This window comes from Anabrus simplex, chromosome 1 (assembly GCF_040414725.1).
Source record: "Anabrus simplex isolate iqAnaSimp1 chromosome 1, ASM4041472v1, whole genome shotgun sequence".
Lineage (NCBI taxonomy): Eukaryota > Metazoa > Arthropoda > Insecta > Orthoptera > Tettigoniidae > Anabrus > Anabrus simplex.
Genome location: NC_090265.1, coordinates 1,549,709,411 through 1,550,862,843, shown reverse-complemented (window position 1 = coordinate 1,550,862,843; position 1,153,433 = coordinate 1,549,709,411). Strand labels below are relative to the sequence as shown.

The window sequence follows — 1,153,433 nt, the reverse complement described above, 5'->3', positions numbered from 1 at the left end:
AAAAATCGCTAGGGCAATGTTTCGGAGCGAAAGTTCGTGGGTTGCTTTGACTCTTAATCCTTCGCCGCTTGGTAGCGTTGATAGGACGCGGGCTGATGTAATGGTTAATTTTTTACCACTTGTTAGCGTCCATGTCTCTTACGGTGGTTTTCTCCATGTCGTGGCAGACAGACCGTATTTTAAGTTGAGAACCCTGCTTCTTTATTTATTCTGGCAGGTGAAATTGCAGGTTTCTACGGGTTTCACGTCACAAAAATTGTGATAATCCGTAATTTAAATATACCTCTGGAATGTACAGTATATTTACTGACGGAATGGCGTACTTAGTGGGACGTAAAAACAAGATTATTATTATTATTATTATTATTATTATTATTATTATTATTATTATTATTTTCTCCTCGTCCTCGCCTTCCTGTTTAATATACGACATTTATATCTTTTAATATCACAGCGGTTATTAATAATTGATATCATGTTGGTATTTCTGGCCTGTTGCAGCCCTTGCAAGGCAGACCCTCCGACGAGGGTAGGCGACATCTGGCCTGCATAGGAAACTGCGTGTTATTGTGGTGGAGTATAGTATTGTGTGACCGGGCGAGTTGGCCGTGCTGTTAGAGGCGCGCGTCTGTGAGCTTATCCGGGAGATAGTGGGTTCGAATCGCACTGTCGGCAGCCCTGAAGATGGTTTTCGTAGTTTCCCATTTTCACTCCAAGCAAATTCTGGGGCTGTACCTTAATCAAGGCCACGGCCACTTCCTTCCAACTCCTAGGCCTTTCCTATCCCATCGTCGCCATAAGACCTATCTGTGTCGGTGCGACGTAAAGCCACTAGCAAAAAAAATAGTGTTGTGTGAGAGTTGCAGGGATGTTTGGGGTAGTCCCCAAGCCAAGGTAATTAACCATTTAAGGTTAAAATCTCCGACCCAGCCGGGATTCCAACCCAGTGGCCTCTTTTCAGGCACACCCTGAATGGAGGTGAGCTTCAAGTGTCATTTTAACCACATGCCAGCCGTCCTGCTATTCTTCCTGGTCAATGATGAAGAATATGGCTGCTTGCAGTTGGTAGTGGAATAGTGTTTGTGACTTACGTAGATCGCGTAGTTAGAAGGGTTGAAAAGAAGCTGCGGAAAACTAAAATTATAATTTTTCCTACTGAGTACAATAATACTTTTGGTAGGTACTGGTATCCCTGCACGTGGGAAACCTAACATAACAAATCAAAACTGGATTTTAATATCTCAGAGTTGAAATATATTCAGATAATTGCAAGCCAAATGTTTTTCAAGTCCACATTTTCAGGGCTTTCCGGATGATTTCACAAATTTTTTAAATGGGGTAAAAGAATGGTTACAGTAACTAGGGTTTATCGTCCCCTTAGTTAACCTAGAATTTATACTTTCACGTATCCTTACCTAATTTAACCTTGGTTATTCAATCACTTATGTAAATTTTGTGCGGTTAGCGCCATAAAACGCATCTGACTGCAAGACACACATGGAACACAAGTAAGTCGATTTTTTCAAGTTCAGCCTCAGAATATTGCCTTTGAAGTACATATTGCATATAACTGACGCATGTGCTGCAATCCCCTTCAAATACCGAGGTTCAAACAACTTTGAGCACTGAAGACTACCACCTAACAAATTCACTGCCAGTACCCAGTGAGCCACAATCTGGGCAGTTTTTCATTATGTTAAATTAATATAATAATCTTAATATTATTATTGCGGACTTGAATATAAATGTATAAATGTGTTATCATATTTACTCCATAATATTATGTGAGATATCTGGGTAGTCACTGCAGGACTTCGAGGGTTAAAGAATTCCGCATTTATTTTATGTTTGCCAATTTTCTGTGGAATAGTAGCGGTAAAAGAAGGGTGTATTTCTCAATATCTTGGAGGCGTAATGCGTGAGGCTGCTACTTTATGTGACTGTGTTAATCAGCGACGATTACTTATTTTGTCTGTTATTACTCTACCGAACTCAGTTTGACCACACAATGGCAAACAAAACATCATACCAATTGACAGTATCAAATGCTTCAGGGCAGTGAATCACTTTTCAGCGTACATCTTGATCAAAATTGCTTCCCAAGATAAGACAATACAATCTGTTTAAAGAAATATAATCTGACTGGACAAGAACTGTAAGACGATATACTGAAATGGCTATGTCAACAGTGGTCTTATAAGTAAGCTCTAAATATGTCGTTTAGTTACTTTGGACAATCAACACATAGCCGAAATGTATGCGATACGCTGAACTCGTGTTCCAACACCGCATGGTCCAGAATCGTGGAACTTCCTCCATGTCCCCTTATGGAAGCATAATGCATCCTCCAATACACCAGTGTAGAAGCCGTGGCCTCCTCCGGGCGTCTTTGTGGAGGCCTTGTCCAATATTATCTCTCTGAACAGCTATTGTGTAATATATTATTCCATTTATCTCCATTCAAGGCATCTACCTCCTCGTAGCAGAGGTTTACTCTAAGACCCAGTGACCTGTCCTGAACAACGATTACCGACCGAGTTGGTCGTGTGGTTATGGGGAAGCAGCTGTAAGCTTGCATTCGGGAGATAGTGGGTTCGAACCCCCACTGTCGGCAGCCCTAAATACGATTTTTCATTTTCCATTATTTCCCTTTCTTTTTTTTTTTTTTTTGCTATTGGCTTTACGTCGCACCGACACAGATAGGTCTTATGGCGACGATGGGATAGGAAAGGGCTAGGACTGGGAAAGAAACGGCCGTGGCCTTAATTAAGGTACAGCCCCAGCATTTGCCTGGTGTGAAAATTGGAAACCACGGAAAACCATCTTCAGGGCTGCTGGCAGTGGAATTCGAACCCTCTATCTCCCGAATACTGGATACTGGCCGCACTTAAGTGACTGCAGCTATCGAGCTCGGTATTTCCCATTTTCACACCAGCTAAATACTGGGGCAATACCTTAATTAATGCCACGACCGCATCCTACCCACTCCTAGCTCTTTCCTCTCCAATCGTCGCCATAAGACCTTTCTGCGTCGGTGCGACATAAAGGAACTTGTTTAAAAAATTAATAATGATTGTCAAGTCATATATTTTCTGTGCATATTTTCATCCATTAAATGAATATACTGTAGTCCACCTATGTGGTGTAGGGGTTAGTGTGATTAGCTGCCACCCCCGGAGGCCCGGGTTCGATTCGCGGCTCTGCCACGAAATTTGAAAAGTGGTACGAGGGCTGGAACAGGATTCACTCAGCCTCGGGATATTAAATGAGTAGAAGTGGGTTCGTATCCCACCTCAGCCATCCTGGAAGTGGTTGTCCGTGATTTCCCACTTCTCCTCCAGGCAAATGTCAGGATGGTACCTAACTTAAGGCCACGGCAGCTTCCTTCCCTCTTCCTTGTCTATCCCTTCCAAACTTCCCCTCCCCCCACACGGTCCCTGTTCAGCATAGCAGGTGAGGCCGCCTGGGAGAGGTACTGGTCCTCTTCCCCACCCGGTTGTATCCCCCGAACCGATGACTGACGCTCCAGGACACTGCCCTTGAGGCGGTAGAGGTGGGATCCCTCGCTGAGTCCGAGGGGAAAAAGCAACCCTGGAGGGTAAACAGATTAAGAAAGAGAAAGAAATGAATATAAAGTATCTGGTTATAACTATTCGTTAATGCTTGTGATTTAACGTCACACTAAAACACAGGTTTCCTGGTCTTGAAAGCTAAGAATTACGGCCGAGAGGACTCGTCGTGCCAACCACACGGCACCCCGTAACCTGCAGGCCTTCAGGGTGAGCAGTGGTCGCTTGGTAGGCCATGGCCCTTCGGGGCTGTTGTGCCATGGGGTTTGGACACACAAGTTTTTAGCAACTCAGGGATGAGAAAGGGCTAAGGCTGGTAAGGTAGTGACCGTACAACCCCAGTATTTACCAGTTATTAAAACGGGAAATCACAAAGAAACCTTTTTTTATTTATTTTTTTACTTTTTTTTTTTTTTTGCTAGTTGCTTTACGTCGCACGACACAGATAGGTCTTATGGCGACGATGGGACAGGAAAGGTCTAGGAGTGGGAAGGAAGCGGCCGTGGCTTTAATAAAGGTACAGCCCCAGCATTTGACTGGTGTGAAAATGGGAAACCACGGAAAAGAAACCTTTTCAGAGCTGCCAGCATTCGGACTCGAACTCACCATCGCCGAAGGCAAGGACTTGGTACCGCGTAGCGAACTCGTTCAGCGGGAAAAAGTTGTTCATTCCGCGCAACCACGAATGTTCGCCTGATGAAGTTGCGCGCTAGTTGTACATCCAAGGCAATGAAGTTTTAGAGATCACCATTGGCAAGAGTACAACAACACAGGCAGCTGTTCATACCTTCTTTCTTATACGAATCATTTTACCAATGGGAAGTTTGTGGAGAGGAAAGGATTGTGTTGCTTGTGTATCAACAAAGAATCGCAGACAGGCATACGCTGAAACCAAATTCTGTTCACTCAGTTCATGTGAAACCCAAATGCCCCCCTCTTCAGATTGTTCCTCATGATACGATATGATATTATATTCAATTCTTGTTTCAATTCCTCCCTTGTTATCCTGGGGTTGTTTTCAAACAACTCCTTCATATCTTCTACGTCAACACTCATAGATCTGCCGGTACGAGATTTGTCTTTTAAAGAAACATTTCCCGACCAAAATCTTGAAAACCAATTCCGACAAGTGCGATTAATACAGCTTCACCATAAAGAGCAGAAATTGAATACCTGCCGGCAAAAACGTTGTAACCCCTAATTTTTTAGAATGCTGGGTTTCCGTGCATAAACGATGTATGTGGTCAGAGTAAGGCATGTGGGAAGTTATGTCGGCAAACATGTGCGTTAAGCGCCTTCATTCTTTTGTTTAAATTTCGCCACGGGTCGTGCGAGTACAGAAACGTTGTATCAATGGAGGTGGAACGTCGTGTGTCGCCAAGTCCTAGTGTGTGCAACGATATAAATAGGGGACAAAAACGCAAAATTAAATATACACTGACTGACAGAGCAAATGCAACACCAAGAAGGAGTGGTTCGAAAGGGATGAAAGTTGGGGAAAAAACAGAGACGGCACGGACGAATAATTGATGTTTATTTCAAACCGATATGCAGGTTACACAATGCGCACGGCATCGACTCAGTAGGATGTAGGACCACCGCGAGCGGCGATGCACGCAGAAACACGTCGAGGTACAGAGTCAATAAGAGTGCGGATGGTGTCCTGAGGGATGGTTCTCCATTCTCTGTCAACCATTTGCCACAGTTGGTCGTCCGTACGAGGCTGGGGCAGAGTTTGCAAACGGCGTCCAATGAGATCCCACACGTGTTCGATTGGTGAGAGATCCGGAGAGTACGCTGGCCACGGAAGCATCTGTACACCTCGTAGAGCCTGTTGGGAGATGCGAGCAGTGTGTGGGCGGGCATTATCCTGCTGAAACAGAGCATTGGGCAGCCCCTGAAGGTACGGGAGTGCCACCGGCCGCAGCACATGCTGCACGTAGCGGTGGGCATTTAACGTGCCTTGAATACGCACTAGAGGTGACGTGGAATCATACGCAATAGCGCCCCAAACCATGATGCCGCGTTGTCTAGCGGTAGGGCGCTCCACAGTTACTGCCGGATTTGACCTTTCTCCACGCCGACGCCACACTCGTCTGCGGTGACTATCACTGACAGAACAGAAGCGTGACTCATCGGAGAACACGACGTTCCAAGTCGCTCTAGCCCGGCACCATGCCAGGCGTGCACGTCTATGCTGTGGAGTCAATGGTAGTCTTCTGAGCGGACGCCGGGAGTGCAGGCCTCCTTCAACCAATCGACGGGAAATTGTTCTGGTCGATATTGGAACAGCCAGGGTGTCTTGACATGCTGAAGAATGGCGGTTGACGTGGCGTGCGGGGCTGCCACCGCTTGGCGGCGGATGCGCCGATCCTCGCGTGCTGACGTCACTCGGGCTGCGCCTGGACCCCTCGCACGTGCCACATGTCTCTGCGCCAACCATCTTCGCCACAGGCGCTGCACCGTGGACACATCCCTATGGGTATCGGCTGCGATTTGACGAAGCGACCAACCTGCCCTTCTCAGCCCGATCACCATACCCCTCGTAAAGTCGTCTGTCTGCTGGAAATGCCTCCGTTGACGGCGGCCTGGCATTCTTAGCTATACACGTGTCCTGTGGCACACGACAACACGTTCTACAATGACTGTCGGCTGAGAAATCACGGTACGAAGTGGGCCATTCGCCAACGCCGTGTCCCATTTATCGTTCGCTACGTGCGCAGCACAGCGGCGCATTTCACATCATGAGCATACCTCAGTGACGTCAGTCTACCCTGCAATTGGCATAAAGTTCTGACCACTCCTTCTTGGTGTTGCATTTGCTCGGTCTGTCAGTCAGTGTAGTAAATGGAAGAGGAATGAAAAGAAATACAAGTGGAATTCGGGGCAACCATATTTGGCCCACAATAACAAATCACTGTCTGGGAAAATCCTGTTGAACAGGCGGGTACAAATACGTTGTAAGCCAATTGGACGTATGCATAAAGTCTAGCAAATGCTTTTGCTACCTCCTTTGTAAGCATATGCTGGTATAATCTAGCACTTGCCTTACTTACTGGTATTTACTCGCTAGCAAGCATTTGCTTAATTTTCCAGCAAATGCTGAATTCTACATGAATAAACCCTAGCATGTGCTAGTACTATGCAACCATTTGCTTAAGATTTACCAAGCTAGTCTCAGTTAGCTTGAAGTTTGTTCTGTGATGACTTAGTGTTGCCTTCTGGTTGATTTAATGGCGCAAATTGTGAATATCCGACGCAGGAAACTCTATAATCCCAGGCGGCGTAGTGATGAACGTGCATATAAACATTTGTATAGATTTAACGAAGAAAATGTTGAATTAATTTTGAGATCTTTCTTGGGGGAAAAAGACGAGATGCTTGGTGGTGCTTTAACATCGAAGGAACGAATGCAGATATTTCTTCGTTTCGTTGGCGATCCGGGTTTCTAAGCTGGGATTGGACAAGATACGGGAGTGCGGTACTGTTAGTAGAACCATTGATTTCGTCAGCGAGAAAACTTTTCAAAAAGCACATCACTCGATAAAATTTCTGTCACGGCCACAAGAAATCAATATAGCTAAAGACAAATGGCAGCAACGCTTTAACTTTCCTTGTGTGATCGGTGCTCTTGAATGTACACCTGTCCCAATTTTAAAACCATCACTACACGGTGATGAATACATCAATCGCAAAAATTTCGCTTCTATCAATGTACAAGCAATATGCAATTCAAGCAAACTTTTTACAAGTGTTGATGCTAGCTGGTCTGGTTCTGTTCACGACAGTCGCATATTTAAGAATTCACGTGTGCATGAAGGATTGCAAGACCACGCAGGAGCTGCAATACTGTTGGGCGATTCAGGTTGCAGGCTTGTACCTTGGCTGCTAACTCCTTACCGAAACCCTCAAAATCCACAAGAAGAAAATTACAATCGCGTGCATGCTCAAAACAGAGTAATTATTGAAAGATGTTTTGGTCAGCTGAAGAGACGTTTCCCTCTACTGACAAACAAAGTCAAAATCCCTCTACAGAAAATTTCACGCATTCTTATCTATTGCTTTGTGCTGCATAACTTCTCTAAGCACTTAAGAGATGAAGAAAATTTTGATACTGTTTATACTGAAGAAAACGATGATGATGGTGCTGGTGAACAAGAATATGGTTATCATGACATGAGCAGACGTGGTGCTCAGAGAAGAAATGAAATTGCTAATATTTTATTTCAACAAGTTGCTATGAAAGTAGTGAAGCACTGTGATCTGTAAATGACAACAAAATTTAACAGTTGTGTGGCTCGTATTTTTCATTTAACTTATACTCCTACATCGTTATAAATTTATTTTTGATGCACTTATCTTGTATGCTACTGTATAATTTCGCCTCAGTTGAATACAAATACAAACACTTATCTCCCTGATTTTATGTTCCACACAGCATTCAAACTGTATGTAGGTTTGTTGACTTAAGTTTAAGTTTGAAGCTAATTTCCATTTCCTACTTCCTGCTGTTTCATGTGAGCTCACTTAAGCTGTTCCAACAACACCAGTCTCTGAAGCTCCATGATCGAAAGTCTTTCCGTCTCCTCAGTAGTGATGGGACATTCGATTCATTTTACTGAATCGATTCATTTGATTCCGTTCACGTTACTGAATCGATACAGTGATCCGATTCATGGCTCATTGGTCACCGCTCCTACTGCATCTGTATAGTATGTGCTGGTAAGACAGCAGCAACAGCATTCAGTGCTCGTAGCTGCCATCTGGTCTTCATACTATGAACTCCTTTCTTAGAAAAAATGCTAGTTACTCTAATACATCGAAGGTTTCAGGCGACGCAGGGTGGGAAAGGTTAGGATTAGGAAGGTAGCAGCCATGGCCTGAATTAAGGTACAGTCCCAGCATTTCCCGGTGTGAAAATGTGAAACTACGGAAAACCGTCTTAACGGCTGCCGACGGTGGGATTCTAACCCACCATCCCCCGAATGCAAGCGCATAGCCACGCGATATTAACCTCACGACAACTCGCTCAGTCATTTTTGAAAATATGTATTTTTCTATCAGCTGAGGATTTTTTTAATCGTCATATTTTGTATAGGCTACCCGAGATGTACAGTAGCCCGCTGGTTTTCTGATGCAACATATTGTTATTGCGTCTGTCCACATATGATTGAAGTCTTGTGCAACGATGCGACATATGAACTGAGAGAATACTGAGCCGTTCTTCCCAATATAAAACAGGTACTTTTGAGTGGTCATGAGCATGACTCATAGTCATAGGGCAGGCTAGAGTCGAGTTTAATTGTCAAATGTCCACTAAGTTGTAATACTAAGATTCATTAAACTAATAAATAGTATAACCTAATAGCCTACCTACTTACTAGCTACTTCAGAATTATGTTGTGAATACCTCTTTAACACTGCAAATAAATCCATCTATTATTTAAACCTCCCTGTAAGAAGAGGACAGTGAATGCAAATGAGTATTATTTTCAAATTAGCTGAGCTCGAGAGTCCATTATAGCATACGATTCTTTCAGTGTAGCATGGCTCACTGTATGTCTCGCTGCAGTGAGCCGATAAGAAGCCGTGTGTATCTTGTGTCTCACTGAGCAGTGCTCGTTCACGATTCTTTCGGTGTGCCATGGCTCACTCTATGTCTCGCTGCAGCGGAAGCTCTGCTCTCCGCGTGTCCAGTGAGCCGATAAGGTGCCGTGTGTATCATGTGTCTCACTGAGCCGCGCTCGTTCACGATTCTTCCGGTGTGCCATGGCTCACTGTATGTCTCGCTGCAGTGAGCCGATAAGGAGCCGTGTGTATCTTGTGTCTCACTGAGCAGTGCTCGTTCACGATTCTTTCGGTGTGCCATGGCTCACTGTATGTCTCGCTGCAGCGGAAGCTTGGCCCTCCGCGTGTCCAGTGAGCCGATAAGGAGCCGTGTGTATCATGTGTCTCACTGAGCCGCGCTCGTTCACGATTCTTTCGATGTGCCATGATTCACTGTCTCGCTGCAGTGGAAGCTCGGCTCCCCGTCAACGTCCAGTGAGTGCGCCACTCAGCACTGTCCATTGGGAGTAAGCCGAATCGTGTGCCGTGAGCTCGCCGTTCCTGTGAATCGATTCTCTCGGACACTTGAATGAATCGATACACTGCTTCGAATCATGCATTCAGTAGCCAACACTACTCCTCAGTCTCTGCCGCTAACTTTATTTTCTTGGTGGTGATGTACTCTGTAGCGGTATGCTATCATCATTGATATCAGCTGCGTGTTCCTTACTTCCTCCTACACCACATCCTCCTGAAATGTTGATGAAATAGAATTACTGACCTTGATCTACATATTAATAGAATGAACTCAACATGAATGATTCATTAAAGAAAGAAATACGTTAGGTCTAATGATTCTTTTTCTAATTACTACACAGCTTGCAGAGTGATAAGGTATTTCACCAATGAGTCTAGTAAAGTTTAATACCAGACGAGTTGGCCGTGCGGTTAGGGCAGCGCAGCTATGAGGTTGAATCCGGGAGATAGTGCGTTCGAACCCCACTGTCGGCAGCCCTGAGATGGTTTTCCGTGGTTTCCCATTTCACACCAGGCAAATGCCGGGGTTGTACCTTAATTAAGGCTACGGCCGCTTCCTTCCCACTCCTAGGCCTGTCCTATCCCATCGTCGTCACAAGACCCACCTGTGTCAGTGCAACGTAAAGCAAATGGTTTAAAAAATTAATTAATAAACATACCTTGTACACGAGTGAATGTTGGATTTTGTTGTCCTTCCATTAAATTTAGAAGTTTCTCCTCCCATTTCTTCAACGTATCTTCCTGTTTACTGTAGTGTTACGGTCACTCTTCCTTTTCACTTCGGTCTTCATGTTATGGATCCTTTTTTTTTCACCTGATCTGCTGTAAATTGCCGCCAAAGGGTATTCTGACAACTCTCACGTAACTGTTCAAAAGATTGTAATTTGGCTGTTTTCGTCGAAGGAGTTTGCGATTTACTTAATAACACTGGTAACTGTTTGATCATTGAAATTAAGTGATAATTTACGTCAATTTCTACATCTGTTTCTGATATCTCCGACATCGTAGAACACTGAACATGCACTGCAAGAAATATAAACTAACAGTTACGTCCGTCAACACGTGTTTTTATACTAACTTAACCTCTTATTTGCAACCGGCATGCTTTGCGCGACTAGAAAATGCTAGGTAGAATATTCTAAGTGGTTAGCATATGCTGGAAAAACTAGCAGCACTTTCTAGTCAGCACTAGCAAAAGGTTATTTATATCGATTTAAGCAAATGCTTTTACTTGCCAATATTTGCTGAAAGCATTTGCTTTTACTTATTGTTTGTGCTTGTAGAATGTTCTATATTTTTATGCATATGTCCCAATATAAGAAAGCCAACGTGTTTAATGGGAGATTCATATGTCTTATATTTTAATGCGTAATCAGAGTTTTTATTCTCGACTGTATTATATACGTATATAATGTATTATATACTGTATATGCATATAACTATATCTTGCTCTCTTTACACATTGCCCATTGCATTCATTAAACGAGGTATTGCCTGAATCTGCGGAGAAGAAAGTTAATCTGCTAGACACGTGTCCATACATTCCTAGAAAAATATCGAGATTTTTATGTCACAAAGTGAAGTGACAACGCAATGTTTATTCATCACTGCAAAACATTTTCGCAACAATATTGCTGGTGTTCAGTGAACTCTGTTAAACAATGGGAAGCTGTAACAATGGGTAATGAAAATTAAAAGTATGGTTTTTGTTTCATTATTTGTACGCAGAATAAAAACAATAAATTATATTAAAAGCTATAAATATTTTCAGTAGTATAAACGTTGTAACTCTCTCAAATATGCTACTTCCGTAAAAGTTACAACCTTTTTTGGCACGGACGTCCAACGATCATCTCTTATATCTTGATTTTAAAGTCGCGCATTGTCAAAATTGTTACGCATTAATAACTAGTGAACTCATTTAAACTACTTGTCAGTGGCAGAATAAGCATTCACAAACAATTCGCTTGTATATTTGTTTTCCTTCTCTCCTGAAAAATTTGCATTTTGAGGGTTACAACGCTTTTTGCCGGCAGGTACTCAATTTACATCTGGGTTCATACAGCGGTTTTCCCCTTGCAATAATAAAAGAGTGTAAGGTACCTAAAATTTCCCATTAAATTTTCATGTTGACAAATACTAAACAATCCCAGTCATGAACTGAATGAGCGCCCATTATTGTGCTGACCGCGGCAACTTCTCTTCGTCATCTGCAGCACGAGTTTGCGGCTTCATCAGGCCAATATTCGTGATTGCGTAAATTGAAGTTCCCCACCCGATCCTTTAAACTGACAGCTCCTATTAATATTAAAATAAGTATTTACATTTAAACAAGTTGATGTAGAAGTTTCACATTACATACAGTAGATAGCTAATAATTCAAATTCTAATAATAGTGATATTTTTAGGAGTTTCTTTCTAAAGAAGTCTTAGTAACTACCATAATGGAATTAACTAACTTACCTTGGAAAATATACTGTTGTAATTATATCGCGTGCCACGCAACATTAGTACCACAGATCACCACTTGTATCGCAAACATCTACGCGCGGAGTGACTGTCGTTTGTTTCCTTCGTCCGGCCTTCTCGTGGGTGACATGATCGGGCGGTGCACAAGGCTACCAACCTGCCTACTAAAGAATGGCTTTTTTTATGCCGTATGGACAGCGTTTGCATAGCAAAAAGGGCCTCTCGAAGGAAGTGCGGCCTGGATGTGCAAAAATAGGTTACAGCTACTAAATAACATTTATTTCTGATCGTGTGGATAGTATCCTCCTTTACGAGTTCTATTCATTTGTGCTTTTATTCTTCGGGGATTGGTAACAGAATTCACTTCTCATCACTCCTGGGAATAACGTCACAACTCGTTTCACGTTAGCCAATGGCAATGCTACTAGCCACTTCAGCAATGGAGAATGTCATGTGCTACTCTTTTACAAGGTTTTACAAGTAAATGTACTTTCGAGGGTGGGCTGGTGAATTTCTGGACATTGCAATAACTCATCTCTCTTCTGAAATACACGTTAATATTTGCGTTATTTTTTACTTCCTTACATTGTTATAAACCTTGCGTGGCACGCCATACATTTTAGCCGAGGTACTGGAAATGGCGATAAAAACAATGCTTCTGAAATTCTTAGAATATAATATTTATTTTGATCATAAACAATGTAGGTTTATGGACAAGTCCAGTACAACTGTAGCAGTAGTTGTTATGGTACAATCATTACAAGAGACTGAACTTTGCTGGAGGTCTTTTTATTGCCTTGTGTAAAGACTTGGATGAAATTAGTCATAACTTGTTCATTGTAAAATTGAAGATGGTTGGAGTGAGATGAATTGCATTGAAGTGATTTTAAAGTTATTAAAGTAATAGAAAACAGTTTGTTGATATCAGTGTTACTATAAGTCACCTTTTTCAGTCAGGTACAGATACCTCAGGGTTCTGTCCTGGGGCCCAATGTTATTTATTACTTTTGTAAATGATATCTTGTTCTTTATCTTGAAAGTAATCTGCTCCTGGTCACAAATGATAGTGATCAATTTTATTCAGGGGGATATCAAGATATTTTAACACATAAAATGAGGTTTGACCTATCTATATTAACTGAATAGTTTAACTGTGATTATCTTACAATCAATTCAAAAACCTGTTTTTATACTTCTTCGGTTGAGCTGGAGATTTATTTATTCGGCGTAGTAATACTGTGACTCCTAATGATGAATTTTCTAAGCGAGTTGATTGTATTAAATATTTAGGTTATTTTATAAACTGCAAACTAGATTGGGACCAGCATCGGCAATTTATTAAAAGTAAAATAGTACCTCCTATAGGTATACCTAACAGACTACGTAGAATAATTCCTGAATATAACTTAAAATAGGATTACTATGCATTAATTCATAACCATCTAGAGTACACTCATGCATGTCGTTTCGGCACCAAATGTCAGATAGCGGAGCTTCAAATTCTGTGTGAAGTTGTGTAAAGTATTCCATTCTTAATGTCCATACAAGTAGTTTTCTCATCAACATGCATACCTCCAGTTAGTTTATCTATTGCAAACTCCTTGACAACACCTTCAAAATTTAAAATAAATGAGCTCTGGCTAATATAAAACTGAAATTCGTCAGTAATTCATCAATTCATGATCATGCATCACGGCAATGTGGAGAATGAACACGGTGAAATATGAAATTAATCATGTATTGCGTAGGGCTACAAGATAATTCCATTCCTGAATCACTAAAAGCTAGCCATAATTTCATTAAATTCATAAGAAACAGTAAGGCTGCCCTTCCCACAACAGGCAAATACATTTTCTGATCTGGAGAGCCATCCTGTGTAGCTGACTGCCAGTCTTGCCTTTTACTTATACACTTTCTTACACAAGTAGTAAAATTTTCATAATCCTTCCCTGGATATGACTTTCATATCACATAGCTAGTTATGTGTACCATCAAGAACAACCCGTCTGCACTTTAATCTTTAAAATAATTTCATTTGTTCTCCTTGGGGTATTTTTAAATCACTCATTTTGTGTTAAAGTGCAGAATTTCTTTCCTTTTTATTGATTGTTGTTTCCTTCACTAGATAACTAGTTGAATCCAGGAGTAGTGGTGTTGCGCAGATCGTTGTTACCTTTGTGGAGGATGGAAGCTGTACAACGTCCAGACAAGAAATGTGGTATCGGGCTTTAATCTACTCTCAGCTTGAGAATCCCTCATCCAATCACAGCTGAAATGAAGCATGGGAGAGCAGCACAAAGGAATCTCTTAGTCAGGAAACTTATTGGACAAGTGAATAGAGAAACAGCCCTCGGTGCTGCAGAATAGAGGGAGAACTAGACTAAGTTGGCAGAGAAACTATGTACATTGATGTATTCCTGCAAATAGAATGCCATATTGTACTTGGTCCCCGCAATTCGATATGACATCGAGAAAAGTCTCTAAATAATTTATAATGTCTAGATGTTCTTTCACGTTCACTAAAGTAGGTTACCTTAATTGATATTGCTCTCCGAGTAGGTATCTTAATATGAAATATAAAATAGACAATAGGACAAGCAAATTAATTTATATAACAATAACGTTATTTATTTTAAGTCTCAAAAACTACGTTTATGGTTTTATCAGACGCCGAAGTGCTGGAAATTTTGTCATTCAAGAGTTATTTTACGTGCTTATACATCTCTTGCTCTTGGTAAACTGTCAGAGTGTAGTAAATAAACAATTAAAATTCGGTACATTGATGGAATCTTATGAGACTGATGTGGTGATAGGAGTGGAATCGTGATTGAGAGAAGGGGTGGGTAATAGAGAAGTATTTCCAGAAGGATACACAGTCTATCGTAGAGACCGAGGAGATAAAAAGGGAGGGGGTTGTTTATTCTGGTGAAGGAAACTTATTGTTCACATGAATGGTTTACCGATGAAAGGCATGAAATATTAAGGATAAAATTAGTTTGTCATAATATGAAGGAGGTGGGAATTATAGGAACATACAGGCCTGGAAGAGAGGAAAGAGACATGAAAATATTTGAGAAAATAATAGATTATACTCATAAAAACAATAATAATGATATGGTAATAATTGGGGGGAGATCTAAACTTGCCTGAAGTTGAATGTAATGGAGCTGCAAGTGAAGCCCATGAACAGAAACTGGCAAATAAGTTAATATGGGAGGGAAGATTTACACAAATAGTACAAGAACCGACTCGTTTCAATAACTTACTAGATGTATTCTTGGTTAAACCATGGGAAATTGTTCATAAAACTGAGGTAATTGAAGGAATAGGTGACCATAAGGCTGTAATAATGGATGTAGGACTGGTACCAAAAAGGCTTAATAAGAGGGTCACACAAGACAAGAAACTGTGCAGAAATACTAAAGCTGATGAATTTGGGACTTACCTTAAATCACACTTCAGTTGTTGGATAAGTGAAGGAAGTACTGTGGATACACTTTGGGCTAAATTTAAAGGAATCATTTGGGAAGGAGAGAAGAGATTTGTACCTGTTAAGAAGGGTAAAATGACCTCAGACCCTGTTTATTATAAAAGGGAAATAAGAAAATTAAAAAGAAAATGTAGAATAATAAACAGGAAAATCAAAGAGGGTATGGAGAGTAGAGAAACTAGAAAACAGCTAACGAGGGAAGTGAATAGAGTGAAAAAGGAAGCAAAAGAGAATTATATGAATGGCATACTTCAAGAGGGCAATGACCACAAAGGGAAATGGAAAAAGCTGTATTCATATATCAGGAATCAAAAAGGAAAAGGAATCCAAATTCCTACAATGGGGGTAGAAGGGGGTGAACACTATTTAACAGATACTGAGAAAGCAAACCTATTTAGTAGGGAATTCAGAGATTCAGTAGATGATTGTCAGGAGTTGGAAACCGAAACAGAAGATAGAGAGGGAGAGACACAGAGGGAAACAAGAAGCTTCTCATTCACAAATGAAGATATTTTCGGAGAAATTCAACTGCTTCAGCAAGGACAGCAGGAAGTGATCAAATTACTGGGGAGGTGTTAAAGACAAGGGGGTGGTACATAGTGCCTTATTTAAAATTTCTCTTTGACTATGTCATAAATAATAGTGTAATACCAAAGGAATGGAAGGAATCTATAATAATACCAATTTATAAAGGAAAGGGTGATAAAAGGAAACCAGAGAACTACAGACCAATCAGCCTGACCAGTATAGTTTGTAAAATACTGGAGAGTTTAATATCAAATTACATCAGAGGAATATGTGATGATAAAAATTGGTTCATGAGGAGCCAGTATGAATTTAGAAAGAAATTTTCTTGTGAGGCACAAATGGTGGGATTTCAGCAGGACATATCAGATCAGTTGGATTCAGGAGGCCAGTTAGATTGCATAGCCATAGATCTTTCCAAAGCTTTTGATAGAGAAGAACATGGAATATTATTAATGAAATTGGAGGGAATAGGATTGGACGTAAGGGTTATACGTTGGATAAGAACATTTCTAAATTCAAGGGTTCAGAAAGTCAAAGTAGGAAATAATATATCACAGGAAGAGAAAGTTTGGAAAGGAATTGCACAGGTTAGTATAATCGGTCCGTTACTTTTCTTAATATACGTAAATGATTTGGGGAATAATATAACATTAAAAATAAGGTTGTATACAGATGACATCATTGTTTATAGGGAAATAAATAACATTGAGGATTGTTCAGAATTACAAAGGGACCTTGAGAGTATCCAACAATGGGTTGAAGAGAATAATATGAAGGTTAATGGAGGCAATTCAACTCTTACAACATTTACAAACAGGAGTTTTAAAACATAATTTGAATATACTTTGGATGAGGTAGTTATCACAAAAGATGGCAAGTGCAAATACTTAGGTGTGAGATTTGAAAGTAATTTGCACTGGAAGGGTCATGTGGGAAAGCATACAGATCGTTACATGTCATAATGAGGCTACTTAAAGGATGTAACAAAGAATTAAAAGAGAATTACTTAAATATGGTTCGTCCATTATTGGAATATGCAAACAGTGTTTGGGATCCTCACCAAGAATACCTAATGAAAGAAATAGATAGTGTGCAGAGGAAAGCAGCAAGATTTGTAACAGGGGATTTCAGGAGAAAGAATAGTGTATCAGAAATATGAACTTGGGTGGGAAACTTTAAGTAAGAGAAGGAAGAAAACGAGACTTATAGGATTATATAGAGCTTATACAGGAGAAGAAGCATAGGGATATATCTGTGAGAGGCTTCATATGGATAATTATATCGGCAGGACTGACCACAAATATAAAATTAGAAGGAATTTTAGCAGAAGCGATTGGGGTAAATTTTCATTCATTGGGAAGGGTGTGAAGGAGTGGAACAGTTTACCAGGGGTAGTGTTTGATCCTTTTCCAAAATCTGTACAGATATTCAAGAAGAGGATAAACAGGAACAGAGAAAATAAATGAAATGTTAGAGGGCATTCGACCAGTGCAGGCTATTGTAAATAAAAAATATGTGTGAATAAATTAATTCCATCCCCTAGTCTAAGGAGTTCGGACAGCCAAAGTAGGAGACTGCCTGTAGGGGTGAAGTACAGTGGGGACTTCGAGGGCCCTGGGACCACTACGGTACCTGTGAAGGCCCATCAGGAACTCCGAAAAGTGGTGGCAAAAGAGGCTCTGGTTAAGACGCAGCAGGTCGTTATGCTACTTTGGTTCCAGAATGGGTAGAAAAGTAAATAAATGCAATGTAAATTTTAATCTTATACCAGTTGTATAGTATCATTAGAAGTAATTCCACATACTGTATATCAGTTGACTATATTTGTAAGTAGTACAGGAGATATTATAAGTAGAATTTTGTAAACAATATAAATTTATTAAGGATGAGCTGTGTGTTTAATAGAATATATTGTTAGCGTAAATTGTATAATATTGCATTATAGGAAAATTTTCTTCTCTTGTTAATTTAATATTTAGTGCTTGACAATAATGTATTTTAGTGTACCATTTGCCACCGAGGTAGATACCTCATTTGCAAATAAAGAGATTTTGATTTGATTTGATCTACTGACACGAGGCTGGCGTATTTGAGCAGCTTCAAATACCACTGTGCTGGATATACTGACTGGGCTCGTAGATAAAGCTCTCTACCATCTCGACCAATCATCCCGGCCTTCTTAGAAGTATTTTCCGTGATTTTCGTAGTCCGCTCCATAGCAATTGTACCTAATAGTACAGACCATGCATGCCCTTCACATTCATGGCTCCAATTAATTAAAAATTAAACATCAGTACAGACATCATAGCCACACAGGTTATTTGGCACTCTTCATGTCCAATATGTATATGCATCTGCTGATCGTGATTTCCCAAAACCAAACACTAAGGACAACTTCAAATTTACTCAGTAATTACTTCAGGCTTTTCTGCTAGTGAGAAATACGCAGCTTAACTTAGAGGAGCACTCGCAATGAAAGGTGTCTCTGTAGAGCGTCTCATTTCAACGGATCGATCACACGCAAGGTAGCAAAATTTAGAAGGGTGAGTAAAAATATAGCTACACCATGCCATTATTGCTGACACATGGAAGCACTCTGAATCGATCCAGGGAGAGTGAAATTATAGGTAGGTACACCATGCCATTATTGTTAACATATGGGGGCACTCTGAGTCCACCCAGGGCGGGTAAAAATATAGGAAAACTATGCCATTATTGTTGACATATGGAAACACTGTGAGTAAACCCAAGTCGGGTAAAAATATAGGAAAACCATTCCGTTATCTTTGACATTTGAAAGCACTCTGACTCCAGCCGGGTGAAGTAAAAATATAGTTAGGCCGTGCGATCCATTGTTGACATGTGAAAGCACTCTCAGTCCACCTGGGGCGAACAAAAGTATAGGTACCCGAAAACTAACCCAGCTTTACGAGTCGTGCAGTAGAGTTTCACTTCGCTCCTAGGTGGAAGCACAATCAAAACGTCGAAATTGGTAGGCAGGCTACTTGAAACGTAGCGTTTCAGAAGGTCGGCAACTCGGTAGTTGACATAGTAGTAGTACACAGGGAAACCACAAAGCGCACTCCGCAAAAGTGTTAACCTGCAGTGCACCACGCAACCAAGAAAAGTAAACCTTGAAGTGCACTATCGATAGTTAAGTATCGTTGAATGTCAGGAGGTTAGGTTAGGTCCATGGCAGACTGTTAACATAATAAACACAGAACACCAAATAGACTGAATGAAACATTCTACGATGTGTCTGTCTATTGACTTTTGTGTTTCAAAACTGCACCTTCAAGACTAGAGGATGGAGCAAAGTGTGTGTTGTCGCTCAGGGTCTCACTAGCCACGTAGGCTAGGTAATTAATTGATAGGGAACCTGCCGCCTGGACGACAACAACTAGAACTGCACGGTTTGTGAATTTGTCATTTATATATTTCAAATGCTGTTAATGGGACAAACTCCTGTCTAAGGTTATTCCCAGGTATTTCAATGTCTGGTGTTTACGGAGTGGGTGCGCACCAAATACACACTCAAGCTCTTGTTTGCAAGCCGATTTTTCAGATGAAAGCAAGTCGTACCTGTTTCGTAGAAGTTAGGTTTCAGTCTCCACTTGCAGAAATTATTGCCAAGAAAGGAGAGGTCTTCTGTTAGGTGCTCTTCAGCGTATTCCACTGACTTGTGCCTGTTAGTCAAAGCAAGATCATCAACATTCATAAACTTCCTTATATTTGGTTTCTGGCAAGTCTGATGTGCACTATTTGAACAAAATGGGACCAAGAACCGACCTTTTTGTATGGCCATTATTCAGTTTTCTAGGTCTGTTGTTGTCATTCCTTAAAACAATTTGGCACATTCTGTCACTTAGCATTTTTATAATAATTTATATTACTTTGCACTGAAGAGCCTCCGTGGCTCAGACGGCAGCGCGTCGGCCTCTCACCGCTGGATACCGTGGTTCAAAACCCGGTCACTCCATGTGAGATTTGTGCTGGACAAAGCGGAGGCGGGACAGGTTTTTCTCCGGGTTCTCCGGTTTTCCCTGTCACCTTTCATTCCAGCAACACTCTCCATTCTCATTTCATTGCACCTATCATTCATTAATAAATCACTTTTGGAGTGGCGACCCCCTCGTACTAACAGCCTATATCTGCTTCATTCATTACATCCCTGACCCGGTCAAATGACTGGAAAACAGGCTGTAGGTTTTCATTTTCACTTTGCACTGAACTTTACGAATAAGTTCGTAAATTAGTCCTTTTCTCCATACTGTGTCATATGTGGTCGTAAGGTCCATAAATAGTTTGGAGATTTTCAAGCCTTCTTTTAAACATGCTTCACTGTAAGTGGTTAGGACAAGAACTTGATGAATGCAGCTCCTCTGTGATCTGAATCCATCTTGTTCCACGTCTTCAAGAATGTTATGTCTTATTCTGTTATACTGGAACCTTTCCGGGAGTTTGTAGCAGACACTTAACAATACAATTGGGTGGTAGCTTCCTGCTCTGTTACTAAGTTTTCCTGGTTTCAGATGGCAATAAATTTTGCTCTTTTAAATTCAGATTACAGATTTCCCGTGCTGAGGATATCAGTAAAGAACTGCACCAGCCTATTTCTTGTGTTCATTATTATTATTATTATTATTATTATTATTATTATTATTATTATTATTATTATTATTATTATTATTATTATTATTATTATATGATACTTGTAGATTTTTAAGGGACTCAAAGGTGTTCGAGTTTAGACCCACAGAAGTCTTTTAAGGCTAACGAAACCTAGTTGTTGCTTTTAAATAACCTCGAAAACCACCAACTCCAACCGGAATCAAACCCACTATCATGGAAACAGAAGTACAATGACTAAGTGACTGTTCCACTAACCTCGAACATCACTACGTATTAATATGAGGTTCAAGCTCGCCATGTGCGGTTTCATCTACAGACTCTTTCCTTCGCACTTTCCTATTTGTGGAATTTTCATAAGACATGCCTTAACGTCGTGCTTATCTATCAAACGTAGAGCATGTGTTACATGAGACCGAAAGGACTGAGGTGATAAAAGACGGCCATAATCCGAGAAATGTCATTTGTCACTTGAGAATGCCCCTGAGAGAAATCAGTTCTTCTGGCCGGGCGAAAAGCACACACTGCTGTACCATTATGGAGACGATCACTCATCCACTGGCAGAGAGCAGGGCGAAAGTGACATAAAGAGAAGATTAAACCTTCAGTCCTGTGATGAATCACTGCTCATATGCCTTTCTTGATCTGCTGAGAAGAAATATAAGGCTCCTTCTAATCACAAATATAAAAACCTTCTTCTTCATGAAAAGAAATGAAAATGTTTATTAGAGATTCATTGTCGCCACCATTCAGATAATTGATTTTTAATCATGTTATACAAATATTCTTAGCACGTTATTGACTTTGTTGCTACTGCTTGACTAAAGAAAAATAGAATTGCTAATAGTCTTTTGTACTTACCACTTATGAAATCTAACTACTAAATGGTGTTGTGTGATTTCTGTACCGTGTTTAGGAAATGAGAGCAACAAAATACCATCCATTTTCCCTTGAGTAAGTTGAGAAATCTTCTTACAATAAACAATGTAACATAATCGTACTTCACATCACCATATCATCCAGCTCGTCATTTCACTGACCAAGACGGAAGGCACCGTCTCGTACAGGCCTTACAAGATCCAGGCCTGGTGAGGCTACGCCTGAAGAAAATGACGAATAATACGTGGTCAGGTTAACGACCCTCTCAGCTCCATTGCTTAGTATTTACGACCGAGTGTTCTCATTAATAGCCATTATAATATGTCGTGAGTCTATAAAATCTTCAGATTTGCTTACCTTTTATTAACGAAACCAAATAATTTTCGACTTTAATCTACAATATTACCTCACGCTGGTGACCTGCGTTGCCCACGGTGAGATAACCAATGGAGTGATTATCATTGGACTTGGGAGAAGAATGAACTCGAAGATTACTTTCTGATATCCTTTAAATAGCGTTCTTTATTTTCCAATTCACACTACTGGCAAATGCTGAAATAATAATAATAATAATAATAATAATAATAATAATAATAATAATAATAATAATAATAATAATCCTCATCATCATCATCATCATCATCATCATCATCATATAATTTCGTGTGGCTATTGTTAAGCTAGTGCAGGCCTTGTAAGGCATCCACGGTGTATGCGAAACATGTTATTGTAGTGAACGATAGTGGTGTGTGCGTGTGTGTGATGTGCCAGTTCGTTGCCTAGGAGATACACAAGGCCGGTAAGTGGACCGTTAGAAATGCGGGTCGCAAGTAGTTTTACGAACGTCCGCTAGAGGTCTCGACATTGCGCTATGTTGTTCGCTCGAGATACATTCAATTAATAGTACATGTTGGTTTTTAAAGACGTAGAAAACTACAAATAATGAAGTTAGGGCCACCTAAATGTGATTTAGAGTGATTGGATATAAATTAAAGCACATTTAAGTGATATTAGGAATTATTTATGGCGAAGCCAAGTGCAATTAATAATAAAAGCAATACATTAAAATGACTTACCATGATCATTGCCCGTATCACTCACACTTTTAAGATCTTCCAAGTTAAATGCTTTGTTCTGAAGTTCTTTTCCAAGTCAAGAGCATCTGTAATTGTATGAGCTTCATTATCGAGTATAGGTTTTAAAAGTTTTGTAATGAGAGTTACAGTCAGTGCTCTCAGATCACACTCGTCACATTTGAATGCCTCAGTGAATCTTGAAACAACAAAAACGTTAAGGTTTTTAAACTAAATTCGTATTTCCCAGATGACGTAAGGAGTAACGCGTAAAATTCAACATATTTTCCAGAAAGTAAACAAATTTGCTTGAGGGTTAGCGTAATGCTCCATGATTTTTCATCCTAATGAAGCACATCAGAGGACTGTCAGTAGTGGCCGAGGATATCTGTCCCAAGCATAATTCACAACTGGAATTTTCTTCTGCAACTCGAACAAGATAAGCACCTATCATGGCCAAGGAAGACAACTTCAGAGTTACAGGTTTCTCTAAAAAGGCATTCTAAATATCAATAGCGTCTAAGACTATATAAAACTTGCAGATACCTTAGGACCATTAAATATAGAACATCTGAAAGAAAATACAACAATCGCGAACTGATCGCGTCTCATTAGTTAATTCTGAAACTGTTGTTGGTCAAGATTACGATTATAGTGTACTCTGGGCTTGATAGCCATTTCACCTATGATAAGGGATCCTAACGTTTCCTCCACGCATGTTAAATTCATGGCTTCGTAATGGAGCCTTTCTTTAATGAGTAATGTTATTCAGCTTCTCCATTCGAAAAGCCGACATCATTGTTAAGTGTCTTTTGATGCTTAAGTCGGAGGTAGTGAGGTGATATAATGAATCTGTAGCCCATAAACTGAAGTCTCAATATTTAAAATGTGAATTACAGACTCTGGATGACATCCCAGGCGACCAAAGGGAACCTAATTTTCCCCCCTGTCTGGATATAGCTATTCTCCACTTCTCCTTTAAAACTGGATCGGCAGGAAACGATTCAACACTCCAATGCTCTCCTTTCTTTGACGAACTGGACAATATGTTATAGTGTGTAATAAAGCTACTTGGAGTTCATCTGAACACTAACAATAAGTGAAATGTATACGTAAACGTATTAGAAACACTTTTCTCCATATGTTAATACACTACAGCACGTGCAAACTATAGCACGATGTCGAGACATCTGGCGGCGGTACTGCGAACCTGGTTGGGGACGGTTTTTATGCTCGGAACTAGCGCACACTTCCCGGCCTTGTATATCTCGTAGGCAACGGCCAGTTTCAGGGATGCTGGGAACAGTACAAATACCCCGTCCCCGAGCCAGAGGAATTAAGGTTAAAGGGGTTAAAAATCTCCAAGCCAGCCGGGAATCGAACACGAGACCCTCTCAACCGAAGGCGACTACAGTGACTATTCAGCCAAGGAGCCAAGCAATATTGAGATGATACGCTCGGAATGGCTATGGTCACAAAGAAATTGCAAATAGACCTCAGTAAAGTGGGTAAGTAGATAACATTATCCTAAGTGTTACTAAGTGGACCAAGTTATTTGAGATCCTGAAAGTGATCCAGATCAGATATCAAGAAAGAAGGATTATCATTGAGCAAGTTGGTTTGGGTCACCTGGGTTCGAACCCCACTGTCAGCAGCCCTGAAGATGGTTTCCCGTGATTTCCCATTTTCACACCAGGAAAATGCTGGGACTGTATCTCGCTTAAAGCTGTGATTGCTTCCTTTTCCACTCCTTGCCCTTTCCTATCCCATCGTCGCCATAAGACCTATCTGTATCTGTGCGACGTAAAGCAAATTCTACTTTTTTTAAAGAAGGATTATCTACAATTTGTACAAAAATCAGGCTGCAGTGATAAGAATCGAAGGCTATCAAAAAGAAGCAGCAATTCGTAAAGGAGTGAGCAAGATTGCAGTTTGTCCCTTCTCCTTTTCAATGTTTATACAGAAGAGGAGGTAAAGGAAATCAAACAAGGATTTGGAAAGCGAATCACAATCCAAGGAGACGAAATCAAAACTCCGAGATTCGCCCATGATATCGTTATTTTGTCTAAGTCTGCAGGTGATTTGTAGAAATAATCGTTGAATTGTACGGACACAGTCTTGGAGAAGGAGTTCAAGACTAAAATAAATAAATAAATAAATAAATAAATAAATAAATAAATAAATAAATAAATAAATAAATAAATAAATAAATAAAGAAGTAATGGAGTGCAATCGAACGAAGTCAGTTGATGTAGGAAGTATTAGATTAGGAAATGAAGTCTTAAAGGAAGTAGATTAATATTGTTGCTTGGGTAGTAAAATCACTGATGACGGCAGAAGTAAGGACATAAAATGCAGACTACCACAAGCAAAGGTCTTTCTTAAGAAAATAAATTTGCTCACTTCGAACACTGACATAGGATTTAAGAAGATGTTTTAGAAGACTTTAGTCTGGAGTATTTCTTTGTATGAAAGTGAAACGTAGGTAATAACATGCACATGAAGAAAAATAATTTAAGTTTTTGAAATGTTGTGTTACAGAAGAATCTTGAAGGTGAGATGGGTAGATCTAATCACGAATAATGATAACAATACACAATAGATTTTTCACGTATAGTTAAAAAATGAAACATTGACGCGTGACAAATTTTAAAGGTTCTGTATCGGGTATCATGGTCTTCGGGTGAGGTGTTACAGATGCAACAAAATGTGGTACAACTTGCTCATTGTTAAACGACACGTTCCTGATGAAATATCAATGTCCGTACACAATGCAACCCACCGCGTATCAGTATAAAATGAAAGAATACAATGAAATGGACGAAAAATGCCATATTGATTAAATAAATATGTGAAGTGAGGGACACGCCTGGTAAATGAAGCTTGATGTGATGTTCTTCGTGACGTGTCAGTGTTAGTGTACGGGAAAGGTTCTTGGTTATCAACCAGAAGATCTGAGATTCGAATCAGGGTTTTATTAACTGGACTCAGTTACTCTATTGCGTAACTGCACTATTCCAACAGTCATTGCATTTCCACTCCAAATGCTTGCAATGAGCGCGTAATTTATTTATTATCACTGACCCCTCGAAGGACTGCTATAGAAGAGTAAATATGCCTTATAATACGAATGGTAACCATACAAGTGCCAGTTAGCTCCAAGGAAGTATACACACGTAGTATGGACCATGACAGAGACAGAGTTAATAATGTTTCTTTCGAAACCACTCTCGTAATTTTTCGCTTTCGATCTTTTCTATTGATACATTTGCTTTTACAAATACCTCAAACTTATTTAGTAAGAATACAAATTTTACTTCATCGTAGAGGCAATCAAGACTCATATTAAGTGTACTCCTTAAAAATATTGAAATATTTGATCAGTCGAACAGGAATGTGCTACATACACAGTTTTGACTGCGTTGCTCTCATAATATTCGAATAATCTTATCTATCTATACTTCTATACCATATATATAAAAATGGACGTATGTATGTATGTGTGTAAATGACACATCTCCACCTAAACCACTGGAGCAATTTCAATCATTGAACACTTATTATTTGCTATCTGGAGACGAGCACTGTGGGAGTAAGCAACCGCTAGCCACCTTAGGGGTGGGGGTTAGGGGGGTCAGGTAACAATTAATCGAAAATAGTGTCGAATTCATAGTTTTCGGGGTCGCTGAGGTGAATAGTGACACTCCCGATTTTTTAAAAGACAAATTTCTGCTCCCATTTAGGTGGAGGGCGAGGGGGACTGATATATAAAATTAAACGAAAATAGTGTCGAATACATAGTTTTCGGGGTCGTCGAGGTGAATTGTACACTCCGGATTTTTAATATCAGGAGACAAACCACGTGGGGGTAAGACAGCCCAGGAAACCTTAGGGGCGGGGCGGCAAGGGGGGTCAGATATACAAATTAACGAAAATAGTGTCGAATCCATACTTCTCGGGGTCGCTGAGATGAATAGTGACACTCCGGATTTTTTAAAAGTAAAAGTCCAATCCCCTTTGGGGTGGGGGCGAGGGGAGAGTGATATATAAAATTAAAAGAAAATAGTATCGAATACATAGTTTTCGGGGTCGCCGAGGTGAATTGTACACTCCGGATTTTTAGTATCATGAGACAAACCCTGTGGGGGTAAGACAGCGGGGCGGGGGGCCGAGGGGGGTCAGATATAGAAATTAACGAAAATAGTGTCGAATCCATACTTTTCGGGGTCGCTGAGATGAATAGTGACATTCTGGACTTTTAAAGTCCAAGTTAAGCCCCCTTTGGGGTGGGGGGCGAAGGGGGTAATATATTAAATTAAAAGAAAATAGTGCCGAATACATAGTTTTCGGGGTCGCCGAGGTGAATTGTACACTCCGGACTTTTAGTATCAGGAAACAAACCACGTGGGGGGTAAGACAGCCTAGGAACACTTAGGACGGGGGGCGAGGGGGTGAGATATTAAAATCATCGAACGTAGCGTCAAATCTATACTTTTCGGGCTCGCTGAAATGAATAGTGAAACACCGGAATTTTTTAATGTCCAAGTTCAGCCCCTCTGGGGTGGGGGTCGATGGGGGAGTAATATATAAAAATAATAGAAAATAGTGTCGAATCCATAGTTTTCGGGGTCGTTGAGATGAATAGTGACAGTCCGGATTTTTTGTATCAGTAGACAAACCACGTGGGAGTAATACGCCCCAGGAACCCTTAGGGGCAGCGGGGCGAGGGGACTGAGGTATAAAAATCATCGAAAGTAGTGTTGAATCCATACTTTTCGTGGTCGCTGAGATGAATAGTGACACTCTGGAATTTTTTAAAGTCCCAGTTTAGCCCCCTTCGTGGTGGGGAGCAATGGGAGAGTGATATATAAAAATAATCGAAAATAGTGTCGAATCCATAGTTGTCAGGGTCGCTGAGATGAACGGTGAGACTCCGGATATTTTATAAGTCCAAGTTCACCCTACTTTGGGGTGGGGGGCGAGGGGGGAGTGATATATAAAATTAATCGAAGTGTCGAATACATAGTTTTCGGGGTCGCCGAGATGAATTGTACACTTCGGATTTTTAGTATCAGGAGATAAACCACGTGGGGGAAGGACACCCCAGGAACCCTTAGGGGCGGGGGGCGGGGGGGCGGGGGCTGAGGTATAAAAATAATCGAAAGTAGTGTCGAATCCATTCTTTTCGGGGTCGCTGAGATGAATAGTGAGACTCCGGATATTTTATAAGTCCAAGTTCACCCTACTTTGGGGTGGGGGGCGAGGGGGAGTGATATATAAAATTAATAGAAAATAGTGTCGAATACATAGCTTTCCGGGTCGCCGAGGTGAATTGTACACTTCGAATTTTTAGTATCAGGAGACAAACCATGTGACGGTAGGACACCCCAGGAACCCTTAGGGGCGGGGGGGCGGGGGCTGAGGTATAAAAATCATCGAAAGTAGTGTCGAATCCATTCTTTTCGGGGTCACTGAGATGAATAGTAACACTCCGGATTTTTTTTTTTTTTTTTTTTTTTGCTAGTTGCTTAACGTCGCACCGACTCAGATAGGTCTTATGGCGACGATGGGACAGGAAATGGCTAGGAGTGGGAAGGAATCGGCCGTGGCCTTAATTAAGGTACAGCCCCAGCATTTGCCTGGTGTGAAAATGGGAAACCACGGAAAACCATTTTCAGGGCTACCGATAGTGGGGTTCGAACCTACTATCTCCCGAATACTGGACACTGGCCGCAATTAAGCGACTGCAGCTATCGAGCTCGGTGCGGATTTTTTTTAAGTGGTGGGGGGCAATGGGAAAGTGATATATAAAAATAATCGAAAATAGTGTCGAATCCATAGTTTTCGGGGTCGCTGAGATGAATAGTAACACTCCCGATTTTTAAAACTCAAAGTTTAGCCCCCTTTAGGGAGGGAGAGGGGGGCTAGAGGGATAATAATAATCGAATATACTATTGAATCCATATTTTCCGGGTCGCTGAGATGAATAGTAACATTCCGGATTTTTAAAGTTCAACTTCAGCCCCCTTTGGCATAGGGGTTGAGAAAGGGTGAAAAAATAATTTGTCAAAAATGATCGAGATAATGGGCGTGTGTATGTTCCAGTATGACTTTCAAGTATGACTTACTACCTGGAAAGCATACTGTGGGTGTAAGACTCCCCTAGAACCACTTCGGAAGCGGGTGAAATATAACCCATATTAATAAATTGTAGTCAGTTTGGCGCGATCTATATATACTACACTATATATATAAATTGAGGCTTAAACTGAAAACAGACGTGAGTTAATGAGACCATTCTAAGCATCTTAGAATCTTAAAACTTGGTACCAGACAAGCAGATGACTTCAGGATCCCTAGAAAAATCTAAAATTCTCAAAATTCACTAAGGGGGACACGCTGGGAGTTTCAAATCTGCATTAGAACACAGTCGGTGATATTTATCCAAAACGATAACCTATAGGTTTCATGGGCTTATAAGTTTCCTGAAAGTCCTAATTTTTAACCCCCTCCCCAATATCAAGATGGCAGCACAATCTCCCAGACGAGTTAGAAAATAGAAATTTGGCAAAATTATAGCTTTTTGCCTGTAACCGATGGAAAATTTACGAGATGTTTAAAAATTTTATTTTTTAACCCCCAAAAATATCGAAGCAATTTTAATGACGGTGCAGTCCTTTGTTTCGAGGTATTTGATGGCTAAACGGTAAGTCGTATCACAAAATGGATGGCACAATCTCCATTCAATTTGGCGTTATCTACAACTTTGGTCCTATGACATTTTGTCGTATCTCTATCCCTTATACGTTAAATTTGGCTCTACTGTATTTCTGGATTTAAGTCAATTTTGCACTTTGTACACGTATAATAGATGGTTTGATTCATTTATAGGAAAGGATCATCAAATTCTACACGAATATTGGCCCACGCAGTAACCATATGTGAGCCAAATTCTATATTTGAACCTGTCGCATAAGTATCTGAAAAGTAATTCACTGGGTGAAAACCTTACACAAATTTCACCCTATTCAACGTTTGTAAAACAAGTTTACCTTTAAATAGATGAGATACGAGGAAATATCATAGATCCAGCCAGTTAGAACGCTAAATGAAGCCAGAGGCGTCTTTTCTTACAATCCGTTTTTCGATATGATGCACCGTTTACAGCAGTTATTCTGTAAATGAAGGTGAACATGCATATACTTCCGTATGTCGACCTACATTTATTAATTTAAGTCGATTTGTAGCGATCTAGAAGGGGTGTGTGTGACATTGTAATTAATACTTTACAAATCAATAGTGACTGTCAGCATTAGGGTGTCTGCTGTTGTAATCAGTACTCCCCACACCGACTTTAACTGGCAGTAGGAATGGGGTCCTCATCCAACGCCTGTGTACCATTGTAATGAATAATTCCCTTCTCGATTTGACTAGCAGAAGGCAAGGGAGCGTGCATTTTTCTCAAAATTCGTTTACCTGATTCTCTATATCATTAAATATAGGTGCCTCCTTGCAAGGGTGCCCCCGATTATAAACAAATTTACCCATCAAAATGTGACTGACGTTACGCATAGTGAATTGCGGTAGACAAGTGGATCTGTCGTTATCATCACAACTCCGCAACTTGCACTTTACATTGGAAACAACGTCTGCGGAACTCCCTATGCTTTTACTCGGATTTTCGCCAAGAGACTTGCAATTTAAAAATTCTTATCCTCTTCATGTATAGTAATTTATTTCGATATCCGTATACAATGTAGAATACCGTAGCGAAGCACGGGTACATTTGCTAGTGCATAAGATAAAAGTTTCATAAATCTCGAACTATAGTTATTTTTAACTTAAAGTCGAAACTTGCTTTGATATCAGAATTGTGGGGAAAATAAGGGAACTGTTATCAATGTGATAGTAATTTCAGGTATCTGACAACACTGGTTTTACACACCTGCAATAGTGTGTGAAAGAGGTAGGTACTGTGACCGTATCATCACAATTAATAATTATTTTCAGTTATATGCTTGGGAAGGAAGCAGGCAGCAAGCTTTCTTTGTGTGGATGTTGGGAGCAGCATCAGATTGCGCAATAGAACGCCCGTCAGAGCGGCGCCTTACACACCCAGTGGGTGGCTTAGGAAACCCCGAACTAGGCACACGTCATAGAAGAAGCAGCAGAAGAACACTATTTTAGTGACTCCATATTGAAAACAAATGCCAGCGTACAGCGATGCCAAAGCGATCGGGCAGATTTTAATGTATTTTCGGCCTAAATAAGGGTTGGTTAACCAAAAATCATCTGTCAGAGCAGTCGAAAGAATATTGGCTAAATTTTGAAATCAGGAGTTATGGTAGAAGAGATTCTCCAAGGTAAATGCGCTTAAAAACAGCTTACGTAACAGGCTCGGTGTACTGACGCTACTGGTGAAGCCAGATGCCTTCGGGAATTCCCCATTCCCCTCCGATCTTATTAATTAATTACTGCAAACTTGCCGATATTTTCAATTCCGTACGGCATAGCGCACTTGTGAATAACCGAGTCACAAAATCTGGCGTATTGCTGAATTCCACAGACTGGTTGATCTAGGAGATGTGAAAATAAGGGAGGGGGCGAGGTCCGCCGGCCAACCCTATCCCTGGCTCGACTATAAGTTTTTGCACTTCCCAGGGGAGAGCAGCAGTCGTGAAGGAGCTTTCGACGGGAAAAGACGGCCGGTTTGCTATCGAATTTGCCGCTCCTTCGTATATGAAGTGAACAAAGCGGGAGTGAATTTTCAGTGTTTTTCTCTTCTATTTTGGTGATAGACAACGGAAGATTATGATAATGAGACGTACCTGATATATCGGCCGCAAGGTAGACTGTAAGTTCATGAAATATGAAGTAGGTTTTGTATAGAAAGTGACTACACGATAGTATGCAGAATTTTTGTCGAAGAACGCTCTTGTAAACTAATAATCAGTAGCTGCAAAAGAGAACAATCCATAGGGATAGAATCATGGTATTCGAAGACCTATTCGAAAAAGGAAAGGTAGACGTCTGACGAAGAATTGTGTAAATCTACGCTAATTTATGAACGAAGCTTAGGGTGAGATTATTGCACTGATTATCAGGCGGAGAGAAGTGTTCCCGAACTAATAAACTAGATAGAAGATAGGGATAAATACAGTTGACTAGCGTCACGACTTTATGTGGCGAAAAATCTGAACCATGCGAATGCTGAGAATGTCCGTCTTAGCTGTGTCATAATTGAAGTAGACTAGCTGAAATTAGCCATTATCAACACGGAACCGTCGGTGGTTAAGGAACGAGGTAGCGGAAGTGAATGGTGGCGTGTGAATAAGAAGTCTGTAAATTTGTGTCAACTACAATATATTTTCAGTGATCCCTGTGCTATTCAAATGGATTACGCAAGAAACCATATGGAACTTCTAGATCCCAGGACTCCAAGAGCCAGCGCCGTGGAATAAGTCAACATGGGTAGGCCCCCGGAACGCCGGATGGGCCCGAAGACATCAAGCTGTTGATTACCAAGTTATGTTTCTACTCCAATGCTAGTATTTCCCTTTGTAAATAACAGTAATGTAAGGATAGGGTTATTAATAATATGATTTGATGGGCTAGTTCCGCTTAGAATGGTCGGGAGACCCTTTATTCATTTTGTTTCAGTTAATTAGATTTGGGAAGGGAGTGATCCAATGTCAGTGTATAGAATTTGGGACCCCTTTTAGTGGCTATATTTGCATGTTATCATAGTTTGTTTATTTAGTGCTGAGAAGGAATTGAGGGGGGAAAAGGAATAGAAAATCGTGTAGATTAATGTTGTAGATATCACCTGAGCGATTGCTTAAGTCAAGCAGGGATTAGCAGGTGACAGAGTCATTAACAAGTGCCCGTATAAAAGAAAGATTGGAAACAGAGTCAGCACTATAGTCGTAAAAGTAGAATCAGTAGTTTATTGCATGTTAGTGTAAGCTTTGGCTGCAACTGAAGATGTTTGAGAATTGCTGTGCTGAGGTTTGAACGCTTGCCCCCCACTACACTAGTGAGGTTACGTGTAGAAGCTCTGTTTAGTGTTTGGCAGGATTTTAATAATTTAAATTTTTTATGATTATTATTATTATTATTACTATTATTATTATTATTATTATTATTATTATTATTATTATTATTATTATTATTATTATTATTATTTTCGTATATGTTTGATCGATGATTCCATACCGATCTATTTAAATGGCAGGTTAGTTTGATGCCGGGTACAGAATCTCGGCCCAAACGGGAGAGATTAGGAGGCATTGTCCTTCGGTGAAAGGCGAACGAAAATGTGAACTAGGTTACGAGAAGAAATGAGTGGTTGAATTCCAACTTCTGGCAAAATGAGGGAGTTTTTGGTATAATATGGCTGTTTAATGTGAGAAATACTTATTGGTCATAATGATTGTATGAGTTGGTTCAAGCAGGTGGACCCTGCATTAGCTCAATTGAATGATTTTATTGACCCAGTGACTGCTGCTATTGAGCGTGTTAAATAGTCTCTCGCCGTGGTGTGAGGGGAGTATACTTGAGTCGTGATTTATTGCTCCCAGTAGGGAGGTCCGTGAGGGACACAGCCAAAAGAACTCGCCTTGCCAAGGAAGTGTTTTCTGTTAAAATGTTGCATTCTACTGTGAGAAATAAGGCAGAAATTATATGTAACCACCACACACAGTCCATTAGCCTTGATCCGAAGAACAATGTAGAAATTGACGACTGTCCGTGACACGATTAGCTAAGTTAGGGTTTTTATTTCAGCGCCCTGGATGGAGACGGCCAGAGTCTCAGGTTCAGACCTCACGTGAGCACAGAAGGGATCGACCGCTCGCTCATACAGCGTGTTACAACGGAATGACTACAGCCCTTGTATTTATTTGTACATGTGTTTGATATGTTTCTTTTTCAGGGTGTGTTCTTGTTTATTGTTAATCAATGTCAATTTGAATTTAGACTTCGTGAGAGTCCATTGATAGTAATCGTAAGTGATAAGTTTGTTTCAAGTCGGTGCTTGATTTCATATGGGAGACTTGAGACCATCTATTTCTGTTCCGCGTTTAAGTGATGGATTTTTGATATGGTCGGAGCATTTGGATTAATTATTTCCTATTTTGTTTTTTAATATTTTCTAGATATTTTCTGCGGTAGAGTTAAGTTAGCCGACCATTCTAACGCGGAAATTTTTCAGTGTAAATAAATTTTTATTGTGTAATACGGGATTTAGTCGCAAGGAATACTCGCATTGGGAGGGACATGGCTTGCTTTGTAAATATTGAAGGGTCAAACTCGAGAGTTTATGTTTAACCGGTGGATAGCACACATCTAAACCAATGTGGCATTTATGTAAACAATGTAGGACACAGGTAAACCAATGGCATAAAATGTGAAAGTATGGAGAATTAGTGTCATCCTCTCGGACATTCTTCGTTTCATAGAGAGGAAGGTAACCATTAATGTACGTGTCATAAAGGAAAATTTGGTGTATAAGAGACATTACCAGCGATCGTTGTCATCCACATAGATTTTTTGTGGAATGTGGAGGCAACTGCTAATGTTAATGGTAGCACGGACTTTTCCGCTGCTAAAATATATGTTTGTAATGTCACGTGTATTATAGTTATCCAGGATGTCAGTAATGGTTGTAAATATTTCCCCAAATAATTAGTAAATTGTTTGAAACTATTTTGTGCCTATCCATACCGAAAAACAAGCATCCAAAAACCTCTTCCGTTCATCGTAAGCCTGTAAGATAGTTTAAGTTTTATAGCCTTTACTCGCCGCGGACGGTCTTCGACCCTGAGTAGCCGGTGTTCAGACCTCAGGAACGGGAGAGTAGCATTGATCTTGCTGTGCTGCATGGCCGGTGACTCCTCATGTGAGTGGATTTATGATACAATCCCAATGAGGGGAAATCGGCACAGGCCGAAAAGGTCCCTTGACTATCGACTTCCGTGGAGCATGGTCCCATGTGTTCGTGACCCGAAAGGGTTGGTTTGTTGTCACATGGTCCCATGAGTCATGGGGGACGGTGGGAAAGGTCCCAGTACCAATCACGTGGTCAACCCTGATTTAAAAAAGACCTGGAAGAAGCTTAAATAGACCCACCTACGACGCTAAACCGTAAGGACTGGTGACTGAGGACTAGGAGAGCTGACCCTGAATGAATGAACAAGAAAGAAGTAGAAAAGAAAATTGTTATTTAGGGGTTAAAAAGTAGCCATATTTCTATTTAAAACATTTATTCAATGGACTTGTAAACAATGTGCATTTATAGTAATTATTACAACAATAATCACTACTGATCTGCATTTAGGGCAGTTGCCGAGCTGACAGATTCCGTCTCTGTCGTTTCCCCAGCCATTTCTTAAATGATTGTAAGGAAATTAGAAATGCATTGAACATCTCCCTTGGTAAGCTATTCCAATCCCTAACTCCCCTTCCTATAAACGAATATTTGCCCCAATTTGTCCTCTCGAATTCCAACTTTGTCTTCATATTGTGATCATTCCTACTTATAAGGACACCACTCAAACTTATTCGTCTATTGATGTCATTCGCCATCCCTCCACTGACAGGTCGGAACACACCACTTAGTCGAGCAGCTCGTTTTCTTTCTCCCAGTTCTTCCCAGCACAAACTTTACAACATTTTTGTAGCACTACTCTTTTGTCGGAAATCAGCCAGAGCAAATCGAACCGCATTCCGTTGGATTTTTCCAGTTCTTGAACCAAGTAATCCTGGTGAGGTTCCCATACACTGGAACCATACTGTAGTTGGAGTCTTACCAAAGACTTGCATTGTCTCTCCGTTACATCCATACTACAACCCCTAAATACCCTCGAAACCATGTGCAGAGATCTGAACACTTTATTGACAACCATATTTATGTGATTTCCCCAAAGAAGATCTTACCTTTCTCCACAACAACGCTGTAATTACAACTGAGAGGATTTTCCTATTTATGAAATTCACAACCTGACTTTTAACCCGGTTTATCATCATACCATTGCGTACTGTCCATCTCACAACACAATCGTGGTCATTTTGCAGTTGCTCAGAATTTTGTAACGTATTTATTACTCTGTACAGAATAAGATCATCTGCAAACAGCCTTATCTCCGATTCAACTTCTTTACTCATATCATTAATATACATAAGAAAATATAAAGGTCCAATAACACTGCCTTTAGGAATTCCCCTCTTAATTATTACAGGGTCAGATAAAGATTCGCCTACTCTAATTATCTGATTTCTATTTTCTAGAAAGAGAGCCACCCATTCAGTCACTCTTTTGCCTAGTCCAATTGCACTCATTTTTGCCAGTAGTCTTCCAAGATCTGCCCTATCAAATACCTTACGTAGGTCAATCGCGATACAGTCAATTTGACGTCCTGAATCCAAGATATCTACTATATCTTGATGGAATCCTAAAAGTTAAGCGTCAGTGTAATAAAATTTCCTAAACCCGAACTGCCTTCTATCGAAACATTAATTTCGCAAACATGTCTAATAGAATCAGAAAGAATGTTTTCCTAAAGCTTACATGCAACGCATGTCAAACTGACTGGCCTGTAATTTTCAGCTTTATGTCTATCACCCTTTCCTTTATACACAGGCGCTACAATAGCAACTCTCCATTCGTTTGGTATAGCTCCTTCATGCAAACAATAATCAAATAAGTACTTCGTATATGGTACTATTTCCCAACACATTGTTTTTAGTATATCCCCTGAAACCTTATCAATTCCAACTGCTTTTCTAGGTTTCATCTCTTATATCTTACTGTAAATGCCATTGTTATTATAGGTAAATTTTAATACTTCTTTAATATCAGTCATCTCCTCTAACTGGACATTATCCTTGTAACCAACAATCTTTATATACCGTTGAATGAATACTTCTGCCTTTTGAAGATCCTCACATGGACACTCCCCTTGTTCATTAATGATTCCTGGAATGTCCTTCTCGGAATTTGTTTCTGCCTTGAAGTACCTATACAATACCCTTTCATTTTTTACTAAAATGTGTATGACTTCCAATTATTCTTGCCATCATGTTATCCTTAGCTGACTCATTTGCTAGATTCAATTTCCCAGTAAGTTCCTTCAATTTCTCCGTACTTCCACAGCCATTTCTATCTCTATTTCTTTCCAATCTGCACCTCCTTTTAGTATCTTTACTTCTGTGTTAATATAGTGGGTCTTTACCGCTCCTTACCACCTTGAAAGGTACAAACCTGTTTTCACATTCCGCAAAAAAATTAAAACCCATCCCAGAGTCTGTTTACATTTGTATTTACCGTTTTCCACCGATCATAGTTACTTTTTAAAACCTCCCTCATGCCTGCTTTATCACCATACGGTACTGCCTAATAGCGCTAATTTTGCACTCTTTTTTGCCAATAGTCTCCCATGATCTGCCCTATCAAATGCCTTAGATAGGTCAATCGCGATACAGTCCAGATTTTATTTTTAAATAGGACAAAAACAGCTTCGTGATCACTAATACCATCTATTTCTTCGGTTTCTCCATAGAGTTCATCTGGTTTTACCTGCACCACGTCCAAAATATTTGTATCTCTAGTTGGTTCCATCACTTTCTGAATCAGCTGCGCTTCCCATATTAACTTATTTGGCATTTGTTGGTCATGCTTCCTGTCGTTCGCATTACCTTCCCAATTGACATCTGGTAAATTGAGATCACCCGCTACAATCACGTCATTTTCCATATCGTTTCCCACATAGCTGATTATCTTACCAAATAATTTACTATGCAAGAGACAGAAATTTTTATTAAATTTTAAATTAGTCTTCAATGATGAAATTTTGAACATAAAGCTTATTCAGGAACTATATGCTTTTTGCGCGGAGTGCTACGTTTGAGTGCACGGCGCAGCTTTGTATTGTTGCGTGCAGCAGGTGCAATACACAAAGCATCAGATATTAGGAATTTTGCGGATGATGTTATTCTGTATAGAGTAATAAATAAGTTACAAGAGTGTGAGCAACTTCAAAACGACCTCGATGAATTTGTGAGTTTAAAATATTGCGTTGATGGGGTGAAAGTTCCTTTTGAGGTTCATTGTAATTACCTAGGTGTTAATATAAGGAAAGATCTTCATTGGAGTAATGACAAAAATGGGATTGTAAAAAGGGTATAGATCTCTGCACATGGGTATGATGGTATTTAGGGGTTGTACTGTAGTAAGGATGTAAAGGAGAGGGCATATAAGTGCCTCTGGTAAGATCCGAACTATGGATGGATGTATGGGACCCTCACCAGGATTACTTGATTCAAGAACTGGAAAAAAATCCAAAGAAAAGCATCTTGATTTGTTCTGAGTGATTTCCGACAAAAGATTAGCGTTTCAAAAATGTTGCAAAGTTTGGACTGGGGAGACTTAGAAGAAAGGAGACGAGCTGCTCGACTAAGTGGTATGTTCCGAGCTGTCAGTGGGCAGATACGTGGAATGACATTAGTAGACGAATACTTTTGAGTGGTGTCTTTAAAATTAGGAAAAGTCACAATATGAAGACAAAGTTGGAATTCAAGAGGACAAATTGGGACAAATATTCGTTTACATTAAGGGGAGTTACGGATTGGAATAACTTATCAAGGGAGATGTTCTATAAATTTCTAATTTCCTTGCAATCATTTAAGAAAAGGCTAGAAAAACAACTGATAGGGAATCCGCCACCTGAGCGATTGCACTAAATTCATATCAGTAGTGGTGATTTATTGGTTGTTTAGGCTTATGAGACCAAGTAAACTCTTCAATTACAAGCCTCATGGTCGTTCCAGAAATGCAAGCTTACAGCTACACGATACGTACCCCGTAGCCATCTCTCTAGTAGTGATTGTGATTATTGTTTATGTACGGGGAAAAAGCGTGAAAGCTTGTAGTTTTACGTTACTGTTAATATCGGGTCCATAGCCATGATAACTCCACTTCTACGTGTTTTCCAAGCCACAGAGACGTGAATTTTCATTTCGAAAATCCTATATACATTGACCAGCATTCGAACTGCGGCCACTTTGGTTAGAAGTCGGTGATAATGTCACTCGGCAATCACACCCTTTTATATAAGGAGCATAGAATATTAGGGTCAAGAGTCTCATGTACTTTGTGAGAAGTCTGTATGTACGGTCGTAATGTCTGTACTGTTGTGTGTAATATTGTAATTCACAGGAATAAAGCAATATATTACAAATATATCGGAAGAATTTTTCAGCTAAGCGGCTAAGTGATTTACGTCACTAGCTGTGAGCTTGCACTTTAGCTGGTGGATTGGGAACCCACTATCGGCAGTCCTGAATATTGTTTTCTATGCCTTCCTATTTTCACACCAAGAAAATGCTGAGGCTATAAATTAAGTCCACGGCTGCTTACTTCTCAGTCCCAGCCCTTTCCTGTCCCATCGTCGCTTTAAGAGCTGTCTGTGTCCGTGCAATATAAAAACTAATAACATAAATGTTTTGAAAAGGTGTCTAGTAAGACAGGAATGAAATAAAAGGTTCAAATTGAAAATCGATGCTACTACAGTTTCAAACAACCGAGAAATTGAGGAGTCAGCCCAAAGAGTTCAAGCGGAAATTCAAAAAGAAAATACGATACAACACGCCGTTCTATATACCTGCCAGAACTGAAATGTTCAGAATGAAGACTTAAATAGGCACCCGAACTTCGACTGAAAATCCCCGTAAAATCTTCAGTCGCACTCAAGATCCTAACACGAGAAAATACATTACATTATAACAATGAGCTGGGACAATTTTTTGTAGAAGCTTCCATTGTCTGTGAAACTGAATACGCATTCTCCATCGAGATTGTACTAATCGTAATTTTATACACATTATAGGCAAATCAGGTATGTATTACCAAAGTGATTGAAATATATCTATTCAACGAAAGGTAGTCACTCTCCCTAAGAAACTAAATATCGCCAAACTGTACAAAACAAAAAAGGGGAGCTGTATTGCAAACCAGATCGTTGTCCTGATATTATTCGTGCTTTGTGACTGTGAAATGAACCCCGGAGTGCTTTAGTACAAGGAGCGATCAAAAAGTTTCCGTTCGACGGCCGTACAGTCCTGAATCGGGATGCCAATCAGACAAAATCACCGCGAGCATTGAGGCGCTCAAACAACATGTCCTGCTGCATGAAGAAGTCCGTAACCCTCTGCTGCACATTCTCGTCCGAAAGGAAGCGTCGGCCCCTCAAGGCCCTTTTTTGAGGGGACCGAAGCCGTGATAATCGCATGGGGAGAGATCAGGACTATAGGTTATGCGCCGGTCCACCCTAATCGCCTCATCCACCGCCCGCTTGTTGTTATCCGTAATGGTTGAGGTTGGCCTCCCAGGTCGACCAGCGTCTAGTGTCGAAACGCGACCCGCACGGAACTTGGTGCACCATTCCACAATGGTGGTTTTCGACAGACATGCTGCCGCATACACAGTCTTAATTCTCCAATGGATGTCCACCGGTGTGTGTCCTTCGGCAGCCAAGAACAGAATAACAGTACGTTGGTCCTGTTTGGACGCATTTGGTAATAATGTCGTCATAGTTCACGTAGCCGCATTTCACGCACGCATCTCGGAACGACACGACTACCACACTAATCACTTTGCCTACATGTCCGTGCTTATATACCCGCATCTGAGTCGCGCTAAGTCGCATGTCCGCTGCAGCAACGCTCTCAAACGGAAACTTTTTGATCACGCCTTATAGTAGGGAGCTGTGACGTCACATCGCTCACGTCACGTGTCAGTCTTCCAGTTTATGCTCTCTCCCAGAAGTACGATTGCTTTCAGAGTACTTGAGACCTATCCGAGCACCATTGATACACGCTCTCGAATCTCAGTGTCCCCTTGTCCAGACCATCGAACATGGGCCTAGATCAGCCAGCCAGCTCTCACTAGTCCTTCCATGTAAAGCATAAACAAAGCCCTCGATCTAGATTCACACTATCAAATTGGAGCTCATTTTCCCATGTTTGTGAATTACAAGTATTATTACGTCATTTTAGAAATAACTACCTGACTTTCTTCACATGTCTAATCCAATATTTTTTTTTAATTCGATAATTTAGTATGTTGTAAACTGTCTAAGGAAAACAATGGTAAAATACTTCACTCCTCATTTCTCTAATATGCCTCTTCAGTGACACTAGGCCATTTAAAACAGTTGTTGGGTCTAACCAGCCTTCAAGCCGAGTACTCAACAAACAACAAAACTTTGTTTGCTAGTTGCTTTACGTCGCACCGACACAGATAGGTCTTATGGCGACGATGGGACAGGGAAGGGCTAGGAGTGGGAAGGAAGCGGCCGTGGCCTTAATTAAGGTACAGCCCCAGCATTTGCCTGGTGTGAAAATGGGAAACCACGGAAAACCATCTTCAGGGCTGCCGACAGTGGGGTTCGAACCCACTATCTCCCGAATACTGGATACTGGCCGCACTTAAGCGACTGCAGCTATCGAGCTCGGTGCAAAACTATTAAACTAAACATATGTGTGAATATGTACTGAACATAAATGTTCTGGAAAACCATAAAAAAGGAAAAAAAGTATGAATCTCTCTCATGTTAATCCTGTTCGTGGAACCCTAAACCGCACCCGTGCGTCCGGAGAGAGCAGTTTCTGCTTCGATCCCCCAAAGCAGTCACATTTTGATCTCAAAATAACATTTGTTAGTCTAAAGGAGTTACTGAATTAATCCTTCATCAGGCATTCAATATTTAGATGAATATTTTAATTCATAGAATAATGTTCACGTTGACGATGGATATACGGTCATCAATCATCAGTGATCACTGATTTGCATTAATGGATCAGCAATGACCCAAAGCCTAACTTTCCCATTCCAATGGGAGATTCCCTTTCAGTTGTTTAACTAACTTAAATGATTGCAAAGGAGTTGGGAATTTATCGAACATTTTCCTTAATAAATTATTCCCATCCGTAATTCCTCTTCCTATAAAAGAATATTCGCCCCTTTTTTTTTTCTTGAACTACAATTTTTTTTTCCTTCGTATTATGTTCTCTCCTACCTTTAAAAGCTCCACTCAAGCTTATTCGTCTACTAGAGAAAGTGGTGTCTGATCCACCTTGTGGTGCTGTGCACTGACATCGTTCATGGCGTGAAAGCTATCATTTCTGGCACATAAATTGGATCCAAAACACCCAATAGACAACAGACAATGCACCCATGAACCACCGACTATGAAATCATTGCAGAAATTGAATTTTTCTAAAATCGGAAAGACTTCAGAATTAACATGATGTGATTGGCACATTGTAGCAACAGGATGTTTTTACTATTACATTGCATTACTTAAATTACGGAACTTTATTGTAACTAAAGGAAACTAACAATTTTTCAATGAATATTCTATATTATAAGTAAAAACGTGTGTAAAATGAGAGCGTTTTAATGTTTAGTGTGCTCAGATCTTGTTCAGTGTTGTAAGCGAACAGCGCCTAATTCGTAAAATTTGTATTAAAATGCTACCAACTTCCTTTGTTCCCAGCCTAACAAAACACGTCCGTGGACAGAGCACGGTTTGCTCCAGTCATCTCGGAGGACAAAATACGATTTGAAATGAGTCACTTTTCAAGCCTTATTTACACTAGGAAAACACACGGTTTGATACAATTTGATTTTAAATTATGAAAGAGCATTTCAAAAAACCGCATCAAACTCAATTTTGTCCATAGGTCGACATGATATGGTTTGCAACGAATCTCCTCATGCTAAAAATTATTACAAATACTGAATCAGAGCTGATTTCTGTTCATTTTAATATCTGGCTCTGCCGCAAAACTCTATCAACCCCTGCCTGTCCTTGCTATAACTACACGGCTGAAGTTCGCAGTTGCCACTAGCCACGAACTGTGCAGAGGAAATCTCATAAATTACATGGCATTATGGTTTATAACTATTAGATGACGACAATTCTGCTCCCAGCACCAATCGATTGGAGCATGACGTCAGTAATCTGTCGCTTCGATATTGGCTGACGCGTTTGCTGACGTCACCATGTGCTTATGTTGTCATTTCAGGAACAGGTGGACCTAAATATCGCTCACTCCGCCACGGAGCGCGACTGGTCGAGGTGTCTTCTTGACTGCAAGCTCCTGAGTATTTTACGAACTGAATTAATATTTAAAACTGACAGAGAAATTTGGTATCAAAGGATGGTTATATACGAAAAGTTCGTATCAGTAGAATCACTGACGGTTATGTAATCTCGTATAAGGAAGTATCTCGACACCTGGGTCTCTTGCAACCATTCTAGTAACGTTGAGTACATATTATTATTATTATTATTATTATTATTATTATTATTATTATTATTATTATTATTATTAGCAGAACGTACCTGCAGTAGACTTGGCACTCAGACGTCTTGATGTAGGTTTTCCAGTCACTTGAACAAGATTTTTCAGATTATTAATGAAAGCTTTCCATGAATTCTTCTTGGATTCAACAGTTACTTGTTTCGCGGTGTTTCTTTAATCTACGTACAACTCCCTATCTTCATCAGGCCATGTTTGGAGTCATTTCTGATACGTCTTCTTTTTATTTTTACAAGCTGACTTCACTCCATCATTCCACCTAAATGTTCGCTTTTTCTCATCTCTACACGCATTACTTCCTAGGCATTCCCTTGTTGTAGCTATGTATCTCTGTCTAATTGCCTTGTCCGTAGACAAATTTCACTTTCTCTGTCTTAAACCTAGAGATACTCAGTTTACCACAGATCAGATATTGCCTGTATTATCGAAAAATCCCCGGAATATCTGCACATTCCTAACAGATTTCCTGAATTCAAAAGCCGGTTATGATATAGTCTATCATAGATCTGCTGACCCTACCCTTCCATGTGTAGCAGTGAAAGCTTTATGCTAGAAGAACTGTTAATCCCATACGAGCACAGAAGTCTAGTAAATGCTTCCCATTCCTATTAGCTTCCACATCGTCCCCACATTTACCCATCAGTTCTGTTTCCAACTCTCGCACTGAAATCAACCGTTAGCACTATGTTATCCTTGCTGTTGACTCCGACTACGATGTCACTCAGTGCTTCATAAAACTTGTAAACTTCATTCCCATCTGCACCCTCCCATCGTGAACAGATGGAGACAATTCTCATCTAATTCCTCCGACTGCCAAATATACCAACACCATTCGCTCGTTTACTTGCCTAACAGAAACTCTGTTGCGTGCAATAGTGTTCCTAATGAATAGTCCTACCCCACAATCTGCCCTTTCCTTAACGCCTGTTAAGAACACCTTTTAATATCCTCTCTCTTCATTATCTCTCCTTACCCGTATATCATCGAGCCAGCAAATTGTACTTTTTCTTCCATAAATCCCCATATATATTGATAGCTCCCCCATCGAATTCCATTTCGTTCGCCAAGTTGTTTAGAAGGAGTCCCTCGTCTGTCCGAGGCTTCCTTTAAATATTCTGAGCCAGGTAAAATATGTGAAGCAGGATGCTATCCTATTACAGTACACATAGTGCCAGAGAGAATCGCTCCTCTAACGGGTTATGTACTATCGGTGGATTGTATAGTTCTAGCCGCCTGAGCACGAGGACACATCCGAGATGCCTACTTCTATTCCATAGTAACTGGTATCCCGACTCTCAGGACCACTTACTAGGTCACTCAGCCGTTGCCCACGATTCACGAACTGGGATGTGGCTACAGTAACCCATACCACGAACCATAATTTTTTACTCTTTTTTACAATATTCACCAACACGTATAGGTCTTATGGCGACGATGGGATAGGAATAGTCTAGGAGCGGGAAGGAAGCGACTGTTTGTGGCCTTAATAAAGTACCGCCCCAGCATTTTCCTGGTGTGAAAACGGGAAACCACGAAGAACCAGTTACAAGGCTGCCAACAGTTGGGCTCGAACCCGCTATCTCCCGAATGCAAGCTGATAGTTACGTGTCCCAAACCGGGCAGACATTTTTCTCGGTATTATTACCATTACTATTATTATTATTATTATTATTATTATTATTATTATTATTATTATTATTATTATTAATTCCAAGGTGGAACGAGATAAGTAATCATGTACTCTCATAACTACGTAGCCGAATAAATATAATGTCTCTAAAGCTCCTCCCAAGCACATCAAGCGACAAGCTTCGTTACCTGCCGCCATCACCTCCGTTTAATTACTTCCCGTCTAATGACGATCCTCCACTTGAGTTCCACTGTCCTGGAAATGTTATTAACGGATTTATTTCGATCCCACTACGTCGTAACTAGTTTACTCTTATAGTTAGCAGTAACTATATAACCTAGCGTCAGAGCTTTGGGTACAGTTTCAAAGCTAACGAGGTAGAATAGGTGCTGAGATTAATCCTACAAGCAGAATAACCGTCGTAATGAATATAATCACCTAGGCATTGAGTGTTTACCATCTCCACATGAAACAAACTTTGATGGTTTCATTTCTTTATTTTTTTACAATTTGTTTTACGTCGAACCGACACTGATACGTCTTATTGAGACAATAGGATAGGAAAGATCTAGGAGTGGGAAGGAAGTGGCCGTGGTCTTAAATGAGGTACAGCCCCAGCATTTGGCTGGTGTAAAAATGGGAAACCACGGAAAACCATCTTCATGCACTGATCACGAAAGTTCACTCCAATTTAAAAGCGAACACCTTCGGAGTAGTAAGTAGTCTGCGGTTACAGAGTAGGCATCGGCCTATAAGTGGCCAAGGCTGGTCCGTGGTCCGACAGCTCTGCACTCTGAACGGCCAACAGAGCAGAGGATATCTAGACCTGTATATTCGGCTGTGATGAAAATGGTTTTCTGTAGTTTTCCTTTCTCCTGCACTAAAGCAAATTCCAGGACAGTTCCTAGCATAGGCCACGACCACCACCCCCATCACCTTCTCGGCTCATCTCCATCACCACCACAAATCTCCTGGCCTGAGAGACGGCGTCTCCATCGAAGAGGCCCGCCTCCCCCTTCGGGGGAAGAATGAAAATATTTTTTGTAGTAGTAGGAGTAGTAGTAGTAGTAGTAGTAGTAGTAGTAGTAGTAGTAGTAGTAGTAAATCATTCAAGACGATGAGATATGTCACTACTCCCGAATGTTTAATCACTATGCTATTCTAACATCATAGTATCGGAGGAGTTCGTTTCCGATTCAGAGGGTTTTGATCGCTACCATAAGTCCTTCATTCGCTCCTGAAGGAAAATATTAAAACTCTGCCGTGATGATTGTTTTAACTCCGACGATAACTTCTCTTATTTCCTGTAGACTATCTTCCTATTAAATAAGAAACTGAAAGTCAGATACGCTAACTTCTGGCACCAACCTAAATGTAAGTTTTCCATTGCTATCATGTGGGCACGACTTTCCGTTAGCACTAATGTTGCTCAAGTGAAGTACTCATAATGTTATCAGTAACATTGAGTTCTCCCGACTTCGAAGTGATTTACCGAGCCAACTGGTCGCACGATTAGGGTCACGTAGCTGTAGGATAGCTTCCTCCTCAGACGGTCTAGCTATCGCTTCATGCGGCCTCCACGGGGGCAGCTTCCTTCCAGTTAAAGACGCAAGGCGAGTTTCTTGCACGGACACCACTCCCATGCCTCCTCGCACAAGTGCATCTGGAATGAAATTCCTCAATTAAATATCTGGAGTGCGTGAGATGGCTTACTGTAATATCCATCGATGTCCAACAACTCAACTAGGTCTCGGCGTACAAGTATTAGAGCTCATGCGTGACATCAGACAGGGGCACGTTAAGAGAAGTTCGAATGCGAACAAGTTCAGCCTGAGCGAAACAGTGACAAGTGTCCGGAGTTTTATACGACCCTCAAATTCTTATGTAGCTGACATCCAAAATCCACTGCACTGTGGTCAGACCAGTAATATAATGGAGATTAATGTTGGCAACAAATACTCCACCCCAGGGATATGAGGATAATGTCCAAGGCTCGACCTTGTCACCAAAATCCTTGATGTCGCATCAAAATCTGAAACAAGATCGTAGGAATGTGGTCTTTTGCGAAATGCTGAAATGCAAGCAACCACTGGGGGCTACTCTGGAAACAATGGCTTCACCTCCTCGAGGCAGACATGTGAAGCACCATTGCCAACAAGCAGAACACCGGAAACCTTACCAAATGGAGACAAATGTGATAATATTTGGGCTAGACAACATTCTTCTTCTTGGCTTTTTCTCAGTTACTGAGGATTTACATGACGTGTAAATTGGTTCCATTTTGCAGCCAGATGGCTTTACTGATGCCAACCCTATGTGAAGGTATGTATTCAGTATTACGTCTTTTCTGTGCTAGTATTATGGCGAGTATATGAAGAGGTGTATATAGAGACGAATCGCCTCCAGGTGGGACTATATTCTCCAGTCTGACCGGTAGAAGCAGGGATCCTTCCACGTTGGTCATTCACACAATGAGCCAGACATATGAAAAGAATCGACCTTAAGTAATTGTTTAGAAGATGTTAAACGGAGACAGAGCTTTCCATTAACGGTTGGCAGCTCGGACACTAGGTACTATGCAAACCGTGCAAGTGAATAAACAGTACAACAATGTAACTGAAATTAGATTATCTATTAGAAGCTGATGGATATATACAGAGAGAGAGAGAATCGGACATTCGCACTCGTATTGCCTAAAAGTGACTCCAGTGGTTACGTGAACAAATCGTATCCATCAAATGTTATTGTAATTTTTGTCCTAAATGGAAGATAATAATTTCCTTCGCGTAAATCAGCAGAAAAAAATTAGCGGTAAATTAATAAATACCATTATTACTGGAGAAATATGCATACGTACCTACGGCGACTGTTTCGCTGTAGACACGACTCTCTTCTGTGGCATTCCGCTTCATCGTGTCGTCTTTTGTTTCCTTCCTGAGGTCCAGGCCTAGCACCGACGAATGACAGTGCTATGCCTGAATTCTCAACGTCTTTGTCTATCATGACTAACGCGGGCAGTTCAAACGGGAAAATTGAGGTGAAAAATATATCGTAACACAAAAATTATTTTTGTTGAAAGAATATACCATGATCCCTGTACCAATAATTATTTTAATTAATGAGTTAGTATCAAAGAATGGGAGTGCTATGTCTGTGAATACCCAATATCATCGCCCATTTTAACTAGCGCGGGCAGATCAAACGAGAAAATGAAGGTGAAAAATATATCGTAATACAAAATATTATTGTTGAAAGAAAAATAATTATATTAATTAATGAGTTATGGGCACAATTTAACAACTCAACCCACCAAGTAAAATCAGGTAAAACAAAGCAAAGAAGTTCAAAGAAGTTAAGTGAGCAAAGACTTCAAGCACAAAAGTGTTACATGAACAAAAGACATACTTAAGCGCTGTGACGTAGTAGAATTCATAGTAGTAATGTAGCAAACTATGTATGTGTATATTTCTCTAGTAATAAAGGTATTTATTAATTTAGCGCTAATTTTACTCTTGATTTGCTTAAAAACAATGATTATCTTCCATTTAGTACAATAATTCTAATAATATTTCATGGATACGATTTTTTGACGTCACCGTCTCCAGTTTTCCAAAGTTCGGAAGATAGTTTAATACGCACATAGGGGAACAATTAAGAAACTAAGATACATTAAATGTATGCGGTTCTATATTATTTTATATGTACGTTGGTCCTTTTGGTTTCGATACATTTCACTGAGATAAAGAACGAGAAGAAATTTTCGAGCTGTAACAGTTAAAGAAAGCCGCATACCATCTCCTGTCTCACACTGAATTTCGAGAGTGCCAAGCTGCCTACAATTCTCATAATTAGAAGGCCACAGGGGATGCCACAATGAAGTTTTGGACCTCAGGAACGTGATCTCATTTGTTTCACTCAGTCCCGCTCACCATGTGTGTCACTCAGCTAGACTCAACTCTTAAGAGTAATAATTTGTTCCTCAGCCCTGGCTCTCTCGTCCATTAAAAGAGACACCCTCACCCTCGTTCCAGAAGAGCTAAATTCGTGGCTTGTGAAACAACATCGGGACATCCTCGAGATTTCCCAGCATTTTACAGAAGACTCTGAGGATATTTCCTGTCAATCCTCAGCAAATCAAAGCAAAACGTTATCGTACTGCACATGAAGACTGACGGGGGGGCGGATAGTGAATAAAACAGGTTTCTAAATATTCCTAATGTCAGCATAGTGCAACGGATTAACTTGGGAGAGATTAACCGGTTGCAGTCGGGTGCAAATAAAGCCTTTCCCGCGAATGCTATTAGACTTTTTTTTTCATTTTCCATAGTTTAGCCCTTTAAGTTACCATCTGGTTCTCATAAATCGCTCATAGGATATATTCTTTTTTTTTTGCTAGGGGCTTTCCGTCGCACCGACACAGATAGGTCTTATGGCGACGATGGGATAGGAATGGCCTAGGAGTTGGAAGGAAGCGGCCGTGGCCTTAATTAAGGTACAGCCCCAGCATTTGCCTGGTGTGAAAATGGGAAACCACGGAAAACCATCTTCAGGGCTGCCGACAGTGGGATTCGAACCCCCTATCTCCCGGATGCAAGCTCACAGCCGTGCGCCTCTACGCGCACGGCCAACTCGCCCGGTAGGATATATTCTGGATGGATGAACTGGAGAAGGGTGTCGCGAGTGCTTTGCGATAGAAAGGGGGTGCTCACGCTGGGCTTTTCGTCCCACGGGCATACAGCATGAAAGTCGGCGGGCGAGCGATCACTGTGTGCGTTTCAGCGACAGCAACGTTGTCGTTACCTCACAGGCCGTGAAGTTCAATGAACGGTGAACATTCATTCGAGTAATAAGGTGATAGTGTTTCTTATTTCCAACAAGCAGAAATCCAGGTTATTTCTGTTCTCTTTATGTATAGTGACCGGATACAACAAAGAGTTGCTCGGCACCTCAAAATATTTTTGGACTCTACGCAATGAATTACAATTTTGACTGTTATATTTAAAAGCGGTAAGGTTCGAAACATTCCTAACATAATAAGGAGTAAAGCAGAGAAGTTGTGGCTTGTAATTGCCTGAGTATAAATTATCTGATAAACTTACCAACAATCCAATCATGATTACCGGGAATAACATTACCTAGATTATTATTTATTTGAAGACATACAGTACTGTATATCTACTTGTTATTGCATTTACAGTGTTGTAGTTTGATTGTAAATATCTCTGTCCTCACTAGTGAGAAAACTCATTCCCTATTTACTTATTATTATTATTATTATTATTATTATTATTATTATTATTATTATTATTATTATTATTATTATTATTATTATTATTATTATTATTATTATTATTATTATTATTGAAAATGAAAACCTACAACCTGTTTTCCAGTCATTGACCGGGTCAGGGATGTAATGAATGAAACATATGTAGGCTGTTATTACAATGGGGTCGCCACTCCCAAGGTGATTTATTAGTGATAAATGCTATGAAATGATAATGGAGAGTGTTGCTGGAATGAAAGATGACAGGGAAAACCGGAGTACCCGGAGAAAAACCTGTCCCGCCTCCGCTTTGTCCAGCACAAATCTCACATGGAGTCACCGGGATTTGAACCACAGTATCCAGCGGTGAGAGGCCGACGCGCTGCCGTCTGAGCCACGGAGGCTCCTTATTATTATTATTATTATTATTATTATTATTATTATTGTTATTATTATTATTATTATTATTATTATTATTATTATTATTATTATTATTATTATTATTATTATTATTATTATTATTATTATTATTGTCACAATTGGGAAATATCCCGGTGGCAATGATCACTTATAGAATTGTAATAAAAAGAAAAGTCAAAACATAATCACACAACAACAAGAACATCAACAACAAGATTACAACAAGCAATACCATGGAAAGTAAATATTACCAGAAATACAACTTGTTTAACATTCTAAATCCAGCTTCATCATATACAAATTCACACACAACTTAAGTATTTCCAGTGCTTAACACTACGGCTTACAATACTACAGGTTGAGCTTACTGCTAGCTTAACATTACAACACCGTCATGTAAAAATTCACACACGACTTAAGTATTTCAAAATTTTACACAATGACTTACAGTAGATTGAGAGGTCCAATTACTAACTATTTTCTTATAATTGTAAATAAAACACGTTCACATACAAATTCTCACACACCTTAAATAATTCAGATGCCTTAGTACTATAATTTACAGTGCATTAAAGTATGACACCATCACACAGAAATTTACACATAATTTGAAAAATGCTGGAGTCTATTCTTGAAGCATCTTACATTTTGGGGGGAAAGGCTCTAAGACAGCTTCAAGTAATGTATTCCAGTCATCAATTCCCCGATTATATTTACCATAGTTAGTTTCCTGCGGTCTACCTTTTACTTTATGTGGATGATCTGCCCTGCGTACGTAACAAGGATTCTCTAGTCCACTGTTCTACTCTCCCCAAGCATTATACATGGCACATAACCGTGTTCGTTTCCTCCTAGCCCCCACTGTCTCCCACCCAAGTTTCTCTATCATTCTTCTCACACTACTTCTAGGGTTGAAGTCGTTAAGCACGAAACTTGCAGCCTTTCGCTGTTCCATCTCAAGTTTCTTAATGAGTCCTGTTTGGTATGGATCCCATACGGCTGCTGCATATTCCAGGACTGGCCTAATAAGTGATATACAACCCTATTTAGAAGTTAACTGTTATCAATGGACGTTTGATAATAAATTTTAAGAAATTTTATTTTCATTGTGGAAATTCTGTCATTACCATCCAAGAAATTGCAAATCGTAGCTTGCACGTTTCAACCCCATCTATGTAACCTGCCGCATTTCTTTGAATGTGCAATTACAGGAAAATAAAACCATATCTATTAATAATCTCTTAATCTATTAATAACTCAAATATTTTAAAAGGTCAGTTTTCTTGCGATTATAGTGTATCTTTGTAATACTGTATTCCATTCAACATTTCATTAAATGGTGCGAGGTGAGCTTCGTAGTCACAATAGAAAGCCACTCCTGTCCCGTGCCGAGTGTGTTCGCTCTCTGGCTTGACGTTTAGTACATAAGCTGCCCGCATTTCAGAAAAGCGAGCCCGGCCACACTGCGCTAGCCTCAACGGATGTCCAGTTGAGCTACTCTGCTATAGAAGGATACAAACAAAATGACAAACTTGGACATCCGTAGCTTACCATCAAAATCTTTCTCACATTCGGAGTTTAACCCCTTCAGACCTGAATTATTTTTACAGGCACTAAAAATCATTTGGTTGTAATTTCCACCTTAAAATAGTACAAATAAATGAAAAAAGATGTTTCTTCGAATATTTTAAAAATTTATTCGGAAATATGGCATGTCCATTGTAGTGGACATATGGTCTCAATAGTAACAGTTGAACTGATTATAACTATACAAGTAGATTTGCATTATAAGTTATTTTAATTCAAATTATCTGACCAAAGTTCACAATATCGCATTATTTAATACATAACATAGGTTTATTATGTATTAAAAGTCTTTTTTCCTCATGATTCCTCAATCTAAAGACTTTTTCTGCGGAAAGACATGAAGCAGTTGCGCTTCTTCACGAAGCAAAGATGGACATTACATTTGTCACAATACACATGTGTTTTCCCTTTGCATCTGGTGTTCGTACATCGCACTCATCATAATTGGGCATATGATCTGTCAAATCTCTCTGTATCTCAACAGTTGGTCGAACTTCAACCTTCTGCTTTTCCCCAGATGGCGCAGTTTTGATGTCACTGGAGCTGGGTCGACCTCGTCTTTGGAGATTTGTTCGTTTATTCATTTTGACTAGGACTTCTCCAATCCTCATTCTAAAATGCAGCAAGTGCAGGATCTTCTTGGATTGGATCGCATTCTTTTCACAATCACGTTTGTATTCAAGCCAGCTATTGACACAAGCCATATCAATTGCATGAAAGAACATGCGCAATGTCCATTTCCTTGATTTTATAAAAATTCTGTAAAGTTCAAGAATATGATCCATCCTGTCGACTCCACCCATGGTATGGTTATACAACTTTATAATTCCTTGTCTCCTCACCATAATGTATTTCCTAGTTTAGTTGTCCCATCTCTGTACCTCATCTTCTTCACCAACTCCACCGAAGTCTGAGGCCAGTACCACAGATCTGTTATCAACCCATTTGCACAGCACAGTGTTTCCATCCCGGCTTGTCATCTAGTCATTATAGCCTCTCTCTTTCGTGCTTGCTTCTCTGATCACTTTCTAATACCGGTACATCAAAATCTGATAGGATACCATTTTCCAACATGTCAAGAATTTTTTCTGCTCCTGATGGAGGTGAAGGATTGTAATATTCTGAAACAATGCAACCATACTGTTATTTTTATTATTAAAGGTAGCTAAGTCATCTTTTGAAGTCGAACAGCATAAAAATTTAGTGATAAAATATATGCACAACAAACTTATCAAAACTCTTGCTAGTCACAAAAAAGTTAACAAAACATGTAATTATGCATTGTTCAAACAAGAATGTATCATTTACTCAATGACCGTAAAGTATAAGATAACACAATGATACTCTGACGATAGTAATTTACATAAAATAACACCTGAACAGTCACTGTAAGGTTATGTGCCTGCCACAGAGACAGCAACAATTGAGACGTAATGTCCATTATAGTGGACATCATATTTTGACAACTCACCATATATTCTCAAGTGGTGAAGCAAGTGGGGAATTACAACCAAATGTCTTCTTATATATTACGAACTTAAATACTGATAAAACAAAATAATATCTAGATCATTTATGTACTCAGAATAGAAAGATAAACATAGCGTACCTTCATTGCCTCTAGAAGGGGCAGCCATCTTGTACAGAATATTTCTTCCTGCAGTTCCAGCTGCCAACACTGGCTGCAGCACTACATATATGTTGAGTATACATGTGAAGTGTGATGGACAAATAGTCAAAAACACTGCAGAAGCCTTTTCATTTCAATTATAAGAGGGAATATGTTGTGTCCACTGTAATGGACACTGGGTCTGAAGGGGTTAAACAGAATGCAGTGCTGGGAAATTATATTGCAACATTAACATTTATCCTTGCTAATTATGGCTTTATCATAAGCCAAACTGTCTTTAGTTTCATGATCAGAAGAAACCGAATCATGCCAAAACACGCAGTCTTACGAGCATTCTTCCATCTCCCTGACTTCGAGAATGACAATCTGGAGTAACTCGGCCATCCTCGGAAGTTAATGAAGAACGTGACTCACAACGGAGAAATCAAACAGAATGGCGTTCAAACTGTGACGCCTGCATATGACATAATCACGATCCGCAGTCTTTAGCTATTAATAATAAAGAATTTATTGCGGCCGAATGGCCATAATGATACACATATGTCATACTATTTTTAGAATTTGACCTACATAGTAATACAGCATATTTCCTAGTTCTGAGCAGTCATGTCACTCCTTGCTATATTCCACTATTGACCTGGTTCGGTTTGGGCACGTGGTTATATGGGAAGTCCCGCATGTATTGTTACATAGTTCACACACGCAATTTTCATCTGGATCATGAAACACTTTTCGGGACCAAATCTTATGGTGGAAAACATGAACTGCAAGCCTGGTCACGACTTGCCTCATTTCACACAGAGGTTGCGTCCATCTTCTGTCTAGCATTGCCTTTGTTGTGTAGGTGTATCCCGCTTTTTATTTTGTAGAACTTGGAGCAGCTTGTTGTAACTTTCCGTAGTCGGTAGTAGTAGAGTTATCCGTAGATCCTCTGTTAGGAACGTTTCTCTTGCAAGCTCGTACACCAGTCTGGATCTGGTTGTCTTTGATACACCAAGGGCTCTTTTGAGAAATCTGGATTTTGTCTTTTCTATCTCTTCCACTTGCCTGTAGTTAAGGAATTACCATATTAGCTCGAGTCCATATGTCAGAACGGGCAGCACCTTAGTTTGAAAAAGTGCCATCGCTGTTTCCAGTGAAATTAGCTATTAATGATAATGGGTTCAATACATACATACATACATACATACATCTTCATTGTAGACTGTTATGCCTTTCAGCGTTCAGTCTGCGAGCTTCTGTCAATTAACTACAGGCCTCCACAATCCTAGATTTGTAACTAGCACTGTGGCCTCGTTTAGTTCCATACCTCTCACCTTTAAATATCATTAGAAACTGAGTCCAAACTTCGTTGTTCTGACCTCTCTGTAATTCTCTTACCTTACATGACTGACTCAATTATTCTCTTAGGTAACCTAACTTCCTCCATTCACCTCACATGACCTCATAACCGAAGACGGTTTATGTATAGCAGCTCATCAGTCAAGTAGCTTTTATCTCCGCATTCCAAGTACCTTCCTGCCATTGTTTCCACCTTATCCACCAGCGATTAATCTCACTGCTTTCATGTCTGTTACTTCTAGCATATGAATAAGATATCCTAAGTCCACACAGTTTCGCTCACATAAAGCAAACTTGGTCTGAAAACAGACCGATGTAAAGAGAGTTTCGTCCAGGAACTGACTTCTTTCTTACAAATACTGTTTACCGCAACTGCGAACTCACGACATTAGCTTTTCTGCACCTTGATTATATCTCACTTACTATACTGCCATCCTGGGAGAATATACATCCTAAATACTTGGAATGATCCACTTGTTCCAGTTGTGTATTCCCGATATGACATTCAATTCCCTTAGCTTTCTTTCCTACTAGAAAGGCTATTTTTTTTTTCATACTCACTGCACCTTCAAGTTCCAAGATGTTAGATTGCAGGTTTTCAGCACAGTCTGCAATTAAGACCAAGTCGTTGGCATAGTCCAAAATGCTTACTACATTTCCACCTAACTGAATACCTCCCTTCCACCTTATCTCTTATTACACAACCTATGTAAACTATGAACAACAAAGGTGATTGATTTGCGGTAGAACGACACATGTGATCTATAAACTGGTTACGAAACCTACAGTGTTGTATGTTGCAGATACATGGTTGATTAAGATAATAAGGGGAGGAGTCTGCAGTTGTCAGAAATGAAAATGCTGAGTTAGATGTGTAGTGCCACCAGGAAGGATAAGATCGTAAACGAGGGAATAGGGGCGAGTACTAAGATAGCAGAAATTTCCAACAAGATTCAAGACAGTAGACTGCAGTGGTTTGATCGTTTGATGAGAATGAGCGAAGACTATGTGAGTTAAAATGTTGGAACTATGAATGTCGAGGCCACAAGAGATCGAGAAAACAAGAAGGAAATGGGTGTACTGCACAGTAAGGATCTGAAAAGAACTAAAGGAAGAAGATGTGTGTAACCAATTTAAGTGGAAGCGACTCTCCAGAAATGTCAAGCCGTCTAAGCGGAAACACAAAGAACAAGAAGAAACTGACATTTGGTTCTAACCATTCCCCAAACATAGTGTGTCCAGTGCTCCACGTGGATTGTTAAGATAGCTTTTTTATCCTTCCTCTGATAGAAATTTGCAGCAATTAAGTGATTAAATCCTACAGCATTATTATTATTATTATTATTATTATTATTATTATTATTATTATTATTATTATTATTATTATTATTATCTGCTATGATAGGTCTTATGGCGACGATCGGATAGGAAAGGCCTAGGAATGGGAAGGAAGCGGCCGTGGCCTTAATTAAGGTACAACTCCAGCATTTGCCTGGTGTGGAAATGGGAAACCACGGGGCTGTCGACAGTGGGGTTCGAACCTACTATCTCCCGAATACTGGATACTGGCCGCACTTAAGCGACTGCAGCTATCGAACTCGGTCCATTCATTTGGTATAGCTCCTTTATTTATATTCATTTCGAACCCACTATATTCCGGATGCAAGCTCACAGCTGCGCGCTCCTAACCGCTCGGCCAACTCGCCCGGTATTATTATTATTATTATTATTATTATTATTATTATTATTATTATTATTATTATTATTATTATTATTATTATTATTATTATTATTATTATTATTATTATATGGTGACTAAGTTATACGAACGAGTCTAACAGATTTTCTTATGTGTGTTTTGAATTTGGAAGAAACGTGGAATGAAATCAAGTACTCATAAAGTCCAGTTGTGGCAAGAGACTATAAAAATAAAAGTACTATACGCGCACTTTATCTTGAGCCCGATTTTTACGGGGTGAGGAGTAAGGAGGAAGCGATGACAGTTCCGGTTTTACTGCCAACTGAATGGAAATGAAATCTGAATTGAATCGATAGTATGATCGATCGATAAACATTTTCTAAATCTTTATTGCCGGTATCTTAGCATGATTTCTCTGACATTACACTTCAACAACTACATGCACAATAGTCACTGTTATCTGCAGCACTATGAATTATCAGACATATCACTTTCAGAATCATTTTCACTATTGTCACTGCTATCTGCAGTACTATTAATGACAATCGCGTCCATTGCTATTTCCATTACACCGTCGTGCCTCCAGTATTCCTCTTCCTGTTCTTTGACCTTTTTGCAATACCCCTCCCAGTCTGCGGCAGATACTAAATTGAATGCCTTGATGGTGAGTCGTCGTAAATTAACTGCTGATATGTCTCCCGTAATATTACGTCGTTTGAATTCCCGTTTTATTTTTGCCCATGCCAATTCAATGGCGTTCAGATCACAGTTGTTTGGGAGAAGACGAAGGACAACGTGACCTGTCTCACCAGCCATAACGTCAACAGCATAAATTTTATTAGGAGGCCTGTTTTCCTCAACTAATCTATACAGCGCCCCTTTCCGTTGATTTGCGTCGCAGATAATGTTTCTCTTGTGTAGCCACTCGACCATCGTCACTCCTGTGTCATACCTCGATGGTATTTTATCCACCTGTCGATAATGATATGGTGCATTATCCAATATTATCACAGATGCAGGAGGCAAATTGGGGAGCACAGATGTTTTAAACCATTTCTCAAAATTATGGGAATTCACTTGTCCATGGTAATCGCCTTGGGTACTTCTGGCTTCAAATATTAATTGTGCTTCTCCAATGAATCCTTTCTCAGATCCAACACTTGCAATGATAAGCCTTTTCGAAGAGCTTCCCCATGCTGTAACACCCACAACATCGTTCTGTCTCTGCCAGCATTTTCCAGTCGTCATATTATTATCGATCCAGGACTCGTCCAAGTAAAATACTGCCTTGCCTTCTCCCCTAGCATGTTTAATTGTGACGAGGAATCGTGCTCGCCAATCAACTATATCTGCCCGCTCCAGCAATAAAACTCGTTTGTTTTGGACCTTCTTCCACACAAAGCCCATATTTTTCAAAACTTTTCGGAGGGCAGTTGGGCTCCACTTCCACTGGATGTCTTCTTTTAGCACAGGGATCAGGCTGTTCACGGTAGGTACGACTTTTTGGACGGCATAGAATTTTTCAATGGTGTTCCTTATCGCTCGTTTGTCGAACTCGTCCAGTTGTATCTTCCCTTGAGTTCTCTCCCTACGGTAAAGAGGAGAACATCATATAAAACTTGCACATGACACCCTACTACTATCCATAATGATATAGGTTAGAGTAGATTAGTTAGATTGGTCAGACAAGCCTACCTATTTTTACCAGGGGTGGCGGGAGATTCATCAGGGTGAGAGGCAGAAAATGACTTAATCCTCTTAATAGTTGCCGCAGATATGCCCGTGTACGCGGCAACTCGTTTAAGAGACTTGCTGAGGGGGAAGAGCAGCTGTTTATTTTTTTTTCTCTATAGCACAGCATTCGGCAACTTTAGCTATAATTTCTCTTCCCTCACTGTGTATAACCTTTGAGGAGCGTTTCTGTGGAGGTGTTCTAGGTGGTTCCTGTGATGTAATGAGATTTTCTTCACTCATGTTCATTCCCAACCTATATTTTGAATTTGCCACGTAAACAACAACAGTACTAGTATGAAAGGTGTACGCCAGATGTCTCTCGGCGATGCATAATCGATTCATAGTTCGCGTTTCAAAGGTTGCCAATACGGATGGCGAACGTCTACCGATTCAGCACTAGGGAGCTCCGGGCTCAAGAAAAAGTGCGCGTATAATAGTTATTGATGCTTAATATAAACGATTTGGGTACTGTGGTTAACAGACTTTTGTTGCCAATTTAAGTGGAAGTGTCTAATAGCCGGACTGTGTAGCTCAGGCAATAAGAGTGCTGACCTTCTGACCTCAAGTTGGCGGGTTCTATGCAGGCTCAATCCGGTGGTATTGAAGTTGCCCACCCTCTTTTCGGTACGGTATATTTAACGGCATGTAAAAGAACTCCTGTGGGATAAACTTCCGGCACTATGTAGTAAAAGTAGTGAGTGGGACGTTAAGACCACTAACATTTTATTACCTGCCTAATAATCTGCATCAATATTGTATATGGACTATAATGAGAATGACGTATGATCTCGGGAGATTCACTTGGGCGACCTGGGCGTCATTGAGGTGGAGCCCTACCAAGGATGAAGACAGCACGCATATTCAGTCCTCGAACCAGAGAAAGTAATCAATGAAGATTAAAATTCCCGATCTAGCAGGGACTCGAACCAGGGACCCCTTTACCAAAAGCCAAAATTCTGACCAGTTAGCCACGGAGGTCGAAGTATGTGTAATGATGTTTATACATGTAAATAATTTCGATGAAGATTGAAACATCAGCAACTGTGGTCCGTATTTTAGGTTCCATCTCAGCATTCAGCTGCTTTCAAAGACTGAGTTGTGCGTACTACGATCAGTGCGGTCTTCCAAGGAGAATGCTGTTAATGAATGTTATTGCAACTTTCGGGGCACATATTCTCAGTCTTGCACTCAATAACTGATGTTAAAAAACTAGGCCACACACTAAAATAATAAGAATTATGTATACATGCAGTAGATAAAAATAACATATGGCCGGAATTTCGTTGCTGCTTGAAATGGATCAACGACAGCTATGATGGCACTCTGTACCGGCTGTACTGCGGGTTGGGATATTCTCTGGGGTCTACCATAACCCTTACAGGACCAACTGACATACAGCAATGTTCATAAAAACCAAAACACCTTGAAGGACTAGAGATAGGACGTCCACATTCACAGGACATATGCATTAGTATGTTCTGAGGAAATGATTAGTATTTGAACCATGTCGGCCGTCAGGTTCAAGGTCCACATCGATATCTCGGCGCACCACCACCGACTGGTAAAATGTGTCTGAGGCTCTCGCTGTCGCTATAACCGACGGCAATGGATCAATGTGACCTGCGCCGACGTGCAGGATACCTCGCAGACGTGTGCGAGAACCGTACCGTCAAATGAGTGAGTTTGAAAGAGGGTGCATTTTTGGCATGAGAGATCGCGATGTATCAATTCTAGAAATTACTGCTCGTGTGGGAAGAAGTGTGTCGGCAGTGCAGCAGTTGTGTACAGAATGGTTCACAGAAGGCCGTAGAACACAACGAAATGGGTCTGGTCACACCACCCAGAACTCCCCCCCCCCCCCCCCCGCCCTCCTCCAAGAAGATCGACACCTCATCCGAATGGCATTGTAGGACAGATCATGCGTCCGCCTCGGCTCTGGCGCAACAGTGGAACAGTGTAACACATAGTACACTATCAGGAGTGACAGTCCGTCGCCGTTTATTACGGTCTCAGTTACGGGCCCGTCGTCCACTTCTCCGCCCATCTTTGACTAATGTGCATAAACATGATACACTGCAATGGTGTATGGAACGACGTCATTGGGGACAGTAATGGCAACAGATAGTGTTTCCCGACGAATCCACGTTCGGTTTGTTTGAAAATGTTGGCCGCATTTTGATTCGCCGCAGACAGGCTGAGATGCATCGCATTGACTGTACTCATACACGACATACAGCGCCAACTCAACGCCTTATGGTGTGGGGTGCTATTGGGCACAACCACAAATCACAGTTGGTGCGTGTCCAGGGCACTGTGACCAGTTTGACGTTCGTGAATGACATCCTGCGACCCGTAACCATACCCTTTCTGGACGACACCCCAGACGCCATATTTCAGCAGGACAATGCGTGACCATATGTTGCTGCACGAACACGTGCCTTATTGTTGTCACAGGATGTCAGACTGTTGTCCCGGCCCGCCCGATCACCGGACTTGTCGCCAATTGGAAATGCGTGGGATATGGTGAAACGGCGGGTGCGGTGCTATTATCCAATCTCAAGCACCAAAGATGAACTGTGGACGCAGGTGAATGCAGCATGGATGGCTATACCCCAGGACTCCATTCGCGTTTTATACCGTCGATGCCATCACGCATGAAAAAAGTTATCCGTGCCCATGGAGGACCCAGTGCTTACTAGGCAACAGGACACATGCTGATCCTAGGTGACTGAAATGCTAATCGTTTCTGCAGAACGTACTAATGAACATGTCCTATGAATAGGAACTTCCTATCTCTAGCCTTTTAAGGTGTTCTGTTTTTTATGAACATGAGTGTATATTCGCCCTTGCGAAAATGACCGATTGGCGATATCGCCAACTTATACATTAGCTCAAAATATTAGCTGTCAATATTTTGTCTACGAAATAAATCGAAAATAATGTCTTTATTTAAAACATCCGCTTTCTTTATTTTCCATAAATAAAATACGTTTTCTCAACATTCTGGTGAAGAAATATGTATCTCAATTACAAAATGTGAGAGATTCAAGGAATTAAAACTGCAAGATATGCCTTGGGTTTTCGCCACACTATCTGGTAAACAGCCGGTCAGTTCAGGCGCACTCCCCTTAACTCTTACAGTGTCAAGACACTTAGATTCTGTACGAAAAATGCCAGGATGCCGATTCGATCGGCACCCTATTTTAAGTGATATAGTTATAGACTGAGGAGCTATATTGTTATACGAATCAGGTAGTAAGAAGGTAAAATATTTTAATTCCTTCGTATATCATTAGATGGCACTGACGTATCTTAATTCTTGCTAGTTTACTCGTCCACTGTGAGTGTATAGTCTGTGAACGCTGACGTCTACGATTCAATATGACAGCCGCCTTGTTTCTTTATGTCCGCGTGTTGTGAATTGCTTTACAGTCATTGTACTTTCTAACTGACGCATTTGAGTTATTTATCGTAATATATTAACTTCCCTATTTTTCTACTGCAGTTATAGTTACATAGCATTTTTTTCGGTGGTAGTAATGTTGCAAATAATACATTTATCATCAGAAGGAATGTCGTCTCGTAGGCCTATTTCAGGAGAAGAAATTGAGTAACTTCTAGATCGCTTTGAAGATGTAAGCGGCTCTCGTTTTAGTGAAAGTGATTAATATGATGTTTCTGGGTCTTCAGATAGTGAACCAGGAAATGATGGATCCGTGCCATTGGCTAATGGGCCTACAACAGTTCCAACGACATCATCCCCACCATTTTTTATGAAATCCCAGGCCCAAAATATGCACATCAACCTGATGCTTCTTCCATCGAATACTTCAATATTTTCCTTATACTTTCATTACAGACACTATTATATTAAGCTATTTTATACATTCTTTATTTTATTATCAATATGATTTGATTTTGGATGTTCTTCTCATTTTCTGAACTGTTCTGTGGTAAAAAATACTGCTAAGAGGCACAGTTCCCTAAAATGATAACAATTACTCCCCTAAATTGATAAAATATCAATTCGTAGGCAGGTAACTCTGTTCTTGTGTTCCACTCCACACGTTCCATATTTTTGGAGACTAATTTATGAATTGGAAAGTAGGCCTACTTTCATAGTATAAATTGGTATATATGCTTAAGTTAGAGGTAACATTAATTATCTCCACTTAGACACTCTGGATTTAGTGAACAATGTGCTAATTCATTTCAAATTATATCTTTCTTACACAAATAGTTTCTTGTACCCAGTATTCCATTAAAATTCTTTTCGTCAAACGCAAATCACATGTTTATAGTCCTTCGAGTGTATCAAACAAACATGCCAAATTTTATTTTCGTAACTTTTAAACTAGACTTTTATTAACGTTTTTATAGAGTGATGCACAATACTTTGGAACATGCCAGGCATTCTATGTATATGATGAGCTATTGTGTCCGACTCGTTGGCTGAATGGTCAGCGTACTGCCCTTCGGATCAGAGGGTCCCGGGTTCGATTCCCGGCCGGGTCGGGGATTTTAACCTTAAGTGGTTAATTCCAATGGCCCGGGGGCTGGGTGTTTGTGCTGTCCCTAACATCCCTGCAACTCACACACCACACAAAACACTATCCTCCACCACAATAACACGCAGTTACCTACAAATGGCAGATGCCGCCCACCCTCATCGGAGGGTCTGCCTTACAAGGGCTGCACTCGGCTAGAAATAGCCACACGAAATTATTATTATGAGCTATTGTGAGTCGGCATCCAAAAAGAATTCAATTGTAACCCAACAGCAAACGTGCGGAAATAAAGGTAAAACAAGAATCCTATTAATTCTCCTCTGAGTATCACTCCAATCAACGGAGTGATTACATCTTTGTTTTCTTCCAAAACAACGAGCACAAGTTCTTAGTCTAGAAATGTGAGACTGCTCCATGTTTTATGAAGTTCATATGAGATAAATTGTATTGCAATGTACGTATCTGCAGCTGTAATCCTTGCCGGTAAATTTCGTTCTCTTAGAGTGGATCATAACTCGGTTATAACTTGACAGTAACTGGTGTTGCATCTTCGGAGAATGGTCTTGCTAAGATTAGAGCTGAGGAAGGGAACTGTTAACGATATACTTATCGGTTTACGGTCTCGTAGCAAGAAAAATATAACACAGGAAGTTAAAACGAAAGCTAAGGGTAAAATTGTCTCTGAAAAATGAGGAACGGTAAGGTACGTCTCCTCCCAGTTTAGACCAGTACTGCAGATGAGGGAAATATAACTGTACCCTGACCGGTTTCTACACTCATAGGGAGTTCTTAGATGGATTAAATCTTATCAGGGCTCATTTGGAAAGCTGTGCGAGCCAACCAGAAGCAATCTAAGGAGAGGTTTTAATTACAACCCAGATATGAACCCTTGTATTGATAATTCGAAAAGTTACATCACATCCATTGTGGTGATGATGATGATGATGACGATGACGATGACGACGACGACGATTACTACTATGATAACGATGACGATAACGATAAACACTGGTGTGGATTTCACAGATCCCAGTGCTGTATACGATACCGTAAATGACAGCAAACTACTGAAGAGGTGTATCAGCTGGCAAGAGATTACCAGCAGAAGATTCTGCGTCTGGCTCCAGGTGAAGAATACAGATGGAGAATCCAGAAAAATGACCTACCACAGGGAAGCGTCCGCGCTCCTTCCTTATACAATATTTTACATAAAAGATCAACCCATTTCAGTACCACTAAACATTTCATATACGCTGATGCCGCCGCGGTGAATACCTAAATTTCTAGATTTGTGGAAGTAGAAGACAAATTGTTCTTTCCCTGTACTACGGCTCCAAATACTTGAGGGGAAACCTACGTGAAACGAAAGTTTGTAACTTTCATTTCTATAACAGAGACGGAAGGAGAGTAAGGCGAAGTAAAGGAGAGTGCATATAAGTCTCTGGTAAGACCCCAACTAGAGTATGGTTCCAGTGTATGGGACCCTCACCAGGATTACTTGATTCAAGAACTGGAAAAAATCCAAAGAAAAGCAGCTCGATTTGTTCTGGGTGATTTCCGACAAAAGAGTAGCGTTACAAAAATGTTGCAATGTTTGGGTTGGGAAGAAATGAGAGAAAGAAGAAGAGCTGCTCGACTAAGTGGTATGTTCAGGGCTGTCAGCAGAGAGATGGCGTGGAATGACATTAGTAGACGAATAGGTTTGAATGGCGTCTATAAAAGTAGGAAAGATCACAATATGAAGATAAAGTTGGAATTCAAGAGGACAAACTGGGGCAAATATTCATTTATAGGAAGGGGAGTTAGGGATTGGAATAACTTACCAAGGGAGATGTTCAATAAATTTCCAATTTCTTTGAAATCATTTCGGAAAAGGCTAGGAAAGCAACAGATAGGGAATCTGCCACTTGGGCGACTGCCCTAAATGCAGATCAGTATTGATTGATTGATTGAGCAGGGTATTAAGTGTCATCTATACTCCCACACCACCCAACGCTAAAATACCCGGGTTTAGCGTTAAATCGCATTGTGTCCTTCAAGCAACATTATTCCAGCTATAGGGTAACATCCCATAATCGTATTAACGTAATCAGGAAGTTGAAAACAAAGCGAAATATTTCAGTACGACACCTTGGATGATGGATCCGATGCAAGCACGCGAACTTAGCGATTCATTTCGTCAAGTTGGATATCAGTCCACTTCAAAGGAGTGGGTGAACACTGGCATGACATAGATGCTGATCGCCTTTACTATTATTATTATTATTATTATTATTATTATTATTATTATTATTATTATTATTATTATTATTATTATTATTATTATTATTATTATCTTGTCAAACGCATGGATTAGGGATTACGTCTCCAGTTCGATTCCTAATCCATCCAAGGATTTCAATTATGTTCTGATGGGTGAAACGTACTTGACTGTCATGAGGCCTACGGAAGATGTATCTGATATTACAGGCAGCGAACACGCTTATGAGAGCCAAGTTATCCAGCTGAAGAGCCGTCTTGTTGACCACATATCGCGTCAATTTCTGCCCGACATCCGAATGGGCATGAGTCTCCTTGTCAGGTTCGAAGAACTTCAGTGGGTATACGAGCCACAGACAGGGTTCATTTTTAAGAAACGAGAAACAAAGTGTATATAATGTCCTTTTAATGCCTTTGCTGGCGGGACCTAGTGTTTACAGTGTACTATGTCTTCTGGTATAGGCTCGAGCAATTTTGTTACTTTCATTAATCTGTCTCTGTCGTATCCTTAGCTTTGACAATACGAAAGTGACTGAGGTATGAGCGATGCTAGTAATGCCATTCCTTGCGCAGCCAGTCCCTGTTATGAATTGTGTGAAAATGTTGCTCATAGGAGTAGTATAATAAGCGGGTTCTGCGGCCTCCTCCCGCGGGAAATTTGAATTTTGGCGGGAAATTTGAATTTTGGCGGGAAATTTGAATTCTGGCGGGAAATTTGAATTTTTGGCGGGAGATTTGAATTTTGGCGCGAGATTTGAATTTGTAAACAAAGCCACGTGCTTTTGACAGCTGTCATCGACAACAACGCATCGCTAACCTCACTGCTGCCATCTTGACGGGCCTAAACCTCAGTAGTGCCAACTTAACCTTACTAGCGTGAGGTAAACAAAGCCACGTGTTTTTGACAGCCACGTGCTTTTTGACAGACAACAACGCATCGCTAACCTCAGTACTGCCATCTTGACGGGCCTAAACCTCAATAGTGCCAACTTAACCTAACTAGAGCGAGATAAACAAAGCCACGTGTTTTTTGACAGCCACGTGCTTTTTGACAGACAACAACGTATCGCTATCCTCAGTACTGCCATCTTGACGGGCCTAAACCTCAGTAGTACCAACTTAACCTAACTAGCGCGAGATAAACAAAGCCACGTGCTTTTTGACAGCCACGTGCTTTTTCGACAGCTGTCATCCGCCATCTTTAAACTACAGAGCACCGTGCTGCCTTCTTTATCGCAGTAGCTGCAAATTCGTCACCTGTCATCGGCAGTGCTGCCACCTTGGCGGGCCTAAACCTTACTGCTACCAACTTAACCTCACTAGCGCGAGATAAACAAATCCACGTGCTTTTTTGACAGCTGTCATCCGCCATCTTTAAACTACAAAGCACCGAGCTGCCCTCTTTATCGCAGTAGCTGTAAATTCGCCACCTGTCATCCGCAGTGCTGCCATCTTGGCGGATCTAAACCTTAGTGCTACCAACTTAACCTCAATAGCGCGAGATAAACAAATCCACGTGCTTTTTTTGACAGCTGTCATCCGCCATCTTTAATCTATAGAACACAGTGCTGCCCTCTTTAGCTAATTACCTTTGAAATGTGGTGGCAGATAATTTGAAAAATGCTTTTGACAGCAGCCATCTTTAATCTAGAGAGCACCGTGCTGCCCTCTTTAGCTAGATACCTTTGAAATGTGGTGGCAGGCAATTCCACATGACAGCAGCCATCTTTAATCAAGAGAGCACCGTGCTGCCCTCTATGTGGTGGCGGCAAATTCTACATGCTCTTGTTTGGAAACAAACTCACGCGCTTTTTTGACAGCCGTCATCCGCCAACTTTAATCAACAGAGCACAGTGCTGCACTCTTTAGCTAGATACCTTTGAAATGTGGTGGCGGCAATTTGAAAAATTCTATGTGCTCTTGTTTGGAAACAAAGCCACGTGCTTTTTGGACAGCTGTCATCCACCATCTTTAATCAATAGAGCACTGTGCTGCTATCATGTGGGCAATTTCGTCAGCTGTCATCCGCCATCTTTAATCCACAGAACACCGTGCTGCCCTCTTTATGACATGTAGTAGCGGGCAATTTGAAAAGTTCTGTTAGCTGTCATCCGCCATCTTTAATCAAGAGCGCACCTTGCTGCCATCTTTAGCTAGATACTTTTGAAATGTGGTGGCGGCAAATTGAAAAATTACACGTGCTCCTGTTTAGTAAACAAACTCACGCGCTTTTTTGTCAGCTGTCATCCGCCATCTTACATCGCAAACCTCAGTGCTACACTCTTTAGGTACATACCTTTGAAATATGGTGGTGGATAATTTAAAAAGAAAAATTCTACAGCAGCCATCTCTCGACGCTAATTGCACAAGATGGTGGCTATACATGACTCCTTAAAGGTGCTTGTGCAAGATGGCCGCTATACATAGGTTCTTATGAGACTCCCTTGGGATGCTTGCGCAAGATGGCGGTTATACACGGCTCCTTATGAGATGCCCTAGGGATGCTTGCGCAATATGGCGGTTGCTCTTATGAGGCGGCTTAAGGGTCCTTGCACAAGATGGCTAGAGACGCCCTAAGGATGCTTGCGCAAGATGGCGGTCACAAGATGGCGGCTATAGACGTCTCCTTATGAGACTCCTTAAGGTTGCTTGCGCAAGATGGCTGCTGCTCTTATGAAAAAAGCTAGCTTAGAGGCTAACGCGTCGTGCTAGTTCGATTCATTAAATTTGGGGCTTAAATGCAAAATGTTAAATATCTCGAAAGCGGTGCATCGTAGAGCAAAACGGACAAAAAGTTTTCTGCCCAGTACCTCGGTTCGCAGTACGAGGAACAAGTAAAACATAGTCTAATGATGAGATCAACGGTTCGGTTCCTACTTAGGCCCTTTGTCATTCGCTCTGTTTTAGCTTGTATTGAAGCAAGTCTTCGTAACATGATCAGGTTTAGCTATGGTAGAGAGTATAACGTGCCGTGCAGGTTCGATTCATTAAATTTGGGGCTTAAATGCAAAATGTTAAATATCTCGGAAACGGTGCATCGTAGAGCAAAACCTGATACCTAGGTTTGCAGTATCAGGAACATGATAGCATAAGAAAAACATAGTCTAATGATGAGATCGACGGTTCGATTCCTACTTAGGCCCTTTGGCATTGGCAGCTATCTAATTCTACAAGATGGGGGCTATACATAGCTTCTTATGAGGCAGCTTAAGAGCGCTTGCACAAGATGGCTGCTGCTCTTATGAGACGCCCTAGGGGTGCTTGCGCAAGGTAGCAGCGACAAGACGGTGACTAAACACAGCTCCTTATGATACGGTCTAGAGGTGCTCACACAAGATGGTGGCTGCTCTGATGAAGAAAGCTAGCTTTGCATCGTGCAGGTATCTTTACAGCACTAAACCTCATACCTTTGAAATGTGGTGGCGGGTAATTTGAAAAATTCTACGTTCTTTTTCTTAACAGCAGCTATCTTTAAACAATAGCGGCTATACATAAGCTGTTAAGGCCTCCTCTTATGTCAAGGCATAGCTCTATCGAACAAGTTTAAACCTGCATCGGGATAGCTAGAGTAAGCACGTGCTGCAGTGATGACGTCATTATGCATGTTTAGACTTGAAAATCACTAAAGAAACATAACAAGACTAGAATCGAACACTGCACTCTATGCTGTTAACTTTATCATGTGATCGGAACATTGATTGAAGTGTTTAGAACACTAAATAAGTGATCAAGACTAAAATAGAACACTGTACTCGATACAACATGTCAGGGGATACCTTTGTTCTAAGAAGATTAGATTACCGCACATTCCTTGTAGGGCTAATAGGCTAAAGGGCTAAGGGGCAAAAGGGCAAAAGGGCTAATGGGCTAATGGGCTAATGGGCTAATGGGCTAAAGGGCTAGCGTGCCTGTCCTCTCTTTATCCGGGCTTGATACCGGCTCTACAACTAGAGGCGGAGTTAACACCCTAAGGAAGGGAGAATGATGGGAAATAATCTATACGAATATAGCTACTCGATCGACTATATACTACAGATGGATGACTTAGGTGAGGGTAAGCGCTTACTTAATAATACCAACACGACGTAATTCATGCTCTATTTCAAAAATATCTTCTTTGTACTGTGTGTAACCAGCATCATGATAGGCTCTTAGCAGTTGTAAACGTTTTACCAGTACGTTGGGGTCTTTACAGTAGCTTATATCTACATAGGGTAACAGAGGCTGGTTGTGAACTTTGAGTCTATATGCAGACAGTTGATGTGTAGGGACTTGTTTTGATGTAATACGTGCTTCAGCAGTAGCGTTTCTAGGTACAAACTTAACTTGTTTCGATAGCGATGAAGCGTTGAAATTTCCTTCTTCTTTACCTTGCATCTCTTCTTGAGATGTTTGCACTGCAACAGAACGTGTAGTAGGCTTAGGAAATGAAGTAAAATCATCAAGCTGTAATGGCAATGAAACATTCAGATTTGTTTCTTCTACTTTCCCTTTACTACTGTTTGGATGAACATCATTATCCTTATTATCATAATCATGATCTTGCCTCTCTTTATCTTGAAGTTTGTGCTTAGTAACAGAACTCGCAGCAGGTCTAGACAACAAGGGAGAATTAAAAATCTCTCGCAGAGGTGTACTTTTTAAACATAAATCAGTGTTCGCTGGAATATGGTTGAGCTCTTTGTATTTTGTTCCCGATGAAGCTGCATTACACGCGGCTTCATGACGTTGAGCGTTGTATGCGTTCTTGAACTCTCTTCCACAATGTTTGCATTGAAAAATTGTCCTGCATGATATCTCATGACGTCTCCTGTGATAGCTTCGGGAAAATGCTTTTCCACACTCTTCGCAAATATACCTAGAAATAGGTTTTTCCATGACGGACTTTTATCTTCTGCTAACAGATTCTTCTTTAAATCTACTCGACATTTGTTACTCTCTACTTCGATGATGCGAACAGCTTAGCGATTAACAGTAAACTAACACAAAAGCGTATAACCAAGGTAGCAACAGGAAGGTTTAAGCCCATCAAGATGGCAAGAGTGAGGTTAGCGACGTTCTGCTGTTGGATTTTAAATTTCGCGCTATAACATGCATAAGGTGGCAGCCTTGAGGTTTACTGCCGTAAAGATGGCAGCAGTGAGGTTAGCGACGCTCTATTGTCCTTCAAAGTGAGGTTAGGGTTCGTCAAGAAGACAGCTGTCAAAAAAGCACGTGGCTATGTTTACCAAACAAGAGCACGTGGTCGTGACGTCACGGTCACGTAGTATGCTGCTTCAGCATGCAAAGTTCAATGTCTACACCTACGTAGTAAACACTCTGCTATGTTCACAAAATTTTTACTCATAACTATTTTTATGCTTTAAGTTCGTGCACGTAGGTTAAGATTGCAGCACACGTACAAGCGATGGTCACGTGCTCTAGTAGAAGATGCATGCATTACCAAAAGGTGATATGTACACGCTTTTAAACCTTACTATTCTTACCGCTGCCAAGTTCGCAAGATTTTCAAAGATCGCTATTCTTTGTGCTTTAAGTTCGTTCGCATAGGTCATGCTAAAGTAGCAGAGCAAACACATGCGAACGTTGTACATTCTAGCGGGATGTGTTTAGTACGATAGTTGATGCATGCAAAATCGATAGATGTTGTGTACACACTTTGAAACATAACTATTCTTCGTGCTTTAAATCCGTGCACATAGGTTATGCTAAGATAGCAGCACACTCTTGCGGGAGAGGTTTTGTACTCTAGTTGATGCATGTATAATCGATAGGCAATGCGTACACGCTTTTAAAACATTGCTATTCTTACTGCTGCTGCTGCTATGTTCACAAGATTTTTATACATCAGTATTCTTTATGCTTTAAGTTCATGCGTATAAGTTATACTAAGTTAGCAGCATACTTATAAGGTTGTTGCACGCTCTAGTGGAAAAAGTTTAGTAAGAAAGACGATGCATGCAAAATCGATAGGTGATGTGTACACGCTTTGACCTTGGGTATTCCTTGTGCTTTAACTTCGTGCACATAGGTTATGTTAAGATTGCAGCACACACAAGCGATGATCGCACGCTGTTGTGGAAGAAGTTTAGTACAAGAGTTAATGCGTGCAAAATTGACAGGTGTTGTGTACACGCTATTCTTTGTGCTTTAAGTTCACGCACATAGGTAGCAGCACACAATTGCGAACGTTCTACACTCTAGCGGTAGAAGTTTAGTACGATAGTCGATGCATGCAAAATCGATAGGTGATGTGTACACGCTTTGGAGTATAGCTATTCTTTGTGCTTTAACTTTATACACATACGTTAGCAATACATATATGCGATCGTTGTACACTCTGGCGGTAAAAAATAGTCGATGCATGCAAAATCAATAGGTGATGTGTACACGCTGTTAAACATCGTTATTTTTTGTGCTTTAAGTTCGTGCGTATAGGCTATGCTAAGATAGGAGTACAATATAGCGGAAGAAGTTCAGGGTGATGTGTACACGCTTTGAAACATGGTTATTCTTTGTACTTTAAGTTCATGCACATAGGTTATGCTAAGATAGCAGCACAATCTAGAGGAAGAAGTTTAGTACGAGAATCGATGCTTGCAAAATCGATAAGTAATATGTACACGCTTTGAAACATGGCTATTCTTTGTACTTTAAGTTCATGGGTATAGGTTATGCTAAGATAGCAGCACAATCTAGCGCAAGAAGTATAGTACGATATTTGATGCATGCAAAATCGATAGGTGACGTGTACACGCTTTAAAACGTGGTTATTCTTCGTACTTTAAGTTCATGCGTATAGGTTAGGCTAAGATAGCAGCACAGTCTAGCGTAAGAAGTTTAGTACGAGAGTCGATGAATGCAAAATCGATAGGTGATGTGTACACGCTTTGAAACATGGCTATTCTTTGTACTTTACGTTCATGTGTATAAGTTATGCTAAGATACCAGCACAATCTACCTGAAGAAGTACAGTACGAGATTCGATACATGCAAAATCGATAGTTGATGCGTACACGCTTTGAAACAAGACTATTCATTGTACTTTAAGTTCATGGGTATAGGTTATGCTAAGATAGCAGCACAATCTAACGGAAGAAGTTTAGTATGATAGTCGATTCATGTAAAATCAATAGGTAATGTGTGCACGCTTTGAAACATGGCTATTCTTTGTACTTTAATTTCATGCGTATAGGTCGTGCTAAGATAGCGGAAGAAGTTTAGTGTGATATTTGATGCATGCAAAATCGATAGATAATGTGTACACGCTTTGAAACATGGCTATTCTCTGTACCTTAAGTTCATGTGTATAAATTATGCTAAGATAGCAGCACAATCTAGCGGAAACATAGCCACGTGCTTTTTTGACAGCTGTCTTCTTGACGAACCCTAACCTCACTTTGAAGGACAATAGAGCGTCGCTAACCTCACTGCTGCCATCTTTACGGCAGTAAACCTCAAGGCTGCCACCTTATGCATGTTATAGCGCGAAATTTAAAATCCAACAGCAGAACGTCGCTAACCTCACTCTTGCCATCTTGATGGGCTTAAACCTTCCTGTTGCTACCTTGGTTATACGCTTTTGTGTTAGTTTACTGTTAATCGCTAAGCTGTTCGCATCATCGAAGTAGAGAGTAACAAATGTCGAGTAGATTTAAAGAAGAATCTGTTAGCAGAAGATAAAAGTCCGTCATGGAAAAACCTATTTCTAGGTATATTTGCGAAGAGTGTGGAAAAGCATTTTCCCGAAGCTATCACAGGAGACGTCATGAGATATCATGCAGGACAATTTTTCAATGCAAACATTGTAGAAGAGAGTTCAAGAACGCATACAACGCTCAACGTCATGAAGCCGCGTGTAATGCAGCTTCATCGGGAACAAAATACAAAGAGCTCAACCATATTCCAGCGAACACTGATTTATGTTTAAAAAGTACACCTCTGCGAGAGATTTTTAATTCTCCCTTGTTGTCTAGACCTGCTGCGAGTTCTGTTACTAAGCACAAACTTCAAGATAAAGAGAGGCAAGATCATGATTATGATAATAAGGATAATGATGTTCATCAAAACAGTAGTAAATTTGAATTTGAATTTGAATTTATTGATCATGATTTACATGCCACTGAGACTGAAAAGCCCCTTTATGCAGCGTCTTCTTATAATACAATGCAGATTTATGAAAACGGTAACTACATTTTTATAATATTAAAGTATTAAACTAAACAAGAAACTTAAAAAAAATGAAAATACAGATACCACATCCAGTAAGGTAAAGACATACATTATATAATAAGTAAGAAAGTAAATCATTAAGCCCTTCTGTTATTCTGGACTTCATGGGTTTAAAGAATATAAAGCTAAAGCAGAGAAACAATTTTCTTCGAAATATACATATTCCTGATTGTTCGACACAAGAATGCCTGATCTCAGCCTCTTGCGTACTCCTCCAGAATGGCAGATGTTAAGAACTGCTTTAGTTGGGTACAGTTAGTGTTACTTGCGAAACGGTGAAGATTAAAGACGTTGAAGATACGTGATGCAGTGCAAACAAAGGATTTGTTAAATTTAGTGGTACGATGAAGGGGAATTTGAAGGGTGGTTTTTGTAAATCTATTATCTCTGTTATGTACCGACTCCATAGGTTTAAATGCATTATAAAGGTAGGATGGTGTCTTCAGTTTGAGAATTTTCTGCGTAGCAACAGCTACTGAGATTTCCCGACGTTCATGGAGTTTCAACCATTGTAGCTGTATGTAATAGGGTGTTATGTGTTCATCACGCCTGGCATTTGTAACGTAACGAACACATGCGTTTTGTACCCTCTGTAGTTTTATGTTCAAAGTTTCAGATAAGTCGTTGTATACGACTGAACCATAGCCAATTATTGGAAATATAAGACTTTGAACAAGTAGTTTTCGCATGAAAGGTGGTGTACATGACACGTTACCTTTCAAAATATGCATGGATGACACAACTTTTCGGATTACATTTGACGTATGATCAGACCAGGATAAGGTTCTGTCGAAAATTAGACCTAGATTGTTAACGGTGTCACTATAATGAATATCTGTCTCTAGAATTTTTATTGCTGGGAGGGATTTGAGGTCAACAGTTTTCAGGAGTTTTGTGTAACCTATGCAAATAAGCTTGGTCTTAGCCACATTTAATTGGAGGTTATGATTTGCGCTCCATTCAATCAATCGAGAGATGGCATGGTTAAAATGCGTTATAGAAGAAGATGCGTTAGTGGGACAAAAGTGGAAGTAAGCTTGTAAGTCATCCGCATACATGTGAAAGTTACTGCTTTCCCTAGCCCTTTAGCCCATTAGCCCATTAGCCCATTAGCCCTTTTGCCCTTTTGCCCCTTAGCCCTTTAGCCTATTAGCCCTACAAGGAATGTGCGGTAATCTAATCTTCTTAGAACAAAGGTATCCCCTGACATGTTGTATCGAGTACAGTGTTCTATTTTAGTCTTGATCACTTATTTAGTGTTCTAAACACTTCAATCAATGTTCCGATCACATGATAAAGTTAACAGCATAGAGTACAGTGTTCGATTCTAGTCTTGTTATGTTTCTTTAGTGATTTTCAAGTCTAAACATGCATAATGACGTCATCACTGCAGCACGTGCTTACTCTAGCTATCCCGATGCAGGTTTAAACTTGTTCGATAGAGCTATGCCTTGACATAAGAGGAGGCCTTAACAGCTTATGTATAGCCGCTATTGTTTAAAGATAGCTGCTGTTAAGAAAAAGCACGTAGAATTTTTCAAATTACCCGCCACCACATTTCAAAGGTATGAGGTTTAGTGCTGTAAAGATACCTGCACGATGCAAAGCTAGCATTCTTCATCAGAGCAGCCACCATCTTGTGTGAGCACCTCTAGACCGTATCATAAGGAGCTGTGTTTAGTCACCGTCTTGTCGCTGCTACCTTGCGCAAGCACCCCTAGGGCGTCTCATAAGAGCAGCAGCCATCTTGTGCAAGCGCTCTTAAGCTGCCTCATAAGAAGCTATGTATAGCCCCCATCTTGTAGAATTAGATAGCTGCCAATGCCAAAGGGCCTAAGTAGGAATCGAACCGTCGATCTCATCATTAGACTATGTTTTTCTTATGCTATCATGTTCCTGATACTGCAAACCTAGGTATCAGGTTTTGCTCTACGATGCACCGTTTCCGAGATATTTAACATTTTGCATTTAAGCCCCAAATTTAATGAATCGAACCTGCACGGCACGTTATACTCTCTACCATAGCTAAACCTGATCATGTTACGAAGACTTGCTTCAATACAAGCTAAAACAGAGCGAATGACAAAGGGCCTAAGTAGGAACCGAACCGTTGATCTCATCATTAGACTATGTTTTACTTGTTCCTCGTACTGCGAACCGAGGTACTGGGCAGAAAACTTTTTGTCCGTTTTGCTCTACGATGCACCGCTTTCGAGATATTTAACATTTTGCATTTAAGCCCCAAATTTAATGAATCGAACTAGCACGACGCGTTAGCCTCTAAGCTAGCTTTTTTCATAAGAGCAGCAGCCATCTTGCGCAAGCAACCTTAAGGCGTCTCATAAGGAGACGTCTATAGCCGCCATCTTGTGACCGCCATCTTGCGCAAGCATCCTTAGGGCGTCTCTAGCCATCTTGTGCAAGGACCCTTAAGCCGCCTCATAAGAGCAACCGCCATATTGCGCAAGCATCCCTAGGGCATCTCATAAGGAGCCGTGTATAACCGCCATCTTGCGCAAGCATCCCAAGGGAGTCTCATAAGAACCTATGTATAGCGGCCATCTTGCACAAGCACCTTTAAGGAGTCATGTATAGCCACCATCTTGTGCAATTAGCGTCGAGAGATGGCTGCTGTAGAATTTTTCTTTTTAAATTATCCACCACCATATTTCAAAGGTATGTACCTAAAGAGTGTAGCACTGAGGTTTGCGATGTAAGATGGCGGATGACAGCTGACAAAAAAGCGCGTGAGTTTGTTTACTAAACAGGAGCACGTGTAATTTTTCAATTTGCCGCCACCACATTTCAAAAGTATCTAGCTAAAGATGGCAGCAAGGTGCGCTCTTGATTAAAGATGGCGGATGACAGCTAACAGAACTTTTCAAATTGCCCGCTACTACATGTCATAAAGAGGGCAGCACGGTGTTCTGTGGATTAAAGATGGCGGATGACAGCTGACGAAATTGCCCACATGATAGCAGCACAGTGCTCTATTGATTAAAGATGGTGGATGACAGCTGTCCAAAAAGCACGTGGCTTTGTTTCCAAACAAGAGCACATAGAATTTTTCAAATTGCCGCCACCACATTTCAAAGGTATCTAGCTAAAGAGTGCAGCACTGTGCTCTGTTGATTAAAGTTGGCGGATGACGGCTGTCAAAAAAGCGCGTGAGTTTGTTTCCAAACAAGAGCATGTAGAATTTGCCGCCACCACATAGAGGGCAGCACGGTGCTCTCTTGATTAAAGATGGCTGCTGTCATGTGGAATTGCCTGCCACCACATTTCAAAGGTATCTAGCTAAAGAAGGCAGCACGGTGCTCTCTAGATTAAAGATGGCTGCTGTCAAAAGCATTTTTCAAATTATCTGCCACCACATTTCAAAGGTAATTAGCTAAAGAGGGCAGCACTGTGTTCTATAGATTAAAGATGGCGGATGACAGCTGTCAAAAAAGCACGTGGATTTGTTTATCTCGCGCTATTGAGGTTAAGTTGGTAGCACTAAGGTTTAGATCCGCCAAGATGGCAGCACTGCGGATGACAGGTGGCGAATTTACAGCTACTGCGATAAAGAGGGCAGCTCGGTGCTCTGTAGTTTAAAGATGGCGGATGACAGCTGTCAAAAAAGCACGTGGATTTGTTTATCTCGCGCTAGTGAGGTTAAGTTGGTAGCAGTAAGGTTTAGGCCCGCCAAGGTGGCAGCACTGCCGATGACAGGTGACGAATTTGCAGCTACTGCGATAAAGAGGGCAGCACAGTGCTCTGTGGTTTAATGATGGCGGATGACAGCTGTCAAAAAAGCACGTGGCTGTCAAAAACACGTGGCTTTGTTTACCTCACGCTAGTTAGGTTAAGTTGGTACTACTGAGGTTTAGGCCCGTCAAGATGGCAGTACTGAGGTTAGCGATGCGTTGTTGTCTGTCAAAAAGCACGAGGCTGTCAAAAAACACGTGGCTTTGTTTATCTCGCGCTAGTTAGGTTAAGTTGGCACTACTGAGGTTTAGGCCCGTCAAGATGGCAGTACTGAGGTTAGCGGTGCGTTGTTGTCTGTCAAAAAGCACGTGGCTGTCAAAAACACGTGGCTTTGTTTACCTCACGCTAGTTAGGTTAAGTTGGCACTACTGAGGTTTAGGCCCGTCAAGATGGCAGTAGTGAGGTTAGCGATGCGTTGTTGTCTGTCAAAAAGCACGTGGCTGTCAAAAACACGTGGCTTTGTTTACCTCACGCTAGTTAGGTTAAGTTGGCACTACTGAGGTTTAGGCCCGTCAAGATGGCAGTAGTGAGGTTAGCGATGCGTTGTTGTCGATGACAGCTGTCAAAAAGCACGTGGCTTTGTTTACAAATTCAAATCTCGCGTCAAAATTCAAATCTCCCGCCAGAATTGTAATTTCCCGCGGGAGGAGGCGGCAGAACCATCCAATTTTACTACTCATAGGGTCGGTTGGTGCATGCATTTCATTGGACTTGGCAGACTAATATGTAATAGCAAAGTCTGGCTCGGTGAGGAAAGCAACGGGAAACTACCTCACTCCTCATTTCCCTAGTACTCCTCCTCGATGACGCCTAGGCCATTTATGACAGGTGACGGAGGATCTGCTGAGAATCCAACTAGCCTGACTGACTGACCACACACACATACAATATCCTTTTTAATCAACGGTTCTAACGTATCCCACAGTATCGGGTCTATGCTTGAATAAAAGAGAAGAGAGCACTGGATGTCGACAAACCTCATAACCGCCAATATCATTGGAATTGCTGTGCGGCTCCATGGCTAAATGGTCACAGCGTTCCCAAGTTCGATTCCCGGCAGGGTCGGGAATTTTAACCATCATTGGTTAATTTCGCTGGCACGGAGGCTGGGTGTATGTGTCGTCTTCATCATCATTTCATCCTCATCACGACGCGCAGGTCGTCTACGGACGCCAAATCAAGAGACATGCACCTGGTGAGCCGCACTTGTCCTCGGACACTCCCGGCACTAAAATACATACGCCATTTCATTTTTCACCGGAATTGCTCTCAAGAACAGTGACCAAGATAAAGGTGAAAACCATTGAAAACGATTAGATATCTGGAGATTGAGGGACTCCGGATTTTTATCCTGAAGGAGAGCGCTTTAATATGCACTGTAAATCGATCTGGAGGTCAATTTATCGTGCCGAAGTTCAATCCTGCAACAGTAAGTGTAGAGTGTGTAATCAGTTGCACTGCCCAACTAAACAGAAGTTCAGATTATCTGAATAACTGTCAGAACTCTAGCCAATGTCTCGAATATTTAAAACTAAACAGCTAAACCGAACCTTACAAAGCGTGTGTATCTTGTGGTTTATTATCCAATAGCCACCTTCCTTGGAGAAGAATGGAGTCAGCTTACATGATCACGGTGGCGAACTTTCTAAAGCACACTTTTCGTCAAGTTGCCTTCCCAAGGTTTACTGAACGACGTGCCAGTCCTAAATTCGAAACTCGAATCCCGCACTAACTCAAACCACGGAGGAAGGCTTTAAAATCCCATGTTATTTTGCTGTTCTGATTTCAGTAATTATTATTATTATTATTATTATTATTATTATTATTATTATTATTATTATTATTATTATTATTATTATTATTATTATTATTATTATTATTATTATTATTAGCAAATGTACCCGTGCTTCGCTACGGTATTCTACATTGTATACGGATATCGACGTAAATACTGTGCGTGCAGTAAATGAGATTGTTTTAAAATTGCATTTCTCTTAGCCTTATCCGAGAAATAGCATGGGGAGGTCCCCATACGTTGTTTCCAATGTAAAGTGAGGGTTGCGGAGTTGTGATGATAACGGCAGACTCACTTGCCTACTGCCATTCACAATCGAGTTGGCAAGTTTACATTATAATTGCAGGCCCCATTGCCTACTGCGCGATCACAATTGATTTGGGAAGTTTTAGTTACAATGGCAGACTCATTTCCTACTTTCAGACAAATTACAGTTGAGGAGTTTTTATTATAATAGCAGGCAACTTCCCTACCACCAGTCAAAATTGAGTTGTGCAGTTATCATTATAATGACAGGCCCTTTTTACTGCTGCCAGCCAGCTTACTGCCAGTCACACAGAATTAGTGAGTTTCCATGAAAATAGCAGGCCACTATGCCTAATGTTAGTCAAATTTTAGATTGGAACATTTGTTTATAATGGCGGGCACCCTGGCCTAGAGCCAAACACAATAGGGTAGGGGACTTTCGAACAAATGATCCCTTGCCTTCTGCAAGACAAAACGAGAAGTGAATTTTTCATTAAAATGGTAGGCCCTCCTTACTAATGCCAGTTACACAGGAGTTGGAGAAGGACCCCATTCCTACTGCTAGCAGTCAAAGTCGGTGTAGGGAGTACTGATTACAATAGCAGTCACACCCTTTCACGATCGCTACAATCGACATCAATGAATATACCGGGTGGTACAGCTGCCCCTATTTTTCCCCAATATATGCAACCAGCTAGGACGTAAATGCCTCTAGTCCCATCTTGCGCAACACCTAACAGCAATGTTATGTGCAGTTAACCCGATGTAGACTTCTCCGCACAATGGAAAAATGGTACAAGAGGCAGTAAGTGAGGTCCATCTCAAAAACACTGTACCATTTTATGTAGAGCGGTGTCCAATACTCTACTAATTTTTACGAAATGTTACTATACTGTACAAACCATAAACACGCCTATAGCTGTCGGTAGAGAATTGCGCACCTGATTGGTCCAAGAGGCCATTTTCTTTTCATAGAAAGGGCGGTCGTGGTATCATAGAAAACGTGATAGGGTAAGACCAATTACAGACATGTCAATGCACCACCATTTTGTACAGTCTCATCACATCGAAATTGATAGAAACGTGTTTTGCACTGTAATTTATTATCTGTGGCACGCAAATGCTGTACAGCAGATGTGATAGCTTACGCCATGTAATTACTACCGTTAGAGCGATCAAAAAGGCATAAAACGGGACCATAAGGCTGTAACTCATCAGTAACTTGTCGAAGCGGGAACTTCCGCTCTCCTCGTGAATACAGAGTTACAAGGATGACACTTGTACGTTGCAAATAGCTGCGCGGAATTACGGATGGAAGACGTACCTCGATAGGTTACGTGAAGCAAGAAGGGTTCAAACCATTAATGAGTCATGCATTTTTTAATGTCATTTCGTATTCGCCTAGGCATCGTTTACGAAGACCTTTCCGAAGTCTCCGACATTCTTCTTCGGAAGTTATAATAAACAGGTATCATAAATATCGCCACATACGCACCGATTGTGAATACCACCTGAAACATAACGCTGGACTTATTCAACCAAGTAACGCGTAGAAAATTGTTGCAACTATCTGGGCGTAAGAGAGACGCGATTCTTTAGTTCACTGTGGTGTTTGCACATTCGAGTTCAGAACTTTTAACATCAACGATCAGTATCGAAGCGATAGCCTAGGTAATTCCATTAGTACAGAGCTACGAGACCAATTCCTTGTCGCCTGCAGTGGCTACATGGCACCAATCGCAGCGAGCATACGATATGTTATCAGGCATGTAGAGTTCGAATCTAGTTACGAGCTTTTCAATTTTATTTTTATATTATACTTGTAAGGCCATTCGTAATAAATATTTAACGTTCTTAAGTCTCAAAAGTAATTTGCCACCTTTACAAAGAAAGCATACATACGAAAGGAATAATAACTTGCGACTTCCATATGGCAAACGACTACAGGGAATGAAGCGCAGTGCACGTGTTGTCAACATTCTGACCCACCCATTCAACCAAGCAACTGCGCACGTTCGACTCGAAGACCAACTAACAGCGGTCTACACTTCATACGTAGGGCACATGAAACAGCATATCGTAATCCTAGCAGCAACGTGTGAGCACGTACTGTACGGTTAGCGCGAAAGCAAACATTATGTATTCACGGGATGATTATGTGAATATGGTACTACTTTATGGAGAAGCAAGACAAAATGCACGGGAAGCCAGACGCTTGTATCAAGAACGATTTCCTGGACGAAAGCTGCCAACTGCAGATACATTTCGACGTGTTGAAAGACGTTTGCGTGCAACGGGGTCATTTCATACATTACCCCCGTTCGGGATGCTCCAGTGACGTCTGGAAATAACGACGAAGCTGTTCAAAATGCAATTGCATACAACCCGCACACAAGCTCACGGGCCATAGGAAATGAACTGAACATCAGTCATGTATCTGTACTGCGAATATTGCACCGCCATAAATTCCACCCTTTCCATCAACAGCTGCACCAGGAACTTCACGGAGATGACTTTCCAAAACGGATAGAATTTTCGCAATGGATATTACAAAGAGTTGAAGCTGATGCGAATTTCTTAATGGACATTCTCTTTAGTGATGAATCCAGATTTCACAACAACGGAACTGTAAATCGTCACAACTTCCATTACTGGAGCGTTGAAAATCCTCACTGGATCAGGGGAGCTCGATTTCAGGTACAATGGGGCGTCAACGTGTGGTGCGGGATACTAGGTGACAAGATAATTGGACCATATTTCTTCGAAGGAAACCTCACGGGACGACGCTATCTAGAGTTTCTTCCTGAGTACCTCCCACTCTTATTGGAGGATGTGCCCCTTATGACACGGTTACGGATGTAGTTCCAGCAGGATGGAGCTCCCCCACACTGGTCGTTGGCAGTACGGAACCACTTGCGTAGGACATATCCTGGACGATGGATTGGACGAGGGGGTCCGGTCACATGGCCGGCTAGATCACCTGACATTACTCCACTCGACTTTTTCCTCTGGGGTTATTTAAAGGAAAGAGTCTATGAGCAGGAGCCTGAGAGCCCGAATCATTTACGGCGGCTCATCACGGAAGCCTGCAGGCAGATTCCACCACATATGTTGCAGTAAGCAAGAATGTCTCTCCTCCACCGTGCTCAGATGTGCATTAACGAAGCAGGTGGTCATTTTGAACATTTGCTTCATTAATCGAATGGCCATGAATAAGCCCATCGCACCGCTGTCGGTACAATCTCACTTTATTGCAAATAGCTCTTTTAAGAGCTCCTTAAAAAACAAACATAGCTGAGTACCTGCAATATGAGAACTGATTATGATTTAGATTTGTCGTCAACAACACGACTCTCACGAACATCAACAACGCAATAAAAATATTCGTCGTACACAGGACTCGAACCGCCTACTAACGAACACCGGTACTCTCATCTAACTGTTAGCAAGCTCGGCTATCACGGGTTGCTGTTTAGCGCTGTTGTGTTGCTGCTACTTCTAGTCATTCACCAATAATATTCTCTGTACAGGACGTTTCTGCGACACATAATTTTCACGATTCTTTACCATCAATCGGTATTTTATCATTAATGCTGATTTGCTTGACACGAATAAACGAATTATGGAAAGCGTTGTAAGAGCAGACATTGTAGTGAGTAGTCAAGGTCAATATTTTTAGGTTCGACTATAATCTGCGGCTTGCATAAAACTGCGTGAATAGGGGCAGCTGTACCACCCGGTATATAGATGGACATACGAAAGTATATGCATGTTTACAATATTGCAGACCTTCATTTACAGATTAACTGCTGCTAAACGGTACGTCATATTGACAAAGGATGGTTCCGTAAGGCGCAGTAATTAGCGATCTAAATGGCTGGTCCTATGATATTTCCTCGCATCTCATCTATTCATGGGTCAGATTGAGTCAGAAACGTTGAAACGTTTAATAGGTTAAAATTTGTGTAAGATTATCTTACATTACATTACTTTTCGGATAATTATGTGACATAGCATTTGGCTCACATATGGGTACTGGGTGGGCCAATGTTCGTGTAGTTTGATCATACTATCTTTACTGTAAGTGATTGAAGTATGAATTGTGTAGGTAAAGAGTCCAAATTTACTTAAAATCGAGAAGCGATACAGATACGACAAAAAGTCATAAGACCAAGGTTGAAGATCACTCCTAATTCAACGAAGATTGTGCCATCTGCTATGTGATAGGACTTCCCGTTTACCCCACGAAATACCTCGAAACGAAGGTCTGCACCATCATTAAAATTGCTTCCATATTTCGATATTCTTCGGGGATAAAAAATGAAAAAATTAAAGATCTGTGAAGTTTTTCGATCGTTACAGGCTGAAACGTATAATTTTGCCAAATTTCAATTTTCTTGCTTGTCTGGCAGATTATGCTGCAATCTGGATTTTGGGTGAGGGGGTAAAAATTATGACTTTCAGGAAATTAAACAAAAAAATATGCAGACGATCATTATTACCCCTCTAACGGGTAGCTGTACGAAAATTTCACCAAAATAGTCAATGTACAGGCACACACAGTCGTTACGATTTTATTTATAGAGATAGATAAGGAATCTGCTCCACGTACAACACATTTTGGCTACGTCCGCTGGACTTAACCTGCAAAACCAACCGTTCATGATATCTCACTTATTAATCCTCCTGTCAAAAAATTCACATGAGAACAAAAGTTTTAGAAATGGGTTTCAATTAAGGATTGTAGATTTCGATTAATTACGGATGTGCATATTTTGAGGAAGTACAAAATCATGGTTCCGGTTTCGGATAAACCCCCAGTAAATTTAGGTATTCGGAAATAATATTGGCCCTAAAACCTACACAAGGACAGGTGGATTCTAAATATCAAGTTTGGTAGAAATATATTCAGTAGTTTTCAAGTTATAAAAACTCATACAATCAAACCGACAAACAGACACCAAAGTTAAGAAATATGCAGATGGTCATTATTACAACTGAAACGGATAACTGTACGGAAATTCCGCCAAAATAGCCAATGTATAGACAGACGGTCGTTTCAATTATATTTATATAGGTGACAGATAAGCATGGGCACGTTTGAAAGTGCAAACCTTCACTTCGAGATTTACTGCTCCTAAACCCACAAACGATTTGCACCCTCAGACGTCCCTTTTATCGCTCTACATGTCTGGTGTTAAAACATTTTCTCGTATCTCACATATTTATGGGTTCGATTGAGTTACGATATTTGAATGGGGTGAAATTTGGGTACATTTTCATCACTTTACATTATTTTTCACATACTTATGTGAAAGCTAGAATCATGACATTGGATTCGCATATATCCATTGGTCGTGTCAATGTGCGTGCCAAATTCGATGACTCTACCTTTCCTATAAGTGTGTCAAACTAAGTAATACACGTGTAAAAAGCACAAAATTTACGAACCATCGAAATATATAGCCAAATCTACCCTATAAGGGAGAGAGAGAGAGAGACGACAAAATATCACAGGACCAAAGTTGTAGATCACTCGAAACTGAACGGAGATCGTGCCATCCGTTTTGTGATAGGACTTACCGTTTAGCCGCCAAATACCTCGAAACGAAGGTCCGCACCGTCATTAAATTGCCTATATTTCGATATTATTCGGCATAAAAAGTGAAATATTTAAAGATCTTGGAAGTTATCCGTAGGTTACCGGCTAAAACGTATAAATTCGCTTAATTTCAATTTTTCAGCTCTTTCGATATTATTCGGCATAAAAAGTAAAATATTTAAAGATCTTGGAAGTTTTCCGTAGGTTACCGGCTAAAACGTATAAATTCGCTTAATTTCAATGTTTCAGCTCGTGTGGCAGATTGTGAGGCAATCTTGATATTGGGCGAGGGGGGGGGGGGTAAAATTTTGGACTTCCAGGAAACTATAGCTAAAAAATATGGAGGTGGTCATTATTACCCCGTAAACGGAAAGCTGTACGAAAATTTCGCCAAAATAGTCAATGCACAGACACACGGTCGTTACGATATGATTTATCTAGATAGATAAGGAATCTGCTCCACGTATAACACCTTTTGGGCTATGTCCGCTAGACTTAGCCTGAAAACCGAACTTTCATGTTATCTCCCTTATTAATTCTCCAGTTGAAAAATGCATATGAGAAAAAGAAATTAGAATTGAATTTCCAAGCAGTTTGATCGATTTCCAGTCAGGTTGGTCTTTTACTTTATATATTGTGGGAGAGTAAAAATCACCATTTCGGTCCCCTATAAAACCCCAGTCCATTCCGGGAATTTGAAATGGTATAAACCTTAAAACCTACCCTTGGAGGGGTGGATGCTAAATATAAAGTTTGGTTCAAATATCTCAGTAGTTTTCAAGTTGTAAGAAATACGCTTTACGCGCACCCGCTCTTGCGTTAAGTCCGGTGGGACTTGTACCGAAAAACGGTCCGTTAATGATATCTCCGTTATTAATCCTGGTATCGAAATGAAGCACATGAGAAAAAAAGGTTTAGAAATTGATTTCCATTAAGGCAGGTAGATTTCCATTAAGTTTGGTTGTGTATATTTTGAGGGAATGCAAAATCATGGTTTCGGTTTCGTATAAACCCCAATTAGTTCAGGGATTTAGAAACACTATTTGCCCTCAAACCTACCCAAGGACAGGTGGATTCTAAATATGAAGTTTGGTGGAAATATATCCAGTAGTTTTCAAGTTATAGAAAGACAAACAGACCAACAGACAAACAAACAAAGAAACAAAGAAACAAACAAACAAACCAACTAACTAACTAACTAACTAACAGACACCAAGGAAACCTACCCTTGGATAGATGGATGCTATATATAAAGTTTGGTTCAAATATCTTCAGTAGTTTTCAAGTTGTAAGAAATACGCTTTACGCGCACCCGCTCTTGCGTTAAGTCCGCTGGGATTTGTACCGAAAAAACGGTCCGTTAATGATATCTCCCTTATTAAATCCTGTTATCGAAATGATGCACATGAGAAAAACGGGTTTAGAAATTAATTTTCATTAAGGCACGTAGATTTCCATTAAGTTCGGTTGTGTATACTTTGAGGGAGTGCAAAATCACGGTTTCGGTTTCGTAAAAATCTCCACTCAGTTCCGGGATTTAGAAACGATATTTGTGCTAAAACCTACCCAAGGACAGGTGGATTCTAAATATGAAGTTTGGTGGAAATATATCCAGTAGTTTTCAAGTTATAGAAGGACAGACAAACAGACAAACAGAAAAACAGACAGACACTAAAGCCAAAAATGATGCAGTTGGTCATTATTACACCTGAAACGGATAACTGTACGGAAATTTCGCCAAAATAATCAATGTACAGACACACGGTCGTTACGATTTGGCAAATCCGTCCTTTCTGCTAAATCGATTTGCTTCGCTTTTGTTTTATTCTCTCCAGAATTACCTGGCGGTGAATCTCGAGACATTGATAGGTCTCTAAGTTCGTCCAACTTGGAGTAAACAGAAGGCGAAGGCTTGCGGTAATACCGGCAATATATTCTGTACTCAGCAGGTTTCTAAGCGACCAACACTTTGATTAATATTCTGATATATGACATTTCATCCTTAGTAATGTGATTGCATGCAGCCATGTTTGATTACTACCTGTCAATCCAGGCAGTACACACTTCCTCTGACCACGTCTGGCTCCAGGTGAAGAACACAGATGGAGAATCCAGAATATGGGAGATGGTAAAGGTTAGAGAATCAAAGAGTATGTACCAGCGAATAGCATTCTTCCGTTCTATATAGAAGAACTGCGATTCAAAATACCATTTCCTTCTACGACACAATACCAAGCTTAACATCAACAACTTCAGGATAAAAAAGCGAATATATGGATAACATTTTACGAAACAGACGGCATGATGAACGAACTGCGGCGTACCATAATGCGCTTCTTATTAAAAGATCGTAAAACCATTGAAAAGGTCAGGCAGGGTGGACCAAACCATCACCCGTAGGATATTTATATGTACTGGGTACTTAGTCAATACGGACCAAACAAGAACCGAAAATTGTCCATGTTTTCGAATATATCGAGACGAGTTAATCTCACCTACTTATAACGAATTCTGCGGAACAGTACGGGTCCTCTTATTATTGTTAGTAGTAGTAGTAGTAGTAGTAGTAGTAGTAGTAGTAGTAGTAGTAGTAGTAGTAGTAGTAGTAGTAGTAGTAGTAGTTTCGACAAATTGTTGTGGAAATTATGGATGGAATATTCATCTTCTTCTTAATCTGCCTATTTCTCTCTTGCTAGAGGCGTGGTACAGATATAGGCCTACTGTACCATATCTGTTTGGATGCGTACCTACGCTCTACATAATATTTCCATTTCTGTCCCTAGCTATTTGCTCCAATATACTGTAGGTCCCTCAATTTCTTTTTCGATGGATATCCTCCATCCATCAGTGAGTGTCAGTTAAATATCATATATATTTCATTTCAGATGCTTGAACTTGACTCTTCCCATTACTTTTTTAAAACTGGGTTTCATAGTCATGCAGGAGGATCAGATTTATCACGAATTTGTGAAAGTTAATTTGCGTTTTCTTCTTGTTTGTTTGTTTGTCTGTTTGTTTGACTCATTGTTTGTTTGTTTGTTTGTTTGTTTGTTTGTTTGTTTGTTTGTTTGTTTGTTTGTTTGTTTGTTTGTTTGTTTGTTTGTTTGTTTGTTTGTTTGTTTGTTTGTTTCGTATATGAAGCGAGATGAATCTTCGTAGCGATATCTTACGACCAGATGCGCTTCCTTACGTCATCCTCTTCAGAGGAGTTAATGAAATGAAATGCCGTGTGGCCTCCGGAGAGGCTTGGTGCAGATCTTTTGACATGACGCCCGTAGGCGACCTTCGCGTCATGATGAGGATGAAATTATGATGAAGACGGCACGTATACCCAGCCCCCGTGCCAGGGGAATTAACAAATTATGGTTAAAATTCCCGACCCTGTCGAGTGTAGAACCCGTAAACCTTGTTACCAAAGGCCGGCACGCTAGCCATAGAGCCGGACAGAGAAATAATGAGATGATACGAATGACGTAGAAAGGGAAAGGGTGAAACCCGGTACCGACACATAACACCAAGGGTAGACAGTCACTACTCACTACTCAATACTTACACACGTCTCCATGTTATTCTACCTTTGTTTTGTTTTGTGAGCACATTTAACTTCTTTCCCGCACAAGGCAATTGCGTATAGTTGTTAGCTGACTGGCTGAGACGTATGTTTAATAGAGTGACATGTCAACATAAGTTCTGACACGTTCTCATACAAAATGTCATGTACGATTATGATAAAAACCGGTTGAGTTGACTGCGTGGTGCAGGCCGGGTAACCGCAAGCATGGATTCAGGAGATAGCAGATTCGAATACGCCCATCGGCAGCTTTCAATATGGTATTCTGTTTCTTCCCATTGTCATAGCAGGAAAATTCTGGGGCTACTTTCTTCCCAGGCCTAGATCTTTCCTAACCCAGAGCCGTAGGAAACCTATCTAGTTAGTGCGAGGTTGCACCCTTCTACTCGTCGGTGCCACGAGCACTCTATGAGACGGCATCGGGTAAATTAAATGCCTCAGCTAGCTAGGGTGCCCGAATGGTGATTAAACACGTTTATTTACATTCCCGTATTGATTAACGACGAAAATGATTATAACAACGGATCACGTTGAGAATCCTATTGGGCGATCGAAATGTCAGATTCATCAAACCAGTTAAATTGGTTTTGTACATTGTCCAATTTCAAATTCACTGTTGTTCCATTAATATCCTCCATAATCACATATAATTTGGTATTCGTTTTAAGATTGTTTAGGTCCATAACGTTGGCGTTGCCTTATAAATAATAATTAACGCAATGTCAAAATAAACTATCAGAGATGGCTGAGAATGTTTAAATTTCATTAATAACAACTGAGATATTCTGGATAGGAATACATTTATTCAAATAAAAATCATTAAGTTTAGACGAAACCAAAGATCTACAGAAATCTAAATATATAAGAATTAAAACGTTAAAACTGCAATCGGTTGTTAATTCGAACCTATCTCAAGGTAATGCAGTGAACAACGTTATACATCGTCTACTTAATTTCAATTATCATATTCATTTATACGAGCTCTAGTTCACAATAACCATTAATATTATTCTTTTCAATTGCCATGGATGTGATGTATAATTTCGTCAGATATGAATATACCTAAAGATGATAATCTGTTCCTCAATGATGATTACTCAAATTCAATATCATTCCGTTGCATAAATCGAGATTGTTCATTTATATGTGTAAAATTTCTGGTAGTTGGCATTTGCTTTCGGTACATGATCCTATCAGTAACGTTCTTTCGCAATTGAAACTCAAAATAATCTGAATCAACCTATTCTAAAATAAACTGTCCTGAAGGTGCTCGCACAGACACAATAATCTCCACACATACCTTCAAGGATCTACCCTATCGATAAAATAATGAATGACATGAAGGATGGGATGGTATGATACAATAATAATATAACACAATCATATTTAAGAAATAAAGTCAATAAATCACATAATATATAATCTACAAATAAAACTATTACTCAATCCATAAACTATTACTAAATTATACTTAAATACAATGGTGACTGTCCTCATAGCTATGTGTGCGATAATTAATCATTAATGACGACACCGCACGTATCCCGTCTTAATATTAATCACTATACGCAAAATAAAACCATGCGGATCATTCATATGAAAATCAAAACCTCGCTAGTAAATATCTCTACATTATAATTAACGATAGTTCATCAGTAATAATCACGACCTTTAAGAGATCGATGTTCTTATAAACATGCATTAAATATGTAGCGAACACGCTTATCGCCTTGAGCAGGCACAATATGAAAGAAATGTATGCGTTTTATGACAGACTATACCATTAAATCTCATCAAATGTGATACGAATTCGAATGACTTCACTTGCACAGCGTATGTCATAATTAACATATATTAGAGACATTTAAACACGCCATATCCCTCTAATGCATTTCATGAAATAATTCAATATCAACTCCACATTCACTATCACTTGTACTGATAATCAATTACCACTTACATATTACCTCGACGTAAATCAATTAATATAAATGCACATGTCTAATATTAACCACAAATCAACATCAAATACACGACATACCTGTGTAATATATAATTGACACCATATAGTGAGTGACACTTAACATAATTATATTATTACAAACCATGCCTCGAACAATATTAAGTCATTAATTCGATAATTCAGTTCTTAACACTCGTATATAACGACTCATATCATAAGACACATCATAATTTCCTCCTATATTGCTAGCACTTCTTAAAGAATATCAATATAAATGATCGTCAAACCACTGCACATTACACGTATTTATGTTGCACTGTTCACCAAGGGATAATAATACTAGCCGATATTAAGACCATCGAGGTCGGAACATCTCAATAAATAATCCCGCATCTCCTGTTAAAATATAAATTTAAAAATTCCACACTCGAATATATTTACATGTCGCAATGTGTAAAATTATAATAATATTCGCCATTACGTATTATGTGTTTACTCCGTATCGGACCGAACTACTTCAGGACATCTAAATCTACTTGAAATTACATACTACGTCTGTGAAAGAGAAAGAAAACTACAAGAAAGAACATTATTTCACATTAATATACAAAGATTAACTGACTTGTGGACCAGGGTTAAGGCTGTGCATGGTCCCGTACTTTCTCTTCGTATCCGCAGATTCACTGCAGTCAGGGCTTACTCTTACATATTAGTCCTTCATCTCTTTACTCTTGCTTGTTTTCCAAACAAACATCCGTTCTTTTTGAGTAGAATGAACCTGTAACAATCTTCAATCTTCAATAACACAATATATTTTACTAGACAATTCCAACTCTTTTGTTTGTCATAAATATTTACATTGCCAACTCGAAACCCTTTTCTCTATCTTAATGACCCCTCAATAATCAACTACATTAAAAAATTTCATCCTAACAGTGACTTGCGACGGAATCTTTTAACTCCACAACATCCATTACTATTTCAAGGAATACAACTTCGCTAGTTACGACATATATATCGCCAACAATGTGTTTTCATGACATCGATACCTTACCATGTGTAGCGTCTATTTACATACATTTCCTTTGGTTTCGTCTTATGAAATAAACGAATTACAGTACATTATAACAACTAAGATTACAACTACATAACTAATATTATACAATATTAAATTTTAAAATGTTAATGGAGTCAATTTCTCGCGGTTAATGCTTTCTAATCTTGTCATATATACATATTGTGATATCAAGGCTACTCCGGCGCCATGTTGTAAGTCCATCAGATCTTGGTTCCATGCAACAGCACTTTTGCTGTTTTACAATGGTTGTTTCATATTAATGTCAAGTGAAAACGGCACAAGGTTAAACCGATAGCAAACGAAATCTTGAAATGAGACCTCATTGTCACATACGTCGTCATATCAAATATTCCTTCAACCCTCCGTGGGTACCGTATCACAACTCTGTAGAACAGCTACCAAACTTTTCCACGGCCATCCCCTCTCTTTCCGAGGTCCTACTGAATGTACAGTTATTTTTATGAAAAGATAATAGTGTATGATAAGGAAAAGTGTAATCATGAAGGATTTTCGACATCAATATTTTGTTTTTTAATTTTCAGTAATTTTGTTTCCTTTATTCTAGATTCATTATAAAAGGCAGCCATAGCATGCAAATGATGTTAAGAAATATTTTCTAGATTTTTTATAAAATAGGGAGATACGTCTTTTTGGAGCTCCCTTTTATTTTTCTTGCATTTTTTCTAGGTTGGTATTTTTCTTTAAAATTTTGCTGTGATGTGATTTATAATTTAGTGAAATTCGATAAATTAAGAGAATATTATTAAATTAACAGTACATATTATCGCATGCCTTGGTATAGATTTCGTATTACTGTGATAACTTCTTTATGGAGCCATTCTGCCGTACTTGCCTGTCGTTCACAATCCTTTAGCGGACATCGTTAGCAGTTGATTTTTCCATAAAACGCCCAGTTAGTCCCTCCATTGGGGAGCTATATTCGGTTGACTTGGACATTTAACCCGTTAGTATATAGCTTTATCCCTCGTCTGATAAGAGCTGTATGTTCTTTTTCTGGCTAACGTGAGATTGTGGGGCAAATAACATCTACGTGCAATGGCATCATAAATACGACAATGCATGGCCTTCTTCGAGTACTTTACTCGTGAACTTTGAAGCTGTCTTTTAGTTTTATATTATACGTCATTTTCTTCTCGTTTTCCTTTTTTTCCTTTGTTACCTATCGCACTAACACATCGAAGGTTTTCGGTGACGTAATGATCGGAAAGGGCCAGGATTGGGAAGGTAGCGGCCGTGAACGTAATTAAGATACAATCCCAGTGGTCATTTACTGTACTATCACAGACAACTGGTACAACTATTACAGGAAATAAATTGCATTATTAGCCGTATTGACAACTAACTATATTTTGAATATGTCCTCCTGTTCAATACTACGTTTCGTTTACATGCTAGTAATACATGTTTTGGTTCTGTGTTTGCTGTCTGTATCTTCAATAACAAACAAATCTACCCGTGCTTCGCTATGGTATTCTACGTTGTATACGGATATCGAAGTAAATTATTACTGAACATGCAGTGAATAAGATTATTTTAAATTGCAAGTCTCTTAGTTTTATACAAGAGACAGCATTGGGAGGTCCCCATACGTCGTTTCCAATGTAACGTGCTAGTTGCGGAGTTGTGATGATAACGGCAGGTTCACTTGGCTGCAGACATTCAGAATCGAGATGGGAAGTTTTCATTATAATATAAAACCCACTTGTCTACTGTACGGTCATAGTCGATTTGGGGAGATTTCAATACAATGGCATGCCCCCTTTCCTACTTCCAGACACAATCGGGTAGGAGAGTTTTGAAGAAAATTGCATACTCCCTTGACTTCTACCAGTCAAATCGCGAAGGGGATTATTCATTACAATGGTACACCCTCCATACTAATGTCAGCTACACAGGAGTTGGAGAAAGACCCCATTCCTACTGCCAGTCAAAGTCGATGTGGGGAGTATTGGTTACAATAGCAGACGCCCTCCTGCTGACAGTCACTATCGATTTGTAAAGTATTAATTTTAATGGCAGACACACCCCTTTTATATCGCTACGAATTCAATGAATATATATACATCGGCATACGAAAGTTTACGCATATGTGCAATATTGCAGACCTTCATTTACAGATTAACTGCTGCTAAACAGTACGTTATATCGACAAACAGATCGCACCATATGAAACCTCTTTTAACGGTCTAAATGGTTGATCCTATGACATTTTCTCGTACTTCCCATAATTATGGGTTAGATTGAGTTAGAAAGTTTGAATAGGGATAAATTTGGGTAAGGTTCTCACACACTGCATTAATTTTCAGATACTTGTGTGACAGATACAAACATAATTTGGCTGATATATGGCTACTGGAAGGGCCAATGGTCGTGCCGAATCTTATGATTCCGTCTTTCCTATAAGTGTGTCAAACTATGAATTATACGTGTAAAAATTTCAAATTTTACGTACAATCACGAAATGCTGCTATTTCTAAGATGTAAGGGATGGAGATACGACAAAATGATACAGGAACAATGTTGTAGACTTCTTCATGCTGAGTTTGATTATGCCATCCGTTTTGTGATACAACTTACCGTTTAGCCAGCAAATATCTCGAAAGGAAGGTGTGCACCGTCATTAAAATTGCCTCCATATTTCGATATTTTTCAGGGGTAAAAAATGAAACGTTTAAACATCTCGTAAATTTTCCTTCGGTTACAGGCTAAGAACTATAATTTTGCCAAATTTCAATTTTCTAGCTCGTATGGCAGATTGTGTCGCCATCTTGATTTGAGGGAGAGGGTTAAAAATTAGGACGTTCAGGAAACTTTTAATCCCATGAAACCTATAGCTTATCGTTTAGGTATAATATACCCAACTGCGTTCTTATACTGAGCCCCAAATTTGAGATTCCCAACGTGCTCCCTTCAGGCAATTTTGAGAATTTTCGATTTTCTAGGGATCCTGAGGTCATCAGCTTCTCTGGTACCAATTCGTAACTCTCTGAGATGACTGGAAGCGTCTCATTCATTCAAGTCTACTTTTATTTTTATACCTTTATATACAGAACGCCAACGGCCGTAGCCGTGTTGAAACACCGGATCCCGTGAGATCTCCGAAGCTAAGCAACATTGGGCGTGGTCAGGAGTTGGATGGGTTGCCATGCGCTGTTGGTGGGGGGTAAGGGAATGGAGGAGCGGAAAGGAACTGGCCACCCTACCGCACGTAAACTCCGGCTCAGGAACCCTCTGCGGAGGTTCGGACCTGCCTTCGGGCAGAATAACCCTTACCCTTACCTTATATACAGAACGCTCCAGACCGACTTGCCTTTTATATATATACAATAACTTTAAATTAAAACATTAAAAACCGCACAAGTTGACCGTGTGGTTAGGGCCACTCAGCTGTGTGTTTGCATTCGGGAGATAGTGGGTTCAAACGTCACTGTCAGCAGCCCTGAAGATGGACATCCATGGTTTCCCATTTTCACACCAGGGAAATTCTGGGGGTTTACCTTATGAAGGACATGGCCGCTTTCTTCCTACTCCTATCCCTTTCCTATCACATCGTCACCATAAGAAGTATCTATATCAGAGCGACGTAAAGAAAATTGTAAGAAACAAAGAAACATTTCGAACATATCACGAACGTTATGGCGACTGTGATACAACCCCATCAGACCAATAATTAATTTAAAAATAGCCACACATGTAAAATTTCTCAATTTAAAAAAGTCTAGGTAATACTTCCACTAAAAACACAATAGAATAACATAAATATTCCACCACAATACATTATTCACTCCGTTGGCATTGTCAACATATACCCTAATATTCCCATCACTGACACCATTAATTTAAGAAAAAATAACCCCAAAAGTACAGTAAATTAAGCAAGTGAGAAATAGAAGAATTCCTAGGCATGGTATAATTTGTATTATAATAACCATTTCAGTTTTAACATAATTTATCCACACACAAAAGTCTACCAATGGGTCGCCAGTCTCGGGGATCTTAGCAGAAATATATTTAGACCATCTTGAATAAACTAAAATTATCGGTATCACGATATGTTGATCACGTGTTCGCCATTATTGATCAACAATCCATTAATAGTAATGACCATTTGAACAAAGTAGACCCTTATATAAAATTAACGATGAGTACTAAAATAACAATTCAATAAACTACCTAGACCTCACAATCACACGTAATAATAGGCTGTCTTACAAAATTTACAGAAAACCCACGCAGACAATCAATAATATCATATAAACCTCGCTACATCCATATGACCACAAAAAACAGCTTTCAGAGCTTTCAATGTCCCTCTTTCCGGCAAAGATTTCAACAACAAAATAAAAACCATTTACGCCATAGTTAAAAATAATCAACACAATACACACATTATAGACAAAATAATCAATAAATTGAAGAGTAAACCGAGTAACACCTTAACCAAAAACTCTACTCCCTGAGAAATACTACTCTTCATTTACATTCAATAGTATCTTCCAAATTACTAACATTTTTAAGAAACACGACATGAAAACATATTTTAAAACAACTAATACAACTCAAATTTATTTTGTAACCCGCACGCTGCCAATAACAACAACACAATTCACAACTCAGGTGGTTAGAGGCTCACTTGCCAGGGCTGTAAGGCATCTTACATTGAAAAAACTGGTAGAAAATTCACAATAGGATACACCACCTCAACTACCCTGCCAGCCAATCCTTTGCGAAATTATTTTCTTCCAACGGGGCTCGAAGCGGCTTATCGTAGTGTCAATAGTCAATAAATCACTATTGAACTGTACTTAGGGCAGTCGCCCACGTGGCAAATACCCTGTCTGTTGGTTTCCTAGCCTTTTCTTAAATTATTGCAAAGAAAGTGGAAATTTATTGAACATCTCCCTTGATAAGTTATTCTAATCCCTAATTTCCCTTCCTATAAACGAATATTTGCCCCAATTTGTCCTCTTGAATTCCAACGTTATCTTCATATTGTGATATTTCCTACCTTTAAAGATACCACTCACACTCATTCATCTACTGATGTCATTCCACGCCATCTCTCCACTGACAGCTCTGAACATACCGCTTAGTTGAGCAGTTCGTCTCCTTTCTCCCAAGTCTTCCCAGCACAAACTTTTCAACATTTTTTAACGCTACTCTTTTGTCGGAAATCACCCAGAACAAATCGAGTTGTTTTTCTTTGGATTTTTCCACTTCTTGAATCAAGTAATCCTGGTGAGGGTCCCATACACTGGAACCATACTTTAGTCGGGGTCTTACCAGAGACTTATATGTCCTCTCCTTTACATGCTTACTACAACCCCTAAACACCCTCATAAACATGTGCAGAGATCTGTACCCTTTATTTACAATAATATTTATGTGATTACCCCAATGAAGATCTTTCCTTATATTAGCACCTAGGTACTTACAATGATCCCCAAAAGGTGTCAGACCACAGACTATTAGCGCCTTAACGCCACCAGGTGGACTACAAAGAGAGGCAATTACGGTACTGAAGAATTAAGTTATCGCTCTGGAAATAGCAAACATACAGTAGTGGCATTTGTCGTGACAGTGATTTACAGCGAGGCTCTAACAGAATTATGTGCTTTATGCCGGCCATTATTCCCGCACCTGTAACGTAAGCTTGTCCGTGATCACAACTGTTCAATATTTGTCTGGCACATTCACTGCACAGTGCATACAGAATTAATGAGGGTGGATTCAATAACGCTTTAAAGCTCTATTTTTAATTTGTTTCAGGATGTGCAGATTTATGACAGAGCAGATTAATTCAGGTAGTGATTGTTGAATTGATTGGACAGACTTCAATATTGACAAAGGCTATACTAAGCCAAATACATTGTTACCGTATCGATCAATATAACATTGGCTGTTTTCATTTGCATCGCACGATGCATCATGCGTTGAATTCAAAACGAATATAAGACGGATTATTTACTCTTTACACAGACTAGCCAACATGGAGACTGATGATGATGATCATCATCATGATGACGACGACGACGACGAAAGTTATAGGCCGGTGTTAGTGGTGAAGATCAGTCGACTGAGTAACCCAGTTAGTTAGACCGTTCCTCTCTTCAAGATCACGTGTTCAGTCCCTGTCAAAGACCGTGATACCTAAGTTACTGCCGCTAGCCTCTCACCAACGTAGCTGTGGTTACGTCCTAAACCAATACAAGCAATATTATTGACATGATCAGACTGAATAACTCGGATGATAGAACGTTGGCCTCCTGAGTTCAGGGTGGCGGGTTCCATCTCGACTCAGTCTTGTAGTATTTGAAGATGGTCAAGTACGTCAGCCTCATGTCAATAGACTCAAGGAACTTCTGCGGGACAAAATTCCAGCACTTCAGCGTTTCAAAAAGTCGTAAGCGTAGTTAGTTGGACGTAAAACCAGCATCATTATCAGTATACACATGGAATGTCACGATCAAGTCATTCGGATTCCATGTTAAACTGTAGTCTATACATGCAATTCCTAAGAACATACATTTATTAGAAGGTTGCATCATACATACCATGCAATAAGGCCTTCTTGAACACTTAAATACAGTATAAAGGAAAAAAATGTCAACTTCCTAATCCGCCTATTGAGAGCTCTAAGTTTAGCCGTCAGGTGTTCTAATACCAAAATTTCGAATACTGGCGTGTACTGTTCTCAAAGTATGGGCAAGGGAATTACGGTAAAAAGCGCCCTGATGTCGTCTTCTATTATTATTATTATTATTATTATTATTATTATTATTATTATTATTATTATTGCCGGGATGAGTGGCTCACACGGTTGAGACGCTGTCCTTCTGACCCCAACGTGGCGGGTTCCATCCTGGCTCAGTTCGGTAATATTCGGAGGTTATCAAATACGTCAGTCTCGTGTCGGTAGATTTACTGGCATGTAAAAGAACTCCTGCGGGACAAAATTCCGGCACCTCGGCTTCTCCGAAAACCGTGAAAGTACAGTAGTTACTGGGACGTAAAGCGAATGACATTATTATTATTATTATTATTATTATTATTATTATTATTATTATTATTATTATTATTATTATTATTATTATTATTATTATTATTATTCAACTTCGCTAATCGGCCAACTAAGGATCACGATAACCTCACTTTACATTCTGGCATTTATTTATTTTTCGCTTGATCCACATCGTCTTCATTAGCTCACTGTGTTTAGCATGACGTTCTTCTGTCCATTTCGCACCAGTTGCCCGTATTTCGTCCCGGAAAGTCCCAAAAGTCTTGATGGCTGCACTGAAAAGATTTCGGCCTTGTGCATATTCTGCTTATATGGCCCAGTTCTTTCAGATCTTTCTTGACATTAACGTACCATGGCATTGCCGTTTTTAGTTTTGAGTCAAATATACAGAAAATACGTTTCGTCCATCGAGAGTCGATCATCCGTCGTATATGACCGTAGAAGCGAACACTGCCTTTACGCATTGGGTCCGTGATATTCTCTATCTTAGCGTATACTTCTTGCCTGGATTTTCTAATGTAGAACCACTTTTGTAGTTTGGGCCAAGTATGGTGTGTAGGATAATTTTTTCTGTCCTCTCTAAATCCGCAAGCAAACATTTCTCGGACATGATAAGGCATTCAGATGCATACAGTGATACTGGTTTGATGACAGTGTTGTAGTGACGAATTTTTGTGTTCAAAGAAAAGCACTTTTTGTTGTATATGTTGCTGGTGGTTTGGAAAGAGAATTCCTTGATTCTTGTTGCTATGGCCTCTTTGTCAAGTCGATTTTACTGGATCCATTCCACAAGGTATTTAAATGTATTAACACGGCTAATCGTTCCATATTACTTGTTTAGATGTGCCGTATCATCTTTGATGTTCGACATCATGTCTGTCTTTTGAAAGGAAATTTGCAAACCTGTTTGTTCTGCTACTTCCTTCAATACATTGTTCTGTTCTGCCGCACTTTCGAAATTTTCTGTCATCAGGGTTATATCATCAGCGAACGCTAAGTAATATATTTCCACTCCGTTTTTCTTTGTCCCAATCCTTACGGGTTTGTAAAGGTTTCTTTCTTTTAACGTCTTTCGCCACTCCTGTATTACCTTCTCAGGTACGCAGTGGAACAAAAGAGGTGACAGCTCATCTCCCTGACGAACGCCTGTCTTAATCTCAACGTAATCAGAGAGACATCCTTGGAATTATACTTTGGATTTTGTGTTAGTTAGCGTTGCCCTTATTATCGCCGACAGTTTCGCATCAACTCCCATTTCTGCAAATATGTTAAGCAACATATCACGGTTGATGGAGTCGTATGATTTCCTGAAGTCTACGAATGTCGATACATAGATTCTACCTCTCAGCATATGGTATCTTATTGTGGCTTTTAGGTTAAGTATTTGTTCTGCACTTGATCGACCTTTCCGAAAACCTGCTTGGTATTCCCCGAGTTTGTGTTCAACTTGCTGTTCTAGTCTTTCAAGGATGGATAGTGACAGGATCTTGTAGGTTACTGACAGAAGAGAAATACCACGGTAATTGTTCACATCTGTTATATTTCCTTTCTTGTGTAAAGGATGGATCAAAGCTAGCTTCCAGTACTCTGGTAGTCGTTCTTTATCCCATATATCTACAACGGTTTGGTGTAGGATGTCAATTGCTTCTTCCGGAACATGTTTCCACAGTTCCGCAATCATGGAGTCTTCACCAGGAGCCTTGTTATTTTTCAGTCTCTTTATGTGGCGTTTGATTTAATCGCGATTTGGTGGAGAAAATGGCAGCTTTTGGCTCGTTGGCTTGTTTGTTTTAATGGGGTTGGCTGCTTTTTCAAGTTTAGAAGGTCGTTCAAATACTTAGCTAAGATTTCGCAGTTTTCTTCTTTAGATGTTGCAAGAGTTCCATCTTTCCTTAGAAAGCAAAGGGAAGGTGCCTTGTATCCTTGTAGCTTCTTTTCAAAATTCCTGAAGTATTCACGGGTATCAACTCTATGAAAGTCTTGTTCAATCTTGTCCATTAGTTCCTTTTCATACTTGCGTTTCTCACTGAGTATTATTTTTCTGTTTGTGCCTATTGTGTTTCGTACATCTTCCAATCTTCTTCTTTCTTCGAGGTGTAATACTTTCTCAAGGCATTCAGACGATCCCCCCAGGTCTTTTCGCAGTTATCGTTCCACCACGTGTGTTTCTTCCTCTTCTTGATTTCGGCCACTCTTTTTGCAGCTTTCTCGTGCTGTTGACTTATTATTATTATTATTATTATTATTATTATTATTATTATTATTATTATTATTATTATTATTATTATTATTATTATTATTATTATTATTGTATAGCTCTATACCAGGAGACGAGCTGCTCAACTAAGAGGTACGTTCCGAGCTGTCAGCGGAGAAAAGGCGTGGAATGACATTGGTAGACGAATAAGTTTGAGTGGGGTCTTTAAAAGTAGGAAAAATCACAATATGAAGATAAAGTTGGAATACAAGAGAACTAATTGGGGAAAATATTCATTTATAAGAAGGGGAGTTAGGGATTGGAATAACTTACCAAGGGAGATATTCAATAAATTTCCAATGTCATTGAAATCATTTAAGAAAAGGCTAGGAAAACAAGAGATAGGGAATCTGCCACCTGGGCGACTGCCCTAAATGCAGATCAGGATTGATTGATTGATTGATTGATTGATTGATTGATTGATTGATTGATTGATTGATTGATTGATTGATTGATTGATTGATTGATTGATTGATTGATTGATTGATTGATTGATTGATTGATTGATTGATTGATTGATTGATTGATTGATTGATTGATTGATTGATTGATTGATTGATTGATTGATTGATTGATTGATTGATTGATTGATTGATTGATTGATTGATTGATTGATTGATTGATTGATTGATTGATTGATTGATTGATTGATTGATTGATTGATTGATTGATTGATTGATTGATTGATTGATTGATTGATTGATTGATTGATTGATTGATTGATTGATTGATTGATTGATTGATTGATTGATTGATTGATTGATTGATTGATTGATTGATTGATTGATTGATTGATTGATTGGTTGATTGATTGATTGATTGATTGATTGTAGGGTTAACGTGTCTACTTCTTGTCCAGAGGCCTCGGTTTCTATTTCAGACGCATTCAGTCACTAAAATCCTCGACCGAGAGCTGTAACGACTCCGGAGATCATATAAGGAACTGTCTGATATGAGAGACAGAGGACTTGGTCATAAGCACTAATTAATAAGGTTAAGTAAGCCGTCGCGCTAACAGGATCATTTGGCTGGACATCAGACAGCCAACATACTTAATAGGGCATTAAGTACCAGGGAATTATTTATTTTTAATAATTATAAAGTAATTTTAAGATTTTACGAGAACACTAAATTATAAGGAAGTTCCATCGAAAATATCTTTAAAACACGGTTGAAATATTTAATGATATTTGTCTTACTGCTAAAAGTTTCAAAGTTGAAAAATAAAATAACAAGAGCTTGCAAATATGCTTGAACAAACACTTGGTAAGACAGTTTTTTTCTTCTGTTTTTGTGAGTGGAAGTACGTCGTGTAGTGGTTTAGAAAGATTTTTTTTTTTTTATAAATTCACATTTTGCTCAACATTCAGTCATAAGTGGTTAAAGCAGCGGCACGTTTCTGTGCAACTTATACTTCGACCTCAGTGGATGAGATAGATAGTCCTTGGCCTCTTCTCGGGGTAGTGTGAGTCAGTTTGAGTGTTTTTAAATGCGATTTCTCTTTGGCATTTACTTTCCGCACGTGCTGCAAAATTCCTACATCCCGAGATCTCCTAAAATCGATATAACAATTGGAAAAGTATCAAACAAAGAGCATTAAATATCATTAAACATAGAAGTGTTACACACACCTATAGCAATATGTTCCTTGAAGAATTGTTTGTTTTTTGTTTTCTTTCATAAGGTGAGTTTCATGAAAAGTACGATTTGCTACATGTAGTATAAAGCCAGGTACGAACAGATTAAAATAAATTATCTAGAAATGGTATATACCCGAGCGAATAATATTGAAACCCCTTTGTGCAATGTTTGACTCCATTCTGCCATGTATACACTAAATAATAAGAAAGGGGATCAAATTGAGGCAGTTGAAATGGACTGTTTGCATCGTAGTGTATGGGCCAAGTGCAGATTACTTGAGTTACAGCAGAGAACATATTAAACATTTGGAGGAACAGTAATGGCCAGCGTGTACACAATATGAGAGCAAATACAGAGGAAAATGTGGAGAAATTTGTGAAAATCCATCTTCAACGTCATAGAAAGATGAGGGCTAACTAATACCCAAACATGTCTGACTAACAGAAGATATAAGTATATTCCGACTTGTAAACAAATAATTTGGAAAGAATAAAATGTTTGAATGACTCCCAATCTAGCATTTAGAGATACTTGAAAGAGAAATACATGGGAAACAATTTAGGAGAAGAGTAGCACGGGGATTGAGATCCATCCTGCAGCTGAATCCTCATCCGTGTTCAGCATGCTGGTGATAAAACTTACATAAACTGGTTAAACTGCTATTTCACATGACGTCAGTGCGGTTACATTCCATTAGAGCGAGCGTGCTCAAACGAAGCCTTTTAGCAACATTTCGACGTTGCGGTAACTTCAGAGGGATATTAGCTATCTGAGTGATACTACATCCGACCGGGATTTAAAGATGCCCCACACGACAGGGGCCTACACAAGTACTGACTGCTTACTACCTCGTGTTTATTAGCGGGGGAGAAGTTCCTACTACATTTGTGAAATTGGTTTAATTGAGCCCTTATTTCTATAGTCTCCTGGATTCGAAATATTATGACAACCATTTCTACCCAGCCACTGCAAAATCTCAGGAGGTTATAAAGTACTGTGTATAGTGACACTTTTAGCTAAGTACAATTGAATGGATGAAAACCATAACGGTATAAGTAGCATTTTGGTCATTCAGAGAAAAAAGCATTTAAATATCTTCAACACTCATATAAAGCATGCTGTTTGTAGTTATACAACCCACCACTAGAGCGCAGAATATTACCGCTATCACTTGTATCTCTTTGCTGGTGAAAGGATACATCCTCCCGGAGTTACATCCTGCACTTAACTCATTTAAAAACAATGTCAGTTATACCGTTATGGTTTTTATCCATTCAATTACTGTACGAACAAACGAGTATGTATAGAGTGGAACAGCCAGCTTAGAAAGTACTGGTGTATTATTAGCAGATGTAATTCACATTAAACAACCTTTGGTAACATCACATTTGAATGGTGTCTCTGCACCGGTTATCAGCGATAATTCACATCCATACCATCGAAATATATACATTTAACGAGGACAAGTCGATAGCTTGATGGTTCAACAGCTCACTTTCAAATCCTGACGGCCAGCAGCTAACTTAAAATTGATTCCATGTCCTCCTGGATAAACCAATGACGCGGTAACCCTCTCGGATTGACAAGGGAACAGTACGGTTATATATGTCAGAGGTTTCAACATCAGCTGGCATAGAAATCCTAGGCAACAAAAGAGAGACATACGAAATTTGCATACAAATATTTGAAACATAACTTACCGGTATAATCAGATGATAATAATAACGCAGTCACTTAGAAATGCACTCAAACCTCACGAAATATCCCATTTACAAGTAGTGTAGCATATTTTACAACGCAATCACATACGAATTCACACATAACTGACATATTTTCAATACCTTAACACTACTATGTATAGTAGATGGAGCATTACAATCAATTGCTATTAGTCTAACATTGTAAATACAACACTATAACATAGATATTTACTCAAAATGTGCCGGATATTGGAGTCTTTTCTTGAGCCGTAAAGGGGAAGGGCTCTTTGTTTGTGATTTCTAAATGCATGGAATAGAACCTCGACCTCTATGCTGAATATTGAACAGCTAACTTCCTGAGTTATCACTGGCCGCCCCATCCCCCCCCCCCCCTCCTCTATGTATGCTCAGTTTATTGATACATTCCATAATTACACACGAATCGGCCTATTACTGTGTTTCTCATTGTTCATTCATGTCCAGACTAATAAAGAGGAATCAGTCCAATTGGAGGACCATTTATTAGTTTAATGAACTATTCTGAAGTGCACCTCCATTACGAAGCAGCTAATAGGAAACTCGTTTGGGAAAGACGGTCACGTACCGTGAAAGCAATTACTCTGAATGAGAAGGTACAGAAAGGATAATTCCCTTAAATCAGTTCTTCAAGTTTCATCACGTGCCAGTCGCTGCAAACTGCGACTCACAGCAAAACAATTATTGGGTGCTCCACTTTCTCCCAAGGAAAGTCATTAGAAATCATTTCATATCGTGTGATTCCTTGATCTGATTTCAGAATACGACAACGTATGGTAGGTAATTCTACTCGAACACGAAGGTCCCTGGGTTGCATGTAAATTCAGAGTAAATACGCTCCAGCTGTTTTTCAAATCATTGTATTGTCCCCTTCTCCGGGGTCGCTCAGTCGGCGGAGCGAGAGTCCCAAAAGGGTGGACCGTTCGCAGGGCCGATTATGCTATTAAGGGACAACTTCATAGAATTTATATTTTCAGGACCCTTGGTGACTGGATAGGTGACACAATATAAATGAAAATCAGGGCAAAATAACAACAACGTTTATTAAAAACATAATGGAAACTCAGTCTGGACAAATGCATGAAAGAAAAAAAAAATTTTTTATTAAATACAATGTGATTTTTGCAATAAAAGGAATATCTCAATCTTTAATGGCTTGTGAATAAATGAATACGACTGTAAGTCCTCGCATGCTTCTGGAGTTAGATTCCATTGCTTCTCCAATGAAACTCCACCTAAGATTTTACTCTGTAACATCGAATGAATCACTAAATTAGCAAAGCTGTCATTTCCCGTTATAACTCATGTTTAGTCATTTACAGGTAAAATAATTTCATACATTTTGAAGAACAATTACTATTAACTCAGCATTTACTTGTTCAAGAAAATTTCTTGAACATTCATTTCACTCTACCTGTGAAAAATCCTCTAACTCATTTTGTCATCATAAAATTCCTTTACAATTTCATTTTAGTGTTGGGAAATATTTTTACAAATTCTTCACTTTAGCGTTTGGAAATATTTTTACAATTTCTTTGGCATAACTCCCTCTCTCTCGTAGACTACGCTTGACTGTATTCTTTTCTTACTCTATTTAACCTTTCTAAATTACCTAGCATTTCATGGATGGATAGAGCATCATGTGATCCTACACGGAATCAACAACAACAACAACAATGCATCACAGTCACAAAAAAAATATACAAGATAAGTTTCCTTGGAATGATAAAAGTAAATGACACCAAATAACCCAATTCTACCAACTGGTTATAAGTGCATTTTTATCACACAATGAATCTGTAATATTTATTATTATTATTATTATCCAGTCATTTATCTCGTCTTCCTCTTGGGTTTTATTGAAGATCCTTATAATCATCTGACCAGAATAAAACTCGCTCATGACTGTAGTTATGATGATACAGAAAGCCAAATTTCTCTCTCGAAGAATAACCATCACCATCGTCAGTGATAAGAGCTCAAGAGCCTCGAAAACATCTAATAACGATTAAGTCGTGTATTATTCATATCAGTGGTTGAGCCAGAAATAGACCTATTATAGTCCCTAAATCCGTACATCCTCATAAATCATTATCGCCATAATCATTCATTACAATCATTGTGACTCATAATACCGTTTAGGCCCGACATGCACCCTAGTAGTCCCATGTCGTCCATTAATGGCGAACTCCATTATCACAATGACCATACAAGTTGAATCTCAACAACTTTTACATTATCCGACCTTTACTATTTTGATCATTATTATTATTACTATTATCCTATAATGGCTCCTAGATCGTTCTCTCGAAGAATATTTCTAACATTCGTCGTTCACTTTCCCTTCTACCATCAATCACTACACATGACTAACAGGGTTTTAAAACTACGATTTAATTATAGTTTACTCCTACATTTAATCATACCTTCATTTACTATTTTTATGAGTTTAATTTACTCTTATTATTATTATTATTATTATTATTATTATGATTGTTAGTAGACCTTACTCCCTTAAATCACTTTCGAAGATCATAATCATTCACTCTTGTCAACTCGAGAACAACTGGGATTATTCATCATCACGTCCAAAAATAAAATTATCATTATTCCAAGAAAATGCAAAGATAGAACAATATTGAAATTACAAATCAACGAAGTAAGGAATGCTCTCCCATCACCATTACATACAAAATTACTAAGGAAACTACTTTACTCTACGCAAGAATACAATCTAGTCATCTACTAAAAGAGAAGAAATTTTACAAGGGTACTCATATTTCCGGTGAAAATCCTTGGCGTCGGGATGCTGCTTCAGGCGACAACGTCTCTTGCCTCATCTATGGTGGTTTACGGATGTACAAAGTCATCGCGTTGGCGTGCACTCTGGAATTTAGTTCCTCATGACTATAGCTATATTCAGCGTCTTCTTTTTACTCCAGCAAAGTCCCAGAAAATCTCTCGATTTCCCTCTTGATCGCCGCATGTCGACAACTTGGTTTCCTCGGAGATAGCTGAAACTAAAATATTCTATTAGCACAGGGATCCACACTAGCTATAACTCACTAAGTTATGTACAACACTTAACTTGGCGCAACGATGTACTTTAGGTCCATTATTACTATAAGCTTCGTCTTCTGAACACATTCATTAAGTTACGATACGCCTTAGGCTAACAAATAATAGGGCTGACTATTATGATGATTAAATAAAGGTTAGATTTCCCCTCGCCTATCCACTTGAGATCGTGATTTCCTTTCATAATGTCCAATGGAACATTCCTAAAGCTTCTATGGCAAGAATCGGCTTTAATGAGCACGCTGACTGTCTGCGGTTTAACATTTTCCACCCGGGAGAATGCACGACTGTAATAAGCTCGCTGGATACTGCGTTGAGCTAACAATGAATTACACTGGCATTCAAGTAATGTAATGATCGTGCCCTACAAGGATTACACTAGTATTCACGTCGTCTGAACATATTCTTCTTTCCCGTAGAGAATACACGGTTCGACTTCTCGTAAGAAACAACTGTCCGACGTGCTCTTGAAAAACTGTTCTGGCCGTCGTCTCGTAAAATTTCTCTTGAACTGTTCTGACGTTCTTACCCAAGAACTTCCTTCGACTTAGTTCCAGAACAATCCTAATATTTCCAGCACTTTCCTCAATTTCTATTGGCTGGTAATCGACCTGCGCCATAGCTCGTCCTTGACCGCTACGAGTGGATTTTATGAGAACATTTCTCCTCCCCTTTGTCGTCTGCCGGTGTCATGACGTAACTGCGCTCTGGTCGCCCTCGATCAGCTGTTGACCTAGTTTCGGCCGGCTCGCTCTCGCACAACTGTGTCACAGCTGGTACACGCGCACTCGTAAGCAATGCTCCGTAATAAATATTCCCAGCTTTCTCAAATTAACTGAGGTACCATTTAGACGGGTACATAATCCCCCTTGGTTGATTTAGGATTTAATTAGCAGATTAAATCATAACAGCTCAGTTTACTTTCTAAATGTACACGGAAAATGTGCACCATTACAGCTCCTTTTCAAGATTAATTTCTAGGATTTCTCTGGAACTGGTGATAGACGCGTAAATTCCCAGCATTATAAATGGCTCTAAAGTGTCCATCAAAGCTCTCTACCTGGTATGCATTGTTCCCCAAATCTTTAATTACTCTGTAAGGTCCAACATATAAAGGTGCGAACTTCGCGTAGAATTTTTCAACAGGACTTGAAATAGCGGGTTTACGGAGTAATACATACTCTCCAACATTTAAGGGACGATGAAATCGTTTCTTACGTACTCTCCTCCGTCTTCTTTCCGTCTTTTTTTCTCTTCCTGAAATGCGAGGGATTCTGCGCCTGTTACGTCGGGATCTGTATTTTGATTCAAAATAGCTCTTCTCCATATTTCACCTCCGTCTGTTTTCTCCTTGAGTTCCCGGACATGTTCTTTGTTTTCATCAACTGTCCCCCTTGGTTGATAAAACCGATGATAATTTCTTCTTTTCTCGGCGGCATATTTTACTCCTCGAGAAGTTCGGCCAAAATAACGATCTCTTCCTCTTGATCCCATCGAATACGGTCGAAATCCATGGAAGCCCCTCTGTAATCTCTGCTCATCCCTTGTTTCACTCCGTTCGGACCTCTCTTTAGTTTGTACCTCTTTATTTTTCTGTGGAACCACCGTCCTTTCTTTCTCAACATAAGTCGAATTGATTTCCTGACTCAAGGCTCGAGTATTACGGGTATGATCCCTAGACGTCATATCTAGCTGTCTTAATACTCTTTCCAGCTCCATAGCTGTTCGGATGTTCGATGCTATTAATATTCTTTGTACGTCCGGCGGTAACTGTCGAATGATGACTCGGCATAATTCTTCCTCTGGAAGTGGGTCGTCCAATTCTCGAATTTTCCGGATCTGATTTGCGGCGAACTCGGAAAATTTCGTAGGCAGCGTCGAAGCATATCGACGAGCATACCATTCCGTCCTTAAATTGTGTTGAATATCTGTGTTCCAAAATTTGTCGAAAAATGCGACTTTAAATCCTTCGAAATCATCGAAACTGTACCGGAATGCCATAAACCACGTGTGAGCTGACGAATCTAGGTATTTTTCCGTCACTCGTAATTGTCGTTCAGGAGGAATGTCATTATCTTTAAAATATTCTTGTAGGTCCTTAATAAAGGTTTTAGGTGTAGGTCCGTTTTGATTGTTGAACTTTCGGGGTTGATTGTCCTGTAAACGTATAATATTCACAATCTGCGGCCTGTTCCCTTTATCGTCCATTTGATTTAAAGATGCGGTATTATTCTTAGCTCGACCGGAAGTTTTTATCTCCTGTGCTGCATTAGGAGTCGAACAAATGAATCCTGCTTTAAACTGTTGCTCCATTTGTGATTGCCTTTCAATTACGGACGCAGTCACAACTCGTGTGCTGTCACTATGCAATCGCAACGTTTGGAGTTCCGTTGTCATATTTGATATTTCGTCTGACATCCCCTTTATTTTATCCTCCATTTGTCCTACTAACCCACGGGACGCAAGAAGTTCGTGTTCCACCTTGGATACAACTTCTCCGATAGCTTTCTTATTGTCATTTACAGCTGTTTTCAGACCTTCTACTTCATCAGTAATGAGTTCTTTGCTCATCTGAATTTCCTGTCTGACCCCCTTGTCGACCTGGATTATACTATCACATACTTCCTTAAATCGTTTAGTCCACCTCAATTGCGCATCGGTCGTATTTTCTTTATGCGATTGTATTTGGTTGCTAAGTTCAGAAATTTTCCTTTCCACCTCAGTCTTATGTGTGATCATATTATCCATAATTGATTTCTTGAGCGTGCCTAGCCTCTCAGTAAACTCCTGCGCTACGCTAGCTATCGAGTTTGTAACTGTTCGTTCAATCTCTTGTTTCAACTTCGCCTGACTATCTTTAAAATCACGCGACATCACTTTAATTTCTTGGGTTAACCTAGTCTGGTTGTCTTTGAACTCACGTGACATCTGTGCTTGACTCTCCTTAAACTCAGTCCTAATAGAATCAACACTAGCCTTAGTTTCCGCTCTCATTTCTGATTGATTACGTTCAAGTCTTTCAATACTAGCTTTAGTTTCGGCTTTCATAGAATCAGCACTAGCCCTACACTCGGCCGACATTTGAGATTGCGCAAGTTCAAGTCTTTCAATACTAGCCTTATTCTCAGCTCCCAATTTCTCAGCGCTGGCTCTCGACTCCGCTATCATCCGAGCTAAAGTATCCAAATCCATTACAATTCATAAGCATTGTGCTCGCCAACAACGATGAACCTGTACATCTTTGCCCCATTTGCCTAAATTTCACCGGAAATTGCCAAAGAATTTGTAAAATACAAAGTATGAACTCCACAAGCATGCTCTCCGTACTGTAACAAATAGACCTATACCGAAGCAATGTCCAGCTGTATTATGTCATTACCAACCTTGGTATCTCTATCCATTTAATTGTCACCATTTAACTGAATAAAAATTACCATCTCCTTGCTTTTGCGCCACAATAGTGTTCGCCGAAACAACAAGATCGTAAATATAACAACAACAAAATATGCCCTGGAAATAACTCACCAAAACGATCAATGCCTAAGCAATGAGGGTTTGGGTTGGCCCTGAAAGTTGGGCGCCACAGAAATATGTCCCCTTCTCCGGGGTCGCTCAGTCGGCGGAGCGAGAGTCCCAAAAGGGTGGACCGTTCGCAGGGCCGATTATGCTATTAAGGGACAACTTCATAGAATTTATATTTTCAGGACCCTTGGTGACTGGATAGGTGACACAATATAAATGAAAATCAGGGCAAAATAACAACAACGTTTATTAAAAACATAATGGAAACTCAGTCTGGACAAATGCATGAAAGAAAAAAAAAATTTTATTAAATACAATGTGATTTTTGCAATAAAAGGAATATCTCAATCTTTAATGGCTTGTGAATAAATGAATACGACTGTAAGTCCTCGCATGCTTCTGGAGTTAGATTCCATTGCTTCTCCAATGAAACTCCACCTAAGATTTTACTCTGTAACATCGAATGAATCACTAAATTAGCAAAGCTGTCATTTCCCGTTATAACTCATGTTTAGTCATTTACAGGTAAAATAATTTCATACATTTTGAAGAACAATTACTATTAACTCAGCATTTACTTGTTCAAGAAAATTTCTTGAACATTCATTTCACTCTACCTGTGAAAAATCCTCTAACTCATTTTGTCATCATAAAATTCCTTTACAATTTCATTTTAGTGTTGGGAAATATTTTTACAAATTCTTCACTTTAGCGTTTGGAAATATTTTTACAATTTCTTTGGCATAACTCCCTCTCTCTCGTAGACTACGCTTGACTGTATTCTTTTCTTACTCTATTTAACCTTTCTAAATTACCTAGCATTTCATGGATGGATAGAGCATCATGTGATCCTACACGGAATCAACAACAACAACAACAATGCATCACAGTCACAAAAAAAATATACAAGATAAGTTTCCTTGGAATGATAAAAGTAAATGACACCAAATAACCCAATTCTACCAACTGGTTATAAGTGCATTTTTATCACACAATGAATCTGTAATATTTATTATTATTATTATTATCCAGTCATTTATCTCGTCTTCCTCTTGGGTTTTATTGAAGATCCTTATAATCATCTGACCAGAATAAAACTCGCTCATGACTGTAGTTATGATGATACAGAAAGCCAAATTTCTCTCTCGAAGAATAACCATCACCATCGTCAGTGATAAGAGCTCAAGAGCCTCGAAAACATCTAATAACGATTAAGTCGTGTATTATTCATATCAGTGGTTGAGCCAGAAATAGACCTATTATAGTCCCTAAATCCGTACATCCTCATAAATCATTATCGCCATAATCATTCATTACAATCATTGTGACTCATAATACCGTTTAGGCCCGACATGCACCCTAGTAGTCCCATGTCGTCCATTAATGGCGAACTCCATTATCACAATGACCATACAAGTTGAATCTCAACAACTTTTACATTATCCGACCTTTACTATTTTGATCATTATTATTATTACTATTATCCTATAATGGCTCCTAGATCGTTCTCTCGAAGAATATTTCTAACATTCGTCGTTCACTTTCCCTTCTACCATCAATCACTACACATGACTAACAGGGTTTTAAAACTACGATTTAATTATAGTTTACTCCTACATTTAATCATACCTTCATTTACTATTTTTATGAGTTTAATTTACTCTTATTATTATTATTATTATTATTATGATTGTTAGTAGACCTTACTCCCTTAAATCACTTTCGAAGATCATAATCATTCACTCTTGTCAACTCGAGAACAACTGGGATTATTCATCATCACGTCCAAAAATAAAATTATCATTATTCCAAGAAAATGCAAAGATAGAACAATATTGAAATTACAAATCAACGAAGTAAGGAATGCTCTCCCATCACCATTACATACAAAATTACTAAGGAAACTACTTTACTCTACGCAAGAATACAATCTAGTCATCTACTAAAAGAGAAGAAATTTTACAAGGGTACTCATATTTCCGGTGAAAATCCTTGGCGTCGGGATGCTGCTTCAGGCGACAACGTCTCTTGCCTCATCTATGGTGGTTTACGGATGTACAAAGTCATCGCGTTGGCGTGCACTCTGGAATTTAGTTCCTCATGACTATAGCTATATTCAGCGTCTTCTTTTTACTCCAGCAAAGTCCCAGAAAATCTCTCGATTTCCCTCTTGATCGCCGCATGTCGACAACTTGGTTTCCTCGGAGATAGCTGAAACTAAAATATTCTATTAGCACAGGGATCCACACTAGCTATAACTCACTAAGTTATGTACAACACTTAACTTGGCGCAACGATGTACTTTAGGTCCATTATTACTATAAGCTTCGTCTTCTGAACACATTCATTAAGTTACGATACGCCTTAGGCTGACAAATAATAGGGCTGACTATTATGATGATTAAATAAAGGTTAGATTTCCCCTCGCCTATCCACTTGAGATCGTGATTTCCTTTCATAATGTCCAATGGAACATTCCTAAAGCTTCTATGGCAAGAATCGGCTTTAATGAGCACGCTGACTGTCTGCGGTTTAACATTTTCCACCCGGGAGAATGCACGACTGTAATAAGCTCGCTGGATACTGCGTTGAGCTAACAATGAATTACACTGGCATTCAAGTAATGTAATGATCGTGCCCTACAAGGATTACACTAGTATTCACGTCGTCTGAACATATTCTTCTTTCCCGTAGAGAATACACGGTTCGACTTCTCGTAAGAAACAACTGTCCGACGTGCTCTTGAAAAACTGTTCTGGCCGTCGTCTCGTAAAATTTCTCTTGAACTGTTCTGACGTTCTTACCCAAGAACTTCCTTCGACTTAGTTCCAGAACAATCCTAATATTTCCAGCACTTTCCTCAATTTCTATTGGCTGGTAATCGACCTGCGCCATAGCTCGTCCTTGACCGCTACGAGTGGATTTTATGAGAACATTTCTCCTCCCCTTTGTCGTCTGCCGGTGTCATGACGTAACTGCGCTCTGGTCGCCCTCGATCAGCTGTTGACCTAGTTTCGGCCGGCTCGCTCTCGCACAACTGTGTCACAGCTGGTACACGCGCACTCGTAAGCAATGCTCCGTAATAAATATTCCCAGCTTTCTCAAATTAACTGAGGTACCATTTAGACGGGTACAGTATTAAATTTCTTCGCAAGATATAGTAAGTAACGGAGCCTGTACATGCCATATTTTAACTGGTGCATCATAATAAAGGCAGGAAGAAGTTTGGTTAGGTTCGAACGAGCCGAAAGACTTGAAGACAGTTGCTAAAAGTTACATGGTTGTTCTTGCATTCATCGAACCCACCACCCAAAAATGCATGTTATTGAAACCACTTTTTCGCAGCTCTCATTTTTTTTCAATTTGCTTTACGTCGCAGCGACACAGTAGGTCTTACGGCGACGATGAACAGGAAGTGGCTAGGAGTGGGAATGAAACGACCGTGAACTTAATTAAGGTACAGCCCTAGCATTTGCTTGGTGTGAAAATGGGAAACCACGGAAAACGATCTTCAGGGCTACCGACAGTGGAGTTCGAACACACTACCTCCGGAATACTGGATTCTGGCCGCACTTAAGCGACTGCAGCTATCGAGCTCGGTTTCGCCGCTCTCGTAACGGACGCTGTTTGACAAAGTATCGCTTATACGTGTGCGAGAGTAGGGGAGGTACGTGTTTACAAAGATAACAGTGCAGCTTTGAGCCGGCGGGCTTTGCTTCCCTCAGCACTGAGTCCCTTATCACCTGTCCATGTGCTCTTTACCTAGTTAACAGCTGTTTAGCTATGAATATCGCTCTGAGGTCGCATGGCCATGCGAACTATTATTACTGGGTAATGGGGTAACTGTACGTGGTAACAGTGTTAATTTCAGTGTACTCACGAGAACCTTGACATGCTGCTTGCGTATAGTGAGGCACGAAAAAATACACCTATTCTACGCGAATTTATCGGCAAAAAAGCCCTAACAGATGGGTGCCGAATCTAGAAACGGTACTTTCTATAGTGTAGCGTGAGCGACACTGCGCGATGGACATCCAGAAGACATGGAGGAAGATATCCTGGCAGTGGAGGAAGAATTCAGTACTCGTAGTACAGCACGAGTTGTCGGTGTGTCCGCCTAGACAGTTTGTAGAACACTATGAGAAGAGCTAACGCGCCCGTACCATATTCATATGCAGATACGGAACATCCGCCATCGTCATCGCCGCCGTCAGACCACTCTACTACCTACACCTGCGTCGTTCGCGGTGTGGACCCTAACATATCACCTGCAGCCATCATCCATGAACTTCGCCAAGCAGGATTACCCGTGCGCCGAGCGTCCCGGATTTTCAACGACGATGGACCCACTTATTTCATAAGACTGCAACCTCCTACACTCGAAGATCTTCAACAACTTATCAACCACGGCTCTACGGCCGCCACCGCCGGGTTGAACAGTCACGTTCTGCTCCTCAACCTTTGACCAACCTTGCCACACCTCGTCTCCGTCCCCGGCCTGCCCCACCTCCCCACCCACCTAGTCCACATCTCCGACCTTATCCACCCCCACCTCAACCCAGTTAATTTTCACCACCACCATCTACCTTTGACATCCCTCGCCCTCTCCTCACTTCACTTGTCAACTTCTCCTCCTTTGCCCTTCATACTATCCCTTACAACCCAGCTTAAACCTTCCCTTCTTTTCATGTCAGTTATAAAGTATTTGTATTTATAATTCTGTCAATAAAGCACCATATGTAACTACACCCCGCTTACATATCTCCTCTCCTTAATTAAATCGCCTTTTACCCATATCCCTCATTTTTCACTTCTTCCTAACCCCGTCTAATCTCCTGGGCAGAGAGAGGGTGTTACCCTTTAGGTGGCCAGCCCCACCCTTTCAGGGCGGGGAATGAAAACATTAAAAGAACGCAACGATACACACAACGACCGACAGCAGAGACCGGTGGGGGTGCTTTGACTTAGTGCGTGGAGTGCCAAGTTCCGAACGTCTGTAACTTCGAACACAGTATCAGCGAGGCACTGCCCAGGTGAGAACTTTGACTGTGACAGCAGTGAAACTTTATACTCTAAAATGTTTCGTCCACTTCAAAAGTACTTATTTAAAAGCATTCAAACACTTTAACATTTTGCGTTGCTTCCTTGAAAACAACACAAGTGTTATACTTTGTTCAATAGGATATTATTTTGTGCCGTGTGTTACAAAACTGTTAGTAAATGACATAACTTACAATTTAATAAAAGAGATTTAAGTATATGAACTTCTGCAAGTGATCAGCTATTTAGGACTCTGTTTCTTAAAATTACGTGCCCATTATTTTAAGTAAGGGAACATAGACTATGGAACTGAGCATTACAGGGCGAGTTGGTATTGCGGTTTGGAGCGCGCGGCTGTGAGCTTGCATCCGGGAGATAGTGGGTTCGAATCCCACTGTCGGCAGCCCTGAGGATGGTTGTCCATGGTTTCCCATTTTCACACCAGGCAAATGCTGGGGATGTACCTTAATTGAGACCACGGCTGCTTCCTTCCAACTCCTAGGCCTTTTCTATCCCATCGTCGCCATAAGACATATCTGTGTCGGTGGGACGTAAAGCCATTAGAAAAAAATAAGAACTGAGCATTAATACTTTACTGTGTGCTAGATAGGCAGTAGACCGTTTCTTGAATATTACGTGCCCATTATTTCTTGTGAGCGAACGTAGACTGTGTAATTGAACATTACGACAATATCGGGTGCGAGATAGAATGTACAGACTCTGTTTAGACTTCACGGACTGTATTCAAACATACAGTCGGGAACACTGCATTCAGCGTATCGAACTTCTGCAGTTGGACAGTGACGGTTCGATCGCATTATTAAGTGGAACTTCGGTTCAAATTATCATAAGTGAAATTTCCCTACGAACGTAACACTTGTTAATCATAAATCGACAGTGCTATAACACGCCAAGTGGCATGAACAATTTGACGCCACTTGCATACACTTAGTCACCCGTGTCATCGTGTGAACTTCCATCGTGGGACGTGGTATCTTCGGGGGGACACGTGGTGATGGTGTTCGTCGGTGTATTCGAGGTACTCTGGAGCCGCGAGGACGAAGTCAGACGTAGCCAGCATCTTCAAGATCCAGAACAACAATTTAAAGATGTGTTGTTTAAAGAACAGTCGGTTCGAATTTCCAATTTAACTTTCAAGTCCACAAGTCACTTCCAGTTTTCCAATAAGTTACTTTCAATTTCTCAAGTGACTTTCGATTTTACAAATAATTCTCAATTTTACACGTAAAACCAGTGTAGTATTAGGTTTTACCAGAGCTACTCCAAACCTCAAATGAACTTGCTAACAAGTGAAAAGAACTTTGAAGGACATTTATAGAATGCAGTCGAGACTTTCATTAGATATTTTTCCATTGAATTAGTACTTGAGTAATAATAATAAATTACTAATTATTTCAAGACTGAACTCCAATTAATTTACGATAATTTAGATATGACAAGGTGTCTTCTCTTTAGATAACAAAGTTAGGATAACAGAGGCTTAGCTGATTCTTTCTCGTGTCATTTAGTTTGTTTTATGGTCAACGTGGGAGTATTTAACCACACTGTACTGTAAAATAATATGAGGTCAGTAACCTTAGAGAAGGAAGGCAGCTTGGTTACTTCTTTTAAAACAAAAGTTCACTTACAGTATCCAAGCAAACTTCAACTGAATAATTAAATCACTGAACAGACCTCTGTAAAGTGTAAATAAATAAGACTGCAAATCTAAAACAAACTTTAAGGCGTTTCCTTAGTAACTAGGGTAAAATACCTGCGAATCGTGCAGACCCGTTCGGGTTAAAAATTTGAGTGTGAAAAATGCTAATATGTAACTGGTAGGCAGGTCTGCTCAGCTGATCTAAAGGAAAAATTAATAGTATTTGACTCACAGAATCCATGTATATAACATAGTGATCATAAGTGCTCATAAGTGTTTACAACTTGCTCATATACAAATCTTACAGGCTATAGTTATCTCGTATTCAGTTTATATCCAACTCAGGTCGATTATGTAATGTAATAAGTTGATGTATTTGTGACTGAGTATCCATCCGATACTAGGTCATGAAAGGCCAGTTGAGCCATATGTATTTTTATGCTAATTCATATAAGGATAATATAACAGGGAGCAGTAAACTCCCAAATTGAAATGCGTTCTCAGAAAACTCCTATCATTTGTTGGAGCAGTTTTAATTCATATATTATCGTCGCCATAAGACATATCTGTGTCGGTGCGACGTAAAGCCAATAGCAAAAAATTATATATGTCAGTGTAATATTTTTTTAAATTTTAATTTTGATAACTTTCAATTTAATTAAAGGTAACTTCAACACTTCTCAGAGTTACCTCATGTAACGATTACTGTATTTTAAAATGAAGTATGACTAAGAGTACATTAATCTATATTGCACACCTATAGTGTCAACAATCAATTTTAAATTAGTTGATCATTTTAATTGATGGTGATCTGGTAAGAGTATTTAGTTAAGAGATTTATAGGGAATTGTTGCTTATGGCGTAATCTAACTATTGGTTGTTGTTCTACAATTTGAGTAACTTTAATGATTTTTGTTGTACACTTCAATTTTTTGGGAATTTAATTAATTTCGCGATTATAATAAATTAATCAGTTAAAAATTAGGTTTGGCCCACTCTCATTTAGTAGCGATAGTACCCGTAGTATTTAATTTTCCGACTCATTGGCTGAATGATCAGCGTTGAGGCCTTCGGTGCAGTGGGTCCCGGGTTCGATTCCCGGTTGGGTCGGGGATATTAATCGCCTCTGATTAATTCTCCTGGCCCTGGGACTGGGTGTTTGTTTTTTTACCAACACTTTCTTCTTCATATTCAGACAACACACTACTCTACCAACCACCACAGAAACACGCAATAGTGATTACATCCTTTCATATAGGGTTCGCGTCAGAAAGGGCGTCCGGCCGTAAAACAGGGACAAATCCACATGTGCGAAACAGTTCGCATCCGCGACCCCACAGATGTGGAAAAAGAAGTAGAAAAAGAAGAATAAGAAGTACCCGTAGTATTTAAAATCCTTATGTACGAACTTATAAAAAAGGATCCCGAACTGCTTGCGTCCCAAGCAGATGAGGGTCTCAGAGCGGTAAGTATATTTTATTACAGAGCGTCGTGGTAGAACCCTACAATGTCTTAAAGGCTCGGAACGTCAAAGCACAATTATGCCTAGGAATGGCTCAAGCTCAAACTTTATTTTCCTGCAAACTTGGCACCTGTGAAGATTAATCAAGTTCTCGTGCTCTCTCCTCGTCAATGAAGAGTAACTCCATTAGCTAAGGGTCTCCCTCGCTACAACGCTACTAAACTGATATTTGATAATTGACTGGAGGAAGAATTTGAGCTGAACTAAGTTCTGCGTTAAAGAATACTTTGTAAACTAACATTTTAATTTCTCATACCCCGCCTCATTTCCCTGCATACAGCAGTCCGTTTGCACTGCGTAGGGTGCTGACATGAAGTAGTTTCTGGTATTTATTATCAGCTGTTCACATTGTCTGGCACACTTGGAAATCTTAGTGATTGTTCACAGCTCGTAATCGAGACGAATTATCTTAAAGTTTCCTTAAGAAACACAAAAACTATATATACATAATTGTACCAGAAATACATCTAAGTAAAATTGTACTTATTAGTTGAGAGACTGGCCGAGCTAGCTACACGGGAAACAGTGGTTTTGAATACCAATTTTGGTAGCCCGAAAATTCTTTCCACGAATTCCTATTCTCACATCATGGAAAAGGTAGAGATGTAACTTATTTGCGGTTAATGGGAGGTAAAGTAAAAATTATCAATAAAGGCATGCGCAAAGAAAAAGGCACTCTGTAGAAAAGCAGCTTTATTTACAAACTAAACATTCAAAGACACAGGGAATTGTACTTAAAATAAGAAGCATTAATCTACAATAGCTCCCTGTTACTCAGAATTTGTTGAAATCTCTCGTAACCAGCAGGGATAGGTTGAATCATGGGAGACTACTGGCAGACTGCCAGACGAGCAGACAGCCAGATGGCGTCAAATTGAAATTTCTGCACACGGTAGCTGAGGCCATACTATTATTATTATTATTATTATTATTATTATTATTATTATTATTATTATTATTATTATTATTATTATTATTATTATTATTATTATTATTATTATTATTATTTTGTCTAGTCCAATTGCTCTCATTTTTGCTCTATCAACAAGTCGTGTTTGTTCTGGTATAATTATTAATTATTTATTTTAACTCAATGTCTCCTTTCACATAGAAACTTAGAACATTTTATCAGCGTAATGTGTCACGTCTTCCAATAAATCGGTATTTACACTGACTGACAGAGCAAATGCAACACCAAGAAGGAGTAGTTCGAAAGGGATGAAAGTTGGGGAAAAAACAGAGACGGCGCGGACGAATAATTGATGTTTATTTCAAACCGATATGCAGGTTACACAGTGCGCACGGCATCGACTCAGTAGGATGTAGGACCACCGCGAGCGGCGATGCACGCAGAAACACGTCGAGGTACAGAGTCAATAAGAGTGCGGATGGTGTCCTGAGGGATGGTTCTCCATTCTCTGTCAACCATTTGCCACAGTTGGTCGTCCGTACGAGGCTGGGGCAGAGTTTGCAAACGGCGTCCAATGAGATCCCACACGCGTTCGATTGGTGAGAGATCCGGAGAGTACGCTGGCCACGGAAGCATCTGTACACCTCGTAGAGCCTGTTGGGAGATGCGAGCAGTGTGTGGGCGGGCATTATCCTGCTGAAACAGAGCATTGGGCAGCCCCTGAAGGTACGGGAGTGCCATTGGCCGCAGCACATGCTGCACGTAGCGGTGGGCATTTAACATGCCTTGAATACGCACTAGAGGTGACGTGGAATCATACGCAATAGCGCCCCAAACGATGATGCCGCGTTGTCTAGCGGTAGTGCGCTCCACAGTTACTGCCGGATTTGACCTTCCTCCACGCCGACGCCACACTCGTCTGCGGTGACTATCACTGACAGAACAGAAGCGTGACTCATCGGAGAACACGACGTTCCGCCATTCCCTCATCCAAGACGCTCTAGCCCGGCACCATGCCAGGCGTGCACGTCTATGCTGTGGAGTCAATGGTAGTCTTCTGAGCGGACGCCGGGAGTGCAGACCTCCTTCAACCAATCGACGGGCAATTGTTCTGGTCGATATTGGAACAGCCAGGGTGTCTTGCACATGCTGAAGAAAGGCTGTTGACCTGGCGTGCGGAGCTGCCACCGCTTGGCGGCGGATGCGCCGATCCTCGCGTGCTGACGTCACTCGGGCTGCGCCTGGACCCCTCGCACGTGCCACATGTCCCTGCGCCAACCATCTTCGCCACAGGCGCTGCACCGTGGACACATCCCTATGGGTATCGGCTGCGATTTGACGAAGCGACCAACCTGCCCTTCTCAGCCCGATCACCATACCCCTCGTAAAGTCGTCTGTCTGCTGGAAATGCCTCCGTTGACGGCGGCCTGGCATTCTTAGCTATACACGTGTCCTGTGGCACACGACAACACGTTCTACAATGACTGTCGGCTGAGAAATCACGGTACGAAGTGGGCCATTCGCCAACGCCGTGTCCCATTTATCGTTCGCTACGTGCGCAGCACAGCGGCGCATTTCACATCATGAGCATACCTCAGTGACGTCAGTCTACCCTGCAATTGGCATAAAGTTCTGACCACTCCTTCTTGGTGTTGCATTTGCTCTGTCAGTCAGTGTATTTCGCTGGCCAATAAATTTTCCCATGCGAGATACATCGTCATTAATTTAACCGCTGAAATCAAATACCCTGGGTGGTTAATAATAATGAAGAATAAGAAGAATGAAGAACCTCGTGGGCTGTTACGAGTTGAGCTCGATGTCTCTGTTCCGTGTCGCCTATTCATAGAACTTCATTGTCACAGGTTGTATATGAAGTATAGGGAGGATAACGTGATGGATGTGCAGAAGATTATGGTGATGGTTATGGTATATGTTTGACGTGCCCAAATATGTCTAGAACTCTAGAACGTCGGAATTTTTCCCCACAGGAGATCTTTAAGGTACCGGAGGACAAGGATACGAGTTGTCGATTTTAAATACCCGTAAACGCCACTGACCTCAAACGAAACTGAACTCGCTATTTTGCGAAGAGAAGAATAACAGCTAACTGACCGCGTGCGGAAAATGGAGAAACTGACAAAAAATGAATAGCACTCTGTAGGCTATATGGTGAGCTCGCTGTTGATACCAGAAAGCGTTGTAGAAACGGAAGAAACAGGCGAGGAAGGAGAATAAGCCTCTGAAGATTTGGAGTTCAATCTCAGAATATTAAATATGAAACACTGAACACATGATAAACAGAATTAATTAAAGACGTATGTATGTATGTATGTATGTATGTATGTATGTATGTATGTATGTATGTATGTATGTATGTATGTATGTATGTATGTATGTATGTATGTATGTATGTATGTATGTATGTATGTATGTATGTATTATACCCGTCTAAATGGTACCTCAGTTAATTTGAGAAAGCTGGGAATATTTATTACGGAGCATTGCTTACGAGTGCGCGTGTACCAGCTGTGACACAGTTGTGCGAGAGCGAGCCGGCCGAAACTAGGTCAACAGCTGATCGAGGGCGACCAGAGCGCAGTTACGTCATGACACCGGCAGATGACAAAGGGGAGGAGAAATGTTCTCATAAAATCCACTCGTAGCGGTCAAGGACGAGCTATGGCGCAGGTCGATTACCAGCCAATAGAAATTGAGGAAAGTGCTGGAAATATTAGGATTGTTCTGGAACTAAGTCGAAGGAAGTTCTTGTGTAAGAACGTCAGAACAGTTCAAGAGAAATTTTACGAGACAACGGCCAGAACAGTTTTTCAAGAGCACGTCGGACAGTTGTTTCTTACGAGAAGTCGAACCGTGTATTCTCTACGGGAAAGAAGAATATGTTCAGACGACGTGAATACTAGTGTAATCCTTGTAGGGCACGATCATTACATTACTTGAATGCCAGTGTAATTCATTGTTAGCTCAACGCAGTATCCAGCGAGCTTATTACAGTCGTGCATTCTCCCGGGTGGAAAATGTTAAACCGCAGACAGTCAGCGTGCTCATTAAAGCCGATTCTTGCCATAGAAGCTTTAGGAATGTTCCATTGGACATTATGAAAGGAAATCACGATCTCAAGTGGATAGGCGAGAGGAAATCTAACCTTTATTTAATCATCATAATAGTCAGCCCTATTATTTGTCAGCCTAAGGCGTATCGTAACTTAATGAATGTGTTCAGAAGACGAAGCTTATAGTAATAATGGACCTAAAGTACATCGTTGCGCCAAGTTAAGTGTTGTACATAACTTAGTGAGTTATAGCTAGTGTGGATCCCTGTGCTAATAGAATATTTTAGTTTCAGCTATCTCCGAGGAAACCAAGTTGTCGACATGCGGCGATCAAGAGGGAAATCGAGAGATTTTCTGGGACTTTGCTGGAGTAAAAAGAAGACGCTGAATATAGCTACAGTCATGAGGAACTAAATTCCAGAGTGCACGCCAACGCGATGACTTTGTACATCCGTAAACCACCATAGATGAGGCAAGAGACGTTGTCGCCTGAAGCAGCATCCCGACGCCAAGGATTTTCACCGGAAATATGAGTACCCTTGTAAAATTTCTTCTCTTTTAGTAGATGACTAGATTGTATTCTTGCGTAGAGTAAAGTAGTTTCCTTAGTAATTTTGTATGTAATGGTGATGGGAGAGCATTCCTTACTTCGTTGATTTGTAATTTCAATATTGTTCTATCTTTGTATTTTCTTGGAATAATGATAATTTTATTTTTGGACGTGATGATGAATAATCCCAGTTGTTCTCGAGTTGACAAGAGTGAATGATTATGATCTTCGAAAGTGATTTAAGGGAGTAAGGTCTACTAACAATCATAATAATAATAATAATAATAATAATAAGAGTAAATTAAACTCATAAAAATAGTAAATGAAGGTATGATTAAATGTAGGAGTAAACTATAATTAAATCGTAGTTTTAAAACCCTGTTAGTCATGTGTAGTGATTGATGGTAGAAGGGAAAGTGAACGACGAATGTTAGAAATATTCTTCGAGAGAACGATCTAGGAGCCATTATAGGATAATAGTAATAATAATAATGATCAAAATAGTAAAGGTCGGATAATGTAAAAGTTGTTGAGATTCAACTTGTATGGTCATTGTGATAATGGAGTTCGCCATTAATGGACGACATGGGACTACTAGGGTGCATGTCGGGCCTAAACGGTATTATGAGTCACAATGATTGTAATGAATGATTATGGCGATAATGATTTATGAGGATGTACGGATTTAGGGACTATAATAGGTCTATTTCTGGCTCAACCACTGATATGAATAATACACGACTTAATCGTTATTAGATGTTTTCGAGGCTCTTGAGCTCTTATCACTGACGATGGTGATGGTTATTCTTCGAGAGAGAAATTTGGCTTTCTGTATCATCATAACTACAGTCATGAGCGAGTTTTATTCTGGTCAGATGATTATAAGGATCTTCAATAAAACCCAAGAGGAAGACGAGATAAATGACTGGATAATAATAATAATAATAAATATTACAGATTCATTGTGTGATAAAAATGCACTTATAACCAGTTGGTAGAATTGGGTTATTTGGTGTCATTTACTTTTATCATTCCAAGGAAACTTATCTTGTATATTTTTTTTGTGACTGTGATGCATTGTTGTTGTTGTTGTTGATTCCGTGTAGGATCACATGATGCTCTATCCATCCATGAAATGCTAGGTAATTTAGAAAGGTTAAATAGAGTAAGAAAAGAATACAGTCAAGCGTAGTCTACGAGAGAGAGGGAGTTATGCCAAAGAAATTGTAAAAATATTTCCAAACGCTAAAGTGAAGAATTTGTAAAAATATTTCCCAACACTAAAATGAAATTGTAAAGGAATTTTATGATGACAAAATGAGTTAGAGGATTTTTCACAGGTAGAGTGAAATGAATGTTCAAGAAATTTTCTTGAACAAGTAAATGCTGAGTTAATAGTAATTGTTCTTCAAAATGTATGAAATTATTTTACCTGTAAATGACTAAACATGAGTTATAACGGGAAATGACAGCTTTGCTAATTTAGTGATTCATTCGATGTTACAGAGTAAAATCTTAGGTGGAGTTTCATTGGAGAAGCAATGGAATCTAACTCCAGAAGCATGCGAGGACTTACAGTCGTATTCATTTATTCACAAGCCATTAAAGATTGAGATATTCCTTTTATTGCAAAAATCACATTGTATTTAACCCCTCAGCGCCGACCTCTATACGTGGTATAGACCCCCTTTTCTTCCGTAGCCGCCGACCTCTATACGTGGTATAGACCCATACATGGTTTCGCATTTGCGGCTATAGCGCGAAGAGTTTTGGTGTTATGGATATGCAAATTGTTTTGTTTCCAAGAAGACATTTTCGGGTTTATCAGTGTTCTAAATAGTATTGAAAATCGTTAAAGTGTGGCTGCTTTTGCAAGGATAAGTATATGTCAATTATGTCTGAGCACCAATCCCTGGTTTTTTAATAGTCCGTTTTCTTCATTCTTTCCCACAGAATAAAATAAAGAAATGATGATCTGAGAAGTTTGTCTTTTCGTGTGATGCTCTTGGCTCTAATTTTGTATTAAGAGTGCGGTTTATTTATTATATTTGTCTTTATTTCTCAGCTTGTAGTCTTTTCGTAACTCTCTACGAGTACTCTGTATAGGCATCAGTTAGTGCTGCTTTCTGTCATACGACACGAGAAGCAGTTGTGCATGGTATATATCTCGTTTGAAAGACGATGTATCGACCTTTCAATCTGAAATATGTATCGAGTTGTTTTGATTCGTCATAAATATTATTCCCCTCATTCAGTTTCGTCCTGCCGCTTTCGGTCCCGCTGCAGCTTCATCAGCTTGTGTGACGCACCGCGCTCAATGGCTAGCTCCTGCTGAGTGTAGCGTGCTTGAAATATTGTATAATTCAAATGAAAGTTTAGTCGGAAGTAGTAGTGGCAGTATTAGCAGTAGTGTTAATGAAATAGATGATGTAGCAGTGGTAAATGATGAGAGTGACGATGAGGAGGAACCAGTACTTGGAAATTTCGTGTAGGAGGCTATAGATACGCATACAGGTCAAAAGGAAGCTTTCAACAGTGAATTATGATTCCTAGATTCTCCAATAATATTTAGAAAAGTCACAGGGACAAACATTGAGCAGTTATCCTATCAGTTTCAGCTGATGGAAGGTTTGTTCACGTAGTACAAAATACGCTTCTCGGGCGGGAAAAGAAATATTCAAGGCCGGCGCGCATCAGATAATACAGTTCCAAGGTTGCAGGAAATACGTTTTATCAGGAAATTAGCACCAAGGAGTGAGAAATCCTAACCTCAGAGACGTTGTATCGCGTGTTCAAAACACGCTGAAAAGAAGACATCGGTGTACTGCTGCCAGGAGTGTGCCTTGGGTCTCTGTCTCGAAGAGTGCTTCGAACTCTATCACACGGAACTAAATTACTAAGGAAATGTGAAACAATTATGTAATTATCTTCATGTACATAGTCCTACCATAAGGAATTCCAAATTTCGTGAATATCGGGCCACTCTTATACTAGTAGTAACGCTTTAAGTGAATCAATGTATTTCAGTCGCGCGTAGTTGAAATCTCATCCGGCCGCGGGATAGTAAGCTCTTTAAACGGCTGCGACGCTGAGGGGTTAATAAAAATTTTTTTTTCTTTCATGCATTTGTCCAGACTGAGTTTCCATTATGTTTTTAATAAACGTTGTTGTTATTTTGCCCTGATTTTCATTTATATTGTGTCACCTATCCAGTCACCAAGGGTCCTGAAAATATAAATTCTATGAAATTGTCCCTTAATAGCATAATCGGCCCTGCGAACGGTCCACCCTTTTGGGACTCTCGCTCCGCCGACTGAGCGACCCCGGAGAAGGGGACAGTATGTATGTATGTATGTATGTATGTATGTATGTATGTATGTATGTATGTATGTATGTATGTATGTATGTATGTATGTATGTATGTATGTATGTATGTATGTATGTATGTATGTATGTATGTATGTATGTATGTATGTAACTTTTAACTACATCAGAAGTTAAAAATAGACTCTCGATTCTCTCCCACGTGGGATCAACGCTGAGGGTAATCATGATGAGGTTTCATCAAATAATTTAAAAATTTGCCAAGAATAGTTTGGTATTATCTCAGCCGATATCGTTCGCCGTAGCGTACATTTTCTAGGCAGACCTTTAGTCACTCTAGCTTAGCGGGTTGCTCACCCTTCGCCTGCTCGTTCTACCCAAATCCGCCGAAATACATAAAATACGTTTCTTCCAGCTCTCCTAAGCATTAAATCAGCTTTCTACGATTCACAAATAACGAAATATATATATATAATAGTTACCAAATGTACGTAAATAATCTCTAATAAATGATCTAGACATTAACCGAGCAGATTGGCAGCGCGTGTAAATGCTCTACGGCCATGTAGTCAAGCACTGCATTCGGGAGAAGCGTGGATTGTAACCCCACGTAGGTTGTCCTGAGAATGGTTTTCTGTGGTTTCCCATTTTTATTTCCAGGCAAGTGCCGGGACAGTGCCTAATTATAGGCCACAGCTGATTCCTTCCAGTCCCTTCATCAACTTTATACATGATCATTAATTTCATCTTCATCTCCTCAAGTACGTTTAGTGTCAGAAAGGACATCAGGCTGTAAAGGCATGGCATATCAATTAATTCATCTCATCTCCGACCCCATATCAGGAAACGGGAATAAGGAATAGATCTTGACATTATATCTAATGCCTTCCTCAGATAATTGTATTTATCCATGAGTAGAACAATTTATCTCAAATTAGTTTACCTATAACAAATAATACATCATTACTTCATTTTATAAATTTCCCTTGTTTTTCGTACGAGGAATCAGAAATTTAGATACAGAAAAATGTAGCGCACTGAAAACTGAATATTTGTTTTAAAAATTTACTGTTGGGCAGGGCAACAGCCATTAATATTCCTGTGGAGAAGGAAATAATGAACCTGATCCTCCCATTAAATAAAAGAAAAAGTAGTACAGGTCATTGACGACTGCACCAAATAAAATAACTGAGTGAGAAACAGACGTGTATTATTCTAATGCTTTAAAGATGTCTTGCTGCGTTTTATCTACTGTATGTGAGCAGTTCCAAGTTCACCGCTGCTGGCATGAAGACCATGTTGAGATAAGTCCTACCTCTATTCCACCTTTCCCCACACCCTGTTGAGGTCACAGGTCCACTCTGTGACGCACATGTGAACTTGGACCAGCTGTACGGCCGGATGCCCTTCGTAACACCAATCTCTATCGATAATGTTACATGTTGCTCTAGTGCAGCGAGTTACAGACGTAAGACAAACGCATAAATCCAGTCCGCGAGCCACAAGGCTCATTAAGATGCAGCTGAAAATCCGAACCCGAGACTTTCTGAACTGAACTGAAAACCGCTGCGCTGACCGTTTCAGCCAAGAGGATAAACAGAAATATTTCATCATGTATTAAATTCATACTCCAAAAATGGATATAAATACAATAGAATACCGACTCGGCTGGCCATCCTGCTATGGTCCAAGAAATGATGTAAGTACGCCCGTAAGTTCGGTGTCTCATCAGCAAGATTACACAGGAAAATGATGATATATTAAATCAATCCCCTGGCGATATCGCGCCCGTGGAACCATTGGGTTTGGCTTAGCAAGCGACTGCTATTCATCCAGAGGGCATGCAGATTACAAGGTGTCGTGTGGTCAGCACAACGAATCCTCTCGGCCGTTATTCTCGGTATTCAATACCGGGACCACTTTCTAACCCTCAGATAGCTTCTTAATTGTAATCACTTAGGCTGAGTGTACCTCTAACTAGCCCTCAGAATTACGCAAAAAACGGCCTGGAATCAAACCCGCAGGCACGCTACCATGACATCACGGGGCCGGCCAATAATATTATTTCAGTTAAATAGTATCAATCTACAGCTCAACGGCTCGCGTTGAAAGCAAATCTGGCCAGGCAAAGGTAGTTATTTAGAACAAAGATTTCAAGAAGAATATAACATTAGTCACTGTTACAATATTCCGTCAGATTAACAGTTAATGTATTTTTACTAATTCAAGACTGAAGTAACCTAAATATCCGATTGCATCATAATTTCAAAATTTTCCAAACTTACTCCGACATTCTTGCCGTAATATAGATTGCCTGACAGGCTCCGCAATTCACTTACGAAGGTTTACTCTAACATAAAACCTGTGACAATAAAGTTCGGTGAATAGTCCTGTACTATCAACATAGATGAACAATCCACGACAATGACCTTACTGTCCTTCGAAATAGTCCCCTCCCATAGCTATGCACATGTCCTGGAAACTTTGCAAGAAGGCTTCCTTTGGGATTGTGTTCAAAAGCCTCGTCACGTTTCGTTGGATGTCAGGAATATCGTCAAATCTCTTTCCTTTCAAAGCGAGTTTGATGCATGACTTTTCGGCTCTGACCTTTTTCCGACGAGGGGATCCCTGAGAACGCCATTCCATGCTTTGCCGTTTCGTTTTAGAGTCGTACCTGAGACACCAGGTTTCACCCTCAGTAACAATACAGTTCAAGAAATTTGGTGTCGCATCCACCGTTTCGACAAAATCCTGTGAAGCCTCTAAACGTACCTGCTTCTGACCGGCAGTCAAGTGATGTGGCACTAGACGAGAACACATTTTCCTCTTCCCTAAATTCTGAGTAACAATTTGTCGCACGGATTCACGGTTAATCTGCGGTTCATCCCCTATCATGCGCACAGTTAATTGCCGATCGTTCGTGATTAATGTGCTCACCTTCTCAATGTTTTCGTCACTGATGGCGGTCGCCCATTTTCCGCTACGGGAGTTGTCAGAAACCCTTTCCCGGCCTCCTCAAAAAAGTAAGGGGGACCACTCGTACACACACTTCAAGGATAGTGCTTGATCTTCATAAACACATACCAGCATCGCTTGGGTTTCTTTCGGTGTCTTGCCAAGCTTAAAACAAAACTGTACATTGATCTTTTGGTCGCTCATGGTCGTTCATGTTCCAGTTCGCAGTTCAGAACGAATGCACTAAACACGCACTGCGTCAAGCAGGTCTTACAGGGCACACACACACACACACACACTATGCTCAACTGAACAGCATTGGGAGCAGGTGGTCAAAACCTGCTGCTACGCAGGTGCAGCATTGTGTGTCGCCAGTGTTGCCGGATCGACCGTTCTGACGTCATTCACCGAATACAGGTTGTATTTCAGTTCAATCAACATAAATTCATGTTATTACTTATCCCGAAAATAAACGTGTTGGTGGCCACAAAGCTCTTATTTGACAGTTTGATAATGCAAAATATAAGCAATTCCGTATCCATGTTGACATTATCGAATTTTCTTCCCTACATATGAGGAATCTATCCCTGAAATAATGTCTCCTATCTCAGTTACACCCTATTTGTTGAAAGTTTCAAGATTATACTTAGAATTAATCTCAACCGTCAGCTGAGCTTTCCGAATAGCACATAGTCGTACATAATTAATTACGATTCTATCGTCGTAATTAATTATGCTGGATCGAATGTAAAATGCATTTAAATATAGAGATAATCACATACCTCACCATCACTTAAGCATTTGAGACTACATTAATTAATACTTTTCATCCAAGTTTCTCTAAGATCATAATTTTTGCCTTACATTTCTCGTCCCAACTCCATCCCATCAACTGTACAGAAATGTGTGTAAGATCCAACACCAACCTCAGGGGGCTGTACCTTAACTAAGGGCACAGTCCTAGCCCTTTCCTCTCCCTTCGTCGCCATAAGAACTCTCTGTGTCAGTGCGACGTAAAATAAATTAACAGAAAAAAGGTGTTATGGAGAAACGTACTTGAAAAATAGCAGGTTCCATTGTTTAAACGATTTCTTTAAAATATAAATACTTAAATGAATGTAGACATTACAAATCCCTTCAGATTTCTTACGGCCTCAGTGTTTGGAACGACTTGTAAACTTCTGGTGAAGCGATTTTGGTTCACAGGACCTAGCTGTAATTTAAATCTTATACTATTTTCTGGAAATTCTTGACTTATTGCCTCTCACAGCTATATCTTTAAAATATGATCCCTGTTCAGTAGTGAGGGACCAAATTTCTATGGTGTTAACGGCATACACCGTGTCAACAGCACTCGTAAATCATTTAAAGAAAATATTTTATAATAATGTGGCGTTATACCTCTCATCGCAGTAAGTGTACGGATATCAGTGTGAAAAATGTAATTCAAGTTATAGCAACACCTTATACCCTCCATGGAATAGTGGTGCAGTGGATAAATATCAACAGATTGCATCAAGAAATTGATAGGGCTTATGAAAGGAGATAAAATTCATATAACGTCAAGGTAGTTACCGTATTTTAATACTTTAGCAATACTATTAAGACTACATTTATAGATAAATGCAAAGTTTATAGAATTAAATTTTACCTATATTTTTATAACAGTAAATGGGGAATTCTTGAAAACTGTGTTAAAAACGGGATATTTTATAAACTGTACGGTAGCATCAACTAAATAGACATAGACACTTGACTTACACGGACATGTTCAATGCAGAACTTGATGAAAATGAACTCGTAGTTTCATAACTTATTTCTCCTTCTAAGGCTAAAACAAAGCAAAGTAATCTCCGATCTTCCCTTGAGTGAGTTGGAGGTAAAGGCTTCCGCTATTCGTAAACGCCAGGCAAATGCTGGGGCTGTACCTTAATTAAGGCCACGGCCGTTTCCTTCCCACTACAGACCTTTCCTATTCCATCGTCGCCATAAGACCTATCTGTGTCGGTGCGACGTAAAGCAGCTAGCAAAAAGAATTCGTAAACACGGCACTAAAAAGGTAAGCTCGTGCCCTCATTGGGAGGTGGTGCAGCTCTTTTCACCCCCAATGAAGGAGAGAACCATGTACCACATGCCAGCCCTCCGGTCGTTCTTAAATTTCTGGCAGTATCGGGAATCAAACCTGGGCCCCCGAGGACGGCAGTTAATAACACTAACATTTACGCTACGGGAATTGGGCTAGAGAGGTCAGCGCTATACCCGACCAACTTTATTCCCAAAAATTAACCCGGTATTTATTTTTTGGTGTGAGTTGAGTGAACCTCACGATAAAATGTCTCTCGAGAAGTGGAAAGCTCGTTTCTAAATCCTTCGACTTCGTGGCAGGGAATCAAGCCCACGGCCTTCCAGGTGAACCCAGAATGCCTTTACCACCACTGCTAGGCAGCTCCTTTCTGTATAGAAAAGCGCATCTTCTCAACCTACCTCACCCCAGTGAGCTCATCTATAACAATGGTTCACCTTCCCAAGACGCCGGCTAGTGCACCATTAAGTTACCACTGCAATCTTTTTTTTTTTTCAAGTACAGAACAGTAATAGTGACTAGGGAATACACAGTAGTATCTCCACTTTTTAATATACCAGCCCAGGCATTTGAAACCAAAAATCAAGTTTCCATGAGGAAACGAACATTTTTTTCTTTAACCGAGAACATTCACATTTTCTTTTAAGTTTCTCAATCTTACTGTGCTTGGCATGCCAATTGACAAACACGCTAATACACTGAGACAAAATGATGGTACTTTAGTGCTTTTGTTCAGCTATTGACAGCCCCAGCATTTACCTGGTGTGAAAATGGGAAACCACGGAAGCTATCTGCAGGGATGGTGACAGTAGGATTCGAATCCACTATCCTACGAAAGAAACAAGCGTAACCAACTCGCTCGGTATTCCTCGTTTCTGATACAGTGGAAGATCTTCATGTGTAGTTACTTATTGATATATGCTACCTTTAACTGATATAATTCTCAAAAAGCTAGTGTTGCTATCAGAATCTCCAAATTTTAAGGATTATATTGTTTTCAACAAGATACGATCCAGTCGATTTCACTGGAAGGGACATTCTTTTGGTGCCTCATATAGGTTTGTTTAACATTTCAAAACACGTTTTCTGGAAAGGTTAGCTTCCCTTTCCTAAAAATATTACAATTATTGCTCTGATTATTGCATAAACTGGATAGAAAATTGTATCTAATCTTCTTCTTTGAAAATGTATATATTTCACATTGCAGTATATACATGCAACTACAACCAATAATGCCCGCTTTTAACTGTTCTTTTTCATAATAAAAATCAAATACTGTTAAGAATAGGGTCAGTGACATCTCCAGCCAATATAATATGATAACGTGAAGGTGGATAGTTAAATAAATACACAACTGGTAGCATTTAACGTAAGATTTATAAATTAGCAATTGCTTGTACAAATACACAGGCATACAACTACACAAGTTTGCACTCTCTCTTTATTTTCAGTGCTCAGTCACACTCTGGCACTTACAAAATAGAGCAATAACACCACAACTCTTCTACAAATGTCACTTGGACCCTAGGGCAGTTCACAATTACGCTCGCTGTATACTAATGACGATCATACAGTTGACCCGCGCACGCGTAACACAGTCTTGCAGTGCTGTTGGTTACACTCAGTCCGTACACTCACGGCGGTCTTCGTTCACTGTCCCCCGTCGCTCAGCTGCACTCGCCGTCAGCACCACAGCAGTAACAGCACTCAGTCTTCACTGTCCACCGACTGACCCAATGTTCCATAGCTGCAATTACAGAGCTGGACCTCTAACAGTACTAAACAGTCTCGATCACTGGTGAAACTGAGCCAATGAAGCCTGACTTAAATAGGGAGACCAACCCTTCCAGATACTTCACAAAAGGTGAAACCTCCAGGCTTCTCTGGAATCTGAAAGTTCTGGTGTTGATAGTGGTGGTGGCGGCGGTGATTATTGTTTTAAGAGGAAGTACAACTAGGCAACCATACTCTATTAACATTAATCAGAGGGGAGGGAAATGGAAGTGAATAGATCAGCCAAATAAAGTCAAGGGCCACGAAGGTCTTGTAAATTTTATACCGTCGGGGTAGGAAAAGAACAAACGTTGACCAAGGAGGGTTGGATAGGATAGATGGAAGCGACGAGCCTGGCACAAGTAAGTGGAAGCAATGCCAGAACTCGGCTAAAGGCTCCGTGGTCGTCTTCCCACGCTCCAATATTAAGAGCCCTTAGGGTCCCTTTTAGTCTCCTCTACCGACAGGGAGGAGTTCCCGTGGCGGTTATTCTACCACTCCCCCCACAAGGGCGAAATTTCCGAGTTCACCTTGTGGTCTTTCCTCGCGCAGTCAGGAAGGCCTACAGTGACAGAGGGGACTGGCTTTGCCCGTTTGGCTTGATCCTGACTAGAGCACTGCTGAGTACTGTGTGTTTTTCACTCCCTCGTGTTCATTCGAAGGTCCTGAACTCCAGCAGAGAACGCTTGGAACTACTGTATGTTGACGAGTGAACTACGCTTGCAAGAAGGACAATCAGAGGAAACAACAGGCAATCATTTGAAATTTTATTAGAAAGCGATAAAAGAATGCCATAACATTTACGTTTGTCCTTATTTGTCTTTTTATTCTTATAATTTGTTCTCAGTGCCAACTTCGTATTACGGACACTGAATCAATGAAAATTAAATAGATCATTTTTATCTTGTAAAAACATCAGACATAATTATCATTTTAAACAATATATTCAGATAAAATATATATGACTTAGAACACTGAACAACTAAGTAAAACAGTAAATTGTGTTCCTTCCGTTTATTTAATTCAATTTCTTATTTTTTGCTGGCCGTTGCAAATGTTGAAATATAATATACTATGTATTTTTATTCCTGTATACTAGACAGAACGTATATTAAATTATATCTTTGTGTAAAAAGGTAACAATGATATAGAATAAATGCACTTTCAAAAATAATTTGATCGAACAAGTTGGCCGTGCGGTTAGTGTCGCGCAGCTGTGAGCTTGTATTCAGGAGATAGTGGGTTCGAACCCCACTGTCATCAGTCCTGAAGATGGCTTTCCGTGATTTCCTTCTTTGTCACAAGGCAAATGCTGGGTTTTTAACTTAATTAAGGCCATGGCCGCTTCCTTCCCACTTCTAGCCTTTTTCTCTCCCATCGTTGCCGTAAGACCTATCTGTGTCGGTGCGACGTAAAACAAATCCAAAAAAATTGCTTACACGAGGTAAGGGCCTTTTATCGGACGTGAAACTTATGTCGTGTAAGTTCAATCTCTATTCCCAGTACGATGAGTATGTCTTTGATTTCCTCTCCGATATTGTCTCTAGTTTCTTCTCTTTTCTGGGAAAACGGATGTCGCTAAGAGAAGGCTTTTCATTGTCCATTTAAAATCAACCTAATGAGCATCTTCGCACTTATTTCAGCGGCCGTTGTTTGTGTTATGCGACATGGTTTTAGAAGGGGGTAAAATATCATCCCCTTTTACTCTCCCATACTATGCACCAATATTTACTAATTCTTGGAGCATCTCACGAAAGGCATCACCCGACACGACACCAAAAGGACGTAGAGCGGAAGTGCACACTTTAATACATTTTTGCGTAAACGATTTTAACAGCTTGTGGTACAGTACTCCTCTGTGTTCTGTCGACACGTACTTTACAGACGTATGGCCTCAATGGTAATGCTACTGAATTTACGTCCCTCTAACGTGTGACCTCAGATGTGGTGTTATGTCCTTATATGTTCACAATGAAGAACACTGTTTACAGGATGCATGGCATACCTGCTTAGCATCATGATTAATTGCAATAGAAAACGTTTCCCATACATCACGTTTGAAACTTACTGGCTCCTTAAACTGTATTCGTGACTTACAAGTTTATACTTCACCACCTCTTTAGTTTCCCGTTCCATGATGACTAAGCAACTATCACCACGAGTGTTACTCGCTTGTCACGAGCATCACTCGCTCCTAGTTCACTGGCGGGCGATAACGCCTCGCACACTCACTCCATCTAGCGGTGTACTAGCCAACAAACTGATCCTTCGCTCACGCGACAATGCAGCGCTTTAATCCAAACTGCTTGCAATGGCCAGTGGGTGACGTTACTCTGGCTGGAGCCAGGCTAACTTGTTCCTCCCAAGGCCTAACAATAAAAATGGTGGACACCACCAGAACTTATACTAATCTATTTTTCATAAGACTACAAGACCAACAACTACAAAGAGGAGCTACGTTTTTCTTAGCAACTAACGGTGTATAGAAAGAACAGAAAATAACCCTCAGGCAACTTAGTAACAATCATACCATTATTCAAACTTGCTTAGTATGTAAATTATACTTACGAAATATTGCCTCTAAATTATGAGTACTTGGAGACTCCATTCGATATGTTATGACCATGGGTTCACCGTATAGGTGTCAAGTCGTTTCCCTTCACGGAGAACAACAGGACAGTAAGTACTGATCACTAATCTTTTCTTGAACAAACATTAAATCATTTAACCATCGTATTTGTATTAACAGTCGAGTAGAATCTCATGTGTTGGTCGAAAATAATTCAAGCATTTTTAAGAGATATAAGAACAACTCTACTCCCAGAACTAGATTATAATCCATTTACTTGCAATTCTCCCTATCTGTCAGTTTTACACTTTCCCACCACGTATCCTTCTGTTCCCTCCTCGTTCATTGCAGCTGACGCCTACAAGAGGTTACAAAAAATCTGTTCCACCAGCAGTGCCGTTACCTTGTGCTGAATGGCAACATTGAGAACATAATCAAGACCCAATCTCGCTGAAGTTCGTCATAAATCTCTCCCTTGATAGCACTTCAAGTGTCAACAACTGTTGTACACAAAAGCAGAGCTATGAAAGGCGAGATACTGTGCTGCAGGAATTCGAAAGTAAATTTGCCACTCAGATATTAGGCTAAATTCTTTGAAAAAAATCACTGCTTTGATATTTTTGCCAACCAACGCATGTGAATCACCTTTAAATAAACCTGTTTGCAATAAGATATTAATCACCTGATGATGATGATAAATAATTTGAGATACAGTCATACTCAATTCCGCTAGACGTTAATTAGGATTTCCTATCCATAGAAATGTAATGTTTTGAAGGAACTTCTCTATCAAGAGGAAATCGTATTGATGGATTCCAGTACGACGACTGTTGATCACTACGATGCTTTTCTTGTGATTTTCAATAGATTTTTTTACGGTATTTTGTTCTACCCTGTGAGTCGAGTGATTCTTTTCACGACGTTTTTCTATAACCACGTGGATTATACATTTCATTCTGGACACTTTAAGTCAGATGACCTTTGTGTTATAGATATTATGTCATCTAATTAATAATTTTAAGGATTTGAGAAATTTTATGGTTATCTCGCCATTATTTTTGTTATAGATTTGATTGAACCTGATTATAATGACGATGACAATAATAATTTTAGGCCTATTATAGTGCCACATTTTAAACATTAACGTGGACATATTTGTGTTCTACATTATAACTTTATCTTTAGAGATTGCATTGATATTTGTAGATATTTGGATTGTAGGTACTTTTGCGATCATTACATCATGTTTGAACAAGTCATGTCCGACGATTTTTGCAATTCGATGTTGTGTTTTTTAATCATAGTTGATAGCTTGTGGGTCAATCCGTCGTCGCTATTTTCGTCAGTGTAGTGTGGTGTTTTGTTATATTTTCAACTGTAATTTTCCAGTCAAGACGAATTTTATTTTCAAGATTATTCTAAGTAACGAATTAATAAATAATTCATCTAGGTCTACTCATGGAGTGTTTTTAATCATGTCTCGTCAACTTCAAAAGCATAAATTGAATTAATATCCCTTTTATTAAATGTCTTAATCGTTAATTACCAGTCATTAATCTTTCTTATTTTTCAAGATTTTACTCCGCCAACAAGTTCCATCAGATCAATTCTTGTTTGAAATAACGAACCAGTGTTAAATGAATGATATTCTTACATATTGTTAAGGAATATAACATATTAGTTATGATAGTCAGGGATTATTTTCTCTAAATCACTCCACTTTTGAAAGCTTATTTAGTATAACAAATTTTCTTCGCTCTGTTTTTAATTACGAGTAACATAACGACAATTCTTCAACATCATTTATACACCGGAGCTGTTATCTTATCGTCAGATAGCACCTCAATTGTAATCACGTAGGCTGAGTGGACCTCGAACCAGCCCTCAGATCCAGAGAATCGAACGCGAGAACTCCGGGTAAGAGGCAGGCACGCTACACCTACACCGCGGGGCCGGCTCTTTCTATAATAGTTTGGGTAAAATTTCCCGTTTATGTGCATCGCTTTTTTTTAGCCGGTCAATCGACTTTCTCCTTTTTTCATTTTATTTCACTAGTTTCGGAGCATTTGGATCATCCATTCGATAGAGGTAGGTTCTCTCTCTACATGTGATGTTAAAGACTGTCGCAGTGGTTTGATAATGCGCTACTCTTCGTTCGTGGTATACCATGTACCATTTTGTGCATCCCTTGATAAACGTCAAAATTATCCTTTCGGCCGTTTATAACTTACTTCATTCCTTCTTACCAAGAGTCTGTGTTTCATCTTCGTATGTTATTGTTGACAACGTCATTGTTCTATAGATATTTTTAATTTTTGCATGTTTTTGACGTAAGTGTCCTTGTACGGTGTCACGTTTTGACCTGCCGTTTTTATATTATCCTCATCATCATTACAATACTATTTCGCTATATCAAAGACCTAAATATTAAAACGCTGTACTTTTCCAAGTGTGTTATGAATTTTTGTTTGGTTTTAATTTAGATTAATTTAGTCTTTTACGACAAAATCATCGCGTTAGTCTTCTTGGTTGATATTTAAAACCATAATCAGAGCATAAGGAGTGTTACTTCCCGTCTGTCACGAGCGATTGGATCCTTGGCTCCCGGCTGACGACTGCTAGATATAATGTTGCTGTTTATTTAGTCCTCAAATGGTACCACTAGAGTATTTGCAGATATAGGGGAGCCGCAAACATTAGAACAGCGCCACATTGGGGCGTATTATACGAGATGCGGGGTGACGTAGCTTGCCATTCCTTTCCTCAAGGCACCACCGACCCTATGAATAACATCCAGACGTACCAGTCGTGCTGTGCTCTAACAACTCACAACCACTTCTACCTCCATATTGTCACCGTCGTAAGACGTCGGTAAAATCTATTTTTTAATAATGTTATTGGCTTTTACGTCTCACTAACTACTTTTACGGTTTTAGGGGACGCCGAGGTGCCGAAATTTAGCCCCTCAGGAGTTATTTTACGTACCAGTAAATCTATTGACACGAGGCTGACGTATTTGAGCACCTCCAAATACCACTGGACTAAGCCAGGATCGAACCTGCCAAGTTGAAGTCAGAAGGCCAGCGCCTCAACCGTCTGATTCCCTCAGCCCGGCAAATCTACTTTCTACTCTGGCCTGTTCTAAGATAGAAAGATTGTATTTATGAAGAAATAGCAACAAACACAGACAGATATCTAATGAACTAAAAAGTGGATGGCTTAACTATTGTGAAGATATTTTAGTTCATTCTAATATAATTTACAACAGTTGACGTAAACCAAGTAAATCACCTAAAACTACCACCAGGAACGTTTCCCCAACTAGATGCCGGTTCGCAATTAATGCACTGTTAGTTTATTTCTTTAACGTCGCACTAACATATCGCAATGATGGGAGAGGGCTAGGATTGGGAAGGTAGCAGCCGTGGCCTTCATTAAGGTACAGCCCCAGCATCTTCCTGGTATGGAAACCATCTTCAAACCTGCCGATGTTAGTATTCGAACCCACTGTCTCTCAAATGCAGGATTACAACTACACAACCCCAACCGCATGATGCACTGTTTTCAGAGAATATGAACTCAAACAGGGGCTCACAAATGCAACTCATAAGGAGCTTCCAGCAGTGATCTACACTGAGTAAACACAGACACGATTAGAATTACGGTAGCACTTTATGCATGATCCAAGTTCAAATATTTTATGAAATATCGTCATTTGAATGTTGAAAATAGCAAGTAATTTACTCATAATTCCAGTTCGAAAACAATAATAAATTATTGTAATAATTTTTCACTGACATATACTTTATTCAATCGTCGCCGGAAGACCTATTTCTGTCGGTGCGACGTAAAACAACTTGGTAAAAAATATATACCAGGCGACCAACGAGCGCCGTACTTTCTACTTACAAATGTCCCGCACGCACTGGTGATGCACGGGATGCCTAACCACTTTTTCGAAGGAGTGCTACAACGTGCTGTATTTCGGATGTTGTGAAACAAATAGCAGTAATTTTACTGTGCACGTTCCATAACAGGGTGTATTTGTAAATACGCCAAAGATTCTGCGATGAAAATTTAATAAATTATTATTGTATACACTTGCACTCTATAAAAGAGTTGTTTGTATGAAACTAATACTATTCAGCAAAAATAAGTTTCAAGTCACTGATCTCTTGCATCATCGCACACACACACACGACAGTGGACTGCTCACTACTCCAAATAACCTTTTCTTCTTTTGATCGACCGGGTGACTCCACACCTTTATATTAGCACCCCGCCGCACTAAATAAGCAAATAGGCTGACACCAAGTAGGAAGTCGGCCTACTCATCATGTATAGCTGTATCACTGTTAATCCTGCCTACTCTGACCACGATATCCTCAGCGAACTCCATGCAGAGGGTGTCCCAGCTAATAGCGTGTCTAGGATAATGAACGGCTCTGATCCAACACCTCTGGTCAGACTACAGCTCCCCACCGAAGAAGACGTCCAGAAACTTATCAGCAACGGCGTGTATATATACCGACAGCAACACACAGTGGAATCTAGTCCGTGGTACACACCATCATCGCCACCCGAGGACGCATCTACCACGCCCGCTGCAGCCGCACCATCCCCGTGGACACTACAGCAACAGTCTTCGTCCTATTTCTGCACTACCCCCACCACCACCACTACCACCACGACATCTGCCCATAACCTTTTCTACATGCCTATCACAACTGTGGCAACGTCCCATTCTTCACCAATTATGACTTCCACTTTCCCTCTACTTCCAGCACCAGCACAACATAGTCCTCGGTACATATCACCCCCGAAACCTAATGCAGCATCTACCACGCTTGCAGCGGCTGACCCTCCGCCGCCACCAGCATCGCCCCGAGCCGAAGCCGAAGCCGAAGCATCTGCCACTCCTACCACACCCTCTGCAGCAGCCGCATCATCGCAGCCACCACCGTCTTCTAACGCCCTGTACAGCTGTGTTATCTGCGGCGTTGAACCTTCAATCACCGACCAAGAAGTACTCCGGGAACTCCATAAAGACTTCGCACCAGCCCGTCGATCCTTCAGAATCCAGAACAGCAACGCTCCAACGTACCTCGTCCGCCTGCATCTCCCCACCGCAGATGATATGCAGCGCCTCATCCAACGCGGAGCCTCTATATACCGCCACCTCCACAAAGTCGAGCCCCCCACACTTCAACTAGACATCCCCCGAACAACACACGTCCTCACCCCGACTGGCCACAGCCCCTACTCTATTTCCACCTGATCAACCCGTCAGTCCACCCCATCCCCCAACTAGCTTCTTCCACCAAACACTTCCGCCTCTTGATCTCATCCGACTCCTCATCACCTCACTGCACAATATATCCTCAACCTTACACCTCCTAACCCTTCATTTCCACTCCAGTAGTCTCCTCTGAATGTTCACTCCTTACACACATCCCCGGTATATAAATAACATCCGCGCACACCTCCTCATCCATTACTTCAAATTACCCTCCTCCTTACCCTATTGCTCCTTCCCCAACCAGCCAAAACTCGTGGCCAGTGTGAAGGTGTTATCTCCCCTATGAAAACATTTAAAAAGTTCAAGTTAAAGCCTGAAGGGCGAAACGGTTGACAAGCTCCCAATGTGCAATGCTTCAAATAAACATAACACTTGGCTCACCCAGCGTCACAGGCGCCACACAATGCACAATTCCATTCGGTCGGAAGTAAAAGGAGCGTGCTCAAGATACGCACGTCTGCCGAAGGCCCTCCACTATCAAAGCCGGACTGACTTGAGAGGGAAACAATTGCCATATTTATAAGAGGGCAGATGGAATGTCCTCGAACAGTGGAAGCATGGAGCAGCTTAAAGAAACTTCGATGGCGTCACTAGTCATATGTCAGAGAAGCCGATGGAAGCTCAACATGCTTAGTAGGTAGCTGGAAGGCAAAGATGGCGGTTGTACGAGAGTGTTGAGCAGGTTACACCACTAAAGTGAAACCAAGCTTCGTTAGACATGATCAAAAGCGAAGGATCTAAATCATCATGCACAGATTGTAGCGCCCACTTGCAGGAGTTAACACGAGCGACTGAGTACTACGGAAACCTTATAGGGGAAAACGTTTCGGAGGTATTCGAGGTGACACACTCCTTTACTAAATGGCTGGACGGTTTACGAGGGCTAACCTGAAGTCTGTCTAGCTTATCTTCAAGTTTATCGTCGCCATTTTATGTTCAAGGTGGATTCAGTTACGCGCCACTTTTCAAATAAATTCTGATGATACAGAACGTTTGGAAAATCGTTTATACAGTAATTCATTCACACACATACATATCATATTATTTATTTTATCGAATAGCACGTTAAATCTTGTTACATTCGTTCTTCCTCTCCACCCACATTCCTTTCCTCCGTTCTGATCTCTGTTTCCGGAGCTGTTCGATGTTAAAGGGCTGGTTTCTTTCTTGTTCATACCTGAAGATCACGTTTTGAATTTTGTCCCTAAATAACTTCCTATTATGTGTATCCTTAATGTCAATGATTGCTTCTTTCAAATGATTCAATGTCCGAGTAAACCATGCTGGTTGTACTTTAAGCTATAAAATTTTATTTATAACGTGTTTTGTCAGTCTGCCATTATTCATTTTGTTCAAATGTCAGAAAAACGACAATCTTCTTTTACGCATGTACGTAGATTTCTTTGTTAGATAGTTGCCTGTTGTATTCTGCTTCTTTTGTCCTTGGGCCAAGTATGCTTCTATTTTCCTTTCAATATTCATGATTTTGTTTATCTCACCTTTACGCATTAGTTGTAGTGTATCGCCTCCATAAAGAGCCTCAGATCTCACCACTGTATTGTAATGTTTAACCTTGGTGTCCCATGAAAATGTCTTTTCTTACATACATTTCTGGTGATCTGGAAGGCTACGTTCATTTTTTTGCTCTTACCCCTAATTCGTTTGTTTTTCATTGCTGTCTATGTTTATCCATTGACCTAAATATTTAAAGGAGTTGACCTTTTAATTTTGTTTTTATTTGTGATTATTTCATAAGGACAGTCTTTAACGTTTGCTATAAATTCCATCCTTGGGAAGGAGATTTCTTACCCTTCATTCCCTGCTTTCTCTATTAAGTTTCCGAATTACATTTTGGCGTTCTCCAGTGTGTCCGTAATTAAGGCAATGTCATCCATGAAAACTATTATTTATTTATTTATTTATTTATTTATTTATTTATTTATTTATTTATTTATTTATTTATTTATTTATTTATTTATTTATTTATTTATTTATTTATTTAAAAATATATGTTTCAACAATGAACATTCGTTGATCAGTGGTGTACTTAATCATGATGGACAGTTATTACTGTACACTACACTGAGCGCGTCATCTAGATCACATGTCTCACTAGCACAAGTACAGAGCTCTACTAATGACCGAGCCTTGCAGGACAGATGACGGGACAAAGATGTTGTCTCCCGCCAGGCAGCTCATTGCACGTTCCTTGAGTCAGCTCGTTATGTGCGCCTCGCTTGAGGTTGCCTAAACTCTTGTTTTTTGGTCATTGTAAGCTAATTAGCACAAAAGTAAAAGCTGCCCTATTCCTGTCTAGAGTCATTCATTTTTCCATGCTGTGGATAGCTTATTTAACAACAGCAGGCGTACAGTGACGTTATGATGTTTAAAGTATTCATCCTACCACGTTTCAATGTAATGGATGCCTTTGATACACCACTTTCCATTTAAAACTCCGGGAACAAATTAAGTACGTACAGTCAGTAGCCTGCTATTTAACGGCAGAATGACCAATATCATTAAGTTAATGATGTCTTAGTTCGATAATGCTGACTGAACCAAGCCATTTGAGATTCTTAAGGTTATCGGGATCGGATACCGAGAAAGAAGAATTATCAACAATATGTATAAAAAGAAGTTTGCAGTGATAAAAATCAAGGAGCAGCAATCCAGAAAGGAATGAAGCAAGACTGCAGAGGAGTTTGGAAACCAAATCACAAATCCAAGGAGAGAAAATCAAAAACCTGAGATTTGCAGATGATACAGCTATTTCATCAAAGTCTGCAGAAGATCTAGAGAAATTGATGAGTAGTATGAACGCAGTCTTGGGGAAGGAGTACAAGATAAAAATAAATAAGTCCAAACAAAAGTAATGGAGTGCAGTCGAACGAAGTATGCGATGGAGGAAATATTAGATAAGGAAATGAAGTCTTGAAGTAAGTAGATGAGTATTGTTCCTTGGGTAGTAAAATAACTAATGATGGCAGAAATAAGGACATAAAATTAAGACTAGTAGAAGTAAGGAAGTTCATTCATAAGAAAAGAAATTTGCTCACTTCGATCATTGATATAGGAAATAGAAAGATATTTTTGTAGACTTTCGCCTGGAGCGTGACATTGTATGGAAGTGAAACATGGACGATAACTAGCTCAGAAAGAAAGAGAATAGAGGCTTTTGAACTGTGGTGTTACATAAAAATGCTGAAGGTGAGATGGGTAGATAGAATCACGAATGACGAGATACGGAATCGAATTTGTGAGAGGATCTCGATTTGGCTAAATTTGACGAGAAGAAGAGATAGAATGATAAGACACATCTTAAGACACTCAGGGCTTGTTATGTCGGTAAGAACGGTTATGGATGGACCAAGGTATGAATATGACAAGCAGACTAGAGCAGATGTAGGATGTAGTAGTTACATAGAAATAAAACTGTTAGCAGGGGATAGGGTGGCATGGAGGGTTGCATCAAGCCAGTCTATGGACATGTCAGTCAAATAACAACAGTTAATCATCCTTCCAAATTTAATTCTAATCGGTCTGGTCCAACCCGAACAGTTCCCTTACGAGTTCGAATCGAATAAGCGAAGTTGGACTCAGAAGGCCAGCACCTACCGGCTGAGCTACTCATCCCAGAAAAATGATATTAGTCTTTATATAATCTGCCATCGATCTTACAACTATTGAATATAGAAAAAATCATTTCCGGGCTTTTAGGCTCTGGTCGAAGTAGGTTAGTAGCTCCCGACGTTTCACTGGAAACTGCTCCCGGTATTCTCAAAGAATCCGCTCTCTCTGAAGTTCAGTAGTAAACTTTCACTTTCAGCATTAGTGACTTTCACTTCAGTTGTTTCTCCCTTTGAAAGAAATTAATTTCATTTCAGTGACTCGTACTCCAACCGCTACCACATACCTTTAGGAAACTGGTCTGTAACAGGACTATTGTTTGACCAAAATATGGCTTCCGATTGAGATAGCTAAAATTAAAATTCAGGAAACTCAATCGTCAAAAACTACCAGTGTTTCTCCCAGAGTGCGGCATGGGCTCATCAGTTGGATACCGCACCTTCTCCAAGACACTGGCCAGCTAGCACGCCGGTAGCGACACCACTGCAAGCCATACATATGATAAGCACAATGCAGTGCCGACGTACTAGGGGAGAATTGCATCTCCACTTACTATATTGCCCTCCCGGGCTAGCATGACCAAAATATGGCTTCGCGAGGCACACGTGGCTGATGACCAGCTTGATATCGCCAATAGAAGAAACAAACTTCTCCAGGGGAGGAACTTGAACAAGGACCTTCCTGCTGATAGGTTCGGCCCACAGCATGCACGCTAAGGTGTCATTGGTTGAAACCCACGGTGCGTTAGTATTTTATGCTCATTTCTCGGCATGACTCTCAAACCCGACCAAGCCACGTGCAGATTTAGCAACACCACCTCGTAAAGCCCATTTGAAGTCGCCCGCGAAACGATCTGATTGACTAACTTCAGCAGATGATAAAATGACAACGGGGCGAGATATCGGCATTTCTTTCAAATTACTCGTCAGTTTGACCAACACTCTAACGATCATATAATACTCGATTCACGTTGTTTCCGACCACCCTGTATATTCTTTGTATATGACTGTGATGGTTTGTCTGTACGCATTTTTAAAAATCCAAGATATCTGCAAATACAAATATACTTTAGATTTAACTGCATATTAGATAGAGCTGACTGACTGCCACAGTGAGATAATCTGATGAGAAAGATAGAAGCTGCTAAGGTAACAGTAAGCAGATTATAAAGATAAGATGTAAGAGGAAAAAGAAGAGCTTATCTGAAAGGAAGTTATCGGAGCGTAAGAGCAGAGCCCGCTCGATTTCTGCTTACTCCAAGAAAGTTTTAATGATATGGCTCACAAACTCCCGAACGTGCTTCATGGTTCCTGGATGTGTTCTTGAAGCGTACTGAAGTAGGCTTATAAACATATAGCAATAAAAGCTCGGCATCTTAAACCTCATTCAAATGTATTTCTTGTGTAAATCAGATCGTATACAGAGTATTCGACTGGAAGATCGAAACCAGTACAATCGGGCGGTATTAAATAGAGACCATGACATTATATTTATTTCCATCGTAAAGAACTTCTATTTGGGGCAGAATTTCGGCAGTCGGTTCTTCCTTGATAGTAGCCTACTGTATTTGAAGTTAGACGTGTATTAAACGAATCTCAGTATTAACACAAATATTATTAAGTCGTGAGTGGTAAAAGAGAATAACTTTCTGGAATTACTTGGGATATACTAATAATAACAATAATAATAATAATAATAATAATAATAATAATAATAATAATAATAATAATAATAATAATAATAATAATAGGCTAACGAAGAAAATCTTTGAATTCTTCAGTAAGAGGAACACAGACCTGAAATGGTTCTGAGAAGTAAGGTTAGACTTCACGAAGATGGCGCTTTCGGAAGATTGCATCATGAACAAAGTCAATTCATACAACTCGCCAAACAGTTGCGTGGTTTCCGGGATACTGGGGATTCGCTAGTGAGAAAACGGAGGTCCTATGCAGAAGAGCAGAAGAAGGAAGTGGGAGAAAGGATGAAAAGATACTAGCCGAGTGTGAAGGCAGATAAGGCTAAAAATACTGCAAGGATTGTCAAACATGGTCCATAGATGGCCGACACGAAAATTTAAATAATAATAATAATAATAATAATAATAATAATAATAATAATAATAATAATAATAATAATAATAATAATAATAATAATTCCTCATTAATCTATCTTAAGATACTGATAAGAAAATAAACGCGTGGCGTGATTATTGGTTTGCTCGCGGTTGACCTAGGTCCATATCTCGGTGAATATATTGGAATATTCCCCTGAAAAGTCACATCAGGAAAGGCAACCGGATTTAAAGCCTCAGTAAAAACAAAAGAATGCGCTAGGTGGATCGAGAGATCCCAATAAATACTTGAGATAAGCTGAAGAAATGTGTGGGTGAGTATATCGGTGGTCTACAAACATATTTTAGAACACATTCGTTCTTGTTTCACATACGCAGTAGACTTATTTTATCAACAACAAACTTAATTATCGCCCTGGCATGCACACTGATTAGCATAAATCTTCTTCTCCTTCTTTTGTAATCACTTGTACTGTGTATCCGGGAAGGAAGTGAGTTACGACAAAAGCACGATTCCAACATGTTTTGGAAACTGAAGGAATATACCACGGCATAACGTTTCAAGGATGGCCCCCAAACCGTCATTGCCTCCCACCGTTGTTAAAAAAGGCCACTGGTGGCTTGCACTCGCGTTTTGCCGGGAGCCTGTGCCCATAGCACTTCCTGCCCCGAGCTTCGAGGTCAATCCTCTCGCTACGCCAGTTGTCAGCCAGTGAGTAGGGTGGAGGTTTTGACTGCGCGAATAATGACATAAACGCACTAAAGAGAATGTGATTTGCTTATTATTATTATTATTATTATTATTATTATTATTATTTCGTGAGAGATTTTCTGTAAACTGGAAGCGAATCCCATGCAACAGAGCAGTTCAATTTATTTCTATTGTCTCGCATATGCTCTTGAAAATATGATACCCAAGATTTCGCACTTGTTTGTCGTGGGAATACCGATCTCTTCTGCGGGAATAATGCGTCGCTCAGATCCTAGTAGGGGCATGAATGACTTTTCGAAGTTTACCTTTGCCCCTGATGGATTCTAAAATCCACTAACACACCGAATGTCTGATAGGAAAGGAGTAACGTCAAATCATCTGCATAAGTACGCAGGGTAAAATGTTCAGTGTTTAAACAAAGTCTGTTCAGAGTACTGTCCAATCTCCCAATGAGTGGTTCCATGGTTAAGATAGAGAGCAACATTGACAGGGGATATCCTTCACGTACATGCCTGTTAACGGGAATTCGCGTGATAAATGGTCAGTCGTGATGTAGCCGAGAGGTATATGCGATTCAAGGCCGTTAAAAGTTGTTCAGGAAATCGAAGATGACTTAGGATTACTGTATATACAGATATTTACGCGAAATCAAAAACTCCGATGAAATCTGCGTTTGCAGTTGCAGCAGACTCTTCACGGACTGCCAACAAATTGTGCATAACAGTCCTACCTAGACCCACACAAATTTTCTCAGTACCAACCAGTGTAAGAATAATCTGCCTTATTCTATTAGCTATCACTTTGACAAATAATTTATAATCAGTATTTAGTATCGTTATTGGTCTATAATCCGACACACATCAGCAGCTTGCTTTCTTAGAAATCATTCTTCGTTAAATGCGTAGTTAAGGACTTGGGTAGGGTCACCTCCAATTATAGTCCAGAAGTCTTTGTACCATTCTTAAGGGAAGCCATTCACCCCGGGCGTCTTATTAAGAACAGCTTTTCTTGAAAATCTCTTCTCTTTCGACTTTAGTGAGGAAGGAACTATCTTCAGGTTTTATGTATGTTCCTGTAAAGGAAATCATGTTTTAACCACACCTATATTAGACGTCATCTTTGTAGTTAAGAATGTTTCCTTGGTGTATAAATTGTCAGTTAGTAGATTTGTACATCTTCGCTATGTAGTGTAAACCAAACCCCACGGCACTTAACGTCATTGAAAGGGCTCTGGCCTGCCCAGCGACCGCTGCTCAGCCCGAAGGCCTACAGATTACGAGGGGCCGTGTCGTCAGCACGACGTATCCTCTCGGCCGTTATCTCACCGTCAGATAGCTCCTCAGTTCTAATCACGTAGGCTGGGTAGACCTCGAACCAGCCCTCAGGTCGAGAGAAAAATTCCTGACCTGCCCGGGAATCGAACCCGGGGCCTCCGAGCGAGAGGCAGGCACGCTACCCCTACACCACGGGGCCGGCTATGTAGTGTAAAGACCTCATTTTTTTACCGTGTAGGTGAAGACGTTGTAAATCTTGCTGCTTCAGTAGTACTGGTAATAATAATAATGTTATTGGTTTTACGTCCCACTAACTAATTTGGCGGTTTTCGGAGACACGGAGATGCCGGAATGTTGTCCCGCAAGAGTTCTTTAACGTGTTAGTAAATCTACCGATACGAGGACGACGTACCACCGAACTAAGCCGAGATCGAAAGCGCCAACTTGAACTCAGAAGGCCAGCGCTCTACTACCTGAGCCAACCAGCCCGGCTCCTTTAATCGTAATATGGTCTTTTTCATCTTCATTTCAGTTTACACAGTTTCTCCACGTTTTTGTTTAGAATGTAAATGTAAATCATACATTACCTGCTTATAAAGTTCTAAATTACAATTAAATTCAAACCGATGTTCATATCCTATGTTCCTTGCAACTGATTTCATGCCCGGGTACAATGTCTCGACCCACCAACATATACACTGTAATCATTAAATTAATGTAGTAATGGTCCACCTTTCAATACTATAATATGTAATATTCTAAATTACATTAATTAGGGACTAGTGTAATTTAGGGACTAGTCCCTAATGTAATTTAGAATATTACATATTATAGTATTGAAAGGTGGACCATTACTACATTAATTTAATAATTACATTGTACTTGCAATTCAATACGGATCAGAACCATGAAGTTTATAACCTATGACCACCAACATATTTCCATATAACGAAAAACTGCTTTCGCATTGATGATACGTAACACTAAATCGCTGAACGTCTTCCTCTTTCCTAAAAACGCGTTCATTTATTTTCCAAATTCCCTTCCCAGGATGAGAAATTGGTAATCTATCAAAATTCTCTACACTATGTTGATCGCTGAAAGCAACTGTTACTACTCTGCAGTATTCTAGAATATTCGTCTTTGTTGTAGAGATATACGATCTATCTCTCCTAGATTTTGAATCACCACGGAAAAAATATATATTCAACACAAAAAGCTTACATTAACCAACTGCATTATTTTCACTAAGGTCTGCAGGCCCGGGCAGAAGTTAAAAACACCCGCTGAGTCACGTAGGTGTAAAATGCAGTTGAAATCGCCCATCAGACGAGCTGTATTCGATATCGCTATATGAGGTAGAATTTCCTGGGTGAAAAATGAGTTCCTTTCCTGTTTAAACAGAGAACCGTATGGGTTGTACATGTTAATAATCTTGACGTTATTGAAGGAGAGTGATAGTATTCTTCCCGCTGAGTCCATTATAATGTGCGTTAGGTGAATCCCTTTCCTATACACAATAGCGGTTCCTCGAGCACTATCACCCCTGTTCTCTACATAATCATAATTAAATAAATACCCTAAATGACTGCTGTTCACCTCTTATAATAAAAGAATTTCAATATCATACTCCTTTAAGAAATATCCAGATAAATCTAACGATGTATCACTTCCCATTCCGTTTATGTTAAGAGTGGTGAAGATCGTTAGAAATGAAGGCATAGCGAGAAGACAGCTAAACAATAGAAATATGAACTTTATATAAATTGTGTTCCTTCTCAAAAATTAACTTTTCCCGAACTGTTATTTATGTAACTTAGAGCGGTCTTCCCTCCGCTCGACACGTTTTAGAGTCGTTCGCAACTGAGGATCTCTATTACTTTTCACTGTCATCTCTGGTCGGTTCTCGTGAGAGACAACCTCGCGTTGCACCTGCTGTGAGCTCAACATTAGGCTTGCTTTGGTGGGACAGTGCTAGATTACCGTCTTGCTGTTATACTATTGTATCAATTTCCATCAAGTCCGGAACGGTATTAATCCCTTCGGTTGGGAGTGTATCAGGGCTGGTTGTCGGATATTTGTGGTCAAGGAGATTTGCGGTCACCGGACATTTGCAGTCACTGAGATATACTTGTGCCCACTCACAGAAATTTCCCAGCAGTCACAGGAGATTTGGGGCACTACACCACCGGGTGGGCCTCATTAGCTTAATTTCGGGGTATCCCGCTAACCTGCCTAGGCTCCTACTCGCTAGCTTCGAGCATAATACTTTCAGCCACTATATTATCGAAAGTTCCTGGTGTAAGTACTGCATTTACTGTTGTGTTGTGTAATGGAGTTGGCAATTAGTAATAAGGCAAATCGTTTTGCACATTACCGTGGTTATGTGTACAGAAAGTATAGGGAAAGTCAACATGGCATCATCACCTGGGTGTGTCTAAAGTCTGAAGGATAGCTGAGGGCAAGAGGCAAAGAAATACTTCACATCAGATCGAATTCAACATTTAACACAATGTACATTGGGATGGATTTTCCTTTATTTTTAAATTTCAGTATATTTTGCTTTCAAAACCAAGACTTTTTTTAGAAACAGTGTCAAGTTGACGCATGGTTGAAATGTGTTTAAACACGGGGCATTTCTCGCGTTCCACCTGCGATAAAACAAGATTAAAATATGAATTACATATTCCAAACCTACATGATCTAACTTGAAATGAAACGAGAGCAATGATTGTGCTATTGCATTTTCTGTCAGCCTATTGGTTACTGGTTATTTCCAATCTGAAGTACACATAATATATTGGTGAACTAGTGACCGCACTTCTCCGGAGGTAGATGCCTCTCGCACCTCGGCCGATTCAACCCGGGCACAAACACATATTAGTGACCGCAAATGTCCGTGATTTTGTGGTGACTGCAAATGCCCATGACCGCAAATGTAGCAGCCCTGGTTTCTAAGCTTTTTAATAAGAATTTGAAAAATCTTCTCTCTTTTTTTCAAGAAAGGACTATATGTGAGTAAATATGACTCTTATTTCGTCAGCGGACTCCTACCTTATGGCTCACGTGGGGAGTGCCTCCTTGTGTCACTGCTTGTTTATATGCCCGACGAGCTCTCCATCACGCCTTTGTATGTGTAAGTGGCAAGTATCCTAGTGAGAAAGAAGTGATGTGTTCAAAATTTTAAAGTAGAATGGTCATAAGGTCCAGAGCTGACGGATTGGTTGCGGGAGGACTCTAAATTAGAGGTAGTTGATACTACATGTGTTGAAACAATGTCTTAAAAATGCATATGGGTGCATACTCTTGGTGTATAAAAATATAAACACAAAACTATTTGGAAAAGACAAAGTCTAGTGTGAAATGATTGTGAACTGATACAGTTTCTGTGGAAAATGGAATGGCCCTTGGTCTATATATGTAATACTACATATTACATTAGATAATATTGTTCGATTTGGCAGTGGAAAATTGTTCTACAATGATGGATGCAAAAAGTGGATTTCAGAAATTATTGAGGACTGATATTCCAACAGTCTTTGTTATGGGATGTTTTCTGCCACTCGTTTTCTCTCTGTACTGGTTATGCAGTTAAAATTCTATCTTCCTATTTGCAGTCCGTTTTGAAATATATAATTTAACAGGTTAATTTTCTCGTAATAGTAAAGGAGAAAATGATTTCAGATTATTTCAATACATAATATTCCAAAACACTCGCAAACAAGATGGTTCTCTCGAAAAACTTTATCAATGATAGTTTAGAACAGTAGGACGCGTTAACAATGTTCTTTCAATCATAAGTAAGGACTAACAAGAAAACTATATGATTCTTTGACGAATCGAGGTACAAAAGACATGCTATTATGTCTGCAATATATACTACATAAGGTGAATACTTTAAATATTGAATTTCATTCTGAACATTTTAGACTTCATGCTATATACTCGAGAGTTTCAACAGAGTATAGTGACATTTTAAGTCGTTTGTATAAAGAAGAATATCTACTGTCATTTGATTTAAGTAGAATCGATCTGAGTAAGCCTATTGAAGATATATATCTAGGAGGAAGAGCTATGGCGCATTTGATCCAAGAGCCTTTAAACGAAAATACCAAGCGATTCAAGACAATGTGAATTTCCTTGTGGAACTATGAAAACAAATTAAGACAAGGTTTTCTCTCGCCGAAGATGGAGGTATTGTTAATCTGAAAATAGTGTATCTATAAGTAGCTCGTTCCAACCCCACTGTCGGCAGCTGTGAAGATGGTTTTCCGTGGTTTCGGGTTTTCACGCTAGGCAAATGCAGGGGATGTACCTTAATTCAGGGCACGGTCTCCTTCTTCCCACTCCTAGCCCCTTCCTGTCCAATCGTCGCCATAATACCTATCTGGATCGGTACGACGTAAAGTAAGTTATAAAAAAAGTTAGCTCACAATCTTAGCATCTCACCTGGAACCGTTTCAAAATTAGCTCTAAGTATTCCTAATCTTGTGACGGAAAATAACTGAACGAACTGGATGTTTAATGGTGATCACTTTGTCTTTAGAAAGAATTGAACCATTCTGAAAAAAGCTTTCCAGAATATTAGTACACATTACGTAATATGAATCATGGATTTAATCAATCTAAATACGGTTTATATCTGAGTTCATGACAAATATAACAGTAATATCCCATTATTCAGCCTGAATTAAGAGACTTTATTCACAACTAAATCTGTTAAAAATAAAAGTACGAAGTGCTGGTATACAGAATTTGTGAAAAATCAACTTATCAAGTTATTACTAGAAGTAGTACGAAATGCAACCTATGGAAACCTGACGGTGAGTTAATGGTTCATGCCATAGACGTTATCAGAAGAGACTCGAAGCACAGAAATTCAATGTAAGTGTCTCTATAGAAGTAGAACTGAGAAAAGCTCAGTTGGATGAAGATGAGTGGGATCCTGATTTATGAAAAGGTCAGTGCCTGAATATGAATACGGAATGTAAATATATATTTATATTACTTTGCAGCACAGGTTCATTATGCTGATGTAATCAAATACTTTTAAGTCACAATACTTTGGTAATATCGAGACTTGTTCTGAAAATTGTTAAATATATTATTTAATTAGCATTTTGGTGGATAAGTTATGATCTGTTCTTCCACAATGGACCAGGATATAATTCAGTAAGCAGTCTAGGGTATCTTCAAATATTTTGGATGGTATTTTTGGAGTGTATACAGGAAAATATTGCTGTCATTGCTATCATCACCGGAGTGAACAGGATCAGGAGTTGATTTCGTATCTACAAGTAACAGAGACATTCCCATAATTATGTATCTTGCAGGTTGTATCTTGTAGCTAAAGTAGAGGTGTTCTCGAGGTCGACAATTGTTGTGGTTGCATCTTGTAGTTACAGTAGCGGTCTTTTTGAGATCGACAGTTGTAGTTGTATCTTGTAGTTGAGGTGGCGGTCTTCACGAGATCGACGGTTGTAGTTACTGTAGCGTTCTTCCTGAGATCGACAGTTGTATTTGTATCTTGTACTTACAGTAGCGGTCTTTTCGAGATCGGCAGTTGTAGTTGTATCTTGTAGTTACAGTAGGGTTCTTCCTGAGATCGACAGTTGTATTTGTATCTTGTACTTACAGTAGCGGTCTTTTCGAGATCGGCAGTTGTAGTTGTATCTTGTAGTTACAGTAGGGTTCTTCCTGAGATCGACAGTTGTATTTGTATCTTGTACTTACAGTAGCGGTCTTTTCGAGATCGACAGTTGTATTTGTATCTTGTAGTTACAGTAGCGGTCTTCTCGGGATCGACTGTTGTAGTTGCGTCTTGTAGTTACAGTACCGTTCTTCTTAAGATCGACATTTGTAGTTGTATCTTGTAGTAACAGTAGCGGTCTTCTCGAGATCGACTGTTGTAGTTGTATCTTTTAGTTACAGTAGCGTTCTTCTCGAGATCGACAGTTGTAGTTGTATCTTGTAGTTACAGTAGCGGTCTTCTCGGGATCGACTGTTGTAGATGTGTCTTGTACTTACAGTACCGTTCTTCTTAAAATCGACAGTTGTAGTTGTACCTTGTAGTTACAGTAATGTTCTTCTCGAGATCGACAGTTGTAGTTGTATCTTGTAGTTACAGTAGCTTTTTCCACGAGATCGACAGTTGTAGTTGTATCTTGTACTTACAGTGGCGTTCTTCTCGAGATCGACAGTTGTAGTTGTATCTTGTACTTACAGTAGCGTTCTTCTCGAGATCGACAGTTGTAGTTGTATCTTGTACTTACAGTAGCTTTTTCCTCGAGATCGACAGTTGTAGTTGTGTCTTGTAGTTACAGTACCGTTCTTCTTAAAATCCACAGTTGTAGTTGTACCTTGTATTTACAGTAGCGTTCTTCTCGAGATCGACTGTTGTAGTTGTATCTTGTAGTTTCAGTAGTGTTCTTCCTGAGATCGACAGTTAGTTGTATCTTGTAATTACAGTAGTGGTCTTCTCGAAATCGACAGTTGCAGTTGTATCTTGTAGTTACAGTAGTGGTCTTCTCGAGATCGACAGTTGTAGTAGTATCTTGTAATTACAGTAACATTCTTCTAGAGATCGATATTTTTAGTTGTATCTTGTAGTTAAAATAGCGGTCTTCTCGAGATCGACAGTTGTAGTTGTATCTTGTAGTTACAGTAGCGGTCTTCTCAAGATCGACAGTTCTGGTTGTATCTTGTAGTTACAGTAGCGGTCTTCTCGAGATAGACTGTTGTAATTGTATCTTGTAGTTAAAATAGCGCAGGACAACCTATCTTTAGACCGGAACGAAATTGCGAATACCAAGTACTTGCTCTGACGATATCTGCTGAAGCTGGATTTGAAGAAAAGCCAAAGACCGGTGTGGTGATCATAGATCTCACAGCTGCTTTTGGTAAGGAGTGGAGAGATTGATTTCTGTACAAACTCCTGAGAACTTTACAGTGTAAGAACACTACAAAATTAATCAAGCGCATGTTTTCAGATAGAATAGTTCAAGTGGTCATGAACAATATCCTGAGCAAACCATGAAGACTAAATAATGGATTCCGCAAGATTCCATATTAGCCCCTTTGTTATTCAGTGTTTATCTCGCAGAGATCCCAGAAAGGATATCAAGACAATTTGCTTATGCCGTCGATATTTGCATAGCCACACAACACACAACATTCCACAGCCTTGAGGACACGCTAACGAAAGATCTCTTCTTACTGGCAAATTTATTTCAAAAGTGGGGCCTGACATCTAGCACAACCAAAACAGAAACATCTTGCTTTCATCTGAGTAACATACTGGCTCATACCACCTTGAAAGTGACTCCCCGTGACAGCATTTTACCGTACAACCCAAACACAAAATATTTTGGTGTAACAGTGAACCGGGCACTGTCATACAGTAAACGTATCTCCAACCTAGCAGCCAAACTAAGCACAAAAAACAACATCCTATCTAAGCTAACCGGAACGGCATGGGGATCCACAAAGGCAACGTACGTACTTCTGCCCTAAGTCTGGTGTATACAACATCTGAATACTGCTCATCTGTCTGGCTGAATAGCGCCCACACCAGGAAAATTGACACCGTCCTGAATCAGACAACACGGATTATCAGGGGTGTCATCAAAACAACCCCACTGCACTGGCTTCCAGGCCTTAGCCACATCCTTCCTCCAGTTCCACGCCTCACGAACTATCTCGTCCGAGAAGCAAGTAAAATACAGACCAATAAATCACATCCAATTTATCAAGACATGCAAAGAATCGCTTCAGCCCGACTGAAATCCGGACACCCTGCCCTGCTGCTGGCTAAAAGCTGTTGAAAGAGAACTACTGTGGACTGCGAACTTGCAGTGAAGAATGGACTGCTAAGGCCCCCGATGAATGGAGATCGATCTTTGACGCTACGCAGCCCTCGCCCGGATTCCATCTCCCGCGGAGTGTGTGGGTACCACAAAACAGAGTGCGCACTGGGCATAGAAGAAATGGCTCTGCAATGCATTCTTCGGGCCTTCCACATTCACAGAGCTGTAACTGTGGTGAAGAACTTCACCTATTTTATTTTTCATTTGTTAATTTATGTATGTACTTATATTTTACATCATTCCTGTATTTTTGCACTTTTGTATTTTTCTTCCTATGCTTCTGTATTGTACATATCTTTCTCGATTTTCATTTTATGTTTTACCTTGACTTTTTGTATTTATTCTGTTTTGCAAATTATTTGTTGCTTACACAATGCTACTCAATTCTTGCGCGGCTTAACTTGCACCCTAAGCTAAATAAAATAACCGTCTTCTCGAGATCGACAGTTGTAGTTGTATCTTGTAGTTAGGGAAGGGGTATTCTCGAGGTGAACACTTGGGTTGTATATTGCAGTTACAGTAGTGGTCTTCTCGAAATCGACACTTGTGGTTTTAGTAGCAGTATTCTCGAGGTAGACAGTTGTGATTGTATCTTGAAGCTACAGTAGTGGTCTTATCGAGGTCGACAGTTGTAGTTGTATCCTGTAGTTAAAATACCGGTCTTCTCAAGATCGACATTCGTAGTTGTATCTGGGAGTTATAGTAGCGGTCTTCTCGAGATCGACAGTTGTAGTTGTATCTTGTAGTTACAGTAGGGTTCTTCCTGAGATCGACAGTTGTAATTGTATCTTGTAGTTACGGTAGCGGTCTTTCCGAGATCGACAGTTGTAGTTGTATCTTGTAGTTACAGTAGGGTTCTTCCTGAGATCGACAGTTGTAATTGTATCTTGTAGTTACGGTAGCGGTCTTTTCGAGATCGACAGTTGTAGTTGTATCTTGTAGTTACAGTAGGGTTCTTCCTGAGATCGACAGTTGTAATTGTATCTTGTAGTTACGGTAGCGGTCTTTTCGAGATCGACAGTTGTAGTTGTATCTTGTAGTTACGGTAGCGGTCTTTTCGAGATCGACAGTTGTAGTTGTATCTTGTAGTTACGGTAGCGGTCTTTTCGAGATCGACAGTTGTAGTTGTATCTTGTAGTTACGGTAGCGGTCTTTTCGAGATCGACAGTTGTAGTTGTATCATGTAGTCACAGTAGGGTTCTTCCTGAGATCGACAGTTATAATTGTATCTTGTAGTTACGGTAGCGGTCTTCTCGAGATTGACAATTGTAGTTGTATCTTGTAATTAAAATTGCGCTCTTCTCAAGATCGACAGTTGTAGTTGTATCTTGTAGTTACGGTAGGGGTCTTCTCGAGGTGGACAGATGTGGTTGTATATTTTAGTTACAGTAACGGTATTCTCGAGATCGACAGTTGTAGTTGTATGTTGTAGTTATAGTAGCGGTCTACTCGATGTCGACAGTCGTAGTTGTATCTTGTAATTACAGTAGCTGTCTTCTCGAGATCGACGGCTGTATTTGTATCTTGTAGTTACAGTAGCGGTGTTCTCGAGGTCGACGATTTTAGTTGTATCTTGTAGTTAGAATAGCGGCGTATACACCATGTCACAAAAATTCCTCTCCGTCGAACTACAGGGCCCCTTATTCTCGGCGTCCTGCTTATTCTACATCAATCATAAAATACAGGCTTACTCTGCTTTTAACATCTTCCTAATTTTTCTCATAATATTTCATTTAAATTAAAATCCATTTTCTTCTTGCTTGAAACTTTTTAAATACAAGTGATCTAATGACCAAACAACCTTATAATCATCCCAAAATTTTCATGAAATTTATTTCGGAGCTCCGGAGCGAAATAAATCTCAATTTTATCCTGACGTGAATATTACTCTTACTATTATTATTATTATTATTATTATTATTATTATTATTATTATTATTATTATTATTATTATTATTATTATTGGCTACGTCGTTGTTTGACTTTATCACACTCATAACGGTTATTTTATCGTTATCATTACTGTAACTATTACCGGCCCGAACATTATTTTAGTATTGATTTTCATTGCAATATTTATTCTTCACTTTCATTTTTTAAAGAAATTTAAACACAGTTTAACGTCTCGCGCGGTAACATAAATAACAGACAATTCGCCTCCACAATGAAATAACGACAAGACACATCATCATCATCATCATCATAACATACGGTACTTCATTTTAACACGCCAAATATGCAAGGCGATGTTATGATTTATTAATTAATTAATTTAACATACATACATATATTATCGTTACAGACTGTTATGCCTTTCAGCGTTCAGTCTGCAAGCCTCTGTGAAATTACTAAACTTCGCCACAATCCTCGATTTGCAACTAGTGTTGTGGCCTCATTTAGTTCTATACCTCTTATCTTTAAATCGTTAGAAACTGAGTCTAACCATCGTCGTCTTGGTCTACCTCTACTTCTCTTACCCTCCATATTCCATTATTCTCCTAGGTAACCAATCCCCCTCCATTCGCCTCACATGACCCCACCTCCGAAGCCGGTTTATGCGTACAGCTTCATCCATCGAGTTCATTCCTAAATTAACCTTTATCTCCTCATTCCGAGTGCCATCCTGTCATTGTTCCCACCTTTTTGTACCAGCAATCATTATTGATACTTTCAAGTCTGTTACTTCTAACTTATGAATAAGATATCCTGAGTCCACCCAGCTTTCGCTCCCGTAAAGCAAAGTTGGTCTGAAAACAGACCGATGTAAAGATAGTTTCGTCTGGGAGCTGACTTCCTTCTTACAGAAAATTGTTGATCGCAACTGCGAGCTCACTGCATTAGCTTTACGACACCTTGATTCAATCTAACAAAATTACCATCCTGGTAGAACACACAACCTAAATACCTGATATTATCGACCTGTTCTAGCTTTGTATCACCAATCTGACATTCAATTCTGTTGAATTTCTTACCTACTGACATCAATTTAGTCTTCGAGAGGCTAATTTTCATACCATACTCATTGCACCTATTTTCAAGTTCTAAGATATTATACTGCAGGCTTTCGGCACAATATGCCATTAAGACCAAGTCGTCAGCATAGGCCAGACTGCTTACTACATTTCCACCTAACTGAATCCCTCCCTGCCATTTTATACCTTTCAGCAGATGATCCATGTAAACTACGAACAGCAAAGGTGAAAGATTGGAACCTTGTCTAACCCCTGTAAGTACTCTGAACCAAGAACTCATTCTACCATCAATTCTCACCGAAGCCCAATTGTCAACATAAATGCCTTTGATTGATTTTAATAATATACCTTTAATTCCATAGTCTCCCAGTACAGCGAACATATTTTCCCCCGGTACCCTATCATATGCTTTCTCTAGATCTACGAAACATAAACACAACTGCCTATTCCTCTCGTAGCATTTTGCAATTACCTGGCGCATACTGAAAATCTGATTCTGAGAGCCTTTCTGTGGTCTAGAACCACACTGGTTTTCATCCAACTTCCTCTCAACGACTGATCGCACCCTACCTTCCAAGATACCAGTGAATACTTTGCCTGGTACACTAATCAATGAGATACCTCGAAGGTTGTTGTAATCCTTTCTATTCCCTTGCTTATAGATAGGTGCAATTACTGATTTTGTCCAATCTGAAGGTATCTTACCAACACTCCATGCTAATCTTACTACTCTATGAAGCCATTTCATCCCTGCCTTCCCACTATACTTCACCATTTCAGGTCTAATTTCACCTATTCCTGCTGCTTTATGACAATGAAGTTTATTTACCATCCTTTCCACTTCCTCAAGCGTAATTTCACCAACATCATTTTTCTCCTCCCTATGAGCTTGGCTGTTCGCAACACCACCAGGATGATTTCCTTTCACGTTGAGAAGATGTTCAAAATATTCCCTCCACCTCTCCAGTGATTCCCTGGGATATATTATGAGTTCACCTGAATTACTCAAAACGCTGTTCATTTCCTTTTTCCCTCCCTTCCTAAGATTCTTTATTACAGTCCAGAAAGTTTTCGCTGCTGCTTGACCTAGCCTTTCCAGGTTATTACCAAAATCTTCCCACGACTTCTTTTTTGATTCAACAACTATTTGTTTCGTCTGTTTCTTTCATCTACGTACAAATCCCTGTCTGCCTCGGCCCTTGTTTGGAGCCATTTCTGATAAACCTTCTTTTTACGTTTACAAGCTGCTCTCACTTCATCATTCCACCAAGATGTTCGCCTTTTCCATCTTCACACACAGTTGTTCCTAGGCATTCTCTTGCTGTTTTTACTACAGCATCCCTGTATGCCACCCATTCGCTTTCTCTATCCGGAACCTGCTTACTTTCTACTGTTCGAAACTTCTCACTAATCATATCCATGTACTTCTGTCTAATTTCCTCGTCCTGGAGATTTTCTACCCTTATTCGTTTGCAGACAGATTTCATTTTCTCTACCCTAGGCCTAGAGATACTTCGTATCTGTATCATCGAAAACTCCTCGGAATACTCGTATATTCCTAACAGATTTCCTGAATTCGAAGTCGGTTAAGATATAGTCTATTATGGATCTGGTACCCCTAGCCTCCCATGTATACCGGTGAATAGCCTTATGCTTGAAGAATGTATTCGTAACTGCTAAACCCATATTAGCAAAGAAGTCCAGCAAGCGCTTCCCATTCCCATCAGCTTCCATATCTTCCCCAAATTTACCAATCACCCTGTAAGGTAGAGAAAGTGAAATCTGTCAGCAAACGAATAAGGGTAGAAAATCTCCAGGACGAGGAAATTAGACGGAAGTACATGGATACGATCAGTGAGAAGTTTCGAACAGTAGACATTAAGCAGGTTCAGGATATAGAAAGTGAATGGGTAGCATACAGGGATGCTGTAGTAGAAACAGCCAGGGAATGCCTTGGAATAACTGTGTGTAAAGATGGGAAAAGGCGAACATCTTGGTGGAATGATGAAGTGAGAGCAGCTTGTAAACGTAAAAAGAAGGCTTCTAAGAAATGGCTACAAACAAGGGCCGAGGCAGATAGGGAGTTGTATGTAGATGAAAGAAACAGAGCGAAACAAATAATTGTTGAATTCAAAAAGAAGTCATGGGAAGATTTTGGTAACAACCTGGGAAGGCTAGGTCAAGCAGCAGGGAAACCTTTCTGGACAGTAATAAAGAATCTTAGTTAGGGAGGGAAAAAGGAAATGAACACTGTTTTGAGTAATTCAGGTGAACTCATAATAGATCCCAGGGAATCACTGGAGAGGTGGAGGGAATATTTTGAACATCTTCTCAATGTAAAATGAAATCATCCTGGTGGTGTTGTGAACAGCCAAGCTCAAGGGGAGGAGGAAAATGATGTTGGTGATATTACGCTTGAGGAAGTGGAAAGGATGGTAAATAAACTTCATTGTCATAAAGCAGCAGGAATAGGTGAAATTAGACCTGAAATGGTGAAGTATAGTGGGAAGGCAGGGATGAAATGGCTTCATAGAGTAGTAAGATTAGCATGGAGTGTTGGTAAGATACCTTCAGATTGGACAAAATCAGTAATTGCACCTATCTATAAGCAAGGGAACAGGAAGGATTACAACAACCTTCGAGGTATCTCATTGATTAGTGTACCAGGCAAAGTATTCACTGGTATCTTGGAAGGTAGGGTGCGATCAGTCGTTGAGAGGAAGTTGGATGAAAACCAGTGTGGTTCTAGACCACAGAAAGGCTCTCAGAATCAGATTTTCAGTATGCGCCAGGTAATTGCGAAATGCTACGAGAGGAATAGGCAGTTGTGTTTATGTTCCGTAGATATAGAGAAAGCATATGACAGGGTACCGAGGGAAAAGATGTTCGCCATACTGGGAGACTATGGCATTAAAGGTAGATTATTAAAAGCAATCAAAGGCATTTATGTTGACAATTGGGCTTCAGTGAGAATTGATGGCAGAATGAGTTCTCGGTTCAGGGTACTTACAGGGGTTAGACAAGGCTGTAATCTTTCACCTTTGCTGTTTGTAGTTTACATGGATCATCTGCTGAAAGGTATAAAATGGCAGGGAGGGATTCAGTTAGGTGGAAATGTAGTAAGCAGTCTGGCCTATACTGACGACTTGGTCTTAATGGCAGATTGTGCCGAAAGCTTACAGTCTAATATCGTGGAACTTGAAAATAGGTGCAATGAGTATGGTATGAATATTAGCCTCTCGAAGACTAAATTGATGTCAGTAGGTAAGAAATTCAACAGAATTGAATGTCAGATTGGTGATACAAAGCTAGAACAGGTCGATAATTTCAAGTATTTAGGTTGTGTGTTCTCCCAGGATGGTAATATAGTAAGTGAGATTGAATCAAGATGCCGTAAAGCTAATGCAGTGAGCTCGCAGTTGCGATCGACTGTATTCTGTAAGAAGGAAGTCAGCTCCCATACGAAACTATCTTTACATAGGTCTGTTTTCAGACCAACTTTGCTTTACGGGAGCGAAATCTGGGTGGACTCAGGATATCTTATTCATAAGTTAGAAGTAACAGACATGAAAGTAGCAAGAATGATTGCTGGTACAAACAGTTGGGAACAATGGCAGGAGGGTACTCGGAATGAGGAGATAAAGGCTAATTTAGGAATGAGCTCGATGGATGAAGCTGTACGCATAAACCGGCTTCGGTGGTGGGGTCATGTGAGGCGAATGGAGGAGGATAGGTTACCTAGGAGAATAATGGACTCTGCTATGGAGGGTAAGAGAAGTAGAGGTAGACCAAGACGACGATGGTTAGACTCAGTTTCTAACGATTTAAAGATAAGAGGTATAGAACTAAATGAGGCCACAACACTAGTTGCAAATCGAGGATTGTGGCGAAGTTTAGTAATTTCACAGAGGCTTGCAGACTGAACGCTGAAAGGCATAACAGTCTATAATGATAATGTATGTATGTATGTATGTATGTATGTATGTATGTATGTATGTATGTATGTATGTATGTATGTATGTATGTATGTATGTATGTATGTATGTATGTATGTATGTATGTATGTATGTATGTATGTATTTACATCTCTACTATTAAACATAATATTTAAATAAGACAGACCTGTAATTGTGCTGCTTGGCGTGGTATTATCTCGGCTTCATCTTGCGCCAGCCACCTCTGACTTAGCCCCTGATAATTGCAGGACACATTCTTCGCTTTAATACTACCTTATGAGTACAATGATTCTGCACTCGTCTTGAAGCAACACGCATTGACTTCCTTTATGAAACTTAACAATAAATTTTATTCTGCACACAGATACAACAATTAAACCGCCCAGCCTCGTGTCGAGAATTCAACTTATGCAGTTTGGGGCAAGTTTCCACCTCCTGTTCTTCCAGGTGTCCCACAGATGTGAACGACCGTGAGACAAAAGCTTATCTCTGCCAGACTACAACTGTCATCTCTCACCGATAATCAAAGTAACCTTGTCCGCAATAATTCACAACTATCTATGAATCTCCTGTCTCCCTGCGCAGAAGTTGAAGAATCCTACAATTATTTAACTTATGATTTTTCCCACGACCAGGATGGATGTCGTAAATACAAGTCCTCTCCTCAATGTCACGCGACGTAGGTTCAACCTCTCGGACAACTGAATGATGACTGACTCTCTTGGTTGAGGAGAGTGTATTTATGCCTTCTCTAGGGACGCTCTGCGTGGTGTTATCTACTGTTGTGCAATCATTCCATTCAATGATCACTAGACCGATTTCCTTGAGACTCAGCCCAGAGATTCCACCTATTTTTCCAGCCAAGACGGTGTTGTTCGCTGATTTTTCCTGCTTCTTCAACGGGCGTAATTAATTAATTTCGTGCATGATGGTTCCCGCGCATTTTAACCGTATTCCCTTGACACGTGTGTTCCACTCGGCCAGGTTAGATGCTACCTTCTCTCCGAACCTATTCAAATACATTTCCACCCTGTGGACTTGGCTTCATCAAATATTTCCCAAAATTCTTAATTAATTCTTTATTAATGACAGTGCCGAAATATCTCAGAATGTGGGGTTATTAGCCCGAATTTAATTATTAATTACCCGAGGTCTTCCGAAATGTTCCAGCCTCGTTCCATGTTTTGGTGGGTCCCCTCTCGCTGTAAGTTGTCACGCCACGAAACAGGAGGTGAGATGGCAATAAAAATATGGATGCACTCCATCTTGTAGTTTAAATTTCAAATTATGGGCTCAGTATCTCATAGTTGCAGTAGCGGTCTGCTAGAGGTCGATAGTTGTGTTGTATCTTAAAGAAGCGGTCTTCTCGAATTCGACAGTTCTGGTTGTATCTTGCAGTAACGATAGCGTTCTTCTCGAGATCGACAGTTGTAGTTGTATCTTGTAGTCACAGTAGCGTTCTTCTCGAGATTGACAGTTGTAGTTGTATATTGTAGTTACAGTAGCGTTCTTCTCGAGATCGACAGTTGTAGTTGTATCTTGTAGTTACAGTAGCGTTCTTCTCGAGATCGACAGTTGTAGTTGTATCTTGTAGTTACAGTAGCGTTCTTCTCGAGATTGACAGTTGTAGTTGTATCTTGTAGTTACAGTAGCGTTCTTCTCGAGATCGACAGTTGTAGTTGTATCTTGTAGTTACGGTAGCAGCCTTCTTGAGATCGACAGTTGTAGTTGTATCTTGTAGTTACAGTAGCGTTCTTCTCGAGATCGACAGTTGTAGTTGTATCTTGTAGTTACAGTAGCGTTCTTCTCGAGATCGACAGTTGTAGTTGTATCTTGTAGTTACGGTAGCAGCCTTCTCGAGATCGACTGTTGTAGTTGTATCTTGTAGTTACAGTAGCGTTCTTCTTGAGATCGACAGTTGTAGTTGTATCTTGTAGTTACGGTAGCAGCCTTCTCGAGATCGACTGTTGTAGTTGTATCTTGTAGTTACAGTAGCGTTCTTCTCGAGATCGACAGTTGTAGTTGTATCTTGTAGTTAGAGTAGCGGTCTTCTCGTGGTCGACAGTTGTGGTTTTATCTTGTAGTTACAGTACCGGTGTTCTCGTGGTCGATATTTGTGGTTGTATCTTGTAGTTCAAGTAGCGATCTTCTCGAGTTCGACAGTTGTGCTTGTATCTTGTAGTTATCGAGGTCGATAGTTTTGGTTGTATCTTGTAGTTAAAGTAGCGGTCTGCTTGATATCGATAGTTGTGGTTGTATCTGGTAGTTAAAGTAGCGGTCTGCTTGACATCGATAGTTGTGGTTGTATCTGGTAGTTAAAGTAGCGGTCTTCTAGCCTTCGACAGTTGTGGTTGTATGTTGTAGTTGCAGTAGCTGTCTGCTCGATGTCGATAGTTGTGTATCTTGTAATTAAACTAAGGATATTCTTGTAGTCGACATCTGCGGTTGTAGCATCTTGTAATTAAAGTAGCAGTCTTCTCGAAGTTGACAGTCTTGGATTTATATTGCAGTTAAAGTGACTGTATTTTCGAGGTCAATAATTGTGCATCTTGTAGTTAAACTAGCGATCTTCTCGAGGTCGGCAATTGTGGTTGTAGTATCTTGTAGTTAAAGTAGCAAAGTTTTCGAAGTCGACAATTGAGGTTGTGTCTTGTAGTTAAAGCACCTTCTCGAGGTCAACAGCTGTGCTTGTATCTTGTATTTACAGTAGCGGTATTCTCGTTGTCGAAAATTGAACTTGAATCTTGAGTTAAAAGAAAGGTCCTTCAGGACCAATAGTTGGTTCAGATAAAATAATGTTCTGAGGGCACCAGTTGTTGTCGTTGTTTTCGATGATGATGATGATGATTATATGTGTTATAGCAGTCATGTAATGATCCTCGCCACGTCGAGAATTATGGTGACCCGTGTATCGTGAAGCTCCACTGAATGGCCGTTCTCAGATCCCAGACTGTCCGCCTGTCACTCACGGGAAGCTGGCACAGGCCACCCTATTCCCACGAGTGGACCAAGCATCAAGTTACTAAAAGGTTCTATTCGAACATTTCGATCCTGGCGGCTTTAAACCATGAAGAAGCATCACTGTCTGAACTCACAAAATAAACTGCCTGATGGACAGTTTAAAGCTTCACTTTAAGCTTTATTTTCCATTCTAGAAACATTTTCCAGTACATCTCAATATGCTTAATGTTCTTGAAATAAATGTAGTTCTTTAAAACGTAAAATCGTATTTTTAAATAATATATTGATATAGGATGCTTGGAAAAATATTCCTGAGCACGGAGCTCTTGAAACTCCTCATGGCAAATCGTATGCGATATATTTATTAACAACAACCACCCCTCCTTCCCTAACGCTATAGCAGAAAAGAATTCAAAACAACAACGCAGTGTCATTACTTTTCGATCGATAAGTTATATATTATCGTCCTCATATAAGTACAGATCGTTCAAGAGATTCTTGTAATCGCCGAGAAGATCGAAGATCGAAGGGCTTGTTCTTTTCATAATACCCTTCGCCATTGTCCAATAAATTTCGTCATAAACTAGTTAGATATGAATTAATTGTTATTATTTAATTCATTTTTTATTTTTCTAATTAATTATCGAATGAATCGCAATTAGGACCGAAGGTCCCTTTAGATGAAACTAACTGTCACTACAACTTCAATTAATCAGTTAGTGTAAGATTATCTGAATAATAATTAAGAAATATGCACATAGGCCGCCTCTGTGGTGTAGTGGTTAGCGTGATTAGCTGCCACCCCCGGAGGTCCGGGTTCGATTCCCGGCTCTGCCACGAAACTTGAAAAGTGGTACGAGGGCTGGAACGGGGTCCACTCAGCCTCGGGAGGTCAACTGAGTAGAGGTGGGTTCGATTCCCACCTCAGCCATCCTGGAAGTGGTTTTCCGTGGTTTCCCACTTTTCCTCCAGGCAAATGCCGGGATGGTACCTAACTTAAGGCCACGGCCGCTTCATTCCCTCTTCCTTGTCTATCCCTTCCAATCTTTCCCATCCCCCGCAAGGCCCCTGTTCAGCATAGCAGGTGAGGCCGCCTGGGCGAGGCACTGGTCATTCTCCCCAGTTGTATCCCCCGACCAAGAGTCTGAAGCTCCAGGACACTGCCCTTGAGGCGGTAGAGGTGGTATTCCTCGCTGAGTCCGAGGGAAAAACTGAACCTGGAGGGTAAACAGATTATGATGAAATATGCACATAAATGCCGCAAACTGTGCATTTCCAGTGTGAAAATAAATTTAAATTAAGATTTAATATCGAACTTAGATACCCAGGAGTTTGTAATTTATTAAGCGTTTCCGAATATTTAATTAGTAAAATTGACCAGCATGAATGTTAGAAATGTAGCAGTATTGGTTATATATATTTTTGAGCCTTACCGAAATGATAGGGGCTGCCTCGCCGAGGCGGTAAAGGCGTACTCGGTTTGCCCGGAAGGACGTGGGTTCGAATCCCCGTCAGGAAGTCGTAAAATTTAATAAACGAGATTTCCACTTCCGGAGGTGCATATGGCCCTGAGGTTCACTCAGCCTACACCAAAAATGAGTATCAGGTTAATTCCTTGGGGCAAAGGCGGCCGGGCGTAGAGCTAACCACTCTACCCCATCACATGCCGAAGTTAATAATGGTGGAAGCCTTTACCTTCCACTCCTTCAAGGGCCTTCATGGCCTGTAAGGAGGCGACTTTGCTTTTTTTTACCAAAATGATAAATACAGCCTGATACAATTGATCATAGAAGGCAATCTGCTAGGAAAAAGTGGACATGGGCGGGGAAGATTGTTCTGAACGAAGAACCTCCGACAGGGGTTACGGCAACTCTGATACAGGAAACATCAAATAGAAAAACTTACTCTTTGCTGATCACCAACCTTCTGTGAGGAGATGGTTCCGGAAAGAGGAGAATTAGATTTTAAAATTCTCAACAGTAAGCAAGCAGCTGATTGTGAGATAGATTTAACCCTAGTAAACTATAGAATACTTGTCTCTTCCTCACACTTGGCCAATGGTAAGTGCTGGTAATGATTATTGAATCAATTACCAGCCTCTAGTACCATTACTCGCTAGAAGAATAAGGTTTTCGAAACCTACCAAACGTTCACTTTTGTACCACTATATTGCCTTCAAATCAGTCCAACACATTTCCTTCTTACAGAATTCCACTGATGACAAATGTGAAGACGAAGTGTATGCTTTCTTACGTCCTACGTGAATAATTCCCACTATTCGGAATATACATCCTCAGAAAAGGAAATGGCTCACCAGCTGCAATTTCCCCATACCTGCCACTCGTCTTCGTAGATCTCTTACGTATCGACATCCCTTTATTCTTGGAAATGAATTTATTTATGAGACATGTCTGTAAAAGAATTATACTCCAATTATAACATACATTACATAGTATATAATTATAACAATGAACATTAGAATGAATATGACGAAAATTAACATTTTTAACTATGTTATATACACATCAGGATTAGCTTCTACTTAAGTTTACAATTACTGGCTACTGATACAGATACTATACGCGAGAAATAGCTAAATATTTATGTGCAAACATGGGCATATACTGACAGATATGGTGCATGATTAATAGTGTAAGAATGGCTCCAAAATTACTTTAAAAGCTTTTCCTCCTTTACCGACCAAAGAAATGCCTCAGTAGTTAAGTTCCTCTTTCTTTACTTAAACACTGGTGCGTGATTACTACTTTTTCCCAAGTCAGTATTCTTTATTTCTGTCCCATAGGATCGAGCGAGTTGAATCCGTGGTTCGGGACGTGTAGCTATTAACAAGGCATTCTGGGGATGGTGTGTTCGAACCCTACTATCAGGAGCCCTAGTTTGCCCTGGTTTCCCATTGCCAGACAAGGCAAGTTCAGGGGTTTCTCCTTAATCAACACCATAGTTGCTTCCTTTCCAGTCGAAACCCTTCCCTATCTTATCCTTCTTTCTTAATCGTAGATCTCTTGCGTATCCTTCCCACTTCCTTGTCTATTCCTTCCAATCTTCCCATCACCACCAAGGCCCCTGTTCAGCATAGCAGGTGAAGTCGCCTGGGCGAGGCACTGTTCATACTCCCCAGTTGTATCCCCCGACCCAATGTCTCACGCTCCAGGACACTGCCCTTGAGGCGGTAGAAGTGGGATCCCTCGCTGAGTCCGCAGGAAAAACCAACCCTGGAGGGTAAACGGTCTAAGAATAAATAAAAACAGATTAACTGATTTTATTTTTTACGGCTGTTCTTTTATTGAAGACATTTATTGCGAACTAACGTATCTGGCTGATCACCTAGTGACACGGGTGGCAAATATAACAATAATAATAATAATATAATAATATGTATAAAATAATAATAGTCGTGTATCTGTACATCGATTTATTTTAGCACAGTTCCTTGGTAATTACTCGTTCCATACGTAATACTCTTAGTGTCTGTCTGTCTGTCTGTCTGTCTGTCTGTCTGTCTGTCTGTCTGTCTGTCTGTCTGTCTGTCTGTCTGTCTGTCTGTCTGTCTGTCTGTCTGTCTGTCTGTCTGTCTGTCTGTCTGTCTGTCTGTCTGTCTGTCTGTCTGTCTGTCTGTCTGTCTGTCTTCATAATGCTGGATAATGAGTCGATATATGTTAACTAAACTCCGTATTTGGAATTTGCCCATGCAGGGTTCTGTTATAACGTTCATGAGGTGAGTTCAAGGTCGTCACATGTTCAGCGCATGAGAAATAATAATGGAAATAATTTTAAAATGTTTATTTTTAGAGGCCATTTTGCAGAAGTCTGGAGAAGAAACTAAATATTTGGAAATCGACCTCATTCTGTCTCGATCTCATTCAGCATTATTTTTTTTTTTTTATTAAGATAATTTAGAGTCACTTTAACCCTAAGGTCTTATCGTGACTTCTAACTGTAGAATTTACATTAAATTACAGTAGGGTGAAGAATGGAAAAAAAAATATAAAAGTGATATTTTAAACTGAACAGTTAAATTTTTGAATACAGGCCAGTGTCTTTGAAAAACTTGATAATTTGTTTGCACAGTGAAGGAGATGAGTGTGTCCCCTTAATATCCTTAGGTATACCGTGGTACTGGCGCCATTTGTCATACAGTGAACAGTCTGTTATGATGTGCTTCACAGTCAGCACACTATTGCATGTTGTACAGATGGGAGGCAGTTTCTTCTCAAGGAGGTAGCTGTGACTTATCTTGGAGTGGCCAATCCGTATTCTAGTTATTAGGACTTGATCTTGCCTGTGAAGGTTGTGAAGATAGTGTTGTACTGTAGATTCCGTTGTTACTTCGTGGAGTTTGCTGTTCGAAGTTTGAAGCCATTTTATCTTCCACTGTTGGTATAATTTTGTTTTAGCATAGGCAATAATGTCAGTGTGAGGGGTAGCTATTGTCAGATCGCCTAACGGGAGGTAAGTAGCGTCTTTAGCTGCTTGATCAGCAGATTCATTGCCTTGAATACCTCTATGAGAGGGTATCCACACAAAGATGACTTGTTTGCCTTCTTTCATGATGTTGTTAAACAACAGTTGTATTTCTTGTACAAGGATGTGTTTCGATGATGGACTTTCTATTGCGTTTAATGCACTTTTTGAATCAGAAAAAATGATGGTGTTATTACAGGTGCTGGTTTTCAAAATATATAGCATAGCCTGCTTTATTGCGTACATCTCATTAGAGAATACTGTATAGTAGTCAGGCAATCGGTATAGCATGGTACGTTCAGGATATATAATCCCACATCCATTTCTTTCCTCACATTTTGATCCATCAGTATAGATTGCAGTGTGCCTTGGGTATTTATTAGAAATTTCAAGAAATAATTGATGGTAGTGAGATCTGTCAGTTTCATCTTTGACACTGTAATTTATTTCAAAGTTAATTTTTGGAAGGGTAATAGTCCATGGTGGGACATTAAGAGAGTTGTCTGTGAGGAGTATTGGAGGGATATTTAAATTTAGTTCTTCAAGAAACTTGGCTATTCTGACATTGAAAGGCTGTGGTTGTGATCTTGATTTAATGAGTGTACCTTGATGCTTGTTAGGAAAAGCATACAACTTAATTCTTGATTCACTCATAGTTGCTACCTTGAGCGCGTAAGTCAAACTTAGTTGTCTACGTCTAATTGTGAGTGGTGGTTCATTTGCTTCTATTTGAATGCTGGCTACTGGACTGGTACGGAAGGCTCCTAGAGCAATTCGAAGAGCTGAGGACTGGATGGAATCAAGGATTTTGAGTGAAGACATTCTTGCGGAATTGTATACAATGCTGCCATAGTCTAATTTAGCCCTAATAATGGCTTTGTACGTGTTCATTAGCACTTGGTAGTCTGCCCCCCAGTTCTTTGCTGCCAGGATCTTCATTATGTTCAGCCTTCGCAAGCAGTCATCTTTAAGGTTTTTCAGGTGAGGTATCCAACTTAACGTAGTGTCAAATAAAACTCCTAAGATTTTCATAGTTGTTACTGTTTCAATTTTGTGATTGTCCATGTACAGCTCAGGGTCTTGTACAGTATGTTTACATTTGGAGAAGAGTATGCATTTGGTTTTAGTTTTGGAAAACTTGAACCCTGTAACTTTAGCCCATTTTTGGATATTATCAATTGATTCTTGAAGTAACTGTTGAGTAGTTAATTTATTTCTTCCTGCACTTAGTATAGTCAAATCATCGGCAAAAAGGCAAGCCTTTACTGGTAGGTGAATGTTGGAGACAATGCCATTTATTGCAACGAGGAATAATGTGACACTGATGACTGATCCTTGGGGAACTCCATTGTCAATGGTTACTTCATGTGAAAGAGTTCCATTTGTCCTGACTTGAATTCGGCGATCTTTAAGGAAATTATAAATGAAGTGAAGCATGTTTCCTGAAATATTATGTTTCATCAGTGTTTCAATTAGATAGTCTTTCCACACCATGTCATATGCCTTCTCAATGTCTAAACTAACAGCTATGAGGTGCTGATTATTTAGGAAAGCTTCTCGGATTTCTGATTCTAAACATATCAGAGTATCTGTTGTTGAACGTGCTTGACGAAAACCATTTTGTGCATCACTAAAAAAGTGTATATGTTCCAAATACCAGCGTAATCTCTTGTTAACAATTTTCTCCAGTAGCTTACACATTGTATTTGTCAAGGCGATGGGACGATAATTATCTGGGATCAAAATGTCCTTTCCTGGTTTGAGTATAGGCACTACAATAGCACAACGCCATTGGTCTGGAAATAGTTTGGAACTCCATATGTAGTTGAAAATAGCAAGTAGATAATTGAGTGCACTATGTGGAAGCTGTTTTAAAAATTCATATGGAATGGTGTCTGGGCCAGGACTAGATCTGCCGCATTTGTTGAGTTCTGTAACCATTTCTTGTAACTGTAAAGTATCATTATAAGCATAGTTCGGTGTAGGTACAGTTTCACTTAAGTCTATTGGATCTCGAGTTGTTTTCATGCGAAGAAATTCAGGTTCATAATTGTTATCGCTAGAGATTTCTGAAAATGATTTAGCCAGTTGATCAGCTATTTGTTGAGGTTCATTTACAATTGACCCAGCGACTGGATCTCTTAGAGAGGTAATACAGAATTTATTGTATTTGCCACTTATTCTTTGGATTTTATTCCACATAACTTTTTGTGAAGTTTGGCAGGTTAAGGAGGAGATGAATGTTAACCAGGAGGTTTTCTTACTTAATTTTATTTTATTTCGTGCTATTGCTCGGTGTTTTTGAAAATTGATTTTATTTTCAGGCGTAGGATTTCTTTTGTATAGGTAGTAAGCACGGTTTTTATTTTTGATAGCCTCTTTACAGGAGTCATTCCACCAGGGAACCGTTTTCTTGAAGGGTATAGGAGCTGTTTTTGGGATGCTCTGGTCAGCAGATTTAATTATTACTTCTGTGAAGTCTTGAACAATATCATTGATATGCTTAGAAGGAAATTTATTTGTTGGAGTTAGATCGTTTAAATAGTTATTTACAATCTTTCTAAATGATTGCCAATTTGCCTTATTTAAATTCCATTTACAGGATTGGAGTTTTGATGTGTTGTCTGAAGAACTTTGATCATCATTAATTATGATGGGGAAGTGGTCACTTCCTTGTAGAGTTGAATAAATGGACCAGTTAAATAGTGCAGCTATGTCTGGCGTACATATAGTTAAATCTATGCTACTGTATGTTCCGTGTGCTATATCAAAACGAGTTGGAGCAGTTGAGTTCAATAATACTAGAGTAAATTCATCTAGTATCTTCTCTATTTCTTTCCCCCTTGCATCAGTATTGCGACTACCCCATAAACTGTTGTGGCTATTAAAATCACCCATCAAGATGAAGGGTTTGGGGAGTTGGTGTATTAGGTTTCTTAAATCATCAGCGTGAGATGTACTATTCGTAGGAAAATAAACATTACATACACATATAGCTTGTGGAAGGTATAATAAAACTGCGACTGCTTCTAAATCAGTAGTTAAAGGAACCTCTTGATGGTGTAAGTTATTTTTAACATAGGTGGCTACGCCTCCACTTGCATGATTTGGATTAATTCGGTTTTTATAATGTACGTTGAACTGTCTTAAATGGGAAACAAAGTTGTCTCTAAAGTTAGTTTCTTGTAGACAGACAACTGAAGGCTGATGTTTATTTAGTAGAAGTTGTAAATACTCTCGCTGTGATCGAAAACTGTTGAGGTTCCATTGAAGTAATGATATAGTCATAAGAATGACAAACAAGTGTAGAGGGAATTTTATCATTATTATGAGAGGGAAGTAGAGTCATCACTGGAGTAATCTGGAACTAAACTGTTAATTGCTTCACCTCGGTTTTCACTGCTAGCCTTAAGCAGTTTCTTGACTATTCGAGTACTCCTGTTCTTAATAGATTTTTCAGTGTAGTATGGATATAGTTTTTGAAGGGCTTGGGCTAAACCCTCTAGATCTTGGGTGTAATTGGAAGCTATTGCTGCAATATCATTAACTCCAATACTGTTTTCAAAAAAGGATTGGAGTTGTAAGTAATTGAGGGGAAAGGACTGAGGGTTGGCTTCTAGAACTTGCTTAATTGGCTTAAGCATATCACTAATAGTTGTGCTTTCTTTTTCTGTCTTTGGTTTCTTGTAAGTTTGTTTTGTCTTGTGTTTCCCTGTCTGTTCACTTGTCTTAGGTTCAGTTGTTAGGGGAGGTTCCTTAAAATCAAGGTCTTTTCTGCCTGTAGTTTCACTGCTAGATAGTGATATTGGTCTCTTTGATCCAGCAAGATGAACATATGAGGGGTTTTGAGGGCATTCCAAATGAGAGGTTAGAGTCGTTTCGCCTGAGGGTAAAGGCCCACAGTTTTGATTTTGAGAACACTGAAGAGATGTAGATGTAGCAGTTGTCTGAACAGTAGTTTGTGAGGGAGTACAGGTAATATTTTCTTGACAGTTTGTTTCAGTTTTTTGTGTATCCTCTACTAGTTGGGGAAATTCCGTTAGATTGATCTTGCCACGAGAATGACTGTTTTGATTTAATGAGGAGCCTTCATTTATTATTTCATCATTATCAGGACAGTTTCTAGCTAAGTGCCCCTCAGTTTTACAAAGAAAGCAGGTGGGTGTGTCAGAGGATAAATAAATCCAGTAATTGGTACCCTCATATTCAATTTGGAGTGAGTCTGGAAGTTTGTTAAAGTCTTCATTTTGAATATAAACCTGTCTCCGAAAACTGAGAATGTGAGAAAATCCGGGGATTGTTAAACCTGCTCTAATAGGTGATATCTTTGACATTGGTTTAATGCCGAGTTTGAGAAATTCTTCTTCAATAACAATATTAGGAATCACAGGGCAAACATTGGATAGAATAACTCGTTTGTTTTTAGTTAGGAGAGGTCTTATTTCCAAGGAGACATTATTTATGAGAATCTTAGGATGTTTTGAAATTAATTCTTCAACACACTTTTGACTTGCAAGGAAGATACATATTCTTCCATTAGATATCCGTGAGACAAATCGGATGTTACTAGGGCTAGTGACTTTTCCAATTGCTAGTATATAATCTCGGATACTAATACCATCGCAAGATTCAATAACAATAGCTTGATCTTTGGTAGGGTAGGATTGCATTGCTGCAGAGTAACTTAACCTTGGGTTGTTAGGAGATTGATTAAGTGTGTTAGGAACAGTAATAGAGGTTGTCATGAGGTTACCTGGTTCACCGGTACGGGTGGGAATTGTGCTTTCTTTATTCTGTCCATTCGTGAGGTTACTTGAGACTTGCTGATTTTCATTATTTAGATTCATTGAGTTAGAAAAAACTTGCCGACCTCCATCAACAGAGGCGGCCATTATCGGTTAGCTAACAAGATGAGGTTATAGGTATGAGAGTGATCCTTTAATGAACACTAATCTCCACAACGCAGATTTAAAACCACACTCACTACAAAAGTACTTAGTAGCTTCACTCTGGTGCTTCAGACGGTAAATTTTAGCTTAGAATGACCGATTATTCAATAGTTTCAAGCGACAATATTACACGCGAACATCATGTAAGTCACTGCCATCTTGACTCCTCAGCATTATTGTACTTAACGTTTCTGCCACATCATTCCGGAGAAAAACATCAGTTTAACATGCCGTGTTAAATGCGGATGAAGCCAAGCAATATACCGGGTGGTCCAGCTGCCCCTATTTTTCCCGAGTATATGCAACCAACTATAAAAAAAGTTCTTAGTTCGATCGTGTGCAACATCCTACAGAATTTGTATGTGCAGTTAGCCCGATATAGACTTCCCCGCACAATGCAAAAACGGTAGAGGAGGGAGTAAGTGAGGCCCATCTCAAAAACACTGTACCATTTTTCGTAAAGCGCAGTGCAATATTCCAGTCATTTTTACGAAATGTTACTGTACTGTATAAACCGTAGCGACTCCCATAGCTGTCGGTAGCGAATTGCGCACATGATTGGTCCAAGAGGCCATTTTCTTTTGACAGGAAAGGGCGGTCGCACTATTATAGAAAACGTGATAGGTTAGACCAAGTACGGACATGTCAATTCATCGCCATTTTGTATAGCCTCATCGTATCGAAATTGATAGAATCATGTATTACACAGTATTTTATAATCTGTGGCACTCAAATGCTGTACAGCAGATACGATAGCTTACTCCATGTTATTACTACAGTTGGAGCGTTCAAACACGGCCTAAAATCGGGCCATAATGCAGTAACACATCAGTTACATTTCGAAGCCAGAACTTCCGCTCTCCTCGTGAATACATGGTTATAAGGGGTGAACATTCACGCTGGGAGTAACTGCGCGGAATTATGAATGACAGATATACAAAGGTAAACTACTTGAAGCAGCAAGAGTTCAAACTCTTCGTGAGTCGTACCTTTTTTAAATTTTAATTTCGTACTCGCCTAGGCATCCTTTACGAAAAGTTGACTTTTTGAAGTCTCAGATATTCTTCTAAGGTAGACAGCCTCTGTGGTGTAGTGGTTAGTGTAATCAGTTGCCAACCCCGGTGGCCCATGTTCGATTCCCGGCTCTGCCACGAATTTTTAAAAGTGGTACGAGGGCTGGAACGTGGTCCACTCAGCCTTGGGAGGTCAACTAAGTAGAAGTGGGTTCGATCCCCACCTCAGCCATCCTGGAAGTGGTTTCCCACTTCTCCTCCAGGCAAATGCCGGGATGGTACGTAACTTAAGGCCACGGCCGCCTCCTTCCCTCTCCCTTGCCTATCCCTTCCAATCTTCCCATCCCTCCACAAGGCCCCTGTTCAGTATAGCAGGTGAGGCCACCTGGGCGAGGTACTGGTCATCCTCTCCAGTTGTATCCCCCGACCCATAGTCTGAAGCTCCAGGACACTGCCCTTGAAGCGGTAGAGGTGGGATCCTTCGCTGAGTCCGAGGGAAAAACCGACCCTGAAGGGTAAACATATAAAGAAGAAGAAGTTATAATAAATATCGCCACGTGAGCACTAACTAGTCCGCCTCTGTGGTGTAGTGGTTAGTGTGATTAGCTGCCACCCCCGGAGGACCGGGTTCGATTCCCGGCTCTGCCACGAAAATTTGAAAAGTGGTACGAGGGCTGGAACGGGGTCCACTCAGCCTCGGGAGGTCAATTGAGTAGAGGTGGGTTCGATTCCCACCTCAGACATCCTGGAAGTGGTTTTCCGTGGTTTCTCACTTCTCCTCCAGGCAAATGCCGGGATGGTACCTAACTTAAGGCCACGGCCGCTTCCTTCCCTCTTCCTTGTCCATCCCTTCCAATCTTCCCATCCCCCGCAAGGCCCCTGTTCAGCATAGCAGGTGAGGCCGCCTGGGTGAGGTACTGGTCATCCTCCACAGTTGTATCCCTAGACCCAGAGTCTGAAGCTCCAGGACACTGCCCTTAAGGTGGTAGAGGTGGAATCCCTCGCTTAGTCCGAGGGAAATAACGACCCTGGAGGGTAAACAGATGATGATGATGATGATGATGATGATGAGCACTAACTACGGACAAATACATCGAGAATATCACCCGAAACATTTCAATCTTAATAATAATATTAATAATGTTATTGGCTTTACGTCCCACTAAATACTTTTACGGTTTTCGGACACGCGGAGGTGCCGGAATTCTGTCCCGCGGGAGTTCTTTTACGTGCCAGTAAATCTGCCGACACGAGACTGGCGTATTGGAGCACCTTCATACACCACCGGACTGAGCCAGGATCTAACTTGCCAAGTTGGGGTTAGAAGGCCAGCGCCACAACCGTCTGAGCCACTCAGCCCGGCCCGAAACATTTTGCGGGATTCATTCAACCTAGTAAGCGGTACACACTCTAAGCGTAGGGAATGGTTGCAACTATCTGAGCTTAAGAGAGACATGATTCTTTACCACACTGTGGCGTTTACAGCAAGATAAACCTATCTGCACATTCGAGTTCAGAACTTACAACAAGATTAGTTTCGAAGCGACAGACTCGATTATTCCATTAGTACAGAGTTGCGAGCCGTGCCCTTCGCCGCCTGGACTGGCTACGTGTACTAATCGCAGCTAACCTGTGGTCTTTGTCAAGGATTCAGAGTTCGAATCTAGTTGCGATGTTTTCGATTTTATTATATTATACTCTTAAAGGCATTCGTAAGTACGGCTTAACTTCCGTAAGTCTCAAAAGTGTCCGCCTCTGTGGTGTAGTGGTTTGAGTGAGTGATTAGTGGATTATTTCTTTCTTTCTTTCTTTCTTTCTTTCTTAATCTGTTTATTGTCCAGGGTTGGCTTTTCCCTCGGACTTAGCGGGGGATCCCACCTCTACCGCCTCAAGGGCAGTGTCTTGGAGCTTCAGACATCGGATCGGGGGATACAACTCGGGAGAATGATCAGTACTTCGCCCAGGCGGCCTCACCTGCTATACTGAACAGGGGCCTTGGTGGGGGATGGGAAGATTGGAAGGGATAGACAAGGAAGAGGAAAGGAAGCGTCCGTGGCCTTAAGTTAGGTACCATCCCGGCATTTGCCTGGAGGAGAAGTGGGAAACCACGGAAAACCACTTCCAGGATGGCTGAGGTGGGAATCGAACCCACCTCTACTCAGTTGACCTCCCGAGGCTGAGTGGACCCCGTTCCAGCCCTCGTACCACTTTTCAAATTTCGTGGCAGAGCCGGGAATCGAACCCGGGCCTCCGGGTGTGGCAGCTAATCACACTAACCACTGCACCACAGAGGCGGACTTAGTGGATTATTACTGCACGAATTCACATTTAGGAAAGAACGAACAGAATGAATGATAGCCTCGCATCTGTGTATGAATGGTATGAGTAAAGAAGTGGAATCAGAGATAAGGCTTTTTCCAGATGATGTTATTCTGTTAAAAAAAAAGTCACCTCCGTACCGGCCATGAAGGCCCTTGGAGGAATGTAAGGTAGAGGCTTCCACCATTATTAACCTCCGCACGTGATGGGGTAGAGTGGTTAGCTCTACGCCCGGCCGCCTTTGCCCCAAGGAATTAACCTGATACTCATTTTTGGTGTAGGCTGAGTGAACCTCAGGGCCATATGCACCTCCGGAAGTTGAAATCTCTTTTCTTAAATTCTACGACTTCCTGACGGGGATTCGAATCCACGTCCTTTCGGGCGAACCGAGTACGCCTTTACCGCCTCGGCTAGGCAGCCCCTGATGCTATTCCGTACAGAGTAATAAATAAGTTACAAGATTGTGAGAAACTGCAACATGACCTCGAAAATGTTGTGAGATGGACAATAGAAAATGGTAAGATGGTAAACGGGGTGAAAAGTCAGGTCGTGCGTTTTACCAAGAGGAAAGTTTTCAGTTTTAATAACTGTGTTGATGGGATGAAAGTACCTCCTTAGGATCACTGTAAATAAAGTACCTAGCTGTTAATATAAGGAAAGATCTTCACTGGGTTAATCATATATACGGGATTGTTAATAAAGGTTAAAGATCTCTTCATGTGTTTATGAGGGTATTTAAGGTTTGTAATAAAGGGTGTAAATAGAGGGCATATCTCTGGCAAGCCCACATTTAGAGTATGGCTCCAGAGTATGAGACCCTCACCAAGATTACTTGATTCGAGAACTGAAAAAAGGTCCAAAGAAAAGCAGTTCGATTTGTTCTAGGTGACTTCCGACAAAAGAGTAGCGTTACCAAAATGTTGCGAAGTTCAGGCTGGGAAAACTTGGGAGAAAGGAGACGAGCTACTCGACTATGTGGTATGTTCTGAGCTGTCAGTGGATAGATGGCGTGGAATGATAGCAGAAGAGTAAGTATGGGTGGTGATTTTAAAAGTATGAAAGATCACAATATGAAGATAAAGTTGGAATTCAAGAGGATAACATGGGGCAAATATTTGTTTATAGGAAGAGGAGTCAGGGGTTGAACAGTTTTGCAGACAGAAGTGTGACTGAATGAGTGGCAATGTTTCTAAAAAATAGAACTCAGAGATTTTCCGAGAAATTATTTACGAAAAGACAACCGATAGGGAATCTGCTACCTGGGCGAATGCCCTAAAATCAGATCGGTGGTAACTAACTGACGATTGGCTATGACGAATGGAGCGAACCATGTTACATTAACAAAGAGATGAACAAGCTCCATCACTCGTAAAATTTAAGGGCCGATATATATTCAGTTAGATATGTAAATTATATTTAACGTAGAACATATTTGTAGTTTCAGAACCTTACCTAGGCCAGTGAGCGCTCCGACAACATGAAAGTTTTAAAATTATAGACAACATGTTCTATAACAGTATTCAGTATAGCATTGTAAAGAAGATGGAACGATGTACGCCATCGGAAGATTAAATAGCACTATAACCTTGAAGTATGTACTAAAGTCGCCATACCGAGCTCGATAGCTGCAGTCGCTTAAGTGCGGCCAGTATCCAGTATTCGGGAGATCGTGGGTTCGAGCCCCACTGTCGACAGCCCTGAAGATGGTTTTCCGTGGTTTCCCATTTTCACACCAGGCAAATGCTTGGGCTGTACCTTAATTAAGGCCACGGCCGCTTCCTTCCCACTCCTAGCCCCTTCCTGCCTAATCGTCGCCATAAGACCTATCTGTGTCGACGCGACGCAAAGCAAGTAACAAAAAAAAAGTCGCCATGCCGCGCGGCTAACAACTGGTGTAGCTCTTGACTCTGTTGTGGTAGTAAGTCGCGTCATATTTTGTTTGATTCTTCTTACTAAGTTCTACACAATGCCAAATAAACTTAAAATTTGAGAAACTTGCAGTGCGTTAGATGTTTTTATTTCACAAAATGTCGCAATATACCGACAATGAATGGTTTAAAAATATTAAAAATGCATTAGAAAGGATAGAGCGGCTTACTTCTCGGAGCGACTCAAAGTCAAGGCGGCCGAGCGAGTTTCGCATCACATTTACTACCCCAGGGGTGAAAAATGGGTGGATACTGATTACCGCAATAATGACGAGGAGGAGGCTCTGTTGCAGTTGTCACGAGCATAGAATTAAGAAGTTAAATAGCAACGATGTCCACCTCTGTGGTGTAGTGGTTAGTGTGATTAGCTGCCACCCCACGGTGGCCCGGGTTCGATTCCCGGCTATGCTACGAAATTTGAAAAGTGGTACGAGGGCTGGAACGGGGTCCACTCAACCTCGGGAGGTCAAATGAGTAGCGGTGGGTTCGATTCCCACCTCAGCCATCCTCGAAGTGGTTTTTTGTGGTTTCCCACTTCTCCAGGCAAATGCCGGGATGGTACCTAACTTAAGGCCACGGCCACTTCCTTCCCTCTTCCTTGTCAATCCCTTCCAACCTTCCCATCCCCCACCAAGGCCCCTGTTCAGCATAGCAGGTGAGACCGCCTGGGCGAGGTACTGGTCATTCTCCCCAGCTGTATCCCCCGACCCAGAGTCTGAAGCTCTAGGTGGTAGAGGTGGGATCCCTCGCTGAGTCCGAGGGAAACCCCAACCCTGGAGAGTAAACAGATTAAAAAGAAGAAGAAGAAGATAAGAAATAGCAAGAATACAATTGATGTGTGTCTGTTTTAAAAGATGCTATTTCCAAAACAATAAATCAGTACTTCGTCCACATGCATTACGGTAGTTGAATATTATCGACTGCCAGACTAGAAAGATGTAATTCCTTAAAAGTTGCACCAAACCCGATCATGTGTACTTTCCATGTGTCTTTTATTTTACGTTTCTTGCGCTTTCCCCACAACGTTCCTGAGGTGGAAATAGCACCTGTTGAACCCATACTGACTAGATACCTTGTTTCAGTAATAACTACCACGCGGTGACCCCGACATAGCCTCGTTACGAATTATTTTTCCTATAGCTCTATATATATATATATATAATTCGCTGGGGCCATCAAGGACCACGTTAAGGCTTGTTGCATTTGACACTGAACTTGGCCTTCTTTAGAGCCCAAATATCCCTCATTCTTTGTGAGTGGGCCTGCTTGCGCTCCTCTGTCCAAGGGGCACCGTGTCTTCTCTTCGGTTGCTCGTCTCGGTTTAGCCCGTTTGTCAATATTTTCTTGCGGAAGAGATCTCGGTTAAGGGCGTCTTCAGCTGGATATGTAGCATTTGCAGGTCTTCTTTGGTATTTCTAAACCAGGGAATTGTGGTTTTGGAGTTTGAATCAAAAAGGTGAAAGATTTCTTTAGTTAACTTTCTTCCGTCCATTCTTTTCAGATGACCGTAAAATCGTGCCCGTCTTTTTCTCATTGTGTCGGTAATTTTCTCTATTTTGTTGTAGACTTCCTCGTTGGATCTCTTTTGATGGATTCCATTTCTGTACTTTGATCCCAAGATTCCTCTCACAATTTTGCGTTCTCTTTTCTCCAGTTGTTCAAGGAGTCTGGGTACCTGAGTAAGGGTTCCTTGGTCTCAATGGCGCTTTGAGGTTTAGAGCAATTAAGTAAATTCTTGAAGTAATCTGCCAGAATGCTGCAATTTTCTTCATTTGACGTCGCCAGTGTGCCGTCCTTTCGCTCAAAGCATAGAGATGGTGGTTTATAGCCAGTGAGTTTGCATTTGAAGGCTCTGTAGTACTCTCTACCCTCATTCTTCCTAAAGTTTTGTTCTATCTTTTCAATGAGAGATTTTTCGTATTTACGTTTCTCAGTTCTGAACACCCTAGCTGCTTGGGCACGTTGGGTTTTGTAGGTTTCCCAATCATTTTCTGATTTCATAGAGTAGTACTGTTTCCACGCATTGAGTCTTTCTTGGAGGACTAATTCGCAGGTACTATTCCACCAGACATGCTTTTTGCTTCTCTTGATTTCTGCAACGTCTTTGGCGGCCTCAACAAGGAGACTTTTGGCGTTGTTAAAGTCACAGTCATTTGGTCTAGCCTTCTCCTGGAACGCCTCGACCCTTTGCCGAAGTTTATCACTGTCGAAGCGTGTGATCTGTTTGGTTGTCTTCCTTGTGTTTGTGGGAATTTGTTTGAATTTGATAAGAGACATATAATGATCTGAGGCCACATTGATGCCTTTCTTTACCTTGACATTCATAATCTCAGGGCTGTTTCTCCTGGAGATTGCAACATGATCAATTTGGAACTCTCCGAGAGCTTGGACGGGAGAACGCCAAGTCATTTGCTTTCTGGGTAGATGGCGAAAGTGGGTCGACTTGACCTGCAGGTTGTGATTTCCGCAAATGGACACCAGTCTTTTGCCGTTGGGATTGGTTCTTTTGTGAGCAGTGTAATTTCCTATAATTTTCTTGTACTTCTGTTCACGACCTAGTTGGGCATTGAAGTCACCCAAAAGAAGCTTGACATGGTGTTTGGGGATTTTGTTTAATTTTTCATCCAGTAGGTCCCAGAAATTATCAACTTCGTCTGGATCAGACTTGTTCTTATCGTTTGTAGGAGCATGTGCGTTAACTAGGGCGTAGGTTTTGTTAGCGCATTTAATTGTGAGTATAGACAATCTGTCATTCACAGGTTCGAAATTTGCAACCGATTTAAGGATCTTAGTTCTAACAGCAAACGCGGTTTCAAGCATCACAGCTCCATTGAGGATTCCTCTTTGCGCTTTGCTCTTGAAAAATTGGTAGCCTTCAGATTCAAAAATCTCTTCATCTGGGTACCTTGTTTCCTGTAGGGCCATTATGGATATCTGATTTTCGTGAAGAGCTTTGGTGAGGGTTTTCAGCTTGCCAGTTTGTGTAAGTGAATTTATGTTGAAAGTTGCTAGAAAGGTTTTAGATTTTGGCCTGAGTTTTTGACTCTTCGGGGTACACCGAGACGCTCCGACTCGTCTCTTGTATGATGTCGAGTCTCCCCCAGAATCCGAACGATACTCGTGCGCCGTGGCGTTCACGACGAGGGATTTATCCGAAGATTTACCCCCTGGGGTATGTTTCTTGAAATGTTGTGCCATCATGCTTTTTGATTTGACTTTGTTTTGGATGGGTAGCCATCCTTTTACAAGTAGGGTTGTTAACCCTAGAGGTTGCATCATGATGTTTTCTGGCTTCTGGTCATTTACCAGTCTTCGCCGTAACCCTGGCAAGGGACCAGTTTTTTTTTTTTTTCACGGTGGTATTTTATTTCCCTACTACCCTCTGACTCTGCTGGCGGCAGAGCCAGCGAGCTTCCCCAATTCCAATGGGACGCGCCCGATGGAGGTAACCGGTTAATCCCCACAGGGGCCTATAGCTTTATTATTATTATTATTATTATTATTATTATTATTATTATTATTATTATTATTATTATTATTATTATTATTATTATTATTATTATTATTATTATTATTATTATTGCCGGCCCCGTAGTGTAGGGGCAGCGTGCTTGTGTCTTACCCGGAGGCCCCGGATTCGATTCCCGGCTAGGTCAGGGATTTTTACCTGGACCTGAGGACTACGTGATTAAAATTGAGGAGCTATCTGACGATGAGATAGCAGCCCCGATCTAGAAAGCCAAGAATAACGGCCGAGAGGATCCGTCGTGCTGACCACACGACACCTCGTAATCTTCAGGCCTTCGGGCTGAGCAGCCGTCGCTTGGTAGGCCAAGGCCCTTCAAGGGCTGTAGTGCCATGGGATTTGGTTTATTATTATTAGTAGTAGTAGTAGTAGTAGTAGTAGTAGTAGTAGTAGTAGTAGTAGTAGTAGTAGTAGTATTAAAAAATGCATGCCAATTGTGAAATATCCCGGTGACAATGTTCACTTACAGCAGTGTGATAATAAAGTAAAATTAAAACACAATTACCCAACAACAACAACAATAGTACATAAAGCAATTCCATGGAAAGAAAATGTTACAAGAAATATTACTAATTTAACACTCTAAATCCAGCTTCATCGTACATAAATTCACACACAGCTTAAGTACTTACATTGCTTAATACTGCGGGTTACAATACTACAGGTTGAGCTTATTACTAGCTTAAACATTACAACACCGCCATGTACAAATTCACACGTTCCTTAAGTATTTCAAAATTTTACACTATTACTTACAGTAGATTCACAGGTCCAATTACTAACTATTATCTTAGCATTGTAAATACAGCACATTCGTATACAAATTGCACATAATTCAGATGCCTGAATACTACAGTTTACAGTGAAATATGACACCACAGAATTCTGGAGTCTATTCTTGAAGCACCTTACATTTTTTGGGAAAAGGTTTTAAAACAGCTGCATGTCATCAATTCCCCGATTTGCAAATGAATATTTACCATAGTTTCGTCGACTCCCGGATTTACAAACGAATATTTACTATAGTTTTATTTAACTTTTGTATTACTTCCTTTGCCGGCCCCCGTGGTGTAGGGGTAGCATGCCTGTCTCTTACCCGGAGGCCCCGGGTTCGATTCCCGGCCAGGTCAGGGATTTTTACCTGGACCTGACGGCTGGTTCGAGGTCCGCTCAGCCTACGTGATTAGAATTGAGGAGCTATCTGACGGTGAGATAGCGGCCCCGGTCTGAAAAGCCAAGAATAACGGCCGAGAGGATTCTGCAGGCCTTCGGGCTGAGCAGCGGTCGCTTGGTGTGCCAAGGCCCTTCAAGGGTTGTAGTGCCATGGGATTTGGTTTGGTTTGGTTTGGTTTGATTACTTTCTTTGTCGTCCGACTCGTTGGCTGAATGATCAACGTACTAGCCTTCGATTCCCGGCCGGGTCGAGGATTTTAACCTTCATTGGTTAATTCCAGTGGTTCGGGAGCTGGGTGTTTTTGCTATCCGCAACATCCCTGCAACTCGCACACCACACATAACACTATCCTCTACCACAATGACACGCAGTTCCCTACAAATGGCAGATGCCGCCTACCCTCATCGGAGGGTCTGCCTTACAAGGGCTGCACTGGGATAGAAATAGCCATACGAATTTATTATTATTATTATTATTATTATTATTATTATTATTATTATTATTATTATTATTATTATTATTATTATTATTATTATTATTATTTTAAGAGTCAATACACTTGTTTTGTTCGTAATCTCATGTACTTTATACCTTTGAATGAAGAGTTTCCAACTGGATGAGGGAATGCTTACCCTTTCGTACTTATGCTGCTTTGCTTCTGAGTCTCAATTTGCGAAGTCTATCCCCCAGCTCGGCGCCTCGAGGATTTCTGGGAATTTTCTATTTTTCTCTGGGCCTTAGGAGTATCACGTTCACTGGTATTAAGTTTTATTTTCAAGCGTGCCTGGGAGTGCCTCATTAATTCGTGTGTATTTTGAATTTTATATCTAACTTTATACATCGCTGTAGTTCGATTACTATTTATTGGTAGAGATGTATTTGAAATAAGTCTTTAAGCTGCAGGACACATTCCTAGGACAATAATAATAATAATAATAATAATAATAATAATAATAATAATAATATAATAATAATAATAATAATAATAATAATAATAATAATAACCTTGTCTATCTCCAGCGTAGCTCTGAACAATGTCGCAGCACAATTCGTGTTAATGTAAAGAAGAGGCAATTTGTATCTGCCATCTCATTTTCTTTATTACGATCGTTTCTCCAGTGAGCTTTGGAAGAAAATGACAAGATTTTCTAAAGGACACTCCTTGGTATCTCCGGCTAATGAAAAGACGTGGTCTATCGAGCTCTCCAGTCAGAAGAATAGAATGGCTGAGGCCATTGAGATGGAGGTCACAACGAGGATACTTTATGGAGAGATCTGGAACTACAAACACTGCACGATGATAACAATATATTCACGAATAGCATAACCCACACAAACATTAAGGAGAATGTTTCTTGAGAGGAAGGCCAGTTCTTTGCTCATTATGTAGAGAATGCTCTCATGCTACTTGACAAAAGGAATGTTCTTGTGTCATGAACTAGAAAGCATAAAACCCCTTCTCACGGTGGACGACTGGACGTTGGGGCCTGACAGTGACAAGACAGGCGTGCTGAGCAGGAGTTAACGTGCGATAGGATGTCCACTCCTCCATCAGACAGGCCGCCCTCACGATATTCAATGGTAGAGTATTCTGGTCTGTCCCAGCCAGAGGCTGGTTGGATCCTCAAATAGCACCACCAAAGGTTATGCAGTTATCATGAAACCGCAAAAACCCATGGCAGCACCAAAATGAGGCGTACTAGGCAAGACGAGGAGTGAGGTAGTTTGCCATTGCTTTCCTCACTGGGTCAGAAAGTGTTATTGCAACACGACTGACCCTATGAGCAACACCTTTCATAATACTCAGATGCACTAGTCGTGCTCTGAATGTCATTACTCAGCACCACCCATACCCCAGCAGCTTCCATATTGTCACAGCCATGGATGAGACTGGGACTTCGGTGAAAGCTACACTTTACTCTGGCCTGTGCCAAGAGATGGATACAAAAGTACTGTATCCATCAAGAAATGGCAGCAGGCAAAGTATTCTGGTACTGTATTATATTTAAGGATCATTACAATGTCTTGGGGCAGCTAGGAACTCTACTCCAGTTTAATCAAAACAATGAATTATGCCTTGTTCGGCTCCTTAGCTGAATATTCAGTATGGAGACCTTCAGTTTAGAGGGCCTTGGTTGCAATTCCTGGCCGGGTTGAGGATTTTAACTGTGTATGATTAATTCTTCTAGATGTCCGTCTCCATTGCTAAATGGTTAGCGTGCTGGCCTTTGGTCACAGGGGTCTCGGGTTCGATTACCGGCAGGGTCGGAAATTTTAACCATCATTGGTTAATTTCTCTAGCATGGGGGCTGGATGTATGTGTCGTCTTCATCATCATTTCATCCCCATCACGACGCGCAGGTCGCCAACGGGAGTCAAGTCGAAAGACCTGCACCAGGCGAGTCGAACATGTCCTCGGACACTCCCGGCACTAAAAGCCATACGCCATTTCATTTCAATTCTTCTAGATGGGGGGATGGGTGTTCGTGTTCGTCTTAATACAAATTCTTCGTCTACACTCAACTCACCACACTACACATCACTTCATAAATACTTTACGCAATAGCTAATACGGCAAGCCCGGTAGTACACGAATAGCGTGCCTGTCTCGTGCCTGAAAGCCGGGGCCATCCAAGCATTTAAAATTTGAACCGAGGACTAGAAGAAGGTTCCTTCACCCTCGTGATGTAACTCAGGAGTTGTCTGATATCAGAGGAAGGAAGCCAGCCAGTATGGCTGAGAAGTCTACACAACGACCTACTACCTAGACTAATCGGTCGAGCCCAAACAGGGCTCCTGCCTGAGGAGAGTTACAATATCGTCCACCATGTTTCCTAAAGGATAGTGTTCCCCGGCTCATCAGCTGTTACCTGTCAACAAGCAAATGACTACACGATGCCTTCTGATGTTCTGCGTATAATCGCACGAATAGAGTGGGTAAAACAAGAAATATATTATTTTATAAGCGTTGCTTCTGATTCAAAAAAGTATTGAAACCAACTTAATGCACCATGCAAATTAATAAACGACGAAAGGATCTTGGGTGATGCGGTGCTGGAAACTGTGCCATAAGTGGCCTGTCAGCTGATGTTAAGTGTAATATTTTTCCACAGTACGGCACCATAAAAAGTTAGAAACTACTGGAATTCAAATATTCACAGTTGTTTGTGATGGAACAGCCACTAATAGGGCAGTTATGAAAAAATTTCATAGAAAATCCTCAACGCTGATTTCTTTATCCTTGCAGCAATAATAGGAAAGTATTTTGCATATTTGATGCAGCCCATGTGCTGAAATTTCTTCGCAAATGGTTAAGAGAAAAGAAAGTTATAGATGGCATGGCTTGTTTTAGTGAAATGGGAATATCTTGGTAAGTTAAATTGCAAGAGAAGGAAGGACTCCATGTTGCAAACAAACTTAGAAAACAGTATATTGCATTTGAATTCGATAAATACGAAAGTAGTAGCTTTAGCTCCACAGACTCGTAGTCATTCTGTAGCAAATATTATTATTTGCTGTAGAGACCTATAGGTTTGTAAGAATTTTCTGGTTGTGAATATGCTAGTATGTTGCTTAAATTAATGAATATTGCATTTGATCTTCTCAATTTTGTCATAGTATGAGTAAGGGAATTAAATCAGCGATATCGAAGGATTATATGACTAATAAAGAATATGATAATTATTTGAAGATCTTAGCTCAGAAAGCTTAAGTGATGGGAGCCCTATTTATAAATCAACTAGAAGAATGGATGTAACTGGCTTAATTTTAAATCTAATAAATGTTTAGGAGCTTTCTAATTTTTATGTATGGCAGGAAAGTCCAATATTTAAATTTATATTGACCCGTAGAATCACTCAAGATAACTCAGGATTGTTTTTAAAGGAGTAGGGAGCACACACAAACAACCCTGATGAACTGCAGATTACAGTAGCATACAGGAAATGCCTAAGTAGCCCGCCAGGTGGCCATGATCGTTAAGGCGTTGAAATCTAAACGGTCTGATACCGAGATTAGCCGGTTCGAGTCTCGTTGGTCGAAAATAATCTTCACCATCAGAATGTTGGCCGGTGGGGAAGGGAGGTGGTGGTATACAATTTTTAATTACTAGATTGCGTGCCAAAAGCCTGGATTAAATTCCAAACCTCTCCACAGTGTTCATATGGAGTGAGAGCAAATGACGCTGTTGATAGTTATTCGTCCGTCGGATGCAGACGTTAAGCCTTGAGCAGACCCCTTGGTGCTATTCGACAGGAGTAGGCTACGTGCCGGCACCGGGTTTCACCCTCTCGCTTCCTAGTATCATCTATCACGTCATTCATTTCATCTCATTATCTCCTTTGATGAGGATGACGTCAGGAAGGGCATCCAGTCGTAAAAACCCGCCACGACAGGTTCATCTCACCTCACTTTATACCTGACCCCGTACAGGTTGGACAAACAAACAGGAAATGCTTAACTGACCGGATAGAACCTTCTTCACAAAGCACTAATTCAAACAGTGGTGACAATGGCATTTTTACACATCATTCATAGCACAAGTTCAGAAGATCACAGGATAATTTTAAAGGATCCTGATTATGTTCTTCAGTACCTGTCATTGACTCTACTGTATTTACTGAGAGTGCAGTATATGGCAGGCAGTGTTGTGCACCAGTGTCATGAAAACTTAAATGTAACAGTTGTCTTGAAAATAATAATAATAATAATAATAATAATAATAATAATAATAATAATAATAATAATAGGGTCTAATAATAATAATAATAATAATAATAATAATAATAATAATAATGTTATTTGTTTTACGTCCCACTAACTACTCTTTTACGGTTTTCGGAGACGATGAGGTGCCGGAATTTAGTCCAGCAGGAGTTCTTTTACGTGCCAGTAAATCTACCAACACGAGGCTGACGTATTTGAGCACCTTCAAATACCACCGGACTGAGCCAGGATCGAACCTGCCAAGTTGGGGTCAGAAGGCCAGCGCCTTACCCGTCTGAGCCACTCAGCCCGGCGATGTCTTGAAAGACGGATTGCCATAGACTCGGGACAAGATTCAGAGAAAACAGGTCTTATTAAAGTGAAAGATGTGAAGGACAGTCTCCTCAATCCATTAGATGCTTTGTTGGCTCTCCGTATATATAATACAGTTAGATTAAAGCGTGCTGGCACTGAGTTGACTTCGTTCGCCTTTCAAAAATCCGGATACCTCTGTCGGGTTTGAACTCATGGTCTTGGGCTCCAATGGCCGAAGTTCTGCTACTGACCCACAGAGGGATCTAGCTGAAGTATGAATAGTCCGCGGAACTTTTATTGATACTTGGTTTTACGGGGGGTGAGGAGTAAGAAGGGAGCTATCCCGATTCCGGTAATACTGCCAACTGAATGGAAATGAAATCTAAATTGAAGTGATAGTAAGATCGACCGATAGGAATTTTCTAAACCTTTATTATCTTAAGCCAACAACTGTGTCACGCACACATTATAATTATAACATAACATTATAACATTTCTCGATGCGAATCTTGTTCCTAACATGAATTCTATATTTTGGCTCTACGGTGTAAACGACAAAAGCCTCCGTGACTCAGGCGGCAGCGCGCTGGCCTCTCACCGCTGGGTTCCGTGGTACAAATCCCGGTCACTCCATGTGAGATTTGTTGGTTTTTCTCCGGGTACTCCGGTTTTCCCTGTCATCTTTCATTCCAGAAACACTCTCCATTAACATTTCATCTGTCAATAATTTATCGTTGCCCCAGAGGAGTGCGATAGGCTTAGACAGCCGACACACTTCCTATCCTCGCCGCTAGATGTGGGCTTGATTCATTACACTCCTAACCCGATCGAATGACTGGAAACAGGCTGTGGATTTTCTTTCTTTCTTGTGTAAACAACATCAGTACTAGTACTTGAAATAAAATTATATTTGTTCGTGGCGCCGACCTCTGTAGATCTGTTGCTGCTACTTGCACCATATGATATGAACCAGCGTATAATTGTAGTTTCGGAATGGTAGAGTGTACCCAGTCCCCAGGTCAGGGATATTAATAATTTACAATTGAAAACCCCTGACCCGGTCGGGAATCGAACCCGGGGCCGCCGGGTGACAGATGGACGCGTCGCCCCTTACACCACGGGGTCAGACAGTACTAATACTTAAAGTGTACCCCAGATGTCTCACGGTGGTTCATAGTTCGTGTGTCACGGGTTACCAATACGAATCTCAAAGATAACCGATGTCTACCGATTCAACAATAGGGAGCCGAAGTGTCACTAAATGTTTTGCTTACTATAAAGGGAGCTGCTGTCTACAGTATTCACAGGTCCTAAAGTGAAACGACAGCAACAACCTGTAATTGTAAGATGGAGCACAATTTCATTATTTTATTAAATTATTGCTTGTTCAGCGCTGAATGTCTTAGACACGAAACACTTACTGTTAGTAAGGCGCCTATTTATATGAACATAGCGTTCTGTTATCGTTAGATGCTGGTATCGGCTTGCCTTATTAATTCAGCCCTAAGCTATGACACGCACTAATAAATTGTACTTCAGTTCTCGAAAGATTATTTAGTTACATAAGACAAGACATCATTTATTAGACTCGGTGTCTATGCTTTAGAAACTTTTCATTGTGTATAGTCTCCTTTAGCTTCGTTTTCCGTTCTGTGCCTACCTTTAACGTCCCTATCAACTAGCCAAGAAGAACTTGTAATTTCATAACAATTAAGTTTCGGTACGTCCAGTTAAATGGCGTATGAGATGGTGGTGGTGGTGGTGGTGGTGGTGGTGGTGGTGGTTATTGTTTTAAGAGGATGACAACTGGGCAAGCATCCTCGAAAGTAAGGGATGGGTAGTGCTAAGTAATGACACGACTAGTACCTTTCGATTTAGTGGCATGCCGTGCATGGACCAGTAGAACTAGGCTAGTTCCCTAATCCTGACGGTAAAAGTATTTAATTTCTTCATCAAACATTTGAAATTATTTAGCACGTTACTTGCCACGGACGACTACCATAATGATGTCGACTCTTGCTGAGTATCTCCCCACATAGCGGACTTACTCTTACGAGCTGGTCTCACGTCCGTTCTCCCAGCGTTAGGACAAGCTCGGAATGACCTGTTCCTTTCACATCAGCGCGCTGTTCCCACATACAGTAGAGGCGTTCAGTCCTACAGTAGTTAAATAATATCTTGTATACTACAGGCGACATTACTGAATATTATTTTATATATTTAATTCCTATCCTTGCAGTTTTTCATATCATAAACTCTACAGCAACGCCAAGTTTTGTTATGGGTCGGCGGATGGAGAGTCGGCCGTAACGGTGGTCAAGGCTGGACTGTGCCTTTTTTCATGCTTCTCGAAGTAATCATAGCCCATCGTAAATGTGCTATCTGTGTGGTGTAAAAACCATCTGCGGTCGGGTATTTGAGGACGTAGAGAACGTTTTCTTAAGAGTGCTTCCACAATACGAACTTAATCATGGGTGACTTTAGCACAAACACTGGAAACTACAATGCCAAATGTCGGCAACTTGTAAACATGGAACGTCAATCGATATGAGTATTCTGCAAATATTCCCTACACACCACACCCCCACGTCACACACGACAATCGACTTAATGATTGTAAAGAATACCGACAAAGTACTACAACACGGATATACATCTGCACCAAACTATCACATTCAGAGATTCCTCTAAAATTGACTACAGTACGATAACTGAAGAGGCTCTAGCTGTTCCATGGTACCATATACTGACAGTTGAAGACATTCCTACACAGCAAGTGCAATTCCCTTCCACCCAACAGAGAAAAATTCTGCTTTTCTCATGAGACTCCGTCGCAAGTAAAACAAGAATAAAATCGAAGTCCAAAGGGACTTGTCCCATAAATAAATGTCCAGTCTCAGGTAAAATAGAAACCTAACTTAATAAAAACAATAAAAGGACAGTCTTGATGAATTCTTTCAAGAAAGGGAGTATTTGACATTTGCTAATAACTAACACGTATACTTCCTCGTGGAAGGGTGCCGTTGTTGTCCCGCTCCTTAAAAAATGACCACCTGAAGACGTAACTGAGTACCGACCAATGAGTATACTATCGGCTCTTTCAAAAGCCCTAGAATACATTCAAGTTTCCAACTACTTACAAACACACGAAATTCTTGATGAGCACCAGTCTGATTTTGACTCACTAGTACTGCACTTCTTAAAGCTACAGACAACATACTCAATGTGATGGACAGAAGACAACTCACAATCTTGACTTCTCTAAGGCTCTTGATCCAGTAGACAGAGACATACTTCGGTACTTTGCGCTGCAATCGATTTTTGCGAATTTCTTATATCTGCACAATAATTTTGTGCTACTCTCTGAGGATTTGACAGCCTCCGGGCTGACGACGTAACAGCCTCACAGAAATTGAAAGATATAACATTCGTCACAGCGCTTTTGCTTTGGCATATTAATCATCTAGGTCATTTGTCCCATACTACTAGTCTTCCACCTCTTGGCCACCATCCACTATTATAGATAATCCAAAACTAGCCATCACTACTCGATTTTCCTAATATTTCATAAATTTTACTAAGTTGGCAGCCTGAAATTAAAACTTTTACATCCAAAGAATTTACATATAATACATTAAGAAGTAAATAACTTGTATATTTTACAAAATTCTCCACAAATCTAAGTTCAAATTTTAACAATTAGTAAAAATGTAATATGACAAGATTCTAAAAAACGTCTCCACCATCATTAATCGATTAATAGATGCATATGCGAAGACGATCTACAATAACTGTTACAGCATATGGTTGGTTTAAAGAAACGGCAGGACCTCCGGGCAGGAAGAGGTAGTTACGAGAATAACCAAACTCCTCCATTTTACCATGTATTTAACAACGTTCCCTTTTTTTAACAATTAACAAAATCTGAACGCATAGCAAATAATTAAATATCTAAACATGTTAACAAATAATAAATAAATAAATAAATAAATAAATAAATAAATAAATAAACTGAGCTCAACAATTAACAATAATAGAGGATATCTATTAATGTCCGACTCATTGGCTGAATGGTCAGCATTGAGGCCTTCGGTTCAGAGGGTCCTGGGTTCAATTCCCGACCGGGTGTTTGATGAATTCTTCTGGTTCGGGGACTGGGTGTTTTTGTTTGTTCCAATACCTTCCCCTTCATATTCAGACAACACACGATACTACCAACCACCACAAAAACACACAATAGTGATTACCTCCTTTCACACAAGGTTGGCGTCAGGAAGAGCACTCGGCCGTAAAACAGGGCCAAATCCCATGTGCCACACAGTTCGCATCCGCGACCCACAGGTGTGGGAATAGCAGTATAAAAAGAAGAATAGGAATAGGAAGAGGATATTTATTAAAAAATGTTACAAGAGAGATTTGACAAAAATTGGCACTTGGATTTACTTATGCCTTCTATATTTAGTATATACTGTAAATTCTGACTGTAGGTCCTATACACTTCCTGTTAGCTTGTTGTTGGTTCTGGAAAGAACCTTTTGCATCATGTTCTTTTTTCGTGTTCATGTTTGATAGCCAGGAGATCGCAAGGATAGTCTGACTGCTTGATCGATATTGCTCGTTTAGCACCACCCGGGGATCACATGGTAGGCAATTTAATGTTATACCTACGGACGTGAGCAATGTTTAACTTAAAGGCAGATTCCCCTCTCCCGAATCTCGTTAGAATAATGGCCTCTACGACATTGCAAAGTAAAACCTTAACACTTAGCCTGGTACCGTTGCACAGTCGAATAAGTTCAGGTTCCGCAGGAGTATAATAATTACACCAACTTTGAGGGAAATTTCATGAACTCCCACACAATGGCTCCCTATTCTCAGCCACATCCCTCCACCTCACTTGCGGCGATACAACATTCTGATAAGAGAATATCGGAAGATCCAGACCAACAAACAACTACCTATTCATGGTGACGTTGCCGATCTACACGTGAAACGATTACGTTCAAGACATCCACCTACAGTATTTACACAGCGGAGAACCTTGTAGCTAACAAATTCAATCTGCCTGAGAGATGGTCTCATGATTGGAAATTGTTTTCCCCTCCAGAGAGTTCATAAATGCCCTGCATAACTGAGCAGGTGCCAGGGTTCATCCAACCTAGAAAGATCTGGTCAAAATTATATAGAATTTGGACCAATCACGGTGTATATGGTGATCCCCTGTACAAGTGGAGGTGAAGACCTTCACCATGTTCCGAGTGTGGCGCTGTAAGACAGACTGTTAAGCACTTAGCTCAAGAATGCCCACAAATATCTTACAGTGGTGAATTAAGAGACTTCTTCCTAGGAACACCAGAGGCACTTCAATACATTTGTAATCTTGATGAAGAATTATCAATAATTTTCACGTATGTCATACGATAAATAAATAAATAAATAAATAAATAAATAAATAATAAATGTCCAGTCTCGGGTAAAATAGAAACCTTACTTAATAAAAACAATAAAAGGACAGTCTTTATGAATTCTTTCAAGAAAGGGAGTATACACAAAATGGGCTTTTAAGCCCCATTTTACACATTAAATATTGCGGTCTGGTATACTCACGTACCGCGAATTTAAGTTCGAGTATTTAGAACTCATTTACTCCAAGCAGGTATTCTCGAAACACTTCCAGAAATAATATCCTAATTGGGATGTCTTCCCTCAAATTCAGGAGCTAAAATCAATCTATATAACCGGCCAAAGGGAAAATCAACTCTTAACCAGAAAAAAAAATTAGAAAAGGCCGAAAATAGCAAAAGTGATGTGATCCCCAAAAGAATAAAATCAGAGAAATAACCTAAAGAGGCACGAGTGCCCAATTTAATCAGGGGATAAGCCCAAACTACGCTGAGACAGAGAAAATAAAACTAAAATATAAATGGTTAACGAGAGCTGCAATTTTGAAAATATCTAGTCGCAGTAAGAGACAAAGGAGGAAGGTACCGAAGATAAATCACTCGAACGTCCTATTGAAGCCTAGCTGCTGTACCTGTCGCTGATGGGTTAGTCTTTGTACAATTGTAGAAAGCAAATCATCATAATTCATTCCGCACGGTTCTTCATTGAAGACATTGGTAGGTCTTTCTCTATTTAGTATTCTTCTTTATTACTTCAACTACTTAACCGCCTAGGAGCAACGAGATTTGGCGCCTTGCCATGGGATGAATAGTGAGCTAAATGATCTTACTTTGGAGCCTATCACAGAGATTTATCCATGGGAGAACCAACCGAAATCGCTAAGCTCTATTCCAGCAGTGGCCAGTGTTTGGGACTTATACATTGTCACTGCGAAGCAAGACAGTCATCGGGAACTGGACTGTCTTAAACTAAAAGGTATATTTCGTAGGATTGAGTGGTATGCGTGGCACAAACGCAGATTCCCCTCTCCCGAATCTTGTTATAATAATGGGCCTCTATGACGTTGCAGTGTAAAGCCTTGCACAGTCGAATGAGTTTAGATTCCACACGAGAATAATAATTACACCAGCTCTGAGGGAAATTTCATGAGAAGGCAGTCCAGAAGAAGTAACTGAATTTAAAAATTCCACGGATTAATATACCGCGTAGTCCTGGTTCACCACTGTGGATCCGTGGTAGAGTGTCGGCCTCCGGATCCCAAGATAGCGGGTTCGAACCCGGCAGAGGTAGTCGGATTTTTGAAGGGCGGAAAAAAGTCCATTCGACACTCCATGTCGTACGATGTCGGCATGTAAAAGATCTCTGGTGATACATTTGGTATTTACCCGACAAAATTAATTCAATCTCAGCCATAGACGCCCAAGAGAGATCCGGTTTACTCTAGGTCCACTAGATGGCAGACAGAGTAAACCGGAACGTCGAAATTGACGAGCAGACAGCCAGATGGCGTCAAATCGAAATGTCTACAAAACGGTAGCTGAGGCCATACGATTATTATTATTACCACTGTGTTCATTCTTAGGTAAGTTCTTCGTTCTCCGGGAATGAGTAACAGAATGTTTCTGTTTATTTCAGCAGCATACTCATTTTTGGGCGTCAAAATACCTCACTCACACAGCCAGGAGTTCTCGACGGTGAAAAGATTTCGCATATTTGGGAAAACACTTTCTCAAGCAGAGATTCGCGACTATGTGGTAAGAAAGACCTAGGAATGGGAAGGAAGTGGCCTGAAGACAAAGTTAAGAGGAATGGGGCAAATATTCATTTACACGAAGGGGAGTTAGGGATTGGAATAACTTATCAAAGGGAGATGTTCAATAAATTTCCAATGCCATTGAAATCATTTAAGAAAAGGCTAAGAAAAGAACAGATAGGGAATCTGCCACCTGGGCGACTGCCCTAAATGCAGATCAGTACTGATTGATTGATTGATTGATTGATTGATTGATTGATTGATTGATTGATTGATTGATTGATTGATTGATTGATTGATTGATTGATTGATTGATTGATTGATTGATTGATTGATTGATTGATTGATTGATTGATTGATTGATTGATTGATTGATTGATTGATTGATTGAGTGATTGATTGATTGATTGATTGATTGATTGATTGATTGATTGATTGATTGATTGATTGATTGATTGATTGATTGATTGATTGATTGATTGATTGATTGATTGATTGATTGATTGATGTATAGCCAACTAAGTTTACTGTAGCAGGTGTAACATGGTCATAGATACGCAGGACATATACACAGCGAGCACAGGCGGTTTGCGCTTGGTATAGTTTGTAATTAAAAGTAGCAGTCAGGTCATTGTACACGGTATCACAGTAGTCGAAATGAGGTAATACTAAAGTGCTAATGAGATGTCCCTTTAATACTCGAGAAAATATGTTGCGGACTCTTCTAAGTCAGTTCACTGACCTGAATACTTGTCTGGAAACGCCGATAATCTGCTGCTTCCATGAAATATGTTCGTCTGTGATAACACCGAGATTTTTGACTGATTCACTGAAAACAATTGCTGAATTTTGTATATGGTTTTGGTAAAGTGTCGTTCTTTATGAGTTTTAATGAAGTCGTGGATGAGAAATTATTATAGTTTGAGATATTATGTTATTTCGTCTAAGTTCATGTTTACAAATTTCGTGTAAATCTCTATTGAAAATTTTTATTCCATCAGTTAGTCTTTCCGGTTCACAGTTCAACTATTATTGTATACCATCAGTGTACATGTGGTATCTGTAGCTGTTAATCGATGACGTAATGTCGCTGATGTAGACGGAAAATATGAGCAGTTCTACGACAGCCCCTTGTGGCACTGGATCGCCAGGATGAATACACATTATTGTTATTTCTTGTACACTGCTGACGACCGCGGAGGTATGAGTTCATCCACTGGGGCTGTTTGCCGCAAAATGGAGCTTAGATAGTTTGGAAAGTAGTATTTCTGTGTCAACTGAGTAAAAAAACCTAGAAAAGTCAAGAAAATACGAAGTCTAAAAGCGGAGCATTTCACGCCTTGCCTTCGCATAACGAAATTGTCCGAATTCCAAGACAAAGGAGGGGCCCGGGATTTGAAGCTGGAAAGGTTTTTGAAAATTCTCTGTTTGACTGTCTAAATATAAATTCCGACCTCTGTTGCCCTACAAGCCTCAAGTACAAAGTTATGTTAGGGTTGAAAATGTGAGAAGTTCTTTTTCATATCGACTACTGAACATAATTTCCCACCCATGATGTGCATATCATTGAAAATAGAATCTTACGGCCGACATAACGGTACCATTGCAGTAAACTTAAGACAGGTAGCGTAGAAGTTAATTGACGAACGAGATTTCGAAAATTACCAAATGTTATCAAACATTATCAAGCTTCTTCTTCTTGTTCTTGTTCTTCTGAAAGTGCCATATCCTCAACGGACGTAGGCAGTCGATCTGCTCCAGGCTTCCCCACAAACAGCTGCTCTAAATATCACTGGAAAGTGAAATTCGAATAGAAGTGAACTATCATCATAACTATTCTCGTGCTTCAACTTCACATATAATCAAACGGAATCATACGACTTTGACTGGTACGGAATTATACGGAGTAGTATGCTTCATGCATGTTGGGGCTATATAATTAGCCATCGTGTCTCTACGCGACCAGCCAGATAAGTTAGTTCTCAATAAATAATATCAATAATGTAACTTCCGTAAAGATAACTGGGAATCAGCATATTTACTTCATTTTTATTTTATTTTACAGGAAGCGATTCATATTCTTTGGTTCCCAGTCGACCTTTAATTCGATAACAAGTTGCCATTATGCCAACAGTAAAATTGACTGCCTAACGTCTTTCATTTCACCAGTAAATCAGACTTTCATGGCGCGACGTTCTCACGAAACCCAGCGAGAGAGTCCCTCACCTTTCCTCATCCGTATTCTCTTTTTATACAGTGTAATGCTCTTTGAAAAGTTGGCCCTAATTTTGTCTTCTTCACTTGCTTTGAGCACATTGGGAGTATTCTTGCCAATCCTGAATTCATACGCATACTACACTGACCACGTCAGTCACGTCATTCACATAATAACACGTTGCGATATCAGACCATCTTGCATGTCCCATTGTTATGTCGCACTGGGCGAGTTGGCCGTGCGGTTAGGGGCAGACAGTTATGAGCTTGCATCAGGGAGATAGTGGGTTCGAACCCCACTATCGGCAGCTCTGAAGATCGTTTTCCGTGGTTTCCCATTTTCACACCAGGCTGTACCTTCCCACTCCTAGCTCTTTCCTATCCCATTGTCGCCATAAGATCAATCTGTGTCCGTGCGCCATAAAGCAAATTTATTGAAGAAATGGTTGTGCCGCAGGTTATAAAGGGCTCTTAACCATTTCTGTGAAGCATGAAACATAAGTACAAAGGCTTGTCACTTCATTTCTACATTTCTGGGTCTCAGTTATTTTACACTTTACAGATAAATTGAAATTGAATCAAGGTGTAGCAAAGTAAATCCCTTGAGCTCGCAGTTACGATCAATGGTATTTTGAAACAGAGTTCTCAGACGAAGCTATTTTTACATTGGTCTGTTTTCAGATTAGCTTCGCTAGGTGGGAGTAGGAGCAAGGTGAAGTCAGGATATCTTATTCAGAAGATGAAAGTATCGAGAATGATTGCTGACACGATCAGGTGAGAACAATGACAGAAGGGTACTCGGAATGAGGAGTTAAAGGCTAAGTTAGGAATTAACTCTGTGGATGGAGCGGTGCGTATAAACCGGCTTCGATCTTGCGGCCATGTGATGCAAATGGAGGAAAATAGGCTACCAAACAGTATGATGGACTCAGACATGGGGGGTAAGAGAAGTAGAGGGAGACATGGTGACGACGATTAGACTCAGAATCTAATAATTTAAAGCTAAGAACTAAATGAAGCCACGGGCTTAGTTGTAAATGTAGAATTGTGGAGGAGCGTTGTTAGTTCACACAAACTCTCAGATTGAACGCTGAAGGGAATAACAGTCCATAATGAAGCTGTATTAAATAAAGATAATCTGACATCTTCGGTCCGCTTTATTTCTGTAATTTACAACTGCGAAATTCAAAATACATTACTCCCGATTTAAAGAATAGTGGTCACCGCGAGGAGTTAAACTGTCATTTTAGGAAGTAAAGGTAAGGTTATATAATCCGGATATTATATTCTATGACTGCTTATGGTGTGCTTTGAGATTTTCATACATATCTTTATCTTATCTACAACCTTCTCCCACACGCATAAAAAACTCGTGGATGCATTAATCTCTAAGGTTTGTGCTGCAATAAATTAATTTCCTCTGACCACACATTTACTCTCGTGATGTCACGTTGGTTACAAGAACAATGAGGCGGTCGTGAGATGACAGCTTGTAGGAGGAAGTTACATGTACTGGAAATATATCATACAAGAACAAGCATTTATCACAGTCCACCAGTACAGTACAGCAGCAAGTTCGGACGGATTTTCCATGTTTAGGCTCATTAGATAAACACAAGTTTGCTGTTATTGGTGTTGTTGTTGTTGTTTTCGTTGTTGTTTCATTTAAAGGTTTGGAGTAAACTGATCATCAGCACAGTCTGTTATTAAGACCAAGCGGTCGGCATAGGCCAGGCTACTTAGGTACTATATTGCAGTTGAATTGAAATGCAGGAAGAGGTTTCGCCTATGCCGACGATTTGGTCTTAATGGCAGACTGTGCTGAAAGCCTGCAGTCTAATATTTTGGAGCCTGAGAAGTATGCTATGAAATTTAGCATTTCCAGAAATGAAATGATGTCAGTTGAGAAGAAAATTAAGAGGTCGGAAATACAAAATTGGAACAGATGGATCATTTCAAGTACTTACTATGTTGTCCTATAGAATAATGTACTAAATTAAGTTGTATCAAGGTTCAGAAAAGGTAATCCAGTGAGCTCGCAGTTGTAGGAAGTGCGAAAGAAGTGAGTTCTTGGGCGTAACTGTCTTTACCCTCAGACTGGTGTATGGAAGTGAATCGTGGAAAGAGTAAGTTGGAAGTAACAGACATGAAGATAGCAAGAATGATTGCACGAACTGGTACAAGCAGGTTGTAACAATTGGGTATTCGGAATGAGGATATAAACGCTAAGTTAAGAAAGAACTTCATAGATGAAGCTGTGCTTATAAACTGGCTTCGATGGTGGGCGTCATGTCAGGATCATAGGTTACCTAGGACCATAATGGACTCGGACATAGACGATAAGAAAAGCAGGGCAGAGTCTAACACGACCTTGATTCAACAATGTTTCTTCCCCCCCCCCCTCATGGCACTACAGCCCTTGAAGGAGCTTGGCCTACCAAGCGACCGCTGCTCAGCCCGAAGGTCTGCAGATTACGAGGTGTCGTGCAGTCAGCACGAAGAATTCCCTCGGTCGTTATTCTTGGCTTTCTAGACCGGGGCCGCTATCTCACCGTCAGATAGCTCCTCAATTCTAATCACGAAGGCTGATTGGACCTCGAACCAGCCCTCAGGTCCAGGCAAAAATCCCTAACCTGGCCGGTAATCGAACCCGGGGCCTCCGGGTAAGAGGCAGGCACGCTACCCCTACACCACGGAGCCGGCTCAACAATGTTTAATTATTTAAAATAAGGTGTATGGAACTAAACGAGGCCACAGAGCTAGTTACAAACAGAAGATTGTGGCGGCGATTAGTAGGCATACATTAACAGAGGCTTGCATATTAAACGATGAATGGCATAACAGTCCATGTATGTATGTATGTATGTATGTATGTATGTATGTATGTATGTATGTATGTATGTATGTATGTATGTATGTATGTATGTGTGTATGTATAATATACTTTTACTCAGTGTTTGTACTTTAAGTTGTAACAAAAGTTACTAGGATACCTGCACTTCCCAAAAGTGCCACTGCTAGTTGTTTTTCGCTAAACTCAGTGTAGTTACAATTGACATATCAACTTTACATTAGCACTTACGAGGAAAACGTGGTGGTGGAGGCGGTTATTGTTTTAGAGATGACTACGACAAGATAACCCCACATTCTTAACTCTAATCAGAAAAGCTTATTAAACTTCGAAAATTGTAGGTATCAGCAACATAAAGAAAAGGGTCATAAAAGATGTGGAGAAAGAAGACTGCATATGCATCGCAAACTTAACACCGTTGGGTTGGAAGAGAACAGTAATTGATCGAGTGGGGTCGGATAAGAAAGATGAATGAGAGGAGCTACACACAAGAAAAGTAACCAGTAACAAGCTAGTGACCCTCTGGTCATCCATCATCTATTTGTCTTTCTTCTTTTTACAATTGGCCCTACGTTGCACCTACACAGACAGGTTTTATGACGATGATGGGATAGGAAAGGGCTAGGAGTGGAAACGAAGCGGCCGTGGGCTTATTTAAGGTACAACCCCGGCATTTGCCTGGTGTGAAAATGGGAAACCATGGTAAACCATTTCAAGACCCCCGACAGTAGGGTTCAAACCCACTACCTCCCGAATGCAAAGTCACAGCTACGCGCCCCTAACCGCACAGCCAACTGGCTCGGTAATCCATCATCTACTGTATGTTCCAGGACATTGAACCACATAATGTTTTAATAGTGTCCTGTGATACAGCCAGCAAGGTTCAATCAATCAATTAATCAATACTGATCTGCATTTAGGGCAGTCGCCCAGGTGGCAGATTCCCTATCTGTTGCTTTCCTAGCCTTTACCTAAATGATTTCAAAGAAATTGGAAATTTATTGAACGTCTCCCTTGGTAAGTTATTCCAATCCCTAACTCTCCTTCCTATAAATGAATATTTGCCCCAGTTTGTCCTCTTGAATTCCAACTTTATCTTCATATTGTGATCTTTCCTACTTTTATAAACGCCATTCAAACTTATTCGTCTACTAATGTCATTCCACGCCAACTCTCCGCTGACAGCTCGGAACATACCACTTAGTCGAGCAGCTCTTCTTCTTTCTCTCGATTCTTCCCAACCCAGACATTGCAACATTTTTGTAACGCTACTCTTTTGTCGGAAATCACCCAGAACAAATCGAGCTGCTTTTCTTTGGATTTTTTCCAGTTCTTGAATCAAGTAATCCTGGTGAGGGTCCCATATACTGGAACCATACTCTAGTTGGGGTATTACCAGAGACTTATATGCCCTCTCCTTTACATCCTTACCACAACCCCTAAACACCCTCATAACCATGTGCAGAGATCTGTACCCTTTATTTACAATCCCATTTATGTGATTACCCCAATGAAGATCTTTCCTTATATTAACACCTAGATACTTACAATGATCCCCAAAAGGAACTTTCACCCCATCAACGCAGTAATTAAAACTGAGAGGACTTTTCCTATTTGTGAAACTCACAACCTGACTTTTAACCCCGTTTATCATCATACCATTGCCTGCTGTCCATCTCACAACATTTTCGAGGTCACGCTGCAGTTGCTCACAATCTTGTAACTTATTTATCACTCTATAGAGAATAACATCATCCGCAAAAAGCCTTACCTCCGATTCCACTCCTTTACTCATATCATTTATATATATAAGAAAACATAAAGGTCTGATAATACTGCCTTGAGGAATTCCCTTCTTAATTTTTACAGGGTCAGATAAAGCTTCACCTACCCTAATTCTCTGAGATCTATTTTCTAGAAATATAGCAACCCATTCAGTCACTCTTTTGTCTAGTCTAGTCTAGTATTCATCTGCATTCAAACATCATTAAGATTTGCTGATTGACAATCGTACCATTACACTCATCATTTGAGCAGGTCTGTGCAACAAATCGAATGATTTTGCAGGCCAGGTCCATTGTCGTGTGTAGTATTAATAGTATTAAAAGTATGACCTGTCTACGGCATCTGATAGGGTAGATCATGGGAGATACTGGAGATACTGGCGAAAATGAGTGCAATTGGACTAGACAAAAATAGTGACTAAATTGTGGATATATTTCTAGAAAATAGAACGCATAGGATTAGAGTAAGTGAAACACCATCTGATACCGTAATCATTAAGAGGGGAATTCCTCAAGGCAGTCTTATTGGACCTTTACATTTTCATATATACCAGGTGGCAGTACTTTCTAATAAATATCTCGCATGCACAAGTGATGAATGGGATGTCTACCAACTGATTTTCACAGGGGTACTACCAAATACAGTAGAGACAATACGCGACACTTCCGGATTTAGACTTGTTAAAATGGGAGACAAGTCGTAAGTGGCGCTCCTAGAGGCGTGACCTGAAAATTCGTTCTAAATTCAAATCAATGGAAATGTATATACGGAAATGGATAAATATATTACGTCTAGAAAGAAAGTGTTACTAAGATATTAACTTCAAAGTTGATAAAGCAATTCTGGATAAATGAATGAAGAATGATTTAACAGGTTATTATTTAAAGACTGAAATTAGACATATAATCAACATGTGAAATGGACTGCTGTGAAAGGACTTAATCTTTAATTTATGCATTACTTTTTTAGCTTTAGCATTCCTGCCTGAACGTTCACGGCTAGATTTGTCTTTTTCTTCATTTAAAAGCATTGTATCACCACATTAAAACACTTGTCAACAAAAATATCGGCACATTCCTTACACACATTTACATTTAAGAGCTGGACAATTTTCCTTTTAACCTGAAGCCTACTAACAGAAAGAAAATCTATAAATGTAGCCTCAAAAACATTTGAACTTTCCCTATAAGCAATACTTGCCATAATGCCATTACATTAGGGTAAAGCAAATTTGCATCATCATATTGTTTTTAGCAAAATATGTACATATCTTAAATCACCCACATTTTCTTCAGTGCTTGACAACGCATTACGGCATTCCAAATGGGGTAACTTGGAACACAACCAGCCACACACATATGCATATGTATTTTCCTGAATTAAATCAAACCCACAGATCATACCTACAACAACACATCGGTATTGAAGGTTAACTGCTGCACTATACAATAAAATAAGCTTATTATATTTTAAGCCAGTTAAAATGTGGGTCACGCAGGTCAGAAGTTTAGGAAGTACTATAAAAATATCTTAGTAACTGGAAGAATATACATGCAAACACAATATTTACTTACATTTTCTTGTCACGAGGGAAACGGAAGAAAGACCGCGAATCCTTCTGCACTTCATAGTTATTGCAACCAAACACAGCACATATCTTTTCACTCATATTGGGAGGAGATATAAAGGAATGACACACGCTACTATTTACTTACGTCAACTTAATGCAAACGCATAAATAACGCCAAAAACTTCATAAACAAGTGCACGTGCTCTTATGACAGAATCAGTAACTCTCAGGTCACTCCACTAGATAGAGCTCTAATCGCTGTCCCTCGATATCTCGCAGAGTGTCGCGTATTGTCTCTACTGTATTTGGTACTACTGCCAGCGGGCAGGTTACGTCAGAATAAGAAGAGATAAGAACCACACTGTCACTCGCAGCATGTTACTTAGCGCTACAGGTCTAATGCACCCGTTGCATTAGTAAACCTCATTTTTCACCGCATAGTTCTAGGCTAGTGTATGGGACAGCAGCACTATATTTGCTCTCTGCATATCGGCAATGGCTAGTGTGTTCAGCAGCGACGAAAACACTGACATTATTTTAATCTGGACAGCCTGGTCGGAATATAGCCGAAGCTCCAAACAGACGTATGCCTTCTACACACGTATTTCGCCGAACAGTATTAGCTTTTGTTTCATACAAGCAACTCTTTTATCGAGTGTCAAGTCTACACGTATATAAGTTAATAAGTTATTAAATTGAATTTTCTGCTTCTTTAGCATGTATACAAACAAGGCTTGTACAAATAGCTTTTTTAAATAATTCCTAGCTCCAACTGGCTAAAGTGGAATAAAAATATAATGTCTACTCCACAAAGTGGGGGGGGGCGACTGCCCATCCTCGCCCCACCCACCAATCGCCGCTGCTGTTTATAAACATGCCAAAGATGCAGAACAGGAAATTTAATAACATTGATCTATACACGTGTAGACATTCCACTCGATAAAAGAGTTGGATTTATGAGACAAAAACTAATAATGTTTGGCTAAATACGTGTGTAGAAGGCATACGTCTGTTTGGAGCTTTGGCTACATTCCGACCAGGTTGTCCAGATTAAAATAATGTCTGTGTGTTCGTCGCTGCTGAACACACTAGCCATTGCCGATATGCAGGCAGCAAATACAGTGCGGCTGTCCTATACACTAGCCTAGAACTATGCGGTGGAAAAAAGGGTTTACTAATGCAAGGGGTGCATTAGACCGGTAGAGCTGAGTAACATGCTGCGAGCGACAGTGCGGTTCTTATCTCTTCATATTTTGACGTAACCTGCCGCTGGCAGTAGTACCCATGTGAAAATCAGTTGGTAGATATCCCGTTCATCATGTGTACATACGGGAATGTATAAGTAGAAAGTACGCCGTTCGGGAGCCACCTGGTATATACTGTATTGGTATAAATGATATGAGTAAAGCACTGGGATCAGAGATAAGACTATGCGAATGATGTTATTCTGCATAGAGTACTAAATAAGTTTGTGATCAACTGCAAAAAGAGCTCGACAATGTTGTGAGATGGACAGCAGGCAACAGACAGGTTGTGAGTTTCACTAATAGGAAAAGTCTTCTCGGTCTTAATTACTGCGTTCATAGGGTGAAAGTTCCTTATGGAGATTACTCTAAGTACCTAAGGTGTTAATATAAGGAAGATCTTCATTGGGGTAATCACATAAACGGGATTGTAAACAATGGGTACAGATCTCTGCACATGGTCATGAGGGTATTTAGGGGTTGTAGAAAGGATATAAAGGATAGCGTATATAAGTCTCTGGTAAGACCCCAACTAGAGTATGATTCCAGTGTATGTGACCCTCACCAGGATTACTTGTTTCGAGAACTGAAAAAATCCTGAGGAAAGCAGGGTGATTTCAGACAAAACAGTAGCATTACTAAAATGTAGCAAAGTTTGGACAAAAGACTTGGGAGAAAGGAGACGAGCCGCTCGATTAAGTCGTATGTTCCGAGCTTTCAGTGGAGAGATGGCTTGGAATGACAGTAGTAGACGAATAATTTTGAGTGGTATTTTTAAAAGTAGAAAAGATCACAATAAGAAGATGAAGTTGTAACTCAAGAGGACAAATTGCGGCATATAGTCGTTGATAGGAATAGGATTTAAGGATTAGAATAGTATATCAAGGAAGATGTTCAATAAATTTCCAAATTATTTGCAATTATTGAAGGAAATAATAGATAAACAATAGGGAATATGCCACCTGGGTGACTGTCCTAAATGCAGACCAGTAGTGATTGATTGCAGCATATGGTCTTACATCTTGCTAAAATTCCCCCGAGGAATTCTTGAAGATGTAGGTAGAAGGACGATGTCACCAGAATGGTGTTAACATAGTGCACTCGCTTTTATGGTGTTAACTCGCACGACAGAAGATCTAAGTAGTATAATTGGACAGTTCTGCGGCACCTCCGCCGCCGCACGCCTCCGCCCGCCTCCTCCTCCGCCGCCTCCGCCGCCGCCCGCGGGAAATTTGAATTTTGGCGGGAAATTTGAATTTTGGCGCGAGATTTGAATTTGTAAACAAAGCCACGTGCTTTTTGACAGCTGTCATCGACAACAACGCATCGCTAACCTCACTGCTGCCATCTTGACGGGCCTAAACCTCACTAGTGCCAACTTAACCTAACTAGCATGAGGTAAAAAACGCCACGTGTTTTTTGACAGCCACGTGCTTTTTGACAGACAACAACGCATCGCTAACCTCAGAACTGCCATCTTGACGGGCCTAAACCTCAGTAGTGCCAACTTAACCTAACTAGCGCGAGGTAAACAAAGCCACGTGCTTTTTGACAGCCACGTGCTTTTTGACAGATTTGTAAACAAAGCCACGTGCTTTTTGACAGCTGTCATCGACAACAACGCATCGCAAACCTCAGTACTACCATCTTGACGGGCCTAAACCTCAGTAGTGCCAACTTAACCTAACTAGCATGAGGTAAACAAAGCCACGTGCTTTTTGACAGACAACGCATCGCTAACCTCAGTACTACCATCTTGACGGGCCTAAACCTCAGTAGTGCCAACTTAACCTAACTAGCGCGAGGTAAACAAAGCCACGTGGTTTTTTTGACAGCCACGTGCTGGTTTGACAGCTGTCATCCGCCATCTTTAATCCAGAGAGCACCGTGCTGCCCTCTTTATCGTAGTAGATGTAAATTCATCACCTGTCATCGGCAGTGCTGCCATCTTGACGGGTCTAAACCTTAGTGCTACCAACTTAACCTAACTAGCATGAGGTAAACAAAGCCACGTGCAGCTGTCATCCGCCATCTTTGAGCACCGTGCTGCCCTCTTTAGCTACTTACCTTTGACAGCTGTCATCCGCCATCTTGCATCGCAAACCTCAGTGCTGCCCTCTATGTGGTGGCGGCAAATTCTAATTGCTTTACAAACCTATGCCCCTTTTGACAGCTGTCATCCGCCATCTTTGAGCACGGTGCTGCCCTCTTTCGTCACCTGTCATCGGCAGTGCTGTCATCTTGGCGGGCCTAAACCTCAGTGCTACCAACTTAACCTCACTAGCTCGAGATAAACAAAGCCACGTGCTTCTGTCATCCGCCATCTTTGAGCATCGTGTTGCCCTCTTTAGCTACTTACCTTTGACAGCTGTCATCCACCATCTTACATCGCAAACCTCAGTGCTGCCCTCTATGTAGACAAATCCACGTGCTTTTTGACAGCCACGTGCAGCTGTCATCCGCCATCTTTGAGCATAGTGCTACCCTCTTTAGCCACTTACCTTTGAAATGTGGTACGTCATCCGCCATCTTGCAACCGTGCTGCCTGGTGACGGCAAATTCCACGTGCTCTTGTTTGGAAACAAAGCCACGTGCAGCTGTCATCCGCCATCTTGCATCACAAACCTCAGTGCTACACTCTATGTGGTGGCGGCAAATTCTAAATGCTTTACAAACCTATGTGCTTTTTTGACAGCTGTCATCCGCCATCTTTAATCCAGAGAGAACAGTGCTGCCCTCTATGCAGCGGTGGCAAATTCCACGTGCTTTACAAACCTATATGCTTTTCTGACAGCTGTCATCCGCCATCTTTAATCCAGAGAGAACAGTGCTGCCCTCTATGTAGCGGTGGCAAATTCCACGTGCTTTACAAACCTATATGCTTTTCTGACAGCTGTCATCCGCCATCTTTAATCCAGAGAGAACAGTGCTGCCCTCTATGTAGCGGTGGCAAATTCCACGTGCTCTTGTTTGGAAACAAAGCTATGTGCTTTTTTGACAGCTGTCATCCGCCATCTTTAATCACCGTGCTGCCCTCTATGTGGTGGTGGTAAATTCTACGTGCTTTACAAACCTATATGCTTTTCTGACAGAGCTGTCATCCACCATCTTTAATCACCGTGCTGCCCCGGTGACGGCAAATTCCACATGCTCTTGTTTGGAAACAAAGCTTTTAATCCAGAGAGAACAGTGCTGCCCCGGTAGCGGCAAATTCTACGTGCTTTACAAACCTATATGCTTTTCTGACAGCTGTCATCCGCCATCTTTAATCCAGAGAGAACAGTGCTGCCCTCTATGTGGTGACGGCAAATTCCACGTGCTCTTGTTTGGAAACAAAGCTATGTGCTTTTTTGACAGCTGTCATCCGCCATCTTTAATCACCGTGCTGCCCTCTATGTGGTGACGGCAAATTCCACGTGCTCTTGTTTGGAAAGGAAGCCATGTGCAGCTGTCATCCACCATCTTTAATCACCGTGCTGCCCTCTATGTGGTAGCGGTAAATTCTATGTGCTTTACAAACCTATATGCTTTTCAGACAGCTGTCATCTGCCATCTTTAAGCTGTAAATCCCCGATTCTCGTGTTAGAAGTTGTAAAACAGATTCTTAATCCGAGTTGTCATGAAGGGCAACCGGTCGAAAACAATAGTGTATGACGTGAGAGGCTAGATACTGCTAGTTTTGCGTCAGGAAGGGTAACCCAACAAATTCATGCGATTTAAAAATCTTAGTCAGGAAGGGCATCCGGCGAGCATCTAGCTGTAAATCCCTCGATTCTCGACAGATTCTTAATCCGATTTCTTTGACGTCAGGAAGGGCAACCGGTCGAAAACCATAGTGTATGATGTGAGAGGCTAGATACTGCCAGTTTTGCATCAGGAAGGGCGACTAGTCTTAAAACAAATTCTTGTGATTTAAAATCTTAGTTTTGCGTTAGGAAGGGCATCCGGCCGTAAAACAATAGTTCATGATTTAAACTCTAAGAAGTGCATCTAGCTGTAAATCCCCGATTCCCGTGTTAGACGTTGTAAAACAGATTCTTAATCCGAGTTGTCAGGAAGGGCAACCGGTTGAAAACTATAGTGTATGAGGTTAGATACTGCTAGTTTTGCATCAGGAAGGACAACTCAACACATTCATGTGATTTAAACACATTTTTATTCCCAAGAGAATCGAACCCGAGACTACTGGGTGAGAGGCATGCATGCTAAACTAAACTGTAGGCTATAGATTTGTTCTACAGTCCTTGAAAGTATCGGCACAGTCATTCTGAGCGAGTTGTGTGGAATGCATGTGTTAGCTGAAATTGTACACGTATCTTCCGGCTCGACCTTGAACGAGGACACTGCGTGCTGATAAGCGGCTTGTAACTCGCGAACGTCTTCTTAGCTGAGTAGCATGTAAGCTCTTAAAACACAGTACTAATTAAGGTTGTAAAATATTCTGAAATAGTCCTCCTCTGTAGTGCAGTAGTTAGTGTGATTAGCTGCTACCCTCGGAGGTCCGAGTTCGATTCCCGGCTCTGCTACGGAATGTGTAGCATTTAGCCTATGTAAGTTCCTAACGTAAACTATCATGATTGTACGGAGAGGTTAAAACACACACAGTGCCTACTCCTATCGAAAGAACCTGCACGGTACCGGCATGTAGGCTTCTCCTGGTGAAGGAGCATGCACAAGGTTTAACGCTCCCCCCTATCAACAGCCCTTACTTAATGCTGGCTTTTTTGCACACCCCGCCTCACACCATAGTTTTACGACCGGCTGCCCTTCCTGACTAGGATTTTAAATCGCAGTATACGCGATAAATTTGTTGTAGCGGGTTTTATAACTAGATATCCCGGTACCGACACATAGCCTACTCCCACTGAAGAAGCCTGCACAAGGCTTATTGCCTCCATCCGACAAATGAATCACCGTCAAGTCTTGTACTCAAAAAATCATTTTCGAAGGAGTCTGCACAAGGTTTAACGTCCCCATCAACAGCCCTTACTTATTGCTAGCTTTTTTTACACACCCCGCCTCACACCATAGTTTTATACGACCGGTTGCCCCTCCTGACTAGGATTTTAAATCGATATCCCGACATAGCCTACTCCTACCGAAGAAGCCAGCTTAACACCTCCATCCAACAAATGAATCACCCTCAAACACTCTTCAATCATTCTCGCTACTTCGGAAGATAGCGGGTTCGAACTGGAAGCCGTAAATGTTTGGCGAGGGACCTGCGCGATCGTCATTGCATGATCTAGCCGGATACCCTTCCCGACGGTATAAGTTGCCAGGATTTGAATCGCGTACCCCGACTAGAAGAAGCCTGCACATAGCTTAACGCCTCCATCCGACGAATGAATCACCCTCAACACTCTCCAATCATTCTCGCTACTTCGGTAGATAGCGGGTTCGAACTAGAAGCCGTAAATGCTAGGCGATGGGCCTGCGCGATCGTCATTACATGATCTAGCTTTAGCTCAATACCTACAGGTAAGGAATACCGCGTATGTACCCTCGAGAAGTCGAGGATCACACGCTAACTTTCCAAGGCTCGAACTCTTAAATTCTGACACCTCGGCATCAACAGGAGGTTCGAATACGTCAGCCTGCAGGTGGGAGCTCTTGTTGCATAAACACTTCATTCCGACTGTACCGCAGTTGTCAGCGATTTTTTCACATCCGCTCGGTAACAAGCAGAATATTTAGCCGCTGCAGTCTGCGCGAAGTGCTCACAGTTCTCTGTATGCGTTTATTACGTACACACACATCTCCCGTCTGCAGTGAATATTATTCTTCAGCCTTTATCTTAAGGTAAGGTAGAACTGTTAGTTACTTTTTTTATTTGCAAAGCAACTTCTACGCTAGACATCTACATTCATATATGTTCTTTTCTTTTTTAGGTACCGTTCGAAAGTACGCAATTTTATTTATCCGAGTAACAGTCTGCAGCACATGCATTTTTTTAAAGGTATGTTTTCGAACTTTGAGTTGTAAAGATAACTAGGTTAGATGATGCATCCTACACTACATTCATATATGTTTCTTCTTTTTTTTTAGGTACGACCAGAATATTATCATTCGAGTTTCAGGCTTGAACGCACGCATTTTATACATCCGAGTAACAGTTTACAGCGCGAATATTTTGAGGTATGTCTGACCTCTATTCGTTGAAACTTGGTTTCTTCTAAAACATCGTAACTTTAAGCTATTGATAAATAACTGTTCTCTTTAATCCTCACGCTATAGACGAGGTGCACACATAGCTATGTCTGTCCTCAACAGGCCGAAAATTGGTTTCTTCTAAAACATCATAACTTTAAGCTATTGATAAATAGTCGTTCTCTTTAATCCTCATACTATAGACGTGGTGCGCACATAGCTATGTCTGCCCTCAACTGGCTGAAAATTGGTTTCTTCTAAAACATCGTAACTTTAGTCTATTGATAAATAGTTGTTCTCTTCAACCCTCACGCTATAGACGAGGTATAATTTCAAACACGTACACATAGCTATGTCTGTCCTCAACAGGCTGAAAGTTGGTTTCTTCTAAAACATTGTAACTTTAAGCAATTGATAAATAGTTGTTCTCTTCAATCCTCATGCTATAGACGAGGCATAATTTCAAACACGCGCACATAGCTATGTCTATCCTCAACAGGCTGAAACTTGGTTTCTTCTAAAACATCGTAACTTTAAGCTATTGATAAATAGTTGTTTTCTTCAATCCTCACGCTATAGACGTGGTATAATTCCAAACACGCGCACATAGCTATGTCTGTCCTCAACGGGTTGAAACTTGGTTTCTTCCGAACATCATAACTTTAAGCTATTGATAAATAGTTGTTCTCTTCAATCCTCATACTATAGACGTGGTGCGCACATAGCTATGTCTGCCCTCAACAGGCTGAAACTCGGTTTCTTCTAAAACATCGTAACTTTAAGCTATTGATAAATAGTTGTTCTCTTCAATCCTCACGCCATAGACGAGGTATAATTTCAAACACGTGCACATAGCTATGTCTGTCCTCAACGGGTTGAAACTTGGTTTCTTCTAAAACATCGTAACTTTAAGCAATTGATAAATAACTGTTCTCTTTAATCCTCACGCTATAGACGTGGTATAATTTCAAACACGCACACATAGCTATGTCTATCCTCAACGGGCTGAAACTTGGTTTCTTCTAAAACATCGTAACTTTAGTCTATTGATAAATAGTTGTTTTCTTCAATCCTCACGCTATAGATGAGGTATAATTTCAAACACGTACACATAGCTATGTCTGTCCTCAACGGGCTGAAACTTGGTTTCTTCTAAAACATCGTAACTTTAGAGTATCTAAAACATCGTAACTTTAAAACTTGGTTTCTTCCGAACATCGTAACTTTAGTCTATTGATAAATAGTTATTTTCTTTAATCTGCATGCCATAGAAGAGGATAATCTTATAATTTCAAACTCACAGCAATGTCTGACCTGTACAGGTTCAAACTTGGTTTCTTCTGAACATCGTAAGTTTAGTCTATTGGTAAATAGTTATTCTCTTCAATCCTCATGCCATAGAAGAGGTTAATCTTATAATTTCAAACTTACAGCAATGTCTAACCTCTATAGGTTGGAACTTGGTTTCTTCCGAACACCGTAACTTTAGTCTATTGATAGAATAGTTATTTTCTTTAATCTGCATGCCATAGAAGAGGATAATCTTATAATTTTAAACTCACAGCAATGTCTAACCTGTACAGGTTCAAACTTGGTTTCTTCTGAACATCGTAACTTAAGTCTATTGGTAAATAGTTATTCTCTTCAATCCTCACGCCATAGAAGAGGTTAATCTTATAATTTCAAACTTACAGCAATGTCTGACCTGTACAGGTTGAAACTTGGTTTCTTCCGAACATCGTAACTTTAGTCTATTAGTAAATAGTTATTCTCTTCAATCCTCATGCCATAGAATAGGTTAATCTTATAATTTCAAACTTACAGCAATGTCTAATCTCTGTAGGTTGAAACTTGGTTTCTTCCGAACGTCGTAACATTAGTCTAATGATAAATAGTTGTTCTCTTCAATCTTTCATGCTGTAGAAGAGGTTAATCTTATAGTTTCAAACTCACAGCAATGTCTAACCTGTACAGGTTCAAACTTGGTTTCTTCCGAACATAGCAACTTTAGTCTATTGATAAATAGTTGTTCTCTTTCAATCTTTCATGCTGTAGATGAGGTTAATCTTATAATTTCAAACTCACAGCAATGTCTGACCTGTACAGGTTCAAACTTGGTTTCTTCTGAACATCGTAACTGTAGTCTATTGGTAAATAGTTATTCTCTTCAATCCTCACGCCATAGAAGAGGTTAAGCTTATAATTTCAAACTTACAGCAATGTCTAACATCTATAGGTTGGAACTTGGTTTCTTCCGAACACCGTAACTTTAGTCTATTGATAAATAGTTATTTTCTTCAATCTGCATGCCATAGAAGAGGTTAGTCTTATAATTTCAATCTTACAGCAATGTCTAATCTCTATAGGTTGAAACTTGGTTTCTCCTGAACGTCGTAACATTAGTCTAATGATAAATAGTTGTTCTCTTCAATCTTTCATGCTGTAGAAGAGGTTAATCTTATAGTTTCAAACTCACAGCAATGTCTAACCTGTACAGGTTCAAACATGGTTTCTTCCGAACATAGCAACTTTAGTCTATTGATAAATAGTTGTTCTCTTTCAATCTTTCATGCTGTAGATGAGGTTAATCTTATAATTTCAAACTCACAGCAATGTCTGACCTGTACAGGTTCAAACTTGGTTTCTTCCGAACATAGCAACTTTAGTCTATAGATAAATAGTTATTCTCTTCAATCTTTCATGCTGTAGAAGAGGTTAATCTTATAATTTCAAACTCACAGCCATGTCTGACCTCTATAGGTTGAAACTTGCTTTCTTCCGAACATAGCAACTTTAGTCTATAGATAAATAGTTATTCTCTTCAATCTTTCATGCTGTAGAAGAGGTTAATCTTATAATGTCAAACTCACAGCCATGTCTGACCTCTATAGGTTGAAACTTGCTTTCTTCCGAACATCGTAACTCTAGGCTAGCACACTTACCCTTTTATATCCTACTATTACTATGTGTGATGCAAGTGCTAACGCTACATTTATATATTTATTCTTTTTAGAAAAACCATGGAGAAGATTAACCAGCTAGGTCATATTTCAACTCCAACTACCAAGCCGTTAACAAGTCTACCGCTAAATGAGCAATTTAAAGTAATTTCACTACGAAGATTAAAAACGAAATTTGGAGAAAGGATTTTATGTGTCTGCGAAGACTTTCAAGTTTTTTTACCTAATAGATTTAGCGTGCTAACTGATTTAGAAATAGAAGAACTAAATCAACGTACTATTTTCATTATATATCACGGCATAGAGAACAAATCTTGTGTTATTAGTTTTACTGATGCGTAAAAGCATGTACATACAAGAATTACATCGAGAAAGCAAAAGTATGCAAACATCACTACAAGTAAAATCATTCATGATAAAACTAGTACATACAAGATGTGAATAAATACTGTAGAATTGGCATATTCTTTTATTTTAGATTAGGTATTACCTTCTCCTCCTACTCCTTCCTCTCGAAGAAGAATAAGAGCAAGAAAGAAGATGTTGATTAAATTCGTAAGTATGTTATCGTCTAGCACAGTAAGTATGTTGAGAAGAGATTTTTTTTCCTAAACTATGCTTGATTCTAGTCTTGTAATATAGTGTACTACAACATCACACTATAGTATGTGTATATATGTTTTTTGAACAGTGGTATGTATTCAAGTCTAAACTTGCACACTCTCGCTTTGCGATGCATGTTCGATAAAGATGTACCTTGACAGAGTAAGTAAAGGTAAAGGAAGTTATACACATCAATTAATGTTCTGATCACATGTTAAGGTTAACGACATCGAGTGCAGTGTTCCATTCTAGTCTTGATCACTTATCTAGTGTTTTGAGCACATCAATTAATGTTCTGATTACATGTTAAGGTTAACAACATCGAGTGCAATGTTCGATTCTAGTCTTGCTATGTTTTAATCTCATTTCATATTCTAATTACATGTTGAAGTTAACAACATCGAGTGCAGTGTTTGATTCTAGTCTTGTTATGTTTTACAATCTTGTTTTTTGCAATGCATGTTCGATAGAGGTGTACCTTGAAAGAGTAGGAAGAGTTCGATTCTAGTCCTGCTATGTTTGAACCTGATTTAATGTTCTAATCACATGTTGAAGTTAACATCAAGTGCAGTGTTCGATTCTAGTCTTGTTATGTTTTACAATCTTGCTTTTGCAATGCACGTTCGATAGAGATGTACCTTCACTGAGCAGGAAGAGCAGCTCAGTAAGTATGTTGAGAAGAGATTTTTTTGTTTTTCTAAATAGTGCTTGATTCTAGTCTCGCAATGCTGTGTTCTGCAACATCGAACACTAGTATGCAGTTCAAGTTGTAATAAGTTTTGAACAGTAGTATGTGTGTGTTCAAGTCTAAACATGTGTCACTGCAGGTATGCGAGCGGATAACAGCCGACGAAATTGCCCCGCATAGGGCAGCACGGTGCTCTGTTCATTAAAAGATGGCAGATGACAGCTAACGAAATTGCCTGCATGATAGCAGCATAGTGCTCTGTTGGTTAAAGATGGCAGATGACACCTGTCAAAAAGCACATGGCTTTGCTTCCAAACAAGAGCACGTGGAATTTACCGCCACAACAAAGAGGGCAGCGCTGTACTCTGTTGCTTAAAGATGGCGGATGATGGCTGTCAAAAAAGCACGTGAGTTTGTTTCCAAACAAGAGCGCGTAAAATTTTTCACCACCACATTTCAAAGGTATCTAGCTAAAGAGGGTAGCACGGTGCTCAAAGATGGCGGATGATAGCTAACAGAACTTTTCAAATTGCCCGCTACTACGTGCTTAAGGTAGTAGCCATAAAGAGGGCAGCACGGTGTTCTGCGGATTAAAGATGACGAAATTACCCGCATGATAGCAGCATGGTGCTCTGTTGATTAAAGATGGCGGATGACAGCTGTCAAAATAGCACATGGCTTTGTTTCCAAACAAGAGCACGTGGAATTTGCTGTCACCACATTTCAAACTAAAGATTGCAGCACTGTTCTCGCCACCGGGGCAGCACTGTTCTCTCTGGATTAAAAGCTTTGTTTCCAAACAAGAGCACGTGGAATTTGCCGTCACCGGGGCAGCACGGTGATTAAAGATGGTGGATGACAGCTCTGTCAGAAAAGCATATAGGTTTGTAAAGCACGTAGAATTTACCACCACCACATAGAGGGCAGCACGGTGATTAAAGATGGCGGATGACAGCTGTCAAAAAAGCACATAGCTTTGTTTCCAAACAAGAGCACGTGGAATTTGCCACCGCTACATAGAGGGCAGCACTGTTCTCTCTGGATTAAAGATGGCGGATGACAGCTGTCAGAAAAGCATATAGGTTTGTAAAGCACGTGGAATTTGCCACCGCTACATAGAGGGCAGCACTGTTCTCTCTGGATTAAAGATGGCGGATGACAGCTGTCAGAAAAGCATATAGGTTTGTAAAGCACGTGGAATTTGCCACCGCTGCATAGAGGGCAGCACTGTTCTCTCTGGATTAAAGATGGCGGATGACAGCTGTCAAAAAAGCACATAGGTTTGTAAAGCATTTAGAATTTGCCGCCACCACATAGAGTGTAGCACTGAGGTTTGTGATGCAAGATGGCGGATGACAGCTGCACGTGGCTTTGTTTCCAAACAAGAGCACGTGGAATTTGCCGTCACCAGGCAGCACGGTTGCAAGATGGCGGATGACGTACCACATTTCAAAGGTAAGTGGCTAAAGAGGGTAGCACTATGCTCAAAGATGGCGGATGACAGCTGCACGTGGCTGTCAAAAAGCACGTGGATTTGTCTACATAGAGGGCAGCACTGAGGTTTGCGATGTAAGATGGTGGATGACAGCTGTCAAAGGTAAGTAGCTAAAGAGGGCAACACGATGCTCAAAGATGGCGGATGACAGAAGCACGTGGCTTTGTTTATCTCGAGCTAGTGAGGTTAAGTTGGTAGCACTGAGGTTTAGGCCCGCCAAGATGACAGCACTGCCGATGACAGGTGACGAAAGAGGGCAGCACCGTGCTCAAAGATGGCGGATGACAGCTGTCAAAAGGGGCATAGGTTTGTAAAGCAATTAGAATTTGCCGCCACCACATAGAGGGCAGCACTGAGGTTTGCGATGCAAGATGGCGGATGACAGCTGTCAAAGGTAAGTAGCTAAAGAGGGCAGCACGGTGCTCAAAGATGGCGGATGACAGCTGCACGTGGCTTTGTTTACCTCATGCTAGTTAGGTTAAGTTGGTAGCACTAAGGTTTAGACCCGTCAAGATGGCAGCACTGCCGATGACAGGTGATGAATTTACATCTACTACGATAAAGAGGGCAGCACGGTGCTCTCTGGATTAAAGATGGCGGATGACAGCTGTCAAACCAGCACGTGGCTGTCAAAAAAACCACGTGGCTTTGTTTACCTCGCGCTAGTTAGGTTAAGTTGGCACTACTGAGGTTTAGGCCCGTCAAGATGGTAGTACTGAGGTTAGCGATGCGTTGTCTGTCAAAAAGCACGTGGCTTTGTTTACCTCATGCTAGTTAGGTTAAGTTGGCACTACTGAGGTTTAGGCCCGTCAAGATGGTAGTACTGAGGTTTGCGATGCGTTGTTGTCGATGACAGCTGTCAAAAAGCACGTGGCTTTGTTTACAAATCTGTCAAAAAGCACGTGGCTGTCAAAAAGCACGTGGCTTTGTTTACCTCGCGCTAGTTAGGTTAAGTTGGCACTACTGAGGTTTAGGCCCGTCAAGATGGCAGTTCTGAGGTTAGCGATGCGTTGTTGTCTGTCAAAAAGCACGTGGCTGTCAGAAAACACGTGGCGTTTTTTACCTCATGCTAGTTAGGTTAAGTTGGCACTAGTGAGGTTTAGGCCCGTCAAGATGGCAGCAGTGAGGTTAGCGATGCGTTGTTGTCGATGACAGCTGTCAAAAAGCACGTGGCTTTGTTTACAAATTCAAATCTCGCGCCAAAATTCAAATTTCCCGCCAAAATTCAAATTTCCCGCGGGCGGCGGCGGCGGAGGCGGCGGCGGAGGAGGAGGCGGGCGGAGGCGTGGGGCGGCGGAGGTGCCGCAGAACTGTCCAATTATACTACTGATCTACTGTTGCAATAAATGGTACTCTAGAACAGCGTGCAGGATCATTCGATTTCTTACCTGTTAAAATATCAGGGATCTACTCAAACAACGAGCGTACTGGTACGATCGTCCACCTGCAAGTCATGAAGTTGCGTGTTGGTGCAGGTATAAATGATGTGTATGGATTCTGCCAGATGTCTCTCCATTGGCCTCTACAGAGACAAACTCTGCAATATTTTTTTCCTGAATAAAAACATATTTCATCAAAAATACAATACTATTCATCACACTACTCACAACTGCAGCCAAGTTCTGGGGTCACGTCAGAGTTCACGTCCTTGCATCTCTGAACGAGTATTTGCAACGCGAAAAGGGCCTCGTGGGTGTCCAGAGTTGCGGTAACCAGATTGCGTTTAACTTCTGGATTCGTCACAATTTGTGTAGATTCTACATGTATGATCTTCAGAAAGAATTTCAACACGTGGCTCATCAGGCTGTTGGTTCGGAAATCCTCACATCTCTCCGCGGATAGTTTCTTCGGTGACGTCACGAAGATCGATATTAAGCAGTTCTCTGGAATGGTCCCTGAATCGTAGATGGCGTTGAAGGGCTTTGTCAGGTGTCTGATGCTCACTTCACCCACTACCTTCAGTATTTCTACGGGAATCTCATCACGTCCCGGTGCCCTTCTGCTTTTACATCTTATAAGTGCCTTTTTCATTTCACTAACGAGTATAGGAGATCCTGATGTTCCACTCATGTCTGGTTTGTCTCCTCGTTCATCGCAATGTATACCTTCCAGATAATCAGTTTTCCTATAGTCTCTACCGCCAGGTTTCCATCATTGTCAAGCAGGACAACTATGCCAAATTTAGGATTTTACATATGCGACGCTCAGTTTAGCTCAATCTAATTGCGGAGGGCATTATAGAGAACGACACAGGAATGTCTAAACTTATTTCTCATATTATGGTCACATGTTCCGCAGTATGATATCTTAGTCTACCGTTCTCTAGGAAGAAGTTCGGCTCCATGGCTAAATGGTTAGCGTGCTGGCCTTTGGTCACAAGGGCCCCGGGTTCCATTCCCGGCAGGGTCGGGAATTTTAACCATAATTGGTTAATTTCGCTGGCACGGGGGCTGGGTGTATGTGTCGTCTTCATCATCATCATTGTCCGACTCGTTGGCTGAATGGTCAGCGTACTGGCCTTCGGTTCTGAGGGTTCCGGGTTCGATTCCCGGCTGGGTCGGGAATTTTAACTTTCATTGGTTAATTCCAGTGGCCCGGAGGCCGGCTGTCTGTGCTGTCCCCAACATCCCTGCAACTCACACACCACACAAAACACTATCCTCCACCACAATAACACGCAGTTACCTACACATGGCAGATGCCGCCCACGCTCATCGGAGGGTCTGCCTTACAAGGGCTGCACTCGGCTAGAAATAGCCACACGAAATTATTATTATTGTCATCATCATTTCATCCTCATCACGACACGCAGGTCACCTACGAGAGTCAAATCAAAAGACCTGCATCTGGCGAGCCGAACTTGCCCTCGAACACTCCCGGCACTAAAAGCCATACGCCATTTCCATTTCATTTCTAGGAAGAAATGGTACATTGATTTTGACGCACACTATGTCGATGAACTTAAAAGAGAATTTATTATGACGCAAGGGCGATAAACCATTATAACTTGGAAACAATATTCTCTCACCCATGAGTAACTAATGCAGATATCGAGCTGGAATAATTATTGTTTAACGATTATTATTATTATTATTATTATTATTATTATTATTATTATTATTATTATTATTATTATTATTATTATATTACAATTATTATTGGTGTATGTATAGTTGTGAAGTGTTACATTTGGTATTATTATTATTACGTCATGTGTACATGCGAAATGATCGCGTTGAAGTTATGTCATCAAATAGGCACTGTATATAAACATTTATATCAGTTCAGTTAATGCAAATACCTGTAAATTAATATTATAATTTATTCTTACCTGTATATATGAATTGTAACCCATAATTTGAAACACTGTAACTTCCAGAATGGTATAGGTAGACGAGAGTGGTTGAGAATATTCTGTACACTATTTCTATGTATTGGCACTCTGGAATATTTAAGAAGGTAGGTTTTTGTAACGTATCTTTCTGGAAACCTGGCCAGGATATATATAAAGAGACGATCTTGACGGTAAACTTAGTTATTGGAGGTTGGAAGTTATTAGAAGTTAGTTGTTGAACGAGTTAGTTTTTGTTTAGTAGAGTTATGGTGTAGCAAGTATATATCCCGAGCTGACATGCAATATTGCAGTCTCCATATTGAAATATGCAAGTCATCTGTTTTCAACAGTGTTTCAAAGTTTTAACCTCTATGTGCTGTGTTATTCAGTTGTTTTAATAATGGCGGCTTTGCTGATATTCTCGAAGTTAAGTGTTTTATTGTTATACTGTGATTAAGATTACGTTCGTGTGTTAATTTGTAAATACGTATAAATAAAATAATTGTACCAACTGACAGCATCTCGTGTGCGTCTTTGTGGATACGTTAATTACAAAGTTCCACTTAATCAATACTTAATCATAATAATCATATTCAAAACTCAACTTTAAAATCCAGTACATGTTTCGGCTTTTCTGTGGTCATCTTTAGCTAGAAATGCAATCACTTTGAAAAGTGATACGTTATAGATAAATATACATTTAAAAATGTAATACAAGTATGGCCTATGACCACCAGATGACGTTTATACTGGTTCATGTCGGTGTGCGAGTGAATTCCTGGACACTACTCAAATAACATAGAAGCAGATAATCATAGGCACAGGCCCCGATTTACAAATGGGCGGACTGGGCATATGCCCAGGGCGCCAGTTTTTGAGGGGCGGCGGCCGGCGGATCGAGTAATTATGGCCTGCGTCAATTACGTCTTAAACTCATTACACTCAAATTACTTTTACATTCCACAAATTATTCCAATTATTTTATTAGATTATATAAAACACTTTAAACTATTCTAACTTTAAAATCTGAATTTTATCTATATATTTAAATTTTATTAAGAAAACGTGTCTTATTTCTAAAATTATTTACTTACATACAAACTATCCAACTGAACCAACGGCTTTTTAAATAAAAATAAAAACAGCCTCATTCTCATTTGGCTCTTATGTTTATTTGGCTTGATAACTTTAATTATGAAAATTAACTGTATTTGCAAAATGTGCTGTTTTAAAACTCATAATCTTGAAAACTGTTAACATTTAATTTGTAAACAATTATTTTTTAGAACGAGCAGATGGGCGGGCGGCTAAATATTGTTTGCCCAGGGCGGTAACTACTTGAAATCGGGGCCTGCATGGGCAACGGTGGACTGTGTAGTTTCTCTGGATGGAAGGAGTGGCTGTTTCACACATTCACACGAGATTATCAGCCGTATCTGGGGGAACAGCACTAAGTCGCAGGCCACATGACAGTCGGCAGACTATTGCCACCATGTACACCGTGCTGCCTCGTCCGCCATACGTATCTCGTCTCGCCCTCTAGCGACTACCTAATGAAAGAGGTCATGCGAGGTAGAAAGTTCATTTCCAACAACGAGCTTCAGGCGGTGGTCCAGCAGTGGCACTGGGATACCCATAAACAATGATTTTCTGCGCCAGTACGAAAACTGCTGGAACGATGGCAAAGGTGCATAGACACTGGCGAGGAATACCTCTAATAAAATCTATATATACTTTGTTTCAATAAAACTGTAGTAATAGCTATACGACCCGAACCACGCAGCCAACTCGCTCGGTGCTGAACGGAGACCCACGAGATACTTCATACTGTCCACTTTTCTCATTAAGATCTTGCAGCAAAATATCGAGCTCGGACCAGGGAACAGTGAGACTGTTCACAGACGAGTCAAGATTCATATTCGTAGTGATTCCTACAGTTACATGCACTCCACCAAACATCGCTATACAAGTGACAGCGCCTCCGTTTCGGGTGGCGTCATATTGGGTACACTCGTCCATGTTGTTGATCGTGGTCCGATCACTGTGGCAACGTTAGTTAGTCGTTGTCGTTCTATTTCCAAGGTAGCAGGTTCAGTCCTGTCTGATATTAAAGGCATTTGAGGGTGTTTAAATGCGACAACTCCATGTCGTTGGTTTTCGTTCCGTTCGTTCTGACCGGATTTTTCCACCAATCACCGTACGGAAAATGTTTCAGGCGTACTGGGAGACGTATTGAGGATTCAGGGGTGTCAGGGTACTCCCATGCACCACCTAGAAGCTTCATAAAACTTTGGTCCTCGGATGGGACATCCAACCTCGAGAACTATTGGATAATCTTGTTCTACCGAACGAACAAGCCGCATAGCTGTGAGCTTGCATTCGGGGGATGATGGATTCGAACCACACCATTGACAGTCCTGAGAAGATTTTCCCATGGTTTCCCATTTTCACATCGGACTGTACCTTATTAAGGGCATGGCCGCTTCCTTCCCAGTCCTAGCCCTTTCCTATCCCATCATCGCCGGAAACAAAGCTGAATTAGTGTGACTTGACATCTCTAGCATCCTAATATTGTTCTAAGCTTGGTAGCCTATTGTACCGTATTTGTCCTTTCTAGGGTGAAGACTCTTTGTGCTTACTCAGCATGATTTTTTCTCACAACTTTGTCATGAGACGTGTATTGATGATGTGTCTTGACTTCTTAACACGCTAGCTGAAATAGGTACCAGATTCGAGTAATAATAATAATAATAATAATAATAATAATAATAATAATAATAATAATAATAATAATAATAATAATAATAATAATAATGTATGTTCAGTCTTCAGCCCTAAGGCTGGTTGGATCCTCAACAGCTCTGCCATCAGCTGTCATAGATGGCCTAAGCATCATTGAAGAGGCATACTAGAGAAATGAGGAGTGAGGTAGTTTCCCGTTGCTTTCCTCACCGAGCCAAAATTTGCTATTACATATCAGTCTGCCAAGCCCACTGAAATGCACGCACCAATCGACCCTATGAGCAACATTTTCACACCATTCATAGCAGGGACTGGCTGCAAAAGGAATGGCATTACTAGCATCGCTCATACCTCAGTCACTTTCATATTGTCAAAACCAAGGATAAGACAGAGACAGATCAATGAAAATAACAAAATTGCTTTAGCCCATACCAGAAGACATAGTGCACTGTAAACACTAGGTCCTGCCAGCAAAGGCATCATAATAATAATAATAATAATAATAATAATAATAATAATAATAATAATAATAATAATAATAATAATAATAATGATGATTAATACTGCATGTAAACTGTATATTCTCTTGAATCTTCCTCTTGACAGCTAGGTTGGTATCCGTTTGATGGTTCCCACAAATGTCCATGCCATATCATATTATACCGTATTCATTCAAGAAGAACATTAAACTGAGAAAATGCTCATCAATTTCCTTGACTAGTAATTCAATGTCTTCCTGGTTACATCGACAGTATGTAGACCAGCCGGCTGGATAGCGTAATTACAGTAATTAGGCACCCATCGCTTGTACCAAACTGATCGAAATAGTTCGGCACAGTAGGTAGGTATTTTAAGCGTGCTAAAATTCAAGAGACCTTTGAGAGCAAAATTCTGGCACTCTGCTGTTTATTAAGGCACGTTAAACAAATGTAGTTAACCTTAATACATGTCTTCATTTATATGCGCCATATCACACTACCAAGTACCACAGAAACACACAATAATGAATAGGATTTACATACCTCCACGTAGGGTTGGCGTCAGGAAGGGCATCCGGCGAGATAACTGGGCCAGATGCCAATCAGTTCCTGACCCCAATCAATGGGGAAAATGAGCAAAATATTATTATTATTATTATTATTATTATTATTATTATTATTATTATTATTATTATTATTATTATTATTATTATTATTATTATTATTATTATTATTATGGTCATGATCTTTTGGGAGTCAAATCTATATAGTCTGACACTATGGTTGGTCGAAAAAAATGTCACCTTCAGAAGTTTGGCCGGCAGGATAGGAGAGGTGGTGGTACACAAATTCTAATCACTAGATTGCGTGTCAAAAGCCTGGATTCAATTCCAAACTTTTCGGCAGTGTTCATATGGAGTGAGGGAATATGATGCTGTTGATGGTGATTCCTCCGTGCTGTGGGAGCGTTAAGCTTTGAACAGATACCTTGGTGCTATTCGAAAGGCGTAGGGTCTGTGCCAGCACCAGTTTTCAACCTCTTCCTTTCTAATATCATATCACGTCATTCATTTCATCCCATTAAGTTCTCTGAGGATTTTGAAGTCAGGAAGGGCATTCGGTCGTTAAAAGTCGCAACGAAGATTCATCTCACTTCATAGCTGACCATGTAGAGAAACGGGACAGGGATTGGACATACATTGTTACTATTAGGGCTCGGATGTTTAAGACCTAAAAATAGCGCAAATAAGTAAGCAAATATGACCTAAAAAGTGACAAAATACGACCTCAAAAGAGACGAAATATGACGTAAAAATTACAAAATATGACTCGAAAATAGTTGGCAAGAGTGTTTTGAAGATTCCGTTTTACACTCTGGCCAACTATTCCATATGATTGATTGTTGTACTGGATTTCAATACTTGCATGAATTTCTAAGCTAGCAATTTCTAAACGAGTAATTGCGCTCGATATAATTCCAAAGTTCGACTGTATACCGTATATATGCCAGACTTTCTGACAAACTGCTGGAAAACAATTCCTGTCCAATCTTGATAGAAGAGGCAGTGTATCCCACTTGTATTAACTGCAGATGTGATACCGAGAAGCAGTTTTGTGAACACTATTTCGCATTCGGTAAGTTTAAGATGATTTTGCACAGCCACAGCTGTCGTCAAGCCGCCAAAATATGACCGAAATATGACGCTTCTATGAAAATAGCTCAAAATATGACCTTATGATAAAAAAACAGCCAAAATATGCATTTATATGACAAATAAAAATCACTTAATTGTGACGATAACCATCTGATTTGCACCAACATCCAATCAAGCAAGAAATAGAGGCAAAGAAAAAAATATGACTTTTCCTAAACATCCGAGCCCTAGTTATTATCATCATTATCATTATCATATGTACTGATCTCAGCGGCGCAGTCGGTTACATATTGTCCTTCAGTTCCCAAGATAGCGACTTCGATCCGGCATGAAGTCGGTGACATTTTGAAGGTGTTAAATGCGATATTTTCGTACCGTCGGCTTACAGCACTGACACGCATCCCGGCCCATACAACAACTGAAGGGCCGCTTAACAGATACTATTATTTTAACATTGCACTAACACAAACAGGTTTCCGGCGTCACACGGATGGGAAAGGACTAGTACTATGAAAATAGTAGCCATGGCCAAACACTACCGAGCAGGCAATAGGGAGATGTTAATTCCAACGCGCACCGTCAGCAGTCCTAAAGAACTTTGCCGTGGTTTATGTTTTCACATCATAATTAGAGCCACGGGTTGTCACCTCCTATTCCTAGCTCTTTCCTACCCCATCATCTCCGACAACCTGAGGTGTTAGTTCAACGTTATACCCCTAGCAAAAAAAAATCAACCATGGAGAACTATTTCTGGATTGCTCACGTTGGGGTTTGAACCTACCAACTTCCGAATGCAAATTCATAGTCAAGACTCGTACTGAACAGCCAACTCGCTCGGTCTTGTTAGCAGTAGTAGCAGTAGTAGTATTTTCAAAAGACATCGGTTTACAAACTGTAAATGACCACAAGGATCTTGAAGTTTTACCATTTAGGCGATGATAACCGAAAATATGAAAAAACTAAATGATTTATCATTTAAGAGTAGCACAAGTGATGATTTAAAATAGTCACTGAATCTTTCAAAATGTTCACTATATTTTTTTCAGAGTCGTCCGCTGGATTCCAAGCTTTTTCAGGATTGTCCACATATGCTTGGGTACACTGCCTCTGCTTCCAAATAGCAGACCCATCACGGACGAGTTTTTTGAGCGAATGTTATTTCTCTCACTCAGATATGAGATGCAAGGTTCATAAATTCTCTTATTTCCCTAATCAGCTACCTTGGCCCGGGATGTCTCTTTCGAACCTAATGGTTGGATCAAGAATGGCAGTCATAATTAATAGTGTCAATAACAAGGAGAATAAATAACATTTTTGAATGTTCCAGAGCTAGCCATACAGTTATTTCGAATCTCGCCACTGTATAGCATAGATCGCATTGATGTCACTCTTGTAATTCATGATACAAGAGGCCTAAAACCGCTTCACGGCTCTAACCTGGGGGCTTACGCCCCCTTCGGCCTTTCCTTGATAACAGTCAAATGGGTTTGCCACTAGCCTATCCAGTCGAATGATTTTGTCACTAGCCGCGCGAAAGTGCTGCACTAACTGTTGCAGGATAAATTATAATAATAACATTTTTAATGGTCCAGGGCTAGCCATAATGTTTCGTCCAGGTAACAGGAAGAGTGATGATTTTTGTCAAATTTGACCACTGTAAAGTATAGATTGTGCTGATGTCAGTCTTATATTTGATACGAAGGAAAATATGAAGAAAAAAATCTTTTTTACAGGAGGAATGAAAACATCTGTAATTTTTCCATTGCTAGCCATATTTTTTCTGAAAAATAACTCCAATGGTCCAGGGCAGGCGAATGCTGAAAAATTATTTCATACACACATAAACACGTACATAGGAGGAAGAAAGGAAGGAAGGAAGGAAGGAAGGAAGGAAGGAAGGAAGGAAGGAAGACTTACACCAACATATAGCATACGGTACCTTATTGGAGAGCACCTAAAGAATAACTCGTTTCCTGGCCGAACACTGAGTTTAGTGCTAAGCCTACATTTCTCACAATTCCTTTCCCTAGTTATCAGGCCATGGTTAACATAAAACAACAAATCTTCAAACTTACTCTTATCATTAAAATTAGTAATTTTGACATTGCAACCTCCACACGGAACAACATACATGTTTAACAATGGCTCGTAAATTACTATAGCAACAAAGAATTTATTTATGACCGTAGCAACTAACAACGAATAAATTAAACAGAGCGACCAAAGTTGGTACTAGGAACTAAGTTGGTACCAGGAACTAATTACGTCACATCAGTTGGTACCAGTCGCCAAGAGCCTACTTATACTCGCGAAACTTTTAATGATACTTGAGGACGAGCTTGGCATTCACAGAGAGAGGACGTGCGTGCTTCCCGCTGACTCATCTCTCCTCGCCAGGCGATCTGAACTTTCCCAGTACTAGTCAGGCAGCTGTACTTGTTGGTACGCTTTCGAAAAAGCTTTTGTATAAGCTGAAGCACTTCTCAGTGCTCGCTTTCTCTTTCAGGAGTTTTATTTCAGGAAGACCAGGATGACTACCGCGGACAAGTGGGTGGCGACATCGGCAGACAGGAAGACTACAGCGGACGACGAGACGAAGTCGACGCCTTCAGGGACGGGTGTGACCACACCCCCCGCCCCACTGACGGTTTCGTGTTCCGAGAGAGCTGTGCAACCCCGGTGAACCACGCTCTCCTCGTTTATTATAGGCCGGGGAAGGACGGAGCCGCTGAGCAGTACATGGTACTGCATATGATGCGCCACCTCCCGACCAAGGGGACCAGGATCTCCCCTACGCAGCACGTCGAGAGCTTCCTCCCCGGAGGCTTAATCATCAGGGACCACAGGCAGGAACGCCTGGACAAAATCGCGAGGTATATCTCTCAGATATACCAGGTCGTTCGGCTACCAGGGAGACGACGTCCCAGGGATGTTCGACTCCTCCCTGATGGAGGGCCTTTACCAGCACGGCCGACACCCAGACGGCCAGGAAGGACCGATGGACGAGGAATAAGGCGGTTAATACCGACTTAGTTCTCCCGTCCACACCGATGACTAGCGACGCCACCACGGAGGTGAAGCATGCTGCCCCTGGCGCCGCGAATGCGCGACCCAGGCTGAGCAGCTCGGCACTGCGAAGTGGACGCAGACCGCTCCTCCAAGGACCACCTCTGCGAGGTGGACGCAGACCAAGGCCTACCAGGAAGAGCATAACCCTGAGGGCAATCCAGGAAGGCGCTCCAGATGGCGGACGGCAGCACGGCAGTAGAGGAGGATGCCCCCTGGCATTCGGAGGCTGCTACACAGGCCCAGCCTGCCAGCGAGTCTGTCATGTTGCAGAAAACGATGTGTGCCCCACAAGACAGGGAACGCAATCAGGTGTCGGCAACGACCGACACCGCCACCACCAACCAGGAGGAGGGAGACGCCGGAGCAGCAGCGGGGCCACCCGCTACCCCAAGGTCACCAGGCCGGGAGGACGGCCACCAGGACGAGGCTTCTTCCCTAGCCGAGAAGAGTCCGCTCCAGCCAGGAAGCAGGCGCCATCCCCCGCACCAGGAAGAGGAAGACGCCGCCGGCCTACCAGGACAGGGCCACCCAGCCGCAACCCAGGACTGCTCCCAGGACAGCAGTCGACCAGACAATCAGGAGAGGACCTCAGCGTGTAGCGAAAAAAAGGTGAGATCGAAACGTCCCCCTCAGCAGCTCTTGCAGTGTTTCCGCTGTTTGAGGTGGGCCACCGTCAGGAGAGGTGTGGGCTCTTAGTGAAGTGCAACCGTTGTGGGGGTGAGCACCACTACACGTCCTGCGCAGCACCTAAAGAGGCGCCGGTGTGTGCCAACTGCGCGGGGGGCCACCCGGCCTCTCAACGCAGCTGCCCTGTTTACCGGGCCATGGCGCGGACAGAGAGGAATGAGGCCCGGCTTCATGACCCACCTCCATCCAGGAGGCCTCGGCCCAGACGGGCTTGGCCTCATTCTTCGGGATCGGGGACTGGGTACGAGGGACCTTTTCACAAGAGATTAATCCTGATGTAAACAAATAGGTGGAGCACCTTGTCTTTGCACGTAGACATAGACGTAATTCATTGGAGAAGCAACCGTCGCACTCACTCGACTGTATGCGAGCTCGACAGTCTAGCTCGAGCGGTCGAGGAGAGAGGTTGCGTAGTGAAGTTCGTGCTGTAAACATGGTCGGCATTGAACAGTACCGGGCCGCTATTGGGAAATGGCAGGCAAGGCAGAAGGAGAAGACCAGGAATGGATTGGTGATAAGTACGGACGGATTAAAAATGAGTGAAGCGGTGCTGGTAGTGACAGTGATAGCGGTGCTACTGGTTATTGGGGGGAGTGGAAGTAAACCCAGGCCCAAATACCAGTGGAAAATATAGTACGGAGGATTTGGCCGCACTCAGGGTGGTTGTAAGTGAAGTTATGCAGGAAAAGTGTCAATGGGATAAGGTGCAGGAAATAAAGGACATGATGGAGGAGCAGAGAAAGGAGATAGGGAACATGAAGAAATGGCTTGAAACGAAGACGGAGGAATCGAGCAGGAGAGTGGACAATAATGAGAAAGAAATCGAGTTATTGAGAGGGGAAGTGAAACATCTGAAAGAGCCGGTGATGAAGATGAAGAAAGAAGCGGAGGGGTACAGGCAGGAGAGATTGAAGAAAGCCATATTTATATATGGAGTTGAGGAAGGGGCGAGGGAGAGCAAGATTGAACTGATATCTAAGGTGGTGGAAGTTATACGTGATACAATGAAGATAAACTTTAGTCAGATAGACATAGACGATGTAGAGAGAGTTGGTAAAACCAAAGGTCGGAGGCCAATTAGGGTTAAATTTTTCTCAACCTTAATGGCAGAAATTGTGTTAGGTAACAGTAAGAATTTACAGGGACTGAAAATGGGGGTGAAAGGAGACATGGGAAGAGAAGGAAGTGAAAATATGAGGATCTTGAATAGGCACTTATGGAGAGCGAGGAACCAGGGGCTAAAGGCCCGAATAAGAGGACTGAGGTTGGAGGTGACAAACGGGCGATGGGTTAGAGTGCATTCAGTGGCGAAGCTAAAGGAGATGGACGCAAACGAGAGCGCTGAGGGTGGCGAGATGACAAGGCAAAATGAGAAGAAGAAGAAGAAGAAGAAGAAGGAAGAAAAGGGGAGGAGGAGAGACGTGGAAAGGGAGGAGATCATCTCAGAAGAGAACGGGCAGTGCAGTCTGGATACAGAAGATGAAGATAGTGAAGTGGTCAGCGAGAGAGAACAGCAAGAAACCGTGAGAGCAGAGTGTAGTGTTTTAGTGAGCGAGAAAGGACAAGGGAAGACGAATCAACAGGAAGGTAAAGCAATTTGGAGTAAGAAAAGATGTATCAGTCTGAAGGATCTACGGGGAAAAGGTCGGAATGGCAAGGAGGATAGGGAGGAGGGGGAAGGGAATAGATCGGTTAAAAGAGATGGGAGGGAGACAAGAGATGAGAGGGCGATAACGACTGATAGGTCGATAATGACTAGGAGCAAGAACAGAGGGGGAGATACAGAAGGGAGTGAGGGAAAGTTATAACTATATTGGAAAATAGGATGTGTAAATATAGAGGGATTAATGAACAAATTAGGAAATAAGAAAGTGCGGGAAGAAATTGAAAGTTTCGATGTGGTGGCACTACTGGAGACGTGGCTGGAAACAGGGAAGGAGATTACATGGAAGGGGTTTGTGATAAAATATAAATATAGAAGAAAGAGAGGACTAGAGGCCGCGCACCAGGAGGGATGATAGTTCTAATTAGGGAAGAAATTAGTGAAATGGTGGAGGATATAGAGACCGATATGAAAGAAACCATATGGATGAGATTGAATATGGGAGGGGTTGAGGGAAGGAGGAGAAAAATAAATCTAGCCTTTGTTTACTGCCATCCTAGTAATTCAGCATATGCAAATAAATATTTTTTTGAAGAGTTACTGGTAGATATTGGTAGGATAAGAGGAATGTTTCCAGGGGAAGAGGACATGTTGTTATTCGGGGATTGGAACGCGAGAATAGGGGAACAGAGCCCAGTATATAGTAGGGAGGATGGAATGTGTATACGGAAAAGTAGAAGGAGTGAGGACAAAATTATAAATAGTTATGGAGAGAAGCTCCTGGAGATGTGTGCGGTGGGAAATTTGTATATTCTGAATGGGTGGATAGAGGGGGACAGGATGGGGAAATTGACATATGTTACTGAGAAGGGTGGTAGTGTGATAGATATGGTTTTGAGCTCGGAGGGGATGATTGAGGATATTGTAAGAATGGAAATAGGAGACTGGATTGAATCACACCATTTCCCGGTGGGGGTTATGTTGAAAAGGGGGGAAGAGAAGTGCACAAGGAAGTTGGATGGGACGAGTGATAAACGGGGGAGTGGATATAATAAGTATAAATGGTCAGAGAAAGTGGGCCGAGATTGGAATAGAGTAGTAAAAGAGGAGTTACAATTCCTGAAATATGGGTGGGAAGGGGCCTTAGAAGAGAATAATACTGATAAAGCCTTAGAGTTGCTGCTACATCCAATAAAGATAATAGCGCAGAAGACGAGATCTAGTAAGAGAAATAAGAAGGAGGGAGAAGAATGGTTTAATAGAGAGTGTGAAGGAATGCGCAGGAAGGTGATGATTGCGTTAGAAGATTTTAGAAGGAAAGGTGGGGACCAAGAAAGGGAGATTTTCTGTAAATTGAGGAAGGAGTATAAAAAGAAAATTTGTGAGACAAGAAAGGCGTGGCTAGAGGAACAAATTGAAGCCATAAATAAGGATTGCAAGACATATACTTTTGAGAGAGTTTGGGACAAGATTAATAAAATTATTAAGGGTGGAAGGAATAAAGAGAAAACGAGTATTGAGGAAGAGCAATGGATGAGGCACTTTGATGAATTACTAGGGGAAAAGGGGGAAGAAGGATGGAGAGGGATAGGGAAAGAGGTAATTTGGAGGAATAGGAGAGTGGCAATATATGATCTGGATAAAGAAATCTCAAGGGAGGAAATCCTGGGAGTGATAAGCAGAGTTAGAGCCAAGTCGGCCGGGGGATGTAATGGTATAAATAACAAGTTTTGGAAAGAAATTGGCAAAAATGAGATAATGATAGAGGGCATAGTTAAACTATTCAATAAGATATTTGAGGGAGGGAAGTTCCCGAAGGAATGGGAAACAGGAATTATATGCCCAATATACAAAGGGAAGGGTAGTAGGAGTAGTGTGAACAATTACAGGGGCATATCTCTGCTGGATTCCTTAAGTAAAGTATACACTGGAGTGCTAGCGAACAGGATGAGTAGGTGGGCGGAAGAAAATGAAATATTGACAGATTATCAAGGAGGATTTAGGAAAAAGAAAAGAACGGTGGACAATATTATGATAGTAAAGACTATTCTAGAAAAGTATAAAAATATGGCTAGAAGTACGGTTTACGTAGCAGCAATAGATTTTGAGAAAGCTTTTGACAAGGTGAATAGAGAGGCCCTATTAGAGAAATTAGGCAGGTTAGGGATTTCGGAAAAGATGTTGAGGGCAGTGGAAGGAATATATAGGGTGGTTAGGTTTTGTGGAAAATTGGGAGAAGAGAGACTGAGTAGACCCTTAGAGTCCAGGGTGGGTTTAAAGCAAGGGTGTAAATTATCGCCAATACTGTTTATTTTATTTATCAACGATATTTTAGAGGGGTTTGGGGCAGAAAATTGGGCTGTGCCGGTAATTAATGGTTTAGAGGTACCAGGACTGATATTTGCGGATGATGTATTATTGATGACGCTAACTTCAGGGGGGATGAATAGAGCGTTAAATGCAGTGACGCTATTTGCGAGTAAATGGGGATTGAGAATTAATGTAAATAAGTCTAAAGTATTAGTAGTCCAGGTAGACAAAAGAAGAAAGAAGGTAATTGGGTAATGCAGGGAGAAAGTTTGGAACAGGTAAGGAAGTTGGAATATCTAGGAGTTATTTTTAATGACAAAGGAACGTGGAATGACCAGATCAGAAGGGCGAAAAACAGGGGATTGGCAGCCCTAGCCTCAGTCAGAAACATGCTAACCAAATATCCGGGTATCAGTTATAAAACCCTGAGGCTAGTGTTAAGGTCGGTAATTTTTGGGAGGGTATTGTACGGCGCAGAAGTTTGGAAGCTGGATGAGAAAAGAGAGGAACTAAGAAGGATTGTTAGTAGTTTTGCTAAGTTAGTAATGGGCTTACCGAGGTGCACAGCAAATGCGGGGGCGGAACTAATGTGTGGGGAGGATTTGGAATCAGAGGGGGTAAAAAGAATAGTGAGATACTGGATGAATTTAAAAAGACAGGAATGTGGGAAGATATTGCAGGCAGCGTATGAACAGCAATGTAAGAGCATGTATAAGGGGGGCTGGCTAGAAAAAATAAAGGGATATGTGGAGAAGATAGGATTAGGACACCTGTGGGGGGAGGTATGGTCGAAGACAGGGATGAAGATATTGGAAAGGAGGATTAGAGATATCCATAGCCAGAAATTATTAGGGGAAAGCAGATTGAGAAATTCGTTAATGGTTTTGACGAAAATAGAGGAGATAGCAGGGTTGAATATTAGATACGTTGATAGGTCAAAACGATATGGAATGATGTGGTGGTTGTTAGGTTTGCCAAGGAATACAGGTTGGATGCAGGGGAGGGATAAGACAAGATGTATACTTTGTGGAGCAGTGAATGATGAATTTCATTTGCTAAGAGATTGCGAGGAAACGAGAGAGATAAGATATGAATTATTGAGTGAAGAGCATCGGAAAATATTGGGAAGGGGGGATGAGAAAGCAATCTTGAGATGGATTATTAAGCAGTGGGAAAAAGGGGGTAAATTGAACAGGTATTTATGCGCGGCAAAAAAGCCTGCGAGAGTAAAATGAAGGAGGCTGAGTTAGAGGTTGGACAAGGGAGTAGGGGGGTGGAATAGTTTTGTATGTATATGGGAAGAGTGTGTATATACGGGAAGGGGATAGTATGATAAGATTCAAATGAGCTAGGGAAGATAGGAGTTGTGTACTTAATTGAGTATGGGGAGTTGGGTAATGATATGGGATTACATGAAGGCAAGGTCTTTCTGTTTGTGTTAGAGTTGGTGGGAATGCAAGTGTTGAAATGCTGAGTGGTGTTGTTTGCAGTATTGATTAGGTGTAGGTCAGTAACAATAAAGTGACGAAAGCGCAGAACGAAATAAGGACACTTGATGAGCATGCTTGAATATTGAGTAAGAGACTGCTACAGCAAATGACTGTTACGAATAATACTCTTATACATAGATTATTACTATTATTATTACTTTCAATATTATTATTACTATGATTCTCTCTTTTAGTTTTACTCTCTTGATTCTGGGGTGTTAATTCTACGGAATGAGGGGCATGGCACGAGGCTCTGAGGATGACTGCTGTGGTGGCTCTACTTTAGGGGTTTCACGTTTCCGGAGTGTCTAACGAGCCTTATGACATGCCCAGGGGATACGATAATTTTCTCTTCTTTTTCTTTTTTTGGTGATCTGAGTGGTTTATTATTATTATTATTATTATTATTATTATTATTATTATTATTATTATTATTATTGTTATTATTATTATTATGAAATTAGGGCAGGTGCCTTTTCTCGCCATTCATGCATATTAGGGGGATAAGGGAGGATGGGCAAGGGAAAATGACGGGGTGGGTAAGGCCCACTCCAAATAAGCAAAGGAAGGGAAGAATGCGATAGGTGGGATAGGAGAGGAGAGTGGATCCAGTTAGATGTGGTTTGTTGCAATGGAATGGTGAGAATAAACGCACTGTCATCTGGTTAGGATTGTTGGGGTTTCGCCTTAGGGCCCCACAGTTAGTGCCGGCTGTGTCATCATGAGGAGGGCGGCCTTTTTCTCACCAGGGTGATGACACGGCCGGACGGTAGCAGTAGTTAGTAATTTGTATTCTCTATTGTTTATTTTTCCTTTTCTCTGTATGTGAACATGTATAGGGGCGAAATCGCCTGTTATGTTCAATAAATGTACTACAAGTATGCGAGCTCGAAGAAAAGTAATACGTCGCATTTATTTTATTTTATTTAGAGAATTTGGAAGAGAACGTAATCAAATTAAAATATGGTTATCATATATACTGGTGTATATATATATATATATATAGAGAGAGAGAGAGAGCGAGTGAGAGAGAGAGATGGGTTGCATAGTTTAATAACACTGTAATGTATTGTGACTTCTCCTACCACTACTCTTACACCTTAATCTCCTTCACACAATATATTATTAATTGGTTAAGCGCCAGTTGCTGTAATAAGCAAGAAAAATCCGAAGAGCATGCCTCTTTTCTCCATTTGACTACATTTGACAATATACAGGAATTTGGATCAGGACAATTGTAGATTACGGTTGCATTTCCACAATTGAGGATTGTACTTGGATATAGAATCACTTATTATTATTAAAAGAAAACTGAATTTATGACTATACGTCACAATGAACTAGCATGGGCGTACTTTATTTTAACACTAAAAATATACCCTGTGAGATTTCTTGTTACATATACAGCAAATTTGATCTAAAGAAAGAAAGCTATTGGCATGAACTTGAATTGAACAATGATATCGCCGATGATTACATTCTTCTTCATGTTATTTATGCGTAACATGTCTGATGCTGTAATTACCTGATGTATGCACACACAACTGTCAAACTTGAAATTCCTGGAAAAACCATTGGGTTGAAGTCGGAAGCTGTCTGCTGTCATCTTCTTATGTAACCTGGAGTTGACCTGCATTCCCTGTGCGAGTGTAGTAAGCTCCAATGCGGTTACGTCCACTCAATATTAATGTTAGGAATTGGAAAACTTTACTGAAAGAACCTGTAATATCCAGGCATACTATCTAGTTTCACACGTCCTGATAGTTAATATAGAGACTGCTGAAATTAATACAACAGTTCTATTCAATAAAGAATTCGAAGTGCCATGACGACTGTTAACTGCACATATCGGTTAAATTCGATATACAGTATATGTATTTCCTATACCTCTGCAGACCACGGCACTAAACCTCTGGTAAACCTACTGAAATAAACTTACATTGCAAAGTTCTACCCCGCTATTAGATGTTGCTACTTCACTACCAGCTCAGTACAAATCTCTACTCAGATCAGACCACCACACGAGCACCTCTTCGACGATTCTTAGACCTCTTCGAACACCTCTTAGCTCTGACCACCACTCTTACATCAACTTATATGAACTCGTGATAACCACTCATTTCCCTACTATCTGGCCATCCTTTCCACATCGACACACGGTAGCTGGCGAATACGCACACAGTACCGAAACCACGTGGCCACGCACTATACCAAAGTAGCCATGTGTCTTAATAGTTTTCCCACGTGTCCAGACGATGACTACAAAGATACAAAGATGTGTCAGTGGAAAATTTACTTGCCTAATACAGCCTCGGTTGCAAAATATCATGCAAGCTCACCTACCCACAGTTACAAGTCACAGCATTGCCATTTCAAATCAACAAAGCTCACGTATTTATGTACAGAATAATTGCAAAAATATTCCATTATCCTATGATTAAATGAAATAATATGCGTGATACATAATTATATTACAGTCTAAATAATAAAAACCTGAATATATAATCTAATGAATCGGGTCAATTAATGATAATAATAACAAATGGTGAATGAAATCTCTAACCGTGTTGTACTGTTACAGTATAACCTATGCATTAAAGCAATGCAAGTAAGCTTATATATCGCACCATAAAAAATATGTTTATCAAAATACACATCAGGTCTTATAATATATCTTAGCATAATGTCACCTATAGATTTATCCCCTTCAGACCGAGTACGCACAATTGTGCGGGTTCGTATTTTAGTTATCCCTGACCGTATTTGATGTTTTTTCGGCGCTACACCGGACTGCAGTGATTGTGCAGGACACGTGGCGTGTATTTCAATTGATTTTAGTATGCACTTGACCGCCAGGGCGAAGGAAGAAGAGTTTAAAAAGCACAGTTGATCGGCGAGATGGCAGGAAGCAGTAGTGCCGAAAGTAAGTATTTATTTACTGCGTTTATATTAATCTAGAAGCTTTACTGAATACCGGAATATATTCAATGAAGTGTGTACATTGGTTAGTGAACGTAAATTTTGAAGCTACACCATCGTACGTGATACAACGAGGTTTTGAATTTTGATACGCACAATTGTGTGGGTCCTGTTTTTCGGATGTTAGTTTTTATTTTGTAAAATAAACTATTAATATGTGTATTGAGGAGCATTTTAGTCAGTTCTTGACGTACAAACAAAAATTCACACCTCCAGTTTTCTTTCAGGTCTGAAAGGGTTATGAAAGAATGTATACGATTAATAAAGATGAAAAACAATAATGTTAGCATAGCCTACTTCAAGCGTTGAATGGATGTAATAAACACATGACATATATAAAAAGTTGGTGACATTAACTTACTGTGTGATATTTCTCTTTGGAGCCAAATATAAACGAGGCAAGATGGTTGCCCTCTTCGGTGAAGACAACATCTTATTATGGCACACAAAACACAATACCGGGCGAGTTGGCCGTGCGGTTACGGGCGCGCAGCTGTGAGATTGCATTCGGGAGATAGTAGGTTCGAACCATACTGTCGACAGCCCTGAAGATGATTTTCAGTGGTTTCCCATTTTCGCACCAGAAAAGTGCTGGGGCTGTACCTTAAAAAAGGCCACGACCGCTTCCTTCCTACTCCTAGCCCTTCTCTATCCCATCGTCGCCATAAGACCTATCTGTGTCGGTGCGACGTAAAGCAACTAGCAAAAGCACAATAACAAATCATAGAGTAATAAGAATAAATCTTATAACAAGCACAATGCATTAGATATCAACAATATTCTCTCATAGCAAATCCTCAGAACTCAACAAATCCACAACCTCCTATTTATTATTATTATTATTATTATTATTATTATTATTATTATTATTATTATTGTTAATGTTGTTGTTGTTGTTGTTGTTGTTATTATTATCATTATCATTTATGTATGAGGTCCACCTCTATATTGTACCGGTTACGACCTGTACATAAGTATTTTTTGAGCATAAGTTACGTTTATTTACCACGCGTAATGTTCCGAGCGCGCCTGGTTTGTTTACCAGCAGCGAGGACCAGGTAGCGAGTGTGTGACGACTGTGAGCTGTGACGTAGCCACAGGGGCTAGCTAGACCGCCCGCTCGTCTCAACACGTGTTACCAGCCTTGACTGGTATTTTCTGGATTCCACGTCACTTATTCTAGAGAGTTCGATTGAGAAAATTTTGAAATTTCTATAATAATTGTGCTAGCGAGTCGATCGATATGTCATCTTGTTTGGGATCACCTAAACGTCCCAATGCTCGAGTTTCAAGCAAATCCATCGAGAGATTCGGGAGATATTCAATCAAACCGTATTATGACGTAGACATCCCGGATTGAATAAAAAGGGGACCTACTGTAGCCTATTCACACAGTCTCAGCTGAGTAGTCAGCGGGGACACTCTTGCTGCTACTATCATCGTGGAACTCTGTCATTATATTATTTATTATTATTATTATTATTATTATTATTATTATTATTATTATTATTATTATTATTATTATTATTATTATTAATGTTGTTGTTGTTGTTATTATTATCATTATCATTTATGTATGAGGTCCACCTCTATATTGTACCGGTTACGACCTGTACATAAGTATTTTTTGAGCATAAATTGCGTTTATTTACCACGCGTAATGTTCCGAGCGCGCCTGGTTTGTTTACCAGCAGCGAGGACCAGCTAGCGAGTGTGTGACGACTGTGAGCTGTGACGTAGCCACAGGGGCTAGCTAGACCGCCCGCTCGTCTCAAAACGTGTTACCAGCCTTGACTGGTATTTTCTGGATTCCACGTCACTTATTCTAGAGTGTTCGATTGAGAAAATTTTGAAATTTCTATGATAATTGTGCTAGCGAGTCGATCGATATGTCATCTTGTTTGGGATCACCTAAACGTCTCAATGCTCGAGTTTCAAGCAAATCCATCGAGAGATTCGGGAGATATTCAATCAAACCGTATTATGACGTAGACATCCCGGATTGAATAAAAAGGGGACCTACTGTAGCCTATTCACACAGTCTCAGCTGAGTAGTCAGCGGGGACACTCTTGCTGCTACTATCATCGTGGAACTCTGTCATTATACAAGTGTGGGAAGACGATTCTTCCAAGTTTTATGAAGTGGACTCATAAGACTTCGAGTGTGGTAGAAATTTTTCTAAGTCTTCGTAATTGAACTTAGAATATTTTACAAGTATTCAGGAAATGGACTTGTATTATTTACATGGGTGCGAGACCCGAATTCTTCTAAGTGTTCACTGAATGGACTTGTATTATTTACGTGTCTTCGAAGTTGAAACTTTTCTAAGTGTTCACTGAATGGACTTGTATTATTTACTTGGGTTCGAGACCCGAATTCTTCTAAGTGTTCACTGAATGGACTTGTATTATTTACGTGTCTTCGAAGCTGGAATTTTTCTAAGTGTTCACTAAATGGACTTGTATTATTTACGTGTCTTCAAAGTTGGAATTTTTCTAAGTGTTCACTGAATGGACTTGTATTATTTACGTGTCTTCGAAGCTGGAATTTTTCTAAGTGTTCACTAAATGGACTTGTATTATTTACGCGTCTTCGAAGCTGGAATTTTTCTAAGTGTTCACTGAGTGGATTTGTATTATTTACGAGTATTCGAGATTGAAAATTTTCTAAGTGTTCGTAAAATGGACTTGTGTTATTTACGTGGAATATTTGCAACTGTTGAGGAACTCATTCTTCTAATATACAGTGATTGATTAACATTGCTAGTGATGAACTTTAACTTTCCAACGACTTTGAACAAAGTTAGGATTTCACTTGCATTTACTCAAAGACTTGTACTTTTGCCAGTATTGGTTTTAAAGACTTATAAATTTCGTCCGTGAATTTATTTATGTGAATGAACTTGTGTTTTCGTCAGTGGTCACTCAAAGACTTTATGAATTTCACCAGTGATTAACTTTAAATATATTCAAACTTCCAAGTGAATGGACTTGTGTTTTCATTCGAGTTTAGGCAAAGACTTGCACCTTCGCCAGTAACGAACTTTGAGTTTAACTATAATTTCACAAGAAGGGACTTGTGTTTTTTCGTTGCCAAAAATTATACAGGGAAGGGGATCTTCCTAGTGATGAACTCTAAAATTATTAATACCACTCATATCGTTTTAGGAGTGTTGGAAGTCTTGATGTACAATTATCAAGAATTCTGCTTATAAGTTAATCATCCAAGGTTTTCATGGACTCAGTGCTACTAGTGACCTTGGGAACATCAATCCTCTCAGTCTCATTGGGCTGAGGTAGTACATGACTATCTACAACATCGCCTGGATCATCGGGGTTCAACCCGGGCCTCAGAGTTCGAGACATCTCTACTTGCCGTCAATCCAGACAGTCGAGCTGCCTCTGTCTGGAGTATCTGGAGTCCCTGGAATCCCTGGAGTCTTCTGGAACGTGCTTCAACCAGCTTGGCTTGGTGAGCTGGAGAACCCGAGCCATACTATTGGAATACGAGGAAGACAGTCCATTCCTACTTAGAGGTGATGTGCAAATTCATGACTTATTTGAATAAACTCTTATACAATCAGAGTCAAAGTTTTTCTGTAGATAGGACCCTACCTCCTGTACCGAGCCCTAGCTACAATTAATCCAGTTTTTCGCCCTGAGAACTCTATTTCATGCTACTTTAAAATTTAATCTGAGAGTCGGGCTCTTTTACTGGTACAATATTTATATTTAAAATCAGTGCTTTGTTTCTAAGAAACTTGGTGGTAGTACGCACCTTAACTTCTCCATAAACTGAATCTTTCACTTTGCTCATATCTCGAGGTGTGGTACCGTCTTTCTCTCTTCAAAAGGTATTGGTTTTACTACTGGCCCACTCAGAAGAAATGTTCACTTCTATCTGTTTTTCTGTTCCTAAACTTGTAAAATCTAGGCACTCCTTACAACCTAGTATTTCATTTTTCTCATAAAGCCACCCGTTTCTCTAGAAAAAGTAATTTTTCGGAGTTAATGTCAACAATCGGGCCCACCATGGTTAGAATTAGTTCCTTCTTAAACTGCAGTGTATCAACCGGTACTTGCGATGTTTTCAATCAATACTGTCAATCAATCAATCAATCAATACTGATCTGCATTTAGGGCAGTCGCCCAGGTGGCAGATTTCGTCACATTCACTTGATTCACTGTTTGCAGGTTCATAAGATACTTCAAAAGAATCATCATGCTTTCTTTTGTTGTGCAAGGGTACAAAATGATTAGTTATCTTCTTCATTTCACTTATTTAGTTTGTGAACCACGCGCACCCCCTGCTCCTACTAAATGACTAGGAACTCGTCTCGGCAGCACAAAACAAGTGTTTTATGCTTTTCAAATTATTTAAAAACAACGAAACCAGTTAAATGTAAACATACATTAACCACAGATTAACTATGACGGTTAGCTATTTACTAGTTACCATTGATGTTTTCACGGTCCGTAATTGTAGACATATGTAGGTTTTATGGGCTTATGCCATGTCATTAAAATAAGATAAAATTCTTTCGTAAATAAATTTCCTCCGCGTTTTCAGAAAAAAATCTCGACTGTTCACGAGGAAGGCTTCTCCAATAATTTTCTTCTGAAGACGTGGTGCAAAATTCTCTGCGAAACGTAAAGAATTTCACCTTATTTTCTTGACGCGGAATAAGCTCAAAAACCCTATATATGTCTACTATATTTAATAGTTGTTTGCTGGTACGTTGATATTAACGGCAATACGGATACCATTAGATTGTTCTTGGTAAAAACAGTTTGTTTGCTGAAGGGTTTAAAATCTAACCCCTTACTCTGTCGAATTCCAGTGGCCAAAAATGTGAAAGGACAAGAAACAGCAAGACGAAGACTATCTCTTTCAATTTCTCTAACTCCGAATTCATGACACGAAATAGTAAATAGAACAAGAATGATAATTTTAGATCGGCAATTTATAGAAACGTAATCATGTGTTCGTACGCAATTCATGTATAGAAACGTAACAAAAGCAGACAAACGAGCTTGATTTTAAGCCATCGGAATATTCCGAATAATATCCAATTCATTGTTTTTGTTTCTTTCGAGAAAAAGGTGCCGGCAGTGCGTACCGTTGCGCACCGCAAAAAAATCACTGTTTAAAATGTACTAAAATATAACATATCATAGTGGATTAGAAAAATGGTTAAAAGGGGTACATTCTTATATAATGGGAAACCAAGGTCCAGTTCTTTTTGACCTATTATAATAGCCGTTGTCGGCCCATGTAGTTTTACACATATAATGTAGTTCAGTTTCAGAACTGATCATCTGCATTTTTTTAATGAGTTAGCTGTAGAATCTGACATATTGGATTTATATCTTCATTCTGCGAAAAATTTGGAAACATAACTTTTCATTGGCCGCCCTTAGTGGCGTGTTGAAATATCCATTCGGTTACAAAACTGCTTATCAACACCACTCGTTCGGTTTCAAAACTTATCATTTACATTACCTACTGGAGTTTGCTTTCAAAATTGGTCATCTACAATGTCGTAGCATTAAGAGGTCGATATACGGAATCAAAACCATTATCGAAATATGTCTATAGAAAATTTATTGAAATGAGACACAATTTAAAAGATCGAATTTATTTTTCCTGATTGAGGATATTCTTACATGCCACCAGACTACTTTTGACACCTAGAAAAGAAAAATATTATTGCTGACCCCATGGAATATATCCGCATACTTTATTTGAATATTACGGGACAAGTTGCCGAAGCAAACGATGTTGTAATATAAGACTGGAAAACCGCTGTAAGAGACGTAATGAAGCCGCCGAATCTACTTTGGCACTTTAAATTTGTAGAAGCAAAGCGTTTCTGCTTAACAAAATCCAAGGGCAAAGTCCAAGTCCTAATTAGAGGACAAAAGGCAGACAATATGAACTTTAATGAAGCAAGGAGCGCCTGTAAACCATCTAAAAGCATTTTTGACATCAGACCTATCCCTTTTCTTTAAAATGTCAACTGAATGTCAGCTAAATGAAGAATGTGGAAAAAGCTGCTGGTAAAATCGTTGTTGTTCGGGCAAAAATTTATATCTCACAATGCTCTTCCTATCTATTATTTTCCTTAAGATTGGCCACGCCTTTCAGCCACATATGCATATTTAGTCCATCAGAACAATATTCGTTGTGTTCATTTTCCTGTGTTTACGTGTAAAGTAAATTGAACCTTAAGCACATTATACTGTAGGAGTGCGTAAATAAGTCATGCAAACATACATTTCTATAGTGCGTTACGGTAAGGTTCATTTTCCGTTACACATCAGTATAGGAAAATGAAGGCAACGAATATTAAATCTGCAGAAGCAAAGCGTTTCTGTTTAACGAAATCCAAGGGCAAAGTCCAAGTCCTAATGGACTAAACATCCATATGTGGCTGGGAGGCATAACCGGCATTGCCCGAACAGCGTCGAAATATTATGACAACTGGAGGGACATGAATCTCTCATTCTACAAGGACACTTTGGGGAGGAACAGTGTAAAATAATCATTTAGCAGACAATGACAACGACAAGGAGGAAGACCATGTTTGATGTTAGTTTTAATATTTGACTTGTTCAGTGGTACCGTATGGTGATTGTTCTTTCATATTCCTTAAGGAAAATGTGCTACTTATTTCCTAATAACACTTAACAGTGTTAACAATTATCAAGATAGTACTTCATTACAATATAAAATCAGTGTATAATGAATATTATTTCAGTATGCATAGGTCATGATGTTCATTCTGCTGTTTCAAAACTGATCGACTAATACATTCCATTGCAAAACAAACAATCTAGCCTACATATTTAATTTACAAATTTTAACCATTTTCTAAATATTTAATTAAGGTGACAGCGATTTAGTAGTTATTTGGGACGACTAGGAAACAAACCACACTGAATGGTTTGCTGTAAAATCAATGAAATGTTAGATGATTCGTTTTGAAACTGGGCTGCTCATTGTTTTCTTCAGTGCATAATAAACCAGTATTTTCACATTGAAACTTGCTAATTTAAAATGTTATGGTTATGTTATCATGGGCAACGTGCAAATTACCAGTAAAAATGAAATAGATTCTATATACATAACGTTAACACATTCAGAGTTGATGCTGTATCCGGAGACTGAGACGACTCAACCACCATAGAGACGAGAAGAATGATGATACTGCAGTAGAACACAGATCGGAGTGCGCTATGTTAATTCAATATGTATTGTAGAAATACGTCTGGCAAACATGCTTTTGATACGTCCCTCGTGATCTTATACGAGCACATGAGAACACAAAACAGTTCTTTGTATATTTGTATCTTAATTAATATACAGGTTCAGTTAAGCACCACTTCAGATTAAGATTGTATCCAGCAATAAGCTATTGTCGATCAGCCATTCACTGCTAGCGAGCACCAGATAAATTATAGTAGTAACTCTGCTACAAAGATTAAGAGGGCTGTTCCTAGACCAAACCCCAGTGCGAAAAATGCTGACTGAAGGTGAGACAAAGCAATGGGATGGGCAGGTTGTCGGAGTGGATCCATGGGCTTCACTAGCCGTCCCTGTACTGTGGCGTTGTATTTTACCTCCCGGAGCCAATAGGCGGGCAGCCCTGCCTCCACCAATCTCTGAATCGCACTCTGCAATCTGAAAGAGAAGGAAACTTTACACCATTATGTGAAATTCTTGCGACTTTTACACACACACAGTTGGTTATGTTTCGCGCTACATGATCAAACTTCATTTACTCCAACTTGGTTGTTGTAAATCTTGCTCATTTCGAGTCCAAAATAAGATGAAATGTAAACTATTACACACATCAGAAAAGTGTCACTTCGCCTCGGAACAAACAGTTGCTGGCTCTTTACAAAAGAAATGGAAGAGAGACATACAGAGGTACAATATCAGCAGCAAGACAACAAATGAGAGCTTCTACAAGAACACAGTTTTGCTATCTCAATTTAAATTACTGAATGCAGCACACATCATAGTGGCGTATACTGAGGTTATCGGTGAAGCCCAAACCTCAAATGATAACGATGGAAATCTAAAACCCGTTATAACGTAAGCATCTGGCAGATTGTTCCATTTACAAAACTTGAACGCGATGAGATAAAACGTCGCTCGTATTTCTGAGTGCAAGGCATCGGAGAACGATGTTGCAGTCCAAGCGCTGCTGAATGCACGATAGGTGCGGGGACTGGGGAGACAAGGGGGAGACAGGTGTGCTAGGCTTCGTTCCATCAGATCGCCACTGCTAACGAAGGAAAGATAGCTCAAAGACTCGAAGTTCTCCGAAAGTTTCCGACTTGACACATACGTTCCTCATCGTATAAGTTATACTTCCTCATCTCATACTGCTGACTTAATTATTCACATAACATGGTGCTCCCTTTTGCTTCTACATCCTTGTAGGGCCGCTGTTATAGGAGTAATATAGTTTTCTTTTTATAGGTAGATGTGCTAAAAAGAAAACTATATTACTCCTATAACCGCCACGGATCTACCAAGGAAGCTAATAAACCAATGAACAATGGGTACGACCGCTGCTAATTCTATAAAATTCAAATTTGTAATATAATAATAATAATAATAATAATAATAATAATAATAATAATAATAATAATAATAATAATAGTTCATGGCATCTGTATGGGCATGTCGGTGACCTAATGAAGATTAAATGAATGGCGAAGACGTGGTAAACACCCAGTCCCTAAGCCAGGGTAATTAAGAGTACAAAGAGGTTGAATCTGAGAATTGAACCGGGCCCATCGGACCTAAGGCAAGCATTCTATCCATTTCGCCACAAAGCCAGACTTTAATTATGGATTACAAAATTAAAAAATTCTCCCTGCTATAATTTTTAAAGTTCTAAGCAAGGGTTATTAAAAGGTGATGGACATGCGCTTAGAGAGTAGGTCCACCGGGCGAGCTGGCCGTCTGGTTAGGGGCGCGCAGCTTGCATTGGGTTCGAACTCCACTGTCCGCAGCCCTGAAGATGGTTTTCCGTGGTTTCGTATTTTCACACCGGACAAACCAGGTTAAGTCCTGGGAGCAAAGGTGACCGGACGTAGAGCTAACGAATCTACCTAACCAAGTGCCGAGGTTACGTATAGTGAAAGCCTTCACCTTACACCCCTTACAGGGCCTTCATGGCCTGTGCGGAGATGACTTTCCTTTGTTAATCTTTTAATGCACTGTATATTTGTCCAATACTCACGTCCAGTACACTTACGTAGTTCTATTATGTTAAGAATGTGACGGGCAGCGTATAGAACAATTTATTACGAATGTTATGCCATTTGAACTCGTGAGTGTACCTTTTCATTGTCAAACTGTAGATAAACCTTCCTGTATTAACTAGCGAAGAACTATTTAGCTCATGGCTCCAATGGTGTCGTGCCAGATGCGACCGTGCAGCATGTGACCCGTGCCCCCAGCGACCGCATGATCTGTAACCGTGCCGGATACGACCGGTGTTGACAAATCAGTTTTCATTTTAATAAGCTATGTCATCATCCAAGATAAGGTAAATCAGAACAAGAAAGGGTTAGAAAACAGGCCAAACATTTATAGCACTGCTTACCGGGATGGAAATGAAATTGCTCTTTGTTCTGTTCAAAAGCGAACTACTATAACCACAAACCGTGCACATCTTTTAATTATGCACACTGAATTAGTAGTCTGTAAGAAAACATGAAATGAAGTAGGGTTTTTAGTGCCGGGAGTGTCCAAGGACATGTTTGGATCACCAGGTGCAGGTATTTTGATTTGACGCCCGTAGGTGACCTAACGACACATACATCCAGGTGAAAATTCCCGACCCTAACGGAAATCGAACCGGGACCCCTGTGACTAAAGGTCAGCACGATAACCATTTAGCCATGGAGCCAAAGTCATCAGTAAATACAGCCGATATAAATATTTACGGAGAACAATCCCAACGAAAGGTTTATAAATAATTAACGAGTACATTTCTATGACCAAAGTGCAAATAAAACATGCATTTGTTACATCACACACAAAGGTATATCTAAAACCAGCTCAAGAACTCGTCGTTGAAAACTAAATCAGTGTAATGTATAGTTTGGACCGCCATAAACAGAGATATTCCTCCCCAAGAGAAAACATAGATGGGTCATAAATAATGCAAGAGATATTTTGAGGTCAAAACCCTAAAAATGCGGGGGTAAATGTATAATCAAGTAATTCTATACTGAATACTACAATAACACAAGTTCAGTTATATTTGAACGAAGATCATGTTTATAAATGATAACAATAATAATAATGTTACTGGTTTTTCGTCCCACTAACTAATTTTACTGTTTTCGGAGATGCCGAGATGCTGGAATTTAGTCCCGCATGAGTTCTTTTACGTGCCAGTAAATCTACCGACACGACGCTGACGTATCTGAGTGCCTTCAAATACCACCAGTCTGAGCCAGGATCGAACCTGCCAAGTTGGGATCAGAAGTACAGCGTTTCAACCGCCTGAGCCACTCAGCCCAGTGATTATATTTGTTTTACAGTTACCTTATCTATAAACACAGTTGTTGCTTTTGAAGAACTTACTGCGGGGAAACTGGTATTTTTTACAATACGAAATATAGTAATCTGTTTGTGTTTTATCCTACAACATGCCCCATACATGGAGCTGCGTTTCAATGACTGGGAGAAGTTACCAGACAGGTTATCTCAGTGCGTTACGGCACTACCTCCCGTCGACCATCCTCGAAAACGGTTTTTCGTGGTTTCTCATTTTCATCTCCAGCCAAATGCCGGGATGGTATCTTTCTAATGACCATGACCACTTCCTTCCCATCCCTAACCCGTACAATTATACCGTCACCCGCACAGTAGTACATGTAGTCCAATCCCATGGGCTGTACCGAGAAAAGGAACTATAGATCTGGCGAGCCAAACTTGTCCTCGAATACTCTCGGCACTAAAAGTCGTGCGCTAAAAAATAAAATTTGAAAACTTTCAAGATAATCATAGGAAATTGTAGCAATTATTCTGATACTTTGAAGTTTCGTGAGTTCATGTTATATAATCAAACCACATTCTAGTATATACAGCAGTGGTATACACAGTAGATCTTGGAGAGGGGATCACAGTGCCATAATTTTCAGATCTGTAGCTTGCACCGTTAAGCTAAGACTTGAGAGAAAGGAGACAAACTGCTCGACTAAGCGGTATGTTCCGAGTTGTCAATGGAGGGATGGCGTGTAATAACATTATGCACCGTACGGGGTACATTATTCGTATTGTGCCTTTTCCATCGCTGCCTCAAATACTCCGGCTAATAATCTAATATAAAATGTTGGATGGACAAATAAATATAATCATCTCCTAAAAATTCAGGACGACACGCAGGTAAGAATAAAATAATTACATCAACTTACGTCTGCGACCAAATCATATTACCATCATCTGTATCTGCAAAAAAAAAATCATTTGTATATTCCATCCCATCCAACATGTGCATTCATTTATCTACACCGATATTGGCTTATCTCGGTGAATAACACATGAGAACCATATTTTATCAAATCATATATTCGTTCGCTGCACAATACCTTTCAGGGATACACATTTCAATTAACCTTTTTTTTATCGTGGACTCAACTGAGAAATGCACAGCATTTTCCCCAAATCCGTCCGCAAAACCAATTCCAATTAATTGTAACCAAGAATGAAATAGATCTTTGACTTTATCTATTGATTATTTATAAGTACTCCATCTAATATCTCTTCCAATGACAAATTGAATAAATAACAAGAATTCCAGTTGAAATCCTTATCTCCTATTTTATTGAAAGTTCGTTGTACTTGGAGTGAAGTATAATTACAATTACATATTTTGTTACATTCTTAGGAATTCCAATTCCAAATTGAAATACAATTCAATATTTTCATATCATATTAAAAGAAATCGTTGACATTAACATATTGCCTAAAAATTATTGAAAAGTCACTGAAGTGACTGAAGCACCTTGAAGTATCGGCGAAATCATGTTTAAATATTGCTTAAAAATTATTGAAAAGTCACTGAAGTGACTGAAGCACCATGAAATATCGGCGAAATAATGTTTAAATATTGCCTACAAATTATTGAAAAGTCACTGAAGTGACTGAAGCACCATGAAATATCGGCGAAATAATGTTTAAATATTGCCTACAAATTATTGAAAAGTCACTGAAGTGACTGAAGCACCATGAAATATCGGCGAAATAATGTTTAAATATTGCCTACAAATTATTGAAAAGTCACTGAAGTGACTGAAGCACCATGAAATATCGGCGAAATAATGTTTAAATATTGCTTAAAAATTATTGAAAAGTCACGGAAGTGACTGAAGCACCATGAAATATCGGCGAAATAATGTTTAAATATTGCCAAAAAATTATTGAAAAGTCACTGAAGTGACTGAAGCACCATGAAATATCGGCGAAATAATGTTTAAATATTGCCAAAAAATTATTGAAAAGTCACTGAAGTGACTGAAGCACCATGAAATATCGGCGAAATAATGTTTAAATATTGCTTAAAAATTATTGAAAAGTCACTGAAGTGACTGAAGCACCATAAAATATCGGCGAAATAATGTTTAAATATTGCTTAAAAATTATTGAAAAGTCACTGAAGTGACTGAAGCACCATGAAATATCGGCGAAATAATGTCTAAATATTGCCAAAAAATTATTGAAAAGTCACTGAAGTGACTGAAGCACCATGAAATATCGGCGAAATAATGTTTAAATATTGCTTAAAAATTATTGCAAAGTCACTGAAGTGACTGAAGCACCATGAAATATCGGCGAAATAATGTCGAAATATCAAGAATATTAACTAAGTACCACTCAAATATCAACTAGACATCATTAAAATATCATTTGAATTTCATTGAATATCCCTTCAAAATTCATCTATATAATCTTTGCTTTCTTTGTTTTCTCAAGTCTTCATTGTGTAATAACGAAAACAACATAAGTAAGTTCCATACATATGGTTCAAAAATTAGCATACAGCTATATATCGATTCAAATAAAACCGAAAATAAAATATTCTTTATACTAGGTAAACTAATTTGGTCAAAAAGACCATCTGAAAAAAAAATAGGAGTAGCCTATCATAACATACATGTGCAAACAAGCTAATCAAACATCTAGGAATGCAATACTTCCATTCCTAAATAAACATCTTTCTGCGAAATTAAAACAGAAAATGGTATCGGAAATTTACCTGTCCAAAAGCAGTAGTCATTTTAGTCATGAAGACGTTTCCTCCCTCCAAACATGCGTTTGACAGAACTTCAACTTAGGCTTAGCTTATTATGTGAGATTCAACCGAAAAAAAATATATTGACTTTCAATCGCGAATGCCTTGTTTTAGGATATAATTTTTGATGACCGTATACCATAAGTAGCCTGTAAGTTCATTAACCTCTTACAATCGTATGCATGTGCAACATAACCCGACTTCGTAAACTGCTTCGTAATTCACATGACGAAAACATCAACTATAACGTAACATTAGCATTATGTTGCTTAAATATTACCAACTGCTCAAATCTAGTCGTATTTCACCGAATACGCATTTTGTCAATAACAATTCCTCATTACTTATACACTTCCCTATCTCCATTATATTAGCCTATAATCTCTTAAGATTATCGATCATAACAACGATTCCACCTAACGAAATCACTCGTTGCTTTAACTGTAGTGCAGTATACGTATAATCCATTCACATAATATCATCACCTATCATGGTTTTACGGTATTCCGTAACACAAGCAATCACATATTCTCAGCAAAACAATGCGAGTGTTAATATTTCAGGTTCTACTTACTTACTTTTGGTGTCAAGTTATCGTCAAATTAAATTCTATTAATCTAGAAGACGGTCTAATACCATTCTGCATTGCACTGGAGTTGAATTACTCAATGAGAGGCATAAATCTTCAGAATTACATCGATAACGTCGGTTTTCAAAGCTTCACACACAATAAACAAGCACTCCTACTCGTTGATTATAGATTTGAAACGTCAAAGACTACCTAACTCCATATCTTAAATAAGCTATAAGGATTCCTTTTTAATGACCCTACTCATAGAATTTTATCATGAAAAATTAAAAAATTAACCATATTGCAATCATTTATTAAATTAAATATTTACTATCGTTCATCCAAATATACGTAATTTTAACTACGAAAATTTTAAATATAAGGAACTTGACTTATCTTGCTTTCGTTATTCGACTGGGATGGTCTTCATTCTGGATCTCCCTTGGCTCCCGACTCGACTTGCGGTTCACGTCATCGTTGGTTACTGGTGACTGGCCTCGGGTGTGGGTGATGACGGCTGGCAAGGACTCCCACCGGATTGTGATCCCATTTTTCTGGTTTAGTTAGCCATCGTATCTCCGTCGATTACGTGCGGTAAAAACATAATGAAAGATAGCATTAGGGAATAAATAATTATGAATATACACTGACTGACAGAGCAAATGCAACACCAAGAAGGAGTGGTTCGAAAGGGATTAAAGTTGGAGGAAAAAACAGAGACGGCACGGACGAATAATTGATGTTTATTTCAAACCGATATGCAGGTTACACAATGCGCACGGCATCGACTCAGTAGGATGTAGGACCACAACGAGCGGCGATGCACGCAGAAACACGTCGAGGTACAGAGTCAATAAGAGTGCGGATGGTGTCGTGAGGGATGGTTCTCCATTCTCTGTCAACCATTTGCCACAGTTGGTCGTCCGTACGAGGCTGGGGCAGAGTTTGCAAACGGCGTCCAATGAGATCCCACACGTGTTCGATTGGTGAGAGATCCGGAGAGTACGCTGGCCACGGAAGCATCTGTACACCTCGTAGAGCCTGTTGGGAGATGCGAGCAGTGTGTGGGCGGGCATGATCCTGCTGAAACAGAGCATTGGGCAGCCCCTGAAGGTACGGGAGTGTCACCGGCCGCAGCACATGCTGCACGTAGCGGTGGGCATTTAACGTACCTTCAATACGCACTAGAGGTGACGTGGAATCATACGCAATAGCGCCCCAAACCATGATGCCGCGTTGTCTAGCGGTAGGGCGCTCCACAATTACTGCCGGATTTGACCTTTCTCCACGCCGACGCCACACTCGTCTGCGGTGACTATCACTGACAGAACAGAAGCGTGACTCATCGGAGAACACGACGTTCCGCCACTCCCTCATCCAAGTCGCTCTAGCCCGGCACCATGCCAGGCGTGCACGTCTATGCTGTGGAGTCAATGGTAGTCTTCTGAGCGGACGCCGGGAGTGCAGGCCTCCTTCAACCAATCGACGGGAAATTGTTCTGGTCGATATTGGAACAGCCAGGGTGTCTTGCACATGCTGAAGAATGGCGGTTGACGTGGCGTGCGGGGCTGCCACCGCTTGGCGGCGAATGCGCCGATCCTCGCGTGCTGACGTCACTCGGGCTGCGCCTGGACCCCTCGCACGTGCCACATGTCCCTGCGCCAACCATCTTCGCCACAGGCGCTGCACCGTGGACACATCCCTATGGGTATCGGCTGCGATTTGACGAAGCGACCAACCTGCCCTTCTCAGGCCGATCACCATACCCCTCGTAAAGTCGTCTGTCTGCTGGAAATGCCTCCGTTGACGGCGGCCTGGCATTCTTAGCTATACACGTGTCCTGTGGCACACGACAACACGTTCTACAATGACTGTCGGCTGAGAAATCACGGTGCGAAGTGGGCCATTCGCCAACGCCGTGTCCCATTTATCGTTCGCTACGTGCGCAGCACAGCGGCGCATTTCACATCATGAGCATACCTCAGTGACGTCAGTCTACCCTGCAATTGGCATAATAAAGTTCTGACCACTCCTTCTTGGTGTTGCATTTGCTCTGTCAGTCAGTGTATATTTTAGCTATCTAGTAAGTTATTCGTGAAGATGCACTATTTAGCCCAATACTTTAGGTATTTCTTGTTTGTCGCTAGCTTAAAGAATAAGCTGCCGATCTCTAAATCTTCTTTAAGATTTCGGCTATGAGTTCGTGTTGGCAAATCTTATGGGCGATTCACTTCTTTCACGCCTGATGCTTTTACTTCGTACTTTATGGCTTATATACCGCCGTAATTATACTATTAGCAGATTTCTTCTGTAAATTCAACCTCTTCTTTTCTTGAATATCAATTCTTGCTCACAATCTCGTTCCGATGATCAATACGATTTTTTTTAAAGGTGTCGTCTTTTTTTTTACTCGGGACAACAATCTGATTCTTTTATCACGGCCATTTGGATTGCTAATGTCCGATCGTCGCAATATCAACTCATGGCCTACTTGATTGGTTATATCTGCATTTTCTCTTTCATTATGTAACCTCCGTCATTTTTATCGCGATGCATGGCAAGTATTAGGGATGCAACTCCCGATCATGACGCAAATCGGGCAATGAAATGGTACATTTTACTTCCCCGTCAAAAGGTAAATAAATGTACTGCTCGCAGTATATTTATTTCGTTTCTACTTCTGTATAAAAATGGAGCTTTCATTGACCCTTTTGTTTCAGATCGTCCCACATAAACTTAATAACGTGTTTTCTTTAATATATAGATTCTATTCCTGGTCTTCTTCATAATACAATTTTAGACTAGATGCGTTATATACATTTCTGTAGGTTCCAGTTAAGTTCTCGACTACATATGCGTTGTTGCCTAACGCTTTCCTTATTACGTATGGACCATCATACAAATGAACAAATTTAGCGAATATTCGTTCTGACACATTGGAATTAGGTGCTTTTCGAATCAATATTTATCATTAGTCTTAAAGGGTAGATGGAACTTTTTATTCTGGACCCTTTTTAACCGTTTATTTGCTTGCTCTACGAGTTTGGCTGTCACCATCTGGTTGATTTCGACGCTACTGGGGTTGGGTTCATCATTTTCCCCTATAACTTTACCCCAAGGTCTTTGTGGTTGTTCATTCAAGTGTATCATACGGGGTATCTGATTAGTTGATTCATGGATAGTATTATTCATGCATTCCTCGATTATATTTATAACGTTGATCCATTTCCAATGGCTTTCTGAACAATATAATCTACAATATTTTGCTATCTCCCGCATACATCGCTCTACGGGGTTCGCTGACGGGTGTCTAACCGAACATAGTACATGTTTAATTTCCAGGTTCTGCATCATCTCTTCAAACTCTACTGACGTAAATTGGGTTCCCCTGTCAGTTAATATTTTTTTCGGCTTTCCCATTCGAGGTATTATGTTTCTACTTATTGCTTTAAGCACCTGCTTAGATGTTGCTCTTTGGATTGGTTGTAATACTGTGAATTTCGAAAATACGTCCATGGTAACGATTATATATTTATGTCCTCTAACAGCTGTTGGCAACGTTCCAAATATGTCCATTGCAAAAATTTCTCTCGGTGCTGTGGGTATTATAGCAATCGGTTCATGCTTGGTTAGGAATGAATTGTATTTTGTTCTTTGACAAATATCACATGTTTTAATCACGTCCTTGATGGTTTTCGTGATTCCTATCCATCATCCTCAGTGATAGGAAACCTTATTTCTTGCTTTCTTAGGTCTATAGTCATTTCTGTAGTTGTCATAAAGTCAATCCCAAGGATCACATTGTATCTTATTTTACTCATCACTATGAATGGTTGTTCGAATATTAGTTCGCCGATCCTGATTTTCAAGTATGTTTGTATTTTGCATTCAATTGATTTATCGGGTATTATTCCCCGTATCTTTGTCTGGGCAATTGGTATTAAGGGTACCTTCTCCTTTCGACTGATTTCGTCGAATAATACTTTAGATATGACGCTAATACTTGCCCCAGAGTCGATTAAACAATGTGTCTTCAATCCATTTACTCGTATCACAATAATAGGCAAACGTGCTTTATTTTCTTTACTCCTTTCCAACGGTTCATCCAATAACTCGTCTGGGTCTACGTCCCACGATTCGATTTGTAATATGTACGAACTTCCAATTTTGTTATTTGTTTCATTCCAAGTACAACTTATTTCATTTGCTAATTCAACATCGGCGGTTTTTTTTTACTCCCGACGTCCAATTCGTATGTTTGGGCATCTGGGTTTAGTTTATGTTCGTCTCTCTTTTTCCTTTTAAATTCTTGGAGCTCCAAACTTTCGGCTCCTTCTAAATCCCCATTAATGTTCTGGTTATTAATTGCTTCTTCCCATTTCTTCTTTTCCTGGGTTTCTCTCCTTGAATTTTGATTATATTGCCTGTTTCTGTTTTCTCTATTATAGTGATTATTTATTTGTGTTCCTCGATATGTTGTATTTCGTCTAAAACTGCCTCGATTTCTGCCGTCTCTGTACTGAATGGATGGTCGATGATAAGGCACAAATTTTTCATGTATTTGCCTTTCATTCCCATTACCATTCTGTTTGCACTTACATCGGCTTTGCTCTCTTAATCCCCCTTCGTCATCACTATATTCCCTTTTCTTGGGATTCTTATCGGTATCTCTTCGCTCAGGAAACGATCTTTTCTGATTGTTTTCCCAGTTCAGCACATTTATCTCCTTCTGGTTACTTGTATTTCTATTTATTTTTGGCGCTGTATGACTAGATGTCATATCGAGTTGCCTCAATATATTCTCCATATCCACTGCTGATTTTACATTTGCCGCCGCCAGCAATCTTTGAGTTTCCGGAGGGAATTGTTTTTGAATAGTTCTTATCGCTTCCAACTCACTGGGCGCTGAATCTAGGTCTTGGAACCTATGGAATTGGTACGAAAGATAATCGCTGTACCTAGTCTGCCCTATTGATGAATATTTTCTAGAATACAGTTCCAGCCTAAGGTTTTGTTGGATTTCTGGGTTCCAAAATCTTTTTAAGAAAGCAATCTTAAATTCCTCATAATCGTGAAATGTATATTTAAATGCTTGATACCATACATTCGGATTGGCATCCAGATGTTTCTCAATTACTCTGAGCTTCTTCTCGTCGGGAATTCTATTCTCCCGGAAGTACTCTTCCATTTCTCTTAAAAATCTCTTCGGAGACATTGCTGCAGAGTTATTGAAATGCTTAGGTCTGTCATCGTAAGTTTTGATGATATTGATTATTGCTGGGCTTCCATTCCCATTATTTCCAATCATCATGTCCTTGCTACTTCGTTCTGTTTCTCCACTTATCGTGGGTGTCCCTTCTCTTTCGTTGATCTGTATTGTGCCGGGAACACCGCTACGACAGAAGTCCGAAGTATGTTTGTTGAACTTCGCGCGAGATGGAAGGTAGGCAGCCCGCCGAACGCAGTGACGTACCCAGCGAGTGACGTAGCCGCCGTAAGCCAGCTCTCCGCTACCATATATGGTAATGATCCAGCTCGTCCTCAAAAGTGCATTTTGAGCTAATTCATCGCTATTTTGACACTGCCAACTTGAAAGCCTTTACAATGGACATCATATCTTCAGATTTCAAGAAAATCCGCCGAGTATTATAGAAGTTATAAGGGTAGATAGTACCCGAGTTCTAGACACTTCCATGCGAACGTGTATAAAAGGAAGACCACCCGACCTACGAATTCAGTGTCTGTCACTCCGCCGTCTCTGTGACACGGGTGACAAGAGAAGTCTTGTGTGTGTCGAACTTCTAGTCGACAGTCTGCGATATCCAAGTTCGGTATTTCTCTAAGTGTTGTATCAGGACTTTGCCATATTCTTGAAGTGCCTGAATGGGACTTTACTTTTGAGAGCATCGTATTGGAACTTTGTCATATTGCCACATTGGGACTTTGTTTTCTTCGTGTGTCGTGATTGGACTTTGATGTTTTGTTAAAGTGCCATATAAGAACTTTGTTTTTTTTTTCTCTGAAGCGTCTCATTGGAACTTAGTTATTTTCGCCAAGTGTCGCGATAAGACTTTTTATTTTCTTAAGGTGACGTACTGGAACATTGTCATCGGAACTTTATTTTCTTCGAGTGTCGTGTTGGGACTTTAACATTTCGACACGTTGGAACTTTATTTTCTTCGAGTGTCGTGTTGGGACTTTAACATTTCGGCACATTGGAACTTTGTTATTTCTACACATTGGAACTTTGTTTTTTTCTTAAGTGCCACATAAGGACTTACTTATTCGACGACGATTGAATTTTCACGTGTGTTGTGTATCGCATTGAACTTACGCGAACTTATATTTTTGAATCAATTTCTGGAACATTGAACTTAGGGGACATTAAACATTACGTTTAATTGTGAAATATGCAATGCTTTCCAAGTGCTGCACAGGGACTTATGTTTTGATTCTTAAAGACTGTGACAATTCGGAATACGCATAGTCTATCGCATTTCCCGAAAGCCTAGAACTTTCCAGTATTTTGAGTGATCCATAATTTATGAAGTCAGACTTTTTCTTTCAAATATTATTTTCTTTAATGGCTATTCACTTCGCTTATTAATGCAACAGGACAGTTTCCGATTGCTACTTATTCAGTTCATTGCCAATATGTTTTAAACCTTCAGAACTATGCATTTAGGACTGCAGTAACAGTAATCCTCTAGAACATCCTGACTTACAGTGAGCTTGCCTTATGAACTTGCATTTCTACCAGTACTTGTTCTTCGAGTGATTATTCTAGAACGTTTTTGCAGTAATCATAATTAAAAGGTCATATCTGTTCAGACAGTGCCCTGAATGTGTGGAGTGCCGTACAGGAAATTCAGGTGTGAATTACGTCTCGAATCGAACCCAGGAACACGTACCAATCTTCGAGACATTCCAGAACGTCGGGACATTCCAGAACGTCGAGACTTCCAGAACGTCGAGACACTTCCAGAACCTCCAGACGTTCCAGAACTCCTCATCCGAGCAGGTGTGGTCCCTGCCCAGTCGATGTCCAGCACCATCCCAGGACTTGGAGGTACCAACCAGCCACGACATTTCCACGCTGCTGTATGAAGGTGATATGAACTTGCTTTTGATGATCAATAAACTCAATTTATCAAAATAATCTCTCAATTTGATAACTATACCTCTCTCTGTACCAGCTCCAATGATAAAGCCACAACCGAGATTAAGAATCATGCTCGTTCATTTAATATCAAGCGCCTTAAAGATATGAACACATTTTACGGGTACAGAGAGGAGGTAGTATACGTGGCGCCCACCTTTAGGGGCCACATTTCATTGGAGCTTAACATGAAAGACTTACATACAGCTCAAACTATGGTGACTAAATTCAATCAGAATAGGAGTGTTTTCAAATTTCAGTGGACACTAACTTAACTGAAGTATAAGTGAATAATTTAAGTGATTTGGTAAGAGGTGATTTGCAAAGACTTGGTTTAATTAATGTGTGTTGAAACATTGGCACTAGGACTTAAAACTTTGAACTTTTGACTGAATGCAAGTTTCGAAAATCTTTCAATTTTTTTTGAAGTGTGTCAATCATTATTTCTGTACTTGGTACTAGCGTTATATATTTTAATAAAATGGAGGAGATTATGGCAGCGATTGAAGCCCTTAGGCTTAGTATGAAAGTAGCAAATGAAAACTTAGAACACCGACTTACTGAGTCCAGTTCTAATCTTGAACAGTCATTGAGAGAACAATTAAATGAGTCTAATTCTAATCTTGAACGTCAACTTAATGAGTCTAGTTCTAACCTTGAACGTCAACTTAGGGAATCCGTAGTTCAAATTAATGCTGAAGTAGATAAGAAGTTTGTAGAAGCGAATGCCAACCTAGAACAAAGGCTTACTCAGGCTGGTGCTCGCATTGAACAAAAATTTAAAGAGTCCAACGCTAGGGTAGATGAAAAATTTTCCGAAATCAATGACCAATTGAAAAGTAACATGGAGGTCATGAAAGAAGAAATTAAAACCCAAGTTGTAGCTCTTCTTAAAGATGACTTCAAAGCCATTCTCCCCACTTCTCAGGCAATTGCTAAAGAGATGGAAGGCTTAAAAACTCAGTTACAGGAATCACATTCACAATTATCTTTAGCCCAGGTTAAAATAGCCTCTATTCAGGATAATCTTAGAGATACGCTTAAAAGTGACATTCAAAGAGTAAACAATGAAGTCAGTCTTATAAAGAGTAAACAGGGAGAGTTTGATAAAAAATTTACATCTCAATTAGATACTACACACACTCAGGTTACGCGTATATGTCGAGACGTATCCGAGTTAAAAAAGGATCTCCAAGATGAAGTTAAGCTAGTAGAAGATACTATTAAACAACAGGTGAAGGATGTTAAAACAGAACTACAAGGACAGATAGAAACCCTTGGTAGTAAAGTCTCTAATTTAGAACTGAAGGATACTCCCTTACTTTCTTCTAGTCTATTAAAAACTAATGAAAACGCAAACATTACTACTATCATCCGAATGACCGATGAAAAACCTGCTAAATTCTCTGGGAAGGAGGAATACACCGCTAGGGAATTTTTACTCAACACTGAAGAATATTTTCAAGAAAATAAAATCAGTCCTGATCGACAGCTTCGTGTCGTTTCCAAGTTACTAGAGGGACGCGCTCTATCATGGTATTCCGCTTTTAAATCTTGCTTTAACACTTATTCTGAATTCAAGGAAGCTCTACTGAAGCGTTTTTGGAATTCAGAGACGCAACATTTAATTAAGTTGCAGTTGTATGCTAAGAAGTACAATACTTCTATAAACACATCCCGTTACTCAGATTATTTTATCGGGCAACTTAAGAAGATGCAATTTTTGGATCCAACATTGCCTGAGCAAGAGCTGATCCAGGCGATCACGTTGCAATTCCCAGCCCAAGTTCAGGAGATTTTGGTAGCTGCTAACATACAATCTTTAGAACAAATGGATGGGATACTTCGTAGATTGGACACAGCCCACGCTCAATGTTTACCGAAAGGGAGTAAGACTAAAGAAATGACTACCAGTCCTGTCGCCATTGTGACACAAGGACGCCCAGATCCCGAAGTACCAGAGGAACGGCCTACATCACGAAACACACCTACCCGATATCGAGGGTATAAAGGACGGCCAGACCGAGGGAAAGCGCCATACCAAAACAGATTAACATGGAAAAAGCCAACAGAGGCCCAACAAGTAGAGGATAGGGTTTCTTATCGAGATGAATTGAATAGACGATGGCGAGATACTCAAGAGTACTTGGAAGAACAGCGAAAGGGCGAGGATCAAGAAGGAGCCGCCTCGCTAGATTATCAGCAAGCCGCTGGTAAGAAAGACGAATCGCCTGCCCCGAACCCTAACACAACGGGTGCAAAAAAAACTCCAATGTTTTCTTAAGAAGATTGCCTGAAAATGGAAGGAGGGAAGAGCCGCTCTGCGTAACTCAGGTACATTATTGGCACGTAGAGGACTCGGAACTACTCCATGAAAACATGACACCGTCTAGGCCAAGGATCCAACGTAGCCTGCCAGTAATCACCATTAGGGTTGGCAATATTAAAGTTATGTCATTGGTAGATTCAGGAGCTCAAGCCTCGCTTATTTCAGCCAGACTATTAGAAGCCATAAAGGAGAGACGTGATGTACTTGTGATGCCTGTTTCCCAACTTAGGATCAAAGGGATTGTTCCAGATAAGTGCATTAAATGTAAACTACAGACTTTTATGGAATTCGTCGTAGGACATGTTCAATTTGAGCATGTTTTTCTAGTAATCTCTCAGATGAAATTCAATGTTATCCTCCATCAAATATGGAGGAGTGATTGATTACACAGCAAATGTCATTACATTTTATAACGTTGACCCTGTAGAATTACAGCTGATCGAAGGAGACGACGGTCGGATACAAGGGATAGATACCCCGCAAGAAGAATTCGATGGTGGAAATAGCGATGCTGCACCAGTCGAAGATGAAGAGGGTGATCCCGAAGAAGTGGGACCCGTCGAAGATGTATCCCTGATAGACGAGACGTACGACGACGGTCCAGACTATGTCAGCTCCGTAATCAGTGTGATTGAAGACCCAGTGGCCGACAAAGACGTTGCGGATTCAGCCAAGGAAATCTTCGAAAATTATCCAGACGTGTTCAATGATAAACCTGGAGAGATCCGAGATTTTAAATATCATTTAGATGTCAAGGATACTTCCACTTATAAAAAACGTCCCTATCCTATACCGGAAAAGTATAGAGCCGAAGCAAGAACACACATCATGGAACCGCGAGGGAATATATAACGCTTCTAGCCTAAAAACATACTTCGAGAGAGAAGCCTAAAGAAAATCCTTGTCGAATTTTCTTTGCCCTAAGAGGGGGGGACATGTGCCGGGAACACCGCTACGACAGAAGTCCGAAGTATGTTTGTTGAACTTCGCGCGAGATGGAAGGTAGGCAGCCCGCCGAACGCAGTGACGTACCCAGCGAGTGACGTGGCCGCCGTAAGCCAGCTCTCCGCTACCATATATGGTAATGATCCAGCTCGTCCTCAAAAGTGCATTTTGAGCTAATGCATCGCTATTTTGACACTGCCAACTTGAAAGCCTTTACAATGGACATCATATCTTCAGATTTCAAGAAAATCCGCCGAGTATTATAGAAGTTATAAGGGTAGATAGTACCCGAGTTCTAGACACTTCCATGCGAACGTGTATAAAAGGAAGACCACCCGACCTACGAATTCAGTGTCTGTCACTCCGCCGTCTCTGTGACACGGGTGACAAGAGAAGTCTTGTGTGTGTCGAACTTCTAGTCGACAGTCTGCGATATCCAAGTTCGGTATTTCTCTAAGTGTTGTATCAGGACTTTGCCATATTCTTGAAGTGCCTGAATGGGACTTTACTTTTGAGAGCATCGTATTGGAACTTTGTCATATTGCCACATTGGGACTTTGTTTTCTTCGTGTGTCGTGATTGGACTTTGATGTTTTGTTAAAGTGCCATATAAGAACTTTGTTTTTTTTTCTCTGAAGCGTCTCATTGGAACTTAGTTATTTTCGCCAAGTGTCGCGATAAGACTTTATTATTTTCTTAAGGTGACGTACTGGAACATTGTCATCGGAACTTTATTTTCTTCGAGTGTCGTGTTGGGACTTTAACATTTCGACACGTTGGAACTTTATTTTCTTCGAGTGTCGTGTTGGGACTTTAACATTTCGGCACATTGGAACTTTGTTATTTCTACACATTGGAACTTTGTTTTTTTCTTAAGTGCCACATAAGGACTTACTTATTCGACGACGATTGAATTTTCACGTGTGTTGTGTATCGCATTGAACTTACGCGAACTTATATTTTTGAATCAATTTCTGGAACATTGAACTTAGGGGACATTAAACATTACGTTTAATTGTGAAATATGCAATGCTTTCCAAGTGTTGCACAGGGACTTATGTTTTGATTCTTAAAGACTGTGACAATTCGGAATACGCATAGTCTATCGCATTTCCCGAAAGCCTAGAACTTTCCAGTATTTTGAGTGATCCATAATTTATGAAGTCAGACTTTTTCTTTCAAATATTATTTTCTTTAATGGCTATTCACTTCGCTTATTAATGCAACAGGACAGTTTCCGAGTGCTACTTATTCAGTTCATTGCCAATATGTTTTAAACCTTCAGAACTATGCATTTAGGACTGCAGTAACAGTAATCCTCTAGAACATCCTGACTTACAGTGAGCTTGCCTTATGAACTTGCATTTCTACCAGTACTTGTTCTTCGAGTGATTATTCTAGAACGTTTTTGCAGTAATCATAATTAAAAGGTCATATCTGTTCAGACAGTGCCCTGAATGTGTGGAGTGCCGTACAGGAAATTCAGGTGTGAATTACGTCTCGAATCGAACCCAGGAACACGTACCAATCTTCGAGACATTCCAGAACGTCGGGACATTCCAGAACGTCGAGACTTCCAGAACGTCGAGACACTTCCAGAACCTCCAGACGTTCCAGAACTCCTCATCCGAGCAGGTGTGGTCCCTGCCCAGTCGATGTCCAGCACCATCCCAGGACTTGGAGGTACCAACCAGCCACGACATTTCCACGCTGCTGTATGAAGGTGATATGAACTTGCTTTTGATGATCAATAAACTCAATTTATCAAAATAATCTCTCAATTTGATAACTATACCTCTCTCTGTACCAGCTCCAATGATAAAGCCACAACCGAGATTAAGAATCATGCTCGTTCATTTAATATCAAGCGCCTTAAAGATATGAACACATTTTTACGGGTACAGTATATCCACCATCCTTTGCTCGTTTAATTGTTTTGATACCTCTGCTTTCGTTATCTGTATTTCCCCTCTGATGTTCTGAATCTCTTTCTTCATTTCGTCTATTCCTTGCTCTGTTCTAAGCATTCTCTCTTCTGCTTCGTTTTTATTCTTTCTCATTTCATCATTTATCATCTCCATTTTGCTTCCAATCTGGTCACGTGCTAGAGTGAATTTATCCTCCACAGTTTTGTTTGTCGACATTACATTTTCATTTATCTTCTTTAACTCCTCATTATATTGACTCCATTTTTCCTGTGAATCTATACTTATCGATTCCATATTCTCGGTCAATTTCTTGATCTCGTCTTCTTTCAATCCTTGGATACAATTCTTACTTTCCGTTAGCTCGCTTCTAATTTTATTTATTTCACCGTAGATCTCTCTGTTCTTGTCTTCCATTTTCTCCATCATTTCTGTTTGCAGATCATCTAATCTGGCTTTCATCTTGGAAACTTCTTTTTTCAATTTTTCCAATTCCTGTCTTTATCATTTCCTCTTGTCTCTTCTCCATTTTTCTCATCTCTTCCATCTGGTTTCGACGCCTTTCTTCTTGTTTCTGCTGATATTCTTCTTGCTTCTGCTGATATTCTTCTTGCTTCTGCTGATGTCTTCCTAATATCTCTTCTAACTGCTTCTTCTGTCTTTCTTCTTGTCTCTCCTCTTGTTTCATCATCATTTCTCGTAACATTTCTATCATTCCTTTTTGTTCTTCTTTCGTCTTCTCTAGATCCTCGGTTATCTTATTTATCTTCTCCTCCTTTTCTTTCAATCTCTCCTTCTGTTCTTCTTTAGCCTTTTCAAACTCCTCGATTATTCTGTTTATCTCCTCATCCTTTTCCTTTTGGTATTCCTCAACTTGTGACCTCAATTGATTACTAGTCGCCATTTTATGTCTATTATTGCTCAACCTCGCTAAAAACTCTATTTTGCTAATTGTTTATAGTTTGCAACCAATAAAATATATCAGTATTTCAATTCAGTATGAGATCAACAATCCGGTCCTCCCCACATAACCAACCATTCCATCGCCCCAGTTATTTATGAAACTTGAGAAAACAAAGAAATAATTCTTGATATTTCGGAACTTATTAACTTATTTGCTATCTCTACCTTAATAGAAAACAAAAATCATACAGCGATCTAACTTAACATTATTAACTATCTTAACTAACTATTTATCTGAAATATTCCTGCTACATATTCATTATCATTATCATCCACTTCTTCTTCAACTCCCATTATCGATCATATGACTCTTTGCCTAGTTCTCCATTCCTTCTTCTCTAGGTTTCCTTCATAATTATCGACTCTCAATCATTTGCTTCCTATCAGTTCTGCTTCATATCTGGGTAAACCTTTCTCACATCCAACATTTTCTATCTAACTCTTCATGTTACATCTCCTCAGTTTTACTTCGTTTCTGGGTGTCAATTATTGCAATTATTATTTTCTAACGACGAGCGTTAATTAAAGTCGCAGCTATTTTCCAGAGACTGCTCCGCATTGTCAAATCATGTGCTAACAGATATCTAATAATTTGGTTTAGCATCCACAGCCTTGCTTTAACAATGAAAGCAAATTAATGCTCATTATTCATCTTATCATCAGACTGGGTGTCCTCACTTTACTTCCATGTTAATGTTAATGCTGTGCCCCTGGGTATCCTCAGTTTCTGCCCCACGTTGGGCGCCAATTTATGCACCGTACGGGGTACATTATTCGTATTGTGCCTTTTCCCTCACTGCCTCAAATACTCCGGCTAAATCTAATATAAAATGTTGGATGGACAAATAAATATAACCATCTCCTAAAAATTCAGGACGACACGCAGGTAAGAATAAAATAATTACATCAACTTACGTCTGCGACCAAATCATATTACCATCATCTGTATCTGCAAAAAAAATCATTTGTATATTCCATCCCATCCAACATGTGCATTCATTTATCTACACCGATATTGGCTTATCTCGGTGAATAACACATGAGAACCATATTTTATCAAATCATATATTCGTTCGCTGCACAATACCTTTCAGGGATACACATTTCAATTAACCTTTTTTTTATCGTGGACTCAACTGAGAAATGCACAGCATTTTCCCCAAATCCGTCCGCAAAACCAATTCCAATTAATTGTAACCAAGAATGAAATAGATCTTTGACTTTATCTATTGATTATTTATAAGTACTCCATCTAATATCTCTTCCAATGACAAATTGAATAAATAACAAGAATTCCAGTTGAAATCCTTATCTCCTATTTTATTGAAAGTTCGTTGTACTTGGAGTGAAGTATAATTACAATTACATATTTTGTTACATTCTTAGGAATTCCAATTCCAAATTGAAATACAATTCAATATTTTCATATCATATTAAAAGAAATCGTTGACATTAACATATTGCCTAAAAATTATTGAAAAGTCACTGAAGTGACTGAAGCACCTTGAAGTATCGGCGAAATCATGTTTAAATATTGCTTAAAAATTATTGAGAAGTCACTGAAGTGACTGAAGCACCATGAAATATCGGCGAAATAATGTTTAAATATTGCCAACAAATTATTGAAAAGTCACTGAAGTGACTGAAGCACCATGAAATATCGGCGAAATAATGTTTAAATATTGCTTAAAAATTATTGAAAAGTCACTGAAGTGACTGAAGCACCATGAAATATCGGCGAAATAATGTTCAAATATTGCTTAAAAATTATTGAAAAGTCACTGAAGTGACTGAAGCACCATGAAATATCGGCGAAATAATGTTTAAATATTACTTAAAAATTATTGAAAAGTCACTGAAGTGACTGAAGCACCATGAAATAATGGCGAAATAATGTTTAAATATTGCCTAAAAATTATTGAAAAGTCACTGAAGTAACTAAAGCACCATGAAATATCGGCGAAATAATGTTTAAATATTGCCAAAAAATTATTGAAAAGTCACTGAAGTGACTGAAGCACCATGAAATATCGGCGAAATAATGTTTAAATATTGCTTAAAAATTATTGAAAAGTCACTGAAGTGACTGAAGCACCATAAAATATCGGCGAAATAATGTTTAAATATTGCTTAAAAATTATTGAAAAGTCACTGAAGTGACTGAAGCACCATGAAATATCGGCGAAATAATGTCTAAATATTGCCAAAAAATTATTGAAAAGTCACTGAAGTGACTGAAGCACCATGAAATATCGGCGAAATAATGTTTAAATATTGCTTAAAAATTATTGAAAAGTCACTGAAGTGACTGAAGCACCATGAAATATCGTCGAAATAATGTTTAAATATTGCTTAAAAATTATTGAAAAGTCACTGAAGTGACTGAAGCACCATGAAATATCGGCGAAATAATGTCTAAATATTGCTTTAAAATTATTGAAAAGTCACTGAAGTGACTGAAGCACCATGAAATATCGGCGAAATAATGTTTAAGTATTGCTTAAAAATTATTGAAAAGTCACTGAAGTGACTGAAGCACCATGAAATATCGGCGAAATAATGTTTAAATATTGCCAAAAAATTATTGAAAAGTCACTGAAGTGACTGAAGCACCATGAAATATCGGCGAAATAATGTTTAAATATTGCTTAAAAATTATTGAAAAGTCACTGAAGTGACTGAAGCACCATAAAATATCGGCGAAATAATGTTTAAATATTGCTTAAAAATTATTGAAAAGTCACTGAAGTGACTGAAGCACCATGAAATATCGGCGAAATAATGTCTAAATATTGCCAAAAAATTATTGAAAAGTCACTGAAGTGACTGAAGCACCATGAAATATCGGCGAAATAATGTTTAAATATTGCTTTAAAATTATTGAAAAGTCACTGAAGTGACTGAAGCACCATGAAATATCGTCGAAATAATGTTTAAATATTGCTTAAAAATTATTGAAAAGTCACTGAAGTGACTGAAGCACCATGAAATATCGGCGAAATAATGTCTAAATATTGCTTTAAAATTATTGAAAAGTCACTGAAGTGACTGAAGCACCATGAAATATCGGCGAAATAATGTTTAAGTATTGCTTAAAAATTATTGAAAAGTCACTGAAGTGACTGAAGCACCATGAAATATCGGCGAAATAATGTTTAAATATTGCCTACAAATTATTGAAAAGTCACTGAAGTGACTGAAGCACCATGAAATATCGGCGAAATAATGTCGAAATATCAAGAATATTAACTAAGTACCACTCAAATATCAACTAGACATCATTAAAATATCATTTGAATTTCATTGAATATCCCTTCAAAATTCATCTATATAATCTTTGCTTTCTTTGTTTTCTCAAGTCTTCATTGTGTAATAACGAAAACAACATAAGTAAGTTCCATACATATGGTTCAAAAATTAGCATACAGCTATATATCGACTCAAATAAAACCGAAAATAAAATATTCTTTATACCAGGTAAACTAATTTGGTCAAAAAAATCTGAAAAAAAAATAGGAGTAGCCTATCATAACATACATGTGCAAACAAGCTAACCAAACATCTAGGAATGCAATACTTCCATTCCTAAATAAACATCGTTCTGCGAAATTAAAACAGAAAATAGTATCGGAAATTTACCTGTCCAAAAGCAGTAGTCATTTTAGTCATGAAGACGTTTCTTCCCTCCAAACATGCGTTTGACAGAACTTCAACTTAGGCTTAGCTTATTATGTGAGATTCAACCGAAAAAAAATATATTGACTTTCAATCGCGAATGCCTTGTTTTAGGATATAATTTTGATGACCGTATACCATAAGTAGCCTGTAAGTTCATTAACCTCTTACAATCGTATGCATGTGCAACATAAAACGACTTCGTATACTGCTTCGTAATTCACATGACGAAAACATCAACTATAACGTAACATTAGCATTATGTTGCTTAAATATTACCAACTGCTCAAATCTAGTCGTATTTCACCGAATACGCATTTTGTCAATAACAATTCCTCATTACTTATACACTTCCCTATCTCCATTATATTAGCCTATAATCTCTTAAGATTATCGATCATAACAACGATTCCACCTAACGAAATCACTCGTTGCTTTAACTGTAGTGCAGTATACGTATAATCCATTCACATAATATCATCACCTATCATGGTTTTACGGTATTCCGTAACACAAGCAATCACATATTCTCAGCAAAACAATGCGAGTGTTAATATTTCAGGTTCTACTTACTTACTTTTGGTGTCAAGTTATCGTCAAATTAAATTCTATTAATCTAGAAGACGGTCTAATACCATTCTGCATTGCACTGGAGTTGAATTACTCAATGAAAGGCATAAATCTTCAGAATTACATCGATAACGTCGGTTTTCAAAGCTTCACACACAATAAACAAGCACTCCTACTCGTTGATTATAGATTTGAAACGTCAAAGACTACCTAACTCCATATCTTAAATAAGCTATAAGGATTCCTTTTTAATGACCCTACTCATAGAATTTTATCTTGAAGAATTAAACATTAACCATATTGCAATCATATATTAAATTAAATATTTACTATCGTTCATCCAAATATACGTAATTTTAACTACGAAAATTTTAAATATAAGGAACTTGACTTATCTTGCTTTCGTTATTCGACTGGGATGGTCTTCATTCTGGATCTCCCTTGGCTCCCGACTCGACTTGCGGTTCACGTCATCGTTGGTTACTGGTGACTGGCCTCGGGTGTGGGTGATGACGGCTGGCAAGGGCTCCCACCGGATTGTGATCCCATTCTTCTGGTTTAGTTAGCCATCGTATCTCCGTCGATTACGTGCGGTAAAAACATAATGAAAGATAGCATTAGGGAATAAATAATTTTGAATATATATTTTAGCTATCTAGTAAGTTATTCGTGAAGATGCACTATTTAGCCCAATACTTTAGGTATTTCTTGTTTGTCGCTAGCTTAAAGAATAAGCTGCCGATCTCTAGATCTTCTTTAAGATTTCGGCTATGAGTTCGTGTTGGCAAATCTTATGGGCGATTCACTTCTTTCACGCCCGATGCTTTTACTTCGTACTTTATGGCTTATATACCGCCGTAATTATACTATTAGCAGATTTCTTCTGTAAATTCAACCTCTTCTTTTCTTGAATATCAATTCTTGCTCACAATCTCGTTCCGATGATCAATACGATTTTTTTAAAGGTGTCATCTTTTTTTTTTTACTCGGGACAACAATCTGATTCTTTTATCACGGCCATTTGGATTGCTAATGTCCGATCGTCGCAATATCAACTCATGGCCTACTTGATTGGTTATATCTGCATTTTCTCTTTCATTATGTAACCTCCGTCATTTTTATCGCGATGCATGGCAACTCCCGATCATGACGCAAATCGGGCAATGAAATGGTACAATTAGTAGACGAATAAGTTTGAGTGGTGCTTTTAAAAGTAGGAAAGATCACAATATGAAGGAATACAAGAGGACAAATTCAGGCAAATATTCGTTTATAGGAAAGGGAGTTAGAGATTGAAATAATTTACCTAGGGAAATGTTCGATACATTTTCAAATTCTCTGAAATTATTTAAGGAAATACAAGGTAAACAACCGATAGGCTATCTGACACTTCGGCGATTCCCTAAATGGAGATCAGTGGTGTCTGACTGACTGATTGACAGATCGATCGCATGCGGCACGATATCGGCGTGGTCGCATCCGGCACGGTCGCTTTCGGCACGTAACCGCTCCATTTAACCAATCCAAAGTAAGATTATCAGGAACTTCAACCAATCAACAGCTGTTTATCATCACAATGATATCACTTTCATTTTATCGCACCTACGTATATATAAAATCATCAGAATATAGCACTGAAAACTTCAATAATACGTTTGACTACAGACGCAGTCAACAAGATGCAACTGTATTATTCTGATGAAGGCGACAGCCGATAATTACTCCGGGCCAAAGAGTTTAAATCCTTACTCAGTATGCAGTAAAACAACACTGAAATGAGTGCGCATCTGCTGTGCACGTTTCCCTATCAACGAAATATTTATTTATTGTGAAGTCAGTGTTGTTTATTGTGGAATATTATTTCCGATCATATGGAGTGGGGCGTCAGAATTGGTCGGGTTTGCTTGGCGTTAAAGAACACTACAAGGAAGCACCAAATAACAGAACAAGTCTTGTGTCAACGAAAGAGGACAACAGAACACCCGAGGACAATCTCCACAAAAAAAATCATGAACTACTTCTCCAACAGATGTCACACCGTAGTTAAAGAGCTGGGTGGATTTGCATTACGCGTGCAATTTGCTCAGCGTCTAGCAGAAAGGGATGAGCGAGCCCGACTACAGTGCTTTTTTCGTTATTTTGTTTGTTTTTATTTTTTACAATTGACTTTACGTCGCAGGAGCCCCCGTGGCTCAGACGGCAGTGCGTCGGCCCCTCATCGCTGGGTTCCATGGTTCATATCTCGGCCACTCCATGTGAGATTTGTGCTGGACAAAGCGGAGGCAAGACAGGTTTTTCCCCGGGTACTCCGGTTTTCCCTGTCATCTTTCATTCCAGCAACACTCTCCACTATCATCCCATTTCATCTGTCAGTCATTTATCATTGCCCTAGAGGAGTGCGACAGGCTTCGGCAGCCGGCACAATTCGTATCCTCGCCCCAAAAAGGGGGCTTCATTCATTGGGAAGGAAGCGGCGATGGCCTTAATTAATGTACATCCCCAATATTTGCCTGATGTGGAAATGGGAAACCACTGAAAAACAATCTTCAGGACAGACGACAATGGGGCATCTCCCAGATGCTAGCTCACAGCTGCGCGCTCCTAACCGCACGGCCAACACGCCCGGTGACTACAGTGTTGTCCATTACGTATGATGATCCAGATTTCTTCTTTAACATATGGTTTTCAAATGAAAGCCATATTCTCCTTGAAGGCTATATCAACCGGCAAACAACTCTTCTTTAAAAGTTTGAACGGCCTGGTGTTATACAAAACAGTGCGCGGGTTACGATTTGGTGCGCCATACCAACGCATGAAATGTTGGTCCCTTATATCGTTGAGGATGCTACACAGAATCCAAAAACAGTGGACCAGGTACTCTACATAGACCTCATTTTTACCCCATTCGTACAGGATTTGTGCCGTTTTTGACCACCAATACAACGCTGCTCCGACAATCCAATGGGTGCAGCAAGATGCAGCTAGAGCCTACACCGCGGGGGTGTGACTTACCCTTCTGCAACGACACTTTGAAGATAGCCTAATTTCTTTTGGAACTCCATTCCCGCACCCTTTCCTCCTCCCCGGATCTCACGGTCCCAGATACCTACAACTGGGGCACGTTAAGAGAATGATAGATGACACATCTACAAATAGGCAATTCCCGAGTTACGCGAGAAGATTCTGTCACAACCTTTGTCTGTCAACATGATGTTCAATAATCTTCTGAAACGCCATGGGATTAGTATAACATTTTGACCTCATAATGTACAAACACAATTAAATAACATTTCAGTGTTCCAAATAACACACCCAGTCCGGATTTTGTCATCCTTGTGCCTGCATTCACCGCTAATCAACTGTAGAGTAGATAGCGTGACCTCAAAGCTTTCGTATGAAGTGTCATCTTTTTTTCTGACCATTTTCCAACTTTATCGGGATCGGCACTTGATATGGATTTGATCCAGTTTTATGACAGAATGCCTTTCCTTACGCCAACTATTGCGTGTTTCTCTGGTGGTAAGTGGTGTAGTGTGTTGTATGTAGATGAATATAAGATGAACACAAACTGCCAGTGCTGGGGCTGTACCTTAATTAAGGCCACGGCCGCTTCCTTCCCACTCCTAGCCCTTCCATGTCCCATCGTTGCCGTAAGACCTATCTGTGTCGGTGCGACGTAAAACAACTAGCAAAAAAAAAAAAGCTAACTGCCAGTCTCCGAGCCAGAGAAATTAACCGTTCGTAGTTAAGGTCCCGGCCCGGAGCACTCTGAAAGAAAAATCAGTACGCTCACCATTCGGTCAAGGAACCGGGCCGTATAAAATCATCTAAAAGTTAGTTGAATAACAAACCTGAGATACAATGGCGAGTTTCGAGGCACTAGGTAGCTCACGTATGCCGGACTGAAAGGGCACTCCGGTATCATATGCAGCAGCGGGTATCCTTCATCCATATACTCCTTTCTGTTAACCGAAAATAAGGCGGTTTCTTCCGTCAACATTGCAGACATATTTACATTCTCTATTACCAATTCAAAAATCCTGCTAAAATCCACCTTAATTTCAACTTTGGGGAAGAGAACTCCAAGAATATCATCAGAAGAAGTACTCAAAAACAATTTTTCAGTGCCGGGTAGAACATAAATTCCCTTTCCAGACAAGTGCAACTCCTGCAACGAATTGATATCTGGAAGATATTTGGGCACGGCAAGGTAACTGGTCAACGAGCCTTGGAAAGTATTTGTGATGATTAAACTAAATAATGACCAGAACCCGAAGAAAATTTTTTCTTGAAGAACATTCTGAAGCAGAATTGAAGCCCCCGATATAAATACCCGAAATATTTCCAATAAAGATGACGTCACTGAAACATCTGCCATTGTAAACTTTGAAATAATGAACCAGAAGATTGATGCTATCGGTATACTGATGCATACTGCAAACTACAATTTCGTGCTGAAAGGTAAAATGAGATTCTTGTACAACGGAACACGCTTAGCTTTGTTTGTAACAATACATAAGTTGTTCTTGCCGTGAGGATATGTGAAAAGAATGGAATGCCGCCAGTCGATGTGGAAATAACGCGAATTACCAACGATGTCTGCTCGGTTATAAGCAACATCAGCTGCACAGCCTGTGAAAGTCTTGTTGGGGTAAATTGTTCCAAGTGATCGATTGTCTTGAGGATACGATATATCAGGGATAGCGTGTAAATATTCCGATAAAGTCTGCACCATCCTTCCGTCAAACCCAAGCAATTGTCTTTGGATCCACATGATCTTTGGAGGATTGTCGAACATGGATATCCTTAACGGAAAACCATGAAAATTCTTATATCTGTCCATTAAACATTTGTCTGTATTGTTCATCAGCCAATCATTTGTAATATTCATGAGAATTTGGTGATCTTCGACAGTTGTAAATGGATTGTACGTATATATATTCACTGAATTTTCAACGAAGATTATAATTACGTTAATGATCTTATCTTCCCAAAATATATCTAACATTTCTTGGAAACAACTCAGATGACAACCTTCTACAGACAATATTAGAACAAACACATAGGCTCGAGTATTCCAAAATAAATGTTTCCGTGCACTTTTAAGAAATACTTTTTCTTCTACTGCTTTCTTCAGATTGTCGATTATCAGCACGATGTTATTCAAGTGGTGAAGTTCTTCATAAACAGAGAATGATTCCTGTGATAACGATGTGTACACATTGTATGACTCATGAAAGTACTTTAACATTGGCACTGAAACATTATTATTACCCAGTACATAAACACACGCACCTTGAGGAATACTTCTTTTAACTGCCAACTTCAACTGAACAATATTCTGCTCAATAAATACGTCGTTAATAAATGAGAAGATCAAGGTTGTCAAAACTGCATTCATCTTTATATGAAATCAAATATCAAACATGACTTCTAAGGACAATGAATAATACGGTTTTGAGGGTAGAAGTGAGAAAATTTTCTTTTAAATAGTCGTAAAAATAAGCCAAATACATACTAACCTGGAATAATGTCTCCTCATTATGAGACTGGCATGTTTCATTCCTGTGTTTTGTAATGTCCACGTAAACAGTTATTACCGAGAATGAGTATAAATGATAATTACTCTCCATGAACGAAAGTGAGTTATAACTATCACTTAATATGCCGGAGTACTGCTAACATTATGCTACAAAGATTGATTTATGCTGTACAAGAACGTTAAATTATAGTATTAATAGCCAACTCAGTCAACCAACCGCAAGAATAATAATGTTCAGTGCTTGTTGTTGTTTTCATTTAGTGATTGAAAATACGACGAGTATCAATTATGTTTGCTTAAAACGTGTGATGTGTAGCTAATATATAAACCAGACAATGTCACCAGTATCCGAGGAAATATAAGCAACGGGCGGGAGTAGCAACTCTCGAATGTTGGTCGTGAGTGAGTCACTCGCCCGTAGGTCAGTAAAGCTATGCATTTTATTGAAAATCTTACTGTTTAATACCAAGCAGAGTGGGCTACGGCCGCTCTGCGTTCGGCTGCTCCCTACCGTCGCACGACGGCTGTCTTGAGAATGGTTTTCCGTGGTTTTCCATTCTCCGGTACTAAGGCGAATGCCGCAACAGATACCTGTATATGCCACGGTCACCGCCCACTCACTCAACTTCTCCGTATGGCAAATATTCGCTTAAAATCTCCTTGGCTTGAGAGAGGGCATAACCCTGTATGAATTAAAACGTTTTAGTATACTGTAGAATTGTCAGAGGAATAGCCTATATGAAAAGAAATCTAATGAAGACGAAAACATAAAAATATGTACCGGTAGTTAATATGTTGTAAGCATATACATGAGGAGGTATTGTTGAACTACATACTGTAGCTTAGTTAAAGTCCAGAAAATACCTCAAAAGTCTAAGATTAATCAAATGTGTCAGTGCATTTAATTTTGTTATTTTTATTTTCACGTGGTACTTGGATATTGAGGTAATACCCCATTCTCTTGCATATGCTGCATAGTGTGCTCTGCTGTCTTGCTTTTGAAGGGATTTCTTATTTGTTATAATATCACCTTTGTGTTAATGTGTCATTCATTCAAGTTAAAGCTGCTTTGAGGTATGAGGTTATGTTCTCAATAACATAATATGTCATACGAACTAGAAGTATCAGATCATTATTTACAACATAGTAAATACTTAAAAATAAGAATATGTATAATTACAATGTATTGGGCATGGAAATAGTAAAACTGCATTATAAACGATGGAAGCGAGGGGGCTGTGGGCTGAGGAGCGGAGGGGGAGGGGAGCTTTAAGCAAAACTGGATGTGCGTCACTGCGCCGGTTGTTATTTCTTTGCCCTATCAAGACCGACTCCAATCCTCAGACCGTAATATAAGAAAAACATGGCGGCCGAAGTAGCCGAATTGCTGGTATTGGCTAACACGAAAATATCACGTGCATTTTATATAAACGGCCGTAATTTAATATGATAAATGTAACATCGTAAGGAAAATCACTTTTACACGTATGAAATCGCTTCGCCAACAAGTACGCATCACATATAATCAACTAGAATCACATATATTCTACTACAAAAGAGACCAACAAGCTGATTATTTAGACATTTCAATTCGTCAAATAACGTTTTCTCTTAGATTTCACTTCGCTGGATAGATGAAAATACGTGATAAAACTGTTAAAATGATATTTCTAACATCATTTTGAATGTTTCAAAATAAATTAAGGTGAAAAATTCCTCGATTTATTCGCTCTCATGAGAACTGTGAAACACAAACGTAACTTGTTGCCTGAGTTTTGAAGTGGTAGATAATTTCTTAAATTCACCCCCCAATGAATGGGAATTACACCCGAAATCATAATGTTATTCGTTTTACGTCCTACTAACTACATTTTTTACGGGTTTCGGAAACGTCGAAATGCCGAAATTTAGTCCTGCAATAGTTCCTTTACGTGCCAGTAAAACTACCGACACGAGGCTGACGTATTTGAGCACCATCAAATACCACCGGACTGAGTCAGGATCGAATCCAGCAGCGTGGGATCAGAAGGCCAGCTCCTTAACCGTCTGAGTCACTCAGATCATTGCTAGTTTTTTGCTAATTGCTTTACGTCGCACCGACACAGATACGTCTTATGGCGACGATGGGACAGGAAAGGTCTAGGAGTGGGAAGGAAGCGGCCGTGGCCTTAATTAAGGTACAGCCCCAGCATTTGCTTGGTGTGAAAATGGGAAACCACGGAAAACCATTTTCAGGGCTGCCGACAGTGGGGTTCGAACCTACTATCTCCCGAATACTGGACACTGGCGCACTTAAGCGACTGCAGCTTTCGAGCTCGGTGTCACTCAGATCAAGTACACCCGAAATGCTTATGTTAACATGATGTTAATATAATGTTGACATATGGCATAACAGCACTTCACGCAATGATAGTAACCTTAGTCATGAAACGTTCAGACACTAAAGATATAGCCTAATAGGTTTTTACCCATTAAATAACATGAGTGGAAAAACTCTATTGACTAAACATTGATATTTAACCACATGCACGAGCTTCAGTTCGGCACAGTCTGCTTGATAACTGATAGCCACAGCATGAATCGGAAGGTGTTGGTAGTGTAAAACCCTACGTTACAAACCCAACTAATCCCTCTAAGTCACTATTTCTTTTGTGTAACAGTATACAGATTGCTCTATCTGTCACACTTATAAGTTTTGTTATACTCCAAGATCCAGCCAAACATTTCCGCAGGCAAAGCACAGATTATTGTAAAATACACTTGCATCTAAATCACTAGACACTTTGAAGCACATAGACACTGACGGAATAACACAATATCAATTATATTCTATCTAAGTTAATATTTTTCGAGGAACACGAATAGTTTGGAAGTAGAGAACTAGATTTCCTAACCTCAGACCTATTCTCAAAATGATGTATGCACGCTACGGTTCTGCCATGGACTTCAAAATAATCACGATGTATATTCCTAATCGATTTCTCTTCTAATGTTCTATTTCGTAGGAAACTTAAGAATAGTTGTATGAGAGGCATTGCCATAGTTATACTAAAAACTGGTCCTCCTAGTGCACTCATGTTTTTTAATGAGTACAAATACGATCAAAACAAGCACATTCTCACATTACTGCGTATAATTACAGATCCTATGTACCCACCGACTCATATAAATACACTCGCACACTTATATTCTACAAAGTAACTAACATTTATCGTTAAATTTAATAAAACTACACCGACTACATACGATAACAACAAACCAAAACAAACCCACATTTCCAACAATTTCGGCTACTCGATTCGCCATCTTTGAACGATCGAGAGTAGCATTAAGGTCTGAGGATTGGAGTCGGTCTTGGCCCTATGGGAGGCCTAAGATTCACCGCCATCTATAAAAAAAAATGTCATAACAAATACAGTACTATATTTGGTCATAATGTAAGAAAATACTGAAATATACACTTTCACTGTAGTATGCACTTTACAAATGATGACATGAGATCATACCCAGTAGTAATAATTATTGAAAATTGTTGAAAATAACTGGAAGTATATTTTTAAATTCGAAGTTTTTCAGAAATATAAACACTAAGTACGCCTACACAATAAATTTGATATTAAATATCACTTTGTCAGAAAGATGATGCTGAACTTCAGCGGGATAGGAATATACTATAATATAATTTTATTCAGAACTGTTCTGTTAGTTTTGTGTCTTCAGACAGAATCCTTGGAAAATTCTCTGTAAGTAAAGAATATTTATTCACTGTTACAGAAAGAATATTTTCATGACAGCAAACGATATGTTTAAAATTCAGTGTGAGCTTGCATCCGGGAGATAGTGGGTTCGAATTCCACTGTCGGCAGCCCTGAAGATGGTTTTTCGTGGTTTCCCATTTTCACACCTGGCTGTACCTTAATGAAGGCCACGGCCGCTTTCTTCCAACTCCTAGGCCTTTCCTATCCCATCGTCGCCATAAGATCTATCTGTGTCGGTTCGGCGTAAAGACACTAGCAAAAAAATAATCATTGTAACTTTATTATTAAAGTAAAACGAAGATTCGGTTAGTTACCAGTTCTCAATAAATAATAAAATTGTACAAAGAAAATATACACAGTTTTTATTCGTGAATAGCTAGTTATCTTCCTAGAAATGTCTTTAGTTACATCTCCGTTTCAACCCAAACATCGCAATTATCTGTATTTCTCTTTATATCTCCATGACAGTGAGAAGGTGGTGGTGATTCTTTAAGAGAAAATACAACTGGGCAACCATCAACGCTCAACAAAATGATCACAGGAAGAGGTCCGACACTTCGACAAATTAAGGTATCGGCTAAAGAAAGACAAGGGTGACAAAGGGTGTGAAAATGAAAGACTCCGTAGTGTGGAGTCTGCCACTACTAAGTGGAAGCAATGCCAGGACTCAGCTAAGGGCCTCGTGGTCGCCAACCCACGCTCCCAAGCCGAAAGCCGCTGGACTCCTTTCAGCCGGCAAGCAGGGGATACCGTGGATATTAGGCTATATTCTACAGACCCCACAACCTCAGAGGGCTCCATGAAAGCCGTCATACGTATATATTACAAACAATAGGCCTACACAGTACTTCAGTGAAACTTTAATATTAGAGATTTCTAAATTGGTGCTAATTCTGAATTTCACCGATGACCTAGCTGTTAGGTCCCTTTAAACATCAAACAAACAAACAAACAATTCTGATTTTTTTAAAAAATAATGTGCATAGTTATAACTGATGCAATAGGAAAGCAGTAGTGCCATGGAATTTTCCTATTCTTCTTCCGTTTTTCCCACATCCTTATGAAGTCGGGTGCCAACTGTCCAGCACATGTGGACTGGAGCCTGCTTTACGACCGGATGCCCTTCTTAACGCCAAATGTATGTGGAGGGATGTATTCTATCTGACGAGTACCGAGTTAGATGGCCATGCGGATAGGGTCACGCAGCTCTTAGCTTGCAAGCGGCAGATGGTGGGTTTGAATTCCACCGTCGACAGCCCTGAACATGCGTTAATGCAACGTTAAACCATTAGCAAAAAACCTACCTAGTCCCCGAGTTAAATTAACTAGACGCAGTTAAAAAGCGACCCGGTCGGGAATCGAACCTATGACGCTCTGAAATGGAGGTCTTGACGCTGGCCATAAGCTATGGAGCTAATAGCAGCGTAGAATAATATGTGTTAAATAAACATTTGTATGTGTTATAGCTATGCACATTATTATTAAAAATTCAGAATTATTATCCAAATTAGAAATCTTTAATATTAAAGTTTCACTGAAGTACTGTGTAGGCTTATTGTTCGTAATATATAACGGTTTTCATGGAGCCCTCTGAGGTTTTTTTTACAACTTGCTTTACGTCACACCGACATAGATAGGTCTTATGGCGACGAGGGGAAGGAAGCGGCCGTGGCCTTAATTAAGGTACAGCTCTAGCATTTGCCTGGTGTGAAAATGGGAAACCATGGAAAGCCATCTTCAGGGCTGCCGACAGTGGGGTTCGAACCTACTATCTCCCGGATGCAAGCTCACAGCCGCGCACCCCTAACCGCACGGCCAACTTGCCCGGTACCCTCTGAGGTTGCGGGGTCTGTAGAATATATCCACGGTATCCCCTGCTTGTCGTAAGAGGCGGCTAAAAGGGGTCCCTGGGGCTTTCAATTTGGGAGCGTGGTTTGGTCCTTAGCTGAGTCCTGGCATCGCTTCCAATTAGTTGTGACAGGCTCCACACTTTCATCCCCCTGTGGGTGGGGACGGTAGAATAACACCCACGGTATCCCCTGCCTGGCGTAAGAGGCGACTAAAAGGGGCCCATGGGATCTGAACTTTGGATCGTGGGTTGGCGACCACGGGGCCCTTAGCTGAGTCCTTGCATTGCTTCCACTTACTTGTGCCAGGCTCCTCCCTTTCATCTATCCTATCCGACCTCTCTTGGTCAACTATTGTTCTTTTCCGACCCCGACGGTATTACGTATGGAGGCCTAGGGAGTCTTTCATTTTCACGCCCTTCGTGGCCCTTGTTTTCCTTTGGCCGATACCTTCATTTTTCGAAGTGTCGGACCCCTTCCATTTTTTTTTCTCTCTGATTAGTGTTATATAGAGGACTAGCTGATGTACCCGTGCTTCGCTACGGGATTCTTAAAAAGACTGACTTTGTGGTTTTCCTAACTGAAGTCAACATCAGAGAGAGAGAGAGAGAGAGAGAGAGAGAGAGTCATCTCCGTAAAGGCAATGAAGGCCCTGGGAGGGGTGGAAGGTAAAGGCTTCCACCATCCGTAACCTCGGCACTTGGTGGGGTAGAGTGGTTAGCTCTACGCCCGGCTGCCTTTGCCCACAGGAATTAGCCTGGCACTCATTTATGATGTAGGCTGAGTGAACCTTAGGACCATGTGCACCTCCGGAAGTGGAAACGTAGTTTCTTAGATTTTACGGCTTCTTGACGGGAATTCGAACCCACGTCCTTCCGGGCGAACCGAGTATGCCTTTACCGCTCGGCCAGGAAATATAGGTCATTACAAAAACGTCAGTAGGAATGTAGCAACTAAAAGCAATGTTGTCATATAAAATACTCGATTAAATAAAAAACGGAACATTTTCTCACTTTTAACGAACAGTACTACGGTGCCGATCTAACAGTCCAGAGTTCCACAGCTGGAATGACCAGGCCGCAGACAGCAGTGAATACTCCTCTGCCATTATTCCGTGAAATATGCACACTGATTATTCCAATAAGTGCCTCAGAGTAGGGATTGAATAGCTCGAATGCTATGATGAACCAGTGTGTTACGTACCGGTAGTATCAGAAAATTTATGAACCAGAGGAGTGGCATCCTAAAGAAGAAAGTTATCTAACTCCCCAGGTACTTCCCGCAAATATTCAGGCAGGCAGTTACACTCGGTACGACCGGGCGATTTGGCCATGTGGTTAGGGGTGCGCAGCTGTGAGCTTGCATCCGGGAGATAGTGGATTCGAACCCCAATGTCGGCAGCCCTGAAGATGGTATTCAGTAGTTTCCCATTTTCACACCAGACAAATGTTTGGGCTGTACCTTAATTGAGACCAAGGCCGCTACCTATCCCATCGTCGCCATAAGACCAATCTGTTTCGGTGCGACGTAAAGCAAATTAAAAAGAACTCGGCCCGCAGCAGTAATCCTATATATCGGAGATGAGTGCCAACAGAAGACACAAAGCACATCACAACAAACAATGGTCAATGAAATGTTATTGTTGATCAATTTTATAAGCTTTCTCTATTATAGCCCTTCACATTTAGTTTTCTTTCGAGTCTGCGATATTAGGGCGCCTTATAAAATGATTTATAGCGTAGACTGTAGTTTCTCATTCTCCGACTTTACATACCGATTTTTATTAAGTTTCGTTTACCTATTTTCTCGTGACTCGGTCCTGATATGGACTTAGTAACAAAAATCAAAATTCATGAATCTCTGTGATCATAGCCGGGACGGTAATAATGTATAAGACATAAATGATCGGAAATTTAATGCTATATAACTTTAGTTATGTAGTATTTATCGATACGATCACTAATAACATAAATATTTGAGAATACAATTTTAGGCCTACCCCTAAATTACCATTTCAGTCAGCGTGAATAAAATTATTTATGGCCTAGATTATAGCGAACTATTCCCCGACTTTGTATACCGATTTTCATTAAGATGGGACCGCTAATAACATAAATATTTTAGACTTAAATTTTAGGCCTTCCCCTAAGCTACCGTTTTTCTCAGCATCAATACAATTATTTATAGCCTAGATTGTAGGGACTTGTTCCCTGACTTTGCCTACTGATTTTAATTACGATACGGCCACTAATAACATAAATATTTGAAAATTACATTTTAGGCCTTCCCCTAAACTACCATTTCACTCAGTATGAATAAAATTATTTATGGCCTAGATTGTAGCGACTAATTACTCGACTTTGTATACAGTTTTTTATGAAATTCTCTTCAGCCGTTTTCTCGTGATGCGTGTACATACATACATACATACATACATACATACATACATACAGACAGACAGACAGACAGACAGAAATTACGGAAAAGTAAAAGGTGCATTTCCTTGTTACTGTGGACATGACCGATACAGAAATACAATTTTTTTCAAATTCTGAGCTATGTACAGACAAAACTCTTATTTTATATATATAGATGGTTGCCTAGTTGTACTTCCTCTTAAAACAATAATCACCACCACCACCACCACCTCCACACTTTCATCAGTCCTATCTAACCTCTCATTGTCAACTCTTGTTCATTTCCGACCCCGGCGGTATTAGATCTGCGAATGGAGTCTTTCATTTTCACGCCCTGTGTGACCCTTGTCTTTCTTTGGCCAATTCATTCATTTGTCGAAGTGTCAATCAATCAATCTATTAATCAATACTGATCTGCATTTAGGGCAGTCGCCCAGGTGGCAGATTCCCTATCTGTTGCTTTCCTAGCCTTTTCCTAAATGATTTCAAAGAAAATGGAAATTTATTGAACGTCTCCCTTGGTAAGTTATTCCAATCCCTAACTCCCCTTCCTATAAATGAATATTTGCCCCAGTTTGTCCTCTTGAATTCCAACTTTATCTTCATATTGTGATCTTTCCTACTTTTATAAACGCCATTCAAACTTATTCGTCTACTAATGTCATTCCACGCCAACTCTCCGCTGACAGCTCGGAACATACCACTTAGTCGAGCAGCTCTTCTTCTTTCTCTCAATTCCTCCCAACCCAAACATTGCAACATTTTTGTGACGCTACTCTTTTGTCGGAAATCACCCAGAACAAATCGAGCTGCTTTTCTTTGGATTTTTTCCAGTTCTTGAATCAGGTAATCCTGGTGAGGGTCCCATACACTGGAACCATACTCTAGTTGGGGTCTTACCAGAGAATTATATGCCCTCTCCTTTACATCCTTACTACAACCCCTAATCACCCTCATAACCATGTGCAGAGATCTGTACCCTTTATTTACAATCCCATTTATATGATTACCCCAATGAAGATCTTTCCTTATATTAACACCTAGATACTTACAATGATCCCCAAAAGGAACTTTCACCCCATCAACGCAGTAATTAAAACTGAGAGGACTTTTCCTATTTGTGAAACTCACAACCTGACTTTTAACCCCGTTTATCATCATACCATTGCCTGCTGTCCATCTCACAACATTTTCGAGGTCACGCTGCAGTTGCTCACAATCTTGTAACTTATTTATCACTCTATAGAGAATAACATCATCCGCAAAAAGCCTTACATCCGATTTCACTCCTTTACTCATACCATTTATATATATAAGAAAACATAAAGGTCCGATAATACTGCCTCGAGGAATTCCCCTCTTAATTATTACAGGGTCAGATAAAGCTTCACCTACCCTAATTCTCTGAGATCTATTTTCTAGAAATATAGCAACCCATTCAGTCACTCTTTTGTCTAGTCCAATTGCACTCATTTTTGCCAGTAGTCTCCCATGATCCACCCTATCAAATGCTTTAGACAGGTCAATCGCGATACAGTCCATTTGACCTCCAGAATCCAAGATATCTGCTATATCTTGCTGGAATCCTACAAGTTGAGCTTCAGTGGAATAACCTTTCCTAAAACCGAATTGCCTTCTATCGAACCAGTTATTAATTTCGCAAACATCTCTAATATAATCAGAAAGAATGCCTTCCCAAAGCTTACATACAATGCATGTCAAACTTACTGGCTTGTAATTTTCAGCTTTATGTCTATCACCCTTTCCTTTATACACAGGGGCTACTATAGCAACTCTCCATTCATCTGGTATAGCTCCGCCGACCAAACAATAATCAAATAAGTACTTCAGATATGGTACTATATCCCAACCCATTGTCTTTAGTATATCCCCAGAAATCTGATCAATTCCAGCCGCTTTTCTAGTTTTCAACTTTTGTATCTTATTGTAAATGTCATTGTTATCATATATAAATTTTATTACTTCTTCGGCTTTAGTCTCCTCCTCTATCTCGACATTTTCCTTGTAACCAACAATCTTTACATACTGCTGACTGAATACTTCTGCCTTTTGAAGATCCTCACATACACACTCCCCTTGTTCATTAATTATTCCTGGAATGTCCTTCTTGGAACCTGTTTCTGCCTTAAAATACCTATACATACCCTTCCATTTTTCACTAAAATTAGTATGACTGCCAATTATGCTTGCCATCATGTTATCCTTAGGTGTCTTCTTTGCTAGATTCAACTTTCTAGTAAGTTCCTTCAATTTCTCCTTACTTCCACAGCCATTTCTAACTCTATTTCTTTCCAGTCTGCACCTCCTTCTTAGTCTCTTTATTTCTCTATTATAATAAGGTGGGTCTTTACCATTCCTTGCCACCCTTAATGGTACAAACCTGTTTTCGCATTCCTCAACAATTTCTTTAAACCCATCCCAGAGTCTGTTTTTTCATTTTTATTTACCGTTTTCCACCGATCATAATTACTTTTTAGAAACTGCCTCATGCTTGCTTTATCAGCCATATGGTACTGCCTAACAGTCCTACTTTTAAGACCTTCCTTTCTATCAAATTTATTTTTAACAACGACAAAAACAGCTTCGTGATCACTAATACCATCTATTACTTCAGTTTCCCTATACAGCTCATCTGGTTTTATCAGCACGACATCCAGGATATTTTTCCCTCAGGTTGGTTCCATCACTTTCTGAATCAGCTGTCCTTCCCATATTAACTTATTTGCCATTTGTTGGTCATGCTTCCTGTCGTTCGCATTTCCTTCCCAATTGACATCTGGCAAATTCAGATCTCCCGCTACAATCACATTTCTTTCCATGTCGTTTCCCACATAGCTGACTATCCTATCAAATAATTCCGAATCCGCGTCAGTGCTCCCCTTTCCCGATCTGTACACTCCAAATATATCAAGTTGCCTATTATCTTTAGAAATGAGCCTTACACCTAGAATTTCATGTGTCTCATCTTTAACTCATCTTTAACGGACCTCTTCCTGTGATCAGTTTGTTAAGCGTTGATAGTTCCCCAGATGTATTTTCTTTTAAAACAATAATCACCACCACCTCACTTTCATGGAGATATAAACAGAAAAGAGATAATTACGAGGTTTGGGTTGAAACGGAGATTAACTAAAGACAATAACGATACCTTAATGCACAATTGTGCCAAGTCCAATTTTTTGTGATTTTGACATATTGGTACTGTAGGAAACCTTATGGGAAGCTGCTTCAAGTGCACTCAAATTCCTTGTGCTAATCTATGGCAAAAACTATATAAATTCGCAAAATTAAAAAATGCCATCTCCACGCGTGCCTTGTTTGTAAGAACACAAAGATTCCAAGTCCAAGCGACTTCAGTTCTTTTGAGTTTTCAAGTGCGCATTTGATTATGTTATTTTGTTCTTCTTGTTGTTTAAGTCACTGTCAGAATGTCTGTTTAGATCTATTTTCAAACAATTTGAACCACCGTTAGCAATTTTTATTCCCAAAAACGACCAATGCTCTAAGTGTAAAGAGGCAGAATGCACTAAAACCACTACAACCAATCAGGATTATATAGACCACATCACTCGTACACTTGAAATTCGGGAAATGAAAGATGAAGAAACTAAAAGTGCAGTTGAAACCCAAAATTAGTATGTGGAAGTTTTGATCTTCAGGCCATACTTCAAATCCCTTTTGCAGGTGACTGCCAAATTTATTATAAAAGGAAGCTCTCTCTTTATAATTTCACAGTTTATGACTTATTGCAAAATGGAACTTGCTTTTTGTGGGATGAGACCAACTGAAAAAAGGCAGTGCTGAAATCGGGAGCTGTCTACTTACTTACATCGGATATCTAATTCCAGAAGTTGAGCATCTAATCCTGTGTGCAGACGCGTGTGGTGGGCAGAACAGGAACCAAAACATGGTATCTGCTCTACTATACGCCATGAATTCAAGGTTACACCCCAATCTGAAAATGCTGGATCTAAAATTTATGGAAAGTGGCCACAGTTACCTAGAGGCCGATTCCATTCATGCCACAATTGGAAGGGTGAGAAAACATAAAAGCATTTATACTCCTTATGAGTACAAAATTGTCATAAAAATGGCCAGAAAAAACCACACCCTTACATTGTACACCAACGGGACTACAGGAGCGTTTACGACTTAGATTCATTGACAAAATGCGTAATACACAACAGAAAAAAATTCCAAGCACGAAAATATCAATTGGTTACACATAAAGTGGTTTCGCTTTACACAAGGTAGTAACTCGGTTAAGTTTAAGTATTCTGTGAAGGACGAATTCCGTGAATGCAGGTTAATCCTAAGAGCATTCAATGGGATGGAATCACTCTTCAACCGAAATACAGACAGCTGCTACCTATATCACTTCAAAAAAGGAGAGATTTGTTGACTATGTTAAAAACTGGATTCATCCCAGCTGAATGTAAGGAGTATTACAACAAAGGGAGTCATTACGGCAAAGGGAGTCATGACGAAGATGTTTGGGCAGCCGTAAGAATGGATGAGGTAAATGAAGAGGACTAGAGGATAGCAAATACCCTTTGGATTGAAAATCAGTGCAAAATTCAATTTCTCTTGCTGCGATGCATGAAAATATCACCTGTATTCACCTTATGCAAAAATGGTTCCATAACGCAGTTGTTTCTAATGTAGGAGAAGTTTGATATTGATTTGATTTTACTGAAAAAATTCAATTGAGTAATAATCCTACGTTCCATAATGTATGTATTCTTAAATTTAGATGAATAAATGTATCTTCTACTGAATTTTTGACCTGGTTTATAATTTTACAAGAAAAGACAGTAATTTATCCTATGTCCAATAAAACTGCGTTAACAAGTGCTCAATTGTGCTATGTCCTGACATCAGCACAAATAATCGCATTTAGAAAGAATGTATTCAAATTTCTAACATAAACTGATTAGAAAAACACTTCTGAGAGATTATTATACCTAAAACGTCAGTACCACTAAAGAATAATATATCATTTGATATCGAAACACGAGTTTGAAACTTTGTTTTTGCATTTTCCACAATTTAAGAAATCTGGACTTGGCACTTCTGTGCTTTAAGGTATCGATAATTTCTAGGGAGTTAACTACCTATTCATGAATAAAATTGTGTATATTATCTTTGTACAGTTGTGTTATTTATTGAGAAATAGTATCTAAACGAAGCTCCATTTTACTTCAATAATAAAGTCACAATGAATTTTAAACATATCGTTTTCTGCTTTGAAAATATTATTTTTGTAAGAATGACTATTCTTTATTTACAGAGAGTTTTCCAAGGATTCTGATTGAAGGCACAAAACTAACAGTAGAGTTCTGAATAAAATTATTTTATAGTATGTTCCTATCCCGCTGAAGTTCAGCATTATCTTTCTGACAAAGTGATATTTGATATCAAATTTAATGTGTATTTTGTATTTATGTTTCTGAAACGAAAAAAAAATTAAATATATACTTCAAGTTACTTTTAATAATGACTACTGGGGATGATCTCATGTCATCATGAGTACTACAGTGAAAGTGTATATTTCAATATTTTCTGAAATTATTACATTAATGCAAGTCCCAGTTCGCGCGCAGCCGCTGGCCCCTGTCGGGTGCTACCACGGCCAACTCGAAGTTCCGGCCTGCTACACATGACAGTTCCATAGTGATGACGTCAGTCTTTTAGTGCAGCGATACGGAGGCATGAGTCTTGTTTACATGGTGGTTTCGTAGCAAGTTGTTGTTATTTCCACGTTATTAGGGGTGTTTGTTGTATTTAAACGTGATAACTGTATGAAAGCGCATCAGTAAAGGATGTATTTTCAGCAATAGTACTTTATATGTTAATACTATAGCATTCTAATTTGGGCAGCCTGATGTTAGGAAGTATTGCTAGGTTATGTGTGAGGTTAGGCGAACCCACTGAGCTATTATGAATTGTCTGAAGTACTCTAAAGTTTATCATGATCATTATAATAATGTGTGAGTGTAGTGTGCCTGGATGTACATCCAATTGCCGTTCAAATAAGGAGGTGGCTATCACAAAATTTGTGTTTCCTAGCGATAAGGAAAAGCGAGCTAAATGGATTCATGCTATACACCGAGTTAATTTTGAACCCAGTAAATATGCCTGTGTCTGCATTAAACATTTTTCCGAAAATCACATAATTCGAGTTGATACTGCAAAACGACCAGATGGTTCCGTTTTAAGTTTGCCTCGGGTAATGCTAAAATTAACTGACGATGCAGTGCCAACTATATTTCCTGGGCAGCCGTCATATACTGTATGTCTCAACCAATACCTGCCAAACGAAAATCGCCAGAAGAAAGGAGAGAGAACCTAAACAAAACATGGTGTGAAGGAGACAAGATATCAAATTATGAGGACTTGTTGGGTAAGTTAACAATCCTCAACGTACTTGAATTCTATCAAAATTGATGTTGATAAAGTTTTGTTTTGCAAGCTTCAAACCGGAGACATTCCGACTGTCGAGATATCTGTTACAATTTTCAAGTGCAAGTTTGCTTAAACCGGGCGAGTTGGCCGTGCGCGTAGAGGCGCGCGGCTGTGAGCTTGCATCCGGGAGATAGTAGGTTCGAATCCCACTATCGGCAGCCCTGAAGATAGTTTTCCGTGGTTTCCCATTTTCACACCAGGCAAATTCTGGGGCTGTACCTTAATTAAGGCACGGCCGCATCCTTCCAACTCCTAGGCCTTTCCTATCCCATCGTCGCCATAAGACCTATCTGTATCGGTGCGACGTAAAGCCCCTAGCAAAAAAAAAGTTTGCTAAAATGGTTGCACGGTACCTTCTAAAATATATAGCTGGATTTTAGGAGATAGTCTGCTGTGTACCACATGTACAGCACTTAAGTGTTTACTGAGTCACTTGAAAGCTTTTAGTAACTCTTCTAGATCAGGAGATACAGTTAACAAGTTAAAAAATATGTGCTTAACTGTAGATGACTGTATTAATGAGTTAATGAATTGCATTTGGCTATCACTAAATCAAGGGACTTAGAAATTGATTTCATTATTGCATCAGTATTGTTCTACATAGCAGGGTACATTTCACACTGTTTATTAAGAAATGTGAAAGGATGTGCTGATTCTAAAACATGTATTACTTTGGACAAAGAATTGCCAACAGTACGACCAGTGATTTAGTTGGAAAATAATATTTACAGGAACTCACCTTATTAATTCAGCAATTTTCAGATGGACTCGTACTGGGTGTCAAAATCAGCGGCCTCATGTTTCCGACAAGTTGTTTCATCAGATGAACGTCTCCCCTTTCGTAGCCATGACTTGACATATGGTTGTGGGTTAAATATATGCACAGGAGGTCAAACGCTGCTTATGAAAATAAGTCCGCTTGATCTTGCAACCAGCAGCCTATTTCTCTTTTCGGTGTGGATCTCATTCATGGTACTGAAAGCTCTTTCAGTTTCTGCTGAAAAGATGGGAATAGTCTGTACATTCTTGATTAAAGGCATCAGCTCCACTGGAATTTCCTTGATCTCGTCATACTTTCTAAAAGCATTAATGTACCTCCTCTTGTCTGACATGTGGAAAAAGTCACAAACGTTGCCAACACTCTCATCACCATATCAGATATCCAAAGTAGAAGTGGAAGGCCAATTATTTTTGTATAGTACCTTTGAATCACTGATAATTATTATGAATATAAACCCGTAAGGTTCAATATTAGTCTATTAGACTAATATTAGACGTTTCAGCCCTATGTATGCATTATGAGATTTTCTTACTGAATGTAAAAATGTTACGTCATTCTAAAGCGGGAAAAATGTTTTCCGGAACGGCGTTCCGGCCCGTTCCGGTCCAACTAAACCACTGAGTACGACTGAATGATGAAACAAATTCATAATTGCTAAAGCTGTGCAGAGGAGGGTTGAAACAGCCTAAAGATTTTGTTTTCAAATTGCTGTGGAGGGCTACACTTTATTTCAGAGCTTGATATCTGATTTTGAAGATTCCTTTTTGTACACTGGAAGTCACAGAGAAGTTTTTACAAACCTTTTGAAAATGAAAGTTGAAGAAACTGGTAAATACTGTGATAAGTGTGTGTGTGTGTGTGTGTGTGTGTGTGTGTGTGTGTGTGTGTGTGTGTGTGTGTGTGTGTGTGTGTGTGTGTGTGTGTGTGTGTGTGTGTGTGTGTGTGTGTGTGTGTGTGTGTGTGTGTGTGTGTGTGTGTGTGTGTTTGGTATAGTGTTCATTAGTATTGTGTCCAAGATCTGCCACGTTTTGGGAAACATTTTTAGTAACAATTACTAAAAAAAATAACTAACAACACTGTGCGCACAAACAATCATAAAATAATGACATTTTAGAGACAACAGTTCTCCTAGTGAGCATTAAATGATTTGTTATGGAGGGTTACATGTTAATTCAGGCCTTGATATCTTTCAAAGATGTATTTTTAAACAGTGGAAATCGTAGGGATGTTTCTTTCAATGTTTTCATAATGGAAGTTGAAAAACCTATTAATTTCCGTGACAAGTTTGGGTGTGAGCTGCAGAGTTAATGAGTGTTGTGTCCAAGATCTATCATATCATGGCAAATATTTTCCCTGTCATTCAAAAATGATTAATAACACTATGTGTTCAAATAAGTGTAATATAAGGGCATTTAAAGACAAGAACAGTTTGCCGAGTGACCATCATAATACCTTTCAAATTGTGGAAAGCTACACATTAACTCAGACCTTGATATCTCATTCAGTAATAATTATAGGGATGTTTTTTCCAATGTTTTGATAATGAAAGTCGAAAAACCTGGTAATTTCTGTGACAAGTGTGGGTGTGTGCTGCAGAGTTAATGAGTGTTATGTCTACGATCTATCATATCATGGCAAATATTTTTCCTAATTACCATTCATAAACAAATAATTAATTAATAACACTATGTGCTCAAATAAGTGTAATATAATGGCATTTTAGAGACAGCAACAGTTTGCCTAGTGACCATCATACTACTTTTCACATTGTGGAAAGCTACACATTAACTGAGACCTTGATATCTGATTCAGAGATATACTTTTATACAGTGGAAATCGTAGGGATGTTTCTTTCTATGTTTTCATAATGAAACTTGAAAAACCTGTGACAAGTGTGGGTGTGTGCTGCTGAGTTAATGAGTGTTGTGACCAACATCTGTCATATTTTGGAAAATACGTTTTTTTAACTTATTGATGTGCTCAGAAAAGGATAAAATAATAACATTGTTTCGAGAGAAAACCATTCGCTTAGTCACCATCATCGTACAGTCCAAGTGAGTAGCCTTCAGTCGAACATTTTACAATATGTAATATACTACCTTGAGTGCACATATTTGTGTATTCGTATGTATTCTTTTGATAGTGTTTCTTCGATGTTATGTGTTTATGGGCTTATTATTGCATTTTCTTTGTCACATTATGATAAAAGGTATCGTATCAGCAATATAGGAATTACACGCGACGACGGAGAGTGAGCACTATACGCGTGACGTCACAACTGTTCGTAGCAGGCCTCTATATATCAAGATGGCCGTGGTGCTACAGACTGTTCCGGGTCGGAGCGGAGTCGGTTATGTTCGGCTTTGCGTGACGTCACGCGTGGTGCTAGATGGCGGTGAATCTTAGGCCTCCCTTTGCCCTATCTGTTGATAGTAATACCGTTGCCTACGAGATACACAAGGCCGGGAAATACAGCACACTAGACTCGTCCTCGAGATACTTCCGACAAGTGCCGCTAGAGTTATCTTTACTGTTCTGTCTCGCTCGCTCATTGAAACACGTTCGAATATGAAAAACTATAAAAATTAATTAAAACTAGTAATTTCAGAAGGCAACAAACAGATATGAGATCAAAGATAGACCAAGAGCAATTGTTTGACTTATTTTCTACAACGTATTTCTTACAATGTGCTTAAACGAAATAAGTAATTCACGAAAGAAGCAGAGAAATCTGATAGCGAGTTTGTCACTTCTTACTGATTCCTTTAATTATGCCTCAGAGTATCCGATAAGCGGATCGAGATTGCGGTCATAAATAACTTAGGGTTTAATCGCCCTTTCACCGATTATCAGCGATCCAATCTATTCCTCTGCACATCTGATGTCTTGACATTCGTATTGAAGCCGCTGTTTGGTGAGCGATGTTATGCCCGATTCGCCATTAGAAAATCTTATGTAATTTTTTAGCGTCTTCTGATACGGTAGGGTTAGGCAGTGCAAGGATCACAGAAATCTGTAACTGGTAAGTGCTTTCCTATGCCAGAGGACGCAAATATTATGCGTCGTTTCACCGTATTTCTCTTTTTTCTTCCCGTAAAATTAAATTTGTGTTCGCCTCTGTGGTGTAGTGGTCAGTATGATTAGCTGTCACCCCCGGAGGTCCGGGTTCGATTCCCGGCCCTGCCACGAAATTTGAAAAGTGGCACGAGGGCTGGAACGGGGTCCACTCAGCCTCAGGAGGTCAACTGAGTAGAGGTGGGTTCGATTCCCACCACAGCCATCCTCGAAGTGGTTTTCCGTGGTTCCCACTTCTCCTCCAGGCAAATCCCGGGATAGTACCTAACTTAAGGCCACGGCCGCTTCCTTCCCTCTTCCCTGCCTGTCCTTTCCAATCTTCCCATCCCTCACAAGGCCCCTGTTCAGCATAGCAGGTGAGGCTGCCCGGGCGAGGTACTGGTTATCCCCCCCAGCTGTATCCCCCGACCCAAAGTCTGGCGCTCGAGGACACTAGGTACCCTTGAGGCGGTAGAGGTGGGATCCCTCGCTGAGTCCGAGGGAAAACCAGACCCTGGAGGGTAAACGGACGAAGAAAGAAGAAGAAAATTAAATTCGTTCTAACAGGAATAAAGCTCCTAAATTACCAATTTTAGCATGCTTTTCAGTTTGGTTTGCTTTTTGGTCAAGTTCAGACACCGTAAAACTTTTTTTCTGATTTCATTACCCGTATCCCACTTCTCAATTTACAGATTGTTTTCTGTAATCTGGTATTCAATTTTCTCACCCGTATATTTTTTTAGATTTAACAGAGATACTCGTAGACTTTCCTTGACATAGAACGAGACCTATACTCCTCATTCGTCTGTAGCTGACGTATGTTCATCGTTATCTGTATCGGAACTTTTACTAAATTTTGATGTCAATACGTCATTTTTGGGAGCTGGACGCTTCCTGCGTTTGACATTTTCCTGTTTGTAAACAGGATACACAATGAAAACAGAAGGAAGTTTAATTGATATGCTTACAATGAAATCTGTTTTATGAGAATATTTGCTAGTTACCTAAAGAGATCCTACTATATCACCTTGCCTAGAAATAGTTTGCTTCCATTTCTCCCTTAAACCGCACTCGGAAGGGAAACTATGGAACGTCAATTTTCAAGCTTTTTTAGTGTCATCCGAAATACAGAGAGGTACACAACAGTGCACCTTCTCCTCAACCTCACACTCACCGACAGAAACCATATTCACAATAAATTGCACAAAATCAACACCGCATCGAAATTACTCCGCATATCGCAATGTTAAAGTCCGACAAGAACAGAACGGAAACCTGACATCTAGCGGCCAAATCGTGAACATGGTCGGGCCGCTTTTTCAGCGACAAATTAGTAGCTAATGAAACTTTCCTAACTGTCTTTTACTGAATTTTCAAACATATAAATCTGCATTTTAAATGGAAAATCTGAAATTCTGCATTTAACTTGAAAATTATGAAAATGAATATTCATTAAATAAAATACACACTCGTCGGACCTTGTACTCACACTTACTTGTTACCTGCTTACTTACACACACGTTATTTGAAGGGCGCCAGCTGCCACTCAGTGCAGCAATAATAGAATGAGACTCTTGACTATCTCTAGGGTGTGAGGTAATAAGCTTACTTTTGACAACATACCATATAAGTTCTGGGAAAAGGAGATTGGCGTTCGGTTTCCCCATTAATTTTGAGGTTAAGATATTTTACTGTCATTGAAATAAAACTATAAATTCGTTTGATAGAACAAAATATATTCTATAAATAATATATAAAAATTAGTGAGTCTTGTTGCGATAAAACAGATGAGAATATGAAATTATGGCATTGCAACTGAAAGAAACTAGGCATGAATTTGAATTCTTTTTGACCGGACATTTAACCATTTATACGAAATATTTCCCTCACTGATTCACTTGTCTGTACCTTCAACACTTTGAGTGTAATTACGACGTATTCCTTTGATCTGGTGTTTACTGTAGATGTGTCACGCCTAACTTGGTGATACATCCTTGTGACTGCTTCTTCTCCATATCATCTGGCTTCCTTGTAAGTCAATATGGTATTACCTTTTGGCAGGTCCAGGGTTGCCCTCTCTGACTCCATGGTAAGCCCTTGCGTCCGTGTCTTCCACTAAGTGACGGACCAACTTTGGCCTCACTCTCTCAATGACCAATGATTAATGGCTCACTGAGTCTTCTCCATCTCTCGTTCACACTCGTTGACTGACCGACTGAGGCCTCTTCATCTAGTAGACTTCTTCACTGTACTGCTTCCGTTTAAGTAATGACTGACGCTACAATATGCTCCCAACTTTTATAGACGTTGGTTGACAAAGCTACGTAATCTCCAGAAATAACAATGACATACTCCCACAACGCCTCAAACTGTTGCATGTAATGGTGAAATCCCCTGGGGCGGCTGAGTCTCAAAGAAAGTGAGCTCAGTGCTAACTAAATACGATGACGTAGCCATGACGTGGCAATGACTTGGCAGAATCGCCAGTAGTATAGCAATATAACGACGTCACATCCACATCTGATACATCGAAACTCTCACTGTACAGGTATTTAATGTTAATCTACATATACGTATATATGCATACACTCAATTACAAATACGCATGCGACAAGCTTTGCGTAATGGAAATGAATAATAATTATAACAAAATAATAGTAATCTCATAGATAAAATAATAATAATACGGACATAATAATAATAATAATAATAATAATAATAATAATAATATACATATTATCTTGGTAACGGGATTTGAACCGTTACACTATGTCCCGGCCTTATATATCTCGTATTACACACAATCGAATGAATATTAAGTTTAAGTTTGTTGTGCCAATTTACATTTTGCTGTATTCTGTTAGTCTTTATTCTGCTTTTGCACTTTAGCAGATGGTAGCGGTCGCACTTTTCCTTACACAGTGTACAAACACAGTCATCTGTTGGGTTGTGGAATTTTGTCTTTGCGCATATTTTATGGTGGAAGCCATGTATTGCATATCTTGTTATGACATGTCTTTGCTCTTGAAGTTGTTTGGTCCAGTTTCGATCGATCATGGCGTCATTTCCGTAGAATTCGAGGTCTATTTCCGCGCGTTTCTTAAGAAGTTTTTCCTGAAGCTCTTAGAATGGGCCGGTAGATGGCAGTGGTGGATTGAGCCGTAGATCCTCAATGAAGTAGGTTTCCCGTGCCAGTACATAAACAAGTCTGGAGGGTGTCAGTTTACCTACTCCTAGGGCCTTCTTCAGGAATCTTGCTTTGACCCTTTCTATCCTCTCCAAGTCACCGATTGTCAGGTTGTCCCATATTATTTCGATTCCGTATAACACAATTGGGGTTATTGCGGTCTTGAATAAAGTCATCGCTGTGTTAAGGGATAGCATAGATATATTCTTGATATTGTGGATGGCTCTGATTGCTGCTGTTGTTCTGTCTATGACGTGGTTATTGAAGGATGTCATGCTCGTTTGGGACGTGATGCCCACGTATTTGAATTTCTTGACTATTTCTAGTGGTTTATTATTTAATGATATAGCGTCGTCCTTGGCGGCCTTGCCACATTTTCTCAACACCATCTGAACTGTCTTTTCCTGGTTAATTTCAAATTTGTTATCTGAAGCCCAAGCTTCTAACTTCATCAATGTCGACTGTAGTTCTGCCTTTGAGCTCGATCCCAGAGCCATGTCATCAGCGTACGTTATTAGAGTAGTCTCAGGGAAGTCCGTCATTACTTGTGTGATATCTGCCGTTGCTACGTTGAATAGTAGAGGACTTAGGGGTCTCCTTGGGGTACCCCATTGTTTGAATTACTTTCCCGGATGAGGATGCTCCATCTTCAATTTGGATTAGGTTGTAGTCTTGGTCTCAACGATTCTCACGAGCGTGTTGTCACCAATCATTTGTTTTAATTTTCCTATCAGGATATCTCTGTCGATAAGATCAAAAGCCTTCTTATAGTCAACAAAGACGACGTAGTACTTCCCTTTTGGGTGCCTCAGTGCCTCTTCAATTTTTTCTTTCAGGCATGCTGCGGCTTGTAACGTGCTTTTTCCTTTGCGGAAGCCTAGTTGATATTCTGGTATGAATGGGTCTATTTCGTTGTTCAGGCGATTCGCTAGAATAGTTGCAAATGCTTTGTATAGATTGCTTTCTAGAGTTATACCTCTATATGAGTCGGGGTTGTCAGTTTCTCCTTTCCCTTTGTACAGATCAGCGTTGCCGTTCTCCAAACTTCCAGTATTTTGCCTAAATTTAGACATTTGTTGAATAGTTCTGTCCAAAGCTGTAGTAAGTGGTCTTGAGTACTTTTTAAGTGTTCTGTATATATGTTGTCCGGTCCTGCTGTCTTCCCCTTTTTTCCTTTGCTGATTACCATTTGTACTTCCCCCGTGGTTAGTCTCATTTTGTGTTCTGGATCGATAGAGTGGTTTGCGGTGTCATCTTTTGCTCTGCTATCCCTGTTTAGAAGCCCTGAGAAGTGTTTTTTCCATGTTTCCATTGGCATTTCCCTCGCTCTACACTCTTGCTTTTTCTTGAGGGCCCGAAATGGATCCGTTTCTGCTTCGACTACAAGCTTCTTGGCTTCTGCTTCCAGGTATTCAGCTCGCTTTTCTTTTAGAAGTTTTCTGTAATTTCTTCTTTTGATGGCATATGCTTCCAAGTAATCAGTGGTCTCCATTTTTCTGGCTGAGTATAACGCGCGTAAGGTGTCTTTTCGTGCTATGTAGCACTGTCTGTCAAAACATTTTTGTGCTCTCCTTTCTTTCGCAGGCAAAGCGGGTTCATGTATCAGATTTGTAGCGATCTCTACTGCTTCATTTAGGTTTCCTCGAGCTACAAGTGCTCTTGCTTTTTGTAGATTCGGGTGGTCTTGCAGTTTCGTTCCATCAATATTTCTTGAAAGTGTGATGCCCTTATCATCGGGGATTAGTGTTTTCCGTGAGTCTTTGTGTTCAATTTCTGTGCAGATGGGTATATGTTTTCTGATTAGCGTTGACCCTGAGGACCATAGACCTTCCTGTTTCTTTATTACACACAGTCTTTGCCTACGAGATATACGAGGCCGGGGAGTGTGCGCTAGTTCCGAGCATAAAAACCGTCCCCAACCAAGTTCGCAGTACCGCCGCCAGATGTCTCGACATCGTGCTTTAGTTTGCATGTGCTGTTGTGTATTAACATAAATGGTGAAAAGTGTTCTTAATACATTTACGTATAAATTTCACTTATTGTTAGTGTTCAAATTAACTCCAAGTAGATTTAATATACACTATAAAATATTGTATATCGTACTGTAAGTCCAGTTCGTCAAAGAAAGGAGAACATTGGAGTTTTCAATCGTTTCCTGCCGATCCAGTTTTAAAGCAGAAGTGGAGAATTGCTATATCCAGACAGGGGGGCAAATTAGGTTCCCTTTGGTCGCCTGGGATGTCGTCGATGGTCTGCAATTTACATTTTAAATATTGAGACTTCAGTTTGTGGGCTACAGGTTCATTAGATCACTTCACTGCCTCCGACTTAAGCATCAAAAGACACTTAACAATGATGTCGGCTTTTCGAATGGAGAAATTGGAATAACATGCCTCATTAAAGAAAGGCTCCATTACGAAACCATGAATTTAACATGCGTGGAGGAAACGTTAGGATCCCTTATCATAGGTGAAATGGCTATCAAACCCAGAGTACCGGTACACTATAATCGTAATCTTGACCAACAACAGTTTTGGAATTATTTGATGGGACCCTCGAAGGTAACCTAACTGATCAATTTGCGATTATTGTATTTTCTTTCAGATGTACTATTTTAATAGTCCTAAGATATCTGCAAGTTTTATATTATCTTAGACGCTATTGATATTTATAATGACACCATGCCTCTTTAGAGAAATCTGTCATTCTGGAGTTTTCTTCCTTGTTCGAGTTGTGGAAGAAAATTCCAATTGTGAATCATGTTTGGGACACATATCCTCAGCCACTACTGACAGTCCGCTGATGTGCCTCATTAGGATGAAAAATCATGGTGTATTACGCTACTCCTCAAGAAAATTTGTTTACTTTCTGCAAAATATGTTGAATTTTATGCGTCACTCCTTACGTTATCTGGGCAATACGAATTTAGTTCAAAACCTTAACTTTTTTGTCGTTCCAAAGTTCAATGTTAATTCAATCAATCAATCAATCAATACTGATCTGCATTTAGGGCAGTCGCCTAGGTGGCAGATTCCCTTTCTGTTGTTTTCCTAGCCTTTTCCTAAATGATTTCAAAGAAATTGGAAATTTATTGAACGTCTCCCTTGGTAAGTTATTCCAATCCCTAACTCCCCTTCCTATAAATGAATATTTGCCCCAGTTTGTCCTCTTGAATTCCAACTTTATCTTCATATTGTGATCTTTCCTACTTTTATAAACGCCACTCAAACTTATTCGTCTACTAATGTCAATCCACGCCAACTCTCCGCTGACAGCTCGGAACATACCACTTAGTCGAGCAGCTCTTCTTCTTTCTCTCAATTCTTCCCAAAACAAACATTGCAACATTTTTGTAACGCTACTCTTTTGTCGGAAATCATCCAGAACAAATCGAGCTGCTTTTCTTAGGATTTTTTCCAATTCTTGAATCAGGTAATCCTGGTGAGGGTCCCATACACTGGAACCATACTCTAGTTGGGGTCTTACCAGAGACTTACTGACTTTTAACATTGCTGCAGCATTTTCATTTATCATTAGTTCCTTCTGTAAATGAGCCACCAATGAATGTAAATAATTATTGCTTAATTCTTGTTTTTAGTTTCAGTAGGTTTTGAGAACAAATTGTGCTGTGTGCATTGAAGAGACATCTCTTTGCCTTTTTGGGGGAATTCATGTCACTTTCTTCAAAATCACCAATGTAATGCTTTCTTTTTTTAGACTTGCCAGGAATGTTAGAACTAGTATTGGGAATGTTTTCAGTGGATGGAGCATGCTGCTCAGTTATCATTACTTTCAATTACTGGAAGTGAAGATGAAGTGCAAGGGGTGTTTCGACTTTTAGGTGGCTTATGATGCCTTGAATGTTTGTTCAGGTGTTCTGGAAATTCAAAAACAGTTGGAACTGATCCTTTCAGAGGAAATGGATGGCCAAACCTCTCTTTGTCGAAGCAGCTAGGTTCAAAATGCTTTGAACAAAATTTACTAAATTTTGATGGCTGAAAACCCTCTATCTTCATATTCATGATCCATTTCTTCAGCAATTTGGGGTCTGAAGGGAAACTGAAATAAGTTAATAACATAATCAGTTATGCTTAGTGGGTGATATCCAGCAATGTATCCCACAATAACCCACTGTTATTCCCCCTCCCCAAAACATTTATATCTTGCATTAAATAAATTATGATGTTACTTCATTTGAGTGGCTTGGGACATATTGGCCATCATTCCCTTATCCTCAGGTGTTTGTTGAATTTGTCTGATAACCTAGTGTGTGTAACTAGTTTTTAAGGTCTAGGATTCAGGTAGGTTGGGAGGGGGGCTTTAAACAAGGTACCATCCTGGTATTTTCCTGGAAGGAGTATTGGAAAACCACTACTCTAAGGATGGCCAGTCAGCACCGGGATTCGAACTTTCTATCTCCGGACATCCGGCTCAGCCGCGTAGTCATGATGCGCGACTTATGGCTGTGCTGTGAGGTCCAGAAATAAATTTAGGCTACCAGGTAAAACGATTATGCCAAAAAAGTTCAAAGTAAGATATGTCCACGATGTAGTTATAAGTCATAACTAAACTATATGTACCAAGGCCTAATATTTCATTTGGTCCCAACGGTACAAGTAAACGTGTTAATATCTATGTATGGGAGAAGAGTACAAGTCATTTTCTAACTTATACTCGTTTTCCCTGGCAGCCTAGATACTGTACGAAATCAAGACAGTGTCTTTTCAGTTACAGATTTTAATCCTTACCCGTGCAAAGATATCTTACGCCCCTTTTCAAATCTCTGACTGCAATTGTAAGCAGAGCAAGAAGTGACTATTTTTGCTATATTCTTTCAGACTGGTGTAATTCACTTATCACATAAACGAAAATACGTATTTTTTATGTTTGTAACACATCAAGATTGCATAGAAAAGGTCTGGTTTGTGGACAATCCTTGAAATCTCCCCGCTTACACCGATGGCCCGCGCAATTTACGATAGGTGCCCAACATCAGCTGATTTGTATCTTGGCGCCACGTTCTGCTGGCAGCGCCCAGCGCCCCCTCTATCTATTTGTATGCTCGAAGGTTGACCCTGAGGACCATAGACCTTCATGTTTCTTTATTACACACAATCTTTGCCTACAAGATATACAAGGCCCTGTGGCGCTATCTCTGATCGCGGACTAAAACTACTAGTGGCTTGGTACCGAAATATTCATCATCTGTCTTATTCAATTCTCTTTGGTATTATTCGCCGCTATGTTTTGTAAAGTATAATGTGATGTAAGCTATATAAAGAAGTGTTTTAACATTAAATTCAGTGAAGACCCATTGTAAGACTTCCTTAACCCTAGAACTGCGGACCGTCTTTCTGGAAGACGGTGCACTGTTTCGTCAAGTGCGATCGACTTTCTGAGAGACGGTGTCGTTCTTCCATCGTAGGTTTATAATTGTTCACCAGATGGTAATAATACAGATACCAGCTGAATACTTATACTTTTATCTTCAATATTGAAAACCTTTCAAACACAAACATCGGTCTGGACAAGTTTATTTAGCTGTAGAAGTGAAAGTACTTTCACATGTTCTTAGAATCAAGATGGCAGCCCGCTTGTTGACGATTCTGAAATCAAGCGCTCGATTTACGGAGATCTTAGTGACAGTATTGATTATGACAGTGGTTACTGTTTTAATTCCAACGAGAAAATTATTCCTGAAAGTAGTGAAAGTAACAACGAAGTAAAAGGTGCCTCGGAAGTAATGGAAAATTCCAATGACCGGAATGATGTTCAAGGCGGAGCAGGTTATGTTGTTATTGGCAGTACGTCAATATTTAAAGAAACCAGCGAAGGGATAAGTGTAAACTGTTGATATTTGTGTAGATTGTTATAAGGAATTTGATCACAACACAACAAAGAAGAAATTGACCTTAGAAAAGTAGGTTAACCTGTAGGTTAAAAATTCGTGAAAAGAACTCAAAATTCGTTTTGATGAAAATTTGAGTTTATATTTTGCATTCGAAATAAGAAGTGGAGAACTGTGGAGGTAAACGTAAGAAAATACTTGTTCGTTTCAGAATATCATGCTTCAGAAATAAATTATCTATCAGAAATTCCTGTTTGAGCAAAATATTTCAACAGTTTCCTTTGTCCGAAACATTTTTTAAATTTCATTTTACGATAATTAGAAATCGTGGCAAAAATTTTCATTACTTGTATAATCTTCATTTAGATCAGTCTTTTAGCTTTCTGTTGGTATATAATATGGATTTATTAGGATTAATATGTGATTACAGGCTTGATTTTATTTTCATGGTGTATATTGAGAAAAATAACCGCAGCATTTGACAGAAAAACCTTCAGCAGTTCTAGGGTTAAAATATGTTCCTGCGTGCAAATTGAGAGACACCTTCACATGATTCACAGTAGGGACCGATGGTAGGCCTATTATTAACACTGCTCACAGGATTCCCTTGTCGCCAAAGCTACGTCTCTCTTCGCACATCGCAGTCCACAATTTTTTCGGCTGGGTGGCGCTCATCTCATCGCATCCCCAGTCGGCCCAAGAACAAGCACAACGGGCAGACGCCTAGTTGGCTGTCGCCTCCCCTCAACATGGCGTCTTACTCCTGCCTCATCAAGAATGTGGACACCACTCACTCTCCCTCCGACATTCGCACTTGGTTATGTGACTACGGGGTCGCTACGAAAGTGATTCTTCGCCTCCAAGATGCTGCTTCTGGTCAACCCTCACCGGACGTTGTGGCCTTCTTCCGTCATTACCAAGCAGCGGAATCCTTCACCCGTGACCGGGAAATCTATCTCTTTGAGAAATTGCATACAGCTCTCCCTACTCCTGCCCATATTCTGCAACAACTGGCCTCCGATCCTAACTTCCCTATCAAAGTCACATCCCCCGGTAACGCTCCGTCCACTCCTTCCAACAGTTATTCCTTGTCTCCTATTGCTGCTACTACCGCTACTACTACTACTACTACCGTCACTACTGTCACCACTTCTGTCCGTCTTTCTCCGTCTTCTACTACCGCTCTTCTCACGTATAGTCATCCCTCTCCTATTCTGTCTGCCCCCTCCACCTCCCTATCTCCCACCATCACCCGATCTGAGATGTGCCCTGCCCCCTTCACGGATTCCCCCGCCGCAGCTCCGCCACTCTCCCAGGGCAATGAAGACGCCTCCACTTCCACTAGCCGACTGCATCACCTTCCGAGCTGCGTCGTCCGTGGGATTGACCCTGCCGTCACCGCACAGGATTTTCTTCAAGAGTTGCAACAGGCAGGCGTTCCAGCTCGTCGGGCGTTTCGCATCTTTAATGATGATGGCCCGACTTACATGCTTCGCCTCCAACTTTCATCCGTTGCTGCTATCGACCATCTCATCGCTACTGGCCTCCGTTTCCGTCGACGAACGTACCGCGTGGAGCCTTCTCGCTCCCCGCCTCGCACCGACAAAACCCCCTCTCGCACACCTTCTCCTCGCTCTCCATCCGCCTCGCCACCCCCCCCCCCTCCGCCGCCTTTTGTCCACCCACCCGCTCCACAACTAAATTTCCTCTTACCCCCTCTCCAGATCATCGACCTCCTTCGCCTATTTGCCACCTCCGTCACCAATATGACCACCACCCTCTACTACCTTCTCTTGCAACATTACCCTACTCCATATTCAAACTTCCTCCCGCACCCACCCACTCTACCGTCTCCATCTATGTAATATGTTTATGTACTTCTCATGTAATATGCTTATGTACTCCTCACTCTATGTAGACCTTTTCGACATGCGCGCCCGAGATATGTGAAACTAAATAAACGTCCTGTTTTTCCTCTCCTTCGGGTGTTTGTAGGGGTTGGTTTTTTGCGGGGTGCTTTGCGGGTCTTCCCTGGGTCCCGGCTTGCTGTGATGGCACCCCTACGCCACCTTCACTCATAGCTTTCCCCTTCGGTATGTACAACAAATACCTTCCCTCAATGCTTTGCGCTGTAATTTTTCCTTTTCTATGGCCGAAGAGCTCCATCGATAAGCTGGTGGCCCGCTTTCCCCTTCAGGGGAAAAATTGAAATAACCTTTATCGGATCGGACTGCTCACACCTCAATCAATGTCACATTCTCAAAACCAAGGATGAGAAAGGTCTATGAAAGAAACAATCTAGCCCATACCAGAAAACACAGTGCACTATAAACACTATATCTAACCAGAAACTGAACAGATGTGAGGAGTGTGATCAGAGAACAGTGACTGTAACTCTCATTACAAAACTTTTAAAACCAATACTCGACAATGAAGCTCATAAAATTGCAGATGCTCTTGACTTGGAAAAGAACTTCAGGACAAAGCATTTAAGTTGGAAGATGTTAAAAATGTGAGTGATACGAGCAGTGATCACGGTAAGCCATTTTAATGTATTGCTTTTATTATTAATTGCACTTGACTTCGCTTAAAATAATTCGATATAACACTTAAATGTGCTTTACTTTACATCCAATCACTCTAAATCACATTTAGGTGGTCCTAACTTCATTATTAATTGTAGTTTTTACTTTAAAAACCAACATGTAGGTACTAATGTAGGTCGCGCGAACGGCATAGCACAATGTCGAGATCTCTAGCGGACGTTCGTAAAACTATTTGCGACCCGCATTTCTACCGGTCCACTTCCCGGCCTTGTATATCTCATAGGCAACGGCACAATGCAGCCTGTGGCGCTATCTCTGATCGCGGATTAAAACTAATAGTGGCTTGGTACCGAAATATTCATCATCTGTCTTATTCAATTCTCTTTGGTAGTAATCGCCGCTATGTTTTGTAAAGTATAATGTGATGTAAGCTATATAAAGAAGTGTTTTAACATTAAATTCAGTGAAGACCCATTGTAAGACTTCCTTAAAATATGTTCCCGCCTGTAATGGTATTACACAACACCTCGCTATTCCTCGCAATTTTCCCAATTTGTGAAAGATCTCACCTGCGGAATGTTGATTTCGACTAAAAATGGTGGATTGAATAGAGTTAATACAAGGTATCTAATGTACATAGTAACTAAATGAGTAACGAACTAGCAATAATGTTCTGTTGGGCAGTGCCTACGGTTATATTGTAGTAAGTAAATATTTATTTTAGTAGTTTGATCATTTGTGCACTGTTAAATATTATGTTTAGAACAAAGTACTTCTTCCCCTTTTCTATTGCAAGTTCCTACAATTTATGGCGTTTGTTTCTTTGGCCGAATTCTGTATTTTACAAAAGTATTTTATAGGTTAGTTGGTCCACTGGCGACAGTTTGTTATTACTAAAGCAAAGTATATTCGATGTCTGCTAGAATCTGTTAACAGCCTGGTGTGATGATCACTACGATACAACCCATGCACTCTTCTAATGCATGACAGATGTAACCAGGTTTGTAGGTTAATGGGCTTATAGGCTAATCCCATTGTTTTGCAATGTAAGAAACAAAATAACCCATTATATAGGTGAATTCTGTGGTTTTCTGCTGGTAGATGGGTAGACCTATACTGAATGTTATTTGGTGAGACGTTAGAAAGGCCTGTTCCTTTCATAGATTCCCTCCCAGTTTCCCAATGGTGGAACAGTAGCCCAGTATGGGTTGCTCTATTTATGTGGACTTTTTCTATGTCAGGCCCCTGTTTAGTTTCTGGTTAGATATAGTGTTTATAGTGCACTGTGTTTTCTGGTATGGGCTAGATTGTTTCTTTCACAGACCTTTCTCATCCTTGGTTTTGAGAATGTGACATTGATTGAGGTGTGAGCAGTGTTAATAATAGGCCTACCATCGGTCCCTACTGTGAATCATGTGAAGGTGTCTCTCAGAGGGTCGATTGGTGTGTTCCTGTCTGTAGGCTTGGTAGACTGATAAGCCTTGTGATACTGATACCACCTTCTGGTTCAGCAATGAAAGGTACAGGAAACTACTTAATTTGCCTAATTCGCCTCTGAAAAGACCCTCCAGGTCAGGGCATCTCAAACGACCAAAATCTCATGCATGCAAACTGAGGCGCAGAGTTCCTGTGCACAGTGCATTGGTCCCACTCGGCTCGGACCAACGCTTCGTCCGTGGGCTACTTGGCTAAGCTCAGCTCAACTCGGCTCGGATTTGGAGCGCTACGGAGCAAGTGAGGGAGACAGGCGTGGGAAAGAGAGACACAGCGCTATTGCTCCAAATCGCGGAGTGGGGGTCTCCACTCTGGTCAACCAAGCGAAGTCGTCTTTTGCACCGTGCACAGCGCAATGCACCCTGAGGTGCCCTGATCTAGGTTATCTGTGACAGCTTATATTTAAGCTGAAGACTAGACATCCCTATGTCAACGTTATGATAAACACAGCTACAATTCACCGTTCTATACCTGTAATATTAAAAGAAGCATTTTGACTGTTGGGGCTGGAAGGAGGAACATTGCATGGTATTGCCACATTCCTGCATTTCTTTCTCCTTCCCTTCGCTGCCTGCTCACTTATTTGTTTGTTCAGAGCACTGTGTTTCTTGTACATAACTCAGAAAAGGGAGGTTTGGCAGTTACGAACACATTCGTCAAGCATAAAGCTATTCACCGCTACACATGGGGTACCAGATCCATAATAGACTATATCTTAACCGACTTAGAATTCAGGAAATCTGTTAGGAATGTACGAGTTTTCTGGAGATTTTTTTATGAAACAGACCAGTGTCTGATCTGTAGTGAACTAAGTATCTCTAGGCCTAGGATAGAGAAAGTGAAATCTGTCTGCAAACGGATAAGGGTAGAAAATCTCCAGGACGAGGAAATTAGACAGAAATATATGTATATGATTAGTGAGAAGTTTTGAACAGTAGACAGTAAGCAGGTTCAAGATATAGAAAGAGAATGGATGGCTTAGGCCTACAGGGATGCTGTAATAGAAACAGCAAGGGAATGCCTAGGAACAACTGTATGTAAAGATGGGAAAAGGCGAACATCTTGGTGGAATGATGAAGTGAGAGCAGCTTGTAAACGTAAAAATAAGGCTTACCAGAAATGGCTCCAAACAAGAGCCGAGGCAGACAGGGAATTGTACATAGGTGAAAGAAACAGAGCGAAACAAATAGTTGTTGAATCCAAAAAGTAGTCTTGGGAAGATTTTGGTAATAACCTGGAAAGGCTAGGTCAAGCAGCAGGGAAACCTTTCTGGACAGTAATAAAGAATTTTAGGAAAGGACGGAAAAAGGAAATGAACAGTGTTTTGAGTAATTCAGGTGAACTCATAGTAGATCCCAGGGAGTCACTGGAGAAGTAGAGGGAATATTTTGAACATTTCCTCAACGTGAAAGGAAATCTTCCTGGTGGTGTTGCGAACAGCCAAGCTCATGGGGAGGAGGAAAATGATGTTGGTGAAATTACGTTTGAGGAAGTGGAAAGAATGGTAAATAAACTCCATTGTCATAAGGCAGCAGGAATAGATGAAATTAGATCTGAAATGGTGAAGTACAGTGGGAAGGCAGGGATGAAATGGCTTCATAGAATAATAAGATTAGCATGGAGTGTTGGTAAGGTACCTTTAGATTGGACAAAAGTGGTAATTGCACCTATCTACAAGCAAGGGAACAGGAAGGATTGCAACAACTATCGAGGTATCTCATTGGTTAGTATACCAGGCAGAGTATTCACTGGCATCTTGGAAAGAAGAGTGCGATCAGTCGTTGAGAGGAAGTTGGATGAAAACCAGTGTGGTTTCAGACCACAGAGAGGCTGTCAGGATCAGATTTTCAGTATGCGCCGGGTAATTGAAAAATGCTACAAGAGGAATAGGCAGTTTTGTTTGTTTCGTAGATCTAGAAAAAGCATATGACAGGGTACTGAGGGAAAAAATCTTTGCTATAGTGGGGGACTGTGGAATTAAGGGTAGATTATTAAAATCAATGAAAGACATTTATGTTGAGAATTGGGCTGCAGTGAGAATTGATGGTAGAATGAGTTCTTGGTTCAGTATAATTACAGGGGTTAGACAAGGCCGTAATCTTTCACCTTTGCTGTTCGTAGTTTACATGGATCATCTGCTGAAAGGTATAAAATGGCAGGGAGGGATTCAGTTAGGTGTAAATGTAGTAAGCAGTTTGGCCTATGCTGACGACTTGGTCTTAATGGCAGACTGTGCCGAAAGCCTGCAGTCTAATATCGTTGAACTTGAAAATAGGTGCAATGAGTATGGTATGAAAATTACCCTCTCGAAGACTAAATTGATGTCAGTAGGTAAGAAATTCAACAGAATTGAATGTCAGATTGGTGATACAAAGCTAGAACAGGTCGATAATTTCAAGTATTTAGGTTGTGTGTTTTCCCAGGATGGTAATATAGTAAGTGAGATTAAATCAAGGTGTAGTAAGGCTAATGCAGTGAGCTCGCAGTTGCGATCAACAGTATTCTGTAAGAAGGAAGTCAGCTCCCAGACGAAACTATCTTTACATCGGTCTGTTTTCAGACCAACTTTGCTTTACGGGAGCGAAAGCTGGGTGGACTCAGGATATCTTATTCATAAGTTAGAAGTAAGACATGAAGGTAGCAAGAATGATTGCTGGTACAAACAGGTGGGCACAATTTCAGGAGGGTACTCGGAATGAGGAGATAAAGGCTAATTTATGAATGAACTCGATGGATGAAGCTGTACGCATAAACCGGCTTCGGTGGTGGGGTAATGTGAGGCGAATGGAGGAGGATAGGTTACCTAGGAGAATAATGGACTCTGCTATGGAGGGTAAGAGAAGTAGAGGGAGACCAAGATGACGATGGTTAGACTCTGTTTCTAACGATTTAAAGATAGGAGGTATAGAACTAAACGGGGCCACAACACTAGTTGCAAATCGAGGATTGTGGCGACGTTTAGTAAATTCTCAGAGGCTTGCAGACTGAACGCTGAAAGGCATAACAGTCTATAATGATTATGTATGTATGTATGTTCAATGAATTTCCAAGTTCTTTGAAAATGTTTCAGAAAAAGCTAGAAAAACAATTTATAGGGAATCTGCCAGCTGGGCGACAGCAGTAAATGCAGATCATTGCTGATTGATTGACTGATTGATTAATAGATAAGATAGGACAAAGCTTCATGAGCATAATTGCCATATTACAGTACCTTCCCAATTGACATTTGGTGAATTGAGATCACCTGCTGCAATCACGTTCCTTGCAATTTTTCTTCCCACACAGATGATTAATTCTGCATCCGTGTCAGTGCAACCCTTTCTAGGTCTGTACACTCCAAAAACATCAAGTTGCCCATTTAGAGATGAGCCTTACACCTAGATATTCATGTTTCTCATCCTTAACTTTTTTGTAGGTTACAAACTCTTCTTTCACCAGAATAAATACTCCCCCTCCTACCATTCCTATCCAGTCTCTGTGATAAACACTCGAGTTCCGTGAGAAAATTTCCGCATCCAAAATATCCCTTCTCACGCATGATTCAACTCCTATTACAGTAGCCTATCTGGTTCGGTGAGGAAAGCACCGGTAAACTACCTCACTCTACATTTCCCTAGTACGCCTCTTCAGTGATGCCTAGGCCATCTATGATAGCTGATGGCAGAGCTGTTGAGGATCCAACCAGCCTTCAGGCTGAGGACTGAACATACATATACATCTAGTAAATATATATCTATTAAATTACTGTACTTAATTCTATTTCTTTCCTTACATTATTTCTCCAGTTCAATATTAACATTTTTATGTCATCCTTACTTGACTCCCAAATCCCCATATTCACTGCTCCAGGGTCCACTCTGTTTCCATGAATGTACCTCCATATAACTGTTCTAAACAAACCTCCTAACTTATAATGTACCACTGCGTTTCAAGTAAAGGTAACGTGAGCGCAGATCCCTATTTCCTACCCATCCATCAGGATCTACAAATCTCATTCCCAGTTTCCCCATAGAGCCTACCCACTCCATAGTCTCATTTAAATCCCCTATCACCTTCCAGTCAGCATCCCTCCTACACAGTATTCCACTGTTAACAATCTCTGCTTCCTTAAACTTCAACCCTGTTACATTGACCAGATCCCACACATCCCAGATTATATTGGTACTTATAACCAAATACAGTAGAGACAATATGCAACACTCAGCGAGATATCGAGGGACAGCTATTAGAGCTCTCTCTAGCGGATTGACCTGAGAACTACTGATTCTGTCATAAGATCATGTGTATTTGTGTGTGAAGTTTTTGGTGTTATTTATGCGTTTTCAGTGAGTTAACATAATTAAATAGTAGTGTGTGTCATTCCTTGTTATTTCCTGTCAACATGAGGGGAAAGGTATGTGCTGTGTTTGGCTGCAGTAACTATGAAATAGAGAAGAATGCACGGTCTTTCTTTCGTTTCCCTCGTGGCAAGAAAATGTAAGTAATATTGTGTTTGCATATATATTCGTCCAGTGACAAAGAGATTTTTTTAGTACTTCTTAATCTTCTGACCTGCTCGACACATATTTGAACTGGCTTAAAATATAATACGCATATTTTATTGTATAGTACAGCAGTTAACCTTCAATACCGATGTGTTGTTGTAGGTGTGATCCGTGGGTTTGATTTAATTCAGGAAAATACATATGCATATGAGTGTGGCTGGTTGTGTTCCAAGTTACCCCGTTTGGAATACCGTAATACGTTGTCAAGCACGGAAGAAAATATGAGTGATTTAAGAAATGTACATATTTTGTTGAAACAATATGATGATGCAAATTTGTTTTACCCTAATGTAATGGCACTATGGCAAGTATTGCTTATAGGGAAAGTTTGAATGTTTTTAAGGCTAAATTTATAGATTCTTCAAGTTAAAAGGAAAATTGTCCAGCTCTTAAATGTAAATTCATTGAATCGTGTGTAAGGAATGTGCGGATATTTTTGTTGACAAGTGTTTTAATATGATGATACATTGCTTTTAAACGAGAAGAAAGAAAAATCTAGCCTTGAAAGTTCAGGCCTGAAGATGGTTTTCCGTGGTTTCCCATTTTCACACCAGGCAAATGCCGGGGCTGTACCTTAATTAAGGCCACGGCCGCATCCTTCCACTTCCTAGGCATTTCCCATCCCATCATCGCCATAAGACCTATCAGTGTCGGTGCGATGTAAAGCAAATAGCAAAAAAAAGAAAGTTCAGGCAGGAATATAACGCATAAATGAAAGATCAAGCCCTATCACAGCAGTCCATTTCACATCTTGATTATATGTCTAATTGGGCCGATGACCTTCGCTGTTAGGCCCCTTTAAACAACAAGCATCATCATCATATGTCTAATTTCAGTCTTTAAATAATAACCTGTTAAATAATTCTTCTTTCATTTATCCAGAATTGCTTTAGCAACTTTGAAGTCAATATCTTAGTAACACTTTCTTTCTATACGTAATTTATTTATCCATTTCCATTGATATTTGAATTTAGCACGAATTTTCAGGTCAAGCCACTAGGAGCGCCACTTGCGACTGGTCTCCCAATTTAACAAGGCTAAATCTGGAAGTGTCGTGTAATGTCTCTACAGTATTTGTTATAACCTCCTTGTCTTATGTTGTTGGTACCAATATGAAAAACTAAAAGCTTGTCCTGGCCCTCCTCCTCTTCTACTTTCCTCAACATCTGCCTTAACCTAATTCCTGGATAACACTCTACCCTGGTTCACTTTCCTCCACATGTCTAACAATGGAATCCCCCATGACCAGAACCTCAACCCTACCCACCTCATTCGATCCTCTCCCCTCCTGGTCTGCTCTATCTTTCCTGACAGCTGCAAAAGCTACTCCCTCCTTCCTTTTCCTATCCTCTACTCTACATTTCCCATTTCTGCCTTTTTCTTACCTCCTACTTCTCCCTCTCCCTTGTAACAGTTCCCTGTTCCTCACCTTCGCTCTGCTGATCTACCTGCAGTGACTTATACTGATTTCTCACCTTCCCCTTAAAACATTAGCTCACCTGTCTTCTACAACTTAATCCTTTCCTTCCCACCCTTCTTTTACACCTACTGTATCTTGGACATTGTTTTAGAGAGACCTACTTTCATTCCTGCCCTCTGAGAGAATCCTAATTATCTCCCTCACACTTTCCAACTCCTCTCTCATACTCTTTAATGCCTGGTCATGCTCACAGTTCTTATACTTGGGTAATGCCAAACATTAGCTTACTTCATTCTATATTAATCTTCTTTATCTTTATTCCATAAAAAATTCATTATTTACTTCCTGAATATATAAGAATTTTGTAACAACGGTCCTCCCTTCTCTAAAAATTCCCAGTGATGTCAAACCTTCTATGGCAAAAATTCAGAACAACTTGAACATTTCCCTTGATAATGTATTCCATTTCCTTACTCCTCTGAATGAATATTTGACTCAATTTGTCCTCTTGAATTCCAACTTTATCTTCGTATCACGTTATATATTTACTTTATTTTGTAATAACATTGTGAAACATTGCCATCATTGTAATTACAATGTATTGCACCAAGAACCACCTTGGCCTGTGAGCCTATATTGAAATGAAAAAAATAAATTTAAAAAAATAAAAAGGGGTAATGCAAACGACAGGAATGGCAGATAAGTTAATCTGGGAAATATAGCCAAATCAGAAAGTGATGAAACCAACTAGAGGGAAGAATATTTCGAATGTGGTGCTGGTAAAATCAGATGAGCTCTATAAAGAAACTGAAGTAATGGATGGTTTAATTGCTCACAAAGCTGTTCTTTTTGCAGTTAAAAATAAATGCTGTAGAAAGGAAGGTTTTAAAAGTAGGACTATTAGGCAGTACCATATGGTTGATAAGAGTGGCATGAGAGTGTTTTTGAAAAGTAATTATAATTAGTGGAAAATGGTAAATGACTATGTAAACAGTCTTTGGGATGAGTTTAAAGCAGTTGCTGAGGAATGTGAAAACAGGTTTGTATCTTTAACCCTGGAAAGGTTGTGCTCGTTGATGCAACGTGAGAGGTGGCGTAGGGAACTTTTTGACCTCTATGATTGAACTTGCTCTAATAACAAAAGTTTTACATATCATATATTAATGTATTAGGTTTATTAACTTAGTTGAATGATATATAAAAAATAAATGTGTATATCCAGTACTTATTAGCTTCACTGCATATCAGTGTTTTAAAACTAAATGCTTGTCATGCATAGGAGTAATCTTAATTGAACACCTTACCTTACTGAATTCAACTGACAGGCGTAGAATCAGCTAACTACGTAATGCTATTCCTGCAGTATATCTCTGGGTGGGCATGTGGGGTTCCTTCCAAAAAAAATGATGCTACTGGAAATAATTATCCTCTTCATGACAATCTGTATCGTGATAAGTAATTTGTTTGCAAGTCTAATAACAGACCAGCACACAGATCTACAGTTACCACACTTAGCACAGGTTACCAAACAATATATGTACCGTATAATCCTGATTACCACCCGCACTTTTTTCCCCAAAATATTGGTTCTAAATCTTGAGTGCGGGTCGTATTCAAGCCATTCATTCTCGTAAATATTTACTACGTTTACATGGAGTATTGAAGTAGATTTGAATACGATTACCTTACTCAATATACCACATGTAAATGGGCATTCAGGTCTTATTGTGTTTTAGTTGTGTTCTGGAAAACAAGATCGATTTTTCTCAATACAATTACAGTGGCTTGTAAAAGCGAAATGTAAGGTAATGAAATACAGTAAATCAAAGAACATGGTAAATATGAAAGCGGATGCTCGATCGTCATTTGTTTCACAGGTGTTGCTGGCATGCTGGGTGCGTGAATAGTTGATCTCGCGGGATATCATATTTTGCGAGGGTTGAGACTGTTGGTTACGGAAGTCTACCTCACTCACATTCAAGTTCCGTATCTGTCCCGTGAATGTGCTGTCTCAATAGCAAGCGATGGATTCAAAACGGCGTCTGCGGTCATTTACTGTGCGTGAGAAACTTAAAGTGGTAAGCGAAGCTGAAATATACGAAAATCGTGCCGTTGGCAGAAAGTACGATATTGATGAATCGTGTATTCATGATTGGGGGAAGAAGAAGGAAAAACTTCCAAAAAGTAACGGCATTCCGCAGGCAGAGTGCAGTGTTTCCGGAAATTGACTCCACAAATTTGCGATAGAAAAACGTGAGTTAGGATATGGTATTTCTAGTGAAATGTGTCAATTGAAAGCACTAGAGATCTCAAAAGAACTCTAAACACAGGGTTTACTGCAAGCCACGGATGGATACAAAACTTATATCAGAGAAAGGGATTGTGCATTCGGAGATGTACGTCTATTTCACAACGTCTCCCTGGGGCGTATGAAGAAAAATTAACGGCCTTTCAGCGTCACATTATTCATTTGAGGAAGCAAAGTTCTTAATTGCTGTCGCAAATTGGGAATGCTGACCAGCCACCTGTCTATTTTGAAATGCTGTTGGAAAATACAGTGGATACGAAGGGTTCTAAAAGTGTAATCATCAGAACAGGTGGTAACGAAAAGCAATGATGCATGGTAATATAGTACGTATTAGCAGACGGGACCAAACTCCCTCCATATGTGGTTCTGTAAAGGAAAACACTTCCGAAAGGAAACTTGCCGTCCGGTGTTATTGTTAGAACACGAGTCCGACTGGATGGACAGTGCGTTAGTTGAGGACTGGGTGAAGTGCATTTGTCAACGTCGCCCGGGAGCTTTGTTACAAAAATGAAACATGCTTGCGTTGGACAGTCACCGAGGACATACAACTGACGCCATAAAAGGTATGATGAGGAAAGGAAAAACCAATCTTGCGATAATTCCCGGAGGACTCACTTCTATTCTACCGCTGTTGGCTATGTGCGTGAACCGGCCTTTCAAAACTGCACTGGAACAGTTGTACACAGAATGGATGTCTAATGGTGTTCACGCATTAACACAAACTGGACGAGTGAAGAGGCCTGAAGTGGGACTAATATGCAGCTGGATCAAGACTGCATAGGCGCGCATTCTCAACGATCTAATGTCCAAAAGCTTTAAGAAATGTGGAATTTAAAATTCAGTGGACAGTAATAAGGACGACTATTTGTGGAAAGATGCCAGCAACGAAAGTTCCTATGGTGAAACTTCAGATGACGACGGTGAATTATGAATGATCCGAGTATTGGACCGATTTTATTTACACAACCAGTATTTAAAAATTTGGAAAAAAGGCTTTCAATAAATCCACTAAGAGGTTCCCTCACACGTACCACAATAGAAATTTATGAATGTTCAGTTTTTTTTGCTATCTGCTTTAGGTCACACCGACACAGATAGGTCTTATGGCAACAATGGAACAGGAAAGGCCTAGGAATGGGAAGGAAGCAACCGTGGCCTTAAATAAGGTACAGCCTGAGCATTTGCCTAGTGTGAAAATGGAAAACCACGGAAAACCATCTTCAGGACTGCCGACAGTGGGATTCGAACCCACTATCTCCCAGATGCGAGCTCACAGCTGCGCACGGCCAACTCGCCTGGTGGTAATACTTATAATCACAAAGGAAGTTCTATTACTATTGATATAAAAGATATAAACAATCTTGCATAACTTGTCTCCGTTTCACATTGAATAGCAGTTGCATGCAATAGCACTATGATCCTTGCACCCTTGTCTCTTGCAGTTGGCACAGGATAGCTTCATTTTTCTGTCTCTGTTTATGGGACATATGTCACACCTCTGCCTCTTTTTTTTGCTGTGGTTCCTCTTTGCAAATTTCCCGTTCCAGCTCAGGAGTGCTGAGGAAGTATGTGATTTTAGCAGTCAGGGTCTTTGATAAAGAAGTTATTGAAGCTCTGTGCTGCCCATGTTCATGCAAAAGGCTCATAGAAAGGCTTCTCAAGTATTGCCACCTTGGCTGCCTAGATCCAGTATTAAACTGTACTGTGATTTATGGATTAATTCCACTGATGTTTAGCAGGAAGTAGAATAATGTGTGTGGCCATTTGTTACTTTTTCTGAACATGGTGTAAGATTCTTTCATCTCATCTCCTGTGTCTACACCACCTTTTATGCCATTGTAGAATGTAACCATGTATGTCTTTTCTGCAGCTCCAGAATCACGACGAATCAAATTGCCATAGTGCATTGATGGTAACACAAGAACCAGCTTCCCATTCTTGGTGATCTATGATACAAGCGTCCCTTCCTTTCTGAATTGCCTGCAAAACTTCTGCCAGGGGTCGATGACCTTAGATGTTAGGCCCCTTTAAACAACAAGCATCATCGTCAAACTTCTGCCAAAGGTATACTACTATACCAATTATCAAATATACATTCAAGATTTGTACAATCAATCTCTCCACAACATATGAAGGTGAATAGCTGACTTGATAAGGACTATGCGGCTGCTTACCAGCATATATTTCCATATGCAAAGTGCAGTGCATTTGGGACTCAACTAGGCAAAATACTTTAATCCCATACTTTGCAGGTTAATTGCGTTATTATTGTCGAAAGAGATCCCGTCCTCAGAAGGCTACCAGACTTTAATCAGTCATACAGTATTCGCTGACAGTGTAATTATTTTTCCAATTGTTCACAAACTTCTCGAAAAGTTCTAGGATCGGAGCAAGGCAATCACTTTTCTTCATCTCCTTTCTAGTATTGTCATCGAACTGGAGATATTGTAGAAGAAACTTGAACCTTTGTTTAGCCATCATGCATTGATATATCTCAACCCCTGTTCCTTTCTTTTAGCCCACAAATCTTCAGTGTTCAGATGAAGTGGACAAAGTTAATACAGATATGGTTAAAATTTGTAAACATTTTCGTAATACACAGGTAATTGATAGCAGCAGTTTCAAGAGAGCATGGCCTTCATCTAAACATTTCAGGTAAACGAAAGATAGCAAATATTGTTCTAGATTTTATTAATCATAAGATATGTACTGTAAAAAAGGCAACTCCCTTGAGTTATAATACTGACCAGGAAAACTAGTAGAAAGAGCCAGCTGTACTTCAAGCTGGCTCAGCCAACTAGAAAATGAAACTCAGGAAATTAAGGAATTTCAAGTTACCCAATTGCAACAGTCAATTTCTAGGGAGGAAGGGGGTCTGAGATTGCTCTTGGTAAACTGTCAGAGTGTAGTAAATAAACAATTAAAATTTAGTACATTGATGGAATCTTATGAGACTGATGTGGTGATAGGAGTGGAATCATGGTTGAGAGAAGGGGTGGCTAATAGAGAAGTATTTCCAGAAGGGTACACAGTCTATTGTAGAGACCGAGGAGATAAAAAGGGAGGGGGGGTGTTTATTCTGGTGAAGGAAACATATTGTTCACATGAATGGTTTACCGATGAAAGGGATGAAATATTAGGGATAAAATTAATTTGTGATAATATGAAGGAGGTGGGAATTATAGGAACATACAGGCCTGGAAGAGAGGAAAGAGACATGGAAATATTTGAGAAAATAATAGATTATACTCATAAAAACAATAATAATGATGTGGTAATAATTGGGGGAGATCTAAACTTGCCTGAGGTGGAATGGAATGGAGCTGCAAGTGAAGCCCATGAACAGAAACTGGCAAATAAGTTAATTTGGGAGGGAGGATTTACACAAGTAGTGCAAGAACCGACTCGTCTCAATAACTTACTAGATGTATTCTTGGTTAAACCATGGGAAATTGTTGATAAAACTGAGGTAATTGAAGGAATAGGTGACCATAAGGCTGTAATAATGGATGTAGGACTGATACCAAAAAGGCTTAATAAGAGGGTCACACAAGGCAAGAAATTGTACAGAAAAACTAAAGTTGATGAATTTGGGACTTACCTTAAATCACAATTCAGTTGTTGGATAAGTGAAGGGAGTAATGTGGATACACTTTGGGCTAAATTCAAAGGAATCGTTTGGGAAGGAGAGAAGAGATTTGTACCTGTTAAGAAGGGTAAAATGACCTCAGACCCTGTTTATTATACAAGGGAAATAAGAAAATTAAAAAGAAAATGTAGAATAGTAAACAGGAAAATCAAAAAAGGTAGGGAGAGTAGAGAAAGTAGAAAACAGCTAATGAGGGAACTGAATAGAGTGAAAAAGGAAGCAAAAGAGAATTATATGAATGGCATTCTTCAAGAGCATAATGACCACAAAGGGAAATGGAAAAAGCTGTATTCATATATCAGGAATCAAAAAGGAAAAGGAATCCAAATTCCTACAATGGTGGGAGAAGGGGGTGAACACTATTTAACAGATACTGAGAAAGCAAACCTCTTTAGTAGGGAATTTAGAGATTCAGTAGATGATTATCAGGAGTTGGAAACCGAAACAGAAGTTACAGAGGGACAGACACAGAGGGAAACAAGAAGCTTCTCATTCACAAATGAAGATATTTTCAGAGAAATCCAACTGCTTCAGCAAGGAAAAGCAGCAGGAAGTGATCAAATTACTGGGGAGGTGATAAAGACAATGGGGTGGTACATAGTGCCTTATTTAAGATTTCTCTTTGACTATCTCATAAATAATAGTGTAATACCAAAGGAATGGAAGGAATCTATAATAATACCAATTTATAAAGGAAAGGGTGATAAAAGGAAACCAGAGAACTACAGACCAATCAGCCTGACCAGTATAGTTTGTAAAATACTGGAGAGTTCAATATCAAAGTACATCAGAGGAATATGTGATGATAAAAATTGGTTCATGAGGAGCCAGTATGGATTTAGAAAGAAATTTTCTTTTGAGGCACAACTGGTGGGATTTCAGCAGGACATATCAGATCAGTTAGATTCAGGAGGCCAGTTAGATTGCATAGCCATAGATCTTTCCAAAGCCTTTGATAGAGTGGAACATGGAATATTATTAAAGAAATTGGAGGGAATAGGATTGGACGTAAGGGTTACACGTTGGGTAAAAACATTTCTAAATTCAAGGGTTCAGAAAGTCAAAGTAGGAAATAATATATCACAGGAAGAGAAAGTTTGGAAGGGAATTGCACAGGGTAGTATAATCGGTCCGTTACTTTTCTTAATATACGTAAATGATTTAGGGAACAATATAACATCAAAAATAAGATTGTATGCAGATGACATAATTGTTTATAGGGAAATAAACAACATTGAGGATTGTTCAGAATTACAAAGGGACCTTGAGAGTATCCAACAATGGGTTGAAGAGAATAATATGAAGGTTAATGGAGGCAAATCAACTGTTACAACATTTACAAACAGGAGTTTTAAAACTGAATTTGAATATACTTTGGATGGGGTAGTTATCCCAAAAGATGGCAAGTGCAAATACTTAGGCTGCTTAAAGGATGCAACAAAGAATTAAAAGAGAAAAGTTACTTAAGTATGGTTCGTCCATTATTGGAATATGCAAACAGTGTTTGGGATCCTCACCAAGAATACCTAATAAAAGAAATAGATAGTGTGCAGAGGAAAGCAGCAAGTTTTGTAACAGGGGATTTCAGGAGAAAGAGTAGTGTGTCAGAAATGTTAAAGAAACTAGGGTGGGAAACTTTAAGTAAGAGAAGGGAGAAAACTAGACTTACAGGTTTATATAGAGCCTATACAGGAGAAGCAGCATGGGGAGATATCCGTGAGAGGCTTCAGTTGGAAAATAATTATATCGGCAGGACTGACCACAAATATAAAATTAGAAGGAATTTTAGCAGAAGCGATTGGGGTAAATTTTCATTCATTGGGAAGGGTGTGAAGGAGTGGAACAGTTTACCAGGGGTAGTGTTTCATCCTTTTCCAAAATCTGTACAGATATTCAAGAAGAGAATAAACAGCAACAGAGAAAATAAATGAAATGTTAGAGGGCATTCGACCAGTGCAGGTTAATGTAAATAAAAAATGTGTGTGAATAAATGAATTCCATCCCCTGGTCTAAGGAGTTTGGACAGCCAAAGTAGGGGACTGCCTGTAGGGGTGAAGTACAGTGGGGACTTCGAGGGCCCTGGGACCGCTACGGTAGCTGTGAAGGCCCTTCAGGAACTCTGAAAAGTGGTGGTAAAAGGGGCTCTGGTTAAGACGCAGCAGGTCGTTATGCTACTTAGGTTCCAGAATGGGTAAAGAAAAGAAAAAGTAAATAAATGCAATGTAAATTTTAATCTTATACCAGTTGTACAGTATCATTTGAAGTAATTCCACATACTGTATATCAGATGACTATATTTGTAAGTAGTACAGGAGATATAAGTAGAATTTTGTAAACAATGTAAATTTATTAAGGATGAGCTGTGTGTTTAATAGAAAAAATTGTTAGCATAAATTATATAATATTGTATTATAGGAAAATTTTCTTCTCTTGTTAATTTAATATTTAGTGCTTGACAATAATGTATTTTAGTGTACCGTTTGCCACCGAGGTAAACACCTCATTTGCAAATAAAGAGATTTTGATTTTGAGATGACTCCAGTACACCAGCAAGGTAAAGTAATCCTATGACGGCTCTTATTTCATGTATGTTGGTCAAGTTCGCATTCCTCTCCGTACTATAATTCCCTCTCACTCTTTCAATTTCCAGGTTCATACAGTTGTAAGCGAGTTGCAACATATTATTCGTGAAGGAAAATATCCTAAGCTTCCTCAGTAAGTGCTTTTTGCAGATGATGTTATACTGTATAGAGTATGAAGATGAATTTCGAATTCAAGAAGACAAACTGGGGCAAATATTTGTTTATAGGAAGGGGAGTTAGTGATTGGAATACCGTAATTTACCAAGGGAAGCATTCAATAAATCTCCAAATTCTTTGAAATTATTTATGAAAAGACTAGGTAAACAAGTATGGAATCCGCCACCTGGGCGACTGCCCTAAATGCAGATCGGTGATGATTGATTGATTGATTGATTGATTGATTGATTGATTGATTGATTGATTGATTGATTGATTGATTGATTGATTGATTGATTGATTGATTGAAATCATCAGGAGCTGATGTTTCTTCAAATCTCTTCAATAAATCTTGCTCTTTATTAGTTTACTAGCATGTGCCCACGGCTTTGCCCACGTTTGTTAATTCAACTGTGTTAGATGTTTCTAAATCATCTATTCAAAAGTAAAAGATGCACATAGCAAAACTCAAACTAGTGGGGAACTGCAAACGAATAAATTGAAACTGTATATCTGAAGATATGATTTGAAACCAAGGAATGAATATTACTTCGCCCACAGGATGTCCAGTCAGCAATATTTAGCATCAGTTTTTTGACTGAGAGCCATATTCCATTGTGGAGGGAAGGAGGATTCATATACCTGAGAAGGATAATCGGTGCCACAATCGTCCGCTCAGAGATGTTCGAGGGTACTCCAGGTGACTGGAGAGTAGTTGACAGCCTCATCTGTATTACATGTTGTGTTGATAGACTTGTACATTTTTAGAACACGAGGTACTTCTTGTGAAAGTTGTTTGTTGATGACATTGACAGCTTCATTTCTTGGAGCAAGAATTGCACTTTTACACAGCCATGCATGATCAGTGAAATGCTGTACCCACATGTGTTAAAAAAATTCAGATCTTGCCTGCCGTACATTAGGCTGGGCATCACAGTACATACAAACAGACAGTTCCGGATATCCTGGACTGAATGTAAATGGCTTCCTATGCCATGGACTTAAAATGGTACCTTGACTGATATATGTATTACTATTACTTTTTTACAGTTGGGATTACGTCGCACCGAAACCAATAGGTCTTACGGTGATAATGATAGCAAAGAGCTGGAGTAGGAAGGAAGCGGCTGTGGCCTTAATAGAAGTACAGCCCCAGCATTTGCCTGGTGTGAAAATGGGAAGCCACAGAAAACCACCTTCAGGACTGCCAACAGTGGTGTTCGAACACACTATCTCCTGAATGCAACCTCACAACTGTGTGCCCCTAGACGCACGACCAACTTGATCGGTTCGCTATTCCTTGTTTATCTCTCTATGTATTATGTGTTACCTGTAAATAAAATATAAGATCGAGTTAGTTGAAATGAAAATATGGTTCATGTTTTATCACTGTATAATGAAATCCTCGTATTTCCTAACATTTTTAGTGAATGAAATGAATATCCGGTAAATAAGGAATAAGTAAATAAATTAATAAATTGATCAAAACTAAGGTAAAAAAGAAATAAGTAAACAGACAAATAAGTAAATTACTAAAACAAATAAAAGTAATATAAATTATTAATGAAAAGATAAAGATTCATTTAACAATACGCCTATGGTAAAAATTTCAGATCTCTGCATGCCGTAGATTTGTCTGGGCATCACGCACAGACAGGCACTTCTCTTTATTATTATAGATATATAATAATGATATTATAATAATTATAGATTCCAATGAAAGAGCTCTGTAGCCATATAGGTTTGTTTCAACAAGCATATCCAGACAAATATGAAGTTCATGAATTATGCACTGCAAATAGATGAATTCTGAACATATTTGTGTTAAAATGGCATGGTTGTGCATATGTAGAACTAGAAACAGGTGATGAGAACCTGGTGAAGACAGATCAAGGCATCAGAGAAGAGATGAAGAACTACTTCAATGCTTTATTAAATGGAGGTAAGTTTGGGAAATATCATCACTGAAGATTGCAGTTTAAGTGACCACAACACCAGTTAACATTGATTGAAGTGGACCCTGAGCTGAAGAACATAAGAAATGGCAAGTCACAGGGTTTGATGACCTCAGCTGTGAGCTTGCATCCGGAAGATAATGGGTTCGAACCCCACTGTCGGCAACCCTGAATATGGTTTTCTGTGGTTTCCCATTTTCACACCAGAAAAATTGCTGGGGCTCTTCCTTCATTAAGGCCACAGCTGCTTCCTTCCCACTCCTAGGCCTTTCCTATCCCATTGTCCCCATAAGGTCTATCTGTGTCAGTGCAACGTAAAGCAAATTGTATCTTCTTCTTGATGTCCTCACTGCTGACATGATAAAGGCAGCTGGAGTACAAGGCATATGATGGTTGTATAGAGTACCCTCTGTCATCTGGAATTAGAACAGAATTCCAGAGGACTGGATGAAAGGTATCATTATGCCCCTGTATAAAAAGGGAAACGGGAAGAAATATGGAAAGTATAGGAGCATCACTACTTTCTCACTCACACCACCGACAGGACGTCCCACGAACCATGCCAGTTAGACACCGACGAGCGATGAACCGACAGCGTGGGACACAAATCCAACTACGAGCTTTTTAACCGCAACAACTTTAATATACGCTATTGGAGCTGGAATTACCGCGGCTGCTGGCACCAGACTTGCCCTCCAATGGATACTCGTTAAAGGATTTAAAGTGTACTCATTCCGATTACGGGGCCTCGGATGAGTCCCGTATCGTTATTTTTCGTCACTACCTCCCCGTGCCGGGAGTGGGTAATTTGCGTGCCACTTAAATGTTTGGACCAAGCCAGTTGTTCATACAGTTAGGGGAGTGCAGGAATGAGCTTGCATTTGGGAGATAGTGGGTTCAAACCGCACTGTTGGCAGCCCTGAAGATGGTTTTCCGTGGTTTCCATTTTCATACCAGGCAAATGCTGGCTGGAGCTGTAACTTACTTAAGGCCATGGCTGCTTCCTTCCCACTCCCAGCCCTATCCTATCTCATCATCGCCCTGAGATCTATCTGTGTCAGTGCGACGTAAAGCAACTTGCAAAAATAAAAAAACTTCTGGAGAAGATAATTCAAAGAAGAATCAGGAATATACGAGTAGTTGAACCATTATTGAATGTGGAGCAGCATGGCTTCAGGGAGAGCCGAAGCAATCCAGACCTCGCATTTGCTGTCAGAATGCTAACAGAGAAGCACTGGGAATATGGAAAGAACTTAGCGATGGTTTTTATGGACATTGAGAAGGCCTACGACATTATGCCTAGGGATATAATCTGGCAATGCCTAGAAGGTATAGGTGTGCCAAACTTCCTGATTGATAAAGTAAAGATGCTCTATCAAAAAATAAAGCTTTAGTTGTGGTCAAGTAGGGGATGGAAGATCAGAGGGGTCCAGCAGGGAAGTGTCTTGCCACCACTCCTGTTCATCATCATCATAAATCGGATTATAAAATCCATCAAAGAACATTGCAAGAACCTAACACTCTAATATATGCAGATGATGTTCCGATCTTAGTAGAAAATGAAGCAGAAGTACAGGAGAAACTAAATCTTTTTAAAGAATGTGGACTAAACATCAGTAAAACAAAAACTATTGAAATGAATATCAACAAGAAAGGCACAGGTTCAAACATTTTTCTGGAGGAAAATCTGTTTCAATCTATTTCTAACTTCAAATACTTCAAATGGAATTATAATTTACACAATAGCTTCTCAATTTTATTTTCAAGTGAGAAATCTACTATGGGAGAACACCCCAGAAAGGAAAATTGACCATTCCAGTTTTCACCTATGGCCTTGAAACACATACCCTATATAACAGTGCTAATTATAAAATCCAGTCAACAGAAATGAAATTTATCAGAACAATGAACCAAAAGACCAGGAAAGACAAAATTAGAAATGAAGGAAGAAGGCTGGCATCAAAACACCTGTTGCCAAGCTTTTAGGAAGACACAGGCTACTATGGCTTGGACACGTTTTGAGGATGGACAGAACAAAAACAGGAAAAAATTACTTTGACAGAGAAGTGAAAGGGGAGGAGCAGTGGGGAGGCCAAGGAATTGATGGATAAACACAGTAAAATCAGCAGAAACTATACTTTGACAGGAAGAAGTGGCGAGTGCTGTACACCACACCTCGGAAACTGGAGCTGGAAAATTATTATGTTTATGCATACATACATACATACATACATTATCATTACAGCCCATTATGCCTTTCAGCATTCAGTCTGCAAGCCACTGTGAATTTACTTAACGTCGCCACAGTCCTCCATTTGCAACTAGTGCTGTGGTCTCATTTAGTTCTATACCTCTTATCTGACTCTAACCATCGTCATCTTGGTCTCCCTCTACTCCTCTTATCCTCCATAACAGAGTTCATTATTCTCCTAGGTAACCTATCCTCCTCCATTTGTCTCACATGACCCCACCACTGAAGCTGGTTTATGCGTACAGCTTCATCCATGGAGTTCATTCCTGAATTAGCTTGTATATCCTTGTTCCGAGTACCCTCCTGTCATTGTTCCCACCTGTTTGTACCAGCAATCATTCTTGCTACTTTCATGTCTGTTACTTCTAACTTATGAATAAGATATCGTGAGTCAACCCAGCTTTCGCTCCCGTAAAGCAAAGTTTGTCTGAAAACAAACCTATGTAAAGATAGTTTCGTCTGGGAGCTGACTTCCTTCTTACAGAACACTGTTAATTGCAATTGCGAGCTCACTGCATTAGTTTTACTACACCTAGATTCAATCTCACTATATTACCATCCTGGGAGAACACACAACCTAAATACTTAAAATGTTCTACCTGTTTCAGCTTTGTATCACCAATCTGACATTCGTTTTGTTGAATTTCTTACCTACTGACATCAGTTTAGTCTTCGAGAGGCTAATTTTCATACCATACTCATTGCACCTATTTTCAAATTTCAAGATATTAGACTGCAGGCTTTCGGCACAATCTGCCATTAAGACCAAGTCGTCAGCATAGGCCAGACTGCTTACTACATTTACACCTAACTGAATCCCTCCTTGCGACTTATACCTTTCAGCAGATGATCCATGTAAACTACGAACAGCAAAGGTGAAAGATTATCGCCTCGTCTAACCCCTGCAATTATACTGAACCAAGAACTCATTCTACCATCAATTCTCACTGCAGCCCAATTCTCAACATAAATGCCTTTGATTGATTTCAATAATCTACCCTTAATTCCATATTCCCCCAGTATGGCAAACATCTTTTCCCTCGGTACCCTGTCATATGCTTTCTCTAGATCTACAAAACATAAACACAACTGTCTATTCCTCTCGTAACATTTTTCAATTACCTGGTGCATACTGAAAATCTGATCCTGACAGCCTCTCTGTGGTCTGAAACCACACTGGTTTTCATCCAACTTCCTCTCAACGACTGATCGCACCCTTCCTTCCAAGATGCCAGTGAATACTTTGCTTGGTATACTAATCAGTGAGATACCTCGATAATTTTTGCAATCCTTCCTGTTCCCTTGCTTATAGATAGGTGCAATTACAGCTTTTGTCCAATCTGAAGGTACCTTACCAACACTCCATGCTAATCTTATTATTCTATGAAGCCATTTCATCCCTGCCTTCCCACTATACTTCACCATTTCAGGTCTAATTTCATCTATTCCTGCTGTTTTATGACAATGGAGTTTATTTACCATTCTTTCCACTTCCTCAAGCGTAATTTCACCAACATCATTTTCTTCCTCCCCATGAGCTTGGTTGTTCGTTACACCACCATGAAGATATCCTTTTACGTTGAGAAGATGTTCAAAATATTCTCTCCACTTGTCCAGTGATTCCCTGGGATCTGTTATGAGCTCACCTGAATTACTCAAAACACAGTTCATTTCCTTTTTCTCTCCCTTCCTGAGATTCTTTATTACTGTCCAGAAAGGTTTCCCTGCTGCTTGACCTAGCATTTCCAGGTTGTTTGCAAAATCTTCCCATGACTTCTTTTTCGATTCAGTAACTATTTGTTTCGCTCCGTTTCTTTCATCTACATACAATTCCCTGTCTGCATCGGCCATTGTTTGGAGCCATTTCTGATAAGCCTTCTTTTTACATTTACAAGCTGTTCTCACTTCATCATTCCACCAAGATGTTCGCTTTTTCCCGTCTTTACACACAGTCGTTCCTAGGCATTCCCCTGCTGTTTCTACTGCAGCATCCCTGTATGCCACCCATTCTCTTTCTATATCCTGAACCTGCTTACTGTCCACTGTTCGAAACTTCTCACTAATCATATCTATGTACAGTGGAACCTTGGATTGCAAGCATAATTCGTTCCGGCAACATGCTTGTAATCCAAAGCGCTTGTATATCAAAGCAAGTTTTCCCGTAAGAAACAATTGAAACGCAGATGATTCGTCCACAACACAAACATTTATTCGCATACCATTTCTAAAACAAAATATAACATAAAACAAATTAAAGTGCACTTTTCCTTACAATACAATCATTGCTGGTGTGAGGGAGACGAGATGACATGAGAAGAGTTACTGTGTAGCACGAATTTCACTAACGGAATCACTGCTATCTGTTGGGTCACTGTAATTGTTTTCTTTTCGTGCAACTTTAACGAGGAACCTCTCCAATAACTGTTACTTTTGCCTCTTTTTGAGGATTTCACGAAAATGTGACGTTGCATTGTCATTGAACTGATTCATCGCTCGCACTGCTACAGCCTTATTTGGGTGGTGTTTTTCTACAAAATTTAGCACCATTTCCCACATTTTGCACTTCTTCCGAATCTCAGTTGAAGTGAGAGTTTCCACTGACTTTTCGTCCTCCTCTTCCCTGGACGAGATCTCCTCCATAACCTCCTTCTGTTGTTCGCGATGCAGGTCCATCAGTTCGTTGGTGGTCAGTTCCTGGCTATGTTCTTCCACCAGCTCTTGAATGTCCACGTCATTCACCTCCAGCCCCATAGTCTTCCCTAAGGACACAATTTCATCGACAATCTGCGGCTCATTGTCACCAACAATCCCCTCAAAGTCACGTCCAAGAACAAAGTCAGGCCACAGCTTTACCAAGCGGAAGTGAAAGTTCTCTTGGTGACTCCATCCCAGGCTTTATGGATGATCTTCAGGCAGTTCATGATGGGGAAATGATTTCTCACAAACTCCCGGAGGGTAAGATTTGTTCCTTCGGTCAATTCGAACCATCACTGAAATAGTGCTTTGGTGTATATCTTCTTGTAGTTCGAAATGACTTGCTGATCCATAGGCTGGAGTAGTGGAGTAGTTTTGGGAGGAAGGAACTTAACCTGGAACTTGAATTCCTCCAGTAAGTCGTCCTCAAGGCGTGGAGGATGAGCAGAACCATTGTCCATAACCAGCAAGACTTTGAGCAGCAGATTATTTTCTGAAAGATATTTTTTTCACTACAGGACCAAAGACCTCGTTCATCCATTCAACAAAGGAACAGGGGAGCGAAAAACGTAGGCACACGTGACGCTCGTTTGCGGAACCTGACTCGCTTATCAAGTTACAATTTATTTAAAATGTTTGCTCATTTTGCAAAACACTCGTAGACCAAGTTACTCACATTCCGAGGTTTCACTGTACTTCTGTCTAATTTCCTCGTCCTGGAGATTTTCTACCCTTATTCGTTTGCAGAGAGATTTCACTTTCTCTACCCTAGGCCTAGAGATACTTAGTTCACTACAGATCAGATATTGGTCTGTATCATCGAAAAATCCCCGAAAAACTTGTACATTCCTAACAGACTTCCTGAATTCAAAGTATGTTAAGATATAGTCTATTATGGATCTGGTACCCGTAGCCTCCCATGTGTAGCGGTGAATAACCTTATGCTTGAACAATGTATTCGTAACAGCTAAACTCATACTAGCACAGAATTCCAGCAAACTCTTCCCATTCCCATTAGCTTCCATATCTTCCCCACATTTACCAATCACCCTTTCCTATCGTTCAGTTCTATTTCCAACTTTCGCATTGAAATCGCCCATTAGCACTATCCTATCCTTGCTGTTGACCCTGACTATGATGTCACTCAATGCTTAATAAAACTTGTCAACTTCATCCTCATCTGCATCCTCACATGTGAATACACTGAGGCAATTCTCGTCCTAATTCCTCCAACTGACAAATCTACCCACATCATACGCTCATTTATGTGCATAACAGAAACTATGTTGCGTGCATTAGTATTCCTGATAAACTGTCCTACCCCATACTCTGCCCTCCCCTTTTTAACACCTGTCAAGTACACTTTATAATCTTCTATCTCTTCCTCATTTTCTTCCCTTACCCGAATATCACTTACTCCTAGTACATCCAGATGCATCCTCTTTGCTGACTCAGCCAGTTCTACTTTCTTTCTTCCAAAACCCCACTGAATTCCATTTCGTTCATGTAGAACAATTTTGAGTGGTGTTTAATTACTTGCTACAATGAAGTTATGAAATAGTTATTATGAATTCATTTAAATATTTTAAGTTATTGTATTTAATTCATAGTCGACTATGAATCAAAGTACTCGAAAGGACAAAATCAGAAATGATGTAATTAAGAAGGTAACTGGTCCGTATTATCGGTTTAGTAAAGAACCATAGACTTCAGTGGGGTGGGTGCATTATAAGAATTTAGGGAAAGACCTACAAAAAAAATACTTTTACCTTACTGTCCAAGGAAAAGGACCAAGGGGAAGGCCAAGGAAATGCTGGTTAGAGACAGTAAAATCAAATGTGAAGGAGAGAAGTGTCAGATGGGAAGATGTTCTGAAAAAGATGATGTATGGAGACAGGAGGAGATGGTGAGCCCTTGTACACCACACCTGATAAACTGGAATTGGAAAGTTATAATGATGATATTGATAAAGTACTGTGAGGAGTGAAATGGAAAATATAATGAGATATTTCTTATTTACCATAAGAGGCTACAAAAATTGTTCACCGTATGAGCACTAAGTTCTTGATCATTACCTTCAATAGGCCTATTGTATGTCTAAATGTTAGTATGTCATTAGTGTTCTTCTAATTTTAGGCTACATTTTAAAAAGGAGAATAATGTCAATCTGACTTTCTTGTTCAGCAAATTTTAGGCTAAGTTAATAAGGAGAATAATGTCACTTAATCTGACTTTCTTGTTCAGCATAACGTGCTGTCAAAATAGTACCTGATATCTAAAGATGTTTGGTAGGAATTCTTCTTCCATCTGCTGCCAAATTGGCAGGTTCAATCCTGGCTCAGTCTGGTGGTATTTCTAGGTGCTCAGATACGACAGCTTCTTGTCGGTAGATTTAGTGGCACATAAAAGAACACCTGCAGGACAAAATTTTCCCCCCTATTATCTCCAAAAACTGTAAAAGTAGTTAGTGGGACATAAAACCAATAACGTTAAAAATTACTACCGAATGAAGAGTTACAGAAAATATTCAGTCATCTATTAATACCTGCCACTGACCTCTCGGTTATTCATTGATATCATAAGCTTGATCAACACAACTAATTTTGAAACATTTTATTTGAACGAGGTTAGGTTTGCCCTTTCAGCACTACCGGTGGTAGATGGTGAAAGAATGGCTGAAGCTCTCTAACTACCAGTACCTCATAAGGGATCTAAATTTAGGAGCATGTAATGATAACGACTGGCCCTGAACTGAGCCTGTATTGCATCTACTTACTTGTACGAAGTTCCTGTCTATCATCTTAACAATCTATTTGAAAGGTGTCTTGTGTGGGCCATGGAAAAGGAAGGTCTCTTGTCTAACTACTAGTGTGGTTTTCGCTCTCATCAGTCTGCCACTGATCATCTGGTCAGACTGAAGAGCGCCATTCAGGGGGCCTTCCTCCAGAAGGAACATCTAGTCGCCGTGTTTTGTGACCTGGAGAAAGCTTACGATACTACCTGGCGATATGGTATTCTCTCCACCCTACACCAGTGGATATTTCAGGGAAATTTGCCAACCTTTATTGAGAACTTCATGTCCCTCTGGCTCTTTCAAGTCTGAGTAGGGAATGCATTTTCTCAATGTTACGTTCAGGAAAACGGAGTACCACAGGGATCAGTACTGAGAGTCACGCTTTTCGCAGTCGCCATCAATGGCATAGTTGCCGCTGCTCGGCCCACAGTCATTCCATCGCTGTATGTAGACAATTTAGCTCTACATTACAGCTCCGGAAGGGTGGAATTTGCTGAGAGACAGCTACATCAGGCTATTAACCGAGTTGACAGATGGGCCCTGCAACATGGTTTTCGATTCTCAGCGGTGAAAACCTCAGTTGTAAACTTCTGTCGACGTTGGCTTATGCATCATGAACCAGAACTCTGCTTGTGAAACAGTGTCTTACCAGTGGTGGACATCTGCAGATTCCTGGGTCTTCATTTTGATAAGAGACTAACGTAGAAGACTCACATCCGTCAGTTGAAGGTTGCCTGCATGAAGAGACTTAACATGCTTAAGTTTCTCAGGGGTACTTCGTGGGGGCTGACCGTGCGGTGCTGCTACGTTTTTACATAGCAACGGTCCTGTTCCAAATGCACTATGGTAGTGCGGCTTATGGCTCAGCATCAAAATCTACGCTGAGCCTTTTAGACAATATTCACCATAGTAGAGTTAGGCTGGCAACAGGAGCTTTACATACTAGCCCCATTCCCAGCCTACTCGCTGAAGCGGGAGTTACATCTGTACGGATAAGGAGGCAGCAGTTACTCCTCATATACGCTGCCAAAATCCGTGAAATGCCGCTACATCCAAGCTATCAATGCATCTTTAGTATCCAATACCACCAGAGGTACCAAGACCGGCCAAATGCCACACGGCCGGTCAGGTTTCGAATTGATAGCTTGTATACAATATTAAATAGAAGGAAGGATCCGAAATGTCGTCATCAGCCAATTAGCAAAGCAGTAACTTCTATTTGGTTCAACTTAACAACAGAGTATTGAAAGGTGGATCCTTCCTTCTATTTAATATTGTATATTTCTCTATTCAATATGGAGCAATCATGAAATTTTTAACTTTAAACTGATCAAATCAAAATCTCTTTATTTGCAAATGAGGTGTCTACCTCAGTAGCAAATGGTACACTAAAAGTACATTATTGTCAAGCACTAAATTTCAAGTTAACAAGAGAAGAAGAAAATTTTCCTAGAATAGAATATTATATAATTTACACTAACAATTTTTTCTATTAAACACACAGCTCATCCTTAATAAATTTATATTGTTTAAAAAATTCTACTTATAATATCTCCTGTACTTACAAACATAGTCAACTCTTATACAGTATGTGGAATTACTTCAAATAATACTATACAACTGGTATAAGATTAAAATTTACATTGCATTTATTTACTTATTTATTTTTTACCCCTTTTGGAACCTAAGTAGCATAACGACCTGCTGCGTCTTAACCAGAGCCCCTTTTTCCACCACTTTTCAGAGTTGCTTGCTAGCTTGTGTTATGAATTAAATATAGATATCGGTGGTTGTCTTGAACAGACTTTTAGTGAGGTACCTCCGTGGTTAGATCCGCGAATGGATGTACGGCTAGATCTACACCGTGGACTCAAGGTGAACACGAATTCCTCAGTTTATCGGAGGTATCGTAATCTATGAGCTTCATGTCCGGATTGATGATTCACACAAATGCAAAGAGGAGAAGAAGTCCACCTAATCAATACTTGTGTATTGTTATTATTAAAAATAGGAACTGAATAGGAAACTAGAAGCACTCAAACCAAAACTGCAAACCAAGAACCCGAACATGAATCCCCCTACCTATCATAGGTTATAAACTTCATGGTTCTGATCCATATGGAATTGTAAGTCCAATATAATTATTAAATTAATGTAGTAATTGTCCACCTTTCAATACTATATTATGTAATATTCTAAATTTCATTACATAGGGACTAGTTTCGGCTGGGGCTGGCCACTAGCTGACGGAGAACTGCTAGATGTTGTTTCATCATCAATCAAAATAATAAAATGAGATGTTCTCGTGGTGCTTATTTACAGCAGTGTCCAATTGATTGCATATGGCTAACACCACTCATATAGATTTGGTGATGAACTACGGGATCAACATTTACCAGTTCCCATTTACTATTGAATTATTAATGATCAGCAGTATTAGAACTAATAGTTCTGTGTATATAAATTAATACTTGAAATAGTCTCAATGATGAGCATACTCAAGATGTTAGAACCAAGTTTATTTTCAAATTTAATCATAATTTCAACCCAGTTTTTAATGTCAATTTGTATATATTTGTTTCATTTGTTTTATGCCAATTTTGTGCATGTACATTTATTTAGTTATTAGATGTTTTACATTAAGGCTGAAGATGGCCAGCCCCGGCCGAAACTAGTCCCTAAGTAATGTAATTTAGAATATTACATATTATAGTATTGAAAGGTGGACCATTACTACATTAATTTAATATTATCCCCCTACCTATCCTAACGGCGTTATTGAACACAGATTTCACCCACCTATGAAAAATTTAACAGAAACTTAATTCGATGAAACAGAATCGGTCATATTGAGCAAGGGATCCAAACATAACTGAGGAAATACATCAACTTTCCAGAACATCACAACTGAAAATGCTATACAAAAAATCCCATTCGATTTACGCGATGAAGCCAGATATGAAATCAAAAAAATACTTCCACAATATATTAATAGAACACACAACAGTAGTCAAAACAAAAACACTATCAACAGTTCACATATAAAAACTCAAGGTCAAGATTAAACAGAAAAACCTACTCATAACCAAAGCCGACAAAGGTAATACTACTGTTATCATCGACAAGGATGAATATATAACAAAAACTAAAGAATGTTTTCAAGATAATACCGTTCATATCAAACGTAAGGATCCAACCACTAATATACAAAGAATTTCAAAACATTACAAAAAAATACACATTTTCTTTTAACTGAAGAAGTATCCACGAAACTTATCGCATTGAACCCACAGTTACCAACCGCCAGAGCCAACACCAAAATACATAAAGAACACATACCAATGAGACCCATCATAAATTACAGATCAAGCCCGACCTATAAACCTTCACAATTTATTCAGAAATTCCTTAAAAAACACTACGTATTCTTAGCCAAAAAATAGTACGGAATTCAATAGATTTTTGCAATATTATGAAAGAATTAAAGATACCATATCCTCGCATCATTTGACATAACAAACATGTATCCTAATATACCCACACAAAAAAACATAAAAATAATTGTCCAGTTAAACAAACTACAGTAATGTAAGCACCTTAGAAATAGAAGAATTTATAAAACTACTTGAATTTGCCATCAGCAACAACTATTTCAAATTCCATGATACTATTTATCAACAGCAAGGCTTACTGATGGGATCTCCTGCCTCAGGCATACTAGCAGAAATCTACGTAGACCATTTGGAGCATCAATCAATCAGTAAAAAAGACATATTTTTCTGGTGCAGATTTGTTGCCGACATGTTTGTTATTATTGACAATAGATTTACCAATGAAACCTGCATATTGAATCAATTGAATACAATAGACCCCACACATAAAATTCACTAAAGAAATAGAAAACAACCGTACCCTAAACTATTCAGACATATCCATAACCAGACATGAAAGTCACCGAGCTTACAAAATATATAGAAAACCCACACACACCTGTAATACAATCCAAATGGATTCCATTCATCCCAATATACACAAAAGAGCAGCATACTATAGCATGATACATAGAGCATTCCATTAACAACTGAAGAATTAAACAAAGAATTACAGCTCATGAAGTAGCCAAACACAATGGATATAAAAAAGAAATGATTAACAAAATTATTCGTAAAATAAAATTTCAACCCAAATCAAAACTAACTAAAACAGAAAAATCCAAGAAAGATTACATACTATTTACTTTCAATAATACGCATCTATATCCCGTAACCAACATTTTAAAAAAACGCAACTTAAAAATAGCATATAAAACTACACACAATAGTGCCAATATCATACATAACACTAGAACAATCAACAGTAATAATAAATACAACCATTCAGGGGAATATCGTATAAATTGCAACAACTGTGACACCAGCTACATCGGACGTACTGGCAGGAACTTTCAAATCCATTACAATGAACACCTAAATGCCATAAAACACAATCCTTTTTCCTCCATAGGTCAACACATTGAAGATTATAAACACAAGTTCCCAAATATCGAAAATGACATGCAAATTCTGAATATAAACTCCAAGGGCCCCTTTCTCAATATAATAGAAGTATTTTATATCTCTTTAGATCAATACGCCAACCCTAATTTTAATATAAACGTAATTAGAGAAAAAACAAATATCACCTTTAATACAGTCATTCCTTCGCTAAAAAATGCTTATCTCAAGAGAATCAATAAACAAAACCTGACACGCGCCGGAGAACCACCAGAAGACACGCCCAGCTCCACCCCTACCCCCTCAACAGCCATTTCTCCTGCCCCTCCGCCCTTTCCCCTTACAGCAACCGGCGTTAACCCAAGACGAACACGGAGCAGCACACAACGTGCTCCCAAACCATATACAACCTCAGGACTACAATAGCAGTAAGTACACATATAGATTCTCTCATATGACTCAAAGACATTCCTTCAACATATTAGTATCACTCACATCTTATTCTTATCTTTCACAGATAATCATTATACTCTCACACAACTACAAAAAGGGAAGGAGCCACCACTCTGGTTTAATGCCATACAACTTTACTTAATACGGCACAGGACATCATGACTCGTCTTTGAATGTAAACAAACAGGATTTTAATATATTGCAAGCTGTATTCTCTACACTTCCGTCCAAGCCTCAACTGAATCTACACTACTTCAATGTTTTGCCTTTTAGAGATGTAAAGTGTTTCTTGTCCTTCTTGTACATATGGTGACAAAAAACTTCTAAACGAGAAATTGGTATTTTAAAGTGTAACTCATATCACAATTCAAGCCATTGAGTTTTTAGTATAATGTACAGTTATGGACAACAAGACTTAATTATAGTAGTCAAACTGAAGAATAATCAAGAAACAGTGCAAGCCATAAACTCAAACATTCACAAGCATGAATGTGTTTTACGTATATGTTGTTTTTATTTTATGTATACTTATAAGTTAGTTTTAAGTTCAGGAATATTCACTTGTCATAGATGTACTCACGCATGTCACATAGATAAATGATAACATATACTTAATCTCCAATTTGACGAATGCCCTACTCATGAGTACAACCTGACATGTTATTGTCACATGATATTCCTTTTTAGATATGGTAATGTTTCAATTGCACAATGCGTCATATGTATATGTGTGTTCAGCTGAGGATGACCCGCTAGGGTCGAAACCGGTCCTCTGTTTTTAATAATAACAATAAACAAGTATTGATTAGGTGGAATTCTTCTCCTCTTTGCATTTATCGGAGGTATTTCCAGGACTTCGTTCATCAGTATCCAGCCGTGAGACATATCTTCACGGATGGTTCCAAAATCGGAGAAAATGTTGGTTGCTCTTTCGTCACTGATGATAAGAGCATGAAGATCTCGTTCCCTAGTGTATGTAGCGTGTATACTATGGAGCTTTATGCCATCTTAAAAGCCCTGCAGTTTGCACAGGGTGATGAAAGAAACCATTTTCGTATGTGTACTGACTTGTCTATTGAAACCTGTTCCTCGTAACACTCACTGGTGAAGCAGATTCATGACCTTCTAGCCAGGTTAAGTGATGCTGGTACCAGAATCACTTTCGCGTGGCTTCCAAGCCACGTTGGGATTGCGGGAAATGAACTTGTGGATGAAGCTACAAAGGAAGTGGTTACTTTTACCTCTTAAGACCTATCAATGTACCTGCTAAAGATATTTGTTCTCAGCTACGTCGAACCAACTTGGTGTCCTGGGAATCGGAGTGGCTAGCTGTCCGAACTCCCAACAAGCTGAGAGCAATTAAGAAGATGACTACCGTGTGGCGGTCCTCTTTCCGGCCTTCGCAGAGAGAGGCCATGGTATTGTGTAGGCTGTAGATAGGTCATGAATGATCTACGTACTCATGAGGAAGACACACACACACACCCCAGTGTGTTCTTGTAGTGCCGACTTCACCGTGACCCACATCGTCACAAAGTGCGCCAATCTCTCTGGCCTAAGACAGAGCCTCGGCCTGCAGGAAACACTCGAACACATACTAGCCGATGACGCGACTGCTGTTCATCCCGTCATCCGCTTTATGTGCGAGAGTGTATTAATCAAGTGTATGTAAATTACAAGTGTACTGTTACGCAGGGAACACACGTTCCCTTTTGATTCATTAGTAATTTTTTGGCCTAATTCAATAAATTTTTGTTTTATTTTATACTGCATTTCCAAATTCCTTCGTTGAATAAATAATTTTGTTTTATTTTAAATTTGTTCAGAGGTGATGATTACCTAGTTGTACTTCCTCGTAAAACAAAAATCACTACCACCACTCCACTCTGCCGTGGTCAACTCCTCCTCTCTTCTGATCCCAATTGTATTGGGTTCACTAAGCTCCTCGGCTTATTTTTCTTCTACCAATATCTCCACTCTTCAGAGGATCTGTTCTAGTCACTTTGCTCCTGTCTGCCTCTATTAGCTGCCGTCCATGGAGGTGCGGGTTCGAATCCCAGTAGTGTCAGAGATTTAACAACTGCAGGAGGACTAGTATGTGGTTAAAATGGTACATGCTGCTCACCTCCATTGGGGGTGTGCCTGAAAAGAGCTGCACTACAACACAAGTTTACTTACCCTGCTCCTGTGATTAGAGATGATAATTGTCTTTTTATATTTCCCCTAAAGGAGTAACAGCCTTTACCACCACCACCACCACCACCACCACCACAAGTTCATTAAAGACATTATTTCAAAAGAAAGGCTGTATTATTAAAACATTAGCAACATTGTCTCTTGCTGATTTGCATCACTTTTATAAACATTTTTCTTTAGTGCCACCTTCCTTCTCTTTTCAGGGACATTGGAGCACCCAGACTTGGTTTACAATTTAGCCAGGGATGTGAGGCTAGATGCTTTTCCTGTCACCGCATGCTTTACCTATTGATAATTCCATCTGAAGATGCCGGAATTCAAAACCAGGACATTAATATTAGAACCAAATGACTAGACTGCTATGTCACCATGACTCCCGTTTTTAAATCTTCACTAGATACTATTCTTCTTTCCAGAGAAGTTGACATGTTATAAGGTACACTAAAATTGATATCTCCTTTCAACTATGCCTTAACATTTTGCATGCATGCACAGCAATTTTTTTTGACCAAATACATTTCCTGACATCAGCCTCATCAGAGGAGTTAATGAAATGAAATGAATGACTTTATATATGATGGTAAGAAGGAAGAGGTTGACACCCAGTGTTAGCACATAGCCTACTACTGTTGAGTAGCACCAAGGGATCTCCTCAAGGCTTAACGTCCCCATCCGATGGACAAATCACCATCAACAGCATCATATTCCCTCACTCCATGTGAGCACTGCGGAGAGGTTTGGAAGTGAATCGAGGCTTTTGGCATGTAATCTAGTGGTTAAAAATTATATGCCATCACCTCTCCTACCCTGCCGGCCAATATTCTGATGGTGAAATTTGTTTTGACCAACGGGACTCAAACCGGCTATCCACGCTGTCAGACCATATAGACTTAACGCCTCAATGATCATGGCCACCTGGCGGCTTATTTCTGGTATTGCATATGTTTATAACCATCCCTGTAAGATCCAAGAACTAATTCAAACTTTCACAAATCTGTCATGTACTCATCTCCAGAGTGTTGGAATTAACTGTTACAGTACAAGTTAGTATTTAGAGGTTTTATTGGAATACTAATTGCTACTGTGTAGACAACTCAAACTGATCTGGCAGCTTGTTGGAATAAACCTCATCTTATTGTGTCATTACAAACAAGGGTTTACTGTACCATTCCATCCTACGCAGAAGTTACTCTACTAGGCAGTTTAATTAAAATAATATTTACGTTTTCTTCTTTCAATGAATCTCAAAGTTTCATCTGTATAACTATTATACTAAATAAGTCTATTAGTAGTAGTATTGGACGTTTATGTTTTCATACATACACTGCCCTCCCGAAAAAAAAAAAAAAAAAAAAAGCATGACAATTGATATTTTTGTAAAAGGTTCAATTAAAGACTGCATTGAATACAGTTACCATACTTTTTCTAATAGCTTAATATCAAAGGCGAACATCTGACCCCAAAGTCAAAATTCAGATTAAAGTTTATTTTTATAGTATCTTTCATGCTCTTCTCAATGGTGGTACAGACGGAAATATGGATATTGCAACATTTTAGTTCATTGTTTATTTCATGGCAGGTTAGTTTCAAATGCGGACATCTGACTAACGAAGCAATGGTAGTGTGGCATTCCGATCACGTGACCAAGAAAACTGTTATAGCTGCTCCTTATTACTGGATGGTGAACAATATCCTTGTATATCCTAAAATATTTGTGTTTTTAAATCAAAAAAACATATTATATTTTAATGCAAGTGTAAAAAATGGAGCGTAATATCTCGCCAGTGGATCCACAAAATGCAAGGAAAAACAAATCTCAAGCTGGGAAGTGGAAAAGGAACATTGGAAAGAAGAGAAGGTAAGGCTAGTTTGTAAGCTACTATACACTTGTTTTTTTTGTTTCGTGAGATAGTAGTTAGTGGGAGAAAAATGTGATATAAATATATTAGGAGTCGAATGAAACATTGAATAACGTTTCAAACAGGTTGAAAATTTTTTCGAATACATGTGAATGAACGTCGTTATTGAAATCAAGGCAGACAGGCACCCCAGCTGTTTTTATCCAGTTCGTTTGTAATATTTATCTTGTTATAAATGTGAAATAAGTCATAAAATGACATGAACTAAAGGAAAGGATGGTTTTTCACTTTTAAGGCCGAGTTACAGTTTTGTTTTCTTTGTTTAGATATTCTACCGAAGGTCTTCCACAGTACCCAGCATGTGACCACAGGGTTGGCTATCAGTGTAAATTACTTACAATGCATGACATTAAGGACTTCCACGAAGCCTTTTACTCCATATCTGACATATCTAAACAAGGCACTTTCATTCTAAAATACTGCCGCACAAAGGCACCCAATCCTAAAAGAAAAAAGAAGGAAAGGCTTGAAGGGAAATATACGATCTTTGAGTACACTATTATGAACCAGGCTGGAAATCATATTACAGTTTGTCGACACACATTTTTGAATGTATTGAGAATTACTAAGCACAGAGTCATAGGGGTCTTTAAGAGGTTCAACAATGGTAAATCTCATGTTCCAGTCGAAAGTAAAGAAGGAAATCATAAAGAAGCAAAGTTTGGTCCTAAGAGAGAAGCAGAGAAGCAATTTCATCTGCAGTCTGAAAGCATGCAAATCACATTATTTCAGAGAAAGAGGTTCTTGTTTTTATCTACTGCCCGAACTTAACATTTGTAAACTATAAAGAATGTCGTCGTCGGCTGTAACTCGATCCGAGTATGTATAATTTCTTCGTGCATAAAGTGAGCAGTTCAACTCAGTTTATAGATGTGTTTACGAAGACTAAACAACCAATATTGGCATAAAACATATATCCACACAAATCACACTGAAGGGCAGGGTTGTAACCTGTACTATGAAGAATGTACAATGGAAACAAACCTAGGGATGAGAAGGTTACACATGACTTTTTTTTCTTTTGAACTGGAAAACAAAATTTTCATGGAGAAAGATGAGGCTGAAAAAGCTGGTTTGAAATTTAAATTGCGGCTACACAAGAAACAAGCACAGGCATGTTTTATCCAGGATGTTTTCTTATGTCTTTCGATTGTCAGAAGAACCTTGTTCTTCCGAAGGTTACTGACCAAACTGCCTACTATTCTAGGCAGCTGCACTGTTACAATCTATCATTGGTTAAGGGTGTGTCAGCAGACTCCTTGCATCATGATAATGTATCCATTTATTCCTGGATAGAAAATTAGGCCAAAAAATCTTCCAATGAGGTCGCTTCAATTGTATTCAACGAGATTAACACAGCCAATTTTTCAGGTTGTGACTCCATTCGTCTAGTAGCAGATGATTGCTCTGGACAAAATGAAAACATAAACATTTTAACAATGTGTACAAAGTGGCTGGCAACACACACTTTCCAGAACATCTCAAAAATGGAACTAGTCTACCCTGCTACTGGCCACTCTTTTCTGCCTTCAGGTAGAGTATTTGGATTGATTGAAAGACATCTGAAGAAAATGAATACTAGTATCATGCAGTTTTTAAACAGTATGGAACACTCAAGTTGATTGAAAGAGATTGGACACCACCTGACTGGAAATCAAAATCCAAACCGTGTGTGAAGTCTGCAAGCCAGCTCCACTTCAAGATTTCCTCTTGCAGACATATAATCTTACGGAAAACCAAGAACAGAAAAGTGGCTGTCAGAGGAGAGATAGATGGCTTGCAGCAATGACACAGGAAGGGACAGACTAACTTGTAAAGGAGACTGCACCCCAGAGGACATAAATCCTCTTCATATTCCTATCGGAGTACCAGTGAAAGACGAAAAGCTTAACGTTGACAAGTTGTTTTCAAAACATTTTGGAAAAAACTGGAAAAACTTTACAAATCTCAAGTGGTACAAAGGTCTACTTGACCAGAGTTCTCATACCTCAGGTTCACAGAATGAAGAATGTGAATGTTTTCAGATACAAGAAGAGTTGGGTGATGACAACATCGTTGTAATGACTGTTTAAAGGAGGATTAGTTTTACAGTTTAAATGTTTTGAGTAGTATATGTTGTAACATGCCTTTTTTTTTTTTTTTTTCACAAGAAGTGCAATATTATCTTGTAGTGTCATGATTTCCATAATTTTAAATTGCTGTTTACTTTTTAATTCATAACTGTGGCTATGAATGACCATTTTTTATAATTTTTTTATAAATTTGAAAAACTAATTCGTTTTTTAATTCATTATTATTGTATAAAACATCTCATTCCACCATATTGAACCATACAGTTCATGGACTATTAGTATTACCTAAAACCACCAAGGAAGTCATTGTCTTATAGTTTATTTCATAAAAGATTCCAGAAGAAGCGTTCTCGTGGGGAGAGAGCTAGAGCATCATTATGAAAATTTCCAGAGCCTCATTCAAGGGATTTATGTCCCAAGCCAAGCCTCTTAATGAAGATTGGGGACGCTCCCCGGATCCCGGTAAACTAACTTTCGGAGGGAAGAAGGAATTAAATTAATATCTTTGGTTACGAAAGAGATGCATTGGATCTGATACAAGAATTGCAACCTGCATAATTTGTGCTTAATTTTGATATGCAATATGGCTGTAATTATAAATGCATTCGTTAAGTAGGGTACTTGACGTGCTTTGTGCGGGGAAACTTCGAGTCGCGGGCGCGCGTATCCTACACGCGATCAAGCGGCGTGGCTACGCCAACCTGATTATAAATGCAAGGCCGCCTGGCACGTCAGCCTCATTCTCTGACCGTAAGGCTGCTTGAACAAAGTCGTCATGCTGCGAGTCGGCACCTAGAACAACGTTTTATCTTCGAGCTGCACATACAACTAGCACGGCTGAATCTGCCAGAAATTACCCCTGCATCAAGCCAGAACGAGCTTCTACATCATCATTGCAAGGAAGCCACAACGGGAGCTGAAGCCGGCACGACATCGGGAATCGACCCAGGAACGTTGGGTGTACCTGATCAGCGCGACGTCGAAGGGGACATCTTCCAACCATCTAAGGAGCAGCAAGAAGGATTCACGCAAGATAGAATGGTTCCAATCGTTCACCGGTATCTGCTGTAAGCGTCGCAGTTTGTCATGATGTGGTAAATTCAGTGGTCCACAGGAAGAGCCGCTCCGTCATGTCATCAATTATATAAGGTCAGAGCTTTCCAATTCTGTTTCAAGCATGTCATTTAAATTTAGATAGGAACAGGGGGGCCGTCAGCCAACAGGTTAGTTTATGGTAGGAAAATTCTTGGTAATAAAGAGCTAGGCCTCAAGCTCGAACCCCGTACATTAGGGTAGGTAGTAGGTTGTATATTCCTTGTTGGTGTGATTATATTTCATTCCGATAGTATTATATTAGCGTACGTGTAATCTTCATGGGTCAGGTCGAACTCCCTTGGTCATGTTAGGTAAGTCTGACAGGCAGGCACTGTTTATTGTGTAGCGTTTAGGCATGTGTCTCGGCAGATGTAGGTTGTGTATTTGAGATCAGGATTTACCCCGTAACTCACCTAGCTTTACTGACAGGGTGAGCGAGTCCGTATGTTTGAGAGATGTGGGCATTATGCATGTAGCTGACTGTATGAATTGATATGAGAGAGCCCCAGCACAGATTAAGAGTGTATTAGATGCATTTGAGATGCCTTATTATGGCTATGTGATTATAGCTTACTGAATTGTGCCTTTGTATTATCAAGGATGAGCCCATTGGAGGCGGAAATGAGATTTGTTGTATTGCTGGTGATATTGAGATGAGGGCGTGTAACCCATGTGTATTTAAAAGAGCACTTTAGCAGACAGATTATGTGAGGTACTTTGAAAAGCGAAGTTTCTTAGCACTCAGCTACAAGTCAGTCAGCTGAGCTCATAAATTGTGTGGACCGCTGCCTGTCGAGTGCACTGCTGGTGAGGGTTGTTGTGCCTGACGTCACAGTCTTGAAACTCGGTTATATTGCTGTCTGCAGCTTGTCGAGTGTGTAGAGGGGAGAGGACGACCTTGATGTTTTGACGCAAGGAGAGATTTTGGTTCTGTTTCTTGTGCTTTATTTTAACACTTGACCGTTTGATATTGACCCCTTGGACAAGGTGGTTGTGTTCCTTTGATATTGTTTTTTTTTTTTTTTTTTTTTTTTTTTTTTTTTTTTTTTTTTTTTTTTTTTTTTTAAATATGATTATTCAACGCCTTGCTCTTCATTGGACCAGGGATCGATACCGGGTCAGGGCACTGTACATTATGTGTTTATATTTGTTTGCACCGGGGTTCGATGGTACGAGGCATAGTAAAATTTTATGGGGAGATTACTGTTAGATGTGTATTTCAGCAGATCCATTGTCTCTTTATTTCATTACTTACACAATTTTACCATGCTTGTTACAGCAAAGCTGTTTCGTGAAGGCAGTGAACTGGTAGTCATCGGCTCAACATTATCTTTACCCTAGTCACATTTGAAAGCTCTTATATTTGTAAATAGTATTTTTATGTAATAAATCCCTGATTGTAAAACTTTGAATGCAGCGATGTTTTCTGTTAGATATTTTTTTTTGTAGGATTTTTCTCTTACCCTGCATCATATTGTATCCACCTAAGTTATCTTTTATGCCCTCATTTTTCACCCTGATGCCCTGATTCATGTTCTACTGAGCTGCGGATTGTGGATACGCCTGTAAGGTAAGACATGTGCCGTACATACATCTTTTCTTGGATGTATGGGTCACTATGATGTTCTTGGTTCGAATTCGGCATTAGCCAGACTGGAATCAAAAACATTATAGGGCACAATATTATATTATAAATATATAATTTTTCCAGTTCTGAATAAGAATTTTTTTATTGAAAACCCATTTCTGAACCTAAGAGACGTAGATTGCTTCAAAAACAACACCTGCACGGTAGTTTACATCAAAAGCGGACACCTACAAGTTTGCGTTTTAAAGCTCAATTTCACTAAATAAGTTTACATAATTGATGTTGATAAAATGCAAAAAGTGTTGTTGATTCTTTAAGGTAACTTAAATAAATGTTAATGCAAGTTTGCGAAGAGCACACATTAAAACAAAATAGTGTTGCTGGACAAAAATTATAAAAACAACAGATGTCCACTTTTGATATTAACCTACTCATTTAGTGATTGGCTAGTGTTTTATGAACATTACTGAAGGAGAAGCAACAGTGAATGACAACAGAAGGCTTTTTAATGCAATATTGTTACCCATTCAGACTATGGTTAGTGCACCCACACATTTCTTACTCATTTTGTGCCAATTATGAAAAAATATTATTTCAACATTGTAATCGCTCTTGTACCTGTGACACTGATTTGCCAGTATCTGAAGATTATAACTGAGGGTTTCTGCACCATAAACAACTCTTCAACCTGCCTGTAACTCCCATGGACTTAACAAAAGCAGTACCATTGGTGAGTGATGGCCATAGCTACCACTGTAGCAGAGGTTTTGAATGAAGTCTCTTAAATCATTCATCAGGCTGCGAAGTGTTTTCAGAATCATTGTACCTAGCACAGAAAACCTGGTTCAGGCTGTCCTGGGTGCACTTCTACCTTGCAGAATCACTTTTTGAGGCTACAGGTGTTGAGAAACCGGTATCTTACAATGGTTATGGCTTGTAGTAGTCTGATGCAGGTCCACAGTGTAGCTATGAGTGAGAATACAAGTCAGAAGGAGGCTCTTTGAGTCAAATTTAGCCTCTAGAAAACCAGCCAGAAGACCAGCACTTCTGTTACAACACTGGAAAAGCCATCTTTATTTCACACAGGAACATGAACATTAACATTAAACTGAGGATCAGTGGGGACACATACTCTTGTGACAAATCCAGATTCAATCTGAGGTCACCTGACAAGAGATAGGGTGTGAAGAAGGACAGGAGAAAGCTTTGCTTCCTGTACCTTCCCCGAGATTGAAGGAATTTCCTTGATGGTGTGGGATTGCCTAACTTGAGATAACCGTACCTCTCTTCCCTAGTATGCCTCCTCAGAGATGCCCAGGCTTTCTAGGACAAGTAATGATGAAACTGTTGGGACTACAACCAGCCTTCAGGGTGAAAAAATCAACAACACAATATCGGAAATGTTTCACATCTTCTGTGTGCATCTCTTATTTTCTGTGCTTCATATACACATACAAAAATTCAACTTGCTCGTAAATTCATGATTGTTATCCATTCCCATCGAAAGATCATCATTCCTGCCTTGAGTGCATTGATTCAGGTCATGCTGATAAACAAAAATATTGGAAAGATGCTGATATGTCAACTTAAGCCCTTAGAGAAGAAATGGATGTAGAAGACTGGAACTGATGAGAGCCAAATCTATTTGAAAATGGGAGCCCCTTCATTGTATTTATCTTATTGTATGTTCCTACCTTTCTGTATATCACTTAACTTTGACTTGCAGTTGTTTGTTTCTTTCCATTACATTTTATTTTTTATTGTTTTTAAGAAAGAAGCCATATTTTCTGGTGTTGACTTACTTCATGTAACTTTAAAGATTTTTTAATCTGTCGAAAACACTAATTATAACACACATAACACTACAAGCACAACAATAAAAATTACACACTATTCAACATATATGCGCTGATTTGCAGTGATTTGATAGAATCTAAGGATGTTCTTGTAGAACAAAACATGTTATTCTTTGTTTAATAGCGTATATTTTTTGACCAGGTATGTTAAGTGTTATAATTAGTGTTTTCAACAGACTTAAAGCTTTAAAGTTACATTACTTATATTCATCATCATCATCATCATCATCAAATAATTGTATTGACTTGCCTATGCCTGTGAACTATTTAGGCACATAAAGCTCTTCCTTGAATACATTTGCACAGTATTGTACCATACTGGGTCAGCAAACAAATAGATCAATAAAAACAAAATAACCGAGCTCGATAGCTGCAGTCGCTTAAGTGCGGCCAATATCCAATAATCGGGAGATAGTGGGTTCGAGCCCCACTGTCGGCAGCCCTGAAGATGGTTTTTCATGGTTTCCCATTTTCACACCAGGCAAATGCCGGGCCTGTACCTTAATTAAGGCCACGGTCGCTTCCTTCCACTTCCTAGGCCTTTCCTATCCCATCGTCGCCAAAGATCTATCTGTGTCGGTGCGACGTAAAACAAATAACAAAAAAAAATATGACACCCTGTAATAAGCCAAAATATACCATTTTCCTGTCCTTTGCCCTGGCTAGTTCAGCAGCATTGCCCACAGAGCGTCCAGAATTTAGTCTCGAAGAACCGCTAACTAAGATTTCTTAAAGATGTAAGTAGGGGAGGAATTGCACTTGTATGAGAGAATGAAAATTCAAGTGAAATAAATTGATTTGAAATATATATATATAAAATACGAGTTTTGTCTGTACATTGCTCAGAATTTGAATAGAATGGTATTTCTGTGTCTGTCACGTCCACAGTAACAAGGAAATGCACTTTTAACATTTCCGTAATTTCTGTCTTTCTGTATGTATGTGCACGCATCACGAGAAAACCTGCATGTGCAGTCGGGGGATGAGCCACTACAATCTAGGCTATAAACCATTTTATTCACGCTGGGTGAAATGGTAGTTTAGGGGAAGGCCTAAACTTTAATTCTCAAATATTTATATTATTAGTGGTCATATCGATAAATACTACATAACTAAATTTATATAGAATTAAATTTCTGATCATTTATGTCATACATTTTTACCATACCGGCTATAATAACAGATATTCATGAATTTGTATTTTTGTTCCTAAGTCCATATCAACGCCGAGACACGAGAAAATGGGTTAACAGAATTTAATGATAATCTATATATAGAGTCGGGAAATAACTACAGTCTAAGCTATAAACAATTTTTATCGCCCTGAATGAAATTGTAGTTTAGGGGAAGGCACCTAAAATTTAATTTTTAAATACCTATGTTATTGGTCCTATCGAAAAGTACTAAAGTTGTAGACAATACCATTTCCAATCATTTATGTTTTATTCATTTTTACCATACCGACTATGAAAAGAGTGGTATTTCAGAGTCGGAAGAAAAGTAAATGTGAAAGCCTACAATATCGTAAGCGCATAACAATCAAGAATAATATTACATTGACCATTGTTAAAGTAGAACAATAAAAGTTGTTGTAATGTTCTTTGTTTCTTACGCTACCACTCAACTTCGATAGATGGGATTACTGCCGCATACCGAGTGTAATAGCCTGACTGAATATTGGCGGGAAATAGATGGGGAGTTAGAAAACATTCTTCATTAGCATGCCATTCCTCTGGTTCATTCATTTTCTGATATTGCTGGTACGTAACACACTGGTTCCTCATAGTATTCCAGCTATTCAATCCCTACTCTGACGTGCTGTTTTGAATGAGCAGTATGCACACGTAAGGCAGAGGCTCACTTAGTAGTAGTAGTAGTAGTAGTACTATGACCTGGTCTAGCAAAGCAAAGCAAAGCAAAAGCAAAGTCACCTCCGTACAGGCCATGAAGGCCCCGCGGAGGAGTGGAAGGTAAAGGCTTCCACCATTGTTAACCTCGGCACTTGATGGGGTAGAGTGGTTAGCTCTACGCCCGGCCGCCTTTGCCCCCAGGAATTAACCTGGTACTCATTTTTGGTGTAGGCTGAGTGAACCTCAGGGCCATATGCACCTCCGGAAGTGGAAATCTCGTTTCTTAAATTTTACAACTTCCTGACGGGGATTCGAACCCACGTCCCTCCGGGCGAACCGAGCACGCCTTTACCGCCTCGATGATCTGGTCTAGAATTACAATTTAGGACTATACCAAATTATAGCACCACAATTCACTAAAAAACTCAAAATTAAACCCTGAAAAGAACCGTTTCTTAGGAAAAGCTTCTTCCTCTTCACTTTTATAAAATTCTACATTCATTTTATTCCAAATCAGCAGTGAAGAGGGGGGGTTTCTCCTCTGGCTTGGAGGAAAAATTGCCTCCAAGTCAGGTAGATTTTTCCACCGCCAGTGTAGTGAATTGAGATTTTCCGACTCTTCGGGTACTCCTAGGAAACAGATTAGTAAAAAGGACTCTCCACTATTCGACCCCTCCCCCCCAGGCCGATGAAAAAAAAAAGACAGAGTGCTCTCGGATCACGGCTGTCTGCGGCTTGGTCATTCCAGCTCTGGAACTTTGAATTGTTAGATCGGCAGCGTAGTACTGTTCGTTAAAAGTGAGAAAATTTGTGGGTTTTCATTTGATCGAGTATTTCACATGAAAGCCTTGCTTTTTATTGCGCCATTCCTACTGACATCATTGTAATGACCTATGTTCATTTCAGTTGGGAAAACCACTAAGGCAGTCTTTCTGAGGATGTAAAAAGGCAGGTGGAGAGTGAGCGTCTGCCATTATAATGGAAACTACCCAACTTGATAGTGACTGATGGTAGGCAAGCGGGCCTGAAAATTCTCTAACCCAGTCTTCATATGAGAAAAGATGTTTGGTGAATTCCCCGTCGCGTTTCTAGGGTAACGTTAAGAACTATGCAATTTAAAACAATCTTGCTCACAACGTGTACACTACCTAACCTAGAATTCTGTATACAATATAGAATTTCGTAGTGAAGCTCGTGTACATCAGCTAGTAGTTAATACGCTAAAACATAAAACTTGAATAAGGGAAACAGATCCACTTAAATAAAACAACAAAATTTATAATACAATTTATAGTAGTTTGCCATCAAGTAGCAGCGGGACCTTGCTCGTCGAAACAAGTCTTAAATCATCAGTCTTGGCATCCGTGTGCCAATTACATAAATGTTACACTGAATATTTAGATAAGTCTGAATAGGTTAAGTATTCACATTTAAATGAAACATCCATGTGCATGAGATTAAAATATAGCAACTTCACATTAAATAAAAGTAACGTTAAAATTATTCCCCAAATCATTAGGAACACAAATATACACTATACGCTTGTTTAGGACTTTCCTGTTACCCCCAAAAAATCACTGTCTCTACTATGGGAACAGTCCCATAAACACAGATGAAGAATAAAACCTCTCTTCCCCTGCAAGGTTGCGGACTTCATCCCACATGCAGTCGACAACAATGACAAGCAAAAACATAAACTAAAAACAACATCAATAACATATTTACACAATATTTAACAGGACCTGAAAACAAATACATAATAAACACTGGTCTTGAGTAATTAGAGATGGTTTCGAGCCCTCGACCAGCTGGCTCCACCAATGTCAATGACCTCCATATGCTGGCAGAAAGGCTAGGATGCCTGCAAACTGCTTATACAAAATAAAACATTCAGTCCTTCGCTACTTCATGGCTAAGCTTCACAAGTCTGGCATATTTCTCTTCTCATGTAAAAACCCCGTCTGCTTGACATAACTCATGGCAACGCTCAACTGGGTACACAAGAAATCAAACTCTCCCCCTTTTACTCGAGGAGATAACCTTTCATATGGGCTCACTTTGGCAGCTAGAAACATCACAATTAATATGACTGTTTGTGAAGTCGCGCCTGGTCCAATAACCCCCAGACTCGTACTTTCAATAATAATAATAATAATAATAATAATCCTCAATATTTATTCACAAATCGGGTATCATAATTCGTGCTTCTCATCTTAATATGCCATAGATCCGGGTTCGTGCCTCATGCTCAGGCCTGTGTTAGCTTGCCGGAATTACTTGGAAAACCCTTATAAGTGCAATGTTGGGTAGAATCATCATTGCCCCCTCTGCAAAGCTGAAATTTACATGGCTTATCCTAACATTCCATGCAGACCTATTCCTTATGATGCCACTATCTCATAGTAAAAGCTCCCCGTTTAACGTCCTGGAAGGTATTGCCATCCTTCATCTTCAAATGACCTTAATAATAATAATAATAATAATGTTATTTGTTTTACGTCCCACTAACTACTTTTTAAGGTCTTCGGAGACGCCGAGGTGCCGGAATTTAGTCCCGCAGGAGTTCTTTTATGTGCCAGTAAATCTACCGACACGGGGCTGTCGTATTTGAGCACCTTCAAATACCACCGGACTGAGCCAGGATCGAACCTGCCAAGTTGGGGTTAGAAGGCCAGCGCCTTAACCGTCTGAGCCACTCAGCCCGGCTCAAATGACCTTAGCTTCTGAAAATTACCCTACATCGCTCTCAGACAAGCTTATCACTGGATAACAAAACATTAAACAACTGTAATTGAATATTTTACCCTCGTATCCACATAAATTCACACAAAACTAATAGCGCTGTATAACACATGCATTGGTCCTAACGTATTACCCTACCGCCCTTTAGGCATTTTATATCTATATATATATAGATATAGATAAAATAAGAGTTTTGTCTGTACATTGCTCAGAATTTGAAAAGAATGGTATTTCTGTATCAGTCATGTCCCCAATAACAAGGAAATGCAGTTTTTACTTTTCCATAATTTCTGTCTGTCTGTCTGTCTGTCTGTCTGTCTGTCTGTCTGTCTGTCTGTCTGTCTGTCTGTCTGTCTGTATGTATGTATGTATGTATGTATGTATGTACACGCATCACTATAAAACGGCTAAAAGGAATTTAATGAAAATCGGTATACAAAGTCGGAGAATGAGCCACTACAATCTAGGCTGTAAATAATTTTATTCACGCTGAATGAAATGGTAGTTTAGGGGAAGGCCTAAAATTTAATTCTCCAATATTTATATTATTAGTGGTCGTATCGATAAAGGTTACATAACCAGAGTTATATAAAATTAAATTTCTGACCATGTATGTCTTATGCATTTTACTGTAGCGACTATGATAACACAGATATTCATGAATTTGTGTTTTTGTTGCTAAGTCCATATCAACGCCGAGCCACGAGGAAATGGGTTAACAGAATTTAATGAAAATCGGTGTATAGAGTCGGGGAATAAGAAACTACAGTCTAAGCTATAAACAAATTTATTCACCCGGGATGAAATTGTAGTTTAGGGGAAGGCACCTAAAATGTCATTTTTAAATATCTGTGTTATTGGTCCTATCAAAAAGTATTGCATAACAAACATTATAGAGAATACAATTTCTGATCATTTATGTTTTATTCAGTTTTACCGTACCGACTATGTTAAGAGTGATATTTCAGAGTCGGAAGAAAACTAAACGTGAAGGCCTACAATATCGAAAGCGCATTACATTGATCAACAATAACATTACATTGACCATTATTGTAATGTTCTTGTGTCTTTTATGCTGCCTCTCAACTCTGATAGATGGGACTACTGCTGCGTACCGAGTCTAACAGCCTGACCGAATATTGGCGGGAAATAGCTGGGGAGTTAGAAAACTTTCTTCTTCAGCACGCCATTCCTCTTGTTCATTCCTGTTCTGATACAGCTGGTACCTAACACACTGGTTCATTATAGTATTCCAGCTATTCGATCCCTACTCTGATGGGCTGTTTTGAATGAGCAATGTGCGCACTTAAGGCAGAGACTCAGTAGTAGTAGTAGTAGTAGTAGTAGTATGGCCCAGTCTAGAATAATAATTTAGGCCTATTCCAAATTATAGCACCACAATTCACTAAGTAACTCAAAATTCAACCCTGAAAAGAGCCGTTTCTTAATAAAAGCTTCTTCCTCTTCACTTTTATTAAATTCTACATTCATTTTATTGCAAATTACCAGTGAAGAGGGGGTTTCTCCTCTGGCTTGGAGGAAAAGTTTGCCTCCAAGTCAGATAGATTTTTTCCGCCGACAGTGTAGTGAATTAAGATTTTCCGACTCATCGGGTACTCCTAAGAAACAGATTAGTAAAAGGGCATAGTTTTTGCCGTGGGAGTCTCCACTTTCGACCCCCTCCCCGCCGAAAAAGGACGAAGAGTGTTCACGGATCACGGCTGTCATTCCAGGTCTGGAACTTTGGACTGTTAGATCAGTAGCGTAGACCTGTTCGTTAAAAGTGAGTAAATGTGTGGTTTTCATTTGATCGAGTATTTCATATGAAAGCATTATATTTAATAACGCCATTCCTACTAACATCATTGTAATGACATATGTTTATTTCAGTTGGGAAAACCACTAAGACAGTCGTTCTGAGGATGTAAAAATGCAGGTAGATAGTGATTGTCTACCATTATAATGAAAACTCCCCAACCTGATTGTGACTGATGGTACGCCTGCTTGCCTACCATTACAATGAAAATTCCCTAACTCAGTCTTCATATAAGAAAAGACGTTTGGTGACTTTCCCGTCGCGTTTCTAGAGTAACGTTAAGAGCTATGCAATTTAATACAATCTTCCTCGCAACGCATACACTGCTTAACCTAGAATTCTGTATACAATGTAAAATTCCGTAGCGAAGCACGTGTACATCAGCTAGTATTTATATATAAAGAAACAAAACGAAGTTGCCTATTCCTCTCTCATGCTAATAAAAACATCTATTCAGACTTACCTGTGACACTGCGACCTCATGGCTTCTCCAATTGGCATGGTTACATGGATTTAGCACAGGCCTTTCCAACTCAAGCACTTAGTGCTGGGGCGCACCAGCGCTGCACTCAGCAGCACCGTTCCCCTCCTTCCCCACCTACAGCACACAGTGGTCGCTGCATGTGTACGTAAGAGACAGTATATTCATTCTCATTCTCTCTCTGTGTGTGTCAAATTGCTAAGTTCAAATCGGAATTGCGAAGTTCTTCAGAGATAGGTAATAACTCGCTCATTAGGAATTGTTTTACATGCAATTTAGGAGATTTGTATTTGTTTTTGGTTTTGTATTATTAAGAACTGTTTAGAATTAGACTTAGATGTGCTGCTAAGAAAACACATCGGACGACTTGGCGGCGTGTTTAGCGGCGCTCAGCTGTGAGCTTGCATCCGGGAGATAGTGGTGTCGAACCCCACTGTTGGCAGCGCTGAAGATGGTTTTCCGTGTTTTCCCATTTTCAAACCAAGAAAATGCTGGGGCTGTTCCTTAATTAAGGCCACGGCCGCTTCCTTCACATTCCTAGCTTTTTACTATCTCATCGTCGCCATAAGACCTATTGCAAAAAAAAAACCACAAAGATAATTATTTTAATTGTTTTATCTCCCTGACCCACAGATACTTGAACCCAACACTTTAGTAGGCGCAATTTGAGCACGTTATGGGCTATTGTTGCTCTGAAAATTGCAAAAAGTGGGCGACCCTTTACTACTGGTGATTTGTAAAAGAATGTTTAATAGAGTGCTCGGAAGTACTGTGTCCATGCGCTGTGGCTCACTTTGAGGCGATAAGCTTGTCAAAACAAACCATCCTTCGTCATGTACAGGAACTTACGTTTGTCTACTTACGAAAATCTTGGAGACTATCACACGTTGTTATAGACTTTGCACTCTGAACTCAATGCCCGATTCAAAGAAATGAATGATATGGCACCTCAACTTGAAATATTTATGACCCCATTTTCAGCACGTCTTGAAAAATCACCATCATATTTCCAAACAGAGCTGATAAGACTAGAGTGCGACGCAATTCTAAAGTACTACCAGTACAGCGGTGGTTTAATGTCCTTTTACAAAGGTGTTCAACCACAAGAATTTCCAAAACTTCAAGCAGTTGCCTTAAAGTTTATGTCAATGTTCGGTACAACGTATGCATGCGAACAGATGTTTTCAATTTTGAATCTGTGTATGATGAGGACTTAGAGGCTGTATTTAGAATTTCTACTGCCAAATCGATTGTACCCAGTATTGGTAAATTAGTTGCCGCAAAACGATGTCAACAATCTACTTAAGTACTAAATGTACATCAAGGCAAACGCAAAGTATGTACAGAATAAATTGTGTGTTTATGTGTTCACAGAACTGTCATAAATAACATTGTTTTCATAAGCTGCACGCTGACTGACGACCTGTGGTTCTTCCTCTGCCACTTCCCCTCCTTCCCCCACCACCTCAACGGTGCTATAGCACAGCACCAGGGCTGCTGCCAGGGCCATGAGAGTACCTCAGTCAGAATCGCTTGATTTAGCACATCCTTGCGCTAACAGTGTCTTGGTCAGCAGGTCTGCGGTTCAGCTCCATGGTATGGTCCATTGTGTTGCCGTTTTCTTGATCGCCTGGTTTGTAGGATGGTCTGGTTTGTAAAGCTGATTGCCTGCCCGTACTGGTAATTGTGGGAAGGTCTCATTTGTAAAGCTTGATTGCCTGCCCGTACTGGTAAGTGTGGGAAGATCTTGTTTGTAAAGCTGATCATCTGCCCATACTGGTGGTTGTAGGAAGGTCACGTGCCTAATCAGCTTTTGTCATTAGATTCATGTACTGCCAGTAAAGGCAATTTAAACACACAATTAATATGACTGTTTGTGCACCCCGTCACTCCTAGTTTAATATCTTGCATGTTAGGACTCCGAAATCTATTGAGTATTTCCTCTATCTGGGCTTTTAGTCCGTCCCGTATAGTTCCTAATAACTGGTACGTTACCCTCACATGAAGAAGTTATTTATTACGAACTGCTACTCAAATCTAGACACTAATTCCTCAATCAGAGTTTATTCAAATACTCTTCCTAGTGCTGTGTAACTACTATTGTCCACAAGCTACTCAAAATGTAGCTGACCAACACAGTCTGTTATACCACTCACTTTGTTTAACTGCTGCAACCTTGCGATGCACTCTATCTCGCCACCAGTCTTTCAATGCCCTCCGTGTCTTCTCACAATGCTCTTTTATATGTTCTCGAAAGAGACGCCATGGTCGGGAAAACACAACGATACAAACACTTCTCCCTTATGCAAACTAAAGCTTGGTTCCCACGTTTATACCGCGCATATCATACTAACAAGGGGGCATTCCCTACTCGTCACCACCGATTTCGCTCAAATTTAGAGACCCTGTAGGGCTTGGCTAGAAATGAAAGTACCCGAAGTGGGAACTCCAGATGGCCAAGTGTATAGAAAATAAACATAAAAATAATAATGCTGACGCGGCTCTCGCACCGTATAAGCCACTTACGTTAGTGCGCACTCAGCAGTTTTTGGGGTAGCGGTAAGAGCTCGGACTGATAATTTGATGGTCGTGGGTTCAGCTACCAGTGTTGAGACTGATTTTTTCTGTCAACTTTTATATTATTAATTTTCCAATTAAGCAAAGAGGTGAATAATTCGTGTTATTTATTTATTTATTTATACACAAAAGGCATAGAAAAGGTAAAAAATTGGGATTTAATTGTCAGACTTTTTTACCTGCGCCAAGAATCTGTTGTTTGTGTACAGCCGCCAGGAGCAACCTTCACTTGTCAGGTGAAAACAAATCTTACAGCGAAACAACTATTCACGTTTATGGCACATTCTCCAAGGAGGGGAGATAGCTAATAAATGAGAAAAAAGAAGAATTTCTGTTTGAACATGTCAGGAAAGTTCGCAACTCCAGATTTTCTACAATTGTGCGCTCATTAAAAAAATGACGTCCTATATGCCTATTGCATATAAATAAATTGAATAAATTAAAATAAATTAAGAATATAAAAATTGAAAAAAATATTCTCCACACGGGGGTCGAACCCACAACCATCGAATTACTAGTCCAAGTACTTACCGCTATGCCAACTACTGCTCGGCGTGCGCACTAACGTAAGTGGCTTATACAGTGCGAGAGCCGCGTCAACATTATTATTTTTATGTTTATTTTCTATAAGCTTGGCCATCTGGAGTTCTCATTTTGGGTACTTTCATTTCTAGCCAAGCCCTGCATGTTCTATACATTTGAGTGAAATCGGTGGTGATGAGTAAAGATGCCCTCTTGTAAGAAAGGCAATTACACTTAGTACAGCTCGAGACACTCAATAAATTACTTCAAAATTTCCTGCAGAAATTTGTTCACATGTGTAATTATCATGTTTTCGAATCCTGCCAAGCCTGTTTCATCCCGCGTTTCTTCTTATAAGTGTGGTATCTGTGAATCCCAGACAACATTCGAGTCGTTCTTATCTTCTCCCTGGCGTCTTCACTCTCTCATACATCTTGCTACACTCAAACTAGCTCGCTTTTCCCCCCTTCGAGCTCCGAGCTTCCTTTCGCGCCTTCCCAGCTTCGACTCCTGGTACATCATTCATGATACTTTAGATAATAGCTCTATCACCATAAAACGATATGGTTCAGTATGTTAGCTAAATCATGTCATTTTCCATAGAGTGCTTGTTGTTTTGTTTTAATCATAGTAAGTTCATTCCCCTATAAATTGATTCTTTCCTTTTGGCAGCATTTCAGATAATTACATTAACTTCTTGTTAATCATCAACATAGCTCCTTATTGCAACCAAGTTAACCAATTTCAATATTTATAATATGATTAACCACTGTATATTAGTAGCTTATGTGTATGATGTTTAAGTGTATGTACTTCAGTTTCCAAACTTCAGATTTTAGTTGGTTTTTTCCTCTCTCTCTCTCTCTCTCTCTCTCTCTCTCTCTCTCTCTCTCTCTCCTTTTAATTGTTCTCTGTATTGTTTTCAGTGTAGATGAAAGGGACTCATTAGCCCCAGTGGCAAATTCTAACCAATAGATTCAATTCAATTCAATGAATGAATGTCAGCACTCTCCTGTTATGATCACCATACTTCCATATGGTACAGATGGAGTGTACTGTGTTGAGGACCCACTTTTTGGCACCAAATGGAACATGACAAAGAAAGAAGACGAGCTGCTTGACTAAGTGGTATGTTACATGTGATATTACTTGTGATAATTGTATGTTCTGAGCTGTCAGTGGAGAGATGGCGTGGAATGATATTAGTAGATGAATAAGTTTGAGTGATGTCTTTAAAAGTAGGAAAGATCACAATATGAAGATAAAGTTGGAATTCAAGAGGACAAGTTGGGGCAAATATTCATTCATAGGAAGGGGAGTTAGGAAATGGAATAACTTACCGAGGGAGATGTTCAATAAATTTCCAATTTCTTTGAAATCATTTAAGAAAAGGCTAGGAAAACAACAGATAGGGAATCTGCCACCTGGGCGACTGCCCTAAATGCTGATCAGTATTGATTGATTAATATTGATTGAATATAATTTGCAGCATTTACTCTTTTGTCCAACTTAAGTTTTAAAGCAAAAATCAAAGATATAATAATAATAATAATAATAATAATATAATTATAATAATAACACTGAGTTACAAATTTTTTTTATTTTTCAACGCTTTTAGTTTTGATGGGTGATTGTAATGTAATTTTGCCTCCTGTTTATGAATCTAAAATCAAATTTTATGAATCACATGAGAATTTTACAGAACTTCAAATTAAGTATTTACTTAATCTATAATATCACTTACAGCAAAGTTTGGGAATTAAACACCAGCAAAGTAACTATAACTAACTTAAAATAAAAAGAATCCAGAAAACAATTTATTATTTACCTTGTTTGTGAACATATAAAATTGAATTCTACAAATGCCAAGTCCAGGATACAATTTTCATGACTTAAACTCTCTTCCTTTTGCTGCGGAAGTGTGATCTTCATGTTCGTCTGACATGTTGCAACTCTGGATTGTCCCTCTTCATAGACCAGCAATAGTCAGCTAACATCACAGCATTCCACCTGCCCTGATAACGTGTTTCTATCTCTTTCATGTCCTGGTGGAACCGCTCCCCATGTTCTTCACTAAAATCTCCTAAGTTTTCAGGGAAAAAGTCGAGGTGACTGTGAAGGAAATGTAGCTTGATACTCATATTACAACCTAAATTTTTCATAGCGATCAACATATCTTCTACAATTTTCTTGTAATCCAGGTGCTTCCTGTTCCCCAAAAAACCGTTTATCTCATTCTTGAAACCTATCCAAGCCAATCTTTCCTCAAAGGTCATCAACGCCTCAAATTGTTCATCTGTCGTAAGGCTCCATATCTGTGGTCCCACAAACATTCCTTCTTTTAGTTTTGCATCAGACAGGAAGGAGAATTTCTGACAGATGTACTTTATACAGTCACCATCTTTATTCAATCCCTTTACGAACTGTTTCATGATCCCTAGTTTAATATGGAGAGGTGGCAGAATGATTTTTTCTCGTTTCACCAAACATGATCTTATTATATTCTTGTCTCCTGGATCCATTGCTGTTCTAGATGGCCATTCCTTTCTAACCCAGTGTGCATCATGTCTACGGCTGTCCCACAGGCAGAGGAAACATGGATACTTTGTCTAACTTGACTGTTGTCAGAGAATCATTCCTATAACTTTTAGATCACCGCATACAATCCATTCGTGCTCTGAATACTTAATTGTTAATAACATTGAAAGGGTTTCATAGTTTTCCTTCAAGGCGTAAGAATACGCTACAGGTATCGAACCATACTTATTGGTGATGTGTAAGAGTACAGCTTTGATATTGTTTATGGTTCCATCGATAAATAACCTCCATTCATTCTTGTTGTATGTAATTTCGTATTTTGATACTACTCCCTCAATGTTCTTACAGTAAACAAGAGGACCCTCTTCAGTGAAGTACTCACGAAATTCTTCTTCTCTTGTTCGGTACCAGGAAATGTTGTACCTAGAGCTAGCAGTCTTTTCTCCTTTAAACGAGAACCCAGCATTTGTCACAACTCCTTTGAATGACCCAGATCTCTTACCAAGTCGTTTAGTTCACATTGAGTAAACAACTCTGGTTGTAGCTCTTCTGTGCTTATCAAGAGTTCATCGCTGTCACTAGAACCAGATGATGATGATGATGATTGCAGGGTTGCTGGTGGGTTACACACAGGAATGTCAGGTCCATGTGGTACAGGTCTGATTGCTGATTTCAGGTTTGGATATGCAATGCTTTTAATACTTTTCTTGTTATGGCCTTCATCTTTTACCATACAAAAATAACAGTCATCGGTGTGATTTGTTTGCGCTATTGATTTTACCGCAATTTATCAATCAGTGCACATTGTTATGCGCAAATTTAAAAAAAAGGATAATTACATAATAACTGTGGGTGTTACAGGAAATCTGATATCATATTTGTAAACAGCTCTAAAAAATTATCTAAATACACCCATTTTCATGTAAAGCCCGAAAATGATGTTACCCAGTGTAATAATAATAATAATAATAGTAATAACATCACAACTTATATTAGAAATCACTTTGCATACTTACTACAATGCTTTTCACTCAGGCCTGACATAGAAGAAAAGATAAACAGTTACAAATCTGCACACATTAGTGAATCAGGAGAATGGTTGCTCAATTGTACTTCCTCCTAAAGCAATGATCACCACTAATATATTTTGGAGCGTATGTCCTAAAACATCTGCAAATATTACAGGCTCATCAATATAAAGTGTGAATGTAAACTGCTATTCACTTCCACACGCATAACGTTTTCTGATCATAATCCACTAGTTGCTAATGTACAACTGAAATTGAAAGTTTTACAGAAAACGAAACATTCCACCTGAATTGACCAAAGAAAAAATTGGTAAACAGTGAAATAAAACAAGAATTTGCAAAAGTAATTAATGAAGAGCTAAGACAAATATCATTGAATAGTCAACAGGTGGAAAATTAGTGGAAGGTAGTAAAAGAAGCTACACAGAAAATAAACAAGAAATACCTACAGCCTGATAAAAGAACAAAAAAGAAGAACTGGATGACGGATGATATCTTGGATTTATTGGAAGAACGCAGAAAAGCTAAGGATACTTAAGGCTCAATACCATCAGTTACATGGTCAAATTAGAAGAGAAATTAGAAAAGCAAAACAAAATTGGATGATTGAAAAATGCAGAAACATTGAGAATTTGGAAGAAAAACACAATATCTTAACACATTCACGCCCATCATCTGAGCGGGCTATTTAAAGGGCTGACCCAGCTATTCCAGCTGTCAGTGGCAGAGCAAACAACAACAAATTCTTTTCACAATAAGTTCTGAACTAAACAAGATATGGAAACAAAATTTTCCACATACCTTAATGAAGTCCTCTAGTATCTCTGTAGGGTGTGCTAGGTAATGTCACACTTTCCTGGGTGAATGGAACACCACACTTTTCACAAAAATAGTGTGTTTCACTAATAATTTTATTTTTGAAGCACACTTTGCACCTTCTTGAGGGGAACTTGGCTTTATTTGATGGTGGAATCTTCAAGAGAATATGCTCTTTTCTCTTCCCATCTAACCTAAATGGTGATCCTTGGCCGGTGCTCTTTTTGGCGGCAAAATCACGAGACGATGACTTGGAGCTGATGAAGTAGATGGAGGTGAAATGTCGGAGGGAGGTGACTGTACTTGTATGTCGGATTCACTTTTCCCCCCATTTGAGAATTCCCTGATGTTCCTTTAGATCTTTTGGTACACCCCTATTTGACCGTATTTTTCCACGTGCGGCAGGGTTCTGTTCCCGTAATTGTTTCGCGAGTCCAGAGCTATTGTAATAATTGTCCATATAGACTGTATATGCCTGGCCAAGATAATTTTCAAGCAGCTGAAAAACTGTGCTTTGTAAATTCGCACCACTTGCATCATTTATATTGTCCCTACACGCCATGGTTACACTTCAGAACGCGATTATAAACACACTTCTGCAATCACAAAACAACTACGCAGCTAGTTGGACCAGCGCAAGGCTACCTTCAGAAACAAAACAAAAGAAGTGCATTGTGAGGGAAAATCGCCGTGGCTATGTGGTTTCTGGTGAGTAGAAGCATTCATAAGGGTATTGCCTTCATCTCTCTCACACATATTTGTGACCAGAATAGATCCCAGCTGCGTAGGAACGGCTCCAGTTCAAGGTTGCGCTTATCCGGGCTAACTTGGATACGGTCCACAGCATGGTCACGCGCTATAGGCAATAACTCGGATACGGGCGTGAATGTGTTAAATACGTACAAAATTATAAAAGAAGCAACTGGAACTTCCACAAGAAAGATGCCTCTTGTTCTAGAAGATAATTCAAGGAAACCTATTATAAACCATCTTGACAAAATTAAGATATGGGAAGAATATATAGAAGAACACTTCTATGATAATCGACCAACATTAAATGAATGCTCAAATGAACCAAGCATTTTGAAATCTGAAGTAATTCATGTGATAAGCCAATTAAAAGATAGGAAGGCTTTATGCCCAGATGAAATTCCTGCTGAAGTTATGAAACTTATCAATGAAGGGCAAATTAATAAGTTAGTGGACCTTTCTAATATCATTTATAACTTCGGAGAATTACCTCAAGATTGGCTAACCCCTACTTTCGTTCCTCTTCCAAAAAAAGAACCTCAAAAATGTTAATATTGTCTCATTAGCCTAATGAGCTTGAATTTCAGAATGGTTATGGAACTCATGAAGCTATTTTCAGTTTAACGACTCTTCTTCAAGAATGTTGGGATTATTAAAAGGATGTCTTCGCCCGTTTCATAGATTATGAAAAGGCGTTTGATAGAGTAAACCATACCAAACTCATCAGACTACTGCAGCAAACTGGAATTGATGATAAAGTTATAAGAATTATTGAAAACCTGAATCGGCATCAGAGGACTGTGGTGAAGATTGATGATGATACAACGGACTACATAGAAATCCGACGAGGAGTTCATCAAGGCTGTGTTTTGTCTTCGTGATTGTTTAACATCTATTCAGATGCCATATTTAAGGCAGCATCAGCCGATTTGGAAGTGGGAATTAAAGTAAATGGAGAACTAATAAGTAATTTGCAATATGCAGTTGACACAGTAATTCTTGCTAATAGTGTTGAAAGCTTGCAACTACTCTTGGATAAAATTATATAGTTAGAAGAGATGGGTCTTAACATCAACATTTTCACACCAGGCAAATGCTGGGACTGCACTTAATTAAGGCCATGGCCACTTCCTTCCAACTCCTAGGCTTTCCTATCCCATCGCCGCTGTAAGGCCTATCTGTGTCGGTGCGACGTACAGCCACTAGAAAAAAATAAAAAAATAAAGAAGGTGCTGATGAACCACCCAGTATAAGAAAACATAAAGGTCCAATAATACTGCCTTGAGGAATTCCCCTCTTAATTATTACAGGGTCAGATAAAGCTTCGCCTACTCTAATTCTCTGAGATTTATTTTCTAGAAATATAGCCACCCATTCAGTCACTCTTTTGGCTAGTTCAATTGCACTCATTTTTGCCAGTAGTCTCCCATGATCTACCCTATCAAATGCCTTAGATAGGTCAATCGCGTTACAGTCCATTTTGTCTCCGGAATCCAAAATATCTGCTATATCTTGCTGGAATCGTACAAGTTGAGCTTTGGAATAACCTTTCCTAAACCCGAACTGCCTTCTATTGAACCAGTTATTAATTTTGCAAACATGTCTAACATAATCAGAAAGAATGCTTTCCCAGAGCTTACATGCAATGCATGTCAAACTGACTGGCATGTAACTTTCAACTTTATGTCTATTACCCTTTTCCTTATACACAGTGGTTACTATAGCAACTCTCCATTTCATTTGTTATATCTCCTTCGTGCAAACATTAATCAAATAAGTACTTCAGATATGGTACTATATCCCAACTCATTGTCTTTAGTATATCCCCTGAAATCTTATCTAACAATTCCACCTGCTTTTCTAGTTTTCAACTCTTGTACCTTTTTGTAAATGTCATTATCGTAGGTAAATTTTAATACTTCTTTAGCATTAGTTACCTTCCCTATGTCCGGCTCCATGGCTGAATGGTGAGCGTGCTGGCCTTTGGTTACAGGGGTCCAGGGTTCGATTCCCGGCAGGCTCAGGAATTTTAACCATCATTGGTTAATTCCACTGGCACAGGGGTTAGGTGTATGTGTCGTCTTCATCATCATTTCATCCTCATTACGACGCGCAGGTCTGCACCTGGCGAGCCGAAGTTCTCAGACACATCCCGGCACTAAAAGCCATACGCTATTTCATTACCTCCCCTATCTGAACATTATCCTTGTAACCAACAATCTTTACAAACTGCTGACTGAATACTTCTGCCTTTTGAAGATCCTTGCATACACACTCCCCTTGGTCATCAATGATTCCTGGAATGTCCTTCATGGAACCTGTTTCTGCCTTAAAATCCATGCCATTGCTGATTTAAGACATTAAAATGTCACTAATCCACTTAACATCATGGAGTTAAGGATAGTCCTGCCATTCTAATATACAAAGTCAGTAATATGGTCTCACAGTTCAAAAAATCTTTGAAAAGTTTCCTGCTTAACCACCGTACTAACAGTACTATGGGATATACATACATCTCTAGAAGGTTAGTAAACTGCCGATGGGAAAGTCCATGACTCCTGATGGAGTTCACAACCTTTATTACTATGTTCATCATATGATTTATTTTCAGCGATTTTGCCCAGAGAACGGAGTGATTGCATTCTGATTGCAATTTGGAGTTAAGTTTGCCAATGAAACCAGACCGTGATCCTGTCATGGCAGGAGCATTGATATACGTTTATCCCATGATAAGCCAAGCTCCTCAGCAGACTGCACAAGAGCATTGAATCTGTCTTTACCAGTTGAGATGTTTGTTAGAGGAATCAAGTCTATTAACTCTTCCATTAATTCCAAAGAGCTGTCTACACCATGAATTAATACAGCCAAATGCACAATATCTGCAACATCTATACACTCATCAACTGCTAATGAGAATGCTACAGATTTCCTGCTAACATTTCTAAGCTGGAAACACTGTATCGTCACCAAGCTCTTGAATTCTCGTAGAAATGCAGAGGTACCAACTATTACGGATTGTCCGTAATTATTATGGATTTCACCTCACGATTACGGCATTACGGTCAAAGGGGAAATTATTACGGAAAAGCTGACATTCACATGAAAATCATTTTCTACGGAAAAAAGAAAAGAAGGAAAAATGTTAAATCCTTCAGCATTTCTGCTCAATTCTCCTCGTTTCAGTGCTTGTGAGACAACGATACTTATTCTGTCGTCACTTCCTTTTGCTACCCATACGCTCTCTGCTATAAATCCTTAAGTAATGTATTTCTATATTAAGTGTACCGGACAGTTGATAGAAAGAATTGAGACCTACATTAAGGACATCTACACTGGAATCGCTTATGGTTCAAGAGACGAAAATGTGATCAGAAGGTGAAGGATGCTTGAAGAAAACCTACCTTGAAAGCAGCTGCTGGGTGCGAAACGAGTTACAAGGGATGTTTTATCCCTGAATTAAGAGGTAGTATGCAAATGTTGTGTAATATGATATACTTTAAAACAGATTACTGTCGGGAAGGGCAAAGGAGGTGTCATTATTGAAAAGGGAAGAGCATGCTTTGGACTGTCTCGAAAATTCTCTGGGGTGCGGAGGGTGATTACTGATAATCCACTTCAACAGTTGACACCTCTGGAAATGGTATTTCTTGATAAACTGATTGATTTATACCTTTTCTACATTGCTGGATGATAATGTTTATACTGGAGCTTCAATACGCTCTTTAATAAACTCACTGTCTTTAAAGGCATGGCCACTCACAGCAGTTTTCTGGGACAGTTCATATGTAATCCATAGCGCTGCCTCATTAGAAACCTTGCAGGTCAAGTTCTCCTCAACCTATGAAACATAGAAATACTAAATATAAATAGTAATGCTGTTAGGTAAATAGCAATAGCGGAAACTCCTTTGTTCTGTTGTTGTACCTATCTTTTCAGCATAAATGAAAACGAAGTGTGTTTAGTGAGCTAACCGACATCTGAACATACAAAAGCCGATATTTGGAACTTTAACTACCGTTGTTCGGACATTACTGTTTCGTGTTCTCCCACAAACTACTTTTTTAAAACACATCACTCAAGTATACTTACAGCTTTTAAAGTACTTCGTAGTTCTGTTATTAATTTCAGCCTCTCATCACCATTAATACTACTGTACTGGTGTGCATGATAAAGCTCATAATGATGCCATACATTGAACATTTTGCTGATGTTTTTACACACTTAGCACTGAGTTTCTGCTTCATGTTCGCAACTTAGGATACAGTGCGACCATTCCGGGTCAAATCTACCATAAGCTTTCCTCTTACCACTCTCATTCGTTTGTTTCACATGGCACAAAGTGATCTCGTTTATTCATCCCTCCTTCCCGCTTAGAGAGAAGTTCTGCCCGCACGCGTGTGGGGTAATTTCTAGGCCGTGCTATGTCTTACCGTGGGCACTGCTTGACATGCATTGATCAGACCATACATGAAAAATGTGCATGTCAAATGTCATATACTGTCTTATATCATTCCACATAACACTAGATGATGGTAACCATTCGCATAATCTCCCAGGAAAAAGAGAGTGTTGTCGTCCAGCACGTTCTTGTACTTTCAGAAGCCCCTTTCAGTGTCTATAGATACGATGGGAGCATACTTGAAATGCACTAAGTCCCTCTCCAATACCATTGATGCTATAATCTTCACTTGACAACACCCAAGAGATGGAGCACAAAACATTAAAGACCAAATTCTTGCCAAGAACACATTTCAGTTTGTTTGACACTGACATAACAGAGTTCTGAGTAAATTGATCATTATTTCAAGAGCCATGCCTCTCTCATGAAGACGGGTAATAGTTGACGACAATGAACCGAAATTCGCCTCAATGTACAGTAGCTTTCCTTCCATTTGCATTTCAGAAAACAGTTCTTGGGCAATCTGTATGGCCTTGGCATCTTGCTCGTCTAGAGAATCTATTACATGTTTCACTGGCTGAACATTGTCACAGAAGTAAACACAGGCATCGATCCACGTTCCCTGCGTGATGGAGCCTTAAGAAATACCTTCTTGGTTTGCAACACAAGCTTGTCAACTTCAGGAAAATTTGATCCGACTTCTGCGGCTGCTCTGTGATATGCATGAGCTAGCCAGGTTACTTGCACCATTTCTGAGTAAAATGCTTTGATAGCGTTAGCACCTTTAACTATGTAAGGTGATGTATCAGTCACGAAGACCAAATATCGTCATGTCTTATACCCTCAGGCCATAGTAGTGCCACCGATTTATCTAAGAGGCGACATATTGGTGAATGGTTCACAGAGTTCAAAATCCCAGTCATGAGCAAAAATATTTTTCCAGGTCGACTTCCAACCCATACCCACGATAACATTGCCAATGTAACAGCCCTCAATGTTATCAAACCACGTGTATATAAACTACAATGTAATAGTTGCAAAATCACATATATTGGACAGACAGGCACTAATTTCGCTGTCAGATATAAATATGACTGACTTTCGGCTATGCCCAACACATGTTGGAAACTGGACATAAATTCACACTTATTGAACAAGACTTGAGAATCATGAAGGTGATAAACAAAAGGACTCTTTTGAATATTATGGAGAATGTTTTCATACATTTGGCACAATATTTCAACCCCAATTTCAATATAAATGAAATTTCAGGAAAACCTAATACATTATTTTAAATTATCATTCCAGTATATAACAAATACAAAATGAATAAAAATAACAAACCTCAGCAGTCATTTGAGTTTTAACATTGCTTCCCAAGCCCCATTAAGTTTTTTCTTTGCTTTTCCTTTCATATGCTATCTTCAACAACCAGTATTGGCACAATTCACAAATTTATATATAGCTCCGAGGTTCTACAAATATAAACTAACTACACCTTGTTTTCAAACTTCTGGAAAACTATAGAAGCTCACAAATTAAACACAGGCTATCAACTCTATTGAAGTTCTCTCGAGGAAAAACTGCCAATTTCTCCTCAGCATCATCTTAACACAATTTATGGGTTTCAACTAACAGTACTCGTGTGACATTCATGATTATGTGAATGCTAAAATTCTCATAGATGCACTTTCCACAGAGTCAACTAATTAAATGGGATGAATTTGACATTCATCAAAATTCTATTTTATCTACTGTAATGTGAATGTCATTAGAAGTAACTTTAATTTAAAAAATTTATACCTGTAGTAATGTCACCGATGCAATTTTTCTTTTGGCTTTACGTCGCACCAACACAGATATGTCTCATGGCAACGATAATTTTTTTTTTTTTTTTTTAAGACACATCAAATATCACAACACAACTCATGAGCACATCATCAAATTTTTAATGTATAAGTTTTGTCATTGTTTTATGTATACATACAGAATCTAATGTTTTGTCAGTTTTTAGCTATAAGGGCTGAGGATGATCATTATATGATTGAAACTAGTCCCACAATGTGATGTATATAAATAGTCACATACAAATAAATATGTAATGATTATGTGGAATCCTTATGTCCATCTATTGTACGAAGGTGGATCAAATATAAACGGAAATTTGTTAGTAATAATTCTGAGTTGGGGCTGTGCCAGGTGTCGGTGGGGGTGTTTGGAGAAGGGGTTTGCGCACGCGAATGACGGTGGAGAGCTGGGCTGCTTCAGTATGCCGTGAGTGAACGAGAGGTGCACAACACATCATTATCAAATTTCTCGCAAAAGAGGGCACCAAACCTTCCACGCACAGTTTGGGAAAGAAACACTTCTCGCAGATTCAAGTGTATGATTGGGCTAAAAGATTTGTGGCAGGAAGAGAAGCTGTGAAAAATGAACCTCTTTAAAGGAGACCGTGGACAAGCATCACTGCAGACAATATCGTTGTCATTCGTGATATTGGTGAAGATCGGTGAATAACAATTTCACAAATTGTTTTAGAAGTAGGAATAAGTTACAGAAGTGTTCAAACCATCATCTAAGATGAACTCCATTTCAGAAAATTGTCTGCCAGATGGGTTCCTCGTCTCCTCAACCAGGAACAAAAGGCTTTACGCCAGGAAGTTTGTCAGAGACTTCTGCATCGCTACGAGGAGGAAGGAGAGGATTTCTTGCATCGTATTGTGACTTGGGTGCATTATTCCACCCCAGAGTCAAAGCAAGCAAGCATGGAGTAGCGGCGAAGAGACGAAGCAGGTCTGGTCAAGGCCAAAATATGCCCATCTGCTGGAAAGGTGCTTGCAACCATTTTCTGGGACTCCGCAGGCGTTTTGCTGGTGGATTTTCCTTATGAACAAAGGACAATTAATGCAGCCTATTACCGTCGCCTTTTGGATGAAGCAAAAGTTGTGTATCGCAACAAACAATGCTGGCAACCAATCTGAAATGTCATTCTTCTCCATGTCAATGCAAGGCCACATACTGCTGCTTTAACGCGGAAAAAACTGGAGGAAATTCACTGGATATCTCTGGAACACGCTCCATACAATCCAGATTTATTGCCCTGCGACTATCATTTGTTTGTTATTATTTATAAATTTCATTTTCCGTATTGATAGAATGTATAGACAAGAAATGTGTTTTTCCACCAATCAATACACAATTTATTATACATACCAAACTTGCTCCAGAGAGTGGTATTCGGAGAGTCATAATTCTTTTGTTGACGGCGGTTGGAGTTAGCTGATAATTCACCAATATGGTCTTCACAGTGAATCCAACACCATGAACACGGTGTTCTCTCTCATCTTTTCCCTTCCAGAAGATTGTGTAACCTGAGCTGAACTCTGTAAGTTTACCTTTGCTGGACAGTCTGGTTTCACTTAAGGCAGCAATATCAGTGTTCATTCGTCCAAGCTCATGGGTGACAAACGCTATTCTTCTCTCAGGTCTGTTATTGTCTTTCAATCAAGTAGGGTTCGAACATTCCAGGTTCCTATAATCAAAAGTTTTGGTAATATTCGTTTTTCGACCGCATAAGGGGTGACCCGCTAGGTGCGGCCTCCCATCCGGCTGAGAGTGTGACTACCGATGTTTAGCCCACATTGTCTAGGCCTTCCCCATTCAGGGTGGGCAGCAGTGGTCCTAAATAGGCCTGCCCAAACACAGATGCAGGACCAAATTCCTGAGTACTGGGCGAGTTGGCCGTGCGCGTAGAGGCGCGCGGCTGTGAGCTTGCATCCAGGAGATAGTAGGTTCGAATCCCACTATCGGCAGCCCTGAAGATGGTTTTCCGTGGTTTCCCATTTTCACACCAGGCAAATGCTGGGGCTGTACCTTAATTAAGGCCACGGCCGCTTCCTTCCAACTCCTAGGCCTTTCCTATCCCATCGTCACTATAAGACCTATCTGTGTCAGTGCGACGTAAAGCCCCTAGCAAAAAAAAAAAAATCCTGAGTAGTCACGGGGTCTCAGAAAGACGACCATCACACATCTGCTGCCAACGTGCAGGTCCGAACTAGAGGCTTCCAATTTTAACCTGAAAACCTGCCTCTACCATCCTTATCACATCGCCGTTGGACTTGAGTTGAAGGGCGTGACAGCAGGAAAAAGTGCCACAGGCAGTATTTTGTTTAAGGTGGATCGCAGCTTGCAAGGAAGTGACCCACACACTATGATCTTGGAACTATACCCTGCGGCACAAATGAAATGCAACGTGCAGGTTCTAGTACCATGACTGCAACAGACTGACGCAGACTCGAAATACCATTGAGTTGCGCATTCACAGCCAGTCCATCTAGCATGACCTCATCCGCCTCCACGGCCGTTGAGAACCACAAAAAGGAGGTTCCTCCGTCCGTTTTGCCGTTTTATCAACATGTTTGTGCTCTCTATAAATGTCTAAGAATGCCAAAAAATCTCCATTTCAGTTTTTTTCACCCATGATTTGTCTAACTGCACATTTTCTTGATGGAAGCTCTTCAGAGCTTCGTAGTCCCCTAATGTCTCTGCGCTCCTTATACTCTTATAAACACTTTTTGCACATTCATAAAGGTAGCCATTTCCATAAAATAATTCCACTCTGCACGCTGGAGTCATCTAGTGAGGTGACTTCAGTTTTTCGAAGAGAGAACTCCAGATTGAGAGCAAGGAATAATCTATTAAATATGAATATACTCCTGCGTGCCAACACCTTGCTTCAGAAAATGAGTGAGCTCTCTATGAGCCAGCTCAGGTTGCTCCATTTTACTCATTATATAAAGAGGAAGCTTTTCAAAGTAGGAGGAAAATCAGATTACTTTATTCATACCCCCAATTATCTCGTGATCTGTAAGACAAACACATTATTTTTGTCTGTGTTCTAAAAACTGGCATTACTTTTGTCATAACCTAATGTGTTGCATTCTGTAGGTTGTACGAACTAATATGCTAGACTGAGTAACGCTGATTAAATTGAATCTCTCATGAAAACATAGCATTAATATTAAATCTTGTCATCAATTTTAGGATGAAAAATGAAGCTGCCGTAGAAATTTCATACTGGCCCTTCTACTGCATGAAGTTATCACACCAACATATTTTGGTAAGTATGTCAATTTATTATCGTTCTACGTTGCGATTTTATTTTACGTAAATATCACACGAGAACATGTTCACTTCCTTGTCTAGACTACTTTATTTACACTGTACGTCACAACACACAATTATACACAGTAGTAAATTACACTATATACAACACTCAATAGCGGAGTACCCTGATGTCGATTCTGACAAGTACAGATATCAACAACGCTGACACGCGCACTATAACATATTCAGACTTGAATTCACCGCCTCACTCACTTGAGTTCAATACTCGGACTGTCTCACTGACTTGACAGCTCGATATTTATACCATTCGATCAACCATCTAGAATGATCGACTTCTGGAAGAGTTCTTACAACACTCTAATGAAACACACTCGAAACATCGATCAACCAGGTAGTCGAATGGGTACTCGAAACTTCCTTCAATATTTAAAAATGTACATGGAAATATCTACAACAGTCGTAATGTCTCTGTGTGTATCTGGATAATAAAACCTTACAGTAAGTTTCCAGAACTCTTCATACATACCAAATATAGTACAATAAGTTTAACATACGAACATTATGGAATTTTCTACCGCTTTCGACTCTATAGATTTTGAGGTTAAACAATACCTATTTGAGGTTATACTATTTTATACTACATATTTACAGGGAAATCACATATTAATCATATTTAACATTTAATAAAAGATAATTTAGCCTTATATAAACTATAATTAAAATATATTAAACATAATAATTGAAGGTTACAGCGTCATGCGTACGACAATTATCCCCCCTAAAACCTTCAACATCTATCCTGTACATTCCTTACTCTAGGTCTGAAATTATATCTAGGTGTCCTTATATGTCTTCGTCTCACTTATCCTCCAAGGTAGCTATCGGTGTGTGCTGATCCTCCATGAAGTCTGCCTTATTCTGGAGCCCCGTAGAGAGCGTCGACTCCTCGGTCTCTACGATTTCATGTAAGGGTTGAGGTAACGCCTTCAATTATGATGCATGCACCTTCGTCGGCGGTATAGTCTTTAGGAGATACACACCACTTCCCAACTTTGTATCCACTTCGAAAGGTCCGAGCCACTTGGGAGCCATCCCAACATGGAACTTCTGAAGTTTGTTGCTAAGGGGATGGTTTCGACGAAGAACTAGTGTTCCAGGTCTGAACTCCCTTTCCTCTGGCACATTATTGTTCTCAGCTTCTGTCCTTGAATGCTTTTCGGCCTCACAGTGCACCTGTTGAATCTGCCGCTGGTTCCGTGTGTGCCAGGTATCAGGATCCTCTGGTCCCTCTCTTTGTCCATGGACAAAATTCCAGTCACCAGTTCTCTTTATTGGACGCCCAAGGAAAAGTTCTGCAGGTGAGAAACCCGTGATGCGGTTAACCGTTGTCTGATGGCCAGAAGGGACTCGTGGAGGTGTTGGTCCCATTTGGTATGTTCTCTGTCGACCAAGTGAATATGAAGTATCTTCTTTAGTTCCTGGTTTCTCCGTTCGGTGGGTATTTGCTTGTGGATGATAGATTCATGTAGTCCAGTGTTCAATTCCCCACTCCAACAGAGCTTGCAGCCACTGTCTTGAGGTGAACTGGCTGCCATTGTCTGTGAGTAGACACCGAGGATACCCATACCGACTGAAGACCTCCGTCCTTAAGAGTTGAATGATATGTCCCGATGTAGCTTCAGGGATGGCGAATGCTTCCACCCATCTGGTGAATAGGTTAGTCACTACGAGGATCCCCGTCTTTCCCCGAGATGTCCTAAGGCAGGGTCCCATAAGGTCCAGGGCGAGAACCTCCCAAGGCTGATGCAGTCGGCGTCCTCTCATGCTGGTACTCGCCTTCTGGTTGTTCACCTTAGTGTGAGCACAGATTGCACAGGCTTGGACGTAGTTCTTGATGTCCTGACGCATGTGTACCCAGAAGAAACGTCGCCGAATTGAAAAGTAGGTTTCCTCTTGACCAGGATGACCGGCTTCTGGATTATCATGATATTTTCCCAAAATCCTCGCAGTCTGCGACCTCGGAATTACAATGACCGGGGAAGATCCAAGCAGGTGGGAAGTATACTTAAGTATACCATCTTCAAGTTGGAAGTTCTTGTAGCACATCTTAAACTGAGCTGAAACAGATTGACAATCAGTGCTGCGTTTGCTGATCCAGGATGCCATTCTGTTACAGGACACGTCCTCAATCTGCCACTTCCTTATTAAATCTACATCGATCTCATTGTTTCCTCGATGGATAGCGAGAAGCACGGGGTTGGTTTGGGATTTCTTAGTTGGCCCAGGAATCTCTCTCTCTGGTAAGTTCGTAGTTGGTTTCTGACCGTCCTCAGGATTTCTTGATAGACTGTCAGCAGCTTGATTGGCTACGCCTGGAACATGACAAATTTCAAAGTCAAAATCGGCAAAGATCAAGGCCCATTGCATCAGTTTGGACTTAGTTCCAGAAACTCGATTCAACCACTAAAGTGAGGAGTTGTCTGTAAAGAGTCTGAACTTCCTTCCTTCTAGATATCCTCTGAACTTCCCGACCGCCCATACAACTGCTAATGCCTCCTTGGCTGTACAATAATTTATCTCGCAGTCACAGAGTTTCCTACTGGCATACTCAATTATATCCTTGCCTCCACCTTCCCTCTCATGGAACAGCACAGCCCCAAGACCAATGTCACTCGCATCTGTCTGCAAGCAGACCTCCCGGCCTGCATCCAAATAAGCTAGACTTGGAGCGTCACAAATACGAGGACGGTTTCAAAAGTTCTCGGAATCACCGCTAGATGTCAGTTAGAGCAACAAGGTTCCCGCGCAATAATCACACATCCTTTGTGAGTGAACATGTCGCGCGTCAGTGCTCTAGCTGTAGGAGTGTGGTAGTGACGACTCTTTGTTGTTGTTCCCGCGTAGTGATTTGTGACAATGGAAAAAACTGAGATTCGAGCAGTGATTAAATACTTTGTAAAAAAAGGTATGAAAGCAAAGGAAATTCATGCCGACTTTCTGAACACACTGGGGGACTCTGCTCCTTCATTTTCAACTGTTGCCAAGTAGACCAGCGAGTTTAAATTTGGTCGGGAGAGCTTGGATGATGATCCGCGTAGTGGACGACCAAAAAGTGTTACGAGCCCAGAATTTATCACAAAGGTGCATAAAATGGTCATGGAGGATCGTCGACTAAAAGTGCGGGAGATTGCTGAAGCTGTAGAGATGTCTTCTGAACGGGTATATTATATTTTAACCGAAGAATTGGGTATGAAAAAATTATCCGCAAGATGGGTGCCGCGGCTCTTGACATTGGACAATAAACGCACCAGATTGGAAATGTCCAAACAAAGTCTGGCCCGTTTTCAGTGCATCCAACAAGATTTTTTGCGCCAGTTTGTGACTACAGATGAAACTTGGGTTCACTACTATACCCCAGAGACAAAACAGTATTCCCCCTAAAACCTTCAATATCTATCCTGTACATTCCTTATTCTAGGTCTTAAATTATATCGAGGTGTCCTTATATCTATTTCTACGTCTCTCTTAGTCCTCGCTATTCAGTTACACTTAGGCTACCTCAATCACACGGTCTTCTCGTTGGCGTTGTTGAAGTCCACATATCGCAGCTAGATAGTTCAATCGATAGCCACCACCTTTCCATGGGGGATCCGCTGGATCTGGCTGACGATGTCCCTGTTCTCCGTAGCAATGATCCGCAGGTCCTCGCGTGGCAGTCGACACTCCACTGACTTTCCCCTTGGTCGTGCCTTTGTGTTCTGCCGGGACGTACGCGTCTTTGTAGCCCACCGGTGTGATGCACGGGAGAGGCTCGCACGTCGTGGTGTTGGTCCCGTTGAGTCTCCTCTTTTTCCGGGGTGCTGAATTCATCGTTCCTACCGACATATGATTTTGTGCCAGGACTAGTCTCCTGGTTACGTGGCACCCTCGTTTGTCAGTTGCCGTCGCTACAATGATCCTGTCGTCCCGTGGAGTTGCCATCTGTATGACGCCGGAGCCGCCATCACTGCTTGCAGGCTTCACCCTTGGCTCCAGAGTTGTGCTTTCACACAGCGCACTCGCTGTTTCCGCTGGGCCTTGAACTATGGACTCCACCATCGCTGCAATGATCCTGTCGTCCTGTGGAGTTGCCATCTTCACGATGCCGGTGCCGCCATCACTGCTTGCAGGCTTCACCCGTGTCTCTGGAGCTGTCGTACTTTCACACAGCGCACTCACTGTTTCCGCTGGGCCTTGAACTACAGACTTCACCGAGGCTCGTACTTCGTTGCCCAACGACTTGATTTGGTCCCTTATTCCTTGAGACTGGGCCTCGATTTTCCACCTGAGTTTTTCAGACTGGGCCTCGATGTTCTGCCCGAGTTTTTCGTATTAGGCATCGATCTTTTTAGACTGGGCCTCAATTTTTCCAGACTGGACCTCAATTTTTTTAGACTGGGCCTCGATTTTACCCTCGAGTTTTTCGGACTGGGCCTGAATCAACGCAGTTATTTGAGCGAACATACTGCATACCCGGTCGTTGGTTTCTTCCTCCAAGGTGACTTCGAAGTCAAAACTGTCTGGGTCCTCCTCGCTGTCTATCAAATCCTGGCGTAGCCTCTCCTGTAGGTCCGCTTTGCTTCCAGCCGTCGGTAAAACTCGGGATGCCAGCACTTTCCGTAACATTGCCACGGTCATTTGTTTGATCTTCATTGCTGAGTCTTGAAGTGTCCTGTCACGGTCGCCAATTTATCGTTTTGCGTTGCGATTTTATTTGACTTAAATAAATATCACACGAGAACACATTCACTTCCTTATATAAATTACTTGATTTACACTGTACGTCACAACACACAATTTTACACAGTAGCAAATGACGCTATATACAACATCCAATAGCGGAGTACCCTGAAGTCGATTCTGACAAGTACAGATATCGTTAAAAATTAAATAATTGAAAAATAGGTTCAACCTATTCAATACATAAAGGAATGTAGTGATTACATTCTTATTTAATAGTGATTAGAAATGGGACCGGTTTCGACCCTAGTCCAGGTCATCGTCAGCCGTTCAAAACATTGTTTTTCTTGTTTTTTATGTTTTGAACGGCTGACGATGACCTGGACTAGGGTCGAAACCGGTCCCATTTCTAATCACTATTAAATAAGAATGTAATCACTACATTCCTTTCTTTTATGTATTGAATAGGTTGAACCTCTTTTTCAATTATTTAATTTTTAACGTTAATACTTTCAATGCGGAACAATGAAATTTTTATCTTTAAAAGTACAGATATCAACAACACTGACGCGCGCACTATAACATACTCTCTCTTGAATCTGCCGCCGGCCGGGCTGAGTGGCTCAGACGGTTAAGGCGCTGGCCTTCTAACCCCAACTTGGCAGGTTCGATCCTGGCTCAGTCCGGTGGTATTTGAAGGTGCTCAAATACGACAGCCTTGTGTCGGTAGATTTACTGGCACGTAAAAGAACTCCTGTGGGACTAAATTCCGGCACCTCGGCGTCGCCGAAGACCGTAAAAGTAGTTAGTGGGACGTAAAGCAAATGACATTATTATTATTATTAATCTGTCGCCTGACTCACTTGAGTCCAGTACTCAGACTCCACCTCGGAGCCCAACAGTCACTCCCAGTCCATCACTTGCCTGAGTCCCAAAAACCAAGATCTGCGAACTTAGAACTGAGAACTGCCTTCACTGACTGACTGCTCGATATTTGTACTACTCGACCAACCATCTAGAATGATCAACTTCTGGAAGAGTTCTTACAACACTCTAATGAAACACACTCGAAACGTCCATCGACCAGCTAGTCGAATGGGTACTCGAACAACTATTTCCTATTTAATAACACACATGAAAATATCTACAACATTCGTAATGTCTCTACACATATCTGGATAATAAAACCTTACTGTAAGTTTCCAGAACCCTTCAGATATACCAAATATAGTACAATAAGTCTAATATATGAACATTATGGAATTTTCTACAGCTTTCGACTCTATAGATTTTTAGGTTATACAATACGTATTTGAGGTTATACAATTTTATACTACATATTTACAGAGAAACATATACTAGTCATGTTTAACACTTAATAAAAGATAATTTAGCATTAAATAAACTATAATTAAAATATATTAAACATAATAATTGAAGGTTTTACGTCAGTTACGGTGTCGTACCTACGACAACAGCAGCAAAGCAGTGGAAACATGCTGATTCACCACCACCAAAGAAAGCAAAGGCAATGTGTTCGGCCAGAAAGGTCATGGCCGCAGTTTTCTGGGATGCAAAAGGCATTCTGCTGATAGATTATCTTCCTACTGGCCAAACAATTACGGGGCAATACTATGCAAACCTCCTAGACCAACTACAGGAAAAGATACGCGAAACAAGGCCTGGTTTGGCAAGGAAAAAGGTCATCTTTCATCAGGACAACGCTCCGCCGCACACAAGTGTTATTGCCATGGCAAAACTTCATGAACTGGGGTACGAATTGTTGCCACATCCACCTTATTCACCTGATTTGGCACCATCAGACTTTCATCTATTCCCCAAGCTGAAAATTTTCCTCGGTGGACGGAGATTTTCTACAAGGGAAGAACTGACAGCCGAATTGGGGAGGTATTTTTCAGGCCTGGAGGAATCTCATTTTCGAGATGGGATCAAGGCATTGGAACATCGCTGGACCAAATGCATTAGTCTACAGGGAGACTTTGTTGAAAAATAAAAGCAGTTCCACCAAGGTAAGATACTTAATTCTAGTACATTCCGAGAACTTTTCAAACCACCTACGTAGATCTTTTTATTTCCTGGAAGGCTGTTTCTTCCCTTTGAGTCCATTTAAATGGTATGTTTCTATTGAGGAGGTCGATTAGCAGAGCAGCTTTTGTTTCAAAGTGTGGTACAAAGCTACTGTACCATCCACAAAGGCCTAAAAATTGATGTACCTGACGTTTCGTGCGAGGCCTTTCCTGTTCCTCAATGGCCCTATTCTTCTCAGTCTGTCTCTCCAAGCCCTTGTCCGTCAATATATGTCCTAGGTACTCAACTGAGTCTAATGCGAACTGACATTTCTTGACTTGGCAGGTAAGTCCATGAATCCTCAACCTCTCTAGGACTCTAGCTAGGTGTTCCAAATGGTCCGAAAATGTCTTGCTGTACACGAGGATGTCGTTGGTCCGAAAATGTCTTGCTGTACACGAGGATGTCGTCCAGATAGACCTGGCAAAATTCGCCTGTGTATCCAGACAAGACTGAAGGTGACTGGAGCATTCTTAAGACCAAAGGGCATGACTCTGAATTGATAAAGTCCTCTAGGGGTGGAAAAAGCGGTCATCGGTCGAGACTCTTCTTCGACCTCTACTTGCCAGTAGCCAGAGTTCAAATCGAGGGTACTGAAGACTTTTGCCCCACTCACTTGTTTTATCAGATGTCGGAGATCCGGCATGGGGTAGGCATTTACCTGACATGAGTCTACGCAAAGTCGATAATCGCCATTTTTCTTCTTAGGTAGTACTGTTGGAGAAGCCCATCCTGATGCTGAAGGTTCAATCAATCCTTGGTTTTCCATTTCCTTAACTTTCTCTATTATAAATTTTCGTTTATCTGGGTTAAGTGGGTAAGGCCTTTGTTTAACCAGGGCATTATCCTTACAAATAATTTTATGTTTTACTGTTGTGGTAAATCCAATCCTATCCGTAATGACCTCAGGGAACTTCTTTAGCAACTTCTCAAGGTCTTCCTTCTCCTCCACCCTCAACGGCCCTGTTTTCAGTTCGGCCAATACATTGGTTTCCAATGTTTCCGACTCATAGGCTTTATTTTCTACCCATGCCAACCTAATTCTGTTTTTATTACCAAAGAATATTTCGTTGGCTGTATAATCTATTACTACCCCATATTTAGTTAAGAAGTCGTGTCCTAATATTATGTCAGGTATCAAATCCTTCACAACCTTTACCGGTATATCTATAACTTTGGTGGAACACTTGGCTTGAAGAAGGGTACAACCCTCAATCTTGTAATGTATGTCATGGGTTGCTCCCTTGACTGTTGCCACTGTAGCAGGATGAAGAGGATTTAATAACTTTGCTACATTCATATTCACAAATGAGTGTGAAGCTTGAGTATCCAGGACAGCGATGGAAAGCCTGTCATTAATCGTCAAGTTAATAGCCGGGTGGGGTGGATTAGGTTCATCGTCACTATAGATTTGACCAATATGTTCACCTTCTAGCCAGGTGTAATGTCTCCGGGGCTTCTTCATTCTTCCGGAACCATCCTTGCCCCGACTCAAATGGTCCCAATCTACTTTTCCAGGCAGCGGTCTTATAGATGTCCGGTCTGCCCACATCGGTAGAATTTCCGGGGTTCTTCTGCGGTTGAGGTTTTCGTTTTTGAGGCATGGTAACTTGTTTATTCATCTAATTTTGCTACGATGTGACGGAGCTCTTCAAATGTTTTTGGTTGCGCCACCTTAACAAGTGATTGAACCTTATCATGTAGCAGTTCAACTATATAGGGGACGCTCGTGTCAATATTTTTCCCTTCGTGGACTCTCTTAAAGAGCTGGAGTTTTTGAATTACGAATGCTCCTGCCCTCATTACGCTGGGTTGAGCTTCAGTTAGGAACTTCTTTTGTACTGAAGTTTGGACAGCCTCCGAGTCAAATCTTTGGATGAATTCTTTCTTGAATTCCTCCCAGTCGAGGCAGAGCCCTTTAATGTTCTGCCACCAAGTCCCTGCTGACGCTTTTAGTTGCTGGCTGACAATCTGCAAATATATTTCTGTAGGTATATTTGTCCTACCCAGTAAAGACTCCAATGTCTTCAGAAATGTTTTAGGACACTCCTCAAGCCTCGCATGAAATTCCGGTAGGCTGTCTTTGATAACTCTGGGGTCAACCAGTATTCCAAAGGGAATGTCCATACCTCTGCCAGGTTGACTACTGCCTGTAGCCATGTTTTTCTCCAGGGATAAAATTTTTCTATAAACTTCAGATTCAAACTTCGTAATTTTCTGGCCTACTTCGGTTTTGAGTTCGTTAAATTCCCGCTCAGTTTCTCCAATCTTCTCATCGACTTTGTTTTCCAAGGTGTGCGTATTGTTTACTACTTTATCTATGTCTAATTCTAAGCTGCTGATTTTATCATTAATTTTTGAATTATCTTCTTTCAGATCTTGGACGAAAGAATTGATTTGGCCCTTTATTTCTTGAGACTGGGCCTCAATTTTACCCTCAAGTTTTTCGAATTGGGCCTCGATTTTACCCTCGAGTTTTTCGAACTGGGCCTGAATCAACGCAGTTAGTTCCTCCGAGGTGACTGCAAAGTTGAAACTGCCTAGGTCCCCCTCGCTGTCTATCAAATCCTGGCGCAGCCTCGCCTGTAGGTCCGCTTTGCTTCCAGCCGTCGGTAAACCTCGGGATGCCAGCGTTTTCTGTACATCGCCACGGTCATTTGTTCGATCTTCATTGCTGAGTCTTGAAGTGTCCTGTCCACGGTCGCCAATTTATCGTTCTACGTTGCGATTTTATTTTACGTAAATAAATATCACACGAGAACACGTTCACTTCCTTGTCTAAACTACTTTATTTACACTGTATGTCACAACACACAATTATACACAGTAGTAAATTACACTATATACAACACTCAATAGCGGAGTACCCTGATGTCGATTCTGACAAGTACAGATATCAACAACGCTGACACGCGCACTATAACATATTCAGACTTGAATTCACCGCCTCACTCACTTGAGTCCAGTACTCAGAGTGCCTCACTGACTTGACAGCTCGATATTTATACCATTCGATCAACCATCTAGAATGATAGACTTCTGGAAGAGTTCTTACAACACTCTAATGAAACACACTCTAAACATCGATCAACCAGGTAGTCGAATAGGTACTCGAACCTTCCTTCAATATTTAAAAATGTACATGGAAATATCTACAACAGTCATAATGTCTCTATGTGTATCTGGGTAATAAAACCTTACAGTAAGTTTCCAGAACTCTTCATACATACCAAATATAGTACAATAAGTCTAACATACGAACATTATGGAATTTTCTACCGCTTTTACTCTATAGATTTTGAGGTTAAACAATACCTATTTGAGGTTATACTATTTTATACTACATATTTACAGGGAAATCATATATTAATCATATTTAACATTTAATTAAAGATAATTTAGCCTTATATAAACTATAATTAAAATATATTAAACATAATAATTGAAGGTTACAGCGTCGTACATACAACATGATATTATTGTCAGGCAATCAGGATCTTTAAAACTAAAATCAGTGCACTGAAAAATAACACATTTTAATATCTTCTAAATGTATTAAACTAGTATTTACAGTTATTTACAAGTTCACTTGCATTTGACTTTTCCACTAGATCCAATTTATTTTACTAAGAAACACCTGTTTTTTAAACCTTCAACGTCTCTTTGGTATTTCACAACATCAAAAAACTGAACACAAACTTGATAATAAGATGACCTATATTCCAAAGCAAACCTAAAACTAACCTAAAGTAAGGTTTCCCCTTGTCACGTACACTGAAGGGAGCACTCTCCCGACCACTCACTGATACCACTGGCATACAAGCTGTCTAGATATTCTGACTGTACATGAATTTCTGCAATTTGCTTTGAATCTTCTACAGTAGGCCATCATGCATTGCAGTCTTGTGAGTCGAGAGAACTTGTGAATAACACCATCTCGAGGTATAGTGACGATGTGACATTCTGTCTTATATCACTTCTCCGATGTGTATTGAATGGCCCTGACATGATGTGTGGGCCATGAATCTAGTTCAAGAAGAAGCCAAGATTGTCTTTGCAACCACAATCTATTATCAGTGAAACTATCTGGGCAACATCCCCTCGAAATCAAATCAGCAGAATTACTTTGCAAGGCCACATGTCTCCTCTGAATATCCACATTGACGAGCTCTAAACGAGGAAGTGATTTGAGTGTCCAGAGGAACAACTGATGACTTGAGCATACTAATCTCATGGAAATGATGCCCTGATTGTTCACAGATCTCAGACAAATGCAGCTGTCATAGGCCCCTTCTGAGGCATTGCAGAAGCCATGTATTTGAATATCGGAATAGGGCCGTGAACCAGAACTTGCCTATCGATGCAAATGTTCATTATAGAGAGTAGTTAACAATAAAGAATCTGCCATGTACAACTCAAGTCCGCATTCAACAGCCTGTCCCAGGTCAAATGTCTTCGCCATAGTTGTTGAAGGACCATCATACATATGATTTCTATGGGGCTGATAAGATCCAAAGATCAAAGATTCAAAGATGGACGAGATTATAGCTAAAAAACATTGCACATCGAGGGATGGTTCATGTGATGGTCAGGAGTCATCTTATTTGTACCCTGAAACTTATCCAATGTCGGATGCCACAGCAAACCCATGGTCGTCACATGCTCATCATCATCATCAAGTTATAAGGGACGCTGGGTTTCTTTAACAGCTCGGTCAATTTTCACTGAATGTCAAGCACTTCAGATAGTTGTTGGCAATCAGACTTGCAATTGTCAACATAAAACTCATCGTGCTACAGGATGAATGTCAGCTTCATCAATGGCAAGCTGATGCAAGCAACATGTTATGAGGAATGTAGCACTTACCGTACCGTAAGTGGCAGTTTTCAGATGATATTTCTTAACATGATATGATGTTCTCTTTCTCCATAAAATGCACTGGTATGTATAATCTTGTGGATCTATTTGTACCTGTCTGTACATTTTCTCAATGTCAGCCATGAAGATAATTTTGTGGATTTGGAATCAAGTTATTATAGAACAAAGGACCTGCTGGACTGGTGATCCGATGAGGAGGATACTGTTTAATGAGACACCGGTACTGGATTGCGCTGAGCAATCAAATACGGCATGCAACTTTGTTGTAGTACTCAATTCCTTGAAGACAGGATGATGGGACACATGATTTGCAAACTTCCTGGGAGAACTGGCCAACTCCATGTGCCCTAATTCTTGATACTCCTCCATGAAACTTACATAGTTAATTTTTACCTCATGGTGTTTCCCAGTCTTTCTCAGTGGAAGAATCAACTTGATACCGAATAAGTTGGCCGTGCAGATAGGGTCGTGTAGCTGTGAGCCTGCACACGGGAGATGATGGTTTCGGATCCCACCGTACACAGCCCCGAAGATGTTTTTCCGTGATTTTCCATTTTCACACCTTGCAAATGCTGGGGCTATATCTTAATTAAGGGCACGTCTGCTACTTTCCCATTCCTAGCCCTTTTCCGTCCTTGCATCGCCAAAACCTTTGATGTGTTAGTGCGTCATTAAAACCTAGGGAAAAGAAATTGCCTCAATGCCACTTGAAGTGAGTTGCCAAGTTTGCTAGGGTCCAAGAATGGCAAACAAACAATGAATCTTCCAGCCAAGTCTCAGAAGAACTACGTAAGTTACTGATGTTGGTTCATGCGTTCATGAACGTACAATTCTTCTTCTCTATTATGAGGAGCTCAATCTATTCTTCAATCTGCCAGAATTTCTGGAACTGTTTGTAGACATCACTCGGTCTTGATGAAGCATGACACGACCGGTCAATGTGAAGTGTGGAGAGACCGGGCAATAGTTTTATACCTTCAGATCATGATTCATCCTACCTCAGTTTTCAGAAAGACCAGATGGTTTTCATCTTTGGTGAAATTGCCTGTCCGTTGAATGTATGCAAACATTTCTGCTCCTGATAGGATATCAGTTTTACTGAGCTCGTAAAATTCTGGGTCAGCTAATTCAAAATGTTTGGGAATGTTCCAAATTGTGCAATGAATTACTTTTCCTGGAAAGTCATCAGTGACCTTAGGAAGAACTACGTGAGTTAGTGATGTTGGTTCATGCGTTCATGAACGTACAATTTGTTGGTAATTTTCACTATTTTTGGTACCTCTCCTATTTGTCTGAATTTATGTTATATGTTGTTCTTACCTTAATTATTTCTGTTTGGTTACTTTTCGTTGATTTATTATAAGTTCCCTTCGATGTGGAATCATGTCAGGTCATACGAACACTGCTTGCGTATTTTCTTTTTCTTCTTTGCTGCCTTGCATCATTTTTTCTTGCTTACTGATTGGATGCATCACCTTGACATGACTGTTTGTGTCACCGGGAACTTCCTTTCTAATTGGTACCGAGAATGTATTCTTTCGCGCTTTTCTATATTTTCATTGGTCATTTCTGTTATTTGCCTTTAGCCTTTGTTATATTAATTAATTGATTGGAAATTTTTAATATTCTTTCTGGACTCCCTTTCCCTCACCATTTTGTATTTTTTGTTAAGTTTTTCATGTACTGGTTTGTAATTATTTCCATTAGTCTTACAGCACTGTATTGCCTCCTATCTGGAACCTTCTACAGCGCTATTTAAGGATCAAGTCTACAGGAATGCTGTCCTCACTCTCCGGGTCTTACCGGAATTGCCGCCAGTACTCAACGGCAGCTCCTATGTTGCACTTTCATCCTGACAAAATACTTGTCCGTACACATTGGCAATAGCGGCTTCTCACCAACATGTACTTCGCTACTTTCTGCTTGAGGTCAATCACCTCGCCTTTCGCTCATGTGTTGAGCGCTACAGCATGACTCGTCATTCAGCGTAGCTGCACTCGTTGTTGGCTTGGCTGACCTTTGTATTTTTACTTCAGACATGAAATGAATGCCAGCCTAGGCTTTGGTTTTCTTCATAGCGAGATATGTGCTTATCTACCGAGATTTTATTGACTATTTTAACTAGTCGTGTCTAATACTTGGAAAGGACACATTTATTTTATATGTCGGCTGGTTCGTCTATGAAGGTTATTAATTGCAGCTCACTACCGGATAATGAAGCTGCTGAACTAAGGTCTTTTACAATTTTCTTTGAACTTTTTACTTCCTGGCGGAGAATTGAGTGCTGCAATACCCAACTTAAGATTTTCTGATCCAAATTGTAACTTTACTGTGTAAACTTTTGTTATCGAAATGTCGTACATTTAACTTTGTTATTCTCTTGATAACTTTAATATTTATCTAATGATTCATGTTATTTAACTTCAATTATCGGTCTGGTTTTAACCAGGCTTCAGATTAATGTGATCACTGAGATATTCTGAATTTCTCAGGTGTCGTAAGACTTATATTAAGACTTATATTAACATGTTTATACGCACAGCCGGTGGCTACTCTTTGCTCAAGGCCATGCGCTCAATATAATAACTGTGTATTCAATATTTAATTATTGTCAAAGTCCCTCTAGTCTTTATTCTCATCTTTACATTATTAATATAATAAATGTTGTAACTGCTGATCCCTTATTTCTTATTTCCCGAGAAACTTGGAAACCCTCTCCGGCCATTCCTTGTTTTCTGAACCTACTATTCCGAGAACTAATTTCAACTGAAACGCTATGATTAGTCTTGGAAGTAGTGTCAACAATTTCTTGAACTGGCATTCTGTTGTGTTGCCGACGTACCTTCTAGCACTGGACACAAGATTGCTTAATATTTAAAACACAATAACTAGTGGTTTGTGACTCGGTCTGCAAATTGTGTCTATTACTGCATAACAGGCCTTGCTGTTTGACATACTGAGTTTGAAATGTGTTAGAGTTAACAAGTGTATAATGCCATTTACCACAAATGCGACAATTACCAGACTTACAGTCGTTTACTTTGTGGTCTGCCTTTAAACAATTGACACGTGGGGAAAGTGTGTGAAGGAAAGGGAACCAGGGTAGAATGTTATCCAGGAATTAGGTTGAGGCAGATGTTGAGGAAAGTAGAAGAGAGGGAGGAGGGGGAGGAGAAGGTGGTAGTGTTCCATGTTGGTACCAACAACGTAAGGCAAGCTGATATAAGTACCAACATAGTTGGAGATGTGTGGGATCTGGTAAATGCAGCACGGGTGAAGTTTAAGAAAGCGGAGATTGTTATTAGTGGAATACTGTGTAGGAGGGATACTGACTGGAGGGTGATTGGGGATTTAAATGAGACTATGGAGTGGGTATGTGGGAAACTGAAAGTGAAATTTCTAGATCCTAATGGGTGGGTTATAGATAGGGATCTGCGCTCAGATGGCCTTCACTTAAACCGCAGTGCTATGTATAAGTAAGGAAATTTGTTTGGAAGGGTAATAGGGAGGTACATTCAGGGAAACGAGGTGGCATAGGGAGTGGTGATAAGGGAACAGGGAACTGGAAATCAAGTAGGGATAACATAAAATTGTTAGTGTTGAACTGTAGAAGTATTGTAAAGAAAGGAATAGAATTGAGTAATTTAATAAATATATATTTACCAGATATTGTAATAGGAGTTGAATCAAGGCTGAGAAATGATATAATGGATGCAGAAATTTTCTCACGGAACTGGAGTCTGTATCATAGAGATAGGATAGGAATGGTGGGAGGGGGAGTATTCATTCTGGTGAAAGAAGAATTTGTAAGCTGCAAGAAAAGTTAAAGATGAGACACATGAAATTCTAGGTGTAAGGCTCATTTCTAAAGATAATAGGCAACTTGATATATTTGGAGTGTACAGACCGGGAAAGGGTAGCACTGACACGGATTCAGAATTATTTGACAAGATAATCAGCTATGTAGGAAACGACAAGGAAAGAAATGTGATTATAGCGGGAGATCTGAATTTACCAGATGTCAATTGGGAAGGACAGCTGATTCAGAAAGTGATGGAACCAACCAGAGGGAAAAATATCCTGATAAAACCAGATGAGCTCTATAGAGAAACTGAAGTAATAGATGGTATTAGTGATCATGAAGCTGTTTTTGTCGTAGTTAAAAATAAATGTGATAGAAAGGAAGGTCTTAAAAGTAGGACTGTTAGGCAGTACCATATGGCTGATAAAGCAGGCATGAGGCAGTTTCTAAAAAGTAGCTATGATCGGTGGAAAATGGTAAATAAAAATGTAAACAGACTCTGGGATGGGTTTAAAGAAATTGTTGAGGAATGCGAAAACAGGTTTGTACCTTTAAGGGAGGTAAGGAGTGGTAAAGACCCACATTATTATAATAGAGAAATGAAGAGACTAAGAAGGAGGTGCAGACTGGAAAGAAATAGAGTTAGAAATGGCTGTGGAAGTAAGGAGAAATTGAAGGAACTTACTAGAGAATCTAGCAAAGAAGCCAGCTAAGGATAACATGATGGCAAGCATAATTGACAGTCATACAAATTTTAGTGAAAAATGGAAGGGTATGTATAGGTATTTTAAGGCAGAAACAGGCTCCAAGAAGGACATTCCAGGAATAATTAATGAACAAAGGGAGTGTGTATGTGAGGATCTTCAAAAGGTAGAAGTATTCAGTCAGCAGTATGTAAAGATTGTTGGTTACAAGGATAATGTTGAGATAGAGGAGGAGACTAAGGCTAAAGAAGTATTAAAATTTACATATGATAACAATGACTTTTACAATAAGATACAAAAGTTGAAAACTAGAAAAGTGGCTGGAATTGATAAGATTTCTGGGGATATACTAAAGACAATGGGTTGGGATATAGTACCATATCTGAAGTACTTATTTGATTATTGTTTGGTCGGAGGAGCTATACCAGATGAATGGAGAGTTGCTATAGTAGCCCCTGTGTATAAAGGAAAGGGTGATACACATAAAGCTGAAAATTACAGGCCAATGAGTTTGACATGCATTGTGTGTAAGCTTTGGGAAGGAATTCTTTCTGATTATATTAGACATGTTTGTGAAATTAATAACTGGTTCGATAGAAGGCAGTTCGGTTTTAGGAAAGGTTATTCCACTGAAGCTCAACTTGTAGGATTCCAGCAAGACATAGCAGATATCTTGGATTCAGGAGGTCAAATGGACTGTATTGCGATTGACCTGTCTAAAGCATTTGATAGGGTGGATCATCGGAGACTACAGGCAAAAATGAGTGCAATTGGACTAGACAAAAGAGTGACTGAATGGGTTGCTATATTTCTAGAAAATAGATCTCACAGAATTAGAGTAGGTGAAGCTTTATCAGACCCTGTAATAATTAAGAGGGGAATTCCTCACGGCAGTATTATCGGACCTTTGTGTTTTCTTATATATATAAATGATATGAGTAAAGGAGTGGAATCAGAGGTAAGGCTTTTTGCAGATGATGTTATTCTCTATAGAGTAATAAATAAGTTACAAGATTGTGAGCAACTGCAACGTTACCTTGAAAATGTTGTGAGATGGACAGCAGGAATGGTATGTTGATAAACAGGGTTAAAAGTCAGATTGTGAGTTTCACAAATAGGGAAAGTCTTCTCAGTTTTAATTACTGCATTGATGGGGTGAAAGTTCCTTTTGGGGATCATTGTAAGTATCTAGGTGTTAATATAGGGAAAGATCTTCATTGGGGTAATCACATAAACGGGATTGTAAATAAAGGGTACAGATCTCTGCACATGGTTATGAGGGTGTTTAGGGGTTGTAGTAAGGATGTAAAGGAGAGGGCATATAAGTCTCTGGTAAGACCCCAACTAGAGTATGGTTTCAGTGTATGGGACCCTCACCAGGATTACCTGATTCAAGAACTGGAAAAAATCCAAAGAAAAGCAGCTCAATTTGTTCTGGGTGATTTCCGACAAAAGAGTAGCATTACAAAAATGTTGCAAAGTTTGGGCTGGGTAGAATTGAGAGAAAGAAGGAGAGCTGCTTGACTAAGTGGTATGTTTACATAAAATCAGCTTCATGGCCCGTATCACACTTCAATAGATTCACAATTAAGTATTTATTATTTTCCACCAAGTCGATACAATGATTGCTTAAGGCAATTTAATGGTTAAAAGTGGTACATGTTTCATATATTATGAACATCTTCAGCCACATAACACTGTTTAGATGAAAAATAAATAAATTGACAAAGTAATGCTTAAGAGGAAGGACAATTTATATATTTTTCATCTAAACAGTGTTATGTTTCTGAAGATGTTGATAATATACGAAACATGTACCACTTTTAACCATTAAATTGCCTTAAGCAATCATTGTATCGACTAGGTGGAAAATAATAAATATTTAATTGTGAATCTAAGTGGTATGTTCCGAGCTGTCAGCGGAGAGATGGCGTGGAATGACATTAGTAGACGAATAAGTTTGAGTGGCGTTTATAAAAGTAGGAAAGATCACGATATGAAGATAAAGTTGGAATTCAAGAGGACAAACTGGGGCAAATATTCATTTATAGGAAGGGGGGTTAGGGATTGGAATAACTTACCAAGGGAGATGTTCAATAAATTTCCAGTTTCTTTGAAATCATTTTGGAAAAGGCTAGGAAAACAACAGATAGGGAATCTGCCACCTGGGCAACTGCCCTAAATGCAGATCAGTATTGATTGATTGATTGATTGATTGTTTGATTGATTGATTGATTGATTGATTGATTGATTGATTGATTGATTGATTGATTGATTGATTGATTGATTGATTGATTGATTGAAACAAACAACATCAACAACATTCCTGCACTCACTGACAGAAATTCAGGTGAAGCTGTAGCACTTATTCAATACACACTATGAACTGGTCGCTACATAAACCTTCTGGGCTTGGCTTCCAGTAGTATGAATCGCACACTTTTCCGTATCTTGCGAGCAGACTAGAGTTGACAATTTTTATGGACTTACTCTGAGCAAGGGAATGTTTTGGGACTCCGTGTAGCTTCATATTCCTTCCAAATTGAGGTTTCTATTTTCTCAAGAAGCAGCTGAGAGATAATTATTTCAACCAGAGGTACATTCAATTCTAATGCCTTTAAAGCATTCAAACTACTTAAGGCTTGATTCAGCATAGCGCAAAGCTCATGTGCAGAAATCTTAGTCATGGTAGGCAAGTTTAACAAGTTTTTGAGATGCGCCGATGCAATCAGCCTGGAGTTATTGTAGCAACTGTATACAGCATCAAAGACTACTTGGAAATTAGTGTGTGTAACTGGAAGGTTGGTGATAACTGTATGAGCCTCCCCGTTAAAGAGCTGAGCAGAGAGTGGAATCATTGAATGTTTACTAGTGATTAGTTGTTGTAAGTTGTCCACTTCATGACCGTATCGATGAGTATAATCAACAAGTATAATTAAAGAACCACATGCACAAAGACAGATCCCGAAGGCAGCGCGGAATAAACATCTTTCCAAGATATGATAACGTGAGACAAGCTGCCCTAACCAGATGACCGCCATTTTATAACAGAGAAGATACCAAAGAACTTTTACCAATCAAACAATTGACACAGCAAATATTTTTTCCATAACCTAAAGATTAACGCTTGTGCTTATTGTCCAATATTTTTCATCTAAGTTTTCCTTATACAGCTGATGATGACCACTAAGTGGTCGAAACATGTTCTGTGAGTGATAATGTATATTTAATTTTGCCCAACGCAAAAAATAAAGTATCGATTAGTTGGTTCTTTAATTATACTTGTTGATTCATTGTTGATAAGGCTAAAAAATGCATTGTGAAGATGCCTAAATTTTGTGCCAGATTGTCAGTTTGAATACTGCAACTCCCATTACCTTCCATACTGACGGCGAGCAATCAATTCAGTTTTCTGCTGTGTTGAAGTGCAATGTTTCAAAGCTATCCCGATCTTCAGAATGTCGTTCATATTCCTCGAATATTTCTAACTCTGACTGAATGCCTCAAATTTATTCCTGATGTTAGGTAACTCCAGTTATCAAACTGCAATTTTCTGTTCATTGGGTGCAACGTGATGTTCTTGTATGAATTTAACAACACTCGTAAGTGCGGCTTTGGCTACTGCTCAAGAGTGATTAATCTCTTTCTGGCTATTTCATCCATGCTGCCTTGTAGTAAGAAATGACAACCCAGAACAACAGAGAAATAACAAAGACAAGGAGCAATCAAGGACAAGGTGATGACAATAACAGTTAATAAATAATCAATCGATGATTCAGTGGAAATTTTTAACACAGCACATCTGGTTGGAGTTGAATGGGAGTCCGCAAGATGATCGAGTACTTGGAGCTTCATCAGCAGATAACCACAGTGTGTGGAATTAAACCTGAGTCCATTCTGTAATCCACAAGACATAATACACAGTTTGGTTGAGCACGACATGGCACTAGCTTCTATACATAAAGTAGTGTAACATACAAACTGAAAGACCCGTGCTTGAAAGTTCATAATAGTTCCGGCACTAAGGAGCAAATGTTATATTATCAGGCTCTGAGGACTATAAAATGTTGTGCGAGGGTACATCATCTCTCTGGTAGTTCATAACATTAAAAAAAAAAACTGAACACAAACTTTATAATAAAATAGACTGTATTCCAAAGCATATCTAAAACTAACTTAAACTAAGGTCTCCCATTGTCACAAACACAGAAGACTGAGCTCGATAGCTGCAGTCGCTTAAGTGCGGCCAGTATCCAGTATTCGGGAGATAGTGGGTTTGAACCCCGCTGTCAGCAGCCCTGAAGATGGTTTTCCGTGGTTTTCCATTTTCACACCAGGCAAATGCTGGGGCTGTTCCTTAATTAAGGCCACGGCCGCTTCCTTCCCACTCCTAGCCCATCCCTGTCCCATCGTCGCCATAAGACCTATCTGTGTTGGCGCGACGTAAAGCAACTTGCAAAAAAATAAAAAAAAACACAGAAGGGAGCGTACAAGTCCAAGTGCTACCCTCTCGCCAAAGGGAGACTACTAGCAAAAATGAGTGCAATTGGACAAGACAAAAGAGTGACTGAATGGGTTGCTATATTTCTAGAAAATAGATCTCAGAGAATTAGATTAGGTGAAGCTTTATCTGACCCTGTAATAATTAAGAGGGGAATTCCTCAAGGCAGTATTATCGGACCTTTATGTTTTCTTATATATAAATGATATGAGTAAAGGAGTGGAATCGGAGGTAAGGCTTTTTGCGGATGATGTTATTCTCTATAGAGTGATAAATAAGTTACAAGATTGTGAGCAACTGCAATGTGACCTCGAAAATGTTGTGAGATGGACAGCAGGCAATGGTATGTTGATAAACGGGGTTAAAAGTCAGGTTGTGAGTTTCACAAATAGGAAAAGTCCTCTCAGTTTTAATTACTGCATTGATGGGGTGAAAGTTCCTTTTGGGGATCATTGTAAGTATCTAGGTGTTAATATAAGGAAAGATCTTCATTGGGGTAATCACATAAATGGGATTGTAAATAAAGGATACAGATCTCTGCACATGGTTATGAGAGTGTTTAGGGGTTGTAGTAAGGATGTAAAGGAGAGTGCATATAAGTCTCTGGTAAGACCCCAACTAGAGTATGGTTCCAGTGTATGGGACCCTCACCAGGATTACCTGATTCAAGAAGTGGAAAAAATCCAAAGAAAAGCAGCTCGATTTGTTCTGGGTGATTTCCGATAAAAGAGTAGTGTTACAAAAATGTTGCAATGTTTGGGTTGGGAAGAATTGAGAGAAAGAAGAGGAGCTGCTCGACTAAGTGGTATGTTCCGAGCTGTCAGCGGAGAGATGGCATGGAATGACATTAGTAGACGAATAAGTTTGAATGGCGTTTATAAAAGTAGGAAAGATCACAATATGAAGATAAAGTTGGAATTCAAGAGGACAAACTGGGGCAAATATTCATTTATAGGAAGGGGAGTTAGGGATTGAAATAACTTACCAAGGGAGATGTTCAATAAATTTCCACTTTCTTTGAAATCATTTAGGAAAAGGCTAGGAAAGCAACAGATAGGGAATCTGCTACCTGGGCGACTGCCCTAAATGCAGATCAGTATTGATTGATTGATTGATTGATTGATTGATTGATTGATTGATTGATTGATTGATTGATTGATTGATTGATTGATTGATTGATTGATTGATTGATTGATTTAAAGTTGGAGGTGCGGCCATGGGAAAATTCCAAACTGCCAGCACTTTTGCCATAGCACCTTGAGGAACTGTAACTTCAGAAGCAGTCTGAACAAATTCTGCTGTCCACACGGCCTCTCCTAGGGCATGGTCATTCTTAGAGCAATTCACTTCATAACTAACAAGCCGCACTCAACTACATATACTCACTCCTCACTGAAATGATTTGTAACAGACTTGTATCTGTCTCATAACTGCATGTGTTCACTCAAGACTGACGAATTTCCACTTCTGAATCATTCCGGGTACCTGCTCCATTGTTAATCAGCTTCCAGCTTCTTCTAGGAACGTCCTTATCATGAGCCAGCGGTAATGTACTCACTGTTTGCCTCCACATATTTTTGCTATTGCGCTATCATTGTCACCTCTCACCAGCATTATGGACTTCCCTCTGCACTCTCAGCCTTCATTGTCACAGTATGCCTTTTCTTGTATCATATATCCCAAGTTTCCTATTGTTCTTGATTGTCTTCACTGTTCATGTTGTTTGCTATACGAGGAATTTGGGATAAGTTGACATTATAGCAAATAGGATCTTTGAGGTGTCTTGCAGAACAATACAAAATTTTCCTACATACATACACACACACTGTCCCCATTACAAGGGCAGCAGAGAGCACAAGACCAACTCATGGGTGCTCAGAAAGGATTTGGCTTCCAAAATAATTCCACATAGTTAGTCTCAGGGAAATATGTGACGTAGGATTTGGCAAATAAAAGGGGTATACATTTTTTTTAAATATCACCTGATTTATTCAATAGGGTCAAATGAACAAAGCCATCCTATCTAACTGTAATTGTGAGGATAATTGTTACATTAATTTAATCTTAACTGGGCTCTTCAGGTAACAAAAACTAAGCGAGCAAATGGGATGGTTCAAATAATTTTCGCTGTCCATTCTAATCGAATTGATTCATACATTCATAATTTGATCTTGCGTGACTTAACTTCATTGACATAATTTTAAATTATCCTGTGGAAAAAGAAACTTCTCTAAAAATCTGGAAAAAAATCAAATGACCAATGATAGAAATTATTAACATCAAGTTGAATTAAAACATAACAAATAACATACTTAACTAAATTTTATGCCATAAAATTGGCTTAAGATTGCGTTCTGACTGTTTTTATATTGTAATTAATATTTATTAATTTATAAACATGGGTTATACCTAATCGTAAACTGATCCAATTTAATTTGACACATGAGCTACGTATCTGTTCAGGAGCGAATATTCCATTCATTATTTCATATCGGTAGTCACCTAAACTAATAGAAAATATCCCTAGTTCTCACATCAAGAAATAACCAATAAAGTACAAAGCGGATAAACAACGCTGAAAACAAACAGCAACATCAATAACTTCAACATACACAAAAAATAAACACATGAATTGCCCAATATGACATCCACATGGTTGTAATATGGTAACACTGTACTATGTATAACTCTAAATATCTATGAAATTGCCACAGCTACTATTCTACAGACTAACTATTAGAAAATATCTACAAAAGAAATATACAAGTATTTACAGAATATGGTAACACTCGTTAATCTCACACTTATCACAATAAATTACCTCATGCTTAGCATATCATGTTTAAGATCATGTAGTCATAAGTGTTAGCAAAACTGATGAGATTAGAAGTTGCTTTAAGAGAAGTGTACTTCATCCAAGTTAATTTGAAGATCTGCAGAATAATCCAGACAGTCCTCGGTAAATAAATTGAAAAGTACTCGGGTATAATCAGTATATTTCAGATTCCCCAATGGGAATCAACATCTATATCATATAATCAGTTATCTACAAAATTTCAGCAGGTGATTTACCACATGCAATAATTCAAAAATCACACACAAGGGTTTAACAATCTTCGAAGACTTTGTAATATATCACGCAAACTAAATATTTGAAGACACAGTTGTCCTCCACCACACAATAATTCAAGGACTCTCTCATTACCTAATCATAATAAATCTCCACATGCATCAGAAACGTGTCAAATATGCACTAGCTCCTACACATAACTCACATAATCACTTTCCACTAATTAATTTAGTAATGACTCTACACATTTAACGACAATCAGTATAATATCTCTCAAATAAGTAGTCACAGATTCAAAGTCAGATCATCACAAGAACATACCCTATTTTATTGAATTAAATAAAATACTTCCAAAAGGTGTATGACTCACTAGACCGGGAAGGTCTCCTTTCTGTACTTAAAGAATTAGGTCTAGACAGCAAAACAACAAACCTCATTAGGGAAACTCTCACTAATACATTTTCCAAAGTCAAATTCATGTGAGAATTGTCGGCTCCTTTTGAGATTAAAACTGGTGTCCGACAGGGTGACGGACTGTCCCCTATACTGTTCAATTGTGCCTTGGAGAAGGTAGTCAGAGAATGGAATAAGACAACCAGTGGTGGAATTCGATTGGGATCAGTAAACAAGGGTATCAAGATCAACTGTTTAGCTTTCGCAGACGACATGGCCTTACTAGCTGAGACATGGGAGGAAGCCAAGGAGCACTCCTTCGAACTGCTGAAGCAAGCAGAGAAGATAGATCTCAAAATCGCCTTTTGAATGACCAAAATAATAACCAACATTAAGAATCCTCCAAAATATTTGTAAGTGTGGGAACAAAAAATAGAGATCATCATGGATTTCAAATACCGTGATGAATAGATCAGTTGGAATGGTCTTGAGAAGGAAGCAATGGAATCTCGACAAACCAAATTAGAAACAGCCTTCCAGCTTACGAAAGACACCTATAACAAAAATTCCCTCTCCTGGAATTCCAAGATCGGACGTTATAATACAGTAGTCAAGCCTGAAGCCCTTTATGCTGCAGAAACACTGTCTATAACTACATATGGTCCAATGGAAAAGTTGGAGATAAATGAAAGGAGAACACTACGAAAAATTCTAGGCCCCAAATTCCATAACAACGAACTTTCACACATCAACAATGAAACCCTGTATAATAAAACAGAAAGGATTTCTGGCACAATAAGGAGAAGGAGGATTGACTTATAAGGCCACATCCTAAGAATGAACCTGAAAAGGATAACTAAAAGAATCTTCAACTATTTTCGCAATAAGAAAACCAAGCCAAACTGGTTTAAGGAAACTGAGAAGGACATACGAGAGTTGAAATTACAAAAGAGATGCTTGTAGATGGATCCGCAAAGAAAATAACCAGAGATAAAATAAAGAGGTTTCAGGACAGGGTGAAACCCAAATGATTATACAGAATTTCTGAAGAAGAGAGGAAGGCAAGGTCTGAAAGGATGAAAAAATACTGGGAGGACAGGAAAACACGACTCACTAACCATTGATAGATCTATCGTACCCCAAAGTGGGTGAAACGGACAAGAAGAAGAATTAAATAATATGAATCTAATTTGATGCTTAATAATCACCATCATGAAATTATAGTTTACAGAAAAGTACAACCTCTCTGACATCTGATCAAGTATCGAGATGACATTAATATCAATCACCACGAGGCAAAGAACCCCTCCAAAATTTACCGAAATATTATTTGCAGATCAAAAAATATATATTCCATAGAAAATTCATAGAAATGCTATGGGTCCACAGATGACTAATTATTCCTTAATAATTTATCGATAACTAAACTATCATACGGATTAAAAACTAGATGATTCCCCACTGTCTCGATGCTTAACACTCGGTTACAAACTGTCACTCACAGTCAAATAGATTTGGTACTCAAAGGTCACCTTTCAACACAAAACCATACCAGAAAATCCATATTTCAACGAATACTACTCATGAAATGGGGAAGAAATAAATATCTACAAGACCACACCAAAGAAAGAAAGAAAGAAAGATTAATTACAAATCTACAGGACAAATATTTAGCATAATGAGATGTCAACTTATATTAGGTTATTGGTTGCATGTCAGACGAAAAAGTTCTTCCCTCAGCTGATACATTCAAGGTGGATGCCCTCCCATCTCTGCGCGTTGCCTTCGGTCTCGATGTTTTAACAGCACATGATGACAGGGAAGTTATACGTGATAATAAGTTGCCTCTTCATGATATTGGACAGGTAGAAGTCCTCTTCTGACGGCGATAAGCCCATGTTGGTAGATGCTGAAAGTTACACAAAACAATTACAAAAATATCCTCATTGTAGATTCTCTTCAGTAGTTCAGAAAAATACGTACTTTAATTCAAGTGAAAGTCGAGATCTGGCGTCTGTTGGTTTGACATGTAACATGCCTGGTAAACGGGTTGACTAAGTGAACACAGCTTTCCACTATCTGCTGTCTATGCCTAAACACGTATAGTTCCAGTCTGTTATCGAAGTGTTTTCACCTCCACGGCGAACGTCAGAATGCAAGAGAGAGTCCAGGATCACACTGCAAATGGTTTAGTCTATCACTGCCTACCCACAAGCAGAAATGTAGTCAGTGGAAATACTGAATTATTAAATCATCGCTACACATTTATCACTATTACAGCATTCGACTTTTAAACCATTTATAGGCAAGGATAAGTTATTTTTTCAATATTGTGTTTTACCTATATTACTTGTGTTTTGTGTACATTTTAACTGTCATTCAGGATCACGGCTGAAGATGTTTTCCATGGAAAACGAAACATGTACCAACAAAAAAAATTAAATTAATGTTACTGTAATCTAAGAAAATCGTAAGATTTACAGTGGTGAAAACGTGGAACTTCCCAAACGTACAAATTGGAATTTGTTATATAATTATAACAACTCCACCATGGATCGAGATGAAATTTATTACTTGTAAGATCATTGATAAATGTCATAAAGAGAAGTGGCCCTATAACACTACCCTGTACTACTCCCGACGTTATAGAAACTTTGTTGGAATATTTACTTCCCACCTTTACCCTCTGCATGAATTCTCTCAAAAATTCCTGGATTCACAGAACCACCCTTTTAACAGTGTTGATTTCCACCAATTTTAGGATCAGAATGTCATGTGGTACTACATCAAATGCTTTAGCAAAATCAATTACAATAGCATCAACTTGCACAACTTTGTCTAATGGCTTGCTAATATCTTGAAAGAGCGACAACATCTGGCTCTCGCAGGAGAAACCTTTTCTAAAACCAAGCTGATGGCCATTAATCCACGAACTTTTCTCCCATTGTACCCTTAATTATTATACTGAAATGAGTTGTTCCATTTGTTTGCATACAATGGACAAAAAGTGCCAGTAGTTGTCCATTAGCAGCCTGTTGCTGCCTTTAAAAATCGGGACTACAGTTGCTTTCTTCCAGTCATCTGGAATTTGTGTTTTGTTGAGAGACACCATAAATAGTATTTCCAAATAGCATAGAATAGCTCTACCTCCCAGTTTCAGAACCTCCCAAGCAATATTATCAGGCCCTGTCGACTTGGTAACCTCACTGCAGGTCACACAACAAAATAAACACATGATTTAAAATCAATCAGTCAATACTCATCTGCATTTAGGGCAGCCGCCCAGGTGGCAGAATCCCTATCTGTTGTTTTCCTAGCCTTTTCCTAAATGATTTCAAAGAAATTGGAAATTTATTGAACGTCTCCCTTGGTAAGTTATTCCAATCCCTAACTCCCCTTCCTATAAATGAATATTTGCCCCAGTTTGTCCTCTTGAATTCCAACTTTATCTTCATATTGTGATCTTTCCTACTTTTATAAACGCCACTCAAACTTATTCGTCTACTAATGTCATTCCACGCCATCTCTCCGCTGACAGCTCGGAACATACCACTTAGTTGAGCAGCTCGTCTTCTTTCTCTCATTTCTTCCCAACCCAAACTTTGCAACATTTTTGTAACGCTACTCTTTTGTCGGAAATCACCCAGAACAAATTGAGCTGCTTTTCTTTGGATTTTTTCCACTTCTTGAATCAGGTAATCCTGGTGAGGGTCCCATACACTGGAACCATACTCTAGTTGGGGTCTTACCAGAGACTTATATGCCCTCTCCTTTACATCCTTACTACAATTCCTAAACACCCTCATAACCATGTGCAGAGATCTGTACCCTTTATTTACAATCCCATTTATGTGATTACCCCAATGAAGATCTTTCCTTATATTAAAACCTAGATACTTACAATGATCCCCAAAAGGAACTTTCACCCCATCAACGCAGTAATTAAAACTGAGAGGACTTTTCCTATTTGTGAAACTCACAATCTGACTTTTAACCCAGTTTATCAACATACCATTGCCTGCTGTCCATCTCACAACATTTTCAAGGTCACGCTGCAGTTGCTCACAATCTTATAACTTATTTATCACTCTATAGAGAATAACATCATCCGTAAAAAGCTTTACCTCCGATTCCACTCCTTTACTCATATCATTTATATATATATATATGAAAACATAAAGGTCTGATAATACTGCCTCGAGGAATTCCCCTCTTAATTATTACAGGGTCAGATAAAGCTTCACCTACTCTAATTCTCTGAGATCTATTTTCTAGAAATATAGCAACCCATTCAGTCACTCTTTTGTCTAGTCCAGTTGCACTCATTTTTGCCAGTAGTCTCTCATGATCCACCCTATCAAATGATTTAGACAGATCAATCGCAATACAGTCCATTTGACCTCCTGAATCCAAGATATCTGCTATGTCTTGCTGGATTCCTACAAGTTGAGCTTCAGTGGAATAACCTTTCCTAAAACCGAACTGCCTTCTATCGAACCAGTTATTAATTTCACAAACATGTCTAATATAATCAGAAAGAATTCCTTCCCAAAGCTTACACACAATGCATGTCAAACTCACTGGCCTGTAATTTTCAGCTTTATGTGTATCACCCTTTCCTTTATACACAGGGGCTACTATAGCAACTCTCCATTCATCTGGTATAGCTCCTCCGACCAAACAATAATCAAATAAGTACTTCAGATATGGTACTATATCCCAACCCATTGTCTTTAGTATATCCCCAGAAGTCTTATCAATTCCAGCCACTTTTCTAGTTTTCAACTTTTGTATCTTATTGTAAAAGTCATTGTTATCAAGTTGAAAAACTGCAACTACCATCTCTATGCCGACGACCTTCAAATTTACTGCCACACAAAAGTGAATGACATAAATGCAGCTATTGAAAATATGAACCGAAACTTAGAGCAGATCAGCTGTTATGCAGCTGAGAATTCTCTCTCCATCAACCCAACGAAAACACAAGCTATCATACTAGGGCAGAGAAAACTGCTTGCCCATCTACACAGTCTACAAATTCCAGTCATTCAACTAAATGGCGTTGCTATCCCACTCTGTAAATCAGTAAAAAGCCTTGGAGTCACTATAAATGAAACTTTAAACTGGGATGAGCATGTCACTAACGTATGCAGGAAAGTTCACTCATCACTTCATCCCCTTAAGATTCACCAGACCGTATTACCTCTCAACTTAAAAATAAAACTGGTTCAAACATTGATACTTCCAATTTTTAACTATTGTGATGTTGTGTTGCTGGATGCTACCAGTGAACAAAATAGGAAATTGCAGAGAGCTTTAAACTCCTGCATTAGATTTATCTTTTCATTGAATTTTGCCTCGCATGTATCCCCTTTTTATGCACGACTTTCTTGGTTAAAAGTAGAGCAGCAGAGGAATCATCATGTATCAACCCTTATCTATCGACTCTTGACTGAAAATATACCTGAATATCTCTCCAGTAATTTCCGTTTTCTATCCTCCCGGCTCAAATTAGTGAATTCCGCAATAAGAATGGGGACTTGGAACGTCAGAAGTCTCTATGCAGCTGGCAAGCTTGACAATCTTATTAAGGAAATGGTTAGATTAAGAACACCATTAATGGGAATTAGTGAAGTTCGCTGGCCGGGTGCAGGTAAATGTCATCGTGATGATGGTACATTCTATTACTCTGGTAGCGAAGATAATGATAAAGATCATAGAAATGGAGTCGGAATCTTTATAAATTCTGAACTTACGAAGTATGTCAGCAACTTTGTACCAGTCTCTGATCGAATCATGTTATTACAGCTGTCATGCTCACCTTTTAACGTAAACATCTTGCAGATATATGCACCAACAGCGGACAAAAAGTACGATGACGAAGTAGAAACATTCTATGAACAACTTGGAACTGTTCTTAAAGACTTGAAGAAGGATGAAATAACTGTCATAATGGGTGATTTCAACGCAAAAATTGGTCAAGGGCGTCGTTCCGACTTGGTAGGCGAATTTGGGCTTGGTAAAAGCTGTACGAATTTTGTGTAGAACATCAAATGGTTCTCACCAATACATGGTTCAAACTTCCAAAACATCGTTTATACACATGGAAAGCTCCTAAAGATGATCCTCAGAATCCTGACTCAGCAAGGAACCAAATTGATTACATTCTGATAAATAAGCGTTTCAGAAATTCCATCAAAAGAGTCGCAGCATATCCAGGTGCAGATATTTCCTCGGATCATAGTCCATTGATAGCTAACGTAAGAGTTCGTCCGAAAATCATGAAGAATAAGCCTAGAAGAAAGGTACTAAATACACCTAATCTGCAAAATTGTGAAGCTCGGCAGAAAATTGCTCAGGATTTGAATAGGCATTTAAAAGAAATCAATACCAATAACTGTGAAACAGCAAATGATTTATGGAATCAGTTTAAAAGTCGGGTAGAGATACTTCTTCAAAACAAAGATCAAAAGATACATCCAATGAAGAAAAAGAAATGGATGACAGATGATATTCTTGAACTAATGGAACAACGAAGATTAGTAAAAAATGATGCAGAGGAATACAAAAAATTACAACGCCACATCAGGAAAGAAATATGTGCTGCGAAAAAGAACTGGATGAAAGAACAATGTGTGGAAATGGAAATCTTTCAGTCTAAACATGATCTGTTCAATATACATCGAAAATTAAAGGAAATAGCTGGCATGTACAGAAAACGCAACCTTTCTGTACTGGTTGATGTTACAAACAGGCCTATTATTAATGAAGAAGAAGTTTTAAATACTTGGGAAAATTATCTGATAGAACTTTTCTGTGATCAGAGAGGTGAGGAATCTAACCAACGAGCTAATTGTGAAGGCCCTGACATTCTTAAATCAGAAGTGCTATATGCTGTGAAAGTTTCAAAAAGCAAGAAATCACCAGGTCCAGATAACATCCCTGTAGAACTTCTTAAAATGATTGACGAAGACAATATCCAATTCTTGATAAAGTTGTTCAATACTATATATAATACTGGAGACATCCCATCTGACTGGCTGTTATCTACATTCATCACGTTGCCAAAGAAGCAAAAGGCATGCAAGTGTAATGATTATAGGCTAATAAGCCTCATGAGCCACACACACTTAAAGTATTCCTTTGTGTAATACATAACAGAATCAAGACTAAGTGTGAACAAGACCTCGACGAAACACAGTTTGGGTTCAGAAATTTGTTTGGTACAAGGGAAGCATTGTTTGCGCTAAATATCCTAATTCAGAACAGTCTAGATCAACAGCAAGAAGTGTTTGCTTGTTTCATTGATTTTGAAAAGGCATTTGACAGAGTACAACATCCAAAACTTGTAGAACTCCTAAAGGATATAGGAGTTGACAGCAAAGATATCCGCATTATTGAAAACCTTTACTGGAGACAAAAGGCCGTTGTCCGAATCGGAAATCAAACTACAAACGAGATAGCCATCCAAAGAGGAGTTAGACAAGGTTGTGTTTTGTCTCCATTGTTATTCAACCTTTACTCGGATAAAATTTTCAAAACAGCTTTAGAAAATCAACAATATGGAATAAAAGTAAATGGCGGCATAATTAACAACATAAGATATGCGGATGACACAGTCATCCTGTGTGACAATTTTGAAGGTCTCCAGCTCCTGCTCAATAATATCAGTGCAGTAAGTGAGGACATGGGACTAAAAATAAATGTAAACAAGACCAAGTTCATGATCTTCAGCAGACGTGCCAATGCTGAGGCAATCTTACAACTAAACAACCGACAGATTGAGAGAGTAACCACTTTTAAATATCTGGGTGCCATTGTCACTGAACAACTTGATCCCGAGAAAGAAGTGAAACAGAGGATAGCAATAGCACGAAAAATATTTACAAAAATGAAATCTTTCTTTTGCAATGACTACTTAAATTTAAAACTTAGACAGAGGATGGTCAAGTGCTATATATGGTCAGCCTTGCTATATGGTGTGGAAACATGGACTCTCAAGAACATGTCAGTGAAACGCTTGGAAGCCTTTGAAATGTGGATCCACCGTAGGATGCTCAGGATTTTGTGGGTTGCACGACTAACGAACCAAGAAGTACTCAGAAGGGCAAGAGCAAGTCGGGAACTCGTTCAAACAATAAAACTCCGGAAGATCTCTTACCTTGGCCACATCCTTAGAAATGACCGTTACCTCATCTTACAGCGGATTGTACAAGGCAAAATACAGGGTCGAAGAGGTGTCGGGAGGGGGCAAACATCATGGCTTGGAAACATCAAAGAATGGACTGGAATTCACAGTGTTGAAAGACTTTTCCACCTAGCTAGAGATCGTTCTGCATTCGCCACAGTGATCGCCAACGTCAGGGGGACCTGATACGGTACTATGAAGAAGAAGAAGATCCTCCTTTCATGACCGTGACACGCGATCTGGGTCAACAATTGCAATACCTCCACATCATACATCTGCCTTCAGTAATTCTTTCCTTGTGTCGGGCGCTAGAATATGGAATGCTTTACCCCCTGAAATTAGAAATTGTTCCTCATTAATTACCTTCAAAAGACAGTCTAAAGATTTCCTCTTGAATACGTAGGCTATATCATGTAGTTATGTGTGAATGTGTGAGTGAATGTCTGGAGTAAATAGTTCCCAAAAGTTTACATAAATTACTGTTATTTTTTATGAATTCCACCTAGAGTAGTTAATATTGAATATATTTATCATTTTTCTAATTTTAGACTTAGGATGTAATCTTTTAGTATTAGACTATATTAAGTTATATTAATATTATATTATATACACTGTGTTAAGTTAGAATATTAAGTTTGGATTCAGTATTAAGCCGCATAATGTGGTTAAGTGTAAGAGAGGGCCAAGAGCCCTAACTTCGCCACAAATAAAGACATCAATAAATAAATAAATGAATTAAAGGTCCAAACCTGTTTTCGCATTCCTCAACAATTTCTTTAAACCCATCCCAGAGTCTGTTTACATTTTTATTTACCGTTTTCCACCGATCATAGCTACTTTTTAGAAACTGCCTTATGCCTGCTTTATCAGCCATATGGTACTGCCTAACAGTCCTACTTTTAAGACCTTCCTTTCTATCGCATTTATTTTTAACTACGACAAAAACAGCTTCATGATCACTAATACCATCTGTTACTTCAGTTTCCCTATAGAGCTCATCTGGTTTTATCAGCACGACATCCAGGATATTTTTCCCTCTGGTTGGTTCCATCACTTTCTGAATCAGCTGTCCTTCCCATATTAACTTATTTGCCATTTGTTGGTCATGCTTCCTGTCGTTCGCATTTCCTTCCCAATTGATATCTGGCAAGTTCAGATCTCCCACTACAATCACATTTCTTTCCATGTCATTTCCCACATAGCTGACCATCCCATCAAATAATTTCGAACCCGCGTCTGTGCTACCGTTTCCCAGTCTGTACACTCCAAATATATCAAGTTGCCTATTATTTTTAGAAGTGAGCCCTACACCTAGAATATCATGTGTCTCATCTTTAACTTTTTCGTAGCTTACAAATTCTTCTTTCACCAGAATGAATACTCCCCCTCTCACCATACCTATTCTATCTCTACGATACACACTCCAGTGTTGTGAGAAAATTTCTGCATCCATTATATCATTTCTCAGCCATGATTCAACTCCTATTACAATATCTGGTAAATTACTTAATTCTATTCCTTTCTTTACAATACTTCTACAGTTCAACACTAACAATTTTATGTCATCACTACTTGATTTCCAGTTCCCTGTTCCCTTATCACTGCTCCCTAGGCCACCCCATGATACTAATGAAATTGAAAAATTGTATAAAATGTAAACATATATACAAGGCGGCTTAAATTGCCTTTCTTTTTAAGGCTCCTAATTTTCCTATTTTAGTATTCCAGATCTGGGTTCCATTTTAGTAATTTAAGTAATTTAACTGATCTTTGAACTCTTAAACTTTTTCTTAGCTGCACTCGTCAGTTCATCCGGCTCTCCCATTGAATATTCTACTGACACCTTTCTTCGAAGGTCATTGGTCCCTACATTAAGCACTAATACTTGCACATCGTTGGTATCTTCCATTCTTTCAACCTGCTGAGACAGCTGTTCAGTTTTTATTCCCGGATAGCATTGTACTTCTATACCAATCCTCCTCCTCACCACTCCAGCATATCATCAAATCATCCATGATGATTACGTCACATGAATTTTTTTACAATTGAATCATTTTCCTCTCTAGAGTCAACTGTAGGAATATAATCAGGTTCTGCTTCCTTGTTCCTTTTTGTGATATTTTCTATATGTGCTTTCACTGTTTCTTCGAATTCTGCAAGCTTCCGCTCTAGATTCTATATTTTTAAGTCTCTAGCCTTGATGGCTTCCCTCATATTTTCCACTGTCACAAATTCTACAAAACCAAAAATTTTCTGGACAATCTTCTTTTTCCACCTTAGCACGGTCGAAGTGGAACCACTTTAAACACATCACACATTTGATTCCATTCTTCATTTTCTTCCTACACATTGAACACTTAATTGCTGTCGCTTCTATGGCGGCCTGAACATCACACTCCACTGCAGATTCTGGGTTCAACTCCACACCAATAAGGTCACTATAACAGCTGCCAGGAACCACAAGTTACTAGTTCCGGGAAGACCGCACTGTTGCAGGAAGGGGGGCCTCACCTGCCTGTACCACATTCCTATCCTCGCCCAGTAAATTTCCAATGCGCAGCCTATGGTAAACAACTTCACTTCAGAGCGCTGGAAAAACACATCTGTCCACTTCAAGAGCTGACTCACTACTGATATAGTCTATTTTGAATCTGGTGCCCCTACCGTCCCATGTGCAGGGGTGAATAGCCGTATGCTTGAAGAATGTATTCATAACTGCTAATCCTTCAATTGTATTTCCAACTCTTGCAATAATATTACCTATTAGCACTATCCTATCCTTGATGTTGGCCCTGACTATGATGTCACTCGGTGCTACTTAAAACTTACCAACTTCTTCCTCATCTGCAGTTCTCATCCTTGCTTGCCTTTCATGTTGTCTACAAATTGTAGTCTGAATCTTCCTTTGGTCCTTCTACCTTCCATTTTCTCTTCAAACACGGTGGTGCACCAGTCAGAATGACGAAGCAAGTGGCAAAGTAACCTATTTCTTCTATTGTTCACAATATTCTCTCATTTACATGCCTAAAGACCGGTCTCCACTGATTAACATTTAACACCAACATGTTAAATTGAACATGTTGGAATTGACATGTATGTTGTCATTGCATCTTCCAATTGACTTTGCATTAACTCAGAATGTTGAGGTTAACACTTTTAACATGTTGGCGTGTTTTCCACTCCAAGTGGAAAACTTGTCAATCCATTGTTCATGAGATGTTGGCAAGCTTTCTGTACTGTTTCCATGCCAACAGATAGCTTAAATGACGTGTTTCTCGTGAAAAAAATACGATTATAGTTGCAAGCTACAAATACAGTACGTGCACATGTGTGGTTCTCTCTGTACTGTACTAAAATTTATAGTCAGAAATGGAGTGGAGCAAGGAGATGACTCTAGACTTAATTAATGATATAATAGAAAGGTCTTCTGTGTGGGATGTCTCATTGAAGGAATACCAAGATAAAGCGAGGAAAGCCAACAGTTTTCAGGAATTCAAAGTTATCTATAATTGCTCCCGCGAGTGCATTAAAAATAAAAACTAGCCTCTCTCCACTCCCATTAGAGTCAAGAATTGCAAAAAGTTCAGAAAAGTCGGAAGTCAGGGACGGGAGTGGACGAATTTTATACTGTGTGGAAACGCAGAGTTATCCCAAGACGCAGGTGAGGTGGAATAGCTGCTCGTAACTGTGTGTCCTCCTTTCTTATGGTAGGAAGAATTAAAATCAGGCTCAGACATTCTCAGAAGTTCGGCTCCACGGCTAAATGGTTAGTATGCTAGCCTTTGGTCACAGGGGTCCTGGGTTCAATTTCCGGCAAGGTCGGGAATTTTAACCATAATTGGTTAATTTCACTGGCACGGGGGCTGGGTGTATGTGTCTTCTTCATCATCATTTTATCCTCATCATGACACGCAGGTTGCCTACAGTTCGTCCATTCAAAAGACCTGCATCTGGCAAGCCGAACTTGTCCTCGGACTCAGAAAGTTTTTAAATCCAAACCTGTCTTCTACTTTTAGCTCATTCAGAATGTCATCCACATTGTGCCTTTTATTGAGATATTGTTGTACCAACATTTTCCTTTCCTTCCTTCTCAAGATCTTGTAAGAAGCAACAGTAACAATAACAAAGGCCAAATCCTCTTCGCCTGAATCCATTGTCCTTGTTTTAAAATATAAGACACCACCTGAATGTATTTCCAGAAACTGATATGCTGAACTACCTGTATATAAACAAAGGAAGTCAAGTTTAATAGTAATGTTATTTTCATTACGTCTCACTAACCACTATTACGGTTTTCAGAGACACCGAGATGCCGGAATTTTGTCCCGTCGGAATTCTTTTACATGCCAGTAAATCTACCAACAGGAGGCTGATGTAGGCCTATATGAGCACCTTTAAATACCACCGGACTGAACCAATTGGGGACAGAAGGCCAGCGCCTCAATCATGTAAGCCACTCAGTCCGGCGAAGTCAAATTTAACATATTTATAAGTGTGGACACAATGTTAAATGAAACAGTATTTAAGAGTTAACATGTTGTTAAATGTTAATCAGTGGAAACTGGCCATAACAGAACTATGTTGTGCGCAACAGTATTGCTGCTGAACAGTCCTACCCCACACTCTGCCCTTCCCTTTTTAACATCCGTCAGAAACATCTCAGAATGTGTTATCTCTTCCTCGTTATATCCACTTACCTGAATATCATTAACTCTTAACACATTCAGATGCATCCTCTTTGTTGACTTAGTCAGTTCCCCTTCCTTTCTTCCATAAGCCCTATTGATATTTATAGCTGCCCATGTGATTCCATTTTGTTCGCCAACTTGTTTCCAAGGAGTCCCTCTCCTGTCAAATGGGAGTGGAACTCCGTTGCTTCCATAGGTCTGAGGCATGCTTAAAATGTCCTGAGCTTGATAATTTCTGTGTTGCAGGATGCTACCCTACTTACACATAGTCCTAGTGGGGATCTCTCCTCTAATGAGTTAGAGACCACCGGTTAAATGTATAGTCCTAGCCACCTGAGGCCAAGGAGAGACATGACTCAGAATATATCCGAGTTGCCCACTTCTATTTCATCTTCTTATTCTCCTCAACCGTAAGGTTGGTGGGTAACATGCATGTCTTCCAAGCATTTCCGTTCTTTGGTCAGCAGCTTCAAGCGGCAATAGGTGTGCTTCCCTTTAATGTTGTCTATAAATTGCAGTCTAGGCCTTCCTTTCGTCCTTCTACCTTCCATTTTCCCTTCAAACAGAGTGGTGCGCCAGTCAGAATGACGAAGCAAGTGGCAAACTAAGCTATTTCTCCTATTGTTCAAGTTTTCAACCTAGGTGTGTGTTTCAGTTGCTCTTTTGAGAACGTTCTCGTTTGTGACTGTCAGTGCAGGGTATTCTTAGGAGTCAACACCAACAGCACATCTCAAAGGCAGTGTTCTCCCCAGGACCTTTTTGATGGGCGCACCGCACTGCCATTTTCACAGGCCGCCCAGCTAACATAACCTAGACAAGTGCTAGTTACATAATATCCATACATATTTGAATCACTCGTTGCTCCAAATTAAAATGTACATACTGTAAAACTTTTTATTTAAATGATTCATCATTATTATCAGCATAATTGCCTCAGTTACATAGGAAGTCAAATGTTTAGCTTGACTGTCACGTAGTAAGTGTGCGAAGGTGTCCGGATTAACGTGGAATTGCATGTTAGCACTCAATTCTGCACGACATCACAAACCTGTATGACACTCCACAACAATCAACTGGTAAGCCCCTGTGCTACATGATTATGAATGAGTAGTAAAATACTAGAAGTTCAAAATACTTTCTTATGTCTGGTTTGTAATAACACTAAAATAGTTAAATTTTGCAGTTGATGTTTACCTGACTGATATCATTGTTAATACCCTGAGGGGAATAAGTTGAAATTGTAGCATATTCTTCTTTTTATGTAATATTCCCCGCCCGGCTACTGATTCCTGCCACCCAGCTGACGAAAATTTCTGGGGAGAATACTGCAAAGGCATTGAGTTTCAGCACTTCTGCTTTTTGCAAGGTCCATGTTTCTGACCCATAGCTTACAACACTCCATACAAAACTTTTCACAGAATGTTTTCATACCTCCGTGCATATTATTTTAACCATTTGTTTATGGCTTCTATATAGATGTTAAATAATAATGATGACCATGCATATGGTCTTAGATGTTAGTAGAGACTTCTTTTCTGAGCAAGCTCCCTTCGCCTGTGTAATCCAGGCGTTTACTTCTCTTGTACATTTTCTGTCAGATGTTATCTGACTTCCTAGATATTTGAATTCCTTTACTTGATCTAGTTTTTCTCCATTAACAGCACAAGGCACACCTCTTTTTTAGCAGTACATTCATGTGATTTAGTGCCATTTCCAGATCTTTTGCATTTGCAGTTATCAGTGCAAATTGTATGGTACTGTACTGTTTGCCATGATCATTGGTAGCTAAAAATTCCTTTATGGCTTCTTCTATATAGATATTAAGTAATAATGGTGAAAACCCGCATCCTTGTCTTACGCCCTTTCCAGTCTTTCCAGTCTTTGCCTATCTGGTTCTTGTAAAGGTGGTAGAATATTCTTCTGTCCCTGTGATCTATTTTCAGTTTTTTTAGGATGTCAATCATTACGTTCCAGTTTATGTTATCGAAGGCTTTCTTTATATAAATGAACGCAGTTACCCTTGGTCTGCCCATTTCTAGAGATTTTTCGATTATGACTCTGAGACTAATAAATCCAAACTATTCATCTGAAATATCATCTACCTCTCTGTCTGGTGGTAGATAGTTCGAGTTATGATTTTAGAGGAATGGGAGATCAACATTCTGTAATCTTCACGCATCTGTGCTCTATGCTTTTTTTGGGGTATGAATAAGGATAGTTTGCTTAAAATCTCTTGGGATTCCCCCTGTTATGTAGGCCTACATTTTATTTATTAACTCGCATAGGTTGTCTTTGGCTTTGTCTCATAGAGCCTAATAAGATCTCTTCAGGGATTTCATGTAGTCCTGAAGCCTTTCTGTGTCTTTTGGGATGCCCTCTGTTATGTACATTTCATTTATTAACTCATATAGATTGTCTTGGGCTTTGTCTAGTAGAGCCTGTAAGATCTCTGCAGAGATTTCACCTGGTTGTGAAGCCTTTCTGCGTTTTAATCTCTTGAGAGCCGCATCGAATTCTTCTCATTCGGGACAAATATTTCAGGTTCCCTATGGGAATCAACATCTATATCAGCTACTTTAAGTGACGTACAGCAGAAACTTCCACAGAGCATAAGTGCGACCACCGCAGCAAAAGAGCTAACTGAAGCCAATAACATACAAAATTTCAGCAGTCCAGCAAATTCAGCCTTAGATATTCTATTTCAGTGGGCTATTGACAATAAACTTCAGTTCAGTCCCTTAAAAACGATGGCTATGCTCGCTATGAAAGGAAGAATGGAAAAAAGAAAAATTATGATGAAAAGTCATAATATACCTTTGGAAGATTTGGGTGTTGTAAGACTAACACTTGACCATTAGAGTACACCTGAACAAATTGAAACTGAAATCAAGCAAACTCTTACAAGGTCTGTCGGTTGCTTGGGACTTAACTCAGAGATTGGAATAATAATTTATTATACAGATGTCATTCATTCATTTTGTACTGTTTTTCTCTTTTCTGCAGTATTTTAGAAAAGAAATAGGTTCAGGTTAAATGCTACAAATTCAGAGAAGTTATGCTCTTCGAGCCTCATGTGCCTATCATGTAACATCTACCAACGCTGCTCCGAACTGTCTCTGTGTAAGAAAAACTGAGTATCACCTCTACCAGTTTTCAACACTGTTGCAGAGAGTGTCATTTTTTGCAGTTTGGCCAATACTGATTATTCCAAGAGACTTCTTTACCATAATTGTTCACATCTTCATGGCTATATCATCTGTACAGATAGCTGACTCATCCCTAATACTGAAGGAAATGACAGTCAAATGTGCCTACGTAGTCTGTCAGGACGTTGTTGGCATTTTCTCAGCACAGCCTAAAACCAACTCCAGTGCAGAAACTGTACCCGATTGTTGGAATAGCCCCACCCAACATCCAGAGAACCACTGCTGCAGATGCTAAGAGAACAAAGCAGGAGAATGACCATCTACATCCACTCCATGGTCACGAAGCTGCAAGGTCTCACCTCAGATCCCGCAAGAGCTTCCTTGCTAGGACTCTGCCGATGGAGGGAACATCAGAGACAATTCGTCTTGACAGATGGAGGAGCTCACTGCCCACAGACATGTCACCAAAGGAAGAACTAGCTGCAGGCACCGACCTACCTTACCCTTTAAAGATAAAAATTTCATTGTTCCGCATTGAAAGTATTAACGTTAAAAATTAAATAATTGAAAAAGAGGTTCAACCTATTCAATACATAAGAGAAAGAAATGTAGTGATTACATTCTTATTTAATAGTAATTAAAAATGGGACCGGTTTCGACCCTAGTCCAGGTCATCGTCAGCCGTTCAAAACATAAAAAACATGAAAAACGATGCACATGAAAAAGAAAAAGATTAAGTGAACTCTGGATCGGTATAAGATGAAATATAAATTGATGATGGGGGTAGAAATTGTGAGTCACTTAAAAGAAAAACAGTACGTAATATTATGAATGGTAGTACGACTAAGATGGTTTGGGCACATAAAGCGAATGAGCGACAAAAGAATGCCAAAAAAGGTGATGGAAATGCAAATTCAAGGAAGGAGAGGCCGTGGACGACCACAGTTGAGATGGAAGGATACCATCCAACGCAGCATTATAGAAAGAAACCTGGACTGGGACACAGTGTTGGAAGAGGAGTGGTGGAAAGACCGAAGAAAGTGGAGAGGAACCATATTTGCCCCTACCCAGCTACAGCTGGATAAAGGGAAATGATGATGATGATGATGATGATGAGTACGGCACATGCAATGATAGGTAAAGTCTCACAATGTTTATGAATAGTGAAGAACGGTCAAATGGGTAAGTTTTTACACACTGTCAGGTACAAAGTCACAACACTATCAAACAACATATGAAGATCCATAAATATGTTGAAGTCGCAGACTAATAGATTTATAGAAGCAAACTGCCAGCTCCCGGTGATCAGCGCGGCACTTTCAAGGTCTTGCGCTGTGGTCTTGAATGCCAAAGTAGAATGGAGAATATCCTGAATATCCAGTATTTGCCTCGGTTGCGGGAAGTTAAGTACGTATATATATAAATATACAACGCAATTCAGTATAATTAAATGAGTAATTGTGCTCCTGCTGAGTTCTTGGAAAACAGTTGACTTGAAAAAACAATTGTAAAGAGAAAAAAATATAATAAAAAGCACAATATCGGAAAACAAATGAAAACATATATGCACAGTGTGCTATTTTTTAAATTGAAAAAATTTAGGTCATGATTGAAGTAGTCGAAGTTGGCGCAAGACAAGAGTTAAAATTTGAGTGAGGAGAACCGAAATGAAGGTAGGTGGTTTTTTTTATTTTTAAATTTTTTTTAATATGTAGAAAAGGTAGAATAAATTAAAAGAGGAAGAGTGGTAGTGAAATAAGAGAAGAATAAAAGAAATTGAAGTTAAATGGTGTTGAGGAAGGATAAGATAGAGAAATGAAGGAGGGGTAGTTTAGGGTGGGTTAGGAGGGTGTGTTATTGGAGGTAGAAAATGTGGATGGGAACTTTGTAAGGCATGGAAAATAGAATTGGGGTTTTGGAATTTGGAATTTTTGAGAAGAAGAATTAGGAAGTCGAAAAGGATGTTGGGTTTTTCAGAAATGTCGTTTAAATTGAAATTAGGGTTGAAGTACTGGCCATGGTGGATAAAGCAATTTTCAGTAATGTTTAAGAGGGGGCCTTTGTTAATGATTTTAAGTAATTTCATGTCATTGTCAATACTGGTGAAACTATGCTTGGAGTCTTGTATGTGCTGTCCTATGGCAAAGAATCTGTTGTATTTAATGGCGTTGACATGTTCAGAGTACCTGATATTGAAGTTGCGGCCAGTTTGTCCGACGTAGGAGGAATTGCAGTTGTTGCATTTGAATCTGTATACACCAGAGTTAGAAAAAGCTTTAGACTTATTTAGAGATTTAGAGTTGTGTAAGATATCAAGATTTCTATTGTTAGTTCTAAAAGAAATTTTCATATTACCAGTATGTTTTTAAAAAATATTAGTTATTTTATAAGCATCCTGAGTGAAAGTGAAGGTGGAAAAAGCAGTTGGTTTTATTATGTCAAACAGCAACCACAATACGACAAGATTCTTCGCACCCTCAAGCTCATAAACGTGCTACTTATAACAGCTTAATTTTTCGTGCCTTCAACACCCCTATGTCCAAAAAAGATTTAAATAACGAATTAAACACCATCCGCAACATTGCTAAATTCAATGGCTTTAACAACTCCTTCATAAACCGCATCATCAACAAATTCAAACACCGTCCAAAAACCACTTTATCTAAAGACATAATAAAATTAAATAAAAAACCAACATATTTATGGATCTTCATATGTTGTTCGATAGTGTTGTGACTTTGTACCTGACAGTGTGTAAAAACTTACCCATTTGACCGTTCTCCACTATTCATAAACATTGTGAGACTTTACCTATCATTACGTGTGCCGTACTACCATTCATAATATTACGTACTGTTTTTCTTTTAAGTGACTCACAATTTCTACCCCCATCATCAATTTATATTTCATCTTATACCGATCCAGAGTTCACTTAATCTTTTTCTTTTTCATGTGCATTGTTTTTCCATGTGTTTTATGTTTTGAACGGCTGACGATGACCTGGACTAGGGTCGAAACCGGTCCCATTTTTAATTACTATTAAATAAGAATGTAATCACTACATTTCTTTCTCTTATGTATTGAATAGGTTGAACCTCTTTTTCAATTATTTAATTTTTAACGCTACCTTACCCTGTATGGAGGTCCCTCAACTGGTTAACACATTGCTGACCGGATGCTTGAGCTTGTCACATACCCTGTGGACCGGACATTATTGTACAAAGCATACTAGGGTGCACTTGATTATAAAAATGTACAATGTACATAAATATTAAACCAGTTAAAGTTGGTGGATCTGCCTTTACAAAACCATGTTCAGCGTCAATTCCTAACACATCATTAATGTTTACATCGTTGTCGTCGTCAGAGTCACTTGAATAAATAAGCACACTAGGCAAATTACGGCTAGTAGAGGCTTGAATATCACTTCCACTATCACTCAAACATTCAGTTTCCACTCATTCATTATCACTATATCCATTTGAACGATCATCGGTATATAATTCTTCTAAAATATCGTCGTCAGTTAACACCGTATTCCGCGGGCGCTCCATCTTGTCATTGACTGAACCGGCGGAAAGAAAGTCGACGTTTCTAAACTAAATGAAAGAATAAGAGGCCGTGAATAAAAGAAAAGTGGCAGATATACATCTACGATTTATTCTACTCAATGTGCAAGTTCAAAATAGTTCAGTATATGGTCAAGAGATGTCACGGGAAGACCGAAAACAATGTTGTGAATAAAACCGAGATTTCTCGGGGCTGGCGAGCGTACTACGAGATTTCTTGGGGCCCGTCACCCATGTGTTAAGAGTGGGCATCCCTCGATAGAAGACCAACTTGAAGAAATGGGGAGATCCTTCCAGCAAACACTGATACCTTGTGTGAATGTGGTGCTGAACAAGACCCAAGCCACCTACTCATCTGCCCCCTCCTGAACAACCCATGCACATCACAAGATGTTTTTAGAGAAAACAACAAGGACATCGCAGCTGTAGTTTTTTTTGGAAATGCTGACCAGACACGGAAATGAAATGAGCACAGTATAAGCTCTCATCTAGCTGCTCAGTTTTTCAGGCAAAACTTTGGGCCATAAAATGTGCAGTACAGTGATGTAATGCGAGTAACAAAAATCTAATGATATATAGTGACTCGCTAGCAAAATTGGGCTCCGTAAACTACAAATACAATATCAACCTGATAGCTGTCAGTGTAAGAACATATGCTAAAGAATGTCCTCACATATGTATGTCTTAGATTTGGGGTCCCATTGGGTCTGATAGATATGAAAGAGCAGATTCATTAGGGAAATCAGCTGCTACATCAAATACCACAATTATATATAATACTCGTAAATCACCGGGCGAGTTGGCCGTGCGCGTAGAGGCGCGCGGCTGTGAGCTTGCATCCGGGAGATAGTAGGTTCGAATCCCACTATCGGCAGCCCTGAAGATGGTTTTCCGTGGTTTCCCATTTTCACACCAGGCAAATGCTGGGGCTGTACCTTAATTAAGGCCACGGCCGCTTCCTCCCAACTCCTAGGCCTTTCCTATCCCATCGTCACCATAAGACCTATCTGTGTCGGTGCGACGTAAAGCCCCTAGCAAAAAAAAAAAAAAAAAATACTCGTAAATCTCCAGTGTGTTACATTAAAAGACAAATCAAGAAATGTATGCTACATCAATGGAACAATATCTGGATCTCTAGCATAAACGGATCTGTTACAAGTTAAATATTTTGCCCTGAAGTTCAACATTGTCTTCATTGTTGGACAAGGCTATGTATTATCTACTCTTCAACATTTACTCAGAGACTATCCTCGCAGATACTCTTGAAGAACCATCTACCTTAGCCATCAGTATCAATGGAGAGCATTCTGAACAATCCATTACGCGGACGACACAGTTTTATTAGCAGACAATACAGAGGACCTTCAGGTCTATTAGACAAAGTGAACGTAGCTTGCAGCAGCAGAGGGTTCATTGTCATCAGTAAACATCAAGATGTCCACACATAGCACAGTCTCAGCTATGAGTTCCTCACTATGGTTCATCAATACCAGTACATAGGATGTTATCTCGGTGATTATTGGGACTACAGCCAAAAAATTCATGTTTGCATAGAATGTGTGAGAAGCATCTTCACACGGATGAGGAAATTTCTCACCAACCACAACTGGTCATTTGGTCTGCACCTACATCTTTTCCACATTACTGTATTGAATGGAAGGACGGTCACTCTGAAATTTTCTATTATGTTCCTTCTATCTCTACAGTACTTACTTCCACAACCAATCCTATTTCTTTGTAACCGTCACCTCCTTTGCTTTATTTCTGTGTTATAATCTATCCATTCCAATCTGGCCAGGGTTACTTGATACAGGATGGAGTAAACCATACAGCCAGTGACTCAACACGAAGTGTTGGGTGGTGGGAAATAACCGCGCTCTAAAGGGGCCAATGGCTTCAGACAGAGGAGCTCCTCTAGGTGGGTGCTAGTCCCCCAGTGGAGGGAATGTGACTGGAACCCAATGTTGAGTATCTGTCCTCCAGGTTAGAGGCAGCATCATTGAAACCTGGCAGTAGGTCAAAACTGTTCTCGATGACAGATGAAGCGACTCATTGGTTGACTTACTTCATGACCACATCTGTTGTTACAACATCTCATCCAGAATTTGGATAATGCTAGAGCGTCCCCCAAAGTGATACGTACCGAGCTCGATAGCTGCAGTCGCTTAATTGCGGCCAGTATCCAGTATTCGGGAGATAGTAGGTTCGAACCCCACTGTCGGCAGCCCTGAAAATGGTTTTCCGTGGTTTCCCATTTTCACACCAGGCAAATGCTGGGGCTGTACCTTAATTAAGGCCACGGCCGCTTCCTTCCCACTTCCAGTCCTTCCCTGTCCCATCGTCGCCATAAGCCCTATCTGTGTCGGTGCGACGTAAACCAACTAGCAAAAAAAAAGTGATACGTGCCATTTTCACCTGAACGACAGTTACCTGCCTGAGGACGGAGCAGGCTAAAGAAGTTATTTCAACTGCAGTTTGCCTCAATCGTCATTGGCACACTGAAACAGTGACAGATAGGCTATTGTCTGTCAAACTTGAATCAGACTACATAATTCCCTTCGTCATCACCTGCTATGCCCCACAGACAGGATGCACAGATGCTGGAAAGGGGGAATTCGGACTTTGCAGAGCTCTGCAGTCTTGTGTGACCAAAACTTACTTCAAGAAAAGCCCAACGCATCTAACCACCTATACAAGTGGCAGACACGTAACTGAAATAGATTACTGAATGATGTGACGAGATTTGAAATTGTTGACTAATGCCAAAGTAATTCCATATGATAGCCTTGCTCCCAAACACCACTTACTTATGCTAGATATTTGTATGTATGTAATGTATGTATGTATGTTCGGTCTGTCAGCGATGCCGCTGGTGGGATCCTCAACAGCTCTGCCATCAGCTGTCATAGATGGTCTAGGCATCACTGAAGAGGCGTACTAGGGAAATGAGGAGTGAGGTAGTTTCCCGTTGCTTTCCTCGCCGAGCCAGAGTTGCCATTACATATCAGTCTGCCAAGCCCACTGAAATGCATACACCAACCGACCCTATGAGCAACATTTTCACACCATTCATAACAGGGACTGGCTGCGTAAGGATTGGCATTACTAGCATCGCTCATACCTCAGTCACTTTCATATTGTCAAAGCCAAGGAAAAGACAGAGACAGATCTATGAAAGTAACAAAATTGCTCTAGCCTATACCAGAAGACATAGTACACTGTAAACACTAGGTCCTGCCAGCAAAGGTGGGCTAGATATTTGAGGAAATAAAAATAAGAAAGGATCCCAAAAACCAGAGTGAAGTGGATCAAATGGTGGGAATTGAAAGCTCACAAAAATGAGATGAGGACAGGTCTGGCCAACTTTCCTGTCAATATCCCTAATGAATCAGTGAAAGAAATGTGGAATGATGCAGTGCAGCAAATACACCTAGCTGCCAAAAACATCTTTGGGAAGACGAAGCTGTGACGCAAGTACCCTATAATCCCGAATACCACCCGCCACCAAATAAGACCCACACACCTGAATTTTTAACAACAAAATTTGAAAAAATAATCACTTGTTTACTTACAAATTTTTTAAATTTCTGCAAATATGTCATAAAATTGCTAATTTAAAACACTTTACAAGTAATAAAAACACTAAAAATACCACAGTGAGAAATAAAACTAGATCAAGGTACAAATCAGTCACGATTCAACATCATCAGAACTACCACCATCGTAACTTTGATCACTGTCACCTTCCCACACATAGTAGAATTTGAAATTCCACATTTCTTGAAACTTTTCCTCACCAAGTCATTGGAGATGCAATCCCATGCAGTCTTTATCCATTTGCATAGAAGTTCCACTTCGGGTCGTTTCACTCAGGCATAGAATCTCAAGGATAATTTAATAAAAACCACCTATTCAATACTTTCCACGTTTAATGTGGTTTGAATCTACATGAATTTATGCAGACTTATTGGTCAGGAACATGTTTCACCCATTATTTTGGGCATCTTCAGCCTGTAGATAACCTTTAGGTCAAGGTTTGGGATCTTCTTAACCAATATATAGTATAATATACAAACATTAATAATATCTTAAGACTAACATGCCAGGATAGTAATTTTAAAATGTGAACTGAACATAACTGTGGGTAACATAAGTTAATGGTGTTTTAACACATTAAAACTTGTCAGTCCTATACTATCTAACTTAAAAATATGTCCAAAACTCATCCAGTTGTTGTCAGTGCATGATCACCGGCAGATGCCATCCATGATATAGATGTTGATTCCCATAGGGTACCTGAAATATTTGTCCCGAATGAGTAAATTTATAATACCAATATAAATGGTCTTTTATTGGACATTATAAATTTTCCAGCTAATTCATTCCTGGTTGCCAGCGTTTCGCCCCAGTGTGCTATATTGGACTCATCAGATGGTAAATAGCACACCCACCAACACGTATGGCTAGTGCATACCGTGAAGGTCACTGCGTAGGCTACTTGGAGCCTCCACGATATGCACTAGCCATGAATCTTGGTGGGTGTGTTATTTACCAACTGATGAGCCCAACTTAGCACACTGGGGCGAAATGCTAACAACCAGGAATGAGTTAGCTGGAAAATTTATAATGTCCATTAACGGACCATTTATATTGGTAGATGTCATCCACTCAGTGTAGAGCTGTTTCAGTGTAGCTTTGCAAGGCTGGTTCACACAAACATCCAGTGTCTGTAGCATAGAGGTCAGCCTTCCTGGAATTATAGTCAGATCAGTTTTCCTTTACTTATAAATTCCTTTACCACGTCTATAGTATGCCCGCAATAACTCTCAAGCACAAGCAGGCTCTTCTTCTGCAATAAAGCTCCCGGGCAATGTTGCCAAACACACTTCACCCAGTCCTCAATTAGCTCACTGACTATCCACCTGGATTCATGGGTTCAAACAAAAATACCGGATGGCAAATTTCCTTTCAGAAGGATTTTTCTTTTCAGAACCACATACGGAGGAAGTTTGGTTCCGTCAGCTAACATGCATAACATTACTGTGCAGCGTTGCTTTTCGTTATCACTTATCCTGATAGTAACGCTTTTAGAGCCCTTAATGTGAACCATACTGTCTAGTGGAGTAAACGGGCATCTGATCAGCAATCCCAACTTGAGAAAGCAAATACGAATTTTACTTCCACAAACAAAGAACATAGTGATGAAAGGCCGCCAACGTTTCTTTGTAGGCAACAGGAAGATATTGTGAAATAGATGTATGTCTTCACGTACACAATCCGTTTCTTCGTTAAAAGTTTCTTGTCCACCCACAGCTTGCAGTAAAAACCTCCTTTTTAAGTATCATTGTGATTTCTAATGATTTTAGTTGACACATTTCAGTCGATACACTATAACCTAGTTCACGTCTTTCAGTCACGTATTTATAAAACCATTCCTCAATTTCATGAAACTATGCACTCTGCCCTCAGAAAGCTTTACAATCAGAGTTACTTGTTGATAATATTTCCTTCTTCTTCCTCCAGTCGCAAATACATCATTCATCAATATCATATTTTCTGCTGGAGGCACAATTTCTGGTAGTTTCAGCTTCTGTTACAACTTTAAGTTTCTTACTTGCAGTAAATGACCGCAAACACTTTTTGGAATTTATCACTTGTTACCACTGATGCTTCTTCACTCAGATCACAAAGTATTAATCAACTGCCAAACCATGTGGTTCTGGTAACGTGGAAGTGAGCGACGGAGCGAGATTTCAGCCATTGCCAATTTGCATGACATGAAACCACTGTTGATGTGTCTTCAGAACAATGTAATATGAGACAATGATATAAAAGGCTTAAATATGACGTGCAGCCGAATTTAAGGAGGAATATTTCTGTAAAAAAAAGTGCGGTATTCGGGATTATATGGTATATTGACAAGGAGACATGGGGTTGGGATAAAGACAAATAACAATTGGTTAAAGAGAAGAAGTTGGTCAGTGAGACTTTGTGGCACACACAACTTGATGCAGACCTTGACTGGTACCAATCACTGGAAAGTGATGCCAAGAGAACCGTAAACGAAATGGTATATGGCTTTTAGTGCAGGTCTTTCGATTTGACTACCGTACAATGTAATTATTAAATGAATGTAGTAATGGTCCACCTTTCAATACTATAATATGTAATATTCTAAATTACATTAAAGGTAGACCATTACTACATTAATTTAATAATTACATTGTACTTGCAATTCAATACGGATCAGAACCATGAAGTTTATAACCTATGATTGACTACTGTAGGCGACCTGCGTGTCGTAACGAGGATGAAATTATGATGAAGACGACACATACACCCAGCCCCTGTGCCAGTGAAATTAACCAATGATGGTTAATATTCACAACACTCCCAGGAGGTAATTCTAAAGGAGATAATTAGGATACAGAAGACAGGAAGGAAGATAGTACTCCCTCAAACAATGTACAGGTTACAGTAGGTGTACAAGAGGGAGGGGAAGGAAAGGGAGGAGTTGTAGAAGACAGGTGGTCTAATGTTCTAAGGGGAAGGAGATTGCTGGCCAAGGGCTCTATTCAGGATCAGAATTCAGGACAGGTGTCTGTGCGAAATCGGTACGAATCACTCCAGGTAGAACAACAGAGGGAAGATGAGGGACAGGGAACTGTTGCTGAGATGCATGGAAGTAGGAGGAAGGGAAAAGGTACGAAAGGGAAATGTAGAGTAGAGGATAGAAAAAGACAGGTGGAACAGGGTCATGGGAAGGAGAAAAGGGAGGAGGAAGTAGCTTCTGCAGCTATCAGGAAAGATAGGGCTGACCAGGAGGGGAGGGGATCAAATGAGGTGGGTAGGGTTGAGGCTCTGGTCATGAGGGATTCCATCGTTAGACACGTGGGGAAAGTGTGTGGAGGAAAGGGAACCAGGGTAGAATGTTATCCAGGAATTAGGTTGAGGCAGATGTTAAGGAAAGTAGAAGAGAGGGAGGAGGGGAAGGAGAAGGTGGTAGTGTTTCACGTTGGTACCAACAACGTAAGGCAAGCTGATATAAGTACCAACATAGTTGGAGATGTGTGGGATCTGGTAAATGCAGCACGGGTGAAGTTTAAGAAAGCGGAGATTGTTATTAGTGGAATACTGTGTAGGAGGGATACTGACTGGAGGGTGATTGGGGATTTAAATGAGACTATGGAGTGGGTATGTGGGAAACTGGGAGTAAAATTTCTAGATCCTAATGGGTGGGTAGGAGATAGGGATCTGCGCTCGGATGGCCTTCATTTAAACCGCAGTGGTACGTATAAGTTAGGAAATTTGTTTGGAAGGGTAATAGGGAGGTACATTCAGGGAAACGGGATGGCCTAGGGAGCGGTGATAAGGGAACAGGGAACTGGAAATCAAGTAGGGATGACATAAAATTGTTAGTGCTGAACTGTAGAAGTATTGTAAAGAAAGGAATAGAATTAAGTAATTTAATAGATATATATTTACCAGATATTGTAATAGGAGTTGAATCTTGGCTGAGAAATGATATAATGGATGCAGAAATTTTCTCACGGCACTGGAGTGTGTATCGTAGAGATAGGATAGGAAAGGTGGGAAAGGGAGTTTTCATTCTGGTGAAAGAAGAATTTGTAAGTTACGAAAAAGTTAAAGATGAGACACATGAAATTCTAGGTGTAAGGCTCATTTCTAAAGATAATAGGCAACTTGATATATTTGGAGTGTACAGATCGGGAAAGGGTAGCACTGATGCGGATTCGGAATTATTTGATAGGATAGTCAGCTATGTGGGAAACGACATGGAAAGAAATGTGATTGTAGCGGGAGATCTGAATTTGCCAGATGTCAATTGGGAAGGAAATGCGAACGACAGGAAGCATGACCAACAAATGGCAAATAAGTTAATATGGGAAGGACAGCTGATTCAGAAAGTGATGGAACCAACCAGAGGGAAAAATATCCTGGATATCGTGCTGATAAAACCAGATGAGCTCTATAGGGAAACTGAAGTAATAGATGGTATTAGTGATCATGAAGCTGTTTTTGTGGTAGTTAAAAATAAATGCAATAGAAAGGAAGGTCTTAAAAGTAGGACTGTTAGGCAGTACCATATGGCTGATAAAGCAGGTATGAGGCAGTTTCTAAAAAGTACGGTAACTATGATCGGTGGAAAAAGGTAAATAAAAATGTAAACAGACTCTGGGATGGGTTTAAAGAAATTGTTGAGGAATGCGAAAACAGGTTTGTACCTTTAAGGGTGGTAAGGAATGGTAAAGACCCACCTTATTATAATAGAGAAATAAAGAGACTAAGAAGGAGGTGCAGACTGGAAAGAAATAGAGTTAGAAATGGCTGTGGAAGTAAGGAGAAATTGAAGGAACTTACTAGAAAATTGAATCTAGCAAAGAAGACAGCTAAGGATAACATGATGGCAAGCATAATTGGCAGTCATACAAATTTTAGTGAAAAATGGAAGGGTATGTATAGGTATTTTAAGGCAGAAACAGGTTCCAAGAAGGACATTCCAGGAATAATTAATGAACAAGGGGAGTGTGTATGTGAGGATCTTCAAAAGGCAGAAGTATTCAGTCAGCAGTATGTAAAGATTGTTGGTTACAAGGATAATGTCGAGATAGAGGAAGAGACTAAGGCCAAAGAAGTAATAAAATTTACATATGATAACAATGACATTTACAATAAGATACAAAAGTTGAAAACTAGAAAAGCGGCTGGAATTGATCAGATTTCTGGGGATATACTAAAGACAATGGGTTGGAATGTAGTACCATATCTGAAGTACTTATTTGATTATTGTTTGGTCAAAGGAGCTATACCAGATGAATGGAGAGTTGCTATAGTAGCCCCTGTGTATAAAGGAAAGGGTGATAGACATAAAGCTGAAAATTACAAGCCAGTAAGTTTGACATGCATTGTATGTAAGCTTTGGGAAGGCATTCTTTCTGATTATATTAGACATGTTTGTGAAATTAATAACTGGTTCGATAGAAGACAATTCGGTTTTAGGAAAGGTTATTCCACTGAAGCTCAACTTGTAGGATTCCAGCAAGATATAGCAGATATCTTGGATTCTGGAGGTCAAATGGACTGTATCGCAATTGACATGTCTAAAGCATTTGATAGGGTGGATCATGGGAGACTACTGGCAAAAATGAGTGCAATTGGACTAGACAAAAGAGTGACTGAATGGGTTGCTATATTTCTAGAAAATAGATCTCCGAGAGTTAGAGTAGGTGAAGCTTTGTCTGACCCTGTAATAGTTGAGAGGGGAGTTCCTCAGGGCAGTGTTATTGGACCTTTATGTTTTCTTATATATATAAATGATATGAGTAAAGGAGTGGAATCGGAGGTAAGGCTTTTTGTGGATGATGTTATTCTCTATAGAGTGATAAATAAGTTACAAGATTGTGAGCAACTGCAACGTGACCTCGAAAATGTTGTGAGATGGACAGCAGATGTTGATAAACGGGGCTAAAAGTCAGGTTGTGAGTTTCACAAATAGGAAAAGTCCTCTCAGTTTTAATTACTGCGTTGATGGGGTGAAAGTTCCTTTTGGGGATCATTGTAAGTATCTAGGTGTTAATATAAGGAAAGATCTTCACTGGGGTAATCACATAAATGGGATTGTAAATAAAGGGTACCGATCTCTACACATGGTTATGAGGGTGTTTAGGGGTTGTAGTAAGGATGTAAAGGAGAGGGCATATAAGTCTCTGGTAAGACCCCAACTAGAGTATGGTTCCAGTGTATGGGACCCTCACCAGGATTACCTGATTCAAGAACTGGAAAAAATCCAAAGAAAAGCAGCTCGATTTGTTCTGGGTGATTTCCGACAAAAGAGTAGCGTTACAAAAATGTTGCAATGTTTGGGTTGGGAAGAATTGAGAGAAAGAAGAAGAGCTGCTCGACTAAGTGTTATGTAATACCAATATAAATGGTCCGTTATTGGACATTATAAATTTTCCAACTAGCTCATTCTTGGTTGCCAGCGTTTCGCCCTCGTGTGCTAGGGTGGGCTCATCAGTTGGTACCTAGCACACCTACCAATACGCTGGCTAGTGCATACCGTGGAGGCCACTGCGTAGGCTAACTGGAGCCACCGGCAGTGCCAATGCACTAAGAGACTTTGTCTCATCACTAAAAATTGATGCCTGCTTGGCCATCAGATGATATAGATGTTGATTCCCATAGGGAATCTGAAATATTTGTCCTGAATGAGCAAATTTATAATACCAATATAAATGGTCCGTTATTGGACATTATAAATTTTCCAGCTAGCTCATTCTTGGTTGCCAGCGTTTCGCCCTCGTGTGCTAGGGTGGGCTCATCAGTTGGTACCTAGCACACCTACCAATACGCTGGCTAGTGCATACCGTGGCGGCCACTGCGTAGGCTAACTGGAGCCACCGGCAGTGCCAATGCACTAAGAGACTTTGTCTCATCACTAAAAATTGATGCCTGCTTGGCCATCAGATGATATAGATGTTGATTCCCATAGGGAATCTGAAATATTTGTCCTGAATGAGCAAATTTATAATACCAATACCGTGGCCTCCACGGTATGCACTAGCCAGCGTATTGGTAGGTGTGCTAGGTACCAACTGATGAGCCCACCCTAGCATACGAGGGCGAAACGCTGGCAACCAAGAATGAGCTAGCTGGAAAATTTATAATGTCCAATAACGGACCATTTATATTGGTATTATAAATTTGCTCATTCAGAACAAATATTTCAGATTCCCTATGGGAATCAACATCTATATCATCTGATGGCCAAGCAGGCATCAATTTTTAGTGATGAGACAAAGTCTCTTACTGCATTGGCACTGCCTGTGGCTCCAGTTAGCCTACGCAGTGGCCTCCACGGTATGCACTAGCCAGCGTATTGGTAGGTGTGCTAGGTACCAACTGATGAGCCCACCCTAGCACACGGGGGCGAAACGCTGGCAACCAAGAATGAGCTAGCTGGAAAATTTATAATGTCCAATAACGGACCATTTATATTGGTATTATAAATTTGCTCATTCAGGACAAATATTTCAGATTCCTTATGGGAATCAACATCTATATCATAAGTGGTATTTTCCGAGCTGTCAGCGGAGAGATGGCGTGGAATGACATTAGTAGACGAATAGGTTTGAATGGTGTTTATAAAAGTAGGAAAGATCACGATATGAAGATAAAGTTGGAATTCAAGAGGACAAACTGGGGCAAATATTCATTTATAGGAAGGGGAGTTAGGGATTGGAATAACTTACCAAGGGAGATGTTCAATAAATTTCCAATTTCTTTGGAATCATTTAGGAAAAGGCTAGGAAAGCAACAGATAGGGAATCTGCCACCTGGGCGACTGCCCTAAATGCAGATCAGTATTGATTGATTGATAGATATTTTTCCACCAATAGAGCTATCAAAAATCAGATCAAAAATTAGATGTATGGCTTTTCAGGCGTTTGCTCTATTAACCAGCATTTCGTCCTAGGTCTGACACTAGACTCGTCAGAGTGGGATGTGTCAGACCATACCCACTTATGCTGGGGTGTATGCAGGTGAACTTATCAGAAGCCTCTTATGTGGCACAGTCTGATAACTGCATACGGGAGATAAAACTCCACAATGGATTTAATGCCCGCCTAGCAATTCCAAATGGTAATTCTAAATTCCCATGGAGGGAATTAGATATTTAGATATTTTTGCATCAATAGAGTAGATATTTAGATATTTTTCCACCAATAGAGTATTGGTGGAAAAATATCTAATTCCCTCCATGGGAATTTAGAATTACCATTTGGAATTGCTAGGCGGGCATTAAATCCATTGTGGAGTTTTATCACCCGTATGCAGTTATCAGACTGTGCCACATAAGAGGCTTCTGATAAGTTCACCTGCATACACCCCAGCATAAGTGGGTATGGTCTGACACATCCCACTCTGACGAGTCTAGTGTCAGACCTAGGACAAAATGCTGGTTAATAGAGCAAACGCCTGAAAAGCCATACATCTAATTTTTGATCTGACCCTGCCAGGAATCGAACCTGGGATCCCTGTGACCAAGGCCAGCACGCTAACCATTTAGCCATGGACCTGGACAAGATAAGCGCGACAGCTGCTAAGCATTATCACTCCCAGGTCATATATGACTAGCTCAACAAGCCAGGAGGAGCAACAAATGTGTACCATCTAGCCAAGTCCCCCAATCATGCATCCCAAGATATTGAACACATTATGAACGTTAAGGAAACTAATAACATGATCCTCAGAGACCTACCATCTATCTTTCAAAGATGGTCTGACTACAATGCTAGCTTCTGCGATAAAGAATTCCCACATCCACCAGTAACTATTAAGCCCTCAGCCCACCCATGGCTCATTATCACAGATAACAGCCGAAGAAATGGTAGCTGTCAGCAAGATGGAGAGTGGGAAAGCAACTGATTCAGATAGTATACCTGTAGAAATCTGGAAAGTACTCAAAGAAACACAGAGCAGAATTTCTTGCTACCCTGTTCAACAAAATTGTAACCACAAATAATTCTCCACAAGTATGGACCACCAACATAACTGTGCCCATATGGAAAGGAAAAGGAGATGTCACCAAATGCAACAGCTACAGACCGATATGTCTCCTTAGTCACACCATGAAAATCTTTGAATTAGTACTGGATAGCAGGCTCATGGCAATAGTTTCTGTATCTCCTAACCAGTATGGTTCTGTCAAGGGCTGTGGCACTACAGATGCAATCCATGCCGCACATTTGATGTTGGAGAAATATGCAGAAAAGGAGAAAGGCTGTACAGGTGACACTCTTGGATCTAGAGAAAACCTTTGATAGGGTCCCACATGATCTGATCTGGCAAGCTATCTTATCACCATGGAGTGCCAGAAATATATGTAAACTGGATCTAAATTCTGTATCAACTCCTTCATGTAATAATGTATTTATGTATTTTAGATAAGTGCAAGTTAAGTGCGGAATTGAAATGGAGAGTATCTATTAAACATTACTTTTACGCTAGACTATACTAAAAAAAGGCCATTAAATTCTAATTTAAGCAGTAAGTGTTGACCAGATGTTATGTAAGTAGAGAGAAGAGAGGGGAATTCTTTAAATGTGTATGGTCATTTAGGTTGGTTTTGTTCGCTTTTTTTGCAATGTAAATTTTGATTGCTACCTTAATATTCAGAGATTTACTGTTATTTTTAATGTGTAAAATTTTTAGACTGTGTTAATGTCAGCAAAATGGTGCGAACTGTCGTATATGTGCTCTCCGAAGGCTGAATGCTGATTATATCTTATCGTGTTTTTGTGTTCTTTGTATCTTGTGTGGAAATTACGTTTTGTTTGTCCTATATATGTGGCATTGCAGTTAGGTTCTTGACACTTGAGCATAGACTCCTGACTTGGAGAAAGGGCCTTTTTTGTTTAGGTTGCACTTGATCGTGTGTCTCTACAGTGTGTTGTTCATTCTAAAGGCTACTTTTAGACCTTGCTTTTTGAAAATATTAGCTACTTTTTATGTGTTCTTTTTAACATAGTTAAGAACCACGTATTTTCCCTGTCATGTGTGGTGGTTTCCCGGGCATTTTTCTTATGTTTATTTAAAAGTTTATCTACCGTGCTCAGCGGGTGGTTGTTTTCTTTTGCAATTTGTTCAATGATTTGTATCTTTTCAATGAAATCTGTTGTGCTCATTGGTATGGAAATAGCTCTGTGTATCATTGCATTCAGTCCTGCTATTTTGTGTGTGTATGCGTGGTTCAACTTGTCAATAGTGTGTAACGTCTGAGTGGGCTTTCTGTATACTTTGTAAGACAGGTTTTCATTATTCTTACTGATTGTGATGTTTAAATAGTTTATTTTCTTGTTAATTTCTGGTTCTATTGTGAACTTGATGGAGTTGTATAAAGAATTTAGTTTTAATAACTGGTGTGCATTAGTGATGTCATTATCATTATATGCATATTACATCATCTACTTATCTACTCCAGTGTATGATTCCTTTTGTATGTTAACCGGTTAAGAAGTTTTTGAAGTTATTAAGAAAAATGTTAGCTATTATACCTGACAATGGTGAGCCCATAGCTAACCCTTCTTTATGACAATAGTTTTTGACGAATGTAAAGCAATTTTGGTTTAACATTGTCCTAAGAAGGGTAATAATTTCTTTGGTTTCTTTTAGTGAAGTGTTTTCTTTAAGAAGATCTTCGATAATTTTAATGGATTCATCTACTGGTATGTTGGTGTACATGTTGGTGATGTCAAATAACGTGTGCTCTCTGTTATTGTAAGTTTATTTAGTTCTTTAATTAGTTATAGGCTGTTTTAATCGATCTATCTTCTTTAAGTGAGATTTTCTCTTTTAGAATTTTGTTGACTTGTTTGCTTAAATTATAACTTGGTGCATCTTTAAAATTTTACTATTGGTCTAATGGGACACAAGTTTTTATGTATTTCGGGGAGGGCTCTTAGCGTGGGGAGTTTGGAATTTTTGATGGTAAGGCTTTCTTTTTCTTGTTTTGTGAAAATAAATTCTGCTTCCTTTATAGCTTGTTTTATTTCGTTTTGAAATTTACTTGTTGGTCGCTTTGTAGTTCTTTAATTCCGTTGTTGTTGATGAATTCTATTGTTTTTCTATGTTCTCGTCTTTCTTCATTATGACTGTTGTGTTCCCTTTATCTGCTTTTGTGACAATTAGGTTGTTGTTTTTTATTTTATTCTTAACTATTTTTAATGCCAAGTAATGAGTGGCACAATTCGGTTGTATGGTGGAATTTTTATGTGTGATTATTTTTAGGGCTTCGTTGGTGGCTACATTTTTTTTATTTCCCTTTGTGGAGATGGGATTTTTTCGCAAGCAATTTCTACATCTGTAATTAGCTTTTTTTATGTTATGTTGTATACGTTATGATGTTCCTGACAATTGAGTCCCTTCTCCAGCAGATTTATTTCCTTCTTTGAAAAGGTAGTGTCTGATCTGTTAACTAGTCTAGGGTAAAAGTTTGCGAGTTTTTCGTGGTTATTGTTTTCTGGTTTTTTCTGTTTAAAGATTAGGTTACGTATTTTATTGCCAATGACCTTCTGTTTCCTGATTGCTTCTTTTTTAATGTGAAAATGAAAACCTAACACCTGTTTTCTAGTCATTGACCGGGTCAGGGATGGAATGAATGAAGCATATATAGGCTGTTGTTACAATGGGGTCGCCACTCCCAAGATGATTTATTAATGAGTGATAAATGCTATGAAATGATAATGGAGAGTGTTGCTGGAATGAAAGATGACAGGGAAAACCGGAGTACCCGGAGAAAAACCTGTCCTGCCTCTGCTTGTCCAGCACAAATCTCACATGGAGTCACCGGGATTTGAACCACGGTATCCAGCGGTGAGAGGCCGACGCGCTGCCGTCTGAGCCACGGAGACTCTCTTTTTTAATGTAATCATGTAAAAAGTTAGAGTAGGATGTCAATTGAGTGTGGTGCCAGAAGTTGCTTAGGTTTAAACGCATGTGTAGAATTTGTTTGTTGATTTCCTGTTTCTTTATGTATGCAAATTTAATTTTGTTTCTGATCCATAATAACTGTGATTAGGATGTTAATATTTTAGCCGAAGTTGTTGTAGGTTTAGCTTTTTATGGGTATGTACTTAGGCAGGAGCTTCAATTCTAAACATTTCTTATTAAATGCAATTGATTGATTTGTCATTGTTCATGATTTTGATTTTAAGTGACTTGAGTTTTTTGGCACAATGTCTTATATTCAGTCTTATCAAGAGAATAAATAGAAAATATTTAAATACTTGTACAAGAATAATTTAGCTGCCTCGTCCAGGGCATCAGTTGTGCTTTACTCTAACACCACGTCCAGGGTGTTGCATTTATCTATCTAACTCTGATAGCACTGTTTTTCCTAGCTATCGAGCCCCACGCTCTTCAGGGCCACGTTTACCTAATCCTCTCTTTACCGGGCGAGTTGGCCGTGCGCGTACAGGCGCGCGGCTGTGAGCTTGCATCCGGGAGATAGTAGGTTCGAATCCCACTATCGGCAGCCCTGAAGATGGTTTTCCGTGGTTTCCCATTTTCACACCAGGCAAATGCTGGGGCTGTACCTTAATTAAGGCCACGGCAGCTTCCTTCCAACTCCTAGGCCTTTCCAATCCCATCATCGCCATAAGACCTATCTGTGTCGGTGCGACGTAAAGCCCATAGCAAAAAAAAATCCTCTCTTTACCAGTAAAAGATAGCCTGTTTTAACTTGTTATTTGGAAAGAGCATGAATTAAAGTTCTCAAGGCACTTCCTAGGCAAAAATAGCTAGGGCTTGATACAGGAGGATAGGTTCTATCTACAATAAGTGAAGATGTACTTTGAACTCTTGGTTTATTCAAAATTTTGGCAAGATTGAAATTCATATTACCTTGGTACAGTGAACCACCATCTCCCGAATCGTCTTCCAGAATGGTTCTCCAGGCAACTTGTTAGTCCAGAGTCCTCTCATCACCATGGGGTTGTACTCATACTCCAGGATCCTCTTGTCACTATGGAATTGGACTCGTGCTCCCAAGTCCACTCTCCACCATGGAATCAACCCATACCTCGTACCTGAAGGTCTCGAATTTCTCGGAGGTCTATGGTGATCTTGATGCGGGGTAATCACTTGTGGTTTAGCTTTATATGAGTGTCCACAGTCGTACAGTACCCCGACGCATTCACAATCACTTGTCACCAAATTTGCAAAGTACTGCCTTTAATTTGTATAGGCAGACAACACGTTTGGAATATGCCAGTAAACTTCACTTGACACTTGCAGATAGAAATTAATGAATGTCACTTCAAAATGTTAAAGTTGAAAATGCAGATAGCATTGATTTAAGAAACGAAAATGTTACCCAAAAATGAAATAACGATGCAGCACAGTTTATGGTTATTTACCACTGAAAAACGATGAAACTATACACAGTTCACTTGCTATACACTGTATGCGGTTACTTGCCACAGCGTAAAAATAATACTGTCACACTTGACACACAAAAAAGAGCTATTAAAGAGTTTATCTGTACGACACTGCTAATAGCGATGAAATAAATAATAATTAATCAGTCACTCTTAGCACAGTGAATCTCATAAAATAACAAAGCCGCTGAAGAATATTTAGAAGCAATTATATATAATTATGTGCAGAAATCAGTTCAAATCCAGTTAAGATTAACACCATAATGGATTATCAGTTTAAGTCACTCATATTTAATAGTATGGTTGGCACAGTTGGTACTCAAAGTTTATCACTAGTTAAGGAGGACTTGAGTGTTGAATGGCAAGAAATATGCAAATACTGGTGTTATAATGATTAAATATCTCAAACACTTTCAAATATCACAGTTACTGAAATATTAAATAATTTTCTAACACTTGCACAGCAACAAAATAAGTTAAACAATTCACTTGGTTTTTTATCAAAGAAACGTTACGTCCTACAGTTCGAGAATTACACTAAAACATTACCAGTACGTTCTACAGTTCAAGAATTACACTAAGTTCAATTCTCAACGTGAGATTTTACAAGTCGTGTTTTACAATCACCACATCGACACATGACTTTACTTTCTGATGGACAGAATAATACAGGGTCTGATCGGGCAGAGCTCTTCCCGAAGAATGTCTGCCTATCACTGTCTTTTATACTGTCAAGGCCTAAACGTCATATGATAACGTGATTATTTCAAAGTGGATTTTCTTGAGATTTGACAACAGAGATGTTCTTGTGATTGGCTACAGAATGGCGTATCTCCCAAGACGATACAACCATTATTACAAAAGTTTTGTAAATTTCTGAATCGAAAATTCTCGAATGCACGACTCATGGATTCTAGATGTTCCAGTTTACTGACATTAAGGATGATATGGAAATCCTCAAAATTATGAATAAAGAACCCCTCCTTAACATAGCAGAGAAGTACTTTATACATTTGGACCAATATTTTAATCCAAATTACAATCTTAATGACATTTCTGAAAAACCAAATATTCTGCTCATTCACATTTTCAGAAACACAAAATCAAATAGTCAAGGTCTGATTTGTTGTTCTATTTACAGTACTTTACTTAGGCAATCTTCTGTATTCCCGTATCCCTCAGCCCCACCTTGACAACCTCCCCCTCCCCCTCTTCTCTTTCCGCTTCCCTTCCTTCCTCTTTCCTCTCTTTCTCCCCGCACCTTCTTCACAAGACTTCATTTGAACCTCACACACTCCACTCCTCATTTGCGCTTCATTTCCAACTCCGCTCAGCTTGTTACAATGCGAGGTATTTCCCATGTGGCATATTTCATTTAAATATATTCTTCCCCCTAACTTAACTCTTTCTATCTTAGCTGTCATTTATTCAATGTCAACTGTACGGTCCGCATTGAACTGCGAAATCCAATCACCTTTATTTACTGTTATGTATTAAGCCTCCACGCACAATAATCATCATCCTTCAAGATTCTAAAAACAGATGCTTCGCATCCATGTGTACTGAATTTATGAATATCTTGAGAAGACAGCGTGACTTCAACTCAGTTGATCTTTGAATGGAAAGCAGCATCTTTAAGGAGCCAGCCTATATTGAATTCCTTGACTAGTAATTTAAGGATCTCTTTCTTTAACAACTTTTTTAATGTTGTACGGCACACTGGACTTTTTATGAATCTCTATCATAGAGCTATCTTTTAACGTAGTGCAGCGCATCTCTCGAATCTTATCTTAATTTCTTACATGATATGTACATTTTTAAGACCTTTGTGTCTTTACATTGTTTAATTTCTTCGATGCATTTGTGTTTGATTTGCTTTAGGCTGATGATGACCTACTGTTAGGTCAAAACTAGTCCCTGAACATATATGTAATTTAAAACATTGTACAGTTTGTATTGAAAAGGTGGAATTTATATCTTTTAATAACAAGGTAGGTTGACGAGTTGGGCGGGCTAGTCTGCCTTGCTCCTATGTCTACTTCATGCACAGCTGTTCACTTGCTCGCTACCTCGTCCCGGCAGATGTAAACACAAGTAGGAAGAGAGAGGGTGAAACCCGGTGCCGGCACATAGCCTACTCCTGTCGAATAGCACCAAAGGGTCTGCTCAAGGCTTTAAGTCTCCATCCAACGGATGAATCACCATCGACAGTGTCATAGGCCCTCATTCCTTATGAATACTGTGGAAAGGTTTGAAATTTAATCCAGGCTTTTGGCACGCAATCAAGTGATTAGAACTTTTACATCATGGATATCATCTTTATATTCTCTCTTTGGTTTCAGTTTAAAATAGCACGTTCAGCTATACTGAATTAATTATATAACTTCTGCTATTATATTTATTTTGTATTGGTTGAACTATGATCTTTATTATAGTTTCCTTCTTCCCTTATTGAACCTTTTTTTTTTTTTTTTTCCCTAAGGTTAATAGTACATCATTGAGTATAGCATCTTTATATTCTGTCTATTTGTTCCTCTTTAAAATAGCATGTTAAGCTATACTGAATTAATTATATCTAATGTCTGCCATTATACTTTCGTTGTATTGTATTGTGCTGATAAAATGTTACCATCTTAAATGTGAGGGCTTCATAGCCCTACATATGCAATCTTTAAATAAACAATCAGTCCCTATTTTTCAGATTGGCGTAGTTATCCCAACACTGTGAACGATGAGTGCAAATAGAAGAAAGGGAGCAAGGAGCATGGCTGGGTCAGGAAAGAAAAAGAAACAGAAGAATGATTTGATAATTGGAACAGAAGAGTCTGAGACTTTGGTGATAAGTATTGATCCCATGATGTTGGACATGGAATCATCCTCTGAATGTTCAAGAACAGAGGACCAACAAATTAGTGTTTTCTCTTGCAAGATGTGCAATCGTTCCTTTCCACTGGAGCAGTTATTATTTATCCATGAACGTAATCATGCTCGAGAAAGGAACTTCTCTTGCAAAATTTGCTCAAAGACATTTTATAGTCGAGGTGATCTCACTAAACACAATGTTGTACATTCTGGGGAGAAACCATTTTCTTGCATTGTTTGCCAGAAGAAGTTCTCTCGGAAAAACCTCCTCACTCGACACCAGAACATTCACAAGGCAGAAAAAAATTTTTCCTGTTCTAAATGTCCAAAAACTTTTCTTTTGGAAGAACAGATGATGAAGCATGAAAAATCTTTCCATGCATCAAGATCATATGCATGTAATCTGTGTGATAAATCATTTGTTTTTAAGCATTCTCTAGTGCGCCACAAGAATCAGCATGCTGTACATAAAGGATTTTCCTGTGATTATTGCAAGAAACCTTTCTTTTCAAGTGCAGAATTAGCAAGACACCTTGTTTCGCATGCAGGGAGTAAACCATACCCTTGCAAAATCTGTAGCAAGTCATTTTCTTATAGCCATCATTTATCTCGTCATGTTCGGAGTCACACAGCTGAAAATCTCATCCCTTGTCTTCACTGTGGAAAACTTTTTGCTAGACGCGAGTCATTGGAGATACATATTCGTCATCACACGGGTGAACGTCCTTATCAATGCAGTCAATGTACCAAGTCATTTCATTCCAATACTCAGCTCACACGGCATACAAAGACACACAGTGGGGTAAAAAAGTTTGCTTGTAAGACCTGCAAGAGGGCCTTTTTGCGCAAAGAACAACTTCAGAGACACTGCAAAGTTCATGATACTGGAACTTCATTATGATAAACATGTTCTGAATGATAGAAGTTACAAAATGTCATCTGAAAGCAGGCTTATAGGAATGGGAAAGAGTGACAGGATACCAAAATTGTTCATTGAAAGGTCTTTTCAAATAGATCGCTTACATAAATTTTAATTGGATCAGATTTAAAAATGACATTTATGTTCAAGGCATTTAATATGTACAGGTAAAATTAAAATATGATCACTTACTGAAAGTCAGTGTTGTAGTCATGTTGATACGGAGGAAGCCAATAAAACTTCGGCATTTAGGCATGTTAGGCATGGCTTAACAGAATAATGTCCTAATTCAGAGGTGCAAAAAAACAAAAGCAAGCAAGCAAGTTTGCAGTTTTGCATGACTTGATATTGTGATCATAGCTACAGAGTATCCAATTTAATGTGGGATCTGAACCACGGGATGTGAAATATCAAAAATCACATCTGCATTGGCCGGGATTAAAACCATGGCCACTTTCATGGAAAATCAGTGTCACTTCTCTGTCACACCGTCGTGCGTTGAGGAACAGAATCTTCATTACTGATACAGTCCAGCTCTGGACTTGCATGTGGCACTAAGGTAATACCCTCCAATTCTGTAATATGTTCTCTAATTATTTTCTATCATTTGGAATACAGTTTAATATTGGTGGTGAAAAATGATACTTTTTAATTTCTTTATATTCCTCTCAAAGATATTTATTTTATCACCCCAGAAAATACCTTTTATATCACTGACTCAGGTTTTCAAAAACTGTCAAAATTGAGTTGGAGATGTGATGATTTACAAGAGTCAAAGGATAATCCATTCTGAAGGAAAGCTTCCTCATTTCCTGTATTTTTCTGTCAGGACACAAGTCATCACCAAACAAATTCAATGAGCTACTGATTAATGAACACAAATCATGGCTAGTCTAAATTTCTTGTGTTAACTCTGTATTCTTCTTCTTATCGGTCTGTATTAAAAAACTGCCAGTTAAAATGTGTTTTCAAAATCTAGTATACCGAACAAGTTAGCCATGCAGTTAGGGGTGCGCAGCTGTGAGCTTGCATTTGGGAGATAGTGGGTGTGAACCCCACTGTCTGCAGCCCAAAAGTTGGTTTTCCGTGGTTTCCCATTTTCACATCAGGTGTTATGATCCTCAAGACTGGACAGGCTGGAGACTTGGGTTTGATTTTTAGGAGCTTACACAAGGCAATACTTCCCGTTATTCACTAACAACTCCCTTCACCTGTATTACTTAAAACCATCTGTACATTATTACAAGTACACAAATTACACAAAGAGGCTGTTTTTTTTTACAAATATGTACAAACTTGTTGTCTGATATAGGTTTTCCCAAGTCCCCGTCCTCTCAAATTCTCTCTACATATGTTACTTTACAAATGCCAAAAGAATTGACAAACTTGATGAATACTTACCTCGTGTTCAAGGGTCTTTCTTCTCTCTTGATTCTTCTCTCAGAGATGCCGTAGCAGTCTTGGACGTCATGGTGTCTAGTTAAGTGGAAATGCATATCCACAAAGTCGAACTTGGTACGCTTAAATATTGTTGTTCTCCAACTCAAGTCCAATTTTTTTTACCGCAGGTGTCTGTTTAATTATGCGTTTGTTGAGCATAATAACACTCAGCCGTTACTTAAATTTCTTTTACAGTGGAGTAGGTTCTCTGTCTCTGTGGCTCACAGCCACGATGCGTGATTCACGGTAGCTGGAACAGTTTTCCCTATTCTCTCTGTGGCTCAGTGCCACGACACGTCTCCCATAGTTGCTGGACAGAATCTCCCTTCCTGCTCTCAAACTCCAGCTTATATCTTTCGTTGCTACCTTCTTGAATTTTTCCAGTACCTTCCCAATTACCAACCCCTACAACTGCAGAATACTGTTGTGTCTCAGTCTGATTGGCTCATGTGTTCCTCCCACTAAACTAACGGGATGTGTCGTTGAACACTCTAGAATAAGGTATTTTTCTGATGCGTCAAAATCATTGCATGGTCTACGTGACACTTTTTTCCCCACTAGCTTCTCGAACTGCCCACGGGGCTTTCTGTTCCATTTGTATTTCTACATTGGCGCCGTTCTGTCAGATATTTCACCGTGTTACACACACACTAGATTTGAACTTCCACTAGACTTCGCTTTATGTTAAATTTATATTGAATTATATCCCATGAATATTTCAAATTTTCACTCAAATAAAATTATCACTCACATAAATATTCAAAGCATTGTCACTTCTTGCCACAGTTTTACGTTCACTTATGTTCTAGACCATTACTCCCAATCTTCCCAATCTCGGAGGTCACGGGTTCAAGCCTCGCTCGAGTCTTTTCGCTCGGCACACAGATATGTAAGGGGTGCGTCACGATACAAGGTCGTGACACCTCCCTTGCCAGAGAAGAAATGTTTATGTCCACTTGATGCAAACATTTCTATTCACTTTTTCTCTGGATATAGGGTTAATTTTTACTAACTTGATAATTTGTGACAACATTTACATACAGTGTGGGATACCTTTTCATTTACAGCCTCATTTTCTCGTGGGATTTCGTACTACAGGTTGTTTGCACTTTACCTCTAGTGGTTATCTCTGATGAATCATCCGAGATTTCTATCTCATGAATACTGGCTCAACTTTCAACTGACCGAGCTCAATAGCTGCAGTCGCTTAATTGCGGCCAGTATCCAGTAATCGGGAGATAGTGGGTTCGAATCCCACTGTCGGCAGTCCTGAAGATGGTTTTCCTTGGTTTCCCATTTTCACACCAGGCAAATGCTGGGGCTGTACTTTAATTAAGGCCATGGCCACTTCCTTCCCATTCCTAGGCCTTTCCTATCCCATCTATTTCACACACCCTCTGAAGAATGAATTCATTCATAATCAAAGACATACAAGTCTTTGGGTTATTCATCTTCATGATCATTATCACCATCATTATTGGGACAAACACCCTCACACAACATCGAACCACCAAGCTCAATAACTGCAGTCGCTTAAGTGTGGCCAGTATCCAGTATTCGGGATATAGTGGGTTCAAACCTCACTGTCGGCAGCCCTCAAGATGGTTTTCCATCGTTTCTCATTTTCACACCGAGCAAATGCTGGGGCTGTACCTAAGTAAGGCCACGGACACTTCCTTCCCACTCCTATCCCATCGTCGCCATAAGACCTATCTGTGTCGGTGTGACGTAAAGCAACGTGCAAAAAAAACAACATCGGACCGATGACTATGAGGTTTGAGTACCTCATCTTCAAAGGCTTTAACTTGCCTTTGGATTTTCATAATATACTACAAAATGCAAATTATCCTGCTCAAACTAACAAATGGTCCAAATATTTCTCTACTGTTCACTATTGAAGCAACCCGTATCTCAAAATATTATCTTCCATCGTCATTGCATCTATTCTAGAAAGTGAGGTCCTCACCAGAGGATGGTAGCGAAGCACGCACTTGTTTGGACTAGGGTACGTAGCGTCTGGTGACTTTTTGGGTACTGCATTCAGTGGTATAGTAGAATTCTGCTGTAACGAACACCAGTATAACGAAATTTTCAGAATAACAAATTTTTTTTGGTCCCTTCCTTTTTCCTTATTTGTTGTGTGTTAAAATATTTCATTTTAACAAATTTCATAGTTTCAGTTTAACAAATTAAAATTGAGCTCTTTTCTTTACCAATTTGACCATATTTTCTCAAATTAAAACTAAAATTCATCCTGTTTTATGACCAACATTTTTCTTGTTACATTATTTCATTATTCAGACGATATGATCGCCATTTTCCATATATGCACCGTACGCGATCGAGAAGGCAATCACTTTTGTGTAACCGATATGCTTCGCTTGTCATCCAGTGTAAGACGTCACTGTATTAGCTGAGCAGCAGCGCCAAGTTTGCAATCCACCAATGAACGCTACACTTTGTGTAACCAATAGCTTCATCCATCAACCAATGTAAGACGCCACACTATTGGCTGAGTAGGATCGCGATGTTTGTAATCCACCAATGAACGCGACGGTTTCATCGCATCATGCATTGCATGTTTCTTCTTCGTATTTAATTCGCAAAGCAACGTGTTTCTGTTAAGGTTATATCATTAAACTAGCAAAGTTCGTGTGCATTTCGTTAAATAAATGAGTCCATATCATCGCAAATGTATAAGCAGAAGCGACAGCAGTTTTCATTGAGTGAAAAACGTTAAATACTTGCGGAAGTAGAGAAAGGCAGAAAGAAAGGATAAGTAGTGGAGAAGTATGGCATTAGCCCGTCAACACTTTCTACTTTTTTAAAACAGAAAAGTAAGATATAGGAAAACATTGATGCTTATGCCCTAGGTCGTGGGGGACGGGCAGTCGTGGAGGACGGGCAACGGTACGAAGTAGGGGATAGCCTGTAAGGGTGAAGTACAGCGGGGACCTTGTGTGCCCCAGGACCGCTACGGTAGCTGTGAAGGCCTTACAGGAACCCTGAAAAGTAACGGCTAACGGGGCTCTGGTGAAGTCCTTAACGGCAACTGAGGCGGAGAAGGAGACCTTTGGTACGGCAAAGTTGGCGGAGGAGGTAACCCTTCCTCTTGGGGTAAAATAAAGAGGAAAACCATTGCCTTGTGGTGAAGAGGAATCTTCAAAGGCTAAGGGAGACTACCCCAACAGAAAACAGCAGGCTTGGAGGCGTAGGTGGCAGCCCCACCACCAAGCTCGGGTGCTGTGGGCCAATAACTCGCACAACCTTAAATTACCTTATTACAGAAACATCAACAATGAGAAACCGGACGGATCCGAAGATGACGACCTTTGGCTTGAAAAGGCTAACGAAAATTGGGCTATGGAATGTGAGGACTCTGCGGGAAAGTGGAAGGCTACGACAGGCAGTGGCATGTATGAGGAGTTATGGCCTGAACATCCTAGGTTTGAGTGAGGTAAGATGGAGTGAGTTTGGGGAACTGGTAACCCATGATGGAGCTACGTTTATATACTCTGGAAGACCCGAGGGCGACGGAGCGAGTTATGGAGGTGTGGGTATATTAATGGATAAGGAGGCCAAGAGGAGCCTTATGGAGTGGTACCCAGTGACGGAAAGGATAATAGTGGCACATTTTAAGACCAATATTAGAAACATTGTGTTGATAGTATGCTATGCACCTACGGAGTCAGCGGAGGAGGAAGACAAACAGACGTTCTATGGACATCTTAATAGAACGGTTAAGAAACAGAAAAGGAAGGATATCATCCTAGTTGGAGGAGATTTGAATGCAAAAGTGGGACAGGACAACGAAGGACTTGAACATATTATGGGAAGGCATGGTTTAGGGGAACGAAATGAGAATGGACAGCTATTTGTGGACTTCTGTGCAAGCCACGATTTGGTTATTGGTGGTACTATATTTCCACATAAAGACTGCCATAAGGTGACATGGGTATCACCGGATCATAGGACAGAAAACCAGATAGATCATGTGGCTATTGGACGAAGGTGGAGGAGTTCATTGTTGGATGTGAGGAATAAGAGAGGTGCAGACATTGGTAGTGATCACCATCTTGTTGTGGCTACCTTTAGAATGAAGATACAGGCACAAAAGAGAAGGATAGAGCAAATAAGGAAGCGATATGATGTTGGAAAGCTAAGGGATGACAGAAATGTGAAAGAAGCCTTCAGGATAGAACTAAAGAATCGATTCCAAGCACTCACGGAGGTGGAGGATGAAACTCTTGAGGAAAAATGGGTGAAGACTAGATCTGTATTTACTGAAGTAAGTGAAAATATCCTGGGTTTTAAGGACAGGAGGAAAAAAGACTGGATGACTGACCAGACATGGGAAATTATCAGACAAAGGAAAGAGATAAAGGAAGTAATGAATGCATGTAAGACACGAGCAAGGAAGGCAGAATTGCAATCCAAATATGCTGCGAAGGATAAGGAAGTAAAGAGAAGTGTGAGGAGAGATCAAAGGAAATGGATAGATGACCTATCTCAACAAGCAGAGGAGGCAGCCAGAAAGGGAAATCTTAGAGAACTCTATACCATCACCAGAGTTCTGGCAAGGAAGCAGATGCAGAAAAACCGTCCAGTCAGAAACAAAGATGGTGTCCTCCTAACCAACTGCGAGGATCAACTGAAGCGATGGCAGGAACATTTCTCTGCAGTGTTAAACCACTCCTTGGAGGAGCAAGTAGATGCAGGAGAAGGCGAAGAAGAGGAAGAAACCCAGCCTGACCCAAGGATTAAAGTCTGCATTCCAACAGTGGAGGAAATCAAGCGGGCATTGAGAGAGTTACATATTGGTAAGGCAGCAGGTGTTGACAATATTCCAGCAGAAGTCATGAAGGTTGATATGGATACCACTGCCAATATGTTGCAGCCGCTATTTGAGAAGATATGGCTTAATGGAGAAATGCCGACAGATTGGAAATGTGGGTTGCTGGTGAAGTTGCCAAAGAAGGGTGATACGTCAAACTGTAACAACTGGAGGGGCATTACGCTTCTTTCAATCCCTGGCAAAGTCTTCACCAGGGTTTTGTTAAACAGAATTAAGGAGTATATCAACTTGAGGCTCCGACGGGAACAGGCAGGCTTTCGATCAAATCGCTCGTGTGTAGACCAAATAAACACCTTGAGGATAATTCTGGAGCAGTGTGCTGAATGGTCATCTCGCCTCTATGCAGTGTTCATCGATTTCGAAAAAGCTTTTGATTCGATCAACAGAGAAGCTATGTGGAAGGAAGTGAAGCGGTATGGTGTGCCATCACAAATTACCAACCTCATTCAGGAAACATACCGTGATTATACATGCAGAGTCATACATGAGGGCCGTGTATCTGAACCTATATCTGTACGTTCAGGAGTACGTCAAGGTCGTATCCTCTCGCCAACCTTGTTCCTGGTGGTGATTGATGCGGTAATGCGAAATGTAACACGAAATGTGAAACGTGGTATCCAGTGGGGATTGGCAAATAGGTTAGAAGACCTAGACTTCGCTGACGATGTGTGTCTCCTGTCTGAGGCACATGGTGAAATGCAATCAAAGATTGAAGACTTGGTAAAAGAAGGAAAAAAGGTGGGACTAACGATTAACTCAAAGAAGACCAAGGCCCTAAGGATGAACACCAACAAACTAGACCCATTTGTCTTCAGCGATGAACCTATAGAGGATGTGGATAGTTTCACCTACTTGGGCAGTGTAGTTTCCAAAGATGGAGGAGCAGTACAGGATGTTTCTCAACGTATACAAAAAGCGAACGGTGCCTTTGTTCGGCTCTATCCGGTATGGAAGAACAACAAAATATCTATCAGGACCAAACTTCGCATTTTCCGAAGTAATGTCAAGGCTGTTCTACTGTATGGGTCCGAGACCTGGAAGGTGACTAAAGTGATTACCTCCAAGTTGCAGACCTTTGTCAACCGCTGTTTAAGGAAGATTTTAAACATCTACTGGCCGGAAGTAATCTCCAATCATGAACTATGGAGAAGGACGGGTGAAACCGAGATGGCCATACAGATAAAGCGGCGGAAATGGAAATGGATAGGGCATACGTTGAGGAAAGGGAATGAAGCCATCGAGAGAGAGGCACTGGATTGGAACCCGCAGGGTAAAAGGAGGAGAGGAAGGCCCAAACAAACGTGGCGAAGATCTGTACACATGGAGGCAATGGAAGAAGGCAAGACCTGGAGAGAGGTGAAGAGGTTGGCTGACGTCAGGATCAGATGGAGATGCTTTGTTGATGCCCTATGTTCCACAAGGAACAACAGGAATTAAGTCAAGTATGCCCTAGGTCCACAGCATAAGATCAGGACAGCCAACTACAAGGAGGTGGACCAAGCCGTCTTATACGTGGTTTGTGGAAATGCGGAGTAAAAACATTCCAATAAGTGGCCCTCTGTTATGTGAGTGTGCATGATCTTTCGCACGTTCGCTTGGGTCACTCGAGTTTATGGGTAGTGCTGGTTGGCTTCGTAGGTTCCGGGAGAGATATGGTATATCCCACAAAATTATAAATTGTAAAGCTAACGATGCCCCAAAGGAAGTTGCGTCTTCATGGCAGCTGGAGACTCTAACGGATGCCTTGAAGGAATATTCGCCGGCAGACATTTATAATGCAGATGAAACTACGTTATTTTATAACTAATGCCAAACAAAACCCTTGATTTCAAGGGAAATAAGTCTTTTGGGGGCAAACGTTCAAAAGAACGCATCACGGCTCTTTTGTGCACCAATTTCACAGGGACGGACAAACTGAAGCCTCTCATAATTGGGAAGTTTGGGAAGCCAAGATGCTTCAAGGGGATGCAACATCTGCCCTGTGAACACAGACACAACTCTAAGGCATGGATGACATCTGTGCTATTCAAAGAGTGGTTGTTGGACTTGGAACGTTGGATGAAGGCTGAAAAGAGGAGAATTCTTCTATTATTGGACAATTGCTCTTCTCATAATTGTGTGCCTCTCCATTTGGAGCATGCCTCCAAATACAACTTAAGTTCTGCAGCCGCTGGATCAGGGTATAATTCATGCAGTAAAACAGCATTACCGAGCTTGTGTGGTCCGTCAAATGCTGTGCAACGTTGCCACAAATAGAGACATTAACATCAACATATTGGGAGCAATGCAGATGTTTAATGCTGCATGGAAATCCCTGAATGCAGACATCATCACAAACTGCTTTAGAAAAGCTGGAGTGGTTTTTACAGAAGTCGTCACAGAAAGTGAAGTGTTGGATGATCTGGAAACTGAGGAGAATTGGAAGCATTTGTGTACAACGTTGGACGTGCCATCTACAGTAAGTCTTACCGACTACATCAATGTAGATAGTGACGTTATAGTCCACAAAGAAATCACCAATGAGGAAATTGTGGAGGACATTATGAATGATAGAGATCCATGTGATGAGGAGAAAGACAACCCCCAAAATGTTGGTGATATACAGAGCTTGAACGAGCTTTTGTGTCTGGATCTGTTCAAAAGAAAATCACATACTTTTTCAAAAAATGAGGTTCTGGAACAATGTGTAAACTTGCTGGTACAATGTAAAAATAGATTTTCTGAAAACATCTGTCAATACTGTAACTCATAATGGTATTTTGAAGTTATATAGATCCTGCAATGGATAAAACAGTGCAGATGACCTCGTAGTTCCGCCCCTAAAAACAACAATAACTAACGGATATAATACTACGTGAATTCTTAAGAATTGACATTTCAGTATAACAGATTAATTTCAGAGGTCCCCAAAATTTTGTTATACTGGTATTTTACTGTACTGTGTTTTCCTTCGACCAGTCAACCGTGAACAAACTATCTCATATTGGAAATGAAAGAAAAGTGAGAAGAAGGTATCTTATATTTGCCTTGACAGATAGCACAAAGGCACAAGATGGAGAGAAAAGAATTCTTTTCTCGCCTGCTACGAGAGACAGAAATGGTCGTGGTACTATTCTGCTTGTGTATTTGTTTTTCGCTCTACATCTCAATGTAAGTGTTGCTTGTGCTAGCCCGGTACCACACAGGAAAGAATGAATCTCTCCTTGTTTACTTCCGTTACGAGGGAACAGTCTCATTCATTGAAACACCTGACCATAAGGTAGTGAGTGTGTCACATTATCTGAACTCGACTCACTGGGGTGAATGGCATTCACTTTCACTTTCTTCGGCCTACTGTTTGTCAACAACATCTGTAAGCTTTCACTATCGGTCATTCATAGCACGTGGTCATTCGTTTACGGTCACATGGCCTTTTCAGGTAATTTAAAACTGCATGTGATGTACTGTATTTTAGTAACATGATTTATGTTTGGATTATTGTTTTGACTGTTTAAATAACTTTACTCCCTCTCTAATTTCTAGTGGCTTTTCCCTGAAGATGGTTTTCCATGGTTCCCGCTTGCACATACATCTAGCTATTTGCTGTGAATGGTAGATCAAACCTCTCTTAATTTGTCCAGTTGACAGATACATTACAGCATTTTATCACTCTCAGTGTACCACGTGTGCTTGGACTTCTCCAGATGCACTTTGGTTTCCTGTCCCTTAATAATAGGACTCAACTTCTTCTTCTGCCACTTTTCCACACCCTGGTGGGATTGCGGTAGCAAACTATGTTCCACTTGTGAACTTGGCCCCTATTTTACAGTCGGATGCCCTTTGCCCTTTCCAGTGCCTACTCTGTGTGGAGAGGTGTATTCACTATTGCGTGTCTCTGTAAAGGTTGGTAGTGTGGTGAGCTGGATGAGTAAGAAGAGGAGTGTGTTGTTGGGACAAAGCCAAATACCTGCCCCCTGAGTCACAAGAATTAACGAGACAAAATTCAAATCATCCCCATCCCAGCCAGAATCGAACCTGGGGCACTCTTAACCAAAGACCTCAACATTGACCATTGAACCAAGGAGCCAGACAAGTAATAGGACTCAACAAACATATATAAATATTGGAAAGGAACAAACAATTGTCAAATCATGTCATATATGGTGAGATAGAAACAAAAGGTACATAATAAGTCAAACACAATGGCAGATCAGAGAGGGAAAAGGGAGCAGCAAAAAGAGGTTTTTTTAAATAATATATCGCTCATCATTCCAGATTTTCTCTTTTTGTTGATCCATATTTCTGCCCTACAGTATACTTTCCCCACTCTTAACATTGCATATAATACATGTTGCTTACACATTAATCCTTAATCTGTTAAATGTATCTTTCTATAAAAGAGAGCTGCAGACCTTGTGGACTGAGTTCTTTGTAGTGATTTTTTGTGCATCAAAATGTCAGTGAGCTATGAATTGTTATAGTTCACATTGTTGAGTGTTGTAATGTTAGCATACTGTAACATATGATTTATGGATGTGTAAATTATTTATGTTGGAAGCCACAGATTTACAGTATGGTAGCTGATAACAATTATTGAGTGTTTAAAAACACTGGGGCTATTAATAATGCAGTGAAAACCTGTTGTCTTCTTAGTCTGTTATTTTGCCTTCTTAATATTCCCTTTCATCAGAAAGATCATTATTTGGATATATCACTAAATCCATTGTGATCCCCACTGATAATATATAGTCTCGCATTACTGTCTTCAGTTTTTCAAGTTGAACTTGCATGTACAATTTAACATATTTGTTGTAATGTAGGGCTGTGTAGTCTCTTGAAATTCTAGATTTTGTTATAAGCTTTATGTGTCTTTTTTTTTTTTTTTTTGCTAGGGGCTTTACGTCGCACCGACACAGATAGGTCTTATGGCGACGATGGGATAGGAAAGGCCTAGGAGTTGGAAGGAAGCGGCCGTGGCCTTAATTAAGGTACAGCCCCAGCATTTGCCTGGTGTGAAAATGGGAAACCACGGAAAACCATTTTCAGGGCTGCCGATAGTGGGATTCGAACCTACTATCTCCCGGATGCAAGCTCACAGCCGCGCGCCTCTACGAGCACGGCCAACTCGCCCGGTGCTTTATGTATCACTGTTTATATAAATCCACACAATTTAGATATAATATTATTAACTATATAGGTGTGGCTGGCCAAGGCGGTAAAGGCGTGCTCGGATCACCCAGAAGGAAATGGGTTCTATTCTCCGCCAGTAAGTCGAAAATTTTAAGAAACGAGATTTCCACTTCCAGAATTGCACATGGCCCTGAGGTTCACTCAGCCTACACTAAAAATAAGTACCAGGTTAATTCCTGGAGGCAAAGGCAGCCAGGCATAGAGCTAACCCTACCCCATCATTTGCCGAGGTTACAGATAGTAAAAGCCTTAACCTTCCACCCCTCCCAGGGCCTTCACGGCCTGTATGAAGATGGCTTTGCCATTATTAATTACCTGTATTATATAATGAAATTGACTATAACTTAGTGAAGCAGTATTGAGATTATGGCTGTGAGTATATACAGAGAGTATTTATTTTAAAGTTTTACTGTAAATGGTATATATTTATACCTGTGTTGGACAATGTGAAGAAGTAGATTTATAAATATTAATTATATGTTTACACATACTGCATCTTTGTAGTGTCTTCATGTGCTCAAGAATGAAAATGTTAGCAAGCTGTTTACTGTTAAACTTATAGTTCACATTGTTGAGTGTTGTAATGTTAGCAAACTACAGTTCAGTGTATCGCTAGAACCTTATGTGCTCAGTGAAATCTGTAATTTAGATAGATTTATCCTTGAAATTCCATGTTATTAATATTGAAGTGTGTCTTCATTTTGACTTGCAATGTCCAATTATTGTGACAGGCAATAAGGTGATTATTGTTTTAAGAGGAAGTACAACAGTAATCCTTCAAAGAAGTAAAGTATCAGTAAAAGAAAGATAAGGCAACGAAGGTCATGAAAGTGATCCTAGGCCTTGCGAACCTGAAGTTGACCAAGGAAGGTCAGATAGGAAAGATAAACGTGAGGAGCCTGACACTAGTAAGCGGAAGCAATGTCTGACTCAGTTAGGGAGGCCCTATCGCCACTCTACATTGCCAAGTTCAGAGACAGTATGAAATGTATCCCTGTATCATTACATTTCCAATGTATAATATTGCAGGTGTACATCATCATCCTCAACTGTAGCTGTGTTTTAGATCTTAATCAGCAGGCATCATTAAGATTTTCAATTAATTTTTTTGTTGTAGTGCCCCACCCACTGGAAGTTATAGGCAGCAAGGAAGTAAAGAAATAAGTTTTCTAATCTTTTTATCTTTTTTTTATTGTCAAGGAACTTCTTCCTTTTCAGATTACAAAAAATTATCTACATAAAATTGGAGCAAAATACTATTATTACAATCAGAAATCTCAAATTTGTCTCCACCTTCTTTATCCATCACTATTGCAGAGTTCTAAGATATCAGTTATACACACATTATGGCAGTTGTACAAATTATGTTGGAAGCCACAGATTTGCAAGTGGTAAGAAATATTGAGTATTAAAAAACACTGGGGACTATTAATGAAGACTCTTACTGTATGCACATTTTGTTAAAAATAATGTTTGTTTTGATTGTCAGTAGTTAACATGGATACTGAACATTAAATAAGCCTTTGAAGACCTATAAAGGTCTGTCTTGTTGTACACTAAAACATTTGTGCAGGTGGTGCAGCCCTTTTTTGTAGACCATCAGTGGAGGTGAGTTGCATGTACCTTTTTAACCATATCCCAGCCCTCCTACTAATCTTAAATTTCAGGCAGTACCAGGAATCGAACACGGGCTTCCAAGGATGACACATAATAGGAGAAACATAATAACAGGTCATCATGGGAAGTAGGAGAAATAAAAAGAAAACAAAAACAGGATAAGGTGATGATAGAATGGGAAAGAGGCGATGGCCATGGCCTTAGTTAAGTAGTTACTGTCCACACATTTGCCTGGTGTGAAAATATGAAACTCGTAGAACCATCTTCAGGGCTGCTATTAGTGAAGTTCAAACTTGCTATCTCCCTAATGCAAGCTTACAACTAACTCGACATGTACTGTGTAGGCTACTCTCACTGGGGTAGGGCGCTCTCTCTCTCTCTCTCTCTCTCTGTGTGTGTGTTTCTTGTTTTTTTCTCAAAGTCCTAGACTTAATCATATTTAATTTTAATCACCTTATTCATTCACTGTTAAATCACAAAATATAACTGTGTAACCACAGGCATCATCAGTATTATTGTTCGTGATTAGCAAATGGCTCTGCCTAACTTAGGACTCTTCACCCGCTCTGGCTGAAGAATATACAGTACAATGTCCATTTTTATTTTATATTGGAGAGAAATTATTATAAAAAGTGTAAGAAGATTTGTTATATCCTTGCTGCAATATCACTGTGACCTTGCATACTATAGCCTGTACCAGGTGAATCAGCTGCCACTGCCAATATTCTATTCTGCAGCTTAACAAACGTGTGGATTGTCATTAGGTTGATATTTCTCTGCCAGCATCTCATATGGTACTAATGCTTTATAAGGATATTCTGCAAACAAATCTCAACACTATTATCAATCCTGCTGTGTGACTATAGACTCTCTGAAAAACATGTCATCTTTTCAGTCATTTATCATATGTCAGTCCACCATGTAACTGAGAAGTTATGCCAAGTGACCAGGTATATCAAAATACAAAATTAATGCTTAAAACTACGATATAGTGACATAGAGGACATACGAAACAGCAAACTGGATGAGTAACGTACTTTTAAGGCATTCGGCATTCGTAAGTCTCGCACAGCTGTGGCATAGTGCATGTGATTAAACGGTAGCCTACCAATCAATGAAACATACAGTAATACTAATAGTTCGAATCCTACATGGTACAGAAATTTCTAAATGAAACATACAGTAATACTAATAATTCGAATCCTACATGGTACAGAAATTTCTACATCGATATGAAGCTTCATTGTTTAAACACAGGTCAATGTGTGCCACACGTAAGCAGCAAAACATCACTATTATTGTTTTTGTGCACTGCGCACACTGCACAGCTGTACGGTCTGAATGAAGTTTCTTCACTCATTCACCATGTTTTCCATGCTCCCAAACTATAAGAAAACAAAAGAGAATTCATTGCACAGGACTATGTCTGTATCAGGAAAAGTATCTGGACAGACATCTGACTGCAAAGACTTTCCACTGTGTTGAAAGACTTTTACAAACAGGGGTACTTCAAACTATACCACCTGTCTGAGAGAAGATTGTAATGTCTGGTGAGAACGAGGAGGCTGTTCTGGACTCAGCTCTCAATAACCCACACATGAGTACACGGGCAATTACACAACTGGTAAACATCACCCAGACTTCCATACCATCAACATCATCCCTATTACCTAGAGCTAAGCCAGAAGCTCCACAGGGATTTCAAAACATGAATGAAATCCTGTCAGTGGCTGTTAGGAAATCTGGAAAATAATGTAGCATTCCTGTTGAAAATCCTGTTCTTGGATAAATCGTGATTCCATAACAATGTTACTGTCAACTGTCATAACATGCATTATTGAAGTGCTAACAATCTCCACTGGGTACAACCGTCTGCCTATCAAGTGCAATGGAGAGTGAGTGTATGGTGTGGAATCTTGGATGATTGCCTTTTTGGACTTACTTCTTTGAGGGCCATTTATAACCTGACAAATACAAGTAAAGCTCTGTACCACTGGCACTGTGAGTGCTGACTCTGCCTGTATGTGATAGAGAGCACTGCAACTTCAGAGAGAGACAACAGTACTAACCATGCTCACACCAGGGCAGTTCAGCGTTATCAGACTGCCGATTCTTAACACAAGAGCGCACAGCAGATGAGACAGAATGCTCGCCTTAGAGAACTTTACTCTGTGAATGCTTGTTGTGAAATGAGCATAGCGCAACATCGGGCAGCACTGCGTGAAATTAACTCCTATTGGTTTGTGCTGCACAGTGGCGTGGAAGACACACCCATCGCGTGAACAAATAACAGTGGATCTTGTAACATGTAAGATTGAGTAGCGAGGGGAGGCCACCAGTTCCACATATTTCATGGGTCATCGGTAAAAGTTGCTGGACTGTAACAGGCGCACGCTACATGCACTTTCTACGCCATGAACTCACACTTTTGCTCGAGGATGTGCCACTTGGAGAACATTCAACAATATTGTTTCAACAGGATGGAGCTCCACCACATTGAACGTTCTTCTTAAGACGTCATCTCCGAACGGAGGTTGACGATCCACTCGGCCAGCTCTGATCTTGACATTGCAGCACAAAAGACCTCCTCTGATGTACAGCAATGCCATCTTCGGATATCCTTCAACCATGAGTTTCTTCGTAAACTCCGGAATATTTTACATTGAGCATAGCCATGCCATGTGAATTTATTGGAATATCTCTCAGGATCTTTAATGCAGTGGTTTCCCGTTGCCTTCTGCATCCTAATGCCATTGACCAAACTGGTTCCTCCGCCTTTGGGAACAATTTCTTGCCCCAGGACAATAGAGTGCCCTTATCCATACCCGCTCATCCACTCTCAAAGAGATTTTTGGCACTTGGTATAGGGGATCTCCTTATACCAGGAGATAATCTGTCCCTTCATTCGTTTTACTTTACAATGGCGAAAAATGAGAGTATCCTCCTATTCAATACATCATATATTCCGTCATTAGACGGAGCAAACAAATTCAGGCATGTTTCGGCTCGCTTGAGCCATCTTCAGTGAAAAAAATTAGGGGGGTTGGAATAATTTACATAATATAAGTTGAAAAAGTTTTTTTTTTTTGGTAGGTTTTAAATGCAAAGATATATCCACTTTATTGTGTATACTGGAAGAACAGGTGTTTGCATAAAGAATTGGTAGTAGCAGCTGATTCACCTGGTAAATCAGCATATTCGTTAGCCGCCTGTATATAAAATATGATTTTTATATGCAGTCGTTGCCCCCTCTCTACCACGGGGAGGTGAATGTCAGGATTTCACTGTCATTGAAACAGGGACCAAATGACATTTCCTTGTTTCTCTGGTTCTTTAGAGGACATTGAACGTTAGCCATCTGTAACCATCTGAAAGAGATGCATCCAGGAAAATGGGTAGGAAGGGGAGGAACTGTCTCTTGGCCTGCCAGGTCACCAAATTTACTTCTGTTAGACATGTACCTGTTGGGGCATTTGAAACAAACAGTTTACTCCCAGGAGCTAGAAAATCCCAAGCGCCCTCAACAACTCATCACCAAAACCTGCAGATCATTAACACCGGCTGTGCTACACCACATTAGAATATCCATTCAGCGAGGTGCCCAGATGTGCATAAACCAAGCAGGTCATCACTTTGAGCGCCTGCTAACGTAATTAACCATTGTTATTGCAATTTGATTCCCCTTCCGCTACTTATCCCGTCTTTGATCTTGATGACATATCAGTCCTTCTTAGGGCCATATACACTTTCATTCACTGAAAATGTGCTTGAAAGAGGATATTTGACACACATTAAGTGATGTTAAAACTAATAAAAAATAAAAGAGTATCCCTGCTCTGGACTCAAGCCTATCGCGTGTAAAGTCTGGCACATCATATCATTCGGCTTGCTCTTACCATGTTTTCCACACTGCACCACGGCAAAATGGATGTAAATTACATCTCGTGTGACAGTTTTTACGCGGTCATAATGTCCACTTTGTGTTCTCATGGTTTCTGTTATTGAATAATAAATTAGCATAACAGTTTCTTTTTTTTTTTTTTTTGGTAGGCTTTAAATGCAAAGATATCCACTTTATTGTGTATACTGGAAGAACAGGTGTTTGCATAAAGAATTGGTAGTAGCAGCTGATTCACCTGGTATATCAGTGCACAAATTGAATTGCATACATTTCAGAGTATAAGCCAATCTAAGGATCTCACTACACTGTTATTGAGAATTTGATAATCACTGAGCACTAGTGGGTCTGCTTTATTGTTGTGATGTGTGTGATGCTTGTTAAATAGAGCCATCTTAATCGGAGATTATTCGAGCAGAATTTGTCAGTTTGTGGAAAGGTGTGTTATGCCACCATTTTTGCTGGAATCTGTCCATTTTCTGTGATTCTTTAAAAGAATGTTTGTGAACTGCTTTATAAGGAAAATATATTTGAATTGTATATGAACTGGAAATGTTGGGTTTTCTGTGATAAATTTTATGGTTACTGTTACAGTTTGAAAAGTCTAAGAAGGATTACAGCTGTTGCTGTATATGAGATGATGAAATAATATAATATTGCTATTGTCTGTGATATACAATAAGTAAAATATTGGGTGATGAATGGATGCCTTTTCATCTAGATATACTACACGTTAATATATTGCATTTACTGAATCAATGTATCTAACTGCTGATTTTGGTCTGAACAAAATAAAACACTCTTTAAAATATTGGTGTGTATCTTCCTGTATGATTCAAACTGTATTTGTGATAATTCTTTTTTTACTTGAATGTTGCAGGGTTCAGAAACTACTGTTATTTCATGTTTCAAATATGATTGCACTTGGCCATGCCAGGAACTACTGCTTGCTTATGTCTGGTGCTTTGTCATCCGGCTCCATCATTGGGTACAGTAGCATACTAAATCTATGACTACTCAGTCAGTCAATTAGTCCTTTGTGATACAGTGGTTCCTTTTGCACTAACATTCTGTGAATTATATGTATTGTATTCTTTGCTTTTCATTTTCATATAGTTTTTGTCCTACTGCTTTTGCATTTGTAGCACTCTCAAATTCTTCTTTAAAATTCATCTTATCCTGTCGGTAATACTAGACTCATGTGATGACTGTACTCGATCCACTGATGTGCCCACTACTTACCCTGCTGACTTGCATCAACTGCGATAAACAAACACTAAACTGCCTCACCGAAGTGCAATCCTATTTTGAATAACTAGTACCTCAAGAATTTAACTACATATTTTAATTTGCCTTGAATATTCTTTTAGGTATTCATGTCTTCAAACATGTAACTTACAAGGGAACATCGACAATGGTCAAGTCGCCGATCGCAAAGAAACTTGGAAAAAACATTGAGGTACACGTAAAAATGATGTCGGCATCAATTTTGGGTGCCAACATTCATTAGGGCGTTAACTACGGGGCCTAAAAGTTGCAACATTTCAAATTCCGCGCAATCAGCGATGAATACCTGCTGGCCAATGCTAAGCCTGCACACTGCGTGCTTGGAGACACACCTCTGCACCTCCTCCCCTCCACGCTCCAGTTGGTTCGCCACCGCACGTTTCCCTTTTCCCCACGCTTGCCGGATGCTTAGCTGTTCAACGGGACTGGCTCTATACTTTGCTTCTTTTTGTACCATAATTATTGAAATCCTTTAAATAACGTTCCATTTCACACATAATGACAATAAATAACCTACACTAATGTACCCGTATTTTATTCAAATGTCACATTTTCATTCCTGCTAATTCCAGTGAGTTGTCACATTCGTGGGTACAACTCCGAGTTAAGTACCACCGGGTGTGGTCAAACGTGGGATGAGGAACTGCGTCCTACCTACGCTTAAATTATTATTTACTTCTAAAACGCTTTAAAGCTCTCAGTAGTGTCCTTTAGATTTGACATACATATGGAATTAATTAAATTATATCGTCCACCACTAAATAAATCTCCCGCCTTTAAACAACGTTGAATACCTTTTTATGTAAAGAAATTACGTGCCCGGATAGAGGATCTCATTGAATGTAATGAGATTCGGTACCTCGGGATACCAAAACCTGGTTATAGGTCCAGATCTTCATTTTATGTCCCCTTCCCCACCCCACCCATTTTGTGTACGCTATCAGTTGTGTCATAACGAAACGACATCGCGGACGACAACAACAACAGTTATAAACTCCGAGTTTGAAACTACTGGTATTTTCCGTATTGCGTACTCTGGTATAAGTGTAACCGTACGTATGTACGATCCCCGAATTTTTAGGTTAGGAAATTTTCGTATATAGTTGGTAATGTTAAAATCATGTAATTTTGTTTATTGAGAATGTAATAACGTAATATTATAAGAAGAATGTGTAGTTAGGGAATATTGCATATGTGCATCATTATATTTTGTATAAATTTCCGTTTGGGTAAGAGTCTGTAAATATGGCCTAGCCGTAAGGATTGTGCAACCGGGAAACAGCGACTATATCGGGAAGGACGGTTGAAGTCAGTTGGATGTGTTGCAACAAGTGGCTTGGAAACACGGGGTACGGCAGGTAGTATAGGCTGAAGAATTGGAGTGGATCAATGTGGATGTACGTGAGTGGACGTTCGATGTCACATCTGACGCACGACAGCCAATACGAGGGCTTTGTTTTTAAGCGAGGTTGGGTTGACTGAGTGACGTGTCAAGAAGTGCCTGTGAGATCGTTGCTACCTATAAACCACGTGCAGTAAGCCTATATAAGCAGGTACGCGTGTGCGGCAAGTCATTCTAATGCTGTTTCTGACTCTGATACTGATTGTGTTTGTGTTTTTGATTCTGTGTTTCTCACTCGGACCGGCGCGCGGGAGCTACTTTGCGCAGATTCCTAGGCGATGCTCTATTGGTCTTAAGTATATTTTACCTACGGAGTGAGCAGGCTAAATATCGCTGATGCTACAAGTTTCTGGTGGCACCAAAGCGTACCGAATCTACATTCGGTAGTGGATGTGTGGTTGTGCACAGAGCTAATTCTGGATAAAGAAGATCGTCGGCCGAGTATCCAGTTACGGTTGGAGAAACGTGAGGCGCCACACTAACCTGTGCGGCACTCGAGAAGGACTCAAGACGTCGATGAAGTGTGTAAATAAGGTTAGGGATGCTCTTCGTAAAAAAGGTTGCATCCGTACGTAGAGAAAGTCGTCGTACTTTTCTCTACCAGAATACGATTTTTGTTCTGTAACAGTAGTGGGTGTAGTGGGACTCTTGCCTGGAGGTGTGTTAGGAAATGTATATATAGTATCAATAATTTTATTGATGGTTTGTAGTGTGTATATTTGCCTTTGTAAATGACAAACGAGTAGGTCTCGTCAAGTAATGATTTGGTTGTTGTTAGTAGTGTGTATATATGCCTTTGTAAACGACAAACGAGTAGGTCTCGTCAAGTAATGATTTGGTTGTTGTTAGTAGTGTGTATATTTGCCTTTGTAAACGACAAACAGGTAGGTCTCGTGAAGTAAGGATTAATGTTGGTCGTAGTTGTTTGTACGTTGCCTTTGTGGACGGCAATCAGGAGGGGGTCTCTTTAAGTGATTATTATTGTGGTATTCATTATATTTTTGTTTATTATTTTGGGAGTAAAGTCCTGGTATCAAACTTGCAGTAAATCTTTTATCAGTGGAGTGAGGATGAACCTGGCATGCTACCTACATCTAATTTCAGGGGTAAACAGGTAAGGTTATAAAGTAAGTCTGGAGCTTCGTCAGCCTGATGACCGTCGCCTTGGGAGAGGGAGGTACTCATTGCTCTACATAGTTATATATTCCTGTAATTGTTTTACAGGTGGCGCCCATTGTCTTGGTATTTATACTTATTTCACTCACCGTTCATTCATTATATACCGTATATTGTTACATAAGGAATAGGCCTATAGGTAAAATGTTTTTATTTGTACTTGTACTGAACGATTTCTTTATGTTTTGCTGTGACAGGCACAACACATTTCAATTGCAGCAATGGTTGTCGAATATAAATACATTTAATGCATAGGTAACTTTGATATATGAGTATGACATGGAATGTAGTAAAGTTTGACGTAATAAGAAAGGCCTTGAAAAATAAAAAAGATGTGCATTTATATATGCGGTAGATATACAGTAATCACAGGCAGGCCTGTAGTCTTACTGTGCCGGTACTTTTGCGTTATAGCTGACGCAGGTCTATGTATTCAACAAGTACCGATATTAAAGTATCACACTACAGTCTTCTGGGTATAATGGCAGTTATATACGTAAAAAGTTAAATGGCTATTGTACGAACTGGTACAACAACAAACAATTACAAGGCAACACAATAAATTACTCCGTATAGGCTTACATTACATCGGGCAAACTCCTCGCCAGTAACTGATAGTAAACAAAAACAATCTTTGGTCTATTCGAAACATTAAAAAATAATGAAAAGAAAACCGACACAGATAGGTTTTATGGCGGCGATGGGATAGGAATGGCCTAGGAGTTGGAAGGAAGCGGCCGTGGCCTTAATTAAGGTACAACCCCAGCATTTGCCTGGTGTGAAAATGGGAAACCGCGCGAAACCATCCTCAGGGCTGCCGACAGTGGGATTCTAACCGCACGGCCAACTCGCCAGGTGCAAACGTTTTCATAAACATTTCAGAAAACGTAAACTGACTAATACAATGTGGAAATTACAAAGGAGAGATATGAGGAAGGCTGATAGATTACCCAAAGTGTAGCACCGGTTCTCTTCGACAGCTAAGAAAACGGGCTGGCGAGGATGAAGGGAAACGTGCGGTGGCGAACCAATTGGAGCGTGGAGGGGAGGAGGTGCAGAGGCATGTCTCCAAGCACGCAGTGTGCAGGCTTAGCATTGGCCAGCAGGTATTCATCGCTGATCGCGCGGAATTTGAAATGTCGCAACTTTTAAGCCCCATAGTTAACGCCCTAATGAATGATGGCACCCAAAATTGATGCCGACATCGTTTTTACGTGTACCTCAATGTGTTTTCCAAGTTTCATCGCGATCGACGATTTAACCGATGCCGATGTTTCCTTGTTAGAATAATATTGCTTATTTTCTGATCTTAGAAGTTGCTTTATTATTTATATTGCACATTGCAAGTCAGTTCAGTAGGCATCCATGTTACATCATTGACTTTTCTTACATATGTAATATTGTTTTTGTATAAAAGGAAATGAACTGTAAATCAGAAAAGACTGACAGGAAGTGTATGAAGTATTTTGGTGATTCAGTGCTGCATTCCCTTCCCCTCCCATTCTTTACATTGTGATTACCAAGAAGTAACTGGTCAGATCCAAAAGCCAAGAAAGACAGGTTGGAGCACATCTATTAGCATTGTTGTGTTGTTGACTACATGCAGAAGTAGGGAAGAGTGTACTGATCTGCTGGTTTCCTCAACCATGGAGAGAACTTAATTTATATTTCTCTCTCTCTCTCTCTCTCTCTCTTTGTATATCTTTATTGGAGCAGTAACTTCATTAAGGTCCAAGTTATCTTTAGAATATAAATAAACAGAATAATCTTAGGTATTGTGAAGAGCGAAAGTGGCCAGCAGGAAAATTCAACATATTTTGGAAAATTACATACCTTTATTAGTACTGTACCATTATATCTGACCGCAAGTATGGATATTTAACGCAGTAAAAATTTTGCAGTAGGACGCCGCTTGTGAGGGCGTGATGCTATACAGAGCGCGGGAATCGAGAAGGTGATTTCCCGAGGCAAGGCGTGGTCATGTGTGACGAAGAAAGAATATGTGAGGAAGAGAGAAAGAGAGATGGGATTTTGTCTGGGGGAGAGACCTGCCATCTTAACAGAGATTTTTAGCGGGAGCAGACAGGCCCACCACATTACGGAAATTGAGTCGTAATTCCCGTAATTGAAGGCTTTTCAGATAAATAAAAAGATGGAAATGATTGCTAGAATTTTACGAAGCTGTAGATACCTCTAGGTTTATTAACATATGATTAGATCAATAAATATGTACCAAGCAGAACCACCGTGGGAAGCTCTGTAGTGGCCACATTCCAGACTCAAGTTGTTTCTCGGGGCTTTCCCTGGCGTCCTTTGGTGTGTTGTCTCATATAAAAGCTGAGTGATATGGGGGGAGATCATCCAGTTGACTATCATATTGCTGCCGGCCCGCGTCGCACGTCTGCCTAGATTGCGCCAGAAACCCTTTGTTCAGAACAAAGACAGTGTGTAATTATTACAGTGCGATAACTTTGATCCAGTGGATAGGAGACTTACGGAGTTACAGGTGGTGGATTTGTAAGTGGCGCTATATTCAGATACATATCAATGAGATCGCGTGTGCTTAATGCTATCAGTAACAATAGAAAGCCCTACTTGCAGACTCGAATAAATAGCGGTAGGGGCGAAGCTCCCGAGGTGCCGAGGAAGTGTGGACAATAGGCTAAGGAGGTCTATTTTTATCCTCTGATAGACTGTTGAATCCAAGTTAAGCGGGCATAAAAACAAAGTAACCGAGTGGATAGTCTCTAGAGCAGAAAATAGTTTGTGGCACAGTACACAAGTTAGCGAGTATGCAGTGATACGAGAAGGGAGGACGAGGAGTGTGTATTACAAAGTGTTAGCGATGTGTGCTAGCTCAACCTAAGTAAATGTCCACAATGTGGCGTAGTGTTTAAAGTGAATATTTCATTGTAGTAAGAAGTCGAGATATTCCGAGGGGAGTGAGCGGCAAGAACTTCAGAACGTGGCTTCGTAGACGCCACCTTGAACGAGGCATCCCTCAAGAAGAAGACAGCACCATGAACCAGCGGGGTAGGATGACCGGACTCCAAGAATCGAACCTGGCTGAGACCTCTATCGTGATGGGCTAAATCATGCTAGCCTACCCGGAGGGAGAGAGGAGGAGATCGATCAAAATGAGATAAGTGGACCAAGAATTACTAGACATATGGTAGGGTTAAGGTGTCACGCAGAGATAGTAGAATTAAACGTGTAAATATTAATATAGGATTTGATTGTGGCCCATCAGGCTGCGTATTAAGATTGTTTTGTTATATCTAAGGGTAAGAGTAGTTAGATTTGGTTTTTTGTTTCATCTTTATGTAAAGCAGACAATGAGGTAATCTTTTGTTATCGCGGCAAGAGGTAGTGTGCATAGTGATACGTTTTGTTTGAGTACGAGAGACCGGATATTTTCCTTTGGGTCGGTCGTTAAATACATTTTACTTGTAGGATTAGGACCACTATGTGTAATTCCCATTATATTCCAAGGGAAGGGCAGACATATCTGCGTGATGTTAGGGGTGCATGCTAATCGTATTTCGATTATAGGCATGGCTCTATTTATGCTACTAAGATGAACGTGATCTGTAACGCTGGTGGAGACATTAGCATTATTGGTCTCTGTGCGACTCTGCCAGACAGGGCTTGAACCACAGACCTTAGGTGACTGTGACCTCGTCGTACATTTTGACGATATTTGATTTATCGGGGTGTAGTACGATCGTAGACTTTGATGTTATAATTGGGGCCCGTGCTTGTTTGTCAGTGAAATCGGATACATAGTGTAAGATGTATTTCCTCACTTATTTTTGTGGCTATTTTGCTTTGTCAAGCATAGATAAATAAAAGCCTCTTTGTGAAGTTAGCTCTGGGAGCTCGAGAACCATTGATACTGGATCACAGCCGGTCGGTGTGTTTACAAATTGTTTTTGCTTAGGGCGAGTCCCTCATGGCTAGACGAAGCAGGTCAATGCTCGGCCCACACGCTGGGGGTAGCACAGCCATCTTAGTGTAGCCCGCGGGAAGGTCATCTTTCCTTTGAAACAGAGGTGTTTTCTGGGGACACTGTTACCTCATTCATTCGAACGTTTATCTCCTTTCCTTTATTTTGTTGTTGTTTCTGCATTTCTTATGGTTGCATATTTACCCTTAAGTTATCCTGCACGATATAATTATTGTAAGTGTCCATCTGTTGACACAAAGGTATGCTTGGTGGACGTGGGTTCACGTCCCTGTAAATATGTAATTGAGGGCGCTAGAGTAGGTTATCTGAGTTTATTTTTATTTACTTATTGTGCTGCTAATTTTTGTGTATATAAATATCCCGGTGTGGAAGGAAACTTTCATAATAGCGGTAATCTCTGCGGGTATCCTTAATTCTACCATTATATCATTTTATGTCGCAGACAGGGATGCAGTTTCCATGTGGGAGAACACATCCGGTTTTCTTTTTTTTTTGGTTCACAGATCGACAAACCTCAGCATAACGTTATCATCCAGATTGTGTTTTTTTGTTTTCCTTTTAATTTGTAGATGTGAGCCTTTGGCGCACTTATTTTGGCACTACAGGTGCAATCCTTGTAATTAACTTGTGTTGTGAATACAAACTTATGCTCAAATTCTGATCACAGCGAAAGTGTTCCTCATTTCGTAGTTTAATGTAGTATATGAGTTCCCCATGATCCTCTCGTCATAAGAACCCAAATTGTCGACCATTTCTGCCGACTGCAGCTGAGCTGGTGCCCGTATGCAAGAACAGAAGAGCAGGTAGGTATCATCCTGCAGTATTAATGTGCCCTGTAGGGTATATAAGAGTGTCGCCCAATAGCGCGTGGCGAGAGTATCCATGGGGAGGAGAATAATATTCACCATAATGTAGTAATTTGCCTTTAATTGGGTATGACGAGAGTATGGATGCAGACGCTATGAATATCCAAGTTAGGATACAAAAACGTGTCTGAATGAAGGTGGAGTATTAGTTAGGAGTTTTCTTTGATAAATGTGGAACTGAAACAGAGAAGCCAGTAGTTTGGCATTGAATCTGTTCAAATTTTAGTGCGTTATTTTTAACAGTGAATATTGTACATGTCTTGGTGTCGATATTCTGTCTTATATTTCGTAATTATGGTGAGGATGATTTCTTTCAGGACTGTGATCTGGTAATTAACCATTGCTATGCAACACACTGTTATTTAGATTTTAAACTACAGTGGGTTATGTCATTCTTTTCAAATTTCTGACGTTTGTGGTTCATATATAATCAGACAGAGCATAAGTGGATAGGTAGAAATTTAACGAAATCTAGGGTGATGACGGTATGCGGGTAAGACCTCTAAGTCTCTCTTGACGGGTTGGCGTATTCTCATTGTAATAAAATGTCGCTGACATTTGAAAGTTTTCGGGAGTTATAGATGGAGGAGTTAGGACAAGTCAAAGCGCAGATCGCTGAAGTTAGGGAAGAGCAGAAGGTGGAGTTAACAACTCAGATAGCTGCGATAAAATCACAGGTTAATGATGTAAGTGAAAAACAGATGAGTAAAATTGAGGAGCAGAAAGTCGAGTTAGAGACTCAGATAGCTGCGATAAAATCACAGGTTAATGATGTAAGTGAAAAACAGATGAGTAAAATTGAGGAGCAGAAAGTCGAGTTAGAGACTCAGGTAGCTGCGATAAAATCACAGGTTATTGACGTAAGTGAAAAACAGATAAATAAAACTGAGGAGCAGTTAATAGGACTAGAGGCCCGTACGAAAGAACAATTAACGGCTTTAGAAGAACACACTAATGCGAAATTAGATCGGTTGATGGCGGACAATCAGCAGAAGCAGACGCGGCTCGGAAAATTGAGTGAGAAATTAGAGAATGTACGCAATTGCTGTCGGAAAAATACAGAGGAGTTGAAGAGGCAAGTGTCAAACTTGAAAGAGGAAACAGAGAGCAAGTCGTTGCACTAAAGAAGGCAGTTGAAGTGTTAGAAGAAAGGACTATGACTAATGAAAGCGCAATTGAAGGGACTAAGGCAGAGGTGGCTAGTTTGAAAGCTCGGGTAGAACAAAATGAGATGAAGATAACTGCCAGGACGTCAGGGTCGGAACTACCAGCAGGTCAGAAAGTTGAAAATACACACCCCAGCTACATGGCTAGTTTGGAGAACGCAGAGAACACTGTTGAGGTAGAAAGGCAAGGCGAAGCGACCCGAGCTTCTCAGATAACCAACGAGGGGGAGAACAGCGCCAGTATGTCTGAGACGACTAAGGCAGCAGCGAGGACAGTTGAAGGTGACAGCCTCCAAGGAGCAGAATTGGAAGGGAAGTTGAAGGCCGACAGAGTTGATTTAAGGCGTGAAGGAAGTCCAGCTGAACAGCGTACCCAACAAATGACGGCAGACGTGAAAGCGAATCCAAATCGACCCACACTACACAAAAATGCCAGCCGACGGAAGAAAAAGAAGAAAGGTCTGCAACTTACGATGAAAGAATGTTACTCTAAATCGTACCGAGGCACGAGTAAGAAGATGAGACAGCAAAGAAGAGAAAGGCGGCTCTATAGAAGAAGAAGCAGATGGCTACTGGTACCGCGCGCGAGACGTAGGACCAAATTACGGAACAAGAAAGGCCGATATTATTATGGGAATTCCGGTAGAAAGCGGAAGAAGAAAAAGGGAACGGTGAACTCTAAGCTCAAGAAAAGGAAGCCACGGATGTTAAATTATAGCCCTTGTCATGAATTGCTAAAAGATAAATGGAAGATAAATTAGACCAAGAGTAATGGGATCGAGGCTAAGTTGTATCATATGTAATAAAATTTTTCTAGATATAATTTCCTGTACTATATAATTGAATGCAAGAAACTCAGACATTATTTCAACACGAGATTGCTAGCAGGGATGAAGAAGAAGAGGACGATGAAGTAGAAGATGAAGAAGAAGAAGAAGACGTGGTAGGCGCAGACGAAGTACCGGAGACGCACGACGATGAAAATGAAACCCTTGACCACAATCCGAATGAAGTATCCCTAAATGTAGGAAAGCTAGAAAAAGTTTCGCCGCAGAGCAGCGCAATAATAGGAAGGGCTGCAGTGGAGTGCAATGAATGTTCGGGGAATCATAGAAAGTTCTTGGCTTTGTTGGATGCCTACTACGGAATGAGGAAGGAGCGTGAGGAACTACTGGAGCAAGTTCCGGAAGAACTACAGGTTGGCTCGGAGTGAAAGAAAGGCCACGCGAGCGTTAAATATCAGACGCAAAGAAAAATACCAAAAAAATAAGATTTTTCATATTTTTCTTTGGTGTGTAGGGAGGCAATTGTACCATTATATCTGACCGCAAGTATGGATATTTAACGCAGTAAAAATTTTGCAGTAGGACGCCGCTTGTGAGGGCGTGATGCTATACAGAGCGCGGGAATCGAGAAGGTGATTTCCCGAGGCAAGGCGTGGTCATGTGTGACGAAGAAAGAATATGTGAGGAAGAGAGAAAGAGAGATGGGATTTTGTCTGGGGGAGAGACCTGCCATCTTAACAGAGATTTTTAGCGGGAGCAGACAGGCCCACCACATTACGGAAATTGAGTCGTAATTCCCGTAATTGAAGGCTTTTCAGGTAAATAAAAAGATGGAAATGATTGCTAGAATTTTACGAAGCTGTAGATACCTCTAGGTTTATTAACATATGATTAGATCAATAAATATGTACCAAGCAGAACCACCGTGGGAAGCTCTGTAGTGGCCACATTCCAGACTCAAGTTGTTTCTCGGGGCTTTCCCTGGCGTCCTTTGGTGTGTTGTCTCATATAAAAGCTGAGTGATATGGGGGAGATCATCCAGTTGACTATCATATTGCTGCCGGCCCGCGTCGCACGTCTGCCTAGATTGCGCCAGAAACCCTTTGTTCAGAACAAAGACAGTGTGTAATTATTACAGTGCGATAACTTTGATCCAGTGGATAGGAGACTTACGGAGTTACAGGTGGTGGATTTGTAAGTGGCGCTATATTCAGATACATATCAATGAGATCGCGTGTGCTTAATGCTATCAGTAACAATAGAAAGCCCTACTTGCAGACTCGAATAAATAGCGGTAGGGGCGAAGCTCCCGAGGTGCCGAGGAAGTGTGGACAATAGGCTAAGGAGGTCTATTTTTATCCTCTGATAGACTGTTGAATCCAAGTTAAGCGGGCATAAAAACAAAGTAACCGAGTGGATAGTCTCTAGAGCAGAAAATAGTTTGTGGCACAGTACACAAGTTAGCGAGTATGCAGTGATACGAGAAGGGAGGACGAGGAGTGTGTATTACAAAGTGTTAGCGATGTGTGCTAGCTCAACCTAAGTAAATGTCCACAATGTGGCGTAGTGTTTAAAGTGAATATTTCATTGTAGTAAGAAGTCGAGATATTCCGAGGGGAGTGAGCGGCAAGAACTTCAGAACGTGGCTTCGTAGACGCCACCTTGAACGAGGCATCCCTCAAGAAGAAGACAGCACCATGAACCAGCGGGGCAGGAAGACCAGACTCCAAGAATCGAACCTGGCTGAGACCTCTATCGTGATGGGCTAAATCATGCTAGCCTACCCGGAGGGAGAGAGGAGGAGATCGATCAAAATGAGATAAGTGGACCAAGAATTACTAGACATATGGTAGGGTTAAGGTGTCACGCAGAGATAGTAGAATTAAACGTGTAAATATTAATATAGGATTTGATTGTGGCCCATCAGGCTGCGTATTAAGATTGTTTTGTTATATCTAAGGGTAAGAGTAGTTAGATTTGGTTTTTTGTTTCATCTTTATGTAAAGCAGACAATGAGGTAATCTTTTGTTATCGCGGCAAGAGGTAGTGTGCATAGTGATACGTTTTGTTTGAGTACGAGAGACCGGATATTTTCCTTTGGGTCGGTCGTTAAATACATTTTACTTGTAGGATTAGGACCACTATGTGTAATTCCCATTATATTCCAAGGGAAGGGCAGACATATCTGCGTGATGTTAGGGGTGCATGCTAATCGTATTTCGATTATAGGCATGGCTCTATTTATGCTACTAAGATGAACGTGATCTGTAACGCTGGTGGAGACATTAGCATTATTGGTCTCTGTGCGACTCTGCCAGACAGGGCTTGAACCACAGACCTTAGGTGACTGTGACCTCGTCGTACATTTTGACGATATTTGATTTATCGGGGTGTAGTACGATCGTAGACTTTGATGTTATAATTGGGGCCCGTGCTTGTTTGTCAGTGAAATCGGATTCATAGTGTAAGATGTATTTCCTCACTTATTTTTGTGGCTATTTTGCTTTGTCAAGCATAGATAAATAAAAGCCTCTTTGTGAAGTTAGCTCTGGAAGCTCGAGAACCATTGATACTGGATCACAGCCGATCGGTGTGTTTACAAATTTTTTTGCTTAGGGCGAGTCCCTCATAGCTAGACGAAGCAGGTCAATGCTCGGCCCACACGCTGGGGGTAGCACAGCCATCTTAGTGTAGCCCGCGGGAAGGTCATCTTTCCTTTGAAACAGAGGTGTTTTCTGGGGACACTGTTACCTCATTCATTCGAACGTTTATCTCCTTTCCTTTATTTTGTTGTTGTTTCTGCATTTCTTATGGTTGCATATTTACCCTTAAGTTATCCTGCACGATATAATTATTGTAAGTGTCCATCTGTTGACACAAAGGTATGCTTGGTGGACGTGGGTTCACGTCCCTGTAAATATGTAATTGAGGGCGCTAGAGTAGGTTATCTGAGTTTATTTTTATTTACTTATTGTGCTGCTAATTTTTGTGTATATAAATATCCCGGTGTGGAAGGAAACTTTCATAATAGCGGTAATCTCTGCGGGTATCCTTAATTCTACCATTATATCATTTTATGTCGCAGACAGGGATGCAGTTTCCATGTGGGAGAACACATCCGGTTTTCTTTTTTTTTTTTTGGTTCACAGATCGGCAAACCTCAGCATAACGTTATCATCCAGATTGTGTTTTTTGTTTGTTTTTCTTTTAATTTGTAGATGTGAGCCTTTGGCGCACTTATTTTGGCACTACAGGTGCAATCCTTGTAATTAACTTGTGTTGTGAATACAAACTTATGCTCAAATTCTGATCACAGCGAAAGTGTTCCTCATTTCGTAGTTTAATGTAGTATATGAGTTCCCCATGATCCTCTCGTCATAAGAACCCAAATTATCGACCATTTCTGCCGACTGCAGCTGAGCTGGTGCCCGTATGCAAGAACAGAAGAGCAGGTAGGTATCATCCTGCAGTATTAATGTGCCCTGTAGGGTATAGTACCATTGTGTGATTCATGATAATAACATCAGCAAACTTTGAAATCCACAAAATATTACTTGAAGAATGTTGTTTTTCAACAACTATCAGTGAACCCATTACTTCTCCAGCAAAAACCTATAATTTTTATTTTGGGAAAGATGATTGTTTTTGTCTTTAATTACTAAGTAAATAAATAAAAAATAAAAGAAGCAAGTTTTTACATGTGTTGTTAGTGATTAGATGATGAATGTACCAGATTCCTTTCTACATGCGAAATACCCATCCACCCGATCCAGTCATCTTCCAACATATTTTTTTGAAATGATATACTGTGCATGCAAATTATGCTGAGCGCTGGATTTATGGCAACAGGGAAGGGAGAAGGCTGCCACTTCAGCATTCATTTCTGCAGTACTGCCAACCAAAGAGAATGAAGCTAGTGATGAAAAGTAGGAAATCGAGTTAAGTCTGAACAATATTTATTTCATACATAAATGTTAAATCATATGTATACCCTATTTACACCCCATTTTTTTCAATTTATACTTCCAAAATTGAGGAGGGTCCTGTAGGCATGAACTTCATAAAAATCCATTGTTATGCGAAAGGGGTGCAGGGTTCAAAATAAGCTATTTTATTTTGATGCTGCATAATATATTTAATTAAATGAAACATTAACATCTGTTATCTGTGAGTCACCACTAACATCCCAAGCAGCAACAATTCTGCAAAGACCTAAGATTTTATTGTAATATGGTGCATGGGAATGCCCAGTAGAACAGGAGAAATTGAATACAAAATGGTTACCTGTTACATGAAATATCCGTGTTTTTAATACTGGTGTATGTTCATGCTTCACAAACATATCCTGGCTTAAGAAAGGGATAAAATAACAATAACAAATATATGAAAATCAAGCCTACCTTCTTGATTGTTGGAATCACAAGCTATCGTCACTAAGTTACTGTATCTTCACTGCCGTATCGTATCAACTTGATATATTTGGAGTGTACAGACCGCGAAAGGGTAGCACTGACACAGATTCAGAATTATTTGATAATATAATCAGCTATGTAGGAAACGACAAGGAAAGAAATGTGATTGTAGCGGGAGATCTGAATTTACCAGATGTCAATTGGGAAGGAAATGCGAACGACAGGAAGCATGACCAACAAATGGCAAGTACGTTAATATGGGAAGGACAGCTGATTATGATGGTGGTGATTATTGTTTTAAGAGGAAGTACAACTAGGCAACCATCCTCTAAGCTGATTCAGAAAGTGATGGAACCAATAAGAGGGAAAAATATCCTGAATGTGGTGCTGATAAAACCAGATGAGCTCTATAGAGAAACTGAAGTAATAGATGGTATTAGTGATCATGAAGCTGTTTTTATCGTAGTTGAAAATAAATGTGATAGAAAGGAAGGTAAAAGTAGGACTATAAAGCAGTACCATATGGCTGATAAAGCAGGCAAGGGGCAGTTTCTAAAACAGTAAATATGATCGTGGAAAACGGTAAATAAAAATGTCAACAGACTCTGGGATGGGTTTAAAGAAATTGTTGAGGAATGTGAAAACAGGTTTGTACCTTTAAGGGAGGTAAGGAATGGTAAAGACCCACCTTATTATAATAGAGAAATAAAGACACCAAGAAGGAGGTGCAGACTGGAAAGAAATAGAGTTAGAAATAGCTGTGGAAGTAAGGAGAATTTGAAGGAACTTACTAGAGAATCTAGCAAAGAAGGCAGCTAAGGATAACATGATGGCAAACATAATTGGCAGTCATACAAATTTTAGTGAAAAATGGAAGGGTATGTATAGTTATTTTAAGGCAGAAACAGGTTCCAAGGACATTCCAGGAATAATTAATGAACAAGGGGAGTGTGTATGTGAGGATCTTCAAAAGGCGGAAGTATTCAGTCAGCAGTATGTAAAGATTGATGGTTACAAGGATTATGTCCAGATAGAGGAGGAGACTAAGGCTAAAGAATTATTAAAATTTACATATGATAACATCTACAATCAGATACAAAAGTTGAAAACTAGAAAAGCGGCTGGAATTGATAAGATTTCTGGAGATATACTAAAGACAATGGGTTGGAATATAGTACCATATCTGAAGTACTTATTTGATTATTGTTTGGTCGGAGGAGCTATACCAGATGAATGGAGAGTTGCTATAGTAGCCCCTGTGTATAAAGGAAAGGGTGATACACATAAAGCTGAAAATTACAGGCCAGTAAGTTTGACATGCATTGTATGTAAGCTTTGGGAAGGCATTCTTTCTGATTATATTAGACATGTTTGTGAAATGAATAACTGGTTCGATAGAAGGCAATTATTACAGCTGGTGGATTACTATTATTTTCCCTACTCCACGGGACGGAGAAAAAAAGTGTCCTTAATTAGGCCTACTGAAAAATACGAGGTTGTCTACAATAATTTCTCAAATATTTCTATCAAAACTACTACTACTACTACTACTACTCCTCCTCAGGGACTTGAACTGCAATTACTGGGATATATGAACTTTATTATTATTAGCTAACCGCTCATAAATACTGAAAGATCGAGGGAGCGAAATATAAATTACGGATACTAACTACCTACTCAGAAGTACAAATGAATGGAATAGAAGGTCAGCTGATTTTTATTTATATTTACTTGACTACACTACACCCTTGGTTCACGACTGTAGCCAACAATGCAATATTTGAATATGAGGAGCGACAATAATCAATAACAATACGACTGTTAACTATTACCGTGTAATCTCTTTATCTTCTTTTTAAATGGAAGTTTACAGGCGTATCGTGTTTTTAATGTAGTAAATTATTACCTTCGCGATAGTTTGAACGTATATCTATACGAAATACCAGAGAAGTTGCTGCAGAAGTTACGGTACTATTCCTTATGACAATCTGCCTTTGTAAGTACAACCAACGAACCTACAGATATTTACAAATATTTTTTAAAGTTAATATTGTTACCTAAAGTATTACCTAAACCTAAATTCGAAACAAGGTGCACCTAGCTAGCCTACTTAACCTAGAAAACGTAATTTACTGAAGACCAACTGAATTACTTGTTACAAAATTTAAATAATTATTACTACTCCCAATTTCTACCAACAGGCACTAAACACCACTATATAAACAGCACTAAATGAATCAGATATACACAAAATTAAGTTATTTCAATAGGTTTTCACTACTTTATCACTACAATAATGCAAGAGCTCTCTCAACAGCCAACCGTTCTCAAGCGCATCCAACAATGCATCCCAACTGATGAGCCCAACCTAGCACAAGGGGGCAAAATGCTGGCAACCAGGAATGAGTTAGCTGGAAAATGTATAATGTCCAATAACGGACCATTTATATTGGTATTATAAATTTACTTATTCGAGACAAATATTTCAGATTCCCTATGGGAATCAACATCTATATTATCATCTTCATAAAGCTTGTCAACTTCATCCTTATCTGCACTCTCACATGGTGAATACACTCAGAAAATTGTCGTAATTCATCCATCTGCCAAATCTACCCACATCATTTGCTCATTTACTTGCCTAACAGAAACTATATTTCTGATAAACAGTCCTACCCCTCAATACCCTTCCGTTTTTAATACCTGTCAAGTACACTTTTTAATCTCCTATCTCTTCCTCGTTATCTCCCCTTACCTGAATATCATTAACTCCTAATAAAAACATAAAAATATAAAACATTCCAATTAAAGGAATAATTATTTTATAAGATTCACAATCCTCATTCACAAATTTTAGTAGGTCCTGATCATGCCAGTACCAAACCATTTTAGGCTGTGCTGCAAATTCATGCAATGTCGCTCTTATGCCATCTTTTAATGCAAACTCGACAGCACTTCATTTAAATGAGGCCGTAAAACTCATTCTGCAATTACCGGTACTCATCATCTAAGTTTTCACAGTACAACTGGGCGCAAAAAGAACAGTACAATATGAGCCAAGCAGCTGAACAAGTTTGTGCCTGTGAGGGAAGGGTTTGTGAAGCAATCCTGGATCCAAGGCCTCATTCCAGTGGGCTGTAGCCATGCTGGAGGGACGCATTTCACCATTATTGCAACAGTAGACAGACTAAATGCCAGATTTGGCACAGTGGTAGTGAAGAATTCATCAGTTTCCAAGAAATTTTTATATTGACTCTCAAAAATTAACAGGGTTATTATAGGCTATGAGATCCTATAGCTGAGTAAATATGGTAAATGATGAGAAAAAGACATTGAAATGAAAAAAGTAGAGGGAAATTTGTAGAAATACAGTGTTGTAGATGTATGTGTCCCAAGAAACGTTAACATTAAGAGAATTTGCGTACGGAATCATAATTCTTTGCTGTTTTATTTCTGATGCTAAATATAAAGTCACTAAAAATACAGCACTAACAGATTAAGATATTAGACATATGCAAGGTGAATTATGGGGAAAGTTCTGCTAGATAATTGTTCTATGTTTACAGAAGTGAAGTGTTTGTTCCAACATGACAGTCTCATACTTCACTCAGCTATAAATATTTTTGAACATAGACTCTCTGTCACCCCCAGGTGGCAGATACCCTATCAGTTTACCTAATCCTTTCTTTAATGATTTCATAGAATTTGGAAATTAATCAAAACATCTCCCTTTGTAAATTATTCCAATCCCCAATTTCTCTTCATATAAATAAATATTTTTCCTAATCTGACCTTTTGAATCCCAACTTCATTTTCTTGTTATAATCTCTGCAGTTTTTAAAAACTCCATTCCAGCTTATTCATTTACTAATGTCATTTCACACCATCACTCCATTGATAAATTGGAACATATCACTTTGTCAAGTAGCTCATCTTCTAACTCTCAAGTCTCCCTAGCCTAAAATTATCATTTTTGTAATGCTACTCTATTGCCGTAAATCACCCAGAACGATTCGTGCTACTTTCCCTTGAATCTTTTCCAATTCACAAATCAAGTAATCCTGGTGAGGGAACTGTACTCTTACCAGTGGCTTATATGCTGTGTACTTTACATGCTTACTACAACCCCTAAATACCCTCATAAGCATGTGAATAGGTCTGTAACCATTATTTACAACCTCGTTAAGGTGATTACCCCAGTGAAGTTCTTTCCTTGCATTAACACCTAGGTACTTACAGTGATCCCCATGAGGTAGTTTAACCCCCACAACACGGTAATTAAAACTGAGTGTACTTTTCCTCCTGGTAACACATCCTGACTTTTCACACCGTTCACAATCATAACATTGTATGTTCCCCATGTCGCTCACAATCTTGTAGCTCTCTGCAGTACGGTATAACATCATTCACAAGGACCCTTACCTTCCAGTTCTTTACTTATATAATTTATATGTGAAGAGGCTAGGACACGTTAAGTGGATGCAGCCAACTTGAATTCCAAGGCAGTATTTTGAGAGATCGTTCCGGGATGAAGACTGATTGGATGCTCTAGAAAAATGTGGTTAGACCAGATTAGAGAAGACTTAGAAAACAAAGGAGAACAATTCATAAAGCTCAGAAGAACCATTGTGGAGACCATTGGTCAAGCAATTTTCTGGATTTGAGCCACAGTCTTATCTTTGAAGTGTTCACAAGTGAACACTGCCATCAATTCGAATTTAAGTAGTAGTATTGGCGTATCCTGGATTCCCCACGGAGGCATGGTACTAGTAACAATGCAGTAGCACAATGTATTAAGTAAATTCCAATTCTACTCGCCCTAATTACATGTAGATGAACTCGACCCCGATATTCTTTTGCAGAATTCCTTGCTGATGTCAGTGTAGAACTACGCACATGCTTTCATCTTAACAACAAGATCCTTCCCTATAGACATATAGACTTTGAGAATTGCAGGAGAAAAATTTTATTCGCTTTAGGGCCAAGAAAGAGCGTTCTACAGACGATGTAGTGGGAATAGTTGTAACCAATGCACACAAATCATAAAGCTCAGAAGGACCATTGGTCAAGGAATTTCTGGATTTGAGCCACAGTCTTATCTTTGAAGCAGGGGCGGCCGTACCTTATGCGCTGAAGTGCTGCAGCACATTGCTTATAAGGGAAATTAAATTAGCCTAGTTTTAAAATATAATCTACAATCAAATACTGTACAGTGCATTGAAAAAGACGTCAGCCAAAGAATAGGACATTATTCAACCCCCCTCACAACCAGGTATATGATTTTTCACGAGAGTTTAATCCTGATGTAAACAAATAGGCGGAGCACCTTGGCTTTGCACGTGGACACAGACGTAGTTGATTGGAGAAGCAACCGTCGCACTCACTGGACTGTATGCGAGCTCGAAGAAAATTAGTACGTCGCATTAATTTAATTTTATCTTCGTTTATTACATTTAGATAGTCTGAAAGAGTACGTAATCAAATTAAAATATGGTTGTCATATATACCTGTGTGTATCTATATTTTTATAATAAAACTGATTAAATAACGAGATATAAAGGCAGAAGGCGTGGTGTAATGCAGAAAGTCTTCTCATAGTGAGGGAAAGTCCCAAGCTGTACAGTGTGGTGATAAGGTGTTGCATCTTGCAGCAGCTGTCGGTGTCAGAATTCACAGTGAGAGAAATGGAGCAAGAGGTAGGACCATCGCGTGTAGTGAAGCACAAAAGAGGAAAACCGCTCAGAAGTGACCATTGGCAGTGCGTTGTGAATGTTTTTAATAAAATACCGTAAGTGAACAGAATCCAGGTTTAGCCGTAAAAAAGGTAGAGAAACTAAGTGCAGAGTCGTGTGGTGTGTCGGCTAGTTCGGTTCATAACATGCGGACAGAGTTTAGAAAGACAGGGAAATTAAAAACGTCGGGAAAGGAACGTAAACGACCTCAAAGAGTCGAGAAGTACGACGATATCGTCAAAAGTGGTATTAGAAGGAAAATTCATGAATTATTTTTTCGGAATGAACCACCTACTTTACGCAAAGTATTAGACAGTGTGAATAAATATAAAACTTTACCCACCTTCAGTTTAACTACATTGTACAGACTTTTAAAGGACATAGTGTTCCAGTTTGTTAAAAGAGAACGTAAACCTGTGTTAATGGATAGGAAGGATATTGTATTGTGGAGACGGAAGTATTTGCGTGAAATTAGGAGATATCGTGCAGAAGGTCGCAAAATTTATTACTTGGATGAAACGTGGCTTAACGAAGGACACGTTACTTCGAAAGTATGGGTTGATTCCACTGTTAAATCCAAGAAACAGGCCTTTGTTTCTGGACTTTCAACTGGCCTGAAGCAGCCGACTGGGAAAGGCAAAAGGCTTATCATTGTTCATGTAGGTAGTGACTCTGGTTTTGTGGAAGGTGGAGCTCTCGTGTTTGAATCTAAAACGACACGAGAGTATCATGGAAGAAATGACAGTTGACGTTTTTTTATCGTGGTTTTCGTCTATCCTATTTAAACTCGAACCCGGCAGCGTGATTGTAATGGACAATGCATCTTACCATTCTATTAAAGTGGAACGAATCCCTACAATGGCAATGCGGAAAGACCAGATCATTGCTTGGCTCGACAGTCACCAAGCAGAATACAAGGCTGATATGGTCAAAGCAGAACTCATTGAACGGGTGAGATCAGTGCGAGACCAGTATGACAAATATATTTGCGACGAAAGAGCACAGAAAGCGGGCCACTGCGTGCTACGACTTCCACCCTACCATTGCACTCTGAATCCCACTGAACAGATATGGAGTCAAGTGAAGGGTTACGTTGCGAGAAACAACACGACCTCCAAGCTACAAGACGTACGAGCTCTACTTTGCACAGCCCCTGAAAATGTGACAGCAGATAACTGGAAGGACTGCATTAGAAATGCAACGAAAGAAGAAGACCAGATGTGGGAGCTAGATGGCCTAACAGATGAAATTGCCGAGAGATTTATCATCACTGATAGCGGCCAGAGTAGTAGCGACTCATCAAACAGTGACAGTAATGAGAATGGAGGAGATACATCGTGTGACATGGAAGGAATTGAGCCCCTGCAGGACGACTAATCAAGGTAAGCATATACAGTATGCATGGACTTCTTTCTTTGTTAAGACCGCAACTGCCTGTGTATCTTGTCTTTTTTAATTGTTTCTTTTCGATAGATATTGTTACAGAATTATCAACAGTTCCGTCTGACATGTCCAATCATACTATATGCTCTATCTGGATAGGAACTCTACAACATAAGAAATATATATATTTCAACTCGAAAGTTGGTATTCTATTAGGTTACAGTCTAATGGGCGGACATTTCAAATAGCTGTCCTAAGATAAATCTTCGTACGTATGTAATTTTGTGCTCTAGCCTACGATAGCTTTCTTTAATATTCAGAAATGAATAAATAAATAACGTAGGCCCTAATCTTCAGCAGTAGATCTCCATTCAGACCCCTCTGCTTAGGTTCGCACAGCCCAAAAACTGTTCCTCGTCTATTTTAGGTAATATGCGCAGCACTGTATGTCCGAACACGAGACCTTGACGGGGCGGAGGTCGATACTACACGCTCAGCGAATCACAACTCTTTCTTTGGCTGAGGCGTGGACATGCCTTGTTTACATCAGGATTAAACTCTCGTGAAAAATCATATAACTACTGGTGCGCTCCACGCCGGGTGCTGTGCGATCACAGCTCACAGAAACCAGGAATTCTGCCTTTTGCGCATGCGTGCCGAACTTCTCCGATACAAAGAGAATGTGTTCCGATCGGTTCCGACAGGCTGTGGAAACAACAGCCAAGACATCACTTCAGAGCGATTCTTCGTTCGACCACAGACAGGCAGCACTTGCACTAGGCACACTTGCATTACGAACAAGATGAGAACGTGGCAGCTGGCACCCTCTTGACTCAGCGGTAGTATTTAAGAGAGGATCGCTCAAAGCAAACGGGAAAACGAAATACACCTAGACCTCGTTATACGCGATAGTTACGTTCCGCGGAATTACCACGCATAGCGAATTCGAGTAAATCGAGATTCATTATATATATAAAGTACAGGGTTAGGTTTCCGTTTACTTACATATTAAGTTTAAAATAGCAGAGATCTTAGTACTTTTACAAAATATAACCATTATCCTGTTTCTGAAACGCATTTTAATGCAAACTTTATACAATTAAAAATTCAACACTGAAACACACAATAGTAAACTAAACTCTACATACAAGCTCTTAGCTTTAGCTTGAATAGCAACTCCAGAGAGAGGCCTGTGTTGTTGGTTGTGATGCTTAATCCAATCCATTCTTTCCATCGCTTACGAGCGAAATTTGGTCACTCTAGTCACACTTAAGTTAGTAGAAGATTGAGCAGTTTTTCTAATTGATTCCGCATTGTCAGGAATAGTTCTCACAATGAATTCACTAAGTCCCAAAGCATGCTGAATGTCATCAATACGCCCACTTTTCTCGTACAGGTAACAATCCAAAACTTCTAACGTTGTTTCTAACGAATACGACCGTAGTACATGCTTCTTTCCTTCGACAGGTTCAATTACCTTCCTTTTTCCCGGCGTTTTAAACACGAAACCTGTCAGTTGTAACTTCACACCTCTACTGACTGGAAATGACGATTTACGTCTCGACAAACACGGCAGAAGACGCTAGTAGAGATGCGCTTGCCCCGTTTAACCTTCCCGCGCGACGTAGTGTACGTTACAGAGTTTGGCACGCATGTCTGTATCCGCCTCAAGACATTACAGCTTCCACGTAGTTAACAGATGGCAGCACTAGACTTAAAACCAAAATCGCGTATATGCGAAATCGCGGATAACGAATTCGCGTATAACGGGGTTTACCTGTACTATAGAGCTGTTCGCGCCAGATCTTTTAATACCAAAGAGGATAGAATACTACTAACTTGCCTATTCCATAGTCACATTTGTAAATCGATGAACTATAAAAATTGTACTTTTTATGTTGTCAAAATAAGGACATGATATTGTGATTTTCTTTAATTAATATGTCTAGTCTATAAATGACACTATAAAAAACATAACATATAATTTTGCATCACGACGTTACTGGTTTTACTTCAGTGATGTTGGTAACATTGGGAAGTTCTGTTTTTGCACGCTCACACCAAGTATTTGAGATCGCGAATATTTTGCCATTGCATGTGTTATTGTGTGTTTAATTATATAGTATTATAGTTTATTATGAGGAATGTGTATATGTGTTGGGGTTGTTTGCGTGTTTGTTCAGTGTGGAAAAATCAGTGGAGAGCCTCTTGAAAACCACATACCGGTATGTTTCTAAATATTTTTGGAGTGAGGATGGGTTACAGCACACAACTGATTTTCTGCACCAGCCGCCACTGCTTTGAAGTGTTCACAAGTGAACACTGCCATCAATTCGGATTTAAGTAGTAATATACTACAATATTTTCCATATTCCAATATTTTCCAGTTTACTAAAGTGTTCTTTAGGAAAATTGCCAGAAAAAAAAGAAAATGTATTACAATCAAACATTTCAATGAACGAAAAATATCGCAATGAACAGAAGCAACATTTTAACTTGCTAGAATAATATCACGTATTTTCAGGCAAACCTACTACAGTATACACATCTTTAACCGAAAATGAAGTTTCTTCCCTTCTTCTTTTTCTTGGTGGATCAAATTGTTCTTCTGTTTTGTCCCAGGCATTAGCAAATCCACTGTTATGCTTTATTGATATTTAAGTTTCTAAGGAATTCACCTCTGTGGTGCAAAATGCAATGTCTGGGGTCTTATGATGAAGGATGTTATATGTAACATCAATCAGTGAAAATATTTCATTAAAAACATTCAGAAGAAAATTGAACTGAAATTCCGTTAACTTTGCAAGAAACCCATTTGCCTCATTGATTGTAATGTTGACCCAGTTCCCAAATTATTTTCGAATAGCTCTTGGAGAGGAGCACGATATTCCGCGACGGTCTGCACTAAACGCCTTGTTAAAGCTATAGAGCGTTCTTGTCTTGTCTTGTCTTGTCTTGTCTTGAGTTGATAATTTAATGGGCTTCGCTTGAGAGCGGTATACCCAGCCACGCAACCCAACCTTAAATTGCAGTACAGCAGTAATGGAATAATTCCGTCTCTTTCCTTCTCCCATGTTTTGCGGGTAGCGCTGTCCTACTCTCATGCAGCGGGGGTGCCAAATATCCGTAAATCAGAATGTTATCGGTTAAAATGGGTGAATATCGTGTTATGTACAGAATTTCAAGGCGCATTTGATACCGTTAACAAAAAGATGTAAAAAATAATTTAGTGTGAAAATGGTAATATAATGGAAAGTTTCGCCAAATGCAAAATCTTCTTTGCATAGAACTTATCATGTCATAACTCCTATTTTATATTCGTAATTTTCCTATTTTTTCACTGATGGTAAAGAAACATTTCAGCTCGATGTAGATAAGTTTATTTTAAACTTTAAATGATAAAAAATGTAGTATATGCGTTTATTTTCAGTCGTGTTCAGGGAATTTTATGTGCAGGCACGAAAAAGTCAGTCGCTGGCCAGCGTGTTTCCTATTGAATTTGCATGGGGGGGTCAAAGCAAGGCAAATGGTCTTCAGATATGGAAGTTATTTTTAAAACAATCCCGAAGTTCTTATCTTGCTTAGTTCTTAATTTGTGACATGAAGAATATCTCCTTGAATTTTGGTTTCGCGCGTGACTCGGCTCGCTGTCTGTCTGGCTAGCTGAAATACCGGTAATGATCTCCCTAACATGCGCTTTTAACATTTCCAGACAGTCGCACGCAGTTCAGTGCTCATTTCGTCAGTAGTATGTATAATAGTGATTAAATACATATCAGTGCATATGTACAATTCTTGAGGGAAAGTGTATTTCGTTTGTGTGGTTCGTGAGTTCGTGCTCGTGCGTGGGGATCTAACTGCGAAGAAAAAGTACAGAAGGATCATGGCGTGGTTAAAGCAAAACAAACGGTCTTCGGATATGGAAGTTACTTTTAATTCATATGTGCCCGTTGCATTTCGTAGACGTTTACAAAATAGCGCCGAAGGAAGGTATGGCCCTCTCAATTTAAAAGAACACGCAATGAATATACGATATCGAGGTATAACAGAAGGCCATGCATAACTGGGAACGGACGTATACCAAAGGCGGTAGTCAAGTAAATTGTTTTAAAGAAAAAATAGAACAGAAGAGATTGTTTGAAAAAATACTTAAAAAATTGAATTGAGGGAGTTAAGACGTAATTTGTAATCGTGCTACATATAAGACGGAATTGTACAAGATTTTGGCGAAATTCTTGACGAAATACTATATTCATTTAAAAGAATACGAGATAATCAACCTAGGGTAAAACCGTGAATAGCCAGAATACTACAGATAAGCGAGATCGAATTAAATACGCTGAGTGGAATCCGAAGAGCAAGGCTAACATTACCGCAGGAAAGGATCATACGAACTGCACAAGAAAAATAAGAGCAGAGAGAAGGCTATTTTATTGGCACAGAAATTGGAAGAAGAATAATTCTGAAGATTATTAAGCCGATTTTGAAGATTTTTCCTCGAAATAGTTAAAATATAATTTTAAAGAAATGGAGATATAACGCTGAGGAAGGATAAGAACAGTAACTGAGAGAAATATTATTCTGATATAAATTTTATAACAACCATATTCTCTTCGGGAATCTTTAATTTTGTTGCCAGCATAACCAACAAGATGATGGACTGCTAGACGTGTAAGATGGACCAGCCTGGAGAGAGGTATCGCCCAGCCAGATGACCAGCCCGTGACGAGAGAGGCATCATCCAGCCAGATGACCAGCCCGTGACGAAAGAGGAATATTGCCCACCAAGAGCGGTTCTGAACGGGAGAATGAGTGATGTCCAAGCCCAGATCCAGACCGCGACGCTAACCATATGACGGTCAAAGAGGAACAACTGACATCGGAGTAACGAGGAACGAGCTAAGTCTTTACATTTAGTATCATAATTCTTGACTTATATTTTTAGTTGGCATATGCTTTGGAATTGGTGTTACGAACCATCAAATTTAAGTGTTCAAGTGATAATATGCAGTGAGGTGTGAGATATTTAAGTCATTTATGCTATATTAAGGCAGTATAGAAATATATATATATATATATATCGCGAACAGATTACCGTATTTTGGTCAGTTAAAGCAGTGAAGTAGTCGAGAATATGGTTTGTAATGACTTGACATAACAGCTGATCGCTAAGAACTAACATATGTTGTAAGATATCGCTTAATCTCACATAGAACATATTCATGGATTCCGTCATAGATGGCCCACTCGTCAGAAGTGGATGATCATAATTATGTACTCGTGGTAGAGCGATATTGTAGTAATGGAAACTCATTTGAGGTTAGGCATCGTAAGTTATTGAGAAGAGTTTAGTATGAAAAGACATTGTGACATATTTATCAAAGCAATATACGAGTAATTGCAACGTTTTCGTGTTGAGGGTTATGTTAAATAAGAGTTGATATTGATTAGTTAAGATGATGGTTTTGAATCGTAAGACGATGAAATAAGATATATCATGTAATATGAAGAATTATATTATGATTTACGGTAATTGCAAGGTATATATGTGTTGAAGAGAGTAAAATGTCATATATGAAAGGTAAGAATCTTATGAAACGATGCGAATACGTAAGAGGAAGTACACCGCGGGAGTGACCTAAACCAAGGTATGGATATTGAATATTAATATTTAATTGAGATTTATATGATGATGTAACGTTAAGAATAGATTTTATGTTGGAAGCATGGGAGTTCTGTGACATATTCTCGAACAGTATAAAGGCCAGATAAAAGACATAATATACATACGCGGTTGTATAATCCCAAAGCATATAATGAGATATTCATCTTCACACTGCATAATTGAATTAAAGTAACTTGCACAGTAGGATAATGATAGGTATACGAAAGATTTGAGCATATCGAACCACTAATATATAAATTAAGAATTATGTGGATAATATAGGTAGATTATTTAATTAAAGACAGTGTATAATCGAATTTGCATTTTATGAAAGTATAATATATAGGGAGATGATAGACTAGGAGCCGGATTTAGCAGGCATTAGGGATGTAAAGCCTTAGCACGAGAATCGTTACTAGTTAATGACCAAGAAGAAACCCGAATTAATTGAGTTCAGATTTTATTTGTTTAAAATGGTGATACAATTATGGTCAAGAGACTTTGAAACGTTATTACAATATAAATTTCAATTGGATAGTTTATTTGAATGGGTGCTCGTAAAAACGGGCTAACCAATATTTTGTCAGAACAGAGCTAAATCAACTTTTGCAAATGTCAAAAAACAAAAATTATGCCATAAAAATAATATTTGCTTCATTATTTTATCTTGATGTAGTACCTTTAAATAATCAATACCATATATTGGAAATGTATTAAAAATGAAAAGTGCTTGGAAAAATAGGAATAAAACTATAGTTAATAGTTTACCTTAGATAAGTAACCAAACTTTATTTTATGATCATGCAATACAAAAAAGGTGTTTTATACAGTAAACTAGACACAAAGATGCCGGCCCGCGTGGTGTAGAGGTAACGTGCCTGCCTCTCGCCCGGAGGCCCCGGGTTCGATTTCCGGCCAGGTCAGGGATTTTTCTCTCGACCTGAGGGCTGATTCGAGGTCCACTCAGCCAACGTGATTAGAATTGAGGAGCTATCTGACGGTGAGATGGCGGCCCCGGTCTCGAAAACCCAAAATAACGGCCGAGAGGATGCGTCGTGCTGACCACACGACCCCTCGTAATCTGCAGGTTTTCGGGATGAGTAGCGGTCGCTGGGCAGGCCAGAGCCCTTCCAAGGGCATAAGTGCTGTGGGTTTTTTTAACATAAAAATGCTTCAGACATATTTTGAAAAATGACATAACTTTCCCTCATGGCACAATCATCAGTCATATGGGTCATATTCTAATGCATTGGAAAATGATTCCTCAGTCACCTCTTGGCCACTGCCATCTGTCAGTTCTCTGTAATACTGGTGATATATTGCAGGAACATATTCAAGTAGCTCAAGCAAGTCCTAAAGCTTTGCTGGCTTTATTGGCCTTTTAACACTGTACTTCAGTACTGTAGTTCAGCGGATGATGAAGAAATCGAAAGAATATATGAGGAGATAGAAGATTTAATACAATATGTAAAAGGTGACGAGAATCTAATTGTGATGGGAGACTGGAATGCAGTGGTAGGCCAAGGAAGAGAAGGTAATACAGTAGGAGAATTTGGATTGGGACAGAGGAACGAAAGAGGAAGTCGGCTGGTTGAATTCTGCCCTGATCATATTTTAGTCCTTGCCAATACTTGGTTCAAACACCACAAACGACGGCTGTATACATGGACGAGACCTGGAGACACCGGAAGGTATCACATAGACTTCATTATGATCAGGCAGAGATTCGGAAACCAGCTGTTGGATTGCAAAACTTTCCCATGAGCAGACGTGGACTCTGACCATAACTTGTTGGTCATGAAATGCCATCTGAAGTTGAAGAAATTGAAGAAAGGAAAGAATGCAAAAAGATGGGATCTAGACAAGTTGAAAGAAAAGAGTGTGAGGGATTGTTTCAAGGAACATGTTGCACAAGGACTAAATGAAAAGGCTGAAGGAAACACTATAAAGGAAGAGTGAAGAGTCATGAAGAATGAAGTCAGTAGGGCTGCTGAAGAAATGTTAGGAAGGAAGAAAAGATCAACTAAGAATCAGTGGATAACTCAGGAGATACTAGACCTGATTGATGAACGACGAAAATACAAGAATGCTAGAAATGAATAGGGCAGAAAAGAATACAGGCGATTAAAGAATCAAGTGGATAGAAAGTGCAAGGTAGCTAAGGAAGAATGGCTGAAGGAGAAGTGCAAGGATGTCGAAGGCTGTATGGTCCTGGGAAAGGTAGATGCTGCATACAGGAAAATCAAGGAAACCTTTGGAGAAAGGAAATCTAGGTGTATGAATATTAAGAGCTCAGGTGGAAAGCCACTTCTAGGGATAGAAGACAAAGCAGAAAGATGGCAGGAGCATATCCAACAGTTGTATCAAGGTAAAGATGTAAATAATTTGGTTCTAGAACATGAAGAGGCTGTTGATGCTGATGAAATGGGAGACCCAATTTTGAGGTCATTGACAGAGCTGTGAGTGACCTAAATAGGAACAAGGCACCTGGAATTGATGACATTCCCTATGAATTACTGACTGCCTTAGGAGAAACCAGCATGGCAAGGTTATTTCATTTAGTGTGCAAGATGTATGAGACAGGAGAAGTCCCATCCGATTTTCGGAAGAATGTTGTTATACCTATTCCTAAGAAAGCCGGTGCTGACAGGTGTGAAAACTACCGCACCATTAGTTTAGTATCTCATGCCTGCAAAATTTTAACACATTATTATTTACAGAAGAATGGAAAAACAAGTTGAAGCTGAGTTGGGAGAAGATCAATTTGGCTTCAGAAGAAATGTAGGCACACCTGAAGCAATACTGACTTTACGTCTGATCTTAGAGGATCGAATCAAGAAGGACAAGCCCACATACATGGCATTCGTAGATCTAGAAAAGGCATTCGATAATGTTGATTGGACCAAGCTATTTATGATTCTGAAGATGATAGGGATCAGATATCGAGAACGAAGAATTATCTACAATCTGTATAAAAATCAGTCTGCAGTGATAAGAATCGAGGGCTTTGAAAAAGAATCAGCAATCCAGAAAGGAGTGAGGCAAGGCTGCAGTTTGTCCCCTCTCCTTTTCAATGCTTACATAGAACAGGCAGTAAAGGAAATCAAAGAGAAATTTGGAAATGGAATCACAGTCCAAGGAGAGGAAATCAAAACCTTGAGATTTGCCGATGATATTGTTATTTTATCTGAGACTGCAAAAGATCTAGAGAAGTTGCTGAATGGTATGGATGAAGTCTTGGGTAAGGAGTACAAGATGAAAACAAAACAAAGGTAATGGAGTGCAGTCGAACGAAGTCAGGTGATGTAGGAAATATTAGATTAGGTAATGAAGTCTTAAAGGAAGTAGATGAATATTGTTACTTGGGTAGTAAAATAACTAACGATGGCAGAAGTAAGGAGGACATAAAATGCAAACTAGCACAAGCAAGAAAGAGCTTTCTTAAGAAAAGAAATTTGCTCACTTCAAACATTGATATAGGAATTAGAAAGATGTTTTTGAAGACCTTCGTGTGGGGCGTGGCACTGTATGGAAGTGAAACATGGACGATAAGTAGCTCAGAAAGAAAGAGAATAGAAGCTTTTGAAATGCGGTGTTACAGAAGAATGCTGAAGGTGAGATTGATAGATCGAATCACGAATTAAGAGATACTGAATCGAATTGGTGAGAGGAGATCGATTTGGCTAAATTTGACGAAAAGAAGAGATAGAATGATAGGACATATCTTAAGACACCCAGGACTTGTTCAGTTGGTTTTTGAAGGAAGTGTAGGTGGTAAGAGCGGTAGGGGAAGACCAAGGTATGAATATGACTAGCAGATTATAGCAGATGTAGGATGCAATATTTACGTAGAAATGAAAAGGTTAGCGCAGGATAGAGTGGCATGGAGAGCTGCATCAAACCAGTCTATGGACTGATGACTCAAAAAACACACTTTGGTGACAGCTGAACACTACCAAGTGATGGCCGACCACCATTACTGTTCCTTTTTTTTTGAAGGTGAACATAATCATATTCCTCAACAAAACCATATAAATATTTTAAAAATACTTAAATGGTACATCTTTCATAAATAGTATGCCTGAAACTTTACTAATTAGTACTCTTTGCTTATTTACAGATACCATTCTCTTGGTTAATTTTTCTAGCAAAGGCTGAGTGCTCACAAACTTATCACTTGTCATTTTTACTACTTGAAATGGCTTTCTTACTCTAGCTCTTTTTACTAAATCCTTCTATTCATCTGGTACAAGAACACAAGAAACACCCACAGCCTCTAGTATACACGGGGATAAGGTTTGCTATCCTACATATACAGCAACGCCATCTTTACAGCCTGCTCCGTAAACGTCTGTTAGCCCGATTTTGCAATAACAAAATTGGCCTAAATAAAATGGTATAAAATTGAAAGCGTTGTATCTCATTACAAAGGTTTGCCTCATGTTATCCCAACTCACAGAAGATACTTTGAACTTTCCGCAATTGATGGCAGCACATAACTCCTTTTTTTCAAATTTGTTGGTTAGCCCGGTTTTGCGAGCACCCATTCAATTTAAAAAATTGTCCACCACTTCAAAACTAAGGCAACGAATTGCGTTTCACAGTTCCCATGAAAACGAATAAATCGAGGAATCTCCTACCTTAATTTATTTTGAAACATTCAAAATGATGTTAGAAACATCATTATTTTTAAAAGTTTTATCATGTATTTTCATCTATCCGCGAAGTGAAATCTAAGAAAAAGCGTTATTTGACGAATTGAAATTTCAAAATAATCAGGTTGTTGGTCTCTTTTCTAGTAGAATATATGTTATACTTGTTGGCGAAGCGTTTTCATACGTGTAAAAGTGATTTTCTGTATGATGTTACATTTATTATGTTAATTTACCGCCGTTTATATAATATGTACGTGATATTTTCGTGTTAGCCGATACCAGCAATCCGGCTACTTCGGCCGCGATGTTTCTTTGTATTACGGTCTCAGGATTAGAGTCGGTCTTGCTGAGACTGAGTACTTCAGGCCTCCAATCGCCGTGCGCGCTGTTGTACCTCATGTCACCTCACCTCACCCTACGCGTTGCCTACGCTATAATACAAGGCCTTGAAATGCACTAATGAAAACGGGTGCCATCTTAGTTCACCATTCAGCCACAAGGATCGCGCTATTGCCCCCTTGTGTTCGCATGGCCGTGTATGTCTATAAGTAAATTATATCCTAAATAAAGAGAGCTGAATGTTGTAGGTGTCTACAGTTTTAAAACTTTCCTACTCAGGGGCTTCTTATCGTGTTTTTAAAACTTTCTCACTTCTCCTTGAGTGGCTCGAAGCAATGTTGTCTAATAGAGGTCTCAGAAATTTTTGGAATAGAAAAAGAGGTAGTTTGTCGTCTTTACACTCTCTACACTTAATTTCACTGATGAACCTGGCTTTCAGAAAAAACGTACACATTTTTAGTAACTGTCGTCGGGGTAAATACTGCACAGCAGAGGTAACAAATTCCGTCATGCGCTGCAGAAGAACCACAAACGATGATTTCGGGTATCTGCGGGCTCCTCGATCTTGAAAGCGAATATGACACAATGTTGGACTTTCACTAGCTGGAGAAGTGATATATTCTAAACAGCCTTCACAGTCTGTTTGTTCTTCTGCCACACGCACTAAGTATCCTGCTACCATAGCTAGAGAAATACCAGGAATTGTAGCTGTTGAATCTGAAACAAATTAATCATATTTATGTACTAGCGAACACTTAAATAAAAAAAGTATTGTTCACACAGATCTGATGTAATTTATCTGGCAAGGGTTTTGTAATGATAGACATTACGCGTTCAGGAAGCTGCGGAATTTGCACATCATCGCGACTTTCATTCCTTCTATATCTTTCATCCATCTGGCACATTCTTGGTTGTAGTAAACTGGTTCGTACATTGCGGATCTTACTTTCATCCCTCTGTTCAACATTACCATGTTTTGATGCCGCAATAATTCCTGTATGGAGCGTTGTTTCGATTGCGTTAAGGCATGACCTTGCGTCCATTGTGTCATTGTATCCCGCTTTTCGTCGTAGGTGGCTAAAGAAAAGCTCGATATCATCGCTTGTTAGATTCCTCGTCAAGACATAATGAAAATTTATACTTATGAGGTATTTTACGCTGGCCACAGTGGATTGGGTAGTGAAGAGCAACGCCTGATACGTTTCCCTCGTGAATCTTTTCTCTTTCTCTGGATGCATTTGAATGCTCTTGATATATGACAGGAAATCATTTATTAACCAACTGAGGCGTTCATCTTCAATGCTGAAAAATGCCAGTTTGTTCTCATTCCTGGAATATGTCCCATACGAGGTGTTGCAGACATCATGGGCATCGAGCCACTTCATAAAATGCTCCATGAAAGAAATTGTTTCTTTTAAACTGTTCCTGTCTTTAATGCTCTCGGGACAAACCACCTCCATACTCTTCAAACCAGCGATTGTTTCACGGTAAAATACAATTTTGGCTCTTGTTACATTCATTTTCTCCAAATTTGTAGGGTAAACTACTTTTGTGGTTAGTTTCCTCACCGGCTTCATAATTGAAGATTTCTGGAGTTTGAAAAGACCTCTCAAATGATCGCCGGTCACGATAGCATTGTTTACAAAAAAGTCTCGTGACAAATGTTGGGATCGCACGTTTTTTATGACGTGACTGGGATCGAAACTTAGGAACAGGGGCCTAGTTTTATCAGCTGGATGTCGTATCTCATGCGTAATGCTTCCTCCACATAATTTTTCGAACATCGAAATATTTACCTGAGAATTGTCGGTCACAATTCTGATCACTCTGAAACCACACTCTTCAACAGCATTTAACGCATCCAAGGTTAATTTTGCAAGTTGTGAGCCCGTAACGGATGAAGTGAAATAGAAAGACACCGGTATTCTGTAATATGTAGAGAGTCCTTTGAACAAAATGCAGAGTAGTTTATTGGCCAGCCTATCTTCGATTCCAAGAGCGTCAATGTCAATGCCATTCAGTCTAATAAACATATCTAATTTCCTGTCATACATAAGTTTCGGCTTTATGGACATTTCATCTATTATAAGGGAACCAACCTTTTCGTTATCGTTCACTAACGACAGTTTTTCTGCCAGTAATCGGGCTTTAGTTAGCGATGTTATGCCCGCTTCCCCTTTTGAGTATCCAACATACGATTTCAACGTTCTTGGATGACGAAGATGCAAAATATCGAGTGTTCTGAGAAGCCGATAACCAGTTGGTGACCTTGAAGATAATAGCACACAAATTTTAACTGTAGTCTCCTGGTATTTAGATTTCTTTTTCCAAAGCTCTGAAGTTGTTCTAACAAAAAGTTTGCTTTCATATTACCTCCTTCAGCTTCCTTCTGAATTTTAGAAACTCGACTTGCAAGATTTCCGGGATCCTTCTTTACCTTACTAAGTTCTGCTTCCAAGTCACGAATTTTTATGCGCAACTTCTTAATAATTGTCACGTGCTTTCTATTTCTTCTGATCTCCTTCCTTAATTTCCTGGTAATGTATGTTGGTACTGTTGATTTTAGGACGGGAGGAAACTGTGTACCTACTGTTGTGGTGCCTACATTTATCAGGTCAGATTCTCCAGTATTATCAGGCACAGAAGAATCCGATTGTTCCACACATTTTCTCTTATTTCTTATATACCGTACTCATTTTCACTGTCCGTTTTTTCAAGCTGTCTTTTCTTAGGAGCTTTCCTACATTTTGAAGTGACTTGTTTGTGTCTGGGGAACTCTGTAAAAACTGAAGGGACTTTATTAGGCAGGAGTGTCTTTTTAGATGTACTTATACTAACGTCTTCTTCTCTGAAGTGTTTAATACACACCCTCGATTTTTCTGTAGGAACCCAGAGAGATCCCGGTTTGTCTCCTCTGCGAGATATAGCAACAAGCCACCGTTCTTTTAAAGCACTGTTCACTGGAAACTTGTGAAGTGAAATTCCACTACCTTTAATTTGTCGTGAATGACAATAAGGAACACAGCAATAAACCATGATTGAACCTGCGAGTGTTTATTATCACAAGAATACACACATTCATAACCAACTCAATATACACGTTTAAAGGCGCGAACCTGGTAAACAGGGGGCAAAGTAGCGATCCTAGCGGCCCGCCCATGAACTTCAGTGTGACCACTTCTATAGCGTTTTACGGGCTCTATTTCCAGGCCTTGTATTATAGCGTAGGCAACGCCCTACGTGACAAATACGGGAGCTCCTATTAGTAGAAGCATCTCGCGATTGCTACTGGTCGATTACGAGCTGAGAATTTCCGGTCGATTAGGCTGTTTATCGCTTTGATAGTTTTTATCATGTGTTTTGAACTTGCTAATCCGTTCTTAATTCCAATTGCACTATATGCGAGTATGATATTACAAACAAAAACATGGGTATCATTCATATTTATGTCACGTTATGGCATTTCGGCTGAAATAAATTATCGCTTTGAACTACGTGTGAGGCCAGTCTACTTTGTCACCTTTGTTTTTTCTTGTTTATTTTCTTCTTCATGCTCTTCGAGTGTTTTTCAGTGAAATTCTGATTGGAATTTCTTGTTCGAAGAAGTGGAAGGTATTCGAGGTAAGAATTCCTTATTATTCTTATTTTATTAACCTCCTTAGGCCAGAATATGAAAAGCACATCACACCAATGTAAACGAAATTCCAACAAATTAGAACACCAAATTCTCGGCCTACTCAATGTTCTATTTATTTTATTGTTTAAAATATGTTTTGCGGGATATTTGATTCTATTTCTAAACAGTGCCTTCTTAAAAGTACACTAGGCCACCGGAGGTAATGTAAGTTATTAAGTTGATGATTAACAGCTGTTTCTGCTCCCAAAAATATAGTTTTAAAAATTATTTTGCGTGGTGCGTTTTATTAATAACAATGACATGTATATCATACATATTCATGTCACGTTATGGCCTTTCGGCTGAAATACATTCTTAATTAATTTAAATTCAGTTCATGTAATGTTATATTATTGCTGGTAAGCCGCTATCGTTTTGATGGTATTGAAAATAACAGTAAAAATATGAACTGATGACAGTGCCTTGAATTATTTCTTCTTTTTATGCCTCAGACCATGCATGGAAAGTGCAAAAGTTGTGGGATATACACCGATACCGAAGAGGTCCGGCAGCAGGGAATCTTTACTTATTTCACCATTTCCTTGTTTCTAGACATGATATTTGCAAAGAGTGGTTGGACATTGTGGGAACCCAAATTTGCGGCCGCTTTCTTCGCAGCTGAGGAACCGGGCAATGTGTTTGAGACCAAGGCCCCACATCGCCGGATGCGCAGTAGCATGAGACTGGGGAAGAGATGTTCATGCGCGTACCGCCATGTTGAGGGCACTCTTGAGCTCGCCGAGGAGATCGTAGTACGGAATATATGCATTAAGTTACATTAACACATGCAGGAAAACATCTGCCAATGTTGCTGTTATTTTTATGACACGAGATAACATGGTAAGAACGAATGTTGAGGTAGATAAAAATTATTTTTAAAAGGGACAGAAATAGGAAAGAGAAGATCGTCAGTTCGCAAATCAAAAACACTCTGTTGGTAATATTAAATCACATGCCAGGCGTAACTTGTATACAGGGAAGTAATCCGAGGTTTGAAGTGGTAAAGTGGGACGTGAAGTGCGAAAGTCCGTGTGTTCTTTCACACTGATTCTCGGTAAATGTTCGACAATGTCTCATTAAGGCCTCCGGGAAACTTAACCATTCCCTAGTAATTAACACAGCCTACACAAATTACCTTGCACACAAAAACTGAACACATTATGCATTGTTATTGAACAATCTCCACTAAAATGTATTAAATTAAGAGAACAGTCTCTGAAAACAGAAATACACCATAATCGGTACATGAAATTCATAACCTTAAAAAAGACTGCGTAGGCTTGTAATGAGCATTTTATAGACTTGGGCCTAGAATATTTTTCGGAATAGCGTACTTAACCATTCTTTTACTACAAAACAGCTGTGAAAAAGGAAAAATTAAGACACGGTATTTATGAATAATTTTTCAGAAAATGTTAAATAGTTTGAAGCAATACCTTGCCCTAAAACTAAACAGGTTTTGTAAGCTTTATCAACCACATTTTACGGATTCTAGGCCCATGTTTCCCCAACTATTAGTACCGGCCCACATTTTCCAAGAAAAGTATTATTTTTTTCAGAATAGCTGTTTATTTCATACGAATGAACCCTCAATAAATTGAAGAAATGCTAAGATTAAAATCCTACACACTCAAAATTCAATGTCCACGCGTTCTCTGAATCTACTGTCCTATAGTCTGCTTAAGTCACAATTATGGTAATTCGAAATAACTTCATAACAGTTAAATTTCCACTCACTTATGTTTAGACATACCAGACCCCTTCCGACAGCGATCTGTACAATTATAAGCTGCACAAGGGTTCACCATCCTTAAATAATTTTCCGCTCCACCCGTACGACCTAACTTTTATTTAATATTTCCCATCAATTTAACTACTGTAAAAGCTCTTATTCACTGAAAAATATTGGCAATAATCACTCCTTCACATGTAATATGAGAGCAGATCCATTTAACGACACAATTCAATATGAAAACACGCAAGGAACTGTTAACGTTATTATGCTAACCATGCTTTCAAAGCTGAAGTGCCCACAACATGGCTATGTGCGAATGTGTTCAATATTTCTCATAGCATCAGCGCGCTCTGTGAGACTAGATAAGTATTATTAAAGTGTTTGAGACATTTTCGCTTCTCCAGCTATCCAGGACCTCTATCAAAGATACTGTCACATATAGAAGTAAGTAATTATTCTCATTATTAATATTATTAATGTTCATAGTACTGTGACCTATCAAATTTTTCTGACATTAATTTCAAATTGCTCACTAGAGGTATTTATGATAAATTCATCAGTGGCAGGTGAGGTTGAAACTCGTCTTTCATAGTGAAACTTACTGTAATGCCCGTCATACCTATTCTCGCATTACTTACTAAGTTGAAATTTGTACATCGTTAATTCAGCCCGGTCGACAAGACTTTCACACACGCGTAACGACTGTCGTTTGATTACACGCTCGCGGCCTTCTCGGGAAGGATGTTATCAAGAACTGCCAACCTCTGTACTTAGGAAGTAACGAATGAGTGGTGCTTCGAAAGCTGGTGGTGGTCATTATTGTTACAGGATAGGCTATTGGTCTGGAGTGGTTCTTGCCGTATGGATGGTTAGGAGAGGCTCCGGACAATACCGTGATATAAGCACAAATAAAGGTGGTCTGCGGAAGTAAGCCCCGATGTTAGAAGCCGCGAAGCGGCCCTAGGCCTCTAGTTTCGTGTGGAAACACGATTTGTCTGGACTGGTTCTTGGCGTGCGGACGGTTAGGATAGAACCTGTACAAGACCGTTGGTCTGGAGTGGTTCTTGCTGTGCAAACGTTAAGGATAGGATCCGGACAAGACCTGTGATATAGGGACAAGCAAAGTTACATTTTCTTGCGCTTTCATTGTACTGAGATTGGTAACGGGTTATGATTAACATTCTCGACGGGAACGACACCACGTGCCACTTTATATTGGCCAGTGTGAATGCAAGTACCTACTTCGGAAATGAAAATGGCCTGCAATACTCTTCATTAGATTATAAAAGTAAATGTACTATTTGGGGCGGGATGGTGGGTTCCTGGACATCACAATGAACACATCTCTCCTCTGAGATGCTCTCCAAGAAAGATTTCATTAATTTCCACTTACTTATAACATTAGAAATATGATGTCGACTGGGCTGAATTAATACCACTTGTACATCTCTTAGAGGTAGAGTGTAGCTGAAATTCTGAACATTTGAATGTACCTTTTTTAATTTTTGTCCATATTCCTCTCGGCAAGCAAGGATCTATTTTTGGAGACAGTGGATATCAAATTTTCAATAACAACAAGATTTTCGTCATTATAGTCAACCAAACATGATCAGTGCAAAATCAGTCCTTTAAAATCCCTCAGTACAGTCCAGTACTTAACGAATTTAGGTGGACAGCTTGCTCAATGTAATTTTATTCCTGTTTATCCTACCTTGAGAACTATAGTGGGGGGCCATAATAACCAAAAATGTTTATGAATGATGACGACAGTCTTACCTAGACAGGCATCAGGAGTAGACGTGCTGAGTCGGGTGTACCGGCAGAGCGGGAGTGGAGTGCGAGTGGTGCGTAGAAGAAGGAAGACGGGAGTGAAGAGGAAGATGATTGGTGTGGATCAATATCGGGCAGTTATCGGAAGTAGGCAGGGGCGAGGGAAGAAGGAAACAGCCAGGAGTGAATGAGGTAAATTGGAATCAAGATTGAAGGGTGAGATGATATTGGTGACAACGGATATTATGGTACTGCTAGTTATAGGGGGTGTGGAAGTAAACCCCGAACCGACTCCCAATGGCAACATGAGCTGGGAAGATGTGGAGGTAATAAGGAGGGTGGTTAGGGAGGTTGTGTAAGAAGTACGCCCATTTGAGCAAATTAAAATATGATGAAGGAACAAGTGAAAGAATTTGAGAATATGAGGCGATGGATGCAGAGGGAAACAGACGATACAAGTACCAAAGTAGCAATCAACGAGAGAGAAATTGCGTCACTCCAGGAGAAAATAAGGGATATGGAGGAAGAGATGGTGAAGCTGAAGGCTGAAATAGAAGGCAGTTGCCAAGAACGCAGGAAGAAATGCTTATTTATATAAGGTGGGCCGGAAGAAAAAGGTGAGGGCAAAGTGTTGACAATCTACAAGGTTGTGGAACTCATCCCAAAAAAGGATGAAAATTAACTTTAGTGAAGTTGATATAGACGACGTGGGAAGGATAGGTAAAGCTCGGGGCAGCAGGCCGATAAAAGTGAAGTTGTTTTCCACCCTGATGGCGGATATAGTGATAAGGGGCGCGGACAATCTGCGGAGTACAAAAATTTGGATTAAAAGAGGCATGGGAAGAGAAGGGAAGAGGAATATAAATACCCTAAAAACATATAGTCCGAGCCAGACTTCAAAGTTTACGAGCTTACATTAAGGGTCAAAAACTGGTGGTAACCAATGGCTATTGGACCAGGTTTTGGACAGTGACGAAACTACGGGATTTGGAAGAGAATATGAAGAGAGAAGAAGAAATGGGGAAGAGATTGGAATAAATGAAAGTTATGGACAGCAGTGTTAGAGAATACGGACATGGTGATGCTAGGGGCCAGACACTGGTAGTGAGGCACGGAAATTGGTTCCGAAATCGGAGAGTAACGAATTTGAATCCATTGGAACAGAGCTTGCAGCAAGAAGAAATTAGCAGGGCAGAGGAGGACGCGCATACTATTTTCGAATCGATCGTTGAAGGAGCCAGGGAGGCAGCAATTGAGATGAGGAGGGAGACCTGGGCAATAGTTAAGGAGCTGAGGACGGAGGCCAGTGTGAGAGAAGAAAGGAAGATGCAGGGAGTGAATGTGGGTGGGGAAGTACAAAATGTGGCAAGTGCGCATAAACGAAGTGAAAATACGGCTTTGAGGGAGGAAGCAGAAGCAAGAGGTGCCTTGGCTAAAGGGAGAAGCTTAAGTCTAAAAGAGATGTGGGGTAAGAAGAGTAAATTGAACGAAGGCATAGTGACAAGAAGCAAAAAAGCAGCAGTAAGTAAACTGTTTAAGCACAAGAGAATAGTGAAGAGTGAGTGTTATTTGTAGCTGAGATAAGAGCGATTAAGTAGTTAAATTAGTAGGCGGTGAAGTGTGTATATTAATAACTGTCACCGTATTTGAATTGCATAGTGAGCCTGATTGGCGACAAACGTATCGAAAATGCAATAGAGTGTTCAGAGTTCTGTATTGGAATGAGAGGAGAGTTAATGAATTTAGATGGTATTGGAAGGCTGTAATTAAGATGAGGAGTGTATTTGGTTAGTAAGGAAGAGAGTGATTGTAAAAAATGGATAGGTAATAAGGGTAAAAGCCTATGGTAAAATGTGGTGGCATCATTTAATATAATTAGATAGTAAAATTTAGGGGTATAATTCAATATGTTGAGAGACTTATGTGGCTATAGTTGAGATATTTTGGTTTGTGAATACAAGTGGTTTCAGGATGATTGTGATTCAAAGTTGCAATGGCAAGTGTGATGAGTTTGTAAATAATCACGAGGTTTCGTGATTAAGTTAATGTGTGGAGATGGATGGTATATGAGCTTATGGTCTAAGTTAATTGTTAGTGAATAAGGTAGTAGAGTGGATGTAAAAGTTGTGATGAGTTAAGCCTGTCGGTTGAACAGGGAGATAGTGATGTATGGTTGGTAATGTATGAAATGGCAAGAGAGATGTTTTCATTTAATGTGGAGAGTGGTCTGAAATTTTAAAAGGAAATAAGTGTGGTAGAGGTTAAGGACGAAATGAATATGTGGTGAAAGAATATGACCAGGTGGTATAAGTTGAGATGGAGGTTGACTAGATGATAGTATTTTGTGAAGGCTGCCAAGAGATTATGTGTATGGAATGGTAAGTGAGATGGATTAACTTAATGAGGAGAAGGGCCTGAAATTTTGAATGAAACATAGGTTGGTTGAGACTGAAGGAGGACTTGATATATGTTGAAAGAGTAAGGCTAGGTGGTATAAGCTGAGGTGGAGGTTGATTGTGAATCAGCGACAATAGTAATGAAACGTAAGGAGAATAATTGCACACCGGAACGACAGTGGATGTAACACGAAAGCTGGGTTTGCAACTTAAGTAAAGCAACAGAGAGGTCAGTGCTCAGGAAGGATTGTGCTGAGTTGCGAACCCGGTGGAAGAGATATGCAGTTTGTTTAAATTACAGATGCCGTCTGCCGACACTATTATACTCTACACAGTAATGTTATTTTTAGTTTATTATTATACTGCCTTCTGGCATGGCCAATAGACCACCAATAAGGGTTGATCGGGCCAGGCGACAGTGTTTATTCTGCCGCATTGACGTTTTATTATTATTTATATTATTATTATTGTTATTAATATTTATGGTTTTGTTCATATGTCTGCCTATCTAGTGGCAGTCTTTTCCCTTTCCTTTTGGAAGCTGGTCTAGGTCAAACATGTTATTTTTTTCTCTCCATTAATGGATCAAATACATATAATGTAGATCTGGAGAAAGAATAAATAAATACGACAACAACAAGAATGATGATGTAATGAGATTTGAAAATCAATACCCTGCATTTACTGCAGTAGGGGAGAAGAATGTCATACCTTACTTAGTGTTTTCTTTTCATTCCAATATAGATGTGCGCCGACATGAGGCTGACCCTCAGTCAGGTCCTTCAGCTGCTACAAGTTCTGCTACTGCTGCTCCCACCGCCTCCGCTGCTGCTGCTGCTACTGCTACCACTGTTATTACCACTTGTCGTGTCCGACTTGTTGGCTGAACGGTCAGCGTACTGGCCTTCGGTTCAGAGGGTCCCGGGTTCGATTCCCGGCCGGGTCGGGGATTTTAACCTTAATTGCTTAATTCCAATGGCATGGGGGATGGGTGTATGTGTTGTCTTCATCATCATTTCATCCTCATCATGACGCGCTGGTTGCCTACGGGCGTCAAATGGGAAGACCTGCATCTGGCGAGCCGAACTCGTCCTGGGATATCCCGGCACTAAAAGCCATACGACATTTCATACCACTTGTAGTGTTGCTGTTTCTACTACCACTGCTGCCAATAGTGATACTGTTGAACCCTTACCAAAATGCTTAATACCTTTCAATTTCCTACAGGCATTGGCAAGGTTTTCTTCAAAGTGTTAGAATCTCGAGTCAGAACTGTGAGTAGGCTAGTGATCAAAAAGTTTGGTTCCTCATTTTTAATGAAGTCTCTTTGTCTGCTGGACTTTAGATTAAATTGATGTGTACAAAGACTATGGACACCTAGGACGTACCAACAGATTTGCTGATCATGCCTTGGTGTTCATGGTTAGAGGTCTCCACAGAAAATGGAAGCAAACTGTTGCTTACTTTTTATGTAGAGGCACTGTATCCGCTGAGAAACTTGAAAGATTTGTTAGAGGATGTCATTCGTGCTTTGCAGAAAACTGGCTTGGAAATTATAGCAAGCGTGTGCTACCAGGGTCTCACAAACGGTAGGGTAATATGAGAGCTGTGCATTGAGACACGCTCTGGCCATCCTGGTCCGTCCTTCATAGTGGAAGGGAAGGAGATCGTTACAATCTTTGATCATCCCCGCGTTCTGAACAAAACTGGAAATAACCTGTTTTGCCATGGAGTGTTTTATGAACCTGGGAGGAAAGCGGAATGGAAACATCTAGTCAAATTGTTCGAACATGACTCACAGCGGACGTTCCGCTTTTGTCACAGGGTCGCAAAAGACAATTTTCACTCCACAGGTTATAGGGCCATGCGAGTGAAATTGCGAGCCTAAGTATTTAGTCAAGCAGTAGCAGCTACTATTGAATCATTGTTGGATGTCCAAGTCAGAGTGCATGAAATATGTGTTATTCTCTCTGCCTCTATTTGCAGTTTGTAAGCATGTCCTTCTACACAGTAGTACCTGTTCAGTTTCCAAGTAATTTATGTTTCTGAATTTTGTGATGGTAAGTCATTCATATCGTATGATGGAAAGAGTTGTACAAACTTTAGTACCTATTTATATATATAAAATAAGAGTTCTATGTTTACATTGCTCAGAATTTAAAAATAACATTATTTCTATATCGGACATGTCAACATTAACAAGGAAATCTACTTTTTAATTTTCCGTAATTTCTGTCTGTATGTATGTGCACGCAGTACGAGAAAACGGCTCAAGATAATTTAATAAAACCGGTATGTAAAGTCGGGGAATAAGCCGCTAAAATCTAGGCCATAAATAATTTTAATCACGGTGAGTGAAATGGTAGTTTAGGGGAAGGCCTAAAATGTAATTCTAAAATATTTATGTGATTAGGATTCCTATCGATAAATACTACATAATTAAAGTTATACAGTATTAAATTTCCGATCATGTATGTCTTATACATTTTTACGGTACCGGCTATGATAACAGAAATATTGATGAATTTGTATTTATGTTTCTAAGTCCATATCAGCGCCGAGTCACGAGAAAATGGATAAAGAGAATTTAACGAAACGGTATGCAAAGTCGAGGAATAAGGAACTACAGATTACAATCTGCGCTATAAATAATTTTATAAGATGCGCTGATATCACAAAGTCGGAAGAAAACTAAATGTGAAGGCCTACAATATAGAAAGCTCGTAAAATTGATCAAGAGTAACATTACATTGACCATGTTCTTAGTCTCTTATGGTGCCACACATCTCCGATAGTTGCGATTACTGCTGCGTACCAAGTATAACAGCCTGCCTGAATAACCGGGCGAGTTGGCCGTGCGCGTAGAAGCGCGCGACTGTGAGCTTGCATCCGGGAGATAGTAGGTTCGAATCCCACTATCGGCAGCCCTGAAAATGGTTTTCCTTGGTTTCCCATTTTCATACCAGGCAAATGCTGGTGCTGTCCCTTAATTAAGGCCATGGCCGCTTCCTTCCAACTCCTAAGCCTTTCCTATCCCATCGTCGCCATAAAACCTATCTGTGTCGGTGCGACGTAAAGCCCCTAGCAAAAAAAACCTGCCTGAATATTGACGGCAAGTAGCTGGAAAGTTAGACCTTTCTCTTCTTTAGCATGCCAATCCTCTGGTTCGTAGATATTCTAATTTAATAAATGCATTTGCTTTACGTCCCACTAACTACTTTTACGGTTTTCGTAGACGCCGAGGTGCCGCAATTTAGTCCCATGTGAGATCCTTTACGTGCCAGTAAATCTACCGAAACGAGGCTAACGTATTTGAGCACATTCAAATACCACCGGACTGAGCCAGGATCGAACCTGCCGTGTTGGGATCAGAAGGCCAGCGCCTCAACCGTCTGAGCCAGTCCGCCCGATCATACTTTTTCTGATACTATTGGTACGTAACACACTGGTTCATCATAGCATTCCAGCTAATCGATCCCTACTCTGAAGCACAGATTGGAATGAGGAATGTACACATATAACGGAAAAATGACAGAGCAATGTTCGCGGCTGTCTTCGGCCTGGTCATTACAGCACCGGGACTATGGACTGTTAGATCGGCACCGTAGAACTGTTTGTTAAAAATGAGAAAATGTGCGCCTTTCATTTGATCGAGTATTTTATGTGATAACAGTGATTTTAATCGCTACATACTTACTGAAGTCCTTGTAATGAACTATGTTGACTGCAGTTGAGAAAACCAAAAAGCAGTCTTTCTGAGAATTCCGTAGCGAAGCAAGTGTACATCAGCTAGTAATTACATATGTCCAAATACATTCATGATGTATGCAGTGTTCTCCCCAGAAATTTTCGTTACGTGGGTGGCAGGAATGAGTAGTAAATATGATGAAATTCCAACTTATTCCCCTCAGGTGATTAACAATAATATTAGACAGGTAAACATTAACTGAAAAAATCAGCTATGTTAGTGTTATAACGAAGAAGACGTAACAGAGTAGTTTGAACTTCGAGTGTTCTACAGCTCGTTCATAATCACTCCGGTTGCTGTGGAGAGCCAGACGGGTTTGTTACGTCCCGCATAGTCGAGTGATCGCATGCGATTCCATGCTAATCCAAACACCGCTCACGCACAACACTACGTGATAAGTTGAACACCGATGTAACTCGCACAATTATGCTGATAATAATGATTTTTCATTTAAATAAACAGTTTTACAGTGTTTACATTTTAATTTGGAACACATAATAACTGAAATATGTGTAGCCTCTGCATCTCAGACTGCAGCGCGCCGGCCTCTAACCGGCCAAACGCGTAACTCACCGTGGAACTGGCGGACAGCAACAAATACACCGGCCGGTACTACCTTTAAGCCGATTATCAAAAGGACAAGAAAAGGAAAAAAAGAATACCAACAACAAAGATTAAAGTGGAAAGCAAAACAAATACTAACGAATCAAAGGCCTCAACTAACAAAGAGGACACGGAGAAAATATACCCCCTTTCCAGCGATGAATTGCTTAAGACCATGAAAGAAAACTCAACTTAAACAAAAACAATTTTGTAATTCATAAAAGGAAATAATAACACAGAATTAATCAAAATCACCGATCAATAAATGAAACTCAAATAAATTAATTGAAAATTGTAATGAATGAATTAAATTAAATGTACGCTCTAATGTCACGGGCCCCTCTTACCTAACAAATTACGAAAGTAAAAATGGTAACCTTGTAACCAATAACTAAGAATGAACAATTCAGTGATGTTTATCTAAGTGAACCTGGATAAGAACACAATATTCTACCTCCACGACCTTATCTTCAGGAACCTGAATAGCTTTAAGTTAAGGAAAACTTACAAGAAAGTAGAAAATAAATATTAACTTGAAAGAGGAAAAGGGTTGGCAAAGCTTCACTAGAGTAAAGTATTTATATTCAGTAAGTATCTACATGATCAGCTTATGAAAACAAATCGGGCCACACCCACATTCAAACACAATCACTCGTCGTCACAGCAACAAAAATATAACCCAAAACAAGCTAAACGACCAATCACGTAATAAGATAACAACAAAGGTCAAACAAGCAAAATAAACGAATGAAAATTAAATACAGTGTGGCATAAAAGATGAAATAAATTAATGAAAACTAGAACCTCCATGCACTTGTGGAACCTCACCTAGTTTTAAGTCTCCATAGGCGAATACTTTTAGTTAAATTACATAATCAAGGCAAACCTATTCGCCGTTAATAATGGTAATCAGAATACTACCGTATTTCCTTTCACAATAAATAGTGCGTTTGACCTACTTTTTTAGCGAATTTCACAACACTGTCATTTCATTTTAAAATTTACTAATCCTTCAAAATCCGGCCCAAGGTGTAACTTATGCTCAAACACGTAGAAGCACTCGGTTTTCTTGAAGTAATTTCCAAGAAGTATTTTAGCTCATAATCACTGAAGATAATTTTATAGGCTTGTAGACTTACTTATATATATCCAATCGTCAGGAAGGGCAAGTTACAAGTACCGGTAGCATACTCAGAGTTTCATTCTTCTTTTAGGTCACCAAACAAATCAAAAACTATCTAAGAACGACGATGACCAATTTAACTAGTGAAGAAAACAACAGGTTTTAAAACTTGCGACCAAAGACTTTCCAGGGTGGATTTTCCAACCAGACAATGCCACCCTTGGAGACCACATCATCGCGTGTGCACGCAATGGCTTCCTCAGACCATCTCAACTCTCCTAGATACTCATTATCACCAGATATGGATTTGAAAAACACTAGAAATCACCAGATCTGGATTTTAAAACTCTATAAATTCTCCAGATTTAGTAAGATAATGCATTAAAATTACACTCACATTCTTTCAGTTGAGCTGTTCTGCCTCTGAAGTTTAGTAACTCTAATGGTGTCTTCCTGTGAAGCAATACGATCAATTGAATACAAGTCACACTAAAACACTAGCACTAATATAATTAGAGCCCGGAAGTTAGGCAAAATGCCTCTTTATCTGTGCTACGGAGATATCCGTGGTAGTTAGAGGTGAAAAAGGTGCGGACTGGAATAGGTCTCAACTACAAAATTAAAGTTAATTTAAAACTTTAACAAAGGTTATATTTTCTTTGCAAAATCAACAATTAACAGAGTATAACAGGTACCAAGTAGCAGATCAACAAAATTAACAAATTACATTTCGTTACAAGATTTGGGCTTCGAGCCCCAAGTTTAATTCCTGAGCTCTCAGCTCACAACCTCAATTGCTGAAGGGCAGAAAAACCCCTAAGTACGAGGAGCACTTGCTCCTAATTACAATGTTAAGAAAAAGAGCAGACCCGCTCTCAATTTTACAAGCCTATCAAAGGCTACAACAAACGTCATTTCTATCTGCCCTTAAAGCACACAAGGAAACAGGGGTAACTAGTACCCAATCTACTGGGCCTTCGCAGAAAGGAAAACAAAACGGGTTACGTAAATGGCCCAAAATACAAAATGAATGGAGGCGATAACTTGCACTCCTACACCAAGATTTTGTCTAAAACCTATGTGGCGCTAGGCCGATCATACAGGGGCTAATCCCAAGCTAGGGAGGTGACACGTATGAGAAAACTTTACTACATTAAAGAATAAAGAACGGTTATGAAAACGTAGTCACCTCCTTTTCAAAAATGACGGGGAGTTCGAGAGGTTGAAGCACTCTCTATCCCCGCTTTACAGTAATTTATAGATTTATAATTTATAAATTTTACATAGACAGAAAAGAAGAAAGGTAGGTTACATACTAAAGGTTTCAAACCCTCCCCGAGAGTTAAACTGCTGAGCTAGCAAGAAATGAAGATGTTAACAGGCCATTACCTTGTAGAAGAACTGCTGCTTGAAGAAAGAGGCGCTTCCCGCCCCCTGCCACATATTCACACTCTAAGAGAGATGTTACTGAAGTGGCACCGAGACAAGAAAATCAGCAATTTATATACCCTCGTGGAACATTCGAGACCTTTCTGGAATGAGTAGACACACCCTTTCGTTTTTATTGGATAACAGCAAAAACTAATACACAAGACGGGGAAGAAACACCTTATTGGTGGAAAATTAATTACGTAAATTCCTGATTGGTTACATTCAAAACGGGCGGAAAGAAAGGATTTATATTGCCAACCCACAAACCACAGAACAAAATTTAGTAAAAATAAAACTTAGGAATACAATATTTCTTCAAGAAAGTTCATTCCATTGCACCAGAGTGTGTTACCATAGTTTTGGGTAGCGACATCTGTTAGAGATTGTCCACACCTCTTAATCGTTGAAAAACAAAAGGCAAATAAAAAACACTCAGTGACATCTTCTGAATAACCGTGGATTTAGTTCAGTAATTAAAGTTCCAAGTTTCTCCAGTAGAGAGTTTCAATTGGCGCAATATTTGAATTAGCGGCGTGGAGGTGTACCGCCCGGTACAATCTGACTGGATATAGTGAAGAATCAGATAGAGATAAATATGTTTCCGTGCATTTAGGAAGTGTAGAGACAATTTTTATTTTGCCCCTTTTGCCTATTTTGGCTTCAGTTGCCTATTTTAAGATTTAAAGCCTTATTTTGCCTTTTTGATCGTTATGCTTTCTTTTCTGTGATTTACACATTTTAAAAAGCACATAATGAATTTCCGTACATCGAAGCCAAAAAAGGCTGCACAAACTAAATTACATATTGCCGTCACAAGTATCTATTTAGAATATTGGTCCCTGCAAATCGTTTATTTGTTTTCAGGCATTCGAAAGCTTATTTCCTCAACCCACTCATTTAACCTCTGTAAATTGCAGAACCTTCATTAGTGAAAGGAATGCACAAGTATAATGAATACCAGGAAAGAGAGAGGATCCGTTGTTCCTGTTTAAAAACATAGTGACAACGTTACTTTAGACCGCTAGCTCACAAGTGACTGTGTTTCTCTCGCTTGTGCGCAATCAGGTGATGTGGGAAGGGCGAGTCCATTTGCTCTGAGGTAAGGTAGGTATGTAACCAACGTGTGCTATCAGCGACAATATTAGATTCCGTTGCATAGCGTCTCCACAGCAGTGTTGCCAATATTTAAGTTCCAAAAGTCGTATTTAAGAGTGAAGGGAGGATGGGAACCTGGGGACCCGCCGCGGTAAGCGATTTAAATCACCCGCCCGGTAATTTTAGTTCACGCCTCCGGTGGCCAGAGACGCTGACGTGCGATTCCCGGCAATCTCTGCGGTAGCTCCCGGGGGTCCTTGCGGCAGCCGTTACGTACAGGAGTGAATAATAACGTTCAGAGTCACCTCTTACTCATTCTCTTTGGGGCACAGTATCCACCAGAGCTTCTGATATTCACTCCTACAATTCTCACACATATCCAGGAGTCTATCAGTTGATACAAAGAACTAATATCATGGTTATATCTCATCATGTATATCTTTGATAGATACTATTAAAGCTTGCTCTAAATTTGACCAGAAACTCCTTGTATCCCATAGTTATCAAGAGAAAGTTTCTTTAGATATTAGCTTTTATCATAGCACAACAACATGGTGTCCCCTTCAAATTTGATTATTTCATTTGATTAGATTATTTACGATAGGTCGATATTAAAATTGTATTGTTCGCCGGGAGTTGTATTCATCATTTGAAAAGCTGTGTGTGAACACCAAACTTGTTTTTTCTGTCATTCAGAGGGACAATGTATTGATCCGTGTTCGATTGAGTGCAGGGTAAATCACGTGACAAGCCAGTGTTCCCAAGCGAGCCACGCGTATAACGACCTGACCTGCAAGCAGGCAAGCTTCTACAAACAGTCACGACCAATTACAAGAGACCCCGTGAACCAATGATCGTCTCTAAGAAAAATACACACCCCGAGCGAAAACTATAAAACATCATGTTCGCAGTAAATCAATCTCTGTCTGGTCTGATCTACTCAACTCTTGCCTACGCTACTCTGTGACTCTGCTGGTGACGATATCCATCAGAACCACGTGGGATTAAATTCAATCGTGCTGGCAGACATCCGCTCTGCTAATTTAGAGCAGTTTTACTATAAAGTCTTGTGGAGTGAACTTTAACGTTAGTGATCCAAGCTAAGTTTATTTCTCCACGAGAACATTGAATATTCCAGCGTGTGTATGCACATTCTAATACCTGTTGCATTAGTTACAGCTTACATTACTGGCGAAGTTCATCCCAGCGAATCGCCGTGTACTTCAAGATGAATTCTTTCTCTACAACGTGCATCATAATTTCATCGTGGCACGTCTACTGTCGTGTCTCCATGACCTTCTAAGCATGTAAGGCATTTCTGGCTGGATAAGGTGACTGACGGGGAAATGCCGGAATGACGGACCTCAACCTGGAATCAAACTTCAGCTAAACTTTAGTACCATTTTAACAGTTTAATTTCTTTCTCATCTTTGTAAAACTAGATCATCTTTCTTCTCTAAATCGTAGTTCTATTAGTTATTGTTGTAGACTGAGTTACTTTCATTTTCATTTCTTGAGATGTCATGGTAGTTGAGTTACGTGTGTGTGACTGAAATTTGCAATCTATTAGATTAACTGTGTAGTCTGTCCTTGAATGAGTTCTCATACGTAGGATTTAGACACATTTAAAAATCACTGACCAAGCGATAAACTTCATTTGTTCACCTGTGATATTGAAAATATTTTGATCGGAGTTCTATGTAAATTTTGTGAGATAGGGTCGAATTTAGTGTCCTCTTAAGTTCACTTGCATTCTTTAGGATCGAGTCATCTGATTTCACGACATTTCAGGAGGACTGAAAGATCTAATAATCACTTAAAATAATAATGAATGTAAGTAGAAGATCGGGTTAAGAATGAAATTAAACAGTCGTGGGCTATAAATTGTCTTAGATTCCTTATATGTGAGATTTAATGTGCTCGGTTCATGATGCGCCTGGAATAATGGCAGTCCTGCGGGATATTAATTGAATAATGTATTATTGGATGATTTGTTGCTTGTGTTTTTGGGAGCACTTTGTGATTTATAATAAGGTGGAGCACACGTTGAATACATTTCATGAATAGGGAGTAATAATAATGTTATTAAGGCTCACGAACGCTACACTTGCGACTTGTAACCCATGTGATGGTGATGATTATGGAATTCTATTAGAATCTTCAAGTTAAGCTCAGAAATGTAGATTGATCTCCGTTGTTGTTTAATGAGTATTTCATTTCAAGTGATACCACTAGTTCGATCACTAGCCACTAATTGGACTGGGAGTATTTCCAGACATGAATTCATCCTCCGGATATTATTGACGCGACCATGCTAAAAATAATGAATTAGTTTATAATGGTAGGATTCGTTGTAAATATTGTGTATATAAAAATACGTGTTACCTTGTGTGTGTGTGTGTGTGTGTGTGTGTGTGTGTGTGTGTGTGTGTGTGTGTGTGTGTGTGTGTGTGTGTGTGTGTGTGTGTGTGTATGTGTGTGTGTGTTGTAATTAGGAATATTTTCATGTTTTAATCTGGTCGTGCGTTCATCGCAACGGCATGGATTATTTTCAACGTTGTTTTGCCAACATGATGACTTGTTCATCATATTTTAAGCAACAATTTGCTGAGAATAACGTCGAGTAAGACCAGGTTAGGATTTAGTTTGCACTTACCAACGATTTAGACGAAAGATCGTCTCGTTCATTTCCAGCAAAGGCAAGCGATTTATAAATCAATCCTTAACTAACTCACACGTGGCTATGAGAAAATAGTCAATGCATTTATATTAAATCTTCAAAATATTTTCAAAACTTAAAGGCCATGCAAATATAAATTTAATGTCCACAAACGGCATAATTAGCTTGAACTTAGGTGATAACGAGTAATGATAATGATAATATTAATTGGATGATTAATTAATTGGAAAATGTGTGTCATAATTACAATGAGAACTATTTAGTGAGATGCACTAATCTATAAACACGATCGTGTGATGATTAAAGTAAATACTACAAAGATAAGGTTGGAGATTAATAATAATGATTAATTAATCATAATCTTGGATTCAATTCAGATTTTGCATCAGAAATTTTCCTGATGTTATTAATGGATGTTACACACCTTAGTTAAAGAAATTCATCAGTATTTAACATTGACCACGTGTTGAGATTGCAATAAATTGATGGAACTTTAAGTGAATTCTATTATGGAATAAGAAGGGAGATAGCTGCCTACTAATTTTTTATAAATCCTCATTGAAGTCTCAGGATACTTTCATTTAAAGAAATATTTTAATTTTTGAAGGCGATGAAGGACTAATCTTATGTTAATTTTTATTCCAGAAATTTCCATAAAGCTGGAGGACGAGGATTATGTTTGATTGGTTGTTTATTGCTACAGGAAGACCAGCATTATGAAGGATCGCTGTATTAAATCCCAGCAAGGATATTTTGTGTGTAGTGATGCTTATGTTAATAAATGTAAGAGTGTTGTTTTAAATTTTATTTGTCTTGCTTGGTCGTCACCCTTTCCCCTTAAATGCCTCTAAAAACGGAAAGCCAGGGACGAACGGTCCACCCCGGGATCTCTCGCTCACTAACTGGGCTTAGCTCGACAATAATGGGGGCAATATCATATTATTTTAAATAATGAGTGTACTGTTATTTCTGAGGACATTATCAAATTTCTGAATGTAATACCTACATAGTGGATTAATAGAGGTGTGCCCAGCGTATATGCTCACATTAACTTACTTTGAATTTCCTAAGTTGCAATTCTGTCTTAATATTTCTGTAATTTCTGAAATAGGATTGCATTGATGGATGTCGTCGAATGTACCGCCATCGTGTACCTTAATAAAAGAAACGATATCATCCTTTATTGCTACTATATGTTAAGTGGAACCAGCTGTTGTTAGATAAATGGTGTCTCTTACATGTCATATTTACTTACCTGATTCGTTATGTCATTGTCGTGTTGTATTTTACACGATGCTAAGGTAATGTATTCAGCTAACTAATACATTCGTTCTTAATTCTCTTTTTTATTGTGTATCATTCCAATTATTGTCTACAAAGTACATGGTTTTGACATTAATCTTGGAGATCCTGGAGGAAATAAATATAATATGCGAAGCTTTCGACTCGAAATGGATTTAATCAGATGACTCCCTAACCTTGAACAGAAGGCAGCTGATCCCCCTATGACGCCCACCATTTTGGTTTGGATATTACGGTCTGTTACGTATCTTGTAGTCGGTCGTCTTCTTTGAAACGTATTGCATCGCCGTGACAACCACTATAATTTATTTATTTATTTATTTATTTATTTATTTATTTATTTATTTATTTATTTATTTATTTATTTATTTATTTATTTATTTATTTATTTATTTATTTATTCATGCTACTCGTTTAACGTTACATGAACACATCGAAGGTTTTCGGCAACGGAAGGATGGGAAAGGGCTAGGATTGCGAAGGTAGCGGCCATAGCCTTAATTGAGACAGAGACCCAGCATTTGCCTTGTGTGAAAATGGGGATCCACGGAAAACCTTCTTCGGAGCTGCCGTCGGTAGTATTCAAACCCACTATCTTCCGAATGCACGCTCACACCTGCGCTATCATAACCGTACGGCCAAGTCGTTCGGTAAAATGTATTTATTATACCGTAGTGGACCTTTTTTTGTATTTACCGTATCATACTGGAATTACTAGCTGAAAGGTAACCATGAAAACTGTCCATTATAAGATGTAGCCTAATTTTTAATAGTAATGCTACTGACATATGCAATAAACATTCATTTTTATTATTTTATTTTTCACGTTGCTTTACGTCGCACTGACATAGGTAGGTCTTATGGCAACGATGGAATATGAAAGCGCCAGGCGTGGGAAGGAAGTGGCCGTGGAAGTAATTAAGGTACAGTGCCAGCAATTGCCTGGAGTGAAAATGAGAACGCACATAAAACGATCTTCAGGGCTGCCGACAGTGGGGTTCGAACCCACTCTCTCCCGAATGCGAGCTGATAGCTGCGCGTTCGTAACCGCACGGCCAACTCGCTCGGTGTACAATGAACACTTCGTGAATTTCACGAACACCAGTAAGATAATGTTTTATGCAATGCTTGGTGTACGTGTGACTGAAATAGACCAACGTGAAACCAATGCCCAATCACAAGACAAGTTCTTCAGGACAATTATGGAGAGATAAAATGTAGCTGATAATGAAACTTCAATGGATCGTACACCAACACCAGTTGGCAACAAAAATGAACCTTCAAGGGCAAAGATAAATCGGTGCCAATAAATCATCACTCATGATGTCTGAAAAAAAGATAACATTATCAACCACCTTACTCTGATTAGTGCAGCCGTACGCTAGCAAACGGCTAGCAGGTATTCCAGAAGGCGAGAATCCAACTTTTCACTTCTTAAAACTCATGATGTTCAATCGCCACGCACAATCTTCATGTCACCTCATCATTTATGTCCTCGTGCAAAATCCCTTTGCTTTGACAACTTGAAACGCGGCTGCCCTTTATGAACTTGTCTCCACTACGAGTGCTGATGTCAGGCATACCGCTCCTCTATGTTATTCTAACTCATTGGGTCTGACGCTTCGAAAAATGAAGGTATCGGCCATAGGAAGATATGGGCCAAGGAGGGTAGGAAAAGAGCAAGAATTGACCAAGGGCTGTCGGATATGGCAAATGAAAGTGAAGAGCTTGGCATAAGTAAGTTAAAGCAAATGCTTGGACTCAATTAGACGCCCCGTGGTCGGCAATCCACGCTCCCATGCTAAGAGCCTCTGGGGCCCGTTTTAGTCCCCTTTAAGACAGGAAGGGAATACCGTGGGTATTATTCTACCACCCCCATCAACAGGGGATGTCGCCTGCAATATCAAACCGAGGTATTCAAAACTACCGTATTTACGTTGCGTAGGGTCGCATGTTTATAATTCTATTATTTTGAGATATTCGACCTCCATTCCTGAAGTTCATGTAAACGGTCTTTTCAGTATTCATCTTAAATTCATTTGTATCTACCCACTTTTCCACTTTTTAATTCAATATGTAAAACCATGATAGTTGTGTATGTAATCGTTGCCACAAAATGTGTGAACATTCTATATAATGACCTGTCCAAATCTAGAGAAATCTACAAGACAAAGCAGTGAGCTTACATTTGGGAGATAGTGGGTTCGAAACCAACCGTCGACATTCCTGAAGATGGTTTTCCGTGGTTTCCTCTTAATTAAGATCACGGCCATTTTCTTCCCACTCCCAGTCCTCTCCTATTCCATCGTCGCCATAACGCCTATCTGTGGCGGTGCGACATATAAAATATATTTTTAAAAGACAGAAACAAATACTGTACAGCATGACGAATAGAAATGAATAGTCTGATGACTCCCTCTGAATGACATGTTAACAGACACGGTGTACATGTCCTCCGCCGCCTGCAGCGCTGCTGTCGATGAAAAGGCAGTGGTTTAGTTGGACCGGAACGTCGATCCGGAAAATATTTTTCCCCTTTAGAATGACCTAATAGCTTTATATTCAGTAAGAAAAACCTTATAATCTATACATAGCGCTGAAACGTCATGGGTGTACTCGAACGGACTAATATCGAACCTTACGGTTTTATGTTCATAAGATAGGTCGCTTTTACACTCCTGGGAGGTTCTCTGGTTCTCTGAGGTTGGCTACACTGCTATTGGATTCAGAGTAGCGTATACGAGTCCAACACTCGGCCCCCTGGATTCCTCGCTGTCACCCTCTTTTCTGCACAATTTGTAAGCAAAGAGAATGCTTGTAAGGAGCGGTAAAGAAATGTTTTATTGCGCACAAATGTACATGGACAAAATTCTTATGAGCAATCGTCTGTACAGAATTTTGTTAAGGATTCTATTCTCAGTTTACACTTAAGTACGTGATAGCGTTCACAAAGTTCGCCACATCTTTTGCACCTGCAGTCCGGACTTGGCTCATGGAAACTCGCTTTAATACACAGGCGTTGGTGAAACACATGGACTGAGAGCCTGGTCACAACGTATCTCAACTCATAGCCTCCCTGAGTCCAGTTGCGGTTGATCATCGCATCACATTGGTAAAAGTCCCACCATATGCTGTCCCTTTTTTGTTGAAGCTCTTGTAAGAGTTCCTTATACGCTGGGGTGGCCGGGAGCAATAGTTTCAAACGCAGCTCTTCCACAAAGAATAATTCCCTCGACAGTTGGTATACGAGGCGTGATGGAGTGTACTTTGATAGGCAAAGTACTTTCTTTAAACATAATGCTTTCACCTTATCTATACTATATAGTTGCCTCTTTCAAAGATATATCCATATATTGTCTAATCCATAGGTGGCTACAGGACTAACTGGATGGCATTTGAAAGTGAGAGACGGCTCAAAGATCTGATGTCGTTAATGGATTTTATGGCAGCATTTAGTCGGTCTTTTACATGTAAAGAGAACACGTTCCCCGGTGTTTGAAAAGTGACTCCTAGGTACTTAAAATTTGTGACTGACTTCAATTGCTAGTTATTGATTAAGAATGTTCTCCGTTTTCTTCCTCCTATTCTAAAGGTCAGAGAGACAGTCTTATTTTCATTTTACCTCAGCTGGTTCTCTTCTGCCCATTTCGTAACATTATTAAAAGTAGTCTGCAAATCCAACTGAGAAGTTGACGTCAAAACCATGTCATCTGCATACATGAGAATATTGACATTTTCTGAATCTACTCTTTGTACAATGTCAGCTGTGGCGGGAATGAAAAGCAATGGGCTTAGGGGGTCGCCTTGAAGGACGCCGATGGTTTGAAGTATCGGATATGACTTGGTGATGCCATCACCAATCTCTAAACACTTGTCTGTAAGGAGATCTTTAATGATTGGACGTAGATAACAACTAGGCCTGATGATCTTACGAAACTTCTCTAATACGATAACTCTATAGATCGTATCAAAAGCCTTAGATTAATCAATAAAGATTGCATGAAGTTTTCCTTTTGGATATGCGAGAGCTTCATTAATATACTGTTGTAGACAATCGATTGCTTGAATGGTTGATCTTCTTCGTCTGAAGCCAAACTGGAAATCTGGGAGCTTCTCGTCTATTAATATTGTGAGGCGCTTACATACTAGCTGACCCAGTGTCTTTAAGAGTGTGCATTCCAGAGCAATTCCTCTGTACGAATTAGGGTCTGCTATATCACATTTGCCCTTATACATCATTTTTATTGTGGACAGTCTGGTATCCTACCCTGTTGTAAACATTCATACAATAACTGGCAAATGGATTCTTTTAACACTGGGAATGTCCCTTTCAAGTGTTCATTATAAATGTTATCTGGACCAGATGCTTTCCCATTTTTTAGGCTTTTGACAGTTTCTTCTATTTCTTCAAGCGTAAATCTCTCTGAGTCATCTGGGATAACTGTTGGGTCGTCATAAAATTGATTGGCCGCGTGTCCCTCTCCTTTAGAATTGCACGAAGGTGCGCTTCCCAAACATATTATGAATGAATATTATGAATATTATGATGGATATATTTGTTAATACAATTTTTGTGGAGGCATGATGTTTATTATATGAATATGATGAAAGATATGAATTTTTGGGTAAGGAGCGGTAAGGAGTCTCGATTTCAGTAATAGCCGCGTGAGCACTAAAGGTGTGTTTTGTATGTGCCATCTGTCAGCATTCAACTAAGGTATTAGAATGGCGGTAATAGCCGGCGATTTGAATGTTGTGTCGCGTACTACTTCCTATCGAATTTGGATTTTTACTGCGTTCTACTTCCTAGCGTTTGGCGGCAAGGGTCAATGGTTTGAATTTTTAGAGGGACGTACCAAATACAGTAGAGACAACACGCGACACTGAGCGAGATATCGAGGGACAGCTATTGCAGCTCTCTCTAGCGAGTAGACCTGAAAACTACTGATTCTGTCATAAGAGCACGTATGTGAAGTGTCAAGTTTTTGTGTTATTTATACGTTTCCAGTGAGTTGACATAATTAAATAGTAGCGAGTGTCATTCCTTGATATCTCCTCTTAACATGAGGGGAAAGGTATGTGCTGTGTTTGGCTGCAGTAACTATGAAGTAGAGAAGAATGCGCGGTCTTTCTTTCGCTACCCTCGTGACAAGAAAATGTAAGTAATATTGTGTTTGCATATATATTCTTCCAGTGACAAAGAGATTTTTATAGTACTTCATAATCTTCTGACCTGCTCGACCCATATTTTAACTGGCTTAAAATATAATACGCATATTTCACTGTATAGTGCAGCAGTTAACCTTCAATACCGATGTGTTGTTGTAGGTGTGATCTGTGGGTTTTGAAATGTCACAGGAGTGATTTGGATAAGGTGTACGAGAAAGAAGGGACGTTACACTTATATAAGAATTATAAGATCTGTTCAGATCATTTCCAGGCCAGAGACTTTAAAAATCCTCGACTATACAGCCAAGGGTATGTTACATTTTTACTCTAATTGTACGTAAATATTCCTCAAAGCATCACTATCGACAACATTTTCAAACTTTTCTTTCTTTTATTCCTCTTCTCAGATTAAAGCCGGGATTTTTTAGGTTTTCTTTCTGTTAGTATGCTTCATGTTAAGAACAAAATTGTCCAGCTTTTAAATGTTAATTCATTGCACCATGTGTGTAAGGAATGTGCCGATATTTTTATTGACAAGTGTCTTAATGTGATGATACAATGTTTTTAAATGAGAAAAAAGACAAATCTAACCGTAAACGTTCAGGCAGGAATGCTAAAGCAAAAAAAGTAACGTATAAATGAAAGATCAACTCATTTCACAGCAGTCCATTTCACATCTTGTTTATATGTCTAATTTCAGTCTTTAAATAATAACCTCTTAAGTAATTCTTCATTCATTTTTCCAGAATTTCTTTATCAACTTCGAAGTTAATATCTCAATAATTCTTTCTAGACGTAATTTATTTATCCATTTTCGTACATGCATTTCCATTGATATTTGAATTTAGCGCGACTTTTCAGGTCAAGTCACTAGGAGCGTCACCGTCGAACTGTCTCCCATTTTATCAAGGCTAAATCAACAAGTGTCGTGTATTGTCTCTACTGTATTTGGACGTACTTCGTAGCGTTGCGCAATAATCTGCCAGAACAGACTAAGAGCTTCCAAAGTAAATTCATATATATATCAATCGGTAAAACTTTCGGTACCCACTGGGCGAAAATAGGTTAGAGATCGAACATACAGCGGACGCCACCTTTAAATCAATATAAAATATTATTCAAGTACGCTATATGCAGCATATACTTTTTAATTTACTTCAACAGATTCTTTTTACATCGAAGATGGAGCTTACATGGACATTTCCTTCCTGTCAACATCATTAGGAATTATGTATATACCTAACCTCAAATTGTATTGACAACACCTTTCATAGTAATTAGAAATACGTTCAGCAAGTAGCCTATATAATCAGTACTATCGATGAACATGAGCGTACGAGTTCGGTAAAATATGTATGGTAATAATAAGGCAGAGGAGAAAATAACATAAATAGGGTCTTTATGTTAATGTTATTCTTACAGTTGGACTGCATAACATAATACATATATGGTATTTCAATACTTTAGTCGAATACTGAACCGACAGATGGCACATACAAACCACACCTTTAGCGCTCACACGGCTATTACTGAAATCGACACTCCTTACCGCTCCTTACAAGCATTCTCTTTGCTTATAAGTTGTGCAGAAAAGAGGGGTGTGCAGCGAGAAATCCAGGTGGCCGAGTGCTGGACTCGTATACGCTACTGGATTCGGAGAGTGGGAAGTGAGTAAAACAACTTTCTTCCACCCGTTATGTTTGTGTGAATCCAAGTTTTATTTTATGTTTTGCTCCATGTGTTGCTGTGAAGCAGGTATTATGGAATCTCTCTTCAGTAAATGAACATCAATAGCCCCGTAGTACCTTCCAAGTTTTCCAGTGGCTGTGAAAGTGAATTGTGAGTGTGACCATGAGTTTACTGAAGTGTCTGGGTTCAAAATAACGTGCTAGGGATGAAGATGAAGAATCAAAAATACTAAAAAGGTCTGTGATGGCTCAAGTAAAAACGAAACTGAATGGAGTTCTGAGACCATTAGTTTCATTAAAGACGTGAGTAAAAAGACAGAACCTCGGTTAAATGTTGCTGAAACGTGTGATGCACATTCAAGGGAGAATCTAGGTTATGGCTTTACACCTTCTACCATCGACTGTGAAATTAAAGGACCCAGCTACCGAAAACAATATTCTCCAGACTGTTTGAGCGAGTCTCAGTACCGTTATTTTTTGTCAGAGAATAAGTGGTTATTTGCAGAAAATAAAACCTTAGGCTGCAATGTAGGTAAAGAGAAAAGTAAATTAGGATTAGGACTTTCTAAAGGGGCAGGACTTATGCTAATGAAAGTATGGGTAGAATTCAAGGTTTATCATAAGCTAATAATATTAATCAACAACGAACAAACCTACGGGAAAAATACGTGAGCACTAAAATTCAGAATCTCACAAAAGAACTATATTACAAAAATCAGAATCTAATAAAAGTATATTTGAAAGTTGCTTGGACACTATGAATGCCAAACACTCAGAAACCACCGTTCGAGTATTTCGAACAGCATACTCAATTGCGAAAAGAAATAGACCCTTCGTAGACCTACAGGCTAACGCTGAACTTCAACAATTAAATGGTTTAGATATGGGAAGAGTTCTTCTTACGAATTTTAGTTTTGCTAATGTTATTGTTCACATTTCACAGGAAATGTGAAATAAAAAATAAAATTCGATAACAGAAAATCAGAGGAGAATCAGTATTATGATTGACGAATCAACAACAGTTAGTGTAAAATCTATTTTAGTATTTTGTTTGAGATGTGCTTTTTTAGATAATTCTGAAGTTGTTTCCTTTTTCTGAGACTTGAGGGAACTTGAATCAACTACAGCAGATGTTATTACTCGAGAGATAATGACTTTCTGGCAGAACATTTAGTTGGTCTAGCATGATGGGGCCTCTGTAATGTTAGGTAGAAAAAATGGAGTTGGAGCACAGTTTTTAAAGTTATATCCAGATATAGTAATCTGGCACTGTTTAAACCATCGCTTGGAATTGGCCTTATCAACAAGAAATGAAGTTACAGGTGTTAACCATTTCCATTCTTTCTTTGACAAATTAGCTGCCTCTGCGATCATTGGTAGAGTGTCGGCCTCTGGATCCCAAGATAGCGGGTTCAAACCCGTCAGTGGTAGTCGGATTTTTGAAGGGCGGAAAAAGTCAATTCGACACTACATGTCGGCATGTAAAAAATCTCTGGTGACACATTTGGTGTTCACCCGAAAAAATTCATTAAAATCTCAGCCACAGACACCCAAGAGAGACCTGCTTTACCCTGTCTGCCATCTAGTGGGCCTAGAGTAAAGCGGAACGTCGAAATTGACGAGCAGACAGCCAGTTGGCGTAAAATTGAAATGTCTGCACACGGTAGCTGAGGCCATACGATGATGATGATGATCATGATGATGATGATCATGATGATGATGATGATGATGACAATGATTTGACAAACTGTATTATTTATGCATCATGTCTCCCAAAAATCAAAAGGAACTCTACATTTGTGCTGCTTCACCGGAACAAAGAGTTAAGATTGGGAAAATACTGTATTTACAATAAGATGATATGACCGTCCAATGGCAAGTGAGTCAGCTGTTGAGCCATTGAAGGTCATGCTAAAGGAATGGTTAACTGGAATTACTCGGAAATACATCCAGCTGGGTCAAATATCTAGAATAACTCGCCCATTCAGACAGGAAATTGGATGGATATAAGATGAGGAATGAAATACCTAAGCTCAAAACCCCGTGGTCACCGCACGCTTACAGTCACGAAATATTATCCTATATGTGAGCAGAGATTAGCAAAATAATTTTACATTCTCAACAGTATTAAGAAGTAAGTCGACTATATGATATTCAGGTCCAGCGGTGTCATGAATGAGGCCATGAATTGATGCCATATGTTACAGGATCAAGGCGGCGCTGAAGAGGTTAGGTCGATTACATACGTCATAAAGACAATGGTGAAGTGTTCCTTTGTACATCTTTCCAGTCAGATGGGATCACGTTATCTTGGAATTCGCATTCGAACTGTCATAAACAGATGGAAGAGAGGTTACAAGTCAGTGAGTTGAGCCTAACGTATGGAATGCAGACCGATATTATTAGCATAACAATGGTAATGAACTTTTGTTTTATGAATAATGGTATGGCATATAAAAACGGAGATTGAAGGTTGAACGGACAGTAATTAGCACGTCTTTAAAGGGAACGTCTACGTTCGCAGAACCTAAGAGAAATATTAGAGAACGTGATATATAAAATAATATTACTGTATCGAATAGTGATCTGAGGTTTTAATACTGAACAAGGGAAGTTTCGGAAATAACTGTGAGATATTGTAAAACGCCTGTGTCACTGTGTTAATTTTGTTTTTCTAAGTTTCAGGTCCATGGACTCAAAAATGTATGAAGATTTTTCCAATGATGTAATGATGGAAATGAATATGACAGGCCCGGGAGATAATGCCGAAGTGAGGGCCAAAACTATGACCAATGGAGCAAAGGACTGAGAGCGGTATCACATAATCTTCACTGATAAGTACCAAGATTTCATTTTCTTTACCCTATTTTCTTGTAGTTGCATAGCTGTAGAGTAGAATGTATTTTTTCTTTCATAATGAAGTGACGTAAATTTAAACAACTTGAGTGACCTAATGCGACTATCATTTAGTGCCCGGTTACTTGTGATTACGGTTATGTCCGAGGTTGTAATATTAAGATCATCTATTATACGCAAGATTTAGCTTGTAAATACGTGTCTTACCGCGAGTTACTCGGAATCTTCTTCACGTTTACGGTGAATGGAGGAATGCGGTGTCTTCATTAGTGAACCATACTTGTGTTGCACGAATACTTCGTGAGGTGACTTTATTTTAATAGTTAATTGTAGAAGGTCTTCTGCATGATAATACAATACGTGTTTATTGCGTAGTGGCGATTGTTTCGTGAAATTAGTGTTGCGTTGATTGCGATACTTTGGTGATGATAAAAGAGATTCTTCGGGAATGCTTGTGAATTCTCTTGGGTAAGTAATGTGTGAATATGTATGATGTGCTTGAATATGGTGAATAATAAGGACAGGGTCGTCCATAAAGTGTTTTATGATGAATTAATATTGTTATGGTAAGTGTCTCGTTGAAAAATAGATAATGGGAGTGTGATAAATAATTATTTGAGATTTAGAGATGGATTTAAGCGCTCGTCATACAATTAAGAACCCAGAATAGGCAAGCAATTGTGTCGTTGTTATTTTTGGTGGTGTAAGATGTCCGAAGGTCGAGCGTAGGGATTGTTATATGATCATCGAAACACTGTTTCGCGACGGGATACGATGCAGATACCATTTAATTTGAGGAAATGGTCACTAATTAGAGGTCTTCAACATTTAATAAGCATAATATGTGTGAAGTAGAAGGTCGTATTTATTGAATTATTGTCACCTGGTAGTAGATTGTATTCTTACGTAGTTATTTATAGTATGTTTCCCGTAGATAGTGTGCCTTCAAGATTTCTTTCAGGAGGGCAGTGCCGGTGGAAGCAGTTACTGTTAATCATTCTTTTGGATCATTAATGATTTTGTAGCGGCTAGATATTGTGTTCTATTTAGGTGGCTGATACGGATTCCTGGGACATGCTGTTGTTGATTGAGTTATGTCGATATGAGATCCAATTATTATGTGGGTTTTCCTACACTGTGTGCACTACTTTATGGATATTGATATTGAAACTTGTCAACATTAGAGAACTCAAGTTGGTTAGCAATTAGGTAATTTCTGAGATAATGGATAAAATGTAGGGTACTTTGAAATGAAATCTCGGATAAGTGAGGATAAAAGCAAGTGTAGTTTATAAAAAAATTTTGAATGAAATTTTATTCGATCCTATTATTTATTGCGGGCGGACAATTAATGATAAATAATGATGATTTGCCTTCAGCAAGTTCCATATTCGTTTCCAACAAGTTAGTATTTTCAATCAAGGTTTAAATAATGATGTTTTTTAAGTGTTTAGCCAACAGAGATTTTCGTTCGTCTATCTAGCTATTATCCAATCATCATACAATGTATTATTATTGTATTAAGTTAGGTTTTGATTTCATTAAATTGGAAAAAGGTCCTTCCAAGAAACTAACATTCATTTTCCTTATTTAAATGAGATATATTTAGCCTTACGAAGTTATTGAATACTATTATTACCATAATCATGAACGTCTTGCGTCAAATGCTAGTCCAACTGCATAAACAGTAGTTGGATTTCCATGCCCTGGGTGGAGAATTATGCGTCACGACTGACTTTAGCTGAGGCTTATCACAAGAACCTACGAACCTTCTATATCCCCGGGCAATGGACGGGTGTAATGAGTAGCATCAAGCCAGAGAACTGAAAAAACTGTCTGGGAAAACTATAGTGCACTAGTAAAACATTTTACTGAGGCCAAAAATGACCACCAGAGAGTCTCCAAAGAAAGGGCAAAATTCCAAAGTCTAGAAAACATCTTAACATGTGTAGAATTTCTAGAAAATATTGCAACTATGGATGCTGCACTTGTTGAGTTAGCTGATTTGTCATTAGAGTTGCAGAAAAGAGAGACAAGTCTGACAGAGGCTCAAAATGCAATCAAGTACACTATAAAAATGTGTTTGAATCTATGTGTAACTCAAATTCTGGAGAATACTACAGAACAGTTCTTAAAGCAGCAGAAAATAAAAAGTTTAGAAACAGAATTACATGATTCTAAAAAGTTTAAAAATTGACAGAAAGCAGTTTTTCGGAAATCTTGTGAACAATTTAAATAACAGGCTTATGGAAAATTTATCCACATCATCTCATCTTGGTTCCAGCTCCAGTCAGCAGAGACATGAGAGAATGACAAAAGTTATTGGTGATTCAAAGATACTATACAATTTAATTGGCCCCCCGCTTCTACTTTGGATATCTGCTATGGTGATGAGAGTGTTGGCAACCTTTGTGACTTTTTCCACATGTCATACAAGAGGTGGTACATTAATGCTTTTAGAAGGAATGTCGAGATCAAGGAAATTCCAGTGGAACTGATGCCTTTAATCAAGACTGTACAGACCATTCCCATCCCTTCAGCAGAAAATGAAAGAGCTTTCAGTACCATGAATGAGACCACACTGAAAAGACAAATAGGCTGCTGGTTGCAAGATCAAGCGGACTTATTTTCATAAGCAGCATTGGACCTCCTGTGCATGTATTTAACCCACAACCATATGTCAAGTCATGGCTACGAAAGGGGAGACGTTCAGCTGGTGAAACAACTTGTCGGAAACATGAGGCCTCTGATTTTGACAACCAATACAAGTCCATTTGGAAACTGCTGAATTAAAAATGTGAGTTCCTATAAATATTTTCTTCCAACTTAATCGCTGTGTAAAGGCCAAGTAGGCGCGCTTTTAGTCGGCTTAAAGCGGAAGTCTTTAAACAGTTTCTGGTCTTTCTCTTTAGTTTTAACCCCGCAAAACAACTTGTGTTCACGTTTCGTGAACTGAAAAGTGAAAAATATTAAGTATTTGAGAAGTAGGACGTATACTTCGGCATATGTTTCAATTTACTACCGCATGAGAATATGCCAATAACTTGGTTGTACCGGGTTAAAACAGTCAAACAGTTAAACAGTCAAATGACATTTTTTCATTCCAAATGATCCTAATCTATTCTCCAAGTGGTCGAAGGCTACTCCACGACAATATCTGCCTTTGAATGATAAAAACGTACCTATGATCTGCATTCCACAGCCGATCGTAACCAAAACTGTCACAGTTTCATTTTTAACAGTGAAAAAGTGGGTCAGAAACGCAAAATAGATCTCATAACAGTCCCACACATGGAACATCATAGTAAAAAGATGTCCATATCAACGCCATTCTACAAAATGAGATTTTCCTTCCACTCATGATTATTCCATACTGGATTCCTCCAGGATTAGCTCTGTATGATCTAGTGCGGGTGATAACACGAAGTAAGTGCTGATCATCAGCAAGAATTCATCTTAAAAAATAGAATTAAGCATCTCCAGAGGAAGTTACTAGTAAGATATATTATTAAGCATATTAAGATACAAATTACCGGTAAGTAGTTATGTAAGAATTACATGTGTATGACATCCGTATTTTTAAAAAGAATTATTGCGATACATTTCGCAGCATGTCACATACGCTAAATAGTTGACTTTCTTAAAGTTATAACTGAAATTTGCTACAGAGTTTGATATACAGTTATTTTTGCGGCGAATTACTGAAAGAACATTTAGTGTAACTAAACACAAACATTTGAGATATCGATTACGTTACTGATGAAGAAATTTCTGAAGTAATGTTTTTATGTCATCATTAACTACAAAATACTTCCTACGTACTTTTACACAAATTACTTTAAAAACATGAAACACTATATCTCAATTTGCATCATATATACACTTAGGAAAATGGAAATTGCAACACCATGAAGGCATTGGTTGTTTGTGTTGATTTTCAAGATATGAAACGATGCCATGTAGATATGGATTGTTGGACAACCTTAGAATGTCGCACCAGATCCCCGGACTTCAGTCCTATTGAGTATGTGTGGGACATGATGGGTCGACAACTGACCAACCGTCCTCAGCCACCCACAACTCTGGATTGGATTGTTGCTACAGGTCTCACCACGTGATTGGTCGCGGAGGAATCAACTCCAGTACAATGAACTCTAGTGTAGCGTAGTTGGCTTGCAGTCTGTGCAGTGAAGTGTTCCCCGTCAAACATGCCTCTACGACAGAGAAGAGCACGCTATCAACAAGTGTCACCGTTTGAGAGGGCTCGGATAATTGGGCTGTGTGAGGCTGGATTTTCGCTAAGGACTGTCACTGCACGTGTTGGCCGACAGGCATCTACGGTACAAAATGTATGGAAACAGTGGTCAAATGAAGGTTCCCACACTCGTAGACCTGGCACAGGTCCAACGCGACAGACAACTGTGGGAGAGGATCGCCGCATCATTCGGATGGCCCGGAAGGAACCCCATGCAACAGCAGCGCAAATTAGAGCAGATGTAGCAGCCCACGTTACACAACAAACAGTTGATAATCGCCTGCGTCCAGCTGGCTTACGAGCCCGTGTCCCTGCAGAAGGTGTTCCATTGACCCCACAACAGCGACGGGCAAGGCTGCCCTGGTGTCGAGAAAGATGGACATGGGTCGACGAATGACATAGTGTCGTCTTTAGTGATGAATCGCGCTTCTGTCTTGCCCGCAGGGATCGCCGGAATCGTGTGCGCCGACGTACCGGGGAAAGGGGCCTTCCATATCTTATTGTAGAGGGGCACACAGGGCCAACACCAAGCATTATGGTCTGGGGAGCTATTGGCTTTAATGTGAAATCACAATTAGTGTTTGTTGAGGGCACTATGACTGCTCGACAGTACGTTGATAGGGTACTCAATCCAGTGGATGTCCCTATGATGGCGAAAATTGCCAATGGAATGTTTCAGCAGGACAATGCCCGGGTTCACACTGCACGCATCTTCAGAGAAGCTCTCCACGACATCACAACCTTAGAATGTCGCACCAGATCCCCGGACTTCAGTCCTATTGAGTATGTGTGGGACATGATGGGTCGACAACTGGCCAACCGTCCTCAGCCACCCACAACTCTGGAACAAATGACCCGTGCAGTGCAGCAAGCATGGGCCACAATTCCTCAGAAAGCGATCCAGGGCCTTATTGACGCCATGCCTCGATGAATTCATCAATGTATTGCAGCTCGTGGTGGGCACATCCTGAATTGATTGTTGTCCAAACTAACGCTCAGAGGGACCTGAAAGTGTAATCATCGAAGCACAACCGAACACTCGTCCTGCATGTTCAATTGCAGCAATGTGGCACCACTCCTTCTGGGTGTTGCAATTTCCATTTTCTTCAGTGTATATGGAGCACATAAACACAGTCTTCAGTTAGTAAACACAATGTAAAGTCCTGAAGCACTACAATAAAGAATACACAGTTTCAAATCATTTATTTAAACTGTACATTCCGAAGTAAATCTCATCAATTCCCATACATGCTCGGAGACAGCGGATCCCTATGTATCTATACCAGCGCTGCGTAGTGAAGGAACATATTAACCGGCACAAGTCGTCACACCAAATACACTATAGAGAATACATGACTCTTTGAGAGATATCGCAAGACATTGATTGCCAGCGCACCTAGCGGGACGACCTTAAAACTGAGTTTAGTAGTAATACCGGTCAGATTATGCAGTGTGAAGTTTTGATGTTGGATTTGCGTTAAGAAGAAGATTTCTGTGAAAATGTAGTTTATCCGGTGACATAAGTTTTTGGAATTACAATCATACAAGCACTGAACCATGTTCGGCAAGGTTTGTGCCGTTTTTGGCTACAATAACTTTGAACTTGTTCAGCTTCCCTCGAGACAAAGCAATGTAAGTAAATTCCAATATTGTAAAATTTAGTGTACACATCACATTACGTTTAACATGTAGTTGTCAAGAGTATTCTTATCTCAGATTAATTACATGCAGAAAATTAAAACAAAATACATCAAACAAAAATTCTTCTTTTCTATCGCTTTTCCCAGATCTGTGGGGTCGCGGATGTGAGCGGTATCGAACATGTGGATTTGGCCCTATTTTAGGCCGGATGCCCTTCCTCACGCCCACCCTATATGGAGGGATGCAATCGCTAGACCTCGGATGTTAGGGAAAAGCCTATTTTATTCCTGAAGACAAAACTTAAAATGAAGTTGTATTTACACGTTTCATGCATTTCTAATGCTACAAACTGTGGTCCTATAGTGCCTTAAAGTCCCTGAATTGACGTTAGAACATATATTTGCCTATATTCCTATAATTTCTATATTCATCCCTAAATCACTTAAAATGCATTTAATATATTCGGTGAAAATATAATATTTCTGACACGTTTTCAGTGTCTTAAACAAAATCTTAAAATCGAAAATCTGTGCACCACACACTCCGAAAAGCCTTAAGAACCTTCCGCAGCGAATACTTCCGTAGTCTGTTGCGAGGCTGGAGACAGTCTCCACTGAAAATCTGCATTTCATTCTGTGAGAAATTTCGGTATTCCCTTTTGTTCAATGAGTGAATTATGCCGAAAGTGTCAAGCTCAAGTCGCCTTTAATTAAAACGTTTCATAAGTATCTCCATTTCACATCGGATGATAAAATTATATTCTGTGACGTTTGAAGCAAAGAGGTGAGAGAAACTTGTTTTATATTTCCCCCTAACGAGTTATTATCAGTTTAGCAAAATAGACATGGTATTGTAATTGATGCCTATTAAAATACGTAAAATTGAAGCCGCCTAAAAATATTTTAGAACCTATTTGACAGCCTATTTAGGCAGCTAAACAACATTTTAGCACCTATTACCCGAGGACTAGTAATCACTATTGCATGTTTCTGTGATGGTTGGAAGAGAAAGAGAAGAGAAGTGAAGAGAAAGTGTTGGAATAAACACGAAAACCCAGTCCCCGAACCAGAAGAATTAATTAGACGCGATTAAAATCTCCGATCCCACCGGGAGTCGAATTCGTGACCTTCTGAAGGGAAGGCCTCAACGCTGACCATTCAGTTAAGGTTCGGTCAAAACGAAATCTTTATTGAGTTTAATTATTTCCATCAGTATTAACATTCCACTTTCGTAGTAGAACAACGCAAACATAATTATTTAGTTTCAATATTTCTATTAAGTTTAACATGCAACTTGTGTAGTTTTAATCTTACCACCTGACGTTTAAGGTCGGGCCGCCAGGTGCGCCACTATCAACGTCTTTCGCACGAGTCTGTCTAGGGAGGTCAAGTCACGAATGCTACTTATGTAGCCGCCATATTGGGTCTTTTAGCGAGCGTAACCAAAGGCAAGTGTATTCGAATTTAGAGGATTTCGGTACCGTACATTGAAATAAAAACAAAATACCAACCAATTTTGATAAAGAATTTAATTGGACATCTTCTGGCCATGTATATATAACTGTATAACACTTAAATGATATGAATACATTCACAGCTATTTGAATAGGAAGATAATTAACAGAGCCTGAAATTCTATTTCTTTTCTTTTTTTGAGAAACAAGAATCAACAGAAAAGCTCATGTTCTTCTCTTTTACTTCCTTACAACTTGGTCCTACTGCGTTTCTTATTAATATCATCTGTCAAATACGTAATCTTTTAAGAGAGTAATTTCCGGTACTGCGTTTCTAAAAGGTTACCCCAGTATGTTGACAAACTATGAATGCCTCTTGAGTTGAGTGCATTAAATTATGTATGGTAACTGTTGTTATCCATTCATGTGGCATTTCTTTCGGTTCTAAGGCAAAAATATTCTGCACGTAAACAACAAGAGTGATGTCCTTAGCTACTCTTAACTAGTTTATTGATAACGCATGCAGCTGTATAGTACAAAGTGGTGGTGGTGATTATTGCTTTAAGAGGAAGTACAACTGGACAACCATCCTCTATAAACACTAATCAGAAGAAAACAAATGGAAGGGGACCAACACTTCGAAAAATGATGGTATCGGCAAAAGAAAAATGAAGGTCACAAAATGCGTGGAAATGAAAAACTTCCTAGGCCTCGAATGCGCTAATGCCGTCGAGGTCGGAAAAGAACAAGTGTTGACCAGGGGAGGTCGGATGGGCTAGAATACTGAAAGCAATGTCAAGACTCAGCTAAGGGCCTCGTAGTCACAACCCAAAATAGATTTCCCCTCGTGGGTGCGGGCAATAGAACAACAACCACGGTATCCCCTGCCTGTCATAAGAGGCGACTGAAAGGGGCGTCAGTCTCTCCTAACCAGGGAGCGTGAGTTGGCGACCACGGGGCTCTTAGCTGAGTCCTAATATTCGTTCATATAATAATAATAATAATAATAATAATAATAATAATAATAATAATAATAATAATAATAATAATAATAATAATAGTTAAGAAAATTAAAGCCATTGGTAGACACGATTTCATAAGAAATATAAATTTAGTCACTATTAAGTTGAGTTAACCTAGGTTAGACTATTTTAGGGATTACATTAGGATATTATGTTAGGCTACGGTACATTAAATTACAGTAGTTGGTTAGTGCGAGTGAAGCGAGTGTTGTGATCTTTAAGTATTTGTCCAGCCATATAATGTACTCTATAGAGCATTTAAGATGAATGAAATTTAGCTGTAAATAATAACTACAGTACAGTATAAGACTGCTATTATCAATACAATTGTTGTAATGATGGCCAGCTGGTCACAAATTGTTGGTTTGAAGTGACAGCCCTATTGTTTGTTGTGATTATAATTGGTAAAATAATAGTAATAATAATAATAATAATAATAATAATAATAATAATAATAATAATAATAATAATAATAAAGAAAATTAAAATTAAAGCCATTAGTAGACACGATTTCATAAGAAATATAAATTTAGTCACTATTAAGTTGAGTTAACCTAGGTTAGACTATTTTAGGGATTACATTAGGATATTACGTTAGACTACGGTACATTAAATTACAGTAGTTGGTTAGTGCGAGTGAAGCGAGTGTTGTGATCTTTAAGTATTTGTCCAGCCATATAATGTACTCTATAGAGCATTTTACATTAATGAAATTTAGCTGTAAATAATAACTACAGTATAGTATAAGACTGCTATTATCAATACAATTGTTGTAATGATGGCCAGCTGGACATAAATTGTTGATTTGAAGTGATAGCCCTATTGTTTGTTGTGATTATAATTGGTAACTGAACAGGAACAAGCATTTCAAATATCTGTGAAACATTTCTACGTTGCATGTAGGGTTAGAATGATACTGTCTGTAGTTTACATGAAAAGGAATGGAATGAAATGGCGTTTGGCTTTTAGTGCCAGGAGCGTCTGAGGACAAGTTCGGCTCGCCAGGTGCAGGTCTTTTGATCTGACTCCCGTAGGCGACCTGCGCGTCGTGATGAGGATGAAGACGACACATACACCCAGCTCCCGTGCCAGCAAAATTGACCAATTATAGTTAAAATTCCTGAACTTGCTGAGAATCGAACCTGGGACCCCTGTGACCAAAGGCCAGCACACTAACCATTTAGCCATGGAGCTGGACACATGAAATTTTCATGAACATCAATACTAGTATTACACATTTCCTGTTACATTTCTTGCTTGTTTTGAAAGACAATTCTCTTTCTTTGGGAGGTTTCCTATTATATGTCAAAGACTTAGGTGGATTAGGGACTTTGAAAATTGTTGGGATGGAATTCCACTTGAATAGTTTCCGTCCATCTGCCCTCTTTAGTTCAAGTTGGGATTCTTCAAAATGATGCTGGAAGAAAATACACCGGGCGAGTTGGCCGTGCGGTTAGAGGCGCGCGGCTGTGAGCTTGCATCCGGGAGATAGTGGGTTCGAATCCCACTGTCGGCATCCCTGAAGATGGTGTTTCGTGGTTTCCCATTTTCACACCAGGCAAATGCTGGGGCTGTACTTTAATTAAGGCTACGGCCGCTTCCTTCCAACTTTCTTTCTTTCAATGCGTAGAAGGAACCACACCAACAGTAAATATAACCAGCAGACGGAAATCTCCATGGATTGCCAAGGAGATAGTGCGAGAAATTCGAAGAAGGGATCGCCTGTACCAGAAATGGAAAAGAAGTCCAACCGATTATGAGTGGGAGAAATACAGGCTGGCTAGGAACAAGGCTAAACAATCTATCAGAGATTCCTACGATTCGTACATCCACAGTCTCAACACCAAGTCCAAGGAACTCTGGGCTCTTCTCAGAAGTAAAGGTTGCAACAGGGCTCCATCTGTATTTAAACATAACGGTACGGCAGTCTCCACACTACAAGATATTGCAGACACCTTCAACAGGAAATTTAAAAGTAACTTCTCCGTCCCTACTGAGGAAGAGAACATGCTATATTCAAGGACAACATCTACCCCTCTCTTCCCTCTAACCAACCTGCATTTCTCAACGAATGAAGTAAAGGAGAGCCTTCTGAAAACAAGACCTCATGCCGCGACCGGGCCGGACCGAGTGCCAGCAAAAAATCTCAAGAATTGTGCAGTCGCCTTGGCGCCCTCGCTTTGCGCTCTCTTCAACTATTCCGTTAATACCGGGTCTGTACCTTTGGAGTGGAAAGAAGCCAACGTAGTGCCAGTTTTCAAAGATGGAGATAAGGAAAACGTAGATGATTACCGCCCAGTTTCTATAACATCAGGGGTCTGTAAATGTATGGAACGTCTAGTTGCTAAATGTATGTTGGATTTTCTCAAGGAGAGAAACCTGCTGAACTCAAACCAGCACGGCTTCATTCAGGGAAAATCCTGCACAACACTTCTAACAAAAGTCATTGATGACTGGCAGTTCTCTTTGGAGCAGACTGATGTCTCACAAATAGACTGTGTGACTCTGGACTGGAGCAAAGCTTTTGACCAGGTGTCACATCAAAGACTTCTGTTAAAACTTAGCAACTACGGCATTCAGGGTAAACTGCTGTCATGGTTGAGGTCATTTTTGGTGGGTCGAAAGCAATGTGTTGTGTACGGAGGAGCCAAATCAGACCAAACCACAATTACGTCTGGAGTAATTCAGGGCAGTGTGATAGGGCCCCTCCTGTACACGATTTATGCTCTCGACTTACCGGATTGTGTAAATTCGACCATGGCGCAGTATGCCGATGACACAGTCATTTACAGAGCCATGAAAAACAGTGATGATATTGTACAATTCCAATCGGATCTGGATAGTATAGCTCTGTTGTGTGAGGTAAATAGATTGTATATAAATATATAAGACTAAGCAGAGCTAAACAACCACTCCAGAACCAACCTACTCTATGTGGAATCCAACTGCCGACTTCTAACTCCATCAGACTGCTCGGTATTCACATTACGGACAATCTGAAATGGAATAAACACGTGGAGGAAGTGAGGTGTAAGGCATACCGGCAGGGGCGTAGCCAGGGGGGGTTACTGGGGGGTTAGAACCCCCCCCCCCCATTGAACTTTCACAAAAAGAAAATAAATAGAAACTGACAGTAAACAATAAACTTCTTTTATGTGATCAAGATAAACTCCCTGCAATCTACTGCTTGTTGAGAGTGTTTGCCTCCCTACCTGTCACCACTGCAGCCAGTGAGAGATCATTTTCAATATTAAGACGCCTTAAAACCTACCTCAGAAATACCACAAGTGAAAGTCGACTCAACGGGTTGGCTCCCTTGAACATTCACAGAGACATAGTTGTAAAACCAACAGATGTGTTAAATTTATTTTTTTAGGAAGCCTCGAAAATTAGATTTTAGATTGTAAACTGAACATACCGTTTGAGATAAAACTGCTGACCTCGATCATATTGTTCCTATTCTGTATTTTAAAGTAAGAATTTTGTAGTGTATTGCAATCTGAATATCACATACAGTAATTCACTCTTGTATCAGTATCCTTATGACAGCCATGCATGCGCGTACCAGACACGCACAAGCACAAGCACTTTCATTATGTTACATCTTAATTTTGTAACTGTAACCCCCCCCATTGGCCGATCCTGGCTACGCTACTGCATACCGGGCGCTAGGTTTCGTCCGTAGATGTCTCTCGGGAGGAAGAAGTAAAGCCCTACGAACGGCTTATATTTCCCTTGTGCGGCCCATACTATTATATGGCCTTCCTTCCTGGCATCCAACTACAACGGAAAATATGAGGAAACTAGAAGGTATCTAGCGACGAGCAGAACGTTTAATTAACAAACACATCCCCTTAAACACAGCCAGGTCATTGCCACCAGTGAACTCGTTATGTACACAAATAGATGTAGCCTTCCTTAGGAAATCCCTGAGAGATCACACACACCTTTCTCCTTTCCACCGCCTGCAGCTCAATTACCGCTCTGTTAAAAGAGGCCAAGGAGTTACTCTTGTCCCTCCCTTCGCTAGAACAACCTCATATTTAAATGGGTTTTACTCAAGGGCTGCTCGTACGTGGAACCTTATACCATCTGAGGTAAAGCTACTTCCTCTTCCTCACTTCCTTCGCGAGTAAGAAAATGTATATGTAAATATAAACCTATATGTGATGTATATAACTTGTATAAATTAGAATTGCAAGAAGGATGGGTGCAAGTACAGGTGTATGTGGGCAAATGTGTATGCGTACGCGTGTGTGAGTGGTTGTGAATGAGTGTGTATACAGGGGTCTGAGTGAGAGTATAAATGGCTGGGTGTTCTTACTCTAATATTTTCAGGATAAATCAAGATAATTATTATTCTAAGTGTACAGTGTTTGTAGTGTAAATATGTAAATTTAAAATTGTCTACATAAGTTTGTATGTAAATATTCAGTAGAATTTATGTACACATGTGGAGATGGAGGCACTTCCGTGTTTGTGGGGCTTGCTCTTTCTCCATCTACCACCCCTAAATTGTACATGTACAATTTAAGGAAAATAAATAAATAAATAAATAAATAAATAAATAAATAAATAAATAAATAAATAAATAAATAAATAAATAAATAAATAAATAAATAAATAAATAAATTAATTAATTAATTAATTAATAATAATAATAATAATAATAATAATAATAATAATAATAATAATAATAATAATAATAATAATAATAATAATAATAATAATAATAATAATAATAACTCCTAGGCCTTTCCTCTCCCATCGTCGCCATAAGACCTACCTGTGTCGGTGCGACGTAAAGCCACTAGCAAAAAAAACATAATAAGACCTATAAATATAAAACATCGTTCATATAAACATACTGTTATTCAGGAATAATACAAATGTATAACTTCACTTACCTCGCACAAGAAGCAATTATCTGAAGGTTGCCATTTGTCACGCCTACAGTTTTGTACCCACTGAGCTCTCCTTTGCTTATCTCTCGGGAAGCGAAACACTCTAATTCCGTCATTTGTGTTATTTTGACAATTTGGTGCGGCGCAGTATCCCGTTTTCCTTCAAAATACAAGTCATAACTCACATAATTACAACGGGCACGCCCACGTAACAACGATATTTGAGACCCAATATGGCCGCCACCGCAAAGGATTGTGGTAGCGTGAACAGACCTCCCTAGACAGACCTTGCTTTCGCAGTTTAGTATGGGAGAATGCCGAATTGTCCAGTTTTGTCTAAAGTGAATTTGGTCACACTAAACAATTTCTATTCGTGCTACTGTACAGTAGCTTAAATGCTCATTCGTGTGAATCTAATTCATCTCTCTAGATCTTCTTTGGAGTCTGAAATTATAAAACTCTTAGAGTGGGATGGTACTTTTAGCTCGATTTTCATTTGTTTCGTAAACAAAATTAAGACGATGGCTGCCTTCTTCAATAACATTCATTCTTTTTGAACCGAAATATAATTGTGGTATGAACTAGATTGTAGTTTCACTAAGACGGCAGAATGTCTCATTCCCGCGGGCTTCCCCAAAGTAAAGAAGCTTTACTTAAATCGTACACTACGAGGCTTAAAGATGATGTTAAATCAATGCTGGAGAATTTTGAAGGTAAGAGCTGTTCACACTAACTATTGTAGAACAGGAATAATGAGCTAAAAATAACAAATATTTTAAATATTTTATTTTAGAAATCGTCAAGCTTGCGAAAGGAGAGAGTGATACTCAGCTGTCAAAAATGACCCAAAGTGAACAAGATACTTTTGAGATGCATGTCAGAGCAGCTAATATTGTAAGTAGGTCTATCTGTAGTGTTAAGCCAGTGTGTATAATCCAGTCGTTCAAGTTTAGATTTGAGCTTAGTATTTATATTTCCCACAAGCAATGTGAAGCAGCAAATTGAGTTCAAAGTTGCCCTAGTAGCACAGAGTAAGATCTAGTTTGTTGCTCATCTATAGGAATTACCTGCTAAGGTGATTTGTTTATTGGCGAGGCAGATGTCTACATGCAGAAGAGAATTAGTACCGGTACCTAAAGTATTGTACACATTTAGATCTATAATGCATGGACAGATACAGGTATTTTTTATAAGTGGAGCAGCTGATTGTGCTATGGTAAACTAAGATTTCAAAATAAGATACAAATTTGTTACTGCTGTCATCTGAATTCATAGATTACTTGCTCAGTCAAGCCCACAAAAACCAATGTTTTCAATATAAGTTCTAAAATTACTGCAAATTGTGTCATTGTCCAAAGGACTTGTTGAAATGTTGATGTTATGGATTATCCAAAAAAAATGTAGTTTTATGTGACTTTATATGTTGATTATAGCCAAAGGACGTGCTAGTTTTATGAGAAATCAGAACCAGATTGGACATGAGTTTTCATTTCAGAAATCCCTCTTGCATTGGTTGCGTTTGAACCAGGATTGTCACAGTGAAAAGCCAGTGGCGATGCCACTCAGCTGTCATGCCCTCATGGATTATCATACAGAATTCTGAATGTTTTAGACAGATGTACATTTTTAACTCTTCACGTACAATTGTATTTTTATAGAGCATGAAAAGGTCTTCCCACTTACAGGGTGGTATTTGACTGTTATCTTAATAAAATTTGGTTATGTTTAATAGTAGATTCTCTCCAGAACCTATTATTGAAGAGAACCCCTTACTTAACTGTCCAGTTTTGGACAGAGGCCTTAACACTGAAGAATGTATGTCGTTTTGTGTACTTTTGGCAAAATGGGATAAATTCCTTCATCAGTAGTAAAGACCTAATGGAATCCTGTTAAATATATTTATTCTCAAAAGAATCCAGTTAACCACTGTAATGAGAACAACTTTCCAGTGTGTCTATTTTGAAGGTAATTGATGGCCTTTGAAATATAGTATACAGTAATGCATTCAGTTGGCAATACTGAGAAGTTCCATTGATTTTGCAGCTTCTAGATATTTCATATCAAGCCTACATTACTGTCAAGTAGAGGAAATATGTCTTCTCTCTACTTGACTGTATGCCATCGTCATTCTTCACCCAACACACTGATCTAGTCCATTGTCTTACACTGTTTTGAAGTCTGTTTCATAACCTAAGTCTCGTAAGCCTCTTAAACGCCCTAAATCTCGTGCGTGGAAACTGAGGCGCAGAGGCTCCGTGCACTGTGCATCGGTCCAACTCGGCTTGACTTGGATGATCTAGAGTACTGCGAGCGACGAAGTGTTCAGTGACGGACGGCTTGTTTATCAGTGAAATAGACAGGCGCAAGACAACAACATAATAATGGAGCAACCTGTTTCAAAGAATGCTAAGATGCCCAAGAGTTAATTTCAATCAAACTGGGAAGTTCCGTATTTTTTTCTCAGTAGTGACGATAAAGCCAAATGCTTAATCTGTGGGACAATAATTACATGATCATCAAAAAGATCTATTTTTCAGTACAAAGGTTTTGCTTGAATTCTACCAGAATTTGTCAAAGGAAGATTTTCCTAAGCTGTCCGGCTCCATGGCTAAGTGGTTAGCTTGCTGGCCTTTAGTCACAGGAGCCCCGGGTTCGATTCCCGGCAGGGTCGGGAATTTTAACCATCATTGCTTAATTTTGCTGGCACGAGGATTGGGTGTATGTGTTGTCTTCATCATCATATCATCCTCATCACAACGCGCAGGTCGCCTACGGGTATCAAAACAAAAGACCTGCACCTGGCGAGCCGAACATGCCCTCGGATACTCCCAGCACTAAAAGCCATACGCCATTTCATTTCATTTCCTAACCTGCATCGAGAAGCAGCTAAGTTTACTTCTATGTCTGGTTCCACATGCATATGTGAATTTTTTTTCCTGTTTTGATTCATACGGAAACTAAATTGTGTGCAAGTATTTTTGATTGTAATTTAAAGAACGGCTGTCAGCCGATCCCGTGTTCTAGACATTACTGGTATAGTTGCTAAAGAAAAAGGAAAAGAAGAGCTAGAGAAGATAAATTGTCGGCTCAGATCAAATTGAAAGAAGAGTTTTTTAACACCAGTAACATTGTCCCATACAACAGAATGTCTCCGCTCACTGCACATAAACATTTTGCAGTGAGGGGAGAAACAGCGGGGAAGGTGAAGAATGCAGAGACAGGCCGAACGGATGAGACAGGTGTAGGGAAACAGGAGTGGGGGTTTGCACTCTGGTCAGCATAGTGAAGTCATCTCCTGCACCTTGCACCATGCAGTGCACCGGCGCATGCACTTCGAGAGGCTCTGACCTAAAAGCTCCTCAGTCTCTCTTTCCTTTGTTGCATCCGTCATTTGTTTTGCAATAATGTCCAACTCGTTGGCTGAATGGTCAGTGTACTGGCCTTCGGTTCAGAGGGTCCCGGGTTCGATTCCCGGCCGGGTTGGGGATTTTAACCTTCATTGGTTAATTCCAATGGCCCGGGGCTGGGTGTTTGTGCTGTCCCCAACATCCCTGCAAATCACACACCACACATAACACTATTCTCCACCACAATAAACTCGGTTACCTACACATTGCAGATGCCGCCCACCGTCATCGGAGGGTCTGCCTTACAAGGGCTGCACTCGGCTAGAAATAGCCACAGAAAATTATTATTATTTGCAGTACTTTCTTCTTCATCTCAGCCAATATTCCCAAAATATCTCAGCCAGTTTTTCAATATTTTTCACCATATTATAGTTTATTCTTCCCTTCCTCCCTGATTCTCAGAAACATGCTTAATTTATTATTTCCAGTTATTCATCATTGCTAGGTTTATGTCATTAAAGATGTGTAGGCCATAATGTGCTCTGGTACATTATTTCTTCATTCTTCTTTGATACTTCCTTGCCCTCTTCTGAGACTTGTTAGAGAAATACAGTTGTGTGTTACATCCTGGAACCGAAAAGAATTGCTCAGAAACTCAACCTTCTTCCTTACATGTGCATATGTTAAAACAGTTGAAGTTGTGAAGACAGTGTACAGTAGTTACGAGAAATAAGTTCATGGAAATGTCTCCCCACCAAGTATCTTCAGTCAAGAGATGACTACCACACATTAAGTCAATAACTTCATTCAATTTTATTTTTCAGTTTTTATTTCTTCAGTTGGAAATGCACCCTTACTGCATGTGGATGTCACAGAAACATAAATTGGATAACAAGAACATGTACAGGATTTCATACTCTCCTAATTATGCACACCAAATACTTGTGAGACATGTGACAACCACAAAGCCGTGGTTGAATCTGAAATCAAATGATGCTGTCAGAAATAAGCCCACTGGTCTGGATGATTTTAGTCCTATCTTCTTTAAGAATACAGCAGTAGCTATTTCACATCCTATTACTGTCATATTCAACCGTGGCTTCTCAGTGGGCTATGGTACTTTCTAAACTCCTGGAAAATTGCAAATATCACAACAGGACTTAATGGTGGAAGGAGGTCAGATATCACAAATTATTGTCTGATCTCTATATTATCTGCCATAGCAATTATACAAATACATGTATATATCTCTAATTTGGTAAAATATCTGTGTAATGGATTAAGTTTTAAAAGCGGTTAAGAGAAAGGATCCAACAACTAATGCCATGGTTTTTGCTGATGATGTAATGGTATGGGGTGAGGTAGAAGCGGAAGTACAAACTAGACTAGATCTCTGGCATGAAGCTTTTACAACCTTAGGTCTCAAAATCAGCAAAACGAAGACAGTTGGCTTGGTGACGAGTAGAAACTCTCCAACTGTTCATCTAAGAATTGGAAATGAGGAGATGGATATTCTAGACAACTTTCAATATTTAGGTAGTGTTCTGTCATCAGACAATACCATACATCAAGAGATTAGTAACAGTATACAGAAAGTTTCCAAATTCTATCACGCTGGACGTCAAATACTTTGGGATGAAACATTTCTGTTAGTTTCCAAGATCAGCTTGTACAAAATATATCTAGTACCTATACTGGCGTATGGCCTGGAAGCAGCAACATTTACTGGACCAACACAGAGTCGTCTTCAGGCAACAGAAATGAAGTTTCTCCGTTCTTGTCTACAAAAACAAAAATGGATAAAATAAGAAATGTGGATATCCGACAACAGCTTGGATTGGAAAGAAGCTTGCTGGAGACTCTAGAAGAAAAGAGGTTGCAATGGTATAGTCACATGAAAAGAATGAACCCTCATAGGACTCCTCAAACATACTTTGACCACAATGTTCCTGGGAAAAGACCAAGAGGAAGACCTCGTGATGTTTGGGAAAAACAGTTAATAAAGGACCTTGAAATTAGAGATGTGAACTGGTGTTGCATATATGAGCAGCATCTGTGGATGGATAGAACAAACTGGAGGAGGCTCGTACACAACCGCACCCGGCTTGCTGGAGCAAAGAAATGATGCTGATGATCTGTGTATTTGTACTTAAAAATGAAACCTACATTTGGTAAAAAAAAAAAAAAAAAAAAAATAGAATCAAAACTGGTTTCAAAATTCAGTCATAATGTCTCTTAATATTTATCATGTCGGCATAAGACCTATCTGTGTCGGTGCGACGTAAAACAAATAGCAAAAAAATATATATATATTTATCACAGGAAAGAATTTGGATTTATTTACAGGAGGATTGAAATCTGGAATCTGTATGAAATTATCAGATTATATAAATTTAGCATTGTAATAAACAAGAAACTCATGAGATGTTATTAATGTCTGCTTTAAGAATGATTTATACCACTGTCATTCTCAAAGTATCAGTTATGTATGAATTATATTTCTGGTATTATTTCACGATACTTTCTTCATTCAGTTCCTGCCACTATCCATTTTTGTCTTCTTTATTTTTCGTTTTGCAAAAAAATGTACACGAGGATCGCTATAACGTTCTGAATTATAACAGTTCATGACCCAACAGTGTTGTTTAGCATAATGAGGACATTTCATGTTGCCTCTATGTGTAAATTACCAGTGGTTTGTCACCAACGTTATCCGTATTACACCAAGTGCCGTTAATACCATTGTAGCAGTAAACAACTTATACAACTTTTTTTTAACAATTTGCTTTATGTCTTATGGCGACGATGGGACAGGAAAGGCTTAGGAGGGGGAAGGAAGCGGCCATGGCCTTAATTAAGCTACAGCCCCAACATTTGCATGGTGTAAAAATGGGAAACCATGGAAAACAATCTTCAGGGCTGCCAACAGTGGGGTCCGAACCCACTATCTCCCGGATGCAAGCTCACAGCTGCGCGCCCCTAACCACACGGTTAACGCGCCTGGTAGGTGATAAATTGAAAGCAAGAATGGATTACAAAGATGGATGAGAGCTTATACTTTTGCTTATAGAAGTCCACCGTTTCTTCATAAATTCTTCTTTTATTTTTTCCGCATCGACCTCTTCTGGCTGGTTTTCGTTGGTTTCAAATCTAATTGTTGGATCAATGATGAAACCTTCACATCCACGAACCTACTACGCTGGCGTAGCAGGGGGAGAGCTGATACTCCCATGTGGCGCGTCCCAGGTGATGGATAGGGGGGTCCTAACCGGCTCGCCGGCGGACTTGAGGGAAATAAAATACCTCTCGCGGACCAAACACACGCCCCCCTGTGGGTGGGGGATGCAGACGAAGAATACACCCATGGTATCCACTGCCTGTCATAAGAGGCGACTAAAAGGGGCGACCAAGGGATGATTATATCAGAACCATGAAACTCGTTGCGATTAGTACCACCACGCGGGGAACATCATGGGACACTTTTCCTTGTGCTATGTTAGGTACCAAATAGGTTTGTGATTAGTAGCAAACGAGAGCGCGACGGCTTTTACATTACCTGTGATTAATAGCACTATATGAGCGACACCATGGGATGACGGAACCCATGGTTCTGGCTTGCCTATGATTAGTAACCACTATATGAGGAACACCACGGGATAGTACGAGTCCCTGTGGTTAGTACACTTAGGTGATGAACACCATAGATTTGCGTTGCCTGCCAATGGCGCCACAGTGTGCGAAACACAGTAGGTCTGTAATATATGTGCGAATTTCATTACCTGTGAGTAGTACCAAAATGTGTGGAATACCACGAGTCTACGCTACGCTTGATTAGTACCGCAACATGACAAATACCATGGCTCTACTTTTCTAGCGATAAGTACCATTATGAGGGGCCGATGACTTGGATGTTAGGCCCCTTTAAACAACAAGCATCAATCATCAATCAGCATCGAAACCTTCAGAACAGGACGGCTTAAAAGCAATAATGTCAGTGCGTCAGTTGCTTCCTCTGTTGGAGAGACCGTGTACTTCTTCATAGACATTATAACCTTGTCCTCTCAAAGCGTTAGCTATCATTGATCTGGCTACATTATGGCATGAGTTGCATAGTAATTCACCATGTGGACAAGCTCCCAGGACATGCAAAAGAGTCTCGAACTCACTGTGGTAGTGCCAACAGAAGCTGTTGCCCTGGGATCTGCCAGGTATAGTACTGACTGCAAGACAATTCTTTATGATCACAAATCCATGTATTCGCTGGAGTATACTGTTTAAATAGGACTACACCTTTGTCTTTATGCTCTTTCTTGCTCCAGTTGTCAAAAGCTCTTCTTCTTACTTCCAGTCAAACTTTCTTTGTATCTACAAAACCATGCCTTTTGTCTCGAATAGATTCTGTTTTGCTACATTCAATTCAGCGAGACTCATGCTGATTTCTTGACATAAGTTTCTCGTTGAGTGTAAAAAAAAAATGTTATTGGAAGATTTCAAAATTTTGCCTGCATTAATATGTTGTAGAATTTCCTTTAATGCTCTCCTAACCATAATATCGAAGTCATTTATAAATTTGACTGGAATCTTTTGTGGTGGTACTGTCTGAAATTTATACACCTAACTGGGACTGTTTGAAGTGTTTATGATAAAAATTTTATCGGAATGCAAAAGCGGTGAAGACATGAGGAGCTCTAGGGTGGTTTTCAGCTTATTTAGGATCTCGACGGACTGGAAAGTAATTTCATTGGAGAAATTTACACCCAAATACTTAATAGATTCTCCTTTCTTCAAACATGGTATCTGTTTTTCATCTGCCATGAATAGTTTTTCTTCTGATAGGTGACCATGTTTGATGCATATTCCTTTACATTTTCCAATATTGATGTTAAGTCCAATTTCTTGTAATTGATGTATGGCCGCATGAGCAAGTACAAAATCTGACTCAGAATCTTTTCCAACAATAACTACATCATCAGCAAAACTTAATACTGTTAGAGCTTCATGATCTGGACTCAACTGAAAGCCATATTGGGTAGATATCGACATTTCACTAAGGTCATCCAGAATATGATTGATAGTGAGATTAAACAGTATTGGCAACAGAGGAGAACCTTGCATAACTCTCCTGCTTATCAAGAGAGGTCTTGTTTTGCTTCCCTGCATCTGAATTTGTGTGAAATTTCGTGTTTGCAGAATTCATGATTAAATTTGCAAGTTTGGTTGGAATTGGTAACGACTTTAGTGTCTCATTTAAATGAGCATAACCAACGTTCTCAAAGGCTTTCTGTATATCTAAGAATATAGTAGTCAGATTGGCTTGTTTGTTTTTGGCTTCATAGAAAAGAGAGTCAAGTATCGCAGTGTTGACATGCGTTCCAGAGGAGTTGGTAAATCCTCGTTGATTGGGGTTTAAGACAACATGTTCACGAAGACACCTGTCAAGGACCTGCTCAATTATTTTTCTTATTACTGAACAGATTGTGATGGGTCTCCAGTTCTTAATATTGAGTGTATCTCCACCTTTATGGATTTAAACAGCCCTGGCCTTTTTGGAGATAGAAGGTACAACCCCAGTTTTCAACATACGTGTGGCAATGTGAATGATATGTCAACTGAAATACTGTCTTTGATAACTCTGACAAGGATGTGGTCTGGACCAGTTGATTTGTTTACGGCTATATGATTAACAGCAAAGCTTATTTCGTCTGGGCTTATAGTGTCATAAAATAAAATGTAAATTTGTTCCCTATCAATATCACTTATATGAGATGGGTATTCGGATCGAATCATGTCATTAGGTTGCCCAAGAATTTCAGAGAAATAATGGAATATTTCATCCAAAGGAATTTTACAGTTTTCAGCATTGGAATTTAAAACGGATATAATAGTCTTTCCGCGCTGATTGTAAATGTGCTACTGGGTAAGCTGATATTTGTAATTTTTGTGGCATTTTATTCAGTCCCGTTTTGTTGCCCGTTCAGGATTGGTTGTCTGTGGGTTTTTTTTATTTTTTCTATACTGGTAGTATTTCCATGATGGATGTTTGGGGCCAGGGAGTAGATCAATCGCAGAAGCCAAGAACTCGCACCGAATATTAATCTCGTAGTTAAATTGCTCATCTGTCAAATTTTTTAAAAATCTACTTTGACACGGCATCATTTTCTGCTTAAATTCATGCAGTAAAGTGATGACATCCTTAGTTTCCATGTTAGCATGAGGGACACTTTCTTGAGCGATTTTTTTCAACATTTTGAGAGGGATCAACCCCCCTGTCGATTTCTAGAAACTAAAATTTGACAGTGAATATCAGAATGAGCTCTGCTGATGTGTATTTTGACCCCACGGGAACTGGAGTAATGATATCCGCAGTGTGGACACTGACAATTTATATTGTCATATGCCTGATTTGAAGAATTCGCAGTGTGTCTAGCTGATAAACTTGGATGAAGAGTTTGAGATGCCTGAGGAATTCCTAAATTGAAATGCAATTGTTCATTATCTACAAATGATGAGTCCTGAGATAGTGGCTCGTGAGCTCTTCTGAGCTTTCATTATCATACTGTTCATGCTTAATGTAAACTTGTAGTATTGAATAAACGCAAGTTCCTTTGTCTTTAACGACACTGACTTAATATAGATTGTTCTTATTTGAAGATCAATTGACAAATGTTGGAGTAAAGAGTCCGAAGTCTCTTATTTAACAGTTATGAACAATATTTCAATCTTTCAACTACACGTAAAATAACTTTGCCCAGAGTATGCATGAACAGTAAAAAAAACAATGTAAGTACTGTTTTTGTAATGCTTTGTCTACTTAATAGATTCTTTTGAATTGACACTTTAACTGGCTGTCCTTGAAATTACTAATATGTGACATAGAACACTTTACTTCTGACATGCAGAAATGTAGTCACTGTGTTAGTACTTGATCCACAGACTTAGGGATGGGTTAAACACTTAATATATTACAAGGCCTAGAGAACTACAAGAGAGTTTGCAGCAGGCATGGATATCATGGCAAACAACTGCTGTGGCATATCATGGCAAACAACTGCTGTGGCATACTTTGTCCTTGGTCAGTGAGCTGTACGCACAGACAACTCTACAGTATAAACAGAACACTATAATCTTGTAATGCAATTTCTTATGTTTAATTCATATTGTGAATAAAAATGCAAACAATAGGTTTGTTCAAATTTAAATAGATTTTACGTATACCAAGCAAGTTGCTATGTGATTTGTGTGATTTGGGTCACGTAGCTGTGAGCTTTCATTGGGGAGAGGATGGGTTTGAGCCCCACTGTTGGCAGCCTTGATTATAATTTTGCACAGTTCCCCATTTTTACCCCAGGCAAATGCTAGGGCTGTACCTTAATACCATGGTCGCTTCCTTCTCGGCCCTAGCACTGATCTCTCCTGTCATCACCATAAGACCTGACTGTGTCGGTGTGATGTAAAACAAATAGGAAAAAATTCACATGTGGATTACAGAAAAACTGTGATAATAAACATCTTTATTCCATAAATGATTTCCCCTTCAAAATAATTATGAATGTATATAAATAATAGATAATTTTTTAATTCTTGTGGAAAGAGAGATATGTATAAAGATGCATGTTTAGTAACTGAAATTATATTGATCATACATCAATCTTCTTTTTCTTTATCGTTTATCCCGCCTGGTTGCGGGGTCTGGTATATGGATCTGCTGTCTCCATGTAGTTTTCTCTTGGGCCACATCTGGATCGATATTCACTCTCTTGAAGTCTTTATGTAATATGTTGGTCCAATGTTGCTTAGGTCTCCCCTTGGTCTTCTGCCAACAACCTCTAGGTTCTAGTCCATCTTGGCAATTGTTTCAGCTCCTGTTCATAAAAATCTCCCAGAACATTATCAGAGACAGGTCTCATGGATTGGTGCAATGCCAAACTATTTCTCGTTACTGTCGTTGAAAATGCAATCAATTTAGTGATGCTCGCTGTCCACCTCAGCATCTTTGTCTCCATTGATCGTACATTAGTAACATAGATATTTTATTTAATGTATGTTCACAAGAAAATATTTGATATTTTGTAATGTTTCTCTTATACAGAAAGTATTGCTAAACATATGGCCTTCAGTAATCTCAAATAAACAAGATTGTGTTTTTATTCAGTCGGGTAATAGAAAATGTAAATATAGATAAAAAATAGACCTTGTAAAATTTAATGAATAAAGAAATAAATAAAACATCGTCAGCATTGTGGCCTTCGGTTTAGAGGGTTTTGGGTTTGTTTCCCAGCCGGGTCAGGGATTTTAATCGCGTCTGATTTATTCTTCTAGCTCGCAAGCTGAGTGGTCTTTGTCCCAATTCCCAATACTTCTCCATATTCAGACAACACACCACACTACCAACTACCACAGAAACATGCAATAGTTATTACCATACATCTCTCCACATAGGGTTGGCAGCAGGAAGAGCATCCGGCCGTAAAACAGAGCCAAATCCACATGCTACACACTTTGCACCCTCAATCCCACACGTGTGGGAAAAAGTAGAAGGAAGAGAGAAAGAAAGAAAAAACAAACATGAAACTGACTTTTCCCTTGCATGCATTGTGATTTTACTAATTTTGTTTTGATTGTTTTGACTCCACAATTCTTTGATTTCAATGCAGCCATTGCAACATGCAGCCTTGTTGTTCCACCTTGCACTGCATTGTACCGGTTACAGGAGAGTTGCCTATCAAGCCAGCCACAGTGGATCAAACAAAAATCCGTAGCTCAGTGTGCCATGCCTGTTCTATGATGTGATATAGTTTACTTAGGAAATAAGAGTCTGGAAACCACATACAGTACTTAAGGAATTGGATTTTCTTACTTAAAATACTTGTAATTCTATGCATTCAGTTCACTTTTTATGCCTCAGTGTTTTTTAGAAACAAAGTGCTTTGATGGAAAAAATAATTGAATTGCATTTTAGAAACATACATTTGTCTTTTATTTATACTACTGTTCTTGTTTTAGAAATAGAAATATTTTTTTTGTTTGTATATTTATGATAATGCCATTTAGATTCTGTTTGTTTTGTTTTAAAGGTTCGAGCAGGTGAATCCTTGATGAAGCTTGTGTCTGATATTAAACAGTATCTCATCCTGAATGACTTTCCTTCCGTTAATGAGGCCATTACACAGAATTCCAAACTCTTCCGAACAAAGCAAAATGAATGTGATCAGAAACTGATGAGTCTCAGAGATGATATGGCTGCTGACTTATATGATCTAGAAGAAGAATATTATACCTCTATTTATAAATAACCTAGTTGTTTATCAGTGTGAATATTCGTGGTTCAAGAATTTGTTTTTTGAATGTTTTCATATAGAGAAATGTAACATGCAGACTTAAAGACCATTCAACAGGGTTTTATTATATGGTAAGCAATAATGTGCTCATTTTCCAAAGTGATAGCACTGGTCTACAATAATTCTAAATGGCATTGATATTTATTGTGTATAAAACTCATTAATGACTTTGAAAGGGTTTTATGTCGTTTAGTTATATATTTAATTTATCTGCCTGGAAAGGGCACCTGCCTGTGAGATTTCTCTTTGTGTATCATCTTTATAAACAGGGTAATTAATGAGAACTTCTCGTTTAAGTAAAGATAGTGTCCTCTTGAGGATGTGTATTTTTGAACTTGTAAAGAGACAGTTTTTACGTTTTAATATCATATAACATACACATAAGAAAACGTAGTTCATTTTGTCTGTAAAACTTAACCCTAGTGCCCTCAGCATAAATTTATTTCACAAGATAAATCGTATAAAGTGTACCTTGTTTTATTTGTGCGGGGCTGATTGACTCAGATGGTTGAGGCGCTGATCTTCTGACCCCAACTTGGCAGGTTCGATCCTGGCTCATTCCGGTGGTATTTGAAGGTGCTCAGGTACATCAGCCTCGTGTTGGTAGATTTACCGGCATGTAAAATAACTTCTGCAGGACAAAATTTTGGCACCACGGCGTCTCCAAAAACTGTAAAACGTCGTTAGTGGGACATAAAAACAATAACAACGTTGTTGTTGTTATTATTATTGTATTATTTGTAGAAGAGAGATGTGTTCATTGCCAAAGCTAGAGACCCATCAAATACAGTATAGACAATATGCGACACGTCTGGATTTAGCCTTATTAAAATGGGAGACAAGTCGCAAGTGGCGCTCCTAGTGGCTTGTCCTGAAAATTCGGGCTAAATTCAAATATCAATGGAAATGTATATACGGAAATGGATAAATAAATTACGTCTAGAAAGAAAGTGTTACTAAGATATTAACCCCAAAGTTGCTAAAGCAATTCTGGATAAATGAATGAAGAATTATTTAACAGGTTATTATTTAAAGACTGAAATTAGACATATAATCAAGATGTGAACTGGGCTGCTGTGAAAGGGCTTGATCTTTCATTTATGCATTACTTTTTTAGTTTTACAATTCCTGCCTGAACATTCACAGATAGATTTTCTTTTTTCTCATTTAAAAGCATTGTGTCATCATATTAAATCACTTGTCAACAAAAATATAGGCACATTCCTTACACACATGATTCAATGAATTTACATTTAAGAGCTGGACAATTTTCCTTTTAACTTGAAGCCTACTAACAGAAAGAAAATCTATAAATTTAGCCTCAAAAACATTCAAACTTTCCCTATAAGCAATACTTGCCATAATGCCATTACATTAGGGTAAAGCAAATTTGCATCATCATATTGTTTCAACAAAATATGTACTTTTCTTAATAAATCACCCATATTTTCTTCAGTGCTTGACAACGCATTACGGCATTCCAAATGGGGTAACTTGGAACACAACCAGCCATACTCATATGCATATGTATTTTCCTGAATTAAATCAAACCCTCAGATCACACCTACAACAACACATCGGTATTGAAGGTTAACTGCTGCACTATACAATAAAATATGCGTATTATATTTTAAGCCAATTAAAATATGGGTCGAGCAGGTCAGAAGATTATGAAGTACTATAAAAATCTCTTTGTCACTGGAAGAATATATATGCAAACACAATATTACTTACATTTTCTTGTCACGAGGGAAACGGAAGAAAGACCACGCATTCTTCTCTACTTCATAGTTACTGCAGCCATACATAGCACATATCTTTCCCCTCATGTTGAGAGGAGATATCATGGAATGACACACGCTACTATTTAATTGTGTCAACTCACTGAAAATGCATAAGTAACACCAAAAACTTCACACACAAATACACATGCTCTTACGACAGAATCAGTAGTTCTCGGGTCAATCCGCTAGAGAGAGCTCTAATAGCTGTCCCTCGATACCTCTCTGAGTGATGTAGATGTTGATTCCCATAGGGAACCTAAAATATTTGTCCCGAATGAGTAAATTTATAATACCAATATAATGGTCTGTTATTGGACATTATAAATTTTCCAGCTAACTCATTCTTGGTTGCCTGCGTTTCGCCCTCGTGTGCTAAGTTAGGCTCGTCAGTTGGGACTTAGCACACCACCCAAGACGCAAGGCTAGTGCATACCGTGGAGGCCACTGCATAGGCTATTTGAAGCCACCAGCAGTGCCAATGCACTATGAGAGACAGCTGTCGCTTATTGTCTCTACTGTATTTGGACCCGTCAACCCACCCCTAGAAATATACAGTATTTACTTTTATAAGAAAACTAGCAAGATACCCGTGGTTCGCTACGGTATTAGAATGAAATTTATAATTGAATGTTAACGTTTTATATGTAATCCGTCGAAATTTGCGATCTAACAATTACGACAAAGTTCCTCCCATTTTTCAATCTCTCTTTACAGCAATCGATTTCGTACTTCCCGGGCTAGGTCCAGGTATTCCACTCGGCCAGTTGGGTCTCTAAATCTTTGCCATCTTTTCCTATAAGCATTTTAATATGGATTAAATCCTTGAGGAGATCTGGCGTTGCGTCGTCTTGGGTGCCTTGGCGGTACTGAACTCGCGGCCAGACTGCAATTGTAGTCATTAGCCGGCCAGGACCCGTTTCCAGCGTGGTCCTCACATTTTGACGACGGTCCAGAATATTATTATTATTATTATTATTATTATTATTATTATTATTATTGATGGTCTGGAACCCACAGCAAGATGCAAGACCGCTATTTGGCGGTAAATTACATCCTCTGCCATTCTCATTGCTGACAATGTGACCAGCACAATCGTCGCGCGTAGGAAAGTGCGCAAGATTTCTGGCGACGCGAATTATATGCTTCAGTGAATTATTGACCTTATTATAGAGGTGAACAATTGCATAGTCAATATCATTCATATCGTTTATTTAAAGTGTGTTCAAATTTGTATTTATATGCCAGGAGAATCTACTGTAATCTAACTGTTATCGGGAGATAGTAGGTTCGAACCCCATTGTCGGCAGCCCTGAAGATGGTTTTCCGTGGTTTCCCATTTTCACACCAGGCAAATGCTGGGTCTGTACCTTAACTAAGGCCGCAGCTGCTTCCTTTCCAGTTCTAGCCCTTTCCTCTCCCATCATCGCCATAAGACATATCTGTATCGGTGCGACGTAAAGCCAATAGCAAAAAATAAATAATCTATGTACTCCAAAGGAAAAGATGGTTCTTGAAAACGAACTCAGGAAAGATTTAAAATGATCAGTTTATGATCAGAATAAGTACATTATGAACAGTAAAATCAATTGATCTCAACTCCTTTTTCATCTCACTGCCGTTAAAAAAAAAAGAAGGCGTGTTTCCTTATGTTTAAAGGAGATTCCAAATACCAATGTTCACGTCTCTTACCTTCAGTTCTGAGGTGTAAGTATCCCCATAAAGAGAATTCACTCTTTTCACTTCCTTTCACCCCTCCCCAAGTGAATTTCCCATTAAAAATACTTGTCTCTTTAATAGTAAAGGATCTTCTAAATACCAATTATCACGACTCTAACATCTTCAGTTTTTGAGATATGTGTCCACATAAAAGGAATTAAACTCCTTTTCACCGCCGCCCCTCAAAATGATTTCGCCCAAAAACGCTTTTTTCTTTGTTTTTAAAGGAGATCCAAATACCAATTTTTACGTCTGTAACAACTTTAGTTTTTATTAGATGTAAGTATCCTCATACAATTAATTTTTCACCTCCCCCTCTTCATTGGATTTTCCGAGAATACGTGTTTGTTTAATTTTAAAGCAGATTCCAAATACCAATTTTCACGTCTGAAAAATCTTTCGTTTTTGAGATAATAGTATCCTCATACAAATAATTTAACTTATCTTTCAATTTCCCTTCTCCCGCGAGGTGCATTTCCAAAAGAAAAAAATACGTATTCCCTTATTTTTAAAGGAAATTCCAAATACCAAATTTCACGTCTGTAACATCTTCAGCTTTTGAGATATCAGTATCCTAATTAAAAGAATTCAACCCCATTTTCAGTCACTTTTACCCCTCCACCCAAGTGGTTTTTCAGAAAACAAAAAATACATGTTTCTTTATTTTAAATAGAGATAAAAATTACTATTTTTCACTTTGGTAACATGTTCAGTTTTTGAGATATACTGTAGAAATGCTCATTTTAAAATTTCAGCCACTTTTTTAGTTCCCCTTAAGTGGAGTTTCCAAAAACAAATCACCTATGTTTCTTGTACAGGAGATTCCAAATACCAATTTTTACGTCTGTAACATTTTACGTTTCTAAGATATACTGTAGATATAGTCTTTCTAAAAATTCACCCCAATTTGTCACTCCTGTTTAACCCCCCTTAATTAGATTTTCCAAAAACAAAAAATACTGGTTTCTTTATTTTCAAAGGAGATCCCACATACCAATTTTCAGGTCTGTAACATCTTATGTTTCTGAGATATATCCTCATTTAAAACATTCAACCCCTTTTTCACCCCTCCTATTAGGATTTTCCAAAAACAAAAATATGTGTTTCTTTATTTTTAAAGGGGGTTATAAATACCAATTTTTACATCTGTACACTTTAAAAGTTTTGAGACATACATACACTCATTTTAAAAATTCACCCCCCTTTTCACCCCCCCCCCCCCCCCATTAATTAGATTTTCCAAAAACAAAAAATACTGGTTTCTTTATTTTCCAAGGAGATCCCAAATACCAATTTTCAGGTCTGTAATATCTTCAGTTTCTGAGATATAAGTATCCTCATTAAAGGCATTCATCCCCTTTTTCACCCATTTCCACCCTTCCTATTGGGATTTTCCAAAAACAAAAAATATGTGTTTCTTTACTTTTAAAAGAGATTCTAAATACCAATTTTTACATCTATAAACTTTAAAAGTTTTGAGATATAGATACACTCATTTTAAAAATTCACCCCCTTTTCACCCCCCCCCCCCATTTATTGCATTTTCCAAAAACTAAAAGTACATGTTTCTTAATCTTTAAAGGAGATCCCAAACACCAATTTTCAGGTCTGTAATATCTTCAATTTCTGAAATATAAGTACCGGTATCCTGACTACAGGCATTCAATCACTTTTTCATCCTTTTTCACCCCTCCTATTGGGATTTTCGGAAAATAAAAAAATATGTGTTTCCTTATTTTTAAAGAATATTCTAAATACCAATTTTTTACATCTGTAAACTGTTAAAATTTTGAGATACAGATACACTCATTTTAAAATTTCACCCCTCCTTTTCACCCCCTTAGCAATGGAATATCCAAAAATCCTCTCTTAGCGAGCACCTACATCTTAATATGAATACATCCTCAAAATTTCATTTCTTTATGTCCAGTACTTTTGGCTCGGCGATGATGAATCAGTCAGTCAGGACGAGTTATTTTCTATATATAGATATCATAAATCTAGTAACAATTTCTATACTACTCACATCAACAGCCACTGCCATTGGCTGAAATTATTAAGATATGGCATTGCTCTCAGAATTCAACACAGATAGATGTGATTACCAACAAAAGAAGTGCACAGGCATTGCACACCCGTCGGGAAGACTTTTAATTACACCCCTGATGATTTTTATGAAAGGAGTGTTATTATCCAGGTCTGTCCAGAACCAATCGATTAGACATCTCGTCAACAGTTGATCTTGTGAGTAAAACCAACCAAACACAAATCCCGCGGCACTTAACGCCCTTGAAAGGGCTTTTGGCCTGCCCAGTGACCGCTGCTCAGCCCAAAGGCCTGCAGATTATGAGGGGCCCGTGTGGTCAGCATGACGCAGCCTCTCGGCCGTTATTCTGGGCTTTCGAGACCGGGGCTGTCATCTCATCGTCAGATAGCTCCTCAGCTCTAATCACGTAGGCTGAGTGGACCTCGAACCAGCTCTCAGATTGAGAGAAAAATCCCTGACCTGGCCGGGAATCGAACCCGGGGCCCCCGGGCAAGAAGCAGGCACACTACCCCTACACCTACACCTTGGGGCCGGCACAATATTGTGAGTAAGCAACTAAGTAACCCTCTAGCAACAAAAGAATATTGAGATACAGAAGTGCTGCCGGAGTCCACAGCGCACTGCAACTTTGTTGTCTGAGGGACATTTCATTTTTAGGTGATGAAACCCATCTCTTCTAGCCTGATAATCAGATGGGAATGTGGTAGTTAAAAGCATCTACAGCTCTGTCAGTATTGAAGAATAAGGTAACAAGCTCATATGAGTAGCTCAGAGTCAAAGAAAATCTAAACATATTGAAGTGACTAAAAGCTACCTGGAAATTAGGGATATTACAAAAATTTTCACAGAAATCATATTCTGATCAGTTTAGTCAGCAGTCAGCCTCTAATCAGTTATATGCTAGGAAATCCTTGCTGCCAATAAAAAGCTGAATGAACTGTGTGTGTGCGTGTCGGAAAGTAGACTTCTAATAGTCTCAATAAGAAATGTTGCTCACTGTCGTAGTTCATAAAACCAAAAAGCTAAGAGATGGTCAACACATCCATTCCTCAAATCGATTAGGTTGCACGGTGTAGAGGTTAGCATTGTAGTTTTCTATTTGGGTTCGATCTACAGTTCTACCATGAAGAATTGAAATCCTACTGTGAGTGTTGGAATGGAATTTTCCATGTTATCCCATTTTGCTTCAAGGTGTGCGCTAGATGGTTTATAACATAATACTTACCAGTACAGATTTCACTGCGACATACTGTAGGTCATCAAACAAACTTCACATTCACTCTGTGCAAAGGATTATTGACCACAATATCCCATGTCCTTAAAATGAAGCAGCTATAACTGCAAATTTGTTAATAAAATGATTGTAAAATCAATACATCAAGTTCTCTGCAATGACTTCAATAACAAGACCCTCCCTTCCTTCATAAAATTCTCTCCATTATCAAGTGTTAGAAGTTCTTGTTTGAGTCATTAGTCCATAGACTGGTTTGATGCAGCTCTCCACATCACCCTATCATATGCTAACCTTTTCATTTCTACATAACTGCTGCATCCTCCATCTGCTGTAATATGCTTGTCATATTCATACCTTGGTCTACCCCTACCGTTCTTACCCTCTACACTTCCCTCAAAAATTTATTGAACAAGTCCTGGGTGTCTTAAGATGTGTCCTATCATTCTCTCTCTTCTTCTCATCAAATTTAGCCACAACGATCTCATCTCACCAATTCGATTCAGTATCTCTTCATTTGTGATTTGATCTATCAATCTCACTTTCAGCATTCTTCTGTAACACCGCATTTCAAAAGCTTCTATTCTCCTTCTTTCTGAGCAAGTTATCGTCCATGTTTCACTTCCATACATTGCCACGCACCAGACGAAAATCTTCAAAAACATTTTTCTAATTCCTTTATCAATGTTCGAAGTGAGCAAATTTCTTTTCTTAAGAAAAGCCTTCCTTGCTTGTGCTAGCATGCATTTTATGTCCTCCTTACTTCTACCATCATGATTTTACTACCCAAATAACAATATTCATCTACTTCCTTTAAGACTTCACTTCTTAATCTAGTATTTCCTGCATCACCTGACTTAGTAGGAGTGCATTCCATTACTTTTGTTTGGACTTAATTATTTTCATCTTGTACTCCTTACCCAAGACTCCGTCTATACCATTCAGCAATTTCTCCAGATGTTCTGCACTCAGATAAAATAACAATATCATCAGCAAATCTCAGGGTTTTGATTTCCTCTCCTTGGATAATGATTCCCTTTCCAAATTCCTCTTCGATTTCCATTACTGCCTGTTCTATATAAACATTGAAAAGGAGGGGGGACAAACTGCAGACTGATTTTTATGTAGATTGTAGATAGTTCTTCGCTCTCGATACCTGATCCCGATCATCTTCAGAATCTCAAATAGCTTGGTCCAATCCATTATCGAATGCCTTTTCTGCGAACGCCATGCATGTAGGCTTGTCTGTCTTAATTCGTTCCTGTAAGATCAGACATAAAGTCAGGATTGCTTCACGTGTTCCTACATTTCTTTTGAATCCAAATTGATCTTCTCCCAACTCAGTTTCAACTTGTCTTTCCATTCTTCTGTAAATAATATATGTTAGAATTTTGCAGGCATGAGATACTAAACTAATGCTGCAGTAGTTTTCACACTTGTCAACACTGACTTTCTTGGAAGAAGGTATAACAACATTCTGCCGAAAATTGGATGGCACTTCTGTCTCATACATCTTACACACTAAATGGAATAGCCTTGCCAGTATCCAGTAATCGGGAGATAGTAGGTTTGAATCCCACTATCGGCAGCCCTGAAGATGGTTTTCCGTGGTTTTCCATTTTCACACCAGGCAAATGCTGGGGCTGTACCTTAATTAAGGCCACGGCCGCTTCCTTCCAACTCCTAGGCCTTTCCTATCCCATCGTCGCCATAAGACCTATCTGTGTCGGTGCGACGTGAAGCCCCTAGCAAAAAAAAAAAAAAAAAGTTTCTTTCAGCCTTTTCATTTAGTCCTTTTGCAACATGTTCCTTGAAACAATCCCTCACACTCTTTTCTTTCAACTTGTCTAGATCCCATCTCATTGGATTTCTTCCCTTCTGCAATTTTTTGAACTTCAGATGGCATTTCATGACCAACAAGTTGCGATGAGAGTCCACATCTGCTCCTGGGAAAGTTTTGCAATCCAACACCTGATTTCTGAATCTCTGCCTAATCATAATGAAGTCTGTTTGAAACTTTCCAGTGTCTCCAGGTCTCATCCATGTGTACAGCCATCATTTGTGATGTTTGAACCAAGTATTAGCAAGGACTAAATTGTGATTGGTCCAGAATTCAACCACCCAACTTCCTCTTTCATTCCTCTGTCCCAATCCGAATTCTCCTACTGCATTACCTTCTCTTCCTTGGTCTACCACTGCATTTCAGTCTCCCATCACAATTAGATTCTCGTCACCTTTTACATATTGTATTAAATCTTCTATCTCATCATATATTCTTTCAATTTCCTCATCAGCCACTGAACTAATGGGCGTATGAATTTTAAAAAATTATATTTGTTCGTGGCGTCAACATCTGTAGATCTTTTGCCACCACTTGCACCAAATGATATGAACCTGCGTGTAATTGTAATTGCGGAAGTGTAGAGTGTTGAATGTGAGGAAAGGAACGTTAAGGACGACACAAACATCCAGTCCCCAAGCCAGGGATATTAATCATCTTCAATTAAAAACCCCTGACCCGCCCGGGAATCGAACCCGGGCCCGTCGGGTGACAGGCGGATGCGCTGCCCAGTCCTGCAATATTGTGGTGGACATTGGTTTGGTGTTTATCTTGACAACAATAATCCTTTCACTATGCTGGTCATAGTAGCTTACCCGCTGCCCTATTTTCTTATTCATTGTTAAACCAACTCCTGTAATTCCCTTGTTTGATTTTGTGTTGATAATTCTGTAGTCGCCTGACCAAATTTCCTGCTTTTCCTGCTAACGTACTTCACTTAAACCAACTACATCCAACTATATTCTATCCATCTCCCTTTTCAGATTCTCTAACCTACCACAATGATTCAAACTTCTAACATTCCATGCTCCAACTCGCAAAATGTTAGTATCCATCTTCCTGGTGATTGCCTTCTCTTGTGTAGTCCCCAGCTGTAGATCTGAATGGGAGACTATTTTACCTCCAGAATATTTTACCTGGGAGGAAGCCATCATCAGTACATCATTCATACAGAGAGAGCTGCATGTCCTCAGGAGTTAGTTACGGCTGTATTAATTCTTGCTTTAAAATGACTTAGAACTGGTAATGTTATTGTTTTGTTACATAAAACAATCAGTACAAGCATCAGTCTTCTAAAAGGACTTTTTATTTATTTTTTATACCGTAAAAGGGGTAACTTCGGCCACTTTCTCATATATTTTTAAAATGTGAAATATTCCCTCTAATTTTCTGAAAAATATAAGTTATGTCATGTTTGTTCTTCATTTTTAAATATGAACGTAATTCTGATTGTTATTCTGTAATGAATTATGATTATCGAAAGACTGGCCAGAGTTACCCCATGTTTTGTGTTTACTTCGGCCACCGTGAATGTTTTTTTAAAACCTGCAGAATGCCCAGTATCAACAATCACAAACAAATTAAAACAATTCGTGGTGAAACAGATGTATAGTGATCAAATTCACATTTCCCCAAAGAAAAAAGTATTTTATGTATTCTAAGCGTTCAAGCATTGTATATTACAAATTACATGTTGCATTGCATAATATTTGTAATGGTGCAAAAGATAATAAATAAAAGCTACGAAAATCATAAAGCCCAATTGTATGAAGAGGAAAGGAGGTCGGAAAAGAAGCAATCTTCTAGACTGTCCTCATAAAACACTGTCTTCTAAATTAGAAAATGTGTATCGTCCATGTCAACTGATATCCATCTGTTTATCATTGAAAATGGGAACTGTCTTTCCCCTCCCTGTTGGGACAAACTTGTTATTGTGCCTTCATTAATCTCTTCCAAAGCATTTTTGAAGTAAACAGGATTGTAATTACAATATCCAAGGCCACGTAATGTTTTCCTGTATATTCTTGGCATGGCCAAAGTTACCCCGGAAGAGGACAACTTTTATCACAAAACTATTCCCTGAAAAACCCTTTTGAATAAAATGCATCAAATTGTGTTGATCAGTTACCAGACATACTTACATTTTGACTCCATAAACCACTGGAATGGAGAATCAAATGCTGGGGCTAGAGAACAGTTTTTCTGCTGTTGCCAGACAAGACAATAGTCGGGGCTGCGAAAAAAAATAGACTGACTCAACAATGAGCCCGCCAATGTTCTTTGGACTACCGAGTGTTGATAGAGCATTCTATTGTATGTGCATTTTAGTTGTTGCAAGTGGTTCATCTTTATCAGGATAGGAGGCAGGAGAAAATAAGTGTTGCTGAATATTGAATTTTCATGACCGCATTGTAATCAAAACCAACTTTCAACCTATTAGGTCGTGTTACGTACATTTAGTACGTGTTGAAGAGATGTTAAGTACAGAACAAAAATGGTCAACCGGACACCAGTGGGATCCGAACTCACAACCTCCCGATTTTGCTATTCATCAGCGGCCGAAGTTACCCTGTATGGCTGAAGTTACCCCACTTTACGGTATATAAGTAATGTTTAAGTTAAGACCAAGTGCTCCATTCTGTTACATTGGTGAGATTCAGTTTGCAAATGATGCATTCAGTTATATTTGAAATCTTACAAGCTGTATAACCTTAAGTAAAGAAAAATGTAGGTATTGTTTTCCCTGTCAAGAGAAGCTGTGGGCCTACAGTAGAAACGAAGTATGATGCAAAAGCTAAGGATAAATTTGTAATACAAGGACTTCAATTTTGAGTTAATTATCTCTTCGTCTATTTTAGAAATGACCCAGAAAGGTTAGAAAGTGCGTGTTCAGTTCTGTTCTTGTCTCTGTAAAACCGTCCTGATGTAAAAAAATTTTAATGTTCCGTTTGTCCTCAAATTTGAATCAGAATGTCAAGAACATGAAGGTAAGCTGTATCATTCATCATACTACTTTGTCTTGTTACATAAATTATGTAGGCATGAATAATTTAACCCATATCCAGCTTACTGGAGCAGAGTGATGATTATGATGATGAATTTATTTATTGCCAGTGTAATTTTTCTGTGCAACACACTGAAATTGAGGGATTTTTTTAACAAACCAGCGAGCTGACATTTCAACCACGTGAATTAATAACAAGTTCCTTTCATTGTTTTATGGGTTTCTTCTATGCAGTAGTTCTCTTTATTCAGACAGATTGTGGCCAAAATTGTAACATTACTGTCATTGTTTATATGATTCTATTATTAAGCTGACAGTTGTCTGGAGTTTGTTAGTAGTGTCATGTACCTATTTATTTCAACTGGATGCACTAAAATTATCATTATGGATCAGTCCAGTGCCTCTTATGAAGCATAAGAAGGGAAATCAATTCAATCACTTCTCCATTCATTATAATTTTATTTTTGTGTGGAATGTCATTTTTTTTTTTTTAATTTCTGTGTATTACTGCTAAATTTACATTGGAAATAACAACTTAAATGTGTGTTAACCTTTCACATGTCATCATTTTGCATTAAACCATCATCCCAGAGGTTGGTTACATCCTCAAACACCGATGGTGGCTCTGTTTGTGGTATACTAGGGAACATCTTTCATAGCCTCCAGGCACACCAATCATGCTCCAAATGCCATTACTTAGCAGCTCCCGTACTTCATTAGCTTCTTTACTGTTGCAGCCTTTAATGAGACTGAGACTCAATGAAAGCTACATTTTGCTCCGGCCTGTGCCACGAGGCAGATGTAAAAATACTGCATCATAAAAAGATAGGAACAGGCATATCATTTTACATTGCCTCCTTAAATATCACAATGTAAATTGCTTGTTTATATATTGTGTACTTAGATAATTCCAAATTGTTATGGAAGTGAAACTCAAAACATTGTTATTAAATAAGGCAAATGAAGTTAGGAACCTCTGGTTTAGATTATAAGACATAGTCATAACTTGCCTTGAAACAAGGGAGACTGTGTTATGAAAACTGAGTTTGTATAATTTTCTCTCTCTCTCTCTCTGTGTGTGTGCGTGCGTGCGTGTGTGTGCGTGTGTGTGTGCGTGTGTGTGTGTGTGTGTGTGTGTGTGTGTGTGTTTTTTTGGGGGGGTATTGAATGCTCTTGAAAAGTCTACTGCTGATTTGCAACCCTTTCACTCCTTAAGAAAGGGTAAATATTTGCAAAAATCAAGTCACAGATATACTGTAACTCATGTTCATGATTATTGATGAACATTTAAATCATATTTTTTAGCCCTTTGTTGGCTGGTCATCAGCTTTACTGTATTTCACTGAATTTTTTAAGGCTGATTCTATTTTGAATTATTCAGTAAGCTTAAATACACAGTACTGTCTCCAATAACAGTAATAATGGTTGCCTAGTGCTACTTCCTCTAATCCTCTAAATCAATAATTGCCACCACCACCCAATCTTGTAATGTCCCTCTAACTGCTGTTGGTCATCCACAGAAGTAATGAGCACTAAACTACATGTGGTACTGTATATAACTTGCTCCCTTCCCGACTACTGCATTATAATACAGTCAGAATAATTGAGAATTGTAGTTTCCTTGAAAGAGATCATTTACTTGAATTCAATTTAAATATTACAAATATGTTTTTTTTTTCATAGAAGTAAGATGTTTCTTTCATATATTTTGACATATTTGAAATCTCTATAATGGCATTTTGTCTGTAATACTGTATATAATAATATTAATAAGGTCCACAATTGAGGTAGGTTCCCTGGAACGTTAATTCAACCTTCCAGTCTTCGTTTCAGTCTCACTCAGGATAGCTGTTGAAATTTGTAGCTACCCATGACAGGACTACTATACTTAACAGATTTCCTACCCAGTTGTGGAAGATACTGTGAACGTGGGTTTCTTTTCTTATTTGAGATGCCTGGATGATAATCTATACAACCTCAAGATTCTTTTCCCAGAGGTACTGAATAATACAAATGCTCACATGGTAGAAACTTCCATTATATCTTTTTAGAGTCTGGTTTGTTTGTTGCAAGAGCTACTAAAGGTATATTTAGGCCATCAAATTTTTAAAATGTTTGTGTTGGAGGAAGAGCAGAAACATTATGAAATTAGGTAATGGGGTGAATCATTTATACAAAGTGGGGGAATTATATACTAAAGCTTTGGCATGACAGTTTTACGTTTGACAGCAAATTTGTAGCACGGATTACAAAGAAATACTTGGTAATGATGGTGGCCAGTCTACAAGTGTTAAATACTGATATGTATTGTGATCACACGAATTATAGAAAACACCATACAACTGTAATGAACCCATGTCTTAGTTTTTCTATTCATGTTTCATATAATGTGTTTTATAATATTTATGAGAGTGTTTTGCTGTGTGTTTTTGTTAATATGATGTTATATATTGCAAAGTTTTGCCCTGTAATTTTGTATATATGTTGACATGGCCATGAATACATGTAACTTTGAGGTTAGTTGTTGATTTTGTGGCTGACCCTATTCTTGTATATCTACAGTTTTAAGAATTGCACAGCAGTTATGTAAATTACATTTGTTCATGGACTTCGTTGAATTTAAAAATAAAAATGGTAACAGCATTTTCTGTACACATTCTTTATACTTTTTCTTATTGTACCCATTATGTTCATTTTATACAGAACTCATAAGCTTGTTTGATGGCAATGATCGTTAAGGCGTGAAGTCTATATGGTCTAATACGGTGGTTACCTGGTTTGAGTCCCATTGGTGGAAAAAAATATCACCATCAGAATGTTGGCCTGGAGGGTAGAAGAGGCAGTAGTATACAATTTCTAACCACTAGATTGTGTGCCCAAAGCCTGAATTCAGTTCCAAAACTCTCTGCAATGTTCATGTTGAGTGAGGGCATATGACACTGTCAATGGCAATTCATCCGTCAGCTGGCAATGTTAAGCTTTGAGCAGACACCTTGGTGTTACTTCTTTCCTTAATGACAGTTTTTATTGACCACCTAATCAATACAATTTTTTTTTTAATTTTTTTACTAGGACTAGTTTTGGCCGATGTAAATACCCATGTTCAGCTATTCATAGCAAGATAGTTTAAAGAAGGACATAATGTCATTAAAATTGGATGTCTTAATACAAGCATCAAATAAAACAATCTTAAAAAGCTATGACCACAAACATGGGCAAGAACACACATACGTACACAATTAAAATATTCATTATGGTCCGTATACAAGGATTTTTTATCTTGATGAACACTTGTTAATTAAAAAGACATTAATCTATCATTGTCTGTTGATGCTCATAATAAAATGCATATAAGAAGGTGAGGACATTATAATTACACTTCTCATGAACACCAAAACTGCTGGGCTTGAAGTATGAGTTTCAACTATATAATCCACTGACAACGCTTAAAAATATGCTGTTTGCTGTACAACTGATTGAAGTGCTTGGATCATGTTGCCGTATTAGACCAAGGGATATCCTGATGTTTAAGAAATTAAGTCAAGTCCGTCTGTAAAGGCGATGTGCACGCACAGTGCATGTTGTATCAGTGAGCGTGTCCATGTGTAGAATGGGGAAGGCGCGCGATCTATCTGAGTTTGACCGAGGGCAGCTTGTGATGGCCCAGAGGCTCAGCACGAGCATTTCAGAAACTGCACAACTTGTCAGGTGTTTGAGGAGTACTGTGGTGAGTGTCTTCAACAAGTGGCAACACCAAGGTGTAACCACGTCCAAATATCGAGGGGTTGGGCAGCCACCCCTCGTTACAGATGTCAGACGCCGTAGGCTGGGCAGACTGGTAAAATAGGACAGGCGGCGAACTGTGGTGGAACTAACATTAAACTTAATGCTGGGCAGAGTACAAGTGTGTCTGAACATACAATGCACCATGAACCTCCGCAGCCGACAACCCCTGTATGTGCCAATGTTAACACCACAACATCAGCAAGTATGACTGAAATGGGCTCGTGATCATTGTCACTGGACGTTGGCGCAGTGGCAGAGCATTGCATGGTCTGACGAATTCTGATACCTTCTTCATCGTGCCTATGGAAGGGTGCGAATCTGTTGTGTTCCAGGGCAACAGCTCCTTGACACCCGTACTGTGAGAAGGAGACAAGCTGGCAGAGGCTCAATTATGCTCTGGGGAACATTCACATGAGCATCCATGGGTCCAGTGGAGCTCGTGCAAAGGCACCATGACGACCAAGAAATTTCGACACTGGTTGCAGACCACATACAGCCCTTCATGTCGATCATGTTTCCCAATGGCAGTGGCATTTTTCAACAAGATAATGCACCATGTCATAAGGCCAGGAGTGTGATGGAATGGTTCTAGGAACACAGTAGCGAGTTGCAATTGATGTGCTGGCCCCCAACTCACCATATCTTAACCCGATCAGACATATCTGGGATGTGGTTGAACATGGCATCAGAGCTCATCGTCCACCTCCCCAGAATTTACTGGAATTAGGTGACTTGTGTGTGTGCAGATGAGATGCCAACTCCCTTCAGCAACCTACCAAGGCCTCGTTGCTTCCATGCTAAGACGCGTCTCCGCTGTTATCCATGTGAAAGGTGGACATACCGGCTATTGGGTAGATGTACACAATTATAAAGGTGGGAATCTTCCACCTAATCAATACTTTATTGATATATTGCTTCTAAAATATATCTATATCACATTAGTATACAGGACCGGTTTCGACCCTTATTCAGGTCGTCTTCAGCTGATTGTAGAACCTAATACAGTATTAACATAATGTACAGTTCAAAGCATCACTGAATCCAACAATGAATATCACATAATACAAATAATAGTCTATTATTGTAGTGTTAAAATGTGTGTAGGTGGTTTTTCTCTTAGTCTAAAATGTTCATCAATGTTCATATGACTTGCAATGTGTGTCTCTAAAACTCCACTTAATCTATTCCTAAATGCCACATAATTTGTTAAAATAATAATGTGTAATGTTCTTATAACTTAAAATTGTTTTATAGCATTCTTATAGCCACATTAAAAACATTTTGATCTGTGTTGATAAAACATTTCATTAATTTGTAGTTTGCAGAATATTCTAGTATGTTCACTGGTGTGGGCTGTTGATCTTCATGAGTACACATGTTCAGTATTTGTTATTATGCTGCTTAATATGGTGTCAGCCTCATTGTGTAACGGTTCAAATCCCGTTACAAGATTATATCTGTATTTTTATTATTTTATCTTTATTATTATTATTATTATTATTATTATCATTATCATTATTATTATTATTATTATTATGTCCGTATTATAATTATTTTATCTGTGAGATTACTATTATTTTGTTATAATTATTATCCAATTCCACTATGCAATGCTTATCGCTTGCGTATTTGTAATTGAGTGTATGCGTATATACGTATATGTAGATTAACATTAAATACCTGTACAGTGAGAGTTTCGATGTATCAGATATGGATGTGACGTTGTTATATTTTGCACTACTGGCGATTCTGCCAAGTCATTGCTACGTCATGGCTACGTCATCGTGAGCTTTTAGAAATTCGCTCAGAGACTCAGCCGCCCCAGGGGATTTCACCATTACATGCAACGGTTGGAGGCGTTGTGGGAGTATGTCATTGTTATTTCTGGAGATTGCGTAGGTGTGTCAACCAATGGTTATAAATACGAGGACCAGCGCCTTATAGCGTCAGTCTACGGGAAGGAGAGGCCTCAGTCGGTCATAAGTCATTATTTAAACAGAAGCAGTACAGTGAAGAAGCCAAAAATGGATAAGTGAAGAGTCATTATTTAAACGGAAGCTGAACAGTGAAGAAGTCTACGAGATGAAGAGGCCTCAGTCGGTCAGTCAACGAGTGTGAACGAGAGATGGAGAAGACTCAGTGAGCCATTAATCATTGGTCATTGAGAGAGTGAGGCCAAAGTTAGTTGGTCACTTAGTCGAAGACACAGACGCAAGGGCTTACCATGGAGTCAGAGAGGGCAACCCTGGACCTGCCATGAGGTAATACCATATTGACTTACAAAGAAGTCAGATGATATGGAGAAAAAGCAGTCACAAGGATGTATCACCAAGTTAGGCGTGACACATCTACAGTAAACACCAGATCAAAGGATTACGTCGTAATTACACTCAAAGTGTTGAAGGTACAGTCAAGTGAATCAGTGAGGGAAATATTTCGTATATATTGTTAAATGTCCGGTCAAGAAGAATTCAAATTCATGCCTAGTTTCTTTCAGTTGCAATGTCATAATTTCATATTCTCATCTGTTTTATCGCAACAAGACTCACTATTTTTGATATATTATTTAAAGAATGTATTTTGTTCTATCAAACGAATTCATAGTTTTATTTCACTGACAGTAAAATATCTTAACCTCAAAATTAATGGCGAAACCGAACGCCAATCTCCTTTTTCCAGAACTTATATGGTATGTTGTCAAAAGTAAGCTTATTACCCCACACCCTAGAGATAGTCAAGAGTCTCATTCTATTATTGCTGCACTGAGTGACAGCTGGCGCCCTTCAAATAACGTATGTGTAAGTAAGCAGGTAACAAGTAAGTGTGAGTACAAGGTCCGACGAGTGTGTGTTTTATTTAATGAATGTTAATTTTCATATTTTTCAAGTTAAATGCAGTTTTATATGTTTGCAAAATTAGTCAGCGACTTAGGAAAGTTACAATTGTCTAGTTTAATAAGTGCAAGTGCTCCCCTCTTCATAGTTGTGTTCCATTGGACATGTCAGTTGATCTGTGTGAACAAAAAGAGAAAAGTGGAGTGTCAAAATTTTCACTTTGCCAGTTAAGAATGTCTGTTGAACGTGTTGAATGAGTGTGTGTGTACTTACATGCCGTTCTTAGCTTGTCGGTATGTGTTGTTCAGGAGCACATCGTGCACTGCTTCGTGTATGTCTGGGGCAGGTTCTTGCGACAGAGGAAGGGAGGGGTGGAGGGACAAGAAGAGCAGCTTGTGGGGGAGGCAGAGTAGAGCGGGGCGTGTCTTCTGGAGGTTCGTTAATGTGTATTGGGTTTTGTTTATTAACTCTTCTTAGGTAAGTGTTTTTTTTTAAAGGGATAACTGTATTGAAAAGGATGTTTACTTTGTAACTTCGTTCAGATTGAAGTTTGGATTGGTATACTGGTCCAAACTGATGTAAAATTCTTCCAATATATTGAGCAATGGGCCAATCCAAACTTCAGCCTTGAACAAAATTACAAAGTAAACATCCTTTTCAGTGCAGTTATCCCTTTTTTTAAAAACACTTACCTAAAAAGAGTTAATAAACAAAACCCAATACACATTAAGGAACCTCCAGAAGACACGCCCCGCTCTACTTCACCACCTCCCCCACAAGCCGCTCCTCTTGTCCCTCCACCCCTCCCCTCCTCTGCCGTAAGAACCAGCCCCAGACGTACACGAAGCAGTGAATGATGTGCTCCCGAACAACGCATACTGACAAGCTAAGAATGGCACGTAAGTACACACTCATTCAGCATGTTCAATAGACATTCTTAACTGGCAAAGTGAAAATTTTTGACATTCCGCTTTTCTCTTTCTGTTCACACAGATCAGTTGACATGTCCAGTGGAATACAACTATGAAGAGGGGAGCACTTGCACTTATTAAACCAGACAATGAGGCTGACACCTTAAAATGAAACAAGACAACATATTATGATGTTTTAATGTAAATTAAGTAGCATAATAACAAATACTGAATGTGTGTACTCATCAAGATCAACAGCCCACACCAGTGAACATACTAGAATATTCTGCAAACTACAAATTAATGAAATGTTTTATCAACACAGATCAAAATGTTTTTAATGTGTGCTATAAGAATGCTATAGAACAATTTTAAGTTACAAGAACATTACACATCATTATTTTAACGAATTATGTGGCATTTAGGAATAGATTAAGTGGAGTTTTAGACACACATTGTGTCATATGAACATTGATGAACATTTTAGACTAAGAGAAAAACACCTAAACACATTTTAACACCACAATAGTATTATTTGTATTATGTGATATTCATTATTGGATTCAGTGATGCTTTGAATTCTACGTTATGTTAATACTGTATTAGGTTCTATGATCAGCTGAAGATGACCTGAATAGGGGTCGAAACCGGTCCTGTATACTGATGTGATATAGATATATTTTAGAAGCTATATAGCATTGAAGTATTGATTAGATGGAAGATTCCCATCTTTATAATTGCGTATACTAATCCGTTAATATGGACATGAAACTAATAGACTATAATATCAGGTAGGTGGTTCATAATGCTCTGGCTGATAAGCTGAAGATGGCCGTTTAAATTCGCCAAAACAAGTTCTAGAAAAAATATATTGTACGGATTAGGTGTTCAATAAAATTTTCATTAACCCTGGAACCGGCAAGCGGTTTACCTTCTAGCGGCTAGCATTTAGGAGAGTTTTGCAAGGAACTTTTAAAAAGTTCATAAAAATGTTGTTTTTTAATTAATTTTTATGCATAACAAGTCGTTTTATACAGAAAAGGATGAAGAATACTATAGTAGGAAATTAAACTTACCAATTTAGTATCCTGAAGCAGTATGGGCAAAGTATCCAACACACGCTAAGCATTCCAAAATAATCCAAAAATTCTGGGCAACGTGTAAGTAAAAAGTAATATTATATGACGATTTTACTATATACAAAATTTGCACAATTTTATGCTGATTAAAAATATGTAGAAAGGTACCTTGAAATACTGTAAAGTAAAATAAAACTGAAATAACACAAGCACATCACACCAACACGTGAGTCTACTTAGATTCATCCTCGCTACCTTTGTGGTGGCTCCTCTTTCTTCCTGCTTTCATAGACCTCCAGAAATGTTCTGATTTATGGTAGCACTGTTGATGGACACCACAATTACATCCTGGGCACGAGAAGTGGGTGTGTAACTTTTTTCTGCAATCGAACAGACAGGGCACAACCACAGTTTCTTTCCTGGGAGCTGATGTCCCATTTCTCCTGAAGATCCAGGTGGAATGTTTTGAAGAGTTTCTTCATCTACAAGACCTTCGACAATACTAATCATAAATTCCTTGCGTTCAAAGGGGTTTGTCGATGTTCAGACTATAGAGTATGTAGGCGTCAAAAATTACAATATCCAACAGGTTATAGAATATATTTTTCCAGTACTTCCTTGTTGCTCTGTCACATGTTACATGATACACTGACTTATCTTTGCAGTCTACTTCCCCCATGTTTAGGTTATACTTATGGATCAAAACTGGTTTTATAGACTATTTTCCTTTCCATTTTTGCTTCGAATGATTTTGTCCTCCGCGTGACAGCCGTTTGTTATCAGATAAACTTGTTTTCTTGTACGTTTCTCTTTGTATCCTACCAAAATTCTTTCTGAAATATACTGAGGATACGGACCCATGTTTCCGGAATTAGTTTTACTTTGAATAATTTCCTGTGTGTATTTATTAGTTTCAGTCACTAAATGATTCCAGATAGCGAGTTTTGAATTTAGAACTGATTTTGATACATCTTTAGAATTTTTATAGACTGAAAGAAAGGTGTCATTCGCAAAAAGTCTTTTAGCTAAAGGCATTTTTTGTAAAAGTTTCAGTGAAAATATGATACCCCATGTTCAAAAGATTTGAGACAGTCAAGAAATGCACAACAACTTTTTTTGTAAGCGGATCAGTCCAATCTGCCAAGAATCGTTTTCCATTGTACAGATCCGTGTGGATTATATAATTATACTTGATGTCTACTACTTCAGTTTTTTTATTCCGAACTGAGCATGTCTCTTATTCGGCATATACATTATAAGAACAAATCTATTCTTCATTCCTATCATGGGTTCATCAATAGACAAATTTTGATGGGGAATAAAATACTTCTTGAATGAAGTATTCATCGAGTCCAGGAACGTTCTTACTTTATACCATGCATCATGTCGTGGTTGTCCTGGGGGAATATATTGTTGTGAGCTAATGTGTAACATAGAGTTTATCATTTTGAAATGTTTTTGTGACATGACTTTAGAAAAATATGGAAATATTTGCAATTTTGAATTGCGCCTGTATTTGTCAATGTTGTTCTTAGGGTTCAGACCCATATTTATGACTAGAGAAATGATTTTTTTCATTTCTGATACCGTAACGTCAACCCATCTTTGCAGACGAGGATACGGACCCGTATTTCCGGAATTAGTTTTACTTTGAATAATTTCCTGTGTGTATTTATTAGTTTCAGTCACTAAATGATTCCAGATAGCATTGGAGGAAAACAAATAGAAATATGTTAGAGGAGGAATGTTTCTCAGAGGGCAATTTCGTACACCTGTGTTTCGAACCTTGAACTACTCTTCCACTTTTATTTCTGGCCCTGGAGGATAAACTCTTGTCCACTTCAGTTCGGTTTGGTCTACTGCATTACCGTCATTATTATTATTATTATTATCATCAGTGGCTGGTTCATTGTGTTCCACATCATCATCAATATCAGTATCGAAATCACTTAGCCTAGGCTCATATAACCACTACGTGATGAATTATTGTCAAAATCATTGTCAATACCTTCTAAAAACACGTCACTATCACCTTCGCCGTTCAGATCAAACGAACAATTACGAATTTTACTACTTCCTGACAATTCACTCATTTTGTGCCACGAAAGCTAATGCACATCGGACAAACACAGTAAGCACAACAGAATGACCGTCTGAAAAGCGTTCTCGTTTTTCCATGTGTATACTGCACACTCTGTCACACTAAAGTACTTCATAATTGTGCTGTATTTATAGAGTAGAGTTTCCTCTTCAACATGATGCAAGATATGTCATAAAGATGTCGATTGTCAAGGCGCTATCTCAAAATTTGTCAGCGTTGGCGTAATGCATCTTGATAGTGACTCTGCTGGTTGAGTAACAAGGAAATAAGTCGCGATTGCGACGACTGCCGGTTCCAGGGTTAAAGAAATAAGTCATATCCATCAATATGGACCTAATGATGAAATTCTTTGCTTATACCTTGGTGTTATTCAACAGGAGTAGGCTATGTGCCGACACCAGGCTTCACCCTTTCCGTACCACCTCATTGTCATAGTCCCAGCTGCATGGGTCTCCCATAAGCATCAAATAGAAAGAACTGCACCATGCAAACCAAATAGTCCTCGGATGCTCCCGGTGCTAAAAGCTATACGCTAAATAAATACAAAATAAACAGGAAGAGAAAAAGATTTCCATGAAGTGTCTGTATAGAATGATTACAAATTTGTGGAGTGATTTGTGTTTGTCTTCAATGCATGGATTATTTATCCAGTCTTTGAATACCCTCTGTTAAAAGACATTTCACTTAACAGTTTTATTTATTTATTTATTTATTTAGTGTATAGCAAAACATGCATTACAAAACAGCTACAGTAAAATTATCAATCACTATGTTATACCATTTACAATCTCAAATCTAGTGTATCTCTTCATTAGATTGGTAGTAATACTATTATCAAGGCCACGGCTGCTTCCTTCCCACTCCTAGGCCTTTCCTGTCCCATCGTCGCCATAAGACCTATGTGTGTCAGTGCGACATAAAACAAACACTTTTTTTTTTTTAAAAGCCTACTGATACCATTTGCAAAAATTCTAACCACTCTCCTTGATATGCTGTTACACTGCACTTCGTAACATTGTATGTTGTTGATTGAACAAGAGCACCACAATTGTGTTGAGATGATATTTTACCTCACTTGAATGAAGTTCCATGGCTGGGTCTGATTATGTTTAACAAAGTCCAGGTTCTTCTTGGTAAGATAAAACCTGCATTGTGAGATTTTCTCGCTGGTTTGAAAAGTGACATAAGCTCAGGGATTTTTGAGGCCCTTTTTTAAGTCATTGAGTACTGAAATTGAAACAATTCCTAGTGAGACTCATAGTGTTTCACATAATGTTTGAATAACTCAAACACTCCATAGGTAACAACTTTTTATTACATTTTAGAGTCTAGTTTGTAACAAGAGCTACTACAGGCATATTTAAGACCATAGATGTCTGGAATATCTTCATGAATAGACAAGTTTGGGGTTTTATTCCTGAGGCGATACACCTGCTCAGGAAAGATGTTGCTGAACACAAGAAGCCAGTTGGCATAAATCTGATGCAACCTGTGATAATAGCTTATTGTTTCACGTGTGGACTGTTTATCCACATTTGAACACTATTCTGCCACAGAGGCTGGGCCTAGGATGTAGCATCTTGCAAATATAACAGAAGCACCTCAAATTACTTCACAAAGTTTTTTCAAGATGTTGCAGGTTTTATTCTGGCTGCTGTGATTTGAGTACAGCCTGAAGTTACAGCCAAGTAAGTGATGGTTTACAATTATCGCATCAAATAATACATGGAGTTGACAATCGGCTGTTCAGTTATTCAGTTTTGAAAGCATTAGATTGGAGCCTCCACTTACAGAATTAACCTTCAGATATGTGTATGGTACAGTTGCATTCGGATTCAGCAGTTGCTGGAGAAGCCCAGTCTCTTATTTTTTTTAAAATAGGAAAGCCAAACAAAGTTTCAGGGCTCAACATTAGTCAGTTAAAATATACTTCATCCATATATAACATGATGTAAACTTGCTATAAGAAAAGTTCAACCATCGTGCGGGTCACGCACCAGGCGTGAGTGGGGTAAGTCCACAAGTTCGATATAACTCGTCCTACCAATGTTCAAAATTCTAATTATTACAATTTTTAAAGAGTTCCACGCAAATATCTTGATCAGGTTGGTGGGTATGTCCTTCTTTAAACTATCTTGCTATGAATAGCAGAAGATGGCTGTTTACATGGACCGAAACTAGAATTAAGTTGAAATGCGTAATTAGTTTAATTTAATTTTGTCAATTATTAAAATCTGTTTTGTTTTGTTTTTTAAGAAGGAAGTCACATTTTCCATTGTTGACTCAGTTAACGAAACTTAAATGCTTTTCAGTGTGACAAAAACACTAATTATAACACTATAACATACCTGTAAAAAAAATACTGTTAAATAAAGAATGGCATGTTTCATTCTACAAGAAGATTTTCAGAGTCCATCAAATCACTTCAAATCATGCGCATATATGTACAATATTGTTTACATTGCATAAACTTGTCAGTGATTGAGAATTGGTAATATTATGAAGAAGTCCTCCTCTGCGAACCATGTGACCTTGCCGTGGTGGGGAGGCTTGCGTGTCCCAATGATGCAGATAGCTGAGCCGCAGGTGCAACCATATCGGATGGGTATCTGTTGAGAGACCAGACTAACGAATGGTTCATCGAAAGGGGGGTAGCGGCCTTTCGGTAGTTGCAAGGGCGGCAGTCTAGATGATTGACTGATACGGCCTTGTAATAATACTCAACATGGCTTAGCTGTGTTGATACTGCTACACGGCTGAAAGCAACGGGAAACTACAGCCGTAACTACCTCCCGAGGACATGCAGCTCCCTCTGTATGAATGATATACTGATGATGTCTTCCTCCCGGGTAAAATATTCCGGAGGTAAACTAGTCCCCCATTCAGATCTCCGGGTGGGGACTACACAAGAGGGGGCGATCATCAGGAAGATGGATACTGACATTCTGCGAGTCGGAGCGTGGAATGTTAGAAGTTTGAATCGTTGTGGTAGGTTAGAGAATCTGAAAAGGGAGATGGATAGGCTAAAGTTAGATGTAGTTCGTATAAGTGAAGTACGTTGGCAGGAAGAACAAGATTTTTGGTCAGGCGACTACCGAATTATCAACACAAAATCAAACAGAGGAAATGCAGGAGTTGGTTTAATAATGAATAAGAAAATAGGTCAGCAGGTGAGCTACTACGACTAGCATAGTGAAAGAATTATTGTCGTCAAGATAGACACCAAACCAATACCCACCACAGTCGTGCAGGTCTATATGCCTACTAGTTCAGCAGATGATGATGAAATCGAAAGAATATATGAGGAGATAGAAGATTTAATACAATATGTAAAAGGTGACGAGAATCTAATTCTGATGGGAGACTGGAATGCAGTGGTAGGCCAAGGAAGAGAAGGTAGTACAGTAGGAGAATTTGGATTGGGACAAAGGAACGAAAGAGGAAGTCGGCTGGTTGAATTCTGCACTGATCATTATTTAGTCCTTGCCAATACTTGGTTCAAACACCACAAACGACGGCTGTATACGTGGACGAGACCTGGAGACACTGGAAGGTATCAAATAGACTTCATTATGATTAGGCAGAGATTCAGAAACCAGGTGTTGGACTGCAAAACCTTCCCAGGAGCAGGCGTGGACTCTGACCACAACTTGTTGGTCATGAAATGCCATCTGAAGTTGAAGAAATTGAAGAAAGGAAAGAATGCAAAAAGATGGGATCTAGACAAGTTGAAAGAAAAGAGTGTGAGGGATTGTTTCAAGGAACATGTTGCACAAGGACTAAATGAAAAGGCTGAAGGAAACACTTTAGAGGAAGAGTGGAGAGTCATGAAAAATGAAGTCAGCAGGGCTGCTGAAGAAATGTTAGGAAGGAAGAAAAGATCAACTAAGAATCAGTGGATAACTCAGGAGATACTAGACCTGATTGATGAACGACGAAAATACAAGAATGCTAGAAACGAAGAGGACAGAAAAGAATACAGGCGATTAAAGAATCAAGTGGATAGAAAGTGCAAGGTAGCTAAGGAAGAATGGCTGAAGGAGAAGTGCAAGGATGTCAAAGGCTGTATGGTCCTGGGAAAGGTAGATGCTGCATACAGGAAAATCAGGGAAACCTTTGGAGAAAGGAAATCTAGGTGTATGAATATTAAGAGCTCAGATGGAAAGCCACTTCTAGGGAAAGAAGACAAAGCAGAAAGATGGCAGGAGCATATCCAACAGTTGTATAAAGGTAAAGATGTAGATAATTTTTTTTCTAGAACATGAAGAGGCTGTTGATGCTGAAGAAATGGGAGACCCAGTTTTGAGGTCAGAGTTTGACAGAGCTGTGAGTGACCTAAATAGGAAGAAGGCACCTGGAATTGATGACATTCCCTCTGAATTACGGACTGCCTTAGGAGAAACCAGCCTGGCAAGGTTATTTCATTTAGTGTGCAAGATGTATGAGACAGGAGAACTCCCATCCGATTTTCGGCAGAATGTTGTTATACCTATTCCTAAGAAAGCCGGTGCTGACAGGTGTGAAAACTACTGCACCATTAGTTTAGTATCTCATGCCTGCAAAATTTTAACATATTATTATTTACAGAAGAATGGAAAAACAAGTTGAAGCTGAGTTGGGAGAAGATCAATTTGGCTTCAGAAGAAATGTAGGAACACGTGAAGCAATCCTGACTTTACGTCTGATCTTAGAGGATCGAATCAAGAAGGACAAGCCCACGTACATGGCATTCATAGATCTAGAAAAGGCATTCGATAATGTTGATTGGACCAAGCTATTTATGATTCTGAAGATGATAGGGATCAGATACCGAGAACGAAGAATTATCTACAATCTGTATAAAAATCAGTCTGCAGTGATAAGAATCGAGGGCTTTGAAAAAGAAGCAGCAATCCAGAAAGGAGTGAGGCAAGGCTGCAGTTTGTCCCCTCTCCTTTTCAATGTTTAAATAGAACAGGCAGTAAAGGAAATCAAGGAGAAATTTGGAAAGGGAATCACAGTCCAAGGAGAGGAAATCAAAACCTTGAGATTTGCCGATGATATTGTTATTTTATCTGAGACTGCAGAAGATCATGAGAAGTTGCTGAATGGTATGGATGAAGTCTTGGGTAAGGAGTACAAGATGAAAATAAATAAGTCCAAAACAAAAGTAATGGAGTGCAGTCGAACGAAGGCAGGTGATGCAGGAAATATTAAATTAGGAAATGAAGTCTTAAAGGAAGTAAATGAATATTGTTACTTGGGTAGTAAAATAACTAACGATGGCAGAAGTAAGGAGGACATAAAATGCAGACTAGCACAAGCAAGGAAGAGCTTTCTTAAGAAAAGAAATTTGCTCACTTCAAACATTGATATTGGAATTAGAAAGATGTTTTTTAAGACTTTCGTGTGGAGCGTGGCATTGTATGGAAGTGAAACGTGGACGATAACTAGCTCAGAAAGAAAGAGAATAGAAGCTTTTGAAATGTGGTGTTACAGAAGAATGCTGAAGGTGAGATGGATAGATCAAATCACGAATGAAGAGATACTGAATCGAATTGGTGAGAGGAGATCGATTTGGCTAAATTTGACGAGAAGAAGAGATAGAATGATAGGACACATCTTAAGACACCCCGGACTTGTTCAGTTTGTTTTTGAAGGAAGTGTAGGTGGTAAGAACAGTAGGGGTAGACCAAGGTATGAATATGACAAGCATATTAGAGCAGATGTAGGATGCAATAGTTACGTAGAAATGAAAAGGTTAGCACATGATAGGGTGGCATGGAGAGCTGCATCAAACCAGTCTGTGGACTGATGACTCAAACAACAACATGAAGAAGTATTAACAAATTATGATTATAATAGTATTCAACCATCACCTTATTATAGAAATGTTTTTGTACTTGTCTAAGCTGCTAATGAATAGTCCATCACCTTCAACAACTGCTTTCGGACTGAGTGGATAAGCAGGTGGGTGAGTGGGAAACTCTGTGGGTATTGTACTCTTCCTCGGAAAGAGGAGAGGAAGTAGGGGAGTGAGAGGAGATTTGTGGGCCATGATTCGTCCATTGGAGATGGGAGAGGTATGTTGCTTCTTAATGTTGTAATGTATTTTTGTGTATTAGGGAGTAGATGCAATTTAATGATTTTGATTAACACATTCACTGCATATTTGTAGAACATGACATACTGTTGTAACTACAAAGATGCACACACGCGATGCTGTTTGGTTGTGTACACTGTTTTATTTACAAATTATATACACATGTTCCTTGCACTAATAAACTGCCGTCTTGAACAAAACACTGCTACGAAGAAGAAGAAGAAGAAGAAGACTGCAATCCCACTCTTGGCAGCTCTGAAGATGGTTTTCCGTAGTTGCCCATTTTCACACCAGGCAAATGCTGGGGCTGTACCTTAATTAAGGCCACAGATGCTTTCCTTCCTAGCCCTTTCCTATCCCGTCATCACCAAAAGACCTATGTGTTTCAGTGCGACATAAACCAACTTGTAAAAAAAAAAAATTTTTACTCTATTATTTTATTCATTATATAGAAATAATAGTAAGTGCAATATTGGCTTGTCAAGTTTGGGGAAGGAGGTCACAAAATTCTTTGGGCCCAGAGGTATTGTAGTAGTTACATTTGGTCCTGCCTATGCCACAAAGGCCACTATTGTTCCATGTATTCATAAGGAATAGGCCGACAGTACATTGTACCATGCATCATACAGAATGTGATAGCCAGCAGAAGAGACAGCTGCAGTAGATGCTAAGAGTATTGTGGTCAACACATCACGGAACATTCATTAGTGGTGTGTATTAGAGAAGGAAATGTTTAGTAGCCCTGGTGACGATGTAGAAACCATATTGCAAGGTAAGGATGGTGATATGTTCCCTTGTCGGATTAATTGCCCCTTAATACTACACGATATGAACAATTTTTCAGATAATAATAATAATAATAATAATCGTATGGCCTCAGCTACCGTGTGCAGACATTTCAATTTGACGCCATCTGGCTGTCTGCTCGTCAATTTAGATGTTCCGTTTTATTCTAGGCCCCCACTAGATGGCAGACCGAGTAAACCGAAACTCTCTTGGGCGTCTATGGCTGAGATTTAATGAATTTTGTCGGGTAAACACCAAATGTGTCACCAGAGATCTTTTACATGCCGACATCGTACGACATGGAGTGTCGAATGGACTTTTTTCTGCCCTTCAAAAATCCGACTACCTCTGCCAGATTTGAACCCGCTATCTTGGAATCCGGAGGCCGACACTCTACCGCTGATCCACAGAGGCAGCTAATTTTTCAGATAAGTACCCGTCTGAAACATTTCCATTTTAGAAAGATTTTGATCTGAAACTAATACTGAAGTGAAATATACACCTTGCCCATCCAGTCAACATGCGAGTATTACATCGGATGAGTTACGTATCATGTTATCAGAGACCAATCTAGCCTATACATGTAATGATACCACACTGACTATATCAATCACGGACACATCGGAGGGAGGTCATAGGACTGCAAATCTAAATGAACGACAATGAGGAAGAAAACGGAAACAAAATGAAAAATTGTGGGAACAAAACATTCTAAAAGAAATGATCAAAAGGGGAGGAATTCACAAACGTTAAAGGAAATGTAACTCCAAAGAAATGTCCCACTCTCGGAGCATGCCTATGTAAGAATAAATGTTTTCAAAGCTTTTCACCTGAACACCAGCAACGGTGGTCCTAACTCGGTGAAGTCTTTCTCTACTTGCTTATACCATTCTGATCTCGTGCATTTGATTTGCACAAATTTGTGTATTCACTAAGTAAGTCTAGTGCTATTCATTCTTTTCAAATGGCATGGAAATGGAATTCGTTGCACTCTGATTGTATCAACAAGTTGAGAAATTTGTTAATATATTTCCGAGTTGCCATTTTTAATTCTGGGCCCTAAGATTTTTCTCATGATTTTCCTTTCTTTAATCTCAAATGGTTCCTTTAAGATTTTATGATGTAAATTTAGCATTTCTGAAGGCTAAAGAGCTTCAGGTTTGATCACTGTTTAGTATTGAGTAATTTTACTGTTCCAGGACAAGCATTTTTGTTGTAAACATTCAAGGATATGTGTAAAGAAGTGGAATCAGAGATAAGGCTTTTTGCGGATGATGTTATTCTGTACAGAGTAATAAATAATTTACAAGATTGTGAGCAACTGCAAAATGACCTTGATAATGTTGCGAGATGGACAGTAGGCAATGATATGATGATAAACAGGGATAAAATTCAGGTTGTGAGTTTCACAAATAGGAAAAGTCCTCTCAGTTTTAATTACTGTGTTGATGGGGTGAAAGACCCTCATTCGGGTAATCACATAAATATAATTGTAAATAAAGGGTACAGATCTCTGCACATGGTTATGAGGGTATTTAGGGGTTGTAGTAAGGATGTAAAGGAGAGAGCATATTTGTCTCTGGTGAGACCCCAACTAGAGTATGGTTCCAATGTATGGGACCCTCACCAGGCTTACTTGATTCAGGAACTGGAAAAAATCCAAAGAAAAGCAGCTCTATTAGTTCTGGGCGATTTCCGACAAAAGAGTAGCGTTACAAAAATGTTGCAAAGTTTGGGCTGGGAAGACTTGGGAGAAAGGAGACTAGCTGCTCGCCTAAGTTGTATGTTCCGAGCTGTCAGTAGAGAGACGGCGTGGGAGGACATCAGTAGACGAATAAGTTTGATTGGTGTCTTTAAATGTAGGAAAGATCACAATATGAAGATAAAGTTGGAATTCAAGAGGACAAATTGGAGCAAATATTCGTTTATAAGAAGGGGAGTTAGGGATTGGAATAACTTACCAAGGGAGATGTTCAATAAATTTCCAATTTCTTTGAAATCATTTAAGAAAAGGCTAGGAAAACAACAGATCGGGAATCTGCCACCTGGGTGACTGCCCTAAATGCAGATCAGTAGTGATTGATTGATTGATTGATTTGATTGATTGATTGATTGATTGATTGATTGATTGATTGATTGATTGATTGATTGATTGATTGATTGATTGATTGATTGATTGAGAAGTAATTTCCATTTTCTAAATTCTTGAAGCTACTGATTTATTTTCATTGCCATTTTCAGTAATCCATTCACCTAAGTACTTAAATTCCTTTACTCTTGTAATTTTTATTGTCCGACTCGTTGGCTGAACGGTCAGCATACTGGCCTTCGGTTCAGAGGGTCCCGGGTTCGATTCCCGGCCGGGTCGGGGATTTTAATCGTCTCTGATTAATTCTTCTAGCCCGGGGACTGGGTGTTTGTGTTTGTCCCAACACTTTCCTCTTCATATTCACACAACACACTACACTAATAACCACCACAGAAACACGCAATAGTGATTACATCCCTTCATATAGGGTTGGCGTCAGGAAGGGCATCCGGCCGTAAAACAGGGCCAAATCCACATGTGCGACACAGTTCGCACCCGCGACCCCACAGGTGTGGGAAAAGCGGTAGAAAAAGAAGAAGAAGACTCTTGTAATTTTTATTCATATCAGTACTAAGTTCAGGTGGAGCATTTTTATATTTGTCATAAATTTAGTTTTTTCATATGAGATTTTAAGTCCTATTTTTGCTGCTTGCTCTAGTATAGCAATCTGTTTCTGTGCATCAGGGATGTCTTTGGCAATTAGTGCCATATTATCAGGAAACACTAGACAGTCTATGTCAATACCCTTTACTTTTGGTCCTAGTCTGTGACATTGAGCACCTGCTTTTATCCACTCCTTGACAACTTTTTCAAGAGCGCAATTAAACAGTAAAAAGGAGAGCCCATCACCTTGACGTAAACCTGTATTTATTTCAAACTCATAACTCCATCCACCAGGGGCGTAGCCAGGGGGGGGTTACTGGGGGTTAGAACCCCCCCCATTGAACTTTCACAAAAAGAAAATAAATAGAAACTGACAGTAAACAATAAACTTCTTTTATGTGATCAAGATAAACTCCCTGCAATCTACTGCTTGTTGAGAGTGTTTGCCACCCTACCTGTCACCACTGCAGCCAGTGAGAGATCATTTTCAACATTAAGACGCCTTAAAACCTACCTCAGAAATACCACAAGTGAAAGTCGACTCAACGGGTTGGCTCCCTTGAACATTCACAGAGACATAGTTGTAAAACCAACAGATGTGTTAAATTTATTTTCTAGGAAGCCTCGAAAATTAGATTTTAGATTGTAAACTGAACATACCGTTTGAGATAAAACTGCTGACCTCGATCATATTGTTCTTGTTCTGTATTTTAAAGTAAGAATTTTGTAGTGTATTGCAATCTGAATATCACATACAGTAATTCACTCTTGTATCAGTATCCTTATGACAGTCATGCATGCGCGTACCAGACACGCACAAGCACAAGCACTTTCATTATGTTATATCTTAATTTTGTAACTGTAACCCCCCCCATTGGCCGATCCTGGCTACGCTACTGCCATCCACCCACAAACTTTACTTCAGCTTTCATTTCAGTTAGTGTATCCTTTATAATATTTCTTGTTCTTTGGTCAAGTCCAAATTCTGTTAAAACATTCAGTACCGTAGTGAGACTCTCATAAGCTTTTTTGAAATCGACAAATGTGATGACATAATTTTTGTTAGATGTGTTTCAAAAATATGCTATATTGTTTTTTAGAGTCAAAATGTGCTCTGCACATGACCTCCCCTTTCTGAATCCACCTTGGTATTCAGCAGTTTGGTGGTCCAGTTGATGCTCTGCATGGTTTATTAGAATTTTATATGTGATCTGTAGAAGGGATACACCTCAATAATTATTTGGATCAGTTTTACTTCTTTTTTTATGTGTGTGTATGGGGTGTATTAATGCCAGTTTTCAATCCTTGGGGATCTTTTCAGATTGCCAAATGTCTAACATAATTTTGTGAAGTTTTTTGATGACATTTTCTCCTGCATATTTCCAAAGTTCTGCAGTTATCTGATCTTCCCCTGAGGCCTTGTTATTTTTTAGTGATTGAATGGTTTCTCTAATTTCTTTCTTGAATCTTGAATATTTTGATAAGAAGTGATGATGATGATGATGCTTGTTGTTTAAAGGGGCCTAACATATAGGTCATTGGCCCCTAATGGTACGAAATGAGATGAAATGGTATGACAATTTAAAAATCCATAATCCTCCACTGACCAGAATTCGAGAGGATGAAGAATGAATGGATGGATATGAAGTTAAAACAGTCAGTGGACCCGACCCGTAATGCCCCACATTCCCAGAAACTTAGACCAGGGACAGCTTCTAAAGCACAATGCTGACTCCAATGATACTTGTAGTCTAAACAGGTCCAAAATCTAGGTCATCAGCACCTCATAATGGTACTTATCGCAAGGAAAATAGAACCATGCTATGTGTCATGTTGCGGTACTAATCAAAAGTAGCGTAGACTCACAGTATTCCACACTTACAGGCAACGCAAATCTATGGCATTCCTCACATAAGTGGACTAAACACAGGAACCCACACTATTCCATTGTGTTCCCCAAGGAGTGGGTACTAAGCGTAAGCAAGGCAGAACCATAGTGTCACTAATCTCGTGGTGTTGCTCATATAGGGGTACGAATCACAGGTACTGTAAAAGCTGCCAACGCACTCTATTGCTACTAATCACAAATCTATTATGTACCTAACATAGTGGTACTACGCGCAAGTATAAGCGACCCATGGTGTTCCCCGCGTGGTGGTGCTAATTACAGGTAGTTTCATGGTTCTAATACAACCATCCCTTGGTTGCCCTTTACAACAGGCAGGGGATACCATGGGTGTATTCTTCGTCTATGTTCCCCACCCACAGGAGGTATGATAAGAAGTGAACTGAAACTTTTCCAGAGGAATTTCACTATTAAGTAATTTGGAAAAGTATACTGTGAGGATTTAACAGTTACCATCAATGGTATAAAGGAGCCTCCGTGGCTCAGCCGGCAGCGTACCAGCCCCTCACCGTTGGGTTCTGTGGTTCAAATCCCAGTCACTCCATACGAAATTTGTGCTGGACAAAGCAGAGGCTAGACAGGTTTTTCTCCAGGTACTTTGGTTTTCCCTGTCATATTTAATTCCAGCAACACTCTCCAATATCATTTAATTTCATCTGTCATTCGTTAATCATTGCCCCAGAGGAGTGCGACTGGCTTCGGCAGCCGGCATAGTTCCTATCCTTGCCACTAGATGGGGGCTTCATTCATTCCTTTCCTGACCCGGTCGAATGACTGGAAACAGGCTGTGGATTTTCATTTTCATCAATGGTATACACCGTGTCTCAATTTTCATTGACAAAGATAATTATCTTATCAAATAATTCTGAATTAGCATTAGTGCTACCCTTTCCCGGTCTGTACACTCCAAAGACATCAAATTGTCTATTACTTTTAGTGATGAGCCTTACACCTAGAATTTCATGTTTGTCATCTTTAACTTCTTTGTAGCTTACAGATTCTTCTTTCATCAGAATGAATACTCCCCCTCCTACCATTCCTATCCTATCTTTACGATACATACTCCAGTTCCGTGAGAATATTTCTGCATCCAGTATATCATTTCTCAGCCATGATTCAACTCCTCTTACAATATCTGGTAAGTATATATCTATTAAACTACTTAATTCTATTCCTTTATTTACAATCCTTGTACAGTTGAGCACTAACATTTTTATGTCATCCCTATTTGACTTCCAGTTCCCTGTACCCTTATCACCACTCCCTAGGCCACCCCGTTTCCCTGAATGTACCTCCCTATAACCCTTCTAAACAAACTTTCTAACTTTTATGTACCACTGCAGTCTAAGTGAAGCCCATCTGAGCGCAGATCCCTATCTCCTACTCACCTATTAGGATCTAGAAATCTCCACATACCAACTCCATAGTCGCATTTAATTCCCCAATCACTTTCCAGTCACTACCCCTCCTACACAGTATTCCACTGATAACAATCTCGCTCTCTTGCCGGGCTGAGTGGCTCAGACGGTTAAGACGCTGGCTTTCTAGCCCCAACTTGGCAGGTTCGATCCTGGCTCAGTCCGGTGGTATTTGAAGGTGCTCAAATACGACAGCCTCGTGTCGGTAGATTTACTGGCACGTAAATGAACTCCTGCGGGACTAAATTCCGGCACCTCGGCGTCTCCGAAGACCGTAAATGTAGTTAGTGGGACGTTAAACAAATAACATTATTATTATTATAACAATCTCTGCTTCCTTAACCTTCACCCGTGCTGCATTTACCAGATCCCACACATCCCCAACTATGTTGGTACTTATACCTGCTTGTCTTACGTTGTTACTACCAACGTGGAACGCTATCACCTTCTCCTTTCCCTCCTCCTTCTCTTCTACTTTCCTCAACATCTGCCTCAACCTAATTCCTGGATAACACTCTACCCTGGTACCCTTTCCTCCACACACTTTCCCCACATGTCTAACAATGGAATTCCCCATGACCAGAGCCTCAACCCTACCAACCTCATTTGATCCCCTCCCGTCCTGGTCAGCCCTATCATTACTGACAGCTGCAGAAGCTACTTCCTCCTCCCCTTTCTCCATCCCATGACCCTGTTCCACCTGTCTTTTCCTATCCACTACTCTATATTTCCCTTTTCTCCCTTTTCCCTTCCTCCTATTTCCACACTTCTCAGCAACAGTTCCCCATTCCTCATCTTCCCTCGGTTGTTCTACCTGCAGCGACTCGTACCGATTTCTCACAGACACCTGTCCTGAATTCTGATCCTGTATAGAGCCCTTAGCCTGCAATTTCCTTCCCCTTAAAACATAAGACCACCTGTCTTCTACAATTCCCCACTTTCCTTCCCATCCCTCTTTTACACCTACAGTTTTTTTGTTTTTTTTTTTGCTATTTGCTTTACGTCACACTGACACAGATAGGTGTTATGGCGACAATGGGATAGGAAAGGCCTAGGAGTTAGAAGGAAGCGGCCGTGGCCTTAATTATGGTTCAGTCCCGGCATTTGCCTGGTGAAAATGGGAAACCACGGAAAACCATCTAAAGGCTGCCGACAGTGGGACTCGAACCCACTATCTCCCGATTACTGGATACTGGCCGCACTTAAGCGACTGCAGCTATCGAGCTCGGTACACTTACAGTAGCCTGTAAATTTTTTGAGAGAGACCTACTTTTCTTCCTGTCCTCTGAGAGCGTCCTAATTATCTTCCTCAAACTCTCCAACTCTTCCCTCACACTACTTAATGCCTTGCCATACCCACAGTTCCTACACTTGCACTCCTTAGCCATTTTTTCTGGAATAATGAAAAGAAAAGGAAAAATAAAATAACTTATTTTGTGTAAAATGAAAGGAAAGAAATATTGTCTGGGATAGTACACAAAGATCACACGACAATAAGGCAATTAATATAGGCTACTACTACACTACTGTACAATACTACTTAGTTGTACGATTTTTATTTTTCGTACAACACCTTAATAGAATGAAAATTGCTGTTAATTACTGAAAACCAAAAGTAATACACAAGAATTACCCAATTGTAAACTGCAGTTAAGTCTACCCTAATTACTACAACAGCATTCTAGTAAGAGAGTTACTACAGATACCACAGATACTCTATTACACAAATGTTTCACAGTAATAGAATAAACAAACTAATTTCTAATAAGATATTATAATACATTACAATAATTTTAAACCACGTTCAAATACTACAAATCACTACAGTAATTTTTAACTATGTTCAGACATATCCTAATTACAACTAAGCACAAACGGAAATGGAAATTACAATTAAAGTTTGAAATTCGCAAGACTTCAGAATAATAGAATAAGCACTCTAATTTCTAATAAGTTACTACAATTGACTCGGTCATGTCTCTCATTGAACACCTGTTCCCTGAGGACATTACTAAGCTATTTTACCACTGCATGACTTCCAGTTATTTCTTATGGGGTGGTATTTTTTACGAACAGACGAACGGAGTGGCTATGGGAAGCCCGCTTTCCCCTGTAGTAGTTGATTTCTTTATGGAGCATTTTGAGGAGGAGGCTCTTACTTTGGCACCCGTCAAACCTAGGATATGGTGGAGTTATGTTGATGACACATTTATGGTCTGGGCAGAAGGTCCTGAGAAACTTCATCTATTTCTAAACCACCCAAATCAACAACATCCTTCAATTAAATTCACTACGGAGATGGAGTCGGACGGATGCCTTCCTTTCTTGGATGTTCTAGTAAGAAAGAAACCGGATGGCTCCTTAAGGCATACTGGTATCGTAAGCCTACCCACACAAATCACTATCTTAATGCAGAGACTCACCACCATCCAGCACGAAAACAAGGCATTTTCACGACACTCACCAAGAGGGCGAGACGAATTTGTGAGCCATGAAATATCCAGGTGGAGATGGACACACTCAAAGTTACGTTCAAGGAAATTTGTTACGCCGATTTGCAGATTCATAGAGCCCTGCATCCCAGAGAAACGACCAAGCAAACCTCACAGAAGGAAGAAGTGAAGGGAACTGCCTACCTGCCTTACATTTACAACACCACAAATCAAATTGCCAAGGTGCTCTGCAAACACAACATAAAAACCGTGTTTGGCACCGTCACTAAAATTGCTCACAGACTGGGTAAAACCAAGGACAAATTGTCCCCACTTTTACATCCTGGGGTATACATTGGCCAAACTTGCCGGTCCATTGTTACTCATATCAAAAGAACATGAACATAATATTCGTCTCAACCAGCCAGGCAAATCAATAATAGCTGAGCACGCTCTATCGTCGGGTCATGATGTCATGTTCCAAGATGCTCGAGCTCTTACCCACACTAGACACTACAGGTCCAGGATTATACGGGAAGCTGAGGAAAATAAAGTCAATACAGACCAAAATATGAGAATTATAACATGTAAGCTGAAGAAATATGTAGAAATCCTAACAATTTCAACAGGGACACTGGCTATCAATTAAGTAATACCTGGTTGCCAGCCATTAAGGATGTACGTAGGTAGTTCCTTCACTATAAGTATTTGAGTGTTTTCCAAATTCGTACATTCCTCATTGCCAGATGTTTCATTCCAAGCTTGTATCAATGTCATAGCTTCATATCTGCGTACACCTGTTACGTTATGTTATGTGACCCTCGCAGGCTGATTCTGATGGTTCCATCAGTATCTGCTTCGAACGCTAGTGCTGTACCGCGTCTGGAGAGCCATCTGGTGATGAACGAATGTACCATTTCCACTTCAAAGCTCATTGTTTAAGAAGCCTTTCTCGTGACAGTCGAGATTTACTTCTGATGACGCAGATGAATCTTCCCTGCGAAACGTAAAGAATTTCACCTTATTTTCTTGACAAGGCATTAGCCCAAAAGCCTATATCATGTCTAAAAGTACGGGCCGTGAAAGCATCAATAGCAACAAAATGTATAATTGGCCATGTTTTAGTGTTAGGTCATGTTTTGGCCAAATGCGTTGAATAAGAGCATACTTTTAGTCATATTTGCGTAGTATTTACCTTATCACAAGATACTGTTCTAAACAACGGTAGTGACACTAAGAAGCTCTCCCCTCCCCCTGCAATAATTGATAATGGGCCCCTTGTTTCCTGATAAGGTAAATTACAAGTTTATTTTGTAGTACAAGGTTGTATATTATTACAATGAACAGCAATGATGATGATAATAATAATAATGATGATGATAGTAAATAATAATAATAATAATAATAATAATAATAATAATAATAATAATACACAATTTAGTTCTCAAATTCAAAGGAATTAAAGTAATACACTTATATGGTACTACAAAACACACACAAGAAATGCATATTCCAATTATAGTAACCAAAACACGCTGACCATCCCAATATTAAGAAATAATCTCATTCTGAGGAGCAAATAATTTACTAATATTTTCAACTCAACCATCCTTCGTAGGCCTGCTTAGCTACATTGACTGCCGAGAGTTATAAACAAGCTCGAAACTTCAGTATTTAGAGTTTAGATAAGGAGGATGTTTTTGTTATCGCACCTTCGCTGACTACTGGGTTCTCAGAACTGCCTGATTACTTCAAAAGCCTTGTTAATTGTTGTGAGAAGCAGCAAGGGATGGTTATTATTGGAACAGGTTGGGAAATCCACATTCTTTCAGAAATAACTACCGTACTCCTAGTGACGAAAGAAGCTCTGCACTACGACTGCCTAAGTTTCGAAAACCCTCTGTAATACAAATGATACTGTGTTGTGTGCTGTAGCTTTATTAATATGTAAAATCACTCTTAAGATACAGTCATGGGCTCCTTACAAGCCATGAGCCCCCACCCCCCCACCCGCATCCTGGGGTCAGCGGAGTCCTTATCGCTGCCAATGGCACTGGTGCTAAATCTCATGTCATAATGCTTGTACAGCAGATCGTAGGGACGTTTGTTTGTCGGCCTTTACTTGGTATATCGGGAGTTACCAGGAATGTGCTGTCAAAGCCTGCAGGTTAAAGATTCTATGAAATACAGTAGAGACAATACACGACACTCTGCAAGATATTGATGGACAGCGATTAGAGTTCTGTCTAGCGGAGTGACCTGGAGTTGCTGATTCTGTCATAAGAGCACGTGTATTTGTTTGTGAATTCTTTGGCGTTATTTATGTGTTTGCATGAAGTTGACATAAGTAAATAGTAGTGTGTGTGATTCCTTTATATCTCCTATGAATATGATTGGAAAGATATGTGCTGCGTTTGGCTGCAATAACTATGAAGTGCAGAAGGATTCGCGGTTTTTCTTCTGTTTCCCTCGTGACAAGAAAATGTAAGTAAATACTGTGTTTGCATATATATTCTTCCAGTTACAAAGAGATTTTTATAGAACCGTACTTCCTAAACTTCTGACCTGCGCGACCCATATTTTAACTAGCTTAAAATAGAATAAGCTTATTTTATTGTATTAGTGGAGCAGTTAACCTTCAATACCGATATGTTGTTGTAGGTGTGATCTGTGGGTTTTGATTTAATTCAGAAAAATGCAAATGTGGGGGGCTGGTTTTGTTCCAAGTTACCCCATTTGGAATGCTGTAATGCATCACCAAGCACTGAAGGAAATATGGGTGATTTAAGAAATGTAGGCTACATATTTTGTTGAAACAATATGATGATGCAAATTTGCTTTACCCTAATGTATTGCTTATAGGGAAATTTTGAATGTTTTTGAGGCTAAATTTATAGATTTTCTTTCTGTTAGTAGGCTTCAAGTAAAAAGGAAGATTGTCCAGCTCTTAAATGTAAATTCATTGAATCATGTAAGGAATGTGCTGATATTTTTATTGACAAGTGTCCTAATGTGATGATACAATGCTTTTAAATGGGAAAAAAGACAAATCTAGCTGTGCAAGTTCAGGCAGGTATGCTAAAGCTAAAAAAGTAATGCATAAATGACAAATCAAGCCCTTTCACAGCATTCCATTTTACATCTTGATTATATGTCTAATCTCAGTCTTTAAATAATAACCTGCTAAATAGCCTAATTCTTCATTCATTTATCCAGAATTGCATTAGCAACTTTGAAGTTAATATTTTAGTAACACTTTCTTTCTAGACGTCATTTATTTATCCATTGCCGTATATACATTTCCATTGATATTTGAATTTAGGGCGAATTTCCAGGTCACGCCACTAGGAGCGCTACTAGCGAATTGTCTCCCATTTAACAAGGCTAAATCCGGAAGTGTCCCGTATTGTCTCTACTGTATTTGGATCTATATACTGGTATACCGGGACAGCATGATCCCAAAAATATGATTGAATGTGCGTGAAGAAAAAATAAACATATATTATTACATCCCCCTCTTCCTCCTTCCCTCTAGCAAATCTTAATTTTCCTTGTTCTGCGGAGTGGTGGAAAGGAACTTCAACCACCTACTATATATACCCCTGGGTTAGCAGCAGTGGCGGATTTAGTGGGGGGTCTGCAAGACTGTAGCCGCCCCCCCCCCCCCTCGGTTCTTCACACGTAATTTACACGAAGCAACATTACATATTCAATAGGAAAATAGTGCCAATCCGTTCTGCGAGTTCCTTTAACACTTGGTTTTCAACTCCGGAATGGCGTAATAATTGAATGCTTCTCTTCACATGATAATGTCGTATGATTCCACTTTCCTCTCCTGGGACTGCCAGGACATGGCTCTGTTAACCGGCCATAAGGCTTTGAATCCGCTTCCCTCTCCGTGTGCTCTATAAGGCGCCCGCCAACCCCGCTCTAGCTGTCTGCCCACCGATCGCGATAGTTTAACCTAAATGAAAAATGTGATATTAAAGCTCGAGCAAGACCTACCCCAGAATTGAAAATCTCCCAGACTGGTAAGAGCCGTGACAAACAGTAGTCTACACAAGAATGTTCAGTCCAAATGTATATAGTAATGAATATATAATGTATAATGTACAATGAATGGTTGTGTGGGTGCGAAGTTCAAAATGCACTTTTTTGTTTCCCATACCTTATTCTTGGAAGTGCCCGTGAAGGAGCAATCAATGCGTGGGTTGATGCAGGAGTTCCTGATCTGAAGAGACTTAGTGATAAAATAACGAAAAATGAAAAATCAGAAAAACCATGTGAACAGTGTGCTAGACTTGGATCTTCTAGGTTCCGTAGATGTGCGCCGGGGTTTAAGTAAGGCGTTTGACGAATTTGTACAGCGTCTTAACAATGAAGTAAGCAAAAATCGGCAAGTAGGCCTACTATCCAGAATAATAAACTGTATTAAGTTTCGTGGGTCAAACGAACTGGCGTTGAGAGGACATGACGAGAGGCCAGGCTCCGAGAATCCTGGTACCGGTATATTTCTGAATTTAATTAAATACACGAGTGAACTAGACTCTGTTTTTAAGTCACACCTAAAGAGTACCGTTACTTCGTGTTTCAAAGGAACATCGAAAATGATTCAGGAAGAATTGTTGCAGTGTATGCTGGAGGTATCCGTGTCTGAATTTTTAGCAATCATGGCTGACGAGACGACGGGTGTGTCGGATGGATTTCAGCTTGTTCTTGTGGTAACGGTTTTGGGGATTTTTTAAATCCTTCTGGTAAAAATGCATAGGCTATTTCAGAATGTGTTCCTTCCCAGCTTGGCGTTATTCTGAAAAATAAGAATAAACTCATTGCCCAGACGTACGATGGCGCGTCTCTTATGAGTGGTGCCGTCAGTGGTGTGCAGACGAGAGTAAAGGAAGTGTACCCGAACTTCCATTTTATACACTGCTTTGCACACCAACTTAATTTGATAATGGAGAGCTGTAAAGCAAAACACAAAACACGGAAGCAAGAATATTTTTTGCAAATTTGTGTTCAATACCAGCATTCCTTTCCCGATCACCCCAAAGAGTCTGTTTTAGATTCTCGTGTGGCTAAAAGGATACCTGCTGCTGGAGCCACAAGATGGAATTTTAAATCGAGAACAGCCAATACTGTATTCGAGGAAAAGATGCTTTAATAAATTGCTTTGAACTACTGATGAAATCTAAGTCTTCAAGTGACTTCACAATCAGAGAAGCATCGGCTTTGTACAAGTACCTTCAGGATGAAGAGTTGAACTTCTGGCTGAAATTCTTTCATCATATCATGCCTCATCTTGTTATTTTATACAATGAACTTCAAGATCGGCAGGCAAATGTAGCAAAAATTAGTTGGCATATTTCAAGCTTTGTTAAAACTGTTAATGATGTGAGAAATACAATACTGGACTCCAACGAAAATTCTGAAACCGGAAATGTAAACTAACGACGCCATGTTCAGGGAACTGTGACAAGAGTGTTTGCGGCCAAGGAAGTCTGTGATGTCATCATAACCTAGGCAAATAGCAGGTTTCAATTTACAAATCCTCTCCAAGAGTCAACTCTGGTGATTCCATCAAATTTTTCTTCCTTCAAATCAGATTTTCCTTAGAAAGAGCTAAATGACTGTGTACGACCTTTTCCTACTTTTGACAAAGAAAAACTACAAACTGAACTATCTGTTTTATACTCCAGGGAAAAATTCAGATCGCTGTCTGGTGCTATCCGGCTGCTTCAGTTCATCATCTCGAACAATCTTCGGTCATCACTTTCAGAAGTAGTGGAACTTCTTCGCAATGCAGCAACACTGCCAACTACTACGACTGAACCAGAAAGATGTTTATCAGCCATGAAGAGATAAAAAAGTACCTCCGCAGTACTATGTGTGAAGAAAAACTGAAAGCTCTGGCAGTGCTGTCAATGGAAACTACTTTGATGAGAAATATACCGAATTTCAATGAGAAGGTTATCAACATATTTTCAATCTACAAGTCTCGCCGAATGCAGCTCATCTATAAATAAGGTAAAATTCAGCCCTCCCTAGTGTTAATTGCATGAGCCTCCACTTGTTACCAGCCCTGAAAGCTCGTTAACAACAGTCAGAAATCATTTATATTCCTAGCTATATGTTTCTGATGGGTTTCAAAATAATTGATTACGATTTTTTTACTGAGTGTTAGGTATAATGTGGCATACTAATAATTTATAGACAATATATTTTGCACGACCTTTGTTGTTGTCAATCCACTTTTTATGTAAGCCTTGTCTTTTTGCAGCCTCCAAAATGGGAAAACAGAAATAAATGCATTTCACTCTCTATCATGTTGGCTGCTAGTGCGTACTTCAGTGTAGTTCCAAGAATCTTGCATTCAAAAAGTAAAGTGCTCTGATAGTGCAAGGTTTTGTTAAAGATTTCGATAAAAAATAATTTAATACTGATGGATAAATTTTATTTTGTAAAATGTCTGAGGTGAAAATTACGGCTGAGAAACGCTTTGCTGTGCAACAACATTGCAATATTACTAAACATAAAGCCTGTGTAAACAGAGAATTAGCAGCGGAAAGCAGACAGCGATTGCTGTTTGAGATACCACACGGCAGTTCATCAACATCGGGAAGTGCATTTCAATCAGTCAGTCACCACTGATCTGCATTTAGGGCAATCGCCCAGGTGGCAGATTCCCTATCTGTTGTTTACGTAGACTTTTTCTTAAAAAATTGCAAGAATTCGGAAATTTATTGAAGATCTCCCTTGGTAAATTATTCCAATACCTAACTCTTCTTCCTATAAACGAATATTTGCCCCAATTTGTTCTACTGAATTCTAACTTTACCTTCATGTTGTGATCTTTCCTACTTTTAAAACCACCACTCAAACTTATTCGTCTACTAATGTAATTCCACTTCACCTTTCCAATGACAGCTCCGACCATACCACTTAGTCGAGCAGCTCGACTCCTTTCTCCCAAATCTTCCCAGCCCAACAATTGCAACATTTTCGTAACGGTAGTCTTTTGTCTGAAATCACCCAGAACAAATCGAGCTGCTTTTCTTTGGATTTTGTCTAGTTCTCGAATCAAGTGATCATGGTGAGGGTCCCATACACTGGAACCATACTCTAGTTGGGGTCTTACCAGAGGCTTATACTGTGTGCCCTCTCCTTTACATCCTTAGTATAACCCTTAAATACCCTCATAACTATGTGCAGAGATATGTACCCTTTACTTACAATTCCGTTTATGTGATTACCCGAATGAAGATCTTTCCTTACATTACCACCTAGGTACTTACAGTGACCCCCATACGGAACTTTGACCCCATCAGTTTTCTACGTATCTTTATTAAATTACTTTCATCAAGCCTTCCTTTACAAAAGTTCTTACAAATGTATACGACTTATCCCATTCCCTTCCAGTCCACGTTAAGAAAGAACTATCTGACTTACTGTTACGAAGATATAGTTAACAAAATAAGAAATAGTGTCGCCAGCAACAAAATATGGATATCCATAAATGAAACCACCCACATAGACGGTTGATATGTGGCAACTGTTATTGTAGGCACTCTTAAACATGACAATCCTGGAGCAGTGACGGCGACTGGGAATTAGAAGTGTGTGTGCGTAGGGAGTTAGGGGGGAAGGGGGGGGGGGAATGTATAGGCAAAAAAGTACAAGGGGTCTGGAGGTATGGAGGTTTAGGGGTAGGCAACAGAATTTTAAAATTACCTGCAAAATGTAAGTTTTTATGCTCTCCGAGCGAAGTTGGACAGAGAGGTTGACAGTTTTCAATTTAACTGCGGTAATAGATTTTTTGAGACTTTAATTAATAACCTACTATACAATAAAACTTTCATTATGTATACAAAATTAAATAAAAGTGCTTTGAGAATTCACAAATTATCAGTGGTACCGGTAACTCAAATGTATGATTTGTTGAAAATTAACACCAAAAATTGATAGATAATTTGTTAAAGTCTAACTGCTGAGTTTACCTGTTTCATACCACATTGAATTACAAAATATGTAAGGAATAACAAATACTGTGTTAGATTGCTTGTGATAAATAATGTTATTTAATTAGAAGTCTCCCCAGTCGCCGCCACTAGCCTGGAGAAACATTTCTGTTGGCGTGTGAGATGTTGGATAGGGTGAACGAATTTCATTGTTGTTCCATATTGACTTACAAAATATACCTACAAAATTTGATGTTTTGGTCCACCTTTTCAAATTTTTATTGACTAACTCTTAAACAATGAGAAAAGTAAGTTTAGTCGTTATATATTTTAGGTACATGTTTCGACCATTTGCGATCATGATTAGCCTTATATGATCAGTAAAACAGTGGGAAACATCTTGCAATCTATAATGAATAGACAGATAAATAATTCATGAAATGAATGGGTGAACTATTATTTAAAACACTCAGTGAAGAGTCTGCCACTAAACTTTTCTTCTCTTGTCTTCATTAAAATTCACAATGTATTTGTGAAACTCTTCTTGTTGATATATAAGATTGATGTGTTGTTCGCGAAGCTTCTCGTATTCTTTGAATTTGGCATTGCGTTCATGTGGACAGAATACGAGAAGTTTGAATTTGGCATTGAATTCGTGCAGTCTCGTATCTACTGGTCATCCTTCTCCCGAGCGAACGTCCCACGCTCCGGAATAGTGCCCTGGAGGCGGTAGAGGTGGGATCCCTCGCTGAGTCCGAAGGGAAAAACCAAGCCTAGAGGGTAAAATGATTAAGAAAGAAAGAACTAATTATAAAAAGAAAATGCATTTTTCATTTATCGTTTTAATTTTTAGGTCATATTTTGGAATTTTTAGGGCATAGTGGGTGCATGTTTCAAGAGTTTTTAGGTCATAGAAATCCGAACCCGTATAATATTCTGTATGGTCATAAAATAACAGTTACTCGATATAAGGCCAGAAAATTTTCAAATGAAGAGGTAATGCAGGAATTAAAATAACTACTGGTACAGGTCCAGTATGAGACCTACAGTTTCGGTTTAGGTCATAAAGGCGCTGTCAAAGATGCCAAAATGTACGAAATGCTAGATCAAGAGAAGCTAGTCCTATGGGGAACGGGTAGAGTTATTTTACCCCTTCAGTTGGATTCCCAGTAAGTCCAAGGAATTTAATCCTGGTATAAGGGTTAGAATTCTCGTGAGATCAACTGAAATTTGCCCAGCATGTGAGATGGGGAGCCAGGCCAAAGAAGTCATGGAATAACTTACAGTTGAGGAAATTGCAAAGTTGACAAGGCGATACTCCATTATCTGCAAGCCTTCTGGCTGAGAAGCATTCGTTTTAGTAGCCTTGTTGGCTGAAATAGACTACCGGTATATGGGTCATAGATCTAGACACGAAGAGCAAGTTAGCATATTATGGAATAACATGCACGTTGATAGATAGGCATTTGCATTGAAAATCACCCTGTAATGACGACGATTGATAATGTTGGTTCAGTGTAGATGTGAAATTAAGCTGGACTGTGTAGAGGTAGCAGCCTGCCTCTTACCCAGAGGCCCCGGGTTTGATTCCTAGCCAGGTCAGGGAATTTTACCTGGATCTGAGGGCTGGTTCGATGTCTAGTCAGCCTACGTGATTACAATTGAGGAGCCATCTGACGGTGAGACGGTGGCCCCGGTCTAGAAAACCAAGAATAACGGCCAAGAGGATTCGTCGTGCTGACCACACGACACCACATAATCCGCAGGCCTTCAGGCTGCGAAGCGGTCGCTTGGTAGGTCATGACCCTTCGGGTCTGTTTGCGTCATGTGGAGGTTGGCGTGTATAGGCCTACTTGGGGACAAAACATGACAACCTCGCCTTACACCACTACTCTCCAATGACATCCCGGTGTCTGTTAGCGGTTTATAGAATTTGCTACGTCTACTGTAGCCGGAGTTGCCCAATCGTATACTGCACTCCACTCGAAGAAAGCGTAAAGACTGAAGAGGGTGTGGAAGAAAGTGGTTTGGCAACCTCTCCACACAAAACAAGGATCACTTAGAACTTCTTAACTCAGCAGGGTGTGGTTGACTGCTGGCTTCAAGCTCGCTTCCAGGAACTGAGGCCGTCATGTTTTGTGGCCAAACATATTATTGCGGATCGTACATCTTATGCATCACTTCACATTTACTACAATTCTGAAAGACATCGGTCCCTCTCCCTAAACCTAGGTAAAATAACGAGATGTGTGTTTACGGGCTAGAAGACAGCAGGAATCGTGAGCACCACTATTAATTCATTATGGGTACCTCCAATGAACCCTGAAACGAGTACAAATACGCAGAACACGTACTTTAAAACAGTAGGTGGACGCACAAACCGGGTGCGTGGTACTGTATAGGCTGGGAAGTGGGCGCCAGTAGATATAAGTCAGGGGTTCGGCCGCCTCCTCCTCCAGCTCTCGGGAGAAGCTTCCTCCTCATTGACCTCTGGCAAGGTCATTGCTATGCTGGCCATGACTGCAAGCTTAACCTCACATCCGCCATCTTGGAGGGGCTTAACCTTAGTTCTTACACGTAAGAGAGCAAGTCTAGGGGACTAACCTCAGTTTTATGACGAGATGCCCTTCCTGACGCCTAAGAGAGCTATACATAGGCTCTTATGAGACGGCCTAGGGACGCTTGCACAAGATGGCTGCTATACATAGGCTCTTATGAGGCGGCTTAGGGACGCTTGCGCAAGATGACGGCTATACACAGGTTCTTATGAAGAAAGCTAGCTTAGAGGCTACTGCACAAGATGGCAGCTGCTCTTATGGAGATCCTTATGCATGCGGTGGACGGCAATTTGAAATTCCACGTGCTTTCTGACAGCTGTCAGCCGCCATCTTTAATCAATAGAGCATCGTGCTGCTATCTTTAGCTACTACCTTTGAAATGTGGTGGCGGGAAATTTGAAATTCCACGTGCTTTTTGTCAGCTGTCAAGGTGACAACCGCCATCTTTAAAAACCAACGCATCGCTGACCTCAGTGCTGCCATCCTGACGGCACTAAACCTCATAGTTGCTACCGTTGGCATGTGGTAGCGGGTAATTTGAACAATTCCACGTGCTCTTGTTTGCAAACAAAGCCACGTGCTTTTCTGATAGTAAACAGAAACGTATCGCTAACTTTAGTGCTGCCATCTTGACGGCACTAAACCTCATAGTTGCTACCTTAGGCACGTGGTGGCGGGAAATTTGAAATTCTACGTGCTTTTTTTGTCAAGCCACGTGCTTTTTCACGGCTGTCAGCGACCATCTTTGAGAGCATCGTGCTGCTATCTTTACGGCACTAAACCTCATCCTTATGCATATGGTGGAGGGTAATTTGAAAAATTCCTCGTGCTTTTTTGACAGCTCCCATGATTAATCAACAGAACATCGTGCTGCTATCTTTACAGTACTAAAACTCATACCTTTGAAATATGGGGCGGGAAATTTGAAAAATTCTACGTGCGTTTTTGACAGCTGCCAGCGGCCATCTTTAAACAATGGTGGCTATACATAAGCTGTTATAACCACCACCTCCTCCTCCTCACCCTCCTCATCCTCCTCATCCTCCTCCTCTGTCAAGGCATAGCTTTATCGAACAAGTTTATACCTACATTGCTGTAACGACGCGAAGGCAAGAGTGTGCACGTGTTTTTAACCTGCAGCGATGACATCATTATAGTTGTGCATGTTTAGACTTGCAGATCACAAAAGAAGTGATTGAAACATAACAAGACTAGAATCAAACACTGTACTCGATGTCGTTAACTTCAACATGCGTTTAGAACATTTTTGATGTGTTCAGATCACTAAATAAGTGATTAAAACATAACAAGACTAGAATCGAAAAATGTACTCGATGTCGTTACTTACAACATGTGTTTAGAACATGTTTACTAGTTAGCAAGGTATACCTCTGTTCTAAGAAGATCAGATCACAAAACAAGTGATTGAAAGATAACGAGACTAGAATAGAACACGATACACGATGACGTTACTTACAACATGTGTTCAGAACATGCCAGGGGATACCTTTGTTCTAAGAAGATGGATTCGAACAGAGAAAAAAATAATGACTTGAATTCTGAACAGCTTGTGCAAGATAGCGGCTGTTATAACGTCCTCCTACTCTTCCCGCTCGGTTAAGGCATAGCTTTATATCTCTATCGAACATACAACGCGATCTTATGCATAAGGCAGTGCACATACTGCGTAGCCAACTCGCTCGGCAAACGATAATATGAATACAACAAAAGTACTACTTCAATGATTTACCTTCTACCATTTGTCTTGTGCAAAAATCAAAAAGTACAGAGAAACATACTGCGTAGCCAACTCGCTCGGTAAACGATAATATGAATCCAACAAAAGTACAACTTCAAATGATTTGCCCTTAGAATCCGCGATATCAGTTTCATGGAAATAGAATAACTTTGCTGAAATTTCATCACTAGTGTCGATGAGTACATTAACTATGACTACGATCCTACGACCTTCATAGTAACAGAATTTTGTTAAAAAGCACGTGGAATTTCAAATTGCCCGCTACCAATTGTCAAAGGTGGCAACTACGAGGTTTAGCGCCGTCAAGATGGCAACAGTGAGGTTAGCGATGTTCTGCTGTTTAAAATTCCACTCCCACGTGGTTAAAGATGGCAGCTGTTATCTTGACAGGTGTTAAAATGCACGTGGATTTTAAATTCCGCGCTACCACTTGCTTAAGGATGAGGTTTAGCGCCGTGAAGATGGCAACAGTGAGGTTAGCGATGCTTTATTGCCCTTAAAATTGAGGTTAGGGTCCGTCAAGATGTCAGCTGTCAAAAAAGCACGTGGCCTTGTTTACAAACAAGAGCACGTGGTGATGACGTCACGGTCACGTGGCATGCTACGTCAGCACGCGAAGTTCAAAATCCTTGCCCACACGGTTAGAACTCGTCAAAAATCACGTAGATTTTAAATTCAGCGCTCCACGTCATTAAGAGCAGCTTAAAGAATATCGATATTTAAAACTCTTGCGAACATAGCAGCAGTAAGAATAGCAATGTTTAAAAGCGTGCACACATCACCTATCTGTTATGCATGCATCGACTATCGTACTAAACTTATTCCTCTACAGTGTACAACGTTCGCATGTGTGCACTGCTATCTTAGCATGGCCTATGTGCACTAACTTAGCAGCACTAAGAATAATCATGTTTGAAAATCTCGCGAAGATAGCAGCAGTAAGAATAGCGATGTTTAAAGGCGTGTACACATCACGTATCGCTGATGCATGCATCGACTATCGTACTAAACTTCTTCCGCCAGAGCGTGAGGCAATCGGATATGTGTGCTGCTATCTTAGCATGACCTATATGCACTAACTTAGCAGCACTAAGAATAATCATGTTTAAAAATCTCCCGAACATAGCAGCAGTAAGAATAGCGATGTTTAAAAGCGTGTACACATCGCCTATCGATTATGCACGCATCGAATATCATACTAAACTTCTTCTGCTGTAGTGTACAACGATCGCATGTGTGTGTGTGCTGCTATCTTAGCATGACCTACGTGCACTAACTTAAAGCACAAATAATAGCTATGTTTAAAAATCTTGTGAACATAGCAGCAGTAAGAATAGCAATGTTCAAAAGCGTGTACATATCACGTATCGTTGATGCATGCATCGACTATCGTTCTAAACTTCTTCCGCCAGAGCGTACGGCAATCGGATGTGTGTGCTGCTATCTTAGTATGACCTATGTGCACGAACTTAACGACGTAGACGCAAAATTTAAATCTATGTGCTTTTTGACGAGTTCTAACCACGTGGGTATGGATTTTAAACTTCGCATGCTGACGTAGCATATCACGTGACCGTGACGTCACGACCACATGCTCTTGTTTGTAAACAAAGCCACGTGCTTTTTGACAGCTGTCATCTTGACATACCCTAACTTCACTTTTAAGGACAATAGAGCATCGCTAACCTCACTGCTGCCATCTTCACGGCGCTAAACCTCATATGGACATCGTAGCGCGGAATTTAAAATCCAACAACAGAACATCGCTAACCTCAATGCTGCCATCTTGAAAAGTTCAGTGTTCCAAACACCAAAAAAACTATCAAACAGATACTGATTTCTGTTAGAAAAACGCAACTCAGTGCACCACTAATAGGTCGGGGATTTTATTCTTTATTGGGTAGTTCTGATAAGACGTGACCCGTAGGTTCCATTCCCTGTTATGTGTGAATTTCTTCGGTTCTGGACATAAAGTTTTAACTCATAATTATTAGCACGGTAACCTTTTCGTTTTTGGGACGAGACAGTTATCAGTTTTTCCGCGTGCTTGTAGTAAGAATAATACAAATGTTAAGCAGTTTAGGTTGTAACTACTTATAGTAGAAGGACTATAACAAAACCATAAGTCTGTAGATTCAATGCAGTTGTTTATTGAAGAACAGCCACAGATATACACAACACGGATAGATTACAATAGTGTAAGGTACATTGTAAACAGTCATTGATCATGAACAATAGAAGTTACACATCGTCACGAGTTTGAAGTTATAAACCATTTACCAATAGAGATTAATTTGCTACATCTAACAAAGTAGAAGCGTTCTTGCAGATAACAATCGATGAGGGTGTTGCTGCTGTCAAAAATGTACCAATTTTAGCTAACTCCTTCTGGGAGGAGGAGGTCGCGGTAAGGTAGAGGAGGAGGAGGAGGAGGAGGAGGAGGCGTCCTTTCATCCTTTTGCCCTTCTGATAAGACGTGACCCCTGGGTTCCATTCCCTATCATGTGTGTAGCACGATTATTTTTCGGTTCAGCATTTTGCAATCATCTTGCATAGTAGCCCTCTCCTGCACAAGCTACATGCTTGTAACCCATGCCAACAGATTGAAATAATATGTTTCCGAACCGTAATTTCAAGTTACATGTTTATCCGATAATATATTCGATTGCTAGGGGCTTAGATGTAACCAATGTATTTCTTATAGCACTAGGCGTTCTGTTTAATTTCACTTTCCGCATGAGCTACATGCTTATAACCCATGCCAACAGATTGAAACAATATGTTTCCGAACCGATATTCCATGTTACATGTTTATGCGATAACTTGTTCGACTGCTAGGGGCTTAAATGTAAGCAGTGTATTACTTATAGCACTAGCGTTCTGTTTAATTTCACTTTCCGCATGAGCTACATGCTTGTAACCCATGCCAACAGATTAAAATAGTATATTTCCGAACTTAATTTCAAGTTATATGTTTATCCGATAATTTATTCGACTGCTAGGGACTTAAATGTAAGCAGTGTATTTGTATAGCACTAGTTTTCTGTTTAATTTCACTTTCCGCATGAGCTACATGCTTATAACCCATGCTAACAGATTGAAACAATATGTTTCTGAACCGATATTTCATGTTACATCTTTATGCGATAACTTGTTCGACTGCTAGGTGCTTAAATGTAAGCAGTGTATTTCTTATAGCACTAGCGTTCTGTTTAATTTCACTTTCCATGTTTGCGTTAAGAGAACAGGGTTTGAATCTATATTTTTCATATTGTAACTAAATCAGAGTTCGAAATCTATACAGATTTTTTCTGTTGCATGTGTTCGAATTCCGCAAAATTTATCTCCTTTGGACAAAGGTATCCCCTGCAAAGTAGTAAAATCATTTTATCTGCAGTGATTAAGAAGAAGTATGTCGGATGGAGATATACAACATTAGAAATTCTATGTGTGCGCGCTGATTGCGTAAGAGTGCGATTGTATCAACAGTGAGATTAATCTTATAATGTTTTGCGTTATAAGTTTTTCTGTTCTGAACACTAATAGCCAACATGTTTCGTCTTGTTCTACAATCATTTCTAGTGTGTGCTAATTGTAATTGTCTTGACGAATAGAAACATATAGCACAGTAGCGATAAAAGTTTTCAGTTTAATAGTCAGCATGTTTTGTCTTGTCGGATAAAGACATACAGCATGTCAATTCTATATTTTTACAGTTGCATTCTGTAACTAGACTGAACCTGTTTTGTCTTGTCGGATACAGCATTGGCCTATCGTACAATATTTTTGCATGCTGAAAAATGTATTATCTCCTCCTTATCGCCTCCGCCTCCTACCGCTTTCTCCTCAATCGAAAAACTTATGCGATGAGGATAACGCTACATAACGTAAGTATATTTGTTTGTAATGTAACGTTCAATTCAGAAAAGCATCTGTTTGTAAGAGGAGGTATGGAGCTAACCTCAGTAACTGTAAGGAAGAGTCCTTTTGCCAGAAGGAGAAGCCCTTTTGCGAGGAAGAGGAGCCCGTTTGCCCTTTTGCCAGAAGGAAGAGCTCTTTTACCATACAGATGAAGAGTAGCCCTTTTGCCCTTTTGCCCTTTTGCCCTACAGATGAGGAGGAGGTGTTCTTTTTGCCCATTTGGCCTTTTTGCTAGGAAGAGGTGCCCTTTTGCACTTTTGCTATACGGATGAGGAGAAGGGTAGCTGTGTCGCTTCGGAGGAGGAAGAGACCATAAGAGCCTATGTATAGCTGCCATCTTGTGCAGTAGCCCCCTGGGCTAGCTTTCTCCATAAAAGCAGCCGCCATCTTGTGCAAGCATCCCTAGGGCGTCTCATAGCAGCCTGTGTGTAGCAGCCATCTTGCGCAAGCGCCCCTAGGCCGTCTCATAAGAAGCTATGTATAGTCGCCATCTTATGCAATTAGATAGTCGCCATCTTGCACAAGCGTCCCTAGGACGTCTCGTAAGAGCCTATGTATAGCAGCCATCTTGCGCAAACGCCCCTAGACCGTCTCCAAAGAGCAGCAGTCATATTGTGCAAGCGTCATTAAGCCGTCTCATAAGGAGCTGTGTATAGCCGCCATGTCGTGCAATTGGCGTCGAGAAGGCCATCCGGCCGTAAAAATGAGGTTAGGCCCCTCCAATATAGCGGCTCTGAGGTTAGGCTTGCTGTCTTGCGTGTAATAAGTAAGGTTAAGCCCCTCCAAGATAGCGTCTGTGAGGTTAAGCTCTCTCTCTCTTAGGCGTCAGGACGGCCATCTCGTCATAAAACTGAGGTTAGGCCCCTCCATGAGGTTAGGCTTCCTCTCTTAAGCGTAAAAAGTAAGGTTAATTCCCTCCAAGATGGCGGATGTGAGGTTAAGCATGCAGTCTTAGCCAGCATAGCAATAACCTTGCCAGATGTCATTGAGGAGGAGACCTCTCCCGAGAGCCGGAGTAGGAGGCGGCCGAACCCCTGACTTACATCTATTGGCGCCGTAGGTCAAGTATCGCAGTAGCTCACATGGCAAGCGGGCGGGGAGATATGTGATAGTGGACAGTGCTCGAAGGAGGAGATTCGAATTCCACATAAGAATTTTAACAGCCAGTTGGCTGGGATGTGATACGTAGGGATGGTACCTACCTTAAGGCCACGGCCGCTTCCTTTATTTCCTCTTCCTTATCCATCCTTTCTGATCTTCCATCCCCCACAAGGCCTCTGTTCAGCATAGCAGATGAGGCAGTCTCAGGGAGGTATTGGTCCTCCTCCTTAGTTGTATCCCCCGACCCAAAGTCTTACGCTCCAGGACACTGCCCTTGAGGTGGTAGAGGTGGGATCCCTCGCTGAGTCCGAGGGAAAAACCAACCCTGGATGGTAGGCGGATTAAGAAAGAAAGAAAGAAAGAAAGAAAGAGAGAGAGAAAGAAAGAAAGGCTAATTCAGTTCTTTTATCATATCTGATACTGGGTAAGTTGTGTTCTAATGTAGTTTGTTCTCAGTACCAACGTACGGGTAGAAACAATATAGAAAGTTATCAACTATGCAGAAGGACAAATAAAATTAAATACCGTACCGTATTGTATTACTGTGAGGCAGTGGATGAAGTTGATTAAATATTGACAATATTATGCTCATTGGTTTGATTAGTGGCAGGGCGGTAACGAATGCAAAAATACGAATTCGGGCCCCCTCAAATAAAATGTAAAACTTTTGAACAACTTAATCTAAATTTAATTACAGCTGGTAGAAATGATTCAATATAGGCCTATTGTTAAGTTATATGAACAATTCGTTATTGTAAGATTTTTATTAAATAATGTTTAATAGGTTTCAGTCGACTACCTCCGTGGTTTAACGGCTAAGCTGTTGAACTGCCAACCATGAACCACTTAGTTGTTCGTAGTTCGTATTTAATTTTAATTGATTTCATTTTTCAGTAACTAAGTAGAACTATACTCTAACCTTTACCGAAGTCTCGGTTATAACCATTTATTCGATTAAACCATAGAAAAATATAACTTACGAACAAAATTAAATCAAAAACTGTTCAAATAAAGTTTGAAAAATATCAAACCGCACAACTACAAGCCGCAAAGATAGCTCGTTCGAAACTGAGTCGACTGATTGTTACTACTCCAACTTGTAATTGGTTGTCGAACTGTTGTAGAATAACAGTTCAAAATGTTGAGTGGTCAGCCTACTGCCCTTCGGTTCAGAGGGTACCGGGTTCGATTCCCGGCCGGGTCGGGGGTTTTAATCGCTTCTGATCAATTCTTCTGGCATGGGGACTGGTGTTTGCCTCCGTCCCAACACTCTCCTCTTCATATTCAGACAACATACCACACTACCAATCACCACATCCCTCCATATAGGGTTGGCGTCAGGAAGGGCATCCGGCCGTAAAACAAAGCCAAATCCACATGGGCTATGCAGTTTGCACCCGCGACCTCACAGGTGTGGGAAAAGCGGAAGAAGTAGAAGAAGAAGAAGAAGAAGAAGAAGAAGAAGAAGAAGAAGAAGAAGAAGAAGAAGAAGAAGAAGAAGAAGAAGAAGAATCTGTTAAACATGTTCTGCAAAATTTATGCATAATACGACCTGAGGTGCACTACACAGCAAGAAAGTATCACTTTCTTTGTTAATAGCTGTGCTGTCTTACACTCAACACAATAAACTGCTGCTAGGCGCAATCAAGTGACAATTCCTGTACAAACGAGCTAGAATAACATAGAGGGGCTGTATGCCTGAAGGGCACCTGATTCAGAAAGTGATGGAACCAACTAAAGGGAATAATATTCTGGATGTGGTGCTGATAAAACCAGATGAGCTCTATAGAGAAACCAAAGAAATAGATGGCATTAGTGATCATGAAGCTTTTTCTGTGGTAATTAAAAATAAATGTGAAAGAAAGGAAGAGATTAAAATTAGGACTGTTAGGCAGTGCCATATGGCTGATAAAACAGGCATGAGGGAGTTTTTAATAAGTAACTATGGTCGGTGGAAAACGGTAAATAAAAATGTATTTTATGGGATGGATTTAAAGCAATTGTTGAGGAATGTTAAAACAGGTTTGTACCTTTAAATATGATAAGGAATGGTAAAGACCCACCTTATTAGAATAGAAAAATAAAGAGGCTAAGAAGGAGGTGCAGATTGGAAAGAAATGGAGTTAGAAATGGCTGTGGAAGTAAGGAGAAATTGAAGGAACTTACTTGGAAATTGAATCTAGCTAAGAAGTCAGCTAAGAATAACATGATGGCAAACATAATTGGTGGCCACACTAATTTTAGTGAAAAATGGAAGGGTATGTATAGGTTTTTTAAGGCAGAAACAGGTTCCAAGAAGGACATTCCAGGAATCATTAATGAACAAGGGAAGTGTGTATGCAAGGATCTTCAAAAGGCAGAAGTATTCAGCCAGCAGTATGTAAAGATTCTTGGTTACAAGGATATTTTAGATATTTTATTCTTCCACCATCAAGTACAGAAAATGTACACTAGGTATTGTCAGTATAAATAAAAATAATCTATATACAATATCTTAGTAATTATGCCTGAGTCATTAGAAAAATTATTTTAGCTACCTATATTATGTCAGTTTTTGAAATACCACATTCTAGATACTCTTCTACACTATAAAATGCCTTTTTCCTTAAGAATTGTGACAGTACCCTGTTAAATGCACTATTGTCTAAAGTTCGAACAGGTAGTGGAAGCTTATTGTACATCTTAAGCTGTTGATAACAGTGGCTGTTTGTGCTTTTACTAAGCCTGGAGTAAGGAGTATCCAGATCATTCTTGTATCTTGTGTTGTGCATGTGAACTGTAGATCTTTCTTTAAATTTGGAAAGATTCTCTTTCACATGCATAATATTTGTAAGAATATATAAACAGGGAACTGTCATAATTTTTAGGCTCACAAAGGAAGTTTTACAGGAGTCTCTAAATTCTAATCCAGCAATTAGACGGACTGCCTTTTTCTGCCATATAAATACATTATTTGATGTGGGACAATTTCCCCATAACCTGATCCCATACAGTATATGAGGGTGAAAGAAAGCATGATAGGATGCAAGTAGCATATCCCGACTGATGCAGGTTTTCAGTTTCCGCAACAGATACCACACCCTGGATAATCTCTTACAGAGTTCTGATGTATGTATTTCCCATGTAAGTCTTGTATCTACATGTATGCCTAATAATTTAACAGAATTACGGCAGCCATTATTTACAGTGTGATCCAAGGTAAATATGATATTTTCTGTTTTAGCGACGTTAATAGTTAATTTATTGTGATGAAACCAGTTTTCAGCAATTTTAACAGATGTGCTGACTTGGTTTTGTAGTGTTGTGATATCAACATTACTGTTTACGAAAGTTGTATCATCAGCATATAGAACTGATGTGCAGGGAACATTACATGCTAGGTCATTGATATAGACCAAAAACAGGAAAGGTCCCAAAACAGACCCTTGTGGGACACCTGCTTTAACCGTTTCCATACCAGATTTTTTATCACTTATTACCACCATCTGTCTCCTTTGATGGAGATAGGATGCCATTAATTTCAGTTCATGACCCCTTACTCCATAATAACCAAGCTTGTGAATTAGGATTTCATGCGAGACACAATCAAAAGCTTTCGTCAGGTCAATTAATGTAGCACCTGTGACTGTTTTATTCTCAAAATTATTTAATATGTCTTTGATGACACATTCAACTGCTTTTATCGTTGAATGACCCTTCCTAAATCCAAACTGTTTGTTGTAAAGCAAATTATTTCTGAAAAAGTACTCGTCGAGTTGTATAAATATACAGGATTCAATAATTTTGCTCAGAATGGGTACTATTGTTATAGGGCGGTAATTTGATGGGCACATTCTATCCCCCTTTTTAAAGATAGGTATCACTTTAGACATCTTTAAACACTCAGGAAAAACACATTGTCTAAGCATTAAATTTATTAAAAATGTCAATGGCATTAATATCATGTCAATAACTGCTTTGATTGTATTGTTAGAGAGACCATAAATGTCTTGGGTACTAGATGAATTCAAATTTGTGACAATACTTCTGACTGTTTGCAGATAAAAGTCAGGTTGTGAGTTTCAGAAATAGGAAAAGTCCTATCAGTTATAATTACTGCATTGATGGGTTGAAAGTTCCCTTTGGGGATCATTGTAAATACCTAGGTATTAATATAAGGAAATGTTCCTCTGCTCCACAAAAGCACGTTAGGTGATGGAATTAAAGCTCTTGATGCTGGTAAAGACTTTCCAATAAAAGCGTGTACGGCGAACAGTGGGACTTATCAGAGAACATTCTCAGATGAAGAATAGAATCTGTACGTTCATATCGAGGCCTCGACAGCCAGCTCATGCCACTCAACAAAACAGAATTTTTAAAACTTGTGTAACAATTTGCTGAGGAATTGAGAGCTGAACATAAGTTTAATAAAACTAAATGATGGCAGGAAAGGCTTTAATTTATTTTATGAAGAGGCAGCAGGACTTCCGTTTGAGGACGGCTGAGTACCAGCTTGCAGCGAGCAATAGGATTCAACAAGGAGCAAGTGGACAGTTTTTTTGATAAGTTAAATGATCTTATGACCAAATACTTGTTTGGCCCACCAAAAATCTTCAGCGCTAATGAGAGTGAAATTTTCAGAATGGCTAAACGTTAATTTGTTTTCATTTTGAATGTGAAAAAAATCTCTTTTTGTTAAAAAAGATTGACCGTCCGATACCACCCTCCATTTTTCAAACCTACGAAAGTGTAATGACCTCATAAATTGTTAATATTGTCCGTGTTTCTAATTGTGATTTAACATATTTTAGTGAGTACGGTACGTTAATATAAGAATATAGATGCTTATGAAATGCATTACATGATGTTTTTCGTATTCCATAAAACAAGATTATGCCAGAAAAGTTAAACTGTCCGATACCTCCCGACATTCCCCTATTACTGAATGATAGCCGAGATTCCTTTTTTCAATTAAACCCATTTTATTGTTTACATAGCGAAAGTATGGGTAGCCACGGTAATTATTTGTCGGATTATGTTTCCGATTTTCTTTAAAGAACAAGGAATGAACGGAACAAAGCCTTGTGAAGACGAAAAGAGATAAGTGGTATCCCACTCAATACAGTCGCTTATGCTGTGTACAAGTGTACATTTCGAAGATAAGTCCATGTATGAAACAAATGACCAACGGCGATTACTGGTAAATGCCGTTCCAACCCTATTTAATTTTCATTCACATTTACAAACAAAGACAATGGGGCGCCCACCACCAAGGAAACGTAACCACGAAAATCACCTATTTCTGTCAAACGTACACCAAGTATGGTAAATACAGTACTTTACTGCTATTTGTGATATGTATGCAGCCCTTTGTGTGTGTGTGTGTGGGGGGGGGGTCAGTTGCATTGGTATTTCAAACTAGGCTACACTTCATAATGGACAACTTTCAAGATACCTTTCAGCTAGCTAGTAATCCCAGTATGATATGGTACGGTAATGGGAAAAACATGATATGCCCCGTATATTATTATAATAATAACTAGTAATAACTAGGGCTCGGATGTTTAAGGCCTAAAAATAGCCCAAAAAACAGGCAAATATGACCTCAAAAGTGATTAAATATGACCTAAAAAGTGGAGAAATATGACGTAAAAATTACAAAATACGACCTGAAAATGATTAATCTAAGTATGGACATTTTTCAATAAATTATAAATCGAAAGGGCAATCTCTTTGGTACTTATTTGTTAACTTAATTATTCTTACTTTCATATTCATTATTAATTATGCACAGTCTATTATCCTTGATTCACTTAGCGAACATTTGTGAATACATAGCTATAAAGTACCGCTACTAAGATTATCAGATCACACAACATCTTAATAGTCAAAACATGTTTGCATTCTGTAGTGGTGGTTTGAAATACGAGAAAACTATAAATCAATCTATTTTTTAAAATATTTTCAAACGTTCAAGCCCAGACTTCATTAATATTATTAAATGCGTTAAAGTTCAAATTGAGTACCGTGAAATGAATTAAGTAGATGTTTTTCAATATATTATAGTAGGGCGGCAGGGCTTATAGTGAATTCCTCAAGGCAGTATTATCGGACCTTTATGTTTTCTTATATATATAAATGATACGAGTAAAGGAGTGGAATCAGAGGTAAGGCTTTTCGCAGATGATGTTATTCTGTACAGAGTAATAAATAAGTTACAAGATTGTGAGCAACTGCAACGTGACCTCGAAAATGTTGTGAGATGGACAGTAGGCAATGGTATGTTGATAAACGGGGTTAAAAGTCAGGTTGTGAGTTTCACAAATAGGAAAAGTCCTCTCAGTTTTAATTAGTGTGTTGATGGGGTGAAAGTTCCCTTTGGGGATCATTGTAAATACCTAGGATTTAATATAAGGAAAGATCTTCATTGGGGTAATCACATAAATATGAATGTAAATAAAGGGTACAGATCTCTGCCCATGGTTATGAGGGTGTTTAGGGGTTGTAGTAAGGATGTAAAGGAGAGGGCATATAAGTCTCTGGTAAGACCCCAACTAGAGTATGGTTGCAGTGTATGGGACCCTCACCAGGATTACCTGATTCAGAAACTGGAAAAAATCCAAAGAGAAGCAGCTCGATTTGTTCTGGGTGATTTCCGACAAAAGGGTAGCGTTACAAAAATGAAGAATTGAGAGAAAGAAGAAGAGCTGCTCGACTAAGTGGTATGTTCCGAGCTGTCAGCGGAGAGATTGCGTGGAATGATATTAGTAGACGAATAAGTTTGAATGGCGTTTATAAAAGTAGGAAAGATCACAATATGAAGATAAAGTTGGAATTCAAGAGGACAAACTGGGGAAAATAATCATTTATAGGAAGGGGAGTTAGGGATTGGAATAACTTACCAAGGGAGATGTTCAATAAATTTCCAATTTCTTTGAAATCATTTAGGAAAAGGCTAGGAAAGCAACAGATAGGGAATCTGCTACCTGGGCGTCTGCCCTAAATGCAGATCATTATTGATTGATTTATTGATTGATTGATTGATTGATTGATTGGATTGAAAAATGATACCTTTTTCATTCTTTTCTGCAGGTGGAATTGAAGCGTATGATAAGATTCATCTTCAAATCATCAGGCGCGAAAAATTATCACTTAACACATTCTTGTAATAAGAGTAGCTCCTTTACACGTCACAAGGTTATTGTTGCATATTTAAATCATGTAAGGGGTGCAGTGAAGTCTATGGCCTTCATTCTGTGCACACGGTGTTCCACTTGTATTAACTGCGGATGTGATACCGAGCAGCAGTTTTGTGAACACTAGTTCGCATTCAATAAGTTAAAGATGATTTTTCGCAGCTACAGCTATCGTCAGACCTTCGACATATGACAGATATGTGCCGTTTATACGAGAATAGGCCAAAATATGACTTTACGACAAAAAATAGCCAAAATATGTATTTATATGACAAATGAAAATCACCCAATTGTGACGATAATCACCTGAATTGCACCGATATCCAATCAGGCAAGAAAATAGAGACAAAGAAAAAATATGACTTTTCCTAAACATGCGAGCCCTAATAATAACATTAAACAATTATAGTGATACAGTAGGCACTCATGGGGAGTAGCTGCCACCCCCAAAAGCCCGGGTTCGATTCCCGGGTCTGCCACGAAATTTGAAAAGGGGTACGAGGGCTAGAACGAGGTCCATTCAGCCTCGGGAGGTCAACTGAGTAGAAGTGGGTTCGACTCCCACTTCAGCCATCCTCGAAGTGGTTTTCCGTGGTTTCCCACTTCTCCTCCAGGCAAATGCCGGGATGGTTGCTTACTTAAGGCCGCTTCCTTCCCTCTTGTCTATCCCTTCCAATCTTCCCATCCCCCACAAGGTCCTTGCTCTGCATAGCAGGTGCGGCCGCCTGGGCGAGGTGCTGGCCCTCCTTCCCAGTTGTATCCCCAACCCAGACTCTGAAGCTCCAGGACACTGCCCTTGAGATCCCTCGCTGCGTCGGAGGGAAAAGCCTACCCTGGAGGGTAAACAGATAAAGTAGAAGAAGAAGAGAAGGAAAAGAGAAGTAGGCTTGGAGCAATGGTGGAGACATCATTTTCAACGGGATGAAGCTGCATATCTAACCACAAATCGGGGATCCTGGAGATATTTAATTCATAACATAACAAGTCTCTTAAGCTCAATGTTTCGTGGTCTTGTAAATTTTATTTCCCTCTTCAATACTACAGGTATAGAGATTATGTCCATGACATAGCCTAGATAAGGTAGCCTGAGATAAGGTAATTGTTCCATAGAGATATGACACAAGACCCACATAACAACAGTTATGTAAATTTCCAATAGAGTTCACAATAATACAGTTCATCGGAGAGTTCTTACGTATAACACGGGGCTGATGACCGAAGAGTCTCTCTCATTGTAAATCAGTAACGTCGGGAATCAATAATATGCTGACTACATTTTCTATAATTTCGCCACTTCACTTCGGTTCAGCCGTTTCATATTAGATGCTTTATGGTAATAAATATGGTGTCTTGAAATATTAATTTACAGAGAAACTATTAGAGGAATGCTGCGTGCGGGAAGCTTGATCAAAGACAGTAATAAAAATGATTCGGAGCCAGTGGAGTCGGAGGAATGGGCTGAAGAAATCGAGAGTACATACTGTCGTTAGTAGATAGCGCTGATGTTTGTGTCTGACGTCATGTTTCGCCCTAGTTGGTTCGTTAGTAGGCAATGTAGGATTTACATGAATTTGCTTTGTAGGCCTATATAGATGTTTTTATGTTTTATGGTCTTCGGTGTGTCGTGCTGTGAATTCTAGTCAATGCACGATAGTGTGCAACATGTATAATGTTCATGAACTGTTTAACTACATTCCACACAGGTCTAATAACGATTTTTTAGCTCGAGCCTGCTCCCGCCTTTCACTTGACGGTTGTGTAATAGTTCACAGTGTGCTGTCTCGCGAACAAATTGCCCAATAACTGCGGTATAACGGAGGAAGTAGCGGCGCTGATAACAAGTGACGGTAAAGTATAGATAATGGCAGCGGCCAGCTCACAGCAGGATAACAGCTCTGTGATAGATCAAGGTATTCCACAATGGAAGCGAGAGCTTATCTTACGTCGCCGAGCTCTCGCACGGACATTGCCTGCGGGGAACGCATCAGTGAAGCTCACCTGTCCAAGTGTTGTGACCGCAGTGAGACAGGCCGAACAGCAAGGAGCTACAGCTGTTGAAAACGTCAGTGGGAAACAGCAACGTTGCATTTCGCCTGGGATAGCCTCGAACAAGGGCTTGCTGGACCAAGCCCAAGCGGACTTTCACCCCAGAGGGCGCGTAAGCGACTCATCCTCGCCATCATCAACAGTCACAGCTGCAGTTGTCGGTAACATGCGGCTGGTTGAACATCACGTTGAAGCGGGCACTGGTCTTACGATTAATGGCGTCGGCGTGGATACTAATACTGTTCCGATAGATCGTGATACGTTGAAATATCGTTCTAAAATGGGTGAAGAAAAATCTGTGAAGAAATCTTGTGCTTCGTCGAGAACTATTATGGATAACAGTGTAGTGATGAGTGTAAATAACAACTGTAATCATCCTCACGAAGAGGACTGTCAATCGGATTCAAGCGAAGAACTGCAATATGGTCCAGGTATTGTAAATAAATTAAAGAGCAAATATTTAAGCATGACACTACGTGAAAATCAAAACAAAGGAATTAGACCGTCACTAGCCAACATGAGAAGGGCTGCTAGTTTAGAAAACTTGTTGGATAGTGACGATCTAGTGACCGGAAAACCACAGATAAAGTCCCAGTGTAGATTTGCTAAGAAAGCAGATACTGGTTACAGTGTAGGAAAGACACCACATAGTTCGCACCACCAACAAAGATACCGCGGTATTAGTCGTGGAAATGATTCTATGAAACGAGCACGTTCTGTTGAAGCGCTGTTTCGTTATGATTCTAGAACTACTGTGTATAAATCAGGTTCCAGGGATGTAAATAAAAATAACGCTCCTGTTATTAAGCCACTCGTAAATGATGAGATAGTTATTGTGGAAAGCAAACCAAAAGTAGAAGCCAAGAAGTCTGTGACAGAAGATAGAATATCAATAATACAACCAAAGATGCGTACCTCAAGTGTTGCTTCAGATACAGAGTTACCTCCTCCTGACCTTGTTAAGCAGACTTTAAAAATCTTTGAAAACTCATCCTCTTCGAAGCCCCCTCGTGTGACTTTGAAGACTGGGACAAGTGGTGCTAAAACTAGCAGCAGTAAAAGTGCCAATCTAGGTAAACTAAATGCTGCAAGTGCAAATATTAATTTGAGTGGAGCCAGTGCGAAGCCTTTATTGTCTCCTAAACCTAGTCCTGAGAAGATAAGAAGAAATACAAACAAACCTCAATCCCCAAGAAAAGTTCCACCTGTGCCATCTTCTCCTGATACAGTTCAGTCCAACAGGCTATTTCCACTTGATTCAAACTCACCACCCTCATCACCAACGTATTCTATTGGTCCAGTTGGACTAAGGAAATTGAAGTCACCTTCTCCAACTAATGATACAAGGAAAGGTTTATTCACTCGCCGAGATTCTTCAGATTCAGAGCACAATTCTCTTTCTCCAGTGCCACATGGTAATTTAGTAGTGAATGGCAGGGTTGATACCACGATTTTCCCCTCTGATGAGGATTTAAGCACGGATGAAGATATTTTGGATGGTGCAACAAAATCTGTGTCTTCATTAGCTCTTGAAAACATTAGAAAAGATGGCACTTCAATGCAGTTTAGTTTCAGTGCCAATGGAAATGCACCAAATCAGAAATCTAAATCCTACCTTCCTGGTGTGAAACGTGTTGCTAATAAATCTCCATCTCCTGCTGTTGAATCACCTGTTTTAACAAAACCCACTTCCATTGTATCTGTTTTACCTGTTTTAAAATCTCCTGATTCGCCTCAGACTCAGGGTAAACAAATTGGTATTATACGACCACTTATAACGAGCAAAGTTTCCCCTCCTCCAGTTTCTTTGACAGACCGAGAAATTGAGAAGAACTTGATTAACCGTGAGAAATCAATTGAACCATCTTTAAACAAAGTCTCTGTGAAAAATGCAGTTGACAGTGCAGTGATAGAAATGGATGTATCCAAAGTTCATGTGGATGACAGTGTTAAAAGTGTGTTACCTAGCTCCCTGCGGATGGGAAAAGACAAAGATTCTAAGGGTCCTGGTTTGTGGGATAAGAAACCTTGGAATCAGCCTCAGAATACTATGGTTTTTGACTTCAGTGGCCGCAAGGATCCTCCACCTGATTACATTGAAAATGATGGATTGATCATAAGGAGGAAAACCAAACCTAAGGTAAGAAAATTACTTCTATTTTTTGAGTAAAAATATGTAATGAATGAGTCCTTTAGATTCTTACAAATGCTCTTTTCCTCTTTAAAAAAAAATTGAAGTTAATCATGCAGATGTAGTATGAAGGCTGTCAGTTACAGGTTATATTCCTGCTTAGAACCTGATGTGTAACTTTTAGATTAGAATATATAATCCGATGGACATACCTGGAGCTGTTTTGTTTGTTTCTGAATGATAGTTAGGCTGTAATTTGACTGAAACGTCTGATTCATTGGCTGAATGGTCAGCGTATTGGCCTTTGGTTCAGAGGGTCCCGGGTTCGATTTCCTTAATCGGTTAATTCCAATGGCACGGGGGCTGGATGTATGTGTTGTCTTCATCATCATTTCATCCTCATCATGACCTGCAGGTCGCCTATGGGAGTCAAATAGAAAGACCTGCACCTGGCGAGCCGAACCCGTCCTGGAATATCCCGGCACCAAAAGCCATACGACATTTCATTTCATTGACTGAAACCATAAAGAACTGCATATTGGGCTTTAAAAAGTCTGGGTAAATAATGTTATTTCATGAATGTGTGTTGTTGGTTGGCTAAAATTGATGACCATGCGATTCATTACCATCAAGGGTGACGCAGATAAAATTATTAAAAGCTAGAAAGCAATCCAGAGTCAATTAGTGATGCTCATTTGCTCACTCTCCTGGCACTACGGCTCATGAAGGGCCCTGGCCTCTTCAGTAGCACTCGCCCACTCCTTTCAGTCCAGAGCTCTCCTCCTTCAACCCTGGACTCCTGACAAGTCCAGATCTCTGGAGATATTGTCTAGCCGTCGTGTCCTTGGTCTTCCCCGTCAGCGTTGGCCGCCAGAATGTTGGTCAAGGATCTTCTTTGTTGCTTGGTCCTGGTCTATCCTTACGATGTGCCCAGGATCCCAAAGTCTCCTCTTTTTGGCCTCTATAATTACCTTGAGGTTACTGTACAGTGCATAGACTTCTTTGTTGGTCTTGATGTGCTACTGTCCTTGACTGTGAACTGCGCCAAAGATCTTCCTCAAGATTTTTCTTTCACACACCCGTAGAAAGTTCTTGTTGCGCTTGTTTAGGGTTCACGTCTTGCATGCATACAGCACCACTTGGTGGATTATAACCCGGTACACAGTGCCTTTCAGTCATCTGGAGAGTGTTGTAGTCTTAAGTAACTTCAGGAAGGCAAAGTACGGTTACACCTGTTCCCAGCTACCACCCTCGTCTTTGTCTCCTTGTTGACCTTGTTGTCCTCAGTCATGAGGGTTCCCAGGTACTTAAACTGCGCCACTCTCTCGTAGGTGTCACCTGCATATTCCAGGGCTCTCATGCCATGAAATCTTGCTTCGTCTCGGGTGTTCACCATGTACTTAGTTTTGTCCTTGTTGGTCTGCAAGCCCAGATGTTGTAATCCCTCATTCTTGTGCTAGAAAGCTTCTGGCAGGTAGTTCACGCTTCTCCCGAGCAGGACAACATCGTCCGCGAAGGCCAGGTACTGGAGGGTTCTGTTGACCCCCTGGGTTCAGTGGCATTTGTTGCATAACGTGCTTCAGACAGAGGTTAAACAGGGTGGTTGATAATACATTACCTTGCCTCAACCGTCTCTGCACTTCAGATTCTCTGGAGAGCTGCCTCTGGATCTTGTCTTTGCCTCTGGTACTGTCACAATCATCAGAGCAAGGTTGGTGATCTTCATAGGCACCTGCATCTCTTCCAGCACCTGCCGTAACCTTGACCTGTCCACACTGTTGTAAGCCTCCTTGTTTTCAACGTAGAGCTGGTGAATGTTGACGTTGTACTCATAACACTCTTCAAGGATGAGTTGTAGGGTTAGTATGTGGTCTGTTGTTGATCTGTTGCACTTGAACTCACACTAGTAGTCTCCCAGCTGCCTCTCCAAAGGGCTGGAGTCTTGTAGCCAGCACCTTGGAAAAGATCGTGTAGGCTACACTGAGTAGCGAGATTCATCGGTAGTTGCTGCACACTGACTTCTCACCCTTCTGGTAGATGGGACAGATAAGGACAATGTTGGTGATCTTTATTGGCACCTGCATCTCTTCCAGCACCCGCCGTAACCTTGACCTCTCAACACTGTTGTAAGCCTCCTTGTAGTCAACGTAGAGCTGGTGAACGTTGACGTTGTACTCATAACAAAGGTCCCTTGGCATCTCCTCGCTCTTCCATACAGGTCGGATAAGTGCGTGCATGCTATCTACAAGCTCTTTTCCTTCATACTTGAACACCTCCACTGGTAGATGGTAGACCATCCTCTCCTGGCGCTCTGTTATTGCACATGAGGGCGATCGCCTCCTTTACCTCATTCCTTGTCGCTGCAGGGATTGGCTCATGGTTGTCAGTAGGTGGGTGGCCAGCTTTCACTTGATCAGACATTCTTGCCCCTGCTCAATCAATCAATACTGATCTGCATTTAGGGCAGTCGCCCAGGTGGCAGATTCCCTATCTGTTGCTTTCCTAGACTTTTCCGAAATGATTTCAAAGAAATTTGAAATTTATTGAACATCTCCCTTGGTAAGTTATTCCAATCCCTAACTCCCCTTCCTATAAATGAATATTTGCCCCAGTTTGTCCTCTTGAATTCCAACTTTATCTTCATATTGTGATCTTTCCTGCTGTGTCAGTGATGTTTATCTTTTCAAATAAATGTTACTAATGGAACAACAAATCAGTTTTGATTTGACTGCCTATATGGAACCATTATTGAAATTGTAGAATTGCATAAACTTCAGACGTATTAGGCAATAATGCTGGGGCTAAGATGAAAAAGTTTTAGTATCTCTTAATGTGTTCGTTATGCCTTGTATTACTATAATAAGGTACGTATATTTGAGCATCTTGCTTCTAATTTTTGTACTCTCTAAGAAACCAAGTTGGACAATAGGAAAGTTTCCTGAAAACCATATCAGTTACAAAGAACCGTAAGCAAAAGTTTTCCACTTGTTAAAAATCTGATGGAATAACTCTTTATTTCCTCTTAGGACTAGGGTGCATGATAGCTGAGTGGCATTGCCACTGGTTTCTCACCAAGTTTATATCCCAGTCTGTACATGTGGGATTTTTAAAATGAAAAATCATGTCCCTGTAGTTTGGATTCTGTGTAGAACTGGAGGATCACAATATCAACAGTCACATAAAACCATCTCAAGACTAACAACAATTTTAAATTCATTTTACATGCCAAGAGTGGCTCAACAGGGTATTACAAAGTGGAAAGCAAAGAGCTGGAATTTCTATTTCAGTATGGATCAGTATGAAACTTATTGCTTATAATTATGATCAACAGGGTATGACAATCTGGTACCGGTACTCAGCTTATACCTTAAGAAAACATACTGGTGGGGGTGGCAGTTATTGTTTTAAGAGGGAGTAGAATTAGGCAACCATCCTCTCTTAAAACTAATCAGAGGAAACGATAGAAATTTAGTCCTTCAAACAATGAAAAAGGTGTCTGCAAAAGAGAAGGGCGTGGAAAAGACTTCCTAGGCCTTGGGTATAGGCTACTCCTGTATGTATTCTACTGCTCCCCCACACACTGGTTGAACAAAGCACATTGCAACCTATGCCATGTAAATGGCATTGTAAGTTTCCAACAGCATTTTAATGGCAAAGAAGACACCTAGCCTGTACTTATACTATTCAGTGTGTGATAACCAATATTAATATATCCTCTTAAGATCTCACAACTTGCAGCCGTGAATTGATGACTATGGGAGTCTAACTGAACCTACCTGCCTGGGCCCTCTCTTTATTTTTTCCTATATAACTTCCTTTGGTCAACTCTTATTCTCTTTCCACCTCTCCAATGGTATTAGCTGTATGAGGTCTTTGAGAGAGGCTTTTTCTTTGTGGTGCTTTTCATGACCTCTTTCTTTAGCCGAGACCTTTATTTGAGGTTTATGGTCATTGTCAGGACCAAAATTTGAATATTTTTTTTCTGATTAAGTTTTAGTTGTGAACTTTTGATTACCTACCTAAGAAACTATTAAAATACCTTATGGGAAAATTTCAACATCAGTAAAACAGGCATTCCATTGTAATTGGTGTTACAGTTAAACCATGACGAATATAAAACCAAGTGTGAGGACTTGGCCATTATAGCATGGTAGTTTGTGGTCCTGACACTGCAAGCGATTATATCCGACGTGTGCTCTGGTAGTTCCGCCGAGCCGGGTATAGAAAACTGCGGGAGATGTTACCGTGGGAGATATTTCAGTGAATAAGTTGAATTTTCTTTGCTTTCATTTCCTGAAGTCGGTTCATTTTGTTTTGTGTACTTCAAGCATGTATCATATGTTGCTTGATTAGTTTAATTGTTCAGCATGCCGTACTGTATTCTGCCTGGCTATAAGTCAGACTATGATAGAGTAGTTGATGATATGCATTCTTTTCACCACTGAAGGATAGAAATCAATTTGAAAAATGGGCCAGAGTTATTCCACGGAAGGATACTGAGTTAATGCATGATAGCAGAATTTGTCATGTTCAATTCTCTGATGATTTAATAGTAACATCAGATAATTTTATAGTGAATGGTGAAAAAGTGGATATCTCTTGTGTGAGATGGAAATCACATCCAGGAGCAACCTAATTTGCCGAAATACCTTTCAAATTAGATTAGGCCTAAGTCCCGTGAAACTCCCAACAGGAAAAAGAACCTAGACACCATCACGAAAAGAATAAAGAAGACTGAAGATGGGAGTGCAGCAGTGAAGGGGGAATTAAAAGGTCTGTCTAAAGTTGATCAAAATTGGGATCATTCTAGTGTACTTTCTGATGTCGAAAAGACAATATTATTGCTCAAAAGGGTAATCTAAATTTAATTTAAGCTAGATCCAGTCTCAACTTGGCAAAATCGAGAATTAATTTGCTGGAGAAGCAGGTTAGAAATACACAGGCATTTATTTATAGAGATAACAAGCACCTTAGCAAGAAGGAAAAGATGATAATCGACACCATGCTTAAGAAATGCCAGGTGAAATCTTCTAAGGTACAGCAACAAACTCATTTTAGAGAGTTTGCTGTTGAGAATAAAATCACCGAAAGGATTCAGTCATTGTCGGCGACATAACCTCTTGCCTCTGCCCTCAGAAAGTCACTCGAGAAAGCTTTGTAAAGAGCTTAAGTGCCCTTGTGGAGTTAATACGCATAGCGTAAGAACGAAGGAAATCCGGCGAGATTTACAAGTTACAAGTAACAATTCTTATTCTTGTTCCATATTGAAAATGATGTTATGCTAAAATATCTCCAGGATAATTTAATGAAACCACCTGTTCAATACATACCACATTTAATGTGGTTTGGATCTTCATGAATTATTTGGATTTACCAGGTACATGTTTCACCCTATTTTGGGGATCTTCAGCCTGTAGACAACCTTAAGGTCAAGGTCCGGGACCTTATTTAACCCTTATGTGTATAAATTATGAACATTGTTACACTTTATCAGCGACAATCCGAGTTATGAATAGAATGATACCGGTACAAGAAGGGAAGAAAATCCCCTGATAACTGGTGAGTCAACAGTCTCTGGCAGCATTTCTGGGCAATTAGAATTCTCGGAATAGGCCTATACACCTCTAGGTAGAACTGCATTCCAATGTACCTCCTCTCCCCTTGCAGTCAAAATAGTACAAATATTCAAAGGGGATTCCCTTATGCCTGAAGAATGGTTTTAAAAGAAAGGATGACGTGGTCCGGCGTAATAAATTGTCCTGCAACGTGTAAAGTGTCCGCTTAAGTCAATTGGACGGGTCAAATGGCGATGTCCGCTGTCCGGAGTTCGAGGTGTCCGCTTAAATGACACCAATTTAACACTTGTCTTATGTAAAATAAAATTGGTTCCGAGGAAAATTGTCTGTATAGGGAGGTGTCCGCTGAATAAGGGTGTCCGTTAGGGCAGGTTCGACTGTACGTACTTTATAGCATTTGACAAGAGCATTAATAAAGAACATGTTTTAATCTTACTGATTCTTCGGTTCATTTAATTGTAGATATAAGCATCATGTAATTTCTGCTAGTGTTGCAGTTATTACAATATGCTGGGATATAACAGGAACACCACAGGTAGTAAACGAGAGGCTCAGTGAAGAGTATTGTTATCGTCATCACCACCACCGTCACTGCTATCATCCCATTGCATGTGTTGATCCTGATTAGGGGATTTTGACATTATTGGTTCCAAAGTCCACATATATCACTGAAGTATTTTAAGGTGTAATTCATTGCCAAGTTTTTTAAAATTTCACGGGAAGCTTGGGAACTATAAAATTACATCTTTGAAGACCTTTTCTTATAGACTATTCGTAAGTATTTGACAAAAGGTCATATACTTCTTAAGTTCAATTAAAGCTATAAAGAACTCTCTCTGTAGGGCCTATCCATGCTGAAATGCATGTGCGGATATCTTACTTGGAGCCTTTGGGATATAATAATAATAATAATAATAATAATAATAATAATAATAATAATAATAATAATTTCGTGTGGCTATTTCTAGCCGGGTGCAGCCCTTGTAAGGCAGACCCTCCGATGAGGGTGGGTGGCATCTGCCATGTATAGGTAACTGCGTGTTATTGTGGTCAAGGTTAGTGGTATGTGTGGTATGTGAATTGCAGGGATGTTGGGAACAGCACAAACATCCAGCCCCCGAGCCATTGGAATTAACCAATGAAGGTTAAAATTCCCGACCCGGCGAGGAGTCAAACCCGGGACCCTCTGAACCAAAGGTCAGCCAACACGTTGGACTACAGGATATACACACCACCTGACCTCACAGTCTTGGCGTACCGTAGTGAGCTTACCTCTTACCCAGAGGCTCCAGGTTCTATTCTCAGTTGGTTTTCTTTTTTCCCTGAATCTGAGTGCTGGATCAAGGTTCACTCAATCTACATAGAAACAGTCGAGGAGCTATCCAACGGTGAGATAACAGTCCCAGTGTAGAAAGCCAAGAATAATGGTAGAGATGATTCATATACTAACCATGTTTTGTGTCGTAATCTGCAGGCCTCCATGCTGAGCAATAATTACTTGTTAGGTGAAGGCCCATCAGGGCTGTAGCATCATAATGATTTTGGGATTTATATACGAATTATGATAGTACAACATGGTTCAAGACATGCTCCATTGCTTATTCATAGACTATTGTGACAGTTGGTTTTAAGAGCAGTGGTCAGTTATCTTTGAAATAGGCCTACTGTAGTAGTTCATACATTCTTGTGGCCTTCCCAATTGCTTTAATTGCTCGTCCTTCCTTCCCATATGGTATAGCTACTGTTATTTGTAGCAAGTTGGACTGTCTTGAGGTAAATTTTGATTTAGGAAGGAGAGAAAGTAGTGATTTAAAATCTGAAGTATTATTTTGTATTACTACATGATTAACAAGCCTACTTAAAAATCATGTACACTTATTTAGCTCTCTAGCAGGTGATTTTTTTACTTTACTGTGAAGTAATACAGGATCCAACTACTGTCTCCTAGGTCTCTTCCTCATCAAGACAGTCCATTTTCTTCTTTCCGCCTCTGAGTCCATTAATTTCAGTATAATATTGAAAAATATTTAATACTTAAAAGTGGATGAGGAATTATGACTTACTTTAAGCCACATCTACTTAATGTTGTGCAGATAATTTAGGTAGGCCTACTGTATTTTTAATTACATCTATGGATGTACTTAGTTTTATGAATTTATGCTTAGTTTTTTATGAGTGATAACTTATCATAATGAAATTTTAATTGAAGGATTACCTGATTCAAGAACTGGAAAAAATCCAAAGAAAAGCAGCTCGATTTGTTCTGAGTGATTTCCGACAAAAGAGTAGCGTTACAAAAATGTTGCAATGTTTGGGTTGGGAAGAATTGAGAGAAAGAAGAAGAGCTGCTCGACTAAGTGGTATGTTCTGAGCTGTCAGCGGAGAGATGGCGTGAAATGACATTAGTAGACGAATAAGTTTGAATGGCGTTTATAAAAGTAGGGAAGATCACAATATGAAGATAAAGTTGGAATTCAAGAGGACAAACTGGGGCAAATATTCGTTTATAGGAAGGGGAGTTAGGGATTGGAATAACTTACCAAGGGGGATGTTCAATAAATTTCCAATTTCTTTGAAATCATTTCGGAAAAGGCTAGGGAAGCAACAGATAGGGAATCTGCCACTTGGGCGACTGCCCTAAATGCAGATCAGTATTGATTGAATTGATTGATATATAGAATCTAGTACACAAGTTTCATTTACATGGTAATATGGAAGAATCCAAAAACTTACAGCTTGAGTTTTGATGGAGTGTTCGTAGATGTTATGTACGGTATATCTGGATCACAAATTTTTATGTCTACTACATCAAATTGCTCAGAGGACCAGCAGGATTTTGTACTGTTTTAATGATAGCAGAATTATGTTTAAATGTAGGCTATTAGGAAAATGGGATGTTCCCATGAAAAAGTGGGAGAAGATGGGGAGGGAAAATGGAGGAGGCAGTTACCAGATCGAAAATGGAGGAGGCTCTAGGATACTGAGAAGCTTGAGAATTAAGAAATAATAGGTGCCTGGTTTTTTTTATCAAGGGTTATGTGAAGTATTTGTCTTGAACATCCTGTTTCATACCCAGTAACTTCTTTTTAATCTGCTAACTTAGTGTTTGTCCAGATTACATCATTGATTACAGTGGAAATGTATGTTGATATGATAGATTTATTTTATAATGTGTAATATGCTGCAAGTTGTTAGAAAGTCAACCTTTTACATTATTCTTTGTTTTTCCATTTGGTTTAAAAGAGTAGGTAAAGTATTACATTTTTGCCAGTGTTTTACTTAAAGTGTATTTTGTACATTAAAAGCAAGGTCATGCTTTTTTTTTTTTTTTTTTTTTTTTGCCAGCAGGTTCACACTTGCAGTCAGATGTTTTGTTAGAAGTGAGTTCTCAGGCCAAACAATTATCTTTGCATTGCTTTTTCTTTCCATATCACCTTTGTGTTACAGAAATGAAGTTGGTTGAAATTGAGAAATCTTACTCATAAGCTGGAAATAACAGTAACAGACATGAAAATGGCTAGAACGATTGTTGGTGGGCCTACAAGCAATTCGAAGCAATGGTAATGCATTGAAGTGATCACGTTTAAGTTAGGATATGAACATGTTGGGTAAAATCATACTGTACATAATAATTGTTTCAAAGGTAGGATCATGTTTTTTTTTTTTTTTTTTTTTTTTTTTTTTTTTGCTATGGGCTTCACGTCGCACCGGCACAGATAGGTCTTATGGCGACGATGGGATAGGAAAGGCCTAGGAGTTGGAAGGAAGCGGCCGTGACCTTAATTAAGGTACAGCCCCAGCATTTGCCTGGTGTGAAAATGGGAAACCACGGAAAACCATTTTCAGGGCTGTCGATAGTGGGATTCGAACCTACTATCTCCCGGATGCAAGCTCACAGCCGCACGCCTCTACGCGCACGGCCAACTCGCCCGGTAGGATCATGTCTTGTGAATGGAGAAGGTTAATAGGCAGACTCAGCTCTGAGGTATGAGAATCTGGGGAATTGAGAAATAATAGATCTGTGTTGTTTTTTAACCATTTCTACTAAGAAACAAATGTGACCCTGTTGTGAGGAATATAGGAAAGGCTGGACATTCTGAAGTGGAATGATTGTACCATGTATGATTTGAATAATTTTGGGGTAGGCTTACTTCTCATTCTGATAATTAGTAGAATGCTTCTCTGAGGTAGTATTAACATATTTAAAGGGAACTAGTGGGTTTAAGAAATAAAATATCCAATGTTTAGACAAGTTAGAGAGCAGCATTTTCAGTAATAATATGGTTTTGCTAACTTTGCAAATTTAGGTCATTTAATGCTTACTTACCTTAATGTAATGAAAGAAGGCTTTCAAGGTTGATCAGGTATAGGGTAGTTTTTCCTCCTATAATTCAGCAGTACTTTATCCTTACTGTGGTAAGGCATACAAGCACACATTTTGGACCATCCAACTAAAGTACTGTATACTGCTGACAGCTGAAGTCCATTATATTCAAGGAATAGTTTAAAAGTGGCTGGATTATTTGTGATTGAATGCTGATTTTATTGGATTTTATTCAGGGCAGCATGTGGTATCTAGCTTTGCTGTAGAAATGACATATTTGTATTGAAATGAAGAGAGACCTATGGTAATTAGAATGTAAACTATGGGTTGGCATTGAAACCGGAATACGGTAGATAGGAGATAAGGAAAGTGGGTGCATTTCACTGCTGATAATACCTGTGTGTTAACTACTACGTTTTAACGTGTCATCGCCTAGGGGCATTGTTAAAATATACTGTAAGTAGTTGAAAGCTTAGTCGTGTTAAGTCACTATCGAAAACTTGCCTTGCGTTTTAAAGTTATCAGGCTGTTTCGCTGTCAACGATGTCCGTCTCCGTAGCATAACGGTTAGCGCTATTGGCTTGAAGGCTCCTGTTCGATTCCCGCCACTGCCGGAAATTTAAGAATGGCTGGCATGTCGTACATGCATCTCACCTCCATTGGGGGTGTCTGAAAAGAGCTGCCCCACCTCTGTACGAGGGCACGAGTGTTTACTTACTGTCAACGATACTTCCGAGCGCAGAATTATTCCCGCGCTAGGAGTTCTTATAATCCCTATCTTGTAATCTGAACACAAACAGTGCTGTTCGAACTACACGACCTATAAACATATGCTGTGTAATGTTTACGTTGAATTTATGTAACATCCTGAATTTAATATGTAGAATATTCAAACTTTGTTTTAACAGTGCGATGGGCTGATGGGCATTATTTACACGTTTGCATTTTCTTGCTGCGATTTGGTCGTAAGGGCAATCTGTAGAACTTGAAAAATAAATGTAACGAAAATAATGTTAGGATGTTCTTTCTAGACCAGTTGGGAAGAAACATAAAAAGATTGAATATCATGTAGGAAATTCAGAATTCATGTAGTAAAGCGTGAGGAGCAAATCAACTCCAACGAGTTTATAGGCCTATAGTTGCGTAGTTCTGTAAGAAGGGAGATACCGGTAGATTCATTTATCCTTCAATCGCTCTACGTTGCTGCGCAGAAGTTTGTGCACTGTCGTTCTAGTTTATGAACGAAATCGCGTAATAGCGAGAATGATTATTGAAAAAACAAGCCGGAAGTATAATCATTAATGAAGAGAGAAATGCCTTTGTGAATGGAAACGTTGGATGCAACAGCACCTTCCACTGCTTCATTGGTGAGATGATAAAAATATAGGCTATGCCGAGTGTTTAGCTTTAGATGATAAGGGCTCAGTCATGGAGGTTCAGCTAAGAACAAGAGGTCATTAAATTATATTTTAATTGTTTCAAGTTTAGAGGCGCGAAAGTAGATGAATTAGGTCAATTGATTCTCTGAGACTTTGTATATTGAATGTCGAAGGTCTCTAATGCAAAAGTATGTTGTGTTAAATAGGTCTGTTGTTAATGTAATTGTTAAACTTCCATTCTCTATTTTATGTGAAAACGAAATGCGTACATTCGTCCTAAACCTCCTTGTTGGGAGTTTTATTTTCTTACAATTTACTTTACGTCGCACCGAGACAGATACGTCTTATGGCGACGATAGGTTAGGAAAGGGCTATGAGTGGAAAAGAAGCGACCGTGGCCTTAATTAAGGTACAGTCCCAGCATTTGTCTGGTGTGAAAATAGGAAATCACGGAAAACCATTTTTATGGCTGTCGACAGTGGGGTTGAAACCCCAGACCATTTGCATCTCCCAACGCAAGCTCACTGCTGCGCGACCCTAAGCGCGCGGGCCAACTCGCTCGGTAGTTTTATTTGCCCTTTCAGAGCTCGAGTAAGAATGGTGACGTGGACAAACGCCAGCTGCACTTGATGTTGACTAGTAGGTTAATGAGATTATGGAAGCCATGCATGTTGCCTTGGATATACAGGTTTTCGCGTTATTAAAAATACATATATTTCGACTTACGTAGTGACTCCCAGTGTTTTCAACGTCTGTGGAAATGCTGACGTTTTCAATCGTTCTTAGGAGTCGGCTAGCATGAGCATTTTCTACTTTTGAGAAGTATTACGCACTGGTGAGATTCATATTTTACTAGCTGTTGTACCCGCCATTGACAGGAAAATCGCTTCGCGTGTGCATGATTGCACTTTTCTCAATTTATTAAGTGTTTACGCAGATATTCAAGATATTCAGAAATTGGTTTAATGTCTTGATTTTTCGAAGTTTTTAATAATATACAATAGACCTAATAGGTGTTGATAGGAGTACTCTTCTCCAAATCCGAATTTAAAATATGGATACGTGCGTTCTATTATACGATTTGGCAACATGAAACTAAATGGCTGGGCGGAGTGGCTCAAATGGCAATGTTGGCCTTCTGAGTCCAAGTGGGCGGGATTCGATCCTAGCTCAATTCGGCGGTATTTGAAGTTGCTCAAATGTCTGCTCCATGTCGGTTTTACCGCCATATCATCTTTTGTAATGATAGATATATCGGATGGAGTTACTTACTCGTCTCCAAATTCGAAATAAAAATAAGTAAATTTACCGACGTATAAAATAAGCATTTCCGGCACCTCTAGGAACCGTAAAACTAGGTAGTAGTGTCACCATGTTGAATAATAAACTTCTAGCAGCCACACTCGCCGCGTTTCAACTCAAACCATAAAGGGAAATATATATGTTTTCAAATGTCTGTAGTTGCAGCACAAAAATAACGTCATGAACGCCTGGTATTACAGAGCAACGAATATCATCGGCCACTTCATGAATTCGCCGGGAAACAGTTGTCCGGTGCGGTAGCACTTGAGACGCATTTACTTACATTAATTCTTGTTCTACCATTTGAAAGCCTGTACTTGACACAGCATTGAAATGGCGCAGGTTTAAGGGACACATTTTAACACAGGGCTCTTTTATTTTAGGTTTTATAGAGATAGGAATAACTCGACTGCATGAAGCACTCACCTGACTCGAAGAAGAGCTAGTACAATTATTATTATTATTATTATTATTATTATTATTATTATTATTATTATTATTATTATGCCTTGCTAATGTGCTGGAATTTGAACTTCGCAAGAGGCGCTGTCCTATTTTGCATTGTACAAATGCTTTTTTTTAAATTCTGTCTAGTCATCAGTAACAACAAATCGTTCCGATATGTCTTCCCAGTACTATTCTCTTGTAATGCATTCGATTTATTTTTTTATTTTAATGTCTATTCTATGTTCAACGAGCTTCTAACCGCATTCAAGTGAAGACGGGTGTTCTGGATATTTTATTTATTACATAAAACAAGTAATATTCATTTTACAGATTTTTCAAACATACTCAGTTAGGCCTATACAAAGGGTAAATTATACATAATTATGAAAATTGGAAGGAGACAAAGCGCATTTCGACAGCTCTACTTGAAGATGGAACGAGTTTCGTCAAATGTTCGTACTTGCAAAACGTCTGCATTATGTCCAGGGTTAATTTTTTTTTCTTCGAGTGTGTCGCCGAACAGGTTTTCGGCACTTCCCTCAGGGCACTGTATAGTCGCTGAGCTTTCAGGCAGGAATTGAAACTGCTCCCTAAGTAACGCAAATTTAGTATTTTAATATTATCGTATACGATTATGTTATCGAGACCAGAACAGATGTTCCACCTGACATACATCAAGACATGGGAGGTTTTGGGATTGCCTATTACTGTTTTGGCCCTAATATAAGACTGGAATTTCACGTTTTTGTGTTAAAATGTTATAAAAACCGCAGTCGTTTTATCTGCGCACGTTACATTTAAAACTTTGTATCATTTCGCACTCGTACCGACCTGTACAGCGAGCGCGTTTTCCAGCTGAGCTCAAGGTCGCGAATAACCGTAATTTCGGAAGTTTTGGTGATTTATTTCCAATTTAATTGTGATTAGTGGCGGGCAGAATTGAATATAATGCATTCGAGAAATTGAGAATCGATACTTACATTCGAAACCATATTCTCGAGTTCAACATAACCTTTAAAAGTCGATGTAGGCCTAATTTACGCGGCACAGGATTTCCTAAACTGACTGTGAACAGTATACCGGTGACCAAATTACAATGGAAAATTTAAAAAAAAGAAATGGATTTCGCCATCATGTTGGGCGCTTTTGTAGCCAATGTGCTTTATTTTATTAGATTAGAGAATTAAAAACTACTTGTGGTCGATTGTTGTTTGGCTGATCAAAGTTGCTGAACTGAAAGAAGTTTTCAGAGGAAACTGACGAAGTTTCCCCGTAAAACTGAATGTAGATTTTTAAGTCGTGTACCGGTGATTACTGTTTGAAGCCGGTCCTGCTGTCGAACTTGCCTGCCTCTCACCCGGAGAGCCCGGGTTCGATTCCCGACCATTTCAGGCATTTTTACCTGGATATGAGGGCTCGTTCCAGGTTCACTCATTCTAGGATTAGCTTTAATTGAGGCGCTACTTAATGGTGAGATGGCGACCGCGATCTAGAGAGCCAGGAATCACGGCCGAGAGGATTCGTCACACTGACCATGTGTCACCTCGTAATCCGCAGGCCTTCGGACCGAGCAGCGGTCGCTTGGCAGGCGGAAGGCCCATGGGGGCTGTAGTTTGGTTTGGTTTAGGGGTGTTTGTAAGATTATAAGTAGCCTATATATATTTCTTTTTTGTGATGTTTAGCCAAATTGTTGATGGTCCTTTCGTTCCCGGATTTTTCGTTTTCCCGTGTTATACGGTTTTTTTTTTCATGGTCTCCAAAAACGGAGAATTGGGGTTCCATCGTATACGATGACTTGACCCTGTGAACCGCTAGGCTTCCTCACTTCGCAGCGTGAACACTAGGAAGCTTGCGCCGGCCAGGTAGCGACACGTCCATTGTTATGTTCCAGCGCTGATCAACGAGCTATTCTGCCGTCATCGAGAGAACCGAAACTGATGTAAACAAAGAACATCATGTATCCATCCGCGGTCTTTGCATTGATTGCAGAATGACCGGGCTACTTCCGAGCACATGGCAAGAGCCACGTGGGGTTGTCACTGTCATTACGTTGTCTGATTGCCGCGATTAACGTACATCAGACTGTTGCTGGATGCCACTGATATCAACATGTAGATGAAATGAAATGATATAGAATCGGAAGAAAACTAAATGTGAAGGCCTGCAATATAGAAAGCTCATAAAATTGATCAACAATAACATTGCACTGACCATTGTTTTTTGTGATGTGCTTTGTGTCTTCTGCTGTCATTCGTCTCCGATAGAGGCAGAGGAGTGTTCACGGCTGTCTGCGGCCTGGTCGTTCCAGCCCTGGAACTTTGAACTGTTAGATCGGCAGCGTAGTACTTTTCGTTAAAAACGAGAAAATGTGCCGTTTTTTATTTGATCGAGTATTTCATATGATAGCATTGCTTTTAATCGCGACATTCGTACTGTCGTCATTGTAATAATAATAATAATAATAATAATCGTATGGCCTCAGCTACCGTTTGCAGACATTTCGATTTGACGCCATCTGGCTGTCTGCTCGTCAATTTCGACGTTCCGGTTTACTCTGTCTGCCATCTAGCGGACCTAGAGTAAACCGGATCTCTCTTGGGCGTCTATGGCTGAGATTTAATTAATTTTGTCGGGTAAATACCAAATGTATCACCAGAGTTCTTTTACATGCCGACATCGTACGACATGGAGTGTCGAATGGACTTTTTTCCGCCCTTCAAAAATTCGACTACCTCTGCCGGGTTTGAACCCGCTATCTTGGGATCCGGAGGCCGACACTCTACCTATGTTGACTGAAGAAAACCTGTCTTTCTGAGAACTCCGTAGCGAAACACGGGTACTTCAGCTATTTATATTTATAAATAAGGAAGAATACGTTACATATATAAAGATAGTTTGAATCAATTTTGACTTTTTGTGTTGTAACTGAATTTTGGCCTTTTTTCTTGTATAGTGTATGTGATATTTGATTTGTTGTGCTCGGGCAAGAAAAATATTCTTCGTTGATTGGGCAGCTGTCGCGTGTTAGCCTGGGGAAAATGCTGTCTTGCCTTCCGTGTCAGTCCAGTCTAGAGAGAATGAAGTCATGGGGTATCCGCTATCCAAAGATTAGAAGGGACAGCTTGCTTACAAGTAATGGGGAAAACCCCTCCGAGTTGAAAGTACTGGACGCCTACATTGATTTAGTCGCTACCTTCCGATCAGTCCCTTTGCTCAAATTACGGTAAATGCACGTATAGTCGAGTCCCTCCGGTTTATTGATCGTGGTGATGAGGCGCAAAACAATGTGATTATAAGCCCCATGCCATTCTCGTAAAATATGTAAATTCGCTGACTTGTGACAGAAAGATTTAAAGTTGACCAAGATAGAAAATATGCTTGCTTCTAGTGTGCAAAGTGGCTGATAATCACGTTGTTTTTCACTTTTAATAGTTATTATTACCACTCCTTCTAGCGTGCAATAGCCTCAATAAAACGGTGCTAAATCTCCAATATCTGTCTTAATGTGCGATAAGTATTCGGGAGATAGTAGGTTCGAACCCCACTGTCGGCAGCCCTGAAAATGGTTTTCCGTGGTTTCCCATTTTCGCACCAGGCTGTACCTTAATTAAGGCCGCTTCCTTCCCATTCCCAGCCCTTCCCTGTCCCATCGTCGCCGTAAGACCTGTCTGTGTCGGTGCGACGTAAAGCAACTAGCATAATAATAATAATAATAATAATAATAATAATAATAATAATGTGGGATAGGTCCTCAAGCACTCCATGCTTGGTTTGTGCATTCGAGTTGAATCATGTTTTCTCTTAAACTCCTTGCCGAAATTTTGACACGCCGAAATATTGAGTGAGACCTTGGGGTTAAAGTTGAATGGTAAGATCCTCAGTCAAGGCTTTGAAGGACTTTTCATAGGGGTGGCGGTTTTTAGTGTTTTGAAATAAGAAATGTAGCATTTTGAAAATTGTACATGTACCATTTTCTATCGTTCATACATACGCAGTTTAGCGATTTGAAGAAAAAGATAAACATTGACAAATAATGTGTTTGGATTGTAATGTGAATTAAAAAATATAATTTGCATACAGCTAATGTAGTAAAATAAAAATGCATGTAGTATAATAAAAATGGTATATTTATTTTAAATTGCTATAGGTTAGAGCATTGCACTCAAAAAAAGAACAAATGTATACCGATGCAAAATCAGAATAACAAAAGGAAAATGTACACAATTAACTTATGATGTTAATGAATCAGCGACACTGTTGTAGGGAATCAAGGAACATACCGTACGTGAACATTTTGTTGTCATTCGTTTTCTCCTATCATGTACAGTTGAATTGTATTTACTGATTTTTTTGTTTTTTATTGTCTTCAATCTTGGTAAGACCTGAGATACATTACTGTGCTTGGGCCGCCTCTGGGTTGAGCTTTAACGCCAACAGCATTTGCTGGCAGTCAAGAATGCACAAACCCTTCGGTTAAAGTTTCCAGAAGAAAAATAGAAGGATGTGAATAAAGCTTTATTTAAAATCGTGGTCGGTTTCGCACTTAGTATAAATTTCTGTTTCGCATTTAGGCTATATCGAATTTCAGTATAAATTTCGCATTCATTATATTTTTGAAACGCCTCAAACTGTTTTATAGATCGTGCAGAGTGAAAGTACATTTCACGTAAAATCGCTATTGCAAAAATACCACCCCTAACTATCCTGCATCTAAGTTTTTTCCCCCTTCTGTTAAAATGCTTAAAGGTTGTGTTGGTGATATCATTACCATGTACAGTTAGCACAAATAGTTGTCTTCCAAACATTCAGCATTTTACAGTGTTTAAGTACAACTGGGCAACCATCCTCTTAATACTCAGAGGGGAAAATAGAAGAGGTCTAACACTTGGAAGAATGACAGTGTCGACAAAAGAAAGGGAAGGGCCACGAAGGGCGTGAAAATGAAAGACTGCCTAGGCCTCGCATACATATTACTGTCGGGGTCGGAAGAAAACAAAAGTTGACCAACTGAGGTTGGATAGGAAAGATGAAGGCGAGAAGCCTGACACAAGTGGAAGCAATACCAGACAAAACTAGGGAATCTGTGGTCGCCAACCCATGCTCCCAAGATGAAAACCACTGTACACCTTTCTAGTCGCCTCTTAAGGCATGCTGGGGATACCGTGGGTGTATTCTACCGCTTCCACTCACACGGAGAGAAATGCCTAAAATACCACTTTCTCAGTTTAAAAAACCCATCAAGGATCGGAAAATCTTTATTATTTTTCAAACGGACGCTTTGATACTTATTCGCGCGTGCTAGTGTTCAGTTGTGTGTGTTTGTTATCCACAGAATCGTCTTATCCTGTGCAGAAGATTATTGAAAAGAAAAACTTGTCATTTTAGTGTTCCTCTTGCAGTTAAATATCACCGGAGATATAGTTGTCTAGAGGAGTCTGGGGGTATGCAAGTTCATTAACATCGTGCTGCCAGCACACAGGATGTAAACGTTACTTCTTCAATTATTTCCAGCAGACGGTTACATATTTCCATAGTCTTCAACAAGGCTGGGTAACGGGAATAGTTTAATAGCACGGAAGTGCCTCTTGGGTGAGTCTAGCGGAAGATGAGGCAAGACTGATGCCATTTTCATTTCTTCTACCGCTTTTCCCACATCTGTGGGGTCGCGGGCGTGAATTGTGTCGCACACGTGGATTTGGCCCTGTCTTATGACCAGATGCCCTTTCTGACGCCAACCGTATGTGGAGGGATGTAATCACTATTGCGTGTTTCTGTGGTGTTTAGTAGTGTGGCGTGTTGTCTGGTTATGAAGAGGGGGATGTTGGGACGAACACAAACACCCAGTCCCCGGGCCAGAGGAATTAATCAGACGTGATTAAAATCCCCGGACCGACCAAGAATCGAACTGGGGACCCTCTAAACCGAAGGCCTCAACGCTGATCATTCAGCCATGGAGTCTGATGTCAGTTTCATTTAGTGTCAGCTAAATGAACAAACGTTCGAGTGCTATCCTTTTCACTCTCAAGTATTGTATGTAAGTCGAGCGATCCCTTGGATGATCTTGTTTGTAATTTCAGCCTGGAAATATTACGTAATTGCATTTTCCATTATTATTATTATTATTATTATTATTATTATTATTATTATTATTATTATTATTATTATTATTATTATTATTATTATTATTATTGTTGTTGTTGTAGCCTCCGTGGCTGAGACGGCAGCGCGTCGGCCTCTCACCGCTGGATACCGCGGTTCAAATCCCGGTCACACCATGTGAGATTTGTGCTGGACAAAGCGGAGGCGGGACAGGTTTTTCTCCGGGTACTCCGGTTTTCCCTGTCATCTTTCATTCCAGCAACACTCTCCATTCTCATTTCATAGCATCTGTCATTCATTAATAAATCACTTTGGGAGTGGCGACCCCATCGTACTAACAGCCTATATCTGCTTCATTCATTACATCCCTGACCCGGTCAATGACTGGAAAACAGGTTGTAGATTTTAATTTTCATTATTATTATTATTATTATTATTATTATTATTATTATTATTATTATTATTATTATTATATCATCTGGTTCATGGTGTGGATTGCCATGGGCAACGGCTGAGTGGCCTAGTTTTTTTTTTATTTTTAGCGTATGACTACATCGCTAAAAAGTTAATATTTACAATTATCTATATATAAAATAACATGTCCTCAGTCACTGATTCGTAATCGCCGAGCCACAACTACTAGACATAAAGAAATGAAATGTTGGGGATATATTTATATTACAGTGTAGGTGCTCACTAAGGGAGGATTTTTGGATATTCCGTCGCTAAGGGGGTGAAGTTTTTAAAATGACTATATCTCGAAATTTTAAAAGTTTACAGACGTAAAAATTGGTATTTGGAATCTTCTTTACAAAGAAACACGTATTTTATTGTTTCCAGAAAATCCCATTAAGGGGGGGGGGGGTGAAAAAGGGGTTGAATGCCTTTCATGAGGATACTTTCATCTCAGAAACGTAACATGTTACAAGTGTACAAATTAGTATTTAGAATCTTCTGTAAAAGCAAAGAAACATAGATAATTTGTTTTCGAAAAAAAAAACACTTACGGAGAAATAAAGGGGTGAATTTTTGCATTGAGCATATCTACACTATATCTCAAAAACTTCACGTGTTATAGAAGTGAAAATTGGTATTTTAATCTCTTTTAAAAATAATGAAATATGTAATTTTTGTTTTCGGAAAACCACTCGGTGGGGGGGGGGGATAAAAAGCCTGACAGCGGCGTTGAATTATTTTTATTAGGATACTGATATCTCAAAAACTGAAGGTTACAGACGTGAAAATGGGTATTTGGAATCTCCCTTAAAAATTAACACGCATTTTTATAGGGGTGGATCGATTTAACGTGGGTGGGGTAAAAAGGGGTTGAATTCTTTTTATGAGGATACTTATATCTCAAAAATTGAAGATGTTATAGACATGAAAGAAACGAGATTTCCACTTCCGGTGGTGCATATGGTCCTGAGGTTCACTCGGCCTACACAAAAAATGAGTACTAGGTTAATTCCTGGGGGCAAAGCGGCCGGGCGTAGAGCTAACCACTCTACCCCCATCAAGTGCCGAGGTTACGGATAGTGGAAGCCTTTACCTTCCACCCTTCCAAGGGTCTTCATGGCCTGTACGGAGATGACTTTGCTTTGCTTTTTACAGACATGAAAATTTGTATTTTGAATCTTCTTTTAAAGTAAAGAAAGACTTATTATTTTGTTTTCGGAAAGTCTACTTAAGCCGGGGGTGAATGAATTGAAAAATTAGTTGAATTCTTTGTATGCGGATACTTATATCTCAAAAACTAAAGATGTTACAGACGTGGGAATTGGTATTTGGAATCCACTTTAATTTTTTGCGGGGGAGAATAAATTTAACATGCGTGGGTGGTAAAGGAGTCTTCTTTTGTTTTTGAAAAATCCACTTAAGGAGGTGAAAAGAATTGAAACATTAGTTGAGTTATTTGTATGAGGATACTTATATATGCATGTATGTTTGTTTATTCATCAGCCCGAAGGCTGGTTGGATCCTCAACAGCTCCGCCATCAGCTGTCATAGATGGCCTAGGCATCACTGAAGAAGCGTACTAGGGAAATGAGGAGTGAGGTAGTTTCCCGTTGCTTTCCTCACCGAACCAGAAGTTGCTATTACATATCAGTCTGCCAAGCCCACTGAAATGCATGCACCAACCGACCCTATGAGCAACAGTTTCACACCATTCATAGCAGGGACTGGCTGCATAAGGAATGGCATTACTAGCATCGCTCATACCTCAGTCACTTTCATATTGTCAAAGCCAGGTATAAGACAGGCAGATGAATGAAAGTAACAAAATTGCTCTAGCCTACACCAGAAGACATAGTGCACTGTAAACACTAGGTCCCGCCATCAAAGGCTCACTTATATTTACAAAAGGTAAATATGTTACAGACGTGAAAGTTGGTATTTTGAATCTCCTTTAAAACAATAGAAACAGGTTTTTTCTGAAAATCCACTTAAAGGGACTGAAAATAATTGAAAAAGCGGGTGAATTTTTAAAATGAGTACCGGTATATCTACAGTATATGTCAAAAACTTAACGTGTTACAATCATGAAACGTGGTATTTGGAAAGTCATTTCAAAGTACAGGAATACGATTTGTTTTGGCTTCGGAAAAGGCATTTCACGGGGGTGAAAAGAAGTGAAAGAAGAGTAGAATAATTTTTAATGAGGTTGCTTATATCTCAAAAACCTGAAGATGAAAGCCGTGAAAGTTAGTATTTGGAATCTCCTTTAAAAATAAAGGAACATGTAGAGGCCCTATTTTTTGTTTTTCGGAAAATCCAGTTAGGTGGGTGTGTGGGGATGACTGATAAAGGGGTTGAGTTCTTTTTATGGAGATGCTTATGTCTCAAAAACTGAAGATGTTACAGATGTGGAAATAGGTATTTGGAATCTCCTTTAAAAATAAAGTGACTTTTTTTTTTTTTTTTTTTTTTACTTGAGAGAAGACCGTTTCTCAATGTACAGTTCTATGTCGCATGGCCATCTTAGCACCAAAAGCAATACCGCAAACGTGGTTTACAGAGAGTTTCTGGGGTACATGAAACTCAGTTTTTCGGCGAGTTTTTATACTTCAGGGATTTTCAGGTAATGTCTTAGTACAGTACAGAGGAGCGATTACTTTGATCAAATTACGAAATCTCCGCGAGCGAAGCCTCGGGTAAAGGCTGGTCTTGTAATAAAATTACAAACCAATATCAAAGCCACGAATGTAGTCTATTGATCCCTCTCTCATAACTAGGAACTCTATTGGATTGCCAGGGAAAGCTCTCAGAGGGCATGCTTGGACTATATGGTGAACAGTCTGCTTTTTAGCGTCACAGGCATATTTTGAGAAGTTATTTTCTTCCATTTGTGCAGGAAATCGAGACACCTGCCTGCATTGGTTATTACTCGGTTAAGAACCGATCAGATCTTGCACTTCAAAGATTGGACGATATGCACGGCAACTTAAGTTGTTCCGTCATAGCATGTATCTGCCATGTCTGTCTCCAGCATTCATTAATATGTAATGCATTTTGCCCTCTAAGGAGCACGTAGAACTATTATTCAGCACTGGAGTTCTTGTTCTTCTTATGATCCCAAAACTTCCTCATCGTTTCATTATGGGCGTCTTCTCTCTGTGTCCAAGCATTTTTGAGTTTCAAGTTCTCTGGCTGTTGGGTTCTTGGATGTGAACCTAGTGTATGTAAACTGATTTTCTTTCTGAATGTGGTCCGTGTAGTTGCCAGTGAGTCAATATTCATTTCTACAAGGTCGCTTTGAGTGTCTACCAAACAGCGCAATTTGGTTTGTCGGGTTCCGTTAATGATGAAAAAGATGTTTTTGATCAGTCGAGAGTCATCCATTCGTGCTGTCATACGCCTCTTCGGTGCAACTGAGGAGAATCGCTCGGTCATAGAATACAGTTCTTCCGATATTTTACGCATCCAGATGCCGTTTAGAATCTTGGGTCCAAGTACCTTTCCGAGCATCTGCCATTCTACTGTTGATGGTTAAGGATGGCGTCTCAATTGCATAGAGTGCTTCTGGGAGAACAACTGTGTGGTAATTTTTCTGCACGTATTATATTAGCTGTTTTTTTCACTTCCAGTGTTCCCGATAATTTCACCAGCATTTATTAATATCAAATCCATTGTCATCCAACACCCTTGCAGTTTCGAGGGGTGGGTGCCGAGAGCAAAGCCTTCCTTTGCGGATGGTTGAGATGTCTGCGTGAACAGAGAAGTGAGGATTTTTCTGTAGTTTTTTGTACTCCCGTACAAATGCTCTTTCCCGCCTTATAGAAGGAAGTGGTATGTGGGTAATTATGGGTAGCCAGAAAGTAGGTGTAGGTCTGATTGTGTCAGTTATAAGACGCATGGTATGATGGTATATCTTGTGCGAGTACTGTTCGTCTAAGCTGGAGAGCAGTATTCCGCAACACGGCAAACCAACCCCAGAGCTGAAGTACGGAGTGTCGATGCTGAGGATCCCCATGATGTGCCACAGAGTTTCTGGAGAATGTTATTAGAGTTTTTATTTTGGCAGCTGTTCTTAAAGGGTGTTGTAACTGAGCGTTCTATCAAGCGTGACCCCTACTGTCTATACCTTTTTCCACGACAGTAGATATTTCAGGTTTCTGTTATGTTTTAGTAGTCTTCCTTCAAAGTAGACCGTGAGCTCTTTGTTGGCCAACTTCTTGTTTAGGTGAGTGGTCCTGAAGAGCCGGGATACCAGTTGTTATGGAATGGGAGTGGCTATCTCGGACAAGTTCTAAGTCAAGGCCTACCTTGTGCTCAGGCGGCTGGTACTATACCACACACTGGTGGTCCCTAACCCGTTAGAGGAGAGATTCTCACGGAGACTATATGTAAGTAGGGTAGCATTTTCCTCCACAGAATTATTACCGAGCACGCTCAGAACGTTTTAAGCAAGCCTTGGAGCAATGGGAGTAACGGAGTCACAATTCGAGTTACGAACGAAATGGAATTCGATGGAGAGCTATCATTATTAGGAAGAAAGTGGAACTAGATGAATCAGAGTGAGGATGCGTCTGAATGTGTTAAGAGTTGATGATATTCGGGTAAGAAGAAATAACGAGGAGGAGATTAGTGTTCTTAACATGTGTTAAAAAGGCTAGGGCAGAGTGTGGGCTAGGATTATTCATCAGAACTACTATTGCATGCAACACAGTTTCTGCTTGGCACGTAAATGAGCGAATGATGTGGGTGGATTTTGCTTTTGGAGGAATTAGGACGAGAACTGTCTATTTACCATGTGTCCGTGCAGATGAGAATGAAGTTGACAAGTTCCATGAAGCACTGAGGGACGTCGTAGTCAGGCTCAACAACAGGGATAGGATAGTGTTGCTGATGGACGATTCAATGAGAGATTTGAAAATAGAACTGAAGGATACCAGATCCGTGATAGACCATACATAACCGCCTTCGAATTCAGGAAAACTGTTAAGAATGTGCAGGTATTTTGCGCGGATTTTTCGTTAATACAGTCCACTATCTGATTTGTAGTGAATTAAGAATCTTCGGCCTAGGGTAGAAAAAGTGAAATCTGTCTGCGGACGAAGAAGGGTAGAAAATCTCCAGGACGGATTAGACAGAAGTACATGGATATCATTATTGAAAAGTTCCAAACAATAGACAATAAGCAGGTTTAGGATCTAGAAACAGAATGGGTGCCATACAGGAATGCTGTATTAGAAACAGAAAGAAAATTGAATGGAACAACTGTGTGTAACGATGGAGAAAAAGCTATCTTGGTGGAATGTAGTGAGGGCAGCTTGTAAACTTAGAAGGAAGGCGTGTCTGAAATTGCTCTAAACAAGGACTAATACAGACAGGGAATTTTTGAAAGAAACAGAGTGAAACAAATAATTGTTAAATCCAAGAAATCATAGGAATATTTCGGTATTAAACTGGAAAGGCTAGTTCAAGCGGCAAGGAAGCCTTTCAGGACAGTAATACAGGATCTTATGAAGAGGGGGGGGGGGGGAATGAATAGTGTTTTGGGTAAATCAGGTAACTCATAATAGATCCCGGGGAATCACTGCAGAGGTGGAAGGAATATTTTGAAAATCTTCTCAGCGTAAAAAGAAATCTTCCTGGTGACGCTGCAAACAGCCGAGCTCACGGAGAGGAGGGCAATGAGTGTGAAATCACGCTTGAGGAAGTGGAATGTTTGGTAAATAACCTTCATTGTCATAAAGCAGCAGGAATAGATGAAATTAGACCTGAAGTGGTGAAATATAGTTGTAAGAAAGGGATGAAATGGCTTCATAGAGGGGTAAGATAAGCATGGAACAAGTGGCAGGGAAGGATTCGGCTAGGTAAAAATGTCGGTAAGCAGTTTAAGGTACCTGATGAATAGACAAAGAGCAGTAATTGCACCTATCTATAAGCGAGGGAACAGGAAGGATTGCAACAACTATCTAGGTATCTCATTGTTCGGTATACAAGGTAAGGTGTTCACTGACGTCGTGGAAGGGAGGGTGCGATCGGTGGTTGAGAGTAAGTTGAATGAAAACCAGTGTTGTCAGACTACAGAGGGGCTGTCAGGATCAGATTTTCAGTATGCGCCAGATAATTAAAAAATATACGAGAGGAATAGACAGTTGGTTGTTCCGTGGGTCTAGAGAAGGCATATGACAGAGTACCGAGGAAAAGATGTTCGCCATACTGGGGGACTATAGGATTAAGTGTTGATTATTACATTCAATCAAAGGCATTTATGTTGAAAATCGGGTTACAGTGAGAATAGATGGTAGAACGAGTTCTTGGTTCAAGGTTTTTACAGGGATTAGACAAGGCTATAATATTTCACTCACAGAGTTCGATAGCTGCAGTCGCTTAAGTGCGGCCAGTATTTAGGAGATAGTGGGTTCGAACCCCACTGTCGGCTGTTCTGAAGATGGTTTTCCGTGGTTTCCCATTTTCACACTAGGCAAATGCTGGGGCTGTACCTTAATTAAGGCCACGGCCGATTCCTTTCGATCCCTAGCGCTTTCTTGTCCCATCGTCGCCATAAGACCAACCTATGTCGGTGCGACGTAAAGCAAATTGTAAAATTAATAAATATTTCACCTTTGTTGTTCATAGTTTATATGGATCATCTGCTGAAAGGTATTAAGTGGCAGGGAAGGATTCGGCTAGGTAAAAATGTCGGCAAGCAGTTTGGTGGCCTTTGCTGACGGCTTGGTTTTGGGTCTTAATGGCATATTGTGCCGAAAGCCTTGGAACATGAAAATAGATACGAGTATGATACGAAAATTAGCCTTTCTAAGACTAAGAAGGAAGTCGGCCTCCTAGACGAAACTATCTTAGCATCTATTTTCAGACCAACTTTTCGGGAGTGAAAGCTGGGTGGACTCAGGATAATGATTGCTGGTACAAACAGATGGGAACAATGGCAGGACTCATTTAGAAGATAAAGCTCTCGCTCAGGCTTCAAAGCTTCCTGCTCGAATACTCTTGTCATTTAGTGTTTGAAAGAACCAAGCTCGCAAAAAAATCCTGAACTTCACTGAACAAATGAGTCTACCGAACAGTCTGATCAGTAGGATTCAGAAGTTTATGACCCAAAGAAGTATAAAATATGCAAGCAAATATTCCCTCAAAACTAGCTAAATATTACCTAAAAAGTAAAATATGATTTAAGCATTGTAGAGATAGGTAGCAAGTATCACAATATTATTAACATTGAACGTGCCAACAAGTTATTAACGATAATATAGCAGACACATTTAATCATGCAGACTGACAGAGTTACTGTAGGTACGATGAAACTTTATACATTCATTCAGTAGCTTAGCCCCGAGGCCCAGTTCTCACTCTGTTCTCCTAAAGAAGGACCAAATAATAATAATATCATGATTTTTTGGGGTATCTGTTGGCGTACATTCGTACAGCATCACGTTCTCGTAATCACGTCTTCTAAACCTGCCACCTATCTGTTTCGGGAAAAGAAAGAAAATAATATACATCTACTACAGTATTTTGGAATCCTTTGTTTGAAACTTGACGCAGATGACACATAACTTATTAAAAGCGACGCCGAAATATGCATTTCTATGCAACAAAAATTGCTTTAAACGGGGTCAGGGGCCCATCATTGTTATTTTTCAGATTTCGGGTCAAATGAGCTCAGGAAATAATTACGACTTTCCCTTAACATCCAAACCTTACTGATAACAATGAGCAGACCTAGTAGGTATGGAAAGAATTGAGTCAACTTGAAAAGTCGGAAGTTCAAGTGCCTCATTCATTGGTACGTTGTTGTAGCATGGATTGGTCATCGACCCAACTTGCGGTTACCTCGTATAGCATTCGTATCGTACACACGTGAAGCAGAAACAAGGCAACAACTCGCCCTTTGATAACTAGACATCGGATTTATATGCTGTATAAATCACCAGTATAAGAATACACTATGCTGGTGAAATATGCGTTTTAAGTATGCACTTATTTTCATCCTATTAAGCACTTGTATGAAATGCAAAAGTAATATTCCTTTACTAGACTCACGCGATTCACCCATGCTAATGCACAAAATCGTGATCATGAATAAATAGCGGAATGAAAAAAATCTCTTCCGTTACTACAAACAATCCGTGCATAGTTCGTGATACGTATCAATCTATCAATGTTCAAAAACATATGCACAAGTCTCCTAGATAAGACACACTGCGTTAAAACACATGATAAATCAGGTTATAAGAAAACCGTGTAAAAAAACACCAACGTGAAGAAACACACTTAAATACACATCCCTCTTTCATTTTACACTGCACGTCCTACTTTTACTGTCCATAATTTGCTTTGCAGTACACTACAACAGTCTTCTCAAAGTTTTCTAGTTTGAATATGTAGTGTTTGTTAAAAGTAGCTTCAATGCGGAAAATGATCTCTTTACATCTACGGATGTGACAGGATAGTACTTGAATTCGGGAGCGAGTGTAGGTGTTAAACATTCTAATAGATCCACATTATCAGTACCCGCCAGATATTTTGTTTATAGCTAACATTATGTCGTAGCTCGTTTAAGGACATCACTATATTTTGTTTGCAGACGGAATATGAGGTTTCCTGGAATACCTTCCAATTCACGCTTTTTCGCGTTCTCCATAACGCCCAACGACTCAACAAGATGAAACTCACGTGTTTCTAACTTCTTGATCGATTCTAGCTGGTAAGATTTGGAAGTGTGTCTTGAGAAGTGCCAGTAACCGAAAGAGTTCACAGCAATAATTACTTAAATTTGTTTAGACTGCTTGTAAAACATGTTAAGATATGCATAATAAAAGTCGAAAACAAGCACAATAAATCCGCAATTTGAAATCTGTGCACTAATTTCAGATATATGCAAATATGACGAAACTTGAACCGTACATAGGAAGAACCGCTACAGCATGGTACGGTAAGCAACTGAAAGGAATATGCGAGAGACGAACAGAAATGACACATTTATACAGAGACAATAAATTACACGTAAGTCACTGCAACTCATGATGGTCCCCTGGGCATCGCAAAAGAAGGGACATGGTTCTTAAAAGGGTGTGTGATCACTACGGACAATGATGCGTGCTCTGCAACGTGTTCCCGTGCTGGCCACAAGATTGGTAGAGCGTTCCATTCCTCCATCAGCGCGGCTGGCAACTGCTGGATGTTCGTTGGTGCATGTGGACGTGCTGCAATACGTCTGCCCAACATGTCCCACACGTGCTCGATGGGATTTAAGTCGGGGGGAACGGGCAGGCAAGTCCAATCGCCAAATATCCTCTCGTTTCAAGAGCTCCCCCACCTGCGCTCTTCGATTCGGTCGTGCATTGTCACCCATAAAAATTAAGTCAGTGTCGAGTGAACCCCTGAAAAGCTCAGGAGATACTAGACCTGATTGATGAACGACGAAAGAACAATAATGCAAAAGTGAAGAGGGCAAAAAATACAGGCGATTAAAGAATGAAATGGATAGAAAGTGCAGGACAGCTAAGGAAGAATCGCTGAAGAAGTGCAAGGACGTTGAAGGTTGTGTGGTCCTATGAAAGGTAGATGCTCATACAGGAAAATTAAGGAAATCTTTGGAGAAAAGAAAACTAGGTGTACAGGTATGAATATTAAGAGCTCAGATGGGAAACCACTTCTAGGGAAAGAAGACAAGGCAGAAAGTTGGCAGGAACATATTCAGCAGTTGTATAAAGGTAAAGACGTAGATGATACGGTTCTGGAACGAGAAGAGGGTGTTGATGCTGATGAAATAGGAGACCAAATTTTCAGGTCAGAATTCGATAGGGTTTTGAGAGACTTAAATAGGAACAAGGCACCTGGAATTGATAACATTCTCTCCAAATTACTGACCGCCTTAGGAGAAACCAGATGGCAAGGTTATTCCATCTAGTGTGTAAGATGTATGAAACAGAAGTACCGTCAGATTTTCGGAAGAATGTTGTACCTATTCCTAAGAAAAACCTGTGCTGACAAGTGTGAAAACTACCACACAATTATTTTAATATCTCACGCCTGCAAAATTTTAACACGTATTAAGTACAGAAGAATGGAAAGATAAGTTGAAAGTGAGTTGGGAGAAAATCAATGTGGCTTCAGAACAAATGTTGGAACGCGGGAAACAATTCTGAATTTACGTCTGATCTTAGAGGATCGAATTAAGGACAAGCCCACATACATGGCGTTCGTAGATCTTAAATAGGCATTTGATAATGTTGATTGGACCAAGCTATTTGAGATTCTGAAGGTGATCGCCATCGGGTACCGAGAACGAAGAGTGATCTACAATCTGTCTAAAAATCAGTTTGCAATGATAAGAATCAAGGGCTTTCAAAAAGAGAAAGCAATCCAGAAAGGAGTGAGGCAAGGTTGCAGTTTGTCCCCTCTCCTCTTCAATGTTTATATAGAACAGGCATTAAGGAAATCAAAGAGGAATTTGGGAAGGGAATCACAACCCAAGGAGAAGAAATCAAAGCCCTGAGATTTACTGATGTTATTTTATGTGAGACTGCAGATCATCTGGAGATATTGCTGAATGATATGGACAATCTTGGGTAAGGAGTACAAGATGAAAACAAATAAGTCCAAAACAAAAGTAATGGAGTGCAGTCGTACGAAGTCAGGTGATACAGGAAATATTAGATTAGGAAATGAGGTCTTAAAGGAAGTAGACGAATATTGTTACTTGGGTAGTAAAATAACTAATGATGGCAGAAGTAAGGAGGACATAAAATGCGGACTAGCACAAGTAAAGAAGGCCTTTCTTAAGAAAATAAATTTACTCACCTCGAACATTGATATAGGAAATAGAAATATGTTTTTGAAGACTTTCGTCTGGAGCGTGGCATTGTATGAGAGTGAGACGTGGACGATAACTAGCTCAGAAATAAAGAGAATAGAAGCTTTTGAAATCTGGTGTTACAGAAGAATGCTGAATGTGAGATAGATAGATCGAATCACGAATGAAGAGATACTGAATCGAATTGGTGAGAAGGTATCGATTTGGCTAAATTTGACCAGAAGAAGGGATAGAATGATAGGACACACATTAAGACACCCAGGTCTTGTGCAGTTGGTTTTTGAGAGAAGTGTAGATGGTAAGAACGGTAGGGGTAGACCAAGGTGTAAATATAGCAAGCAGATTAGAGCAGATGTAGGATGAAACAGTTTCGTAGAAATTAAAACGTTAACACAGGATAGGGTTGCATGCAGTGCTGCATCAAGCCAGTGTGTGGACTGATGACTCAAGAAACAACAACAATAGGGGTTGCTATCAAATGGATTGCTCTCTACAGTTATTCATTTTGAACTGGGAAGGAAGCGGCCTTGGCCTTAATTAAGGTACAGCTTCAGCATTTGTCTGGTGTGAAAACCATCACGGAAGACCATCTTCAGGGCTGCCGACAGTGGGGATCGAACCCACGATCTCACGGATGCAAGCTCACAGCTGCGCGCCCCTAACCGCACGACTAACTCGCCCGGTTTTCGGAATATTAGACCTAGCTTAATATTCAATTTTCACGTGTACATCAGGATTGCAGACCTTGAATATTTCATTCATGAAATGCCAGTTAGTTTGTGTCATTTGCTATGGTACCGTACGTTGATAGTGAAGGGGTAGGGGGTATGGATAAGGACATATAGTGGTGGTGGTGGTAGTACAGTAGTAGTAGTAAAACTAGGTTTCTTCCCCCTTTTTATATGACCCCCCCCCCGCCCCTGTGTTTAATTCGTCACACGGAAGCAGTCGTGTTGTTTACGCTCCAGGTATGTGCATAGATGCGTTAAGTATCCGCGCGTCCGCTCGTGTCGGTTGGCGGCGCATGTAAGCCAAATCCCCGTGGTAAACTAACAGTTGAGTTAACAGGAGGCTCTTATTAGAGGAACAGATGTTCAACTGGGGAGATGATTTTAGGCATATTATACTTGTCCGTAATGCAGCCATTATCTTATATTAATGTGTGTTAATGTGCACTCTTCTGCGGAGTCCCAAACCACGCCAATAGTTCAGCATGAAATGACTGAACATCTTACAGTATACTAATTAAAGGCTCATATTTCTAGCATGCCATAGCAGATAATGCTAATCAAGGTTGATGTCCGTGCCTGTAGTGGTAAGCTAGGGTTAGCAGGTTAATTTTTCCTGAACTTGAATTATTAAAGTCTAGTTCGAATTGTGTCAAAGTAATGGAGATATTGCAGAGGGAGTGAGAATGATTCAGTTGAAAATAATTCCTACGCTGTAGGTTAGTAAACAGTAGTGAGCAGCTGTAAGTCATGGCTGGCCTGAAGTTATAAGTGACTCCCCGGGTAGTTTTTTTTTTCTGCACAATTTGCTTTACGTCTCACCGACACAGATTGCTCTTACTGTGACGATGGGGTAGAAAACGGCTAGTAGTGGGAAAGAGCGACCGTGGCCTTAATTAAGGTACAGCCCCAGCCAGCTTTTGCCTGGCGTGAGAATGGGAAACCACGGAAAACAATATTCAGGGCTGTCGACAGTGGGGCTCGAACCCACTAACTCCCGAATGCAGGCTGATGGCTACATGACCCAAACCGCACAGTCAGTTGCTTGGTCGGGTAGAATACTTAACTGGGTAATGAATAACCTTTTTAATCGCCCATTTCATTGCAGCGCCTTATTATTGTTAGCAATTTGTTACATACGGAGAATTACAAGTCTTCCGTTGAAGTCTCCTGAGAAGTTACTGCGTTTGGTTACTTACCTTTTTTCGGTACGATAGAATTTTCTGTTCTGTCATAAGTTGCGCCATTTCACATGGTAACTAAACCGACCTTCATTTCATTATAGATATGTTCGTATGTATTGAGGTATTCACATCAATGGCTTTGGTCGCGTGAGCACAAGCAGTTTCAAAATAGACATGCTATAGGCTTTTGGGCTTGTGCCGTGTCAAGAAAATAAGGTGAAATTCTGTACGTTTCGCAGAGTATGCTCTGCGTCATCAGAAGAAAATCTCGACTGTCCACGAGAAAGGCTTCCAAAACAATGAGGTTGATTTTAGACGTTACTCAATAGAAGTGGAAATGATACGTTCATTATACGTTCATGAATGTAAAGACCTTCAGAGATATCGAAATCAATGTTATTTTGTTAAAATTGAGTGTTGTGACAGTTGGTCCCATCATTATGAGTCGGAAACAATACTGGCAGAACATGGAATGCCACTATCGAAATTCGCCGACATAAAAAGAAAGCAAAGGTGTTGCAGTTTGCTGGGAATGCCATGGTCACTGTGTTCTGGGAAGCAGAGGGGTGCATTCTGGTTAAATTTTTGAAATTGGATCAAGCGTAAGTGCTCAATGTTATGTTCCGAACACTTCACAAGCTGCGTTGTACGTTATACGATAAATGAACTGGAGAAAGAATCATCCTTCAACATGTGCTTAGTTCACAAAGGGGGGAAAGTTCGGCCGCACCGTGCCTTGTTGGCGTGTGGAACCCTTTTACTCTATCGGTTCTGTGAAGGAAATGTGCGAGGTTTCGCTACAAGATGACGGGCCATACACTGACAGATTTTTTCGCAGGCCTCGCCTTTGGGGCCGGATCCGACAGGGCGCCTGCCAGGCGTGACCTTCAGAGACTCGGCCTGCTGCTCGCCATCAACTATGACACCAAGCCTGTCGTGTTGTGCAACATAATCTGCCAACATTCCAGACCCTCCCGTTAATGGAATGATCCCTTTGTTCTTGGCAGGCCAAGCCTCATCCGCTGGCCTTTCAAACTAGTTTGATATCCTTGCCGGTCGGGTCTGCCGTACTTAGAACTGTGCGATGGACATCGAAGCAGACAGTGTCCAGAGGAAAAAAAAAATTAAAAAAATGCTATTGCGGCTGTTGGAATGTGCATTTTGCTATGTTAAATCATGCAAACAGAAAAATCGATGGAAGTGGATGAAAGCATGGATAGGAGATCGAGACAGCTTTAGTCACATGAGTCTGATACAACACCTGAGAGAAAATGAACCGGACGATTACAAGAATTATTTGCGAATGGACCACAGCGATTATGATATGCTGTTAGGTAAGCATGTACCAGGCGAGTTGGCCGTGCGGTCAGGGGTACGCGGCTGTGAGCTTGCACCCGGGAGATAGTGGGTTCGAATCCCACTGTCGGCAGCCCTGAAGATGGTTTTCCGTGGTTTCCCATTTTCACACCAGGCCAATGCTGGGACTGTACCCTAATTAAGGCCACGGCCGCTTCCTTTCAACTCCTAGCCCTTCCCTATCCCATCGTCGCTATAAGATCTATCTGTGTCGGTGCGACGTAAAGCCACTAGTAAAAAATGACTTGTTTTGCGTAGCTATTACTGGAGAACAGTCTAGTTGAAAGCGTATTTACTGTGGATATTGTAGCTTCTAAGCTGAAGGAGGAGGAAAAGAGGATACTGAAGAATGCTTGATTGCGACACCTGATGTTTTGTCAGAGACACGGCCGCGCTTTGTACATTCCAATAAATTTCCCTAGCAGTGCCTTTGTCTACTCCATGCTCTTCTTACAAGAGGCTTGATCTGTGAGGCGAGGGGTGTCCGGACATTTCGTACCACTTTATTTTCGAGGACATTTCGTACCACCTAGGTCGTTATCTACCTGCGAACAGTTTTCCCATAATCCCCAAATATTTACGCCAGGACAATCCGTACCACTTGATGTCAAATTGGAATTCCATTTCCACGCCAGTGGGCATAATGAGCCTGACAGACAAACTTTAGAAATCAGAAACAAGAATAATTTACATTTGCTGAAGAAAACTTCTATATTATCTGAATAATTGCTGCTTGAACTATGCCCATCGCTTATGATTACCTAAATATGGTCATAAGAAAGTCGATTTTTTAAGTATAAATCCTGAAACAAAACAATACAATAGAAATATACATCGTGTTCGGGTACAATGTGCCTGACGAGCATAAGGACGGATATTACTACTGTTATTTTGAATATTTATAAACTACCGGATTATTTCAGTATCAAGTAAATAACATAAAAGATTCTGATGAACTGGCCAATATTGGTTTGAAGGTCACGCGGAAACAGGAAACTAATGAAAGGTGGAAGTAGTGAATGTCGAATACGAGATAAGTATTAACACGTGTGCCAGTCAGATCAGTTGCGCCCGAGTAGTAGTCACACCATGAGAAGACTCATGCGCCAGTAGTGGACAATGGATATACACATGAATACATTCATTAGGATATCGTTTTTACTTCGCAATATCATGTTTGTGGGTTACTGTCGTCACGTCCTAGTTCGTGAACCATGGGCAACGGCTGAGTGGCCTAGTAAGTGGTCCTGAGAGTCGGCATATCAGTTGCTATGGAATGGGAGTGGGCATCTCGGACATATTCTGAGTCGTGGCCCTCCTTGTGCTCAGGCGGCTAGGACTATACAATTCACCGGTGGTCCATAACCCGTTAGAGGAGAGATCCTCACTTGGACTATGTGCAAGTAGGGCAGCATCCTGCTTCATGAATTTACCGAGCTCAGAACACTTCAAGCAAGCCTCGGGCCTATGGGGGTAATGGAGTCCCACTCCCATTTGACAGACGAGGGACTCCTTGGAAACAACTTGGCGAACGAAATGGAATTCGATGGGGAGCTATCAATATTAATGGAGCTTATGGAAGAAAGAAGGTAGAACTGGCTGAGTCAGCAAAGAGGATGCATCTGGATGTGCTAGGAGTAAGTGATATTCGGGTAAGGGGAGATAACGAGGAAGAGAGAGGAGATTATAAAGTGTACTTTACGGGTGTTAAAAAGGGAAGGGCAGAGTCTGGGGTAGGGCTCTTTATCAGGAATACCATTACACGCAACATACTTACTGTTAGGCACGTAAATGAGCGAATGATGTGGGTAGATTTGTCAGTGGGAGGAATTAGGGCAAGAATTGTGTCCGTGTATTCACCATGTGAGGGTGCAGATGAGGATGAAGTTGACAAGTTTTATGAAGCATTGAGTTACATCGTGGTCAGGGTCAACAACAAGGATAGAATAGTGCTAATGGGCGATTTCAATGCGAGAGTTGGTAATAGAACTGAAGGATACGAAAGGGTGATTGGTAAATGTGGGGAAGATATGGAAGCTAATGGGAATGGGAAGCGTTTGCTGGATTTCTGTGCTAGTATGGGTTTAGCTGTTACGAATACATTCTTCAAGCATAAGGCTATTCACCGCTACACATGGGAGGCTAGGGGTACCAAATCCATAATAGACTATATCTTAACAGACTTTGAATTCAGGAAATCTGTTAGGAATGTACGAGTTTTTCGCGGATTTTTCGATGATACAGACCACTATCTGATCTGTAGTGAGCTAAGTATCTCTAGGCCTAGGGTAAAGAAAGTGAAATCTGTCTGCAAACGAATAAGGGTAGAAAATCTCCAGGATGAGGAAATTAGACAGAAGTACATGGATATGATTAGTGAGAAGTTTCGAACAGTAGACAGTAAGCAGGTTCAGGATATAGAAAGTGAATGGGTGGCATACAGGGATGCTGTAGTAGAAACAGCAAGGGAATGCCTAGGAACAACTGTGTGTAAAGATGGGAAAAGGCGAACATCTTGGTGGAATGATGAAGTGAGAGCAGCCTGTAAACGTAAAAAGAAGGCTTATCAGAAATGGCTCCAAACAAGGGCCGAGGCAGACAGGGATTGGTACGTAGATGAAAGAAACAGAGCGGTTGAATCCGAAGTCATGGGAAGATTTTGGTAATAACCTGGAAAAGCTAGGTCAAGCAGCAGGGAAACCTTTCTGGACAGTAATAAAGAATCTTAGGAAGGGAGGGAAAAAGGAAATGAACAGTGTTTTGAGTAATTCAGGTGAACTCATAATAAATCCCAGGGAATCACTGGAGAGGTGGAGGGAATATTTTGAACATTTTCTCAATGTAAAAGGAAATCATCATGGTGGTGCTGCAAACAGCCAAGCTCATGTGGAGGAGGAAAATGATGTTGGTGAAATTATGCTTGAGGAAGTGGAAAGGATAGTAAATAAACTCCATTGTCATAAGACAGCAGGAATAGATGAAATTAGACCTGAAATGGTGAAGTATAGTGGGAAGGCAGGGATGAAATGGCTTCATAGAGTAGTAAAATTAGCGTGGAGTGTTGGCAAGGTACCTTCAGACTGGACAAAAGCAGCAATTGCACCTATCTATAAGCAAGGGAACAGGAAGGATTGCAACAACTATCGAGGTATCTCATTGATAGTATACCAGGCAAAGTATTCACTGGCATCTTGGAAGGGAGGGTGCGATCAGTCGTTGAGAGGAAGTTGGATGAAAACCAGTGTGGTTTCAGACCACAGAGAGGCTGTCAGGATCAGATTTTCAGTATGCGCCAGGTAATTGAAAAATGCTACGAGAGGAATAGGCAGTTGTGTTTATGTTTCGTAAATCTAGAGAAAGCATATGACAGGGTACCGAAGGAAAAGATGTTCGCCATACTGGGGGACTATGGAATTAAAGGTAGATTATTAAAATCAATCAAAGGCATTTATGTTGACAATTGGGCTTCAGTGAGAATCGATGGTAGAATGAGTTCCTGGTTCACGGTACTTACAGGAGTTAGACAAGGCTGTAATCTTTCACCTTTGCTGTTCGTAGTTTACATGGATCATCTGCTGAAAGGTATACAATGGCAGGGAGGGATTCAGTTAGGTGGAAATGTAGTAAGCAGTCAGGCCTTTGCTGACGACTTGGTCTTAATGGCAGATTGTGCCGAAAGCCTGCAGTCTAATATCTTGGCACTTGAAAATAGGTGCCATGAGTATGGTATGAAAATTAGCCTCTCGAAGACTAAATTGATGTCAATAGGTAAGAAATTCAACAGAATTGAATGTCAGATTGGTGATACAAAGCTAGAACAGGTCGATAATTTCAAGTATTTAGGTTGTGTGTTCGCCCAGGGTGGTAATGTAGTAAGTGAGATTGAATCAAGGTGTAGTAAAGCTAATGCAGTGAGCTCGCAGTTGCGATCAGCAGTATTCTGTAAGAAGGAAGTCAGCTCCCAGACATCTTTACATTGGTCTGTTTTCAGACCAACTATGCTTTACGGGAGCGAAAGCTGGGTGGACTCAGGATATCTTATTCATAAGTTAGAAGTAACAGACATGAAAGTAGCAAGAATGATTGTTGGTACAAACAGGTGGGAACACTGGCAGGAGGGTACTCGGAATGAGGAGATAAAGGCTAATTTAGGAATGAACTCGATGGATGAAGCTGTACTCATAAACCGGCTTCGATGGTGGGGTCATGTGAGGCGAATGGAGGAGGATAGGTTACCTAGGAGAATAATGGACTCTGTTATGGAGGGTAAGAGAAGTAGAGGGAGACCGAGACGACGATGGTTAGACTCGGTTTCTAACGAGTTAAGAGGTATAGAACTAAATGAGGCCACAACACTAGTTCCAAATCGAGCATTGTGGCGACGTTTAGTAAATTCTCAGAGGCTTGCAGACTGAACGCTGAAAGGCATAACAGTCTATAATGATATGTATGTATGTATGTATGTATGTACTTCCCACTCTTTCAAGTGGTACGGAATGTCTTCTCTTAAATATTTTAACCCTCTACTGCATATTGTTGCCATTAGGCAACAAATAACTTTTCACCTGTGTAAATGGATAAATATTATAGACAGAGGTAGTTTTACGGCACACCTTCAACTGTACAGTCAATTAAACACACATCCCAGTGATGCCTTTTTTTTTTTACATAACATAAGACAAAACAGCCCTACAGCCAAAGGTACTCCTTCCACCCCGTCAACATCCACGCGAACCAACCATCGTTTATTTTACGTGGGCCCTCCCCATCATATTACCACAGGCTTCTGGAGTACGTCTGGCTCAACCTCAAAGACATTACCGACCTACGGTCGTGCAAGTATACTTGCGCCCTGCAATACGTACCCATGGCCAGTAGGCAGTAATGTTCGGTCTTTGAATGTTAAAAGCTTAGCGTATGTTTGTATGTATGTATGTATGTATGTATGTATGTATGTATGTATGTATGTATGTATGTATGTATGTATGTATGTATGTATGTATGTATGTACTTCCCACTCTTTCAAGTGGTACGGAATGTCTTCTCTTAAATATTTTAAAATAATTATCTGACACTTCGCAGGTAAATCAGCCGGTCAAGTGGTACGAAATGTCATAGAACCGAGGCGAGGTCTTTCCGTTGAGGCGCTGACAACAGGTCTCGCCTGTAGCAGATAACGCCTCGAACTGATCTCGCTCACTAACGAGCAGTTCTAAACTGTCGGAAAGCGTCACAAAAGACCTCGTCTGTCACAATTCCTTTCCGTGTATGGCCAGCTGTGTATATAGGCTGCTGGAACGAAGTTCTGCCACAAAGGTATCTTCAAGCTTGCAGAATAGTGAGGGAAATGTGTGCAAAGTGAAAAGCAATAAAGCAATCAATCTGTCAAGAGAGATTTTAGTCTCACGTGGCTTGATAACGTGATCATAGCCATGGGACTTTCCATTTTGCGTGGAATCCGAACCACAGTGACGTGACATTTCATTTCAAAAATCCCACGTGCACGTGCGTTGACTGGGATTCGAATTGGAAAGTGAAAACAAATGTCTGTTGCTCATTAGTTCCAGTACGATCTACGGAATTATTTTTAAGTAAGAAAATAAGTTATTTTGCCTTATTAGTGTATACCTTGACGATAGTATGTCACTCTGTTAAGGAATCGAGCAGACATTTCACTGTTCTCTCTGCCGATGCATATATACTTATTTCACCCCGAAAGTGCTGGTACTTTGCCGTTTTGTTATATAATACCACCGGTTTTCCCGTTAAGATGCAGGGTCCGGCAGTCTACGCCGGGCCTTTTACACCGTCAGATCTATGGCATCAGCAGGTCGTACGTAGAGGTGTACAAACTCCGCATTTAACTTGCCCATGCTTGCCTAGAGAGCAGGCAAGCAAGCTAGCCGCACGTAAACAACAGTACAGGCAGGCTGCTGCACTCCTGGCCAGGTCAAGCTCAGCCCAACCTGGGCAGGCTACAGGTTAGCTTGCTTGCTTGCTTTCTTCTTCCTGCTGCATTAATCGATGTTTGCTTGTTCATTGTGCTGATATGAGACTCGCGTGAATGCAGGCAGGAAAGGGGTTGTTAAATGTCAGAATTTATATAGTATTCGTCAACACAAATATTATTGTGTATGGTTATTTAGTATTATGTTAATCATTACAAAGATATGTTTAAATTTATTTCGTAATTCAGACGTCTTATGTAACTAATTAACAAATAATATTTCTCTCTGTCAAACATAGTTACTTAATAAAAAGTAGTTTCTCTGAACAAAATATTTTTAAATAAGCATAATGACAGCTGATGGAAGTATGACCATAAATATAATGCATTATTTATTATTCGAGAAAATTAGAAACAAGGATATACGTAATGTAGCTACAGGTCATAAATATCTTTAAAAGAATGATTTTTTAGATAAATTTTTTGAAATACATTTAATAATTTAGGAACCCCTTCCCCACAAAACCAAAAGAAATAACTATAAAACTAATCAGTTTAGAAGTGTAATTTTACCATTTGCTCTCTTAGTTTGTGGTCGCCTCATACTATGCATACTGCATACCAATATTTAATGCATGGACACATTATCGCTTGTGTGTATTACTATGATGCCATTAAGTCTTTATAAAGACGGGAACGTTTTCGCTGATAAAATTTCCCGAACAGCTGAAGACCCTCTCGCTGGAGAGACTCGTAGCGGGTATGTTAAGCACCTTTTTCGCTACGGTACACAGGCAAATCGGAGCAGCCTGTGCGAATTATTTTTCCACCACCGCAGTATATTTTCGTCACTAATAAACCCTTCTTGCAACTACCTACTGACCTCACCATGTATCATTGGCGAATTTTCTGCCCAATCATCAAATTTCGTTTTCTTACGTTGCACTGAATTTTCTTCATATGAAGATGGGACTTCTTGTCTATTTTGATTGGGTAGCTGCTCTGAAAATATATCTGCCCAAGTTATTGATATTTTATGCTAATAACAGAATGTTAAAAATATCTAATTTGCATAGGTATAATAATAATAATAATAATAATAATAATAATAATAATAATAATAATAATAATAATAACCAGAGAACCTTACCTTCAGCACACATTTGTCGAGCTGCCTCGAAAACAGACATTCGTTCTCCTGCATTTAGTTTCTTTAATGTGCGATATTTAGGCACCAAAAGTGTTGCAGTTTTGTGTAACATAGTGACTTCCATTTTCTGCACCACCGGTTTGTTTCAAAAGCGTCAAGTAATGAAAATTCATTTAGTATGAAAACATTAAAATTTAAAAGAAATGAAATATTAGCTGTTCATCGTCATTCTGTGGGGTACAATGGGCTTTTAAGGCATAAAACCACGGAAAGACCAGATGTAAAGTCGGGTCCTCATCATCCTCAAGATCAATTGTGGCTTCCTTAAATAGCTTAAGAAATGTTATAAGCAGGCCAGTAACGTCCTGATCATAACCGAGCATTTTATCAGAGGCACCCTCCTTCTCTAAAATAGTTCTCACAGCATCTATCTGGGAGTGAACTGATTGCAGCATGTCAAAATAACTGTTCCACCGAGTGGAAAAATAGGGTTTCAGAGATGATTGTAACCTCACACATATGCGTCTTCTTTTAAAGTACGAAACCAGAGATTTCACTGAATGGATAACAGCTAACACATTAGGAACTGTTTCTTTCAAAAAGGGTTCACTCAGAACATGCTTCAAGACCGTATTAATAATATGAGCCATGCATGGCAGACGCTTGTATATGCTGAGGGCCTTAACAATATTGCTTCCCTGGCCTGTTACAAATGTAATTTTGCAATTATCTTCATGAGCAACGCCATGTCCTTTCAAACGATCTTCCAATTCACTGCGAATATTTTCACCAGTTTTTGGACAGTCAGGGAAGGCCGAACACATTAATACATACCGTACTTATTGAGAGACCATTCTCTATTTATATAGTGCATTGTGACAGACATATAGTGCACACCCTTGTACTTATCTGTCCACAGGTCAGTGGTACTCGCGCAGATACCTGATTTAATAGCACGTACTATATCAGGAAGCGTTTTACTGCGCACTTTGTCCGCGAAAGTTGTACCTTCCTAGCAACTGTGACTCGAGATAACATTTTAAATATCCACCGAGCCATACTTTTTGCGCATTTCTATCAGCGTTTGCCCTAAATTTAAAAATCCTTCACCCTCAATAGTTGTAAACGGTCTCAAGTCCTTGGCGCACATTTCCACGCACTTGTCAGTCACCAAGTCCTTGTCCTCGTTCAAAATATTTTTAGACTGTGAAAAATTTGGGTCAAATTTGCAGGCATATCGCAACATACTTGAGGTCCCTGAATGGGTGTTGAGTAGCTTTTTGCAAAAATTGCATTGCGAGTAACCTACTGGCTTATTTGATACCTGTTCATAAACACCTGAAACTTTTTCCCATGCTAGACTTGAGCCCTGTTTTAGTGCTGGAATAAATCCACCACTTTTTAATTTTTCTTCGATTTCCTTTACGGTTGATTTGTTCATTTTCCTGCTGGTTACACCTCTAACTACAACAGAGCTGCACTCGACGCAATACGTAGCTACACTAACATATACCGGCACAATCACGTCGCATCGATAGCAAACTTCACGTTCACTCTTGTCAAGCCCGGCAGTCCGAACGGGTCCCAGGCAACCTGTCAGGCTTAGGGAAACCCAGGGTTTGGTTTGCTATGACTAGCAGCTCAGTACGCGTGCACTCTTGCTTCGCTGACGCTCAAGCTAAGCTGCTTTGCTTGTTGCAGAGCAGCTTGGGGCAGGCAAGCCTGAAGTACAATTTGTACACCTTTAGTCGTACGCCCACATGACGCATTTCCTCACCTTACACAGTCCATCCAGCTTTTTCTTGTCCGTCCTCTGGATCTCCGTCCATCAGTGTTAAGTGCGTCCGGCTCCATGGCTAAATGGTTAGCGTGCTGGCTTTTGGTCACAGGGGTCCCGGGTTCGATTCCCGGCAGGGCCGGGAATTTTAACCATCACTGGTTAATTTCTCTGGCACGGGGTCTGGATTTATGCATCGTCTTCATCATCATTTCATCCTTATCACGACGCGCAGGTCGACTATGGGCGTCAACTCACAAGACCTGCATCTGGCAAGCCGGACTTGTCCTGTGGCACTCCCTGCACTAAAAGCCATACGACATTTCATTTCAGTGTTTAGTGCGAGAGCTTGATGCACGGTGAATGTTCGATCAACTCCGGCCACTTGCCCATACTTGCGACGCCTTCTCTGTCTCATCTTGTCCTGTATTGGGGCGACTTTGAAAGAGATATGGATGTCCTCATTCCTGATGTGATCGAGCTGAGTGACTCATCGTGACATCTTAACAGCTTTATTTCCATGGCATGAAGGATCTGCTCATGTCAATCAATCAATCAATCATCTGCATTTAAGGTTATCGCCCAGGTGGCAGATTGCCTTTCAATTGTTTACCTACCGTTTCTTAAACGTTTCCAAAGTACTTGGAAATTTATCGATAATGTATTCCAATCCCTTGCATATCGTTCTATAAATAAATATTTGCCCCAATGTGTCCTCTTGAATTCCAGCTTTATCTTCATATTATGATCTTTCCTACTTTCAACAGTTCCGTTCTAGCTTATTAGTCTATTAATGTCACTCTACGCCATCTCTCCTCTGACAGCTCGAACTCGAAACACCACATAGTCGAACCTCTCGTCTCCTTACTCCCAAGTCTTCTCAGCCCAAAGGTTGCAACATTTTCGTCACAGTACTCCTTTGTAGGAAATCACCGAGAACAAATCGTACCGATTTCCTTTGATTCTTTTCCAGCTCTCGTATCAAGTAATCCTGGTGTGGGTCCCATGCAACTGGAACCATACTCTTAATTGGGGTGTTGCCAGAGGCTTATGTGCCCTTCCCTTTACATCCCTACAACAACCCCTAAATATCCTCATAACCATGCGAAGAGATCTGAAACTTTCTTAATAACCTCGTTAATATGATTACCCCAACATTAACACCTGGGTACTTACAGTGATCCCCATGAGGTACTATCCCATCAACACAGTAATTAAAACTGAGAGGACTTTTCCTATTGGTGAAACAACTTGACTTTTCATCCAATTTACCGTCATACCATTATCTGCTGCCATCTCACAAGTGTCTAGATCCCCCTGTAGTCGTTCACAATCTTGCAACTGATTTACTACTCTATACAGTATAACTTATTCCAGACATGTTTGAAGACACCTGGACTTCATTCTTATGACTTATGCTGTACTTAATTATTTTGTACTTCGAAATATTGAATTTCTCCTTTTCCTTTCAACAATATACCTTGAAATAGTACTTACTTAATGTTGACTTAGTCTTTTATCATGGCACCACTTACTTGTACAACATCAAATTTTGTTGGACCAAATTTATCTACTTCTCAGATGTTGTTCTGTAGAGCATTTTATTAGTTCAGTAACTGAAAAGTTCGTATCATAAGGAAGAAGACCGTGTCCCCATACTGGAAAATAGTGTGTTATGTCCTTATATTTCTCAATCTTTACTGAAGTATGTAGATACTGATACATAGTCCTGTTCCTGTTTTGACTAGCTCGTGCATCATTAAAATGTTCAAGTGGTTGACATGACTGGGAAGTTCATTTTCCAGGAAATGAGTTAGATACGAAATAACTTCATTAACTCCTCTGTTAGCTACATTTTCTGGTCACATACACATGATTGCAAGACCAATCTCCTAGGTTGTGTATTCTCATATTGTACACCCACAAATGCCCTGCATAAGAAATATCATTTACTGGCAAATGTGGTACAGGAATATTTTGTTGAAAATCAATTTTTTTTGTCGCAGGTTTTGTGGAATACTTTTTTAGACGATTTTGTGCACACCGTTTCATACGGGCACATGTTGCCCTCTCTCGGTTTGTATGTGACTGCCATTTTCTAAGTCCAGAAGTTTCACGCTGACCATTCGGCCTAGGAGTCGGACAGTACATTGAATAATGGAAGGAATTTACAACTAAAAAATACTCAATATTTTCAGCGCCGAGCAAGTGGCTATGCGGTTTGGGTCACGTTGCTATCAGCTTGCATTCGGGATAGGCTATAGTGGATTCGAACCGCACTGTCGGCAGCCCTGAGGATGATTTTCCGTGGTTTGCCGTATTAACACCAGGAAAATGCTGGGGCTGTACACTAAGACCATGGCCGCTTCCTTCCCACCCACGAGCCTATTTCGCTGGCGTAGCAGGGGGAGAGGTGATACTCCCACGTGGCGAGTCCCAGGTGGCGGATAGGGGGATCCTAACCGGCTTGCCGGCGGACTTGAGGAAAAATATCTCTCGCGGTCCAAACACACAACCCCCCAGTGGGTGGGGACGCAGACGAAGAATACACCCACGGTATCCCCTCCCTGTCGTAAGAGGCGACTAAAAGGGGTGAACAAGGGATGTTTGTATTAGAACCATGAAACTACTTGTGATTATTACCACCACGCGGGAACACCATGGGTCGCTTTTACTTGCGCCGAGTACTACTATGTTATGTACCAAATAGGTTTGTGATTAGTAGCACGCTGGAGCACCGTGCAGTCAGCCCCTCACGTAGAGTGCACTGTCGGCTTTTACAGTACCTGTGATTAGTACCACTATATGAGTGATACCATGGTTCTGGCTTGCCTATGATTAGTACCCACTATATGAGGAACACCACGGGATAGTACGAGCCCTGCGGTTAGTACACTTAAGTGATGAACACCATAGGTTTGCGTTGCATGCAAATGGCGCTGAAATGTACGAAACACCATAGGTCTGTATTACATGTGCGAATTTCATTACCTGTGAGTAGTACCATAATGTGTGGAATACCACGAGTCTACGCTACTTTTGATTAGTACCGCACCATGAGAAATACCATGGTTCTACTTTCCTAGCGATAAGTACCATTATGAGGGGCCGATGACTTGGATTTTGGACCCCTTTAGAATGCAAGCATCATTGATTCAGTGTTGTGCTTTAGAAGCAGTCCCTTGGTCAGTAATACTATTGTTTTACGTCAGTTTCTGTGAATGTGAGGCATTGCGGGTCGGATCCACTGATTGTTTTAAATCATATCCATCCATTCATTCTTCGTCCTCACGTTTTGAATTCTGGTCAGTGGAGGGTTTTGGACTTCTAATTTTTCATTACATTTCGTATAATTAAGGGCCGATGACCTAGATGTTAGGCTCCTTTAAACAAGAAGCATCATCATCACCACCATCATCTTCCTTCCCACTCCTAGCTCATCATTATCCCATCGTCGTCATGGGTGCGACGTAAAGCATATAGTAAAAATAAATGAAGAATGGATTTCGTTACAGGACCCTATCAAACTTTACCCTAGTAACTTAGCGGCTACCTTCCCAGATATTTGTTCAGTATTTCTCTTAACTTCTTCCACAATCCTAATGGACTCCGTAAGGGGCATGCCACACCTCTCTCCAACTCGGTGATGACTCCCGACAACTTGAAGTTGCCTTCAGGAACGCCAAATCTGATCTAACCGATGGGCAGGACGTGCCTTTCTTGGTATCTCTTATAGAGACAGAATCCTCATCGTCTATGACCTAAATTATACAGCGTTGCAACAAAACAACTCGCCACAACACATAAATCAATGCTATAACGAAATGTGATCGCAGTCCTCAATCACAAAGGAAGAAAAGGGACCTCCTTACTTAAAGCTTGGCAGAAGACTACCCTTCTTTCGGTAGAGTAGGATTCAGTTATCCACTGCTTCAGCCAGTAGGACTTGGAAGATTTTTCTTTTGGCATTGCCAAACACCCTTTTTCAAAGCGGCTGATGACATAGATATTAGGCCCCTTTAAACAACTTTCATCATCATTTCTTCATAGTAGATCTCAACACGATCTCAGGTCATAGCGTTCAGCACTTTACAACGAGAGGGAGGTAGGCAATATGGATGTGTGCAACATAGTTCGACGTTGATTGGTTCTCGCATATCGTCTTATGGGGGTGAGAAGTATGGAAGGCTTCGTTATCAATTTATTGCTCCTTGTTTTTCCTGAATTAAATTCCCCAAGCGCTATTTTTGGAGACTTCTGAGAATTTTCCTTATTGCTAGTGGGGGTGGCAGATGTTGAAAAAAGAGAAAATAATTCTGTCGAACACACAAGCTAGAATATAATGGAATGGGAGGAAATCTGATAGGCTGCCAAAAAGCATTAAATAGGCAATTATACTCCAGCCTCGTGTCTAGATTTACCGAAACGTAAAATAACTCCGAAACGAAATTCCTGGACCTCGGCATCTCCGGAAAACATGAGAGTGCCGTAGTTCGTAGTAATAATAATAATAATAATAATAATAATAATAATAATTAATATTATTATTATTATTATTATTATTACATCGTTATGCCCTACTCAGGAGCACGGTTGAACTTGCTTAGCTGATGTGTTGGCCTTCTTTTCCTCCCAAAATCTCTTCATCCTCTCGCTGAGCTGCTTCGTTCTTCTGTCCAGGTTATAGTAGCTCTGGTGTTGGGTTTGTCTTCAAAGTAGTGATTGTCGATTTTGGTTCTGAATTTACATCTGTCCTGTACAATGTCTTCTGAGATGTTGATTTCCTGGAGATTTGTTTCAGTTTCACGAAGCCAGCTGCTCTTGGTTTTTAATGAAAGGGCCAGGTTGAGAATTCTTTTAGTTAGCCTGTTAGTGTTCATTCTGATAATGTGTTCATAAAATTTCAATAGTCTTTTCCGAAAAGTGTGAGATTTTTTTTCAGAATGACAATATATCTCCTGGGATGATTTTTTCTCCATATTCCACCTATACAAACTGGGCCAAAAAATTTTCGTAAAATTTTCCTTTCTTGTTTCTCAATGTCTTTGGTTCAAGATCCGCCACCAATGATTAAGGTTTCTGAGGCATATAACGCTTCAGGTTTGATCACTGTATTATAGTGTCTAAGTTTTGCATTCCGAGATATTGATTTTTTATTATACCTGTTCCAAGTGATCCTGTATGCTTTCTGTAATTTGGAAATTCTTTCTTTATTTGCTTCGCGGTTTAAACCAGAGGGCTGGATAATTTCTCCCAAATATTTAAATTGGTTAACTTGAATAATTTTGCCGAATTTAGTTATCATAGGTTGTCCATCTAAGTATCGTGAGGCTCCTTCCATGTATTGAGTTTTCTCATACGAAATTTGAAGTCCCGCTTTGATGGCAATTTCATGTAGTTTTTCAATAGAATGAATTGCTTCATACCTATTATTGGAAAGGATTGCTATGTCATCAGTAAAGGCCAGACATTGCTCGTGAATTCTGTCTTTACGTAGTCTTCCAAGGGTTATTCCTTTAGTTTCCTTTTCCCAGGTCCTGATTACTTTCTCAAGTACCGAGTTAAATAGTAACGGCGATAAACCATCCCCTTGACGGACCCCGTTGTTAACAGGAAAAGGCTCAGATAGTTCGCCTAGGAATTTAACTTTCGACGTAGTGCCAGTTAATGTTTGTTTGATTAATTCTCTTGTTTTTTTTTTATCCACTTGAAATTCTTCTAGAGTATTGGAAAGTGTTTGACGGTCTATAGAGTCATATGCTTTTCTGAAATCTACAAAAGTAATGACTGTTTGTCTGGTTTTGCGCATTTGGAGGATAGTTTTGAGATTAAGGATTTGTTCTGTACAAGATCTTCCTTTTCGAAAACCTGCCTGGTATTCACCAATTAGATGGTCTGTTTGTTTCTCAAGTCTAGTGAGCAAGGCTTTGGAAAAAATTTTGTAAGCAACTGGTATCAAGCTAATTCCTCTGTAATTATTGATGTTCGTTTTATCCCCTTTCTTATGTAGTGGATGGATTAGCGCACATTTCCAATGTTCAGGGATTTCTTCAGTGATCCAGATGTTCTCAAGAATTGAGTCGATTTTCCGAGCTACGCTGTCACCTCCTATCTTCAGCATTTCGGCAATTATACCATCTTCTCCCGGGGCTTTGTTATTTTTGAGTACATGGATTATTTCTTTGACTTCTTCCAGTGTTGGGGGTTCTGAATCTTGATTAGATAAGGATTTTTCAAAGGTGAGTTTTTCTTTAGGGGATTCACAGTTTAACATATCCTGGAAATAAACTGCTAGAAGTTTGCAGTTCTCTTCATTATTCGTTTCCAATGTCCCATCTGGGCGTTTGAAGCAACGACTAGGTGCCTGATAATTTGATAATTCTTCTCTGAAAGTTTTGTAGAAGTTTCGTGTATTGTTTTTTATGAAATCTTGTTCAATTTCTGCCAATATGTAGTGATCGTATTTGCGTTTTTCAGACCTGATAATTTTTTATGTTTGTTTCTGTATTTTGGTGAAATCCTGCCAGGTTTGTTCAGTTTTATGAGAATTCCAATTCTGCCAGGCTTTAGTTCTAAAGTTTATGGCCTTGTCGCAGGTTTCATTCCACCACCTATGTTTGCGTTTCCTGGGTGGTGTGCCAACATTTCGAGAAGCCCTCTAAAGTATGTCTTTGAGTTCTAACCAGTTCGAAGGATTGTGAGTAGGAATACTTTCAAGGAAAGTACTAGTGTTCTGTTTAAGAAATTCCGGATCGACACACAGGTTTTTTGTTATTCTGGGTTTGGACCTGTTTGGTTGAAATTTGACTTTGATTAATGATAGATGGTGGTCAGAGTCAATGATCCGTTTTTTAACTTCAACATTTATAATTTCTTTTTGATTTTTCCTAGAAATAGCCACATGATCTGGTTGAAATTGTCCCAAGTGAAAATTTGGGGATCTCCAGTTTGTTTTCTTGTGCGGAAGTGCCCGGAAATGTGTTGACATTAGAGATTAAAATTTTTGCAAAAATCAATTAACCTTTCTCCATTTTTATTAGTTCTGTTGTGCGCTCGGCATAGTCCTACAATGGTCCTGAATTTCTTTTCTCTACCAATTTGGGCATTGAAATCTCCTAATAGAATTTTTATGTGATGATTTGGAATTGTGGCTGTAGTTTCTTCTAGCAGTTCCTAGAAGTCTTCCACCATTTGTGGATCTTTTTGATTGTAGTTATTGGTGGGTGCATGCGCATTAAGTAATGTATAAGCTTTGTTTCCTGATTTAATGGATAGTGTTGAAATTCTTTCACAAGGCGAAAAAAAGTTAAGTACTGAGTTTACAATGTTTCTTCTTACAGCGAATCCTGTGACAAATTGTAATAGTCTCTTATGAAGGGAGATTGCTGGCTTGCCTTTGTAAATTCTATAATTTCCTGAGTCAAAATGATTTTCATCCGTGTATCTGGTTTCCTGGAGTGCTAAAATTTGGATGTTTAAGTTATCTAACATGTCTGTTAATTGTTTTAACTTCCCAGTTTTCCGAAGTGTGTTGATGTTTAGACTACCAAAGAAAGTTTTGCAGTTTGGGCGAAGATATTTGGGAAGCTCCGATACATTTCCGCATGATGTTCTCGGTCTCCCAGAATCCGATGACCGAGAAAAACTAGTATGTCTACTAAGGCCTGGGGTAATTATATTGTAGGTTGATTCTATCATGCTATCAAGTTAAAAGTATTGGGGACATCGATCTATGTCGGTGTCATGGTTACAACTGAAGTAGTGAGCTTCAGAGGTTGCTGAAGATGTTGGCGAGTTGTGTTTGCTTTTGGTCCGCGAGAGGTATTTTATTTCCCTCAAACCCTCCGGACAAGTCCGGCGAGCCTCCCGATCCGCCACCTGGGACGCGCCCGATAGGGGAACAGGCTGAAACCCCCACGGGATTATTATTATTATTATTATTATTATTATTATTATTATTATTATTATTATTATTATTATTATTATTATTATTATTATTATTGGCCAGCCCCGTGGTGTCGGGGTAGCATGCTTGCCTCTTACCCGGAGGCCCCGGGTGCGATTCTCGGCAAGGTCAGGGATTTTTACCTGGACCTGAGGGCTGGTTCGAGGTCCACTCAGCCTACGTGATTAGAATTGAGGAGCTATCTAACGGTGAGATAGCGGCCGCGGTCTAGAAAACCAAGAATAACGGCCGAGGGGATTCGTTGTGCTGACCACACGACACCTCGTAATCTGCAGGCCTTCGGGCTGAGCAGTGGTCGCTTGGTAGGCCATGGCCCCTCAAGGGCTGTAGTGCCACGGGGTTTGTTTTGATTATTATTATTATCATTAGTAGTAGTAGTATTGGATTCTAGGGACTGCGTGCTTGGTTTACCCGGAAGGACGTGAGTTCGATTTCCCGTCAGGAAGTCGAAACATTTAAGAAACGAGATTTCCACTTCCGAAGGTGCACATGGCCCTGAGGTTCACTCAGCCTACACCAAACATGAGTACCAGGTTTATTCCTGGGGGGAAAGGCGGCCGGGCGTAGTGGAAGCCTTTACCTTCCATCCCTCCCAGGGCCTTCATTGCCTGTTCGGGGATGACTTTGGCTCTGTATTATTTGATTTTAAGTACGGAGCTAAGTGGCCTATCAGACTCCAACGGGGCCCTAACCTGCAACCGTAGGCTGTCACGGTGGATGCTGTACCTACCTATAGTAGCTACGGTGGTTGTCGTTTGTGTAGAAGAAAAGAACTCTCATCGCTGTCATTGTCGAATAAGGCTATGTACTAGATGGCAAATATTGAGGTATTTTTGTATTGAAATGTAGGACACGAACTACGGATAGCTTGATTTCCCAGATACATTAGGTGTGTTCGTGCGTGAAAAGAGAGTCGTGAAATTGTGACAGTCTTAAGAACTGCGGTAAGTCGCATGGTGGTGGTTTTACGAATGCCACATTTCGTATATCTTTACCGCCACTGGGTTTTGGAGCGAATCGTTTTGAACAGATGACCTAACTCATGTGTGCTATTTCTCTCTTATTTAGTGCATCATAATATGATGATTGTAATACGTTGGTTAATTCTGTGAGCTCTGCTTAGAGAATAAGAAGTGATGTGATTAGTCCACCTTATTTCTTAAATATTGATACAGTATTTATGGCTAGATCTTTCCATGCGCTAATAGTCCATATTTTTCACTAATAGTACGATAATTCAAGGAAGCTAGAGATGCGGCTGAGGAAGTCATTGCGCTAACCACGTGGCACTTCCGTATCTGTAGCTTATCTATTAGGTAGAAGCAGTCTTATAACCAGACCTAGGCTCGTTATGGGTTATATGTGACTCGGGTTTTGTTTTCCTTTTGTAAAATTCATCTTCATTTTGCATTACAACCTTTTCTTGTAAGATATTTGTTAGACTAAGCAATCAGTATACTCTTCATTGCTCCAGTTAATTGAGTTTTCAGTCCACATGCTGGTTATGTCGGTGAGTCATCGTGTGTTGATGCGACGCTTTCCCATTCACTCGCCCCCTGGCCGCTGAAGTAATTGCCTCATTGGATCGACTAATTATTCGACACTAGTAATCATTAAAGCTACGTTCTCTTCTTCATTTGGCATTCGGCAAGTAGCCATGCAGCCAGCAGAACATCACGAACAAATACATAAAATATATAAACCAGACCCCATGGAGCAACAGCCCCAAAGGGCCATGGCCTACCAAGCGAGTGCTGTTCAGCCCGAAGGCCTGCAGATCACTAGGTGTCGTGTGGTCGGCACGACGAATCTTCTCGGGCGTTATTCTTGGATTTCTAGACCGGGGCCTCAATTTCAGTCAATAGCTCCTCAATTGTAATCGCGTAGGCTGAATGAACCTCGATCCATCTCTCAGATCCAGGTGAAAATTCCTGGCCTAGCCTAGCCTGGCCTGGAATCGAACCCAGAGCTTCCGGGTAAGAGGCAGGCACACTGCCCCTACATCATGGGGCCGGCACATAAAATAGATACTGTCCATAAAATGCATGTAATATATGAAATATCACAATACAGTAGGAAAGAACAGCAACTGATTTTAGTCATTTCGCAATGCACGCAACAGAACCTTCGGCTGTAAATGGCGTATTTATATATTCATATCATGTCATCTGTAAAAACTGGACTAGTGAGAGGTAAATGTTACTGGCAGATCATCTTAATAAACATGTACTGTAATACATGTAGGAAAAGGAACGTGAAGAAAGCCAATTTTTCATATAACACACTTCGCGCTTGTCGATAGTTACTGTAACCGAGAATGATGTGATTAAGATCGGCAATTTTCTCTTCTTCCTTTTCGCACATCGGAGAAACCACTACTCGAATTCGACGAAGGTGATCTGGGTAGCAGCCATGACCAAGACGGACGTGTCTCTTAGTAAGACTTAATTTATCAAAGTAGGTTCGTGTTAATATGTTAGGATGATGAGCAGCGTAGTGGCGTCCTTAAATTCCCTGCGTTATGTCCCGGTTATTCGACCAATCATTGTGAAATTTGCTGCGTAGGGCTGGTGTAAAGTCCAGATACGGAACAACAACAGCATTATAGGTTCCTTTTGAGATGCTCTACCTTGCCAGTTGATAAAATATTTTTTAATGCTCTATACTAGCGTGTCCTTTGAACCAAAGGAAAACGTATAGCTTATCTATGCCAATGGTTTTTGCACTGTATGCATTTGCGAAATGTCAAAGAAGTACTGATTACATTTTTTGTTCCACTGAGTATATTGTAATCGCTGTAGAACACTTCGGGTACCGGTATGTGTAAGAATTACTGTTCCCTGTACATGCTGTGGAAGTCCAAAGATGATTCCAGCATTTCTGCCGTAAATATGGACGTTTCCTGGAGTAGTGAGTCCTTTGCTGTACGCCGAGTTGGACTGTGATAAGCAGGGCCCGGATTCTGACGACATGTCATCTTTTAAATGGTTCACCACAGACATTGCTAACTTATATACTAATCCTGTTCATGTCTCTCATATTACAGAAATACATATTTATGAAGTCATTTTTCTAAGTATTTTATTTTTAGGTCATTTTCTCGCTTTTCGCGTCATTATTGTGTCATGGAATTTATTAGAATATTTTATACGCTTTAAGTGATTTTCTTACATTATTAATGGTTTATGATGCATTTTTTTGCATGTGGTACTGGATATTAACGGAACTGAAAGTGAGGATGAATCCGAAGACATGAGAATCTTCACAACTTTGTTCACCCCTTATTTCTTGGAATATCCACATTCGAGGAGATACACCTGAAGGTTTTCCAAGGTGCGATTGTAGCCGCACGGCGACACCAGTCTCCATCTCCGCGCATGGGCAGTTTGAATTTGGTTTGCGACTCACGGCGATTGCGGCTGGTGCAGTGAACAGTGCTGGCGGCCGCAGTCGCTGCGACAGAAGCAAGTGACTATTGCTCAACATCTCCTCCACAAACATTCTCCTTTGTCAATCAAGCGCCGATAAAAGCCGAGCCGTGCACAGATGTCAACAGTCATGATATCTTGTCAAGATTACTGGGTCATAATTTATTGGAACGAATATATAGTGTAATATGTACTTAAAACTAAAATATAAATCCCACTCTCCATTATTATTTTTATGCGTTTTTATTGATTCCTTCATTCCCTACATTGAGTAGTAGTACGCTAGACAGTTTTGCAACTGCATAAATTAAATTATATCCGCTTCCACGAAATTACACCGATAGAATGGCATGTATAAATATGTAAATAATTAACATATTGGTACAATTAATGTTGTGTCACTCAATTAAGTTGCAGGTTTGTTAAACTTGATCTTTACCGGGCGAGTTGACCGTGCTGTTAGGGGCGCACAGCTGTGAGTTTACATCCGGGAGATAGTGGGTTCGAATCCCACTGTCGGCAGCCCTGAAGATGGTTTTCCTTGGTTTTCCATTTTACACCAGGCAAATGCTGGGGCGGTAGCTTAATGAGGCCACGGCCGCTTCCTTGCACGGGGTTTTCAAAATTTCACTTTTTATAAGTTCGAGAATATAACTAAACTAACACTCAGTCTGAAATACTTCCTGAACTTTGTCTCATTACTTAAAAGATGCCTGTTAATTAAAAAATTATAGCATTCTTCCTCATAGTACGATGCAAATATACTGTTGACTTTCCTTCTTTTCGGGCCGAGATACCACGTTAACAGTATTTAGTCTTCTTCTCCCATTAAAATATCAAGGAAAGCCCTGCCACTATCGAAATCGCCCATGCACTCGTCCATTTCTGACGAACTGGACTACGGGACTGGCGGCTGGAGTCGTGTCTGAAAACACCCCACGTGTCCGTCCCTTGCGGCTGCTGTCGCCAACGTATATGGCGACCCCAGTCGTGGCGGCTACAGTCGCAGCTTGGAAAACGCACCTTGAGCTTGCAGCTAATCCGGAAGCGATGTTGAAATCGAGAGGGTAGGAAGACTGGCATTACTGGGCCTACTGTTCTCTCAAGTATATCAGTGCAACCATACATGTGCTAAGTAGATTTGTGTTATTGGCCGCGATTGTTTTTCGAGTGTATTTAAAATGCTGAAGTTAAAGCCATCTAGGGCTGTTCACTTCAAACAAATAATTTCGGAATTCGGCGAGGATATTTTTACCACCGATCGTAAAATTCTTTTCTGCAAAATATGTGAAAGTGGAAGTGGCAGGAGATATGAGATTTACCGTTCAACAACATATCGGTCGAGAGAAGCACATGCGTTGAGTCCAAAATAGTAGCAAACGAAGTTTCTCAACTGTTACTCTCACAGTCATCCTTCAATGGCGGTACTTCCTCTGTGTTTTGTAAAGACTTGTTTGGTTTCTTCGAACATTCCACTCTGAAAATTGAACAATATTGAACAGAGAGATTTCTTAGAAAGATATACGGGCCGTGTAATTCCGGATGAGTCTACTCTGAGAAAGAACTATGTATCCCAATGCTATGACGATACAATAAGGAATATCAGAGAAGTAGTCTGCGGAAACAAAATATTCGTTTCAATCGATGAAACCAGTTATGTAGAAGGCAGTTACATTGCCAATGTTATCGTGAGTACGTTAGAAGTAGATAGGCCTGGAAAAATATTTTTGCTCACGGCCGAAGTTTAGCAATCTGTGAACCATTCTACAATGTGTCTCCTCTTCGATAAATTGATGGGACTACTATGACCTGAGGATGTATGGTATGGTTATGTTCTGCTCTTTGTGACTGAAGCAGCGCCTTGCATAGTAAGTTAAAGCTGCCAATGCAATCAAAGCATTTTATTAAAAAATGGTACGTGTAATCTGCCTAGCTCACGCTTTTCACAGAGTGGCCGAAGAAGTCAGATCAAATTTCGCTGAAGTTGACAAGCTTGTGTCCCTAACTAAGAAGGTATTTAATAAGGCTTCATCACGCGGAGAAAAATTTCAGATCCCAAGCACTCGAGATTCCATTACCACCGCAGCGTTGCACCATACGGTGGAGTATGTGGATCGACACGTGTCTTTACTGTTGTGACCACTTTCAGACAGTGAAGCATGTAATAGATTCTTTCGACGTGCAAGATGCCAAGGCCATTTAGATGGCTCAAGAATTGTTTTCGGACACGCGAATGTAAGGAAAACTAGCGTGCATCAAAGTAAATTTCATAATGATGGGCAACGCTCTCGCTCGAGACTCTCGCGGGAATCTCGAGACCGATCCTCCTGTAGTGCAAGGTGTGCGACGTACCAGTAACTACGACTGTAAACTTGATAGTATATCATTGGCAGTTATTGCGTGAAACAACGTTCTCATATGAAAACGTGTGAGCCAATACACTTTATCAAAAGCCTGGAAAAGTACGGTACTGCATGTGCAACTATGAACCCCTTAATACCATTAACGAAAGTGAAAACAGAAATTCAGTATCTTATACTGTTTACGGCTCGTTTGAGGTGGACATCTTAGCTGAATAGCCCTCCATACTTTGTGAATAACTGTAGATAGGATGTACACCTACTCTGGATACTAGAGGCGTGCATTATTCGAACTTGAGACGGGGAAAGATGTGCTTTGCTACATATGCAACCCCCATTACACATGCGTGGAACGTGTAATCTAAAATGCCCGACTTTGCTCCAATTCTTTCAGCAGAGGAGATGGACAACGCTCTCGAGACCGATTCTCGTGAGCTGCGAGCTGTGCGACGCGACGTCCCACTAACTACGAGTGCAAGCTTAATAGTCATCATCAGCAGTTCTCATATGGAAACGTGTGACGATAAATTTTGTCAAAAGCCTAGGAAAGCACTGCATGTTGAACTATGAGCTCCTTAATACCATTAACGAAAGTGAAGACAGAATGCCAGTATCTTAAACTGTTCACGAGTTATTTCAGGTGGAATTCTTAGCTGAATAACCCGTATAATTTGTTAATAACTGTTATTAGGATGTAAACCTTCCTGGATGCCTCACAATAGTTGTCGCAGCGTTTCTTCTTGTGATTCAGACCGGGCCGGAGGTGCTAGCTATGTGACGATTGCTCTTCATTGATATTATGTGTTTGTAAGTGCCGGATCATCCCAGAAGCATTTCTGTCGACGTATTTTGCTTCTTTTGAACAAGAAACACAGCAGACTGTGCTATGTGACATCTCTTCAAAATAACCGACATCCACGACTTGCGTTGCGTTTCGGACATCGTCTTGAAGTTGTTGCGTAAAACTAGTACAATTGCACATTGCACCGTCATATATCGAAGTACCTAATTGTGACGGGAGTACTCTATAACACTGTAAGGAATCATTTCCTTCGTCATCAAAATATCGGTAAACAAGCAGTGGTCATATGTTATTGAATGTGGGGTCTGATAACGATGTGCACTTATCTGTCGAAAGAATTTGAGCAAACTGGAGCATTTTAGATTACATATTCCACTCATGCGTAATGGTGGTTGCATATGCAGCAAGGCACATCTTGCCTCGTTTCGAGTTCTAATAATGCACGCCTCTAGTACCCAGGTACGCATACCTACAGTAGCCGTCAGGTTCTGTACGTAAACCACTCATTCATGTACCTAACAGTGCATACAATGCCAGAATGCGTATCTTTTATAATTATGTTATACTGCGTCAAAATGGACCTCGGTAGAAATGAACACCCTAGTCGCTTGTCGACACGTATTTACGAAATGGAGAAGGTCCGTGGTTGGCAATTCGCATACTTAGCACACACAACATTCAGCTCCTAGTACCTGTAGGCCTACGACACGCTGCTCGCCGCACAATGCGGGGACGACGCTCTCGAGATCTCTCGAAATTTCTCGCGAGAAATAGTGTCTGCGCTAGTCTCGAGAAATCTCGAGACCCAGTCTCAGACTGCACATCACTAAAATTTCAGTTTCTTGTCGCCAATTATTACACGTTTTCAGGAGAGAGGCGTGGCTCTAGAAAAAGTGATCAGTTTAGTCAGAACAGCCACAGACGAATGAAAATGCATTCGTGGCGATTCTGGTGTGGTAGTGTCAGACGAATTGAAACGTATTCGTGACAAGAACTCGGGTTTTCATGTTTTGTGCTCCATCTCTCCGATTTTGGCGGGTGAAGATTTCAGCAGTATTGGCATTGAAGAATAATTTACATCCAGTGATTTAACGCACTTCAAGTATGCTCCAATAGCACCCGTAGACGTTGAAAAGAGCTTTTCAAAGTACAAAAACGTGCTGGTCGACAATCGTTCTTTTTCCTGTGAGAATTACGGATTGTCACAGTCATCTACTGTAACGCGGAGTGAGGTAAGCCTGTATAGCCTGTCGTATTTTAAGTGCACATTTTTCTTATTATCTCTAATCCGATAAAGAATTCGAGTACCTAACGGCGAAATTCTCGTTTTTGTTCAGATGTTGCAGCCATAAAGTTTCACATACCATGAAGTGTTATTTTCCATGGAGAAAAGAACTCAGAACTTGGGGTGCCAAACAATAGACTGAAATAACCAGCATTATTTTGTGTGCAAATAGTTCGTATTTGTCAAATAATAATTTAATTATATTAGGTACTTATTAAAATTATTTCAACATACAATGATCTAGTCTGCATTTTTCTGTGGTGAAATTGTCAGTTTCGTTCAAATTTTTAGGTAATTTTGTTTTCTTATTTTATGGGATATTTGCAGCCATTTTATAGGTCATTTTTCAAACATTTGTAGGTCATCAAAATCCGGGCCCTGGTGATGAGCATATCGGTCACCGTCGATGTTTCTGATCCATCGATGAAGAAAATTGATTGAATGAATGTCGTATGGTATATTTCAATTCCTTGTAGTTTTGGACGAGGGCTGGAGTTTGCTGAATACGTTCGGCGCGTCTTAAATCCAAAGTGCCCACTGTTATTTTCACCTTCGCCAGGAGACAAGGATTCTTGAGTGTAGCTTGTTGAACATTGAAACGGAACCTAGACAAATACTACTCTCCAAATCTGTTTCCGTGACCCAACCACTAACCAGGTCGCCCACAATAACGGACCAAGCTGTCAGATCTTACCAAATACTTCGTCCCTTTTCAACCGTGATCCACCACAATCGACTTTTATTCCTAAACTGAATCCAGTTCCAATCAACCCCGATTCTTCCCCACCAGACGTTTCTGAACTTCGAGAGGTCATCACTTTTTCAGAAATAATAAAGCTCCGGGTGAAGACTCAGTGATCGCAGAATACTGGAAATTACTGCATGACAGTACGCCACAACCCCTCCTCCAAATTGTCAGACAGATTTGGAAGACCATTCAGATACCGCCTAGTGGGTCACAGCTGTTATACTTCGCCTTCATAAAAAAGTGATAAATCGGATATAAATAATTACCGCGGCATCTTTCTTCCTCCTGTTACATAAAATCCTCTCCAAAGCCTTACTCACTACTACCCTAGAACAACTTGACTCATGAATAGGTGAATACCAAGCCGACTTCCGAAAATACAGATCCTGCGCAGAACAGATCCAGAATCTAAAAATGACTGTCGCCTACCTGAAACTCAGAGCCAGACCATTTGTCATCACTGTTGTAAATTTCCAGAAGGCGTATGACTCGACTGACCGCACAACCCTTTCCCAAGTTCTCCAAGAATTTAGCCTAGACAACAAGACCCGACAAATCATCCAAAATACACTGACTGGTTCAACTTCCTAAGTGAAATTCAGATCTGAGATTTCTGAAGCCTTTCAGATCCAAGAGTTCGGCAAGGATCAGGACTATCACCACCAGTTTTCAGTTGTGCTCTCGAGAGGGCCATCCGGCAATGGAGAAATGTTCTACTAAAGGAATTCCTAATGGAGCTCAAATAGGCCGAACTCGTAATGGTATCAATATTGGCCGCCTTGCTATTGTAGATGACCTTACTGTCCTTACTTCCTCTCCTGAACTAGCTATTCAACAAAACAGTTACCTGCATGGATGTGCAGTTAAGATTTACCTCAAAATCTCCTATACCAAAGCCCGCTTCATTTCTAACATCATACATGCTCCACCATATCTTCTGACTACCCACTGCAGAATCTTGGAAGTGGAAATTTTCAAATACATTGGCGAATGGGTTCAATTCAACAAATCTGAGAAGTCGCGGTCTTAACACGTGCCATGTTTTGAAACAGCCTTCCGACTCTCTCGAAATGCAAAAAATTCGACATTATCAAACTGTAATTAGACCTGAAGCATTATATGCGCATAGCCTGCTTGAAAAACTGGCAATTAACGAAAGGATGATTATCCCAAAAATTCTTGGTCCCAACGTCAAAGATCGTGTTTACAGACTTCGGATCAACTTAGAATACACCCACACCGGAAAGATGTCAAGCGTAATCCGTAAAAGGATAACTTACTACGCACACCTCTTTAGATTGCCAGCTGAAAGAATCTGTAAATCTACTTCAGAAGTCTCAAAACGATTCCTCCTTGATTGGTGGAGATCGATAAGGATCTTTTAAAGTATTGAATCTAAAAATCATTCAACTCCCAGCACCACTTAAACACAGACAGATTCATCAAGAAGTAGTCCCAGCTCGACTGAAGCATATCCACTCAAATGCATGGAAGAAAGCACACTCCGAAAGGATGAAAACCTGGTGGGCCCGCAGGAAGGCAGTTGAGATCTCGCGGCCCGTAGTGGCACATGGCGATAAAGATATAAACTAACGAGAAGTCTACAAGATGAGATAGTCGTCTCACTCATCAAATACTCCGTTTCGATTCTTCAACACCATTTATACGGAGTTGATGCCATTCAATATGGTTAATTGTAACCTATCATTGTTTTTTAAACATTCGTCTCCTTTATCTTCCCTCAAAATTGTTATTGTGTATTATTCTGTGTCTTACGGCAAATCTAGGGTGTCTTGGATCAGATTAAATAAATAAAATAATAATAATAATAATAATAATAATTGTCGTCTGAGAGATAAAAGCATTTCATTTGCTTCGATCAAAAGAGTTGGTAAGGACGACATGGCACCGATGCATGGCCTGGTCGTTCGATACTGTATTACGTCTTACTTATGAAGAATTTTGTTTTGACACAAAACTAATGTTGCAGTTTTCCTTAATACAGTCAATATTTTCCTAAAATACTAATTGAATACTCAAAAATACAGTTTGTATAAAAATGCAGTACTGCAAGAACGTGCACGACAGGCAATGGCACATCGTTGCAGAGCGTGCATTGAACCAGGACGACACACATTTAAATAGTTCTTGTAAAAACAAATAGTTCTTCTCTCAATTACCTCAAAATGTACTTCGACTATCGATTTTCAACCTGTGGCCATTGTCTCTTCTATCATCCCTAGAAGTTTGATTATTGAATTCTGATAACATTTTGTATGCCAATTTTTTTTAAAGTACTTCCCATTCTCCAGAAAAGGAGATAAATGATTTGCAATGGCTCTTTTTTTTTTTTTTTTTTTTTTACACCAAAGCATCTTATTAAAGCAGTGAGCTTCGCACGTGTATTTAGATGGCTTGCAGTTAAGGGGAATGGTTTCTGCTAAATCCAAGAGCACATCAATAAATACCTCCTTTCGTTACTTCTTATACTTAGAAAATCAAGCGGGAAACCTCAAGAAATAATTATATTTTAACAATTTTAAACACCCTACCCCTGTCTTACATTTGCCTTCTCTGCTGTGTGTTTTGAGTTCACGAATCTATCGAACATTATTCGATTTTTTTTTTCAGTAAGTGGTGTAAAATTTTCCTCATTCAATAGAACTTTCAGAGTATACTACACTGATTCCTCCTAGCGTATTATTCTTACTTTGTATTTGGATAAACTGTTCAATCAATCAATCAGTCAATCAATCAATACTGATCTGCATTTAGGGCAGTCGCCCAGGTGGCAGATTCCCTATTTGTTGTTTTCCTAGCCTTTTCCTAAATGATTTCAAAGAAATTGGAAATTTATTGAACATCTCTCTTGGTAAGTTATTCCAATCCCTAACTCCCCTTCCTATAAATGAATATTTGCCCCAGTTTGTCCTCTTGAATTCCAACTTTATCTTCATATTGTGATCTTTCCTACTTTTATAAACGCCATTCAAACTTATTCGTCTACTAATGTCATTCCACGCCATCTCTCCGCTGACAGCCCGGAACATACCACTTAGTCGAGCAGCTCTTCTTCTTTCTCTCAATTCTTCCCAACCCAAACATTGCAACATTTTTGTAACGCTACTCTTTTGTCGGAAATCGCACAGAACAAATCGAGCTGCTTTTCTTTGGATTTTTTCCAGTTCTTGAATCAGGTAATCCTGGTGAGGGTCCCATACACTGGAACCATACTCTAGTTGGGGTCTTACCAGAGACTTATATGCCCTCTCCTTTACATCCTTACTACAACCCCTAATCACCCTCATAACCATGTGCAGAGATCTGTACCCTTTATTTACAATCCCATTTATGTGATTACCCCAATGAAGATCTTTCCTTACATTAACACCTAGATAGATCCCCAAAAGGAACTTTCACCCCATCAACGCAGTAATTAAAACTGAGAGGACTTTTCCTACTTGTAAAACTCACAACCTGACTTTTAACCCCGTTTATCAACATACCATTGCCTGCTGTCCATCTCACAACATTTTCGAGGTCACGTTGCAGTTGCTCACAATCTTGTAACTTATTTATCACTCTATAGAGAATAACATCATCCGCAAAAAGCCTTACCTCCGATTCCATTCCTTTACTCATATCATTTATATATATATATATATATATATATATATATATATAAGAAAACATAACGGTCCGATAATACTGCCTTGAGGAATTCCCCTCTAAATTATTACAGGGTCAGATAAAGCTTCACCTACTCTAATTCTCTGAGATCTATTTTCTAGAAATATAGCAACCCATTCAGTCACTCTTTTGTCTAGTCCAATTGCACTCATTTTTGCCAGTAGTCTCCCATGATCCACCCTATCAAATGCTTTAGACAGGTCAATCGCGATACAGTCCATTTGACCTCCAGAATCCAAGATATCTGCTATATCTTGCTGGAATCCTACAAGTTGAGCTTCAGTGGAATAACCTTGCCTAAAACCGAATTGCCTTCTATCGAACCAGTTATTAATTTCACAAACATGTCTAATATAATCAGAAAGAATGCCTTCCCAAAGCTTAATACAATGCATGTCAAACTTACTGGCCTGTAATTTTCAGCTTTATGTCTATCACCCTTTCCTTTATACACAGGGGCAACTATAGCAACTCTCCATTCATCTGGTATAGCTCCTCCGACCAAACAATAATCAAATAAGTACTTCAGATATGGTACTATATCCCAACCCATTGTCTTTAGTATATCCCCAGAAATCTGATCAATTCCAGTCGCTTTTCTAGTTTTTAACTTTTGTATCTTATTGTAAATGTCAGTGTTATCATATGTAAATTTTATTACTTCTTTGGCCTTAGTCTCCTCCTCTATCTCGACATTATCCTTGTAACCAACAATCTTTACATACTGCTGACTGAATACTTCTGCCTTTTGAAGATCCTCACATACACACTCCCCTTGTTCATTAATTATTCCTGGAATGTCCTTCTTGGAACCTGTTTCTGCCTTAAAATACCTATACATACCCTTCCATTTTTCACTAAAATCGTATGACTGCCAATTATGCTTGCCATCATATTATCTTAGCTGCCTTCTTTGCTAGATTCAATTTTCTAGTAAGTTCCTTCAATATCTCCTTACTTCCACAGCCATTTCTAACTCTATTTCTTTCCAGTCTGCATCTCCTTCTTAGTCTGTTTATTTCTCTGTTATAATAAGGTGGGTCTTTACGATTCCTTACCACCCTTAATGGTACAAACCTGTTTTCGCATTCCTCAACAATTTCTTTAAACCCATCCCAGAGTCTGTTTACATTTATATTTACCGTTTTCCACCGATCATAGTTACTTTTTAGAAACTGCCTCATGCCTGCTTTATCAGCCATATGGTACTGCCTAACAGTCCTACTTTTAAGACCTTCCTTTCAATCACATTTATTTTTAACTACCACAAAAACAGCTTCATGCTCACTAATGCCATCTATTACCTCAGTTTCCCTATAGAGCTCATCTGGTTTTATCAGCACGACATCCAGGATGTTTTTCCCTCTGGTTGGTTCCATCACTTTCTGAATCAGCTGTCCTTCCCATATTAACTTATTTGCCATTTGTTGGTCATGCTTCCTGTCGTTCGCATTTCCTTCCCAATTGACATCTGGCAAATTCAGATCTCCCGCTACAATCACATTTCTTTCCATGTCGTTTCCCACATAGCTGACTATCCTATCAAATAATTCTGAATGCGCGTCAGTGCTACCCTTTCCCGATCTGTACACTCCAAATATATCAAGTTGCCTATTATCTTTAGAAATGAGCCTTACACCTAGAATTTCATGTGTCTCATCTTTAACTTTTTCGTAGCTTACAACTTCTTTCACCAGAATGAACACTCCGCCTCCCACCCTTCCTATCCTATCTCTACGATACACACTCCAGTGCCGTGAGAAAATTTCTGCATCCATTATATCATTTCTCAGCCATGGTTCAACTCCTATTACAATATCTGGTGAATATATATCTATTAAATTACTTAATTCTATTCCTTTCCTTACAATACTTCTACAGTTCAACACTAACAATTTTATGTCATCCCTACTTGATTTCCAGTTCCCTGTTCCCTTATCACCGCTCCCTAGGCGATCCCGTTTCCCTGAATGTACCTCCCTATTACCCTTCCAAACAAATTTCCTAACTTATACGTACCACTGTGGTTTAAATGAAGGCCATCTGAGCGCAGATCCCTATCTCCTACCCACCCATTTGGATCTAGAAATTTCACTCCCAGTTTCCCACATACCCACTCCATAGTCTCATTTAAATCCCCAATCACCCTCCAGTCAGTATCCCTTCTACACAGTATTCACTAATAACAATCTCCGCTTTCTTAAACTTCACCCGTGCTGCATTTACCAGATCCCACACATCTCCAACTATGTTGGTACTTATATCAGCTTGCCTTACGTTGTTGGTACCAACGTGAAACACTACCACGTTTTCCTTCCCCTCCTCCCTCTCTTCTACTTTCCTCAACATCTGCCTCAACCTAATTCCTGGATAACACTCTACCCTGGTACCCTTTCCTCCACACACTTTCCCCACGTGTCTAACGATGGAATCTCCCATGACCAGAGCCTCAACCCTACCCACCTCGTTTGATCCCCTCCCCTCCTGGTCAGCCCTATCTTTCCTGATAGCTGCAGAAGCTACTTCCTCCTCCCTTTTCTCCTTCCCATGACCCTGTTCCACCTGTCTTTTCCTATCATCTACTCTACATTTTCCTTTCCTACCTTTTCCCTTCCTCCTACTCCCACACATCTCAGCAACAGTTCCCTGTCCCTCATCTTCCCTCTGTTCTACCTGGAGTGACTCGTACCGATTTTGCACAGACACCTGCCCTGAATTCTGATCCTGAATAGAGCTCTTAGCCTGCAATCTCCTTCCCCTTAGAACATTAGACCACCTGTCTTTTACAACTCCTCCCTTTCCTTCCTCTCCCTCTTGTACACCTACTGTAACATGTACGTTGTTTGAGGGAGTCCTATCTTCCTTCCTGTCTTCTGTGAGAATCCTAATTATCTCCCTCAAACTTTCCAACTCCTCCTTCATACCCCTCAATGCCTCGCCACACCCACAGAAACTACACTCGCGCTCCTTAGCCAATCTTTACGGGGGGGGGGGGGAATGAAATTAAAAATAAAATAACTTATTTGCAAAAAATAAATGAACGGAGGGATATATTGTCTGGGATATTACACAACAATAAGGTAATTAATATACGACTACACTACAATACTACTAAGTCGTGCTCTATTTTTTTATCCTACAACCCCTGACAGGGTAAAAACTGCTGTTAATTACTGAATATCGAAAGTAATAGCCTACACAAGAACTACATAATTCCAAACTGCAATTAAGCCTATTCTAATTACAACAACAGTATTTTAGTAAGAGTTTCTACGGATACCTCTACTACACCAGTACTACACAAATATTTTACAATAATAAAATAATCACACTAAACTCTAATAGGATATTACTCGTATACTACTGTACAGTACACTACAGTAATGTTAAACTACTTTCAGACGTATCCTAATTACGGAACCGTACCGTATGTCACTAAACTAAGCACAACAGAAATGAAATTTGCAAGAACTACTGTACTCAAAGATTACCAACGAAGCTAAGTGCTTAGACAAATTATTATTAGTATTACGGTCTAATAGATACACACGAAAAATAACACACGAATATAGCAGGCAAGATACGGCACTATCTAAATGTACTGTATCTATACTACAATGTATCTACACTACACTACCCTGCGTTTGGTTAAATGCTTAAGTATCGAAAGGATTGCCGTACACGAAGAAAAACACGAATATAACTGGCAAGATACTATCTAATATATTATACCTTATCTTCACACAATTCTACTGAAATGTGGTTATGTGATTATTACAGCTGGTGGATTACTATTATTTTCCCTACTCCACGGGACGGAGAATAAAAGTGTCCTTAATTAGGCCTACTGAAAAATACGAGGTTGTCTACAGTAATTTCTCAAATATTTCTATCAAAACTACTACTACTACTACTACTACTACTACTACTACTCCAGGGACTTGAACTGCAATTACTGGGATATATGAACTTTATTATTATTAGCTAACCGCTCATAAATACTGAAAGATCGAGGGAGCGAAATATAAATTACGGATACTTTAACTACCTACTTAGAAGTACCAATGAATGGAATACAAGATCAGCTGATTTTTATTTATATTTACTTGACTACACTACACCCTTTGTTCACAACTTAGCCAACAATGCAATATTTGAATATGAGGACCGACAATAATCAATAGCAATACAACGACTGTTAACTATTACCGTGTAATCTCTTCAACTTCTTTTTAAATGGAGGTTTACAGGCGTATCGTGTTTTTTTTTTTTATGTAGTAAATTATTACCTTCGCGATAGTTTGAACGGATATCTATACGAAATACCGGGGAAGTTGCTGCAGAAGTTACGGTACTATTCCTTATGATAACCTACCTTTGTAAGTATAACCAACGAACCTACAGATATTTACAAATATTTTTAAAGTTAATATTATTACCTAAAGTATTTCCTAAACCTAAAATCGAAACAAGGTACACCTAGCTAGCCTACTTAACCTAGAAAACGTAATTTACTGAAGACCAACTGAATTACTTGTTACAAAATTTAAATAAATGTCACTACTCCCAATTTCTACCAACAAGCACTAAACACAACTATATAAACAGCACTAAATGAATCAGATATACACAAAATTTAGCTATTTCAATAGGTTTTCACTACTTTATCACTACAATAATGCAAGAGCTCTCTCAACAGCCAACCGTTCTCAAGCGCATCAAGCGTTGACCTGGAATTGTTATTAATATTCTGAATCACTAACGAAGGTAGTATTTAAACAGTTACAAGACCATATCGACAACGTAATTGTGTAACTCGTCCAGTGTTTTTAGATTGAGTTTCTTAGGATTCTATTGAGACGAGAATTAAAATCGCACTCTTGATAAATCTTGGAATTTCTTTCAGCTCCATTCAGGCGAATGCCAGGATGGTATTCAACATATTAGGCCACGACTACTTTCAAATATTTGCCACAGTTCATTACAAATCCGTAAGTACAGATCGCCCACCCACACAGGCTTACATATTTCAGAGTTTATATAGCGACTAGCTGATGTACCCGTTCTTCGCTATGGAATTTTACATTGTATACAGAATCCTACAGTAGGTAGTGCACACGTTATGAGCAAGATTGAATTAAATTGCGTAGAATTAACATTACCCTGGAAACGCGACGGGGAAGTCACCAAAATCTTTTCTTGTATGAAGACTGGGTTAGAGAATGTTCGTTGTAATTGTAGGCCCGCTTTTCTACCATCAGTGACAATCAGGTTGGGGATTTTTCAGTATAATGGCAGACACTCGCTCTCCACCTGCCTTTTTACATCCTCAGAAAGATTGTCTTAGTAATTTTCCCAACTGAAATATACATAGGTCATTACAACGACGTCAGTAGGAATGGCGCGATTAAAAGCAATGATTTCATATGAAATACTCGATCAAATGAAAAATTGCACATTTTCTCACCTTTAACGAACAGTACTACGCTGCCGATCTAACAGTCCAAATTTCCAGAGCTGGAATGACCAAGTCGCAGACAGCCGTGATCCGTGAACACTTCACCTTTTTTCGGCGGGGGTGTCGAATAGTGGAGAGTCCCAGGGCAAAATCTATGCCCTTTTACTAATCTGTTTTCTAGGAGTACCCGATGAGTCGGAAAAACTCAATTCATACACTGTTGGCGGAAAAAAGTATCCGACTTGGAGGCAAATATTTCCTCCAAGCCAGAGGAGAAACCCTTCTTCACTGCTAATTTGGAATAAAATGAATGTAGAATTTTATAAAAGTGAAGAGGAAGAAGCTTATCTTAAGAAACGGCTCTTTTCAGGGTTGAATTTTGAGTTACCGGTATTTAGTGAATTGCAGTGCTATAATTTGGAATCTGTCTAAATTGTAATTCTTTTTGCTATTGACTTTACGTCGCACCAACACAGATAGGTCTTATGGCGACGATGCGATAGGAAAGGCCTAGGAGTTAGAAGGAAGCAGCCGTGGCCTTAAATAAGGCATAGCCCCAGCATTTGCGTGATATGAAAATAGGAAAACACGGAAAACCATCTTCAGGGGTGCCGACAATGAGATTCGAACCCACTATCTCCCGGATGCAAGCTCACAGCCGCGCGTCCCTAACCGCACGGCCAACTTGCCTGTTAAATTGTAATTCTAGACCAGGGCCTACTACTACTACGTGAGTCTCTGCCGTAAATGTACACACTGCTCGTTCAAAACAGCGCGTCAGAGTAGGGATCGAATAGTTGAAGTACTATGATGAACCAGTGTGTTACATACCAGCAGTATCGGGAAATGTATGAACCAGAGGAATGGCTTGTTAAAGAAGAAAGTTTTCCAACTCCCCAGCTATTTCCCGCCAATATTCAGTCAGGCTGTTATACCCGGTGCATAGCAGTAATCCCATCTATCGGAGTTGAGTGGCACCGTAAGAGACAAAGAATATCACAACAAACAATGGTCGATGTAATGTTATTGTTGATCAATGTTATGCGCTTTCGAAATTGTAGAATGTAGGCCTTCCTACTTTGAATTACCACTCTTATCATAGTCGGTAGGGTAAAACTTAATAAAACATAAATGATCGGAAATTGCATTCGCTATAACATTTGTTATGTAGTATTTTTCGATAGGACAAATAACATGTATTTAAAAATTAAATTTTAGGCCTTCCCTTAAACTATCATTTTACTCGGCGTGAATAAAATGGTTTATAGCCTAGATTGTAGTGGCTCATTCCCCGACTTTACATACCGATTTTCATGAAATTCTCTTCAGCCGTTTTCTCGTGATGCGTGTACGTACATACATACATACATACATACATACATACATACATACATACATACATACATACATATAGACAGACAGACAGAAATTACGGAAAAGTAAAAAGTGCATTTTCTTGTTACTGTGGACATGACCGATACAGAAATACCGTTAATTTCAAATTCTGAGCAATGTACAGACAAAATGTACGTTAACATAATCCAATGTATAAGCATACCTTAGATTTTAGATTTCACACACACTATGTACACAGGGCAGTTAACACTGAGTTCCATCCCGTTACGTGAAGCATTGGCCACTGAGGATAGGCTGAACGGTTTATAAATGAAGAAAGTCGTGAGCATGCGTCATATATATGATTTATAAAGAAATTCGTTAGGAACTGTTAACAGTAGTGTGATGTGTAGAGAACATCTAAGAGCTTCGTTATGAATGGCATTATTAAATGACACTTCTGCAATGGTTCTTCCCTTTCTGTTGCAATTTTGGCTTTCTTTCGACTTTGTAACAGCCGTTATCATTATCAATATTATCAGTTATCATTATTGTCAGTATATTCGAAGAAATATTCTGGAATGTATTTAATGTTAACGAAATTACATCCTATCATACATGAATTAATAGAAAATACCCTTCTCTCCCAATCACGGCTGACCGCCAACTGGGGATAGAGTATTTGTGTGTTGTAATCTTAGTCATAACAATTAAATGTAGTTAGTTTTGTTAGTACGGTATTACAAAATAACAAAGACATAAACAACATGTTACAAGAAAGAATTAAAATGAAAATGAAAACCTACAACCTGTTTTCCAGTCATTGCCCGGGTTAGGGTTGGAATGAATGAAGCAGATATAGGCTGTTAGTACGATGGGGTTGTGATAGTACATATATCACACCCCCGAATTATATGTAGAAGTTAGAGATATTATTGTCAGTATTCTATTTTTATTATTATTATTTCATTTGTATACTTTGCCATTTATATTGGTAAGCTGGAAGATATCCACATATGTAGGTATGAGTAATTTGTTTTGCACGAGTGGGAAAACATTGCTTTAATAACTCTGGTAATTTGAATGAGTCATCTGGCTACCTCAGTGTTTGTTGATGTACTTGTGTCAGGAAATTCCATTAGTCATGTATATATCCCAGCCTGATGAGATGAGCTTGTTGTTGTACCAGGGAAATTTGATGATTCATGTAAAACTCCCGAGTGTTTGTTTTTAACTTGGGAGAAAGAAGAGGTTTACTCATGATTGGCTGGCAAGCACCAATCCATACGTATCATCTGAGAGGAGGGGGATGTTGATGTCTATAAAGGTTGATCATACGGCGGCAACCAGAACATTGTAAGGATGATTGTAGAGGTGATTGTAAAGGAACGAGAAGGAAGATAACTACAACTACCGCACTGTACGGGAAGGAAGTGGTGCTGATACACGGTACTGGAGTGACAGGGCTGCAATGGACTGGACTTCAAACGTTCGTGGAGCGTAGTCTTGTTATGTTCGTGGAAAGTGGCTGATTGTGGAGAGTGCTTGCGCATTAAGTATTGTAGCACTTGTGGCGGCCTAGCATTATATGTTGGTGAAAGCTATCTCAGACTTTCCATAAATTTATATGTTGAGGATCGACAGACGTGTGTATATATCTTTACAACAAGTGTTAAAATATGTGAACACAGTAGTACAAGGTACAGTATCTGTGTGATGTGATAACTGCCGATTATGAGAATCGGTAAGTCGAATTGATATAGAGACAGTGAAGGGTATTTATCTTCATACAGGTACATTGTTCATCGGACCATCTACAAATGGTAGCTTAGTTCTTACTTTCGTTTTCCCACGGTTTTCATTATTGTTGTTTTGTAAATATGGAGTCTTCCAGCAATATTTTATGTGTGTATTATATGTATAATGTTGTATGTTGATGAGGTGCTCATGCACGGAATTTGTTAAGAATATAGCTAGCTATTTTAGAATCAGTGTTATTGATGAACCTAGGTGCAGTTCTTACCTAATTAGTTGTTTTCAGGAGGTTAGGTAAGGCCTGCAGCAGATGTACCAGTACGCAGCATTATGTACACGCCCTTGGATATAAAGTTTATCATGCTCTTATCTAAATTCGAGGGATCCATTCTGGTGAACTCTGGCGCCCATACTACGGACATTTCGGTTAATTACGCTTATTAATTTTATTAAGTTTTTGAGTAATTTTATGTATATATTTTTATTTATGATTTTATTTATCAGTAGTCATCAACTTATTACAGGGTCGCCACTCCCAAAGTGATTTATTACTGACGGATAGATGCTATGAAATGAGAATGGAGAGTGTTGCTGGAATGAAAGATGACAGGGAAAACCGGAGTACCCGGAGAAAAATCTGTCCCGCCTCCGCTTTGTCCAGCACAAATCTCACATGGAGTGACCGGGATTTGAATCACGGTATCCAGCGGTGAGAGGCCGACGCGCTGACGTCTGAGCCACGAAGGCTTAAAGAATTAAAATATAACTTGCTAATACGGTAGATATTCCATGGGCTGTGCGGTTAGGGGCGCGCAGCTGTGAGCTTGCATCCTGGAGATAGTGGGTTCGAACGCCACTGTCCGCAGCCCTGAAGATGGTTTTCCGTGGTTTCCCATTTTCATACTAGGCAAATGCTGGGGCTGAACCTTAAGGCCACGGCTGCTTCCTTCCCACTCCTAGCTCTGTCCTATCCCATCGTCGCCATAAGACCTATCTGCGTCGGTGCAACGTAAAGCAGCTAGCAAAAGAGAAAAGCTATTCCATGAATATTACTCGGACATATCTCTAAAAGTTGGACAACCTTAGCCTTCTGAGGTATTTTTTGGAACATCAACTAAGTTGTATAGTGAAGGATACCTCCGCATATGTATCCTTACTACATATTAACTACCGGTACATGTATATTCTGTTTTTGCGTGTAGATTTCTTTTCCCATATTTCTCAAATATTACATAATTTGGCCATTCTTCCTGGTTTCTTCCATTCTCTGTTCACTAGCTTAGCAAGTGTGTCAAGTTGATTTTTAGTTTTTACTTACTTCTTTCCCATGTACATACTTCCATCTGATTTTTCTCGTTTCTTTACAGTCTTAGCAGATGTGACACTTCCATACACTCACTGCATTAAAAGCATTGGTTTTCTTTTTGTCTTAAAGCATTATTCTTTGATACTCCCATCGACCATCAAATTTTCCCTCTCATTTCCCTCTTTATTGACATTTGAGTCCTTACTGTTATATTTTAACTTATTTTAGATAATTTTACTAGTATATTCTCTTGCTGTTAAACACTGTCCTTAATGTTGCCTTTCTTTGCTTTTCACTCTTTGAACAACTTTCTTACACTATCTCCTGCTATCCCATGGTAAATTTCTTTGCCAGTATTACCCCATTCATATTGCACCCTTTGCACTTCTTCCTCTGCGGTGATTTCTCCTTTCTAGATCCGCCAGGGCTGTCCTGTAATAAAATATACTCACCGCTGACGTCTTTTCTCCCCAGGGGTGGTCTCTTCACTAGGCTGTCATGTGCAGTGCGATAGGATACGAGGCTATTAGGCTATAGGCCATTTATTTATTTCTTTATCACAAGTTTACAGATTTTATGGTGGCATCACTGTGCAGAGGTGCCAACTATTACGGATTATCCGTAATTATTACAAATTTCACCTCACGGAGGAAAAATGAATTCTTTCGAGCTTTAAGGCTCAACCCTCCTCGTTTCAAAGCTTGGTAGTCGGCAACGATACTTCGATCGCCACTACCCTTTGCTACCCGTGAGCGTTGTAAAGTCATTGAAGGAACTTCACTCTGCTCTTCTCTGCTTATAAAATCTTAAGTAATGTTGTATTTGCAGTATTAAGTGTACTTTACAGTACCACAGACAGAGTTTTCACTGTTGTTACGAAAAATCAGAGGGAATTCAAGCCTACATTGAGCACATTGCACTGGAATCGCTTATGATTCAGAAGGCGAACATACCATCAGAGGACTGGATGATTCAAGAAAATCCGCTCTGAAAAGCAGCTATTGGGTGCGGAACAAGCTAGGAAGAATGTTTTGTGACAAAACTGGTAATGTGTAAATTTTATGGTGTAATATGAAATGCGTTCTTAATGGATGCAGTATTTTTGTATCCATCACTTGGCACAGGCGAGAGCAAAGTATAGCTTCCACCGAAGTCCCAGTCTCATCCATAGCTGTGACAATGTGGAAGCTGCTGGGGTATGAGTGGTGCTAAGCACAACCAGTGTGTCTGAGTGTTATGAAAGGTGTTGCTCATAGGATCAGTCGTGCTGCAGTGGCACCTTCTGGTCCAGTGAGGAAATCAGTGGCAAACTACCTCACTCTCATCTTGCCTAGTACGCCTCATTTTGGTGCTGCCATTGGTTTTTGGGGTTTCTCTATAACTGCATAGCCTTTCATGGTGCTATTTGAGGATCCAACCAGTCTCTGGGCTGATGATCTAACAGACAGACATGAAATACTTCAGAATAGATTTCTGTCGGAAGGGGCAAAGGTTGTGTCATCGAGAGGGTAGGAAGATACTTTGGATTTGACTCGAAAATTTTCTGAGGGGCGGCGGGGTATATTACTGAAAAACCCACTTCAAAGGTTGGCACCTATGACTGTGTAAAACCATGAAAATAGGTCGATCACCTCAAGCTTGAGTATCTAGTCAACTGAACAGCCATTGTGTACATTTACATGACATGCGTTGATCATATTTGGTTTCACAGGGACCCAAACTACCTGAACAGATTAAAAAAACACATTTATAATTTTAGATCAACCTTGTCTGATTTTACACATGAGAACATTTATAATTGTTTGCTATTATTAACAAGAAGTGAATCTAAGATGCTGTTTAGTTGAACTGACGCGAGTTGTCATGAACCTGACATACAAAATACAGCGGAAGTTCTCTCTACATTTATTAACCGCATTCAATCACCGCCTGTGCTAAATAAAAATAAACAAAGGGAAACACTGCTGAAATAATAACCTACATTAGTTTATATACACGCCGAGTCATACACTTGGTTATTTCCAGTATAACAAATACTGAACAGTTAATTTACCGATTTCTACGACGCGGGTTGATTTCAATTTATATGGATTTGTTATCATTGGAATTAGCGTCGACCATGACCTTGATGTGGATTATTCATGGCTGTCTCCTGACATACAACATTTTAAATGAACTCTTATAACAGAATGAATAATAATTATCAACTCAAAACATGACGCAAGAAAACCTCTCTGATGACGTTGACATAAAATCAAAATATAGTTATACTTGCTACTTCCGCTCTCTTACAAAAATTCCTGATGAAAAGCATTTGATATTTTTCGGTAAAATGATCTTAGGTCAACTTCAACTGTCAGTGAGCTTTCTATAAACGTTACATAAGCAGATGTCTGATGGATGGTTGAATGGGTTTTTCTTTCATAACTAGGTCCTTTTATCACTGTAGTGAGCACTATTTACTTCATTATTTCTCCTTTTACCTTTATTTCTTTCATCGTGGACCTCAAATGATATTCATGTTCCTGAGTATGTAAATTATTGCTCCTTCCTTTCTTACACGGAGTTTTGCGCATCTCTTATACTCTATTCTATCACTTATCTTTCAGCTTATCCGCTGGCATAGAAATATATATTTCTTTACACTCAGGATAAATTTAAAATAAATGCCCGCAATTCCCCATCATAACGGACCAATCAATGTTCAACAAACTTCCACAACTAACTCATCGCTTTCAACACAGCAACAATTGCTCTTTTACTTTTATTTTTAAAGCAATCTCAACTGGTTTCCAGGACTTACGCTATTAACGATCCCGTAAAATATGTAACCATGAACATAAAGTATCGTAACTAGCAGGATATATTATCATGAAGACTGTCAAAACCGTCATAAACATCTCACTCAGCGAATTATTATTATTATTATTATTATTATTATTATTATTATTATTATTATTATTATTATTATTATTATTATTATTCTTTTACTCAAACATAGGTATTCCGACATTCCAGTATGGTTACTGGCCACTAACGTTCTTGATCCTCGTTTATCCACGACTTATAATATAAATCAATAATTAAGTTTACTTAAAAGGAATTATCTGAATCTACACGTAATTTGTATTATGATTCTTAACTCTGTACCATACTGCAATTAGAGTCGCTGCTGGCCAACTCGTCGATCTTGTAACTGTTCGCTCTCCTAAGCTTCTCATTAGAGGAGACGAAAGTTAATACCTGGGGACACATGAATATAAATATAACTATATGTGGCTTGCCCGCAAATAGAATCAATTAACATTCCATGGTTTCCCATTTCTCTATGTAATGTTTGGGTGCCAGCGTTAAAACTGTAAAGCAAAATTTATATTTACTAGCATAGAGACTTATACTTAAATCACAGGGGTAGGATTTTAAATAATTAACCATTAAGTATCGCTTAAGAAAGAAAATTAACGCAATGTAAAGTACAAATGAATTTATTATACAAAAAAAGAGATGAATCGGAAAAGTTCTTTAAGCTTGGAGGGAAGTTAGAATTTACGTTAATGAATGTACTGTTGCTTGCTTTATCTAATTGAAGCTCACCAATTGCAGCTTCCGTTGAGGTAATCTATTTTCCATGGTTACACGTTCCCCTCCTCTCGTAGAATTGGCTCCATGGACATCTTTCCTTCCTTTGTGATGTGATTTGGGCTATCTGGACTAGCACTCCCTAATTGCCTAGTCTTTAAATTAACATTGGCCCTATACTTGTAAACATTGATCAGCGTTGATCGTAGGAGGAGAAAATTCAGAGATATGAATTTTTCCATGTTAGCAGAAATCTCAATCCAACTTAGCTAATCTACTGATGCTATACAGACTTGTACCAAATGCCATGGACTTGAACTAAACGTAGTTCTTCGTCCAGAATAATTACTGAATATCTCGCAAGCCGTAAGCTTGTTTCGTCTCACGCAGATCCGATAGCATCACAGCAGCTCAGTACTGTGTCGAAGCGACAACACACTACGAAAATAACTGTCTCGAAGCGAGCACTCACTGTCTCAAAAACAATAAAGTAGTTGTAGTTCTTGTAGTCGTGTGAGTCTCCAGGATTGCTCCGCGCTAGATAATATATCTTCGGGCTCTCCCCACTCTTGATAACAGCTCGATACCAAAAATCTATACAACGAAGCATCTGATTCGTAGATCGCATTATCATCTCCCTCTCGTCATTCTTGACACGTAACCAGTAGGCGTGGCGATGATGTAGAATCCAAGCTTGCTAGCCTTGCAGGCGGGTAGCTGTGTAGTGCCTTGCTCATGAGTTTAACCCAGTGACTCATCCGACTTCCCCGCTTCAAGAATAACTTTTCCGTGTACACAAGCATGAGATGAAATGACAAGAACTGTGTCTCAACATTGATCATATTTACAATACATAATGAATTCCTATCCTACGTAATATAATAATTTAAATAATAAATGATGTTCTAATATATACAATATGATTCCAAAAGCCTTAATTACAAATGATTGAAGTTAAATATGTCATATAAATAATTGCCGATGGCGAATAATCTTGATATCGAGTGATATCGCGTAAAAGCATGGCTGGAGAAGCCTGGACGGTTACATACGCCCTCCTGTTATTTACAAATATAACATATATGAAAATAACACACTACACCAATACGGCTGATATATACAACATTACATCTTACGAACACTTAATAAAACATGCATAACCAAATCTTGTATTTCATTGTCGTCTGTTTCAATGATACTATATAACATTAATAATAATTCCTGCCAATTTTCTTCCGAAAGTTTGTCAGCAACACTCATAATATTTACAACATAAAACAGGTAAATAACACTATCTTTGCACTTCACCATCAAAGTGTTCTGCAGTTCCAGGTTATTATAATATATACACCACACACACACACACACACACACACACACACACACACGCACACGCACATACACGTCATTACACGTGGCTTACCTGTCTTAGATGGCAGCAAGCACTTTCTTGTTTTCATTGCACAAAATATTACTACTTAGAAAATTATTGCATTCATTTCCTTCTGCAGTTTCAAAAACAAAATCCCAAGTTACTCATGGCTTCTACAATGGTGTCAGGTCTAGGTTCACAAACCTATACATGAATTCACGTTTTCTAACTCAAGTACATTTAGTGTTATCAAAACAACACCTGGGAGACATTACGCTTAATTCGCAGAAATATATCGTCTCAAAGAGCGAATATTATAAGTGCCCAACATGACACGATCACCATCTTTCAATCTGTATGCACAAGGACCAACCCGACAATGAATCTGGAATGGACCCGGATACAACAAAAATAATTTCTTCGTCACCTTTCTTCACTGGACGAGAGCATGGGAACACGTAACAGAACAGAATCTCCTACCTGAAATTCGTCTAACACCTGACGTTTCTGCTGTTTGCTACGCTTCTCAGCCGCTTTAATCAAATTCTCTCTCGCTAATCTGACATATAACTTAGAGTCCTGCTGAAGTTCCTGTGTAATATCTAGTACTTTTGCCAGCTCATTCCTTGGATTGCTGCCAAAATGAACCTCTAATGGAGTGAATTTCGTACTTTCGTGCTGTACCATGTTAATCCATTTCTAAATCAACGCTAAAAACTAACCCCCGCAGTGTGCGTGTCATGAACTAAAGATCAGAACATCCTACCTAATTCCTTCATCGTGCGTTCACGCATATTCCCTTGTGAGTTCCTAATTGAGGAAAAATCATGTGTGATACCTAACTCTGTCATCACAGCTTTCCACTTCCAGGTGAATTGAAGTCCGCTATCCGATAATAATCTCCTAGGCGTACCTAATTCCTGAACATACTTGTCACTAATAACCTTACTACAACTAAGACCTGTCGCTTTAGGCACGATCAATAAAAGATTGACACACTGACTATTCGAAACTTCAATAATACCATCCTCTAACATGGCTTATATTTGATTGTCTACTGCTTTAGCATATTTATGTGGTATCGGATATCTCGGTCCAGCGAATATACTTTGATCCAGCACTGAAAATGAGTGTTCATACACATGTGTTTTGCCAGGTTTCAATGAAAATACTTCCTTGTGTTTTCTCAGCACATACAACAATCGGTCCCTCTGACCTTCTTCCAAATTCCTACTATCTACCGCTTCTCTCAAAGCGTCATCTTGGTTCTCCTCTAACCACACTTCACATAACTTAAAATTCGCTCTTTCTTCTTCATCTTTTGAAACCTCATTGACACACCACATGTTACAAACCTCCACTTTCGTCTGAACTTCGGCATCCCACGTGTCTTTAATATCCTCATTATCCCACCTTATATATACCATCGCCTCATTGTAATCTAACCGAGCCAAGCATAAATTTAGCCAGTCAAATCCCAAGATAACATCAAATATAATCAACCCTTTACCCTTCCAGCCTTCGAAATGTGGCACCGGCTTGAAACATCACAGGGTCGCTGACTGGGTACTACCCACAGAGACATCTTCGAATATTATAAACTAACCTTAAATTAATTATGCGGGAAGGATAAAAGAGAAGAAAATAAAATAATTAAATAAAAGTCTGAATGAGAACCTTTACGAATACAAATTTATTGAAAGAATAAACTTTGGCAAAGCAAATACCTCTATACAAATCAATAACACTTCGGACCAAATATTGTTTATAACCTTTGTTAACTCCGACTAAAAGTATCAACATCATGACTCATAAATTCAAATCTTCTTCCAAACACATTATTCAATTTCGATTACTATTACCTTTCATCTTATTTACCAACTCTACTCCAGTACCTCCAATTTTAATTCAATTCCATTCCACTCATAGTTGGTTATCACCATATTTCACATTTTCCAATAATAAAAAAAATATTATAATAATTTACCATCATAACCTTCGTTAATTTGTCAGAGTGACCTTTGGAACGTTAATATACAACCAAAACTTCTTCCATTCATTCTTTGAATAAACAAATTCGTATTTACTCTCTATACCTTCAAATTACTTCATCACTATATTATAAACCTTGTAATTACAATTACTAATTATCAAATTATTTACTTGATTACAACCCTCCATTCTGAAATGTATGAGGCTATGTAAATTCATTAAGCACAACATCCGCCGTGTAATTCATGAACTCATCATTTTAATTAATTAAATTCATTAAATTCATTATGATTCACTAAATTCGTGGTTATCATGTCATTATAGTTGTTACCTCTAAAATCATAAATTTATCCAATTACGTTTGTAAGATTTGGTACTTTAATCCAATTACGTTTGTAAGATTTGGTACTTTAATCCAATTTTTGATATATCATTAAATTATTCATCTCAAAATTTTATATAAAATAATCCCTATTATTATTTGAGTCCGAAACTATTTTACTTATTCTTTCTCAATACCATCCTCCACTCATATAAATGCTGATAATATGGAACGCACGCGCGAAATCGAAAGTAACCCTGACATAAATAAATTAAATTAATTCACCGATTCATTTAAAATTATAAATATCCCGCATATGCATAATCAGCTGTTTTATCATACACAAAACATATGCCTACCCTGTAGCAAGAAACCTACACAACAACAGTAAATGCTCCTTAACCTACACTGATTCTACCAACAATGGGATAGAACCTCATTGTCACAAGTACAAACAACCACGTGAACTGAATTCAACATCGCAAGAAATATTACAACTGCAAATCAGAATTTGCATTGCTCACACACTGAAGAACATATAACATGAACAAACACAACATAATTCCAATCATATAGTCACAGGGAAAATCATTATTCACTGACTCGGCCGGGCATCGAACTCCGACCCTCAGTATGGCATCATTACAGTGACCTATCATCATACTCGCCACAATGAACTGTCACGAAGTATATCTATTATTCTTTAATTTAAATGTGCTGTCCTATGTTCCACAAAACAGAATTATCTTACGAATGACTGTAATATTTTTACTTATAAGACCCTACCACAGCTGCCATGGCTTCTCTAGTGCACAACACGCCGACCCTGTCTGCTGCCTTATCTCACGCCCCGACTCATTTCATTAACACGGCATTTTAACTTGTCCGCACCCAATTAATATTCTCTCTCTCTCCACTCTAAATGAAGCCATATGTTCCTCCACAATATCCTGCGTATTCTTGCTTTCTTTGCGAACAGTAACTAATTATATATAACACTCTCAATGCATCTTATTTGTTCCATATTTCACGTGTATAATTCTACATTTCTCACTCAACATTATCAGGAACACGTATATCACTATGCCGGTATTTATACATATATGGCGCTACACAATCTCATTGGTTCGACCCCTGCGGTTGGCATTTTGTGTCTTAGAGGCCCTACTTCAACACTAGCTAACTACATCTCGGATAAATTATAGGATGAAACTTATTCCCTACAGCACTTTTTTTTTCATTGGTTAACAATACACATTACTTACTGATGACATATATATTCAAATCCCACTGTAATGTGCCGGAAAAACCAAGGTTCGAATCTTTGGTCAGTAAAAATTTTCTTGACGAACTTTTCATGCGACATGCCAGGTTAATCTATCTACTCCCTCTGACTAATACCTTACTGATGCCTCCTAAATCACATTAAATATTCACACACATACACGCTAGTGTTTATCAGAAGATCGCGCACTAAGGAAAACCATATTTCACACACGTAATAGAAGATCATTATTTACACACACATTATTTCCTCATTCGCGAAGACCATTTTAAACACACGCTATAATATCACAATATTTACTCCCCCTAGGCATCAGTATAAAATTTACGACCTAAAAATCTAACTATCCTTGCTACAGTACTTAAAAGAAAATAAACGAATAATCATGCATTAATTTATTTACAAGTTAACAGCTAATCATGCACATGCCAGATATAATGAATCAGGGTACTTATCGATTCGGCGACGCTCCATACTCAGTTCCACGGCCTCATGGTTTCAGGTCGGCCCCATGATGTACTTAAGCCATCATACAGGCGGCCTCAGCACCTGAACCGATACCATTCTTCATAACCATGGTCTTCATTCTTGTGGCTTTAATGAATTCACACGACTTCACTTCTTAATACACTAAAACACATATAAAACACAGATATAATTCAATTATTCTAGCACATAAACACTTATTCACACTGGTAGTAAATACTTTGTCTCTGCTCTTTCCGCGAGTTTAACACGTGGCACTGCAAAGCGTCCTTGCATCGATCTCGCTCCGATCCTATTTTTCAGTTAATATTGTAAAAATCGCCTTCTTGAGTTTAACCAGATTTTGGTTGTTATTGAATTGAATACATTGTCTATCGGACCCGTAGTATCCTATCGACAACTAGTTAGTGGACTAGGAAATGCTCCAGATTAGGGTTCCTCGTGAACCACATACGCGTTACGTCCGACACGTTCAAATTTCCGTAGCAGAGTGAGTCTTCTGAGCGGCACGCGTCCTCTTCATGCACGCCAGCTCCTGGATAGGGAGCTCGGGGAACCCCATCAACAATGATGTAACATCCCGTCACGTATGCCTGCAATTATTTATTCCAATAAATTATTGCAAATATGCCGTTTTTAATTATTGTTCTCCAAATAGTTTAATAGTGTTTTCACATTATCCCTTGGTGGATTTAATTATTTTTGGAGGTCATTTGTACGGCACCCATCTTTAATTTACCCCCATCATTCCAAAACTTGCTACGCTGCTATTCGCTGCCTGAAAGTGTTGCCAACTTAAAACTGGTGACCTTGATCACACACCTCACGGAATATTCCAGTACGTCCCATTTCATCATCAAATGACCCTGACACGTGGAACTTATCTTTAAACCGGGGCAAGCGAAATGGCGCCACACATCCGGCCTATAATGAAACTTTGGTTCATTCCCTTATATGCCATCTTTAATTTATAATATTTTAAAGACAATGCTATGAGCCAATTGGGCTCAATAAGGTTTGGAATAACAAGACATATCTGAATTTTCGACTTCCAAGTTAATACAAATAGGTATGGCAACTTGTTTACATATTTGCTTGGATCGTTTACCTACAGCAGTGAGGGTATATGTGGATTTCACAGGCATTTCTTCAATCTCAATGTTCTTTTTTCTGTCCTCATACCACTTCGAACTTACACATGACCTTTGACTGCCTGAATCCAATAAAGCCTGATAATGCGCCCTCCATATAACGATCGTAACAACGGGGTTATCCCTTTTACTAGCAACTACGACTTGATCCACTTCCACCGCCCGTAATAACTCATCTCTGACATCGAGATCATAATTCATGTGCGTCATTACACAATTTCTCGCAACATGTACTGAAGACTGATAATCTGATCTCTCATTACCGTCTATTATCATTTTAAATTACTTTCTCTCCTTGTATCCTGATTTCGGCTTGTGCTTTCCTCAACATTACGTTCCCTCTGACCATTCCTATTTTGCTGGTGTGACTGATTACCTATAGGTTGTTGTCTCGGTTGAAACTGACCACGGTGATTGTGTTCTTGTCTTCTGGGTGGTGTTGGATAGTTTGTGTGCTCTCGTGTACTGTTACTATTTCCTAACGCATCGAAACTTGCTAGCAATCTTTCCATTCCTTGAATAGACTCTATCTGTTGCATACAGCTAGCTTCGCGGATTTTGTTGGAAAATGTCTGAGTAATAATTTCACAATATCTCCCTCCGCTGACATCCCATGTACGTTTTTTCAAATCATAATGTGGGCCAGAAAATACTGTCATAGGAACCCCTTCGTGTGGCCTAAATTTCCCAAAGACAATACGTTTTCTTTCCCTGCTTTGTATAACATCACTCCAGAATTTCTCCGTGAAATATTTCTGGAATTCCACCATACTGGTTATGCTGCTCTTATACACCGCAAACCATGATTTAGTTTCCCCAATAAAAGCATTACCAATTATTTCTAACGCTTCTTCCCATTCAATGACTCCTTCTTCTATTCGTTTTTCAAACCGTTTCTTCACAGTGTTTAAAAATCTAAAGGGTTTGTCTGCCTCCCATTGAATTTAGGTAGTTCTGTTTCACATATGAAATTTGTACCATGGCACTGACTTCCTATATTACCCTGCTTTTCTCTGATTTCTTTACGTATCTGTGTCTCCGACCTAGCAATACGTTCATTTATTCTTTTCGCTTTAGTTTCTACGTTATTCGCAATGTGTTCCTGTCTTTCCTTGGTGGCTTTAATTTCAACAGCATATTCCTCTGCTTTCTTAAACTTTTCATTACATATTTTGGCATTAATCTCTACCTTACCGCACAGATCATCGTATTGTTGTTGTACTTCTTCTCTGACTTTACTAACTTCTCCTACTTGTTCCTGAATTTTACGATTAATTCCTGTGATCTGCTGGTATACTTCGCTTCTGTGTTCAGTTAACTTTCTTTCTACCACATTCTCATGTTGGCTACGTCTCATCTCCTGTTCCGCTAACTGATTCTCAAGAAGTTTCTGCTGCTCTGGTGCTTCATCTAATCTACGATTTAAAGCATCCGTCTTAGCATTAACTTCTCTGCTAATTTCGGTTTTCGTCTGTTCTATCTCCTTTCTATTTTCCTTAGTCTGTCTGCGTTTACTCTCCTTCCTAATTTCATCCGTTTTCTTCCTAATTTCATCTGTTTTCTTCCTAATTTCATCTGTTTTCTTCCTAATTTCATCTGTTTCCTTCCTAATTTCATCTATCCCTTTCGTTTGGTCTAGTATCCCTTGCATCATCACAAAAAAGGTGTTGAATATTCATTTCACTATTCGTATTACTTTCTTTCTCGCCCTGCATCCTAGCTATATCAGATTCTGGGCTATTTTCCATGCTCCCACCACTTTCTACCGTTTTATGTACTTCAATGCTTTCATCTAAAACATTCCTAGAATTCAGCGCCTCGCCTCCCTTTACTAAGTTTCGGCTACGCAATTTCATGTCCTTTTCACCTTGTGCAGCCATGATTCCCCCAAAATCACACATATAAATTATACGGACACTCACTTAACCCCCTCAAACACAGATTCTACTTTTAATGCTTTCTTTACACGAATACTTAATTGTTTTCGAGCCCCACGTTGGGCGCCAAATGTAACTGTTCGCTCTCCTAAGCTTCTCATTAGAAGATACGAAAGTTAATACCTGGGGCACATGAATATTTATATAACTATATGTGGCTTGCCCGCAAATTGCCACGCAAATAGAATGAATTAACATTCCATGGTTTCCCATTTCTCTATGTAATGTTTGGGCGCCAGCGTTACAGTTTTACACAAAACTGTAAAGCAAAATTTATATTTACTAGCATAGAGACTTATACTTAAATCACAGGGCAGGATTTTAAATAATTAACCATTAAGTATCGCTTAAGAAAGAAAATTAACGCAATATAAAATACAAATGAATTTATTATACAAAAAATGAGATGAATCAGTATAGTTCCTTTAAGCTTGGAGGGGAGTTAGAATTTACGTTAATGAATGTACTGTTGCTTGCTTTATCTAATTGAAGCTCACCAATTGCAGCTTCCGTTGAGGTCGTCTATTTTCCATGGTTACACGTTCCCCTCTTCTCGTTGTAGAATTGGCTCCATGGACATCCTTCCCTCCTTCTCTGATGTGATTTGGGCTATCTGGACTAGCACTACCTAATTGCCTAGTCTTTAAATTAGACATTGTTCCTATACTTGTAAAAATTGATCAGCGTTGATCGTAGGAGGAGAAAATTCAGAGATATGGATTTTTCCATGTTAGCAAAAATCTCAATCCAACTTAGCTAATCTACTGATACTATGCAGACTAGTACCAAATGCCATGGACTTGAACTAAACGTAGTTCTTCGTCGAGAATAATTACTGAATATCTCACAAGCCGTAAGCTTGTGTCGTCTCACGCAGATCCGATAGCATCACAGCAGCTAAGTACTGTGTCGAAGCGACAACACACTACGAAAATAACTGTCTTGAAGCGAGCACTCACTGTCTCAAAAACAATAAAGTAGTTGTAGTTCTGGTAGTCGTGTGAGTCTCCAGGATTGCTCCGCGCTAGATAATATATCTTCGGGCTCTCCCCACTCTTGATAACAGCTCAATACCAAAAATCTATACAACGAGGCATCTGATTCGTAGATCGCATTATCATCTCCCTCTCGTCATTCTTGACACGTAACCAGTAGGCGTGGCGATGATGTAGAATCCAAGCTTGCTAGCCTTGCACGCGGGTAGCTGTGTAGTGCCTTGCTCATGAGTTTAACCCAGTGACTCATCCAACTTCCCCGCTTCAAGAATAACTTTTCCATGTACACAAGTATGAGATGAAATGACAAGAACTCTGTCTCAACATTGACCATATTTACAATACATAATGAATTTCTATCCCACGTAATATAATTTAAACAATAAATGATGTTCTAATATGTACAATATGATTCCAAAAGCCTTATTTACAAATGATTGTTAAATGTGTCATATAAATAATTGCCGATGGCGTATAATCTTGATATCGAGTGATATCGCGTAAAAGTATGGCTGGAGAAGTTACAATCTCAAATAACATGATTACTATCATAGTGCGTGAATGGCAGAAACTAGTAACAAGGTGACGATTGCGATATTTATCACTACGTGACTGACATTGGGTGCAGATTATGCTACTGACATTTACCTTCGACAAACTCGCGTCTTAACAAAAGTATTATTTACATTATTAGAATAAAGCACATGGATTTTAGTTCACTTATTCATTTGAAGATTGCCGAGCGTTTCATCTGAAGTCCCTTCGGCTGTCCGAAAAGCTTGCATTTAGCTCATGGTGACTGAGACACGGGACATCGTCGTAACCGCCGTATCCAGACATGTTTGGCGTCTTCAAGTACTGTAGCAACTCCAACCATTACTCTTATACCTTCATATCTTCCACACAATATAAAATAACATTTGTTTGAGCGCCAGTTGCTTTTTTAAAAAGAAACAACTAAATTCGGTAGAGCATACCTCTTATATCAATTATCTCAAGGCGTGATGTGATAAACTCTCACATCTGGCAATATACAGGGATATGGATCAAGACAACATTAGATTACGGTTACATTTCCAAATTGAGGATTGCACATGGAACTAGAATCACTTATTATAATTAAAATAAAACTGAGTTTATGACTATAATTTACGTCACAATGAACAAGCACTGACGTATTTTAATTTAACAAAATATATATATAGTGAGATTTGCGGTAACATATGAAAAGAAAATTTAATCTAAACGAAAAAGGCTCTTGGCATGAAAGTGAAATGTGATATCTCCGCTGATTACATTCTTCTTCATGTTATTACTGCATAACATGTCTGATGGTTTAATTACCTGATGTCTGCATATGTCTGCATACACCGCTGTTGAACTTGAAATTCCTGGAAAAACCTATGAGCTGAAGTCGGGAGCCGTCTGCTGTTATCTTCTTATGTAACCAAGAGTTGACCTACATACCATGTACGCGTGTAGTAATCTCCAATGTAGTTACTTCCACTCAATAGATCGTAAGAAATCGGAAAATATTATTGAAACACCTTGTGAAGTCCATCCTCACAAGTAAATGATGTTTCACTATCAGCATAGTACCAGTCTCTCCTCGGATCCAACTACCACTTGTAGACCTCCTGGATGATTCCAAAACCTCTTCAAACACAACTCTTAGCTCTGATCACTACTCTAAAACCACTGACCATCACTCTTTCTTCACTTCTTCAATTTGATCCATTTGATACATATGATCTGATGCCTCTCACCACCGTTGCATCGACTTATATAACCTCGTGATGACCACTCGTCTCCCTACTCTCTGGTCATGCCTTCCACCTCAACATACAGTAGCTGGCGAATACGGACACTTGGTCGCAATCACGTGCCCATGCACTGATGTCATTAGTCATGTTTCGTATAAGCGTGCCCAAGCGGACTAAAAATGACTATGCTGCATGCGTCACCGGGAAACCTACTTGCACATTACATTCTTAGTTAAACATAGCCTCGATTGCAAAATACTATGTCAGCTCATCTGGCCAGAGTTACAAGCCACAGCATGACTATATGAAACCAACAAATCTCACTTATTACAAACGAAATTCACTTAACCTATGATTAAATACAATAATATACGTGATACCTAATTATTACAGTCTAAATGATGAGAAACTGAATATAAAATCTCATGAATCGGGTTCATAATTATAATAATAATAAATACTGAATGAAATCTGTAACCCTGTTGTACGGTTACAGTACACTTCATCAGACACACGAAACACGATCTTGACAAACTTACTAATTACACAATTTATCTTGTACAACACTTTTGATTACCAATGATTGTCCCTACACTCGGGCATTAACCCTCTTAGTGCCAGGCCCGGGTGCTCACAGTATGCCAAGAGCGCCAGACAGATTTAGAGAGTTTTGCAGGTTCTCACTCTCTGGACTAAATAGTTCACAAATGTTATAACTATGACTTGAAATTTTTATTGAATGTTAACAAGAATGCACTCTTACGGCTCTTACGGTATTTTGAAAAAAATATTTTCCAAACAATTTTTAAACACCAAAATTTAAAAATCCGAAAATTTAACTCAACGATATATATTGATGACTTCTTTGCAATGTCCTATTTCAGATGAATAAACATGTAAAGTTTCATATTTTTACCTTGAGTATTTTAAGAGTTATGTACAGTGGTATCGTAATATAAAATTGGCATGGTCAACAATGGGATCGAACCTGGCACATAGGTTGTAGTCAGAGTGACGAGATGGTGATAGATTATCATTGTTCACAAGATGAAAGAATCTCAAGATCAGTTGGAATCTGTTTCTTGAGAACATATTTCCAAACCATGGAATATAACGCGACTGTTTTACCCAATAAGAAAATAAGCTCGGCCTTCTAGCTATACCCATTTCCAACAAAACAGCAATGAAAGCCTTCATTTCAATCAATGTAACAGGGCGCCACTGCTGTGCTGGTGACAAGACATGATTTATCATACCTTTTTGTCTCTGTAGTTATTAGGTTCCATAACTGAGCCGTGAAAAGTAAAATAAAAATACGCTATAGGTTTGCGTCTGACGAAGGGGCGTGTCTCGGGCCAGGAGCATCATAATAATCACGTGAGGGTTGGTATTTTGCATCTTGACCTAATTGAATTTCACGGAGAGCATGAAATGTTTGTTGTTGGGTATTGTTACAGCCGTCATCATCAGTACTGTCACTCAGACGGTCATTACCACTTTCAATATATCAGACAATGAGCACGTGGTTGAGTGTTTACAGAAAACTCGCCGTTATCACTCTAAATAACACTAACACTTTCACTTTCCCCTTCCTCACTTGTTGGAGGAGTGAATTCCTTATCTGAGTCTTCATCATTCCCTTCTTTACTAAAAATTATTAAGATATACAGCCAGTTCGTCATCGTTAACAACATAACTTCTCCCACTAGTCGCCATTTTACTCACGCGGCATGGAGATCATACGTCGTAGATGAACACGGACTTTAGAAATTCAATGCATGATAACGAATGAATTTACGCACTATCTAGCGACGTAGTTAAAATCTAATGACAATTCTCTATGGACTGGACACATAAAATGTTTCAATCTGACGGCCCAAGTTGTACAAACGCGTATAAATTGCGCGCTATCCAAACAACGATATATCGTGGTTGGCACTTTACGCGGATATACGAAACAACTATATATCGTTGTCTGGCTCTCTACGGGTTAATACTGCTTCTAGGATGAAACTACTTTTGGACACACTCCTTCGTAACGTCCTAATCAGCTGGGCTCTGAAATACTTTCCCCAAAGTAGTGGCCAGTCATATCGGATTAGTTCCGCTCCCTTCCCATAAGTTCGCTTAACATTTGTTTATGTTCGAAGGTCGGTCACCCTGTTCTTCTCGGAATTTGAATTCGCCTAAGTGAGCTGCTCGGTGACTGCACATATTTTTATTCTGTAATGACTATGAAGTTAGGTGCTTAACCTTGAGCAAAATTGCCACCGGTTGTGCACAAAATGCATTGAATACAGATAAGACTATCGTCTTGAAACTGGAATGTTTAGAATTACTGAACTAGAATAATACATCAATTTTCAGGCTGACCAATGTCAAACCGATAATTTAATTGAATGAAAAACATTGATAACAGAAAATGCTAGTGTTAATTTTAAATTACAAGAACAGATATTAAGTAAAAATAATTCAGCGAAAAAACCACGAAAATGTAATGGACTACATTAGAAGTTTCTTAAAGAGGAAGAAATTTATAGCACTCAAATGAAAAATGCTGTTGACTAACTTCCAAACTCTTGAAGGTGTGAAATTTCGAGTACTCCTCCAGGGAGAAAATAGTTCAACTCACCTTTCATTAAAAGCAAAAATTCTCAGCCAAAAATTCAGGTGACTGGCGATAGAATCCCGGGGAACAAGTAGACGAGCCAGTCGATAAAAGAAATGTCCTATCAAAGGAGATCCATATGCACTCATTGATGTCGGCAAGCATGCCGAGAAGCCGAGGAGGACTTCTTCATTCGAAACATAGTCCAACCTGTCATATAAGAGATATGGTTGCTTGTATCGAAAGTGAATGGTCTGTTACTCCAATGGTAATAGCAGGTTGAGCCATGTGCCGCGTAAGATGTTGTTGACTCATAGCTGCAGCAAGTACAAGCATATGGTGTGGTGAGGTGGATTACCTTGTGCACAGTGCGGCCGGAGAAATGCGCCTGTGCTGCGGCCGTGCGCCGCCGATGGGTGCTCATTAACGAGTTAGGACCCAGGGAAGGTTTTCATGGCGCGCCAGTTAGAAGGTAACGCATTCGTAACAATTCTTATCACCAGGCCCCATCCAGCAGTTAGCACTACTGGTGGGAGCAATTATTCCTATTATCCCAAAATCCCTTTAGTATCGTGAGTAGCCTCGTGATTCCTGGCAAGCGCCGAATATCTGGTAACCACCAGACTGCAACGTGCAGTGATCATTGTGTGGGGGGCCCACCTATCCCTATTACAGTTTATTATTTTGTTAATAGCTAGGCTCCATCCAGCAGTTATCACTGTAGGAGGGAGCTATTATCTATTTTATTACAAACGCTATTATCTATTTTATTACAAACTCTTAGTATTATCGCGAGTTTCCTCGCGATTCCCTGGCAATCGCCGAATTTATACCAAACACCAGGACAGTGATCACTGCGTGGAGGGCCACTATACCTATCACAACTTATTTATTACTCATAACTGTATATTAGATGGATTTGTTCACTACTAACAGCACAGGGTCTAAGTTGGAGGTAAGCTCTGTATTTATTTATTTATTTATTTATTTATTTATTTATTTATTTATTTATTTATTTATTTATTTATTTATTTATTTATTTATTTATTTATTTATTTATTTATTTATTTATTTATTTATTTATTTATTTATTTATTTATTTATTTATTTATTTATTTATTTATTTATTTATTTATTTATTTATTTATTTATTTATTTATTTATTTATTTATTTATTTATTTATTTATTTATTTATTTATTTATTTATTTATTTATTTATTTATTTATTTATTTATTTATTTATTTATTTATTTATTTATTTATTTATTTATTTATTTATTTATTTATTTATTTATTTATTTATTTATTTATTTATTTATTTATTTATTTATTTATTTATTTATTTATTTATTTATTTATTTATTTATTTATTTATTTATTTATTTATTTATTTATTTATTTATTTATTTATTTATTTATTTATTTATTTATTTATTTATTTATTTATTTATTTATTTATTTATTTATTTATTTATTTATTTATTTATTTATTTATTTATTTATTTATTTATTTATTTATTTATTTATTTATTTATTTATTTATTTATTTATTTATTTATTTATTTATTTATTTATTTATTTATTTATTTATTTATTTATTTATTTATTTATTTATTTATTTATTTATTTATTTATTTATTTATTTATTTATTTATTTATTTATTTATTTATTTATTTATTTATTTATTTATTTATTTATTTATTTATTTATTTATTTATTTATTTATTTATTTATTTATTTATTTATTTATTTATTTATTTATTTATTTATTTATTTATTTATTTATTTATTTATTTATTTATTTATTTATTTATTTATTTATTTATTTATTTATTTATTTATTTATTTATTTATTTATTTATTTATTTATTTATTTATTTATTTATTTATTTATTTATTTATTTATTTATTTATTTATTTATTTATTTATTATTTATTTATTTATTTATTTATTTATATTATTTATTTATTTATTTATTTATTTATTTATTTATTTATTTATTTATTTATTTATTTATTTATTTATTTATTTATTTATTTATTTATGTTGCTTTCCTCACCGGGCTAGAATTTGCTATTGCATAAGTCTGCCAAGCCCACTGAATGTACGCAGCAACTGACACTGTGTGCATGAGTAACTCATACCATTCATCACAGGGACTGGCTGCGTAAGGAATGGCATTACTTACCATCGCTCATGCCTCGGCCACTTTCATACCGCCAAAGCCAAGGATGAGAGTGAGACAGGTCAGTGAAAGTGACAAAATTGATCTCTTAGCCCATGCCAGAAGACAAAGTGCAGACAGAAAAGCAGTTGATCGTAAGTCAAGCACAAGGCTGTATTATTTATACTGATACAGATTGTGAGTGGAAGTACATTTTATATTGGTATGTTTCAGTTGTATTCACAGCACTCGAGACCTTTAATTTTAGTGTAATCTTATATTTCATTTCTCTTCTTTCAGGTGAGAAAATGTTCTGGTTGGTTTGGCCGATTACTGGTAAGTCTATAACGAGCCTCAACTCTAGAGCTGTGCAGTATAAGTTATATGCATTAAGAGGTGTATAAGGACATACAGTACTGTATTGTTTAATGAAGACGGAGAAGAACGTGGAGACACACCAAATTTGTTTGAAAAAAATCTTTGGAGTTCTGTTTGGAAATTACTTGTATGTTATTTGAGGGATTTTGAACATCGCAGTGGATGTCCATGAATCATGAATAACTCACAAACAAATATATGCAGAACATAGTTTTGCTTCTCGTCCCTCAGCCGTTCTGACGAGGACGCATATCATGATTCTGATCTCCAAACATTATTTCTCTTTATATTGCCTTGTAAATATAACCTTACATTATGTAGTAAATAATCCTAAGTCGAATGTGGGTATCTCTTGAAGGTACTGCTCGCATTGTGGTATAAAATTTAGCAGAAAAAATCTCTCTTGATTCTGTCCGCACTGTTTTGTCGTGAAATATGTTAACATCTATAGATACCTTTATTGGTTAGACTTTCAAAACTTTTGTTGATACTATATAGGCTTTTGGGCTTATACCATGTCAAGAAAATAAGATGAAATTCTTTAAGTTTCGCAGAGAACTGTGCTCTGCGTCATCAGAAGAAATATCGACTACCCACGAGAAAGGTTTCTTAAGCAATGACTTTAAATTTAGACGTTATAATAGAAGTGGAAATAGTACGTTCATTCGCCACCAGATGGCTCCCAGGATGTGGCACAGCGCTGGCGTTCGAAGCGGAAGCTGACGGAACCATCAGAATCAGTCTAAGAGGTTCACATTACACGTGTACGTAACATATGACATTGACAGGTGTATATTAACTCAGGCCTGGAATGAAACATCTGACGATGAGGAACGTACGAATTTGGAAAACACCGAGACGAAATAACACTAGTAAATTCTTAATGGCTGGCAACCAGGTATTACTTAATTGATAGCCGGTGTCCCTGTTGAAATTGTTAAGATTTCTACGTATTTCCACGGCTTCCCGTATAATCCTGGACCTGTAGTGTCTAGTGTGAGTAAGAGCTCGAGCATCTTGGAACATGACATCATGACCCGGCGTACCATCACGCGGGGACACCATGGGTCGCCTTTACTTGCGAGTAGCACCACTGTGTTAAGTACACAATAGGTTTGTGATTAGTAGCAACAAGGGGTGAATCAGAATGGGTTTTACAGTATCTGTGATTAGTACCAGTGTGATTTGTGAGAAACGCCACGGGTCTGGGCGTTGCCTGTGATTAGTAACGACTGTGTGAGGAACACCACGGGAATACCAGCGCCCGTGATTAGTACACCTAGGTGAGGAACACCATGGGTTTGCGTTGCCTATGAGTGGCGCCATTATGTGAGAATCACCATAGGTCTGCCTTACCTGTGCGACGTACAATACTTGTGAGTAGTACCATAATGTGTGGAACACCGTGAGTCTACGCTACTTTTGATTAGTACCGCAACATGACAAATACCATGATTCTACTTTACTAGCGATAAGTAGCATTATGAGGGGCCGTTGACCTTCATTTTGGACCTCATTAGACAACAAGCACCCTCGATTCAGGGTTGTGCTTTAAGCTGCGTTTACACTAGCGAAACTCCCTCGCGAAAGTCGCTCGGGCGAAACTTACTCGCTTCGAGTGAAATTTCGCACTACCCAAAACAGAGCGCAATTCAGAGTGAAAAACAGCGCGAGTGGGGCGAGCCGCCTTCGACAAGCCTAAAAGGTTCAGTTCTGGTTTTGCAGCCAATATGGAAACTTGTTTTGTCCCTCCAGCCGCTGCAGCTGTGCATTACCTTTATGAGCTAACTAGCAAGATACCCGTGCTTCGCTACGGTATTATACTGAAATTTATAATTGAATGCTTATTGTTTTAGATATATAATCCGCCAAAATTCGCGGTCTGACTCGTTTTCTGCGAGAACCCGCCAAAATTCCCGATCTGATTAGTTTTCTATTAGATTGCGGCATGTTTCCTCCCATTTTTCAATCTTCTTTTCCAGCAATCGATTTCGTACTTCCCGGGCTAGGCTCAGGTATTCCTCCCGGTCAGTCGGGTCCGTAAATCTTTGCCATCTTTTCCTATAATCATTTTTAATATGGATAAAATCCTTCAGGAGATCCGGCGTGGTGTCATATTGGGTGCCTGGAAGGCACTGAACCCGCGGCCGGACTGCATTCTTAGTCATTACCCGTCCAGGAGCCGTTTCCAGCGCGGTCCGCACATTTGACGACGGTCCGGAACATTATTATTATTATTATTATTATTATTATTATTATTATTATTATTATTATTATTATTATTATTATTATGTGTTGCTGGAATGGATGATGACAGGAAAACCGGAGTATCCGGAGAAAAACCTGTCCCGCCTCCGTTTTGTCCAGCACGAATGTCACATGGAGTGAACGGGATTTGAACCACGGAACCCAGCTGTGAGAGGCCGGCGCGCTGCCGAGGATCCTTATAAGTACATTAAGAACAGTAAAATCAATTGGTCTCACCTCCTTCTACACCCCACCGCCGTTAAGTTTATTTACCGGCACACCCCCACCCAAAAAAATTAAAAGAAGGCTTGTTTCTTATGTTTAAAGAAGATTTCAAACACCAGTGTTCACGTCTATTACCTTCAGTTTTGAGATATAAGTATCCCCATAAAAATAATTTACTTTTTTCACTTCATTTCACACTACTCCCCCCCCCCCTAAGTGAATTTTCCCGCAAAAAATACTTGTTTCTTTAATAGTAAAGGATCTTCTAAATACCAATTATCACGACTCTAACTTCTTCAGTTTTTGATTTATGTGTCCTCATGAAAGGAATTCAACTCCTTTACACTCCCGCCCTCCAAGATGGTTTCCCCCCAAAACGCGTTTTTCTTTGTTTTTAAAGGAGATCCAAATACGAATTTTCACGTCTGTAACAACTTTAGTTTTTATTAGATGTATGTATTCTCATTCAATTAATTCAATTAATTTTTCAATTCTTTCACCCCCCCCCCCTTCATTGGATTTTCCGAGAATACGTGTTTCTTTATTTTTGAAGCAGATTGCAAATATCAAATTTCACGTCTGTAACATCTTCATTTTTGAGATATCAGTAGCCTAATTAAAAGAATTCAACACCATTTTCAGTCACTTTTACCCCCTCCCCCCTCCGCCCAAGTGATATTTCCGAAAGCTAAAAATACGCGTTTCTTTATGTTTAATAGAGATAAAAAATACCATTTTTCACTTCTGTAACATGTTAAGTTCTTTGAGATAAACTGTAAAAATTCTCATTTTAAAATTTCACCCCTTTTGAGTTCCCCTTAAGTGGAGTTTCCAAACACAAATCACCTATGTTTCTTTAGATTTGCAGGAGATTACAAACACCCACTTTTTACGTCTGTAACATTTTACGTTTCCAAGATATAGTCTTTCAAAAATTCACCCAATTTGTCACTCCTGTTTAACCGCCATTAATTGGATTTTCCAAAACTAAAAAATACGTGTTTCTTTATTTTTAAAGGAGATCCCATATACAAATTTTCAGTTATGTAATATCTTTCGTTTCTGAGATATATGTATCCTCATTAAAGGCATTCAACCCATTTTTCACCCTTTTACACCCCTCCTATTGGGATTTACAGGAAACAAAAAATACGTTTTCCTTTATTTTTAGAGGAGATTCTAACTACCAATTTTTACATCTGTAAATTTTAAAGTTTTAAGATGTATACACACTCATTTTAAAAAATTTACCCTCCCCCCTTTTTACCCCCCAATATTTGGATTTTCCAAAAACGAAAGAATGCGTGTGTTTAAAGGAGATTCTAAATACCAATTTTCACATATATAACCTTTAAACATTTTGAGATAGATACACTCATTTTAAAATATTACTCCCTTTTCACCCCCCTAAATTGGATTTTCCAGAAACAAAAAAATACGTGTTTCTTTATTTTTTAACGGAGATCCCAAACACCAATTTTCAGGTCTGTAATATCTTCAGTTTCTGATATATATAAGTAGCCTCATTAAAGGCATTCAACCAATTTTTAGCCCCTTTTCACTCCTCCTATTGCGATTTTCCGAAAACAAAAAAATACGTGTTCCTTTATTTTTAATGAAGGTTCTAAATACCAATTTTTACATCTGTAACCTTTTAAAGTTTTGAGATATAGAACAACTCATTTTAAAATTTCACCCCCGTTTTCACCCCCTTAGCGAAGGAATATCCAAAAATCCTCTCTTAGCGAGCACCTACGTCTTAATATGAATATATCCCCAAAATTTCATCTCTTTATGTCCAGTAGTTTTGGCTCGGCGATGATGAATCAGTCAGTCAGTCAGTCAGTCAGGACAAGTTATTTTATATATATAGATTTGTTTATAAAACTTTTTTCATTGTTGTTTCATTATTTTCATTGTTAGACACCTGCATGGGACCATGCTACAATATTTCATCATCATATAGTAGATCAGTGTCATAAAAATGTCATAAAGTTAAAATAAATTTCAGTTTTTGTAAGAAATTGAAGTGTTGCGTTTTTCGTGCCGGTCAGTGTAAGTTCTTCACAATGGCCCAATAATGCTTCAAAATAGGTACCGGTAGCTAAAAAAAGTAATGAAATGACACAATTTTGCAGTATAAACCAATAGTAATTGCTTACCTAATCCAGTGACTCTGCTCTTATTTTCTTTCGATATGATCCCAGTAGCGCTTTCATCTTCACTTTCACTGTAGAAATAGGAAAGTTTAGTTGAGAACTAATTTCCTTCCATGCATCTTCTCTTTTATTGCTATTGAAAGAGTTTTTGTTTTTCGGATTCCACATAAAATCTCAATTTTTGTAGAGTTCGATGAGCTGCAAGCACTGTTCTTGATTAATCACTCGCGCAACTATGGGGACCACGTTTACACTGAACGAAATTCGATGAGTGAAATAGTTTGATGCGCGCACAGAAACCGACTGAGCTCCGGCTCGCAGCGAGGGCCCTTACTCCGCAATTACTCAGGGGTGGGGGAGCGTCTACACTAGGCTCAATTTCCTCGCGAGGAAATTGCGCCTAGTGTAAACGCAGCTCTAGAAGCAGTCCGTTGGTTAGAAATGCTATTGTTTATGATAGTTCCTGGGAAAGTGGGGGCATTGCGGGTCTTATCCACTGATTGTGTTAAATTCATATCCATCAATTCATTCTTCATCACGTTTTTTTAATTCTGGTCGTTGGATGATTTTGAACTTTTAAATTGTCATTACATTTCGCCCCATTTCGTACCATTAGGGGCCAATGACCTGCATGTTAGTCCCCTTTAAACAACAAGCATCATCATTTCCTGGTTGATTTCAGATGCCTGATGGTATTCAATTTCAAACAGATTTGTTGGATTTAATACAGCAGCTTTATCGGTGCGCCGGTTTATTGCGGTATTATTCGCTCTTCTAAAAGATCCGTTAGAAGTATCAGCGTACTTCTTCATGGGTTTCCCATCCTAACGATCTCAGGGATAAGGCTAAAGCACTTCTCACTTTCTGATGTCTTGCGTTCACCAGCTCGTGTCCAAGAGTTTGTCTCAGTCTGGATGTTGAATATCAACCTAATTACGTACATTAAATTGGACTTCAAAATGAGTGTGTCTGAGATTTTGAATTATGTCAGGTAAATATTTGTGTGTGTAGATATCGATGTCTGGAACCCATTCAGTCCGTTCTTAATTGTCATTTCACATCTTCTTAGTGTAGTTTTCTCAGAGTATACTATTGGATTACAGTGTGGTAAATGAGCGAGGACATAAACTGTGTTGTAGAACAACCAGAGACACGTCTGTACCGCGTATCTTGGATAATTATCGTTTGATTATAAGTGTTGTGTTGTAACCAAGGTTGAAATTTACAAAACACAACTTTTATTGCTTCACTTTATGATATTTACATAAATAACTGAAATTTATTTTGAAGCAAAAAGGAATATTGAATCTTGAGAAAAGTCTGTCTTTATACAATATGTACAGGTTTACAGTCTTTATATACACTTCTATCTTGAAAAGATAGTCTTTGTGAATTGACACGTTGATAGTCGAGAACTATCTGGCACACTAACATAAATGTCTTTGAGAGTCCTTGTTTGTGGAAGTGCCTGAATTCCTAATAAGCAAGTTCAATTGATTGAAGAAATTCCACCTAGCGAAACTAAGGGAGCTTGCGTAATTTAGGGAATGAAAATGGCTTGTAAAAGAATTACGGAACATAGGCAGCGGAAACAGGTAAGGGAGCGGTGACCAGAGGTGAAACCTCGTACTGCCAGAAATTCAGTCCACCTGGTCGAAGCACATTTTCAAGAGGAGTAGCCTCCGTGCTCGACGTAGGGTGTATTCTGGAGCTGGACACCGGGGCAAGTGGGCAAGTGAGCAGGCAGGGAGCTCCTATTTATAGTACACTCGATGGTCAGGCACGCGCACTGAGGGCTGCGCGTCGAAGCTAGCAGAATGATACACAGGCGCGCGTGCAGCTGGCTGGCGGAGCGAGAAAGGGAGCGCCGGACATACAACATGTTGTATGCCAAAAATTGACTTCTTTTGTTTCTGTTATTGATTCATTGTACGGGACATTAACATTGTCACATTGTCAGCCTGAAGTCCATTGCTGGGGAAATATGTTCCCACACTCTTGGAGAGAATATATATTTGTACCCGGAATTATTACATTCACGAGTCCATACAGATGTTTCCAAAGCTCGTGCGTGCTATCTTCGCTATATGTTCTTTGGATCACGCAATGGTATTCGAAAGTAGTACGTTTTCGAAAGTAGTACGTTTTCCCATCCAACGTCTTTGACCAACATGGAGGGAATAAATACGGCCATCAAGAAGAACTTGGTTCTCTTTATTGCGTTAAACATCGTCTGTACAACAAGTAGAGTTCGTACGTTGTGAGAACGTCAAGAAGAACTTCGTTTGTTTTGGGTGTGTAGAATGTAGTTCTTACAACACGAAGAATTTGTACGGCGAAGTATTTGTGAATTGTTAATCATTCGAAGTTTCGAGAAGGTTACGTTATGGAATAACTTCTTTACAACATGAAGTGTCTATTCAATGTTAGATGTTCGAAACATCGAGAATGTCGTCATAAAGGAGTGGAATAAATTTAAACATGTATTCACGAGTTCTATTTTTATTCGAGATAGCGGTGTCTATCACAACGAGTTGGATTGCCAAATGCAGAGAAGTACGTAACAATTACTGTAAATATTCCGACGTTGTGTTAATAAAACATATTCTTTTTGTGTTTCATGAACCGTGATACGAGTGTGTTGATTCTCGACGTGTTGTAGGGTCAAGACACTTTTTTTTTCTTGTGCGAAGTGAGACATGTACACGTCAATTGCTGACAGATTGTCAAAATAAGCTTGTTTTGTTATGAAGTTCATCACGTGGAACGCGAGTGCGCTTAAGTATACATAGAGGTAATGCAAAGTGGAAAACCGATACAACCAATCATTTCGATGAAGTTATCTTGTGTTACGGCGATTATAACTTTACATCTTATGTTACTCATGGGAGTAGACATCGATCTTCGTCGAAGTGAGCGTTGTGTAAATAAGGCGAAGCGCAATTCCTTACATTGATTTCATCACGGCACATGTTCATCTAGGATGAGATATCATCTTATGATGCACAAGATTTACGTAGTCCTCATTTTTCCTTCACCTGGTTTCGACATGAGTAGGAGTCCAAGGATGATCAACCAACCAGCAGCCTTTTCCAACACCATTATGGAAGTTTAAATCATGGAGGGGAGCTGAAGGATAACTCAGGTCGTGAAGGACTTCCAAAAAACGCCTAACCATGAGGTATGAATCATGGAGACCGCCATGACCACATGGTGGGTGCAGAAGATCAATTGTTAGTTTGTATCATTCTATTTATTACTCATTCCTCTAGTGAAATCATATCGAATTAAGTTGCCACAAATTCCAGCATAACACTGTTGATTAGCGTGCATGATGATAGTGATGATTATGTTTTGTGGTATGAATTGAAATTGAGATGTTGATTTAACATGTATTTTCCAAGAAAGTTCTCAGTGGGTGTACTTTAGTGACAGTACAATGTAAATTTATTTTTAATAGGTTAAGTAACATAGCCTATAAGTATATTTCTGAAGTACGTGTAGGAGTGATATCAGTGATTTAACAATGTTTGATCTGTTTTCTTAAGGTAAATATGAGGTAATAAATCATACAGTGCAAAGGTATTTAAATAAAAATGAAATTAATAAATTTACCTCGCCATCAAATAAAACACAGGTTTCATATTTAAATGTGGCTTCACTTCCCTTTTATCATATGTCCAGTAAGTTACTTACTTCGTTATCACACACTGTCACTTAAGTGTATACTTTAATAATTTACTAGTTTGGTTCACTATAGTTTGATTTAACCCCTTCAGTCCTGATTTTTGCCATAAGAGTACTGGAGTTTCATAATGTGTAATAATATTGAATGTGATAACGTACCAATGCGCTGTATTTGTGGCTGGTTTGTGGTTCATCCTCATCATCACTGGCTAGTTCCTCCACATCAGACACATCTCCATTCTCCAACAACTTCAAAATCATATCAACGTCGCTTGGGTTCATTTCCATCCTTGATGTGCCTGAATTTCAACAAAAATATATTTTAGGGAACTCAGAGAACAAAAACAAAGTTTCTTTTTACATTTCTAAGAGACAATCTAGAGTATACAACACTTAATCTTCTTCTATATTACTAGAAACTACCAGGTATATAAATAAAACTTTGTGAAAGATAATGAACTCAGTCACACTATTTGCAACACTTGGGACCCCATGTACAGTATACTGTACATGCTAATATACATGGATGTTATGAGGCAAGGGATATGAAAGACTAACTATAATTAGTATGCATATTCTATTCAAACCTTTATCTTTAACCCCCAAACAGAACTTTACCCTAAACAGAATAAAATGTTAAAAATAAAGAATAAAATTTTTCCACTTACCTCCACTAACAGCATGCATGTTTGTTGTTTATCTTCATAATTCACTAATGTGTTGGTAGATGTCACTTCAACCAATTGAGAAACAAAGATAAAGCATAGAAGTCTCTAGCAAGATAGAGAACTCCTCTATTCACTAATAATTCTTGGTGCTATAAGCTAATGAATTTGATGTACAGTATACTGTACACCTGGACTGAAAGGGTTAATTTACAACGCTTATGCCATATCGCAGATGTCTGTTACGTTTAATGATTCTTTCTGATTTACACTATAACTCTCTCTTTGTGTATCTAGCCATCCTATGCACTCGTTATCCTGTTTTAATCTGTATCGACTCTAGATTTCATGCTCACCCATATTCCCGTATCATTTTAGGGCACAATATATACAGGGTCTTTATTTATGCTTGGCAAGGAGTTTCTCGCTCGACCTTGGCCGCCGATGACAGGCCGCTGGCGCGCGCGGTTTCCGGCACTTCCTGCAGATGCTGAGAGCTGAGCTCCGAGATAGTAGGATGTTCAGTGAAGCTACTGCGTACTCTGTCGTATTGTATAGTGTTTCATTGTGATTGTGTATGGAGCTGTAATGTATGTGAAATATTCGTTACGTGAACGTGTATATCTGCACAATACTTGCATTAAGTGCAGAAAATCGTGCGCTAGGACAACAGTTTCGAGCGAAATTTCCAGGGAACCCATTCCTATCAATCGGACAATAAAACAACTGGCCAAGAGATTCAAACGTACAGGTTCAGTAAACAATAAACATAGACGTAAAGGTCGTTATCTCCTTACTGAAATGTGTTTGGTACGAGGATCATAAGTAAAAATCTGTGGCCCCCTCGTAGCCCAAGATTTAACGGCATGCAATTTTTGTGGGGAATGTTAAAAAATGTAGTTTATGAGAACAAACCTCGCACACTAAACTGAAAGACAATATAAGAGCTGCAATTGCATCCATCAATGCTGAAGAACTTGGTAGAGTAACCGAAAACTTCATTAGGAGATGCCGGTTACGTTTGGCAGCGCATGGGGAATATTTTCAGCATAAACTGTAAAAATGATGAGTAAAATGTATGATAAATGCATGATAATGATTTTGAGCCTAAACTGTAAACACGGTGAGTAAAATGCATGATGATGATTTTGAGCACCGTATTCTGTCGTACATACGCACGCGCGTTAGCCGGCAACGGAACCGTCACTGGCTGCCAAGGTCGAGCGAGAAAGTCCTTGCCAGGCATAAATAAAGACCCTGTATATATATATAATATCGAAAAACATTTTGCATCATCTGTGTACTAAACAGTCCATGACATAAGAACATAACATATTGTACGTGAAATATGTAAATGTAACTGTACCATGGTATCTGGATAGAAGAGGGAAGAAGTGTGCGGACCGGGTTCTGGACAAAGACAGCACAAAATAGGGGTAGTACATTCACTTTATTTCAAGCTACTTGCAACATTAAGGAAGAATATTTAACACATTATTTAAAGAGTAGCTTTCAGCTATATCTATGTAACATTGGACTGGGAGTAAACCCAAATAGATTAATGAAACTTACGGCTTCTGTTTAAAACTTTTAACAGATGGAACTTGCTATAAGTAACGTGGGACGCGTCTCTGACATACACATAATTTGTTTAGAACCATCTCATTCTGGCAAACTCGTAACATGTATCTCAAATAACCTAGGTAATAGGAATTTACACTTACAGTATTTTAAAGCACAAGAAAAATATAAAAGAGGGAAACGATCGAAAGCACAAGGCTCCCAAAAGCGCAAAGCCAGCTAAGAAAATAAGCAAACGCGGATCCAGAATGCACTGGGTCTTTACATCAGTGAGGCTGGTACATTTTGATTTTTACGAGTTTGCTTGCCGACTCTAGGCAGCCTAGAATCAAACAGTTATATAACATATAACCCACCCATTGATAAACGCCCGGATACCACCACATCGCGGCTATCCAATAAAATTTGGCAGAGTATGACCTACGCGGCCGAGAGTCAATTAAACAGTGGCTATGCCATACTACGAGTTAATAATTAAGTTAACTTGTCACGAGGGCGACATCCAATTCAAAAGATAGTGACTACATAAGCAACAAGGTGTTTACCAAGGGTACTTGTGTGCCGCAATTACATACTTTAAGAACTTCACGTATCAAGCCAGAATAATCCTCCCTTCGTTCCCTTATCAGAGAGGTTGACTTTCAAAACCTTACCTCCATATTCCGGCGGTGGGGAGTTCGAGTCTCAGGCGGGCGAGCCCGCAGTAGATCAGAGCGAAATGCTACAAGTACCGGCGATCCAAAGACCTCTGCCGAGGCGAGATGCACAACATATATAGGAGGGGAGGACGGCCCTGATAGGTCAGCAAGGAAGGCGGGCACGTCGCCATGGAGGCAAGCAGAGAGTGCGTCACGAAGGCAAAGCTTTGCGATGCACAACTCACAATTGAAAACGTACATTGCATACACAAATCCCATCTCGTGGGGACGGCGGGAGACAGGAACATATAATTCCAAATTTAAATTTCACACAAACTAAGACATAAATTAAGAGGCATTACCTCAAGATATTAAAAAAATAGGAGTAACAATGATAATTTACCAGGATGCTACAATTCTCACAGCAACATTATAAAAGGGATGGGGGATGGTACAGTAACTAATTACCAATACCTATTGCTCACCTCCAGACAATTGAACGAAACAATCGAAACTCTGCTCAAGAACAGTGGTGTTCGCATTAGGCCTGTGCGCTCCAAGCTGTGAGCCTCTTTTTTGCTAGGGGCTTTACGTCGCACCGACACAGATAGGTCTTATGGCGACCTTGGGATAGGAAAGGCCTAGGAGTTGGAAGGAAGCGGCCGTGGCCTTAATTAAGGTACAGCCCCAGCATTTGCCTGGTGTGAAAATGGGAAACCACGGAAAACCATCTTCAGGGCTGCCGATAGTGGGATTCGAACCTACTATCTCCCGGATGCAAGCTCACAGCCGCGCGCCTCTACGCGCACGGCCAACTCGCCCGGTCTATGAGCCTTTAATACGTGGTCACTCACACCTGTTCAGTAATACCTGCTAGTGTCCTGTACATATTAACTGACCAATCCATCAACTCATTATTCGTCCATTTAGTCCCTCTCTTCTACGGCTATTGCACTTTGGATTTGCAAATTGTCTATTGTATCGCAGGCCAAAACATTTCAGTCGAAGCCATGATCAGGGAGGTCTTGTACCAGCCAGTTTTTTCAGCCGACCCACGCGGAACTTGGCTGGGGACGTATAGTTTCGTCTGGCTCGCATATTAGATTATATCCAACGAATATAGGAATAACTAGAGCGGAAAGAGTAGAACATATCAGTATAGTCCAAGAGGAATGTATAATACAGCATTACCTATATCGGTTATGAAGTCTAAAATAAGTAGCGGTAAAGTTTTCTTTTCCAAACACATTACAAGCTTGTATCGAACGAACATAGGAATGACTGAGAGAAAGAGTAGACAATATTGTTAGTAGGGCCCGGATGTTGATGACATGTCATCTTTTTACTGAGCTGTCTAAAACAATGCTGAAGCAGATATAAACTCCGGCCGGGTTACCCCGTCTTCAAATATGCCATTTTTATTTTGCATCTTTTTGCATTTTTTGCTATTTTTCCATTTTAAGAGCTTTTTTTTTAAGTTTGGTAGGTTTTTTGGCACATATTTTAAAGAAATCGGCCTTTTAAGGTCATTTTTTCCCGATTTAGTCATGTCACAGCTTTATATGAGGCAGTTACGTCTCTCAGAGTTAAGAACAAGCTAGTAGTTGATACAGGATAATTTAAAATATTGAAATAAAATATTTCAGTATTGCTATTAGTAGTAAAATATTTATCTTGGATGCAGAAGGTTATGGGGGGTAGGTATGCAGATACTCTTGTTTTCGTCGCAAACCAGTTATTAGCGGAATGGAATGTTACCTGCTCTGTTGACCAAGGACAGCAGAGGCGGGGTAGAAAGAGGAAGGGTTTGTTATATTCTTGTCTCAGTTCCGCATAATTCACGACGACGGCTTTCAAAATACCTAAAATAAAACAGTGTGTCAGTGCATTTAAAACAACTAGTATCTGAATTTGGTGACAATGTGTTTTCCACCGATGGAAGCATATTGTTTTGCAAATTGTGTGGAACTAAAGTAGCTGCTGAAAGATTTACTGTAACGCAACATATCGGTCGCTATAAACACATTCGTGCTCTTCAGCGTGTTTCAAATAAACCTGCAACTTAGCGCTTACTGCCTTCACTTGCTTCGAATTCCGGCAAGTCCTCACAGTTCAGTAAAGAATTGTGTGATGTATTTGTATCTGCAAACATTCCGCTGTATAAACTAAACAGCCCGAAATTACGTGGATTTTTGGAAAAACATACGAATCAAGAAATACCAGACGAATCAACTTTACGTAAGAATTATTTGCCGCAGTGTTACGAAGACACATTAAACAAAATAAGATGTGAAACTCGCGGGAAGAAAATATGGGTGTCAATCGACGAAACTTCAGATGCTATGGGGCGTTATATAGGCAACGCTGTGATCGGAACTGTAGAAGTGCATACACCAGGTGAAATATTGTTATTGACTACCGAAGTGTTAGAAAAGACCAATTATTCTACCATATCAAAACTGTTTGACAGTGCTATGTTTCTCCTGTGGCCTGAGGGCATCAAACATGACGATGTACTTTTATTTTTAACTGATGCTGCACCGTATATGGTACGAGCAGCTAATTCATTGACGGCACTCTATTCTAAAATGGTCCATGTTACGTGCCTTGCCCATGGACTGCACAGAGTTTGTGAAGAAGTAAGGGCTCTTTACCCCAGTGTAGACAGGCTTATAGCGAACGTTAAGAAGGTTTTCTTAAAAGCACCCTCGCGATTCGCACGTTTCAGAGCTGAAGCTCTAGACATTGCATTACCTCCACAGCCTATCATAACACGCTGGGGCACGTGGTTAAACGCGTGTATGTATTATTGTGAAAACTTCAAGTTAGTAAAGGAAATAGTGCAGAGTTTTGACAGTGAAGAAGCTGCAGCAATAAAAATTGCCCAGGACATGCTGTCTGAACCAAACATTGAAGGTAGTTTGGCATTCATAAAATCAAATTTCGCCTTATTGACAGCAACAATCACATCATTGGAGAAAACGGGCGAAGAAATGGTTGATTCCATTTCCTTAATCAACCAGGTGGAAACTATTCTTAGCAACAATCGTGGCGAAATTGCTGCGGGTATTGCATCAAAACTGAAAAAAGTGCTGGACAAAAACACCGGGACCGGGCGAGTTGGCCGTGCGCGTAGAGGCGCGCGGCTGTGAGCTTGCATCCGGGAGATTGTAGGTTCGAATCCCACTATCGGCAGCCCTGAAGATGGTTTTCCGTGGTTTCCCATTTTCACACCAGGCAAATGCTGGGGCTGTACCTTAATTAAGGCCACGGCCGCTTCCTTCCAACTCCTATGCCTTTCCTATCCCATCGTCGCCATAATACCTATCTGTGTCGGTGCGACGTAAAGCCCCTAGCAAAAAAAAAAAAACACCGGGTATAAAACATTATTCAAAATCCCAGGCATTCTTTCTGGTGAAAACTACTGCATGGATGGGATTGAGGAGGATTTAGCAGCAAACGACCTTCCTCACTTCAAGTACGCTCCGATCACATCAGTTGATGTTGAACGCAGCTTTTCGAGATATAAAAACTTGTTGGCTGATAACCGCAGATCATTTACATTTGAAAACATCAGAATGACATTCGTAGTGCAGTGCAACTCAGACTAAAGTGAACATAAACCTTTTGTTAAGTGCTAGAAATCTATTTTGATTTACTTTCCAGTTTGAGCTTAAAGATGTCATTTTTTTAAATATTGGTGAGTTTATTATTATAAGATCATTTTTTTCCATTTTATAGTGCATTTTTCGAATTTTTAGATCATTTATTAAAGTCATTTTAAAACATTTTAAGGGCATTTTAAAAACTTTTTTACGGCATCAACATCCGGGCCCTAATTATTAGTATAGTCCGAAACGAATGTATATGTCGGTTATGAAGTTTAAAACAAGTTGTGGTAAATGTTTCTTGTACAAAGGTATACACCTGTATTTATTATTTTTGTTTCCTGAAACATGACCGTCACTAATTTCTAAGTTAACGAATACACCGCAGACGTCTCTGTAGTATAATCCAAGATTAGGCTTGCATCCCAATAAGCTCGGAGATAAGGCAGACACTACAGGAAAACCTGGGGATATTATTACATGCAACTATTGAAGGAGTCTCATAATATAGGCCTAGTAACAGGATAATTTCTTCCAAAGAGGCTTGTTTAGATTTAGTGCTTTTTCTTGCGCAATTTACAATTAGTTGAGTCTTGATTTAGGTTTTTCTCATTGTCCTTATACTGTAGGCCTACTGTTGTAATCGCTTCCGGATTGTATTTGACTGATAAAACAACTAATGTCAAAACCTTCGAATCGAAGAGTTTTCCTGTGGAAGGGATTCCACTCTTCTTCATAACATGCCAGTAGTAATTTGAGCATCTACGTCACCCGTGTGCACATCAGAACGGGTTTAGGCACGCGAGGTCCAAAATATCTCGCTGTTAAGCTTACTTGCTAGGGGTTTCATCGCCGGACGAGCATGCCGACTGTTGGACGAGGGGATGAGGTCTGACCCGTTGTTCATTTCTAGTCCGAACCCGTGAACGATCTACTCGAGGCAAGTCCCGTAAAACATCACGAATAAAACTACCAGTTTTATTGGTTTTGTAACGTCTGTTCTGGTTTGTAAAACTACAACCTCACTCTGCTTTATTTGCAAGTAAATTACTTGCGTGGGTGTCTCGGATTTAATCACTTTTAAATTCCTCTGACATAATCGGATACTAATATTGTGATAGAATCAGAATAATTTACTTTCACAGTATTAGCAGTCTGTTGCATATATTTTCTTGGAAAAGTGTTAGCGAAATATTTATTTCAGTAAAATGGTCATTCTGTTATTTAAGTTCAAGGTTTTGAACGGTAATCGTTTTGTTCCGTCGTCAGAACGATATGGTACTATGTCGAGAGAACTACTACTTATTTCATGTTAGTGTAGACCTTGGCTGCCGGGGATGATGTAATGGACAGCAAGCGAATCAAGGACAACAGTCCGTTATAATCGTGCTGTTCTAGTTTTCCCATTATTGGTCTTGATAATGATTAGTTATTACCTTCATTTAGTTACTCTGACTGCTGTATTGTATTGTTCCCGTAGCACAGTTGTTATAAAATACGTACGTTTTTTTATCTGACTAGTAAATAAGTCTATTGAAATTCTTAAGTTGATCTTAATCTTGTTCTAAACTGTATAACCTGAGTATATTCAACGAATAGGAAATTTGACATGACTTATTTGTTCAGATTAACTTAAATATGCCAATATTTTTGTTAATACCGTCAAGCTGAAGTCCTGAAACATACTCAAAGGTCGAGTTAGAATAAGCCGTAGCGTCGTACTCGGGAGTTGTCCTAATGTTGAAAAATATGTTCTCAAAAGTGGAAATAACTACTAGAAGCGTTATTTACTTATAAGTAATGTGAATTCCGCCCTTTCTTGGGACCTGGAAAAATGTTGGATCTATGAGGCAATTACCTTTCCTTTGAAGGTAGAATCGATCCTGTTCAGTGTTCAACGTATTTTGTTGGCAGACAAGTCTACTAGCGACGTTTAACCTACCTGCTCGACTGGTGAGACAGTGCTACGATAGGCTTACGTCATTGTCATTTCACCCAGCTTACCGGTTTGCGTACCATTGAAAGCGAAACGCCTTGGCATATTGCCTGTTTTTCGAGAAGCGAGTTTTAATTACTTGAGAATCGTCACTTTGAAGTGTTTACTACTCCTGCTGTAAAACGAGCATTTAAACTGGGTACTTTTAAGAAGCAATGGAAATTCAGCTTATTTTAGTCAATTTACCATACATATTACTACAGTATTCTCACCTCTACATTCGTAAATTCTGGCAATGCGTACAGTCAGAACTGTATTTATGCCCGCCTGGTGGTCATGATCGTTTTGGGCGTAAAGTCTATGGTCTGACATCGTGGTTAGCCGGTTCGAGTCCCGTTGTTCGTAGAAAAAAAAAAGAATCACCATTAGAATATTGACTGGCAGGGCAGTTTAGGAGAGGTGGTGGTATATATTTTCGAATCACTAGATCGCGTGCTAAAATCCTGGACTCACCGGGCGAGTTGGCCGTGCGGTTAAGGCCGCGCAGTTGTGAGCTTGCATCCGGGAGATAGTGGGTTCGAATCCCACTGTCGCAGCCCTGAAGATGGTTTTCCGTGGTTTCCCATTTTCACACCAGGCAAATGCCGGGGCTGTGCCTTAAGGCCACGGCAGCTTCCTTCCCACTCCTAGGCCTTTCGTATTACATCTTCGCCATAAGACCTATCTGTGTCGGTGTGACGTAAAACGAATTGTAAAAATCCTGGACTCATCTCCAAACCTCTCCTCAGTGTGCCTTTGCAATAAGCGCACATGGTGCTGTTGATAGTGACTGTCTGTCAAATGGAGACGTTAAGCATTGAGCAGGCCCCTTGGTGTTATTCGACGGGAGTAGGCTATGTACCGACACCAGGTTTCACCATCTCCCTACTTCATTAACATCATCTCACACCCAGGCAAGCCGAACATGTTCACGGACGCTCCCGGCACTAAAAACCATACAATAAATAAATTAAATAAACGACAGCATTTAAAACATTTTTACCGCCCGTGGCCATTAACACAGTGCCACCTCCCAATGAAATTGCCGATATATGTGAAAATAATCGAAAGGAAGACATAATAAATGTAGAAATTAAAATCATTTAAAGAGAAAAATGCACAGCATTGTATAACAATTAAGTCAATAAAGCTATGATTGGGTTTCACATGCCAATATGACGTCACTGCTGAAGATAGTTTTTTCGCACTTCCTGCTGGACAAGGGCATTGATCAATTCATCATAGTCTTTGGATGTTAAAGAGTTCACTCTCGGTGTTCAAAAGAGTGAAGTTCCGTAAGTTTTTGTTAGAAAGAGGAGAACGAAGATTGTTTTGATTTGTCTTAGTGACGAAAATGAACGTTCGACTGAACTGTTAGATATTGGGTTACGCAGGTAGTCGTACAAATTGAAACTTATGTCTACATGTGGGTGTACATTTTTCAATCCCTTTTGTCGGATCAAAATGCGTAAACCATGTGTTACTTGCCTTTGAAGCAGTATTATATGCACCGTAACAATAAACAAGTCGCAAACGTAAATTTTGCGATTCTCGTGACCCAACAGTCTGGTCTGACATTAGACATCACTCATCAGTACGTAACATGTAGTTCAATTCATTTATCATTCTTTAATAAAAGATTATGTCATGAGCGCGAATACTAAATTTAAGACAGTCTTACTTAAGTCATAATAACAATTTTTAATTTTAAATTACTGCCCCATAAAACTTGCTGCTCCAGGCCGTGGTCCATGCTGATTCCTAGTTGAATATGGCTCTGTGGTACTACACCATGAAATTCTCTTCACGTCTCGACTGTAGTGGAAAGGCAGCAAACTTTCAGAGATGATCATTCGTACATCATTTAATAAGAAATGTTATGAAGATTTATTCTCACCGCTTACTTCTTTTTTTACGATTTGTTTGTACAGAAATCATGGTATTCAGCATCGACTTGCTAAAAGCGAGAATGTGAACATTTTCCATGCATGTTGGAATCTAAAGATGTATCTTCGATTGTACGAATCCTGTTATTTTGAGGTTAACAACATTGTTTTTGTTTTCTTTTTTTGGAATAATTTATATTTATAAATTGTGTTCCACCTACTGGAACATTTTCCACGTTCTTGCCTATCTAAAGCGTCCGTTATGCGCGCGCCGTTCTAAGGTTACAGACAGGACCCGTATTTGGTAGAATTTTCGTCTGTGTATCGTCTTAGGCTTGGCTCGAAGTAAATCTGCCGTCAACCCCATGGCACTACAGCCCTTGAAGGGCTTTGGCCTACCAAGCGACTGCTGCTCAGCTAGAAGGCCTGCAGATTACGAGGTGTCGTGTGGTCAGCACGACGAATCCTCTCTGTCGTTATTCTTGGCTTTCTTGACCGGGGCCGCTATCTTACGCTCAGATAGACCCTCAATTCTAATCACGTAGGCTGAGTGGACCTCGAACCAGCCCTCAGGTCCAGGTAAAAATCCTGACCTGGCCGGGAATCGAACCCGGCGCCTCCGGGTAAGAGGCAGGCACGCTGCCCCTATACCACGGGGCCGGAAATCTGCCGTCGCGGCGGCTAATTTTTCTGTGCGTGTACAGGTAAGTCAACGAGCAAGCTGGAGCGTGTGTAGGGTCTTCAGTCTTAAGGGCCGAATTCATAGTCAGCACTTACACATAAGTGGAACCCTTAAGTAATAAGGGATCAGTTATAATAAATATTCACTTACATGAGTTTACATTTCATAGACAACACTTAGAGTACATTCATTGATACAGTAAGTGTCACTGGAGATGTGGCAATGCTGTATATTATACCCGTGATTCCTGGATCGTGTAGTTCTGGCTACCGAATAGTAGGATGATCTATTGTGTTTTTTTAATCGAAGGACATCGCGCGACCGCGCGCGTAATTTTGGGGGTTAAAAGATCGTCTGTATTTGTATTTGGTTATCAGAATGGATAACAAAACAGCGAGCTGAGACGACACCTGCAAGAACTTGCGCATAATATAGAACAAGTAGACCGACGCAGTTTCTCATCAGAATATGAATTACGTGGGAAAAACTTGTTGTGGACAATGCAAACTATGAAAATGCCCAGAGTCTAATTTTCTTCCTAATATGTTTATAGTTATCCAGGTACTCGAACCTATACAAATATTCAACCAAATGTAGAATATCTAACCTTACAACGCGTTTAATGATTTGACAAGTATATCCGTAGCCGTTACGTTGTGTTAAGCCTAATTACTTCCCCAATAAAATACAAATAGTATGTTTTGATGTGCGATGCCATAATTTCAGAAATTTCTGATATAATCCGGCTAGCCATTGGTTGACTAACCTGATATAATTAGCACCAATCAACCTTAAAATAAATAGTGGTAGTGCAACACGTTCATTTTTCTTATAACTCAGTACAGTTCTTTACTATTCCATGGGCCTACAGTCTTGATAACTTATCAACTTGTAACACGTTTCCAATTAATTAAGCGAAATACCGGTAATGATGATGGCGATGATAGTAATAACAATAATAACAACAATAACCTGAAATCAAGAGGTTGCTAAAATCTCAAAACAGTATCTTCATTAATGGTGAGATAGTGATTCCTCTAGAGCAGGGATGGCGAACCTATGCCACGCGTGTCACTAGGTGACACGCGAATACGATTTCGGTGGCACACCACATCCACATTATAACGTTTTCCTGTACGTCTTGTACTATAGTCTATACATATCTCATGCATGGTATAGTTATAGTATTTGAGGTTTCAGAAATAAATACCGAAAATCTAAGTTCTAGTTCCATTCAGACGTGCAATATGGCAACACTTCATCACTGATAGGTCCGGAAGTCAACTGAGATAAATATCAGATGCGTCCGACGAACCATTCGCTCAACCACATCAGTCAATTAGCGAAGTTTGACTTGTGTGTGGTTGCCAGCATCGCGTAATTATTCGTAGTGTGTAACTGTTTATTGTTTCGAATTTTGTAAGAAATAGTTGCCAAGAGATTATCCCAACTTCGAGATTTGGGGAAACTATCGCCCTTTATTTCAAAACCTCATATTGCACAAATGAGTGATATTAAGGTCAATTTTTGAGTGGTTAGGTATTGACAGTTTAGAAATGGAGTTGAGTGAATTTCAAGAAAATAGTACATCGGTGAACATATTCCTACAACTTGGTGAAGAATTGGTGAAAATGCAGTGTGCCGTTGATGGTGAATGTTCTTTCCAGAAGCTAGGGAACTTAATATTTGAACAGCGGAACAGCCTCCCACAAATATAATCGTCCAGATAAGTTGTCCGTGTTCAGCACTTTCCTAAAATGTTCTTCCCAGTCTTCTATGGCAATATCATGAGGGAAGTGCGGCTTTCTTGGTTTTAGAGCTATAAACGGATTTACTTTTACCTCTTCGACGAGGTTCTCTCCTTCTTCATCTATATGTTTTTCTCTTTTTTCTTTTAATAAAGCCTTATATATTCTTCTCTTCATCGCGTAGATATGTAATTCGCTTTCTTCGTGTGAGCGCCTTGCTTTGTGGAGAGCTATACCAGACACATGGAGGATAGAGTGGCTGCGGCCGTAATAGCAATGAATGACATCTTGATCTTACGCAAACTTTCGGTTGAAGTCGCTATGAAATTGTTCCATGCAAAAATATCTCCGATTATGACGTATGGACTAGAATTGATATGGGAACATCTCACTAAAGGAAATATTCGAGACATTGAAAGTGTAAAAGCAATCTACATGAAAAAGGTATTATGTTTGTCCAAATTCACTCCTTCAAGACTATGTTACGAGCTGACAAGAGAACTCTTCTATACAGAAGAACTACGTCACAAACTAATATTGCCGTCTACAGATGCATTCAACCAGTTACAAACAGAGCTGCGAACCAAGAAGGGAGATATATGGGAAACATTTTACACCACAGAGGCTATGACCAGTACGGATTGGATGAAGGCAAACTATGAACTCAGGCACATAGTGACTAGATTAGCAACACACGGTTTTCATCATCGTGTGTGTGCTAACAAAACTTTCCACACCCCGAGAAAAGAATGTATATGTGTTCTGTGCGAGAAAACTTGCTACTTATATCATGTGATGACGTGTACTAAAAGACAGATGGGACTAACCAAATTCTGTTTGATGTAATTAGTCATGTAAACATATTTTAATGGCCATTGGCTGCAGTAAAATCTTTATTTAAATATAATCGTCCATGAAGAAACTTGCTACAGCTTTAGTTACTTTGTTTTTGTCATCATACGCCTGCGAACAGCTATTTTATGTAACGAACCGTCTTATTTCGGACCTAAGTGCTTCTTGTGCTTTATGGAAGACAGGAAATTAAGAACCTAACATAAATGACATGGCTACTAAGATTCAGCAACAAATTTCACACTAAAGTTGAGAACGAAATTTCACTTAGTCATTCGGCGATACTGGTATTTTTGATTTTGTACTCAATAATACTCAATGACGAAGTGTGTTACAATGGGCGCTTATTATATTTTTAAAAACATTAAGATATTCTTAAAATTTACATATTAAAAATGTATTTTTGCGGTATTGGCAAAATACGACCACGGGACATGCAATGAAATGTATTTTACGGTGTGTTTGTAATAACATATTATGAAACATAATTTTGAATTAGTCCAAAGAAAAATAACAATTGGCACAGTATAGAGTTGAGAAAAATAAACTAGACTTAAAACGGCACACTAGTTGGAAAAGGTTCGCCATCCCTGCTCTAGAGGTTATGTTCACTCAATCAAAGGAACAAGAATATTCGTAACTCTCACTTCACTAAAACGAAACCTTCTTTAAATTGTTGGTCACATTACATTTCGACAGGATTTTCCATCTCTACTGTGTTTATGGAAAGCATTCTGTGAATGAAATGCAACATATTCAGCAAAATCATTATCCTCCATCTTGCTGCAACATGAGACACTTAAGTGTGTATGGGAGGTCCATTTATAGCAATAAGTGGAACACTTAAGTAGGTAATATGAAATGAAACCTGGCTTATAAGGGGCACTTATGTATAAGTGCTGCCTATGAATTCGGCCCTAAGTGTCGATTTTACCAATTGCTCGTAGGATATAATGTCGAACTTGAGAATCATACCTCGAGCGTTTTTCGTCGAATTCATCCGGTCATGCCGTTCTAATTCGTGCTTGTGCAAAATAAAAGATGCAGGGATAAAAAATGTTGCTTGTAAACATTTAATGCACGCGTGAAAGTTGTTGGAAATTGATTCCGAAGCTACAAAAGTGACGGTTCCAGTTGGTGCAACTACAGCTAGGAATCTGATCTGCATTATCGGTATCTGAAGCTGTGATAACTCTTCTAGGTGGCTTATATATGCATCCAAGAACAGTAAAGACACCCGAACACACGATTAAAGTGAAAATGACAATGATGTGATCCACACCGGATCAGAAGACAATTCAGTGCATGAAGAAGAATCTAATTCTGACCCTTGAAAAACTTATTTTCGTGGAAATCGTACATTCCATTCCGAAGATAGGACTGTAGGGACACATGTAATTGTAATATTATTTGAAGACAAGTACTATCCAGAAATCCTTAGAAAAGTTTACAAGCAAGGTGCAGTTGTCAGTACAGTGGAAAGCTCTGGGAAACACTGCAAAGTGGCTGGGTATCAATAAAATCTAGCACGCTGATGACATATGTGGTAAAATTAGTTCAACCATACAGAGCGGAAATCTATGACCTTCCAGAACTCACAAAACACAGCGCAAAGTTAAGTTTGTAAACTGCAGTATTCTCTTTTGAATGATTCGAATTTTTCAACAGTTTATACCTGAGAGTTAAAAAAATATACAGTGTGTTATATTTTCATGGTTATGAACTAAATTCTCGTTTTATATTTAGCCGAAGTCCTACGTGACCACTGAATTGGGGGGGGGGGGGACGACGACGACGACGACGACGACGACAGACTTCGTGACATCTGGATCAAATGTGGAAATGCAGGTGTAACAAGATGGTGTCCAAAGTTACCTCATTAGGTGAGGTTGGTTCTTGAAATATGGAGTGAACATCTAAAAATTGTTGCAAAACATGATCGCTTACGATGATAAAGGAAAAAAAAATACATAATGATATTTCTCTGATTATATTGAAGAAATCATCAAAACTGTCACAAAGTAATACAGACATCGAACCCAAATAAATTGCCGGGGGAAAAATAGAATACCTGGAAAGACTATGTCAATGTTGATCCGATGACGGCGTATGCCACCTGGAGGATGGAATGTCGCGCCGTGGTCTTAAGCGATAAAAGCAGATTCTGCCTGCACGCAAGTGATGGTCGTACGCGAGTAGGGCTTAGATCTGGTGAGCGCTGTCTCGTAGAGTGCATTCTTCCATTCTGTAAATGTAATCATTTCATGTATTCCAATGTATTGCTTCTACAATAAATCTTGAGTGAATTGGAAATCTCCCTGTGTTGTAATGTTTGTTTGTTTTTCCTGGCAGTGTATTAAGTCAACACAGCGTTCTTTGTGAGTTAGCAGATACAGATTACTAGTCCACCAATTTGTATGAATGGACTTTCGAAACATTGAAATACGACATACTGTTTTGTCTCGAATGAAATATCCCAAGAAATGTATAGACATACGTACTATTACAACAAATATTCAGAATAAGTTACAAGTGCAATTCTACATCTAAATAAGTGTTCTAAATAAAATGATTATATTAGAAAGAGAACTCGATAATTTACATTAAACTACAGAAGAGAAGATGTATCACCACTCCCTAACGAAACGGGGTAGCCTCGGGAGCGGTGATAAGGGTACAGGGAACTGGACGTCAAGTAGGGATGACATAAAAATGTTAGTGCTAACTGTAGAAGTATTGTAAATAAAGGAATAGAATTAAGTAATTTAATAGATATATACCTACCAGATATTGTAATCGAGTTGAGTCATGGCTGAGAAATGATATCATGGATGCAGAAATATTCTCACGGAACTGGAGCGTGTATGATAGAAATAGGATAGGAATGGTAGGATGGGGAGTATTCATTCTGGTGAAAGATTTTTGTTTTGTTTTACAATTTGTTCTACGTCGCACTGATACAGATAAGTCTTATGGCGACGATCGGACGGGAGAGGGCTAGGAGTGGGAAGGAAGCGGCCGTGGCCTTAATTAAGGTACAGCCCCAGCATTTGCCGGGTCTGAAAATGGGAAACTTCGGAAAACCATCTTCAGAGCTGCTGACTGTGGGGGTCGAACCCACTATCTCCCGAATAATGGATACTGGCCGCACTTAAGCGATTGCAGCTATGACCTCGGTGAATAATTGTAAGCTACGAAAAAGTTAGATGACGCACATGAAATTCGAGATGTAACGCCCTTTTCTGAAGATAATAAGCAGCTTGATGTCTTTGGAATGTACAGACCGGGAAAGAGGAGCGCTGACGCTGATTTAGAATTATTTGATAAGATAATCAGCTATGTGGGAAACGATATGGAAAGGAACGTGATAGTAGCGGGTGATCTCAATTTACCAAATGCCAATTGGGAAGGTAATGCGAACGACAGGAAGCATGACCAACAAATGGCAAATAAGTTAACATGGGAAGGGCAGCTGATTCAGAAAGTGATGGAACGAACTATAGGGAAGAATATTCTGGATGTGGTGCTGGTAAAACCAGATGAGCTCTATAGAGAAACCAAAGTAATAGATGGCATTAATGATCACGAAACTGTTTTTGTCGTAGTTAAAAATAAATATGAAAGAAAGGAAGGTATTAAAATTATGACTATTAGGCAGTACCATATGTCTGATAAAACAGGCATGAGGGAGTTCAAAAAAAGTAACTATGATTGGAGGAAAACGGTAAATAGAAATGTAAACAGACTCTGGGATGGGTTTAAAGCCGTTGTTGAGGATTGTGAAAATAGTGATTTGTACCTTTAAAGGTGGGAAGGAATGGTAAAGATCCACTATATTATATCAGAGAAGTAAAGAGATTAAGGAGGAGGTGCAGGTTGAAAAGAAATAGTTAAAAATGGCTGTGGAGGTAAGGAGAAATTGAAGGAACTTGCTAGAAAATTTAATCTAGCAAAGAAGTCAGCTAAGGATAACCTGATGGCAAGCATGATGCGTGGTCGTACCAATTTTAGTGAAAAATGGAAGAGTATGTATAGGTACTTTAAGGCAGAAACAAGTTCCAAGAACATCATTCCAGGAATCATTAATGAACAAGGGGAGTGTGTATGCGAGGATCTTCAAAAAGCAAAGTATTCAGTCAGTAGTATGTAAAGATTGTTGGTTACAAGGATAATATCCAGATAGAGCGAGTTGACTAATGCCCAAGAAGTATTAACATTTGCATGTGATAACAGTGACATTTACAGTAAGATACAAAAGTTGAAAACTAGAAAAGCAGCTGGAATTGATAAGATTTCTGGGGATATACTAAAGACTATGGGTTGGGATATAGTACCATATCTGAAGTACTTATTTGATCATTGTTTGCATGAAGGAGCTATACCGAATGAATGGAGAGTTGCTATAGTAGCCCCGGTGTATAAAGGAAAGGGCGATAGACATAAAGCTGAAAATTACAGGCCAGTCAGTTTGACATGCATTGCATGTAATCTTTGGGAAAGCATTCTTTCTGATTATATTAGACATGTTTTCGGAATTAATAACTGATTTGATAGAAGACAGTTTGGGTTAGGAAGGGTTACTCCACTGAAGCTCAACTTGTAGGATTCCAGCAAGATAGAGCAGATATCCTGGGTTCAGGAGGTCAAATGGACTGTATAGCGATTGACCTGTCTAAGGCATTTGATATGGTGGATCATGGGAGACTACTGGCATAAATGAGTGCAATTGGACTAGACAAGAGAGTGACTGAATGAGTGGCTATATTTCTAGAACTCAGAGAATTAGAGTAGGTGAAGCTTTGTCTCTGTAATAATTAAGAGGGGAATTCCTCAAGGCAGTATTCTTGGACCTGTATGTTTTCTTATATATATCAGTGACATGTGTAAAGAAGTGGAATAAGGGATAAGGCTTTTTGCAGATGATGTTATTCTGTACAGGGTAATAAATAAGTTACAAGGTTGTGAGCAACTGCAAAATGACCTCGATAAGGTTGTGAGATGGACAGTAGTCAATGGTATGATGATAAACGGGGATAAAAGTCAGGTTGCGAGTTTCACAAATAAAAAAAGTCCTCTCAGTTTTCATTACTGCGTTGATGGGTTGAAAGTTCCTTTTGGGTATCAATGTAAGTACCTAGGTGTTAATATGAGGAAATATGATTGTAAATAACGTGTACAGATCTCTGCACATGGTGATGAGGGTATTTAAGGGTTGTAGTAAGTATGTAAAGGAGAAGGCATATAAGTCTCTGGTTAGACCCCAGCTAGAGTATGGTTCCAGCGTATGGGATCCTCACCGGGATTACTTGATTCAAGAACTGGAAAAAATCCAAGGAAAAGCAGCTCGATTTGTTCTGGGTGAAGAGCGTTGCAAAATTGTTGCAAAGTTTGGGCTGGGAAGACTTAGGTGAAAGAAGAACTGCTCGATTAAGTGGTATGTTCCGAGCTGTCAGTGGGGAGATGGCGTGGAATGACTTCAGTAGACGTATAAGTTTGAGTGATATCTTTAAAAGTAGGAAAGATCACAATATGAAGATAAAGCTAGAATTCAACAGGACAAATTGGGACAAATGTTCATTTATAGGAAGGAGAGTTAGGGATTGGAATAACTCACCACGGGGGATATTCAATAAATTTCCAATTTCTTTGAAATCATTTAAGATAAGGTTAAGAAAACAAGATATAGGGAATCTGCCCCCTGGGCTACTGCCCTAAATTAAGATCAGTAGTGATTGATTCACATTGAATATGAAGGCTCGTCGTAATCATCATCATCATCATCGTCGTCATTTCCATCTCCAGTTTCCCGGGTGTAGTGTACAAGCGCTCGTTATTTCTTTCTGACATAATATAGTTTCTCTTCGTCTATGTCCTCCCACTTGACTGATCTGAAAATTGAAATAAGACATTTACCGCCGAAGATTATTTTTGCGCGTGCTGCGAAGTGACAGGTGTACCTATTTTTCCTTCTGTGTTGAGATATTTCCTCTATGGTATGTATTTTATATATAGTGTCATTTTATGTAGACTATGGTATGCATTTTTTTCTTTGCGTTTAGGCCATCTACGGACCACGGTGCTTGTGTTCTATCTGTGTTTTTGTCGTCCTCTGCCCCTTTTCGTGTACTGGATTGTGTTCTTAGCGGCCTCTTGAGCCTTCGTGTTGGCCCAGGTTTCCTTCATTTTCTCGCTGAATTCTTTCCTGCGCTCCTCTGACCAATTTCCGCGTCCGTTTTGGCTAGCTGATGTAAGGGATGTTAGGAAAGGTTTCGTTTTGACCATTAAACAGTATGCATTCCTGACAGTTACGGTGGCTTGGTTGATATTAAGCTCTGCTAGATCTTTGTCCATTTGCTTGGTCCAGGGGAATCCAGTAGCTTTGCCTTTGTTAGCAACCTTGAAGATCTTATGGGATAATCTATTAGGATCCATTCTGTGTAGGTGTCCATAGAAATTCAGACGTTTTCTTCTGATGGCATCTGTGAGGTTTGCTTGATACTGGTAGAGCTCATTGTTGGGTTTGTACCATCGCCTTCCATATGGTAAGATCCTTGGCCCTATACGTCTTCTAAGGAATTTCCGTTCTTGCACTTCCAGGGCTCTCAGTGGGGTCTTTTTAGTTGGATAGGCATTCTGCTGGGTAGAGGACTGATGGTCTGACTACTTGCATTATAGTGTCTCAGTTTTACATTCTTCGATAAATGCTTTGAGGCATACAGTTTTTTGCAGGCATGGTAGGCCATGTCTAATTTGATATTCCTTTCTTCAAGGGCCATCGTTTCACTTAGGTCCTCTGATGTACACTCTCCGAGGTACTTCACATTTTTAGCTCTCTTGATATGCTTTGTATCACTGACTCCCCTTTATTGTAGGGGCATCTTTGATGTTGATGATAAACGTGGTCTTTCCCGTGTTGATCAAGAGACCTGCTTTAGCTGCTATGGAGTGCAGTGTTTAAAGCTGCATAGTGGCCTCATGCAAGTCGTTTGCTAATAAAGTAAGGTCATCAGCAAAGGCCAGGAATGGAATCCTCAGGTTGTCTGCTTTAAACCCCATCCTTAATCCGGTGTTCGCAGGTAATGACCTGGTCCATTCTCTTATGATCTTTTCCAGGACACAGTTAAATGATATGCATGAGATACCATCTCCTTGCCTCACCCCTGTTTTGATTGTGAAGCTCTCTGATAATTGACCTCTAAACTTAACTTTGAAAGTATGTTGTGCGGGGTGGCTTGCACCAACCTATTATTTTTTTCGTTTAGTCCCAGTTCTCTTAAGGTGATGAAGAGTGTGATTCTATCCGCGGAGTCATATGCCTTCTGAAAGTCGACATCTTTCCTTGCTATATTGAAGGATGGTCTTCAGATTTTGTATCGGTTCAGCACAAGACCTTGCAGTTCTGAACCCTGCTTGATATTTTCCTAATTCTTTGTCCAGTTGTCTTGTTATCTGCCGTTGCAGAATCTTGGAAAAGACTTTGTACGATGCTGGAAGGAGTGATATTCCTGTATAGTTGCTGGGATCTGTTTTACTTCCCTTCTTATGGAATGGTTGGATAACGGCTGATGTCCAATCATCTGGGAGTCTTTCCTTAGCCCATATGTCCAGGATTACTTTGTGTATGTGCCTGAACGTTTGCTCACCAGCTTGTTTCAACATTTCAGCTACTATTCCGTCTTCTCCAAGGGCTTTGTTGTTCTTGAAAAGTTGAATGGTCTCTTCTACTTAATAGGTGGGAGGAGAGATGTCTTTGGTGTCCGGGTTAGCTGGTTCTCCAACTGGGCGGCGCTGCGCAAGTTCTTCAGCATTCAAAAGTCCTTGGAAATAATCAGCTAGGGTCTTGATGCAGTCATCATCATTGAGGCACAGTGATCCGTCTGTTCTCTGGAGGTGTAAAGTTTGGGGTGTGAACTGGGACGTTTGTTGTTTTAGACCTTTGTATAATTCTCTAGAGCTGTTTCTTCCAAAATCCTCCTCGGCTTGCGTAATCAGTTCTTTGTTGTATTTTCTTTTCGCCCCTCTTATGATGCTGGAGGTTTTCTTTCTTTGTGTAATAAAGGCTTATAGGTTGGCTTATTTTTTATGATGGTTCCATTTAAACCATGCTAGTCACCTGGCTTCTATAGCCTCATCGCATTCGTTAGACTACTATGGGTGCTTGTTTTCTTTTGGTCTGTTGGGCATCGTCTTCTGAGCCGCGTCTATTATAGCATCCCGAAGTGGGGTCCCATTTTGTAGTGGTGATAATCCTGTTGATGTGTTGGTTCAGACTTTCTTAGTAACTTGCATTGTCTTCTTTAAGTTTGGTGTAATCAAACCTAGGAATCTTCTTTTTCTTAAGTATAGGCTTGGTCTTATACAGTGGTTTCACATTCATCTTAACCATGGACAGGTAAATGATCGGAGTCTACGTTAGCTCCTCGTAAAACCTTCACGTTCATAATGTCACAGTGGTGCTTCTTGTCTATTGCTACGTGGTCAATTTGGAACTCGCCCATCATGCTAGGCGTTTAAAATCCGTAGACTTTAATCCGTACTTGGTGCACAGACTGATTAGCCGTTCCCCATTCTTGTTGGTTCTCTTATGGGCGGGGTATCTTCCTACAATCTTCCGGTATTTCTGTTCTCTCCCAATCTGAGCGTTGAATTCTAGCAATATTGTCGTATGATGATGTGGGATGTGGTCTAGGGTTTCCTCAAGGGTGTCCCAATACTGATGTGTAGTCTCTGGGTTTTTCTTGTTAGTCATTTGTAGGAGCATGGAAGTTAACCAGAGAGTATCCCCTATTGCTAGACCGGAAGGATAGTACTGAATTTCTGTCATTGGGTGAAGAGAAGCAAAGTATGCCAGCAACTAGTTTGTGGTGTACTGCGAACCCTGTCCTCAGGAAGGGTACATTCATCATGGTTCTTACCAGGCTTTCCCTTATATATTCTATATCCTTAAGACTCCGTGGCATCTTCATCTGGGAACCTAGTCTCTTGCAAGGCTGCAGTACTGATGTTCTTGTCTTTCAGGATTTCAAGAGTGTGTTCAAGTTTCCCGGTCTTGATCAGGGAGTTAATATTGATCGTAGCTAGGTATGTGATCTTCCTTTTTCTTTTAGTTCTTACTGGGTCACATGAAGGCATAGTTCCCCCAGAATCCGACGACCTATATGCCCAGTCATGAACGGGGGTGGATTGGTTACCACCATGGGATCTAGCATTATTGTTTTCGTACTTCATGTTTGATACAGTCTATCACACAAGTGTGTATAGTTGGTCACTCGAAAGTGACGAGTTGTTGACTATGAAGGTTGTAAGCCTTGAAGCCGCCAGCACTGATCGGCTCACTGACCTAGCTTCCCGCTGGGATTGGTTACCCAATCTTCCACTGGGTTGCTCAGCTTAGCAGGGACACCTCTTGTCGGTTACGTGCTGGTGTTGGAGTGAAAGAGGCTAGTTGGATTCTCTTGCTGAATCCAATATTTTATATTGCAGACACCCGGCAACGACGCATTTCACTCCCATTTGCCCGGAGCCACAAGGACTCCTCCTAGGTTATGCATTTTATGTATTTGTACATGGTTTTGCTGGCTGTATGGCTACATGCCGAATACCAAATAAACTTTTTTAAAGATATATGTAACGCTGGTTTTGAACGCGATAGAAAATTCCTTAAATCTCGCTATGCTGTGGCGGTTATTAACCCCATTTTGATATTTAGTGTGGTGACTCTTAACCACGATAATTTAATGGTAGGCGTCGCCGTGGTATATTTGTTGACGTAATTTAGTTTCGTATTTCTTTAGGCCGTCCTGTGTTTTGTTTAATTACCGACTGCCACTGGGACCATGAGCACACAGGCCCGTTAGGAGAACTGGAAGGTTTAGTTTCGCATCCCACCGTCGGCTTTGTAGAAGTGATCTTTTACGTCAAATCTAGGTGAATGCTAGGATTGTACTTAGCATACATGTTAATACCGCTTTGTTCGTAATCCTAGTTCCTGGTAATTAAACAATCCCATCAGTGCCGATGCTTCATCAGATTAACTTTACACGTACTAAGTGCACGAAGCTGTTGATCGCTGCCCGAAACCTGTAAATAGAAGCAGTATTGTTAGTATCATATCGTGATGTACCCTAAAAGGAAAGGGTGGCGGAAATGTCTATGCCACTATGAATCTCAACCCTAAGGTGATATGTATGAATTGCCTTCATTCGTGCCGAAGGGATGTATAGCAAATGGGAAATGTATCTCAAACGGAGCGTGAGGGAAACCGGGCGACATCCTTGAGTAAGGAACCGCACTCAAGCAGTCGGGGCTTTGCACGATGAGGATGGTTACCTGGTTGTACTTCCTCCAATCACCATCACGGCTCTGCTTCGTTGTACTCATGGGACCGGGGTGGAAGAACATGAATTAACTTTAAGCGTTAGCTCGACTTGATAAGGGATGACTTCATCCACAGACATGGCAACAGGAGACTCCGAAATGGAGATCACCGTTGTTTGCCTCTGCAGAGGTTGCAGGTTCATATGAGGTCATGACCAAACTTAAACCTAAAAGACTGTCTGGGGCACATTGAAATAAACAACTCACAAGTGAACGAAAGAAGGAGCCTGGACAGAAGAAAAGCCAGCCTGGAGACCTAAGGCATGAAAACCAACCGCAGGGCATAGTGGAGGGATTAAGAGACATTACTCAGATTCCAGTACCCATACATAGAAATGGACTAAGAAACACAATATCCATGAAATGCAGACTTGCCTTCAAGGATACAGTTTTAGGGGTTAAAGTTGCAATAATGACCGAATGCCAGCACTCCAGGTTAAGTCAAGAAGTAATTCAAGCGAAAAGATTAGATGCGGTTGAGACCAATCCTTCCGAGGTAGTATCACCACAATTCATCAACGATACATCGTTGCAAGGTATTCTTCGAATCACTTGCAGGAATGGGGAACCAAACTATGGCTCGTCCGGACATTGAGCGGACTTGGCGGTCCCTGGGGATGAGCAGAGCTGCAGGTTGTACACTCCAAAGACCTCTCAAAATTGTCTTAATCTGCCGCCATCAAGGCAAGACTCAGAAATTAAAACGATAGTCTTAAAAGTCGATGAATGGTCGCTATTAAATCGCAAAGTGACTGTAAAGGGCGATCTTTGCCCTTTCCAGTGTGCCTCGGCTCGGTTAATTTACTGGAAAGAAAGCAATTTAAGGTCTTTTAAGTTATTAACAGACTATAATATGGCATTAAAAGCGATCAAGACAGATTCTTGGAGAAGACGCTGTGAGGAGGTACTGATGGGATCAGTTAACTGGCGAAGTGGGCTCCCAAGTGTATGCGTGCGTGTTCACTACGGCACGTTTACTACTCGAAGCGTCCGACTCGTTGGCTGAACGGTCAGCGTACTGGCCTTCGGTTCAGAGGTTCCGGGTTCGATTCCCGGCCTGGTCGGGGATTTTAACCTTAATTGGTAAATTCCAATGGTACGGGGCTGGGTGTATGTGTTGTCTTCATCATCATTCCATCCTCATCACGACGCGCAGGTCGCCTACGTGAGTCAAATAGAAAGACCTTCACCTGGCGAGCCGAACCCGTCCTGGGATATCTCGGCACTAAAAGCCATACGACATTTCATTTTTTTTACTACTCGAAGCGTTCAGGTTGAGTGGCATTGTATTGTTGGAAGTAACTGTTACCATCAGGGGACACTGCTGACATGAACGGACGGACTTAGTTCCCAATAATGTCCAGATGCAGGATAGCTGTTAGGAACTGGTGTGCCAATGTGCCCCGTGGAATCATCGCCCAGCTAATCACACCGCATCCACCAGCCTGTCTCCGCCCTACCCTAGGAAAATAAGATAGGGAATCTGCCATCTGGACGACTGCCCTAAATGCAGATCGGTAGTGATTGATTGATTGATTGATTGATTGATTGATTGATTGATATCGTCCAATACGTGCCACAGTCTCAGATGGAAATCGGCGTACACGCGCTTGGCCATCGATGTGATGAACCAGGAATCTCAATTTATCGGACCAAGCTACCTTTTCCCAATCATCTACAGTCCAGTGGTGGTGATTTTGTGTCCACGGCATGCGCTGCGTTCGGTGGAGTGCTGTCAGCTTTGGGATTCGACTGGTTCCTCGATTCCGTAGTTCCATGCACAGCAGTGTTAGAATACCCTTTTCTGGGAAACATTGCGTGGTCATCCCCGTTGAACCTGTTGGCGATTTCTCGAACTTTGGCCCCGTGATAGCTCCGAACAATGCGCGTTAGCCTCCGCTGGTGGGATAGTGAGGCGCCGTGCCTTCACAATTTGCCCTCTATCAAACGCGAAGAGATCAACCGCTTTCCCATTCTGAGAAACCTCCATAAAATACTGTTGTAGTGCACACATTGTTACAATAGTTATTTGCTTACAACTTACTTTTGTTCATAACAAATATGATTCTCGTCCTTGTTTATGTATACCGACATCCTTCTGCTGGTCAAGGTCACCAACCCAACGCGTCTATAATTGTACATGCTGTTCATCTGGAGACTTCTCCGATTTGACGGCCTAATCAAGAGCAAACTCGAGAGCATGTTCAGGAGTATACGGCGTTAGACTAGAAAAAAATGTGAACTTCTACTTGTGAAAGTATGCTACAATAGGCTGAAATATAGCAAGTCAGCAATGCATAGCCTATATAAAACTGAAAAGAGCTTAATACAATAGGCAGATTCTCATATTCTCAGACAGCCAAGTAGCGCTCAAGGATTTTTCACATCCTGAAACGACTTCTGAACTGCCCAAAGAACATAATGCATTTTCAAACCCAGATGAAAATAATGATCTAATATGGGTCCTAGGTCACAAAGGCATTGAGGAAAATGAAAATGCTGAAGCAGTTGCTCGGTAAGTATCAGCATCGAATTTTCTTGGACTAGAACCGGCTTTAGAAATATCGAAACGTTCCGTGGGAGAAGTAATTAAATGCTGGTCATAAACAAACATTGTGAAGGCTAGAAGGCAACCACAGGCATATGGACTAGCGGGCTGAGTGCCTGAGACGGTTAAGGCGCTGGCTTTCTAAGTTGGCAGGTTCGATCCTGGCTAATTCGGTGGAATTTGAAGATGCTCAGATACGTCAGCCCAATCTCGGTGGATTTACCGACACGTTAAAGAACTCCCGCGGTACAATTCGGCACCTCGGCGTCTCTGAAAACCGTAAAAGTAGTTAGTGAGCCGTAAAACTTGGTAGTAGAGTTCAGTTCTTACGTGCCAGGTCTGAAGCATCTTAAAAAATCGTGTTTTTAAAGGAAAATCAGATTTTTCAGGAAGGAGGCAGAGACTGCTCCGACCGTGGGAGATACATTGAACCAAAGAAAATAAATGCAAACTCCGTAATGAGACTGTATTTTTTGTCCAAACATAAAAGGCCGACACGTCGTGGGTTAATAAGCTACTGGTTACTGGCTAATGGCTGCGGTGCGACAAATTTCTCTCAAAAGATTGTTCTCTCTCAGGGAAGTGTCAGACAGAATAAAGATAGAGAAAAAAGATTGAAAAAGCTTAGTATGAAGCTGGTAACATTATCTAGAACGGAAACTCGTCCTCTTGGTACTTCCGTTTAATCTCTTTGGGACTGCCCAGAGTTATGTCCTTAATATTCGATCTTGTTGAAATATGTTTGAATATGGTATTAAGATACTATGCTGAAGTAGGTCGTCGTTCATTGTTCTGCGATTCTTCGGCTTTTATGCGAGAGCTTTTCTCTTCTGCACATCATTATTGGTCAGCCTACATTTGGCATTAGTCTCGCGAAATTCAGGTTTGTGGTTATAGTAAGTCTGTGGTTAGAAAGATGCAGATTTTCACCACAACTCCCACAAGGAAAACTTTCATAATGTTTTAGCACAATCTGTCTCCCCCTGAATTTGTGAATGCATCGGGTTGAGTGGCTCAGGAGCGCTGGCCTTCTGAACCGAAGTTGGTGGGTTCGATCGCGACGTAGTCTGGTGGTATTTGAAGGTGCTCAAATACCGGATAATCATCCTCGTGTTAGTAGATATACTGGCACGTAAAACAACTCTTGTGAGACCAAATTTTGGTACATTGGCGTCTTCATAAACCGCTGAAATAGTGAGACGTAAAGCCAATAATATTGTTTTCTGTGAATTACTTAACATTTTCATCGGTTAGTAGATTACCCAAATAGTGTAATTTGTTATATTTCCTGTAATTTTTGATTTGAAGTGACTTTTCTATTACAGTATGTGGATAATAAATTATCTCCTGTATATGTTTATAAATCTTTACAGTTATACAGTAACATAGAAACAACGCTATAACGACTTCGATTCCTACCCCGCTCCCTTCCGGCCATCATATACACTATATATAAGATGATAGATTCTCCGGTAGTTCACCGCAACGTGAAAAAATTAAGTACTTCAGTGTATGGGAAAGAAGGAAAAGAAAGAATGAAAGCAACGAAACAAGCTTGTAATGGACGTCACTTTTGATATTGTGACTATAGCGACAGCGACTATACACAGCAGTTGTAATTGAAATTGTGTACTGTACAAACAGTGTCTAACATGAGGTAGTTAACTAGCTTGTGCTTAAAAGTAATATGTATGTCTCATGTCTTCAGGTAGGCAATCAAAATATGCGCCGAATCATTACATACGGTAATGAATGTGTACTAAACTTAAAAGTATATTTTTGTGTAACATGAATTTTGAAGCACTTCTAGTGCAGTATCCAGGGATATCTGAATTAGCCTTACAAGTAAGTATTGGAGTGTATCAACTTATGCTTTAGATCATGATGGCTGAAGCTTTTTGAAGATAGAGATTAATAGGTGACAGAATCTTGTAATATTGGTACAGTTACTGTCACCATGGGCAACTTGAAAAGTATTTTCAATGCTCTTTTATGCAAGATCTTGATTATTTCAAATTGTTCCTTCTTGCAGCATGCCCGGATGTGGATCATGTGGTTCTCAATAAGTGCATGGTAAATTTATTTTACGCGATGATGTTGTTTATTGCTGTTTCTCTTGTCTTATATTTGAAAAACAAGACTGGTTGTGCAGTTGTGACGTTAAGAATGCTCTTTTTATCATGTGTTTTGATAAATTTGCTGCCAGCAACGATAGGAGAATAGATTTTTTACTTCAGTTACATATTTCAGATTTGAACAGTAAAGTATTTGTCGACTCAGAAGGCATCGTAGCTCTATTACCACTTAACATAGCAGTATTTTTGCGGGTTTTTTTTTGTGCAAATGGGAAGTTCGTAGCTTAAATTACGGTAATTGAAAACATGCAACCCCCAAAAAGTCCCCGGCCGTCATTGTCTGTCTGTCTGTCTGTCTGTCTGTCTGTCTGTCAAGTCATCAGCCCAGAGGCTGGTTGGATCCTCATATAGCAGCACCAAAGGCTATGCAGTTATAGAAAAACCACAAAAACCAATGGCAGCACCAAAATGAGGCGTGCTAGGCAAGACGAGGAGTGAGGTAGTTTGCCATTGCTTTCCTCACTAGGCCATATAGTGCTATTGTAGCACAACTAACCATATGAGCAACGAAAGAATGACAAATTAAATGCGCTCGTGAGAAAAGTGGTAAACGCAAACTGCTCGTAAGAAACGGGTAAATAAGCAAATTTCTGTATCAGTAAAAGTCATGCCGTGATGTATCGCTGCACACCACAGCATCAAAGTCGTCAGTAACAACTGCTATACAGTACACGAATGCAGAAAAATGATGCCAGACATAAACAGTGAACACTGCCCCACTCCAGAACACAAAAGGAGGTGTGGGAGTAAAGGGATGGCGTTGAAGGCCACTTCAGTACCGAAAAGGAGGGGAAGAGATTGGACGGGCGTTACAGTACTGAAGGCGCGGTGTGTGTATTGCTATACATCCGTCACTGTGTCCATTTCAATCACAACAAAATCTTGTAGCGGGCTGTCTACCTGCAGCAGTGCGTTAAGCGAGGAGGGTGAGGTTGGGAGGATACTATCCTTTGTTTATATCGGGACACAATTTCTGTGCATGCGTGTACAAGAATATTAGAACACACACGCACACAAATAAACAGATGATTCTCTTCAACAGTGGAAGAGATCAATTCCATTTGATCACCAGACTCTTGCCAAGCTTGTTGTAGAGTAAATGATTGGCGAACCACGGCCTAATAGCCCGTAAATTGCCTTTCTTAAAAAGAAATAAATGAGCACTAGTTTCCAAGTCTTTGTAATTTAAGGCCATTTTTACTGTTTGATAATAGGGCTTATCTTGGAAATAGCGTTATGGAAGTTCCAAACCTTGTTGATTGTAAGAGGAAAGAGGAAACGAGCCGAGGATGCTCGTGGTTTATGTTCCCGACAAACCAGTTGCAGGATGTTTGTTGGATTGGAGTGGAATTTTTTTATTAGTTTCTTATACAGTATTGCGCTTTAACTTAAAACGTTGAATGATTCAGAATTGTTCAAAGGTATTTCGCTCAAGTTCCCCTACTCCATCAATAGTTTTACGTAGTTATCTTGTGACTTAATATAAGTCTTCCTTTTTAATCTGTAATATAATTGGTACTTGCGCTATGCTTGGGCGTCATTCGTAACAGTATAAAATATAACAAAACTAGCAGTTTCCCACCGGCTCCCCCGCAGCGTATCATGTTGTTCATTAATATCCCCACCGATGTACTTGCAAGTTTTCAAGGTAATGAAATAATACAGAGGAACTGTTGTGGAAATACAATGCAATATTATATCACGCAGAGGAATGAAAAACCATGGTATCTTCATACGGTTGAAGCAACTGCGCTAATCCGTTCTACGACTAATGCGAAGTCTGTATTGATTGGAATAAACAGACATAGTAGGGGCCGTATTTTTTGGTAATAGCGATACGCGCGAAATTTTTTTCATATCCTCTTTCTTACCTATGTATGACCTTGTAGATACTTGAAATACCGTATTTTAGTAAAATTAGTTCGCGAAATATCACGAAATACGATTTATTGCGCGAATTGAGCGAATAATCACGAAATATACCCCATTTGGTACGAAAAATGCGAAATATTATCGAAAAAGATCACCAGAAACGTTTAAATGCTTTCAATTTCAGTTGGTTGATAGCGCTGTATATTCTCTACACGCAAATCGATGCGCACTGTGTATCGGAAGTACGTGTATTCAGTTCCGCGATCTGTAAGACAATCGATAAAAATCGATATCTGTTATCGATTACAGCAACAACGATCATGTAGCAAGACCTGTCTTCGATAAAACAGTGCGCGTTATATTCTCTCTCTTTGTCAGTGTGAGTTCGCTACTGATGAAACTTAACCGGCAAATGCCCAGCATTTAATTATTAAAATGCCGAAAACTAAAGTTACAACAGTTTTTTGAGGACTGAGGAATACAAGAGTGAGGGGTTCTATGTATTTGATGCTGCAAAAGGAATACTAATGTGTAAATACTGTAATGTTCGTATTAAGTGGGAACGAAAGGACACGTGCAATAAACACTGCAGGGAATCAGAAACGCATAAAAAGAAGAAGAATGAAGCAAGTGAACATAATTCTAAGCGGCAAATAACAATCGGCGATACTCTACACATCGCAAAGAAGTTGAAAAGTGATAGAGAACAATTTGTGATAGACACAACAAAAGCATTCATGCAAGCTAACATTCCTCTTGAGAAATTAGATAATCCTGGCATGAGGGAGTGGATGAACAAGTATATAAAAGGTAAGATAAATAATTCTGTCTTTATTGTAAAATATGACCGTATTGGTCGGCCTATTGTAAATGAATCACCGGGTTGAGTAGTAATAATGTTTTTACGTCCCACTGACTACTTTTACGGTTTTCGGAGACACGGAGATGTCGGAAGGTTGTCCTGCAGGAGTTCTTTACGTATCAGTAAATCTACTGACACTGGGCTGACGTATATGAGCATTTTCAAATAACACCGGACTGAGCCAGGCTCATACGGTTGAGGCGCTGGCCTTCTGACCCCAACTTGGCAGGTTCGATCCTTGCTCAGTCCGGTGGTATTTGAAGGTGCTCAAATACGTCAGCCTCGTGTCGGTAGATTTACTGGCACGTAAAAGAACTCCTGCGGGACTAAATTCTGGCACTTTGGCGTCTCCGGAAACCGTTAAAAGAGAAGTTAGTGGGACGTAAAGCAAATAACATTATTATTGAATCTTCTACTGTGAATCTTCTTGAGATTTCATGCAATAAAACCGACCTTAATCATGATAAAAACTTTTTAAAATACATGTATTAAATGTACCGTAGAAGACGTGTGATGACAGTGTTTAACCAATGTGAATAATTCGTTCGTGGTTATGTGGCAATAGACTGTGTTGGTTGAAAGGTGGCTCCTGATTTCAGTTACACAATAATATTTAATGAAATAATGTTAAATGATCAAAGTAAGTAGGGCACGTAAATAACAAATTAGAAGTGCACTTATGAAGTGTAATGATGCAATATTAAATCCTTCTCTCTCCGTTGTAGTCTTAGAAAAGGGGGAGTGGTGGTGATTGTTTTAAGAGGAAGAACAACTTGGCAACCATCCTCTATATAACACCAATCAGAGAGAAAAATGTAAGGAATCCGACTCTTCGAAAAATGAAGGTATCGGCCAAAGAAAGACAAACCGAGCTCTGTAGCTGCAGTCGTTTAAGTGCGGCCAGTATCCAGTATTCCGGAGGTAGTGGGTTCGAACCCCACTGTCGGCAGCCTTGATGTTTTTCCGTGGTTTACCATATTCTGACCTAAATTAAGGCCACGGCCTCTTCCTTCCCAATCTTAGCCTGTTCCTGTTCCCTCGTCGCTGTAAGACCTATCTGTGTTAGTACGTCGTAAAGTAGCTTGAAAAAAAAAGACAAGACATGTCACATCAATCAGTCACTAGCCTACTGATCTGCATTTAGGTCAGTTTATGGAATTGGGGTTAATTTTCCAGAGAGTAAATCGTTAGATTGTTATTTTAAGTTCCATGTTGTATCATAGACGCCGCCACCTGTAAGCAATATTTTTATACTTATTTATGGAATCGAGGTTAATTTTCAGATTTGTTTCAATTTGCTTTACGTCGTAGCGACGATTTGTAGAGAATAAATCCCGAGATAGCATCATAGTTATTCCTTGCTATTTTAAGTTTCATGATATTCCTTTATCCAGTCTATTCCTTAAGAGCTTTGGTATCAACAATGGCGTCAACACACAAAACCGTCTACCCAACGACCTATATTATGCCGTTGCCTACGTAATATACAAGGCCTGGAAGAATGGGGCGATTTTCCGCCAGAATAGCGGGACACTTTAGGTTTATGGGCTGTTGTCAGTGAATTAGAGCCGCAACTTGCTTGCAGTTTATTAATGGTTTTCGTGATATCTTTTGGCGTCCTATAGCTGTACGAATTATAGAAACCTTATAGATGCATCCTGTTATCATTTCTCCTTCATTAATCACAACTATAATAAGGTTATATCTTATTTCGTCTAAAAGTTTGTTTCGATCCGCTTGGTTATTCTGTAGTTTGATGATGATGCTTGTTATTTAAAGGTGCCTAACATGTAAGTCATCGGTCCCTGTTTATTTGTAGTTTGTTTCTCTGAGTCCAACCCTTCGTGAGGGTGTAGTGATATCGCGCGACAAGCCTTTTGGTGATCTGCCTCCAGGAGTCTCTGTTTTGGTCATGGTGACTTGCTTGCTGTAAGCTCATCCTGGTCAAGCTCTTGATCCGTTTCATCCATCGTAACGGTGCATGTTCTCTAGGTCTTCGGCCGTCGACTTTTCCCTCTATGATATTTCCATTGTCTCCTGTATTTTGGCAATATGACACAAATATCTGAGTTGTTTTTGGTTGATAAGGGTCGGCAGTCTTGTTCTGATACCGAGCTGTTGCAGGATCGATTCATTAGTACGGTGTGCTGTCCATGGAATTCGTAATAATCTCCTATAGCACCACATTTCTAGAGCATCGATCCTGCGGCGATCCTCCATCTTCAGGATGTGCTGCATAGGTCGCAATAGGGAAGATCAGAGTTCGAATGAGGGTGAGTTTTGTCTCTGAAGTGATGGAGGTGTCCTTCCAGATGCGAGTAAGTTTTGCTGTTGAATTTCTCGCAGTCGCAATGCGCTTACGCATCTCGGGTTCACAGTCTCCGGTATTTGTGACAATAGATCCCAGATACTCCACGCGACTGACCTCATAATCAGAAATTTTTCCTATGGCAGGTCTGTTGTTATTAAAACGATCTACACTCATCACTTTGGTCTTTTTATTGTTGATTTCAAGACCATATTCTCAGTTTCGCTCGTGTAACCTGCGCATGATGGTTTCTAGTTCATGATCATCTGTTACAATTATCACAGTGTCATCCGCATGTCTCAGATTGTTCATTTTCCTGCCACCAACTGTGATGCTGTCACCCCATTTCTCGAGAATCTCCCTCATAATGTACTCACTATACCTATACATCAAATAGGAGGGGGGAGAGAATGCAATCTTGTCGCACTCCAGCAGTAGTGGAAAATATGACTGAGAAGTTACTATTAACTCTCACTGTCGCGGTGTTCGAAAAGTACAATTTTTTTAATCAGATACACTAAATGTCTCGGCTTCCCCATCTCAGTGAGTATAGCCCAGAGCTCTGACCGTTTCACCTTGTCGAAGGCTTTCTTGTAGTCCACGAAGCACAGGAACTTCTTGATATACTACTCCCTTGTCTTCTCTATGAGCTGCCGGATGTTTAGGGTCTGCTCTCGAGTTCCTTTGCTGATATCTGATATTTGTGGAAGTAAGGTGGTCTTCAGCCTCTCGTTCAGCACCGCGAGCATGATTTTACTGGCATGGGAGATCAGGGCTATCGTTCGATAGATTGCACAGTCAAGTGGAGAACCTTTCTTGAATATTGGTACGAAAATGGAGTGGCACCACTGGTCGGGCCAATTTCCAGATGTCCATATCTTCTGACATAACTTGCGAAGGATGTCGATACCTAGGTCACGCATATTCTTTAGCATTTCAGCAGTGATTCTATCTTGGCCTGGTGCTTTCCGGTTTATTCATATAATTTATATTGACTGAGCAGAGTGGACTTCTGTTCAACAGCGGCTATTATAGGTTTGCTAGCCTTGCAGCTCTGCAGTCGGGAGGCCCAGTGTCTGGTTCCCACCGTCGGCTAACCGCTTAACAGTAGTAAAAATTGTTTTTCCGTCTACTCTGTATCAAAACACCGAGATTACCTTTCGTCATTTTATGGCAGCGACGAATGTTGTGGTGTTACTGTCAGTACTGTGATAATTTTTGTATGGCCAAGTCACTTTACAAAATAAAATATTTATAAAATCCTCCTATCAATACAAGTCAAGTCATCTGTTAGATGAAGCAAAGTCTATACATGTTTCAGCCTAATCTCAAGGCCATCTTCAGTAGTAAAACAATTATTACATAATATACAAACAATTTTGATTTTGTTTTGTTTGTTTTTTGTTATATTATGTAATCAGTTTTCTACTGAAGATGGCCTTGAGATTAGGCTGAAACATGTATAGACTTTGCTTCATCTAACAGATGACTTGACTTGTATTGATAGGAGGATTTTATAAATATTTTATTTTGTAAAGTGATAACCGTCAATACGGAATGAGATTCATAACTTGCAATGGCCAAGTCATGTAATATACATTTCGTGCACAATATGGGAATTTGAGTAAAGTATTTAAAATGGTGCACTGTTTTGTTCCAAGATGTACTTCAAACAATGCAAAGAAAAAATGTGACGTTCCATCTGTTTCTTACTGATCCAACCTTACTAGATAAGTGGAAAATTGGCGTTTCGAGGTAAGGCCAAAAAAAAAAAAAAAGTTTATGGTTACCAACAAGACCGTCTAAAGTGTATAGCAAGCATTTCCATGAATCTCTTGTTAGTGTTAGTCTCACAAAGAAGAGTCGTATTCCAAATAAAATATCATGCATATTTAGTGGTTACCACGATCATAAAAAGTATGTGCCAACCGCAGAAGTCAATGCAAAAATGCAAACTCGTGTCCTCAAGTGACCCTACCCCAGATTAGATTAAACCAGAAAGAATTCAATCAATGGCAGCTTCACGTATGGAGAAACACCTCAACCTCCCATGACAGAAGTAACAATTATTCTGCTATCCACCCCTATTCCAAAATCATCCCGAAGAGCTAAATACAGTAGAAACAGAAGGAAATCTATCTTGCTGAGGAAGTCAGTTGATAGATACAGGAGAGTTATATACAAGCTTCGACAGAACTGAAAGAATTAAAATCTGAGGAGGCGAAAACAACAAAATACAGAAGAAAGTAGATCAGCTAGACCCGTACGGAAAGACAAATGCCAAAAAACGTAGAAAAGCACCTAATGTTACATTTTAAATAGATGGTCGCTTAAAACTTCCACACAGGAATACATTAAAAAATTACTTTAGCTACACTAATGGAGAGGCTGGAGTATCTTGAAAATTTAAACGTTTCTTTAAAATATTATAGACCGACAGGTATAAGTATTATATGATTTAAACCTATTTATTTTTGTAAATTTTTGTCTTCCTTACAGCATTTTTATGAGTTTATCAGGTAAATATCACCACACTTTCCCATTTAAGAGCATTGTATAGGTCAGCCCATAAAGATGATACCTGGCGGTGTTTTTTGCTATTTGCTTTACGTCGCACCGACACAGATAGGTCTTATGGCGACGATGGGACAGGAACGGCCTAGGAGTGGGAAGGAAGCGGCCGTCGCCTTAAAGTACAGCCCCAGCATTTGCCTGGTGTGAAAATGGGAAACCACGGAAAACCATCATCAGGGCTAGTGGGGTTCGAACCCACTATCTCCCGGATGCAAGCTCACAGCTGCGCGACCCCAACCGCACTGCCAACTCGTCCCTTAGCGGCGTGTTTTAAAACTCGCCGCGACCCCATCATCTGGCCAGCATTTCCAGGCCTTGTATATCACGTAGGCAAGTATTATACCGAAGACTGGCTGGATGGGCTCATACAGCGCTCTTAGCTGAGGAAAGTTGCAACATGTACGCCATGTTTCCTGGTGGTACTCGTCAGCTGTTTTTTTTTTTTAAATTAATTTATTGGCTTTAGGTGCCAGACCAAACAGCCAGCTAGATATACATTAGATAACAAAGCATATACATTAAATATACACTTAGAGTACATATACACCTATGAATCTTCCATAGTATTATAATGGTATTACGTTCCGAGCCCGTACAGAATGCGCGCACACACATACGAAGAAAAAAAAAATTGGGACACTGCAAACTGTAGTATGTTTACGTAGTTTTTCTGAAGTAGTATCACATCAAACTTTATAATCTTAAATCGGTGTCTTTTAAGAATATGGCGATTGCATTATACGCTTCTGGTTGTTGGGATGATAAAATGCACTGGATGTTGAGTGGTAGTTGGAAGTTCAATGAAAGTAAAGTTGTTATAAATTTTTCCTGCTGTACATTATAAAGATGGCACGAGAAGATGTGGTTGAGGTCAGCGATTGCTTGGCGGTCACAGGAACAGTAGGGCGAGTTTAGGACTCCTATCCGATAGAGATGATTTGCAAAACTGCCGTGGTTGAACCTCATGCGAATAAGAGAAGTGATGCATCGGCGACAAGCATTCCATTTGGAGAACCAAGGTGAGTGAGGAGGGTATGGTTGGACTGCAGCGTATTGTTTTCCCCGTTGCCCTTTTGTAATATACCATTCTTCTTCAATTTGCGTCCAGGAACGCTGCTTGATACGTGGCACGTAGTCTCGAATAGACACTGGTGAATCTAGCCGTTCGCCCAAATGCGTTGCTGCTCTAGCGAGCCGGTCAACATACTCGTTGTGTTTGATACCTTTATGACTAGGTATCCAAAGAAAGTGTACAGCAATATTGAGACGAGTAACTTGTCGAATTCTCTGAATGATCTGAATTTGATGAACCGTTAGTTTGTATGTAGCAGGTGACTGTAAAGTTTTCAAGACACTGAGAGAGTCAGTAAATATAAGAACTGCAGAAGGTTTCACTCTTAAACTGTATGCTAGAGCTTCGGAAATAGCGACAGCTTCTGCTGTAAAAATAGACCAGTCATTTGGTAAAGTGAATAAACGAGATTCTTCAGTTGCGGGACAGTAAAAAGCGCATCCCACTGCAGGTGGTGAGGGTATTTTTGAGCCATCAGTGAAGATTTGAAGAGCATTGGGCCACTGTCTTTGAGTATATTCCATAAAGTAAGACTGAACTGTGGTTAGAGGAAGTAAGTCTGTTGTAAAAAGATGTATTGGAACAGAAAACAATAAGTAGGAGTACGGAATCTCAAAAGCAAGGCAAGACTTGTGGGGTGTTGACGGTGGAAGTATGGGGCGTAGAAACTGAAGACTGTTCAGAAGGCATATATTTTTCATCCATTTTCGGTGTCCGTGTTCTCTCATAACTGTTTCTAAATCATCCAGACTGCTGCAGATTGGTGGTTCATTGTTGTACATCCTGGATAATACAAATTTGTCTGCTAAATATTGTCGACGTACAGCAAGAGGAGGTTCGACGCACTCTAGTAACAACGCATTTGTTGGGGTCGAAGCCATTGCTCCAATGCAGGTTCTGACACAGCTATATTGTATTCTGTCCAGCTTGCGCAAAGCGATTTTGCTTCCGTTATGATAAAACATACTCCCATAATCCATTTTGGATCGGATCAAACTGCGATATAGGAGAAGGAGAACACAGGGATCAGCCCCCCACAATGTTCGGGTGAGAGCACGAAGAATATTCATAGATCTTTCCAGTTTTGGTGTAAGCTCAGATATATGTGGCGACCATGTTAGTCGAGTGTCATATGTGAGACCTAAAAACCTTGCCTGAGGTTTGACTCTGATGTTGTATGGACCCAAGTTCAAGGTTAAGGGTAGGACTCTCAGGTATTTTCGCGTAAATATCACTACTTGAGACTTGGAAGGCGATAGGGATAAATTATTTTCAAGGAGTCAATGGTCTAATTGATATACAGCTAAAGCCATGTGGGCTTCTACAGTCTGGAGAGAGCTTGCACTAGTATATACACACACATCGTCATCATATTGTAATATTTTAATCCTGGGTGAAAATATGGTCTCTAGATCACTGGTGTAAATGGTGTAGAGCAGGGGACTAAGCACAGCACCTTGAGGCAGACCTTGTGAGACTTTCCGTGGGCCAAGTAGTTTGTCATGATAACGCACATATATCCATCTGGTGTGTAGAAGATTGTAAATGCCCTTGATGAGCGGATGAGGAAGGCCGAGGTCCATCAATTTAGATAATAATCTTGAGATATCAACATTGTCGTATGCAGCAGAAATATCCAGAAAAAGGGCAAGCATATAACTGTTCGAAGCAAATGTCTTATATATGTCCGTAGTGAGCAGTGCATGACTATCATAGGTACTTCTTCCTTTTCGAAAACCATTCTGAGTTCGTGGTAGAAGATTGTGAAATTCTAGCCACCATTCGAGTCGAAGTTTAATCATACGCTCGAGGGTTTTCAGTATACATGAAGACAAGGCGATAGGACGGTAAGCGTTCGGATCCTCTGGTTCCTTTCCGAATTTGAAGATGGGTATCACAATCTGTGTTAGCCAGGATAATGGAAATTCTCCTTGAGACCATATTTCGTTTATGATCCGAAGCAGCCACTGTAGAGCATGGATTGATAAATGGGCCAGCATCGGGTAACAAATATTATCAAAACCTGGTGCAGTACTGGAGGACTGTTTTATTGCATTTTGCAGCTCAGCCAATGTGAAGGGAGAGCATAAAAAATGAGTACTCGGGTTCGTGTTGAACTGAAGGGGTTGAGAATCAACAAACGGTGGAGCAATTTTGTCAAAGAATCCCTCTATACAGGCTGGTGAGATCGCATGGGATCGTGGACTATGATCTTTGTGGCGGAAGGCTTTGATTTTGTTCCAGACGTCGGAGATGTTGGCATTCCTATCTAATGATGCACAGAATTCCTTCCAGCTGTGTCTTTTCCTTTCTTTCAAAAATCTCCTTACTTGAGCTGTAGTGTGCAGACATTGCTGGTACCTCTCAAAAGTGGGTTGTTCCCGGTATTGCCGAAGCGCTGTCCGTCGTCGTGCAACAGCTCGAGAGCAGTCTGGGGTCCACCAGACAGCTGGTTTTCCCGTGTGTATAGATCCAACTTTCTTCAGGGGAATCGACTCGGATGCAGCTTTCTCCATAGCGGAGATATAGAGGTTGTAGCTGACACCACTAGGATTTTGCAGTGGAAGGCGTAATATCTCTTCATCCATATTGGCTGTAAATACTGGCCAATTTGCTTTAGAGCAGTTCCATTTTCCTGTTGACACTTTCTGCTGATGAGGTGGAGGAGAAGTCTCTATTGTGATCAAAATGGGAAAGTGGTTGGAACCCCCAGAATCAGTAAGGACGGACCAGTTGGTGGACAAGGATAAAGAGGGGTTGGCAATAGTGAGGTCAACTGCCGATTTCTGCCGATTCGGTGAAGGAACCAATGTAGGGGAATGATCATTCAGGATGACTAAATTATAATGTTCGACCATATTGACTATATCATTGCCGTAGCGATCGGTGGTTGGACAACCCCATGCTGTGGAGTAAGCGTTGAAGTCTCCACAGATGATCTGTGGGGGAGGAAGTTGCGACGTGATTTCTTGCCAAATATCCAAGGTGACTGCTGTTCTCGGTGGGCAATATCCAGATGCTATCGTAAGAGTTCTAGAAGGTAGTTGTATACTAGCTGCAATCAGTTGAAATGGCGATGGTACATTACGTTGGATAGTTAGCTGTCTGTAAGATAATGTTGTGTGTACCAGAATAGCAACGCCACCATATCCATCATCACGGTCTTCCCTTAAAATGGTATAGTTGCGAAAATGTATATATCTTTGAGGTTTGAACCATGTTTCTGACAGGACAACAACGTGAGGGTTTATATTGTGAAGTGTATTATCTAGACTCTCTTTGTTTGAAATAGCCGATCGTGTATTCCATTGAAGAATTTTAAATGCCATTATGAGCTTGGAAAATCTATCGCAGAATATACTTGATCGCCATGGGTTGTAGAGAGTCAGTTGGTTGAGACGAAAATAGTTGGATCAGTAAAGTAAGTAGCCATGTCCCAGATAGTGCGATTATGGATGCATTTTGGCTTTGAATCTCACGCTGTAGAACACCTCTGTTCGAGATCACCGACCGGCCGTTCCACTGTAAGATTTTAAAGGCCATTTTCAGAGGCGAAAATATTGGTAATCATGTCGCGGATTGTTGTTGGATGAATGTTGCTGGATGCTGAAGATTGGAGCTGACCTACGATGAGCATAATAATATTGAATATATGCTCAATGAGTTGTTCGTTGTTTTGAGCAAGATTTGATGTTACGCGATGGGGTTGGGGAGGGTAGGGAATGTGAGTAATCGGAGTAACAGGTAAATGTGGAGGAATATAGGCCAGTTGAGAAATTGGTGGGAAATGGGATTTGAAAGGTTGTACCGGACGTCTTGACGAGTTTACAGGAACTGAAATTTTACGCTGAGAGGCGAGTGGATGGTCGAATTGTTGGTTAAATGTTGAATGGGGAGAGATCTGTTGTGTGATATTCCATGGGGTATCTTCCTTCATTGGTGGCTCTGCTGTAACACTTGGTGTCAAGGGCTCATGTTGTTTTGGAAAGTTTCTTGCTGTTGACATGTTAGAGGTTGCAGAAATATTAGGTAGCGGGGGAAATTCCACCTGATTTTGATAATTAACTGGTGGGCGTGCCGCTGAGTCCGCGTACGCTCTGTTATAAATATCAAGCGCAGCCACTTGAGAGATATTGTTAAATGCCATAAGTTCCCGAACAGAAATCCACTTTTTATATTCTGTGCAGTTTTTATCAGTGGAGAGATGAGCTCCTTTGCAGTGAACACAACAGGGAGTAATTAAATCTGAACACTGACTAATATCGTGAGGCCCTGAGCAACGGCTACAGCGTTGAGCACTTCGGCATTGCAGGCTAGAGTGATTGAATCTGAGGCATCGTTCACATAATCGCACAGACATCACAAATGGTTGTACTGGGCACCTAGTTCCGAGTAAGTGGATATATGCTGGCAGATGTTGTGCCCGAAAAGTTAACAGACAAACTGGGATAGGCCTTCTCTCCCCGCGAATAACCTTACTGAAGCGCTTTACACGAACAACTGGTAACGGGGTTTGTATCTCCCGTAATATTTCATCTTCACTAAGTGAGGGGTCGACATTTTTAATTAAACCTTGTCTTTGAATAACACTAGACGGAATGTAAGCTTCTAGTTTTTGTTTACGAAAAAATTCTGTTTCCACTAGTTGATTCGCCACTGCTCCTGAAGTGGTTTCAAGTCGAAGTCTGTTTCGCCCTATGGGTTTTATGTCCAGGATGTTTTGACGGCTAACGACCTGCTCGTTAAATAAAAGCCTACCAAGCGCCATTGGATGGAGACTACCTACGTCTTTGTTTACACTTTCAACGATAACAACGAAAGGGCCATGATCATTGGGATTGTATCTATTTTCGCTACTATTGCGATATATAACTCTTTGATTAGTGTTGGGCTGATTTACAGATGAGGATAAAGTATTTATTTCTCCCACATCTGCACCATTAGAACTGTTCGTGGTATGAGTTGAACCGGAACTGTTTGTGACATCAAGGATCATGTCAGACTCCTCAGTAGGACGGGGTTCACTTCCACTAGGACGCATTTTTTTACACTGGGGATTGAATTCACTTAAAAATTCAGAGTCAGAATTACCTGATTTGTTGGCTGGTTGTGCTGATGCAATGGATACTGGTACCTGACCTCTTTGAAGTAATGCGGCAGATGCTCCTTGCATCTCTGTTGAGTAGGTGTTGACAGGTTGTTGAGTCGACAGAAGTTGATGTGGATTCGGAGGAATTTTGGCATTTAAAGTAAAGTCTGGAATCATCGATGGAGAGTTGCTGTAGCATGCTTGTAAGGCAGCGTTAATTACCTGACCCGTGTCAGGAGGATCGTTCATGATGCACTCACATAAACACACACAAAAGGAATTTTCAAGCTGCTGTTATTCTATTTACTGCAGTTGAGATGATAGTAATTCCTCAAATTCGCGTAACTTCTACTTTCCCGTAAAAATGGATTAATATTCTTCAAGCTTTCTATTATTTCGTTTGCGTCGTCAGCTGTGAGTTGTCAACAAGGAATGATGCCGTGTTTTGCAATTAATTACAGGAATAAAGGTAATATAAGAAGAAACACATCATTTTATAAGTGAGTATTTGTTCCTTGCCACCAGAAAACATGGCGGAGCAGCTTTCTTCAAAGATGACAGGTCTATGTAGTATAAATTAGGTCGTTGCTTCTACCCGTATATCACATATTATAACAAAGTTTATTAAATTTTGACGATGTAACTACCTCTACGACCCATCCGAGTGCCTCATGAGCCTTGACGGAAATGTTGGTACTGATCAGTGGAGGCGTGTAGATTTGTATAATCAATCAGTCAATCAATCAATCAATCAATCAATCAACAAATATACTTTTGATTTCATAGATACAGATAAAATACACTCGCCGCACATTGTATGCCAGTTATAATTTTACTGATTATACTTTGCCTTGAACTTGAAGAAATCAATAAATACATATATAAATAAAAAGCAAAGCAAAGTCACCTCCATACAGGCCATGAAGGCCTTTGGAGGAGTGGAAGGTAAATACTTCCACCATTGTTAACCTCGGCACGTGATGGGGTAGAGTGGTTAGCTCTACGCCCGGCCGCCTTTGCCCCCAGGAATTAACCTGGTACTCATTTTTGGTGTATGATGAGTGAACCTCAGGTCCATGTGCACCTCCGGAAGTGGAAATCTCGTTTCTTAAATGTTACTACTTCCTGACGGGGATTCGAACTCACGTCCTTCCGAGTGAACCGAGCACGCCTTTACCGCCTCGGTACATTTATAAATAGATAAAACAAACTGAAGTGTCTGTAATTTGGGTGCCAGAGTTCACCAAAATGGACCCCTCCAATTTAGATAATTTTCTCTCCCAGGCTATGTACATGAAGCAGTGTACTCATACGAAGGGCACAATATATTGTTTTACACTTTATTTTTTTCTACCCAAATGAAGTACATTATACATCAGTTGTTACGTCCACCTTCTCAGCATAATCTTGTAACTGTAGGCACTTTTGCCATCGATGTGTCAGTCTCTCCAGACCTCCCTGAGACCATTCTTTGGGAGTGATGCGTACCCATGTCTTGATAGCTGTGTCCAGTTCTGCAAAATCCGCAAAACGGCGACCACGCAGAGGTTTCTTCATGTTCCCGAACAGGTGATACCAATTGGTGCCAACTCGGGTGAGTATGGTGGTTGTGACCACCGTGAATCCCATTTGTGGCTCATGCTAATGGAGCCATGTCTCATCACTAGTCACAAGCAAGTCGGCTGGATCTTGATTATGGCGTTGCAAAAGTTCTCTGCACACGACCACACGCTCCTGCTTTTCGTCTGCAGACAAGAGTCTAGGCACCCACGTGGATGACACCTTCCCCACTGTAAGGCCGTGCACGATCCACTGCAGGGTGTTTCGGCTAATTCCCGTGGCTGCCTCCATTTCCGTAAATATGATGCATTTGTTTCCTTGGATACCCGGGCAATGTTGGCTGGTGTTGACACTGTCACATTCCTTCCAGAAGTGGTTTCCTTGTCCACCGATGTGCGCCATATTTTCCAGCCTTCCACCCATTTGTAAACTGTTTTCCGTGATGGCGCTTGTTTACCACATACTGTCACCAAGCGGCGATGAATTTCTGCAGTGGTCACGCCTCCTTTCCATAGGAACAAAGTCGTATAACGCTGTCCCTGACGGTTGCTTTCCATGTTGTCTGCTCCTACGCTGACAGTGTTGTTATGAAATGGCTATGACGAGTGCATTCGTTGGTCCCTGTGCGTGTGCTGCTACCAAACGGTGGAACAAGACACTAGTCACACCCTTCAAAAGTGAAATGTTAACCATACACGGATGTACAAAAATAGTGTAAAACAACATAGTACGTCCCTCGTACATCGACTACCTTCTTCGCGTGCTGAACTGGGAGGAAATGTTGTGGTTGCAGTAAGTATTCAATGCGACAGAATGCGCAGGTGATAACCACGATCTTTAAATGTTTCATTATCGATGCTTTGTGGAAGCTCGAAAGTATTTGTAGCAAGTCACGACAAGAAACTTGTAGCAGTGGTCTTCAGCTGCAGCAGGCTAGTGTCGAGACATCAAATTCTTTTTACTTCATGGGTCGACCGATTTAAACGGAATCGCAGGATTTGCCAACGGAAGGTCGCGAAATTTGTTTCACAGAGAGAAATAACTACGACAAAACAAACATTGGCTTCCGAGCTGAGTGTCTCAAACGGTTGAGGTGCCGGCCTTCTGACCCCAACGTGGCAGGTTCGATCCTGGCTGGCTCAGTCCGGTAGTATTTGAAGGTGCTCAAACAAGTCAGCCTCGTGTCGGTAGACTTACTGGCACGTAAAAGAACTCCTGCGTGACTAAATTCCGGCACCTCGGCATCTCCGAAAACCATAAAAGTAATTAGTGTGAAGTAAAGCCAATAACATTATTATTATTATTATTATTATTATTATCATCATCATTATCATCATCATCACCGTTTCCGAAATGTGATTACAAATGGAAATATGACACTCGGTTGTGGTTGTTATTTCAGTCTATTATGGAGTTTTCTATTTAGCTTTTCGTGGAATGTGTGATTTACTTTAAGATTTTAAGTGTAAAATGATTTCCTTTAATGGAAAGTGAGAGTGGTAAATGATTTGATTGCAGCATGTAGATTTTAAATTTCGTGCGCAGATGACAGCTGCTATCATAGCATGTCCTATCTATGTGCACTAACTTAACGACATAGAGCGCAGAATTTATCATCTACGTGCTTATGACAAGTTCTAACGATGTGGGCGTAGATTTTGAACTTCGCGTGCTGACGCAGCATACCACGTGGCCGTGACGTCACGATCACTTGCTTTTGTTTGTAACCAAAGCCACGTGCATTTTTGACACCTGTCAAGATGGCAGCTGTCATCTTTAACCACGTGAGCGTGGAATTTTAAACAACAGAACATCGCTAACCTCACTTCCGCCATCTTGATGGGGCTAAACCTCACTGTTGCCACCTTATGCATGTGGTTGCGGACAATTTAAAATCCACGTAATCGTAACTCGGCACAATATTCCTCTGTAAGCCACGACATGCAGTCGATGCACACTGCTGTGCCATTAGTAATTTAACGCTTATTTCCGTTCGCGAGCCAGCCAGTTCGCTGCATGCAAATATTTACTTTGAATGTACTGTGCGTTAAATGCAGATCTGTTCTTTTCCCTTTCAATATGTAAGTATTGTTAATCTCAGGTAAGTGTGTGCGTCTACTGTTAATAATTTACACGTCAACGCCTTCGAAAACCGGATGCATCTTGTGTATGCGCGTGTAGTTTTACGATGCAGAGTAATAGTAGGCAGTGATTATTGTTTTACCGTTTATTCACATGCTACTGCATGCAGCTATCAGCTTGGAGTGGGCAGTTTCGAACCGCACTCTCCGTAGTTTCTCATTTTCGCACCAGGCAAATAATATAATCTATATCTTAGCTGTAATCAACTTTAGACTGTAAGGTTGGCGACGTGTTAGCCTCCAGATCGTAAGATAGTCGGTTTAAACTGTAATGTTAATCGTGGTAGTGGTGATAGTTGTTGTGAAAGAAATGTATTTCGTAGATCGATTTTAAACATTGTGTGTTCTAAACATCTGTTGTGTCCATACCGTGGTTATTATGTGGCTGGGGGTTCGATTCCTAGTAGCATGTAGCTTGTGCGCGCTAATCACATCAATAGTAGTAGTTGTGATTATTGTTTTATAAGGAAGTACATCTATCCTCTATTTCTATCGTTCCGCTGACTTTGAGTTGCCCTTCTGTCAATGATTACAGCGTTATCGTTGCACAATTAAGTAATCACGTGTTCGATTCCCGGGATTACAAGAAGATAGTGAGTATAGGCTGTTGTGATGTTTTTAATTTCTAATATGAATATCGACAGAAGATATAGTTGCAGAGAATCGTATTGTCTTGCGTTATTTTATCTGCATAGTAGTAGTGATTATTAATTTAAGAGGAAGTACATCAGTTCCTCTCCCCCTTGGGATCTAAGTTCGAATCCTATAATTTTTTTCTTTCTCTATGGTGTTTGCGATATGAGAACATGGTTTGAATCCATGTTTTTTATTGTAACAAAACCAGGATTCGAAATTCATATTTTTTTCTGTTGCATGTGTTCGAATCCCGCAAAAATCCATCTCCTTAGACGAAAGATTTTTCATAGTACCCCTGCTAAGTAGTAAAATCATTTTATGTGGAGTGATTAAGAAGTAGTACTTCGGATGGAGATATACGACATTTGCAATTCTGTGTGTGCGCGCTAATTGCATAGACGTGCGTTTGTATCAACAGAGATATTAATCTTATAATGCAGATTTCAAATCTCATAATGTTTTGCTTTATACGTTTTTCTGTTCTAAACACTAATTGTAAACATCTTTCGCCATGTTCTACAATCAATTCTAGTGTGTGCTAATTGTAACTTGTCTTGTCGAATAGAAACATACCGCACAGTAGCGTTAAAAGATTTTTCTGTTCTCAACACTACTTGTCAACATGTTGTGTTATGTCGGATAAAGATATACATTAGCTTTTTCTACAATCACTTCTTGTGTATGCTAATTGTAACAGGATTGAATTTGTCGAATAGACACATAAAGCACAGTAACTACTGTGTTTGCGTTATAAGTTTTTTCTGTTTAATAGTCAACATGTTTTCGCTTGCTGTCTTACGTCCCGTCGGAGGAGGAGGCGGCTATAAGAGCCTATGTATAGCCAAGAGGAGGAGCCCTTTTACTCTTTCGCCTTTTGCTATGCGGATGCGGAGGAGGAGCAGGAGGCTATAAAGGCCTATGTATAGCCAAGAGAAGGAGCCCTTCTGCCCTTTTACCTCCTGCTATACGGATGATGATGAGGAGGAGGAGGACGGCGGCCGTGGCTTAAATGTAAGCAATGTATCTCTTATAGTGCTACGCGAACTGTTTATTTCACCTCCTGCATGAGCTACATGCTTATACCCATGCCAACAGATTCAAGTACATTTCAATTACGTTTCAATTTTTTCGACTGCTAGGGGCTTAAATGTTACCAATGTATTTCTTACAGCACTAGGCGTTCTGTTTAATTTCACTCATGCAGCAGCTACATGCTTACAACCTACTAGTGGACCCGTGCGCTGCTCCACAGCATTCCTTATAAATAGGTCAGATAACTCGTCTTGATATGCCTGTTGTAGTCATATTGTTTTTTCTGCCCATTTTATGAACATTTAATACCGATAATATAGTTTATGGGTTTTCCAAAAATAAAAAATGTGTTTATTTTTAAAGAAGATTCCAAATACCAATGTTAACGTCTGTAACATCTTCAGTTGTACGATCCCGCCCGTATGTGTGTCTAACCCTACAGTTTTCTTTCCCAAACAGTCATAATATGTTTACCATAGCGATTGGGAACGAACTTTTGACTTAAGCGGCATTCAGGGCCGAAATCATAGTCAGCACTTATATATAAGTGGAACCCTTAAGTAATAAGGGATCACTTATAATAAGTATTCATTTACATGAGTTTACATTTCATAGACAGCCCTTATAGAGCACACACAAGTATCACTGGAGATGTGGCAATGCTGTATATTATGCCCATGCTTCCTGGATCGTGTAGTTCTGGCTACCGAATAGTGGGATGATCTATTGTGTTTTGTTTATCGAAGGACATAGCGCGTACGCGCGCGAAATTTTTGAGGTTAAAAGATCGTCTATATTTGATTTGATTATCAGAATAGATAACAAAACAGCGAGCTGAGACTGCACCTGCAAGAACTTGTGTGAAGTACAGTAGGCTACATGCACATAATATAGAACAAGTAGACCGACGCAGTTTCTCATCAGAATATGAATGACGTGAGAAAAACTTGTTGTGGACAGTGCAAACTACGAAAATACCCAGAGTCTTTCTTCTTAATATAATATGTTTATAGTTATCCAGGCACTCGAACCTATACAAATATTCATCCAAAAAGTAGAATATCTAGCCTTACAATGCTTTTAATGATTTGACAAATATATCCGTAGCCGTTACGTTGTAATAGGCCTAATTACTTCCCCAGTAAAATGCAATTAGTATGTTTTGATGTGCGATGCCATAATTTCAGAAACTTCTGATATATACCGGCAAACGATTGGTTGACTAACCTGATATAATTAACACAAATCAACCTTAAAATAAATGGTAGTAGTGCAACACGTTTATTTTTCTTATAACTCAGTATAGTTCTTTACTATTCCATAGGCCTACAGTCTTGGTAACTTATCAACTTGTAACACATTTCCAGTTAATTAAGCGAAATACCGGTAATGATGATGGTGATGATAATATCAATAACTAGCTGATGTACCCGTGCTTCGCTACGGGATTCTCAGAAAGACTGACCTGGTTTTCCTAACTGAAGTAAACAAAGGTCATTACAAAAACATCAGTAGGTAATGTTATCATATAAAATACTCGATCAAATGAAAAACCGCATATTTTCTGACTTTTAACGAACAGCACTATGGTTAAAAGGAGAACAATAAAAATTTTATTTCCGCCTATTCAGTAGGGAAAAAATGAGGATAGTTTCTTGCAGTACTACAGTGTCGATCTAACAGTCGCAAGTTCCACAGCTGGAATGACCAGAGCGCAGGCAACCGTGAACACTCCTCTGCCATAATTCCCTTAAATACGCACACTGATCATTCCAATCAGTGCCACAGAGTAGGGATTGAATAGCTCGAATGCTATGATGAACCAGTGTGTTATGTACTAGTAGTATCGGAAAATTTATGAACCAGAGGAATCGCATGTTAAAGAAGAAAGTTATCTAACTCCCCAGTTACTTCCCGCCAATATTCAAGCAGGCTGTTACACTCGGTACAATCGGGCGAGTTGGCCGTGTGGTTAGGGGCGAGCAGCTGTGAGCTTGCATCCGATGGATTCGAACCTCACTGTCGGCAGACCTGAAAATGGTATTCCGTGGTTTCCCGTTTTCACATCAGGCAAATTCTGGGACTGCAATTAAGGCCAAGCCCTTTCCTATCCCATCGTCGTCATAAGACTTATCTGTGTCGGTGCGACGTAAGGTAAATTTTAAAAAAATACTCGGTACACAGCAGTAATCCTATATATCGTAGATTAGTGGTGACGGAAGAGACAAAGTCCACCACAACAAACAATGGTCAATGTAATGTTATTGTTGATCAGTTTTATGAGCTGTATTGTAGGCCTTAACATTTTGTTCTGTTTCAGCTCTGTGATATTAGGGCGTCTTTTAAATTATTTATAGCGTAGACTGTAGTTCCTTATTCTCCGACTCACATACTGATTTTCATTAAATCTGTTTACCCATGTTCTCTTGACTTGGCGCTGATATGGACTTGGTAACAAATATCCAAATTACCGGGCGAGTTGGCCGTGCGCGTAGAGGCGCGCGGCTGTGAGCTTGCATCCGGGAGATAGTAGGTTCGAATCCCACTATCGGCAGCCCTGAAAATGGTTTTCCGTGGTTTCCCATTTTCACACCAGGCAAATGCTGGGGCTGTACCTTAATTAAGGCCACGGCCGCTTCCTTCCAACTCCTAGGCCTTTCCTATCCCATCGTCGCCATAAGACCTATCTGTGTCGGTGCGACGTAAAGCCCCTAGCAAAAAAAAAATATCCAAATTCATGAATATCTCTATGATCATAGCCGGTACGCTAACAAAGCATAGGATAAATTATCGGATATTTAAAACTGTAGAACTTTAGGTATGTAGTATTTATCGATACGACCACTAATAACATAAATATTTGATAATTACATTTTAGGTCTTCCCCTAAACTACCATTTTACTCAGCGTGAATAAAGTTAATTATGGCCTAGATTATAGCGACTTATTTTCCGGCTTTTCATACCGATTTTCATTAAGATAGGACCAATAATAGCAAATAACTGAGAATTTAATTTTAGTCTTTCCCCTAAACTACCATTTTCTCAGTGTGAATACAATTATTTATGGCCTAGGTTGTAGCGACTTATTCCTCGACTTCCCGTACCGATTTTCGTTAAGATACGACTGTTTATAACAAAAATTTGAGAATTAAATTTTAGGCCTTCCCCTAAGCTACCATTTCAGTCAGCGGGAATACAATTATTTATGGCCTAGATTGTAGCGACTTATTACCCGACTTTGTATACCGATTTTCATTAAATTCTCTTCAGCCGTTTTCTCGTGATGCGTGTACATACATACATACATACATACATACATACATACATACATACAGACAGACAGACAGACCGACAGAAATTACAGAAAACTAAAAAGTGCATTTCCTTGTTACTGTGGGCACGACTGATACATAAATACAATCCTTTTTAAATTCTGAGCAATGTACAAACAAAACTCTTATGTAACCAATGTAACCAATGTATTTCTTATCGCACTAGGCGTTCTCATAAGAGCCCATGTATTGCCGCATCACGTGCAATCGTCCATAGCCGCCATCTTTCTCTATAAGAGCCTATGTATAGCCGCCATCTTTCTCTATAAGAGCCTATGTATAGCCGCCATCTTGCGCAAGCGCCCATAGCCGTTATCTTTCTCCATAAGAGCCCATGTATAGCCGCCATCTTCTGCAGTCGCCCATGGCTGTCATCTTTCTCCATATGAGCCCATGTATAGCCGCCATCTTATACAATCGCCCATGGCCGGCATCTTTCTCCATAAGTAGCCGTATATAGCCGCCATCTTGCGCAAGCGCCCATAGCTATCATCTTTATCCATAAGAAGCTGTGTATAGACGCCATCTTGCGCAAGCGCCGCTAGGCAGTCTCATAAGGAGCTGTGTATAGCCGCCATCTTGCGCAATTGGCGTCGGGAAGGGCATCTTGCCGTGGAACTGTCCTGTGTAGTTAGACTGCTCCATGTGGTTACGTGTGCTTATTTATGTCAATCTCCATTGCCCTACTAAAACCAACATCAGGAGAGAGTCATCATTGTCCTGCTACTCAAAATAGCGTCGTAAAGGCATCTCGCCGTAAAACTGCATTCTGTAAAGTTAAGCCCCTCCATGACTGTTCACGTCGAGAAGGGCATCTAGCCGTAAAACTGTTAGGCCCCTCCATTATGTAGGCTTGCTCGCTTAGGCGTCGGGAAGGGTAACTAGCCGTTAAAGTGAGGTTAGGCCCTCAAGAGCACGTGGAATTCAAATTTCGCGTCACCACGTGCATAAGGTCTCAGCCATGAGGTTTAGCGACGTAAAGATGGCAGCACTGAGGTAAATGAAATGGCGTAAGGCTTTTAGTGCCGGGGGTGTCCGAGGACAAGTTCGGCTCGCCAGATGCAGGTCTTTTGATTTGACACCCGTAGGTGACCTGCGCGTCGCGATGAGGATGAAATGATGATGAAGACGACACATACACCCAGCCCCCGTGCCAGCGAAGTTAACCAATTAAGGTTGAAATTTCCGACCCTGCCGGGAATCGAACCCGGCACCCCTGTGACCAAAGGCCAGCACGCTAACCATTTAGCCATGGAGCCGGACAACACTGAGTTTAGCGATGGTCACTTGTTTAAAGATATCAGCTGTCAAAGAGGCACGTGGCTTTGTTCACAAACAAGAGCACATGGCTTTGTTTACAAACAAGAGCGCGTGGAATTCAAATTTCCCGCGCGCAGTCACGTGACCCGCTCCGCGGCCTCTGATTGGAGGGCCGTGGGAACCCCACAGCTCCTCTACTTTTCTCCAAGTTCTTTCTTTCCCTTATGTCTTGTTACTTACAGACTGCACTTCCTATAAACCTCTGTATTACACACAAAAGTACTATAAACCTAGAGGATGGGTAATGGATTGTCGAGTTCTTGTTGCAATTTAAAATGAGACTGTAGAGGGCAGAAGGGCGGTTTGTAGTTTGCCTTGCAAGTAGCACGGTATACCTTCACCACGAAATCACCTACGTACGACAGGTAGGATAACTGTATGGTAGTCTGCGTGGGAACTGAAACAAGTGAAATACTTCCACTATGTTTTCGAGCTAAACAAAAAGGGATTTAATGAAATTATCAATATTATTTATTTTAATACATACCTTGCATATAATACAGGTCATCCAAGATACGTAGAGTGGAATTCTGTAAAGATGCTTCAGGAATTTCGCAACCACTACCTTCTGTCACTTGTGTCCGTATGGGTACTGTTTTCTCTGTGATTTCGACGTTTGTGGAAGAAGTCAGAGAAATAATTCCTGCTTTTTTAACTTTACTGTTATTAAAAGTAGCAGTTCTGCAGTCCAACATGTCGTTTGCTCCTGACATTTGTCTCAGTCTACTGAAGATCATTTCGACGGAATCTGAATTAAATCACCTTGTTAAAATGTATCGAAAAATGTTCTTGATGAGATACCTTACGTAGCTTACTGTTGATGCTGTTGCCTATCTGTGTCGGTGCGACGTAAAGAAAAAAAAACGTTGATGCTGTTTCAACCATGATGACCGCTTCATATGTTTCGGTACTTATGAAATCATATCCTGATTCTTCAGTTCCTACCTTGATATTGTTGAGATATTCGAGGAACTGTTTTTTTTTTTTTTTTTTTTTTTTTTTTTTTTTTTTTTTTTTTTTTTTTTTTAACAATTGAAGCCTATCGTCACTAATAGAAGAAAAAGACATACGGTCTTCATTCCCTGCCCTAACACGATGAGTACTGCTACTTACATCATAATAAGTGAACAATTTGTCTTTTAGTCCTGTAGTACCTGAATGTGGCGTGAAATGTCTTCCTCTCCAAAATAATACGTCAAGTTTGGTATCATACAGAAGCCGCTGTTTGATCGACATTTCGTCAATAACTAGACTGCATAATAATTCGGCCTTAGCGATTTTTAGCTTCTGTCTTGTCTAGCTTTAATTAGAGGCTTAACTTAAGTTTCAGTACAGATATCTCCTTCGAAACTAGACAGAGTTCTTTTTCTAGGCAGTTTAATGATGTGTTCCCTTGCGAATTTATATCCTATCGGCGAGCAATAATGCAATAATGACCATTTTGGGGTTAATTTTCTCAAATTTAGTATCTCGTCCAATAAAAATAAACACGTGTAATTCTCTTTACAGTATTCCGAAATCAAGAACTCGACAGTTTTGTGACACTCATTCTCTTAGAAATACTTCAGCTTTGCTGATTCCGCGTGCTTTCTTAAAACTTCTGTGAACTTGTTATTGGACCACTACAGCTTACAACTTACGGCACTATTTTCTGTTTTAAATTTCTGTAACCTATAAATAAAAGCTCTCTCTATTGGTATAGCAACTGAAGTTAGGTTGGTCATTCCCTAGTAGGATTGCAGCATCATTTATTGAACAAGAAGGGGACCTATAATTGTGTTGTTCCTGGGCAGGACTGAGCTGTCGTTTCCCACTTCTCACCGGCATATTTTGAATATCTGAAGAGAATGAGATTGTATGTATTCTGTGTGGCATTTGTAATGTACGATAGCCACTATGAGTTCACCATAACTGTCTGAAAAATTCAATACGAACGATCTAGAATATTTCTATTAAAAAATATTATCATAATTATTGAACTTATCTTCAAAAGTACAGGGAAACATTGATTTAAAAGCTAAGAAATTCTCAAGTATCGACAATTTATTTTGTTTCATGAACACACGCACATCACAGTGAACCTCATCGTAATGCACTGGCGCCTGTTTCCAAGAGGACACGGCTATCAGAGCTCCTAGCGACAAGAAACAGAACAACTCTCATTCGCTACCTCGATCCGGCGAACTGCCGATGCTTAAAGGACATCGCAGCGGGCTATGATATTATAGTAACGTGACAAAAGGGATAAAATGACTTCAAGAGACAAAATTCTCCAAAATATGACCGAAAAATTCTCCAAAATCAAAGAAAATGCTCATATGATTAAAAAACAAAAGTGCAGAAAAATGCAATTAATGCAGAATAAAAAGAATATATTTGTAATCGAGATGTCATGAATAGAATTTGTCAGTATTGGAGCATTGCACCTGACCATTCAATAAAAAGATATGTCATCAACATCCGGGCCCTAGTCATAAATTCATGTTTCTATACATAAGCCTATCTCAAGAAATGCTTTATGGAGTGGTGAAAATACGTGTAATGTTTGTAACACTACAGCTGTATAATATTAGTGGTAGTTTCTTCTTCTTACATTATGCTATCCTCTAATGAAATAAAATGATCCATACGCCTGTAGGTGCAAAATAGAAGCAGCCATCTTGATTCTTACTGCAGCGTCCGCGATAGGAGCAAAGTCCCAGATAAGAGCGTTAACTGCCTCTCAAACTTCGGCACAGCTAAACTAGAGAATATTCCACCGGGCGAGTTGGCCGTGCGATTAGGGGCGCGTGGCTGTGAACTTGCATCCGGGAGATGGGTTCGAACCCCACTGTCGGGAGCCCTGAAAATGGTTTTCCGTGGTTTCCTCATTTTCACACCAGGCAAATGCTGGGGCTGTACCTTAATATAGACCACGGCCGCTTTCTTCCCACACCTAGGCCTTTCCTATTCCTTCGTCGCCATAAGACGTATCTGTGTCAGTGCGACGTAAAACAAGTAGCCAAAAAAAAAAAAAAAATCTCCCATATTGTACATAAACGAAAGTCGTAGCACGCGTTTTAACCCGACCTTCCAGGCCCTTATTTGTGTTTTGGGATTTTACTAAAATGGTCAATGTTTTTAATCATTCTTGTGGAATTCATTCGGACCAAGTGACTTTTTTTTTCCTGAGGGTATCTGATGATAATCTTTCAATTTGACTATATCGGCCTATTCCTTTTTCTCATCCAGGCACTCCCAGTTCTTCTTTTCTAGATTTGGGAAACAGTTGGAAGGAAAGTGAGGATGGGAGGAGACTCATAATCAAAGAAGTATTGAAAATGAACGACTACACCATGAAGCGACAAAAGGGGGTGCCAAGTCTGTTCGATTTGAAGTAAGCGGTTATTGCTTCAATTTACAAACTAGAAAGGACAAATAGCAAAGTATGCTATGTGGGTATTTTGTGTTTTTTAATGGTAATATTTACAGTAGCGGCGATTGGGAGTCAGAAGTGGGGGGGGGGGGGGGGGGAAACAAATGTATAAACAACAAAATGTACCCGGATCTAGGGCTATAGCGGGGGGAGGGGGGCAACACAATTTAAAAATGTACAAAATGTAAGATTGTTTGTTCTCTGAGCAAATCTCGATAGGGACGCTCTGAGCAAATCTCGATAAGGACGTAAAAGGTTCAGTCTACTAACTTTAGTACGGTAATAATAGTACTATACAATAAAAACTGTCATCAAAGGAACAGCAAGTAGACAAGTATTACAATTAAATAGAAGTTCGGCGTGATCATACCATCAAAATATCATTTAGTATTTGACTAAACACTAAGTAACAGACGCTAGATAGAACAGCACAGACACATTTAGTGAGCGAGACTGCCAGTCTCACGAATGTACGCTTTAAGCTGGTGAATCATACCTCATTATCCATGCCCTTGGCAAAAATATACCCCTGCTACCCTTCCTCACAGCACACGCTACACGCCGCTGCGCGAGTCTCCACTATTTACAGACAACTTGCTGTAACGCTGTACGAATCGGCTAGCCGCAACGAACGATATTTTCGGCGTATTTCCGCTAAGTATTTTTCTTTATAAATACAGATATTAAAGGAAAGAATTAGCTGGAAGAAACTGTGCAAATTGCTTTTTTATAATTCGTAGATTCATGCGATTTTTTAATAACTGTTAAGTTCTTCAGTCTGTCGAAAATAAATTTTTAAAAACCAGGTGGCTGAAATGGAATATATTTTTCTTCGCAAAGTGGGGAGGGGCAGTTCCCCCCCCCCCTAATCGCCGCTACTGAATATTTATTGTTGAAGTTGGATGAAAACCAATACAGTTGTACGCCAGAAAGAGACCATCAGGACAGGGTAATTTTTATATACTGCGAGAACGGAGATTGTACTTTTAAATCGGCTGTCAAGCTTACTCATCTGATCTGTGCAAAGTGACCGTGAGCAGCGATCTAATCTGGTTTATAATGGCATATCTACTGTACTATCATAGTAAAGCTTAAACGTACGTTTTCAAAATACGGTTACGTGCCAGCCCCGTGGTAGCCCCATTTGGTACTTCTAGGGTTACGTGCCAGCCCCGTGATAGCCCCTTTCGGTACTTCCAGGAAGGGGCTAGTGACTTATACGACCTGTAATCTCCCAGCCGACTTGTGGGGTGGGGTCGGCCTTTCCGTGTATTGTTTTCGTCGGCCGGTTTACCTGTGGGTTTCTTAGAGATTCAACGGGAACGTTCTGCTTCTAGCCACCTCGCGAAAATTCTGGCTGAAATCACCCGAGCTATGAAAAGGGAGGCTACCCGCGGACAGTCATTGACAGTTGGGCTCCGAGTTAGTCAGTGTGAGACTCAGTGGTGGCTGGACTGAGGGCGACAGAAGTGTTGGCTGTTGGTAGTGTCCCACCGAGGTCTGATCCAGAAGCTGTTGTTGAGGTGTCGGAGAGACCAGTGGGTAGATGGGCTGGAGACGACGGAACGGAAGACTTGTACTGCCTGAGAGTACTGTGTGTTTGTGTATTTCTGCGGACTGAGGATCGCCGTGAGACAGCGAGGAAACCCGCTATCGTGAGTGCGACGATGAATGGACCTGTGTTAATGTTTGCTGTTGAGAGTATCGTCCTGCTGTTGAATACTGTTGAGCTGATCAGTTGTTCACTGCATGTGACTGTGTGAATTACTGGACTGTCTCTGGAGTCGAACCAACGAACAGTCGTCGTGTGTCGAGTGGCCCGTAGCCCTGTGTTTAGATCCAGCGGTCTACACACAGCTGCTGTATGAGGTGACTGGACTTGGGGAAGTGAAAGCAAGGATTAAATGTCCGCAGGTGGACAAACTGGCTGGACCTCCTACTGTACCGTAAGGAAGAGGGACTTGTAATTAGTAAATGTGGCCATTCATAACGAGTTAGAATGTGTGTGTGTGTGTGTGTGTGTGTGTGTGTGTGTGTGTGTGTGTGTGTGTGTGTGTGTGTGTGTGTGTGTGTGTGTGTGTGTGTGTGTGTGTGTGTGTGTGTGTGTGTGTGTGTGTGTGTGTGTGTGTGTGTGTGTGTGTGTACGTACGTACATGTTTTAGGTCATCCTGAAATAAATTAGAGTAATGAAACAGATAGTTTTATTCGTAACAATACTATCTACACTTAGTACGTTATGTCTTCCGATTTATGACGGTTAACACACATAGAAGTAGCGAAATCTATTACTATTACAAATATGAGTAAACAAGAAGAGAAGGGTACGTATAAAGAGGGAAATGCTGAGTCAGGAATGAGTACGGATGATAAATCTGTACATATGAGTCAACTTCCATGGTGAGGATATACTATACACACAACAAACTGATTTGGCTGTTGAAGGGAAAGGGATCGTACGTATAGAAGATGGCAGGACTCGTTTATTTACGGTTCGAAGACAGGAAGTGCAGTAGGCCTAAGATGGTACAGAGGAGTGATACCATTGCTGACTTCTCACCAAGGCGGTCGCGATTCGAATCATGGACAGTGCGTGTGGGATTTTTGAAATGGAAAATCACATACCTATGGAGGTCCCATCACTTTTAAAACTACGAGCCTGCAGCTCTGATTACGGACGGGGGAAGATACGCTAAAGTTGAAAAATGCGTAAATTCTACTATAAAGTTAAAAAGGAAATGAAGACTTTTGTATCTGTCTTCAATATTCCCATACCGTCGTTGTCGAACAGATAACCTCGATGCTAAACGTTGCATGCATAATTGATCATGCATGGCATAGCCTTGCCGTTCCATTGGATTCACTTTCTTCCTTGTTCGTTTCAGAGATGTTAACTCGTAATTGCTCTCCATGGTTGGATATTAACTTACGTTGTGTATCTTCTTAATTTATTTACAGCCAGTTACTATCCTTTTAATGTTTTTTTTCGTTACTTCCAGTAGGCAATTAAATTATATTCAGAAGATGTAATTCTAGGTCTGGAATATATTTAGCCTATTACTTCATACTTTTAACTTTAAAATTAGGGCATGTACTGAAGATATACTCTTGTTTAGCCCCTCAAAGCACCAATCAGACTTATTCCCCCCCCCCCCCCCAGGTCTACAGATATTTGCATGCAATATTAGAGTGCAGAATTTCTGTTACGATTGTTCGTTCAGACTTGACTGCACGTTGTAGCTGCGGGTTTAATGGCGTGTTTTGTACGGTGAATGTTTTTAGGAACCTTCTTTCAAATTTGTTCTCGAAACAGTATTGTTATACTTATATCAGTGTGTTCTCTGTTCTATAGTTTCTTTAAATCATGCTTTCTTTGAGGGTGGAAAGATAAAAGTTAATGACTTTCGCTTCATTAGTGTTGATTTATGGTCTCTTATTAACATCTGTAATGTCTAATAGGTGTTCATTTTTATTTCCCTACTTGTTTGTGTACTGCTGCTTCTTGCTTCTTACCTGATAGGCCTACGGAACCTTCTTACATTCGTAGTTGCTGGGCATGGCTCATGCAGCACCTCACAGAGAACAAGGCCTGGCAATACGATTCATGACGTCACGCGACTTGGCCCAGCGCGAGTGGATAGTAGATGAATGTTGTATCGAAACAGTCATTCTTTTTACAGTGTCAAATTGTTTATTGGACGTCATAAAAGGACCTGGTTTCTGAATTCCACAATACAGCTCAAAATTAGACATGTAATATGGTTTGCCGTATTTGGCCGGTTTGTTTGGGATATACTGCACGAAACCCCAGCGCCCTCGAAATTCTACGAGCATTTCTTTTACTGTGACGAACTCGCTATGCGAATAATTCAGTTGACAGTTGTTCAAGAAGATTGTATGATATTCCCTAATAACTGCTAACTTATCACATTGTTGTCGTTCTTGACGAGTGAGCACGTTATCAAATCGAAGTGCTCCCATCAGAAAACGAAAACGCTTGGAACTGAACACAACCCTTAGGATAGGCATACCAGCGCCGATTACTTTCCACGGTCCTTCGGCCTTAGTGTGTCTTCCTTTTTTCACTCCGATTAGGAATGAAGCTCCAAAACGAGCTATTCTTAGTGTGTCTTCCTTTTTTCACTCCGATTAGGAATGAAGCTCCAAAACGAGCTATTATTTCTATTCTTGTTTTATCATTGCAGTCTCTCACAAACTTGTCAATAAAAATATTAGTTCATGAAACGATATGTCAATGATATCAAAATCAAAGAATTTTTGAAACGCATCAAGTTCAGTTCTAGTATCCCTTGTAACTCGTTTTGGACCGGGAATTTTTAAATTATATTTCTCGACCTAGTTTTGTCTGGTTCAGTAATGGTTTTCTACAACAGACTGTGTCTGTCTTCACCAAATAAAATCTGAAATCATCTCCGTTGTCAGGGTCACCTGCTCCCAAATCCACTGACTGATCCATACCACTATCCTCTTCTTCCTCCTCCATCACAACTACGTGTCCGTGATCGTCGTCCTCGTCTCTGTCCTCGTCCTCGAGGAATTGAGGTTGAAGATCTGGATATCATCGGAAAGCTCTAGAAGGACTGTGTCCTCCATAGTTGCCAGTCTTTCAGCCCTTTCAAAATAAATAGATAAGTAATCTTTTGAACGTTTGTTTTGATCAAAGAGCAATTCGCGAACAAAACAAATAAAATTTTTATATTTACGGTAATGAAATATAATTATGTGATACATATTTGCTGATGTGAAAATATTGGAACGTTCACAGCGAGAAGAGTTATACGAATAACACATCACAACGTTCGATCTACATGAACTATAAAACATGCACACACGGAGTGAACACGTCCTATACAAAGTGCGAAAGGAACAGTTAGGCCGGCCGCAAAATGAGACGCAGGTCCGTGAACTACAGAACTGACTGGACCCGCGCATGTTACAGCGCAGGGTATCGTGACGTAGTTGCTCCCCGTGGTGCCCCTGCGGACCGCAGCCTCCCTTCCGCAGTTTCCTGCAAGATTCACGGTGATTTTGGTTGTTCATATTGTGTTTTGTAGTTCGAAATGGAAGAAAAACTAATTGAAGCCGTGCGTGTTCGCAAAATTCTGTATGATACATGCTACGAAGATTACTTGAAAACGAAGCTGAAGACAGAGAAGTGGGAGGAAGTGGCCAAGGAAACGGTCATACGAAGTGGTAAGTAACATTGTAATTCTTTGTGATGGTGGTGGTGATGATTGTTTTAAGAGACAGTACATCTAGACAGCCATCCTGTATATAACACTAATTAGAAGGGGAAAAAATGGAAGGGATCCAACACTTTGAAGAATGAAGGTATTGGTCAAAGGAAGACAAGGGCCACGAAGGGCGTGAAAATGAAAGACCCCCTAGGCCTCGAGTGCTATAATACCGTCGGGGTCGGAAAAGAACAAGGGTCAGATAGAATAGATAAAAGTGAGGAGCCTGACCCAAGTAAGTGGAGACAATGCCAGGACTCAGCTAAGGGCCCTATGGTCGCCAACCCACGCTCCCAAGTTCAGAGCCCCTGCGGCCCCCTTTAGTCGCCTCTTATGACAGGCAGGGAATGCCGTGGGTGTTATTCTACCGCCCCCACCCACAGGGGGACTCTTTGTTAACCTTTCATCTGGTTATTAAAACTCCCGTTGCTAAACCATTTTGCTGGCTCAGGAATTCTTTATGAAAAATCATATTAAATGTATTATTTCTTCCTCAAAAAACAATATATTTAACTATATATTGTGTTTTGAGGAAGAAATAATGTACAATATAAAGCAACAAAATACCAAATGATGTGACGAAGTTATGACGAGAAGGAAGTAATTATGAGTTTTTTCTATTTAAAAGTTGCTTTACGTCGCACCGACAGGTCATATGGCGACGATGAGATAGGAAAGGGATAGGAGAGGGAAGGAAGCGGCCGTGGCCATATTTAATATACAGCCTGGTGTGAAAATGGAAAACCACAGAAGACCATTTTCAGGGCTGCCGATAGTGGGGTTCGAACGCACTATCTCCCGAATGCAGGCTGCCAGTAACGTGATCCACACCACGCGGCCACTTGCTCGGTAAATTGTAAATTATTATTATTATTATTATTATTATTATTATTATTATTATTAATTTCTTTTACGTAGCGTCGCTCAGGCTATGAGGCCTGCAGTTATAACGAACCATATCATACATACTAAATACATACCTCAGTGTCTTAATATACTTAATTCTTTGTCCATGTAGGTAGATAAAACTAGCTTAAACTTTAGCTAAACATATAATTTTAAGCGAAAGATACATTCTTGATAAACACTATAAGACGACCACGCGTTAACTCGAGAAGTGCAGGCATTCACTTAATCAGTTATAACGTCATGCATGTTTCACTGACACGTTCATATTAAGTATGAAATTGAAGGCAAAATTAAATGTCTTTCATAACTCATTCTTCACTAACCGTAAATGACTAATTCTAGCACAGGGGACGCAAAAAGTCAGCTGTTCTTCCCAAAACCCCTTGCACTCTCAGTTGTAGTGAAGTATTTCAAGAACACTCAGGGGTGGTCTTTAAAAACAGAATGTTCCTACTGAAGCCGTTATCCTTTATTTCCATAAGAATCGGATTACTTGGGGATAAACTTCTACAGAGTTCCCAATGTAACTGTACGCAAATTCTTAATTCTTCAGTACTTACCTTTTGAAACACTTTCCCTTTGCCAAGGAACCATTCCTGTAGTGTTGAAGTATGTAGTAAAGTTCTGTCGAGTTGTAAAAGCTTACTTTGAACTTCGGGTTACATTTGTTTGTAACAATGGTCCCATTTGATCATTTGGCATATCCTCTATAGTGTCGTCTGCACTTCTTTCAGCAGCATAATGCCTTAAATAGTTGTGCAACACACAAGCTGCCTTCACAACATTGACAACACTATCTACTTTAATTTCAAATGGTGCTCGAAAAACTCGAAAACGTGAAGCAAGTATACCAAAACTGCATTCTACCGTTTGGCGTGCTCTTGACAGTCTACAGTTAAACACTTTTGTTTTCGTAATTGTCGGTAACGCTTCGTTTCGGATAAGGTGGCGTCAAATTCTCCGATAAAGAGAACTCCTCATCTCCTACAAACACGAAAGACATCGGATCCTGTATTTGATGTAGTACCGTAGGTGACGGAAGCTGTAAATTGCGTTTAATTTTTTTTTTTTTTTTTTTTTTTTTTGCCACAACGCTTGTGTTAAAAATGCTTCCATCACTGAACCTCCCTTGTGACCCTACATCAATAGTAATGAATTTATAGTTTGAGTCTACGGTAGTCATTAGCACGATGGAGAAAGTGTGTTTATAATTGAAATAAGAGGATCCCATTTTCCGAGGTTTTCTTATCACAACATGTATCCCATCAGTGGCGCCAGTACAACGCGGGAATTGTCATCTTTGTTCGAAACCAGATGCGATTGATTCCCACTGTTCTTTTGTGGGTTCCGGCAAAAATAATGGTTGCATTACTTTCCATACAGCTTGAGATATTTCCAGCACGATGTTAGAGACCGTTCGTTCCCCCATTCTTTAGCTGTAGGCAATAGTTCTGTATGTGTTTCCTGTCGCTAAATACCTAAAACATACAAGAGAAAATTAAATAGTAGGGAATTATTTTATGGCTATATTTGTTCATGTATTTACTTAAAAAGTAAATATTTTTACATATCTAAATGCTCTTTTGGCACCATTGTTGCAGGTGCTGAAACGGAGGCGATGTGGGAGAAACTGAGACATTCGCTGAGAGAAGAGAGATGCTCTCAGAAGACAGCAAAAATACATGAAAAGTGGAGCACCGGCTGAATCTGTTAAACAGTGGAAATTTCAAAAACAGATGGGATTTCTACAACCATATATGGCCAATACAACACGAGAAGGGAACCTAAACGAATACATTGATGATAATGAAACCTCATCGCAGAATTGTGACATCGATAGTCCAACTGATGTAGTCGAAGAGCGTGAGTAGTCATTGAACGTGCAGCAGGGAATCAATCGAAGTGCACGGGAAGTAGCTCATTCAGAAGCAGTTCGTGATATTTCACCTCCGACACAAGGTCCGACATCTGCTAAGAAAGTGAAGAAAGACACTGTTACTAGCTTACTCAAACGAAGCATGGAACAACATGAAGAACGAAGAAAATCGAGATCGGAAGAAAGGAAAAGTATGTTGGTACAAACAAGTGCTCCAAGTGGTCCTCTCTACCACTTCTTCATGTCTATGTACGAGGTGACCAAAAATATGCCTCTGTCATCTCAGTTTATCGTCAGAAATGATATTTTCCGCGTGGTTACAGAAATGGAGGCCACGTTGCTGAACATTCCCGCGAGAACTCCACAGTATAACACAATTCAGCGTCCATCACATGACGAGTTGTCCCCGTGTAGTAATCGAACACCCAGTCCATCCTACACCACCTTATCTACTCCAGCCCGTTCCTCACATTACGACAGTCCATTACCAAACCAACAGGAGAACTCTGTGTTCGAACAAAACACTTCAACTACGGCTTTAAAACGGAGTGATTTGCTCACATTCATTAAGGAATTCCCTGAAAATTGAATTTCTGTAAGTAAAAGTTTCACTATTTACATTTGACGTACAGAGATTACTTGTGTGTTATTCGAGAACACATTTGCCGTTTGAACATTATTCTGCTTATTAAATAAAGGTTTTTCTATAAAAGCTGCCTTTTTACTTTCCGACGATAATGAAGGTACATTAATCCCAGATCGTAATATAGGTTACTTAGAGCAATCGACTATAGGTAAAACAGGTAACGTATAATGGCTTACCTTAAAAACACAGCTAGTTTCTCCTCAGTCCCATTGGGCCTTGTAGCGTTGCATCTCTCTCTGTCAATTTCATTCTTGATGAGATCGTGCACTTCTTTGAACTGATCACGGTTTAACCTAAAATAATCCGTAAATTTGTCATCATGAAATTCCTTAGTTAAGCGAATTCCCCATAGCTTAGTCCTTTTTTTCATGTATGCACTTCTTCCTGCTTTTTGTTTCATCAGAGCACTGTAACATACCGTTTCGAACACAAACTCGGTATCGGAATCCGATTCTGAACTCAAATCTATTAACATAGCAGCAGTATTCGCCATCTCTGCCAGAGCTGAAGTTCCGTGGTAAACTGCGATCCAACTTGCTACGATTGTCGCCGTGAAGAATTCGACGTGAGTCACCCTGCGTCACATTTTACGGCCGGCCTAGATTGGGAGTGGGCGCGCGTTTCACTCAGTGTCAACGTCCACAGCCCAGAGGCGACTGACAAGAGCAGATAAGCGATCAGTTGAGTTGAAACCTAGTGGTCATATAAAGAACATAGCATACAGTGGTTCCCAAGGCAGGGAATAACTATCATCATCAGCAAAGTGAAAACAAACGAATTTGCCGCACTGATTGGGGCCGCGCGCCTACAGGAAGGTTTAAGGTCTCCACACACCAACGCGGGAGCGGGAGCGAAACCTACAATCCCGCGGTCGCTGCGAAGTTCGTATTTGTCTTCACACAGACCCATGGAAGTTCATGTGGACACACAACGTGCATTCTGCGCAATTTCCTGAGAGAAAATTCAGCATATTACAAAGATTTAGATCCACCGAAATCAGCACTTGGAGTCTTTGAAAATGTTGACAATGATACACGATGAGCACCCGCTGTAGCCTTCGCTGATCGTGAGAAATTTGTTTAGTTCTTTGGCATGCATAACAATGTATAGATAATTTTAGTGTACATCTTACATGTATCTGGAAGTATAAGAACGGAGAAGTGTATGCAAAAATAGTCACAAACAAACAGAGATAATTAAAAAATTGATACTTACCAGGTATACGCAGTTCTTTTCCTATTTCATCCCACAACATATCTTTCTTCCTTAAATTCTTGTAATCTTCATTGCTCATGTCGTAAAGCATTGAATGTTTCTTAACGCACTCTTTCAACAGTTCAGTCGCCATTGCTACTGTCACAATGAATGCGGGACGCGGGAAAATGCTGCGAACTGAAAATGGTTCGCAGCAATCCCGCCATGTAGGCGGGAGAGTGACGCACCGGTGTGAATGGATCCATATCCGCTGTACGCATAGTTCGCGACGGAATCGTTCCCGCATCCCGCGTTGGTGTGTGCAGACCTTAAAACACTAACAAAATATCTTAACAGCACAATCCATATCTGTTGGTACAGATTTTTATCACCAGATGGAAACATTGCTTAGAGACAAGTTCAGTACTAAAACACCCCCTATCCCGGAGTAAGAACATTTTTGCAAGCAATGAAAACTTTTTGTTTTGCTAGGTGCTTTACCTCGCACCGACACAGATACAGTAGGTCTTATGGCGACGATGGGACAGGGAAGGGCTAGGAAAGGGAAGGAAGCGGCTGTGGCCTTAATTAAGGTACATCCCCAGCATTTGCCTGGTGTAAAAATGGGAAACCGCGGGAAACCATTTTCAGGGCTGCTGACAGTGGGGTTCGAACCTACTATCTCCCGAATACTGGATACTGGCCGCACTTCAGCGACTGCAGCTATCGAGCTCGGTATAACTTCAGTACGTTGCTATGTATGCCTAAGTAAGGAAGTTGAATGTATGGTTACTCCATTTTTACAAAACGTGTGGTCAAAGTGCCTTTTTGCAATGACAGAGTCAATTCCAATATGCTAACAACGAAGTGTATTTTACTCGGTATTTCCAAAATAACCCTCCCACTCTCCCTATTTCTTTTTCTTTCTTTAAATCTAAGGGATTTTTTTAGTGTTCAAACCTGTTATTTATAGAAATAATAATCGAGAAATTGGATCTGCTGCGTATTTTGCCGAGGAAATGTAAGGAGGAATAACTTACATAGAACAGTGGATGGCGTAACGGTTAGTTTGCATTTTTATTTTCCCGTCAACGTGTTGAATGTCAGTTTTCAAAGATGTGTTTTAAACACTACTTAACTCCAATTCGTGCAGCATGGTTGGGTATAAACTTGTGGTACATGGGCTGAGAAGTGGCTCAGACCACAGAGATCTTGTTGAGAAGCAAGTCCTGTTATGTGTAGTCGCTCAAAAGAGAACAAGCGCACTGCCTGACAAAAAAATTGAAGCACGCAGAAGGGGAGGAGGGAACGAAATGAAATTTCACGTTTAGAGAGGGTAAGTGATGTTATTTCAGTGATTACAAAATAGTCAAATTTACAAAGAACTTGGCAGGAAAAGCCCCACTTATGAGTATGACGTTGCTCCCCGTATGGCCTGAATGTATATACTGATTCGTTGGGGAAGGGTGTCATAAAGCCGTTTTATCCTCTCCTGAGCCAAGCTGGCCGACAACTTTTGTAACTGGCCCTTGATATCCTGAATACTGGCACCGGGACGGAGTTAACGTCGGAGCTGGTCCCGCCCATGTTCTGTCTGGGACGTATTTGGGAATCTTACTGGCCACGGGAGTACCTCAACATCACGCAGACATTCATAAAGACGTGTCGTGTGTGGACGAATACTGCCCTGTTGAAAAATGGCACACGATACTGTCGCATGAGATATAATATATGAGGACGCAGGATGTCCGTGACGGACCGTTGTGCCGTCCGAGTTCCCTCAATCACCACCAGCCGTGACCTGAATCCATACCCGATTGCTCCCCGCATCATGACGCCAGGACTAGACACTTCTGTGCTTCTCCAAAACATCGGAAGAATGGGACCTCTCCGTAAGTATCCGCTATACTCGCAGACGGTCATCCGGAGTAGTGCAGAATCGCGATTCATCGTTGAACACATTGCGACGCCATTCATCAGCAGTCCATGCTTCCCGGTCACGGCACCACTCCAAACGCACCCGTTTGTGTTACGGTGTTAACGGCAGCCTACTCATGGGACGGTAATTCTCTAGTGCGGCTGCTGCTAATCTCTGGCCAATGGTGCGGGGTGATGGAGAATATTGCAGGGAGTCCAGTACTTGTTCTCGGATGGCAGGCGCAGATGTGAAGGGGGTTACGGTGTGCTTTGTGCACAATACGACGATACTCCTTTGTGGTGGTCAAACGTAGTCGACCGTAACGCTGATGACGAGTATGCCTGTCCTCACGTTCCTATGCAGACCGACATCGGATCACAAATGTTGATAATGCACGATTCGACCGGCCGGCCAAATGGAGACCCATAATGAGGTCCCTTTCAAACTCTGTCAGGTGCTGATAACGCTGTCTTGCACGAGGACGTGGCATCTCCGTGTCTTTCACAGTGATCGCTCAACATTTGACTTTTTTTTTTCTGGGGTAGGAGGCCGAAGCACCCTCCCGCCCGCGTGGCGATCAGCAGACACTACATCTCCAACATGCAGTTAATCCTAAGAAGAGAAAGAGACAACGGGTAGGATTGGGAGTAAGTGATTACTAAATGAAGTACCTTTCTGTCCCCATGCTTAGCTTGCTACCAGGTCCGATGAGGTGATGAGGTATCATACTGATGTAATCGGGTAGTAAGTGTCAGAACAAAATCACACCGGTAGAAATACGAAATGCCTATATGTAAAACCTTACATGATGATGGCACATGCAAGGATTTCGGCTGGAAAGTTCCAGGTTATGTTAGTAAAGAGTATATATCATCCAAAAGCCATATCCATTTTCCTGCAATGTTTGCTTGATAGGGGTATCTGAATCAGTGTCCGCCTCCGTAGCGTAACGGTTAGTGTTATTAGCTGCCATCCTCGGGGGTCCGGGTTCGATTCCTGGTACTGCCAGAAATTTAATTGCAGGAGGGCTGGTATGTGGTTGAAATGGTACATGCAGCTCACCTCCAAGGGAGGTGTGCCTGAAAAGAACTGCACTACCTCGGGATGAGGACACGAGTTTACTTTTTTTTAATCTGTATCAGTCGTCTTGACACTGCGGGAGTCCGTGTGCGGGTTCAGTGATGTCCGGGCTGTGGGACTACAGGAAAATTTCCACTGTCCAGCTGCCAATGATCCCAAGTATTATCATTTCATCCTCATCACGACGCGCATGTCGCCTACAGGAGGTCAAATCGAAAGGCCTGCACGTGATGAGCCGAACATATCCTCGGGCACTCCTGGCACTAAAAGCCATACGCCATTTCACTAGCCTCCATATGCGGAGAAGGGAGTAACCAAGCCTGCAAGAATGTGGCTGAGCAGTATGTGTTTAGGCGTGTGGTACTTCTTATATAAATCGACATCATAGTACCCAATGCGCCTTATTAAGGGATTGATCTTGTTACTCCACGACTTGGTGTACGTTCGCTGTTTTCCGAGATGGTATTTAAGGCGTGAAGGTTCCTTACAGCCGTTTGTAAGGGAGCTTCGCTGCGGCTTGTAGACACTTGTTTTATAGTTCGAGGTTCGTCCTGGTCGTGTATCTCCATGCTGGGGTTGCGTACATGATAATAGGCCTGATTCAGGCTGTATACATGTTGACGGCTACCTTACTGTTAATACTAGAGCTGCTATTCAGTATCGGATACAGTTTGACGAATCTAATGTGAACTTTCCGTCTGATATCTCTGACATAATGCAGCATTTTAAGCTTATCTATGATTACCCCTATATACTTAGCTTTCTATTATATTTGTTTCTTAAATAGTGTCAGAGATTAGACGTTCGAAGGTTTGTGTGTACGTCTGTTTTTCTGCCTGAAGATAACTGCTTGGCACTTACCTACGATGACTAATGCGCCATTTGGTGAACAACGGGTGTGGCGTGTGTAGAGCTGCCTGTAGCTTCTTTCGGGTCCTCGTAAGTTGAAGGTGCTGGTCTGGTAGTGCTGGTAGTGAGCTCCGCTGTCGGCATATGTTTGTTTGGAGAACCAACAGGATCGGGCGTATAAGTGAGCCTTGGGCTATGCCTGCTCTGATTTTTCGTGTAGGCCCTCCTTGACAGTGTGTTGTGCACGTCTGCTTGAAATTTTCAGTCTTCTAGATGTGACTTGATAAGCCTTGCGTATCCTAGGTGGAACTTACAAACAATCAGTTTTGCCGGGAGGCCTTCGTGCCATACTTTATCGAAGGCCTTTTCGATATCTAGGAAGATTGTGCCCTTGTCCCTTCGCTTAAACCCAGTGGTTGCGAGCTCAAGGAACTTCATAAGGAGCTGCGTGGAGGAATGTCCGTTTCGGAATCCGAATTGTTCGTTACGGATTATACCCCTTTATTTGATGTGCGCCACGAGCCTTTTAAGCAGTACTAGCAGTGTCCCGCTGGCTCCGCCCGCAATGTACAATGTATGGTGGTGTTCGTTACTATCCTCACGGATGTATTTGCAAAGATCCGACTTAATGAAATAAAGCACATGATCTGCTGCGGTAATAGAATGCAATATTGTGTCAAGAAAACACTTGAAAATACATTACACAAATAAATTGAATTAAACGTTCCTTGGAACAACACTACGCGCCGAACTATTAGAAAGTCCTTCAAAGATCTTTGTCATGGAGACAAATGTACTCATTAAGTTTTCTCAGAATCTAGAAATTGAAGTAGTTATTACCTCAAAAGAAAGCGCTTGATCCACTGAGTGTTTCTAGACCAAAACGAACTGCGTACCTCAATTAGAACGAAAGATTTAATTGCTTCAACTAGAAAAAAAAGTTGAAATGGGACGTCAAATTGAATGTGCACTCATAACTTTCCTCAGAATCAACGATTTTGAATAGTTAAGAGCTGAAATGAAAGATCTTGATCCAATGAGTGTTCTTAGGTTAAAACGAACTCCGTACCTCAATTAGAGCCAAAGATATGATAGCTTCAAAGAGACAAAAATTGAAAAAATCAAATAATTTGAGGAAGGCTGAAGTTAAGTGATTTATAGTGCCTGATGACAAATCTGTGCACGAATACCTTTCAGTTTAAAAAAAATGAAGGAAATCGACCGGACAGAATGGCCTTACTGACTGACTTTAGTTTTCATCAATTTTTTTAATATATAGATTTTCTCAAATATCTTGCTGATGGCGTCTAGGAGACTTATTGGACGACAGTTGCTAGGGTCCGATTTGTCTTTCCCTGGTTTCCTCAATATCAGTATTTTCGTTAGTTTCCATTGTTTAGGGAAGTATTGCAACCTGAGCATGGCATTGACAATATTGGTGACGATGGAAAGGGCTTTTCTACATTCATGAGTTCGTCCGGGCCGGGGGCCTTTTTGGCGTTAAGTTGATCAATAATCCGTTATACATCGTGGACATTAGCCGTCTTAACCTCTGGTCTCAGTGCGTTGGTGAAAAATGCTTCGTCATTTCCTTCTATTCTCATGGTGAATTCGGGGTCCGACGCAGTCGTCGTTCGGCTTGAAGCCGCCTCCAGTGCGTCAGCTATGACTTCGGCCTTCTCACGGGTCTCGAATCCTGGGCCGTTTGGTCCCTTGGTGGTTGGGATTACGTTTGGTTCGTGAGTGAAGTTTCTCGCTAGTTGCCACACGGGCCTAGTGTTCGTGTCAAAATGTTTGCAGAGTTTTGTTCCATTCCTTTGACCTTTCTTCTAGGGCAGTTTGAAGTTCAGTGTTCAACTGACTTTTCATTTCTCTGTCGAAGTCACAATGATAAAGAGCTTATTCGTCTACTGTTCTCATTTCATGCCATCTCTCCACAGACAGCTCGGTACAAACCTCTTTGTCTTGCAGTTCGTCTCCTTACTCCCAAGTCTTCCCAGCCCAAAGGTTGCAACATTTTCGTAACACTACTCTTTTGTTAGGAATCACCAAAAACAAATCGTGCCTCTTTCCTTTGGGTCTCCTTCCAATTCTCGTATCAAGTAGTCCTGGTGTGGGTCCCATACACTGGAACTATACGCTAATTCGGGTTACCTGAGACTTGCACGCCCCCTCCTTTACATCCTTACTACAACCCCTAAATACCCTCGTAAATATAATTCCTTATATTAACCGTCTGACTCGGCGTACTGGCCTTCGGATCAGAGGGTCCCGGGTTCGATTCTCGCCGGGTCGGGGATTTAATAGCTTCTGATTAATTATTCTGGCTCGGGGACTGGGTGTATGTGTCCGTACCAACACTCTCCTCATCATATTCAGACAACATACCACACTACCAACCACCATCAGAAACACGCAATAGTGCTTACATCCCTCCATATAGGGTTGGCATCAGGAAGGGCATCCGACCGTAAAACAGGGCCAAATCCACATGTGCGGCGCAGTTTGGACCAGCGACTCAACAGGTGTGGGGAAAAAGCGGTAGGAAAAGAATTCCTTATATTAACAACTAGTACTTAATGATCTGCATGAAATACTATTACCCCATCAACATAGTAAGTAAAACTAAGAGGACTACTTCTCTTTGTGAAACCTACAACCTTCGTCCCGTTTATCATCATACCATTGTCTGCTTCCCATCTCACAATATTGTAAGGCTTTTTGTAGCCGCTTATAATTCTGAAATGTATAACTAAACAGTATACCATCATCCGCAAATAGCCTTATCTGTGATTCATATACAGAATGTTAGGTGTATACGTGCAGATATTTCTTGTAGCTATAGAGAACGATGTGACGAATCACTATATATCAATCTTTTAGTAATCCTCGGAAATTATTTTCGAGAGCAAAGGGATACGATGATTTTAGAATAAGTAATATGGTAATATGCCTTGTTCTTGTGAATGAATACCTTTCCTTCGATAACAGGCAAGTTAGGCACCATCCGTGCCAAACTCGTTTCTGTTTAAGAGCGAATGTACTACTGTAACAGCTGAACGCTACCGATGCTATGCCACGAGATGTTACGTAACATACTTGCCAAGCTGGTTTAATGCTTAAGAGCAACTGAACTTTGATAACAGCTACGGCTGCTACTGTACTAGGTTATACCATGTTAAGTAACATTCTCGCCAGACTGGTTTTGTTGTTGTTAGTATTTTGTTTCCGTCTTTGGGGCTTCAGGCAACCGTGGTCATCGGTTTCGGGCCCTGGAGATATATAAAATTGTCAGCGTTAATACTGGTTCTTTTGCTGTCACGTCATTTAGAGGATTGGGATATCTGTGGTAATCGGCCCCATGGTCTAATGATAACGAAAATGACCTGAAAACCTGTGTCGGTGCGGGATCTGTACGAGCGTGTGAAATAATTATTAGAGCGTAAGGTTGGAATAGGCGCGCCGGGACGTGAAATACGGCACGATCTCCGTTGTGCATTGCTTAACGCTAGAAGAAAGAAGGCGAAATCGTGTTGACGTGTATGTAGGCTAAACAAAGTTCTTTACGTCTACGAAAGCATGCATGGGATAGGATGTCCCAATGAGTATTGAAATTGAATTATCGAAGCACGACGAACGGTTTGTTTTGAACGAATAATGGACATGTTCCACAACGAAATAAATTAAACGTACCTACTTGTCATGCCTCCTGCCGGGCTGGGTGGCTCAGACGGCTTTTTGACTCCCAAGTTCGCAGGTTAGAACATGGTCCAGTCCGGTGGTATTTTAAGGTGTTCAGATATGACAGCCTCGTGTCGGTAGATTTACTGGAAGGTAAAAGAACTCCAGCGGGACTAAATTCCGGCACCTCGGCGTCTCTGAGATTTCGTTCAGATTCGAATTGGAGTTGAAGAACTGGTCTAAGTGAATGAAGCAATTTTCTGCGACGTCAAGAATAGGGCCTTTGTCCATATTCATGAGCACCTCTTTATCTTGTTATTACTGAAGCTATGCTTTGAATCTTGAATGTGCTGGCCAACTGCTGAGTATCTAATGCTACAAAATATAATAGATACTCAGCAGTTGGCCAGCACATTCAAGATTCAAAGCATAGCTTCAGTAACATACAACAAGATAAAGAGGTGCTCATGAAAGGCCCTATTCTTGACGTCGCAGAAAATTGCTTCATTCACTTAGACCAGTTCTTCAACTCCAATTCGAATCTGAACGAAATCTCAGAAAAACTAACATTCTATTTGATTTTTTAATTAAAGTATTTCTATTTGATTTTTTGATTAAAGTATTTAAGTATTTTAATCTTCCGAATATGAGATCAATATTTACCGCGATACACAGTACCCTATATCACATTACAAACCCCCACCACATTGTTCACAAGACCCACCTTAAACGTACTAATCCCCTAACAAGATCTTTTTCTTCCCCCCCCCCATCTTCCTCCCCTCCAGACCTACCACATTTTATATCTCCTTCTCACAAGACTAATGTCTTTTACCACTGACTGATTTCATATTCATCACTTAAAATTTTATCAGGTATAAATTACAAGTGACTCAAAAAAGTTCTCGACGCTCTGGTTGGCGCATATCACGTGTGAGTGTTTTAAATGACTCTTAACTTTGGAAGCCTATCGGAGCCTTCTATTGAACGAATGCACAAAGACTACACATATTGAAGAACCTTATTTTATTCTTTGAATAATGAGAGGCTTTATGTTTACTTCAATATATCACTGCGCCAGATTTAATTATTAAGCCGTTACTCTTCTGTTACGACACATGGTGTGAATGGTCAGTTACAAATTATGTCTTTGCTTATATATTTGTGATTTATTTTATGGCTGATGATGACATTTATATATGTCGAAACCGGTCCCCAAGTTGAATAAAAGGCATTTGTAACATAAACACGTACCTAATTAGTATTGAAAACGTTGAACCTAATAGATATCTTATCGTTGATCTCAGTTCAATACTGAAACATTAATGAAGTTCATATCTTTAAATGGATTTTTGTGTTACTCTCCAGACTTGAGTTACAATGCAGTTCGTTCAGTCGTCTTTGGAGGAGAACTTATTTCGGTTGTTTAGTAGAGATGTTACGGTTAGCGAGCATTACCATATGCGTACCGAGCAGTGGCGATTGAGAAGAGTTTTCTAGCTAGGGAGATGAATCACCTTCACGCACCCTGCATGGTGTTTGTCATCTCCCCTCGTCATACTTGGTGCGGCAGGTTATTTCCTCTCCCCATGTTATCTCTACCCGTCTTGCTAAAATGGAGAACTTTACTCGTTCTTTTGCAGTTGTTTTGTTTGCACCATACAAACATGGACATAATGTATACGTATAGCGTAACATGAAATATGAAACTGTTTATACGTCGTATAACGGTCCTCGGTAACGCTCAGGCTCTTATACGCAAGATATCCTACAGTATTAATAAGACAATACAATTGTTTTTACGACATCATTCTGTTCTCTGAAACCGAGAGATGATCGTGGTGGCGTGTACTAATTCCAGGACAGAAGTATTCGTACCCGAGATTGTGAATACATTTCTCTGCCACACTCAGTTGCCTACAGCTGCTTGTAGGACGGCAAACGTGATGTATGGTGCGACTAGTTGGCTGCAGAACGTTGGAATGGATAGCAAACTTCTGTGGAAACGAGGTAGATCATTGTATCCTTCTTCTTCTTTCTCTTCTTCTTCTTCTTCTTCTTCTTCTTCTTCAGATTTTCCCACATCTGTGGGGTCGCGGGTGTGAACTGTGCCGTACATGTGGATTTACAGCCGGATGCCCTTCCTGACGTCAACCCTGTGGTGGTTGGTGGTGTGGTGTGTTGTTTGAATATGAAGTGAAGAGTGTTGGGCCAAACACGAACACCCAGTCCCGAGCCAGAAAAATTCATCAGACATGATTAAAATCCCCGACCTGGGCGGGAATCGAACTCGGGACCCTCTGAACTGAAGGGCTCAACGCTGGCCATTCAGCCAAAGAGTCGGGCAGATCATTGTATCATTATATCATAAAAAATAAATCATATTGTGACATCGCAAACATCGTTGGAGGAAATTGTTCCACTGTGCAATGTGTACTACAGCCATGTAAAGAAACCAAAATTGGATCGTCCACAGAAACACACCGAGATGGAGACAAGGTAAGTGGTTAACATTATCAAGAAAGATGCAGACGTTACTTCCATCTTCAATATATGTTTATGTGCACGAACAGTTTGGAAAGAAAATAACACAAAGAACAATAAGAAGACATAAATCACGTCCGATTCAGAGCCATTCCACCCATTAAATTAAACCTAATATAAACAAGGATGAAAAGAACAGGTTAGCATTCGCAGAGAGGTGTAGAAGGGCCAAGACTTCAGGAACATTTTGTTATTCTCGGGCAAGAGTATGTTTTTGATATTCATTATGATGACCGATTTTTGGTTGTGGTGAGGGGGGGGGGGGGATGCCCAGTAATAAACTAGACATGCAGAATCTCCAAGAATGGTAGTGGTGATGTCATGGTCTGGCGGTGAATGGATGGTTCTGGTATAGGGGGGAAACTACAGTAGTTTATGTACATACATAATTATATACATACATACATATTCTTTATAGACAGTTATGCCTTTCAGCGTTCAGTCTGCGGTCCTTTTGTGAGTTAATTAAACGCCTCTACAATCCTCTAGCTAGTTATTAGAAATGGAGTGTAATCTTAATCGCATTGGTCTCCCTGTACTTCGTACCCCTCATGATCCAGTCTATTATTGTCCTTGGTAATCTATCCTATTCCATTCGCCTCACATGACCCTGCCACCGAAGCAGATTTATGCGTATCGCTTCATCCATTGATTTCATTCCTAACTTAGCCTTTAGCTCATTCTGAGTCCCTCCTGCCATTGTTCCCACTGTTTGTACCAGGGATCTTCCTCGCTACCTTCACTTCTGTTAATTCGAACTTATTCATAAGTTATTCTGAATTCACCCAGCTTTCACTCCCGTACAACAAAGTTTGTCTGAAGGACAGCTTCGTCCGGAAGCTGACCACCTCGTTACAGAATACTGGTAGCTCACTGTATTAGCTTGGAGCACCTCGATTCAGTCTCACTCACTGTACTTCATTCTGGGAAAATAAACATCCTAAATACCTGAAATGATCTACTTATATTCCAGTTTGATATTCCCAACCTGACATTAAATTTTCTTAGGTCCCTTCTCTACTGACATTACTTGAGTCTTGGAAATGCTAATTTTCATATCATACTCACTGCTCCTTTTAATACTACCATAAGCTTTTAGTAAACATTGCCCTAAATTGTGGTGACAATATTGTAACTTACTAATGGACATGATCGTTATAGGTATAATTTATTATTATGTACAATCGTAAACAAGAGATTATTTTCCCTTATCGAAGCTTACTTTCCGTTGTACTTTCTGCTCATATTTGCAGCATTGTGGAATGACTCGCCCCGACAATCGGCTATAGGAATATTATGTTCCTTTTAAAAAGAAGGGAGGTGTTTAACGTACAAAATTAATTAAAAGTAAGCAGTAACCACCGAACAGAGATCCCTTTCTCTGTAATTTTGTAGAGTAAAATGGAACGTAGCCTAAAATGGCATCAAATTAAAATACCTGCGCACGGTAGCAGAGGCCATACGGTATTTAGTGGCACACTAGAGTTACATGCAGAGGTATACTGTAATTCTGATATTGCAAAACTGGGTCGTGCGCTAGAGCAAAGCAACAGTAATAATCATTCTCGAGCCGCTGTCTGTCGACGTGACAATATAGTGTATGAAAGCTATCGCATGTTTCGAGGTCTGTACAAGTGGAAGTAATCGTGAGTTCCCAAAGTTTTCCCAATTTTAGTGCAGTTCTTCGATTAGTCCGACTCCTTGGCTGAATGGTCAGCGTTGAGGCCTTCGGTTTCGAAGGTCCCGGGTTCGATTCCCGGCCGGGTCGGGGATTTTAATCGCGTCTGATAAATTCTTCTGGCTCGGGGACTGGGTGTTTGTCTCCACACTTTCTTCATGTTCAGACAACATACTGCACTACCAACCACCACAGAAACACGCAATAGTGATTACATCCTTCCAGATAAGGTTGGCGTCAAGAAGGACATCTGGCCGTAAAACGGGGTCAAATCCACATGTGCGACACAGTTCACACCCGCGATCTCACAAATATGGGAAAAGCGGTAGAAGTGTAGTTCCTAGATTATATATACAGTATATTAGAGGTAATCGAAACAAAAATTGTTGAGTTCAGAACAACTCCGAATGAAAATTCTGGTAACATTTCAAGCTATGTTAGATACACACTATCTCAACTAGATATTTGAAAAGTGTGTTGTATTTGCTGGTGACAGTACGAACACGAACTCTGGAGGTGACTGAGATTTTGAGATAATAATTTTACAAAATTGAAGAAATGGATGAATAAGAATGTTGTGGAATAGGCTGTCTTGCCCATATTCTTCACAATACAGTTCAACATGAGGCAACCAGTTTGCGAATAGCTCATAGTTTTCAATTATATTTTATTTTAATTGTATGTTTTTGTTGCTGGTGTTATCGTCTCACTAAATACATGAAGATTTTCGGCGACGTAGAAATGGGAAAGTGATTGGATTCGGATGGTAGTAATAATTTCGTGTGGCTATTTCTAGCCGGGTGCAGCCCTTGTAAGGCAGACCCTCCGATGAGGGTGGGCGGCATCTGCCATTTGTAGGTAACTGCGTGTTATTATGGTGGAGGATAGTGGTATGTGTGGTGTGTGAGTTGCAGGGATGTTGGGGACAGCACAAATACCGAGCCCCCGAGCCATTGGAATTAACCAATGAAGGTTAAAATCCCCGACCCGGCCGGGAATCGAACCTGGGACCCTCTGAACCGAAGGCCAGTACGCTGACCATTCAGCCAACGAGTCGGACTTCGGATGGTAGTGGTCATGGCCTTAATTGTTACAGCCCCAGCATTTTCCTGGTTTGAATATGTGAAACCATGTAAAACCATGTTCAAGGCTGCCGACAGTAAAATTCGAACCCAACATCTCCCGAATCCAAGCTCATAACTACGCGACCAAAACCGCACGGCGGACTCGCTCGGTAGTTTTCAAATTCTGCAATCGTATCTTTATATAAGAACATAACTTTAGGGATATTGCGAATTTGTTGACACTGGTTACAAACATTTACTGTCCCACACCAAAGGTAATATATTTTTGGGTTGGGGGTGGTACAATGCATCTACGATATCTCCTGTCTATCGTAAGAAATGTTAAAAGGAGAAACCCTTAGGGGCCTAGTCTTCGGTGGCTGAGATTGTGACAACTAGGGAGTCTGGTATTGATTCCTTTTATGCCTCCCTCCTCACTTTAAACTTTTCTATTTGGCCTCTCTTGGTTCACTCTTCTTTTCTGGCCCCAACGGAATTAGGTTTGCGAGTCTTAGGGTGTCTTTCATGTGTACAGCCTTCGTGGCCCTCCCCAGTCTTTAGTCGATACCTTCATTCCTCAAATGATTGAACCTCTTTTCTCTTCTGATTAGTGTTTAGGGAGGATGGTTGCTCTGTTGTACTTCTTAAAGCAATAACCACCACCATCACACCAAACGTAGGTGGCTGTGTTCATTTCCAACCATTCATAGAATTTTAATTCTAGAGATGTATGGAGCCTTACTGTCGTTGGTTTTTTTTTTTTTTTTTTTTTTTTTTTTGTCCCTCTTGAAATGTTTAGAATTTCTTTTCAGAGCGATTGGGCGAATATTTCCGTTAATACTTGTTGTCTTTTTCCCATTTCCTTTTGCCACATACTTAAAAAAAAAACAAATGTTGGGCTGTTACCGGTGTAATCCGCTATTTATTTAATAGTTTAACAGATGTAAAGAATTCTCTGTCGTTCTATTTTTGTTTTATATTCACTAGCCAATTAAAACTCATTGCGTCATTTCCCCTACCAACTCTTAATAGACGCGCCTATTCCATTTTTTCTCCACAGAATAAACGCTGATTTTCGTTCTCTCTTTCTGACCCTTATTTTTATATATATCCTCATTAGCCACCACACCATGAATCTCAAAATTATGTACATAGTTTTCAAAATTACACCGCGATTACCTGTAACGAAATGTTCTGGCCAACAGGTCTATTTTAGTTATTACTACGCTTTGAAGAAACGTTTTCATGGCTCCGAGACTTAAATCCTCTCCCGATAGTTGACTATGAGCGGGCCTACTATACGTAGAGTATGTACTTCTTTCTCATCAGTATATCGGTAAAGACAAAGGAGTACGTTATTTATGTGGGCATACTGCAGTCTGAAAGCTTGAAATGAATATGCAATAAACCACTAAATACTGGCTCAATACCATTGCTTACTAGGTTCATATTTTATCATTCATAATCCTAACCTATGTACTTTTTTTTTTTTTTTTTGGCTAGTTGCTTTACGTCGCACCGACACAGATAGGTCTTATTGCGACGATGGGGCAGGAAAGGGCTAGGAGTGGGAAGGAAGCGGCCGTGGCCTTAATTAAGGTACAGTCCCAGCATTTTCCTGGTGTGAAAATGGGAAACCACGGAAAACCATCTTCAGGGCTGCCGAAAGTGGGATTCGAACCCACTATCTCCCGAATACTGGATACTGGCCGCACTTAAGCGACTGCAGCTATCGAGCTCGGTACCTACAGTGGCTCAAAAAAGTATTGGTCTGTCCAGATATGCTACATTATGAGGACGAGGAATCTAAGGGAATGATGATAAAAATTGACATATACTAGAATCCTTGATTATTTATCATCTTGTGTAACATGTACATTGTAAGAAAAACACAATTCTTCCATGTCCATGTAACTAAAAAGCCATAACTTAAAACAATGATTTTCGCTTAGCACCAAAAAAGTATTGGTCTGAATTAACATAACGCAATTTCTTGATCCTTCTTGAATGTTTCAGTACTTGGTAGGTCCTCCTTTCCTCTTTATAATCTCAGCTAAGCTATTTGGCATCGATCATACCGATGTTTCCGTAGTTTTCGTTGGTATGTTATTCCATTTGGTGAGTAAGGCTTCTTTCAGGTCAGCTTTGTTTGATATTGCATGCTTTCTCAAGTTTTACTGAAAATAGTGCCACAAATTCTCGATGGGGTAGATGTCGGGAGATTGTGGAGTTTCCATCCAATGCGGTGTATTATATAGCAGCCATAGCTTCGTATTCAGGGCTGTGTGTTTGGGGTCGTTATCTTGCGAAAACGTATACTTTGCTGAGAGTCCCATTTTTTGTACACTTGATGGAAGATATGTCTTGAGGATGTTAATGTATGCTTTGTGATCCATACTTCCTTCAGTAAAGGCTAATTCACCTACACGATTCGCACTCATGCAATCCCACACCATCAGGGAACCACCTCCATGTTTCACAGTAGCTATCAGGGTCCTCTCTTCAAGTTCAGAATTCGTCTTCCTCCACACATTCACTCGTCTGTCTGACCTGAAGAGGGTAAATTTACCCTCATCAGTAAAAACGACTGTCTTCCAATCCTTATAGCTGTCATTTCTGTGCTCTTTAACGTACGCAAGTCTCTTCTTTCTGTTAGCCTTACTGATGTACGGCTTTCTACGGGCTGTTGTGCCCTCATATCCTCTTTCACGTAGCACATTTCGGATGCTTTACGATGACACATGCACTCCTACATCTTGTTTTAACGCAACTGCTATCTTCGGCGCACTTAGCTGAGGATTTTGGGCCACTTTACGTACAACTTGCCGTTTACCTTGTACTGATAAGTTTGCGGTACGGCCACTTGTTAGTCTATTTTCTATTGTCTTTGTTCTTTTTTACCTGTACACAATATTTTTAACTGTTGTAATAGCTCTTCCACTAATTTCATTTATGCCCTTGAAAGATTTACCTTCCTGAAATAGTCGCACTACAATCCTCCTTTCTTCCACGGTTGTTTCTTTCATTTTCCTTCCCATTGCTAGCTGAAGACGGAAACAGTGCTGAATATTACCTTCCGACATTTCAGCACAGACACAATGAGCCAGATGCAGCAGACAGCACGATGTCACGATGATATTGTGTACTAGACCAATACTTGTTTGGCGTGTATTGACGCACACTGTTGTATTATTGGTCCGTTTGCAAACAGCGTGAATATTCTTGGCTCTACATTCAACCTACTGATGTACTTTACTGTCTTACATATCTGCATACGTATAATTCCATTGTATGCACCATTATTTGTACCATACAGTTCCGTTCATACCACGGCTATGGGCAGACCAATAATGTTTTGAGCCACTGTATGTACTTTTATCCTATTCGCCTTGGAGAACAAGAAGTTGGTTGTACAACTGCCTTTTTGACGCAAAGCAACTGGCAAATTATCTGGCGAAATGCTTGAATCTTGTGTTAAGGTAAGTCTCAACTACAGCATGATTCGCGTGATACAAATTATGGTCAAAGTGCTCCTAATCCATTCTTTTATTTCTTCATTAGCAGGAAAGCTGAGCAAGTTCTTTTGCAATGTGGACGGTACTTCTGGAATTCCAAAATATTAGCACAATAACAATAACAATACAAACTGTAGGGATTGATCGCGGAGAGGATACGGAACAAAAATGGTCTCATGAACGTATGTCCGGAAATGCATGGTGTCCATGCTAGCGACCATGTATACAATCATGCTTTGTTACAGAGACTGCAGGCCAATACGCGCTGTACCATGCCGCTATAGTTATATATGCGTCGTTTCTTCCTAGAGGGTGGTATTGTCACTCATATGTCATGCCCTAGCGCCCTCTCCTGCCATAGTCATTGGTACCGTCGTGTCCGAGTCGCTTCTCGTGCTGACTCACCGGGTAGTGGATGTGTTACAGCGTTGTACACATTGGTTCCGTATTCGACTCGAGAGTTTGCCGACATGGTGTTTACTTGCGGCAAGGCGAACGGCAACGGGCGGCGGGCAGCGCGGTTATATTAGGAGACCTATCCCCGCCGACAACAACCACAGCATTCGATGTTTGCAACAGTGTTTCGCCGTTTGTCTGAGACAGGGTCGTTTAAGGAAGCAGGAAATCATGAAGGACCTACCCGCCTTGTTCGGACACCAGACGTGGAGGAAAATGTGATTAACAGCGTGTAAGGCGACCGCCTTGTCAGCACCATGCAGTTGGCCCACCAGTATAGGGTAAGCCAGACGACAGTGTGGAACATTCTCCATGACAATTGTTACTAACCTTATCACTTACAGCGTGTGCAGGGCTTACTAGCGGCAGACTTTCCACATGGGGAGCGGTTTTGTCACTGGTTTATTCACCAGGCAACCGCGATTCCGGATTTGTGGCATCCATCCTATTCACAGATGAGGCCACCTTTACGCGGAGTGGTATCTTCAACTTTTATAACAGTCACCTGTGGGATTGTATGCAAAACCCCCATGGTTTGGTGCCAGCGAATCATCAGCAGCTTTTCAGCCGGAATGTGTGCCCCAGGATAATTGGCGACCGTGTTTAGAGAACAATCTTCCTTCCACGTCGCCTAACACGCCGGAACTATCGGTGTTTTTTGCGAGTGACTTTGCCTCCGCTGCTGGAAGACGTACCATTGATGATTCGCAGGGTTATGTAGCTGCTACATGATATCGCTCCAGTCCATTTCGCCGTGAACGTCTGGACGCATCTCAATCGTGTCTTACCTGGTCGATGGATCGGGCGAGGAGGTCCAGTTGCATGGCGTGCTCGTTCACCAGATCTCAACCCGTGCGATTTCTGGTTATGGGGTCATCTCAAAAGTATCGTGTATGCAGAACCCATTCCAGATCAGGAGACACTGGAGCAGCGTATTCGTGCTGCCTTTGACACTGTTCGGATGTAGCCTGGCCGATGTGAACGTTAGAGACTGGACATGCTACGGCGCATACACGCATGCGTGGAGGCGCATGGAAACCATTTTCAACACATACTGTAACTGTGGCTGCGTGGTACAGTGCGTACTTGACCACCGTCTCTGTAACAATGGATGATTGAAGAAATAGTCCCTAACAAACCAACCATGGATTTCCGGACATACGCTCATTAGACCTTTTCTGTTTCGTATCCTTTCCTCGATCAGTCCCTTGAGTTTGTACACGGTGGAAAAAATCACCCTGTAAGCTAAATATTATTTGCCATATTTAATATCTTACATTGAAATATTATACCAGGAATATTTTTTGTTTTACCTATTTGTGCAATCGTATACACCGACATTATAGTACCTGCAACACCATTTTTATATTAATATATCTTCACGTTTTAGTTTCGTACCGTGTTCACGTCTGACATTTTCCGCAGTTACAATCTGCGTTTACCTTATTCACTTCATTGAGCTATGATTGATTTGTCAAAAACAACTCGCTTTCTCGGGCCTTCCATGACCACGCCCCATATGTACTTCGCTGTCAATGAACTTCTCTCGGAGCTCCACGCAGCTCCCTGCATTCTTTACACCCTGATTTCTCTTAACACTGAAGAGGCGTTGTCATGCGCAAGAGAGGAGAAATGTGATAGTGGAGTAAATTGCTTTATAAAAGAAGCAATTTGTTTGTACAGGCAGTGGTATGATTTTGATTTTCAGTGATTCAAATGGATGAAAGAGTTTGAATAGAAATGTGTTAAAGATAAGTGGAAATATACCGTACAAAAAGTATTCAAATGGGGGTACTTTCTAAAAGTGCCGAGCTGATAGGCTCAGACGGTTGAGGCGGGCCCTCTGACCCTAATTTGGCAGGTTCGATCATGGCTCAGTCCGATGGTATTTGAAAGTGCTCAAATGCGAGCCTCGTGTCGGTAAATTTACTGGCACATTACAGAACTCCTGCGGGACTAAATTCCAGTACCTCGGTGTCTCCGAAAACCGTGAAATTAGTTAGTGGGGTGTAAAGCCAATAACATTAATTCTAGGAGTTATGAATTGAAATTGGTTTCTTTAACGTTACAGTTGAAAATAAATCTTGTATTAAGTAGGTTGTCTGATAGGTCATCAGCCCAGAGGCTGGTTGGATCCTTAGAAAGCACCATCAGAGGTTGTGCGGTTGCAGGGAAACTGCAAAAACTGATGGCAGGGCAAAAGTGAGGTGTATTAGGCAAGGTGATGAACGAGGTAGTTCGCCATTGCTTTCCTTGCTGGACCAGTAAGGGCTACTGCAGCATGACTGACCGTATGAGTAACACCTTTCGCAACACTTCGGCGCTCTAGTGATACTCTGAATGTCTTCACTCAACCTCAGCAGCATAGTACACACTGTCACAGCCATGGATGAGACTGGGACTTTGGTGGGAGCTACATTTTGCTCTGGTCTGTGCCAAGAAACAGATGCAAAAATACATCCGTCATGAAAACCAGGCGGAAATTGATAGGTTAAATGTTTTTAAAGTAACTGTTTTGAACGTAACTCACTCACTTGATTAAATAACAACATTTATTACACTTATTACACATATAACACATTATAAGTACATAATAGTGGGTATTGATGGGCAGATGCCCTCGATAATAGTCAGTCACATGTTCCCGTCTCCTCACGCTCGAGGCACCCAAGCATAAGTCTCTCATCCCCTTCCTCTGGTGCAGTAAGTTCAGGTAATTGGCAGACCACCTCTTCCACAACTGCTGCTGCATTGCCTGGATACGCTGTGCAAGTCCATCCTTCCCAGGGTGAACAGTCTCCACCACAGCCAACTTCCAACAGAGAGGAGGAAGATGTCCTCCTTCAGAAGAGCAACTGTTCCAGTAGCTAGGTTCTGCTTGGGACAGCTCCATTTCTTCCTCTGCTGCAGTGAATTCAGGTAATCGGGAGACCACCTCTTCCACAACTGCACAACACTTCTGGCTGAGGGCCTTCAACATAAATACACACTGAAGGGTGCTGCTATTTTTCCTAAAGTGGTAGCGAGTAACTAGGTGGTCTAGCCATAGCTAGGCCGGAACATGCTCCCCACCGTTGAATCACCATGATTCAACCGAATTAAATAGCCTGATATGCCCTCATGAGAGTTCAGTTCAATTCAAGTATCACACAGGCACTGACATACAGAGTTAATGTTCAGTAACCAAAATGAGTTGATCATTCAACAAGTATACATATAAACATAAGCAAAACAGAAACACAAGCAACAAAATATTTACACACTATTAACAGAAGGTACTAAGTAGTTTGACTGTATTCTCATCCATTATTATGCAGTATGAAATTAAGAAGAAATTCACACTATAGAGTTCTCAGTTCAAATCACACACACAACACCATAATTACACTCTGAAATGAACAAAGGAACAATATTCACATGAAACACATGTTTTAGCCACACGACCCTGTTTAGTGTTCAATAGGTAATGGAATTAACTTCTTAACAGGTCGTTTAAAAAGACCACTGGTTGTTCTGATGGTAGCCACTCGTGCAAGTCCATCCTTCCCAGGGCGAACAGTCTCCACCACAGCCAACTTCCAACAGAGAGGAGGAAGATGTCCTCCTTCAGAAGAGCAACTGTTCCAGTAGCTAGGTTCTGCTTGGGACAGCTCCATTTCTTCCTCTGCTGCAGTGAGTTCAGGTAATCGGCAGACCACCTCTTCCACAACTGCTGCTGCATTGCCTGGATACGCTGCCATCGAGACAATCTCTTGATGGGCAGGTCAGTAATGTCAGGCTCAGGAATGGTTGTAAGGGGGGCACCAATTAGAAAGTGAGCAGGTGATAAATAGTTAAGGTCACTGGGATCATTGGACAAGGCAGATAGGGGGCGAGAATTAAGACAGGCTTCTATCTGTGCAGTAAGGGTACATAGCTCCTCAAATGTCAGTAGCGTATTACCCACAACTCTTCTCAAGTGGTACTTCATGGATTTGACAGCTGCTTCCCACAGTCCGCCAAAGTGTGGAGAGCTGGGAGGTATAAAGTGCCACGTGATGCCTTCCATCGCTAATGAATTCCTTATCTCTTTACAAAAGCTGGTTGAAAGGAATAGTTTTCGGAGATCCTGCATCCTCTTGTTGGCACCAATGAAGTCAGTCCCATTATCACTATAGATGATGGAGCATTTCCCACGTCGAGCTATGAATCTCCTCAGGGCTGCCATAAAGGCATCAGTAGAGAGGTCACTCACCACCACCAGGTGAAGAGCCTTGGGGGAACAATGCAATGTAGCTCTTCGTTGTCTGTTTGCTTCTTACATTTCCCCTCTTGACGAAGAAAGGACCATCATAATCAGTTCCTGCATTACGAAATGGGCGACTCTGTTGCACTCTGGTCACAAGGAGCTGTCCCATCAGCTGTTCAGCTGTTGACGCCTTGAATCTAAAACAGGTCAGGCACTTGTGGATGACTCTTCGAACAACTGCCCTAGCCGTGGGAATCCAGAATCTTTCTCTTAATGATGCAATTACTAATTGAGCACCTGCATGTAAAAGCCTAATGTGTTCTGCCATCACAACAAGGTTTGTCAGGGCATGCTGGGGAGGAAGGATAAACTGGTGCTTAGTGTCATAAGGTAGTTTTGAATTTACTAGTCTTCCTCCTACCCTTATCATCTAAGAAAGGATGTAAATCTGCAATTTTACTCTTCCTTGAATGCAGCATTTAGAGTTGGGACTGGCTATATCTTGAGCATAACACACTTGTTGTGCAATTTTGATACAGGAGTGCAAGGCCATCTGCAGCTCTTGTGCACTTAATATCCCTAACCTCTTGTCTTGAGGATTTGTACTATTGTGAATAAATCGCTAACAGTGTGCAGTAACTCGAGTCAGTCGGGACAGTGACGAGTACTTCAGCATAAGTTCATCCCAATTTGTACCTATCACGACTACAGGAAGTGTGCTTTGTGACTCAAGTAGTTCCTCTTCTGCATGGGCCGAGATTGTGTCTGGCCATGATTCAGTGGGCTCAGTTAACCAGGATGGTCCATGCCACCACAGGTTCATACTTCGTAGTTGTCCTGGAGCAACACCTCTGGATATTAAATCTGCTGGATTGCAACTGGTAAGAACATGTCTCCATTCTGCCTTATGAGAGTATTCTTGAATTGAAGAGACTCGGTTGGCCACAAATGTATCCCAGCGAGTAGCAGGAGATGCGATCCAGGCTAAGACAAAGGTGGAGTTCGTCCACAGGTACAGCTTGCCGACTGGTAGAGACAAAGCTGGAATGGTCTTGTGGAGTAGTCGGGCAAGTAGTAGCGCTCCACACAGTTAAAGTCCTGGTAGTGTCAGTTTTTTCACCGATGCTACTCTGGATTTAGAACATAATAATGTGACACAGGTCTGTCCCCCTTTGTTGACAGACCGTACATAAAGACAAGCTCCGTAAGCTTGTTCTGAAGCATCAGAAAAACCATGAATTTGTACATCAACGGGGGGTCCCTTACATGTGACTAACCGCTCAATATAAAATTATCTTACTGCCTGTGGCTTAAAGTGAAGTTCTTCCCATTCTCTGACTAGTTGAGATGGTAGTCTGTCATCCCAATTCATATTGACTAGCCAAAGTTTCTGCATAAAAATCTTGTAAGAAATTACCAAAGACTGACCAACCCAAGTGGATCAAATATTGATGCAATAACAGATAAGACCTTTCGTTTAGTTACATGAGTATCAGCATGGTAGGGACTGTCTGAATACAGATTGCCACAAATGAGAAAATGATCAGTAACTTGATGCCATAATAGGCCTAAAGATTTCACGCTAGTGCCTTCATCAATACTTAAAGGTAGCTGGGTTTCCCTTTCCTCTTCTGAAACTACTTCCAGTAATGCTGGGTGTTTTGAACACCCTTTTCTGAGGTGAACTCCTCCACTCTCTAATAAATTAATAGTTTCATACTGCAACTGAAGAGCATCCTGGATAGCGGTAACAGCCGCTTAATAGATTGTCAACATAAAAATATCTGCGAACAACTTGTGCTGCTCTGGGAACCCTCAATTCTTCATATTCAGCAAGTTGCTGCAGGCATCTGGTAGCTAGGAAGGGTGCTGATGCTGTACCATACGTTACAGTTGTCAGTTCATAGTGAGAGGGTGGGTCTCTAGGTGATTCCCTCCAGATAACCCGCTGAAGTTTCCTATCATCTGCATGAACCATGACTTGCCGATACGTTTTAGCAATATCTGCGGTGAAGGCAAAGGTATGCATTCTAAATCTTAGAATGATGGAGTAAAGATCCTGTTGTATTGTCGTTCCAACCATTAATATATCATTCAATGAAATATTGTTAGAAGCTTTAGAAGATGCATCAAATACAACCCTAGTTTTGGTAGTCGAGCTACTAAGCTTAAAAACTGGATGATGGGGGGTAGATAATAGCTTCCACCTTCATTCCCTGACTGAGTAGATGTATTTACCTTAACCATATGCCCCATCGCCTCATACTCGTGAAGAAAGTTAGAGTACTCATGCTTTAGTGGGGCCTGCCTGCTGAAACGCCGTCCTAAATGAGTTAGTCTTGACATGGCATGATTGAAAGAGTTTCCCAGAACCTCAGGTTTCTGCTTGAGGGGTAAGCGAACTATAAATCTACCTGTAGCATCCCTAGTAGTATTCTCTGTAAAGTGTTTTTCTGTGGCTCTCTCTTCTCTTGTCATGACTGGTGACCTAAGCTCTTCTATTTCCCAGAACCGTTGTAGTTGGGTGTCTAACCTGTCCTCTGACTTCAAGAAACATATAGTTAGAGTAAGATGTTTCTCTTCCCTACGATGGTAGTGTCCAGCAATAATCCATCCTAGTTCAGTGTCTTGAAGAATAGGATAATCTGGTGATCGAGTTCTGCACCCAGGTTTCAGTAATGAAAATAAATGTTCCGCGCCTAATAACAATTCAGTGTCACCTGGCTGGAAGAACTTGGGGTCAGCGAGCTTCAAGTCAATGGGCAAGTTCCAATGCTCATGCTGAATGTAACTACTGGCCATGTTACCTGTGATACGTGGAAAGACAGAGCAAGTCATACTCACAGTGAAGTTGCTTACAGTGGATTGCAATTCTAACTGAACACTGTACCTTGATTGAGAAATTGAATCATGTATGCCGCTGATTGGTATGGGATTCTTCATTTTCTTAAGGCCTAATCGCTGTGCTAGACATTCAGTGCAAAGATTAACCTGGCTGCCACTGTCAAGAAGTGCCTGGCAGACCTGCATTTTCCCCCTAGAATCTAGTACCTTGACCATGGAAGTGGATAGCAGAACCCCTACAGGGTCTCTTGTATTGCAGTATGTGTGAGAGGAGTTGGATGCAGTTTGATTGGCTGTACCAACCTCTCTACCTGATGGATTATGTAATGAGGTGTGATGCTTCCTACTACAGAATTTACAACCACGTGATTTGCACTGTTTGGCAGAATACTCTGTACGCAAACAGTTAAAACAGACCCTGTTCATTATACAAGGGAAATAAGAAAATTAAAAAGAAAATGTAGAATAGTAAATAGGAAAATCAAAGAGGGTAGGGAGAGTAGAGAAACTAGAAAACAGCTAATGAGGGAACTGAATAGAGTGAAAAAGGAAGCAAAAGATAATTATATGAATGGCATACTTCAAGAGGGTAATGACCACAAAGGGACATGGAGAAAGCTGTATTCATATATCAGGAGTCAAAAAGGAAAAGGAATCCAAATTCCTACAATGGTGGGAGAAGGGGGTGAACACTATTTAACAGATACTGAGAAAGCAAACCTTCTTAGTAGGGAATTCAGGGATTAAGTAGATGATTGTCAGGAGTTTGAAACTGAAACAGAAGATAGAGAGGGAGAGACACGCAGGGAAACAAGAAGCTTCTCATTCACAAATGAAGATATTTTCAGAGAAATCCAACTGCTTCAGCAAGGAAAGGCAGCAGGAAGTGATCAGATTACTGGGAAGGTGTTAAAGACAATGGAGTGTTACATAGTGCCTTATTTAAAATTGACTAGGTCATAAATAATAGTGTAATACCAAAGGAATGTCCGGCTCCATGGCTAAGTAGTTAGCGTGCTGGCCTTTGGCCACAGGGGTCCCGGGTTCGATTCCCGGCAGGGTCGGGAATTTTAACCTTAATTGGTTAATTTTGCTGGCACGGGGGCTGGGTGTATGTATCGTCTTCATCATAATTTCATCCTCATCACGACGCGCAGGTCGCCTACGGGTGTCAAATCAAAAGACCTGCACCTGGCGAGCCGAACTTGTCCTCGGACACTCCCGGCACCAAAAGCCATACGCCATTTCATTTTTTTTAACCAAAGGAATGGAAGGAATCTATAATACCAATTTATAAGGGAAAGGGTGATAAAAGGAAACCAGAGAACTACAGACCAATCAGCCTGACCAGTATAGTTCGTAAAATACTGGAGAGTTTAATATCAAAGTACATCAGAGGGATATGTGATGATAACAATTGGTTCATGAGGAGCCAGTAGGCCTATGGATTTAGAAAGAAATTTTCTTGTGAGACACAACTGGTGGGATTTCAGCAGGACATATCAGATCAGTTGGATACAGGAGGCCAGTTAAATTGCACAGCCATAGATCTTTCCAAAGCCTTTGATAGAGTGGAACATGGAATATTATTAAAGAAATTGGAGGGAATAGGATTGGACGTAAGGATTACACGGTGGATAAAAACATTTCTAAATTCAAGGGTTCAGAAAGTCAAAGTAGGAAAAAATGTATCTTAGGAAGAGAAAGTTTGGAAGGGAATTGCACAGGGTAGTATAATCGGTCCGTTACTTTTCTTAATATACGTAAATGATTTAGGGAATAATATAACATCAAAAATAAGATTGTATGCAGATGACATAATTGTTTATAGGGAAATAAATACCATTGAGGATTGTTCAGAATTACAAAGGGACCTTGAGAGTATCCAACAATGGGTTGAAGGGAATAATATGAAGGTTAATGGAGGCAAATCAACTGTTACAACATTTACAAACAGGAGCTCTAAAACTGAATTTGAATATACTTCGGATGAGGTAGTTATCCCAAAAGATGGCAAGTGCAAATACTTAGGTGTGAGATTTGAAAGTAATTTGCACTGGAAGGGTCATGTGGATGACATTGTTGGGAAAGCATACAGATCGTTACATGTCATAATGAGGCTACATAAAGGATGCAACAAAGAATTAAAAGAGAAAAGTTACTTAAGTATGGTTCGTCCATTATTGGAATATGCAAACAGTGTTTGGGATCCTCACCGAGAATACCTAATAAAAGAAATAGATAGTGTGCAGAGGAAAGCAGCAAGGTTTGTAACAGGGGATTTCAGGAGAAAGAGTAGTGTGTCAGAAATGTTAAAGGAACTAGGGTGGGAAACTTTAAGTAAGAGAAGGGAGAAAACTAGACTTATAGGATTATATAGAGCCTGTACAGGAGAAGCAGTATGGGGAGATATCCGTGAGAGGCTTCAGTTGGAAAATAATTATATTGGCAGGATTGACCACAAATATAAAATTAGAAGGAATTTTAGCAGAAGCGGTTGGGGTAAATTTTCATTCATTGGGAAGGGTGTGAAGGAGTGGAACAGTTTACCAGGGGTGGTGTTTGATTCTTTTCTGAAATCTGTACAGATATTCAAGAAGAGAGTAAACAGCAAGAGAGAAAATAAATGAAATGTTAAGAGGGCATTCGACCAGTGCAGGTTAATGTAAATTAAAAATGTGTGTGAATAAATTAATTCCATCCCCTGGCCTAAGGAGTTTGGACAGCCAAAGTAGGGGACTGCCTGTAGGGGTGAAGTACAGTGGGGACTTCGAGGGCCCTGGGACCGCTACGGTAGCTGTGAAGGCCCTTCAGGAACTCTGAAAAGTGGTGGCAAAAGGGGCTCTGGTTAAGACGCAGCAGGTCGTTATGCTACTTAGGGGCAGAATGGGTAAAAAAAAAGTAAATAAATGCAATGTAAATTTTAATCTTTTATCAGTTGTATAGTATCATTTGAAGTAATTCCACATACTGTATATCAGTTGACTATATTTGTAAGTAGTACAGCAGATATAAGTAGAATTTTGTAAACAATATAAATTTATTAAGGATGAGCTGTGTGGTTAATAGAAAAAATTGTGAGAGTAAATTGTATAATATTGCATTATAGGAATATTTTCTTCTCTTGTTAATTTAATATTTAGTGCTTGACAATAATGTATTTTAGTGTACCATTTGCCACCGAGGTAGACACCTCATTTGCAAATAAAGAGATTTTGATTTGATTTGAAAAAGTCCATTTCCGTAACCCTTCTTTGTCTATCTTCCACACTGAGAGCTGCAAACTCTTGTCATTTAAATATCGGGTGATTACCATGACAGCAGGGACACTTCATGAGACTGGTAGTGGTGTAAGTGTAGCGTGGTTGAGGTTGAGGTTTAGGCTTATTTCTGTCAGCTTGTTGTCTGTGCGATGGTGCAGTGTGCTGTGAGCTAGGGAAGTTCTCCAAAGCTTGCCGTTTGTGCTCAACAAATGACAGCAACCAGAGTGTCTGCCTGTGATAATTCCCAGTCTCGTCTAGTACAAGCACCGAGTCCTTGAGCATACAGTTGAGTCAAAATAACTTAATGCAGTGGAATGTTAAGTTCTAGGGCCTTGAGTGCATTCAAATGACTATTAAAAGTGTAGAGTACCTTAACAGTTCTGTGGCTGTTTCAGTGGAGACTGATTTTAAAAAGAGTACCTTAACATGAGTAGCTGCTATTAGTTTCTTGTTCTCAAATCTGTCCTTCAACATTTTCCACGCTACCTCATAATTTGCCTCTGTGATGGGTATATTTTGAATTAATTGGCTGGCTGGGCCCTTGAGTACAGTTGCTAAGTAGTGAAATTTCTGGACACCTGGCAGATTATTGTTGTTATGGATCATAACTTGAAAACTGTCCGCGAATGAGAGCCAGTTTTTGTATTTTCCATCGAAATGTGGAATGTTAATAGCCGGCAACTTTAAACTCGCAACACTGCTGACCTGAGTTCTTCCTGAATCTACCGTGTCGCGTGATGCTTCTTCAAGGTTCGCTATTATTTTACTCATTTCGCCCTTTACCTTGTAGTATTTGGTTTCGAATTCGGCACGCGCCTGATCATGAGCTTGCTCGTTTTCAACGTCTCCTACTTCTAATTCTGACTGCATGTCATCAAACTTCGACATTAATGCACCCATGTCTTCGTAGCGTAGTTTAATTTCATGCGAATTTGAATGTTGTTGAGCGATGAAATTCTCAACGAAAGTTTCCGAGCGGGTAAGTTGCGCTTTAAATCGCGACCTCTGCTTAAGGAGCTTTTGCCTTTTTGAGGATTCTATGATGGAGGGGGTAAGACAAGAACAAGGAGAAAAGGAGAGCCTTAAATGAATAGTACTGACCTGCCTTCTCAGTTTAGTTTACCTCTGGTGCTGGAACATCGAACCCGGGACTGCCAGATGATGTCATTAAAGTGAACTTCAAAGTATTTCCATATGACTGTTGAAACTGGTCGTCCATACTACACGCCACGCTGCTTGCACGAGATCCTTGTGGTGTAGATAATCCGGCCCGGTATTTGGACCATGTTTTGAACGTAACTCACTTGATTAAATAACATTTATTACACTTATGACACTTATATAACACACTATAAATACATAACACTGGGTATTGATGGGCAGATGCCCTCGATAACAGTCAGTCACATGTTCCCGTCTCTTCACGCTCGAGGCACCCAAGCTTAAGTCTCTCATCCCCTTCCATCCACACCACTTCCGGCTGAGGGCCTTCAAAATAAATACACACTGAAGGGTGCTGCTATTTGTCCTAAATTGGTAGCGAGTAACTAGGTGGTCTAGCCATAGCTAGGTCGGAACAGTAACAAACGTGCTGAATACCATTCAGAACTTCATAAAATTGCAGAATATGCAATAGGTTTGCATTGCCAGGTCATAGTACGAATGTTTCAACGCAGTGGATAATTGAAAGGAATCTGTTAAGTATAGATTCAGTTAAAGGATTACCGTTAGTAAAATATCATTTACCGAGCTTGATAGCCGCAGTCGCTTGTGCGGCCAGTATCCAGTATTCGGGAGATAGTAGGTTCGAACCCCACTGTCGGCAGCCCTGAAAATGGTTTTCCGTGGTTTCCCATTTTCACACCAGGCAAATGCCGGGGCTGTACCTTAATTAAGGCCACGGCCGCTTCCTTCCCACTCCTAGCCCTTTCCTGTCCCATCGTCGCCGTAAGACCTGTCTGTGTCGGTGCGACGTAAAACAACTAGCAAATATATATCATTTTGAGTATTTGTCCTGCTCTGATGAGTTTTATAAGCTAGTGAAACATTTTAAAGTAAGTTCGTCAGAAAAATACATTCTTACCATGCCAAAGTAACATTTAGTATGTTTATCATTCATGTAAAATCCAACTTGAAACTAATTTTTTCTTTCTCGGATATTTTATCTGTAGGTAATATAAGTGTTTGCCGGAGCAATATCGTTGAGTGCTCATGTGATATTATATGTTTTAGTTTTAAAATAACATATGAAATCAATATAATCGTGCGTTGTGGGCAGAATGTTCCAAGACTTATTGGAAAAAATGTGTACAATAGGTCAAATTTAATTGCAAATACAAAAAGTGGATTTTGGAACATAGATCATTGAATGGTATTGCATGCTAAAATTCTAGCATTCTAGATAAAAAGAAGATCGAGATCGATTCTGTGTTGAATGTCGCTGAGACACGACTGATCAAGGTATGTTTAATTGAGGCGGTGACTAACACACAATACAGAATTCTTTCTCGGTTGATTCATGCATTTTTCTTTAATTTACTGTGAAATACAAATTTCTTTACTTCTGTTCATAGATTGTACTTTATATTCAAACCTAACATCGTGCCGAACGAAGGTCTCTGTCGAAGCATCGCGGAACTGGAGCCTGAAAGGTTGACTGCTGTGTATATTGGAATGTGACTGAACAGGTTGTTCTGGTCTTGAGATTGTGCTTTGTAATAATGCTAGGTAAATACGCACTGCAATTTCCGCGGTGCAGTTTGTTGAAATAGTTGTGCTATTTCCGCTTGCAGGAGCAGCAGTGAGTAGTAGCAATTTCCATCTGACATGTACACGGATAAAACTTGCCTGATAGAAATGTACACTTTGGGATGTAAACAGAAATGTACAATTTGGGATATAAACATTGATGTATACTTCGAAGTTTTTCCGTTTGTAGAAACGAATGTAAGATAGATAAAACTAGAAAATACCTGAAAAAGAAAACATTTAATAACATAATATACCTTAAAAACATTTAATTAATAACAGAATGGCAAAAAAACCATTCAAATTCATCAGTTGAAAAAGTTCAGTACTGAGGACAGTACTAAGGAGACAACGAATAACACGTAAACGGTGGCGTACAATTAGGGGCAGATTAAGCTTTTTGTTAGGTGTAGCCTGCGTGGTATTATGCCTACATAGCGCACTGTTTGCGGTATAGTGTCTATAGCCTACGTTCATTCATTCATTCATTCAATCATTCAAAAGTGCTCATTCCCAGAGAGGGGGAGAGAGAGATTGCATTTCACATATTTGATAGAATTGTACACTTTGGGATATATCAAACCAGGTCGAACATAAAATTTGGTCACCACGAATTTCACGGAGCACTGATTTCCTTTACCATCTGGCAATTTATATTAAACGGCAAGGAATGTACTTCGAATAACCATACATCGGTGTCGTTCCGAACAGATAAAAAGACCTACAACTCGTATTTGCTGCAACCCATTTTTTCAGACTTTTTATTTTGCAAGTTGTTTTACGTCGCACCGGCACAGACACGTCTTACGGCGACGATGGGACGGGAAGGAGCTAGGAGCGGGAAGGAAGCGGCCGTGTGTAGCACATGTACGTTGTCCCTGTTTTACTGCCGGATGCCCTTCCTGACGCCAATCATATATGGAGGGATGTAATCACTATTGCGCGTTTCTGTAGTGGTTGGTAGTGTAGTGCATTGTCTGAATATTAACAGGAAGGTGTTAGGACAAACGCAAAAACCCAGTCCCCGATCCAGAAGAATTAATCAGACGCGGTTAAAATCCCCAACCCGGCCGGGAATCGAACCCTCCAAAGCCCCCGCGCCAAACATATTTTTTAGACTACGAATTAACTTCCGAGAGGTATTTCACTTCAAAACTTCTCTAGTATACTTTCATGTTGGTACAAGCAATTATTTGTCCATAATCGGCAACACTGATATTCTCGGAAGACAATAGTTACTCTTCAACAAGAGAGTGCTTATTACACGAGAAATGTAGCGCAATCATTTCTAATGCCACTGTGCCAAATGTAGTTAGGCAGATTTGATGAAATTTGAAATATATTATAGTTTTGAGAGAAAGGTCCAAATTGCAACAAAACAGTATCGATTACCAGTTATTTAGAAATGAAATGTATCAACATTTCCACACATAGAACTGTTTGTACTGTCAGCTGTGTATGGATTTCAGGAAGTGTTTTAAGGAGAAACTGTCAACTTTGTGTTATTTACCCTCCGTGTTAGAACAGCTGTACAGCATGTTCTTCCCCCCCCCCCCCCCCACACGCACACACTTTTTCTTTTTTCCAGTTCCCTTGTGATGCTTTTGTCAGGCCATCCACTATGTCCGTTATGAAATTTAAATTTGTGCAGCGTACATTCTGCACTTTCTCCATTTCTGGTAATTGACTCTCTTCCCTTTGTGTTGCAGAACGAAGAGTTCCCCGCCAAAAAATGCAACGAAAAATGAACTTCAAAGGTTGTGTCGTATGAATAGAGTCACAGAGGTATATCATTTTAATACGAGTTTAGCGACCCCACATATATGGGAAAAACGGAATAAGAAGAAGAAGAAGATTGCGTGCCAAAGGTGTGGATTAAATTCCAAACCTCTCCGTAGTGCTCATAGGGAGTGAGGGCATGATGCTATGGATGGTGATTCGTCCGTCGGATGGTGACGTAAAACCTTGAGCTGACTCGTTGGTGGTATTCGGAAGAAGTAAGCTATATGCATACACCGGGTTTCACCATCTCCATTTCTATCATACCTCACACCATTCATTTCATCTCATTAACCTCTGATGAGGTTGACTGCAGGAAAGGCATCCGGTCGTAAAAACTCGTTACGAAAATTCATCTCGCTTCATATCAGATTCCGCAGAGAAACGACACGAGGGTTGGACATATATATGTACAGTACAAGAATAATAGCTTCGTGGCTTATTTCTGGGGTTGCTTAAGCCAATTGAGCCGAATATTGACCTGGAAGGGTATAGATAAGAATTCTTGTGACTTAAAAAAAATGAAATTTGTCATTTACTGTCTTGTCAAATCATCAGCCCAGAGACTGGTTGAATCCTCAGTTAGAACTGGCAAAGTTTGTACAGTTTTAGAGCAAATTCATTAACCAATAGTTGCGTTATAATGATGCTTACTAGGCAAGAATACAAGTTTGGTAGCTTAATAAAAAAACTTTTGGTTTCTTCGAAAGAAAAAAAGAATCAGTCATGTCTACACGAGACTTACTAGACTATCTAAGGAACTTGGATATTAATATGTGAATTGTGCATATAACTGTATTTTACTCTGTACGCACTAGGTAGTATGCAATTGCTTTTCTCACTGAGCCGGTAAGTGCTATTGTTGCAGGACCGATCCTATGTCATACGTCATACGTTCCCTAGTAGGCACTCTAATGCAGGCTCGACTAACTCTAACTTGAGTAGGAGCAGCTTTACGGATGGAGAGAGAGAGAGAGAGAGAGAGAGAGAGAGAGAGAGAGAGAGAGAGAGAGAGAGAGAGAGAGAGAGAGAGAGAGAGAGAGAGAGAGAGAGAGAGAGAGAGAGAGAGAGAGAGAGAGAGAGAGAGAGAGAGAGAGAGAGAGAGAGAGAGAGAGAGAGAGAGCAAACGGATACTTCAGGGGAAGACTAGGAAAGGAGAGTAATTATCTGCTGTAGAGTGGAAACAGGGTTTGGACCTGCCAATACCGAAAACATCAGTAAATTCACCCATATAATAAAGGTTCTTCATTTAGAATTCCATTCTTCAAGATTTCAACATTGAATCTGAGTTTCAAAATCTCAGCCATATCATAGCCTAATCAGTTGTTTCAGACGTTGTCTCTGACCTACAGTTGGAACTAATCGACTAGCAGTGTGATCAAATATTTAGAAAAATATCTCTGCCTTCATAGGTCTGCTGCAGGTATCTTGAATATATTTGACTCCGCATGCAATTCAAAGCACAGAAGCCAGTTGTTAGATTACAATTTGAATTGTCCTCAAAGACGTCGTGGTTTTTAAACATTGACTCCACGTACTGGAAAAAAAAAAAAAGAAAAAAAAAAGAAAGAAAAAAACGGTACAGGGAAGACGAGCAGCAGTTGAAATGCTTGAATAGTGATTTGCTACATTCTGTATTTTATTTTATATTAAAGAGTAGACTATCATCCTTTATATTATTACTAGCTGATGTACCCGTGCTTCACTACGATATTTTCATAAAGACTGTCTTGGTGGTTTTCCTAACTGAAGACAACATAGGTCATTACAGAAACTTCAGTAGGAATGTAGCGGTTAAGAGCAATTTTATTATATAAAATACTCAATCGTCCGCCTCTGTGGTGTAATGGTTAGTGTGATTAGCTACCACCCCCGGAGGCCCGGGTTCGATTCCCGGCTCTGCCACGAAATTTGAAAAGTTGTACGAGGGCTGGAACGGGGTCCACTCAGCCTCTGGAGGTCAACTAATAGAGGGGGGGGGGGGGGTTCGATTCCCTCCTTAGCCATCCTGGAAGTGGTTTTCCGTGGTTTCCCACTTCTCCAGGCAAATGCCGGCATGGTGCCTAACTTAAAGCCACGGCCGCTTCCTTCTCTCTTCCTTGTCTATCCCTTCCAAACTTCGCATTCCCCCACAAGGCCCCTGTTCAGCATAGCAGGTGAGGCCGCCTAGGCGAGGTACTGGTCATCCTCCCGACCGAGAGTCAGAAGCTCCAGGACACTGCCCTTGAGGCGGTAGAGGTGGGATCCCTCGCTGAGTCCGAGGGTAAAACCGACCCTGGAGGGTAAACAGATAAAGAAGAAGAATATACTCAATGAAATGAAAATCCGCACATTTTCCCATTTTTAACGAACAAGTACTACGGTGCCGATCTAACAGTCCAAAGTTCCAGAGCTCGAATGACCAGGCCGCCGACAGCCGTGAACTCTCCTCTGCCATTATTCCGTTAAATATTCTCACTGCTCATTCCAATGAGTGCCTCAGAGTAGGGATTGAATAGCTCGAATGCTATGATGAACCAGTGTGTTACGCATCAGTAGTATCAGAAAATTAATGAACCTGAGGAATGACATGCTAAAGAAGAAAGTTATCTAACTCCCCAGCTACTTCCCGCCAATATTCAGGTAGGCTGTTACACTCGGTACGACCGGGCGAGTTGGCCGTATGGTTAGGGGCGCGCAGCTGAGAGCTTGTATCCGGGAGGTAGTGGGTTCGAACCCCACTGTCGACAGCCCTGAAGATGTCCTTCCGTGGTCTCCCATTTTCACACCAGGTAAAAGCTGGGGCTGTACCGTAATTAACGCCAGGGCCGCTTCCTTTCCACTCCTAGCCCTTTCCTATCCCATCGTCGCCATAACACTTACCTGTATCGGTGCGACCAAATACTTTAATATGATAATACCAGACAGATTGCTGTTTTCAGCGAGAAAGCCGATAGTGCTGCTATCTACATGGCTTGGTGTGAACAACTATTCAATAACATATTGCTATCTGTATGATCTTGGCGCACTGCCGTGTTGTTTATAATGTACCAGTGTTTGTCACTAAATAATCTTGCATTGCAGTTATATACCAAGAAAAGTGTTATGCGCTGAACAAATTACCCAGCAAAATAATGGGCATGGGAACTAATAAGGACCGGAAGTATTAAAAAAGTAATGAGCTCGCATCTGTGTTGAGGTTACATTCTATGCCCCTTATATTAAGAAAATCAATCAAATACTCTACTGAAATGTTAGTGGTACGTAAAACCAATAATATTAACAAATATCGAACTCTAATATACTCAAACTTGAGGGTCCACATTGTTAAACAGTGCCTGGTGCCATATATTTCACAATCGAAAACGTGTGGGCCTGTAGTGTAATGGTTATCGAAGTAGTCTTGAAACTGAAAACTGAAAGGCCATGAGTTTCGAATCTAGACACCTTTTCTTTTAATGTAAGAAAATAATAATAATAATAATAATTTTATTTACGTCCCACTAAGCACTTTTACGGTTTTCGGAAACGCCATGGTGCCGGTATATAATCCCGCAGGAATTTTTTACATGCCAGTAAATCTACCTACACGGGGCTGACGTATTTGAGCACCTTCAAATACCACCGGACTGAGCCAGGATCGAACCTGCCAAATTTCGATCAGAAGGCCATCGCATCAACCATCTGAGCCACTCAGCCCGGCGTAAGAAAATTATTTATTTATTGGCATACGCTTGAGCACCATTCCAACTAATTTAATACGTGTATGGTAATTCTTCGTGCATAAATTTGTGAAAGAGACTTTTAGGAAATTATGAACACTTCTTCCTTGTCAGGAACATTGTAGTTCACTCACGTAACCCGAATGTGTGTTATATATGTTACGCATTTCTCTCTTCAGAGGTAAAACAGCAAATTCAAAGAACAGCAAAAGTGAGATAGCAGCGTGAGGTGAGTTCCCCTGTAGAGCTTCGGAAGATCGGCTGTACCGAAGAAGAAGAAGAAGAGGAAGAAGAAGTCAAAATAAAACTCCTATCCCTTAATTACAGCTTCTCTTTCCCAAAAGCTTAATAAATCATGGATGTTGTTCAGTTATCTGCCCCCTCTGACGCTTTGGCTGGATGGTTACCCCTTCGTGCTCTCTCCCACCCCCGCCCCATTTGATGATACCATCATTCTTCGGAGTGTTGGACCTCTTCCATTTCCCCTCTGATTAGTGTTAATAGAGGATGGCTGGCCAGTTGTACTTCCTCTTAAAATAATCACCACCATGGAAGGGTCAGCGTACTGGCCTTCGGTACAGAGGGCCCTGGTACGATTCCCGACAGAGTCGCATCTGTTAATTCCTGAAGATCGAGGGCTACGGGTTTGTGTTCGTATTCATACGCATCTTCAAGTATATACAACATGTCATACGAAAAACAACCACAGAAACACGCGTTAGTGAGTACGGTATTTATCCCTCCACACATGATTGCTGTTATGAAAGGCATCCTGCCGGAATACTAGGCTAAGTCCATACAAAATCGTGCGCTAGGTAATTGAGAAAAGGCTTGAAAGAAGAGGAGAGAGTAGTTAAATATTTTCCCCAGAGGCTGGGTGGATCCTCAAACAGATTCTGCTTTATAATTTTTAAGACGTAGCGAAAGGCACGGCTAACATAACGCTCGTTTGGAAGTTTATGAAGGAGGCATTTCATATTTTAAAATTTCATTCTTAATTATTATGATTATTTAATTATTTTAACAAACATATTTCCAATGAGTGCAGTGCATTCCTCTCAAATGTAGCATAGACAAGTATGCATTTCACACCAACACGCTAGATGTCACCACTGTCGCTGTTCGCACTCCACTCAATGCTGTTGAGATACAGCTGTCCGGTATTGGTGTATTAAAGTATTTGGTGCGACGTAAAGAAAGTTAAAAAAAGGAAACTCGGTAAACATGGCTAGCAACAGAAGACACAAAGCACATCGCAACAAACAATGGTCAATGTAATATTATTGTTGCTGAATGTTATGAGCTTTCTGCATTGTGGGCCTTCACATTTAGTTTTCTTTCGACGCTCTGGTATTAGGGCGTCTTACGAAATTTTTTATAGCGTACACTATAGTTCCTTATTCCCCGATTTTATGTACTGACTTTGATTAAATTCTGTTTACCCACTTTCTCGTGTCTTGGCGCTGATATGGACTTGGCAACAAAAATTCAAATTCATGAATATCTCTTATCATAGCCGGTACGGTAAAATGTATAAGACGTAAATGATAGGAATTTTAATACTATATAACTTTGGTATTTGTCGACAGGACCACTAATAACACAAATATTTGAGAATTCAATTTTAGGCCTTCCCCTAAACTACCATTCAACTCCGCGTGAATAAAATTATTTATGGCCTAGATTGCAGCGACTTATTTACCGACTTTGTATACCGATTTTCATTAATATAGGACCACTGATAACATAAAAATTTGAGAATTAAAATTTAGGCTTCCCCTAAACTACCATTTCTCTCAGCGTGAATAAGATTATTTATGGCCTAGATTGTAGCGACTTATTCCCGGACTTTACATACCGATTTTCGTTAAATTCTCTTCAGCCGTTTTCTCGTGATGCGTGGACAGGCAGGCAAACAGACAGACAGAATTACGGAAAATTAAAAAAAGTGCATTTCCTTGCTACTATGGACACGACCAATACGGAATTACCATCCTTTTTAAATTCTGAGTAATGTACAGACAAAACTCTTATTTTATGTATATAGATTTACTAGCTGATGTACCCGTGCTTCGCTACGGGATTCTCAGAAAGACTGACTTTGTGGTTTTCCTAACCTAAAATCAACATAGGTCATTACAAAAACGTAAGTATGAATGTAGCGATTAAAAGCAATGATATCATATAAAATACTCGATCAAATGGAAAGCCGCACGTTTTATCACTTTTAACGAACAGTGCGGCGGTTAGATTGCGGTGCCAATCTAATAGTCCAAAGTTTCCAGAGCTGGGATGACCAGACCGCAGATTGCCATGAACACTCATCTGCCATTATTCCGCTAAATATGCACACTATTCATTCCAATCAGTGCCTCAGAGTAGGGATTGAATAGCCCGAATGCTATGATGATCCAGTGTGTTACGTACCAGAAGTATCAGAAAATTTATAAACCAGGGGAATGGCATGCTAAAGAAGAAAGTTATCTAACTCCCCAGCTACTTCCCATCAGTATTCAGACAGGCTGTTACAATCTGTACGACTGGGCGTGTTGACCGTGTGGTTAGCGGTGCGCAGCTGTGAGCTTGCATCCGAGAGATAGTGGATTCGAACCCCATTGACGGCAGCGCTGAAGATGATATTCCGTGGTTTCCCACTTTCACACCAGTCAAATGCTGGGCCTGTACCTTAATTAAGGCCTAAGGCACTCCTAGCCCTTTCCTATCCCATCGTCGCCATAAAACCTATCTATGTCGGTGCGACGTAAATCAAAAAAAAAAAATACTCTGTACGCTGCAGTAATCCTATCTACCGGAGATGAGGGACAACAGAAGACACAAAGCACATCACGACAAACAATGGTCAATGTAATGTTATTGTTGATCAATGTTATGAGCTTTCTATATTGTAGGCCTTCACATTTAGTTTTCTTTCGACTCTGTGATTTGTAAAATATTTTATACCATAAACTGTAGTTTGTTATTCTCCGACTTTACATACCGATTTTCGTTAAATACTGTTTACCCATTTTCTCGTTACTCGGCGCTGATATGGACTTAGTAACAAAAATCCAAATTCATGAATATCTTTGTGATCATGGCCAGTACGGTAACAATGTATAAGACATGAATAATAGGAAATTTAATACTATATAACCTTAGTTATGTAGCATTCATCGATTACACTTCTAATAAGAAATATTTGAGAATTAAATTTTAGGCCTTCCCCTAAACTACCACTTCACTCAGCGTGAGTAAAATGATTTATAGCCTAGATTGTAGAGGCTCATCCTCCGACTTCACATACCGATTTTCATTAGACCACTAATAACATAAATAGTTGAGAATTCAATTTTAGGCCTTCCCCTAAAATACCATTTCACTCAGCGTGAGTAAAATGATTTATAGCCTAGATTGTAGAGGCTCATCCTCCGACTTCACATACCGATTTTCATTAGACCACTAATAACATAAATAGTTGAGAATTCAATTTTAGGCCTTCCCCTAAACTACCGAATCAGCATGAGTAAAATGATTTATATAGCCTAGATTGTAGAGGCTCATCCCCCGACTTCACATACCGATTTTCATTAAATTCTCTTCAACCGTTTTCTCGTGATGCGTGTACATACATACATACAGACAGACAGACAGAAATTACGGAAAAGTAAAAAGTGCATTTTCTTGTTACTATGGACATGACCGATACAGAAATACCATTATTTTCAAATTCTGAGCAATGTACAGACAAAACTCTTATTTTATATATATAGATAGCGTCGACTGTAGTTCCTTATTCTCCGCCTTTACAGACCGATTGCCATTAAATTCGGTTACCCATTTTCTCGTGACTCGGCGCTGATATGGACTTGGTAACAAAAATCCAAATTCATGAATATCTGTGTGATTATAGCCGGTACGGTAAAAATGTATAAGACAAATGATCGGAAATTTAATACTATGTAACTTTAGTTACGTAATATTTATCGATACCACCATTAGTAACAAATATTTCAAAATTAAATTTTAGGCCTTCCCCGAAACTACCATTTCACTCAGCGAGAATAAAATTTATGGCCTAGATTGTAGCGACTTGTTCCCCGACTATGCATACCGATTTTTAATAAATTCTCTTCAGCCGTTTGCTCATGATGCGTGTACATACTTACATACATACATACATACATACATACATACATACATACATACATACAGAAATTACGGAAAATTAAAAAGTGCATATCCTTGTTACTGGGGACAAGAACGATACAGAAAAACCGGAAAACCATTCTTTTTAAATTCTGATCAATGTACAGACAAAACTCATACTTAAAATAAATATATATATATATATATATATATATATATATATATATATATATATAGTGTGTGTGTGTGTGTGTGTGTGTGTGTGTGTGTGTGTGTGTGTGTGTGTGTGTGATTTACAGTATATAATTGGACGAATGGTTAATTTATTTCGTTTACTTACACAACGTAAATTTTGTTAAAATTGACTTTTACTGTACAGTGCACACGTATTTATTTTAATAATAAGTTACAATAATTACTTAGTCCATTTCCTCGTATGTGCATGTTATTAAAACATAAAAATTCCATGTTAAAATACAAGCGGTTCTAAATTTACGTACAAATACACTACCCATCACTGGATACATGTATTTCTTTCCGCCTCCGTCTTCTGCTCCCTGTCTTCGGCATCGAGAATCGAGAGCATACGAGCAGTGTTGTATTGTCACAGCGGTATTAGTTAGTAGTAGTTTGAGCCTCGTCAGTTGCTCTGAAACGATAGCCAGGTTCTGAAAGTAATAGAAAGTAAGATCAGTAAAGATTCTCGATTCTGTGTTCGGCTGAAGGTATGCAATGAACTGGCGTGCCAAGGTCTCTTCCCTCGAGAAAGAACACAGTACCTGGCGGCACCAAGTACTATAGTCTGCGTGGCGTGTCACGCACTTTCCCTTGGCAAGCCATTGAACGTTGATGTCTAAGGTTTAAGTAAGCCTGTCCTTTTATTTGTGATGCCTGTTCACTTGTTGAGGTCCGTTCCTTCGCTCATAATAGGTCCTCATTCAGCCTTGACACAGTCAGGTGATTTCTTGTCCATTTTAGTGTTTTTCATGTTCCGTCAATGCAAAGTATGGACTATTTGTTCTCTTTGCTAGATTTTGACTTGAGAGAGAGAGAGAGAGAGAGAGAGAGAGAGAGAGAGAGAGAGAGAGAGAGATTGATTCAATTTATTAATAATTTACATACCACTGAGGCTGAAAAGCCTCTTCATTTAGCGTCGTCTTGTAAGATACACAGGTTTAAGAACACTCTTAGCGAAATTGTTATAATATTTAATTAAACATTAAACTTAAAAGTAGATTTAAATTAGGATTGTGCTTGTACACACACACACACACACACACACACACACATAGAAAGAAAGAGAGAGAGCGAGCGAGAGATGGTGAGTGGGGAATTGTTTGATAAATGGAAGATCCCTTGACACCGTAAACCCCTCCAAATAGTAGACTTGATCGTGTTATTAATGCCTGTTAGGTTCACCGCGCATTCTCCAGAATTTTAATGTCTTAATGACGCTGTCGATAATTCCGTGATCCTTCGAGCAGGGGTTCTTAACCCTTTTTGCGTCACAGACCCCTTTGAAACTCTGATGAAACATATGAGCCCCCTCCCTATGGAAATGAACATAAGCACTTCAACACAACTTTGCAGACGATGCATATACCTCATTCTTTGAAAACGATTGACGCATATCATGTTAAACACACAAGTGATGAAACACGTAAACAATCTTCAGTTTTTTTTTTTTTTTCAGTCTTTATCAAGCAAGAATTAATGACCGTTCCATACACAAATGAAAAATAATCTTCTTCCTAGCCTTTTCCCAGGGAAGAGGAGTGATATCACTACTACGTGTTTCTGTGGTTTAGTAGTGGGATGTGTTGTGTATAAATGAAGGTGTGTATTAAGACGAACAAGAACGCCCAGCCCCGGAACTACAGGAATTAACAATACGCAGTTAAAATCCACGACGCGCCTGGAAATCGAACATACGGGACCCTTTGGACCGAAGACCAGTACGCTCACGATTCAGCCAGAGAGAAAACATAAAAATGAAACTGGTAGAAAGTGTCCGCCCTGCAAGGATTATAACCTATGTTAGTATCAGAAATTATTCTGGTGGAATGATGTGTTCATTACGCCTGCCAGGGACCAACCCACCCATCCCTAGACGTATATTTACTTTATAACCTAAAGTAATGGTCCAAGTGCCATTATCCATTGCCATTATCCAAGCTTTATCTGACCCTGTAATAATTAAGAGGGGAATTCCTCAAGGCAGTATTATCGGACCTTTGTTTTCTTATATATATAAATGATATGAGTAAAGGAGTGGAATCGGAGGTAAGGCTTTTTGCGGATAATGTAACTTATTTATCACTCTATAGAGAATAACAAGATTGTGAGCAACTGCAACGTGACCTCGAAAATGTTGTGAGATGGACAGCAGGCAATGGTATGTTGATAAACGGGGTTAAAAGTCAGGTTGTGAGTTTCACAAATAGGAAAAGTCCTCTGAGTTTTAATTACTGCGTTGATGGGGTGAAAGTTCCTTTTGGGGATCATTGTAAGTATCTAGGTGTTAATATAAGGAAAGATCTTCATTGGGGTAATCACATAAATGGGATTGTAAATAAAGGGTACAGATCTCTGCACATGGTCATGAGGGTGTTTAGGGGTTGTAGTAAGGATGTAAAGGAGAGTGCATATAAGTCTCTGGTAAGACCCCAACTAGAGTATGGTTCCAGTGTATGGGACCCTCACCAGGATTACCTGATTCAAGAAGTGGAAAAAATCCAAAGAAAAGCAGCCCGATTTGTTCTGGGTGATTTCCGACAAAAGAGTAGCGTTACAAAAATGTTGCAATGTTTGGGTTGGTAAGAATTGAAAGAAAGAAGAGGAGCTGCTCGACTAAGTGGTATGTTCCGAGCTGTCAGCGGAGAGATGGCGTGGAATGACATTAGTAGACGAATAAGTTTGAATGGCGTTTATAAAAGTAGGAAAGATAACAATATAAAGATAAAGTTGGAATTCAAGAGGACAAACTGGGGCAAATATTAATTTATAGAAAGGGGAGTTAGGGATTGGAATAACTTACCAAGGGAGATGTTCAATAAATTTCCAATTTCTTTGAAATCATTTAGGAAAAGGCTAGGAAAGCAACAGATAGGGAATCTGCCACCCGGGCGACTGCCCTAAATGCAGATCAGTATTGATTGATTGATTGATTGATTGATTGATTGATTGTCTGCCAAGGATCACGGGCATTGGCCGAGATATCGAAAATTAAGACTTCATTCACACCAATGAAGAGACAGATTTCATTACCAACCACTGCAGAAGGAAAAAAAAAAAAGGCTAAAAAGGCCCGCGAAGTTTGAAAGTGTCATGGCGTCGGACGATAACCTTACACTTTATCAGTTCCTCCTTTAATCTAGGGGGCTTACGGCAAGGAAGTCCGGCTCCATGGCTAAGTGGTTAGCGTGCTGGCCTTTGGTCAAAGGGGTCCCGGGTTCGATTCCCGGCAGGGTCGGGAATTTTAACCTTAATTGGTTAATTTCGCTGGCACGGGGGCTGGGTGTATATGTCGTCTTCATCATCATTTCATCTTTATCCCGACGCGCAGGTCACCTATGGGTGTCAAATCAAAAGACCTGCACTTGGCGAGCCGGACTTGTCTTCGGACACTCCCGGCACTAAAAGCCATACGCCATTTCATTTTTACGGCAAGGAAGAAAAACTGGTCATTTAGTAGCTGTAATGTATTTTTTGCACATGACGCATGAGTAGGACAGTGAGTGTGTCTAATGGTAATGAGTTGGAGTCTTACTGCTATCATTCTTTGATTCATTACCAATACATCCTTCAGAGCGGTTTTAATTCTCTTGTCCAACAGGATTGTCATTCCTCCTTAGCCTTAAAGACTTCCGGAGTGCACTACTCTACAATCACCACTTCGAAATTCTCCTTGATCAGGCAAGGTTTTCGCTTGATAACTGCCTGAGAATCTGTGCCTTCTCTTCGGCTGGGCGCGGCTATCGGTTGCCGGTTTCCGGAGTTGCCAGCTACCATTATGTTTATCTTTGACATATACAGGGTTTATTCGTGATAATGTTACAAACTTTCAGGGATGATGGAGAACGGCAAATGGATCAATTTGAGATAAGGAACCGTAGTCGGGAAACGTTAGAGTCAAAAGTTATATTAATAAGAATCTCGCTGCCTGCGGCGCTGTTCATACGACACCGGGGATATTCGAACGGGTACGACAGACCTTGGTGCGACGATGACATGGCTGCATTGACGCAGGGGGACGCCATTTCGAACCTTGTTGTAAATGAAGCAGCTTGAGAAATTTGTGCATGTAAACGGACTTAAATGAGGATAATTTTGCTTAACTTTTGACTCGATCGTTTCCGGAATATAGTTCCTTATCTCAAATTGATCCATTTGCCGTCCTCCTTCACCCCTGGAAGTTTGTACAATCGTCTCGGATACACCCTTACAATTTCGGACTGAGTTTGACACAAAGAAATTATGCTTGCTGTTGTACCTGAACCGTCCACATTGCTGCCATCACTGCGGAAACTGTGTTATGTAATATTGTTATTTGGAGGACCATTTCAAAAACTGTTACGTCTTTGATCCTAATCCTGTAGTTATCGTTTCGTGTAAATGTTAAAAGCCCCAGTATGTGTAAGATGTTGTTGCCTCTTGACCTTTGTAGATTTGGCTTCGAGACTAGGACAAGGAAGAAAGCAGTTTTCGTCTGTATGTTAGCTACCAACGAAACTGTTTTGGAGTTGTGTAAACCACGGAAAACTACTTTCAGGATGGCCGAATGGCCGAGAGGGGGATTTAACGAAATTACGTCGATCCTAAGGCTGGCTAGTTTTAAATTTGTGGTAGAGTATGGAATCGAATCAGTCTCATTCGGAGGTGACAGCATTGATATCTAATACTTTTGTACTTTTTCTCTTCCATTCATAAAATAGTATTTGAATTTGATTTGTTATGCATCCTCCAACCAGAACCCCTTTGCCATTGTCCAGTGGAGGCTGGTTATCAAGAACGCCGCGTCTTACCATAAATGAAGCGTATTGTAAACTGATCAGCACCGAGCTCGATAGCTGCAGTCGCTGAAGTGCGGCCAGTATCCAGTATTAGGGAGATAGAGGGTTTGAACCCCACTGTCGGCAGCCCGGAAGATGGTTTTCCGTGGTTTCCCATTTTCACACCAGACAAATGCTGGGACTGTACCTTAATTAAGGCCACGGCTGCTTCCTTCTCAATCCTAGGTCTTTCCTGTCCCATCGTCGCCATAAGACATACGGTGTCTGTTTCGGTGCGACGTAAAGCAAATAGAAAAAAAAAGTGATTAGCTTCACACCGGAAGAAGAATTAACTGGTAGAACTACGAGTATATTATTTTGACCGCAGTTATTCCAATTTTTTCCAAAATAGGTTGTTTCAGGAATGGATTCTAGTACATTATAAGAAAGACCAACATACGCGAATCTTCATATAACATGTGTCGGAAAAACTGTTGTATTTTGCAGACCTGAAAACTGTTACATTAGCACGAAAACAAGTAGCAGTTATTGATTAAAATATATATTTATTCATTGTATTTAACCGAGGAGTTGGCTACGCGGTTTGGGTTACATAACTATTCGCATGCATTCGGGAGATGGTGGGTTCGAACCCCACTGCCCATTGCCTGGCTGGCACCCGTCTCTCACAGAGTACTGTTGTCTCCTTCCATTTTTTCCAGCCTACCCATATTCTGCTAGTGAAGATAGTTGTCCGTGGTTTCCTATTTTCACATCAGACAAATGTTGGGGTGTACTGTAATTAGGACCACAGGCACTTCCTTCCTAATCCTATCCCTTTCCTGTCCCATCGTCGCCATACGACACCTGTTTGTGTCAGTGCGGCATAAAACAAATAGCAAAAGACAAGTATTTATCCGTATCTGTAACTAATCTTTTTTTCATTTTTTGCAGCCCGGCGAATCGGGAATAATCCTGCTCGGTAGCAGCGCCGATGAATCATCGACAGATTTTGAGCCTGAAGACTTTGGTCCGCCTTCACCCTGTAACGTTCATTTTGAGGGCGACAATATCCTTATCAACGGACGGTCCAACCTACGTAAGGAACCTCGTCATCTCAAAGTAAGTTGTATACTCTTAATTACATAGTCTGTTATTTTCTAAGCCCTGCAGGTTTCATGCCAGTAATACCAATGAATAAGAAGTAGGTGAGCAATAAATTAATGAATTAATATTCCGCATGTCTTGGACTAAGTATACACTTCCTAACATAAAATCTAAATGGAGTCCTATATGGAAGAATGAGCGTAAAACTCTGTGTACCTCGTCCCATGCAACGGCCATTCGGAAAGAATAAGAAAAAGTCGTGTCTTTACCATCTTCTTCCAGCTTTTTCATCTTTATACAGGGTCGCAGTGTTTGATGAGCTTCCACCATTTCTTCTCTTCAGGTCTTCAGATATTACTTCCATTCACCTTCATCTTGGTCTCCCATTCTTTCATCTACCGTCGGTCTCCATCTTCATCACCCTCTTCTCCACATAATCCTCTTCTCGTGACGTCAGCCAGAGAGGGTAGGATATGTAAGGCCAAGATTAGGAACCACTTACATAGTGTGATTGCTGTCTGGGAGACCGATAACCTCGGATCGAGTAGGGGTATTTTAGTGGCCTTGACAAAGGCAAACTGTACGGAATGTACAGAAAACAACACGGTTCAACCCGGAAAAAAAAAAATCTACACATCGTGTAAAACTTCACTTCTAAATGACATATTGTTGTTAAAAAAGTGAAATATAGAATGTGGAAAAAATAAGTTTATTAGTTAAAAAAACAATATTACATTATTATTGATAGTTCTCGTTTACACAGAAGTTTTAGGTAGGGTTGTAATATTATTATACACTGAGGTGGTGGTGGTGATTATTGTTTTAAGAGGAAGTACAACTAGGCAACCATCCTCTATATAACACTAATCAGAGAGAAAAAATGGAAGGGGTCCGACACTTCGAAAAATGAAGGTATCGGCCAAAGGAAGACAAGGGCCACGAAGGGCGTGAAAATGAAAGACACCCTAGCCCTCGCAAACCTAATAGCGTCGGGGTCGGAAAAGAACAAGAGTTGACCAAGAAAGGTCGAATAGGATAGATGAAAGTGAGGAGCCTGGCACAAGTAAGTGGAAGTAATGCCAAACTCAGCTGAGGGCCCCGTGGTCGCCAACCCACGCTCCAAATTTCAGAGCCCCTGAGACCCCTTTTAGTCGCCTCTTACGACAGGCAGGGGATACCGTGGGTGTTATTCTACCGCCCCCACCCACAGGGGGATTATACACTGACTGAGCAAATGTTATGGGATAGCGGAGCACTGATGCGCTGGTGTGTTGTCTGCGCACCACACGCCCCCTGTGCCAGCGGCAGTTGTATAGGAGACCTTGTGAGCAGTGGCTGTGCATGTGACAGGTATAACATGGAACGTCGTCGTGAGCTGACAGCGTTCGAACGGGGTATGGTGGTCGGTGCCCGACGGATGGGAAGTGCGATTTCGGAAGTAGTGCGGGAATTCGCCTTCACACGATCAATCGTGTCCAGGGTGTATCGTGAATTGTTGAATGCGGGTGTCACCCTCCACAACAGACGAACGACCGGCCGTCCAACCACCCTCGATGACCGTGACCGGCGACGTCTGAGACGGATTGTCAGTAGTGACAGACGGGCAACCGTGCAACAAATCACGGCTCAATTCAACACAGGCCATGCTAGACACGTCTCCCAGTGGACAATCCGTAGGAACATGAGTTCTATGGAGTATGGGAGCTGGCGCCGCACACGGGTGCCACTGTTAACCCAACGTCATCGGACACAACGACGCGCCTTTGTCGCCAGTCACCGGGAATGGACACTGGAACAATGGCGTAACGTGATATGGTCGGACGAATCACGATTTCAGCTGCACCATGCCGATGGGAGGCACCGTGTATTGCGCAGACCACATGAAGCGATGGATCCCGCCTGCCTCGAAGGTGTGGTCCAGGGCGCTGGTGTTTCTGTTATGGTCTGCGGTGCATTTTTCTGGTATGGAATGGGCCCCCTAGTTGTTCTGGAAGATACTTTGAATGGTACGCGGTATGTTGAGCTGCTCGGAGACCATCTCCACCCATTTTTGGCCTTCCAGCGTCCAGACGGTTCTGCGATGTTTCAAGATCGCACCGCAACATCGCTCCCACGTCGCCCAGGAATGGTTCCAGGAACATGCAGCGGAGGTCCAACGACTGCCATGGCTACCCAGGAGCCCCGATATGAACCCTATGGAGCATATCTGGGATGTCCTGGAACGCAGGCTCCGTGCCATGGATCCTGCACCCACGAACAGACCAGCATTGGCGGCCGTTCTGCAAACGATTTGGTGTCAGCTGCGTCCAGAGGACTGCCAGGGACTTGTAGACCCACTTCCACGGCGTATCACTGCAGTTTGTAGGGCCATAGGAGGCCCCACACCCTATTAGGTGACTATCACATGACATTTGCTAAGTCAGTGTATATGAATAATAATTGAAATAAATTTAATAAAATCATTAAAATAAATGAATAATAATTAATCGAAATGTTCGTAGTATGGGCGCCAGAGTTCACCAGAATGGATCCCTCAAATTTTAATGAAGCGTGATAATGCTCTCTCCTAGGGCGTGTATGTAACGCTCAATACTGGTACATTTGCTTCAGGCCTTACCTAACCTTCCGAAAACGACGAAATAGGTGGGAACTGTACCTAGGTTCATCAATAACTCTACTGATTCTAAAATAACTAACTGTATTTTAAATAACATCCGTGCATGAGCACCTCATCAACACACCAAAATATATTCATACATAAAATACACTCACAAAATACCCTAGAAGACTCCATATTTACAACAAGAACAACAACAACAACAACAACAACAACAGTGAGAAACCAAAAGTGTGGAACAAGCTACCATTTGCAGTCAGCCCGATGAAAGTTCCTTGCAAAGCATATACTGTATACAGGTTGGCCCACTTAAGACGTTCACCGCAAATATATCTGGAACAACAAGAGATAATGAAAAATGTTCACGGGCATGAAGGCAGGGAAGGGGCTAATTAAAGTAAATACTATCAGCTACTCGAAAACGTAAGAAAATATTGTTTCCAACATAAACTTACGTTTTTAAATGGATTATTTCTTGCGCAATCGTTAACATGAAAAATCACGTAAGTAGTAATGGCGTTTGTTTCATCGCAATAGGTCTATTACATCCCAAGATAATGCAACGTGAAGTTGATGCTTGAGATAAACGAATTGCGCAGCAGCTGCACTTCCCGAGATTCAAGCGCGAAGATCACCTTGCTCTTAATCGCGATGGGATTGACGTACTACGATGCGATAGGCGCTGTACTTAATGGTATTTGCACTATTAGGCTTGAAACAATACCTATTTCCAGTCACATACAATGGGGAAAAAAAGGGTTTGCTCGTTCGTGTCGTATTGATCTCGACTACTGTACAGTACTAGAGTGGACATAACGGTAACGAAATTGAAGTACATCACCGGTCGGGGTATTAGGCCTACAATTGAAATTTTGCACATGGGGAAGTGATGACATAAACGTATGTTTGTACAGTAGTACGTACAAACGCCATTACTTACGTGATTTTTCATGTTAACGATTGCGCAAGAAATACAGGTGTCCATTTTAAAAATGTAAGTTTATGTTGGAAATATTATCATCTTACTACCAACAAACGTCTCAGTAACACACAGACATGTAACTTTTGATTAGTACCGCAACATGACAGATGTCATTGTTTTACTTTCCTAGACACCAGTATGAGGGGCCGATGACCTGGATTTTGGACGCCTTTAGACTACACGCATCATCGATTCAGTATTATGTTTTAGAAGCAGCCCCTTGGTCAGTAAAATTGAAAAGTCCAAAATCCTCCACTGATCAGAATTCAAAACGTGAGGACGAAGAATGAATGGATGGATATGCATTCAAAACAATGAGTGGATCCGACCCGCATTGCCCCACATTCCCAGAAGCTAGCGTTAAACCATAGTATTACTGACCAAGGGGCTGCTTCTAAAGCACAATACTGTACTGTACAGGTGCTGTAGAACCCAGCCGGACGTGTACACACTGTCGCTACTAATCATAAACATATTGTGTACCTAACATAGTGGTATTACGCGCAAGTAAAAGCGACCCATGGTGTTCCTTGCGTGATGGTACTAATTACAAGTAGTCTCATGGTTCTAATTCGATCATCCTTTGATCGCCCCTTTTAGTCGCCTCTTACGACAGACAGGGCGTAGGTGTATTCTTCGTCTGCGCCCCCCACCCACAGGTTTATTTTTACCAGTTTTATTAGTACATCTACAAAATCAATCGCTGACCAAGGATTATAAATACATTTCGTCTCATTTCGTACCATTAGGGGCCAATTATTACTAGCGATTACTAGCCAATGGCACTAATGTTCTAGGACATTTCGTACCACCGGACATTTCTTACCACTTGACCGGCTGATTACCTGCGAAGTGTCAGCTAATGACTTTTAATATTTAGGAGAGGACATTCCGTACCACTTGAGAGAGTGAGAAGTATTGCGAAGTAAAAACGATATTCTATTGAATGTATTCATTTGTATATCCATTGTCCACTAGTGGCGCAGAAGCCTCCGCACGGACCACTACTGATGTTAACCTTCCGTCGGGCGCAACTGATGTCATGGGCACACGTGTTAATTCTTATTTCGTATTAGTCATTCGCGGGGACCTAACTACTTCCACCATTCAGAATTTCCTGTTCCCGCGTGATTTTCAAACCCATATCGGCCAGTTCATGTGAATATTAGATTTTACTTACTAGATATTGAAATAATGCAGTAGGTTATAAACATTCCATCCTTATACTCACCAGGCACAGTGCGCCCGAACACGATGTGTATTTCTATTGTATTGTTTTGTTTGAGGATTTGTACTTCAAAAAATCGACTTTCTTATGATAGTATTTACGTAAAGGTATATAGTTTAAAAGCCGGCCTCGTGGTGTAAGGGTAGCGTGCCTGCCACTCACCCGGAGGCCCCGGGTTCTATTCCCGGCCAGGTCAGGGATTTTTACCTGGACCTGAGGGCTGGTTCGAGGTCCACTCAGCCTTCGTGATTAGAATTGAGGAGCTATCTGACGGTGAGATAGTGACCCCGGTCTAGAAAGCCAATAATAACGGCCGAGAGGATTCGTCGTGCTGACCACACGACACCTCGTAATCTGCGGGCCTTCGGGCTGAGCAGCGGTCGCTTGGTAGGCCAAGGCCCTTCAAGGGCTGTAGTACCATGGGGTTTGGTATATAGTTTAAAACAAGGATGTAAGCTATCTCCTATTTTATTTTTGTTATTTATAAATGATATATTAAATGGGCATGGAGGTGATAGGCCTAATTGGATGAGCCCAGTTTTAGTCAAGAAATACCAGGCCTAATTTTCGTGGACGATGTCCTGCTGATGACGTTAACGGCCGGAGGCATGCAAAAGAGCATTAATGCTGTGACAGAGTTTGCCAAAAAGTGGTCATTAAAAATTAACATTTCCAAGACGAAAGTTCTGATCTGTAAGAAAGGCTGTAAATGAGCGAAGAATGAACAATGGACGATAGATGGATGTCAAGTGGAGGTCAAAAATAAATTAGAGTACCTGGGAATATATGTAGCAAATAACGGGAAGTGGGTCCATCAAATAAAACAAGTTAAATGGAAAGGTTTTGCAGCATTATCAGTAGTTAGAATTCTTGAAAATAAATTCCCAAATATAGACTATAAGATTTAGAGAAATGTCCTGCAAGCCGTAGTAAAAAATCGAATGCTATATGGAGCTGAGCTATGGGGTGTAGAGAAAGAGTGTGAGATGCTGAATCAGGTTATAAGTAAGTTCTGTAAAATTGTAATGGGTTACCAAATTGTACAGCAAATTGTGGAGTAAGATTAATATGTGAAGAAAATATCCAAGTAGATATTCTTAAGAGAATTCTGAAATATCTGTTGAGACTGAAAGGAAGAGAGGGTGGCGAGCTTCTGCAGATCGCATATCAACATCAGAGAGATAATATCCAGGGTTAACAAAAATCAGAAGTATATTAGAAAGGTTGGGATGTGGAAGTTATTGGAAGAGGTTGGAAAGATCAACGAATAAACTAATTATTAGACGACTCAGAGATATTAAAAAACAGTGGTTGATATCCGAGTGTAGAAGCAAGGCGACCCTCTCAGAGTTTAATAGGATAAGGCGGGATATGAACATAAATATTGTGAGTGTAAATAGAAGAGAAATCCGGGGTTTGATGTGGTGGTTAATGGGAATTTACAAGAACAGGGGATAGATTAGGGTGAAAGATGTAACAAGGTGCCTTCTCTGTGGTGAAAACAGAGAAGAATTTCACATGTTGAAATCATGTAAAAAAAACATAGCGATGAGAAGGAAATTTTTGAATAACAAGGAACAATATATGATAAATGAGGATGAGAATGGCTGTAGGATTATTAAGATGATAAGCAAAGAATGGTATAAGCCTGGTAATCTCAGTAAACTGTTAATTGTAATTAGAAATTCGTGTAGAAGAGTGTTGAGCCTACAATGAGGGTAGGACATATTACGGATGGATGATAGTGTTACTAACCGGTTAGTTAAGAAATTGCCAATAGTGATATGTAGTAAAAGGAATATTAGTATATGTAGCACTGTAAAGTCGGTATGTTAATAAGCCATAACGTAATTAACTGTTAAAATGTTTGTAATGAGACAGGGCCCAATGGATATAATGTTTCACCCTCAGCTGCTGGCGATCCGTAGCTGTAGGTTGATAACATTCACTACTCATTCCACATATATTATTCATTCAATCATTTATTTAATTCATAATAAGGGCTCTCTCCCCAGTTACTGGTTATCCGTACTGGGAGGGATGAGGTTTTTTCCCCCTATCGTGCATGCATGAATATTCATACACCCATTCATAAATCCATCCATACAAGTTTTCTCAATACAGTTAGGGAATCAGTAATTAATTAATTAATTAATTCATTTATTCATACATTCATGTAGATAATCGTAGGCGTGGTCCTTGCAGGTGGAATGGCGATCCGCCTGTGCAAGGAGGCACTAATTTAGGCAGAGAATCATAGCCAATTAATTAATTAATTAATTAATTCATTCATTCATTCATACACTTATGTAAGGATATAGCCGAAGTAGGACGGGATAGGACGGGTCTATCCCAATCGAATATGTAGAGTGACCTAAATGCAACAGAGAAAGAAGAATAGGGAGGGGGGGGGGCACATGGGGAGCGGGATTTCCGCTTACGTGTGCCTCGCAGAAATTAGGGAATGGTGAGAAATTAGTGTTTGACAGTCATTAGATCAGGTGGGGTCTTCCGTTTGGGCCTCAAGAGAAAGGGCCGGACGTGTTATCCTTGGGAAGGTGGCTCCTTTTCTCACCAGGGGTGGATAACATGACCAGGCAGTAGTTATGCATAATCCCATCCATGCATTTATCTTGCGAACCGAATGCTCTCTCCTCAGTTGGTGGCTACCCGTGACTGGGAGAGAAGTGTTCATTCATTTATCCATGCATGCATGACAATTTAATTCGGTCATGGAATCATTCATTTAAAAAAATCATTCCGGCATTTATTTACACCTATGTATAGGGTCTGTGAAAATGGAGGAGAACTCTGTACAGACTTTGACAAATAAATAAATATATAGTTTAAAAGGCGATTATTAAAATATTATACAAGTTTTCTTCAGCAAATGTTGTAAATTACTTTTGTTTCTGATTTCTAAGGTGTGTCGGTCAGGCTCATTACGGCCGCTGGCGTGGAAATGGAATTCCAATTTGACATCAGGTGGTACGGATTGTCCTGGTGTAAATATTTGGGAATTACGGGAAAACCGTTGGCAGGTAGATAACGAAATGTCCTCAAAAATCAAGTGGTACGGAATGCCCGTGGTACGAAATGTCAGGACACCTGGCACAAAACCTTAATTGCGATCCATGTGTTGCAGCGTGAGTGAAATGTTCACTTCGAAGTGTTGTATCAGATGTCCTAACAAAACCGGTAAAAATGTCGCGTTGAAACATCAGAATCTTTTGGAGGAGCGACTACGTTAGGCTGACAAGGCTTTATTTCGCTCCAAAGAGCTCAGCAGCAGTAACCCCTCCACTACCTCCCTTCCCGTACTTTCCCCCTCCAAGCTCGGGGCTTCACGCAGGTTTGTATCATCAGATAGTAATCGCTAGGGATGGGCTGCGAACAGAGTCGCGAAGAGTCAAGACTGCTTCTACCTCTGGAACCAACGCTCGACTCCAGTGTAGACTCCACTGATGCACTATCGCCATCTAACAACTACAGTAATGTCGGAACTGCTTGGAATTATAGGTCCACGTTCCTCCCTTGGTAACTTGTGATACGATGAATACAAGTTAGCCAACAAACATTAAATATTGTTTCGGGATTTTATCATCGTTAGTGATAATGTTGTAGGTCTATTTTGGCGACGATAATGATAATAATAACGATAATTGTAGTGGTAATAATAATCTGACAGTATACTTTTACATAATCGCCAATATTGACTTCAGCGAGCTCAGCTCCGCGGTGTAGGGGACAACGCGTCCGCCTGGCATCCGGCGGTCCCGGGTTCGATTCTCGGCCGGGTTAGGCTTTTTTAATTATAAATTATTAATACCCTTGGCCTGGGGAATAAAACAGAAAAAAAAGCGAGTGCTTAGAGTATGACTACAACAAATATTTTACCAAACATTGTGCGTCATAATAGCCGCCTCCGCAGTGTAGGGAGGCCCGGGGATCGATTCCGGCCAGGTCAGGGATTTTTACCTCTATCTCAGGTTTCATGATCACGGTGAGGAAGAGACTGGGTCTAGAAAGCCAAGAATAACGGTCGAGAGGATTCGTCATGCTGAACACACGTCACCTCGTAATCTACTGGCCTTCGAGCTGGGCAGAGGTTACTTGGTAGGCCAAGGCCTACAAGGGCTGTCGCGAAAAGGGGCTTCTGTGTATACTACTGCTGTTACTACTACTACTAATAATAATAATAATAATAACAATAATAATGCAACAAGACAACGTGGTCCTTGAATTATAATGAAAACCTACAACCTGTTTTCTAGTCAGTGACCCGGTCAGGAATGGAATGAATGAACCCCCCATCCTGCGGCGAGGATAGGAATTGTACCGGCTGCCGAGGCCTGTTGCACTCCTCTGGGGCAATGATGAATGACTGACAGATGAAATGAAATGAAGTTGGAGTGTTGCTAGAATGGAAGATGACAGGAAAAACTGGAATACCCGGAGAAAAACAAATCTCACGTGGAGTGACCGAGGCTTTTAATGGTTTAATCTATGTTCGAATTATGTCAGAGGATTTACCCATATTAGATTTGTTTTCATCGTTCATGTGCAGTTCATAATGATTTACCATAGATATCTGTTTATCAATTTCCTGATCACGACAAATAAAGACGTGAAATTAAATGTCCGTGGTCTGCTATGCCGATACTTTCTGACTTGACACGTTTAATTTCGTTTCAACTACACCATTACGCTCGTCGTCTTCGTTAATGATATCGTACTTCACTCTACAATACTCTTAAAAAAACCCATGGGAAAATGAACAGCAACATGCATAATATTTCATGTTATTTTCCGCGCCTCGACACGCAAGCGGCCCCGCAATGAGAGTCAAGTTCGCTTGGAGTCGAGAGGCCACAGGGTACGGCCACACTTGCGTGTTTTCCCGCAGAGGGACTGCGGGAAATCACGCGCTAAAAATGCACAACACTGACTTCAATGGGACTGGCCACACTTGCGGGAAGAAGACGCTGCGGGACAACGGACAAGGCGCGTCTTCAAGGTCGCCCGCTCGAGAATGGGCCGGGGTCCATTTTCTTTGCGTGTTTTCCGCTCTCCCGCTCAGCAGTGCCTGGCCACACTTGCGGGAAGAAGACGCTGCGGTTTTATTGTGCTCTTGTTCGTATTTAAAACTTAGGAGAATATTAGACAGTGAACTGATAATTTTGGAGGTACAAAGGTACCCATGCCTTTACGACACCTTAATGTCAATGCGAGTTTTTCTTCCTCAGGAATACATTCCTGCAGCCTTGTGTTTCTTTTGCTGATAGCATTTTTTAACATACAGAAAAGCAGTTCAAATGAGGTCACGGACATTCTGTAATACTCAAAAAAATTATTTTAGTTGTTTTTTAGTTATTGTGTAGGAACACAAATTGTCCATTTGATGACCTGTCACTTAATACAGGATGGATCCAATGTTTTCTTTGACGCTGACGAGACGAAGAACAACCAAGCACATAACACAACAACGGAATTATTATTTAAAAATGGAATGCCTTCCATATGAAGAGCAATGGCGATGTTTTGCTACTCACAATATGAACCATGTTATGCATCACTAGACCAAGCGCCATTTTGTAAAAATCAGTATTTGTGCGCATTCTGTTGAGAAACAACGTAACTTAAATGGACAAAAATCACCGTACATGTCCAAGTAACAGTTGCCTTAAAATATGTGAAAAATCTAAGTGCAAATTTACCTATGTTTGATTTTGTGTTTTGCATCACGAAACCAAAAGCGATAAGCCAATGTTTAGTTATGCAACAGTAGATCAAGCGCCTTTTACCGGTCTGTGGTCTAGTGATGCTAAACGAAACAGGTGGCTGCACTGGTTCACAACAGACCAGACATCAGCTGTGTAGTGTTTACTAACCTAGTATGTTGTTACTGTGCATGTTTACATGGTAAACGATTGTGCTGTCGTATTTCGTACATTATGTTACCAGTAATGGAGGCTATCAGAGCAAGAACCGAACGCATTGTTACAAATGCAATAAGGATTTCTAATAACTATGAGGTTTTACAGGTAAGAAAACAAACGATTTTGGAAACTCACCCCACGCTAGAAAAGATTACTTTGCGCTATGTTCTCCCAGGACATAGTTTTTTGCCCAACGACAGCAATTTTGGAGACATAGAGTGCGCGTTGAAGCTACAACAACAGTTGTACACTGTGAATGACTATATGAATGTGATGAAAGTACGTCGTAGAAAGAATGCTTAGGCTGTTCACAGAATGGAACAGAAAGAATTCTTTGGAACACAAATGCTGGAAAAACAGATAACAAACCGTAAAGTTGACATGGAAAATCCCAAAATAAACTGGCTAAAAACGAGAGAACTTGAAATCAGAAAAGACAAACCTCTAAGCATTTTCATGAAGAGTGACTTTGACCAGGACACTGGAGTTGAATTAAGTATTCAAAGAAAAGAAAGGAAAGAGGAACTTCTGCGCAACCAGTTCATTTGAGTGAACACTTAATTCAACTGTGGCCAGGAGGGAAACCAATTTCAAAACCTAAACTTGAAGACTTGAAGTCTCTTCTGCCGCTGATTCCAGAAGATGCCAGACCAATGTATCGGTCTTTTTTCACCGATAATAGTGTGGAAGACGATATTGATGGGTTCAATGGACAACATGACTTTGAAATAGAAAGTGAATAATGACAGATTTTGATTTCATTTATGTTTCTTTCTTAAATTCTGTTTAGTTACTGAGCAGTATTGTGTTTCATGCTAATTAGTGAAAAAGACTTCCAATGGCACCCTTTAATTTTAGGGGTTTTGTTTATGTTTATAAGATTAATCAAGTACCGGTATCTTTCGCTATAATTCATTTTCTAGAGTATTGTGATTCAAGCCAGGTAATAAAAAGCTTTAAAGTGTAAAATACATAATGTCCGGGTTCATTTTGGATTTGTTGTTGTCTTGTAAGCTTTATTATTTCCACTTTTATTCAGTTGTTTTACATTACATTACTATGTTTTGTGCCAATTAGTAAAGAATAAAGTACTTTTTATTGCAAAATTGTGCGTGTTATTGCTATTCCCTCACACTACATGTAAGAAAAGGAATTTCTACAAAAGTCTTGAGAGTAAACGTAACCGACTTATTTCATAATTCCATAACGTTAAATTGTAGATTTCACAAATGATTTGTATCTTAGGTAATGTAATTTACAACTTCATTTACGATTATGTGTCCAATATAGTGAAATGATTATTTATTTATTGAACTGTAAATTTCAGAAATGTCGTGTAGTTTACTTATGCTTTATCACAGACTAGTCCAATTGCACTGTTTAGTTATGCATAACGCAACCAAAGGACTTAAAAGTCACTTAGTCTGTTAATGCAAAACAAAAATGCACAATCAAACAACAAACGTAAATAGACTAACCGCCATTTTTTTAGCGTTGTTTGGTAATTAATTAGGTTGAGGTTTTACAAAAGAGTTCAAAAATAATAATTCTTACTTATTGCAAAAAAATGGGAAAATTTAACAATAAATGGATTTTTAATCGACTGGAAACTTTGAGCTCAATCATCTCAGAATGGTGTTTTGGCGCTTAGTCTAGTGATGCATAACATGGTCCATATACAACCAAAACCAAACCCCATGGCACTACAGCCCTTGAAGTGCCTTGGCCTACCAAGCGACCGCTGCTCAGCCCGAAGGCCTGCAGATTACGAGGTATCGTGTGGTCAGTTCGATGACTCCTCTCGGCCGTTATTCTGGGCTTTCTAGACCGGGGCCGCTGTCTCACCGTCAGATAGCTCCTCAATTCTAATCACGTAGGCTGAGTGGATCTCGAACCAGCCCTCAGGTCCAGGTAAAAATCCCTGATCTGGCCGGGAATCGAATCCGGGGCCTCCAGGTAAGAAGCAGGCATGCTACCCCTACACCACGGGGCCGACATCACAATATACAACACACTCATAAAATCACGCCGTACAAACACGCAAGTGTGGCCACGTGGTCTCATCAAGCTGGGTGAAAAACACGCAAAAATCCAGCGTGAACAAACCGCAAGTGTGGCCACCCCCCCTCGCAGGTCGTCCAGCTGCGTGAAACACACGCAGTCCCGCTGCGGGAAAACACGCAAGTGTGCCCGTAGCCTCATGCGAACCGAGACCGGTGTTCGGAGTCGGAGTCGACGCTCTCGATTCCAGGCTTCATTCGCGCCCATCCCTAGTAATCGCACTTTTAGCATGTGCTGTGAAGAAGGGAAACGATCTATATTTTTGCCAAGGTCACGGACGGTGATGTATGATTCATCCGCTTGCCGCGTGCATTCGTCGGTCTGGGAGTCTCGCCCAATCAATGTGTCTGTGTAGTTCTATCTAATGGTCTTACTTTCTTACGGTTTAGTAAAATATCAAATGGTTTTTATTGTATATTAATGCCGTACTTCTATTTAATTGTTATGTTATTGTCCTTTTTGATGAGTTTTATTGTATAGTTTTGAATCAAAATCTCAAATTATCACCGCAGTTAAGTTGGTAAACTGTTAGCGTTTAGATGATGCAGTTTTGTCAAGGCTTTAGACGGGGAATGTTCTTGAGAAAATCGAATATTTAACGATGTTGTAAGGAAGTCAAGGTATGGCATAATTAGTGAACGCCTCCAGTAGTCATTATCACAGCCTGATGGCGTATTGCTCCGGTGTGAGCTTGAAAGGATGAATTAACGGGCGAGTTGGCCGTGCGGTAAGGGGTGCGCAGCTCTAAGCTTGCATCCGGGAGATTGTGGGTTCGAGTCCCACTGTCGGCAGCCCTGAAGATGGTTTTTCGTGGTTTCCCATTTTTACACCAGGCAAATGCTGGGGCTGTACCTTAATTACGGCCACAGTCGCTTCCTTCCCACTCCTAGGCCCTTCCTATCCCATCGTTGCCGTAAGACCTATCTGTGTAGGTGCGATGTGAAACAAATTGTAAAAAAGGGATGAAGTGCTTCTTGGTACAGCCGTGCACATTAATGGTGTCCCGACATAAACAATCAACACTGCCCCACTCCAGTACTGAAAAGAAGGGGAGAGAGTGAAGGGGTAGTGTTGAAGGCCAATCCAGTACAAAACATGGGAGAAGGGAGTGAAGGGGTAGTATCGAAGGCACAATGACTCACCTTTTCGCTTAACGCATTGCTGCATGGACTGCTTGCAGACAGCCCGTTGTGATGGAAATGGCCACAGTGACGGATGTATTGAAGTACAGCATTAGGTTACCTACTCGTCCGGCCCCGCGGTGTACGGGGCAACGCGCTCGGCCGCCCTGGGTTCGATTCCCGGCCGGGTCAGGGGGTTTTAATTGTGAATGATTATATCCCTGGCCTGGGGACTGCGTGTTTGTGTCGTCCTTAACGTTTCTCTCATTCAACACTCAACACTTCCGCAATTCAATTACATGCAGGTTCATATATTGTGCAAGTAGGGGCAAAAGAACTCTATAGGTCGACTCCCCGAACAAATAGCATTTCAACATTTAAAAAAATTAAAAAGTAACCTACTCTGATAATTACAGTATTAAGAGGTAAAGGAGGTTTTTAACCGAAAAGTATTTTATACTAGTTAGGAATATTTTGTAGCTGCGTTATATCGGGTCTACCAATCCTTCTTGATCTCGTTCTTGCCATATTTCTATCCATCTCCAAACTGTCTTAAGACTGCATGGTATTGCTTGTGCTATTGCTTGGGGGACCATGTGAGCCTCCCACATGCCAATAATACGTCCTCGATTCACCTGTGATAGGATAGGAGCCATCTTATTACAGTGTTTCAGCATAACGCCGGAATACACACACTGTGTATTCAGCACTACCTATTCACTCCCTTCCCCTCCTTTTCAGTACTGGAATGGCTTTCAACACTGTCCCTTTACTCTCTCCCCTCCTTTCCAATACTGAGTGGGGCAGTGTTGATTGTTTATGTCGGGACACCATTAATGTGCGAGCGTGTACCAGCATTGGTGGATTTCGCGGTGATATTGTCCGTTCTCTGATAGACATTTGACCAAAGGTACGTACGTGTGTGTGTGCCAGTGGACATTTTGAAGACTAATTGGTGCAAAATGTGTGTCATAACATATTAAAAGGAAATTGAATAATTTCAAACCATATTCTACTTTGATGATTGCCTAGTTGTACTTCTTCTTAAACCAGAATCACCACCACCATCACTGACGCTATTTAATGCTTTACTAGGTATATTGTTGATCTAGCACTAGGGAGAGGGAAAGGATAATTGATGTGAAAGTGGTTCATTTTCATGTTTTAGATTCTCGTTGTTTTAATGATCTACCAATCTCCGCAGCCTGTATCTATCACTGTAGAGATGTCGGTGATTACTTGTTTTAAGAGGAAACACAATAAGTCAACCATTCCCTCTTAACACTGATAATGATAAAATAGGAGTAGTTCCAGCCCTTCGAAGATTGAAGGTGTCGGCAAGAGAAAGGGAAATGATAGTGGTGGTCATTATTGTTTGAGGAGGAAGTACAACTAGGTAAAAAGAACAAGAGTTGACGGAGGTCGGATAGGGTACATGAAAGTGAGGAGCCTGGCACAAGTAAGTGGAAACAGTGCCACGACTCAGCTAAGCGCCCTTCGGTCGCCAAACCACACTTCCAAGTTGAGTCCCTGGAACCCTTTTTAGTCGCCTCTTCCGACAGACAGGGGATACCAGAGGTGTTATTCTACAACCCCCACCCACAGAGAGAGGGAAATTATAATTCATGTGAAAGTGAATCATTCCCTAGGCCTCAAATTTAATACCGTCGGGTTCGAAAGAGACTCGTGTAAATGTGGGAACTTGGTTCATATGGATAAAGGACTTCACTCGGGCCTCTTTATTTAGCGCTTATTATTATTATTTTTATTATTATTATTTTTATTATTATTATTATTATTATTATTATTATTATTATTATTATTATTATTATTATTATTATTATTGTACCGGGCGGTAAACCTCCATGCCGCTCATTTAAATATTGCGCCAATTTAAACTCCTCTACAGGAGAAGTTTGGAACCTTGAAAACTGAACTAATTCTACTATTTCTTAAAAGATGTCACTACGGTAAATGGTGTAATTTTGAAGTGTACTGAACTGTGTCTATTTCGATTTGTGTTTGTTTATTCCGTATCAAGAAGTGTGGACATTCTCTTCTAGATGTCTCTACAGAGAGAAAACTAGGATTACGCACTCTGTTGCAAAGTAATGAACCTTCTTGAAGAAGTTTTGTGTTCATAAGTTTTTGACCTTACTAAATTTTGTTCTGTGGTTTGGGGGTTGGCAACATTAATCATTTCTACCCGCTTGTTTTAAATTTAGCCAATCCCGAATTTCTCTAATTAATTTTTGACCAATAACGTATGTCTTCTCCGATATGGATATGTTGCTTTAAGCTATCCAATAAAGTTGAGGGGGGTGTGTGTACTCATTCTTGAAAGGTCTCGAATGTTCCACGAGGGTATTTAAACTGCTGATTTTCTTGTCTCGGTGCCACTTCATCGACATCTTGCTTAGTGTGTGATTAGGTAGCAGGGGGCGGGAAGCGCCTCTTTCTTCGGGCAGCAGTTCATCCACAAGGTAATGGCCGTTTAATAACTTTATTTCTTGCTAGCTCAGCACTTTTACCCTCGGGGCAGGTTCCAAACTTTTCTCATGTAACCTATCTTTAAAATGTAATAGACATTTGGTAAAAATTCCGTTTCTTTAACTACAAATTGGGATAGAGAGTGCCTAACCCTCTCGAGCTCCCACTCATATTGTTTTGAGGTGACTACGTTTTCTTAACCGTTTTTCTTCTCTTCGTAATGTAATAAAGTTTTCTTATCGTGCCACCTCCTTAGTATGGGATTAGCCCTTGCGTAAGCGGCCTAGTGCCAAGTAGGTTTTAAAAGTGTATTAGGAGTGCAAGCTTCGCCTCCATTCTATTTTGTATTATGGGCCAGTAACTTAACCTGATGTTTTATTTTCCTCATGTAAAGGCCCTGTAGGTTGGGTATCAAATACCCCTGTTTCTTGGTGTGCCTTAAGGGCAGATAGAAATGAAGTTTGCTGTAACCTTTGATAGGCTTGTAAAATTGAGAGCGGGTCTGCTCTTTTTCTCAACACTGTAATTAGGAGCAAGTGCTCCTTGTACTTAAGGGTTTTATGCCCTTCAGCAATAGTGGTTGTGAGCTGAGAGCTCAGGAATTATACTTGGGGGTTGAAGCCCAGATTTTGTAATAACCCCCGAAATCTTGTAATTTCTTTGTACCTGATTTTGGCTTGTTGCTGACTTGTTATTTGTTGAGTTTTGAAAGTCTATATGAAAATTGTTAAACTTTGTTGTCTGTTGAAAATATAACCTTTGTCAAAGTTTTAAATTAACTTTAATTCTGTAGTTGAAACCTATTCCAGCCAGCACCTTCTTTCACCTCTGCTGTTCCACCAAAACTCCGTAACAAAGTTACCCGTGGACCAGCAGAGGTGAAAGAAGGTGCGGGCTGGAATGGGTCTAACTACAAGTCTTAAAGATGAATTTAAAATTTAAATAAAGGTTATGTTTTCAACAGATAACAACATTTAACAATTTTCACTAGGTGAAATAACAAAGAAAATCAGGTACAGTGCAACTTTACAAAAGAAAGCGCAGGTTAAGGGGTCTTTACAAATTCTGGGCTATGAGCCCAAATTCGTCAATCCTTGAGCTCTCAGCTCACAACCACAAAATGCCAAAGGGCAGAACGCCCCTAATTACATGGAGCACTAGCTCCCAGCAATCAAAATGTCACGCCTCCCCGAGGCACCTTTCAAAATACCAGAAAGAGCTGACCCGCTCTCAATCTTTCAAGCCTATTAAGAGGCCATAAACGGACTTTTACTACAAACTGCCCTCAAGGCACACTTATAAATAAACAGGGGTAACTTGTACCCACTGCACTGGGCCTAAAATGGAAAAATAATAGGTTACTTTAAATGGCCCTAAATGCAAAAGGAATGGAGGCGTGAGTTAACTCTCCTAAATCCACATTTTAAAACCTAAGAGGCACTAGGCCGATTACACAGGGGCTAATACCAATCTATTGAGGTGACTAGTATACAAAATAAATTTAACACATTAAGAAGGGAGAGAAAGACGGTTACGAGAACATAGTCACCTCAAATTCAAAAATGCAGGGGGAGCTCGAAAGGGTAAAGCACACTCTATCCCCGATTTACAGTTGAAGAAATTTGTAGTTTTTACATAGACTGAAAAGGGATTTACATTTTAAGAGATGGGTTACATATTAAAGGTTTCGAACCTTCCCCGCGAGTTAAACTGCTGAGCTAGCAAGAAAAGATTTAAATGGCCATTACCTTGTTGAAGATCTGTTGCCCGAAGAAAGAGGCGTAACCAGCCCCCTGTTATACTTCCATACACTAAGCTAGATGTTGTTGAAGTGGCGACGAGCCATGAAAATCAGCAGTTTTTATACCCTCGTGGAAGATTCGAGACCTTTCATGAATAATTAATACACACCCACAGACGTTTATTGGTCGTCTAAAAGTTACAGATCAAAAATTGAGGAAGAAGGACACCATTGGTCCAAAATTAATTAAAGAAATTCGGGATTGGCTAAGTTCAAAACTGGCGGAAAGAAAGATTTATATTGCCAACCTACAAATGAAAGAACGAAATTTAGTTATAGGAAAACTTACGAGTATAAAATATCTTCAAGAAAAGTTCCATCACTTCGCACCAGGGTGCATGATCGTAGTTTTTGGTAGAGAAATCTGTGAGAGAATGTCCACACTTCTTGATAATTAGTAAACAAAAACAATTCGAAATTAACACAGTGACATCTTGGGGTAATCACATGAATGGGATTGTAAATAAAGGGTACAGATCTCTGCACATGGTTGAGGGTGTTTAGGGGTTGTAGTAAGGATGTAAAGGAGAGTGCATATAAGTCTCTGGTAAGACCCCAACTAGAGTATGGTTCCAGTGTATGGGACCCTCACCAGGATTACCTGATTCAAGAAGTGGAAAAAATCCAAAGAAAAGCAGCTCGATTTGTTCTGGGTGATTTCCGACAAAAGAGTAGCGTTACAAAAATGTTGCAATGTTTGGGTTGGTAAGAATTGAAAGAAAGAAGAGGAGCTGCTCGACTAAGTGGTATGTTCCGAGCTGTCAGCGGAGAGATGGCGTGGAATGACATTAGTAGATGAATAAGTTTGAATGGCGTTTATAAAAGTAGGAAAGATCACAGTATGAAGATAAAGTTGGAATTCAAGAGGACGAACTGGGGCAAATATTAATTTATAGAAAGGGGAGTTAGGGATTGGAATAACTTACCAAGGGAGATGTTCAATAAATTTCCAATTTCTTTGAAATCATTTAGGAAAAGGCTAGGAAAGCAACAGATAGGGAATCTGCCACCTGGGCGACTGCCCTAAATGCAGATCAGTATTGATTGATTGATTGATAAGATAAACGGTTGAAATAATTCAGTTTTAAAGTTCAGAGTTTCAGCTGTAGAGGAGTAATTTAAGGCAGAAAATTCAAATGTGCGGCGTATAGGTGTATCAACCGGTACAATTATTATTATTATTATTATTATTATTATTATTATTATTATTATTATTTATTATTATTATTATTATTATTATTATTATTATTATTATTATTATTATTATTATTATTATTATGTGCGTATGGACCCAATGGATCACGCAAAGCTCTAACGATTCTGTTTTCTGAGTTGCCAAACAGCTCTCATCCTTTCTCCGTGGATCCTTTTTCGTTCTTCTGTCCACTTTGCTCCAGTCTTCTTTTCCACTTCGTTCTCTGGTTGCACTTTCCATCCATTAATTTTTTTCCTATGAAGGTTTCTGTCCGCGGTGTCATTTGGGTTTATCTGGGCTTTTTCCAGATCCTTCTTCACTTCTAGTACCCATGGAATATTTTTTAGATGTTCTATGTAGGTGAGAATCTTGTGTGTCAGTCTACTTGCCGGCAATCTGTGGACGTGCCCATAGAATTTCAGACGTCTTTTACGGATGTCTGCTGCAATGTTGGAATGCTCTTCTGTCTCTCTGCGTAACATCAGTCTATATCCATCTTCTGTTTTTCGGGGGCCGAGAATTTTCCTCAGGATTCTCCTTTCTTCCTTTAAAATATTTTCTAGGTCACCTTTCCCGTTTATTATTATTATTATTATTATTATTATTATTATTATTATTATTATTATTATTATCATTATCATTATTATATACTCTGGTGGGATCACGGACTTCTAAATCAAGAGTTGACCTTCATATACCGGGTGGTTCACCAGCGCCTTATTTTTTTCGGAGGTAGGTAATCCAACCAACGCGTATATCATAGTCGTCGGAGAAACATTAGTACCTGCTCCTTTATGGCCTCAGTACAACTATACCATTTATATAATGCTCGCGAATATGGTAGAAATAATTAGCGGCAGTGTTACTTACATTATTCAAACTATAATGAATGTGTAAAACGATCACAGCTGCGAATAACACTATCTTACGTTTGGACAGGAAGTATCTATAACGACTTCAACGTGCTAGCTATGCACCACGGCTTATGGTAACGTAAGGTGGCTAAATCGTATCACTGCTGTTGTATGAGCTAAGCTGTCTAGTAGTAGGTTCGATTTACAGGCTGGTACACTTTTTTTTTTTTTTTTTTTTCGAATTACGCCGTTTACAGTGCCATGTCATACTGTTCCAGAAATGAAATTTTCATTTGGTCCTGAAAAGGACCGTTTTTATCCGATGTTACATAGCCAGGTTGGTCTGTTGGTAGGTAATGCATTTTTAGTGTAACAAGTGTTCGAAATGTTGACTACCAGGTGGATGCAGATATCAGCACGAGTTTTATAGACATTCTTGCACGTTGTAACATGTCGGGTGTAACAGCTTGGCATGCCTCGGTGATCAGTTGTCGAAGGTGACCAGGATCTTCAGGATCCTTGGCTTACACTACCTCCTTAAGTAACCCCACGGGAAGAAGTTAAGTGGCGTTAGATCGGTTGATCTGGCGGGGCAGTGAACGGGTCCACCCCTTCCTATCCATTGATTTGGATATGGAGCATGAAGATGGTTCCGGACCTCTACTGATCCGCGAGATGGAGTCCCGTTCTGTTGAAACCACAATCGTAATCGCTTGCGCAGTGGCATGTTCTCCAGCAACTGTGGGAGTTAATTTTGAAGAATATGAAGGTAGCGTGCTCCCGTTAGATGTCCGTCGAAGAAATATGCTCCTGTGAGGTAGTCACCCAAGATCCCCCACTAGACATTTACTCCCCACTGCACTTGAAATGGGTTCTGTCTTACACAATGGGGATTCTCCGCGCTCCAATAGTGCATATTGTGCCGATTCTCCAAGCCATTGTTGTAAAATCGTGATTCGTTTGAAAACAGGACTCTTGACAAAAGGGCTGCATTATTGGTCATCCTGCGTGATGCCCATTGACAAAATGTTACTCTAGCATCGAAATCACGTCCGTGGAGCTGCTGGTGTAAATGCAGATGGTATGTGTGAAATGTATTGTTATGACGCATGACTGATGACCGGCTGATGTTAGTCTGTTCTGCAAGTGTCAGAGTACTAATGTAAGGGTTATTATGGACAGTCCGAAGCAGCCTCTTCATTATGACCAGACGTTATAGATCTAAAGGAGCATCTCTAACGGAAGTCCACGAACCTGCTACACAGGCGTAACAGGGGGAGAGGTGATACTCCCAGGTGGCGGATAGGGGGGTCCTAACCGGCTTGCCGGCGGACTTGAGGGAAATAAAATACCTCTCGCGGACCAAACACACTACCCCCTGCGGGTGGGGGACGCACATGTAGAATACACCCGCGGTATCCCCTGCCTGTCGTAAGAGGCGACTAAAAGGGGCGACCAAGGGCTGACTGAATTAGAACCATGAAACTAATTTTGAATCGTACCATCACGCGGGGAGCACCATAGGTTGCCTGTACTTGCGAGTAGTACCACGAAATTCGGTACGAAATAGGTTTGTGATTAGTAGCAGTTAAAGCCTGGCCTGGTGGATTCCAGTACCCGTGCGTCGTACCCATGTGTGCAACACCGCGGGTCTGGGCGTAGCCTGTGAGTTGCACCACTAGAGCAGCACCGTGGGTCTGCGTTGCCTGTGATTAGTACCCACTATGTGAGGAACACCACGGGAATACCGGCGCCCGTGTTTAGTACACCTAGGTGGGGAACCTTCTCGGTTTGCGTTGACTCTGAGTTGGGCCATTGTGTGAGACACACCATAGGTTTGCGTTACTTGTACGTATTGCAATACTTGTGAGTAGTACCATCTTTTGTGGAACACCGTGAGTCTTCGCTACTTCTGATTAATACCCCAACATGACACATACCATGGTTCTATTTTACTCGCGACATGTACCTTTCTGTGGGGCCTTAGACGTGGATTTTGCACCCCCTTTAGACACCAAGCATCATTGTGCTTTATAAGTGGTTCCTTGGTCGGTAATAATGTTATTTTCGATCTGTATTGAGTCCGATCCACTGGTTTTTGTTTGTTTTGTGTTTTGTTGAGTTCCTGTCCATCCATTCATTCTTCATGCCATATTTTATTTTTATTTTGGTCAGTGGATGCCTTTGCAATTTTGGTTATTTCATTTCGTACCATTAGGGGCCGATGACCTTCGATGTTAGGCCCCTTAAAACAACAAGCATCATCATCATCATCTAACGGAAGTTACCCTTCCAGGCATCCCAGTTGACAGCAATCTTCGTTCAAGGTTTCGGAATGTATTGATAGTCGGGTAGTCTTCTATGAGGAAAACGCTCGTGATAGAGACGTTGCTACTGGACTGCGTTCTGCCTTGTTTCCCCATAAATGATCAACATCACTGGAATACATCGTGAGTGAATGAATGCGTGCTGTGATATGACCTGGTAAGTGTGCATAAACATTGTATGTCCATTAAAATGGGGCACGAGCTGTCGAAAAAAAGAAAAAACAATACAAAAAAAAAACATGAATAAAGTTGGAATCGAGCCACTGCATTACCGGTATTCAGACACCTTGTGTCACCGGCCCTTAACCGACTCAGCCACAAATACAACATAGAAGACGCTCGCTCAGGGATTGTTACTTAACCCTTTACTGCATGAATTATTTTTCGTTTTCGTTTGATGAAGAAAATTTTAAGCTTTAATGTTCAACTTACGTTCAGGGTTTTAGATCTACTAGCATTTCTTAACTGGGGCTAGTAGCTTAACACTCGTATGTGATGTGGATTGGCAAAATGGTGTATAAATACGATTTTTCACGATTTTACGCTAAGCTTTTAACATTCAAAGACCGAACATTACTGCCTACTGGCCATGGGTACGTATTGCAAGGCGCAAGTACAGTGACTAGCATAATTTTTCGGACATACATGATTTATTATAGTGTCCTTTATATTAGTGGTTTCATTAATAATAAAGCACTGATATAAATTAGATAAAAGTTTCTGTAAGGAATATAAAAACTAAACGTCCATCATTCTTCTAATGAACTCAGTCAATGAAAATATAATAATTAAAAAACAAAATCAAAACCTAAACCAATATTGCACTAAATTATTCGGACACTTTCCTTTTTACGTATAATCCTAAAAGTTCAGCGTCTGATGGGCTTTCCTTTCATTTTAATTACTTCCCTGAGTCGACTTGGCATGCTGTCCACTAATTTCCGGGTGTAATCGGGAGATATGTTCTGCCACTCTTATTGAAGTCGGTTTTTCAGTTGTTCTCTGGATGTGATTGTTATTTTCCATATTTCTTTATCAAGTTTGTCCTAAAGATTCTCAATCGCATTTAAGGCTGGTGAATGAGGAGGAGGATGAAGCACCTTTGGGCAATTAATAACTACATCCTTACATTCCAGGCTTTGCGTCGTTATCTTGATAAAACTTAAAATGTTCACCAATCCCCATCTTTTCGGCATTCTATTTCACATTGTCCCTCAGTATTCTAAGGTATTGATAGTGGTCCATTTTACCCTCAATAAAAACCAATTCACTAACTCCATTCGCCGACATGCACCCCCACTTGTCCACTGCCATGCTTCACAGTTGTTTTCAGAGTTTTCTCTTGAAGCTCAGTATTAGGACGCCGCCAAACTGTTATCCCCCCATCAGACTGAAATATGTTAAATTTACTCTCATCATCAAATATAAAGTCATTCCACCACTCATTGTCTTCTCTAACATGCTCTTTGGCAAACAGCATTATCTTTCTTCGATTTACTTGGTTTATGAAGGACTTCCTTCTTGCAATACGGCCTTGACAATTACCTCTTCTGAGCACTCTCCGTATTGTTTCGGGATGCACTTTCTTTTCGGTGTCTGAGGCCAGTCTCCGTAGCGAGTTTTGGAGCACAACTTGGGTTCCTTTTTCGTTTCTCTGATGATATAAGACTCTTCCCTCACAGAAAAAGTTCTTGGACGTCCCGTATGCGGTAGATGATCAATCCTATCTCCCTCCCGGAATCTTGTTATAATATCACAGACTGTGCTTTTCTTCATTTGTAACATTCCAGCAATTTTTCGACAACTTTTACCTTCAGCATGGTGAAAAATTACTAGCTGCCCCTTTCGATTGTGCTCTCTCTTCTCCTGCGGCCCATTTTCACTTACGTTGTACACAGCACTCTATCTCACTGAATGTTTACGTTCACACTGTCCTTGGCTCTTCTACACATGACCTTTGCACAGCAATTGACTTGTGTCCGAATAATTTTGTTGGAGCACGTTAACTGCGTTCTGAGGTTTCGAGGTCACTGGTTCTCTCCTGTTTTCTAAATGTACACATTTCAACGCCGTGTTGAATCTGTCAAACTGGTTTCTGTCAGGAACTAGTTTGCGTGTACAGTATTTTCTCTGACTTATACGGCCATTGTGTATCAAAGGCTATAATTAACGTGTTCGAATAATTATGTGAGTCACTGTATACTTGCACGACTACCTTTGTCCACAGTCTGTATCCATTTATACAGGTGAAAAGTTAAATGTTGCCCTAGGGCAACGGTATACAGTAAAAAAGGGTTAAGTATGTCCGTTCGACATCGAAAGTTAATATCCGTGCCAAAGTCTTCAATAATGCTTTATAGTGTTCATTTAACTTTTTACCATTACGGAGCACGTGGCATGCATATTCATTCGACCGTATTTTTTCCATAAATTAGCAACAAAGCACTCTTCATAGGAATACATCATGAGAAGATGAATAAGTGCTGTGACTTGACCTCGTAGGTGTGGATTATTATTTTTATGAGCTGGGCTCGGGAGTTGTGGATTCGAATCCCATACTGGCCGTCCTGAAAATGGATTTTCTCGGTTTCCCATTTTCACCACCAGGTAAATGCCAGGAGGGTACCTTAGTAAAAGACCAATGCCGGTTTCCTTCTCAATCCTTCCCCTACCCATCCTTAAGGAAAAGACGCCAAATCAGAGCGCATCCCTTAAAACTAATAGGAAAAATATATTGTATATTATTGTCTCCCCGCTAAAATGGAGTACCTCTGTCGTTCAAAAGATTTTCCTTATGCTGGATTCGAGCAATTACGCTGCCGATACTCACACACCTTTTGCTCCAGCCCTTAACAGATTCGGCCACGAAGTCGACATACATGATACCTGCTTAAGTATGGCCGTTCCGCCTCGAAAGTTAATATCCGTGTCAAAGTCTTCAGTGATATTTTGCAGCGTTCATCTAACTTCTTTACATTACAGAACACGTGGCATAACCTATTAATTCGATCGAATTACGGGTAACTGTTTTATTTCAAGGCGCAATAAATCACATGTTTGCAGAATGGTCCTTAGTATTTCGTGTGGAATTGTGCATAATAGTTTCTCCTTTGCTAAGTCCATGACACACAGGTAGCGGAGAGCCTTATCGACCATAAGGAGAAATTTCATGTTATTTGTTGTTCATAAAACTAAATAATTATAAGGATCTTTAGGTCATACGCGTTATTTGAGTTGCCTATCTTCGAAAAAATGAGGGGCTGGTGAACCACCCGGTATAGTTCTTTGTATGGTATGTACACAGTTATTTCCCTTCTCATTGAATTTAAGTGTTCCTTCTTAGCTGAATGTTCATTGTCGTAGTCTTCGGTTCGAAGAGCCTCGAGTTCGATTTCCGGCCGGGTCTTAATACAAATCTTCATTTACACACAACATATCGCGGTACTATCCATCACAGTAACAAGCAACAGTGAATACATTCCTTCACATAGGGTTGGCATCAGGAATGGTAACCAGCCGTAAAACTATGCTTAATTCACATTAGTGCCGTCCTCACATAACTGAAAACTCGCATAACTCACATAAACCAGGAAAGAAGAATTGAATCTCACGTGTTTTGATCATCTTCGTTTAAAAACATAACATTTTATATGGGTCAGCAAGGAAACCTCATTTTTAAGAGTTCATTCTGATTGTTCCAAGTAGATTGCTTCAATATTCATTAAAGTTCGAAACCGGAAGGGCATTGTTCCTTAGCATCAAGGTTCCGGCTTAGCGAGTCGTGACCTTGCTACACTGAGGCAGGCTGCCATGAAAACGAAACCTATCCGAATGAGGTAACGGCAGTGAGAACCCGTTATATAGTCATTCCCTGACTTCCAGCTGAGGACGTGGTGGATTTCCGAGATAACAGCAGTTTCACATGAGCTCGCTGAGTATTATCCTTGAAGTTTTGCAAACTTTTTCCTGAACAGCTGCTGTTATTGACCTTTATAGTTTGTGGATATACACTAGGTTTGAAGGAAGAACTAAGTCTTTACCCGTATGTCATTTTTTTTTGTTAGTTACAATGACCTCATGTGATTTCAACTACGAATTATGCCACAATCTTACATACCTAACGAAGCGCCGATAATATAGCATACATTGAGGGCCACATCTTTACTTTTCATACAATTAAATAATTTAGAAGGGAATTCTTAATCATCATTATTACCCACTGTCATCTTGTTACACACAAACTTTTTTTTCACAACAGATTGTTAAAGTTGCTTTCCCCCACTACAGTCATCGCCAATGTCATAACCATTCTCTTATTCATTTGTTAAGAAAAGACAATTTAAACCTTGGACATATAATGTGGTTACGTATAAGAAGAGGGCCAAGAGCCTTAACTTCGCCACTTATAAAGGCATAAATAAATAATCAAACTCTCATCGACGATCATCTACTTGAAGTCAAAAAATATTGATTTATTGGGCGCCAATGTAAGCATGCCCTTCTATTGTTCTGTTTTTCCCATTCGCTGATCATAGGCTGGCGGAGATTGAAATTTACATAGAGACATTACCTCACTTCCCACTGGAATACCTGAAGTCACTTGGGAATGTCATGTCAAGGTTTGATGAATTACCAAGAGAATTGAAAACTTTGTAATGCAAATAACACAAAATATATATACTCCTGCAATATTTGCAAAATCTCTTGTACATTCAATAATCTCAACTGAATTCATCAACACGGAATTATACTCACAAAATTTATCAGCACGGAATTACACGCACACATTTATTATACTCTGACCTCATTAGGTCAGAAACTACGTCCTCCCTTATAGAATGAAACATACCCCAATTTACTTCCTTCGTTTCTTAACACACTTCAAGTATTGCTGAATCGTTGACACGTGCTCGCATCTCTAATGGACTCTACTTAGTTCACTTCCCGTTCAAAGTGGTTAGAAGGTAAATATAATTATGTAACACTATTTACAAACATTGCCATAATGTCGACTCACTAGATATCTGAAGAATGCCAACTAATTAGATACACCATATATTATATTATATTATATTGAGACCCCATATGATGTACAAACATTTTATAATTATCTCAGAGAACCGTGTGATTAGGGGCGCGCAGCTGGGAGCAGCTTGCACTCGGGAGATAGTAGGTTCGAACCCCAGTGTCGCCAGCCCTGAAGATGGCTTTCCGTAGTTTCCATTTTCACACCAGGCAAATGCCTGGGGCTGAAGATTAATTAAGGCTGCGACCGTTTTCTTACAACTCCTAGCCCTTTCCTATCCCATCGTCGTCGTAAGACCTATATGTGTAGCTGCGACGTAAAGCCAATTGAAAAAAAAAAAAAAAAAATTCTCAAAGAGACTGCATTTTAGTAAAGTAACGTAATATCAATCTATACTGCCCGTACACTGACAAAGTTGCGCGCTTCTACTATCACACACAAAATTCAGAACAGACTGAAGTCGAATACGTGTTCAGTTAGCTCAATTAGTATACGAATTAGTATACGAATGAGAAACTCGGAGAGAATCTCAATCAAAACCCGGCATCTAATAGAATCCAGATGTTAACACAATATACATGTTTTATATTATAAGTTTCAGAATGTTATGTTTACAAGAAACATGGAGGTACAAAGGACTCTACATACAGGCTTAAATATGTATAATCACGTTTGTTATAAAACGATCCTATATTCATTCACTGAATACATTATCACTGTCATCTTATAACGGTTTGATTGGCATATTCATTGTTTATTATATGTGATATGTTCCTTGGGTTCGAGGTTCGATTCCTGTATTGTTTCAATTTAGACCCCAGTAGTGTTGCATGGATTATCAACAAACTCAGTGTGATAATATTAATAAATACTTCGAGAGGAGTCGACTGTCGTGCTTATTTTGAAGATCTCGGACTTGCGTGAATCCGTATATCAAAATAAAAACCAAATTCTTTGGCGCAACAGCCCCGAAGGGCCATAGCCTACCAAGCGTTTGCTGTTAAGCCCGAAGGTGTCGGTCGTGTGGTCAGCGCAACAAATCCTCTCGGCCGTTATTCTTGACTTCCTAGACCGGGGCCGCCATCTCATCGTCAGATGGCTCCTCAGTTGTATCGCTTAAGCTGAGTGAACCTCGAACCAGCCCTCAGATGCAGGTATAAATCCCTGACCTGGCCGGAAATCGAACCCGAGGCTTCTGGGTAAGAGGCAGGCACGCTACCCCTACACCGCGGGGCCGGCATAGCAGTATATCACGGAAAATGATTTTGGTTCGCCCTATTTAAAAAAAATCAACCATTGGAGTGTTCACATGCAATACATTCACATAGAGACAGCATTTTAGATCAACAATATTTGAAATTCAGTAACAGTATGCACGTTTGAAATATACAATTCACCCACCCAATCTCATCAGTGAGAGAAATGTCATGTCTCGTTTTGTGAAATCTTTTAAGTCTGGAGTGTACGAAGTTCTAGCCATAGTTAAGCAGTCCATCATGTATTCCTTAGTTATTGTGAATATGAAAGTGTTTTCCACAAAATTCATGTTTGAAATCGTAAAATAACACGCACATGTGGATTCCAAAATTGTCGTTGCATATTTCGGAAGTTAGGGTATGATTCTGTCAGGAGAGAACCAAAACGACGTGTCTACTTTCTTTGCCATTTTTTCCTGTCATTTGCAGTTGTATTTCCATTTGTAATTCTGCCTGGTCAAAGTTGCACAATTCAGTTGCTTCGGTACACCATTATTCTCTCTTCAGTTGGTTTAAAAAAGAAAGTCACTTCACGCAACTAATCTTCCTTGCAAGATACCGAACGAAGTTTGGGAAAATTAATTCTTTTCTTCCTCAGGTCTTCAGAAAAGAGATCCAAGTTAGCTCGAAAAAGTCGTACAGCATGATTCAGTGCATGTACCTGTAAAATAGTGGCAAGACTGTTTAGATGGTAAAATATGTCACTCAAAGCAACTTGTTTGTTTCTTCGTCGTCGAGGAAGTTGATGGATTGAAGTTTCTGGTTCCTTTCTTTAACATCACGCCCTTTACGAATACTTATTGCATCATTTAGGTCAAAGAATTGTTTCGTTTGCTTAGCTAGCAGGCATTGTTGTGAAGCAAAATATCTCTATAAATGGCACAACATTTCTCAAGGTAGGGTTGGAAAAATGTTTTTGTCAGTGATGATTTCTCACGTAAAAAGTTAACTATACGAGCGAATGATGATGTGTGGAAGAAAATCGGGATGCCCCAAATCAGTGATTTACGTGAATCACGCGAGCGATAATATGGACATGGCTGGACCGGGTGAGAGATGACATGCGGCTGACAAAACTCAGCTCTCGGGACGCTATGGATCGATTGAAGTGGAGAAAATCTTACAAGAAGGCAGACCCCACATAAATGGGAAAGTGCAAAGATGATGATGAAATGGCGTATGGCTTTTAGTGCCGGGAGTGTCCGAGGACAAGTTCGGCTCGCCAAGTGCAGGTCTTTCGATTCGACTCCCGTAGGCGACCTGCGCGTCGTGATGAGGATGAAATGATGATGAAGACGACACATACACCCAGCCCCCGTGCCAGCGAAATTAACCAGTTATGGTTAAAATTCTCGACCCCGCCGGGAATCGAACCCGAGACTCCTGTGATCAAAGGCCAGCACGCTAACCATTTAGCCATGGCGCCGGACATGATGATGATGATGATGATGATGAGTTGACTGTACTCATAACGTTAGACAACTCAGGAAACAACTTACTGCATAATGCGGTTTGATGAAATATGCCGTAGCAAAACACAATATTACTACTTTGATCTCAGATATGATGTACCAAGCTACTCGTATCTATCACCATGGAAGAGCACCATCTGTTGCCACGGATAACAAGTTTTCCCATTTCATATCATACTCGGACATAATGGCACATAGTGCCCGATATATGTTTCCTGCACTTCTACTGCGTTCAGAACCTTGAAGACAACCAATTTTTCCACAAATCGAACACCATTGAAGAAACGGATGTATTCTACCACTGACGGTGAGCGCAGTCAGTTCTATCTGAAGATTCGTCCAGAGTCACAGAACACCCAGAGGCATGTTTCTTGTTTGAATTTACTACGAATATCTATTGATAACTACTTTACGCTGCGCTAATTTATAGCAACAGTGTGTGGTATGCTTTTTACGACTTGAATCACTTTCACACCGCTTGGAAATGACGGGGCTGACCATCAACAAGGCACGTTTTCAGAGTTCCTGAGCTGACAAATGAATTGTTTGCCCTACCTAAAATCCAGGATACTTATAAAGACGCCGGTGTTGCCTTGTGCTGTTCTGACTGGCCTGTAATGAATATTCGAACTGTTTAACCTTCCGGTTTCTTGTATTACTGCCAAGTGGAAATTGTTGGTCATAACTGAAATGCGTACTGTTGAAATGCCGCGTTAAATTCTCATTCGTAATCAGAGCAACTGTCCGTTTGCATATTAAACACGTTTGTTTTGCGTCCGTACTGTTTGTTAAGGCAAAATAAATAATTTTAGTTCCCATTCAGGCTTGAAGATGCAATTTTTAGGGTTCACTTTGCGTCTCTTGTCACTAATTACGCAAAAGTTCACTGAAATAATTGGAAACTTACACAGATATTTAAACAACGCATTATGTTTGAATTCGTGTGCGGAGCAAGCAACAGCTAACTATTTTGTGGAATGAATGCGAAGTCTGTTCACTCTCATTTCTTCAGTATTCAGCACTGCCATTTGTGGAGGTTTTTTTTTTTTACCAGGGTATTTATAAGTCCTATATTACGCTGTTTTAATTTTATTTTTTCCTTTCTTTTTAATTCTTGACATGGAACAAACCGTGCAGGTCTGGGAAAAACGGTATCCGGACCGGAATCCTCCATTTGAAGAGCCCTGGGATGTTAAGTCCTGTCGAGACTCCCAACAGAATTAAAAGGTATATTAGAATACGGGAAGTGCAAAAGAGAATGATGATGATGATGATGATGATGATGATGATGATGATGATAGCCGGACAGAATATGTCTGATGGTAGACCGCTGGCTTTCTGAGCCCAGGGTGGCTAGTTCGATCCCGGCTCAATCCGTTGGTATGCAAATTTACTTTAATGCGTCCGTTTCTTATTGGTAGATTTACTGGTACGTAAACTCTCGCGAGACAAGATTCCGGACCCTCTTTGTTTCCGAAAACCGTAAGAGTAGTTAGTGGGATGGAAAAGTAATAAAATTTCTATTATTAGTGATGGTAACAGACACCGAGTGAAGGCATTGTATTCGCGAGCGCTGTAGAGTTCTGCGGAGACGGAAGGGGAAAGTGCTGCAGCAGCGGAATCAAAAACATCCGGTATGCAGGGAGAGCGAGCTTGTTCAGCGGAGTTAGCAGATTTTGTATGTCATAAAATGTTGCCAGAAATATATTAAAATGAGATATTAGGAATGGGAATGAGTGCATGGAAATACACATTTGAATAGGAAACGAGTAGATTAAATTCATTACTCTGAAAGGAAATGGGAAAAGAATAACTCTAAACGCAGGAACTACATTAACATTAGTGAGGGATCGATGGACGGACGGACGGATGGATGGATGAATATATTTATTCACTTATTTATTTATTTATGTATTTATTTATTTATTTATTTATTTTTAACAACATTAGAAGTTACTAAAAGCGCAAATCTTTTGATAATTGTAGACATCTACGCACGGAAGTTTTTCAGATGAACGTACACATTTTTGGCAATAAAGGAAAGGAATCTGAAATTTGGTCTAGTACCTTGGCTGTTGTGAAAGTTTTAGAACTTCAACAACTTGTACGTGATTCCAATCCTTATACACGTGCAATATTTTGAATTATATTGTATTTGACACCTACGACATCCAGAGTTCTTGTAAAATTACAAATACATGCGCCAAACGGTTTGGAGGGATGAATAATATTGCAACAAGTCTTCACCCCGCAGCCAAAACTCCTTAGGGGTGTATTGTTGTAAGACCAGGTTATTATTTAAAATCTAAAACATATAGGAGCAATCATCATGTGACATTTTAACCTCGTATGAAATTTCAGCACTTTGTTGGATACACAAATCAATGTGAATTTTTGAAAACTTATTTAAAGAAATATTCATCCAAATATCTATACACTGTCCAGCCAGGTTTTCCAATTTCTTCCCGCAGTTACAAATGACTGTGAAATCTGCCAACTGCATTGATTCCAAAGCCAAGGGTTGTTTTGACACACTTAGGATTGTCTGAATTTAGAAATACCATCTTAAATGTATCTGACACTAACACACAAAATACTTTGTACACCTCAATTCCAAGTTCTGTTGACATGTCTGATGGGTACTTAGTCCCCTCAATTTAAGGAAATTCAGATATCTTACTTCTGGAGGTAATTCATAAATATACCGGGCGAGTTGGCCGTGCGCGTAGAGGCGCGCGGCTGTGAGCTTGCATCCGGGAGATAGTAGGTTCGAATCCCACTATCGGCAGCCCTGAAAATGGTTTTCCGTGGTTTCCCATTTTCACACCAGGCAAATGCTGGGGCTGTACCTCAATTAAGGCCACGGCCGCTTCCTTCCAACTCCTAAGCCTTTCCTATCCCATCGTCGCCATAAGACCTATCTGTGTCGGTGCGACGTAAAGCCCCTAGCAAAAAAAAAATCATAAATAAGATATGAATTTGTTAGAAGATAAGATTTACATAAATCACACTGCTGTTTGATACTCGCTTTGAAGCCTCCATAATCTGAAAGAAATATAATAATTTCTAGGGTTGAGGAATCTACTTTTGTTTCTTGGGAGACGTTTAACACATGATCTAATTGCTCTGGCAAAGGGCAATCATCACCTGTTCCATTCTCTGAAGCTGTGTTGATGTCATTTAGCATCTGACCTACGCTACATTTAGACTGTATATTCTTTAACTTTAATAAGCTTGTCACTTTGATTTTTCTTTCAGACTCTATAACTTGCTAAACTAAGATGTTATAGTTACAACCACTCATCTGCCTGTATTTACCAAGCCATATTTCCAGATCATCTATCTGGAAAACCCTAACATTAACATAACATAACACATAACATATAACAAAACACAGCTTCAGGTCATTCAGGAGGTACTCACACAATTTAATCAGGGTCTCAGTGGTGTGTGGCAATGCTGAGAATGTCTGCCTGCTTAATTTCCCACAATGCTCTGGACTGTTCATGATAACAGTATCATCCCAACACTTCAGCCAAGAACAGAAAGATTGCAAATACTCAATGTTTTCCTGTTCCATACTTCTTATGGATTCACAAAATTTGTCTCTTAAATGGATTCCTTTTTTAGGATGCTTTACATCTACAGTCATCCACCAGTTTCTTATAAGTTGTAGCCGCTTTTTTGTACCGTCTGAATCTTGCACTGTGGACACAGCTGCAATAGATGTATCCTCAAACAATGGAACATCAAAACTCACTTTTTGCCTTTCTAAATTATTTGGAAAACACACACGGTATGACAGCCCAGGAGCATGCTTAACAATGTTCTCCTTTTGCGCCATATAAACTGACCGAACATCTTGAAATTTACTCACTTTAATTACATTACTGTAACTTACTGATGGGTAAATAAGTGCTGCCCTTCTCATTCAACCAGTTATTTCTAATTTTTCAATAAATGGAGTGTATGAAAGAGCAAAAAGCATTTCTTTTCACTATCACTAGGATGAGCAATATAAGGGTGAATGGCATTATCCTGACATAATAATTTGAAACATTTGACATTTATATTAGCATTATCTGCAATAACAGCAATAACCTCATACCCTGTCTGAAGTACCTTCAAAACAGAAAGTGTTGATTTTAGAAGAAAATCTGCATTTAAATTTTTAACTAGGGTGAGTGCCACAACATCCTTGTTTCTTGATAAAACTGATGAGATCATGAATGTCTGAATAGTAGTAGCTGGTGTCAGATCATCTGAGCCTTTTGCCATACCGATAACTTCGTTAGCCTGGTAAGTTATTCTAGTAAGTAAAATTATTTCTTGAATAAAATTACTATATTCACCTATTCGATACAATTATATTTAGTAGTGATTACAATCTGCATGAAATATAAACACTAGTTAGGGACATGTTTCGCCCTAGTTTTGGGCATCTTCAGCATATATTAATCTTAAGGTCAAGTCTTACTCTATTAACATGGCACTTAATACTAAACTTAAAATAATATCAAATACTAAATGCAATGGTCTTATGCTTATTACATATTTACATAGTTTACAATATGTACATTAATTAAATGCTAGAGTTTGTGAACAAGGAAGTAATAAAATATTGTATTTTACAATGACTAGAAAAAGTCTGAGACGTCTGGATGAAAGTTACGCAAATATGTACGTATTGGCTAGAGGTTGATCACAGCGTGAATTGGAGTATCTCCAACTGTTTGACTAGAGATTGATCACAGCGTGAATTGGGCCTACTCCAACTTACGGATGAACATTAGGTTGAAGGTTTTACAGCTGGTTCGTTCAAAGGTGGTTATGGTCATTATCATAAGTATATTGTTGCAAAACCGGAACCGTGGTTAAAGTCGATCGTGTTGGATTTGAATATTCCTGTAGAAAGAAGCATGGTTGGATGGTAATGTTTAATAGGTTAAAGCATGTATGTTGGAAACATATTGTTGGAATTGTTCATTGGTGCTCATCTGATAATTTTTTTTTTTTAAATATTGTGCCATTCTTGTCGATTAACATTCCCATTGGTGCATTGTTCAACCCTGGGAGGATTATGAGATGTCTGTAATTAACTTGTCGATGTTAGCTGGAAACATTTGTTCCGGTTCAACCGCCTTTGAACGAACCAGCTGTAAAACCTTCAACCTAATGTTCATCCATAAGTTGGAGAAGCCCCAATTCACGCTGTGATCAATCTCTAGCCAATACGTACATACTTGCATAACTTTCATCCAGACGTCTCAGACTTTTTCTAGTCATTGTAAAATAAAATATTTTATTACTTCCTTGTTCACAAATTCTAGCATTAATTCATATACATATTGTAAACTATGTAAATATGTAATAAGCAGTATTAAGTTCCATGTTAATAGAGTTAAGACTTGACCTTAAGATAAAACATTAGGGCGAAACATGTCCCTAACTAGTGTTTATATTTCATGTAGATTGTAATCACTACTAAATATAATTGTATTGAATAGGTGGACACAGTAATTTTATTCAAGAAATAATTTTACTTATTGTATCTTCAATACGGAACAAAATGAGATTAGTTACTTGTAAGTTATTCTAGGTTTGACATGTATTTCATCTAAACGGAGACATACCAATTTCTTATGAGCTTAGAGGGCATCACATTTCAATTTCAGATACTTAATAAGAGATTGATTCACATCACAGTTAATACTGGACAGATAGAATGTTTTGAGATACGAAGGATGTGGCAACATAACAACCTGTGAACTCCTGAGAAACTTGTATGCAGCTGGAAAAGACAGGAAAAAGCTGCCAGCAAAAGCAAAAGTATCTGGAGAATACCTCAACTGGTTAGAAGTTACGAGGTTCAGCTGCTCACTAACAAAATTCAAACTACCTTTCAACTTGCTTTCACCACAATTTTCAATCCACTTTTGTAGAATACTCTGAATATGTTTGATGTTGTCCGGTGAAACATCATTGTGTTGCATGTCATTGATGGCAGTTAGTAGGTTTCCTAACTTAGAACAAGCATTAAAGACAAGCTTTCAGCCTAAAATGGAAGCAAATTTCTGAACACTTATGTCTGTACCATCTGAAATTACTCTGACACTCAAATCTGTATCTATCACAAGGATCTTCTTAAGTGTGGAACATTCATTAAATTCAATTTTTAGGAAATAAACTTTTTCAATGTTTTTTTCTAGAATCCAGTCAGGATGTTGGAGGGGATAAATTTTTCTGTGTTGGCCGAAAGATCCTCTACACATGAAATATTATCCTTTAACAACCACTCAGAACGTTCATTAATTTTCATACTCGGTATGCTTTCCTCTACTTCTGTCGTCCGGATCATTACGAGGCACAGAAGGATCTGACTATAGATATTTCGGTAAGTTACGGAATATAGACGGTACAGCACTAGTTTTCAGTTCCAGTCTTTTGCGTGGCATCACCAATTCAGTACCTACAAGAGGGATTACAAATAAGCTAACCTCTAAAATTACAAAACATTTACTGTACTGTCATAAAATTAAATTATTGTTAAAACATGTAGATTTTTAAACATCAGATAACGCCTATACAATTATTTTCATATTCAATTTTCATGGAATAACCCTGTACCATTGCCGTTGAAGTTTGATAGGAAAACACTCAGCAGTCTTATTCCACAATACATTTTGAAAATGCATAAATTTGACTTAAATTTTCAAATACACCGAATTCAGATAAGCTGTAAGTCTAATTACATAAAAATATACCTAATGTTACCCATGTTTATGACATAACGTTTTTTTAACTCACCATCTGGACGAGACACTCAGGATTTGGTGTTCAGGAAAATGCTTGATACACAACTGTGTTGTGATTATTCCTATGAAGAATTTAATGGTTAGCCTTCTTCCATAGCCTCTTTCTTCATCAGAAGGAAATACAAATGCCGGAGTGTACTCTCCTCGTTTATAATTGGCTTTGCAGCCAGGCATACAGCAACTCTTAGGCATAGTGATTTTTCTCATTGATCATCTTAATTCAAGTAACACATCGTAGAACACGCGGCCAACATTAAAAATTTCAATAAAACTGCGAAAATGTACATGTAACTATACTAACTCACGTGCTAACCCCCCTCCCCCTCCCTTAACGATCAGCTGATTGCTTTCCTGCGCTCGCTGCAGCACGGCCTAGACATCGCGAAGGCAGTGACAGTATCATTATATAGTACCATTATATGCGGAACACCATGGGCTTGCGTACCTATGGTTAGTACCACTATGTGAGGAACACCGCGGGAATGGAATACCGGCGGCCGTGATGAGTACACCAATGTGAGGAACACCATGGGTTTGGGTTGCCTGTGACTGGCGCCAGTATGTGAGAAACACCATAGGTCTGCGTTACCTGTGCGACGTACAATACTTTTGAGTGGTACCATAACGTGTGGGATACCGTGAGTCTACGCTACTTTTGATTAGTATCTCAACATGAGAAATACTATGTTTCTACTTTACTAGCGATAAGTACCATTATGAGGGGCCGTTGACCTAGATTTTGGACCTCTTTAGACAACAAGCATCATCAATTATTCAGTATTGTATTTTGGAAGCAGCCACTTGGTCAGTAATACTATTGTTTTAAGATAGTTTCTGGAAAGGTGGGCCATTGCGGGTCGGATCCACTGCTCGTTTTAAGTTCATAATCATTGTTCACCGTCCGACTCGTTGGCTGAACGGTCAGCGTATTGGCCTTCGGTTCAGAAGGTCCCGGGTTCGATTCCCGGCCGGGTCGGGGATTGTAACCTTAATTGGTTAATTCCTACGGCACGGGAGCTGGGTGTATGTGTTGTCTTCATCCCCATTTCATCCTCATCATGACGCCTACGGGGATTTCCCGGCACTAAAATCCATACGACATTTCATTATTCACCGTCGTCTTTTTGAATTCTAGTCAGTGGATCACTTTTGGAATTATTTTTAACTTTCAGTATTTTGAGTTAGATCCGCTGATTATTTTGAATTCATATTCATCCATTCACTCATCACCACGCTTTGAATTCTGGTCAGTGGATGAATTTTGGCCTTTAAAATCGTCATTACATTTCGTCTTATTTCGTACCATTAGGGTCTATGACCCGGATGTTAGGTCACTTTAAACAACAAGCATCATCATCGTCGTCTTGTTCGGATTTAACTCCCACTCAACACTTAATGGCTGAATGTTGTTTCTAAACTTGTGTTATTTAACATTTAGTTCATAAAGGAGCAATCATTGAGTGAAATTTCAATTTTGTTCGGTTCCCAGGGCTTTGCCTCCGTTCCATCCACTTAGAGTTGAAATTGTTTGAAACACGTCCATAGTGGGTACCTACTCTGTAATAGGAATGTATCCCCAAAATCTCATTTGTTTATGTCCAGTAGTTTTGCAGCGTTGATTGACAGTCAGGACATAGCCTTTGATATATATATAGATAATGAATATAAACACAAACACATGGATTTCTGTAGATTTTATCAAATGGTTACTGCATTTTACATTATTCTCTATATTTTTCATTATGACACACATAAAAACAAAGCATTTTTTCTGTACATTTAACCTTCCTCTCTTTTAGACGAGAGATTTAGATAATAGTAATAATTCTGAAACGAAATTGTTTGCTCTTTTCATAATTTAATAACATACATACATCTTTCATTGTAGACTGTTATGCCTTTTAGCGTTGAGTGTGCAAGTCTCTGTTAATTTACTAAACGCCGCTACAATCCTCTATTTATAACTAGTTATGTGGCCTTACTTAATTCTATACCTCCTACCTTTAAATAATCAAAAACTGAATCTAACCATCGTCGGCTTGGTCTCCCTTCAGTCTCTTACCCTCCATGACCGAGTCCATTGTTCTCCTAGGTAACCTATCCTCCTCCACCCGCCTCACATGACCCCACCACCGAAGCCGGTTTATGCGTACAGCTTCATCCATAGAGTTCATTCCTAACTTAGCCTTTATATCCTCATTCCGAGTACCCTCCCTGTCATTGTTCCCACCTGTTTGTACCAGCAATAATTCTCGCTACTTTCTGTACACAACCATTGTAATGTGCACAGCGATTTGCTCCATTACAGCACTTTCTGTACACAACCATTGTAATATGCACAGCGATTTGCTCCATTACAGCACACAACAGTAAATATTTACACCAGGAAGTTCCGGTATAGAATGATGTTTGTGACTGAAGATACCAGTCTCTAAACAATGCGCGCGAAAGAATGTTCTCGAAGCGAGCGAGCAGGAGCCCAGGCAGGTTTGCCGGGATACCACGATATTTAGCTAATGTAGCCTACCCCTTGCTGGAGTGACCGCTAATCTCGTATGACTGCTGGGGAATCTCTGTGAGCGGGCACAAGTATATCGCGGTGACCGCAACCTTCCTATTAGCTTCCAAATCTTCCCCGCATTTACCACAACTTGGCATACTCTTCAGTTCTATTTCCAACTCTCGCATTGAAATCGCCCATTAGTACATCTTTGCTGTTGACTCTGAGTATGTTGTAATTCAATTATTAAAATTTGCCCATTTCTTCCTCGTCTACACCGTCACATGGTGAATACATTGAGACAATTCTCGTCTTACTTCCTCCAACTGCCAAATCTACCCACATCATTCGGTCGTTTACATGCCTAACAGAAACTGTTGCGTAAAGTAGCATACCTGATGAACAGTCCTAACCTACACTCAGCTTTCCCATGTTTTAACATCTGTCAAGAACACTTCATAATCTCCTATCTCTTCCTTGTTATCTTTCCTTACCTGAATATCATTAACTCCTAATACATCCAGACGGATACCTACTTTTTGCTGACTCAGCCAGTTCTTTCTTTCTTTCTTTCTTTCTTCCATGTATGTATGTTCAGTCCGTCAGCGCTAACGCTGGTGGGATCCTCAACAGCTCTGCCATTAGCTCACTGAAGAGCCCAATTAATATTGATAGCTTCCCATCATATTCTATTCAGTTCGCCAGGTATGATGATAATTAAAGACAAAAACGTTCGTGGGCAACAGGTCTCGAACCATGGCCCGTAAAATGATTTTTCCGCGCCTTAGCACTGAGCTAGCGTATGACACAGGCGTTGATAGATTTTTGTATTAACCACCAACATGATATTCCCAATTACAGATGGTGTAGCATTTCGTAATAGCTACTTGACATATCATTTCAATATCGCGAATATCCCTAAAATATTGATGATGATGATGATGATTATGATTGATTATGTTTGCTGTTTAAAGGGGCCTAACACCTAGGTAATCGGCCCATATATTCTTAAAACGCCCTAAATTGTACATCGTTTAAACCAAAGGAAATGTCCTTACATCTCTCCAAAGCGCAAACAAAGCGTAACAGAGCGTAATGCCTCCTTGTCAGGTACGGGAGAGAATAAAATTCTTGTCTTGAAGTCTGGCAAAGAGCGTAACAATGCCAGAAGTTTCAGATCTGTCTCGCTAAATGTTCGCATGAGCTGTTTTCCGGGATGGTTATTCGGCGCCTGGTGTGTATAGAGAAGAAAGAACTCTTATACGGGTGTCATACGGCAAGTTATTTAGACGTTTGGTCAGTGGACTTAGCAGTGCAGTTTTTGTTTTTCTGCCACAAAGACTTCGATAGTACAGAACTGAAAACAGTCTCTAATTCTAACCCCATCCTGAGCTGTATTGGGTTATGTCACCCTTCACTGGTTGATATACAGTAGCTACAAAATTTCCAGTACAATTTCTTTCGCTTTAATGTCCCGCTGCGAAGAGAAGTGGCTGGCAATTTCTCCCTCTAATAAACTGAGGGTGTTAAAAGGTCTTCGATCGGTCATGGTATTGCAACGTGAGTATTTTAGTTTCGTTGTAAATCAGTTTTGTCCCACAGGAGTTTTTTGACGTGGTGGTAGATCTACGGACATGAGGCTGGAGTATTTGAACACTTTATAGTACGGAGAATAACGCGTTATGAAATAAGTTTTGTTCGGTAATTATGATAATTGAGTCCGCCTCTGTGGTGTAGTGGTTAATGTGATTAGTTGCCACCCCCAGAGGTTCGGGTTCCATTCCCGGCTCTGCCACGAAATTTGAAAAGTGGTACGAGGGCTGGAACGGGGTCCTCTCAGCCTCGGGAGGTCAACTGAGTAGAGGTGGGTTCGATTCCCACCTCAGCCGCCCTCGAAGTGGTTTTCCGTGGTTTTCCACTTCTCCAGGTAAATGCCGGGATGGTACCTAACTTAAGGCCACGGCCGCTTCCTTCCCTCTTCCTTGTCTATCCCTTCCAATCTTCCCATCCCGCTGCAAGCCCCTGTTCAGTATAGCAGGGGACGCCGCCTGGACGAGGTACTTGTCATCCTCCCCAGTTGTATCCCCCTACCCAGAGTCTGAAGCTCCAGGGCACTGGCCTTGAGGCGGTAGAGATGGGATCCCTCGCTGAGTCCGAGGGAAAAGCCAACCCTGGAGGGTAAGCAGATTATGAATGAATGAATGAATGAATGAATGAATGAATGAATGAATTATAATTGTGACAGTAGAAATTCGTGCTGAAAGCCCTACACCTCACATGTAAACCCTTCTTTAATTCGATTCAGAATATTTCAGACGATAAACTAATCTACTGTATGTAGTAATTCTCTTTGCACACAATAAGATAACAGAATTACAGGTAGTGTGGAAGATTGCACCGATCGTTTTGTGGTGGCATTTGGACTGTAGAAAATTGCGGATTATTTAATGACGGCTATTGCTTGTTTCATTGCTACATTTAATTGCATTGAATAGTCGAGTGTGATGCCAAATGAAGGGAACGGTTAGCAGATGTGGGAGAGTAAGTAATGAATCATGCAGTACTGGCATGTTGAGTGAATGTTATTTACGAGTGTGGAAAGGAGTGCGGCTCCATGGCTATATGGTTAGTGTGCTGACTTTGATCACAGGGGTCCCGGGTTCTATTCCCGGCAGGGTCGGGAATTTTAACCATCATTTATTAATTCCGCAGGCACGGGGCTGGGTGTGTGTGTGTCGTCTTCATCATTTCATCCTCATCACTACGCGCAGGTTGCCTACCGGCGTCAAATCAAAAGACCTGGCGAGCCGAACATGTCCTCGGACACCCCCGGCACTACAAGCCGCATGCCGTTTCATTGCAGTGTGGAAAGAAGCCATTGAGTTACACTTCAAAACTATTCTTGCCCATTTTAAATATAATCTAAGTTAGAAGGGAGTATTTAGCGTACTTCTAAGTTGCGAGATTCATCATGGCTCACGTTTTATTGAACACACTGCACGTTATCATAACTTTTTTCGATAGAAAAAGAATGAATATACAGTAATATGGGAGATGTACAAGTTCTTGAGGATATTGTCCAGTAAGTATGTTATTATCAGGGGCAGGAATTGTATGAAAATCATATTTCTTCTCCGCTGTTAGGAAGTATGCTCACTTGGTATGGGAGTTATTTACTAAATTTTCAACCGTTTAAACAAAATTTTATGTTTCATATAATGCATATTTTACCTGTTATTCTAATAAGCTTAATATTTCAGCACTTAGCAAAATTATGCCGTTTAATTGCTTGTTTTACGTTTGTTTTATAAATATACATTTATTTAAATTTTATATACTTTACAGTATCTTCATATTTGATTTACAGAGACAATATGTACCATCGAGTCAGTCTTGAAACTTGGCAACACTGATAAAAGCTAAAACCAAATACAGTATAGATAATACGCGACACTTACGGATTTCGCCTTGCTAAAATGGGAGACAATTCGACGGTGGCGCTCCTACTGACTTGACCTGAACAAATCGCGCTAAATTCAAATATCAATGGAAATGTATATACGGAAATGGATAAATAAATTACGTCTAGAAAGAAAGTGTTATTGAGATATTAACTTCGAAGTTGCTAAAGCAATTCTGGATAAATGACTGAAGAATTATTTAAAAGGTTATTATTCAAAGACTGAAATTAGACACATAAACAAGATATGAAATGGGCTGCTGTGAAATGGCTTCATATTTCATTTATGCATTACTTTTTAAGCTTTAGCATTCCTGCCTGAACTTTTACGGTTGGATTTGTCTTTTTTTCTCATTTAAAAAACATTTTGAAGACACTTGTCAATAAAAATATCAGCACATTCCTTACACACATGATGCAATGAATTAACAATTAAAATCTGGACAATTTTCCTCTTAACATGAAGCCTACTAACAGAAAGAAAATCTATAAAATCCCGGCTTTAATCTGAGAAGAGGGATAAAAGAAAGAAAAGTATGAAAATGTTGTCGATAGTGATGCTTTAAGGAATATTTACGTACAATTAGAGCAAAAATGTAACATACCCTTGGCTGTATTGTCGAGGATTTCTAAAGTCGCTGGCCTGGAAATGATCTGAACAGATCTTATAATTCTTATATAAGCGTAACGTCCCTTCTTTCTTGTACCGGTACACCTTATCCAAATCGCTTCTGTGATATTTCAAAACCCACAGACCACACCTACAACAACACATCGGTATTGAAGGTTAACTGCTGCACTATAGAATAAAATATGCGTATTATATTTTATGCCAGTTAAAATATGTGTCGAGCAGGTCAAAAGATTATGAAGTACTATAAAAATCTCTGTCACTGGAAGAATATATATCAATATTACTTACATGTTCTTGTCACGAGGGAACCTGAAGAACGACCGCGCATTATTCTCTACTTCGTAATTACTGCAGCCAAACACAGCAGATACCTTTCCCCTCATGTTGAGAGGAGATATCAAGGAATGACACACACTACTATTTATTTATGTCAACTCACTGAAAACACATAAATTACACCAAAAACTTCACACAAATACACGTGCTCTTATGAGAGAATCAGTATTGTTCAGGTCTATCCGCTAGAGTGAGCTCCAGTAGTTGTCCCTCGATATCTCGCTCAGTGTCGCGTGTTATCTCTACTGTATTTGCTAAAACACAACGGAATCATGAACTCACTGCACATTGGTGAATCCCCGACTTGTCTAGTCACAGCTGTTCCCTCACCCCTTAAGTTCCTGTGAGGTGGCTGTGAGGAGTTCTCGGAATTGAGTTTAAGTGTGGTGGTTATACGTAATACTGCATTTAGTTAAGTTTTATTTTTATTGTTTAGTATCTCTGAAGATTTATAAAATGTAACCTACTAATTTACTCAAAGGAAAGCGTTAATCGTTTTAGAAATTCCGAAAATATCCCTGCAGGTTTACAGTTGTTGTTCTTCACATGAAACTTCAGGTCATTCAGTTTGGAGGTGCGGTGCTTGAATATGGTGAAGGCCTTGTGTAAGTGAATAATGCCTAAAGCAAAAGTGAGCGACACAGCTAGGTTACAGATGTACCAACGCAAGTTTGAAGCAGATTTGTTAACTACAGACCGTGCCATAAGTATTGCGGAGCGTGAGAGAAAACTGCTACTTGTGACCTAGTGCTTCAACATTTGAATACTTATAAACACAAAAATAATACGAGGCGTATTTTTAAGTAAGGGCCGTTTGAAAATAACTACTCAACGAAATACTTTTTTTTCAAACACCACATTTATTGTCAGATTCTACATACTTTATTCTATTTTTCAACATAGCTGCCAAGTTGGTTTAAACACGTATCATACCTTACAACTAAGTTTTGAATATCCTTTTCATAGACACTTGTCGCCTGCTCCGATGACCAAGAGTTCTTGATCTTGATATTGCGCTGGGACAGAGTCTGTTTGGCCTGCAAATAAATGTGGTGTTTGAAAATCGTCTTTCGATGTGTAGTTATTTTCAAACGGCCCTTACTAAAAAACACGCCTCATATTAAACGTAAGTCCTCGAAAAGTGGCCCTGTACAAAAATTCTTCCGTGAATTTTCAAACAGTAACGTTTCACAGTTCTTAGATTTGTACGAAGCACTTTCAGCGGCAGACATTCCGTTGTGGAAACTCACCAACCCCACCCTCCAACATTTCACTGAGCAGAATACAGAGTGTAAACATTATGTCAAGCGGTGTAACGATCTTAAAATTGAAAATATTATAGAACAGATCGGCAATCATTTTGTATGGATGTCAATCGACGAATCACAAGACAGGGAAGGACGGCTTTATTGCGAAGAACCAACCACGCCATTTCTCCTTACGATAGAACAACTTGAAATTACAAATAACTCTTCTGTTTCCAATTTTTTTGTTGACTGCATGATTTTGCTGTGGCTAGTTGGTATTCAGTACGAACGTGTATTACACTTTGTGACCAAAGCTGCGAGCTACATGATCAACGCTGGCAATGCTCTTAAACTTATATTTCTCAATATGACATATTTGACTTGGCTTGCCTATGAGTTATCGGGTTGCAGAAACAATTCGTGCAAATTTCCCCCTTGTAGATAAGCGGATATATTCTATAAAGAAAGTATTTTGTAAGGCGCCCTCTAGAAAATAAGCATTTAAAGCAGCACTGAATGTTTTAACGCGCTGGGGATTATGGCTGTGTGCAGCTCTAAAAGCTCACTGGACAAAAAGAGAGTCTCCGTAGTGCGCACGCACAGATGAATTGTTGAGCCTGTACAGATGGCACAGTAAACGAGTCCCATGCTCAACCGCTCTGCCTGTACGTGAGCGTAAGGCAGTAGCGATCAATTTGACATTGATGTTTCAAGCGGACAGTGTACGTTGACATGGGTAGATGAAGGATGTGACAGAGTGGCAAAAGGGGGCGATCGTGTTTGGCCGTGCGTATGGCCATACTGTGAATAACGTTGATGGATTTGTTGGTGTTTCGCAGCGACTTTTTAACATGTCTACAAGCAGTGGTGTACTACACGTAGCCATGAAACACATCGTCAGAATTGTGGTCGGAAAAAGATCCTTTCTGAGAGGGACCGGAGACGCGTTTCACGGTTTTTGAATCAAAATCCCTTCTAAACCCGACAGGAATCGCTGCAGTCAGGGAATGAAGGTCCATCCCAACCTGTTAGCGAGGGAGAATTGCAATTGGAGTCAGTCATCTTGCAGGAGGCCATTGCTCACACAGGCACATAAAGCTGCGCTTCTTCAGTGGGCTAGAAATCATCGAACGTGGACAGTAGCTGACTGGCTGACCGTAATGTGGTCTGACGAATCACCTTTTTGCCCGTATTCCAATGACGTACGTCCTCGGATGCACCGAAGGCCAAATGAAGCATCCTGGATGTGTACAAGGTCAGGTTGAAGCCGGAGGTGGGTCTTGTGATGTTTTGGGGATGTTTCTTCGTATCATGGATTGGACCCGCTCACTGGTGTGACCACTAACATGAACCAGCATCTTTGTTTAAACGTTCTGGATGTTCAGTTGTTGCCTTTCAGTCAACATTTGCGTGATGAGTATGCTATTGATACCCCGATTTTTCAAGGTAGGAACACAAAGTTCATCGGGCTGGACACGTATGTGACTGGTTTTATGGACACTCCCCCACCCTAGTACTGTACATCTCGGTTGGCTTGCAAAATCACCTGACTGACTGAAAGCCAGCAGGTAAAACGCCGATATCAGCATCTCCGCAATTTAGTGGAATTGCGCGTTCAAATCCTCAGAGAGTGGCTTAACCTGGGTGCGACGTACCGGCACAACTTGTAGACACACTTCCAGGCAGTTATCAAGTCCAGAGGCGAAGTTACACAGTATTAAATGATGTTTGTAATGATTTCTTGAAGGGTGACTAATTTTTGTCCGGTAAGCTTATTACACCGTTAGCAATGGAATACATTTGATCCACGAGAGAAAGAGATTTATTAAAGAAATAACTCGTCCGTCCTCCAATGAGGGTGGCTATTCGGATCCAGAATACAGTCAGTTTACAAAAAACACAGGATATAAACAAATGTGTTAGGTTGAAGAAATCTTAGCAGGGGAATGTTCCAAGCTACCTATTAAATTACCGCTAAAAGCAACTTTCGTATACACACCCCTAGGTTCCTGTAAGGTGGAGAGGAGCTTTTCCCACTATAAGGATATCTTAAGGGGCAATAGGAGGCAGTTAACTGTGGAAAACTTAAAACATTTAGTGGTCGTAAACTGCAACAGAAAAAAAAGTTGAGGACGTGGAGAACTAAAAATGTGAGTTCCATCATTTATTGCGATTTTTCATTCTTAAGGAAAATATATGCCTACTCTTCAATAGTAAAGCAGTTTTGACAGTTAAATAAGGTCTCCACAATATGTTTATTCACAGAGAGATTATAAAAAACTGTCTTATATGCAGTATGAAAACTTTTTATATAAGCATATTTACGTTCATATTATAGTTTTCCATGCGTAAATGCGGTACATATTAAAGGGATTATGAGAGCATAATTCCTGTCCCTAGTTATAATCCACTTCGCAATGATCAAAGGTTGACCAAATCTTTCTGCCTTACAGAAATGTATGCGGTGCAGTTATGAAGGAGGTCGTGTTCCACGCGACGAAGTGTGTGTACTCATGCTCCAGAACAGTCGGATGTGACGTCAGTGTGTTTTTTTGTATATGCAGCATTTCCTTTTTTCTAGTTCTCTCCAAGAGTGTATGACGAACCTTACTTTGCAGTTCAGAATATTGAAACGAACTTGCTTTTTTTATTTATGGCAACTCACGACAGAACTTCCAAGGGATACTACAAGAAGTACCCCCCCCCCCCCCCCCCGATGTTTATGAAATTGGAATCCCTGAAAATACTTTCAAAGTGATGAACAGTGGAATATGTATTGTCGGCAATCATCAGTGTATTGCAAGAGACAGGGGAGTTTGGTCCTACCTTCAATGGAGCCTTGATTAAACGAAAACTTGTCTTAAACGGAAATATTTGACGGTCCCGTGAATTTAGGGATAAAAAACGTGTTAAATCCCCTTCATTAAACGGAAACTGTGTTACGCAGACAACGGAAATCACAATACGCATTTTAACGGAAATGTCCATTTTCCAGAATACAGTGTTTAGAAAATTTCAGGTACCCTGTGAAAGTCAAACTTGTCTGCCGTAACAGTTGATTCTGTAACCAACAAGGCATACGCAGATACGAGTAGGTCTTCGTTCTTTTGTTCACCAACTTCAACGTTAAATTGTACAGCTAACTGCCTGTTCACTCTTGTCCAAACCTTTCCCAGCATGGGCGCCCATATGACAGTTTCTAGAGGGGGTACGTAGTAATTTTAATATTTTGGAAAATGAATGGCGATTTGTATTCTGCGGTACAATAACCCACGGTATCCGCTGCCTGTTGGTGGTGGACGGTACTACCGCTTTTACGTAATACTGACTTTTAAATCATTTTCTTGAAAGGAAATCACCTGACTACACTAGATTTTTGCCTTTCCCTGAGAGCTAGAGGGGTCCGCGGCCCCACCTTGCCCCCCGAGTATGGGCGCCCTTGTTTCCCAGTACTTGCTTTGTTGAGCTGTCAGTCAGCAAATGCCTGTCTTTGTCTCGGCCCTTGTCATTCAGCTCAGAATTCAGCTTTTATCTAAACACTTCTAAATTTATATTACTGACATACATTGCGTAAGTCTTTTTTTGTACACCCCACTTTGAAGATATATAATGTCTTTTTAATTTTGAAATAGTACATAAGCAATGCACGAGAGTTGGATAAGTTACTGCACAAGGTGTTGAGAACTTGATGTTAGCGGTCAAAAGTCTCGGTACATCATTTTAAAAGAATAGGAGTGAAATACAGTATGTTGTGTAGTGGCCTGTTTGCTTGTACAACTCTGTTCGTACACGTTCACTACCTCGTATTCGCTCGGGAACACTCCTAGTTAAATTATGTGTATCTGTCTTGTTCTAATGTGTATAGTTTCACAGTTAGTGCACCAGGCCGTGAGTTACATAATAAGTAAAAGAACATAGTTAAGTGACGAACTAAAAAAAAAAATGTAATTGTATCTCTCGGATTGCAAGGGTATTCTCTGCGTAAAATTGGACGCAAAGTAAATAAACCGCATTCCAAAAATTCAGATACAGAGGAACCACGAAGAATTTACCAAGAGAAGCAAAATAAACGATACTGAATAGGCGAGATGATCGTTATATTGTGAAACAAGTAAAATAGAATCTACAATTAAGTGCGCCTAAGTTCCGCGTAATGCTGGAAAGAAGTACGAAGAAGAAATGTCAAGTCAGACAATTTATAGGGTATTGTGGAAATATGATTATCAAGGCAGACGACCACGGAAAAAACCGTTTGTTACTAAAAAAAAATCGACAAGCCAGAATGAAATTTTGCAGAGTGTATGAAAAGAAGGATTGTACGTTCTGGAACAAAGTTATTTGTCAGATGAGACCAAAATATCTCTACGGTTCGGAAGGAAACAGTTACGTATGGAGAAAATAAAATTCGGCCAATACACCTGCAAATACGCTACCACCGTAAAACATGGAAGTGGATCAATTGAGATTTTGGGGTGCATGTCGTATTGTGGAGTGGGGAAATATCGAAATCATCATTGGCACCATGGGCAGAGGGGGTATTTGAACATTTTAAGCCGGGCTAAGTGGCTCAGACAGTTGAGGCGCTGGTCTTCTGACCCGAACTTGGCAGGTTCGATCCTGGCTCAGTCCGGTGGTATTTGAAGGTGCTCAAATATGTCAGCCTCGTGTCAGTACCTTTACTGACACGTAAAAGAACTCCTTCGGGACAAAATTCCGGCACTTCAGCGTCTCCGAAAACCGTAATAGTAGTTAGTGGGGCGTAAAGCAAATAGCATTATAATTTTTTATGAAAGGCAGTATATTATGTTGTATATGAAACCAGTACTAACTGTTAATATACAGGCTCATTAATTTGAATAGACTATCTAATGTCAACTGGAATTTGTGAGTTCCTGGCACTTGGAGAAGAAAATTGCAGTATTGTATTCTTAGTATTGTTGCAAACTTTTATACAGATTGTCTAAATACTTCAGAAACGTTGCAAACAGGAAGCGGACTGCGCTCGCGGATTGGCCACTTTCTTTCGCGCGGACTCTGTACACTGTGATAATACATCATGCTGGTCAAACAGAAGGCGGCCTACCGCAGAGGACCGGACTAGTTCGCAGCGGACTGGCGGACAGTTGTAAATTTTCAGAGTTTGCGCGGCCAACACTGAACAATGTCTCCAGAAGATACGGAGAAATTAATTGATCTAGTGCATGGTCATGAACACCTGTACGACACACGGTACATCGAGTACAAAGATCACAGGTAGTTCTCATGGTTCTAATGTCATTATCCCTAGGTTGCTTCTTACGACAGGCAGCGTATTCTTCGTCTGCGTCCCCCGCCCACAGGGGGTGCTGGACATTTGATTGAAACAACAAAATGATAACACCAGTTCAAGAAAGAAAAAAAAAATGTGTCTGTACGCACTTGATTGCGACTATTTTCACACTGGTTCGCCCTGACTTGTCCGCATTCTATTAGACTACCCTAGTCCGCGACGGCGTGCAGTCATTTCGTCCGCGCGGACAGTCCGCTTCCTGTTTGACAGAGCCTTTTTTAAGCGTAGTGCAAGCTTGCTCAAAAGAAACAAAATAATCTGATCAAGACGTAATCAAGTGGAATATTGCTGGCGGGTTGTTACACCGTGTGCACGTTGGATGCGCGCGCGTGCTCGTGGTTTCACCACTAATTTTATAAATGAATGAATGAATGAATGAATGAATACTGATCTGCATTTAGGGCAGTCGCCCAGGTGGCAGATTCCCTATCTGTTGCTTTCCCAGCCTTTGAAACGAAATAATTTGTTTCTAGACGCAAGCGTGTTGCACGTCGATTGAAGCTGCCAAGTGCTTTTTATCTTTTTTCAACTTTTTTTAAGATCTTAACAATGGATGTTGAAATTTTGGTTGTCAGAGTACAAGAAAACCTGGCAGTTTGGGATGCTAAGTATAAAAAAACACAGTAACATAGAGTACATTTAACAACTGTGGTTTGAAATAGTGACTCAGTGTGGAATGTCAAGTAAGTTCAAATTTAATAATAATAATAAATGATATTTGCTTTACGTCCCACTAACTACTTTTACGGTCTTCGGAGACGCCGAGGTGCCGGAATTTAGTCCCGCAGGAGTTCTTTTACGTGCCAGTAAATCTACCGACACGAGGCTGTCGTATTTGAGCACCTTCAAATACCACCGGACTGAGCCAGGATCGAACCTGCCAAGTTGGGGTTAGAAGGCCAGTGCCTTAACCGTCTGAGCCACTCAGCCCGGCAAGTTCAAATTTAGTCAGTAATAAATACCTGTAAGAATTAAAAACTTTTAACCTTGTCCTGTTGAGTACAGATATGTATGACGTAAAGTAAATGTTTATGCATTAGTTTTATAAGTACTTAATGTAACTTCATCATTGATCTTTTATAAGAGCGCAGGTTAAACATAGAAGCACGTTACAAGTGAAATTATTTAATGTCACACAAAAATGATAAACATAGTATTTGTAACAGTATTGTTATACACCTACATATTATAAGTTTTAATATTAAAACTAAGGAATAATAACATTCAAATATATAGCGAAATTTATTTGCTTTATATGAATACTAGCTGATGTACCCGTGCTTCGCTACGGAATTCTACATTGTATACAGAATTGTAGATTAGGTAGAGTACACGTTGTGAGCAAGACTGTATTAAATTGCATAGCTCTTAACGTTAACCTGGAAACGTGACGGAGAAATCACCAAACGTCTTTTCTCATATGAAGAGTGCGTTAGGGAATTTTCATTGTAATGGTATGCCTGCTTGCCTACCATCAGTCACAATCACGTTGGGGAAATGCGTTATAATGGCAGACACTCACTCCCCACCTGCCTTTTTACATCCTCAGAAAGTGGTTTTCCCAACTGAAATGAACATAGGTCATTACAGTGACATCGGTAGGAATGGCGCGAGTAAAAGCAATGATTTCACATGAAATACTCGATCAAATGAAAAACCACACATATTCTCCCTTTTAACGAACAGTACTACGCTGCCGATCTAAAAGTCCAAAGTTCCAGAGCAGGAATGACCAGGCCGCAGACAGCCGTGATCCGTGAACAATCTTAGTCTTTTCTGGGAGGTGAGGGTTGAATAGTGGAGAGTCCCAGATCAAAAACTGTACCCTTTTGCTAATCTGTTTCCCAGGAGTACCCGATGAGTCGGAAAATCTCAATTCACTACACTGGCGGCGGAAAAATCTATCTGACTTGCAGGCAATTTTTTCCTCCAAGCCTCCTCTTCACTGCTAATTTTGAATAAAATGAACGTAGAATTTAATAAAATAAAATAAAATTTAATAAAAGTGAATAGGAAGAAGCTCGTTATAAGAAATGGCTCTTTTCAGGGTTGAATTTTGAGTTATTTAGCGAATTATGGTGTTATTATTTGGAATATGCCTCATTTTTATAAATATATATTGCTATCGGCTTTACCTCGCACCGACACAGATAGGTCTTATGGCGACGATGGGATAGGAAAGGCCTAGGAGTTGCAAGGAAGCGGTCGTGGCCTTAATTAAGGTATAGCCTCAGCATTTGCCTGGTATGAAAATGGAAAACCACGGAAAACCATCTTCAGGGCTGCCGACAGTGGGATTCGAACCCACTGTCTCCCGGATGCAAGCTCACAGACGCGCGCCGCTAACCGCACGGCCAACTCGCCCGGTAAATTGTAATTCTAGACCAGGTACTACTACTACTACTACTACTACTACTACTACTAAGTGAGCCTCTGCCTTAAGAGTGCACACTGCTCATTCAAAACAGCGCGTCAGAGTAGGGATCGAATAGGTGGAATACGATGATGAACCTGTGAGTTACGTACCAGCAGTACGGTGCCAGATGCAAAACCTGCTAAAGAAGAAGTTTTCTAACTCTCCAGCTATTTCCCGCCAATATTCAGTCAGGCTGCCTGCTGTCATTTCTTGATGGATACAGTACTTTTGCACCCATCTCTTGGCACAGGCCAGAGTAAAGTGTAGCTTCCACCGAAGTCCCAGTCAACATCCGTGACTGTGACAATATGGAAGTTGCTGGGGTATGGGTAGTGCTGAGTAATGACATTCAGAGCATGACTTGTGCATCTGAGTGTTATGAAAGGTGCTGCTCATAGGGTCAGTCGTGCTGCAATAGTACTTCCTGACTCAATGAGGAAAGCAATGGCAAACTACCTCACTCCTCATCTTGCCTAGTACGCCTCATTTTGGTGCTGCCATTGGTGTTAGGGTTTCCTTATAACCGCATAACCTTTGGTGGTGCTATTTGAGGATCCTACCAGCCTCTGGGCTGATGACCTAACAGACAGACATTCAGTCAGGCTGTTATACTCTCTATCGGAGTTGAGCGGCAGCATAGGAGACAAAGAACATCACCACAAACAATGGTCAGTGTAATGTTATCGTTGATCAATGTTATGTGCTTTCAGTATTGTAGGCCTCCACATTTAGTTTTCTTCCGACTCTGAAATACTACTCTTATCATAGTCGGTACGGCGAAACTGAATAAAACACACATGGTCGGAAATTGTATTCTCTATTACTTTTGTTATGTAGTACTTTTCGATAGGACCAAAAACATACAGTGGGTATTTAAAAAATTATATTTTAAGCGCCTTCCCCTAAACTACAATTTCATTCAGGGCGAATAAAATTGTTTATAACTTAGACTGTAGTTTCTTATTCCCCGACTCTATATACCGACTTTCATTAAATTCAGTTAACCCATTTTCTCGTGGCTCGGCGTTGATATGGACTTGGCAACAAAAATACAAATTCATGAATATGTGTTATCAAAGCCCAATGTATGGCATAAATGATCGGGAATTTACTTCTATATAACTTTCGTTATGGAGTATTTATCGATAGGACCACTAATATGAATATTTGAGAATTCAATTTTATGCCTTCCCCTAAACTACCATTTCGCTCGGCGTGAGTAAAATGATTTATAGCCTGGATTGTAAGGGCTCTTCCCCTGACTTCACATACCGATTTTCATTAAATTATCTTCAGCCGTTTTCTCGTGATGCGTGTACAGACAGACAGACAGACAGACAGACAGACAGACAGACAGACAGACAGACAGACAGACAGACAGACATTACGGAAAAGTAAAAAGTGCATTTCCTTGTTGTTATGGACATGACCGATACAGAAATACCATTATTTTCAAATTTTGAGCAATGCACAGACAAAACTCTTATTTTTTATATATAGATTTGATTCTCTTCGGAAAAACAGGTGATATTTATGATATTTAAGGAAAGATGACAATGCTAGTTACACATCTTTAATTACTCAAAGTGCATTTTACGCCGAACAGCCTGAAAGATGTATACGTCTAAGATTGACTCTTAAGTTATTAAAGTGTTAAGAAATTCATTACAGTACTTGAATATGAGTTTTTTTTCCAACTTTTTGATTTCGTATGCTATTTCTCAATTTGTATTTATATATATATGCCTGTATAATATTGCTTTTCCGAGCTCGATAGCTGCAGTCACTTAAGTGCGGCCAGTATCCAGTATTCGGGATATAGTAGGTTCGAACCCCACTGTCGGCAGCCCTGAAGATGGTTTTCCGTAGTTTCCCATTTTCACACCAGGCAAATGCTGGGGCTGTACCTTAATTCAGGCCACGGCCGCTTCCTTCCCACTCCCAGCCCTTTCCTGTCCCATCGTCGCAATAAGACCTATGTATGTCAGTGCGACGTAAAGCAACTAGCAAATATATATATTGCTTCAGTAGACGTACAATGCGGTATATACTTGAAAGTTAAGTAAAATTACTTCATGTAGTAATTTAATAAAACAACTTGCTTAAAGGTTGTAGATAATTTTTGTAAAACTTCAAGTTTTCCTCAATGTAACAACGAGCTTTTCTTCTGGAGACACACAGATCCTGAAGTTTGTCTGAAATTTGGAGTTATTTCTCCAGGATGTAATAAAAAGTCAAAGGCATCATTCGGAAATACAGAAATAACTTTTCCGTTTGTTTGAGTAGATCAGGAAAATCACGTTTGTATTCTCCAGCTTCTTCTCTCAGTAAAATATCCAGTCACTCCTTTTCTTATTACAACTGAATCCATAGCTAAAATTGTTAAAATATAACACTATTTTCCAGTAAATCTCGCCGTCCGATGAATCTATTTTGAAAGCCTACGCGCGACCGTGTTGCATACAGTATAACTTCACGCGCATGCAATCCAATTGGATATTCGATCGACGTGCAGCACGCCTGCATCTAAAAACAAATTATTTTGTTTCATAAAATTGCTGGTGCAACCACGAGCACGCGCATGCATCCAACGTGCACACAGTGTAACCACCCGCCAGTGAGATTAGACTTGTTTTGCGTTTTATCAGATTGCTTTGTTTCTTTACTCGCGCAAGCGTGCATCCAATGTAAACGAGCCCTGACTCTTACCTTGCAGTAGTGTGAAATCGTAATATACAAAACTTATCTTGAGCGCTGTAATTAGTCCAGCCATCCACATTGGCTCCTCCATAAGTTGGTTGGCCCTTACCGAGTAAGTATGCTGGTTTTGTGACAATGACTACTTTTTTCTCTCTCTCTCTCTCTCTCTCTCTCTCTCTCTCTCTCTCTGCCGAACGTATTATGTATGCTTTTATTGGAGTAAACACGCGACTTTATTGAATTATACATATGGTAAATGACTCCAGGTAGGAATTTTTTCCGAGGCTGTAATAACAATTTTTACTGCTGTCATTAAGGACATTTTCAAAAATTCGTAAAGTAGTTCTGAAATGCACCATTATACGGACCTGATTTAAGTTGGTTAACCCTTCTATTGTGCGTTCTCATTAAATTATAATTATAATTTTAGTGTAACTTGACGTTTATTTCACTGACAGTCGATTATTCGTCGTCGTACTATTCCCCAAATAGCGGGTAATATCTCGGCTGAGATCAGTGCCCTTTGAAGGTATTGAAATGCGGCAGGACTTAAGAAGTCATTTGCTTCTTGCCCGTAGAAAAGCTTGTGGGACTAAATGGTGAAACCTTAATGTCGCTTGAAGTCTGTGTTAGTTGATGGAAGGTTGGAATTATTATTATTATTATTATTATTATTATTATTATTATTATTATTTCTTTGCGTTTAGGCCATCTGTGGACCACGGTGCTTGTGTTCTAGCTGTGTTTTTGTTGTCGTCTGGCCCTTTTAGCGTACTGTATTGTGTTCTTAGTGGCCTCTTGAGCCTTCCTGTTGGCCCAGTATTCCTTCATTTTATTGCTGAATTCTTTCCTGCGCTCCTCTGACCAATTCCCGGCTCCTTTGTGGCTAGCTGATGTAAGGGATGTTCGGAAAGGTTTCGTTTTGATCATTAAACGGTATGCATTTCTATCAGTAATGGCGGCTTGATTAATATTAAGCTTTGCAAGATCTTTGTCCACGTGTTTGATCCAAGGGAATCCAGTAGCTTTACCTTTATTAGCAACCTTGAAGATCTTATGGGATAATCTATTAGGATCCATTCTGTTTAGGTGTCCATAGAAAGTCAGACGTTTTCTCCTGATGGCATCTATGAGGTTTTCTTGATGCTGGTAGAGCTCATTGTTGGGTTTGTACCATCGCCTTCCATCTGGTAGGATCCTTGGCCCTATTATTCTTCTCAGGAATTTCCGTTCTTGCACTTCCAGGGCTCTCAGTGGGGTCTTTTTAGTTAGGGATAGGCATTCTGCTGCATAGAGGACTGATGGTCTGACTACTGCATTATAGTGTCTCAGTTTTACATTCTTTGATAAATGCTTTGAGGCATACAGTTTTCTGCAGGCATGGTAGGCCTTGTCTAATTTGATTCTCCTTTGTTCAAGAGCCATCGTTTCACTTAGGTCCTCCGATATCCACTCTCCGAGGTACTTCACATTTTTAGCTCTCTTGATGTGTTTTGTATCACTGACTCCCATTGTTGTAGGGGCTTCTTTGATGTTGGTCATAAACTCGGTCTTTCCAATGTTGATCATGAGGCCCGCTTTAGCTGCTATAGAGTGCAGTGTTTGAAGCTGCATAGTGGCCTCATGCATGTCGTTTGCTAATAAAGTAAGGTCATCAGCAAAGGCCAGGCATGGAATCCTCAGGTTGTCTGATTGAAACCCCATCCTTAATCCGGTGTTCTCAGGTAATGACCTGGTCCATTCTCTTATGATCTTTTCCAGGACACAGTTAAATAATATACATGAGATACCATCTCCTTACCTCACCCCTGTTTTGATTGTGAAGCTCTCTGATAATTGACCTCTAAACTTAACTTTGGAAGTGGTGTTGTGCAGGGTGGCTTGCACCAACCTATTAATTTTTTCGTTTAGTCCCAGTTCTCTTAAGGTGTTGAAGAGTGTGATCCTATCCACAGAGTCGTATGCCTTCTGGAAGTCGACAAAGATAGCTACCCACTGTCGGCATCTTTTCTTGCTATATTGAAGGATGGTTTTCAGATTTTGTATTGTTCAGCACAAGACCTTGCAGTTCTGAACCCTGCTTGATATTCTCCTAATTCTTTATCCAGTTGTCTTGTTATATGCTGTTCCAGAATCTTGGAAAAGACTTTATATGATACTGAAAGGAGTGATATTCCTCTATAGTTGCTGGGATCTGTTTTGCTTCACTTCTTGTGGATTGGATGGATAACAGCTGATGTCCAATCATCTGGGAGCCTTTCCTTAGCCCATATGTCCAGGATTACTTTGTGTATGTGCCTGAATGTTTGCTCACCAGCTTGTTTCAACATTTCTGCCACTATTCCGTCTTCTCCAGGAGCTTTGTTGTTCTTGAGAAGTTGAATGGTCTCTCTTACTTCTTCATAGGTGGGAGGGGGGATGTCTTTGGTGTCCGGGTTAGCTGGTTCTCTAACTGGGAGGCGCTGCGCAGGTTCTTCAGCATTCAAAAGTCCTTGGAAATAATCAGCTAGGGTCTTGACTAGTCGTATGCCGTCACTGAGACTCTTCCGTGCATCACAAGTAAACGGTGCGCATCATCCTGTCCATGTGTACGAATACAACTGGTACACCCGTTTGTCGATGACGGCATATTCATATAAAATCTTCCTGCCTGTATGTAGATAAGTATGGTTTTGACTAACGAATTATCATTGACAAATCATGTTTTTACCCGTAATTTACGTTTTATTTCAGCTTTTCCATCGTTACTGTGAATATACGAGACTTGATAAGAAATTGAAGCCTGTACGAATAACAGAGACACATACTGTACGTTGACGTCCATCACGCTGTGACAGGGAAAATCTGGAATCGTCTATGAACAGCACAGGTCTCCATTGGCGAAGTTGCCAGTTGACGTGGGTACGGGCAAACAGAAGGCGAGCTGCGCGATGTTGCTGCGTTAAACAGGTCATTCTAACAGGACGTCTGGGTCGTACGGATACTTCTCTTAACTTCTTCCTTAGGCCAGCCGCAAAATGGCCAGACACCGTGACTCCAGTGACCCTCCTGAGGTCTTATTGCAGTTCTCTGGCAGTTGCTGAACGACGCTGCAACGCACAGATGGTTAGATTCGGCCATACTGTGGGGATGTCATGCGTCCACGACCTCGTCCAACCTTCCTTGTGAACTGGCCTGTCTCAGTGTAGCGACTCCACCAGCGGTGAATAACTGACGGAGAGACATTGAGATCCACAGCAACACGACGAAAAGTCCATCCTTGCTGGATCAAAGTGACGGCCCTTGCAACTTGAACCTCGTTAAGATGTCTCATGGGATGTGCTGGTTGACGTACAACGTGTTTAAACGAGTCTGTGTACCTCACAACGACACACGGACGCACCGCTATTCACTTTGTTTTGAGGGGTCACCTGACATGGCTACGCTTACAGATGGAGTATAACTTCGATTTGACATACACTGAGTAGCTAAGGTCTCAAGGTATGCTGTACGATCATTGGAACCCCATCTACCAAATTAACCTTCACGTACCAGACGTTACAAAACATGTTCCCCTACATTTTTTGAGCTGTGTATCAAAAGCTTGTAGCCGTGCAATTTTGCCTTATGAATAGTACTTTTTGGGACCATATTTCACATTTCTTTCTGTCAGCCCATTTCTACAGAACTGAAATCTATTTGACGAAACATCTACAAAATAATCTTACTAATTTCATTTAGTGCCTAGTTAGTAACCAGTAAATGTCGTAAGGACCGATAAGATAGCACGCTATGTGTAATCACTGTTTTCAGTGGGTTTGCTGTTATCAGTAGATAAATTTTAACGTCTCATATATCATAAAGCCGTTAGCACAAAGGAAAGTAAATTTTATTTAATTACAGTATCCATTTGCGTATACTTGATATTAAATGTAATGCATTCGAACTTGTCCATTTATAACAGTTTACTCGTTAAAGAAAAAATTTAGAATGGCTTGCTTGGTCCTATTGTGATCCTTGGATTAACTGTTTCTATCACCTAATGTTTGAATGTATTTATCTTCTCACATTGTACCCAACTGACCTACATATTTGTTGTTTCAAAGTGCAGAACAATGATATTACCAGCTCCTCATTGCAGCATCCGGAAGAAAGAGAAAGCATTGAAGTCCCTCAAAGAATGAATATATCGGGTAAGGAATAGGCTAATGCATACATTTATCTCAGTCCTCGTCAGTAATTACAGTCTCCCAACCTATTACATCTCGATTGGCCTACAGTATCAGCTGGTTTGAGAATAGTTTGACCACCACTCCCATTGAACCTAAACTCTTCGTGAAGAGGGACTATCGACTCCAGCAACAAGCTAGGGAGAACTTATGGAAGAGATGGACGAGAGGGTATCCAGTTATCATATTCGTGAGACTTGAACCCCATTGAAAATCTGTGGGACATGTTGGTACAGCGGGTAACACGCCTACATCAGCTTCCCCGCATTTTGGTGGTATTGCACGATCAAATCCTCAGCGGGTGGCTTAACCTCGATGCGATGTACCTGCACAACCTTGTGGACTCGCTTCCCAACTGAAACAGGCGGTTATCAAGTCCAGAGGCAGTGTTACACGGTATTAAATGATGTTTGTAATGATTTCTGCAGGGGTGACTAATTTTTTGTCCGGTGAGCTTAATTCGCTTCGCCTTGTCATTATGTCCGCTCGGTGTTCTACTTGAATCATTAGATTGGTGATAGAGCTGTGAGCATTATTTTCAAGCCGTTACGACGATCTCACAACGATTTATTTATGTATTTATTTATGTATGTACTTATTAATGAAATTAATTTCACTTTTTTGACCGAACAAATATTTCATGTAATATTCATTGTGTGTATTAGACTTTTTCGCGGCTGTGAGCTTGCATCCGGGAGATAGTAGGTTCGAATCCCACTATCGGCAGCCCTGAAGATGGTTTTCCGTGGTTTCCCATTTTCACACCAGGCAAAAAAGCCCCTAGCAAAAAAAAAAAGACTTTTTCGTCTTTATATGTGGACTTCTCAGCTTCTCTTCGGAGGAGTCTTTGGTAAAAAGAAAAAAGGCCGTGAGGAATTGAGTGAATAATCATCACTTGTCTTCCTGAAAATAATGGAGTTCTTTCATACAGGTATATTTGGGGACAAATCATGACCACCTCGCCTCACACCACTATTTTCCAGCGGCAGCTCGGTGTCTGTTAGCGACTTACAGGATTTACTACCTCTACTGCAACCAGAGTTGCCAAATCGGCTACTGCAGTCTACACGATGAAAGGGTAAATACTACAGAGAGTGGTTTGGCAGCCTCTCCAAAACAAACAAGGATCGCTTAGAACTCGTTAACTCATCAGGGTGCAGGGTGTGATTGACTACTGGCTTCCAGCTCGCTTCCAGGAACTGAGGCCGTCATGTTTTGTCCCCAACTATACGTCAGTCTATGTTCGTAGTATGCATTGCGATCGAAATTGGCTTACTCATAGTGCGAAATTCTGCATGAAAGAAAAAACACCATTATCGTCATAGGGAAGTTTACCGTGTATTCTCATTTATCTGTGCCATGAAATTACATTACTACTTTACTATGTCAAGGTGTACCCAGTAATCAGGTGTTTCTGGTGCAACACTCTCGTTGCAAACGAACATGCCTATTATTCGATCGTTCCTTCATGACTATCTTTATCCTCCGGAAAAAAAATGGTAAGTTGTGAAAAGGGATATGGCTAGAAAGTTTTGTTTGGAACATTAAATTATTTGGAGAAATGCACTTCGTTCTAGGAGATTCGTTGTCTATCTGACAATACCATTTTATTATAATTCTTTATAACGGGACTTTTTTGTATGCGTACATATCTTCCTGACCTACCATCTTCTAGCGAGGGTTGGTCATCGTGTCTGTCGCTATTTTAGGTTGTCGCACTGAGTGGACAAGTCGCTCTTCTTTCTTGTTTTCGCAATTGGTTTTATGTCGCACCGACACAGATAGGTCTTATGGCGACGATGGGATAGGAAAGACCTAGGAGTGAGAAGGAAGTGGCCGTGGCCTTAATTAAGGTACAGCCCCAGTTTTTTCCTGGTGAGAAAATGGGAAACCACGCAAAAACATCTTCAGGGCTGCCAACATTGGGGTTCGAACCCACTATCTCCCCACAGCTGCGCGCCCCTAACCGTACGGCCAACTCGCCCATTGCTCTTCTTTCCTCACAAGTCCTCAAGTTCTTCATTTCACGATTCATTTCGGACGTTGCAGTTAAAATGAATACTGTCCAAAAGAGACCCCATTCCTGTGCTCAGATCTTCCGCATGTGGTCATAGTAAACAAAATCTTACGCATAAACTAGCAGACAAGGAATATCAAGATCTTCGCCAAACAGTATGAAAGGTGTGCCAAGGTATGGCTTAATAGAAATAAACTTGCCCACAAATATATCAAATGGTCACACTGGTCTTACAATATTACTTAAAAAACCATTGTTTAAACAGCCCCACGACGTATATCTTATCCATTGAACATGAGAAATGGAGGGAAAGTGACTGTCAGCTGTTAAGCAGGAATGCCACTGTTCAATAACCCAGACAACACAAAACATTTTGAATTTTTTGGCGGGATATTTAGATAGTTCAGATGTACCCCCTTCTCCCTACTTGTCATAACGTGCACTGTTAAACGAAGGAAGGTATAGCTAGCTATCAATAGGTAAGTCGTGGTGAAACTATGCTTTCGCACAATTAGTAATATAGTTATGAAGGATGAGGATGTTCTGATATTGTTTAGACTTGGTTTAACGTATGACCTCGCAGTGCTAGTCTCAAGGTCGTTAACTAAGCAGGTGCTCTTTAACGGAACGTTAATATTGCTATGACGAGAGCGCGCCCCGTATACTTGCTGAGCACGGTCATCGTCTGCCTCCGAGCAGAAACTACGAGATTCCTTCATAATTACTTGCTAAAGGTGGCCCAGCTAGATTACTTGGTTACGAAAAACACGTTCTGCTTCAACACTTGTAACGTCAGTAATCCAGAGATTCTAACACAGTTGTCCCGAGGAATATCTTTAACGTAAGAGTGAATCTAACTGGCAACTCTTTCTACGAATACCTTTGGGTAATCAGACATCAGTTTCAGATTAGTTCCGTAATACAATTTGGATTATGCTGTACCGTATGTTACAACTTCAAAAACTTCACAAGATCATGTCAGCCATTATTACATAATTACCTATTTCATGCCTGCAAAATTTTAACACGTATTATTTACAGAAGAATGGAAAAACAAGTTGAAGCTGAGTTGGGAGAAGATCAATTTGGCTTCAGAAGAAATGTAGGAACACGTGAAGCAATCCTGACTTTACGTCTGATCTTAAAGGATCGAATCAAGAAGGACAAGCCCACGAACATGGCATTCGTAGATCTAGAAAAGGCATTCGATAATGTTGATTGGACCAAGCTATTTATGATTCTGAAGATGATAGGGATCAGATACCGAGAACGAAGAATTATCTACAATCTGTATAAAAATCAGTCTGCAGTGATAAGAATCGAGGGCTTTGAAAAAGAAGCAGCAATCCAGAAAGGAGTGAGGCAAGGCTGCAGTTTGTCCCCTCTCCTTTTCAGTGATTACATAGAACAGGCAGTAAAGAAAATCAAAGAGAAATTTGGAAAGGGAATCACAGTCCAAGGAGAGGAAATCAAAACCTTGAGATTTGCCGATGATATTGTTATTTATCTGAGACTGCAGAAGATCTCGTGAAGCTGCTGAATGGTATGGATGAAGTGTTGAGTAAGGAGTACAAGATGAAAATAAGTAAGTCCAAAACAAAAGTAATGGGAGTGCAGTCGAAGGAAGGCAGGTGATCCAGGAAATATTAAATTAGGAAATTAAGTCTTAAAGGGAGTAGATGAATATTGTTACTTGGGTAGTAAAATAACTAATGATGGCAGAAGTAAGGAGGACATAAAATGCAGATTAGCACAAACAATGAAGATCTTTCTTAAGAAAAGAAATTTGCTCACTTCAAACATTGATATAGGAATTAGAAGGATGTTTTTGTGGAGCATGGCATTGTATGGAGGTGAAACATGGACGATAACTAGCTCAGAAAGAAAGAGAATAGAAGCTTTTGAAATGTGGTGTTACAGAAGAATGCTGAAGGTGAGATGGATAGATCGAATCACAAATGAAGAGAATTGGCGAGAGGAGATTGATTTGGCTAAATTTGACAAGAATAGATAGAATGATAGGCCACATCTTAAGACACCCAGGACTTGTTCAGTTGGTTTTTGAAGGAAGTGTAGGTGGCAAGAACGGTAGGGGTAGACCAAGGTATGAATATGACAAGCAGATGTAGGATGCAACAGTTACGTAGAAATGAAAAGGTTAACACAGGATAGGGTGGCATGGAGAGCTGCATCAAAACAGTATTTGGACTGATGACTCAATCAACAACCTATTTCATGTTTAAACTTCAAGCAAACTGCATTCAAAAATCAGTATGGTTCTAGGGCATGGGACCCTCGCCAGGAATTCTTCATACAAGAACTGGAAAAGATTCAATGGAAAGCAGCACGATTTGTTCTGAGTGATTTCCGACAAAAGAGTAGTGTTACGAAAATGTTGCAATTTTGGGGTGAGAAGACATGGAAGTAAGGAAACGGAACAGCTCGAATAAGCGGAATGGTGAGATGGCTTGCAATGGCATTGGTGTATTATAGGAATAAACTTCTGTGGAGTTTTTAAAAGAGCGAAAGATAATAAAATGAAGATAAAGTTCGAATTCAAGAGGACAAATAGAAGCAAATACTCGTTTACAGGAAGGTGAATTAGGGTTTGGAATAATTTATTAAATCGAGCAAGTTGGCCATGCGGTTAGAGTCGCTTAGCTGCGAACTTGCATTCGGGAGATGGTGGGTTTGAATCACACCTTTGGCAGCCCTGAATTATTTTTCCGTTGTTTACCCTTTTTACACCGAGACAATGCCAGGGCTGTACCTTAATTAACGCCACGGCCGCTACCTTCCCAATCTTAGCCCTTTCCCATCCTTGTGCCGTGGAAAATCTTCGATGTGTTATAGTGCGACATTAAACCAGTAGCAATAGGCTGTATATAACAAGGGAGGTGTTTTATAATTGTCCATGCACTTTGAAATTATTTAAGAAAATACTAGGTTAACAAATGATGGGGAATCTGCCACTTGGGCGACAGCCCTAAATGCAGATCAGTGGTGATTGATTGTGGAGAGATACGTCTTATAGCTCATGTTAGTGTGTTTAGAAGTTTCGGTAACTATCTGGCCTATGATGATCATATTTGTCTCGGGCCTTTAAAAATTAACACTTATGTCAACTTCCTATCACAAAGGTGTAGAAATCAGGAGAGAAAAACGTTCAGGATAGTCGCCGGTAGTCACTGTAGATTTAGCTCGAACTAAGACATTTCCGTCCCTGGTTCCATCACGTGCTTGTCTGAACGCGCTCGGTTTTGAAGGAAGGTATAGATGATTATAGTCTTCAACAGAAAGATGTTTATGTTTGAAGATAATGTCATTATCTCGGATAAGGCTCACTTACGTTTTCACCACAGAATTTATCTCTATTTACCAAAACTGAGTTTTTGTTTCAATTTGAGCCTTAAATTTTTCATACTGACGTGTGGATAACAAATGACTACGTTACTGCCGCCGTTATCGAAATGTAAAAAAAGTTTTTAATTACATTTTGTGTTCGCAAATAATGTATGTCCGATATTGACTAGAAACGAATAAAGAAGCCTAATACGATGTTCCAAGAGAAGGAATTGTTGTTGAATTTGTTGGCAGAAAGTATTTTTAACATAATAGAGAATAAGTAAATAAATTATAACCTACACATTGTATATTTCATTCAAAAAGTAAGACAGTATTCCTTAGTTCTCATTAAAAATCATACCCAATCGTATACCATAATATAAACAAGAATTCATCTTAGGCCTACCTATGTGTTGGGAATTCCAGCTTATGTTTGATCATGAATAAGACCGACGGCATCGAAGCTAACATAGGTTTCAAAATAAGTGTCATCGTAGTCTTCAGAGTATGTAGCGCGTTCTTTTTATCCACCTAGGACGTTTAATTGCAAAATCTTAGTCATATTAAACAAGATGAAATCTTACTACTTCGATCAACGAACTATAAATTTCGTTTCATAATGCCTCAAAAATCGCGCGCAACGGATTATAACCCTTGATAAAACCTCTCACTGGCTAACCAGAAAGGCAGGCAACCCACAGGGCAGTATTTTAGGCCCTTTGCTCTTTATTTTGTACATAAACGACATTTCATATTATTTAAAGAATTGTAGCTACCATCTTTATGCGGACAACTTGCAAATATACTGTCATTTTAAGACTTCTGATTTGCCTCTAGTCGTAATAGGCATCAAAGCTGGCTTCAGCGACTTAATGCTTCTACTTGAAAAATTTCCTCCTTAATCTCTCCAAGACTCAAGCAATCATTATTGGCTCTCAAAAATTGTTGACCACACTACGATACGAAATTATTCCTCCAGTTACACTGAATGGCAGAGTTCAGCCAAACTGTGAGGAATCTTGGTGTGACAATGAACGAAACTTTAAATTGGTCTGAATATATTAAAACTGCTTATAGAAAGAAATGTTTTCGATTATTCTTCTCTTAAAATAAACAGCAGTATTTTGCCATGTAATGTGAGAGTCAAACTCATACAGTCACTAGTGCATACTGCTTCCCATTCTTGACTACTGTGACGTCATTCTTGTAGACGCAACAAAAGAGCAGACTTTAGAAACTTCAGCGAGCCCTTAACTGTTGCTTTAGACTTATTTACAGTACTGTCTGAGTTATGATATACAGTACATGTCACCCCCATACTATCACACTATTTCATGGCTGAAACCTGATAAACGACGAAAGTGTGATATACTGATACAGATAAATCGACTGCTGACTGAAGGCAGACCATTATACATTTCATCCCAGCTTAAGTATATGTCCTTCTTTCACAGCAGTAATACTCGCTCCGGTATTTCTATTCCTGTTCACCGATCCTCTTTCGTCTTTCGTTGTGACGGGTTTCAGACTTTGGAATTCCCTGCCTGTCATTGTCAGAAATACTACCTCATTAATTTAACACTGTTTACCGTGACTACCTGCTGAATGCAGCTACTAATTTGTGTGACTGGATGAGTGAATGTGCGATAGAAAAGTGTAATACAGCATATTATTTTGTATATTATTATTTTGTGTGTATTATTTATATATTACTATGTACCTCCCCTGCGAACCATGTGACCTTGCTGAGGTGGGGAGGCTTGCATGTCCCAATGAAGCAGATAGCCGAGCCGCAGGTGCAACCATATCGGATGAGTATCTGGTGAGAGACCAAACTAAGGAATGGTTCATCGAAAGGGGTGTAGCAGCCTTTCGGAAGTTGCAAGGGCGGCAGTCTGGATGATTGACAGATATGGCCTTGTAATAATACTCAGCATGGCTTAGCTGTGTTACTGCTACACGGCTGAAAGCAACGGGAAACTACAGCCGTAACTAACTCCCGAGGACATGCAGTTCTCTCTGCATGAATGATGTACTGATGATGGCTTCCTCCCGGGTAAAATATTTCGGTGGTAAACTAGTCCCCCATTCGGATCTCCGGGTGGGGACTACACGAGAGAGAGAGCGGTCATCAGGAAGATGGATACTGACATTCTGCGAGTCGGAGCGTGGAATGTTAGAAGTTTGAATCGTGGTGGTAGGTTAGAGAATCTGAAAAGAGAGATGGATAGACTCAAGTTAGATGTAGTTGGTATAAGTGAAGTGCGTTGGCAGGAAGAACAGGATTTTTGGTCAGGCGACTACCGAGTTATCAACACAAAATCAAACAGGGGTAATGCAGGAGTTGGTTTAGTAATGAACAAGAAAACAGGGCAGCGGGTAAGCTACTACGACCAGCATAGTGAAAGAATGATTGTCGTCAAGATAGACACCAAACCATTTCCCACCACAATAGTGCAGGTCTATATGCCTACTAGTTCAGCGGATGGTGAGGAAATCGAAAGAATATATGAAGAGAGAGAAGATTTAATACGATTTATAAAAGGTGACGAGAATCTAATTGTGATGGGAGACTGGAATGCAGTGGTAAGCCAAGAAAGAGACGGTAGTACAGTAGGAGAATTTGGATTGGGACAAAGGAACGAAAGGGGAAGTCGGCTGGTTGAATTCTGCACTGATCATTATTTAGTCCTTGCCAATACTTGGTTCAGACTCCACAAACGACGGCTGTATACGTGGACGAGACCTGGAGACACTGGAAGATATCAAATAGACTTCATTATAATTAGGCAGAGATTCAGAAACCAGGTGTTGGATTGCAAAACTTTCCCAGGAGCAGACGTGGACTCTGACCACAACTTGTTGGTCATGAAATGCCACCTGAAGTTGAAGAAATTGAAGAAAGGAAAGAATGCAAAAAGATGGGATCTAGACAAGTTGAAAGTAAAGAGTGTGAGGGATTGTTTCAAGGAACATGTTGCACAAGGGCTAAATGAAAAGGCTGAAGGAAACACAACAGAGGAAGAGTGGATAGTCATGAAAAATGAAGTCAGTAGGGCGGCTGAAGAAATGTTAGGAAGGAAGAAAAGATCAACTAAGAATCCGTGGATAACTCAGGAGATACTAGACCTGATTGATGAACGACGAAAATACAAGAATGCTAGAAATGAAGAGGGCAGGAAAAAATACAGGCAATTAAAGAATCAAGTGGATAGAACGTTCAAGGTAGCTAAGGAAGAATGGCTGAAGGAGAAGTGCAAGCATGTCGAAGGTTGTATGGTCCTAGGAAAGGTAGATGCTGCATACAGGAAAATCAAGGAAACCTTTGGAGAAAGGAAATCTAGGTGTATGAATATTAATAGCTCAGATGGAAAGCCACTTCTAGGGAAAGAAGACAAAGCAGAAAGATGGCAGGAACATGTCCAACAGTTGTATCTAGGTAAAGATATAGATAATTTGGTTCTGGAACAAAAAGAAGCTGTTGATGCTGATGAAATGGGAGACCCAATTTTGAGGTCTGAGTTTGACAGAGCTGTGAGCGACCTAAATAGGAACAAGGCACCTGGAATTGATGACATTCCCTCTGAATTACTGACTGCCTTAGGAGAAACCAGCATGGGAAGGTTATTCCGTTTAGTGTGTAAGATGTACGAGTCAGGAGAAGTCCCATCCGATTTTCGGCAGAATGTTGTTATACCTATTCCTAAGAAAGCCGGTGCTGACAGGTGTGAAAACTACCGCACCATTAGTTTAGTATCTCATGCCTGTATAATTTTAACACGTATTATTTACAGAAGAATGGAAAAACAAGTTGAAGTTGAGTTGGGAGAAGATCAGTTTGGCTTCAGAAGAAATGTAGGAACACGTGAAGCAATCCTGACTTCACGTCTGATCTTAGAGGATCGAATCAAGAAGGACAAGCCCACGTACATGGCATTCGTAGATCTAGAAAATGCATTCGATAATGTTGACTGGACCAAGCTATTTAAGATCCTGAAAGTGATTGGGATCAGATACCGAGAACGAAGAATTATCTACAATCTGTATAAAAATCAGTCTGCAGTGATAAGAATCGAGGGCTTTGAAAAAGAAGCAGCAATCCAGAAAGGAGTGAGGCAAGGCTGCAGTTTATCCCCCTCCTTTTCGATGTTTACATAGAACAGGCAGTAAAGAAAATCAAAGAGGAATTTGGAAAGGGAATCACAATCCAAAGAGAGGAAATCAAAACCTTGAGATTTGCCGATGATATTGTTATTTTATCTGAGACTGCAGAGGATCTCGAGAAGCTGCTGAATGGTATGGACGAAGTCTTGGGTAAGGAGTACAAGATGAAAATAATTAAGTCCAAAACAAAAGTAATGGATTGCAGTCGAACGAAGGCAGTGATGCGGGAAATATTAGATTAGGAAATTAAGTCTTAAGGGAGGTGGATGAATATTGTTACTTGGGTAGTAAAATAACTAACGATGGCAGAAGTAAGGAGGGCATAAGATGCAGACTAGCACAAGGAAGGAAGAGCTTTCTTAAGAAAATAAATTTGCTCACTTCAAACATTGATATAGGAATTACACATCGATTTTTTTGAAGACTTTCGTGTGGAGCGTGGCATTGTATGGATGTGAAACATGGACGATAACCAGCTCAGAAAGAAAGTGAATAGAAGCTTTTGAAATGTGGTGTTACAGAAGAATGCTGAAGGTGATATGGATAGATCGAATCACGAATGAAGAGATAATGAATCGAATTGGTGAGAGGAGATCGATTTGGCTAAATTTGACGAGAAGAAGATATAGAATGATAGGACACATCTTAAGGCACCCAGGACTTGTTCAGTTTGTTTTTGAAGGGAGTCTAGGGGGGAGGAATGGTAGGGGTAGACCAAGATATGAATATGATAAGCAGATTAGAGCAGAGGTAGGATGCAATAGTTACGTAGAAATGAGAAGGTTAGCACAGGATAGGGTGGCATGGACAGCTGCATCAAACCAGTCTATGGACTGATGACTCAAACCAACAATAACAACAACATTACTATGTACTCTTAATCTCTTATCCCAATGATGGATCACTACAGTGGTTAAATGAAGGAGGGGGCCAAGAGCACTAACTTCGCCACCTACAAAGGCATACTAAATAAATAAATAAATAAATAAATAAATAAATAAAAATGTTCTCGCTATTTCCTCTTTCGCTTAAATATTCCAGTCGTCTACCAGCTGCCATCTTGAAAGGCTATTGTCTAAGATTTCTTGTTATAACGGTCAACTATTCTCCGCTAAAACTTTAAATCTAGATAATACCCAATATCCCAGATTATTGTTGATGAATACAAATTTAACATCTCGGTTTTATTAGCTTTGAACCAAGATAAAAAAGCTTTTACTGGCGTTGGGGAATACTGCCCGAGGTGTGATCTGTGATTACCTTCGGGGCTTAGCTGCTAGCTAGTGGCCAAAGTTCTAATGCCGATGTATCCTGTGTGGAATTTTCACCTGAGAAATCACGTGGTGTCAGAAAGGGCATCCAAATTCGAACCCGGCCGGGCTGAGTGGCTTAGACGGTTGAAGCGCTGACGTTTTGATTCCAGCTTGGCAGGTTCGATCCTGTCTTAATTCCGGTGGTATTTCAAGGTGCTCAAATACGTCAACCTCGTGTCTGTAGATTTTCTGGTACGTAAAAGAACTCCCGCTGGACTAAATTCCGGCACATCGGCGTCTCCAAAAGTCGTAAAAGTAGTTAGGGGGGCGTAAACCAAACACCATTAATTCAAACCCGGTCATAACAAAAAATGAACGAGGGTGGCTTCTGACCTCAGAAATACCTGGGATTAGCCGGGTTTTTAAAAATGAAAGTTTGTGGACGAAGGCAAGAAGTGTTTGTCGATCGTTTATTAAAACTTGATGATACATTTTTCCTTCACAGATCCACCTTCATTGGGAACGGACATTTTATTTGACTGGCACAGTTTATGCCCTAGTTGTCTCATTTCTTGTGCACAGTCTCATTTGCAATCACTCAGGTAGAATAGGAGGCTAATTTATTTTTGACGTGCTAAGCATAGTCCCATTTGCGATCACTCGTATCTGTGAGAAAATAATGACTTAAAAGCACTCGGGTTACTGTGAGGGAATTCCTTACTGAAGGACTGGAAGAGAGAGACAGCCCTCAAGTTACTGGCGGAAACTACGTACTAGGATTCTGATGCTGAAACTCACTAAATTACTTATATTTACCGTTTGAGTCTGATGCGTTAATATTGGGACAGACAGAGACTAAATAGTACTCAAATGAACCTTTCATTTAGGGTTATCAGGCGGTTGTGGATGTAAAGGCGGTCAAACAATTTTAAAAAGCAGGACGAAAGGAGGGCGTATTAAAGTCGTTGAATTTTATACTTTTAAATTTCAAAACAAAGATATTTGCTGTAACACTTTGCTTCCTCGACATTGCTACCCTTTTTTTGAAACAATTGTAGCTGATCTCCAACTTATCAGTAAACTTACTCTTTCTTGTACAAGCTGTTCAAATATTCAAACTGACACGTTAAGTAAACAATTGCTCAAAGTATAATTCGCCTGCTTTCATATATCTGTATGTATATGTACTCCTTAGTCTCGTTTCTTGATACGGGGTCGGGGATGAGATGAGATGAATTTATACGGCATATTTCTACGACCGGATGCCCTTCTTGGTACCAACGTCGTTTGGGGAGCTAATGAAGATTAAATGTGTTGTTGTGAATGAAATTGGGTATGGAGGTGAGAAGAATCGCTTGTGGCCTATGGATAGGAACTGTCCCGGCATTTGTCTGGAAGTGAAAATAGGAAACCACAGAAAACCTTTCTCAGAACAGCCGACGTTTTGGTTCAAACCAGTGGCGACTCCTGACTTCTGGTAGGGGATGTAACCGAAAAAAAATGCAAACATCAGTGCAAAGAGACCGACATTCCAAACACATTTTTCAAGAGAAAATAACAAACAAGGCCAATATAAACGTTTATTTATCTCACAACCAGTAATCCAATGGTCTATTTCATAAATACTTCTGCTGAAATGATGAACACACGGCTTAAGTTTTGTAGTTGCATTCAGAGCTGGACGCGGTTGTCCTTCATTTATAATTCTGCTTTTCTCCATAAAAGTATACTAAATGTTTCTCTTAATAATCGTTCAATTACACAGTGGTTAGAATTCAATTAGGATTACGCGGTAGAAACGCGTGACCCTGGCGCCCCTATGTCAATGCCTGCTGAACTACTCTCTGATCGGTGTGATGTCATTTCAAAATCGCATCATTCTCGTACTTTCTTTGTTTGATATTTACACTAAAAGCACACGAAACTGAATCATTTATATTACAACAACACACATTTGTCATATATTACCATTTATAGCATAAGGAAAGAACCACTCACAAGCAAGAACTCCAGTATTTCACGAAGTAGCAAATACATCCCGGCCACACGCGATAACTTACAGGATTTTCACCTTGCGCCGCTCTCTTTGACGGATGTGGCTGTTCGTTCCGCATTCCAACCCCACGAAAGATATCAACAAACAACAAGGGTCCAATGCTCGTGTTGCCATATCTGGAGTAGCTTGGAAATTAGTAGCAGTCACTAGCCAGCGACACTCGTTTCATCCATCTGAGTATCGAAAACTGTGTGTTTGAATTTGATATAAATAACTTCCATTAAACTATGAACAATTAATATTTATTTTTCGTCAAAAATACAAGGGATGTAACACATCAATCGCATGTATGGCAAATTCGCCACTGGTTCAAACCCACGCGTCTCCCGAATATAGAGCTTGGCTCTATAGCCGTAGCGCGGCCACTCAGCCTACTTTCATCTATATAAATGAACTGATAATTTTGTCTGTATACTCGGATTATATGTACAGAATTCCAAAATTTAATCTTAAGAAAATGTTTAGATTAAAATAAGTTTAATCATTCTATAATGATACTGTGAAAAGATCCATTATTAGGGCAAGCCAGAACTGCGTGCCTTCTTTGTAGATAGGCACATCAACTGTTTTGAAGTGAGTCTGTCTTGTCGCCTCGCACCAGCTCCAGTACAGCCGGTCAAGTGACCAACTGTCACCATGGACCCGCACGGGTAATCTTACTTGGTCTTCAATTGAAGACCTAGTTGACCTTTTGGTATTAGTCAAGTTTCATAACGTAAGACACCGTAGCAGGAAACTTTCCAACACCAGAATCTTCTTCGCATCTTCCAGTAATTCTTACTGTTCTTCCATACAACTCTCTACTCAGCTTTTTTACTTTTCACTCCTTCTAAATTAAAGTCCGTTCTCGAATCTTATGATTAGATATCTCAGCTTTAGATTTTATGTACTTGATGAGGTCGTTCACTCTGGGGCGTGGTCTTCCAATGCGACTGTTCAGTTTATGATTCCATCCTTCTACTGAGTTTTTCGTCCAATGACGTCGCTGGTAGCAGTTCCATAATTCAGGTCGCACTTCAGGATTTTGCAGCCATTGACCCACGAAGTACTCCAGGAATTCGACGAGCTTTCCTTCTTCTGGTGCTCGCCCGTGGATATATAGCCAGCCTTCGTCAACATTTTCAGGCTTCAGAAGAGTAAGGGCAGCACACATTTTTACACAGTCTGACTTCATTTTCCTTGTATAGTGTAGTCATACCAATATGCCGAACCCTTCTCCAGAGACATTGTGTAAAATAAAAGGAATAAGAAAACGCCCGCGGATATTAACTGAGGGAAATACCTCCTTTAAGGTTGAGATAGTTCACGTTTCAACATCAGTATATACAGTCTCAGGCTGCCAATCGGGTAATTCTCGTAGAAACAATAGTAGCATCCGTAAATAAGTTCCTTTCTGTCAGGAAGAAAGGCAAATACTACCGGTGCAACGTTTGTTTCATCTCTGCTAACAAGATCGACATGTATGGAATAAATTTGATTAAACTGAATACTGCAGTTTTTGAATGTTCCGTCCATGAAGGAAGCCCTTTCTTTTCTCGAAATCTCGTTTCCTTTGTCTTCACCGAACACCAACAACCTATCTTTCACACCATCATCGGTCAGGGGAAAATTCTCCTCGTCAGACATTTTTAGGATTTCCTCACGAAGAACCACCTTCTTGGAACTTCTTGGCTCCTTTTTTACTCCTAGAGCGTGGCTTTTATTTCCGTACAGCGTAATATTTAATTTGTGGAATTGCGGTGTCCTTGTAACGAATTCGTAACCCCTGTTTAGTAAAGACTGAATTTCTTCGCCATATACCTGAGGAACTGCCGCACTGTTGTCCTCACGGGATCGGTTCTTCGCTCAAAATATAGCTTTCTTTGCGTTTAAGTTTGCCTCGTCAGGAATGCACTGATGATCGATCATTCTCACCGCTGTATCGTTTTGACACCCTAGTCGTCCATCCTCGACTTTCCCGTAAATTTCTGTAAGATTCTCCATTATATAAAGCACAAGGCTTGCCTCTATTCGTATCAGTGAACTCCATGTCGTACGTAAGCACGCTTATAACAAGAAAAGCTACATCAGCGATGAATGTCTGCAGCCGGAATAAGTATGCTGAAAACTATAGACTAATATTACCTCAAAAAACGTTCTAGAGAGGATACGGGTTGGGAGAATCCGTGAGCCTAGCCTTATCACACGGTTATCTGGACCTGGTGTACGCCCTAATTAGCAGCCCCTTGCTCTTGCGGTGCTGGAAGTTTGGTGCCCCTTTTAGTAGGTTTCTTTTTTCTGTTTTTTTTTTTTGTGCAAGTAGTATTTACAATGTAGTGTAAGTAAAACATCAAACTTTTAAGATCATGCAATCAGTGACCCGTGCGTTTAAGAAGCCAATTTGGAGTTGGGAAAATCTGGCCTTTCAGTTGAACGGCTGTGCTGTCTTGACTATCTCTCAACCTCTGACGCGATCGGTGATTCATAATGTGCTTTTGAAGAACTTATAGATAATTTTGGGTGCTTTTGGATGTAAGCCAGGGGCCGATGACCTTAGATGTTAGGCCTCTTTAAACAACAAGCATCATATGTAAGTCTGCGTATTTAAGCGATGATTGCGAGCCAACGGGGTGGTTGATAGGTTGTGTAGGATACAGCCTTAGAGAGAACCAGAAAATGGCACATGAGACGGAGGCTGGATTCAGTATTAATGAGTTCAAGATAAGGAATTTGAAAAGAGGCTCGATAACCGAGCGCCATCGTCATTGGCTTCTCATATGACGGTTCAGATACTGAACAGTGCAAGCGGGATTTTGTAAATGAAAAGTCACGTCCCTGTGGTTCGGAATCCACCTGAAACTAGACGTTCCGAGGCTATGATCATGATATCAAATGTCACGTTCTTCTTCTTAAGACGGCGTCTCCAAACGGAGATAGACGATCCACACGGCCAGCTCTTATCTTGACGTTGCAGCCATGCCATGTGAATTTATTGGAATATCTCTCAGGATCTTTAATGCAGTGGTTTCCCGTTGCCTTCTGCATCCTAATGCCGTTAACCAAACTGGTTCCTCCGCCTTTGGGAACGTAAACTTTATTAATTCCTTTTTTAAAAAGAATACGGGCAACAGGACTGCCTACAGTGCTAGCTGCAAATTTGGGATATGCAACGCTTTATCCAGTTGGAGGCTTGTAGACGAAACGCGATGCTGGATGGAATCGCGTTGAGACAAATCATTTTTGAATATACGAATATTGTTCCTCAGCCCAGCCTCTTTTCATACAAATAGCTGAAACGGTTTGCAGAACTTTTTCACCGGCTATATCTTGTCTTTCATTGAGTGTGTTCCCAGTGGATTGGGGCATATAATACACCTACGGTATCCCCTGTCTGTCGTAAGAGGCGACTAAAAGGGACGACCTAGGCAAGACTAGACTGCGGAATCAGTTTGTAACCATCTGTGAGTGGGAGGGTGTGAATACTCCCATAGGTAATCCTGCCTGTCATAAAAGGAGACTAAAAGGGTCGCGTGGCCATCGGGCCTCTTTTGATGGCGTGACCAATTCTGAATGTAACGTGCGTGCTGCTGCTTAAGGAAGGGCATCATACGTGTGCGACTATGCCCAGTAGCTTTGACGGTATCCACAGTTTGCCGAGTGGGAGCGTCATGTACCCATGCAATAGTATCCGCCTGAGAACACAGGTCCTAGCACCGCCGAATACCTGAGCAGGAACTCATCTGTATACGCTATGGTGTACATGCCTATATGGCATCGTTTAACATCGGACGGCGGGCAATACCTTCCAAGCCAGATTGGTATTGTCTTCGCTGCGTGGCGATTACATAGTTGTCCGTGATCCGATACGGTGGCATTCGGAGAAGATACTTTCGGGCATGGCTGCGAAGACATGAAAGGCGTAAACATGAACTGCATGCACAATTTTAACCACATACCAGTCCTCCCCCACCCCCTAAGTCTTCAGCATTTAATTCCCTACGAGGTTCCCCTTCCACGGTATCACCGGCCTGTCGTAAAAGGGGCCCCGAAAGCTGTTAATTTGGGAGCGTGGGTTGGCGACCACGGGGCCCATAGCTGAGTCCTGGCATTGCTTCCTCTTGTGCCAGGCTCCTCACTTTTGTCCTATCCGATCTGCCTTGGGCAACTCTTGTTCATGTCCAATCCCGACGACATTAGGTCGCCAGGCCTAGTAGGTCTTTCATCTTCACGGCCTATGGGGCCCTTGTCACTTTTGACAGATATCTAAGTGTCGGAGCCCTTCCTGGCCGATGACCTTGATGTTAGGCCCCTTTAAACTACAAGCATCATCATCATCATTAATGTTAAAAGAGGATGGTTGCGTAGTTGTACCGCCTCTTAAAACCACCACTATCAGCTTTTTACTGAGGACTTCGTTTTTCTTTCCTGATGCAGTGCAGACTGCACGTAACCGAATTAGAGATGTGGGACTCTGATATTAGATCGCCGCCTTTGACCGAGGACCAAATTAATCGCCTCACATGTGCCAGGGAATGCTGAATTTCGTGTGGGAAGATGTAGTCTTCAGCGATTAAATCAGGTTTCGTTTTGAATATTCGGGGCAGATCGTTATCCCAACGTCAGATATAATGCTAAATACTTTGTCACCTCTTACAGAAGTGATTGCCAGAAAAGTTCGAGGAACTCTCAACGCTGAGATTTACGAACAACTTTTGAGTCTGTGGTAGATTTCATCATTGGACATAATTTATCCCGAAGCACAGCGTGTTGGCTTCCAGTAGGATATCTACCCAGTTCATACCTCAAATGCAGCTCAGCGATGGTTTGCCTATGAGCGCAATCCTGAAGAATAGAAGACTTCATTCATATTGGACCAAATTTTAAATGACACGAAGCTGTCACCCCGTTGGTCAAAAAACAGGTTGAAACTATTTTTTCGTAATTTTAGGAAAGGTCATGCACGATGGGAAAGAAGAAATTAGTGCCTGCAAGCGCGCCGACCGACATCCTAGTGGCAAGTTATTTGTCCGAAGGGTTATGCTTACGTACGAAATAATTTATCCAATTTGCCTTCTAGGAGAACATCGAGTCATTACTTAACTGTACTGAGGGATATTAAATGACTGATTTTGCTCTGTTCATGTTTGGTTGAAATTAAGAAAATCTTACTGTTATTGCAAATTTGATATTCACTGACTCCAAAAGTAGATCCCTACATGCTGAGAGGAACATGGACAAAAATTTAAAAAGGTACATTCAGATGTTCGGAATTTCTGCTACACTCTGCCTCCAAGAGATGTACAAATTTCAGCTTACTAGGTACAGTAAGGCAAGACTAGGTATGGCGAGCATTACAGTAACTTTCATTATGGGAAACGAGGTTCGCCCTCGTCTGCCACTGATGAATTTATCATAATTACTTCTAGAGAGTAATTTGAAATGAACCACAGAAAAATTTGATAGGTTTAAGTACTGTGGGCATTAATAATATTAATAATGATAATAATTACTTCTATCTGGGACAGTATCTTTCATAGAGGTCCTGGATAGCTGGAGCGGCGAAGATATCTTGAACACACAGTGCGGTTCCTCAGCTGCTTTGAAGAAAGCTGCCGCAACTTTCGGATTCCCACAGTGTCCAGCCACTCTTCGCAAATACCACGTCTAGGAATAGGGGAATGGTGAAATAAGATAAGATTCCCTGCTGCCGGACCTCTTCGCTATCGGTGTATATCCCACAAATTCGGCACTTTCCATGCATGGTCTGAGGCATAAAAAGAAATAGAAGAAAGTAATTAAGGGCACTGTCGTCAGCTTATATTTTTACTGCTTATTTTAATACCATCAAAACGATAGTGGCTTATTAGAAATAATATACCATTACATCAACTGAATTTAATTAAATTAAGAATATTTCAGCCGAAAGGCCTGACGTGACATAAATATGTATGATACACATGTTATTGTTATTAATAACAACCGCCACGCAAGAAAACTTTTAAAAAATATATTTTTGGGAACAGAAACGGCTATCAATCATCAACTTAATAACTTACGTAACCTCCTGTGGCCTAGTGTCCTTTTAAGAGAACACTGTTTAAAAATAGAATCAAATATCCCGCAAAATATATTTTAAACAATAAACTAAGTAGAACGTTGAGTAGGTGGAAAAGTTGGTGTAATTTATTGGAATTTCATATTCTTTCATATGCTTTTCATATTATGGCCTCAGGAGGTTAATAAAATAAGAATAATAAGGAATTCTTACCTCAAATATCTTCTACTTCTTCAAACAAGAATTTCCACTCAGAATTTCACTGAAAAACACTCGAAGAGAATGGAAACGAAAATAAATAATATAAACAAAGATGACAAAGTAGACTGGTCTCACACGTGGTCATCAAAGCAATAATTACGAATTTGTTTCAGCCGAAAGGCCATAACGTGACATAAATATGTATGATACAAATGTTATTGTTATTAAGAACATACTCGCATATAGTGAAATTGAAGTTGAAGACGGGAACACATAATACAAACTATCAAAGCGATAAACGGCTCAATCGACCGGGAATTCTCGCAGCCGCGTGATGTTTCTCTCAATAGGAGCTCCCGTATTTGTCACGTGGAGTTCGGTGAGGTACAACAGCGCGCACGGCGACGGTAGGGTCAAGTACTCAGTCTGAGCGGGGCCCTCAGAAGGGAGGATCTATGCGAGTTACAAACCCCTGCGCTCCCTAAAGGGCCCCATACACGCGCATGTAGTGAAATTGAAGTTGAAGACGGGTTGGCAAGTTCAAAACACATAATACAAACTATCAAAGCGCCCCATACACGCGCAGGTAAGTCGGAAGTATGCAGTTGCCCACACACGCTCAGACTAAATGATTATTTAACGAGGAAGTTGAATACGTCGCGCTCAGCTGTTTTCTGTTTAAGATTATGCGCTTCGGATGGTTGAAAAATGTATACGGATTGAAATTAATTAGATAGTCGGTATAGAAGATGAGTTGTTATTTGGACACAATGTAGCGCTCCGCACGAAGAAAATGCGCAAATAAAGATTTCAGTGTTCATATTTGTAGGTTACCACATTTACATTGTCTGCCGCAACTCTGAGATAGCGCTTTCGTCGCAAAGTTACCGGCTGAATTCAAGCAGCGCCAGAATGTCAGAGACTTGCCTGCAGACTTTTTGTCGGCAGACTTATCGGCCATACACACAGAGACATGTCTGAAGAGACTGGTTTGAGCAGACTTACCTCCGACTAAGTCTGCGCGTGTATGGGGTCCTTAAAATGCACACAGGCAAATGGCGATTGACCTTGGCCCTCGCCAGAGCGCGCAGCTCCCTCTTTAAAGCAACTGTGGAGGTAGATAACATACTCGCTCACACTTTATCTTCACTGGGCACGTACACATGCACTCGGTACGAGTATACATACATACATACATACATACATACATCTTTCTTTCTTTCCTCTTCAAGAAATTATAGGTCGTAGCAGACACTATTTCATTGTTCACTTAGATCGATTGTACTGTCGAACCCACCAGGAAAGAAGGAAACTGTTAGTAAAGTTAGGAGTTGGCAGGCATGCTCAAGAGACAGTTTTATTATACTGAAAACATAGTTTATTTTGTAGGTGTCTCTGTGGCTGTCATTAGAATGATAAGGGGCACTCACTGATATACATATATATCAGGTTCAAGTTGCGTGGTTTATCTTAAGTGTATTTTATGAGTGTACTTACCAGTTCTTATCGTTTCCTTATCAGGGAAAGTGTGCTGTATCGATTGCAGCTCCCTTTCTTGGGAGATTGAAATGGACGATAAAATTACGATTCACAATTACTGTGAATCATATCCTCTTCAAATATATTAAAACGCGGTAGCATATGCAGTACTTAGCAGATGCATCGTGTCATTATTAATTTCTGATTAATTTTTAGTAAGATTTATAAATGTCATATGCGAGGTTGATTACTGTGAGGCCTCAGACGATACCGTAATCATGTTAGTGTTTAAAACTTGATATGTTGTGTATCATAACGTAAAAATGATAGTAAATCATTGTAATATTACTGTCAGTAACATTAATAATATATTCATAACAATTGCAATATAATTAAAATGATCAAATATGAATAAAATAAAATACTTATTCGCCTCACGCTTGGGCGTAAATTGTAATCTAATTCAAAATATATTAATAAATAACTGAAAAAATAGTAACATAATTAAAATTGAATAACTTAATTAAAAATATTTCAAAATGTCCGTAGTATGAGCGCCAGAGTTCACGAGAATGGATCCCTCAAATTTTGATAGAGCATGATAAATCTTTCTCTCCCAGGGCGTGTACATAATGTTGCGTACTGGTACATCTGCTTCAGGCCGTACTTAACCTTCTGAAAACGACTAAATAGGTAGAAACTGCGCCTAGGTTCATCAATAACTCCACTGATTCTAAAATAAGTAACCATATTCTGAATAATGTCCGTGCATGGGCACCTCATCAACACACTAAAATATACATAAATACAGTACACTCACAAAATACCGCTGGAAGGCTCCATATTTACAACAAGAACAATAACAACGAAAACAGTGGGAAAACAAAAGCAAGGACCAAGCTACCATTTGTAGTCAGACCGTTGAACAAAGCACATAAATGCAGATAACTACCCTTCACTGTCCCTGTGTATCAACACGAGTTGCAGTTTCACATAATTGGCACTTATTATATCACGCAGATACTGTACCTTTATAATACTGTGTTCATTGACTCTAACACTTGGTTGGAAGATACATTCACTTAAGAAATGCACGCTTGTCTTTCTAAAACGTAAATTCTGGAAAGTGTGAGATATAGCACCCCGCAGCTTTCACCAACATATAATACCTAGCCGCCACAAGTGATACAATACCCAGTGCCTAAGCACTCCACCGTTGTAGGTCAGTCACATTCCACCAAAGTTTGAAGTCCAGTCCAGTGTGCCCCTCGCCGTAAGATCACATGTCTATATAGACCTCAGCTTCCCCCTTCCTCGCACGTAATACGTGATGATTGATCTTGGCCAGCCATTCACTAGTAGATCTCTTGGCTCTTGTCAAGACCACGCCCTGAACCTCTCCCGGATTCCATGACAAAAACAACATCAACCGACTCTGGGGTGTTTCACATGAGCCATAGGAACTTTCCAGCTACAACATCAACAAGGTCACCTCATCAGACTCTGGGCTATTCACATGTCTCATACAAGTTTCCCAAGATGAAAATAATAAACAACACTCTTTTCCCATCCGTTTGTACAAAACAAATTAATTATATCACATATAGAGACCTCCCAGTTTAAGATATTAAGAACAAAATATACAACTGAAATACTGAATAATAATAATAATAATAATAATAATAATAATAATAATAATAATAATGACAATAATATCTCTCACTTCCAAATACGGTGCGAGGGTGTGATATACAGTATGTACCATCACATTCTGGGTTTAATTGTTCGTAACCCTTATGGTAGGTTTATCGGCAATTGAACCAAAAATTATTATAATAAATGTTTTATTGCGCACAAATGTGCATGGAATAATAATAATAATAATAATAATAATAATAATAATAATAATAATAATAATAATTCTTATGAGCAGTCGTCTGTACAGAATTTTGTTAAGGATTCTATTCTCAGTTTACACCTAAGTACGTGATAGCGTTCACAAAGTTCGCCACATCTTTTGCACCTGCAGTCCGGACTTGGCTCATGAAAGCTCGCTTTAATACACAGGCGTTGGTGAAACCCATGGACTGTGAGTCTGGTCACAACGTGTCTCAACTCATAGCCTCCCTGAGTCCAGTTGCGGTTGATCATCGCATCACACTGGTAAAAGTCCCACCATATGCTGTCTCTCTTTTGTTGAAGCTCTTGTAGGAGTTCCTTATACGCTGGAGTGGCCGGGAGCAGTAGTTTCAAACGCAGCTCTTCCACAAAGAATAATTCCCTCGACAGTTTGTACACGAGGCGTGATGGAGTGTACCTTGACAGGCAAAGTACTTTCTTTAAATAGAATGCTTTCACCTTCTCTATACTATGTAGTTGCCTCTTTCCAAGATATATCCATATATTTTCTAATCCATAGGTGGCTACAGGACTAACCTTAAGATGAAATAACTCGATGGCACATGATAGTGAGAGATGGCTCAAAGATCTGATGTTAATGGATTTTATGGCAGCATTTAGTCGGTCTTTTACATGTAAAGAGAACACGTTCCCCGGTGTTTGAAAAGTGACTCCTAGGTACTTAAAATTTGTGACTGACTTTAGTTGTTGGTCATTGATTAAGAATGTTCCCCGTTTTCCTCCTTTTCTGAAGGTCAGAGAGGCAGTCTTATTTTCATTTAACCTCAGCTGGTTCTCTTCTGCACATTTCGTAACTTTATTAAAAGTAGTCTGCAAATCTAACTGAGAAGTTGACGTCAGAACCATGTCATCTGCATACATGAGAATATTGACATTTTCTGAATCTGTTCTTTGTACGATGTCAGCTGTGGCGGCAATGAAAAGCAGTGGGCTTAGGGGGTCACCTTGAAGGACGCCAATGGTTTGAAGTATCGGATATGACTTGGTGATGCCATCACTAATCTCTACCCAGTTATCTGTAAGGAGATTCTTGATGGTTGGAAGTAGATAACAACTAGGCCCGATGATATTTCGCAACTTCTCTAATACGATAACTCTATTGATCGTATCAAAAGCCTTATGTTGCTTTCACACTACAACGGTTTTTTCGCCGTACGGTTTTTTTTTTTTTTTTTTTGCCGTGGGAAGCTCAGTGCATGTCTTGATGCTAGTCATACAAGAGAGTCATTTTAATAATAGCATGATTTCTTAATATTAGTAGTTTGTGGCTGAACATTAAACTGTGAAATTGTATCATAAGTAGGCTATATATTTATGAATCTGTATTATGTAATAATATTCACTATATATATATATATATATATATATAATATACTGAAAAAACACTTCAGTTACCAAACATATTTTTTCTTTGTCTTAAATTAGATCAAAATCAGGTTTCATTTCTAAGTAAACTTCACGCCAGGCATTTCTTGGTCGCAATCCGATCTTTATAAATGCAGTAGCGTCAATTAGGGGGGGGGGGGGGGCGAAGGGGTGCGGTCGCCCCCGTCCCACTTTGTGGAGAAAACATTACATTATTATTCCACTTTAGGTGGCTGAAACTAGGACTTATTTTAATTATTTAAAAAAGCAATTTGCGCAAGCCCTGTTGTCTTATCAGATAAATCTTTCTTTTATTTTATTTTATTTTCAATACAATTATCGTCTATCTGGCAATCTCGTTAGTGTGTTAGTTTCGTAGTGTGTAGTCAAATTCTAAACGAATTTTAATTGTATTATCACACCGTACTTCTGTTTAATTTTAGTGCATGTGTAAAATTGTTCCTTTGATGAAAGTTTTATTGTATGGTATTGAATCAAAATCTTACAAAAAAAAAACTATTACCGCACTTAAGTCTTAAGTTGGTAGTCTGACAATCTTTACCTCTCTGTTGAAATTAGCCTACCACTTTGAGCTTTTCTTAAAAGTTTTGGTGTATATACACACCCCCCACACTATACACCACAAACCCGGGTACGTTTTGTTGTTTGTACATTTCGCCCCCCTTCCCCAACACACACGTCCAATACGATCACCACTACTGTATAAATGTCCAGAGAGTTATGTCCCAGTATGGACCAGAGTAATAAGAATTTCAGAATCTACGTCAGCCATTTCACAAAATCAACGATAAATCCTACAAAGCAATGCACTGAACATTTTAATAACAAAGTAAAACAATAAAACACTACGATACCAATATGTATACCTTGTCTACATACCCTCGCGTTATCTCCTCTACAGCTGCACGAGAGCTGCCGTACGATTAAAAAACCGTGCAGTGTGAAAGCATGCATTTAGCTGCGTGCGCCACTGAGTCAACGGCAGCCGTCCATTCCAGTGGCAAGACACGGCTGCTACACGGCACGGCAGCCGTGTCTTGCCACTGGAATGGACGGCTGCCGTTGACTCAGTGGCGCACGCAGCTAAATGCATGCTTTCACACTGCACGGTTTTTTAATCGTACGGCAGCTCTCGAGCAGCTGTAGAGGAGATAACGCGAGGGTATCTAGACACAAGTTATACGTATTGGTATCGTAGTGTTTTATTGTTTTACTTTGTTATTAAAATGTTCAGTGCATTGCTTTGTAGGATTTATCGTTGGTTTTGTGAAATGGCTGACGCAGATTCTGAAATTCTTATTACTCTGGTCCATACTGGAACATAACGCTAGACATTTATACAGTAGTGGCGATTGTAGTGGACGTGTGTGTTGGGGGGGGGGGGGCGAAATGTACAAACAACAAAACGTACCCGGGTTTGTGGTGTATAGCGTGGGGGTGTGTATATACACCAAAACTTTTAAGAAAACCTCAAAGTGGTAGGCTAATTTCGACAGAGAGTTAAAGATTATCAGACTACCAACTTAAGTGCGGTAATAGGTTTTTTTAGATAATGATTCAATACCGTACAATAAAACTTTCATCAAAGGAACAATTTTACACATGCACTAAAATTAAACAGAAGTACGCTGTGATAATACAATTAAAATTCGTTTAGAATTTGACTACACACTACGAAACTAACGCACTAAAGAGATTGCCAGATAGACGAAAACGCGCGGCAAGCGAGTGAATCAGACCTTAGCGTCCATGACCTTGGCAATAAAATATAGCCCTGCCACCCTTCCTCACAGGACATGCAAAGTCTTCACTACTTGGTATGGCGCTATACAAATCGGTTAGCCGCGACAAACTACATTCTGTGCGTATTCCCGCTAATAATTTTATTGATAATTAAAGAAAATAAAAGAAAGATTTATCTGATAAGACAACAGGGCTTGTACAAATTGCTTTTTTAAATAATTAAATTAAGTCCTAGTTTCAGCCACCTAAAATGGAATAATAATGTAATGTTTGCTCCACTAAGGGGCTACCTGGCCGAGGCGGTAAAGGCGTGCTCGGTCCGCCCGGAAGGACGTGGGTTCGAATCCTCGTCAGGAAGTCGTAAAATTTCCGGAGGTGCATATGGCCCTGAGGTTCACTCAGCCTACTCCAAAAATGAGTACCAGGTTAATTCCTCGGGGCAAAGGCGGCCGGGCATAGAGCTAACCACTCTACCCCATCACGTGCCGCGGTTAACAATGGTGGAAGCCTTTACCTTCCACTCCTCCAAAGGCCTTCATGGCCTGTACGGAGGTGTCTTTGTCTCTTTCCTCCACAAAGTGGGGCGGGGGCGATCGCACCCCCTCGCCCCCTAATCGCCGCTGCTGCATTTATAAAGACCGGAATGCCTGGCGTAAAGTTTACTTAGAAATAAAACCAGATTTTGATCTAATTTAAGACAAAGTGTGTTTGGTAACTTAAATGTATTTTCAGTGTACACAGATTCACAAATATATACTTATGATACAATTTCACAGTTTAATATTCAGCCAAAGACTACTAATATTAAGAAATCATCCTATTATTAAAATGACTCTCTTGTATGACTAGCATCAAGACATGCACTGAGCTTCCCACGGCAAAAAAACCGTACGGCAAAAAAAACCGTTGCAGTGTGAAAGCAACATCCACGGCAAAAGAGCCGTACGGTTTTTTCGCCGTACGGTCGAAACCGTGTAGTGTGAAAGGAGCCTTAGAATAATCAATAAAGTTTGCATGAAGTTTTCCCTTTGGAATTGCGAGAGCTTCATTAATATACTGTTGTAGACAATCGATTGCTTGAATGGTTGATCTTCTTCTTCTGAAGCCAAACTGGAAATCTGGGAGCTTGTCGTCTATTAATATTGTGAGGCGCTTACATACTGAGTCAGTGTCTTTAAGAGAGTGCATTCCAGAGCAGTTCCTCTGTACGAATTAGGATCTGCTGTATCACCTTTGCCCTTGTACATCATTTTTATTGTGGACTTAGCCCAGCTGTCTGGTATCCTACCCTGTTGTAAACATTCATTCAATAACTGGCAGATGGATTCTTTCAACACTGGGAATATCCCTTTCAAATGTTCATTATAAATGTTATCTGGACCACATGCTTTCCCGTGTTTTAGGCTGTTAACAGTTTCTTCTATTTCTTTAAGTGTAAATCTCTCTGAGTCATTCGGGATAACTGTTGGGTCGACATACAAATTGATTAGCTGCGTGTCCCTCTCCTGAAGAATTGCACGAAGGTGCGCTTCCCAGACATCCATTGGTATATTACGAGAAAACTTTGGCTGTTAAGGACGCAAAGCTTTGTAAGGATCCTGAGTAGCCTCTTCAATTAAACGTTTTTCTTCCTTTTCAAAAACGTCTGACGGGCCTGTTTAGCTATGGCTTTATATTATCTTCTTAAATTAGCGTAGTACTCCAGCCCTTCTTTCGTGCGCTGCAATTTTGCTGCGTGCAGGGCTGACAAAGCTGTTTTTCTTGCTTTGTAGCATGCATCTGTAAACCATGGTTTTGCTTTTCTATTGTTTATTACTGTAGGAGGTATTGCCTTCTTAAGAATTCCCTCCAGTTTTAAAGCAGCCTGATTCAGAGTCCCTTTGTTTAGTGTATCGATTATTGCTTTGTTGTCTGAATCCTCTAGTACTGTTAAGTCCAATGTTCTTCTCAACTTTAAAGGCTGTAACTTCTTACTGTGCCTCATACCGTTTATTAGCAGCGTTGTTTTCACGGGCAGATGCTTCTTCTCAGCTTCCATGATAACACTTTGACATTTGGTGGTTATACTAGAATTTATGAAGACAAGATCAATTGTACTCATGCCATTATAGCAAATATATGTTGGCTGTTCCTTCTTGTTGATTAGTATTAGCCCTTCTTCTTCTAGATAGCTCAAAACTTCTTTCGACTTCTGTAATTCTGTATCTACACGACAATTGAGATCACCCGCTAGGATGATGGGATCGTTCTTAGTTACCATATTCAAGCAGTTACCTATTTCTTCTATAATATCTGTGGATGTAAACTCTGGTTGAAAATAAACACATATAAGTACGCACTGCCTTGTTCGTATTACTAACGTGTTCTTTGACTTATGTTGTATTATTGTATTATTTTGCACCATTCTTCTCTCAGTATTAGAAGTCCACTTTCAAATGTAACAATGTAATCATCTATATATATAAAATAAGAGTTTTGTCTGTACATTGCTCAGAATTTGAAAATAATGGTATTACTGTGTCGGTCATGTTCATAGTAACAAGAAAATGCACTTTTTACTTTTCCGTAATTTCTGTCTGTCTGTCTGTATGTATGTATGTACACGCATCACGAGAAAACGGTTGAAGTGAATTTAATGAAAATCGGTATGTGAAGTCGGGGAATGAGCCTGTACAATCTAGGCTATAAATCATTTTACTCACGGTGAGTGAAATGGTAGTTTAGGGGAAGGCCTAAAATTGAATTCTCAACTATTTATGTTATTAGTGGTCGTATTTTAAAGAAAATGGGTATGCAAAGTTGGAGAATAAGTTGCTACAATCTAGGCTATCAATTTTAATCACGCTGAGAAAAATGGTAGTTTAGGGGAAGGCCTAAAATATAATTCTCAAATATTGTTGTTATTAGTAGTCCTATCTTGAAAATCGGTATGCAAAGTCACGAAATAAGTCGCTATAGTCTAGGCTGTAAATTATTTTATTCACGCTGAGTGAAATGGTAGTTAAGGGCAAGGCCTAAAATGTAATTCTCAAATATTTCTTATTAGAGGTGTAATCGATGAATCCTACATAACAAGGGTTATATAGTATTAAATTTCCTATTATTCATGTCTTGTACATTGTTACCATACTCGCTATGATCACAAAGATATTCATGAATTTGGATTTTTGTTACTAAGTCCATATCAGCGCCGAGTAACGAGAAAATGGGTAAACCGTATTTAATGAAAATCGGTATGTAAAGTCGGAGAATAAGAAACTACAGTTTATGGTATAAAATATTTTACAGATCACAGAGTCGAAAGAAAACTAAATGTGAAGGCCTACAATATAGAAAGCTCATAACATTGATCAACAATAACATTACATTGACCATTGTTTGTCGTGATGTGCTTTGTGTCTTCTGTTGCCCCTCATCTCCGGTAGATAGGATTACTGCTGCGTACAGAGTAATTTTTATTTGATATACGTCGCACCGTCATTGATAGGTTTTATGGTGACGATGGGATAGGAAAAGGCTAGGAGTGCCTTAGGCCTTAATTAAGGTACAGGCCCAGCATTTGACTGGTGTGAAAGTGGGAAACCACGGAATACCATCTTCAGCGCTGCCAACAATGGGGTTCGAATTCACTATCTCTCGAATGCAAGCTCACAGCTGCGCACCGCTAACCACACGGTCAACTCGCCCAGTCGTACAGAGTGAAACAGCCTGCCCGAATATTAATGGGAAGTAGCTGGGGAGTTAGATAACTTTCTTCTTTAGCATGCCATTCCCCTGGTTTATAAATTTTCTGATACTACCGGTACGTAACACACTGGATCATCATAGCATTCGGGCTATTCAATCCCTACTCTGAGGCACTGATGGGAATGAACAGTGTGCATATTTAGCAGAATAATGGCAGATGAGTGTTCATGGCAATCTGCGGTCTGGTCATCCCAGCTCTGGAACTTTGGACTATTAGATTGGCACCGCAATCTAACCGCAACACTGTTCGTTAAAAGTGATAAAACGTGTGGCTTTCCATTTGATCGAGTATTTTATATGATAGCATTGTTTTTAATCGCTACATTCATACTTACGTTTTTGTAATGACCTATGTTGATTTCAGTTAGGAAAACCACAAAGTCAGTCTTTCTGAGAATCTCGTAGCGAAGCACGGGTACATCAACTAGTAGTTAAATATAGACGGACATTCTGTAGCAAACGGTGTTTGGGCTATGTTGGAAACGTAGAAACCTCTCGACTCTAATCGTAATGCTTCCGATAGGACTATCGCCCCTCAGAAGTTTCATCTTTTCAAATCATTATGGAGATTTTGTTTGGAACTTAAATATGGCTTTGGCATTCGTTCGTCAGTTCTTCCCATTTCAGGCATACATATGTCATACTCCATCATTGTATTATACAGTTGCAGTATGCAATATAATTTTTTTTTTTTTTGCTACTTTACGTCGCACCGACACAGATAGGTCTTATGGCGACGATGGGACAGGGAAGGGCTAGGGGTGGAAAGGAAGCGGCCGTGGCCTTAATTAAGGTACAGCCCCAGCATTTGCGTGGTGTGAAAATGGGAAACCACGGAAAACCATTTTCAGGGCTGCCGACGGTGGGGTTCGAACCTACTATCTCTCCAATACTGGATACTGGCCGCACTTAAGCGACTGCAGCTATCGAGCTCGGTCAATATAAATCTATGATAGTTTGAATCTATTTAAAGAATACCCATAACCTTATATTTTTAGACCACTTCCAAGGAATTGAAACTTACAAGGAGTCTTTTTTTTTCAGACTTCATTGGCTCAGTCGGTTAGTCATTGTCCTTCTGTTCCTAAGATAGTAACCCCTGTGGGTGGGGGCGGTAAAATAACACCCACGGTATCCCCTGCTTGTCGTAAGAGGCGACTAAAAGAAGCCCCAAGGGTTCTGAACTGGGGAAGCGTGGGTTGGCAACCGCGGGGCCCTTAACTGAGACCTGGTATTGCTTCCACTTATTTGTGCCAGGCTCCTCACTTGTCTGTTTTACCCGACCTCCCGTGGTCAGCTCTTGTTCTTTTCGACCCCGACGGTATTATGTTGCGAATCCTAGGGAGACTTAGTTTTCACGCCCTTCATGGCCGATATCTTCATAATATTTCGAAGTGTCGGATCCCTTGCATTCTTTCTCTGATTAGTGTTAATAGAGGATGATTGCCTAGCTATACTTCCTCTTAAAACAGTAATCACCACCACCACCTTCTAAGATAATGGGTTCTCATCAAGTTCGGATCTGTGAAATTAAGGGCATTTAAGGCGACATCTCCGTGTCGTTAGCTGCTGATACGTTAAGTAACTACTGCAGGACAAGCTTTCTATACATCGGCATCTATTAAGAACGTTAGTAATTAGAACGGACGTTAAACAAATGACTAGTGTGTTTTGCTTTGTAACGTAAGACCGTACTGCGACCTTTTTGTATATGCTGCATATTAATCATGAATCAGTCACAGACCTCAGTAATACAATACTACTTTTTGTCGAATCGTTGCCATTGAAAATATTGTTGATAGGCGTGAAGATTCGTTGTTCTAGAATAGAAAACTACAAGAAGTTATTAAACTTTACCAATAGTTCCCACTGTACTTTTTTAATAATTAGACTGTTGTCTATTAATATTCTTATGTATTCTCAGAATTTCCCCGGGTTTATAATAGTAGGGGAGGCTGTTGTACCATAGAACATGATTTTTTTTAATTTTTAATGGTAACTTTTTAAATTCCATAATTGCCGACAATAAGTATATAATTTTCGTTTATATTTGCTGCTTATATTTTTCTGTTTTGTCCCATTAGGGGTAAAATAAATAGTTTGTAGCAAGGCGTGAAGTATTCCACGGTACTTCTATCTTGGAACACTAGAAAATATAGAATTGAAAATACCTGTAAATGCAATTTTGAAATCAATTTTATATTCAGAACCCCCCCCCCCCCAGGAATCAGTACACATGGATAGTCTTTCCCAATAATATCCCGCGCTCCATACCTTTTAGACGCCCGACTTCCTTCTTGGCATGATCTTAAAAACAATCATCATCATCATCATCATCATCCTTTGACCGTCTCCAGTAGCCCGGGTGCGGTACAAGAGCGCTCTTCAACTTCGTCTATACAGATGCATTTCTTCCTCCTCTTCTTGGTGTCATTCCACTCCTCTTCTTTCTAGGTCCTGCTTTACTTGACTGATCAACCGTTTCCTTGGTCTGCCTCTAGGTCTTTTGTCTTCCAGTTCCTTTTCTAGCTATTTTCTTGCTGTTCTCATTTGATCCATCCTTCTTACATGGCTATACCATTTTAGTCTTGATGTGCTTACATTTTCACTTAGCGACTGGTTTACTTATGTATTATGATTCATGATTGATCTCTTCATTCTGGATCTTATCTCTTCTTGTTTTCTGTAGCATTCAGGAACTTCATTTCTGCAGCTTGAATTCTGCTACTACCTCTACTGTTGATTCTACAGGTTTCAGGGGCATATGTAGTTACTGGCACGAAATATACCTGATAAAGCGTTCTCTTTATACTTACAGGTATTTGATTATCCCATAGAAGAGACCTAACTTGGTGATAAAATTGTGCTCCTTTTTGGACTGTGTTAGTGATTTCAGCAGAGGACCTACCGTCACTAGTTACAATACTACCAAGATGTTGAAAATGGTTAACGTTTTAAAGTTTATCGTTGTCCAGTTGGATGTTAACCTGTAGGGCTTGCCTGCTGACTGGCATCACTACTGTTTTTGTGTGGCTGATTTTTAGGCCAAAAACGGCTTAAACTGCTGGTTTCAAATGTTTAACTTCCCTTGAACTACTACTCCTGTTCCTCCCCAAATCACCACGTCGACTACGAAGGGTAATGCATTGAAGTCCTCATTGGATTCATTCTTCACTTTTCATTACTTCATCCATCACCATAATGAATAGGAGAGGTGAGAGAGTGCTGCCCTGTTGCACTCTTTTTGTTTTGAACTCACTCACTTGATTAAATACTAACATTTATTACATTTAAGACACTTATATAACACATTATAAATACATAATACTGAGTATTGATGGGCAGATGCCCTCGATAACAGTCAGTCACATGTTCTCGTGTCCTCTCGCACGAGGCACCCAAGCATGACAGTATCTCATCCCCCTTCCGTCCACACCACTTCCGGCTGGGTGCTGAAGGGTGTCCTAAAGTGGTAGCGAGTAACTAGGTGGTCTAGCCATAGCTAGGCCGGAACATGCTCCCCACCGTTGAATCACCATGATTCAACCGAATTAAATTGCCTGATATCCCCTCATGAGAGTTCAGTTCAAATATCACACAGGCACTGACATACAGAGTTCATGTACAGTAACCAAAATGAGTAAATCATTCAACAAAATATACATATAAACATAGGCAAAACAGAAACATAAGCAACAAAATATTTACACACTGTTAACAGAAGGTACTAAGTAGGTTGACTGTGTCCTCATCCATTATTATGCAGTATGAATTAAGCACACTAAGTTCTCAGTTCAAATCACACACACAACACTCTGAAATGAACAAGAAAAAATATTCACATGAAACACATTATGTTTTAACCACAACGATCCTGTTTAGTTTTCAATAGGTAATGGAATTAACTTGTTAACAGGTCGTTTAAAAAGACCACTGGTTGTCCTGATGGTAGCCACTCGTGCAAGTCCATCCTTCCCAGGGTGAACAGTCTCCACCACAGCCAACTTCCAACAGAGAGGAGGAAGATTGTCCTCCTTCAGAAGAACAACTGTTCCAGTAGCTAGGTTCTCCTTGGGACAGGTCCAGTTTTTCCTCTGCTGTAGTGAGTTCAGGTAATCGGCAGACCACCTCTTCCACAACTGCTGCTGCATTGACTGGATACGCTGCCATCGAGACAATCTGTTGATGGGCAGGTCAGTAATGTCAGGCTCAGGGATGGTTGTAAGGGGGGCACCAATTAGGAAATGAGCAGGTGATAAATAATTAAGGTCACTGGGGTCATTAGATAAGGCAGATAGGGGGCGAGAATTAAGACAGGCTTCTATCTGTGCAGTAAGGGTACATAGCTCCTCAAATGTCAATAGCGCATTACCCGCAACTCTTCTCAAGTGGTACTTCATGGACTTGACAGCTGCTTCCCACAGTCCGCCAAAGTGTGGAGAGCTGGGAGGTATAAAGTGCCACGTGATGCCTTCCATCGCTAATGAATTCCTTATCTCTTCACAAAAGCTGGTTGAAAGGAATAGTTTTTGGAGATCCTGCATTCTTCTATTGGCACCAATGAAGTTAGTCCCATTATCACTATAGATGATGGAGCATTTCCCACGTCGAGCTATGAATCTCCTCAGGGCTGCCATAAAGGCATCAGTAGAGAGATCACTCACTACCTCCAGGTGAAGAGCCTTGGTAGCCAGACAGATGAACAATGCAATGTAGCTCTTCGTTGTCTGTTTGCTTCTTACATTTCCCCTTTTGACGAAGAAAGGACCAGCATAATCAGTTCCTACATTAAGAAATGGGCGACTCTGTTGCACTCTGGTAACAGGGAGCTGTCCCATCAGCTGTTCAGCTGTTGACGCCTTGAATCTAAAACAGGTGAGGCACTTGTGGATGACTCTTCGAACAACTGCCCTAGCTGTGGGAATCCAGAATCTTTCTCTTAATGATGCAATTACTAATTGAGCACCTGCATGTAAAAGCCTAATGTGTTCTGCCATCACAACAAGGTTTGTGAGAGCATGCTGGGGAGGAAGGATAAGCTGGTGCTTGTTGTCATAAGGTAGTTTTGAATTTACTAGTCTTCCTCCTACCCTTAGCATTCCCTTATCATCTAAGAAAGGATGTAAATCTGCAATTTTACTTTTCCTTGAAATGCAACACTTAGAGTTGAGACTGGCTATCTCTTGAGCGTAACACACTTGCTGTGCAATTTTGATACAGGAGTGCAAGGCCATCTGCAGCTCTTGTGTACTTAATATCCCTAACCTCTTGTCTTGAGGATTGGCACTATTGTGAATAAATCGCCAACAATATGCAGTAACTCGAGTCAGTCGGGACAGTGACGAGTACTTCAGCATAAGTTCATCCCAGTTTGTACCTATCAACATAACTACAGGAAGTGTGCTTCGTGACTCAGGTAGTTCCTCTTCTGCATGGGCTGAGCTTGTGTCTGGCCATGATTCAGTGGGCTCAGTTAACCAGGATGGTCCGTGTCACCACAGGTTCATACCTCGTAGTTGTTCTGGAGCAACACCTCTGGATATTAAATCTGCTGGATTACAACTGGTAGGAACATGTCTCCATTCAGCCTTGTGAGTGTATTCTTGAATTGAAGAGACTCGGTTGGCCACAAATGTTTTCCAGCGAGTAGCAGGAGATGCGATCCAGGCTAATACAGTGGTGGAGTCTGTCCACAGGTACAGCTTGCTGACTGGCAGAGACAAAGCTGGAAGGGTCTTGTGGAGTAGTCGGGCAAGTAGTAGCGCTCCACACAGTTCAAGTCTTGGTAGTGTCAGTTTCTTCACCGGTGCTACTCTGGATTTAGAACATAATAATCTGACACAGGTCTGTCCCCCTTTGTCGACAGACCGTACATAAAGACAAGCTCCATAAGCTTGTTCTGAAGCATCAGAAAAACCATGAATTTGTATATCAACAGGGGGTCCCTTACATGTGACTAACCGCTCAATATAAAATTCTCTTACTGCCTGTGGCTTAAAGTGAAGTTCTTCCCATTCTCTGACTAGTTGAGATGGTAGTCTGTCATCCCAGTTCAGATTGACTAGCCAAAGTTTCTGCATAAAAACCTTGTAAGAAATTACCAAAGGGCTGACCAACCCAAGTGGATCAAATATTGATGCAATAACAGATAAGACCTTTCGTTTAGTTACATGAGAGTCAGCATGATAGGGACTGTCTGAATACAGATTGCCACAAATGAGAAAATGATCAGTGACTGGATGCCATAATAGGCCTAAAGATTTCACACTAGTGCCTTCATCAAGACTTAAAGGCAGCTGGGTTTCCCTGTCCTCTTCTGAAACTGCTTCTAGTAATGCTGGGTGGTTTGAACACCATTTCCTGAGGTGAAATCCTCCACTCTCTAGTAAATTAATAATTTCAGACTGCAACTGAAGAGCATCCTGGATATCGTCACAGCCGCTTAATAAATCATCAACATAAAAATCTCTGCGAACAACTTGTGCTGCTCTGGGGAACCTCGATTCTTCATCTTCAGCAAGTTGCTGCAGGCATCTGGTAGCTAGGAAGGGTGCTGATGCTGTGCCATATGTTACAGTTGTCAGTTCATAGTGAGAGGGTGGGTCCCTAGGTGATTCCCTCCAGATAATCCGCTGAAGTTTCCTATCATCTGCATGAACCATGACTTGCCGATACATTTTAGCAATATCTGCGGTGAAGGCAAAGGTATGCATTCTGAATCTTAGAATGATAGAGTAAAGATCCTCTTGTATTGTCGTTCCAACCATTAATATGTCATTCAATGAAATGTTGTTAGAAGTTTTAGAAGATGCATCAAATACTACCCTAGTTTTGGTAGTCGAGCTACTAAGCTTAAAAACTGGATGATGGAGTAGATAATAGCTTCCACCTTCATTCCCTGACTGAGTAGATGTATCCACCTTAACCATATGCCCCATCGCCTCATACTCGTGAAGAAAGTTAGAGTACTCGTGCTTAAGTGAGGGCTGCCTGCTGAAACGCCGTTCTAATTGAGTTAGTCTTGACATGGCATGATTGAAGGAGTTTCCCAGAACCTCAGGTTTCTGCTTGAGGGGTAAGCGAACTATGAATCTACCTGTAGCATCCCTAGTAGTATTCTCTGTAAAGTGTTTTTCGGTAGCTCTCTCTTCTCTTGTCATGACTCGTGACGTAAGCTCTTCTATTTCCCAGAACCGTTGTAGTTGAGTGTCTAACCTGTCCTCTGACTTCAAGAAACATGTAGTTAGAGTAGGATTTTTCTCTTCCCTACGATGGTAGTGTCCAGCAATAATCCATCCTAGTTCAGTGTCTTGAAGGATAGGATAATCTGGTGATCGAGTTCTGCGCCGAGGTTTCAGTAATGAAAAGAAATGTTCTGCGCCTATTAACAATTCAATGTCACCTGGCTGGAAGAACTTGGGGTCAGCGAGCTTCAAATCAGTGGGCAAGTTCCAGTGCTCATGCTGAATGTAACTACTGGGCATGTTACCTGTGATACGTGGAAAGACAGAGCAAGTCATACTCACAGTGAAGTTACTTACAGTGGATTGCAATTCTAACTGAACACTGTACCTTGATTGAGAAATGGAATCTTTTATGCCGCTGATTGGTATGGGATTCTTCATTTTCTTAAGGCCTAATCGCTGTGCTAGACTTTCGGTGCAAAGATTAACCTGGCTGCCACTGTCAAGAAGTGCCCGGCAGACCTGCATTTGCCCCCTAGAATCTAGTACCTTGACCATGGAAGTGGACAGCAGAACCCCTACAGGGTCTCTTGTATTGCAGTATGTGTGAGGGGAGTTGGATGCAGTTTGATGGGCTGTACCTCCCTCTCTACCTGATGGATTATGTAATGAGGTGTGATGCTTCCTACTACATAATTTACAGCCACGTGATTTGCACTGTTTGGTAGAATGCTGTGTACGCAAACAGTTAAAACATAAGTCCATTTCCTTAACCCTTCTTTGTCTATCTTCCACACTGAGAGCTGCAAACTCTTCACATTTAAATATCGGGTGATTACCATGACAGCAGGGACACTTTATGAGACTGGTAGTGGTGTAAGTGTAACGTGGTTGAGTATCCCCTTGAGGTTTAGGCTTATTTCTGTCAGCTTGTTGTCTGTGCGATGGTGCAGTGTGCTGTGAGCTAGGGAAGTTCTCCAGAGCTTGCCGTTTATGCTCAACAAATGACAGCAAGTCATCAAGTGATGGAACCCGAGTGTCTGCTTGTGATAATTCCCAGTCTCGTCTAGTACAAGCATCAAGTCCTTGAGCATACAGTTGAGTCAAAATAACTTCATGCAATGGAATGTTAAGTTCTAGGGCCTTCAGTGCATTCAAATGACTATTAAAAGTGTTAGAGTACCTTAACAGTTCTGTGGCTGTTTCACTGGAGACTGATTTTAAAGTTAAGAGTGCCTTAACATGAGTAGCTGCTATTAGTTTCTTGTTCTCAAATCTGTCCTTCAACATTTTCCACGCTACCTCATAATTTGCCTCTGTGATGGGTAAATTTTGAATTAATTGGCTGGCTGGGCCCTTGAGAACAGATGCTAAGTAGTGAAATTTCTGGACACTTGGCAGATTATTGTTGTTATGAATCATAACTTGAAAACTGTCTGCGAATGAGAGCCAGTTTTCGTATTTTCCATCGAAATGTGGAATGTTAATAGCCGGTAACTTTAAACTCGCGACACTGCTGACCTGAGTTCTTCCTGAATCTACCGTGTCGCGTGATGACTCTTCAAGGTTCGCTATTATTTTACTCATTTCGCCCTTTACTTTGTAGTATTTGGTTTCGAATTCGGCACGCGCGTGATCATGAGCTTGCTCGTTTTCAACGTCTCCTAATTCTAATTCTGACTGCACGTCATCAAACTTCGACATTAATGCACTCATGTCTTCGTATCGCAGTTTAATTTCATGCGAATTCGAATGCTGTTGAGCGATGAAATTTTCAACGAATGTTTCCGAGCGGGTAAGTTGCGCTTTAAATCGCGACCTCTGCTTAAGAAGCTTTTGCCTTGTTGAAGATTCCATGATGGAGGGGGTAAGACAATAACAGGAGAAAAGGAGAGCCTTAAATGAATAGTACTGACCTGCCTTCAGTTTAGTTTACCTCTGGTGCTGGAACATCGAACCTGGGACTGCCAGATGATGTCATTGAAGTGAACTTCCAAGTATTTCCATGTTACTGTAGAAAGTAGTCGTCCATACTACACGCCACGCTGCTTTCACGAGGTCCTCGTGGTGTAGATAATCCGGCCCGGTAATTGGACCATGTTTTGAACGTAAACTCACTCACTTGATTAAATACTAACATTTATTACATTTAAGACACTTATATAACACATTATAAATACATAATACTGAGTATTGATGGGCAGATGCCCTCGATAACAGTCAGTCACATGTTCTCGTGTCCTCTCGCACGAGGCACCCAAGCATGACAGTCTCTCTCCCCCTTCCGTCCACACCACTTCCGGCTGGGTGCTGAAGGGTGCTGCTATCTGTCCTAAAGTGGTAGCGAGTAACTAGGTGGTCTAGCCATAGCTAGGCCGGAACACTTTTATTTGTAGAGAACTATCCAGGAAACCTTTCTCCGAAAACAGCATTTGGTGGCTGTTTTCTTTGACTTAGAAAAGGCCTATGACACCAAATGGCGATTTGGTAGCCTTTTAGTCCTACATCAATGGAGATTCCGAGGTAATTTGCCAGTATATATTGCGAATTTTTTGTCCCTCCGTCTATTCCGTGTCTGAGTAGGGAGGGTATATTCGCAACGCCACGTTCAGAAAAATGGAGTCCCACAGGGATCGGTTCTTACTGTCACTCTGTTCGCGATTGCCATGAGCGATATTGTCGCTGAGACTGCTGGTTCAGCAGTAGGACCGTCGCTATATGTGGACAATTTTGCTCTGCATTATAGCTCGCACAATATGGCAGTCGCAGAGCGGCAGTTACAGTAAGCTTATTAGGAGAGTGAAACAATGAACTTTAGAACATGGCTTTCGGTTTTCAACCGCAAAGACATCTGTTCTACACTTTTGCCGGAAGCGCACTCTTCACTCGCATCCTGAGCTTTTCGTAGAGAATGTCGCTCTTCCTGTAGTTGGCACTTACCGATTTCTTGGGCTCCTTTTCGATAGCAAATTATCGTGGGAGCCACAGATTTGAAAAGAAGTTGAAAATGTTGAAGTATCTTAGTGGCACTACTTGGGGGGTTGGGGGCAGACCGCACGGTGTTCGTACGATTTAGCAGAGCACATATTTTATCCAGGTTAGAATATGACAGTGCAGCATATGGATCAGCAAGGCAAAGCATCCTTGCGAAACTGAATAGCATCCACCACAGCGGGGTTAGCTTGGCAACGGGAGCTTTTCGTACACGGTCCCATTGCTAACCTGCTTGCTGAATCTGGTGTGCTGCCTTTACACCTGACGCGCCATGCAAATGCTTCTGTCCTATGCTGCAAATTTGCTATAGATGCCACTTCACTAAAGCTATCTTTGCATATTTCATAATGGAAACCGTCGGGTGTACGCTGCTTATCCTCGAGCAACGCGGCCAGTTTGAATACGACGACCTGAAATAATCCTGGATCTGCAGACTGGCCCAAAGGAATGCACGGATCCCTAGATTTATCGGAGGCTCTTCCTGTCCGTTGTTGGCCGGTATCCAGATTCAGTTGTCGTTCACACTGATGGTTCGAGGGCAGAAACGAAAGTGGGCTGTGCGTTCGTTGTCGGCAATGATGGGTTTCTTTTTGCTCTCCCGGGAACCTGTAGTGCTGTATGTGAAGCTCTGCGGTACGCGCTGTCCGATGAGCGCCGACACTTTCTGCTGTGTACCGACTCCTTGAGCTCGCTACAGTCTATCGATATTTCCCTCGGCACCCTCTGGTGCCGTGTCGTCCCAAAACTCACGAGTCTCAAAACTCACGAATTCCAGGAAGTGGATTAGTAAGAACAGGTTTCTCTACCTGGGCCAGTGTCAAAACTCACGAGCAGGGCCAGTTCTTCTTTGAATGGATAAATGTCCACCCTATTAGTGATGGGATAATGGAATACTTTTAATAATCCAATAACTTCTATCCGATTATTTAAATAATCGAATGAATAATCAAATCAAATAATGGAATGAGTTTCAAATATCATTCTGTTATATGCGCCATGAATAATTTTTTCTCTTTAAGTGTGTCGGGTAGATAATCGACTGAAATAAGCGAATAGATGAACTCTTACGAAAAATAGAAACACGCCTTTTTTCCAAATGAATCTCCAAATGTTGAAACTAAATGAGTGAATTAACTGTCTTGATGTATATCTCTAAATAAAATTCCTTATTGAAGTAAATGCCGCCTTGGCCGCATAATGGATCTAAGCCCCAGTACTACCAACTGACAGTTTCTTTTTACTGACAGCGGGCAATATACCTACTTTAATTTGATGTCGTCCGGCTTTATTCATGAATAGTTAGCATGCTGGCCTTTGGTCCAAGGGGTCCAGGGGGTCCCGGGTTCGGTTTCTGGTCGGGTAGAAGATTTTAACTTTCATTAGTTAATTCCTATGGCTCGGGGACTAGGTGTTCGTGCCGTCTTCAGCATTAGACTTCACCTTAGGTAGGGCCTCATCCTTACAAACGTGCAGATCGCCTGTACGGCGTCAACTCTAAAGACCTGCAGCAGACCTCCCCGGAGGCCACACGCCATTATTATAAATTTATGTGAAAGGGAAAAAATATATTAGCTTTAAGACAACAGCAAAATATCTTTTTTTAAAAATAATAATAATTATACACCTCTGTCTCTTTCATTCACCACCCATTGTTTTACCCCTGTGGGTTGAGGAGGCGACAGGGGGTTGAGAAACCACGGACGCCATGGACCTGCGCGGATAACCGCACTCGGCCTTTCAAATGAAGGCCTAGTTCCATAAGAATGGAATTTCAAATGAATAATCGAAAAAATAATCGAATCGAAGAAATACTGTAATTGAATAAAAGAAAAATTAAGCAAATGGATTAATAGAATAAAATTAAATAATCGAATAAGCGAATAATTTGTATTCGATTTTTCAATCACTACAACCTACCCACATAACGACTGTAGATATTTGAAAATTTAATCGGAATTGTGTGACAAGGTACATTGTTAGCGCCAGCCGGAACTGCGAATTTCTTCTGTGTAGACCTGAGACAAAAAATATTATCCTTACCTTCTTGTACCTAACTTATAGTAATAACCAATAGTACCAATATGTCTTAAGTACTCACTTACTCGGAACAAATATAATTAATAAACCATTTCTATTAATGCTTGTTGTTTGAAAGGGCGTAACACATAGGTCATCGGCTCAATTTCTATTGAAACGACACAGATAACAGGCTGTTAGCTACAATGCACGAGCAGACACGCGCGCGATTTTTAACGATCTTTAATTTCGTCTGCGGACTCTTCAAAAATAAAAACGAGTGAGTTGGCCGCGAGTTCAGGGGCAAGCAACTGGGTTCGAACCCCTCTGTCGGCAGCCCTGAAGATGGTTTTCCGTGGTTTCCCATTTTCAGACCAGGCAAATGCTGGGGCTTTACTCTAATTAAGGCCACAGCCGCTTCCTTCCCACTCCTAGTCCTTCCCTATTCTATCGTCGCCATAAGACCTATCTGTGTCGGTGCGACGTAACCAACTTGTAAAAAGAAATGTTTAACTTACCTGTGTAACTGATGTTCCATGCTCTTCGCGAACTCGTTTCTTGGCCTGGCTGACTGCTTTGTACACATCGAGGCTTGCTTCATCAGGTACACACTGGTGGACTGTTTCACTAAAAACACTATTGTCACTTGCAGTTATCATTTTACCGGCACACGCGGATGACAGTCTTTTATAGCAAAACCATACTGTTTCGCCCGACTTGTTCTCTCGTTGCTTGTAAAACCTATAACCATTGTACACTCAATTTATTTTACCCTTTTGTGAAGAAATGAATTGCATGTTGTGCACTGTTCGATGGCACCAAGCAAAATAACTGAATAAAGATCAGTGTTACACTTGGGGAATTTGATCTTTGGTAGGATGATAATTCCTGTTAATAGTACATGGGAAATACCATTCTAAAAGTCGGTGGAAAAACATGGGTTGATGGGAAGCGTGATTCATCGCACAGCTCGTCCCTCCTGCGGTCATCGCAAGCACCTGCTGTCCGGAGTCGTGAATTTTGAGACTCATTAGAATGTTTACTTTAGTGACCAGTTTGTATTCGTGAGTTTAGGGACTCATTAGAATGTTTACTTTAGCGACCAGTTTGTGTTCGTGAGTTTTGAGACTATTTGTTACTAATTTTAGCCCGTGAGTTTTGGGACTCGTGAGTTTTGAGACATAACCCTCTGGTGCAGCAGATCCTGGACCTGCTGGCCGGGTGTTCGGATGCCGGCACCAGAATCACTTTTATGTGGCTCCCAAGCCACATGGATGTAAAGGGAAACGAGTTAGCTGATAAGGCTGCCAAGGAGGCTGTTACATTGTCCTCGTTGCCGTACAACGTTCCAGCAAGTGATATTCGCTCTCAGCTGAGACATTTGGTTATGTGCTTTTGGGAGATCAGGCCACTCCACTTCCAAATAAGCTTAGAGCGATAAAAGGAACAACGACGATATGGAGAACATCCCTTCGGGCTTCTCGGAGGGAAGCAGTGGTATTATGTCGTCTTCGGATCGACCACGGTATAGTAACTCTCTCCTATTTACTGAAAGGAGAACCCCCTCCGACGTGTACTTGCGGCGATCATCTTACCGTGGTACACATCCTTACGGAGTGCTTGGACCTGGTCGAACTGTGTCATAGTCTAAAGCTCCCGAGTATCATCTCCCTCATCCTGCGAGCTGACGAGCAGTCAGCAGACGTAGTCATCCGTTTTATGAGGGATAGTGGTTTGTTTTATCGCATATAAACGTAGTGTTTCGTATTATTACTACGTCGTATTGGATTGACTCTGTTTTAGTTTGTGTTAGTGTATTTTAATGTATTTTAAAAAATATATCGATTTGTATGATATATTATTGCATTTTAAGGCAATGTCTTTTTCTACCATAATCTATCATTTTACCGAAAATAAGGCATTGCGAATTAGATCCACTGATTGTTTAAAACTCACAATCATTGTTCGTTATCATTTGTTAGGCCCCTTTAAACAACAAGCTTCATCATAATTTGTCGTAAACCCGTCAGAATAACCATCTCCTATTTGGATACTGCTCCGGCAGTGATTGAACAACATTTTTACGTTGTTGGTGGGATATACTGGCACGTTCCTTCGTTCCAGACATGCCCATATTTTGCCTCTTAGCAAGCTCTCATACGGCTTTTCTATATCCAGGAAACAAATATATCTATTCCCTTCTCTCAGCGTTTTTCCCTTATCTTAACAATGAAGATAAGGTCTGTTCTTGTTCTATTGCTTCTAAATCCATACTGTTTCTCTTCAAGATGTGGTTCATTAATGGCCCTTAATCGTCGTTCAATAATTTTCTCCATCAACTTAAGTCCGTGTGACAGAAGTGTGATTTCCTCTATAATTGCCACATTTTCGCCTGCTTCCTTTCTTGATGAGGGGGACAATGATGCCTTTTGTCCACTCTTTTGGGATCTTCCCTTCTTTCCAGATGGTGTTCAGCACTCTGTTTAACCAATGAAGTCCATGGATCCCAGCAGCTTTGATCATGTCTGTACTCACCTCATCTATGCCTTGTGATTTGCCCTTGCTCATATTCTTCAGCGCATTTTCCACTTCTGACCAAGGCAGTGGTGTGTTACACACTTCAGTCTTTCCTCTCATTTCTGACTTTTCTTGTCCTTTCTCTTTTAGATCCTTTCCAGTGTAGATCTGTACGAAATGATTCCTCATCTGTCATCCCGTTTTACATGTCCTTACTCTTCCATGTACCGAGCTCGATAGCTGCAGTCGCTTAAGTGCGGCCAGTATCCAGTATTCGGGAGATAGTAGGTTCGAGCCCCACTGTCGGCAGCCCTGAAAATGGTTTTCCGTGGTTTCCCATTTTCATACCAGGCAAATGCTGGGGCTGTGCCTTAATTAAGGCCACGGCCGCTTCCTTCCCACTCCTAGCCCTTTCCTGTCACATCGTCGCCGTAAGACCTATCTGTGTCGGTGCGACGTAAAACAACTAGCAAAAAAAAAACCTCTTCCATGTGATAATTCCATCTTCTATCTCTAGAGCATTTATTGGAGTAAATGGGTTCCTTTTATTTTTCACGACCCTATACAGTAGCTTCTTGTTGCTTTTACAGTCTTCTTTCAATTTCTCAGTTAACTCTGTCCAACATTTTTCTTTTTCCATCTTAATTATTATCTTTCCTTTCAGTTCCAGTTCTTTGTATTTTCGATCTAATTCTCTAAGCCTGTCCATGTTCTTTTCTACACTATTCTGGTTCTCCTTGTCCTCTTTTCGTGCCATATTTCGTTCTTCTTCGTTCATAAAAACCCGCCACGACAGATTCGTCTCATCTCATACCCGACCCCTTAGAGAAACGGGACAAGGGTTGGACAAACAAAACATTTTGTTCTCTTATGGCACTCCGGACACCATCATTCCCACATGGGGTTTCCTTCTCTTTCATTGGTGGTGGTGATTTTTGTTTTAAGAGGAAGTACAACTAGGTAATCATCCTCTCTGAACAAATTAAGTGGAAAATACATTTAAGTTATTTATTCAACGAAGGAATCTTGCACTAGTCTTCCCAACAGTGCCAATATGCAGTACCGTACCCACAAGAACTCTCTTAAATTTTGTCCATTCTTCTCCAGTTCCTGTGTATTCTCTAGGTAACTGGCCTTGAATTTTCTGTTGATATTCTTCCTGTTTCTCCGGTTTTTCCAAATCCCAAACTTTTATTTTGGGTATACGTCTTGTTTTGACGTTTTCTATTGAACAGTTTCTCAGAGTCGCAGCAAGTATGCTGTGATCACTGTCCAACCTTTCTCCTGGGAAAACCTTCACGTCGGTGGCTTCTTTATAACAACAGTTATCTATAACAGATATAATATAATCAATCAATTAGGGTGGGGTGGGGCTATTTGAATCATCGGGTTATTTGGATCAAAATACGCATTTTGTCCACTGCGCACTTAACGCATGCCAGAAGCCATTGTGAGCCAGAACTGTGTGGGCGGAGTTCTGACTTCAAGCACGAGTTAACTATACCGTGGTATCTAGAGGCAGCTGTTGGTAATTTATCTTGATGTAATATTAGAGACGTAATATTTAAGACATTGTGCTTACACTATTGAGAATCAGTTACTGCTTTGTTTGTAGGCGTGTGAGAGAGGCCTAGAACACCATCCACCGTGACAACTAGCGCATTTTCTTGGTAACAGAACTGTCATCATTTTAGTTAAATGTTGCAAATGGGGCTATTTGATCAATTTTTGCGGGCTGTTTGGATCAGTACTTTTCAGTGGGATATTTTTAATGTATGGGCTATACACCCGGGTACAGTATCTCCTATTGTGTAAGCCAGTACATCTATAAATCGGGCTCGCCCACATCGTAATGAAATCCTAGCCAGCGGAGAGATGCCGTGGAATGACATTAGTAGACGAATAAGTTTGAGTGGAGTTTATAAAAGTAGGAAAGATCACAATATGAAGATAAGTTGGAATTCAAGAGGACAAACAGGGGCAAATATTCATTTATAGGAAGGGGAGTTAAGGATTGGAATAACTTACCAGGGGAGATGTTCAATAAATTTCCAATTTCTTTGAAATCATTTAGGAAAAGGCTAGGAAAACAACAGATAGGGAATCTGCTACCTGGGTGACTGCCCTAAATGCAGATCTTGATTGATTGATTGATTGATTGATTGATTGATTGATTGATTGATTGATTGACTGACTGACCCTGTTTAGGCCGAAGTAGAGTAGACCTCGCGTCTCAATGGATATGTGGGCGAAGCCCATATCCTTTGAGCAATTGTAGCCTTTCGGCCTGTGGGCCTTGAGTGCTGCTTTCGACAGTTTGGGTTTAGAACATAATGGTTATACGCAAAGCCCATTTGAATTCTCCCGCGAAGTGATCTGAATGGCTAACTTCAGCAGCTGATAACATGACAACGGTGCGTGTTATCGAATTATTTCTTTCTAATTATTTATCATATAAAATTTCATTTTCATGACCAACCCTCTAACGTTCTTATATCCGATTCACATTGTTTCCGACCACCTTGTATAGCGTAAGGAACGGTTGTTACGTTGTCATCTTTTGATGTTGTCACACCGTGATTTACCGGTTCAAGTCCAATAGGGCGAGTATTTTTTTATCATCTAAATGATGGTCGGCAGGGTACTAGAAGTGATGGTATACAATTTCAAATCTCTAGAATGTGTGCCGCCTGGGTTCAATTCCAAACCTCTCCGCGGCGCTCATATGGAGTAAGGGTGTAATATGACGTTGTTCGTGGTCATTCATCCTTCGTCAATGGGAATATATATTTGACTTCATAATAACTTACTACTAAGTATATACTCTAAAGTGAGATAAACGCTCTCCAGTTACTACTCTAACATTGTCTTCGAAATAATAAAATAACTACTTATTAATTTGCAACAGTAACATGAATAATTAAAAATAAAATTACCAACCCTCCACCGCATGTATGCCGCCTACTGGTGTAATCCAGATTTCCTATTTATTTTACATCGTAACAAAATGGTGGCATTGATTTAGAAGATAAACTTTACGTTCGCCGTAACGCGCATTCTCTTAATTACTCTTAGAGAAAAACAAAATGATATCGTTTGGTAGCAATGAAATGAAATGGCGTATGGCTTTTATTGTCTACAATAATTTCTGTATTTCGTTACATACTCGATTAATTTTAAAGTTGCATCCGGGAGATGGTGGGTTCGAATCCCACTGTCGGCAACTCTGAAGATGGTTTTCCGTGGTTTCCCATTTTCACACCAGGCAAATGCTTAGGCTGTACCTTAAGGCCACGACCGCTTCTTTCCAACTCCTAGGCCCTTCCTATCCCATCGTCGACATAAGACCTGTTTGTGTCGGCGCGACGTAAAGCCACTACGAAAAAAAAAATAGTTTCTTCATATGTGTAGATTTCAGGCCTAATTCTATCTCGGCGGGAACTTCCACATTATAGCCTAATAATAGTCTAATGCTGGATTCTTGTAGTACAGTTTCAAGAGAAATCGCCTGATACAAACGAAACACTTGGGACAGGTATATCACCACGCTAAATTTTTCTACTTTTTCAGTAACCTTATTGTATTGTAACATCCAGATTGCAGAACTGCAGCCTGCGTATATGGATGTTTGACAGTCGTATTACAGGCCCTAAGTGTTGAGTGGAAACATGTTTTGTGAGAATGAAAACTTATGTACCCTGTTATGAATCAACGGGAAGTAGTGGAAAACAAATTGTGAACGTAACTGGAATTTTTAGAGATGACGATGCCCGGTCAGTGAACCCTCTTTATTTTAGCATTCACATAAATTCGGTGTGAATCACTATGTAGCACGCAGGTCTATGTTCAGTGAAGTTATGAAGTTCTTTTACCATGAGGTGGAAAATGACACCATATCGCTGCATACAGAAGGGAGTTCAGTGAGTTACTCTAAAATTATTTATGTCACTCACTTAGCGCACACACTAAACACACTCTACGATACAATAAGTTCGTTTGCTAGTGGGATAAAATATGTTTGTGCAACTACCTATGTATGCTGAGTGGCTAGTTGAATTTCCTGCAGTTCCACCACCGAGCAAGTGGCTGCGCGGTTTAGGTCACGTAGCTTTGAGCTTGAATTTGGGAGATAGTGAGTTCGAACTCCACTGTCGGCAGCCCTGAATATGGTTTTCCGCGGCTTCCCATTTTCACGCCAGGCAAATGCCACGACTGTACTTTAATTAAGGCCTCTTTCCCACTCCTAGCCCTTTCCTATCGCATCCTCGCCATAAAAACTATGTGTCGATGCAACGTAAAGCAAATTAGAAATAAATAGAATACCGTACTTAAAAAAAACAAGTTCCACCATCAGCTGTCATAGAATGTTCAGGAGTACTTGAAGAAGCGAGCTAGCGAGTATTAGGAGTGAGGTAGTTTCTCGTTGTTTGCCGTATTGAGGCTTAATGTACTATTACACATTAGTCTGCCAAGCCCACTGAAATGCACACGCCAGCCGACTCCAAAAGCCATATTTTCACACAGTTCGTCTCAAGAGCTGGCTGCATAAGGAGGAGTGGTGTTACTATTAATAGTGTCGCTCAAATCTCCGTCACTTTCACATTGTCAAAGCCAAAGATCAGAGTGGGACAAATTGATTAAAGTAACTAACTTGTTCCTGCTTATACCAGAAGACAGTCATTGTGCACACTATATTTCACCAGAAACAGATCTGGGTTAGTGGTATAAAAGGTTTTTTTAACGAAACTCTTAGTCCTCTTCCCCCCATCCTCGTTATCACACATTGAGGGATGCCACTGCATATTACGTGACAAATTTTGAACTACTGTACTTCACTTCTTTCTGTTGTAAGTTAACTCGACAGAAAAAATGTTCATTGCTGCAAGACACATTTCGCGTACCAAATGAACAGATCATAAAGCTGTATCATTTCCACACTTGTTTCACATGTTCGTTGTCCGCCTCCGTAGCGTAACGGTCAGCACTATTAGCTGCCATCCTCAGCGGTCCGAATTCGACTCCCGGTACTACCAGAAATGTAAGAATGGTAGGAGGGCTGGTATCTGGTTAAAATGGTACGTGCAGCTTGCCTCCATTGGGATTGTGTCTGAAAAAAAAATGCACCACCTTCGGATGAGGACACAAGTTTACTTTTCGTTTTCTATGATGACGACACATACACCCAGTCCCCGTGCCAGGGGAATTAACCAATCATGGTTAAAATTCCCCACCCTGCTGGGAGTTGAACCCGAGATCCCTGTGACCAAAGGCCAGCTCGATAACCATTTAGCCATGGAACCGGACATTTGAATAATCAATCAAACAATTTACGCCACGCATGAAAAAATCGATATCGCTCAAGAATCGGTCGATAATGTTTACTCGCCTACATGACTGGAATCAAATACAGTAGAGACAATACGCGACACTCAGCGAGATATCGAGGGACAGCTATTAGAGCTCTCTCTAGCGGATTGACCTGAGAACTACTGATTCTGTCATAAGAGCACGTGTATTTGTGTGTGATGTTTTTGGTGTTATTTATGCGTTTTCAGTGAGTTGACATAATTAAATAGTAGTGTGTGTCATTCCTCGATATATCCTCTCAACATGAGGGGAAAGGTATGTGCTGTGTTTGGCTGCAGTAACTGTGAAGTAGAAAAGAATGCGCGATCTTTCTTTCGTTTCCCTCGTGACGAGAAAATGTAAGTAATATTGTGTTTGCATATATATTCTTCCAGTAACAAAGAGATTTTTATAGTACTTCTTAATCTTCTGATCTGCTTGACGCATATTTTAACTGGCTTAAAATATAATACTCATATTTTATTGTATAGTGCAGCAGTTAACCTTCAATACCGATGTGCTGTTGTAGGTGTGATCTGTGGGTTTGATTTAATTCAGGAAAATACATATGCATATGAGTGTGGCTGGTTGTGTTCCAAGTTACCCCATTTGGAATGCCGTAATGCGTTGTCAAGCACTGAAGAAAATATGGGTGATTAAGAAATGTACATATTTTCTTGAAACAGTATGATGATGCAAATTTGCTTTACCCTAATGTAAAGGCATTATGGCAAGTGTAGCTTATAGGGAAAGTTTGAATGTTTTTGAGGCTAAATTTATAGATTTTCTTTCTGTTAGTAGGCTTCAAGTTAAAAGGAAAATTGTCCAGCTCTTAAATGTAAATTCATTGAATCACGTGTGTAAGGAATGTGCCGATAATTTTGTTGACAATTGTTGTTATATGATGATACAATGCTTTTAAATGAGAAAAAAGAAAAATCTAGCCGTGAGCGTTCAGGTAGGAATTCTAAAGCTAAAAAAGTAATGCATAAATGAAAGATTTCACAGCAGTCCATTTCACATCTTGAGTATATGACTAATTTCAGTCTTTAAATAATAACCTGTTAAATAATTCTTCATTCATTTATCCAGAATTGCTTTAGCAATTTTTAAGTTAATATCTTGTAACGTTCCAGACGTTACAGTGTAATTATGTTAATTTTATTATGTGTAATTAATTCAGGAATTTAACGTCATGATATTTATTTTGGTATGTAATTGTATTATAATTCATGTTTAATCATTTGCTCACTATCATTTCATTACTTTGTAACTACGACTTATAAACGAGGGCTGAATATCCTAATATTCACTTAGATTCTTGCGACAGTCGGTTAAAATTAACTTGCAGTAGATTTCAGTTATCTTGCCACATCACCGAGGAGGAAGGGAGGACAAATTTAGACACCAAGTTCTGAGAAATGCGAGCACGTGTTCACGCGTCCTAACGTAAGCTACCGTATTTCGACCAGAATTATTCGAACTGATCAACGCCTATATTTTCAAAGGAGCGTCATGTTGCCATGGATACTGAGTGAAAGGACGAATAGAAGAACAGTTGATATCATGGTTTTGGCCCGTCAACTCTAATATCTAGAGTGGGGAGAGAAGTGTCATCTGATTGGACCACGTGTAGCGGCCTGTAATTAGCGCGAGAGAAGGTTATAAGAGGGCGTGTTGGAGCTCCTGGAGGGTCTCTCTACAACGTCTTATTCGTTTCTGCGAGTCTCTCTACATTATTCTACGAGTTATTCTACAGCTTCTACTTGATTTTCTACCTGATTCTGCGTCTCGATACTTAGAAATTCTGAATGAGGGGTGTATAGCCACTCTCATGAGGAAGTACGTACAGCACGGCTACAAGACCGGTTTGAACCAGTCTAAGTCAATAGATAGTTTTAATCTAGATAGAAATGAAACTTCAGAGAACATTATCAGTAAAGTTGGAAGGATTCTTAATTGAGTATCCTCTCCATATAACCCAAGGTGGTTCTTCTAACTGTGACATAGGGCTTATCTCCAATATATGGGATAAAGCATAATAGGGAGTGTTAGTTTTGAAGTCATCTTCCAATTTGTGGTGGGTGCAATTTGTAAGGCAGGAATGGTACTGAGCTGCAGATGAAGAGATACCCAAGACGACCGTTGATGTTCCAGCTACAAGGAGGGAAGCTTTCCAAGGACCAGCAGAACAAGACGACATGGTGAGCAAGCGAGTTAAAGATATTGCAAGTTTTCGCGAAGTAGAGTCATTCAATTTTTTATTAAATTCATTTTCTAATTTAAATTCAGTTCTCGTTAAACCGTCGTCATTCATATTAAATATAATAAATAGTATTTTTCTAGTTTACTTGAATCAATTTGCCTTAATTAGCCTTTTGATTTTTAATTCTCCTGCTTAATGATTAGTGCACTATCACCTCACCCCTGTGATAAGAGTCTGTCCAAGCTTGATTATAAATTTTATCTTTAAGTCCTCAACTTAAAGATTGGCGCCCTTTGCTTGCTTGGTTGCATTTCTCGTTCGATGATTGTTCTCCGAGAGGGGAAGTCACAATCTTAGTAACACTTTCTTTCTAGACGTAATTTATTTAAGTAAGGCTGTAGTTGTTCTATGTCCTTGTCGGAAACCGGACTGGAGAGGATTAAGGAGATTGTGCGTTCGAAGGTAGTCAGACATTTGTGTATGGACTACATATTCTAAGATTTTAGACAAAACTGATAAAATAAAGATTGGACGATAGTCTCCCTCGTTCGAAGGCGTTTTACTTTTCGGAAGAGGTAGCACAATAGCCTTCTTCCAAAGAGTTGGATATGTGGAGTATAGAAGAGAGAAATTGATTATGAGTTAAGGTTGGTAATATACAATCAAGGATTAGTTTGACCATGTCAGTCCTAATGTCATCAATTCCTTTTGATTTCGTGCTTATTCTGAGGACTGCTTTTCTGACTTGGAGGGGCGTCACGTGACTGTAACTTAATAGAATTCCTCTCTGTCAGGGGTAGGGTGTGTACCGTAATAATTCATAAGTCTCTGTTTGTCGTCAGGTCGTACTGCGGAGCAATTAGCAGTAAAGTATTTGTTAAGAGTCTCGAGAGGTACTGTAATTTCTTCTCTGTTCTTGTTCTTCGTAAGCCCAAGCTTATTAATGGATTTCCTAAATGTCGTCGATGTTCTACCGTCAGGCGTGATTAAACTGTAAGCCTGTCGCATTTTAGCATTTCATATTTGTTGTGTTTTATTTCGTAACTTCCTATATTCGTCAAAGTTTTGTACGGTAGGGTCATTTTTGTACTGTCTGTGAGCACAGTCTCTTTGTTTCATTAGTTGTCTAATTTCGTCATTTAACCACGGGGAGGGTGCTTTCGATATTCTCGCTCGCCGCTTTGGGGCATGCTTGTGAAATACTTCCGTTACTTTGCTGTTAAAGAAATCAACTTTGTCGTCTAGTGTGTTATAGTTCACGATATCATGCCAGGGTATTTTGCCTGCGTCCTCTAAGAGTCTATCTTTATTTATAATTTTCAGTGGTCGATAGGTAGAGGCATGGATTTTTCACATTAATTTTTGAACGATTTCGCGAAAAGGATACTAATTTTCGCGTTATTTCGCGAAATAGATATTGCCGTATCGCTTTAATGAAATTCTAAAATTAATATTTAAAGGTTTCATTATTGTGGTTCTGAATTATTTATATGAATGGTAGATGTATAAATTACTAAGAGCCAAGTCCGTTTTTCCTTCCAAAGATTGTTTGCTGCTTGCTAGTACTTCGTTTGAGCAACGGGGGACGTACGAGGTATTGTTTCCTTAGTTGGTTCGCTGTGGAAAGGTCCCCAGATCCTAACCAACGGGAAAATCTTTATCAGAAAGAGGTCTTAGAAAACCTAGTCTTACTATCACTGATCGTTGATTGTGGAGGTTTAATTGATAAGACTGTGCATGCCTGGTACATTCTTTTGAAGCCATTCCCGGACTGCAGGGTCGTCTACCTTCTCCAGCGGGATGTTGGCTTTGAGTAGCATCGCTGTTGTTTCGTGACTAAATTCTGTTTTTTTCACTCGTAGTTTTCTTTTGCATATCTAATGAGAGTTCTGTTGTTGCCTGCCGTTTCATTGTTGGAGTGCTAAATTTACGTCCTGAATGTTCCTTATTTTTAAAACAATGTTTTGAGACAGTATCTTCGTCTCCCACTCGATACGAACATTACAAAATGTACACATTAAAATATTGCTTTCCGAAACTTATAAACCTTCACTCGCAAACTGTTTAGCTCTGCTGTGCACCGTAACACTTGTCGAGCGACCCATCTTCGCTACTGTCTGTGATCACTTTCTTAAGGGTACGTTTATGCTGCAGCTTCGCTGCTGGCTCATGGATGCTCGCCCTAGCACTTCGCTGCTGCCTATAGACTGGCTGCTCGCCATGGAGCTTTTACCCTGCAGCAGCCCCGCGCGCACGCTGCTGGCAGCTCTCAGCTGTAGTCAAAAATTCAAAACAGAGGAACTGATAGTTAAGGCGGTTTGTATTTTGCATAATTTGATTATAGATATAGAGGGCATGAACACTTAGACTACCGAGATCGATAGCGCAGTCGCTTAAGTGCGGCCAGTATCCAGTAATCGGGAGATAGTGGGTTCAAGCCCCACTGTCGGCAACCTTGAAGATGGTTTTTCGTGGTTTCCCATTTTCACACCAGGCAAATGCCGGGGCTGTATCTTAATTAAAGCCACGGCCGCTTCCTTCCAATTCCTAGGCCTTTCCTATCCCACCGTCGCCGTAAGCCATATCTGTGTCGGTGCGACGTAAAGCAAAAACAAAAAAAACACCTCTTAGACTACGAAGACATACTTCCAAGAGCTACCCCGTCGAGGAGAAACAACACAGCTCCAGCTGAAGCTTCTGAAGTGCGGAATAAATTCAGAGATTTTTTTAACGAGTGAGTCTCAGTTCTGTTGGCGAGTGTATATTACAATAATTTGGTGTACTGAATGTGAAATAAAAAGTGTAAAATGCTTCGCCTGGATTTTTCAGTGCATTTCTACTGCGGGAGTTGATTGAAGAATGAAGCTACAAATGCTTCATTTCGTAATTTAATAGTGTACTTTTAAGTAATGTAAAATAGGGGGTTATGGAGTATGTCATTTTGACTTTAGTTAGGTCTCCTTAACAAAATATGTGTACAGTTTGAAAAAAAACTGTCGAACTTTCCATGAAAAACGAGGTACTTCATATAAATCACCTCCTTGTAAAAAGAGGTCCCCAAAATGGCAAGATTTAAAGAACAAAGTTGATGTAATCGTTCCGCATTCTTTTGCCACGTCATTCGATAGTTTGATGATGATGATGATGATGCTTGTTGTTTAAAGTGGGCTAACATGTAGGTCATCGGCCCCTGATGGTACGAGATGAGACGAAATGGATTAAAAGTTATAATTAATCCACTGACTAGGATTAGGAAAATGCTATTTGCTTTACGTCGCACCGACACAGATATGTCTTACGGCGACGATGGGAGAGGAAAGGCCTAGGAATTGGAAGGAAGCGGCCGTGGCCTTAATTAAGGTACAGCCCCGGCAATTGCCTTGGTGTGAAAATGGGAAACCACGAAAAACCATCTTCAGGGCTGCCGACAGTGGGGCTCGAACCCACTATCTCCCGATTACTGGATACTGGCCGCACTTAAGCGACTGCAGCTATCGAACTCGGTAGATTAGAAAAATGATAATGATGAGGAAAATTATTAATTTAAAATAAGCAGTGGATCTAATTCGCAATGCACTGATATTGAAGTAAAATAATATATTTAATTCCAATTAAAAATACACAAAGGTAAACACACAGTTTTTTTTGCTATTTGTTTTACGTCGCGCCGATACAGATAGGTCTTATGGCGGCGATGGGATAGAAGAGGCCTCTGAATAGGAAGGAAGCAGTCGTGGTCTTAATTAATGTACAACCCCAGCATTTTCCTGGTGTGAAAATGGGAAACCACGGAAAACCATCTTCAGGGCCGCCGACAGTGGGGTTCGAACCCACTGTCTCCAGGATGCAAGCTCACAGCTGCACGCCCCTAATCGCACGGCCAACTCGCCCGCTAGGGTAAAATAGTAGTTAACAATAAACCAATTAAAACACAAATAGTTACTTTACTTTTAAACACGATAAAACAAGCCACTCTTTCTCATAAATCGTAGGAAAAGGTCTACTGGCGGCTCGTCATCTCGTCACTCCTTTTATCTCATATGAAACTCGTGTGATGATCCGCATGCCGCTGGCTCCAAATCGCATTGCGTTCGAAAACAGGTTCAGATAGCAAGTGAGCAAGTGATCACTGAACGTGTGTATAGAGTGCGAAGAGAGGAAGGAGTGGGAGAGCGGGTGACCTTGAAAGAACCAATCACAGAGTAAGTTACAAGATTGCCAGCGATGGGCCAGGCTCGAAAATCAAACGTGTTTGAGACCATGGATGTGGCAAGGATAGCAGCCAGCAGCGCAGCTATGAGCCGGGCTCCAGGGTAAATGCACTGATTGAGATTCATTGGTTTGTTTCATCATCGCCTAAGGCTGATTCTCCACGAGCAGGTAAAACGCCGCTGTTCGCCCGCCTGAACGCTCAAACTTTTTGACTATTCTACACGAGCGGTTGATTTGACGCCTGTAGACAGCGCCAAAAACGCCGGCGACACGCGCAGCCATTCTCCACCAGCGATAAACACGCCATACTATAACGATGGATGTCCTACAAATAGGTTGTGTTGTCGGAGCTGTTCAACTAACCTGGTAAGAAAAGACGTTGGTGGAATCACCCTGCGTTATCGAATCGGCTCACCGCTGGACAATTTCATTTAACGTTTTGCGAACACAGGAGCTATCCGGAAATGTTTTTCCAATATTCTAGAATGTCAGTTGCTTCATTCGATGAGCTGTTTGAACTTATTAAGGTGCATATTACTAAACGAGTGAAATGGTAGTTTAGGGGAAGACCTCAAATTTAATTCTCAAATATTTAAATTATTAGTGGTCTTATCGTTAAATATTACATAATTCAAGTTATGTAGAATTAAATTTCCGTTCATTTATGTCTCATACATGTTTACCGTACCGGCTATGAAAACAGAGACATTCATGAATTTGTATTTTTGTTGCTAAGTCCATATCAACGCCGAACCAGGAGAAAATGGATTAACATAATATAATGAAAATCGGTACATAGAGTCGGGGAATAAGAAACTACAGTCTAAGCTATAAACAATTTTATTCACCCTGGATGAGATTGCAGTTTTGGAAAAGGCACCTAAAATGCATTTCTTACATACCTACAATAAGTTATTGGTCCTATCGAAAAGTACTGCATAACAAAAGTTAGAGAGAATACAATTTCCGATCATTTATGCTTTATTGCCAGCGGCCGTATCCATGTTGAAACACCGGATTCCGTGAGATCTCCGAAGTTAAGCAACATTGGGCATGGTCAAGATGTGGATGGGTTGCCACGCGCTGTTGGTGGGCGGTAAGGGGATGGAGGAGCGGAAAAGAACTGACCACCCTACTGCACACAAACTCCGGCTCAGGCACACCTCTGCGGAGGTTCCGACCTGCCTTCGGGAAGAATACACCCTTACCTTTATGTTTTATTCAGTTTTAACGCACCGACTATGATAAGAGTCGGAAGAAAACTAAATGTGAAGGCTTACAATATCGAAAGCGCATAACATTCAACTACAAGAACATTATATTGACCATTGTTTGTTTGTTGTGATGTTCTTTGTATCTTATGCTGCCACTCAACTCCGATAGATGGGATCACTGCTGCGTACAGAGTATAACAGCCTGACTTTTTTTTTTTTTTTTGCTAGTTGCTTTACGTCACACCGACACGGATAGGTCTTATGGCGACGATGGGACAGGAAAGGCCTAGGAGTTGGAAGGAAGCGGCCGTGGCCTTAATTAAGGTACAGCCCCAGCATTTGCCTGGTGTGAAAATGGGAAACCACGGAAAACCATCTTCAGGGCTGCCGACCGTGGGGCTCGAACCCACGATCTCCCGGATGCAAGCTCACAGCCGCGCGCCTCTACGCGCACGGCCAACTCGCCCGGTAACAGCCTCACTGAATATTGGCAGGAAATAGCTGGGGAGTTAGAAAACGTTCTTCTGTAGCGTTCCATTCCTCTGGTTCATACATTTCCTGATACTGCTACTACGTAGCACATTGGTTCATCATAGTATTCCAGCTATTCGATCCCTATTCTGACGCGCTGTTTTGATTGAGCAGTGTGCACATTTAAGACAGAAGATCACTTAGTAGTAGTAGTAGTAGTAGTAGTAGTAGTATGATCTGATCTAGAATTACAATTAGCTCTACTCCAAATTATAGCGCCACAATTCACTAAATAATTCAAAATTCAACCCCGAAAAGAGCCGTTTCTTAGGAACAGCTTCTTCCGCTTCACTTTTATTAAATCTATATTCATTTTATTCCAAATTAGCAGTGAAGTGGGGCTTTCTCCTCTGGTTTTCAGGAAGAATTTACCTCCAAGTCAGATTTTTTTCGCCGCCAGTGTAGTGAATTGAGATTTTCCGACTCATCGGGTACTCTTAGCAAAACAGATTATTAAAAGGGCATAATTTTTGCCCTGGGATTCTCCACTATTTGAGCCCCCGCCCGGTGAAAAAATAAAAGACGAAAAGTCTTCACGAATCACGATTGTCTGCAGCTTGGTCATTCCAGCTCTGAAAATATGGATTGTTAGATCGGAAGTGCAGTACCAGAGCTATGGAATTTAATACAATCTTGCTCACAACGTGTGCACTACCTAACCTAGAAATCTGTATACAATGTAGAATTCCGTAGCGAAGCACAGGTACATCAGCTAGTAAAGAATATACTACACTTCAGGCAATTCCTACCGTGCGACAGAGGCGGGTGAACTGCTCACTGCCGCCACGTGGAGTATGATTCGCTGTTCTACCGCTAGCGGGAATGACGCCTCTGCTGGCGTTAGACCCGCCTGCCCGCTCATGGACGCGTCCACCCGCGGCGTGCAAACCGCCCGTGTAGACAGCTCTACAAATACCCCATAGTTCTGTTCCGCAAGCGGGTTTGTAGCGGGCGAACAGCGGCGTTTTACCTGCTCGTGGAGAATCAGCCTAACATCGAGCAGCGAGGCTTAGCGATGTGCCAGCAGCCAGGCTGCAGCATAAACGTACCCTAATTTTACCTGACCACGAAGCCGAAATACACCAGTCAATTGTGCTGCTTGTAGACGTCATGCCGTGAGGAGACTATTTGGGGTGGGATTACCAGCCACCACAAGAACAACATTCCAAACATTTCGTTTGGCAAGAAGCATGGAGCCAACCCCTTTTCTTTGATACCATGTCTTAGAGAGATTTTCCAGAACATTCATAATAACATTTTTCTTTCCTATTGATGAATCCTTGTTTGCTCTTCCTTTTCTTTTCATAATCTCGGAACAAAATGTCAAGTTCGTTATTCACTACAGATTTCACTGTAATATCGCGCTTATCGCGAAATAATTGAATTTCGCTTTAAAATGGCCTTATCGCTTTAATTCGCTTTAATTTGCGAACATAATATCAATATTTTCTTAACCAGAAACATACGATTCGTAAAGATATCGCAAAATCGCTTCAAGATATTTCTGTCGCGTTTATCGTTAATGCGAAAAAATCATGCCTATATCGATAGGTGATACATTTCTGGGAGCGTTTCGGTGGCCGGAGGTTATACGAGATGTATATTGCGCCGTGTGCAGATATACCAGGTACAGAGGTTTGATCAACATTGAGAACTGTCTGAGTTGCTAGTAACTGTAAAATCTAATAGTGTGTGCGAATGAGATGTATGGTGAATCGGAGAGAAAGGTAAGATTTCCATATTACAGACTTGAAACAATGTTCTGAGTCGTGTGGATTCGGAAGAAGTTGCGTCAGTTAAGTCGGTATTGAACTCTCCCATAATTATTGTGTTACGGTAGTCTGGCTGTAGCTTAGTTAAGTCAGCTTTGAAATCTTCTAAGTGACCTGTATTCGGAGGTTTGTAAACTACTCCTACAAGGGCTTTAATCCCGTTCGTTGTTATTTTTACAAACATGTATTCTGGTTTCCTCTCATACCTGCCTGGTGAATGACCTAACAACTTAGGTTTGAGGCTGGTTAGGAAATAGCCACATTCTCGTCCACCCCGTTTGTGAGTGCGGTCATTTCTCAGAAGCGAGTAGCCTTCAACATAACACAAAGAAGACTGGCTATTATCTGTTTTACTCCGACACTAGCAGGACATGGAAAACAGGTGGAGTGAATATTTCTACAATCTCGTCTATTCGGTTGGCTGCTAATATACTTTGCGCGTTTATATAACAGACGTGTAGGGCTCTGGGATGTTGCGAGACGAAATTCTTGAGGACACCAGCGGTACTTTGGTGAAGGTTTGTGCTAGAGGGTGAGGGGAGTGGGGACAGCGGAAGGACAGGAGAGGGTAGCTGGTCTGAGGCGACATGAGGTACCCTAGTTGTTGAAATCGACTAGTGACGTCAGAGAAATTTGTTTTGTCACTTGTAACTCTTGCAAACTTAGAACGATGAAAGTTAACAAAACGTACGGATAAACACAAAGGGCTAGGAGGAATTTAACATTAATTGAAGTAGTGAGGTGCAGGAATATAATCAACTGTGCCTAGAATTATCTATTGTTTCAAGTGCGACTAAATTAAGGGTGTTGTGTCTAAATAACAAAATAAAAATTAACATTACATACATACATAATCATTATAGACTGTTATGCCTTTCACCGTTCAGTCTGTAAGCCTCTGTGAATTTACTAAACGTCGCCACAATCCTCGATTTGCAACTAGTGTTGTGGCCTCATTTAGTTCTATACCTCTTATCTTTAAATCGTTAGAAACCGAGTCTAACCATCGTCGTCTTGGTTTCCCTCTTCTTCACTTACCCTCCATAGCAGAGTCCATTATTCTCCTAGGTAACCTATCCTCCTCCATTCGCCTCATATGACCCCACCACCGTAGCCGGTTTATGCGTACAGCTTCATCCATCGAGTTCATTCCTAAATTAGCCTTTGTCTCCTAATTCCGAGTACCCTCCTACCATTGTTCCCACCTGATTGTACCAACAATCATTCTTGCTACTTTCATGTCTGTTACTTCTAACTTATGAATAAGATATCCTGAGTCCACCCAGCTTTCGCTCCCGTAAAGTAAAGTTGGTCTGAAAACAGACCGATGTAAAGATAGTTTCGTCTGGGAGCTGACTTCCTTCTTACAGAATACTGCTGATCGCAACTGCGAGCTCACTGCATTAGCTTTACTACACCTTGATTCAATCTCACTTACTATATTACCATCCTGGGAGAACACACAACCTAAATACTTGAAATTATCTATCTGTTCCAGCTTTGTATCACCAATCTGACATTCAATTCTGTTGAATTTCTTACCTACTGACATCAATTTAGTCTTCGAAAGGCTAATTTTCATACCATACTCATGGCACCTATTTTCAAGTTCCAAGATATTAGACTGCAGGCTTTCGGCACAGTCTGCCATTAAGACCAAGTCGTCAGCATAGGCCAAACTGCTTACTACATTTCCACCTAACTGAATCCCTCCCTGCCATTTTATACCTTTCAGCAGATGATCCATGTAAACTACGAACAGCAAATGGGAAAAATTACAGCCCTGTCTAACTCCTGTAAGTACCCTGAACCAAGAACTCATTCTACCATCAATTCTCACTGAAGCCCAATTGTCAACATAAATGCCTTTGATTGATTTTAATAATCTACCTTTAATTCCATAGTCCCCCAGTATGGCGAACATCTTTTCTCTCGGTACCCTGTCATATGCTTTCTCTAGATCTACGAAACATAAACACAACTGCCTATTCCTCTTGTAGCATTTTTCAATTACCTGGCGCATACTGAAAATCTGATCCTTATGAATAAGATATCCTGAGTCCACCCAGCTTTCGCTCCCGTAAAGTAAAGTTGGTCTGAAAACAGACCGATGTAAAGATAGTTTCGTCTGGGAGCTGACTTGAAGCTGACTGGGAGCTGGTTTGAAACCACACTGGTTTTCATCCAAATTCCTCTCAACGACTGATCGCACCCTACCTTCCAAGATGCCAGTGTATACTTTGCCTGGTATACTAATCAATGAGATACCTCGATAGTTGTTGCAATCCTTCCTATTCCCTTGCTTATAGATAGGTGCAATTACTGCTTTTGTCCAATCTGAAGGTACCTTACCAACACTCCACGCTAATTTTACTACTCTATGAAGCCATTTCATCCCTGCCTTCCCACTAGACTTCACCATTTCAGGTCTAATTTCATCTATTCCTGCTGCCTTATGACAATGGAGTTTTTTTACTATCCTTTCCACTTCCTCAAGCATAATTTCACCAACATCATTTTCCTCCTCCCCATGAGCTTGTCTGTTTGCAACACCACCATGATGATTTCCTTTTACATCGAGAAGATGTTCAAAATATTCCCTCCACCTCTCCAGTGATTCCCTGGGATCTATTATGAGTTCACCTGAATTACTCAAATCACTGTTCATTTCCTTTTTCCCTCCCTTCCTAAGATTCTTTATTACTGTCCAGAAAGGTTTCCCCGCTGCTTGACCTAGCTTTTCCAGGTTATTACCAAAATCTTCCCATGACTTCTTTTTGGATTCAACAACTATTTGTTTCGCTCTGTTTCTTTCATCTACGTACCAATCCCTGTCTGCCTCGGCCCTTGTTTGGAGCCATTTCTGATAAGCCTTCTTTTTACGTTTACAGGCTGCTCTCACTTCATCATTCCACCAAGATGTTCGCCTTTTCCCATCTTTACACACAGTTGTTCCTAGGCATTCCCTTGCTGTTTCTACTACAGCATCCCTGTATGCCACCCATTCACTTTCTATATCCTGAACCTGCTTACTGTCTGCTGTTCGAAACTTCTCACTAATCATATCCACGTACTTCTAATTTCCTCGTCCTGGAGATTTTCTACCCTTATTCGTTTGCAGACAGATTTCACTTTCTCTACCCTAGGCCTGGAGATACTTAGTTCACTACAGATCAGATAGTGGTCTGTATCATCGAAAAATCTGCGAAAAACTCGTACATTCCTAACAGATTTCCTGAATTCAAAGTCTGTTAAGATATAGTCTATTATGGATCTGGTACCCCTAGCCTCCCATGTGTAGCGGTGAATAGCCTTATGCTTGAAGAATGTATTCATAACAGCTAAACCCATACTAGCACAGACGTCCAGCAAACGCTTCCCATTCCCATTAGCTTCCATATCTTCCCCACATTTACCAATCACCCTTTCGTATCCTTCAGTTCTATTCCCAACTCTCGCATTGAAATCGCCCATTAGCACTATTCTATCCTTGCTGTTCACCCTGACCACGATGTCACTCAATGCTTCATAAAACTTGTCAACTTCATCCTCATCTGCACCCTCACATGGTGAATACACAGACACAATTCTTGTCCTAATACCTCCCACTGACAAATCTACCCATATCATTCGCTCATTTACGTGCCTAACAGAAACTATGTTGCGTGCAATGGTATTCCTGATAAAGAGCCCTACCCCAGACTCTGCCCTTCCCTTTCTAACACCCATCAAGTACACTTTATAATCTCCTATCTCTTCCTCATTATCTCCCCTTACCCGAATATCACTTACTCCTAGCACATCCAGATGCATCCTCTTTGCTGACTCAGCCAGTTCTACCTTCTTTCTTCCATAAGCCCCATTAATATTGATAGCTCCCCATCGAATTCCATTTCGTTCGCCAAGTTTTTTCCAAGGAGTCTCTCGCCTGTCAAATGGGAGTGGGGGCTCCATTACTCCCATAGGTCCGAAGCTTGCTTAAAGTGTTCTGAGCTCGGTAATTTCATGAAGCAGGATGTTACCCTACTTGCACATAGTCCAAGTGAGGATCTCTCCTCTAACGGGTTATGGACCACCGGTGAATTGTATAGTCCTAGCCGCCTGAGCACAAGGAGGGCCACGGTTCAGAGTATGTCCGAGATGCCCATTCCCATTCCATAGCAACTGGTATCCCGTCTCTCAGGACCACTTACTAGGCCACTCAGCCGTTGCCCATGGTTCACGAACTAGGACGTGACTACAGTAACCCACAAACATGAAGTAAGTATTTAAAAATGAAAGTAGTTAATAAGTCTTACAAATGGAAGGATTCCAAGGGAGGAAGGACACAGGCACAAAGTGGACTGAAGACAGGAAAACGAAACACAGTGAAACAATGAAAGAATACTGGAAGAAAAGGAAAGAACTAAGGAGGAACAATTTAAATTGTAACGTGGTCCTTAGAAGGCCGGAACGCAAGAAGAAGAAGAAGAAGAAGAAAGTTAAATGAATAATTAATCATAAAGAAATAAGAAAGCAAATTCAATTATTTGGTAAAATATATAGATAAATACTGTAGTTGCAAAAAGACATTTTAACTAAGCTAAATGAAAAATGATAATTCACTAAACTATTCTAAGATAAAATTTAACGATCTTGAGAGAAATGAGTATAGACTAATCTAGGAATATAAACATTCAGTTCGGTACACTCAGTTCAGTGAATTGTTACATTTAGCTGCTGTCACTGTCCTGAGGAATGTCACTCAGCCGGTTAATTCTAATCTTACTGCCATCTGGTTTCTTAATAATGATGTCTCAACTCGAGGCCCAACAATTGCTCTGATTAAAGCGGAGAATAGCAGCCTTAAGAATTGACAGTCTGGTGGAGGCTAGATCCTCGCGAATAGTTACTGGGGTACCTTTCAATTTACGCTTATTGCGAAACACTTCTTGCCTTGTTCGATATGATATGAATTTGACAATGATTGGCCGAGGTTTCCCTGGAGATTTAGGTCCGACTCGGTGACTCCTATAAATGTCTTGCAAATGCACATTCACACCTATCTCCCTAAAACATTTACTGCAAGTTCGTCCGTATTTCCACTTACACTTTCCTGTACCCCAAAAATTCTAACGTTAGCTCTTCTACTGTATTGTTCCAGTGAGTCGCATCTTGCAGCAGTGTCTTCCCTCATCTCGCGGATTTCTTTATCCCTGCTCTCGGGTTTCGCTTTCAATTCTGCCACAATTTCAGAATTGAACTGGAGAGATTTTTCTAATTCCTTTATGACGAGTTCTGTCACACGCTCCGATATGGCGGCTTCTATCTTTTCAAGGAACTTACCAGAGCTGATGGTTTCGTTTAGTTACCTGGTGACTGCCTCTTCAACAGGGTTGGCACTGCTGCTGTTGGCACTACTGCTCGGGTCACTGGTGTTGCGCTTGCTGCGGCCCATATTGCCTGAGAAATCACTACTTAATATTGGTGAACTGATTGTTACAATGACTGATACTCGCTGGTTTGACTCAACACTGTATCACACACTCGTGTGCCGCAGTAAACCTAATACTTGCTATAAGCTGTCCAGTGTGCCATACGGAATCGTAGTGCAGTTGGTAAAGGCGTGGCGGAGCGGGCTTGCATGCCAGGTGGGAGGTTCGAGTCCGGGGCGAAGATTACAAATGTTTTGTTTAATACGTACCGCACGCAATGTAAGTTCAGTATCCGCTTTCATGCATGAATGCGAATGAATGTGTTTGTGGCCCTGAGAAGGGCCGATTAGTTACCAGACCGGCCACATACACACCGGAAATAATATGAACACAACTGCCCTGACAATGTTTTATCGCAGCAAATACTCGATGTGATGACCGTTGTGGTTTATGCACTTTCGGGCTCGGTGTCCAATAGATCGTCGTGCGCGCTTACATATTCCAGGTGTAATTGCTCGTCAGGCTTCCGTGATGAGTTGACGGAGCTGGTAGGGGTTTTCCGGCGCTTGAGTGTAAACGACGTTCTTCAAATGTCCCCACAAGAAGAAGTCTAACGGTGTTAAATCCGGTGATCTGGCGGGCCAAGAAACAGGACCTTCTCGTCCTGTCCATTTCCCTGGCAGTTCCTCGTTTAGATGGTTACGAACGGGCAAAGTTGAATGTGGTGGAGCTCTATCCTATTGCAACCACATCGTCAAACAATCGTGCAAGGACACCTCCTTCAACAGAAGTGGGAGTTCCGGACGCAAAAAGTGCAGGTAGCGTGGGCCCGTCCAATGGCTCTCAAGAAATAAGGTCCAATCAGGTGATCTCCCAAGATTCCACACCGTACATTCACACCTCATCGTACTTGATCGGCCGCCTGTCGCACCCAGTGAGCATTGTCCGAACTCCAATACTGCATGTTGTAGCGACTGACGTTCCCCTTATTGTGGAAGCACGATTTGTCCGAGAACAAGATATGCGATACGAATGCTGCATCATTGTGCAGCCTGCCTAATAGCCACTGACAGAACTCCATTCGAGCTTCGAAATCCCGCCCATGGAGCTCTTTATGTAGCTCAAGATGGTATGATGTATTCGTGCAGTATTCGCCAGACGGACGGCTGGCTGGTTTTCATCTGTTGTGCAATTGCCCTTGTACTGATGTGTGGATTATTTCGAGCTGTCTCCAGAACGGCCTTTTCTGTTTCACCCGATGTAGCGGGCCTGTCGCTTACTGGTGACTGGAAATCACGCCTGTTGTACTTAGGCGTCTTTCAACACGGCGGAATGTCGTAGCAGCCGGGTGTCGCCTGTCGGGATACCGGTGCTGGTACAGACGTAGTGTCTCGCACGTGATTTCTCGTGCTTCTCCATAAATGAGGAGCATGTCAACGTATTCCTCTGTGGAAAACATGCCGACTGGCAGCAGAGATAACAGTACATTCAGGCCGTAACCAGCGAAGTATGCGCAGGGCACAAGATGAATAACGGCATTCTACTGTTTGAATGTGGCAGACGTGGGCCTGTGTTTACTTATTCAAAGATCATACCTATGCAAACATATTTAACGATGCAGGATTCGAACCGCCGCTCGCACATTCCGTCGATTGCCAGGTGAACGCCTGACCACATCCGCTACGCTACACTGCTGGAAACATGCTGGTAGTAGGATGAGAGCAGAGTATATAACGCCATCCGGTTCAGTGATTAAGATACAGTATTAATTACTGCACTGTTGCCTAGTTTTATGCATTGATTCCCCTCTTCGTTGCACCCGGTCACGAGGCACGGCACATTAACATAGCAGGCGGTCTGTCCCGTTCGTATTAGCTGGGGACGGCTATAATTCTTACTTTCACTTCTCTAAGTCCAGTCACCCCATACAGCAGGTTTGCGCAGACCGCTGGGGTTGAACACTGCTACTGGCTACACAGCACACGATGACTTCGTTGGTTCGACTCCAGAGATAGTCCAGTACTTCACACGGTCACATGCAGTAAACAGCAACAGCTCAAGAGTATTCAACAGCAGGACGACACTCACAACAGCGCATATTGCGCTCACTATAGCTGTTTCAATCGCTGACTCACGGCGGTCCACAATCCTTAGAAGTATACACGCACACACAGATTACTTCCAGGTACACAGTCTTCCGTTCCGTACGCCGTCTCCAATCCAGCTACTCACTGGACACTCTGACACACCAACATAAACTCCTCGTTCAGACCTCGATGGGATACTAACTACAGGCAACTTCTCTGTCGCCCTCAGCTCAGTCACCGAACCCCAACACACTGAATCTCACACTGATATTCAGTCAGTCCAGCACTGACTCCTCCACGGAGCTCAACACTGACTGACTGTCCGCCGCTAGCCTCCCTTTTATAGCTCGGGCGATGTGCACCAGAATATTCGCGATGTAGTCAGATACGGAATATTCTCGTTGCATCTCCAAGAAACTCACGCGTAAGCCAGCCGACTAGAATACACGGAAGTGCCAGCCGTGCCCTCCAGGCCGGCTAGGAGCTCTCCGGTCGGTTGACTTACTAGTCCCATCCAAGAAGTACCGAAAGGGGCTACTACAGGGCTAGCACGTAACAGGATATGTGGTGGCCGCACCAAATACTTTAATACACCAATACCGGACAGCTCTATCTCAACAGCATTGAGTGAAGTGCGAACAACGACTGTAGTGACATCTAGCGTGTTGGTGTGAACTGCATACTTTTCTATGCTACAGTTGAGAGGAATGCACTACACTTATTGGAATTATGTTTGTTTAAAAAATAATTGAATTATCATAATAATTAAGAATGAAATTTTAAAATATGAAATGCCTCCTTCATAAACCTCCAAACGAGCATTATGTTAGCCGTGCCTTTCGCTATGTCTTAAAAATGATAAAGCAGAATTTGTTTGAGGATCCACCCAGCCTCTAGGAGGAATACTTAACAACTACTCTCTCCTCTTCTTTCTAGCCTTTTCTCAATTACCCAGCACAGCACTTCGTATGGACTTTGCCTAGTTTTCCGGCCGGATGCTTTTCCTAACAAATCTTATGTGGAGGGATAAATACCGTACTCACTATTACGTGTTTCTGTGGTTGTTTTTCGTATGATATTTTGTACTGTATTGTACTTGAAGATGCGTATGAATACGAATACAACCCCGTAGCTCTCGATCTACAGGAATTAACAGACGCGGTTAAAATCTCCGACTCAGGGCCCGTACCAGGGCCCTCTGAACTGAAGGCCAGTACGCTGACCTTTCCGTGGTGGTGATTATTTTAAGAGGAACTACAACTGGCCAGCCATCTTCTATTAACACTAATCAGAAGGGAAATGGAAGAGGTCGAACACTCCGAAGAATGATGGTATCATAAAAGGCGGGGGCGGGGGCACGAAGCTAACCATTCAGTCAAAGCGCCAGAGGGGGCAGATAACTTAACAACATCCATGATTTCTTAAGATTTAGGGAAAGAGAAGCTGTAATCAGGGAATAGGAGTTTTGGTCTTTGACTCTACAGCGGAACTCACCTCACACTGCTATCACGCTTTTGCTGTACTTTGAATTTTCTGTTTTACCTCTGAAGACAAAAAATACATAATATATATATATAACACATGTTGGGGTTACGTGAGTGAACTACATGTTCCTGACAAGGAAGGAGTGTTCAGAATTTCCTAAAGTTTCTTTCACAAATATATGAATGAAGAATTACCATACACACGTATTAAATTAGTTGGACTGGTGCTCAAGCCTATGCCATTAATACACTGAAATAATTTTCTTACGCCGGGCTGAGTGGCTCAGACGGTTGATGCGATGGCCTTCTGTTCCAAATTTGGTAGGTTCGATCCTGGCTCAGTCCAGTGGCATTTGAAGGTGCTAAAATACGTCAGCCTCGTGTAGGTAGATTTACTGGCATGAAAAAGAATTCCTACGGACTATATTCCTGCACCTCAGCGTCTCCGAAAACCGTAAAAGTACTTAGTGGGACGTAAAGAAAATTATTATTATTATTATTATTATTATTATTATTATCTTACAGTAAAAAAATGACTGGATTCGAAACTCATGGCCTTCAATTTTCAATAACCATTACGCTACAGGCCCTCAAGTTTGAGTATACTAGAGTTCCATGTTTGTTAATATACAGTAATTGGTTTTACGTCCCACTAACATTTCAGTAGAGTATTTAATTGATTTTCTTAATATAAGGGGCATAGAATGTAACCTCAACACAGATGTGAGATCATTACTTTTTTAATACTTGCTGTCCTTATCAGTTCCCAAGCCTCTTATCTTGTTGGGTAATTTGTTCAGCGCATAACACTTATCTAGGAATATAACTGCAATGCAAGATGATTTAGTGACAAACACTGATACATCGTAAACAACACGGCCGTGCACCAAGAATCATACAGATGGCAATATGTTATTGAAGAGTTGGTCACACCAAGCCATGTAGGTAGCAGCACTATCGAATTCCTCGCTGAAAACAGCAAACTGTCCAGTATTGTCATATTAACAGTGGCGTATCCTGGAATCTCCACTGAGGCATGCAACTAGTAACCATGCAGTTAACACAATATATTAAGTAAATTTCAATTCTACTCACCCTAATTACGTGTAGATGAACTCGAGCCAAACAGTTTTACTGTAAGTTTCTGGATTGAACGTGCGTACACAATTCTTGTTTTCTGTTTTTAAATTTACGAGGGTCCGCCTCTGTGGTGTAGTAGTTAGTGTAATTAGCTGCCACCCCCGGAGGCCCGGTTCGCTTCCCGGCTCTGCCACGAAATTTGAAAAGTGGTACGAGGGCTGGAACGGGGTCCACTCAGCCTCGGGAGGTCAACTGAGTAGAGGTGGGTTCGATTCCCACCTCAGCCATCCTCGAAGTGGTTTTCCGTGGTTTCCCACTTCTCCTCTAGGCAAATGCCGCGATGGTACCTAACTTCAGGCCACGGCCCTCTTCCTTGTCTATCCCTTCCAATCTTCCCATCCCCCGCAAGGCCCCTGTTCAGCATAGCAGGTGAGGCAGCCTGGGCGAGGTACTGGTCATCCTCCCCAGTTGTATCCCCGACCAAGAGTCTGAAGCTCCAGGACACTGCCCTTGAGGCGGTAGAGGAGGGATCCCTCGCTGAGTCCGAGGGAAAAGCCAACCCTGGAGGGTAAGCAGAAGAAGAAGAAGAAGAAGAAATTTACGAGGGAAGGTAGAGGTCTCACGGCTTTAACTATTTGCATCTTTTCATCAAACGAACGGCCAGTAAATGGCTTTTAAAACTGATTTACAATTATATCCGTTTTAGACTCATCCATCGTTAATGTCACATGTGCGCAAAATATAATAAAACACCGAAAACGACGAATAGCACAGGAACAGCACACACAGAATGAACTCCCTAATCAGCAAAACACACAATGAATTAACTCACTAGTTAGCCACAACTCAAGCACTGGAAGTAAGTCACCCCAGTGGCATTGGTCAGTTTCGTCACGTTGGGTTCTCGCTGGGGGGTGTGTCCCATTCGCTGAAAACGTGTCGACTTCTCCAAGTTGCTAACAGATGGCAGAGGGTAGCACGGGTATGGGCAAGGTCTGTCTAGGGAGGTCAAGTCACGAATGCTTCTTATGGAGCCGCCATATTGAGTCTGTAAGCGAGCGTAACCAAAGGCAAGTGTATTCGAATTTAGAGGATTTCGGTGCCGTACATTGAAATAAAAACAGAACATCAACTATTTTTCGTAAAGAATTTAATTGGGCATGTACTGTTCTTGTATATATAACTGTATAACACTTAAATTATATTAATACATTCACAGCTATTTGAATAGGAATAGAGCCTGAATTTTTTTTTTAATTTTTTTTTTAGAAACAAGAATCAACAGGAAAGCTCGTGTCCTACTCTTTTACTTCCTTACAACTTGGTCTTACTGTGTTTCCTATTAATATCATCTGTCAAATACGTAATCTTATTGACAGAAACATAGAAATCCGTACAGTACCTGTGTCATATTATGATTAACGGTAGGCTACATGAAATACTGAACTTGAAGTACTATACTTAAAGTACTAAGAGACAGTTGTAATAAATTACCTTCAGCATTTTCTTTATTAAGTAAGTAATTACCGATACTGCGGTTCTAAGGGGTTATCCCAGTGTGTTGACAAACACTGAATGTCTCTTGAGTTGAGTGCATTAAATGATGTATGGTAACTGTTGTTATCCATTCATGTGGTATTTCTTTGGGTTCTAAGGCAAAAATATTCTGCACATGTGCAACAAGAGTGATGTTCTTAGCTACTCGTAACTAGTTTGTTGCTAACCCATGCAGCTTATATAGTACCAAGTGGTGGTGGTGATTGTTGTTTTAAGAGGAAGTACAACTGGGCAACCATCGTCTATAAACACTAATCAGAAGAAAACAAATGGAAGGGGTCCAACACTTCGAAAAATGAAGGTATCGGCAAAAGAAAGATGAAGGCCACAAAGTGCGTGGAAATGAAAAACTTCCTAGGCCTCGAATGCGCTAATGCCGTCGCGGTCGGAAAAGAACAAGTGTTGACCAGGGGAAGTCGGATGGGATAGAATAGGTGAGAGCCTAACACAAGTGAAAGAAATGTCAAGACTTAGCTAAGGGCCTCGTAGTCACAACCCAAATTGATTTTCTCCCGTGGGCGGGGGCAGTAGAATAACACCCACGGTATCCTCTGCCCGTCATAAGAGGTGACTGAAAGGGGCGTCAGGAGCTCCTAACTAGGGAGCGTGGGTTGGCGACCACGGGGCTCTCAACTGAGTCCTAACGTTCATACATATAATATAATAATAATAATAATAATAATACCGAGCTCGATAGCTGCAGTCGCTTAAGTGCGGCCAGTATCCAGTATTCGGGAGATAGTGGGTTCGAACCCCACTGTCGGCAGCCCTGAAGATGGTTTTCCGTGGTTTCCCATTTTCACACCAGGAAAATGCTGGGGCTGTACCTTAATTAAGGCCAAGGCCGCTTTCTTCCCATTCCTAGGCCTTTCCTATCCATTTGTCGTCATAAGACCTATCTGTGTCGGTGCGACGTAAAGCAAGTAGCAAAATAATAATAATAATAATAATAATAATAATAATAATAATAATAATAATAATAATAATAATAATCTGTCTGTTCGGTCACCAGACCAGAGGATGGTTGGATCCTCAAATAGCACCACCAAAGGTTATGCGGTTATAAGGAAACCTCAAAAACCAATGGCAGCACCAAAATGAGGCGTACTAGGCAAGATGAGGAGTGAGGTAGTTTGCCATTGCTTTCCTCACTGGGTCAGAAAGTACTATTGCAGCACGACTGACCCTAGCGCCTTTCATAACACTCAGATGCACTAGTCATGTGCTGAATGTCATTACTCAGCACTACCCATACCCCAGCAACTTCCATATTGTCACAGCCATGGATGTGGACTGAGACTTTGGTGGAAGCTACACTTTACTCTGGCCTGTGTCAAGAGATGGATGCAAAAGTACTGTATACATCAAGAAATGACAGCAGGCAACATAATAATAATAATAATAATAATAATAATAATAATAATAATAATAATAATAATAATAATAATAATGGTTAAGAAAATTACAGCCATTGTTAGACACGATTCCTTAAGAAATAGAAATTCAGTCACTATTAAGTTGAGTTAACCTAGGTTAGGCTATTTTAGGGATTACATTAGGATATTATGTTAGGCTACGGTACGTTAAATTACAGTAGTTGGTTAGTGCGAGTGTTGTGATCTTTAAGTATTTGTCCAGCCAGATAATGTAACTTACTCCATAGAGCATTTAAGGTGAATGAAATATAGCTGTAAATAACTACAGTACCGTAAAAGACTGTTATTAACAATTATTGTTGTAATGAGTACAAGCTGGACACAAATTGTTGGTTTGAAGAGATAGGCCAACGAAATTAACCAATTACGGTTAAAATTCCTGACCTTGCCGGGAATCGAACCCGGGACCGCTATGACCAAAAGGCAAGCACGCTAATCATTTAGCCATGGAGCCGGACGCATGAAAAGGACATTTTCATAAACAACAATACTACTATTACACATTTCCTGTTACTTTTAATGCTTGTTTTGAAAGATAGTTCCCTTTCTTTGGGAGGTTTCCTATCATATGTCAAAGACTTGGGTGGATTAGGGACGTTGAAAATTGTTGGGATGGAATTCCACTTGAGTAGTTTCCGTCCATCTGCCCTCTTTAGTTCAAATAGCGATTCTTCAAAATTATGCTAGAAGAAAATACATAATAAGACCTATAAATATAAAACATCGTTCATACAAACATATTACTGTATTATTCAGGAATAATACGAGTGTATAAGTTCACAAAAGCGCGCACAAGACGGAATTACCTGTAGATTACCATTTGTCATGTCTACAGTTTTGTACCCACTGAGCTCCCTTTGCTTAACTTTCGGGAAGCGAAACACTCTAATTCCGTCAGTTGTCTTATTTTGACAATTTGGAGCGGCACAGTATCCCATTTTCTTTCAAAATACAAGTAATAACTCACATCATTACATCGTGCGCGCCCACATAACAACGATATTTGAGACCCAATATGGCCGCCACCGCGAAGGATTGTGGTAGCGTGACCAGACCTCCCTAGACAAATTCTGACCAAGTTTCAATTGCAGCGAAATCGTTCGGAGGGTTTCAGAACTACGTCTGCCACTGAATGCAATTTTAAGATTGAATGCCTTACGTCCGTAACTCCTACATTTGCTGTCTCTTTCTTCCGAGAGTGGAGTAGACGGCGAGACTACACCAGCACCACACGTAATCAAGCAACGGAACTAGTACAGTTGCGCGGACCTTTTGAACTTCTGAGAGATGAAATCGTTAATATTTGACCTGAAACAACCTAAAATCGTAAATCAGACAGTTCTTTGTGTTATCATAACGCATGCAATGAATGCCTTGCATTCAAGGAGAATACGCCCCTGCATATTAAAGTATTAGGCCGCACTGCAGGGAGTTGCGTTAGTTGCTCTCAAGACAAGTACGATTTAAATATGGCTCTGTCGTAGTGAACAAGAAAATTACTTCTTACTGAGAATTCTAGTTCGAAGTACGAACTATTCTACCTGCGTTCTTGTTGGGTGCACGAAGTAAATGAGTTTAGGTCTGTGAATGGGACGTTGAATCTTCTCCACAAAACAGTAACGGAATCATCCGGACAAAATGTATGAATATTTACGAATGACTACAGAAACGTTCAACATTTTGCTGAATAAAATGACGAAACTCTGCAAAAGCAGAACTATAGAAAATGCATATCATCCGAAGAACGAATCGTCACTTTGAGGTAAAGAAACGACTAAGGTGTCATTTTGTTTTTATTACGTATCGTACTTAAATTATCATTTAAAGATAAAAAAGGAAGTACAGAAGTCGAAGATAACTTATTACTGAACTTGAAAACTCGTTTTGGTTCTTTTCATCACCATTCAAATGCGAAAGTTCAACTGGTGTACTTGTCGAAAAACCCTGTGAGTCGTGGTTTTGAACCCATGAGACGAGTTGTGTTTTGCTGAGACTGGAATGGTAATTGGGAATCAGAATGTGAATCACTAACCACAAAAAAAAAAAAAAAAAAAAAAAAAAACTGCTGGTCATCATTATTGTTCTTCGCACTTTTTCTTTCAAGTAACTCAGTTTTTCTTTCAATTTCCAACATCATCTCACCCCTGTTGTCGTTGAGTGTTTGCACGCAACGATTTTTCTTCCTCGCTAATTCGACACCTGAATTAGAGTCCGAGGTTAGTAGTGGGGGATTGAAGTTGCTGTGATACGCTCAGCTCACTTGAAATAGAAACGTTCTCCTCAGCGGTATCGTCATTCTGTATCAAACTCGAGTCACTGTTGGAGGTAGGGATGGTATTCTTCAAAAATAGCAGTTGTTTATAAAGGTGCTATATGCTTCCGAACTGAACTTGATGCCCATATTCTCCGAACAAGACTTGATGCCCAATCCCGGTCGTAGGTTTCGGCAGTTTCCGGTCCTCTTAAAGAAATAGCTCTCGCATTTTCCACCTCCCTTGTGATACTTGATTCTGAAACATAATAACAATGATCGTGACTGAAATAGCAGAAACATTAAGCAACATGGAAATGTTCAAAGATAATTATCCAAAATGTAGTTTTGACTAATTCAGTTCATATTTTGAAATCAGGATTTCAAATGCAATAATTTTATAGGGAAACATCACGAACATGCGTTGAGTTTCATTTATGTAGAGATATCTAAAAGTAAGACAATTAATTCGGACTTTTTCTTCTCGCAGTACACTGTGCTGATGATGAACAACCACCACCACTGTAGAATTCCCATCTGTTGGGGCATGCGTATGAAGATCCTTGTAATTCACACATTCATTTACTCTAATTTTGTCCTATTAATGGACCCGAACTCATCTCTGGGACTTTGCCTATATCTATTTTCTGCTTCCGCCATATGTTATTTTGCATTTCACTGTGAAAAAAGAAGTTTATTGTTTCATTCTCCTCTTCTCTAATGACATACTGTGATCTTATGCTTAGTTTTTCTATACGAACTTCTGTTTGCTGTGTTTGAGAAATGCTATTTGGACTCGCTTTCGTTGTGAAACTACGGTTCTCACAGCAGGTGGTAGGCGCGCAGTGAAGCCTACTTGTTATTCCATCCCCGTCTACTGTCAAGAATGTCAGTGAAAGTATACGTGCTATGAACCGTCCGAGTAGTGTGTTTTCGCTAAGCTAACCTTGATTCTAACTGCTGAATAATTCACTCTACGTAAGAAGCTTTAGATAAATATTTGGCTAAACATTCAGTAGTTTACAAGTATGCGTACATCATAGTAAATTGTTCATTAGCCTCTCCCACCTTCGTACACCTAATTGTTACTAATGACGTGAGCAGTGCGCTTGTTATTTTCCAGTACTTATGAGAGATTAACGTCCACAATCGTCAGTGTTAAAACAGGAGCTGTAGTATATACAACATAGGTAGGTTTTCTGTGACGCTGAAATAGGAAAGAGCTAGGACTGGGTGAGTAGCGGCTGTGATTTTATGATTAAGGTACATTCATGACATTTGCCTGGTGTGAAAATGGATCCCTCGGAAAACTAACGTCAGGGCTTATTATTGTTATTATTATTATTATTATTATTATTATTATTATTATTATTATTACTACATTCCCTTTATCGTCTCCTTTAGGATAGTATCCGATCTGTTGCTGTGGATTTTATTGCCGGCTCTGTGACTAGCGGCGTGCATTGTGCAACGCCGGGATCACAGCTGAGAATGTGTGTTAAAATCGTACCCTCTTTATCCTAATCGTACTCCAGATGAATATCGGAATTTCATCTATTGCCACACATGACAGCAGTTCACATACGAATTCCAGGGACGAAACACTGACATGCCAAAGGTCGTGGAATAGGAGTCTAGTATCTTGTAGGCCAGCCCTGTCCAACGCGGCTCCCGAGGTGCCCTTTTATGGCGCCCTTCGCAATTAATTTCCAAATTAAATTTTACTTAATATGTGAAAACAATACTTTGGCATTTGAATAAATATTCTTACTTTTCACTTAAAAATACATTCCTCAAAGTCAGGAAATTTGTTATATCCGTACCTCCAAATACACAAAGAGCTTTGAGTAAGCCATAAATGTAATCTAGGCCTAACTGACTCGTGTCCGCAATTAGTGAAGAGATATAAGAAAGGTTCAGGAAAAGAGCTATTCGACATGTAAGTAGTTGCGACAAAGGGAAATCCTCCACAAACCTCTCACTTTGGGGGGCTAGCACCAAGTATAAGGCCCTCTCTACTCACGGAGCCAAATATAGCCGCATATTTATTCTGCCAAACAGAACCGCTTCCTTATGATTCACTTGATTGCAATGCCATAAACTATCTACCATGACAGAGTTTCACCAGAACGACAATGGGACACCCAATTTGCCCACAAAGTAACTTTAATTCCAACAAAGCTGTGCCGTAAACAGTGAGCAAACGATTTATGAAAGTCTTGCAATTGGAATGTTCCCAGTTCCTAGCTTTCAGGCGAACATTCAGTATTACTTGTGAGCTTATGCATGGCTTATGGAATACGTTTTGAGTGCCTTGTGTTGTGATAAGTTGTACATTCAACATGTTTCGTGTGCTTTTTTTCATTACTATTTACACTTTAAATTATTCAGTTTATAATCAGTTATATTTCATTAAACTCTTCTTAACATGTCTAAAAGGCAAAGAAATTATAACTTTAACAGTGAATGGGAGGACCAGTATTGCTTTATTGAAAACAAAAGAAAGTCTGTGCGTTTATTGTGTAATGCTAGCGTGTCTGTTCCTAAAAGAAGTAGTGTACAGCGACATTTTTTGACTAATCACAAAAAATTTGACAGTGAATTTCCTGTTAATTCTGAACTAAGAAAACACAAAGTGAAAGACCTAAAATCTAAATTAGCATTGCAGCAATGTGCGTTTAAGAAGCCAGTTCAGCAAACGCGCAACGTGACAATAGCTTCTTACGAAGTTTGTTACGTCCTAGCTAAAAGGAAAAAATCTTTCAATGATGGGGAAGTAGTGAAAGAAGCTATGCTAAATGCCGCTGAATCTCTGTTCGAATCTCACAAAGATAAATCTGAATTGATATCTTCAATCGAAGGACTTAAATTGTCTCACCAAATTGTTGCTAGGCGGGTTGAACAGATTTCTAATAATATGGAATATGAAATCGTGTGAACATTTTTCACTCCAGTTTGATGAAAGTGCTGATATGTCTGACACTGCTGAGTTGTGTGTATTTGTTAGAATGGTTTTTAATGATTTTACTGTAAAGGAAGAATTTTTTTGCTATTTGCTTTACGTCGCACTGACACAGATAGGTCTTATGACGACGATGGGATAGGAGAGGCCTAGGAAGTGGAAGGAAGCGGCCGTGGCCATAATTAAGGTACAGCCCCGGCATTTGCGTGGTGTGAAAATGGGAAACCACGGAAAACCATCTTCAGGGCTGCCGACAGTATGGGCTCGAACCCACTATCTCCCGATTACTGGATACTGGCCGCACTTAAGTGACTGCAGCTATCCAGCTCGGTAAAGGAAGAATTTGTCAAGCTGTTGCCACTTCATGGACGTACTAGGGGAGAAGACATATTTAATGCTTTCGTTAAATTCACCAAAGAGAGTAACTTACCACTGTCAAAGCTTGTCGCTACACAGATGGGGCACCGTCTATGACTGGTAGAAATAATGGATTTCTTTCTCTTTGCGCTAAGGATGAACCATTTCCAAAATTTCTTTCTTATCATTGTATTATTCACCGAGAAGCTTTATGCGCAAAGGTTTTAAAGTTCGATCATGTAATGAAAATTGTAACTCATGTCGTGAATTATATAAGATCGTCATCTACTCGTCATCGATTGTTCAGAAATATTTTAAGTATGTCAGATTCGGAGTATGGTGATGTATAGTATGCAGACGTAAGGTGGCCTAGTAGGGAGAAAACACTCGAGCGGTTTTGCTGCTTGTTGGATGAGATACGAGACTTTATGAAATCATCTCCTGAGAAATATTATTACGAACTTGATGATATATCTTGGCTAATCGATTTAGCATTCTTGGCAGACATCACCTCAAAAGTTAGTTAAATCTCGAATTGCAAGGGAAAGATCATAATATTTCAGGTATGATAAGTATTGTCAATGCATTTGAAAAGAAACTTAAGGTATGGATTGTCCATATAAATAGAAATTCCCTTTCACATTTTCCAAATTTGAAATCTATGGCAGATATAGTAAATGGTGGCAAGCGTGATTTTTCATCTCTTGCTAAACATCTTGAAACTCTGGGTCCGAATTTGGTAGCAGATTTAGCCAGTTTTCAATGCTTGAACCAGTGATCATGTTTGTCAATAATCCCTTCGCTTCTGTTGACGTTTGTGAGCTTGGAGGGAGGGTGTGTGAATTATTCGAAAATTATAATCCTGAAGAATTAGAAATGGAAATTTTAAGCTTTCAGTCAGACCTTTCTTTGAAATCCTCCTACGCAACATGTGGCAATTTCTGGACTCTGGTGGACGATAAAAAAATATCCCATTACCCGCAGTGTTGCTCTGAAGATGCAATCTTGTTTTGGTTCAACCTATCTTTGTGAAGTCGCGTTTTCGACTATGAACATAATAAAAAACAAATGCCGATCCTGCCTGACAGACTCACACCTGGATGACGCGTTAAGAGCAGCCTGTTCCAGTTACACACCAGACTTTCCTCAGCTTGCAGCGAGCATGCAGTGCCAGATTTCATATTAATTATGTGAGTAAATATATTTTCATATAATTTTTAAATCTAGATGTATTATTATTATTATTATTATTATTATTATTATTATTATTATTATTATATAGTCGTCGTAGTACCGATAACAGTAGTCGAATTGATGGAATCGTACCTGGCGCCCGCATACCCTTAGTTATCATGTGAATGTGCTCGCGTAGAAACGAACGTTGGACAGCCCTGGTGTAGGCCCTCCTCTACATCGGCAAGTGCAGCAACTCTTCGTGGCATAGATTCCACAAGTGGAAGAAACATCTTGTGGAGAGATTCTGACCCTTGCCGTTTGGATAACTACTCACAGCTTCCTGCTGTTTGTAGATGCAGGGTGTTGGACGTAAATGTATCTCACCACCACGTTCGACACGGTTGATATCAGAGATCAGTCCAGTTAGTAACCATCTATGACGTATCGGAAGAAAACGGTCTTCTAGCCACCGGATAAGCTGTCCCGCTGTAAGATAGGAGTTTCCATCTAATAGAAACAGAAACTTAGGAAGAATTCTACACTAGAACCCGGGCGTGAAAGGCGAGAGGGCTTGAGACAAGTATAGTTGGGGACAAAACATGACGGCCTCAGTTCCTAGAAGCGAGCTTTAAGCCAGTAGTCAATCACACCTTGCACCCTGCTGAGTTAACGAGTTGTAAGTGATCCTTGTTAGTTTTGGAGAGGTTGCCAAACCACTTTCTTCCTCACTCTCTGTAGTATAGTTGGGGACAAAACATGACGGCCTCAGTTCCTAGAAGCGAGCTTTAAGCCAGTAGTCAATCACACCTTGCACCCTGCTGAGTTAACGAGTTGTAAGTGATCCTTGTTTGTTTTGGAGAGGTTGCCAAACCACTTTCTTCCTCACTCTCTGTAGTATTTACCCTTTCTTCGTGTAGAGGGTAGTAGCCGATTTGGCAACTCTGGCTGCAGTAGAGGTAGTAAATCCTATAAGTCGCTAATAGACACCGAGCTGCCGCTGGAAAGTAGTGGTGTGAGGCGAGGTCGTCATGATTTGTCCCCAACTATAACTAGAGGTGCTGTACTGTTAGAATCGCCACAGTAGTAGCCAGGCGAATCCCAGTCAGTCTGAGGACGGACTGTGTAACTGCAGTAATAATAATCAGTAGTATTGGCATTCCACAATTAATTCAACTCGGCTCTCTAACCTGACTATGAGTAATGCCTATGGCCACTCAGAACCATTGGCGGTAATTAGGGGTGGGGGGAGTTGGGGAAGACAGTCGCCCGCTCACTTTGTGGAGAAAGCATTATATTGTTGTTCCATTTTAGCCGCCTGGGACTAGGAATGGCAGGAATTATTAAAAAAGAGCAATTTGTACAAGCCGAATTAATGACAAGGAGATTGGAATTATTGGATTTGGGCTTAGTAGCTATTGAAACTAAATTAGGGTGGAAAAAGGACCATTTACCTCTTCCAAGTAACAGGTATTTCGCGCTTAAGGAATTAGTCCACAAGCAGAACATTATGAACAAAATTTGTTTAGTTCATACGATGCTGTTTTGACAAAGTGGAAACAACTGGGGATAATTGAAAAGGTGTCACCCCAGGCACTGAGTATGCCTTTCTGCATAAAAGTATTCGCCAAGAATGCAGAGACAGTGTTCGTTTCCTCTGGTGGGGTAAGGATGACAGGCCGAAGGGTAGACCTCATCGGCACCAGCTGGTGGTGTTCGAGTTTAAATGTAGCCCTTTTATCTAGGGAGCAGTTCTTGATTTTCGTTTCACCTCGTACCATTAACCACGAACCTACTACGCTGACGTAGCAGGGGGAGAGGTGATACTCCCACGTGGCGCGTCCCAGGTGGCGTTTAGAGGGGGGGGGGGGGGTAGGTCCTAAACGGCTTGCCGGCGGGCTGGAGCGCAAAAAAAGTAGCTCTCGCGGACCAAACACACAATCCCCTGTTGGTGGACGCAGACGAAGAATACACCCACGGTATCCCCTACGTGTCGTAAGAGGCAACTAAAAGGGGCGACCAAGGGATGATCGAATTAGAACCATGAGACCACTTGTAATTAGTATCATCACGCGGGGATCGCCATCGGTCGCTTTTACTTGCGCGTAGTACCACTATGTTAGGTACAAAATAGGTTTGTGATTAGTAGCAACATAGTGTGATGTCGCTTCTACAGTACCGTACCTGTGATTAGTACCACTGTGTGAACGACACCATAGTTCTGCCTTGCTTATGATTAGTACCCACCATATGAGGAATACCACGGGATAGTACGAGTCGCTGTGGTTAGTACACTTATGTGATGAACACCATACGTTTGCGTCGCCTGTAAATGGCGCCGCAATGTGAGAAACACCATAGGTTGTGTTACATGTGCGCATTACATTACCTACCTTGAGTAGTACCATAATGTGTGGAATACCGCGAGTCTACGCTACTTTTGATTAGTACCGCAACATGACAAATACCGTGGTTCTCCTTTCCTAGCGATAAGTTCCATTATGAATGAACACAAAAAGTCACATGAGGGAAGAAAACCGGAAAAACTGTCCGAAAATTGTCAGAATGTGTCATTTGTTTGAGGCAAGTAGGACATAATTTAAACGCCTCAGCAGCGCCTCTTCCAATGGACCGAATCAAAGAGTCATGTGTGTTTAAAGTACTTGGCATTGCCTTGTCTGGACTCCTTTATCTGAAAGGTGGTGCCAAAGCCTGGATTGCCTTATTTATCTACGCTTTTTATAGGACAGTAAATCTTGAATTGTTGACGTCTCTGTCTTTGAAAAGCTTTCTGCAGGGCCTTAGATGATTCATTGCTCGCCATGGGAGACCAGCAATGATTTACTCAGATAATGGAAGAAGTTTTACTGGAGCTTCAAATGAGCTCAAATCATATTGCGCGGCACAGTGGCATTAGGAAAATTGGGAAAATTAAATAGAAGTGTGTTCCCTTGCCCTCTCTCTTCCCCCCCCCCCCCCATTGTAGGGTCGATTCTGGGAAAGGTTAATTGGAGTTCCTTTCGTTTGTGACAAATATTACAGTGATATTTCGTGGATCACCATCGTTCACGTAACCATGAAACAGATTGTACGAAAGGCTCTGGGTAAAGCTTTCCTTTCCTGCGAAGAAATTACCACTGTTCTCTGCGACACAGAATCACTTATTAATTCCAGACCATTAGCCTATATTTCCGAGACTGATGGACAACTACTTCCCATATCACCAGCATTGTTTCTGCATGATGTCTCCAAAACTCACGTGTCAGATTGTGATTTCGTTGAGAGAGAAATCCCCTCAACAAGAGGCTGCAGTATCGGCAGAAGATACAGATTGAGGTCAGAGTATTTAGGTCTATTAATCCAGAAGTTACAATTGAAATGTAGTGAAAGTGAAATAAAATTAGGAGGCATAGGTCTGATACCAAGTGACAATGCAAAATGGATAGATTGGCCATTGGGGCGGGTTATTCAGATTTTGCCTGGTGAGGATAATGCCAACTGCCTAGTACGATTGCAGACTGCGACATCTACCTTACTTAGACTGATACAAAAGGTTTGTCCTTCAGAAGTCTCTGTTGAATGGGTGGAAGAGGTGAATGTACGTGATAAGGTTGCTGAATCATCTGGTCCTTTCTCGAAAGGAGTACAATAGTATCAAGGAGCACCAGAAGTGGCAGGCAGATCAGAGTGCATGAAAAACTGAATTTGTAGTTAATCAGGATATTGTCCAGAATGTTTGTCAGTTTTGTTGTGCTTCTTCCTTTTTCTGTATTTTAGCTGTATTTTTGTATTGTTTTGTCATTTTTGATTTGTCTACACCAAATCAAGGTGGGAGGTTGTGATGTTATCGATTCACGATATTCTTTGGTTTTTTTGTCTCTACTCCTTGATTGTTACTATAGAGAAAAAAGAAGACATGGCTTCCTATGTATCCATAAGTTATGGATGTAATGCTAACTGTTTTAATGAATTGCAATTTGCTGCTGAAGTGAGATTTATTCACTGCCACGTTTTGAACATGTAGTTACGCAATATACAGTAATACTGGCCTTCTGAACCCAAGACGGCGGGTTTGATTTCAACTCAGTCTGGTGCTGTTCGAAGATACTCACATAGACTAGTCTTAAACATGTCCAGCCTCTTTAGCTCGGGAGCTGGGTGTTTGTGATCGTACAAATCACACTACCAACCACCATAGAAACACGCAGTGGTGAATGCAGGCATCCGGCCGTAAAACTAGACTTAATCCACGTTTGATAACCACCAGGTAATTGTGACAAGGCCAGGAAAGAAAGAAAGGAAGGAAGAAAGATTTTTTTTTCTATTTGCTTTATGTCGCACCGACACAGATAGGTCTTATGGCGACGATGGGATAGGAAAGGCCTAGGAATGGGAAGGAAGCAGCCATGACCTTAATTAAGGTACAGCCCCAGTATGGGAAACCACGGAAAACCATCTTCAGGGCTGCCGACAGTGGGGTTCGAACCCACTATCTCCCGATTACTGGATACTGGTCGCACTTAAAAGGAAGAAAGAAAGAAAATGTTGATATCTTTAACATGAAGGGTCAAATAGTTTCTTCGGTCTCTTTCGAATTAGGTACTGTATCTTAAAAATAACGGAGTCTCCTTGCATAGACCTACTACGAATGTTGTTTGCCCACGGGCGAAATGCGATGTGCAGTAACACTTATTACTGTGTAAATAACTTGGATCGCTACAGCCTAACTAGTCAACCAAGAAATTTACGAATGCCTTTTGTTACTTAACGATAACGTCTACTTTACTCTTGGCATTGAAATGACATTACGAGTTAATACTCTTCATTGTTTAGTATCGCTGTTGCAATAATCCTCATTCGCTCACATAACCGATTTTTATGTATTTCACATTTGTAACCGTACATGTGGTGTTACGTCTTCTGCATTTTGTTTGGCGCGACTGTTAATTAGAGCCCGGATGTCTGGCAAAATGCCTTTCTTTTTCCAGGTTTCCATGTGAAAAAGTTACGCAGAGATAAGCAAATTTCGGCACATAAGAAGATATCGCTGTCATCAGCTGTTGCAGCACGTAGCAGTCAGTTTCCATTAGATTTAGTTGAAGGGCTTATTTCCAAAGTGACGAATCTCCAACCTACACAGTTTTTCAGGAAACACAATTTTTAATTACTTGATTTCCTAATAAGATACGAGACTCTTTTTTTTTCTTTTCTGTGTAGCATTTTCTTCTTCTTCTTCTTCTTCTTCTTCTTCTTCTTCTTCTTCTTCTTCTTCAGTGTTTGTCCCGCCTGGTGGTAGGGTCCGCTGTGTAGATTCGTTGTCTCCATTTAATTCGGTCACGGGCCACGTCAGGAGTCTTGCAGCTTTCAGGTCGTTGTGCACTGTATCAATCCATCGCTGTCTTGGTCGTCCCTTGGGCCTCTTTCCAGTGACTTTCAATGTATACGCTGACTTTAACAGTGTATTGCCTTCTGCACGCAACACATCTCCAAACCAGCAGAGACGGTTTTCCTGCATTTTTCTTCTGGATCAATTCGAACAAAATCTGCTTGTCATGCTGGCTAAAATCTTACTGCAAATAATGCCGTAAAAATGGACGAGGGATCTTGGATTTACGTCGCTTTGGAACTGAAGACCGGCTCGAAATACGAATTATGCAGAACGTTGTAGGCTAGGTTTCTTCGTACCTGCTCAAACATTCAAAATGTAATGCTAAATACTTCACATTTGTATTTATTCACAATTTAAGAATTTCAAACTGCATATAATATGAATAGAAAATAAAAATGCCTACAATGTAAAAAACATAAATTTAATTTAACAAAGCCTAACATATGACTGAAAACAAACATAAAAATGATTGTATCGTTTTTTTGAACGCACACATTTTCGGGGGGAAATGTTTGGAAGGACCTATTGCTCAATTCATATGTTCAACTTAAAAAAAAAATCATATCCTTCAACTACAAAGCGGAGGCAGGACAGCTTTTTCTCCGGTTACTCCAGTTTTCCCTGTCATATTTCATTCCAGCAACACTCTCCAGTATCATTTCATTTCATCTGTCATTCATTAATCATTGCCCCAGAGGAGTGCGACAGGCTTCGACAGCCGGCACAATTCCTGTCCTCGCTGCTAGATGGGAGCTTCATTCATTCCATTCCTGACCCAGTTGAATGACTGGAAACAGGCTGTGGATTTTCATTTCATATCCTTCAACTCGAATGTAATAATGTTTTTCTTTGTGGGTTTCAGTATTCAGCAGTTGAAGAGAGCATTGTATCATAAAATGCCATGGTAGGATGTCCTTTACGTACACCCAGTTTATCGAGGAGGTTCTTAATATCCTTGACTTTGTCTTCTTTCAATACGTACCGAGCTCGATAGCTGCAGTCGCTTAATTGCGGCCAGTATCCAGTATTCGGGAGATAGTAGGTTCGAACCCCACTGTCGGCAGCCCTGAAAATGGTTTTCCGTGGTTTCCCATTTTCACACCAGGCAAATGCTGGGGCTGTACCTTAATTAAGGCCACGGCCGCTTCCTTCCCACTCCTAGCCCTTCCCTGTCCCATTGTCGCCGTAAGACCTATCTGTGTCGGTGCGACGTAAAGCAACTAACAAGCAAAGCAAAGCTTTCAATACGTTACCCAGTGGTCCTTGCTCCCCTTCAAGAAACAATAATTTCTTACCTCGTTTCAGCAGGGTGTGTTTACACACTGCAAAACCACGAGCGAACGTGGTTGTTTGGGCAGTACTGCTTTGTACCATTGTTGAGAGAATGGATAAAAGCAAATTATGCAATGAGACACTCCATGACGCGTTTTGCTGTTCATGGTTTTCACCACCGTATCTGCACGAGAGATATCTACCACCAACCGGATGAACTATGCGTATGCAAACTTTGCGATAACCCATGTGACAGATATCACGTAATGACATGTAAGCGCAGAGAAATATCTCTGACAAAATTCTGTGAAAATGCGTAAGAGTATTTCCTCTACTTATGCACATTGTGCGAAATTAAATTAAAAAACCACGAGCGAAAGAGCAGAGTTCTGCCACAAGTAAGCGGTCACGTGATATGTGCGCGCCGAGCTATTGCTCATGTAGAGTAGCGGCACTTTGGAAATAGAAACATCGAGGACTTGCGTCACTTTGGAAATAAGTACAACTTTCGGATGCCATTTTAATCACAATATATTCCACTTTGAAAACAAATACGTTCCCATGTGGTAAAGTAATATTGTGGGAATACATTTTCACGATTAGTTTGAAATTCGAAAAAAGTGGATTTGCGTCGCTTTGGAAATAAGCCCTTCAATTTGTTAATTTTGTTAATTCCAGAATTCCTTTCTGGAAGATCAAAAACCGAACGCTAAGAACTTTTTGTAATAATATACTGGGGAAGTGTACTAAATGAAACAATGTTACGAAAAAATCACTTGCCCGTATACTACAAGAATATAAGCCGAAATACACTATTCGCAGCAAGGTTTGTGGAAAGAGAGTATGGATTTCAAGTGATGAAACAGCGGACATAGTGGGAAGGTGCATCGTGAACGTTATCGTAATATCAATGAAACGTGATGATGAAGTACCCAAAAATTTCTGCTGACACTGGAGCCGTAAGAAAAAGTTAACATTACAACTATTGCGCTGGAATTCAAGAGGACAAATTGGGGCAAATAATCGTTTATAGGAACGGGAGTTAGGGATTGGAATAACTTACCAAGGGAGATGTTCATCTTTGCAATCACTTAAGAAAAGGCTAGGAAAACAACAGATAGGGAATCTGCCACCTAGGCGACTGCCCTAAATGCAGATCAGCATTGATTGACAGGTATTCACCATGTCCCTGTATTTGACCTGAAGGTATTCGTCACAGTGATATCCTCCTTTTTATAACGGATATAACACCGTATGTGAAGAAAAGTGCGAAGCCTTTAAAAATTCTTTCCGGTCATGGTCCATATGACGTGGGGTTGTGTGAATAAAAATGAGTCTAAGCGAGTGAGCGTGTGCTCGCTGAGTGCCTGAGTGTCTTCCTGTCGATGAGCTTCTACTACGCATTTGCGGTGAATAAAAATATAGAGCGGAAGCACAGCGTACACTCGAGTGTCTGGAGCAGCCACTCATTGTCACTGATCAAGGTCGTGCACGTGCCATGTTATATAACACCTTAGACTGTGATAACACTTCGATGACTTCCGGGTAGTTCAGTGCTTAACATGGTACTGACAGTGTGGAATTCTAGTCCGCTTTTATCTCCGTTTTAAAGGAACATACAATTATGTTTTCTATTGCTATTTGCTTTACGTCGCACCGACACAGATTGGTCTTATGGTGACGATGGGACAGGAAATGCCTAGGAATGGGAAGGATGCGGCCGTGGCCTTAATTAAGGTCAGCCCCAGCATTTGTCCGGTGTGAAAATGGGAAACCACAGAAAACCATCTTCAGGGCTGCCGACAGTGGGATTCGAACCCACTATCTCCCGGATGCGAGCTCATAGCAGCGCGCTCATAACCGTACGGCCAATTACGTTTTCAAAGTCACAATTACCGGATTAGAAGCACAAGAAAACAAGTACAATAAATGCAGTTCATTGTGAACTACTCGCTAAATTTAACTTAAACATTTCCGTCCATTTGGCTGAATGGTCAGCATTGAGGCCTTCGGTTCAGAGGGTCCCGGCTGGGTCGGGGATTTTAATCGCATCTGATTAATTCTTCTGGCCCGGAGACTGTGTGTTTGCATTTGTCTACATTGGTTGAATTCTTCCTTTCCATTGCAAGTGGCCTGTACGTTAATGATAGGGACGCATTTTCTGTAAATGTAGTCATTCCCATGAATATGTGGCTTCTGAAGTTGTACATGAGTGCAGTCTACAGTTCCGACAGCATAAGTGAAGCTCAAACGTTCTTGCCACTTAGCCCGTGCTTCCTGCATCTAAGCAACATTTGCTGGAATTTTATCTAGTAATCTGCTTTCATTTCTCTTCATGTCAAAACCTGCGAAAATGTTTTTGACACAGTTCTCCGAGATGTCTTCACCAACTCCACTCTGAAACCCAGTTTCACCAACATAACGCAAGAAGATTTACAGTTTTTCTTCATTTGTTAGTGCACCACCTCGTGTTTCTTTGGAATGCCCAAGGAAATGCTCCGCTAACCATTTAGCATGCTCCTTGAAAATCCACAGCCTGTTTCCAGTCATCTGACCGGGTCAGGAGTGGAATGAATGTAGCGGTGAGGTTAGGAATCGTGTCGGCTGCTAAAGCCTGTCTCACTCCTCTAGGGCAATGATTAATGACTGACAGATGAAATATAATGATATTGGAGAGTGCTGCTGGAATGAAAGACGACAGGAAAAACTGGAGTACCCGGAGAAAATCCTGTCCCGCTTCTTTTCACAATTCAAACCTCTAACTTTCGTTCTTGATTAATGAAAACATACTTGGCAAATGCTTTCGCTTCGGTCCGTCTTGCGACGATCCAAGAATTTCACCTCTAACGTCGCAATACGAAGGCTCCTGTTCAGCTTAGCAGGTGAGGCCGCCTGGGCGAGGTACTGGTCATCCTCCCCAGTTGTATCCCCGACCCAGAGTCTGAAGCTCCAGGACACTGCCCATGAGGCGGTAGAGGTGGGATCCCTCGCCGAGTCCGAGGGAAAAGCCAACCCTGGAGGGTAAGCAGATAAAGAAAGAAAGAAAGAAAGAAAGAAAGAAAGAAAGAAAGAAAGAAAGAAAAGAATCATCGCAACTTGATTACAGAGTTTTATAAAGGTCCAGTAAGGAGAATGCTGAAGAGCCTCCGTGACTCAGACGGCAGCGCGCCGGCCTTTCACCTTTGGGTTGCGTGGTTCAAATCTCGGCCACGCCATGTGGGATTTGTGCTGGACAAAGCGGAAGCGGGACGCAGAGATTGGTATTTTGAATCTCCTTTAAAAATAAAGAAATGCGTATTATTTTGTTTCCGGAAAAAACACTTAAAGGTGAAAAGAAGTGAATGAAGGGGTTGAAGTCTTATTATGAGGATACGTATATACAGGGTGAAGCGAAATTCGCGCACTCGGGCGTCGCAGTGCGACTCCTCACATGCCAGCAATAAAAAATGTATCTCACAAAAGTTCGTCCTCCGAGCATATCCGGCAGAAAAGGGGCGTTGAAGAGTGGCAATCTGGCAACACTGTAACCACATGTAGGGTAACTACCTCTGTCAGTACGTATAATCCGTGCTGTCCAGTTGGTGCAGTGGATACAGTTTTGGGTTAACATGCAGGAGGTCGAGGGGTCGATCCTGGTTTGAAGCGTATGTTTTATTTCATAAATGTAGTCCAGGTGGTATGGTATGGTATCTGGCAACTTAATCGTCAACAGCGATTGCAGCGGGTCCTCTAGAAACCATTTGCACTTACATACTACGATCCCAAAAATGGATGAACAATCGTTTTCATTGGTCAGCTTTGAAAGACGCCCTTTCCATGTTGTGGGCGTGAATTTATTCGCACCACTTCATATACTAGATGCGAAACCTGTTTCCTTTGTACCCTCCTCCAATGGTCTCATATATTTTCTTTCTTAATCTGTTTACCCTCCAGGGTTGGTATTTCCCTCGGACTCAGCGAAGGATCCCACCTCTACCACCTCAGGGGCAGTGTACTGGAGTTCCCGACTCTGGGTCGGGGGATACAACTGGGGAGGATTACCAGTACCTCACCCAGGCGGCCTCACTTGCTATGCTGAACAGGGACCTTGATTGGGGATGGGAAGATTGGAACTGATAGACAAGAAAGAGGGAAGGAAGCGGCCGTGGCCTTTAGTTAGGTACCATCCCGGCATTTGCCTGGACGTGAAGTAGGAAACCATGGAAAACCACTTCCAGGATGGCTGAGGTGACCTCCCAAGGCTGAGTGGACCCCGTTCCAGCCCTCGTACCACTTTTCAAATTTCGTAGCAGAGCCGGGAATCGAACCTGGGCCTCCGGGGGTGGCAGCTAATCACACTAACCACTACACCACAGAGGCGGACCTCATAAATTAGTACCAACTATTATTCTTGCCTCGTTCAGGTCCATTACATTTCGTTAGGGCCTTCCGTTACCAGTAGACCTAGCAAAGTATTTGTTGTGTTCACCGTTACAAAATGTTGTAAATGTAGGATACATGTGACCTAAGGTACGGTGTCTTACTGTATTACAGTATGTAATGTCCGATGGAAGTTAGCAAATAAGAAATTGCGCCTCAACATAGGATCGAACCCTTGACCTCCTGCAAGCCAACCCAAAACTCTATCCATTGCACCATCTGTATAGCACGGATAATATTTGCTGACAGAGGTACTTACCGTACATGTGGTTACAGTGTTGCCAGCCACATGTCGGTAGATTTACTGGCACGTAAAAGAACTCTTGCGGGACAAAATTCCGGCACCTCCGAAAACCATAAAATATGTAGTTAGTGGGACGTACAACAATATTAATGACATTAATTACTATCAGTTGTTGACACATAAATTTTCAAATATCTCACACAAGTATATTTTTACTCTCGTAACTTTTGTGATTGTTTCAAGAGGTGAAGCGAATAGCCGGACATAATCGGGCCTTTTCTGCGAACCATATCATTGTAGGAGTTACGACATTCATAGGATGCGCTCATTCCCAGGGTGTCGTGGGAGGAGGTGACTCATCATCATTCGCCTGTTACTGGTCGATAAAGCCTCTTCGTGTGTGTGTCTGTCAACTTGAGGCCACGAATTTGCAGGGGAGCCGTGAATGCAGCACTTTACATTTTTAGCTGCATGCTAAATGAACGACGTTTATATTTACCTCTCGCTGAGTCAACGTCAACGCGGGATTAAATAAGGATAAAATAAATTACAATCTGTTTGTATAAATGTTAGAAAGAAAGATATATGCCTCCTTTAACCGATAATTACGGACTTATGTATGGAACTAGTATTATGTGTAGTAAGTAGCCTCTAAGCATGTAAAATTTCTTATCAGCAGTAGATTTCACATTCAGTGTGTGAATACTTTGATCTGAGAAATACCTTTACTGCATCTGTTTATATCTGTCTTTATGCGATCCCAAAGTGTCGGTGCCTTTTCCCCTAGTGGTGTTTTCAACTTGCTGAGAAATCTACCGACAGTAGTTTCGCGTTTATATACGAACACTTACATTCTATCGACCTGAATCAGGTTTGAATACGTGATCACTTTTCTTCATGTTATAAATCAATTTGGATTATGGCTGGTAATTTAAAGCAGTGCAGCAGTGTGCGAGGAGCCGGACTGGCTCAGATAAGCCAAGGAGTGGCCTGTATCCAAGGTGGCAGGTTCGATCTCGATCTCGGCTCAATCTGGTAATATTTGGGGGTGTTTAAATACGCCAGCCTCTGTTGTCCGTAGATTTACTGGCCCGTAAAATAAGTCCTGGGGACAAAATATCGGGCACCTTGGTCTCTGAAAACCTTAAGTTATTGGGACAAAAATCCAGGGGTAGAAGAAAATAAAAATAATTCAGTAGCCAGCTCCTTTTTATCAGGAGCCAGCACATTTTTTTGCAAATATACATTATGAAAACCACAGGTTAGACTAAGATAAAGCTACGTTTTGGTTTTGAAATTTAGTATAGTCTCAGTTCATATAAGAATGGAAATTTATATTTTAAGAGATACTAACCCAAATAATCACCAGTCACTTTCAAGGTCAGCGTCTTTTAAAATTATACTACATGTGCCTGTTTGATTTTCCACCAAAACACCAACGATCAATACATTTTGTTGCATCAAAGTCCTTTAAAGATGGTCTATTCAAAGATATCATGAGATCACTTAAGTTCTTGTCGACAAGCTTGGTTTGCAGTGTGTGTTTAATAATATTCATCGTGCTGAACCCTCTCTCACATGATGAGTCGATACAGGAATTGTTGCCACTATATACTAAAGAGCTTCCCAAAAATCGGAAATCGTCCTTTCACAGACAGCGATTTTTCAAGTAGATCATTCATTGGAAGACCTTTCCCGACTACGTTGAACGCGTACCACCCGCTCAGTACATCTTCTACGTTGTTCACCTCAATTTGAAGGTTTTTTGAAAAATGAGTGGCAAGAAGCTGTATTTCACTATTGCCATAATTTTCCAGTTGTTTTCCTGATGGCCAGAAATATGTGTCAATAACACCAGTGGCACTTTGAATGTCCTTATTTTGAAGAAATGTGTCTTTCAGAAAGGTAATCCTACTTGCCAAAGTTCCTTGTCGCCCGTGAAATTCTTATTCGACACACCTGATAACTGTATTCTACTGAAAACTCCTGAAAGTGCTATAGCAGAAAAAAACTTTTCTACCATTGGGCCCTTGGTGTTGTGAAGTTGCTGCAATGAATTAATTGCATTATTTGCATGCACTTTTATCTGACTTAAAATCAGAACATGCCTCAGAAATACAAGTGAAAGTCTTTTGAATATACTCAGAAGTCATACAAAAGGGAATTGATGACAATTTTGAAGTCGTTGATCTTCTTTAGAAGACCTTTAGCCGTGATTCCGTCTTCACTTTTCTTTTCAGAAATATATAAATGCACCACTAGGCATTCCCAGTCCTTGACAACTGCTTGCGAAGCATTTAATTTGCTTGCTACCCATTTAACTTGGTGTAAGTACTCCAATTTGTATATTACACATTCCAGCAACTCCGAAATTTTCTTCAGTTCGCGAAGTCGTTTTGGCGAATGTAGATAAAACATATATAGTTTCCTGAGTATAGAATCAATTTCATCAATGATTTTTAAGTCTCACATTTTTCAGTGAGTGAAGAACAAAGAGTTGGAGTTGATGTGCAACACAGTGAACGTTTTACCAAGTTCTCAATTTTTTCAGATATTTTTGTAACCATACCATTACGGACACCAATCACACATGGTGTTCCATCAGTCCCTATACCTAATAGTTTTGTACCGTAAAGAGTTCTCCAACCCCTAAATGAGGCAGTTCTGTTTTTAGAGCCTCCATATAGCTTGTTGCATCCTCCAATAACACGATTGAAAGTCACCTTATTTAAAAAATGAATATAAAGTATCAGCTCCTCATCATCAGATTTCTGTTGATCCATCGAGTAAGATACTGACATGAACTTTCCTTAATGCCACATATAAAATCTTCACGGAGATCTGAGGCAGTGTATGAAATAAATTCTCTGCATTGTGTATCGTTCACATACTTCTCTGAATCAGTAACATTCAACTTGCTTAACAATGCAAACCAACCTTCAAAATAGTGGGGTTTTTTTTTTCAGTATGATAAGATGCCATGAACAATGCATTCATATGTTGTAACATATTAGCATTCATGTTCTTTACGCACTTCGCTAAAAGTGCACGTTCGGGATTTTTAATGAAACTTTCAGCCTCCTGCCGGCCACGCGATGTAGCGGTAGAACACTTCGAGTGAGGATAGGATTTTTCGTATGTTTTAAACGTTTCCAGTTTAAATGGTCCTGAAAATTCGGATACAACTTTAGAATGTCTGTCGGCAATACTGCGAAAGTTACTGCATAATTTACACTTCGCAATTCCTTCTTCATAGCACAGCCACGACTGTAATTCAAGCTACGATTCTCTGCATTGTGTATCATTCACATACTTCTCGAATCAGTAACATTCAACTTGCTTAACATTGTAACCAAATCTTCAAAATCAGTGTAAGGTCAGTTATTTTTTGCAATATGATAAGATGTCATGAACAGTGCATTCAAATGCTGTAACATATTAGCATTAATTTTCTTTACGCACTTCGCTAAAAGTGCTGAAATTTCCGTTTGCCTGAAAATTGAAATTTCGACGGATTTTTAATGTTTGACATATCATTGTCTTGAACACCATAAATGTCACGCTGGTCATTGTCGTCCTGAACACTACAGTCGGCACTTCCATCAAGTGTTTTCTCACATACACTCGCTTCTGTATCACTTTGTGTTACATTTACGGGCCCTACTTACGAAGAAATCTGAAAGAGTACACTGTTTTTTACTCGCATCAGTCAATTTGTGGGGTTTTGTTCGTTTCATTTTGCCGATTTCCTCAAGTATGCCACAGAAACGTAAAATACACCAGCGTTAAATGGCTTCCGAGTTCGCGGGCTTCGATGTCTGATGCTACGTTGCCAATTTTCCATAAACGCACAGTAATAAAAACAACCGTATTTATAAAGTGCAAACCGTTCAATACCGAGGTGCTGTAATTAAATTAAAAGTATAAATATTGTTCGGTGAAAATACAAGAAGTGATAAACATGTCATTCCGTATGTTCTAAGTGCAAAGACTGAATTCCACGGGAATTTATCAGCACTGCTTTGGCGGCAATAGTTGAGAAACGGCTAGTCACGGGAGGGAAGGCGGTAATGTAGTGTTTGTGGAATTATTTAACGTAGTAGTTCTCTGCATTTTCCACAACTCTGGTCTGATCTTTGTACTCTGCTACCGATAGCCGATAATTTGAAATGGAACTCGATGTGTTACGATATGTCCACATGAAAGGATACTTGTTTGATGGCTTACAACGATATCTCCCATGACCGCTAGGCAGCTCCCGCGCAGAACTGAAACGTCCAGTTCCAAGGTACGAGGAGCAATTACAGAATTCAAGACTCTGCCAAAAGCACTGAAAATGTTTATTGCGAATATTAGAATATATGAGCTACAGAAAAAAACGTGAAACACCACACGAGTTGTTACTTTGTAAAGTGGTGGGAACGTACATGTAAGGGAACTCCGGATTTCAAAAAATAAATTTTCAAAACCGAATTTGAAAATTCGGGTGCCAGGTAAAAATTTTCAGGCGCCATGGCGACTGGGCGCCCGGTATTTTTCGACCACTGTAGGAAACAATTCTCTCTTTTTTTGCATTGGAAATAAGTAATTTCTTCAGGGTTTTTTAATAGTTTTGTCAAATACTCAACCGCCTACTTGTTATTCAAGCCGTCGCCCCCCCCCCCCCTCCCCAGGATTTGACGCCTTCGTCCTTTGCTTACTAGAAGTGTGTGACAGTGTGAGTAGAGTCTGCAAAATAAAGCTGTCGGATATTACAGTATCGCGTTTAGCTCTCCGACGTTGAAGTAGCTGTCAAAAGAGCTGCATATTAAGTACTTGAAATGATCCACTTGAACCGTGATGAATTCGGAATTGTGATTAAGGCAGGATTACTTTGAAATATTCATAATCAACTAAAATCTCAATTTTTCTGCCCTGAATCCCAATGAACATTCATGGGTATGTTTGAAACCTAGGGCCTTTCGCAAACCTGTTTCATCGGAAGAAGCATTAAGAACATAACGTAGGAAGAATCCGCCGTATTACGTGAATCAGGGTGCACAGATATCGACCTGCAAGTAATGCTGCAGGTTACTGCACGAAGTATTAGAATAACTTTTAGTGATGAATGATTAAGTTTAATTGTTACCAATATGAAAATATGATCAAATAAAATATACCTAGTGTCACCTTACTGTGCGACCACTCATGAAATATTCCGACAGACCGAGTAAATGAATGGCAGAGGGCACCAAAGGATCCCTCAGATTTGAAATAATAATAATAATAATAATAATAATAATAATAATAATAATAATAATGCCATTTAAATAAACTGGAAATCTGGTATTCCGTTGTTGGACCTTACCTAATACACACTGAAAACGATGAAATTTGTACGAGCATGCAACTAGGCTAGCGCACGTATAAGTGCAAAGAATGCAGTTCCCTCCTGATGCATCGTGTGAGTTCGGCACATGGTGGGGTACCGCAACAAACTAGTCATCACGCACAGCTGTACAGAATGTATTTTATTGACCTGACTTCTCATGATTATCAACTCGTACAAAATTACGAGTTTAAATAAATGTACTATGTACTATGCACTTATCCACCACTGCTGATTTACTCGCAGAATCATTCACTGTATTTACTGTGGACCAAACCACCACCTTCGACTTACTGGACTAATAAGTTAGCACAATAATTAATTTTCTGTGGACTGAACCACCACCTCTGATTGCCTCGATATAATGATGCCACTTTTGTTCGCTCGCTGATATTACACTTCCACTCAATTTTCTCATTTTCTGGTGTCACCTAGACAAGCCTCCACGCAACAGTAGCTAAAGCTAACTCACCTAGATAAATGCAGCCCACTCAACGAGCTAGAATAACATAGAGAGGCGGAAGCGCTGCCTGGCTGAAGCTAATTGAACGAACATCAGCCATGTTTTCAGTTGTCACATAAGCTAGGGGACGTGGCTTTCAAATGACGAAGGATGTTGAAAATACGCATTATAGAATCACTGGTGAAAAATTAAAGACCGTTAGCCGAAAGCCTACAGCATTAATAATCATAGTGTGTGTATAGCGCTACATCATCCATGTTGTGGCGCGAGGCCTACATCACGATCAGCTAATTACAGGATAGTTCGAAAAGGATATAAAGAGAATCGTCATGCAGTAACATACAAAGAGGTCATGGGAACGGAACAAGAGCATTACTTTGCTTGACTGCTATAGGTTTTAGCATAAATTACTATAAAAACCGTGGATATAAATATTTATGAAGAAAATCCTGAACACAAAAGTGACCTACGGTAGGTTACAACCTCATTCTGATCATATTTTTAAACGCATTGCATCCACATGAATACCACTGTAATTGTTTAATTAATTAATTTATTTATTTAACGTCGCACTAATACATTGAAGGTTCTCGGCGACGGAATGATGGGAAATGGCTAGGATTGGGAAGGTAACGATCGTGGCCTTAATTAAGGTACAGCCCCAACATTTGACCGGTGTGAAAAATGGGAAACTACGGAAAACCATTTTCAGGGCTGTTGACGGTGGGATTCGAACTCACTGTCCCGAATGCAAGCTCACAGCTGCGTGACCCTAACCGCAAGGTCAACTCGCTGGGTAAAATTGTTTATTATAATGTATGGGACATACCATTTTCTCCCATTATCGTATCATACTGGGATTGGGATTACTAGCTGGAAGGTAACCTTGAGAGTTGTCCATTATGAAGTGTAGCGTAATTTTTAAATATTAATGCGACTGGCGTCTACAATAAATACGTTATAAATTTCATAAAGAGCAGTAAAATAATGCATTTACCATGTTTGGTGTACGTTTGACGGAAATAGGCCTACACCAAACCAGTGCCCAAGAATAAAACACGGAGTATGAAACATAGCCTTCAGGACCATTATGGACCATTTTTACAATTGGATTTACGCCGCACCGACACAGATAGGTCTTTATGGTGTCGATGGGAGAGGACAGGGCTTGGAGTGGAAAGGGAAGTGATCGTGGCCCTGATTAAGTTACAGCCCCATAACTTGCCTGGTGTGAAAATAGGAAACCACGGAAAATCATCTTCAGGTCTGCCGACAGTGGGGTTCGAACCTACTATCTCCCGAATGTAACCTAACAGCTGTGCTCCCTTAACCGCACGGCCAACTCGCTCGGTAAGGAAAAAAGAACCTGAGTGTAAAATTTGAATGAATAATACATCATCAACGCCAGATGGCAAAAAAAAAAAAAAAAAAAAAAAAATCACTTCACAAGGCAAAAGATTAACAGGTACCTGGAAATAATCACTTATAAATCGAAAAAAAAAGGACCTTTATCAATCACCAATACATACGCAACACCTGGTTGTTAATTTTTTAAGAGTGAAAATATAAATGCTCCTGTTCAGCTATGGTTGTTTTAGTTATTAACACCAGGTTCATGAATGCATTATCATGGCATTATCGTATTATTATTATTATTATTATTATTATTATTATTATTATTATTATGATGATGCTCTAGCATACGCTGAGCATACGGCTGGCATTCTTGAAGGCGAGAATAACACTGTTCTCTTCTTAAAACTCGCACTGTTAAATAGTCACGCACAATCTCCAAGTCACCTCATCATATTATGTAATTTATCTTCTCGCGCCAGCTCACTTTGCTTTGACACCCCGCAACAGCTGCCCTGTACGAACTTGCCTTCGGAAGCGTTGATGTCAGGTATACAGCCCAGTCCCTCTGTTATTCTAAAAACTCGTTGAGCACGATACTAGCCGGTATTAGAATACAGTATATCTGTTGTTCAGGTTTATCGCAATGTCTTAACCAATCACAATACTTTTAACAATATAATAGATGTCTCATCTGAATATGAAAATCCACACCCTGTTTCCAGTCAGAGATTGTGAGCGGCTGCAGGGTGACCTCGATAGTGTTGCGAGATGGACGGTGGGCAATGTTATGATGATAAACGGGGTTAAAAGTCAAGTTGTGAGTTTCACAAATAGGAAAAGTCCTCTCAGTTTTAATTACTGCGTTGATGGGGTGAAAGTTCCTTTTGGGGATCATCGTAAGTACCTAGGTATTAATATAAGAAAATACCTTCATTGGGGTAATCACATAAATATGATTGTTAATAAAGGGTACAGATCTCTGCACATGGTTATGAGGGTATTTAGGGGTTGTAGTAAGGATGTAAAGGAAAGGGCATATAAGTCTCTGGTAAGACCCCAACTAGAGTATGGTTCCAGTGTATGGGACCCTCACCAGGATTACTTGATTCAAGAATTTGAAAAATCCAAAGAAAAGCAGCGCGATTTGTTCGGAGTGATTTCCGTCAAAAGAGTAGCGTTACAAAAATGTTGCGAAGTTTGGGCTGGGAAGACTTGGGAGAAAGGAGAAGAGCTGCTCGATTAAGTGGTATGTTCCGAGCTGTCAGTGGAGAGATGGCGTGGGAGGACATCAGTAGACGAATAAGTTTGAGTAGTGTTTATACATTTAGGAAAGATCACAATATGAAGATAAAGTTGGAATTCAAGAGGACAAATTGGGGCAAATATTCGTTTATAGGAAGGGGAGTTAGGGATTGGAATAACTTACCAAGGGAGATGTTCAATAATTTTCCAATTTCCTTGCGATCATTTGAGAAAAGGCTAGGAAAACAACAGATAGGGAATCTGCCACCTGGGCGACTGCCCTAAATGCAGATCAGTAGTGATTGATTGATTGATTGGCCGGGTCAGGAATGGAATGAATGGAACCCTCTTCTAGCGGCGTGGATAGGAATTGTGCCGGCTGCCGAAGCCTGTCGCACTCCTCTGGGGCAATGATTAATGAATGCCAGATGAAATGAAATGATATTGGAGAGTGTTGCTGGAATGAAAGATGACTGGGAAAACCGGAGTACCCGCAGAAAAACCTTCCCCTTCTCCGCTTTGTCCAGCACAAATCTCACATGGAGTGACCGGGAACCACGGAACCCAGCAGTGAGAGGCCGGCGCGCGGCCGCCTGAGCCACGGAGGCTCGGCTGTCTCATCTATTCACAAAATGTCTGTGTACATTATATTATATTTAACTAGCAGAAGTACACGTTCTTCGTACGGGTTATCAGAAACTGGCTTTAGTTACTCATACTATCGGTGTGACTGACTTCATTAGATATTTATATCACTGGTGTATTTACTTAAGTAGGGCCTACGTAGAAATTATTTGTCATGTTTGGAATTATAGTGTATCTTCTTCTTTTCTTCACGGGCGCCTCTAAATATTAGTTCCTAATTAGCGTCGACCTCTAAGATCTTTGCTACCATGTTTTTCCTTCATTCCCACCTAGATATACCTGCTCCCTTCACAAACCTGCAGGTTTAGTGTAAGTATACTTCCGCTAGATAGTACCACAAATATAAAGATTATTGAATGTATTTGTTTGATTCGACATTTCGTAACTATTACAAATGCTCAAGGAAATACGCGATGCATAAAAGAAACTACTATAATTATCGAGAATTATAATTCTCATGTCGCACATCATATAATGAATCTGAGTATACTGTAAATTTGAGAAATTTTTTCATGTCATGGGCAGTATATAGGTTGTTTTCATGGTTACAATGATCGTAAAATTGGACCAAAATATCGGCACTAATAACATCAGTGATCCTACTACTCCATGATTTGATAGAAAATAGTTTAAACTATAGGTAACAGACTCCGCAAAATACTGAAACCTAAGCCAGTACGTAAAACCGGAGGCCCGTCTTCAACCGCTGGTCGCTGTACTACGGAGATCTCCGGGGCTATTATTTTTCTACTTCACTCCCTTTCCATCCTCGCCCAAAGGAGTGCTATGAGCGTCTTACACAACAGTTTATTTTTTCCAGGTAGTAAGTCATATGTGTATCAATTTTGGTTGGCAGCTATGCCCAAACGTACATGCATAATCTAGCTGCTGTAGAATCCTGGAACTGACGTTGCCATGGTTACGGCCGTTCGTTTCTTTATCCGATTTTTTTTTCTAGGGGCTTTACGTCGCACCGACACAGATAGCTCTTATGGCGACGATGGGATAGGAAAGGCCTAGGAGTTGGAAGGAAGCGGCCGTGGCCTTAATTAATGTACAGCCCCAGCATTTGCCTGGTGGGAAAATGGGAAACCACGGAAAACCATTTTCAGGGCTGCCTATAGTGGGATTCGAACCTATTATCTTCCGGATGCAAGCTCACAGCCGTGCGACTCGACGCGCACGGCCAACTCGCCCGGTATCCGATTCTTAGAGCAGGGATAATGTGGTTCCAATATCTCCATAACGGTTGGTTTTAGGGCCTTAAAACATATTTTCGGGCCAGAAGGGTTTACCGAGTTTTGTTCTTTGCGTCAAGGGACTTAAAATGAGCTTTGTCTCATCCTTGTACGACATATTCGATGTTGCCTATATTAGCCTATCTCCCCCCGTTGCCCTCCCCCCCTCGAAATGTTTTGAAAATAAAATACAGCCCATGTTACTCGCTGGCAATGTAGCTTTTTATAGGTGAAGTAATTTTTAAAATCGGTTTTTTTTGCTATTGGCTTTACGTCGCACCGACGCAGATAGGTCTTATGGCTACGATGGGACAGGAAAGGGCTAGGACTGGGAGGGAAGCGGCCGTGGCCTTAATTAAGGTACAGCCCCAGCATTTGCCTGGTGTGAAAATGGGAAACCACAGAAAACCATCTTCAGGGCTGCCGACAGTGGAGTTCGAACCTAATATCTCCCGAATACTGGATACTGGCCGCACTTAAGCGGCTGTAGCTATCGAGCTCGGTATTTTTAAAATCGTTTCAGTAGTTTTTGAGTCTATCCGTTACAAAGAAAATATACCAATTTTTCCTCATTATAATATTAGTATAGAAGTATAGATTACATCCCTACACATACGGTTGCCGCCAGGAAGGGCATCCAGCTGTAAAACAGGGTCAAATCCACATGTGCGACACAGTTCGCACCCGCAACCCCACAGGTGTGGGTAAAGCGATAGAAGAAGATACTCATTTTAAAAAAATCATCCGCTTCTTTTTTATTCTTTTCACGCCCTTAAGTGTATTTTCCAAAAAGAGTGTGTTCATTTTCAAAGGAGATTCCAAGTACCAATTTTAAAGTCTGTAACATCTTTATTTTTTGAGATATATGTATCCTCATATAAATAATTCAACTCCTTCCTCACTTTTTTCACCCCCTCCCCTTAAGTGAATTTGAATATTTGTATTCTTTTATTTTTAAAGGGGATTCCAAATATCAATTTTCATGTCGGTAACATGTTAGGTTTTTTGTGATTTATTGTAGATAATTTCGCTGCTGTAGAATCCTGGACCTGACGATGCCATGGTTACGGCAGTTCATTACTTTATCCGATTCCTAGAGCAGGGGTAGTATGGTGCCAATATCTCCGTTTTAGGGCCTTAAAACATGGTTTTCGGGCCCGAAGTGCTTACCGAGTTGTGTTCTTTGCGTCAAGAGGATTAAATTGAGCTTTGCCTCGTCCTTATACGACAAATTCGATATTTTGCCTATATTAGCCTATTATTTTTATATCCCCCCCCCGTGGCCCCCTCCTCGAATTGTTTTGAAAATAAAATACAGCCCATGTTACTCACTGGCAATGTAGCTTTCTATAGGTGAAGTAAATTTCAAAATCGGTTCAGTAGTTTTTGAGTCTATTCGTTACAAACAAACAAATTTTTCCTCTTTATAATATTAGTATAGATATAGATTAACCTAACCTATAATATCGTCTCCGTAGCGTAACGGTTAGCACTATTAGCTGCCATCCTCAGAGGCCCGTGTTTGATTACCGATACTGCGAGAAATTTGATTGGTAGGAGGAGAGGATGGTTGCCTAGTTGTGCTTCCTCTTAAAACAATAAACACCACCATCACCAGCACCACCACCCGGTAGAAGGATTGGTATGTGTGTGGTTATAAAGGTTACATGCAGCTCACTTCCGTTCGGGGTGTGCCTGAAAACAGCTGCACCACCCCGGGATGAGGACACGAATTTACATTATTACAACGTAACCTATGCACAATTCGCCTCTTATTAAAATAGTAACTAGCGGTGTTCAAGGGACCTAATAAATTGTCATTATAAACTAGTGTCTTTGTAATCGAGATTTATGTTATCAGTTAAATGAGATGGAAAATGATATGGAGCAAAACATACCTAGGCTTATTTTAGATTGAACACATTTACTTTTAAGCCTGACATTGCAAAATTGACGTATGTACAGCATATAATAAACTGTTAAATTTCATAAGAGTTATACAGTTGTACTTACAACTATACTAAAGTATGTACAGCTGTCAAAAAAGAAGTGAAAGTTATGTCCTCCAGGCCCCTTCGCTATTATTCGGAGACAGGCAGTGTTGCTTATTGTTGGGCCAAGGTCTGACGTTGTCCGATATCTGTACTTATAATAGACCGGTTCTGCATGCTATTATTGTGACGTAGTGGTAACGAGTTGAACTGGTATTCATGAGGTCGTACGTTCGAACACAACCTACTGCTTGTTAACTTTTTAAGAGTGAAAATATAAATACTCCTGTTTCATCTATGGTTGTTTTAGTAATCAAAACGAGGTTCGCGAATTCATGTAATGACCTTATAATAATAATAATAATAATAATAATAATAATAATAATAATAATAATAATAATAATAATAATAATAATAATAATAATAATAATAAGAAGAAGAAGAAGAAGAAGAAGTAATAATTAGATATTTGAAGCCATCTCCTTTCAGTTTCGACCCTGCTGATTTATAACTGTGGTGTAGTGGTTAGTGTGATTGGCTGCCACCCGCAGTGGCCCGAGTTCGATTCCCGGCTCTGCCACAAAATTATAAAAGTGGTACGAGTGCTGGAACGGGGTCCACTCAGCCTCGGGAGGTCAACTGAGTGGAGGGAGGGTTTGATTCCATCCTAAGCCATCCTGGAAGTGGTTTTCCGTGGTTTCCCACCTCTCCAGGCAAATGCCGGGATGGTACCTAACTTAAGGCCGCGGCCGCTTCGTTTCCTCTTCCTTGTCTATCCCTTCCAATCTCCCCATCCCCCCACAAGGCCCCTGTTCAGCATAGCAGGTGAGGCCGCCCGGGCGAAGTACTGGTCATTCTCCCCAGTTGTATCTCCCGACCCAATGTCTTGTCTTGAGGCGGTAGAGATGGGATCCTTCACTGAGTCCGAGGGAAAACCAACCCTGGAGGGTAAACAGATTAAGAAGAAGGAGGAGGAGATTCTTCACTCTGATGAAACTAATTTTGAATATGTATGAACTATCTGGAAAAGAAAATATATGGTAACATGAAAAGAGTAACAAACTAGAATGGCATGTTTCGTTCTTGAAAGAACACCATCAGATGCTATCAGATCACACTCAGAAATGTATCAGCATATGTTATGTTTATATCTTTTTAAATCTTTAAAATCTTGAGTTTTGAAACTTATCGTAATGAAGTCCTCAGTGCTCTAGAGTGGACTTCATTAAGATAAATTCTAGTATCCACCTGACAACACAGGTCCTCCTAGAGCCGAATGCCAGAGCATATGACTTTATTAGTTTATTATTATTATTATTATTATTATTATTATTATTATTATTATTATTATTATTATTTCTTGCGAACCGGCCAAACTTAGGACCACGCCAATACCACTTCACTTCCTTCTTCTTCCTTCCTCTTTTTCCACAGTGCCTTCATTCTTTCAGAATGTGCGCTCTTCTCTCTTCAGTCCATCTTCCCCGTCTGCGCTCTTTCTTTTCTTCAACAAGAACTTTTATGTCGGAAAGTCGTTTCCTGAATTGGTCTCTATCACGACATTCTTCATCTGCAATTCCTAACCTCTTGAGTTTTTCCTTCATCTGCTTGGCATATCCCCCCTGGCTCTTCAAGTAGTATATTTTACTGAAAATTTGTTTATTTAACCCAGCAGGATCCATTCTGACCATGTTTCCATAGAATCGCAGCCGTCTTTTCCTTATTGTTTCCAGGTCCTCTGTTCTTTTGTATATTTCCTCATTTGATCGTAATCTGTAGTTTCTCCTCTACCACCCGTGGGCCGTAAATCCTCGTTAATATCTCCTTTCAATCTTTAATAGTTTTTCCAGGTTCGTTAGTGTTGCTGTTTCCACCCCATACAGAATCACTGGTTTTATCACAGCGTCATAATGTCTTAGTTTTGCATTAATGGAAAGATTATTTTTGTTGTAAATGGCTTTGGTGGCAGTGTTTAGCCTTTCCAACTTACGTCTCCTATTTTCCATGGCCTCTTTATCCATCCCGTTGCTGCTGATAATCTCTCTCAGGTATTTAAACTGCTTTTTGTCTTTCACTTCGCCATATTTCGTCTTCGTTGTTCTCTTCACATTATTCCTGTCCGTGCTCATCATCTCTGTTTTTGTGAAGGAGATTTTTAAATCTGTTTTCTCGGCTATCTCCTGTAGTTCATTTATCTGCGTTATTGCTTCCTATTCTGTCTCAGCGAAGAGTGCCAAATACCTATTTAAGGTAGGAGGAAATGCCTGCTTTTCGCCAGAAAACATCATGAGGGCCTCTAAGGCTATCAACCTTAGTTGTACAATGTTGGACTATGTCCAACCCCTAAAATGAATATTAATATCATGGAACAAGCTTCTTACAAATTATTATTATTATTATTATTATTATTATTATTATTATTATTATTATTATTATTATTATTATTATACGGTACACGCCTTTAAGGATGTAAACAAGGCATATCAATCAGATACCGGAGGCTGGTATGGAATGACTAACAGTGACTTGGCTTTAGCCATCAAGAAGCCCTGCCTTGCATAATTGAGCGGGTGGCTGCGAAGTGCCTGGGGCTAGTCATTGCACAGTTCCTTGGCCGTGAACCGGTTTAATGCGTCCTATGTCCTACGAGAGAATGCGAATGCAGGGATGTACAATCCATCACTTTTTCCAAGCCCCATCAGTCACTCTCATTTATTCAGGTCTTTCTTGTCATGTTTTATGCTTGCCTGTACGTGTTGTACTTCCCTACCCGTGAAATACTTCTATTAAGCTTGACCAGTGTCTTCACATTTTGTGTGCCAACATCCTAAATAGAGGCTTAGTCCCTACAATAGTTCACCTTGGACGTCTGTATACTTTACCTGCAAATAAAGTACGTTCAGCGCATTTTATTGTCATTTTTTGAAACTTGGAGAATTTTGAAACACGAAATGTACGCAGCATAGTGCAGAGATGTGGACAGAACTTGCCCTGCCTTTCTACATAGAAACCAAGTAAATTATCATTTAGTTTTACTTTAAATCTAATCATAACTGTATACACTGCAGGTTTTCTCTGGGATGTATCTTTTAGTTTTAGTGGAATTAGTGAACCGCAACTGATTTGGAAGAAACCAACATCTTTGTCATTGAGCCGTCGTATTCTCTGGCTTTTCAGGGCTACATGCATTTTTAGGATTACGAGCTGCAGTACTATCATTGCACATTACATGTAATGTTACACACCACGCAAATCGTTCACAAAAACTGCACGAAACTGGCATTTTTATTGGTATAAGTGGTTGACATATGCTACTTTGGTGCTCCGTTATTTACTTGCATATAATAGTGGTAAAATTGCATTTACTGATGAGATCTAGTGTTTACAGTACACTCTGTTTTCTGGTATGGACTATAACAAATTTGTTACTTCCATTGACCTGTTTCAGTCTCAACCTTGACTTTGACATTATGAAAGTGACTGAGGTATGAGCGATACTAGTAATGCCATTCCTTACGCAGCCAGTCCCTGTTATGCATAGTTTGAAAATGTTGCTCAAAAAGCCGGTTGCTACGCATTTCAATGCGCTTGGCAGACTGATGACATGTTACAGCGACTTTCGGCTCGATGAGGAAAGCAGCGGGAAACTGCAGTACATTGTTCCTCTTTTCCCTAGTAAGCCTCTTCAGCGACGTCTAACCCATCTATGACGGTTGATGACAGAACGTCGAGGTTCCAACCAACCTTCTGGCTGAGTACTCTCAGCATAGAGTGAATCATAAAAGTAATCGAGCAGTAGTGTTTTGTGCTATTTTTAGACCTTTATTAACAGAAAAATATAATATATGAACAATCTTGGCACAAATTGGAATGGGACACATGCAATAAATAACATAACAGCATTTTCATACTTGAAAACTTAACAAAATACAACATAAACAATAATATTTAAAGAAATATGCCCAATGTCGCAGCCACAAAAGTTTTCGGGCGACATGTGAATCAAACACACCACAGTACGTTTCAGTACTTTATATGAAGTCCCTTTTTCTTTATTTGTTGTTCCAAGCGTTTAGACTTGCAGTGAGTGCGTTTTCTCGTGTAATCTGGACTTATTTGTCTCCATTCTTTCATTTTTATATCCCTTAAAGCTTGCTTTGATGTCACTGGCGTTTGTATTAACTTTTCTCTTCAGTTCATCCCATATATTTTTCAATAGGGTTTAAGTTCGGACTCTGAGGAAGTGTATCCAAAACTTTAGGGCAATTATACAGCGTCCATAGCCTAACAATATCCTATTTATGTTTCGGGCCATTGTCTTGATATAATTTGAACTTGTCCTAAAGCCCTCAATTTTCAGCACTTTTCGGTAAGTTCTCCTTTAGAATATTCAGGTACTTATGCTTGTCCATTTTACATTCAATGAATACTAATTCGCCCACCCCAGATGAAGACAAGGCACCGCAAATCATGACACCTCCGTGTTTTAACTGTGGGTTGCAGATTCTTCGTTTGAAGCTCTTCATTTGGTTTTCTCCAAACCATAGTTCTTCTGTTTGAAGAGAACATCTGCACTTGACTTTCATCTACAAACATTACTTCGTTCCACCAACCGACAGGTTTATTTATGTGCTGATTTACGAAGTCCAGTCTTTACTTTCTATTTTTTACATTTACCGTGGGTTTCTTCCTGCTCACTCTGCCACTATACCCGTTTCTTCTGATAATTCTGCGCACGGTTTCAGGGTGAACTTTCTTCCCATATTCCTGCAGCACTGCGGCAGAAATTTTCGTTGCCGGTAACTTTGGACTTATTTTTTCTTATTATTCCAGTTTCCTCTCTTCTACTCGGCTTCCTTTTGTGTTTGTCTTCAATTCTATCTTCTCTATTGAATCTTCTTATAATATCACCTACAGTACTCTTACTTATTTGTAACAATGCGGCAATATCTCTTTCAGAACGCCCTTTAGTGTGATGGAAAATAACAAGTTGTCTCTTTTCAAATGATGTATTTTTTTCTTTTCTGCCCCATCGTACTGTAAAAAGTTTGTGTTTACAGAACATGAACGAAGAACGTAATGAGCTTGTTCTGCCTACTGCTACCAACACCCTCATTCCCACCTGTTCCAGCCTGCGCGACAAGTGCCCGAATACTTACGTGGCTTCATATTGTGGTGTCTTATAACTAAAATTAAAATTGCATATAGGTAATTACATTTTGCGGGTACTTGGGAGTGTGCTATATTGTACAGTATGTTAATATTCACATTACTAAATGGACTAGCAATTGCTTCTTTTGGACTTCAAATGGTGGAAGAGTACTTCAAATTAAAGCACATAATAGGGTGGTTCGAATACTTTTGTGATTCAGTGTACATAGTGGTAAAGTACACTACTTGAGACAAAAAAACTTTCACGCATCTAATTCGTGAATAACAAAGTAATACGCATTAGTTCTGACTTGAACATCGAGGAGTGAACACAGTTATGAGCCTTGTTTATATTAGAAGTAGATACTGGTGATTCTCGGTGGAATGAGGAAAATTAGGAAGGAAACTACAATTGAAGAAAGAAAAAATAATAGTAACTTTGCATGAAGAAGGCAAACCATACGCCGAAATTGTACAGATCATTAAATGAAGCAGATAAAGTGTGCAGTATCATTAAGAAGTACAAAACTTCATAAACATTGATAAATAAAGGGAGAAGTGGACGTCCCCGTAAGCTCACTCTGAGAGAACAGAAGGTGGTAATTAGGACAGTGCAAAAGAGTCCAAAAAATCATCTGCCAGAATTGCAGCAGAACTTCAGAAGTACCATGGTAAACAGGTACATCCTAACACCATTTGTAGAACTATTCATAAAGGTGGATATCATGCGCGAAGTCCCAGGCGGAAGCCATTTATCAGCCCAGTAAACAAAACGAATTGGCATTAGCTCATGAATACATAACGAAGGGCGACGACTTCTGGAAAAAGTTATTTTTTCAGATGAAAGCAAATTTAACGTTTTCTCGCCATGATGGAAGAATGTCGGTGTGGAGGAATATGAATACAGAGTTTGAAACAGCCAGTCTCCAGGTTACAGTTAAACACGGTGGTGGTGTTATGGTGTTGGGGTGTATGGCGAATTAAGGTGGTGGAGACCTAGTGTTTATAGATAGAAGAATGGATCAGTATGTTTATTTGGATATTTTGATAAACAATTCATTAAATAGTGCCCAAAAACTGGGTCTACAGGCTGATTACTATTTTAAGCAGGACAACGACCCGAAGCATACTGCTAATGTTCATTATTTGATTGTTTATAATAAACCTCATACCCTGAAAATCGCTCCCTAGTCCCTCAAACTTATTCCCATTGAACATATGTGGGATGAATTCGAACGACGTGTCAGAAAACACTACATATACAGCAAAAACCAGCTGAAAGAATTGTTTCTACAATAATGGAATACTATTGGTGAAGAAATCACAAGAAAATTTGTAGCTTCAGTGCCGAACAAATTAAGAAGCGTTATTCACAAGGGAATGCACACACGTTACTAAACCGTACACAAATGGTGATATGTGTAGTTTAAGTTGTTGTGGGAACATTTATGTCCACCCATAAAAAGACTAGAAGCCTATCTTTATTTTTATTTTTAGCAAGGCAGTTCTTTTAAGTTTGTATAATCTGTAACTAAATATACAGTTATGAAAAAAGTATATTTTATTAAATAGCTATTTTAAAAAAATTACTAATACCAATATGTGCATATGTTAAATGTCTCCACTGCTGTGTGAACACTTATGCCCGTCAGTGTATGTGCTGAAGTAGTTCATAACCACAGCATAGCGAACAATGTATTTTTCGGGTTTATAGGTCATGGACTGGGAGCATAAGATCCCGACGTTTCACCGAAGATTGCGTTCGGCATCTTCATGGGTTCCGAATTACTTCGATGAATACGAAGCTCGCTACTTTCTAGACATTGTTCGTAACACCGCCCTGGATGATGGCCTCAATTGCTATACAACATTCGGGAGAGAGTGGGTTTGAATCCCACTAATCCTTTCCCATCCTTCCGTCGCCGACAACTTTCGATGTGTTACTGCGACTGTAAACAATTAGCAAAAATAAAAAAATATTAAAAATTGTAGAATACCATTCAGACCTGCTGAAGACACGAGTTAAAGTAGCTCAAGAAGTTGCTCGAGCACTTCATATTCAGTTGAAAGAAGATATGCGATGCTTGCCATAGCTTTTGGGCCCGTATTAACTCTGAAATTGCACATTGTGTTGTAAAATTCACGTTTCAAGGACACGACGAAGAGTTAGACGAAATCTCAGAACTTGCGTTACACATACAGCAACCCAGTGTACATGAGAGTCTGTGTGGAAAGTAAAAAGGTACTCAGCAAGACAATTGAGGTAGCACATCAGAAGAACGTGACGTACATCTGGAGAAGGAATAGAAAAATACTGAGAAAGTATGATAACTCACAAGTGATTTAAATAAACACCGAAGAGGATCTCAACGAAGTTTGAACTAAATGTTCATGGTTACCCACAACGAAGAAGAATTAAAAATGTACAGTCATGGGAAAAAGTATACGTACACCTTAAACGTTAAGGAATGTTGTTTATAGTTGACGCATTATCAATAGTCTGCTAGAAATTTCACTACTTTTCTATATTTCGGTATTTCGCGAAACATAATACGTACCGGAAATGGCAATAGTACTTCAGAAATGTTTGTTTTAACAAACGTATCATCCAATAAGTTCGAAATATAGGAGCATAAAAAGTATTCGTACAGGTGGTTTATCTTCACATCAAAATCCTGACAACATCCTTTGCAACGCAGGTAAGCAGTCAAGGTCCCGTCTTGTACCAAGTGAGTTGTGCTTCAGTCGTTCTAAACAAGTGATACAGTCAATCTGTAGGATGGACTGCAAAATGAAAGAAACAACAGAAGAAGAGAGAAGAATATTATAATCCGGGCTCATAATTCCTGTAAATCGCTCTCGGAAATATCGAAACTTCTGAAGAAACCAAGATCTACAATTCAGGAAATTATTGACGGGTATGGTGAGAGAAAATCTTTCAAAAATGCAGGTAGATATGGATGTCCATGCAAACTAGACGATCAACTAAGACTAATCCTTAGAAAAGTCGAGACAAATCCTAGAATCAGCGCTGCAAGGCTGAGGTATGAACTAGAAAATGATTTAAAACTTAATATATGTGCTTCCACAATTCAAATGTTTGTATATATAAAGGGATATCATTGTAGAAATGCCAGGCGAAAACCTTTAATTACCCCAGCAAATAGGAAGAAGACTACAATGTGCTACAGACTATAAACATGCTTCTCTAGAATTCTGGGTTCGAGTTATATTTACGGACGAAAGTAAATTCACTGTTTTTTAAGAACATGGCGCAAAGATGTGGAGGGAAACGAATACAAAACTCGGAAGAAAAAAATCTGCTTCCTTCAGTGAAGCATGGTGGAGGTTGTTTAATGATTTGGGGGTGTATGAGCTCAGCTGAAGTAGGTTCCTTAGAATTCATAGATGGGAAGGTGGACCGTAAATACTATATTGACATTTTGAAGAAACATCCAGCATCTAGTGCCGAAAGAAATGGGATTTCTGCGTAATTATGTATTCATGCAGGATAATGATCAAAATCATACGGCCCTTGATACCGATTGTGGATTTTACACAACACATCCAAATATACGGTAAAGCCCTCCCCAATCCTCGGATCTGAATCCGATTGAACATGTGTAGGCTTATCTTAAAGAGAAAGCCAGCTTTGAAAATGACTCTTTTGGAAGAATGGGGTAAGATTGAGCCCACCTTCACCTCCAAGCTAGTTCATTCAATGCCTAGGCGGTTTGAGACCATTGTAAAATCAAAAGGATTGCCAACAAAATACTAAATATGCACTAAAATCAGTGGGGAATTAAAGTAAAACCGGACTGTACGAATACTTTTTATGAGTATATTATCGTGGTATTTTCATTTATTTATGAATTAATGACGGAGGCGTGTATCAATGTTATGTTTTATATATCTGTTTATATATATTTTATGATATATATATTATGATGTATATATCTTTACATGGTGTACAGAAAGCTAACCTATTGATGTTATACAATGTACATACCAATAAGTGTACTAAGTGAAGTATTTTTGTTTCAATATTAAGTGTACCAATACTTTTTACTATGATTGTATTACCAGAATGTCAAAGTATTCAGAACAAAAACAAACACTTTATACTTAAGCGTGCTGTCAAATATTTGTGATTTTTTTGCTTATCAGCACGTTGCGTGTGGATGGTGTAAATAATTCTTAACTCTTTGTTGATAAGTGTTTGTATATAGAAGAGACTGAGATTTTATGTTAACTTCTTGAAAGGACGGTGGAGTTCTGATACTTTTAAATAGGCACTGAATTCTTAAAAAAATGTCAGTTCTAGAATCACATGTAGAATTTCTATGAATCAAACCATCATTTAAGAAACATTGTATATGCGCCACATATTTCCCTCCTAATTCCAGCCCAGAAATACACAGAGTGGCCAAAAGTCATGGGAAGGGGTGTCCCAGTGGAATATGTGTGGTGTATGACCTCTGAGCGTTACGGTTAGCTGCGGCGTGCTGAGCGGTCTGTTACAGATATCTGTATCATGGAGAGTCGCCAGTGGATCTTCAATATCGCAGAGAGAATGTTACCACCCGCGTAAACCGCCGCACGGGAACACCACACGTGTTTAACGAACGGACATCACTTCGCCTCCGCAAAACCATACTGGGCGCTCGACGGGCTACTGTGAATCAGATCGTGTCGTGTCATTTCGTCCAGGTGCCACTTCGTACTAGTTCCACGAACAGAGGCAGGTGGTTAACTCTCTACCGGCCCACTAGTGCTATTTCGTCCAAACACCTATGATTGACAGTTTGACAAGTCTACAATAACCGTTTCATTTCATTGCGTTCCTTGTTAGAAATGAGTAATTTTTTGATGTTTGTAATAATGGACGTTACTCGCTCCGCTCGTTTGCCACCAGTCAACTATTTTACAATGAAATGCTTATAATGTAATGTAAACAACATAGTGAGAATAAAAACAAATATTTTCACAAATCAGGTGATAATTAAAATATATCCAAAGTTGCATTACTAAAACATATGTTTAAATAAATATCTTATCGTATATCAAACAGGAATATTTGTTTATTCATTAAAATTACATGGGGAATTTGAAGAGCTATGGCGAGGGAGCTCGAGGGGAATTTAGGGAAGTCATATCCTTTCGAGACATCTCGGGAAAGTTCCCTTTAATTTGACACCTCAGTCATCAAAATCGGACTTATAATAAAAAAGTAGTTCACTGGACAAAAAATTCCTTACGGAATTAAATATAATATACTCACTATACTCACTATTAGCTGCGTTCCTCGAGACTGCTATGAAGTCACGTTCAGCCAATTTTCACATTACTACAAAGGTTTGATTAAAACACAAACCAAATCTGGCCATGCGAAAGCGGCCTTTCAGCCTTGTCAAGTTTTGTGTGTATTTACAAATATATACAGTGTGTACAATGTATGCAGCAGCTAATGCGTTGTCAGTAACTTTTTTGTTCCTATTAATCCATTTTAATTATGTAGGAGACGCTCCTCAAAAACTTTTCTATGTTTCGTGACTTCTTCACTTTTTCAATGGCTCTTTCTATTCTGTTGTCCATTACAATGTTCTTGTTTCTCCTCTTTACACCTTCTAAATTTAGGTCAATCCTGATGATTTTCGTGTCAGAATATTCTGCTTCTTTCTTTAGTGCCATAATTATGTGTTTTATTGGAGGGTGTGGTTTACCTATGACTGCATTCAAGGGATGGTTCCATCTTCCACAGCGTTGTTGGTACGATGTCGCCTGCCGATACAATTCCATGCATCAGTTGGGTAATGAGGGTTTTCTAACCACTGGTCAATGAAATTGTCAAAAACTCATTGAGTTTCTCATGTGCTACAGCAACACTGTGGATGTGTAGTCAGCCTTCCTCCACATCTGTCATCTTTAAAAAGGCCAGAGAAGCGCACATTCTCACGGAGTCTTATATTTCCTGGCGTGGCCCAAGGTTTTGTACATTCCTCCATAGACTTTGTGAAAAATTAAAAGAAGCACCCATGAAATTCTGCAGCAGGAAATACAGTGTTGATTGCCTCGATCACTCCAGCTTCGAAATCTGCGTTTACTGCCTCAGAGGACCAGTCTGGAATCACCCGAAAAATGCCGTTAAACAGGCGAATGTAAGTTGACTTTCTCTTGTCAGGAAGTAATGAGAAAACTACGGAGTTTGCGTTTGTTTCTTCCACAGTGCTTCCTAAATGTACATGGATGGTGTACAACTGAGAAAATTGTTTGCTAATACTCTTAAAGGTGCCATCCATGAACATTTCTTATTTTTTCTTAATGCAGTTTTTCCTGCGGAACTGGCAAATATAAGTATCCGCTCACCATACAGTCGTCAGCTAGTAAGAAATTATTTTCATCTGCCATCTTCAAACTTTCTGAATCCAACCAAACTTCATCTCGATGATTGGGTTCAACCTGAATTCCCTTCGCATCCCTTCGCTGTCTATGCAGAGTACACTTGCAGTTATACAGTATAATGGAGGAATTCTGGTAACTAGTTCAAATCCGGATTGTAAAAGTGGCTTTAATTAGTCATCACAAATCTGAAACCAAAAGGAACTAACTCTACATCTATATAAATAAAATAAGAGTTCTGTCTGTACATTACTTGGAATAGTGAATTTTTTTGCATAATTTCATGTATTATACATCGTACAAGCCGAATCGAACTTTATCTCAATTTATGCCTGTCTGTCGAGCAAGACGTCGCTCGCAAAATGTTAAGTCGCTTCGCTAGTTTACTTCCTTCGGCCTTCACCTTATTTGCAAGGAGTTCAAACTCAATTTAAATTAATATATGCCCATTTAAAAGCTAGTGGGGCGGAGTCCTATGGTCTGGGGCGTAAATATTGTCACTAATAAAAATATAAACCTACCTGTGAAATGGATTTATCAGTTTCTTCGCGGGCTCTCTTCATAGCCTTATTGACTTCTTGCTCAGCCACATCAGGAACACACGTATTACGGATCTGTTATTTCATAATTTCACGGTTATAGTAAACACTTTTCCACTACAAGAACGGTTAACACAACGCCACACAACTTCACCGCACTACTTCTCATTCTTAACCGTATAACGATACCCGTTAAGTAATAAACTAGGTTGGCCCCTTGTGGTGGTTGAAAACTCCATAATTAACAAAGATAATAATTCATAGAGATCATTCGAACGAATGAAGTCTCTGTTCATAAACAAAGGTGGGGAGGGGAGGAATAGAATTTCACAGCAGGGGTGGGTGGGAAATCCCACAACGTGTGGTTGTGCACGTAAGCACAGGGGTCGTTGACCTCATACTACCTGCACTGCCTCAACCCTTGTCAACATTTCGTCTGGACGAGATGGCACTCATGAACTTGTGTAATAATTTGTAAAACCGAGCTGGACGAAATGGCACGGTTTTCAAGGAAATTTGTTGCTGGACGAAATGGCACTGAACGAGTCAGATCACCGCCCAGTTGAATGTTGAGAGTCAGGAATCCATTTCTACCAGGACTGTAAGGAGGCAACTGCACCGCATAGGCTTCACTGGGCGACGACCAACTCGTGTCCCTTTTGCTGACACCTCGACACAGAGCTTAACGACGTGCATGGGCCCGCGAACATCGACAGTGGACCATGGAACAGTGGCGGCGTATGGTATTGGCTGATGATTCCCGGTTCTAGATGTATCGAGCGGATGGGCGCGTGAGAGTGTGGCGTATTCCCCATGAAGCTATGGATCCTGTGTGTCAACAAGGTTGTGTCCTGGCGGGATGGTGGCTCAGTACTGGTGTGGGCGGCGTTCTCATGGTCGCAATTAGGCCCCATTGTCCGGCTGCAAGGAGCGCTGACAGGTGCACGTTATGTGGACATTCTTTCAGACCATCTGCATCCCTTTCTGGCCCGGGAGTATCCTGATGGAGATGCCATGTTTCAACAGGACAGTGCGCATGTCACCGCTCTGTGGTGGCACGCAGGTGGTTGGAGGTGCACTCCAGTGAAATTACGACCATGGATAGGCCCTCCAGAACCCCCGATCTTAATCCAATCGAGCATTTATGGGATGCCGTTGATGCTGGTGTGCGCTCCATGAGCCCCGCACCAACTACACAAAACCAATTGTGGGTAACAGTGCAAGATGCATGGGTCCAAATCCCTCCAGAACGATTCCAACACCTTGTAGAGTAGATGCCTTGGCGTATTGTGCCGTTTTGGGGGTTCGCGGAGGAGCAACTCGTTATTAACATCACATTCAGTATCTTCCCATGACTATTGGCCACTCAGTTTATATCGACCATTCTATGAGAAAGTGGAAGGAAGTTTGAAGATTGTAACTTCATTATCGGTGACTGTAATTTACCGGAGATATTACTTACAATTTTCTTAAAGGTTCAAACCTAAGCAAATAGTTACAGAACTGTTTACACCTATTGAACGCTAGGCTCCTGAACAATGTTAAAGTACGAAAGGAAATACTGTTGATCTCGTAATTCAGGTAGAAACTCACCCATTAGTTATCAGAGGTGAACATCACCCTTCACCGAATATTGTATTCGAGTAGAAAGGTTTTCGTATGAAAATTCACACTGCTAATACCATTTTAAAATGGCAGACTGCTAAGAACTGTGTAATTTATTAAATACATATGAGCAGGATAATCTATAAATAACTCTGAGAATGCGAACGAATTTTGTTATCTTTTATCACACAGTGTACTGTGGAGTTGATCCGTGTGTTTCGAACGTTCGTGCCCAGGTTTACTCAGCCCATAACATCAGCTTTAAAACTAAAAGAAAAATACAGCAAAAAGAAAGAATTGAACACTATCAGAAGTACTCTCATCTGAGGTTCTATAATTCAGATACCAAAATGAACGAAGTTTATGTAGCTCTCACCGAGATCAGTGTTTAAAAAAGATAAACATTTGTAATTTTATTAAGAATAGAAAAGAAAGTAGAAGTGTTTTCGCAAAAATATGGTATATAATGGTAAAAATTAATGCAAATGCCAGGATATAGTCAATTGATTTACTGATTACTTTAAAAAATCAGTATATTCACACGCGGTTTCGGTCACGTAACTATCAGCTTCGAACCCCACTGTCAGCAGCCCTAACGGCGCTTTTCGATGCTTTCTGATTTTCACACATGCAGATGCTGGGGCTGTATTTTAATTAAGGCCACAGTCGCTTCCTTCCCACTCCCGGCCCTTTCCTATCCCATGGATACCGCAAGACCTGTCTGTGTCGCTGCAACGTAAATAATAAAAAAAAAGAGAAAAAACACACATTCACATGTTGTTCCTAGCTACAGCATTGAAATTTAACACGAATTCTTCTCAGTGTAATTAGTTTCTAAATTATTTGGATATTCCTAATATTACAGACGATATAGTCGTAGCAGTCACTTCTTTATGCGGATGATGTGGTACTTGCCCAGCAAACACGCCTTGGACTCCAACGCCAGACACAAACTTGGAGCGACAAATTAGCTGAGAATGGTCTGCGCCTCAACACCCAGGAAACCGAATACCTAAAATGTGGCCCCCAAACTAGTGGGGCCATAAGGATAAGAGTTGCGGAAAACTATGCATTTTAAATACGTAGGGTCAGTTGTCACTTCGAACTGTGCTGTCACTTTTGATACCCGAGCGCAGGTAAATGCAATTTGGCTCAAGTGGAGACAAGTCACCGGACCCTCTGCGATAAAAGGATGCCCCACCATCTAAAGGCAAAAATTTACAAGACCGTGGCACGCCCATCAGCTATTTACGGGCCAGAATGTCGTCCAATGACAAAAAAGCATGAGTAGACTCTTCATACAAAGGAAATGAAGATGCTTCGATGGACTCTTCGACTGACTCGATGTGACCACATAAGAAATCAAGTAGTTCGACAAAGGCTTGGCGTCGCTCCAGTTGTGGGGAAAGTGAGGAAAGAGAGTCTCCGCTGGTACGGTCACGTTTTGAGAAGGCAGCGCGGCTCAGTTGCTAAAACAGCTCTCCAAGTTGATCCGGGAGGAATACGACCATGTGGAAGGCCTTTAAAGCGGTGGACAGACAATATCAAGGTCGATATGCATGAAGTTTGTTTAAAACCTGAAGATGTATAGGACGAAATGGAGGAGATGTAGCAAAACAGCGGACTCCATACTTTGGGATAAACGCTAGGAAAGAGAGAGATAATAGTGGCGGTCTTCGGAACAATAAAGATAAAGAAGTCAGGGGGCTAACGAACTGCCCCGTACATTCTTAAAACATTTGAAGAGTATGCAAACCGTTATTAACGCGGGGGTGGAAATGAGCACAGAGTATTTAGAAGCTCCTCAGAAAATCTGCAGTCCCATTTTCTTACCCAATTTACTGCTTATAGCGAGGGCTGGCGTGATTTCTTGAGAAACCAGTTTTGGATGGGTTCAGCTGGGCCAGAGGCGGTGATTGATTGTCCATTCATACTGATGGTCATTAAATTATTATTTCAGACAGTAGCGTGCTTCCGTGGGTAGAGTTTATTCGAATCATACAGCCGAAATATTTCGTCTTTTCTCAGTGCTAGAATCACATGTAGAATCTCCATGAAACAAACCATCATTTAAGAAACATTTTATATGCGTCTCATATATTCCTCCTAATTCCAGCCCAGAAATACACCGAGTGGCCAAAAGTCTCGGGAAGGGATGTCCCATTAGAAAATGTGCCGTGTATGACCCCTGAGCATTGCAGAGCGTTATGCTGCTGGTTCCTGAAAGGAACTCGTTGTACGTCTCAAATGGGGGACGGCAAATAACTGCATACAAACTGCTCGCTTGTTCCAGTACGCGGTCACTACTGAACCAATATTCCTCGCGAAAAAAAGATGTAATAATAATAATAATAATAATAATAATAATAATAATAATAATAATACTTTTGGCTTTACGTCCCACTACTTTTACGGTTTTCGGAGACACCGAGGTGCCGGAATTTAGTCCCACTGGGTTCTTTTACGTGCCAGTAGATCTACCGACGCGAGGTTGACGTATTTGAGCACCGGTCTGAGCCAGGATCGAACCAGCCAAGTTGGGACCAGAAGGCCAGCGCCTCAACCGTCTGAGTCACTCAGCCTGGCGGAAAAAGGTGTATGCATCTGGTCGCACATGCGTATCAAAAGGTTGAGCTCAAACTTTTAGAGTTATAATTTCGTAATAGACATCGCAAATTAATACGAAGTTCTAAGAAATCGAAACATTCATTGTAGAACATAAAATTTTCTGCGTTTTTCTTTTAAATCTGTCGCCCATGTTACTGGAATCTTAGGGCCCCTTGGAAATAATTTAGACTCCCGGGGGCGTGTGGGCGTCCTCATGTTTGCACCCGTGCGTTAACAGTAACGCATAATTCATGCTTAGGAAGAATACATTTCCGGACAAACGGAAACAAATGAAAGTAACGCCAATATAGTAGTAGTTTTGTCACCGGGTGAGTTGGCCGTGCGGTTAGGGTCGCGCAGCTGTGAGCTTGCATCCGGGAGATAGTGGGTTCGAATCCCACTATCGGCAGCCCTGAAGATGGTTTTCTGTGGTTTCCCATTTTCACACCAGGCAAATGCTGCGGCTGTACCTTAAGGCCACGGCCGCTTCCTTCCCATTGCTAGAGCCTTTCCTATCCCATCGTCGCCATAAGACCTATCTGTGTCGGTGCGACGTAAAGCAAATAGCAAAAAAAAAAAAAAAAAAGTGGTATTTCAGTTTACTCGAGTCATAATCTATAAATTAACATTTCATAATTGTGTAAAATAATGGAATATAACAAAAACAATTAAATAATTCCAAACAAATCAGACATCTCTAAGGGAAGAAAATTAATGATCTTCGCCGAGAATTCGACTGCAGCAACTGCAACTGCCTTCATTAACTCTCGCTCTCTGTGTGACTCAGGACAGAGTGGACATTGTGTTGGGTGTATAATGTACTGTCGTTTTTCGGCAGGTCAGGTCCGTTGTAATATTTTCAGTTATATAAATAAAATTGAAATCTGTCTAAATAATAATAATAATAATAATAATAATAATAATAATAATAATAATAATAATAATAATGATAATGATAATAATAATAATAATTAACCACTGAAATATGATAATAAGATATGAATAAAATAATCACCTCACGCTTGGGCGTCAGTTGTAATCCAATTCAAAATATATGAATAAATAACTGAATCAATTACTGAAATAAATTAAATTAATAGAAATAAAATTAATTGAAATGTCCGTAGTTTGGGCGCCAGAGTTCACTAGAAAGGATCCCTCGAATTTTGATAAAGCATGATAATTCTATCTCCCAGGACGTTTACATAAAGCTGCGTGCTGGTACATCTGCTGGTACAACTTTCTGAAAACGACAGAATAGGTAGGAACTGCACCTAGGTTCATCAATAACTCCACTGATTATAAAATAACTATATTCTAAATAACATCCGTTCATGAGCACCCCATCACCTCACCAAAATATACATAAAATACACTCACAAAATACTGCTGGAAGACTCCATATTTTCAACACCACCAACAACAGCAACAGTAACAAAAACAGTGGGAAACGAAAAACGAGGACCAAGCTACCATTTGCAGTCATCCCGATGAAAGTTCATTACGAAGTATATATATGGATAAGTACTTTTCACTGTCTGTGTATCAACACAACTTGCATATTCTCATTATTGGCACTTGTTATATCACACAGATACTGTACCTTTATAATACTGTGTTCACTGACGCTTAACACTTGGTTTAAAGATACATTCGCTCGAGCAACACACGCTTGCTGTTCCAGAACATATATGGAAAGTCTGAGACACAGTACCCCATAGCTTTCAGCAATATATAAGACACAAAGTCGCCACAAGTGATACAATACCAAGTGCCTAAGCACTCCACATATCACATTCCACAAACATAATAAGACCATGTTCCACAAAAGTTACACCTCTTTTCCGCTGTTTTCAGTCATATCCCTTCCGCCGTTCTCTCACGTGCCTAAATAGACCTCAGCTTCCCCCTCCTCTCACATGATACCTCTAGATTGATCCTGGCCATCCAATTACGAGTAGAAGATCCTCTTGCCGTACCAAGACCACTCCCTGAACCACTTCCGGCTCTCATGACAATAACAACCAGGTCGCATCCTCGGACTTTGGGCAGCTCCATGACTCACGCAAAGTTCCCGAGGTGTAAATAGCACTGTTTTCCCATCCGTGTGTAGAAAAAAAAATACTCATATCATATATGGAGACCTTCCAGCTTAAAATATTAAGAATAAATATACAAATGTAATAATAATAAGCCCGTACACTCCACCTTCGAGGACCAGGCGGAGAACTGAAAATGAACAATGAAGGTTGTACTACAGCCCTTGCTAAATATTTTGATGGCCTCCTCAATGCAGACGAACCAGAGGAAAAACTACAATTTCAACCTAAGAATGTTATTAACCCTGACTCCCTTCGTCCTACCAAAGAAGAAATCAAACAGATCATCTCTGAACTGAAATTTAACAGAGCAGCAGGCGAAGATGGCATCATTGCAGAATTATGGAAACATGCTGATGAAGAGTCAATTGACAGTATCCACAGAATCATAACTGACATTTGGACAACAGAAATATTACCAAGGGATTGGACTTCAGCTATCATCCACTCGCTGCACAAGAAAGGAGACAAGTTAGACCCTAACAACTATAGAGGAGTCTCTCTCCTATCAGTGACTTACAAAACCTTTTCCAAAGCATTGCTTAAAAGAGTGGAGGCACAATTAGATTCCTGCATAGGAGAGTACCAAGCTGGATTTAGGAAGTCAAGATCATGCACAGAGCAGATTCTGAACCTCAAAACTATCTTTACCTACAAAAAACTCAGCACCTCACCCTACATAGCAATTTTCGTTGACTTCCAGAAGGCTTGCGACTCGGTAGAGACAGTCCCTCTTTGAGACGTTGACTGAAATGGGACTGGATAAGAAGGCTTTGAATCTTGTGAAGGCTACTCTAACGAGCACCATGTCCAAAAATCAAATTCACAGGGTTATTATCAAAAAGCTTCGAGATCAAAACAGGTGTTAGACAAGGAGATGGTTTGTCCCCTATCCTGTTTAATTGTCTGCTGGAGAAGGTCATTCGGGAATGGACGAACACACTAGCTGACAACTCTGCATTAAAAATCAGCTACAAAAAAGACAAGTTAACAGTTACTTGCTTAGCCTTCGCAGATGACCTCACACTCTCAGCTTCAAGTATGGAAGAAGCTACGTACCAGCTATCCTCCCTAGAACGCATAGGAGCTAAAGTAGGGCTAAAGATCGCTGTCAATAAAACAGAATTTTTGACCAACATTAGAGAAGCACCCAACTTCATTTCTTTGGAGGACAAAATAATCCACAAGGCCAACTCATTCAGATATCTTGGAGAATGGATAACACCAAATGTTAATGAGGACCTTGCAATGAAGAGTAGATGCACTCAATTAGAAAGAGCTTATCATCTTTGTAAGAACATATACAAGTCTAAATCCCTCTCCTTGAATCTTAAGACGCGACAACACCGTAAGAACATCTGTACTGTACGCCTCAGAATGCCTAAACATGACCCGGAAAGGACAACTCAGAAAACTGGAACTGAAAGAGCGAAAGATCCTCAGAAGGATTATGGGTCCCATTAAAGAAGGAGATAGCTACAGAATCAGGCACAACAAGGAACTGTATAGTAAAATAGAGAGCATTACAACAGCTATGAGGAAGAGACGACTAATGTTCTATGGTCACGTAGTCAGGATGGACAGCCAGAGACTCGCTTCAACGTTCTTCAACACTGTATTTAGAGGGAAAGCAACACATGCCAAATGGACGAATTTAGTGCGGAAAGACCTACAATACCTAAACATTGATCACATTGACATTTACAACCGAGATAAGTTCAGAAAGTTAGTCAAAACATCTGACTCTCTCCAGTCACTAACAACTATATCACTGCGTCCAGAAGTAGGAGTGAAATGGACTCAAGAAAGAAAAGACATCCATAGCGCTAGAATGAAGGAATACTGGGCTACGAGGAAGAAAAGAGCTCACCAGAGTTAAGAACCACGTGGTCCATCGTAAGCCTAAACGAATAACATACATTACATACATTATCATTATAGACTGTTATGCCTTTCAGCGTTCAGTCTGCAAGCCTCTGAGAATTTACTAAACGTCGCCACAATCCTCGATTTGCAACTAGTGTTGTGGCCTCATTTAGTTCTATACCTCTTTAAATCGTTAGAAACCGAGTCTAACCATCGTCGTCTTTTTCTATCTCTACTTCTCTTGCCCGCCATAGCAGAGTCCATTATTCTCCTAGGTAACCTATCCTCCTCCATTCGCCTCACATGACCCCACCACCGAAGCCGGTTTATGCGTACAGCTTCATCCATCGAGTTCATTCCTAAATTAGCCTTTATCTCCTCATTCCGAGTACCCTCCTGCCATTGTTCCCACCTGTTTGTACCAACAATCATTCTCGCTACTTTCATGTCTGTTACTTCTAACTTATGAATAAGATATCCTGAGTCCACCCAGCTTTCGCTCCCGTAAAGCAAAGTTGGTCTGAAAACAGACCGATGTAAAGATAGTTTCGTCTGGGAGCTGACTTCCTTCTTACAGAATACTGCTGATCGCAACTGCGAGCTCACTGCATTAGCTTTACTACACCTTGATTCAATCTCACTTACTATATTGCCATCCTGGGAGAACACACAACCTAAATACTTGAAATTATCGACCTGTTCTAGCTTTGTATCATCAATCCGGCATTCGATTCTGTTGAATTTCTTACCTACTGACATCAATTTAGTCTTCGAAAGGCTAATTTTCATACCATACTCATGGCACCTATTTTCAAGTTCCAAGATATTAGACTGCAGGCTTTCGGCACAATCTGCCATTAAGACCAAGTCGTCAGCATAGGCCAAACTGCTTACTACATTTCCACCTAACTGAATCCCTCCCTGCCATTTTATACCTTTCAGCAGATGATCCATGTAAACTACGAACAGCAAAGGTGAAAGATTACAGCCTTGTCTAACTCCTGTAAGTACCCTGAACCAAGAACTCATTCTACCATCAATTCTCACTGAAGCCTAATTGTCAACATAAATGCCTTTGATTGATTTTAATAATCTACCTTTAATTCCATAGTCCCCCAGTATGGCGAACATCTTTTCTCTCGGTACCCTGTCATATGCTTTCTCTAGATCTACGAAACAGAAACACAACTGCCTATTCATCTCGTAGAATTTTTCAATTACCTGGCGCATACTGAAAACCTGATCCTGACAGTCTCTCTGTGGTCTGAAACCACACTGGTTTTCATCCAACTTCCTTTCAACGACTGATCGCACCCTCCCTTCCAGAATGCCGGTGAATACTTTGCCTGGTATACTAATCAATGAGATACCTCGATAGTTGTTGCAATCCTTCCTATTCCCTTGCTTATAGATAGGTACAATTACTGCTATGTCCAATCTGAAGGTACCTTACCAACACTCCACGCTAATTTTACTACTCTATGAAGCCATTTCATCCCTGCCTTCCCACTGTACTTCACCATTTCAGGTCTAATTTCATCTGTTCCTACTGCCTTATGAGTTTATTTACTATCCTTTCCACTTCCTCAAGCATAATTTCACCAACATCATTTTCCTCCTCCCCGTGAGCTTGTCTGTTTGCAACACCACCATGATGATTTCCTTTTACATTGAGAAGATGTTCAAAATATGCCCTCCACCTCTCCAGTGATTCCCTGGGATCTATTATGAGTTCACCTGAATTACTCAAAACACTGTTCATTTCCTTTTTCCCTCCCTTCCTAAGATTCTTCATTACTGTCCAGAAAGGTTCCCCTGCTGCTTGACCTAGCCTTTCCAGGTTATTACCAAAATCTTCCCATGACTTCTTTTTGGATTCAACAACTATTTGTTTCGCTCTGTTTCTTTCATCTACGTACCAATCCCTGTCTGCCTTGGCCCTTGTTTGGAGCCATTTCTGATAAGCCTTCTTTTTACGTTTACAGGCTGCTCTCACTTCATCATTCCACCAAGATGTTCGCCTTTTCCCATCTTTACACACAGTTGTTCCTAGGCATTCCCTTGCTGTTTCTATTACAGCATCCCTGTATGCCACCCATTCACTTCCTGGAGACTTTCTCCCTTATTCGTTCGCAGACAGGTTTCACTTTCTCTACCCTAGGCCTAGATATACTTAGTTCACTACAGATCAGATAGTGGTCTGTATCATCGAAAAATCCGCGAAAAGCTCGTACATTCCTAACAGATTTCCTGAATTCAAAGTCTGTTAAGATATAGTCTATTATGGATCTGGTACCCCTAGCCTCCCATGTGTAGCGGTGAATAGCCTTATGCTTGAAGAATGTATTCGTAACAGCTAAACCCATACTAGCACAGAAGTCCAGCAAACGCTTCCCATTCCCATTAGCTTCCATATCTTCCCCACATTTACCAATCACCCTTTCGTATCCTTCAGTTCTATTCCCAACTCTCGCATTGAAATCGCCCATTAGCACTATTCTATCCTTGCTGTTCACCCTGACCACGATGTCACTCAATGCTTCATAAAACTTGTCTCCTTCATCCTCATCTGCACCCTCACATGGTGAATACACGGACACAATTCTTGTCTTAATTCCTCCCACTGACAAATCTACCCACATCATTCGCTCATTTACGTGCCTAACAGGAACTATGTTGCGTGCAATGGTATTACTGATAAAGAGCCCTACCCCAGACTCTGCCCTTCCCTTTCGAACACCCGTCAAGTACACTTTATAATCTCGTATCTCTTCCTCATTATCTCCCCCCACCCGTATATCACTTACTCCTAGCACATCTAGATGCATCCTCTTTGCTGACTCAGCCAGTTCTACCTTCTTTCTTCCATAAGCCCCATTAATATTGATAGCTCCCCATCGAATTCCATTTCGTTCGTCAAGTTGTTTCCAAGGAGTCCCTCGCCTGTCAAATGGGAGTGGGACTCCATTACTCCCATAGGTCCGAGGCTTGCTTAAAGTGTTCTGAGCTTGGTAAATTCATGAAGCAGGATGCTGCCCTACTTGCACATAGTCCAAGTGAGGATCTCTCCTCTAACGGGTTATGGTCCACCGGTGAATTGTATAGTCCTAGCCGCCTGAGCACAAGGAGGACCACGACTCAGAATATGTCCGAGATGCCCACTCCCATTCCATAGCAACTGGTATCCTGACTCTCAGGACCACTTACTAGGCCACTCAGCCGTTGCCCATGGTTCACGAACTAGGACGTGACTACAGTAACCCACAAACATGAACCATTTAAACGAATAATAATAATAATACGAATAATGACGATAATATCTCTTACTTCTGAATATAGTGCGAGGGTGTGATATATGTATTATCACGCCGTCATCTCAAATTAGCATGGCTTTTTGATGCCAAATAGATCTACAGAAACTAACCTGATTAATTGTGCGGAATTAGTATCCACCGAACTTAACAGGAAAGGGCAAGTCGATGTATATATACAGGTTTTCAAAAGGCATTCGATGAAATGGATGACGATGTTTTAATCAAATTATCAGCATATGTTTTTTGAGAATCAGCATTCAAACTCCTGGTGCCTTATCTCAAGAACAAAACTGAAGTCGTAAAGTATAAATCCACTTTTCTCGTAAGTTCACGCCTAATTCCGCAGTTCCGTAGGAATCAAAATTGTGGGTCATTATTCTTTCTATAATTTTTGATCGACCTTACCGTTTATTTTCCTGTCGGTGACGTAGTTACTTAATTCGGAAGTAATTACTGCATCAAAATTCAAAATAGACTTGAAAGAATTAAGTGGAAGGAAAAAACATACATTTCAATATAAATAAATGCAAAACTGCTTCATTCGACGCAAGACTTGCATTAACTATAAATACAAAATTGAGGCAAACTACTACGCGTATTTCGTGAAGTACTTGATCTAGGACTTACATTTACCTACGACCTAAATTTTAAAATTCGTATAGAAGATTGTCATCAAAGCTCACAAATATATAGTATTCGTTATCAGAAATTCTGTTTTTCGTATATAATCTTGGTGATGTAAAATGCTCTTATTAAATCAAGACTAGAGTATGTCTCGACTCTATGATGGAGCCCGTACACTATGAAGTATGTTGATCTAATAGAGAATGGTCAAAGAAAATTTCTTAAATATGTTTATTAGGTTATTATCCCTACTACGAATGTTACGTTCCAACAATCCAGGCTGCTAATGCCATGAACTTGCATACGGAAGAAATGGTCGTTTTCTGTATTCCCTTCATAAAGTATGATAATAAACAACATAATTGAGGATAGTATAAGCGGAGAAATAATTTACATCCATGTTCCTAATGTAACTCCCAGTTGATTCCAGAATATATTCGTCATACCGAAAACAAACTCCGATTCACACAAGAAATCTCCAGTATACAGAATTATGACTGTATAATCAAGTGCATCTTGATGTAGATATTTTATCTTGTTTATTCCTACTTCTTGTCGAGTTCGCTACATCCTGTGATAGTGTGTTACCAACTTTGTAGGATGAATGACAAATGACGCATTCAGATTTAATGGATTGTCTCCAGTACTGATATTATTTCCTCTTTCTCTATCAATTTCTTGTGTAATTAAGTTCTGTCATTAGTTCAGACTGTTTAATTTAATGTGTTGCTTTTTATTGATATTCAGATAGTAGTGAGTATTGCAATTAGGGAACTTATAAAGTTTGAATGAATGAATGAATGAATAAAATACGTGTGCCTGGGTGTGAGAGTGTAGTGCACTTAGTTCTGTCTCAATCATGACCATAATCCTGGGCGACGTCATTATCGTTATTGTTCTGACACGTTGTTTTAAAATCTTCCTCTCGTGTTGATTCCTACATCCTGTCAAGTAGTGAGGGAATTTTTCTCTTTTTTTACAGCTCAGCATTAAATTTGACGACGCTGCCACAACTACGTACGAATATCCGTCTGAAGCATCTCTCCTAAACGAAGCGGGAGGTAATGATACTCCAAGTAATATCATCTCCACGTCTCCTGGTAGCCTACCACTGCCACCACCTCCTAGTGGCCCAACCCCTGGCCTACCTGTGCCTCTGGGTGAGTGTCTTCACGTACATATATTTAAATGCAATACTTTCTTGAAGCGATGTTCACTACATACTCAAATCAGATTTTAAGTTTTACCTAATTAAATTGTTCTATTTCAGATGTCTCTTTATTACCCAATATTCATGCGATGTGGATAAAGTTTCGTAATGCTGGAGGTTCGTGGTTTTCAATGGGCTGTGTTAATTTGGAAGTACTCGTAACTAAATTTTCCGTTTTATTTTGAGCTGCCTACTACTGTATCTGGTATATTACTCAATGTAAGATGCAAATAATATTCGCTGCTCAAATTGTCATGGATTCGTCTAGTGTAATGACAACGATATATTTTCACATCAATCCGTAGATTAATTCACACCGTGAATGAATGATCGCATAGATTGCTGGAACGTTAGTGATAGCTCATGGAGGAACTGTGTTCAAACATACTATGACTAATCTTTAATTAGTGAGTTACTTATTTAAGAGAAATATATATACTTGAGATATACTGTAGGGCTGTATACGAGACGCGTGGCTATAACTTTCCTTCAGAAGATAGTGGGTTACAACCCCAGCGTCAGTAGTCTCAAAGATGGTTGAGAGAGAAGTCTTTATTGCACTAACGAAACATAAATCCTTTGGAATAAAAATAATACCCGTTTAATACGTAATTGTATTACATAGCAGACAAAGAACTCAAGTTATACAGCAGTAGACAAAAGTCGGGAAGAATGCTGCAGTTCTTCGCCTTTTATCCTTCAGATAATTAGTTCTTTAATTCTCAGGAGGAAAAGGCATTCGGAGGGGGAATTCGGTAGCTCTATCCTACGATGTTCTCTTGTAGTGATTGGACTGCTGACTTCCTGGATACGATGTGCCATCTCCTCTGGAGTGATAATAAGGTTGTAAGACTTTCACATCTTATTGTACCGAAACGATGCGACACCTTAAGGATAGAACGAATATTGGTAGGATACCGCATTACCATCGCGTTAAATAAGCAGTAGGAATAGCAGAGGCTAATCTTTACGCATTAAAACTTCCTAAACCAGGCCATCCCAAGTGAGCACCCCCGTTCTAGCCCAGGGTACCCTCAGCTCTCAGGACTGAGAGCGAGCCCCGAAGGAGCGAGTGAGTTAGAGAGAATGATGGTGCAGAGTGAGGTGTATTGGAAGGCACGTTTTATGAGGAGACCTAGACAAAATTAAATAAAGAATTACAAAAATCAGCCTTAAAAAATATTCAGTAAAATAAAACGGATATTTCTTTGATTTCACCAACTTAATGATGCCAGGGAAAATTGTTTGAGCTGAATAAATGCGTAACCCTGCTTCTAACGTAATATCGGAGAAGCATGGCCCAGTTTTAACCCTTATTCAGGTTCATGGCTGAGAATATATGTTCGCGTTGCGCTTATTGATAGTTTCAGAATCCCTTAAACAATTCGGCAAAGGTTAGAAATATCAAATACATGTCGCCTGAATTAAACATTTTCATTAAATTTTGAGTTTGCACTAGTCAAATTTCAAAGAGAACTAATGAAACTTCAATGCAATACATTTTTAAGATAGATATTACAGTATTCGTCCGACTCCTTGGCTGAGTGGTCAGCGTTTGAGGCCTTCGGTTTAGAGGGTTCCGGGTTTGATTCCCGGCCGGGTGGGGAATTTTAATCGCGTCTGATTAATTCTTCTGGCTTGGGAACTGGGTCTTTGTGTTTGCCTCAACACGTTTCTCTTCATACACAGACAAAATACTACATTACCAACCACCGCAGGAACACGCAATAGTGATTACATTCCTCCATATAGGGTTGGCGTCAGAAAGGGCATCCGGCCGCAACACAGGACCAGACTCACATGTGCGACCCCACAGGTGTGGGAAACGCGGTAGAAGAAGAAGAAGAAGAAGAAGAAGGAGGTATTTCAATATTCCAGGCGGCCTACTTGCATTTAAGAAGAACTTGGAACATAATCTTTCTGCATATGCAAAGATTGTCATTTATATTAGTTACTATGTTTGGTTCTACATACCTTTGCAAGCATAAGGGTAAAACTGGATCATGTATTTCCAATATTGTGTTAGAAGCAAGGTTTAAAGGTGGGAATTCTTCATAATCTTTCCCCTGTAATTGTTTTTCAGACAAGGAAGGTTCCATCTTAAAAGCACGAATTCTTCCCTACTTAGCACCCATCAACTCATTTGTGCCGTACAGAGAAACATTTCCATGGCCGCAGCTACAGGCACTGTCAGCCCTGGGCAGGCACGGGATAGCATTAGGGCTCCCTAGCCCTCAAACGCTGAATTGGGATGGTCTGCCATGAACCATATCCATAAACTACAGAAAACTCATTTCATCATGTATTTCCAATATTGTGTTAGAAGCAGGGTCATAATCGGACAAATCAAAACAAATTGCACGCAGCACAGATGCCGTTATGCCCAGTTATGTGGTGACAAATGTATGTGCATCTTCACAACTTATTCTACAATTGTACTGTATAGTCTTGCTTTGATATTTCAATGCCACAAGAAGCAGCATCTGCGACATTTTGTATATATACAGTCCCTCGAAGACAATCTTAGATTGTTCCAAGCATTCAGAAAAACTGAGAATTGTAATAAACACCTGTTATACACTTACCTGTTATGAACGGGAAACATTACAGTACTACCGATAGAAAGAAATGAATTGATTTTATTTACATAGGGCTAGGAAGCCGTTTATAGTTGCCGCCTGCATTGCGTAAAAAGACTGGTGAATTATACAATTCATTTAAGTCTTACATTGTACCGCATGATATAAAAAAAAAAAGAATCTATTCTCCTAATACAAACTACTCATTTTTAACTTACAACCCTAACTTCAAAGCGCAATGTTTGTTAGTATGTCATATTTACGTACTGATTAACAAAAAACAAAACAAATTGCCAAATACGGTACAAGGCAGATACGAAAATAACAAATATATATTTAATATTCATAGGCCTATAACATTATTCACTTTTTTGTAGATATTTCTTGCAATTGCGAGAAAATTTCTGAAGCAGCAGATAAAGGATCGTTGTGTTCCACAATCGGTAGCCACTGAATATAAAACGAGTTTGAATACTTTGTCGTACTGTCTGGTTATGCCCATAAGTAATGGAAGAAAGTATTTCGGTTATGAATAGAATTTTTCAGAAAGATGTGTTTGAGTTTGATTGGTTGCAGTCCTGTAAGACTAATTTTGCTTTACGTAGCACTCGGCCAAATCAACTCCAATACTCAGACCACAGTGCAATATATATATATAACATGGCTGCCGTACCGGGCCAAAGCTGACATAGCGACGAATAACCCAATAATAGTCGTAAGAAATTTGTAGTACAAAAATATTTATCCATGGTTATCAAACACGCAATATTTGAAACATAAAATAACAGTGGTAATTTAAATTGCGCTTTATCTATGAGAGTATGTCACATAGAGCGGACTTTGAAAGCTTCACAACAAACAGTAAGTTTTAAGTACGACTTCATTTAAATGTAAACACATATTCAAGAAAATTGCAGACTAGGCTAAGTAACATAACACCAACAAAAACGAAACCAGTTTTCCTTTTCTTAACACTAGTACAACATACCTATTATGTCATTTTTCACCCGTCACCAAAATATTGCAGTCGAAGAAAACTAGTAGTGCACACTTCCAACAAACGAATTACAGACCAAACAACAGGAAAAAAAACAATCAGTTTTCCTCCTAACTTATTAACACTAACACGACATACCCATTAGCTCGCTATTCACCATTCACCAAAATTTTGCAGTCGAACAAAACTAGTAGTGCACAAATCCAGCATACAATTTAGGCCAACAGACTAAGCAATATACTGTAACACCAAGCAAAGAAAAAAATCAGTTTTCGTCCGAAGTTATTAACACTGACACAATATACCCATTAGCTCGTTATTCACCCTTCTCCAAAATATTGCAGTCGAACAAAACTAGCATTGTGCATATCCAACAAACAATGTTAAAGAAAGTTTCTGCACAAAAAAATAATTTTGAGTCATTAACTAATGTTTAATGGATTTATTACCTGTAAGTTTAAGTCTGTCCCAGCCCACATTGACGAGCTTAGAGCTCTACTTCAAGATAGCAACTTGCATATTGCTGGAGTAAGTGAAACATGGTTCAGGAAATCCATTCCTAGTAGCATGGTAGACATAAACGGATATGATCTATACAGTCATGACAGGAGAGGAGGAGAGTAGGAGAATAGCTTTATGCTGTAGAGACGATATCCGTTGTAAATAAGTTTACACATCTGGCCACTCTGAGCCGAGACCTGAGTTCATGTTCGCGGAGGCAATTATTTCCCCGGTAAAAGTATTAATTGGTGTTGTCTACAGGCCTCCCAGAGTAGGGCATATGACGGACTTTAAAGACATTCTACAAGACTCTGGCGAGTTGTTACTTTGGATGTTATTTGGAACAGAGTTCCATAATCTACTTCCCATCGCAATAAATGAGCGATTATAGACAGCTGACCTGCTAAAGGGAATGACAAGTGTAGTAACAGAGCGTGTATTATGCTGGTGAAAAGAGGAAAGGTAAGTAATATTTGACGACCGGTACTGGGGAGTTATCTCAGTTAGTGATGTGAACACCAACAGGGCTTGTGGGGTGGAGTCTGGCCGAAGGAAGATCTCCATTTGCTCTGTGGTGATTTTGGTCTTTCCTTGGCCAAACGGTGCTGAGGGGGTATCGCACCCGGTAAACGCGTGGGTGAATAGGTTTTTTTTTTTGCTAGTTGTTTTACGTCGCACCGACACAGATAGGTCTTGCGGCGACGATGGGACAGGAAAGGGCTAGGAGTAGGAAGGAAGCGGCCGTGGCCTTAATTAAGGTACAGCCCCAGCATTTGACTGGTGTGAAAATGGGAAACCACGGAAAACCATTTTCAGGGCTGCCGACAGTGGGGTGGGGGTGAATAGTACCGTCTCTGGTGATCGCTAAGAGTACTGGTGGTTGTAGGAGGTCGTAGAGTAATGACAGCAACCAGCCTCGCCCTTCTTTCTCTTCTGAAGGTACACGTCTTGCTCTTCAGCGCCTAAACCATTGAGAAGAACGAGCAGGTCGGCGTACTCTCCAACTATGACGACCCGATCGGCTACTGTTCTTTTTGAAAGCGCTGTCATGACGATCCCTCGATCCGCATCTTCTTCGGCAACAGCCACTTCTACTACCTCCTTCTGAAAGGCGTCACAAAGCAGAGTTGTAAGGCGTCTCTTGTTGTTCTCATTGCCCAATACATGCTCTTGAGCAATTTGAATTACTGTGGATTCATCGGACGTCAATTCGTAGCTGGAATGAGCTGCGTAGCGCCGTAGTCGTTCCGCTGTTTTGGTGGGGTGTTTTTGTAGCATCTTCGGGGTAGCCGTCAGAAACGATGGAGACGTTCTTCCCAAAGTGGTTACGGACGTAGATAGTATAACGCGCCAAAAGTGATCGAACTGTGCTCTTCCACTGCCACACGACCTTGTGCAAGAGGTAGCCACCATCAAAAACTACGTGAGTGCTGGCATCTATCGGCGTGTGTCTGGAAAGAGGAGTGAAGGCAGAGTACAGAGCGAATGTTGTGCCCTTGCGCATCCCTGTTCATTGAACATAGACGTCGGGAACGGGGCCAACTCATACTTGAAGTCATCCTTTAAATCCTAAGGACATATCAGTAAACCACTACTGATACAAAGCAAACTGTCAGTTTTGGGAAATGGAGGGTAGAGAGCAAACCCGTTTTTGAGTTTTTCAACATCACTGATGTCTCGGACGATTCTAGAAGATCTCATGTCTACATGCTGCTCTCCAGTAGGAAATGATGTATGTGTATGTTTAGTCCTCAGCCCGAAGGCTGGTTGGATCCTCAACAGCTCCGCCATCAGCATCACTGGGCATCGCTGAAGAGGCGTACTAGGGAAATGAGGAGTGAGGTAGTTTCCCGTTGCTTTCCTCACCCAGCCAGAAGTTGCTATTACATATCAGTATGCCAAGCCCACTGAAATGCATGCACCAACCGACCCTATGAGCAATATTTTCACACCATTCATAGCAGGGACTGGCTGCAGAAGGAATGGCATTACTAGCATCACTCATACCTCAGTCACTTTCATTTTGTCAAAGCCAAGGATAAAGCTGAGACAGATCAATGAAAGTAACAAAATTGCTCTAGCCCATACCAGAAGACGTAGTGCACTGTAAACACTACATTGCTGCAAAAATTTCCAATTTTTTCACATATGTTCACCATAAACACCATTCCTGGTGTCCACCGTGCCAGCACACTGTTGGAGATTCCACCCTTGGGTCAACCCACCGTAGGTTTTCATGGATCGCATGGCTTCTGTTCAATTGTTAGGTCTGACCACAACCCAGACCAAAACTTGTCAGACCGGCGAATGGTGAATGATCCTTTTGTGAACATGTCGTATTCACTTTTATCCATCAGATCTTGTAGAGCCATCATATCCTAAAGGTAGACTGTTGTAATCGAGCTAGCGAAGCGAGAGGTTGTATTGTGCAGTGAGTGCTGAGTGAGAAGTATGAATATTGCTATAGAGCAATATCGTGCGGCCGTAGGTCGATGCACGGGCGAGTGAAGCGTGTGTGTACGCCAAGTGATAAGGTGCATTTACGAAAATCTGGGCTTGAGGGAACTATGACGGTGGCAGCAGTGGTGGCAATTCTTCTGATAGTAGGAGGCATAGAAATGAACCCTGGACCAACGGGTTCATTGAGCTGGGAGGACATAGATAAGATTAGGGAAATAGTCAGAGATGCTTGCCAGTTTGAGCAAACGAGGGAGTTAATTCGCGAGCTGAGAAATGATATGACAGAAATGAAAGACTGTATAAAAGAAGAGAGAAGAATTATGACAGAAAAGGTGGTGGAAACCTCAAGGGAAATAGAATTATTGAAGTTGAATATGAAGGAGATTGAAGAAGAAACTGATAAATTAAAGTGGCAACAGAAAATGACTATCCAGGATATCCTAAAGGTAGAAGTACGCGCCCTTAGCGTACAAAAAATGTCCAGCTGAGTGGACAAAAGGGAGCATCTTGTGGACAGTGTACAAATGAATGTTCCGATAAAAAAAAAAAAAAAAAAAACATAAGAAGACGTGAGAACAGTTTATTTGCATTCCCCCCCCCCCCTCCCAACCCACTTATGACTGTTTTTTGTTATCTGCCGTTTTTGAGAGAACCGCTCGGCCAACAGGTACCATTCTGGTCTCAAATGAAAGCTAATTAAATTTACTACAACTTCAGTATATGTTGATAATTGGGCTTCGGTGAGAATTGATGGTAGAATGAGTTCTTGGTTCAGGGTACTTACAGGGGTTAGACAAGGCTGTAATCTTTCACCTTTGCTGTTCGTAGTTTACATGGATCATCTGCTGAAAGGTATACAATGGCAGGGAGGGATTCAGTTAGGTGAAAATGTAGTAAGCAGTTTGGCCTATGCTGACGATTTGGTCTTAATGGCAGATTGTGCCGAAAGCCTACAGTCTAATATCTGGGAACTAGAAAATAGGTGCAATGAGTATGGTATGAAAATTAGCCTCTCGAAGACTAAATTGATGTCAGTAGGTAAGAAATTCAACAAAATTGAACGTCAGATGGGTGATACAAAGCTAGAACAGGTCGATAATTTCAAGTATTTAGGTTGTGTGTTCTCCCAGGATGGTAATATAGTAAGTGAGATTGAATCAAGGTGTAGTAAAGCTAATGCAGTGAGCTCGCAGTTGCGATCAGCAGTATTCTGTAAGAAGGAAGTGAGCTCCCAGACGAAACTATCTTTACATCGGCCTGTTTCAGACCAACTTTGCTTTACGGGAGCGAAAGCTGGGTGGACTCAGGATATCTTATTCATAAGTTAGAAGTAACAGACATGAAAGTAGCGAGAATGATTGCTGGTACAAACAGGTGGGAACAATGGCAGGAGGGCACTCGGAATGAGGAGATAAAGGCTAATTTAGGAATGAACTCGATGGATGAAGCTGTACGCATAAACCGGCTTCGGTGGTGGGGTCATGTGAGGCGAATGGAGGAGGATAGGTTACCTAGGAGAATAATGGACTCTGCTATGGAGGGTAAGTGAAGTAGAGGTAGACCAAGACGACGATGGTTAGACTCGGTTTCTAACGATTTAAAGATAAGAGGTATAGAACTAAATGAGGCCACAACACTAGTTGCAAATCGAGGATTGTGGCGACGTTTAGTAAATTCACAGAGGCTTACAGACTGAACGATGAAAGGCATAACAGTCTATAATGATTTTGTATGTAATGAATGTATGTTTGTATGTATGTATGTTTGTATGTTCATTTCATATAGTAGTGGACGTGGGATGCGTATTTTACAATATATTTCACAAAATAAGTGACCATTTCGAAAAAATGCCTATTTTGGAAGAACTGTATTTTGGGAACCAATGACTGTATAGAACTCGCCATGGTCTCAAATTGTAGCAAATTTAGTCTACTTTCAAAGTGTGTATAGTGACTATACCGGTCAGACCCTTCCTTCACTGAGATATTGAGCAAACCCTGAAAATAGTCCGAAAACTTCATGGTTTTTTGGGGGGGTACACTGCCGCTCGCACAGCACTTTTAAAATTGCATATCTGTTTTTTTAATATTGGTTTAGGTCCTAACAACATATACAAAATTCAGAACTACCCGACCTTTTGCAAGCACGACCTCCTTTCATGTTTAACTTGACTGGACGCAAGGGATATCTAACGGCCAGGAAACCAAAACAATCTTCACTCGTGAGAAGTAATTGATTAGTGATAGTTGTGTGTGTTGTGAAGAGTGAAACATGAATTTCATTGTTAGTCCCAGTGAACTTACAACAAGATTCGAGAGATTAAAAATCAGTCGAGCGTGTCAAGAAAAGTTCTGTGGTAAGTTATCTCATTAACAAATTCCAATTAAACGTTGAGTAGTGTGTCGAGAAAACACTGTTTAATAATATAAGTAACTGTTTTCTTGCCTTATATTGGCCGGTGGGGAGAGTATAATTCCTTAGAAAATACTTTTGGGGGGAAATATTCAGACTGGTCGAAAAAAAGAAAAAAAAAAGAAATTGTGATTTCAATTCAGAACACGCTAGGCTCCTCAAAATTAGGATATCGATGTTGTCCTTCAAGAGAATATGAAGAGCTAACGGAGAGAACCAAAATAAGACAAATTAAAAATCTGAGCGAAAGTGTTACTTCATCAGAGTTTGTCTATGCGACCGCTATGAATTTAAGGGCAGAAGGAGACTATTCATCAACCAAACTATTAAAAAAATCCACCACGGCTATACTGACAAGAGACAAAATAATACGCGATGCATGGAGAAAGCGGTGTAAACTGTCAACAAAAATGCCAGTGGAGGAAACTTTATCGTTCATAGTTAAATCGAAGTTGTCCCAGCACGAATATGTAACAATGAGAAAATTAGTTAATAAGCACAACCACAACTTATACCGTAGCTATTATACTATTGTGAATGCTAAAAAGGCTACTTAACCTCAAAATGTAATGATTAAAGAAAACTAATGTGAAGTAAAAGTACAAGACATGCTGGACCACACTTCCTCCAGAATGTTATCAATATTACCAGATGAGTGATAAGAACTAGACATTACATTCTAAATAGGGTTTTGATGACAGCTCTGGCCATTCCCAAAATAAACAAACCTGGTCAATAACAGAAAAGAGTGATCAGAGCTTATTTATGTCATCCGCTGTCCCTCTGCCCCTTGTTCACAATAAAACAAGAATTATCACATGGGAAAATACAAGAACCTCCACAATTCTGCAGGCCTATTCGAATGCAGTGGGTTCATGACACATTAGAAATTACCCTGGCGGAAAGGTAGTGGTGCTGATTATTGTTTTAAGGGGAAATACAACTGGGCAACCATTCTCTATTAGCACTAATCAGAAGGAAAAAATAGAAGGGATCCAACACTTCGGAAGTGAAGGTATCGACCAAAGAAAGACAAGGACCGCGAAGGGTGTGGAAATGAAAGACTTTCTGGATTCGTAAATCTAATACCGTTGGAGTCGGAAAAGAACATGAGAGCCTGGTACAACTAATTGGAAGCAATGCCAGGACTTAGCTAAGGGCCCCGTGGTCGCCAACCCACGCTTCCAAGTGAAGAGCCCTGAGGCCCTTTTTAGTCACCTCTTACGACAGGCAGGGGTTACCGTGGGTATTATTCTACCACCCCCATCCACAGGAGGATAGCGGAAAGGAATGATATAAATTACCAAATTGAGAATTTAAATAATTTGATTACAAATAACGCCGAAGTGCAGTATTCTTTAATACTATGATGGAAAAAATGCAATGCTTTAAAAAATGGCACAAAAGCCCGTCGATGGTTTACAGCTTGAATTTTTATTTTCAGTTCTGCATGCCCACGTCCGATTTCTTGAATGTCTCCTGCCTATTTCTTACCGCCTCGACTTTAAAAGTGGGATGTGAGCGTGAAAGATGGTAACCGAGACATTCGAATGAAAGAAAAAAATAGTACAGGACTCATTCAGAACCAGATTAGGTCTTCTAATTGATATACCGAAACCTGATGGTAACACTGCCCGAAGTTTTTCTGAACATTCTCAAGTAGCTTCTGAAATAACAGGGGTAGTAAGCTGTGAGTTAATAACTCGTTTTGGAATAATTTTGAAAGCAATTTCATCTGGTCATGAAATTAATGGTTCAGAGTTCAACTCCTACTGCAGCGAAACAGCAAGTTTATATTACAGCTATATCCGTAGTATTACATGCCTCCAACACTCCACAAAATACTTATCCATGGATCTTCCACTATAGAAGCAGCTATTTTGTCGACGGAGAATTTACAGAAAAAGCCTTATTGTCAAGAAACAAAGACGTAAGAAAATATAAAGAAGACGATACCAGAAAATCTTCTAGAATTTCCAATAATTTTAACTTGTTACATAAAATATTGCTAAGCTCCGATCCAGTAATTTCTAGCACAGGAGAACTGCCGAAGAAGAAAAGAAGTCAGTTGCGTCAGGATGTATGTAATTTATTGTCAGTATCCGAGGACGAAACTGAGGAGGAAGGGTTATTTATTTTTTATTTATTTGTTTATTTACGTATTCGTGTCAGAGGTACTAATATATACAAGCAAGAGATATTGATTATATGTACTGAATATGAAAATATACATGAACAAATTAATCATATACCGTATAGTTATAAATGAAGCACTTGAAAAAATGTGCATATGAAGTATAACACATGGAAGAACATACATAAATATCAAAACAGGAGAAATTATCGTATTACATGAACATATCTACATTATATATATAATATTTACACAAGTTGTGACCAGTATTTGGTTATATTGATGGTATTGTTTCCAGCCAGTGCCAGTTCCAACCCTGTACATGAATGTGGGCATAGACGACAGTCCAAGAGATGCCTAGCAGTATGTTCCTCTCCACATTCACCATGCACGATGCCCCATTTCATGAGATTGTCCTTAGATCTTGCAACGCTGCTGTGCAGTCTGTTTAAGGAATTCCATATACACCATCCCTTTTCGTGACCAGGTGGCAACTTTTCTTCAATTTCAACACGTTCCGGATGATATGGGTACCTTTGTTTCCATAGTTTAACCTTGACCTTTTTTGGGTCAGAATCAAGTGGAGCAGAAGACTGTAGAAAACTCTTCCTGGACTTCAGTCGAGATGGTGGTGGCTGATGTTAATGAAGGGGATGGGCTGGAGATGGTGCAAACCTTTGTTTCTCGATATTAGCGGCCACCTCACGGCTAATATCGGGTGGGGCTATTCCTGTAAGTGAATACAACTTCTGTGTAGGTGTTGGTTTTAAACAGCCTGTGATTAGCCTGCAGATTTTATTCAAGGCAATGTGGACTTTCTTTGCGTGAGCTGATTTGTACCACACGGTACTAGCATATTCAGCTGCAGAGTAACACCATGCAGAACCAATTTACCTTACGCAGTAGACAGTTTCGTGATGAAACTTTTGTCTTGAGTTTGGTGCGGTGTGTGGTGAAGGTCAGCAAACGATCCAGGGTAACATCAAGGTAAACTGGAGTATTGCTGTGTTCCAGCTCCATTCCTTTCTAATTCACACGCAGCTTCCGCGGGGCTTCTTTGTTCTGTAAATGAAAGGCGCACGCATTAGTTTTCGATGGGTTTGGTTTGAGGGAAGAAGTGGGCACGTACGGATCAGAGGATGTAGTAGTTTTATGAGCTAAAACAACAAATATACTTCAAATTATTTTATTTTTTATTTTATTTTATAGCTTTACACCAACCTATTTCAATTTTGTAATGGAAAATATTTTTGTCCGCTTTTTTCGAATTCGAGAACCACTGTGCGTCGCGTCTAATACTCAATACAGAATGTACGCAGTCATGTGTGCTTTTTGGAGACAAATACTCACCGCGCTGAACATAAAACTGAGAAATCGTATTCTAAAACTGGGAGATGTTAAGGATTGAACTATAATTTTTCGAAAATTCAAATGCAAGAAGCTATAGTTAAGGCGTAACTGGTCGTAGAAGGCACTTCATAAGAAAATGAGGTGTCAGTGAAAACGAGGGAGGGGGGAGGGGTGAGAAAGAGAGAGTGAGAGGAGAATATATAATACAGGATGTCTATGAAAACGAGAATATATCATACAGGTTGTTCTGAAAATATTTGCCCAAAAGTATTCAGGCCTTTAGTAGGGACCTAAAGGAATGGCATAAAAATGGTCGCATGCCACTCTTATGAGTGTAGTGTCAGCCTAACGTAAACGTGCTGGTTTTATAGAATAAACACCTGAAAAGAATTACATCTAACATTGTAATATTAGCTATTCAGGAACATTCCTTATTAACATTACTTTTCCACAGGGTTCGTCTTACCCAGCTCTTTAACAGCTAAAAAGGACAATTATCATCTTAGAGAAATGTTTTCCCGTGGATAAACTGGTAAATAGCTTCTTCTATCTCAAACAACTGATTCATACGCCCCTCGAACCGCTGAGCTTTAAACAGCGTAAGAGGTGGGAAGCGGTCGAAGGCTATATGGTTTGTCATTCATATCTAGTGTTTGTTGCTAAGATAGCTCATAATAAACTACCTCGTTCATTTGGACGACTTCGTTCACTTAACGAAGTGCCGCAAAAGGTGTTTCCTTGAAGACAGCACAAATTAACTACAATACTACAGTTAGTGTGCTACGCGTAGTTTTGGTTTATGTTGTTTTTATGTACATTTCACTACTGTGTGGCAGAATGGTGAATAGTCGCGTAGTGTTTGGGTGTAGTTTTTCGTATTCCTTCCTTCTTTCGCCAGGAATAGGAGTTTCAATACACTAGTAGGTGGCTTACATGTGCTAATGTACACTTCTTGTATACTTAATGTAATTAAATTAACTATTAAAGATGTCGAATTATGTAGGAGACAGAGATAACTTCTGTTCGATGTATATTTATTGGCGTTTATCCCCTTGTGATGGAGTGTAGCATAGGGAATAATAATAATAATAATAATAATAATAATAATGGTAATTGAATAATAGTGGCCTCAGTTTCTTCTAATTTTTAAAGATACATTGTAAGGATATCAAACTCGCTGTTAAAATTAGATTAGAAAGATTATCACAGAATATTATTAAATATATCTCAGGATTTGTGGTATAAATATTTCGTGTGGCTATTTCTAGCTGGGTGCTGCCCTTGTAAGGCAGACCCTCCGATGAGGGTGGTGGCATCTGTCATGTGTGATGTGTGGTGCAGGGCTATTGGGGACAGCACAAATACCCAGCCCCCGAGCCAATGGAATTAAGCAATGAAGTTCAAATTCCCGACCCGGCTGGGAATCGAACCGAAGGCCAGTACGCTGACTATTCAGCCAACGAGTCGGACAGGATTTGTGGTGAAGATGTTAGTCAATTCTCTACAATGTGACACTTGTAAGATGATTATGAGCTTGTTGTTTTAAGGGACCTAACATCGAAGGTCATCGGCCCACACTTGTAAGAAAGTAGTTGTGCATAAAAGAAAATCCTTATCCATTCACTTCTTTCAAGAATAGAAGTAATCTGGACGTTCCTACGGAAGATGTTGTTCATGTGTGCGAACTTACTGAGATGTATTTCAGATAGAATATAGAATATGTAATGGTTTAAGCTGATTCGTGAAAGGGAACATATCTAATGAAGTCACAGCTCAGTTGTACGAAACTTTTTAAGCTCACATACTTTAGATCTAAACCCAAAGGACTCGCACGTTTATCGCCTTATTAGTGTAATTTCATCACAGTGCTTGAAAATACGCGTGAATCATGCTGTAAGAGACTTGAATGGAAACAGAGTTGACTATAGATTGGTCTAAAACAAGTGGCAATTTTTAAGCATTATACCAGTGTTTCTTTTTCATAGCAGTAAAATAATGGACCTAATAGGTCTAATTAATCAGAATTATTGCTATTATTTCTAAGTGCTTTTAATTATTTGAATTGTCTCCTGTCCAGTATTCCCGTTTCGGCTACAATTTTACATTAATGCATCGGGGTAGTGTAGTGACGTAAGATGGCGGCGGCCGCATGCCGTCCGAGCGCATCCAGTTCTCTTTCCGCACCGTTAGCGTAAATGTTAAACGCGTGCTCTACTCGTATCACTTCCGATGCGATAGGTAATGCCGGTATCTCTATAAATTAATAAAAAACATTATTGGGACTGTACTGCCAATGTTAAACTACTGCCTGACCATGGAAAGACGCACTAATAAAATCCCGAAAAACACAACCTTGGATTCTCCATCAGATTACCGCCCTGTGTCATTCTACCACCCCTCGCAAAAGCGCTTGAATGTCTGATTCATGCCAGAATTTCCTCCTTGACTCTCTTCAATCCGGCTAAAAAAAGGACATAGTACCGCGACACCATTACTGCGAGTTACAGACGATATCAAACATGCAATAGACCAGTGATATGTGACTGTAGCAACACTACTAGACATAAGCAGTGCCTTTGACACAGTCCTGGGTTACTACTACTCAAACTCCGCGGTCTCAATTTTAATGGGACATCTCTTAAATTTTTTAACTCCTCCCTCACTGACTGTCGGCAACGGGTGTCAGTGGGAGCAGTGCACTCAGGATGGCATAACACGTCAATAGGTGTCCCGCAGGGGTTGGTTTTGGGCCCACTTTTATTTGTTGTTAGTGTTGTGCCCGTTGCATTTTCGGACGTGTTCCAAAATGGCGCCTAGGAAAGGTATAGACCACTCAGACCCAAGAGAGTATACAAGAAAGTCTTGTTGACATCTGAATACAGTAGGAGGCCATAATTAACTTGGAACGACTGCCTTTCAAAGGCGGTGCAGAACAGAGCAATGTCAGGGGAATTGTTTAAAAAAACGAGTTTAAAGTAATAGATATTATTAAAAAACATACTTGAAAAACTGAACTCGAGAAGAGGAAGCAAACTGCTGTTGCTGCGTCGAAGAAAGGAAATAGAAAAGATTACGGCGGAAGTTTTGAAAAATAACTATTATAAATTAAGAGAAGACGGCAAGATACTTGCAGAAACACTGTGAAAAATATAGATACAGGGGGATATGCGAGAATTTTATTTAAATACGTACACTGATAGACCCGAGGCCCAAAATCAGCGATACATCGGAAATCATTAATTGGAAGTCGTAAAAGAAGAGGAGGGAAGGAAAGAATTACTCTGTCAGAAGAAAAATCAAGGAAGGAATAATATTTTTAGGAAACAAATAATTTTAAATTGAAGATTTTTATAAGACGAGACGGAAGATCTTACGCAGATTTAGAGAACTGGTTAACTAGAACACAAGAGAAGACTAATAGAATATTTTAAAAAGAAATATTACTGTAAGGAAAACTTAAAATGAACATTTACTTGTCGACATTATTTGATTACATTGGCAGTTATTCGGAGAAGATCATGACTTGCCAAGCATCCAAGTGAATCAACCTGGAGGGAGATATGATCCAACCAGCTGAACCTACCTAGGATGAGATGAGGAATCCAACCGAACCTCGAACCACGGCCAATGAGCCCACGATGTGACGAGCCGGAGGAGAGCAACTGATAGCTGATATGATGAAAGCCGAGCTAAGTGTTTGCCATAAGTATTATAATTCTTAATTAGCTAGGCATATGCATTAGAATAGAGTATTCTAAGTGTGGAATATTTAAGAGTGCAAGTGAAACAGTGAAGTGAAGTGCGTTACATTTAATCTGCTAATACTAGATTAAGTTAATGTATAATTAGATTGATATCTCGTTGAGTATGGCTATGCATGAAATAAGTGAATTACCAAGGTAATTGAGAATTCGAGTAGAAGGAAAAGCTGTCTAACAGCTGAATGCAAAGATTGTCATAAGGTGAATAATATCTACGGATCTCCATTACGTCACAGGTGGATCGCATGAGAGGAAGTGAAATATATAGTCGAATTATTCCTTGTAATGTAATGTTGTTAAATGCACGAACGCAATACTTAAGGTTAAGCATCGTAATATTGGAAAAGAATTGATCTATTTAAAGGAGTATCTACGTAAAGAAGAAGGTACGTCTTAGTAATTGCATTTATTATGAAGGAGGTTACGAATGATGAGAAATGGTACTGAGAAAGATGAAATGGAATTAATTGAAGGTTTTATAATGAAGAAAGAAGGTATATGAATTAATTTGTGTATTTTAATGTGAGTTACGGTGATTATGAGACGTATATATGGATAGTAGATGCTAAATATGAATATATTAGATCAGTTAGACGATGCAAGCACGAGGAAAGAGAGACATCGTGGGAGTGACACAAAATAAGGTATGAATGGTGGATATTTACGTCTAGTTGAGATTAGAGAGATGGTGTAACGTTAAGTACAGCTGTTAATATTAAAATATAGGTATCTTATGAGTTATGACGTATTCTCGTAACATATGTTGTAACGGTTCAAATCCCGTTACAAGGTGACCTGTATTTTTATTATTATTATTTCATCTGTGATATTATTGTTGTTGTTATTATTATTGTATCATTATTATTATGGCCGTATTATTATTATTATTATTATTATTATTTTAGCTGTGAGATTACTATTAATGCATTATAATTATTATTCAGTTCAATTCTGCAATGATTGTCGCTTGCGTGATTGTAATTAAATGTATGCATATATACGTGTATGTAGATTAGCACTAAATACATGTACAGTAAAGAGTAGCTGTATGTCAGATGTGTATGTGACATTGCTACATTGTGCAGTACTGCTGGCGTTTCTGCCAAGTCATCGCTACGTCATGACTACGTCATTGTGAGCATTTAGCGATGAGCTCAGTTTCTTTGAGTATCCCTGGCCGCTCCGGGCTATTTCACCATTGTAGGTAACACTTGTCGCGAGGTGGGAGTCGATAATTGTTATTTCTGGAGATTACGTAGGTGCGTCAACCTAACGTCTATAAAAGGTCGCTGCATCTTGTAGCGTCAGTCATTATTCAATTGGAAGGAGAGGCGACAGTTGGTCGGAGTGTGAACGAGATCCAGAGGCCTCAGTCGGTCATTAAGTCAATAGGAGTCTACGGGAAGGAGAGGACTCAGTGATTCATTACTCATTGGTCATTGGGAGAATGAGGTTACAGTTGGTCGGTCTCTTAGTTGAAGATACGGACGGGAAGGCTTACCACGAAGTCAAAGAAGGATAGACTTACCAAGTAGTCATCAGGATGCAGAAGAAGCAGACACATGGATACATCACCAAATTAGGCTTGACACATCTACAGTAAACACCAGATCTAAGGAATACGTCGTAATTACACTCAAAGTGTTGAAGGTACAGTCAAGTGAAACAGTGAGGGATATATTTCGTATAAATTGTTAAATGTCCGGTCAAGAAGAATTCAAATTCATGCCTAGTTTATTTCAGTTGCAATGTCATAATTTCATATTCTCATCTGTTTTATCGCAACAAGACTTACTATTTTTATATATAATTTCAAGAATATATTTTGTTCAATCAAATTAATCTTTCGTTTCATTTATACAGTAAAATTTCTTAACCTCAGATTTAATGGGGAAACCGAACGCCAATCTCCTTTTCCCAGAACTTATATGGTATGTTGTCAAAAGTAAGCTTATTACCCCACACCCTGCTAGTATTAAATATTCTCAATGTGAAGCAAGAGGAGTGTTAAGCCAATATAGATATTAGAAGCAACGAATATAAATACTACCGAGATATCATAACGTAAATACTTATTGAATCACTTGCACATATGATATATTAAAAATAAGCTTAACGAATGGATGCATATTGAGCCGTATAGCAGTAAATTAAGAATTATTTAGATAGAATAGTGAGATAGCTGATTTTTAATTTTTAATTTTGAGTGTCTATTTATAATTCATGTAGTAATTTTAAATGAGAAGATAGTAAATTAGGAACCGTGATATAAAAGGCAATAGGGATGGAAACCTTAGCACGTCAGTCATCATAATACATTTCTTCGCCAAAGAAATACTGCATTAACGAATTCAGATAGCAAGATTTTAGACTTTATAAATTGTAAGTAGGAATTCAGTTTTAACTACGAAGTGATTATGGTACAGTGATAGATGTGAATGATTGATTTAATTTTCAAGTATGGTTATGAATGAACTTCATTTCAGAAATAGTGAATTCATTATATTATTTTGTTAGTAAGCCAGTGCTGACTTAAATGTAGAATATTACGAATTATTATTGAAATTTAATCATTGATTGTGGAAGTTCATAATAACACGAGTTCTCAGTTCTTTACTTTTTGCTTAGTTTAATAAATATGTTTTCTCATTATCTTCTTATACAGTGAGTGATAATTTGTAGCAGTTAAGAGTTGATAGACTTAGTTTTAAGGTGTTTAACATACGGTTTGCGTTAGACTTAAGCGGTAAAGGATGAATTTACTCTTGAATGCGATAGGATGGAGACATTCATCGGTGATTATTGCGTGGGGTCCCTACCTTTTTCTCTGAATTCATGTTAAGCCTAGCCTAGAAGAAAAGGTAAGGGTTATTCTGCCCGAAGGCTGGTCCGAACCTCCGCAGAGGTGTCCCTGAGCCGGAGTTTACGTGCGGTAGGGTGGCCAGTTCCTTTCCGCTCCTCCATTCCCTTACCCCCACCAACAGCGCGTGGCAACCTATCCAACTCCTGACCACGCCCAATGTTGCTTAACTTCGGAGATCTCACGGGGTCCGGTGTTTCAACACGGCTACGGCCGTTGGCCCTAGAAGAAAAATTAGATATTTTTCTTATGTGAAGAAATACCCTGAGATTACATCTGGCTGTCGGGATATTATGGCTGTGTCGTACCTGGACGCGGGAAGGGCTAAGTGTGAACAACATAGGGGACGCATTGAAATATAGCAAGTACGACATCTATGCAGATCTTCAGATTTATCATCACTCATATCCACAAGACATAGACGCAGCCATTGACAGAGTAAATTTTGACTTACGACGACTGAATGACTATGCCAAAAATAACAGCTTGTTAAAAAATCCTAACAGTAGAGGGGGTAGGTGCGTCCCACGGCCGGAAATGAGTCATTATTTCTGCTGCATCAGCACCCGAGGTCATTGACCCCGGCCAAGGTCATTGATCCCGTGACGCCATGACCACGTGACCGTGACGTCATTACAACGTGCTCTTGTTTGTAAACAAAGCCACGTGATTTTTTGACAGCTGACAACTGCCATCTTTAAACAACAGCTCATCGCTAACCTCAGTGCCGCCATCTTAACGACACTAAACCTCATGGCTACCACCTTTGGTACATGGTGGCCAGCAATTTGAAATTCACGTGCTTTTTTGACAGCAGGCATCTTTAAGCAGCAGACGATCGCAAACTTCAGTGCTGGCATCTTGACGGCGCAAAATCCTCATGGATGCCACCTTAGGCACGTGGGCGTGCGAAATTTGAAATTCCACGGCTCTTGTCTTAGTCTAACCTAAGTAAATGGTTATGCTTAATTGACTTCAGTGGAGTATAGGAGGGGCGGGGGTTAAAGAGGTAGTCCTCTTTCCCCTGCCTCCCCTTACCAAAAATAAATAGGGGACGGGTGAGTGGGAGATGCGCTCTCTCTCTCTCTCTCTCTCTATCTCTCTCTCTCTCTCTCTCTCTAGAGGTCCACCGCCGTAGCGATGTCTCCTCTACAAAAAATATTGCCCTGCGACCAGGGCAAGCAAGGACACATTGTCTTACACTCGTATTTATACCTACGTTAAGTGGGTGGGAGAGAATGCTTAGATCAGCATGTCCGCGCGCACCTCCTGCTATCTACTGCTCATCGATCTGCGCACACATGCGGTCGTTGCACGCTCTGTCGGAAGTAGTATAGTACGATAGGCGATACATGCATTATCGATAGGTGCGCGCGCACACATTCGATCGTTGCACATTCTGTCGGAAGAAGTTTAGTACGATAGTCGACAACAGACGATCGCAAACTTCAGTGCTGGCATCTTGACGGGGTTAAAATGTTATGCCTGCAACCTTTGGCACATAGTAGCGGGTAATTTGAAATTCTACGCGTTTTTTGACAGTTGTCATGTGCCATCTTTATCAAGACAGCATCGTGCTGCTATATTTATGGCACAATACTTTATAGCTACTTCCTTAGCCACGTGCTCTTCAAAGCCATGTGCTTTTTTGACAGCTGTTAGCGGCCATCTTTAAACAAGACAGCATCGTGCTGCTATCTTTACGGCATTAATGCAAGTTCTGTTCCAAAATTACTTTTCACTACTATTATTAATATTATTATCATCAGCGGTGACATTTCCTCGCAGCCGTTATTTATTAGTCAAGTGACATGGAAAGGTCCGATGCCGGCAAGTGTAGATCAGTGGCGGTTCGTGCATGGAGGGCTTTTAGGCGCCGCCCCACCGCCTTTTCAAAAACATTTATCGTTATTTCACCCTGTAATTGATTACGTAAAGAGATGGGCAAATGTTGCGAAGTCGAACTTATAGTGGTGTGCTGTTCAGTTATACAATGTTATCTTTATTATTTCGGCTGTAAACATTTTGCTTTTCTATTTACAAGAAAATGGCAACAGCTTTCAGACCGTGGCCGCTGTCCAGCAGAGCCCTGAGCAGGTCCCACACTTTGCAGGGAGCCTGGAAGGACGACGTGGGCTTGTCAGGGGAAGGAAGAGTGCAGGCGGGTGGATGGTCTGCAAGGTTAGTATGGTCTGTCCGGCAGAGCCCTCATTAGGTTCCTAGAGTTTAGCAAGGGTGCGAGGAGCGGGAGGAGTCTGGAAGGACGATACCGTTTTGTCAGGGGAAGGAAGAGCGCAGGCGGGTGTAAGTGCTGAACGGCGGAGTCCTCAGCACATCGGCAACACTTTGCAGTGTACCTAGGCTTTCTCCCCCACGTTTTATATTAACTGTTGTTAGAGATTAATTTCAAAACGTTTTACAAAAAACAATGAATTCCATTACAGTTACTATTTAAACAATTCAGTTCTATAAATAAGCTAAAATAAAGATTCAAAATGTAACCATAACGTGACGACACTATTATTTGTATTGTGATCGAATTAAATACGTTCTCATGCTCTGAAATTTGAGCAAGGAGAGAGAAATTTTGGAGTGCACTGCCTATTTGTTTTCATGAATGTTATTATCACTTGTGATTGTGATCAGGGAAACAGTGCAGTTCCATAATAGTCGGGATTGCATTAGCTGTTAGCCTAATAATGTGTGTGCATAAACGCCATTCTAATGTAGTTAATTCATTAATTGATATTGTAATGCAAGCAGATTTCTATTCAGCTAGTGCTATCGGATTATTATTATTATTATTATTATTATTATTATTATTAATCTGAAATTATCGTGATGCTGGTCAGTGAAAACTCGACCGATTGGGGAGGGGAAAGAGATGGTGACACAGCCCTGCCAGAGTAAAATGTCACGGACCGCCACCGGTGTAAATCCTTCATCATCGACCCTTAAACCCTGCATCTCTGCTATGAAAGAGAGAGAGAGAGTCAGGGGGTGATAATCTTCATTGGTGTTGATAATTAGCTTTGTTGCATGGGCATCTTAATATTATTTGTTATTTTAGTTCGGTACCCCCAGGAGTCTACATTAGGTTTTATACCACCATGTTCTGTGGAATGGAGGTAAAAAGGAGTCTTGTTTTTTACAAGTTGCTTTACGTCGCACCGACACAGATAGGTCTTATGGCGACGATGGGACAGGAAAGGGCTAGGAGTGGGAAGGAAGCAGACGTGGACTTAAGGTGCATCCCCAGCATTTGCCTGGTGTTCAAATGGGAAATCACGGAAGACCATCTTCAGGGCTGCCGATAGTGTGGTTCGAACCCACTATCTCCCGAATACTGGATACTAGCCGCACTTAGACTGCAGCTATCAAGCTCGGTGAAAAGAGAGTCTGGAAGCCAGTCGTAAGCACTGAGATGTGGAATTAAAGCACTGGACTCTTACTGGAACTGTACGCGAATAAATGACTAACTGAATAGGTTTCTTAACATTTTACTTCAACTGTTATATTTGTCAGAATAATCACGCGGGAGCCCACACAACGGCAGGAATTACACTGATCAGAACATTGCCCGTTGGCCCGCCCAGCAGAGCCAGACAAATTAGCAGGGAGCTCCGTTATTCCTACCCCGAGCGGTCGATGTTCTCTCTGATAGTTTCACTCGGCGGCTTAGCGTTAACGAGTGAGCATGTTATCCAGAAAATCAGACTTTCGGTTTCTTTCAGCAAGTGTTTGCTATTTCGTCTTCTGCCTCTTCCGGATTAGGTGACCAATAAAAAAATTGGTCTGCTTTGATTGTTAAACTTAATAAGAAAATTAGTTGGGTTTATCATATTTCTGGATGATCTTCGGTGCTGAACAGTATACTGATTTTTCATGTTTAATTTTTATGCAGTTTAAACAAGCAGGGCAGAAAGACAAGTTCGAGTTTCTAATTCCAGGGCTCTCGACAGCCATCCTGTGTACTTCTCCTTTTATAATGGAGAGGTAGGGTGAAGGAAGGTTATTTGGTGATAATGTTTTAAAGGAATGCCACCACAAAACCTGTTCTGTTTTTGTGCTTGTCTGCTGTCAGCTGGGTGTCCTGGGTTTTTCCTTTGCCCCGCGCTCAGGTATAATCCTTGGATTCTTACTGAGGTATGAGATTTTGTAGCACTCAGCTGTAGTGATTTGGCTAGTGCAGACTTATTGAATGCAGTGTGCTATTCAAGTGAAATAAACTGTGGCAATAAACCGTTTGTTTTAGTTGGTATTGGTGTCGAACTGTTCCTAAGAAAGTGAGTTATTTTTTGCATTGAGAGAAAAGTTTAATGTTAAAACAATTTTCGGGACAAACCTTAAGAAAATACTGAAATATTTAAGCAGTTTCTACTCAGCTGATGGTAACCCACAATAGTGTTATTTTCTATTTCCAGCTTGGTTCATTAAATGTCTGAAGGAATGAGAATGTTATACATATTTCAGTTGTAGGTAGTGTAAATGAACAAATTTCATCATCATTTTCAGAAAATAGACCGTCACCAAATTAGCTTACGGTAAAATGCCAAAAAAAAAAAAAAAAAACAACCACCATGAAACGAAAGCCTCGACAAGATGATAATCCTTAAGTGTACAAGCAGTACAACAGTGGAGGCGGCTAGATTAGTGACTGAAGATAAAATGACAGTGCACCGAGCCTCAAAATTCAAAGGTTTTCCATGGTCGTCTCTCAAATGATAGCTTCAAAACAGTGAAGAAAGAGATATTGCAGAAGGTACCTTACCCAAACTTGGATTACATGCGAAATCACCCCAACGATAAACCAAACCATTTTAATTTCCATTCATTGTTCAATCCTGCATTTCTTTCAAATTTCTCCCATGCTAACATAACAGGTGGATTTAGAAAAGCTGGAATAGTGCCTTTTAACCAAAATGTGAGCTCTTCTGTTGCTATTGCCTCATCTCTCATAACTGAGAGAATCTGCAGACTCAAATTCCAATGTTGAGCACTTCCTTCAGCTTCCCAGAGAACCAAGACGTGATCACAAAAAACAGAAGAGACTCTTCCGAGAGGTATCGCACTCCTCCCGAGCAGCGGCAGTAGTAGGAAAGATGACCTAATAGCGCTCATGTTGACTTACTGATTCCTGGACCTTCAGGTGTAAAGATTGAATATGTGTCATATGAAAAAAAAATCGTACTCTAATGATTCAAAACGCAAAACTTTGGAAAAGTGGATTCAGTGCAGCTTTTGTACACATACTATGGATGAAGATTGCCAATCACAAGATACTGATGACATAATCATGTGAATGTGTCACGTGTGTTGTGAAGACTCATCATAAGACGAAAACTCCTGTGAAATGTAGTTATACAACTCCTGAAAGTAAAAAGTGTTCTAAAATAACTGTCACCAAATTACCTTGCTACTGTCACCAAATTACCAATATGTATCACCAAATAACCTAACTCAATTGAGTTGCATAAAATCATAAAGAGTTCAAGATGAAGTAATTGCAAGAATACATTCATGATCAAACCCTTTAGCTAATGTTCTACTATATGATACACGGAATTTAAAGGAAATAGTGTATTTTTCCCCTTTATGTTGCTATAATCGAAAATTATCACCAAATTGCCTTACTTTACCCTATCCGATTTCTAGTTATGGTTATGTCCCAACTACATGTGATTGACAGCATATCATTAGCTCAGCTCCTAAATCAACACAAACGATTGTGAGTACATTCACTTACCGGTAGCTGAATTGTCTTAACTAAAAAAGAAATAAAAATAAAATACAATGAAATAGGCTAAATAAAAATACACATTTGTGAATTTTTCACCAGTGTGCTTTTTGAGACTTGTTGGCTTTCAATTTTTTTTATTTTTTAAGAACACCGAAACCTACAATACGAGCCTCATTCGAGTTATCTGTTATTCCCTGTGCCATGTCTGGGCGAGTAGATGATGCAATAGCCGCCTGAATCATAGTTCACCCATTGATATCATGGTCTCAGCTAGTCTGCGATAAGCTAGCGTACAGCGTGATTGCTTGTTATACAACCGTAATTGATTGGTTTAGTGCTTTCTGAATTAACTGTTGTAAACAGTACTTTCGTGTGCTGCATAGTTTTAAGGCGCTAATGTACTAGGAGAGTGAGAAGAACTTCCTGGAGCGTGAGTGGCAACCCATTGCGCAATTAAGAAAATTGTGACTAAATTCAAAACTATTGGTCCAATTCTAAACAAGAAACGAGTTAAACAACCGACTGCTTTGATTGACGAAAATATTCAAAGGAAACTGGCTCAGTAAAGTGAGGTTTCGTATTTTTTTGCACCGGTGGGTGGCATGAAAACTGAAATTGGTCTTACAAACAGTGGTGGCAGGTGGCTCTCGACTCTGGGGGTTCAGTATTGGAAATACACAGATTATGGATCTCGTCGAAAAAGCTACAAAACTGAATTATAAATCACGCAACAATATGAAAATGAAAACCTACAACCTGTTTTCCAGGTCATTGACCGGGTCAGGGATGGAATGAGTGAAGCCCCCATCTTGCGGCGAGGATAGGAATTGTGCCGGTTGCCGAGGCCTGTCGCACTCCTCTGGGGCAATGATTAATGACTGACAGATGAAATGAAATAATAATGGAGAGTGTTGCTGGGATGAAAGACGACAGGGAAAACCGGAGTATCCGGAGAAAAACCAGTTCCGCCTCCGCTTTGTCCAGCACAAACCTCACATGGAATGACCGGGATTTGAACCACGGAACCCAGTGGTGAGAGGCCGGCGCGCTACCGCCTGAGCCACGGAGGCTCTGACGCAACAAGAATTTCAATAAGTTATACACTCACATATGCACAGTGGTCACTAAGTTTTGAAGCGAAAATTGAAGGTGGTGTACAGCACAAGATTCCGGGAGGGAGATAGGATTGAACATCTACCGCATATGGGACGTCCAAGAACGTTTTCTGTGAAAGAAGTGTGTTGTACCATCAGAAAAACAAAAAAAGAACCCAAGTTAGGAACTCCAAAATTCGCTACGGAGATTGCCACAGACACTGGAAAGGAATTGCATCCCAAAACAATACGGAGAGTGCTCAGAAGCAGAAGTAACTTTCCCGGCCGTATTGCAAGAAGGAAGCGCTACATAAATCAAATAAATCGAAGAAAGAAAATGTCGTTTTCCAAAGAGCATGTTAGAGATGACAATGAGTGGTGGAATGACGTTATATTTGATGAGAGTAAATTTAACATATTTCAGTCTGATGGGAGGATAACAATTTGGCGGCGTCCTAATACTCAATTTCAAGACAAAAATCTGAAAGCAACTGTGAAGCATGGCTGTGGACGTGTAATGGTGTGGGGGTGCATGTCGGCGAATGGAGTTGAATTGTTTTTTATTGAGGGTAAAATGATCCGCTTTTAATACCTTAGAATACTGAGGGCCAGTGTGAAAAAGAGTGCCGAAAAGATGGTGATTGGTGAACATTTTAAGTTTTATCAGGATAACGAACCAGAGCATACGACCTGGAATGTAAGGATGTGGTTATTGTTTATTTGCCTAAAATGCTTCATCTTACCCCTCAGTCACCAAACTTCAATGTGATTGAGAATCATTGGGACAGACTTGAAAAAGAAATCAGAAAAACAACAATCACATCTAGAAAACAGCTACAAAAAACTGACTTCAAGAAAAGTGGCAGAAGATCTCTTCCGTTTACACCCGAAATTAGTGAAGCATGCCAAGTCGACTCAGGAAAGTAATTCAAATGACAGGAAAGCCCGCCACTTACTGAATCTACAGAATCATAAGTAGAAAAAGTAAAGTGTCCGAATAATTGTGTGCAATATCGGTTTTGGTTTTGATTTTGTTTTTTAATGATTATATTTTCATTGACGGTGTTCGTTAGAAGAATTAACTTATGGGCGTTTAGTTTTTATATTCCGTACAGAAACTTGTATGTAATTTATATCGGTGCTTTATTATTACTGAAATCAAAATACAAAGGAAAATATAATAAATCATATCTGTCCGAATAATTATGCGATTCACTGTATGTCGTGGCATTATTATAACTGTATACGTGTTCCAACCCCGCGGTGTAGGAGGCAACGCGTCCGCCTGTCACCCGGCGGCTCCGGGTTCGATTCCGGGCTGGGTCAGGTTTTTTAAATTGTAAATGATTAATATCCCTGACCTGGGGACTGGGTGTTTGTGTCGTCCTTAACGTTCCTTTCCTCACATGCAACACTACACTTCTGCCACGTGGTGCAAGTAGGGGCTAAAATAGCATTAATAAACTGTATACGTAGTCTGTTATTTAAAAAAAATTGGTTAGGTTTGTAATAAAGTTTCTGCTTTATCCTGATATTCAACACAGCTCTGCTCGAGCTCACGTCTTACCTCCCGCATCCCCTTGCCACACGTTCAACTCTTCTTCCCGCTCAACCCCCAACTCACAAACCCACATCTGTGGGAGTGCAGTCCGAGATGTACTCCTGCGTATTTATTATTGTGTGCTGTGAACAGTGCCACATTACAAGTTGCTTGGGCGCGTATTTCAAATGTGTTTCTGGCCAGGGGAATCAATAAATAGAACAGTCGCAAGAAAACATTGGTTTCTTCAGTCTGTCAACATTGTTGAATTAAATCCTGAATTTGTGCTATTTTCTGATGCGGCGTGGTTTTATTTACATGGACGTTTAAAGTTACAAAATGTCCAGAATTGATATCGAGAGAATGCGAGAATAATTCGTGGTGCGCTATTAGTGCTAAAAAGGTAGAGGGCCGATTTTTTTTAACGATATCATTAATTCTGACAAATACGTAGAATTAATACTGAGCTAGCTTTTTCCTGAACTTACTGACAATGAGCAGGAAAGGTTGCTTGGATATTTCCAGCAAGATGGGGTATAGCATATACTGCTTGTAATTCAATGAATGTAGTGAATGATGATTTCAGGAACAGAGTAATTAGCGCAAGTCAGTGGCTCTCCCGACTTCTATTTATGGAGTAGCCGGGCTGAGTGGCTCAGACGGTTGAGGCGCTGGCCTTCTGACCCCAACTTGGCAGGTTCGATCCTGGCTCAGTCCGGTGGTATTTGAAGGTGCTCAAATACGTCAGCCTCGTGTCGGTAGATTTACTGGCACGTAAAAGAACTCCTGCGGGATAAAATTCCGGCACCTCGGCGTCTCCGAAAACCGTAAAAGAGTAGTTAGTGGGACGTAAAACAAATAACATTATTATTATTATTTATGGAGTAGTTCGAAAGATAGTGTATAGAAGTATCCCTTGCACCATAGAACTGACAAGTGTAATTCGCACAGAAAATTTTAAGATTCATGAGGCTGAGTTGCAGAAAGTGAACGGGAATATCATCACAGGAACAATCCTTGTCTGCTGACCGAGGGAGAGAATTTTCAACACTTACTGTAATAGGATAGGTTTTATTGTTTTTCTGTTTGATTATCTATTTATCGAAGTTGATGGGTTTGCTGCGAGCGTACGAGAACGGTGTGACGGCGACCGCGCAACCCTTGCGAGACTCTCCCTGTGGAAGTAGAATTCAATATTAACTGTGCTCGTCAGCCTCCACCAATACTTAAGGCATACGAGATTCTGACGCATCCTATCAAAGACTCGTGACATATTTTGAATCACATCACAGACTGCTACAAACCTGACATGTCCGTGACTCTGCGGTCTCATGAACGTGGTATTTAAGATATCTCCATACGAAGTAACTGTAACCTGCAGTCTATCGTAAGCCTACCCATACAAATCTCTATCTTCATCCAGATTCTCACCACCATTCAGCACAAAAACAAGGCATTCTCACGACACTCATCAAGAGGACGAGACGAATTTGTGAGCCATCAAATATCCAGGTGGAGATGGACACGCTCAGTCGCGTTCAAGGTTAATGGTTACAGCGATTTGCAGATTCGTAGTATGCCATACTTTTTAGTTGCGACCCTTACCAGCCTGTCCAAGTCACACAAGAATCCAAACATTTAAAATAATAATCATTTTCAATTATGTTTATCCCTTGTTTACTTAGCCTACATATACAATAAATAAAATTAACATTGCATTAATACATTTCCATTATCCTAAGTACCTAACGAAATTTTCTCGGAACAATCTAAATAAATGCATATTCAATCCTTTTCCTACATTATTCCTAGTATAAGAAATCATCCTTCATCGCATGCCATATTTGCATCCGCAATCCATCATGCTTCATCTCATTCTTCCATACAGCCTCATAGTTACATTCTAATTCAATGTGCAGCTTTCTTCTTGATCATGGTATACCATATTATGTTTGCCATCCTCTTTTTCTATTATTTCTCGTCACCGCTATAATCTGACCTCATATATCTTCATGTCATCCATAATCAGTCTTCTCAATATTCCTTTATCGCGATATATTTTCCTCCTCATTCCTCTTTCAACGGCTCACTTCACGAATAAAAGCTCAGAATATTACAGAATAGCCAGGGTACCCTTTTCAACTTGCTTGAGGCTACGGCATCATATAACCCATGTCCAATCCAATCATCCATATCTCATCCTCAATATCTGCTCCATAGTCAAATTATAAAATTTCTGTACACCCAGAATTCAATTAATCATCCGACCTCTTCAAACTTGCCTCACGGTCGGGACAAAATTTAATAATATTTGGCGACTACGGTACCTTACTCTTCAACTTGCACCACGTATGGGCGGCAATTTTTATATATGCCATACTTTTTAGTTGCGACCCTTACCAGCACATCCGTCTTACGTTTTTGAAATATTACCTGTGCATACACATATGTAAATATTGCTCCGGCCTCCAAATTCCAAGTATCGGGTCGCAAGTCACACACAGATTCCAAACTGGAATTGTATTTACGAGCATAAGTTCTAACAGATGGCATATAATCATTTCTCAGGGTAAAACTCGCTTCGTTGTTCCTAAATGCATTAAATAAATCGCGGATTCCGTTGAAGAGTCGCTATCCATTGAAATATTTATAATATATCCTTATATTAAAAGAAGTTATCAGATCCTCACCTAATATTAAGCGTAAGCTAGCTCAATAATTCCATATGCTATCCTACTACTACCTACTTAAGGATTATAAATGCAAAATCAAATCTATATACAATTTATTAGCATGCTAACGTATAATTACAATGAATCATATATATTCATTGGCAATAAGGAAAGGAAAATCGTAATATTTTTAAGTATCATCCTCAAAGTGCTTGGATTCCGGAATAAACATATTTGAAAAAACGTTCAAATCTTCAATACATTTGTTTACATAATTGATAATAACCAAATTATACCATATCTTCCATGATTAAATTCGTATGAGGGAACAAATAGGGATCAGAACTTTATTAAATCAAGGAGGAATGGAATATCTTTCATTTAATGTTGTTTGGAATTTTCTTTGGGGCATAAGTTAAGTTTTATTTTGGTTTCCGGTCTATTTGACCAACAATTTAAATATATACGTTTGGCTTCTTGTTTGTGACTTTCCACGTTACGAGATAAGCATTCGCATTTTTAATTATGGGTTCAAAACACCCATACAGTTATCAAAAATTCCTATCATAACCCAAATGAATAGATTAATTCAGTACATCACCATCTGTACAACATAAACCAAATACATCTAGTACGGAGTGCCATAGATTTGACGGTACGTCATTCTAATCTGCGAAAATCGTGCCATACAGTGCAAGTCATGTGCTAAAATATTTACATACTCCCAAATATTTCTTCGCTGTGCCATAGTTTCGATAAAGCAGACCGTACTTCGTGTAAGCGCTAACATGCTGACCTTCAAATACGTAAATGAGCGAGATTTCATTCTACTCCTAAAGATATATATATCGTAATACGTAACAAACACGTAACCTCACCATATCCTCTTCCGAAAGTTACAACGACACAAAAACAGCATGGATCGAAACATGCATTCAACTCAACATGGCCTATATTCATTACTTGCAGTGCTAACCCAAATCTAAATATATTACGTAACACAGGAATCCGCATTCTAATTATCTGTCCCATTCTTTAACAACGAACCGAAACATATCTCCTCATTCTACTTATAACATGCCATATTAACATTTCATTTCCTCTGTAAATATATATATATCTTCATATTTAAAATATATCATCACTCAATTCCACTAAAATAACCCCTGTGTTACGGACGCAGTATTCAATAACCTGACTATTCTTTATACACTGCAACTTCGTAATATCAAACACTTCTTTACCATATTATTATCATACTGGCCATGGTTGGTATACATATTGACCCGAATTTCTAGGTTACGTCTTATATCTCGCTTATATTTATACATCCACAACTGGTTAAACGCTTCACGGTCTATACGTATTAATTGGCACAAAACATGCATAAATACTCAGTCAGATCTAGTTACCAATAACCTTAACATTATCACATTAGCATTGCAGTTATATAGCACAAAATAGCACTTTTCATCGGCTAGTAAATCGCATTTGTATTCATATATCTTCTCATTGGCACTTGATCTCTTATATCTAGCACTCCTGTACTCCTATAAATATTTTTCATTAATTGATTTGAAATTCATTACGATGCAACTCGTAATACTTATCTCGTAATTGGATTTCTGCTGGCTCTCAGCTGGACTACGGCATCATGGAACAGGCAATCGCTGCGATCCGAAGACTACGTCATCTGCGGCTTCATCTTGGGTCTTGGCTTGAGCTAATCAGTCTTGAGCAAAACAATTCCTCTGTTTAAGCTGAGTCCATGTCACCAGTCATCATGCAATCATAAAAGAATAAATACATGGTATAGTACATAGTATGCTGGTGAAAAATAGGCAATTCAATTCCCAATACTTGTTGTTGGAAACTCGTGTTAGACGAAAATATTCATTTCTTTAACTTTATAATGTTCTCTAATTTGGCCTATTCCTTGTTCTTTCTTTTGCTTAAACAGCTATTGCCTCCCTCCTGGAAACAATAAATTTTGCCGTTATGGTACTACTTTCGGCAACGTGTAATTCAGCTGAAGCTTTCTTTCCCCGATTCTGACTTCAGATCTCACAGTGACGAATATTTCTTTCAAATATACTCCTCTTCCGTATTGTATTCTTGCAGATAGAGTCTTCTATTCCGTTAATATATCAATATTTCCGTATGTGACGTTGAGTTGATCCTTTAATAATCTTATTATAAGCCGTGCAGCTTCCCTTAAACTTGTATCTTTCATCAGTCACAAAGTAGTCAAGAATCGTTCTCTTTCAAATTTTTCCGTCCGTCATTATTTAACTCTTGAAATTCTTTTCCCTTGCGGCCGGGCGATATCGATTTATTCGATCACTACTCTGTGTACTTGCACCTGAAGTTATTGTCCGCCATCTTTGTCCACTGTATTCATTACATTGACGGCCGCTAATGTAACGTAATGGTACAGTAGAGCCCTGCATCCCAGATAAATGACCAATAAAGCTCACAGAAGGAAGAAGTGAAGGAAACTGTCTACCTGCCTTACATTCACAACATTCACAACAAGGTCCTCCGCTAACAATATAAAAACAGAGTTTGGCAACGTCACTAAAATTGCTCATAGTCTGGGTAAAACCAAGGACAGGTTGTCCTGGGGTATACGAAATTCCCTGTACTTGCGGCAAGGTTTACATGCCGGTCCATTGGTACTCGTATCAAGGAACATGAACGAAATATTCGTCTCAACCAGCCAGATAACAGTAGCTGCGCACGCTCTATCGTCGAGTCATGATGTATTAAAAAATGCTCGAGCTGTTACCCACACTAGACACTACAGGTCCAGGATTATACGGGGAAGCTGTGGAAATACGTAGAAATCCTAACATTTTCAACAGACGCACTGGCTATCAATCAACTACCTACATGGTTGCCAGCGATTAAGGATTTACGTGAGTAGTTCCCCACCACCCTTTCCCTTCACTATTGTTATTTCGTCTCGGTTATTTCCAAATTTGTACGTTCCAATTCCAGTCTTGTATCCATGTCATCTATCTATCTGTCTATATATATTATTACGAGTTTTGTCTGTACATTGCTCAGAATTTTAAAAGAATGGGATTTCTGTATCCGTCATGTCGACTGTCTGTATGTACACGCATTACGAGAAAACGGCTGAAGGCAACTGAATGAAAATAGGTATGTAAAGTCGGGGGATGAGCCACTACAATCTAGGCTATAAATCATTTTATTCACGCTGAATGAAACGGTAGTTTAGGGTAAGGCCTAAAATTTAATTCTCAAAATATTTGTACTGTATTATTAGTGGTCCTATCGATAAACGCTACGTAACTAAAGTTATACAGAAGGTATAAAATGCCCTCTGGGGCTCATTACCTCAGTTGTAACAACGCTACCGATATTGCGGTAGCCCAGCTTAATACTTCGGCTTGTGAAGTAACCATGGAGCACATGATAATTACTACTTTACCCCAGGGGGTTAATCCCCCGTCGACCTCAGTCGACGCAAGCAGGTTGTCGGATTCTGGGGAACCTGTATCGTGTGCTCTACAGGAAACGAGATTCAGAGATGAAGATACGGTGGAATCAGAAGGATATGTAATTTTGAAGGGAAAACCGGGTATCAAGATGAAGCAACAGCCGTTTATGTTTGGTACGGCGTTTATAGTAGACCGAAGCTTCTTGAGTAGTGTCATTGACTGGAAGGGTGTGAATGAGAGACTGTCATACTTGATGATGAAAATTGGCAATAAAACGTATACACTTGTCAATGCACATGCCCCCACAAATGATAAGAACAAAACAGACAAGGCAAGGACAGAGAACTTCTGGAACACACTGGATAAGGTACCTAGTAACGGAAGCAAGCAAGAGAGGTGTCACGATCTTGCTGGGGGATTTTCAGTGCACAGCTAGGCACTGAAAGGAGATTCAAAGGCCCTGTAGGGGATTACCCTGCACACAAGAGAACAAATAAGAATGGAGAAAGGCTTGCAAACTTGTGCAAAAGACACAAGATGAGAATCATGACCACACGCTACAAAGCCAAGGCGAGTAAAAAGACAACCTGGGTAAGTCCGGGCAATAGAATTGGTGAAAGGCAGATAGACCACGTAGCGATCCGAGACAAAAACCATGCAGAGATCATGAACACCAAAGTCAGGAAAAACAGCAGGATGGAGTCTGACCACTATCTTACTGAAATCAAATGTAGATGGTTACCAAACAGAACTAGGAGAAACACGAACACAAACTCACACCAGATCGACAGAGAACTGCTGAACAAAAACCAAGATCAGTACACGAAGAACCTGACAGTGGAGAGTAAATGGGAAAACTTAAAGGATAAGGTTAGAGAAGAATCCAAACGATTGGCCACTAATAACAAGAGAAGGAAGCATGAGTGGTGGACAGAAGAATGTGAAGAGGCGGTAGAGTACAGGAGGAAGATGTGGGTAAGGTGGCAGACTACCAAGAAGGAAGAGGACCTGTCAACTTTCGAGACAGCGACAAAGATGGCTGCCAAGACGATCAGGAATGCCAGAAGGAAAAGGTGGAATGAGAGGCTGGAAGAAGCTGATCATGCGTTTAAGAAAAACAAATCACGATCCTTCTTTAAGGAGATGAAGAGCAGGGTAAAGGTTTATGAGGCGAGAGAACCTTTTGTGAAAGGACAAGATGGCGAGTTGAAAATAGGAGAAAAAGATGTATGCGAGGAAATGGCAAGATATTTCAAAGATCTACTGAACACAGAAGCACCCACAGGGAGCATTACTCTACAGTATAGCAGAGACATCAACGAAGGACGAGCACCCACCAAAACAGAAGTTGTGAAGGCAATCAAGGATCTCAAGAACAACAAAGCGGCAGGTAATGATGGTATATGCGCCGAGGAGATCAAATGGGGTGGTCCTGCAATGGAAGAAAGCATGTACAGAATAATAATGGACATCTGGATAAATAAGAAGATACCTAGCGACTGGAAAGAAGCCATAATTATACCAGTACATAAGAAAGGAGACAAGAGAATACTGGATAACTACAGAGGTATCTCACTGCTAAATATTGGGTACAAGATACTCTCGAGATTATTGCTGAACAGAGTGGAAGCACAGCTTGAATCGACCATAGGAGAATACCAGGGTGGTTTCCGGAAAGGGAGAAACTGCGTAGAACAGATCTTTGGACTAAAGAGAATCATAGAACACAGACACAGGAAAGGAAAAGACACAATAGTTACATTTGTAGACTTCGCAAAAGCCTACGATTCAATAGACAGGAACACACTACTGAACATCCTACGCGACGGAGGATTGGATTCTACGAAACATGGATTGGTGGGGGAAACATTGAAGGATACAACTGCTAGAGTAAGATACCGGCGTATGTTGTCAGACAGCTTTGAAATTAAGACAGGAGTCCGACAAGGGGATGGGCTGTCGCCAATATTATTTAACCTAGTTTGGATGAAGTGGTGAAGCAGTGGAGACAGTTGAATAGAACCATGGGAATTGAAGGTGTACATATTGGATATAAGATCAAAAACAATGTCATAGTGGATTGCCTTGCCTTCGCAGATGATATGGTGTTGTTACATGAGAAGGAAGAAGAAGCAAAGTTGGCACTAGCAAATCTAGCAGAAACTGCAGCAAAGGTTGGTCTGAAAATAGCCTACAACAAGACGAAGGTACTGAATACGAAGACCGATTGGAATGTAAAAGGCCAAGTGGTAGAGAGAGTCGACAGCTTCCGGTACCTAGGTGAGAACATCACGGGTAAAGTACAAAGCAACAAAAGTACCACAGACAGAGCTCAACTGCTGCTGAAACTACGATATGCAGCCATGACTACATATGGAAAGAAGAACCTCTCGAGGAACGCCAAACTGCGACACTACATGATAACCATCAGGAATGCTGCATTATATGCAACTGAAACGCTGACATTAGGCAAGAGAGCTTGCATACAATTGGAGAAGGAGGAAAGAAAAATCTTGAGACATATATGGGGCACCAAAAAGCAAGGTGAAATTTGGGTACACAGATCAAGGCAGGAACTATATGCGAGTATGGAACCAATCTCGAGTGTGATAAGAAAGAGAAGATTAGGATTTGTTGGACATCTCATGAGGATGGATGACAGTAGGCTGACGAAGAAGATATGGAATGCAACCTGCTTAACTGGAAATAAGTGGATGAAGGAAGTCAGAGAAGATTGGGAGACTATTGGCATAAAGGAAGAATATCCACTGATGACAGTACAGGATAGGTCCAAATACAAAAAGCTCGTGGAAGGTCACAGATGGACAGACACCAGGATCCAGATTCAGATCACGGAAGCCGAGAGAAAGAGGAGGAGTGAGAGAATGAAGAAGTATTGGGAAGAAAGAAGACGTACCGAACAAGTCACTCGTGATCCTCAGGGGTCGTAACGAACCTAATAATAATAATAATAATAATAATAATAATAATAATAATAATAATAATAATAATAATACAGAATTAAATTTCCGATCATTTATATCTTAAAAACTTATACCGTACCGGCTATGATAACACAGATATTCATGAATTTGTACTTTTGTTGCTAAGTCCATATCAACGCGGAGCCACGAGAAAATAGGTTAACAGAATTTAATGACCGAGCTCGATAGCTGCAGTTGCTTAAGTGCGGCCAGTATCCAGTATTCGGGGGATAGTGGGTTCGAACCCCACTGTCGGCAGCCCTGAAGATGGTTTTCCGTGGTTTCTCATTTTCACACCAGGCAAATGCCGGGGCAGTACCTTAATTAAGGCCACGGCCGCTTCCTTCCACTTCCTAGGCCTTTTCCATCCCATCGTCGCCATAAGACATATCTGTGTCGGTGCGACGTAAAGCAAATAGCATTTTTTTTTAAAAAAAACTTGGTTTCCTTTTTGTTTTTCTGATGATATAACACTCTTCTCTCACAGAAAAAGTTCTGGGACGTCCCGTATGCGGTAGAAGTTCAATCCTATCTTCCTCCCGGAATCGTGTGATAATATCAGCGACTGTACTTTTCTTCATTTGTAACATTTCAGCAATTTGACGACAACTTTTACCTTTAGCATGGTGAAAAATTACTAGCTGCCGCTGTTCGATTGTGCTTTCTCTTCCTCTGCGGCCCATTTTCCCTTAAGCTGTACACAGTACTCTGACTCACTGAATGTTTACGTTCATATTATCCATGGCTGTTCTACACACGACCTCTGCACGCCAACTGACTTGTGTCCGAATAATTTTGTTGAAGCACGTTAACTGCGTTCTGAGGTTCCAGCGTCACTGGTTCTCTCCTGTTTTCTAAAAGTACACATTTCAACGCCGTGTTGAATCTGTCAAACTGGATTATATCGGGAACTAGTTTGCATGTACAATATTTTCTCTGAAACATAGGGCCAGTGTGTAGCAAAGGCTATAATTAACGTGTCCGCATAGTTATGTGAGTCACTGTATACTCCGTCCACGGAGTTTGCGAAGTGCCAGTGTGAAAACTTGTCGTCCGCTCATAGAAGGGTGCAGGCTGCCTGGTCCAATGAGGCACGAGGCCATGGAAGGAGTAGCGTGGGAAGGAGGCGCAAGGTACAATCTTGGCTTGGCCTAACTTCCCAGATTTGGTGAGTACAGTGGACAGTTACAACTCTGCCTATGAGTAGCCGTGGCCTTTCTAAGAATATGAAGTGTCGAGCGACTGGCATCCTTGCTGTTCCAATTCGAATGACATTTCCTACGCAACTGGGGCTCGGAAGTACATTACGGTCGACCTTGCAGGTAGCGCAAGAGGGTAATGTTTTGATGTCATTCTGTGGATTTGTGAAACCCTTTTATAGAAGCTAGTTGAATGACATTCTCTCTCCACTTTTCTCTGAGAACGAGGAACATTACACACAGGCAGAATTATAACTTATGCACTGTATGTACGGTAGTTGTTCAGTTGCTTGGCTTCGCGCATTGTATTCGCTCCTTTCCTCTGTGTGACTGATGTGTGCGAACCTATTTCGCACTCTGTGGACGGAGTTTCACCTAGACGTGCTGGCATTGACTCAGATGCTGATAGGTCTCCACGGGTATCAGGGGCCGTGTTGTCTGCAGTGCTTCCCCCACAGCTGTTGAAGTGCGCATGGCGGAGGAGGCAGACAGCGAACACGACGATCGAGGTGATCTCACAGATGTTCTGTTGGATTGATACCGGGGCTGTTTGGTAAACAGGAAGAACTTCGAAAGTCTTCATCGCGTTCTTCAGCCAGTTGCGGGCACTTCTAGTCGCGTAGCAAGGTTCATTATTTGCTGGTAGATCCCATTCTCCCGAGAAAAGACATTCATCATGTACGGGTGGTCGTGATCGCCGAGAAGGGATTCATAACCACATCGCTCAAGAGTGCCTTCCACACGGATGATGGGACCTAGAGAATACCACGAGAACATTTTCCCCACCGCCTTCGTTCAGCATTGGTTGAAGGATGTTGGTTCTCCGACGTTTCTAGCCGGATACGTTGATGTCCATCTGTTGTATGCAGTTAAAAACGTGACTTGTCGGAGAAGGCTACCTGTCGCCAATCAGCAGTGGTCCAGTCGCCATACTGTCGAGCAAATTCCAGTCGTTTTCGATAACGCACCTTTGTTACCATGGGTGCAGTCACCCTCCATCTACTCCCAAGTCCCATTAGCAGAAGGGTTCGCTGAGCTGTCACTGTAGAAACGTCGACGGTTATTCCCAATGATGCCATTCTTCTACTCGCGATGCACCTTTAACATAGAGCCGCGTGAACAGTCGCTGTTTCCGAAATGCTGTCTCCGTCGCCCCCCCCCCCCTTCCTCTCCACTGGCCCGAAGGCCGATGATTATCCCTTTCTCCAACTCGGTTAAATAGCTTCCCCTGCCCATGACAGCAGGAAGTGCAATGTGTACAGCCAGCCTGTCGGTCGCATCATATACAATCTTCACCAGCCCACGTCACAGGGCCATACGTCATGGGCTACGCGCTGCAGATGGCACTTAGCAGGTGGTAATAATAATAATAATAATAATAATAATAATAATAATAATAATAATGTCCGATTGTGCATTTCTCAATTACTAAAAATAACTAAAATCCTTTGTGGAATAAATCAGCACTGGTGATTCTTTATAAATGATCGCACTCTTCAACAATGAAAACACTTGCCTAGTATTGGCCTACTGATCAGAAAAGTACTCCTATGGTTGTTAGTATATTTGGTTGTCCAAACCAAACCAAACCCCACGGCACTTAACGCCCGAAGGCCTGCAGATTATGAGGGGCCGTGTGGTCAGCACGTCGCATCCTCTCGGCCGTTATTCTGGGCTTTCGAGACCGGGGCCGCCATCTCACCGACAGATAGCTCCTCAATTCTAATCACGTAGGCTGAGTGGACCTCGAACCAGCCCTCAGGTCGAGAGAAAAATCCCTGACCTGGCCGGGAATCGAACCCGGGGTCTCCGGACGAGAGGCAGGCACGCACGCTATCCCTACACCTTTTATACGTCCTCCTCGTAACCATAATCTACAAATAGACCACGCGGTGATTCTAAAACAAAACTCATTTTACAATATTGGTTGTACTCCAGGATGATTTCCCTGCTGTCCGACCGAATGTTTCCTGGATATTTCCAGAGTCCGCATACAGTAGCTTTTCGGAATCCACAGTACAGTACGGTGCTGGAACCATTTCTTTCCCCTTTCCTGTGCCCGTAATGTTTCTCATTTGATGCCATTTCTTACATGATGTATTTTCATTCTGGAGTAATGAATTTACCTAATTGCGTCATTCTGTATGAATATAAATTTTCACTCAGCTTAATACAGAATTGATGTAAAACATACCCTTACAATTGATTATAGTAAATACTTACTGTATATATTACGTATTCCATTTCAGTACTGTATCCTGGATTTCTCTAATGTCTTATCTAGTCTTTGAAACTTGGCATTGACTAAAGCTATGTACTCCTAATTTCCTTAAGCAGTTCGTAACGTGGTCGGTATTATCGTCAGCCCCTGAATACATACACATTCTTTACATATTACCTGGGCCTATGCGTTCCCCGAAATTTCCTCCGTTTTTCTGAAAGTTCTATTTATGTGAAAATACTTCATGGCACATGCAATAACTAGAATTGGCACTGTGTGTGTAAAATCATATAGCATTCAACGAAAAGCATAAATTAATTTATAGCGTAGTTAAGGGTTTAGTTTGAATATCTGTTCCCAGTCTACAGTGAAGAGGACTTGAAGCTGGAGAACATATGTATTTTCTTTTGTTGTGAATAGGAATGCAGGTTAGTAAGGAAGAATACTGCTAATTTTATATACGATTATTAATATATGATCGAGAGGGCCCAATGACCTAGCTGTTAGACTCCTTTAAACAACAAACATATATAATTGAGACATAATATTAGCAGGTGAACAATTAATAAATGTGAAATCCCTTACCACATTCACAACACCAATAATAATAATAATAATAATAATAATAATAATAATAATAATAATATATTCATTCATAGGTGATTGTGTCCTCTCACTTGCCTACTAATCTAGCATAGCACCAATATTGCTTTAAATATATATATTTGTTCTGAGTACACGAAATTTAGAAAACATACCACCTCATCGGCAAAGATCCAGGATCCCCACCGAAGCTAATTTCTGATTACGGCCCTCGGATGTGCCTCAGTGATCAGCCAATGCTTAAACATTCACTTTGCAACTGTTAATCCTATACCAGTACAGGCATCAATTGAGAGTTTTATATTCCTGCCATCGTCTACGTACGCTTTTGTGACCCATCGAACACTCATTTCCTCATCGAATCGTTTGAGTGTTCCCTGAGCAGATTGCGTGTAATATTGTATTTCTCCAGAAAATCATCATCGAATTTCCGCCCGACTTGCTGGAGCGGAAAATCGATGATACAGAAAATAATGTTCTATTGATAACCACATCTTGATGTATTTGATGTTTTTTAATAATTGTTGGTCAAGTGCTATATATGGTCAGCCTTGCTATATGGTGTGGAAACATGGACTCTCAAGAACATATCAGTGAAACGCTTCGAAGCGTTTGAAATGTGGATCCACCGTAGGATTCTCAGGATTTCGTGGGTTGCACGACTAACGAACCAAGAAGTACTCAGAAGGACAAGAGCAAGTCGGGAACTCGTTCAAACATTAAAACATCCTTAGAAATGACCGTTAACTCATCTTACAGCGGATTGTACTAGGCAAAATACAGGGTCGAAGAGGTGTCGGGAGGAGGCGAACATCATGGCTTGGAAACATCAAAGCATGAACTGGAACACACAGTGTTGAAAGACTTTTTTCCCAGCAAGAGATCGTACTGCATAATTTGCTTTACGTCGCACCGATATAGATAGGTCTTATGGTGACGATGGGATAGGAAAGAGCTAGGAAGGAAGCGGCCGTGCCCTTAATTAAGGTACAGCCCCAGCATTTCCCTGATGTGATAATGGGGAAATCAGGGAAAAACCATCTTCAGGGCTACCGACAGTAGGGCTCGAACCGACTATCTCCCGAATACTGTGCCCTGACAGCAATCCCTGTGACCATTTTGTAAATTTTAATCCTGTATCTCAGTGTTGGGTTAAGCCGCGGCGAAGCAATGCAGTCGGAGATCCATGAAGGCTCCACTCAAGGGACGTGCAAGTCCGACGAGTTGGGTCACAGGTTAATTAAGTGGACTGTTATCATCGTGGTTTTTAACGTAGAATGTAATCACCATTTTCTGCCTAAATTACGTGAATATTCCATAATAGAGTATTAAGAGATCGAGAATATTGGCATATTCGACGAGATACATTGTTCAACATTTAATCTTATCCTAAATTAAATAACTATCCTAATGTTCCTACACTACTTTAAATGAGAACTTCGTAAAATGTTTTATTTATGGAAGGATCTCCCGTTTAATGATTTTAAAATAACTTCAAATGCATCAACTACATTAAGAGCAAATTATTGGCAACACAAACGGATATGGAAGGAAAATATTATGTTAAATTCATACAAACACTTAACTTCATGCTCTTGTTACAAATAAATACAACATCGTCAATCGAAACAAAAGAGACAAAGTGTCCCTCTGCTGAAGGCTTACAGTGAAAGATCAGTTATCAATCTCGCATTTTTCTAAAATGAATCACTGGGAATAGTAGAATCATCCACTTCAGAAATGCTATCTTCTACCCAAATATCTCATAGTATTCCGTCATTTCTCTTTTAAAAATCACCGCATTATATGTCGGTATCTGTCTATCTAGCAACTTGAAAATTACCGTTATTCTAACTTCATAAAAATCATCATAAATGCAACAGAAATGTTCGAAAGACACAGGATCGTAATATAATGTAACATCCATCAAAATCATGCATTTAAAAGACAGACTCGATCTTCTCGTACGTCCATCGGTGACCGCACCTAAATAAAAGACATCAAGAGACATTGCAACGTCTACAATAACCTTATCTAACTACGTTGATTCTGCGCCTCCGGATACCACTGCGACGTTTGACCTGGAATACTACATTAGCACTAGGCGTCAACTCAACTGATCTACAAAATCCAACTAGCAAAGAAATGATTTACTTACCATAGAAGATCATATTTCCTTTACGACATGACCTCAATATCTTTACGTTACCGATTATCTTGCGAAGATCCTAAACATCCCTTTAATAACGTGCGCTCTGGTCAATCTTGTATTTTAAATAGGATAAATGAGACGACCAACTACTAGTGTTCGTGAGTGCAACATCCTATAACATTATTCTAAAATACGGCCTCGTACCTAAATAAATTATTCATCACGACAACATCAAAATTCACGCATGACCAACATGATTCCTACCGTCAATACCATCATCAGGACCTTCACATAACATCATCATAAAATTCGCAATCCTAATGACACGTCTATAATCATCACATCACTATCCACGTAAATATTTTCAAAGATCCTACCGTAACTAACACCTTATTACATCGCACAACTCGTCATGCACAGCGAATTCACAATACTAAAGAACAATCTATTCAGGCAATTACGTAAAATTACTAAATACGTTGCCGCATTAACTCTATGTCACCACAATAGTATCACACTTCTATTATCAAACACTGTATTTCCGCACAAGCACATAACATTTTGAAGACCACAGAAACGCGCGTCGCAAAATACCGAGCTCCTCCGAGGTATTCTGAGCTACAAGTTAAAATTAACGTTCAGTACCATAACACCATTACGTTACCAATAACATCCATGTCGAAAAATCTTTCGTAAAACCTTGCTAGCAAACATTAAAGAAATCTTACATAACCATCGCATATAATCACAACGTAGTCTGGCTCACCACACTAGACGTAACGATCATAAGTATTACAACGCAATATCCAACAAATAACGGTCGCTTTCAAGTTAAAATTGTTCATGTCAAATCGACATTAAAATGAATACTACTCTACATCTACAATAAGCAATTACGTGGCGGAATATATAAGATATTCAAGTACTCATCCTGGGTTGTTGTTCCACGACGGTGTCACCTTCCGAGTTCAGCTCTCACTCAATAACATTATCAAGTATTGTCCATCACATTTCTGGTCAGATCCTTTGAGGTCCCTCTATTTAGTTGTTCATGTTGATACGTGCACTCATTACGTCTGAATGATTAATTGCTGACGGTTCCATTTTACCTGAAACTCAGAGATATCAATTAGAACAAAGCTATACACCTTAATACAATTTTTACAGTTCAAATGATACACTTGCCTTTTTCATTCAATAACAAGATATCTTGTTTTACAATATTATATGTTTATAATATGCCAATATCTCTCTAATATCTCCTTTCAATACAATCTTTTCCCTATGAATTCTTGCTTCCGATCTTTCTGAGATGAAGATTGAGAGTGTGTCAACTTCTTCAGAGACAAAACAGATTCTACTACAACATAATAATTGCAGACGGTTTGCTTTTCAGAATTCTTCTCAGCTTCTAGCTCCCATATGTTCTTGACAATTGGAAACATTTGACACATAATGTAAGACGATCTCGTACAAATCAGCTGTACTAGCAAAGGAACTTATTTAATAATTGCCGTCTCGTATTTAGGTTAGTAATCGACAGTTTCTTTTCTTCATCTCGATCGTTGGATCGTGCGAGACTAGATGTACAAGGTATGGCCCTCTCATATGAATTTATTGTTTACATATTTCATGGCCCTCAGTAACATTCTGTCACAGATATTCTGCCGTTCATGCATTTCGGAAACTTTACTAGAGGAATGCGTATTATTCATTTAATCCTGCCCTACGTCTCACGACGTTTAACTGTCTACAACATTTCCGAGATACCACGGGGTTTAGAGCTGGTTATCAATCCACTGATATCTTCAATTCAGCGATGCCGTTCACGTAATTAGACAAATCAACTGCTATCTAATTCATCTGGAGGTGTGATAACCGGACATAAGATTTCATTGACATCATTTCTCGACATAAACTTCCAATGTGTTCACCAATCTCATCCTGACATACATTGGAAGGTTATAATACTGGATACTGGTCGCGCTTAAGCGACTGGAACTGTCGAGATCGGTATTGATTATTCTCCTTCATCCATTCGTATTTCTAGACTCCTACTTAGTAAGGTACTAAAGCCCTCCATTTTTATTTTTCCATCATTTTTCTTGGATCATAGTGCTGCTGTCTACGAATCTTTTTCGATGCTTTCCACTAACAGAGAACCTCCATCTCAGTCGAGGTCGTCCTCTAATTCTTGCCAGAAATCGTTCTTCTCGAAGGCTTACCTCCGAATTTTATCGTTTCGCATTTGCCTCACATGTCCAAACCATCTCAGTTTTGCTCTGTCAGTCCTTTCTTGCCAATACGTTCTCCTGCCCCTTTTCAGTGTCTTTCAATTTCGTATTCTCTCTCGTCTGGTATTTTCTTGTGTGACCCTTATTCTTTTGCTGTTCTAAGTTACAGAGTATTAATGGGCCATTGGCATTTGCTTTGTATGTACGGTAAATACTATGTCCAACTTTATCTCGTGCCGTGTAATCTCTCAGCATTTAAAATGAATTGTATCTGGTCTAGTGAAAGTATGACACAGCTCAACGTATAACCAGTTTCGGAACTTACTAGAGCAAGGACACGTAATGAGATATGATCTAAGTATTCTGTGTTATCATATAGTTTAAAAAATATGTTTCGTACAAGCCTTGATTCCATGGTTTATTAATTTGACGTATCAGTAGGCCAAGGACATTTTCATATAATTTTAAGGAAACAAATCTCCCGACCTGAAATTTGTTTATATATATTGTAACCGGAACGCCCGTACTTTAATTCAGCGGAAAGCATGGGTTGACGCCAGGGCGTGTACGGTCCATGCTCGGAAAATCGGAGGGAGAAGAGTAGTCGAATAAGTTCCTATTAAGTTGAACTTTGCGTTTATTATATCACCTTTTACGAGCAGTAAGGGTTTAGAAAGTCAAGGCAGGGGTAAGGAGAGACGCTGTCCTTCGGCGTCGGTGATGTCCCACGTTGTCGTACACCTTCCCCATCACCATGGAACTCCTCAGCACCATGGCACTACGTTATCCCACGGCGGTTGACGGCCCTTAAAGTTCCATTGAGAGCCTAACCCGGGAGTCTGACGTCTGATGATGTCAGCGTGGAATTGTTAATTGAGAATTTATTCCACTGAAATCCCATGAAGGGAGTAAAGAAGTGTGAGGACTTCGCACAGAATGTCATTAGGATCTGATACGACACTTCTCTACCGCACTGCAACGAAGATTATTACAAGATACTGTTCGTATAATCTACAAGTTGCACAGATAATAAGGTTCAACGCAAATAATACGTTAGTCATTCGATGCACTTTATCGAAGAAATTCAAATTAATTCAGTATCACAGTTTATGATGAAAAGAAAGATTAGCACAGCCCTTTTCCATTATTCCGTCGCCGAGAGCGTTCACTGCATTCGTAAGAATAAAAAAATAAAATAAAATAAATCATTTCATTTAATTTCTGGGTTGAACCGTGTTGTGCTTGTCTGCACATCACGTACAGTTTGCCGACGTTTCGAATACATTGCAGTATTCTTTGTCAAGGCGACTGAAATACCCCTACTCGATCCGAGGTAATCAGAGACACAACTATGGAAGCAGGAAGCGAGCTTATTTTCGCTATAAGAGAGACAAAAAAGGATCAATGGATTGAAATAATAGAAAGTTTGTATCTGAAAATAGAGCCTTCTGAGACGCCTAAGAAATGATCCGACTAATACCAGCGTATATCATAATACGACTGACAATCAAAGAGCACATTCACTGCTGGACGGGAAGGACCCACACATTCAGAAAACCAAAACTGCAAAGAAGTTCATCCAGCATGGAAGAATTAGAGAAAGCTAACAAGCAGACTAAAATAGGAAAATAAGCCGGTTTGGATGGCTTACGAACCGAGCAAATTAAACACTTTGGCTTAACAACAAAGTGGATTCTCCAACTCTTCAGCAGTTGCATGAACAGATGTCAAACTTCAAAGATATAGCGGAGCGCCGAGTGATTGCTTTACTGAAACCTGGCAATTCCCCTATGGATGGAGGCAATTCCCACAGTGTACCCTGCCTGTTGAAAGAGGCGACTAAAAGGGGCTCCAGAGACTATTAACTTGGGAGTCTGGATTGGCGATCACCGGGTCCTTAGCTGAGTCCTGGCATTGTTTCACTTAATTGTGCCAGGCTCCTAACGTTCATCTACTCTATCCGACTTCCTTTGGTCAACTCTTGTTCTTTTCCGACTCTGACGATATAAGAGCATTCGAGGTCTAGGGAGTCGTTAATATCCACGCCCTTCGTGGCCTTCGCCTTTCTTTACCTAAAACCTTAATTTTTCGAAGTGTGGACCCTTTCCATTTTTTCCCTTTGATTAGTGTCAATACAGGATAGTTGCCTAGTTGTACTTTCTCTTGTAACAGTAATCACCATCACCTCCACAATGTTAGTTGAAAAACAACTTATTACTCTCCACAATGTTAGTTGAAAAACAACTTACTACTATCAGAGAAGTGTGATGAAATTCAATTGTTTTAAGACATTAAGAGCATGGACTTCCAGACGAATGAAAGATAGTGTGCTTCCTTCAGTTTAAAGTGGGCGAATCCTCGCATATGGCCCATCTTTCAGTTCTTCTAATGTATGCAAGCTGTTGAGGGTATGTTTCGTAAGCCAGTAATATTGTGGTAAGTTTTAAATGTATTTTTTACCGCTTGGTAGTCTAATTCAGTGACTTAAGTTTCGGCTTTATTCAAAGTCATCCTCAGCCTACAAACACAGTAGAAAAACATGCTAAGTTGTTACATTAGTACAGACTCTGTATATATTATGTCCAACAGTGCCGGTCGGCAGACTGTTAAGTCGAGGGATTGGGGGGGGGGGTACTTTATACTTTCTCACACACCTCTTTCTTGACAACTTTGACAGAAAAGAGAAGAGCAAATTGAGATCTTAAGACTGCCCTCATCAGCTGTTTTTGCCATTTGGATATAAAGTGATGTTTACATTTAAATGATACCATCACTGAGGATCTGATGTGATAATTACCTAGCCTATATAAGGAAACACTTCAGTGTTTGACTCCTAGACCTTTCCTATCCCATCGTCGACATAAGACCTATCTGTGTCGGTGCGACGTAAAGCCACTGGCAACCCACGAAAAATTCCAGGATTATCGGTTGAATTGGTTTCATTGTGTCCTCGCAGTGCGAACTCAGATTTTCCACAAAACTTAATGCAGTCAATCAGTTTACTGAGTATGTAACTGTTTTTCGATACGTCCTCATTGAACTGTTTAATTTTCAACCTATACGCATTATCTAACTGGCACCTGATGTCTACCTTACCAAGCCTCGCGAAGTGAATACTATTGTTTATATGTTTTTTACTAGATTTATGTTCCTTTTAACTCATTCAAGAGTTTTAGGTCCGTAACACCAGTTAATGTCCACGCGAGATCACGAGAATTCGTAGCCAAACCCGTGTAGAAAACAACGCATTTCTTACCTCACATCCCCACAGCCAGTCTGCATGCTTGTGCGATTTACTTTTGCAAGGATTCTGAACCTGTGTAACATAAATCTGGTTGCGGAGGTCCCAGCCTTTTCAGTTCTAATCTGTCATAAGAAAGATGTCCGCTCTTGAAAATAGCATCCACAGAATTCATTTAAAAAAACAGGAATAATTAATCACCCTAAAATGTAAGTATTGTCAGAATAAGTATGAAAATTAAAAAAGGAAAGACATTTAATATTTAAGCACTATGAGCACAACTCACCAGTTTCAACTCTAGAGCATATTATTATTATTATTATTATTATTATTATTATTATTATTATTATTGTTCCGAGTTTTCTGTGGAACAGCAGAGGTGAAATAAGGTGCCGGGGTAAATGGGTCTAACTACAAAGCCGAGATATGAATTAAAATTTCATTAAAGGTTATATTTTCGAAAATAGCAAAACTTAACATGTCGTGACCTACCTGTCCTGAGAGACGTTCTCGTAGGTTGGTCACCAGGCCGTTGGATGTTGAAGTATTACCTGTCCTGCCGAGCGGAATGTAGGGAGGTAATTTGTAGGTATGACTCGTCCCGCAACTCCCGAAATAAAAGATGAAATTATTTCCCTGTCCTTTATTACTGAGGACAACTAAAACTACTATGTACAGTATATTTACAAGTCTGAATGTAATGATCTATAGAGAGAGCGAGCTTGTTCCACGCGCCTACTGTTCTACTACGCGTCTATCTTAATCTTGCCCTACGGCACTTGGGCTATGCCCGAACAGATTCTCGTCCTGACAAGTACGAACTACTGGCTGGAAGAAGGCCCCGCGCTATCTTGGCCAGGGATTATATCTCCGCTTCTGAACTCAAAGTTCTATCCCTACCTCCTACCAAGGGGTTGGGTCTTACAGGCAATACCAAACTGTTCATCCAGTCCGTGGCGCCTTCAAGCAGCTATTCTCAAAAGTTGTCACAGTAAGTGCTGCTACCTAGGCACTACTGTCTTCTGTCTTACTTTGTCCTCATCTTTCCTTGTTTCCTAAGTGCATCTGTACTGACCCTGACTGGCCTTGCACTCGGCTTTGTTCCTTTGTCGGTTATCGGGCGGGCCGCCTGGCCCGCTGGCATACTAGCTCTGTTTGTCGATACACAGTAAATACCTTGTTGTGATCAACAAGTCCCCGCTCTTAGTCAACACTTGTGTAAGCGCACTTCGCAAACTCTCTCCACTACATGTAACTTCTTGAAATATTTCCCTTTTCTTACAGTAACTAAATCTGACTATAATTATTATTCAATTACCTTAATGCTACAAGGTGTCTCCTGTCTTTGATCATCATTCTAACACTAATTAATCTCCTCTGACACCTTGAGCTCAAGACTCGGCTGCGAACCCCGGCTGCCTTCCACCTGGCAGTCCGCCGGTTCGAGTCCGTGGGAGGTCGGTACACGACAAACAATTTTCACATATAATCTCAGTTTAACAAATAACAAGTCAACAAAACCGACAATCTGGTACAAGACCAGGAAAAGCCAAGATACAGAACAATTCTGGGCTTACACCCCTCGCTTTACAATTCCCTTGAGCTCATAGCTCAAATATACCAAGCACAAGACCTTCAAGGGCAGAAAACCCCTTCATTTAAGGAGCACTTACTCCTAATTACAATATCAAGCCTCCTAGAGGCACTTTTCCAACACTAAAAAAAAAAGAGCTGACACGCTCTCAGTTTTTCAAGCCTCTTCAAGGCCATGCCATACTTTACAATCACATGCCATCAAGGCACAAATTACACCACTGAAACGGGGGTATCTTGTACCCAATCTACTGGGCCTTAGCAGAAAAAGAACAGGTTAAGTGAATGGCCCGCTATACCAAAGGAATGGAGACGAGTACTTGCACTCCTAAATACACGTTTTAAAACCTAAAAGGCACTAGGCCGATGAAACAGGGGCTATTCCCAAACTATGGAGGTGACTCGTATAATGAATAAATTTAACACATTAAGGAAGAGTAGAAAATCAGGTACCAAAACGTAGTCACCTCAAATCAAAATGAAGGGGAACTCGAGAGGGTAAAGCACTCTCTATCCCCGATTTACAGTTAAAGATATATGAAGTTTTTACATAGGCCGGCACAAATTTACATTTTTAGAAAGGTAGGTTACATTGTAAAAGTTTCGGACCTTTCCCGCGGGTTAAACTGCTGAGCTAGCAAGAAATAAAGATGTTAAGCGGCCATTACCTTACTAAAGAACTGCTGCCTGAAGAAAGAGCTGCTTCCCGCCTCCTGCTACACGTCCATACACTAAGTTAAATGTTGATGAAATGGCCGAGAGACAAGAAAATCAGCAGTTTTTATACCCCCGGGGAAGGTTCGAGACCTTTCATGAATAATTAAGACACACCCACAGACGTTTATTGGGTAGCGTACAGTTACACATCAAAATCAAAGAAGAAAGACACGATTGGTCAAAAATTAATTACAGAAATTCTGGATTGGCTAAGTTCAAAACTGGCGGAAGGAAAGATTAATATTGCCCACCCACAAATGAAAGAACGAAATTTAGTAAGGACAAAAACTTATGAGTACAAAATTTCTTCAAATAAATCTCCTTCACTTCGCACCAGGGTGCATGATCATAGTTTTTTAGTGGAGACATCTATGAGAGAATGTCCACATTTCTTGATAAATAGTAAACAAAAACAAGTCGAAATTCACACAGTGACATCTTCAGAGGAAAATTTTAAGTAGGTCCAGTTTAAAGTTCACTGTTTCTCCTGTACAGGAGTACTTTAAGGCGGAAAATTCGAATGTGCGGCGTAGAGGTGTACCCCCGGTACAATTATTGTTATTATTATTATTATCATCATCAATAAACACAGATAAAGAAATCGCGAGGATATCACTACAAACGGTTCCAAATCACAGTCGCACCGGTAAATTAACACACACTACTTTCAAAGTTTAATAGAGTGCAGAATAATCACCACGAAGCACGAACATAAAGGAAGATTAGAAACAGAGTACAAGTACGGACCAGTAACACCGCACTTCTGCGAAAACGAACTCGCTCATTGCTGCCAACCCTTACGAAACGCGGGATGCAAGCAAGAAGCCTATGTTACTTCACCTTTGCAATTTGAATCGACATTCATGGTCGCAAATGATACATTTCACTATCATTCATTATTGTTTTTCGTCTTCAAACATAGTTAAAATAAGGCAAACAATATCATGAAAGTCATTAATATCATAATATGAGCTTAAATCCTCTTCCCGCACCCTTCGTCCCTCGGAAACCGTCCAACGGCGTGCTTCCCCCTTACATCTCTCTCCCCTCACAAGCACTATATCCCGTTATATCCTGGGACGGAAACTCGGGAGTTCGTGCCTTACCTTCGACCTGAAAACATTTACTAGCGAACTGCGCGCTAAAAGTCACTCACATAGGTTTTATGTTGCCTAACAGTCTTCCTTATTGATGGGAATTTACAGTTTTACGATGAAATAGAATTTTCTTAGCGTTATTCATGTCCAGTGTTTGACTCAAATGTCGAGAGAAAAGAAACCCTTTTGGTTCTCTAGGGAGGAAAATAAACGTACTGTATCTTCTGTTGAATGAAAGTTTAACATCAACTCAAGGTATTGACAAAGGAACGTCGGGCAGAGGAAGTTGTTTATTTATACATGTTTCTTAGTTAGGTTTGACACACTTCAGTATTATTTTTAAAGAATAATCCTGCATTTGTAGAAGAGTTTCCAATTTTTCAGAAACTGGATCGTAGTATGGTAGAACTGTCCACTTTTCTTCTCATGATGGGGTGTTCTCTGAAATAATATATAATTTATTCTATTTTTGAGTTACTAATTTGTCAGTGAGTTTCTTTTTTGTAGCCGCTGTTCACTGCAATTTCTTTAATAATCTGGATTTCTTTATAGAAATCTGACTGTTTTGGGGGTACAGAAAAACTTCCATGAATCATGGATGGAATGTAGCTAACTTTGAAGTGGTAACGAATTATATGGAATTATTCTATCCGTAGAAGTGGGTTTCCTCCAGATCAGAGTTGCTGAGATGGGCGCCCGTTGAGGCTATCCTGGTGCGGCCGTGCTTGCTTCTCTGATGCGGGCAGCTTACGGACCAAGTTTACGTTACAGTCAAGTGAGAGAACGAACCCATTAGGTACGAGACAGGAGCAGTGACGTTCGATTGTGTCTACGAAGTTCTCTTCACACAGTTAAGGGAATTGGTGATTGGAGTACAGTATTTTTTAAAATACTCTATAATCCCAAGAAAAAACAGACCTTTTGAAAATATTTGGATTTGATCTATACTGCCCTCGATATTAATAAACATCGTTTTATTTCGCTATATTTACACATTCAAAGAAAACTGAGACGTTATAAGTTTCGTGCTACAATGTATAAATATACAGAGTTGAAACATGCATGCTGCGATTTACACTTTCTTGAATGGGAATTATAGAATGTCCACCAAGAAAAGTAAAAGTCGTATTGTTCATTCAGTAAAACGTAATATATTTACATATTTAATGTGTTGGTGAATGCTTTATTTTGCAGTGTTGTAATGTTCATGTTAATTTCCCTGTTTATTGAGTGTCTGAAAATAGTATTTAAATTTATCATCAGACATCCATTGATAGTAGCTAGCCTCTAAACAGCGAGTGAGTTCCATCACTAGTGAAGACACAGATATTTACTGTCCAAGTACAACACTGTAAATGCAGTAAAAGGTAGATATACCGTATGTCTTCAAATAAATAATCTAGTGCTCTTCCCGGTAAACATGATTGGATTGTTGTGTATATCAGGTCATTTAAACTCGAGCAACAACAAGCCGCAGCTTATTCGCTTTACTCCTTATTGTGTTATTAATGCTTCTGAAGCATACATCTCTTAAAATATAATAGTGGAAATTTTGATTCATTGCGTAGAGTACACACATATTTTGAGGTACGGTAAACTATTCATTGTATCTGGTCATTATACATAAAAAGAACAGATAAGACTTGTTTCTTTCTGTCCACTAAGATAAAAAAAACAGCACTGTTCTCATAATACTCAAATGAACTTTCACCGTTTATTGATCTCCATAGCCTATGACGTAACCACAACGTAGCTATCACTGAAGCGCACGCACTGATCGTTCGCTCGCCCACTCACAATGTGTGTGGCCGCGGGACGTAAAGACCGGCATGAGCACCTCTGCTGTAGATGCTAAAGGTGTGGATATTTTGAGAGTGGTCAATAGTTAAATCAAGAAAAAATAATTTGAAATTGATTTCAGTTTCAACTGCAAGAAAGAGTAAAAGGAATTTAGGAACTGGAGTGTTATGTCATCAACGAAAAAAAAGAAAAAAAAATCTTTAACGAGATGGTCTGCTGACGAAAGAAGGTTTCTCTCAAAATTATCCATAAATATATCTCGGCAAGTGGAGGCGTCAGTGGATTTTCGCACGGAAAGACTGTTACATTATTTATAGCATTGTTCATTAATGTAAACACATTATGTTTACAGTTGAAACGGAAGCCGCTCTTCACTTTTTCCATGAAAGGTATCTGGCAAGGAAACTGTCGATAGTCATATCGAAACAGACAATGGAATTTCGCAGAGAGGCAGAGGACAACAACAAAGCAATGTACAGAAATTTAGCTGCCATTTTGAGCTGTTAGGTCCTGAAATCGATATTAAAAAAATACTAATAATATTGCACGCGTTAGCATATAGCTATAGGTCATTCCATGTTAAGAAAACAGTATTGCTCTTACGATAATAAGGTTGCCATATCGAACAGCTCTGCTTAACAGCACCACGGGAAAACGGCGACATATGTGTTGGTGAAATGCGGTACTTAAGTTCAAAATATAAGGAGGAAGAAACTAAGTTGCAAATTTTTAAAAATCGAATGTACAGGGTTTTTAATGGGGGTGGGGGTGGGGGGCTTATTTAGGTTTTTACAGCAACATGGGTAAAGTATTGCACATACAAAACTCAGTATTGAAGTTCAAGGCAAACTGGAAGAAAATAGACAACAGATAATTTTTATAGGCTCGGGGTGGGGGATGCAGTTAATTGGATTTAATAAATCTGACCAGGCGTTCCCGGGTACTGATGTGCCGTCATATCGCCCCACCAAAAGAATGTAACTAATGTGCTTGTGAAAAAGTGGTAAAAATGTGGCAAAAAATAAAATACGAATTTCTGTATCAGTACAGGTCATGCCGTGATATATCGTTGGACACCACAGCATCAAAATGTTTAGTAACAACTGCTGTACAAGAATATTAGAAATCACACACAAATAACTCGATGACTTCTCTTCGACAGTGATAAGCTGCCGGCGATTCACAGCGTAAAAGATTACGCGTTGCATATACCAGAGCAACTCAGAAGGAAAATGAAGGACGGCATTGTACCTCCCTCCCTGCTAATATATTTATTAAATAGAGAATGTTAAGTAGTTATTTTAATAACTCACGGGCAGAAACATGCCTCATCAATTTTCTTTCTTTCATAATCTATCTATATAAAACGCTAACGTGTATGTTTCACAAAACTCAAAGCTCTTAAACCAGAGGGAATTATAAGGTCCGGTTTGTACCAAAATCTTCCAAATCGTCTCAATAGTACAGGAAAAACCCTGCATTTCTTGAAAAGTCAACCGAAGTATATTAATTTATTAATTAATACTGTCACCCAGTTTGTTTTGCTATCACTACCATGGAAACCACGGAGATGATGTGCACTCTACTTTCCATTCCCGCCTTGCGTAGGTCACGTGATTTATCTCAAGCAAGCAAGTAAGTCGTATATAGAGGATTCGATCCCGGGATCCCGATTGTCGGGATCCCGGACCACGACCGCTTTTCAATCCCGTAGATTTCGGGATCCCGGGATTTTCGGGATTGACATCATTTTAAAAAATTTGTAAAATAGACTGCGTGAAGCGAAACTCTCAGTGCGTTATTTATGCGTCTTTTCGGTGTGTAAATGCCTGTTCTCGTTTAGCGCATGAGTTCATCCCCTATGTGCGTGAAAGTCTGACCACAATGCGTGCATTAGTACATTATCTCTCCCGTGTGAGTGAGATGAATGAATGCCTTCTTGAAATTTAGCGTTAAAAAGTCTCTTATAGCTTTGAATAATCCAGTGCAGTTGGAAGAGTCCGATTTCGAGCTCATCGATGAAATCATTAAAGTCTTGGCTCCAGTCAAATTAACTGTAGAAGCACTCTGTCGCACTGATGTGAATTTATGCACAACTGGTGCTGCCCTTAAGTTTCTTTTTAAGCAGTTAAATGACAATAGCTCCGAGTTGGCTTCCAAATTCAAGATACATTTACAAAAGCGCATGAAAGATTGCCGAAGAAATGAGTTGAATGGCGTATTTTGTTACCTACAAAATCATCATAGTGACAATGTGGCGTTGGCGTTCGGTGATGAAATAAAGCGTACATTTTCAAGTCTGACCAAAGTCCTGATTTAAAAAAAAACATTGTTTCTTTAATTGAGAGATTAAGTAGTAAGAAAGACGAAGAAGAAGAACAAAATATGCAAGCCGAGCCTACAAATACAGAAAGAAAGTGATTTGAGGCTCAAAGAAAAACTTCAGCTGGAAATAGAAAACAGCATGAAAATTATGTCTCCTGAAGCATTAAATGAAAATGAATTTTCTAGAATTGTTAAGAAAGAAATAAACCTGTACGAGTCTTCAAATTTTACTCGGAGTTATAACCTAGAGCAGGTTTATAAGTATTTACTAACGATTCCTCCAACTTCCATCGAACCTGAACGCGCTTTCTCATCAGCTGCATATATGAGCTACAAATCGAGAAGCAGGTTTGGTGATGAGACACTGGACGCGTTGTTATTTGCCAGATCATATTTTCGCAATTCAAACTAGAATGTTGCCATTCAATTAGTTTTCTTTATATTTACGAGAAATGTGAAATGTGACTGGTTAATGTTATTTTTAAATACTTTTTGCTAAGAAACTTTCTACCTACTTATTATGTTGTTACATGAAAGTCGTCTATTTAGTCTATGTTCAGAGAGATTGTTGTTAATTTCCAAAGTTTATTTGCATAGTTTGTTACATAAGGGTTTTTCAACTTTATGTTAGTTTAAAGAGATCTCACTGATTCTTGGAGAAGAATAATTTTAACATAGAGACTGAGTGATTTTAAATCTGGTTAGTCTGACTCTAAGTCTGATTAGTTAGAGTGATTAGATTAGCTAGGTGTATACCGTAAAATATGTTTATTTTGTCTAAATTTCGATTTGCTGATTAAAGAGCTGATTTCTGTGAAAATATCATATTTTTTATTTGTTTTTGTTTTATTTGTTTTATTTTTATTTGTAATCCCGGGACTGACCAAGTGTAATCCCGAAATCCCGGGATTAGAAATAAGGGCCGGGATCGAATTCCCTAGTCGTATAATTTAGAAAGTGACCGCTGGCGCTGCGTATAAGACGAGATCGCATCACATGAGTTTTATATCTTGCAATGAATGTCCGCGCTGAGCAATATAATGTAGATTGTAATAAAGTCGTTGGTTTTGTTTCCTTCCAATTGTGCTAATATAGGAATGAAAGTTATGATGAAAGAGAAGACCGTTTAGAGACTGAAAGTCACCCTTTATGCCAAGTAAGTCGTACAGTTTTGTCACTTGCAGTGAACGAGCTGAGCAATAATATAGTATGTGATAAGGTCGTTAGTTTTGTTTTCTTTGCGATTTCATCATGCTTCGACGATGTGCTAATATAGGAGGATCTTCTTCTTCTTCTTCTGTGAATCTGTCTTGGGACAGGTATCCGCTGGACAGCCTCCATGATTCTCTGTCCTGAGCATCTTGCTTCAAGTATCCGTAGCTTCTCCCTTGTTTGACATCTGTTAACATTCCAAGCCTTCTTCTTCTTCTTCTTCTTCTTACCCCCTGCGGGTGGGGGGACGCACATGTAGAATACATCCGCGGTATCCCCTGCCTGTCGTAAGAGGCGACTCAAAGGGGCGACCAAGGGCTGATTGAATTAGAACCATGAAACTAATTTTGAATCATACCATCACGCGGGGAACACCATAGGTTGCCTGTACTTGCGAGTAGTACCACGAAATTAGGTACGAAATAGGTTTGTGATTAGTAGCAGTAAAAAGCCTGGCCTGGTGGATTCCAGTACCCGTGCGTCGTACCCATGTGAGCAACACCGCGGGTCTGGGCGTAGCCTGTGAGTTGTACCACTATATGAGCAGCACCGTGGGTCTGCGTTGCCTGTGATTAGTACCCACTATGTGAGGAACACCACGGGAATACCGGCGCCCGTGTTTAGTACACCTAGGTGGGGAACCTTCTCGGTTTGCATTGGCTATGAGTTGCGCCATTGTGTGAGACACACCATAGGTCTGCGTTACTTGTACGTATTGCAATACTTGTGAGTAGTACCATCTTGTGTGGAACACCGTGAGTCTTCGCTACTTTTGATTAGTACCCCAACATGACACATACCATGGTTCTATTTTACTCGCGACATGTACCATTCTGTGGGGCCTTAGACGTGGATTTTGCACCCCATTTAGACTCCAAGCATCATTGTGCTTTATAAGTGGTTCCATGGTCGGTAATAATATTATTTTCGATCTCTTTTGAGTCTGATCCACTGTTTTTTGTTTGTTTGTTTGTTTGTTTTTTGTTGGGTTCATGTCCATTCATTCATTCTTCATGACATATTTTATTTTTATTTTGGTCAGTGGATGCCTTTGAAATTTTCGTTATTTCATTTCGTACCATTAGGGGCCGATGACGTTCGATGTTAGGCCCCTTAAAACAACAAGCATCATCATAATCTTCTTCTTCTTCCTTTTCTTCCATCTACTTTTCCCTACATCGCCCTTTGTTAAAGACAATTTGTACGTAGTACGTGATCCAACCAGGATACTTTCCTCTTCCTTATCGTTTTCATCAGGTGTCTCTTCTCTCTTACCTTTCTTAGCACTTCATCATTCCTCACTTTTATCTGTCCACTTCAGTTTTTCCTTTCAACTTCAAAACTTTCCAAATATAGGACACAACACGGTAAATACTAAAAGAATACGCGTACTACACAATAATGAAAGTTATGGTGAGAGAGAAGACCGTTTAGAGAGTAAAAGGGCAAACCAATCTTTGCGGAGAGATAGGGAAACTTCCCTGGAACGAAACGATTATCTCAAGATTGTGAAAGACATAGGTCCCAATGAAATAGAGAAAAGTCCGTTGACAGAACAGCGTATGCTCAGATATCGCACCAGGCATGCGCAACAATATCATAGTGTGATTAGAACACGTAATTCCAATAATTTTGTGATCTATGGTAGAATCGTAATTCACTTGTGAACATTCTAACCGTTGAGTTGCTACTGTCCTGGGTATAGAAGAAGCGGTACATTTATCCAACTGAATTTTAAATTCTTTGACTCCTCCTGGAACTACTCTCCACAAACTGATTTTAAAGGTAGGTCCCCGCATATTAATTACTAGCTGATGTGCCCGTGCTTCGCTACGGGATTCTCAGAAAGACTGACTTTGTGGCTTTCCTAACAAAGGTCAACATAGGTCATTACAAAAACGTCATAGGAAAGTAGCGATTAAAAGCAATGTTATCATATATACTCGATCAAATGAAAAACCACACATTTCCCCACTTTTAACAAATAGTACTATGGTGCCGATCTGACAGCCCAGAGTTCCAGAGTTGGAATGACCAGGCCGCAGACAGCCGTGAACAATCCTCAGCCATTATTCCGTTAAATATGCACACTGCTCATTCCAATCAGTGCCTCAGAGTAGGGATTGCATAGCTCGAATGCTATGCCGAACCAGTATGTTACATACCAGTAGTATCAGAAATAATATGAACCAGAGGAATGGTTCAGAAGAAAGTTATCTAAATCCCCAGCTACTTCCCGCCGATATTCAGGCAGACTGTTACACTCGGTACAACCGGGCGAGTTGGCCATGTGGTTAGGGTCGTGCAACTGGGAGCTTGCATCCGGGAGATAGTGGATTCGAACCCCACTGTCGGCAGCCCTGAAGATGTTATTCCGTGGTTTCCCATGTCCACATCAGGCAAACGCTGGGGCTGTGCCTTAATTAAGGCCAAGGCCACTTCCTATCCCATCGTCGACATAAGACCTAACTGTGGTGGTGCGACGTAAGGCAAATTAAAAAAAACTCGGTACGCAGCAGTAATCCTGTCTATCGGAGATGAGTGCCAACTAGGGTTGGGCACCATGTCCCTGTTTCGGCACACTGTGCCGGTGCACAGTTATGTTCCGCAGTTCCAGAACACCGAGTGTCAATTGTTCCGAAACATTCTCAAGCGAGCCGGAGACACTGACTCGCTGCCCCGTCAGAAGCGCCACTATGCACTGCCCTTCGCCTACTAGCTGAACTGTGCAGCGGGCGCACGGGACGCGGGACTGTAACTGCGCAGTGCAGAGAGGACATCGAAAGGCAACATTACATGCTCCGCGCCAGTGGGAACTGGGTATGTGCCTGTACGGAACGTGCTGTGTGGTGTGTGCCTGTGTGTAGTTATGGCCATGGTCCAGCATAAAGCTGCAGGGAACGTGAACGAACAGTCCGAACACTGAAATTGGCGCGCAATAATCACGTTTAAAGGCTGCTTTTAGGTTAAGATTTTTCCGGTCAATATAAAATACACATAACACGGTTACAATGGCAGTGCAGGTGTTTAAAAGTGACCAATTCAAGAATATTTTCACCAGTTGAATGTATTGTCCTGTATTGTCAGTAATTGCAGTAGTGAGTAATTAATATCTCGAAAATTTCCCTCAACAATTTCTCGGGGATTGATGTTAAAAATTAATTTGGACTTCAAGGAAACGTTTAAGCCCAAGAAAAATATGGGTCATCGCTTTGGAATTAAAGATATAACTGGATGAAAAAAATGTTGACACTCCAGCACAGGGCGGCACACTCAGCCGGTATCGACAGGCAGACACAGCCAAGGCCTACTAATCTGTCTAGTGCGGCCTTGGCACAGCACGTTCGGTTCAGGCACATTCCAGCTGAAGCGGAGCATGTCCTGTTGCCTCTCGAAGTTCTCTCTAGAACGCAGTTACAGTCCTGTGTCCCGTGTCCCGGCACTCTGTATCGAAACACTCCGCCTCAAGCTCCTAATGTTGCGGAACAAGTGAATGTTCCGGTCTGCCCAACCCTAGTGCCAACAGAAGACACAAAGCACATCACAACAAACAGTAGTCAATCTAATGTTATTGTTGATACATTTTATGAGCTTTCTATATTGTAGGTCTTCACATCATTTAGTTTTCTTTCGACTCCGTGATATTAGGGCGTCTTATAAAATTATTTATAGCGTAGAAGGTTTATTATTCTCCGACTTTACATACCGATTTTCATTAAATCCTGTTTACCCATCATCTCGTGACTCAGCGCTGATATGGAATTAGTAACAAAAATCCAAATTCATGAATATCTCTGTGATCATAGCCGGTATGGTAACAATGATTGGAAATTTAATACTATATAACTTTAGTTATGCAGTATTTATCGATACGACCACTAATAACATAATTATTTAGGAATTAAATTTTAGGCCTTCCCCTAAATTACCATTTGACTCACGACTCAGCATGAATAAAATTATTCATGACCTAGATTACAGCGACTTATTCTCCGACTTTGCATACCGACTTTCATTAAGATAAGACCACTAATAACATAAATATTTGAAAATTCCATTTTAGGCCTTCCCCTGAAAATGAAAAGGAAAACCTACAACCTGTTTTTCCAGTCATTGACCGGGTCAGGGATGTAATGAATGAAGTAGATATAGGCTGTTAGTACGATGGGGTCGCCACTCCCAAAGTGATTTTATTAATGAATGATAGATGAAATGAAATGAGAATGGAGAGTGTTGCTGGAATGAAAGATGACAAGGTAAAACCGGAGTACCCGGAGAAATACCTGTCCCGCCTCCGCTTTGTCCAGCACAAATCTCACATGGAGTGACCGGGATTTGAACCACGGTATCCAGCGGTGAGAGGCCGACGCGCTGCCGTCTGAGCCACGGAGGCTCTAGGCCTTCCCCTAAACTATCATTTTTCTTAGCGCGAATACAATTATTTATGGCCTAGATTGTAGCGACTTACTCCCTACTTCGCCTACCGATTTTCATTAAGATAGACCATTAATAACATAAATATTCGAGAATGAAATTTTAGGCCTTCCCCTAAACTACCATTTCAGTTAGCGTGAATAAAATTATGTATGCCCTAGATTGTAGCGACTTATTCCACGGCTTTGCATACCGATTTTCATTAAATTCTCTTCGGCCGTTTTCTCGTGATGCGTGTACATACATACATACATACATACAGATAGGCAGACAGACAGAAATTACGGAAAAGTAAAAAGTGCATTTCCTTGTTACTGTGGACATGATTGATACAGAAATACCATCCTTTTAAAATTCTGAGCAATGTACAGACAACACTCATATATATCTGATTGCTCCGCAACCTAAACACACCAAAATTGTGCGGTGGCACAAGATTGCTAATCAAATCGTTAAAAACTTCTACTTGAGCGCACGATCCTCGCTGAGTGTGGAGCCGGTGAAACTGTTTTGATCCTTCAAATACCAATGATAACCGCCGACTTACCATTTTGGTTTAAAAAGCTCCAGTTTCCAGTACAACTATGTTTTAGTACGACCATTGGTAAAGCACAGGCCCAAACTCTAAACGTTACCCGAACGTTGACTGTTTCTCGTGGTAAACTCTGTGGTCCTTTCAAGTGTTACTTCCAAAGAAAATATATTTGGGTTGGCCCCATATAGAGAGTCACGTAACGTAGTATATACGGGAGAGATTTAATATGTAAGTACATCCGTGCGAGGGATTGTGAGTGTCTAAAAGGGGGTGTATTCAATACTGTTTCTTAATATGGAATGAACTATAGACGTGGACAGCCCTGGTGATCAGCTGAGCGCGTTACCTTGAGCTTTCTGTGCGAGGCAGGTAACACATGTTTCTTTGAGAGAGCAGTCATGAAACCTGCCAATGTAACTGTTTATTGTTTTGAATATTTTAAGACAAATACTGTAGTTGCCAAGAGATTATCCCAATTTCGAGATTTGGAGAACGTGTCGCACTTTATTTTGAAACCTCATGTTTCACAAATGAGTGAATTAAGGTCAATTTTTTGAGTGGTTAGAAATTGACAGTTTACAAATGGAGTTGACTGGATTTCAAGAAATGTATATATGGGTGAACAAATTCATACATTCGTGAAATTGAGCGTGGTGAATGCTCTCTCCAGAAGCCGGAGAACTTAATACTTGAACAGTGAAACAACCTCTCACATATGTTTTCGGCCATGAAGATACTTGCTACAGCGCTACTTTCTTGGTTTGGGTCATCATACGCCTGTGAGCAGCTATTTTCTACAATGGTTGTGAAGTCAACAGTTACTGTCCTGATTTAGATCTACAGTAAGTGCTTCTTGTGTGTTACTGAAGACCTCAAGTTATGAACCTAACATAAATGACATGAATACTAAAATTCAGCAACAAGTTTCACACTGAAGTTGAGAACGATATTTCACTTAAAGTCCTTTGGCAATATTAGTATTTTTCATTTCTATATCAAATAATACTTAATGACGAAGTGTGTTACAATGGGCACTTATATTTTTTTTACAAGTAACTTACGTATTGACACAATGTATTATTTTACAATATACTGTATATGTAATAACGTGTTATGAACCATAATTTGGAATTAGGGATAGAAGTCTGAGGTGGGGGTGTGGTTTACAGCCGTTCCAAAGATGACAAGTGGCACAGTAGACAGTTCAGAATAATAAACCAGACTTAAAATGGTACACTGGTTGGAAAAGGTTCGCCATCCCTGTTCTACGTTATATACGTGGGAAAGGTTTCTCTTCTTCCCGTGAAATAACTTCGGAAGAAAGGGAGATAGGTCGGCATGTGGTCGAAATAATTGAAAATCATCCCCTGGCTGTCCGGCTCCGTGCCTAAGTGGTTGGCTTGCTCGCCTTTGGTCACAGGGGTCCCGGGTTCGATTCCCGGCAGGGTCGGGAATTTTAACCATAATTGGTTAATTTCGCTGGCACGGGGGCTGGGTGCATGCGACTTCAACAATTAGATACTGCAGGTCGCCTACGGGCTTGAAATCAAAAGACCTGCATCTGGCGAGCCGAACTTGTCCTCTGATACTCCCGGCACTAAAAGCCATTCGCCATTTCATTTCTTCCCGTGGCTGCCAGCATTGTATGGAGAGAATCTGAAAGAGAAGGCAGCACACCATAACTAGGCACGAGAGATGTTACGGATCCGAGTTCGAGCCCCGAGTCTGATTTCCGTCAATCCAGTGAAGCGACACCGGTAGTCACCTGAAAAATATACCAGTTCACGCTATGCTTCTAATCCATGCAAGCAAGTGAAACATGCTGTAGATCTTGCGTGCAAGAGGAAAGCTATAAATTTATGGTTAAATAGCTAGGGGTAAGAAGCGGTTTTCGCAAAGATGTCGTATGGTGACGTCATTACGACAATTCTACATACTGAAGAACCAAATCGAATCTTTGTCAGCAAGTTCCATTGAACGTAGGAAACTGATGTATAAAAAATATTTTTTCGCTTTGCAGAAGCGGGAAGGTAGAAGCGGGATATGTGCGATGAAGACCTGCGACTATGGGCATTTTTGTGAGACGAAGTAATCTCCGCGCATCTACTAATATAGTTGGACCGAGCTCGATAGCTACAGTCGTTTAAGTGCGGCCAGTATCCAGTATTCGGGAGATAGTAGGTTCGAACCCCACTGTCGGCAGCCCTGAAAATGGTTTTCGGTGGTTTTCCATTTTCACACCAGGCAAATGCTGGGGCTGTACCTTAATTAAGGCCATGGCCGCTTCCTTCCCACTCCTAGCCAATCCTTGTCCCATCGTCGCCATAAGACCTATCTGTGTCGGTGCGACGTAAAGCAACTAGCAAAAAAAAAAAAAAAAAAAGAAAAAAAAGTTGGTTGAGTCGCTTCGAGAAATATGTACAGAAAAGTAGAAAAAACACGAAATTTGTATCGCTTAAGTATCTGCAAGAAAAAGAGGAAAAATATGTCACTAAGAAATTTGTGGGAGCAACTACAGAGCAATTTTTAGACTACATCCCTTTTTCAGTATACAATACAGTTCAGTACCGTGCGCGAAATGAAACCAGGAGGGACTCCACCGTTTGTTCTTGAGAAATATAAAGAGTTCTATCAGTTAGTGCGCTAACCCATTCGTACACAATTATGCCTACAGTTAGTATGGCCGGTACTCCTTTTTCGTGAAATTATTCATTGTACTACAGGAGGCAAGTGAAACTTCCGGTCCGAGAATTTCTAAAGAAGTGTTTCATGCCGAAAATATAATTGTAACAGCCACAAAATCAAGGAAAGTGAGAAAAGAAGAAATTAAGGTATTTAAAGAATCCTTCCCATTCGCTGAAGACAAGGATATGATTAAATATTCGTGGTTCTCAACCAGTTGCACAACGGGGAGACTTCGAGAGTTCGAAGTGCCCGCGAAATGTTGCCCTCAAACAAGTAAAGAAAACTGTGAAGAACAATGTGCATCTTCGTTGTGCGTGGTGCGAAGAATATTTGTGTTTTTATCATGCGATTAACGCACCTCATTTATGTTTCACGTTTGTTCCCTACCAATAAAGTGATCTTGGCGCGCGGTAGCCTGCCACTCAGTTTTCTCTCTCGCCAGCGCACCTGCAAATCTACTCCGCTGTGCGCCACGCCAGCCAGCGAGCTACCAAGGGTTGTCCAGTAGCTGCGTTTTCACGCTGATTTTGAATCAAGATTTAAACACCTTCCAATTCAAAGCGGCAGATACACTTTTTACATCGCTGGTTTATGGTCTCCTCATCCTCTCAGCGATTTTGCATTGTCGGTTTCGATATGACCGTGTGAGAGGTATAGATGATGTTTTCAGCAAGATAGAGGGTTTGGGAGAGTGGAATATTCGTGGAAAGGTTCTTAACACCAAACGCAGTTCGTGGGAAGGTGGGGCTGGGATATTCTATATTTTAGAGATGAGCTGTAAGGTGTTTTTGATGCTGTGTTTAGATCTGAACTGAATTTTATCTCAGAATATAGTATTCATTGTGTGGGCTAGTTTTGCTGAGAGAGTTCCTGAATATGATACCACTGGTCTGATGGGAATTCCAAGTTGGTGTAGTTTTGGCTGATGATATAATCGTGGAGGTTTAGGATTCATAGGCAGTATGCTTTTCTTTTCTTGGTCGCTCAGAGATAACTTATATTTCTAACTATAGAGTTAATATCTTGGTAACACAGAGGTAATAGGTTATTGTGAAGTAACCTGAAGATGTTATAGGAAATGGACTCAACGTTCTGCACATAATATTTTATTTTCTTTATGAATAATTAGAACTGTTGCCAGTTACAATTTTTATTAAATGGCTTGTTTTTCAAATTAAATTGGGAATTCCTATTGTCGGCCTTGACAAGTATGAGATTAATACTGATAGCATTTCTCGATACAGAAATTGCAGTGAACAACGGCTACGAAGCGAAACTCGTTGACAAATTAATAACTCAAAAACGGTTGAAACGATACATTATTTCTGTGTCCTCACCACTCCATCATGAGAAGAAAAGGTGGACAATTCTGACATACTACAGTCCAGTTTCTGAAAAAGTAGAAACTCTTCTTCAAAAGCAGCATTCTTCTGTGACTCTTATTGCTCAAAATTGTCGAACACGAAGGATGCCTTCAGGAAAAAGAAAACGGAGAAGTGATGCATATAAATTACAGTGCGGTGGCTGCAACTTCGTTTACGTCGGTCAGGCAGGACGAAAGAAAATATTAGATTATGGAAATTATAAAGCCCACAGAGTCGCAGTTCGCCCACACATCTTATGACTAGGTAACAGTCATTTCTTCAGTCCGGATCAGCACCTCAAAATTATTCAGATTGAAACCAAGGGCTCAATGTTAAACTTTAGAGATATCGAAGTCTGACTCCTTAGCTGAATGGTCAGCGTTGAGGCCTTCGGTTGATAGTGTCCCGCGTCTGATTAATTATTTTGTCTCTGGAACTGGGTGTTCCTGTTTGTCCCAACATTTTCATCATCATATTGAGACAACACAACGCAATACCAACCACCACAAAAACACTCAATGGTAATTACATCGCTCCACGTAGGCTTGGCGTCAGGAAGGGCATCCAGTCTTAAAATAGGACCAAACCCATATGTTTGACACAGTTCGCGTCCGCGACCTCACAGGTGTGGGAAAAGCAGTAGAAGAAAAATATAAATATTAAAGTGTCAAAAATAATGAAGAAACATGTATACATGAACCATCTCCCTTTCCTAACCACTCTTTAATTAATAAATTGATCACTTGCACCCTTTACCTTAATTTCGCTTCCCGATTTTCGTTTCTCACTACCTTGTGTTGGTGTCACACTCTCGCTCTGTAGAAGGTATTTTTTTACATTTCATAATTTTGATATTTTAATGCACCTTAGTTTGTAAAATTAGGTATTGTACATGGAGTCTGCAGTTACGTAACAAAATCTTAAAATGTTCTCTGTTGTATTTGTAGGTTGAGGATGACATTGAATAAACTCGAAACGTAAGCCCTTTAATTTGATTAATTTGTGGTAAAAACTACGAGCACATCTACAACTTACCATAATGTACAAATGCCACATCATCTCTGCTATAGCTATTAAATATTTCCAGTAATAATTCTTTAAGGATATTGGTACGTGAGCATGGCGCATTTTACATATTTGAATGCATTAATTTTGTAATTATATTTCATAGTCTTTCTAAGCCAAATAATAATGATAAAATCAGAAGTAACTCTACACAATTTCATACAGCGATTTCAGAATTTACAAGTTTTGCTATTTTTGGAACACTCTTCTCGTAAATCTGGTGGCCTGTGAGGTGTGCCAAACTATTTAGTTTTTAGAATTAATGGAGAGAAAAATATCGAAAACTTCATTTTAATACTTTGCAAAAAGCCATGCATTTGTGTTTTTAATAGCTCACGCCATGTATTATCATGAAAGTAACATTCTCTTTTTCCATCTGTATTTTGTTGACATTTCAGGAAAAAACGGGGGCCCTTTGAAAAGAATTGCTTAATATAAGCGCACCTAACTAGCACAATGTATAAATTGAAATTATTTTCATTGGGTTATTTGTTGTACAAAATTAAGCAGTTATAGTTAAGGTTTATAATCATATTTGACTTAGCAAGAATTACGATTGCATGTTGTGATTTTCATAATCCTCTGGCAAATAGAAGTACATGAAAAATAATTTTGAAATATATATTCAGAGTTGCAAAATACGTCGTGTTGACGTACCAGTATCCTTTTAAGTCTGAAAGTTATTACATTATTCATCTATGACTCTGTGTCGGGAGTGTCCGAAGACATGTTCGACTCGTCGGGTGCAGATCTTTCTGTTTGACTCCCATGGGCGACTTGCGCGTCTGGATTATGGTATGATGATGATATAGGGAGAAAGCCGGTATCGGGACATAAGCTACTCTTGTCGAATTTGTTGGTAAATGTATAAAGTTATCGTGATTACCAGTTTCAAATATCAATAGTGAAAGTTTTTATCAAAATACCATCTTGTAACATCAGGTGTGAGCAGAAGTATTAAAAAAAAAAAAGTGAACTGTCATGCGGTGTATACCAAGTGTTGATGACTGAAAAGAAATGTGAAGTTGACTGTTCGTATGCAGTTTCCATTTTAAATCGTGTTTTTGTATAAAACTGAATTAAGTAACTGAAAGTTGGTCTAAAGTGATAGGGGGAAGAAGCAGCATTTCTATTTTGCCAGAGATATTTCAAGTACAATACCGTGAGTAAGACGACCGTTTAATTTCTAGCTTTGTACATAGCATTATATTATGCTAGATTTTGAAAAAAATGAAATCAAGACATTTTCGAGAAATTACTAGCCCACTTTTAACCGCAAACACTATTTGTTTCTACATTTACTAGAGAAATATTTTAAAAATTCATAAAAACTATGCGGATGTAATATATTTTCATGTCTCATGTCCACTATTTTGCTGAATAACATGGACATTTACATTCATCAATAATGTAAAACGTTTAATTTGTATAATAATAATAATAATAATAATAATAATAATAATAATAATAATAATAATAATATGACCACGACTGAGAAAATGCAAGGCTTTAGAGTTGACGCTCCTAAAACATCGATTTCGATGTTCTGTTTGCGTTAACAGGTCCGCCAAGGTTGTTAACTGCAAGAAGCCCTCGTAGTCTTATTTGGACATATTATTATGTCGAAGTACAGAATGTTGTTAGAAGAACATCCAGGGCGTTCACCAGGGTTCTTTATTTTGTACATACGTTGCTTTTGTTTTTATACGTATAGTTCCCACTATCTGCTGGACAATCTCTTAGCATGTGTATGATTCATTTCTGTCGACCCCTTATGTTGTTCTTCCGTGCCGGCGGCTTTTTGTGACGTACAGCCTTACTGGCTCTCTCTGGCTTTTTGCAGTTTTATCTTCTTTGCATTTTTGCTCCTCTTAATGTGATCTGTTCCTTCCGATATAAAAACAAAGTATCAGGATAGTATTAAATAACTACAGACAGATAGCTTTTTAATCGTCTCCGGAATGATGTCCGTTGTAGTTAGTTATCGGCCCTTGAATTAAACATTCATAAGACTGCCATAGATATTTCCCTCATTTCTCACTATGTTGGACAACGGCACAGGGAAAAGGAAAGGAAATAATATATATATATTTTGCTAGGGGCTTTACGTCGCACCGACACAGATAGGTCTTATGGCGACGATGGGATAGGAAAGGCCTAGGAGTTGGAAGGAAGTGGCCGTGGCCTTAATTAAGGAAATAATATTGTAAATAAATTTTGTCCTAAGCACTTTACCTCTAAAACCATCCTTAAAAGAGATGCATCGAGTTTGTTTTAGCCTCCCACCCTTTCCCCCACCTGCAGCTAAAATCCTACTCACCCTTATCCTAAACTTAAATACTACCTTTCGTGAAAGCCCACCTACAAATTTTACAGTAATGCTGTGACAGACAAGCCTGTAATAAAGAACCATTTATCAATATTAAAGAAGTACAGACAGAAAGACGAAGACACAGTCGAATCACATTATTGTGACCACCTGCTAGTATCCAAAGTAACCGCCCTTCGCAGCACAGAACAGCAGTTAGATGTGCTGGCAGTGACTCAAAAGTCGTGTTGATCGGTCTCGACGGGTATCTGGAACCATGCTGTCTGCAGTGCGTCCCACAACTGTTGAATTTTACGTGGCGGAGGAGACAGACGGCGAATATGAAGATCGAGGTGGTCTCCCAGGCGTTCAATTGAATTGAGATCGGGGCTGTTTGGGGGCCAGGGAAGAACTTTGGAAATGATGGTGTTCTTCCAGTGACGTGCGGATACTTCTGGGCATGTGGCAAGGCGCATTATCGTGTTAGAAGATCCCTCCTCCCGAGGAAAGACAATTATTATGTACGTGATCGCCGAGGATGGATCGTAACCAAATCGATCAAGAGTGCCTTCCACACGGATGATGGGACCTAGAGAATACCACGAGTACATACCCGAGATCATAAAACAGTCTCCACCGCCGTGTTGGTTCACCGACATTACCGACATTTCTCGCCGGACACGCTGATGTCGTTACATGCAGCTGAAAGAATGACCCGTCGGAGAAGGCTACCTGTCGCCAATCAACAGCGATCCAGTCGACTTACTATCGAGCAAATTCCAGTCGTTTTCGATTATGCACTGTGTTAGCATGGGTGCAGTCACCCTGCGTCTACTCCGGAGCCCCATTAACAGAAGGGTTCGCTAAACTTTTTCGGTTCATCTGGACAATGGGCTGTTCCACTGTATCTCATGGGATGGCTCTGACGCAGCACCATAGTCGACGTTCACCTTGGGCATCGGTGGCACGTGTTGCTCCGCGTTTTCTACGACGGTTATTCCCCATGGTGCCATTTGTCTATTCACGTTACAACAGTTCATAAATGTCGCTGTTTCCAAAATGCTGCCCTGTCCCGGTCCGAAAGCTAATGATCCTTCCGTTTTTTATCAATTTTAAATAGCTTCTCTTACCCTTGACTGCACAAGTGGGATGTGTACAGCGCTGTCGGTTGCATCATATTCCCGCTTCACCAGCTCACGTCATAGGCTGCGCGCTGCAGAGGGTCAAAATAATGTGATTAGACTGTGTAGATTGAAATGGCAAATATTCTAGTGTAATATGTTACTCTACTTTGATCTTGGCTTTAAAATTCAGGTTGAAGTGAGAATTTAAAAGAGTATGCAACGAATATTGCACGTAGTTTGATTAGTTCTTCCTGGATTTTCTTTCTTAATTCAGTGTGTGGGGAGAGAGCATACCCAGATTTGGCTCTAGTAAGAGCCTTAAATTTGTTCACACTACAAATTAAGATATTGTACTGTATCGTTAAGAATTATTTTTCGGGAGCTACCGTTTCGGATTCATACTAATTATCTTGTATTTACGCAAGCTACCAATGGAGGAAAGGCTCAGTTTTTCAATTTCGTTACCTGAAAATGTCTTGTGTGTACGCCACGAATGATCACAGGGATTACAACGTGGAGTTAGTGGAAACAGGTTACTTGTGCTTAAAGGTTAACCTACCACTCCATCTACCAGACCTGTTACTTTCATTTTATCATGTTGCTACGTATGCGATTTAGTTTAATGGGATACCGAGTAGTTACTGCGTAGGCGAGAGTAGCCCTGCGGACGGACCAGTTAACTTCATGGATATGTTTTGTAATGGTAGAGGTTTCTTTAATAAAAAGGCTGCGACATCTGCATCGTATTTATTTATCAAAATACATAGTGAATTCATGAAACAAACTACCTAGATTCACGTGAGATTTTTTTTAAAACTTTACAATTTGCTTTACGTCGCACCGACACAGATAGGTCTTATGGCGACTATGGGACAGGGAAGGGCTAGGAGTGTTAAGGAAGCGGCCCCAGCATTTGCCTGGTGTGAAAACGGGAAACCACGGAAAACCATTTTCAGGGCTTCCGACAGTGGGGTTCGAACCCACTATCTCCCGAATGCAAGCTCACAGCTGCGCAACCCGTGAGAATTTTTGTTTAGGTATTATTTCATTCTTGTTTTTTCCCTATAGTCATAGAACACAGTTCTACAAAAGCGGTGGGCTTATTTGCTTACAACTTACTACTTAAATGGTGTAAGTGTAGGCCTACTAGGCATGTTTTATAGTACATGAGACTCAAGACCAAGATATACGCAGCTCCTAAATAAAAAAATCATCAGAAACCGAGCGAGTTGGCCGTGCGGTTAGGGGCGCGCAGCTGTGAGCTTCCATCTGGAGATAATGGGTTCGAATCCTACTGTCAGCAGCCCTGAAGATGGTTTTCTGTGGTTTTCCATTTTTAAACCTCGCACTTGCTGGAGCTGTGTCATAATTAAAGCCACGGCTGCTTCCTTCCCACTCCTGGCCCTTTCCTATTCCATCGTCGCCATAAGACCTGTCTGTGTCGGGCGACGTAAAGCAAGTAGAAAAAAAGAGTGATAGAAAAGGTGTTTTTATAGGGCATGAATTTTTTTAATGCATCTTGTATGTCTGTCGTGATTATGAATCTCTCTCTCTCTCTCTCTCTCTCTCTCTCTCTCTCTCTCTCTCTCTCTCGTGGTCGTATTCCTCCCGGATCAACTTGGAGAGCTTTTTTAGAAACTGAGCCGTCCTGCCTTCTCTGTCGTGATTATTATGAATGGAGTATGTTAAATGTATTGAGGTAGTTTTCAGATGTACATACAGCACTTGGAAATAAAGTTTCATTCAAATTAAATCACAAGCCAGGTTTCTGAGTACCCGTGGCCAATAAGGTCAGTGTCACAACTAACATCATTGGTTGTGTGTTTATCATTTAAAGGATGATTATATCCCTAAATTATGTCGTAAAATAGTAATCACCCCATGTTAGTCAATGTGATGTTTATCCTTGTTGCAAGTGGTTACAATTACTAGTAGCCGCAGTATGTCCTATTTATAAATAGTAGGATAAAATAATGGTGTAAAAATCTTCACAGGTATGTCGGCAAATATCTAGACTCAATTTTTAGCGAAACTTGACAGATTTACGTACATAGAAATCACAGTACCTTTAAAGGAAATTGCGAACGCGGCCTTTCGTTACTTGTGGCCAGATAAGTCTTGGGATGTTCTCGCACTGTCGTGGCATTGAGATTGAAACATGTTTTAATGTCTTGGGGCCTGTCCGTTTGGCATCATGCAGTACGTTTGATAATAGCTGAAGCTCTTAGGGTAAGTACACGGTGTTTCTGATAATGGATCGGACATAAGATTCGATAGTATAGCAATACAAGGTGGATCGGTGTCTGGAACCATTGTAGATCTATCAGATGGGAAAATAGTGAGGAACACCCGACAGAAGTCCACAACGAAAAGCACAGCATTTACGAACAGACTTCTTCCTATTACTGAAAGAAATGTCATTAATCATCAAATGTCAAGGTGTTTGAATGCCTGTACTATTTCTTGATGGAGGAATGTAAAAATAGGTTTGTACCTTTAAAGGTGGTAAGGAATGGTATAGATCCAATATTATAACAGAGAAGTAAAGAGACTAAGTAGGAGGTGCAGGTTGAAAAGAAATAGAGTTAGAAATGGCCGTGGAAGTAAGGAGAAATTGAAGGAACTTACTAGGAAATTGAATCTAGCAAAGAAGTCAGCGAAGGATAACATGATGGCAAGCATAATTGACGGTCATTCAAATTTTAGTGAAAAATGGAAGAGTATGTATAGATACTTCAAGGCAGAAACAGGTTCCAAGAAGGATATTCCAGGAATAATTATTGAAAAAGGGGAGTGTGTATGTGAAGATCTTCAAAAGGCATAAGTATTCAGTCAGCAGTATGTAAAAATTGTGGGTTACAAGGATAATGTCCAGATAGAGCAGGTGACTAATGCTAAAGAAGTATTAACATTTACCTTTGACAACAATGACATTTACAATAAGCTACAAAAGTTGAAAACTAGAAAAGCAGCTGGAATTTATACGGTTTCGGGGGATATACTAAAGACAATGGGTTGGGATATAGTACCATATCTGAAGTACTTATTTAATTATTGTTTGCATGAAGGAACTATACCAAATGAATGGAGAGTGTTATAGTAGCCCCTGTGTATAAAGGAAAGGCTGATAGGCATAAAGCTGAAAATTACAGGCCAGTCAGTTTGACATGCATTGCATGTAAGCTTTGGGAAAGTATTCTTTCTGATTATATTAGACATGTTTGCAAAATTAATAACTGGTTAGATATAAGGCAGTTTTGGTTTAGGAAAGGTTATTCCACTGAAGCTCAACTTGTAGGATTCCAGCAAGATATAGCAGATATTCTGGATTCAGGTCAGTTGGACTGTATCGCGATTGACCTACCTAAGGCATTTTATAGGGTAGATCATGGGAGACTACTGGCAAAAATGAGTGCAGTTGGACTTGACAATAGAGTGACTGAATGGGTGGCTATGTTTCTAGAAAATAGATCTCAGAGAATTAGAGTAGGCGAAGCTTTATCTGTAATAATTAAGAGGGGAATTCCTCAAGGCAGTATTATTGGACCTTTGTTTCCTTATATATATATCAAAGATATGTGTAAAGAAGTGGAATCAGAGATAAGGCCTTTTGCAGATGATGTTATTCTGTACAGAGTAATAAATAAGTTACAAGATTGTGAGCAACTGCAAAATGACCTCGATAATGTTGTGAGATGGACAGTAGGCAATATTGTGATGATAAACGGGGTTAAAAGTCAGGTTGTGAGTTTCACAAATAGGAAAAGTCCTCTCAGTTTTAATTACTGTGTTGATGGGTTGAAAGTTCCCCTTGGGGATCATTGTAAGTACCTAGGTCTTAATATAAGGAAAGAACTCCATTGGGGTAATCACATAGGTATAATTGTAAATAAAGGGTACAGATCTCTGCACGTGATTATGAGGGTATTTAGGGGCTGTAGTAAGGATGTAAAAGAGAGGGCATGTAAGTCTCTGGTAAGACCCCGACTAGAGTATGGTTCCAGTGTATGGGACCCTCACCAGGATTACTTGATTCAAGAACTGGAAAGAATCCAAAGAAAAGCAGTTCGATTTGTTCTGGGTGATTTCCGACAAAAGAGTAGCGTTACAAAAATGTTACAAAGTTTGGGCTGGGAAGACTTAGTAGACGAGCCGCTCGACTAAGTGGTATGTAGCGAGCTGTCAGTGGAGAGACGGCGTGGAATGACATCAGTAGATGAATAAGTTTGAGTGGTGTGTTTAAAAGTAGGAAAGATCACAATATGACGATAAAGTTGGAATTCAAGAGGGCAAATTGGGGCAAATATTCGTTTATAGGGAGGGGAGATAGGGATTGGAATAACTTCCCAAGGGAGATGTCCAATAAATTTCCAATTTCTTTGCAATCGTTTAAGAAAAGGCTAGAGAATCAACCGATAGGGAATCTGCCACCTGGGCGACTGCCCTAAATGCAGACCAGGATTGATTGATTGATTGATTGATTGGATGCAGTGTTTTTTGCATCTGTCTCTTGGCACATACGAGAACAAAATGTAACTGAAGCCTGTCTCGTTTTTGGCTGTTACGGTATGGAAGCTGTTGAGGTATGGATGGCGCTGAGTAATAACATTTGAAGCTCTCATTGTGCGTCTAGATGATCTGAAGGATACTTCCCAGAGAGCCGGTCGTCCTACATTAACACTTTTTGGCCCAGGGAGGAAAGCAATGACAAACCACATCACTCCTCATCTAGCCTAGTACGCCTCATTTTAGCGCAGCCATTGGTGTTGGCTGTTCGTCTACAGCCGCATCATAACCTGTGGTGGTTCTTCTCAAGGATCCAACCAGCTTTTGGACTGATGACCAAACAAACAAACAAACAAACAAACAAACAAACAAACAAACACAGCCCTGAAGATGGTTTTCCCTGCTTTCCCCATTTTCACACCAAGCAAATGCTGGGGCTGTTCCTTAATTAAGGCCATGGCTGCTTCCTTCGCAAGCCTAGCCGTTTTCCATCCTTGCGTCGCCGAAAACCTTCGATGAGTTAGAGCTATGTTTTTTCTTCCATTTTTGTACAGAGCAGCCTCCAGTTGAAGGAAGCAGAATTTAGAAATTATTATTATTATTATTGCATGATATCTTACTTTCATCGACTCGATTTAATGAGACATAAACAGTTTTCTTAGAGTACACGAGACGAAGAAACTCTTTCACTTCATTCAAAACAACGTTGCTCTGTCGCAAAGTTTTGTTCAAAACGCGAATGCGCTTCTTCTTTTTCTCCTTCGATTCTGGCCCCTCTAAGTTGCACGGATAACCCTGTGCATTCTTCTTGACCTTTCTGTCCTTGACTTCCAATACTTCATCCTTTCACTTTACTGTTCCCTCTCTCTCTTGTATCTAGGTGTTATTACCTTTCCTCTTCTTCTTTTCCTAGAAACATTGAAATTTTGTATCAGTTTTCTGAAAGTTGCTCTGTCGTCTGTTGCTCCAATTTGTCATTGTTTTCCGCAGTTTCCCCATTTTCACACCATGCAAATGCTGGGACTGTAATTATGGCCACGGTCGCTTCCTTCCCACTCCTAGCCGTTTCGTACTCCATCGTCGCCATAAGACCTATCTGTGTCGGTGCGACGTAAAGCTAATTGAAAAAAAGATCGTCTTATTGTAGGTGTCTTTAGTCGGTTCGTATGCTAGTTCCAGTTTTCTTGCTCTTGATCTGCTTGCTTCCTTATCGAGTCCATTAATCTAAATTATTTCATCTAGGTATTTACATTTACTAACCTGTTGATTTTTCCGTACCTTTTTTTTATGGCTGTGGTGAATCTCTGATATTGTGCGTCTTGTATTTTATTGACATCTATCGTTTGATCGTCATTTTCCCTTTACCAGCTATGTACCTCTTATAATTGCCTAATATCACAGCATACTATTATAGATTATGGAATGATACTTGTCTGGTTTAAATGTGCAGTTATCAGAACGAAAGGATATCGACGGTTTTCGTATTCTCAGAATTGCCGAAAATATTGTCCTGTGGGTGTTCTTTTACTTGCCCTTACCTTTGTACTGCTAAATATATTGACCCAAGCCTGCCGTATTCAATCGCCTTCGAATACCAGTGAATTGAACCGGGATCGAACCTGCCATCTAGGGCTCAGACTGTCCTCGTATCGTCTGAGCCGCTCAGCCCGAGAGAAAGTGTAACGGTTCAAATCCCGTTACAAGATGATATCTGTATTTTTATTATTGTATGATTTTATCTGTATTATTATTATTATTATTATTATTATTATTATTATTATGTCAGTATTATTATTATGTTATCTGTGATATTGTACTATTATTGTAATTATCCGTTTTATTCAATTTTGCAATTGCCTGTTGCTTGCAAGATTGCACTTTGATGTATACATATATACGTATGTGTAGTATAACACTCAATACCTGTACAGTGAGAATTGTTGTATATATCAGAGATCGGATGTGACGTTGGTGCATTGTGCAATATTGTTGGCGATTCTGCCAAGTCATCGCCACTTCATGGCTATGTCATCGTATTTATTTAGAATATGCGCGCACGGTGTCACCGCCGCGGGGCTATTTCACCACTGGATGTAATATCTGTCGCGTAGGTGGGAGTATGTCATTGTTATTTCTGGAGATTACGTAGCTGTGTCAACCAAAGTCTATATAAGGTGGATGCACATTGTAGCGTCAGTCATTACTTATACGGATGCAGTACAGTGAAGTAGTCTACTAGATCAAGAGGCCTTAGGTGGTCAGCCAACGAGTGTGAACGAGAGATGGAGAAGACTCAGTGAGCCATTAATTATTGGTCATTGAGAGAGTGAGACCAAATGGTTGGTCCGTCACTTAGTGGAAGACGCGGACGCAAGGCTTACCAAGGAGTCAGAGAGGGCAACCCTGGACCTGCCAAGAGGTCATACCATATTGACTTACAAAGAAGTCAGATGATATGGAGAAGAAGCAGCCACAAGGATGTATCGCCAAGTTAGGCGTGACACATCTACAGTAAACACCAGAGCAATGGATTACGTCGTAATTACACTCAAAGTGTTGAAGGTACAGTCAAGTGAATCAGTGAGGGAAATATTTCGTATAAATTGTTAAATGTCCGGTCAAGAAGAATTCAAATTCATGCCTAGTTTCTTTCAGTTGCAATGTCATAATTTCATATTCTCATCTGTTTTATCGCAACAAGACTCACTATTTTTGATATATTTTTTAAAGAATATATATTGTTCTATCAAACGAATTCATAGTTTCATTTCATTGACAGTAGAATATCTTAACCTCAAAATTAATGGGGAAACCGAACGCCAATCTCCTTTTCCCAGAACTTATATGGTATGTTGTCAAAAGTAAGCTTATTACCCCACACCTTAGAGATAGTCAAGAGTCTCATTCTATTATTGCTGTACTGAGTGACAGCTGGCGCCCTTCAAATAACGTATGTGTAAGTAAGCAGGTAACAAGTAAGTGTGAGTACAAGGTTCGACGAGTGTGTATTTTATATAATGAATATTAATTTTCAGATTTTCCATTTTAAATGCAGATATTCAGATTTTTCAATTAAATGCAGAGTTTTATATATGTTTCAAGAGATAGTCAAGCAGTTAGGAAGTTCTCAAAAGGTAAATATAATCCGGGTTCTGTTGACCCATGTGTTCTATTTTTGGAAATCGGTTAAGACAGACTTCATTGCTGTTTCGCGGTCTGAATGCCATACGTTAAAGCGTAGACGCGCTTTCGCAATTTCCGACCGTATGAAGTTGTTTTTGCATCAATGTTTATCATTGTTATCGGGCTTTCGTGGATCACAGAGGTGAAAGAAGGTGCGGGCTGGAATGGGTGTATCTACGAGAGACAAAGATTAATTTAAAACGTTAAAATAAAGGTTATATTTCTTTTCAGAAAGTGAAATGTTAACAAACAATATTTCAGGTACGGGTAGTCAGGTACAAAAAAGCAATTTTGATGCAAGAATAGAAAATCCAATGATTTGTAATTTACAAGTTTTGAGCTTCAAGCTCCAAATTTACAAGTTTCCGAAGTCGATAATGTTGCGTTTAGATAGATAAGGAGAGAAATCTCCCAAAACACAATTTCTACGAGCACTTTGCTCCAACAGTTACAATTACGGCCTTCCAAAGGCACCATTCAATAGTACACAGAAATCTATTACAGAACCAGAAAAGAACTTACAGGCTCTACAACTTCAAAAAGGAGAATGTCCTTCCAACCCGTACAGCCTGATTAAGGCCACCTTTAAGTTTACATTAAAAATTAGAGCTTCTCGCTCAATAGAATTACGTTACTAGGCCTTTCTAGGCACAACCTACAATTTACAATACCATAAGAATTTTAGTTGACACCAGGGTACCTAATACTCATTCTGCTGGGCCTTCGTTAAAAGGAACAGGTTAAGTTACTGGCCCAAACTCAAGAATGTGTGGAGGCATACACTGGCGTTCCTAGAAAACCAAGTTTAAAACACTACTTGGGCTTACGCCCAATGATGCAGAGGCTAATCCCACACTATTGAGGTGACTAGAAGAACAAGTTAATAGTAATTTACAGAAGAAAAACAGTTACAAAATCGTAGTCACCTCAAGATAAATTGAAGGGTAGTCAGGTACACTCTCTATCCCCGATTTACAGTTTAAATCTGTAGGACTTGCATGAAGTTTTACTTGGAAAGGATAAAAATTTACATTTTTAGAGAATTGGTGGTTACGTAGTTAAAGATTAGAACCTTCCCCTCGGGTCAGCTTGCAGAGATACTACTTTGATGGAAAAACTGTTGGCCATTACCTTAGTTGATGTTCTGCCTGAAGATAGATGCCCCCACCTTCTGTTTTAACACACACACTCAGAAGTTCGATGATCAATAAGACAAGTTAACTTGAAAAAGTCGCAGCTTTTATACCCAAGAGGAGGTTTCGAGAAGGCTCTGAACTACATCCGGCCACACCCTCTCCCAAGAAGGTTTGGCTGAAAAAATAAATACAGAAAATTTGCCATTGGCCAGACTCAAAAGCTGGTGGGATGAGAAGGAAGTGTTGCAAACCTTCAAGTACCACACATAATGAAAGTCAATTCAGTTCAGAAAACCTATAAACACAAAATTTCTTTAAATCTCTAATTTGCATCCGGGAGATAGTAGGTTCGAATCCCACTATCGGCAGCCCTGAAAATGGTTTTCCGTGGTTTCCCATTTTCACACCAGGCAAATGCTGGGGCTGTAACTTAATTAAGGCCACGGCCGCTTCCTTCCAACTCCTAAGCCTTTCCTATCCCATCGTTGCCGTAAGACCTATCTGTGTCGGTGCGACGTAAAGCCCCTAGCAAAAAAAAATTTAAAAAAAAAATCTCTAATTATTCCACTTTGCACCAGAGTGCATGACCTCAGTTCTCTAGTAGAGACATCTATGGAGAAAAGTGCAAACTTGTGATACACCAAAACAAAACAAAGAAATCCAGTCAATTTAGGAGAGTTTAAAATAACATATTCCTCTGTTATTTAGTAGTGACATCTTCTGATAAATGTCCCAACTTCATGCACTAGCTGTTTCAAGATTTGTTCAATAGATAGCGTTCCTTAAGGCACTTCTTTTAAATGTGCGGTGTTGAGATGTACCTCCTGGTACAATCGTCGTCGTCGTCGTCGTCATCATCATCATCATCATTTCCCTTTATTGAGATACAGCTGGGTTAATATGGTTTCTCTCCACTGGACTGAGTAGCTACTTAATGTTTCAATGCAGGACCTGCAGCTTTTTGCTGTTCACACCCAAGTCGTCCATCATAATCTGGAGTCTTGTCAGTCTCTGCGTCCATTTCAAAATCTGTAGTTCATTTTGGTTTTGATAAAAGACCATAAGTCTTCAACTGTTAAAACTCTTGGTTTCGGTACAGGATCCAAATGGTTTCATATTGAAGAAACACATTTATTGAAACAACAAATACTGTTATGGGGTAATGATTAATGACTGATGGAGGAAATCTAATGATATTAGAGAGTGTTGCTGGAATGAAAGATGAAGGGAAAAACCTGAGTACACAGAGAAAAACCTGTCCCACCTCCGCTTTGTCCAGCACAAATCTTACATGGACCGAGCTCGATAGCTGCAGCCGCTTAAGTGCGGCCAGTATCCAGTGTTCGGGAGATAGTAGGTTCGAACCCAACTGTTGGCAGCCCTGAAGATGGTTTTCCGTGGTTTCCCATTTTCACACCAGGCAAATGCTGGGGCTGTACCTTAAGGCCACGACCGCTTCCTTCTCACTCCTAGCCCTTCCCTGTCCCATCGTCGCCATAAGACCTATCTGTGTCGGTGCGACATAAAGCAACTAGCAAAAAAATCTCGCACGGAGTTACCAGAATCTGAACCACGGAACCCAGCAGTGAGAGGCCGGCACGCTTCCACCTGAGCCACGGAGGCTCGCAATCTTCATTTAATATTGTTAAATGCTGGATTTCTGCTATAAATGTTCCACAATATGCTGACGATGTCTGTACGAATATATACATACACTTATTCCCCATGTTTTTGGGTAACCCGGCTACGGCTGAATGATGTAGCAAAAACACTGGCAACTTGGACTGTAGAAACAGGACTCGCACTACTTTAAGCTACGTCATCAATAGTGATTTTCGCACAAAAACGCATGACTGTTATTACACCACCTATATTCCTCAGCCCATATTCATTCCCATTAAAATCGCATTCTAAATATTTGTGGCTATTTCTGGACAGCAAGTTTAAATGGAATAAACACATTAAGCATGTCATAAAGACCAGTCGTGTATTGAATGTTTTTGGGGTTATCACACGTACTTGGTGGAGAGCAGATCTAGCCATTCTACTAATACGTATAAAGCTCTAATACGACCAATTTTAGACTACGGCAGTATCTTCTTCGCAAATTAATCGCAATCAACTGTTCGTAAGTTAGACGTATTACAGTATTGAATGATTAGGTTATGTATCGGTGCTATGAATTGTTACTAGCCCAAGTCAAGGCTTGGAAGTGGAGGCCTTGCCCACACATGCTAGAAAGGCACCCAGGGTTCCTCCACATAGGTTATACGCTGGTTCAGGTGAAGTCGGGCTGGTGATTGAGGTGAAGTCGCACTGCAGGGTGCTGGAACCAACACATCACTTACTCTATGTGGCCTGGACAAGCCGCAGGTTGGGAAGGGGCAATCCCAACCTAGGGGGAAAGTCATGGCTGTGAACTCAGTCATGATAATGCCAAGTGGAGACCACGTGAGTAGGCCTACTGAAGCGGGAACACACCTGTCTGGGTTCGGGCCAGGGGTGGACCGCTGGATGGACGACTGAGGGGCGTGGTCTCTGCTGTGGAGAGCCTGAGTTGCGGGAGGATAATGTCTGCTGTATGTCTCACCACGCATGGTGAGAATGACGCTCAGGACCCTAGAAGGGGCAAAAACCTTACGATTGATTGAAATATGGATGCTTATAAAGAACCAATTTTAAAAACTTCGACATCAAGGGAAGTCAAGGAAGCTCCAGTAGAGCAGATCCGGGAGCAAGCCCAAGATGTAAAAATGGAGACAGAAGTCCCAATTGGACAGGCTGTCGCCGACTCAAAACAAGAAATGGCAACAGAAGGTCCAGTCGAGCAGACTGCAGTCAGAATCAATCAGCACAATACCAAACTTCTAACACGAGAGTGGAGAGTGCTGAATGCCACTTCAGTCGACAAGACAGGAAGGACAATCGTTTTAGCCCTTGGTGAAAGAGACTTTGAAGAGCTCAAAAAGAGAAGCCTTAAGGCTAAGCTCAGACTTGGGCAGAACAAGTTTCAAGTCATCAGGGGAAAATCTAAACCCAACGTTGATAAAGATGGAGCTGAAGGTCCTTCAGGTCAATCTTCAGCATAAAAAAAGCAGCTGTGGCCAATTTCGCCATGAAGTTTAAGTCCGAGGCTATTGACGTGGCCCTTATTCAAGAGCCATGTATAGTCAAGGGCATAGTACCAGGACTGTCGGAATCTGGAAGTAAGCTGATGTACGATACAACATCGGAAATACCCAGAACTTGTCTTCTTGTGAACAGGAAATGAAAATGTCTTATGTTGCAGGAACACTTTTCACGGGACTTAACCATGGCCAAACTTGGAAATTGGGAGGGATGAAGAGAAATAACCATAGGCTCTGCATACCTCCCATATGACTCAACTAATCGGCCCCCATCAGAAGAAGTTGAGAATCTAATTTGCAATGCAAAGAGGAAAGGCCAACACCTAGTCCTTGGAGCAAATGCAAATTCACACCATACGGCATGGGGCAGCACGAACTGCAATGCAAGAGGTGAGTCTTTACTAGAGTTTATTATTGGAACTGAGTTGACGATACTAAACCTAGGAAACAAGCCTACATTTATAAATAAAAATCGTAGGGAGGTAATAGTCATTATACTAAGCACTACGCATATTGCAAACTTTATTAAAGACTAGAAGGTGCTGGAGGAACAATCATTGGCAGACCACCAACACATCCAATTTGCAATAGATGCGAGACTATGTGGGATTGAAATGTACAGAGACCCAAAAAGAACTAACTGGGACAGATACAGAAAGAATTGGATGAGGCAGTGGAACTATAAGAAGAGACCATTATAAACTCATTTCATGAAAACTGTCCTCTTAGAGAAAAGAAAAACACCAAAAACGTAAGGTGGTGGAACAACAAACTAGCCAAAATTGAAAAAGGAGGTCAGTGTTGTATAGAATATCATCTAGAAATGGTATGTGGGACGTATATCATAGGAAACTCACGGAGTATAACCTAGAGATACGGAAAGCAAAAAGAAAATCTTGGAGACTGTTCTGTGAGAAAGTGGAATCACATACTGAAACAGCAAAGCTCCAGAAGGTTCTGAAAGCAACCCATATAAATCAAGTGGGGACACTGGAGAAACCAGATGGGTCATTTACTCAGGTGTGGAGGGACACGCTGGAAATACTAATGGCGTATCAATTTCCTGAGGCTGAGAAGATGACAGAAGAAGAAACGGTTGGAACAGAGACCGGAGCTCGAAGAGCAGATTGGAAATGTGCCAACAGAATAATAAAACATAAACATGTAAAGTGGGCAACCGACACGTTTCATCCTATAAAGGCTCCGGGGCCAGATGGGATACTTTCGATACTCATCAATGCCCTGACGGACCTTTTCAGAGCTAGTTTAGCTTTAGGGTACGTGCTGAAATCATAGTCTGAAGCTAAAGTAGTATTCATACCTAATCCTGGAAGGACAACTATACCCAAGCCAAAGCATACAAACCATTATGTTTAACCTCCTTCATGCTGAAAGCAATGGAGAAAATTCTGGATAAATATATCAGAAGAACTGTGCAACTGAACTTATCATCACATGAAAATCAGTTTGCATATAGACCTGGCAGATCCATGGAAGCAGCACTCCACCAGTTTGTAAACTAGAGGAAAGCCTAAAATATAAGGAAATTGCACTGGCAGCATTTCTAGATATAGAAGGAGCCTTCAGCAATACAACCTATGACTATGATCAGAGCATTGGAAAAGAGCAAGGTGAGTAAAACCGTCGTCAAATGGATTAAATCCATGTTTGATGGAAAGAAGATAAAAGCAACCCTGTTTGAAGAAACACTGCTGGTTAGGGCCACCCGAGGCTGTGCTCAGGGAGGAGTTTTTCTCCTCTGCTGTGGAACCTCGTGGTGAACAAAATCATAGCTATGGTCAACGAACAAGGTTACAAGGATACACAGATGACCTAGTGATTGTGGTACGAGGTAAGGTGATGAGTGTTATCCAGGACCTCTTGCAAAGATCACTTAACCTTATGGAGAACTTGAGAAGAACAACTATCAGTCAACCCGAACAAGGGAACTCTGGTCCCTTTTACAAGAAGGAGGAAATTAGAGGGAAAGAGATCACTGAAGCTCTTTGGGCAAGAGATACATATAGAAGAAGAACAGGCACTGCACCTAGGTGTAGTATTAGATACAAATTTAACCTGGAATCCACATATAGAAAGGAACATAACCCGGGCCAAGAACTTGCGGTATGCATGTAAAAGAACCGTTGGGAAGACATGGGGCCTAAGTGGTAATGTGAATATATACAATGATCATTAGACCGTTGATGGCCTATGCTGCAATCATCTGGTGGCAGAAAGTAAGCCAAGGAAAAGTCAGTAGTAGATTGGATAGCCTACAGAGAATGGCATGCACAGCCATAACTGGGGCAATGAGAAGTACGTTGACAGAAGCCTTGAATACTTTACTAGACCTCCCATCACTATGCAATTTCATAAAAGGACAGGCTAGAATGAGTTCATATAGATTGGCACAATCAGAGTGCTGGAATGCACAAAGACCCAATCTAGGACACTGTAAAATTAACAGAGTAATAACAGAGGAAGTTCTATACATGCCTTCTGATCATATGATACCAAAGTACAACTTTGAAAAACCGTTTGAGACTCAGATAATAAAAAAAGAAGACTGGGATATCAACAAATGGAATACTGAAAAAGAAGATAGTGTGGTGGACTGATGGTTCAAAGACTGTGGATGGCACAGGAGGAGAGATCAACGGGGGGAAGACCTGAGAGATCAATCCAGATGAGCCTGACCAAACACACTACAGTCTTTCAAGCGGAAGTGAGTTATCACAACATGTCTTGAAGAAATTCTGAAAATGAACTATAGGAATAAGAACATTTTTACGGACAGCCAAGCGGCCATTAAGGCACTAGAAGCAGTCCGGATAATATCCAGAATTGTCTGATATTGCCATTCACTTCTCCTGAAGTACATCATTGTCAAAATAATATGGGTACCAGGGCATGCAGGTATAGAAGGAAATGAAAAGGCAGATAATCTGGCCAGGAAAGGGGCAGAAACACATTTTGTAGCCCCAGAACCTGTATGCGGGATTTCCTATGGACAAGCCCGACACTACATAGGAAAAAGGGTACAAAAGAAACAAATGGAGAACTGGAAAAATACTCCAGGATGCAGGCTTGCAAAGGAGCTGATAAAAGGACCAAACAAGAAGCATACTAAAGAACTGTTGAAACTTAGCAGAGAACATATAAGATGGGTTGTAGGACTGTTGACAGGACACTGCCATCTGAAAAAACACCTACATAGAATTGGAGTAATAAGAGACAATATATGTAGGAAATGCAATGAAGCAGAGAAATCAGCTGAACACATACTTTTTGAATGTGAGGTGCTGTGTAGAATCAGACTCTCCGCTCTAGGACTACCAGGTGAAGAGAGAGAAAAAATCCAAGAAGACCCAATAAGAACAACCTGCAGCTTTGTGGAGGGAGAAGGTATATCTAGGTGGGAATGAAAAAAAACAAAAAAACATGGTTGCAAAAGATCTTAGAGGTCAACACTAATTATGAACTAATATTTAGGGGCCCATGTAGAAGAAGAAGAAGAAGAAGAAGAAGAAGAAGAAGAAGAAGAATATCGGTGCTATGACATCCTTGCCAACAGATGCTCTTCTGTTCGAAGCATATGAAATGCCTTTATCTGTCAGGCGACAATTATTATCAAATATATTTCTACTTCGGTGAGCTACACTCAAGAATCTGTCTCTTGCCGAAGGTCAGACTGACAGCGGACACTTTGTATTTAAGACCAGCAGAACGTATTCTGCGAATTCCAGCCCTCGTCAAGAGCTACACGGAATTGAAATTTATCATACCTCTTGTGTTAAGCGATGCTGTGCCAAAGGTACTGTTTATGTTCCCACTATTGAACAGAACACATTCTTTAAAATCCATCATCCCGACCCCTGTCCACCTTCTTGCAGAGCATCTATATTCACTATATATTTCCCAGACACATACTGTACTGCATGTTCCTTACAGTTCCGACTCCATTGAGGCTCAGCACATTCTACGTCGCAATCCTTAAATCTTTTGTCCTTTTCCATTGCCATTTTCATTGTCCAATGAATCCATCCAGCTTCTGTCGTTATGATTCATGACAAGTGTTTTTTTGGAGTGAGTTGTTAGCCCTACGCCCAACCCCCAACCTGGAGGACCGTTTAGTCTGAATCATCACAGTCAACTTGTCCAGCATGGTGGGAGCTTACCAGAGCTAAGCTTCCACCGGCATAGCTCGCAGGATAATTTGACTAGGAAAAAAATACAACCACGACAAAGTAAGGTTACCATTGGTGGGGCATGCAATATGATACAGTTAAGTCCGGTGGGACTTGTACCAAAAATTGGTCTGTTAATAATGTATCCCGTATTAATCCTCGTATCAAAATGATACACAAGAGGAAAAAAGGTTTGGAAACTGATTTCCAATAAGGCAGGTAGATTTTTATTAAATTTGTTTGTGTATATTTTGTGGGAGTGCAAAATCACGGTTTTGGTTTCGTATAAACCCCCAATCAGTTCAGGGATTTAGAAACAATATTGGCCTTAAAGCCTACCCAAGGACAGGTGGATTCTAAATATGAAGTTTGGTGGAAATATATCCAGTAGTTTTCGAGTTACAGAAAAACAGACAAACAGACAACAGACAGACAGACACCAAAACTAAAAAATATGCAGATGGTCATTATTACACCTGAAATGGATAGCTGTATGGAAATTTTGCCGAAATTGTTAATGTACAGAGACTTTACAAAAGAAAATATTTAAAAATCCTCCTTATCAATACAAATCAACTCATCTGTTAGATGAAGCAAAGTCTAAACATGTTTCAGCCTAATCTCAAGGCCATCTTCAGTAGCAGAACAGTAATGACATAATACACAAACAAATTAAAAATCGTAATGAAGTGAAGTGACAATGATCATGATTAGTGAATTAAAAAACATATTGAGGTTTAAAGTCATATCGTCTAATAGATGTTTTTTAATTCACTAATCATGATCATTGTTACTTCACTTCATTACGATTTTTAATTTGTTTGTGTATTATGTAATTACTGTTCTGCTACTGAAGATGGCCTTGAGATTAGGCTGAAACATGTTTAGACTTTGCTTCATCTAACAGATGAGTTGATTTGTATTGATCAGGAGGATTTTTAAATATTTTCTTTTGTAAATAATAATAATAATAATAATAATTGCTGACTGTTAAAATTGACAGTTTTAATTGACAATTCAAGAACGATCTATTAGACAAGAAGACTTTATACCTCAATATGTTTTTTAATTCACTAATCATGATCATTGTCACTTCACTTCATTACAATCTTTAATTTGTTTATTATGTAATTACTGTTCTGCTACTGAAGATGGCCTTGAGATTAGGCTGAAACGTGCTTAGACTTTGCTTCATCTAACAGATGAGTTGATTTGTATTGATAAGGAGGATTTTAAAATATTTTCTTTTGTAAAGTGATAACCGTCAATACGGAATGAGATTTATAACTTGCAATGTACAGAGACACGGTCGTTTCGATTTTATTTATATAGATAGAAGACAAATATTGTGGAAGAGTAAAATCACCATTTCGGTTCTCTATAAAACCCCAGTCCATTCCGGGAATTTGAAATGGTATTGACCTTAAAACCTACCCTTGGACAGGTGGATGCTAAATATAAAGTTTGGTTCAAATTTCAGTAGTTTTCAATTTGTAAGAAATAACACGCACCCACTCTTGCGTTAAGTCTGGTGGGACTTTTACCGAAAAACGGTCCATTAATGATGTCTCCCTTATTAATCTTAGTATCAAAATGATGCACATGAGAAAAAAGCTTAAGAAATTAATTTTCATTAAGTTTGGTTGTGGATATTTTGAGGGAGTGCAAAATCACGGTTTCAGTTTCGTATAAACCCCCAGTCATTTCAGGGATTTAGAAACAATATTTGCCCTGAAACCTACCCAAGGACAGGTGGACTCTAAATATGAAGTTTGGTAGAAATATATCCAGTAGTTTTCGAGTTACAGAAAAACAGACAAACAAACTGACACCAAAACTAAAAAATATGCAGATGGTCATTATTACACCTGAAATGGATAGCTGTATGGAAATTTCGCCGAAATTGTCAATGTACAGACACACGGACATTACAATTTTATTTATATAGATAAGAAATGTAGTGTTACATTCTTTCGACTACCAATCTGGGTCGTCATCAGCCAATTAAAAATACAAAAACAATGCCCTACTACTACTCTGATTCAATCCCTATTGTCTTATATATTGCTTCTTTAACTGCTTTTGTGAAAGACTTATCCTTTAATTTTTTGTTTTCCTATGCATTGTTTTTGTATTTTTAATCGGCTGATGATGACCCAGATTGGTCGTCGAAACCGGTACCACTTTTAACCAAATAAAAATGTAACACTACATTTCTTATTTACTTGTATTGAATAGGTTGAACCACTTAATTTCTTGTTTCAATTTACTGCTATCGAAGTCAGTCGGAACCCATGATGCAACCCATGATAATGCCGAATGCAGTCTTTGGTGAAAAATCGGGATCATCACATGCTCCTGGACCGCGGCCTACAAGCTTGGAAAACACTGACATGACTTGCCACAGGGTTCTATTTTCTGGTACTCTTTAATTCTAATTTTATTATTCAAATCAGTGATTTATCACAACCAGAACACAGCCAAATGCCATCTAGTCCCTTAACTGTTGCCAATGGTACCTGTAATATTAATAGCCTACATAGAAAATAACTATATTCAAACTGTCTCATTGGTAGCCTAAGGAGTAATGAATCAACATTCCCGTGGATGATATCAAAACTCACAACACTAATTGAACACAAAAACCAGCTTTATGCGATAACAGCTTAGGCATAGATTATGCATGAGGAATTAGTAAGAGATTCTAAACTGTTTTGCAGAAAGGTCACCAAACTTTTTTGTCAATAGGATACACAGTACAAGTAACCCCAGACAATAGGAAAAGAAATTTTGACCACTAATAGCAGTAATGACAAAGAAATTCATATTAACCAAACATACACCAATGTTGTTGTTAAAGATCCTGTGGAAATTTCAGGTACGGTATGTTTAATTGCTGTTTTGCCAATATTGGTGAAACACTACTTGCCAAGATATTAAGAATGGCATCTATTAACATTGAACACAGCTCACCCACTTCATTGTTTTTGTACCTTACAGATAATAAATAAGTGCTTAGAATAGTTGAAAAGACTTGTGACATTTATGGAATAAGTAAATTAGTTCCAAGCATTGTTTCTTGTATTATGCAACTTGTTAATAAATCCTTCAGGTAGGGTAAAGTCCTAATGAAGTTACGGATTCCTACCAAATTCCAGTACAAATAATGGAACTAAAGATACAATTATTATGTTACAAGAAGCTTGAGACTCAGGAAACCTAACCTTGGGATTATTTACTGACCTGAGAAAAGAATTTGATACTGTTGATCATGAGATCTTCTGACCAAGAAATTAGAAGCAGCGCAAGCTAGAGGTATTGCCTTAAACTGGTTCATTGATTATGTTAAGAATAGAGAACAGTGTGTCTTTTACAGTGAAGTAAATACCATTGTCAATCAACTACACATAACAATCAGTGTCCTGCAGGGTAAGCCAGAATGTCTCTGTTGTCTTTCAACATTGATAAGTCTAGACTATGGATTGCCTTGTTGACACTTTGTGAATTTTTTATCTTTGCAACACTTGGATTGGTACTTGCTACAATGGAATGTGAAAAAAGTTGTGTAGCTATAACAGTTTTATCTTGATTAAGGTTTTGCAAGTATTTTCCAGTGTCGTAATTAGTAATTATTATACAGAGTGGTTGAAAATTTACCAAGCAAACTCCATAGAATGTGAACTTATTTCTGAACACTAGTTACACATTTGTTTTTATACCAGTGGCATATGATTGCGATGGTCTGATGATCTCTCCCCCGTGTTGGTGGTCATCCGTGACTGGGGGAGGGGGATGTTCGTTCATTGTTTTCATCGGTTATATGTCGTAAAATATGTTTGATATTTCCCAAAATTAGTAATACTGATTGCATGTGAGTGCAATGATTGCGGCAGGCGGGTGTTCTCCTTTCTCCACCCTCACTCCTTTGGTGGTTATCCATGACTTTGGTGGTAGGGGTGTGCTCTGTTTGCGGTTTTTGTTCACTCATACGTAGTAAAAATACATTTTGTATGTTCAAAAAATAACTATACTCTTGCATATGATTACAATGATTGCGATGGACGGATGTTCTCTCTCCCAGTTAGTGGTCATCCATCACTGGACGACCCTGTTCGTTGTCTTCATGCATTCAAGTATAGTTGGATGTGATTGTGATGATTGCAGTGGACAGGTAGTCTCTTCCACGGTTGGTGGTCATCTGTGACTGGGATAGAAGTGTATTCATTCATTCATTCATTCATTCATTCATTCATTCATTCATTTTGCTTTTATTATACCCCCTTTTCTAACTTTATTTATGTATTATAACTTCCTTAATTATAGGGTTGCCCCTAGGACACATTATACAGTGAAACCTTGGAATGCGAGTAACTTGGTTTACGAGTATTTTGCAAGATGAGCAAACATTTTAAATAAAATGTAACTTGATAAGCGAGTGAGGTTCCACAATACGAGCGTCACGTTTGCCTACGTTTTCCCCTCCCCTCTGTTCTTTTGTTGAATGGATGAGCGAGGTCTTTGGTCCTGTAGTGAAGAAATACCTTTCAGAAAATAATCTGCTGCTCAAAGACTTGCTAGTTACAGGCAATGCTCCTGCTCATGCTTGAGGCCTTGAGGACGACTTACTGGAGGAATTAAATTGAAATGATAAATAAGTTAGTTAAACCTATTCAATACATATAAATACGAAATGTAGAGTTACATTCCTATTGAATTATAAGCGGAAGCGGATTGGTTATACGCTATATAACCGGGTCAGTAAAGGTATAAAACTCGTAACACGAATCGTAATATATTTTAAACTCCAATACCGTAAATTCAATACACAATAAATTTTCGAATTCCGGAATATATAGACTCAAGCGCGCCCAGTGTAACTTTATGTACATAGGACAAACCGGACGCAGTTTCAAAACTAGATACTTGGAACATTACAATGCTTCAAAACATAGAAAATATTCTGCCATGAGCAATCATATGAAGGATACTGGCCATAACTTTACCACGATTGATCTAGACCTTCATATTATAAAACACGTCAACAAGAGTAAACTGATGACCGAGTTTGAAAACGCTTAACATTTTTCTAGACCAGCATTATAACATTAACAGTAATCTAAACGATGTTCTTGACATAAATAGCGCATTAATTGAACAAATCCCTAAATTACTCAGTCTTCAACATAAATACAAATAATTTCAGGAAAATATGTAATTATAAACACGTCAGCAATTTCCATAACGCAATAGTAGCCATTCCCAAGTCACCGATTCACGCCACACCCCCTCCGCCTACTCCTAATGTCCTCAATGCTCCGCCTACCTCCCCTCTCCTGACTCATTCTCCGCCTTCACATGCACACCCCTACAATACACGTAGCAGTAGAATAACAACTGCCAGATCGTCTCAAACAACCAACAAGACTAGTCACCTCTCTGTCAACACTAGGAGTAAGCATCGTTAAACTTCCACTCATTAATAGAATGTTCTGTATGCTTCAAAACTTAAATTTATTTTCTTACACATTTCAGTTTTCAACACACGCTACATTGTGAATTCTCCCACATCTAAGGCTTTATTGAACACCCTATTTGTTGAATCTATGCTAGACAGCTCACGACTACAATCTATTACAAAGATTATTCTATTAGGAGACAACACTTCTATACTGATGCTTCAAGCGCCTTTTGACCTTATTACACAACCACTTGGAGTCAACAACTCTACTGTATTCTACGTACCTGATTCTCAGTCAACAATGCTCGAAGATTTATTTTTCAACAGTTTTAATTAATCCACGCTTCATTAACGTCAAACAATCTGTACAATCCAAATGTATGTCAGATCATTATGACTGTCTCGTTCTACAAATAACTACCATGTACTTTTTTAGATGAACACTAGTATTCATTCCATGCACATACAATACTATGACAAGTTCATTATTGAATTTTATTTGCATTTAAGTATTGCTTTTTCCACAAACTAGATTTTATGACTGTTTTATCTTGTATTAAAGCATGTATTATACTTTAATGAGAAACCCAGTTCAATTCCCCCCCTCCCACCCACTATCGGCAGCCCTGAAGATGGTTTTCCGTGGTTTCCCATTTTCACACCAGGCAAATGCTGGGGCTGTACCTTAATTAAGGCCACGGCCGCTTCCTTCCAACTCCTAGGCCTTTCCTATCCCATCATCGCCATAAGACCTATCTGTGTCGGTGCGACGTAAAGCCCCTAGCAAAAAAAAAAAAATGGTTTTTAAATAAATTTGTTTGAAACTTTTACATTCTGTACTCCAATACGGCTATCATAATGAGACTCGTAATGTGTAATAATGTCTAAATGGTTTCTGAAAATTAATATTGAACAGTAGATTGCAGCTACTGGTATGTTTATCAACAGATTTTTTCTATGCCTGATGTTTATTTGCAGTGAAGACAATTTCAGACCTACAACAGACTTATCACATCAGATGCTTTCTACAGACCCTAGTTTCTCATATTTTACACATTTCAAATGAAATTAAGTACAATGGGGGACAACTGAAATGGGATAATGCAATTTTGTGCTTGGTTTATATCTTGCAGTTTTGCGACGGAAGTCTTCTCCACCATCACCACTTCCACCCAGTATTTCCAGATTTCAGCTGAGACCTTGGCCTGTAGGCACGGAATCCTTGGTATAGATTAGTATTTTGTCCATATTATTGACAATGGAACTTAATTGTGGAATTTGAAATCCGTATTGTAGAGCTATCTCCTACGATATTGTTCACCCCCGCACCCCTGCCCCTGCACCATTCATAATGGTAAAACTGTAAAAATCTCAAATTACTACAAACTGTACAAAATTTCTAAATATGTGGATAGTTGAGCACCTATAAATTTATTCAGCTTTTATTCAGCTAGGTAGTTGTAGTGAGGTTGAATGGTATTATCATACATACATACATACATACATACATACATACATACATACATACATATATACATCTTCATTAAAGTGTTAAGTCTGCAAGCTCCTATGAATTCACTAAACACAGCCACGATCTTCTATTTGTAACTACGGTAGTTCTGTGGCCTCATTTAGTTCTATACCTCTTATCTTTAAATTGTTAAACTGCTTCTAACCATCAAGATCTTGGTCTCCCTCTACTTCTGTTACCCTCCATAACAGAGTCCATCATTCTCCTAGGCAACCTATTCTCTTGCATTCGCCTCACATGACCCCACCACTGAATCTGCTTTATGCGTACAGTTTCATGCATAGAGTTCATTCCTAACTAGCTTTATCTCCTCATTCTGAGTACCCTGTTTCTACCAGCAACAATTCTCGTTACATTTATGTCCTAACTTATGATAAGATATTCAAAGTCCACCCATGTTTCATTCTCATAAAGCAAATTTGGTCTGAAAACAGACTGGTATAAAGATAATTTCATCCTGGTGCTTGGCTTACAAAATACTGTTGATCACAAATGTAAATTCACTGCATTAGCTTTACTGCACCTTGATTCAATCTCACTATACTACAATCCTGGGAGAACACACATCCTAAATACTTGAAATTATCTACCTGTTTCAGCTTTCTGTTCCCAACCTGAAGTTCAGTTCTCTTAGATTTTTTACCTATTTACATCAGTTCATTCTTAGAAAGGCTAGTTATCACACCGGGTGAGTTGGCCGTGTGGTTAGCGGAGCGTGGCTGTGAGCTTGGATCTGGGGAATAGCGGATTCGAATCCCACTGTCGGCAGCCCTGAAGGTGGTTTTCCGTGGTTTCCCATTTTCACACCAGGCAAATGCTGGGGCTTGGCCGTAATTAAGGCCACTGCCACTTCCTTCCAACTCCTAGGCCTTTCCTATCCCATCGTCGCCATAAAACCTATCTGTGTCAGTGCAACGTAAAGCCACTAGCAAAAAAAAAAAAAAAAGAATTTAAAAAAAAGCTAGTTATCACATCATATACTCAGTGCACCTATTTTCAAGTTCCAAGATAGTAGACTGCAGGCTTTTGGTATAATCTGCCATTAAGATCAAGTCCTCGGCATAGGCCAAACTGCTTACGATATTTTCACCTAACTGAATCCCTTCCAGCCACTTAATATTTCTGTAGTTGGTCCATGTAAACTATGAACAAAAGGGAAAGATTACTGCCTTGGCTAACCCCTGTAAGTACCTTGAACCAAGAACTCATTCTGTCATCAATTCCCAGTGCAGCCCAATTGTCAACATAATTGCCTTTGATTGATTTTAATCATCTACCCTTAATCCCATAGTCTCCCAGTGTGGCAAAGTTCTTTTCTTTCAGTATTCTGTTTTATGTGTTCTCTAGATCTATGAACATAAATATAACTTGTCTATTCCTGTTAGAGCATTTTTCAGTTATTTGGCGCATACTGGAAATTTGATCATGACAGCCCCTCTGCGGTCCGAAACCACACTTTCAACCACGGGTTGCATCCTCTCTTCCAAGATGCCAGTGAACACTTTGCGTGGTATACTGATCAGTGAAGTACGTCAATAGTTGCTGCAGTCCTGCCTGTTCCCTTGCTTATGGATAGGTGCAATTACACTTTCATCCAATCAGAATGTACGTTACTAACATTCCAGGAAGCTATTTTATTCCTGCCTCCCCGTTATATTTCATCATTTCAGGTCTAATTTCATCTATTCTTGCTGCTTTCTGACGAAGTTTATTTATTTACCATCTTTTCTACTTCTTCAAATATGATTTCACCGTCATCATTGTCCTCCTCCCCATGAGCTTGGTTATTTGCGTCATCACCAGAAAGATTTCCTTTTACGTTGAGAAGATTTTCAAAATATTCCCTCCACCTGTCCAGTGATTCCCTGGGATCTATTATGAGTTTGCCTGTTTAACACAAATCACTATTCATTTCCTTTTTCCCACCCTTTCCAAGATTTTTATTGCTGTCCAGAAGGGTTTCCCTGCTGCTTTACGTAGCCTTCACAGTTTATTACCGCAATCTTCCCGTAACTTCTTGGGTTCAGCAATTGTTTGTTTTCTTTCCGTTTCTTCCATATGCGTACAATTCCCTGACTGCACCAGTCCTTGATTGGAACCATTTCTGATACGCCTTCCTTTTATGTTGACAAGCTGCTCACTTCATCGTTCCACCAATATGTGCGCTTTTTCCCATCTTTACACACAGTTGTTCCTAGGCACTCCCTTGTTGTTTCTACTACAGCATCCCTGTATGCCACCCATTCTGTTCCTGTATCCTGAACCTGCATATTGTCCATTGTTAAGAACTTTTCATTAATCGTATCCATGTACTTCTAATTTCCTCGTCCTGGAGATTTTCCACCCTTATTCGTCTGCAGACAGATTTCATTTTCTCTATCCCTGCCTAGAGATACTTAGTTCACTGCAGATCAGATAATGGTCCCCATCATCGACAATTCCCCAGAAAACCCACACATCCCCAACAGATTTCCTGACTTCAAAGTCTGGTAAGAAATAGTCTTGCAGTCGCTTAAGTGCGGCCAGTATCCAGTATTCGGGAGATAGTAGGTTCGAACCCCACTGTCGGCAGCCCTGAAAATGGTTTTCCGTGGTTTCCCATTTTCACACCAGGCAAATGCTGGGGCTGTACCTTAATTAAGGCCACAGCCGCTTCCTTCCCACTCCTAGCCCTTTCCTGTCCCATCGTCGCCATAAGACCTATTTGTGTCGGAGCGACGTAAAGCAACTAGCAAAAAAAAAAAAAAAAAAAGTCTGTTGTAGAGCTGGTACCCCTACCCTCCCGTCTCTAGTGGTGAATAGCCTTCTGTTTGAAGATAGCATTTGTAACTGGTAATCCCATACTAGCACCGAAGTCTAGTAAGTGCTTCCCATTCCTGTTAGCTTCTATATCTTCCACTCATTTACTCATCATCTTGCCATATCCTTCAGTTCTATTTCTAACTGTGACATTAAAATTTGCATTAACACAATCCTGTCCTTGCTGTTGATCCTGACTATGATTTCACTCAGTGCTTCATAAAACTTATAAACTTCCTGCTCATATGCACCCTTATGATGAATACACTGAGACAATTCTCATCCTAATTCCTCCACCTACTGAATCTATCCATATCATTTGCTGATTTCCATGCCTAACAGAAACTGTGTTGCATGCATTCCTGATGAATAGTCCTTCCCCACACACTGCCCTCCCCTTTTTAACACCCATCAAGAACACTTTATAATCTTCTGTTTCTTCCCAGTTCTCCCCTTACCCAAATAATCATCATCATCATCATCATCATCATCATCATCATCATCATAACTCCTAAGATATCCAGATGCATTGTCTTTGCAGACCCAGCCAGTTCTTTCTTTCTTTCTTTCTTTTTTTCTTTCTTTCTTTCTTTCTTTCTTTCTTTCCTTCCTTCTTCCATAAGCCCCATTAATCTTGATAGCTCCCCGTCAAATTCCATTTTGTTCATCAGGTTGTTTCCAAGGAGTCCCTCGCCCGTCGTGTGATTCTGTTCCCATAGATCCCCATAGCTACTTAAAATGTTCTGAGCATGCTCACAGTGAAAATTCTGTAAATCAGGATGCGTACCCTACTTACACATAGTCCCAGTGAGGATCTCTCCTCTTAACGGGTTAGAGCCACTGGTGGAATGTATAGTCCTAGGCACCTGACCACAAAGAGGTGCATGACTCAGAATATGTCCAAGATGTTTGCTCCCATTTCATGCAACTTGTATCTCAACTCTCAGGACCACATACTAGGCCACTCAGCCATTGCCCCTGGGTTCACTAACTAGGACATGACTATAGTAACCCACACCATGAACCGTAGTATGATCAAATTATATTGCTTCGTTTGTTACAGTTTCTTGTACAGTATATACAAGATGGACAACATAAGAATAAAGCTGTAATGTTGCAAAAATCCTTTACAGTCTGCAAGGTTTTTCAGTGTGTTCTTGTTTTGTTCTAATCCCTTGCCGTTGAAATTAATGACTATTTTTTGGCATGTGGTCTTCTCATGGCAAATCGGGTTGCCACTGGAGTTTCGAGACAAGTTTTGGCGTGCATGATGTTATACTACATTTGTAAGAACTATACTGCTCCTCCTCCTTTGCATAAAAATTTGCACTATTGGTTGCAGTTTTCTGAGGCCCAGGTTTGATTCCCGGACTGTCAGATATGTATATGCCTGAAAAGAGTTGCACCACCTTGTGAAATGTGAAAATGTGAATTTACTTTCACTCTAGAAGTGTACTTTTCCTCCATTGTTCAGTAATAATTGTAGAAGTTGTTCTCTTTATTTCCCTAACTAGGTTGGAACTGGGATATTGCCTTACGTACATTAAATATAAACAAATATTCATCAATTTAATGGCTTTGTAGAATAGTTGAAGCCTATTATTTTTGACAAAACTGTTCTTTGGCTACCTTTCAGAATTATTGTGTAGTATTTATATTCTTGTGTTGGAGATTCATTTCTTATAGTGATATTTTTTATTTTTTAATGTCCCATCAGTTTCTGTTTAAGTGATTTTAGGTTACTTCTTTACCAAGTTTCTTCCTGTACCAAAGGAAAATATATTTTCAGTATTATTGGCAGTTTTGGTTTCTCACGTCGTTAACTGAATTGTTTAAAACTTTCACCATTTGCAAGTTTAGGTGATTAGTTTACTATAGTGTTTGCAAATTATTATAAAGGTAAATATGTACTTGACTAGCATTTGTTAATAACTTATCTGAAATTATTTTCCTGCTATTTCAGGTCAAGATGATAGTAGAAGTTGCTTAAAAGTTTCTTTAATTTTATCATGCTCATTGTCTAAAATTTGGTTCTTGCAAATTAAATAGATTTTTTTTTGTTAAACCTTAACAGGCAAGTTCCATGTAATTGTTGGTATCCATTGGCTTTCCTTTTCCATTGTGTAGAGGAGAATCTGTAGTCAAATATTTTACATATCATAGAATTAATTGTAATTCATAGAGTAGTAAGGCAAATGGAGGAGGAATTGGTTACATGGGAGAATAATGGATCCACCATTGGAGGATAAGAGAAGCCAGGGTCTATACGGCTTATAGTACTGTCGTGGATGACAATTCTATTAGCATGGTTGTTGGCTGCAACCTTATTGCCAACCATGAACATTTGCTGACAAGTCTAGTAAATGGTGCTCAGAGTAGAGATAGCACCTACTATTACAAGTAATAAATTAACTTATTAGCACCTACTATGTAATAAGAGCAGCCATCAGAGACAAATTCTGAGTTATGGCACTTGTGGTAGTTGGTTGAGTGAACCCACTATCCCCATTCCAGATTAGGTCAGTCTTGAATTTATAGCAGGGCCAGGAATTCGACCCACAACTCCTTGATAGTAGTTTGCAATGCTTACTACTGGACCAGGCTGGTGGTTCTTCGTTGGTTATATACTTATTTGTATTGGCGTCAGTATTATTTTGATAAACATGTTTCATAATGTTCACCAACATATCTTTTTGGAAACTTGTCTAAAAGCAAGTTATACAGTATTAGTAAATCACAAAGCTGGTATGGCAGCTCATTTCCATAAGAATATATTCCACATGCAGCATTTAACTTTGGAAAGAGATATTTCTCAGATGTGCTTTACATTTTCCATTGTTGACACCCATTCAGTAACATTCAGTATTTTTATACACTGGTAATATCAATACAGTGATCTATTTCACCACTTTCTTTGCTCAGCTGTTACCTACTGTCAGAATCCCAGTTTGTTTAGCCTTTTATACACATCCATTACATGTCAAAAATAAATTCAGAGTACTTAAATATTATCCGTGAGAAGTGATGATGAAAAGCAGTAAAAGAACTCAACCACTGTAAATCGCATGATAAGATAACACAGTATGAAGTCTCTTCAACTACTGCATGGTTAATATCAATGCAATAAACTTATTTATGTTGATTAGTCTTATTTTAGGAAGACTATAAAAATACAATCAGTACATTTTATTTTTCTGTTAGAACACTGCTACAGCCTAACATTTTAGAATCTGGGAAACAATATTGTCAATCACATTGCTGATAAGTTTGTGGTGTTAAACAGAATTATTTCAAAATGTCTGCCGGTTCTCAGATACAATATGCTATACTGCAAGATTGTTTTTAATAGTGGAAGGGTGCTTATAAATGTGCTATATGTGTATGTTGCACCCCTGTATGCTTTGCTTGTTAACCCTGGTAGTTGTCCCTTGTCCACTTCAGGTGGGAGTAGTCTTGCTAGCTACACCCCCAGCAAAGTCCACTTGGGTGGTGAGGGATTCCAGCTGGGTGTGACACGGTCTACTCCCAGTCCTGCCCCAACTCCTGCTCCTAGCCAAGATACTGCCACTGCCAATACGTCCTCCAACACTTCAGAGGAGGAATACTTGAAGCCCGCTGAGGATAGTGAAACTGTGGCATGGAGTGCTGAGACAGCAGCAGACCTGCTCTTCTGAAAGGTGTAATTCGCAGGTACAGTAATAGGTGATATTCAGTCTCTTTCTCTTTCTCTCTTTCTCTCTCTCTCTCTCTCTCAATATAAATATTATATGAAAACTTGGTGAACATCAAAATAGTGTAGAATTTAAACATTCAGTACAAAATATGATGATCTGTTGAAATATTATTCATTACATAATCACATAGAATGATATAACATAATTTCTTTTTCTAGTTTATACAACCCCGGTCTAGAAAGCCAAGAATAACGGCCGAGAGGATTCGTCGTGCTGACCACACGACACCTCATAATCTGCAGGCCTTCGGGCTGAGCAGCGGTCGCTTGGTAGGCCAAGGCCCTTCAAGGGTTGTAGTACCAATGGGTTTGGTTTTTTAGTTTATACAACCTGAAAACAGAATGATCTGTTGTATTTAGTTATTGTCTTAACTAAGCAGCATTATGAAAAAATTGTTATTTAGGAGTTTATGATTAGCAAAATTTAATTGTATATTTGCATTTTCTTCATATTTGTTCTTTTCCCTCCTTGGTTCCCTGTGGACAAAAAATTGCTTAAATGTTGCATTTTTTTTTTTTCATGTCAATATACTTACATGAAGGAGCAAGGAATGTGCTTGCTCCAACTGTTTATATTCACATTATGGTATGGAAAGACCGTGCATATGATATCTTTATAATACATCAATATAACAAACTTTTTTGTAAATTTTAATGAATAGTGTTTCCCCTTACCTTGAAGATTAATAATAATAATAATAATAATAATAATAATAATAATAATAATAATAATAATAATAATAATTCATTTTCCGGAAAGATGTGGTCAAGCTGCAAAATGGAATAATCTTTTATGAAACAATGAGAAGTTACTGTTTGCTTTAATTGAGGATATTTCACCCTTTTAATTTATTATTATTATTATTATGTCCTACTCATTGGCTGAACGGTCAACATACTGGCCTTCGGTTCAGAGGGTCCCGGGTTCGATTCCCGGCCGGGTCGGGGATTTTAACCTTAATTGGTTAATTCCAATGGCACGGGGGCTGGGTGTATGTGTTGTCTTCATCATCATTTCATCCTCATCACGACGCGCAGGTCACCTACGGGTGTCAAATAGAAAGACCTGCACCTGGCGAGCCGAAGCCGTCTTGGGATATCCCGGCACTAAAAGCCATACAACATTTCATTATTATTATTATTATTATTATTATTATTATTATTATTATTATTATTATTATTATTATTATTATTCTTTTCGCTTCAGCCATCTATGGGCTGCGATTACGCAACTTCCATTGCTTTCTCAAGTTCTTTCTCCATCCTCTTTCGCCAGTATTCCTTCATCCGTTGGCTTGCTTGTGCTTGTTCTTCTGCCGAGAATACTCTATTCTTCCTCGTTTTCTCATCAGCTAGGTCCTTCACCTCCGCAACTCTCTGCCTGAAGATTTTTCTGTTTGTTATGTCTTCTGCCATGATCCCACATTTTTCTAAATCTCGGTGGACTTCTTTTACCCATGAGACTTGTGTCTTCCTGTTCTCCTGGAAAGTGAGGATCCTGTTGGCGAGTCTCTCTGATCCCATCCTTTTAATATGTCCGTAGAACGTCAATCTCCTCTTTTTTATTGTGGTGGTGTTTTCATATTGTTGGTATAGTTCTCGGTTTGGTCTCATGCGAAACATAAACTTGTCTGATGATTTTATGGGTCCAAGAATCTTTCTAAGGAACCTCCTTTCTTTCTTTTCCAAATCTGAGTGTCCCTTCATGCCTATTGTCTCAGCTGCGTATAAACATCCAGATTTGACTATCGTGCTGTAGTGCTTGAATTTGGCCTGGTAGGAGAGTGACTTAGATTTGTAGGTGTTCTGACATAATCTAAACAGTTTCCATCTTTCTTGCACGTTCTTGAATTGCTGCTTTCTCATTCATGTTTGGAGTCAAAATCTCTCCCAGGTACTTGAATTTTGTAGCTCTTTTGATGTCACCGTACTTCGTCCTCATTGTCCAGGTTGGGTCAGTGGTATTTATGTTCATGTACTCCGTCTTCTCAAAAGATATTTGCAATCCTGTTTTGTCTGCTGTTTCTTTGAGGACTTCAATCTGCTTAGTTGCAATTTGCAGATTCTCTGCAAAAAAGACTACATCATCTGCAGATGCGAGGCATTCAAATTTAAGCCCAGTTCTCTTGTGACCTAATCTAATTCCATTTGGAAAGTTGAATTTGCTCATTTCTTTTCGCCATTCCCTGATAACTTTCTCTAAAACACAGTTGAACATAATTGGAGAGAGGCCATCTCCTTGTCTCAAACCTGTTTTGATTTCAAAGGGCTCTGACAGTTCTAAAAATTTTACCTGCGATCGAGTGTTTTTTAGTGTTTAATGAATCAAGGTTGTTGTCTTATTGTCTATTCCAAATTCCTTAAGCACTTCCATTAGTGTGTCCCGGTCTATGGAGTCGTATGCTTTTTTGAAATCCACGAATGTCATTATCACTTTCTTATCTGTTGCTAATGTCTTAGTTTTGATTAAGGTCGTAATGGTAAAAATCTGTTCCGCACAGGACCACCCCTTTTGAAAGCCAGCTTGATATTCTCCTAATTGTTTATCTATATGTCCTTCTATCCTATGCTTGAGTGCTATAGAAAGTATCTTGTAGGTTACTGGCAAAAGTGATATCCCTCTATAGTTATTGACATTCGTTCTGTCTCCTTTTTTGTGCAGGGGGTGGATGATAGCCTCCCTCCATTCTTCTGGGATCTCTCTTGTGGACCAGATCTGTTGAAAGAGTGTTTCAAGTTGTTCCAGGAAGTTATCCCCTGCATATTTCAGAAGTTCAGCAACAATTGAGTCCTTGCCAGATGCTTTGTTATTTTTCAAGCTTTTGATGATCTCCTTTATTTCGTCCTTATCTTGCGGGGTGATTCATGCTGTGTACTTTCTGGTTTCTGGAACGTCAGTTTTTCTTGAGGTGGATCACAGTTGAGCAGTTCTTTGAAATATTTAGCCAAGTGTTCACAGTTCTGTTTGTTGCTCAGAGTCAGCTTACCTTGATCATTTTTGAAACAAATGTTGGGTGACGAGTAACCTTGAAGTTTTGTCTTAAACGTCTGATAGAAGTTCCTGGTGTTGTTTTTCTTGAAATTCTCTTCTATCTCTCTCAGCTGGTCTCTTTCTAATCTTCTTTTGGCACTCTTGAACACCTTTGCTGTCCTTTTCCTGTGGATCTTAAATTCTTTGAAGTTCTGTTTGTTGGAGTTCCACCTGTTCCAAGCTTCTGATCGTCTTCGTAGAGCATCTTCACACTCATCGTTCCACCATGGATGTTTCTTCTTCTTAGCAAGAAAAATTGTTTGTTTCGCTGCTTCCTGAATCTTTCGAGCCATTTTGTCCCACTCATAGGACTCCAACGTGTTGAGTTCTTTCTGATATTTCACTACTATTTCTTTGCTGACTTTGAGTTCTTCAATTCTGTACTTCTGTATTCTGAGGGGTTTCTTTCTACGGTTACAAGGTGTGGGCTTCACTTTTATCCTTGTTAGATAGTGGTCAGAATCAAAATTAGCACCTTTTTGCACTCTGACATTCATTATTTCCTTCGGGCTGTTGGTCGCTACATGGTCAATTTGGAATTCTCCTAACATGGAGTTAAGTGATCGCCATTTCATCATCCGCTTGGGGGCTCTCTTGAATTGAGTGGACATTATTTTCATGCCAAATGATTCACAAACATCTATCAGTCTTTCACCATTTCTGCTTGTCCTTTGGTGAGCTGTGTATGTTCCAACAATGTTTTGAAATTTTTTCTCTTTTCCAATCTGAGCATTAAAATCTCCCATCAAGATCTTGACACATTCTTCTGGGGTTCTGAACAGTTCTTCAAGTTGTGACCAAAATTCTTCTACTTTCTCTGGATTCTTTCTGTTATCTTCATTAATTGGAGCATGAACATTGAAGATGGAGTACAATGTTTCCACTTTTGAGAGTTAGTACAGACAGTCTGGGAGATGAAGATCTGAAGTCTACTATAGATTCTGTTATAGAGTTGTGAATAAAGAAGGTTGTCCCGAGTATTAACACTGGATTCTTGGTTTTCTCTGACTTCTTAACTTTGATAGCTGGCCATCCTTTCAGTATTGTGTAGTTTCCAATAGCCGACACTTCATCTGAAATAAATCTTGTTTCTTGGACCGCTAGAACTTTGATCTTATATTCATCAAGTACTTTGATTAGTTCCTTTTATTTACCAACTTTCAAAAGGATGTTTACATTGATTGTGCCAAAGAAATGCTTTTCTTTCGTTCTGAGTTTGTGGGGTGATGGATCCTCCGACTGATCCAAACATGATGGTGTAGGGCCCCCAGTATCCTTTGCCCTACTTGAACCAGAACTCTGGCCCCAGATTTTACCGGCTGGGGTACTAGATTCTGTACGTTTTGTCATCATGTTAGCTGCGTTGTTTTTGGTTTGGGGAATAGGGTAGAACCCCATCCAAAATGTAAAACCAAGTTGGTGAGACCTGGAGTTTTAGAACAGCCGTCCCTAACATGGAATCCGACGCTGACCAGGAAGCTGCCCGATTCGGGAGCAGTTGCACCGGGGTTTTAAGTTGCTTTTCTTTTTGGGGTGTGCTCCCTTAGGTTCTTCCGCTCTCTGTGCCATTGGGAAATAGATTCCTCTTCCGCCGCTGAGACCGTTGACCTGTTTTTTATTTTAATATTTATATAATTATTTTCTTATATATTCATTTTTGTAGTATATAGTGAATACCACATAATTAAATACTAGTACAGGCAAAACTATCTTACTTTGCTTGCACTTTTAAAAATATGAATCTATTTGTTTGCTTTTCCATCATGTTTGTGTGATTTTGTGCTGTGTGTTGATGTCTTTGACAGCATTATTAAGTGACCTTCATTGGTGTGTGGGTGTGCGTGCGCTTGACCTTGCTGCACACATTATTGCCTCCCGTAATATCCACTATGGCCATTGTAAGCCTCAAATCTCAATGACACATTGTTAGAGAACATTCATGATGGTTTTTCCTCTCCTACTCTCCTCTTTATGTTTCACCTTTGCAGAGAAAAAAAAAAAATCAGGAAACTTTTTCAGAAACAGAAACAGCCCTGCTTTATGTATGTGTAAATGTGGGAATACCTTTTGAAGATCATATGTTTTTATTTGCAGTTTCATTAGATGTTCATCATTACATTAATTTATTAGTACTTAATAGTTATCAAATGTAGCCAGTAAGAGCAGTACAAATACTTACATATGAAATTAACAAATCATCAAATCAAGTTTAATTTAAATTTTAATACATCCTGTGTAACATTATATGAGAGACAATAAATTAAGAACACAGGTTAGCACTGCCTGCTCCTTTTATCAGATCAGTTACTCTTTACTTGTACTAAGTGAATTTTTATTAATTTAGTTACATGGTGAAGAGAAGAAGTTGGAAGGTCTTTGTAATTAGATCCTCTAAGTAATTATTTTGTAAAGTATTTGGGAGACACAGAGCTATCTACAGAGCTGTTGATAACATTGGAAATTTGGTGGCATATCTTTGTCAACTCGGGACAGGATGACTGTAAGTGTGGTAGCTACAGACCTAGAAGTTCTAACCAATCATCAGTGACCTGCATTTAAGGCTGTCACCCAGGTGGCAGATACGCTATAAATTGTTCACCTAGCTTTTTGTAAGGCACGGCTGCACGGGGCGACTACATTGATGATTAAGTGCAGTAAATCTCTCTCTCCCTATTGGACAGCCACAACCCAAGCAGGGTATGTCATAGCAAGTTGTGAATGGTGAAGGTGGAGATGTATATAAGGTATGGTTGGTTGGGTCCAGTGTTCCAGTTCCGTTATTGATTAAGAGTCCCTAGTCAGCAAATATCATCATTGTTCTATTGTCTATATAAGGTTGCCTAATGTTATCTGTAATTTGTTGCATATCTTGTTGAAGGAGATCATGTGCATTCTTTCAGAACTTTCTACAGCTGGCTTATGTAGGTAGACCATTCCAAGGACAACGTGAAATAGCTGTAACTTGCAAGTTTGTAGTATGTATAGTGTCTGCTCTTCATGTTAGGAGCAGCTGAATAAGAGACCGACGACAAAATGAACAGAAGAGTAATTTCTATGTAATATTGAGATTTCCAGTGGTCACGGATGCAGAAGTCGTAATAGATGGATTGGTTGTGAAGGCGCTCCTCAAGTCATACTTAAAGTCTGCAGTAGTCTTTTGCAGTCCTGGCGTTTGATCCTGTATCTCATTTCTTATGTACCGCAGGCTACAGCTCCAAAATCATAATGCATGGGAAACTTCCTCCCAGGATGAAATTTACCTTAAACAAATTGACACCACTGGCAATTCGTCCAGTTCTCACCTTTCAATCAAGTCCAGCGGTAGTGGAGTAAAGACAGTGGAGGCAGGCTTTTGGTTGAAATTGGAAGCCTCTAGTTTGGACCTATATGCTGGCAGGAGATGTGTGATGGCCATATTCTGAAACCCTGTGCCTGCTCATGAATTCAATCCTGCATCTGTCTTTGGGCAGGCCTATTTAAAATCATGCTGCCCACATCACACATGGAAGACTTTAGAAAAGGTGAGCTAAACATCGGAAGTTACACTCTTGTCCACCGGGTGATTTGGCCGTGCGGTGAGCTTGCATCCAGGAGATAGTGGGTTCAAACCCTGCTGTCTGTGGCCCTGAAGATGGTTTTCCGTGGTTTCCCATGTTCACACCAGGCAAATGCTGGAGCTGTACCTTAATGAAGGCCACGACCACTTCCTTCCCACTCCTAGGCGTTTCCTATCCCATCATCGCCATAAGACCAATCTGTGTCAGTGGGACGTAAAGCAAAAAAAACCCTATCTCTTGTCCTGGTTGGTTGGTTAGTCAGTCGGTCACCTCACTTGTGGTTGAAATACCAGAATAAAACAGAAACTAATCATAGGTACATGAAGTTTCAGAACTTTGCTTGACAAGACAGACAGTATCAGACCTGAAAGAAGAGCAGCTCTTGTTACCCATTAGCTTTCTAGATTGGGTATTGATGTTGCCACCTTGAGTGAAACCAGACTATCTGTCGAAGGTGAAATTACCAGGTGTATGCACAAGTCTTTACCGGTTTCACTAAGAGATGGCACCAGCGAACAGTACGCAGCGTACGAATTTGACACATGTCAGTTTGTTTGTCTGACATTAACCTACCAACACACACAAGTTGAGACCGCCAAACACCAGCCTCTGTGTTGTATTGTTCAGTAATTAGGTCGACTTTTGTGCCTGAAAAAGAACATTTGCGGTATGCATTGTTTTTCTTATTTAATCAAAAGAAAACGGCTGTGCAATGTAATCGTTTTGTGGTAGAAACATATGGTGAACATGCTTCATCGATTAGAACATGTGAGACATGGTTTTGACAATTTAAACGTGGTGATTTCAATGTGAAAGACAGTGCACTCTCTGGTAGACCACAACAGTGCGAAGACAAGCAATTGCAGGCGTTACTGGATGATGACCCAATGGAAACTCAGCAATTGGCACAAGCATTAAATGTGTCACAAGAAACAATCAGCAGATGTTTACGAGCAATGGGGAAGATCAATAAACTCGGTAAATGGGCCCTACATGATTTGAATGAACAGCAAATAGAAAAGCGCAAAGTCACTTTTGAAGTGCTGCTTCAGTGCCACAAAATAAAATAATTTCTGTACCGAATTGTGCTGGGTAACGAAAAATTGATTTATTTTGAGAACCAGAAGGGGAGAAAATCGTGGCTATCACCTGGCGAAGCAGGTCCTTCAATACCAAGGCCGAATTGTTTCGGCAAGAAGACTATGTTTTATGTCTGGTAGGACCAGAGCGGTATTGTGTATTATGAACTCTTGAAGCCCGATGAAACTGTTAATGCGCAACGCTATCACCAACAAATGATTAATTTAAATCGCGCATTGATCGGAAGATGACCGGAATGGGCCAGAAGACATGGCAAAGTGGTTTTGGGACACGATAATGCGCCGTCTAACACAGTAAAACCAGTGAAAGACACCTTGAAATTGCTTGGATGGAACATTCTTCCGCACCCGCCATACTCCCCCCGACCTGGCGCCATCTGACGATCACCTCTTCACATCATTGGGGCACGCCTTCACAGAGCAGCACTTCAGCAATTTCGAGGAAGTTGGAAAATAGCTGGACAAATGGTTTGCTGCAAAAGACAAGCAGTTTTTCTGGCATGGTATTCATAACTTACCTGAGGGATGGGTGAAGTGTCTAGAAGCCGATGGCTAATATTTTGAATAAACAAAAAGTGAATTTTCCTTGAAAATGATGTGTTTTCTTTACCACAAAACCCACCAAAAACTTATATATACACCTGGTACAGTTTCCAGAGTACAGAAGCTGTACCATCTTATGGATGGGAAAGAACTAGGGAGAGTGCCAAATTTGAATTCTCTGCGAAGATGAAATTGGTTAATGATCACCAAGTTGCTCCAACTGCAATTAACAAAAGACTCGTGACTCCTCATATTCCCCTCTCAGGAGATAACTGTATGACTCATCTCAGCCTGTGCTTCAACCTTAAATGCTGAAGATGATTTAGAGAACAATTTCTATAAGCAGGTGACTTATTGCCAAGGTCCAAATACAGGCAAGCTTTTACTGCTTGTAGACTTCAATGCTAGTTTGAAGAAATCTATCATCTTTGGGAAAATGTTTTGGATAACCAAGGACTCTGCAACTGCAGTACCAATGGAGTACTACTTCTTGATCTATGTGCAAAACATTGGTTGTTTATCACCAACACTCAGTTTCACATACTGAGTTACTTCAGAACCACGTGGATGCATCCATGTTCAAAGCACTGGCTCATTCTTGCCAACATCATCACTTGGCCACATGACAGGAAGGATGTCCTCATCACCAGGACTGCAAAAAATACTGATGACTGTTGAAAAGATCACAAACGCCTTATCTCCTGATTGAAATCTGTCTACACCAAAAATCCACGAAAGCATTTCCGTAATCTGTTCAGATGGAAGTTTGTTGCTTTTAAACTTGGAGATAAATCTATTGCTGTCCATTTCCAAAATATGAGTTCTGACCAGCTGATGAGTAATCCAGTGAACTGAAAGGATGTTGAACAAGAATGGGCCACATAATGAAAAATAGCCACAGTCAGCTAACCCCACGGTGTAGGGATAGCATGCCTGCCTCTGACCCGGAGGCCCCGAGTTCGATTCCCGGCCAGGCCAGGGATTTTTACCTGGATCCGAGGTCTGGTTTGAGGTCCATTCAGCCTACGCGATTACAGTTTAGGAGCCATCTAATAGTGAGATGATGGCCCCAGTCTAAGAAGCCAAGAATAACAGCTAAGAGGATTCATTGTGCTGACCACACTGTGCCTTGTAATCTGCAGGCCTTCGTTCTGAGCAGTGGTTGTTGCTTGGTAGGGCATGGCCCTTCGGGGCTGTTGTACTGTGGGGTTTGGTTTAGTTACAGAGTCAGCTGAGTAAATCATAGGTTTTGAAAAAAAGAAGAGGCAAGACTGGTTTGACGACATAGATGTTGATTCCCATAGGGAACCTGAAATATTTGTCCCGAATGAGTAAATTTATAATATCAATATAAATGGCCCGTTGTTGGACATTATAAATTTTCCAGCTAACTCGTTCCTGGTTGCCAACGTTTTGCCCCCGTGTGCTAAGTTGGTAGAACTTTGCTCATTTCCAAGAGGATCCGTATACTGTTGTGACATCAAAAAGCTCAAGTGTTTTCGCTAACAAAAGCTTAGATCTATTGTGAGCATCAAATGGGAGGACCAGGTTGCCAGCCTTACAGTTCTCAAGAAAGCACACACCAATAGTAGTGAAATCGCTATCAGCTTAAATGGGTAGGGCATGTACACTCAACCACACAAAAATTTTATACATTTTCAAAATGAGAGGATATTACCAAACTGTAGATAGCTGGTGCCCGAAGAGATGATGCTTAGAATCCTTCCACATGCAAAACATGTTCATCCTATTTTAAATAATATTTTGAAAGAAAGGAATCTTTTGCCAATTTTTGTGTGGTCCAGTGTACATCGTGTGGACGATACCAGGTTTCCTCGCCAGATCCATTACAGTGAACTTAGTCTTCGCATGAGGCCTAAAGGAGCCCCTTTGAAGAGCTGCAAAAATCAACTTAAATACAGTATAACATGAAGTTGACAGGTATCGGCCCACGATCCTCGAATGCACTTGCTGAAAATTGTTCAGTTTGGCATCATACTGTCTCTATTGCTGTTAGTACATCTGAAGAAGTATGTCACAAAGACAAGGGGGCTAAACAACAAACTCAAAAAGCTCTTTCAACCTCAGCTGAGGTCTCCATGATCCATTCAGTGCAGCTTATGTAGTGGCTGGTTTCATGCTGGAATTGGGTTTAGTCATCAGAAGCATATCCATAAACTAAATCGATTATGAAAAAGATTATGGAGGTACATTGTATACATCACATTGTTATGACCACCTGCTAGAAGTGCCATCTACAGCATGTAGTCCATGGCGTGGGCTGCTGAAGCTAGTATAAAGAAGTGTGCAAATTATTTCATGTTAGATCCGTATTGACGGTTGAACATCTTACAAAATTGTACAAAATTATGTTAATATCCTCCTAGTCAATACTATAATATTTTATGTCCAATTAAGACGAAACTTTACACAGACATAGACATATTTCGACCCGGCATTGGATCATCCTTGGTAAGACATATATAATAAATTAAGAACATCAGACACATAAAATGAAATGTTAGTTAAAAAGTATTTTCTTAAAAAGCATGATGAAAGTTAACAAACTGTGAGATGGTGATTGTTAAAACAATCTTGAGCTGGAGGTCTTTTTGTTTCAATATTTTTGTTGTTCCTTGATGTGCTTCAATTTGTGTTTATAAGCTGTTGGCTTAGTTGTTCTGTTCCGACATGGATTGATGTACGTAAGCACTATTGAAGTTGAACCGTCTGATTTTTAGTCTGTAAAATGGATAATACAAATCAAATTAAGGGTTGAAAATGGTGACTAACAGAAAACATTTAAAGTTATGAAGAACGAAAATTAACTAACGTTAATCACCCATGTTTTCTGGCTACGGAGTCCAGCGCTCGACTGACTTGTTCCAGCAGTCGAGATGCAAGACGTGACTGAAACTGAGTGTAATAATTGCGAATTAATCTGTTCCTGTTTTTTACTACAAATAATCAGAATGAAAGTTTCCTGTATTACGTTCTTATTTTCATTGATCTCATTTAAGTTGAGGGCTGGGGTCTTATATTGATCCATACTAATGTACAAATTCTCAAAGATGTTGACTAGTGGAGCTTTTTATTCACGTTGTAGAATTTTTTAGATTTTGATCTATTGTGGTATAATTATGATTATGATCTTTGTGATGGTTACTCGTGGCAGAGAATCAATTATATTTTAAAGCGTTTCTGTGTTCTGTATATCGTATGAGGAAGTTCCTACCAGTTTGTCCCTGGCATTCCAGTTTATATATCCCAGAATTTATGTATTTATTGCTAGTATTTACTGTGTGAGACTATTCTTTCATTAGTGTTGCTGGTTTTGAAAGCAATTTTTAGGTTCTGTTTTCTTAGGACGTTAGTCATTATATCTATATTATTATTGTTAAATGTGAATGTGGAATATATATATTTTTTTTTAAGTTTTTGTCTCTTTTGTCAAAGTAGTTGTGGGCTTGTTAGTATGTTTATTGATTACCTTATTTGTAAATTTATAAATTTTGTGCTGAATCAGTTGTTCAAGGCTATTTCATGGATGGTCCCGATTTTTTTTTTCCCCAAATTTTTCTTAGAAAGCGGGATTTTTAAAGCTCTTTCTGACATGCTGTTGTAGGCAGCTTATTTTATGAGCTTCAGGATGTATCGAACTTTGTTTCATGGTGTTAGCAGTGTAAGTTGGTTTCCAGTAAATATTAAATGCCAGGTGATTATTCTTATGGTGTGATAATGTTACGTCTAAATAATTAAGCGAGTTATTGTTCTCCATTTCCGTAGTGAATTTGATATTCTGATCTAAACTATTGAATAGTTCCAAAACTTCCTTTGTTAACGTTACTATCTATGATGGCTAGAACATCGACATAACATGTCTAGTGTTTTATAGCTTTGATTGTGTCTATGATATTTGTGTGTTGTAAGTGATCCATATATATATTCGCCAAAATACTTCAGGACGGTGCGGCCATAGGTAAACCTGTCTGCTGGTAGATTTTATTCTCAAAAACTAAATAATTATTTTCACCAATTCTTAATTTAATGAATTTGGTTAAATTATTCCATATCAAATTTATAGTGGTTTTAACGGGGATATTGTCATATATATTGACGACATCAAATGAAAGGATCTTGTAGTGTTCTGGTACCTTCATATGTTTTATTCTTTCACAGAGTTCTGTGGAGTTCTTTATCGTGGTATTTGCTTGATAGTGATAATGTGTACTGAGGAAATCTTGAATAAATTGCAATAATTTGTACGTCGGGCTGCCCCTAAAGTTGATAATTGGTCTAGGGGCGTTAGCCTTATGGATTTTTGGTAACGATTGCGCTCTAGGTAACCTAGGTTTCATGGCAATGAGTTATTTCTTTTCAAATTAATTGAAAAAAAAAATACTATTTTTGACTATTGATTTCAATTCTTTTTGCAACTTATTTATGAGATCCTTCTTAATTAAGTCAAAATTGTTTCCAGTGAAAAACAAACGTGTTTTATTAATATAATCGTTCCTCTCCAGGATTACTATTGCATTCCCTTTATCAGATTTAGTTGCTATCAGATCATTGACTTTTAATTTTTCTTTGAGGTTTTTAACTTTCATATTGAAAAAAATTGCTTTCAAAACCAGCAACACTAATGAAAGATTAGTATTTAACTCTCACACTGTAAATCATCATCATCATCATCATCATCATCATCATCGGTTTGCCCTTCCACTGTAAATACTGGCAATAAATACATAAATTCTCAGATATATAAACTGAAATGCCATGGATGCAGGTCAAGTTACGTCGGAAAACTGGTAGGAACTTCCTCATACGATATACAGAACACAGAAATGCTTTAAAATATAATCGTTCCTCTGCCATGAGTAACCATCACAAAGACCATAATCATAATTATACCACAATAGATCAAGATCTAAAAATTCTACAACATGAACAAAAAGCTCCACTCCAAGAATTTTTACATTAGTATGGATGAATATAAGACCCCAGCCCTCAACTTATATGAAATAAATGAAAATAAGAACGTAATACGGGAAACTTTCATTGCAATTATTTGTAGTAAAAAAACAGGAACAAAAGAATTCACAATTATTACACTCGGTTTCAGTCACCATCCCCATTATCCTGCATACTCCCACTCTCCCGCAAGCCCCGCTTTTATGGACCTACAAGGAGTGAACACAACTCCTCTTAGACTCGTAATTCCTCATGATTAAGGAATATTATAGTGTACTTTATATTGTATTATGAAAGAAATGAAATGGATGAGGCATGGTTTTGCCTGTGAGTTATAAAAATAATTACTTAACATTCTCTTTTTAATAAATACATTTGCAGGGAGGAAGCACAATGATGGTAACAGCCATTGCTTTGTTGTCTTTCTTAATTTTCCTTCTGAGTTGCTCTGGTACGGTACATGTTGGGCACAAAGACTTTAATATTAGTTACAGTACGCGTAATGCGTTACGCTGTGAATCGCTGGCATTTTATCACTGTTGAAGAGAAGTCATCTATTTATTTATGTGTGTGTTCTAATATTATTTTATTGTACAGCAGTTGATATGGACTTAGCAACAAAAATACAATTCAGCAGTTGTTATTGAAGATTTTGAAGCTGTGGTGTGCAGTGATACATTACGGCATCACTTGTACTGATACATGAATTTGGTATGATGTGTATCTGGGCTTGGTTTTGTTATTTATATTTTGTTGCCACATTTTTACCACTCTTTCACAAGTGCATTTAATTGTTACCATTCTTTTTGTGGAGTGATATGTCGGCACAGTTGTACCCGGCGTTGCCTGGGCAAATGTATTAAATGCAGTTAACTGCATCCCCCAGCTCGAGCCTATAAAAATTACCTGTTGTCTATTTTCTCTCAGTTTGCCTTGAACTTCAATACTGAGGTTTGTATGTGCAGAAGTTTATCCATGTTGCTGTAAAAACTGAAATAAGCCCTCCCCCACCCTGCAACTCTGTACCCTAGATTTCTGAAAGTAATTTGCATGTTACTTCTTCCTTCCTTTATTTTGAACGTAAGTACTGGGTTTCACCATTATATATGCCACTGTTTTCCCGTGATGCTGTTGAGCAGAGCCGTTCGATATGGCAATCCTGCTGTCATAAGAGCAATACTGTTTTCTTAACATGGAATGAGCTATAGTAACACGTCTTGTGTCTCGACTGCAGGAGCAAGTCAGTCGAGAGCTGGACTCCGTAGTCAGAAAATACGGATGATTAACGTAAGTTAATCTTCATTCTTCATAACTTTAAATGTTTTCCTGTTAGTCACCATTTTCAATTCTTAATTCGGTTTGTATTATCCATTTTACAGGCTAAAAATCAGATGGTTCAACTTCAATAATGCTTATGTTTATCAGCCCTTGTCGGAACAGAACAACTATTTGAAGCACACCAAGGAACAACAAAAACATTTTTAAAAAAGACCTCCAGCTCAAGACTGTTTTAATGATCACCATCTCACAGTTTTTTAACTTTCATAATGCTTTTAAAAAAAAAACTTTTTAACTAACATTTCATTTTGTGTCTCCGACGTTTTTAATTCATTATATATGTCTTAATGAGGATGATCCAATGCCGGGTCGAAACGTGTCTATGTCTGTGTAAAGTTTCGTCTTAATTGGATGTAAAATATTTTAGTATTGACTAGGAGGATATTAACATAATTTTGTACAATTTTGTAAGAAATTATTAAACTCAAACAAAAAATTCACATACAATTTTCCTTGGGAAAACACTTTTATTGAAACGCTACATAGTGGCTGATGCTTAGTATTGTATTCCTTCCTTGTTTGTTATAATAATTGTGATACTGTCAGGTGTGCTGTTCATAAAAGGTTTACAGTTTATTTTTTATAATTTTGTCTCTGTGCCATATCTTCACAAGCTCTTCCAAAAGCTGGGTTTTATTGGTAATCATAGTCTTCCTCAGTTCCTCCCTCACTATTGCCCACAGGTTCTTGATAGAATTTGCGTCCAGGCTGTCACCTAACCAGGGAAGGACATTTACATTGATTTCACCATGAAACTTTAGCACTGATTTGGCTTTGTGACAGGGTGCTTCATCCTGTATTAAGATGAAATCTCTATCGGGAAACCATTCCTTCAATTGCAGAAAATGTCTAATTTCTAGGACTTTCTTGTAATGTTCTTGTTGCATAGTATCTTCTACTAGATACAGTCTGCCAGGTCCTTTAGATGACATGCAGCTCCACACCATTACAGTGGGTGAATGCTTCACTGCCTCTGCGATGCACTGGGGATGGAACTCCTCATCCATTACTCAGCAAACCTATTGAGCGCTCTCTTGGCTTATAGAGAATATTGATTCATCAGAGAATGATGACCTAAAAAGAATTAAATAGGAACCATAAATGTCATGCTTCAGTAAACAAGGCAGACATTTATCCTGTTGAGAGTTATACCATAAATTCACATCATGAACTGCAACTTCTTTCCATGCTACCAGTTTTTAAGAAGAATTTCACTTACCATACTCCAGTCACTACCAAATTTGGTTCAAATCGGCCATTTCGTGGTGATTGTAGGTGTGATTTTTGCCTTTTTACGGGATTTGTGTGCTGAGACATGACAACATAGTCTGCAAACGATAGATGGTGATATCTCCATACCGTATGATTTCAGACTGTCTGAAATGTCCTTACTGGATGCCTTTCTGTTCTCTTTGGCTATGTGTAAAAGTTCTCTGGTCATTCGTGGGCTCATTTTAGGCTTTTGATCACAGTTGTCTTTTTGTTTTGTAAAACGTTCATCTGCAGCCTTTATTGCCACATTGATTCATCTCTGTGAAACATCTAGTTTTCTTGAAATATCATGCTGAGAGTATATTTGAGGTGGTCCATTCCAAAACTCTCCTTATCCACCAGAAGTGATTTTTTTCAGAAAAAGCCAGATAGTATAATTTTTGTAATATAAGTGTTGCTTATTAATTGTATCACCATTAGTAGAACATCAATAAATTAAATGTGTATTTTAGATAAGATTAGTTTTGAACCATTCAGTGAGATAATCAAATCTCTTACCTTGCACAACTCATTAAAAAAAAAAGTGAATATAATGTTACAATAAAATGCATAGTACGGTAATACAGTTTTCTCCTATCAGTACAATAATATTCATTAATAAATTAAACACTTCAGTGTGATTTATCGCATTTACATCCTATCGATCGATACACTCTGAGAAAACTCTTCCTTTATATGCTACACTGCACTCACAAAATAACCAGATTCAACAATAAAACAATTTTGTTGTTTTTAATCAGGTTAATAATGGATTGCACGCTCAAATCTGATCTCTTCTCTTGAGAGATCCATCACAACGTACTTCTCTTTCTTGAACAAAATTGTTTACGTCTACTTCGGGACAAATGAAAGTTGCAAGATAAGTAGCTTGACCTTTAAGCTCGTCAGGTTTGTGAATACTGTAACCTTTGTGCATATGAGTTTGTGTACTCAGTGTTCTGATGAGAAATTTGAGATGTAGAAGATAAAAGTTGTTAAATCATTAACTAATGAAGATAAAATAATTCAAGTAGGCAAATAAAATTGTCCCCAGAAGAAATGTATAATGAGGTTTCATTGTATTTTAAAGGTGGCAACTCTCAACTAAAATATTAATATGCAACATTCATAGCCCACCTCACTTTTTTCTCCTTAGTTTTTCTCGAGGAATCCAGACTTTACCTTTTGTAACAGGAGTAATATTTTCAGTCATCTTAATACACTGTATTCAGAACACAAAACTGCATGAAAAGTGACATAACAACTAACATAAACTGTGGGTAAATTGTAGCATGAAGTCACGTGCTGAAATGATTTGATTGATTGGTTGATTGTATAAGGCAAATTTTGGAATGACAAGCGCCATGGATAAGGCGAGTTATGGAACAGTAGCTGTTTTGGTGACAGATTTCTATAGGAAAAGGCAAGTTTTGATATCTACTTTTGTGATAGCATTATCACAAACCTAATCAAGAAGGCAATGCTGTCTTTAATTTTCTTTTAAAATGGGATACGAGACCAGTTTTGGAATGGAATTTATTCCTTCAACAGGCATGTAACTAAGGCTTGTCTTTCCTTCTTGCTGTCTTCCCCACAACCCCTTTTTAACAGGGGGGGGAACCCTTGCTGAAGAATCGGTAAATGGTACCGCCTTTTGTGAAACAATGAAGCCTTGTAAATCACTGGAAACAATCCAACTGACAACACATTATCACATACTCTTTAATAAAGCAAGAATGATGCAGCAAATGACATACCAAGAGGCTGATCAGAGCAGCTTGTGTAGAGAAGTGAAACAACCAAGGCATCGACCTCCAGAAAGAGAAACCTACCATATATACATAAAACCACAATCCAAGACTACGAACATCACATAAACAAAGCTCAGTGCATATTAAAAAGAAAACCTATCTCTCTTATTCTTAAGAAATAAATCGTGATAATCACTTAGGATCTAGAAGCCTCTTATCAATCTTTCCAAATTCAATTGGCCCGTTCGATTCAAACTCAAGGACACAATCACTTTCGCGGCAGAAGCTGAAAATGCTGTACAGAAGTTACCGATCGAGAACTAAACTGAGATAGATTTAATATTAAGAAAAAACTTTCTAATTTAATAAGTAACAACAAAGTTGGGGTTCGCTCACATCACAACCAAATAATAGATTCATTGAAACGGAAAATTAAGGAGAATGATTTGATTTTGACTAAGGCGCTGACAAGAGGAATACTACGGCCATTATGAGTAAAGAATCATACATACAGAAAACCAGAACTGGTTTTAATAATGTTATTTGCTTTACGTCCCACTAACTAATTTTACGGTTTCGGAGACTCCGAGGTGCCGGAATTTAGTCCCGCAGGAGTTCTTTTACGTGCTGGTAAATCTACAGACACTAGGCTGACGTATTTGATCCCCTTCAAATACCACTGGACTGAGCCAGGATTGAACCTGCCAAGCTGGGGTCAGAAGGCCAGCACCGCAACCGTCTGAGCCACTCAGCCCGGTGAAACATTTTTTACAGAGAATTCATTCAAAATTATAGAAAAGAAAGACCTGACCAGTATTATCCAGAGAAACTTAAAGCGACTTCTTAAAAGATCTTCTTTCACCCTCAATGAAAGGGAAACTCAAAAACTTATTAATATAAACCCGAGAATCCCCACGGCTAGGGCACTACCGAAGGTGCATAAAGAGAATGTACCGTTAAGACCTATCATCAATTTCAAAAATAGCCCTATATACAAGACGTCTAGATTAATGCACATTTAAATTTTTTTAAAAATAGATTTGAGAGTAATAAGTCTGTTAAGAATTCTAAAGAATTTTGTGATCATACCAAAGATTTAAACATGCAATTAAACCAGAAGATGTATTCATTTGATGTCATAAACATGTTCCTGAATATTTGGTATCAAAAATTATAAATCTCGTAAAGAACAATCTACTCAAATATAGTAATTTAAGTAGGCAAGAAGTAGTGGATTTTATTAATATCTTGGAGTTTGTCACCACCAATAATTATTTCACTATTAATGGTCAGATTTATAAACAGGAACGTCTTCCCATGGGATTATGGCGGAAATTTACATGGATTTTCTCAAACAATAAAACCAACAACATTAAAGGATAATATTTTGGTTGAGATACGTGGATGACACTTTTACAATAATTGATCACAACATTACTAATGGAGAGGAGGTATTGGAACAAGTAAATAATATGGATTCATAGATTACATTTTCTTTTGAAAGTGAGAATAATAAGTGTTGATATTACAGTCATTACAGTCATTAATGACTCCAATAAACTTAGATATACATTATTTAGAATTAACCCACCCAAATGGGGAACGTAATCAGACAAGATTCCATGCACCCGGCAGCACATAAGAGGGCCTCCTTTTATAGTATAATTCATAGGGCTTATAGTATACCCATGTCAGAAGTAGATTGTAAAAATGAATTGGATACTATTTATTTAATAGCTAAAAGTAACGGGTTCAACAGGCAGTTTGTGGACAAAGTCGAGATGAAATAGTTATCGACATAAACTAAAGATACTAAAAAGAAAGAAGATAGTTACGCCCTTTTCACCTACAGTCATAGTAAAATCTCTGAAATTACGAATGTTTTCAAGAAACTTAATATGAAAGTTTCTTTAAAGACGACCAACAATAACGCTCATTTTTTTAATAATCAGCACACTATTAATAATGTCAGTAATAAATTTTGGAAATCGGGAGTTTATAAAGTGCCAGCAGTGTCCTGCAAGTTACATTGGACAGACAGGTTGCAATTTTACCATCTATATATATAAAATAAGAGTTTTGTCTGTACGTTGCTCAGAATTTGAAAATAATGTTATTATTTCTGTATCGGTCATGTCCACGGTAACAAGGAAATGCACTTTTTTCTTTTCTGTAATGTCAGTCTGCCTGTCTGTACATGCATCAATAGAAAACGGCTAAAGAGAATTTAATGAAAATTGGTATGCAAAGTCGGGGAATAAGTCGCTACAATCTAAGCCATAAATAATTTTATTCACTCTGATAGAAATGGTAGTTTAGGGGAAGGCCTAAAATTTAATTTTCAAATATTTATGTTATTAGTGGTCCTGTCTTATTAAAAATTGGTTTGCGAAGTCGGGGAATAAGTCGCTCAAATCTAGGCTATAAATAATTTTATTGACGCTGAGTGATGGTAGTTTAGGGGAAGGCCTAAAATTTAATTCTTAAATATTTACGTTATTAGTGGTCCTATCTCATTGAAAACTGGTATACAAAGTAAGAGAAAAAGTCACTACAATCTAGGCTACAAATTATTTTATTCACGCTGAATAAAATGGTAGTTTAGGGGAAGGCATAAAATTTAATTCTCAAATATTTATATTATTAGTGGTGGTATCGATAAATACTACATAAACAAAGTTATATAGAATTAAATTTCTGACCATTTATGTCTTATACATTTTTTACCGTTCCGGCTAAGATAACACAGATATTCATGAATTTGTATTTTAGTTGCTGAGTCCATATCGACGCAGAGCCACGAGAAAATGTGTTAACAGGTTTTAATGAAAATTGGTATATAGAGTCTGGGAATAAGAAACTACAGTCTAAGATATAAACAGTTTTATTCACCCTGGAGAATTGTAGTTTAGGGAAAGGCGCCTAAAATTTAATTTTTAAATTCCTATATATTTGGTCCTATCGAAAAGTACTACATAACAAAAATGACAGAGAATACAATTTCCGATCTTTTGTGTCTTATTCAGTTTTACCGTACCGACTATGATAAGAGTGGTATTTCAGAGTCGGAAGAAAACCAAATGCAAAGGCCTACAATATCGAAAGCGCATAACATTGATCAACAATAACATTACATTGACCATTGTTTGTTGTGATGTTATTTGTCTCTTATGCTGCCTCTCAACTCTGATAAATGGGATTACTGCTGCGTGCCGAGAATAATAGCCTGACTGAATACTGGCGGGAAATAGCCGGGGAGTCAGAAAAACTTTCTTCTTTAGCATGCCATTCCTCTGGTTCATACATTTTCTGATACCATACTGCTGGTACCTATCAAACTGCTTCATCATAGTATTCCAGTTATTCGATCCCTATTCTGACGTGCTGTTTTGAATGAGCAGTGTAGATACTTACAGTAGAGGCTGACTTAGTAGTCATAGTGGTAGTATGGCCTGGTCTAGAATAACACTTTAGACCTATTCCAAATTATAGCTCCATAATTCACTAAATAACTCAAAATTCAACCGTGAAAAGAGCCGTTTCTTAAGAAAAGCTTCTTCCTCTTCACTTCTATTAAATTCTACATTCATTTTATTCCAAATTATCAGTGAAGAGGGGGTTTCTCCTCTGGCTTTGAGGGAAAATTTGCCTCCAAGCCAGATAGATTTTTCTGCCGCCAGTGTAATGAATTGATATTTTCCGACTCATCGGGTACTCCTAGGAAACAGATTAGTAAAAGGGCATAGTTTTTGCCTTGGGAGTCTCCACTATTCGACCCTCTCCTCGTCGAAAAAAGAAGAAGAGTGTTCACGAATCACGGCTGTCTGCGACTTGGTCATTCCAGCTCTGGAACTTTGGACTGTTAGATTGGCAGTATAGTCATGTTCATTAAAAGTGAGAAACTAAGTGGTGTTTCATTTGATCGAGTATTTCATATGAAAGCATTGCTTTTAATCACGCCATTCCTACTGACGTCATTATAATGTCTATTATTTCAGTTCAGAAAACCACTAAGACAGCCTTTCTGAGAATGTAAAAAGGCAGGTGGAGAGTTAGTGTCTACCATTATAATGAAAACTCTCCAACCTGATTCTGACTGATAGAATGCAAGTGGGTCTATCATTGCAGTGAAAATTCCCTAACTCAGGCTTCATATGAGAAAAGATGTTTGGTGACTTCCCGATCGCGTTTCTAGGGTAACGTTAAGAGCTATGCAATTTAATACAATCTTGCTCACAACATGTACACTAGAATTTTGTATGCAATGCAGAATTCTGTAGCGAAGCACAGGTACATCAGCTAGTAACGTATAAGGAACATGGTAATGCATCGAAATACAGCAGATTCTCGGCAGTGGGTTCTCGTGTGGTTGATACCATACATTTACAGTTTCCAATTAAGTAAGAAAATCTATTGAATATTTTTGAAAACATTTTTATAGACCTTGATAAAAAATGCAACTCGGCTTATAATCTGAATGAAATATCGGAAGAAATCAATATACTTTTTGAGGAGATAATCATTAAATGCTTTACACAAAGGTGCGTAAGTAGTGCATTAGCCCATACCTCCCCCCCTCACGTCAAATTTCCCACAACCTCCCCTCCAAGTCAGTTCTCAATGACCTTCGAGGACTGCACTCGTAGCTTCAACACTTGACGTGAATTGGATAGCACGGGTCGGACAAGGAGGTGAGTGACCAGATGGGTACACAGTTTACATTTCACATTGAATTTTTTCGTTATTTCATTCATATTTCTTTCCTTTTTAGGCCCATGTTGTCAACAACATAGCCAAGTTCAACTTGTGTCATTCAACATAAGTCCACCTTTCTTCAACTCATCACAAAAAGCTATTTTAACATCGCATTTATGTTACACTATTTATATACATATTCAAGAACATGCACGATATGTTCACAATGTCAGGATTACTATATGATTAATTTGCATAGCCACTCGTGTTGTATTATATCTGTGCAATTCTATGCGTGTAATGACATTTTAACCTATTCAATAGCTGGACTTCATGGTTCACATCATGTTCATGTTTGTTATTTTAAGATTCAAGATTGACAAGACACTAACACACTGCGTCAAAAGATCCACAGACCTTTTATTTACTAATTTTAATGTGCCCTTACTATATTTTCAATGATTTTATGTGTGACTGAAGATGTTCCATAAGAGGACGAAACATGTATCAGCAATACAGTTTAATGTAGCCTTATCAATAAAGATTATTACAGTATGTAAAGGTGGAACATTTTTTGTTAAGATTTTCACAAGTTGGTGCATCATATTCATTGCTAACTTATACATCCTGATCGTATTTCCCTTATTACAGAAATGCATATTTATTAGGTCATTTTGTTCTCATTTCAGCAGTTTTTTTACTTTTAGGTCTTTTTTCCAATTTTGCCTCATTATTCTGTCATTTTTAGTAATTTGTTAGATTATTTTTGTTTAGTCATTTTTCTTTGTTCTGCATCGTTACTTAGTCATTTTTATACATTTACATTGGGTAGTCAACATATCTAAATTATCATCTGAGCTTTCAATTAACAACAATACTCGAGCAACGAAGGGCTCAGTACTCGGTTCGAAAACTGTGAAATAAAATACCGGAAATCCCTATCCCTATACTGGGATGAGACATTGCTTCTAATCTGGATGGGCTTGCGTTGAGATCAGAAGGTATTATCACTGTAGTAGGTACAAATTACCATTTCAGTTAGGTCTTGAAGTGCCTAAGTACTAACATATATATACGTGCTTGTTAGTGTAACTTTACACAGTATAAGTTTTATTATTCATATGCGATTCACTGCAAGCATTAGAATGCCAAAGCCACTTAAAGCATTCATTGAAGGAAATTATTTCACCATTCAGTAAGAATATTTTTTCTATAGATGGTCAGATACCCTTCTGAGAAAAATGTGAAGTGAAAGAGGCAGCCGATAAAAGATTTACCATTCAGCAACATGTAGGTTGCGATTAACAAGTGGTATCCAGAATATCAGAGGATTGCATAATATCCTAATGATGACTACATATACAGAGTGGTCGGAAACAACATGAACAGGGTATATCAGCATTAGAGGGTTGGTCATGCTGATAAATAATTTGAAAGAAAAAATTCGATATCTCACACCGTTGTCATTTTGTTAGCTGCTGAAGCTGGCCAGTCAGATCACTTTGCGGGAGAATTCAAATGGGCTTTGCGTGGCGGTGTTGCTAAATCTCAACATGGTTTAAGACCAACATGATAGCACCAGTCGAAGAATAAAACTTTGCCATGGGAGGGGTAAGCCCATTTGAATTTGTCTACGAAGCGATCTGATAAGCTACTTCATCAGCTGATAAAATGACAACCGTGCGAGATATAAAATTATTTCTTTTAAGTTATTTATCAGCATAACCAACCCTCTAATGCTCATATACCCGGTTTACGTTGTTTCTGACCATGTTGTAGATGCTCAGTTATTTTGCTTGTAAGTTCAGTGTGTATTAACTGCTCGAGAATTGTTCATAGGATTAGTTGCCACAGCTAATAAAAAATGAAACATTTGGTTTTTATTTCACTTGTTACTGAAGTAGTAATAATAGTAACAGTATACCTTTAATAAAAGATAATAATAAAGTTGCAGTATAGAAAATTGAATATTTTTCACTATTGTTTCAAATGTAACTTTCACTTTAGAGTACAATTTTAGTTTTTAGATGTGAAATGGAATATGTTGTTCTGGCTGTTTTCGTATGCATCATTTGCTAAAATAAATTTTCTTGTTTAACAGATGCTCCTAGCTCTGGAAGAATGGTGCTTAATTTGGCTTGGAGTAGAAATGAGGAAGAAAGCTGGGTAGAAGATTGTTCTGCTTGAAGCTTGAAACATGGGATCATTTGTGCTAGTCTTGTATTGTTATACCTATAAAAGACAACTTGCATGAGTTAAGTTGATCAATCATTGTACAGTAGTATTATGAATGTGTGTGTGATTGCTTTCTTTTTTTGGTATAATTGTCTTTGAATCTTAAAAAGGAATTGCTTATACATGTATTGCATTTAATATTATTTTTTACAGTTTTCATACCTTTTTATAGGAGTATTGTAAAACACTCTTAAAATATATTTTCACATGTATTTTTAATGAGTGGGAATAAGACTATCCTCCTTCCTTCTTCATTGAAGGTAGCAAGAGTTTAATATTTAAAAAAATCCCATTGCTGTTTGTTAGATGAGTCATTAATTTATAAATATCTGTGCAGAGTACTATCTAGTTGATGTTGTTTATACATATTCAAAGTAAGTTGAAGATAAATAAATTGTAGGTTAGAATTGTTCACTTAGTCATATGTGAACAAATATGGGATCATTTGTATTATGTTGAATAGGTCTTATGCTCTTACATTTATGATTTAAAAAACAACATACAGCAATTTTTTACATATGAATACAAATATAGGTGAGATATGTCATTTTACAGAATATATCTAGCATGGAAGTGAATCTTTAAGTGACATTGAAAAATGTCCTTTAGATTGAAGTGTTGTAGATATTGTTGTGTGTGTTAGACTAGCAGGGGATAAAATGCTCAGCAATATTGAACAAGTAATTTACGATTGCAGCAAGTAGAGTTACTGTAATAAATAATTATTCTGTAGCAACATTCCAAAAGGGTTGGAGCAGACTGCCTGGAACTGCACCGTGTTTCCTTTATTGTAGAAATTGTGTTATTGCCTAGAGTTTGTCTTTGAAGTCCAGACTTTATATCAGAGCATTCAATTAAAAAAGCCATTTTTGTCTTATTTTGATGGTTTTAATGTTATCTAATAATAATTTTAAATATTTCTGCATTAAAAGATTTGGAGCACTTATAAAATGTACCACTCATATCAGTTGCATCAGAGAGGTGCGCTGTAAACTGTGAAGTTTTCCTACAAGAACTTACAGTCAGAGATTGCTCTAAGTCATTTTAGATAATGTTACATAATTATAATGGGTATACTTGAAATATATGCCAATTTCTTAGAAAATACTGCAAGGTACCACAATGAAAGTGGAACAGAAACATTTTGTGAACTTCTATTTTTGCTGTTTAAATATTTTCTGTAGAATGGAGATAGTCGTCGTTGTCATCATCATCAATTTCCCTTGGCCAGCCTCTGCCAGTTTGGGGTGTTTATGGCACTGTTCCAATCCAGGTTTCTTCTAATTATACTATTCTTGATCGTTTACAACCGACATAGTCTGGGTCTCTCTCTGTTGCCCTCCCTCCTTAACTTTTTTTCTCTTCTAGTCAACATAATGGTCTTTTCCTAGCTGATTTTCATTCCATAATTTTCAATATCACTCAACATGTCGAGTTGCCCTTGTACTTCTGTTTGCTCCCCACACAGCAATATAATCTGCAAACAGCATTACCTTCAGCTCTCTGTCCTAATATTTTTCCTTTGTTCCCTTACAGTTTTATTCATAACCATTATGAATAACATTGGTGACAGCATATTTCCTTGTAGTAGTTCACTTTCATTCCAAAACTACTCTGTCCCACCCGCATGTGTTTGAACACTGCTGCAACAATTTTTGTGAATTGCTTGCACATATTCTATCAGTTGTTTTCCAAATTATTTCCGTTGCATTACTTCCCATACTTCAGCTCTGGGGACACTAACGTAAATCTTTTCTAAATCAAGGTATATCATCTCCATATCTCTTCTATATTCCCAATGTTTGCCATTAACTGTCTTACACTGTAGATGGGATCTAGTATTGATTTTCAGTTTCAAAAGCCATATTGCTCATCTTTATTCTCATTCTCTTTAGTAACCTTTCAAATATTTTTGCTGTCTGAGATATGAGTATAATTCCTCAGTGATTATCGCATATCCTCCTATGCCTCTTCTTAACATATGGGCAGCAGGCCCTCTGAGAAATCTCATAGTTCGCCTGCGAATGATTGGTGCTGGGCTCCGAGAAGTCTAGTTTTCTTACAACTATCCTTGATTGCTGCTACAGTCTGGTGGCGAGACTGTAAGTTTTTTTTAATACCTCAAAATTAGTTTCGGCTGACTGAAGAACCTAGCAGTTAAAAATTAACAGAGTCAAAACTAAAAAGACATGACTTCTAATATTACAAACTATAAGTTACAGACAGTGTAGTAATGAAATATAGAGTATAAAGCAGCTATTGCTGCATCTTTTTTTTTTTTTTTTTTTTTTCCTTCTTTCTTTCCTTCTTTTAGCCTTCATGTAGTTAGCAAAATACTGCAATATCAGAAATGTAGAGCTATTCTTGTGTCAACATGGCATAGCACATGCATCTGCTAACAGATGCTGATATTTGTGATGAATTATGTAGAGCCTGGTTATCAGATGTACTGAGTGAGTGAATTGGGTATTTATAGTGATTTTGGCGATTCCAAAAGTGATTTGGAAACATAGTTAATGTAGGTCCCTTTTCACAAACGGTACTGCTTTGAAAGGTGTCGCATCGTATTGACCTACTAAGCAGTCTGTTGAGTACATTCTCCGCGTTTGAGGTCGGTATCTTCAATACTTTTCAAGTTACAGTAGTTAGAGTGCAGCAGTGAAATTTTCTTCTTGCAAGCTTGAACTCTCCGGTCAGCAGAGGGTAACTGCCTCTGTTTGGAGCCTGTCGCTACTATGTTAAATATATGTATTATAACTCTTTTACTCCAGTCTTTTAGTACAAATTTTTCTTTCAAGATACATCTAAATAGCATATACAGCCATTGTAGACCAATGGGTCCTACTATTTTTATCATTTCCACACACACTTCATCTCTCTCTTCACACACTACCTCTGTCATCATGTCTACACCCCTTTTCACTTTCAGAAGTTCATTAAAGTAATCCTTCCATCTTTTCCTGTGTTGTTTGGTTGCATTATCTCTTTCTTCTATTTCACCTGCTTTACGTAGACTTCTTTTCTCTGCTTTCTTACAACCCATATAGCATCCTTTTACTACTGTGCACATCCTATTCCAACTCTTGTGTTAAATCCTTCCCTTTTCTTCACTTACTACTTTCGTGCACCTTCCTTTCATTTCCTGATACTTCCTTCTATTTCCTTTCATTTTATTCCTATTCTATGCTTGCCATGCTTTCTTCTTATTTGTCACTGATTCCTTTAACCTCTCATTCCACCAGGGTGTGTCTTTCATTCCTTCAGCTTTTCTGCCACAAGCAGCTTACAGATGCCTTCTTAAACATGTCCCATTTCCACTTCCACACTCTCCACCTCAGCTCTGGATAAGTGTTAATTCAGTATATATTGGAATTTATCCTTTACTTCTGTCTTTTAATTTCCATCCTTTTATTTTCTTCTCTGCTTTTTTCATTTTTGCTTTTTTTCCTACTTTCAATTTTGCTATTACTACTCTATGGTCTTCACCAAGGCTGTTACATCTAACAACTGTTTGTGGTTTGCTCTTTCCGACAAGAAGTACAGCAAACTCTCTATTATCTGAGTGAGGATTACCCTGTTTGTGGATTATCCATGCATAGTTCAGCAATTAAAAAAAGTCAAAGTACTGTATTCTGTTATAATTAGAACAAATGTTTTTGTTCAGAATGCACTATTGTGCATGTAACTCAAGTTTTACTGCCGGAGGACGCTACGGACACCATTCCCATCATCGTTTGTCCCTGAAATATTTTCCGTTGTTCCCATTTTATCTTCAGGTGAACCTCGTAACATGTTCGTGGCCCTTTTCCTGTCTATGTCAATGCCAAACCATTTCCCTAGGGAGCAGTTAATGAATCACATATTATATCTACTTGATTGTTTATTTTCACACAATAATGTGTTGGGGAGAAGAATTAATGTCAGAGAGGGGAAAAAGTAAAAAATACCTAAAAAAAAAAAAAAAAAAGTATACATTTCTTATAAAGTCATTATGATTATACGGTGCATTTATAAAAGTGTATAACTTAATATAGTCTTTATCAAACTTAAAAGTTGAAGATTCATTATAGATAGAGGCACCTGTTTTTGCAAAGCATGAAATTGCAAAATTTAAGCATAATGATAAATGATATAGATAATCATGACGTCTCTCATCTCATAAAGCAAATTTCCATCATATGAGAATTTGCACACGAGAATATCTTGAACCATATCCAGTGTTCAGGGTTCTAATTGGTATTTCATGTAGACCCGATGAAGATATTGATGTAATTGCCATTTTTCTTTCCCTGAAATCAGAATATGGGCATTTTGTGGAAGCTGCAGTGCTTTATGGATCCCAGTCAATAATGTTTCTAGTAAGAGATCATTTTTTGATGAATTAAATGTTGAATGGGATCAATGCAGCTGACAGGTGATTTTCAGCAGAAGCATAAGTCTCATGTTTCTTGTACATAAGCTATGTAAAAATAAAACATGTTTTACTGCAAATATGTTATGAAATATCTTTTGGTTTAGTATTTATTGCTGAAAAGTGGAAATAACATTTTGTAAAATTATTGATGAAATAAAATAAAAATAGCAAAAAATATATCTAAGTAACTTTATTAAAATGATGAAATTAGGCAAAAATTTTCACCACAAACAGGTGCCTCTAATTATAGATAATGCATAAGCATATACATTTAACTCCCAGGAAAGAAGTACAAATACTTGATATTCATTCTTATAACAGATCAAACTTGGCCATTAAACAGTTCCGTCCGATTCATTGTGGTTCATTATTAAATCCTGTACAAACAGAAGATTCATTGGTTCTTTTTAAACTGAATTACCCATGATTATTTTTATTTGTGAGGAAATTATTTTTTGATTTTTCAGTAGCGAGTTTCCATCTGCCTTGTTTTGTACATCCATGTGGTGGAGGAGGAGAAGGTCTGTCAAGAAGAAAATTGTCATGTGGGTTGTGCATTCCAGAAATTTGAAATGCTCTTTGCTACCAGATACTTTGATCTTTATATTCTTTTGTTTCTAGCAAAATTGCATCAAGTCTCTGCAGTATGAAGTGTTTACTCTATCATCAATCAATCAATCAATCAATCAATCAATCAATCAATCAATCAATCAATTGCTGCTGATCTGCATTTAGGGCAGTTGCCCAGGTGGCAGATTCCCTATCTGTTGTTTCCCTAGCCTTTTCTTGTTGTTTAATGTTATAGGTTTACCAGTCATGAGTTTGTATATATCCCTAGCTATGAAGAGGGCAGGGTCACCATGATTTAAACCGTGTACTTACTATCTAACCATAAATAAAACATAAATATTAGACATTGGTGGATAAACTGCAAATACGCTTAATTAGTTTTTATTACTTTATAACGATATATAAAATTTGGTTGATGTACTTCTGTCCTTACGCACTCTCAGAACACACAAATAGGTGCAAACTGAAAATTAAGTAACAAAAATTCTTCACAAATGAAATAAAACCCAAACATTTCAAAACTTTCTTCTTCCTGTAGTAACAACTGTCATTTCAATGTTAGTTATTTGAGAATACACATTTATAATGTTTGGGGGGCATGATTAGCTCAGTGACTTAGCTGCTGGCTTCCCATCCAGTTGGCTGAGGTTCATAATAGCCCACAATAGGAATGTTTATTTATTGTGTCATTGAAGTTTAAATGAATTAACCACATCTTATATTTTAGCTTGAATTCCTGATATTGGCTAAGCTAATATATATTCAGTTTATCAGCAGCTTGGTGACACAACCTCTATAACAAGGACAAAGAAAATCTGTCCTGCCTCTCTTTTGTCTAGCATACATTTCACATGGACCATCAGAGATTTGAACCAGGGACCCAGCTCTGAAAAGGTAAGCGGTAGATTCCCTCGGTCCAGGAAGGCTGTGGTGTAATCCTCAAATTTTAATTAATATAAATCAGTGAGAATCCACTTCAATACAACTTAGTATGGCTATGTAAACTCTATGGTCTACTGATAAGTCTACGTATTCAAAAGTAATGGTAAAACTATTATATAGAGGTGTGCTTGCAAACCAACATACTGAAGGTAACAGAGGTTCATGAAACGCATGCATGGTAAGCAATTAGAAGAGGCCAACAGGCAGAATAGCCTGAAATAAATTATTTCTTCCTTTGTTGACCACACCATGCTGCATGTAAGAATGAAATTAATTTGCCGTGTGAAGGGTGTGACTAGTTTCCTTAACCTCCTGAGGAAGAGCATAGGGTCAATTGAGGAGGGCGTAATATGATACAAATAATTGAAATGATGCATCATGGTGCTTAGAAATGGGATCTTCCTCTTCCTTTCAATTTTATCTCCACATAGGAGCACTTTAGTCAGTCCATTATCCAAGTCTCTTCGGAAGGGCTCCGAAAACCATAAAAGTAGTTAGTGGGATGTAAAGCAAATGACATTATTAAAAAAACTCTTTGGAAGGGACTGTTCAGGCTTTGCGGTCTTCCCAGTACTTTTTCATGTGTACCGATCTTCATGTCTTTTCTGGTGTTGAAAATGTTCATGTTGTAAGTTTCTGTATTGTGAGTCCTTCTGTAGCAATATTAGTGAATTTGTTTTATTATTTTTTGACCTTCCTCTACTCCTCATCTTCCTCAGTGTCCACTTAGTTAATACTTTTAAGTTTTCCAGTCTGTTGAAACAAAATATAACACTTAGAACACTATAATATACTTGTAAAAGAACACAGTTATAGAATGAAACACAAGAACATCCTCAGATTCTAATAATAGCTTATTAACATGCATACAAATGTACATACAATATTGTGTACTCCTGTGGGACAGAATTCCGGCATCTCAGAGTCTCCGAAAACCGTAAAAGTAGTTAGTGGGACATAAAGCAAATTAACATTATTAAGATTCTGTTTGAGGGTGCGGGATGGAAGGGGGAGAGTATGGAGAAGGTCTGGGGAATGTTATTCATCCTGTACTTTCTCTGCAAGGGTACTGTTCAATGGAGGCTCTGTGATTACCACTGATGCACGCATGGAGTCTGTGTTTGTCGAGAATGGAAATCTGACAGCTTACCGGTACATCAAGGAGATTCTAGTGGATAATGCGGTGCTTTTTGCACCTATCATTGCAAAAACGTTATCCTGCTGCATGCCAATGCTTGCCAACACATTGCCATTTTTGTACGTGAGTACCTGGATGAAGCCAGAATTGAGCGCATGGTGTGGTCTGCTCGTAGTCCTGACCTAAACCCGATAGAGCATGTCTGGGATGTGCTTGGGAGACGTGCTGGAGTCGTTCGCCTGACACACTGGCTCAACTTCAGGCTGCACTCCAGGCAGAATGGGAGCTCATACCACAAGAGAACATTTGAGATTGCATCCTGAGCATGTCTGATCGAATTACAGCTGTAACTGCGGTTAGAGGTAGCAGTACCCATTACCGAGGCAATGGAAATGTGTTGAGAATATGTGAACAAATAGACTGCATACGAATCGGTGCAGAACTCCAGGTTTCGACATTTCCAAATTCATGTTGGTAGACTTGTGATTGTCACAATCTATAATGTTTCTCAGTAATTGAACTGAAATTTTCAAATGGGCTATTTAATTTAAAATATATTGTCATAGTGTCATAATATGTGACTTTTTACCATTAAATTTTGTCTGAAATACATAGTGTTTCACTCTTTTTGCCAGTGAGTGTTTTTGAAATGATTTGCAGTCTAGTTCCTTTAAAAATATTATGAATTGTTCTTCTCCTGTTGGTCGTTTTACTGTCCTTGTTTTAAACCAAATTCTTTTTCTAGATGATGTTCCATGCAATCATAGTCTGTACTTTCTCATGGCTTTCTCTCTATATTAAATCATCATCTGAAATTGGGAATGTGTTAAGATTTGGAATTGGTATCTATGATTGATTTCCTTTGTTTCAAACCATTCATTCACTATAAAGATTTTTGGTACAATATCTTTGCCAGTTAAGGGTCCGGCTCATTGGCTGAATGGCCAGCGTTAAGACCTATGGTTTAGGGGGTCCCAGGTTAAATTCCTGGCTGGGTCGGGGATTTTAATGACGTCTGATTAATTCTTCTGGCTCGGGGACTGAGTGTTTGTATTTTTCCTGATACCTTCCTCTTCATATTCAAACAAGCAATTGTGATTACATCTCTCCATATAAGGTTGGCATCGGGAAGGGCGTCCGTCCGTAAAACAAGGTCAAATCTGCATGTGCAACACAGTTTGCACCCACAACCCCACAGATGTGGGAAAAGTGATAGTAGAAGAAGAAGAACTGTCAGTTAAGGCTTTTGTCACTTTAATGCGATAAAGAATTCCCAGATCATCTTCCTCGGAAAATTATCATTGGTCTTAGCAGTGTCCAAAAATACTACTGTAAGGTTATTTCCATATTTGTTGTACTTTTCTAATCCCCTTTGGGCCTGTAACTAATAGGTGATGGTCTTTATACATATGCAAGGGATAACTTGAGACATCTACAATGAGCTGACTAGCTTCTTTGTGTCAGCAATTTTATGGTCAATAACCAGCCTTAACTTCCCATCCAAACTATAACAAGTTACTTTGTAACTACCCCTCTTTTGAAACTATGGATTTTGTATGCCGAGTCCGTTATACATACAAAAGTCGATTGAGTAGTTTCCCTTAGGTTACTGATCCAATGATACCCTCACAACTCTTTTTTGGCTACTTTGATTATTCAGGTCACTCCTAATGATGATATCCTTTGATGTTTGATCCTTTATTAACGAGACTCTGCAGAGTATCCTACTTGTGATGTATATACTTGAGAAAAAGTATGATATACCCAACTGTTAAACTATTTTATTCTGGTGATACTGTTGTTCAACAATGCTGATATCAGTGTATCTGTCTTCATGGAGAAGAAATTCAAATCCATATTTGGCTTCCAGTCCAGTACAGTGTATAACCATTTCTCAGAAATGTCCTCCCTTGGCTTCACTTGGTCATAATATTCCCACCTTACATCTATCCATAAGGTCATCAGTCATCACACTTTAATAAGATACAAGTTACAAGATGGGCTGTCATGTCCAGTATTTCATTTTTTTTTTTTTTTTTTTTTCCATCCAAGACTTGTCTGAGTTTTGAAAGCGTACATTTTTTTTCATTGGCCAGTTATGCCTACCACAGTTCCATTAGACATCCTCTTTCAGAGTTTCTGCAGGGCAGTCACGGGGTCATAAAATCGTGACCATACTTGATGCCATAAGCAGAGAGTTCACTATTATTTCCCAAGACGAATTGATTGTATATTTTCTGTAAAGAAAAAAAAAAAATCTGCACATTCATGGAATTTGCTTGATAGGGGTGAAATTTTCAATTTCAGAATACTCTCTTTCATTAAAAAGAATCTATTTGGAGACTGTTGTCAATATGTTTTCTTTCTGATTTCAGTTTTCTTTCGCCGTTGATGCATTGTAGAATGTATTAAATGGTAGTTGGCGTTTTACAGAGCTGTAGTACATTAGTATAACAGTTGTTACCTCATTGGTTTGGGTGTGTTGATTCATTTGATTGTGTCTGCAAAGAAAGAGCATTGAGTGCAAGCGCATGTGAAGCTGTATTTATATAGTATTATTTTAGTATGTCGTTGGGTGAATGAGAAATTGACTCTCAGCACTGGTGAATGAGCCATAAGATCAGTTACGAAATTTGAGCACATTAGGAATTTTCCAAAATTCTTGTATTTATTATGAACAAACTATAATGCAAAAGTTCAGATTAATTTCTCAGTAGAAATATTTTATTGGTTTTATCGTATGAATTTTGAAAGTTTCCTCCATTTGTAAATGTCTCTACTTGTACTGTGTGTATCTAGTCCATTCTGTTTCTATTATTGCTTTTGTTGCTGGCTGGACCTTCAGTACAGAAACAGGTAGTCACTGAAGGAATTGAAAACAAATTCTGAAACTACTCCTATAATCATAACTATTGGCTTGTTTGGTTTTAGTTGTTGCTAAGTCACTTCAAATGCATGCCAGAAATGTATTAAAGACAGTAACATATAGAACCATAAAAATATTGCTATAAACATTTCCAAATCTCTGGGTTAATATTATTGTTGTTGTGTTTCACTTGTAGCTTTTTTTAAAAAAAAAAAAAAAAAAGAAGGAAGCCATATTTTTCAGTGTCATGTTGTTTAACACAACTTAAAAGCTTTCCAGTCTGTTGAAACACTAATTAAAACACACACAACACATATAGCAATGTAAAGAAAATTGTAATATAAAAAACATACATAACACTATTACATACCTGTAAACTAAAAGTAAACCGCTAATAAAAAAATGACATGTTCCCTTCTATAAAAACATCCTCGCATTCTATTAAATCATTTTTAACCATGCGTATATATGTACACTTCCGGAGGTGCACATGGCCCTGAGGTTCACTCAGCCTACACCAAAAATGAGTACCAGGTTAATTCCTGGGGGCAAAGGCAGCCGGGCGTAGAGCTAACCACTCTACCCCATCACGTACCGAGGTTAACAACGGTGGAAGCCTTTACCTTCCACTCCTCCATGGCCTTCATGGCGTGTACAGAGGTGAAAAAAAAGTATATATGTACAGCATTGTTTATATAGCATAAACTTGTCAACGATTGTGAATTGAGTGATGATATGAACAAGTGGGACAAATTATGAATGTAGAAGTCCTCCACTGTAGCCTTACTAACTTTGATAAAGATTTCTATACTTACTTTAAACTGCTAATTGCCCATTACCACCGACGACTACATTTGGACTAAACCCATGTCCTTGCTTTGGTCGAGGTGTATGCAATAACTCTGTTCAGCGGAGAGGGGAGGGGACGTGTTGTTTGGTGTTAGTTATTATGTTTGTCTTGATATGTTTTAGCTAGTAAATGTACGATAATGATTTTGACTAACAATGCGGAAATTAATTAAAGAGTACTTTGTGAGACATTTTTCTTCTTTAACACTTAATGAATCCTACAGGACACCAAACATTTGGATTATGGGTTATGTTATTTTTGTGTGTACTAAATTCCTTGAAATTTAGTCTGCATTCTTGCTACTCAAGATGTATTAGTATTTGCTATTTATCACTAAAAAATTATATTTTACAATAGCAAACCTCAACCAGAGCATGGTGACTGGCTTCAGTCCAAATATAGTTGTTGCAGGTAAGAGATGATTAGCAGCTTAAGTATAGAAAACTTTATCACAATTACTAACATGACAGTGCAGGAATTCTGCATTCATAATTTGTCGCACTTGTTTATAACATCAATTTACTATCATTGACAAGTTTACATAATGTAAGGAGTATTGTACATATATATGCATGGTTAAAAGTGATTTGATAGAATCTGAGGATTGATGTTCTTGTACAATGAAGCATGTCATTTTTTGTTTTAGTGTGTGTTTTTGTTACGGGTATGTTGTAGTGTTATGTGTTTTATTTAGTGTTTTGATGGACTAAATAGCTTTACAGTTGTACATATAGCTTCAGTGCGTCAGTTTTATCAGAGAGTTTGTATTTGAATGATCTACAGTTAATCATTTTAAGAATGCCAGGCTAACATTTAAAATTTGTGAGGAAATCTCAATTCTTTCTAATGTAGATTGGAAATGTAGATATTTCAGGTATGGAAAAATGTATTGAGTGACATTTAAAGCTGTGTTTATTGGAGGTGATTTTATATATTTATATATATGTAAGGAATTAGTCACATGCTGACTTCATTTTGAAGTTTTATAGTTAACTTTATGCATATAAATTGTTTAATGAAATTAATACTGCATAATCCATGACTTGTGTAATTTCATTGATACCTGTATATTTAACTGAAAACAATTGTGATAATTTCCCTTTGGAAACTGTACAAGGTAATTTCTATATGCTGTTATTGGAAAAAAGGTTTAAGTACTTTTTGTGATGAAAGAAATATTGTATTTAAGTAATTTTTGTAAATAGATATACATTTACCCTGCCATTGTAACTGAATTTTTGCTAAAAAGAATGTCCTTTTTTTTTTTTTTTCTAACATGTTGCCTTTAATGTACCTAAAATAAACATATTCCTCTCTTTCATGTTGTACCTTATCTGGGTATTATGCAATATTATTGGCAGAGTTTGGACCAATTTTGTAAGATATTATGTTACGAATAATACAGTATTTTAATCTTCTTTAAAATATATTATTTTGAAACACCAAAAAGCATTACAGTAATGTGGTAGCATTCTTGATCAGATCGTATAAGATACTTGGACCATTTACTGTCAAATAAATAATATTGATTGAAACTCCATATTTTAAAATGAATACATACTTTACTTCATCTAACTTTTGAGCATTCCTATTGTTAGGAGTGTTAATATCTCAATTTCAAATTTGTACAAGTAAGAATTTAAGACCTCTTTTTAAGAACATTTGTGTCTTCCAACAAGATCACAAATTGAGTCACTGGTTTTCTATCTAGTTAATGTAATAATTGTATAATTTCTGATACATTTTTGAATAAGAAAACTTTTACATGAGTATTACATGAAGAATATTGGACCAAGAAACTGAATAATGGAAGAAGAAAATCTTCATATATTTCGTCCAACCATTTTGACTGGAAGTTTGGTTTTAAAATATGGAGTAAATTGGTGATACATATAAATAATATTTATACAATTAAGCAAGTTTCATATTTATTGGTATGGTTTTTGTAACATTCCTAAATTTTAAGCTAGTATTTACTACAGACAGTTAACTTTATTGAATATTGTATGCATGATGTATTTTTATTGGCAGATATGACATTTATTTTACTCAAACCAAATATTGTATTTAACTGCTATTCCAATCTCTAGTTGATATTTGTATTGCTTTGTAAATTACATGTATATATGATTACATTATAAAATATTGTTTTATTTAGCTTGGTTTATATTCTTTAAAAGAATGCTAAATACAATTAATTGTATTTGTGCTCGTTGTGATCTGTATTAAAGAATAATAATAATAATAATAATAATGAAATTGCTACACATCTGTTATAATATTGCTGTTTTCTTAATTTTGTTTCAAACCTAATTAATTTTTCTAATAGTAGGGAGCCATCGGTTCTCCTTGCTACAACCTGGCTAAACTTCTACAGTCATATGTACAGTAGCAAAACCTGTACACTTTATTGCAAACAAATAAACTTCATGATAGTTCCATAATTCAAACTCTCGGTTTCAATTCTTAAGAATTTTTAATTTACAAATCCACCTTTCAATATTTGATAAGACTAAAACTCACAATTTAAGAGGTAACAAAAACAATGTAATAACCAGGGGCGGTGTATGCTATTGTTGCAGGGTTGCACAACTCCCAATAATTTTGTACTTCATTTGTCGTCTTTTCTTCTAATGTTTTAGCTTAATAAACCTAACATGTATTCGGAAACATGTTAAAATCAACCATCATCGGTCGTTCGCTGTACTGATGCTTCGTAATGGACCAACAAACGCTGCTGACTTTGATTCAAACTTGGGGGTTTGCTTTCCTACAGCAATTCCCTAACGGACAGTGCGGCGCAGTGTACCTCAGCAGGGACGAGCCTAAGCCTACACAGCATCAGGTAGCATGCTCTCGGTCTCGGGGAGTTGCACGAGACTAGCAAGTCCCCTACCGAGAAAGAGTTCCAAATGTCCCCGTTAGATTGCGCTACGCTGCGGAGATTACTTCACTCCTACTTTATCTCCTTTCACAAAGGTAATTCATTTCCATTTTTTAAATTTACAAATTTCATTTCCGTTTCACCGACGCAGGTAGGTCTTAACGGTGACGATGGAATAGGAAAAGGCTAGGAGTTGGAAGGAAGCGACCGTGGCTTTAATTAAGGCACAGCCACAGTATTTGCCTGGTGTGAAAATGGGAAACCGCGGAAAACCATCTTCAGGGCTTCCGACAGTGGTGTTCGAACCCACTATACCCCGTATGGAAGCTCACAGCTATGCAACCCTAACTGCACGGCCAACTTGCTGGGTAATTTCTTTTCCACACCATACCAGATCACCCACAATATTACCAACATCTTGCTTCAACGAAAAACAGGACGACAAATTTTCAGTTCAAGTGAGGCAAAAGTAACTGTGCCAGGCTGGGTGGCTCAGACGATTGTGGTGCTGGCCTTCTGACCCCAACGTGGCAGGTTCGATCCTGGCTCAGTCTGGTGGTATTTGAAGGTGCTTAAATACGTCAACCTCGTGCCAGTAGATTTACTGGCATGTAAAAGAACTCTGGCACCTCGGCGTCTCCGAAAGCCGTAAGAAGTCATTAATGGGACGTGAAGCCAATAACATTATTATTAAGAGTGCCTCTTATTTCCTGGGTTGTAATTGCCAGATATATTGCAGTTTTTGTAGGAATGTAGTTTATTACTTAACGATAATAGTTTCTTGTTATTTCTGTAAGCTGTAAAAATGTGAAACTGAAAATGTTGGTGCAACACCCAACTTCAGATACCACCAGCTGCCACTGGTAATAACATATTAAAATCTATGAATGAATGAATGAATAAATAAAGAGTTTAATGTGTGGGTGAAAACATTATTTAAGAAATTCTCTGCAAGTGTCCATCATAAAGTCTTCTTGCTTCAGTCCTTGTTAAAATTAACAGTATAATTGTTGAAACTCCTCTTTTATTGTCTTTGTGGGATTATTTTGGCATTTACAAACTCAAATGCTCCCAAAGTGATGTCGGTTACATAGCTCAAACAGGGAGAATTTTTAAAATTCAGTATAAAGAACACACAAACATCAATAAACACAACAAATTTTTAACTATAAGTGATCACATGGCTAGAATCCAATCACTTATTTTCATCTGTAGAACAGGATTTGGACATCATTCACACTGCTAATAGGGGTATCCTGCTAAACATATTGGAGAATGTGTAATATGTTTGCCTGCTGGCATTTCTTGATGGATACAGTACTTTTGTATCCATCTCTTGGCACAGGCCAGAGTAAAGTGTAGCTTTCACCAAAGTCCCAGTCTCATCCATGGCTGTGACAATATGGAAGCTGCTGGGGTATGGGTGGTGCTGAGTAATGACATTCAGAGCACGACTAGTGCATCAGAGTGTTATGAAAGGTGTTGCTCATAGGGTCAGTCGTGCTGTAATAGCACTTTCTGACCCAGTGAGGAAAGCAATGGCAAACTACCGCACTCCTCGTCTTGCCTAGTATGCCTCATTTTGGTGCTGCCATTGGTTTTTGCGGTTTCCTTATAACCGCATAACCTTTGGTGGTGCTATTTGAGGATCCAACCAGCCTCTGGGCTGATGACCTAACAGACAGACATGTAATATGCACCTTAAACAAAGAAACAACCCCATTTTAAATCTAAATGAGATTTCCTAAAAGACTGGTATGCTTCTTTGTGAGTTTATAAAGATTCATTCAGCATTAAAAACCAGTCAAGCATCCATCCATCACTCTCCTTCCAGTTACATTCCCTTTCCCCTCTCTGCCACCACCCCTCATTAACAACAGCTACCAGTCATCACCTGCCAGTGTTTGTTCCAACGTGATCATAGGGAGCGGATTTCTATGACCTAAAAATGTATGAAATATGTGTGCATTTATGACCTAAAAAACATAAAAATATGACCTATAAAATTCAAAATATGACTTGCTGAATAGCATCTACGTTACATAGAAACACTTTTATTATGATTGCTATAGGCTGCAATTATTTTAGAGTTTAAAAAGTTTTAATTCTTCGAAATCTTTAACCCAAAATCAAGTAAAATGATGAACATTTCATGAACTCGTTAAGGTTACACTGCATACTTCTAGGCAAGGACGGACTCTGTGGAAGACATAAACACTAAAGTTACTTTCACTGTTCAATAGTCCGCCTCTGTAGCATAACGGTTAGTGTTATTTGCTGCTGTCCTTGGGGGTCCGGGTTCGATTCCCGGTACTGCCAGAAATTTAAGAATGGCAGGAGGGCTGGTATATGGTTGAAATGGTACATGCAGCTCACCTCCAATGGGGGTGTGCCTGAAAAGAGCTGCACTACCTCGGGATGAGGACCCGAGTTTGCTTTACTGTTCAATATTCAATCAGTTTTAATTTATACACAAAACATATGTTATTTGAATGAAACTTTCATACCTGATCTAGTCTCCATTATCAGAATTGTTGCAATTTACGACCACATGCATCTTAGGGTTGTTGAATGAGAATCCCCTCCTGTTGTCTTGTAGCGAGAAAAACTACTTTCGACATCATGTGATGTAACGGGAGCGTACTTGAATAGAGTTAAATCACTTTGAGAAAATTCCTGGAAATCTGCAGATGAAGGGTTTCCACAAAGAATGTCACTTATTCCACGCAGATACACAAGTCCACAATTTTTTTCCAGTACATTTTGTAATTTTCTACACACCCTAGATGCTATTGTTCCTTCCGCATGCTTTAATTCCTGTTCAATGCACTTTACAACATCCAGTGCATCACTTAGCTCTGCACCTGAAACTTCCAGTTGCGTGATTGCTCCAGATAAAAAATTAAAATTGGACTTTATATAGGGGTAAGCCAGGTCCGCTTTTAATGTAGTGCTTGAAAATAAATCTTGAGTGGTTTAAGAAACCCATATCTTACTGTCTCCCACGCCACGCCTTATTATATCCAACATCTCTTCATAACAAGGGGTCAGATAGTCCTTCCTGAGAGTAGATTCGTTGGGAACAGGATGCGTTGTATGTTTTTCACGAAACTGTTTGAAGCTTCAGTGTTATGTTTCTTTAAAGGAATATTAGATGAAACCATCATCTTGCAGAGATCTTGTGAAAATTGTGGACACTGTGAACTTGATGTTGGGGTTTCGAATAGCAGACGTTGCTTATTTTCAAGTGCAGATTATGTATTTACACAATTCTTATGTTTTA

General features: G+C 39.9%; 3 protein-coding genes across 7 annotated transcripts; all 3 read left to right on the top strand.

Moving 5' to 3' along the window:
• The first annotated feature begins 307,882 nt into the window (after positions 1-307,882).
• LOC136880296 (zinc finger protein OZF) lies at positions 307,883-438,364 on the top strand. 3 transcript variants are annotated; one of them, XM_067153291.2, is made up of 7 exons: positions 308,027-308,145; positions 324,489-324,726; positions 340,478-340,710; positions 341,854-342,132; positions 359,719-359,920; positions 373,367-373,442; positions 436,859-438,364. In XM_067153291.2, the coding sequence occupies exon 7, from the start codon at positions 436,889-436,891 to the stop codon at positions 437,918-437,920; it is 1,032 nt and encodes a 343-aa protein (XP_067009392.2). In that variant the 5' UTR covers positions 308,027-308,145; positions 324,489-324,726; positions 340,478-340,710; positions 341,854-342,132; positions 359,719-359,920; positions 373,367-373,442; positions 436,859-436,888; the 3' UTR covers positions 437,921-438,364. The 3 variants fall into 3 exon arrangements, with proteins under 3 accessions (XP_068085240.1, XP_067009392.2, XP_068085250.1); XM_068229139.1 differs by lacking the exons at positions 308,027-308,145; positions 324,489-324,726 and adding an exon at positions 307,883-307,988; XM_068229149.1 differs by lacking the exons at positions 308,027-308,145; positions 324,489-324,726; positions 340,478-340,710; ... (1 more) ...; positions 359,719-359,920; positions 373,367-373,442 and adding an exon at positions 410,208-410,241.
• Positions 438,365-532,814: 94,450 nt separating this feature from the next.
• MED22 (Mediator complex subunit 22) lies at positions 532,815-545,508 on the top strand. Its single transcript, XM_067153290.2, has 3 exons — positions 532,815-533,012; positions 533,093-533,193; positions 544,721-545,508. Exons 1-3 carry the CDS (start codon positions 532,910-532,912, stop codon positions 544,937-544,939), a joined length of 423 nt encoding a protein of 140 aa, XP_067009391.1. The 5' UTR covers positions 532,815-532,909; the 3' UTR covers positions 544,940-545,508.
• Positions 545,509-608,689: 63,181 nt separating this feature from the next.
• bif (bifocal) lies at positions 608,690-1,149,055 on the top strand. 3 transcript variants are annotated; one of them, XM_067138091.2, is made up of 5 exons: positions 608,690-611,288; positions 823,548-823,715; positions 1,011,666-1,011,843; positions 1,111,723-1,111,971; positions 1,136,353-1,149,055. In XM_067138091.2, exons 1-4 carry the CDS (start codon positions 608,964-608,966, stop codon positions 1,111,953-1,111,955), a joined length of 2,904 nt encoding a protein of 967 aa, XP_066994192.2. In that variant the 5' UTR covers positions 608,690-608,963; the 3' UTR covers positions 1,111,956-1,111,971; positions 1,136,353-1,149,055. The 3 variants fall into 3 exon arrangements, with proteins under 3 accessions (XP_066994192.2, XP_066994193.2, XP_066994194.2); XM_067138092.2 differs by lacking the exon at positions 1,111,723-1,111,971; XM_067138093.2 differs by lacking the exons at positions 823,548-823,715; positions 1,011,666-1,011,843; positions 1,111,723-1,111,971; positions 1,136,353-1,149,055 and adding an exon at positions 775,994-776,424.
• The last annotated feature ends 4,378 nt before the right edge of the window (positions 1,149,056-1,153,433 follow it).

What these genes read in the sequence shown, in the direction of transcription:
- bif (XM_067138091.2), top strand. Translation starts at nt 608,964, where the DNA reads ATGGCAGCGGCCAGCTCACAGCAGGATAACAGCTCTGTGATAGATCAA. An exon ending in AGGAACCTCGTCATCTCAAA is followed by an intron (nt 823,716 to 1,011,665) that starts GTAAGTTGTATA and finishes CTTTTTTTACAG; the next exon opens with CTCAGCATTAAATTTGACGA. An exon ending in TGGCCTACCTGTGCCTCTGG is followed by an intron (nt 1,011,844 to 1,111,722) that starts GTGAGTGTCTTC and finishes TGTCCACTTCAG; the next exon opens with GTGGGAGTAGTCTTGCTAGC.
- MED22 (XM_067153290.2), top strand. Translation starts at nt 532,910, where the DNA reads ATGTCTCATTCCCGCGGGCTTCCCCAAAGTAAAGAAGCTTTACTTAAA. An exon ending in AATGCTGGAGAATTTTGAAG is followed by an intron (nt 533,013 to 533,092) that starts GTAAGAGCTGTT and finishes ATTTTATTTTAG; the next exon opens with AAATCGTCAAGCTTGCGAAA. An exon ending in ATGTCAGAGCAGCTAATATT is followed by an intron (nt 533,194 to 544,720) that starts GTAAGTAGGTCT and finishes TTTGTTTTAAAG; the next exon opens with GTTCGAGCAGGTGAATCCTT.
- LOC136880296 (XM_068229139.1), top strand. Translation starts at nt 436,889, where the DNA reads ATGAGTGCAAATAGAAGAAAGGGAGCAAGGAGCATGGCTGGGTCAGGA.